Genomic DNA, 1,153,433 nt, shown 5'->3' with positions numbered 1-1,153,433 from the left:
TTTCCTGCCTCAGCCTCCGGAGTAGCTGGGATTACAGACATTCACCACCACACCTGGCTAATTTTGTATTTTTAATAGAGATGGGGTTTTTCCATGTTGGTCAGACTGGTCTTGAACTCCTGACCTCAGGTGATCCATCCGCCTCGGCCTCCCAAAGTGTTAGGATATCAGGCGTGAGCCACCTAGCCTGGCCGGAAGGATTCTTAAACAACAGAGACAACTCCAGAAGAACATACATAACATACCTTAACAACTAGCCTTCCTTTACTAATAGTTTCACCATACATTTGTCTTTCCACAATTTGCCACCTCTAGGAGCTCAAAGTCCTCTTCCTCTTTCTTATCACTTCAGCAAAAAATTATTATTATTATTTTGCTAAGATGCCATATAAGCTTAAGTTCTAATCCCTCCTTTGAATTACTCATCATAGAGTGCTTCCATATAGGTGAGTGATGCCCATGTTAATAAAAATTTGTGTTTTCTTATCTTGTTAATTTGTCTTTTGTCAGTCTAACTGGCAGGGTCCCAACCAATGAACCTAAGATAGATAGAGCAAAATATTTTTTCCCTCCACTACAATTCTCATTCTTTTGGTCTTCCTCCAATACTCACTGGTTCCTCCTCCTTATCTCATTTACTAGGACCTTCTCTTCATCACAACCCCTTATACTGGGGTGCCCTAGTGCTCAGATTTTAGATTGCATCTCTTTTCATCTTTACCTTTGTATTAAGTGATCTCATTTGGTCTCTTGGCTTAAATACCATAAACATGTTATTGAACCCCAAATTATTTCTCCAGCCCAGTTATCTCATTCAAATATAGAATTTACATTTACAACTTCCTAAGAGAACTTAGAGTATGGAAAAAGCATCTGAGATTTATGGTTCAGATTCTCACGTATGACACCTCACATAACGGTTCCTTCTTGCCAATCATTATAAAAACAGTTCTTAAAATAAAGATAAATATTAGAAGAGAAGAACTTATATTTTACTTTTTAAAAGTAATTACTCTGTGGTAGACAGTTAAATGGAAAATTAAAATACCGAGAGTAAAGTAGAAGAGAAAATAAAATGCATCTTGTAAAAATTAAAAATAGAAAAGTTGGCTGGGTGTAGTGGCTCATGTCTGTAATCCGAGCACTTTGGGAGGCCTAGGTGGGTGGATCACGAGGTCAGGAGTTCAAGTCCAGCCTAGCAGAGATGGTGAAAACCTGTCTCTACTAAAAATACAAAAATTAGCCAGGTGCCGTGGTAGGCGCCTGTAATCCCAGCTACTCGGGAGGCTGAGGCAGAAGAATCACTGGAACTCGGGCGGCAGATGTTGCAGTGAGCCGAGATCATGCCACTGCACTCCAGCCTGGGAAACTGAGTGAGACTCCATTAAAAAAAAAAAAAAAGGAAAGTTAAAACTCTAAGAGAAGGTTAAAAGTTAAAAATAAAAAGATAAAAGAGATGAGATTTTTTAATAAAAGATAAAGAGCAAGAAGCCAATGAGATAAAAGGTTAAACACATAAAAAATAAAAAATAAAAAAAAATAGGATAAAAGGCTAAAACCTATGAGATAAAAATTTAAATATGTAAAAGGAAAATGGATTAAAGATTAAAAATAGAATAAGGTACTTTATACGTAAAGTTGAAAAAATGTTAAACTGAATAAGTAAAAAGCATTAGGAGGAAAAGGTTTTTAAATAAAAATAAAAATGAAATGCCTGAATATTAGAGAAACAGTCTTAAAACTATGGGAAAATCCTCCAGCAGTTGACTGGGAGCAAAAATTGCCTGTAGCACATTTTTTAGATCTTTGTAAATACCTGTGGCATTCCTGGCATTCCTTTTCCTCCAGTGTAACTTGTCCTTTGAAGCAGAACTTTCCTTTCTGAACCTCACATCTAGAAAGCCTTTCAGAGAGGTATCTTTTATGGAAGCTCTGGGTTCCATTTTTATATACTAACAGTGGGGCTGAGCTTCGGGTTGACATAAGCAACACCAATTTCAGTCTCTAGAAGACTCTCTGAGAAAAGAAAAGAAAACATGTGACATAGAGACTCAATACCCATCACATACATTCATCTGTTGAGTTTATCTGTAAAGCAGTTTTTCACATAGTATCTCCCTTTGACTATATTCATAAGTTTGGCAGAAATAGTTTGCACCTTCAAGAGGAAACAGGGTTTTAGAGCTTAGAAGCTTACAGAGCTGACAAATGTGGAGTCAGATCATATACTATGAAGAAAGAGTGCTAAATATGAGCCTACTCCTTCTGAAGCTGAGGGAGAGAAAACCACATGTAAACATTCATAAAACAGGAAGCAGAACTCAGAATGGAGAAGAGGAAGCCTTTTAGAATTTTTGCAATGAAGCTCATGAACTCAGCAGTGCTAGAGGACCTCTGTGAATTGCCTTAGCAAGAAGGAAATCTCTAGAAGGGCCTCTGTGCCATTTCAATATAACCCCTTTCCTGTTTTCTACTTGCCCTGCCGTATGCAATCTATCCCATGGCCATTTGTGTAGCCACCTAGTGACCTTGCCACTGCAGGTAAGAAATGAGAAATTTTGAGGACAGCTGCATTCCCTGGATTTTCATGGCCTTGGCATAAAATATTTAGTACAGGTACTTTCTGAGCAGTGAACTGGTGGGGAAGGTTTGCAGAGTGCTGTGAGCCACAAAATCACCTTTCTGCCTACAAAGGTGGCCCCAGCCTCACAGGCCATGATACTCTGCAAATACCAAGGTCAGAAAAAGGAAAATCATTGCTTCCTGTGCTATCATTAGAGAATTCCCCCTTCTTCTAGGCTTTCCCAGACCTTGCTATTAAAAAAAAAAGAATGGACTTTCTGCTGATCTTAAAAAGATGCATTTTATAACCATGGATTAACATAGATTTGGACGCCCCTTTGGGTTTGAGAGAGCGTCATTCATTGACAAATCAAGGTATTTGATGTTGGCAAGGATCTGGAAGGATAGGGGAGGACAATCATTGACTCTCCAGCCTTTGCATCCTGCAATTTTGGATCTTGTTAATAGGCTTACTTGATTTTCATTGTTCTCGTGTTTTTGAAAGAGAGAAGCAAGTAGGCATGAAAGAGAAAAGTTAACAAGGGAAACAAAATAAAGATCTCAAGACATTATAGGTAATAGAGGAAGATTTATAAGATATTTTTTATAAAGAGAGAGTCAGACTGTCTAAGAATAACAAGAAAGCCATGAATGTTATGGAGGAATCCGGAAAGGCTCTCTTTTAGCTTCTGTGTGGTGCATTCATGTTTATTCTCTGCTCTGACCTTCCGTTCCCTTCTGTCTCTTTTATTTTTCTTTCGTTTTAAAAAGCTAACCTCATAGCTTCTTTCTAACATCTTCACCTCCAGTAGCAACAGCATGACCATCTATCTATTCATTTGTCTTTCATTTAACAAATATGACTGAGTGACTGTTCTGTGCCAGGCAGTATCCTAGGCACAGAGAATACTAATGACAATAGATGCTTACATTGATATCTGCTGTTTGCAATAATCAAAGTATCATAGAAAAGGAGCCAAGAACCTTCCAAAAGAAATGCTGGCCCAGACTTGCTTCACTAAGATAACATCTGCAGTCATCCATTGGCTTCAGAGTCACTACAGATACCATCTTCCTTCCCTTTGCAGAAAAAAAGGGTGGCTAAATAGTTCTCATTGATTAATTTTGTCAATTTCTTTTTTTTAACTTTTAAGTTCAGGGTTGCATATGCAGGAATTTCATTTAGGTAAACTTGTGTCATTGGGACTTGTTGTATAGATTATTTCATCACACAGGTATTAAGCCTAGTACCCATTAGTTATTTTTCCTGATCTTCTGCATCTTCCCAGCCTTCATCCTCCAGTAGACCCCAGTGTGTGTAGTTCCCCTCTATGCGTCCATATGTTCTCATCATTTAGTTCCCACTTATAATTGAGAACAAGCAATATTTGGTTTTCTGTCCAGTGTTAGTTTGCTAAAGATAGTGGCCTCCAACTGCATCCATGTTCTTGCAAAGGACATGATCTCATTTTTGTTTATGGCTATATAGTATTCAATGCTGAAGATGTTAAAAGCAATTGTAACAAAAGTAAACATTGACAAATGGGATCTAATTAAACTAAAGAGCTTCTGCACAGGAAAAAAATATCCACCAAGTAAACAGACAACCCACAGAATGGGAGAAAATTTTTGCAAACTCTGCATCCAACAAAGGTCTAATATTCAGCATCTCTAAGGAATTTTGACAATTTCTTATTTCCCTAAATTTTAACCCTGTTGGCAGAAACATTATAATGGGTATCTTTCCTGTATCCAACGTCAAATTATAGATGACCTCTATATTTAAAGGAGAAGACGATATATAGGAAAGAGTTACAATATCAGGCAGGTCAGAATCAAATCAAATAAATCAAACACACACATCAAATAAAATAATGTAACCAAAATAATTTTTTGCAAAATTTTTACTTTTTAAATGAAACTCATTCTTCTAGTGAACCCCATTAAAGAAGCTTGGGATTAAGATCAGAAGGCTTTACATTATGAGGTTTGACACCAGGAACTGTGTCATGGATGTCTGAGCTTGGACTAAGCTGAAGCTGCAGATGCTAACAAGCAACCCAAAGGAGATGCTAACAAGGGAACTCAGGTGGGATCATCACTTCTCAGAAAGCAGCAGAAACATCCTGGAATGCAGATACCAGGAAAGATGAGAAATATCCCAGAAATGCCAGAGAAAACTATGTGTGGGGCAGAAAACCAGAGGCTATTCTCCCCATGGCTTCCCCTGCACTCAGTTTTCATTCTAAGAAGAGATGTGAAGAGAAATCATCCTGATAGAAAATTTGAATTCCAAGTTACATATTAGGAGCTGTAGTTACTATCATTTGGCAAGATTCTTTTTTTTTTTTTCTCAAAAACAGGATGAGATGACATAAAATGTAGAGGAAGTCACTATTTGAGGGGACGTCGTGTTTCGAATGACTCTGTGGTACAGACATGGATATACTTGGGCTATAACTATAACTTTTTTTAGGGAAGAGAGACACAAATATAGTTTTGGTGCCTGTTGATCTATTGGCAGAATGCTAGGGAAAACAGACCAATGAGTGCTGTCAACTTTAGAATGAACCTGACCTTATTTATTTAAAAGTGCTCTGAACCATGCTTTCTAGGTGAGAACCTGGGCTCATACTGGTAAACACGAGTGTCTTAGTCCATCTATTGCTGTTATAAAAGGATACCACAGACTGGGTAATTTATAATGAACAGGAATTTATTTGCTCACAGTTCTGGAGGCTGGGAAGTCCAAGACTGAGGGGCTGGCATCTTGTAAGGGCCTTCTTGCTGCATCATCTCATGGTGGAAGACAGAAGGGCAAGAGAGCATGAGCGAAGGAGAGGAAGGGGACTGAACTCATCCTTTTATCAGAAACCCACTCCCCCCGATAATGACAATCCATTTATTGAGGACAGAGGCTTAATGACCTAATCCTTTCTCATTAAGCCCTGCATCCCAACTCTGTTGCATTGGGGATTAAGTTTCCAAAACATGAACTTTATAGTACATATTCAAACCTTAGCAATGTATAAAGAAAGCCAAAGTTAAAAGGGCATAAGTATTTTTTCCTAGGATAACTGAGAGAAAAGACTACTTGATTAAACACTTTCATATGTCACATATGCTTTTGTCACCTGAGACCAATTTCAGAAAGCAGAAATAAAAGTAAAGAACTAATCAAGTAAATAAATTAGTTATAATGAGTACAACACATTGTTTACACCATGTTTTGAAGCAAAGTCAACTGACATATCACCTAAGAATTGAAAAAGGAAAGAAAAGGCTCATAATACTGTTTGTTTCTCACTAGTTTTATTTATTTTTTTAATGTAATGACATTGGAAACACAGTCTGGCCTAATCAGGAGATCTTTGCTGTTCTCTTATGTTCTTTACTCAGGCATTGCAAGGACAGAATCTGGAGGTTTAACTGTGGGGGCAGGTCTCAGCATGGAATATTTGTGTCTTAGTTGGATGTAAAATCTCCCCTAATTCCCAACATTGTTCAATAATAAATATTTAACAGGAAGCCAAGCAGAGATGGAAAGTATTCAACTCAGAGGACGATGTAGCACACCAGGCCAATAGTTAAGCCAAACTACTACATTTTGCAATTGAATGTAACAGAGTTATATAGGAACTGATGGAAAAATTGAATCACCTTGTAAAGAGCATTGACTCAGAAAAATATTAATCCATCTGCCGGCTTAAATTATTTTCATTTAAACATGTATCAAGTGTATTTTCACTTAAACAGACATTTTTATTTAAACATGTATTAACATTTTATTTAAACATATCTCACATTTACACGTAGGTAAACCTGCAAAACATTAAAGGGGGAAATTTGTAAGTCCAGGTAATGTGGATTAGACAAAGGTGATCTTTAAAACAAGGGCTGTGGCTGTCATACCCTGACACAGGTAAAAGTCTTTGAAATGATTGTCTAGTCTTGTCTACTTTGTAAATCAGATGGAATAAACCCTTCATTAGGCACTAACATGTTATTGGTGAGCCTTCCATTCTTTTTCAAAATATTTTCCAATGCTGATATTAAGATTTCCTCAATCTCACCACCATTGCTCATTCAAAAATTTGAAGAAGGATACGGGATTTCACAGAGATTCCAGAAGCTCTAGTTATTATTAAGAAAAAGAGAAGCTGGGCGCGGGGGCTTACGCCTGTAATCCCAGCACGTTGGGAGGCTGAGGTGGATCACTTGAGGTCAGGAGCTTGAGACCAGCCTGGCCAACATGGTGAAACCCCCTCTCTACTAAAAATACAAAATTAGCCATGTATGGTGGCAGGCACCTGTAATCTCAGCTACTTGGGAGGCTGAGGCAGGAGAATCGCTTGAACTCGGGAGGCGGAGGTTGCAGTGAAATGAGATCATGTCACTGCACTTCAACCTGGGCAACAGAGCGAGACTCCATCTCAAAAAAAAAAAAGAGAGAGAGAAAGAGAAACATGCAAAAAATTAATAAATAATTAAAGGAGGACTCTTCGGAAATAGATTGCAAATCAATCTCTTTTAAAAACATTAATGCAGCTTCTGTCTTTAAGGCAGTCCTGTCTTGAATCCCTTAAAGAGCAAGGATAGCCTTTTGTCTGTTTTGTATGTGGGATTTCTGCCCATTGAATTCCCTGAAGCAAGGAAATAATAAATAATACCAATTTTAAACCCACTATGAAGATTTTAAATAATCCAAGCTATTCCTTTCTCTTCTAGCTTGCTTTCTTTCATCCTTTTGCACTTGTTCTCTACACCTTCTCCATAAAAGGAGATTAAGTCTGATCCCTTGGGGCCATTATTTTTTCTGAAGACAAAAGAAAAAGACAGCAGCATCCAGCCTCCTTCCCACCCTGTTTCCTACCTCCTTTCTGTTCATACCCCATGAGGGACCTAATTGTCTAACATGGGTCGGATATGAATTTACTAAAGGAAGATTTATGGGAGGTTGCCTCTTTCCACTTAAAATTCTTCAGCTACACACATCTTCTGGCAGAGTCTTGTGAAATAGAACAGCTTCAATTGATTTAAATTAGAATCTTTCTCTGTTCTTCCTGTAAAAAAGAGAAAAAAAGTCACTCAATTCAAGTGACATTTTGCTAATAGTGATCATGTCATTCAGTGAACACCTAAACGTTTGTAGGCTACTGAAAGTATTCTTTTTAGTTGTAAACACTGATTCATCGAGTAGTATGTGTACACATTTTATATACATTAAAAGTTTTAATATACTTTGAAGCATCCAAATAATCTAAAATTAACATTTACAGTAATAACAAGAGTTCACATTTATTTAAATAATACTACATGTCAGACACTTCTGAGTTTACCTAACTCTTTTAATACTGTACACTACAATCCTATAAGATGAGTCATCTTATCCCCATTTAACACAGGAAGAAGTTGAGACAGGTTGACTTACTCATGCAAGGATCCATGAACTAGAAGTGGCAAAATCAGCATTTGAACTCTGGCAAGCTGTCTCTGAAATCTGTGTTCTTAATGAAATGAGGAAAGGAACAAATGAAGACATCTTTGAAAGAGAAAAGAAGAAATGTATGCAGCAGGTGGGGCAGTCATTGAAAGATTAAGAGACACACAAATGCCTACTGTTTGATTACTGGAGAAGAGATGGCAGGAGATAAACGTCATCTGGGACACAGGTGTGTCCCTCAAATCTCTTCCAGACCAAGTGGAGCATGATGGTGAGGGAAAGTGCTGGGAATACCAAAATCCAGAGATAAATAAAGAGAAGGAGAAGGGAATAAAGCAGATAGTTTCCCGTGGTGAAACTGAGGAAGTTTAGGAGCTTAGGAAGACAAGAGCCCATTCAGGTCGAGAGTCGATGCATAGACAGCCTAGCAAAGCAGTCCAGGAGTAAATCCAAGGCTAGGGATTTAGAAGATTCTAGAGAGGAAAAAGAATATGATGCCAGGGGATGTTCAAAATGCACCAATAAGTGAGAAAAAGGGTATCTTCCCTAGGGTACTTTAACAGGAGAAGTTGGGGAAAGGTGTTGTTAAGTGGAAGAGCTCATTTCAGCTGTGTTCACAACTGACCACAGTATAGATGCAGCCTTATCTAGTCCCAGAGCACTCACAATAGGAAGCTTCACTATCATCTATTCTCAACAGCAGCCAGAGTCATCTTTGTAAAATGTAAATCTGGACATGTGACATCTCTATTCCAACTTCTGAAGGAACAAAACTCAAACTTTCACCAGAGCCCACACTCCCTTCCACTCTGGTCCTTGTTCACTGTGCTCCAACTGGCCTCCCTGGTGCTCTGCCAGTCTACTAAGTGAACCATCTGCCTCAGGGCCTTCACACCTTCTGTTCCACTTGTCTGGAATTCTATTTCCTGAAATATCAGCAATACACTCTCTCTCTCTTCTTTATGGTCTTTGTTCCAATGGCCCCTTATTTTGAGGCCTCTTTCACAAGAGGCCTTTCTACCTCTACTGCCTGCTCTATGTTGTTCAGAATCCATATCACCACCTGGAATATTATCTTTTTATATAACTTCAACTTTTATTTTAGATTCGGGGGTGTATGTTCAGGTTTGTTACATGGGTGTATCACTTGATATTGAGATTTGGCGTATGACTGATCCTGTCACCACCAGACAGTGAGCATAGTATCCAATAGGTTTTCAACTCTGGACCCTCCTCTCTCCCTCCTCCCTCTGGTAGTTCCCAGTGTCTATTGTTCCCATCTTTATGTGGAAAAATACCCCGTGTTTAGCTCCCACTAATAAGTGAAAACATGCAGTATTTGTTGTTTTTGGTTTCTGCACTAATTTGCTTAGGATAATGGCCTCCAGCTGCATCTATATTGCTGCAAAGGACATGATTTTGTTCTTTTTTATGTCTGCATAGTATACCATCTGGAATATTATATATATTTATTTATTTTCACTGTCTCGTCCCACTGGAATGCAAGCTTCAGAGTGACAGACACTTCGTGCCTGTCATTGCTGTATGTCACTTAGCATAAAACCAGGTTCACTGTAGACATTCCATAATAGTTACTGAATGACCAAATGCATTAGGCACTACTGAAACTTTTGAATAATGGGAAATGGGACTAAAAGGTAGAAAAAAACCTTATTGTAATAGTCTTAGAAACCTGACTAACTGCCCTAAGGCTGAACTCAGCCCTTAGCTGTGTTTATTTTTTTACCTGCACAGCAATACTTCACCAATATAAATGAACATTTAAATATTAAGAGTTCATATAAAAATCTAGAAAATTGTTTTCAAAAAAACATAAAGAATCTGGCAGCCAATTGACCTATATGCCCCTGTTTCAGCAATCATCTGAACTTGAGCAGCAGCTGGCACACACCCGCTATGCTCTCCTCAACATCAAGGCCAAGTGTCCGTTATCACTTATGATTGTTATTACACTGTTGTGTAGCTTAAGGCAGTAGAACAACATTTCTCTGTAGTCATATCCCTATCAATGGCAGGAAATGCTAAGAGAGCAACTTGAGTCAAGAAAAATGGGAGTGAGTAAATTTCTTTGTAGAAGTGAAGACATTTCTCTATGTTTAAAAATGCCAATATTGAGCCTCCTGTTTTATATATAAGACCTGTCTGGCCCCTATAATCACTTGTGTATGCTCTACACAAACTGAGCAAGACAAGAGAAAATGATAAGCCAGGTTGGCAGGCTTCTTGTTGACTGGACTTCAATGGTCTTAGGGTAAGAAACATTGACAGAATTCCTATTTCTTCTTCTTTGCTTTTGCATTCACTTCTTACTTGTTATTTTTTTCCATTCATTTTCTAGAAAAGTCTCCTTGAAAAGAACTCTGCATCTCAGTTAAACAGCAGGAAATCTATGACTTAGTATTAAACACTATGTACCCTGAACATTGCTAAGTATTTTATATATATTAGTTTATCACTCTTCCTAACACACTTAAAACAATAATAATTACTATGGTTCCATTTAATAGATAGGAAAACTGAGGTACAGATAGAAAACAAAAAGCTTATAAAAACCATCAGAGTTACAAAATGGCAGAGGCAGAATTGAAAGCCAGGCCTCTCTGGCTCTAAAATCTGTTCTCATTACCATCTCACTGAAGTGCCTTCACTGCAACACTACAGCAGAGTCTCACCACCTCTATATTATTGACATTTGGACAGGAGGTGGGGAGGTGGATGAATGGAGTAGAGACATCCTATGCATTATAGGATATTTAGCAGCTTCCCTGGCCTCTATCCACTACATGCCAGTACTACTCTACCCCCACCCATTTTCGACAACTAAAAATTTCTCCAAATATAACTAAATGTTCCATCAGGGGCAAAGTGGCCCTTAGTTGAGAACCACTGAACTAAGAGGAAATGAAGGCTTGTTTGTTCCTTCTTGGCCAACCGACATAGAAGACTCAGAGGACCAAAAGAAAAACAGCATTTTGAACTTAAATTTTTTTGTATATAAAGTTTTTTTAAAGATATAAATCTAGGTACAGTACAAAAATGAGTTATATAGACAAAGAATGAACCTTGAGAAAAGGAGAATGAGATGGGAAGTAGTGATTGTCAGTCCATTCTCATCATGAATTTCCTCCTCACCAGCAATCATGATGTAATTTAAAGCAAAGGCACTCACAGTACTGATCTTGGTTGATTTCAGTGTGAAGTATAGGCAAAGATGACTTGGAAAGTTAAGAGAAGCAAAAAGCTAGAAATACTAAGGTAGCCTAACAACGTACTAGGCATCTAATTGGTTTTTTAAAACATATGTACTAATTTTAAAACTGGTTGGTTTTATTTTTTGATAGAATTAAAGCAGACATTTAAAATTTTAACTATATTGGTGGGGAGTGATGGCTCATGACTGTAATCCCAGCACTTTGGGAGGCTGGGGTGGGAGGACTGCTTGAGCCTAGGATTTTGATACCACATTAGGCAACATAGTGAGACCTCGTCTCTATTTTTTTAAAAATCCGAATTGTTTGTAACAGAAAGAAAGGATCAATGCTTGAGGTGATAGATACCCCCTTTGCAATGATGTGATTATTGTGCATTGAAAGCCTGTATCAAAATATCTCAAGTGTCCCATAAATATATACACATATTGTATACCTGCAAAAATTTAAAATTAAAGCAAAGTAAAATAAAATGTTCACTGTACAAAATAAACATGCTTTTCTGACATTAAAACACTCATAAACAAAACATTACAACAGTGAAACGACGATCTATGCTGCCCAGCTGCACTTTGGAACTGTTCTCTACTCTCACTAAGAGTGAGTGCACCGTGTTTTGGAAAGGTTAGGTTCAGTGATATCTCATGGCACTAAGTTGTTATTTTTGTTTGTGCCATGATGGCTTCTGGATTTAATATTAGTTAGAAGATTTAGATTCAATAGTATATTTATATTTCATAAAAATAAATGTTGGTTGAAATACCTAAAGGACATTTCTAGCTATAAAATAAGAATAAAATAGTAGAAAAGAGTGAGATATAGCTAATGCTTCCTTTCTGAATGTGTCTTTGAGTATGCCCTCCCTTTACTGAGGAAAGAATAATGGTACGTGTGTGGTTTAGCAAAATAATCTTTTTTTGAGAACTGTTTGACAGGTAGCCTGTGTGCACAACAGTCCTAATGAGAGGGCACGGCGACTTAGAGAAGACCTTTGCTTACAAGTAGGAGGGGCATCTCAAACTGGCTTCACCATAAAGGAAATTTATGAGAAACATTCTCAGGTGTCAAGCAAAATCCAAGGCTGTTATTAATAACTGGGACTCAGGAAGACAGGAGCAGAGCAGCCTGAGGATCTTGACAGCAGGACTTCAACACCTCCCCTAGAGTTGTACTGTACACACAGTCCAGCCCTCTGTTCCCAGCTCTGAGAATCTTGTTGGCCCTTCCTAAGTCAGGTTCTAATACTTGGTGAAATCAGTTGTGTCCAAGACGTCCAAATCCCTTGGTGGAAAAACAGCTATGGAGGCTTATACAGTGCTGGGAGAGAGGGTAGTTCTCAGTGGTTAAAGTTTAAGAGACAGTCTAATAGATATCTGGAAATATGATTTTGAGACAGGGGAAAACATAAATGCAATGTGGGAAGAAATAGGAATTCAAAAATTGCAAGAGTACAACATAGTGTTAAAGATTATGGTCTCAAGAAGTTTTCCTGGTTTCAAATTCTAGCTCTCCATGCATGATATGTGTGACCTTAAGCAAGTCACTTAATCTCTCTGTGCTCAGTTTCTCCACCTGAAAAAGGAAGCCAATAACAATACCTCACTTGTATAGTTGTTATGAGGATTAAATAAGTGAATATATTTAAAGTATTTAGATAGCATCTGGCTCATAGCAACTGCTAGATAAGTGTTTGCTAGTATCAAAATGTTGAAGATGTGACCAAGATGTGACTGGCTGCCTGAGGGGAGCCTTAACTCTTGACAGTTGCCCAGTTGTAGGGCAAGGGTCATACTAAGTTCAAATTTCGGATGTCCCTCCCAAGATTCCAAATTCTGCAATGTATTAGCGAGATAAATAAACAGATGGTAGGTAGATGATAGATAGATAGAAGATGACAGACGATAGATAGATAGATGAGATAGATAGATAGATAGATAGATAGATAGATAGATAGATAAGAGAGATAGGTACATAAATAGATACATACATACATAGATGTTAAGCTTACATAGGAAGGCAAAGAAAGGTTTAATATACAAAGGACTATATACATACGTATATAAAGGATTACATTTATATCAATAAAATGTAATAAAATCCTTACTAGGCACCTTTGATATTTCCTCAAACTCCTCTATTGCTGTGGGTTTCTCCTATTTCCCCATGTAGGCTTTGAAGACCCTTCTAATGTCTCTAGCAATTCAACCTAAGTGTGCACTTTACTGAGGGGGTTTAAAAAAAGCTCAATATTGCAGTGAGCCGAGATCACACCACTGCACTTGAACCTAGGTTACAGAGCAAGACTCTGTCTCAAAAAGAAAAAAAAAAATAGCTCAGCATTGAGGCAAACTGACAGACCACTCCACGGGGCTAAGTCTCCATAGACAAATCAAACAGGCCTAGTCCTGTGCGGGTGCAGAAAGAGGAAAAGGAACAGAAAATGGGAAGAGGAGGGATTTTGTTGCTTAGAAAATCTAGACTTTTTTCCATATTATTTCATTTTATAGATATGTAAAGCCTAGAGTGGAGAAACCTGGTGGGGATGTTTGGAGGACGACTGGGCTTAGAGTGAGGGTGGAAGAGAGGCAACAAGGGATGTGATTGAGCCCTCAAACTTGACTTTTCTGTTCTACTCAGTTCTTCACAGCAGTCAAGCAGTTTTCTAAAGTTATTTGATCCCTTTCAACTCCAATCTTTTCATCTGTAAAATGAGGATAAAAATAACATATATTTTGTAGCTTTATTTTGAGCATTAAATAATGTAAAACACGTGCAGTGCTTAGAACAATGCTTGTACATCACAAGAACAAACTATTATTTATAATGATGATGATTCATTATGATTATGGTTATGATTATGTTAGCTGGAAATAAAGTGTGTTTTCATAAGGCGGAAGATGCTGAGGTCAAGTGGTAAGGCTGGAGGGTGGGGAATCTGGTAGAAAAGCCTGTTGAAATTCTAAACTGGCTCACCAAATGAACATTTTTATTCCAAATTTACAGTTACGAAATTGTATACCTGTACACAGGTTTTTCTTAGGATTACAACAAGATCTAATAAAGTAATTTTTCAGCTTAAGGGATGAGTAGATGAAAGAGAATTAAAAGGAATAGGTCATAATCCAATAAAATGTGGTTTGAAGAATAGTCCCATTCCTGTACCCATTCATGCCCAGTGGCCTCAGGCTGCTGGGACTCCAGACCTCAGACTCTGCTCACAAAAGCATCTGTGGACCCAGTGCAGGGTGAGTCATTGGTTTGAAACATATGATGCATCCCAAGTACAGCTATCAGTCTTGCATTCATCACCATCATGACCCACTGCCTATTTCGGTGCATAACGCATGTTGAGAGGCTTGGGAGTATTTATTTCCTAAAATATTAGATACTAGAGTCAGTATTTAATCCTCTTAACCTTTTGAAGGATGTATTATTATCCACATGTACTGACAATAGAACCGAAGTTCAGAGAGAGATGTACTTTTCCAAGATCACACAACTGAGAATAAAAACAAGGTTTAAGCTCTGACCTTTCTTTCATCTTAATATTTTGCAACATTTGTTTAGAAGAAAACAAACAAAAGAAAAACCCTCCTACTGCTTCTCATTGCAGTAAGAAGTGATTAGATTGACATTTCAATTCCCACAAAGATCTCATACCCTCCACCTTTCAAACTTCTTTTCCTACTTGTTTCTTATGCTTATTGTGTCTCTGACCAAGTCAGATACTCTTGCTGATTAACTGAAATTGCTACACATTTTACTCTTGCTCTTGGTTCCACTGACTAGAATATCTTCTCCACCACCACACATCTCCTCTATTAAGCCTTTTCTGACCTCCAAACTAGGAGGGAATGTGTTCCCTTCTTAATCACTATAGCACATTCTTTGTGCCTATATTAAAGCATTTTTAATTTGTTACTTAAAAATTAACAATTGATGTGACTGCTGTATTATCCTTGAAAACTTAAGAGGAGGCAATCACACCTTAGACATCTCTATGATGGCTAATATAAATAGTTTTTGCAGCTTCTAATTGTCTTGAATGTAGGTATGCTAAGGAACTATTAACTGAGAGAATGAGCATAGGAGACCATTTCGGAGGTGGTCAGGTAGAAGAGTGAAATCTGCTTTCAAGTACTCAGCCAGTTATGGCATCACTTGGGTTCTAACACTTTTAAAGGGCCTGGTAATGTCCTTCAGGTACGGTATGTGATTTGAGCCAGTACGTAGGTGGGATATTCTTGCTTCTGGTCTAGGAACCCAAGACCAGAAGCAAGAATGGCTTGTTTCACTAACCTAATATACCGCTAGACATTTTTGGCTTTTCATCATCAAAACTTTGGGTTCTGCTTTTCTAAAACAGCAAAGGTGTTACAATAAGGGTTTCATTGACCTGAAAGTTGAGACTGACATCCGACCACTATGCGCTCCTCGTGTAGTGACCCACCAGCCAAAGGAGTTTATGTATTGGCTGGGAAACTAATCTTGAGTATCAGGGGAAACAGGGCTACTATCACACAATGAGGCATAAAGGAGTATGGTTGGGACCCAGAGGATTTTCCAAGGAATCTCTTAGTGCCCCCATATCTCGAGTAAATGTTAGTGAGCAACTATGATAACACAACACAAGCAAAAACATTGAAAGCACAGACTCACCAGAACTAGACCCATAATCATCTGGGGTCCTGACTGAGAACAAAGGGAAAATGAAATGAACAGTAGACAAAGAAAGTTACCAATTGCACTCACAGCCTCATAACCAGTTGCAAAAAATGAGAACTAGAATGATTATGCACATTTTTAATTCCTTTAAAGTGTATAATTTATACATATGCAATATTTTTTTCCATTCTCCAACTCACTTTCTATCTGATGTAAGTTGTGTTAATAGCAGTTAACTGCATAACTCAGTATTTAAATTGAAGGATAACAAGAGGGTTGTGACCTCACTAGAAGAGTGAAAAATATCACACACTGGGGATAAAGCAGCATGAACAACTTAGTGTCTCCACTTTGTAGGAAGGTGAGGATGGTTTTGGTTTTAGTTAGAAGGCTGCATCTTGTATCATATTGTTCTGGTCTATATCAGAAGCTAAATAATATGGGTTAAAAGGGTGGTGTAGATGCTAAGTTGACAATAGAGTGGGCTGTAATAGATTGTCAGAACCTAGTCTTTCACTAGATTTTCCATACAATGGCCATGTGAATATATTTCACAAACCTGCAACTACAGGGAACTTACATTAGCAAGAGCCTCTGTTTTGTGCTCTGAAATCCGTTGCCAGATTTGCACTGAGACCATACTTCCCATGAGCTGCTTCCAGCCAATTAAGGAGTGTGGTGGGAATATAAAGCAGACATCCTTCTGGGAGAGCTGGGGTTCTTCCAAAGACTAAATCTGACTTGAAGACTTTCTGACACCTTGGCAAGCCATTAGATTGCAAGGTTATCTTTTCCATCTAGCCTTCTCTCCTTCCTTTAACTTTGATCAGAAGAGCATCATGGTCTGATGGCTCTCTCAGCCTTCCCTAGAACCCTCTCTATTTTCTCTTATAGTCATTTCCCCTAATAAAAGCTATTTTTAACTCCAGCATGGAGTCTACTTCTTAGAGGACCCGGACTAATACATCCCCATTCTAAGGTCTCCTCTGTAATGCAGTGCAGAAGCTAGGAGCTACATTTTCAAGATACTCCTTTCCTGTATGGTTCTGGGTTAAAGTTTATTACAAAATTACTTGCATGGTCTCCAGAAGGCAGCATGAAGGAGAGGGCATTATATTTTCAGGCCATTGTGAGCAAAGATAGTGGCTTCATGGACATCTATGAGCTTTTTCTTTATCACAGTAAATTGGGGAAATAATGGGATCCTTCCCAAAGACTTGAAATTTGCAGTGGTTTACCTGAATACTTTTGAAAAACAACCAATTTAGTATTTCAAAGATTGGAGAGGATATGTACAAACACTTATCATATCGCTACTTTACAAGAAAACAACTTCTTAACTGACCAAGAGCCCCGATTATACAAGGTAAAGGGGAAAATTATTTTTAAAAAGTAGGTTCATATACTTAAAGAACTCATCTCTGTGTTATTTAGAATAAAATATTTATGTTCATAAAATCAAATAAAGTTTAAAAATAAAGGGATAAAATTTGTAATCTGAATTAACCTTATTGTAGAATTTCAGCTAACATTATATATAGACAAGTTCTGATAAAACAATTTTACCCAGATGTATTTGTCTAGGGGCAGAAGTACAGGATCACTAGGCCCTCCAAATTACCCTCCATGTGTACACCTGCCTCTTTTTAATGACTTACCATAAAAGCACACAGGACCGTGCTTTAAGACAAGATTCTTTGTTTTCTACTTTGAGATAAATCATCTTATTCCATATCAAAGAAAAATACAATACTATTCCATTACTAATTTCAGAAAAAGGCAGTATCTGAGAAAATAACAATACTTCTCGCTAGGCTGAAAATCTAAACAAGCCAAAAGTCACCCTTGGAAACCTTCATTGCTGGTAAATGGATTGTATTTATGTTTCATGCTTCATCTTTTCCTCCTCAACTGAAACATTAAGAAATTTCTCCAAACAACCTGGCCTATTTGTCTAACAGCACCCCAATGATTATATATCATTCTTTGGATCTTGACCTCAGAAAAATATTTTCTTACTTTTTTTTTAAACTTTTCCCTTCAAGGTTGGCAAGCAACACAAAGAGAGGTTTAAAATAACAGGCACGTTGAGTCATATCATAGACAGTCCTGGGCATCTACTACTTTTAAAGAATAAAGTCAGAACTCAGAAGCCAAGGAAATTAGAAAATGCCATGTTCTCACCCTCCAGTGCAGTAAACCAAAAGCATTATCCTTTCCCTGGGGGTGTTGCAGAGATTAGTGCCACCACCAAAAGCTGCAAGGTGCAAGAGTATGTGACTTCAGGCTCATTTAACTCACCTGCTTGCCTGGTACAGGATCCATTCTGCTTAGAGAGTGAAGGTAGATTGTCGTCAATTTCGTCAGGTTGTGGGGCCTATTGTGGCTATAGTTCTACAAGTGGGACCTACTGGCACAAATCAAGACAGCTCCTACTACTTGATACACAGATATTGGTTGACACACACTTTGTTTTCAGTCCACATCAACAAACATAATCCAAGGCAATTTGTTTTCAGGAAGCAGAGATAGCAATTTACTTTTGCTTTGTAAGCTCAGAGATTTGTGAGCTCCCCAGTTCACTGTCTGGAAAATATTAAAAACTGGATATTGGGATGGGCATGGTGGCCCTCACTTGTAATCCCAACACTTTGGGAGGCCAAGGCAGAAGGATCACTTGAGGCCAGGAAGTTTAAAAAGTAAAGGGATAAATAAAGTTTAAAAATAAAGAGATAAAATGTGTAATATGAGTTGACCTTGTTACAGACTTTCAGAGGACATCACATGTAGACAAGTTCTGATGAAACAATTTTACCCAGATTTATTTATCTAGAGGCAGCAGCACAGGATCATCATCATGATGAAAGACCATGTTACCCAGACCAACCTGGGTAACATAGCAAGACCCCATCTGTAGAAAAAATAGTTTTAAAATTAACTGGGCATGGTGGCACATACCTATAGTCCCAGCTACTTGGGAGGCTGAGGTGGGAGGGTTACTTGGAGTTCTAGGCTACAGTAAGCTATGATCACACCACTACACTACAGCCTGGGTGACAGACTGAGACCCCATCTCAAAACAAAACAAAAACAAAAACAAACAAACCAAAAACTGGATACCTCATAGGAGACCACATTAGTTCATTACATTAAGAACAATTAACAATTCATCCCGGTTATTTATTATTGTTGTCTTATATGCCTATAACACACATTCATGCCAGAAGGTGAGACAGGAACCCCCAAAAGCCCAGACCTGCTGCGTTGCTGAACTTCTAGTGGCCCAATGACAGGAGGGCCCCTTCTACAGTGGAAATCAAGTCTCTGCAGCTGTACCATCCATCTAACACGCAGAGGGATGCAATACAAAGCTGAGAAAATTTGATAAATCAGGAATTCACCAAAATCCAGCAGATGCATTTGGATGCCTGTTAACTTATTCTAATCAATAGGAAACTGAAGCATTGCAACAAAGTCAGGACCACCAAAGCCCCAGTTGTTGTGAAAATTATGCTGTGGTTCATCCCATCTAATAAAGAACTCTATCCAAAGAAAGTGGTGACAGAGATCAAAGGGACCATGAAATTAGTGACAGAAAATAAAACTTTGATATTTAATTTAGACTTTAAGAACAGCTACAAATGTGGGACTGTTACATCTGTATTTTATTTTAATCAATTGTTTTTTTAATGATGCCCCCTTTTCCCATTTTTATGTAATACAGAGCATATTAATGAAGGCTCATATTTTGGTCTTTGTGTCTAAATATACCTGAAATTACACCACTTGGTGATGATGTGTTAACAGATATACAGGCACATTGGAAATGTAAAGAGTTTATTTGAACAGACAGCCATTCATGAATCACGCAGCTACAGATGACAGGCATTTCAGGACTCCATCAAAAAGGGCATAAGGGGAAAGCTTTGTAGGGTGAATACAGATGCAAGGCAAAGGCACTATTGGATGGATTAATGTGGAACAGTAGTCTTATATAAATCATTCCAGTGGAAAGATCTTGGTTGGAGGTTAGTTGGCAGTTTCTGGTTAAGTTTAAGTTTATTTTACAGTTTACCATGTGTTGGGTTTCAGTTTCTTTACATAGGAACCCAGGGAACCGAAGCACCCTCAGTCTAATAGTTTCCCAATTCATTATTTTAATATATGATCGCTGATAGGACGTAGTCCCTTCTGTAAGGGAACTAAGCCATATAATCTCAATATAATCTCAATTTGCCACCCCATCCCTGCCAATTTCATTCTTCATCCTTTCTACCCTACTGGAAAGTAGGCTAAACTCTACGGGCTGCCTGAGGCCTCTTGCCTCTGATTAGGTTCGGCCAATCACAGGAAACCACAGGATATCCTAGGACAGATTTATGCCTCTGGATCTTTTCCTGTCTGGCCAGTGATTGGCAGAAGCTGCATTTCTCAGCCCAGGGCCCACATTTCCTCCCCCCAGCATCCCTATTCTGCAGCCATAACTCTCCCCCAGTTTTGATAAGCACTACCATTACATCCTCCTTCAGGTTGAGAGATAACTATTTCATCAATGCCTGAGGGTTTCCATTAACCCTGCCAACATCTTTGCAAACAGGTCCTTTCTTAAATTATCTTCAATTATACCTTTTGAATGTGCCATTTATTTCCTGCTGTGATTTTGACTGGGACAAATTTCATCCTTTATCCATCCGGAATTCTGTATTTCTTTTTAGTTCTTGCTTTCTCTTATGTCTAGGGTTTGCTTAGGCTTTTTCTTTTGCCTGGAAGATTCCCCTCCAAAGCATACCATTAAGTACGCTGTATTATGTGTCTTCCCTAAACTTAAGTTCTACATGCACAGTGAGTATATTTATCTTACCTGTCCTCATGTCCCCAACACCTCTCACATAGTTTGGCATAAAATAGGCACTCAATCAACAGCTGGAATAAATGATGCTATGCTCCCAACTGCTCCATCCAGAAAATGTTACCTTACAACATTTTTTTTTTTCATAAAAGGGTTTTGCACAGGGAAAGTGTTTACAGTTTATTTACATAATCTGTCCTGGTTTCATTTAGCATATTCTCAATTCAACTGAATGTCATCCTATTTGTTCCTGAGGTGAATGCTTCTCTGCTTCCAAGACTACTTGAAGTTTTCAGGACAAAAGGGAGATTGTGATGATGGATGGCGGACAGCTCAGAATCTGAAGAGTCTGGGTTCCCAAATGAGAGATTTCAAACATCACAGATTGACTTCTGGTCTCAACTCCTACATGTAAAGTGTTTGGGAGTTCATGCCTATTTTTATAACTATTAAAAACTGAATAGTTTTATAACTACTAAAAATGATCAAGCCCATTTTTTTAACTATTAAAAACTATAACTATTAAAATCTGAAAAAACTAAAAAGCAATGACTTTTCTTGGACCCATTAGAGAACTGAGTTTGATGGAAACAGTTATAGCCCCAAATCTGGAGAAACAGTCACATTAAGGTATTCACAGCGGAGATATGCTTACCTAGAGAAGAGGTTGCTGGAGCCCATTACTGACAGGAACAATTAAAGTAAGAAATTCCTGAGGGCTGCAGTTTTAAGGGATCCCTTAGACTTTTGTGTTTTACCACATGGTGCAGATTTAAGAAAGATTATCTTGCCATGTGAAGGCAAAGTAATCGTTTTGAAATTCTGTACACCCAAGAGTGTTCTCCATAACTACTCTCCAGAGAAAAAGGCTTTCCTAAGCCCCTATTTGATGTGAGGAAAGGTACTGTTTTCACTGTAGGTGCTCCAGTTTTCCCATATTATCTAAGGGGAAAATGAAGCTATGACAAAGGAGAAATATTTGTGAAGGTCACAGCCTGGAAACCCAGGCCCTTTGAAAGACTGAAATTAAATCATAAGGTTATAGAACTCTTTCTCCCCCTTTCTTGCCACCACACCTATTCATGGTAAAATACTCTCAGCAACCTGGAATAGAGGGGAACTTTCTCAACTCGATAAAGAACATCCATCAAAAAACCAAACAGCTGCATCATACTTAATGGTAAGGCACTGGTTGTCTCCCCAACTAAAATCAGTAGCAAGGGAATGATGTCCTCTCTTATCACTCCTATTCAACCTAGTACTAGAAGAATTAGTTACTTTCATCAAACAAGAAAACACACATAGATTGACAAGGAATAAATAAAACTGTCATTGTTCCCAAGTGACAGGATTGTCTACTTTGAAAATTTCTAAAAATTGACAGGAATACTCCTGGAACTAATAAGTAAGTAAAGCAAGGTTGCAGGATATAATGTTAATATATTGAAGTCAATTGCTTTACTATGTATCACCAATAAACAATTAGAATTTGAAATGAAAGAAAAATACCATTTATAAAGCACTCAAAAATTAAATACATAAGTACACATCTAACAAAATGTGGAGATTTTGCATGTAAAAATATCCACAACTCTGATTATTTTATAAATCAGAGAGTATTTGAATAAATGGAGAGATATTTTGTGTTCATGCATTGGAAGATTCAACGTTATTAGGACACCAGTTCTTCCCAACTTTATCTACAGATTTAACAAAATTCTAATTAAAATTCCTGGGTGATATTTTGTAGATATTGACATAAACTGATTTTAAAGGTTATACAGAAAGACAAAATATCTAGAACAGCCAATTCAATACTAATAAAGAAAAACAAATTTGGAAAACTCACACTATCCTGATTTCAATGCCTACTATAAAGTCATAGTAATCATCACAGCATGGTATTATTGAAAGAACAGACAAGTAGATCAACGGAACAGAATACAGACTCACACAAATGTAGTCAAGTAAAGTTGGATGACGTAGCAAAAGAAATGCAGTGGAGAAAGGACAGTCTTTTCAACAAACAGTGCTAGAACTATAGAATGCCCGTATGCCAAAGGGGAAAAAAAGTCACAAAAATTAGCTCAAAGTGAATCACAGAGATTAATAAAATGTAAAATGCAGTACTGTGTAACCTGTAGAAGAAAATACAGGAAAAATATATAGATGGCCATGGGGTTGTTGATGAATTTTTAGACACAACACCAAAAGCAAGATCCAAGCAAAGAGTAAGTTGGACTTTATTAAAAGTTAGACTTTCTGCAGTGTAAAAAGACACTGCTAAAAGAACATAGGCACAGCCACAGCCTGGGAGAAAATGATTGCAAAATATATATCTGACAAAGGACTTGTTTTCAAAATATACAAAAAACTCTTAAAACTCAACAACAAGAAAACAAACAACCCAATTTAAAAATGGGCAAAAGTCCTGAGCAGACACATTACCAAAGAAGATACACAGATGGCAACTAAACATTTGAAAAGATGCTCATCTTCATTTTTTTGTTAGAGAATTTCAAATTAAAGCAACAATGAGGTTCCACTAACACCTATTAGCATGACAACAACAACAAAAAGCAGAAAGTAATATGAACAATACCCATTGCTGAGAAGGGTGTGGAGTAATAGTAACTGCCATCACATTCATTACTGGTGTAAGGTAAAATTATACAGTCACATTGGAAGATAATTTGAAATCTTTTAAAAAGTAAACATAATCTTTCTATAAGATCTAGCAATCATGCTCCAAAATATTTGCCCAACTGATATAAACACTTATGCCCACACTAAAACCTGCATTCAAATGTGTATAACAGCTTTATTCATAATCTCCAAACACGGGAAGCAACCAAAATGTGCTCCAATATATGAATAGATAAGCAAGATGTAACACATTAAAAAAATGAATATAATTCGGCATTAAGAGGAAACAAGCTATCAAACCACAAGAAGACATGGATGCATCTTAAGTGCATATTGTTAAGTGAATGAAGCCATTCTGAAAAGGCTATATGTTGTATGATTCCACTGAGATGAGATTCAGAAAAGAGCAAACCAATAAAAAGAAACAAAATAATAATAATAATAAAAAGACCAGTGGTTCCAGACATTTGGTGAAAGAAGACAGAAGGTTGAGTATGGGAAGCAAAGAGATTCTTTAGAGTAGTGGAACTACCCTGTATGATACTGTAATAGCTAATACATGACACTATGAATTTGGCAAAACTTACAGAACTGTACAGCACTTAATGTATGCAAATTAAATAAGCATCACTGAGGAGGACGGGAGAGGCCCAGGATGGAATACAGAATGTGACCCAAAAAACCAACTAACTGTATTACAAATGTATGAAACAACCTCGCTCTACAGGATGGGAAGAAACTGCTGACCTAAATAACTTGGAAATTAGTGAAATCTGTAAAACTAAAGGCAAAATTACCTATATACAAGAATTGCATTCTAGTTGATCAAATTGTCTCATATAAATACTGATTAATAATTCTATTTTTTTTTTTTTTGAAACGGAGTCTTACTCTGTCACCCAGGCTGGAGAGTGCAATGGCGTGATCTAGGCTCACTGCAATCTCCACCTCCCAGGTTCAAGTGATTCTCCTACTTTAGCCTCATGAGTAGCTGGGATTACAGGCACCCACCACCACACCTGGATAATTTTTGTATTTTTAGTAGAGATATGGTTTCCCCATGTTGGCCAGGCTAGTCTCGAACTCCTGACCTCAGGTGATCCACCTGCCTTGGTCTCCCAAAGTGCTGGGATTACAAACGTGAGCCACCGTGCCTGGCCAAATACTAATGGCTAATGATTAATGATTCTAATGCCTCTACATGTATGCTATAGTTGAACATTTAAACAAATGGATAATGAGCCAGGTTTCTTGCCATTTGATTTAGAAGTTATAGATAAGCAAGGGAAGGAGACTACAAGGATTCATGTGGTAATGGGTTAGAATTGGAAATGGCATGCACTCATGTTTAGCTTAAAGATACAGATGGTTGCATATAGCAATATGTGTAGACATGTGTCCATATATAGAAAATGCATGTCCATATACATCTATCTCCTTGCTCTGTCAGCTGAGGGGGCCTTTGAGCAAGAACACACCTGCAGCAAGGCATGCTTGTAGCACCCAGACATTGGTTCCTAATCCTTTTCTTCAATAAAAAGAGTGAGGTCAACCTTAACAAAGGACTGAATCTAGACCTAGGTTTGGAAATACATAAGATGAGTCTGGAGCATCTTGGAGTGCTCAGAAGTAAGGAATTGAAAAAAAAGGGGGGGGAACAAGAAGTCAAAGTGGCACAGTAGCCCACAGAGAGTGCTTCCAATGGCCAAATCTGGAACAATCTGAACAACAAAATAAAGTAGTATTGTACTATCATCTAAGGTATAAAATAAATAAACGTGAGTGCATACTGATATAAATGAATGATAGGATAAACAGATGAGTCAGAAGACTTTTAAATAATTTATATAGATACCCTGCCCTCAAAGAGGTGGGTTATAATTCCCTTTCCCTAATTATGGGCTGTACATAGTGACTTCCTTCCAAAGAGTACAGTATGGAAAGACGGGGGATAAGAGTAACTTTAAGGTGGAAAAAAAGCTGACAAACCTTATTATCTCAGCCAGTTGACCAAGGTTAGCATCGACAATGATAAGTCATATTGTTTGTGTGAACCCTTGGTAGGATGTGATGGCAATGGCACTTTAATTTCTGTAGTCTTCCTCTTGAAAACTCACACCCCACTCTGATGATGACAAAAACATCAGGCAAATCCTATTTAAGGGACGTTCTATAAATTACCTGTCCAATGTATCTATCAAAACTGTCAAGGTGCTAGAAAACAAGAGGTGTCTGAGGAACTCTTGCAGCCAAGAGGAACCTAAGGAGACATGATGACTAAATGGAACGTGGTATTCTGGATAAAATCCTGGCATAGAAAGGACTTAGGAAAAGACTGAAGAAATGTGAATAGCCTGGGCATGGTGGCTCATGCCTGTAATCCCAGCACTCTGGGAGGCCGAGATGGGTGGATCGCCTGAGGTCGTGATTTTGAGACTAGCCTGAGCAAGATGGAGAAGCCCCCTCTCTACTAAAAATACAAAATTAGCCAGGCATGGTGGTGCATGCCTGTAATTCCAGCTACTCAGGAGGCTGAGGCAGGAAAATCGCTTGAACCCAGGAGGCGGAGGTTGCAGTGAGGCCAGATAGCGCCATTACACTCCAGCCTGGGCAACAAGAGCAAAACTCTGTCTCAAAACAAACAAACAAAACAACAACAAAAACATAAATAATGCATGGACTTTAGTTAGTTAATACAATATAAGCAAATGATTAATTTTATCAAAAAATGTCATAATAGATGGCACTTTCAAGTCTTTATTTCTACTAATATCCCAAGATGAAATGCTATGACCTCCTCCCTCAGGATTTCTGAGGCGAATTCCTTCTTCAAACTTAAGCTGGAAACCCACCTTTTTCACCAATCGTAGCCCTATCACTCTAAACTCCAGTGATCTCTCATTCTGAGGACCTAGTGTTATAATAGGTGTGACACCACTTAGTCACTACTTAGATGTTATAACTTTCCTCTCTATTCTGTTAGTGTCTATATCGTGGCTTCCTGAAATGGTCTCAAGGAAAGCGGCTATGTCTTTGCAAACTTACTTTTATATGGCAATCATTTTTTAATACAATTCTAGGTTTGTGACAATTAAATTTTGTTGATTAATTCACAAAAACCGTAAATAATATGTCCCAAGATACCTTTTCAAGCTCAAGGGTATGTCTATCACCAGGTATCATTTTCCTGTGCATATGACCTATTGGTTTTGAGATTTACGAGACTGGAAAAAAAATTAACTGACTTTTTTTTTCAAAGGACTCCAGAGATCTCTAATATCAATTATAACAGCTTAATTCTTCAGTCTCTTAACAAGTCAAATTTTTCCGGAAGCTTCAGTCTTGACCCTTGATGTTCTCCCACATTGACGTTGTGTTCCAAACAGAAGTAACTGAGTTTATTGGTGAGAGAGAGAGAAGATGAGTGAAGATTTCTATGCTCTTCTCTACCTCTGTGGATTCTGAAGTGAACTTCACTCTGTTCAAACCACTTCCTCAATAAAGCCACTCCTAACCTTTTCTCCTTTACTGAGTAAAACTTACATACAACCCCTCACCCTCACCATGCTTTGATAGTATTTTGAAGGTTGTATCATATAATTTTGAAGTGACTATTATAATATTTGTTAAGTTGATGTAATTATGTTTACTGACCTATTTCTTCAATATATTGTGAGACTGTCAGTTACAAGAAATGTATATTCTTCATCTTTATAGCCCCTGTAACCCACACAGTAGTTTACATGTAATATATCCTCAAACGAAGACTTGCTTATTGAGTAAGTGAACTGATGATTATAAATTTAGTGTGTCTAGAAAAGAATGTATTTAAGCATATATGAATCCCAGGGACCTAGAAGTTTGTAGAAAGTTGGCATTATTGATATATTTCCTACAACATTCCAGAAAATGCAACTTTTCCTAAGAAATGCTTTGTGGAAACACGCACTAACCTCAGTGAAGAAACCGTAGCTTTAAAGCACATGGTTTAGGGATGCTAAGCTGCAGATATGACCCTTCTTTGTTACTCTACATTGTATATTTCTTATTACTTTATGCTTTATGTGAGTACTTTGTATTCTATAATTGACCTGTACTGGCTATCATAAACCTGTCCTGTCCTCCACACAAATCTTGAAAAAAAGCATCAATGAAAAGCAGAGATTACCTTTTTCAGTTCCAAGGTCCCTTTGAAATTTGTCTATATTTTATAACAATTTGAACCAGCTGAGAAAGTAGCCCTATCTCCTATAAGCTTCCAACCTACCAAATAAAACTTGCGTGCACTTTGATCAAGTGGTTGATGCCAGGACTAGATCGACACATAAGCAGATAATTGCTTTTGAAATGTGACTTAATATCACAGAAGGGTAAAGCTGGAAGTAATTTCCCATCACCCATTTGGCACACATTCGGAGAGCATACCAGTTCTGTGCAGATGTGATGCTGGGCTCTAGGACCTGATAGCACAAGCCCAACACTTCCATTGCATACAACGGAGGACAGAGGTCCAGATAGGTAAGTTGATTCTCCCCAGTCGCCAAGCTAGTGATTGACAGAGGAAAGACTAGAGAAGCTGGGTCTGTAAGCTTTCTCATTCATTGTACTTCTCAATGAGAAGTGCCTGGCGAAGTTCTCTAAAAGGAAATGTTTCCAGAGAGCCCTCGGGACTGAAATTCAGCCATTTAGTCCTTGGGTTAAGCTCTTCTCACTCAAATTCTCATATGGGAAGTAAGAAACTAACATTAAAACTTGCAATTCCTTCGAATAAATTAATTCTTAAGCGTGGAAAAAAATAGTGCAACATAGAGATACTGAGCATATGACAGAGAAATAGGTAATTAAAAGTCAGAATAAAATGCAGGAAGGAAAGAAAATCTAGACGAAGCACTGAGGCACAGATGCCAACTATTTCATGACTTTGCCTCAGGTCAGCCCGACCTGTGTCACAATATAGTAATTAGCTTGCCAGAGTCTGAGCCCCTGGTTTCTCTGTGGGAAGATTTCCCTGTGGTTTATTAAACTTCATTCTCGTGTCTATGAGTAGGTGGATTTAGTGAGAAATAACCTATGACATAAAGTTTGTGGATGATTAACAGAGTTACTTCAGGAGTATATACTCTGGAGCCCAAAGAACAAAATGTTACAAGTATTGATTGCAATGTTTTCCCTTGTTTTGGATCAGAAACATCCACAGGAAGAAACGACATTTTAGAAAGGCATCTTTTTAAAATGACCAAGACCAGAAAAAATTACAGCAAAAGCACCAGCTTTCTGATAAGAGACAGCTAAAAAGTGGACTAGACTAGTGCCTGGATTTTTTTGTTGGTTTGTTTTTACCTATTAATTGGTTAGGAAAACTAGGCAGACCCTGAGTGAATGTAGAAAAGAACTATTCTGGACAAGCTAAAGGTAAGTCTTAACAGAGCAGTGCTAAGACAGGTGGTTAGGTATGTGAGTTCATGCCACTTAGAAAAGAATATGAAGAAGAAGGGACCAAGAAGGCAGATACATTGTCCCTGATAAAGAAGTCATTTTTCTTTCAGCTTTACGTAAATATCAGCCACTAAAAATCTAGGACCACAAATAATGAAAACGAGCCCTGTTCACTCTGTTTGTGGAAGGACTCGTGGGTATTGCCGTGTGCCCTGGTTGCTGTGGATGGCCCTCTGCTTGAAGCATTCAGCATCAGAAAGTAGTGGCAGAAAAGGCACATTCTGTGCAAGGACTACGACAAATTCATCCCGTGTGGGCCTCATCTACCACATTGACTTGGAGTCTCCATTTCAGTGCTGGACAAAAACCTTCTCCTCAGAGTCCAGATACATTTGGAAGCTCAGTTTTGATGGGGACAACAAGGAAGGTGGATTGAATACTGTCTTAGTCCATTTTCTGTTGCTATAACTGAATATCTGAGACCGGGTAAAACATAAGGAAAAGAAATTTATTTATCACAGTTCTGGAGTCTGGGAAGTCCAAGGTCATGGTGGGAGCATCTTGTAAGTACCTTCTTGCTGGTGGGGAAACTCTGCAGAGTCCCAAGGTGGCACAGGACATCACATAATGAAGGGTCTGAGTGTGCTAGCTTAGATCTCTCTTCCTTCTCTTATAAAACCACTAATGCCCCACCCTCATGATCTCATCTAATCCTGATTACATCTCAAATGTCCCATCACTCAAATACCATAGTCAGATTTCCCACCCTCTTAATACTGTTATTACAATGGAAATTAGGTTACAATGTGAGATTTGGAGAGGACAAACATTCAAACCATAGCAGATACATTTTGGTGCCAATTTATTTAGAAATGCAAACTTGTCTTCTAGGGAAGAATTTCTTGTCAAAGGGTAGAGAAGATTTATTCTTTGAATTGGAGTCTGTGTATTTGCTGGGAGTTTTCACGAGAAGTATAACATTAGACAACGCTAAATTACGAACAAACTGGAAGTTGTTTGGTATTCTGCTGATGCTAAACCTATACATTTTTTCTTTTGCTTGTTTATTTCTTTGGCTTTTAATTGTGGAGGAATTTAACAAAAACATTTAGACAAAAGTACAAATGGGTCTGTTCATGTACCCATCACTGAGATGCAGAATGGTAATTGTTTGCCAACTTTGTTTCATCTCCTTTTTCCTACTTCTTTACCTGCTTCCTCAGGATTATTTTAAAGCAAACTTTGGACATCATATCATTTCGTCATAATAAACTTGTCTTTGCATAAATTATATATTTTTTTCCTTTTTTTTTTTTTTTTTTGAGAAAGTGTCTCGTTCTGTTGCTTAGGCTGGAGTGCAGTGGCATGATTATAGCTCAATGAAACCTTGACCTCCTAGGCTCAAACGGTTCTCCCACCTCAGCCTCCTGAAGAACTGGGATTGCTGGTGTGTGTCACTGCATCCAGCTATTTTTAGAATTTTTTTTGTAGAGACAGGCTCTCACTAGGTTGCCCAGGCTGGTCAAACTCCTGGTCACAAGCAATCCTCCCATCTCAGACTCTCAAATTGCTGAGATTACAGGCATGAGCCATCACACCCAGCATAGACTATATTTCTTAAGATATGTTTAACTAGTATAGGGTAAGTTGGTTGGCTATTCTGTGGATCAGATGCTACATTCTTAGACAGAAAATCCTCTTCTCTATGCCCAGAATTATTTCTTCTGGTGACAGTGATATGCCTAAGGGCTTATGATTTGGAAGTTCAGGAAGAAACGAGAAGAGAAATGGGATGACGACATGGGGCCTGTTTTCTGCCTGGCCTCTTAAACTGTAGAGTCTCTTTGGTTTAAGACAGTGGATGGAACAATTTTCATGTAAGACTCACAATCAGTGTAGCACAAGCAATATTGCCTAGAGGAGTTATTTGGGGAAACATTGAAAACACTGATCAAAATAAACACAGTTGGTCCTTTGCATCTATGAGCTCTGCATTCATTGATTCAACTAGCCACAGATCAAACACATTTGAGGTGAACAATACAAGAATAAAATATACAATTAAAAAACAACATAGTATAATGACTATTTACATAGTTTTTATATTGTATTAATTATTATAAAAAATCTAGAGATAAGTTAAAGTAAAATGGAGGATATGCATAGGTTGTATGCAAATACTAGGCCATTTTATATCAGGAACTTGAGTGTCCACAGATTTTGGTTTCTGGGAGAGTTTCTGGAACAGATTCTCCACGGATCTGAGGGACGACTGTGCTGCTTTGGAACTGCTGTGTGACATTAAGCTTGATGGAAAGTCACTTTTCTGACTTCTGCATGGAACTCAACAATACTCTGACACTCTGAAATTCATACGGTATCTGGAAATAAGTTTATTGGTAGAGTCTTAAGGATTTGTACAACTGAGACCAGGTGCAGTGGCTCACACCTGTAATCCCATCACTTTAGGAGGCTGAAGGGGGACAGATCACTTGAGGCCAGGAGTTTGAGACCCTCATGGCCAACATGGTGAAACTCCATCTATACTAAAAGTACAAAAATTATCTAAGCATGGTGATGCGTGCCTGTAATCACAGCTAATCAGGAGGCTGAGGCTAAAAAATCCTTTGAACCTGGGAGGCGGTGTTTGCAGTGAGCCAAGATTGCAACACTGCACTCTAGCCTTGGCAACAGAGTGAGACTCCATCTCAAAAAAAAAAAAAAAAAAAAAAAAGAATTTATACAATGGGCATTTTTAGCTCTGACAAAAGCATATCCCAGCAGTAATTTACAGATTCTTTTATTTATTCAAAAATGCATTATCTCCTACTGTGTGCCAGGTACGTTTTATGTTACTTATGTACCAGGGTCATAGCAGAGATCAAGCTAAAAGGTTTTTTGCTTCCATTTGAGAAAAAAACAGATCATATGCTTTAAATATATAATATGATACCAGGTAGATAAATGCTATAAAACTGAGAGTAAACCAAATTAAAAAGAGAATAATTTCAGGTTGAGGATGGTCTTTAACACAAGGTGAGCATGGAAGGCCTCAATGAGGAGACTTTTTTTTGTTTGATAGAGTCTTGTTCTGTGGCCCAGGCTGGAGCGTAGTGGGTGACCTCTGCTTACTGCAAACTCCGCCTCCCAGGTTCAAGGGATTCTTCTCCCTCAGCCTCCCGATTAGCTGGGACTACAGGCCCGTGCCATCATGCCTGGCTAATTTTTGTATTTTTTTTTAGTAGAGACAGGGTTTCACCATGTTGGCCAGACTGGTCTCGAACTCCTGACGTCATGATCCACCTGCCTCAGCCTCCCAAAGTGCTGGGATTACCGGCATGAGTCACTGCACCTGGTCGAGGAGACAATTTCTAAAAAGAAACCTGAATGAAATGTGGGGGCAGGGCATACACAGGTGTGAGTGAAGAATATCAGGATTGAAGGAACAGCAAATACAAACTCCCTGAGATTTAGTTAGCTAAGATGTCCAAGGCAAGTGCAATGATTGCATAGTGATCAGGGGGTAGAATGATAAGAGACAAGACCACAGAGGCAGGCAGGGTCCATCTTGTAGGACTCAGGGGGCCACAATAACAAATTTGTTTGTTTGTTTTCATGCTGAGCAGGATCTCCAGGTGTATAATGACAAAGGTACCACACATTGTATAGTCCATACATCTGGGCAATACATAATCTACATGGGCATGGGCTGTGGGCCTGAGACTAAAGGTTTGAACAGTATCTGTCTAGATTTTAAAAAGAAGACTCTGGTTTCTGTGCAGTCAAGTGATTGCAGAGCAATACAATGAAGGCAGAGAGGTGGTAGAAGAAGCCACTAGAAGACAGCAGGAGATGATGGGGCTAAGTCTAACCAGGAGATAGTGAAATGTGGTAGGATTGAAGCTACACTATCATCTGGAGCCAAATAGGACATAGAACTTGCTCATGAATTAGATGGACATCAAGTTTGAGTGAAAAAAACAAAAAAAAAGACTCCTGTATGGGGTTCTGGACAACTGGGCATACAGTGGTGCCCTTTACTGAGGTGGAGAAGAGTAGGTTTGAGAGCAATGGAAACACCTTTAGTTGCTACCAAACCACCTGTCCTTCTTGCTTTCTTTCTTCTGCATCATCAGTTTCTCCCTTTCTAATGATTATTCCTATAGGTAAACAAAGGTACAACAATATTGCCCATGTCATATCGACTGCTGTCATGGCTTCAGTCTGTACCTCTCTGGCTCTGCAGAGTCTGGCCCCTGCAGGTTGCATTTCTCACGCCGAGGTTTCTGTTAGATCTGGAAAATAAGAGAAAATTGGGGGAGGTTGGAGAAAAAAGAGCAATGAAAATATAAAATATTCCTTTCAGGCTTTCTGCCTCTGGCGGCATCTCTGGCAGAACCAAGACTGAGCCCTTTGGCAAGCAGACTCCACTTAGTTCAGGAGAAGCAGGTGAGTCTCAAGAAGGGACTAAGATGGAATGACCAATAGAAAAGGAGGAAACAGCCGGGCGCGGTGGCTCACGTCTGGAATCCCAGCACTTTGAGAGGCTGAGATGGGCGATCACTTGAGGTCAGGAGTTCAAGATCAGCCTGGCCAACATGGTGAAACCCTGTCTCTACTAAAAATACAAAATTTAGCTAGGTGTAGTGGCACACGCCTGTAATCCCAGCTACGAGGGAGGCTGAGGCAGGAGAATCGCTTGAACCTGGGAGGCGGAGTTTGCAGCGAGCCCAGATTGTGCCACTGCACTCCTGCCTGGGCAACAGAGCCAGACTCTGTCAAAAAAAAAAAAAGAAAGAAAGAAAGAAAGAAAGAAAGAAAGAAAGAAAGAAAGAAAGAAAGAAAGAAAGAAAGAAAGAAAGAAAGAGAGAGAGAGAGAGAGAGAAAGGAAGGAAGGAAGGAAGGAAGGAAGGAAGGAAGGAAGGAAGGAAGGAAGGAAGGAAGGAAGGAAGGAAGGAAGGAAGGAAGGAAGGAAGGAAGGAAGGGAGGGAAAGAAAAGGAGGAATCCCAGGAGAGTACATTGTTTCATAAACCAAGTGAGAAAATCCTTTCAAGAAGAGAGAATAATCAACTCTGCCAAATGCTGTTAAGTCAAGTTTGATAATGACTAAGAATTATCTACTATAATTCATGGTTAATACTATGAGATGAGCAGCCTGGTTGGATTGGTACAGATGAAAGCCTGCAGGAAAGACTGGGCAGAATACAAGGAGAAGGAGCAGAAACAAATATTGGTAAATGTTAAGAAAGCAGGGAAATGTGATAGCTTAAGAAGAATGTAGCATTTAAGACAGAGATTTCCTAAGTATGGGAGATATATCAGTCAGAGTCTAACCATTAAAACAAAAATCTCTCCCAGCATTTAAAACCAAGGTAATTTAACCAGGTAATCAAAGAACTGAGACACCCACAGAAGCAGATGAAGGAGTCCAGAGATTAGTACCTGCAGGTGACAACTTCCTTCCAGCTAAAGAGACAAAGAAAGAGAAGATGTTATTAGAAATCAAAGTTTGGGGCCATTAGCAGAAGCTGAAACTACAACAGTCATGTCTACTCGGAGCAGGAGCCCAGAAGCTTCAGCTTCTACCAGAGATGGTCCACCATTCACGACTCTTCCTGCTGAGCTCAGCATCACCTTGGGTCACCTTAATGACACAAGGCTCAGTGATTTCAACAATGTCTGTACGTAGGAATCATTTCAGGAGCCTTTAAAAAATGCCAGGCCGGGTGCGGTGGCTCATGCCTGTAATCCCAGCAGTTTGGGAGGCTGAGGTGGGCAGATCACGAGGTCAGGAGTTGGAGATCAGCCTGGCCAACACGGTGAAACCCTGTCTCTACTAAAAATACCAAAACATTAATTGGGCCTGGTGGCGGACACCTGTATCCCCAGCTACTGGGTATGTTGAGGCAGGAGTATCACTCGAACCCTGGAGGCAGAGGTTGCAGTGAGCCAAGATTGTGCCACAGTACTCCAACCTGGCTACAGAGTGAGATCCATAAAAAGAAAGAAAGAAAGAAAGAAAGAAAGAAAGAAAGAAAGAAAGAAAGAAAGAAAGAAAGAAAGAAAGAAAGAAAGAAAGAAAGAAAGAGAGAGAGAGAGAGAGAGAGAGAGAGAGAGAGAGAGAGAGAGAGAGGGAGGGAGGGAGGGAGGGAGGGAGGGAGGGAGGGAGGAAGGAAGGAAAACAACAACAACAACAAAAAAAAAACAGTGCTCAGACTATACCCCAACTGATTAAGTCAGAATCTCTGAAGTGAAGAAGAAAACATTGGATTTTAAAGATTCCCCCAAAATTCTAATGTACAGCCAGGTTTGAGAACCACTGTTGGAAAGTCTACATTGTAAACGAGTACTGAATGCTTCCTTGCACAAAACTGCCTCCAGTTCCTAAATCCAGACCTAAGATATCCATTACAGCAACAAATGGTAAAAGTCCCAAACCTTTGAATTAATTTTCTTAATGAAATAGGCTGCCTGAAAGCTCCATCCCTTTAATGCTGTTTTGAGGTTATGAGAGCAAAAGACGAAAAGCCCAGAAGCAACATTCTCTGAGTTTCTTCTCACAGTAAACAGAATAATTAAGCGGTGTGGTTACTCACATGGCACTGAGAGACACATCTTCCAGGATGCTGTAAGTCTTAACTGATAGTAGGAGAGAGAGGGAGCATATGCTAGGTGCATAGCGTAAGAGATTACCACATCTGATCTCTTTTCAACCCCCTAAAATACCTTTCGGAGAGCTCATGTTTGCCCTTCTCTAATTTGGAATATATCACTTATAATTAGGGATTCTCTCTTTCTTGGTGCCTGAAACATTTGTCACTTTTAGGGAATTGCAATTTTGAGTCTGTGGATCAGAAATAAGCTCCTGGTCTTTTATTGAGAATCCTACATTTCGGGTAAGTAATTTCCTGAAGCAGCTGGGATTTACTCAATGTTCTTAGTTATAATTAAATGATAAATCTTCACATGGAAGGCATCCAACATTGAATATGTCAGTTCCATCGAAGCGGAATAGAGCACAAGATACATTTACCTAGGAAAATGATTCCACATTGGAAAACTCTATTCTCTTGTCAGAAGCCAGATGACAAGCAGTTGCCTATGAACAGTCAATAACAAAAGACTCTTTAGTGGCTTATGATACATCTTTTACACCCTACATTTATACAGCTTTCTGGAAATAACGAGTGGTTCCCTCCTTGCTTAACATTTCCTTATTGGCATCAACATCCCCCAGGTCTGAATAGGCTTGGCCCTCAGCCTTGATTTAGGGATGGCTATCCCATAATGCTCAGCTGGAATGCAGTGTGCTCCGATGCACACAGATCATTCTCGTTTTCATGACCATTGCATAAGCTCTTCACCAAACAAGCATTTTTTAAATATCTATGATGGCCTGGGCTTGTACTAGGCAAGGTGGGAGGTACAGCCTCCCATCTTGACATCTGTGATGCTTTTGGTTCACTTGTCCAGTCAGGCATTGAGAGTTCATTAAGATGGGGAAGGAGAGGAGTTAGAGGTGATGATTCCAATGGTCCTTTCCTAACAGAAGATTATATGGCTCCACGTATATATGTGTGTGTATGTGTATGTGTGTGTGTGTCTGTGTTATGTTTATATTTAGTAGCCTTTAATTCACTTTTGTGTCCTATGTGTCCTAGCAAAAGGCATTGTAGCTACTAAGATTCAATAAGTCTTGGCAGAAAATGCATTCCATGAATGAGATAATTTATGATTATTGGAAATGCATAGCTTAAAATAAAAAATGGTAACTGACATATTATTGCTTACTATGTACAGAATGCCATTATAAATAATTTAATCCTCATAATAACTAAAAATGGTAACGGTTAATGTTTTTATTTTTCAAATAATATATCGAAGATACATAGAAATCAAGCAACCCATCCAAGCACACACAGCTAGGTGGGCAGAACTAGGGTGCATAGTTAGGCTTCTAGTTTCATTGTTACACCAAAACGAAAAACAAAAAACAAAAAACAAAAAACAAAAAAACAGTTACAGTCTAGACAGTCAGAGTTACCTAAGGTTTGAATTCTGCTAGGTTTTTCTGAATTAAGGCAAAACAGAGGCCTGGAAAGAGCTTTATCTTTGGGATCCAACATGCCCAGATTCAACACTTAATAGCTATGTAACCTTGGGAAAGTTCATGGATCTATCTGAACCTAAACTGTTGGATCAAAATTGTAATCGGACCTGTCTTGTAAGTGCACACATTCTGGAGCCAGACTGCATCACTGAGCAAGATACTTATCCTCCATGTTACTCAGTTTCCTTGTGTGAAAAGTATCATAGAGCATACAGAACTAAATTACCTCATAAGGTTGTAGATGAAAAATGTATCAACATAAATGAAATTCTTTGAATAATACCTGAGGTACAATAAGTGCCACACCAGTGTTATTTATTACATTGCTACAGATGCCACTATTTTTAGGCTTTGCCAGAGAATAATTGTTTCTATTGCCATCTATGGTCAGTTATTCCACTCTGCAATACATTCCACCCTCTATTGCCTACTCAAGTGTCTCTTCCAAGAATTCCTTCTTCTTTGTCCTATGTTACTGTATTGTTCAGTTCTCACACTGTTAATAAGACATACCCAAGACTGGGAAATTTACAAAAGAAAGAAATTTATTGGACTTACAGTTCCACATGGCTGAGGAGGACTCACAGTCATGGCAGAAGATGAAAGGCACATCTCACATGGTGGCAGACAAGATAAGAGAGTTTGGGCAGGGAAACTCCCCATTATAATACCATCAGATCTCCTGAGATTTATTTGCTATCACAAGAACAGCATGGGAAAGACCTGCCACCATGATTCAACTAGCTCCCACTGAGTCCCTCCCACAACACGTGGGAATTCAAAACGAAATTTGGGTGGGGATACAGCTAAATCATATCATTCCACCCCGACTCCTCCCAAATTTCACGTCCTTGCATTTCAAAACCAGTCATGTCTTTCCAACAGTACCCCAAAGTCTTAACTCATTTCAGCATTAACTCAAAAGTCCACGGTCCAAAGTCTCATCTGAGACAAGGCAAGTATCCTCTGCTTATGAGCCTATAAAATCAAAAGCGAGTTAGTTACTTCCTAGATACAAAGAAAGTACAGGCATTGGGTAATATGCCATTCCAAGTGGGAGAAATTGGCCAAAACAAAGCGGCTACAAGCCCCATCCAAGTCTGAAATCCAGTGGGGAAGTCAAATCTAAAGGCTCCAAAATGATCTCTTTTGACTCCATGTCTCACATCCAGGTTTTGCTAATGCAAGAGGTGGCCTCCCATGGCCTTAGGCAGCTCTGCCCCTGTGGTTTTGCAGGGTACAGCCTCCCTCTTTGCTGCTTTCACAGGCTGGTGTTAAGTGTCTGTGACTTTTGCAGGCACATGGTGCAAGCTTATATGATTTGACTACATTATATAAAGAAAATCATACAATATTTGTCTTTTTATGACAGGTTTTTGTCCACATAGCATAATGAGCTCAACGTATATTCATGTAATAGCGTATGTCAGTATTATATATTTTGATGGTCTGTTATTAGGTGTGTAAATATTTATACTTGTTATATTTTCTTGTCGTATCAAACATTTTATGAATATATAATGTTGTTTATCTCTTGTAACTTTCCTTGATTAAGGTCTATTTTGTTTGATATTAATATACTCCTTTGGTTATTATTTGCATGGAATGTCCTTTCCCATCCTTTTGAGAGGTGAAGCCAGCTGGACTTCCTAGGTCGAGTGGGGACTTGGAGAAGTTTTCTGTCTAGCTAAAGGATTGTAAACACACCAGTCAGCCCTCTGTGTCTAACTAAAGGTTTGTAAACGCACCAATCAGCACACTGTATAAAGGATCAACCTGCACTCTGTAAAATGGATCAACAGCGCTCTGTAAAATGGACCAATCAGCAGGACAGGGGTGGGGCCAAATGACGGAATAAAAGCTGGCCACCGGAGCCATCAGCGGCAACCCGCTTAGGTTCCCTTCCATGCTCTGGAGGCTTTGCTCTTCTGCTCTTCACAATAAATCTTGCTGCTGCTCACTCTTTGGTTTCGCACTACCTTTATGAGCTGTAACACTCACCATGGGTCTGCAGCTTCACTCCTGAAGTGAGCGAGTCCACGAACCCACTGGGAGGAACAAACAACTCCAGACGCACCACCTTTAAGAGCTGTAACACTCACCGCAAAGGTCTGGGGCTTCACTCCTGAAGTCAGCGAGACCATGAACTCACCAAGACCATGAACTCACTGGGAGGAAGAAACTCCGGACACATCTGAACATCTGAAGGAACAAACTCGGGACACACCATCTTTAAGAACTGTAACACTCACCTGGAGGGTCTGCAGCTTCGTTCTTGAAGTCAGAGAGACCAGGAACCCACCAGAAGGAACCAAGTCCAGACACACTTTCCCTATTAGTGTTTTTGGTTTTAAAGTGGATCACTTATAGACAGCATATAGTTGGATTGTGGGCCGGCCGGCCTGCCTGCCTGCCTGCCTGCCTGCCTGCCTTCCTTCCTTCCTTCCTTCCTTCCTTCCTTCCTCCCTCCCTCCCTCCCTCCGTCCCTCCCCCACCCCATCTCTCTCTCTCTCTGTCTCTCTCTCCCCCCACTCTTTCTGTCTTTTTCAAAAACATCTTGCTCTCCCAACCAGGCTAGAGGTGCAGAGATATGATCAATGACGGCTCACTGCAGCCTCAATCTCCAAGGTTCAAGTGATCCTCCCACCTCCACCTCCTGAGAAGCTGAGACCACAGGTGCGTGCCTAGCTAATTTTTGTATTTTTTTGTAAAGATGAAGTTTCACTGTGTCCAGGTCGGTGGTCCCAAATGGAGTTCAAGTGATCTGCCCACTTTGGGGATCATGGTTTTTTAAAATCCATTCTGTCAAATTTGTCTTTTGATTGGAGAGTTTCATTTATATTTAAAGTAAATATCAATAAGGAGGAACTTAATTCTGTCATTTTGTTATTTATTTTCTATGTGCTTTATATTATTTTAGTCCCTTATTTTCTACATTATTGCCTTCTTTTGTATTAAGCTGACTTTTTTCAATGACTTCTCATTTCTTTTGTGTATATTCTATAACGATTTTCTTTGTGGTTACCATGACGGTTATGTTTAAGGACCCAGTTTAACAACTGATTTTTTTCTTTCTTTTATTGTCCTTTTCAGTTACAGAATTTTGGATGGGTTCTTTTTGCTTTTCTACCTCTTTGTTCATATTTCCACTGCATTCATATATTGGGTTTTTAAAAATTTTTCTCTATGTCTTCCTTTAGTTCTTTGAGATCTTTAAGACAATTGTTTCAAAGTCTTTAAAAAATTGCCATCAGGTTTTTCTCAGAGTTGGTTTCTGTTGTTTTATTTTTTCGTTGGAATGAAACATACTTTCCTGGTATTTTTTCTAAGTTTTATTTTAGGTATAGGGGGCACATGTGTAGGTTTGTTACATGGGTATATTGTGTCCCAGGGATTTGGTGTACAGATTGTTTCTTCACTCAGGTAATAAGCATAGTGTCTGAGGTAGTGTTTCAATCCTCACCCTCCTCCATCCTCCACTCTCAAGAAGGCTCTGGTATCTGTTGCTCCCTTCTATGTGTCCATTTGTACTCAATGTTTTAATTCCCACTCATAGTTGAGAACACGCAGTATTTGGTTTTCTGTTCCTGCATTAATTCATTTAGGATAATGGCCTCTGGCTCCATACATATTGCTGTAAAGAACATGATTTCATTTTTTCGTGTGGGTGGATGCATAGTATTCCATGGTGTATATGTGCCATATTTTATTTATCCAATCCAGCATTAATGGGCACCTAGGTTGCTTCCATGCCTTTGCTGTTGTGAATAGAACTGTGGTGAACATACACATGCATATGTCTTTATGGTGGAACAATTTCTACACTTTTGAATGCATACCCAGTAATGGGATTGCTAGGCTGAATGATAGTTCAAGTTCTCTGAGAAGTCTCCACACTGCTTTCTGCAGTGAGTGAACTAATTTACATTCCTACCAGCAGTGTATAAGCATTCTCTTTTCTCAGCAACCTCACCAGCATCTGTTATTTTCTGACTTTTTAATAATAGCCATTCTGACTGATGTGAGGTGATATCGCATTATGGTTTTGATTAGCATTTCTCTAGTAATTAGTGATGATGAGCATTTTTTCATATGCTTGTAGGCCACATGTATGTCTTTCTTTTAAGAGGTGTCAAAGTGTCTGTTCATATCTTTTGCCCATTTTTTAATGGGATTATTTGTTTTTTTCCTTGTTAAATTCAGTTTCTTATGGAGTCTGAATATTAAACCTTTGTTCAATACATAGTTTGCAAATGTTTTCTCCCATTCTGTAGGCTTTCTGTATACTCTGTCGATACTTTCTTTTGCTGTACACACATCTTTAGTTTAATTTGATCCCATTTGCCAATTTTTATTTTTGTTCTAATTGCTTACTTTTCTGTTTTTTGTATGCCTAGTATTTTTTTCTTGAAAACTAACCATTTGAATCTAACGATGTTGTAACTCTGCAAATCAGATTCTCTTCCTTCCCAGGGTTTTCTAGGATTTTTGGTTTGTTTTGCCTTTTGTCTTCTTGTTGTAGGCTGTCTCCATGCTGAGAATCAAGCTAAGTTGTATACCTAAGTCTTCTACAGGATTTTCTGAGCCTGTGCCTTTCACTAGGCAGTGCAGTGACTTTTTAATTTGCTCTATATATGTACTTGCTTTGGAATGTTGTAGTCTTTAATGTCTGGGTCCTAAAAGGAGAAAATGAGAAAAATAAAGAGAGAATTTTTAAAAAGCATCAGCCCTTTAAACATACTAGAAGTTGTTTTTGTTAGGGATTGTCTGGGTCCTAAAAGGAGAAAATGAGAAAAATAAAGAGGAAATTTTAAAAAAGCATCAATCCTTTAAACTTCCTAGAAGTTGTTTTTGTTAGAGATTGGAGGAGCTTGCAACAATGAGGGGCAAAGTAACAATGACTGGTCACATCTATATCTACACCTCTGGGATTAGAAGCAGCCATTGGTAATGAAAACATGAGTATCAAAGATTTTGAGAACAAGGTTCTTACTTCCCACCACAGCTCCTGAAAGCTGTGTTCAATCTGCTCCATGAACGTGTACACAACTGCCTGCCACAGGACTGGAGGCTGGTGATGGGTGGCTGCTGATTAGCTGAGAACTGAAATTGACCACAGTTAACTGCAATTTACCATCCAAGCTTTTCCCTGGAAGTTGTAAATTTTCTATAAACTACAGTTACAACAGATAAGATTTTTTCAGGGCAATAGTTGTCTCTATTTTTTTTTTTTCTGAAAGTCAGGCTTATTGATGTAAAATTTACTTACATATAAAAATTACCCTTTTTATAATTCTATGAATTTTGACAAATACATAGTTGAGTGATGAATATCACATTCAAGGTATAAGAATAGTCCTATCATCCAAAATGTTTCCCCCTAAGCTGTTTTAAGTCAATCCACTTGCACACTCCTAGTTTCAGAAAATAACTATTTTTTCTGTCCCTTTAATTTTGTATCTTTCGGAATATATAAAATATATTTTATATATAAAACACATTATGTGACTTTTGTGTCTGACTTCTTCCAGTTAGAATAATGCATGTGAGATTGTTGAGTAATAATCTATTTTGATATTATATCACATAAATTTACTACACATTGCTTATCCATTCACAAGTTGATAGACAATTGGATTGTTTCCAGTTTGGCAATTATGAATAACACTTGTTTAAACATTTATGTACAGGATTTTGTGTGCATATGGGTTTTCACTTCTCTTGGGATTATGATAGGGATGCATAACAAATTAAGTATTTGATTAACTTTCTAGGAAACTGCCAAATAGTTTTTCACAGTCACTATTCCATTTTGCTTACCCAACAAGAACATGTGAGAGTTCCAGTTGCTCCATTCCTTTGCGGCATTTGAAATTGTTGTTTCTTTAAAGCCATTCTAAGAGAAAAGACGTGGTATCACATTGTAGTTTAAATATCTATTTTCATATTAATAATGCTGGGTGTCTTTCCTATGCCTATTTTGCTTATTTTTCATTTCGTATATCTTCTTTATTAAAATGTCTATTTTAATCATTTGTGCATTTATTATTGGGTTATTAGTTTATTATTATTAAGATTTGAGTGTATAGTTTCATATTTGGGAAAACAGCTTTACAATAGATAAGAATTTTGAAAAATATTTTCTCTAAGTCTATGACTTGTGGTTTCATTTTTTAATATCTTTTAAAAAGAAAAAAATTTACTCTGAGTCTAATTTATTGATTTTTTCCTGTTTTGATCCAAGCTGTTCCTATTCCATTTAAGATTCTTTTTCTAAACCAAAGTAACAGAAATTTTCTCTTATGTTTTCTTCTAAAAAGTTTATAGTATTTTGGAACAGACCTCCAAGAATCATTCTTTTGCATAAGGATGTTCAATCATTTCAGCACTAATGTTGCCATATGAAATTACATAACATTGGGAGTGATATCTCATGATACTTGGAGGTCTTTACCACACTCAAGATGTGAAGATTATACAGGGTTTAATAATTGGGAGATTTTCATAAAATTGTGCCTCCCACTTTGCCAAACTCAGTGATAATATGGGTTTGGATCAATTTCTGGATCTACTCTGTTTTATTAATCCGTGTCTCTGTGTTTTTATCAATACCACATCAATTGAAACTTACCAGAAAGCCTTGATATCACATAGTGTATAAGTCCTCTAAATTTTTTCTTTAAAAAAAAAAAAAGTTGTTTCAACTATTTTAATTACTTTGTTTTTCCAGAAACATTCTAGAATCAGTTTGTCACTGTATACAAAACATCTGCTGAGATTAAGTCCATAGATAAAGCTGGGGAGAGTTGACATTATAATGGTATTAAATCTTCTAATCAATTAACACAGTACATCTGTTCATTTATCTAGGCCTCATCTACCTCCTCTTAGCAATGTTTTGTAGATTTGGCATACAAATCTTGCACATATTTTATTAGATTTACACCTTAGTTTTAGGGGGATTATGGTATTTTATTGTTGTTATTTTAATTTTTATTTTAATAGTTTTTTGGGTACAGATGGTTTTTGGTTACATGGATGATTTATTTAATGGCGATTTCTGAGATTCTGGTGCACCTGTCACTTGAGCAGTGTACACTGTAACCAATATATAGTTGTCATTTCTCACTCCATCTCAATGTTTTCCCTGAGTCCCCAAAGTTTATTATGTCATTCTTATGCATTTGAGCTCTCGTAGCTTAGTTCCCACTTACAAGTGAGAACATACAATATTTGGTTTTCCATTCCTGAGTTACTTCACTTAGAATAATGGCCCCCAACTCCTTCCATGTTGCTGCAAAAGACATTATTTCATTCTTTTTATGGCTGAGTAGTATTTCATGTATACATATACCATGTTTTCTTTATCCACTTGTTGGTTGATAGGCACTAAGGTTGTTTCCACATTTTGCAATTACAAATTGTGCTGCAATAACATGTATGTGTATGCGTCTCGTTCATATAATGACTTCTTTTCCTTTGAGTACACACACAGTAGTGGGATTACTGGAACCAATGGTACTTCTACTTTTAGTTCTTTAAGGAATCTCCATGCTGCTTTCCGTAGTGGTTGTACCAGTTTACCTTACCACCAGCAGTGTAAAAGTGTTCCCTTTTCATGATATTCACACAAACATTTATTATTTTTTGACTTTTTAATTATGGTCATTCTTGCAGGAGTAAGGTAATATCTCATTGTGGTTTTAATTTGCATTTCTCTGATAATTAGTAATGTTGAGCATTCATTCCTATGTTTCTTGACTGTTCACGTATCTTCTTTTGAGAATTGTCTATTCGTGTCCTTTGCCCACTTTTTGATGGGATTATTTTTTTCTTGGTGATTTTTTTGTGTCCCTTGTAGATTCTGGATATTTGTTGGACGCATAGTTTTATAAGTACTTTCTCCCACCTGGTGGGTTATCTGTTTACCCTGCTGATTATTTCTTTTGCTGTGCAGAAGCTTTTTAGTTTAATTAGGTCCCATTTATTTGTTTTTGTTTTTGTTGCATTTGTTTTTAAAGTCTTAGTCATGAATTATTTGCAAAAGTCAATGTCACACACTTGGTGTGTGGGCAAGTTTATTGTCTCGTATAGGGTTGGAATGGCAGGGATCTCTTGAAGCTTTCCTTGTTCTCTCATACCATACACTTTATTTATTATTTTCTTCAGTATTTTATTTACTGAGTTGGTTATTCTGGCTTTGGGCCAATAGGGGAGGTATCCCTGGGTAGTTACCAGTTGTAGCTAAGGCAGGTGGGTAGATGTAATACTTGGGGGCAGAGGTTCCAGCCTTGATGAAGGTAATTGGAGGCACTTTTAATTAGATGGGCTGAGCTTTTATCAGGGTGAAGAGTGGAAGCTTCCTCAGATCTCCTTGCAGACCAGCAGGACAGCTCTCCACCTCACAGCCTCATGCCCCTCCCAATGTTCCAGTTATTCAGATCAGATAGGCACCTCTTTTCATCTGTAGAAATGTTACATTTCAAGTAGAGAGGAATTGTGACTCTGTCTCTTGTGCAGGCCTGAATCTGGGGAGTGCTCCTCCTGTGGGGCTGCAATCACTCTGAATTGTTCCAGGAAGGCTGTTCATAGGTGCACCCATGCTGTATTCCCATGGGACAAGTCCCAGCTGTGTTTGCAGTGGTCTACCAGAGAACCCCTTCTCCAAGGCCATTCACAATCACAGAGACTGTTGGGGTAGAGAAGCAGACTTTCCCTACTGTGCCCAACACTGCAAACGCTCTGCTGTAAGAAACTTCCCACAAGCAGAAAGATCTGGGGCTCGAGGTCTGCTGTTCAGATTCTTTTGTACAATGGGTCGTTCCCTTGATGTGGTGCTCTCCCTTTAATGTAGGAATGGGGCTTCCTGTGAGCTGGACTATAGTGATTGTGATTGCTCTGCTGGGTCTAGCCACCCAGTGGGGCTATGTGACTCCAGGCTGAGAAATGTCTGCGAAAATCCAGTGATGTGACCTGTCTTTAGGTCTCCCAGTAGTGGATACCAGCAGATGCTCTGATGGCGGTGGCAGAGGAGTGACGTAGACTCTGTGAGAGTCCTTGGGTGTATATGGACTTAGTGTGCTGGCTTTCTTGAATGCTGGTTATACTACTAGTAAACATGTCAGGTAGACAGACTCAGGACCTCTGGTTAGCCAAGGTGTTGCAAGTAATAGTGTTAGCTGAGATCCTGCAGCTATTTTCTCCTTCCTGGGTACAGTGTTATTCTGCCAGGAAGTGCTGTAATGGCCTGAGTTTCTTGGCCTTTTGCCAGGAGATAGTGCTTGCAAGAGAGCACCAGTTGTAGTAGTAGCAGTGGGATTTGAACTTGCACTGCATTGTCCAGGGGAAGTATTCTACTTTCTCAAGTGATGGACAGGGCCATAAGCTCCCAAAAGTTTATGATCTTTTTGTTAAGAGTTTTTCGCCTGTCTTATGGAATAAGCTAAAGCCTTCTACTTCTTTCAAAGAGTCTGTGAATTGTTTTAGTTTTCCTGGTAAGTTTCTATAGTGTTTCTTGGAAAACAAATTCACAGTTTGAATCTCTACCCACTATTGTGTCCTTTCAAGTGAGAAAGACACACTAACACTGCTTCTTATATGCCATCTTGAAAAACAGTTGAAAAAATAAAAAATAAAAATAAAAAAATGGTATTTTAAATGGTACTTTTCTTTTGTCTTTTTTAACTAGAAATTTTATACAGATTTTATTTATTTATTTATTTATTTTTAAAATTATTTATTTATTTATTTATTTATTTATTATTATTATACTTTAAGTTGTAGGGTACATGTGCATAACGTGCAGGTTTGTTACATATGTATATTTGTGCCATGTTGGTGTGCTGCACCCTAAATTTCCAAATTGTTATTTGTAATATAAAAAATGCAAATGGTTATTTTTGTATGTTAATCTTGCATCCTACAACTTTGCAATACTCCAACTAGTTTAAGTTTTGGTCCATTATGTGATGTTTTCTGTATCAACAATTATATTATTTGTAAATAGATGGGGGTGTTTTGTTTTGTTTTCTTTTATTATTGAGACAAAATCTTGCTCTGTCACCCAGGCTGGAGTGCAGTGGCGTGATCTCGGCTCTCTGCCAACTTCTGCCACCTGGGTTCAAGTGATTCTCATGCCTTGGTCTCCTGAGTAGTTAGGACTACAGGTGCTTGCCACCATGCCTGGGTAATTTTTTGTATTTTTAGTAGAGATGGGGTTTCGCCATGTTGGCCAGGCTGTTCTCAAATTCCTGACCTCAGGTGATCCAACTGCCTCAGCCTCCCAAAGTGCTGGGATTATAGGTGTGAGCCACCACGCCTGGCCAAATAGAAAGGTTTTTCTTATTTCTTCATTTACTGTTGTTATACCTGGCCTTACAGAGTTAGTACTATCCTTGTGTACCATTATCCCAGGATATAGAGTCACCACTGCATGGTATCTTATTCCCCAGAGCCCAAGTTGCCACTGTGACCTGTTAGTTCCAGGTCTTGAATTGTAGCTGTGCCTTGCTCCCCAAGTACAAAGCTTCCAGAGCACTCCTTCTTCCCCAGTGCCATGGCAATGGACCCTGCTCCCAGTGGTCTGAATCATAACTACACCCCAGCCCTCAGGGCTGTAGTTGTTGGAATGTCCCTCGGAGGAACAGACACTGGCTTTATGAAAGAACTGCATCTAATCATGTCTTGGAAGGTTAACATGCACCTAGGTACTACAGTAGTTCTATAATCTGGAGCCCAGGAACTTGGCTCCACAGATGCTTTCAGAACATGTTCCCTGGACCCCAGTTCTGCCATGGCTGCTTGTGGGCTGACACCAAGAAAGATCTTCTTATCTAAAACTCCTACTATTGGGAAGACAAGAACAAGAAGATCCCTAAAGCCTTTTCTCCAGTAATAAGTGCAGCTACTGTCACTGCCACAAATTCCTGCAGCCTAGATCACTGAGGCACCACAGCTGTTGCTGATGTTGATCAAAACTGAACAAACTACTCAGAGACTACACGTTGTCCTGTATGGAACAAGGGTCAACGCACCCTGTCCAATCAGCATGCTCAGGCCCATCAGCGGGTGAAAGTGTTCCCCTACCAAAGCCACTCTGTAAAGTTCAGAAGAGATGACTGGACCCAGATGCACAGATATTAATGCAGGAACACAAGAAAAATGAAAAAGCAAAGAAATATGACACCAGCAAAGGAACACAAGCATTCTCCAGTAACTTCCCACAAAGAAATATTAATTTATGAATTGTCTGAAAAGGAATTCAAAATAATGATCTGAAGGAAAGTCAGACAGATGCAAGATAATACAAACAGATAAGTTAACAATATCAGGACAATTTACAATCTGAATGAGAAATTCAACAAAAAGATATTATTTACACACAAAAAAACCCACCAGAAATCTTAGAGCTGAAGAATTTAACCAATAAAGTAAAAAAATACAATAGAGAGCTTCAACACCAGACTAGATCAAGCAGAAAAAAGAATCTGACTCTTGAAGATAGGTATTTTGAAATGACTCAGTCAGAGAGAAAAAATGAAAAAGAGTGAAGACAGCCTACACAAGTGATGGGATGCCATTAAGTAAATAGTCACATTATGTGATTTCACACAGGAGAAGAGATATAGAAAGGGACAGAAAACTTATTTAATGAAATAATTGTTAAAAACTTCTCAAGTCTTAGGAGACATTTAAACATTCATAGCCATGAAACTTGAAGTCCCCAAAGAGATACAACCCAAAGACATTTTCATCAAGGATGCTTATAATCAGTTTCAAAAATTAAAGAAAAGGAAAGAAGTGTTAAAGCAGCAAGAGGAAAGTCTCAGGAAAGCCTCATTAGATTATCAGCAGATTTCTCAGCAGGAACTTTGCAGGCCAAATAGAGAATGATATTATATATTCAAAGTGCTGAAATTAAAAAAAAAATCAGCCAAGAATAGTACACCCAGGAAACTGTTCTTCAGATATAAAGAAAAAATAATGTCCCAGACAAGAAAAAGCTGAAGAAATTTATTTCTGCTAGACCTGCCTTCAAGAATGTGTAAAGGAGTTCCTCAAGCAGAAAAGAAAGGATGGTAACTACTGCCATGATTACATGTAAAAGTATAAAACTCACTGGTAGAAGTAAATACGTTGTCAAATTCACAATATTTCAATATGGTAATGGTGGTGTGTAAATCATACATATCTCTACTATGAAGGTTAAAAGTTAAAACTGTTGAAAATTACTAAAGCCAAGGCTGAGTGCAGTGGCTCATACCTATAATCCCAGAACTTTAAGAGGCCGAGGTGGGTGGATCACTTGAGGCTAGAAGTCCGAGACCATTCTGGCCAACATAGTAAAACCCCATCTCTACTAAAAATATAAAAATTAGCTGGGCATGGTGGTGCATACCTGTAATCCCAGCTACTCAGGAGGCTGAGGCATGAGAATCATTTGGGCCTGGGAAGAGGAGGTTGCAGTGAGCCAAGATGATATCACTGCACTCCAGCTTGGGCAAGACAGTGAGACTCTGTCTCAAAAATAAAATACATAAAAAATTAAACAATAAAAATAATAAAAATCACTAAAGCCAAAATAGGTTGTTAAGCAATACACAATATTAAATAATATAAATTGTTTAATCAAATACATAAATTTAGAGTGGGCAGTAAAATCTAGAGTTTTGGATGTGACAGAAGTTATCAGCTTAAAATAATTAATTATGAGACATTTTATGTGAGCCTCATGATAACCACAAAACAAAAACTATAGGAGATATACAACCAATGAAGTTGTAGGAATCAACACTTAACACTAGATAAAATTATCAAATCACAAAGTAAACAAGAAAGGAAAAAAGAAACAAAAGAGCTACTAAACAATGAGAAAGCAATTGAAAATGGTAGGACTAAGTCCATACCTATTAATAGCAACCTTGAATGTAAATGGATTCAATTTTCCAATCAAAAGACAGAGTACCTGAGTGGATTTACAAACAAGATCCAAGTATATGCTGCCAACAAGATACTTAAGCTTACCAGCACATATGCTGGAAGCAAGAGGATAGAAAATACCCCATGCAAATGGTAACCACAAGAGAGCACGAGTGGCTAATTTATATCTGATAATGTAGATTTCAAGCCAAAAACTTTCAGAAAAGACAAAGCATGTAATTATTTAATGATAAAAAATCAATTCAACAGTTTTAAATATATTAGTGCCCAACATTGGAGCACCAAAATACACAAAGCAAACATTAGTGAGCATAAAGGAATAAATAGATAACAATAGAATAATACTAGGGGACTTCAATACCCCACTTTGAACAAAGAATAGATCAATAAAACAGAAAAATAATAAGGAAATATTGGACATGAATTGCATTTTTGACCAAATAGGCCAAACAGACGTGTAATATTTTCATCCAATGGCAGCAGAGTCACATTTTTCTTTAATGGACGGGGAGGATTCTCCAGAATAGACCATATATTAGGTCACAAAATAAGTCTTAACAAATTTCAGGAGACTGAAATCATATCTAGCATCATTTCAAACCACAGTGACATGAAACTAGAAATCTATAACAGGAGAAATAATGGAAATTTTACAAATATGTGGAAATTAACAACATTCTTCTAAATAACCAATGGATCAAAGAAGAAATCAAAAAGGAAATTTACAAATATCTTGATACATCATGAGACACACAACAGCAATAAATGCCTACATTAAAAATTAAAGAAATACCAAATCAATAGTCTGACATTACACCTCAAGGAACCAGATAAAGAAGAAAAAACTAAACCCAAAATTGGCAGAAAAAAGGTAAAAAATAAAAGTCAGAACAGAAAGAGAATAAAATAGAGAACAGAAAAAAATCAATAACAATGAGTTCTGAAAAAAATTAATGTAAATTGACAGACAGCTAGTCTAAGAAAAAAAAGAAAAAACTCAAAAAAATAAAATAAAAAATAAAAGAATCATAAGGCAGTATTTTGAACAAATATGTACTAACAAATTGGATGAGTGAATGGATAAATTCCTAGAAAAATACAACATACCAAGATTGACTGAGGAAGAAATAGGAAGCCTGAACAGACCAAGAACAACAAAAAGATTGAAGAAGTATTCAAAAACCTCCTGACAAAGAAAATCTTAGGACAAGATGGTTTCACAGCTGAATTCTACCAAACATTCAAATAAGAATAATACCAATGCTTCTTAAACTCTTTCTAAATATACAGTTATAAGGAATAATTCCAGATGCATTTTATGAGGCCAGCATCACCTTCATACATAAGACAGACAAGGATAATACGAGGAAAGCAAACTACAGGCCATTTTCTCTGAATATTGATGCAAAAATTCTCAAGAAAAGTTTACCAAACCAAATTTAAAAACACATCAAGAAGATTGTATATCATGGCAAAAAGGATTTAACCCTGACATGAAAGCCAGGGTTAACATATGCACATTAATCAATGTGACACATCACATTAAGAAAATGAAAGATAAAAACAACATGATTATCTTAGAGGATGCAGAAAAAGCATTAGTCAAAATCTAATATTGTTTTCATTACAAAAACTCTCAACAGTTTAGATATAGAAGAAAAGCTCTTCAACATAATAAAGACCATTTATGGAAAAACTCAGCATAATCAACAAGAAACAACTGAAAGTTTTTCTATTAAGATCCAGTACACGACAAGGATGCCTCCTCTCTTTACTTCTATTCAACATAGTACTTGAAATACTATCAAGAGCAATCAGACAAGAAAAATAAAAGGCATTGAAATCAGAATGCAATGATTAAACTATCTGTATTTGCAAATGGCATGATCCTGTATGTGAAAAACTCTCGGGATTTTTAAGAAAACCTGTTAGAATTAATAAATGAATTTAGTACAGTTGCAGGATACAAAATCAACATGGAAAACTCAGCTACGTTTTTCTACACTAATAACAGCCTAAATGAAAAGGAAATTGTTTCTTTTTTGCCATTTCCAGAGTTTTTTATTTCTTTTCTAGTTCAACAATTTTGTCTATGATATTTTTCTTCTACCTGAAAATCTTCCTTTAATATTTGTTACAGGACACATCTGTTGGCAAGAAGTTGTCTCAGATTTTTTTCTGACAAAGTTTTTATTTACTTTCATTGTACAATGAGGTTCTTTCTCTGGACATATTTTTCTTTCTCAGCATCATCTGCTACTGCTGTGCCCCACACTCCCTGAAATAAATAGCAAATTTAGTCTACTGAGAGAAAATAAAATTAATTACAACTGTATTTGACTCTTCACACTTCTTCAAAAATGCCAGGCATATTCCCACCTCATGCCCTTTCCACTGGACATTCCCTCTTACTGAAATTCTTCCCCAGATATCTATACAGCATATTCCTTCAACTCCTTCAAATATTAACTCAAATATGATCTTTTCAAAACAATATCACACCCACCTAGTAAAAGCACTCTTTTTCCTTCTTACTTTGCTTAATATTCCCTTCTAAGATTTACCACATTTTATCATAGTACATTACTTACTTTTTTTTACTTTTATATTAATCATATCATAGTATATTACTTACTTCTATTTACCTGTTTCCTTCCACTAAAATAGAAAATAATAATTTATGTCTCTTTTTTTTCACTGCTGCTCTTAGAATAGTGTCTGGCAAATAGTAGGCAATCACTAAATATTTATTGAATGAAATGCTAATTTGTGGTCGACTTCATGAATTACATTAAGTAACATATGTAAAACACCTGACATTTAATGTGACCTCAGTAAACACTTTTGTGTGTACAAGAAGCAGTGGTAGACACATATTATAAATATATTATAATAAACTGGTATATATTTTAGGCTTTTAAGTTTTAATGTCTCTGTTATAAGTGAAAATAATAAGTAAGTACATATTTTTAAATTTTATCCTCATATGAGAAGGTTAAGGTAGTGAAAAACAATGCACATTTTAACATTGTTGTGTGTGGGGGGGGTTAAGTATGAATAGAGTTTTTCTCTATAGACATAAAATCATACTAATACTAATTCTCTATGTACATAAAACTTGGATCTAAGGCAAGCCCATTTTCAAGGTAGGAGTAGAGATTAGCCTTCTAATTAAAACTGCAGAAAGGAATGGCCATGAATCCATGTAAACTGTAAATATATTTACCCCCAATTTCCTACATTCCTATGAATGAAGTAAAAAGAGATTTCTGAATGTATTCCTGATAATAATTGATAATTAGACTCTGCTCACTTAGACTAAGGTTTTTTTTTTTTTTTTTTTTTCCTGAGAATGAAAAGTATGTAAAATGTGTAGTTATCTTGGAAAATTCAGAGAAAAGAGTAACATTCCATCAGAGTGACATAAACAGATAAAGAAAAAGTAGTTGTCTATGAAGGGGACCATAGGGCACCAATGAGGTTTAGGGTGATATAGAGATCTATTTTGCACTGAACACACTTTGTACCTGTTGATTTTTAAAATCATAGGCATTTATAATATATAAAAATAAATAAAATGCAGTAATTTCATTTATGGATGTATTCATCTGAGTTCTTCAGAGCAACAGAACAAAAAGCTTATGTATATAGAAAAACCTTTATTTTAAGGAATAAAGGGGCTGCACAGTCCGAATCTACACTGTGGACTAACAGGCTGGAAACCCAGAAGACCTGATGGTAAAGATGTACTCTGAAGACAGCATGATGGAAAATTCTCTGTTGCTCAGAAGGCCAATCTTTGGTACAATTCAGACCATCACTTGATTGGATGAGGTCTACCCACATTATGAAGGACAATCTGCTTCCTCAAATTTCACCAATTTAAATGTAAATTTCACCCAGAATCACTAGGTTAAAAAAGCACAGATTAATCTCCAATATATTAAGCTGAAAGAAAGACGCCTTTCATAAGAGAGCACAGAAGGTGTGATTTCACTTATATGAAGTTCTAGAACAGAAAAATCTAATCTATGGTGGAAAAAAATCAGATTGGTGGTTGCACCTGTTTAGGTATTGATAAGGGAGTGGCATGGAGAAACATTCCAGAGTGATGGAAATGTTCTATATCTGGAAAGGAATTTGCTTTCCTGAGTTGTATGCAATTGTCACACCCATTGAATGGTATGCTAAAAATATGCATTTCATTATGTAAAAATTTTACCTGAAAAACTAAAAATAAATATTGAGCACTAGTTAATGATATGCATGCTTAAGTATTTACAGGTAGCTACATTTCAGCATGGATATCATTAACTAGAATTTAATATTTGTTTATTATTTACAACCTACTTTAAGATGCATTAATTCATTTAGATGGATTTACGGATAAACAATTGGATAGATAGATGAATAGTTATGTGAGAAAGTAAATATGGTAAAGTTAACTATGGGACCTATATCATGGATATATGGGTATTCATTGAACACATTTGTATTTCTCCATGTTTGAAACTTCTTAAAATAAAATGTTAAGACAAAAAGAAAACATAAATTTAAAAATTACTTTTAAAAGTATCTCCCTCTATGCATTCAGCATAATTGGCCCTCTTTGGCTAAATTAGAAATCCATTTTCCTAATTATTTTACATTCAAATATAAAATATCTACAAGGAAAAACTGCAATAAAAATTTCATGTACCATTTTCAATTCCATTTCTTGCTAGAGAGTAGATGCAAACCGCAGCAAAGACTATAGCACTACTTGTGAAAAAAATCCACACGATTATTCCCTTTAACAGGGCATGAAAGTGAGAATCCCAAAGAAGGGTTCAAAAGGATCTAATCTCACTGCCCAAAATGTAATCTCGTTGTTTTTGTAAACTATTAGAACTCTAGACCTACAGCCACGACATTTTATATTGAAATGTTGCAAACAAAACATCATTTGCATCACTAGAATTCTCTAGTTGAGATCTCTGAGTTCTTCAGGTAGAAATGGAATGACATTAGTCAACACTTTAGTCTGATTCCAGATTGCAAAATGAAGGATGAACTTGTATCACATATTTGATTCCAATTTGTACAAACTGGTCAGTGATTAGGCAAAGTAAATCTTGGATAAAAGAAATGTCTTCTAACTTACCAATGGCAATTTCAGATATGAAATAAAACATTACTTATTTCAGATAACTTACATTATGTCAATAACTTTGCATAAATGATAGTGAACTTCACTATAGGCACTCTATTATAATTAAACAAAGGCTCAATGGGAAGTCTTCTGGATCCTCTTCCCACTTTTACTTCTCTGTTACCCCACTTCCAGTGTCCTTAGGGTAATACCCACACAGTAATCCATTCAGACACAGTAATCCATTCAGACAACATTGATAATGTTGAAAAAGTAGTTTCCAATAATAATGCATCAATGCCCTTTCATTCACATAGCCCTTTGCCATTTTAATGTGCTTTGGAACTATCCAGCTCACTAAGACTTGATAAGGTGATGCTGCCTACAGCACTAGCTTTCAACTGTTGTTCAAATGCAACCGCATGAAGGTCACTTAGGTTGCTTATTTCAAAAGCAGGTTTATAAGACCTACCCCTCAACTACTCAAACAGAATTTTGTAAGAGGGCATCCAGAATCTTCTTTCTTTCTGTCTATCTATATAGGTATCTAGATATCTAGATATCTATATCTGTCTATCTAATCTATCTGTATATGTATACATCTATCTATCTATCTATCTATCTATCTATCTATCTATCTATCTCTTTTTAAGTGATCCTTTCAATCAATAAAGTTTAAAAATCACATTTTTCTTACTAGTTCTACCAATTCTTGGCCTGAGAATCTTGTTGGCAATTGTTATCTGAGGTCTAGCTGATTGAGACAACCAACAATCCACAACACGTGAGGAACATTTGAACACTGGAACCAAAAGAAGACAAAAGGATTAATTAAAAAATACATTAGTATCCATAATAGGATGGCTTTTTCAGTGTATGTGTATATGGAAAAGAGAAAAAGAGAGGAGTGGAATTTGAGGTACAGTAATACCTACATGATTCTGGTTGTAAGGCCTAATTCTTTTTTCCTAGAAATTAGTAACAATACTTACTAAATGAGGCTAAGGACATATCTTTGTTTGGCCAGGGTCTTTAGTTTTTCTTTCTTTGTCATCCTGGGTCACTATGTTTTTCTATCTCTGATTTGCAGTGGAATAGTGGCTTTATAATATCAGCTATGACAAACTAACACAGGAACAGAAAACCAAACACCAAGTGGGAGTTGAACAATGAGAACATATGGACACAGGGAGGGAACATCACATACCAGGGTGGGGGGTGGGGGCTGGGGGACATACTGTTGGTGGGGGGTGAGGGACAAGGGGAGGGAGAGCATTAGGACAAATACCTAATACATGCAGGGCTTAAAACTTAGATGATGGGTTGACAGGTGCAGCAAACCACTATGGCACATGTATACTACCTATGTAATAAACTTGTATGTTCTGCACATGTATCCCAGAACTTAAAGTAAAATTTTAAAAAAATCAGGTATGAGATTCCAACGTTGAGAGACAATTCTCTGTAAGTCTCTTTTATTCTGCATGCCTTGCAACAGAGGCACCAACTGCTTTTGTTCTGAGCTATGTTTTCAAGAATATTTCTATAACAAACATCCTTGGAAAATGGAGATAATGTCTTCCTCCAGGGCAAAGACCAGGTTTTCTTAATACTCAGTGTAAAAGATTCAGGTTTACTGTGTTCAGGGTTTTATCTTCTGTGATGCAACCCATTACATGTACAGGTGTCACCTGGCCCTCTTCACTTCACCTGGTGAGAATTGAGGATTAGGGTACTAGTGCAAGAAAAGACTGGTTCTTTAGCTACTGCTAGTGCTGTAAGTAATTCACTGTCCTTTGTCTCTAACCCAGATGTCATGTGTCTTTGGCAGAATTCATGAATCTGTGGCAAGGTGATTTACTTGCTTAAAAGTAGGGTAAAATATCGGATTTTTCAGTTTTTGACAGGTAATTGCGTAACATTTTCAATTTATCTCTACTTTCTAAAAGTTCAGATAAAACAATAAGCCCTTGACAACTTTATTTTATAATTCTAATTATCTAGTTAGTAATCTATAAAATTCCAAGAAGCTCTTGCTGTTTCAAAGAAACAAACACTCTAGGCTAGGCATGGTGACTCACACCTGTAATCCCAGCACTTTGGGAGACCAAGGCAGGAGGATCACTTAAAGCCAGGAGTTCAAGATCAGCTTTGGCCAAAAAGTGAGACCCCATCTCTACAAAAAATAAAATACAATAAATTAGCCAGTTGCAGTGGCATGTACCTGTAGTTCTTCTGGCTCAGCTCAGAAGGTTGAGGCAGAGGATTCCTTGAGCCCATGAGTTCAAGGTTGCCGTGAACTATGATCATGCCACTGCATGCCAGTCTGGCTGACAGAGCAAAACCCTGTCTCTACAAAAAAAAAAAAAAAGAAAAAGAAAAAAGAAAGGAAAAAACATCTGAAAATCTCTTTTACAGGTAATTACAATCCCAAACATGGCATCTCTCCTTTAGCCAGGTCTACACTGTCATACATTATCTCTCTTGAAAGTTCTGATGCGTGTTTTTCTGGAGGAAAAAGCTGGCATTTTATCCCTGTTAGGAATTCATTTTATCCCTACTGGCCTCTGCATGTGCAGGAACTTCCAAGTTGAAGCTAAACTGAAATATCTTCTTCCATTAATTTTATGAGTGACTTTCTGAATGTCTAAGAAGTCTGACCATAGCTGCCTATGCAACTAGAAAGGAAGTAGGAAGGTAGCAATTTCTTACCAGTTTCATTTCTGGGTTTATGTATAGACTACCAAGCACTTTTTTTTTTATTTTATTCTCTATTTTATGTAAATATATAGCCTCATCAACTTGAATAATTTTAAAGTTGAAAAAGATCTTAGAAGCCACCGATGTGCAACCTCCCACATTAAGCAGGCATGTGCTCTACTAACTATAAGCAACCGTTGTTTAGTAATCTACAGTGATGGGAACTTATGGAATTCACATAACATGCTTATTGTGATTGAGTTAATTTAATAATTTAGCAGCACTTACTTATACTAAGTATAAATCAGTTATCATAATCATCTCCAGTTGTTAGTCCTATGCCTGTCCTCAAGAGCCACCACTGAATTAATTTACTCCTTCTCAAATATCATAAGCTATCTACTCCCAAACTAAACTTAACAAACTACAAAGAGTTTTTTAATGACGTGTCTTCAAAAATCTTTGGTATCTAGCAAAATCCATACTCAAATGCCCTTCATATATGCTGAGCCCACAATACCCTACTAGCAAAACGTAATACTATATTACCCTTTTTGTGCAGATGTATCATATTGTTGATTTTTATTGTGTTCACAGTTAACTAGAAGCATCAGATCTTTTACACATGAATTTCTACCAGCCAGGTTCATCACATTTTAAATTCATGCAATTGATTTTTTTTTTATCTAAATGCATTGTGCTAAGTTAGTTTGGTGGGTTTTAATCCATTTTCCATCCTCTTAAAATTCTTTTTGAATGTTATTGTTATAATCGAACTATTGGTACCTTTTCCAAATTTTATCATTTAAAAATCTGAAACAATGCCTTTTAAACCTTTACTCAAGTTATTGATTAAAACATCAGATGGAACAGAGCCAGAAATTTAAAAAAGCCTTTAATCTTCAACTTTAAACTTCTTTCATGGTTGACATGATCTTAAGCTCTATAATTTTATGTGTGAATATTTAAAATGCTTCAAATTTACCTTGTTTTTGTCAGCTAGGATTCATTTATTTATCTTATTCACAATGTTGCAATGATTTGAGATAATTTAATAAGTATCTTGCTGAAATCTGATAAACTACTCGATTAAACGTATTATAAAGTTTATAGTATTGGAGGGCGTTGTGGCTTACACCTGTAATCCCAGCACTTTGGGAGGCCAAAGTCGGAGTATCACTTGAGCTCAGGAGTTCAAGACCAGGCTAGGTAACATGGTGAGACCCAGTCTCTACCAAAAAAAAAACAAACAAACAAACAAACAAAAAAAACTATAAAAATTAGCCAGGTGTGGTGGTGTGCACCTGTAGTCCCATTTACTCAGGAGGCTGAGGAGGGAGGCTCCTTTGACCCCAGTTCAAGGCAGCAATGAGCTATGTTTATGCCATTGCACTCCAGCCTGGACAAAAACTTTGAAAACACGAAAAATATAGATAATGCCAGTTAACCCTATTATGAAGGTGGCTGTCTAAATTAGAAATGGTCCCAAGAGCCTGCATAATAACATACAGATGAACAAAGAAGTACAAATAAAATTCACATAAAACACATAGCTTCAACATTATTGCAAGTTAGAGAACACAAGCTTTAAATCACTTGTACATAGACAAATCAACATTAAATGCCAACAGAGATATCATTAGACTTCTCGCTGTCACTTCAAGACATTGGATGTAGGGAAAGGTGCTGAGTCTAAAGAAACTGCATGGAAAAGTGGAACAGAGAAAAAGAAACATATACACAGCAAACACCAAATCACTACACAAAGAAAAATCCAACACTGAACACAGGTCAGAAACCTGATGGTTGAAGGTACGAGCTATAGTTAAAAGATTTGAAAATATATGTGTCTGACATGGCAGTCATGGGAAAACATTACATCTAGGGGAGAAGAAGGTGAGTAGGAAGGGGGAGACATCCTTTTAAGCTGTAGTAGTGAAGCCAAATCAGGAATTAAGAGAAAAAAAATAAGACTATTAAAAAAATGAAAGAAAGAAACAAGACACGTAAATTATTTTCCCTCACCATCACCACCACCAATATAAAAGTTATTAATTTAAAAAGTATATGAAACTAATAGAACAAAAAATGGTTTTGAAATACAAACACAATTTATCAAAAGGATAGAGTAAAATTAGCCCATTTCCATATAATGATACTATATAAGAAAAACAGAAAGTGATAAACAATATATCTGATAAAAATCTCCCTCAAAAAACAACCTTAAAGTAGAAAAAAATTATACCACAGTACTCAAACTAAATAAAATATCCCACAAAAATCATTTCAAGATCATGCTTATATAATTAATTCAAAAATCAAAAACAAAAATAGGTAAAACAGCAAAAAAGGAAATGAACTGACTGCAGTCACTGAAAGTTAAAGAAAAAGATATACATGAAAATTAAGGTGAAAGCCAATTAATCAAGAATAGACTTAAATGAAAACTGATAGGGAGAATTAAATAGGAATGGGTTAACAAAAGTAATGAAAAAAAAGAGGAGATAAAGGACAAAAAAAGAGTCAGAAAGAAAGGGATTAAAATGGTCTATAGGCAAAGAAGATCTAACATAACAGTAACTGGAGTACCTGAAGAAGATTATTAAACAATGTAACAAAGACTGTACATTGAATTGTAATCCAGAGTTCTACTTTTGGCCACTATGAATAAACAAGGCTCAAACTAGCAATCCTGCCTCAACAACACTGAAGACAATATAAAGAATTGTTTTCCAACACTGGAGATCAGGTAGTGAAGGACTGTGACCTATGAGGTAAAGAGAATACATGAGGTGAGCCTTATAATTACTCCCATTTGGGGTAGCAGAGTCCTGTGGGCTAAACTGAGTTGAGGAGGCAGAGATTAGAGCTTCCCTAATTCCTTCTCTGACGACCAATTATAAAAACACACACAAGACCACTAAGTGGACCTAGCTCAAAACCATTAGATGGAAATCTTAAGAGCAAAACTGAGATATCAACTTCTTCATTTTGTGAGGGAGATAACTTTTCAGTTTGAGTCCATGCAAATTAACTACTGGAATAAAAAGCCAACACTTCCCAAAAAAACACAACAGAATTCATAATTACTATATTATATTATCTTCAATATTTACTTAACAATGAAAAATTATGAGACATGTGGAAAAAATAAAAATAAAAAAGTAAGTATGACCTATACAGAGGAGAAAGAGCAGTCAGTGAAAACATTCTGAACAGGAGCCACTGTGGGATATGGTAGATGAAGCCCTCAAAGCTTATATTACAAATATGTTCAAAGAATTAAAGGATAAATATTCAAAAAATTAGAGGAAAAATGATAAAAGTGAGTCAACAAATGAAGACCATCAGTAGACCAATAAAAGCTTTTAACAAAATGCTATTATATAACTGAAAATCCTGTAATGGAAAGAAAGTAATAATTCGCTAGGTAGGGAAGAACAGTTAATTGATAGACTACTTGATTTTCAGACATATTAAAGCAAGAGTAATAGAGTGAATTTTAGCCTGAGGAAAAAATATTTAGATTAGTGAAACAGAAAAGAGAGTCCAGAAGTAGACTCACACATTTACAAGCAATTGATTTTTAATAAAGACACGAAGGTAATTCCATGAGAGAAATTATTAAATTTTCAGCCAGTAGTGCTTGAACAACTGGACATCCATCTATAAAAAAGTTCAATGAACTTCACATCATAGACAAAATTAATTCAAAATAATACATAGATCTATTGTAAAAATTCATATAAAAATGTTAGAAGATAATGTAGGAGGGCAATCTTCTTGACCATGGGTTAGATAAGACTCACATTCTCTAAACACAACCTACAAAAGAAGAAGGATAAAATAAAAAATTAATAAAGTGAATTTTATCAAATTTAATGCCTGCCTTTCAAAAGTTACTCCTAGGAAAATTGACAGGCTATCACAGATGAGGATAAAAATATTCACTATATATATAAATATATATATATCTGATAAAGAAATTGTTTTCAGATAACATTTTAAAACTTTTATAGATTAATTATATTAAGACAAACAGGTTTTTCCAAAACTGGCAACAGATTTAAACAGTAGCTTTGCCAAAGAAGCTATATGAATAGTCAAAATCACATAAAAAGGTGTTCGACATCATTTATCATCAAGGAAAATCAAATTAAAGTAACAATTAGCTACTACTACACAACTAGTATAATGGTTAAAGTAAAAAACACATAAACAAAAAAATGAATATACAGTGTTGCATGGAAGTAGAGCACACAAAACACTCATATGCTATTGTTGGTAATATAAAATGGTTCAAGAACTTTGCAAAACAGTTTGGCAGTTTCTCATAAAATTAAATGCACATTTATCCCATGATCCAGCAATGCCTCTCTTATTTGTCCAAGAGAAACAAAACCATATGTTCACCAAAAAACTTCTTCACAAATGTTTACAGAAGGCTTGTTCCCAGTATCTAATATGTAAAACAGCACAAGTATCTATCAATAGCTAAATTCTTAAATTTGTGGTATATACATACAATGAAATACTACATGTCAGTAAAAAGGTATAAACTACGAACACATAAAACAGTATGGATAAATTCCAAAACCATGCTGAGAAAGAGCAGCAAGATAAAACAAACTAGGCACACAACGTGAACCCTGTATGATATCACACACAATATGTTTATATTGTATGGTTAATTTATATGAAATTCCAGAAAAGTCTAACCTGTAGTGATAGAAATCAAATCAGTGATTGCTTGGGGCTAGCACACGGATGGTAAGAAAGATGCTGGGGGAAAGGGATTAACTGAAATGGAGTGGAAGGGCATCTCTTTGAGGCATAATAAAGTCCTATATCTTGATGTGGTGGTGTTTACATGGGTTACAAAGCATATCCATTTATCAAAAGTCATCAAACTGTCATTTTAAACAGTTGAATCTTAATGTATGTAAATTACCCCTAAATACAATTGAGTTAAGAAAAAAAAAAAAAACCTGTCATCAAAGAAAAGTTTATTGAACTAAAAGACTTACATCTACATACTACTACATACTAAAAGGTTCACTGGGTTCCTGGAATAATTGAGTTGGAATTTCCTGAATTTTGTGACATACCCTAGTAAAGCTATTATAATTTAGAGACAAAGAAAAAAAAATTCTCCAGTCTTGCTCGCTGAAAGACCAAAGTAAGAAAATAATAATGGGGTCAGGTCTGTCAAAATCAACAAACATGGCAATTTTGTAGCAGCTTTTTTTTTTTTTTTTTTTTTTTTTTTTTTTTTTTTTTTTTTTTTTTTTTTGTGACGGAGTTTCGTTCTTGTTGCCCAGGCTGGAGTGCAATGGTGTAATCTTGGCTCACCACAACCTCCAGCTCCCAGGTTGAAGCGATTCTCCTGCCTCAGCCTCCTGAGTGACTGGGATTACGGGCATGCACTACCACGCTCAGCTAATGTTACATTTTTAGTCAAGATGGAGTTACTACATGTTGGTCAGGCTGGTCTCAAACTCCAAACCTCAGGTGATCCGCCCACCTCGGCCTCCCAACGTGCTGGGATTACAGGTGTGAGCCACTGTGCCCGGCCTATAGCAGCATTTTTAAGGAACTCATGGAAAGAATGATCCAAAGATGTTTTACTCAACTAAGCTTCTGTTCGATGTCAAGACCACAGATAATGAATTTATACCTGGAAGGACTCAGCCTGCTCACAATAGTCTTTCTAGAGGAAACTACGAGAGAATGATCTTTACCCAACCAAAAGATACTGTGAAATCTGGGGTGAAAGGACTGAGAGTGAGCATTTAATATATGTAATTATAAATGTAACATGAAAACAAGGATGATTAAAATGATGGAAAAATATTGTATAGATATGATTTCACAAAGAATAAAGAATTCAACTTAAAAAATCAAAAAAGGAGTGAAAATTTAAAAATAAGTTCATTGATTGTTGGAGTGGAAATGAAGAGATAATCATTTAACGCTGACAAACCAACCATAGACACGCACGACATAATGACATTTCAGTCAACAACATATCTCATACGTAACAGTGGGCCTATAGATTATATTACTGCATTTTAAAGTATCTTTTCTATGTTTAGATTCCCAAATACTTTCTATTGTTTTTTCGCCTACATTATTCAGTACACTCACATGTTGTACAGGTTTTTGACCTAGGAGCAATAAGCTATACCATATAGCTTAGGTGTATAGCAAACCACACCGTGTAGGCTTGTGTGAGTCCACTCTATGATATTCACACAACAACTTAGTTGCCTAACAACACATTTATCAGACTGTATCCCCCTTATTAAACTATCCGTGACTGTAATAAATGTAAGAAAAAGAGGAATTAAAGGTGCCATAAAAGGTAAAAATAAAAAGATAATCACTAGAACAAATAAGACATAGCATTTTCAATACAGTAAAGGAAATTGTTTTAAAGTGCAAAGAAATTTATATAACACTCATTTTAACTTCCCAGAAACAGTCAGTTAACTAGAATTATTTCCAATATCTCTCTCTCTCTTCCAACCCTTTTTCTTTCTCTTTCTCTCATCCATTCTCTCTCTTCATGTGTATTATTACTATAAACTTGAATTGTTGAATTGTATTGTCATTTAATATTTTGTCATGAGCATTGTCCGTGCCATCAAATGTTCACTAAAACATGACTTTTAATAGATTCTTGTATATTCCATGTAATGGATGAATTGATATATTTGTTCTAAAATCTTACTGGCTTATTGTGTTTTATAATCACGAGTGTATTCATTTATTTATTCACTTAACATGCCTTTATAAGATGTCGCATGTTGTACATGATACATCTATGAGCAGGACAGAATTATCCTCTGCCCATCTAGGAAGAAATTTAAACAAGTAATCATGTGAACTGCACCTGGGAACAGGAGATGAAGACCATTCAATTATACTTCCTGAAGGTCTCTTTTAAATTCGTTTCTAAAAGTATCATTTCTCCTTGACATTTTTCTTTCTCCATAATTGGGAATATATATACATTCACTTTTTCATTCTACAAAATTTAAAGTTTATATAAAACATGTTGAACCTATTTTTTTCTTTATCTATCAATGGCAGTGATAGTAATGGTCTCTTAACTCTTAATATACAACATTAACTTTTTTTGTTTCCTCTTCTGTTGTCCCACCATTATCAGTTTTGTTGTTATGAACTGGAACTTTAGATTCATATTTTATGTGTAACATGTATTATTCACCAAATATCATCTTTCAAGAATTATTTTAAACATTTGCCATATTCTATGAACATTGTAGTGACTATTAATTCTATATGCATCTGCTGTTGTTCATAACCTCAGTCATTTTATACCACAACTTGTTCATTTTTCAGTTTTTTATGTCAACTCCTTTTTTGGTCAGCTGGAGTATTTTAAAATATTTTTTCTAGGAAAGTAGTATCTTTGTTGATATTTAAATATATTGTTTGTATAATATTCTAAAGGGCAATTACTGTAATTCAATCAAAAAGAAGTCAGTATGTTTTGACAAAATTTATTCTTGAAAAATGAAATAATTATTAAGAATCAGTTTAAATTCCTTTGATATGCAAATGTACAGAATAGGTAAATCTACAGGGACATAAATTAGATTATGGGTCGCTTGGGGCTGCAGGACTGAGTTGATGAGGGGTGATGCCACCGGGATATGGTGTGGGATTTCTATGGGAAATCATGAAAATATTGCAAAATACATTGTGGTGATGGCTGCACAAATCTATAAAAACACCAAAAGCCATTGAACTCTTCGCTTTAAATGAGTGAATTGTATGGTTTGTGAATCATATCTTTTTACATAGCTGTAAAAAAGAATCAGTTTATTATTTTACTGTTCAATAGTCAATTTGCTGAAATTTATCTGCCCAAAACCAGAGACATCATTTTGCTCATTCATCTCCAAGCTTTTGGCATCTCTTCTCTTCACCAGAGTTTCAGACTCATAGTATAAACTCTATACAAATCACAGCATCAATACACATTTCACTCTGATTTGGCTTGATATAATAATATAGATTCAAAAATCATTCTCAATATTTACTCTTATTTCTACTTTGCTTTTATCTGTGTCTCTACTGTCTCATGTTATGCTCTCCTTACACTTTCAACTGATTAGCCAAATAAACTGTAAAGAATGGATCAGATCTGGCCAACTAATTCATGCTTTTGTGTAAGGATCCATCCTGTGACCCTAGGAAACATCCCATTCCACAGAACTCCATCACAATGGCCAAACAGTGGAATTTAGGGCAACAGAAGAAATTGGAAAAGACATTTGGGAATACAAAGAGATTTTCGAGGATCCTGAAATCAGGGCATGGGTGCAGCTACCAGTCATGCCTCCTGTTCATACTGGCTCCTGAGTGTCCCTGGTTTGTACTTCTACCGTCTGCATTAAACTTCTGGGGACCATTAAGGCTGGTATTTCTCCAAGGAGCTCCTCTTCCCTAACTTGGGTGACTAAATGGCACCTTTATATTTAGTTTGGTTTTTATCCTCTCCTTCGTGGTCCTCTCCCCTACAAATTATAGATGGAAGATGTTTAAGGCCAGTGCTTTGAAGAAAGTAATAAGCTCAAATACAGCATCTGAGGGGGATTCGTTCCAGAATCTCCTGCAGATACCCAAACCCAGGAATGCTCAGGTCCTGATATACAGTGGTGTAGCATTTGCAATCTACGCACATTCTCTTTATACTTTAAATCATTTCTAGATTAAATACCTAATAGAATGTAAATGAAATGTAAATGTAAATGAAACCACCCTCATAGGGTTAACAAGAATTAAATGCTGGGTTCTGGGTTCTGGCTCTGTCACCCGGGCTGGAGTGCAGTGGTGTGATCTCAGATCACTGCAACCTCTGCCTCATGGGTTCAAGTAATTCTCCTGCCTCAACCTGTTGAGTAGCTGGGATTACAGGTGAACACCACCACACCTGGCTAATTTTTGTATTTTTAGTAGAGATGGGGTTTCACCGTGTTGATCAGGCTGTCTGGAACTCCTGATCTCAAGTGATCTGCCCACCTTGGCCTCCCGAAGTGCTGGGATTACAAGTGTGAGCCACCACAGCTGGTTTCCTTTTTCATTTATGTTACATTATTGAAACTTTCAATAAATTTTGGCATTTTTCTTCTCTTTGTCTAAAAGAATGCTAAAAATACTTAAAATTTCAGACAAGACATTTAAGAATCCTTAGGGGAAAAAATAAGAAAAATACAACTGGAGAAAGCATGCTTTTTGAGAAGGTTACCAGTATTCTTCTGGAAAAAAGACATATGAAGATATCGTTACATTAAATCGGCACCACTTTCTAGTTTCTGGAAGTTTGTGGAAATGAAATGAACATGGATGACACCTTATAGTGAGCATCAGCCAAGAAGTGAAGTCTTGCTTCCTTGGGAGCTGAAGAAATGAGAGTGGACTCTTAGGCTTTGAAAGAGCCTTCCAATGCCCTGCCATTTACTGCCACCCACTCTGTCCAAATCTAGTAATTATGGTAATTACTCTCATTGATAATTATCAAATCATTCTTTGGGTGAAAATGGTACGTTCACTCGTGGTAATCTGCTGCTGTTTAACCAAACTGCAAGTGTAATCTTTAGCTAGCTTTGGTCTATCTTGGTATTCCTTTGCTTCAACATAGGCCCATTCTTCCTCTAATGTCCTGTGGAAATGAATGCCTATCAGTTTTTCCTGGGTTTTGACGTTGTTTACTCTGGTTTTTCAATTTAAATAGTACACCTTTTTGCTCCATTTACCTTCTTTGTTGTATTTCAGGTGGATCATCAGAAACTTCCCTAAGAGTTTTACTCCTAACTCAAACTGTAGAGTCTAGAACTATATATCCTCTCCTAGTGCCCAATATTCTGATGAGGTCCTCTTGCAGCACTGCGATGATAATATATTCTCATGTCATGCTTACCATCTCAGGAAATGACTGTACCCCTGACTCACATCAAGCTCATGGTCTACCACGCCTGCCCTCTGGTGTTTCTCCCTCTCGCTTGCATGTAACTCCTTCTGTCAATTGACAAAGTTAGGTTTGACTTTATAAGAAGAACCTTTTCTTTGTTTCCCTTGCCCTTTTGCAGCTTTCCAGGGAGTCACAAGTGTCAGCTGTCAAGGCGGTTTTTAATTATTGACACATCAAGCTTGGCCTTCCCAGGGGAAAGGGAAACTGCTATTTCGCATTTGTGCTACTGAGGGCAATGACTAAGATATGATAAATAAATAACAGTGGATGATGGATGTCTGATCCTCTGCAAGCCACAAGAGAAAACTTCTGTCAAAGGAGCCATGCTTCTTTCTCCTTTTAACAAGGCATCGTCCTTTAGCAGCCACAGTTGCTGCTGTGGAACAATGAGCGTGTGCTCAGAGCACTTATTTTTTCTATGCTTGGAAAAAGAGGGTGGCAACCTTCATAAATCCTACATTGTAGGGCTTGTCTATTTCATCCTTCTGCTGGCCTGCTTTAAAGGAAGAAGAATGGAAATGAGATTTCCTCCCTGAAGACCTAGATGCATGACTTTGCTGCATCATTGTAGGACTCTTAGCAACCCACTGTCTTTCCGTTCTTCAGTTTCCTTATCTATAAAATTGAGATATCACTTCACTCTGCCTATACTACATCATTGCTCTGAGACCCTGTGGAAATAATATGTATAAAAATATAAAAAGAAGGGGGGGCAAGGGCTGAAAACTTTCTATTGGATACTAAGTCCACTATCTGGGTGATGGGATCAACAGAGGCCTGAACCTCCGTATTACACAGTATATCCTGTAACAAACCTGCACGTGTACCCACTGAATTTATAATAAAAATGGAAATTTAAACAATTAAAAAATAAATATATGTAACAATATACATTTTATTTGAATTATTAGCTGTTTTCTTCTCTTTCCCTATTTTACTTTTTTAAGCTCTGTAAAAGTTAAGGCTTTCTTTTGCTCACTGCTAAGCTCCCAGTACATAAAACAGTGCCTGACACATGGTGAACACTCATTCAATATTTGAGGAACAAATGGATTAAGCAATGAATAAATGAGTTAAGTATCTACCATGCAGCTACTGTGGCTGCTATGGGGTCATAGAAAAGTGCATAAAATAGGCATAACCTCTGCCTTTGTGAGATTTAGAATTTCACTGGAAACATAGAATGCTTTGAATAAAGACATCAACTTTCCCTTAAATTAGACAGGACTGGAAGAAACAGGGATAAAGAAAAAAATTAGGTATAAAAATAAGTGAAAATTTGAAGCTGTCAAGTTTATCTTTAGGATCCAGCTTTTTTTCTTGTTGGTCTATATCTCCCTTCTGTTGACTTTCTTCTGCTCTACTCTCCTCATTCTTTTTGTCCCCTTATAGACAATTCTGTTTTTCTCCTATTTGCAAACTCTTCTTATGAAACTATATAGGTGATTTTTATAACATTAATGCATCTCCCTTTGGGATTTTCTATGTAGATGATTATGTCATCTGAAAAGAAAGGCATTTTTTTTTTTTTTAATACATATGCCTTTTTTTCCTCCCTAGCTTGTCTTACTGCATTGGCTAAATAGCCAGTATAAAAGTTTTCTTTGATTCCTAGTTTTGCTAGGAGTTTTTCCTGCAATAGTGTTGAATTGTGCCAACCTTTATTCTGCATCTAATGAGATGACCTTATGATTTTTCTTTTCTGTTAATATGTCAAATTACATTGATTGTCTTTTCATTGCTAAACCAACTTTGCTTTTATAAAATATGTCCCATGACCCATAATAAGTTATCATCTTTTATATATATATTGCTGGATTTAACTTGCAATTTTTAAAATTTTGGCAACTATGTTCATGAGGGATATTTGTGTGCAATATATTTATTTTGGAAATATCTTTGTCCAGCTTTGATATTAATATTGTGATGATCCAATAAAACAACTTGGTGTTTTCTACTCTACTTTCTCAGTATTTATGTAAGATTGGGAGTATAACTTTCTTAAATATGTAGTAAAAATCACCACTAAAGCAACCTGGAATTTTCTTTATGGGAAAATTTTTGACAAATAATTGAATTATTTTAATGAATATATGAGTCTTTATATTTTGTTAATCTTTTTTCAGTTTTTGATAAGTTTTTAATTTCATGGAATTTAGCCATTTTATCTGAGTTGCCAAATTTAGTGGCATATAATTGTTGATAACGTTCCCTTAGTACATTTTAGTATCTGCGCATCTATGTTGTCATGGCAATAAAGGACAAAATTCTGTTAGTTTCTCTATTATTTATTTACTATTTGTTCATTGTGACAGGGTCTCACTCTGTCACCTAAGATGGGGCAGTGGTGCAAGCATGGCTCACTGCAGACTTGACCTCCTGGCTTCAGGCTATCCTCCCATCTCAGCCTCCCAAGTAGCTGGGACTACAGGTGTGCACCACCACGCCTGGCTAATTTTTTATTTTTTGTAGAGATGGGGGTCTCACTATGTTGCCCGGGATGGTCTTGAATGCCTGGCCTCACCCATCTTCCTGTCTCAGCCTCCCAAAGTGCTTGAATTACAAGTGTCAGCCACTGTACCAGCAGTTTTTTGTTTTTTATTTCATGGATGTCGACTCCAATCTTTATTACTTCCTTATTTCTGATAACTTTGGTTTTACTTTGATCTTCTTCTTAGTTCATCAAGTATACCCATGGATCTTTGATATTAGACATTTTCAGTTTTCAAATATAATAAACGTGTAATGCTATAAAATTTCCTCTAGATTTTATTTTATTCATTTTGATTTTTATATTTTCATTATAATTTGGTAAAATTAATTTTAATGTCCCTTGTAATTTATTCTTTGGTCTATTGAGGACTTACAGATATCTTATTGTTACTAATTTGTCATTTAATTTCATTGCAATCAGAAGATATAGTCTGCAAAATTTCACTCCGTTAGCATATTGAAACATTCAAACCTTTTTGCCATATTGAAACTTCTTTTATAACCTAGAAGATGGTCTATTTTGGTAAGCATACTAAGTACACTCAAGTAGAACATGTATTCTAGTATAATGTTCTATAAGTAATAATTAGTTAAAAGAGGTGCCTAGTGTTGTCCAGAGCACTTATGGCCTTACTGATTCTGTGTCCAGTTCTATCAGTTACTGAGAGATGAATGTTAAAATTTCCGATGAAATACATGGATTTTTCTATTTCTTTTATCAGTTTAATCAATATTCACAGCACTATTTGAAACTCTGTTATTAGCCATATACATATTTGTGATTAGTATAGATTCCTGAAGGACTGAACATTTCATCATTATGAAGTGTCCTTTTTTAAATCTCTTGTAATAGTCTTTGTCTTAAGTCTATCTTATATTAAGATAGCCCCTCCAGCTTTCTTATGGTTATTGCTAAGATACCATATATCTTCCATTCTTTATTTTAAATTTTCATTTTCTTCACATTTAAGTGTGTTGTGTGCTGCTGGTGGATTATAATTGAGTCATGATTCTTTTTCAACTCTAATAACATCTTCCTTTAATTACAATGTTTAGTCCATCTCCATGCAGTGTAATTACGGATAACAATTGAGATATAGCTACAAGTCTCTATTTGTTTTCTGTGTTTCCAATTTTTTTGTTCCCCATTTCTATTTCTTGCCCTTTTTTTGTTAATTCAAGATATTTTAGAATTCTACTTTAATTTATCTAATGACTTTTAATTTATAGTTTTTTTCTATTGCTTTTAGTGAGCTTGATTTCGAAATTAAAATCCAAATTATTAACTTTTCAAACTACTTAGAGTTACAATTATACAACTTCATATAAAAGAATCTTGCAATTGTGCTTTTGTTACATAATTTTTCATGATTTACCTCAACATATATTACAAACTCCCAAATAAAACTTACACATTTTGCTTTAAGTAGCCATTTAAATTATATAAAAATAATATAGAGAAATATATCTTATAAAATTGTATATAAATTTTTCATATAATCATACAGGAAATAAGAGAAAAATTAAGCTCTTATTTACATGCATATTTATCATTGCCATATCCTTCATTTCTTTCTGAAGATTCAAATTTCCATCTAGAATTATTTCCCTCAGTCTAAATAACTGCTTTTGCATTCCTTTTAGTACACGTCAGTTTAGAAACACATCTTTTCATTTTTTATTTATCTAAAAATATCTTTTTTTGGCCTTCATTCTTGACATATACTTTCAAGATATACAACTCAGAATTGGCAGGTCTGGATTTTCCCCTTTCTACACTTTATATATCATGTTTGCCTAGTTTCCGGGTTCCCTTGTTCTGATCAGAAGTCAGTATTATTCATTTAATATAATGTGCCATTTTTTTGCTTTCTGGATTTTTTCTTTTTCTTTTGTCCTCAGCAGTTGTACTATGATATACCTAGGTGTGGTTCCTTTGTATTTATTCTGTGTGGAGCTATTTGTGCTTCTTAAATTTGTAAGATTACACCTTTCATTTATTTGTGGATTTTTCAGACAGGACTTCTTCAGATGTATTCTTTGCCTGTTCTCTTTCTTCTCTCCTTCTGGAATTATTATATTTTAAAATTATTCCATTTTTTAAATTGCATTTTTTGTAAGTTAATTGGTATTGCCCCACATAATTCTGTCTTCAATTTTTTTTTCTTTCTCTTCTTCACAATGCATATTATGTTAATCAGTTTTAAAGTTTTTTGGTTATTTCTTCCCTCATCTCTAATCTTCCCGTTGAAGCCATTCAATAAAATATTCTTTATTTTAAACATTTTAGTTTTCGGTTTTAAGATATTCCTTTGGTACTTGTTTACAATATTTATTTTTCTAAGGATATTTTATTATCTGTTCCTTCATTATAAGCATATATTTCTTTCATAATTTAATATAGTTATAATAGCTGCTCTAAACACTTATATGCTAATTCCAATACAAGGATACCAACACCTCTAGGGAGTTTTCAATTGATTGTTTTTCCTCTTGACTATGGTTCAACTACACTAGTTTCTTAATATGTCTACATTTCTTAAAAAATTTTTATTGATACATGATATTTGTACATATTTATTGGATACATATGATATTTTGATACATGCATAAAATGTGTAGTAATCAAGTCATGGTATTTAGGAATCCATCACCTCAATAATTTATCATTTATTTGTGTTTGAAACATTTCAAATCTTCTCTTCTAGCTGTTTTGAAATATAAACTATATTGTTGCTAACTCTACTGTGCTTTAGAACACTAGAACTTATTCCTTCTCTCTAACTGTATGTTTGTACCATTTACCCCTCACCATGCGCACGCACACACACACACACACACACACACACACACACACACACACCCTTCCCTGACTCTAGTAACTATCATTCTAATCTATATCCATAAGATAAACTTTTTTAGCTTGCACATATGAGTGAGAACATGCAATATTTGTCTTTCTGTGCCTGGCTTACTTTACTCAATGATCTCCAGTTCAATCCATGTTGCTGCAAATGATATTTCATTCTTTTTTATGGCCAAAGAGTATTACTTTTTATTGCATACTTCACTTTGATGACAACACATTGTAGAGAGTCTGAATTCAGTTAATCTCCTGCGAACAGCAGTGGTTTTTATTCTAGCAGTGACTGAAATTACTGACTGATCACTTGGTTTTGGCATCTTGCTCTGTATTTTGGGTGGGGGAACCTATTTCAGCTTTGTCTTTCATGTTAGCCATATCCTTAGTCCTGGGATGTAGTGATTACTTTTAAAGTATGACCCTTCTGGGCTTCCATTTAAAAAACTAAAAACTAAAGTGTCCTTAACAGATCAAATCGTCTGAATTGATAGGATCCCAACATCAAACTCTGTCTCTCATGCAGAAGTCCTTAACTAAAATCTCTTTTTAGACCTCCAGTTTGTTGCTTACTGGTGGGCGATTTGGAGCCTCACACATACATTCACAGTTTGTGTGTCAAATACTTGAGGAGAGTTTAGACTCATCTCCTAATCAATTTATCTTTTCCAGAATCCTCACCCCTAATTTTTGGTTACGCTGACAGCTTTAAACTCAGTCTTCTCACTCCTCAAGGTGACAATCCTGAAGCTCTCAGCTTAGGTTCTAATTGTCCTGCACCAGCCCTATTGCAGAATGAGCAGGAACCTCAGGTTAGAAACAATGTGAACACAGAGATTACCCACTGTGTTCCTCTTTCTTTTTTTTCTCTTTTTCTTTCTTCCTTTCTTTCTTTCTTCCTTTTTGTTTCCTTTCCTTTCCTTTCCTTTCTCTTTCTTTCTCTTCTCCTTCTCCTTCTCCTTCTTCTTCTTCTTCTTTCTCAGAGTCTTGCTCTGTCGTCCAGTCTGGGGTGCAGTGGCACAATTTTGGCTCATTGCAACCTCTGCCTCATGGGTTCAAGTGATTCTCCTGCCTCAGCCTCCCAAGTAACTGAGATTACAGAAGTGTGCCACCACGTCCAGCTACTTTTTGTATTTTTAGTAGAGAGGGGATTTCACCATGTTGACCAGGTTGGTCTTGAACTTCTGACCTCATGATCTGCCTGCCTCAGCCTCCCAAAGTGCTGGGATTACAGGTGTGAAACACTGCGCCCGGCTGTTTTTGTCTTCTTTCAAGGGCTGAATCTTCTCAAGTTCTGCTTGCTTTTGGTCATTCCTCAGGGTGATCAAATAACTGTATGTAACTGTGCAAGCACACGTGTGTGTCTGTCTGTGTGTATATATGCATGTATATATAGTTACATATAGTTTTTAATTGTTATAAACTGCTCCACACTCTCTGAAACTGGAATTGGGTGAGAGTTTTTTGTTTGTTTTGTTTTGTTTGAGTTCTCCCTCTACCTATCTGACCTATCCTATCACTCGGTTTTTCTTCATCTCTTCAGAAAACATTTCAACTTTGTCATTATAACAAATAATTTGCAGCTATCTTTGCAAGTTTAAAACTGGACCTTTTCTGTGTCAATGAAGAGAAATAGGTTAAGATAATAAATTGAGCAAATATGAATCAAAAGTGTGATTGAATAGGACTTCGTATCTCTTTGTTCTCACAGACTAAGCATAACTCTAAGATAAACATGTTTATGAAACATGAACAATTATATCCTCTGGTTTTAGGACTATGTAAAGGAGTTTTGCATCTATTAATTAAATATTATTGACACAAATATTAAAACACGGGACAATAGACAATATCTTGCCTTGTGCATTTTTTCATACTTTTCTCCCTTCTGTAAATTAGTTTATTCAACAAAGTTTTGCTGCACATATATATTTAGGTACTGGAGATTAAGCATTTTTTAAAAAAAATTCTGTCAGAGGTCATAATGTAGCAGAATAGAAAGACCATTCTTTTTCTGGTTGTATTTTGCCTTATAACATCTATTTAATTTTTGTGTTGTCTAATAAAGTGTTTCAGAATGGTTTGGGGGCTAGCTGGATTAATTTACAAATAGCCTATGTAATTCTTGTAGAGCAAAAGTACATGCATCAGCCCAATTAAGTACTCTTAACATACGACTTTTAAAACAAATAAGTATTCCATGGTGTATATGTGCCACATTTTCTTAATCCAATCTGTCACTGATGGACATTTGGGTTGATTCCAAGTCTTTGCTATTGTGAATAGTGCTGCAATAAACATACGTGTGCATGTGTCTTTATAGCAGCATAATTTATAATCCTTTGGGTATATACCCAGTAATGGGATGGCTGGGTCATATGGTACATCTAGTTCTAGATCCTTGAGGAATACTATGCAGCCATAAAAAAGGATGAGTTTGTGTCCTTTGTAGGGACATGGATGCAGCTGGAAACCATCATTCTCAGCAAACTATTGCAAGAACAGAAAACCAAACACCGCATGTTCTCACTCATAGGTGGGAACTGAACAATGAGATCACTTGGACTCAGGAAGGGGAACATCACAAACCAGGGCCTATCATGGGGAGGGGGGAGGGGGGAGGGATTGCATCGGGAGTTATACCTGATGTAAATGACGAGTTGATGGGTGCAGCACACCAACATGGCACAAGTATACATATGTAACAAACCTGCACGTTATGCACATGTACCCTACAACTTAAAGTATAATAATAATAAATAAATTTAAAAAAACAAATAAGTAAAAGAAAACAAACAAACAAAAAAAACACCACCACCTTGTTAGAGGCATTAGAATAAAGGAATGGTTGAAAGTCAAGCTAATCATCCCCTAATTTTCTACTCTTGTACCAAGGGTAGAATAATCTCATGGTATGCACATTCTGCTCTTGCGAAGTATGTATCTTGGAGAAGATATGATGCTTGATAAAACTCCTGAATTTTACATGGTTCGGCCACAGGCAGAGTTGGGTTTTCAGGGAAGCTTCTGTGTAGGGTGGAATTAATAATACTCACACAAGCTCCAGTGAATAATGATGGCTGCACTGCTGTATATGCCCCTTAGAAGCCTCCACACACATGTATTCGTCAAGTGCCTGTCTGTTAAAACAGGGTCAGCTTATTCCTCCCCTCTAAGACACCTAAAAAACCAGATTCCCTGGTTTCTGTCCTCTGAAGTGGAGATTAATTTCACTAAGGATTAAATAAATTTAATATATCAAATTATTTTTTCAGATTAATCTAGTTAGCTGGTAGAAATTTATTTTCAGAACAGTACATATGGATTGTTCTCTTCTTCCTATTTATATGGAAAAACCCCTTTTAAATACTGAAAATTATTATTAGAAGTCACTCCTGTTTTATCTGTTTTATCTCTGGACACTAAGTTTATTCAAAGATAACTTCTCAAACTTCAAGGTCAAAAACTAAGCCCTTTAAATTTTTACTTGGTATTTCTTAGACATTATGTCATTGTTTACCAGATTTTAACAAAGTTGTGAACTGCTTATAAAAATCTGGGGCTTTTGTTGGGGTTCACCCCAAAGTCTCATCAAATTTTAACATCTAACAAATGCTCAAAAAAAGTCATTGTTTAATCCCAGAATAGAAAACTACTATCAAATATTATTGCCAGCAAAATGATAAGCATTCACCAGTAGCATTTTTCTCTATCTGTCTTTTTTTTTTTCTTTTGGAGACAGAGTTGCTCTGTTGTCCAGGCTGGAGTGCAATGACACGATCTCAGTTTACTGCAACCTTCGCCTCCCAGATTCAAGCAATTCTCCTGCCTCAGCCTCCAGGGTAGCTGGGATTACAGGTGCACACCACCATGCCCAGCTAATTTTTGTATTTTTAGCACAGACAGGATTTCACCATGTTGGCCAGGCTGTCTCAAACTCCTTGCCTCAAGTTATCCCCCCACCTCGGCCTCCCAATGTGCTGGCATTAGTCGCCTGAGCCACCACCGCGAGTGGCCTCTCTCTATCTCCTTCTAAAAGAGCACAACTCCTTGCTGGGATTTTTTGTAAAGGTGAAGTACTAGGTTCATGATGGAGATATGCTTCCTTCTTTAAGACAAATTTGAGAAAGAACCTTATCTGGTTTTAGTAAAAGGATAAACAAACCAATTTGAAGTAGGAGGTGAAAGACTAATGGTAACTAAATATGAGTCCTAAAATTGTATGTTAAGGAAGAAATAAGACATTTAAAGAGAAACGAGGCTACTGCACCTGGAAATGGGCCCAGATGCTCCCTGCTAACTGGATCTTTGAACACCAACTCTGTGTATTTACTAAGCATCCCTTTAGAAGTGAAAACAAAAAAGGCTGGCAGGTCTTTTCTTGATTCTAGTTCATCCATCAGGAGTGGACCTTCCTCAGGCTCTGGCCCATGACCGGGATTTCATTGGTCCACTGTCCCAACAGAAGTCAACACCCCTCTAAACAGCATTTCACTTAATCTAGCTCATTAAGCATTCAAGGCAATCAGAAGGTTAAATTACACAGAACAAACACCAGTGGCTGGTATACAAATAGTAGGAGGAAGAGGTGTCCCTAGAGGGCAGAGAGTGGCAGGGTTGGTAATTTTGTGAATTGTATCATTAATAAAATATATTTTATTCTATTTGATGCTGACTTTGGGAAGTTCCTGTGTGATGATTACATTTTTAAGCAGACAATTTTTTTTATGGCTTTACCCAAGGCTAAAGGCAAATCTAATACAAAATTCAAAAAGACTTAGCTGAAATGCCCATTAAAATTTTAGTTGTGTCCTTTTAGGAGTTTTTAAGAGCTATAAATTCAAAGCTGCCCAAAACAGAAAAAGAGGTAACTTTAACTATTGTATAACTCAGAGTGGGAAACTTACAAACAAAAGTATGATGGTTCTATATTTTTAATTAAAAAAAATTAGAAACTTTTATTTTCCTGGTTCTTAATATTTAAAGAAAGTTTGTGTATCAAGATGACCATCTTATTATTGAAAACTGGAATTTTTTTCAAGTTAATGAAAGACAAGTTAATATATTTTTTATAACTTATAAACCTAGAAGAGTGCTTTGCCATAAGTTAATTAATTATGAAGTTTTAAATCTATATAATTACAACTTTGTTGACATCAGTACCTTCTATTTTTTAGAATAGTGCAGAAAGGTGTGTACTAAACAACATTTGGAAGAAGAAAAACCTGGCATCATTCTGAGAAAGTATTTTCTCTAACTCTGAGCATGCAGTGGATTCTATGGGTAAACTGAAAGGAACAGGATGGATATTGGACAGCTTCCCTGCTTTTCTAGAATCAAATGCGAAACTATTATTTTAAGTGAAATCAATTATCAGATTGTGCCACATTATTCTTCTTATTTTTTAATCCAACATTTAAGGAGCACCTCCTATGTGTAAGATCCTTCTCTGGACATAAGGTATATTCAAAGATAACTAAGATCGCCTCTCTCTCTCTCTCTCTCTCTCTCTCTCTCTCTCTCTCTTTCAGAGAGCTCGTAATGTGTACAGGAGATAAATTACATTTGTTGACAAATACCTATAGTATCCCATGGAATAAAATGTGACACAGGCAAATTGCAAAACTCACAAAGTTCCTGCTAGAAAGACAACTGTTAACGTTAAGGCTAAGAATATGAGCTCTAGAGTGAAAATGCCTGCGTTCAAATATTAACTCTGCCAACATGTTGTTTGACTTTGGGGAAACTATTTACCTTCTCCTACCTTAGTTTCCTTACCTATAAAATTTGGGAAGAACAGTTTTACCTCAATGGACTGGTGTGAGGATTAAAGGAGATGGTAAATGTAAAACTCTTCATCTAGAGCCTGGCATGTTCCAAATCTTCAATAAATCATGTCTATTTTAATTATTAAACACCTAAAATTGTCTCATTACTCACACTTCAGATCCATCTTCCATTAGTTAGAAAAATTAATAGGTGGCTATAATGTATATTCATTCTAAATGTGTGAATAGAACAAGTAAAAATCTCTTCATGAATGGAATTTAGAGAGGGGGAGACAGAAAACAGATTAGATGGCTCTCCAAGGTGGAAACAGCACATATAATTGCCCTAAGTGTGTTTAAAATGTTGAAGAAAACCAGCAAGAAGGTAAGTATGGCTGCAGCAGAATTGGTGATGAGAGGTAGTAAGAGATGAGATTTGAGAGGCAATGGATGAGGCTGATAGAGTATGACTTTCTAGGCTCTTGAAAGGTCTTCCATTTTTTTCTTTGAATAGAATGGGAAGTCATTCCAGGGTTTGCAGCCAAGAAGTGACAAGATCAGACTTACGCTGCAACAGGGTCACTCTGGTTGCATGTCAGAATCGATTCAGATTTGGCAAAGATAGAAATAGAAAGACAAATCATGACAAAATGGCAATCATTCAAGGAAGAGAAAATGATGGTTTGGGCGGTGACCTTCTAGTGGAGATTAAGATAATGGAGGACTCTTAATATATTTTGTAGCAGAATCAACAGGTTTTGCTAAAAGATTCCCTGTCGGATTTCCCCAAGCGACTGAATGCATGCAGTTGCCACTAACTGAGATGGAGAAAACCATGAGTGGAGCATGTTTAGGGGAGGATGTCATACATTTGGTTTTGGGGCAGGTGTAAATTTGAAATGTCTGTTTCTGTATGGAGATTCTGGATATAAAAGAGTTGGGAGGTTTAAATATATGGATCTGAAATTCATAGAAGAGGATCAATCTTGACATAGAAATTTGGGAGACATCAACATATAGACGCTATTTAAAGCCAGGTTACTGGATAAGATCACTAAACAATAAGAGTAGATACAAAAGATTATGGTTCCAAAATCTGAGTCACAGACCACCTAGAAGGAAAGGAGATGAGGAAGAACTAGATGAGGAAACGGATAAGAAAAGAAGAGAGGGGGAAACCCTGGAAGTCAAGCAAAGGATATATTTCCAAGAGCAAGGAGTGATGAGTCATGTCAAATATCCTATCAAGGAAGACAGCTAAATATCATATCAAAGAAGACTATCATATCAAGGAAGACAGTTAATAATTAATCATTAGATCTAGCAACATGGAAGACTTCCATAAACTTGATAAGAATAATTTCAGTTAAGTGTTACAGGCAAAAGCCCTATTGGAGTGGATCCAAGGGGAAATCGGAGGAGCCTAATTGAAGGCAGAGTATAAACTTCTTTTGACAGGTTTTCTTGTAAAGGGGAACAGAGAATTTATAGCTGGAAGGGATATTAAGAGAAGGATAGCATGTGTATATATAACTAGAAACAATGCATTAAAAATAAAATTATTAATGATGTACGGTGAGGGTAAACTACTTTAGTGATGTCCTGGGGTAGATGGGGTGAATTCTTTCCTTTTTCTTTTTCTTTTTTTTTTTTTTTTAAATGGAGTCTCTGTTGCTCAGGCTGGAGTGCAGTGGCGCAATCTTGGCTCACTGCAATCTCTGCCTCCCGGCTTCAAGCGATTCTCCTACCTCAGCCTCCTGAGTAGCTAGGATTACAGGTGCCTGCCACCATGCGTGACTAATTTTTGTATTTTTAATAGAGAGAAGACTTCACCATATTTGTCAGGCTGGTCTCAAACTCCTGACATCAGGTGATCCACCAGCCTCGGCCTCCCAAAGTGTTGGGATTACAAGCATAAGTCACTGCACCTGGCTGATGGGGTGAATTCTAATCCTAGGAGCACATAGGATGGTAAATGAGGTAGAAAGACATTGGAAAAGTTTTATTCTGATTATCTCTATTTTCTCAAAGAATTAGGAAACAAACCATAAATGAAGAGTGTTTAAAAAGAGGAGAAGTTTGGAAACATTTTCTAGGAGGAGGCTTCTTTTACCTAATCCTATAAGCAATGATAACGGGCTGTCTAGTATGCAGGGACTACCTGTCCAGCAAGCTTGTGATCTGGATGTTTCAAGTTCACTTTTTCTCTTTTTGCTGAGATGGTTCAAAAAGTCAGTTTTGCTACTGTACTGTGTACTGAGAACAAAGATCATGTCTTTATATCCCTGATACAAATCTCAGTGTCTAGCACACAATGGTCATTTATTCAATGTTTACAAAATTAGTAAATATTTTACAGCCATGTTATATTTTTATATAGTGCTGATTTTGTAAGTATATAGGTGTTACGGGTATGTGTGTTGTTAGTCCCTGAACCCCTCCCAGTACTAATTATACAGCTATGTACAGAATACTCGGTCTTTCTCTTGAAATTAAAAAAGAAGTATGCTGCCTTTAAGGGAATATTTTAACAGGCCAGACTCTGTGGATTTTCAGATTTAGAAATAGTCTTTTCGCCAATCTGTACCCTATGCCAGGGATTCCAACTGTTTCTAGTTCACTATCAGCATGAAGAATTTCGACATGGAAGAAAGACCATGTTGTTTGAAGCCAGAGTGACTGTAATTAGAAATTACAGTCTTATCTGGTAAGTTATTCTACCACTCACATGTCCTGTGCCTACACATGGGGTTGCATATTAAATGAGATTTTATGGACCAGATCAAGGTTAGTACACAGTGGGCATTCAATAAATTATAACTAAGTGACATAGTTCTTGGATATAATATTTCTATTTTAAATTATTTATTTATTTTTTATTTCTTTTTGAGATGGAGTCTTGTTCTTGTCACCCAGGCTAGAGTGCAATGGCACGATCTCGGCTCACTGCAACCTCTGCCTCATGGGTTCAAGCGATTCTGCTGCCTCAGCCTCCAGAGTAGCTGGGATCACAGGCACCCACCACCTCGCCAGGGCTAAGTTTTTGTATTTTTAGTACAGACGAGGTTTCACCATGTTGACCAGGCCAGTCTCGAATTCCTGACCTCAGGTGATCCACCCACCTTGGCATCCCAAAGTACTGGGATTACAGGCGTGAGCCACTGCACCCAGCAATATTTTTATTTTTAAGACAAGTTGTGATTGAAAATTATCCAATTGGAGAGCACAAGTTACCTTTGACTATATTTTGATCAAGAAAAAATCATATGAGTGGAAGCCCATTGTTATACAAATGTAAGACTCCTAGGTATCTAATGACCTAGGAGAAAATATTATAATCAAACTTATTTTCATAGCCTGAAGAAGGCCAATCATATTCAACAGGTGACATTTGGACAAAGAGGCAAACTAAAGAACGTCAATGAGAGAATGTATCTTCCCCATTGAAAAACCAGAGGCTTCTGCAAGTGTTTGGATCGGAAAGAACATCATCATTTCAGTGAACAAGATAACTTTACCCTAGTTGGGCCAGTATTTTACTGATTGGCAAGAGTACAAGAAACAACAGTAGAGGAAGTCCTCTAGTGGACACATGAAAGAGAATAAAATTACTCTATTCTCTTACCAAATGCATTTGAGCAGACCACCCTCCTTGGTTTCATGAATAATTCTACCAAACTGTCAAGTGGAGACTCAAGTCAGTTTTAATTTGAAAATTGAGGCCAGGTGCAGTGGCTCACGCCTTTAATCCAAGCACATTGGGAGGCCAAGGTGGGTGGATCACTTGAGGTCGGGAGTTCAAGACCAGCCTAGTCAACATGGCGGAACCCCATCTCTACTAAAAATACAAAAACTAGCCAGGCATGATGGCAGACGGCTGTAATCATAGCTACTCGGCAGGCTGAGGCAGGAGAATCGCTTGAACCCAGGAGGCGGAGGTTGCAGTGACCTGAGATCGCACCACTGCACTCCAGCCTGGGGATAAAGAGAGACTCTGACTCCAAAAGAAAAAAAAATTGACCAAATAAGTAACCAAGTAACCTTATTTGATATTAGCCAGTGAATTAAGTCATAAGAATTACATGAATGTTCCTAATATGACATTATTAAGTGACATCTTCATAGAGTCATGTCAACAGAGAAAGAGAATGACCACTGTTTCTCTCTTGTCCAGTTTCTCTCTGTGTCAAATTTCCCATTTCTCTGAAGCTCTTTATCTCAGTCAGCCGACTAGGACCAAGCTACTTAAACCAAGTTCTCTTTGATTTTCAGTTAACACTTCTACCCTGCTTGGTTTGCAGCATACTTCACAGATAAGAAAAAAAAAAAAAAAAAAAAAAAAGCAACTGAATGCTTTTATTCCCTCTTTGGAGAAGTTGCCAGCATGACTTGCCTTCCTAGAAAAGCCATAAGCTTTTAGTAGTAGTTACTATCTTATGCTTGATGTTTGCTTCTCCATAACAACTAGTACAGTGAGCAGATGTATGATTGATGGGTTAGTGACTTGTAGAAATACTTTTCATAGTAGGTAGTGAACCTAGGAGTGAAGAAAACTCTCTGCCACAGATGAAATTTCCAATACCCCTGCAGTGCTAATCACGATTTTCCTGTTGCTTTACTCATTTGACATCGATTTCACATCAGCCTCCACCACGTGCTACTCTACTGTTGATGTTTCATTGCTTTTACATTGGCTCTCTTTGGCCCCTACCAAAAAACTCTGGAGACATTTTTTTTTTCTGTTGCTTTTTTGTGGAAAATGTCAAGTCTGTAAAAATTTAAAGTTTATGCAAAGACCAAAAAAAGGCAGTTTGCAGAAAAACTTCACTTGACATCTTGACATGTCTTTTTCCTCCACCACTAACACCACCACTTTTGAGCCTTTTCCTCTTGCTTTTCTTATTCTGTTCTATGACGGCAACTATATTTAGTACCATGGACTATCTCCATTCTTAAAGGCAAAGAAAATCTTAATTATGCTAAAGGCTAAGCATCATTTAATTACACTTTTTGAAGAACATTAAAGACACTAAGAATATATAACTGCCAGGTGAACTTAGTAAAGTAGCGAGATTAGGCAGTACAGTTCCAATTCAATGAGCAGCAGCCTGAGTTTAAAAAATGTAAGTGAATAGAAGAGAAAATGTGATTAAAATATCAGTCCTGCCAATGGCCAATTACCTTCCCCCCAAAATACACTAATAGACTTCCTCAAGCAGTTTATTGTGTCTCTTATCTGCACCATCACCTTTCTTTGTGGGCTGGTGAGGTCTCCAGTATGGTTTCCAAAATAGTTTCTTACTATTGAAGCAGAGGTACGCCTTCAAAAATTGTATTATTATTTGACAACCAAGAGCTTACTTTTCCTGTTCTGGTTTATCTTCCTAAAAGGAATTGCCACCTTAGGACTTTCAGCCATAGTATTCTCTGCCTCCGACTCACAACAGACAGAAACCAACAAACAAACAAAAAATGGTATGGGTAGTTGGGTAAACAGGATAGAAATGACTCAGAAGTATTGAAACTATAATTGGGTAAGGTAAAAAGTGGAGAGATTAAATCTAAGATCCAAAGAGCGGATGCTCATCACGACGTCCCTCACTATGAAGAAGCTCCTCTGATATCAGGCTCCCCAGAATCACCCATCATCCACATCTACTCTGTTCCAATTCACCCTCTCCAGGTTACTGCTTTTAAGACTTTGATTTTATTATCTATTCAGTTGATAATTCAAATATATATATGTTTAGTCTGTATAATAAATATATGTATATATAAATAAATATTTATATATTACAAAATATTTAAAATATTCTATATTTTATAATATATAAATACAACATATAATATATTTAGGTGTAATATGTTAATATATAATATGTAATATATTAATTAGTATATAATTCATATATTTGTTAATATAATATATAAATATATATTTATTTATAATGTAAATAAAAACATACAATATATATTTTATAAACATGTAAAATATATTGTATTTATATATGTTTACTTAGTACCTCCTCTGAGCCAGTTATCACATTACAGAAAAGGGATAGGGAAATAAAATAGCATATGGTGCTTTTCGGAAAAGAACCACACAGTCTTTCACAAAAGCTTCCACCAAGTGCAATAGAGCATAGAAGAAAGAGTGACCAACAATATCTGGGGACACCAGCAAAAGCATCACAGGTGCGTAGAGCTTGAGCTTGGACATAAAAAGTAAGCAGTAGGGAAGACGACCCATTAGAGAGGACAGCAGGGACAAGAACACAGTGGCTTAAAAGACAATGCTACATGCAAGGAAATGCATTTGTTGAAATGGCAGTCATGCAGCATACATTGAGGGAAAACAGAGATTACAACAAATGAAGCTAAAAAATGTGTACTGGGCACAGACCATGATAGAAGATTACATCACTAATGGGAAGCTCCCAGAGAAGAATTTTTTGAAGAAAATAATATGATCATTTATCCTTATGGGCAGTTAAAACTCGAGTCAAGGAAACCAACTAGAAAGTCGTCAATATGTCCAAAAAGAGATAACATAGCCTGTGTGAAGGCAATGGCCATGGAGATGGAGAAGAGGAAAAAGATTGAAGATATACAGTAGTTAAAATTTACAGAATTGATTTATACTGGAAGATAAGCAAGGAGACTGGAGAAGCTCCTTGTTTTCTGACTCAGGCTTGTGGATGGCTTATAGTGTCCTTAATAAAACTGAGAATATAGGAAGAAAAATAAGTTGAGCAAATATGATACTGTTCAGATTTAAGCATGTTTGAGTTATTTGTGGAACCTCTCAGGCATCGATGCCTAGCAGGCACTTAAATATATATGCCTGTAATTCAGGAAAGAGTTCTAAGATGGAAACTTGAATGTCGGACACCACAGCACACAGGTGCTAATAAAAGCTATGTCTTTATACAAGAAAGCTTTCAAAGTCCCTACCAAACTGCTTCAACCTACAATTCTAGCATCATCTATAATTATTTTTCTAATCAATTTATTTCCTACAGAGAGCATATTCTTTTCACTAAATCAACACAAATGTCATGCATTTTTATCCTCATGCCCTTGTTCATACTGTGACTCCCTCCTCTTCCTTCATTTTGACTCTCAACATGCTATTTTTTTCTTTAAAATAAATCTACATTCCTTTCAGTTTGGGAACTCTTTCATGGTTAGGTCATTCACACCAATACTTATTGTTACTTCTTTTAAATCCCTATAGGATATAACTGTCATTCTCGACCATTAATTACTTATCTCTTAACGTTAATTTATAATTTTATACTAATTTATGTTAATGTATAATTTTAGCTTACATGTTTATAATATTTGTGTAATTTACTGTTTTCAATTTTCTTGTATTTAAAGGTAATGAATTATACCCTACAAGATCGCATATAATATACTATGCCACATACAAAATAGGTATGTAACAAATATTTTCTTACAGCTTTGTAATAGAAATATTGCAGTAATTACAATATTAATAATGCTGACAAGGTCTCTTTAAAAAATGTACGGTTTAAATGAAATAATTTGTTAAAAGCATATTATAATTATAAAGCATTTTATAAATTTAAGAAATATTACAATATCAAGTAAATGATAAGTGTATGAGAACTATCATATCCACTATGTACAATGAGTGATTATAAGACATTTTAGGTCATCTAATGTAACATTACAGACCAGACCTTGGATAACACTGCTTCAGAGGCTTAGACTGTTGGCCTTTAAGAGCAGGACCCCTATTTTAAGAAGTGACAGAAACATTTGTGTTCTGAACTAAAAAAGCAAAGAGAAGAAAAACAATTTTAGAATTATAGCCACTCTGAAGAATGTCATGTCAACTCTTTTCTTCTTTTACTTCCTTAGAATTATGTTTTAAAAAATGATGTCCACTTGTAAACATTCTTTAGAAAGCAAAAATGACCATAGAAACCAACTTTGAAAAATAAGAAGAAAGTTGGAAGCTTACACTACCTGAACTCTAAACTTAATTGCAAAATGTTAGTAATGAAGACAGTGGCACCATGACAAAAAACTTAAACCAATGGAACTGAATAGACCATCCAAAACTATGCTGATACTCATAGGGTAAACTGCTCTGTGATGAAGATACCAAAACAATTTGTTAAAAAGGATCAACAAACGGTGCTGTGATGATTGGATACCATTTCTAAGAAATGAATTTTAATCTTTACCTCAGAATTTATACAAAATTTAACTTAAAATTGATAAAAGTCGTAAATGTAAAAACCAAAAATCTGAAAATTTTCAAAATTTTTTATTTCAATAGCTTTTGAGGTGCAAGTGTTTTTTGTTACAGGGATGAATTATAGAGTGGTGAATTCTGAGATTTGAGTGCACCCATCACCCAGGTAGTGTACGTTGTACCTAATGTGTAGTTTTTTATCCTTGGCCTCCCTCTCGCCCTCCTCCTTCTGAGGCTCTGAAGTCCATTATATCACTCTCTATGTCTTTGTGTACTCACAGCTTAACCCCCACTTATAAGCAAGACATACGGTTTTGGATTTAATGGCCTCCAGTTCCACCTAAGTTGCTGCAAAAGACATTCTTTCATCCCTTTTAATGGCCGAGTAGTATTCCATGATGTATATATATCACAAAATTTCTAAAAGAAAATAGAGAATAAAATCTTAGTGATCTTTGGTTTGGCAACAAATTTTTAAATGGGACACAATAAACATGACCAATAAATGCAAAAATAAAAAATTTGGACTCCGTCAACATTTTTTTAAAACACAGTCTTCAAAAGGCACTGCTATCAAATGACAAATCACAAACCTAAAGAAAATATCTGCAAAACATATGCCTAACAATAGTCTTGACTTTAAATAGATAAAGAATACTTACAGTTCAATATTTAGAAGACAAATAATTTTATCTAAAAACAAGCAAAACATTGAATATATGCTTCACAAAGATATATGGATATCAAATAAGTATAGGAAAAGATGTTCAATATCATTAGTCATTAAGAAAATACAAATTTTAATCACAATGAAATATTTCTTCACACCCACTATAATGACCAAAATTAAATAAAAATAACCTTACAAATTGCTGTTGAGAATGTCAATTGTATCTCACGTTCTTTGCTGATGAGAATGTAAAATGGCACAGCCCCTTTGGAAAAAATGTTTCATAGTTTCCTCGAAAATTAAATATAGATATAATATATAATCTAGACATCTCATTCTTGTATATTTACCCAAAATAAATGAATAACTGTATGTCCAATGAGAGATTTGTACACACATGTCTATAGAAGTTTTATTTGTAATAGGAAAAGTCTGAAAACCATCAGTATGTCCACCAATATGTGAATGAGTAAACAATTTATAATATACCCACACAATGTAACACTAGAAAGCAATAAAAAGGAACAAAATATTGATCTGCACAACAACAGGAATTTATCTGAAAATGATTGGGTTGAGTAAGAGAAACTGGATAACAAAGAGCTCATAGTGTATGTTTCCCTTTATGTAAGATTCTAAAAAAAGAAAACTCATCTATGGGGACAGAAAGCAGATCAGTTGTTGCCTGGGATCAGGGGAATGGGGGTAGGAGTAGGAAGAGAAAGAAAGGTGTGACAAGAGGCATAAGAAAATTTTAAAGGGTTATAGATATGTCTATCATCTTGATTGCAATGTGTATACATATGTCAAAACTCATCACATTGTACACTTTAGATACAAGCAGTTTATCAAATGTCAATTATACTCCAATAAAACTATAAAAATATACTATAGACTAAATGTCCACCTCAAACATAAAACACAATGTCAATTGGTATACGTTCTTGGGAAATGAAAAATCACCAGCTGAACTTCTATGTCCACCAAACTACCCACTTTGCTTTATGTTTCTTTTACTGAGCCTCCCAAAGTCTCACATTCATGAGCCATATTGTATCGGATCAGTGGAGGAGGAAACTCAATAATGTATCTAGAGACCAGTCAGTGCATGAATCCATCTCTTCAGCATCAAACACTGCTCAACACAATATAGCCCTGTGTTTGGGTGAGGACCCAGGAGTTTTGCTATGTCAGTAAAGCAGAAAGCTTTTCTGTCAGTAATGATGATGTCCTTTCACTGACAAATTCCTTGTGTTTAGGACCAGGCTTTTACTGCCATATATTAGAAATCACCCTTCACCATAGGACTCCTATGAAACACTTATATCACCCTCTTTACAAAGTGAATCTTGAACCCTTTTCTGCCATTTGCAAGTTCATTTTATGATATGTGTGTGTTTCTAGGTGCATCAATAGATTATAGGGATGTATCATATAGACCACAATAAGAGTTATGACTGTAAATTAAAAGACAATCTGAGTTATGTAAGTAATAAGCAATATCAGATGACTTCAGCTGAAAATAGAATTGCTATACATATACGTCCAAGAACAAAGAAACCAAGTCTTCTGTGGAAGAAAAAGGAGCTTACCAAATGGGAGTGAGCACTGGCTTCCTGCTTCCACCAGATATTCTCAGCCTCATGCACTAACAGCATCACTCGAAGCTTTAGCTGTGAGTCAGTCCTGACCATGAGTCGGGTATGTATCAGGACATACCATCTACCAAAAAGATGCAATATCTGCAATTTCTCTTTCCACCATTAAAGTTGGTATCAACTTTGAGCACTTGCATAGTCACTGAGTTGTTGAGTCCTAAGGTTTGATTTTTGGATTAATTAATTATATTTCAATTCACTTCAGTGAATATTCACTGAACCCTGCTCTATACCTTAAATCAAAGAACTACATGGAAAAATACTGACCAAAATTTTACAAGTTCATGAAAATAGAAATCTAAAAAACACATAGACCTTCAAGAATTTATATGTGAAATGGCAGAATAACTAACTACCAGCCTTCTTACTAATGCTGGTCACACACCTAGTTATTGTTTGGTTCCAGGGCCAATTTCTGTTACTGCCCAAAATATTCTTGCTATCACACCAGAGACCATTTTGGATTTCCTTGGGCACTGATCCACAATTTATGTGTTTTCCAAACATTTGAACACTGTGGGTTGGCTGCTTGGAGACCCATCTTGGAGTCATCCCTTTCATTAATTGTTAGCCCTGCCCATTCCTGCCTCATTTATCTTCCCTTAAATGTTCCATAAATTTTTTACACCCAGTTATCTACAGGCTATGACACTCTGGTCAATATTAGCTCCAAATATCATTATGGACCACTTTGGTATTCAAATATTTTCCCTGTCTTACTACAAATTCAAGGAGGACATCCAAAGTAAGTGTAAATGTCAAGGACCAAGAGGTTGAATGCCAGACAGAGGTTCCAAAAAAAAAAGAGACTATAATTTTACTCAAACGTAAAATTAGAAAGAAATGATTTGGTCATTCTAGGAAGACAATCACTAGGAAAAAAATAGTTTTTCTAGAATTGTAGAATCGAAATTTGCTCATTGACATAGGGAAAGAAGAAAAATTGTACATAGGAAGATTTTTAAAATGCAAAAGGACAGAGTTAATGTATGGGAGCTGGTCCTACAGAAAGAGAAGAGGTTATAAACAGGTGCAAAGGAGAAAACAGCAAAGATGAGGGATGCAATTTTATGGGATGCTAAGATAGGCAAAGAGGGGGACAGGAAGACCTCTGATAAATTTTGAAATGTTGAAGAAGGTAGAGAAACTCAAATCAGAAGTTTTTCATTTTAATCCTGCCCAGCATAATAGGTGTGGTTAGGACCTTCAGATGATACATGTAGGGGCAGGGATGTGAGGATGTTAATAATGTAGAGTAATGTAGAACGGCTGCTCTGTAGGAGACTTTCCTGCATCCCCCATGAATATAGAAATAGATAAATTAAAGGATTGCTGAGTAGCGGGGAAGTTGTGAATTTACCTAGCGTGAAATGGCAGTGGGCCCAATTATCTTAGCTTCGTGACTTTCTTCAGCTCATGCTAATTGTCCGGTAAGAAGGTCAGTGACAGGGCTTGACAGGGTTATCCTGGGTTAGGGATCTATAAAGTAGGCTTGGCAGAAGATTGGGAGTGGCAGTGGCAGATTCTAGGATGCTCATGAGGCATCACTGCCTTGTCTGAGCAGGAGTCCCAAACTTTGCACGAAGGCAAGTGATCAAGACACAGTTGGTGGGCTATAGAACTGGGAGAGCTTCAGGGATTAGAGGCTGTGAAAACAGTGAAAGCACGTGGGCAAGAATAAGATATTAGAAGGACTTGGTAAAAGGTAATTTTTTTAAGGAAAAAAAAAGCATCACAGAGATTCCAAACTGAATGATAATGAGGTCTTTCGGGCATCTTCACCACTATATGGCTGAAAAGGAAGGAATGTAAAGATGAAGAAAATGGCAAAAACAGAATACAAAGCAAAATTGTAATAAAAGTGCTGTATTCATTGAGGAAAACAGGAATGCCCTGGATGTAGAGAGATAAATGTGGTGAACAAGGTCATTAAAGGATGCTAAAGCAAACGACATAAACTTCAAAGCTAAACAAGTTATTGAGTGAAACACACTCTAGAAGTAGCCACAGCATGAGAGAGGTTTTGTTTGTTTGGTTGCTTGTTTTTTGTTGTTTTTGTTTTTGTTTTTGTGTTTTTGAGACGGAGCCTAGCTCTGTCGCCAGGCTTGAGTGCAGTGGCACAATCTTGGCTCACTGCAACCTCTGCCTCCTGAGTTCAAGCGATTCTTCTGCCTCAGCCTCCTGAGTAGCTGGGATTACAGGCACACACTGCCACACCCAGCTAATTTTTGTATTTTTAATAGAGACTGGGTTTCACCATGTTGGCCAGGCTAGTCTCGAACTCCTGACCTCGTGATCCACCCACCTCAGCCTCCCAAAGTGCTGGGATTACAGGCGTGAGCCACCGTACCCAGCCAAGAGAGATTTTTAAAAAGTCTGATTTCATCAGCTCATCCCAAGAGTTGTCAAGGAGAGGTAATAAAGAAGCCTTTAGTGGTAAATAATTCAGGAAAAGTAATGTTACTGGGGAAAGCCAATTTTCAATTAAAGCAAGAGAGGGAAACAGCATTAATAGAACACTTTCAAATTATAAGGAAATTTCCTTGCTTAAAGTACCACAAAGTTTCCATATAAGACAATTACAGCAATAGCAGAAGTGAGAGAAAATGTGGGAAGCTCTTAAAGCAGGAAGAGATTAACCTGAAAAAAGTGGGAGTGAAGAAGTCAGGAAAGAAAGGATTTGCTCCTAACACGGTAAGTGTTAGCAATTGGCATCAAGGAAGGAAACCAAAAGCACCTTGGAAAATATATGCTAGAGACATTTAAGAATTAGATAGCTTAGCTCTACTCAACTCATATTTGCTAAATTCCTACATTTTGGCATTACTACGTACAGATAAGACTTTAATATTAAAAAAGGTTAAAAGTAGAGTGAGAAAAAAATTTAGAATTCATTCAGTCCTAACAGTAAGAAAACTTGAGTCTAATGAAGTTAAATAACATCCTATCTTACTCGGTTTGGGAATAAAATGTATGTCTTTTAACCGTGCTGCCCCTAATTAACTGTCAATCAAAAGACTCATATTTTAGCCACAGTTCTATCATTGACTAGCTTTCTTCTCTTTATTCTTTATCGCTTTGCTTCTTTCCTTCTGTTATTATTATCAATATTTTTTGGTATAAGTTACACAAGAAGGCAGAGAGCTTAATTTCCCTGTGTTGCTTGGTGGTAGGGTTGGTGGTAGGGTGGGTGGTAGGGTAAACCTAAGCTGGGACTGTGTGCATTAGACTCATTTCTTTTCTCAAGGAGAGTAACAGGGTGAACCTTTGAATTTGAATTCAGGATACTTACATTTCCATTGGCAATTTTTAATCGAAATGTTATTTTATTAAAATTGCAAACAGCTATGGAGTTTTCTTTGTACCCTGTTTTTTTTTTCTCCCATGCATTTCTCATATTCTGTCCCGATGGAATTGTCTATAAAACATTAACAGACTTTGCTGCTGACAAAATATTTGAACTTGATCAAGTCAGTCCCTCTTTGTGGGTCATAAGTCACTTGTATGTGAAATGAAGATATCATGCTACACTTATTCCTCAAGTCATGAAAGAAGATATGAGTTTGCTATGAAATTCATCTTTCCTAGCCTCTCCTTTCCCCACAAAACTTCAGAGTGTTAGGACTTCCCTAACCTCCATGGGTTCAGAAGTCTATTTGGTTCTGAAACGTGTGGCAGATGAAATCGAGATTGCAATTTATATCGAATAAAAGTTACTCATTCTCACAAAGTCCACTGTAAGCCTGAATGAATCTCAGCATACCTTCTTCCAGGTGAAACTTCAGATTACAGGCTTCTCTGATCTCATGGTGTGTCCACATCAGCAGACTCTGTCAAGATCTTTGGGTGGACTAGAATCAAGCACTGAAAATAAAATGCTTCACAAAAAAAATGGCATGCAGTATTACTGCTTGTTATGTAGACTAAAGTCCTATAGCCCTGCAGAATTTCAGGGGATGAGATAAGTGGAACCCTTCTACGTCCACTGATGCGAAAACTTGTTAATAATAAATAGATGAAATACTGCAGATGGAAACATGGCATATAAGTTCCATTTTTTTCCCACTTTAAGTGGAAAATCGTAACTGGCTATTAATAGCCAGTAGTAGCCAGTAATAATTCAATTAGCTAGGCATTATTGTATTAACACAATATTACAATGTTTGCAATAACAGACAGTTGTTCTTGTTTTGGTTTAAGTTTTAACTAAGGGGAATCTGTTGCTTTTTAAATGGTCATAAACAAAGAATATTTAAGAGTCATGAACTTTAATCAGAGTATCCATAGATTTAATTCTCTTTATATAATTTCAAATTCTGGGGGTTTTATTCTTTGTGGAGTTGAGTTTTTCTGTTGCTTTTTTTTTTTTTCTTTTATTCTGGTCTGGAAGCATATGTAGAGTCTAAAAGTCAGTTATCCATTATGGAACTCTGTTGTATTAAATTATATATTACAAAACATTAAAATGTAATTCTTATCCAGCCTGTTGCTCCATGCTATATTTAAGAAAAGGCTTCTAGCAGTGTTATTTCAAGAAGAGAATTAAGAAAAGACTGCAAAAATTAAATTCACATGCAAAAAGCTTGGATTTCTCATCCATCTATGTGACAAAATTACCCCCAATTTACTCAAAATTAGTAAGTCTGAGATAGTTGTTTGGGTCCCTGCTTTAGGATGTTCCCGAAGATGCATCTTACTACTGATGTTTTCTGTTTTCTTTATTTGAACTTTATCTGTGGATAGAAGGAGATTTTCACCAGTAGCCTGCCAAGACATCACGGGAATTTTTCCAGCATGGCTTCATGCTATGGTTAGCAGACAAAATAATCGATCTATATGTTCTCTCTAGGCCCGTTCACATTTTTCTCATATAGTATGTTCCCACAACAATTACTAAGTAAACAAGCAGGATTCATGATTTTGGACCTCTGGCCACAGTTTACTGGACCAAATGCAGGGACCATGTGACCTCAAAGGAAGAGGCAGTATCTGCCTTAAAAATTATCAGGGCTTACTGAGCTCTGACACAGATATACCCAGGAAACTAGCTGCACTTCCCTCTCTAAGGTCTGTAGAATAGTGCTTTAACTTTAGAAAGATGTAATTTTTATGTGTTTGCTTTGCTTAAGGGATTTTCTATGGCTTTGTATCCTTTTATAACCAAATATTCCTGATGGAGACCTTAGGAACATATCTGTATGATTGTAATTATAACACAAAGTAACAGTTTTGAGCACTTACTATGTTTCAGACACTATTTTCAGTTCTCTCTTTTTATCTCTCTCTATATAGTGCTTGAAAGTATTTATATACATATATATGTATACATTTTTTCAGTTGTCACAATTGCTTAAGATATTATCCCCAATTTACAAATAAATAAACCGAAGCACATAAAGGATAAATCATCTGTCAAAAATCACACAGCTAGTAAGTGGCACAGCCAGCATTCAAACCTATGAAGGTTAGTGCTAGAGCAAGTGCTCTTGAAAGTGGACCATGAGGAGTTTCAAAGCCAAACACACCCAGAGACAGAAGTCTGAGAAAGCACTGGGAATATGAGGGAGTATCAGGGATACCAGGGACTAGAGTACAGAGATCAGAGTCTTGCACTAATTGCTTGAGAAGTTTGCTGAAATCCTTACTCAGAGCAATGCTGTGGAGAGGAACATGTAAGGTAAATATGGTGGAAGAGAGAGGTGCTTTTGCTTTTGCCTTTTGGCCCCTTAAGTGAGAGTTTATAAATTAAGACAACAGCTTATGTTCATTCATCATTTGTTGAGTGACTAGGTTCAGCAAGTTTCTATTTTCTCTGGGAGATAATAGATTTAGATGTTTTAAACTATAATTTTTTCCTACTGTTAATAAACTCTGAGTGCCATAGTGACTGGCAAAGATTAAATAATAAATAAATGGATGAGTTATTATAATTTTATAATCAGCTGTATCCAACAATTGAATTAGTCTCTAGCACTTCATTACCAGAAATGGCACAGATTAAGCTTTCTGCTACCTGAATAGATTTCTATAAAGATACACCACTAGTCATGCTTCTAATTTCCTCCCCCTTGACAAGAGGCATTGGAGATATTGTGAAGTGTGGCTGATTTTTATCCACTGTGCTAAACAAGGCACCTTTTGTTATCTCCATCATACTCTGTTCCTTTGCAGGAAACACTTAGCATGACTCACGGTACCTGCTGGTGTCTATTACCTTAGGCTATGTAAGAGGTAAAATAACAATGGCTGGATTTAAAGGGCCAAAAGTAATAAGGAGGTAGAAAGAAAATCAACTGGAATAAATGGTTACACAAGGACATAGCAAATGTCTGCTAGCTACATGTTGAGGCTTGGCAGTGCTTCTGGGACCCCATTTCTCATAAGGGTAAAACAAAATGTCCTACATTCTGGGCAGCAGGAAACAAATCAGCAACCCTGCAGGGAGAAAGGATTGCGATTGCTCTGGCACTTAGGTCTAGAAGTGATAGGTGGATGAGTCAAAATCATTGCAGGTTTTTGAGAGTATCTTACTATTAACAGGTGAACATAAAGTCTGGTATACAGGTTGGGATAAAGGGGATAATGTTAAAGAATATGTCTATACAAAATCTTCACAGATGGGGGCTACAAAGAAATAGGACTCATTTTTCCTTTTACCAGTGAAGTCAAATGCTTTTTTAAAAAATTAGACACTGGAATTATGAACAAGCTACTTGTGCAATAATGTGTCACTTTCTTTGTACCTTCGAAGTCTAGCTCCAGGATCCATGTATTTTGTACTCTGTATTTAGGGATTTTCTAAGTGCTGTGGCCCCTGTTGTGAAACTTTACTGCAGTAATGGTCCCTATTCATTCATCAACTTGGCTTATACCGAGCAATTTTATAATCTACAATTTTCTTATCTATTAGTTTATTTTGTCATTGACCTACGTTCTGTGAATATAATGATGACTTGGAAAGATAAAACTTGTATACAAATTCCTGAGATTGTTCTGGTAGTTCTGGGTGGAGTCTAGATATTTAATTTTCCAGCAAATTTGACTCAGTTGATCCCTATGTAGCTGTTCCAAAGACCACACTTTGGGAAACGTTTCCCTAGAGTCACTAGGTTTGCAGGTCCCATTACTTAAGAATAACCCTGACCTGGGTTCTGCTTAATTACCAATTTGGACTTAGGTTTAAAGAAGAACTGCAGAACAAAGGGTGGAGATGAAGGCCAGGAGAGTCCGCCGCAGGCCCTTAATGCATTCATCTCCATGCCTGGACTGGTTGTCCCTACACTGGGAAGCAAGGCTCATTTGCATGAGTAGAGAGAAAGTTAAGAACAAGTTTATAGGAAAGTGAAGTTTCCTAACCTCTTAGATATGTCCATTCTAATGATCAGAATATCATTCATTTCCAACGAGCTATTGAATATAATTAAGAGAGATAAGGTGATTAATATCCTAATTGGGGTCTGCAATCTCAAAAGAGTAGGTTTAATCTCTCTCTGTTATGGTTTAGAAATCCTAGAGTGTCTTTGATTGATGTTATTCTTTATTTAAGGTTGTTGGACATACCAAAACCATTTGTATATTTTTGTTATTATTCCTACCAAGTCCTCTACAATCCCACTTTTAAGGAGCGCGTGATATAAGTCCCAAGAAGAACCTTGTGATAGTTCAATCAATTGCCAAGCAACTATATATAATGTGGCTGAATTTGCTTCCTACCAGTCATACTCTATTTGCAATCAAAATTTGAACCTTAGTGCACATGAAAAAAAATGGATATACTGCAAAAAATCAAATATAAAATTGGTCTTTTATGGTTCATGGTAAAATGGATGATGGGAACTATTACATTATATACAGCATTTCACTTAATGTATCTATTTTCCAAAACGGTTTAATAAAACCCTCACTTTACACAATCTACTAAACAAAGCCCCCCAATATAGTATTTAGGGGAGCCAAACCATGTATGAAACTCACAACTACCCCAGTAAAGTGAGAAAGATTCCTTTTAAAAATTGGGCCTTGTGTTTAGTTAAGCTTGCAATCCATGACTGCTTCTGTGAATTAAGAGAGATTTTTATCTCCTCATTAACCATTAGCTCCTATATATTTCTTTCCTTTGGAATCTAAAATAAATCAAATCAGGAAATATTTTTAGCTTTTGAGTTGATTAACTGTTTTGCCAACATTTATAGGAGGTATTTGTTAGGACCTATGGGAGCAATTTCTTAAAATAAGTACTTACAAGTTGCCTGCTATTTGCCTAAAGTGATCCTTCACCTTAAAGCGTAGTGAGATGACTGAATGTCAGTGCTATTTCTTTGATGGCCAACAATGATCCTCTCTCTAAGGGCAGTAGCCTCATTCATTTTAGATGACATTCCACAGTAATAGATCATGTCTGACACTTAACCCTTTTTAAACTCAGTAGAAATACAGGCTCCTGTTGTGTCAATGTCTATAGGAGAACGAAATGTGCTCAGGGAGGCAATTGCTCCTTGTTAAGGAAAGTCTTAGCCTTCACATAGCCTGGTTTTTAATGTTTTTCAAAAGCTCACTGGTCCGAGCGGATAAGCCTGTCAGCAAATTGCCCATATTAAAATTTAATTGTATTATTTTTGCAGAATAGTGGACTACTTCATGCAGTTGACTTTCTCTAACACCAAATGTAGAATATTAGAAACAAAAGTCAAAAGAGACAACAATGAAATCCTGAAATATGAAAGCATAATGGGTATTTAGAGATGATGGCGTTTCATCTCTTCATTTTACAAATGAAGACAATGGATTCCTGAGAGAGGTATCACTGCTTTCTAAATATACACTTTTTAATGACTCTGTTTTTCCTACCTTTACCTGGACTTTCAGCTCCTTTTTTTCCACTTGAGCAGCCTCTATCTACCCCAAAGCGTTAATTCACAGACTGCAGGTCCATAGCACTTTGTTCAGATAGTACACCTCTATAGAACAGCATCATGATTGTGTTAAACGATTGGTTGCATGTTCATTTCTCTAATGGTAGGCAAAAGCAGTCCCTTAATTATCTTTCTATTTTCAGTTCTAACTACAATTGGAAGATAGAAGTTACAAAACTCTGAGTGACTTGATCAGTGACATGTAAGTAGCCAAGAGAACCACAGATTTTTTTTTCAACTCTCTCCCGCTAGCACTATTTAGACTTCACTGTGTTGACTCAGAGATGGTCGAAGAATTGGCATTGTCTCTTACTCTTCTCTTTTTATCAAGATGCATCTGGAAAAGGTATAAAGTGTTGAAAAGAGCCAGATGCATTCTCTTTTTTTTTTTAAATGACCCAGCATCTCATCTTTATGTAAAAGATAACAGGGCATTGGGATTTAAACAGCATAGGAGTAATGTGCTGGTCACTGTCTACTTGAGAAATTACTCAGGTTATCTGAATCTCCTTTCCTAAAAGGGTGATTGTAACAATTAAATGAGATTATATTTGTACAGCATGAGCAGACAGTAGGTGTTTTGTAAAGGTTGCTTCTCCCCTATCTTCTCCTATAATTTGACACTTTATAATTTCCAGTTTTTTAACACACATTATCTTATTTGGGTCTTATTACAGTCCTGTGAGATGGGCAGGAGAGGTATTATCCTCTAATTACAGACAAAGAAAATGACATGCTTAAGATATGGTTCTGAGAAAATAAAATCAGACATTTTATACTTCTATTAGCACAGTACCCATCCAGTGGCAAGAATCGAAGCTAGCTATTTCCATGTCTAAAGTACAGGATAAACACAAGCTCCCTCTTCCATTGATACCAGAACTTCCCTTGCAAATTCCAAGGGAATCTAAGGTGAAGTGTGGAGGAGGTCTCAGAGTAACCACCATCCAGCTGGACAAGGACTAGTTTGAGTCAGGTGTACTATTAATGTGAAAGAATTATAATGAAATGCAACAGATTAACATAAATCAAACAGGGAGGTTATTGTTACTAATTTATAAGTGAAATATACAAGATCTTTTACATACCACTGAGACACCCCAGGTCACAAATGACCAATATTTTCTCTGAGTGGGTCAATCCATTCATTTATAGTCCCAATCTTAACCAATGGTCTCAAACACATGTGGGTAGCTGATATCCCCAGGAAGTCCTATCATCCCTCATGTAACAGAGAAGATAGAAGTCATCTCCTCTGACTTTGCTGAGGTGCAATGTTACTGCAATTCTTTTAAGCAAGTGTGGTAGTAGGGAAGAATTTATATTCTTCTTTAAACAAGACACAAAGCTAGTAACTGACCGCTGATCTTTAATTGAACTATTGTGGAAAAGGAATGTGAATAAATATGTGCTTAGCTAAAGCTGAGACAGGGCAGTGATCACAGTTGCATGAGCCAGTTGCTATGCCTTGATATGGCGCTCACATAGAAGTGGTAGGCTCCTGCTGAGTGGATGTGGGTGAAGCCCTTTGTCCATAGCTGTCACTGTGTGCAGCCCCAGTTTTCAGACATTCTCATTTCACCTAGGTGTGATCAGTAAACACATGAAGGTGATTTCAGGTTGACCAATAATGGTAGCACTCTGTCAGTGAAGCGAGGTATTTTATGATGTTTCAGACTTCCCATTCTATCTGAGGACGTGCTAACTCTGACTTTACCTGGGCACCGCCAATAGGAAAGGGGGCCTTGTAGAATTTCTGTTCACCTTTAAAGACATACATATGGTTTCTCTTTTAAATTCTAGTTATCATTTCTACTCCTTAACTTTACCATGCTTTGGTCAACATCCTACAATTCTCCTTTCCAAGCCCTGAAATAAAATGCAATTGAAATTGAAGAATATATTTAGACTTAGAGTTGGAAAGACATGATAACATTCAAGTCTTCTCAAGTGCTAAGTTTCATAGGAGCCAACTTTTAACCGTTTTTCTTTCATTGTCACTCCTCCTACACCGGAATATTTCGGACATCTAGAATCAAGGAGTGGTGGGTAGGACAGCATTAGAATACAGGGGGCTTCTGGTCTTGGGAAGCAAGACATCCGGTATTTAAAAACTGATGATGAAAATAAATCAATTTAGATGCATGACAACTTCAGGTCATTTTTTAAGAAAATAAGCATAATAGTTTTAGATTTACAGAAAAATTATAAAGATAGGGTAATGAGTTCTCATGTACTTCACACCCAGTTTTCCCTATTTTTAACAGCTTACATTAGTAGGTTATATTTGTCACAATTAATAAACTGATGTATATTATTAAACAAATAATAATATAAATTATACTAAATCAACAATTGATATTAATTTAAATGAACATTCTCAAGTCTATATTTCATTCACATTTCCTCAGTTTTTTCTAATATCTCTTTTCTGTTCCAGTATTCCTTCTAGGGTAGTACACTGGATATAGTAGTTGTGTCTCCTGAAGCTTCTTTTGGCTGGCACATATTTTTAGATTTGTTGCTGGTTTTTATTATCTTAACCACTTTGGGGAGCATTGGCCAGGTATTTTGTAGAATGTCTTTCAGGTGGAATTTGTCTCACATTTTTCTAATGGAGTTATGGTCTTGGGAGAAGACCAAAGACGTACATTGACATTTCGATCACATCATATCAAGGGTAATACTAGCAACATGACTTATTGTTATTGACTGCAAGCTCGATCACCTGGCTGTGGCAGTGTTTGTCAGGTTTTCTATTGTAAAATAATTCTTTGTTACCCTTTCCATACTAAAATCTTTGGAAGGAAGTCATTGAGTGCATGCAGCCCATACTTATGGAATGAGGAGTTTTGCTCCTTTTCCTTGAAAGCAAAATATATGTATGGAGTATGTGAAATTTTGTGCCCCATTAATTTATTTATTTGCTCATTTCTGTATAGCAGTATGAAATGTCATGAATGTTTATGAGGTATTGGAATATGATAAAATGCTGTTATTTTGTTGTCCTAATTTTTTCAGCTTTAGCCATGTCTCATAGTTTAAAAGAAAGTTTTCCATAAATGTTATTTTAAAAATAGGTATTTTAAAAATAAATGTTTATTAAACATCTACTGTGCATAAAAATTATGCTGGGACTGAGGATATATAAATCGAATGAAGTATTGATATCACCATCAAGGAACTTGCATCTCCGGGAGAGAAGGAATCTCACATAAATAACCTTCATGCAAGCAAGATACAGGCAACCCCAAACCCAAATTCCAGATCCACAAACTAATAGCCTTGTGACACTGGCCAAGTCACTCCATCTTTCTCAGATTAAAAATATTTTGAAAAATTTTGCTTCATGTAGTTATTTAGAAAATCAAATTAATATAATTTAAAGTGAAAAAAGGGTAGTAGATCACTGCAGTTAAGAATCTAGCCTTGGAACAGCTTTGGTTCATACCCTGCCTTTCTCAATACTAGGTCCATGACCAGCAGAGCTAATTTGGACATGTCAACATCCTTAGATTTTATTGCCTATGAAACAGGAAAATAGAAAAAGCACAGGATGGGACAGGCTTGCGGGGTTATCAAGAGCTCTGATTTGTTTACTCCAAGTTTATTATTTCTCTTAAAAGGCAGGGGATAATCCAGTGAGAATTTGTAACTGGAGCTATAAATAGAGGAGGCACAGGCCTATGGGTGATATTCCAAGTCACCATTAAAGGGAAGGCAAAGGTCTGATAAGTAACAGGGAACTCAAAAGGAACTATCTTTGTAAGGCTCTGTAGCAACTGCCAATGGTCTGGTGACAGCTTGAGCCCACCACAGAGCAGCTTCCGCTTGTCGCATGAAAACTTGCACTGAGACTCCAGAAATAAAAGCACAGAAGCAATAGACAGGTTGTAGGAAACTCTGTTCTTTGTTTGTTTTCATAATTTCAACTTTTATTTTACATTCAAGGGGCACCTGTGCAGGTTTGTTATATGGGTGTACCACATGATGCTGATTGGATCCCAGCACACAGAAAGTGAACATAGTATCCAATAGTTAGTTTTTCATCCTTTGCCCCCTTCACTCTGCCCTCTAGTAGCCCTCAGTGTCTATTGCTCCCATCTTTATGTCCATGAGGACCCACTTCCACTTGTAAGTGAGAACATACAGTGTTTGGTTTTGTTTTTCCTGCTTTAATTTGCTTAGGATAATAACCTTTCACTGCATCCATGTTGCTGCAAAGAACATTATTCCATTCTATTTTATAACTGCAGCTCCATGGTGTATAGGTACCACATTTTCTTTACCCAATCCATGTTTATAAACACCGGGATTGATTCCATGTCTTTGCTATGATAAATAGTGCTGCGATAAACATATGAGTGAATGTGTCTTATTGGTAGAATGATCTACTTTATTTTAGATATATACCCAGAAATGGGATTGCTGGGTTGAATGGCAGTTCTGTTTTAGGTTCTTTGAGAAGTCTCCACACTACTTTCCACAGCGACTGAACTAATTTAAATTCCCCCCAAGAGTGTGTAAGTTTTCCCTTTTCTCCTAAGCCTAGCCAGCATCTGTTGTTTTTTGTTTTTTGTTTTACTGTTTAATAATAGTCATTTTGACTGATGTGAGATGGTGTGTCATTGTGGCTTTGATTTGCATGTCTCTGATGATTAATGATGTTGAACATTTTTTCATATGTTTTTTGGCCACTGGCATGTCTTCTCTGAGAAGTGTCTGTTCATGTCATTTGCCCAATCTTTAATAGGGTTGTTTTTTTGCTTGTTGAATTAAGTTTTTATGGATTCTGGATATTGATCCTTTGCCGAATTCATAGTTTGCAAATATTTTCTCCCATTATAGCTCACTGCAGCCTACCTCCTGGGCTCAAGCAATCCTCCTGCCTCAGCCTCCAGAATAGTTGGGACCACATGTGCATGCCACCACACTTGGCCAATTTACTGTTGATTTAAATGTTGGTCTCTCCATTGGAATTTAAGTTTCTTGAGGGCAGGGTCCATATCATCATAGCCCTAGATCCTAGCATTGTGCAGATACTGAGTAAATATTCATTTAGAAAAGAATGATGAGGCTGGGTATGATGGTTTATGCCTGTAATTCCAGCAATTTGGGAGGCCAAGGCTGGAGGATTGTTTGGGCCCAGGAGTTCAAGACTAGCCTGGGCAATATAGTGAAACCCCAACTCTACAAAAACATTTAAAAATTAGCCACGTGTGATAGCACATACCTGTAGTCACAGCTGTTCTGGAGCTGAGGCAGTAGGATCACTTGAACCTAGGAGGTAGGCTGCAATGAGCTACTATTGCACCACTGCACTTCAACCTGGGCAACACAGTGGGACCCTGTCTGCCCCCCCAAAAATGATGAATTCTGAAGATTTCATTACATAAATTAGTAGGAAGCTTAGGTAGAGGATATAACAAACGGAAGCTGAACTTGGTAACCTCACTACAAACCCTCATTTCTGAGAGGTTGAGTGTGTGTCTGTGGCAATTGTGATATGAGGAATGACAAGACATGATAATTTCTTTTTTCATTATTTTATAAGCCTGCTTTCCTTTTTCTCTTTCTTTTACTTTCTTTCTTTCTCCCATAGGAATAAATGAAGTCCCAATGAAAAAAGCGAAGTCTATTTTTTTCAGAGCTTACCATATCAAAAGAGTCAACCACCACCACTTATGTTTAAGCAGACACTCAAAGCAGACGAAGCAGTGGTGAAGCTTCATGATGGGTGAGGGTAGGAAGGCTTCAGATGTGCCCTGATTGGAGGCTGTTGGCATGGGAGAGCTGTGGGTGGCCTTATAAGAAACAGGGCATCCTATGTCATTGGTTAAGGGTGCATATTTGGCTTTCTCTGGTTGGCCCTAGGTTGGAAGTGGAGACAAGAGGTAGGGAAGCTGTCAGTTATTAATCAAGCCCTGGCCATCATGAGTCAATTATTACAGAAGTTACTGTGCAGCTTCCTGGATTGTTACTAGAGAGAGCAATCTGGCTTCCTGCAGATCTGACTCACAGCATGCTGGCTTGTTGGGCCATTCATTGAAGATAAGGAGGTTTCACTTCCTGATCAGGTTGCTTCAGGTCATTTTTATACAGGACCTGGTCGTTATCCATTTCTACATTCAGTCTCTCTCTCTTCTTGTCAACTTTTCATCTCCTTTTCTCCAAATATTTTTCTCACTTTTTCTAAATCTTCTCTTTATATTTATGTATTTTCTCAGGGCCCAGAAAAAATTAGGGAAGGGGAATGTGAAATGTGGTGAAGATTCAAATTATAAGGCAACAAGTGTTGTTCGTTGATGTCAAGCTCTGAAAGTGTCTCATCTTAAAGGATGGAGAATTTGGGCAATTTAGTGATCCTAAATATGCAAAAAGTTTGTTTTTATGAACAATTATTAAATGCCACGTTGTTATTTGGCTATGTTCAAACACAACCTTAAAACATTTTCTGTACAAGTTTTCCAGAAAATAGAAAACTTAAAATCTGCAAACATGATTCAGTATTTTCTAGATGTGAGATTGAACTGAGCACACTTCAGTTTCTCTTCTCTGGACTTGCCAACACATGGAACTATTTTGAGATGAGGCAGCAGAAAAAAATCATGTAGCATCCAATATGTACTTCTAAAATATTTTATCTTTTTCATTTTAGGGCCTCTGAATGGAGCTTAAATGTGGCCATTTGGCCTAAACATGCTTCCTGTTTGAAGATGCTTTCAGATCCAAAAATTAGACTTAAAAAAAAAAAAGGGTGTTGGCAGCTGTGATGGCTCATGCCTATGTAACCCCAGCACTTTGGGAGGTCGAGGTGGGTGGATCATTTGAGGTCAGGAGTTTGAGACCAGCCTGGCCAAAATGGTGAGATCCCATCTCTACTAAAAATACAAAAAATTAGCCAGGCATAATGGTGTGTCTGCTAGTCCCAGCTACTTGGGGATACTGAGGCAGGAAAATCACTTAAACCCAGGAAGCAGAGGTTGCAGTGAGCCGAGATCATGCCACTGCACTCCAGCCACAGTGACAGAGTGAGACTCTGGAAAAAAAAAAAAAGTGGGTGTTTTCTGTCTTTTTAAAATATTGCCAACTGGAGCAATAAATCAAAGTGAGCTAGTGAGCATCAAGAGAGAGAAACTTGTTTAAATTAAGAGGTAGAAATAATTTTTTCATAGTACCCCGATCTTGTGTGCAGAAGATCTATAATCAAATAAAATATTTTATATTCATTGTAGGTTTGCTAAGTTTGTGGATCAAACTTTATTATAATACATGAAATTTATTATTTTTGCACTTATTTTTATTTTCTTGAGACAAGGTCTCACTCTGTCACTCAGGCTGAAGTGCAGTGGCATGATCATGGCTTACTGCAGCCTTGACCTCACAGGTTAAAGGGATCCTCTCACCACAGCCTCCTGAGTAGCTAGGACTACAGGTGTGCCCTACTATGCCTGGCTAATTTTCTCTTAAATTTTGTACAGATGGGGGTATCACTATGTTGCCCAGGTTAGTCTTAAATTCCTGGGCTCAAGTGATCCTTGGCTTCCCAAAGTGCTGGGATTGTAGGCATGAGGCATCACACCCAGGCAAAATTTATTTTTAATAGCATTCTTCCTCTCTTCTGGAATTGTTAAAGCCTATTAGGCATTGACCCTGTTAGCTGTGAACACTGCAGCATCTTCTCTGATCTACTCTTTACCCAGCATAACAGGATTTTTCCAAGGGAAGTGAGTATTGCCTTGGGTCTCTAAACCTAAGGAGGAGGGAGGTAAGTTAGGCACCAGATCACAACAGTCTCCTACTGAACAAATGTGCTTGAGAACAGCATTTTGGAAGGTGATCCAGCTGTGCAAGCTGAATCATTTTTCATAGCAATTTTACTAATGCTTCTCACCCCGAATTTTAAAAGCCTGATGAGTCACACTGAATGGCCAACTGCTTACATTATCAAACAGAACAGAAAAGCATTTACATACATAGGCACAATACATAACTAGATTAACCAAATTAACTCCTACTTGTATAACCCTTCAAACCCCACACAGACAAAATACATGGTCATTTAACCAGTAGGATCACTGGCAAATGTAACATTAAAATGTTGATTATTCTATTCCATCTCATTTTGTGCCTATATTGTTCTTTCATGAAAGTAGTTAACCAACACCCATGAATCTGAAGGTGAGCAAAGGATGAAGTTAAGTTTCCTAATACACTAAAATAATATCTGGGTGAGATGAGACATTTTCCTGGCACAGCTTACAAAGAAAACATGCTTCCTTTAACTTAAAAGAGGAAGGGAGTGGACTAAATGCTCTGTGGGTGGTGCATTGAGTCTAGAAAATCTTCAGCCTTATGAGAACCAGGTTTATATGAGGCAATTTAAAGTCCTTTATAAAGAAATAGCAATATTACCCTGTTTGAAAGGAGGAAGCAGCTTGTTCCTGTGGCCATCCCATACCATTAGGATCGTCACTTATCAGTTATGGTACATGGTACTTTTTGTCTTCAGAACATTTGGTGCATTTTATCAAATTTTCCACACATCACTAGAAGGCACAGTGGCCTATAACATCCTGTTTGTCACACAGTACTTTTGAAAAGTGTCTAGGGATTGGATCATCAGTGATAGGAACAGAACATCTATATTTATCATCATCTCTAAAAGAACAGGGTCAGTTATTTGCCCAAGACTTGAAAGTATTTTTTATAATAATCTCCAATGAAAAGATGGGATCATTTTCTATATTATACTTCTTATGGGCATGTAATACTTTATCACTGTGCCCTTTGCCCTGTACCCAAATCATGTTATATGTTATGTCATCAGACACCTAGTATGGCATCTGACCATCCATACTCAATGTTTACTTGGCAGTGTCAGTGTCTCTGCTGGTGCAGAAGGCTTTGGTCACTAGCAAACTACTCATTCCATCTGAATTCAGAAATCTTAAAACAATAAATTCTCTTGTTTACCCAGTCTTCAAAACACAGGGCACAAAGTAAGAAATTAAATGAAAAAGTGTGCTTTAATGAAGCAAGCACATACTAAGAATAGAATTCCAGAGTTCCAGTCCTAATTCTGCTATGCCTCCACTTCTTATATGTAGAAGCTATTGTCTTTCCTTAAGAAATCATTTTCTTTTCCTCCTGTAGAACATAAAAATCTTTGAGGTTGACAAAACCTTAGAGATTCAGTAGTGTAGCTCCTCAGCACAACCTAATTTACCCCAGTTTCTAGCTCCCAAACCCAATGAGTTACCGCACATCACAGCTATTACATGTGATACCTGCCTGTTTTAGTTCCCCAGAATTCAAACTAGAATAAATGCTAAGTAATCAGTTTATATGTGTGTATGTACATAGTATTTGTAAACATAATCTGCACTTTTTAAAAATGCAAGTATAAAATAGTTGTACAAGTGCTTTGATTTCTCAAAACTGCTATACATACCTATGGAAATGGCAGTGTTACATTAGATGAAGCTGAGTAGTTACAGTTACAGTTTTTCACCTCAATGTATACTCCTACCTCTGCTAAGGGCAGAGAGTTAACTAGAAATTGCTTCAGGAAAATGAGGCAGAACATTTTCTTTTTTCAGAGGCTGCTGCTCACCTTTCCCGCAAAGAATAAGACTTGACAAGAGGGAAGAGCATGGAAAGGATTTGTTTTTAAGTGATCCAAACTCCAACTGTCAGCCTCAAAGCAAAATAATATGCAAGACATAAAAAAAAGAATGATGACTTAATCAGGACATTATTAGAAAGGGCACTGAGAATTTTAACTATACCACTCATAAATTTTTCCTCCTTCTTTCCAGAATCAAGGCATAATCTATGGCCAGCCAAACATGTGTATCCAGCAAGAATTCAGATAGATTTTATGTTTCCAAGATTTTTGTAAAAATTTTTCTACTTCGGCCAGAGTAATTTAAATAAACATAAATTCACTCCAGTGACACACTCCACTTTCTTAGCATCTTAATTGCCTTGTGAGCCCATTTGACACCTCTCTCTCTCTCTTACTCTCTCTCTAGACTAACATATTTCACAGTATCTTTCCATAGTATATTGTGTAGATTCCATTAAAAGTTAAATATATGGCTTAGATTCCACATTAAGTTAAATTTGAGAAATTTTGAGTGAAATAAAGCTACAGGTCCATCTTTCTTCTGAGCTTTCAACAAAATTTAAAAGCTGCATCTCCTCTTCCACCCCACCCCCAACACATACACACTTGAGCAAGGAACACCTGAAGGTTTCAAGAATTATACTAGTGTTCCTTAAAACTTAACTGGGGAAACCAAAGCCCTAGGCACACAAGTCAAGGTTCAATATCTAGCCACATTCATGAAAACTTTGCATGGAAATATATATATATATATATTTCATTTCTCCTTTCATATTGGAAAAATGTTCCACAGGGTGTGAGTGTGATATTGTCTGCCATCTAGGGTGCACAGCTTGGTGCTCATAACTTTCAGAAGCCAGCACCATCTATTCATTTTTCTCTTTATGTGCCTCAAAGCTTGTATCATACAACATCTGATCTAGCTTTTGCATAGCTTAGAGTAGATGTGAGAAACCTCATCCTCAATATTCTTCTCCTTATTTTTCTTTTTTTAAAACTATAATGTAGCTCTTCCTAGTTATAGATAATGAAGTCATATTCATTGTAGAAAATTTATCAAAACTTAATATGTAAATTAAAATCATCTAACTTGATATTATATAAAATTATCAGAAAGTTTATATTAAGTAATAAATGCTTAATAATAATCAAGAAAATCATGAAAGAGAAGAACATGAATAAAAGTGATCTAGGATTTGCATTAACAGATATCAGAATAACTAAAACTGCACTATGATGTAATCAATGTGATAGTACATAAGAATGGACATATAGATTATTAAAACCAAATAGAAAATCCCAAAATAGATCCAAGAAAAAACAATAATTTAATACATAACAATAACATATTTGGATTCAGTGGGGAGAGATTTAATAAAGGATGCAAGGAAAATAGCTGTGCATTAAGAGAAAACTAAAATTATATCCCTTTATCACACCATACACAAAAATTAATTACAAATGGATTATACTCTTAATTTTATAAATGAAACAATTGAAACCCTTAATAGAAAATCTAGGAGATTTCATGTTTAGAATCTAAGTAAGGGGAGAGAATTCTAACCAAGATAAGAAACCTATATAAAATGTACATATTTATATAATCAAATAAGTATATAAAGAAATATTTGAATACATAAATATGTAATTTTATGTGTGAAAATCTAAAATAAAAAAATCAATAGGCAAATGATTGGCTTTGGAAAAATAATGTAGATGACAAACTATTATAAATGCTTATATTTGTAAAGACACAGGGATTCTTAAAAGACACAGGAAAAATACAAACAACTGTACAAAAAATAGCGAAAAACAATTCACTGAATAGAAAATTCTAGTGACAAAATTAATAGTAATTATGGAATTTACCTCAAAGGAACCATAAAGTATAACTTTTTACCACTAAAATTAACAAAAATGTTTAAAAGCATTGTCTTTATTGTTGACAGAGATATGCAATGGAAATGTCAATTGTTATCATCTTTATAAAATATGGGAAGAAATATGGCAAGAGCAATTAAAATTAAAAATACTTAAAATTAAAAATTAAAAACACAAAATTTCTACTTTTAATAGCATTTCCTATTGAAAAAATCTTCAGTGAATGTGAATGTATGTACATAGATGACTACTGCAGCATTATTTATAATGGCAAAATAATGGAAATGAGTTTACTTCCAGTAGGAATTATGAAGCTTGAAAAAGCATTTTCCCCACACTACCAATAAGAAAAATCTGGATAAACTAAATAAATCATAACTTCTTTTGAACTCATCAGAATAGTTTGAATAGTCAAAGATGGGCAGGCCCCTCCCAGGAGAGATGAAACAAGTAGACTGACTTTGGTGGCAGAGCACAGGACAAGGGTCACCATATAAGCAGGTGAAAAGACATCAACCAAAATTGTAATAGATTGCTGAAGACAGTGTCATAGGAAAACACAACAATATAGAACAAATGAAGGCCACTGACACAAGAGGTGACTGCATTCATTTGCAGGCTCTTTTCCATGGAATCTCTTCAGGTGGTCAAAAGAAATATTAGTGTAAGAACAGGGGAGCAGAGGGATCCCACACACATATATATCTGCTAATTAGTGCAGATGGGCTAGAGGGGATGCGGTGCTTCTGTGGAAAAGGCTCAGAGCCTCACTGCCCTCAATCCCCTAGATGCTATCTCATTTGAAACTAAATCTTTAAGGTTCTAAGGAGGGGCAACAAATGCCACTACCTTAAGAGCACATGCAAAGACCCATGATGGCTGGTGGGTGGATAAAAGGAAAAACAGAAGAAAATAACACTTTGATGCTGGTGGAGAAGTCAAAAACAAAAGCAAAAACGTGTCTTAAACCCTATATCAATGCCATTCAAAGTTACTTACCACTAAGTGATGTACCAGAAAATCTCCCTACAGGAGATTTTTCTACAAATACAAAGAACTTGGCTGCCATGGAGAGAAGAGACAGGAAGGCTGAGAGCCTTACCCTCAATGCTCAGACACACAGGCCCTGACTCAGACTGAGACTGGACCAAAGTCACCACCACCACCCTGGCAAAGTACTGAATAAGAAGAACAATAGTTACCATGGGAAAGAGGAAAGAGCTTGAAGATCTGCAAGCTCTGTGCACACGTAGACAGGGACAAATGGAGCACAGACACTAAGAAAAGCCCTCTGGGCTGGGTGCAGTGGCTCAGAGCTATAATCCCAGCACTTTGGGAAGCTGAAGAGGGCAGATTGCTTGAGGCCAGAAGTTTGAGACGAGCCTGGGCAACATGGGGAAACCTTGTCTCTAGAAAAAATACAAAATGAACCAGGCATGGTGGTACATACCGGTGGTCCCAGCTACTCCTACTCGGGAGGGTGATGTGGGAGAATTTCTTGAGCCCAGGAGGTAGAGGTTGCAGTGAGCCAAGATTGCGCCATTGCACTGAAGCCTGGTCAACAGAATGAGCCCTGCCTTAAAATAATAATAATAATAATTAAAAGAAAACCCCTCTAGTACCATAGCACCCTCCCTAAGCACAAGGCAACAAGTGATTAACACTGGAGGATTTTTGTTGTTGTAGTTGGGGGTGGGTAACAGCTTTATTCAGCTGGTAACAATTCACACAACATATAATTCACCAATTTAAAGTTCACCATCCAATGACTGTAATCCATTCACAGAATTGCATTAACCATCGTCACAACCAATTTTAGAATCTTTTTATCCACCCCCACAAAGAACCTGTGTACCATTTAGCTATTACCTCCAATCCTTTTACTTCTCTTTCCCTCTCCCACCCATCTCTTCACAACTATTAATTTACTTCCTGTCTCTACAGATTTGCGTATACTGGACATTTCATATAAATAGAATTATACAGTATGTGGCCTTTTATGACCGATTTATTTCACTTAGCATATTGTTTCGAGGTTCATACATATTGTAGCATGTATAAATATTACATTACTATTTAGAGCCAAATAACATATCACATTTTGTTTATTTATTCATTTGTTAGTGTACATGAGAGTTGTTTCCACTGTTAGGCTATTATGAATAAGATGCTATGAATATTCATGTAAAACCCTTTGCGTGGACATGTTTTCTTTCGTTGGGGGGTATATTTAGGATTGAAATTGCTAGATCAAATATTAACTTGACGATTAACTTTTTGAAAAACTGCCACATGGTTTTCCAAAGTGGCTACATTATTGTCATTCCCACCAGCAGTGAATGACCATTCAGATTTATCCACAACCTTGACAACACTTGGTTATCTGTGTTTTTTATTACAGCCATCATAGTGGATGAGAAGTGGCTATTCATTGTGTTTTTCATTTGCATTTCCCTAATGACTAATGATGTTGATATCATTTCATACATTTATTGTCCATTTATATATCTTTAATGGGAAAATATCTCTATCGATACTATGCCCATTTTAAATTGGGCTGTCTTTTTATTATTGAGTCATAAGAGTATTTTATATATTATTTATACAAGACCCGTGGTAGATATACAATTTGCATATGTTTCTCCCATTCTGTGAGTCATCTTTTTATTTTACTAATGGTATCCTCTGAGGTTCAGTTTTTATTATGATGGAGACCAATGAATACATTTTTTTCTTTTGGTGATTGTGCTTTTGATAAGATATCTATGAAACCAATGTCCAATGTCATGTTATATCCAAGATGATATATATGAACTATCCAATGTCATGAAGATTTTTTATATATTTTCTTCTGTATGTTACAGTTTTAGCTCTTAGATTTAGCTCTTTGATTCATTTGAGTTAATTCTTGTGTGTGGTGTGAGGAAGAGCTCCAATCCCTCTTGCCCTTTATTTACCATTTGAATATCCAGCTTTCCTGGCTCCATTTTTTGAAAAAGTTTTCTTTTTTTATTGCATCTATTTAATTCTTCTCTCTTTTCTTCTTTATTAGTCTTTCTAGTGGTCTATCAATTTTCTTGATCTTTTCAAAAAGCAGCTCCTGGATTCGTTGATTTTTTGGAGGGTTTTTTGTGTCTCTATCTCCTTCAGTTCTGCTCTGATCTTAGTTATTTCTTGCCTTCTGATAGCTTTTGAATGTGCTTGCTCTTGCATCTCTAGTTCTTTTAATTGTGATGTTAGGGTGTCAATTTTAGATCTTTCCTGCTTTCTCTTGTGGACATTTAGTGCTATAAATTTCCCATCATGGAAAACACTGTGGCGATTCCTCAAGGATCTAGAACTAGAAATACCATTTGACCCAGCCATCCCATTACTGGGGATATACCCGAAGGATTATAAATCATGCTGCTATAAAGACACATGCACACGTATGTTTATTGCGGCACTATTCACAATAGCAAAGACTTGGAATCAACCCAAATGTCCATCAGTGACAGACTGGATTAACAAATTGTGGCACATATACACCATGGAATACTATGCAGCCATAAAAAAGGATGAGTTTGTGTCCTTTGTAGGGACATGGATGCAGCTGGAAACCATCATTCTCAGCAAACTATCACAAGAACAGAAAACCAAACACTGCATGTTCTCACTCATAGGTGGGAATTGAACAGTGAGATCACTTGGACACAGGATGGGGAACATCACACACTGGGTCCTATTGTGGGGAGGGGGTAGGGAGGAGGGATAGCATTAGGAGATATACCTAATGTAAATGACGAGTTAATGGGTGCTGCACACCAACATGGCACATGTATACATATGTAACAAACCTGCATGTTGTGCACATGTACCCTAAAACTTAAAGTATTAAAAAAAATAAATAAATCTTACCTTATGGTCAGACATTAAAAACTAAATAAATATGTCTCAAAAAAAAAGAAAAAAATTTCTTCTCCATATTAAATTATTTACCATCAATTTTAAAAAATCAATTGACCATAAATTGATAGGTTTATTTCTGAGCTCTCAATTTTATTCCCTTGATCATAGTTTAAAATTTACTCAATATATCGATATCACACTGTCTAGAGCTACATGATAGCACTGTTTAAAGCTACATGATAGCTGTTGTGGAAAGTCAGGGACCCCAAATGGAGGGACTGGCTGGAGCTGTGGCAGAGGAACAGAAATTGTGAAGATTTCCTGGACATGTATCAGTTCCCAAATAATACTTTTATAATTTCTTATGCCTGTCTTTACTTTAATCTCTTAATCTTGTTATCTTCACAAGCTGAGGATATATATCATCTCAGGACCACTGTGATAACTGTGTTAACTGTAAAATTTATTGAAAATCATGTGTGTTTAAACAATATGAAATCAGTGCACCTTGAAAAAGAACAGAATAACAGCGATTTTTAGGGAACAAAAGAAGACAACCATAAGGTCTGACTGCCTGCGGGGTTGGGCAAAAAGAGCCATATTTTTCTTCTTGCAGAGAGCCTATAAATGGATGTGCAAGTAGGAGAGATATCGCTAAATTCGTTTCCTACCAAGGAATATTAATATTAATACCCTGGGAAAGGAGTGCATTCCTGGGGGGAGGTCTATAATCAGCTGCTCTGAGAGTGTCTGTCTTATGTAGTTGAGATAAGAACTGAGATACCCCCTGGTCTCCTGCAGTACCTTCAGGCTTGTTAGGGTGGGGAAAAACTCCATCCTGGTAAATCTGTGGTCAGACCGTTTCTCTGCTCTCAAACCCTGTTTTCTGTTGTTTAAGATGTTTATCAAGACAATACATGCACAGTTGAACATAGACCCTTATCAGTAGTTCTGCTTTGCCTTTGTCCTGTTGCCTCAGAAGCATGTGATCTTTGTACCTACTCCCTGTTTTACAACCCCTCCCCTTTTGAAACCCTTAATTAAAAAACTTGCTGGTTTGAGCCTCAGGTGGGCATCATGGTTCTACCAATATGTGACGTCACTCCCAGTAATCCAGCTGTAAAATTCCTTTCTTTGTACTCTTTCTCTTTATTCCTCAGCCAGTCAAAACACTTACAGAAAATAGAAAGAACCTACATTGAAATATTGGGGGCAGGTTTCCCCGATAGATGGATAGACAGATAGATAGCTTTCTAGTAAGTTATAAAATGTAAAAGTTTGAGTCCTGAAAATTTGTGTTTTGTTTTTTTATTTTCTTTTCAAAATTGTCTTAGCTATGCTGAGTCCTTGCATTTCCCTACAGGTTTTAGGATCAACCTGTCAATTTCTATGAAGAAGCCATCTGGAATTCTTTTTCTTTTGCTTTCTTTCTTTTTTTTTTTTTTTTGTTTTCCTTGAGATGGAGTCTCACTCTGTCACCCAGGCTGTAATGCAGTGGCATGATCTCCGCTCACCACAACCTCTGCCTCCCAGATTCAAGTGATTTTCCTTCCTCAGCCTCCTGTGTAGCTGGGATTACAGGCATGTGCCATCACACCTGGCTAATTTTGTATTTTTAGTAGAGGCAGGGTTTCTCCATGTTGGTCAGACTGGTCTTAAACTCCCGACCTCAGGTGATCCAGCCACCTTGACCTCCCAAAGTGCTGGGATTACAAGCATGAGTCACTGCACTGGCTGCCATCTGAAATTCTAAAAGATACTGTGCTAAATCTCTAGATCACTTTGGGTATTCTTGCTGTCTTAACAGTACTGTCTCCCCATCTGAGAGCATGTAATTTATTTATTTATTTAGATATTATTTCATTTCTTTCAACAAAGTTTTGTACTTCAGTTATATGTTTTACATTAATTTTGTAAAATTTATTCTTGAGTATTTTTATTTTTTATGCTATTATAATTATTTTGCTCATTTTATTTTCATTTTGTTCATTGCATGTGTATAGATACAGAACTGAATTTCGTGTATTAACCTTGTGTCTTGCAACATTTCTGAGTTTGTTTATTAGTTCTAAAAGATTTGTGGTGGATTCCTCAGAATATTCTATATACAAGACATGTTGTCTGTGAATAGAGATAGCTTTATATTTATTTCCAATATGAATGTCTTTTATTGGTGTTTATTACGTGTTGCTCTGTGTAAAATCTCCATTACAGTGTTAAATATATGTGATGAGAATAGACATCTTTGTCTTGTTTCTGATGTTAGGGGTAAAATATCTAGTCTTTTATCATTAACTATAAGGCTAGCTGTGAGTTTTTCATAGATGCCTTTTATCAAGTTAAGGAATAGTGTGTTGAGTGTTTTTATAATAAAAGGTCACTGAATTTTAGCAAACTCATCTCTGAATTATTGAGATTAGAATGTGGGTTTTGTTTTTTATTCTATTGCTATGGTATATTACATTTATCAATTTTCGAATATTAAATCAACCTTGCATTTCTTGGATAAATCTCAGTCATGGTATATAATTTTTATCTGTTGCTTGATTCGATTTGCTACTACATTTGTTGAGAATCTTTGCATTAATATCCATAAGAGATACTGGTCTGTACTTTCTTTCCTATCTTGACACTGTTTTAGTATCAGGGAATGGATTGCAAGTATCCTTCCTTTTCTATTTTTTGTTAACAGGTTGTGAAGAAATGCTGTTAATTCTTCTTTAAGTGATTGACACAACTCTAGAAAATTTTTCAGCTCTTTAATGAACTAAAGATAGTCATAATATACATAAACCCAAATTCAGGAGCTTAATGCCTGAGTATTTTTACAATGATATAGAGGTTTGCCTATTACCAGGTGTAAATATTATTGAACTGAATCTCTACTGTTCTCTACTCTTCAACCCAAAACTATAAGCTGAAAAAAAAATTGCAAAAATGCAACCCATTGTCAAGAGAAAAAGCAAACAAAAGAACCAGATCCAGAGATACCCCAGAGATTGCAATTATCAAACAGTGACTTTCAAAAAAACTATAAAAAATATGTAAAGGATAACAATAATATGAAACATACCTAAGTAGAGGGTGAATTTCAGATGAGAGAGGAAAATTGTAATAAAGAGTAAGATGAAAATGCTATAAGTCAAAAGGAAAATAATATTAAAAGAGATAATGAATGCCACTGATGAACACAGTCAAGTGAATTATCATTGGATTTGAAAATAGACCAATATACATTTTCAAAACTAAAACCCAAGGAGAAAAATTATTTGGGTTTGAGAGCCAGGACAGAATATCTATGAACTGCTAATTAATGACAAAGATTCTAATATCTATGTAATTGGAGACCCCAAAAGTAATGTTGAAGAAGTATTATTTTAAAATACAAGAGCCAAGCATTTTAAAAAAAATTAACGATAGTTACTAAAACTCAATCCCAAGAAGATCAGAAAACTCTAAACACATGCATAAATTTTTAAAGAAGAAGACAAAACACATGGAAATATTTTATTAAACTACTGAAACTTAAGTGTTTTTTAAAAGCTAAATATTTTTTAAAAGAAATATCACATACAGAAGAAGAAAGATAAGAATTTCAGTATACTTTTCACCAGAAACTGTGAAAACCAGGAAACAGTGAATTGACATTCCTAAAGTATTATTTTAAAAAAGTAACTGTCAATCAATCATTATATACCCTGTAAAAAATATTTTAAAAGGCTTTTTTACAAACAAATGATGAAAGAATGCATGACCAGAAGACATATGACATAAGAAATAATAGTTGAAGTACTTCAACCAATAGAATATTATATCAGACAGAAATGTTAATCTACAAAAAAAAAAGTTTTCCAAAAAAGGCAATATCATAGATAAATATATAATACTTAAATTGTTTTTAAAATTGTCTTATATATTATGGATTTTACAAAGTAATAACAATGCATATTGGGAGTTATGACATACATAAGATTAAAATGTGTGATAATATCACATTCGATTTAAGAGGAAAATTGTTAGGAAATTGTAAGGTTCTTACACATCACGTGAAATATTATATTATTTGAAGGTAGAATGTGCCAAAGTTTGAGGGTCTCCAAGATCACCTTCAGGTTCAATAATTTGCTAAAACTCACAGAATTCACAGAAACAATTATACTCCCAGTTACAGTTTATTAGGGTAAAAAAATACTGATTCATAGCAGGTAATGAAAGAGGCATACCAGAGATGGTCCAGGACTCAACAAGTATGAGATACCAGTTGTCTTTTCCCTATGTAGTTGTGCAGACAGTGCCTATTTCTCCCAGCAATGATGTGTGGCAATATATAGAGATGAAAGAGCTCATCTAAACACTCAGTGTCTAGTATTTTTATTGGGGGTTGATTTCAGAGATATGGCTGATCAACCACGTAGCTGACCTTAGTTTCCAGTTTCTCCAGAGGTTAAACTGATAACTGTCTGGCCCAAGGCCCCCATCATAGATCACGTGGTTAGAATAGGCTACCTAGAACGAACCAAGGACCTCATGTAAATAAAGACACTCTTATTAAGCAGGACATTCCAAGGATTTTGAGATTACCTTCCAGAAGCCAGGGGGAAAGGGTAAAACCTTTATTTAGGCAAGATTAATCTTTTCCACACACTGCAATAAATTGAAGAAGTATAATGCAAATGCTAGAATAGCACTAAAAATATTTTTCAAGGATTATTAATCACATAAGGGTAGAAAGTCAAATTATAAAATACACACAAGCCACAATCAGACAAAAAAATTAAAACGTAAGAATGACCACATGGAACAAATAGAGAAAAACTAGTGAGATGATAGATTTAAATCCAGCCTCATCAATGATTGTTTTAAGTGTAAATGGTCTAAATTCCACAACAAAAAGACAGAGATTATCATATTGGTTAAGAAAAGAAGACCTAACTATATACTGTTCACAAGAAATCTGCTTTAAATAGAAAAACATGTGTGTTAGTCTGCTTTCTGTTTCTTGTAACAGAATACCTGAACCTGGATAATTTATACAGGAAAACAATTTATTTCTCACAGTTGTGGAGGCTAAGAAGCTCAAGGTCAAGGGGCTACATCAGGTGAGAGCCTTCTTGCTGGTGAAGACTCTCTGCAGAGTACTGGGGGAGCACAGGGCATTACATGGTGGGGGGCTAAGGGTGTTAGCACATTAGCTCAGGTCACTCTTCCTCTTATAAAGTAACTAGTTCCATTCCCATAACCACTCTTTAAACCATTACTCCATTAAGTCATAAATGAATTAATCCATTCATGAAGGCAGAGACCTCATGATTCAATCACCTCTTAAAGGCCCCCCCTCTCAATACTACCACACTGAAAATTAAATTTCAATGTGAGTTTTAGAGGAAACAAATATTCAAACTATAGAAACATGGATAGGTTAAAATTTAATGGATGGCTATATATACATATATGCTATGCAAACACTACTCGAAAGCTAGAGAGTCTACATGAAATTCAGTCAAAGTAGACTTTAGAACAATGAACATTTACTTGGATAAGTGGGTTAATTCACCAAGAATATCTAGGAATATTTTTAATATTATAATGATCAAGAGACAGTGGATAAATTGGGTAAATCACCATGAATTATTAGAACACCTAATAATTATAAATGTGTATTCATCAATATAAAGCTTTTCTACACAGACACAACAAAGATAAATAGAACTCAAAGGATAAATAGAAAAATCCACAGATGTATTTGGAAATGTTAGCATTCCTCTCTGGAGTCAATAGAACAAAAAATCAGTTGAGTAAACAGAAGAGTTGAACAACATAATTAACCACCTTGACCTAATGTACATGAATAAAAAACTCCACCAAACAATACAATTGATAGTGCTTTCAAGTACCAATTGAACATACATCAGAGACGTCATAATTAATAGAGGAAAACTAAATATTGTTATCTCCAAGACTGGGAAAAGATAAGGATATTCACGTGTACCAATCTTATTCAACATCACTGGATGGCCTAACTGGTGAAATGAGAAAAAAAAAATAGAAATTATGAAGTTCAAAAAAAGAAATAAAACTGCTTCTATTCACAGAAGGCATAAATATTTACATAGAAAATAATTAAAGACACTTTCTTTTCTTTGAGACAGGGTCTTGCTCTGTTGCCTGAGCTGGAGAACAATGGTACAGTCATGGCTCATTGCTGCCTCAAACTGCTGGGCTCAAGAACTTCTCTGTCTCAGACTCCTGAGCAGCTGGGACTACAGACATGCACCACCACATCTGGCTAATTGTTTTAATTGTTTGTAAAGACAGGTTCTCACTATTTTGCCCAGGCTTAAAAACTACTTAAAAAAGAAAACATTTAGAACTAGTAAATGAGTTTAGCAGGGCTCCTGGATGTAAGATCACCATACAAAAATTACTTTTTATAAACTAATTTTTGTAATTTTTTTTTATTTTTATAAACTAATAATAAATGACAAAAATGGGGGCACAACCAAGATGGCCGAATAGGAACAGCTCCAGCCTCCAGCTCCCAGTGTGAGCAACACAGAAGACGGGTGATTTCTGCATTTTCAACTGAGGTATCGGGTTCATCTCACTGGAGTGTGTCTGACAGTTGGCACTGGTCTGTGGGTGTAGCCCAACCAGCGAGAGCTGAAGCAGGGTGAGGCATTGCCTCACGTGGGAAGTGCAAGGAGGAAGGGAATTCCTTTTCCTAGTCAAAGGAAATTGAGACACACAACACCTGGATAATCGGGTAATTCCCACCCTAATACTGCACTTTACCAAGGGTCTTAACAAACGGCACACCAGGAGATTATATCCCACACCTGGCCCAGAGGGTCCCATGCCCACGGAGCCGCCCTCAATGCTAGCACAGCAGTCTGAGATCTAACTGCAAGGTGGCAGCAAGACCAGGGGAAGTGCTCCTGCCATTGCTGAGGCTTAAACAGGTAAACAAAGCTGCAGGAAAGCTCAAATTGTATGGAGCCCACCACAGCTCAAGGAGGCTGCCCTGCCTCTGTAGACTCTTCCTCTGGGGACAGGGCATAGCTAAACAAAAAGCAGCAGAAACCTTGACCGAGATAAATGCCCCTGTCTGACAGCTTTGAAGAGAGCAGTGGATCTCCCAACATGGAGGTTGAGATCTGAGAATGGACAGACTGCCTATTCAAGTAGGTCCCAGACCCCTGAGTAGCCTAACTAGGAGACATCCCCCACTAGGTGCAGACTGACACCTCACACCTCACACGGCAGGGTACACCCCTGAGACGATACTTCCAGAGCAAGAATCAGACAGCAACACTTGCTGTTCAGCAATATTCTATTGTCTGCAGTCTCCACTGCTGATACCCAGGCAAACAGGGTCTGGGGTGGACCTCAAGCAAACTCCAAACAGACCTACGGCGCAGGGTCCTGACTGTTAGGAGGAAAACTACAAACAGAAAGGACACCCACACCAAAACCCCATCAATACATCACCATCATCAAAGATCAAAGGCAGATAAAACCATAAAGATGGGGAAAAAGCAGTGCAGAAAAGTTGGAAATTCAAAATATCAGAGCACATCTCTCCCTCCAAAGGAACGCAGCTCATCGCCAGCAACGGATAAAAGCTGGATGGAGAATGACTTTGACGAGTTGAGAGAAGAAAGCTTCAGTCAATCAAACTTCTCAGAGCTAAAGGAGGAACTACGTAACCAGCTCAAAGAAACTAAAAACCTTGAAAAAAGAATGGATGAATGGATAACTAGAATAATCAATGCAGAGAAGACCTTAAAAGAATGGATAGAGATGAAAACCATAACACAAGAACTACGGGACAAATGCACAAGCTTCAGTAACCAACTCGATCAACTGGAAGAAAGAGGATCAGTGATTCAAGATCAAATGAATGAAATGAAGCAAGAAGAGATATGTAGAGAAAAAAGAGTAAAAAGAAATTAACAAAGCCTCCAAGAAACATGGGATTATGTGAAAAGACCAAATCTATGTCTGATTGGTGTGCCTGAAAGTGATGGGGAAAATGGAACGAAGTTGGAAAACACTCTGCAGGATATAATCCGAGAGAACTTCCCCAAACTAGTAAGGCAGGCCAACATCCAAATTCAGAAAATACAGAGAATGCCACAAAGATACTCCTTGAGAAGAGCAAATCCAAGACACAGAATTGTCAGATTCACCAAAGTTGAAATGAAGGAAAAAATGTTAAGGGCAGCCAGAGAGAAAGGTCGGGTTACACACAAAGGGAAGCCCATCAGACTAACAACAGATCTCTCAGCAGAAACTCTCTAAGCCAGAAGAGAGTGGGGGCCAATATTCAACATTTTTAAAGAAAAAAATCTTCAACCAGGAATTTCATATCCAGCCAAACTAAGTTTCATAAGTGAAGGAGTAATACAATCCTTTACACACAAGCAAATGCTTAGAGATTTTGTCACCACCAGAACTGCCCTACAAGAGATCCTGAAGGAAGCACTAAACATGGAAAGGAACAACTGGTACCAGCCATTGCAAAAACATGTCAAAATGTAAAGTCCATCAATGCTAGGAAAAAACTGCATCAACTAGCAAGCAAAATTACCAGCTAATATCATAATGAAAGGATCAAGTTCACACATAACAATATTAACCTTAAATGTGACTGGATTAATGGTCCAATTAAAAGACACAGATTGGCAAACTGGATAAAGAGTCAAGACCCATCAGTTTTCTGTATTCAGGAGACCCATCTCACATGCAGAAACATACATAGGCTCAAAATAAAGGGATGGAGGAAGATCTACCAAGCAAATTGAAAACAAAAAAAAAGCAGGGATTACAATCCTAGTCTCTGATAAAACAGTAAACCATCAAAGATCAAAAGAGACAAAGAAGGTCATTACATAATGATAAAGGGATCCATTCATCAGGAAGAGCTAACTAACTATCCTAAATATATACGCACCCAATACAGGAGCACCCAGATTCATAAAGCAAGTCCTTAGAGACTTACAAAGAGACTTAGACTCCCACACAATAATAATGGGAGACTTTAACACCCCACTGTCAACATTAGACAGATCAATGAGACAGAAAGTTAACAAGGATATCCAGGAATTGAACTCAACTCTGCACCAAACGGACCTAATAAACATCTAAAGAACTATCCACCCCAAAGCAACAGAATATACAAGAATATACATTCTTCTCAGCACCAATCACACTTATTCCAAAATTGACTGCATAGTTGGAAGTAAAGCACCCCTCAGCAAATGTACAAGAACAGAAATTATAACAAACTGTCTCTCAGACCACAGTGCAATCAAAGTAGAACTCAGGACTAAGAAACAATCCAAACCACTCAACTACATGGAAACTGAACAACCTGCTCCTGAATGACTACTGGGTACATAATGAAATGAAGGCAGAAATAAAGACGTTCTTTGAAACCAATGAGAACAAAGATACAACATACCCGAATCTCTGGGACACATATAAAGCAATGTGTAGAGGGAAATTTATAGCACTAAATGCCACAAGAGAAAGCAGGAAAGATCTAAAATTGACACTCTAACGTCACAAGTAAAAGAACTAGACAAGCAAGAGCAAACACATTCAAAAGCTTGCAGAAGGCAAGAAATAACTAAGATCAGAGCAGAACTGAAGGAGATAGAGACACAAAAAACCTTCCAAAAAAATCAATGAATCCAGGAGCTGGTTTATTGAAGAGATCAACAAAACTGATAGACTGCTAGCAAGACTAATAAAGAAGAAAAGAGAGAAGAATCAAATAGACACAATAAAAAATGATAAAGGGGATATCACCACCGACCCCACAGAAATACAATCTATCTTCAGAGAATACTATAAACACCTCTACGCAAATAAACTAGAAAACCTAGAAGAAATTGATAATTTCCTGGACACTTACACTCTCCCAAGACTTAACCAGGAAGAAGTTGAATCCGTGAATAGACCAATAGCAGGCTCTGAAATTGAGGCAATAATTAATAGCCTACCAACCAAAAAAAGTTCAGGACCAGACGGATTCACAGCTGCATTCTACCAGAGGTACAAGGAGGAGCTGGTACCATGATCAAGTGGGCTTCATCCCTGGGATGCAGGGCTGGTTCAACATATGCAAATCAATAAACGTAATCCAGCGTATAAACAGAACCAAAGACAAAAACCACGATTATCTCAATAGATGCAGAAAAGGCCTTTGACAAAATTCAACAGCCCTTCATACTAAAAACTCTCAATAAATTCGGTGTGGATGGAACATATCTCAAAATAATAACAGCTATTTATGACAAACCCACAGCCAATATCATATGGAATGGGCAAAAACTGGAAGCATTCCCTTTCAAAACTGGCACAAGAGAGTGATACCCTCTCTCACTACTCCTATTCAACATAGTGTTGGAAGTTCTGGCTAGGGCAATCAGGCAAGAGAAAGAAAGAAAGGCTATTCAGTTAGGAAACGAAGAAGTCAAGTTGTCCCTGTTTGCAGATGACATGATTGTATATTTAGAAAATCCCATTGTCTCAGCCCAAAATCTCCTTAAGCTGATAAGCAACTTCAACAAAGACTCAGGATACAAAATCAATGTGTAAAAATCACAAGCATTCTTATACACCAGTAACAGACAAACAGAGAGCCAAATCATGAATGAACTCCCATTCACAATAGCTTCAAAGAGAAAAAAATATCTGGGAATCCAACTTACAACGGATGTAAAAGATGTCTTCAAGGAAAACTACAAACCACTGTTCAGTGAAATAAAAGAGAATACAAACAAATGGAAGAACATACCACGCTCATGGATAGGAAGAATCAATATTGTGAAAATGGTCATACTGCCCAAGGTAATTTATAGATTCAATGCCATCCCCATCAAGCTACCAATGACTTTCTTCACAGAATTGGAAAAAACTGCTTTAAAGTTCATATGGAACCAAAAAAGAGCCCTCATTGCCAAGACAATCCTAAGCCAAAAGGACAAAGCTGAAGGCTTCATGCTACCTGACTTCAAACTATACTACAAGACGGTAGTAACCAAAACAGCATGGTACTCGTACTAAAACAAAGATATAGACCAACGGAAGAGAACAGAGCCCTCAGAAATAATACCACGCATCTACAGCCATCTGATCTTTGACAAACCTGACAAAAACAAGAAATGGGGAAAGGATCCCCTATTTAATAAATGGTGCTGGGAAAATTGGCTAGCTATAAGTAGAAAGCTGAAACTGGATCCTTTCCTTACTCCTTATATGAAAATTAATTCAAGATGGATTAGAGACTTAAATGTTAGACCTAAAACTATAAAAACCCTAGAAGAAAACCTAGGTAATACCATTAAGGACATAGACATGGGCAAGGACTTCATGTCTAAAACACCAAAAGCAACGGCAACAAAAGCCAAAATTGACCAATGGGATCTAATTAAACTAAAGAGCTTCTGCACAGCAAAAGAAACTGCCATCAGAATGAACAGGCAACCTACAGAATGGGAGAAAATTTTTGCAATCTACTCATCTAACAAAGGGCTAATATCCAGAACCTATAAAGAACTCAATCAAATTTACAAGAAAAAAACCAACAACTCCATCAAAAAGTGGGCAAAGGATATGAACAGCCACTTCTCAAAAGAAGACATTCATAGAGCCAACAGACACATGGAAAAATGCTCATCACTCGCCATCAAAGAAATGCAAATCAAAACCACAACGAGATACCATCTCACACCACTTAGAATGGCAGTATTAAAAAATCAGGAAACAACAGGTGCTGGAGAGGATGTGGAGAAATAGGAACACTTTTACACTGTTGGTGGGACTGTAAACTACTTCAATCATTGTGGAAAACAGTGTGGTGATTCCTCAAGGATCTAGAACTAGAAATACCATTTGACCCAGCCATCCCACTACTGGGAATATACCCAAAGGATTATAAGTCATGTTGCTATAAAGACACATGCACACGTATGTTTATTGCGGCACTATTCACAATAGCAAAGACTTGGAATCAACCCAAATGTCCATCAGTGACAGACTGGATTAAGAAAATGTGGCACATAGGAATACTATGCAGCCATCAAAAAGGATGAGTTTGTGTCCTTTGTAGGGACATGGATGCAGCTGGAAACCATTATTCTCAGCAAACTATCACAAGAACAGAAAACCAAATACTGCATGTTCTCACTCATAGGTGGGAACTGAATAATGAGATCACTTGGACACAGGATGGGGAACATCACACACCGGGTCCTATTGTGGGGAGGGGCGGGAGGGATAGAATTAGGAGATATACCTAATGTAAATGACGAATTAATGGGTGCAGCACACCAACATGGCACATGTATGCATATGTAACAAACCTGCACATTGTGCACATGTACTCTAGAACTTAAAGTATAATAATAAAAAATAAATAAGTAAATAAATAAATGACAAAAAATAGATACTAATAAGAATTGTATCATAGCACCAAAAACACTAAATCTAAGTCTTACAAAACATGTCCATAATTTATATTCTGAAAGCTACATAACTTTAATAAGACAAATCCTTAGGATAGCCAGTCAAAAGATTTAATTGGCTATGAGGGGGTAAAATCCAGCATGAGCCTTCACTGAAGAAATATTGAAAGCTAGAAGACAGTAAAACAAGGTAAAACACATGGAAACATTGGTATAAAAAGAAGTGTTTCATTCTCTCTGTCATTCTGGATCAATTGGGAAAAAGTAAAATGAAGAAGATGTAAAGCTCAAAATAACATAAATACTAAGTTGGATACAGTGGATACTAATTGAATTCTGTCATGAAAACAGAGAATGTTAATAAAACCTTCACAAAATTGACCATATATTAGGCTATAAAGAAAACTGTGACACAAGATCGAGAATAGAAGAAATACCAACTATATTATCTGAATATATTTCAATAAAATTAGGCTTTCCTAAGAGAGTCAGAAAACAGGAAACCCTACCACTTCTTCCTTTAAAAATTTTTTCTTAAAGAGGAAAATAAAGAGGACATTTTAGAGCACCCAAAAATAATATTACACATAAGATCATATAGGATATGACTCAAATAGTTATTTTAAAAAATCATGGTTTAAATTTAAAATCACAAATATTAGTTGTCAAAATTGGGAGGGAAAAAATTGGTAGCATTAATAAATCAACACAGGAGTCATTGCGGGTTGGGAGACAGATAAAACAATCTCAAAGACATTGTATATAAAAAGCCAATTTCTGGGGGTTATGTACTATATGATTTCATTTATATAGCATTACACAAAATGTGGTATACACATTCAATAGAATATTATTCATTTATAAAAAGGAATAATGTTCTGATAAATGCTACAACATGGAAGAACCTTGAAAACATTATGCTAAGTGAAATAAACCAACAAAAAAAGGATACATATTGTATGTATCAATACAATTGATTTGGACCTAGAATTGGAAAATTCATAGAGACAGAGAAAGATCAGAGATGGCTATGGGTTGGGGGAACGAAAAAATGGTGGAGTCGCTGCCTAAGGAGTAGTTTCTGTTTGGGTGATAAAAAAGTTTTGGAAATTAACAGTGATGATGGAGGCACAACATTGTGAATATAATTCATGCCACCGAATTGTACACTTAAAAATAGTTAAAACAGCAAAGTTTATGAGATCTACATTATAATGATCTTGCAGTATCAAAAACCATTGGATTGTACACCTTAAATAGATGAACTGTGTGGTAGGTAAATTACATCTTAATAAAGCTGTCAAAAAATCAAAATGATAAAATTTTATAGATGAGAACAGTTTAATGATATCCAAGGGATAGTAATGGGGAGGGTGACTATAAAAAAAAAAAAAAAAAAAAAAAAGTAGAACAAGAGAATCCAGTGCTAGAACAATTCTGTGTCTTGATTGTGATAATGATTTATGGAATAAAATCGTTCAGAGCAACACACACACAGACACACACACACACACTAGTGCATATAAAACCATGAAAATCTGAGTAATCTCCAGCCCAGCTACTGTATTGAAATAATACCAGTTTTCTGGTATTGATACTTTACTGCGGTTATTTTTTGTAATGTTACCATTGGAGAAAGCTGGGTGAAGAATACACAGGACTGTACTATTTTTGCTATTTCCTGATATTTCCTGATATTTCAGAAAAATCTCAAATTTGAGAGTGGTTTTTCTCAATCTTAAGGAAGTGATTCTTTTGGAAGAGATTGGTCATTGGATCTGGGATATAATTGACTCACAGTTCAAATCTTTGCATTTTCTCTCCACCAGAAGCTGGTAGCTTCATGTACAACACCATGATTTCTCACGTGCACTTTGCAATAGCCTTCCAACTTATCTCTCTCATCCCATCTTATGCTTCCCAATCATTCTTCATACAATAGCCAGAGTAACCTTTTTAAAATGTCAATCCTATCAGGTCGCTGAAAGGGTCCCTTTCCTATATTAAAATATGGAAAGTAATTCTCTTCGTTTTTTTTCCATTATTCTGTAATTTTTTTCAAGTAATTTCTTTTTTAAATTTCATTTTGATGTAAGTTATGGGAATCTATTTTTCTTCCAGCAGTTGACTGTTTATACTAAGTTTAGTTATTAAATAAGACTTTCTCAATGTATTTATCTGTGATGCTAGTTCTATCATACAATAAATCCAACATACCATTATCTATTTCTGAATTATTTACTGTGTTAAATTGGCCTCTCTGTTAATTTGTGGTTCATTTTTACATTATTTTATTGTTGTTTTACTTTTATTATAATTTATAGTGTATTGCAATACCTGATAATATAAATCATCCTTTAAATATTTTAATATCTAAAATTTTCAATATTCATTTTTGAATATTGAATACAAATTTTTGCAGGATTCTCAGCCATTTTATCTTTATAGAAGAATTATTTATTCATGCTTGCACCTTCCAAAACAAGACCTTTTGGGACTTTCAATGTGTTTGCATTTAAACATATAAAATAAGTTGTAATGCTTAAAATATTCAATCATTTTATTTTGGAATTAAATGAGCCTACTGGATTAACTTCTTATCATTTCAATATCTACCCTGCTGATACTTCCAAAAGAGTGGGTCTCAGTTTCTTGATGTTTTCTCCTCCAATGACCTTATCTTCCTTCCTACCTTACTCATTTACTCTCATAGTCATAATCCCAGGTCTCACATACCAATAATTACATTTCTTCTATATCTTCAATTTCCAACTTTTCAGTTCACTGACTTTAGTATCCCAACTCCAGTGGTCCTTAGATCCTTAATTCTGTCATCTTTTCTTATTCCACCTGCCCGCTTTCATTGTCACTGTTTTCCTTACACAGCTTGGATACTATGTTCCCATTATATTAATGATTAGTCTCCTGTATAGATAAACTCAACTCAGTTGCTCCTCTGTATATTCTTTTTATTCACCTGGAAAACCTTAGCCCTAATAATTTCATTTCTCTTCCTCCTTATACTAGCACCCATGAAGCAGAATATGTTTGTAGGAAGATCATTATCTTTGCTTTAAATTGATGGCCACCATCTTCCAAGTACCCATAGTACCACATGGGAATCCTACTACATTTTCCTAGCCTATTCAATCTCCAAATCATCTAGTAACTATATCATACACTCCTACAGTCTGCAATACATCTTCCCCATTTTCACTTTCAACTGATAATTTTGCTTTCTTTTTCAGTAAGAAAACAGAAACAATTAAAAAAAGAACTTTTGCATGCTCATATCAGTATAACTTCCAACCCACCTGCATTTGTGCCCATAAAGTCTGCCTTCCATTCTGTTAATAGAGTTAAATGGTTTATGTGACATTCTAAGAGCCAGCTCTTCTAACTATAAACTGAATTTCTTTCTTTTGCCTACTCAAGGACATTTGGCCTGGCAATTGTTCCCTCTTTCTCTGGCGTCATGAAATTTTTCATTTCTAGGTTAATTCCAATCATCATGTAAACTTTTCTCCCATATTAAAAAAAAAAAAAAATTTGGTTGACATCTGTATTCGTTCATTTTCACGTTGCTATAAGGACATACTTGTGACTGGGTAATTTACAAAGAAAAAAGCTTTAATTGCCTCTCAGTTTCACAGGGCTGGGGAGGCCTCAGGAAACTTAGAATCATGGCAGAAGGGGAAGTAAACATGGCCTTCTTCACATGGTGGCAGCAAGGAGAAGTGCTGAGCAAAAGGGGAAAAACCCCTTATAAAACCACTATGTCTCCTGGGAACTCCTTCACTATCACAAGAACAGCATGGAGATAACTGCCCTCATGATTCAATTACTTCCCACCAGGTCCTTTCAATGACATGTGGAGATTATAGGAACTACAATTCAAGATGAGATTTGGGTAGGGACACAGCCAAACCATATAAGCCTCAGATCCTCTTTCACCAAACACCTCATTCATCCAGTCTTCTGTATGACAAATATTTTTTTTCTAATTTATTTTATTTTTTTTATTATATTTTAAGTTCTCAGGTACATACACACAACGTGCAGGTTTGTTACATACGTATACTTGTGCCATGTTGGTGTACTACAGCCATTAACACATCATTTATATTAGGTATATCTCCTAATGCTATCCCTTCCCCCTCCCCCTATCCCACGACAGGCCCCATGTGTAATGTTCCCCCTCCTGTGTCCAAGTGTTCTCATTGTTCAGTTCCCACCTATGAGTGAGAACATGCAGTGTTTGGCTTTCTGTCCTTGCAATAGTTTGCTGAGAATGATGGTTTCCAACTTCATCCATTTCCCTATGAAGGACATGAACTCATCCTTTTTTATGGTTTCATAGTACTCCATGGTGTATATGTGCCACGTTTTCTTAATCCAGTCTATCACTGATGGACATTTGGGTTGATTCCAATCTTTGCTAGTGTGAATAGTGCCGCAATAAACATACGTGTGCATGCGTCTTTATAACAGCATGATTTACAATCCTTTGGGTATATCCCCAGTAATGGGATGGCTGGCTCAAATGGTATTTCTAGTTCTAGATCCTTGAGGAATTGCCACACTGTCTTCCACATTGGTTGAAGTAGTTTACAGTCCCACCAACAGTGTAAAAGTGTTCCTATTTCTCCACATCCTCTCAGCACCTGTTGTTTCCTGTCTTTTTAGTGATCACCATTCTAACTGTTGTGAGATGGTATCTCATTGTGGTTTTGATTTGCCTTTCTCTGATTACCAGTGATTATGAACATTTTTTCATGTGTCTGTTGGCTGCATAAATGTCTGCTTTTGAAGAGTGTCTGTTCATATCCTTAACCCACTTTTTGATGGGATTGATTTTTTCCTGTAAATTTGTTTAAGTTCTTTGTAGATTCTGGATATTATCCCTTTGTCAGATGGGTAGATTGTAAAAATTTTTCCATTCTGTAAGTTGTCTGTTCACTCTGATGGTAGTTTCTTTTGCTGTGCAGAAGCTCTTTAGTTTAATGAGATCCCATTTGTCAAGTTTGGCTTTTGTTGCCGTTGCTTTTGGTGTTTTAGACATGAAGTCCTTGCCCATGCCTATGTCCTGAATGGTATTGCCTAGGTTTTCTTTTAGGGTTTTTATGGTTTTAGGTCTAACATTTAAATATTTAATCCATCTTGAGTTAATTTTTGTATAAGATGTAAGGAAGGGATCCAGTTTCAGCTTTCTACATAGAGCTAGCTAATTTTCCCAGCACCATTTATTAAACAGGGAATCCTTTCCCCATTTCTTGTTTTTGTCAGGTTTGTCAAATATCAGATGGTTGTAGATAGATGTGTGGTATTATTTTTGAGGACTCTGTTCTGTTCCATTGGTCTGTATCTCTGTTTTGGTACCAGTACCATGCTGTTTTGGTTATTGTAGCCCTGTAGTATAGTTTGAAGTCAGGTAGCATGATGCCTCCAAATTTGTTCTTTTGGCTTAGGATTATCTTGGATATGCAGGCTCTTTTTTTGGTTCCATATGAACTTTAAAATAGATTTTTCCAATTCTGTGAAGAAAGTCATTGGTAGCTTGATGGGGATGGCATTGAATCTATAAATTACCTTGGGCAGTACGGCTATTTTCACATTGATCTTTCCTACCCATGAGCATGGAATGTTCTTCCATTTGTTTTTGTCCTCTTTTATTTCATTAAGCAGTGGTTTGTAGTTCTCCTTGAAGAGGTCCTTCACAAAAAGAGGAAGTCAAATTGTCCCTGTTTGCAGATGACATGATTGTATATTTAGAAAACCCCATCTTCTCAGTCCAAAATCTCCTTAAACTGATAAGCAACTTCAACAAAGTCTCAGGATACAAAATCAATGTGCAAAAATCACAAGCATTCCTATACACCAATAACAGACAAACAGAGAGCCAAATAATGAGTGAACTCCCTTTCACAATTGCTTCAAAGAGAATAAAATACCTAGGAATTCAACTTGTATGACAAATTTCTTAAAAGATCTGTCCATATGCGTGATTGTCAATTCTCCTCCCATCTGTATTATTTGGAACTACTCAAATTATGCTTTAACCCCCATACTCCACCAGTACAAAATCTTATCAAGGTTACCAATGATCTCCATATTGTTAAATTTAATAATCAATTTTCATCTTACACAATCTATCACTGGCATGTGAATCAAGGATTACATCCTCCACTTTGATTCAATTTTGCAAGTTGGCTTCCTGGACAACACAGTTTTCTTTCCTTTGTTGTTTTATCCTCATTTTTCTTCCAGCTTCCTAATGTAGGGCTCTCTCAAGCTTCCATCCTACGTATCTATATTTCTATCTCCAAATCTTGGTAATCTGTTTCAATTCTAAAGCTTTTTATAAGATTGAATCATATGAAATTGCTATTACTTTTAGTCCAAAATCATCAAGTATTGTTGATTGTATGTTATCTGACCTATCTCCCATCTACATGGTACCAACTCGCAGCTGAGAAGCATCTTCTAAATCACAACCTGTATAATCAAATGATAGATAACTCAGCTTCAGTCATCTATGACTGAACTGCTCATTTCCACCAAACTACTCATTCTGCAGCTTAGCCCAAGTAAATTCCTGACAAATCCATCCTTTCCACTACCCAAACCAAAAACCTGTGAGTCATCTCTGACTGGTATCTTTCTCTTGCTTCCCGTATCCAGGCTGCCAAAAGAGCCTATTGGTTCTAAATTCAAACTATGCCCAGAATCTAATCAACTTCTCACCTACTTCATGGCTGTCACCCTGGGGTAGGGCTCCAGCATCTCTGTCTTGTGTTACTGCCCTGCTTCCACCTTACCCTCTACAGTTTATTCTCAACACATCAGTCAGGGTCATCTCCTTAGTAGGTAAGTTCAATTATTTCACTTCCTTTCTCCAACCCACTGATGGCTCCTCTTCTTACTCAGAGTCAAAACCAAATTCAGTTCATTGGCCTTGAGGACCTTCCTAATATAGCTCCCTCTGACTTTATCTCACAATATTCCCCCTCCCTCATGAGGATTCAGGCTTGCTTTTCCTTCTGCCTGGAGTATTCTTCCTCTGGTTAAGCAAGTGGCAAACTCCAGTACCTACTTTAAATCCCTTCTCAAATGTCACCTTATCAGTGAGACTTATGTAAGCAACCAAACCTCCCTTCCAACTCCACCAAGGCACTGTCAATCTCTGCAATCCTGCTGAATTTTTTTCATTATTTAATCCTGCTAATTACCTTTTGACACACTATAAAATTGGCATCTTTCTTACATTTATGGTTCTTTTCTTATTTACCTCTGCAAAAAGGCAAGCTCCAAGATTTTCTGATTTGTTTATTGATTCTATTCTGAATACCTAGAATAGTATCTGGCATGTAGTAGGTAATATTAATGCAATAAATATATGTATTCTTTCATTTAAAGTATTACCCAAATATCAGAAAAATCCATGCAGTCTTACTTTCTGTATTGCTTGAACAGAACTACCTTTCATAGAAAATTGTTGCAATTTTGTTTATCCAATTGATAGCACTCAGGATATTCTTATCTTAAACTATGGGCAATCCTAACATATGCATCTCTTTTCATTCACTCTTCCTTGTTTTTTGTTTTAAACTTCAAAATGGTAGTCCAAAATCTGAACCACCAAGTGTGTTGACATCCAAATTTAAACTGAAATATCACCATATTAACAGGTTTTAAAACCTCCATGACAATTCACAATATAAAGTTTCTTTAATAACCACAGGTTCCCTAAACTCAGTTTTGACAGAGTTAAAATTTCTTTAACTGATTTTTCCCCCTCTCCTTAAACTTTTTAGCTGACACACTAAATTGATGCAAGTCATGTGATTCAGTGGAATATGAATTTGCCATCCATCTTGCTACATCCCAATTCAATGTGCCAGCTGAATTCATTTTCAAAAGCCCTGCAGCTCCACAGAAACGCTGCTTTTTAAAGTCACATAAAAATAATAAAAGATTGCAGGTTGGATGCTAACTTTCTAAAACACCACAAGCAATAAAAGCCGCTCCTTAAAAGGAAGTGCTCCCTACCCATCCCTCGAAATAGCACACATCACTCTACAATGATATTCAGAATATGGTTTCCTCATCCTGGGCCTCTTCCAGGTTCTGTTCCTACGGTAACCAAAAAATATATTGTAAAGTGATCTCATATAGTCAGCAATGACACACACAGACCTCAAGGCTGGCATAGAATGTACCATTCAAGTATGACCAGTAACTCTTTTTCTCATCTACTTTGAGTACCAACATTCTCTCTAGACCCACAAAATGAGAAATATGTAACTGACAGACATACTTTTCTATGTGTAATAGAAATAAATTGTAAACTCCAATATTTCATATTAAGTGGTTATCTACTGGCTCTAGATTTTGATATCAAAGGTCAGCATCTCTTTGCAGAAAAAAAATCGTTTAGAATTTTTTTTTTTTATTTGATAGAAAATGTTGTGTGGTCATTCGGCTATGCTGTGGTACTCAGATATTTTGTTAAGCGCTGCTGTTGATGTAGTAGTGAAGGTATTTTTTAGATGAGATTAACATTTAAATCAGCAGACGTGCAGTAAACAGATTACCCTCTAAATTGTGAGTGGGCCTTATCCAATTAGTTGAAGATCTTAAAAGAAAACAAAAATGCTGCTCTCCAAAAATAGACAATTCTGCCCACAGTCTGCCTTTGGACTTGAACTGCAATGTGAACTCTTCCCTGGGTCTCTAGCCTGCCGGACTACCCTGTCAATTTTGGATTTACCAGACTTGCCAGTGTCTATCATGGTGTGAGCCAATCCTGAACCAAATCAATCTCTCTCTCTCTCTCTCTCTCTCTCTCTCTCTCTCTCTTTCTCTCTATCCCTGTCTTGGACATATATATCCTGTTGGTTCTGTTTCTTTGGAGAACTCTGACTAATGCATGTGATACCACTAATAAAAAAATTTCAAATTAATATGAAGAAAAATTAAATTGTACTGTTATATTTTTACTTCCTTCTTTCCTCAAAAGGAAGTAAATTTGGTACCAATGAACTAAGAACCTTATTTATTTGTTTATTTTTAATAATCAATACTTCTAGGAAAGAAAATAGTTCAGAATGGCTATAGAGAGAACCACCCTTGGTTGACGTTAGAAAATTTTTTTTTTAATCAAAATGTTTGAAATGTTAGGCTTAAGGTTTTTTCTCAAAGAGTTTTATTTTTATTTTTAATAAGAGACGTAGCAAAAACAGACAGTCTTATTTCAGAGTATGTTTAATTTATTTGATCTTTAGGGATGAGGGAGAAGTGAATTATTTATTTGGTTTGGACGCATTTTATTTTTTACCATGGGAGAATAAAATTTGGCCATCTCTTCCTTTACTTTCATTTAAACTATGATAAAAATTATACATAAAATGCTTCTAAATTTCTTTTTCAGTCATAGTTTAACATAAATCTACAAACCATCACCATAGCACAGTGGTTGCGAGGGTATTTGAGTTTGAATCCTAATTCTTCCATGTACTAGCCATGGAATGTGAGGTGGGTTTTAATCTTTGGGTCTCTATTTCCTGTCCATAAAGAGGGAAAATAATTGTACTTTTCCTCATTTTATTGTGCTGCTGAAATGAATTTAGTGTGTATAAAATTCTTAAAATGTAAGAAACAATCTATTTGATGTACCCATAATATTAGAGAGGTTTTCATTTGTATTTCTGTTTGTAGATACAATAAAACTAGTTTAGACTAAGAGACATATCTGAGTTTATTGTAACAAACAGAAAGTGGTTACTACTTATATGATTCCAAAGTTTTGTTATCACATTAATTTGAGCATTTTGACTAATTGAAATAAGACCTCTGTGGATCCACCTAGTAGACCTCAGATTTTTTATTATGATGGGAAGTAATCAGTTCTGCTAGATTATCCATTGGAGAAATTTTCTGAAAAACATGTCCTTGGACTTTAGTCTCCTTTCTTGTCTTTCTGTGTTTTTTTTTTTTTTTTTTTTTTTTGATAGAGTTTTACTCTTGTTGCTCACTTTTGGGGTACAATGGCGTGATCTCAGCTTGCTGCAACCTCTGCCTCCTGGGTTCAAGCGATTCTCCTGTCTCAGCCTCCCCAGTAGCTGGGACTACAGGTTCATGCCACCATGTCTGGCTAATTTTTGTATTTTTAGTAGAGACAGGGTTTCACAATATTGGTGAGGCTGGTCTCGAACTCCTGACCTCAGATGATCTGCCCGCCTTGGCCTCCCAAAGTGCTGGGATTACAGGCATGAACCACCATGCCTGGCCCTTTCCTGCCTTTTTAGCACCAACTTCTAAGCAAGTAATTTCTCTCTTCTGCAAATTCATTTTGTAAAAATTTTCCGTATAATCCTTGCCTATTTTTCTTTGTTCTTCCATCTTCTATTCCTTTTCCCTTGGCATATTTCTGATGGGTTTTATTCTTTCCTTGCTTTCAGATTACATCTTTTTTTTTTTAACGAATACTTTGGCATCATAATTTCCCCTTGTAGAATAATTGGCATTGACTGTTTTACTCTCATTTTGCTTTGGCTTCTCTTTAATTTTTCATTCTGTTGTGCTATTTTCTTGTTCTTTATTTTGTCCAGTTAAAGAAGACAAAAGTAAAATCCATGTTCAAATACTGTAATATGAATGCATAAAGTATAAAACATAAAACATCCATTAAACAATTTCCTCCTAAATAAACTAATTGAATCTCAATATTTTAGTCTCTATTTTCCCTACTGTCTCTTCAATGCATAAAATTAATAATGCATAAAACTTGTGTACTTCCCCAACCACAAGGAAAAAATAAATCTTTACCTTCCCCCAATTTCATTTTTAGGTAAGGTAGTTGCCATATGGACATGTTAAAAATCACATCTAAAATTATATGCATGCAGATGTTCTGAAAATACTGTTTTTAGAGAAATATATTTTTTTCTGAAAATCCGAAACATTAGACATGTTCCATCTTTATTTAATGGAACAGTCTAAACCTTGCTAAAATTAAAACTTTCATGATTGATTACATCGTTGATCAAACCAAAGCTATTCTGGCATTAACATCTGCTAATCAGCCAGATGTTCTCTGTGGTCTCACTGACTGAAGAAAACTCTTTCCCTGCTGGTTAGGGACAAATAGAGAACTCTTTGGGATTTGGTTTTGGTTTTGTTTTGGTTTGGGTTTGGGGTTTTTTTGCAAGGAACTGTTCTCATTGCTGAAGAAAGAGGAGCAAAATAAATTATAAAAAGCACAAACAAATGATGAGTTTCTTTAGATTTGTGCACTGGTCTATGGGAGTTGAACATACACAATCTGTGTCTTCTTTGGGTTAATAAATCTGAGCCATTTGTGACATCAATTCCAGTCTTATATTAAAAGAGTATATTTGGAGTTTCAGTGACACAACAAAATAAAAACTACTTGTAAACCACAGCTCTTCACCTATGTTATAACTCAGTTTCTTACCAATCCTTGACTTGTCCAAGTAAAATGTCAATATGTAAATTTACCTACCAGCAGTAATGCCAAATTCTCAGTGAGTGATTCATAACTATCTTTAGTGACATCCGGGTAGAATTATTTTTTTAAATGCTCCAACAAACTTAACCTTATACCCTTGATATAAAAGAGAAAAAGTGCTGGGGAGAGAAACAAAGGAGGGAAGGAAGGAAGGAAGGAAGGGAGGGAGGGAGGGAGGGAGGGGAGGGGAGGGGAGGGGAGGGGGGGGAGGGAGGGAGGGAGGGAGGAAGGATGATAATATTTGATTTATTTATTCCTGAGGATGTCTCACATCAACATAGGGCACCAAGTTATCCTTAGGAAGTATGAAGAAAATTTAATTTTTTCAATCTTGCTTCAAAGCACATCCCATGCCTAATATTTACATATGTTATGCTTTAAGTAAACCTAAAAGAGCATTAGAGTTATAATTATAAGCTAGAAAACATTTTTAGCCTTAGAAGTCTAAAGCGAAAAAGATAAATGGGCTATGTTAAAGATTGACCTTGGGGTTATGGAAAACTGAGGCGATATTTGCACATTTTAGAGCCCTGACTTCTTGTAGCAGCAGTTAGCAGACCAGCCTCAAATCAACCTCTTCCCTCCTTTCCTTGCCCACTACTTGCATCTGAATCCCTGACCAGGTAAGCCTGCCAGGGCAAGCGAAAAGCAGGACTGCGCATGCCTCCCTGAAGACATTGCTGTTAATATCACAATGGTTCTGCTTTATGTGATCACAATGTTGTTTTCCTTGCATTCTCTCATTTTCATCCTCAACAAACCTGTAAGGTAAGCATTATAACACTGACTTCATAGCCAGGGGAACTAAGGCTCAGCATAGCCAAGTGACCACCCCAGGAATACACATTTGGTGAGGGAGCTGTAATTCTAGCCTGGTTCTTCAAATCTCAAGTTAGAGCAGTTCTTTCCCTATTCTCCAGGGTAAAGGAGGTGGTTCACAAAAACAGTGAAAGGTCAGAAAGGATCAGGGCCGAACAAGCTGACATTTCTTCCTCAGTATCACAAACTCTCTTTCGGAATAACATAACATGGACTCACCCCCACACTCTGTTATGTTCACAAATCCAAGATGCTGGATGCCTAATCTGGGAGGAGGGGCAGGAGGGTGGATGTCTCCAAAGACAGTAGCCTGACCATGTGACTATTGTTTGTCTCTTGTATCCATGGAGAATGAAGGAAGAGTGATGAATTTTTGCTAACAAACAACCATTGGAAAAAAAAAAAACACACAAAGAGCCAAAACAATTTATATTTGTGAGTGATCTTTGCCAGGTGGGACAATTACTGACCTTTTCTAAAGCCACTTGCAGTGTCGAACTGCATGCATCTGTGTTTCACCTTAGAAAATCACAATGAGAATTAATAGCAGATTTCTTCACAGTAGGAGGGCTGGAGAGACTTTGATTTTGCAGCAGGGACCTGGCAGGCTGTTACTAGTTCTGAGCTTCTCATGCATTGTTCTAGTGATGCAATATTTCAGAGTTACAAAAAGCTGGCTTTGAAGGTGAAGTACCCAGGGAGAAATTTGTTCCTTTCCCAGGTAAGTGTCCAGCTGCAGCCAAACCTGACTGGGCACATCTTTCCTTTATCTTTTCATAAGCTGACCCTAGACTCAGATGGTAATAAGGGAGAAAGGCACTCCATGAGCTCATCTGACTCAAGTTTAATAGTTGTTTATTGTTGTTGTTGTTGTTTTGCCTTTTCTTTAAGTATCCTAATGTATGGTCCCTAGTAAGCTATGTAGCCTTGTGATTATTAAGTGTCTTCACTTGGAATATTAAGAGTTTTTGTTTAAATAGCATCCCTACTACTTATTAACCACATTATTTTCATCTGTTAATGGGGATAATGATAACTCGCTTTTAGGATGATAGTTAAGATTACGAGAGTAATATTTGTAAAGCACCTAGCACATTGTCTAGCACATAACAAGTGCTTAATAAATCATAACTCCACAGATAGCATAGGAGTGTATGTATGACGCAAAGAAAGTTGAATAAACCTCACACACTTGAAAAAGAAAGAACAGAAGAAAAAAAAATCCTCCTAAAAAAAGAATGTCATAACTCTAATTCTTTTTGTAAAGTCCTCCTGAAAAACTGCAATCATGTTAGGAATAATAAATATAGCTATAAGGTCACATTCCTAGTCCTATTTATTTCTCTTCAATCTGATCAGCCCTCATCACTGACTCTGATGTCAGCTCTCTTAATTGAACTTGTTAATGCTATTGGCTTGAAGGAATAAGGTAGCAACCAATCAGAACATAGCAGGCAAAGCTCTCTTCATGCCTTCCTTTACAATTTTAAGAACTTGAATGTCCTGTATACTCAACGGACAATTCAGAGCAATGTCATGTTGATTTCCCAAAGGATAGAATTCAATGGTAAATCATTGCACTTACGGAATATAGAGTCACACACTTGAAAATGAGAGCAAAGCTAGAATGCGTTCCTTGTTTGAAGTTAATTTAAGTTGTAGTGACACAGCACATAAAACACTGTCTACAGCCAACTAATTCTTCTATTGCAAAGATGTTGATTTATCTTGCTTCTAGTGCATATATTTTTCAAGGGTATTTTTCTCCTCAAATTAAGAGAGAAAGGCCGGATGCGGTGACTCACGCCTGTAATCCCAGCACTCTGGGAGGCCGAGGGGGCTGATCACAAGGTCGGGAGTTTGAGACCAGCCTGGCCAACATAGTGAAACCCCATCTCTACTAAAAATGCAAAAATTAGCTGGGTATGGTGGCACGCGCCTGTAGTCCCAGCTACTGGGAGACAGGCAGGAGAATTGCTTGAACCTGGGAGGCAGAGGTTGCAGAGACGAGATTAGGCCACCGCACTCCGGCCTGAATGACAAGAGCAAAACTCTGACAACAAAACAAAACAAAACAAAAAACAGAAAACAGTTCTTCTACTCAAATAAACAAGAGTGACTTTTTTTGTTTGTTTGAAAACTTACAATGGAGACTAAAAATTGGAAGTTTCAAGTACTTCCTGCTGGTCTTTTACATGGCATTCACTTCAGGCCGCAGATAAAAGGAACACAACTGTTTTTCCTGTTTAATTTTCCCTCTCAATTTCAGTAAATCTTTTCCATTAAATACTCCCTGCATCAAGAACAGAGTCTGGGCCGGGCGCAGTGGCTCACGCCTGTAATCCCAGCACTTTGGGAGGCCAAGGCGGGCGGATCACAAGGTCAGGAGATCGAGACCACGGTGAAACCCCGTCTCTACTAAAAATACAAAAAATTAGCCGGGCGCGGTTGTGGGCGCCTGTAGTCCCAGCTACTCGGGAGGCTGAGGCAGGAGAATGGCGTGAACCCGGGAGGCGGAGCTTGCAGTGAGCCGAGATCGCGCCACTGCACTCCAGCCTGGGCAACAGAGCGAGACTCCGTCTCAAAAAAAAAAAAAAAAAAAAAAAAAAGAACAGAGTCTGATTGTCAATACTTCTATGACTGTTTAGTGAATAAATACATAACGTTATATTTTTGCTTTCTAAATGGTTTATGCCTAGCTATGTTCTTTTTGTATTATCAGTAAGACTCAAGCAACAATTGAATGATCCAAGCTGATATCTGTATATATATATATTTATATATATGAGATAGATATTTGTATTATATATAACTCTCTCATATATGACATGTATATATGTAACATACCTATAAGATATACATACATATATGTGTATATGTGTATCTGGAAGGATAAAGTTAAAATTCTCTAAGGGTAAAGTCAATAATGTAAGGGTAAAGTCAAAATTCTCTAACACAGCTTTCAAGGTTTATGGCAATTGTCTTCTCCATACTTTTGGTACTCCAAAACAATTAGCATTTTACTCAAGCTATTCACTTTTATTTCTCCATCACTTTATTTTTTCTATTTATAAGTTTATAATTATAAAGAATTATGATTTTTTTCTCCGCTGTAAAAAATCTACTTATATTTCAAGCCCCAGAGCCATAGATGTCCTCTACAGTATGTTCTGTAATTCCAAGGTCAGGATTGATTCTTCTATCCACTGTACATGTAACACTCTGGCCATGTTGTTAACCTTAGTTCTGAACATGCTTGTCTTCCCATTATTTTGAGAGATTCTTAAGCCAAGTAGCAATGTCTTTTTCCAGTGTTTATTCTCCAGTTCTTTAGACCAGGTTTTATCCTTAAAAGAAGGACCCAATAAACAAATATACAAAAGCAATATACAAAAGCAATGTCAAACATGTTTTCCATATGAAACATGTTGCTAAGCACTGGTGTTTATGAAAATGGATCATGATATAGTCTGTGCTTTCAAAACAGAGTCTAATGGTTTCTCTCTGAATATTCCAACTCATCAAAGATTTGTTGCTGTTTTTTGTATGGTTGTTCATTTATCTCAACTCTTTGAAGAGGTTGGAGTTCAAAGCTACCTTTTACCTTTTTTCATATTTTATGATATATTTTAGGCTGTTCTTGAATTAAGATGCATAAAACCACTTACCCTAGAAAATGCATGAGATCAAAGTAAAATACCTCTGGAGAGTTCACTTAAGAATTAGGAAAGGTAGTCATTTTACCATATAATCATTTCTATTGTATCTTTCAAAGCCAAAAGAATCTTTCTTTGTGTTTCCAGACAATCATCATCCATTCCTTCTTATAAACTCAGAAAGCATGGTGTACCCCTCATTTGCTAATTAATCACTGCCTCATATACATTCTGTATTACCACCTACTACTGCCATGCAGTCTTCTTTCATTTAGTTTCAATATTACAGATACATTATTTCCTCACTAGAGTTTAAACTCTTTAAGTACAAAATCTCCTTCAGAAATTAGTGGTCTGCTTCATATATTATTCAAATAATAATTCATTTTTGCTTTGTTTTAAACTTTAGAACATACAATGAAATATTCATGTTTGCTTTATTTGGGGGAGGGGTGTCATTTCTTTTGCTTAGTTTGGCTAATTTCACTCTCTGTTATATGTTCAGCTTTTGCTGTTTTTTGTTTGTTTGTTTGTTTGTTTTACTTTTGCAATGGTGATCAAAGCACTTAATTCCAGCAAGCTATACTATATGTATTTTGATTGAACAGGAATGATTTGGTGGGACGATACTAAGGGAAATCATCTTGTGATTCATATTATTTTGCTCAGGATTTGAATGATTAAGCATACATGGTTCTAGAATTGGTTTTGAGAAATAACAAGAAAGAAAAGAAATGATTCATGCTGCGTTAGTAATAATGGCGTTTAAATGTCAAGTCTGATTTTTAACTCACAATTTTTGCTACTCCATGCCTTGGTCTAGTCTGCTATTATTTTACCCATTTTGCTTTTTTTATTTACTATACATACTGGAAGGAAGAAAGTTGCTTCCTTCATGTCTGTCTATTTGTCTCAGGTTTTTAGATTCATATCTGATTTCAGTGAAGAAGAACTGAAAGCAAATGAGGGGCTTCTATGGGATCCTTGAGGCTGTTTAATTATGAATAAATAAATGATGGTGAGAATCATGTTTAAATAGTGGCAGTAAGGCTGTACCAGCCTGGGGTGGGAGAGCATGTTAAGCAGAAGCAAAAGCAGTCTCTCTGCTTCTCACCATCAACCTTGACTGTAGCCTGCTTAGAACACCAAAATGACCCATAACCTTTCCTTCCCCACTTACTTTGAATTTGGGCAGGACTGGGGGGGAAGTAGGCAGGTAATCAGAATGAGTAGGTAGAATTAAAACTATCCATAGAAAAATTAGAACACAAATGTTGCTAAGTATCCTTCTTTCTCTTCTCCCCTGCTCCCTTGCCAACACCACCACCACCACCACAAAAAAAAAAAAAAAAGAAAAAGAAAAAGAAAAAAAAATCATAAGTGACTCTAGTTACATTTGGAATGAAAAGTTAAGGAAAGACTGGTAGTCAATGTGTTTTTCTGAATTTTCTGCAAAGCAGCTCCATTCCAATGTCAACACTGCCATAATGCCTTGCCAAGCATCCACTAAAGAAACTATCTATCCAACTGTATCACCATTCCCAAGACGTGGTGGGTGGACAGTTTTCTGCTGTGGAATGTCAGTCTGCAACCTGCTCATCAAGCCCTCTGAAATCCCTAAGCCAGAAAGACTGCTGCAGAATAGAACTCTTTATTTGAATACTCAAAGCTCAGTACCTTTAAGAAGCTCCAAACTTCCTTCCCTACAAACATCTGACAGGTGGAAAAAAGAGAAGGCTACTGATAGGGTTTCCCAAGGGTGAAAATCTTTGTTAATATTTGTTAGCAACATGAAACAGGGAATCCCCAGGCAGCACTTCTGTTCATTTAGCCTGCAAAATCCTCTCATTGTCCTTTTGTATATAATGGAGTTAATTCCCAGAGTCAGCACTAAACTAACACATGATGACAACTTCCTTAGCTGGACCTGGGGAGCTTGCAGTGTGAGGTTCAAGAGACGATGATCACCAGTCCTACTGTTTTCTAGCAGTGATAAACAATATAGAGAAACTTTTTGAAATCTGCCTTGAAGCCAATTTGCATTGGTCCGTCCCCTGCCACTTGTTACCGACAGGTGGAGCTGCTGCAAAGCAGATCAATGTATATACATGTACAGCGCCTACAGGACTGTGTTCAACAGATAGCCACTGAGACATGCATGCACTCTGGCATACCCTGACAGCTATCAGAGAAACCAGCCTTAATTCTGTCACCAAAAATGATATTTATTCACTAAGTAGGGGATTCATCCACAAATTAAAAGAGTATGTATTTGCCCGAGATCCAAATCTTGACCTTAACTTAAACAAACCTAGACTTTTCTTTAATCATTTTTGAGTTCTTTTCCTTAAATGAACTTAACTATAATTGATGTCATTAAAACATTTAAAAAATATTCTTTACAGTACAATTTCCTCAGCAAGTCCTACTGTTAGAGCATTGTTGTGGTCTGTTTTAATAGATGACAAACAAAACTTCATTTATTTTCCCTGCTTACCTGGCATGGTTCTTCTGGGCTTTGAGAACAAAGCTGTTTAATGATGCCATGGACCCTAGGCAAGAACAGAAGCTCTGACTTCAGTAATCTGTCCAACAGAGAGAAGGAAAAAAATCAAAACCAGATCAAAGCATGTACACACACACGTACATACATAGACACATACATGTATATGAATGTATATATCTTTCCTACAAAAATGTGTCCATGTGTTTTATTATATACCTTTTCATATCTTGACAGGAGAAATGTAGTCATTTTATTGAAATTGTGTGCATAAAGATAAAGCCACATTAAAAAACAACGAGGAGTTGAGCATTACTCCAATTCATCTGAAATGAGTTGTTGATCAGCTAAAAAGAAGCTGTGAGGAAAGAAATGCTAAATAAAGCCAATTGTCCTGCCTTACCTATAGTTGTCTATTTCTCTTCTCCAATTATGGGGCTAATGAGCCCCATAATTGGAGAAGCTTCATGTAATTATGATTTCATGGGGAAAATAACATGGACCTGTACAAACTTCCAAACCCACAAGACATCTCTGAATTGTTTCAGCCATACAAAAACGACCCAAAGCCTTCCAAAATTGGTCCTGAATATTTTTGCTTATAATTCTGGCAAGACATAAATTTCCAATGATACCCAATGTAACTTTTCCTGAAATCATTCACTTCCTCAAGAAGCTACTGAACTATCTAAGTTTAGATAGATAAACTAAACTTAACTGTCCAAAAGCCAGCCATATACTTTCTCCATAATTTAATGGGATCAGGCAAATGTTAGCCTCACAAGCATGGAAGGCCTGGGCAGGCCAATAGTAAGCAGAGTGCCGAGCAGATACCAAGAGCAATGGCCTACATGAAAGTTATTAGAACTCAGTTGGCCTCAACTCTAGTTTCATTACCAGTGGTGCTTGTTTATTCCTGCCAAGCTCAGCCTTTCTAAAAAGGGCTATCTCCTCAGGAACCTAACATAGGAAAAGGCAGACTTCCTGAAATTAGATATTTTAAAACATTAATTATGCAACCTTGGTTAATGGAATACCCTAAGAATGCCCAGAAACCTATGATGGTTCCCAGCTTAGGTTTTAGTTGCAGTGAACACTGAGCTGAATTTGCCAACCCTGTTTCAAGGTTCCATGATTAATATTTTAAAATATCTAGTTTCAGGAAGTCTGCCTTTTCCTATGTTAGGTAAATAATGCATTTTCACATAGGAGAAATGTGATAGTATCAGGGAAATTGCTCCAAATGCATGACCTCCATCCCAATGGAAAATTATTGAACCATAAATTCAATATTGCGAAAATCAATTCCTAAACCTCCTACAGCTGACTGTTTATTCAGTTCAGTCCTGTCTCCATGCATGCTACTATATGTTTCTCCAAATAATGTCTTTTAAACTAACTTATAGTTTTCTTTTTTAAAAAAAGATCATCTTCCATTTCCAAAGACAAGGAATATTTGAAACCCAATTAAATTGTTTTTTCTTGATAATGCAGACATTTCCTTTTTTTTTTTTTTTTTTTCTGAGACGGAGTCTCGCTCTGTCGCCCAGGCTGGAGTGCAGTGGCCAGATCTCAGCTCACTGCAAGCTCCGCCTCCCGGGTTCCCGCCATTCTCCTGCCTCAGCCTCCCGAGTAGCTGGGACCACAGGCGCCGCCACCTCGCCCGGCTAATTTTTTTGTGTGTGTTTTTAGTAGAGACGGGGTTTCGCCGTGTTAGCCAGGATGGTCTCGATCTCCTGACCTTGTGATCCGCCCGACTCAGCCTCCCAAAGTGCTGGGATTACAGGCTTGAGCCACCGCGCCCGGCCAAATAATGCAGACATTTTCTAAAAGTCACCTTTCAGTCAATGCAGGGTCTACCTTAGATAGCCATTGACAAATTCTATTTCTGATCTCTATTTCTCTCCCCTTGTTTCCCTACTCCTTATTCTTCACATTAGATTTAAAGCAAAATAAAACACAAAGATGCTTGGGCTCACTCCAAAAGATTCTTGTTCACTTGCTGTGCAGGCAAGAGATTTTAGAATCAGAGATCCGGTGAAAGACTATAGTTTATTGAATTTTCTCTGAACAACACATTGTCAAAGCATCATTTCAGAAAACCTATGACACGTTCATGGGTCTCATGAATTTTTATTAAGTTCTTAGTCAGTGGGGCAAATTAAATTTTAAGGTAGTGGTTATAAAGGCTATAATTCTTCAAAGTGATTCATCTCAACCACAGAAGAATATTCTTAATAGCACTCATCACCTTCTAAAAGTATCAAATTTATCATGTTCATTTTATCTCTCGCCCAATGGAATGAAATTTTACTAAGAACATTAGAATAGTACTTGATACATCACAGGGACTCAATAAGAAATTATGATAAATAAATACATTAAACACTGTCCCACACATTGTGGCATTACATATAGATGCCATATAAAAAGTTAATTAATCCTCATTCACTGGTGGTGGGAATGCAAAGTGGTACAGACAGTTTTGAAACTAGTTTACCAGTTTCCTATGAAATAAAACAAACACTTACTGCATTACTCAGCATAGTGAAGCTCAGCTACCTCACTTCTGGGTATTTGCCCAGGTGAAGTGAAAATTTATGTTCACAAAAGAACCTGTACACAAGCTTTATTCATAATTACCCAAAACTGGAAACAACCAAGATGTTTTCCAATAGGTGAACAGATAAGCAAATTCTGGTACATCCATTCAATGGAATGTTACTTAGCAATAAAAAGGATTGAGCTATTAATGAAACATGAATTCATTTTTCTAACAAAGGAAATTTAGACCCAAAAAACTGTACATGGTATAGTTCACTTAAGTAACAGTCTTGAGGAGGCAAAATCTTGGAAACAGAAAACAAATGAGCATTTGTTAGAGGGATTTGAGGAGGGTAGAGGCTGACCACAAGGAAGCACATAGGGAATTTACAGGGTGATAGAACAATCTGTATGTAATGCAGAGGCATATACATGACTCCATGCACTCATCAAAACCCATAGAACTATACGCTGTAAACACTGAAAATCACAAGCAAATTAAAACAAATGAATAAATAAAAACCATCAGGGCAATCCCAGATGGAATGCAGACTCTGATAAATGAAATTAACTATATTAGGATTAGGTGAGAAAACCTCACTGAAGGGAGTGGAACAAAAAATGAGCTGGCTTAAGTAACTGGTAAGCAGTGTATTGACTGGAAAATACAGGACTTAAAGACAAGAAAAAAGATCTGTACACAAGCGCTACACTGTAGTGGGAATGTGTGTCTCTCAGGGGTACAGCCTAGCAATTCTGAAATTACACGTGCTTAGAGTTTAACAAATAAGTAAATGAATTGTAAGTAATGGGGGAGCCAACTTTTCAAAAGAAGCTGTAAGTAATCAAGTGGAAGGTGGATTAGAGTATGAGATGTAGTATAAATTCATTTTATTTATTTATTTAGATAGAGATAGATAGATGTTTGTATACATGGGGTAGTATTCATACAGATATATTTCACAGTTCTGTGTGCTGAGAGGGCCTAAAAGCAGTGACAGTGCAGTAGCAGCAAGTACCACTAACACCAAATCTTGATTTCTAAATATAAGTTGTACTATCTCTCTTCACAGATGATATAATTCTGCATCTAGAAAATCCCATAGACTCCATCAAAAGGCTTCTAGAACTGATAAATGATTTCAGTAAAGTTTTGGGATACAAAATCAATGTACAAAATTAGTAGTATTTCTGTACACCAATAACATCCAAGCTCAGAGCCAAATCAAAATGGCAATCCCATTTACAATAGCCACAAAAAGAATAAAATACTTAGGAATAGAGCTCACCAAGGAGATGAAAGATCTCTACAATAAGAATTACAAAACACTGTTGAAAGAATTCAGAGATGACACAAATAAAAAAAAATTCCATGCTTATAGATAGGAAGAATCAATATTGTTAAAATGGCTATACTGCCCAAAGCAATTTATAGATTCAATATCATTACTATCAAACTACCAAAGTCATTTTTAGGTACCTACAAAAAACTATTCCAAAATTTATATGGAAATAAAAAAGAGCCTGAATTACTAAAGCAATCCTAAGCAAAAAGAACGAAGCCAGAGGCATCATACTATCCAAACTTCAAACTATCCTATAAGGCTACAGTAACCAAAATAGCATGGTACTGCTATAAAAACAGATACATAGACCAATGGAACAAGATAGAGAACCCAGAAATAAAGCCACATGCCTACAAATCATCTTATCTTCAACAAAGTCAATAATAACTAACAATGAAGAAAGGACTCCCTATTCAATCAATGGTGCTGGGATAACTGGCTAGCCATATGCAGAAGATTGAAAGGTGGACCCCTTTCTTTCACCATATACAATAATTAACTCAAGATGGAATAGAGACTTAAATGAAAGACTTAAAGCAATAAGAATCCTAGAAGAAACCTAGGAAATAATCATTCTAGACATTAGCCTTGATAAAGAATATATGACTGTGTAAGTCATCAAAAGCAATTGCAATAAAAACAAAAATTGATGAGTTGACCAATGAAAGAGCTTCTGTACAGCAAAAGAAACTATCATCAAAATAAACAGACAACCTATGTTTAGATGGGGGAAATATTTACAAACTATGCATCCAACAAAGGTCTAATATCCAGAATCTAAAAGGACCTTAAACAACTAGCAAGCATAAAACAAATTACCCCATTACAAATGAGCAAAGGACATGAACAGGCACTTCTCAAAAGAAGACATATATGCAGACAACAAATTCACGAAAAAATGCTCGTCATCATGAATCATTAGATAAATACAAATCAGAACCACAATGAGATAACTATCTTAAGCTAGTCAGAATGGCTACTATTAAAAAGTCAAAAAACAACAAATGCTAGCAAATCTGTGGAGAAAAGAGGACACTTATATACTGTTAGTGGGAATGTAAACTAATCACTGTGGAAAGCAGTGTGGAGAATTCTCAAAGAACTTAAAACAAAACTACATTTGATGCAGCAATCCCAATATTGGGCATCTATCCAAAGAAAATAAATCATTCTACCAAAAAGACACATGCACACATACATTCATGGTAGCACTATATACAATAGCAAACATATGGAATTAACCAAGATGCCTATCAAGGTAGACTAGATAAGAAATTGTGGTATATATACACCATAGAATATTATGCAGTCATAAAAATGAATAAAATCCTGTCCTTTGCAGCAACATGGATGGAGCTGAAGGCAGTTATCATTGGCCTCATTGTAGAACTAATACAGAAACAGAAAGCCAAATATCGCATGTTCTCACTTATAAGTGGGAGCTAAACACTGAATATACATGAACACAAAGATGGGAAAAATAGACACTGCAGACTGCTTGAGGTGGGAGGGTGGGGAGGGAACATGGGTTGGAAGGCTACATATGGGGCACTATGCTCACTACCTTGGTAACAGGATTAGTTTTACATGAAGCATCAGTGACACACAATCGACTCATGTAACAAATATGCACATGTATCCCGGAACCTAAAATAAAAGTAGGAAGGAAAAACTGCCTTTTTGCTCCTCCCTTCCCTCATCCTTTAATAAACATCATCCGAACCTCTAAATGTCATTCTCCATTAATAGGAACCAAGGATCCTTGAAGACATAGCTGACTCTGGGGTAGTCTCCAGGAAAATATGAGATAATTCTGCAGCATCTTCAAGTACCAGAAATTAAAGAAGTGCTTAAAAAAATGGGTGCATATCAAAAAGACATAAGAGCTCCCAAAGCACAATACTGGGACAAAATAAATAAAGGAAATATTGAATTATAACACTAATAATGAAATAAAGGTTCATGACATTCTGATATAAATAAATAAATAGAAAAATTGACAAATATTTTAATGGAAAATTCTTTAGGGCTACAATGATAAACATAGGAGAAATGAAGGAAATAAAAAACCATTATTAGACCACCATAGAAATAATTACTTCTTGCAAGATCCACAGATAGATGTTAAAATTAATGAGCAAAATGTTAAGGAGAAACAGAAAGTTTGAATAGCCTCAAAGTAATCTCTCCCACAACACATATTAATTAATTGCCATCATGATTCTTAACATATGTCCACAAATTCTTTGGTACATCTTTCTGCAGGAAGCACACCTTAATTCCTCTCCTCTGTAGTGTAGGCTGGGCTTAGTGACTAATTTCTAATGAATAAAATATGAAAAGGAAAAAATAGTAACTTAGTAGAGAAACCTGGTAGATGCTAACGTAACAAGTGCTTAATGTTGGCATCATCAATAATAAGCCATGATGACATCATGTACCTTCAAGTAAGATGTATTAGTCTGTTTACACACTGCTATAAATAACTTCCTGAGACTGGGTAATCTATAAAGGAAAGAGGTTTAATTAAGTCACAGTTCCACATGGCTAGGGAAGCCTCGGGAAACTTACAATCATGGTGTTTTCATGGTGGAAAGTGGAGGATAAATATGTACCTTCTTCACATGGCGGCCGGAGAGGAAAGCAAGCTGAGGAATTGCCAGACCATCAGATCTCATAAGAACTTACTCACTATCACGAGAACAGCATTGAGGGAAACTGCCCCTATGATCCAGTTACCTCCACCTGGTCTCTCCCTTGACAAGTGGGGATTATGGAGAGATTATAAGAATTATAATTCAAGAGCAGACTTGGGTGGGGACACGGAGTCTAACTATATCAGATGTTATGATGGGGCATTTCATCTTTCCAATATTTTGCCAAAAAATTCAGAACCTTCATCTAGTCATGAGAAAACCTAAGGTAAATTCAAACTGAGGGACATTGTACAGAATATTTGTCCAGTACTCCTCAAAGTGTCAAAATCACACACACACATACATGTAAAAAACTGTCAGATATTGCTGAAGACTAAGGTGGCATGATGACTAAATGCGAAGTGGTATTCTGTATTGAATTCTGGAGTAGAAAAAGGTCACATCTGAAAAACTAGAGAAAATCAAATACACTCTGTAGTGTAGTTGTACCAATGTTAATTTCTTAGTTTGGATAACTATACCATAGTGATGTAAGATATTAACTTTAGGGACAGCTGGATAAAAGATATACAGGAATTCTATATACTATCTTTGTAATACTTCTGTAAATCTAAAATCATTTTAAAATAAAAACTTTTAAAAGAAAAGCAAATTAATAATACATGCCAAACAAATATTAAGAACCAAAACTGATCACGGATAATGCTGTGAAGCTGGACATTATCAAGGGACCAGGTTAGAAATTGAATGCTGAAGGGTGGTTGAGATTTGGAGACCTGGACAGTAACAGAAAGGTGCAACATGAAGAGTTACAGCAACAGAAGTGCATGAAGTGGGTTAAGAGAGCAGTGAGTGAACTAGTCACTGAGTCAGGCTGGGAACTCAGTGAGGGGCAGAGATAGGGCTCTTTTACGGCATTGCAATGTAGGTATTTGATTTAATTACTTGCAATATTTCTTTTTCTAAATGAAAATATCCTTACCCTTATTCCTAGATGAAAGGGTGAGTTCCTTCCTACAATCCAGACTTTATGTTGTCAAACTGTGTGACTAATAAAGATACAGGATTTGTTTTGATTGAATTTGAGGCTTTTGTTCCTCACTATCAATGACCATTACTGACCCAAATGGTTGGTAAAACGTATATTTAAGTCAGTGTCTTAGAGGCACATTAGGTGGAGAAGTTTAAGTCAATGGGTTAGAATAAATGATGTGAGCTTCCCTGGATCAGTATGTTTGTTTTGCAGTTGTGGTGGTTGTTTATAATTTTAGTCAAAGACCCAAGTAAGCACTCCAGAGGCAATGCCCTCAGTTATTGATTATTTCTCCTCACAAGAGGGTACCTACCCAAAGGTTTCTCCTCTCTTGTCATCTTTGTGCATGGCTTCAGTGAAGGCATCTTTGTTTCTATATGATTTAACATTTATGTTAGTTAAGGAGACTGCTTGGAATGACTGTGGCATTGTGCATTTTCACATCCCCTTTTATTCCCATCTAGAAAGCTTCCTATGGTACTCAAGAGCTTTCTGTGGTGTTCTTTACTGTGCGGCATCTTTTCCACATCAATGTTTTATGGGAGAAACACAAAGCTAGTCCTCTAGGGGCCTAGCATACTACTTCGTTGAAGTTAGACTAATGATAGGAACTGCACATGAAGCATGGAGGCTAATTCCCTTCACTATCTTTATTTCATTGACAATCATTAAATGCTCCTGGCAAAGTGTTTCCAAGTATCAATCCCTCCATCCAAATGCAAACACACATTAAGCCTCCTCATTGCTGTCAGTCCTACACACACACACACACACACACACACACACACACACACACACACACACACACACAGATATACTGCACCTTCATTATTGGAGAATCAAGCCTAGAAATGATTGTCTGCTTTTGGAGAGGAAAATTATTTCTTTCCTGAAGGTAATGAAATGTGTAAAAATGTGCCCATGAAACCTCTATCTCCCAGGAATTCACAGCTGCTAAAGTCAGAATTTCTGCTGGCAGCAAATTACTGAGGAGGGGACCTGGGGTTTTTTTTAAACAGCTTGAGGTGGGCCAAAAAGGTATCTTCATCACACTCCATGCTGACATCTGGACAGTCGATGGCAAAGTAATCCTGGAAATTATTTATTTTGTCCCCTAGTCCCAACAACGGGATCTAACATGAGTAATTTTAATAAACCTACTTTTGTTTTTAATAATTATGGACCAGTCCAGAGAGCAATGAAGATTAGCTCCTGCCTGACGAGAGTGTCTTATTGTAGAAGGTGGCAGAAAAACATTTCCTAGAATATGGACCTAATTAAACTGAAAACATGGAATGTTAAAGTTCGGGCCTTAGACTCATAGTGTGATTTGATCCAGGGGGAAAAAAAAAAAACTAAAAAGCCTTTTAATCCATGCAGAAATTAATGTTGTGTAAGAATGTGAGTTTGGTGCCAATGTCGGATTCCAGCCAGAAACCCAGAGACCAAGAGAAAGCCCAGGTAACTATAACCAATAACTCTTACCATCTCCTCCCAGCTCCTGCCTGGAACCACAGCCCTGTCCCAGAGCCGCTCCATCCTTTATATAGAGTAGCATGAAGCCCCATTCAGACTTTTGCATTACTATGAAAAGTCAAACAAAGGATTGCTTATGGAAGTGGTTTCTGTCCTATGAATGCCTCCTATTTTGAAGGGGAAAGAATTATGTTTAATCCTGATTTTTTATTGTTTTGCTGTGCTGGTCAATCTGCCTGCAGGAATTCTCTTAGATCTCCCCATGCTCCCAAATCCTTTCCCCTTGATGCACACATGCATGCACACACAAACACACACAAACACACACACACACAAATCACTGGAACTGAGTCCCTAAGAAAACTGAGACACAAGGCCCTTTTATATGCACAGTGCCAAGCAGGAGCAAAAACTCCCTGCTCCTATTAATAAATTCTGTTTTATTTCAACAAGAAAGCATGCTCTTTCTCCATCTCTGTCTTGCACATACTCACATACAGCTACTCACAGAAATGTTCTTACTTTCAGCACATGATCAATAGTAGGGTATACTCCTTAGGAAACTTGTTGAGTGGACTTCATGAATCTAGCAGGCAATAGAAACTCTGGCAAAGTTTTCCAGGAAGAATCAGCGGGGTGATCAGCATGAAACCTGATTTTAGTCACCTGCAGAGAAAGTGAGTGAGCATTGGCCAGTACGGGGTGGGACTCACACAGTCACTTCACCAGCTGAACCTGCCACAGGGTGTCCTTACATGATAGCTTGACATTAGATAAATAGATAACCAGGATGAAAAATCACTGGGGAACATAATTGCACCTGACAGAAAGGGATAGTGCAACATTTCTGGATTCTCCAAACTCTTTTTGTAAGAAATCACTCTTTGCTATCAAAAAGCCTCATCGTTAAAGTCTGGTAATGTTAAGGGGTTTTATTATCCCTGAGGAAAAAGGAAACAGAACAGTCAAACAAAAAATGTTTCCTAGGAAAACAATACGGTGGGTTCTTTCACACTTCAGATGAAGAACTCAAAAATCAATTTACAAAGAAAATCTTGCTATTCCTGTGAATTAGGAACTCTGCAGATGAAAATTCCCCTTCTTTGACTTCAATTTCTGCCTTAAATTTCAGAAGCAGCTCAGCTGATATTCTCGAAAGCTCCACCTGTTGAGGATATATCATACCAAAGTTTTTTTAATAAAATGATCTTTTCCTTTCTTATGCATACAACCTTCAATTTCTCCTCCTCTATGCTTCAGCAAATACAAGCAATACGCTGTGTTTAAGGAGAATTTTTCACCTAGCTCATCCTAGACATCATGGCCAATTCCAAACTGAATAATTTGTATACTACTTAATGAAAATGTTTTCTTTGTTTAAAAGAAAAAAGTTTATCAAGCTTTGAAATGCGATCACTCATCTCAGCTCATTACAATTACCCTTTAAATAATCAGTAATCATCCCCTTCTAATGTTTAATTCTTTCCTTGGCTGTGACTGAAGGATTCAAAACGTCAAAGGAATGGGTGCTCTTCCTCTCCAGCAATCGGGTTTAAAGTTTTCTTTCTCATCCTTTCATACTTCCCACTTTGTTTCCTTTACTTGGGTGGCTTTCTCTTCACTACCACCCATATGTATAAAGAATGGTATTTGTCCTAAATAAAAAAAATGATTTCCAGAATCTGATAGATACTACCTCTTTTTTTTTTTTTTCTTTTTGAGATGGAGTCTCACTCTGTCACCCAGACTATAGTGTAGTAGCATGATCTCAGCTCACTACAACCTCCGCCTACTGGGTTCAAGTGATTCTCCTGCCTCAGCCTCCCCTGTAGCTGGGATTATAGTGCCTACCACCATGCCTGGCTAATTTTTGTATTTTTAGTAGAGATGGGGTTTCTCCATGTTGGCCAGGCTGGTCTCAAACTCCTGACCACAAGTGATCTACCCATCTCGACCTCCCAAAGTGCTGGGATTACAGGTGATTACAGGCTGAGATAACATGCCCAGTGAACATTACCTCTTAAAAGCAAGAGAAGAGATATGAACCGTACTTATACTCTGTAATACATCTATATGGTTTGGCTCTGTGTCCCCACACAAATCTCATCTCAAATTGTAATCCCCACATGTGGAGGGAGTGACCTGGTGGGAGGTGACTGGAACATGTGGGTGATTCCCCCATGCTGTTCTCGTGATAGTGAGTGTATTCTTACGAGTCTTATGATTTTATAAGTATTTGCTTTTCCTCCTGCTCTTTCTCTTTCCTGCTGCCTTGTGAAGAAGGTACTTGTTCCTCCTTCGCTTTCTGCCATGATTGTAAGTTTCCTGAGGCCTTCCCAGTTATGCAAAACTGTGAATCACTTCAACCTCTTTCCTTTATAAATTACCCAGTCTTGAGAGTATCTTTATAGCAGTGTGAGAACGAACAAATATGTATGTTATTTTATTTTTCCTCATAATAAGTGTGTGCCAGGCATCATTGATCTCCAGTACTTAAGAAAACTGGGGTGCACAGAGTTTATGTAACTTATACACAACTGAGCTGAGAGATGGGATTTCAATTCAAGCTTCTGTTACTGTCAAGCCTATCTTCCCTCTGCTGCACTGTGCTACTTTCACAGGTCAAAAATGGGTGAGGAAGAACTACCAGGTAAAATCTAGGAAAACTGAAACTGGGGATATTTTTGTTTGCCTTCCTTTTAAATGAAATATTAAATCATTAAAAATGGCATTTGTATTGTTCAAACTTCAGTATTAACATTGGTGTTATACGTTTTTTGAATGAACGCTAGTTAAAATCAGTTACTATAAAATAATTTTTAGAAACTAATAAATGTGTGTTTTTAATTCCAAGAAAAATAGAAAGAATTTTACCCCCCTTTAAGCATCATCTGGATCTTTAATTTTAAAATGCCAACATAAGAAAAATGGCAGTGCTAAAAGCCAGAAATTTACCAAACGAAACATGTATCTGGCCCTTTAATTACCTATGCTGAATAGAATTTCAAAAGCACACTATGAATGATGAAAAATATTCTCCTGTTAGGAAAGAAGCCTATCCTCTATTGGTAACAAGAGCAAGAAACATTTTTTGAAGTCTTAATTCTATCTTTGTGAATGGCATCTACAAATATACATAGATCAAAAGGCAAAGAATAATTTACCACCTGTATGCAAAAGTATAATCTCTGCATTTTACTTTTTAAAATTCAACTTATCTTAGCATCTTCCTCTTAAAATATAATCCCAGTATCTTACCCTTAAAAATCTAACTCATGCAACTCAATTTTTTTATGATGTGAATTAAACGTGTGTCTAAAAAGGAGGAAATTTAGAAATCCTATGCAATAACACCTATACAGTAATTAATACACAACATCTAACTAAATTATCATTTATTTATTTTTTATTACAATATTTTTATTGGTAAGTATTAGAGTACTACTACAAAGACCAGCTTAATGTTATACCAATGTTGTCAATAAGTTATATAAAAGGTAGAAAGTATATAATTATATATTGCATATATCTGGTTTCGAGGTATAATATAAACATATTTGTGTTTATGTAGTGCTTCTTCGCCAGGGGTTGGCCAACTACCCTTAGGGCCAAATACTGCCCACTACCTGTTTTTATAAATAAAGTTTTTTGGAACAAAGCCACATTCTTTTGTTTATGTATTATTTATGGCTGTTTTCATACACACACAATGATGGAGTCAAATAATTGCAACAGATACCTTCTGGCTTACAAAGCCTAAAATATTTATCATCTGACCCTTTACAGAAAATGCTTGCCAACGTCGGATCTATATATGACACAACACTATCAGTTTTTGTAGGACTGAGTTTCATTAAGGATCTTTCCTGGATTTACTGCAGCAACAAATTCTGAAATTATTTCTGTAAATTAATGGGAGGATAAATTTATATAGTTGAATAAACTCTGTGTGGTATTTCTGTTCAATATAACACAACTGAGAAATTAGTAAATACCGATATATCTCTATATGGGTATATATACATAGATTAGATAGATAAATAGATAGATAATAGATGATAGATAGAAAAATAGATAGATAGATGGATGGATGGATGGATAGATAGATAGATAGATAGATAGATAGATAGATAGATAGATACATTAGAAATATGGTTTTGCTCTCTTTCCCAGGCTTGAGGGCAGTGGCATGATCATAGTTCACTGCAACCTCGAACTCCTGGGCTCAAGTGTTTTTCCACCTCAGACTCCCCAGTAGCTGGGACTTACAGGTGCCTAATACTACACCCAACTAATTTTTTTAGTTTTTATAAAAATGGGACTATGTTGTCCAAGCTGGTCTCAAATGTGCCTCAAGCAATTGTCCCACCTCAGCCTTCCAAAGTGCTAAGATTTCAGGGTTGAGCCACTATGCTCAGCCTACATACCTATATATAAATCGTATATACCTGTTTCCAGCTCTGAGGGAAGTCATGATTATCTTTTATACAGGGAGAACTAAGACTCAGAATATTAGTTTCATCATCTGTACCACCAATATGTAAAGTAAATGGATGCTACCTTAACGATGTGCCAATAATTTGAACTGAAGATTCCTGTCAGAGCTTAGGCTAGAATACCTTGTCTTCAACTCATGTGGGGGGGGGAACCTCAAAATAATTAGAATCTACTACAAAGAGTGCCAATCACTCTTCTTTCTGGATTTCTCTGGTTTATATTGCATCAATTTGCACAGAAAGAGAAGAAAAAATCTAGGTGGTGTTTATTTCTCTTCCCATCAATCTATCAGGAGCCAGAGAACACCTTTAGATTATCAGAAATACTAGTCCAGTCCTATAGAAAATTGCTTTAGATTGGGGGTTTTGTACACTCAATGATGTTTGGAGTTTGCTTCTCTCTTGTACCTCTTTCTGTCATCAGCTCAACCTGGTTTTCTAGTTACTGATCTCAGGTGATCATTTCTTGGCTCCAGCTCTGGTTTCTCTCATACAGCTTTTGTCATCTTCTCTATATTTCATTGTCTCAGTGTTCAACTTTTTTTTTTTTTTTTTTACTTCACTATAGGGACTGGAAAAGATTAATTCTCTCTGCTTCTCCAGAAAAGCAGCTCACCACCAGTTCCTGCTGATCATAACCCTTTTGCCTGTGTCACATCAGACATAGTAAAATACTTGCGCTGAATTAAACTTTAACATTACATCCTTATTTTTCTTTAGGATCACTATAAGAAATGTCCTCATGAAGGAAGTTTTTGAATCTTCTTGAAAACTTGCTTTTGAAGGAATTGTTCATTATTAATCAGGAACCATAACAAAATAATTTGTGTTAGGTTGCGCTTGCAGAATTTCGTGCCAAAAATTGTTTGTCTCTTCAAAACAACCTACATGCATGCTTTCTTCACATCATGAGTAAAGAGAATCTTTCTTATTTATTTGTTTGTTTTTGCTTTAATATCTGGGAGGTCAAGACTACACATTTAAATGTAACTACTGCTGAGGCCAAATTTCTATGAGAATTTTTACTCCCACTTTCTGTGAAATCACAGATCTCTCTTTGGGACCCAAAATAAATATGAAAACAACCAAGTACTGTCTACTTTATTGTGATATTTTGCTGGTATTTTTGTTCTTATGATTTATGGATAAATTGGACATAGTGTTGACCTATCATATGCTCTCAATAAATAATCACTATCTGTATAGGTATATGATTACTGCTCTATACACATTTGGAAAAAGAGAGCCCATTTCTGAAAATGCATAGAGAAACAATCAAGTGCTTCAAGATTCATGTATTTTTACAGAGACTTACTGACATGGTATATTGCTATTTTAGTGTAGTGAAGACATAAAGTGAGAAAGTAAGTCAGTCTACCTGTTAACAGTGATCGCTGCATAATGTAGGAATCTAGATTTTGGGAAAGACAAAATACGCAATGAATAATGCTTGCTTAAAGGAAATCACAATCTTTTTTGTTGCTTAAAACAACTCATTATTATTTCTCAAGGTTCTGGGATTTGGCTGGGCCCACCTAGCTGGTTTTGCTTGGGGCCTTTCCCAACTTGTAGTGAGAGAGTTTTCCCTTGAGTGTGGTGCCTGGGCTGAGATGTCTGCAATAGTTGAGTATTATTGATTGGGCTTGTCTCTTCCTCCCACTCTCTCTGTGCAGCCTTTCCATGTAAGCTACTTCACAGCATGGCAATCTCAGAGTAGTTGATCTTGTCACATGGCAAATGGCTTTCTTTAAGCAAAAATAACAAGAGCTTAAAAGCATTTTAAGAGATTTTTTAAAAAATGGTAGTAATAGTTAATGAGCACTTATTCTCATGTTAGATACTATGAATATATCTTACTCCATTCTCATAATAACCCTGCAAAATGGGTACCACTTTTCCTATTTTAATGATAAGGAAACTGAGACTCAGAATTTTTATGTGATTGTGCCAGTCCACCTCACTATAAAATGAGCAATCCAGTTTTTTTTTCCCTAAAACCCTCATATTTTCTTCTATCAGAGCCCCCTCTTATAAAACTATAAAATGTTGAATGGTAATACAATACATAAATAAAATTCAATACATAATACAAGCGATGTTATAAATCCCATGTGATTAACAGCTAAATTAAAATGTAGACAATTACTCTAGAAATAGAGTAGAGGAAAAATTCCCTATGAACTGGTATTTCTGAGGAGCCTTCTTAGAAGAGGGTAAGTGATCTAAGTGGTACAAAATTTTGTGCACAAAAATTGAAGATAATTTATCAAAGCATACATTTTATTATTTGTTTATCAGAAACTTTTGCTTACTTAAAAATTCTGTAGCTATATTTCCCCTTCCTTTATATAGATATTAAAATCCCAGATCTGTGAAAGACAGAGTAGATACAATTTTCTTTAAGTGGCTTGGGTAATAACTCTTGTTCATCAAGATATTTTTGCTGATTTCCTTTTTACTGTATTAGATTATATGACCATTATGATATAATCCTAAAAGAGAGTACAATCAGCTGATTAAAGCAGGAAGAAGAGACTATTTCATTAGAAGAAGCAGTTGTCCTTTTCTTTATGGGGAGAGTAATGATCATAATGCTAAATTGACTGAGTATTTTCTCTGCTGGTTGCAGACAGAGATGGGCCTTGTGCAACCCTAAAACACAGTTCCAACTTTGTCTTATTCCTGCTGGATGTGTTATCACTGAGTTTAGAGCTCTATTCTTATGTTGCTTTTCACTGCAACCACATCCCTGATGAAAGTTCCAATAAGGTAGAAGGCATGCAGCAGATTCATCTTTATGCTGGCAATTTAACCCAAATCCAGCAAGGTGGGCCAGTGACAAGTTAGGCAGTAGAGCCATGCAATAGGTTTGCAAGCTGGTATTTAATAAACCATCTATTCTTTCTAAAGCTAGAGCTAACATCCTTTGCCAGAGCCTTGAATAATAAAGTTGCCTTGGTAAAGTGTGCATACAAACGTTCAAACATTTTTTTTTTCTTATTATGCTTTCTACCAGTAGGATTTATAATTTTCTTAATATTTCTTTGGCACCAACCAGAGTCTTTTGGTTTGGTATATAAATTAATTCAATGATTCTCTCAGGTACCTAGACTCTAAGTTCCTGGGGGCAGGGATGTAGTCATGACAGTGAAATCCTTCCAGGTTTCTAAGGTGGTGCTTGCCTACATTGTGGTTGCTTCATAAACAACACATTTTGAATGACTTCCTTCTGTATACTTCGTTCTCTACTAATATCGAACTTGTGCAGCTGGCTTCACACCCAGTCACTAATCTGTCCCTTGCTTATATTATTTCCTCCATTATTCTTCACTCATCCTAGTCCTCCCTTCAAGGTTCAGCTCAGGTGTTTTCTTCTCCAGGAAACTTTCCTAAATTTCCCTTTCATTCCATGCACACTTCTGTCATGTCACTGAAATAGTCTTTTGGAGGCATCTGTATATTTGACTCCATGAGGTCATTGAGATTAAATATTATTTCTTATTTTTCTTTGAATTTCAGCCCCTCACCCAGTGCCCGACTGGTAGTTTAAGCTCACTAGCATATGTTGAACTGATCTGAAGAGTGGGAATGGAGACAGAAAAATCGTTAGGAAAATAAGGGGGTTGAACATTCCAGGAGCCACTAGTGTCTTTTGCATCTCTTAGGAAAGGTTCCTTGTATGGAAATTTTGTTCAAATTATCTTTATATTGTATCACAGAAGAATACTATTAATATATTTTTTAACTTTCTAAAGTTCAAAATTGTTATAGAAAACACAATTGGAAGGTTCTAATAAATAATTGAATCTGTCTCACTTTCCTTAGGAGTCATAAGGAAACAGATACAAGTCATATAATCAGAGGGGTCCCATGGACCTCAGGGCTGAAATGGGAATTTCTTATTATCACCAGAAAAGCACCAAATCTGAGATTCCTGATCCTATCTCAGAGGAGATCTCACAAAGTCTGCTAGCTAACTCAGGTGGTGGTCACAGGCCCCACAGGAGACAGTGAATTTGTTCACATGCTTGGCACATTGGTACTACAATCAGCATCTGAGAAAGCCATTGCACACAGATTCTCTATAACCAAGGAACTCATACAGAGTCATCACCACTGAAAGCACACAGAGCTGAAGCTAGGTGACAATAAACAATTAACTTTAAAGTTACAACCTCAAGGGATAAAACAAGAAATGTAAAAACTCAATTTCATACAAACTAATTAGAAAACATAGTCTACCCAAATGAAAAGGACCTGGAAAATCAATATTGGCAATATGAAAAAATGGGGCTCTATAACACCCCCCAAAGATCCACAAACTCTCCAACAGTGGGTACCAACCAAGATGAAATCTTTGAAATACCAGATAAATAATTTTAAAGTTTGATTATTAAATTATTCAAGGAGAAGCAAAAGAAAGGTGAAAATCAACATAGAGATACTTTAAAAATTCAAGATATGAATGAAAAACTTTGTAAAGAGAGAGTTATTTTAAAGAAAAACAAATTCAAACTTCTGGAAGTGAAAGACACCTTTAGAAAACTACAAAATGCAGTGGAAAATTTTGACAATAAAGTAGACCAAACTTAAGAAAGAATTTCAGAGCTCAAACACCAAAGTTTTATATTACCATAATCAGAAATAAAATAAAGAAAAATAATTAAAAGAAATGAATAAAGTACCCAAGAAATATAAGATTATGTAAAATGGCCAAACCTAAGAATTATAGGTGTTCTTGATGGAGAAGAAAAAACATGTTTGGGAAACCTATTTGAGGGAATAATTGGGGAAAACTTCACTGGCCTTGCTAGAGATTTAGACATCCAAATACAAGAAGCACAAAGAACTCCTGGAGACTCATTGCAAAAAGGACATCAACAAGACCTATGGTCATTAGACCAACTAAAGTCAACCTAAAGGAAAAAAATTTCTAAAAGCAGTGAGACAAAAACATCAGGTAACCTACAAATGAAAACCTATCAGACTAGCAGTAGACTTCTCAGGAGAAACCTTCCAAATCAGAAGGAATTGGGGTCTTTTATTTAGTCTCTTTAAACAGAATAATTGTCAGTCAATAATTTTCTATTCAGAAAAACTAAGTTTCTATATATAAAATTTAGAATGGAGAAATAAAGTCTTTCTCAGACAAGCAAATGCTGAGAGAACTTGTCAATGCTAGACCAGCTTTAAAAGAAATGCTAAAAAGAGTTCTAAATATTAAAACAAAAGGTTGATACACACCAGACTGGAAACTCCTGAGAGCATAAAATCCAAAGAGCTTGTAAAACAATAACACAATGAAGAAAATAAACTCACTTGGTAATAATCAACTGAATGACTGAAACAGGACCCCACATCTCAATATTAAAGTTAAATGTAGATTGGTCTAAATTCTCTACTTAAAAGTACAAATTGGCAGCTTGAATTAAAAAAAATCACAAACCAAATATCTACTGTCTTCAGGAGGCACACTTAACACATATTCTTATAGACTCAAAGTAAAGCAGTGGAAAAACATATTTCATGCAAATGGAAACCAAAAGCAAGCAGGACTAGCTGTTCTTACATCATATAAAAAAGACTTTAAGTCAACAACAGTAAAATAGACAAAGAATGTCATTATATAATGATAAAAGTATCAACACACACATAACAGTCCTAAATATGTGTGTACCTTATTTAAGAGCCTCTAGATTCATAAATCAATTAATAAGAAGAAAAGAGATATATAGCAACTTTCCAACTGAGAACACTAGACATATCATCAAGGCAGATCATCAACACAGAAACATTGGATGAAAACTGTGCTTTACTAAAAGTGGATGTAAGATACCTACAGAACATTCACCCCAAGAACTGAAGAATATACATCATTTTCATCAGCACATGGAACATTTGTCAATTTAAACCATATGATAGGCCACAAAACAAGTCTCAGAAATTGAAATTATATCAAGTTTCTTCTCAGACAACAGTGGAATAAAACTAGAAACCAATTCCAAAAAGAGTCTTCAAAACTATACAAATACATGGAAACTAAAGAATCTGCTGCTGAATAATTTAACTAAGAGGAAAGTTTATAGTGTTAAATGCCTACATCATAAAGTCTGAAAGTTCACAAATTGAGTACCTAAAGTTACACCTCAAAGAACTAGAGAAACAAGAACAGACCAAACCACAAACTAGCAGAAGAAAAGAAATAACAAAGATCAGAGCAGAACTAAATGCAACTGTAACAAAAAAGAAAAAAAAAGAAAAGAAAAAGTCAATGAAACAAAAAAAAAATGCTGGTTCTTTAAAATAAATAAAATTTACATACCACTACCTAGATTAACCAAGAAAAGAGAAAAGTTTCAAATAAACTGAATTAGAAAAATAATGGAGACATTATAGTTGATACTACAGAAATACAAAAGATCATTTGAGACTGCTTTGAACAACTCTATAAACACAAACTAGGAAATCTGGAGGAAATGGATGAATTCCTGGAAACATATGACTCCCTAGCTTGAATCAAGAAGAAATAGAAATCCTGAACAGAACAATAACAAGCAGTAAGATTGAACCAATAATAAGATAAATCTGCCAACAACAACAAAAAAGCCCAGGGATAGATGGATTTACACCTCAATTCTACCAGATATTCAAAGGAGGATTAGTATCAATTCTACTGAAACTATTCCAAAAGATTATGAAGAAGGGACTCCTCCCTAATTCCTTCTACAAAGCCATTACACCCTGATACCCAAGTGAGGAAAGAACATAGGCAAAAAAGAAAACTACAAATCAATATCTCTGATTAATATAGATGAAAAATCCTCAACAAAATACTAGCAACTTGAATCCAACAGTACATCAAAAAATAATTTGGTGTGATCAACTGGATTTTACACCAGGGATGCAGGAATGGTTCAACATAAGCAAGTCAATAAATGTAATTCACCACATAAACAGAATGAAAGACAAAAACCATATGATCACCTCAATGGATGCAGAAAAGGCATTTAATAAAATCCAGCATCCCTTTGTGATAAAGTTATTCAACAAACTAGGCATAGAACAAACATACACAACTCAAAATAATACAAGCCATATGTGAAAAAACCCACAGTCAACCTTATAATGACCAGGGAAAAGTTCAAAACATTCCCCCTAAGAATTTGAAAAAGACAAGGATGCCCACTTTCACCAGTCCAACATGGTACTGGAAGTCCTCGTCAGAGCAATCAGGAAAAAGAAAAAATAAAAGGCATCCAAATTGGAAAAGAGGAAGACAAACTAACTCCGTTTGCTGATGATATGATCTTAATCCTAGGAAACCCTAAAGGCTCCTCCAAAAGACTCCTAGATCTGATAAATAAATTCAGTAAAGTATCAGATTATAAAATCAATGTATACAAATCAGTAGCACTGTTATAAACCAACAATAATCATGCTTAGAATCAAATCAAGAACTCAATCCCTTTTACAATAGCAACACAAAAGTTACTTAGGAATATACTTAATCAAGGAGGGAAAGGTCTCTATAAGGAGAACTACAAACACTGCTGAAATAAATAATAAGTGACACAAACAAATGGACATACCTCCCATGTTCATGGATTGGAAGAATGAATATTGTGAAAATGGCCATACTGCCCAAAGCACTCTACAGATTCAGTGCAATTCCCATCAAAATACCAACATCATTTCTCACAGAATTAAAAAAAGTCTAAAATTCATATGGAACCAAAAAAGAGCCAGAATTGCCAAAGCAATCCTAAGCAAAAGGAACAAATCTGGAGCCATCATATTACCTGAATTCAAAGTATACTACTAGGATATAGTAACCAAAAGAGCATGGTGCTGGCATAAAAGTAGGCACATATTCCAATGCAACAGAATAGAGAGCCCAGAAATAAATCCAAACACTTACAACCAATTGATCTTTGACAAGGCATGCAAAAACACAAACTGGGGAAAAAACGCCCTATTCAATAAACAGTGCTGGGAAAATTGGATAGTCATACACAGAACAATGAAACTGGATACCTATTTCTTACTATGTACAAAAATTAACTCAAGATGTATTAAAGACTTAAATCTGAGACCTGAAACTGTAAAAAATGTAGAAAAAATCTTCTGGCATTGGCTTAGGCAAAAAAATTATCACTAAGGCTCCAAAAGTAAATACAACAAACCTAAAAACAAATAAATAGAACCTAAGTAAATTAAAAATCTCCCCAAAACAAAAGAAATAATCATCAGACTAATCAAACAACCTACAGAATGAGAGAAAATATTTGCAAATTATGCATTTGACAAAAGACTAATATCCAGAATCTGAAAATAACTCAAACAAAATCAGCCAGAATAAAAGACAAATAACCCCATTAAAAAGAGGGCAAAGGACATGAACATACATTTCTCAAAAGAAGATGTACAAATGTCCAAGAAACATGAAAAAAATCTCCATATCTAATCATCAGGGAAATGCAAATTAATACCACAATGAGATACCAGCTTACTCCACCCAGAATGACCGTTATTAAAATGCCAAAAAAAAAAAAAACCAATAGATATTGGTGTGGATGTTGCAAAAAATGAATGCATATACACTGTTGGTGGGAATGTAAATTAGTACAACCTCCATGAAAAACAGTATGAGGATTTCTCAAAGAACTGAAAGTAGATCTACCATTAGATCCAACAACCCCACTGCTGAGTATCTACCCAAAGAAAAATAAATTACTAGATCAAAAAGACAGTTGCACATATGCACACATATGTTTATTGTAATGTAATTCACAATTGCAAAGATATGGAACAACTTAAGTGTCTATCAATCAGCCAATGAGTGGATAAAGAAAATAAGGTGTGTATACACTATGAAATACTGCTTGGACATTAAAAAGTGAATTAATCTCTTGCATAGCAACTTGGGTGGAACTGGAGGCCATTATTGTATGTGAAGTAACTTCAGAATCAAAAACCAGATACTACATGTTCTCACTAATAAGCAGGAGCTAAGCTTATGGGGACACAACGGCATACAGAGTGGTATAATGGACATTGTAGACTCAGAATGGGGGAGGATGGAAGGGGTGTGAGGGATGAAAATCTACCTATTGGGTACAGTAGGTGAAGAATGCATTAAATCCTAGTCTCCACCACAATACACTTCATCCATATAAACAAAAACCACTGGGACCCCTAAAGCTATTGACATTCAATTTCTTAAAAAAATTCAAAATGAAAATAAATTTTAAAAGAGAGAAGCAACAAATACAGGAAAGCTGAAAGAATGGTGTGATACAAAACTGAAGGGTGTGTTGTCCTGGCCCAGGAGAAAAGAGAACAAGCCAAAAAGTATAAGTATAAATGCAACAGAATCCAGGTTAATTTCCTAGTAGAACTGACACTATTTGAGACTTGTTTGAGCGTGCCAGACTTGAAACGGCCACAGGATGAATGCGTAGTGATGCTGGTTGCCTTGTAGTGCTTTCCAGAGATAGGCAGCACATCCAGGCCTGCTCCATGGCAGGTCAGAAATGAGGAAGCCCAAAATGCCGACTGCTCCTGTGAATAATCCAAGCACTGATCAGCAGATCACAAATTTATTTAAGGCCAGCAGGAAACGAAGTAGGCATCAAGGCCCCCCTAATATTGTCTGATCAGCTCAGAAGGCAGGGAGGCAATGGGATGCAGTAGATAGTCCTCCAAAATGAGTGAACCGTTATTTGCATCTCACTGGGGAATAGGAGACGGTGCCAACATGAAAGGACCGGCAGGCATCTGTTTCACCATCATGCTGTGAAGCCTCTAGGAGCTTAGACCCAGCTTCACTGCTCTAAAGATATTAGAATGAGATCTTCTGCAATGTGTGCCTTCTGCAAATGATGGTACAGATGTTTCCCGTTGAGCTTAAAGAAAAACAGTCAAAGAATTGCATCATCTTCCTTAGTTTCATCATCAGTAAATAGGATTCACGATCTTGGACTAAGGGGCTTTGGAATTCTTCTGGTCAAATCCTGTCCATGAGAGCAAGGCCTGTGGCTTGTTTGCCCTGAGCAATTGAGAGATGCTCCTGAACAGAGGAAAACAATGAATTGTGGTTCCCAACTGCATAGTGAATGTTTCCTATTAGCTCACTATCCTTTGCAGTAAATCAACTTAACTCTCCATTACAATAGATGGCAATAGTGCATTACTTGTCAGCAACATGCTGCAATAATAAGGCTCTTTCAGACAGCCTCTCAAATACAGATAGTGATGTCTGTGGAGCAATAGAATGGCTTTTAAAATGAATATGAGCAGTAGCTTCGTAATAAGGCCAGATCCAGTATTTCAACAGGAAGATCCCTGCATTTTCTTGCATGGCAAGAAATTTATTGAAAAGAGCATGATGACAAATCATTATTTAATTGAAAACTCTGTAAGAAATTTAGCCCCTATTAATTCAGTGAAATATAGTCTCCAAAATTTTTGAAGCTTCCGGAAACTACAGATTGCCTGGTGGGCTCTGGAAACAGCCAGAATGCTTCAATTCAAACGCTGTCTCTGCAGATTACCAGCGGTGGCAGTATAGGTGGGTTATTTAACCAACCACCTCTCAAAACTTTGTATGTGTGATGGAAACAATAATAGTGCTTTCTATATGGGATTGTAGGTTAAATGAAACAACGTCTGTAACATTCTTATAATAATGTCTGCAACACAAGCATCTAATATACGTTATCTGTTATTATCTTATGCCCAATGTTTTAAGTTTCTAACATTGAAAGGCCAGATGCTTCATTTAATTTAGGGGACCCATGGTAATGTCTGCTCCTTATCTGTTGCCCTTCCCCTCATGCCAACATAGATTTGAATTCTCAGAAAATATTCCAGGGGGATTGAATTTTGAGCTTCCCAAAGGAAGAAATGAAGAGACCAAAGTCAGCCTGTCCCCACTGGGGTTGGCATATGACAAATATCTGACGTGGCTCTGAGGCATCATGGAGAACAGTTGAAAATCACATTGTCAGCTCGAAATGCATCAAAGCTATTTGCTGGCTTGAACTAACCTAGAGAGAATTCCCATTCAGTTCAATCCGTGCAAAATCATGCTTGGCCCTGGCAGGACCGGGACTAAGTTACCACCCCATATGGCACCAAGTTTGTGATAATCCCTCTATGAAAAAGTAATAATGACAGTAATAACCCCTCTTCACCCAGAAACACTACTCAGTAAGGGACATCTGTCACCATTATCATCACTGAGACAAGTTCTGATATTACTCCCTGCTGTGGAAAACCTGACAAAGCTCTTCACTCCATAGCTAATAAGGAGGATATCTTGCTTATGCTGTATTAAGGAAATCCACCAATATTAACAAACACCCCTGCCCCTGATCTCTGTGGGTGTGTTGTCAAACACAGAGAAAGAACTGATACATCCACTTCAAGTTATTTTTCTTGTGTTTAATTGTACTTCATTAGTCAGAATTTCCCCTGTACCTTAGTGTAATCTAGATTCAGTGACATTTATTTTTCATTTGGATGGTTGATTAATGTGTCCCTTCTACTAAAAAGGACTCTGCAACCTTCAAGAGGAAGTTCCAAATGTGAGAAATATGACCAGCCCAGCCTTTCCTCATTCAGTGGTGGCATTGAGCCCCTTCTGTCACACACATCCCATGAGTCTTAAATAATTTAGTTTCTTGGTGATCAGGGGTATACAGTGTTCCTGGGACTGTGGTTCGTAAAACACATACACTTGATTTCGGTTTTCTCATGGATTTAAGGACATATCATAGTGCAGGCTATTTCTACACAGAAAGAAGCAGGTTAATGGCAGAAGGGGGCAGGTTACCAAACCCTTCAGAATTTGACAAAGGTCAAGACAACGTGGAGCCTTTTATTCCTCATGATTCCTTAGCAGGTCTCGATATTCTGATTACCTCAGAGGAAAAAAAATTTCCATGCCTGATTAATCCAAAGAAATGAGCAAGTCCAAGTCAACTGAAATGTCTTCAGTCAAGGCAAACACACTTCACATTGTAAGTGGTAAGTGTCAACCCCCTGCCTCTAGTTGGTAGAACTTGGTGACCATCACTATGCTGACACTCATATGGTTTTCCTCATATCCTTATCATTCTTGCAAAAAATATTGGACCAATGGTAAATGTTTCTGAATCATAAACCAGCCATAAAATTTTCAAATTAGATCTTTCTGTTTGCCACTAAAGCCGTTAACATGCACAAACCCAATTTCTTAATAATCTGCCTGATATATCAATAATATATTATATATTACATATGTTCTAAATAAGTCTAAAGGTAAATTTTTAAAGGCCTGAAAATAATAACTGAGACTTAGATGAGTGGATAGTGTTGGTTTGCTAGTAAGAGATCAATTTCCATACTCTGTTCTGTCTGCTTGTGCTCAGCTGAGCACTTCCACACATCCCTCAAATTACCTGTCCTCTGTAGGCCTGCATTTCTCATTTCTAAAATGAGAATAATATTTTCATCTCTTAGAATTTTCATAATGATTAAATGAACTGATCCACAGATGACACTTATCCCAATGCCTACAATGCAATAAGCCCTTAGTGAGAATTATCCATGATGATGTTGATGTTTACTATTTTACTTTGCATTTTATTAAGTTTTTCAATCTTTGTAAAAACACTGGATTTTCTTTCCCATTTCACTTTTCTTTTTCCTCATCTCTAAAAGAAGAGAAGTGCTTGAGAGATGAAACAATAGTGGCAAGAGCAACTTTCCATTGCCTCAAAAATGCTCCACTCGATAATTTAACATTAACTGAAAGAAACCAGGCTCACAAAGGCAAACATCACATGTTCTCACTTATCTGTGGGATCTAAAAATCAAAACAATTGAACTCATGGAGATAGAAAGTAGAACAATGGTTACCAGAGGCTGGGAAGGGTAGTGGGGGGCTGTGGTGGGGGAGGTAAGGATGGTTAATGAATACAAAACGTAGTTAGAAAGAATTAATAAGACCTACCATTTGATAGCACAACATGGTGACCACAGTCAATAATAACTTAATTGTACATTTTAAATAACCAAAAGTATGTAATTCAATAGTTTGTAATGCAAAAGATAAATGCTTGTGGGATGGATACCCCATTCTCTATGATGTGATTATTTCACATTACATACCTGTATTAGTCTGTTCTGACTATGCTAATAAAGACAAACCCAAGACTGGGTAATTTATAAAGGAAAGAGGCTTAATTGACCAACAGTTCAGCATAAATGGGGAGGCCTCAGGAAACTTGCAATCATGGCAGAAGGGGAAGCAAATATGTCCTTCTTCACATGGCAGATGGCAGCAGGAAGGAGAAGTGAGTGCTCAGCGAAAGGGGAAGCCCCTTACAAAACCATCAGATCATGTGAGAACTCACTCACTATCATGAGAACAGCATGGGGGAAATCACCCCCATGATTCTATTATCTCCACCTGAAAATAACTGAATCACAGGCAACCCCCATTACTCAATTATCTTCAGCTGAAAATAATCAAATCATGGGGGTGGGGGATGGTTTCCCCCATGGTCCTGCCCTTGATACATGGGGATTATTACAACTCAAGGTGAGATTTGGGTGGGGACACAGAGCCAAACCATATCAATATCTATTTCAAAACATCTCAGGAACCACATAAATATGTACACCTATTATATACCCACAAAAAAATTAAAATTAAAAAATGTTTAAAAAAAGCTCCACTCTAGGGAGAATGAATATCCAGTGCAAGAGATGAGAGTTCCCATTGCAGGTGAAAAAGAGAGAGATGAAGTGAAAACTTTGTGAAAAGGAGTAGAAAAGAATAAGGGCAGTCTCAATTGGGAGCAGAAGGAAGAAGAGTCAGGTGCACAGAGCTACCTAACTGTGAGCCTGTGGGAGTTTAACTTGTCACTGATTGAATGGAGACCCAAGGGAAATGATAAAAGATGACATTTATACCATTTCCTGGGCACAGAGTCTATTCCTAATTGGCTTCCAGGAAGAGCAGATTCTTTGGGCAATGAAGCAATGCAGTCCTTTTTGGATATTAAGGACAGAAAGGAAGAGTTACACAAGCTGTCTTAGCTGATTATCATCATCACACTCTGAGCTAGATAACATTATTATCCACATTTAATAGGTTAGACAGTGATTGGTTCCTCACATTTTTGGGGTCACACTCATTTTTGAGACTTGATTGAAAGGGCTGGTCTCTTTCCAAGCAAAGTTCTCATACATGTAAAATGTTGCATACAATTTCTGGGAGTTTGCCCATTACATGAGACCCATTCATAAAATTATTTTAGGATTAATGCAAAGAACGAACATTTCTCCCCAAAGTACAGAATGAGCTACCTGTGTACATGGACTGGGTCTTGCTTGTTCACTGTGCTGCCCCCACTGTCAGATAGATGTGTGAGAGGTGGTTTTTGGTAGAAACGTAAAACAATAAACAAATGTCTCCTCTGACCATGTGTTTTACAAACATTATCTTAGCTAATCTTTTCAAGACCTTATAAAAAAGAGATTATTAGCTCCATTTTACAGATAAAGAAATAGATATAGAAGGATTATGTGTCTTTTCCAATGTCACAGGGGTTTTAAATTATAAACTCAGAATTTGAACCTAGGTCTATGTTCTCATTCCTTTAGTTTCTTAGTCAGTGTGGGTTGCCATAAAAAAAATACCACAGACTGGGTGGCTAAAACTACAGGAATGTATTTCTCATAGTTCTAGAGAGTAAAAATTCAAGATCAAAGTGTCGACTGATTGGGTTCCTGGTGAGGGCTCTCTTCCTGGCTTGCAGACAGCCACCTTCTTGCAGTGTCCTCACATGCTGCAGAGAGCTAACTCTGGTGTCTCTCTCTTTTTATAAGAATACCAGCCTTATTGGATCAGGACACTTCCCTAATGACCTCATTTAACCTGTCACCCCCTCAAAGGCCCTATCTCTACAAATACAGTCACATGGGGGTTGGGGCTTCAATATGATTTTTGGGGTGACTCAAATCTTCAGTCCATAACATGCACCATTCTGCATCTAGAGGAAGGTAGTGAGATAGAAATAATTGGGTCTCTCGTTGCAGCATCATATCCAAGTTTGTACATTTTTTATGTTGTTCAACTGCTGAGAGGCATTTTGTCTGGGTAATTTTTGCAAGCTCAAATGGCTGATTTCCCATAGAAAGATACCCCATGCTAGGTTAGTGACATTTTCTGGACCTACAAGAGTGATTTCCTCGCATTCTGGTAGCATGTGGTTTCTGTAGAATGGATCTTCTCACATACCACTAATCTTATGTCAATATCAATATCCCACAGGAGTTGCAATATCTAGGTCTGATAGGACAAGTGAAGTCTTGCATTTCTATTCCCACTGGGATGACGAGCTTTCACAGGCTAGTGGTTGAGAGTCTGTGCTCATAGAACTTTAAAGTAACTTTTGATTGGAATAAGAACAAGCTAAATCAGAGCAGTAGGTGGAAGAAGCTGGACCCAAACCTATCATTTTATATCTACCCTTCCACCTTCATTCACCTAACTAGGTTTCAGTTGCCTAAGGAAAAGAAGACATTGTTTTCCTTTTCTCTTTTTACTTAATGTCTCCTGACATGTAATCTCAGCCATCATTAACACTCAAGAGTTTCCCTTCCTAAGTTCTATGGGCCACTTTTATCAGAACCATGGTGCCTCTTTCAGTGAATTCCCAGATGGTCATCAGCCCATCTCCTTTTCCCATGGTTGTTTTACTCTAAGTGGTCAAGGGAACCCCCAAATAATCTCTATTTTCACCAACTTTTTAAAAACATGGAACATGTAAATGTACTTCTATCTTTATTATTTATTTTTCTCACATTTTTTATTATTTATCTCCTGGAAGAGGTAAAAATTGATGAGGTAGTTTAGGATTTACATGATTTTGAATTAATGAGGTATGAGGTGCTGCATCTAATGTAAGATGGCTTATTTCACCATAAGGTTTTGTTAATAATGTAATCATGAAAGTTGATATTTATTTTTGTCTTTATTATATGTCAATATTTTGCTAAGTACTTAAAACATGACTTATAACTTTAAATCTTTATAATGACTGGATAAAGTAGATGGTATTGTTAGCTCCATTATGCAGATGAGGAAATCAAGGTTAAAAGAGCTTTCATGACTTGCCTAGTGACAGAGAGCAAGAGGTGGTAAAATCAGGATTTGAACCTAGGTGGGCCCTAACTCCAGAGTCTATACTTGTAACCACCCTGTTCAGGTGATACACTGATCTAACATCTGCCTTGTCATACCCGTCTTATTCCTTCCCTATTTATTTGTTTATTTATTTATTTATTTATTTTGAGACAGAGTCTCACCCTGTCACCCAGGCTGGAGTGCAATGGCGCAATCTCGGCTCACTGCAGTCGCCGTCTCTCAGGTTCAAGCAATTCTCCTGCCCCAGCCTCCTGAGTAGCTGGGATTACAGGTGCGGACCACCACAATTTTTGTATTTTTAGTAGAGGCGGGGTTTCACCATGTTGATCAGGCTGGTCTCAAACTCCTGACCTCATGATCTGCCTGCCTCGGCCTCCCAAAATCCTGGGATTACAGGCATGAGCCACCTCGCCGGGTCTCTTCTTCTATTTTTAAAAAATGATTTCTTTACATTGTAGAAGGGCTGGTGGTTTTGTTTAAGGCATTCATTTATTGAACGTATATTTACTATGGCTCATGAGTGTGTAAAAGCAATCTAAACTGGATGAGAAGTAAAAAGAAAGAAGAAAGTGGATACATAAATAATTATTTTATAAACGTTCCCAGATTCTTTCTCTCTCCACATCTTATGTGTTTAAGTATAATTTCTCTATCCCACTTTCTCCTATAGAGGCTCTGTAGCTTTTTGTACTTAACAATTTCTGTTTTAAACTATGCAGTGCTGTGTAAAATAGTATATAAGATGTTTTAAAGACCACCTTGGATAACTTTCCTGTAATATTTGAATCTGAAATATTTTCCCCTAAACCCACAATTTCCCATACAGTCAAGCTGCTAAATTGCCTCTCTGATTTGATTTTCTTTGTTTTCTTAAGCAGCTATAAAATATTACTGATTTTTTTTTAATCCTACCACTTTTGCTACATATCCCTCCTCATTTCAAACATGCTAGACAATCTTCCACAATAAGAGCTTGCAGAACTATTAATTTGTAAAGAATAGGAAAAAGTTATGTGCTCCAAAATTTAAATCAGAATCCTTACCCTCTTTAAGAGTTTTCTAGCCAGGTTTAAGAGAAGACAACAATAACAAACAAAAATCAAAACAGCCAGGAGTCAATAGCTTGTCATTTTTGTGTGTTCTTATGTGTCTATTACTTGTCAAGCATCTATCATAAGGGTTTCTTTAAAGTTTCCCTTAAGAACCAAAGGCTGATGTTTTTTGAAAACTTTTCTGTGCATTAATAAGTCAATATGAGTAAGGGCAGACCTTGTGTTATGAAAATTTGTCATAAAAGTGACACTCATTTGGGAAAAGATGGATTTGAACTCTTGCTTTCCATATGTCAGAGTTACTTAAAATTAGAAGTGAACAAGTAGTTAATGATTAGAGCTTCTTCCCCTGAACCTGGATCGTGACACAATTAAGTCAAGGGAGTATCAAATAGGGATAATTTCTCTCTTTCAGAACAAGTAAAAGTATTGTAAGGAATTATGCCACTTCTTCAAATAACCAAGTCCAATGATTCAAGAGCTTGAGTTTGATTATACCCTTATGACCAGAATTCCAGCTTTGTACCTACTGAAAATGCATCACCTGCTATTATTTTCTGCTTTGGTCAGAAGTTTTTCTCTGGGATTTTGTCTGTTTTTCAATGTCTGTTCTGGTTCTTTTTAAAATATTCTACTTATACATGCCCAGAGTTAGTTTATGATTTAGGCATATGTTGACATAGCTTTGTTTTGTTTGGGGTATTTTAGGACCACAAAGCTAAAGCATTCATTCCAGTTTATGTGAGATATATATTATTGAATGAAGCCTTGTGCAATTTTGTGAATGAACAAAAAGGCTACTTTAGAAATTTCTGATGTAAACATACATGCACATTCATATAGAGCTCACACACTCCCAACACAACCCAAACTTGAATTACAAATAAAATTCAGTGACATAGAAAACTTTGGTCTTATTCATATTAAATGAGACTGAATTGCTTAAATTATAAAGGGCTAAAAAATATGCTTTGCAAATGAAGTGGGTTTTTTATCTAAGATGTTTTCACTGGGTTTTACATACCTGAAAATATTTTCATATTGAGATAAATCAGAGTACTTGACTAAATAATGAATTGAATATTGTGGGCATGATAGTTTATGAAGAATTTTAGACTTTAGATAATACCCAAGTGGATGGTTGCAACTATGAAAAATAACCAGGGAAATTCATCTGTCCTTACATTGTATAAAGCTTTCTTTATAATTCTGTGGGTATGTTTGAACAGAACCATGAATGTCTTGTGGTTAAGAGAGAATGCTTTAGGTTAAAGCTCATACTCCAAGACACTGACAGACCTCATGGTTACCATTTCAGCATAATCTTTATGAGCATTGTAGAAACTTTCCACCCCATGATCTTCTGCAATTTCCATTATACAAATTCTAATCCTGACCCTTTCGTCCTTCCTATTACCCCAGATGTGTTAACTCCCAGCTGCTGAGCATGGGGAGAAAAGTCAAGAAAATTTGTTTTCTTTTCATTTATATTTATTTATTTATTTTGGAGACAGGGTCTCACCTGTCACCCAGGGTGCAGTGCATTGATGCAATTATAGCTCACTGCAGCCTCAATTTCCCAGGTTCAAGTAATCCTCTTTTTTCAGCCTCCAAGTAACTGGAAGTAGAAGCACGTACCACCAGGCTGATTTAATTTTTTAAATTTTTTGTAGAGATAAGGTTTCACTACGTTGCCCAGGCTGATCTCAAACTCCTGGGCTCAAGGAATCCTCTCGCCTTGGTCTCTCAAAGTTCTGGGATTACAGGTGTGAGCCACCCCACTCGGCCTAAGACATTAGTTTCCTGTTATCTCCTAAATTATCTATCCAAACTAAATTAGACTTCCTAGAAAAATTTTTTAAAAATCATTTTCTAACTCCTTCTTTAATATCACATAGCAGGTGATTCCAAATTTCCTTTGCAGTGTTCACTGCTACCTCCAGATCTCCAACTTTCAAGGAGTGATTTTTATCTTCACCGTTTAGAGAAATTCCAGTTCATCTAGCATTAATTCCTAATCTCATTTACTCTTCATCTGAAAACAAATGTTTCTTATCATCTTAGCATTCCTTTGTGTGTTACCCTATTCTCTTTTCCTTTCTGTCTTGGAGGATGTATATTATTGACACTACAGTCTTTTGCATCTTGCAAGAACTTGCTTCTTTTTCTTGCAGCTTTATTGAGGCATAGTTGACAAATAAAAAGTGGGTATATTTATCACATATGACATGGTGTTCTGATGTGTGTGTATACATACACACACACACACATATATATATATAGAGAAATGTTTAGCACAATCAAACTAATTAACATAACTATTGCTTCACATAGTTATCTTTGTGTGCATATGTTTGGTGAGAACATGTAAGACTCACTGTTTTAGCAAATATCAACTATGTAATACAGTCTTATTTAACTATAGTCACTATGCTGTAGTTTAAATGAACATATTCACCCTGCCTAACTGAAACTTTATACCCTTTGACCAACATCTCTCCATCATCCCCAGCTCCCAGTCCCTGGCAGACACTATTCTACTCTCTGCTTCCATAAGTTTGACTATATTAGATTCCACGTATAGATGAGATTATGCAGTGTTTGTCTTTCTGTGCCTGGCTTATTACACTTAGCATAGTTCTTTCAAGGTTTATCCATGTTGCTGCAAACAACTTGATTTCCTTCTTTTTTAAAGGCTGAGTAATGTTCCATTGTGTGTGTGTGTGTGTGTGTGTGTGTGTGTGTGTGTGTGTGACATTTTCGTTACTCATTTATTCATCAATGGGCGTTGAGATTGATCCTATGTCTTGGCTATTGTGAATAATGCTGCAATTAACATGGGCATACAGTATCTCTTCAAGGTATTCATCTAATTTTCTTCACATATATACTTAGAAATGGGATTGCTGAATCAAATGGTAGCTCCATTTTCATTTTTTGAGGAACCTACATAATGTTTTCCATAATAACTGTACTAATTTACATTCCCACTAACAATGTAGAAGGGCTTCCTTTTCTTGACATTCTTTCAACTCTTATCTTTTGTCTTTCTGATAATAGCCATTGTAACAGAAATGAAGTTATATCTCCTTGTGGTTCAATTTGCATTTTCCTGATGACTGGTGGTGCTGAATATCTTTTCGTCTACCAATTGGCATTTGTATGTTTTCTTTGAAGAAATACCTATTCAGATCCTTTACCCATTTTTTCAATCAGAAATATATTTTCTTGTTATTGAGTTGTCTTAGTTCACAATATATTTTGAATATGAATCCCTTATCAGATTATGGTTTGCAAATGTTTTCACCCATCTCATAGGCTGTCTCGTTACTCTTGTTTCCTTTGCTATGCAGAAATATTTAGTGTGATGCAATCCCATTTGTATATTTCTGCTTTTATTGCCTGCGGTTTTGGGGTCATATCAAAAGAAATCATGACCCAGACCAATGTCAAGAATATTTTTTCTATATTTTATTCTAGTATTTTTACAGTTTCAGGCCTTACTTTTAAGTCTTCAATACATTTTAAGTTTGTTTTAGTATATAATATATGATAGGGATTCAATTTCATTCTTCTGCATATGAATACCCAGTTTTTCCAATGGCATTTATTGAAGAGACTGCTTTTCCCCATTGTGTATTCTTGGCACCCTTATCAAAGATCAATTGACTATTAATACATGGATTTATTTCTGGACTCTGTTATTCTTTTCCATTAGCTTGTATGTCTACTTTTATGCTAGTGCCATGTTGTCATGATTACTAGCCTTGGAGTATATTTTGAAAACAATTAGTGTGATCACTTATGCTTTATTCTTTTTGCTCAAGACTCCTTTGGTTATTCAGAGTCTTTCATGGTTCTATATAAATGTTAGAATTGCTTTTTCTATTTTTGTGGAAAATGTCATTAGAACTTTTGGTAGGGATCATACTGAATCTATAAATTGCTTTGGAATAATTAATAGTGTGAAAATGTCCATACTACCCAATCAATGAACCTGGGATATCTCTCCATTTATTTGCATCATATACAATTTATTTTATAAGTGTGTTATAATTTTTCGTATGTAGATCTTTCACTTCTTTGGTTAAACATATTCCTAAGAATTTTATTGTTTTTGATGCTATTGTAAATAACATTGTTTTCTTAATTTGGGGGATAGTTTTTTTGTTATTTTATAGAAATACGACAATCTTTTTATGTTAATTTTGTAAACTGCCATTTTACTGAACTCATTTATTAGTTCTAATGGCTTTTTGGTGGAGTCTTTAGGATTTTCTATGTATAAGATCATGTCCTTTGCAAACAGAGACAATATTACTCCTTCCTTTTCAGTTTGGTGCCTTCTATTTCTTTCTCTTGATTAATTGCTATAGTTAGGACTTCAGTACTATGTTGAATGAGTGGTGAGAGTAACTTCTTTGATATGTTCCTAATCTCAGAGGAAAAGCCATTGATTATGATATTACCTGTGGGTTGTCTTATACGGCCTTTATTATGTTAAGGTTCATTCAGCCCGTATCTATTTGACTGAATTTTGTCAAATGTTTTTTCTGCATCTGTTGAGATGATTATGTAATTTTTTTCTTCATTTTGTTCATATAATATATCACATTTATTGGTTTGTGTGTGTTGAACTATCCTTGCATCCCAGGAATAAATTCCACTTGAAAATAATGTGCTTTTAATGTGCTGTTAAATTTAGTTTTCTAGTATTTTCTCGAGGATTTTTTATCAATGTTCTTCAGGGATATTGGCCTGTAATTTTTTTTTTCTTACAGAGTGGTTGAATGGCTTTGGTATCAGAGTAATTCTGGCTTAATCAAATGAGTTTCGAAGTATTTCCCCATTCAAGGATTGGTGTTAATTCTTTGAATGTTTGGTAGAACTCATCAGTGAAGCCATGAAGTCCCTGGCTTTTTGTTGATGAACGACATTTTATTTAGTCTCCTTACCTGTTTTTGGTCTGTTCAGATTTTCTTTTTCTCTATGATTCAGTCATGGTAGGTTATGTGTTTTTTGGAATTTATCCATTTTTTCTAGTTTATCCAATTTGTTGATGTATAATTAAGAACTCACTTCTTTATATTTCTTCTTAATATTTTTTCCTGGCTTTTCATTCCCTTTTTCCCTTCTGTTTTTTCACTTTGTTCAATTTTCACTTTATGAAATAATAATTTTTTAAAAAAACTAACAAAAATCATCCTAGTATATAATAGCAAGAATTTAAATCAGAATCTCCCCTCTTCCTGCAGGAAACATTAGAAATAAATAATGAGGTGGGTGTAGGTGCTTTCAAAAAGGCACAAACACTTAAAGTGGAACAAGAAAACAGAGCGCTACCAGGCATAGGGCAGAGCTGTAAGGGCGTTGACCAGAGCAGCAGTGAGCAGTAGGCAAAATGCAAAGGGATCTCAGTGTGGGAGATCCCAGGAAGCACTGACAAAAATGTATTTCCTGATGACAGAGGACAATCCTAAGGTACAAAAACCAAAATGGGAGCTACTGAGAACAGAACTGAGATTATCCAGAAACCTCGATGAATAGAGATGCCAAGAAAAGTGACAAGAGGGGCTGGGGAGCACAGCTGATGTTAAAAAGTGTTTTGTGAAATAACCGTGAAATAAGCTTCATAGAAATAGCCACCATGAGACCAGAACTGGTAGCAGAAACCCTCCTGGGCCAAGTTAATTTTGAAAAAAGGAGGATGCCTGTTGAGAAGCCAGTGGAGAAGCACACAGAAGTGTCATACTTTCAGTGAATAGTCTATTTCTCTGGCCGCAGAAGATAGAACCCTTGAAGCTGTAACTCCTTTTCCGTGTGCCATACATCCCCCATCCCACCTACCATGGAAAAATCCTGCGAATAGCTGGTCAGGAAAAATCTAATCTATTTAACTTTGAGTCATAAAAGAACAGTGGCACTGAGTCCACACAAAAGTACCATCAAAATGTGTACAAAAGCAATAAAACTTTCCAACAGGAGGAAAGAAGCAGAAAAATATTGCCAAGTTGTTGCTGAAGATTTAGCCAAGGATCACACCATTAAAATGAGTTATGAAGCAATCACTGCAAGAAAGAAGACCACAAAGCAGAAAAATAAGAGCTCAGAGGGAAAATGGTGGCACAATACAGAAATGTGAAACATGAGCTGACCAAACTCAGGAAAAGAGAAGGAGGGTGAAAGGATTGCAGAAATGAAGATTATTGGAAAGAGTACTAGGAGAATAGATGCTGTGGCTACCACTAGTGCCATCATAGAACACTACATCCTTGAACTCCTGGACTCAAGTAACCTTCATGTCTTAGCCTCCTGAGTAACTGGGGTTACAGGTATGCATCACCACACGTGGCTCTTATTTGGATTTCTTAAAATCCCACCACAAAGACAAATATTTTAAAATATAATTCAAGAATTTTTTTTCTGGAAATAGAGAAGCTTTGAGTCTACATTTTGTCCCAGGAAACTTGACTGGAGCAGTCAACTTCATGATGCATTCTAGTAAAGTTGTTGGATGTTAAATATAATGGAAGACTCTCCAGATATGGGATTAAAAAAATAAATCACTTCTATGAAAACAAAATTCCGTATGATCCAGCTAACATCAGACTCCTCTCTCTACCACAATATCCAATGCCAGAAGACAGTGAAGCAGCACCTAAGAAATACTGTAGGTAAAAAGAATCTGAGTAAAGGATTTTCTATCTAGCCAAGCTATCCTTTAAGCATATAACATATACAAAGCCATTGATTAAAACTACAGAGAAATAGTTTAAAATGGAAAAAGGCAGAGAAAACTTCTTCTCTACTTGAAGAAAGGGTTATCAGAATTCTGCCCAACTAAGAAATAACTGGGGAAAGTTTGGCAACAAAAAAAAAAAAAAAAAAAAAAGAAAAAAAAAGATGATAAGCAATGGATATATCTTGCTCCACCTAAAACTAAAAAAAAAAAAAAAAAAAAAAAAGGTGGGGGGCATAAGGGTACCAGAAGATATGGAAATACAAGGTGGCTTGATGACATGGAAATAAAACAACTAACAAAATGAAAAGTGGGAGAAGACATGGGAGGCTACATGTAAAGTAAACATGTTTATTGATGTGGATTGGTTGTGTCCCCAACCAAATCTCACCTAGAATTGCAATAATCTTCATGTGTCAACAGCTAGGCCAGGTGGAGATAATTGAATCATGGGGGCAGTTTTCCCCATACTGTTCTTGTAGTAGCAAATAAGCCTCATGAGATCTGACTGTTTTATAAATGGGAGTTCCCTGCACAAACCCTCTTGCCTGCCACCATGTAAGACATGACTTTACTCCTCGTTGGTCTTCAGTCATGATTGTGAGGCCTCCCGAGCCATGTGGAACTGTAAGTCAATTAAACCTCTTTCCTTTATAAATTACCCAGTCTTGGATATGTCTTTATTAGCAGCATGAGAGCAGACTAATATACTTATGTCTCCTCTTAAGTAGCTAGAGGCCAAAAGAGCAGTTAAAGCTGGCAAATCAAATTGTATAGAAATATAAGCATATTTAAGAGTACAATGGTAACCCCTAAGGAAAAATACCATTGAGTACATTTGAGAGGGAGGTATACTGGGTTGAGAGGGAAATGGATAAAGAATGTAAGAAGATATAAATTAGTTTTTGAATGCTCATAGTGGGAAACAAATAGATAGAAGTGTGATTATAGTGGAAATCACCAGAAAATACAAACTTTAAAAATAGCAGGCATAAACAATTCTTCTAAGGTAAATAGTAAACATAGTGGATGGCATATATTCATATTTCCTTATATTTGCATAAAGAAAAGCCAGGAAAAGTATACAAAAAATTGATATACATGGTTTCCTGTTGGAAGCCAACAGCAAAAACCAGGGGAAATAGGGCTTGCCTTAAAGAATAACATTCCACCTTTATCTTTTTTGTTCCAAAATGAAAATATTACCCATAAAAATTTACATTTATTTTTCAAAATTTTAAAAGACTAAATTTTAATTCTTGAAACTAAAATAAGTTCCATTCCAGTTACAAAAAATTTACCAGAAAACTGTCATTTTATCTTGTATCTTCACATTACCATGCTACTTCCGTTCCATGTACAGACTTCTTAAAAGAGTAATAAATATTATTTTAATAAAAGCATGAGTAAATTACATCAGATTTCTCCACTTCTTCACCATCTTCTACTTATCACAGAAATATTTGCAATTGATTTCCCAAGGTCATCAGTGATCCCATGTGGAAAAAGCTGTATTATCCATATTAATATATCCACTTTTACTTAACAGCCATGTGTAATGCTGCAGCTAAAGAAAATATTGGTAAATTGACTAAATTTGGACAATATTAGGGAAGCTTGACACATTTTGTTCTGCATAACAACATTTTGGTCAAAGACTGATCACATATATGATGATGGGTCCATAAAATTACAATGGACCTGAAAAATTTATATCACTTAGTGACATCATAACCATCAAAGCACAACGCATTACCTTTCCTGTGTTTAGATATGTCTAGAAATACAAATGCTTACCATTGTGTTCCAGCTGCCTAGAGTGTTCATTTAGTACAGTACCATATTGGACAGATTTGTAGCCTAGGAGCAATAGGCTAATCCATGTGGCCTGGGTGTGCAGTAGACCATACCATCTAGGTTAGGAGAAGTACACTCTGTGATGTTCATACAATGATGCATTTCTCAGAACATATCCCTGTTGTTAACTGATGCATGACTGTATTAAACGAAGCCAGAAATGAATCTTTTTTAGTAAGTAGTATTTGCCTCCTAATTTTTTTGTTTCTTATGTTTCAATTTTTGGTAGTTTGTTAAAGTAATGTTGAATTAAATGATTTTGATTTTTGAAATGGTATTTTAACAACAAAATTATTTTTTATTGTATTATTTTTAAAAGGCTTATGTATGTAATTAGGTGTGTGTTTATCCAAGGCTTCATAAAGTATCCATGCTTCAATTCAAGTGTGGCAATTTACACATTGCAATATAGCCACCCCAATTAAATACCACATAGTGTCCACTCATGGAAGCTGCTTAAACTTCCATCCAAGGTTCTCTTCTTATGTCTTCATCATTAAAAAACCCACCTGTTTTTAAAATGTTTATTGTTGAATTAAGTAAAGTTCATTGGCATGTACTAGCTTCTTCTGGTTAAAGCCAACTTCATTTCCCAGACTGTGTGATAAAAAAGAACCCAAAATTCTATTTTGTTTCAGGTGATAAGAAAGCACTAATTTTCATGACAGAATTGAAACATTGTGTGTTTCAAAAATAAAAAAGTACATACATAACCTGGAAAATGGCCTTTGTTTTCCTTTCACCGCCAGATCTGACTTCATTATGTTAATTCCAGAGCACAGGCAAAAGAAAACTGACTTAAATTGAACAGTAATCTATAGTAAAATTGACTAATCCAGTTACACTTATTCCAGACTCTGTTAAATGCAAAAAGTAACACCTTAAATTGAAAATAACAAAAGAACAAAGTGTACTTCTAAATTGCTAATACATTGGGAAGCCAAGGTCTTCTTTCGTGAAGTGTGCATGTAGCACAAGGGATGTGTGTGCAAATGGAAATTTTGTAGCCTATTCTTTTTTTTTTTTTTTTTGAGACGGAGTCTCGCTCTGTCGCCCAGGCTGGAGTGCAGTGGCCGGATCTCAGCTCACTGCAAGCTCCCCCTCCCAGGTTTACGCCATTCTCCTGCCTCAGCCTCCAGAGTAGCTGGGACTACCGGCGCCCGCCACCTCGCCAGGCTAGTTTTTTGTATTTTTTTAGTGGAGACGGGGTTTCACCATGTTAGCCCATGTTGGGATGGTCTCGATCTCCTGACCTCGTGATCCGCCCGTCTCAGCCTCCCAAAGTGCTGGGATTACAGGCTTGAGCCACCGCCCCCGGCCTAGCCTATTCTTATAATAACTTGTATGAAATGCTATCAGAATTCAAAAGAGTAATCTTTAACTCAGGCATATCAAAGAATCATTTTTATCTGGCAAAACCATCCACAAACAAAGAAGAGAAACTAAATAGCAATTAAGAATTTCATTAGAAAAAGGCATGAGAAAACACAAACATCCACTATTCTGTGTTGAAGTTCAGGTTTCTGTTATCACATACCGCACATCCATATATTCCTGACTCTTACTCTACAGTAGCTTCTGGCATGACAGGTTGTCTTCCTAGGTATTGTACCAAATATCAATGAGAAAAACATTCTCAAAAGTACTATCACCTATCTAAGGAGGAAGAAAATATAAATACAGATTATATATATAGATATATATATTCTTACATATATATATACACACACACACATTCATACACACATATATCGGTTCATACATACATTTTTATGTATCCGCTTATATTGGTAAGGTTGCCTAGGTCAGAATAAAGTAAAATGAACATTTTAACCCAAAATTATTTGAATATATCTTGTTTTATAAATCAGATTTTCAAATCATGTACATATATAATTATAAAACAAAATTAAAATTTTAAAAATGTTTCTAGAAATAAAAAAAGAATTAAATAGTGATAATTGTATAATTCAATTTTTAACATAACCCCCAGACAGTAAATATTTCAAGGGACTTTAAAACCTAGTAACTCGACTGCACATCCACAGCAGAATAGATCCAAAGGGGAACAAAAAGCTGTAAAACAAAAAACTGTAGCTGAGCTCAGTAATCATACCATTGTTGGTAATGTATTATTATTATGAGGCTGTTGTGTGTATAGTGTGAAACAAAGCAAATGAGGAATCATATTGATGTTATTTAGAACTAAGATTTGGGGCACGGAATAAAAGAAATACTGATATAAGATCCATGATGTTAAGTAATATCTTTGTAGTTCTGATTTCTAATGGAAAGTGTCAGTATAAATTCATAATTCATTTTATTTTTTAAAATTGTACATCTTCTGGCTCTGTCAGAAAGTCCTAATGACTGAGAAAAGCCTAATGACAATGAGTGACCAAGTAGTAGACAACTTCCCTAGTGCCCACTTTAGTCTTGGCATGGCAACATGAACAAAAGAAGAACCAGGGTTCCTTGAGAAAGTAGCTGTTACCAGTCTAGAAAATATGTCTTGGATGATTTCCAAAATAATCAAAGAGAGTATATCTAGGAAAGTGGGTGGGGTTATAAGGAAACGAGACAAGCATTTCTATACCAGAAAATAAGGAAACACTCTGAGATGACTACCCTGTGTCAAAAGAACTTGGGCGCCGGCCAGGCTTGATGGCTCATGCCTGTAATCCTAACACTTTGGGAGGCCGAGGCAGGTGAATCACTTGAGGTCAGGAGTTCAAGACCAGCCTGGTCAATATGGCAAAACCCCATCTCTACTAAAAATACAAAAATTAGTCAGGTGTGGTGGCACGCACCTGTTATCTCAGCTACTCAGGAGGCTGAGGCAGGAGAATCATTTGAACTCAGGAGGTGGAGGTTGCAGTGAGCTGAGATCATACCACTGCACTCCAGCCTGGGAAACAGAGTGAGATTCTGTCTAAAAAAAAAAAAAGAATGTGGGCATCAACTTGAACAGGTACTTAGTTACTCAGTTCAGATCACAAAATAGGTTGAAGATGAGACAATGTGAGCACGAATAAGGATAAGAACTGTGTGCATTGAAAAATATTAAGCTATTTAAGTCTAGGAGTTCATGATACACACACACAAAATCAGTCATCACCTTTGGAATATTTAAAGACTAACTCATTATTTTGAAAACTCAAATATAAAAGAAAATAACCAAGCAGTTAACCTCTAAGAACTATACCTTGGGGCAACCAGATACTTGATGAAGGCAAGTTCCTCTTTACAGAAGTATTCACAATAATAATGGAAAAAAGAATGATAGAATTAGGCTATTACCCTTCTGTAACCTCTAATGAATTAATGCATCTGTTCAGGGATTTTCAGTCACAACTCCTATCACAATGATAAAATGGAAACTGGAAATTATATGTGTCCTATTGGAATAACATACGACTACCTACAAAGTCATCTGGCAAGAAAAAAAAATAAACTTAAATATGATAATTAGCAATGTGCATGAAACACAGAAACCAACAAAACATGGTAAACATATTATGGAGAGAAACTCCACTATACAGTCTGACAAATTCTACAGAAAAAAAAAAAAAGACTAGATTCTATAACAATAACCAAAAAAATGCAAGAATAAAAGAAGAATGGCAGGTAAATCTACAGAAGACACTTAATTAGACTTATTAACCAGCACAATTCCAGTTCATGGACCTTCTTTGGACCCCAATTCAATAAACAAAGGTGAAAATAATACAGACTATGGGAAAAGTGAGTGATGTGTAAGATACTGACTATGCCCCCTGAAAATTCCTCAGTCTATACCAGAGGTCAGAGGCAAACAGTTCTTGGGTCTGCCAGAGTCTCCTGAGTTTTTCTGTCTGAGGGCATTTTCTGGCCCTAGGAACAGAGTAGAAGACCCAGTGAAGTAGCTCTCAACCTCACTGCAACCTATGAGGTGCAACAATCAGAGGATATTTCCAGTTTCCTTGAACTTCTAATACGTATTCTTCACAACGTCTCCAATGATCTCCAGTAGAATTCAGTCCCGCTTCTGCCCAACAGAACGTCTCCCTTTGCACACCTGTTTGTTAACTTTCATTTCTCCATTTGGTCACTTTCTTCCACTCTTAAAGTGCCTCTTTGTATCACCTCCCAAGGTAAGGTACAATGGCATCCAAACCTTCATTGTAGTCTGCTTTTATGGGGATCCAAGGGTAAAACACTAGGAATTTTATAATAATGAACTTGCGTTTTCTGGAGTGTGATCATGATATTGATGTTATGTTTTAAAAGGGGCTCCTTTGAGAAATGATTTCTAAAACATTTACAGATAAAATTTATGATATCTGAAATTTATTTCAATGAAATTTATTACAGCATTGATGAAAAAGTAGGTGGAGTTATAGAGGTGCAAAATTAGCTCTAATTTGACAATTGGTGAAGTTATGTGGTGGGTACATGGATGTTCATTATACTATTATCTCTACTTTATGTATGTTAATATTGTCAGTAAGAAAAATGTTTTATAAAATGAAGTCCACAATGATAGTATCTCTGGAAGGATGCCAAGATATTGGTAATACTGTTTGCTTCTTACAAGGGGAACTAGAAGGTCACAAGACATGGTGGAAGGGAAATTTGTAGTGTACTATTTTTTAAAACCTTTTCAACTTTAACTAAGAGAAAGTGCTACATTTTTTATAAATAGAAAGGAATTTATGTAATAATAATAATAAATTTACAGGGTTTGGAAGGGAACATGAAAAGCAGTATAATTGTTCACATCAGTTTCCTGCTTAGAATTCTTTAAATATAGCCTGTTGTTCTAAGGATAAAGATCAAAACTTTTAAAACGTTCTAAAAGTCTCTTCAGGATCTGGTTCACATTCACCTCTCGAGCCTTGCTTCTTTGTAACTTGGCTCAGTATGCTCCAAACCCAATGTGTTTGTTTTGTTGTGCTGTGTTTTATTTTGTTTTGTGGTCAAGCTTTTCCTCCTCAAAGCCTTTGCGCAAACAATTCCCTGTTCCTTAGGAAGTTAGAATTCCCATTCCTTAGGAAGGTATTCTCTAATCTCATACTAAGTTCTCATTTTATATACAATCACAGTACCCAATTTCACTGATTGTCATAACTGTGAATTCATTACTTTTATATAATAATATGTATAGCGCTATAATCTTAGCCCACAAACATAGCTGTATAAGAAACATATTTTTCTACATGGGAAGCTGAGGCAGGAAGATTGCTTAAGCCCAGGAGTTTTAGACCAACCTGGGCAATGTAATGAGATCCTGGCTCTAAAAAAATGGAAAAAAAAATAGTAGCCAGGAATAGTGGTGTGCACCTGTTCTCCCAGCTACTGAGGAGGCTAAGGTGGGAGAATTGCTTCGCCCTGGAGTTTGAGGCTGCAGTAAGCCATGACTGAGACAGTGTACTCCAACCTAGGCAACAGAACAAGATTCTAGTTCTAAAAGAGAAAGAAAGGAAGAGAAAGAGAGAGAGAATGAGAGAGAGAGAGAGAAACATATCTTTATGTAATATCCCTTTCTTTCTTGCTAGAACTTTATCTTAATAATAGGTACTCTGTCTGTGCTGTTCACTTTGGAAATTCCAACATGTGGTAGTTACTCACTCCACATTTATTAGATGGAAAATAATGGATGTATCATGGGATATTTAAGGTGTTGCTTCACCAGCCAGAAACCTCTGTGGCCAGCAGCACCTCTGCTTGAGTTTTTTTCATGCCCACTGGGTTTGTTCTATCCACTCAGTCTGGTAGGCAGTACTTGGTTCTCACTACTGGTTCTGATCCCACACCTGCCATGGGTGAGCCATGTGTGGAACAGTGAGGGATGTGTGAATGAACGAGCATGGGGTCCAGCCACTGCATACAACCAGGCACATGGGCTGCTGTAGTGGAACAGGCAGTTCCAGGAACTGCACAGGCAACAGCTCTGTCCAAGGCTGCAGCTTGATCAGATGTACCACAAGCAGCTTCCACAGTGAGCACCTGCATCTAGACAAGGGGAATGCAGTAGCACCTGGAAGCATGGAGACACCAGGAACCACAGAGCCCCAAAGAGGGTGTCACAGCCCTGGATCCAGAAGCTTCTAGGTCTGGCCTTCCTGAAGGGCCACAGGAACATGTCGCCTGCAACATGACAACAGGATAGGGCTGTGTTTCAATCCTGTTTGTGTTACAGCTCTTTCAGTCCCACCATTTGGTGGGTCCTGAGTTCTTGTCCCACATCCAGAAAGAATGAGGTATGCGCACAACTAGAGGATGAGCAAAGCAGAGAAGAGCTTCATTGAGCAACAGAACAGCTCTCAGGAGACTCAAAGTGGGTAGCTCCTTTCCACAGGCAGGTTGTCTGAAAGAGTGTGGGAGTCTGGCTGAGTCTAGAGATTTTATGGGCTCAGAAGGCAGGAAGCCTGTGCTGATTGGTCCATGGCCAGCCATGGGCGGGCCTGGAAAAAGCATCATTAGTTCTCATTCCACTTGGCGGACCCACCTCTTTCCCTGTGCTCATCAGAGCCCAAAGTTCCAGAGGGGGCCAAAGCAGTGGTGGAGGCAGGGATTGGCATGTCAGCACCACCCCAAGCATGCACATGGCTGGCTGGGTTGTGACAGCACCAGGGTTTAGCTTCAACTTTGCTGCAAAATTGGATTGGACACGGGGAGCAGAGAGAGGCCAGCGAGTGGGAGGAGACACTTTCAAGCCTGTGGGTAGAGCGGGGCTTCCTAGGCCCCCAAGAATATAGGGATGCACAGGTCTGTAGCTTTGGCTGGGAGGCTGCAGCTGTGCCCAGCAGTGCAGGGCTCCTGCCCAGCCAACTTGGTAGGGGGTGGGGCTCCCACCTCTTCCCAGCCCCAGCTGTGTCTCTCCTGCCATAGCTGGTGTCCTCGCAGCAGCTGCTGCAGATGGGCCACAGCTGTCATTGGTTGGATGGATGGATGCATGGATGGATGGACAGACTGATGGAACTATTGAATAATAAACAAGTAAATGAATGGATGAACAGAACCCTTCAAATTCTGATGATCACTTTTGTTACCCACCCAATGATTTGATTTAATGTAAACCAGATCTTTGTATTTGATGTTTATAAACCAAATGAAAGCCTTAGTTTTACTGTATTCTTAAGAAGAAAGGAGGAATACTGAAACTGAAGCAAACAATGCTAACAGAAGCCACCCATTCCCAAGTATCTTAATAAAAGTCACTGATGCTCCTGCTGAACATCTCAATACAGTAGGCACTGTGAAAGAGATTCTATCTCCTCCATGACAATAGAGGAATGTTCAAGTTTCTTAATATGAGTGCCAGTAAGTAATAACGTATGTCTAAGTGGCTTATAAATATCAAGGGTATTTAAAATTTAAGTTAGTCTGTACTTGAAATTCAGGATAAAGTTAAAATAAATGTTGTAGAAAAGCTAAATAAAATAAAAGTTAAAGTCATTCTTGGACAGGAAAATTTGTCACAAAAGGCAAAACGCAGACTATGGAATATACAGAAGAGGGCTATGCTGATTGTGGTTTTTCAGTGGACTTCATTGAGCAAATTAGTTCTTCTGACTCATTGCATAACATATCCTCAGGATCAGCCAGTCTCTGGAAACATTCCCTTCTCTGAGTCAAAGAGGAGATCATCATTTAATTCCCCTCCTGCTTCATGTTGTTAGTGCATTAATTCTGTACTCATTCAACACCGTATCATATTGCCAAGAACTCAGGCAATCCGGGTAGCTTATTTGAACTAACCTAGCTTTCAGAGGAAATATGTGTTCAAACAAGGGAAAGATTGTAGGCACATAGATTTTCTCTGAGATCTTGTACCTGGAAGGAGGCAATTTTAGAACAAATAAAAATAGGTAGGTATAGGCTTCAGATCTGTATTTTTTGTGTGTGATCATAGACGCCCACACTGCATATGTGCATCATTTCTTTTTTAAATTGTCATGCAAGATCAGGCCCATCTCACCAGGCAGGGTTAATTAAGAGAAGAAAAGTGACATGCTCCCCACCCTCATTATTCCACAATAAAGCATGCTGGGCATAGACAATTAAGAGGTTTGGCATTCCTGAGGAGGGTCTCCCTCTTCTGTCACCTTCTTCTTAGGGAGGAAGCAACATTATTACTGAGAAGACACACAATCATCTTGAACTCCAGGCAGAATAGATTTGGGTGCCAGCAGTTTGTAGGGATTGCTTGGAAATGTATGCTGCCCAGAATCTTGGACTCCTGTGAAGTTGCAGTGCTCCTGAAAGGATTCCATGAACATCATAGGAAGCTGACTTCAGATGCAACCTCTCCGGCTTGGAAATAAACTGTCCATCCCTTCCTGCCCAAGCTAGATCCTTGTCCAGACTACCAGAAAGAAGCCTCCAGGGTTATTTTTAAATAATCTGGCTTCTTGTGTCATATGAGGCAGCACTAATACACCTGTTCAAATTCACTATAAATTACCAGGAACATCAAGCACATAAACTCAAAAGTGGGCCTGCCCACACTACCAGTTAAATGAAAAATGTAAATTGATTGGAAAATATATAATCAGACTCTTCCCAGGCTTTTCCTACCTGTGGATTCAGTTAAAGAGATAGGTAACTGATAATTCTCTAGTTTTTCTCAGGCTTTTATAACTCAAGGCCATCTTTTCTCAGTTTAAAAATATACAGCTGGGCACAGTGACTCACGCCTGTAATCCTGGTGCTTTGGGAGGCCAAGGAGGGAAGATCTCTTGAGGAGGTAAGTTCGAGACCAACCCGGGCAACATAGCAAGACCCTGTCTCTGAAAAAAAAAATTAAATTAGCTAGTCATCGTGGCATGTGTCTGTAGTCCTACCTACTTGAGAGGCTGAGGTAGGAGGATTGCTTCAGCCCAGGAGTTCGAGGCTACAGTGGGCTATGATCATAGCACTGCACTCTAGACTGGATACAGGATGAGATCCTGTCTCTAAAAAATACTTTTAAAACAATTCTTTAAATATGCTTATTTGTCTGGCCATGAAATAACCATCACTTCTATATGGAAACAAAAGGAGTCGTGTGCTCAGAAATAAAGGAAGATCTTCAAATAAAGCATATTAACATAGAATAATAAAGAGAAACCTGTTATGTGCTGCTAGCAGGAGGATCAGTCACAAAATAAGACTGTCCTACCTTCAGATAGTTAGAAGTATTATATAATACAGACTGGTGAGGTGAAAGATGGAGCGTGGAAAAAGGCATGCATTGTGTGAAACAAGATAAATGTTTCACCATTAATTCAAAGTAGGCGGTATAATGACTTGCAGCTTAGGGTCAGCAAGGTAAATGGGTGCTTTATACTGGGAGCTTGTCACTCTTTTTCTTGTTGGTGTTGCAAAAGAGGCAGCTCTTGATCACGTAGGAGTTTCAGATAAAAATGTTATCCCTTTACAGAAGCAAAATTGTCATAAAAATCGTAGAAGAAGCAGGAGCATTTTGATCATTGTCTGTGATACTATTTACACCGGAGGGAAAAGTATTTTACCTTCCAGACAAAGTCTTTGTGAAAAGTTCTTGATGGTACAAGATATATGCTCATGAAAGCTATTTCTTTTAATATGGATTTAATATAATTTTTTGCAGTATAGCAGGTGCAAATTGATTCCCATTTACCAGCTGCATTTTGTTTTAAAAAAGAAAAAACCTTTCTGATGAGACAGAATATGTTAATTCCCTTCTTAGCTAGTTGCAATGATTCACAGAATCATTCCTTCTCATTTTCCTATGGCACTAAACCATATACCTGACTCAGCTACCAAAATCAGTTGATTCATCAAGCTGAACTCCACTTTAAGAGACTATAAATGATGCAGGAAGTTGTCTACCATTTTACAATGTATCTTCAAAGTACCTAATCCCAGAACCTATGTTTATGGTTTCACTAATGTCTTGACTTCTATAGTCATCTATTTTTACTTATTTATTCAAATAAGAATCTTATTCTTATGCTTAAAATGTAGGCTTTTAAAAATTATATAACCTTCAAGTTACCAAATGTTCAATTCTTCAAGTTTCTGCTAAGATTAAACCATGCTTGCTGGGGTTACAGGGTGTCAAATTATGTGTGGTTTAACTCCTTGCCTTTTGTTTAGTTGTTCAGGAAGCAACAGTGATGTGAGATTGGTGTTTGAAAATTAAGAGTTGCACAGTGTCTGTTGTTAATTGAATTCTATTCACCTCCATTATACAATAGAATCAGCATTGCTGTTGCCATATTTTAGAGTCTTCAAAATTACACCACCCACATATACGGGAGATATTTTCTGTGGGTATAACCCGTAACCAAAGCATTCATGGGAAGCTGTTAACTGAATTAAAACAAAGCCCAGTCACTCCCACATCACTACCAATACTAGCTGGAGAATACCCACAGTAGCCAAAAGGCACATCTTTTTAGCAGCGATGTTACCGTTCAGCTCAGTACAAGTCTCCACCACACATGGATCTTTTGTCATTTTGACAAATTTTTCACCAGCAATTGTGACTGTTCACCAGAGAATCATGCACACTCGTGAACTACAGTATTTTATCAGAACTTTGCCCTCATGTCTTATTTAGATCATAATAATGAGATCATGAAGGGAAATATGCCAAACATATCAGCTGGCACAAATGCAGACAGCCAGGGCTAAACAGTGGTTTGGTTCAGTGTGGACATTTTTATAACTCTTGTTACTCTGAGGTCTTAACTCAAGGTGTCACTCCAGTAAGGCAAAGCTTGTCTCTTTTCTCTGTGTCTAAAAGGTGTGGGGAGTATAGATTTAGTTTAGGAGTCTAGATTTAGTTTTCTCTTTCTCTCAGATGTGAAAACTAAATATTTATTAAATAGATATTTCTCAAATATATATATGCATATATATTTCATATATATATGAAAAGTCCTTGATGGTATAATACAGATGCTCATGAAAGCTATTTCTTTTAATATACTTACATATAATGAATTTCAGATAGCCAAAGTTAAAAGACTTGCATTTTTGTTGGATTGTTTAATTCTGTAACTGAGCACCTTGGAATGTTTTGCATCATTTAATTACATGCTGGTAATTAAATAACTACACTCAGGGAGGAAAAAAATGCCACCAAGCAGATGTCGTATACTCAAGGAATGTCATATTTGCTCTACAGATAAAAACAACTGTATTCATTTAAAGTAGAAGATGTATGTTTAGCACAATCTTTCCCATCTTTTTTTTCAAACACTATATTCTCTATGCACAGCGTGCTTTCCTATTTCAATCCTAAAAGCTTCTTTGAAGTTTTCGATAAATAATCACCATTTTCCTTAAGATGGCATGGTAACTGAAGCTCTGAAATGAACAGGTATCTTTCACAATCACCACCCAACCACCTTACCCTCTCTTAGTTTGTGATTTGCAGTTCACAATTCTCAAAAAACAGAATCCTCTTACACAAATACTCATAATATAAAACTTTTGAATATAAAACCTTTGAATTATTTTTAATAGGTGGCTTTGCTTTGACTTGCTTCTCAGTACTTGAAATTCTGCCTTGTTTATATTTATGTTTGAGAGTGTGCCTTATTTGCGTCATGGTTATCATAACACTTAGATGATAGCAACACTGCTTACCTTGCATTAAAATTTTTTTCTTTAATTGGTTAAATTTTCAAAAGTGATTTTTTTATATTATAGCAATAGCAATGTTGATATGCAGGAATGACTGGGCCAAGTTAAATGGTGCGATGCACAATTGTAGTTTATCTTTGACAAAATACTTGGGCAATTACCAACCTAAATGCTTTAAGTTGTAAGGTGATAAACACATTCATGCAATACTTAAAAAGTTTCACTTAAAAACACACAAGTAATTCATTGTTGAAATAAAAGGTTAAGCATATCATTGTATTATACAGCTTTTTGGTATAAACCAAATTACATTTTACTTTAATGAGTATCCATTGATGCAGGCACATTTTTATAAAAGTAATAAGTTATCTTAAGACTGTAGAAAAGGAATCCCCACTCCCACTTAGAAATTTAGGGATAAAATTGAAAAACATTCTACCCTAACATGTGATCACAAGAGTCCACATATATTTTTGATTAGCCATTATAATAAATCCTTAAAAAGAAAGTAGTTTAACTATGATTGATGAGCTTTGGGCATCTTCAAAACCATTTTATATATACTTTATACTTTATGTGGTAGTGTCAAATACTAGGAGTTTTTAATGACTCAGACACAACAAAGAAAGGAAATCTCTGAATTAAAGGATTTGCCGATATGTTTTCATGTTCCAAAATATTCTGGGTAGAAGATGACCCTGTTGACGAGCCCTGTTTATGTAGAAGAAACATCCTAAAATGAGGAATGGAAATGTATTATGTTATGATAATGCATTAGATTTACTCCACAAGGTCTTCCTCATCTTGAATTCTATGAATTCAAAACAACCACTGCCTACAGAATGAGGTCCAGAAATCAGAACTCTAACAGACATAAAACATACCACAATGCTGCAGTAGCAGGTAAGATTATTTATTTAGCTATTCCTATTATTTCATTGTAATAATTGAGCATTCTTGTCTGTGAGTTTCATATGGGATTGGCATTACAAAGCAGCCAATTCTATTCAGTCAAACCAGTAAGAATAAATTATTGCACACACAAAACAAAAAGATAAGAGTTTGATTAGCAGTGACAAAAATCATATACAGATTTTCCTTGTAGCCATGCCTTAAATTGAATGCCAACTTCTTTCTAATTTGGTGAAATCATTATTGTCACATGTCACTTAGTAAGGAGCTAATATAAATGTTTATAAATAATATGGTTTTTACAAATCTAAAGCAAATTTTAGTTTCTGTGTCCTCAATTCATTTGTTCTAAACTTGAGTTAATATTCAGAAATTTCTCTATTACCATGTATTTCTTTATGATCATGATCATTATCAAAATTATCATCATATTTTTACAGATAATACAATCACCTCATGATCACACAGGAAAAGAGAGGACATGTCTGCAAAAGAGTAACTCCCATTACAGCAATGGAATCAGGACACTTATCACTAAAAGAATGACCATTTATCCAATGACTAAGATAATTTACCCAATAAAACAGCTTCAAACTTTATTTTATTTTATTTTTGAGTAGCAATTAATTAATGTTACTCACATAAAAAGAAATAAAATACCATTTTGCAAATGAGTTCTAGTCAAAGCTCAAATCATGCATCAGACATATTATTTATTATTTTGCATAGGGGGATCACTTCCACGGTTCAGGTTTCTTTGTCAGCAAACTTTTGTGATGTGATATGTCCTGTGAATATTCATACTTTTTAAACACCTAAATAATTGGCTACATCAAAGCCTGAAGTACCCCTTTGCCCTATCAGGAAAGATGATAGTTGCTTCTTAGGCCTTGTTAGGATTATACTAGTTGTATTAAATATTTTTAAAAATCAGAAAGGTTTTTCCTCAATGTACTGAGCCATGGGAAAACCATTTAGAAAAAGTGATCATTTAAAAGAAGAAATGTGTCTATTATTCAAATTCATAAATTCATATGTTTAGGGAGCTAAAGTTTAATAATTTTTTAATATTATTTGACATACAGTAATATCACTCATCTTTGAGAACCTGGAACATTGTATATATTATTAAAATACCAACTTGAATTATTTTCAGTGGATAAGATGCAAGAAGCCATTGTAAAATCTGAAACCAGAAAGCAAAATTGTAATTGAGACCTGGAAAGATCTACCCCGCAAAAAGTAGCACAGAGGAGAGCAGGGAGAGACTGTGGGAAAAATTGTGAACTAATTTGGGAGCAAAATCATGCAAGCAAAACTAGTTAGGTCATCTATGAAAACAAGAATTCAAGAGACATCCATAAATAATTCTGCATCTTTTATTTAAAATCTGAAAGGAAATTTTTATTCAAAGTAAAAAATGCGGAAATTTAAAGATGTGTAAAATTAAAACTTTTATACAGGATAATGATTAAGAATATGAGTTCCGAAGTCAAAGAAATAACTTACTATTATTTAAACCACTAGTGGGTTTTCAACTTTCAGTACTAAATTTAAATTTCTAGAAATTCAATTTAGTCCTTTTTATTTTAGTTTTTGAGACAGGAACTCACTCTGTCACCCAGGCTGGACTACAGTGGCATGATCACAGCTCACTGTACCCTCAACCTTTTGGACTCAGATGACCTTCCCACCTCCACCTCAGCCTTCTGAGTAGCCAGGACCACAGACACACACCACCATGCCCAGCTAATTTTTGTATTTTTTGTCAAGATGGGGTTTCACCACGTTGTCCAGGCTTGTCTTGAAATCCTGGGCTCAAGCAATCTGCCTACCTCAGCCTCCCAAAGTGCTGGGACTGCAGGTGGGATCCACCACCAAGCCTCTTTTCTTTATTGGTGTCTTTAATTTTTTTAGCAATGTTTTGTAATTTTGAGTGCACAAGTCTTTCACCTCCTTAGTTAACATTATTCATGGGTATTTTATTCTTTCTGATGCTATTCTAAATTGTTTTATTAATTTCCCTTTTTACTTTTCACTTTTAGTGTATAGAAACATCACTGATTTTTGTGTGTTGGTTTTTTATCTTGCAAATTTACTGAATTTATTTGTTAGTTCTAAAGGGTTTTTGGAAGTCTTTAGGATTTTCCACATATAATATCATGTTATCTGTGAAAACTGATAATTTACTTCTTCCTTTCCAATTTGACTACATTTTTAATTTTTCATGCCTAATTGCTTAGAAATTCTGATACTATGTTGAATTGAAGTAATGAAAATTAGCATCCTCGTGTTGTTTGTGATTTTGTAGGAAAAGCTTTCGGTTTTTCACCATTCATTGCATGTGATGTTAGCTGTGTTTCAGTATAATAAGGTGGTTCCTTCTATTACCAGTTCGTTGAGTGTTTTTTACCACAAACGGATGTTAAATTTTGTCAAATGACTTTTCTGCATCAATCGAGATGATCACCTTTTGCCCCTTTATTCTGTTAATCACATTTTGTATATGATGAACCATCCTTGCATAACGGTAATAAATCCCACTTGGTAAAGTTACATGATCTATTTAACACACCATTGAATTCAGGTTGCTAGTATTTTGTTGAGGATTCTTGCATCAATATTCTTAAGGTATATGGTCTGTAGTTTTCTTGTAGGATCTTTGTCTTTCGTATCAGGTTAACGTTGGGCTCAGGGACTGGGTTAGGAAGTACTTCCTCCTCTTTACTTTGGTGGTGTTTGCGAAGGATTGGTCCTAATTCTTTAAACATTTAACATTTCATAAAATGTATCAGTGAAGATACACAGTCCTAGGCTTTTTTTTGCTGGGAATTTTTAGATTTTGGAGTCAATATTCTTGCTAGTTACGGGTCTATTCAGATTTTCTATTTCTATATAATTGAGTTACAGTAAGTTGTGTTTCTAAGAATTTGTCCATTTAATCTAAGTTGTTTGTTACCATACAGTTGTTCATAGTATTCTCTTGTATTTTTTTTTAATTTCTGTAACATTGGTAATAATGTTTTCACTTTTATTTCTGTTTTTAGTTGAGTCTTCCCTTTTTTTCCTTAGTCAATACAGCTAAAGGTTTGTCCATTTTGTTGATCTTTTGAAATAACCAGTTCTTGGTTTTACTGATATTTTCTCCATTGTTTGTCTATTGTTTATGTTGTTTATCTATCATTATTAGTGATACAATTATAAATTTCCCTTTCAGCAGTGTTTTTGCTTCATCTCCCAAGTTTTGGTACACTGTGTTTTTATTTATCTCAAGATATTTTCCAATTTTACTTGTGATTTTTTTTTCCTTGATCTATTGTTTGTTTAGGAGTGAGTTGTTCAATTTCCACACATTCCTAATGTTTTAGTTTTACTTCCACTATTAATTTTTAATTTTATTCTATTGTAATTTAAAATAGTTTTTATGATTTCAATATTTTTATATTTACTAAACTTGTTTTGTGGCTCAGCATATCACTTTTCCTGGAGAATGTTCCCTGTTCACTTGAGAAAAATGTGTACTCTGCTGTTGCTGAGTGGAGAGTTCTGTATGTCTTTTACATCCAGTTGGTCTATAGTATTGTATAAGGCGTCTATTTTTTTATTCATCTTCTATCTGGTTGTCCCATTGTTATGGCATCTTTGGGGTGTCGCTTATCTGGTCAGAAAACTCTGTGGCCATTGGCACGTTTGCCTGAGTCTTGCTCAGGCCCGCTGGGCTCATTCCACCCACTCAGCCTGGCAGGCTGTGCTCAACTCAGGCCACAGGACTGGATTCCACTCCTGCCAAGGCAGATTGCGTGGAGTGGCAAGGGGTGTGTGAGTGAGCCTAGGGTCCAGCCACTGCGCAGTCAGACATGCCTGTTGCTGCAGCGGTGTAGGAAGCTCCAGGTCCCACCTGGGCACAGGCTCTGTGCAAGGCTGTAGCTGGATCAGGTGCACTGCAAGCGCTTCCACAGCTGGCACTGGGAAATACAATGGACTCCACAAGTTTGGAGACGAAAGGAACCACAGGGCCCCAAAGAATGGGTCACAGCCCTGGCTCGGGGAGCTCCCAGGTCTGGGTTCCCCAAAGGGCCACAGGTCTTCTTTCCTTCCCTTCGCCTGCAACTTGGTGAGCAAGGAGCGTGTCTCAGCCCTGTTTGTGTTGCAGCTTTTAGCCTTGCCATTCCTCCAGTCCTTAGTTCTAATCCTGTGACCAGGAAGAATGAGGTATGTAGACAAGTGGAGGGTGAGCAAGATGAAGAGGAGCTCTATTAAGCAATATAACAGCTCAGAGGAAACCAACATGGGGTAGCACCTTCCTGTGCTACAGAGCCAGGGGTGTCCCCACCAGTGTTCAACTCCTAGCAGAGAGGGTAGCTCCTCTCTGCAGGCAGGCCGTCTCAACAAAAGTTAGGTTTTCAGCAGAGAAGGTAGTTCCTCCCTCTGCAAAGAGGCGCTACCGGCCGGGCTCAGTGGCTCACGCCTGTAATCCCAGCACTTTGGGAGGCCGAGGCGGGTGGATCACGAGGTCAGGAGATTGAGACCACGCTGGCTAACACGGTGAAACCCCGTCTCTACTAAAAATACAAAAAAATTAGCCGGGCATGGTGGCGGGTGCCTGTAGTTCCTACTCCGGAGGCTGAGGCAGGAGAATGACGTGAACCCGGGAGGCGGAGCTTGCAGTGAGCCGAGATCGCGCCACTGCACTCCAGCCAGGGCGACAGAGCTAGACTGCATCTCAGACAAACAAACAAACAAAAAAGGCGCTACCTTCTCTGCTGAGAGCTGGACACTAACAATTTTGCAAGTGGCATCTTAAAAGTCTCTTACAATTATTCTAGTGCTGTTTCTTCCTTCAGTTCTGTCAATCTGGCTTCATATATTTTAGAGCTCTGATGTTTGGTACATATAATTGCTGTGTATTCTTGGTGAGATCATCCTTTTATCAACATATAATGTCCTTTGTCTCTTAACAGTTTTGGACAAAATGCCTATTTTGTCTACATTGATATAGTCACCTCTGCTTTCTTTTAGTTACTATTTTCATGAAATATCTTTTTCTATTTTAGCACTTTCAAGTTATATGTGGCCTTAGATGTAAAGCGAGTCTCTGTATACCACATAATGTTATATTCTATTTTTCTATCCATTCTGCCAATCTATGTCTTTTGGCTGAGAATTTTAATTCATTTACATTTACAGTAATTACTGACGGGGACTTGTTTTTGCCATTGTGTTATTTGTTTTTTGTGTATCTTATAACCATATTGCCCCAACTTTATTTCCAATGAAATCTTTTTTAATTAGTAGTTTCTACTTCTCAACTGGCACTCAATTTTCTCTTTCTTGAGTCAATTTACCATATTTTCATTTAAACTTGTAAACATACTTACCTTACTTCTTTGATTAAGTTTGTAAACAACTTTAAATTCCAACCTCTGAGCTCAATCAGAGTAAGTTTATATTGACTGTTTTTTTTTCTGTATATAGGTCACACTTTCCTGTTTCTTTGCATGTTTCATAATTTTTGGCTAAGAATTTGATGTTTAAAATAACATATTTTAGCAATATCACCGGGTTTTCTTTGACTATTTTTTTTTTACTGGGTTTTGTTTTTAATATCTTGCCTTGAATTAAACTGTGAAATCTGTCCACCAAGGATGTTTCCGTTCAGTCTTTTTTTCAGTCTGGTTCCCTAGAGTTTGCCTTCATGTCTGCATAGCTGTTAGTCAATGATCTGGGAAAAGGTTATACTCAAATACCTTGAAGCCCATAAGTCATCCAATACAAATAGATCTATTTGTGGTTTAGGTTGCACATTCAAATTTGGTGGCAGTTTGCCTATCTCCCTTGGGTTTTTTTGTTTGTTTGTTTGTTTGTTTGTTTTTTTACTGGGTTCTTGCAAGTCTTTTTCTGCTCCTGTATGTAGAGTCCTAGTCATCCAGTTATATGTAGAAAACTTACCTCAGCACTGTTATGGTTCTCACCATTCCATGGTCTCCCATTAATTTCTGGCTGGTTGTCTCGTCGCCACAATGGCCACCTCAATCTCAGAATATCAAAGTTGCAGGAGTTTCCCTACTGAGTTTACCACAGAAAGCTGATAAAGCTGTAAGACTTCACACCTGCCCCAAATTAACTTTGCCACTCTGGTGGCTTTGGTGTCAGAATTTTTGTTCATTATTTTGCTGGTAAATCTACCAGTCTCACCAATCAAGCTGGGGAGGAGGAATAGAAGCATTTTTAGACAGAAAGTCCACAGGCTCCCACTGTGCTTGCCTCTAAACTTCTCATTTTGTCTTCTTGCATTGCCTAACTTTTTCTCATTTTCAGAGTCTGCAATTCCTCTTTTGATCTAGTTTTATACTTTTCTTTAGGATTCATAGACACTCCATGCTTCCATAGGCAGAGGTTTGTCTTCTATATCAGTTGTTGAATACCCTGAAACACCTGTTGGATTTTACAGCCCACCAAAGTAAGTTAGATAAAACAATATTTCTATGGACTAAATTCTGTTTTGTTTTTATTTCTATTTTTAGAAATTCTGCCATGCAGCTTCTATTCTCTCTGTTTTGGGGCAACTATGTCAACTACAAACACTCATGAAATAACTCCTGTCTACCAATTTTGTCCTGAATTATAGATGCATGGGAAAGAATATGACATCCTGTGTTATAGAACACCCTAATACAGAATATCCTGTAAACTTCCTGAAGGAAAAGATCCATTTAGTACTTTGTGTCTATTTAGCTTCTTGTTTCTTGTCCTGTTTTTCATTATTTCAATTTCAAAATATTATGCAAAGACTTATTTAAACTTTATAAACAAATATTACAGTATCTGAAGTTCTCAGTAATGTCATTCTTTAGCTTGTTGATTTTGTTGATGCTTATTGTAGGTTAGTTGGTAGTATTTGTCATACTTAATTATAAATTCATGTTTGTCTGAGGTTTTACGTGTAAAATCCTAGAGTTCAATCATTAGCACTCCAAAGAGGATATCGTTTTCCTACTGCTCTATATCCTGGGACACTGCACATCTAGCACGAGGTAATTTCAAGGATTGGGTTTTTCTGTAACCAAGTAGGTAGTATCATTTTGACCCCTAAATCTATATATAAGAAGGTTGCTTTCAAAATACTTAGAAACTGTTTTCTAAAACCTAGATATCAGGATAAGAACGACGAATCTTCTGATGTTGTCCCTCTGTTGATAAGTAGACATTTCTGGTCCCCAATTTCAGTCATGTTGTATTACGTTATGGGTCCCCGGTTTCTATGCAGATCTGAAGTCCAATTCCTTTCCTTATGAAGACACACTTGCCTCAGATCCTCAGAGTTAGCAACCAAGTGCACGTCTGTAGGTTTAAAACTTTGTCAAATTCCTTAGGACAACCAGTTTCAAAGTAAACTTATCATTCTGGTATCCATATCTTTACTTTTGGCTTCAGCATTTTTCTCTCAATTTGAAGTGGCTGTGGTGTAAGTATTTATTCCAAAAGTTCACAAGCATTGGAGATTTAATTGCCATTGTAATAATATTAAAAAGCTACAGCCTTTAAGAGATGATCAGATGGTGAGGGCTCTACCCTCATGAACAGATTAATGCCTTTATCTCAGGAGTGGGTTAGTGATGGCAGCAGTGGGTTCCTAGTAAAAGGTAAATTAGGCCTCCATTTCCTCTTCCTCTTACAAGCTCACTTGCCTTTCTGCCATGGGATGACTCTTGCCAGATGATGGCTCCATGTTCTTGGCTTTCCAGCCTCTAGAACTGTGAGCCAAATAAACTTGTGTTCTTTATAAATTACCCAGTCTGTGGTGTTCTGTTATAGCAGCAGAAAACAGACTAAGACAGATGGGAACTTGACTATGCACTAAAAACAAGTTGGTAATATTTTATCTAGCATTTATATATATTTTTTTCTTTATGTGCTATAAAATGAAGTGTTCATATTGAATTTAGTAATTTTTAGAGTTCAGTTCTGGAGTTTTCTAAGTAAAAATTATATATGTATAAATAACATTTGTTCACTGGTCTCTGATAAGCATAATTTTTAAAATAATGTATTGTCATGGCTGAATCATCTAGAATATTGTCAAATAATTAGAGTGATCACATTCTAGCTTATTCACAGTTTTAATGAGAATGACGTGCATTTTGCTTTATAACTTTGGCTCTGGGTTTGGAATAGTTATCAATCATGAGAATGTCTTACTTTTTATAGCTTAGTAATTTTTAGTCACAAATAAATGCAAAATGTAGTGACTGTCTTCTTTTTAAATTTTCGTTTTTTGAGACTCCAGGCTGGAGTGCAGTGGTGCGATCATCACTCCCTACAGTTTTGATCTCCCAGGCTCAAGCAGTCCTCCTACTTGAGCCTACCAAGTATGTGGGACTACAGGCACATGTCACCATGCCTGGCTTTTTTTTTTTTTTTTTTTTTTTTTTTTTTAAAGTAGACACAAGGTGTTGGTATTTTGCCCATGCTAGTCTTGAACACCTGAGCTCAAGCAACCCTCACACCTCGGTCTCTGCAACTGCCCTTTTAGTACTTATTGAGATTACTGCAAGGTTTCAGCTATTCAAGAGCTATAGTGTTTTTGTTAAGCAAGTGACACTTGTAATTACCCTAAGGAAGAAGACCACTACACCAGGAGTAGCATTCCCAGGATGACAACACACTCCATGGTTTGGGGACAACAAGGAAGATACGATTCACATAGACACTGAGTGGAATAAGGCTTTACTCACATATAGAAGAAACAGAGCAAGATTAGCTTCAGGGTGAGCGCCAGTCACCCATGGCCTGCAGCTGATGCAGGGTGATCGTCTACACGTATCTGTCTCCTATTGCAGGCAAAGAATCCTGATCTTTCACTCTGGGGTCAAAATACAGAAAGCTGGAGTGTGTCTGAGGGCCATATAATGCACTTTTTTTTTTTTTTTCAGACAAGGTCTTGTTCTATTGCTCATTCTGGGGTGCAGTGATATGATCCTAGCTTGCTGCACCCTCAGACTCCAGGGCGCAAGTGATCCTTCAGCTTCAGCCTCCCAAGTACTTGAAATTATAGGTGCATATCACCATGCCTGGCTAATTTTATTTTTTATTTTTTTTCTGTAGAAATAGGGTCTTCCTATTTTACCCAGTATGATCTCAAACTCCTGGCCTCAAGCAATTCTCTTGCCTCGGCCTCCCAAAGTGCTGGGATTACAGGAATGAGTCACTGTCCAGGCCAAATGCACATCTTTAAGCAGAACAAAGAAACATACATCAAGTCTGTAACAGGGAAAGATACTCCCAAACAAAGCAGTATGCTCAGCACTGGTTGCGAGGGCTCTCTCTCTCTTTGTAAGGAAATGTTGCAAGCCCAAGTCTACTCTTGGGTAGCCATGTAGGGGTCAAAATACTGCACACACAAAACTGCCATTCCCAAAAGTTTTCTAATCTTAAACTCTTTTAATGAAATTAAAGGGATTTTCTGAAAATTCTAACTTGATCACAATATAGACATGTTATACAGTGTTATAGACTGAATGTTTGTGTCTCCCCCATACCCAAATTCATATGTTGAAATCCTAGCCCCCAGTGTGATAGTATTAGGGGGTGGGATCTTTGGGAGGTAACTAGATAAAATGAGTACATGAGGATGGATCCCTCATAAATGGAATAAGTGTCCTTATAAGAATGCTGAGACAATTTGCTTCTCTTTCTACCATGTGAGGATGCAACAAGAAGGTGCCATCTATAAATGAGGAAATGGGCCCCTACCAGACCCTGAATCTGCTGGTGACTTGATCTTGGATTTCCCAGCCTCCAGAATTGTGAGAAATGAATTGCTGTTTTTTATAAGCTATCCAGTCTGTGGTATTTTGTTAGAGTAGCCTGAATGAAGTAAGACACACACACACAAACACACATATATACATACATATATATATACACATACACATACACAATGCATTTGTTTTCACTGAGAGCTTTGTAGCAATATTCATATAGGATTTATTTGGTAAATGTATTGTACATTTACATATTTGAATTATGCTAGTTTTACAACTGGAAATAATTTTTGGTTAAATTTCCATTGTGAAATTTTGAACCTAAAAAGAAATACATGCTCATTTTATCTAGTGGAATAATGTGAAGATGCATAAAATTAAGTTAGTCATCTCTTCCCACACACAAACTTTTTCTATCTTGTTTCCAAATTTTTCTATGCTTATAAAGATCTAAAAATATTTTATTTATTTAAATTTTTTGTTTTGGTGGTGGTTTTTAATAAAATGTGATCACTCCACACTACTCATGACTTAACTTTTTTACATTAATAATATAACATGGATATTCCTTTAGGTCTATGTGTATGAATTTATCACATGCTTTTTAATAGTTACATAATATTTCACCATATAAATGAACTGCAATTTATTCAAATTTTCCTTGAGTAGATGAATATTCATATGATATTTACAAAGATTTTAGTTTAGTTTTGCCTTTGTTTGCCCCTACAAATAGTAAACAGCTTAGTATATGTAAATTATATATAACAATTTTCAGACTTCTAGAATAAATTTATCAATATGAGACTATAGTACAATATATACTGCCAAAAAAGTTTCCAGGAGGGTTATATTAATTAACACTCCAATCAGTAAAATATGATAGTGACCATTTCTTTATATTATCACCATTTGTATGTTATATCTAATTATGGATGAACAATGGTATAACATACAGTTAATTGCATTTTCCAAACTATTAATGAAATTGATCACTTGTTTATTTTCCATTTTTTATGTGTTTATGTGTTCATTATTTTTGTGTTTATTTTCCATTTCAATTTCTTTTTTTGATAATTCTTTTTACTATAATTTTATCAAATTATTTTACTTTTAGTTATCAGTATGTAGAAACATATCACTATTAGAAACACTATCTAGCTTTGATCACACAGTTGCAAAAAATTCCCATTCTATCATTTGTTTCTTGATGTTTTGATATCTCAAAGTAGTTTTCTAAAACAATAATTATTTTATTGAAATATAACTTACATAATGAAAAGTAAAAACAATCCTAATTTTACAGCTTGAAGATTTGTCATAAAATGAACATAACCATGAAGACATCACTCAAACAACAACAAAAAAATAGGACTGCACCAGCAGTCACAAAATTCTTCTATTTACTTCCTTTATTCTCTGTCCTCTCCCTCATCCCTATGGTAGGCTCACTTATAACAGCATGGGTTGGTTTTGTCCATTTTAAAATGTCATATATCTATTAATATTTTGAACATATTATGATATTCATTGTTTTATACAATCAGTGTTTGTTTTGGTAAATGTCATCTTTTCATTGCTTTTTAAAAAAATTTCGTACATGTCTTTTCACATGGTAGCATTCTCCTCCTGCCTGAAGATCTCCCCTTAAGTACTTCGATTAAGTTGGATCCTCTGAGGATAGATTCTATCATATTTTGTTAATCTGAAAATGTTTACTTTGACTTCATTTTGAAAAGTATTTTCATTACATGTGGAATTTTAATTGGCATTTCTTTCACTCTTTTGATGTGGCAATGTTCCATTGCCATATAACTTCCATCATTTTGTTGAGGTGTCAGCAGTTTATCATCATTAATTTATCATTCCTGTGTTTTTACTGCTTTCTTTTAATTTTTCTTTTCCAACTTATTTTATGAATGTTACTTGAGGTGCCTAGGTAAGGTATTCTTTTGTATTCTGCCTCAGCTTTGTAGCAGTTCTTAAACCTTTGTCTTAATGAGTTCCATTGACTTTAGAAAGAAATCAGATATTATTTCTTCAAATATTGCACCGGCTCTCTCTCTTTTCTTCTGATATTAAAATTCCAAATTTAGACCTTTCCAATATGTAATATATCTCTTGTGCTTCTTTTTCTCTTTCTTTTTGTTTGTTCATTTCTCAATGCTTCATTTCTGGATATTTCTTCTGGGCTATTACCAATATCAGCAATTATCTGTTCACCTATATGTTACAATTTTAACCCATAATTTCAATTATTATATTATTTAGTTCTAGAAAGTATATCTAGGATTATTTTGATTTTCTACTTAATTGCTGCAATTCTTATATTTTTGTGTAATTTATTAAAATAGTAATCATTTAAAAACATATCTATCTGTACTTGGTAAACTATATCAATCTTTTATGTGTGAAACATCGTTTTAACTGTTTTTACTGTAGATTTAATTTACTATGTTTTACATCGATATGTGAGTTCACTTGAAGATGCTGATGATAGTATTCCACAGTCTTTAGCCATCCACAGTGAAAGTTGTAAAATCTGTTGTCATCTGTTTCTTTCTAGGTTATATCCATTTTTTAAAAATAGCTGATAAATTTTAACAGTATTTAATCCTTGATTTTCTGTGACATCACTATGATGTGTAGCTCTGTGTATTTACTTATTTATTTATTTAATAGTTTTTTTTTTTTTTTTGAGATGGAGTCTCTCTCTGTCACCCAGGCTGGAGTGCAGTGGTGTGACCTCAGCTCACTGCAACCTCCACCTCCCAGGTTCAAGCAATCCTCCCACTTCAGTATCCCAAGTAGCTGGGATTAAAAGCATACACCACCATGCCCAGCTAATTTATAAATGTTTAGTACAGATGATGTTTCACCATGTTGGCCAGGCTGGTCAACTCCTGACCTTAAGTGATCTGCCTGCCTCGGCCTCCCGAAGTCCTGGGATAACTGTGCCCAGCCTGGATTTATTTTTATATATTGTACTTCATAATTGGAGTGTGCTTTTCAGTGAGTGATTATTTCTGTCTTTAATCTTGAATTTTTTATCTTCTATTTATTAAAAACCTACTTCTCCACCATTCTCTTGATACTTTATCTCTTACTAGATGTTTATCAGAGTATCTCAATATAGTCTCAAAGTCTCTTAACTTCTTTTAAAGGTTTGAGGTTGTACTAGGAATATATTTGTATTCTGACATTTCCCTGGGTATTATTTTTAGTATTATATTTCCTCAGTATTAACTAATTCTCTCTTCATTTTTGTCAGCCTTGAGCCTTGTGTTTATTACTTTTCAGTGACCATATTATCTACTCCCAAGATTTCTACTTTTTAAAAATCCACCAATACTTGTTTCATTTCAGTTTGATTGGTTTAGATTTTTAATTTACTTCTTATAATTATGTAATAAATGTTTCTTCTATTGATACTTAGAGCATCCCAAATAAATGTATTTTAAGGTCTATGATTTTTTAATGAAGTGTGGATAGATATTCAAATGTTGATTTTATTTTTCTGCATTTTTAAGTATTATATTATATTCAGGTGTTTAGGATATTGTTTAGTATGGTCATTTGAAGGTAGATAATTACTTTTCTGCCTCTCTCTCCCCACCATATCATCTCTTTCCTTCTGTGATTACCATTCTTTAGATTACCTCCCATCTAAACCCAGGTCCCCAAGTCTAAAAATAGGTCTTATAAAAGTTATTCACAACTTCTGAGCAGTAGTATTATTGTGAGAAATCATACTCCTTGAGCCATTGTATGATTAGTTTCAGTTCCCAGTAAGGAAGTTGTGCCTTTGTAGTTCCTGCTTCCCTAAATAGCAGCCATGGATTCACTGCATTTCTTTCAGGCTGTCCTCTTGAGCTGAGTCATCCATCCCAATCTCTGCTTCAAGCTGTGCAACTAGCTGTGGTATCACATATGAGGTAGAGCTGTTAATTCCCTATTGCACTGCATTATTCAGACCCCCTACCCTACTGCCTGCTTCAAAAGCCAGATCCCAGAAAGTCCCTGGATTTATCCCAACTCAGCATTTAGCATTTCTCTTCTGTTGATGATCCATGCAGATATTTATCTTGAATTTGAGCCAGGCTCTGTGTGTGTTGAGTTTCCTTTTTTATATATTATCTGTTGCTCCTATGTGTGTATAGTGGATAAAGATTAATGTATAAAATTACTAGGTCACCCTGGTCAGAAGTCATTTCTTTATTCTCAGAGTCTTAAAGAATACCTTCAAATTTCTTCTATTGTTTCTCTCGCTCTCCTTCTCTCCCTCTCCTCTCTCTCTCTCTTTAGGTAGATGCACCAGTTCATGTATACTCATATACATGCACACACAATACTATATGCATATAAACATATGTGTATCTATAGCTCTATGGGTGAACTGGTGCATCTACCCAGAATGTGTGTATGTGTATGTGTATGTGTATGTGTGTAATCTGCTTTCTCTTCTCAGTGGGAAATATATTGTCAGTTGTTTGAGCACAAGAGAATCTAAGGAGCTTTACCATGATTTTCTGCTTGGATAGTTTCTTACTAAATCACTAATAATGATCATGACCTTCTAGTGATCGCCCCCATCTCTAGACCTAGATTGTTGGTCTCTAGGAAAGCAGGTACTTGAATTGGGATAAGGTCATCCTTATACCTGAGAAGATAAGTGGAATATTTGGTTGAATTAAATTGCAAATGGTACTCTCTTAAATTTTATTTTCAGTAAAATACTACTTAACATGTAAAGCAGATCTTTTCTCCTTCAGAATGTATGACAGTCATTTACTAATGAACGCTTTTAAATCTACCTGCTGAGCCTTGAGATATAACAAATTATAAATTCAATATGTTTGCTGTAAGATGGAGAAAAGGAAGCAGGTATAAGATTTGGGCCAGAAAAGTCAAAGCTTTATTTAAAAATTAAAGAAGAGTCTGTTTGTTAAGCTAGCATCTTTTCTTTGCACATATTCAATTGGAATCATGTAACAGCTACTAAGTCCTGCTTTAAAGGGTCTGCTAAAGATGTCATCCTTATTTTAGTTACAGGGATTAATTTATAATATCTTATTCCAGAAGAGAAGTCAACTGAAAAGAAGAAAAAAGGAGGGAAAAGAAGACAAGCAGAAAATAAGAAATAAATAGAAAGACAACTTATATGCCTTCTTTTATTCCACCTTGCAGAGAAATCATATTTTTCTTTGCTTAGTGATTTCTAGATGTCATTTTTACAAGTGGCTTGTTTTAAAGTCTGTTAGATTAATTCATAATTATACAGTCAACTTCACGAATACATACTCCATTTGTAACATTTTGTTCAAGAGACTGGATAGCTCTTTTTTGCTTTGGTTCTGGTACTCCAGACAGGAAATGTCTTTTTTTACTGTTCTCCAACTTTGACATTCAGATATCCCCCAACTTCACCCATCATTCCTTAGTCCTTAGTCTAAGGTAAGAAGGATAGTTATCATGTAAAAATATATGGGCTGACCCTACTCATGTCTGCATTCTGGAAACTCTGCATCAAACTCACTTTCCCCTAACAATTTATTCTGCATGGATTTGCCAGTTACAGAGAAATCAAACATCCCTGGATCTCATATTAATGAGAGGATACAGACATTTGAACATGAGTTTGTTTCACTTGTCACATTTTTGACTTTTGATTCTGTTCCTGACCAGAACCTGCAGGGCAATCATCTTCTCAGGCCTTCTTTGGCCTTGTTCCATTTGGAGAGCTGTTTGGCTTATCTGCCTGGTCTAGTGGAGGCTACATGGAAGTCATATGACTTTGAACTCTTCAAGAACTACAAATTCACTTTAGTTATCTTTGTCTGTCTCTTCCTTCATTCTCTCTGTGCACCAAGAGGCACAGAGCTTACCAGAGTAGATAAAGAGAGGCAAATGAATGAATGAATGAATGATATTCAAAGGTGCAATGTGGAAAGAGCAAATAAAGACAAAACTAGGCTGTAAAAATTTGACACAAATACACACCCCATAAAGATATGGCAGCATCTCTATTTGACAATAAGAATCCTACTATTTCCTCTCAATGTGGAAGGATATCAGGCTATTGCTGGGTTACCATAAAGACCTACAAGTGCTGGGATGTGTAATTGTCACATTTCTGATGCTAAATGCCAAGGTAAGGTAACTCAGGGGTTGCATGTCCTGCTATCATCAGATGCTACATCTTTTATGAGCTAACACATCTCATCTTTTCTCACCGCAGTTTATTATTTTTAAAAGTACTAACACATTAATTTTACTGCCAAAGAATTGTGTTCTTGGTTATTATTTTTAAGTTATTTCATTCGTCTGTGTCAGTAGCTGCAGCTGAACTCCAAGATGCCTGCTTCTAGGAAGAATTCCCAGCGTACAAAATGGTCAAGGCACACTTGCAGTGTCAGGAAAACCTTTTTAGTTAAAGTCGTATCTTGGTGCCCTGCTGCCCTTTTAAACAAACGTATTGGATTTTTGCACTTTATTGCTGCTTCATAGCCCAATCTCTAAAATAGACTTCTCTAATTTTGTGTGCGAGAGAGAGTTTACTTAACAAACGATCCCATATTGCCTTTAACAGGGAAGGTTGTTAACCTGGATTATTGTACACAGATAGAACATCACATGTGAAGCACTTGCAGCTCCCCGGCTTTTAACATCATTTTTCTCCCGTTTCCAGTAGGTTCATGAATCTTGAGCTAGACTGTGAGCACACACAGTGGTGAATAAAATTCAGCATGCTCTCTGTAAGCCACATGCACTTCTAAAATGTGCCACTTTTAAACAAGACCATCCTGGGAAAATGACTGGAATGGAGTATTCCCAATGGAAATATCACTTGTGGAATATATTTTTAATTGCATTGCCAAGTTCACCAATTGAAGTTGCCAGCTGTTGCCCTTTTGTACAGTTGATCTTTTGTTTTCTTTTATTTATTATCATAATTGTATGATTAATAGAGACAGGGGCTTTTATCAGAAACATCTGGAGGTCACAGAGCCAGAAATAAATTGTTAGTTGGGTCTTCAGATATAGTCATTAGTTTCAAAGAAAGGAAAGCTACAATGTTAGCACTCCAAGTATGGGAAGATTGCCTCTGTTGCCCATGCCCAGGAGAGGAACTGTGTGCAACTTTAAAAGACTCCAGCAACATTAAGAAAGATTTTTACATTACTCATAACTAAAACTCCCCATTCAGTCCAGAAAGTTAGGTAAATTATGATGTACAAATGGATTGTGGAGTTATTTTCAATTCTTCTTCCCCTAAGTCTTTTCTCAATGTTCACATGTTCATCTTCTCTCCCTTACAGGTATATCTTTTATGTTTTTTATTTTTTATTATACTTTAAGTTCTGGGATACAGGGGCAGAACATGCAGGTTTGTTACATAGGTATACACATGCCAAGGTGGTTTGCTGCACCCATCAACCCATCATCTACATTAGGTACTTCTCCTAATGCTATCCCTCCCTTAGCCCCCACCCCCTGGCAAGTCCCAGTGTGTGATGTGCCCCTCCCTGTGTCCATGTGTTCTTACTGTTCAAGTCCCACTTATGAGTGAGAACATGCGGTGTTTGGTTTTCTGTTCTTGTGTTAGTTTGCTGAAAATGATGGTTTCCAGCTTCAGCCATGTCCCTGTAAAGGACATGAACTCATCTTTTTTTATGGTTGCATAGTATTCCTTAGTGTATATGTGTCACATTTTCTTTATCTAGTCTATCATTGATGGGCATTTGGGTTGGTTCCAAGTCTTTGCTATTGTGAATAGTAGCACAATAAACATACATGTACATGTCTTTATAGTGGAATGACTTATAATCTTTTGGGCATATACCCAGTAATGGGATGGCTGGGTCAAATGGTATTTCTGGTTCTAGATCCTTGAGGAATCGCCACCCTGTCTTCCACAATGGTTGAACTAATATACACTCCCACCAACAGTGTAAAAGCTTTCCTGTTTCTCCACATCCTCTCCAGCATCTGTTGTTTCCTGACTTTTTAATGATCGCCATTGTAACTGTCGTGAGATGGTATCTCATTGTGGTTTTTATTTGTATTTCTAATGACCAGTAAATATGTTTTATTCCCAAAGGACTCAATCTCACTGACATCTGACCTCTTGCTTTGGTACATATTTTAAATGAAGGGCTTTCTGCTTCTAAAAGAATCTAGTCTATGATTTAGAGTAATCAAAAGGTTTCCCCATACTTTTTGAATGTTTTTATGTCTAAGTTATTATTTATCTTTTCTGAGTGTCTGTTTTATCTTCAGTGATCTATTCTCAAAATACAGGCATACCTCAAAGATATTGCAAGCTCAGTTCTAGATGACTGCAATAAAGCAAGTGACACTATTTTTTTTTTGTTTCCCAGTACACATAAAGTTATGTTTACACTATATTGTAGTCTATTAAGTATAAAATAGCATTATGTCTAACATACTTTAATTTTAAATTTTATTGCTAAAAAATGTTAAGGATCATCCAAGCTGTCACTGAGTCATGATCGTTTTGCTGGTGGAGGGTCTTACCTCAGTGTTGATGGCAGCTGACTTATCAGTGTGGTGGTGCTGAAGGTTGGGGTGGCTGTGGCAATTTCTTAAAATAAGACAGCAAGGAAGTCTTCCACATTGGTTGACATGTTCTCATGAAAGATTTCTCCTCAGCTGTTTGATGGCATTTTTCTGACAGTAGAACTTCCCTCAGAATTGTAGTCAGTCCTCTCAAACCCTGCTGGTGCTTTATCAACTAAGTTTATGGAATATTCTAAATCCTTTGTAGTCACTTCAACAGTGTTCACCATGATCGTCAAGAAGACTAGAGTCCATCTCCAGAAACCACCTTCTTTGCTCTTACATAAGAAGCAACTCCTCATCAGTTCAAGTTTTATCACAAGATTGCAGCAATTCAGTCATGTCTTCAGGCTCCACTTCTAATTCTAGTTCTCTTGCTATTTTCACCACACTGCAGTGACTTCCTCCACAGAAATCTTGAACCCTTCAAAGTCACCCATGAGGGTCGGAATCAATTTCTTCCAAACTCCAGTTAATGTTGATATTTTAATCCTCTCACATGAATCACGAATATTCTTAATGATATCTAGAATGGTGAATCCTTTCCAGAGGGTTTTTCATTTGCTTTGCCTAGATCCAATAGAAGAATCATTGTTTTTGGCAGTCATAGTCTTAGGAAATGTATTTCTTCAATGATAAGATTTAAAAGTTAAAATTAGCCTTGATCTGTGAACTGAAGATACTGTGTTAACAGGCATTATTCTCCTTGTACATCTCTATCAGAGCTCTTGGACGATCAGTTGTGTTGCCAATTAGCAGTAATATTTTGAAAGGTATCTTCTATCTGAGCAGTAGGTCTCAACAGTGGGCTTAAAATATTTAGCAAACCATGCTGTATGGGAGGCCAAGGCAGGTGGATCACTTGAGGACAGGAGTTAGAGGCCAGCCTAGCCAACATAGCAAGACCCCATCTCTGCTAAACTACAGAACATTAGCTGGGTGTTGTTGTGCATGCCTGTAATCCCAGCTCCTCCAGAGGCTGAGGCATGAGAATCCCTTGAGCCAGGGAACTGGAGCTTGCAGAGCCAAGACTGCACCTTTGCACTCCAGCCTGGGTGACAGAGTGAGACTCTGTCTCAAAAAAAGAAATAAAAATTAAAACAGTGTGGCGATTCCTCAAGGATCTAGAACTAGAAATACCATTTGACCCAGCCATCCCATTACTGGGGATATACCCAAAGGATATACCCAAAGTCATGCTGCTATAAAGACACATGCACACATATGTTTATTGTGGCACTATTCACAATAGCAAAGACATGGAATCAACCCAAATGTCCATCAGTGACAGACTGGATTAAGAAAATGTGGCATATATACACCATGGAATACTATGCAGCCATAAAAAAGGGATGAGTTCGTGTCCTTTGTAGGGACATGGATGCAGCTGGAAACCATCATTCTCAGCAAACTGTCACAAGAACAGAAAACCAAATACCGCATGTTCTCACTCATAGGTGGGAATTGAACAATGAGATCACTTGGACACAGGAAGGGGAACATCACACACCAGGTCTTATTGTGGGGAGGGGTGGGGGAGGGATAGCATTAGGAGATATACCTAATGTAAATGACGAGTTAATGGGTGCAGCACACCAACATGGCACATGTATACATATGTAACAAACCTGCATGTTGTGCACATGTACCCTAGAACTGAAAGTATAATAATATAAAAAAAGTTAAAACACACAAACACACAAAACATGCTGTAAACAGATGTGCTGCCATCCAGCTTTTGTTGTTCCATTTATAGAGCACAGGTAGAGAAAAATTAGTATAATTCTTAAGGGCCCTAAGATTTTTGGATGGTCAATGAACATTGGCTTCCACTTCAAGTCACGAGCTGTATTAGCCCCTAACAAGAGAGTCAGCCTGTCCTTTGAAGCTTTGAAGTCAGGTATTGACTTCTCCTCTCCAGCTATGAATGTCCTCAGTAGCATCTTCTAATAGAAGGCTGTTTCACCTACATTGAAAATCTATTATATAGTGTAGTCACCTTCATCAATGAGCCTTAGCTCATCCTCTGGATAACTTGCTGCACCTTCTATATCAGCACTTGTGGCTTCACCTTGCATTTTTATGTTATGGAGATGGCTTCTTTCATTAAGCCTCATTAATCAACTTCTGCTGTCTTCCAACTTTTCTTCTGCAGCTTCCTCATCTCTCTCAGATCTCATGGAATTGAAGAGAGTTAGTGCTTTCCTCTGAATTAGGCTCTAGCTTAAGAGAATGTCATGGTTTGTTTGATCTTCTATTTAGTCTACTCAAACATTCTCCATATCAGTAATAAGGCTGTTTTGCTTTCTTGTCATTTGCGGGTTCATTGGAGTAGAACTTTTAATTTCCTTCAATAATTTTTCCTTTGCATTGACAAGTTGGCTAACTGGCCCAAGAAGTCTAGCTTTTGGCTTATCTTGGCTTCAACATGCATTAATCACTGATCTAAATTGTGTCTAACATTTGATTTTATTAATTTACCTATTTCAGTGTCTTTGAGTCACAAGGAATTGGGAGGCCTAAGGAGAAAGAGAGAAAAAGAGACAGAGAGAGAGAGAGAGAGAGAGAGAGAGAGAGAGAGAGAGAGAAAAGTGAGAGAGGGAGAGAGGCACAGGGGAATGGCTAGTCAGTGGAGCAGTCAGAAAACACACAGCATTGATAAATCAAGTTTGCTGTCTTATATGAGCATGGTTCATGGAGTCCCAAAACAACTGCAACAACAGCAAAGATCACTGATCACAGATCACCAGAACAGATGTAATAATAATGAAAAAGACTGAATTATTGAGAGAATTGCTAAAAGGTGACACAGAGAAATGAAGTGAGCACATGTGCCTGGAAAAAAATGACACTGATAGACTTTCTCAATGCAGCCTGGCTGTAAACCTTCAATTGGTAAAAAAAACACAGAATCTGCAAAGTGCTATAAAGTGAAGCCCCATGAAATGAGGTGTGCCTGTCCAATCCCTTCACCATTTCTCACAAGGATTTCTATCACCTCCATAACCTTAATGATGATTCGCAGCTGCAAGGAGAAAGGCCATATCTTAGCAGGCTTGACTTTTCACCAATTACTTGGCTCCCCTCTGCCTTCCCCATCTCCTAGAACTACAAATTCTTCCCCCTTAATCACAGAATATTTCTACATTCTTTAATGTCTCTTGAAGTTTTATGCTCTTACACCATGTATGTTGATAAAACAATGTGTTCCAGATTAACATAGAGCTCTTCCTAAGGAATTATAATAAGTCAATTAAAAAATACTCATTATATGTGGAAGGGTTCATCTATCCATGCTCAATCTCTATGTCCCCTCCTCCAAGCTTGACTTAAACATTTTCTATTTTTTGGAACTTGCCGGGCTAGAGATAATCAAATGGCAATGGAAGTAGAAGCTTTCTACCTCTTTATCTTTATGAGTAGAGTGTTAGAAAATGGGTGTAGTCAATTCAAACTACAAATAATTGAGAGAAACATTTCATAAAGCCTATTAATTGAATCAATATTACCTGGTGCTATGGTTGGAATGTTTGCCTCTCCCCAAAATTCACATATTGAAACCTAATCACCAATGTGATGATATTAGGAGGCGAGGCCTTTGGGAGATGATTAGGTCATGGGGGCAGAATCATCATGAGTTGAGTATTTTGGGTTTTCAAAATTATAACATGGTAGAGCTAAAATTGATGGCTCCTAAAATAGGATTGATCTTAAAATCATCTAGTTAAACATTCTCATTTTATAGAAGAGGAAATAGGAGATCTTGACTTGGTCCAGGCTATCTAACCAGTTCCTGATAGTTTCAGGGCCTAGCCTCTGTCTGTCTTGAATCTCAGGACAGTTCTTCTATTACATCTTGCTGTTTGTTGACCAGAGACAGTGATCCTGGGTAGCAACTACTCAGCTTATTTCTCCAAATAGATATAAATATGTCTCCATAATGGAACAGAGTACTAGTCACATATGTTTAACAATAGCCAGGATTGGATTAATATAGGGTATATTACTATCCGGAGCATAATATACGATGTGCAATTAATACAGTGTGTATAATACTGAAGATCCAACTCTGTCAACCCAGTATCTAAACAGTTCTGAGAAGGATGAGGTGGAAAGTCTATCTGTGGAAAACCTGATTGAATGGATGCTACCTCAGCCTTCATCTTGGGTGTAGAATTATACAAACTAGTGTATCATTCATGATGTTCAGCCACTTACTAATGTGATCTTGGGCAAATCACCTCTAAACTCAATCTGACTTTCCTCACTCACTAAATAGGAATAATAATGCCCACCTTGCAGGATTTGGTTCTGCTTTAAAATAATAACCTGCATGAAAAACCCAATCCTTGAGCATGGTATGCACTCAATGGTTATTAATTTCCCTCTTCACTCTCATTTGTCATTGCAATTTTACTTGAATTATTAACCTAAAATTAGCTTATCTATTACTTATATCCCATTTCAAAATAAAACTGATTTTATTTTTGCCCCCAGTGGGTCAGTAGAAAGACTTAAATAGTCTCTTGGACACACAGTAATTCTTTTTTCCTTCTTCTTTTTTTTTGTTTAGAAAATCCTCATTTGTGACAGAACTGCCACATGGTCCTGAAGAATACGGAAAGTCAGGCGATGAATGACTATTTTCCAGAAGACAGGTAAAGCGTATTTGGTAGATTAATTCTCAATTCACCTTCTGAGCAGAAAAGGACAAAACCCTCATTTACCAAGATTCTAAAGAGATTTCCAGGCAAGTCCCTAGCCAGCCCCACATCAGTCTTTGCTTTGAAGCATCCACTCCCCAGAGCTTGGTTTTCTTGACTAGGTCCCAAACCTTTTATTGAGCTGCAAGGCGACCAGAGGAAACAATCGGCTTCTTGCACAGACATTCATGTGTCAGGGCTGGCACATGTGCTTATCAGGGAATCAATTTTTCTTGCCTATTATCCTCCTTTTCCTCAGAAGAAAGTGAGTTAGTGCAACTACCTCATCCAGAACAATTACCTCACCTTAAACTGTTTATTCTTCAGAGAAAGGCGTTTGGGAGCAGGTAGCACTTTGGTGGGAGACATGGATTTTTGAAAAGTACTTGATATTGAGTGTGGGCAGTGAGGAACTGCTGGGAAGGTTGCCTTTCAAACCAAGGCTCCTTTTTCCATGGGGGATTACCAGGCAAAAGGTGAGCTCTGCTGCTATTTTGAGGGCTCCATCCTGGGAGCGATAATGAGGTGGCCCAACTGGGGAGCCTGGGACTCCCCACCAACTTCCTGGGTGTGCTCTGAAATTGAGTAACCTAGGACAAGCTCTCTAAAGTTGCTCCTCCAGCAGAAGGAAGAGGCAACCATGAGGTATTTTCAAAAGCAGTTAAATAAAAATTTGATAATCTATTTAAAACAAGTCACACTTAAAAAAAAAAAAAGAGAGAGTCTTCTTTCCTTCTTCTCATAAAGGTCCAGCACGTTTCAAAGTTCTTTCAATTGTCAGGCCCAGAGAGACATTAGAATGAGACCACAATCATGCCCTACTCCTTCCTTTAAACTATATATTCATTTCTTAAAACTACATATCATTACTACAAATAACTATAAATCAACCTAATAATACCACATCAAACAGTATAACCCACATCCTATAACTTAACTATATGTAACTAATCACTAATCGACATTATTTCAATAAACCAGTACAAATTCCTAACAAACAACTTTACATCAGTCCATTCCCCATCCCCCTCCCCCCCCTTTTTTGCTTTTAAGAATCCACTTATAGCTACTAGTAGTCAAAACATATGTTCAAAACAACTTAAATCTATACTCCTGAGTTAAAATCCTCACACTTGGCCCAAATAAACTCTTACTTATATTAATTTCGCCTCAACTTCTTCCTTTTAAGTAGACACTCCTTTCCCTGATACTTACCAGAAGGCAATTCCTTGGGCACAGATTAAAACTGACAAAAATAGGAGTCATTCGAAATGAGAGAGCTTTCTGAAAAGTCTGGTGATTCCGGAGTGTTCAGGACAACATAACAGGGAATTCGAAAAAAAAGAAAGCAAAAATAAAAATCGATCATATAAGCCTTAATGCACCCATGATTGTAATTCCTCACTTCTTTATTTATATGAATGCAGTTAGCATAGCTGCAGTAATGGAGTAACTGTATTATTATTTTTTCTTCCCACTACGCATTTATTTTAAGTCTTTCTTTTTCTCAGGATGTTTTCCTGAGTGATGTCTGATCTAATGGGAAAAAGTGGAAGTAGGGGAGGCAAGACTTTGGAACGGCTCAAAGTAGATGAACAAAACGAGGTCTCCTGGAAGCAGGTGACTTTGAGTTAGGCAACCCAGACGCCCACATATCTGCGCGGCGTTCGCCCCAAGAGGCCAGCCGGCTCCGCTCAGCTCACCGCGGTGTGGCCGCATCCCCGCCGCCCGACTCCAAGCCCGCTTCCTCTCTCAGCGAGCCGGGCCTGCAGGCGGGGCCCGAAGCGCCCCGGGTGCACGTGGAGCGGCCTCGGGCTCACCTGCGCCTCCAGGCCCCCGCCCAGAGCGGCCGCTCCACCACCCCTCCCGCGGCCCCGCCCCAGCCCGGCTCATTGGCTGCCGCTCGGAGGGGAGGGGAAGGGGCGGCCGCGGGGGTCTCATTAGCGATGCGGACTCGCGCCTCCGCTCTGTAGTTCGGAGCCCCGCAGCGGCGCGAGGGCTGGGAACTGCGCGGCGGGGATTGCGGACTACTCCGGCATCGGCGCTGGCGGCAGCGGTCGCCGAGCCGTGGGAAGCTATGGGGACGCGCCCTTTCTCGGGGTGCCCATTTAGCGGCGGCTCGGAGCGCCCTGCCCCGCTGCTTTAGGAAGCGATCGTGTAGCAGAGTCACTCTCTAAAGACTACCGGGACGCATTCGACTCGGGCATCTCATCGCCGACCCTTTCCCGGGCCCCGGAGCGTGAAGAAGAGCCGTCCTCTGGAGCGCGGCGAGGAGCATGGGGAGAGCGGCGGCCACCGGAGGCGGCTGCTCAGGGGCGCGCCGCTGGCTCCCGTGGCTGGGGCTGTGCTTCTGGGCGGCAGGGGCTGCGGCTGCCCGAGGTAAGCGCTGGGCGGAGCGGGCAGCTGGGGTCGAGGGCTCAGGGACGCCAGCCTGACGGAGCGGGACCCGCACCGGTGGCGTTGGCTTCCCAAGTTGTGCCCTGCACCTCGGCGCGCCAAGCCCAACTGGGTGGGAGCCGAGTGGAGGACTCCGTGGGGACCACAGCCTTCCAACCCAAGTTTGCGATCTGCTGCAATCCTACAGGTGGCTGCGACCCGGGCCCCTACCGTTTTCCTTGACCCTCCTTGCCTGCTCCATTTTCCAAGCCCTCCCCAATTGCTGCAGACTGGAGTAGCCCGGTCTTCACTCCAATCTCGCTCTCCCCTCTCCTCTCCACTTCCTCTCAAGACGAGCTTGGTCAGGGGTTGGCGCCCATTGCGATGTCGGAGAGTTCCTGGGGAGAGGGGCCAGGTGATGGGAGTGTCTGTAGGGTGGGCTTGAACAGAGAGGGCGTCTTTTCCCTTAGGGGAGGAACACCCATGCTGAAGTCCCTTCGCTCTGTGCCAAGCTTGGCACCCATCGGGCGACCTTAGCCCGAGATCCCAGCCAGCCCTGGGCTTGGCTTGGCGGAGGCCGCGTGTGTGCGGAAGCTCGGTAGAGCGGCGTGCACCATCCCGGTTTAACCGCGCCTGCAGTGCCCAGCCGGGATGAGCACTTGGCCCGAAGCTGCTCACCAGGCGCCTCCTCTCCCTCCCCGGCGCCTACTCTGGCTTGGAAGCGCGGGCCCCACACAGCCGCAGGGAAACCTCTGCTTCTTTCCGACTTAAAAACCTAGACCCCATTTTCTTGGACCCTCTGGACTCCAGCAGAGGGAAATTTCGCAACTGATTTCAGCTCCACCTTGAGCGAGGACAGGAAGCATCAAGTTAAAGATAAATCCCAAGGACTTGTTTTGAAGATGATCAGAGGCAGTTTCAGACACAGCTCAAGTACCGGAGCTTTACCTTTGAAAAAATCGGAAGCTTTGCCTTCCCGCCCTTCTTTCCCTTTTTCCTTCTAAGCCATCCATTTGGCTTAGAATACATGATACCGTTAAATGATTTGCCTTACACTTGCCAGGGGAGAGGTGGAGCTGAGCTGACCACTTCACCTTCTGCTCTATTCGGTCTCCTGAACATACTCTGACCAGCCTGCAGAGTGAAAGGGTGGAAAGGGTTGAGGACGATCACAAAAGAACCAATGTTATCTCATTTTTATAAAAGCTTATGGTGTGTTAAAAGCAGTCCGGCTGCCTAGAAAGATTCTTTTTTTAAAAAAAAAGAGGTTGATAGAGGCTCTCCGTTGTATGATCCTGTTCTGTGCCTATTTGCATTTCATTTCCTGAAAAGTTTTTTTTTGTTTTGTTTTTTGTTTTTTTTTTTTTAAGTGGAGCAGTCTTTTTAAGAAGAAGGGGAGGTTTAAAAATGAGCCTCGGTGATTGTACACCCTGAGTTATGATGAAGCACAGTTCTTTCTCATGCTGGAAGAAGCACAAGCTTCAGCCATTTAATTTACTACGTACGGCAAATGCCTCATTGCAAAGTCAGCTCTCAGTTGTTTTTAATACACTTTTATGGGAAAACTGGGTCTTTTCTAAATGTTGATCTAAATGGCTGAGTTTCCACTTACTATTCGTGTGGAATACCTCACAGTCACTAACTCCAGGTACTCACCCTTGGAATTGGGTTGCTGACGTTGTCTTGAAGCCAGCTCGAAACAAGAGGTGGGGACATGCCAGCAGCCTCTTGGATGGAGTTTTGCTGGCTGTGAAACTAAGGCTAGCACCTCTTGTCTGCAAGCTGTTCTTTAAAGGTCTCCTGGAAAACATGCTGTACACTCTGCAGGCTTATTTACAACAAATGTCTTGCACAGATCATAGTAATATGCAAGACACATGGAGTGGAGCAGTAAATCTGACTGATATTTCCCATGTCATATTTTACATTCTGGGGCATGAAGCCCATTCCCCTTAGCAACTGTCAGAGAGTCCTCAAGAAATGAGCACTAGTCAGGCTGTGAAACCGGTGAAGCCACAGGCACCTGGCTTTGCACAGTTGGGTTGGGCGTAATTGGAGTTTTCAGAACAGAGGGTGTGTTTCGGTGCTTATGAAGTTCTCCCATCCCAGAAAGGCGTCTATTCGTTAAAACCAAGATTAGGTGCACTGGTGTGGCATGCTTGCCTGACCACTAGTTTCACCATACTCTCTAGGATTAGCCCTAGGTTGTTCTTACCTATCCAATTAATAGTTTTGTTCTTCAGGACTTTTCTTCTTGATTTGAAACAATATATTTTACTTGCCCTAACCAACGGGGTATAGAATTATGCCATTTGCCTTGATGTTATGAGAATATTTAACAATTCAGTAGCGTTTTCTTTACCGTATTTATCATTTATCTTTTTCCAAAATGATTGCACCAACTTTTTTTTTCTTTTCTTTCCCTCCATACTTTTGTAGAAACCTCTGAAAATCAGAGGGAGATTTCAAATTGGCTTTGAATATACTATAAGAGGAAGACCCTTGGAACAAGGGACTGTTGTAGAGCCCAGTGGTGGGCCAAGAAGCAATGTTCTGTTTCCCTCCTTTGTAAGTAAGACTTAGCTCTTCAGATGAACATCTCTGCCTGTCGGCATATTGTAAGGAAGACACTCTGGTGCCATGATCACCGTATGTTTTTACACTTTCCAATTTAAAAGGAGGTTGTTTAAAAGTTATTCATGACCTGTCAAGTGCTAATTGAATCCACATCATGTTGTCATACTGATTTGTTTTTGTTCTTTGAAAAAAAAGGGGGACTGCTGTTCATCTGCTTGTTATCTTTGCCTTAGATACTGTACATAAGATACTATAGTCATTAAAGGCAGAGAGGAAGATAATCTTAGACAGGCTGAGCTTTCATACAATTTCTTGCTTGAAAACATTTCCTGGACAATGAAATGTTGATTACAATAACTAGAGTAATGCATTAATGGCAAGAGAAGTGCATACTTATTACATAGGCATAATAATAGTCTTATGATTTACACATACTTAAATCCATTTATCTGTCTAGCTCATACAGTTTAAAATCTATAGTCATTTCTTCCTTAATGAATGTTATAAGGCCACCCTCTTGCTTCCCACTTTTCTCCTTCTGTTCCTTTTCCTCACAAATCTTTCTCTTCCTAGGACTATGAGAAAGAGTCTTTCTCCCCATTTCCTGCCAGACTTTTTTTTTTCTGATTCTTGGGTCGTGCTCTTATTTTGAGCAGCCCAGTGGCACCTTCTTAAGAGATCTTTTAAGCATCTCAGTTTTTAAGAAGAGATGAATTGTTCTGACCTCGTCCTAGCACTTGTCACCCTTTACATACTTTTTTGCTCTCCAGTTGACCTATCTGTGGTTCTTTTTTTTTTCCATCTTCTTCTTTTTTTTTAAAATTTATTTATTATTATTATACTTTAAGTTCTAGGGTACATGTGCATAATGTGCAAGTTTGTTACATATGTATACTTGTGCCATGTTGGTGTGCTGCACCCATCAACTCTTCAGCAAGTAGTACCTCATAGGGGAGGGAAACATTTGGAGCTGTGGATCCTTTCTGAGCTCTCTCAGGACTGGATGACTGAATCCATCAGGTAGTTCTACACTGTGTTTTCTTATTGATTAGGAAGTCGCTTTTCTGTTTATTGTCTCAATGCTCCGTAAATTTGTTTTTATTGTCCTCTTCCTACCAAACGTAGTTCCCAACTTAAAACACTGCCAGTGTTCATCAGGGAATTGGTGTATTAAGAGATAGTACATGTTTGACATGCTTCCCTTCTGCTTTTCTTTTTTTTTTTTTTTAATACTAGGCTAGAGACTCAGACATATATTAAAATCTAATCCCAAAGATAAATGATTTATTCCATAGCATCCTCTTAAGGAAGGGGCTGCTGTTGGTGTGTGATGCCCTCATAATGGGAAGGCACATGTGCTCATAGGTAACCCAGATGTGCCCTCCTTCTTGATTACACCTTTGCCATTAATGCTGATTGTCCCTTCGTCCAGGCTCTCACTTGACCAGCAACATCATTATCTTGTCTTCCTTCCTCCTCCTTCTGATACCTTCATGAACTAACAGCTCAACAGAATAATCAATGGAAACTTTCCCTATTTCTATTTCACTCTTAGTCACATACTCTATATAGAGACACTTATCTGCTCCCTCCTTCTTTCTTTCCCTTTTCTTTTTTCTTTCCCTTTCCCTTTCCTCTCCTCTCCTCTCCTCTCCTTTCCTTTCTCTTTCCTTTCCTTTCTCTTTTCTTTTCTTTTCTTTTCTTTCCTTTTCTTTTCTTTTCTTTTCTTTTCATTCCTTTTTTGAGACAGGTTCTCACTCTATCATCCAGGTTGGAGTGCGGTGGTGCCATCATAGCTCACTGCAGTAGCGAACTCCCAGGCTCAAGTGATCCTCCCACCCCAGCCTCCTGAGTAGCTGGGACTGTAGGCATGCACCATCACACTCGGCTCATTAATTTTTTGTGTGTTTGTTTGTTTGTAGAGATTAGCTGTCACTATTTTGGCCAGGTTGGTCTTGAACTCCTGGACTCAATGATCCTCCTGCCTTGGCCTCCCAAAGTGCTAGGATTACAGGTGTGAGCCACCACATCTGGCCCCACCCCTTTACTTTCTAAATGGCCACTGCTAGCATAAGGCCTATTATCATGTTGTTAGCACTCCTTTTGTATTATACCTGTTCCTTAATACATTTCTGCAACTTTGTTTGAATATGAAGTAATACTTATATGAAATAATAGTAATACTTATTAGTAATACTTTCATACTTATTTGAGTATGAAATAATACTTATAATAATAGTACTTACTTCATGTGTGAGAATCATAATTCTAAATGCTCTACAAACGTTAACTGATGTAATCCTGAAGATAACTCTTTGAGGTAAGTACTATGATTACCCGCATTTGTAAGATAGGAAAAGAGGGACATAGATTGAAAGCTTGCCCAAGGTCATGGAGTTGGGACATAGTAGGGTCTAGATTTGTACCTACTCCATCTGATTCCAGGGCCCACAACAAAGACAATTTTCTGAACTATGTAGAAAAGAAAATGGCCCTTGTATTTTGATGACAAAAGTACTCAAATCATATCTTTATTACGACCAAGAGGCATAGAGGAATTTAGAGTAGCTTAAATAAGTCTATAAATATGTTCAGATAAATCTAAAAGATTTATGTTGTATGAAAATAACCACCCTCTCCTCATTCAGCTTACTATACTTTGGGATTGGATTCACACTTAAAATTCTAAGAGCCAGTTTCCAATATGATAGCTTGCTTTTGTTTTCAATTTTGAATTTCGACAGAAAATATGACTCTGATTGAATACGCCATCCATGGAACGGCAGATCCCACGAGACTATTTGTTGCATGTCTTGTATTTTTAGCCTTGTTTGCCAGGGAAATGTGGAGCATGAGATTTGAGAATAGATTGTTAACACCAGAGGCTGCTGTTTCTGCTGTTTTGGGTACTCCTGCTGCTGCTCTTGTGAGGCAGATGGCTAGATTCATTTATAGAAAATAGATATTCGTTCTATTTTGCATTTCCACTTTGAAAAGAACTTTTAATTGTTTGTGCCACATTGCATCATATGGCCTTATTGTGTGCATACACATGCTGTGCGCAGATAATTTTCAGAATTAGGCGGATGTTAATGTATTCATTTTGGATTGTATTATCTGAAATCCACTGCTAATTCCTGTGCTTTTGGAATTTTCTCTTGAAAGTGAGTGTGTTTTTGCTGTGTATTAAGTATTTTGTGCTCACCCTATCACGACTCCCCCCGCACCACTTCACTGAATTAAGAGATAGAAATATGAGGGTTGTGTTTATGGGGCTAAAGTAGAAACAATAATCAAGTAGTAACGTTTCTCAGATAACATCAGGCGACTATAGAGCATAAAATATTTCTGAATATTGTTTCTATCAGGACAAGGATAAAATTAGGTCGGTATTCTTCTTATATGACCATTTCCCCCCCCCCACCCCCGCCCTTTTTTTTCAGACTTCAGAGTAGCTTTTATTTTTTATTTTAAAATTTTAACACTTTTTAAAATTGATGCATAGTACATGTACATGGTTTTGGGTACAAATGATAATTTAATACCTTAATATAATTTGTAAAGATAAAATCAGTGTACTTGGGTTATCTATCACCTTTTGATATTTGTCTTTTCTTTATGCTAGAAACATTTGAATTATTCTTTTCCAGCTATTTTGGAATATGAATAGATTGTTGTAAACTATAGTCACTCTACTGATCTATCAGACACTGGGTCTTATTCTATTAAGTGATATATTTGTACTCATTTATCAACTTCTTTTATTTTGATAGTTTATAAATGAAGTCACTGAAAAAGCTGAAAACTGTCTTCCAAGAGTGGTCAATGTTGGCTTTATTTAATGCAAATATTGACTTTCTGCCCCCAAATTACGGGGTTCATAAGGTGCAAAAGAACCCTCTTTCCCAGAAGGATTGGTAGAGGTACTCCCACCACTCCAGCCCACATTGTAAGGGTATTTTTCCACAGGTGGGAAAATATCACTGTAACCATGTGGGATTTGAATAAGAAGCTTTACAGATGTTTTGTCGTTACCTAAATTGAATACTGTGGTTTTCCAGTCGGGTAAGTCAGAGGGGAAATGGCATCGCAGACATTTGGGAAGGTAAGTAACTGGTAGGCAGGCATAGGAAGGAGAAGATGCAAGAGGCCACAGTGAAGAAACTGTCTGAACTACTTTAAGGGACTCACGACCACCGGGATGACTATTCTTTGTGTGATACAATTCACAGATGTTGGCAACTTATTATTTTATTTTATGTATTTATTTTTGAGATGGAATCTTGCTCTGTCGCCAGGCTGGAGTACAGTGGCAGGACCTTGGCTCACTGCAAACTCTGCCTCCCAGGTTCAAGCAATTCTCCTGCCTCAGCCTCCCAAGTAGCTGGGATTACAGGCATGCACCATTACGCCTGGCTAATATTTGTATTTTTAGTAGAGACAGGGTTTCACCATGTTGGTCAGGCTGGTCTCAAACTCCTGACCTCATGATCTGCCCGCCTCAGTCTCCCAAAGTGCTAGGATTACAGGCGTGAGCCACCGCACCTGGCCAGCAACTTATTACAAAAGAGAACGTATTTACTCAATATTGGAGAAGATTTACCTCTAAATAAATATGTGGTAGTTTAGGGTTGCTTAGAAGTCATTGGTGGCTTCTGTTAGCAATAGTACTTATTAAGTAGTTAACATCTTTATTTGAATTTAATGTAATAAACCTACTGGGAGATAAGGGGAAGTCAAATGATCATGGGTTATGGAAGCTAAGCTGGTAATATTTGAAACTCACAAATCAGTGCTTTTCAGATGTTAATGTGCATGTGAATTACTGCAGATCTTGTTAAAATGTACATTCTGATTTAATAAACCTGGGGAGGGGCCTGAGGTTCTGCAGTTCTGATAAACTCACAGATGACACCATCTATGGGCCATAGATGATAGTAATTCATGTTTTCTATTTTCAATATTTTTTTTTCTTTTGCAAGCCAGTACGAAGTGGAATTTCATGTAAGAATATTTTTTAAATGCCAATTGAAGAATAAGAAAACACAAATGCCAATTTTAACTCAGAGAAACACACAGCCACTTATAAAACAAATAGGCATTCTGAGGGCGCCATCCTGATGCAGTGTAAAGCATTTATAAAGACAGATGTAGTATCTGCTCCAGTTTCACAATGTTTTAAAAGTCTTGAATTTTCCTTTGGAGCTAATTGGGGTCTTATATCTGCATCTAATTTATTTCTTGTCATAAAGAGGAAATTGACTAACCCAGAATTTTACCAGTTTGCCCAAAGTCAGATTTTTGTTAAATAAGAGGCTTTTCTAACTTTCTTTAGCATTTCTTCACTTTATTCTCTTGGCAGGAGCTACATATGCTTAAGAATGATCTGGAGTTCAGGATAATGAGGGGATGAGGCTGTAGTTAAGCAAGAGCTAGAATGAGAACAGTTGTTTTAAAAAAAAACTGAGCAGTGAGTCCATATGGGGTATTGATGTTTCCCAAGCGGTTGGATCCTTGTCCCAACATGGTGTGGAGGTTGCATCAGGCCCCTGTGCCTTTAATTCACGTTCCATCTCATTCACTGTTACTTACCCAGTACCTGATAGGGCTTGTCTGATAGCACATGTTGAATAATGTGTGTTACTTGAACTTTATTAAGCCATAAATATTTAGAATGACATTTCAAAAATCTACTCAATACTGTGATAAAAACCCCCAGGAAACTTTATTTGCCAGAGGAAGAATAAAATATTTGTGAGAAGGTTTTACATTTGTTTCAGACAGATACTAAAGCTTATATTCCTAGATAGACTCTTCTAGAAAGATGATTAAGTGACATCTATCATGTGGTCCTATTATATAAGTGTGGCTGTTTAATTCATGTGCATGTAACTTAACATTTGTAGGGGACTCTCATAATTTTGATTGCATTGTATCTTTGCACCCACCCTGATATTGAACAGATGATGAAAATTAGGTTGACTGGTTGACTTTAGAGATTTTTTGACCAAATCCAAACAGGTAGTGATAAACAGTGCTAGGACTAGAAGCCAAGTCTTCATGGTTTTAGGGCCTTTTTGATGATGTTACCATGTAATTCTATTTTATTAGCACATAGATTGATTATACTGAGGTGGGATGATACAGCACTTCACTCATATTCCATTTGACAGGGGTGTGGATGTATAAGCATGGGAGACAGAAAGAGAAATAAGTGGATAAAAATTCATTCCACTGCCTATTGTGCCTTCTTGGTCTGTAGGGTGGTATGTTTCTCATGGTTATAAACAGAAATGGCCCTGTCTGAGAAAAAGGGCTGTCACAAATGTGTCAGGAATGATTGGAGGATAGTAACATTATGAATATATTAAAAATGACATGCTGTATTATGGAGTAACTGATGTGTAGAATATTCAGAGGAACTTTTGAAAAATCAAGGGATTTAAAGTAGTTTATTAAAGTAAGTAAAATAACAAATTACAGTAGTTTTTCTCAGGTTTTGTTTTTAAAGATGCTATTACAGGCTGGTCACAGTGACTCATGCCTATAATCCCAGCACTTTGGGAGGTCAAGGTGGGAGGGTGGCTTGAGGCCTGAAGTTTGCGACCAGCCTGGACAACATAGCCAGACTCTCTTCTCTACAATTTTTTTTTTTTAAATTAGCTGGATGTGGTTATTCGTGCCTGTAGTCCCAGCTACTTGAGAGGCTGAAATCAGAGGACTGCTTGAGCCCAGGAATTTGAGGTGACAGTGAGCCATAATCACTGCATTCCATTCCTAGAGACAGAGCAAGACCCTGTCCCTCCAAAAAAAATTTAAATAAATAAATATGCCATTAGAGACACCAAGTTTTTAGAAGTATACTAGCTCCCCAATCTGTGTAGTTTTCTGAATACCTTGTCTTTATTATTACTTTTGAGTGTATGTGCTTTATTTTTACTTTCTGTGTCCAGTTGTAAAGCTAAATTCTTCTGATTTGTGTTCGAAAGTAGTTTAGTGGCACAATACAATTGAACTTATAATAACAATTTCCATCAATATGTCATTAAGAAGTGTTAGCCTGTTTTTTTAAGACAGATGGAAAAAAATACAGAGCACAGAATATAATTCTTTGCCAGAGAACTATAACTATGTTGTAAGCCTTTTGAAAGGAACTGGAAAAAGAAAGAATCTATCCTTCCTCTGAATAGACAGCACTTCTTTCTCTCTCAGTCTTGGGACCAGAAGCCGCAGTGATTACTAGCAGCTTGTATCAGGAGGTTTCCAAAGTTGTTTCTCTTAAAAAAAGCAATCAGGATGTTCACAGGTTTTGTCAGTGTGAGGTGTGTGGGAGGGATGTAAGGGTTTGGGGGTTTGCTGTAAAGAAATAACAGGTTTGTTATTAATTTTATTTTTCACCTTAGAGCAAAAAATAAAAATATCCATCTGATGTTTTCTAAAGTTTAGCAACTAACTTGCAATGCACATCAGTCTCCAGGATATCAACGTGAAAAGACAGCTCTAACCTACCACATCCTGCAGCAGAGAAGACCATTGTACAATCAATTATTAATAATTGTCAAGGTGATAAGGACTGTAATTCATGGATATCTGTGTGTATTATATATTAGTAGAATGTCATATATCATCATATCAAACATATCATTAAAGTTATATGCCATTAATTTAACTGGCATTAGTAACACTTAAACTTGGGATGTAATCACAGTTTTGACTCAAAACTCAGCTGTTTAATTCTGCCAACCATAACTTCACTCTCCATGATGCCTCCCATCTAACCCCTATGCTCGGTCTTTTCTTGCTTCTTTTCTCCTCTTCAAGTCAAAACTTCCTTTCCATGTAAGCAATGTGGGGGGCTGGAAAGTTCACAATTATGTGTCCTTGAAACATCACTTTTTTCTCTACTTCTTTTTATTTGTAGGAGAAGCAATGACTAAATTATCATTAAGCCTCCTTCCTGCTCTGACCTTCCGTGATGCCACCCCTTGTTTTCTGTACCGTTTATTCACATTATTTTTTATCATTTCAGGAAGCTTTTCTTGCATTTTAAATATGCATCAAACCTTCAGTAAAGGGATAATACTCTGGAAATAGAAATTGCAGGACAAGTTAATGGGGCTTCATAATGACATTGGTAATCCTTGGCTTAAGCATTTTCAAGAATGTACCAATCATAAGAGAAATCTTTTTTTTTTTTATTTCTCTTAAATCAGTGGCTGTAGGTTAAGGCATATGTGTGTAACTAATGCAGAAGTAGGTTGGCAGAAGACCTGGAGGAGTTAAGCACCCCCTGCCATAGCTCACCATTGCTCAGTTGGGTGTATGGGACCCCTCTTGATAGACTGACTTCTTTCTTTCTTTAGTAGATACCAGATATATGAAATTTCATGTTAAACTTGCAGATCTGAAGTCTTATCACATTGTTTTCATGTAATTCCAGCAAAACTCAGGATATGGCAATCAGCCCTCCAGTTTGTCTCAAATCAACGACTTGGTCAGGTTTTGTTAAGAGAGTTAAAGAATCAGGGAGCCAGTTGGTCCTCATTTTCAGTAATTATCTTTACTTGAGCCATGGGCATGCAACACTTTTTCTAGATTTGTAGAATAGTATTATGTCTTGGCCCTTTATTGAACACTGATTTGATCACTGAGTTTCTATGGCTCTCTGTTTCCCACTTGCAATGAAAAACAATCATAAAATGACATTGCTAAAAAGGGCCCTAAAATTTCCAGGCCAAAGCCCAAATTTGTACATGAGAAAGCAAGGTGTCGAAGAGTGCACTTGCTTGCTTGGCTGTTAGAGGTCATTTCAATCCGTCCCTGCCCATGAATCCAGGTCTTCATTTTCTCAGTGTTGTCCTTGCCTCATTCCCTTGCAGGCTTATAATAACAAAAGTAATCAATAGAGGCACAAAGGAATTCAAAAGAATGATACCAGAAGACTAAATACTATTGATCATTTTACCTTTCTGTTAAAGGATGTTTTCCTTTTATTTAAAATGTTTATATTTTTCTAAAATATCTTTGAAATTATAGAGTTTTTTTTTTTTTTCCAATAGAGAATTTTTTTCCTTTGGCTCACAGAATGCTGAGGTCATGACATGAGGGATGCAGTTTGTTGTAGCAGAACTAATATTGTAAGAGGTTTGCATTATAGATTTGTTTTGTGTTTGGGTGAAAGTTAGGGTGTCTTAAGTCTTAGTGTTAATCTTTTTTTCCAGTTACTTAACATCTGGATCCTTGATAATAAATTTGTTCAGTATGAATCTACTAGGAAATCCTAAATACCTTCTATATATATATATATATATATATATATATATATATATATATTTTAAATATGTATATTTTGAAGAAAGCTTTCCATGTTGGTAGTAATATGCCCATGATATCCTTAAAAAGCCATAAATCTACATCCAAAAAGAGTGACTGGATATACTTTTAAAAGCTTTGGTGGCCAGGCGTGGTGGCTCATACCTGTAATCCCAGCACTTTGGGAGAGGCTGAGGTGGATGGATCACCTGAGGTCAAGAGTTTGAGACCAGCCTGACCAACATGGCGAAACCCTGTCTCTACTAAAAATACAAAAATTAGCCAGGCGTGGTGGCAAGTGCCTGTAATCCTGGCTACTTGGGGGACTGAGGCAGGAGAATTGCTTGAACTCGGGAGATGGAGGTTGCAGTGAACCAAGATCGCACCACTGCACTCCAGCCTGGGCGACAGAGCGAGACTCCATCTCCAAAAGAACAAAACAAACACACACACACACACACACACACACACACACACACACACACAGACACACACGGAAACCAACAAACTTTGGTTACTTCTTCTCATGCAGTTCTGAGTTTCTTTTAAAGTGAATTCTGCATCTCTTGTGGCCATAGTAATGTGCAGAAAGCAATCCCTATATAGAGCTTATGAAACTCCGGTGCCTCTATTATGATTATTCATGTTGAAGCCACCTTACTGGAGAAGTGTTAGACACATGGGGTGTCGAAAACTCCTGATTCTTGGAGATTAGGTGTCAAAATATTCAAGGTTTGGCTATTTTTAGCAATTTATCAGTGAAGCTTATTGCTGCTGGAAATGCTGGTCAGGCTTTGAATCTACATATCCCTTGTCTTCATTGAAAGCCAATTTCTTTTTCTTTTTTTTTTTCAAAATTGCAGAAAGGAAAACATCTGTAGTATTGTCACCTAGGGTCAGGTGAGAACATCATAGAGAGGTGCTTTGAATGTGTGTGGGCATTTACCTTTTTTTGTTAAAGTTTAAAACTAATATTTAAAAGTTTAAATGGTTTTACTGGAACACGTTAGATTAAAAGATGAGCACCAAATGTTTAATGTAACCCTTGTTTATAGAAATACCTGTATGTGTAATTGAAATTCTGAAGAGAAAGAGTTTAATTCTGAAGTTCTCAGTCAGCTGATGCCAAGGCCTTGATCTCAGAGCACTTAAGTCAGAATCTCACTGGGAAGGACCCAGGGTTTTGTTTGTTGTTGTTGTTTGTTTGTTTGTTTTAAGTTCCTCAAGTGACTCCCAATTTGGAAACTAAAGACTGAGAGCCATGGATTGATTTATCTATTCCCAAATAATTTCAACTTATATTTTAGATTCAGGGGGTATATGTGCAGGTTGGTTACCTGAGTATACTGCATGATACTGAAGTTTGAGGAATGATTGATCCTGTCACTCAGATAGTGATCATACTACCCAATAGTTAGTTATTTTTTCTTTTTTGAGACGGAGTCTCACTCTGTGGCCTAGGCTGGAGTGCAGTGGCACGATCTCGGCTCACTGCAGCCTCCGCCTCCCTGGTTCAAGCAAATCTTCTGCCTGCCTCAGACTCCCAAGTAGCTGGGATTGCAGGCGCATGCCACCATATCCGGCTAATTTTTTTCTATTTTTAATAGAGACAGGGTTTCACCACGTTGGCCAGACTGGTCTCGAAATCCTGACCTCAGGCAATCTGCCTGCCTCAGCCTCCCGAAGTGCTGGGATTACAGGCATGAGCCACTGTGCCCGGCCCCAACAGTTGGTTTTTCATCCCTCCCCACCTACCCTCCCTCCCCACTCTAGTAGTCCCCAATGTACTCTCTCTCCCCCACTCTAGTAGTCCCCAATGTCTGTTGCCGCCATCTTTATGTCCATGTGCACCCAGTGTGCATATCCCATTTATAAGTGAGAACATGCAGTATTTGGTTTTCTGTTTCTGAATTAATTTCCTTAGGATAATGAGAGCCATGGATTTAATGGTGCATTGATTGTGTATAAACGTAGATACTGTTCTTTCTTGAGAATCCAAGAAGATATTTGAAGATCTTTATCATGACAAAAGCATAAGGTATGAAGATGACCACCAATGATTCACCTCTTCTTCCCTATTAGACCTTATCTTTCCACCTTGCATCCTATACTCGTCCATTCTCACGTTGCTATAAGAACATACCTGAGACTGGGGAATTTATAAGGGAAAGATGTTTAATTGACTCACAGTTCAACATGACTGGGTAGGCCCCAGGAAACTTACAATTATGGCAGAAGGGGAAGAAAACTTGTCCTAATTCACATGGTGGCGGCAAGAAGTGCTGAGCAAAAAGGGGAAAGGCCCTTTGTAAAACCATCAGATCTCGTGAGAACTTTGGTGAGAATCACCCCTATGATTCAATTACCTCCCACCAGGTCCCTCCCACAACACGTGGGAATTATGGGAACTACAGTTCAAGGTGAGATTTGGGTGGGGACACAGCCAAACCATATCAGATCCTAAACTCCTTGGATGAGTGAAATTGAATGCTGGCCCACAAAGTTTCACCCTTTGGGAGCTAGACTTTTCTTGCTAGGGTAAAAGAATTGAGGTATTAATATACGGAATGTGATTATATGGAAAAATTATCAAGTAAGGGAGAAGCGTTTTAAGAACATGAAGTTAGAGATTGTGCCATGTTTCTCTTGTGGACAAGAACATAGGGGCCAATAAACGGAGTTTCCTTGTTTTCCTTTAACCTTCATCTAATGTGTCTTAGATATTACATCTCAGAATGTGAATGATAAGTGGCCATATTTATGAAAGGACTAATATGTTTGTACTGATCTTAGTATCTGAAGGATGTAGGCCTGGTAGTTCCTCATACGGTGTAGGGTGAGGTGCTAGTCACCATCTGCTGTTAACCAAAAGAGGTGGGCAGGAACCCCTGGTCCACACACCTCTGCCATCGTAGGAAACATAGCATAGGCATTACTCCTAAAGCAAGCTTTCCTAATATTACTACCCTGTTCCTAACTACCAATGGTTCTTTATTTATGAAATCAAACTCTGTAAAACATTTTGTGTTTTATTAATGGTTGCATATGAATAAATATAGTTTTTAAAAAGTATCAGATGAAAATGTATATCTATGAACTTACCCCTATACTTAGAAGTAAAGTTATCAACACCTTTCAATCCTCTACAGATTTCTCCTTTAACCCATTTTTCTGGTTCTTCTTAAAAGTAATCACTCAATTTTTGTGCTTATTCTGTTATTTAAAAAAAAAAATTAAACAAATATGTTTGTACTCCTAAACATAGGTTACTTTTGCTGCTTTTTGAGATATATTTAAATTTTATTGTGGTCTACATATTCTTCAGCAGTTTAATTTTTTTTTTACCCAGTATTATGTTTCATCTGTATTACTGCATTTACTATCCCTAGTTGATTCACTTCCCTGAAGTACGATATTCAGTTGCGTGACTATACCATAATTTGCTTATTCATTTTGTTGTCGGTGAAATTTGGGTGATTATCAGATTTTTTTCTAGTATGAAAAATGCTGCTAGGAACATTCATGTATGTGTCAAATGGTATACACTTTCAAGTGTTTCTTATATATGTGAGAGTAGATTACTTGGACCTTGAAGATGAACATGTTATCTTTTCCAGATCCTGCCAATTATTTTTCAGCAAGATATGAGTTCCCATCATTTTATATTTGTCAACATTTGATATTTCCAGGCCTAGTGATTTCTACTCATTTACTGGATATAATATGATTATCTCTGTAGGGAGTTGATTTCCATCTCCTCAATTGCTAATAAAGTCAAAAATCTTTTCATATGTTTTATTGCCATTTTTATTTCTTCTGTAAAGTACCTACTCATGACTTTTTCTCGTTTTTTGCTGGTGATCATTGAATTGTAGGAATTTTGAGAGAGCGAGTGAGCTAGTCTGTGTGTGTGTGTGTGTGTGTCTGTGTGTGTGTATCTTCTTAATGTGTTATATGTGACTGGAATTTCTTCTCCCAGTTTGATGCTTCCTTTCTTCCCCACTTGTTTTAGGTATCTTCTGATGAAGTGGAATTATTTATGATATGTTCTCAGGAGCTACAATTTTTAATTTTAATGTAATCAGTGTTTTTTAATTATCTTATGTTTAGCTCTTTTGGGTCATGTTTAGGAAATTCTTTTTAAATTTCATTGATAACAGTCTTCCATACTTTCTTCTAAAGTCTTATATTTTGACCTTTCATATTTATTCTTTTAAGCCACCTGGAATAGATTTTTTTTCCCCTCTGTAGAGTTTGCAGGGATTTTATTTCCTTTTATCTTTTCTTTTCTTTTACTTTCTTTCTTTTTTGTTTTTGAGACAGAGTCTTGCTCTGTCGCCCAGGCTGGAGTGCAATGGCACTATCTCAGCTCACTGCAACCTCCACCTCCTGGGTTCAAGCAATTCTACTGCCTCAGCCTCCCGAGTAGCTGGGACTACAGGCGTGTGCCACCACGCCCGGCTAATTTTTTGTATCTTTTTTTTTTTTAGTAGAGATGGGGTTCAACCATGTTATCTAGGATAGTTTCGACCTCCTGACCTTGTGATCTGCCTGCCTTGGCCTCCCAAAGTGCTGGATTGCAAGCGTGAGCCACCACATGGCCTCATTTCATTCTTTCATGTAGATAGGCAATTGTTCTAGAAGTATATAGTGAGGAGCTTCTTTCTCTAATGATCTCCAATGTCACCTTCTTCATTTATGAAAGTTTCACATATACATGGGAATTTTTTCATCTGGCATTAAATGTTCTTCAAAACAGTTCTCGCAAACGTTTTTGGTTTTATTTCCTACTGTTCCCTTCATGTACTCTCTACTGAACTAAACTCTGTGATGTGCCTCAAAACTGTCTCACAATTTTCCTTGTCTTAAGTGTTTAATGCTTTCATATGCCTCTCACATTTTGCCTTGTGCTATTGTTTTAGGTATATTTATTTCCCTTTTCCTCCCAATTATGTTGTAAACTTTTGGAAGCAGGAAGGATATTTTGTTCATCTTTGGTAGCATTAAACAAAAAATACGGTGTTTTTTACTTAATAGGTATTTGGTAAGTCATTGAACTAAATTGGGGTTTGGAATTGAAGGTCTTAGAAATTACCTGACCACTCCAATTATATTTGCCCATCCACAATCACTGAGATTTATAGAGCTTAAATGCAATGCCTAGTTTCACACATGTTTTTGCATCACTGTCTCTTTTTTTTCTTGAGCTTATTCCAGATTGTCTTTTATTATCCATTCCATGATCAAATGGCTGAATTATTAAAATGCTGTCCAGAAGTGTGAGGCAATATGAAGATGCTAGAAGACAGGTGAAGAGACACATATATGGTAGGTCCAAGACCCTTATACTTATTGAGTCCATTACTAAAAATGATGTTCACTTAACATCAAAACACTCAGCATTACCCAAGCACAATATACTGACTTGCACCTCTGCCTTTGTACATGCCCCTTGTTCAGGAGAACTGTCTTCATGTGCTACTGTCCATGGAACTTCTCCATCCTTACAGATTAATTTCTTTCTTCCTGTTGAATGCTATATTTCCATACTTCGACATTCCTTCTGCACCATTCAGACCATATTTTAGTTCTTTTTTATGGTCTCTCTCATGTTTTATTGTCACCCCTTAAGTCAAAGACAATTTTTTGTCTGTGTCTTCTCAACACCCAGCACAGGGCTATGTTTGGTAAAAATTAGGTATCCAAGATGTACTAAATGCAAAAACTAAAGAAGCAAAAATTTTTGAAACTTCAAATGAGCTTATAAATACGCCCTATTATGTGCTTATTGTAAGAAGTTTGAAGGTAGGGGAAAGTAAGATAACAGAAATCTCTAATAATCCCAAAATAACCACCTCAGGAGAGTTCTTAAGTTAGAAGCCACATCCCTCATGGTACCCCTGTTGGTCTGCAGGTCTCTGCTGGTTTCTCTGAGTCGCCACCATTTTGAAAGAGGAACATGCAGTCACTCAAGTGCTAAACTAACACTCTAGTATTGCCCTTCTTATCATCTCAGAATGTTTGCTTCCTGGTAACTGGCACTAAGTATCTTGTATGTCCTGTTACACATCTTCAATGCTTTGGATAATGTCAAAATATCACATACTTGTCATTTTTAACAACTGGTCATCCCGAGTGGACACATGCATCCATCACAGTGACTCAAGGCCACCAGTAGCAAGCTCTTCAGAAAAGTTATAGAGTAGTACTTTTTGTTAAATGAGCTAATTAAGAGACACAAACCAACATCATTTTTTTTTTAATCTCTCAGGATGAGGATGTTGTGTGGATAGATAACTACTCTGATATTTAGAACAGAGGTTTGCTTGTTTAAGAATTTTATTTATTTCATCTCCCAAAACAACTGTGAAGGCTGGTTTTTCTACTCCTAGTATGTTACCATATACTAGATTTGTCTCAGCATCAGATCTTGGCTAATATGAGCTCTTCTGACAGCTGTAAACACAGAGAAATTGGGATGTGTTTAGTTATAATATTTACTATTCTTTTTTTTGTTGTTGTTGTTTTGTTTGTTTTTTTTTTTTGAGACAGAGTCTCGCTCTGTCGCCCAGGCTGGAGTGCAGTGGCGCGATCTCGGCTCACTGCAAGCTCCGCCTCCTGGGTTTACGCCATTCTCCTGCCTCAGCCTCCTGAGTAGCTGGGACTACAGGCGCCCGCCACCGCGCCCGGCTAATTTTTTGTATTTTTAGTAGAGACGGGGTTTCACCGTGGTCTCGATCTCCTGACCTTGTGATCCGCCCGCCTCGGCCTCCCAAAGTGCTGGGATTACAGGCGTGTGTTGAGACTATCTCAGTTGTGGTATAGCCTCACCTCTGAGCAATGACATCATGACATATATTCAAATTATATTCTGCTTTTTTTTTGTCTTAGATAGAAAAAAAACAATTACATGGAATTTTCATAGGCAAATTAATTAAGATGAGAGCTATCAGTCTTTGCCTAGTCTCCTTCCCACCTTCTTTTTTAAAGTGATTTATTAATAAACTGCATCTAAAGTAATTAAGAGGTAGAAAATAAAAATCTGAAGACCGTATTTCATAGCAGACTTCAATTTTATGTGAAGGTCTCAATTTATTAATTCCTCCATAACCACCATCTCTCATAGCCAAAGTACTCATCTCTGAATGGAAGGTTTCTAAAATTCCTAATCTACAGAAGGGCCTTCCCCTATGTGTACACACACATACATGGTGTTAGGGTTTTGTAGCTAATGGTCCCCTATGTAGCACACTGAATGTGTGTTTATATTTCTTCCTAAAGCACCTCGATGACAGGGACTTGTTATTTTCTAATCTTTGTATACTTGTTTGGGACATTTTAGTCACTGAAGGAATAATAGATGAATGGATGAATAGGTACCAACTACAATGAATATTTGTGGGTTAATTGAGCTCTGACTTCATACCTTTTTTTAAATATACTTTAAATTCTGGGGTACCTGTGCAGAACGTGCAGGTTTTTTACATAAGTATACATGTGTCATGGTGGTTTACTGCACCATTAACCCATCATCTACATTAGGCATTTCTCCTAATGCTATCCCTCCCATAGCCCCCCACGCCCCAACAGGGGACTTTTATGTGATAATATGAGTGTCTGCTATGGGCCATTCATTGTGCTAGATGCTTACCATAAAAGTGTCTTCATTTGTACAGTAACCTTATAAAATGAACATTATATGTGCTTTACAAAAAAAAAAAAAAGAAATTAAAACTCAGATATACTTTCCTAAGTCCATACTTCTAAGAAGTGGAGCAAGAAGAATTGGAACACAGAGCAGCCTAACTCCAACACATATATTCTTTCCTAGTATCATATCAAGGTGTTTCTAACTTCATAATGAAGAGGATGGACATAGAAATGTCCAGGATTCTTTGGATATAATATGCCCTTTAGACCCAACTGTAGTTTGTTTTCCAAAGTAGCTATTCCCAGCTACTTCTTAGCCACTGGATGGATATGGTAGGGAGTTCCCTGAGCAAATACATACTAAAATCCATCTTTTTGGTTCTGTTTTTGGCTCTCTCTCTCTCTCTCTCTTTTTTTTTTTATTTTTATTTTTTAGACTGAGTCTCACTCTGTTGCCAGGCTGGAGTGCTGTGGCAAGTTCTCGGCTCACTGCATCCTCCGACTCCCTGCTTCAAGCAATTCTCTTGCCTCAGCCTCCCGAGTAGCTGGGATTACAGGCATGCGCCACCTCGCCCAGCTAATTTTTTTTTATTTTTAGTAGAGACGGGGTTTCACCATGTTGGTCAGGTGATCACGATCTCCTGACTTCGTGATCCATCTGCCTCGGCCTCCCAAAGTGTTAGGATTACAGGCATCAGCCACCACACCCAGCCTGGCTATCTCTTTTATTACCAGTTTATAGATCACAATTTTTCCTACTGTGTAACTGTCCTTGAGCGCAGATTCTGTTTCCTTATTTGGTGCCTAAATGGTACAGAAATTACAGAGTCTGGCTCTCTGGGGGTACTGGTCTGCTGGCAGGCACCCTACTAGTATTATGCTGGCTGGTGACTGGACCCTAACTCTCATGGTGCTTGCTGTTTCAGGGCCTGATGCTTTCTGTACATCCAGAGGACTAGGTTTAAAATTGCAATAGTAATACTTTTCCATGGAGTCAGTGTTATATATGACATGACTTTACTTTGGGCAAAGATTATACATGCATTGATATACAAACTAATAATAGTTGGTGGTATGGATTATATACCAAATGGTCACCTCAGGTAAAATTAGTAACCTGCATTTCTAACTGAGCTTTTATTGCCAGAGACTCACTAAGACTATTAACCCCATTGGTCAGTATTACAGCAGGGGAATTAATATGTATTTTACACACCCATGCACCTTGCTAGCCAGATTGCAGATCCTATTTTATTAAGTTCTCAAAGGGAGGAAAGTGACATTGCAGAGAGGAAAATAAAAGTAGAAGTGCTTAAGTAGCTTTCCTGGGTCATAACACATTGTGAACAATGGATCTAAATCTAGTCATTTCAAATCTAGTCATTTCAAATTCATCCCAAAACCATTTATTGAGTACATTTATTGTATACATATGTGTCTTAATCCATTCATGCTACTATAACAAAATGCCCTAGACTTGGTAGTTTATACATAGTAGACATTTCTTGCTCATGCTTTTGGAGGCTGGCAAGTTCAAGATACCAATGTGCCTGAGATTCGATGTCTAGGAGGGCTGCTCTCTGCTTCCAAGATGACGCTTTCTTGCTGCATCATCACATGGAGGAAAGGAGGAACAGTGCTCTCACGTGGTGGAAGGGAGGAACAGTGCTCTCACGTGGTGGGAGGGAGGAACAGTGCTCTCACGTGGTGGGAGGGAGGAACAGTGCTCTCATGTGGAGGAAGGGCAAACAAAAAAGGGACACACTTGCTCCCTCAACTCATTTCATAAGGGCATGAATCCCGTTCCTCAGGGCAGAGCCCTCATGGCCTAATTACCTCCCAAAGGCTCCACCTCTTCATACAGTTGCTTTGGGGATTAAATTTCAATGTGAATTTTAGAAAGACACAAACATTCAAACAATAGTAATATGTTATTTTTAAAAGAGACAGTGCAGACCAGTGGCAGAGCACACAGTGTGGGGGATCAGACTGCTTGAGTTAGAATTCACTTTTTAGTACTTATGAGCTGTGCGTCCTTAGGAAAAATAATTGAACCTTTCTGTGTTTCTGTCTCCTCATCTGTAAAATGCAGATAAATAATAGTACCTACCACATCAGGCCATTGTGAGGATTAAGCAAATTAATATAAGCAAAGTATTTACAACATTTATCATAGATAATCTTTTATCTACATTTATTATTACTACTGCTGCTGCTGTATTTGAGGCACTGTGCTGGAAACTGAGATCTAGAAATAAAAGCAACTATAGCTGCCATCAAAGATCTTTCAATTTAGCAAGGGAGATGCCAGAATAAACTCTATAAGGAAAAGTGGGAAATGCAGGGAGTGAAACATCTCAGAGTGCCATGGCATCACAGCCAAGAGTCTCCCGAATCTTTGAAGTAGGAGTTGACCCAGAGGAAGTGATCACTGATCTGTGTGGTGAATTTTGAGTAGGAATTATGCAGAGAAGGTTTGAGAGACAGGTGATTCAGGGCAGCACCAAGAAGACCAAAGCCCATTATCCAGAGAAGTACTCTTCCCCCTGGCTGATTAGGTCCCGGAGGGTGCATTTACCAGAAAACAAAACCTTATATTCCATGGAAAATGGAAACAGATAAATGTCCTTGGGAGCGGTAAGTGTTGGTTCATTCTGTGGTGTTGAGTTCTAAACTCCAGTCCTTTCGATAAGGTAATTCCTAACAGTGGAGTGGAGAAGGCAGAGAGAAGAAAAGCCAGTGCATTAAAGAAAAGGCTGTGGATTTCTGAAAGGAATGAGAATTCACACCCCAAGGAAGAATCTTCAGAGAAGGGAGAGGAGGTGGTTGGCAGTAGCTGGCCGGTGGTTAGGATGGAAGGGGATTGGGGAGTGGACACAGATTTTACCCACATTGCAGTACTTTCCAGGGCAAAAGTGAATGCTGGCTGGACGTGCGCTACCATGATAGTTGTTTGGAAAAGAATTGGTTCCATCAGAAGCAGACGCCACGCAGATTTGAGCTGAGGCTGATGCCTTGTGTTTTGTTTTCCAGCCGCGGACTCCAGGGTGCTATATATTATTACTCTAGATGCAGTAACTACTCCCCATCACGTTGGTAGTTCATTTTTACCTTTTCCAAGTGAACACTTTAGGCAGACTGATTTACTTTTTTTCCTCCTCTCTGAAATAGAGGAGTGCTCTTTAGCACTTTTACCCTTTGAAAATATAAAATCACTCAAGGGCTTTCATATTTTCAAAGGGCAGAAGCAACTTTAGTGAGAGAGAAGAGTGCAAAAAGCTGACTGATCTTTTTTTTTTTTTAAGTGCTGTAATGAAAACATGTAGAAGACATATCCTGCGGGCCAGTGTACGTGTATGCTGGTAAAAAGGTGGAGGAAGTGGGGAGGGGTGAGAGGGCAGGGAAGGGGACACATTTGGAAAGTGAAACTGTTTCACTGTGGCTGAAATTTGATTTTTATTTTTTCCTTTTAAAGTCACTGGAGGAGAAATAGTCCTTATCATCTCCCCCCGGCCCCAGGTTCATGCTAGGATGCAAATAAAAAAGTGTCTCTCAATATTTTAATTGAGAAAACGACTGCCTGCTTCTTTGGCAATGATTTGCCAAATTTCTGACTGCCGAGAACGAAATCAACACACCATCAGGAATTGCCAGTGTTATTCCTGAGTGAATTTTGCCTTCAGAGTGACAGGTAGTTATGTCTTTTCAAAAATGCAGAGGGAACGGTTCACCTGACAGGTGAGAAACAAATAACTTAGCCACCAGCCATCTCTATTATCTCAACCTTATACCTCACCTGCCATAGAGCAGACACCTCTGGAGTGGTCCATCATTCCAAAGCACCATATTTTACCCAGTGAGGTGCTTACTACAAGCAGTTATAGAAAATATCTACTGACTCAGGCTTCATTGGCAATGCTTAATGGTGGCATTCCGAGGTGGATGGGCTGTTTGCCTCCTCTGCAAAGTTCATACGACAAAGCGTTATCTGCAGGAAGGGTTTTAGTTATGCTTATTATTATTGTTGTTGTTGCTTGATATGGAGTCTCACTCTATCACCCAGGCTGGAGCGCAGTGGTATGATATCTGCTCACTAAAACCTCCAGGTTCAAGCGATTCTCCAGCCTCAGCCTCCCAAGTCTCTGGAACTACAGGTGCATGCCACCAGGCCCAGCTAATTGTTTGTATTTTAGTAGAGATGGGGTTTCGCCATGTTGCCCAGACTGGTCTGGAACTCCTGAGCTCAGGGAATCCACCCATGTCGGCCTCGCAAAGTACTAGTTATGCTTATTATTAAATATAAACTTGAACAATGACATAGGGAGTTTGTAGCAGCTGTGACTCTTAAATGCCATTTGCCAAAAACGACCAGTGCTGGGGTATCCCAGTGGTTGCAGCATTAATCTACAGGCTGAAGATTAGCTCCAGACCCTGGTTCCAAGAAGGCACTCAGGACACTGATGGCTGTTTCCAGAATGATCTGGGTTGGGATTTGCAGTATAATCTGATAAATAACACACTTTGCCATTTCAGTGACTCGGCGGTATCATAATTTCTCTCTCTCTCTCTCTCTCTCTTTTTTTTTTTTTTTTTTAAGCAGCCTTCACTGCTACGGTCACAGCCAGAAATAATATTCTGAGTGGTAGAGTTACATTCTACCCTGCGTTTACTGCAGAGAAGCAATTAATTGTGAAACTATGTGAATTTTTTGGTGCTGCTTCAGATGGACTTGCCCATCAAAGGGCCACTTAAAATTCATGCACAGTAGCAACTGTGAAGGAATACCTAAGACTCATAAATAAGACAAACCTATCTTAATTTATTGCCAGTGCCTTCTATACCCATTGAGCTATTCAGAACCCTCCACAATTGATGTTTCTTTCCTCCAGTTATTTCAGTAAAAAATGAACTCTATTTTATGCCACACAAGCATACTAATAAACCAGGGTTTTGCTGCTTATAAAGGCAAACTGTCACCTGTTAAAATATGTAACTGTCATAGAAAGATAAAAAAGGATCATTTAATAATGATGAACAATGTGCATGTGGCATAAATAGAATCCAAAAGGTAAACAGCAGTTTATTATGCTAGAGCCAGCCAGAGCTATTTCTCAATGGGAGACTCTCAGTGCTCATCTTTTGTGCTCTTCCTTTTAAGGGAAATACAACCTGGCTTCGAAATGATTTGTGTGTGTGTGTGTGTGTGTGTGTGTATTTCACGGAGGCTCATTTTGTGTGTGTGTGTGTGTGTGTGTGTGTGTGTGTGTGTGTGTGTATTTCATGGAGGCTCATTACCGATTCAGAATATGGACTGTTGCCCTTATACTGAAAGGAAAAAATGGTTTTCAGGCATATGTTCTTAACTCTGATGAGAACAATCTTAAGTGCACTATGTCACTGTTTTCTTGAGTTTTATAACAGGGACCGTTTAGAAATTTCGTTGTGTTAGTAGGTTTGGGAAGAAGGTTGTTTTTAATTAAGCTCCTCAGCTGCTTTTTCCACTGTTTGAAGCCAGATATATATCTCTAGCAAGAGTATGTCTGATGCTACTAAATAAAGTCAGTGCTGGCAAAAAATAAAAGTGGGTTATTGTAGTTGTCTGGGTTTCTTGATCTCTTTTTATTGACCTATGCAAATAGTACCTCCGTGGTACAGCACTGAAAATTCTCCAGATTAAGAGGATGATTCTGGGCACTGGGACAATGTTAAATTTGTGTACATGCTCACTAAATTTTAACAGTCATATGGGGTTCCTTGCCTCTGGTGCAATGAGTAAGAGCTTATAATGAAACTTTTTTATTAGTAGATACTTCAGTTGTAGTATATTAAACTTCAGGGAATTAAAAACGAAAACAGCTTCTCCAATAAGAGCTTCTTCTCCTCTAGAGTCATTTCTCCCTCTGTTTCCAGTTAGCATGTATTTACATTGACTAATGTCTTGGAAACTACAGTTATGGTCGGCTGAATAAATATTGAACATTTTAAAGATTGTGTAAATATTTTCCCAATAGGCAGCCCTGGTTTCTTAAATATTTGGCCTTTCATATTAGGTTCAATTTCAAATGATTTAAAAGCTTACTTAAGTATTGAACATAGCGAAACCAGCTTTTAAAAAACAAACAAACAAGACTTTCCAGGCACAATTCAATGTAAGGCATTGTATTCAGTAGGAAACAGACTTTCACCCAAACCTGAAGAGCCCTGATTGTAGTGAAAGAATTTAGAAGGGCTTCGTTGGAGAGCCAGAGGGAGCTAGTTTCTGGGAGTGAGAATTACAATAACTTGGATCCCAGCTCCATTACAACCAAAATGTCCTGTTTCCAGGCAGGTTTCTTCTTTTGGAGACTTCATTTATTAGCAAGATGCTTAAAATAATCGTGTTGCTTGTTAAAGTGATTTATAGACAGATAAACGATGCCTTCCTAAGTTCAAGATGGAATCCTGTGATACTAAGTACTAGAGCAAGATTTGCCTACCTTCTCATATCCCATAATACAATTAATCTTCAGTACCAGAAATCTATTTCTAAAAGCCTCTTGTTATTTTATCACTCCCCCAAAAAACAACAGTAGTTCCTTATTGCCATTAAGATAAGGTACAGACTTGGTAATGTGATTTGTCCTCAGTCTACCATTCCGGTTTCATCTATCACCACTGTCCACCCAGTACTTTATACTCCAACCACAAAACATATCAGGAACTTTTCATAGCTCTGCACCTTCACATATTCTTTTCTAAGAGACAAAGTTGCTTCACCTCTCAATCAGGCTGACAAACCCCTACTTAACCCTCTAAGCCCATTTTAAAGGTGAACACCACTGTAAATCCCTCTAATAGTTCCTCTGAATAGAATGAATCACTCCCTTCTAAGACTAATTTCTTAAAATATGGCATTTAATTTATTAAATTACAATTAATGAATTGCTTATTTCTGTCCATTTGCACTAAATTTTGAGAGACTGTGTGTTAGTCATCTGTGTGTAGCACATCCTACTTAATAAATTGTTATTTTTCTTAATTAAAAGCAATTTATTTTTTTAGAGACAGGGCCTTGCTCTGTTACCCAGGCTGGAGTGCAGTCCAGCTCACTGCAGCCTTGAACTCCTGGGCTCATGTGAGCCTCACATCTCAGCCTTCTGTGTAGCTAGGACTACAGGCTCATGCCACTGCACCTGACTAAATTATTTTTGTTTCTAAGTCATAATGGAGTTTTTCCAGCCACCTAATAATGAAGCCACACATCTGTAGCTTTGTATCCGAACAATAAGACTTTAGTATTTAAAAGATGATTTGAATAGTAAGCCTTGATAATAGTAGAGTAGATGACAGAATACAAACTCAATAAATGACCTGACCTTAGGAATTAGAATTAGGTGGCTGATTTTTGCAATTTTTCAAATCCTCCTGGATGATCCTCAAGTGACCACTGACTTGCCTTGTGGCAATGAAGCAAACTTCTAGCCTGTCACTTTCATTTGACAAGTGAGAGTAAATAATATTGTCTACCCCTCCTGTACTGGCTGCAAACTCCAATAGTATAAAATTGTCACAAGTTTATCAGTAAATAATGCACTCATGATTTTTTGCTATGATTAATACCAGTATTTATTTAATAAATTTCTCAGAAAAGAAACCACTTTTATGTTTTGAGACTAAACTTACAAATGGGTTATCCTTTGTTTAGTCCAGGCAAAAAACGTAATCAATAAGGTTATGTGATTTATAAGATAAATGAGCATTTTGGAGAGTGAAAGCATGGGCTTATCTATATCTAGCTATTGCATATAAAGACTAAATTTACAGCAAAAATTGTAGCTTATCAATTCATTAATCTATTTGCTCAGGCACTGCAGATGTTCTATGTGCAAATGAATAGAGTAGTTAAATTCTTCAGCAAGCTTTCAAAGTGGGATTTGCAATACAGTCTCTTGGGGTGCAGGAGCAAAACGCCTTTTCGTGTGAAATGTTTCAAGTATATAATAGGACATAGAGAATACTTCATAATGATTATTCATGTGTCTGCACCAAGCTTTAGTCAACATCTTTTAATCTAGAAAATAGTGGACCGGGTGCAGTGGCTCACACCTGTCATTCTAGCACTTTGGGAGGCCGAGATGAGTGGATGACCTGAGGCCAGGAGTTCAAGACCAGCCTGACCAACAAGGTGAAACCCCGTCTCTACTAAAAATAAAAAAAATTATAGCCAGGCATGGTGGCAGGCACCTGCAATCCCAGCTACGTGGGAGGCTGAGACAGGAGAATTGCTTGAACCCGGGAGGCGGAGGTTGCAGTGAGCCGAGATCATGCCACTGCACTCCAGCCTGGGTGATGGAGTGAGACTCTGTCTCAAAAAAAAAAAAAAAAAAAAAAAAAGAAAGAAAGAAAAAATAGTAGAAGGTGTTAACCTTTTATATATATATATGTGTGTGTGTGTGTGTGTGTGTGTGTGTGTGTGTATATATATATATATATATATAGTAGAAATTGCCTCTTGTGCCCACTCAGGCTATTGGCAGGGCCATCCTGTGGTACCTGAGATGTGTTAAGAGTAGAGTGGAGTTTGCACAGCCCAGAAGGCTTGCGGAGGACAGTTGAGGGATCCTCTAGTCTTCACTGATCTGCATAAAATGGGCAGATGGTTCATAAATATTCCTGCAAACAAGTAGTACATCGAAAACAATCATAATAATGCAAACCACAAATGAAACCAAAGAAAATGGAAGAGATGTGCTTCTCCAGGTCTCAGTGCATACTCTCTATCTTCCATTTTGTGAGGAAAAATAGTAACAGTCAAAGCAGGTTTAACAAGAAGTTAGGCAAATCACTTTAAAGTGACCTTATTTAGACTACAGTTAACAATAAATTCTACTCTTAGGTTATATTAAGACTGTGACCTTATCATAGTCTGATGCTATTACTTAATCATAATCTCTAATCTAAGTATGGAGCTATAATGATTAGGAAGGCATGTTATGCTAGGTCTTTCCTCTCCACCCCAAAAAGATTCTTTATCTTTAGAGTAGGAGTTGACAAGCTTTTTCTGTAAAAAAGATAAATAGTAAAAATATTAAGCTTTTCAGCCGATAAGTTCTCTATTACCAGCATCTCAGTTCTGCTGAGGAAAGCAGCTATAGACAATCCCTTAATGGATGAGTGTCAGTAGGTTCCAATAAAACTTCATTTATAAAAGTAGGAAGAAAACAGGCTAGATTTGAACTGCAGGCTATAGTTTGCTGACCCTTGCATTAGAGACACGTATAGAAATGCTTATAAAAATAATATGATGGCTGGGCGCGGTGGCTCACGCCTGTAATCCCAGCACTTTGGGAGGCCGAGATGGGCGGATCACGAGGTCAGGAGATCGAGACCATCCTGGCTAACATGGTGAAAATCCGTCTCTACTAAAAATTTAAAAAATTACCCAGGCGTGGTGGCGGGTGCCTGTAGTCCCAGCTACTTGGGAGGCTGAGGCAGGAGAATGGCGTGAAACCAGGAGGCGGAGCTTGCAGTAAGTCGAGATCCTGCCACTGCACTCCAGCCTGGGCAACAGAGTGAGACTCTGTCTCAATAATAATAATAACAATATATCTGGTAGTAGCATCAAAATATGTTAGTAATGTTAGAGAGGGTAGAGATATAAATGAGAAGAGATGGGCTATGTATTGATTATTGTTGAAGTAAGGTAATGGGTATATGACGGTATATTACATTATTTCTGACTGTATATGTTTAATTTTTCAATAATAAAAATAAGTCTCCAGAACATTAGGGCAAACCTCTTATTTTTTTCTTCAAAATCTTTAAAATCAGCTTTCATTTTAGTAAGTTGACCACCTTTCACTAAATTTGATGATAAATGCTTGGTAGCTTATTTGAGGTTTCTTTATAAGAAAAGATAATTATCCACATACCACTGGAAGAAAAGTGTGTTTCTCTTTCCTTTGTAAAGGTGCCTGAAATAATATGTAGCCAACATTATAGCATTTAATTGAAATGTATTCCTTTGCTGACAAATATTGTTGTACCATATATAGTAAATACTGTTGAAGATTTGAAGGAACAAGTATTAGAACAAACTATTCATGGGAGGTTTGCCAAATGGTTAGCTAAAAGTACAGATGTTCCAACATCTCAGAGCCTATGTGATTTGTTAGATTATATTTCAGTTGTGAAGTACATAAAGGTCTATTCCAGTAACTATTGTATGGGAAACCACCCCAAATTTAGTGGCATAAGGCATCCATTTTATTATGCTCTTGGATTTCATGGGTCAGGAATTCAGCAGAGTGCAATGGGGATGGCTTGTCTCCACTCCATGGACTCCGGGGCCTCAGTAGGGAAGAACTGAATGCCTGGAAGTGACCAGAATGGTTGGGGCTGGAATCAAGTGAACGTTTCTTCAGTCATATATCTAATACCTTGGTGAAGGCTGGGCTCAGCTGGGATGGTTAACAGAGCATCTACACATGGCCTCTTTGTATAGTTTAGCTTCTCATGGCATGGCAACTGGGAAGAAGCATCCCAAAATGGAGCCTCTGGAGAATGCCTATTACAAGACAAGTAGACAGAAGACAGAATTTTAAGATGCAGCCTTGGAAGTCACTTCTGCCATACTATATAGATGGAAGCTATCATGAGGCCACCAGATTGAAAGGTTGGAGACATAGAACCTACCTCTAGTTGGAAATAATGTCAACATTTTGGGGACCATATATCACTGCCACAGGGACTGATTATTCTTTTTTCTTTTTTTTTTTTTTTTTGATGAGCCATTAAGGGAAAGTTAAACCAGAGAAGATATATACCCACTGTAAGCAAGAAAATTTGCAAGTGTTATCACTGATTGAGTAGTCATTTTGATGGGGGAAAAATAATTTTTCCAGAGTAAGTTTAATAAGAAACCACCCCACATGAAGTTTATTTATTTCTCCATCATATATGATTGAGCTCTTTAAACATTAAAAACCTTAAACCACACAGGCACAAAGGGTAGCATGTTGTATTGATATAGCTAATTTCATAAAAGAACAAGACTTTTAAATTAGTCTAGAATCTTGACAATATTTTGTGCTGAGTTGGGAAGTGACCATGAATATTTTTTGTTGTTGTTGTTTTGAGATGGAATCTCACTCTGTCACCCAGGCTGGAGTGCAATGGTATGATCTTGGCTAACTGCAAACTCTACCTCCTGGGTTCAAGCGATTCTCCTGACTCAGGCTCCCAAGTAGCTGGGATTACAGGCGCCCACCACCACATCCAGCTAATTTTTGTATTTTCAGTAGAGACGGGGTTTCACCATGTTGGCCAGGCTGGTCTTGAACTCCTGACCTTGTGATCTGCCCGCCTTGACCTCCCAAAGTGCTGGGATAACAGGCATAAGCCACTGTGCCCGGCCTGACGATGAATATTTTTTGAACCATATAGATGTCCTCTGGCTGTCCTAGGCTAAAGAACCTAAAGAATTGTCAAACATCAAAATGAATACATATTTTTTTTTGTTTTCTAAAAAGAAAATTGTTCCAGGTTTGCTGACCTTTTCTATGGTGGCAAGTGAGTATCACTAGATTTCTAACTTGCAAAGATTTTGAAAAAAGAAAAACAAAATTACATTTGATGTTTCTCATCATTATAAAAATGAATGAAAACATAAATGATTGTAAAAATAAACTTCTAGAATGTAGACAATATTTAAAAGTTAGAGTTTGGAAGTGACTGCATTAATTTATGATTTTTTTTGTGCCAAGTACTCTTTGTTTCCTATAAATTCCCATATTCCCTTAGAAAACTTAGAAACATAATATTATAAATGTACTTTAATGTTTTCCAAATAACAAAATTTTTTAGTGGTTTTCAACCTATTTGTTAAAAATATAAATTTCAGTATCTTCTGATTCTTTTTTAGAACAACTTAGTGACATCCGTGAACAGGAAAATTTATTAAATGAAACTAACAAAAAATTACTGAAAAACATGGATGGAACTGAACAATGATTAAATTACTAAATAATTGCATCCAGAAATGTAGTTTTTTTGGTCTTGTAGATTCCTTACCTTGTCTTTTTCTGCTCTAAAAGTCATTACGACCTAGTACTGTAGTGATAAACATAATTTAAAAACAGAGCCTTGAATTCTTTTATCACCAAGTAAACCAAAATAATCAAAAGTACTATTTCATATTAAATCACATTTCTCTGGCTATGGTTATTAATAACTAATGTTTCAGTGATCTCAAAACTCTTGTGCCCTTAATAATGTCACACATTTAAAAAATATTTACTTCATATTTTCTCATTAATTAAAATTTTCTGTTTGGGATATATTTTACAATATAATAATAAAAGATGACTTACTTAGAACTTATTAGACTCTGGGCACTGTTCTAAATATACTGCTTATTAACTCCTTTAGTGCTCATAACAACCCTATGAAAGTGATACTGTTTATCTCTGCCTTATGGGTGAGGAATACAGTCAGAGAAAGAAGTAACTTATGCAGGGTCCCACAACTAAGCTACATAGATAATGAGACATCACTGTATGTGTTTTCTAACTAAATGTACATTTATAGGGGATCCAATAAAAATTATAACTGAACAAATTATGTAGTGACAAAAGTTTGGCTATCACTAACCTAGAGGATAAACCACAAATTCATGAAACAGTATGTGGGTGGGTGACCATAGTTTACAGTAATTTATTGTCTATTACAAAATAACTGGAAGAGAATATTTAAATGTTTCTGGCATAAAGAAAACACATATTTAAGGTGATGGATATCCAAGTTACACTGATTTGATCTTTACAAATTATATGAATGTAGTAAATTATCACATGTACCCTGAAAATTGGCACATTTATTATGTACCAATAAAAATGACAAAACAAAACAAAAAATGATATCTGGACTATTCTCAGCCTAGCCCTAGTCCACAGTCATCCCATTTACCATGCGTGCTCTAGTCAGACCCCAGGTGGCCCTGAACATCCATCTTCCTTCCTGTCTCTATGTCTGGAGTGTACACTCTCCTCTTCTTATACTAGCCTTTCTAGTCTTATCTATCTTCCCAGTGCTTACTCATTCTCTGAGATCCAGCTCAAATGCTCCCTTCTTCATGCTGCCCTCCTTGACATATGTCTGCAGAATTCATAGCTCCCACTGTCACCATTTCCACTTACTTTATGATAGTGTCAGTGTTTTCCTGTATTAGTTGATTAGGTTTTTAAGTTTTCTCATTTATCTTTCCCAATAATATATAAGCCTGCAAAAGCCATTAAACATATTGAGTTCAACTTATTAAAAAATTTCCTCTGTTTGGCACAATGCCAGACATATTCTCTTCCAGTTTCTCCTACTGCTGTGGTGATATTCAGCCTCCCATCGCCAGTTTGGGTATGAGACACTGTCGTCAGTACTTTAGTAGTCTATTTCATTTCATCTGAACAATGACGCAGTGAGGCAGGTCCTTTAGGAGACTGTGTTTACAAGGATTAAGCAGTGAGTCCAAAGTCACACAAATGGGTGTAAAGATTCAAACTCAGGTCAGTGTCTCTGAAGGGCACGTCTATATCCATTCTGCTACATAAAATCCTGTGTTCAGTATAGCTTTGATGGCATCCCCCAGCCTCTGAAATATGAGAAGTCTTTAGTGGCACAGAGTAGGGTTTTACTGTTTGGAGTAGGATGGGAGAAGGTATTTATTCTACTGCTTCCTTTTGAATGTTTCTCTTGTGGATAACAGAAGAAAATTGAGAGGTAAGGACAAGAAATGAAACTGAGGCAACCAGAGAGATGAACTTTTCTTTCCACCAGCCCTGAAATGTAGCTCAGTATCGATCCATAATAAATTCTCCCAATTTTCCTCCTGTACTGTTTGTGTTTCATTTTTAGACAGTCACCTAGTGGATGCTTGAGTATGACCAGGTAAACTCATTATGTGGTAAGCAGTCGATTTCTTGGGCTTCCAATAGAAGATTGCATGTGGTTATAGCTGTTTGTAGAGTTTGGTTCGAGATATTGCTGCACCTACTACGCTCATGTAGCTGATTTAATTCAACCAATGTCTATCTACCTTTCAGTGGAATCATTCTCTTCTGATTGTCTCAGGAGACAAGCTTTATGAGAAACCATTTTCTGACTCTGATTCTATTGAGCTAATTTTTAACCCTATTCACTCAGCTTCTGCCTTTTTCATTTGAATAGTCTTAAACAAAATGATAATACATAGGCCTTCTTAATTAGTGATTATGACAAATTGATAGACTGTGTGTGTCATTATCTTTGTAGCTGTGTTTGGAGCAGTGTAGTATATTCTTCAAATTAAAACTAAAATCTTGTGTCCTGTCAGATCTTAAATGATAAGATCTAAGACACAACATCACTGCTCATTTATATTTTTATGAACCTCTTAGCTTTGTACAAGTGTCTAGCAGATACTTGCTTCATGGCCATTTAAAACAGTGGCTCATAACATACAGTAAATTTATAGGCAGTCATTCCTTCCAGTTGTCAACTTATGTCACTGTACTTGTGGCTGCAATAAAAACAAATCACTATTTATTTCTTTAACTTTTAACACTGAAATGTGCTCCTATGGTATATTACGGATGTATTACTACATTACTGGGGTTGGTCTCCTGCCATTTCTCATAAGCAGAGCCCATCTGTTTGGGTGAGCTACAATTAAAAAATATATACATGTCACAGTAATCATAACTGATATTTTAAGAGAGAATAATGAATTCTGTCCTATAGTTACATTGCAGGAAAATAAGCATCCTTAACGGGAATGCAAAAATTGGATTTTGGAGATTTTTGTCATTCAACAAATATATATATGTATATATAAATTAAAATATATTTAATTTAAATCTAAAAAAAGTATACCTGTATAAATATAGGTATGCCTATATGTATAGGTATATATGTATACATACATGTATGTATGTATGTGTATACACATATACACATATGTATGTATAGGTATACACATATACACATAAATGTATGTATAGGTATACACATATACACGTGTATAGGTACACATATACACATATGTGTATACATAGATGTATACCTATACATATAGGTATACCTATATTTATACAGGTACCTATATGTAGGTATACATGTGTATACCTATACATACATGTATACAGGTATATATTTTTATATATGTATACATATGTATACCTATACCTATATATATACACACACAGGTATATATTTTTATATGCATATACATATGTATAACTACAGTTTTACAGGCATACATATATATTTATATTATATATGTATTATGTATTATATTACATGTAACATGTATTATATACATACATATTACATGTAATATATTATATACATATGCATATATAATATGTGTATATATACATATTGTATATTATATACATATATAATATATGTATATTATACACATATATAATATATACATATTATACATATTATATATTATATACATATACATATATAATATATGTATATACACATATGTTACATGTATATATTATATATATTACATGTATACATGCATATATAACATAATATATGTTTAGATATATTAAATATGTATACATATGTATATATATGTATACCTATATTTATACAGGTATACATATGTATTTATACATATATTTATACATGTATACATTTATACATATTTTTATATAGGCACTCTATTTATATAAGTGCCTATAATTTGCTGGCCATTGCTATAGGCAGGGGATAAGACAGATAAAGTTTTTCCCCTCATGGTGCTTCCATTTGAATAGATACATTTGAAATAAATTGCAGTCCTGAGGTTAGCTTTTGAGAAGCCTTCATGTCACAGCCATAGATAAGAATATCATGGCAAATGCAGCATGGATGGGAGCTCTTTTTAGCTGCACGTGCTGTAGAGCCTTGGTTAGGTGTAACATATGGTCATTCTACCCACCACTAAAATAAAACTGGGAGAACACAGCAGCTGTGGAATGGAATTAATGCTATGCTGTTTTTGAAACTGTTGGATTTTTATGAAAAGAAGAAAAAAAACATGAGGTTGAATTGCTGAGTGTTTATGGAGCCCCAAACAAAACTGAAAAATGATGTTTAAAAAATAACTATTACTTGAAGTATATTTTCAGTTGACTAGCTGAAGAATGTAATGATTTCTTCTTTTTTAAAAATTTTCCATTTTAAATGACCATCCTTGGTTGGGTTCCATGGGATGTGGGCTCTGAGGTGCAGACCAGCTTGCGGGAAGTTCACTGGTCACGCCCTGGGAATCAGCTCTGAGAGGAAGAGAAGACTCAGGGCTAGTAGAGGGAGAACTCCAATGTCAATGTCTTTGCAACAGAGGCCTCAGTGGACTCCACAGGGAGCTCTGGAACTACAGTGGCTCTTTAGAGTGTTCCAAACTCAGGCAATTGCCTGGGACTTGAACACTGCTCTGCCCTGCTTTCATCCCCAATGTCACCTAACGTGGCCTGACCCTGGAGAGAGGGTAACTTAGAGTGAGCCAACTCTTTACAGCACAGGAATGCTTTCTAAACTGTGCACCAGCTGCCCCAGTGCTCCTTAGTGGACTCAGGGGTACTGTAGGACTCAGTAGGACCTACTAGCTCAAGACAGTTCGCCACTTCTACTTAAGATTGCTGTTTTCCTTCCAAAACCAGGCTTTCAGTAGTCACTGTGATTAAAAAGCAAGTAACATGTGAAACTCAATGTAAAACAGAAAACGAGGGTGGTGATGTCCAGTCTTCCAGAGTTTGAAATGTTGTGTAGTGCCCAGTGGGACTTGAATACTTATTAAGCTGTTTGAGCTACTTATTAAACAGTAGGTTAGGCATCACTTTTAATTTAAGGAATGCCATGAGAGGCTCCAAGGACTGATACAGCTTGAGGAACTCCGTTCTAGAGCAATTGTGGGTGAGGAGGGCTCATGAATGGAGAGGACAGCTGAAAGTTGTCAGCCACCAATACTCCCAGTAGGCAGGAGAATGAGTGCTTTTGTCCTAAAGACAGAATCTGGACTTAACCCACAGCATTCATTCAGTTGGGTAAATATGGAGAATCTCAACAGTCTTTTCAGATACAAATTTTTGGAGTCCCTAGACACAACACCAAATAAAACAGCACTTCCTGAATTAATCAACTAGAGTCAATTAAAACAATTATGGGACTTTGGCAATGCATGTATCTTATCGTTCTGTTGCTACACAACATGTTAACACACACATAAATAATTTGTGAAGAAATGGATAGGTATTTCAAGATGGAGTCAGTTGGCGTTATTTAAGTACTGAAGGTCCTTGCCCCAACTTTTCATTTTGAACTGCCACAGTGGATCTTATTAGGATGAAAAAGCTTACAGCGAGGCCTCTTTCAGACTTAAGGAATCAGAACTTCCCTCTCTGTGAGTCAATCTGAATTCTGCTGGGAAACACAGTGTTAAAGAGTTTTCTTAATGTTTAGAAAGCTCCCCAAAAGGTGGATTTCAGAAGTATTTTTCCCCAAGGAAATTAGGAAAAATTAATAGCTGAAACTCAGGAAAAACATATCATTTTAATGCCAGTGTTTTACTCTCGTGTCATAATCACTCTAGGATGGTAATATTTGAAAATTCTTGCCATTTGACTGATGGGTGTTTTTTGGCTTGTATAAAACCGGTTGCTTTTCCAGTAAGCTTGGGTCAGAAAACTCTTAAGTGTCCACAAAGCCTGGAAAAGTTTGTTCAATATAAATTTAACATCCTCCTCCATAAATTTTATTTATAACCCTGGGAGAAATACAGACTTAACAACCCAAAGCGTTTCATTTTCTCATAGGCTTCCTAGTATCATTTTTATGCCTTTTATGGAGTTTTTATATTAATGTCAATTTATCGTAGTTTTTTTTTTTTAAACTTTCTCAGTAATAAGGATTCATTTGTCTACCTCAACTGACTGAGCATAATTATGGTTTGAATGCAGCTCATTTTAACCTTTAAGAATCTCAAATCTTGTCTCTGTAAAGTTCAAAAGAGCTTGCTGGTACTAGGTGGCATTTAGAGAGTAAAATCTTTTCTTAGTCATCAGAATATATAAGTTCCTCCTACTACGGTGTAAAGGCGAGTTTTTAAAGACACCACAGTCCAAAGGACTGCCAGGGTGAAAAGTCGAGAGTGAAATGGTTTCTTTAGATGATTTAGCAAATCTCTAGAGAAGGATTTGTCTTAACTCATTGCTTAAGTTCAGCATAGCGGCAATCACGTCCTAAGAAACTAAACTGCCTCAAAAGGGAGAGAAAATGATTGTCTAGCCAGATTGTATTTGTAACCTGTTTATCCAGCAGATATTGGATGAAGTTCAGCACCTCTGATGTGTGGTCTGTGAGTGTGGTTGTGAGTGTGCGCATGTGTCCAGCCTAGAAGACAACGACCTGTGGATTGATGACAAGCGTTTATACCAGCCTGAAGAGAACCTCCAAATCTCATTGCTGGGTGATATGCCACGTTTTGTCCTTTGGTGGCAGACTTGAGTAAGAACATCAATTCATCATTTTATTTGTCTCCTAACACAGGTGGGCTGACATGCAGCTTTATGATGTAAAAGTTTGTGTTTGTATTTGAAATATTGAAAATGTATTTGAATCATAAGCAACCACAGCCCAAGAACATTTTTGTTGGCAAAATGATTTAATATATGAGTAAAATATTTAAAAATTTTATCAATTCTAAAAAATATACTTTTCTTTGGGAAACCAAGGCAGATGGATCACCTGAGGTTGGGAGTTCGAGACCAGCCTGGCCAAAATGGTGAAACCCCATGTCTCCTAAAAATACAAAAAATTGGCTAGGCGTAGTGGTGGGTGCCTGTAATCCCAGCTACTTGGGAGGCTGAGGCAGGAGAATTGCTTGAACCTGGGAGGCAGAGGTTGCAGTGAGCAAAGGTCCAGGCTGGGTGACAGAGCAAGACTCCGTCTAAAAAAAAAAAACTACATATATATATATATGTGTGTGTGTGTGTGTGTGTGTGTGTGTACATAATGAAAAATACATGTATAATGAAAAATACATATATAATGAAATATATATATAGTGAAAATATATATATATACACACACACATAATGAAATAAGAAGACAAAGCTGCACTCTTCCCCTTTCACTCGCTTCCTCATTTCATGATACCTATTTTGACCACTCCCACCTATTTCCTATCTTTCGTACTACCCTTCCTCCCAAAGACCTTCGGTAGAAGAAATCTGATATTTTGAATCAAAATTTCGTAACAGATGTCACCATCTGTTATAAATAAACTAGTGTGTCCTAATGTCAGGCAAAGAGTGTTGAAAAAAATCCATAAATATAAATCAGTATCATTGTGACAAGTCAGTGTGGCAAAATGTGTCTTTCATACAGAAGAACATGACCTGCTTTTCTTTTCTCTGGGGCAATATCATTGAAAACTCATATTCATTTTCTTAGTTATTTTTATTTTGTTTGTGCACATTTCAGCTCCATGAAATTATGCTTATTTTAATTGTTTTCATTATTTGTGGAAGCCCGGTTGTATTTTGACAAGCATGATTTGCCGTCTGGCATAAGTGGAATCTAATCTTGTCTTCACCATTTACTGTCTGTGTGACCTGGAGGAAATCACTGTGGCAGTTTCCTCATCTGTAAAATGGGCATAGTCAAGTTTATCTCCTAGGGCTTGAAGTAACATATGTAAAGTGCCATTGATTTGCCTTTAACTGCAGTTTTGTTTGTGTGCCTTAACTTTTATACATCTATATTGTAAGTAGTTTTTATTTATAATTACAATTTTTTTTTTCTCATCACACCAAGACCTTTTGGAAACAAAATAGTTTAACATTTCTAAGGGATTAGGGACATATGACCAGATAAATGGGATATGGCCATGTTCTGCGTCCATTGTTTGGAAGATGGGGTGGGTAGAGATAGAAGATTTCCTTTGTGGTTTAATATAGGATCAATTTTTTTGTTAATGATTCATGGAAATTGAAGATACAATGTTTTTTTTATTGGCAGGTTGTGAAGATTTCAGTGTACATCTATTTAATCACTCTTCTTAATAAATTTCTCCAATCCTCTGGATAAATTGTCAGTACAGAGGTTTATACTGATTTGTCCCATAATAACATGATAATAGCAGTAAGCTTGCCCTCTGAGTGTTAAATTGAATATTGACATATAATAGATCAAAGCTTAGATATGTGGAAGTTGTTTTTTTTTCTCCCCCCTAACATCAGAATTGCTTCTGGGCCAGCAAGAGTTGACTGGAAGTTAATTGGTTGAATTAGCACAGCTAATAAATAACCCATCAGAGTGTCAGACTCAGATGCGTAGACAACGGATGTCAAGGAGTCCCGTGTGACCGGTGCCAGCACTTTCCAACACAGACTGAGCATTTGTCAGTGTACTTCAGGCACTTTTGAGTTATCAGCATGGCTGTACATATTTTGAGATAGTTGGATGCAGCTACCTTAAGCTGATATCATTAAATTTTTGATTTGACCATCTCTTTTCACTTGTTTTGATTCCACATTCACCAAGCAATTTTCTGAGTTATGATATAATTTCCCATGTAGGTCTGTATACAAGAAGAAATCAGGGGAATTTTGGCATGCAGTGTGGCAGACCAGGTCTCACTAGCCTCCATAGCAACTGTTTCAGTACTGACTGAGTGGTTAGGTTAAATATGAAAAGCCGTGCCCTTATGCAAAGCCCATAGTGTAACAAAAGCCCACAAAGAGTTTTGCCTAGGCCATTCCTGAACCTTAAGGCATAACTAAACAGGTTTATTGGGAGTCTGAAGGAACTCCCCAAGCCTTTATGATTTACCAGGAGACAAGATAAGGGTTATCACCCTAGCACCTGGACCCATTTGCATTAAGTAAACTTACTGAGGCTCCAGAAGAAGGTCTTCAGGACTCAGAACTTAGTTATAGATTAAAAGAAGTTAATCACTAATGTCTTTAGATAAATGCACACTTACACGTAGACATATAGCTTGGAAGTTATATAAGCTCTGGAAAACTTTGTAAGTTTGAGTTGGTCTGGTGATAATTTCCAGGCCTTCTCCCTGTAACCGGTTACAGAAATAAAAACTCTTTTCCTCCCCAGTTCATCTGCATCTCGTTATTGGGCCATGAGAAATAGCAGTCCAACCTTCAGTTTGATCTGGGAACAACAGTGCTTGGGACAGTTAACTATTGCTGTAAAATAATAAATTAGCACTGAAACTATTGCTGCGTCCGCTGGCAGGAATATATCCTTAGGGCAGCTTCTTAAAGGATAGTACATGGATTGTGCATTTTTGGAACATTTTCTCAATTGTGGAGAGTTTTTGATTACATTTCTTCAATAATTCTTTTTCTGTGTCCTCTCTGTTGTCTGCTTGGTGCTGCTATAATGCATATTGAATGTCTTGAACCTACCTTCATTGCCATTTAGCTTTTCTTTTTTAATCTTCATCTCTTTATTCTTACCTCTGAGTCTCGGGTGACTTTTCTCAAGCTTTTACTTTACTGATTTGATTTTTTCCAAAATCCTGACTGCCGCTCACGGCCTTCATTGTTGTCTCTCATTATGTGAGCTGGGTTTTCTATTTTTCCTGCTCTTGACTGTTTCTTTTCATGACCTTCTACTCTCATGTCAGAGATGCAGTGTGCTATTGAGTTCTGCTAAAAGAATAAATTTAAAATAAGTACTTCCATCTCTTGTTGTCTTTCTTAAGAAGATGGTCACTTTGCTTCTTCAAAATTTTGCTTATGTATGGGGAAATACCTTTGTTTTTCAAAGAGTAGCAATTACAGTGGGTTCTTTCAGAGATGTGTTGAATGCTCTTCAAATTGTTCAGGCTTTAATGAAGGGAGGAGAGAAAATTTGAGAGTCAGCTGCTTGGGCAGGGGTGGCCAGAAGCAAACTCAGTACCCGAGGCTGCCTGACGTATTTGTTGCCTGTTTCTTTCTATAGTTAGTGTGCAGGGGTTAGTTAGTCTGACTAACTTGGCCTTCCTTTCCTGGTCTGGGGCTTCTGATTTAACAGCCAGCCAGGACTGTGCTCCACCCTTCATCCCCGGTGAAAACCAGCCTTCATCTAGCACTGAGTTCTGATGTCTGGTCCCTGCTCACAGTGCCCTCCAGCTCCTGCTGTGCCTCCCAGATGCACTGGGAAAGTCACATGTGCTTCCGGCTGCCCCCTGGCCACACTCATCACCAGCCCTGACACTGTTACCTAATGGCCAGTAGCAAGCTGGGATCACTTCCACAACCTTCCCAGGTGCACGCTTTCTTCACATTGAAAATGTCTTCGTTAGAGTAGTTTTCCTCAGTCTGACTCTATCTGCTTTATATCTAGCAAAAAATCCTTGTTCTTTTTGTTGTGAAAAATAAAAGCAGATTATTCCTTATTAAAAAAATAGTTGGTCATTTCATTGGATATTTGAATCGGGGGATGGAAATAATTGTGCTTATAGCTATACATTACCTAGAGAACCAAATTTCATTTTTCTTTGTTTTTAGGGATGTAAATTTATTATTTATTATTTTTAAAATAAAAATTTTATGTATCTATATATATGGTATACACATGTTTTGATATACATATACATGGTGAAAGATTATTTCAGTCAAACAAGTTAACATATTCATCTCCTCACATAGTAACCTTGTTTTTCTGGTGATGACAGCACCTGAAATCTACTTTCTTAGCAAATTTCCAGTACCCAATACAGTATTATTAACTATAGTCATCATGCTGTGCCTGAAATGTCTACACTTATTCATCCTATATTCATCTTACACAACTTGGTAACCTTTGATGAACATCTCCTCGTTTTCCCACCTCTCTGCCCCTGGCTATCAGATATCTTTTAAAAATAATCCACCACTAAATGTTAAGTTTTGTTTAGTATGGTGGGTGCCAGTTATTGTCCCTGGTAGTGAGTGATTATCTACCCTAAGAAAGAGCCAAGATTTACAGCCTTGAAGAAATCCAATTTCTGCCCTGTCCCAGGCTCCCTGCTATGACTGCCAGCCTAGGAGGCTCTGTTGAGCTCCAGCGGAAACTCTCACCCTGCTGAGCTACTCAGAGGAGGCCAGGGAGTATGCTGAATTCTAATGATGCTGTGTGTACTCAGTGCCTGTCTACTCAGTTGTTATGTAAATAGTGTCTGATGCTTACAGAGTTGAGTTAAGGCATCCTTCCTTGGGTGTTTCTGAAGGAAAAAGGTAAATAAAACAAACTCAAAAGGAATATTTGGTACTTCACTCAGTGGTCCACCTGTACCTTGGTGAGTTTTTATTTATAGTGGGGAGAGATGGCATTGGGAATAAGAACCAGCTGTTTCTGAGATACAGTGATGAACTTGTACAATATCCAGAGAACATAAAAATAATATAAATTCCATGCAGGTGGCAAATTGCTCCCAAGTGGACTGACCCTTTGCTATGAAGAGAAAACTTGTCAGCATTGTATTTTTGTTGTAGGTCACCATGGTGATTAATGAACACAGATCCTAAATGTAAAATGTGGTGGAATCAGTTTCCATGGCTGGTTAATAACCAGATCTATTACTACCATAAACTTCAAGTCATGTTGGTGACTCTTCCCTTCTACCTTTAACCTGACTACCTCCACATACGTATAATGCTCTGAAGATGAACAGATATGCAATGAACTTGCTTTGCTTCAGAAAGACATTGAGGTAGAGACAGGCTCAGGCTGCAGTTGCTGTTGGCTCTTCCGTTGGCAAAAGATCCCCAGCTTTCAATTAGCGAGAGCAAATTCGAACCAAAGTAGAAAATGGAATCTGTAGACTTGGCTGTGTATAATCAAGAAAAATTCAGAATTCTAGCTACTCTTATGGTGGAAATAGAACACACTCTCATCAGTCATGCAGTTAAAGGTTCAAGTATATGAACTTTATAAAGAACTACCTTTTCATTCTTTTTTTTTTTTTTTTTTTTGGAGACAGAGTCTCACTTTGTCACATAGGCTGGAATGCAATGGCATAACCTTGGCTCACTGAAACCTCTGCCTCCTCAGTTCAAACAGTTCTCCTGCCCCAGCCTCCCAAATAGCTGGGATTACAGGTGCCCACCACCACACCTCACTAATTTTTGTATTTTTAGTAGAGATGAGGTTTTACCATGTTGGCCAGGCTGGTCTTGAACTCCTAAACTCAAGTGATCTACCTGCTTCAGCTTCCCAAAGTGCTGGGATTGCAGGCATGTCCTACCTTTTCCTCATTGAAGTGGATCTGTAATTTCTCCACTCACTCTGCAAAATATCTGTGATGAAGGGTCTTTTGGAGAAGACAGTAGTGAGATCCTCGTATTTAATCCTTCGATATTTAATGAGAGAGTCCGTCGTGTCTCATGTTATGCATTAGATCCAGAGTTAAGTTTACAAATATTTATTTCTGCATTATCATTGATTGTGAGATTCTGTGTGGGCATTGTTGTGCTTGTGCATTTGTGTGAGTATTGTAGTTATTGTTGGTGGGGTCATTAATAAAGGGAACACATCCTCTCTTTGGTGATTCTCTTAACTCATTGTCAGCTGAAATTGAGTTCATGTAGTCTTGGCAATATTCATATAGTCTTGGCAATATTTGCAACACTCTGATACCTCTTAAAACAAATTATATATTTAGATGTATGCACACTCTAGTTTACTACTGCTGCCTCTTTTCATTTCTATTGCCAACAGTTTAACCTTATTTTTCTCTTGCCTGAAAGGGTATAGTTCAGTGGACTTCTCTATCACTGGTTACCTTCCCCATAGATTCATTCTATCCTCAGTTACCAGATTAATCTTTCTAACGTTCAACCCTAATGATATCTCTCCCATTCCCAAATTTTCTGTCTTTCCCATTGCCTAACAAAAATAGAGTTCCAAAATGATATTTATTTCAAACATATGTGTGCCTGTCTCCCAACTCATTACATCTCTCAGCTTGATGCCTTTTCCCTGTCACTCTGGGCACAAAGCCTTCTCTTTCTGTTCCCCTTGCCGGAACTCACTCAGCTCTTCAACACCTCACCAGGCCTTTGCTGTGCCTCAGATCTCAGTTCTGTGATCACATTTCTGTGTATCCGTCTCCCTGTGGGCAAACTCCTCTCTACACTGAAGCCTTTTTTTCAAATCTTCTCTTTACCCTGATGAAAATTCACCTCTTTTTACTGATAATGCTACATTTTCTCATTTTCTCTTTGCCATCCGCTGCCCTGGTCCAAGGAAAGGGAGACATTTTGATGGCTGTCTCCATACTATGTGGGCTATACGAGGGGCACCATTTATCAAAGAACTCTACCTGTGTTACTGAGTGCAAGTGGTTTTTGCACCAAATGAGTAATTACAGCTCTTTCTCTTTTATTTTATTTATTTTTTATTTTTGTCAAACTCCTCTTCTTTTTTTGAGATGGAGTCTCGCTCTGTCACCCAGGCTGGAGTACAGTGGTGCTATCTTGGCTCATTGCAACCTCCGTCTCCCGGATTCAAGCGATTCTCCTGCCTCAGCCTCTTGAGTAGCTGGGACTGCAGGCATGGACCACCATGCCCAGCCCTCTTCTTTTTGAAAGATTAACATTGCTATGCCACCTTACCTGAAGAGTCTCTTATGGGCTATGTGATGGATTCCTGCAGAATGTTCCCCTGTGAGCATGCCTTATAGCTGAAGTCTAGGACAGCCCCATTGCACTGTTCTTGCATTTTCATTAGGATAGGAAATAAATCCTGCCATTCCTTTGATACTTCTAAGCAGATATTCTTCTCTCCAATCCTAGCCTGCTTACTTCATTGGGTTTGGTGAATACTGTTATGATGTAGCCTAAATCTACATATACTTTTTGCTTTTACATTTTCTGTGTATGGGTTACTTTTATATCACCTTTTGAATATCCACATTTAATGACCTATCCCTGCACATGTACTCAGTTATTCTTTTAGGCACTAAAATATTGTATTATTTTCCATCACTTAATAGCCAACTAAGCCGGATTCAGCTGTAAAGAGCAGTTCTAAATCTCCAAAGACTCAGAGCAATTTGCAGAAGCAGTAATTTGGTCTAACAAATTGTTTTTCTTAAGATAAGGAACCTAGTCATAGTTTGTCTCTTTTTAAAATGCCTCATGAAACAACGGCCAGTCTCCGAATACTGCTGTTGATGCCACCATAGCATCGAAGGAGGACAGCATGCTGTCAGCTTGATGGCTGCCAGCCCTTTTAAACAATTTCTAGTCCTCATATTCCTTTCTTTGCACCTGTTTCCTGCTAAAATTTGGTTGCAAATTATGTAAATGTGATATAGTAGCCTACATTCCTCTTGTGAGGAACAATAAGCCAAACTTATACTAAACAATGTCGTGACCCTTCTTAATACCCTTGTGTAATTACTTCCATAATTGGATTATCAGAAATTATTGTCACATGTGAAGTCTTCAACAGGGCATAGGGGTTGTCAGGGAGAGGGTAGGATTTGTGTATTTTTGTCCCACATATATGACTTGCATAAACAACTCTATGATACCAAAATTAATATAGAAGAGAGTTCATAAAACTTGATTCGGCACCATAATATCTGAGATATAAATGCTTCCCGTGTTCTTTAAAATGTGTTATTTCTAAACTGAACTTATTTTGCTTAGCTAACAAGTTATTAAAAGACAAAAAAAAAAAAAAGCAACCCGAAGCAACATATCCTTCTTTCCTTTCCTTCTTGTTATTCTATCCTGGAATAATAATATTCATCAGCTAATGGAAAGTCAGCTACTTCAAATACTACTAATGGAACTTGCTAAATATACTGATTAGGGCTTTTTACTTTTTAAAATTTATTGTGAAGTACTTTATAAAGGATTCTTCTTTTTGGGGGCAACTCTTTTACTGTATGGAAGCATGCGTATGTTTCTCTTAATAGACTTTCAACCTTGACTAACACCTTCAATGTTTTATAACTCCCAGGTTGGCTAAAAGTAATAATACCAGTTGACATGTGATCGACACAAACATTATTTATTTGGTAATTTAATGCTCTTGGGAGGCTATTTGGGGTAGTTTTCATTCTTGAGGTTGTCAATGGTAGAGAAAAAGAAAATTAAAGTGAAACTACATCATGTACAAAGGAGAACAATTTTTAATTTGAGAAAATTTGCTCATGTGATCTTTTTTTTAAATAGATCATTCTCTGTCAGAATATTTCTGGTTACTTTTGTCCCCAGCATACAAATATAAGGGTTGATTTCTAATTGTTCACGGTCAAGTCCGTGCCTGCAGTGTCAATATTTAGCAGGCCACTTCCTCTAATTGTATCTGTAATGGAAGGTGAAACATTAAAGAACCCTATTAATGAGGTGTGTCATGTCACATTACAAATTAGCAGAGGTCCTCAAATGTGGATTAGAATCACCTGCGGAGCTTTAAAAATGCTCATACTTGGCCAGGCATGGTGGCTCACGCCTGTAATCCCAGCACTTTGGGGGGTCAAGGCGGGTGGATCACGAAGTCAAGAGATCGAGACCATCCTGGACAACATGGTGAAACCCTGTCTCTACTAAAAATACAAAAATTAGCTGGGTGTGGTGGCGGGGACCTATAGTCCCAGTTACTTGGGAGGCTGAGTCAGGAGAATCTCTTGAACCCAGAAGGCGGAGGTTGCAGTGAGCTGAGATTGCACCACTACACTCCAGCCTGGCGACAGAATGAGACTCCGTCTGGGAAAAAAAAAAAAATGTTCATACCCACGTCCTAACTTCAGAGATTCCTAAATTGTTTTAGAATGGGGCCCAGGCATCAGCATTTCTCAAAAGTTCTCCACATAATTCTAGCATGGCCAAGGTTGAGATCTATTTATATCTAGATTCATTCAATTACCTACAGTCTTCAATATAAATCTTGAAAGTTTTAATAAGAGTAATTTCTCTAGGAAGTCTTTTTTGGAATGGATTCATTTTAAATTGCAGAAAGATTTAGTGAGAATATCAACAGAAAGTCTTGGTCTTGGCCAGTTTTATGAATAAATAAAAAAAGATAAAGACTGCATGAGACTATATTAAACTATATTATGCTAGTGTATGCTTTTCTCTGGAAAAATCATACTGAGTTTAAAAATTATGCATATGAAATAATTATGGACTCATAGGGGGCATAAGCAACTTTTATTAACTAATAGCAAGTGTTTATTTCTTTAAAATATACAGGTTAAAAATATCTTTTAATTAAATGTTTAAAAAATTTACTGCTTTTGGTGACAGAGATTTTTTTTGCGCAAGAATGATAAAAATATTACCTTCTTTCACTACTCCTAGCACTGTCCATCTAAATCCCAGACTTTATGCAATGAGTTGGAGATATATTACCTACTGACAATATCACAGTTATCTTTATCCGTTATTACTGGCATATAAACCACATCTATTTTCTGATTTAGCAGTAAGAAAAATCTGGGGGAAATTAATTTAAAATAAAATGTTTCTTTTCTTTTCTTTTTTTTTTGAGACGAAGTTTCGCTCTGTCACCCAGGCAGGAGTGCAGTGGCGCGATCTCAGCTCACTACAAGCTCTGCCTCCCAGGTTCATGCCATTCTCCTGCCTCAGCCTCTCAAGTAGCTGGTAATACAGGTGCCCACCACCACGCCTGGCTAATTTTTTTTTTGTATTTTTAGTAGAGATGGGGTTTCACTGTGTTAGCCAGGATGATCTGGATCTCCTGACCCCGTGATCTGCCCGCCTCGGCTTCCCAAAGTGCTGGGATTATAGGCGTAAGCCACAGCACCTGGACCATAATGTTTATTTTCTAGAAACAAAACAGTTCTCTCTCTGAGCTCTATACCATATAGTAAAGTTCTTTTAATCAATTTGCCTCTTTTGACCTGGGATGCTTTTTTTTCCTATTTGATACCTTTATCACTGGTGATTTTAGAATAGACTCATTCTAGTTGGCTTTGAGATAGATACCAACACCTAAATGATACACTCACTAAATAGTAACACTCATGTTTTGGTGACTTTTTGAGTTTATGCTGTTATACAATACCACAAATTGTATAATCATAAGACTTTGACCTCTGTAGCCTATCAAATCCAAACTGCAGCTAGGCAGATATGAAACTGCTTGACAGTGTGGTAGTGTCCTTGTTAGACTCATGGATGAGGAAAAGGCCTGCGTATTTTCCAACCTATTCTCTGCAGTACGAGGCTAATTTATCTTCAGGCAAACACCTTTCCCTGGGTCTCCCTAGGAGAATTATGCCATTCATGCTAGGACATTCTGTAGCATTTGGAAGATAACCATTGTCCCGAATGTTTGGCTATAGTTTTGTTCAGAAGTAGTAATTGGTTTCAGATGAAGCTTTGCATAAGTTCAATTTCTAGTGTTCTATGAATATGCAAGTAATGTTAAATTTTCTTCAAGGAGATGATAGATGAATCCAAGTAAGCTTTCTGGATAGCATTTAATTTGCTATTATCTGAGATAAAGGGTAAAAATCAAGCTAGTTGCTCAATTATATTTATTCAGGGATCTAGAAAAAACAATTTGTTTTTCTTAATCCAGAGCAAAGAATTGTAATCACTGCTGTATAGAGGTTAAGCTTCTTATTGAAGAGGTCTTTCTGGGTGAGCCCCAGCGAAGGTGTTTTACCTGTCCCTTGGGGTAAGAAGTCAGCCTTACCCCAAGAGATAGCCAGGGGAATCCACAGATTCATTCCCTTATGCATGAATATGACAATGAGGCTATCAACATTATAAGCAGTTTTCTATCTAGCTACATTTTTGACTTTGTAGTCCACTGAGGCGAAAATCCTGTGATTGTACAGTTAGCAAATTTTATATGACAATATAGTCTTAAAAAATAACATAGAAATAGAAACATTAGAAACATAAGTCACAATTTAGTAAGTATGTCATTTTTTAGGGAAAAATAAAAAATAGTAACGATTTATGAGGCCCCAAAGTTTTATATAAAAATGAAAAAGCTGTTTGGCAGTTAGGAATGACTGTAGCCTTCTGTCAAATCAGTCTTGACAACTGTTAAAAGACATTATCATCACAAATAGGGCTGCATTTCACTCTGTGTGTCAAATACAATAAACATATATGACTTTAAGAAAGCGTGACCATTTTACCAGAGTGACACCAACAAGATGGTGGAATAGGAATTTTTTTTTAAGTTTAGTCCCCTCACAGAAATCCAACTAGTGACTATCCACAGGCAGGAATACCATCCCAAATATTGAAGAACTTGGGAGTGAAGCTGAGACAACCCCTTGGAATGCAGAACTGAGAAAAGCCACAATAGAATGGTAAGAGGAACTATTCCTTTTGACCGTGCTGCACCTCTCCTAAGCTGGTACAAGACTACATACAGAGAATTCACTTGGATCCATGATTTCTACTTTGGGAAAAGTGAGTTTGAGGTGGGTGTTCAGGTTCCTCACCATTCTGGGACCCTTCACAGGAGCATCAATCCCACAGGAGACGTTGGGAGTATTGGCAGGGCTAGATCACCTGGGGTCAGTTAGAAATAAAGAATGGTAGTGGTGCTCGCAGCTATCAGCACACAGATCTTGATGGTGGTTCTACGTTCCCACCAACAGAAGTGCCACACCAGAAAAACTAGTCAACAGTGTCATACTGTAGGAAACACCACCCACAAGTCTTGTAGGCTTGAATTCCTAGCAAGCTTCCCCACATAGGCTAGGTGCTCCTAAGTCAATGATTATCTATGGAGGGAGCATCTGGCCCTGCGTGACCCTAGCAGTGGAGAGGTAATCCAACTAAGTTCTGGCACTCACATGAAATCTTCCCCAGATTGGGGGGGAAGCAACTGCATGCCAGTGATTACTCATGGACACAGTATCTGGTCCTGCCAGTGGAGAGATGATCCAGCTCAGCCCTGATGCTCTCATTATATCTTCTCCAAACCAGGAGGCAATTGCAGGTCAGTGATTACCCATGGAAAGAGCATCTGGCCACCACGAAACCTTGGTGTTCTACTCTACCCTAGACCAGTAGGTAAGCCCAAGTCCACACATGTCTATAGGGCATATCCTCTGGCCTTGTCCACCTTGTGTGGCTGAGCAACAACCACAAAAATCTCACCTAGCGTGGGAGACTGTCATACAGCCCTGCCCAACTACAGGTTCCAAACAACGGACCCAGGGAAGACAACTTGCAACTCTACCTAATCAGAGATGGCTGCAGAGCGCAATCAGCAGCCTCACCTGATGGCAAATTTCAGCTAGTGGTTTCACTGATCACAGAGCACAGCAGAAATACTATTTGATCTCAGAGCACAGGAAGCAACCCAGCCCAATTATAGAACCTGACCCCAAGCAAAGGCTGCCAGCCACCCATCCAGAATCGCAGACTAGACTAAATAGTAAAGATCTAAAACCAACAAAAAACACCTGCAAAGGCTGGAAAATGTGGCCTTCTCCTCAAATGCACAGGCATAAGGACACAAAGATAATGAAAAATCAGGCAAAAATGACACTACCAAAAGATACCAATAAAGCTTGTGTAATAGACCCAGAATAAATGGAGATCTATGAAATGACTGATGAAGAATTTAGCATAATCCTCTAAAAGAAGTTCAGGGAACTACAAGAAAATACAGATTGAGAATTAAATGAAATTTGGAAAACAGTTTATAAACAAAATGATAAGTTTGACAAAGACATGGAAGAAACAAATAAAAAATCAAATGGAAGTCATAGTGATAAAGGATATAATAACTGAACCCAAAAAGTCAATAGAAAGCTTTAAAGAAGATTGGACATGGTGGCACATGCCTGAAATCCAAGTACTTTGAGGGGCTGAGGATCATTTGAGTCCAGGAGTTCAAGACCAGACTAAGCAATATGGAGAAAACCTGTCTCTACAAAAAAAAAAAAAAAAAAAAATGCAAATTTAGTCAGGAATGATGATGTGTGCCTGTAGTCCCAGATATTCAGAGGTTGAGGCTGGAGGATTGCTTGAACCCAGAAGGTTGAGGCTGCAGTGAGCTATGATTTCACCGTTGCAATCCAGCCTGGGTGACAGAGTAAGACCCTGTCTCAAAATGAATGAATGAATGAATGAATGAATGAATAAATAAATAAATAAATAAATATACTTTAAAGCAGACTTAAGCCTCAGAAAGAATCAGTGAGTTCAAATGTAGGACATTTGAAATTATCCAATCAAAGCAGTAAAAATCAAAAATGTAAAAGAGTGAAGAAGGCCTGTGAAAATTATAGAACACCAGTAAGTGGACTAGCCTTTTCATAATACAAATTCCTGAAGGATGAGGTTGTGTAAAAGTCTTAGACAGCATATTTAAGAAAATAATGGCTGAAAAATTCCCAAATCTGGAGAAAGATGATATCATCTAGGTACAGGAAGCTCAGAGGTTGCCAATCAAATTCAACCTAAAGAGGAGTGTACTAGTACACATAATAATCAAATTATTAAAATTTAAGACAAAGAATACAGAAAGTAGCTAGAGAAAATAAGCATATCACATTCAAGGCAGCCCCAGTACCTTTCAGCTTACTTCTCAACAGAAATCCCACCGGCCATGAGAGAGTGGGATGATATACTCAAAGTACTGGGGAAAAGAAAGACTATCAACCAAAAATACTTTACCTGGTAAAGCTGTTCTTCATAAATTAGGGACAAAGTAAAACTTTCCCAGACAAACAAAAGCTAAGGGACTTTATCACCACTAGGCCTGCTTTACAGGAATTGCTAAATGGTTTCTTTAAGCTGAAAGAAAAGGCTTTTAATAACAAAAGATACGTGAATGTAAACAATCTCTTTGGCATAAGTAATACCTGGTCATACTCTGAATTCTCTAATACTGTAAGGGTAGTATATAAAACAATTGTATTCCTACTAAGAGGGTTAACAGAAAAAAAAAATTGAAAACAACTATAGCTAGAATAAATTGTTGATATAGAAATTACAAAAACAAAAGTAAATTTGGACTTCAAAATCATAAAATGTTGTTGGGAGGGTGAAAGTGTAGTTTTTATATGCAACTAAAGGCAAGTTGTTATCAGCTTAAAGTAGCCTTTCATAAGGATGAGATATTTTATGTAAGCCTCATGACCACCACAAAAGTGGGAACCTATAGTAGTTTCACTAAATGTAAGAAGAAAGGATTCAAAGCATATCACCACAGAAAACCATCAAACCACAAAGGAAGACAGCAGGAGAGGAAGAAAAAAAGAAGGGATCCAAAAAACAATCAGGAAACAAATTACAAAAAGACAGTAGCAGGTTCTTACCTATCAATAATTACCTTGAATATACATGTTTTATTCTTCAATAAAATTCTGAAAAATTTTACTTTATTAAATTCTTCAATAAAATTCTCAAAACCACACTTTAAACAATGGACAGATCATCTAGACAGAAAAGAAACACTGGAATTGAATTATACTTTAGATCAAATAGACCTAACAGATGTGTACATAACATTCCATCCAACAATGGTAAAATACACATTCTTCTCAAGTGCATATGGAACATTCTCCAGATAGATCACACATTAGGTCATAAAACAAATATTAACGAATTTAAGAGAACGAAAATAATACATGTGATAAGAGGTTAACAACCAAAATATATAATGAACTCAAGCAATTCAATAGCAAGAAAACAACTCAAACTATATGTTGGCAAAGTACTTGAACAGTCATTTCTGAAAAGAAGAATATAAATGGCCAATAGGTACATGAACAAATGCTCAGCATCGGAAATCATTAGAAAAATTGAAACCACAATGAAAGAGCCAGGCATGGTGGCATGTGCCTGTAATTTCAGCCACTTGGAGGGCTGAGACCAGAGGATCATTTGAGACCAGCCAGAGCAATATAGTGAGGCTCTGGCTCTGAAACAAAAAATGAAAAATAAAAATAAACATGAATCATATAATGGGTAACACCTCGTACTTGTTAGAATGTCTTTATCAAAATGATGAAAGGCAAGTGTTGGGAGAGGATATGGAGAAAAATAAACTTCTGTATATTATTGGTGGGAATGTAAATATTATGGAGGTTCCTCAAAAAACTAAATATAGAAATATCATATGACTCAGTAATTCCACTTCTGGGTATATATTCAAAGGAACTGAAATCAATGTCGATGGGATGTTCGTTGCGGCATTATTCACAATAGCTGAGATATGGAAGCCACCTAAGCGTCCATCAGTGGATGAATGGATAAAGGAAAGGTGGTGTATATACATGATAAAATACTCTTCGACTTTAAAAAAGAGGAAACTTGTGACAACATGGATGAATCTGGAGGACATTATGCTAAGTGAGATAAGCTAGGCACAGAAAGACAAATACTGTATGACTGTACTTTGAACTCATAGAAGTAGAGAGTAGAACAGTGGTTACCAGAGGCTGGGATAAGGGTAAGGGGTTGGGGAGGGAGGGAGTGGGAAGTTGTTAATCAAAGGTTACCAAGTTTCAAATAGGCAGGAAGAGTAGGTTTTAATATTTATTGCACAACAAGGCATCTATAGTCAATAATAATGTATTATATATTTCAAAGTAACTAAGAGAATAAATTTCAAGTGTCTTATCATAAAAATTGATAGGTAAGCAAGGTGATGGATATGTTAATTAGCTTGATTTAATCATGACACATTGTGTAAAATATACCAAAACATCACATTATACCCCATAAGTGTATACAGTTATGATTTGTCGATCAAATATAATAGCAATAATAAATGTTTAAATATTAATTTTTAAAAAAAGAAGTGTGGAGGCCAGGCGCGGTGGCTCATGCCTGTAATCCCAGCACTTTGGGACGCTGAGGCGGGTGGATCACCTGAGATCAGGAGTTGGAGACCAGCCTGACCAACATGGAGAAACCCCATCTCTACTAAAAATACAAAATTAGCTGGGCGTAGTGGTGCATGCCTGTAATCCCAACTACTCAGGAGGCTGAGGCAGGAGAATCGCTTGAACCTGGGAGGCAGAGCTGAGATCGCACCATTGCAATCCAGCCTGGGTGACAAGAGTGAGACTCCATCTCAAAAAATAAATAAATAAACAAATAAAAGAGGTATGACTAGAAAGAGTGTCAGAGAAATTGGAAGAGGTAACCAGAAATCAGCTACTTTTGGCTATCCTTGTGGGAGAGGGCTTTTAGAATTAAACCTCAGACCAATGCCCAGTAAACCAAGTGGAAACTGAGTTGCTCAGAATTGCCTGTTATAAGCTGGAGCAAATTGTGTGATACAGAGTGGCTGAATGGATTAAAAAAAAAAACAGGATCTAAACACATGGTACCTACAAGAGACTCACATTACTAGTAAGGGAACAAACTGAAAGAGAAGGGATGGAGAAAGGTTTCCTATGCAAATGGAACTGAAAGAGAGCAGGGATAATTAACTTACATCAGACAAAATAGAATTTAAGTAAAAGCCAATAAAAAGAGACAAGGAATTTGAAATCACTGATTTATTGTTGTATAAGCAGCAATGGGATATTCTGAGTACCGTAAAGGATATGTCTCCATCAAGTTCACATGACATCCTTGGTGATCTGATCATCACTTGCTTAGTAATTCAGCACTTCCATGGGCCTCTGGAGCTGCTCGTGGGAAAATGGGCCTGATTTTGCAGTAGAAAAAAAAAACTGAGCTGGAAGACTGAAGATTTCATTCTGGACTCAGCTTTTCCTGTATATAATGATTGGCTTTCAGACACTTCAGTAACTTCTTGGGGCTCTGTTTCTTTATGGTGACATTGGTTTGGGTGGTGGATTGTGTGGCCTTCAAGGGCATTCCACTTCTGATACTCCTTGATTTTGAATTCCATTTATTCTGTTCTATTCTTTCATTTCTCTCTTTTGTTGTTGAATTTCAAGTAACCAGCTATAGATGTAGCTCAGAGTGATACATTTTTTGTAAAGATAAGTTTCAGTTTGAAGTCTAACCAGGTGATTATTTTTGATATAAAACCAATTTATTCTTCATATACTGAAGACAAATGTGTACTTCTTTGGAATGATTTCTGTTAGTTATGAAAAGAGATTGCACAGCTATGGAAAAAGTATTCATTATCCATAAGCATTCACCCACTGATTTTCTTCTAGTTTTCTTCCCCCATTTTGGCAAGCTAATTGAAGTTAGGCTATTTCTAAATAGAGAGATTCGCTAATTGCAAGTTGGCCGGTTTCTTGGGAGATTTTGGAAAGTCAAAATAACTAGAAGGAATTCTAACAGCTCTCAAGCCCCACATTCCTTTGTGGTTGATACAGTTTGATTTTCCCATATTCTTTTCTTGATTTGTCTCATTTCTTCCCTTCACTAGTTTCCCATTTCTGAAGAAGGAAGTAAAGTGTCCGAATTGAATTCAGGGCATTTAAAAAGAATTTGTTCTGCATCTCTAATTACCTTTATCTATTATGTGAGGATTTTACTCACTTTGCCAAATTGCATTGCTACAAAGCCCATTAGGGATTTTTAAAACCAGGATTAGTGCATACTGCATATTCAGAACTTCAGTTATTAATTCATTTCTAGTGGAAAAATTTTGTTCTAATTATTGTAGCATTGCAGTGTTGGACATTGGTCAAAGCTTTCAAAAATGGTAAAAAAAAAACTTGAATTTACAGTTAACCTTTGAAAAACACAGGGCTTAGGAATACTGACACACCAGTGGAATCAAATATCTTCATGTAATTTTGAAACCCGCAAAACTTAACTACTAATAGCCTACTGTTGATAAAAAGCCTTAACAATAACATAAATGATTTATACATATTTTGTATGTTATTTTATTATATCCTGTATTCCCTCCTTTATTTATTTATTTATTTATTTATTTTTGAGACAGTTTCACTTTTCTCATTCTGTTGCCCAGGTTGGCATGCAGTGGCACAATCTCAGCTCACTGCAACCTCTGCCTCCTAGGTTCAAGCAATTCTCCTGCCTCAGCTCCCTGAGTAGCTGGGATTACAGGCATGTGCCACCACACAGGCTAATTTTTGATGATGGCCAGGGTCGTCTTGAACTCCTGACCTCAAGTGATCTACCCATCTCGGCCTTCCAAAGTGCTGGGATTGCAGACGTAAGCCACCATGCCTGGCTGCTGTATTCTTACAACACAGTAAGATAGAGAAAGAAAAATATTATTAAGAAAATAATAATGAAAATAAAATATATTTATTATTCATTAAATAGAAGTGGATCATCATAAAAATCTTTATCCTTGTTTTCTTCACTGTAACTAGGCTGAGGTAGATGAGGAAGATGAGGGTTTGGTCTCAGAGATAGCAAAGTGAAAGAGGTGGCGGAGTTAGAAGGGGAGGCAGGAGAGGCAAGCACATTTGATGTAGCTTTAATGGGAATAAATTACAATTTATCTGAATTTTTGCTTTTTTATTTCCTCTAAAAATGTCTCCATAGGCTACTGATCCTTATTCCACCATTTGATTTAGTTTCAGTGCTCTTACCATGGAAGGGTTTATAGCGTAAAACAAGACAAAAGCAGTCCTGAATAATAGGAACCCTTCTTTCAGCTTGTCTAATGTCAATTTGTTTTCTGGCACTACTTCTTTTATGTCTTCCTCATCATCTGGTGCTCATTTGGAAGCACTCATCTCCATCAAGTCATCTTCCATTAACTTCTGTGGTGTGGTATCTACTAGCTCTTGAATTTCTCCAAGGACCATATCTTGAAACCCTTTCCCCCAACCTTTTTGCCATGTCCACAATCTATTTCATGATTTCCATGACTGGCTCTGTGGTAAATCCTGTAAAGTCATATATAACATCTGGACACAATTTTGTCCAACAGGAATTTATTGTGTCAGGATTTGATGGCTTTCATATCTTTTTCTATAACAGTTATGGCATCTTCAATAGTGTAATTTGTTCACACTTAAATGGTGTCCTCTCTATTGGGACTCTCTCAGTAGTGTGGACAGTTCTTTCCATAGGGTACCATGTGTAATGATCCTTAAGTATCCTAATGATTCCTGATCTAGAGACTGAATTAGAGACATAGTATTTGGGAGGACGTAGACCACTTAGGTACCTTTGTGTGGAGTACATGGGGTTCTGGGTGTTCAATAGCATTGTCCAGTATTGAAAGAACTTTAAAAGACAGTCCCTTACTGGCAGGGTACTTCCTGACTTCAGGGATAAATCACCAAGGAAATAAATCCAAGAAGAGGATTTTTCTTGTCTAGGCCTTCTTGTTGTGCAACCCAAAGACTGGCAGCTGGTGTTTCCCTTTTCCTATGCAGGCTCAGGAGCTAGCAGCTTTAAAACTAAGGGCAGTCCAAATTATAAACTCGACTGCATTTGCATAAAACAGCACAGTTAGCCTATCCCTCCTGCCTTAAGTCCTGGTACTTTCTTCTCTTCTTTACTAATAAATGTCCTCTGTGACACTTTCTCCTCCAGTCTAGAGCATTTACATTTGCATTAAAAATGTGTTCAGGTAGATATCCTTTCTCAATAATTTTCTTAATGGCATCTAGATACTTGTTTGCTGCCTGTTAGTTGGCAGAAGCTATTTCACCTGTCATCTTGACATTTTTAAAGACAAATCACTTTCTAAAATTATCAAACCATCCTTTGCTGGCATTTAATTCTTTTTGCTCAAAGTATCATATAATGAATTTGCTTTGCTTTCTCTTGAATCTTGAATCTATAGTCATGCCTTTCTTATAACAATTCTGTACCACATAAAAGCTGCATTTTCAACATGAAATAAAAAGGTGTTTCACAAAAACTGCAATATTGTTGCACCTATTGGTGTAGCTGCAGAGATGACCTCACAAATTTTCTTTTCTTCATTTTTTTTTTACAATGATCCTTACACTGAATTCATTTATTTTGAAATGGCTAGCAACCACAGCTGCAGACCTCAATCTAAAGTATGTATTAAGCAATTCAACTTTTTCTTGTAATGGCATGACTTTTCTCTGATTCTTGGGAACACTCAACATCACTAGTGGTGCTTTGAAAGTGTATGTATCTTGTGGTGTTATTCGAGGTTTATGGCATTGTACTAAAAACAATGAAAAATACGCAAGAACCACGGGAGGCCACTTTGTAGTGTGATACCCAATTTACTGGAGAGATGAACTGCTTACACAAAGATGATTAGTTTCACATGATATTTTAAGTGTATGCTTGTAACACTTCAGCTCACTAGGATAGCAACAGGAGGTGGCTACAAAGTTATTACAGCAATACAGTGTGGACTACAGTTAAATTTATGCAGTTACAATTTAATACTGCACCTTTTAAGTTTGTTTACATTTCTCTCAACTGCAAATGGCTCCATGTGTTATCTATGCTTGTGTGCATAAATTTTGATAAATGTTAACTTTTTACAATAGGTTTTATGGTAATAATTGCTAAAATGGATTAGTATCTGTATATATTTTGTGCATTAATGACACACCTTTTTCTTAATTCGTAAAATATTTCTTAATTTTTAAAATGCATGGTTCATCTGCAAGTTTTTTTAAATTGTTGCAAATCTTCAAAAAAAATTTCCAACATATTATTGAAAAACATCTGCATGTAAGTGGACTCACATAGCTCAGATCTGTGTTGTTCAAGGGCCAACTGTGTTTTATTTTATTTTTGCTTTTTAAAAAATGTTTCCCCAGCTTTATTGAGATAATTGGCTAATAAAATAGTATATATTTCAGGAGCACAAAGTGATTTGCCATACATCCACATTGTGAAATGGCAACTATCCTACAGTCAAGTCAGTTAATACATCCATCACCTCGCATAGTCAACTTTTTTTGTAGGTGTGGTAAGAACACTTAAGATCTACTCTTTTATCATTTTTCAAGTATATAGTATAGTATTATTAACTGTCATCACCATGATGTACATTAGCTCTCCAGAACTTATTCATCTTATAACTGAAAGTTTGCAGCCTTTCACCAGCATCTCCTCATTTCCTCCACTCCTCAGCCTCTGACAATCACCATTCTTCTCTGTTTCTGAGTTTGACACCTTTAGATTCTACGTGTAAGTGGGATCATACAGTATTTGTGTTTCTCTGTCAGGCTTATTTCACTTAGCATAATGCCCTCCAGGTTCATCTATGCTGTCACAAATGGCAGGATTTCTTTCTTTTTTGTGACTGAATCATATTTTTCATTGTGAATTTACACAATTGTTAATCCATTCATCAGTCGATGAACAGAGTTTTTTCCACATATTGGCTATTGTGAATAATGCTGCCGTGATCTTGGAAGTGCAGATACCTCTTTGAGATACTAATTTTGTTTCCTTCAGATAAACAGAACAGGAATTGCTGGTTACATGGTAGTTGTATTTTTAGTTCTTTGAGGAGCTTCTATACTGTTTTCCATAATGACTCTACCAATTCATTCCCACCAACAGTGTACAAGGTTCCCTTTTCTCTCCATCCTTGGACAACACTTGTTATCTTTTGTCCTTTTGATAGTAACCATCCTAATAGGTGTGAGGTGTTATCTCATTGTGGTTTTGATTTACACTTCTCCCATGAGTAGTTTTGTTAAGTATCCTTTTTTTGGTTGAGATGGAGTTTCGCTCTTGTTGCCCAGGCTGGAGTGCAGTGGTGTGATCTTAGCTCACTGCAAGCTCTGCCTCCCAGGTTCAAGCAATTCTTCTACCTCAGCCTCCCAAGTAGCTGCAATTACAGGCACCCGTCCCCATGCCCAGATAATATTTGTATTTTTAGTAGAGACAGGGTCTCACCATGTTGGTCAGGCTGGTCTTGAACTCCTGACCTCAAGTGGTCCACCTGCCTTGGCCTCCCAAAGGGCCGGGATTATAGGCATGAGCCACCACGCCTGGCTGTATTAAGTACCTTTTCATGTATCTTTTGGCCATTTGTATATCTTCTTTGAATTTATTTTAAAATATATTGGTTGATTACATTCTATGGCCAAAACAAATATATCACCCCTCTCCCTTATACACAGCACTACTCATTGTACTGTGATACCCACATTTTTATCCTACATTTTAAGGGCAGTCAACAAATAATGCCATGCCAATTTGCAATATTTAAAGTCAGCCACATAATAATAATGATAGTAACCGATTTCTTAAAGTTGAAAATCCTAAATATAAAATAGCTTCAGCCCAGAACATTTACACAAAACAAATTTTGTAAGTCATGGAAGAAACAGATGTCTAGATGAAGCTCTTCAGTAGAAAACTTATGTTTGCCTTCACTGAGTACCACAGGGTTCACCTCAGCTAACGTGGTGAAGTGTGTTTATAACCACTTCTATTTGGGCACTTTTTTCTTGATGCCTCCCTGAATCATAAGTGTTTTATATATCTCACTTCCCTTTTCTGCTTAGAAAAAAATCCTCATAGCTAGTCACACAATGAATTATTGGTTATTGGATTAATTTTTAAAGACAACTGTTCTGAATTGTAGCCTGAAAAAGACTTTCCTATTTTTTCAATAAATTATGGGCATCTACATATCAGAAAAAAATTGAGTAGAAGTGTGAAGAGGCCTCTGAAATGATGTCATGACCAACTGCTTAGACCTTTATTTCCTATGATTTGAATAGCAGAGGATAGAAGTATTTAAATGATGGAATCACATCTATTGAGGATATTGTTCCCTTTGTAGGCTGACTGAAGCTACATCAGGAAGTTAAGGAGCCAAAGAAACCTAGAATTCACTTCAGCCGCTCTCTGGTCTTGACACTAGGACATAGGCCTGGTCTTTCCTCTGCTACCTCTAATCTGAATCCCTTCCTAACTATGTTAGAGGACTCGTTGGTGAGGGTATGTAGATAAAGTTCTAGTGTTTGCTGCTTTGGGATTTAATACATCATAAATGTGACAGGTGTGAATTGTGTTCCCTAACACTCACATGTAAGATGTTATGATTTTTTTTTAATTTTGGCAAGTTTAATAAGGCTCCATATCTACAGTCAGCAGGATGTTAAAAATACTGAAACCCCAAACCCACCACTTTGACAGCATTCCACAACTTCCATTGAGTGAGGCCACAAACTGGAAGGTTTCTTTGGTGTCTGGAACAGAGGACAGGACCTGGCCTTTAGTCAGTAGCATTCCTGTCTGTCTTCACAGTCAGTGCTGGTGATCTTTCTGTTCAGTCTCAGACTGCTGACAGGGCTCCCTCTTGCAGGAGTCCTGTCTGCAGACTACGAGCTCTCCCTGCTCACCCACAGGGACTTCCTCTGCTGCTCTGAGTATGCAAGTCCTGGGAGCAGCAGCTGAATGTCTAGAACCCTGTCCCAATGATCTGGACTCTGCACACCAGCAGGATCCAGGACTCTGTTACTCACAGAAACACCCCTATAGTCCCTGGCTCTTTCCAAGTTGAAGGGAAGGCAACTTTTTCTCCTCAATTTACCCACTCCGGTTTTCTCCCACTCTTAAGAATTCCCTATCCAGTTCACCCCTAAATTTTGTCTCTGAGCCTCTTTGACTGTGTATTTTTATAAACTACTGCATGTTAGTTCTACTTCAGAAAAGAGAAGGTCCGTTTTTCTTGGATTCAGAGGCTTAGTTACTCTCTTGAATGTGTGTGTTGGAGATAGTGGATGGGCAAGGTACCTTTGGCACCTGAACAAAACACAATTTAATATCTCAGTATATTGTACTGTCACCACCTGACTTTGTCAGAATAAAGATTGATTACTTAGGCTTTAAATATTTTTGATTGTTTTTCCTTTTTTTTTTTGGATACTACAAGGAGGAGAGGAGGGCTGATAAAGTATGTGTATGTTGAGTAGGGCCCAAATATATGTATTCAATAGCAATATGGGTTGCACAATATCCTAAGAAAGTAAAGCAAGGAAAATAGAGCAAAATTCCACATAATATCAAAAGGAAGAGTGTTGGAAGGATATATACTTGACAATACTGATTTTAAGTATTGGCATTTGCCCTTTCAAAATGTGCTTATTAAGAGAAGTGGTACTTGAACATTAACAACATGATTAGGTTAGAAGACATATGTGAAACAGAAGCATGCTTTTGAATAAAGGGTAACGTTATTTTTATGTATTGTTTATTCATTTTTTGTTTATTTCAAAATTGGTACACCTGCAGTACAGGCACTTCAAAGACAATGTCTCCACTGTCAATGATTTAGTACTTGTGCAAAGGAGCCAGATATGCCTGGTGCCAATAATACCACGGTGGGTTCAGTGCAGTCAGGACGGTGTGAATGAAGAACTTCTAGAACACTAAGGAGTATGTAAAATATATCCTTCTGCTGAGGAAGTAGAGTTGACATTTGAGCTTGAAGGACCAATTGGAATAAGGTTTCTGAAATAAGTTATGATGGGTGGGAGTGTGGAATTGCAAGCAAAGGGAAAAGTGTGACCAAACTGGTAACATTGGAAATTGATCATAGACAGTTTGAGGAATGCAGGTGACCTGATAAAAGCAGTGCCGGGAGAGAGTTGCTAAACCTGGAAAGAGTCTTGCAGGAGTATTCAAAGGCATAAGGGCTTCATCTCACAGGGAGTGAGGAACTGTCAGTCATCCTTAAGCTGGACAGTAATGTGTTCAGACTGCTGGGTCTATTCTTCCTTCGTTCTCTCCTTCCTTTCTTCCCTCTTGATGTTTTCCATGCTTTGTGGAGGATGTGTTAGAGTAAAAATAAAAAATACATAAAGCGTGGCACTGTCATTCTCTGCTGGTGGAGATGCAAACTGGCACAGCTCTTTAGGAGGAAAAGTTGGCAATACGTAACAAGACCACCTTTTAACTCAGGATCTCACTTTCAGGAATTTATGCAAAAGATCTACCTGCAAGAATATGAAAAGACAAGTGGATAAGATTATTTACTGTAGTATTCTTTGTAATAGCAAAATATTAGAAACTAAATATTCACACCTAAGAGAATAGTTGAATAAATGATAGTGCATCTACACAATGGAGTGCAGTGCAACTGTAAAATAGAGTGAGGAAAATTACTGTGAATTGATTGCTTTTGAATAATTTTCAGGATATACTGTTAAATGGAAAGGCAAAGTGCAAAAGAGTTACTCTGAGATATTCCTTACTTAATAAAATAAAAAAGGATATATGAAAAATAAGCACACACCTGCTAATTTGTACAAGAGAAATACTGGAAAGATAAATCAGAAACCAGTGAGATAAATTACCTATAGGAAGTGGATGAGGAAGGAGTAGAAGGAAGAGGACTGAGGTAGTAGAGATGAGGAAGAACAACACTTCTCTTATAGTTAGTTTAGCTTGGCCTTTAGGAACCATGGTGGCTCATGCCTGTAATCCCAGCACTTTGAGAAGCCAAGGTGGGCAGATCACCTGAGGTCAGGAGTTTGAGATGAGCCTGGCCAACATGGCAAAACCCCATCTGTACTAAAAATACAAAAAATAGCTGGTTGTGGTGGCACATGCCTGTAATTCCAGCTACTCGGGAGGCTGAGGTAGGAGAATCACTTGAACCCAGGAGGCAGAGGCTTCAGTGAGCCGAGATTGCGCCACTGCACTGCAGCCTGGGCAACAGAGAGAGACTCTCTCTCAAAAAAAAAAAAAAAAAAAAAAAAAAAGCAGAGTAATGTTTCATCTATTTAAAAATAAATAAAACTAAAGGGAATACAAGCAGTAATAAATGAACCTAACTGTATTATAAATGACTCCACCCGGAGGAAGAAGAAAAACTAACCTAAGTAACTTTGGAAAACAATATTCTGACTAGATATTATGAAACTAAAGCTTAGAAGAAGGATAAACAAATAGCAAACACTGTACTTCAGTTAGTAACTTTGTTTCCCACAAGGTGTCGGTTAGTAATTGTGAAGTTACTTTGGATGTTCTGGGATTGAAGAAATGGTATTCTGTAGATAATGAGAGATGGATTTCTTTGTAATGAAAAAATCAAGTTACAAATAAGGAGAGAGAGGAATATAGAATAAACCCTGTGGTGTTGGATTGGAATCAGTGGTATTAATATGAATGCATAGGTTTTAATGTATATGCAGATAGACACCAACAGGAATATAGATATGTGTACATTTATGTGTATACATCCATGTATTTCCTAGCTCTGCCTATTGAGAGGGACTAGAAGCACTGAAGTTCTAGTAGCAACAAGCACACCTTGCTCCTAGATCTTGGTTTCTAAATACAATTTTTTAATGAAAGAAGTTGTCTCCTTCAAGAAATTACTGATTCTTCAGTTGGAGCAGGGAGAATGTAAGATGACCTGGAGATGTCTTGTGGTGCCAAAAAGTAAGAAGGTGTTCAAAAAGGATAAGGACAACTGTGTACAAGTCAACCTTGTACAAGAGTTCCCAGTGGTCAAAGATGACACAGCTTGAGCAAATAAGTCAATAAATAACAATGGTATTCTATTATACCTATGGGGTAAATTAATATCTAGATGAGTCCTTATCAATACAAATGTTAAGAGCTTTAGACCAACTTCACAGAGGTTATCTGAGCAAAACCAGTTCAAGAATCAGGCAGCACTCAGAACCAGAAGAGGTTTAGAGAGCTCCATCCAGTAACCCGAGTAGCAAGCTGAACATGGAAGCAAGGTAGAGAAATTATCTGATTAGTTACAGCTAGGCATTTGTCTTACTTCAGCATGGTAGACTGAGGCATTTCTGTTATTTAGCATGGTGTATTGAGTTGGCTGCCTCTGATTGGCTGAAATATGGCTGTTACAAAAAGTATACTACCAAATTATGTTTTAGTTTGTTTGCATTCTTAGGTTAGGTTGTAGTTTGTTACATAGGAACTTTAAGTACAGAGGGAGTCTCAAACAAATGGCCTCCTTCTTATATAATTTACTATAAATAAATACTTGAATAGAAGAATGGGGAGAGGGAACTATTTTTTTCATGGAATTTGATTTAAAAATGTAAAAAGAATGAGGGAAATGGAAACTCTTGAGTAAATAATACAGTAATTATTGATGCAGGCAGGATGTACAGGAACTCTGGATGCAATGTAAGTCTAAAATTATTCGACAGAGACAGAGAGAGAGAAAGAGAGAACAAATGTGGGAGATGAATTGTGAAATCTGGCAATGGCGAGGCCATGAGTTAGAGCGATATAAAATTTTATGCCTGATTAATTGGGATTAGAGATGCTGGGGGAAGGAGGGAGGAAGAAGGGATAGAATTGGACTCTTGTTAATCCACTTTGGATAAATTCAACAGCTTACTCTTATATTTGAAATATTTATTGAGCATGGAGCAGCTCCGTGGTGCCAGTGGGTTTGAAGGAATGAGAGAAGCTCTGAATCTCCGGATGAAGATGGGCTGAGAGCCAAATCTGGAAAATCCTTTCATGGGAGAAATTCAATCTCTTCACTATTTCCTTTTCTTAGGATTCTGGATGTCTTCCTTGTTATAAAAGGAGAGGGCTAAACCAAATACAACAGAAAAATGATGCAACAAAATGACCTTATCACCAAATGAGAGAATTGCAGGGCACTCACTCCATGCTTTCTTTTCCTCAGATGCTGTGCTACACCAGGGCTTTTAGATGATTTTAGAAAGCTGTTTTAAAGAGCCTTCTTTCTGTGACCAGATGTAATAAGGGTTGGATTGTGCACAAAAGTGCACATGATAGACCAAAGAGAGTAGGAATTTTGACTGGACACTGTCTGAAGGCACAATAAAAAATGAGTTAAATTTCTTTTTAAAAAATCTTTTAATTTTTTGGAGAACACATTAAAGCATTTGCGAAGATCTTGTATTGCAAAGTATTAAAGAGAAAAGAAAAACTTACGGTGTACGTAATAGATATTTGATACACATTTGGAATTTAAGGTATTAAATATTGCACAAGATAAGTATGCCATCCTCTGTTAGATAATACAGTCGTAATAAATGTGACCACTTATGCTTTATATATATATATATTAATGTTTATTAAACCCTACAATGTAGTTAATATCCTTGCATTTTACAAATAAGGAATCAAATGTTTGGAGAAGCATTATCTGATAGAAACATGCAAGTCACAAATTTCAGTTATGTATAAAATTTAAGTTTTTTGCAGCCACATTAAAAAAGAGTAAAAGAAACCAGAAATTAATTTTGAATATATATATTATTCAACTCAATTCATCCAATATATTATTATGTCAACATATAACCAATATCAAACATTATTAATGAGGTATTTTTCATTCTTTTTTATATACTAAGTCTTTGAAATCAATGCCTATTTCTACAAAGAGCACATCTCAATTTGGATGCTAAATTTTCACTGGAAATACTTATTTGATCTGTATTACAATTTTATAAAATGTTTAGTTGAAATAATAGGTTTACAGACCCAAAATATTCCAACATGTCTAAAAGTTTTTCCAATAATTAGATAAAGGATCTACTTTTAAATTTAAATTTTAATTAATTGAAAAAATAAAATTTATAATTCAGCTTCCCAGTCACAGTAGCCACATTTGAAGTGTTCAGTAGAAAAAATGGCTAATACATGGCTAATATTCAGTAGAATACATGGCTAAACAGTGTAAGTTTAGATAATTAGAATTAATTACTCAAAGCCTCAGAGCTCACAAGTGCTGGAACCGACATTTAAATCTGAGTTAACACAACTCAGAATTTCATGATTTTAGCTCTAACTTCTGGTATACAAATTCTGTCGCTTAGCAGTTGTGTAGTAATGAGAGTTTACTTAGTTGGATATATTCTCTCCTCTGCTTTTTGATAATTGTACCGAAGTTAATGGGCTTTAATGCCTAAAATCAATTGTCCATTGTGAGGCAGCTTGTTCATGGGTTCTGAAGAGGAGGCAGGCCTTCTGAGAGCAGCAAGCAAGCACACTTCACAGTCACCAATGTTAATGTAGTTCTTAGTTAATCTTAGTCATTACTGCAACAAAATGAGGCCATGCAAGTGGTCAGCTGAAGCCATTTTATTCAGGAGGCTTGTGCAGTTTACTCAGGTTCTCTAGTTGTATTTTATTAATAGTCTAAGTTGTTTGTGTCATGGTGCTTTTAATTTTGTTGTGTTCGTTTTGGAGCTCCTCCATGTTAAAAAAAACAAAGGCTATTAGACTGCATTTTTCAAAGGGACTCACATTGATCTCTCTGTGAGATTCGACTTCTAAAACAAAAAAAGTCTTGACAGAATTCCTTGATTGGCAGGAAAAATTGCCCTGGACTTGATTTTGTTTTTCCTTAAGTGTCATAAGAGAATCACTTTGATATTTCACATATTTCACTAATAATAATATTCTAAACCCCACAAACACACTGGTTTGATTTCTCAATGGTGGCCTCTCTGATACAGACATGGTTCTCAGGGAAGATATTTACTTGCTGTTGATTTGCATTTTTGACAGCACGTTTTCCTCTACTTAGAAAAAAAAAACATGTTGGGCAATATCTGTTGATGAAAGAAGAAAACCCATTTCTTGATTTTGATCATTCTTTAGATGGTGGAATATTGTTTTTGTATGGGGGGAGGAAAAGAGAAAAAAAAATTGAATGACATGCCAGCAACTTTAGTTAATTTCATAATAACTTAATATATGTCAGACAAAGTAAAATGAATCAAAACCTAAAAGGAAATGACTTTTTAATGAAAATTTTTCAAGCATGTCATTTATGCCGTAAGTGCACGAGCGTGTGTGTGCGCGAATGTGTGTGTTTTCCTATTCCAGACAGAAAAGCTGCTAAACCGAAAAAAAAAAAAAAAAAGAAGAGTGAATATTAAAGGACTGTAGTAATTTTGTAAGCCAGCATTATGTTTTTCTCTTTCGTTTTCTATATGACATGTTGGATGCAAATTATATGGGATAAAATAATTGTTCTCTCTCTGAACTATAGTCACAGTGTGACCTATTGGGTTTGCTCTATTTACTGTGTCTGCAGCATAATTATTAAGACTTAGCTGCTCTCCCAAATAGTTACAGATGTGGGAGAAAAATAAATTACTTTTGCATGCTAGCTCTGGAAGTCGTGCTGTTTTAATATAATGTAATCAGCCATGAACAAAAGGAAGTTATTATATTCATTTATATTAGTTTGAAAGCCTCAGAAATGTATTATATTATTTTAGGCTGAAGAATTGAAGCAGCTCCATTGATGATTTTTTCCATGATCATCCAGCTTTACTCTGAAGGTCATCCTCATGAAATGGCAATAATTTCAGCCTTATCATTTTAAGAAATAAGCAAATTATGATAGCTGTCATCAAATATTTGAAAACATATGAAAGAGGGGTTATATTTGTTCTGTATGACTCCAAGTGAGAAGTAGGATGGACGGACGTAAGTGACAAGACAGATTTTAATTGAATGTAAATGAAGAAATAACCATGGTCAGAACTATCTTAAAATAGCATGGAATTCCTTGAGAGTTGGTAAGTTCTTAGTGGCTTATGTCCCACCTGTAGGTCCCTTCCCTTTAAGTCCAGAGATTCTCTAAAATTAAATAGATGGGGTTCAAAAAATAGAGAGAACATCTAAAGTCCTTTATATTCCAATCCAGACACCCAGGAAATCAAACCTCTGGAGGGAGCCTGAGTTTCTTTCTTTTTTTTTTTTTTAAATTTATTTATTATTATTATACTTTAAGTTGTAGGATACATGTGCATAACATGCAGGTTTGTTACATATGTATACTTGTGCCATGTTGGTGTGCTGCACCCATCAACTCGTCATTTACATCAGGTATAACTCCCAATGCAATCCCTTCCCCCTCCCCCCTCCCCATGATAGGCCCCGGTGTGTGATGTTCCCCTTCCTGAGTCCAAGTGATCTCATTGTTCAGTTCCCACCTATGAGTGAGAACATGCGGTGTTTGGTTTTCTGTTCTTGTGATAGTTTGCTAAGAATGATGGTTTCCAGCTGCATCCATGTCCCTACAAAGGACACATCCTTTTTTATGGCTGCATAGTATTCCATGGTGTATATGTGCCACATTTTCTTAATCCAATCTGTCACTGATGGACATTTGGGTTGATTCCAAGTCTTTGCTATTGTGAATAGTGCTGCAATAAACATACGTGTGCATGTGTCTTTATAGCAGCATAATTTATAATCCTTTGGGTATATACCCAGTAATGGGATGGCTGGGTCATATGGTACATCTAGTTCTAGATCCTTGAGGAATCGCCATACTGTTTTCCATAATGGTTGCTCATCACTGGCCATCAGAGAAATGCAAATCAAAACCACAATGAGATACCATCTCACACCAGTTAGAATGGTGATCATTAAAAAGTCAGGAAACAACAGGTGCTGGAGAGGATGTGGAGAAATAGGAACGCTTTTACACTGTTGGTGGGATTGTAAACTAGTTCAACCATTATGGAAAACAGTATGGCGATTCCTCAAGGGAGCCTGAGTTTCTAGCAAAATACCATAGAATTGTGTGTGAGCCACTTAGATACCAAGACTTTAGGGGGAAATTCCTTCCCTTCCCCTTCCCCTTCCCTTCGTCTCTTCTTTTCTTTTCTTTTTTTCTTTTTTCTTCTCTTTCTCTCTTTCTCTTTCTCTCTTTCTCTCATTCTCTCTTTCTCTCTTTTCTTTCTTTCTTTCTTTCTTTCTTTCTTTCTTTCTTTTTCTTTTTCCTTTCTTTCTCTCACTTTCTTTCTTCCTCTTTCTGTTTCTATCCTTCTTTCTTTCTCTCTTTCTTTTCTTTCCCTCTCTTTTGTTTTCTTTCTTCCTCCCTGCCTGCCTCCCTCTCTCTCTCTTTCCTATTTTCTTTCTTTCTTTTTCTTTTTTCTGTTTCTTCTTCCTCCCTCCCTCTCTGTCTCTTTCTTTCTTTCTCTCTTTCTGTCTCTTTTTCTGTCTCTCTTTTCTTTCTGTCTCTCTTTTTCTTTCTTCCTCCCTCCTCTCCTCTTTCTTTCTTTCTTTCTTTCTTTCTTTCTTTCTTTCTTTCTTTCTTTCTTTCTTTCTTTCTTCTTTCTTTCTTTCTTTTTCTTTCTTTCTTTCTCTTTCTCTCTTTCTTTTTTTTTTCTCTCTCTCATGTTTTTTTCTCCTTACCAATATATAAATGATACTTTTTCTGCTTACCATGCAGAAATATAATTAGGATAATATGGCTTTCTGTGAGATAAATTAATCCGTTTGCTAAACTTTAGGTAAGTAAACAACACTTCAATAGAAGGATAGCTAAGTGTTTTGTTCTTCACCTGAAATGTGAAAAGAATAAGAGGAACTTGTCTTAAACTATACAGAAGAGTGAATAAATCAATTGATGTAAATGAAAAAATGTAAAATTAGGAACATTGGAATGGGTGATGTGTGTGTGTGTGTGTGTGTGTGTGTGTGTGTGTGTGTGTGTGTCCTCTGATGAGATGGCTTCAATATATTCTCTCCTAATGGAATTAGCTTAAAAATATCCACGGAGGTTTTTTTTTTTTTTAACAGTTTCTCAAGATTATCAATTATATTTTTAGGTAAAAATATGAAGACTATTTACCGAAAAAGGGAGTGAACAAGAGAGAGCAGTCTATATTGTCTAAAAGTGATTACTTTGAGTGAACTTTATTTTGTTTCGATATCTTTAGTGAAATATTAGTAACTGTTGGTCACTAACCATTTCATGTGTTAGCTATTTCAGGAAGGAGATTACTTTAGATTTACATTGGGAATTAGAGAATAAAGGTCTTCTGTAATAAAATCATCACCATCATGAATTATCTCCAAAATTTTACATTGAAGATGTTCACATGGAGTATCTGCTTAAGTTGGAATACACTTCTTGGATGGCTAGACATTTTTCTATGCTTACATTTCCATTTCTGTTTGGAATCATTCAAAATGCTTTAACTAAAAATTTGATCCATCATTGATAGATCAGATTCATGTTGTTTCATTGTTATTTTTGTTGTATTTAGTTTGTCATTTGAGATTTCCAGTTTGAGCTATTTGTCAAATCTCAAATTTCGTCAGTACAAATGTATTCACAATTGTGAAAATAAAAATGATGGTCTATCTCACGGTATCCAATCTTTTGGCTTCCCTGGGCTACATTAGAAGAATTGTCTTGGGCCACACATGAAATACACTAACACTACTCATAGCTGATGAGCTAAAAAAATTGCAGAAAATCTCATGTTTTAAGAAAGTTTATGAATTTTTGTTGGGTTCTGTTCAAAGCTGTCCTGAGCTGCATGTGGCCCATGGGCTGCAGGTTGGACAAGCTTGGTCCCATAAGATAACTTAGAATTCAAGAACAGAACTTACTCTGAGGTCAATAATGTCTTTGTAGTGACTCATTACTACTTTTTACTGATTACAGGTCATCTAGACAAGAGCCCTTATCTGCCTGATGTTTTCTGATCTAGATTTTGCACTTTGTCGAGGGGCCTAGGTGAGGAGGCATTATTAGTCTAAGCAGCAGATATTCTTTTTTTTTTTCAAATTTATTTATTATTATTATACTTTAAGTTGTAGGGTACATGTGCATAACGTGCAGGTTTGTTACATATGTATACTTGTGCCATGTTGGTGTGCTGCACCCATCAACTCGTCATTTACATCAGGTATAACTCCCAGTGCAATCCCTCCCCCCTCCCCCCTCCCCATGATAGGCCCCAGTGTGTGATGTTCCCCTTCCTGAGTCCAAGTGATCTCATTGTTCAGTTCCCACCTATGAGTGAGAACATGCGGTGTTTGGTTTTCTGTTCTTGTGATAGTTTGCTAAGAATGATGGTTTCCAGCTGCATCCATGTCCCTACAAAGGACACAAACTCATCCTTTTTTATGGCTGCATAGTATTCCATGGTGTATATGTGCCACATTTTCTTAATCCAATCTGTCACTGATGGACATTTGGGTTGATTCCAAGTCTTTGCTATTGTGAATAGTGCTGCAATAAACATACGTGTGCATGTGTCTTTATAGCAGCATAATTTATAATCCTTTGGGTATATACCCAGTAATGGGATGGCTGGGTCATATGGTACATCTAGTTCTAGATCCTTGAGGAATCGCCATACTGTTTTCCATAATGGTTGGACTAGTTTACAATCCCACCAACAGTGTAAAAGTGTTCCTATTTCTCCACATCCTCTCCAGCACCTGTTGTTTCCTGACTTTTTAATGATCGCCATTCTAACTGGTGTGAGATGGTATCTCATTGTGGTTTTGATTTGCATTTCTCTGATGGCCAGTGATGATGAGCATTGTTTCATGTGTCTGTTGGCTGTATGAATGTCTTCTTTTGAGAAATGTCTGTTCATATGCTTTGCCCACTTTTTGATGGGGTTGTTTGTTTTTTTCTTGTAAATTTGTTTGAGTTCTTTGTAGGTTCTGGATATTAGCCCTTTGTCAGATGAGTAGATTGCAAAAATTTTCTCCCATTCTGTAGGTTGCCTGTTCACTCTGATGGTAGTTTCTTTTGCTGTGCAGAAGCTCTTTAGTTTAATGAGATCCCATTTGTCAATTTTGGCTTTTGCTGCCGTTGCTTTTGGTGTTTTAGACATGAAGTCTTTGCCCATGCCTATGTCCTGAATGGTACTACCTAGGTTTTCCTCTAGGATTTTTATGGTATTAGGTCTAACATTTAAGTCTCTAATCCATCTTGAATTAATTTTCATATAAGGAGTAAGGAAAGGATCCAGTTTCAGCTTTCTACTTATGGCTAGCCAATTTTCCCAGCACCATTTATTAAATAGGGAATCCTTTCCCCATTTCTTGTTTCTCTCAGGTTTGTCAAAGATCAGATGGCTGTAGATGTGTGGTATTATTTCTGAGGACTCTGTTCTGTTCCATTGGTCTATATCTCTGTTTTGGTACCAGTACCATGCTGTTTTGGTTACTGTAGCCTTGTAGTATAGTTTGAAGTCAGGTAGCGTGATGCCTCCAGCTTTGTTCTTTTGACTTAGGATTGTCTTGGAGATGCGGGCTCTTTTTTGGTTCCATATGAACTTTAAAGCAGTTTTTTCCAATTCTGTGAAGAAACTCATTGGTAGCTTGATGGGGATGGCATTGAATCTATAAATTACCTTGGGCAGTATGGCCATTTTCACGATATTGATTCTTCCTATCCATGAGCATGGTATGTTCTTCCATTTGTTTGTGTCCTCTTTGATTTCACTGAGCAGTGGTTTGTAGTTCTCCTTGAAGAGGTCCTTTACATCCCTTGTAAGTTGGATTCCTAGGTATTTTATTCTCTTTGAAGCAATTGTGAATGGAAGTTCATTCCTGATTTGGCTCTCTGTTTGTCTGTTACTGGTGTATAAGAATGCTTGTGATTTTTGCACATTAATTTTGTATCCTGAGACTTTGCTGAAGTTGCTTATCAGCTTAAGGAGATTTTGGGCTGAGACAATGGGGTTTTCTAAATATACAATCATGTCATCTGCAAACAGGGACAATTTGACTTCTTCTTTTCCTAACTGAATACCCTTGATTTCTTTCTCTTGCCTAATTGCCCTAGCCAGAACTTCCAACACTATGTTGAATAGGAGTGGTGAGAGAGGGCATCCCTGTCTTGTGCCAGTTTTCAAAGGGAATTTTTCCAGTTTTTGCCCATTCAGTATGATATTGCCTGTGGGTTTGTCATAAATAGCTCTTATTATTTTGAGGTACGTTCCATCAATACCGAATTTATTGAGCGTAGCAGCAGATATTCTTAAGTGTTATGCAACATGGTTCTGATAACTGCTGTTTGACTGGTACTAGTTACTAATGGGATGGTGAGAAGACCTAAAGGTTTTTCTTTGGTTAAGTGAGGAAAGGCTCAGCAAAGAGTTAGCAGGGATGGGTAGGGGAAAAGGGAAGCCTGAGTTAGTGGAAAATAATTTAAATTGCCTTATATTTAATTGATAGAATTTGCAATAGAAAGGAAAGGCAGGCAATGCATCATTATTTGCAGTGAACCTGGCTTAATTAACCTTGCATTTCCACTAGTGTAGTCTTTTGGGTAGGTGAGGAGAAAATGCTGTGGGATAGAATTGACCTTGCCTTCCTACACATGCATATGGAAATGCAATACAGGAACTTTACAATTAATATTGATTCAATGTCAGAAGCACAACATTGATTGCCATGGAGAAGACTGTTGGGGAGAACCTTCTGAAATTTTCATTTGGAATGTGTGAAAGTGCAAGCCCTAATTATTGGCATATGTGGTGATATTGAGGGTATGCATTCAGGCCTGTGATAATCGACTTCTCATTTGCCATAGAGGCAACTTTTTCATACCAGTTTGAGTATCCTTTATATATTTCTTACTAAAAGGAAAGAAATGCTTGCTATATAACCAATAGTGATTCCTATTTTAAACCTTTTCTATGTCACAATGTATATGTGTGTGTGTATGTGTGTGTGTGTGTGTATATATATATATATATATCTATAAATATAATCTTAGAGGTGGCAGCCTTTATTTTAACACATGATATTTGTGTACCATGGGTTTCTGTCAAGGAGGTATTCTGTCAGCAAGTAATTAACAAGGTCTTACATTGAGTAGGTATGACCAAATTCTCATTGGTTACTACAATGCTACAATCTCATCTGGGATTCCATTTTGTGCCTGGAATCCAAGGACACTCTTACATTGAAACTACAGATGCGAACAGCTTTCATGACCAAACAGTCCTGGGTTAACAACTACCACAGGGAAGTCCAATTAACAAATGTATTCATTTGGGCCCTATTACACTTCTCCTGTCAACTCTAATTACTTATTTTCGAAATAAAAACTTTGGCCTTCGCAGTGGTCTCCAGTGCCATTCAGTGAATGATAATCTGTTTGAATCTCTTCAGCTTTATATTAGAATTTCACAGGTCTGCCATCTGGTAGTAGGAACCAAAGCTCAGTCAATATTTATACATAAAAATGACACTTCCTGAGAAGGGATGGTTTCATCCCTTGCATGGTTCATGTTTATACTAGAATTACAAACACATCCATGATTTGTGAATCAATAATGATTATTCCCTGCCATGGATGTTTTAGTCTTTAACAGGGAAGAATCATTACACTATGAAACTTAGAGGACATGAAACTTGTGTCATCACTGGTTAAAGGGAGGAGAGAGCCAGGCTGGCTAGATAGGGGTGGTGATTTTAAGACCATTGCTTACCACTTGCTTTTTACCTGGTGCCTTCCAGAAAAACTGTTTTCCATAAAAACACTGGCTGAGGGCCGATCCCTAATCAGTTGGGCCCTCATTCCTCCTCATGAACAATTCTGGGACCTTCGAATGCTTGTGAAATCCCCCCACATTTTTTTGTTATCACCAAGCAACGATGATGCCTATTTCAACCTATAGACTGAGAAACTGAAGCATGACTCAGATTAATGACATTGCTACCAAAAGTTGTATATTTGCAAAACAGAAGGAACTGCAGTGATTTCTAGCCCTACTTTCCCCCGTTGCAGGTGCAACACTGAGGTACAGGGGAATTAAGCCCAGCATTAGTTGCCATAGTCACAGCATCATTTGCTCAGGGGTAATGCCCAGAATCATTGTGTATCCTGTGTCTCCCTCATGGCTCATGCAAGTTCTTCTCAGCTTGTGGGTCTCTGACTATGTTAACTGGGAAATATATGTCTGGAAAAATAACTGTCCTTGGTCAATATGAATATTAGTTAAGTGTGAGTCTTCTTTGAAACAAGCCAAGAACACTAAAAATAAATATTAATCCCAAAGGTTAGTTGTGGATAGTTGTTATTATTGGCTTTCAAACATTATTTGTTCTAGGCTGAAATACCAGAATTCGTATGAACCATTTCTCTCATATTTTTTTTTTCATTGCAAGTTACTGCTTATTACCTAATAATGTAGAATGTTCTCAACCTTTAAAAGATGTAAGCCTCTCATAGGGAGCTTATTTAAAATGCAGACTCCAAGGTTCTATCTCCCAGAAATTGTTCTTCACTTGTTCTGGGGTAGGGCCCAAATAATTGCATGTTAAGCAAGCATTCCAGGCAGTCCTGTTACAGATAATCAAAAGAATTGTGAGAATCTTCAACCTAGTATGCCAACTTTGAATTTTGATTAATTTTAAATTTAATGATAGTTTTACTGATAAATTATGAATTACAATATTGTTTTTCAATGAAATATACATAAGTGTTTCTGCAGTTTTGAGGCTATTCAAGATTCTTCATATCTTCACCTCTATTCTGATACTTTTATTGTTATATTTAGACACATTATTAAAATACCTTTGAAAGTTTCTAGTGTCTCTTTAAAACTACAATGCCATAGAAATTAATACCTAATTTTCTAATTTTGTTTATGTTTTAGTATATAATCCAGTGTGGAATTGACATTCTGTTTGCTTTAAAATCTTTTTTGCAAATCTCTCAATAAATGCATAAATGAAATACAAGAGATAGAGAGTAAGCTATGCATAAATTACCTGAAATTGTTAGGCTTTCAAGAATTTACAAGTAATTTAGGCTGGGAGTGTTGCTCATTCCTGTAATCCCAGCACTTTGGGAGGCTGAGGCAGGCCAATCACTTGAGGTCAGGAGTTTGAGATCAGCCTGGCCAACATGGCAAAACCTCATCTCTACTAAAAATTCAAAAATCTGCCTGGCGTGGTAACGCATCCCTGTAATCCCACCTACTGGGGTGGCTGAGGCAGGAGAATTGCTTGAACCCAGGAGGCTGAGGTTGCAGTGAGTTGAGATTGCACCACTGCGCTCCAGCCTGGGTGACTGAGACCCTGTCTCAAAAAAATAAATAAATAAATATAAATAAAAATTAAAAAAATTACAGGTAACCTACAAAGCTCTGTAAAGCAAGATGCATTCTAGATTACATTTTCTATCTTCTCCTGACCTTTCATCTGTGTGTGTGCACCCCTATCTCTTCATCTTCTTCTTAGGATACTAGTGCCAGTGGATTAGTTCTTCACTCTTATGATTTTATTTAACTTTAAATACCTCCATAGAGGTCCTGTCTCCAAATATGCTCATGCTGAGAGTTAGGGGTTCAACATATGAATATCTGGGGAACACAGTTGAGTCCATAATGATGGATAAATAAGTAAAAGTAAGACGTAGTTAGTTTTTAGAAACACAATTTAATGGGCAAGCAGGACTAGATACAGTGTCCATCCTAATTTGACAAATAATTGCCTAAATCACAAAGCCTGGGAAAGCCTAGAGAGTAAAGTCATCATAGGACTCAGTGCAGGAGGCCTCATGGAGGAGACTGTAACTAAAACAGGTCTTGGAGCTGAATACAATTTCATAAAAGGAGAGGAGAGAAAGAGGGATTGGAGATAGGATGCTTGGCATAAGAGTTGCGTATTTGGGTGTCTACAAATACAATCAGTGGAAGTGGGAATGTGTGTAGGGAAATGGTGGGTTAAGAAGCTGAAAAGATTGTTTCAGAGAATATTTAGAAAGGCCTTGGACACTCTGCCTAAAAGTTTGGACCATGGAGGATGGTCGCTGTTTTTTACAGAGGAGTGATGTAATCTTTGGATTGCCCATTGTGAAATAGTAGTCAAAAGTTCAGACTCAAGTGCTGGACAGGCCTGGGTTTTGTATGATCTTGGTTGGTTAAGCAAATTAACCTCAGAAAACTTTTTTGTTTGTTTGTTTGTTTTTTGCTTATCTCTAAAATAGGGACAACAATAGCCTCTTCTTCTTAGGTCTGTTGTGAGGGCTGAATGAGATAATATATGTAAAGAGCTCGCTATGAAGAAAACACGCAGTATATGTCAGGGTGGAGATCATTTGTTTCATTTGGCAAATACTCAGAAAATATACATGCTGGGCATGGTGCATGAGCTATGATTTGATGATACTAAAATGAATAAAACTGTACAGACTTTAAAATGCACTAAATCACATCCTCAGCAGTAACTTGCAAGGGAAGTAGTTTGATGAGTCAGATGGAGAAGGAATAGAGAAGGAGGACCCTAGAGACAAAGAGAACAGATCAAAGTTATTTTAAAAGTACAAGGAAGATAACCTTCTATTAGGACCTCCATGAGAATTACTGGGATAAGTTTTAACCTGTCGTATTTACAATCCTTGTATGAACGTTCCTGGACTCCATATCAGCATAATATATTTCCATCTGTTTCCTAGAATAATGGGAAAAAAAGAACACCTCCCACTGTTTTTTAAAAATTCTCTCATTCATTTGAAATCAGGGCTTTTATGCAAGTGCTGTACTCCATTCAATCAGTATTTCATCCTCGGAGGTAAAGTCATGTTTCCCAAACTAACATTGTTTTTCAATTAATTAAAATCAGTTAAGTACAATTAATTGAATGCTGTCACAAGCACCATGAATCATTGTGATGCCTCCCTGTCATCACCCAGCTTCTGAAAACACATCTTGTGGCAAGATCCGACATAGCTTACAATAATATCCAAAATGTCTAACCAGGATGACATAATTGTCAAATATGTAATTGTGCTTTTTACTGCTCACTACCATTTGAAAATGTCAGAAATTACTACTGTAGGCAAGTCAAACATTTAAATATATGTCCAGAATACATTCTCTGCTGAGATAAAACAGCATTACTTCTCCTTGGTGACTTTAATGCTCTGTGTATCAGTAAGTGTCTTCTTGTATGTTCATACTGCATTTCAAGTTGGAGAAGAATGCAAGGTAGTTTAGCTTCATCTGTCTATGCGACTAAGAGTTATTAGGTGTGGAAATTGGATACAAGGATCTTTTGAAGGCAGTAAGGATGGGCTTGTCACACAGGGTAATATTTTAAAATGAATTTTGACATATTCAATAGGCTTCATAACAACTGATTAGCATCTCAGAATACTTATGAACCCCAGTGACATCAGCTGTCTTATAAGGGCCGTCAGATCATAGCACAGATGCACTGAAATCAAAGGAAGTGTTGAATTTATGTTGAATTTTCTCCTCTGTTTCAGAACTTCATGTTTCAATGTAGGATAGTATTCCATAATATAAACTCTCACTAACTTGTCACTGTTATGTAACATTTATTTAATCTTTTGCTTTATAACCTAAATTGTCAAATTAGTCTGTCCTTGCCAACGTCCTCCACTATCAGCAGATAGCTTAGCTGCATTAGGAAGTGCTTACTTGACCGTTTTGTATCAGATGGCTAGGTAGTTCTATCAACTGAGTAACCACATTAAAATAACTCAACAAGTTGTATGAAAAGAACAATCAGTTCAAATTAATGGAAATTTTTACTTACGGGAAGTACAAGTCAGCACTGGAGTAGATGTTAGCCATATTTATTTTATTAGAGTTCACACACGATAGATCATTAAGGTGAACTGTGCTTTTCTTAAAATACAGGGAGTGCAAGCTTACGTAAATTGTAAATAGGATGCATCTATCCAAATATTTATTTTGAAGGAGATAGTTCCTGGAAACCTCTTCTTTAGTCATTTGGTGGAGTGGATAATAATGTCCTTTAATATCGTGATGCTTTGTTCCTCTGATACTGTATTTGATGGTCGAACTGTGCTACAGAAAGCATTTGAACATATTGTAGACTACTCAAGTTTTCTCATCCATGAAATGGAATAGAACCATGTCCCAGGTGAGAGGAAATGACTATAATTATCCCATTCCATATGGAAGTTTGTGATTACTTGCAAAAAGAACAACGAACAACCTTTCAAGCCAGAGATAGACAGACTCTTGATGGTCATCCACTGACATTTCTTCTAAATGGGATAATGCATGTGGGAGACCTGATTGATTACACTAGTTATCAAAGCAATATTTGAGTTGTCTCTTTTTGTTACTCCTAAGTAGTTAAAAAGATGGATCCAGAATAGAGCTGCCCAGGTGCAAATCCTGGCTTTGCCAGGTGGGAGGTATGTGATGTTGGTAAGTTACAGCCCTTTAATACCATACCCCAGCTTCTTCATTTGTTACATGGACATAATAACAGTACAACCCTCATAGGATTATTTTGAAGATTGAATGAGTTTATTTACCTAATAAGCTTAGAGCGGTGTGTGACACATGGTAAGTGCTCCATAAATGTAGCCCATTATTATTATTTTAACTTTTGTTAATATGAATTGATGTATTGAAGTTATGTACTGTTAAATTTTTTTATGCTTCATTGAGCACAAGAAAGGTGTCAGGAGAATGGAAATGTTGTTCTAATTCTCTAAATTGATGGAACATTTGGATTCTGAAAATAATAGATTGTTACAATTTCTCTTTCAAAAAATTCTAGTTGAAATTACTAAACAGATGGCTTTTGAGGACTCAGAAAAAAATGCAGTGGTCACTAACCATCTTAATGTGTTAATTAAAAGCAAATCATTTCAAACTAGCCTAATCTTGTTTTTGGAAAGTGTTACTGGATTGTTCGTATAAGAGATGCTTTATCTGAGTATGTGGGTGCTTTCCTTACATATTTTGATCGAAATGAACATGAGTTTGATCAAGTAGAGTTACTGTTTCATGGGTAGAACACCACAAAAAAATACTGTTATTCTCAAATATGGGCGGGGGGCTTTTATACCCTAAGAAAGTATTATTATTTTGCCTACTTTCATTCAATTTTTGTATCATGGGTTTCTGCATGAAGACCTAGAAAACATACATACCATGTAAGAGACACACATTTTAGAGAGAAAGCTAATGTTGACAACAGCTTTATTTTAAAAAGAAAAGCAATTAGTAGGAATAGTGGTTGAAACAACTGAAGTAAAATTTAATAAGACTATATGTAAAATCATCTATTTTATTTTAAAAATCTTACAATAGTGAAGCAGTCTTGGCATAACAGAAGTTTATTTAAAGACATTTTGAACCTTCAAACATAAATAACTTTGTTTTGGACAGCCAACTCTTGTTGGTTCTATGTGGTTGACTATAGCACTGTAATAAAGAGTTGTTGAAAATAAAACAGCTTCTAATACCCAATAGTGACATAGCTTCTAACACTCAGGAGCTTGTAAAATGGTGTAGGTGGCAAATCTATAGATAATAACAGTACAATATGGAAACACTACAGTGAGGTAAGCATAGAATTCTTGAGAATTCACAGAAGGGCTATTAAACACCATGTAATGATGTAAGGGAATGATCCACAAAATAAGGTATAGTTAAGCTAAGAGGATTAGGAGTTTACCAGGTAGGTGAGGGTAAGGACAGCAGTATTCCAGGTTGATAAACTTTAGAAAGGCCTGGAGATGTCAGCACATACTAGGCTCTAGGATCATAAGTACTAGCAGTCTCAGTAAGAACAGAATGTTTTAGAGGCAACTGAGTTATAATTATAACAACTTATATTCATATATATGCCTCATACTTTTAAAAGTGATTTACATATATTAACTCCTTCAATTGTATTATATCTGTTGGCTTTTCCTGCATTAAAAACACAAACAAACCCATAACTTAGTAACTTAAGACACTCATTTACTATTGCTCTTGAGTCTAGGAATCTGCAGCATGATTCTTCCCCTACGGGGCAGGCTTGGGTCATCTTGACTGGATTTGCTCATTCATCTGTGGTCAGTTGTTCATCTGGGATGGCCTCACTCACATGTTCGGCAATTGTTTTCCTTTTGGCTGGGGCAGTGGAGATGACTGGGACACGTGTCTGGTCATTAAGTGAATAAGCCCAGGCTGGTTCACAAGACCGCCAGGGGCGCTAAGATCAGCAAGAGGACACATCTCAGTTCTCAAGCACATTCCAAGTCTCTGCTAACTCCTCTTTAGCCAGATCAAGTCACTTAGTTAACCCAGATTGAAGTATGTGAGAAATGACTTCCGTTTTAAGGGGTGCGAAAGTGTGTGCGGCCAATTTTGTAGTCTATTGCAACTTAAAACATCTCAATGAGGTACGTGCTTTTGTTGTCAACCCCAGTTACCTCCGTTGTACAGACAGATTTGTGAGCTTGTTCAAAGTCACATAGCCAGTAAGTGGCAGGACTGGCATTTTGCAACCAGGCAATGTGTCTCTAGAGTTAGGTTCTGCTCTGTGGGCTTTTTAGGGGAGAGATCAAATAGATACAGACCATGAAGAACATCGTATACTATTGTAAGAAGTTGGGATTTTATCCTGAGGGCTTTGGAGAGCCATCATTGAAAAATGATGATCAGAAGGCTGACATGATCAGCTTTACAGCTTAAAAAGATCAGTGGAGCTACAGAATGGAAAATGAATTATAGGGGGGCATGATTGGAAATAGGCTGACCAACCAACTAGGCAGTACATTAATTGAATAGTATATTGAAGGAAGCCTGATCTAAGGTAGTGGCAGTTGAATAGCTATATTATTTTATTTAAATTAAGGAAATATGTGAAAAAGCGTTAATATTAATGTGACAGTATTGACTAGGTGTGAGTTGCTTGGAAAAATTAAAATAGTGTGGATATATAAATAACACATTTAGGAAAGCACAATCACCTCATTACTTGTTAGTCAATAATGAATAATGAAGGCAGAAGATTTTAGTTGGTATAAATAAATGATTGGATTTGACAATGGAGGTGAGAAAGGGGCTTAATGAATATATTTGCTAATTGGTCCTGTAAAGATGCCAGTCCTCATTCTGTCTCTATGAGCTAAATGTATAGATGGTATTTATTCAGTGAACACAAAACTCCTTTGTGAGTGTCCATCTGCCAAACTAACTTGCAAGGTGTGAACATATATTTTTACAGAAGACCGAGTTATGCAGCATCTTAGAAAAATCACATACATTGGTCTAACTATTCAGAAATGGAAGGAGGATTTTGTTGTCTTATTTGACTTTGCAATTCCTGGCCTCCTGATTTTTGGAATGTTTCACATGAGCCTGAATGAAAATGATTACAGATTTAATTGGGAGTATAATTATTTAGGATAAATTTTTATCGAGACTGCATTTCTCTGTGATGAGTAAGTAAAGTCCCAGATAATTCACAGACTGTGGAGTTCGGTTTTCCTCATTGCTTATATTACTTTGCATTTTCAGGAAATATACCGTCCGATGGGTTAGCAATATTAGGTACCACTAGGGGACATTTATTTAATCATCAAGAACAACCATGACAGTAGCAGGCTGATATTTGAAAGAAATGAAGTCATTTCAGCACAAAATAAATGTTCTGACTTTTACTTTTAGAAGATAAGCTAACATCTTAACTTAAAGTGAGCAAATGCTAGCATTTTGGAAGGAGCATATATTTCAATTTCTCCGTTTTATAGATAAAGATGATTGAGGATCAAAACAGTTAAATGATTTTTCCAAGGTCCCATAGCTAATTAGCAGGAGAGTTTAGAAATAACTTTCCAGTTCTTGTCCAATGAATCCTCCATCGACATTTTCTATTTCAATGCCCCATAATCATTGTGATTAATGCTTTTCCAAATATTATATGTAACAAATAGATTGGTATACCTGTTCCTGCTAAAATGAAGAAGTCTGTCTGTTTGCTGATAGATAACACCTCTTCTCGAAGAGTTAAATTTGTTCTGTAAATGTTTGAAAGAAGGTAGTTTGGGTCATCTGGTCACCAGCTAATAACCAACTGATTTCACTCGTCACAGTGGCTATTATGAAAATACTTTGGTAAGTTTGTCATTGTCAAAGGTAAAATTTTTAGCTGACCAGCCCCCAAATTTAATTATAACAGTTTATCAGGATGTGCTCAACTAAGGATGGTGAGTCACATTAACTAAACTTGAAAGACACTAACAGAAAACAGAATGCCCATCAATTTTACAATGAGAAATGGACAATCAGTCAAAATAAACATTCCTATCAATCTACTGTGTACACGCTCTCTTGCCTCCATGGACCTGGGAAGCCAGATTGGGGAACTCAGAGTAAGATTGAGAGTAAGTATTGAGAATTGTCACATATTTTACGTGACATAAATTATATGTGTATATAATTAACATTATATAATTATATGTATAATTTATATAATTATATAATTATCATATTCCAGGCTAATATTGCCTTTTATGCCATTTTCACTGTAGGACTACCTTGTGCTTAGACAAGACAACTTAGTTGCCTTCTACTTAGACGAGACAACTTAGTTCTTGGTTGTGTCTTTCGGTTGGTATGAGGACAGGCACTGCCAATCCTTGTTCTAGTGACTATCTTTTCTTTAGTTCTGACTCTCCTTTCTTCTGATTGATAATTCGCTCCCACCCCATGTGTCAATTATTTTTCAAGTCTTATTGCATAAGAGATACTCTGTCTCTGAGAGGGGACTTTACATGTTTTTACTATTTAACTCTCAGCAGACAACCTGATTGCCTTTATTTCCCAGTTCTTGGAAGATACTGTATCACTTTGCTGTCATTTTCATGTGCTGCCTCAAACTCTCCCTAGGTTGGACTTCAAATTCTACACATATGTAAAAAATATCATACTTTGTCAGGGATTTAGAGGGACCGATATGTAAGGGCAGTTGTCTTCCTGGTGCTCTGTTAAACTTCACAATACTAGTTCTCATTCACCCACCATTAATAATAATGAAGCTGACAGATTATGTCTCTTGTAAGCAGCATAAAAAAGTGAGTACATGATAAATACATGAATTCCTAAGACACATACAACGAGGATCATCTTGGAAGTCAGACACAGCTGGGTTTGAAGCAGTCCTCACTTTTTACTATGTGACCTGGGGCAGATATCTTTGCATCTGATTTTGTTTTATCATCCATAACATTTTAATGATACATATTTTTTAGGGTTGTTTAAGGAATAAAAACCATTCTATCTATTTATTGCCTATTTATCATCAATGTGACTACCATATAATAGGTATTTAATAATCATGTCTTTTCTGCTAAGAACTATAGATAGATGACATTTAAAGATGGATAAAGTACCTTCCCATTGTATTACACTTTCTTTATTATCCAAAGCACGGTCAAAACAGCCTGAACACACCTAAGCCTGTGTTTCACTGAGTATATGGCATATGCTCAGTAAGAATACAAATTTTGACCAGAGACCTTTGATAATGAAGCAAAAAATATGTGGTTTCTGGAATTAGCTGTAACCTATCCATTTTGAGTATCTTTAAGTATATATCCTAAAAATACACGAAAATTAATACTAACTTAGGAGTCTCATAAAACAGAAAATCTGTCTGAATGCATAAAATCTTAGAGAAGGACCTCACCCATGTTCCACAAACAACAGTTATCTCTCTTCCCTCAGTCTTTAGAAAAAAGAAAGGTTTCCATGATTCCCCACAGTGGCATTCATGCCCACATGTTGTCTGTGTGAAGTGCATGAAGCTGACAAGGCATCTTTGAACTCAGCTATGTAAGTATGGCAATGAAGTCTGGATTTTCCCCCTTTGTATGATTTATAAAACTACATTCTAATTTCCTTACCCTTCAGGCAAACTTAATCTCATTTACAGAAACCCAAGCCTATCTTGCTTCTGCCCCCCCCGCCCCCAACAGGCCTCCACACTATTGGCTTGCTACAGTTTTCAGACCTCATTTTAAATGTATGCCTTTACTTGTTAGAAATAGACCATATTTTGCTTTTGCTGTTTAATGAAGAACGACCAAGATTCTTTAAGGGCTGTGTAGAAGGCTGTCTGAATCCTTGATCCGATGTGCATTTGGGTAAAGGTCAGATTAATCTGTATTCCTTAATAAGATGGTCTATTTCCTATGATATAATACGTTCTTGTCTCCCTGGATGTGTGTTTCAGTTAGGACTTCTCCTCCATCACTTACTTTCCATGAACTTCCACCTTTCCCTCTTTTAAATTGGTGGTTAGCAAAGAGAATCACTAGACTGGGATAAATTGATTTCAGCTTATATACTGAGGAAGCCAGAAAGGAAAAAACTGTATTTTGGCCATTAGCTTCTGATGTGGTTGAAACTTTGAAAAGTAATCAAATACAGTGTGGTCCTCCAGAGTTGTCATGTTCTTTTGGGAACTATCAGTAGTATTTGGGAACCACAGGGAAGTAGAAATGGAGGAAAAAAACAAAAACAAAAACAAGCTTTTATTTGAGAATGTGAGCCCCTTTAAATTATCAGGCCCAGAGAGACATTTAAAATGTAACAGTCATGTTTTACTCCCTGTCGAGCCAAAGAGTCACCTCTTGAAGCCTCTTGCCATGTAGTCTGTAGACTAACTGACCCCAAGTAGCAGCAATGTGTTGACAAAAAAAGTCAAATTCTGTAAAATATTTGAAGAGTTTTATTCTAAGACAAATATGAGTGACCAGTGGCCCATGAAATAGCCCCAGGAGATCCTGAGGACATGTGCCCAAGGTGGTTGGGGTAGAGCTTGGTTTTACACACTTTAAGGAGACATAAGACATCAATCAGTATATGCAAGACGTATATTGGTTTTGGTCCTGAAACGCAGGACAATTCGAAGTGGGGGCGGGGGGCAGTTCCAGGTCATAGGTGGTTCAAAGATTTTTGGATGGGCATTTGGTTGAAAGAGTTAAGTTATTATCTAAAGACTCGAGATCAGTAGAAGGGAGTGTCTGGGTTAATATATGGAGTTGTGGAGATCAAGGTTTTAATCATGCAGATGAAGGCTCCAGGTTCTTCCAAGGAGCCGCCAGGAGGCTTCCAAGCTCTTATCAGACATCAAAAGATGCCATACTCTTAGTTAGTTTTCTCCTGGATTAGGGAAAAGACCTAGGAAAGGAAGGAGATCTCTACAGAATGTGGATTTTCTCCACAAGAAATGGGCTTGCAGGGCTATTTCAAAATATGTCAAAGAAATGTATTTTGGGCTAAAATACTTTCATTTCCTTCAGGGCTTGCTGTTATGTGATGCTGTACTAGTGTCAGGCTGGAATTTGGTGCCTTACTGCTGCAAAGACTCTGTTTTGTTGGTCTTAAGAGCTGTGTTTTATTATTAATGCTGATCAGCTGTGCCTGGAAATCCAAAGGGAGGAGGGTATAATGAGGCATGCCTGACACCCACTTCCAATCATGGCCTGAATTAGGTTTTCCTGTTAACTTTGGAATGCCCTTGACTGACAGGAAGGGTCCATTCAGTTGATTGGGGGGCTTGGAATTTTATTTTTGACTTACAAATGTATAGCCAATGACTAACCAATGATATTTCTATAAACCAATGAGAATTCTTGATAAACAAGCTTTGTAATCACTCTCTCTCCTGAGTTGCCCGTTTTGTTTCTTCAAAAACTTGAGTATCTCCTTTGCTCTCTGGAGCATTCCCCAAGGCAGCTTAGAAGTGTGTTCTTGTAGCAGTCCTCAACCTTGGCCCAAATAATCTCTCTATATTAATTTTGTATCAGCTTTATTGTTCTAGGTTGATAGGACTTTATAACCCTTGGACCACAATTTGCTTTTTGGCCACAGGCTATAACGACAGTAGGTTTTATACACACATATTTGTCAGCAAACAGACAAAAACTATCATACAACCTGTTCTGTAAGCTCATTTAGGACCAATTCTCTCCTTGATATTGTTTGGCTGTGTCCCCACCCAAAATCTTATCTTGAATTGTAATCCCGATAATTCCCATCTGTCAAGGGAGAGACCAGGTGGAAGTAATTGAATCCTGGGGGCTGGAGTCCCCCCTGCTGTTCTCGTGATAGTGACTGAGTCTCACGAGATCTGATGGTTTTATAAATGTTTGGTAGTTCCTCCTGTGTTTGGTCTTCTTGCTGCCTTGTGGAGAAGGTGTCTTGCTTCCCCTTTGCCTTCCATGCTGAGTGTAAGTTTCCTGAGGCCTTCCCCAGTCATGTGGAACTGTGAGTCCATTAAACCCCTTTCCTTTCTAAATCACCCAGTCATGGGCATTTCTTTATAGCAGTGTGAGAATGTACTAATACAGTCTTCATGAGTGCAACCAGCATTGGACATGGCAGATAACTGGAGGAGATACGATGACATGCTGAAAACAGGACAAACAAACTGTAGGCAGATTAGGGGCCAGTCTTTCTTAAAGTTGGGGGTTCCTGGGTCACTAGGGTTTCATGTTGCAAGCACTGTCTGTGAGGTATTAGGGGGCCCCTGGCTTGCTTTCTCGGTCTCCATCACTTCTTATTTCACCTTCCCTTATGCTAATTAACAAACCCTGTGGTGCAAATTTTAAGAAGGTCTTTTGAACTGTTAAGTGGATATCCTCATTACTATTTTGTAGGCAGGAAACTAAATCCCACAGTACTCATTTCATGGTTTGCTGTGAGAAATGTATTATGAATTTGTATGTGAAATGCTCAGCCCAGTGACTTGAACGTAGTAGATGTTCACTTTTATTATTGCCTACATAATCAAGAATTGGTTATTAGAAGGAAAAGTGTTTTTAATGAGTATTGTGAAATAAGTCTACATTATCATGATGTAACCAGATTCTAGTGTTAAGAGATTGTCTTACTGAAAGGGATATCTATTTCCTTGGTCAAGGATTTCTCTTTTTAAAGGTGCACATATTTATTGCCTGCATTTCTCAGGCGTTCTCAATTCCGAACATTTCATGGTTCTTATTCCTTCCTTATATAAATAATTGAAAACAATGTTTTTTTCCCCCTTATTTTTTTTTCCTTTTTGGTTCCCTTTAGAAAGTAGTGTTTACTAGAGTATCTCCTAAGTTGACAAAGACAAAACACTTGTAAGTCTTCATTTTACAAACTCACCTTTTTAGTTTCATTGGAATTAGCATGTGCTTTGAGTCCATCTCTTCTACCCATGGTCTCGTGTTCCCTGTGTCACTCTGTTGTTTTCGCGTAATACATTTTTTGCTTCCCTTAGGGGACTGAATGAAGCGGTGTGCTTTCAGCCCCGCTCTGACCCTCTCCTCTCAAGAGGATTTAATGATGTGGATAGAGGATACGTGTGTGTGAAAGTTCCTCATTTGTAATGCATGTTGTGTCTGCCTCTTTAAAGAAAGTAAAGGTTAATATGTTGATTTCCTATTTATAGGTAACTTAATGCTTCTAATTTTTTCTAATCATGGCACAAGGTTTTGGCTCAGTACCTACGATTTCTTAAATGATCTTTCTAAATCATTATAATGATTTGATGAGTTTACTACTCTCCGAAGAGGTTGGATTGACAGGTTTAAAGAGACAAATCATACAGTACTTTTTTTTGCCACATAATATCTAGTTAGAGCAGCTATATTTCCTGATGATATATCTTACAGGCTTTTTTATTTTAGCCCAGGCATTTCTGCTTCTGCAATCCAGTCTTAGCAGTAGGACTAATATGACCTTCACATATCTCAGAATGGAATCAGGCAATATTTAGACAAAAAGGTAAACTAGTACACCTATCAGAAAAGATAAATATTAATTTATTGCATCTCTGACATGGAAAAAAAGCCTTTGTTTTACTGGGTTTTTTTTCCCTATTTTTTTTTTTTCCATGAATGGAACTTGAAAAAGGCCTTTATTCAGCCATTGTGATACCTGGGACCATATAAATATAGTCAGGATTAAGCTTTGGGAGAAAATGTGCTCTCTAAAAAGGAGTGGCTACCTAATTGGTGTCTTTATGTTTTAGATATTTTTTGTGGAGTCTAATTGACATAACCTTTACTGAGTCACTTGGCTTCTAAGGAAATGCACTGTACCAATTTTAATGAGTTGCAAATTGCCTGGCTGCCCCACCCCCCTTTAGTCTGCCCTTCACCATTTTGAAGTTAATTCTAGAGAATATAAACTATGAAAAATATACATTTCTTTCAAGTAGCTGCTATTTGCACCAAGCATTGTGATAGGCAATAGAAATATTGCTACTCCTAACTCCAAATACATATGTCATTTATAGTGTGTGGATTAATATTTTTACATACTTTAATCCAGTTTTCCTTAGAACAACCATATGGGGCAGGCACTCTTCTTGTCTCCATTTTAGCAATAAAGTAAAGCACAGAAAGTTAATTGCTCAAGGTGCTACTAAGTGGTGGAGATGAATCTGCACCCAGGCAGCATTCCTCCATAATCGGTGGAGTGATTAATCTATTATAGCAAAGTCATTATCCTTGTTGGGCTTTCAGGCTGGTTATTCATTTTTGTTAGGAAAATCCCTGGTCAGCACTGAATAGCGTGCCCTGTGTATATAGCTTTGGGACAAACATAAGAATGATGTTCGACCGGGTATGATGGCTCATTCCTGTGATCCCAGCACTTTGGGAAGACAAGGCAGGAAGATGGTTTGTGCCCAGGAGTTTGAGACCAGCCTGGAAAACATAGTGAGACCCCATCTATACCAAAAAGTTAAAAATTAGCCAGGCATGGTGGCATCCACCTATAAGTCCCAATACCTACTATAGAGGTGAGGCAGGAGTATCACTGGAGCCCACGAGGCTGAGGTTGCAGTGAACGATGATCATACCACCGCACTCCAGCCTAGGCAACAGAGCAAGACCCCCACCCCCAAAAAAAGTGACGAGTCATTGAGTCAATCCATTATCTATTCATAGTTTAGTAAGTGGGCATTTATTGAGTACTTCCTATGTGCCAAGTATCATGCAAGACATTTGGAGACGAAATAAAAATCCTTTCCCATTTTCTTTCCAGTTTATGTTGTCCATTATGTCATTTCCATCTTGTTTTTGTGCTGTTTTTGAGTATTAGGTATTATAGGTATTAAAAGCATTTCATAAATTATAAAATATGCAAACATAGATTTTACATTTGTTGTGTTTTATTGAACAACTCTGATGTTCATTTCTCATAGGTAACTGCAGCCATTTGTTAATTCCATCTTAATGGTTAAACTTGGTGTTTGCGGTTCCTGAATAAAAGACATATAGTCATGTAAAATTTCAAAACTAATATTCAGCGTGAGATGACCATGTTGCTAAATAAAAATGAATATTATATGATGAAGAGAAGCTGCAAATGTACTTGGATTTTTTGATCAAATTAGCAACTTGCTTGTTACAGAAAATGAATGCTAATTAGTTCTCTGTGCTGAAAAAGGCAGCCTGCACCTGTCCTAGGACAGGATTTTGTGAGGCAGGCTTATTTCTCTAAGGTCTATTCTTGGCCCCCTTTTTCTGGCATTGACATGGAAAAAGGCGTGAGGAGAGACTGGCAACATTGGTGTGTGCCAGGAATGGTGCTGAATGATATCACTCAGCACAACAGAATCTGGGATAGTCATATTTCTCAAAGTAGAAGCAACCTTGTAAAGACTGAAAGTTCCGAATAAAATGGGTTGCTCTCAGCCAACAAACAACTGAAATTGGAAATGGCCTCAGAAATGGGAGACCCTTGGAATCAGGGCTAAGCAGGTAAGCAGAATTCAGAGAGAAATGACAAAGCATTCTATATCAATAAAGAATTTGGGGCTTTGGAGTTAATGGTTAACCAGCTAACTTTTAAAAGCAAATTGTAAAGCACATATATCAAGACACTAGGCATTAGGGATGAATAAAACATGCTAGTAATTATTTTTAAAAACACTTAACTTGATAATGCTTAAGTGCTTCTAGGTTGAAAATCTCAAGACCACCAGTGACAACTTAAGCTCATCAACAGTTTTTGTAACAAAGGAAGATAGACGTCAGTGCATAGGCAAGACAGGCAGAAAAGTAAGATTGAAAAACCTAAGAATGACATGGCAGTGAGGTGGAGGTTAAAAAAAAGGGGGGGTTTGGCAGGAGGCTGTGTTAATGATCAGCTGTTGGCAGTGTGAGTCAAAGAAGGAAACTTGGAGTGCATTTTTATACATATAGTATTCAGTAGCAAAGGAAGTGGTAGTTCTGCTATACAGTCACCTGAACACACATGCAATGCATTCTGTTCTTGGTACCATGTTAAAAATATCATCAACTAGAACATGCTCAATGGAGAGTTGCAGTTGCTTTAAGAAATTTGAAATCAAAAGACTTCAAGGAAGGCATGACGAGCCCTCGCACATCTGAGACTTGTTCTCTGTGCTAGGTACTAAAATACCACAATTGATATTCACCAAAACATCATCCTATCATGGTCCTCAGCTGGGAAAATGATGATGGAGGCTGGGTATTTCGCACAAGGTTACACAGCAAATACCAAGGTGTTACCATCATCCTAACTGGCATCTTCCAGTCCTCAAGGTCCATATTCTTGAAATTGTTTACTTTGTTCTGTCCTAAGAGTAGAAATGGGATCAGTGAGTAGAAACTTCAATGATGATTTAGACTCCATGTAATGAGTACTTTTCTACCAAATTCTCTTAATATAGGGTAGGTTTTTGTATGGGGAAGGGAGTTTCTCATTATGGAGTTATTCATGCTTAAGCAGGCTGTCCCCTTGACTAGAACATTCAGGGCCAGGTGCAGCAGATGTTCAAGTTCCCTCCCAACCCTGGAAATGTTACCTGATCCTGTGAATAAGCCTGTAGTGAGCACCATGCTGCAGTAGCATCAGAAGCCGCACAAGGAAATTGAAAACAGGCAGAGAAGGGAGAGGTCAAAGCATGTGGTTGGAAACCAGGACACATTTTAGAAAGGAAGGAAGGGGAGGGTCCAGCTGGCAGTAAAGCAGAGGATCCACCAGAACCCCAAGAGCAGCTTTTCACATGGAAAATAAATAATAGGTTGGGCACGGTGGCTCACGCCTGTCATCACAGCGCCTTGGGAGGCTGAGATAGGAAAACTGAGGCCGGGAATTAGAGACTAGCCTGGGCAACATAGCAAAACCAGGTCTGTACCAAAATAAAAATAAAAGGTAGGCATGTAGGCACGCGCCTGTAGTGCCATTTACTCGGGAAGCTGAGGCAGGAGGGTCACTTGAGCCCAGGAGTCAGGGGCTGCAGTTAGCTATGATTGTGCCACGCACGCCAACCTGGGTGACAGAGCAAGACTCTTTCACTAAATAAAAAGACCATATAAGGCATCAGCACCATGAGAAAACTGATACAGAGGAAAGTCCTGCAGGAATCACCACTGGGGGAGGTACCGCACTGGTGCGTTCAGGGCCTCTGGATGTTGGCAAATATATATGTGTGTTGGACACAGAAAGAAGGGTCAATCCCTGAGGTAACATATTTAATTTGTTTTAAGGTTCAGCGGTGGGGGAGTTGTCATGAACGTTGTCCCCACTGGATTGACCTGTTGGAGAAAAATTTGTCTGAGTTAGTGGAAATGGTCTGATATGTATTTCTAAGAAGTGCAAAGCACCGAGGGTACATTGCCTTAGTGCCTTGGCGGAAAGATGAACAGCAGGAATCTCCTGTTAAAATTAGATGCCCACTGAGTTCTGCAACATATAGCTGTAATGATATTTTCTAAGACATGTTTCCCAAAGGATATTTCAGTGATGAGCATACAGCTCACTCACTTGCAACTATGTAAATTATATCAGTTAATTTTTACATGGACTAAATGGCCTTTCCAAATGATTATAGAGATGCCATTTGGTCTGGAATGCATTTTCTGCATGCCTGCTTCCCACATTGCATGTTTGCTGATGCATCTCATGCTGATGACCCGTGCTTACCACTGGTGTCAGTTTGCTCCGACATTTCAAGGTTTAAGAGAATTCTCAACTTATGGAAAATATCACATCGTCCATATTTGACAGGAAGACTGTTTCCCGGAGTCCAGATTTCTGTGAGTGCCCGAGGTGCTTCGGTGGGCTCCTCTGCCAGGGGCATGTTTGACCTCTCTCTTCTGCATTTATTTTACAAATGTCCCCTTTCAACAAGATACTTATCTGTTGTGTGTGTGTGTTTGGGGGGGGGGATCTGGAAAGTTGATCCCTAAACTGCTTAATTGACTGCAACTGTTCTTTCTGACCCTGGCATGGTCTGCAGTTGTAGAGCCGTGACTCTCTTCCAATCCACGATGATGGATTGAAGGTGACAGCCTGAGTTAAAGTTCTAAGCTCCCAGCTGGTCAGTTGATTTCACAAGTACAATGTTGCAAGAGTCATTTATTAGAAGCGTGAACCCCGAGATTTGGATGTTTGAGGTGACAGCTGTTAGATACACTACTTAGAGAAATAAGTCACAGAAGATTAGGATAAGAGGATCTTTGATAGATGACAGTCAGTGGGTTCATTTGTTAATTTTTGGCCTGTATGATTGGGAAATTGTGGTAAGGAAAGGTTTTTGTGCACATTTCCACTATTTAAATGCCAGGATGTGGTTTTTTTTTTTTTTTTTTTTTTTTTTTTTTTAACCAGGCTAACACTGGCAAAGCCCTGGGTGACTCCTCCACCTCCAAAACTCAGTTGATGCAACCCTTATATAATGTATATATGTGTATTTGTTCCAGAAAAAAGTAAAACTTTGAAGAAAAAGTACCCTAGAAACGCTTTTAAGAAAGATTTACTTCATTTTTTTCCTGATGCTGTATTAGTGATGTTTAATAATTCCTTCAAAAACTCACAGGTGGTGTTGCTAAAATCCTTTTAATCACAGACTGTTAATCCAGTGACAGTTTCTTTCCTCCATGGGAAGTAAAATCAAATCATTTGTGGTTCTATTTGTATTTTTGTTTTCTAGTCTAAAGATTGGCTTTGAGAAGACTTTGGACATTCACTTCCTGGAAGGGCCTTAGGTTCAGTTTTTCCTTTATGAACTAATAGTTCCCATCACGGCGTAGGCGAAAACTTTTTGTCTTCTCACTATAATAATTATCCAATTTGTGCTTCAATCATGTCTCTGTGTAACTCCCTTCTTATAAACTTTTGTTGGTATTGGGTCTCCCGGGGTAACGTAGCAGTCTCTAAGGCAGAGAAGGCTTGAATTTGAGAGAAAATTTTAATACACCAGCTCAGACATCACATATAAACTTAATAAAGTTAGATTGGCCCAAGGTGTAAACTTCTTCCAAGGCAGTCAGTCCACATCAGGAGCTGCATTTACTCTTGGAGGCCACAGGAGTATCGTTCCACATATTACCGTTGAGGTGAACTGTTTCTTTCGTGATGCATTTTGGAAGTATTCTATTTTTGTTTCTTCCCCAGTCGCACACATATATTCATTACTCTTGTGGTGTGTCTCTTTCTCCTTCTCACATCTCCTTGCCCCAATTCCCTGCTTTAAAACACACACTCCCGCATCAATCTCCGCTCACAGTTGTATTTTCTGAGATACTGATGAGTGAGTTTGTAGAGTTCTTTCACTCATAAAGCCATTTTTTCCTCCAATTTAAAACTATGATTTTAGCCACTGTATCTCTTATATATCTAACTTCCTCTAATCATCACTGGTACTCATAAAATAGATGTTATTACTTCTCTCTGGGACAGGAAATTGTGCTCAGAAAGGTTAAATAACATACTCAAAGCCAGAGCCAAAATTTGATTTTGGAATTGTCCACTTCCCAAGTCCTATTTTTTACTGCCATGCTATCGTCTCCAGAGCTTCGGCTCTATTTTCGTCCTCTAGGAAGATTACATATTTCTGATTTAAAAAAAGATAGCTTTCAGCATATAAAACTAATGTAGGTAGAGAACATTCCCAATTTTCTGTTTTTTATTGGGTTGATATATATCTGGGGAAGAAAGGATAGAAAAATTAGACATCAATCTTGAAAGCAACACATTAGATTGAGGTTCTAATGAGACCAGAGAATAGACAAGCACCAGAAAAATGCCGAGTGCTGTTAATTAGCTTCTGTTCCTAGCTAAAGTCTCACTCATCATTTTGTTTACACATTTCCTCTTCTGACTCCTTTCTATGTATTAGGCCGTGATCGGGTATGCTATAGAGCTAAACCAGTTTTAAAAAATTAAGAAAAAAAATTTTTAAAAGTCTGTAACTGGGGCCTAGTGCAATTGCCCCAGGAGGCCCTCACCCTAAGCAGAGTTTATGGCTTCACCTGCTTCCTTGCCCTTACCTCTATGCACGGGGCTCTTATTGTACTGAACTAATTCTATTATTATTCATTGTTTCTCTGCTTGTCTCTGAACTTGGATCTTCTAGCACGTGAGCAAGTATGGGCAATGCTTTATTCAACTTGTAATAATAATAGCTAACATTGAACGAACCCCCGATACAAGCCCCCTGCTGAGTGCTTCAGTGGCGATGTCTCATTTAATCCTCACAAAGACCCTGTGAGGTAGGTGTGCTGATTGTTCACAATTACAAAAGAGAAAACTAAATAATATTTGGAAAGGCAGTAACTTTTCTGATGTTTCACAGCAGCTAAGTAATTTGTTCAAAGGCACAGAAATAGTGAGTAGTAAAGCTGAATTCAAACTGTTAATTTCTCTGACTTCAGAATCTAGGTCCTTAACCTTAGTACATATTATAGTTTTCTTGTCTAATACAGTATTTGTCACATATTAACTGCTCAATAAATGCCTCTTAGGTGGAAAAATAAGAGACTGTATTTATCGAAACAGACTTAAAATTGGAAGATAAAGGTTTGACTTACATTTATGCCTCTTTTAGCTCTCACTACCTTTTGTTCATATCACCTTTCCAGACTCCATTTTCTTCGTCTGTAAAATAAAGGGGAGAGGGTTCAATGAAGTCTAAGGTCTCTTTTAAATGCTGGCTAATAAAACCAGAAGTGGGGACTAGAAAAATAATTCAAAACTGCTAGCTGATGCACTACAGTTATGGGGCAAATAGCTATTGCATTATTCCAGCTGATCTTCAGTTCCGCTGTTGTGGTATAATTCCATTTAGATCCAATCTAGATACGTTTTTTGCAGGGCCTCTATCATTTTTCAGAATGTTTGAAAAACAAAATACATTTAGGCTTCTAACCCGGAGTTTGGAAACCTGAAATATACATAAGATGATATGAACGAGCCTGACTTTGATTACCATAGAGCGGCATAGCTGGGGGCTGCAATGAGAAAACCTATAAAATTTAACTCAAGATGAACCATGACAGGCCTCCTTAATGCAAGGATGCTTTGGCTTTTGAGTATATTCTTTCACTGTATTATACAAAATGTGGATAAAGTGATAAGTGGGTTTAAAAATGATTGTACAAGTGAAGTGCACCATTGCACTGTAAAGTATTTGGCCCCAGGGAGACCAAAAATGTGATGCGCCTCATTTCCTTTCTTTTAAGTGCTTCCTGGAGCTGCTCAGGGTTGCTTTGGATGGGTTGGTTGGTTTGTTGTTTGCTAAGCTAAGATCATATTAAGTCTTGATTTTTTTTTTTTGAAAAATTGTTATCCAAAGTGGAATTTTTGAGATGCAGAAATAAAGGCAGAGAGATTAAGAAAAAGACAGGAAAAAGAGGAATATCAGTGAGAGATGAGAGATTAATTCACAACCCTGTACAGATATTCCAAACAGTGTAAAAGAACAGGAGAGTTATATTGGAGGGTCATTGGGCTTGCTTGAAGTCCAGTGGTTCCATAAAAATGAAAACACATGAGTTAATTACTATGGTAGCCGCCTTCTCTCATTGTTTATAGACCCCTGAGCACTGATGTTATTTCTCTCCTGGGCTTAGTGAAATTAATATTCGATACAGGTTTCTTTGCTCCCTGAATATGGTTAATTGCTCAAACCCTGCAGACAGCAGTAACCACGGAGCTTCAAGAGCACACTCTGAAAGGAGGAGGCCAGAGCTGTGTCCACTCATCTTAGCCTCCTCATCTGTATCACTTGCACCACTTGTCCACTGGCTTAGTCGTTAACCAATGAGAAAACAACTTCAGCCTGAGTCAGCAGTCCATCTTGCTAGTCTTTGAATATGGACCATCCTTGGAGGCGATGCTCTGACTCATAGAAATCTTTTTAATGTTTCTTTTTTCATCATGAACCAGTTCTCATGAGAAGAATTGAAGGTGAATTGAACAGAATCACATCAAACCTCCTGATAGCATAAAATAAGAATGACCTTTGGAGTCAGCCTTACATCCTGCTTCTGTCACTACTGACTGTAGGACATCTGCCAAGTGCTTCTGCTTCTCTCTGTGCTGCATCTGAAGATGGGAAAACATGTTTTCTTTGCCCAGATCTTGGGAGAGGTGACAATAATACATATAAAGCATAGTTCCAGACAGATAGCATGTGTTCAATATTTGGTAGGCATCGTTATGATTTTGATTTGTAGTTTTCTCTTGCTGGAAGGTAGTCAACTCATCTTCTAATACAAGGATGCCTTACGTTGAATCTTCTAATATGTGGTCACATGTCAGAATGACTCAGCGAGGGCATTCTCTTGAAGGATATGACCATAAACTTTCTGATTAAGGCATAAACATGCTAAAATTAAGGTTGACATGATGCTAGGAGTATACGTACCTAGCAGGTTTTTAAAAATCATGTTTGATATAGGTTGAGCTTTCAATGTGTTCAGTCTACAAATATTTTGGAGGCTTTTACTATTGTACTGTGATGTAGCAGAATGGGTTTATTAAAAGCTCACTTTCAAAGTTCTTGGTCTAATATTCTCAAATAGAAATATTCCAGGCTCCAGTGAGGATAGTGGCAATAATAGCAGAGGCAGCAACAACAACAAGAAGCAAATGTCTTTTCCTTATTCTGCAGTAATGTCTTGTGAATATTGTTGAAAATGAAAAGATTTCATGTGAACTCTTGTTGGATTTATACAGCTCTTTTGCTTTAGTTGCTATAGTTAAATATGTTGAGTTCTGATGGTCAGTTCTTATGCTATAGTTATGGTCAGTAGTTATGGTCAGTTTAGTTGCTATAGTTAAATATGTTGAGTTCTGATAGAGTTTCATGTGGTTTTTGAGACATAACATAGGAATTTGAGCAATTTAATTGTATGCAACCAACTATCACTGATATAGGGGCAGACCAGTCACACTTATGACAGAGCAATGTTCTAGGCACTTCCTTTCTGGGCCAAGAAATTTGGTAATTGAGCCACAGCTGATTAGTGCTAAATGCTTTCCCGTCCCCACTCTTACATGAACTTCAATGGGCTTAGAAAGAGAAGATGGAGGCCTGCTTTGAGGTATGGTAAACTGAGTGCTGGGAACAAAGAAGATAAAGCCTTGGTCTCCACTCCAGCTTTAACTGTGTAAACATAGCTGCCCCTAGGAGCTCTAAATCTTGATTGATCTTCTGAGTGGGGTGAACGTACAGTTCTAATCAAGTACTTATATAATTTTGGGGAAGAACACATCTCAGATCTCTGCCCTTATGAATAAGCTGCTCCAAAATCACAGGTGGATTTTGCATATAGCTAAAGATATTTAAGCTTTAGGTTAGGTGTGGTGGTTCACGTCTGCAGTCCCAGCACTTTGGAAGGGTGAAGTGAGAGGACTGCCTGAGGCCAGCCTGAGCAACATAGCAAGACCCCATCTCTACAAAAATTTTTTTAAAAAAGTAGCTGGCTGAGTCCCAGCTACTCACGAGGTTGAGGCAGGAGGATTGCTTGAGTCCAAGAGTTGGAGGCTGCAGTGAGTTCTGATCGTGCCACTGCATGCCACCCTGGGTGACACAGTGAGATCCTGTCTCTAAAAAAATAAAGGAAAAGAAATGAGACATAATCTTTCACCCTTTAAACCCCTTAATTATATAGGCCTCTTCCAAATTCTGATTTAATTTTGTATTTTTATTTTGTAGTCTTTTCCTTAAAGTGACCCCTTCAAATTGTACAATCTTCAGGTTTCTCAGAAGTTGGATAATTAGTGTTTGTTTGTTTGTTTGTTTGAGAGGGAGTTTAGCTTCGGTGCCCAGGCTGGAGTGCAGTGGTGCGATCTTGGCTCACTGCAACCTGTACCTCCTGGGTTCAAGTGATTCTCCTGCCTCAGCCTCCCAAGTAGCTAGGATTACAGGCGCCTGCCACCACACCTGGCTAATTTTTGTGTTTTTATTAGAGATGGGGTTTCACCATGTTAACCAGGCTGGTCTCAAACTCCTGACTTCGGGTGATCCACTAGCCTCAGCCTCCCAAAGTGCTGGGATTACAGGCGTGAGCCACTGCACCCGGCCACTGTTTTTTAATCATGATTTGACCGTAAATCTGTTACTACAAGTTTAGAATACAGGGTACTTTGCTACAGTATTTTAAGATGTTAAATTAATATTGTAGCTTGTATCAGTAAATTACCTATATTACTCAGTGTTCAGATTTTAGAAACTTTGGGAGAGCTTCAGATTCAGCTGTAAGTACTCTAAGTGAATAAACTATCAACATCAATAAAAGTGACTGCAACAGAGCATTTTACTCTGTAGGAAATGTGGCAGAAAACCTCCTTCCACACAGAACCTTTTTGATAGTTTTTAAAGTTTATATGCAGTGTATGCTCATTTTTATATAACTTCACAACCCAAGGGATTGAAACACAGTGAAGAAAACAGATTAAAGGAATAGATGAGAAACAGACCCACCTAGACAAGGAAAAAGTAACTCAATGATCAGAGACAGCTGAGAAAACGCAGAAGTAGCGGCAGTGAAAACATTCTGAGTAGGGACAAAATGATCAAAACTAAAATTGTCCCTAAAGATTTTACTAGCAAGGTAACAAAATCACTAATTAGAACAGCATCAATTGGCCCTTTATATCTTGGAGAGTAAAATAAGTGATGAGATGGAATTAAAGTCAATATATTTCCTTTTCTAAGTAGGACTTTTATCTGAGGCCATAGACTCTGGTGGGTAAGGGTATAAGTTTTGGAGTTGGACTACTTAGATTTTTTTTTTTTGTATAATTAACATACAACAAAACTTTTTTTTTTTTCTTTTTCCTTTCTTGAGATGGAGTTTTGCCCTTGTCGCCCAGGCTGGAGTGCAATGGTACCATCTGGCTCACTACAACCTCCATCTCCCAGATTCGAGTGATTCTCCTGATTCTGCCTCCTGAGTAGCTGGGATTACAAGTACCTGCCACTATGCCTGGCTAATTTTTTGTATTTTTAATAGAGACAGGATTTCACCATGTTGGCCAGGATGGTCTTGAACTCCTGACCTCAGATGATCCACCTGCCTTGGCCTCCCAAAGTGTTGGGATTATAGGTGTGAGCCACCATGTCCGGCCTAAACTGTACATTTTTAAAGGTGCCTGGTTTGATGAATTTTGACTGATATGGTCAGGTGTGAAACCATCACTATAATTAAGATAATGAACGTATGCCTCACCCCAGAAGTTTCCTCAAACCCCTGAGTTCCATCTTTCCCTAGTCTTTCCTTCTTCCTGACAATCATTGATCTGCTTTGTATTGCTATAGATTAGTTTGCATTTTCTGGAAATTCATGTGAATAGAATGATAACGTATGTGCTCTTTTTTGGTCAAAATTTTTCAATTTGTTTGAGGTTCTTCCATGCTGTGTGTGTATCAGTAGTTTGTTGCCTTTTTTTTTTTTTTTTTTTTTTTTTTTTTTTTTTTTTTTGAGACAGAGTCTTGCTCTGTCACCCAGGCTGGAGTGCAGTGGCGCAATCTAGGCTCACTGCAAGCTCCGCCTCCCAGGTTCATGCCATCTCCTGCCTCAGCCTCCAGAGTAGCTGGGACTACATGCTCCCGCCACCACGCCCAGCTAATTTTTTGTATTTTTAATAGAGATGAGGTTTCACCGTGTTAGCCAGGATGGTCTTGATCTCCTGATCTTGTGATCTTACCACCTTGGCTTCCCAAAGTGCTGGGATTACAGGCATGAGCCACATGCTGGGCCAGTTTGTTGCTTTATATTGCTGAATAGTACTGTATTATATGTGTATGCAACAATGTTTATCCATTGCCCATTGATGGGCACTGGAATTGTTTCCATCTTTCTGACTATTACAAATAAAACTGCTCTGATTCTTCATGTGCAAACCTTTGTGTGGCCATGCTTTCAATCTCTGGGCTAAATAACTAGAAATAGAATGTCTGGCTCATGTGCTAGATGGGTGTTGACTGCCTGGCTTTAAATCTGTATTCTATCTACTAGCTTATGACAGTGTATTAGTCCTTTAGCCTCTTAGGTAATACCTAAAGCACACATTTTTTAGAAGGATTAAATTATATGACTCATGTCAAGCACTTAGCACACTGTCTAGCTTATAGTTAGGTTTTAAAATCTTAACTATGTTTTTTTTTAAGAATTAGGATTTATTTTGTTTTATTTTATTTTTATTATTATACTTTAAGTTCTAAGGTACATGTGCACAACGTGCAGGTTTGTTACATATGTACACATGTGCCATGTTGGTGTGCTGCACCCATCAACTCGTCAGGACCCATCATCTCGTCATTTACATCCGGTATAACTCCCAATGCCATCCCTCCCCCATCCCCCCTCCCCATAATAGGCCCCGGTGTATGATGTTCCCTCAGCAAACTATCGCAAGAACAGAAAACCAAACACCGCATGTTCTCACTCATAGGTGGGAACTGAACAATGAGATCACTTGGACTTGGGAAGGGGAACTATGATTTTTTTAAGTTTAAGAATTTGAAAACTTTAGAAAATTTTAGTGTTAAAATGTTTAAGCTTATATCTCAGGAAAATTTGTTCATTTGATAAATGATTATTTCAATGCACTGCATGATAGTGGATGAAAATAAATACTCTGTATTTAAAAGATATATTTACTTGTGAGATGTGAATAATAATTAGTTAATACTTAGAATGTTAAGCAGACAACCTTTGAAAGGATAGAATGAAATGAGAGATTTCTATTCTAAAAGACTCTATTCACATATTAAAATGCACAGGATGTATAATCAGTTTAATAAGAGTTAGTAAATATCTATATATAGAGAGAGTCAATGATGGAAGAGGTAATATAAAGAAAATGCAATTTTGAAGCTGCTTCTTTAGTTGGTGCATGGTAATCTCTAGATTGAAAGCTAAAACCACTTTCTTTATTAGCTCTGTTGCTTTGGGGACATCATTTAACCTCTCTGACACTAAGACAATTGGCCTCTGGCTGAAAAGTTTTATGATTTTGTGACAGATTACATGACAAGATGCTTCCTTAACCATTCCGGCACTCCTGACAACCGAAACATTGAGTAGAAATCATTGTTAATTATGCCCATGGAGAATTTTATGATTGCTCAAGGAGAGGTGTCATTTTGTAAAAGTGCATTTGTGCAGAAGTCTTCAGCGTGTGACTGGATTCAATGCTGCTACTCTTTTGGTCTGAATACTGAATCAGCTGGGCATCACAGGAGACATAGGTGAGCTATGTCACCCAGGCCATCACCAGTGACAGAGGGTCAGAGCTGAGCTGCTCCCTCCCTCCAAGTCTGCTTGAAAGTAGCCTGCGTAAGGATAGTATGCAGACATATATATATATAAATATATATATGTGTTTTTTTTTTTCCTTTCAACTGTGGAATAGTACTTACCGAATCCTCCCTGGAGGAGATGATTTTTCAAACACAAAGCCCAGACAGACCAAAGGAAGTAGTTTTTTTTTAATTTATTTATTTTTAGTTTTACTGTTGTTTTGGATTTTATTTTCTGCTCAGCACTGTCTTATATGAAATTAACCATAATGTGGCACTTAAATTGTCACCTGATTTCAGTCTTTTCCACTAACAGCTGGATGCTGGATGAACAGATGCCAGCAAGCAGTTGCTATCTTATAACCCTGAAATAGTTTTGTCAGGACTATCATTTGTATTTTTCATATTTATTTATTTATACATCTTATTTTCCCTGAGTAATATTCAAAATGCTGACCCCATCATAGGAGAGTAATGATTTAGAAATCCTGCAGTGGTTATAAATTCTGATATAATACATCATAGACTTCAACTACTGAATGATCTTAATGTTGTCTTTTTCAGATATACACTTGAGGAGACACCAATATCTTCAATATATTTTTATCCCTCCCCCAACCTCCATCCCAATGTCACTCCTTACTAGTATGCAAGACCTTAGTTTTAGGAGTTTCCAAGATTGTTTCTAATCTTTTCTATTAAAAATTTGTTATTTTATTTGAGGATTCTTAGAGACAGAGGAAACTTACTTGGCAATGTCTTATTTAGATCTTGCCTTTAAACAAAGTGGTTTTTTTTTGTTTGTTTTTTTCCATTCTGACATAAAATAATGTTGGATCCCTAGTGACATTTTACTTACACATTTATGCTATTCAGTGGATCTGCCTGGGTGGTACATATGTTGACTTCAGCTTGCAGTTATCAAGAAAGCAATCAGCTTTTGCTATTGAGTTAAGAGAATATGCCCCAATTTGTGGGCAGTTGTTCTTAGCATTCTACTGTGGTATGAAGCACACATTGAATTTTGCTCCTTTCAGTAAGTAGCTGGAATGTTTTCTCTCAAGCAAACTCAACTTCTTATCTTTGTTAGAAAAACCATAAAAGTCTCTTTCTATGCAACTATAGACTGACTCTATTTCTTTCTCGTTTTCAAGAAAAAAAAGAATCAGATAGCCAAGAAAGTAAATTGTTGGTTTAATTTCAACATTTCTAAAGTGGTAATCATATTTTTAGTTATTACCATCAAAGTTATAAATTATTAAAGGTTTGTGTTTGTGACATTATTTCACTTCTGCATCATCAAAATTGGTTGGCATACAGTAAAAATTTAATTTTCCTTTTGCTTTCTCATTGCTTTAAAATGTTTTCAGAATGCAAATGATTATATTAAAATTATTATACAGTATTCATAATCAGAGTCCTACTTCAAGGTTTGAAAAGGAAACTCAAAATGAAGCCTTGCAACTTTCATTCCTTGGCCGTCTTTAATGTCTGGTTTTTTTCAACCTAATTTCTGGAGAAGTAAGTGACCAGTTAGGATGTAGAAATTGCACCAGAAATTCTAACAGAATAGGCTGTCAATGCCAGTCTCTCTACAGGGAAATTTGTTCAAATTGTCAAATTTGCTATTCTTTAGGGTTGTTTTTTTTTTTTTCTTTTTTTCTTTTATGTTGAACAACTAATAACAATTGACAAGTGTGACTATATGCTTAAAACTCAGTGATATTTTCAGCAATGTTCATTTAAGCCAGTTTTGGTTTTTCTGGGGGTGGGGGGTGGTGTGTGTGTGTAAAGCATGAAAAGCCAGTGAGTATGTTTCCCATAATGCTTGATTCATTTGATTCACTGAGATAGATTTGAGAACCAGCTCTTCTGATCCAAGGAGAAGTAGGTGTATACTTATACTGAGATTTTTCAGTGACCATGGAGATTTTCTGTTAGAGACCAGAGTACTGAATGCCCATTGCAGGACTGGCATCTGGCCAGTGGCACAGAGGAAGGCTTGTAGAGGGGAAGAGATTCTGCTCCCATCTCTGACTTCACTGTGCTTTTCTTCCTGGCTCACTTTTAGACACATTCCACTTTGCTCACAGCTTTCACCCCTGCCAGTTTCCTTCTTCCTGGCCTTCTGGCTTCTGCCTCAGTCTATGTTTTCCATGCACCAGCCCTGACTTGCCTTGTTAAATGCACCCTGACCAACTTCTGCCCTGAATTCAATTCCTCACCTTCTCAGGATCAGGCCCTTGAAAGCTACTAGATACTTAATTCTACTCTAGGTTCCCTTGATGTAAGCCTGTATGTACCTTGGGGATGCTGTTTTCACTCATACAGGGCATTATAGTGAATATCACTTCAAAGGAGATATCTGAATCTACTTTCTATAACATACTTTTATGCCTAAAATGGCTTTCTGATAACTTAGTTGGAAAAGAAAAGAGGACTTTAGAGAAAACGTCCATCTAATAGTTTGATGTAGTCCAAAGTATATTGGCTTTGGGACCTAACTATACCTTTGAATACAAAGTACAGTACAAATATATAAAGGAATCTATCCATTCCTTCTTCCTTCCCTATTGAGAGCTAATCGAGTGGTTAATGGTATATAAGATCCAGGAATAAAAATAAAACATTTATTTTCCCCATAGTAACCAATCCTACTTGTTAATAAAATGATGGAAAAGATAAATAAGCAAATAAGTCTTATATGATGTGATTAATTTTAATACTTTGAGGTCATGAACATGGTGGCATATCCAGTAAAATATAAAATGTAGTAGGACTCCTCATTTCCTCTGCATCTGTCCATTTATGATCAAAGGGAAGTCTTTATAGAGAAAATGATGTATGATTTGGGATTTGAAGAAAGACTAGTTATCCAGGGCATCAAAAGGTACAAGGGAATTTCAGGAAGAAAAAATAGAACATACGGAGGTGTGGAAACATGGATGGGTGTTGAGCATTTAGGAGACCTGAATTCCTTGTGTGCTGCTGCTGCATGGATAGTGTGTCAGAGTAGAAGAACATGTCTAGCTTGGAAGACAGGTACTGTAACCAAATCCAGGTTCCAATGCTCACCTCTCAAAAGCAAGAACTCCAGAAGACAGAGTTGTTCAGAGGAAAAGCAGGTTTATCTGGGGAACCAGCACACTGAGAAGATGGTGGACTATTGTTCCAAAGCACCATCTTGAGTCAGTATGATTTTAGGATCTTTTTAACTTAAGGTCAGTAGGAAGAGGAAGCTGTTGAGATCAAAAGGAAGCTGGGTGCCAGTGAGGGTCCCAGGAGCCTGAGAACTTCTTTGTCCTTGGTCAGGTTACAGTGACTCTACAAATCTTTAACAAAACATTGTTGGTTTACACACGTCTCCTTTAATTCAGAGCTAGTTTTAAAAACTACATGATTGCTATTTTTGCATATTATCTCACTGCTCTAAAATTATCCTAGTCTATGTTCAGGAATGGGTAAAGGCCCCTTAAACAAAAATGGAGTTAGTTATGTTCTTTTCTTGCTTCACTGTTACAGGACCAGATGATGGGAAGAGGATTTTCTCATGAACCCTTGTCTGCCCCCATTCCCATGAAAATACACAAAATTACTTGGTCACAATAGTCTAGAAAACTTCTCTGTCTGATAGCGGGAATACACGACTGTAAACAGATATATTCCTAGGAATGTCTTGATGCTGGACATCCAGTACAGACTCATGGAGGAAGACTGTAAACTGTTGAGGGGCAGATCCAGCAACATAGCACTTGGCTCTGTGTGGATCAGAGTTGTTATTTCTCCATAGGTCTTTATTTGAGAACTAATTACCTTACTTGGAATATGGTCACTAGTTTCGTGTGCTTGAGGGTTCAAAGGGAAGTTATAGAGTATGGATGAAAACATTGGAGAAAGTATATCTGGTTAAAGGGAAGGTTTGGAATCTTCCATTTGCAAATTACAGAAAAATCATCTCTCCCTTGTCTCTGGCACCCAGTCCAGAATTCATTGTTCACCTCTTTGCAATTTATTTGGTCACTTGGGATATATGACTGGGAGAAGAAACTGAACATGTACCCATTGTGTGCAAAACATGGAGAACAACGAGCACTCTTACTTGATGACCTTAAAGTTGAGATTTTCATAATAGTCACAGAAACGAGGATATAAGGATTTATTGGTTTATTTCTAGCCTTGAAGCTCAGGGGCCCAAACTTTCAAATCTAATGTTAGATGGGTGAAACATATTTTGGTCAAAAATCTGTTCTTCTGACATTCACTTACCTGAGAGTAAAAGATATTTTCAGAAATCTAATCTGAATTTAATCTTTCATACTTTAAAAGTGGTTAATTTTAAGGAATCTAAACTGAATATAATTTTCCCTACTTTAAAAGTGGTTAGTTTTAAGAACTAGAAACATACCCTGCCCTGTGACTATTGTAATAGCAGTTATCTATGATAGTCACCTGTTCCAATAGCTGATGTTGACACAGCTAAATCACAAAGATATCATTCAATGTTGGTGAGATCTAATACTCAGAGCAAAATCTTTGAACTCTTCTATTCATACTGGAATAATTTAGAATTTTTCCATTATAATCTAGAAATTTTTATAAATCCTCAAAACTAATTATATGCAATTTAGGACACTTGTCACTCATTTTTGATATCTATGGGGAAAAAAAGGCATGACCTACTTAAAAATTCTTTTCGAGGAGAGTTCCATGTAACATGGATTTTAATTCTTGGCTGACCTATCACTCGGATATCCTTTCACATTTACAGTAGTGATCAGAACAGCCAAAACCAGAATGGGTGTAGGAAGGAGCTGGTTTTTTGTTTTGTTTTGTTTTGTTTTTCAGTGGTGACAAATTTAAAGTTGATTGAACTGATCATTGGATATATTCGCAGTGATCGAATCTTCTCCCTCTTCTCTTTTACCATTTTAAAACACTTTTTAGCCTGCCATCTTGACATAACCTTTATGCAAGTACTTATAAGGAAGTGGAGATGCTTAATGATTATGTAAATCAGGCAGAAAAGATACATCTTTGAAGGAAGAAATAACTACTAGCAAAACATCTTATTAACAAGTGACCAGAGATGTGGCACATAGTTTATGCAAATGGAATTAATAGTGAAACATGCAGCAACCAGCTAATTTTTTTCAAAAATGAGGTGGTCATAGTTCATTCTGCTTTATGAGACACACTAAGGAGAAAAGATGTTTATAGGTGGTTTATGCAATAACCATGCAGTTCTTTTTGCAACATTTTTATATTTGGGAAGAATGGGGCAAAATGTCAAATACTCAATTTCACAGTAGTCTAAATGGCATGCTTCACAGTATCAATACCAATACTGTAGAATATAGGTCGTCTTTTTTTCTCCCATTTTTTAAGATTCCTTGGTAACAATCTTATAACATCTGAAAAATACTTACCATGGATGCATTTAAGTGATTTCTCCCCTTGGTTATTTGCTGTCTGAACAAAGCCCTTTGTAGAATTCATAGGGCCCAGTGTAACTCACATGCAGGATCTTGTAAATAATATAAAACTCAATGATCCAGGTCTGTGAGTTTGGACCTTTTCCGTTACCCCAGAATCCCAGGTAAGTCAGAATTTGCATTGGGGACAGACCGAAAGAGAAGAATGCTTTCCTGCCTCCAGTGCTCATTCCTATTCATCATGTGGGATTTGATCCTCTACTGAGTGATCACATAATATTATAGAATTGCTTGTCATGTCACCTTGTGATTTAAAAGATGTTGGGCATGGTCTTCTGTAATATGTGTGGGAAAACAGGAGTCATCAGGTCAGTTTGGGAATCCACCATCGAAAAGATAGTGGGAGTACAGATAGAACCACCCACAGGTTTGGTCTGTCAAATCTTAGAAGTTGCTTGCACATTTAGGGACAGATGTCTGCTAGGCCCCATCATCATTTACTAAGAAATACTCAAGATGTCTAGAGTGGTGTTTCTTAAATAACATTTGGTAAAGTGGTGTAAACCACCAGCCTAAAGAAAACCTGGGATACTTGATAAATACCCAGATTCCTGGGCACGAACCTATCCTGGTCAGATTCCTGGGTATAGACCTACTAGCTTACTAGCTCAGGGGAGACACTGTGCTCTGTAACCTCCATTTAGATTCTGTGCTAGTTAACAATTTGGTGAACATTCCCATCTCTACATATATCTAACATAGAGGGAGATATTGTTATTGTGCTATTTCAAAGTATGCTGCAGATATTATGACATCTCGTCTCTGACTGCTAGAATGCAGAGCATTTTAAACAAATACCTCTGCTACATTTTATACAAGCTATAGTCTTCTAAGCAGTGGTTTCTTAAGTTTAGTGTGCATCAGAATCATGGGGAGGTCTTATTAGAGCACAAATTCTGGACCTACTCCTGGAGTTTGATTCAGTAGTTCTGAGATGAGCCCTAAGGATCTGTGGTTCTGATAAGCTCCTGGATGATAGTGACACTGCTGGTCTGGGGACCGTACTGGGAGAATCAATGTTGTAGTGTATTAAGATACAAATTATTTTTGGTGAGGACTCAACTCTTTCTCCTCTGGTCTATTGAACTCTCCTCTCTTTGTTCTTTCTTGCCTCAAATTTGTATAATAGAATGAAAGGAATCATACTTTAAATTGTACCACCTGTGTATTTTTATGTCTTGTTCTTGTTGCTTGAGGAAAACATTAGAAGTCATCATTCTATTTTAATCCTTGTTAACCTGATGGGCAAATAATAAATATCTTGTAAAACATCTGATTTCATCGATCACTTAATATTGAATACTTTCATTGTATAACACACAGTCCTCTTTTAATTTGGTTTATAACTTATCTTTTTTATTGAGGTTTTGGTTTTTTTTCTTGATGTTTTGTAAGAGGGCTTAATAAGTAAAATAAGTCATCCATTTATCTGGGAAATGTTTCCCAGTTTGGCATTTTCTTTGTAACCCATTCAGCTTTTACATTTGCTACTTGAAGAAATCTAGCTTTAATGAAGAAACTAAAAATCATCTTTGCTAAGTGATTCCCTTTCACTTTGTGGCTACTACAGGCTTCTGTTCTTTCAGCCCCAGGGCTTGTGGTATTCTCTCTTATATGTTAGCTATCATTTGGTTTTCAGAGCCTCAGAAACAAAAAGATACTTTATACAGTTCTGCAGATATGCTGTTTTGAACATAAATGAATTTGTTTTAAAATTCTATTTAAGGACTGGTTTTATCGTTCTTGCAGCTTTAAGTTGTTAACCTATGCAAGAATGTCTTGAAAGAGTCATCTGAAGGTTACATAAGACTACCTATCAAAATTGGTGTTTCCTGTACTGATCAATGCTAGAGAATTTCAGAGAATGCTATGAGCAGTGTCACCTGGAACAGCTGCTGCTTATGGGAGGTAGTGGCTTGAAATGGTTCTGTTGGGATTTGAATGGACAGAAAGATAGGAAAAGACAATTCTGGGTTGGTTTCTGTTTTCTTATAAGCAAGAGAGGCCTCTTGGAACACAAAGTATATAAAGAAAAATAAATGGCAATGCTGGAATGTGGGACCATCTGCTCATCTGAAATTGATTTGCTGTGTAGTAACATGCGACTGTACACATCAGGCCCGCTGACCTTCTGGGCTACTTTCCACACACAAAGGAACACAATGTGCTTAGTCCTGGATCAAATTTGGCGGTACAATTCCATGATCTCCATGATTCTGCTGGGAGAGAATTTTGCCCTCCTCTATATCTTTATTTCATATTCACCTGCATTGGCTCAGGTGATCCTACTGTGTAACTACAGAAGACTGTAAATGATATCCTTAGATATGCTGAATGGCTGTGCAGGAGTATAAATGATATTTATGAGGAAGTTGGGAGTGCTTTAAATATTGTGAAAATGCTGACTTTGACACATCCAGGATAATGATGCAGAAACAGTAGGCTCTTTGTAAACTGTTTAATGGCAACGATTTTCTAAATCAAAGCAATCTACACTTACCCATTTACAATTTCATCTCCAACTACTACAGTCTCGTAAAGAGGTTTACTACACTGAATATTTTGCCTTGTTGAATGATTATCTTAGTACCCTGATGCTTCAGATCATTTACATTTTATCTTTCAAAAGCATAGAAATGTTACATGGGGGATGAGGGGAACATCATTTTTGCCAAAACATAGTATTATTGATAGATACAAAATTTCTCTAAGAAGCACATGTTTACAAAATCGTGAGAAGACTTTTTTGTCATAATGGTGTTTAATTACCCTAGAAAAGTACCAATACTTACATAAGTGGGTTTGTGCGCTTGTATATAGAAAAAATATATTGGGAATCTACACATGCCTTTAGCCTATTGGTTAATGGGTTTGCTGTAGTAAATGCCAAAAAGGATTATACAATGCAACTTCATTACATTTAATGTTTCAAATGTGGCAAAGTTTAATCTATATATTCACTTTTGTGTTTGCTAAATCATAGGCATTTACCTAAAAATACACTTTTCTCCATGTGTGAACTGAAAAGAATGCTTATAATCTAATTATATTTGATTGTAGCCAGTGCTGTTTACATTTTATAAAGCCTATATTTATTACTGACCTGCTGTGTCTTCATTTAATGATTTTCTTCTGGAATTTTCCATGGCCCCTTTTGCTTGCATTGGCAGAGAAAATAACACAAAATAGCAGAAATGTGAAAGAAAAGTGCCTGCTAGAAAATACTTGAGCCTTTCCAAGGGAGCCTGGCGAGAAAAAAGTGTCCTATTGTGTGGTTTGGTTTTGTCATATGGGGCATTTCTAGAAATAAAAATCTTGCTATACTCTGCTTCAAATACATTTGAATAACACATTTCTGTTAGTAAATTTTCTGATTCCATTTTCATTTTAATTCAGAAAGAGGGATTTCTTTTATTCACTAAAGTGATTTTCATCTTTGACAGTGTTGGGCATGGGAAGAAGAGTAAACGTAGCTGTGTGCTCAGAAACACAATATGCCAACTTTATATCTCTGGGACTTTGCTATAAACTTTTATTTTAAATGTTCTGTGTGCTCACAAAAATTTAGAGGATATGAAACACATATTAGACTTTTTTTTTAAACCAAAAAACACTGACTAAAAACTCATGCATGAAAGTGCCTAATAAAATGGAAAGTGCCCAAAGTAAGGAACAGAGATTTTATGATTCCAATACAGACCTGACAGAAAAAAAAAAAATTAAGGTAAAGCAGAGTCATCTCTTTGTAAAGAGCATCACCAACTGAAAGGAAGAAGATTTGCACACTTAATTCTGGTGGCCTTTTGTGTCTGTGGATAGTCTATCCTGACCTCTCAGGTCATGGCATGTGTTTTCTTTGGAGGAATCTCAAGTCATTTTTAACATGCTGAAATTCTTAGGGAAAAGAATTCTGAGTTCAAAAATGCTTTGCTTTACCGATGATGTGTTTCCAGTCTGTATATTCCCTGGGGTAAAAGGAAAATGAACTCTAGCTTTTGGGACAGCATAGGCAAGAACTGTAAGTGAAAGCCATGGTATCATGATTATTTAAACAGTAGGATTGGATGGAGGAAGTCTGTGGAAACAATTGACTTTTCTGTGTGGAAATGCATGTCTGATTACTGTTTACGTGATAATGACTAGTATATATTTATGTAGAAAGTAATTAAAACTGATTAAGATTCTAAAGGCTTTTTCCTTGAATATGTTTGAAGAGTCAATGTAAAAATATTAGTGATATATGGAACTTCAGAGTCTATTTTCATCTTTAGATATATGGGCTGTTTTCTTCCTTGTTTCAATACATGGTTGCACAGTCCATATGTGAACTAGAGATGGAACAGGGATAATTGTCAAAAGAAAATGGAGGGGTAATATAGAAGAGAGGAATTTTCTTTGAACATTTTACTTTTTGGGAAATATAAAATGAAATTATACTTATGCACTGTTAATATATGTTATGATATGTATTAAATATTGTATTACATCTCCGTATAACCAAAATTTTTATGTTCAGCTATACAATATTTGGTATAATCAAACATCAGAAAAATTGGTACCATGGCCTCGAGTATGCAATGGAATGAGTTGCTTATTTTGACTGTAGATAGTAGTGTGTGTGTCACTATTCCAAATATTAATCTCATTATTAGAATTATTACTATGATCATTCTGATAAGGCAGTAAGTGTTCACTGCTCCTTAATATATACATCTCTTTTTTTCTTCTAATGATTCTGTATTTAAGATGTTGGCATTCACAGTAATGATTTTCCCTTTTTCTTTGTGTTTGTTTCTGAGAGGCCACATTGGACCTCTTCAGAGCAACACAATACATCAATGCAGACAAGACAGTTTATACATTAAAGCACAATAACCATTATTCTTTAGTTTAGGTTAATTGAAACTTGGCAGAAGTTGAACTAAAATATAAGGGAGGGGTACTCACCACCATTAAAAGGATAGCAAAGAACAGCTTAATGTTTTGGAAAATAGCCTTTGAATCTTGTAACGTGAATGTGATCAACAGGACACATTGATTGACCAGTTAGAATAATTGGTAGGTTTGGAGGAGAAATAGATTGTTTTTGGCAGTGAGCTGGAACAGACTCTGGCTCCATGAGCAGCAGTTGAGATAGCTCATGAGCCAATAATCTACCCAAGAGGTCAGTGGGCTTTTTAGGGTGTGTATTTAGTCATTCATGTTAAGAGGCTTTGTAGCCAAACCAAACTTTCTTTGTCATATTTTGAGGATTTTGCTTAAATGTGTGATGAACACATGACATTCACCCTTCATCTTTAGTGCATACTCAAACTGAAAAATGTGTGTGGTTACTTTCATTGCAGCCAGCATGGATTCTCTGGGATGAGGTGAGGGTTCCCCTTGGAATATCAAGATAAAGATTTTGTTAACCATAATTGCAAAACCATAATCTTTTCCCCCAGTATACTTTGAACTGATTCTTTTTTTTTTTTTGATGTAGTTCTCCTTTTTTTTTTTTTTTTTTTTTTTGTGGGGACAGCTCTGTGTGGGGACAGCTCTATGAGGCCAGAAAGTGTACCTGTCTTCTCCATACTGAATCCCCAGTGCCTAGGATACCATAAAATAGTGTTTAGAACATAGAACATGCTCAATAAATATTTGTGCATCAAAAAAGGATAGAATATATAGATGACATTGACTCAGCTAGAAAGCCATTGGAATAGTTGGGCTCAGTTTTGGATTGACACACGAGTAGATCATAGGGCTATGGTTGGCTGGCAGACAGGATGGTCTTGAAATGTACATGTGAATGCTCAGACTATTTGCTCTCTCCATTTTCTTAATTCCATTAATCATACCCCTACATTCATTTCTTTGTTTATTCATTCAACAACTTTGTATTGAGTACCTACCATGTACCGAGTATGTTCTGGCCCTGGAGGTACGGATGTAAAGAAAACACTTCCTGCTGAAGTGAAGCTTACATTCTAATTGGGCAATTCAGACAGTAAATATATATGTATATGACAGGTAGCAATAAGTACCTTGAAGAAAAATAAAGCAGGGAAAGCGAATGACAGGGTATGAGCATGTACGCATTGTATCTCAGAAAAGGCCATGAAGCCAGGTTGACTAGAGCAGAGGAAGGGTGGGAAATGGTGGGCAGAGATACAATGGGACTGGTAAAGTGGGATATTTAGCATAAAGACTTTGGTTTCACTCTAGAGAAAATAAGAAGCCATTGAAAGATTTGAAACTGAGGATCCCCATGATCTGACTTATGAATATAAAAGGATCATTCTGGCCCTTAACTGGAGAATAAATTGTAGGAGGACAAGGTTGAAAGAGATAGACAAGTTAGGAAGCTAATCTATAGATCATTTTGACAGCTTGCACTCTGGTCTCATCCAAGTCCACCTAAATGTAATTTGTTATCTCTACCACCTGTCTCCTTTTTTTTCTATCCATATTATCCAATCCAGAAATCATTACCTACTATTTTCACTATTATAATACTAGACACTCTAGTTTGGGGGCTACAAGTTTGAAGAAGATAACAGTAGAGCTTCGCATTCATGCCTTAAACAGTTCTATAGACAAAACTGAATAGAACAGAAAAATAAATAGTACATTGTTGAAATGAAAACTATGTGGCATAGTTGAAGGTTTGGGTACCCCACAGCAGCAAATAAAAACAAAAAATAACCATAAAATGCTTACTTGAAAATCTTTGAGAATTTCTGCATTAATGTACATTTATATACATATAAGCCTAATCTTTTAAAAATTTTTTTTATTTTTTATTATTATACTTTAAGTTCTAGGGTACATGTGCATAACGTGCAGGTTTGTTACATATGTATACTTGTGCCATGTTGCTGTGCTGCACCCATCAACTCGTCAGCACCCATCAACTCGTCATTTCAACAGACACATGAAAAATGCTCATCATCACTGGCCTTCAGAGAAATGCAAATCAAAACTACAATGAGATACTATCTCACACCTGTTAGAATGGCGATCATTAAAAAGTCAGGAAACAACAGGTGCTGGAGAGGATGTGGAGAAATAGGAACACTTTTACACTGTTGGTGGGATTGTAAACTAGTTCAACCATTATGGAAAACAGTATGGCGATTCCTCAAGGATCTAGAACTAGATGTACCATATGACCCAGCCATCCCATTACTGTGTATATACCCAAAGGATTATAAATCAGCTGCTATAAAGACACATGCACACGTATGTTTATTGCGGCACTATTCACAATAGCAAAGACTTGGAATCAACCCAAATGTCCATCAGTGACAGACTGGATTAAGAAAATGTGGCACATATACACCATGGAATACTATGCAGCCATAAAGGATGAGATCATGTCCTTTGTAGGGACATGGATGCAGCTGGAAACCATCATTCTTAGCAAACTATCACAAGAACAGAAAACCAAACACTGCATGTTCTCACTCATAGGTGGGAACTAAACAATGAGATCACTTGGACTCGGGAAGGGGGACATCACACACCGGGGCCTATCATGGGGAGGGGGGAGGGGGGAGGGATTGCATTGGGAGTTTTTTTCTTTTTTTTTTTTAATGATACTTTAAGTTCTAGGGTACATGTGCACAGTGTGGAGGTTTGTTACATATGTATACATGTGCCATGTTGGTGTGCTGCACCCATTAACTCATCATTTACATTAGGTATATCTCTTAATGCTATCCCTCCCCCCTACCCCCTCCCCACAATACGACCCGGTGTGTGATACTCCCCTTCCTGTGTCCAAGTGATCTCATTGTTCAATTCCCACCTATGAGTGAGAACATGTGGTATTTGACTTTCTGTTCTTGTGATAGTTTGCTGAGAATGATGGTTTCCAGCTGCATCCATATCCCTACAAAGGACATGATCTCATCCTTTTTTATGGCTGCATAGTAGCCCATGATGTATATGTGCCACATTTTCTTAACCTAGTCTGTCACTAATGGACATTTGGGTTGATTCCAAGTCTTTGCTATTGTGAATAGTGCCGCAATAAACATACGTGTGCATGTGTCTTTATAGCAGCATGATTTATAATCCTTTGGGTATATACCCAGTAAGGGGATGGCTGGGTCATATGGTATTTCTAGTTCTAGATCCTTGAGGAATCGCCACACTATTTTCCACAATGATTGAACTAGTTTACAGTCCCACCAACAGTGTAAAAGTGTTCCTATTTCTCCACATCCTCTCCAGCACCTGTTGTTTCCTAATTTTTTAATGATTGCCATTCTAACAGGTGTGAGATGGTATCTCATTGTGGTTTTGATTTGCATTTCTCTGGCCAGTGATGATGAGCATTTTTTCATGTGTCTGTTGGCTGTATGAAAGTCTTCTTTTGAGAAGTGTCTGTTCATATCCTTTGCCCACTTTTTGATGGGGTTGTTTGTTTTTTTCTTGTAAATTTGATTGAGTTCTTTATAGGTTCTGGATATGAGCCCTTTGTCAAATGAGTAGATTGCAAAAATTTTCTCCCATTCTGTCGGTTGCCTGTTCACTCTGATGGTAGTTTCTTTTGCTGTGCAGAAGCTCTTTAGTTTAATTAGATCCCATTTGTCAATTTTGGCTTTTGTTGCCATTGCTTTTGGTATTTTAGACATGAAGTCCTTGCCCATGCCTATGTCCTGAATGGTATTACCTAGGTTTTCTTCTAGGGTTTTATGGTTTTAGGTCTAACATTTAAGTCTGTAATCCATCTTGAATTAATTTTCGTATAAGGAGTAAGGAAAGGATCCCGTTTCAGTTTTCTACTTATGGCTAGCCAATTTTCCCAGCACCACTTATTAAATAGGGAATCCTTTCCCCATTTCTTGTTTTTGTCAGGTTTGTCAAAGATCAGATGTCTGTAGATGTGTGGTATTATTTCTGAGGGCTCTGTTCTGTTCCATTGGTCTATATCTCTGTTTTGGTACCAATACCATGCTGTTTTGGTTACTGTAGCCTTGTAGTATAGTTTGAAGTCAGGTAGCGTGATGCTGCCAGCTTTGTTCTTTTGGCTTAGGATTGTCTTGGCAATACGGCCTCTTTTTTGGTTCCATATGAACTTTAAAGCAGTTTTTTCCAATTCTGTGAAGAAAGTCACTGAGAGCTTATGGGGATGGCATTAAATCTATAAATTACCTTGGGCAGTATGATCATTTTCACAATATTGATTCTTCCTATCCATGAACATGGTATGTTCTTCCATTTGTTTGTGTCCTCTTTCATTTCACTGAGCAGTGGTTTGTAGTTCTCCTTGAAGAGGTCCTTTACGTCCCTTGTAAGTTGGATTCCTAGGTATTTTATTCTCTTTGAAGCTATTGTGAATGGGAGTTCATTCATGATTTGGCTCTGTTTGTCTGTTACTGGTGTATAAGAATGCTTGTGATTTTTGAACATTGATTTTGTATCCTGAGACTTTGCTGAAGTTGCTTATCAGCTTAAGGAGATTTTGGGCTGAGAGAATGGGGTTTTCTAAATATACAATCATGTCATCTGCAAACAGGGACAGTTTGACTTCTTCTTTTCCTAACTGAATACCTTTATTTCTTTCTCTTTCCTGATTGCCCTATTCAGAACTTCCAACACTATGTTGAATAGGAGTGGTGAGAGAGGGAATCCCTGTCTTGTTCCAGTGTTCAAAGGGAATGCTTCTAGTTTTTGCCCATTCAGTATTCTATTAGCTGTGGGTTTGTCATAAAGAGCTCTTATTATTTTGAGATACGTTCCATCAATACCAAATTTATTGAGAGTTTTTATCATGAAGGGTTGTTGAATTTTGTCAAAGGTCTTTTCTGCATCTATTGAGATAATCATGTGATTTTTGTCTTTGGTTCTGTTTATATGCTGGATTACATTGATTGATTTGCATATGTTGAACCAGTCTTGCATCCCAGGGATGAAGCCCACTTGATCGTGGTGGATAAGCTTTTTGATGTGCTGCTGGATTTGGTTTGCCAGTATTTTATTGAGGATTTTTGCATTGATGTTCATCAGGGATATTGTTCTAAAATTTTTTGTTGTTGTTGTATCTCTATCAGGCTTTGGTATCAGGATGATGTTGGCCTCGTAAAATGAGTTAGAGAGGAGTCCCTCTTTTTCTATTGATTGGAATAGTTTCAGTAGGAATGGTACCAACTCCTCCTTGTACCTCTGGTAGAATTCAGCTGTGAATCCGTCTGGTCCTGGACTCTTTTTGGTTGGTAGGCTATTATTGCCTCAATTTCAGAGCCTGTTATTGGTCTATTCAGGGATTCAACTTCTTCCTGGTTTAGTCTTGGGAGAGTGTAAGTGTCCAGGAAATTATCCATTTCTTCTAGGTTTTCTAGTTTATTTGTGTAGAGGTGTTTATAATATTCTCTGATGGTAGTTTGTATTCCTGTGGGGTCGGTGGTAATATCCCCTTTATCATTTTTTATTGCGTGTATTTGATTCTTCTCTCTTTTCTTCTTTATTAGTCTTGCTATCAGTCTATCAATTTTGATGATCTTTTCAAAAAAACAGCTCCTGAATTCATTGATTTTTTTTGGAGGGTTTTTTGTGTCTCTATCTCCTTCAGTTCTGCTCTGATCTTAGTTATTTCTTGCTTTCTGCTAGCTTTTGAATGTGTTTGCTCTTGCTTCTCTAGTTCTTTTAATTGTGATGTTAGGGTGTCAATTTTAGATCTTTCCTGTTTTCTCTTGTGGGCATTTAGTGCTATAAATTTCCCTCTATACTGCTTTAAATGTGTCCCAGAGATTCCAGTATGTTGTATCTTTGTTCTCATTGGTTTCAAAGAACATCTTTATTTCTACCTTCAATTCGTTATGTACCCAGTAGTCATTCAGGAGCAGGTTGTTCAGTTTCCGTGTAGTTGAGTGGTTTTGATTGAGTTTCTTAGTCCTGAGTTCTAGTTTGATTGCACTGTGGTCTGAGAGACAGTTTGTTATAATTTCTATTCGTTTACATTTGCTGAGGAGTGCTTTACTTCCAATTATGTGGTCAATTTTGGAATAAGTGTGATGTGCTGAGAAGAATGTATATTCTGTTGATTTGGGGTGGAGAGTTCTGTAGATGTCTATTAGGTCTGCTTGGTGCAGAGTTGAGTTCAATTACTGGATATCGTTGTTAACTTTCTGTCTCGTTGATCTGTCTGATGTTGACAGTGGAGTGTAAAGTCTCCCATTATTATTGTATGGGAGTCTAAGTCTCTTTGTAAGTATCTAAGGACTTGCTTTATGAATCTGGGTGCTCCTGTACTGGGTGCATTTATATTTAGGATAGTTAACTCTTCCTGATGAATTGATCCCTTTACCATTATGTAATGACCTTCTTTGTCTCTTTTGATCTTTGATGGCTTAAAGTCTGTTTTATCAGAGACTAGGATCACAACCCCTGCCTTTTTTGTTTTCCATTTGCTTGGTAGATCTTCCTCCATCCCTTTATTTTGAGCCTATGTGTGTCTCTGCATGTGAGATGGGTCTCCTGAATACAGGAAACTGATGGGTCTTGACTCTTTATCTAATTTGCCAGTCTGTGTCTTTTAATTGGTCCATTTAGTCGATTTACGTTTAAGGTTAATATTGTTATGTGTGAACTTGATCCTGTCATTATGATATTAGCTGGTTATTTTGCTCACTAGTTGAGGCAGTTTCTTCCTTGCATCGGTTCTTGGTGATATGATTCCTTTATGATTTGGTTGGAAGATATTTGAGCGTCATCATGCCTTACTGCTCAAACTCCGGCCCTTCTCTCATTGCCAAGTTCACTTCTGTGAAACATAATCTAATCAGAGGCAGCAAAGAGAAAGAGACCAGGTCTCAAGATCAGTGCTCTTTGTATTTCATGAGTGTATTCCTCATTTGTGATTTTTGTATGAGAATTTTAACTCTGTTGAACTCTAGAATTCAGTTGAAATATCACTTGAAATTTATGCTGCATAGCCCAAGAGGTCACCTGAAGAAAGACCAGGGAAGTTTACAAAAGATGAATGAAGGTCTAACAGAAACACAGCTGAGAATAACTTGTGATTGGGAAATAAGTGCAAAGGAGAAATATTCAATTTTATTTCATATTTCCTTAATAGAAATTCTTCAAACTGCCGAAGTAATCCCTCTTTGATTTATGAAGTGAAACAAGGCAATACAAAGATGTATAAAGGCAAAGTCAGTTATCTGCCTTTTCTCCTGAACTTATCCCCACCTCTCCATCTAATGCAGCTAATATTGGTAACTTAGTGTCCACTCTTCCACTTTTTCTATTTCCTATAAAAATGTATTAAAATATATTTAAGTTATCATGTCATTAGTGGTCGTGTTTTACGAAAAAAAAATCTATATTAGTCTGTAATTTGCCTTTTCACTTAAATATATGTCACAGAATTAAGTTATGAATGCAAGACACAGAAGCAGAGGAGCAAGAGTAACAGGGGTATCTGGAAAGTTCTTAGGCACAGTTGGGAAGTAAACCTTCAATAATTACAAAGTCTGTTGGGTAGTACAGGATAGATGGACATTCTGAATATTAATTAGGTAGAAATTTACTTCTTTATTTCTTGTAATCAAATATGTAGAAATGCTATTTGGAGCTTTAGATTCACCTAGGAAAATCAATATAGAATACACCAACCTCTCCTCATCTAGTCATGAGAAAAGGAACTTTAAGACTACAATGAAGTATCATTTTTTTGATATTTCAAATAATGACAATGAGAATGACAAACATAAAAAATTCTGATAGTTCCCCAAATGGAGTGGATATAGAAAAGCAGAGTGATTTTTCCTACTATGACAAGTAAATTTGAAAACACGTTTTCATTATCTAATAAAGTTGAAGATGTATATATCCTGGACTGCATGCTTCCATACTGAGAATCGACCTTTGAACCAAAGTTCTCAAATAGTACTATCTCAGGACCCTTTTAGAGTATTAAAAATCATCAAGAATGCTAAAGACTTCTTTCTTATGTAAGTTTTCATCTATTAACAATATTAGACATAATATTTTAATAAACTTTATTACATTTAGAAACAGTAAAAATAAACCTATTATGTTAACACAAACAGCATATTATCAAAAACAACTTTTTAAAAAATTTAGTAAATTTACATGACATTATTTAAAATTTTTGCAGATGTCTTTTCAAATATTTGGCTTCATGGAAAGCTGATTCTCATATTTGGTTCTGCATTTACCATGTGATATATTGTTTGGTTCCAGTATGTGAAGAAAATCTGGCCCAACAAATATACTTGACAAAGGAAGGAGTTTTTTTCACAGCCCTTTCAGATATTGATGGCATTCTTTTTGATGCTACACTAAAACTTCACAAGTGGTGGTTTTTTGAAGTTAAGTGACAATGTAGGAATCTGAAACTATATCAAAGAATTTTTATACTGTTCTATTAGCCTGCATATCTTTACCCATAATTTTGTCACTTCAAACAATGATCAATTAGAAAATGTTGGTCCTCTGAGTTATTTTTATCTTCCAAATGTTGAACCATTTCACAATGCAATATCAAAACCATTTTCATTAATATTACCACTGATTTTATCAGAAAAGCCTTTGTATATTAGAAAGCTTTAAAGTTCAGAGTAGCACTTTTCCAAATTTCCTATTTTCAATCAAAAGCACAAATTTTGTCTCTGGCAATGAATACTGTCAGTTTCTTAAAACAATTATAGTCTTTATTTATTTTGGAGAAAAATGTCTGCTCAAGTCTGAATAATTATGACTTTTTCAGACATTCTTTCAAGTAACACATGGTACTCCATGAAATGAAAAGCCAGTTTAGTTTATAACTCAGTCACATGAGAGCTTTTTCTTAAGATTACCACTGTACTTCAGTATGCTGCAGAATGGCTTTATGCATAATTTTTGTTATTAAAAAGGCACATACTCAAGGGTAGAGACCTAATAAAATTAGTGAATTTTAATGTCATGAAGGACTTGAAACTGGCACTTTTTCTTCTTCGAGTAAGTAGCAGTAAAGGATACAGTGATTAATAAAGGTTGGTGCCACAGCACATTCCATTGTGCTAACAGCACCAGCGGTTGTGTTCACATTGAATTGTCCACCATCTGTGCAATATCAGTGTAGTGAAAACAGCACATAATATTGTTGTGTTATTACTAAATTAGTTTTTACTGCCTGGATCTCCTAAAAGAGTCTTGGGAACCCCCAGAGTTCTGGAAACCATGTTTTGAGAATAATTGCCTTAAAAACTTGGACATGTGCAACAAATTTTGTGTACAAGAATGTTTACAGTTCCATTTAACAGAAAAATATTTGGAAATAATTTAAGTGTCCATTAACTTGAGCATGGATAAACAAATTGTAGCATAGTCATTTAGTGAGGTCCTATCTCAAAAACGTAATGTTACCTGAAAAAAGAAGTGCAGACGATTACAGCAATCTGACTCACCTACTGAAGTGGGTCTCCATTAGCGTAGGTATCTTTGTCTATTTCATTCATGTTGATGTCTTAAGTAAATAAAAGTGCCTAGCATGTCGTAGGCATACAATAAGTATTTGTTTAGTGCTTGAATAATTTTCAAGAATAAAACTCAAAAACATGTACTATTTAACGATACATTTAGAGAACACTGTGGGAATCAGTAATTCCCTCAACTCTCCCCACTTTTGATTTCAAAACCTCTGGCTTTCAAGTGGACTCCAAAAGTGATTTCATACTGGTCCAAATGATTATTTTTGGCATAATAATTTAGAAACGGTTAAATTTCCTATCTTCCATCCTTTTTTTTCCTAAGTCTCAATGGAAGTGGTGTTTATAGTTTGTTTAATAAACCAGGGGAATGGGAAACGTTGTGTTTAGCAAAATGTGTAAGAACATGCTGTCTTAATGTTTTTGAGTTTGTTTTGATTTCCAATCTGTGCACTCTCTTTCATGGCCATCAAGTGCTTGCAGATTGTTGCAGTTTTTGTTGTTTTCAGCACAATCCCTTAAATTCATTAAGTAGATAATGTTTATATTTCATTTAATGAGAAAGGAAAGATTCTGAAAATATCTAAAAAGTTATTTCAAACAGACTGTGTCTTGAGACTGCATGTCATTCTAGTGAGACTCTTTCTTTCTGCTGACTTCAAACAGTTGCGTGTGTGTGTGAGAGAGAGTTTGTAATTAAACTTTATAAGCAGCCAAGCTTAAAACAGTAGCATAAATATACTTAAGCCTGAGGCAGCTGAAAAGTAGCTGCAGGAATCCACGTGTGCAAATACTTTTAACAGATGCCCCTTTCATTTTCACAGCCTTGAGACTCACTTTTTTTTCCCCAAAATAACCATTGAAAATCCTTTTCCTTTCTCCTACCCACATATCCCCCACATGACTCATGGTCCTTTAAAACTATTATGTCTTAAAAGTCGGAGGTGATCTTATCCAGGGATTTTTACATCCCTGACAGTGGTATTTAAAGCAACTAACTCAGAATATAAAATATATCTGTACATTTAGATTGTATTTTATAAAGGCCAGCTGGTAGAACAATGCAGTTTAAATAATTTGAAGTCTCAAGTATTACCGAAAGGTGAACTATCATGGTTGTATCTTCCATGCCTCTAAATTGTATCCAGTGCCATCTTACTGATGGTGTTCTTGAAGAGCATAGACCCAAACAACTGTTATTCTGTGCATAAAGACTGAGGATTATTATCCCCTAGGAAGGAGGAAGTTTATAGCATTAAATATTTGCCACCTTAAAGAAATCTTCTAAATTTCCGTCTCCCTAGCCTTAGGGGGATAGTCATTAGGCCAACAGCCTACTATGAGAAATTGTTTGCTTTAGTGGAATTGTAAATAAGGGTTTAATTTTATTATTAAAATTATTGATAATAACTGCAAGGTAAAATATGGAGGGCATATTTTTCCCCTTTAATATTAACAAAGGGTTAAAAGTTTGAAAATGACTAGTGCTGACATTGGCATGGATATAGAAGGTAGAAATATGCATACATTGGTTAACTGGTGGTACCAGTTTTCTTGGAGGGCAATTTATCAGTAAACAGCAAAATCTCTTGAAAGTGATTCACATATTTCAATTTTTAAAAAACGTTCAAAGAAACAGAAGATAATCATGCAAGTACACCTATAAGCATTTATATAAAGACACATTGAAGTGTTTTTTGGTATCTACAAAAATTACATCAACAACCTGATATTCCATTAAGAGATAAGAAAAATATATAAGTAAGGAAGATAGTAGATAACTAATCATTAACACAAAGGTATGGTTCTATATTTATTGCCACATAAGATGGTTATTATAATGTTAAATAATCAGGTTCAAACTATGATTAAAAGTTACTTATATATGTTCATAGAAACAAAATAGGAAAGACATACACATAAGTAATAGTTATGATCCTGTATGGAGGAATTTCCAATGATTTTTTGTTGGTTTGATTTGTCCTTATTCTCTTTACAAGATTTTCATAACAATCATTTATTGCATATGTGATTTGAAGAGTAAGGAAAAAGCTACCAACATAAATTATAAGTAAAATTCTGTTCTTTAGTGAAAAGAAGTTATTTCCCTTTTTATTGCACTATAATTGTATTGATTCAAATGTTGCTAAAAATAAATTATTCATTAATAAGGTCTTAGAAGACATTTTTGTTCTGTAAAGATTTTCTCAATGCTAGTATTTCTTTTTTGTTTGTTCGCTTTTTCTTTTGAGATGGAGTCTCACTCTGTCACCCAGGCTGGAGTACAGTGGCACAATCTCGGCTCATTGCAACCTCTGCCTCCTGGGTTCAAGTGATTCTCCTGCCTCAGCCTCCCGAGTAGCTGGGACTACAGGTACATGCCACCACGCCTGGCTAATTTTTGTATTTTTATCAGAGATGTGGTTTCACCACGTTGGCCAGGTTGGTCTCAGACTCCTGACATCCAGTGATCCACCCTCCTTGTTCTTCCAAAGTGCTGAGATTACAGGCGTGAGCCACTGAGCCTGGCCAATGCTAGTATTTCCTAATAATGGCATCTGACCAATATACTTTTGCTTTTTGTGGAGAAAAATAGTGGACACCTTAAAACAAAATAAATGTAAAGTAGCCTTTACAAATATGGCCCTAAATGTAGAAGCCATTGAAGTAAAGTTTGATAAATTCAACTACATAAAAAACATACTTACAACAAAAACTACCCTAAGCAAATTCAAAAGACCAATGGAACTTAGGAAAATAATTTTTCAAGTTCCTATTACAGCCAAAGGGCTAATTTCTTTAAAATAGAGAACTTCTAGAAATCAACAGGGGAAAGACCAACAACTCAATACAAAAATAGCCTAAGAATATGAGCCAAGCATTCATAGGGTAGAAAGCACGAATGGCTCCTAAACATAAATAACACAATTGTAACAGTTAGAATTTGAGAATTACAAAGAAAACACTCTGAAACGCCAATTTGTCACCTATCAAATTGGCAAAAGCCCAAACATTTCATAATACTGTTGTCGTGTCTGTGGATAAAATCTACTGTTGTCTTTGGGATTGTAACTTTATAGAATCTCCATGTATATAATATTGACGGTGATTATTTAAACTATGAACCCACATATCCTTTGATTTACAACTCACATTTTTAAACGTTAGATATATTGCATACTAGCATACTATGTATGGAAGAGGTAATTCATCACAGCATTGTTGGCAAAAAGCAAAGACAGGCATCTTAAAGTTCACTGATAGGGTTCCAGTTAAATGCAGAGCAGTACACTATATATTATTCTTAAAAAGAATAAGATACCTCTACGTGTATTAATATTGAAAAAAATCCAAAAAATATAATAGGAGAAAGAAAGTTTGGAACATTGGATAATGTGTGTGTGGAAAAGGGGACAGTTACACATGTCTACACATACACACGTGTATAAAATTTGTAAAATGAGCATATAATTACATAAACATATATGGTAATTACATAAACGCAAAAAACTAATCATATTTGTTGCTTCCAGGGAAGAGTACTGACTGGCTAGAGACGATGTGGAGAGGTTGATTTTCTTTTCTTTTTTTTTTTTTTTGAGACGGAGCCTCGCTCTGCTATGCAGGCTGGAGTGCAGTGGCGCGATCTCAGCTCACTGCAAGCTCCGCCTCCCGGGTTCCCGCCATTCTCCCACCTCAGCCTCCCGAGTAGCTGGGATTACAGGCGCCGCCACCACGCCCGGCTAATTTTTTGTATTTTTAGTAGAGACGGGGTTTCACCGTGTTTGCCAGGATGGTCTCCATCTCCTGACCTCATGATCCGCCCGCCTCGGCCTCCCAAAGTGCTGGGATTACAGGCGTGAGCCACGGTGCCCGGCTGACTTTCACTCTACACTTTTTACAAAGCTCGGAGTTTGGATAGTTTAAGTAAATTACTTAGCTTGGAAATGAATGAAACATATACTTAAAATATGATATGAATAACAGTGTGACTGCCTACAGCAATTTGTTTTAGGTATGTTTAGTAATTTCGTGTAAGGGAGATTGTATTGAAACAGGAAAAAGTATTGGAGTCACAGAGTATTGCTATTATTTTTGCCTGTCCTCAAGTTTTTATCTGGGGTTCCAGTACAAATAAGATGAAATAAGCAGGTAATCTCTCTCAATACCATGTTTATTCTTATTCCCCCGCTCTTGGTTTGTTCTTTTGATATATTAAGTGAAGCAGAGACAAATATGAGTGACAGACTGTCATTGAGAAACCTCATGTGAGAATTTTGATGAGTTTATGACGTCTTTGTTAATAAGCACTTAAAATTAACATCTTACAAGATGTTAACAGAGAAATGTGAACTCCAGGGCAACTTGAGCTGTTTCATATGCATGTGTTTTCAAGGTAACTGAGCTTTTCCTTTTCGTTATGCATAATTTGTTTTATTTTGCTTAGTTTATATAGTACTCACCATCATTGACTTGGCCTCTTTCTTGTTGTTAATATGCCCTTAATAAGGTGAGGGAAAAGTTCTCTTAATGCCAGAAAAGCAGGTTTTTTACTTAAAACTCTAAAAAAGAGGACCTGTTTTCTTAGTTTACTTGTGATTTTGTTCGATATATCCTTTGCTGCATAAAAACCTCAAAACCTAGTGGCCTTGAATAACTATTTTATGTAGCTCAGGATTTTCTGGGTCAGGATGTTGGGAAGGGCTCATCTGGATGGTTTGTTTTCCATCCATACCTGGGGCTGGAAGACTCAATTTTAAGATGTCTTCTTCACTCACATGTGCAGCACCTTGATTCTCTGTGACCGGTCCCTCCACATGGCATATTATCCTAAACCATCTTTCCATGTGGCTTGGACTTCTCACAGCACAGTGCTATCAGGGTAGTCATGCTTTTTTATGGCAGCTGATTTCCAAGAATCAGTGTTTTAAGAGACATGAAAATGTGAACTGCCTGTCTCTTTAGAACTTGACTGGGGAACTGGCATGGAGTCCCTTCCTCCGTATTCTATTGGTTAGTGCAGTTAGAGTGGACTCATGTTCAATGTGGCAGGGCACAGACTTTACCTCTTAATAGGAAGAGTACCAAAGAACTGATGACCAATTCAATTTTAATTCATCCAAACTCCCCCCTTTTTGGTTGAACAACTTGAGCAAGATCCTAAAGACTGTATTGGGAAGTTTTCAAAAGTCATCGATCAACTCAAACCTCAAAGTGTCCCTTCCTTCCTTGTTAGCAGTTAACCTGTGCTTCTGTGCTAAGCCCAAAACTTAATTTTCTTTACTTTGTTAGGAAATACCTGCCCAGGAGGGAACTCTCTGAATATCCAGTGAAGCCTCTGTTCTTCATTTTCATCCTAGCAGCCTATTATAATCAAATCATCATTCCCCAAAGTTCTGCTTATCCTCTCTTCCATAAAATCCTTTTGAAAGTAGCTTTCTTAGTCTTCCATCTTGGTATGTCAAGCAGACTTGAAGTATCCTCCAAGAACATTGTTATGCAGTGCCGCTATTAACACTGGGTCTTATTTCCAATTCTTTGACTCTCTTACTGACATGGTCTGAATGTATCCCCTGACATTCATATGTTGAAACATAGTCACCAATGTGGTAATATTTACAGGCAGGGCTCTTAGGAAGTGATTAAGTCATAAGGATGGAACCCTCATGAATGAGGTTAGTGACCTTATAAAAGGGCTGGATGGAACTAGCTAGACCCCTTTTGCTCTTCCATCCCTTCCACCAAGTGAGAAAACAGTCTTCCCCACTTGAGGGTTGGCTTACAAGGTGTTGTCTTGAAAGCAGAGATGGGGCCCTCACTAGACACTGAACCTGGGGTGTCTTGATCTTGGACTCCCCAGACTTCAGGCTGGAGTGCAGTGGCATGACTTTAGCTCATTGCAACCTCCGCCTCTCTGATACAAACAATTCTCCTGCTTCAGACTCCCAAGTAGCTGGGTTTATAGGGGTGGGCCACCATGCCCAGCTATCTTTCCTTTATAAATTACCCAGTCCTGGGTATTTTGTTATAGTGGCACAAATGGACTAAGACCCTTATTCTATCAGTGTAGGAGAGCCTACTTTGCCTCGTTTGCCTGTTTCCCCCATACCAAGCTACTCCGGAAACGTGATCAGTGCTCAGTATATAGCTACATAATAAATTGTGATAAAATTCTCTCTTTAAACACTTACGAGCTTACTCACATTTTTTTCTACTCCCTTTACTACTACAGTACTCCCTCCTTATCTTTGGGGGATACATTCTGCAACCCACATTGGATGCCTTTAGGCATCCAACTGTGGATAGTCCTGAACCCTGTTGTCACCAGTTGCAACACATTTTTGTTCACGACGTCCACCCACAAATTTAATACCTTTTCTATCTTAACTGAGCACTTATCATGGTCTGTGGCCATTCATATTTCAGTTTGAGGCATGACAGCAAAAGTAGTATGAATTTCTTTTTCCTTGACAATTTCATGGATGGAAGATGTATTCTTATCATAGATCTTACCGTAACAACATCAATAAAGATTTTTTTTTTCCTCTCCTTATTCAACTGAGAACTTTAACCCTTTCACTTAAAGGAAGAAATTCACAGCTTTTCTATAGCCAATCCAAATTGCCTGCATGACTATTTTTGCACTTTCAGGCCATTATGAAGTAAAGTAAGAGTGACTTGAACATAAGCTCTGTGATACTGTGACAGTCGGTCTGAGAACTGAGATGGTTCCTAAGTGATTAATGGGTGGCGAGCACCAACAGCATAGATCCACTGGACAAAGAGATGATTCATGTCCTGGGTGGGACAGATTGGGATTGCATGAGATTTCACCATCTGCCCAGAGTACTATACTGCTTTAAAATATAATTTTTTTTTAATTTCTGGAAGTTTTCATTTAACATTTTCAGACCAAGATTGACCACGAGTAAATGAACTGTGGAAAAAGAAACCACAGATGAGGGAGGACTACTGTGTTTCTCTTTTGGCTGCCATCATCTCTTGTTCATCTACAGTCTCTTAATTGATTTCCCAAGTAACCAGTTTTATCTCCCTCCTCTCTGCACTGCATCTGAAAGGATCATCCTAATGTGAAAAACTAATGATATGACTTCCCAGCTTAAATTCCTTTAATTAATGGCTTTGTTACCACCAGAAAAAAGTCAAATACCTGACAAGCGTCTGAATGACAGCTGCTGCTTTCCTCTGGCTTTATTCTGACCTGTTTCCTTTTCTCACTTGATGTCTCAACAGTCTGGATTACATTTGTCCCGCTAACAAGCTTTGCTCATTAACCCCAGACTACTGGGCATGATGAATATTGCGTTGCAACACTTTTCCCTTCCCTTTGCTTCTCTCTTGCCTATACCACATCTTAGGTCTCAGATTGGATGATGGGGCCTTCCCTGACCCACCAAAGCCGGTTAATTCTAATTTTGTGAAGTCTCATTTTACCCTCTTATTTCCCCCATAATAGATATTATTGAATATTACTGTGTTGACTTTGCTTATTTCCTAGTCTATATCTCCTCTTAGATTACAAGTTTAAGGGAGTAGAAACTTGAGTTATTTGAATGCTCCATTGCTGAAACCTAGAATGGTGCCTGGTAAATCCAACCCTCCAGCCCCCACCACCAAGAATCAGTTGTGTGAATAAGTAAAGTCAATTGTATATAAGGTTTGGCTGATGGCATGATCCTCTGAGTCAAATTTTCACCTGTTTTCATTGAAAACATGCTTTTGCTGACTAGAAGCTATCTAACTTCCTTCCATCCTTCCATCCTCCCTCCCTTCTTTCTTGTTTTTTGCTTATTACCTTCTTGGTAGTGAAAAACAAAAAGCAGGTAAGATTCCCATATGAGTGACTTCCACATCAATGGGAAGTTACTGCCATTTATAACAACATTTTCCCATATTTATATCAAATTTGGAGCAGTGGGAAAATTTTCTCCTGCCCTCAGATCTTTGCTTACTATCTAGACTTTTAGAACAAGTTCCCTGTTTCCAGAAATACTATTTGACCCAGCAATCCCATTACTGGGTATATACCCAAAGTAATATAAATCATTCTGTTATAAAGATACATGCACGCATATGTTCATTGCAGCACTATTCTCAATAGCAAAGACATGGAATCAACCCAAATGCCCATCAATGATAGACTGGATAAAGAAAATGTGGTACATATGCAACATGTGATACTATGTAGCCATAAAAAAGAATGAGATCATGTTCTTTTCAGGGACATGGATGGAACTGGAAGCCATTATCCTCAGCAAACTAACAGAAACGCAAAACCAAACACCGCATGTTCTCACTTGAAAGTGGGAGCTGAACAATGAGAACACAGGGAGGGGAATAACACATACTGAGGCCTGTTTAATGGTGGGGGACAGGAGGAAGGAGAACATCAGGAAAAATAGCTAATGCATGCTGGGCTTCATACTTAGGTGATGGGTTGATAGGTACAGCAAACCACCATGGCACATGTTTACCTATTTAACAAATCACATCCTGCACATGTACACTGGAACTTAAAAAAATAGTTTCCCATTCCTGTCTGCTGTATCATGTATTTAAATCATAGTCCAATATTCATCCCTCCTTCAAGGAATGTTCCAGTCATTCTATTCCAATTCTTATGAGACATTCTTATATTTCTGAGACACACAATTATGTCCATTGACTATAATTTATATTTTCCTATTTATAAAATTATTGAAACTAGTACTGTATTATTTTGTATTTGTGTGGAGCCAATATCACGTAAGCTTTTGTTGGCACTGGGTTTTTATATGAATGAGTTAAGAATTGGTATATTTAACAATTATGATTGCCATGAATAGACGAGGTACAGATAGAAAAATGGCCATAGAGACTATAAGTCTTGGGCCAGGCCTGGTGACTTACACCTGTAGTCCCATGCACTTGGGAGGCTGAGGCAGGAGGATCACTTGAGCCCAGGAGTTCGATGGTGCAATGATCTGTGATTGCACCACTGCACTCCACCTGGATGGCCAAGCGAGACCCTGTCTTTAAAAAACAGACAAAAACAGATTACAGAGATATAGACCAATGGAACAGAACAGAGCCCTCAGAAATAATGCCACACATCTACCACCATCTGATCTTTGACAAACCTGACAAAAACAAGAAATGGGGAAAGGATTCCCTATTTAATAAATGGTGCTGGGAAAACTGGCTAGCCATAAGTAGAAAGCTGAAACTGGATCCTTTCCTTAATCCTTATATGAAAATTAATTCAAGATGGATTAAAGACTTAAATGTTAGACCTAATACCATAAAAACCCTAGAAGAAAACCTAGGTAATACCATTCAGGACATAGGCATGGGCAAGGACTTCATGTCTAAAATACCAAAAGCAATGGCAACAAAAGCCAAAATTGACAAATGGGATCTAATTAAACTAGACTTCTGTACAGCAAAAGAAACTACCATCAGAGTGAACAGGCAACCTACAGAGTGGGAGAAAATATTTGCAATCTACTCATCTGACAAAGGGCTAATATCTAGAACCTACAAAGAACTCAAAGAAATTTACAAGAGAAAAACAACCCCATCAAAAAGTGGGCAAAGGATATGAACAGACATTTCTCAAAATAAGACATTTATGCAGCCAACAGACACATGAAAAAATGCTCATCATCACTTGCTATCAGAGAAATGCAAATCAAAACCACAATGAGATACCATCTCACACCTGTTAGAATGGCAATCACTAAAAAGTCAGGAAACAACAGGTGCTGGAGAGGATGTGGAGAAATAGGAACACTTTTACACTGTTGGTGGGACTGTAAACTAGTTCAACCATTGTGGAAGACAGTGTGGTGATTCCTCAAGGATCTAGAACTAGAAATACCATTTGACCCAGCCATCCCATTACTGGGCATATACCCAAAGGATTATAAATCATGTGGCTATAAAGACACATGCACACCTATGTTTATTGTGGCACTATTCACAACAACAAAGACTTGGAACCAACCCAAATGTTCATCAATGACAAACTGGATTAAGAAAATATACACCATGGGATACTATGCAACCGCAAAAAGGATGAGTTCATGTTCTTTGTAGGGACATGGATGCAGCTGGAAACCATCATTCTGTGCAAACTATCGCAAGAACAGAAAACCAAACACCGCATGTTCTCACTCATAGGTGGGAACTGAACAATGAGAACACTTCGACACAGGAAGGGGAACATCACACACCTTGGCCCGTTGTGAGGTGGGGGGAAGGATAGCATTAGGAGATATACCTAATGTAAATGATGAGTTAATGGGTGCAGCACACCAACATGGCACATGTATACATATGTAACAAACCTGCACATTGTGCACATGTACCCTAGAACATAAAGTATAATAAAAAAATTAAAAAGTAGTATATTTGTTTTTGAATGCAAATATTTTTGTTTTAACACTTAGCAAAGATCAGACCAGTGTGACCTTGTGGCTGCTTTTCTTCCTCAGACTGTGAAGTCTGTCAAAACAAATTCTTCACCCATCTACCAGCTTCTATGTGATTGCCAAACCATGGGATGCAATGACTTCATCACCCCTTTAGAATACAAGTCTCTTTGAATGTATCTTTATTCATGGACCATCACAATGTTATCAAAGGTGTAAGGGGATTGTGGGTGTTGTGACAATCATGTATGTGAACACCAATGTTCTTTGACTTGGGACATTCTGATTAATCGAATAACCTGATTACTAAAGTTTCCACTTACACCATACATGGATTACTTAGTTTTGCAAAATATAGTGAAATAAGGTTTCTCTCTTCTTTGAATACCTGTTTTATGTCCCATATACTTTTTAGCCCCTCAGCATTGAGTACAGTAGTTTATTCAAACTATATTGTACATCACATTCATTAAAAAGATGTATTTTTATATGAGGATTCAAAATTTTAGGGTCTAAAAGTATGAATACTGGTTATCATTGTACCATGAAAGCCTGGAAGTGGGACCCCTGCCCCCAGATCTTTGCTTACTATCTAGATTTTTAGATAATGAAGACCTGAACTTTAATGCAGTGAGCCAAATTACTGGACCATTCTGACAATGGAAATAATTAGGCTCTCAGGTATAGATACTTTTTAATTTCTTCGTTTTGAATTATTCTCAGACTTACAAAACAGCTGCAAAAACGGAATAGAGTTTCAGAGTTTCCTTTTTTTCTGAATTACTTGCAATTATTCTAGTTTGCAAACACAAATAATAATGCACTAGAAATTTGGTTTCTTCTAGAGGATTTTTTCACGTTCCTGTGTCATTTAATAGTTTCTTTCCCTGTCCTTGAGGGTTCTGTCTGCAGCTCATTTATCAAACTCTGGTCAGAATTCTATAATCTGTGTGTTCCAGAATTTTATAATCTGTCTTGTTTAGATGCTGTGTGTATCTCACCATGTCCCAACATCAGTGTTGTCTCTGATTTCCTTTTACATGCAAATGTGAATCACCTTTCCAGAAGGTTGTAACATATTGAATTCCTGTAATTCATACTAGAACCTTTCACTTTTGTAGGGAGGGCTTTCATTAGAGAATCTATCCTAAATTTTGTCAAATGCTTCTTTCCTTTAAGGCAGCTTTTGTGAACTTCATGAAATCAGAGTTATAGAAGATGTGGGCTCTGGTCTTGGGCTTTGCTGAGCTGCTGATTGGCTCGATGCACAGCTCGGCATATTCTCTGGAATGCTGAGTGTGTTCCAGAATTCTATGATCTATCTTGTTTAGTGCATTGTCTATAGGTTACCAGTCATTACTTGGAAAGAAAATTGTCTTCTGTGTTCCGTGTGTCTGCATTTCAACTACAGCTGTGTTGTAAGTCAAGTATGTGCATCTTTGAATTCAATCTATTAATTTCTGCTGTGTGAGTACGTATTTTAGGAGTCTGGGAAACTATATGGGCATGGTGGCAGATGCAAACTGTGGCTATATCCATATGAATGTATGTTCCAAGAACTGATGTGAAATTGGCAATATATTTTTTAAAAATGCACATTGGAGCTACTGACAATGTGTAGTTTAAAACTCCTACTGTGTTTTCTGCTTGGTTTCCCCAGATGGGAGAACTGTGATTGGAACACTATTGCAAAATTACTCTTGCTTAAGATAGCTTTATTTTTATTCAAGTTGCTTTTAAAAAGATTTTTAAAATATATATACTCTCAAACATCAAAAGCACATTTGGGCTCATTTTTGAAGAAGGAAAATAAATTTAATGGATGCCAAAATGTCTGAAAACCAGCATGCTTGCCAGGATTGTGATAATGGGATGTGGGTGATGAGGGAGTTTCAGGGCAGTTACAAATATTAAAGAAGGTTCAATCATCTCCATAATGAAATGGGAAGAGCTTTGGACTGGGAGTTAGGGCACCTGGGTTCTGGTCTGGGCTCTGTTCCAGGCTCTGTTCCAGTCTACCTTATCTTTCTTCATGCAAATACTGCCACCTTTCTCTGCTCTGTCAAATCATTTGTAGAAAAAAAAGGATAGAGTGTATGATGTCTAAGAAGACCTAACTATGGAATCTCATGGCTGTCCTTGATTTTAAAGTGAACAGTAAATAAAATTGAGCAATATGGCCTTATGTTAAGGCTGTGTAACCTCTATGAGACAACACACATTTAGGACAAAAGTCACAAAAATGTAGCCATCGTCTAAGTGTCTTATCTCAGAGACCTTCAGGAAGTCAACTCTGAATGCTAAGAAATCCCTCACTAATGGAGTGATTTCTTTTTGGTAGGGTATTGACTGTCATTGACACCAGTAGTAAAGCACTAATGGAAATGCACAGACACATAAGGAGGTGATTAGCTTGCAGCCACCCGAGTCTGTGGAGGACGCAATTTGGGTTCTCAGAATCACTTATGCAGTTTGTCTTCCGTTCCTCACAGATGAAATTTTCCAGCCTTGTCCACTGTTTTCAATAGTGTGAAGTTTAGCAACAGCTTTAACTGGCCATCTGCTTCAGTTATTAGGCCTCGAATATAATTCTACCTAGAACAACCCAAATGAGTAAGAGATGCTTCCAAAAATGCATATTGACCGTATATCAATTATGTGCTATATTGCATTTTATTCAAGGGTACACATCTTTTCATTTTAAGTTCTGAATTTGGAATTATTTGTTATTGGTGGCATCTTCCAATTAAAATTGGTAAACCTTTTGCAATTAGTGGTAAATAAAATCTTGATGCATCTTACATTCAGTAATATCTTTGATTTGATGGGTTATAGCATTAATCTGTAGTATCAGACATGATCTAAGTTTCTTTATAGGAAAATATAATAGAGACAGAAAACCTCCATTGATATGGTTGGGATGTTGGATGTGGAGGAATTTTGCTAAAAATAACTCTTTCACAGGTTGCATTTCACAAGTGAGTCAACTGTCTCATGCCACTCCTCTGTAGCCCTTGCCTGTTCACTTTACTAGCTCGTAAAAAGTGTTTTTATGGAATTAGTACTCTTTAAGTAAATGGATTTTCCTTTTTGCAAATGCACTTCCTTACAAGAAAATGGGTGTAAAGCACTTAGCCCAGAGCCTGACACAGAATAAATGGTAACCATAAAGTGCTTTCTGGGTAGAACACTTTCTAGCTAAGTGCATAGGTTTTGCATTTCCATATTTAGCTTTCTGTGAGGGTAGCTGTGTCTCACCAGGGGCAATGAAGACCCGAACTTTAATGCAGTCAGCCAAATTACTGGACCATTCTGACAATGGAAATAATTAGGCTCTAAGGTATAGATGATTTTTAAATTCTTCATTTTGAATTATTCTCAGACTTACAAAACAGTTACAAAAACAGAATTCCTGTAAATCTGTCTCTCAGATTTCCCAAACTGACATTTTCAAGAACCACATGCAGTTATCAACATCATGAAATTAACATGATGCAATACTCTTTTCTAATTCAGAGATTAGTATGCCTTTTCAGTAAAGGGCCAGAGAATAAATATTTTTGGCTTTGTTGGCTGTAAGTTCTTCATCTCATCTCTCATTTCTGTTGTTGTAGTAGCTATGAAAGATACTTAAAAGAATAGTAATGGTTGTGTTTCCAAAACCTTAGTTATAAAAATAGGTGACCAGCCAGTTTTGGTTTACCAACCCATAAATCCACAAATCGTATTTCTAATTTGGCAATTTTCCTACTAATATCCTTTCTCTGGTCCAGAGTCCAGTACCAGATCATGTGTTGCATGTTGTTGTCGTCTTAGTCTCCAATTTGGAACAGTTCCTTCATCTATTTTTATATTTAATGACTTCAAAACTTTGGAAGCATATTAGCCTGTTATTTTATAGGCCGTATAAGTCCATTTTCACACTGCTGATAAAGACATACCCAAGACTGGGCAGTTTAGAAAAGAAAGAGGTTTACTTGGACTTACAGTTCCATGTGCCTGAAGAAGCCTCACAATCATGGTTGGAAGGCAAAGAGGAGCAAGTCACATCTTACATGGTTGGGAGCAGACAGACAATGAGGACGTAAAAGTGGAACCCCCGATAAAGCCATCAGATCTTGTGAGACTTATTCACTACCACAAGAACAATATGGGGGAAACTGCTCCCATGATTCAGTTATCTCCCACTGGGTCCCTCCCATAACACATGGGAATTATGGGAGTACAATTCAAGATGAGATTTGAATGGGGACACAGAGCCAAACCATATTATAAACTATTTGTCCACTTGGGCATCTCTGGTATTTCTTCACAGTTGTATTTAGATTGTGCATTTTCATTATGCATAGCACAGATATGATATTGTGGCCTTCTCTGCATTATATTAGGAGGCACAATCTTAATTTGTCCCATTACTGGTGATGCTAAACCAAGTCATTTGGTTAATATGTTATCTGCCAGGTTTCTCCCTGTAAGCTTATTTTTCCATTTGTAATTTAGAAGTTACAATTTTCCCTTTGTAATTATCATATGGTTATACTTTAAGAATACGTAAAATATTGTTTCTCTTTATTCTTTTTCCCATTAACTTTAGCATCTAGTGATGATTCTTTCCTTAAATAGTTAATACTGTGTTTTTTGCCAAATGGTGACATTTAAATTTTATTATTCTAGGCTGGACCTGGTGACTTATGGCTGTAGTCCCAGCACTTTGGGAGGCTGAGGCGGGAGGATCACTTGAGGTCAGGAGTTTGAGACCAGCCTGGCCAACATGGCAAAACTCTGCCTCTAATAAAAAACATAAAAATTAGCCAGGCATCTCAGCCTCCCAAGTAGCTAAGCTTGGGAGAATCGCTTGAACCCAGGAGGCAGAGGCTGCAATGAGCTTAGGTATGCCACTGCACTTCAGCCTGGGTGACAGAGCGAGACTTTGTCTCAAAAATAAAATAATGAGAAAAATACATAAATTTTCTTCATTCTTTCTGCATTTGTCACTTGGTACTCTATGGTAAAGACATGCTTTCTCTTATACTTTATTTCTTTATATTAGCATGAACTCATGGATTATTATACTTTTGGTTAAGTTTTCATTGCTGTCATTATGTATTTTGTTGGTCAAAATTATCCCATATTTGCCTGCTATGAGGCCCCTGGAATTAGCTGCTGTCTTCTTTTGATGTCCCCATCATTTTCTAAAGAGCTTTTCCAATTTTATAATACCACAGGCTATTCCAGGCTCATCTTGTGCTTTGCTTGCTCTGACCCTGGAATGAGGGTGTTTTACCAGTGATTCCTGGTTTCTTTTATTACAGAATAGTATTTGGAAACCATGGTGGGGGAAGGGAGCAAAGCATGTTATTGTTATTGGAGTAACATTGGTTTCATGCCTTCTCAGTGACCAGAACTAGAAAACGTACATACATATATGTGCACACACATACACATATATACACATTTGCATACATTTCCATACCTATCAGTATATTTATTAAAATCCACAAATTTATCCCAGTACCTCTAATTTCAGTTTAACATAATAAGAACCTACCCCTTCCCTATTTCTTTATTTCTAACTCTTATTCATTGTGGAAGTTGGCTACGATTATAAATAATATGCTTGCTTATTTGTTAATTGAGGAATATAGAAAAGTAGTGTTGAAATTTCTAACCCATACCCCTGTGAAAGAAAATCTATTTGTGTGAAGTTCTTTTCGTCTTCATAGAGTCAATTTACTATTTCCAAGGTCATATAGATTATCTCAGCATTTCAGTGTGGATCATGCTAGGCATTTATAATAGAGTTAGTTTCATTTGTGGTGGTATATCATCTTCTCATCTTTAATTATTATATAGTGTGTGAAACATGATCATAGTTCTGAGGTCAGAAATACATGAGAAGTTATACTCAGAGAATACGTCCTTCCCATCCTTTCTGCCTCAATCCCGATTGCTCATTCTTACCATTCCATTCCCATTATCTCCTAGGTGTAGCCAATCTCATTAGTGTCTGGTATATCCCTCCTGTGTTTCATTTTGCACAACTGAGCAGGTACATAGATATTTTTATACAGTCTTCTATCTTCAGTAAGAGAGAGGTTGGGTTAACTTTTGTACATTCTCACAATGGAGGGCTATGTAGCTGTCTCAGAGGTTGAAGATCTCTGTGAACTATTATAGCAATAATTCCAAAATATACTGGTATCTGAAGAAAACCAATACATGAAAAACAAGAAAAGATTCCAACTGGAAGCCCCTACAACGTGTACCGTCACACGGTTCTTTTCCTACCACTGTTTTTGTCCAAAATTCTGCCACTGGGGGATTATCTTTTTAGGCTTTCACACCAGCCCCTCCAAAAAAAAAAAAATGCAGCTGTGAAGGATAACACAGTTAAGTGGTCACTTGCAGGCAGAGGAGATGTAAGCTAAAGATGGTAGGTATAATTCCTGTAGATACCAGGTACCAGGAGAAATGGGGAAGGGTATCACTGAATGGGAATAGAATGCTGGTATTAAAGAAAATAGTTTTTTCTTCTATAGGAAAGCTAGGCTTAGCTCTAGTTAATGCTTTGGGTGCATTTTATTAAGAAAAATAATGAGAGTTTAATGAAAAAATAACAAGGCAGAAGCCCTGACTTGAATGGTTTCACCTGTGGTTTATATTAACTAGGCAATGAAAGAACTGCCCACATTTTGGGGGGAGGAAAGAAACAATAAGTAAGACATAACAAATCTCTAGCCATAGTAAGTCACTGAAACAAATTATAAGACATTTAACAACCTATTCACTATTCCCAAAATATTATGGATTTGGGCGGAGTGGGAAAGAGATAGAGGAAAGAGGTGATCCCATATGGATTCCTGGGATGCTTGGCCAAAATGTAGACATTCTTGGAATTAAACCCCATTTAAGTGAACTAATTGCATTTTTTTTTTTCTAAACCAGGCATCTTGGAGTGTTTGAGGGCACATAGGTTCCTATTTTTTCACTGTTTTTCCTTGTCCCTTACCCTTCCTTCGAGATGCTGAGGACATTCTTCCGTGTGCCCCAGCATCCCATTTCTCTCTTGCCACATGGTCTTGTGCATGCACTTTACATACACACCTGCTTGCCCTCCACTCCAAACATAAGCCACCTTATTTTGGCTAATTACACTTGGTCTTCAGGTCTCAGGTTAGATGTAACTTCTCAGGCAGTATTTTTCTTGACTCTCCAGAACTGGTGAGAGTTTTCTGTTTTGTATTTGTTTTGTCAGCTCATCTATCAAAATGTCCTCCATTTGCTTACATAATTGTCCACTTACCCTTCCTGTAAAGTCTTTGTGTGCAAGGCTATGTCTATCATGTATATCATTAGATTCACCTATAGCAGTGTTAAACACCCACAACCTATTTACTAAGTGAATGATTCATCAATGGTCCAACAATTTAGGATGCTGGATAATGTGCATTCTAGATCCTTCTTCCCCTGAATAATTAAGAGGCTATGGATATAATTGGGAATGTATTGGAAAACAGTTTTTTAAAAAACAGGGTTATTGTGGCATGATTACCATTGTCTAAGATATATTACATATTCTTTGTCATATGGTAGACAGCCTGATCAAAAGCCTAATCAGCTAATATTAATGGAAATTATTTTCTTAGCTCATGTCATAATAGAGATCAATCTTCTAGTATAATCTTTTCTACAACTCTGAGTGGAATGCGATTAATAATTTGAAATGTGTAACAATTTGACATGACTCTAGTGGTTCTAATTTAGTTAATGGAAGTAACAACAGGCTGCAGATCTCTTAAAATCATACAAGTAATTTGTTACAGAAGAACTTCATAGAACCTCTCATATACTGCTGTTCATTATGAATCTCTCCGGGGATATAGTATAGAGCATTTCCAAAATGATCATGGGGTGCTTTTCTACTTCTCTCCACAACTTCTAGAGCATCATCTAGAATTAGTGCATGTTGCTTTCTACCCACCCACCTAGCTGCGTGTTTACTGAAAGAGTGATATGTGAATTTTTACCTTCTCTTCCCTTTTCCCATGCTTTCATGCCCTTCCAAAATTCCCGTCTGCCATTAAACTTCTATGTTTTTCCATTTATTATTTCCTCTCTACAGGAAGAAAGAAAGATTGATTTCAGATATGCTTTTTTTTTTTTTTTTTTTGTACTGAAAGGAACCCAGGTCTTCCCCGGATGAAAACATAAGCACAAATGAATCATGTTGGGGACTAGCGTGTTGATGGCAGATGTGGGAATGTGCCCCTACAATTTTCCAGAGGAAGAAGAGCATTTGTAATTATTGGGAACATAATAGAACTATTGAATATGTACATCTCAACTGTGTAAACTCTCAAATACTTCACTTCTGTTTCTGTAATGGTATAATAAGGCAAATATAAAAATAGTAAAGTCAAAAATTAAATATGGCATTAGTCAGAGACATACATAAAACACAGTAGGCAAGAGGAGTGAGTTTATAATGACGGTTCTTTGGGCTGCTCGAGCCTTGGAGTTTGCTTCCACTGGCTGTGATTGGTCTCCTTAGCTTTTTCTACCAAATGAGTCAAACCAGTTAATCATCTTGTCATGTGGTGTGGGACAGAACAAAAAGGCTGGCCAAACATAAGTCATTTTCAAGGCCCTTTGCTCCTTGCTTTCTCTCTCCCTCATTTGTTTCTCTATGCGTCTTCTCTATATGTCTCTCTATTTTTAATTTATTAGCAAGCAGGTTTCTTGTAAAGTATGCCGATGCCTACCTTTGTTTTTAATTAGAAGTGCTTTAATAATGTGGGAAAGCTCATGTTGAAACAAAACAGGTCAAATTATGTCCATTAAGTGACATATTTCCAAATGCCTGGCAAAAGAAAGAGAACTTAAACCTTGTACAACTATAATGAGTTTTATTTAGATTGAAAACATTATTTTGGTTAATTTGCTGTTTTTCTCAATTTTACTTTGAAAAATTTCAAACCTGTAGAGAGGCTGAAACAATAGAACAACAAACTGGTTTTAGAGCTCCTTGTCCAGGTTCACCAATTACTGATATTTTGCAGTATTTTCCACCCCCCAACACACGTGCACACATGTGCGCGTGTGCACACACACACCCACACACACACACACACACTCTGATACTTTTAAGCCATTTTAAAGATAGTTTCAGATATCTTTACAGTTATACTTCAGCCTATATTCCCTGCAAAAAACAAAGACATTCTATTATGTAACCACCATATCGTATCACTCAGGAAATTTAATATAAATTAAAATTTTAATATTACCTAAGAAATGTAAATTTAAGATAATATAATTATAATTCAATTGTATATTATGTTAAATATATATAAAATGTATTATGTCTCATATATTTGTTATGGTCTGAATATTTGTGTCTCTCTAAAATTCATGTTTAAGCGCTAACCCACCATGGGATTTATTTGAAGGTGGTGCCATTGGGAGGTAATTAGGTCTAGATGAGGTCCCACGGTGGTACCCTCATGATATTGGGTCCCTTAGAACAAGAGACAGTAGAAAGCTTCCTCTCTCTCCATGCTTACCCATGGAGGAAAGACCATGTAAGGACACAGTGAGAGGGTGTCTGTTTGCAAGCCAGAAACACAGCCTTCACCAACCCTGACCATTCTAGCACCCTAATCATGGACTTCCAGCCTCCGGAACCATGAGAAAACTAATTTCTATGGTTCAAGCCGCCCATGCTATGGTATGTTGTTATGGAAGTCTGACCTAAGACTTTATCATATTAAATATGGCAGTCTGACCTAAGACTATATCATATGATATAATTATATGTATTACAGGTAATATATCTTTACCTTCAAACACATTGTATCTAATGATGTACAATTTTAAAGTGGAGAGAAACAGTGTTGGTGGTGAGTATACTGTAGTTAAATCACCTATCTCTCAGGTAGTCTCTCTCCCTAGAGGATGAGTTCTTTAAGATCAAGAATCACATGGAGTCCAGGGCTCCTATACCGTTTGTCCTTGCATTCTCAGCATCTAGAGTTGAGCCATACTTTGAATTAATTTTATTGACAGTAACAGATAGAATGATATTCCTTTAAATCAGATGTTAGGACCTTTTGGAGCAGAATTCAAGTATATACACATTTCAGAGACAGTGGTTTTATATAATTAAGTGGAAAACACTAATAGGGAAGATTTATGAAGAAAGGTTGGACAAGAGTTCTTATTTCCTGAAATGCTTCTTGCCTCTGTCAGAGAAGGCCTGAATCCATATTAAGTTTATGAATCTCATGTGCCCACAGTTTTCACCTCTTGACTTGGCCCAAGAGTGCTGGGACTTAGTCTAGTTGGCCTTGTCCATGCGTAGATGTGTCCTGTGGAGCTCTTTTTTCTCTTCTAGTGTGTTTTCTTTGTGTACAACCTCTCTGGGAGTAGGCATGATGGTGACTGTGGAATGATCTATAGATAATTGTAGTTTGTCTCTGTTTTTGTCTTTATTTCCCCTCAGAACAGGCTATACTGAGCACACCTATGTCTCCTGAGCTTTGCTTTGGTAGGGATTTCATTAGCTCCTCCCATGTCAGGCTTTCTGCGTCTGTTCAGTAACCAGATTGTCCATGATGTAAGGAATGGAGAATTAAACCCACTCACTTATTTTCTGTGTTGCAATTTTCTCTTTTTCCTGTACCTTTGGATCCTCTCTCCTTCCTGCATTTTTTCTTTCCCACTCTTGGAAGTATTATATATGGTCTTCCATCTCTTTCTTTTCTTCATGTTTCTTATAACTTGAGCCAATTTGGTGATAGACTTTTTATGCAGAATTTCTAAGCTAATACTTTTGGGGTGAAGGCTTTCTCTAATTAAATTGTATCTGTGGTCTTTCAAACTTGAACCTAGTGAAATATGACTCTGATCATCTACAGTGACGAATAAATACCATGGATTAACCATGGCTACTCATTTTGAAGGAGGGTTTTCAAACGGAAAATCAAGAAAAGCTTGGGTGCTCTGCCATGGCATATGGCAATGCTAAAATAAAGAAAAAATATAGTTTGTAGTAACAGATGGATTTGAACCACATTTGGATCTGTTGAATACTTTTTAATATTTAATTTACAATGAATCTTTAATATAACATTTAACTAAGTGTTCTGTCATATTCCTTTGAAATGTATAATGCCTTGTCAATGTAATTGTGTCTAGGAGATTTCCTATGAATATTAAGTATTTAAAATTAAGTCTGTTGAGAAAATGGTAATTTTCCTGAGATTTTTATGGTTCACTTATATTTGTGCTGTTTGAATGTTGTATATATTTCTTAACAGTCTGTCAGCTTCTTTATTTCCTGTTAGCTAAAAAAAGAAAAAAAAAAAGGAACCAAATAATGAAAGTAACTTTTAGGCATGGAAATGAAATAAACATGAAAACGATGCTGAGGCCATCGAATCTAGTCTGTTTGTTGGTATGGAGTCAAATGCCACAATAGTTTTCTAACAATAGTTGGTTACAACAATGGTTGTAGCTTAATCATAGTTTCCATCCTTCATGGAAATGGGCTGAATAAATGTCACTAAGTAAGTGGTAAAACAACTTAGTCAACCACATCTGAAGATAGCCATGGATAATTTATATACAATTACTTACAGTGTACTTAAGACATTTCATACGAAATTTATTTTTAATTTCTTTAAAAAAAGTAGTTTAAAGCTGGCTATGGTCACTTACACCTGTAATCCGAGCACTTTGTGGGGCTGAGGTGGGAGGATTCCTTGAAGCCAGGAATTCAAGACCATCCTGGGAAATACAGCAAGACCCTATGTCTACCAAAAAATAAAGCAAATTATTTACTGGGCATAGTAGTGTGTGCTTTAGTCATAGCTACTTGGGAGGCTGAGGCAGGAGGATTATTTGAACCCAGGACCTCAAGGTTGCAGTGAGCTGATTGTGTCACTGCAACCAAAAAAAAAAAAAAAAAGTGTTTCAGATAGCAAAGATGGAGAACATAGCATTTTAGATATGTTCTGATTTATGCTTCATACTTCATATGCTTCATTGGATTGCCACCTCTTAATCGTAATTATAACACCTGGGTCCCATTAATATAGAAAAGAAAAATAACAGTGTTCCTACTTCCAGGCTAAGATGACTTATAACAGCGCCTTCTCTTGCATTTGATGATATTCTGTATTTTGGTATGTGTTGGGCTGAGATTATCATTTAAAAAAATATAGTGGGAAAGGGGATGTTAGAGATATGCAAATCTCATAGAGAATTATGACTAGATATCAAGCCTTTGTCTAGTAAACACCTGCTGTAGAAGAGGAGGGAAGGACGTGGCTGAGGATCTATTTTTTCCCTGATTTGATAAGAACTTGTACCAAGTTATGGTTTGTTATGCATTTGTAGCTATCAAAACTTCAGAAGACTCACAGGAAAAAAAAATGTCCAGGTCATAACTCTCAGTCTGTTTCTCTGGCCATTTCCTGTGCACCCTCATACAATTCTGGGTCCTAGAGGTTTTCTTGTTTGTTGGTGTGCTTTTAGTTTTATTTGCCTTACTGCATATTATGGTATTTCCACATAATGTCCCATTAGCTGTATCTGTTTAAAGACAGTTTTATAATCCATCCTCTTAATTAGGACCTGTGGATATATTGTCCCTTTGAATAAAACCAAACTAGGGTAAGCATTGAATTGTTGTCTAATTGGGTGGATTACGGGGGAATCACCATGACATGGAGGCATCTGCTCTTTAGGTCTTTGATCTTAGCCTCTGATCTGTGTCTAGCTACTCCCTGTACTTTTCCCCCGCACCCTGACCATTTGATAATGACTTGGGAAGATACATTATTTGATTTGGCTCATCTCTAGGTTTTGTTTTGGTTTGGTTTAGTTTTCGTTTTCTGTGAGACGGAATCTCACTCTGTCACCTAGGCTGGAGTGCAGTGGTGTGATCTCAGCTCACTGCAACCTTCACCCACTGGGGTCAAGCGATCCTCCCACTTCAGCCTCCCAAGTAGCTGGGACCACAGACATGCACTACCATATCTGGTTATGTTTTTGTATTTTTGGTAGAGACAGGGTTTTGCCATGTGCCCAGGCTGGTCTTGAATTCCTGAGTTCAAGCAATCCACCCACCTTGGCCTCCCAAAGTGTGGGGATTACAGGCATGAGCCATCATGCCTGGATCTAGTTTTTGACTCTAATGTTGGATCAACCTTGTATATTTTGGGTGGTTATGATATTTTTACAGAGAAGCAGCTGGGCTTATCCTACATAGCCATTGTTTAATATTTGAACCTGAAGCTTCAGAAAGGAAATGAGTAAGCACTCAATTTCATAATAGGCCAAATGCTCTAATATTTTATTATATTATATTTTTCCTTTTCAAGAGACAGAGTCTTGCTCTGTCACCCAGGCTGGAATACAGTGGTGCAATCCTAGCTTACTGCAGCCTTGAACTCATGAGCTGAAGGAATTCTTTTACCTCAGCCTCCCAAGTAGCTGGGACTATAGGCAATTGTGACCACACACAGCTAATTTAGAACACATTATAGAGATGGAGTCTCACTATTTTACCCAGGCTGGTGTCAAATTTCTGGCCTCAACCGATCCCCTGCCTTGGCCTCCCAAAGTGCTGGGATTACAAATGTGAGCCACTGTGCCCTGTCTTAATATTTTTATACACTCAATCCATTCATATTTCTTTTGAGCAAATGGTCTCTGCCCACTTCAATGAGTGTCAAACTCTATTGAGTCTTGGAGCCAGTGGTTTGCTTTAGTTTGGGGGCCATGCAAATGGAATCTCAGTTCCCCCTCCATGGTCTGCCCCATTCCCATGCATTGACTAACTTTGATATCCTTTCCTGAAGGGCATCCTTTTCACATGTGTGTCTTCTGCAGCTTCCTGTGTAAAAATAAATAGCATCACTAATGCTCAGCCTATCTTGATTCTTTCTGAATGGTAACAAATGGCAGTGTCGCATTCCAGAATAGTTTTGCTTTTTTAAATAAATAAGAGTGCACAGTGAAATGGATTGTGAGTGATTTGTGTCCCACCGTTCAGTGACATTACTGCACCATATGGTGCTCAGTGAATGATTTCAAACATACTGGGAAATGTTACCTACTCCACAGTACAATAGGCATTTCTTTAAAAACACATGTAGCAATAAAGCATGGACTTATTTAGCCTTCTTTTCTCCTGTCAGCCATATTCTTTTAACAGAGCTTTTATTTTCTAGTTAATAAGCATCACATACTTTGAGTCTATGTGCTTGTTCTCCTTGTGCTGGGACATGTGCTGGAGCTGGTGAAGGTTTAATTACTATCTCTGGTGCGATAAAGCCGACAATTCATGCAGCCGAGGGGCTCCCTGATAAGGAAGATGATGATGTTATTTTGAATATACACTGTCTTGAGAACGTATCAGCAATGCGTTTAGGATTGCTTACACTGGAAGGGGATTGAGAGCTGAGAGAAGAGATTAGAGTCAACTATCTGCAGTTGTACACAATTTGAAAGTTTAAATCCCAGAGTTAACTCACAGTGCATGAGTGTAAATTCATATTCACTTTTTTGTTATTACAGAAAAATTGTGTTGATAGACACGTCACCACAGACAATCTCTTATCTCATTTGAGCACCAGGGTTCCAAAGATCAAACTGATCTTTCTTTCTCAGGCATGCTTTATTTTCCAAAATGGGGTGGGAATTATTTCGTCTTCAGGGAAGGGGAGAGCAAGGGAGTGAATGATGTAGATTTACAAGGCTATTTTTTTATATGAGGGATTTGGTTCAAAAAATAATACGAACTTTGCAGAGAGATCCTGTGGCTGGTGGTGACATACTGGTAGTTTAATGGACATCCTAAATGTGTATTGATGATACTGCATTTCAGTTGGAGAAATTACCACTGTACCTTCACTTTGCTTTTACCATAAACTGTTCGTTTGCCGTTTAGTGCAAGATATAATTCACTTAAGTGATGACAGAAAGTGTATGTTTAGAGTTTGTCTGGTGTTCCCAGCTGGGTGTCCAAAGATGATGATGTGATGTTCGAGTTTTAAACTTGTACTGGTGAAAAGAAGTCGGAGGAAAGAAATGTTAATGAGAATGAGTTTTCAAAGGGTAGTGAGCCATTTCCGTTGAGCATGAAAAGTTACTATGAAAACAGTCTCCTTAAGGGCTACAACAAGGTAACAATGTACAGATTAAAGCATGGGCAAAGCTTTTGTTTATGAAGAATGGACCTAGTATGGTAGAGTTAGGTTGCTCACAGAAATGAGAGCAAACCAAAAGGAGACTATTAGGAACTAGCTTCTTCCTCACATCCATGTTCACATCTCATGTCAGGCACCAGTGAGCTCCCAAATGCTTATTTGTTACAGTCTCAAAAGGACACACTAAACTCCCGTTTCATTTTTCTTTAGTCTTCCTCTGCCTTTTAGCAGAGATTGCAAATGTATAGCCAGATCTTCATTGGTTCAGACCTTTTGTGAGGGAAGCAGAACTGGTGACGATGTGGGGTTATAGAATTTTTAAAAAATACATTTTATAGTTGCATAATGCATTGAGAACTAAATGCTGACAGTTCTGTCTGAGATTCTTTGGGATTCTAATGAGGTAAGACTACTTTTAATTAGCAGATCAAATTTTCATACATAAATGAACATTCTAAGAAGAATGAGAAAATTAGTTTTATTATAAGGAGCTAAATGTTCTTTTTACAACCTTTTCTGTATTATTCATTTTAATAGTTGACTTTTAAAATCCTGTATAATAGAAAAGTGGACTTCGGCTAAGGCTTGTATCCAAATTATTAATGCCTGTGATAAAACAGTTAAAATTAGTTAGGTTGTTTTATAGGGAAAAATATTTTAAGTACAATCCAGAGTGGGAAAAATATTTACATGTAGGTTCATTCCATCTCTCTTGAGTTGAAAGGTGAAGAAAGAAAGCTCTATGAATTTGCTGTCTGTGTGAGACTCTGTCTGCAGTGGAATCGCAAAGTAATTGAACTAAAAAATGTCTGTTGCCAACACTTTGTTAAAGGCACCAACATAATTAGCATGAGGCACTGAAATATAGGTTCTCAATGTTCCACACCTTGATCATTACTACACTTATGGGTCCTGGGGAAGGAGAGAGAAGAAAAAGAATGTTCAACAAATTCCACATGGGGAAATCAGAAATGGTTAAGAAACCCTCCTCCTACAGTTGAGCTTTTATCTAATAAAAAAGACAACATGCGCACGAAAAAGGAACATGAGTTACAGTTCAGACCATGCTCAGTGATGGCAAACCAATGCTCATACAATAATAATAGAAACAAATAAGATTAATGGTGTTGGCTTTACAATCTATATTTAATTTTAACAGTGGAATTTCATTTGTTACAAATCACCAACATTTGAGAGAAAGCAATAGAATAAATAAAAGTCATTGAGAATTTTCTTCTTATCCAAACTATTAATTTAGCTGCATTTCATGGAGTCGGCAGTTCCTAAAGCTATAAAGGAATTGCCTGGAAATTGAATTTGTCCCCTTAGTTCAAATGCATTTTTGAAATGAGGAATTATATTTTTAATTCCTTTCGTGTTAGAGCCCAGGCCAGTGCTTGGAATCCCAAGTGCTGATGATTTTTAGATTTTCAATATAATATTATTTTCAATATGAGAATTCCAGGTATTCTACCTCTTTATACTCTCCCAACTCCTGAATCTCAGAAGAAATTTGAGATGTTTCCAGAAGTTGGTTTGGGCAAACTGCTGTCTATATCTTATGGTGCTGAAAACATTCTTGTATTATGTGTTTTTTGATCACATACATACAAAATCTTGCCACTTTCTGTCTCAAGTAAAATTGGAGTTATCAAAACAAATTGAAATGTGCTATAGTGGTGCAATCTAAAGAATACGTGGCATGCTGACTATCACTTGCTTGGGGGAACCCTTTGATTTGGGGCAATCATTTGTTCCATGCATTTTTTTTTTGCACTAGTTAGCAACAGCAACAGGAAAAAAGAGGGGTATGTTTGAATTCTAAGTTTTTCCTGAAAGTCTTTTACCTAAAAGAAGAGATTATAGTACCTTCTGACCATAGGCCAGAAAGAATTTTTACAGAATCATGTATTTGGTGAAGAACAAGTGATCCTGTTTCTGAAAAGTCCCATGCGGTGGGACTAAATGCCAGACCTAGGGGTGAGTGAACAAAACCGTGTAAATGGGGCGGGGAGGGGGGAGTGCCTAGCTTGGTTGGAAAGAACACTGGGTTCAAAAACATAGATGATATGTATGTGAGGAACCATGGCTATTTAGAGTGAGAATGGGAGAGCAGATGCTTTTTGGAAGTTTATGCCATTGATAAAAAGAGTTGAGGAAAATTTGTGGGAAGACATGTCCTAAAAACCTGTGATTCCTTTCATACTCCTTGGAAGTCACTCCCCAACTTCAGAACTTGAGTGATCCCTCCTGCCTAGATAATGGAGTCTATTCAAAGCCTTCTGCATTTGGTCCTCACCTTCCTCCGCAACATCCAGTTGCTCTCCACAGCGCTCTGAACTCTAGCCAGCGACCCTCTTCTCCACACCCTTGTTCATAGTATTCATCAGCCAGGAATGATCACTGCTATGTCACCATCAGTCCACGACTTACCATCCTCTAAGGACCAGCCAAAGTCATCTTTTTCATAACAGCGTCCTTCAGCCCCTCATCTCATAGTGCACTCCTCTTTTCTGCTTTCCTTTGGTAAACCTGATTTGTTATTGATTGACTACTTATCTCTCCTTGCATATTTATTTTATGTGTGTGTTGTCATCTTCAGTTGGATACGAGCCTTTTTCACAAGAGCACCAGGTGTGGTGTATCATTTTGTCTGCTTCTCAGGTCATCCTCTGCATAGAGCCTTGTTACCTAGCAAATACTCTTGGCATGCTATATGGATGATGGCAGACCTCCATCACAAAACTATATGGGGACACTCCAACCTGAGCTGCGATGCAGTGGTTCTTTCACCTGTGTAACAAGGTGAGGCTTTCTTTTAGGATCCTCTCCTGGCTCAGTTCTGGAGTGACTGTTGTGCTGTGGAAGTGCAGGTGTCCTATCTGCATTTTAAATCTTCCAGGAACCTGTGAACCCAGCTCCTACGGAGCACAGCTCTCCTGGAAAGCACAGAAGGCAGCACCAGGGCATAGTGTGCTCAGTGTGTCTCTGCAGGGCCCAGGCTTGGGGTTATTAAAGTGGAGTGTTTCTGTAATTGCAGCACAGTGGGAAAGCTCCCTGTGCCATCTTCCAGCGTGTTGACCTCAGCTTCCTGCTGAGCAGCCTGGGAATGTATCTGTAAACCAAGCTAGGACTGCAGGGACAGCTTGAGTTCCTTTGATTCATCTGCCCTTGTTCCCTAGTTTGTCTGTGTTTACATAGAAAGGTGACAATCTATATCAGAGGTGCCCCAGGTGAGGCAAGGGGAAGACATTCATATCTGTGGGTACTACTGGATCCCTGTGATATCTCAGGTCGCTCTTGTGAAGGATTTAGGCAAAAGATCACATCTGGACTTTTTAAAATGAGTGCCTCATGTGCGTCATTTGATTTGCTTTATGCTTGCACTTAGTTTTCCTCTGGAGATAAGTCATCAGTCTGTGTTCTGTGTCCTTTATTTCTGTTTTCCTCTTTTAGGAGGCTCATCCTTCATTCTCTCACCATATTGCAAGCATTGCAATGTCACTCAGAACTTTTCCTGTTTTGTGCTGTCCTCCCCCTAACTCTCTGTATAATGTTTGATTCCCAGTGATTAGGTGATTACAAATCACTCTGGCTTCTGCTATCTGGTCACTCACATCCTGTCACTCTATGCCACCAAACCTTTACTGTTTTAAAAAACTCTTCTAAGAGGATAAGCATGCTGGCTTCCTGACTGTGATCCTCTATATCGTTGCCTTGTGGAAGCCCTTGTTAACAAATGTGATGTACACATGGTTTTTGAATACCTCTTCTTTCTAATACAAAGTACCTTACAAGTGTTACCTTCTGCTAAAACAGAAAATTTTCTCTTATGACTCTTTTTTTTTTAGTGTCAACCCCCTAGTTGTCTTGCAGTACTTCCCTGGAGTGTCTGCTCTCCCACGTGGGTTCTGGGCACAGCCAAAGGACTTGAAGAGCAGGTAATGCAAGCCTTCCGTGATATCTCTCAGGACATAAAGGATGCTTCAAGCGTTTTTGCGAGACTGCAAGCCTAGGTTGATGTCAAGAGGCTCACCCGCTCTGGTTTGCCCCGTATTTGAGACCCTGCCCTACCCTGTGGGTTTGCTACGTTGTGGTGTCTCCTGCCAGAGGTGTGAATCATCCAGCATTCGTACTTTTGACTGCACCTGCCTGATCCTGGCTTGGAATCTGTTTCTCTTCCCTTTTGGAAGTCATGTGGCCACGCAGACATGGTGCCTACACCCTCAATCCATTAGTTATAGAACTCATTTTACTATATTGGCCAGTGGAAGCTCTAGAGAGAGCTGAAAAATTTGAGCATTTCTGTTATATATCTGGATTGTAAAGGTCCTGTGGCCTAACAGGGTGTAGGACGGATTGAGGAATGGAACAGGTGTGGTCTAGAAGGGAAAGGGTGGGCTGGGGAACTCCTGTAGTGGCCTTAGTTAAGTTGCTTTCTCACTATGTTTCATCTGCACCTTACACTAAAAAGTAAAAGGCAGTGTCTCTGGTTGTGTCCGGTGCAGGAGTGGATGTGATTCAGCAAGTGTCCTTGATGATTGAGAAAACTCTAGAAAGGATAGAAGCAAATTCTCTGGCCTTGTATTTACACCTACCTCCCGTGTTGAGAAGAATAGATAATTCTTTGGATTTCCTCCATTGCTGACTGGGGAAATAGGACTGCTAACATTAGAGTGGTGGCCTCTTGAGCTGAGGAATGAATAAAAGTCATCTGCTTTCACCTGCTCCTTTGACAGGAGATCACCAAAGCCTAGCAACTTATAGTCACACAGCTACCCAGTGAGGACCCCTGACTTCCTCTCCAGTCTTCTAGGACACTCTGCATGTTGCTTCGTTACATTTTAGCCCAATTCCCGCCATCCTGATGAAACAGTCCACAGTCACCTTTCCCCTCCTGGTTTACTAAGTGCCACAGCAGTTGCTCCTGAGCCCCGCAAGCTGGAGATCTGAACATCATCTTCACTCTTCTCTTTCTACCCTAAGAGACTGAGTGACCGAGCTGCATTGATTTTACCGTATCTAGAGATGCTGTTGTCTGTTCCCTTTCTTCCATTATCTTATGTCTGTGTGACTCTTTTCTAGAACAACTGTAGGTACATTCCCCACAGCCTTCTCCGACTTGCCTGGACCATCCTGCACTAAATTCCACCAGTGCATCTCTGTGTTCCTGTGGACCTATCCCTATCTTTAAGTCTCCCGGGACTCTCTGTGGCACTAGAATATCTACCTGAGAACCCAGGTTAAGAAAACCTGTGACTTAATGAGGGGAAAGCCAAAATTATGGTTCATAGTTACACAAAGGTGTGTATGAGGAGAGACAAAGGGAGTACTAAGACATCATAAAGTCTAGCTTTGTCTTTCCTAGTAGCGTAAACAATGTACACTGTGATATATAAAGCTGCCAATGTTTTGTACATTTATATTATATACTCATGTACATTTTTATATATCGTCTTAGGCAGCTCCTGCTTCCATAATGAAGTACTGTAGACTAGATGGCTTAAACAATAGAAATTTATCTCCCACAGTTCTACAGGCTGGACACCCATGATAAAGGCCCCAGCAAGGTAGGTTTTATTCTGAGATCTCCTCTCTTGGCTTGTAGAAAACTCTTAACCTGTTGGGGGGTGGGGGCGGAGAGAGAGAGACACACACACACACACACACAGAGAGAGAGAGAGAGAGAGAGAGAAACTGAGAGCGAGAGAGACCTAGAGACACTGAGACCTCTGGTCTCTTCATGTAAGGACACTAGTTCCGCTATGAGGACCTCACTCTGCATTTAAACCTAATTATTTCCCAAATACCTTGTCTGCTAATACCATCATATTGGAAGTTAGAGCCTTAATATATGAACTTGGTGGGGCATACCGCATTCAGTACATAGTGTGCACATGTAAACAGATAAACATCATAATATGAGACATGTAAACTTTTCCTCATTTGAAAGAATGATGTGCTCTCTAAGGCATAATGTTTTATTTAGGGAAATACTGAAATCTTTTCCCAAGAGATTTCATTTAGGGTATGATTTTTATTAATGTTGATTATTCTTTTTATTATAATTTCATGCTGTTAGGATTCTGGCTTCCAGGTTAGAAAGTCGAAAGCAAAGCTTATTTGAACCTGGTCTCTTCAAGCAGATAAAATTAGAATTTAGATGATACAGGGTGATTCTCGATGTTATACAATTAGGAATAACATGCATTGACAAAGCAATATGTCAATCTGTATATATTGTGCAGAAGCTGATAACTATGCACTGAAATAATCATTCTTAAACCTATAGCATTTTTTATGTCCACTTTAAGAGAAATGAAGAAGCCTTGAAGAAAAAGTAAGTTATTTAACATCACACCTCCCAAGACCATGCTTGCCAACCTCTTGCTTAAGGCTCTAAGTATTATCTTCTAATCACTGAATAATGAGTAAAAGGATGGTATTGCGTTAGATTCTGTGGATGGCTACAAAGGAAGGAAGGAGGGAGGGAGAGTGTGTGCATGTGTGTGTGTGTGTGCGCGCGTGTGAAAAATATTATTCCAGGAAGAATTATTGATCTAGTTAAATATGTAAGGCAGTCAAATCAGTATGATAGCCAGCATTAAAAACCAGCTTCCCAAACGTTCCAAATGAATGGAGGAGAAAATGCCTAGGAATTTGAATGAGATCTGTGTAGTTCGACTGGGATGATCGTGAAAGATTTTATGGAGCAAATGACACTTAAATTTTGCCTTTAGAGTCCAAATAATTTATCTCGTTCTTTTTACCTCTACCTCTTCCAGGGCCCTGAATACTAGGTGATTTATAACCGTAGACTCTCACACTGGAGAGGAGTTGGGCCGGCCACACTGGCTGTGTTAACAAACCTCTTCCAGCTACTGCCTCACACAAGTCCCTTACTCAGTGATTCTGCTTTCCTGAAAGCCTGACATAATCATCAGCTCTGCAGCAGAATCTTCCGCAGACTCAGCAGTGGGCCGTGATTATGTGTCTTAACTGTTCTTATTTAGAGTGAGTCATTTAATTCAAGAGAAGATGATCTATATTCTTTTAAGTTTCATTAGTAGTCATTAGAATGCTTAATCTCATGCATCTTTTCTTTCCCCTAGTCTGAAGCACTGCCATTAGTTTAGACAGCACTTATTAAATTTTTAGCCTACCAAGCCACCGTGGTAATATGAAATATTGAAGTTTTGCTCCTTTGATTCTAAGCATAAAGTCTTCATCACAAAGCATATAGTCACCCTGTGTTTTACACACCTGTGTAGGCTTGACTTAGCAGAGCCGGTGCCGCCTCTCCTCTTCATGATTTCTTGTCACAGATTTCTGTTGCTTTTGTTTTGTGCCAGCGATTTCACCTCATATTAAATCTTCATTAACTTAAAAAGTGAGTAGATGTAGTACAGAAACACTGCCAGGAGAACCTATTTGAAAGTTGGACGTGATTTCAAAAGTGAGCATTGCAGTATTTTGAAAGAACACATTTGCCTTTTGGGATTTAAAAATAACTTTGTAATTATGGATTGTTTCAGCACAGATACATTTTTAAGTAACAAGTGCCTGAAAAATCTTAACACAGTAGACCCAGCAAAAAGCAGTCTGGAATAACCTTGAGGAGTTCACAGTTCTGCACAGACTAAGATAAAATCTGTCAAGGTGAATTGAAAGGCATCTAGACAGCTGGAGTTTGAGGTTCTGTGTTTTCCCCTACAGCAGTTGATGACATTTTTTGATATGTAACTCAGGCCAGACAACTGTATTTCTTATCCTGCTTTAGGTGTCTGTGATGTCCATAGCAAAAAAAGAAAAGAACATTGGAGAGACTTTCAGAATTGCCTCAAGTCACTTTTTCTAAAACTGAACTTGTTCATGGTCTTTAACTTCCACATCTGTGAACAGAGATGCCCCTTATTTTTTATTTGAAAAAATTTAACACTTGTTTTTGCTGGTTTGGGATTTTAAAGATGTATTATTTATAAAAAGTACAGTTTTTCATTCACCTTAAAGTTTACTGGCTAAAGTACTTTATTTTTTGTGTTGTCTTGAGACGGGGCTTTAATATTTCATTGGTAATAAATTCCAAAAGATGAATAAGAATTGCAAAGGAGGTTTTTGCTTTGTGGATTTATAGTGACTCTGTCTGGACTTGGCTCCTGCTGTCATATCTCAAGAAGGGCATTAACACTCGCCAGCTTACACATTGCTTGGATCCCGGAATGCTGGTGAGATTCTGCATGCCCCTGGACGGTGACCATGGCTTTGATGTTTCTGTGCAAGTGTGTTTCACTTTTACATCCTTGGTGGTAATTACTTCTCTAGTTTATGGATATTACCTACATTTTCTTAACACTGCCATCGTCTATTTTTCACTGCAAGTCCCAGGAATTCTGTGGCATAACGCAGCACAGGCTCAGTAAACTTCAGATGTTGGATTGAACCTTGCTTAAAATACTCCCTAGTGCAAAGTACGAGAAAAGGAAGTGCATTTAGTGATGGTTTGACAGCCCTTTACAGTTTAAAGAACACTTTGATATCAATGATCACATTAAAGCAATTCAATAAGAGGGTAATGTACTATCACCCTGATTTTATAGACAAGGAAACTTCATCACAATGACATTAAATAGTTAGTCCAGCAGCTTACCATTGGTAAAACCTGAGCCCAGGGTAGAACCCATGCCTTTTTATTCCAGGACCAGTGTTGCTTTCATTAATCTGTGCCATTTCCTCCATACCCATCACAGACAAACATTTGAGTGAAAAAAATTCCTCATCAAGAGGAAATCTCTGTACATAATACAGTAATTAGATCATGCCCTGGAGGAGCCATAGTCACATGGAAGGAATGAAGATGACTAGGCAATGCGAAAAGTGTTATTAGAATTAGATAGTTGTATACCCATTCCTTTGAGCCTATAGAGGAAAAACTGCTATTATCTGAGAGTTTTCCAGGTAAAACGACCTTTCAACAGGGGCCCGATGAGTAAATACGTAGATAAAGAGCCTCTAAGGTAGGCAAGGGAACATAGGCAAACATAGTGGCCGAGTGAGTGTGGTCTGTGGTTGACCACAGGAAGAAGTGGTAGCAAATGAAGCAGAACAGGTGGGCTTTACAGTCAATTGCAGACCAAAGCTTTGTTTCCAGTGTATGACCTTGTTTTATTGTTGAAATATCCTTAATTTTTAACATAAATCTAAGTTCATGTGTGTCGTGGTGGTAAAACATCAACATTTAAGGCCTGGTGTGGAGACTCACACCTGTAATCCCAGGGCTTTGGGAGGAAGAAGCAGGAGAATTGCTTCAGCCCCGGAATTTGAGACTAGCCTGGGTGACATAACAAGACCCTGTCTCTACTAAAAAAATAAAAATAAGAGGCTGGGCACGGTGGCTCACGCCTGTAATCCCGGCACTTTGGGAGGCCGATGCGGGCGGATCACAAGGTCAGGAGATCGAGACCATCCTGGCTAATACAGTGAAACCTCATCTCTACTAAAAATACGAAAAAATTAGCCAGGTGTGGCGGGGTGTGCCTGTAGTCCCAGCTGTTGGGGAGGCTGAGGCAGGAGAATGGTGTGAACCTGGGAGGCGGAGCTTGCAGTGAGCCAAGATCGTGCCACTGTACTCCAGCCTGGGTGACAGAGTAAGACTCTGTCTTAAAAACCCAACATTTAAAATAATATTAAAATAATATGGTCTTATAGATGTATTTATAAAATTAACTATGTTTCCCACAGTATTTAGAACAGACTGTGCACCTATGGACTCAATGTATATGTGATTTGACACATGATATGTACTATAAATATGGGTGCACTCACATGTATGCATTCAAACATGCCTGGTCCAGCGGTGCAGTATCTCTCCTCTCCTTCCCCCTTTAAATTGGAAGGGGTTTGTGTCTTTGAAGTCTTTGCTGACAGAGCCAACCTTGTAAAAGAGCCTACTGTTGTTAATGCTTGTTTGTGCTGTGGAACTTCACTGCTCGTTGCCCTAAACCCTTATGGCCTCCTAATGAAATGCAGAACCCTTAATCAAAGTTATATGTGGTGGCAATTGCAGAAATCCAAAGTGGGACAAAGGGAAATAAAAGCTGAGCCACTGACCCACATTTATAGATTGTGCCGATTAATTAGCAGGTAAAAGTTTCAGTGTATTTCTTTCTCACTTTTTAACTTGACAAGCCTAGTGAAGATATTTGCTCTTCGAAAGGGTGGTTGATCTACCTACCATAAGTGTATCTCTGGTCTTGTTTATGACTAAAGGTTTGCACTTTTATATCTGTGAGTTGACAGAAGTCTGGCAGCAATGTGGGAGTGTCTAGGCACCCCAGAAGGTGTGGGACTGAGCTTTGGAATCTGCACAAAAGGGGAGTCAGTTACATGGGAGCTCTCTGGGAGAGACACTAAAGTTGAGGTGGCGGAACACCAGGTCTAGGTCCTCCATACCGTGTGTTGAAATTGTACCCGCTTGTTATTTTGAGAATGCCAGTGTGAAGTCACAGGTGACCTTGGCAGGCCACTGTGTAACCTCACTCTTTCCTTAGTGAAGTTTTCTTGGCTTTGCTAGTGCTATGAAATCATAGAAATTAGGGTGGGAAAGGTCTGTTTCATCTGATGATCTCACCCATCCCTTTACTCTCTGGCAGCATGGGGATTACTCCTTATGCTTGATTCTCTAGTGCTTTCTCCAGTCCACTTCTTAATGATGTGAGCGATAATGTATGGATCTTCCCTAGGGCTGAATTTCTTTGGACCTGTTAAAGCTGCCATTCCCACACATACTCTGGTAGTGCCTTGTTAAGATTCTTCTGCTATCTGAATCCTACATGCCACCAATCTCATAATGGGGATGGTTACTCTATTAGACAGGGTCACACCTGTTGCTTTGTCTTCACACCCCTCTACCTACTTCTTTTTAACAAAGACAACAGTTAGGCACTGTCTTCAGATTTATGCAGAAATTTAGCTAATAAAGAGGATGGGTGATTGTCTTCTTTCTAGTTGAAATTGTTTTCCATGGTTCACAATAATTTCTGACATCTTAAACCATATCTAGCTAGCAATATTATATTTTGTTGTAGTAGATTGCTTCACTTTCACATCTAGATATGATTCCATACTACCTATAATTGATTTACCTTCTTAATGTACATCTCAGACGTGTCCATAGCATTGAATAATTGTTATTCATACTCAAAATTTAAAGGAGACCATACTGCATTTGAAATATCAACATTCTGCTTAATTTAATCTTTTATTTATTTTTACATCTTTCTCCCAAGTTTTTCACTTTTCAGTGAAAGTTTCTAGTAGTAAGAAGTATTCATAAAGTCTCCTATCACTGATTTTTTAAGCCACTTGAATCAAACCCTATCAGAACATCATTTGATTCAATTTAAAAATGAACTTTCCAACAGGGAATTAAAATTGTTAGCAAAGAGAGAAATATGATATTTCTTTCTATAGACATGTACACACCACACTCACTTTAAATAGGAAAATCACTCAGCCCTGAGAGCCTGCAAATCAATCGCTTGCCTTTCTAAAAGTACATCATTGTTTTTTTTAACTGGAAGATGCAGTGATTTCTTCTGTTAATTATTTTTTACTAAAGGGAGGCTCAGTGCTGTGAAAGAGAAATCGAGTAAAAGCCTGAGGAGGGAAAAAAAAGTCTAGCTTGTAATTTTAGAAGAGTTGTTGCTGTATTGTTAACCAAACTCTGCCTGCACTGGGTGCACGGAATCTCTGACCTATGAAAAATTGTTTGGGTTACCCCCATTTATCTTGTTTGAGCAGTAAAGAAAATATAATTGAAGAAATGGCATTGAAGAGCATCCTGAGTTATTTGTTATCAAAAGTGGCATGCGGGAGGCTTTTCACATTAAATTTAAACATCGGAAATGGCTAAATATCTGACTGTGGGAAAGGGACAATTTGAGCTTACCTTTCCTTTGAAAGCTGTGGTAGAAAATGATATAGATAGGGCTTACTTTGCTTTTTTTATTTTTTATTTTTCACTCTGAATATTTTCTGAAGGTGATGATGAGAAGAGAGTTAAAGATTGGAAATGAGAAGTGACTTATGTTCATGAATAGTGAAATGTGATTTTTGCAGTTTGCAAATGATGGATAGTGAGAAGGATTTCTGCCCCCCACCCCCCGCTCTGCTGTAGTGGCAGCATGAGCATCACCTAGGTGCTTGTTAGAAATGCAGATTCTCAGGTCCTCTGGGTTCATCTGATGCATTCCCAAGTATGAGAACCCCTGGCTTAAGCGGTTTTCATAGATAAACTTCCCTCCTTTGTTTCCAAATTGCTGTCTTCACCTGCTCAAAATGCTTCTCCTTTGCTAGTGCTGGAACCTTCTTTAACATCTAATAATTTCAGTAAATAAAAGATAGCAGAGACATACAGGGATGAGGTTCAGAATGGAAATACCTGAGCTGACTACCTGTATTTGACACTCAGCTAGGCCACTTGATGGCTGTGCAACGTTGAACAAGTTCCTTAACATCTTTGACTTTCAGTTCATGTGTAGCATTAGGAGGATGTCATGATCTTCATATCATCCATCTCAGTAGGATTTAGGAGTACATGTGTTTAGAGAGACAGTCCCTGGGACCCAGTAAGTATGCAAGGAGAATTAGCTATTATTGTAACTATGATTAGCAATAAAAATGATTTGGGAAGAGTCTATGTATTTAGTATTATCATGGTGTGTAAATGAATACTATCTGCTTCTTTTCTGAAAGGGAAAATTGACTAGGTAAGTGATTAAGAAAAAAAATAATACAAGGTTTCCCAAAGAGCAGCACACTAAAGTGTTGGGAAAAGGCCAAGAATGGGATAAGAAATAGTACCAAGGAGGAATTTCCTTAAGACCTGCTCAGGAATCAGATTTTTATTAATAAGGAAGTCTTGGCTCGGCGCGGTGTCTCACACCTGTAATCCCAGCACTTTGGGAGGCCGAGGTGGGTGGATCACCTGAGCTCGGGAGTTCGAGACCAACGTGGTAAAACCCCATTTTTACTAAAAATACAAAAATTAGCCAGACATGGTGGCAGGAGCCTGTAATCCCAGGAGCTACTCAGGAGGCTGAGGCTGGAGAATCACTTGAACCAGGGAGACGGAGGTTGCAATGAGCCAAGATCACGCTGTTGCAACTCCAGCCTGGGTGACAAGAACGAAACTCCATCTCAAAAAAAAAAATAAAATAAAAATAAAAATAAAAATAAAAAAAAGAAAGAAAAATAAAAAAAGGAAGTCTCTTAACTAATGGCCCCTTTTCCATCAGCTGCCTAGCACTGAATCTTCAGTCCACCATACTTGGAGCATGTTCAACATGTAGTTATAAAGGCAGTGTGTTTCCTTGTTTTCATAGACACAAATGTTTAGATTAAAATGTCCTACCATCTTGCAACAGTAATCCAAATGAAAGGGTTATATGGTCAAATAGATCACAGGCAAGTGCATAGTATGATTGTAGATTTTTGGAGGGGTTAGTGGTAATACACATCTGTAGGCATATTTTCAGCCAATTCAGTTAAATTCAAACATAAGTTCTGTGTATAATCTCCATGCACAGTGTTGTGGCTATAAAGATGATGAAAGATAGTCTATGTTGTCAAGATTCTTACATGTCATTTTCCTAAATAGTTGTTATCTTTGGCTTATTTGTCTGATTATTGAATTAAGAGGGACTGATTTATTCCAGAATGTGTTTGAATAAACTATCTTTTGAGGTGAAATTTTGGCATTGATAAGGGAGTTAACTTTTAGGGATGAAAAACTAGAGCTCTCATGTTGAAAGCCTAAGGTTTCCTAGTGAAAATAAGTAAGGCATTTTTTTTTCAACGTTCTTCTCACTGAATCCATTAAGAGTTCATTGTCATTGTTCTTTGTTTCTTTCACTAATTTCAGAGTTGACCAGTGAACCTGGAATCATTTAGGGTTTGTGTGTATAGTTATTTCTTACCTGAATGGAAGCAAGAGTCTTTATACTTTTTCCTGTGGCTTTCTACACTACATGTGTATCACAACCACTTGTGGAATTTTAAAACATTCAAAACCTTGGGATCCATTTCTGGAGACTTTGTTGGTCATGTTCTGCTCTGATGTCTAGTGGACATCTAGGATTGAGAAATCCTGCATTATTCTTGACATCTGTTATTTGTGGCCTTCTAAAACTAAAACTAGGTCATTGCACTCACATTTTAATGTGTGCAAATCACCTGAGCACCTCGTTAAAATCTGGGTAGGGCTTGGGGTTCCGCATTCCTTTGAAGTTCAAGGTAATGCAGATGCTGCTGCAGGTTTTTGGAACACACTTTGAGCAATAGAGAACTAGATTATCATTCGGCTTTTGTTTGGAAAACAATACCATAACATGACTGTAAGTATGAAAGTCCTGATGCCGCCTGTTGAACGTACATCTCCCCACATCCTTCCCCTGCCTCTTTTATAAAAAAACAAGAAAGAGCATTATGACTTGCTAAATAACTTGCGCTTTCATTCTTTGCATGATTAAATATACAATACCAAGGCTGAAAACTACTTTGCAGTATAGAAAGGATTTTGCAACTATGGTTCACCTCCTTAATGGAATTCTGGAAGTTAATGTTCTGGCTGATTCAAAAAAAAAAAAAGTCTCGTGGGGCAATATGTACAAGTAATGGGAAGTTAAAGGGATTGACAGAGAATATGTGCGTGACTATCCAGATACAGTTATATCTACATAATCATAATCATCATTTCCTATTAACAGAATAGGCAACAGAAGATATCCACCTGTTAATCCCACCTGTTAAGAGAATTGTATTAGTCCATTCTTGCATTGCTATAAAGAAATACCTGAGACAGAGTAATTCATAAAGAAAAGAGCTTTAATTCGCTCATGGTTCTGCATGCTGTACGGGAAACCTGATGCTGGCATCAGTTCGGCTTCTGGGGAGGCCTCAGGAAACTTCCAATCATGGCAGAAGGCAAAGTGGGAGTAGGCATATCACATGGCCAGAGGAGAAGCAAGGAAGGGGGAGGTGCTACAGACTTTTAAATGACCAGATCTCACCAGACCTCACTATCAGGAGAACAACACCAAGAGGGATGGTGAGAAAACCAGCCCCATAATCCAATCACCTCCCACCAGAACCAACCTGCAGCATTGGGGATTACATTTCAGTATGAGATTTGGATGGAGTATATATCCAAACTATATCAAGAGTTAACTTAAAATAGACTCTGGATATATAGTAGGTTATCAATAAATAATAGTTGTCATCCTTATTATTGTTGTTAGTATTACATAAAGGATGTCAATGCTCATTTTTTTCTAAGATTCTTTTAAGGGTGTGTTCTCAATGCTGGTTACAATATCAGAAAAAAATATACTGCAGAAAAATTCCAAGAGAGAAGCAAAGTCTTTAAGGAACAGAATTGAAAGAAAATATTTTTAAAACGTGTTTCCAAAAAAGTAAAATTGATCTTTGTGTTAAATAAACACATCCAAAAGAAATACTTTTCTTATTTGTTGGTAACACTCTGGCATTTCATTAATCCTAGCTAAATCTCTCTAAATTTACAAATGCGTATATTTCATCTTCAAATATCTCATTAGTTTCTCTTTATGGATTAAATGTTCATGTTCACTAGTGAAAACCCAGTTCCAACTGACATGTAATTTGGATATAATGGATTATAACTCTTCTTCATTGTCTTCTGAGCTTGTTAAAAGAATATACCGTGTATTCTCCATATTGTTCTAAGAGTTTAAAAAAACAAACACAGGAACAAAATCTAAATTCCACATGCAGAAAAGCAGTTGGATTTTAGTGGGCAATGTCCAAATGCTTTAAGGCACACTGGGAGCTTTCTTGTTTTGTATGAAGTTGGGGCCTGTGTTGGGTTGAGCTTCTGTGCTTTCATCTGTGACTACTAACCAGGAAGTACAGGAGGGAGTAAAATCTGGGAGAGAGGCATAAAGGATGTTATATGCTATGGGCATAGGAGGAACGGTCTTGACAAAAACGCTTGCAAAGAAACTAGACCTGGTTCTGCTGAGGCAACGTATTTGTTCAGCCTTAATGTTATGAACTACAAGGTTGTAAAGTGCGGAAAAAGCCACACCGTGTACTTTCCTAAAAAAGATTCCTGGGATTCCTTCTTCTCCGTCATCATTTCTCAGCTCCAGATTGAAATTCTTCAGTTCTGTGCAGCATAAGCCAAGCAAAGTATTTTTTGGAGTTAGTCTTATCCCAGCATCACAAACATACATGCAAAATTTAAATGTCTAATTAAGAAAAATGCGAAACAACATGGTATTTACTTAATGTATGTTTTTATTTCTATAACTCATGTTTTGTATTTCTTCTCTTCAGCATAGTAGTAGTCTATTCTGGGTCCATGCCCCCCAGTCTTCACAGCTAGATGAAGACATTTTCAGTTATACCAGTGGAAGAGATGCCCCATGTTGTGTGTGACCAACACGCTAAAGAGGAAAAACTATTGGTCCAGCAAAGCTAAGTTTATTAGACTTACTGTAGTAGCGGATAATCCCAACTTGAGTTTTCATAGCCTCTCAAAAAGAGGAAAATAGGAAGTGTATTTATAATTTTAAAAGCCTGGGGTGAGTGATTTGGGGCAAATCTCCCAAAGTGAGGATGATTAGAATTGGCAGTTCTTGGCATAAAAATTTTGGTCTGGCGGGCAAAGTGAGATGAGTGTCTGGATGTGAATATTGTGGGGAAGCCATTGGTAACCTATTGTACTTGGTTTGCAAACATTTTCTTTTTGCTTAGTCTCGTGTTCTTTAGCACAGGGACTGGAGACTGTAGTGGACTCAATTCTCAATCTTGATGGAGAAATGGTGTGTGTTCTATTGTTGCCATAACAAATTGCCACAATCTTAAGACTTAATAACACAGATTTTTTTTAGAGTTCTATAAGTAAGAAATCTGAAATTGATTTCACTACTCTAAATCCAAGTTGTCTGTAGGGCTACATTTCTTTCCAAAGGTTCTGTAGGGGAGAATTTATTTCCTTGAATTTCTCAGCTTTTAGAGGTTGCCCATGTTCCTGGACTAGTAGATCTCTCTCTCCATTTTTGTTTTGTTTCAGAGTCAATATCTCTGTCACCCAGGCTGGAGTGCAGTGGCACCATCCTTAGCACACCACAGCCTCAAATTCCTGGGCCCTAGGCAACTGACCCTCCCATCTCAGTCTCTCCAGTAGCTGGAACTATGGGCTTTGTGCCATTATATCCAGCCAACTGTAAAATTGTCATCCTTTTGTAGAGACAAGATTGTATTGTGTTGTCCAGGCTGGTCTCAAACACCTGGCCTCAAGTTAGCCTCCCACCTTGCCTTTCAAAAGCACTAGCATTACTGGCATGAGCCACCATCCCTGGCCCCTCCCTCTATCTTTAAAGCCAATAAAATTGTCTCTCTATTCATTCTTAGAAAAGTTACACCTCTTTCATGTTTGAGGAACCTTGTGATTATATTGGCACACCTAGTAATCTAAAATACTCTACCCATTACAAAGTCACATCTGCAAAGTCCCTTTTGCCATATAAAGTAACACTCACAGGTTCTAGTGATTAGGATAAAGACATCTTGGTGGGGGTAAAGGAGTGGAGGATGGTGTCATTTGGCCCACCATGTAGAAGATGGATTCCACAGAAATTGGAAGAACCTTGTTCATTGCAGCCTTCAGCTGCTAGAATGGCTATTTCATGGTACAGATAATTCTTTGGTATTTATTACTTAGCATTTATTTATATTCATAAAAAGCAAGAATTGTAGCATTTCTTCTTGGAATAAGGTTGGATCTCACTGGGATCTATTTGATAACATTCATCTGTTTTGTTCTTTTTTAAAAAATCTTTTCTGGGGTGATTTTAGGAAACTACTATTCTTTTCATCATATGCTAGTTAGTCCCATGAGGACCTGGGAAACCTACTTTAGATAATTATGCAAATGTAACTAAATATCTAAATACCTATTCCTACTTTTTATCCTCTGGAATCTTAATGTCTCCCTTTTCACTTGTCACAATACTATTTCAAATTATCTTCAGTGAGAAATGACTTGCATTTGGATTTTTTTATTTTTTATTTTTTTTATTTTTTTTATTTTATTTATTTTTTTAATTTATTTATTATTATTATACTTTAAGTTGTAGGGTACATGTGCATTTGGATTTTTATATCTCACTGTCATGTAGATCATTCTCAGTAAAGCTTTATGTGAATTAGGATTCCACCCTGCTCTCAGGCACACTGCAGATAGTACTCACCAAATTATGGAAGTCAGCAGGACAGTTGTTGCGTCATTTGAAAAGTACCAGTGACGTGCATAGATTGGAGTGTCCTACTTTAGGTATTGAAAATGAAAAGCACCTGTGATTCAGGGGAAACTCTCTCCTTCTCCCTTTTTCATTACCATAAGTTCTTCCAGCCATAGAAGATATGTGGCTCCTATGTGAAGGCCTGTTTTAAGGAAAGGGAAATTGAAAGAACTCACTATAGATCTTAAAGATCGTTTTAGTTTTACACTTTTGTGTGGCTGAAAGAAAAGAAGAAATAGGCCGGGCGCGGTGGCTCAAGCCTGTAATCCCAGCACTTTGGGAGGCCGAGACGGGCGGATCACGAGGTCAGGAGATCGAGACCATCCTGGGTAACACAGTGAAACCCCGTCTCTACTAAAAAATACAAAAACTTAGCCGGGCGAGGTGGCAGGCGCCTGTAGTCCCAGCTACTCGGGAGGCTGAGGCAGGAGAATGGCGTGAACCTGGGAGGCGGAGCTTGCAGTGAGCTGAGATCCGGCCACTGCACTCCAGCCTGGGTGACAGAGCGAGACTCCGTCTCAAAAAAAAAAAAAAAAAAAAAAAAGAAATAAATATATACCTGGTAAAGGAATTTTTTTGCTTTGGTCTTCTTTCTTCTCTTCCCTTTCTTCTCCTTCTCCTTCATCCTTCTACCTCTTTCTCCTTTTCCTCTCTCTCATCTCGTTTTGGTTTTTCTTTTTCCTTTTTTTTCTCTTCTTGGGCCTAGGAGTTTACATGATGTGTATTTCAGGCAAACCACTTAACCTTTCCTATGAAACCAATCATGTTTGTGTCTTAGGGGTAGTTCTTCAAAAGCAGAAGAAAACAATATGTACAAAGATGTTTGTCATATAATTCTTTATGTGATGGAAAATTGGAAATTACCTAAATGCTTATTAAGTAAATAATTTATGAAAGCGATGCAATGTTGATGAATATATACTGACATGGGAATTTACAGAACAGTAAAATTCTATTTGTGGTGTATTTCTCATGTTTCTTGATCTGGGAACAAGTTACAATGTTGTGAAAATACAAAAGAGTTGTACACTAATGATTTACTCTTTTGTGTGTCTATATTTTAAATATTCAAAAAACCATGTCCATATTTATAGTGAGAAGAATGTGGAAGGATGTATTTTTTAAAATAATGCTAGGATTGGCATATTTTTCGGGCCTTTGCTTCCTACTTTACCTAAATCTAGATAATTTGAAATTTATGATGAGCATTTATTTTTATTTTGTAAAATAAATTAGGAAGCCTGGTGAATTTATGGTATAGAAAATAGACCTCAATAAAGCTGTTTAAGCAAATATGAAAGCAAAAACCACAATGAGACACCACCAAAAAGGGAGTAACCTAATTCCAGCTTCAATGTCATCTCAATAGCAGGAAGCTTAAGGAAAAAGGAGAAGGGCTTCTATGTAAATATGGAGAGGTATTATTTCTCTTATTGCAAGAAATCTTGCCATTATAATTGTCAGATCGTGTTAATAGTGAGAAAGGCATGAGGGACAATCTTTAGATAAAGGGTAATGGAAATTGTGTTTCATACTCTTTGTATTCCCAGAAACAAGCAGAGTGCCCGGTGCTTGACACCTAATACATTTGTTGGATAAAGAGATGGATGGAGCAATGGGAAGACCTCAGCTTCCCTCAGCTTTCTTTGGCATATATTTATTTTGTTTTTCCTATAATGTGCTTTGCCTAGTTACTTTTGCAAAAATAAAAAGCATAGGGCTATTCTTCTGCATAGAACTAGTGGGAAATTATATGGATAATGTGTGTTAAGTGCTTTGGGAACTTCAGGTTGGAAGAAAGACCTTTTATTCAAAACAGTGTTTTTTTCCAATGTTCACAACTTAAAGAACAAGGGCTGTTTCTATTTTTATTACTTTCTGCTAATATCTAGCACTATAACTTGACTATTTGGACAGTTTATAATGCTAGCTTATCATCACAATGAAGATGAGATAAGTACTGCTTTTCCCTGAAGATGTGGCTATCAGAAAAGAAGACTTAACCAAAAAAGCTACTGCAGATCTGACAGGGTAAAAGACAATATCATTTGAGCAACCTTTTCAATATCAAAAAGAAAGAAAATAGGAGATAGTGGGGCGGAGTCAATGTTAAAATTATCCTAACATTTGGATTTTCTTTTGTCTATATTGCTCAAGTTGTCTTTTTTTAGTTAAAGAAGAATTTCTCTGAAGCACTTACTTTTAGATTTAGCAGTAGAGATTAAATCATTTGAAAGCTGGAGGGGTCATGAATAATCAACATACACCACCACTCCAAACTGCTCAGAACTCACTTCTCTGTGTTTAGTGCTGGCTCATTTCCATCCAGAATACATAGACAATAGCTAACACTAGATTTTCACAAGACAAGAAAGCACCTTTCATTCAGCACAAAAATCTTCAAGCAGTTCCTCAGCCTCTGACATTATTTTTCTGAGATGTCAGCAGGTCTCAATCTCCGATTGTCTACAGTCCTCACATGTCCTGTGTGGCCCACAGCTGCAGGATTCAAACTCGATTCTTCAGCACAGGATAGAGCTGGGGCATTTGGACACAGGAAACATGACCTGAATGTCAAGAAAATACTTTTATCAGCAATGACTTTTCCTGATATGGTGACTTTATCTCTCTGGGATTAAGAAGAAAAAGCCCCAGAACTTGAGCCATGGGAATACCAATTTGTAGAGCATTTAATATTAATAATTTAGTAAGTATTAGACTAACTAGTCCCTCAAGGCATAACCCTGAGGTATTTATCGCATATTGCTCACCCCCTCTTGTTTAACCTCCTCTCTATTTTAGCTCTGAAATCTACATTTAGGAATTTGATCATTGTGTCAAGGGTCCCTGTAACTACTTTCAGGGTTGATGAGTCACTAGAGGAGTACCTGTAGGACTCACCATATGGTTGTATTCAGTGGCTATGATGCATTACAGTGAAAGTTTACACAGCAAAATCAGCAAAGGGGCTATGATGCATTACAGGGAAAGTTTGCACAGCAAAATCAGCAAAGGAAAAAGGCTCATGGGGCTGAGTCGGGGGAAGCAGGCACAAGTAGTCAAGGGGCCTCTTCCAGTAGAGTCACACCGGGTGCACCTCATTCCTCCAGCAGCGATCTGCGACAACACATGTGGATGTTCCCAGCTAGGGAAGCTCCTTAGAGACTTGGAACCCAAGGTGGCTTTTATCTTCTTTTTTTCCCAGGAGACAAAATCTCCCTTAGTCTGCCAGGCTGGAGTGCAGTGGTGCGATCTCAGCTCACTGCAACCTGTGCCTCCTGGGTTCAAGTGATTCTTTTGCCTCAGCCTATCAAGTAGCTGGGATTATAGGTGTGGGCCATCACACCCAGCTAATTTTGTGTTTTCAGTAGAGACAGGGTTTCACCATGTTGGTCAGGCTGGTCTCGGACTCCTGACCTCAAGTGATCAGCCCACCTCGGCCTCCCAAAGTGCTAGATTACAGGTGTGAGCCACTGCACCTGGTCCCAAGGTGGCTTTTTTATTTTTATTTTTTGTATAAATTTATAGGATACACGTGAAATTTTGCTGTGTGTATTATGTGTCTCTTTGGAGCCCAAAGGTTTATTGTTTTGTTTTGTTTTGGTTTTTTTTTTTTGTTATTTTGAGATGGAGTCTAGCTCTGTCACCCAGGCTATGGCGCGATCTTGGCTCACTGCAACCTCCACCTTCCAGGATCAAGTGATTCTCCTGCCTTAGCCTCCCAAGTAGCTGGGATTACAGGCATGTGCCACCACACCTGGCTAATTTTTGTATTTTTAATGGAGACAGGGTTTCACTATGTTGGCTAGGCTGGTCTTGAACTCCTGACCTCAGGTAATCTGCTGGCCTTGGTCTCCCAAAGTGCTGGGACTACAGGTGTGAGCCACCACACCCGGCCCAAGCCCAAGGTTTTTATTGGAGGCTGATCCTGCAGATACCCTCTGCTGGGCACGTACCAACATTCTAGGCTTTCATAAGGAAGCAGGGGTCTAACACAAGCCTTAGTGTTTGTACAAACAGTTCAGGCAGAGTGAGCCACTCTTAGCAGGTCTGGGAATGTTGTAAACCTTCACAAAATACAACTTCCTAGATGCCAGGCAAGGGCCAGTCTGGTCAACATTCCTTTTAAGGAACAACAGTCTGGACTATGTTAGCCTTTTATTTGCACAATCTTATACCAATTTACAACCTTCTCAACTTGTTTACCAGAGCTGTAATTACACACACAGCAGATGCTTCTTGAAAACTCAAGTTGTGCTTAACATCATGCATTGAGTAGGTGTTTTTCAGCTGGTTTTTGCCCTGCTCCCTCATCCCAGTGTACAGTTGTCTGCCAAGTTCTATTTCATCTAGATTTAAAATATGTTCTGAGTCTGTCCCATTTGTTCTCTCCTCTTCCACCTCCTGATTTAAGCCACTCTTGTTTGTAGTCTGGATTGCTGCGATAGCATCCAAACTGACTTCTCTGTTCAACATTTGCCTTCCTAATTTAATCCACACTCCACCAAGAGCCTGAGACTTTTTCTTGATTTAAAATTGGATAATGCTACTCCTTTACTTACAATTCTTCTGAGACTTCACCTTGCTCTTAAGATTGAAGCCCAGTGTCCAGAATATGATATTAGGTGGACTTGACTTGTCCAGCCCTGTCTAGAACCATTCTTTTGGTTACTTTGCATCTATCCTTGTCTTCTGTCATTTCTCCAAATTCACCAGGCTCTCTGAACCTTCAGGGTTTGAACAGACTAATTCATACATAGGACCACTGTTATCTCTTATTGTTAGTGAGTGCCTATTAGTTTTTTAGAGCTTATTTTAGAGGTAGAGAATCACGTAATTTATCATCCAAACCAGGACACTATTTAGAGGAAAAGGGGATGTTATTTATAATTGTTCCATTCAACAACTGTAAGCTGAGAATTTCAGTCATGCTACAAATAGGTCCTTCCCTTGCCGGGGCCTTTCTTGACCACCTCCTTTTACATTGAATCACTGTCTCTCTGTATATATCACAACCTATCATTTTCCATCATACTATTCATCTCATAATCACTAATTATATCATAATTTATGTGATTATTTGTTTAACATCTTTTACCTCCACTAGGCTGTGAAGTTTCAGGAGTTCATGGGCTTTATAGCCAGCACCCTACAGAGCTAGTAGATACTTTATAAATAGCCCCTTAATTGGTAATTAGATACTAACAGTGCTTCTAAACAGACATTAAAAAAAAAAAAAAAAAAAAAAAAAAGCATCTCTTCTTTATTCCACTTGCTGTATTCTCCTTTCATCTCCCCCAACATTGAAGTTGTATTTGAGAGGCTCTTCCTTAAATTCCTGGGTTTATCTGTCAGGTGTCTTACTGAAAACATAAGGAATTAATTTGGTTGTCTTAGAAGAATGTAGTGGTTGTACTATTTAGTGGTGGAATGTTTTACCTCTGCAAAAAAGTCTCAGGCTTGTGGTTTTGCCTAGTGATTTGGGCACATTTTAAATTAAATGGGCATACTTCAAATTTCATTTAATTCTTCAAATTTTTAAACAAGAGTTTAAAACAGTTTAAGTAGTTTTCAATAAAAAAATCGTGGCTGAGCACAGTGGCACACACCTGTAATCCTAACACTTTGGGAGGATGAGGGGCAGATTGCCTGAGCTCAGGAGTTCAAGACCAGCCTGGGCAACACAGTGAAACCCCATCTCTACTAAAATACAAAAATTTAGCTGGGCATGGTGGTATGCACTTGTAGTCCCAGGTTCTAGGGAGGCTGAAGCAAGAGAATTGCTTGAACCTGGGAGGCAGAGGTTGCAGTGGGCCGAGATCAGGTGGCTGCACCCTAGCCTGGGTGACAGAGTAAGACTCCATCTCAAAAAAAAATAAAAGAAAGAAAGAAAAAAGTCTTCTACATAACCATTAATTCGTCTCACCATTGGAGGAATTAATTTTGCTCTGACCTCCTGGAAATGGTAAACACAAAATAGATTTCTAGGAGCAAACCAATAGACTCTTCATGCTAGGCAGAATCTCTGCCATTTCCCAGTCCTTTGAGTGGTAATCCAGACATTGCTGCCTGTTTTTTCTTTTAAGGCCTTAATAAGTCAAATAGGGCCGGGCGTGGTGGCTCAAGCCTGTAATCCCAGCACTTTGGGAGGCCGAGACGGGCGGATCACGAGGTCAGGAGATCGAGACCATCCGGGCTAACACAGTGAAACCCCGTCTCTACTAAAAATACAAAAACTTAGCCGGGCGAGGTGGCAGGCGCCTGTAGTCCCAGCTACTCGGGAGGCTGAGGCAGGAGAATGGCGTAAACCCGGGAGGCGGAGCTTGCAGTGAGCTGAGATCCGGCCACTGCACTCCAGCCTGGGTGACAGAGCGAGACTCCGTCTCAAAAAAAGAAAAAAAAAAAAAAATAAGTCAAATAGGTCTACAAGTTGTAGGTAGAATTAAAATTTGCCCCAACTGCTATAATTTTGCTATTTTGATATTATATTCTCTTGAGATAGAAAGTTTTTATTTTGTTCTAGATTCAACTCAAAGTGAAGAGTTTGTCAACTTTCAAGCCACGTATTTTCTGCTATCTTTAGAAACTCGTTTATAAGCCAGTTTCTACATCTGGGCATCACAAATTTGCATACATACATATGTCAAAAGTTAGTATACTTAACAGCTGTGTCTCTTTAAAGGATAAGAAAAAAATTGAGAATTGGAATCAGGTTTGTTTTAATTATACGATAAAGGCTTTCCATTGCTCTTAATTCAGTATAACAATTTAAATTTTAATTGTGAAAACTGGGTGTGGATGCAGTTGATTGCCCACCAGGAAGGTTCCTCTGTGGCAGCAGAGCTATCCTCAACTATAAGGATGAAAGATTCAATATTCAATGTTTTCTGAAGCCCGTGTAGCCAAGGAATAATGGGCATTTGACACAACGGGACCTGAAGGGAAATGTGAGAATAGGGTCTGACTGCAGTCAGCTTGGTGACTTCCGGCAATGTTTCCCTCATGATAAAAAACAGCTGTATGAGGAGAAACTACCACTTCTTCTGCCTTTGTATAAGATTATTAAGGATATGTTGCCTGGAGCAATGGCAGCCCCATTGTGATCATGAAAAGTCAACCCTGGTGATGGCTGAGTGGAAGGATGGGAAGAGCTGGGGCATTCATGACGTTATTAGGTAGTTGCACAAGCCTTGGAAGCATTTTATTCCCCAACACTTGTGCTTGGGAGATAATATATATCTTTGTAGTATAAGCTACTTTTAGTTGAGATCCTTTTTTTTTTTTTTAACAGAAAAAATGCTGATACACTTGGAAAATTAATTTTAAAAATCCAAATGCATTTTAATAAATTTACCTTTAAGATGCCTATTGTGTGTAGTTGTGTTTATGTTCTGGTGATATGTTATTAATTCAGTATGTGAAATGGGAAGATAGATATTTTCACATTGTGCTTAACCATCAAGCTCCTCATTATCCTGGATTACACTAACAACAATTGAAGCAAAATTTTGTCAGGCAGGGACATTTTCTTCTTTGCTGGCCTTTTCCTTCCTCATAGGTCTAAAAACAGATGTAGACTTCATTTTTTGGTTAGTAAAACAAAACCCTGCACTCACCTCTCCTAGCTGTATTTTCCTTCGGTCATTAGGGTAACAAAGATACCACCATGTTTTATTGGTTTTTGCGAGGTTCCACCCAGAGGCATTGTCTGATAGTTGATGAAATAAATCTTGACAGAATTTCATAGGCATTCCACTGCTGTCCTCATCTCCCACCACATTCAAAATTGACCGATTATAATCCTTTGTCACCCCTCTCATTCAGCTCCACTGGTGGGGAACAGTAAGAGAAGTGGGATGAGAAAATTTGTAATTGCCACTTTTGTTGTTATTTCAGTTACTTGTTTTTGCATCTTACTGAGTTTTGTGCACACGTACAGTGGAGGGGGCATGTATTTAACTGATATATAATGCCTGTTTATTAGCACTGGATGTGTCCCCAGGAAGCCATCAGTCCTGCTGATTTCTTGGCACCAGTAACACAACATGCATTCATACTATTACTAAAATTACCAGAAATAAACATCGGCATTATATAATTATAGCAATGACAGCCTAGATTAACTATAGCCCTCTTACAAAAGAAGGTAAAAATACTCATAATTAAAAAGAAAACAGTCCATTTAACCATGATAAAGATATTGCTATAAAAAACAACGGGCCGGGTGCGGTGGCTCAAAACGAGGGGCCAGGTATGGTGATTCAGACCTGTAATCCCAACACTTTGGGAGACTGAGGCGGGAGGATCACCTGAGGTCAGGAGTTTGAGACCAGCTTGGCCAACATAGTGAAATCCTGTCTCTACTAAAAATATAAAACTTAGCCAGGTGTAGTGGTACATGCCTGTAATCCCAGCTACACAGGAGGCTGAGGCATGAGAATCACTTGAGTCTGGGTGGCGGAGGTTGCAATGAGCCGAGATCGGGCCACTGCACTCCAGCCTGGGCAACAGAACGAGACTCCATTCAAAAAGGGAAGGAAGCCGGGAGAGAAATAGTTGACAGATGAACAAGACAGTTCTGAGATGAGGAAACCTCATTTCTTCTTGCCTGTCTTTTATTTAAGACTTCATAACATCGTCTCTTTCAAAGAAATTTTAAGAGGAAAGGGTACGCTGCTTGTTCCAACCTTATCCTCTCTTTCCCTAAACTGAAAGTTGGTGCAGTAGACACCAAACTAGAATAAAGAGACGTCTTACTAAATCCCTGTGCACCAGGTTCATATTCCAGAATAAATTAAAGAAAAAACATCTCTAATGAGTACGGGTTTCCTAGAAGACTGTCTTGGATAAAGATAATACTGTAAAGACCTTTCTGAAGCCTTCAAAAGAAACTAGCAAAGTCGGCATTATCCTGTGAAAATACTGCCATCTTTCCTGCTTACTTTCAACTCCTTGACTGTGCTTTTAGTGAGATGTGAGAAATATTCATCTTAATTTTGCATTGTAAATAATGGATTGAGCCTGGAAAGCTTTTTCTCACATGCATACCCGCAAACACGCGATCATTCAGTGCATGATTGTTTTTCTGCTCTGTGTGGATCCCTGAAAGGCCCTGTACTTCTCAGTGTTAAAAAACTGATATGCAAGGAGTTTGGTCTTTTCACGCTACGTGGAGTGGCTTATAGAAGACGCAATCTTGATTTCATTTGTCTGTCATTATCCCCTCTCTACCTGTATTAGTCCGTTTTTACATTGCTGATAAAGACATACCCAAGACTGGGTAATTTACAAAGAAAAAGAGATTTAATGGACTCACAGTTCAACGCGGCTGGGAAGGCCTCACAGTCATGGTAGAAGGTGAAAGCCACATCTTACATTGGCGGCAGGCAAGATAGAATGAGAGTCAAATGAAAGGGGCTTCCCCTTATTTATAAAATCATCTTATCTCATGAGACTTATTCACGACCACCAGAACAGTATGTGGAAAACCTCACCTGTGATTAAATTATCTCCCACTGGGTTTCTCCAGCAACACGCGGGAATTATGGGATCTACAATTCAAGAGGAGATTTGGGTGGGGACACAGCCAAATCATATCATCACCTAAGTGAGAATTTGAAATATTCACATAATCCATGTTCTCATGACACATTAGGAGACTGGTTTTCTTGGGCTGTTCAGCAACTTGATGACCAACTTAGCTGACTGATAATGGCTTCTTATCCTGGCCTGGCCTCCAAGTACTGGAGGCATTAGGATTCTGCAGTAGGATGCTTAGTTTCATGCTACTGCTTCCTCTTCTGACCATCCTTACTAGCCTCACCAGTTCTTACTTTTTAGCCCCAAAAGAATAGTGAGAGGTTGAGTACTGTAACCCTTAAGGGATTGGGGACAGTTTGATGTACCTCAGATCACTCTGTTCCTAATTTCCCTCGGGGCTCTACATAGTTGTGCCCACCTTAGATCTGGTGCTGCCCCACTCTTAGCCACACCTGCGTCAACGTTCATTTTGCCTCATAGACCTGTTCTTTCTCTCCAGTATCAAGGTCAAATCCTGCTAGGTCATTACAAGACGGACGCTATCAGGTTCTGGGAGTCAGGGAATACATGAGCTAACATTTAGTAGCTTTTGCTGTTTCTACTCCATGTCATCTGTATTTACTAATCAGGCCAGGCCATCACATTATACTGTGTAAATCACTGAAATGAAAGCATAGCTATTTGTAATGTTCTCACCTTTTGCTAAAGCTTGTTGGCCAGCAACACTATGTCACTGTGTCACATTTATAAAAGCTACATTCAGGGTACCTCCTTAGCAAAACTGTTGTGTGTTAACACCTTTACGTTGCTACCTACTGTGACAGTCTGAGCAGCTAAAGGAAGATGCTTCTGTATCCAGCCTAAAGCCTGCTCCTTAGAGTTGCAGTCCTTTTCATCATCCCCAAATCCATTGTGTTTCATCGACTGTGTGTAAGACACTGACCTAGGCACTGGGGACATAGTCTCCGGAAGTACCTCAAATGGAAGAATGTGCAAGTGTAGATTGTGTGTCCCTTACCTAAAATGCTTGTGACCAGAAGTACTTTGGATTTCTTTGGATTTTGGAATATTTGCAAAACACATAATAATTGAGCATCAAAACATAAAAATCCAAGATCTGAAATACTCCAGTGACCGTTTTCTTTGAGTATCATGTTGGCACTGAACAAGTTTCAGATTTGGGAGCATTTTGGACTTTTGGGTTTTTCGATTAGGGATGCTCAACCCATACCTCAATGCCATTCTTTCACTCACAGTAAGAAAATTCTCCTAATGTAGAGAATTACCAAGAGGGTCATCATCATTGTCTTCAACTGAATAATTAGATCAAGCTAAATTCAGATAGTCACTCCTGGAGGGGCAAAATCTGCTGTCTCCTGGACTGCATTCCCTCTGTCCATCTTCCCCTCTTTTCCCTCCACTGACATTCTTTCCATTCCCCCCACCAAGTCATATCTCATGCCAGCTCTCTGGTTTGCTGTGTGAGATGACAGTGTGGGTGTTGACGTGTACTGCCTGCACTTGTTCTCCCAGCCTGAGGTCCCACAGATGGTATTCCCTTCTCCAGCAGCTACTCCCTAACAGCCTGAGACAGCTTGTTATAGGACATGAAGTCGCTAGAGCCTCTCTTATATTGAAAACAAAGACAACCCTTCTAATAAATGGTAACTGTTGGTAGATCTATTAGGAATGATAAGAGTATGTGGAGATGGGCTGGAAGAGGAATTTGCCCAGCATGGTTAGAAACTTCAGAAGGAAGAAGCCTCTTTTTTTTTTTTTTTTTGAGACGGAGTCTCGCTCTGTAGCCTGGGCTGGAGTGCAGTGGCCGGATCTTCTAAGTCCAAGCACCACAAAACCTAGCTTTCTTTATAACTAGTATCTATTCCTTCTCTTCCTTCTCAAACCCTGCTCAACCTTCAACCTTAAGAGGCTTCTTCCTAATGGTTTGGCAAGAGATCAAGAAAGCCGTTGAAGGTTGAGTCACGTATTTGAGATACACTGTACCATCCTGACACCCAGCAGCAGGGTTTGAGAAGGAAGAGAAGGAATAGATACTAGTTATAAAGAAAGCTAGGTTTTGTGGTGCTTGGACTTAGAAGATTTGGGTTCAAATGCTGTCTATACTTTCTGTTCAAAGTATGATCTTAGAACAGCAGAGTTGATGTCACCTAGGAGATGATTAGATTATTAGAAAGGGATATATTCAGGCCTCACCCTGAACTATGCCAAATTAGAATCTGCACTTCAAGATTTCCCATGTGATTTTTATTTTTATTTTTTCTTGAGATGGAGTCTCACTCTGGAGACTGGAGTACAGTGGCACAATCTCGGCTCACTGCAATCTCTGCCTCCCAGGTTCAAGGGATTCTCCTGCCTCAGCCTCTTGAGTAACTGGGATTACAGGCTCCTGCCACCGTGCCCAGCTATTTTTTTTTTTTTTTGTATTTTTAGTAGAGATGGGGTTTCACCACCAGACTGGTCTTGAATTCCTGATCTCAGGTGATCCCCCCCTCAGCCTCCCAAAGTGCTGGGATTACAGGAGTGAGCCACTGCACCCGGGTCCCATGCGATTCTTATGCACATTCAAGTTTTACAAGCATTGGTCGGTACTACGAATGGCTAAAATGACTTTTTAAGTTAGACTCTGTACTTCAATATTCTATTCTTAACTAAAAAATGAGTTTTAGAGCTACCTCACTATTAGTGCACATATTTTAAAAGTAATATATTTGGAAGCATTTATGAAACATAAAGCTTTTTAAAAACAGTATGTGAGCAAAAAGCTGTTAAAGCCAAGAATTCAGAGACTTCCTGCAAGCAGTCTCATTTTTCATACCAGCAGCACTCCATGCCCAAATAATGGTAGCTGCATGCACCCAGATAATAGGGAAAGGAGGAGCAACTAGAAACTCAAGGTTGGGTGTGTGGAGAAGCTAGTGGTGGTGTGTATGATAGAAATCGGAGGGTGTGTAATAAGATCATATTGGTTCCCAAAGAAAATGAACCTTCTATCCCAGTTAACCTGTTGCATTTTTCTGAAATTTCATAGATTGAATAGGTAACATCACAGAGTTACTTCTGAATTTAAGCTGAGTCTATGATGCATTTATTACCTTGTGTCAGATTTATTTGACCAAATGGCTTTAAATTGTATAGCAATGTGACCTGGATAGCAATATAGATTTAATAATAATTGGAAATATTTAGCCAATGGTAAATGTGAAAGAAGTATAAGAAAAAATTCCCTCCACCTTTTTTTTTTTTCTATTTCTGTCAGAATAAGTATTCATTTGGTAATGATGGTTCCCCTAATGTTAAACTGTTTCCCGGAGTTGACATTCTCTATTCACAACTTTTTTTTACGGGCTCTGAAACCACATTATCACAATAGATTCATTTTCTAATTTTCATATTCATTTCTAGTTACAACTCTGACCAGCTTTTAGCACTTCTTTCTTGTAGGAAAATATTATTACAAGTAATGATTTCCTTTTATTGTGCTGTACTGCAGTATGTAAAAATAATATCTGTGCATATAAATATAATTCACTGAATTTAGAATCCTGACATATGTAACTCAGAGATTTAGCTGTATTCTAGGTTTGCAGACTTAAATGGACTAAAGGGAAGGAAAATGCAAAAATTAAATATTTGAGTATGCTAGATTTGTTAATGTAGCATTAAGCTAGTTATGGACTACAAATAATTAAATGTGTTTAATGAGATTCTTTGATTTTTCCTTCTTTTTTATCATATTCCAGGCTTGATAGTAAAATAGTGCCTGAAACAGGATAGACTAGAGTTAACAAACTTTGATCCTTCTGATTATAATTACTTTTTCAAAAGGCCTTTAAAAATAACTGAATTCTCTTTAATAATATATGTTGAATGCCAAACCAAAAGATGACAATACTCGATAAACTCTTAACTGTTTTCCCTATTTGCATTCTGAGGTATTGACAAATTGCACATATTTTTAGAAATCATAAGTAATGTTACTTTGCAAGGAGCCTTTTTCTTGCAAGTTATTTTTTTTATGAAAATGAATTTTTCTATGACTCACTGTGTTTCAGTGATAGCAAATACTGCCACTTTTTTCAGTGTGATTAAACTTAGCTACCTTAATTTTCCAAGATGGTACTTTATCTCAGTCATATTGGGCTGGTCCTGAAAAATTGCTGTAGAGTTATTTGGTCTAAAGAAGTTCAAAGAGTGAAAGACAGTACCAGCCTCAGCTTCAAAAAGTATATTTCCCAGAGAGAATCTGTAACTGAGTGAAGTGTGGGAAGGCCAGGGAGGGAAATAAACAGGAAGTGCTCCTTTTCCTTTTAAGGGCTTCCCTGGGGCTCTGATACAATTTTAGGACTTGAAGTGATGCTCCGGATTGAGGAAGCTGAAGTCTAAAGAATGCTAGTGTCTTGTTTAAGATCCTGTAACTAGGTGGTGACAGAATTAGGATTATAATCTCCTAGTTTAGCGTTTTGTTTTCCAGTTTTATGCTCATTACACCACAAATTTGCACATACAGAAGAATTACATAATATGGTATGTATGGTGCATGTATAGATGGTATATATGGTGTGTGTATATATGTGTATACATGCATATATATGTATACATATATGAACTATCATGTACAGACATGCCCTGCATAATGACATTTTAGTTAACAATGGACTGCATATATGACCATGGTCCTGCAAGATTGTAATACCGTATTTATTTTTACTGTACCTTTTCTATGTTTACATATGTTTATATACACAAATACTTACCATTGTGTTACAGCTGCTTAAGGTATTCAATATAGGAACATGCTGTACAGTCTGTAGCATAGCAGCAATAGGCTATACCATGCAGCCTAGGTGTGAAGTAGGCAACAATATCTAAGTTTGTGTAAGTGTACTCTATGATATTTGCACAATGATGAAATGGCCTAATGATGCATTTCTCAGAACATATCCCTGTTGTTAAGTGGCACATGACTGTATATACATATTGCTATAAGTAAAGAAACACTTGATAGTAATATTTTTGAGCATTAACTATGTTTGATTTTTCTGGTCATGTATTTTGCAAAAGTAGACAGACACCGCTACACTGGATCTGATCACTTTCTCAGAAGAGTCTTGGAAGTTGCACTATAGAAATACAGGTTTTATTTGTATGTATGTATGTATGACCTTTTAAGTTCAGAGTAGAAGTTCAGTTTTGTTACATAGGTAAACTTGTGTCATGGGGGTTTGTTGTACAGATTATTTCATCACCCAGGTCTTAACCCTAGTACCCATTAGTTATTTTTTCTGATCCTCTCCCACCTCCCACCTTCCACCCTCTGAAAGGCCCCAGGGTGTGTTGGTCCCCTTTAGCTCCCACTTATAATTGAGAACATGCAGTGTTTGGTTTTCTGTTACTGTGTTAGTTCGCTAAGGATAATGGCCTCCAACTCCATCCATTTCCCTGCAGTGACATGATCTCTTTCTTTTTTATGGCTGCATAGTATTCCATGGTATATATGGTCCACATTTTCTTTATCCAGAGCAGTTAGGTTGATTTCAAGTATTTGCTATTGTTAGTAGTGCTGCAATGAACATATACATGCTTGTTTTAAAATGAAAGACTAAACTGCAATTATTCCTTAACCATTAGATCATTCAATATTAGCTCTCTGTCTAGGAATGTTTGTGGTCATTCATGTCAGTTTCAGATAGGTACTTTCATGAAAATATTAAATTATTAATGTTTGAATAAATGCGGTAAGATCTATTTTACACACGCTCATGTGTAATGATTTGTTTTCAATGTTTACTTTTAGTGTACTCAGCAGCTAAACATTAAGGAACTAGTTTATCATCTCCTTTTTTAATAATTATGCTCCTGAAAGTTCTTTCTTTGCTTCCTTTTTTATTTTTTATTTTTGGTTTAATATGATGATGTAGATATGACAACCTAGGAATAAACACCCAAATTTTAACAATGATAGAGTCTTAACACACATCAGGCAAAATGCAAAGAACAGAAGGTAAAAGTCCATTGGAGGAACCATCTTTCTGTATGTATCATTTTGTCATATTATGTTAAATGAAAATTACATGGTGAGCCATACCTGGGCAATTGACCCCTGTGAAACTGTTTTCTGCTGACGTTTCACTGCTTGCGTATTTATATGGCTGTCAGAGCGTGGCTATATATAAATAACCCATTGTAGGGTTATTTTGTGTGTATGTGGGAGCCAGAAGGGGTATTTCCTATATTAAAGAGTGTGGTTAATTGTTGAATGCTTTAATGCTACCACAATTTAAAACCCACATTCACCCATAAAACTTAAATCCCACAGTGTAACCTTATGTAGGTACATAGAGATTAAAAAGAAAAAAAAAAAAAAAAACTACTACCTATCACAAATGTCCATGGACTTATTAAGTATTTTTATTTACTCACAGTAAAGCATATAGCTCTATGAATTTTGATAAATGCATAGAGTTGTGTAATCGCCATCACATTCAAGATACAGAGTAGTTATTTTATTCCTTCCAAATCTCCCTTGTGATTTGGAAAACACTCCATTCCTAGCTACTGGCAACAAACTTGAAAACTCGTATAGCTTTGCATTTTCTAAAGTATCTCATAAATAAAATCACACTGTATATATCCTTTTAAGTCAGGCTTCTTTCACTTAATGCCTATGTGTTTCATCCTTGTTGTATGAGTCAACAATTTGCTTTTATTTCTGAGTTGTATTCCATTGTCTGGATGTACAACTGAAAAATATTTGAGTTGGTTCTAGTTTTGGGCAATTGTGAATAACGCTGTTTTAAAAATTCTCACATGGGTTTCTCTATGGACATACGTCTTCATATTTCTGGGGTAAATATCTAGGAGTGTGGTAAGTATATGGGAACTAGTAACAAGAAATTTAGCAACTCTCTCCCAAAGAGGCTGTACCATATTTCATTCTGCATTTCCATCAGCAGTGGATGAGAGCTCCAGTGCCTCTACAGCCCCTGTGTTGTCAGCTTTTGCTTTTGTTATTTGTTTGTTTGTTTTCATTTTATCTTCCTAATAGGTGGATACTGGTTTCTCATGGTTTTAACTTATTTTTTCATAATAACTCATGAGGTTGAGAATTAATATGCTTGTTTGTCATCTACCTATTTTCTGTGGAGATGTGTCTTTTTAAATCTTTTGCTCATTTTTAAATTGGGACTTTTGCTTTCTTTTTGAGTTTGGGAGTTCTTTATATATTCTGAGTATAAATTTTTTATTGAATATGTGATTTGGATACATTTTTTTCCCAGTCTCTGGCTTGTCTTTTCATTCTCTTAGCCTTATGTTTTGCAGAGCAAAAGTTCTTAATTTTGATTTACCAAGTTTTTCCCTTATGATCATGCCTTGATGTCACATCTAAACCCATCATCACCAAATTTAATATCATGCAGATTTCCTCCTATTTTTAAATAAATATTATAGTTTTACATTATACATTTAAGTCTGCAGTCCATTTTGAGTCAGTTTTGTATAAACCACGATTTAAGAACCTTAGCTCTTTTTTTTTTAAACATAGCATACCTAGTTGTAAAGCAACATTTGTTGAAAAACTGTCCTTTCTCCATTGAATTTCTTTGCATCACCCAGCCATGACCTTCTTAAAATTGGGGAGAATTGACACTTGAACAGTAATGAATTTTCCAATCTACCACCATGGGAACTCTCCACTTTAGGTCTTGGATTTATGTTTAATTGGGTATTATGCTCCAATTTGAGAAAATCTAGTAACTCACATGAGCAATGATTGTCTGGTATGTAGTAAGCATTCAATAAATACTTATTGGATAAAGTAGCAGCTTAACAAAGATACTATTAATTTTGCTTTTTCTCCCCATATACTGTCAGCTAGGGAAAACTTCAGAAGTAAAGGAATTTACACATTACCTTTTAAAAAAAAAAGAAAAAAGAAAAAAAGAAAAAACAAATCTCTATGGGATTTGCCCTAATGGTTACTGAGTTCAGTTGTCAAAATGAAGTTCTAGCAGGACCATGGAAGGGTTTGTTTCTTCTTTGAATAGGGGAAAGTAGCAAGTGGCTTTGTAAGACAGGATACAGTTTGTTTTTAAAAAGGTCCTGTCCCTCCTCCTTCCCCATTTAAGTTTGAGTGAGATTTTTGTATCTTACTAAGAGTCTTGGTATTGTGGAATAGAGAATGCAAAGAACATCTCTTTCCGTGATTATAAAAATTTATTTTTCATCAGAGCACCTGTTTTTCAAAAGAAATCTTACCCAGAAACACAGAACAGATAAAAGCAGAGCTACTCGGGTTGAACTGAGCTCAGCAGAGATATTTGAAAGCCTCATATCATTATTGCAGTGATGAGAAAACAGAACCTCAAAGAGATTATGTAACTTGCCCAATGTTGCACAGGAAATTGATGTGGAAGCATGGACCCCCCCATCTTCCGATTCTTAGGACAAAGCTCCAAATGACTGTCTTTTCAGATTTTTCTCAGGTTGTATTACATGTTTCTATGGGAACTGTGTTTTATATTTCCTTTGCATGCTATCGTGAGAAATGTGCCTGGACTTTTTCTTAGCTTAAATATTTGATTTGAAGGTGGACACCTTGAAGTCCCTTCACCATAGGAAGAAGCTCTCATTAATGCTAAGCCTTCCCTGTTGATATTTTATTTTATGTTATTCCTGCATCCAGATGGAAAATACTGGTAGACCTGGGAGATAGAGATCGCTGAAAATTAGATAGCAGGATAGTTGGAGAGGGGTACCTAGTATAGGACACTGCTATTCTAGTGATTACCCATGGCTCCATGAGCACCATGGAGGTGCTTCTGAACTTAAAAGTGTGTTTTTACCTTAGTGTAAAATACTTCCTGAATCTGAGAGAAGATGGAAAACCCTCCTGAGATTTGCAAATTAAGTTTTTAAACCTGTTGCTAGTATAATTCCTTAAACATGTGCATTAAACATGTGACTAAACAAGAAAACTCCAAACAGAAATTGCATGAGTCCTACCTAAGATGACAGTCACCATTCCTAATTTGAGAGTAGCAGCGCTCTTTCCTGACCCTAAATATTTTTTATGGAGCAGGGATTTTATGAAGGCCACTTATTCATGTATGCTGAATGCCCAGAATGGTGCTGACATGTAGTAGACACTTATTAAATTTTTCAGGAATTGATTGAAAGATGAAATAAAATAGTTCTCATTTGGATCTTAGCTTGAATATCACCTCTTTAAAGATGTCCACCCTGGCCATCTTACCTGTAAACCACAACCTCATCATTTTTAATTCCTTTAAGTAACTTTATTTTCTTTAAATCTTATAAATAGCACTGACATTGCATTACATGTATATTTATTCATTTTCTCTCTTACCCCCTAGAATAGAATCTCCAGGAGAGCAAGGACTGTTTAATTTTTTTATCAATGTATATGTGAAGTACCCAGAATGGTCCTTGCCATATTATATTTTTAAAAGTGTTCAATATGTGTTCCTTGAATGAGTAACATGCTTCATATCTGCTTGGCACTATTCTACTCAAAATGAAAGATGAGATCTTTGTCACCTCATGGCCTCGCCTGTCCCTGTGATACAGGGAAATTATTAAGGAGAGGGGAGTAGGTATTTCAAAATGAACACAACATCTTTAATTGAAAAAAGGTGTATGTGCTGTTGTTTACCTGACTTTTTAAAAATCACACTGTTATTTTATTGGTGTCTAAACTGCCTCTGGTCAGTGTCTGGTGGTCTGCTTTACATCATCTTCAGTAGAAATGCTTCTGGTATATCTTGAGCGCAGGTTGGCTGTCAGGTTCCCTGAGCTCCTGCCTTTTATTCTATTTTTAGAACCCTCCATTGGGCACCAGTTAGGATTATACTTAAATTGTCCTCACTGACAGTAATGGAGAGAAAATGTTCTGCTTAGATTGGTGGTATTGGCTCTTCTGATCTGATCTTATGCTAAAAATATAAGCACTATTGCACTGAGCAGAAACAAATGATTTGACAGAGACTTCAGAGATGTTCCCTTGGGCTAAGGATACTCACTGTTTCTGTTGCCTTGGCCCCCTTGCTTTTTGTATGTAATGACAAAAAAAGCACTGAACCACAATCAGAAAGATATGATTTCTATTCCTAATACCACAGGTTCTTTATTACCTCAGGCAGAATTCTTAACCTCTCCCTCCCATGGTGTTATTATCTTTAATATGATAAAAGTGTCATCTTTCTTTTAGAAATGGAAATCTTAGAAAGATGAATCAACACTTGTAAATAAAGCACTATGAAGCCTTTAGGAAGGAAGTTCTTACCATGAGATAAGACACCAGGAGATTGGCCTTTCTGCTGTGTTCTGATGAGACTTTTCTACTGAGTAGACTACTTGTTATCAGGTGTGGGAGACGGCTCCAGTGTTCTCCTATTTATTATGCATAAGAGTTATATATTTGTTCCAACTCCCAGGACTAGTAATCTAGAAACTGAAAGGAGCTCTGATTCCATGGAGGGCTGCAGGAAATTCTTTGGAGAGAAAGGCAGGTATGCATGCAGGTCTACAGAGGGAGTGCTTCATAACACACGTGTGGGTCTCACTGGATTATTTTTGAGCGTATGAAATGACCTGGTTCTATTGAATTTCACTATCAAGGCAGTTTCTTGTTTACGTTGACAGGCTGCAAACGTGCTATGTAGTTGGATTCATGCTAGAAGCTGCATGCAAAGTTTGCCAGTAACTGTTTACTTCAAGGAGCATCCATGAATTTCACTGTCCAGTCTATGTTGTGGGCAAATTGGAGATGGATATCTGGAGATTAGGGTTTTTACAGACTTTGAAAAAAAAAAAAAGATATTCAGCTGTTTGTTAACTCCCTTCTTAAACTCATTAAGAATATAGCCAGAAGCCTGAAGCCACAATGGGCTTTTTTTTTTTTTTTTTTTTTTTTTTTTAAAACTGCAGCATTCTACCTGTAAAAATAGCAGCTGTTGCTGTGCTGCTGACAGGCATTTATTAAAGGGGATGATGATGATGATGAATGCCCTTTGACTTTCTGCTACTAAGTCACATGACAACATTTAAAAGTAGATAATTTGATCTTGATGAAAGGATCTCTCTACCCAGGGAACTTGTCATAGTGTACAAAGCCCTGGCTACTCACTCCAAATTCCTTATGTCACCCATTTAACTTAATGATTATGATCTTCATAAATGCCATGTTCAAGTATTGAGACTGGCTTAAGAAATCACAATAGAGGAAAAAGAGCTACCGTAATCCATCTCTTAAGTGGGGAGCAGAAAGGGTTGTTAGTTTTTCTAGTAGGGTAAGTCTTTAAGTTTTCTGTCCTTTAGAATATTATAGAGTATGGATGCTACATCAGTGGGTCTTAATGCTGGTCATATATTAGAACTATCTTAAGGGCTTTTTAAAAAGACATGTTCTAGGTCCACTAAGGCTGGCCTCAGGTTCTTGATTGGAATGGGACCCAAATCCTGATGTCTTTGTTCTGTTTGTTTTTGTTTCTGAAGCTCTCTAAGTTGTTTGAAAGTGCTGCCAAGGTTGATAACCACCTGTTTTAGTATTCATTAATTCTCCTAGCTTAATTTTTTTCCCTGGCTCTATATACTGGAGTCAAGATAGGTACCAATAACATCTAAAATAGACCCAAGAGCCTATGACCAAATTGTGATTTCAAAGTTCCTCAAAGGCAGGAGCACTGTCTTTATTTCTTCTTTGTGTGCTCTTGAATATTTATACTGTACCTTAGTGCAGGATTTTAGTTGTCTTAAAGTTTAAAAATTATGGTGATTACTTTACCATGTAGTTATAACACATTATCTTACCTCCATCCATCCTCAGACTGTAGCTTGCTTCTTCTACCTTTGTTATACTTTTCTTACAGCTGCTCTTGCCTTATTTAAAAAAATACTCTACCCGTTGTTAGTCCAATGTAGGTGTTCCAACTTTTTATTTACTAGCCTATAATGCTAGAATTAAACCCCCAAACTAGGATCTACTATAATGATCATTTCTTTTTTTTAAAGGGATTTTTTTTTCAAAACCAAACAATTACGCAGGCCATAAATTTAGGGAAATTTGAGGAAAATTTATGAGGAAGTTAAGCTTTTTGAAAAATAATTCATTGTCTTATTTGTCACATTTACCACAGGCTGTGAAAAGTCTGACCTGGGCTGAGGTTTTAAAATTTACCTTTGAAGAAATTCTCTCATCAGTCACACTGGTTGTCTTATTCATTCCTAGCTTTCCTTCAACTCTTGGAGGGTCAGTTTTCCAAATCATAATAAACTGAATTTCGTTTTCAGTCCCAGTAGTGAAGTTAGAATTATGCACTTGGCCCTGAACAAGAAGACTCATTATTTTTCTCTATTTCTTGTCACCTAATAAAAAATATTTTCCAATGACTGTCATAATGCTTAATGGAACTCAACTAGTAGTGTGCCAAATTATCCAGGGAACTTTAAGGTACCTGTGGGTAGACCTCACCTTAGGTCTAAATCAGAGTTTTGTTCAGAGAAAGGCAGATTGGGTGCCTATGTAATATATGAAAACAAAATGATGTAAGAATTCCGCAGAGAGTATTTTGCCTCTCCCAACATTATTATAGAAATTATGATTTTTCTTCTAATGTTTTATAGTTTGTTTCTATGTCTGTAATTGATCAAGACATAATTGTGTGTTGATGGACTGACCAAACCTCAGGATTTTGCTTTATTGTTTTCTGGATATTTAAGTAACCCCACATGAATGGGTGATTCTGATGTGATGTTAGCATTCAAAATTAAATTTCCAGACCCCCTTTGACAATGCAATCTGTTACCTATTTTCACTTCTTTTAGGAATTGAATAAGCAATAAATGTATATCATATATTAAATCTATTCAGAGTTACACAGGGAAGAGAAAGTCTCGATCTCACTGCTGTTCCATGGCCATTTGGTTTTACTCTATCTCCTAAACCAACCACTCTTTGGTTTCTTGAATGGTCTCCCACTGGCCTTCTTCCATCAAGATAGCTCTATACTTCTCTTAAACATTGACCATGGGATGCAGGAAGTACCCTGTGACTTGCTAGTGGGGAATTGTCCAGGGAGCTACTTTGAATTTCTAGTCACCAGCTGTTCCTACTACTTTCCTGACTTTTGTGTTCATTTTTAGTTACGCCACTTTGAACACTAAGTATTTCCAAATATATAGCAGTTATGAAGACCATGGCGTTTTCCCCTCTCTGCTCCCTATTCTCCTACACCCTCAATCATGTGTACTACATAAAATTTGTAATTATTTTATGGATCATAAAAGTAAACTACAGAAGAGTAGGAAGATAACTGAGCTTGTATCTGAAAGAACCAAGTTTGATTTGTGCTGGAAATTTACCTTGCAAACTGTAAAGTGCTGAACAAAGTGAAGTTTTGTTATTGCTGCTGTTGCTGTTAGTGTTACACTTATATGATGCAACATTCTGAGGTACCAAGAAGGGTCAAAATTGGATTGTTTGTAACACAAGGGATAAATGTTTGAGGTCATGGACACCCCATTTATCCTGATGTGATTATTATGCATTGTATGCCTATATCAAAATATCTCATGTAGTCTATAAGTCTATACATCTATATACCCACAGAAATTAAAAATTTTAAAAAAGGTGAAGAAGCATAACCATAGGAAGACTGACTTGGTCCAGGGATGGCACCTGCTGGCTACATTTTTTTGATTGATTGTTAACTAGAAAAGGAGAAACAGATTTCAGGAATACAAAGGAATTGTAAAAAACACTCTAAAGGGATGTACAGAGCCCAGCAAAAGAAGGAAAGGTTCACGTTGTACTGCACCAATTTTTTTTCTTTATACTTAAAAAATGACTAATTGAGAACACATTTAAATGTGGCATTTGGTTTAATCAGTATTTCATAAACAAGTTGATCTTTAAATGTCTGGACAATGTAAATATCAAAAAATGGTTAGTCACAAGAGATAAATTTGAGAATGGCCCTAAAAATATCTAATTGGTTAAATGTGTAAAGAAAATACAGGTGACCTTCCTGTTTTCACTTTTGTTGTGTTTTAACAAGTGTTTGACTTTGTGATATTTCTTTTCTTATAATAAGAGTAGAATCAGGATTAACTGGAAAATCAGGAGATTTTCCAACTGGAAGAGAAAAAAAATGCACATGACCTTGGTTTACTTATGATCATATTCCACATACAATTTTGCATCAGTTGCAGACAAACTTAATCTGAAAGGAAACCAGTAAGTATATAACAATAATTTTATTTTTAGCACCCATGATTCAACAGCAAACTCAGCTGTCATTGAGATGATACTTGGCTATTTGAGGGTTCTTTATTGATTGCAGAGAGAGAAGGGAATTCTGTTTAGTTTTTATTTTTACTTTTAATTGTTGTGGGTATATAGTAGAAGTATATATTTATCAAGTACATGAGCTGTTTTGATACAGGTATGCAATACATATTAATCACATCATGGGGAATGGAGTATTCATCCCCTGAAGCATTTATTATTTGTATTACAAACAATCCAACTACAATCTTATTTATTTTAAAAGATACAAGTAAATTATTATTGACTATAGTCATTCTGTTGTACTATCAAATACTAGGTCTTATTTATTCATTTTAACTATCGTTTTCATGCCTATTAACCATGCCCACTTATCTCCCACCTCATCCCCACCCCACTACCCTTCTCACCTTCTGGTAGCCATCCTTTTACTTTCTATCTCCATGAGTTTTGGGGGTTCCTTAAAATGATCCCTGTGGATGTGGGGTCTGCAATGATGAGTTTACCTCCAGAACTCATAGTCAAGGAGGTATGTGCAGACTTATCTTCCTTTCAGAGTCACTGGGCGGTGTGAGTTTGGGTACTTAGATTAGGCTTGGATACACATTTTAAATAGGATTGATGTGGCTAAGGAGTGGGCTGTACAGATGATTTATTTTCTCCAACAGAGCCATTTGAAAAAAGTTAGTGTGCAGAAAAGCAATATAACATGGAATGAATCAGCCAGTACAGCACTCTATTCTTATTTTGCTTGAAGTAACAGGTCAAATATATAGATTTTTTTTTAATGACACAAGTCTAGGTGTTACACCAATAAATTTTCTCTTAAACATGCTAATCTCTTTTCATTTGCTTATTTATTATGACGTCTTCACCTTTTTGTTATTAAATTTTCCTCTTGAAATGGAAACTGTCTCTTCATTTTAAAAGTAATTGCCAAAGAGCCACCCTGGACATGTTATATTTCTGCTTCCATATTTCTAAGCAAATCAACAAAAGAATCATTATGCTAGATTCACAGATGTAACAGTATTAAAGGAACGGTACTTGTGTCACATAGTAAATCAGTGGAGGGGAGATGATGGGACTTCTGACTTGGATTTCCAGATTTTAACTATGCTAATTTTCAACTCTGCTGAACAGTGCTTAGGTGAGCTAGTTGAAATCAAGTTGAGTCCATTCGTTTCTCATTGAATGCCATAACCTTTCTTTTTGCAGACCCTGCAGAGAGAGTGAGCTTTGAAAATAGAGATAGGGGATTGATTTTAAATATATATTTTTTACGTTATTAAAAAAAAATTCTGTCCTGTTCTTTTTTGTCTCTTACTGCCCAGGGCTTAGGTCAGTAGTGTTCAGAAACAATCTCAGTTGTTTATTTTGGTAACCCCTGCTTCCCTGGGTTTGCTCACAGCAATCTCAGAGCCTCCAGGGAGCAATTGTTATCAGAGACTCAACCTGTTCCCTTGTGGATCTAGAGAGCTGCTGCCAGCATTTCATTTCATTTTAGTTCCATCTGTGAGTGCCAAAAGCTTGCTTCATACTTGACATGTAAAGGCATTTTCAGCATATTGTTGTTAATCCAAGTGCACATTAATGATGATTTTATAGCTCAGGTTGCAACCCCTCTTTTCCATGTAATATAGACCCCTGTTGCAGGCTGATGGAACCAGGAAGCATCTCTGATGAATTGGACTTTAGCACTTTGCTGTTTAGTCTTCAAAATGTGTATCCAAATGGTATGCAAGATCTGGTCTCAGTTCCTCATTACATTAAAAACAAGGAAAGGTGAGAATTAATTGGGAGAACCACATTAAGGAAAGTTCCACCCCATGGCCACTTCATATCTCATCGGTAATATCATGTTCTGCACAAAACTAACATGATGGAATGTTCTCACCTACAGATGTTCGTGCATTCGACTTGTTCCTCTGTTTCTCCAGTGACTTAAAGGTGTGTCAAAAATTGTTTAGTACAAATTCCTAGGAGGTTTATTTTTGAGTCAGTAAACTGTGTTCAAGGTTGGAAGGAAGTGGTAAAGGTGGATATTTTAATGCTTAGGTATTTGTGGAAACAGCCTAAGAATTCATAGGATGGTCACTCAATTCTGCTGCACACTGGGACCCTGAGAATTCGAACAAACTGTTAAGGTACAATAGCAGAAACAACCAGAAATCTTCCAGAAACACTTATTAGCAGAGAAATTCACAGCTCTATGTGGTTCCCAAAGTACAGCCCCAAGTATCACAACAAACTGGCTCATTAACACCACTTTTAAATTACTCCACTCCTTAAGTTGTATGACTGCCTTCCAGTAAGCATGATGCCAATCACATGTGGGGAATCTTTTGAATCTCTGTGACTAGCTAACTGACACAGGATTCTTTTGGTGCTGCTTCACCAGCCGGAAAACTCTGCGGCCAATGATGCCCCTGCCCAGGCCTCACTCATCTCCGGGCTCACTATTGGGCTAGTTCTTCCCACTTGGCCAAGCAGGCTGCACTCAGCTCACACTACCAGCCCAGATTCCATGCCTTCTGCAGTTCTATTCTCAGTCCATGGCTGGTCCCAGCATGCTGTGACTGTCTTTCACCCTGGGCACCAGCTTCTGGATGAGAGGGACGTGGTGCCACCAGAAAACTTGGAGATTCCAGCAATCATGGAGCCCCAAAGGGTGTTGTGGCTCTTGCCTGGGGAGTCCCAAGGTCTGAGCCCCCAAGCACTGTTACAGCTCTCTCTCCTTTCCACCACTCACAGTGCAGTGAATTGGAGGGAGGTGTGTTACAGCTCTTTCGTGTTATGGTTTGTTCATGCCACCTGCAGTAGGGCAAATGGAGAGAGGCATGTGGTACCCAGCAGCTTCCTCTCTCCTGTTGCTTGACAAGTGAGAGGGAGGATCACAGTGTTACTGCTCCTTTCACACCCACCATTCAGCAGGCTCCAGGTTCTTGTCCTGTGTGCAAGAAGAATGAGGTTGCACGTACAACGGAGAGTGAGCAAGGCAGATAAGGGTTTATTGAGTGATAGAACAGCTCTCGACACAAGAGAAGACCCAAATTGGGCAGCCCTCTGTGTGGGAGTGGTGGGGAGGCGAAAATATATAGCCCCAGATGTGGCTGAGTCTGGGGGTTTTTATGGGCTCAGAATGGGGGAGTGCGTGCTGATTGGTCCATGGGTGGGCCTGGAAAAAGTGTTATTTGATTGACTAAAAGGCATTGAAGAAGTTTTCACTCCAGTTGTGGACTCTACCTGAAACTGGCCGCTTGATTTTCAGCCCTTAAATTGTCTTTGGTTTGAAGGTGAGGTTTCACCAGGGACCTGCACCTGCCTGCCTAGGAATTTGTCTATCATAATGAAAAATCATTTGAGCAAATATTTTTTTTGTTTCTTCTTTTTTACAATAAAATAACATGAAATTGAAGAAGCTACAGAGTTTTTATTAATATACATATAATTTAAAACATTCACAAACCTGGAGTGTAGTTCATACATACCCTCTTGGTGAGAGATTTAAGAACCAGACCTGCGGGCTTAGGAAACTTCTCATTAGAATCAATGAACACAGCGTTTCCTCTTCCTATGTCTTTCCCCTCCACTGGTGCCTTCCTGGTGGTTCATAAAGGTGATGGCCAATGTGGTACTCTGAACTGTCTTTTGTGTGTCTTGAAGTAAGATCTGAAAACAGAATTCAGGATGAAGTGCTTGTTACCTCTACTAATTGGAATACAATTAGTCTGAAGTCTGTGGAAGCCACAACTCAGGAACAGACAAGCAGGTGCATCTGCAAAGATGCCATTTCCCTCTAGGGAGCCAGATGTGCCTCCTACCCTCCCCTCATCCCTTAATAACCTATAGTTTAAGATGTGAGTGGCTGGAAAAAATCATACTGATGCCTTATTAATTAAATGGTATTAATACCATGGACTTTTCTATTTTCTAGAGAGACTGCCATTTCAGTGTGTTGGAAGAAAGTATATATATTTCTCTCATGCCTTAGTATAGAAAGGGTAGGCCCAGGAGAGCTATAAAAAATCATCATTACATAAAGTATCTGACAAGTAAGATACAGGTCAGAAATGATGTGTGATTACTTTGTTCTGGCATTACCAGAGACTTGGACTTAAGTTATAGGTTGGTTGCTGCTATCATTCTTTGCAAGACTGACCCCAGGCTAAATGGTGAAGATAGAAAGTGTCCCCTATTTGTAGCTTCTATTGAATCCCTCTCCATTCCCTCCCTCCATTTAGGGACTCTTGCCACAGAGGACTACCTCTTCTGTGCCCGTATCAAAGTTTGCTCTCAGGAAAGGTTATGACATTAACTTTTATCTAAACGTGCCTCAGTGGTTTATTATCTCAAGAGCACAGGAGGAGTAAGTAAGGGAGCTGTGCAATTTGGAAGCCAAACATGGCTTCTGGGCATCTCTGAAATGACACAGGCTGAGGTACAGACTTTGTGCTAGGTAACTTTCCCCTACTTGGCCACTGTACCTAGAGAGCCAGTGGTACCATCTGCCTGAAGACCTCACCTAACGCCTGTATTGGGAAAGGGAGAAGATAATTATTAGTATTAGGGAATAAACATGATTTATATAAACACAAATTAAAAGGCCATTATGTTATTAACAAACATACCAGATTCTTACTGAAGATATTCAGGCAATAAGTACAGTTCCTGTTTTTAGAGACTTTTAAATTTTAATAATAGGAATTGTTGGTAATTCATCCAGTTTTGTATAAAAACTAGTTTTATAATGTAAACAATTTTTATTGATTGCATCCTTTTATTATGAGCATGTATTTGTAAAATCATAAAATAGTTATATATCAGATATCTACATATATGTATATATATCATATTTATGTACACATGTATATGTACTCACACAGATAAATACAACATTTATGAAAAAATAGGAATAGTAAACCCAAATAAACCCACCCTTCAGGTTTAGATTACTCTTGGCTAGTCTAAACTTTTCTTTACATCATCATTTACCTTTTAAAAATCTTGAGAAAGAAAACTTAAACTCAGCATATCTACCGACATATTCTACAGTGGGCTTTTCTGAATATATATTCACTGAAGCTCTTCTGAAAGACTCAAGATAAAAACCAAATTTGGGACAGAATAATATACCTTCTACTTAATGTGCATTAAGAGAAACTTTTTTCAACAATTGTTACTTTTGGCTTTTTAAACTCTGAAATGATGTTTTGTATGTGGTAAACCATGAACCGTGTAGCCTCACGCTGGGATTGTTGCAGTGATTAGATGCCTAGAGAGCCCCATCTCGCACTCTCCAAGTTGCCACCAGTTGTCACTGGTTGTAATATGGCCTCTTTCCTGCGAGCTTAGGGTGCACAGTAATGGCTACAGTTGGACTGCTTGTTAGTGGGACTCTCTGGAAACAGCAACACTGAAGAATGTGCTGATAAAAACATGTCATGCTTAGAAAGAGGTTGGAGAAGACTGGGTTTCATTAGGAGACCATTTTCTCAGTTATTCTAGGTTTTGCTGAACCAAGTACATTTGAATCAATCCTGGCAGGAGAGTTTGACTGTCCTCTAAAGAGACAATATTCTTTCATTGTCAGTCAAGGTCTGGAAACTTAGCTGTCGTACCTAGTAGGAGACCACTCATTGGATTCAATCACTAATAAGCAGGAGAATTGCCTCTGCAATACAAAATGACAAAAGATGTCTTGCAATCTATGCTAAAATTCCATTTCTCTATAAATTTCAATATTATGCACACAGATAATTATTTTTTCATGTGACCAAAAACAATGCTGATTTTGTTTACATGAAAAATACCTACTATGTGCCAGGTAGTAGGGAAATAATTCTATTTAATTTACACAACAGCCATGTGAGGTATGTGGTATTTTCTCCCTTTTGGAAAAAAGGGGATGGAAAAATGTGAACATAATCTGTCCTCAAAGCCCGTGCCTCCCCCTAGTCTATGTGTAGTTATTGTAATGAAAGTTGCCACATGGGCAGATGTTTTATTGGAGGCTCTTAAATGCCCCACAGATGAAGAAACAAAGCCTCCACAAGTTTCAGTGACTTGCCTCAGGGTATGCGTTTACTATGTGAAGAGCAGTTGCTGGAATCCAGGTTTTGTACTTGTCCTCCAGTACTGACCCCCACCAAATGAAAATGACCTTTTTGCTTTTTAGAAGCAGCTGCAATGCAACTTAACCTGTGGTTTAGTGGTCAATTTTATGACATGCGCATGGAGAACAGTTCTTATAGTTCAATTGGTGAGGAGAGAACAGAGAACATGGTTGTGTTGAGCAGGACTCCTCCTTGTGAGTGAAACTTACACACCCGCTACATTAGTCCCTGTCACCACACATGTCCTTGAGCATTTTCACAGAGAAGCTCCGGGGCCAGGCTGTGCCTTACAGATGCTGTGCTCACTGCAGCTCCAGCATTGTTCATGACATCTTCCCTCTCTGAAATGTCCTCCTCCTTCCTGCCAAGTCAGCTGCTCCTACCTCCAGTTATAATAGATTGTCTCTTTTACATATAAGCCATGGTCTTTTCCCTGATGAAACTATTTTGAGGTTAGAAACCATATAGCTAATATTATTTTTCTCAGTTGATTTGTAGACACTTGTGCATAGAAATTTCCTCATATTTTCAATGTGTGGGTGTAATAAACAGGAAAATGGCAAAAACTTGAACTAATACTATTTTGGCAAGCACTGCCTGGTTATTAAATTTGTTGTGACAATTTTTAACAAGTGTCATGTTTTGGAGATAAAGCAATTGGAAATTATGTCCTGAAGAATGGAAAAGTAGGGGCAGCATTATTTCTACAGAAGTATGAAGAATGACAGCCCTTAAATTGAAACTAAAGGGTTTGAAATGAAGCTGAAGTGACATAAGAAATAATATAAGAGTAAAGAGTTTATAAACTGGAAGATGGTAATAAGGAGTACTTTTTTTTTTTTTTTTTTTTTTTTGAGACAGATTCTCACTCTTCCCATCAGGCAGGAGTTCAGTGTTACAGTTCACTGCAACTACAGGCATGTGCCACCATGTCTGACTAATTAAAAAAAAAGTTGCTGTAGAGACGGGGTTTTGCTATGTTGCCCCAACTCATCTAGGACTACTGGCTTTAAGCCATCCTCCCACCTTGGCTTCCCAAAGTGCCGGGATTGTATACATGAGCCACTGCACCCAGTCAGGAGTACTTAATTCTGAGGGAGTTTGAGGGATTTTCTTCTACTGAGTTATTGTTTGGGTAATGAGACAATGTATGGGAAATAAAATTAGAAAGTCTATAGAAAGGCAGCCAGACGCAGTGGCTCACGCCTGTAATTCCGGCACTTTGGGAAGCTGAGGCAGGCAGATAATGAGGTTAGGAGATCGAGACCATCCTGACTAACATGGTGAAACCCTGTATCTACTAAAAACAACAAAAAAAATTAGCTGGGTATGGTGGCACACGCCTGTAGTCCCAGCTACTTGGTAGGCTGAGGCGGGAGAATGGCATGAACCTGGGAGGGGGAGCTTGCAGTGAGCCAAGATCACACCACTGCACTCCAGCCTGGGCGACAGAGCGAGACTCCGTCTCAAAAACACAAAAACAAAAAAGGATCTATAGAAAGGCAACAGGCAATTCATATGATAGCTATGAGCCACATATATACTTTTAAATGTTTGTTATCACATAATAAAAAGGAATGAGAGAAATTTTAATGACAGATTTAACATGATATATGCAAAATATCATTTCACCAAGTAGTCAGTATTTTACATTCTCTCATTAGTAGTAGTCCTGGAAACCCATTGTGTATTTTACACTTACAACACATTTCAGTTTGGACTAGTCTCATTTCAAGTGCTCGGTCACCCGTGTGGCTTGTACCTACTGTATTGATAAGGCAGATCCAGGCTGTCAGTCTAGAAATGATCGAAGAAGTGTGTGTTTTTTGTGTGAGCTACAGAATCTTCTACACAGCTTTAAAAAACAAGATTCCCTAGACCCCAATCCTAGAGGTTCTGGCTTGGTAAATCTGGGTGGGAGGCTTTCACATCTGTTTATGAAGCTCTTCAGGTGATCTGGAGATGACTCTGAGATTCAGCTCCACACTCGTCTCTACAGTGTGGGCTTAGGACTTATGCCCCTGCAACCTGGGAAGAAGCATCAGGAAATCTGGGGGCTTTCTCTTATTCTTACCTTCTCCAGTTCAAGCTGCTCTGCTTTTCAGGAGGTAACTCAGTATGTAAGGTATTTGTAGAAGTGAGGAATTGGACTTTAGAAGTTGACCCCTAGGTGGTGTGTTCTACAGGGCTGCTGACTTGTTCTCTCCATTTAAGCTATGGTTGTGGGATAGTGATGGGGATGTTTGCTAGAATGTGCGTGATCATGTATTGGGCTGAAATTGTTGCTCCTCTTCTAACAAAGGTGAATGTTAGAGAATTTATCTTCACCCTTGGTTTTTTGCCTCGCCCAAATACACATTACCTATGAAATCTCGGCGTAGAAACCAAGTCAGTAAAAAGGCAGAGATCTGGGAAGGTTCTGCTTCAGTCCCTGGCTAAAGACATTGTTCTCTTAGCTATCCTTTCAGCTTCTTAGAGCTTCTGTTTATCCAGCCACAAAATGTGGTAAATGCTGATGTGTACACCCTCTGAGACCCCCAGGTTAAAACACTGCTGTGCTCAGTATACCGTGTCACCTTAGGATTATGGTAAGCCCCGCAGCATGCCCGTGAGTTAAGTAAGTGTTTATAGAAATGTGAACAAAGCTGTACTTTAGAAGGTCAAATTGACTTGCTCAAGGACAATGTGTTTCTCAAGGGCCCTGATTCTCCTCCCTCAGAACCAATTGTCTTTCTCCTATTCACATCTCTGTCATTCTCTGGCACCTTTTCTGCCAGTTCTACCCTGCTCTGCCCTTCAGAGGGAATATATTGGCAGGCTTTGAATTTGTGAGGGTTTGTTTTCTGATTAACAGTGATCTCTCCTTTTTTAATTGGACATATCATAATTGCACATATTTATAGATACATAGTTATGTTTTGAAATATATGTAATATATAGTGATCAGACTGGAGTTTAACCATCTCAGGGTCAGAAGAAACCTAAAAACCATCTGGTTTAGGCACTAACATGATTTTTGAACATCCTTTTTAATAGCCTGACACATAACCCTCCATGTAATGCCATGAATGACAGAAATTTAACCAATACCTAAGGCAGCCCATTTCATGTTTAAACAGTTAATTTTCTCCTTTAATGTAACCAAAATGTGTATTTCTGTAAATTCTATCCTTTCAAACTACATAGGATACCTAGACATAAGAACTCTTCAAGCATTTGGCAATAAGAGGTGAATTCTTCCCACCACCATCAAAATATTCCACTGCCTTTTATTCCTTAGCCTGAGTAATTCTGAGTTCTTTCAACTGTTCCTCACAAAACATGGTTCTAAGTAGCCTTACTGTCCTTTGACTGGAATTCTTAGACTATTTGTTAATTATACTACTTTAAATATAATTTGATCAGTGCATATTCATCACAAAATTGGAGAAGGAGGAAAAATAAAGATGTGAAAAAAACCTGTAAAAGTTTTTCTTCTCTCTTCTGAATAATCTTGGCATTTGTGATTTAGAACATCATGACACCTTTTGTATCATGAAGATGAAGTCAGAGGAAAGTAGGTATCATTGCTCTGCTAAACATACTATTCTAGTATTACACTAGGAGAGTTATTTTGAGGTTAACTTAATGTAATCAGTAAAATATCCTGCGGTTGTTTTATGGAGACATCCTTTTGTATTTCTTAAAGGCATCTATCTTTTATTTGTACAGTTGCCAGACTTAAAACTATTAAAAAGGTGCTATTTTTAATTTCAGAGTTTTGTTGCACCCACATGCCCCTTTTTAATGTTAGAAATTAAACAGCAGGGAGATTTAGGCTGAATGTTCCAGGACCATTATTGCTAGCTAGACCTCTGAGATGCATTCAGCTTTGGAGAGCTAACAGAGTATTTAATCCACGTCATTACTTGGACTCTAGCGTGGTCACCCAGTGGAAGGCATTCATTTAGCAAATTAAAAGCACAGTGAGTAAAAGCCAAGGTATTATTTAAGCACATTTATTGACTCCCATTCTGCTACTATTTACTAAATTTCTTGGTGATGGAAGATGATGAATGAGTTGATTTTTGCAATCACTTGGCTCTACTAAAGGTAAAATACATCTTCCTTGATTTATTCCCCTGAATTGACCAAACAGCTTTTGGTAGAAGTAGAGAATATTCAGCTTTAGCTCGATATAATATGTAGAATTCAGCATTTCCCGCAATCACCCCTTTGAATTATTCTGTTAGGTCTGACAGGTGAAATTTCCTCATAAGGAGATGCTGACATGGGTGGTATTCAAGTCCGGCTTTCACCTCTGCTCACCTAATTCCTTCCTTTCTCTTATTCTACTGAATATTCACATGTGCATAGGTGAGTAGACACACATGTGCATGGACAAGTGAGTGCTGGTTCTCACAAACCCACCTGGGGCTACCTTGGGTGGCATCTTGCTAGATGGGAAAACAGAACAATGAGTCCAGGGATTTTCAGATGGCTGCTGTATGAAATTCTACTTGCTGAATTGCTTTTATTATCAGTGAATTCCCCAGGTGTTTTAGCAGGATGGATGCCAAACATAGTCAGATAGCTTTGTCCGTCATCAGGCCTGAGAGACAAAGGGATTGACACTGTTCTTTGAAGAATGAGTAGGGATATGAGATAGAGATGATGAAACATTGATAAAGTAGGAAGAAGTTGTTTATCACAGACTATTTCAGTTAGGATCTTTCCTGTTCTGTGATCCCTGTCCTTTCATATATTAATACACTGATCAGACTAGAATAATTTGTCCTTGGTCCTCTTTAACAATATTGTCCTCACTCAAAATCCTCAATGTGAAATCAGTGTGATCAAAAGAAAGTTTACTCTGGAAAGCTCATTATAAATTACAAGCTTCTGGGTTATATTTCTTTCCTGCTGATAAAACTGTAAGCCACCATATCAGAACAGTGCATGTAAAACTCACTGATGCAGTAGGAATGGTGACTGTATCATATAGTCCTGGTTTACAAACACTTCTCAATAACAAAGTCTTTTGGCTCAAAAGAAATACTTTGTGGAAGCTCAATATTTGATAAAGATAAAGTGCCACCCAGACTGAACTGTAGATGGATAGTTAGAGTCTCAAAGTTAAGAGCAAGGTTAAGAACCTTGCTCAGGTAGCTTTTCCCACATTGATGGAAACAAATCTGACACCCGAGGGTATGTCAGGTCATGTTTTTAACTCTACTTTCTCTTTTTGACACAAGGTCTCACTCTGTCACCCAGGCTGGACTGCACAGTGGTGCCATCTCAGCTCAAGGCAACCTCTACCTCCAAGAGCTTAAGCAATCATCCCACCTCAGCTTTCTAAGTAGCTGGGATTACAGGTGCATGCTACTATGCCTGGCTATTTTATTTATTTATTTATTTTTTGAGACAGGGTTTCACCATGTGGCCCATGCTGGTCTCGAACTCCTGGGCTCGAGCGATCCTCCTGCTTCAGCCTCCCAAAGTGCTGAGATTATAGTTGTGAGCCACTGCCCCCCGGCCAACTCTACTTTCTTGCAGAATAAATGGATTGTGCTCCTCCTTGGCTCTCTTCTGTCCCACTGAAGACACATTTTTCTCCTGTGTGGCATAAGAACCCTACGCTGATGTTTGGTGGCTACAATACACATGCACACCCTCACTTCCCCGTAAACTTTTGTTAGATATTCATGTTTCACAATGGGTACCTGAGATTATGAAGTTGGTGTTAAACCCTTGACCAGCAAGGACTTGGTTTTCTAACATGACTTAACTGAAGCCAAACCAAAAGAAAAAAAAAAAAGTCTGTGGTAGTGACAGCTCAGATATGAAAACACCACCAACCAACCATCCCTCACTGAAAAGAGAGTGACTACCTTCCTGACTATTTTCACTATTTGTGAAAGGCTTTGTTGACTTCAAATAAGCAGAAGACAGTCATTGAAAAATAAGTAGACAATTCACAAAGAAATCTAATATGTTAATTGATTCGTCATTGAGAAAATGGGAGATGTGGCTAAGCTGGAGTAAATCCATCTCTTAAAAGCCTTTGCCCCAGTTTGCTGGTTAAATGGAAAATATGGTAGCTATATCCATAAAAGTGAGATCTGTTTGCTATTTTATGCGTCATTTACATTGTATAGAACACATCATGGTTAATTGTCAGCATGAAAATGGACTGTTTTTCAAAAGCTGCAGTAATCTTCGTTTTATCCCTTTCTTCTTTGATAATGAAGAACTGAGGAGCCATGTGGGTTAGTCTCTTTAAGAGGTCAGGAAGTGTTGTGCTAGAGATTCTGAGCTATATGCTTTTCATAGAGATAGCAATGAAATTAGATTATGAATTAATTAGATTTTCTCCATGAAAACCCGTTTTGTTTTGTTTTGTTTTGTTTTTTTCTGTATGGACATTTCAGTGAATAGTCAGACCACCACTAACTTTCAGTTTTCTCTATATTTGTGACTTATATGTGTGTGTTCAGCTCAAATTGTTACTTATAGTGTCATCATTAAGATGTTAGCTATGATGTCAGACCATAAGTATACAAACTTCTTTTGTATTTTATTATGTCATCATTAATTTCATTATTTTAGCAATGAAGGTTAAAAATATTACTAGAGGAAATTAGCTATTTAAGCTTTCTCTACAAGGTATAAAATGACACTTTTTTCCATTTTATCAATCAATTTATGCATGATAAACTACATCAATTTAAAGAGTATTCTTTGAGGTTTGATTCAGCCACATTCAAGATAGAGAACATGTCCATCACCTCTAAAGGTTTCTTAGGATCCTTTGTGATTTCTTCCTACCCTAGTCCCCAGCCGATGACAATCACTGATCTTTTTTGTCACTGTAGAGCCTAACACTTTGTTTTCATTTGACCCAAAACCATTTTCTCAAATATCAAGACTGCTTTTGCATCTGACCGACAACTATATTTCCTCTCTGTGCCCTTAGTAGTTCTATAGATTTTGACTAATATGATATTGTAAAATACATATTTGGTCTTTGCCCCAGTGTTATGAAATTCAACTGCTAATATCCTTGGAATCCCCAAGATGATGTCTTTTGTGTGCTAATAAGTTGACGGAGGTCTGACAGCTCCTAAATAGCTCCAGGATGGTGACTGGTCACTAAAAGGAATAAGGCTTGACTAGAGGGTTGGGACTTTCAGCCTCCTCAATCTCCAAGGAGGAGAAAGAAGCTGAAGGTTATGTTGACCACCAGTGGCCAGTGGTTTAATCAGTCATGTTTCCTTAATAAAGCTTCCATAAAACCCAAAATTATTGGGTTCAGAGAGCTTCCAGATAGATAAACATCTGAATGTTTCTGGAGGCTGACACACCCCTGAGAGGGCATGGAAGCTTCACATCCTTTTCCCAGGAGTTGCCCTGTGCATTTCTTTTTCTGTATCCTTTGTAGTATCCTTTATAACAAACTGATAAACATAAGTCTTTTTGTGAGTTCTGTGAGCCACTCTAGCATATCAATTAAACCCAAGAAGGGGGTCACTAGAAAGTCTACAGTTGATCAGAAGCACAAATGAAACAACCTGGGAATTGCAATTGGCGTCTGAAGTGGAGGGCAGTCTTACAGGACTGAGCCCTTACCTTGGGGATCTGATGCTATCTCCAGGTAGATAGTGTTGGAATTGAATTCAATTAGAGGACACCCAGCTGGTGGGTGGGGAAAAACCTCCACATGTATATGGTCACAGAAGTATTCTGTGTTGTGTGAGAACACAGGAAAAACATTTTTGCTACTGAGAACAAATAACCCCTTTCAGCTTTGTTCTTCCCAGAGGTTTAAGATCTACCTCAAAGCCCAGAGTAAGAGTGCAGAGTGACAGATGATGGAAGAAGCACCTTGGTGACAAATACTGAATCACACACACACACATGCATGCACAAACACACCACTTAAGTGCTGTCATAGAATGTTGAACATTGTGATGGACACATGGTATGGAAAAGTTTGAGAAAGTATATTATTGTTATTAATTACCTCTGTGATCTTGGGCCAGTCATTTCACTTCCTCGGTTGTTTGTATACTTGAATATTAAATGATAAATAATTATTTGTTAACCAATTGTAATAAACTGTTAATAAGATAAAACAGGAATCATTATTGACATCTGCTTCAGTTTCCATTTTCAAAAATGGGTAAATACTTGTTTAAATATTTCCCGTAAAAGCCCTTAAGTGTAAAAAGGGTAGTTATCATAATGGTTAGTGAAGTTCATTTGAGGATGTCCATGACTCAATTATTCATTAAGTTTATTACTCATCTGAACAATACCGCCTGCATTGGTCATTTTGAAGAATGAATAATTTTACATGGAATTTATGCTTAATCTTGTATTATTTATGCTTATGTGCCTAGAATAAGAAATTATAACAGATTATAACTTAAACATTCATCTCAAGATGATCTTTACCATATTTTCGAAGCTCTTTAAGTAAACAAAAAAGAATGTTTCTAGGACTCCAAAAAACTAATGCTAGAAAGAAAAATGCAGTTATATTCCATCTGGCTTTTCACTGGGGAAAGTATAAAAACTCTGCAAGTACAATAGGTTATTTATGGAGAAGAGCTTGGAAAAAACACCCTAACACTTATTTTATTTAGAAGTAAAACACAAATATTATATATACCAGCATATATTTTATGAACAAAGTACAACAATTTTAAATATAAGATAATGAAATTAGTTTGATATTATTTTTGATATCACGGTACATAGTTTTTCGTCTATATTTTGATAATGTGTGTTTGCTTTCCAAACCTAATACAGTGTAATACTTAAAAGTAATTTATAAATTGTGCTTTAACTCAAATAATAGTAATAATACATTCTTGAAATAAATTAAGCAGAACAAGCCATTTGTTAAATGGCAGAAAGTAAACAATTTTCTGTGTAAGTTACAGTTAACTTTGAACAGAATATTAAAATGAATTTTATAACATCCTTAAAAGCATATTGATTTCAATTTAAACTTTTTTATTAAGTCACAAAGGAATGGTTAACGGCATGGCCTCTGGAGTCAGTATACCTGGGTTGGAATTCTGGATCTATAATATACTAGCTGTGTGACCTTAGGCAAGTTATTTAATCTCAGTTTATTTATCTATACAATAGGGAAAGTAATGCCACCTACATCATAATATTATCGTGAAGATCAAACAACTTTATCTGGGGAAAATATTTAAAATAACATTTGGCATATAGAAAAACCTCTGTTGTTGTTGTTGTTGTTATTATTATTACCCCATCCTGAAATAGTTTTTTACTTCTCACAGTTTTAATGAGACAACATTATTATGACATAGTTTTATAAATCAGAAAATTATGGGAAGTATTCAACTGGAAGATTTTTAATTTTCTTTCTCTTGTTTTACAAATTACAGCTTCCCAGGCTGGGTTGAGGTGCTGTCCAGGGTGCAGAAAAGCCCCAGACCCACTTCACTCCTACCAATAAACTGTATACACTTTACTCTTACCAATAAGCTTTATAGTAAATATTTTAACTCCAACTAGAATCACTTGTGTTGGAACAACTTGGGGTTAGCTCATAATTCTATGCAGCTAATCTTTTATGCTTGGTAGTGGAAAAGCAAGAAGATAATATTTCATGGTGGAATGAGCTGGAAAAACAGGTCCCTCATCAGTTAAATAATAAACCATCTTATCTTACTTGCACGGATATAATATTTATGTGTCTTTCATCTTTGCATGAGAATAAAGGTTTCAGTTTCCCAATTCAATTCACCAAATAGTTGGCTGTCCTGCCTGAGTACTTTGATCTGCTATCACTTTCAAGGCCAAGGCAGCTTTGTCTGGTGACAAGAACAATTAATTTCCTTGAAACTCTTATAAAGAACATTTCATTCTGTTTCACAGGTAAATAGCAGAGAACAAACAAATACAAAATATATTTACTGATTAACTGAAATTTTGGGAGGTGAGGAACCATGTCGTAAACATAATTATATCTGTAATAACTAAAAAAGTGTTGGCACTTAATTTTTTATGAATTTGAATTGAATACTTAACTGATTTCTGATGTTTGATGTGAAAGTTAACGTATTTTCATTGACTATCTTTGCATGAAGACTTGGATGATGAATTTCTATTGGTATGCCAAATTTGTCTAAAAAGAAGAAGAATCAGATTGTAGTTGGATGACCTAATGAAATAGTGAAGTCTCAAGAAGAGATAGGTCTACCTGGCACTTACAAATACCTTGGAATCTCTTCTTTCAGCTCAAAATGTTTATGTCCTTGGTCCATTTGTTAAGGATGTAATATTGAGTCTCAAATCATTTAGAATGTTCTTTTTCTGATTTTCTAAAATTTCCTTCTTGCTTTATACTAGCATATGAGAGGAAAAACTAACAGATTAAAGAAAGAAATGGTAACTTATACAAGTTTACATGTATTAATTTCTATCAGCTCTCCCCTACAAAAAAAATAAAATAAAATTTAGTCAATTCGGTTATGAAAAGACTCCTTTTAAAAATAATCGCTTATTTTATTAGACTAGACTATGAATGTAAATGAATGGAATATTCATGAATACTAAATTTACATTTAATTCTTATATCTTTTTAATTGGTTTATAAACCATCAGTACTCAAAGGCCCTAAGAATAAAGAAAATACTATTGGCCAGGCCCGGTGCTGCGTTCCTATAATCCCAGCTACTTGGGAGGCTGAGACAGGAGAATCACTTGAACCCGGATTCTTGATGTGAAAGTTAACGTATTTATTTTCATTGGCAGAGGTTACAGCGAGCTGAGATCGCGCCACTGCACTCCAGTCTGGCAACAGCCTCTGTCTCAAAATAAATAAATAAATAAATAAATAAAATAAAGAAAACACTGTATTCTAATTTGTACCAGTGGAACTTTATTAATTAAATTATGATCTTTATCAATTATCTTTCCTGACTCCTACTCTATTTTGTGACATAGGCTTGTAGTGTATTCTGTGATTCTCACCTTATTTATACAATAGCTTATTTTAAAACCAGCATTTTTTTTAAATATTAAAAAGTCAGAATATGTAACATAACGATAAGCCTTGGTATAAAGCATTAAAATCTATTGATTTGAGAAAGTATGAATTTTAAGCTTAACTGAAAAACTTGGTGAAATTTATGAAATCTTGGCTCAAAATTGACAGTAAATTAAATCTCAATTTCATGTGGATTTTATGTATTAGCTCATGTATAAAATTGAAATATGGAAATAAATTTGGTAACACTTTAATAAAAATGTAGCAAGTTCCACTAATGATAGTCAATGATTCCATTTCAGATTTAAAAGTATCAATTGTTGTCTTAGAGTTGCTCCAAAGTGAGAATATTTTTTTTCATTATACTTTAAGTTCTAGGGTACATGTGCACAACATGCAGGTTTGTTACATATGTATATATGTGCCATGCTGTTGTGCTGCACCCATTAACTCGTCATTTACATTAGGTATATCTCCTAATGCTCTCCCTTCCCCTTACCCCCTCCCTACAATAGGACCCAGTGTGTGATGTTCCCCTTCCTGTGTCCAAGTGATCTCATTATTCAGTTCCCACCTATGAGTGAGAACATGTGGTATTTGGTTTTCTGTTCTTGCGATAGTTTGCTGAGAATGATGGTTTCCAGCTGCATTCATGTCCCTACAAAGGACACAAACTCATCCTTTTTTATGGCTGCATAGTATTCCATGGTGTATATGTGCCACATTTCTTAATCCAGTGTGTCACTGATGGACATTTGGGCTGATTCCAAGTCTTTGCGATTGTGAATAGTGCCGCAATAAACATACGTGTGCATGTGTCTTTATAGCAGCATGATTTAAAATCCTTTGGGTATATCCCCAGTAATGGGATGGCTGGGTCAAATGGTATTTCTAGTTCTAGATCCTTGAGGAATCGCCACACTGTTTTCCATAATGGTTGAACTAGTTTACAATCCCACCAACAGTGTAAAAGTGTTCCTATTTCTCCACATCCTCTCCAGAACTTGTTTCCTGATATTTTAGTGATTGCCATTATAATTTATGTCAGGTGGTATCTCATTGTGGTTTTGATTTACATTTCTCTGATGGCCAGTGATGATGAGCATTTTTTCATGTGTCTGTTGGCTGTATGAATGTCTTCTTTTGAGAAGTGTCTGTTCATCTCCTTTGCCAACTTTTTGATGGGGTTGTTTTTTTCTTGTAAATTTGAGTTTTTTGTAGGTTCTGGATATTAGCCCTTTGTCAGATGAGTAGATTGCAAAAATTTTCTCCCATTCTGTAGGTTGCCTGTTCACTCTGATGGTAGTTCCTTTTGCTGTGCAGAAGCTCTTAAGTTTAATTAGATTCCATTTGTCAGTTCTGGCTTTTGTTGCCGTTGCTTTTGGTGTTTTAGACATGAAGTCCTTGCCCATGCCTATGTCCTGAATGGTATTGCCTAGGTTTTCTTCTAGGGTTTTTATGGTTTTAGGTCTAACATTTAAGTCTCTAATCTATCTTGAATTAATTTTCATATAAGGAGTAAGGAAAGGATCCAGTTTTAGCTTTCTACTTATAGCTAGCCAATTTTCCCAGCACTATTTATTAAATAGGGAATCCTTTCCCCATTTCTTGTTTTTTGTCAGGTTTGTCAAAGACCAGATGGCTGTAGATGTGTGGTATTATTTCTGAGGACTCTGTTCTGTTCCATTGGTCTATATCTCTGTTTTGGTACCAATACCATGCTGTTTTGGTTACTGTAGCCTTGTAGTATAGTTTGAAGTCAGGTAGCGTGATGCTTCCAGCTTTGTTCTTTTGACTTAGGATTGTCTTGGCAATGCAGGCTCTTTTTTGTTCCCATATGAACTTTAAAGCAGTTTTTTCCAATTCTGTGAAGAAAGTCATTGGTAGCTTAATGGGGATGACATTGAATCTATAAATTACCTTGGGCATTATGGCCATTTTCACAATATTGATTCTTCCTATCCATGAGCATGTATTGTTATTCCATTTGTTTGTGTCCTCTTTTACTTCACTGAGCAGTGGTTTGTAGTTCTCCTTGAAGAAGTCCTTTACATCCCTTGTAAGTTGGATTCCTAGGTATTTTATTCTCTTTGAAGCTGTTGTAAATGGGAGTTCATTCATGATTTGGCTCTTTGTTTGTCTGTTACTGGTGTATAAGAATGCTTGTGATTTTTGGACATTGATTTTGTATCCTGAGACTGTGCTGAAGTTGCTTATCAGCTTAAGGAGATTTTGGAGTGAGACAATGGGGTTTTCTAAATATACAATCATGTCATCTGCAAACAGGACAATTTGACTTCTTTTCCTAACTGAATACCCTTTATTTCTTTCTCTTGCTTGATTGCCCTAGCCAGAACTTCCAACACTATGTTGAATAGGAGTGGTGAGAGAAGGCATCCCTGACTTGTGCCAGGTTTCAAAGGGAATGCTTCCAGTTTTTGCCCTTTCAGTAGGATATTGGTTGTGGATTTGTCATAAATAGCTCTTAGTATTTTGAGATATGTTCCATCAATATAGAATTTATTGAGAGTTTTTATCATGAAGGGCTGTTGAATTTTGTCAAAGGCCTTTTCTGCATCTATTGAGATAATCATGTGGTTTTTGTCTTTGGTTCTGTTTATATGCTGGATTATCATTGATTTGCATATGTTGAAACAGCCTTACATCCCAGGGATGAAGCCCACTTGATCATGGTGGATAAGCTTTTTGATGTGCTGCTGGATTCAGTTTGCCAGTATTTTATTGAGGATTTTTGCATTGATGTTCATCAGGGATATTGGTCTAAAATTATCTTTTTTTGTTGTATCTCTGCCAGGCTTTGGTATCAGGATGATGTTGCCCTCGTACAATGAGTTAGGGAGGATTCCTTCTTTTTCTGTTGATTGGAATAGCTTCAGAAGGAATGGTACCAACTCCTCCTTGTACCTCTGGTAGAATTCAGCTGTGAATCCATCTGGTCCTGGACTTTTTTTGGTTGGTAGGCTATTAATTATTGCCTCAATTTCACAGCCTGCTATTGGTCTATTCAGGGCAACTTCTTCATGGTTTAGTCTTGGGAAAGTGTAACTATCCAGGAAATTATCCATTTCTTCTAGGTTTTCTAGTTTGTTTGCATAGAGGCGTTTATAGTATTCTCTGATGGTAGTTTGTATTCCTGTGGGGTCGGTGGTGATATCCCCTTTATCATTTTTTATTGCATCTATTTGATTCTTCTCTCTTTTCTTCTTTATTAGTCTTTCTAGCAGTCTATCAATTTTGTTGATCTTTTCAATAAACCAGTTCCTGGATTCATTGATTTTTTTGGAAGGTTTTTTGTGTCTCTATCCCCTTCAGTTCTGCTCTGATCGTATTATTTCTTGCCTTCTGCTAGCTTTTGAATGTGTTTGCTCTTGCTTCTCTAGTTCTTTTAATTGTGATGTTAGGGTGTCAATTTTAGATCTTTCCTGCTTTCTCTTGTGGGCATTTAGTGCTATAAATTTCCCTCTACACACTGCTTTAAATGTTTCCCAGAGATTCTGGTATGTTGTATCTTTGTTCTCATTGGTTTCAAAGAACGTCTTTATTTCTGCCTTCATTTCGTTATATACCCAGTAGTCATTCAGGAGCAGGTTGTTCAGTTTCCATGTAGTTGAGCAGTTTTGATTGAGTTTCTTAGTCCTGAGTTCTAGTTTGATTGCACTGTGGTCTGAGAGACAGTTTGTTGTAATTTCTGTTCTTGTGCATTTGCTGAGGAGTGCTTTACTTCCAACTATGTGGTCAATTTTGGAATAAGTGTGATGTGGTGCTGAGAAGAATGTATATTCTGTTGATTTGTGGTGGAGAGTTCTGTAGATGTCTATTAAGTCTGCTTGGTGCAGAGTTGAGTTCAATTACTGGATATCATTGTTAACTTTCTGTCTTGTTGATCTGTCTAATGTTGACAGTGGAGTGTTAAAGTCTCCCATTATTATTGTATGGGAGTCTAAATCTCTTTGTAAGTATCTAAGGACTTGCTTTATGAAACTGGGTGCTCCTGTATTGGGTGCATTTATATTTAGGATAATTAGCTCTTCCTGATGAATTGCTCCCTTTACCATTATGTAATGGCCTTCTTTGTCTCTTTTGATCTTTGATGGTTTAAAGTCTGTTTTATCAGAGACTAAGATCACAACCCCTGCCTTTTTTGTTTTCCATTTGCTTGGTAGATCTTCCTCCATCCCTTTATTTTGAGCCTGTGTGTGTCTCTTCATGTGAGATCGGTCTCCTGAATACAGCAAACTGATGGGTCTTGACTCTTTATCCAATTTGCCAGTCTGTGTCTTTTAATTGGTCCATTTAGTCCATTTACATTTAAGGTTAATATTGTTATGTGTGAACTTGATCCTGTCATTATGATATTAGCTGGTTATTTTGCTCGCTAGTTGATGCAGTTTCTTCCTAGCATCGATGAACTTTACATTTTGGCATGTTTTTGCAATGGCTGGTACCTGTTTGTTCCTTTCTATGTTTAGTGCTTCCTTCAGGATCTCTTGTAGGGCACGCCTGGTGGTGACAAAATCTCTAAGCATTTGCTTGTCTGTAAAGGATTTTATTTCTCCTTCACTTATGAAACTTAGTTTGGCTGGATATGAAATTCTGGGTTGAAAATTCTTTTCTTTAAGAATGTTGGATATTGGCCCCCACTCTCTTCTGGCTTGGAGAGTTTCTGCAGAGAGATTTACTGTTAGTCTGAAGGGCTTCCCTTTATGTGTAACGCAACCTTTCTCTCTCACTGCTCTTAACATTTTTTCCTTCATTTCCACTTTGGTGAATCTGACAGTTATGTGTCTTGGAGTTGCTCTTCTCGAGGAGTATCTTGTGGCTTTCTCTGTATTTCCTGAATTTGAATGTTGGCCTGCCTTACAAGGATGGGGATGTTCTCCTGGATGATATCTTGCAGAGTGTTTTCCAACTTGGTTCCATTTTCCCCATCACTTTCAGGCACACCACTCAGACGTAGATTTGGTCTTATCACATAATCCCATATTTCTTGGAGGCTTTGTTCATTTCTTTTTCCTCTTTTTTCTCCACACTTCTCTTCTCGCTTCATTTCATTCATTTGATCTTTAGTCACTGATACTCTTTCTTCCAGTTGATCGAGTTGGTTACTGAAGCTTGTGCATTTGTCATGTAGTTCTCCTGTTATGGTTTTCATCTGTATCAGTTCTTTTAAGGACTTCTCTACATTAGTTATTCTAGTTAGCCATTCGTCACATCTTTTTTCAAGGTTTTTAGTTTCTTTGTGCTGGTTACATAGTTTCTCCTTTAGCTGTGAGAAGTTTGATGAACTGAAGCCGCCTTCTCTCAACTCGTCAAAGTCATTCTCCATCCAGCTTTGTTTCATTGCTGGCAATGAGCTGCATTCCTTTGGAGGGGGAGATGCACTCTTATTTTTTGAATTTCCAGCTTTTCTGCACTGCTTTTTCCCCATCTTTGTGGTTTTCTCTGCCTTTGGTCTTTGATGTTAGTGACATACTGCTGGGGTTTTGGTGTGGGTGTCCTTTCTGTTTGTTAGTTTTCCTTCTGACAGTCAGGACCCTCAGCTGCAGGTCTGTTGGAGTTTGCTTGAGATCCACTCCTGTTTGCCTGGGTATCAGCAGCAGAGGCTGAAGAAGATAGAATATTGCTGCACAGCGAGTGTTGCTGTCTGATTCTTGCTCTGGAAGCTTCATCTCGGGGGTGTACCCAGCTGTGTGAGGTGTGAGGTGTCGGTCTGCACCTAGTGGGGGATGTCTCCCAGTTTGGCTACTCAGGGGTCAGGGACCCACTTGAGCAATCACTCTCTCCGTTCTCAGATATCAGCATCCATGCTAGGAGATCCACTGCTCTCTTCAAAGCTGTCAGACAGGGACATTTACCTCTGCTGAGGTTTCTGCTGCTTTTTGTTTAGCTATGCCCTGTCCCCAGAGATGGAGTCTACAGAGGCAGGCAGGCTTCCTTGAACTGTGGTGGGCTCCACCCAATTCAAGCCTCCCAGTAGCTTTGTTTGCCTACTTAAGCCTCAACAATGGTGGGCGCCCCTCACCCAGCCTCACTGCCACCTTGCAGTTAGATATCAGACTGCTTTGCTAGCAATGAGGGAGACTCTGTGGATGTGTGACCCTCTGGGCCAGGTGTGGGATATAATCTCTTGGTGTGCCTTTTGCTAAGACCTTTGGTAAAGCCCATTATTTGGGTGGCAGTTACCTGATTTTCCAGGTGTTGTGTGTCTCAATTTCCTTTGGCTGGGAAAAGGAATTCCCTTCCCCCTTGCGCTTCCCAGGTGAGGTGATTCCTTGCTGTGCTTCAGCTCTTGCTGGTCAGGCTGCACCCGTGGACCAGCACCAACTGTCAGACATGCCCCAGTGAGATGAACCTGGTGCCTCAGTTGAAAATGCAGAAATCACCCATCTTCTATGTCGCTCATGCTGGGAGCTGGAGGCTGGAGCTCGAGTATATTTTTATTTGAGGGAGGTGGTATTGGAAATTAAAGGAAGTAATTTTAATTTTTTTATTTTAAGTAATAACTATGTAACAGAAATAATCTGTTTTAAAACTTCTCATCTGGAAATGTACAATATTTGCTTTCATTCTTTTTACATGCTATTGGCTTTTTTTGTAAGAAATTATTCCCCAGAATAAATTAAAGTTATCTTTCCTTCTTCCACTTCAGCTTTCTCTTCTCTTTCATAAATAATTGTCATTCTCTTATTATAAATCAAGATACAAATCTTGTAACACTAATATAGTTCTACAATTTAATTAGAAGTTGTTTTCATATACCATTCATTAGGAGGCATATATTTTTCATGATATACCAAAATTTAAAAGCAAGTTAGGAGAGTGAAAACTTACATGATAGTTTTTTCCTAGATCAAATTGCATTAAAAGCAAACAAAAAGTGTACAGTTTATGTAGTAAGCATAAAATATTTTCTCTGGCAAATGCTAGACCTAAAGCAATGATGCAGTCAGTTATTAATGAAAAGATATGAATCGGTCCTTGGTCTGCTATTCAAATTGTATGTGATGTGGTGTGTGTGTGTGTGTGTGTGTGTGTGTGTGTGTGTGTTAGTTTTAGTCTGGCCATATCTTCATCTGTGCACTTAATGAATCCTTCTACATTAACTGGTGCTGAACCTCTTAAACTTGGAAAGACTGTGGAGTACAGTTTTTTTCTGAAGAGGGTTCACTGATAATTTGGAATTTTTAGAAATCTTTTTTGTTTTCTATGTGGGGGTTTATCAAAATTACTATATCTATTTTATGTATAACTACCAATATGGTAAATTCTTAATTTTGTTTTCAAATACTTTGAACACTATAAACAGATTAATCCAAGAACACTTGAAAGATTAAATATGATTCACATCCTAATGTAGACATTAAAGATTGCATTTCACTTTTGTAGTAAGAGAGGATAGGTTATAACTTTCCAACAATAGCAAAATGTTCTCTGTCTTCACTCCTACATTTCTTTCATTCATTTCTGGGGAAAACAGGCAAAAGAAATATGCTGGCTAAAATGTACTAACTTGGTAATACAGAAGTACTACAGTTTCTAAGAACTGGAAATTACAGGTAGAATGACATTGGAAGTTGTATGCAGATAGTACAGTAGAGCCATGTGTAATAACAATAATCCAGTTGGCTACATCATTATAATATTTCTAAGCATATGAAACAATGTAAGAATTCATTCAAAAAAATGTAAAGCTTTTTTGGAGATAAAATGAAAATAAGTTATAAGGGTCAAGGAAGAAAACAAATGTAATCAACTGATATATCTAAATTAGCTGTGGGTGGGGAGATGAACTGTAAAACTTGAATTTCAAGTGTTGGACACTGTCTCCTCTGGGTTATGGAATCATTGACATAGAAGCTATAAATAGTGTTCAAAGTCTCCTCTAAGGGTAGCTGTCAAAGGCAGTCAACCTCTTTGAATTCTGGTCATTTTCTGAACTGCAGAATACTGAGACATCACACCAAAATTATGTTGCAGGGTTACATTATGCACTTGAAATGATTATTTTCTTGGAAATAAGCATTTATCAAACTCTTAGAAAGTTTTAGCTGTGAAGTATAGACGATATGGATTTTATTAATATTTATATTAAAAGGGATTCTTAAATATTTGTACTTGCAATATTTATGAATATTTGGAGTGTCAGTAAAATAGATTATTCTGTGACTTCAATTTGAAATTTGTAATTTGAATAATTAAGTTATAACTGATTGTAAGTGGGAACTTAGTAAGCTTGTAAACATTAGAGCACATAATTTGTAAATTTTGCATTTCTTCACATTATAGTTTTAATGTATTTGATTCTAACAATAATTTGATTATACACTAGGGTCTATCAGTGAGACTGTTGAAGTCTTCAGAAATATTAAATATATAAAAGCTGTTTTAAATGTTTGAAGATGTTTAAATTTATAATAAAAACAAGCATTAGTCAAAGCACTCTTAAAATAATGTTTATTACACTTGGAATAGGATTCATTTAGCTACTTAATTTAAGAAAGCTATATTTTGGGGCTTATAACTCCTTTAAAATTAGTATAATAGAAGCTAAACAAAAGCCCTGAACTGAATCCTTTTCTGCACTCAAAAACTGCTCTTCAGGATATCAAAAACTGTATTTAGCTGAGAAACTTTCTGGTATTTTCAAGAGTTGGCGTTCAGTTGGGTCAATTGATAGTGTCATACAGAAATTTTTAGTATTAGATTGTATATCTCCATATAAATACTAATCAAAAACTGTATTCTGTCACAATAGGAGAGATTGGGAATGTGGAGACTGGAAGACAAAAAATTTTTATAATCCACAAATTCTTAAGGGACTATATACCCTAAAATGATGACTACTGAGATTCATAACTCCTACTGTGTTTCAGTTAAGAAAACAAATAGACATACATACAAACACATAAAAAGCCTAGAGATTTTTTTTTCATGAAATATTTAGTACCAATTGCTATATGATTCTATATTTTGGGGGGGAAGTATCTAGAAATTGTTTTAAATATGTTTAATAGCAATACTTGAATCTTATTTAATTTATTACTGTCATTTACTACGCAGGAACTTCATTTTAAAAATCTCATTTTCATACTTCGTCATTTTTTTTCTTTGAGACAGTGTTTCACCATGTTTGTTTCCCATAGTCATTTTTTTTTTCTTTGAGACAGTGTCTCACCATGTTTGTTGCCGAGGCTAGTCTCAAACCACTGGGCATAAGAAATTTCCTGCCTCAACTTCATGAGCAGTTGGGATTACAAGTTTGTGCCATGTGCCTGGCTCATACTTTGCAATTATAAGGGACAAAGTATGCTCTCATGTTCTTAGAATGGGTATTGCATTTATCATGCTCATTATAAAAATTTAAATGTATGCCATTGTCTATAGGTGTTTTCCTGAAAACCATCACATTATGTTTATTTTATTGACTTCTTGATTTTTCAATGTGTTACATTTCCTCTCCAGCATGGAATGAGTAGATGGCACATCTGTAAGATAAAACTACAATGAAAAAAAAAGTAATCCTTTTGATCCATGTAGAATGCTCAACAAAGTTCTTTTCTGTCAGCAGATAAACAGGTCTTCCCCATATCATTGTTCAGCTGAAGGAAGTATCATCTATGGATGGGTATCTGATGAATACCTATTAAATATTCTAAACCATTAAATATGCTAATATCCATCCCAATATCGAGGCCAAACAACATTTATATACATGAATGATATTTTATTGGCTTCCTATAAAATCTATCTTTCTCCTCCATCCTCCAACACCCCACCCACGGAGTTTTTTGAATTATGGTTTGGAGTGGTGCCATTAGCCAATATCTAAGAAAGCTATAGAAAAGAGACCTGTAAAAACTTGTGGGGTCTTCTGTAAAGATGTTATGATCTTTGTCATTGGATTACAGTGTCGCTTTTGTGAGTACCTTTCTGTGAGAAATGGTTTGCTGCTTTGTGAACATAGGAACAGGAGCAGTTGGATTTTTTCTGAGTAGTTGATTTTTTTTTTCTCTTATTGATACTTGGCTTGTAAACTGATTGGCTTTCTCATGAGAAGTCAGAATATTGAATCTTATGGTAAGTAATCTGATATTACTGTTACATCTGGCTCAGTTTTAACTCTGTACTTTGTTTTTCAGTATTCTTATTTTCTTCATCCATTTTGGAAAAGGCAAAAAAAAAAAAAATAGTTGAGAAAACCTTGCAGAATACAATATGATAGAGTAAGGAGACAAACTCCAGGCAGACATGGCTTTGAATTTTGTCTCCATTTAGTAATAATGGGATTTTGAATTATATATTTTGACCTTTCTGATTTTCACCTAACTCATTTGTATATGGGAATGGGAATAAGGTTAGCGATATTTTAAAATGAATGTGAAAATTTTAAAAAGATTAAGTGACACTTGTAGAGTGTCTTCATGGTGCCTCAGTGGTGCATAGGATTAGAATAACTTTAAAATGTATCATTTAAACTCACATGGTTTGGAGAGTGTAATGGGGCACTATTAGTAATCATGCTGGGACAACCAGCTTAAAAACAGGTCTGTTCTAAGCAAAGATATGTGGGCATCTTGTATATAGAAAAGTATAAATGTCTTTACACTCACATTCACTATCAAAGATCACCTTATTTGTGTGTATGTGTATACATTTTTTTTTTTCCTGGAGAGAATAACATAAGACAAACTACCTTTAGTGGGAGATTTATATTGATTCCAGCCTTTGCATAAATTTGCTTTGGCAAATTTTGCAGCAGGAAGCAAGGCTCCGAGTATAAGTTTGCAGTTAAGGGAAAATTCTAGTGAATGATCAAGAACGGGTAAAGAAGAGACCAAGAGCTAGAGAATTTAGGATATCAACTTATCCAAGAGCAGGGAACATTTATCAGAGGCCTATTTAGCAAAATTAGGACATGAAGTTGTAGTCAATGTCAGATAATTCTGAGGTCAGATCTGGTTTAAGGAATAGTAAGGCTAAGCATATAAGTGGAGATAAAAGGAACTCTGTTCTGGGAGAGATGGATGCAGGGGCCAGAAATCTGGCCTGATGAATTGTGTATTTTGACCTGGTTCATATATTGGTTTTTTTCTAAGCTGAGTGTGACCTTGGGCAAATTATTTAAACTCTCTCAGCCCCTAGTTCCGGATCTTGAAATACAGATAATAATGCCTATGCCACAGATTGCCTTATAGACCGAAAAGTACTTAAAATAGTGCCTGGTCCCCAGTAGGCTGTCAATAAATCATCGTCGTCGTCGTCATCATCATCATCATCATCATCATCATCATGTCTGTGTATGATGTCTGCATTCTGCAAGCTGATTCAGTGTGTGCCACTGTTAGGAAAAATAACATGAGAGTCGCTTCTTCTTAATTTGCAGGAAACCTAAATTTGTTTGGGATATTCTCCACTGACAGTTTCTCTGAGATCCATGTTTTCCCCTTTGGTGTCTGCTGCTACTTGTTGGCCAGTGGGGGGCAACAGATAACAAAACAAGTGCACAAGCTGCATAAATATTTTGTGCCTTTCTTCCCAAATCAACCCATTAAGTGGTAACTACTTGGGCATGTTTTAAAACCAGTGTCTGATTTAGAACACTGTGTTTGTGACATCATGAATGCTTCTTTTAGCAGAAGTTTCTTGAAGCTATGGAAAAGTAACACCCTAATTCTTTAGGCTTCATTTTCTCTACCTGCCAAAGCCATGGGATAGACTAAGGTATATCTGAGTTCCCTGTCATTCCCAAGAAGGGTGTCATCTTCTAAATATGGAAAGTCATTTTTCCATCTTCTAAATATGGAAAATCATTTTTCCATCTTCTAAATATGGAAAGTCATTTTCCTAAATATGGAAAGTCATCTTCTAAATATGGAAAGTTGTTTTCTTTCTAAATATGAAAAGCACAGTTCCTGTAGTATGTGTCTATACCTTTACTGAATTCCTGACTCCACCAATATGTCAAAAATCTCTCAGGCTGGCGTATTTCACTTTTAAAGGTAAACTGAAGGAGGTAGCGAAATTATTTTCAGTTGTAAGAAAGTATGTCCAGTAGCACTATATAGAGACATAAAGGTCACAAAGCAAGTATTTTCAGAATCAGTGCTTTCTCCACCATAACCCACCCTCTAATCCTCAATGTTTTGTTTACCACACTGTCCTCAAGTTCAACTCTATCATGCTGGTGACCTGTATTGCCAGGCAATAGCAATAGGCCCCTGGGGGCTCTACCTAACTCCATTCTTTTTTGTGGAGAAATGTTTCTTCATAGGTAAGAAACTAAGCATGTCCATCTGGGCTTCATTGGGATCCTAAAAGCCCTCTGAGTGCATGTTGATGATCTCATTTTCAAGTCCCCGTTGTATCATGGGGGCATATCACAGGAACACAAATCACTGTTAGCGAGTGCATTCTTCCAAACTCAGCCCAGGTCTCTTGGAAAATTCAGCCACTTTTAGCTGCTCCTCATAATAGTTTTTTATGAGAAAAACTATTAAAACATGAATTTTAAGCTTTTTTGGTTCTCTGTTGTGATATCTTTGAAACTTTGAGCTTATATTCAGCCAGACAAATAGTTCAGTGTCTGCTTCTGTTGGCATCTTCCTGATGAATATATTTGGTCCATTTGTTAAACTAGCACCATTTAGCAAGTTAAGTACCTAACTAGCATGCTAAATTAAGTAAATAACTTAGAAGCAAACCCTTTGCATCTCACCTCCTCCCCAAAGTCTTCCTGGGCTACCCTTGCTCTTTATTTTAGACACGAATATTAATTCATGTGGAAGTGTTATGCAAATATGAGTGGCTGTTGCCAATTTTCATCTTCCCTAGACAACTCTGCCACATAAAACATTTGTCACAAGTGAATTAGTATATGTTCATTGATTGATGAGTGCTATTTTTGTCTTCCTAATATTGTTCTTGATTCATGTATTTTCATATATACCGATCAGTGATTCATACATGGTGATCTTATCTCCATGAAAAACTGTACATGTTCTGAGAGGAGGGTAGGGACCAGACTGTATCTACCCTTTGGAGAAAGATTTAGTAAGAATCTGCATTTTATATGTTTTCTAAAACTTTGGCTGCTGAAAGATTGCAGGTCTTTGAGGCAGGCAATCTTCTGTTAATGTGACTCTCCTCTTGGCCATGAACATTTGGTTTTCTTATACCAGTAGACCTTAACCTAAAATTTCATAAGGCTGGATCCAGGGATTATAGTTTCTCTTCACTACAGCAGTTTCAAATGTAGCCAGAAAGAGGAGAAACTCAGAACATACTCCTCGACTATCCATGGTTTCTCTTTCCTAGCTTTCAATTACCTGCATTCAACTTCAGTCCAAAAATAGGTGAGTATAGCACAGTAAGATTTTGAGAGAGAAATAACTTTTATTACAGTATTGTTATAATTATTCTGTTAGTTATTGTTAATCTCTTATGTCTAATTTATAAATCAAACTATTATAGGTATGTATGTATAGGAAAAAACGTAGTATAGATAGGGTTTGCTATTATCCACAGTTTCAGGCATTCACAGAGGGCCTTGGAATGTACCCCCTGCAGATAAGGGTGACAACTGTAATTTAGTCTCCTCCACTTCCTTTTCCCAGTGGTGCCTTGAATTGTGAACTTTTTAATATCCTAGAACAGAAGTAGGTCAAAATGTTAGTTAAGAAACAGAGTATGTTAGACATGGGTCATTGGATTTCAAAGTGATTTCTAACAATTGACATCTCTTTGATTTTGGTATAATGAAACTGAGGTATAAAATAGGTTGCCCATTTGGGCTATGATGCGTCATAGAGCAGGCTAATGAGAATATGCTGGCTGAAGAGTCTATACTAGATCTTACTTGGGAAGAACGAAGGAGAATCAGTGCCATATGCAATAGAATCCATCATCTGACCATTGTTCATCTAATAAGCGGGGCCACCAACGAGAAGCAGAAATTCTTTAAGGGGTTTGATGAAGGGCCCTGTCTTGTGCTGATAGAATTCTGATTCCAGGACCTGTTTGATTTGTAGAATGATAACAAAGTAATTTTTTAGCATTATCTATATTCCAAGTGCATCATAGCACATGTTGTCCTCAGAAAACCCTGTACATCCTGCATAGCCTATGTTTCCTTGCAAAACATAAAATTACTTTCATTTTATTTTTCTTCCTATTATAAATTGACATAAACACATTTGGCTATTCAAGGTTATTAGATTTTTTTAATTGGTGGTTTTTATTCTGTTTTTTAATAGCAGCGACCTATAGTTATTGAAGTTAGGTGAGAGTTATATGTGTCTTCCTTCATAACCTTGCTGCCATTCACAAGTATATTTTGGACCAAATTCTACTACACATAAATATATTTATTAGAAGGAAACTACAAAATTAGTTATACACCACGCTAGGTGAACAGTGACATCTGCCATCCCCTTCTTTAAGGGTTCTGCCCCCAGCATGCATGAAAGATTGATTGTGACAAACACAACAGTTACTCTAGACGCATGAGGTGTATGTGATTTATAATCAGCATTGGTAACAAGAATCTTCTGAAATAGTGGTTGAATTAGAGACTTTCAAAAACAAAGCTCAAGTCCCACCTCAAAGGTCCAGTCTTTGTATAACTTGTTGATAGAATAGTATGTTTAGTAGTTTGAATAATATTTCCAGACAATCCAAGGAATTTGAGCACCACAAAATTCACCAATGGAAATTCATATGAAAAACCTGTTTTATGTTAATGAATAAAACCTCTGTTCCAGAGTAGAGATAAGGATAGCGGAAGTGTTTGTCGTAGCTACTATAATGCTTAGATATGTGAGAGCAAACCCAACTCAGACAAGTAATTACCTTGGGTTGGTTGTAAATTAAAACTCTATTTCTTACACCTTGTCTCTCTGTTTTTGTTTCTGTCTCTCTCTCTCTCACACACACACACCACTGTGCCTAAGTATTTGACAGTAAATTACAGACATCAAAATACCATTTTATAGGTGAGGACCATTAGGCTCAGGGAGCTTCCTCTGGGTTTACAGCCAGTAATTGAGAGAGGACAGGAGTGACCTCATGGCTTCGGACATATTCGCATATGTTCTTTATATCATGTTATTTATCCGGAGCTTATTATATCTCAGGGTGCTAAAACCCAAGTAACTGTATTTAATTTACTAAGAAAACTGTACTATGCTTTACCAAGAAGGATATTCTGAGAACTTCTGTAAAATATGTACCTACTGTGTGTGCTGTCTTGGGGCATACAGAGACTTCTCTGCTAGTGAGTCGGTTTGCTCTTTGTGGAAATGCGGAAGGATCTAGGGGAAGGGCATGGAGATGATTCTGTGGGAGTCACAGACTCAACAGAATGCTGAATCGGGGGCAGCCAGCATGTTTAGGCTGGGAAAAATTGTGAAACAGTGAGAGGAGATAGGAACCTAAAGCACACAGCTGGACCTTGAACAGAAGAGGCATGGTATGGCGTCATCTTCTGCTGCTTGGTCTAAGTGATGGTGGGTTTAGTTCTTTGGTGACTTGCAAAAGAAAGCTTACAGATCTCAATGGGAATCTGTGGAATATTCAGTTCTAGTTCAGAAGGACAGCGCTGCATCATTTCTATTTCAGATCGTTGCCTGCCAATGGTAATAGCTTCACACTGGAAAGAATTTTTTTTTTATTATGGTTACAAGTTTAAGACAATTTTGTAAAAGATCTTTCCCAACTTATTTTCTTGAGTTCTGATTGTTGTCATAAATACTTAGGATGTGATATATAATTATATTTGCATTTACAGCTCTCCATGAAAGCGTATCAAAAGGTTATATATATTAGCTGATCATGTTTTGTAATGAGAATAGAATCAGAAATTGTAGCTATTTGTAAATCCTCTTAGAAGATATACAAAAGTGTCACTTTCTTCACTGCTTTTAATATAGAAATTTATATTTATTGTAAGTGTTCTTACTCATTCTTTAAACACATTTTTGTTGAAAAATTATTTGACAGATTATAACACAATAATTTGATTTGGTAGGCTTTCTTATCTAATGTTCAAAGTATTTGGGGGAACTGTTTTTTCACCCATCTCTGAATGTTCATCCTCCATACAGAAGGTGACTGAATTGGCAGTCATTATTGAAAGAAAAATCAAATTTCCCATTCTCTATTCTGCCCCACCAACATGTGGATGTGTTACAGTACTTGGTTTCATACTCTTTAAACATTCTGCTAGCTCTTCTTACTGAACCGAGTGATAAGCTCTTTCGGGGGACTTGGCTAATTTCAGTTTGTAGGCACGTTCAATCTGAGATTACTCTAAACATTTAGAGAATGTTTATCTCCTGGAAAGTAATCAGCCTATTGCAGATTTCTTTTCTTTCTTTTTTCAGCCTTTATGGAAGGGCCTGATTAATTTTCTTTTTCCCTTTCAAGTAACACATAGAATGAGTGTGTGTGTGTGTGTGTAAGTGTGCATGCATATGCATGATTGCATATACCATACATATACAAACACATACTTTCTCTCTTTCTATTCCCAAATTCATTCATCTTCTGAAATCACATTAGAAGAGGAAAAACTTGTGCCTTAATTGATCCTTGCCTTAGGAAGATCAATGGCAACAGAAATGAGAGAATATGTGGACCCAGGAGGGAAATTTCTGGCCTGGTCCACTGTCCACCCTGAATTGAAGACTCTTTGACTCCTAGGTTTCTATTATTTCAACTACACTTATGCTTCCTCTGAAGACTATTAGAATTACAAGACTCCATAGTAACACAAACCTCATAAGAATTATCTTTGTTGATAAAGCAAAAGAATAACAAATTTTTATTTAGTAATTTTGATATTTTAAAAGGTGGAAGCTACAGATAGTATCCTTTTTGCATTTTAACTAATTGTAGTTGTTAAGAAAGCACCTCCTTCTGTTCACTTTTAAAGTGTCTTAGTTTAGATGATAGACTATAGCATCACCCTAGCGGTGGATTATGATGTTTCCCTCCTGGAGTCATATTTTTATTATTTAAATGTAGATGATCTTTCTTGACCAAGTGATTGTGTACATCGGCCCTTATCCATTCTTCTGTTGGTATCAGAGTGTAGCCCCCAACCTCCTGTCTCCCTGTCTCTCATGCCAGCCCCCAGTACCTCCTGGGTTCAGGGTTCAGTGATTAACTGGCCTCTTCTTCCACTCTGTCCACTCCTTGTCGTTCAGTAAACACATAATTATTTTCAAGATTCTGAAAGACTTTGTGACAAGCAAATACAAAGGAATTAGAAAGAAGTTAACAAAATAAAAACTATGAGTAAGTTTCAAAATGTAGAAATCTTTAAACCTGTTAATTGATTTTTTTAGTGAAATACAAACAATGCTAGATTTTCATTCTCACTAAAATAATACATTTAACATTTACTATGACATAAGTGCGCTTCTGAGTTCCCTGTAAATGTTAATTTATTTAAATTATGTAACTGTCTTAAGGGATTGGTACCATTATGTGCCATTTTAATTTTCACTTGACAAATGAAGAAACTAAAGCTCAGAGGTTAATTTACCTACTAAAAACAAGTGTTGAAGGTGAGCTTTAAACTTAGTAATCTGGCTCAGAAGTCTGTGATCCTATCTGTAACCCAATAGTTTAAAGTGTGGTCCCTCCAGTATGGGAACATCAACATCACCTGGTAATCTGTTGCATCAGAAACTCTTCGGAAGGGATCCATCTGCAAACTATAAGTGGTGCTCATTCATGTTTGAGAAATGCACATCTTTCAATAATTTTTGTATTAAAAAAGTGATTAATACATCTGTAGTATTTATTTATGAGTGATCAAAAGTTACTTCAGAAAATTTGGAAAAATATATAAAAGTTTAAAACTGAAAATTGAATTGGTGGCCATTATGATTATTATAATTTTATAATCTGCTCGTATTTGCTTAATGTATTGTGAAAACCTTTTTAGGCATTGACTTTTTTTCTTAAATTTTTTATTTCTATAGGTTTTTGGGGAACAGGTAGTATTTGGTTAACTGAGTAAATTCTTCAGTGGTGATTTGTGAGATTTTGGTGCACCCATTACCCAAGCAGTATACCCTGACCTCAATTTGTAGCCTTTTACTCCTCACCCCATTCCCATCCTTTCCGCCCGAGTCTCCAAAGGCATTGACAATTTTAAAATATTATTGTAAATGATTCCCTGCATTTCCAACATGCAGATGTTATATTTGTATGTGGGATTTACTGGTTTTTTTAAAATGTTTGAGATTTTGTTTAATTGCGATGTAACTCACATACCATATTACATTGTCTCTATGCTCAAAAGAATCTGCACCTGGAGATCAGAGAAAATTCACTTACCTTTTGTCGTAATTACTTCATGCATTTGATCTTTACGTTTAATTCTTTAACCTCCATAGCATTTGTTTTATTGTGATATTAGATGTAGATCTAATTTTTAAAAACTTCAAAACAAAGTAATTACCCAAGTGTAATTAACTAATTCATTCCTTTTAGTTCTTTAAAAAAGCCTAGCAAAATAACTGGGTATGGTTTAGTAAATATTTGTTAAATAAATGAGTTTCATTAGACATCTCTGAATCTCAGAAATTCCCTGTTGTTTTAATGAAGGTTTCAGTTTCCTTACCCCCTCTTCTAATTTTGCAAATTCTGACATGGAGCATTAATTAGTTGCCCTTGGGTCTGTAGATCTTTTACCTCATAGAGGAAACCCAGTTTGTTTCCCATACCCACACCTTCTTGCCTAACACAGTGACTCTGATGGCCCGTTCTGCGAGGATTACTTCTTCCCTAACAGAATCTCAGTTGCATGTGAACTTCACCTTAAGGGAAGATGGAAACTAATACCCGTGTGGTGTTCTACAGTTTGTACTTTCACAAGCATGGATCTCATCTTCACAGGGAAATCCAGAGGTATTGAAGCAGGTATTAATTAATACCACTTAGCAAAGTGACTCCCATCACCGTGCCACCACCATCATCTTTGCCATTATCCTCAGAACTAAGAGTGAGCATTTTGGTGCAACAATTTTTAATGTCATGTGGTTTTACGTGCTCTCCCTGTAATAGCTTATCTAATTTGTATAAAAACTCAAGTTTTCATGGTGGCACAGAAGAGGAGGAAGTTGGCTAAACTCACAGCAAGGAAGGAGAAAAGATCAATATTTTGTAGATGTACAATCTAGTAAATGCTTATCACTAACTCTACTAAATATGTACTAAAATGCTTATTGAATTGATGTAATTTATCTTTATAAGGCATATGGCATTCAGGGGGTTAATATGTCCAAGGACAAATGGCTAGCTGTTTTGTAAGAGAACTGCAGCTAAACTCAGAGGTTCTGATTATAAAATTTTTATCAACTGCAAAAAGGAAGTGGCCTACAGGACAATAGCCCAGAGAGTCCACATTTGAAACTAGGTTTCAGTCCTTCTACTGACATGCATTACCTTTTGGTCCTTCAATTCTTTCAAATTTTCTAAGCCTGTTTCTGCAAGCATAAAATGGAGAGAATATTAATGTATTTCTAGGAGAAATTGTGAGGCTAAAGTAACATTTAAAGTGCCTAAAAATCTGCCTAGTAGACAATAGTGTCCTCGCATATCCCAATGAATCAACATATTCTATTGAAACAGTAGATAGTTTAGGCGAGCTGACTTGTGGATCTCATATGGGTACTGACATAGCAAGGAAAAAAATTACTTTAGTGCATTTATTATTCATCCTCTACCCCCATCGAGCGACAGAGATTTGTAGAAAATTTAGTTCCAAATGTTTCCTCCTATTCTTTTCTTCTGGAGTCTTCTGCTATAATTACAGTCCAAAACCAGTAACAGGAGAACTTCTGAAGGTATGGAAATATCAAGCATTATTCTACCAGGAAATAATACTCCTCTGTCTGAAAGTTTCCAAATTTGTTCCTAAAAAGTCATCTTATTTTTATATCTCTTTTCCAGTATTCTCCAAAACCTCCCATCCTACCACCGCCTCCCTTTTGGTCTGTTGCAGAATTTTCTAGCTGTAGCAGTGACACATGTTGTCACCAATTTGAAATTAATCTTTTTAAATGAACTGGCTGAACTGGAGTTTAAAAAAAGTATTCTATTTACCCTATGCCTATCCCTGGAAGGTTTCAGGCTAATGGTTGTTCCATATCGTTTTGACCAGTGGAATTTGGGGGCTCCAGTCTGCTAGTTACATTTTTAAGACTTTTAAAGAGTATTTTTAAGACAGACTTGAGGAAAGGAGTTACATGAGGGGTTATTTCAAAATTGCTTTAAAGATGATGATGCTGATTGGGAGGCTGAAAAATAATTCCTTATTTTTTAGTAAATTTTTTTTTCCTTCTTTAATTAATTTCTAGTATAGACATTACTTGACTCATATTCTTTGGTCTTTAAGTTTGTGTTCTTTAGGTAAGTGCTATTTAAAAGCCAGGCAGCATCAGCAGCACCTGGGAGTGATTAGAAATTCAAATTCTTGGCCCTTATCTGCACCTGCCCAGCAGAGGTGGGGCTCAGGAATCAGTGACTTAATAAACCCTCATATTTCTTTTTATTTGTATAATTTAGAAAATACAAATGCAGTGTTGTTACATGGATTTATTGTGTAGTGTTGAAATCTGAGCTTGTACTATAACCATCCCGGAATAATGTTCATTGTACCCATTAAGTATTTTCTCATCTCTCACCCCTCTCCCACCCTTTCACCCTTCCAAAGCTTAATATCTGTTATTCTATACTCTATGTCCGTGTGTACACATTGTTTAGCTCCCACTTATAAGTGAGAACATGCAGTATTTTACTTTATTTTTTAATTGTTTCAATTACGAAAATGGCCTCCAGTTCCATCCATGTTGCTGCAAAAGGTAGGATTTTATTCTTTTTTTATCACTGAGTAGTATTCCACGGTGTGTGAGGGCAAGAACCAAATCTGTTGTGTTTATTGTTTTGGCAGAGTAGATGTTCAGTAAATACTTGTTTAATGAATGAACACCAAAGCAACATTTTATAAAATCCAGTCCTCTGTTGATGGATACTTAAACTGATACATATCTTTGATATTGTGAAGAGTGTTTTGATATACATACAAGTACACATAGCTCTTTGATATAATTTCTTAATGATTAGTTTGCAATGAGATGAAGACTCAGAAAGCTTTCTGCTTTCTAGGTTAGTGCCTGCTGAGTTGAACTGCTCACCATTCCTCTCCCTAACCCTGTTTTTCTCTTCCCTTCTTTTGCTCCCTCACCGTGAGACCTTTCCCGTGGCATCTTTCATGTCCTCTCAGTTATTGAGCATCTGCTCATGGTCTCTGACTTAATGAAGATGTCAGCTCATTCATGAAACATTTCTTGGATCTCAGTCTTCCTCTCCACTCTACTGACCTGTCCTGCCCCATGCATTTAGCATCTTTCATAGTGCTTTGGGGTTCATTCATTAAACAAATATTTATCGAGCATCTGCTGTTCAATACAATAAGTCAAAACAATAAGCACAACAAATTTGGTTCTTGCCGCCATGGAGCTTTTATTTTATGTGCTTGGGAAATTGAATTTCACTTATGTAACTTAACTCACTCTATGTCATCCTGTTGTCATTATTCTTGCCCGTTTTATGTCTTCCACCATATCAAAAACTCCATGAGATCATCGTACTCTCTCCTCCAGCCTCCTGTCTCTGGCACCTGGCCTACTGTTTGCACATGGTAGTTGTGTAATATATTTTAGACCCGCAGAGGCTCCTCTGCATTCTAACTAAACTGACCTCTGACATTGATTACTATGTGCTGCCTTCTAGTCTTTGGTCTTTGGGCTTCCATGGTGATCTATTCAGCATGACCTACCCCTCTTTTGCAGCTCTTCTAGGCATTCCTGTCCTTCAAGAATCCATTCCCATTTATCTTCTTTATCCACAAAGCCTTTTCAGATTATTTTGACACATGCTGATCTCTTCCCACACTCTAGTCTGAATATTTCTTTGTATTATTCTGGAACTATTCAGTGACACATGTTTGTTAGGTTCATATTATACTAGTCATCATCCCTCTGCTGAGTTTTAAGCTGCCTGAGGACAAAAAATGAAAATGGAACTTGTTTAGCACTTAGTAATATGTCTTGTCTATAAGTGCTGAATAAATCTGGATGAGGAAATGCACAATAATGCACACAGTAGTGACTCACTAAAACTCCATCTTTGACACTTTTAGAGACCATGGTTCACATGTCCTGTCCCTTGCTCAGAGTGAGTAACTGGTCTTCTACCAATACGGAGAATAATCCTCAAAAAGATAGGCCACTGTATGCTCACCAAGGTTTTCTATTCTGGGCACCCAGAACCTTTACTTTTTATCTATTCATAACATTGATATCTATTTATAATATCAGGATTGGTTTTTTTTCTTAGAATTTTAAGAAACCAAAAATGCTTTTTGACTATGCCTAATCAACAAAATAATTATTTTCTTGCATCTATGACATAGGTATTATTGCTGCCTGTATTCTTCAGATAAAGCTATATATTATATATTGATTAAAAAATATACTTCAAAAAAATGAAGATAAACTTAAGTATTGTGTCTGAAGGTAATCTGCATTTTCCTCAGTAAAACAGATTGTCTCTGAATTACAGTGGTTTAACTTACAATTTTTAACTTCACAATGATATGAAAATGATATGCCTTCCATAGAAACCATAATTTCAATACCCATACACCTGTTTTTCACTTGCAGTGCAGTATTCAAGAAATTAGATAAGATATTCAATACTTATAAAACAGGATTTTTGTTGGATGATTTTGTCCAACGATAGGCTAAAGTAAATGCTCTGAACACCTTTAAAGTTGGTTAGGTTAAGTTATATTTGGTAGGTTAGGTATAATTTTCAACTTACGATATTTCTTATTTAGGATGAGTTTATTGGGGTATAACCCTATCATAAATCAAGGAGCATCTATAATAATAACCTTTTTTTTTTCTTTTGAGACAGAGTTTTGCTCTTGTTGCCCAGGCTAGAATGAAATGGCGCAATCTCAGTTCACTGCAACCTCTGCCTCCCGGTTTCAAGTGATTATCCTGCCTTAGACTCCTGAGTAACTGGGATTACAGGCATGCACTACCATGCCTGGCTAATTTTGTATTTTTAGTAGAGATGAGGTTTCTCCATGTTGGTCAGGCTGGTCTTGAACTCCCAACCTCAGGTGATCCACCTGCCTCAGCCTCCCAAAGTGCTGGGATTATAGGCATGAGCCACTGCGCCTGGCCCAATAGTAATAACCATTTATAAGAGTTGACTGGGTGGTAAGTGAACACTTCATTTAATTAGCAAATCCTCATAAAACACTATGTACTAGGCATGATTTTAAGCCATATATATATATATGCACAAGACGTGCTGAGAAAGAAGGACATTACATAGAAAAATAAATGAGTATTACCTAGTGTTCTGTGAGCCATAGGTATTTATTGTCCAAATGGACTTATATATATATATATATACAGACATTGAATCTTTACAATAGTCCAAAGTGGTGGGCATTGTTATCCCAGTTTTATAAATGAGGAAACAGAGGCACAGAGAAGTTAGATGACTTGCCCAAGGTCAGAGAGCAGTAGGTGGTTGAGCTAAGATTCCAACCTTAGAAGAATTGCTCTACAGTTTTATTCCCTTTATACTCTTAAGCAATATGCTGCGTTTATCTCTTGTTCTTCTGTATTCCCGTCTGTGTGTCCCAAAGGGTCTTGGTCCTATATGATGCTTTCCTCTGATTACTGCATACAGGACATTTTTAGTTTGAACTTATTGCTGAATCTTTCTAGCTTTATCATGTTATGGTTATGTGCTTTCAGTCTTTCTGGTGGTTGATTTCTCAAATTCACATTATTCTGCACAGTGTGATATTGGGAGAAGAAATTTCAAGTTCCTTTCAAGGGAAAGCCTTGAAAGGAGGGAGGCAAACTTAAAGTAGATCTTTCTTTTCCGAAGCCCCTAATACTTCCTCTGAAGTCCCTTCCTTCATTCCGATGCCTAGGCAATAAGCAATAGTTTAGCACCTTTGTTTAATTAAAAGCTTGTATGTGTTACTTCTTCCTATAGGAGAAGCTTTGTATGAATAAGGCAGTACCGTACATATCTACTTCACAATGCAGTGCTGAGTGCCTGACACACAGTAACCACTTAATTTGATGAATTAGTATATGAATCAATATCGTGAATCACAAGTGAAGCATATGATTTGTTAATTCCTTAGAATTTCAGTGAGTTTGTACATACGTGTATGTGTGCAGAAAAGAAAATTCTAATATATATTTATTTTTATTTTTTTGAGACAGAGTCTCGCCCTGTCACCCAGGCTGGAATACAGTGGCGCAATCTTGGCTCACTGCAACCTCTGCCTCTGGGTTCAAGCGATTCTCCCGCCTTAGCCTCCTGAGTAGCTGGGACTGGAGGCACATGCCACCATGCCTGGCTAATTTTTTGTATTTTTAGTAGGGACAGGGTTTCACCGTGTTAGCCAGGTTGATCTCAATCTCCTGACCTTGTGACCCACCCACCTCAGCCTCCCAAAGTGCTGGGATTATAGGCGTGAGCCACCGTGCCCGGCCTAATATCTATTATTAACAAATTTTACCAAGCACCCGAGCATGCATGGTAATATCCTAGTTACAACCCAAAGTTAGGTAAAAAGACATGGTAGTAGCTTTTTAAAAAAATTCCTTATGATTTAAAGCACACAAACAGTGTTGCTGATGAATTTGCACAAGACGTGCTGAGAAAGAAGGACATTACATAGAAAAATAAATGAGTATTACCTAGTGTTTTGTGAGCCATAGGTATTTATTGTCCAAATGGACTTATGTGAAAGGTTTCTAATGGAAAGATAACAGACTTACGGCCTCTTCAGATAGAGGCATTAGTATTCTGATCCAAGAGCTTCAGGAGGCATTAGTTTACTTTGAATATTTTTATATCTTTTTACTACTGGGGCCTTCAGTATTGGAACAAATTGATGTCTAGAGTCCAAAAAAAGCTGTTTAGTGTGTGATAGTGGAAAATTAACTAATACATTTGTCCTGCAGGCTTCTGGCTTTTACAGTTATGCAAAATCAGTAGAATACCCACAGCCTCTTTTTTGAATGCCCAATATCTTCATTGGAAAGTAGGGAAATCTGTTTAATTACTGACTTCAAATGAATGGCATAAGGATTAATTTACATTTTCATATTTGAATTTCTGTTCCTGTCTCCAGTAGCATTCTCTAGGAGTGAGAATAGTGAATGATCATCCCAGAATTCCAGAGTTATTTTTTAGTCATGACCAATGTGACCATCTGTGCACTATCTCCATCAAAATGGAGATTTAAGATATATGAAGCAAAGGTGTTGTACTGTGAGGGTCTTGAAAAATGGGTGTGCTAAAAAGGAAATCCAAGAACAAAGTTAACTTGGAAGTCTGTAGCATTGCATCTGAAAGTTCAAATTTCTGGCAACTCCTGGTCATATCAATCTAAATGGTTATTATTTGAGGCATGCATGTACTAAGTCTACATTGACCACAGAGTCTTAAAAGCAGTAAGAGATCAGCAAATCCAATAATAGAATAATTTTGTTTCTTTCACATTTGGTGTTAAATTTGTATCAGGGAAACAGGGAAAAGGGGAAAGAGAAGAGAAAGTCCTCTGGCATTTTCTCAGTTAATTTCTTCTCTAATTGCTGTTTGGCCTAGTTCTTTTTTTGTCTGTGTTCACTCCTTGCAGGCCTCTTGGCTGCTTTTGCATCTCAAGGGGGTAGCATATTCAGGACTCTACTTTCAAACATGTGTTTCTAAAAGGCAGAGTAAGACATCTGCCACCCACCCACTCTCCTGCCTACCAGGACATTCCTCATCTTCCTTTAGCTGGAGTATAAAATTAACCTCCTGCCCACACTCAGTGGAAGGGGCTAGATTTATTTTTTCTAAGCTGCCTTTTTCTTTCCTCCCCCCAACCCCTGCCATTTCTCCTAATGGTAGAAAAAATATAGAATCAGATAGATGAAGGTGTAAAAGAAAAATATTAATACAAGGCCTGTTTCCTTTTAACTGTATGGCAAATTCAGTTACCCATTTTACTTGGATCTTGGAGTCCTGGTTTTGTGATCTAACATGTAATCTACCAACCTGACAGACTTTCCCTCTTTTGCCTCAGTGACTTCATGTTATATGGAATAGGAGTGGAACGGGAAAGATACCACTCATGATGGTTGCAATAAGGTTCTCAAACGTCTTTAGCTGGGGGAGGGGAAGTTCCAGGTCTTAGAAGGCATGACACACCAGAACATACCAGAAGAGAACCATCCAGTAGAGGTATTTTTTTCCACCTCATGCAGAGATGCAGGAGTTACTAGTGAAGGGAATCAGAATGAATATGCCATCTACAAAATGTCACTTTGATATAAGGACTATTTTGAGCTGAAGGGAATAGATGAAAAGCAACACAGGAAGAGCTGCTCACCCCTTCCCACTTGCCTAAAAACAGGGCATAAATTTCCCTTTGTGAAGGTTTCCTCCTCCTCTTTCCTGTATCAGGAGGAGAACAGCCCTCATCAGCAGAGACAAGAAAGTAGGTTCTGAGATGAGTCTGCACAAAGAAACATTATTAAAAAATTCTTATCTTCTATTAGTTTTCCCATATATATACCTTCCCACAGTTTACTTATCCATGCAAGCCCACACTCCTTTTCCTTTAATTCCTTCCCCACAATGTACTGCCCTTTGTTAAAATGGTATATTTCTTTTCTGTGTAAGCGCCATGCACATAAAAATTGAAAACACCAATGAAATTTGTATGTCTCTCTCCTGTTAATCGGTCAGTTTTATTCACAGAACCTGAGAGTAAAGGAAAAATTTTTTCCTATATACCATACACTGGTGAGGAATTGTCATTTGGCAACTTCCCTTTCCTGACTCAGGCACAATTCTCTAGAAGTCATTTAGATGTCTGGGTCTCAAATGAAATTTACCCCTTGTTATGGATTTTATTCTTTTAATCAACACATTTGTTGAGCACCTTCATAATAAGGCTTACTTCTTTTACTTATGTAGTTGACAATCTAGTAGATGGAAATTCTTAAGGTCTTTAGAGACTTTAGATTTTCTCCAGTAAAAATTACTATACAAACAGAAGATATCGTGCCATCCATCAACCCGTCTGTTATCTGTCTTTCTAACTGCTTGTAGAATGCTGTATTTGGATATAAAGTGACCCAATTTTATAAAGTATTAATAAATGTTTGACCTTCCTGATCATAATGTTCTTCTATAAAATAAAGTCTTATAGCTAGGAATGGATACTCTTTTTTTTTTTTTTTTTGTGAGACAGAGTCTCACTGTGTCACCCAGGTTGGAGCACAGTGGCGAAATCTCAGCTCACTGCAGCCTCTGCCTCCTCAATTCAAGTGATTCTCATGCCTCAGCCTCCCAAGTAGCTGGGATTACAGGCACGCAACACTACTCCTGGCTAATTTTTTGTATGTTTAGTAGAGACGGGGTTTTGCTGTATTGACCAGGTTGGTCTTGAACTCCTGACCTCAGGTGATCCACCCACTTTTGCCTCCCAAAGTGCTGGGATTACAAGCGTGAACCACCACACCTGGCCAAAGGTAGGAATGGATATTCTAATATCTTGTTGTATTCATCTGTTTTCATGCTGCTGATAAAGACATACCTGAGACCGGGTAATTTATAAAGAAAAAGAGCTTTAATGGACTCACAGTTCCATGTGGCTGGGAAGCCTCACAATCATGGCAGAAGGCAAAAGGCACATCTTACATGGTGGCAGGCAACAGAAAATGAGAACCAAGTTAAAGGCAAAACCCCTTATAAAACCATCACATCTTGTGAAACCTATTCACTACCACAAGAACAGGATGGGGGAAATTGCCTCTGTGATTCGATTATCTCCTGCTGGGTTCTTCCCACAACACGTGAGAATTATGGGAGCTACAATTCAAGATGAGATTTGGGTAGGAACAAAGCCAAACTATATCACTTGTAAAAAGTGGAGGATGGCAGTTTTGAAACAAATATACAAAACAAGCAGATATGTAGGGATTCTACTTCCTAAGAATTAAGTTAGACCTACTTGGCCTGCCTAACTCAGATAATTCTTAAGGAGGAGAATCCATTTATTTAAAAAGGCAAATGTATTTCTGATTCTCTGGAAAGAGTTTCATTAGAACATTACCTGGCATTATAATTTAATGGAGGTTCTGATTCTTCCCCCAATATTTCCAATCCGTATTACTAAACCATTGTTCTCTTTTGGCCAATGGTTGTCTTATTTGAATGTGTGTTAAAACCACCTGGAGGGCTTGTTAAAACACAGATTGCTGGCTCCTACCCCCAGAATTTCTGATAGGTTAGGAATGGAGCTAAGATTTTACATTTCTGGGTGACGCTAATGCTGCTGATTCAGGGAACCCAATGGGAAACATGACACTATATCTTACTTACCATCACGTTCCCAGTGGTTAGCCCAGTGTCCACACAGAAAGAGTTCAATGGTTATTTTTTAATAAAAGAGCTTATTAAAATAGCACAGTGGTCTTGGAATTTCTACACAATCCCAAATCATCCAAGAATCTCATGACAGGCTGGCAAACAATTTTTTCAAAGACCTCTTCAAATTTTCAGTAAAGCATGGACATCCTATAAAAAGACCCCAAGGCCTTGTGGAGTTTATTAGTTGATCAGCTCTGTAGTGGACTGAGAGTCTATCCTTATGGTGATTACTGGAGAGCACTGCTGCATGCTCTGCACCATAGTAATATGGTTGCTGAAGAATCCTCACTCTCTCAGAACAGAATGTTAGAGCAGGACCTTCGAGGTTGCCCAGGGCAATCTCCTCATTGTACAGAGGAGGAAACTCACTTCTCTCACAGGCAGACTGTTTTCTGGCACAGAAATGCCTCCCAGTACCTTTCCCTACCTGGTAATGAACCCAATCCTAAGTTCTCTAATTTAGTACAAATAATTGTTAGGCCAGGCTCTACAGAGGGAACTGTTAATGGTGGTTCTTTACCCTGACAGTTGCTTGCTGCTGAGGCTCACCATGATTGGTATTTGGAATAGTGCTCCCATTTCCTGAGGCCACTAGCACTGACCTTTTGGCCATGGGATTCTGTCCCTTTTCCCTTCAACATGAAATCTTTAATTAATAGCATCTAAAGGAAAGCAAGAGAAAGGAAAGCTCTCTTGCCACTAAGGAAAACCAAGAAGCTGATTTAAAATAATGAGACACTTCTAGTTGGATGAAAAGAGATGTGCCAAGAGCAGAGCCTAGGGATACTGGAAGTGGTTGGTACATATTCAGGGCCAGAGAGGTGCTCCAAGTGGACATCAATGAAGCAAAACCATACAAGTAACCTTTTTAAGGCCATTGTGCCTTATGCAAGCCTCAGATTTCACTGGATTTTCCTGTTGTTTCTTATCAAAATTTCTACATAATCCAGAATGATCCAAGAATCTCGTGAAAGGCTGGTAAACAATTTTCTTCGAAGACCTCTTGAAATTGGCAATAAAACATGGAACATCCTATAAAGACCAAGACCTTGTGGAGTTTATGAGTTGATCAGCTCTGTAGTGGATGTAGTAGCATTTTAATTATCTAAATATAAAAATGACTTTTCTCCTCCCTATTTTTTGTGCCTCTTTTATTTCTTCCTTGACCTCTACTCCCATGCATGTATGGGGAAGACATTTCAGAATGTCCATGAGCTGGTAGGTTATCTCCATTTAAGTCATTGATTGATGTATTAATAACTTTTCTTTTTCCTGGCTCTTTTGTGGTATGAGGGGAAGAAGGGGATTACTGGACAGGCTAATTGATTTGACTGCATAAATAATTCTGGCCCCTTAAGGATAAACACCCTTTGTTTCCTTAGTGCAGCTACAAGACTTTTGCATTTACTGATTTGGGGTGTCTTGTTCAGTTAGGTGAGGGTGAAGAATTTCAAGCAGCCATCCCAAACCTGTAACCGGAAATGATTTTGTTGCCAATAACAAGGAAAAGCAGGCTAATAACATTTCAATTTTTAAATTTTTGGCCACATTTTTCTTTCATGGTGAAATGTTATTGAAGTATAACTGCTTGTTGAACACACATTAATCCTGAAATTGGTATTGAATCCAATCACATATAGCTGAATTTGCTGGGCTGACTGCAAAAGCCTTTTGACATTTGAGGCCAAATGTTCAAATCACAAAGCTGAAGGTCATGGCATGTATTAGACAGGGAAGAATTAAGAAGATTCATAGCCTCCACAATTTCTAGCACAGTCTTTATAAACCTGTCACCATCACCAATGCATTATTCATCAGATTAGGTGAAGGAAATATTTGTTTGTTTGTTTTTAAATCATACTTCATTATGGAGGATGGTGGAGTCAACTTGTATTGTCAAATGGGAAAGCATCGTATTTCAAACTTGAGCCCTTTCTGTTTCACTAATGAGCCTTGTGTTTTGATTTCTAACATATTGTTGCATGTATTTTTAGCTTGATTTTATGCCATCGGACAATCCTATAACTGGAAAACATTGCATGAACATGGCTCATTAGGTATTTTTAGATCTGCTGTGGCCTTTAGACAAGTGTAGCTAAACTAGAGGAGCCTAACTAAGCAGGATTTAGCTCCACGATTCATCATCATTGAAAGGGACTAGAGCAACTAGTGCGTGTCAGCCAACCCACCTGAGCAAAAGAGCCAGTCTCTAAATGATTTGGAAGTTTGGAGTGAAGGGAAACAATAAACTTACTTTTACATACACAAACTCCAAATGTACCGACTTGAATTATCACTTTCCATTTACTCCCAGAAAAATTAAAGTTCTCTTAACTGGGCAGTGTGATGCCAGATAGTAGCTCTGCTGCTTGCTCGCTGAGAATGGGCGGGGCGGAGGGGGGGATCGGGTAGCCCGGGCAGCATTGGGTGTTCAAAACATTCCTGAGGCTTGCTTTCCCTAGAAGACGTTATAATCTCCCCAGGGAGGCTTTCTTGACAGCTTGAGAGACACCAGAGTGGAGCCAACTCAGGAATCCTCATGGAAATGTAGGTTAGAACAAACTGCACATCAGGAAATATTCCAGATGCTGCAACATAAAATGTAAAACCTGAACTTGTTAACTGGAAATTACACCAGGACCACAAAACCTCTGAAATACACATGACTTCATCAAATTATTCAAAATCCCATGGGTAAGGTAAGGTTTAAACCAAGGAAATGCAATAGCTACAGTGCTAAACCACAATGCCAATTAATTTTTATTCATTGATTTTTGAGAGCATGTTTTATTTATCACTCCTACATCTTTTACTCCTTTTGTTTCGAGCATGATGCAGAGTTCTTTAAAGATATGCAAGCTGCTTGAAGCCTTTGCACACATATTGGAGACAATTTTCCTTATCTATCTCTATCTGGCTGTTTTTTTGTTGTTGTTGTTGTTGTTTTTTCCTTGCTGTGTTCTGGGCATATGTCCTTCAGGCTAATTTCAATCATCCTGCCCTTTACTTCAGCACATTTAGAAAGCTCATTTGTCCTTACCATCAACAACAGTGAATCACTCTATTTATGTTTTTCTGACTTCCTCCATCCAGTGGTCTATTTGGAAAGCAAAACAGGACATGTGTTCAGGGTGATTTTCCTTATTGAACAGAGCTTTACCTTTTTGTTATTTCATGTTTGCATTTAGGCAAATGAAGAAGATTTCATTGTTCTAGGGATTGTTGTACTTGACACTATGTTTTGAGTATAAAATCTGGTGGCTCTGTGGACATAAACTCCTAAAGCAAGGCTCCAGTATTGCTGATGCGGGATGTTAGCTACCTGGGTAGTTAGCAGAAAGTTACAGGGCTCATTGTCTTTCCCAGGAGCAGTGATGGGTGAGTTGGTTAGGTAATGGACATTTGATGAAGTTTATTTGTTGAAAAGTTCATATCCATTGTTTCTGTCGATGAGCTGGGGGCCTTTTTATGCTTGAGCTCCCTATCTGGCTTTATATCTTACGTGTCTACATTGCTTATGTTCGGAATCTCCTACTTCTATGCTATACTCATGTGAAAAAAGGAATACTCCGGTTGCATCTGGAAAGGGCCCATGATCAGAAGTAAAGTGGAGCTGTGTTTGGTGGTGGAGAGCCCATTCTTCACGTGGAGAAGGTGAAAAAAATCCAATATACAGGATCATTAATGAATCCCATAACACATAATAATAGCAATTCCATTCCAGCTGGAGAATATGTACATCCATCTCACCCTCTGAATATTGTTCATACATATCTTTTAGCATTGTAGGAGTGAATAATAATAGAAAATTGTTAAAAGCACATCTTATGGGAATGCAGTTTATAAACACCACTTCATTTGCACTCACAGCACCCCTATGAGTCACTGCTGGGGACTCTGTTTCTCCAGGACAGGGCAGGTGACAGTAAGGAGAGGGCAGATAACAGTGCTTGGGAAATAACTTGCTTAAGATCATAACTGTGGATCTGTGATCAGAATTGAAATTATACCTGGTTGCCCTATGTAAAAGACTGAAAATATGACCAACATTGAATAAACTATAATAACAAACTGCTTAGCAGGTGAGGCACAACCTTCAGATGTTTAGAATTGGAAGGGGTTTTAGAGGTTCTTCAATTCAAGCCTTTCCTAATAGATGAGGAAACCAATACCCTGGAAAGTTTCATGGTATCTGTGAGCTTTTTGGTGTCCTTAAAACTTGCTTTAGTGCTTAGGAAAGATGATTTAAAGGGTTACTTTCATTTTGAATATTAATATTCAATTTATTAAAATTACAAATTCAAAAACCCAGTTTTCTCTTAAACCTTTATATTCCATTTACAAATCTAATTATTCTTTTACTAAATCTAGCAAATTTAGCAATCCCTTTTAAAGGGTTTTTTTTTTTTAACAACCTAGTTAATTAAATTGCTCAAATATTTTAAACTGCACTTATAAATTTAATATATTCTATTTTCTTTTTAACTACCTAAATTGTCTAACAAATAGACTTACCCACGTGCTTAAGTAACACTCATCAATCTCATAAATTAAATTTATAAATATGGTAGATCTTAATTCTTCTGTATGTTACAATATTATTTAAGAATTTAGAAAAATTCTCACTGCTACCAACTTGAAATTAGTTTTAAAGCTTATTATGCATCATTTTAAACTTGAATCATAGAAATGATACCTTAGATACTGTGTACTCTATGTTGAATTCTCTTTAAACAGCTCTAATGGTATAATTAAAATACCAATGATCAAAATATTCTTAACACTAACAAAATCTAATAATATTATGGGACTAATTTACTTCATTATTTCTGTACTTTATTCTAAATTTCCCTGGGATTAAATAACATTTTCACCTGATAGGAGAAAAAAGAAAGTCATATCAAGGAAAATGGCATCTCTTTCCTAGCATGGGTGAGTTATGGACCCAAAGGAGTAAGAGCAAACTACTTCATTCTTGCCAAAGTCACTGCCCTGTTGATTGGTGTAATCACAGGCTCCAGAATTTATAAGGGGGGTTGGTCTCATATCTCCATCCCCCGATTTACGTAAGACAGCAACTGAGTTTCTTGATCTCTCCTTACAAAGGTATAACCATCTTGGGCACATAGCTAAAAGTAGATTGTTTTTCATGGTGCTTTCTTAAGACATGGGATCTTCTCTGGAACACCACACTCTTATGTAATCCTTCCCATCCCTCTTTGGATTGGATAGAGGCTGAGTCTGTATTTTTGACAAGTGTTTCCTTTCTGGCAGGACTAAAACGTGCATAGTTATTAAAAGCATTTCCAATTGGATTTGTGTCTGTTGCAGCCTTGGATGGGTTCCCACAAACTAAAATCATGTCCCATTCCTACCCACAGAGGATACCCTCTCCTCTCTGCCAAGTGCTGCATCCCAGTATCTGTTCCCTTTACTGGTGTAGCTATCAGACCTCTGAAAAATTAGTTACAAGAGATATAAGACAAACAGAAGCATTTATGCAAATTTGAAGTCTCTAAAGCTAGTATAGAAATACAACAGTTTAAACAGTCTGTTAATGATCATTTTTTCAAACTGGGTAGGGGTTATGTTGTGAAAGGTGGTACCTGCCAAGGTTTTTCTGAGGCCAGGGTACCTGAGTTTGCCCCTTCCGCTCCACTTCTTAGTGCTGTGTGATCTTACAGAAGTCAATGATACCTGTTTCATCTGTAAAATAAGATTTGCTTTATAATACTGCTGTTTGAGTTAAATCCACTAGAATGAAAGCTTCATAAAGACAATTATGAACAAAAGACTAGCCAGGTGTGGTGGTGCACACCTGCAGTCCCAGCTACTTGAGAGGCTGAGGTGTGGGGATCACTTGAGCCTAGGAGTTGGAAGCTGCAGTGAGCTCTGATTGTGCCACTGCACTGCACTCCAGCCTGTGCAACAGAGCAATAACCTGTCTCAGAAAAAAAAAAATGACAACAGTTTTGTCTGTTTGGTTATTGCTACATTCATAGCATGTAGAGTAGTGCCTGGATATTATATATACTCTGAAACCATTTGCTTATTTAGCTAAATGTAGAGTGCTTAAAAAGTGGGTGGTAGAAAATGTGCAATAAAAGTTGGTTTTCTATTATGCTTTGGTGACAACCTGCCCATAGTCACTTGCAGATTTCTAATCTTATACAGGTACTTATTTATTAGAAAACAGTTGGCTGGGCATGGTGGCTCACACCTGTAATCCCAGCACTTTGGGAGGCCGAGGTGAGTGGATCACCTGAGGTGAGGAGCTCAAGACCAGCCTGGCCAACATGGTGAAACCCCATCTCTACTAAAAGTACAAAAATTAGCTGGGTGTGGTGGTGGGTGCCTGTAATCCTAGCTACTCAGGAGGCTGAAACAGGAGAATAGCTTGGACCCGGGAGGCAGAGGTTGCAGTGGGCCGAGATTGTGCTACTACACTCCAGCCTCGGCGACAAGAGTGAGACTCCATCTCAAAAAAAAAAAAAAGAAAACAGTTGATTAATGATTCTCTTGCCAATAGTTTCAAACCTGTATACTTATTTGTGATATGTGTTATTATCATCACCTGGAGAAGACCCTTGGGAAAGCTGAATTATACCAACACTTGGGTGCCCAGGTTATTTGTAATTTTCTGGGATTGTAAGTCATCTTTGCTGTACTGCTCAGCCTATCTGCAGCTTTCATTTTTCACTGGTTTTTCTTTTTTCTTTCCTTAAGCTTCCTTATTCCTAATCTTGATTCTCTCTTAGACTTTTTCCTCTGTTTCCTTTTTTTCTTCAACTTTTAAATGGAGGCAATCTTTGAAGGTCAATCTTAACCTGCTTATTTTTATAGTTCATCTAACCTTTCTGGCCCATTTTATTGACTCATGTAGCTTTAAGTAAATCTACTTTTATCCCTACCCCTGGGCATCTCCCAAGTCATAGGCTACTGTGTTCCCACACATAATAGTATAACATTTTTTTCACACATTTGAAATATGAGTGATTTTGAAATCCTCTTCTTCCCCCTCCAGAACCCTGTTAACAGAGCCTTGTCTGTTCTGCCTTTACAGTGATTTTCGTGTCTGTCACTTCCTTCATGCAATCCCCATATGAGTTCTGGCACTTATCCATCACCACCTGGATAGTGATGGTTTTCTATTTGGTTTTTCACCTTGGGTAGATACCTCCTCCAGTCTACTGTATATATCACTGCCAGGATTATATTCTTTATGACAAGGTCAAATAATATTTCTTGGTTGGGCACGGTGGCTCATGCCTGTAATTCTGGTACTTTGGGAGGCACAGGTGGGCAGATCACTTGAGTCCAGGAGTTCCAGACCAGCATGGGCAACATGGCAAAACCCTGTCTCTTCAAAAAGTACAAAAAATTAGCTGGGTGTGGTGGCATGCACCTGTAGTCCCAGCTACTTGGGAGGCTGAGGTGGGAAGACCACCTGTGCCTGGGAGGGCAAGGCATGGTCAGCCAAGATTATGCCACTGCACTCCAGCCCAGGCAACAGAGCAAGACTCAACCTCAAAAAAAAAAAAAAAAAAAAAAAAAAAAGTATGCTCAAAAGTCACATAAGAGTCTCGATCCTTTTATTTTCAGTTGTATTTCTCCTTACATCCTTTTCGTGTGTCTTTGTTTCTTTATGTGAAACTCAATCTACTCATCATTCTCTTAATATTGTCTTCTTCCACTGTTATAAGCAGAATAATGGTCTCCCAGAGATGTCCTAATCCCTGAAACTTGTGAATATGTTAGGTTTGATGGACTTGAAGATGCTACTCAGCTGACCTTAAAATAGGAAGAGGATCTGGATTTCTCAAGCGGGCCCAATGCAATCCCAGGGGTCCTTAAAAGTGAAAGAGGAAAGCAGAGGAGAGGAGTTAGAGGGGGATGTTACTGCAGAAGACGATGCAGAGAACTCCATCCACCATTGTTCATTTTGAAGGTGGAGGAAGGGACCATGAGCCAAGGTATGTGAACGACTTCTAGAAGCTGGAAAAGGCAAGGAAATAGGGTTATTTTCCTACAGTATCCAAAGAGGAACACAGCCTGCTGACACGTAATTTTGCCCAGTGATGCCTGTATTAGACTTTTAACCTTCAGAACTGTAAGATGATGAATTTGTGTTGTAAGGCACCAAGCTTGTAGTAGATGATTTGTTATAGCAGCAGGAGGAAACTTGTACTCCTACCTTCATGCTTTTTACTCATGCTGATCATAATGTTGGAAATAATCTTCCTCTTCACAAGGAGTTACCGAAGTCTAATAAAGATGTCAAGGTCCAGTACTAATCTCACCTGCTCTAAGACTTCCCAGATTCTTACAGTCAGAATTTATCTCTCACTGTCTCCCGAACATAAGTAAAACCTTATGTTCTGTATCAGCACTTTCTTTCTTATTAGATATCTGTGTATGCAAGTGTGTACCTAACCTTGGATTTGAGTCTCCAGGAAGTAGGATTTATATATAATTTTTCTTTGCATCCTTCTGCCTTTTCTAATTCATAAAGCTTTACACTCAAGCCAGTGCTTTTTGAATCAGATTGTAAAAATGCAACACATTGGAAATGGTACTAAACATTAGAGTCCTAAATGCCCACAAGAGGGTGATATTTCCTTTAAAAAGTCATTTATATTTTCCCATGAGATGATTTCTCATGGACACCATTCAAAAATGGAAATTAAATTTTTAGTTGAAAATGAGAAAAGTTTGGATTTCAACAATCTTGTATTTGCCATCATAATTTATGATTTTTCATATTTTATGTAATGAGAATTTCATTGATCATATAAAAAGAAAGGTTGGTATGCACATATATTGAAATAAAAACAATCTCTTTGCCTCATAGGACTTATCTAGACAGCACAGCTGCATGCTCCCAAGTGTAGTATAGGTCAATGGTGGATTGTGTTTCTTTGAGCATGGTTGTATTATGCAGTGTATTTTTGGAATTTCTTTCTGCAAGAAGTGAGGAGAAATGGGGAAATTGTACCACTTGCTGCAACTTAATTTTACTTGGAATAAAAATTATTAAAGTCAAGGATGCTGTCTCCTAGAGACTCTTGGACAAGGGTGAAATTCCAGGTCATTCAAACAACTATAAAATTAGCGGGTGAAAGCATTCCTGATACCTTGTGAGGTTTTCTCAGACGGGCAGGTTTTGAGTGTGTAAGTTCAGAAATTTGTATTCCCTCACAGTTTTTTCTTAAGACGAATTCCTTAAAACATGCGCGTAACTCAAGTGCCAACTGTCTTTAAGCACTGGATGGATAGTTTGTAATTTCTAATGTCCTTTCCTGAGAACTCAGCCGAGGTTACCTGTTCTCTTCTCAATGCTGAATTCATCATGGGTCTGTGTTCTGGGAAGATCAGGAAGTGGGAAGTGTGTGGACACACCAAATTAGCTGGTTTCAAAGTGGGAGTGGATTGGCAGTTTGAAAGCACAAATTAAGCTATAAAGGCAGGGTAGAAGATAATTTAAATTCAGCTGCAGTGCATGAGGTTGTTGGATTCATCCTCTTAGGTATGCAGCATTAATCTTCAAACTAATCTAGAACCATTATTTTATATTTGAAATCTTCCATGCCATAATGAAACTATGACAGGAAAAAAATAAATAATAAATCAGACTTGTTTGAGTAACCTATCAATAACTGTCTCCAAATATTTAAAGAACTTTCAGATAGTGAAGGCAGAAGATGTTCTCATCCAGTGTCTATTTTAGGGCAAAAGTAGGACCTTTGGGCAGATGTTGGGGTAGGGTGGAGGGAATAGAGCTCATTCAAGATTACCAAGCACTGTCTCCCAACAAGAGCTGTGAAATCATGGAGTGTGTTTCTGATAACAAAAAGCTTTCATCAAATGGCCAGATGATCACTTTTTAGTGGGAGATTGTTTGGGAAGTAGTATTAGGTAACCAATGTTGTATTTTTTTCTACCAAATCTAAAATTCTGTGATCTTATCAAAAGGATATATAAGCAATCCCTTTACGAATTCTTTATTTCTCTCAAATTCAGAAATGTGTCAACTTTTTCATTAAGGATAACACAAATTTTAAAATTATTAAAGCAGATATTTACCTGCTTTTACCATGAATTAGATAAATTTCTCAACATCAAAACCAAGATGGCATTCAGAATGTAATAGTTGAAACTAACTTAGCCCGGGAATGTGTTGGTTGCATAGGGATTGCCCTATATCAGAGTAATGAATAACTATTGAGAGCATGTGAAGATGCAGATAGACAGGGATAGGCAAGTACTTTGACCATTCCCAAAGACAGAGATCACTAGCTCTCTTTTACCACTTTTAGGGTTCTCTTTGTTTGCCTGCACTCCTTGAGAAAATCAAAATCATCCTTCATGTTGGGTAAAATAATGCATTGTTGTAAAAGTTGGATTTCAGTGCTGATTGTTCCTATAAAGGAGAAATTAGTTGTCAAATGTGGACATTCAGTTCCCAGCTATCTATTGTATGAGTTGAAATGAGTTGTCAAATTTGAATATTCAGTCCCTTGCTATCTCAAATATAGACAGCCGTGATTTCCCCATGTTGGGAGTGTTATTGTCCGTGTCCTCTGTCTCCTTGAGTTATTACATTCATGTGTAAACATGTAGGACAGAATTTTCTATTTTTTAAAGTTATGTCACCACTTGGAATGGTTTGCAGCACTAACTGCTTTATCACCTGGCCAGCAGCAGCAAATTGCTCTGGGACATTTAATCTTGCAAAGTGATTGGAGTCACATTTTGCCATCATTCCTGAATAGCAAGACATGGTGTCATTGAAGACACCTCCTGGCAAAGAAGGGTGTGATTTTCACAGGACAGTGCTGATGACTTTTTAATTAAGATTCTTGTCTTCAGCCTGCTGCCTTATCAGGTGAGTTAGAAGAAAACTGAGAGTGTGGGAGTGCTTGGGAAACAGGAGAGCCCTTGCTAATTGGAGTTAGAAATGGAAGAAAAGTGGCCAGCAAAGCCTCTGCAGAGAGAAAATAAATATTCGTGCCGTGTGGAGGTGGGAGTTAGAGAGGGTGGTAGCTGATATGAAATAATCTATTATTGCACCTTCCTCACTAAGTTAACAGGGCTCTTGTGATAGAACAGGAGGCATCAGCCTATTCCCATCAAAGAGAATGCAAGTTTTATGAACAACATTCATTTAACAGAACTATATAGGTAAAAACTTCTCCTTGTCAGCAGGAAGTATACTTGTTAGTTAATACTTGAAGTCAAATACATTGATTTAAGCTCGGACAGCCCATTCATGTTCTATGAGTCTCATTTTCTTCATTTTAAAGTGGAGGTAATATTTGCCTAATAGCATTGCCTTGCAAGTTAAAGTAAATGGAATAATGCATGAAAGCTCTTAGCCCAGTATTCTTCATATGGGAAGTAATCAGTAAATAGAAGTAAATAGTATCTTCGGAACCAAAGCTAAAGAGCCCACAGATTACCGAAAACATTGTCTTCATTCACTGGGACAGCCCATATCGAGTGTCTATGTTTGCGGGGAAAGGGACTGTGTAGTCTTAATTTAATAACTTTCTTTGCTTTGGAATACTCACTTAATGTACTGTCTGTGCCTTAATTTATTTACCTTTCTAGAGCACGATAATACCAACCCCTCAATTACCTTGTAGAGAAGTAAAAAAGTAGAGATTATAAATCTATGTAATATTTCCATTTGACTAAAGCAGGGCATTTAAGGAAAACTACAATGCAGTTCCTCAGAAAGATCTGAAAGACAAATATGAGGTTTTCAGCTCAAAATCAGATCTCATGACTTCATTATTGAATTTGTACCTAACATAGATCATAATTTTTGTATCTTATGAAAGGAACAAATATCAAAATGTGATACAGCTTTAGGTATATGTTAGAGGCCCTTTCTTGGTTGTATGGGAATAATGGAAAGGACACTGGACTTCTTGCCCTTCTTCGATGCATGTCACATAATTATTAAGCCACTCCTCATCTTTCAGGTACAGTTGATGAAGGATGTTGTAAACATAGAGCTGGACAAATCACTGGTCTCAGTACATACTTTTTAATTTTGATTTTGAATGACTTTCCACCTGAATATTAAGTAGAATTATGAACAAACATTCATCCAGGAGCTAAGAACAAAAAGTACATAAATACAACTAGTAATTGAGGAGACAAACATGTATTTAAATAATTATAGTTCATTGAGGCAGGTACTAATGTCGGTCTGTGTGAAATGGCTTGTAAGCACCTCAGGATGGTATTGGACATTAGAGAAAAACTCTTTTAAATATAGTTTTGAGGCTATAACATAAAATCTTAGGTAATTTATTCATTAACATAACAAACATTTATTGAGCATCTCTTCTGCAGGTCATGAAACCTTTTTGACCTAGGGGCCTTGGCCATGGATCCTGATATTGAGATAATGGTCTAGCGGGGGAAGGAATATGTACATATGTGTACTTAGTGTAAAGAATGAGCATAGACCAGGTATGCTGGCTCACGCCTGTAATCCCAGAACTTTAGGAGGCTGAGGTGGGATGATCACCTGAGTCTAAGAGATTGAGATCAGCTTGGGTAACATGGTGAAACCCTATCTCTACAAAAAAAATGCAAAATAAATTACCTAGGCATGGTGGTGCATGCCTTTAGGCCCATAATTGGGAGCTTGGGGTGGGAGGATCACTTGAGTCGATGAGATTGAGGCTGCAGTGAGCTGAAATCACACCACTGCACTCCAGCCTGAGCAACAGAGCAAGACTTTCTCAAAAAAAAAAAAAAAAAAAAGAATAAATAAATAAAATAAAATAAAAAGAATGAGCAGAGTTGGTATGGCACTGACTTGTGAAGCACAACTTAGCAGCATTGGGTGAGAATGCCACCTCCAAGGCCTTGCATTTGTATTGTGTGTGTATCACTTAGGCATTGAATCAACTGTTTGGGGTTGAGTTCCCATTTTATAACTATAAAAACTAACTCAAAGAGATTTAAAGACTAGTCTTAACTTCACACGGCAAGTTATCAGAGATCTCAGCACTTGAACCTGACTTCTCAATTCTAATACCACAGGGCTAATTCCTCCATCACTGCTGTCTGTTCTACCCCTCCCTGCCAATACTGAGTTGTTGCTTGAGAAGGAATATTCTGTGACCTTGTTTTGCAACTAAAGGTAACAGAAACTGTTTAGCTGCTAACAACCTTTTCATCTCACATTTGTTTCAAGCCCTAAGATCCAAGTAATAACTATACCAGATTTCTTGAGCAAATGAATATTGCTATTGACTTATTTATGTCACAGAAGGTTTGATTAAAAGATTTCACAGGAATAGGGAATTGAGGAATTAGGCAGTGTGCATTTTCCTCTCAACAAATAGAAGACACTGCATGAAGCTAGTAATACTTTAACAAAGCATTCAGTGAGGTTTTTTTTAATAATTAAAATGAATTATAACACCTTGTAAACCAATGTATAATATTGGGGAAAATAAATGAAAGATTTTTATCTGTATCAACTCAAGTTCCCCAGTAGACCTTAAAGAAATGAATACCAAAAGAAAAATAGCAAAAGCATCTAAATTTTGCTATCGCATATGTTATTACTTTACACCTTTCTCTTGTTAGCTTTTCCTTGTGTTTTTTCTTTTTGTTTTTCCTCTTCCATGGTTAAGAAAATTAATATTCTAAGATCTAGCAAAGCTATTGTGATGCAGTAGACCACAACCACTTCTTCGTTTCCCTTAATGAATTACACAAACACATACTGGTAAAGACATCTTTTGCCTGGTGGCTATTATAAAACGTGATGTTTGGTGAGTGTTTAAAGACTCACTGAGTTATTAAAAGAGGAAGCTGCCATTACATTGAGATATATTGATGCCTTATTGTGGTTTATTGCCAACCATGTAATGACTAAATAAAATTAAACAAAACAAAATAAGCAGACATCTCAGTGTTTTCTTTGTGAATCAGTACTAGACAGGTAAAGCTGTTACATTTTCTTAGTTCATATCTTTAAGAAGTTAAGATAACAAGAACAAACTGAAGGGAACACAGTCTATAAGTATATAATGTTTAAATTAAGTTGCTACTTATGTAGAAACGAAAGATCAAATCTGTTGTAAGAAGGCAAAATAATCTTGATTTGTATATTTAGGAGATCTCATCAGAAGAACACCTATTATTCCCATAGGTAGGCAAACTCTCATGGTGAAGCAGTTGTGTAGCGGGTGTGGGCATAGGTGGGGAACCTCCACTCACAAGAGGAGAAGGTTTGGTGAGCATCAGTTTAGGAGAATAGCCCACAATAATGGTGTGATGAGTGGTTTCTGGAGACATGAGTGGGTTGGCAGAATGAGTAGAAAACTGATAAGTAGTCTTAACCTGGGATGAATGTTGGAGTGGGATGAAGGTACAAAAAAAAAGCCTATTCAGAAAAACACTGAGAAAAATGTGAGGCTTTGGATCTTGACGCTGAGTGCCCTGGTAAGCAACCAGGTAAACTATAACCTTGTGTTTTTAGGGGAAATCAAGACTGACAAAAATGATAGCACACTTATGGGAAGGGATATGGGAAATAGAGACCATTCTGGGGGCAAAAAAATAAATAAAATAGGGCATGCCATTTCTATCACCATAAAGCCCCAAGATAAATTAAAGTGAGAAATATTCTTTGTTCAGAAACCCTGAACAGAGAATTCTCTTGAAGCTCAAAAGAGGAAAAGTGACTTACTTAAAACCATAGAAGTATTTAGTTGCCAGGATGAATAGAGAATGCAGGCTGCTTCTCACTTTGGACATTATCATACGTTACTTGGCCTGACATGAAGGGTAGTGAGTAGAGAGTGGGAAAGAATGACAGATGGAAAATAAAGATCCCAGGATGAAAGCGTTTCATCCAAATTTTGGATTTTCCATAGGTGGTCAATGACACCAGGTGGGAGTAACAAAAACAAGTCATAGAGGTGCACCAGAGTTGGTCTTATCGGGCTGCCTGAACAGTAAGCTAAGTAAAATAGAATGTGAAAATAATATTCAAGTTGCCAATTGTAGAATGTAATGTTTCTTTAAATGTGATTACACTGATAATAGATGAGAGAACTTCCAAGAAGCAAGTGAACCAATGACTTTGATTACAAGGGAAGATGCCAACCTCAGCTGACAATGCAGGAGAAATGAGAGATAATATAGTATTTGGAACATGTCTAGGGAAGTCACCTGGGGATGACCTAGAGGACGGGGAGGGGAGAAGAATAACAGCACTGAAGAAAAAGAGCCAGTTAGAAAAGGCTATTGCAAATTAGTGAACCCAGATTTACTCTAGAAGGTAAGTTCCATGAAGACAAGAATTTTTGTAAGCTTTATTCACTGTCATATTCACAGCTTTAAGAATAGTGGCTGGCACATGGTATGCATCCAGTAAGTATTTGGGAGGCGGAATGGTGAGAAAATCCCTCACATAATTTTTTTGCAGGCACTGCACATTGACACTCACCCATTATTAAAAGATACATTCCTAATATATTTTTATGTTGAAAGAATTCCCTTTACAAGCTGAAGAGTCCCCTGCAGCTCTAAGAATTATGTGAAGCACATCTAATCATTCACCTTAAGTCAGTGTTCTCAACTGAGGGCACTGAATGGTAGAAGGTTGAAACAACCATGATGATTACATTATTATATTCCATTTGTTTTGAGGCATTCAGTAAAAATCTAACATATGTGCAAACAATTAACAATATAACAGTGATATTTTTGGCTATTTACAGAGTGTGGGTAGATGTGTGTGTCTGTGTTGCTGTAACAGAATATGTGAGACTGGGTAATTTATTGACAGAAATGTATTAATTTATTAACAGAAACTTATTGGCTCTGAGTTCAAGGGGTTGGCATCTTGTGAGGGCTTTCTTGCTGTGTCCTCCCATGGCAGAAGGGCAAAAAAAGCAGGAGAGCAAGAGGAGGCTGAACTCATAAGAAACCCACTCCTGGAATAACAGCATTAATCTGTTCATGAGGACAGTGCCCTCATGACCCAAACACCTCCCATTAAGTTCACCTCCCAACACCACTGAATTGGAGATCAAGTTTCCAATACAGGACCTTTGGAGGATACATTCACACCATAGCAGTGTGCACATGCACTATAGGATGTTATATCCAGATGTACATCCATCCATTTACATCCATGCAATGTGTTCATAAGAGATATTACCAACTGTAATTTTCTGCTTTATATTCTACTCACCCTTTCCTAGTTGTTTACCACAGTTCTTAACCATGTCTATTTTCTGATCCTTCATATATGCAAAGACAAAAGAATTGTTCCCTTTTATTTGATATTGTTTTTATTTGTTTTTAATGATTTTTCCATTTATGTAGCTACCTCAGCAGAACATCAGAAGTACTTTCTACCACCCAAAATAGAGATAGCAACTGTTGAGAGGTGGACTGTATAAATATGAGAAAAAGAGCATTCCAGATATGATGTATATGATATACATATAATTATTATATGTAAGTTATAATTACTATTGTAGTTGAGTTTGTACACTTTAAATATTCCATAAACTTCTCTATTTTTACTGGCCTATCCTCCAATAAGGGTGAAGCTGTGGGACTTCCTCTGCGTCAGCAACCTTGGAGGCCCCCTGTGGTGATTGGCACCATCACAGCCTGGCAGGATTGGGGATTCCTGAATTCTGGATAGAGGAGGGGCCCCTCTGACCTGCTTAGAACTGTATTTGAGCAGAAAATAACCTCTCATTGCATGAGGTCACTGCGATTACATTGCTTGTTGCAGTAACTAAGATAATAAATTCCCTTGACTAATAAAACTTTCTATAAGGCTTCAGTGAACTGACCCACTCCACAATAGTGGAAAAGAGGCTAAACAGAGGAGTGAATCATGCACATCCCCTTAGGTAGGGCATTCATAATCTGAGTGTCAGTAGGTGGGTGAGGTCATTCATTATGTAAGTCACTTAAATCCCGGGAGGGTACATTGTAAAAAGGAAATGGGGGTTGATTTCAGTGGTTCTCTCTAGATAAGTCTCAGAGGCTTTAGCTGGGCCTTCAGTGTTTATGTGAATAGCAGTAAATACTCTGGGATAAGGGAAGGAGCGTCTCTGTTTTGTTTTGCTTTTATTTTTCCTTGAACTTGAAGAAAAGTATTAAAGAAGTAGGAGGTGAATGTGGGAGTCCAGACTTGGGACTATCAGTATCAGTCAAACTGGGGGGACCTCAGTGAGACAGAGGGATAAAGGTGGAAGGAGAGCCAAATCTGTGTCTGCTGAATATCCATTTTTCTGCACATTCTGCCCTTTTTTGTTAGGCATGTCTACACAGCAGTCAAGTGGAGGCCCAGAAGGGGACCTAAGAACAGCCACCATGGCCACCCAGAGCCTTGCCACCTGCTTGCCTGTGCTGGCTCTGTCCGGGGACTTGAACTTTGGACCTCTCTGTACTTGTGTTCTTAATTTGTGTGAACTCCCACCTTCTACAGCCCTCAGGCTTATCTTGTGCCTGTAGCCTTTCCCAGTGATTTCCCAAAGGAACTGAACTATAACTGCTTTTGCCAGTACTGGCTTCTCTCAATGGGCTGGTGGGAAGAGAAGGGGGTTGGAGGTACATGTCAACACCTTTTTCCAGAATTACCCATCCTGAAAACCATCTGACTACTTTGCATTGTGTTTTAACAAGGGGGTGGGGACAAACTGGTTTGGATACAAATTTTTTGTTTTGAGTTAAAAAAAATTACAGCATAGATGCATCTTCTCATAGACTTTACTTATGACCATAATGACCCATCTCTTTTTCTGTTCTGTGCATCTGTGGGAAGTTTGCAGCCAGTGTTAAACTTGGAGTAGAATCATTTTTTTTCTACTATGGAACATCTGTGAATCACCAGCTGGCAGGGGCTAGCGCCATCATTTTCAACTAATGCTTACTGAGTACCCACTAGGCTCTTGGTCTGAAATAAGCAGTGAAGTTACTATATTGAAAGCCTTTTGAGGACAGTGCTTTTGTCATCAGTGACTCTATCATCTGGTAGTATCTTGCACACAAAAAGACCGCAATTAACAACATCTCTTGCTCTGGATTTAAGTCAGTTGTATTACGTGAAAGCTGGAATAATTCTCTTTGGCTCAGGATTGTTTGCTGTCTTCTGCTGTTGAGTTAGGGCCATTATTTCTGCAGTTGCCTTTTAACAAGTGAGCCTTCAGATGACTCTACTGCAAACAAAAGTCTGGGAACTGAGTTGGGCAATGGACCTTCACAAGCACAGTGGAATAGGCAAAATACCACTCCCAACACCAAGTTCTAATTTTGGCTATGCTATGAAGTCAACTAGACACTTCCCCTCTTTGAGTATTAGTCCGTTCATCTAGCTATAAAGATGTATAAAAACGCTTAAAAAGTTTTCTTCCGACTCTAATATTTGATGACTCTCACAACATTTTCTCAAGGAAGTATTTTATGGTGTTGTATATGATATGCCAATAAGGAGAAAGGAGATGTGTATCTTCTGTGATTTAGAACATGAACACTCTCTGGCCAACACTGTGAACCCTACCTCCAGGGTCAGAGCAGTAGTGTCTGCTGTTCTCACCACTGCCAATGAGAAGTGTCTTCCCTTCATTTATTTCAGAGCCAAGTTTTCCTCCTTTATCTTGTACCCTGCCTTCTGAAAGGCTACTGTCCTAGAGTAGCCTACAATGACATTTCAGACATCTCCTGAAAATTAAGGCAGCTTACCATCTATGGCAGTTCAGTCCTATTTATTTTTCTTCTCAAAGCTCAGGCTGAAAAATAAATGAAGGATTTTGCATATATATATTTTTCCATTTCCTTCAAGCTTCACAGCCCAGGGCTTGGACATTGTGTTGTGATGCTTTGATCACCCATTCTGGCATTAATATTGATTTCCATTCTGCTTTCCCCAGCCTGCTTTGCTCCTAGACTTAGGTGCTTCTCTGCAATCTTTGCATCTTATTCCTTCTGTGATCATTATAACAGGGCATTCATTTGAATCTTTATCATCGTCTGTCCATTACATTTACCAGGCAGCCTCCTTGTAGGTTCTTCTGGTCTATCTGATGTGCTGTACTTGAAAAGATACTCCTTCTCATCTTAGGTAATTTTCTTTGTGCTTTAAAAGTCATTTGCCTGCTTTCTGTGAGTCATTTCATTTAATTTTGAAATTATTCCATGGCCGAATTTTAATGTGTTCAAGCCTTAGAATGTAGCCCTTTTCTCTTTCATTAGTTTAAGAATGTCCTTTTCATTTCTCCTAATAACTTCTAGTTTGAATATTGCTCCCATAAGGCTGAGACTCATAGTATTTTATTTTTCTCTTTTGTCTTTTTTTTTCTTTCATTTTTTTTGTCTTATTCATTACGTGTCATTTGGATATTTACTGGCGTAGTTTTAAAATCTGCATCACATCATTGAAAATCAACGTCTGGTTTCTTTTTTCACAGAATGATTTTTATGATGCTCACTATTTGAAGACGCAACTGCTGATTATGCTAATGTTTGTACAGAAAGAATTATTCTTGAATTGGTATGTGGAGAAAATTTGGATGAATCCCTGCACAGGCTATTCTGACACCCAATCGAAGACAATCATGTGTGGCTACTAAGTAACATGGAAAGGAAAAAAAATGTTTATAAAAATCAACTGAAAAGTAAAAATTCATCTAAAGTCTCATGGCCCCTAAACTTATGATTGCATATTTATTATGTAATTTTTACCAAATAACCACTAGATAACACTCAGTGGTAATATTCAATACATAGTGCAACTTAGAAAAAATATGTAGGAAGTCTTGAATGCTTGCTGGTGATCACAACAAACAAAAGCAATGACCACTCTTACTGAGTTTCTATTTATATTTTTTTTCTCAAAGCTACTGGTTGAATAGGAAGATAATCTTAGGGCATTATTATTGGTAAATAAAAGTAAGTGTTCAGGATGGATTTTGAATCCCATGCTAGAGAGCTGATATCACTAATAGAAATGAAGAAAAGGCCTTATATTAAGCAATAATTTCATTTTAAGCAAAGAATTGTGTGCAGATTCATAATTCATGCCCTGACCAATACTCTTCCTTCCCATTGTCATTAGATATTGACAGCTCTTAGTCAATATTCAGAATCTCTATTCCAAAATTAGATAAAAAATTCAGATTAATCAACACAGATGGGTGTACCTCTTCAAAAATTTTTGAATTTTTATTTAGAGTATGACACAATTTGAAATATATATATATATATGAGAAAGCTCACATGAGAAAGTCAACACAGTGGTTTTAAACATTGATGATTGGCATTGTTCTTTCAGGTTGGTAACTAAGCAACCTTTTAACTTGATGTCAGAAGTTGCATAGGTTAGAAGTACACATATGAAAACCATTTTTCCTTCAGCAGCTTATAGGAAAAAATGACTTTTCTTCATAAATGTTGTGACGTTGTACATTAATATCCTAGATGAAAACATATAAGCAAATTTAGCTTTACGTATCTATTCTCACGAGGATTCTTATTTCAAAATGCTGTGCTCCCCCAGCCCTTGCTGACTTGGTGCTAAAGTTATTTATTCCTATAAGAACAAAATTTCAAGCATAAGACCATGCTTTACTTACAGAAATGTAGCTGTGTCATAAGGAGAAGTCAGCATTGAGTCCTGATCTTTAATTTGGGTTTTATTTTAAATGCTTTTCAATATCAGATCTGAAACTGATGGTATTGAAATGTGTTAATAACATTAAACATTCTATGCTTTTTGATCAAGTGTGAGATATCTGAGGAAGCAAAAAGTCAAGTACAACATTCTTTAACCTGTTTTTAATTAGATCATTAGGGATTTTAAGCTCTATTGGTTGAATTACACTGCAGCTCCTCATTCTTAGCTATTGAGTTTATTTAAATTACATTTCAAACCAGGCATTGTAGAAGAGGGTTTTAGAAAATTTTCTGAGTGAAATAAAGGGCAAGTCTTTGGAGAGCATGATGTCTTTTTGGAATGAGAGACTTAGAGAAATTTTGTCTTTGGAACTCAGAAATATCAATGTAGTTTACAGAAACATCTTCAGTACTGGATTGCAGCATTTTTCTTTTCTAACTGTTAAAAGTTTACTCATACAGGCTTTGGAGAGCTTTATCCCTGCCATTTGGTGGTGTGGGAACACATAGAACAAGTGAGCCTACAAGCCTGAGGCAGAAAGTTACATGGAATTTCTAATAAATCGTTAGCCATTAGGAGTCTTTGATTCCTTATGAAGGCAATTTTCTTCTAGTAGAGAAGGACAACAAACGAATCAGAAATCAAGATTCCTGATCTCCATATCTGATTAGTGAGACAAAAGTGTCAATCCCATGACTGTGGAGCCCTCTATTAACAAAATGTACTCTATATAAAGGTTTCTCAACTTAAAAATAGATTTGTTCCAGCAATCCCACTATCGTATATATACCCAAAGGAAAATAGATTATTTTACCAAAAGACATACACACATGTATTCATTGCAGCACTGTTCACAATAGCAGCAGCATGGGATCAACCAAGATGCCCATAAACAGTAGACTGGATAAAGAAAATGTGGTGCATATACACCATGGAATAGTATGCAGCCATATAAAAGAATGAAATCACGTTGTGTGCAATGACATGGATGTAGCTGGAGGCCATTATTTTAAGTGAACTAATATAGGAACAGAAAACAAAATACCATTTTTCCTCACTTACAAGTGAGAGCTAAACATTGAATGCATATGGGAACAATAGACATGAGGGACTGCTTTGTCAGGGAAGGGAGAGAACATGGGTTGGAAGGCTACCTATCAGGTACCATGTTCACTGCCTTGGTGATGGCATCATTTGTACACCAAGCCTCAGTGACACACAACCATATAACAAGCCTGAACACATAGCCCCTGAACCTAAAATGAAAATAGCAAAAGAAAAGTACTTTAAAATGTGGTGATCTTGCACTCTGTTCTCTGGAATGCACCATTAATGGACTTACTTCTACTGTGTGTTTCCAATGGCAATCTCTAACAAATCACTCTGAGTTATCAGTGAAGTGTCATAAACATATTTAAGACAATTTTAGTCTCCAGTATTTTATTGTGTTGTATTTCAGTAGCAAACTAGTAATTTAGATACAAAATGTTGAGCATATCAGCTTTCTAGAACATAAATTCCCTATATATACTCTTGTATATATATACTCTTGTATATAACAGTATGTGGTTCCACTGCCAAACACTATACTTCCAATGAAAAGAAAAGCTAAAGTCATAAACAGTAATATATGTATTGCCACTTTTAAGATAAATGAAAAGTCTACTAAGTTAAATTCTAAACTAAACAAAACAACCCTAATACAATCTGGACTATCTTGTAGAAGCAAGGCTTTGTTTTGTTGTAAGAGTTGTCAGTGAGACTAAGAATTCACACTGGATTTTAAGGATTGTCTTGGTGTTATAGTGACTTGATCCTTTTTCCTTGGTGGAGCTCCTGAGGAGTCCTTGTGAGTTTTCCTGGCAGAAAGAGAAGATATGTTTTTTCATTGTTCATTCCTACTTGTTATTGCAAAATAAAATAATCATTATTGAACAACTTTTTTTAATTGCTATATGTGAGAGTTTGTTTTTAGGATATGTCTACGATAGGAATTTACAAAGGTTTATGTTTTTGAGGCTTACATTCTAGCAAGTATGGAGTAGAAAAAACATAACTAAGCAAATTATAGAGGTGATAAGTGCTATGGGACAAACAAATAGGGCAAGATAAAGGCGATCAGGAATGGTTACCATTCATATGGAATAATAACTCCAGACCCTTGGTCTGACCACCTGCAATGATAAAGTTTCCTTTCACTGAGATGAGGAAGAATCTGGTAGAGTTTGTTTGGATGGAGATGGAGGATAAGAAGTTTGTTTTTGGATGTGGATGGTTTAAGATGACAATTAGATCTCCAAGTGGAGAAATGCCAAGTGAAGATGCAGAGGAGTGTCTAAACATCTGCAGTTTGTGAACTGAGAACCTGAGATGTTAATAGGTTCCAGCAAAGTGTCTCTGTGGCAAAATCTGTGGCAAGATGATATAATCTTGGTTGAAGCCAATTGACTTTATTTGCTTTCTAACACATGAAGCGGAGCACATATTTTATCGGACAAACATATCCTACCAGAAGAGGGGATTGACCTTTAACATTGAATAAAGTACTGACTGCCCATCTTATGAGGCAGAGAATTTGGAGAGCAGAAGACAGAGTTGTAATGTCATCCCTGTTTTTATCAGAGCTGAGGCAGTGTGTATTAGTGCAATATAAAATGACAAAGGCGGAGGTCGCAGTGAGCCATGATCATGCCACTGCACTCCAGCCTGGTGGTGGAGTAAGACCCGTCTCAGAAAAGAAAGAAAAGAAAACAGAAAATGACCACAAAAAACTAAAATCAAAACAATCAAAACAAAAACCCCACCTTAGAGAGCAGACTTGTACCAAGTCTTCAGCCCCTACATGCTTAGCACAACATTTCCATTGACTTTCTGTATTTTGTAGTATTGAACTTTAGAATAAATTTTCTAATTGCTTCCCCAGCTGTTACATCTTTGTGAACCTTTGAGTTCAGGTATAAAGTAGAGATTACTCTTAAAAAGTATAAAATTGAAAAAAAGGTTAAAACAAAAGACATTAAAGACTAAATCCTATCATCTTGTTAATCAATGGTTTCCATTAAAAAGTTACCTTATTAGTATCCACATACATATTTAATAACTGGATTTTGCAATGTGGATTGAGTTTTATATTCTCTCTTTTTATTTAACTTTATAATATGCTGGAGTTTTCACTGGGTGGGTTTTTTGTTTGTTTATATGTTTCAGTGTTTAATATCCCACTATCCAATGCCCTCTGCTTTTCAAGATCACTAACTGCCTGATGATTTAGTTATCCAGACTTTTATGTATGGCGGTGGATATATATTAGAGAGTCAAAAAGATTCCCTGAAAAATTGCATGTGAAGTGTGAGAGAAATATATAGATAGATGATAGTGTGTACCTGGATATTTAATTTATATTCCTCTTTGAACTTTCTTGAAGTAGGGTCAAACTAGATAAATTTCTCGTAGCTAGACTGAATAGTGAACATCTCTCCAGGTCTATAGAGCAGAAGTAATCCTTGCTTTTAATACCCACATCGTATTTCCTATTATTAATTTACCATGATTTTCTAAATTGTTCACTTATCGATGAATTTGTCCTTTTTCCTCCTGACTGTAGTGCTCATAAAGCATTTTATGCATTTTCTGACACAAAGGAAGCACACAAAAAATGCTAGGTATTACTATTGATAAACTTGACTAAGTTGAAAAGCACTACAGCCAAAATTTGGGCACATTTCTGTCTATCTCCAAAGCCTACGCGCTGACATTGTTGTTCTAACTCTCCTCCTTCCTCTGCTCTGCCAGCTCCCTCTCTTCCTACTCCTCTTTTTCTAACAGTTTAAGTCACCTTGCCACACTTTCTAGTCACTTTGCCACAGTTGATGAACCACTGAAAATCCTCTTATATGGACCTGTAAATTGAAATCTATTGTCTAAATGAGATCTGTTAATAATATTTTATTAATTTGACCAATATTTAAGTATTTACTTTGGTCTAGATTCAATAATAGGTGCTGGGAAACAGACACAGATGCTGACCTCATGAAACTCAGAGACTACAAATCAAATCAAATATTAAGAAATCTAACAATGAATAGTTTGCAAGGTAACTACAATTACTTATATCAGTGTGTCATTAAAGAGATCCTTCTTTTTTTTTTTTTTTTTTTTTTTTTTTTTTTTTTTTTTTTTTTTTGAGATGGAGTCTTGCTCTTGTCCCCCAGGCTGGAGAGTGATGGCGCGATCTCGGCTCACTGCAACCTCCGCCTCCTGGATTCAAGTGATTCTCCAGCCTTGGCCCTCCCAAGTAGCTGGGATTACAGGCACCTGCCACCATGCCTGACTAATTTTTGTATTTTTAGTGGAGACAAGGTTTCACCATGTTGGCCAGGCTAGTCTAGAACTCCTGACTTCAGGTGATCCACCTGCTTAGGCCTCCCAAAGTGCTGGGATTACAGGCATGAGCCACTGCACCCGGCCCCATTATTATTTATTTATTTTTTTTAGAGGTGCTGTTGTTCATTCTCACATGAATTAGAGAGACTCTGGGCATTGGGAGTTTTGAATCTTGGTGGGCAGGCCTCCAAACCTCAGATTTATATGGTTATAGCACAGAATGATACAGAATCTACTCTAAGCATTGTGAACAAATCTGGTTCTGAAAAACCCTTCCTAGTTCACGGTGACATCTGAAATGACCTAGTGCTACCATACTACTGATGGTGACCAAATTTTATGAATTTGCATATCTAATTTAACTTGCCATAAATAGTTCAGAATAGTTTATCTTTTCACGTTTGCAGTCACCAGCAGGAGGTGTGTGTGAGAGAGATCAGTCATTTTCTCTATATTTCATACATTGCTAGCAAGCAAGTCTTCCTGAAGTATACCTTAGATTAGGTCATTCATTATGGCGGCTTTTGTTAAGGAAATTTAGCTTGAAAGGTAGAGACTGATCTCAGGACATAGAACATTTTAACGTGTTTGGCCACTTCTACATAGCAATATGACTCTTTCTCCAAAACTGGACTCTTTACTAACAGAGCAACCCAAGAATTTGTATCTCTCAATTTATTATAACAGATAAGTGTCAAGGCACAAAAGAAATGAAGGGCTTTTCTCTACCCACCCCCAATCTCCATGGGGCCAAGAGGGTATTGATTTTAAAGTACCATTTATGAGAGCAATGGTTGAATCAATATATTAACTTAGGATGAGTCTCAACAGATAAAAACGTTTTAATTATTTTTTTCTTTAGGCAGTCACTTAGACTGCTTTTATGACATTAGAAGCTCAGAATGTGGTTAACACAGGGCTGCTGGAATGAAGATTCTAAGCAGGAAATTTGTGCTGCATCCAAATGTGAAGAAATGAGGGGCTTCTGAACTGACAGATCAATTGGCTGCCTCTAGAGACTTAGTTTCAATTGACAATATAATCATATCTGAATGATGACCCTTAAAGGAAGGCTAAGGTCCCTTATCTCTGCCTGTAGTGAATTAAGCATATTTATATTCAATCACCAAGACATCAATGCCAAGCTCCTTGTCCAAAGCCCGTTAAGGGGGAAAAAGCAAAGAAAAAAATTAAGAAGGGAAAATAAAAACAACAACAGCAACCCCACATAACCTCTCTACTGTATTTTTGTCAGAACCTTCACTGAGCAGCCTAAGCTTGGTGTTGGCTGTGCTCACTGTCTAGGTTTCCACTGGAGCCAGCTGGGCAGCTACCCATGCCAGAATCTTTAGTTATTCTCATTTTCTCTTTTTGCTCACCCCACACCAATCTATCAGCATGTCTTATTATTTATCCTCTAATATAGCTCTATTTCCTTTAATATCCCCATTCCCATTATCAGTCCCTTATGCAAGGCACCGGTTCATCATTCCTGTCACTGCCACAGCTGCCTAACCCGTCTCCTCACTCCCACATGGCAGCATTGAAGGCCATTATTTGCCTCATGTAAAAGTGATCTTCTTAGAAGATAAATAGTGTCACACCACTCCTCGGCTAAGACCCTTCCATGGCTTCCCACTGACACGTTAGGAAAATTGCAGATACCAGGATGAAATATCAAGTAAAACGGGTATTTTACAGACTGAGACATAGCATGACTTGGGCAAAGGATCCTGGTGCTCTTTAAGAGTCTCTTTGACTTAATGTCATGGATCTTATTCCAACAGTAAAATCTAAAATTAATGCATACTATCTGCAGTCGCTACACCAAGCACTTCATATCTCTTGCTTGATGCTTATAATAACCCTTTGGAGATGGTATTGTTATCACCATCTTCAGTGGAGGAGCTTAGAATGAATGACAAAGTCTAGACAACTTATTCAATATTGATATAGCAAGCAGAGCCGAGATTCTAACCCAGGAAGTCTAACTCCAGTTCTCAATATTTTAACAACACTAATAAATACGGTTGCCTTAAATAAATAGCTTTCTTTTAAAAATTGTTTTATTTTTACTGAGGCAGAGATGTATGGTAGCAACACTCTAAGTCACTAACATAATACTTTATATAATTTCACTGGATCACTCTCCTCTACAGCAGGAGGAACCCAAGAGCTCAGGAGAAGCAAACCCTTAGAAGCAGGACACAAAGAAAGCAGGACAGGCAAGAGAGTAGTTGGTGGCATAATTAAAGACCATGCTAGCTACTTCAGCATTTGGCCTCAAGTTCATTCTGCTGCTGAAGATCATACCAATAATAATTGTTCCTACATCTGCAGGACTAAGCTAATATTTGTTTCTAGAATACTGATAGTCCTTAGTACGTGCTACATAAAGAGTATCTCATTTAATCTCCATAACATTTTTAGATGGGTAATTATTATTTCATGATGTGGTGGTACAAACTGGAGCATAGACAAGCTTTATGTAATTTTAAATCCCAGAGGCTTTATGAATATCCGGTGTGTTAATATACCTTGCCGCTTTGTGGTACAACTCAGTGAACTACCTGCAGTATCCCAGTAGCACAAGCAATGTGAGGCAGTGAAAATACCATAGGTTTTGAAGTCAGACTTTGCTTGTCAATCCTGGTTCCCCCTTTTGCTAGCAGTGAGACCCTGAGAAATGTGTTACTTTTCCTGAGGTTTAGTTTCTTGATCTGTGAAATGGAGATGATTGGAATCTGAGATCTATCATAAGAATTGAATGAAATAACATATGTAAAGCCATGGTAGACCTAGGGGAGATGATTGAAGAATGTTTCTTCCAGATGATCCCATTGTTTGCACTAGGATGGCAAGTATGAGTGCAACAGGACCTCCCAGGTTCTGGCCCCTCCTGCAGATCTCACCTTTGCTTTTTTGCAGCTTGAGGATTGCATGGGGGACTAGCTGACTATTTCCTAATGCTTTAAATGTCACACTGCTTTTTTTTCAAGGCAATAATTTACCTTTGACAGTGATGGATTATTATTCCGCTTTGATTCATATCAGGGTTCCCATATAAGGAGAGAGTGGCATATCAATGAGGAATACTGTTGTTTTAAATATGGGAAATATTTTCAGTAATTTCCTAATTAGCATGAGTAGATATAAAAGCCATTTTTTGGGCTTTGTGAGGAGCACGTTCTAATTCCTGTTATGCAGACATATGGCTAAATTCCCTATGCAATAGCAACTCATCCAACACGTGCTGTCTAATGGGATCCATCCCCTAAACACACAATAAGGTGCCCAGAGTGATGGCATTAAGCTCAATGAAGTTCAATACTAATATCGATGCTGATGGAGAGGGGGCCCAAGGAAGCGTTCAGTCTGAGCCTTTTCTTCTGAAAAATGTTAAAATGATCTTTGATCTTTTCTACTCCATAGGACGCTCAGGAGGATTCGAACCTTTAAAAATTGAAACTTAGAGTCAAGTTATAATTTTTTAAATTATTATTAACTAGATTTTATTTTCATCCTTATGTCTGACTGGTTTGGTCCGTGTGATCAAAGCTTGTGCTAGCCAGACTGTCTATGATTTGTCACAAGGGAACCAGGTAAGGAAATATGATTAAATAATATGTCTATCTTAACTAGGAAAAAATGCCAAGTGAGAACATGCTTCCCATGGATTAGGTATCATTATTTCCCATATGAAAAGTATCACACATTTCTATTTTCATCTTAAGGAGAAGTTATTTGGAATTGCTACTCTGTATATTCGTATTTTGAAATAGAAGAAGCCTTTTCTTCTAATGCATCCTCTGAACCGTTAAGGAAACCCAGGCTAGGAGATGAGAACTGACTTTCCCAGGATCATACAAACGACATGTGAGGTGAGATTCTCAGTTTTAAGGCTACCAGGACAGGACTCAGACTAGACAGTGACAGAATCCGAGGCCACACTACCCAACCCCCCAGGTCACTAAGGCATAACTAAGATTTGCTAGATAATTTTTGCTGTGCTCAAAGCCTAAGTAGTTTTAGTCTAGTTACACTTCTTACAAGGCAAAAATTCTCAGTCTTTGGAATCTCACCATGGCTGCTGATCTGGTAATGGGTTGCAGTACTCCTGATGAATGCCTCATGAAATTGAGATGATATTGCATGATGGTTAATTCTTTGTGTCAATACGGCTGGGACACAGTGCCCAGCTATTTGGTCTGACATTATTCTAGGTGTTTCTGTGAAGGTGTGGTTTTGGGTGAGATTAACATTTAAATCAGTGGACTCTGAGTAGAGATTACTCCTCATAATATGAATGGACCTCATCCAATCAGTTGGAACAAAAACTCACCTCCTCTGAGCAAGCAGGAATTCTGACAGCTGACTTCCTCTGGACTCAGAGCGAAGCTCTTTCCTGGATCCCCAGCCTGCCTATCTTCCTTGCAGATTTTAGACACATCTAGCCCTTCACAAGTACATGAGCCAGTTCCTTAAAATCTCTCTCTCTCTCTCTCTCTCTCTCTCTCTTCTCTCTTCTCTCTTCTCTTTCCTCTCTTCTCTCTCCTCTCTCCTCTCTCCTCTCTCTCTCTCTCTCCCTCCCTCCCTCCCTCCCTCTCCCTCTGCCTCTCCCACTTCCTCTCTCCCTCCCTCTCTCCCTCCCTCCCTCCCTCCCTCCCTCCCTCTCTCCCTCCCTCCCTCTCTCCCTCCCTCTCTCCCTCCCTCCCTCTCTCCCTCCCTCTCTCCCTCCCTCCCTCTCTCCCTCCCTCTCTCCCTCCCTCTCTCCCTCCCTCTCTCCCTCCCTCTCTCCCTCCCTCTCTCCCTCCCTCTCTCCCTCCCTCCCCACACATCCCCTACATCCCCTACATCCCCCACAGCCTGTTACTTCTAGTTCTCTGGAGAACCCTGCTCATACAGATTTTAGTACTAACAAGTGGAATGCTGCTGTAATAAATACCTAAACATGTGAAGTGGCTTTGGAACTGAGTGGGGGATATAGGCAGAAAGAGTTTTGAACTACATGCCAGATAAAACCTGCATTGCCTTGAAGAGACTGTTGGTAGCAACGTGGACATAAAAGGAGCTTCTGGTGACAACTCAGATGGAAATGAGGAACATCATAGTGGACATGGGAGGACAGCTGATCCTTGTTATTAAATGGCAAAGGACTTGACTGACTTGTTTCCTAGTGGTTTGTGGAAGGCACAATTTGTAAGTGACATAAACTTACATATTGGTTTGAAAAGATGTCCAAGCAAAATATGTAAGATGTGGTCTGGTTTCTCCTTACTGCTTATAAGTAAAATATGAAAGGAGAGAGATAAGTGAGGAATTGATCAGCAAAAATCAGAACATGAAGATTTGGAAAATTCTCAGCCTGTCTATATTGCAAAAAAATTGAGGAAATGCATATTGGAGAGCATACCAAAGGTGGTGCTGAGCAACCGTTTGCTAGAGAGATTGTGGGTATAACCCATGGATACAATCAGCCATCTCAGCAGAGAACAGTAGAGATGTGCGATGCCAGCAGAAACACTGCTACCTGGGACTAAAGGTTACAGAGATGGGACAAAATGAAGGAAGACTGGTAGAGTTCTTGGATTCTAAAGGATGGGACAATAGAGCTATCCAGCTGTGAACATGCATTATCTTTCAAAAAAAAGGACAGAATGACCCAAAAGATGATTCAGAAATCAGCAGGGATGCCACTGCCACCATGAGCCTGGAGGTCACAAGTTTGGAGATGGAGACTGTCTCCTCCTGGGCTTTAGCAGGCCAGGTTGCCTCTGAGGGCCTTGGGGACTGGGCTGCTTTCCAGGGTCGCAAGGGTAATGCTTCTAACCCAAGGTACTGGAAGGCAGGGTTGCCACCTGGTGGCCCTGAGGATACAGCATTAAATCAAGGAGGATGACCCTTAACATTGAATTGTATTTTCTCTGCTCTGTTTCAGACTTGCTTTATATGATCATATTCTGCTTTCCTTTTTGGGCTCTCATGAAATGCGAATGTCTGTCTTATGCCTATCCTACCATTGTATTTTGGAAGCAGATAACTTACCTGGTTTCACAGATTTGCGATGGCACAAGGGTTTTGCCTTAGGATGAATCACACTTCAGTTCTCAACCACACTTGATTTAGATGATATTTAGAGATTTGACATTTGGAGTTGATGATGGAATGGGTTTGGGTTACTAAGTTGGAGATAAATGGATTTTGCATGTGACAGGAACTTGAGTTTGGGGGCGGACTGTATAAGGCAGAGTATTATGGGCTGAATTATCTACCCCTAATTTATTTTTTACTTTTTATTTTATTTTATTTTGAGAGGGAATCTCACTCTGTCATCTAGTCTGGAGTGCAGCCGCATGATATCTGCTCACTGCAGCTTCTGCCTCCCAGGTTCAAGCAATTCTCCTGCTTCAGTCTCCCAAGTAGCAGGGACTACAAGTCTGTGCTGCCACATCCCGGCTAATTTTTGTATTTCTGGTAGAGATGGGGTTTCACTATTTTGGCTAGACTGGTCTTGAACTCCTGACCTCAGGTGATCCACCTGCCTCGGCTTCCCAAAGTGCTGGGATTACAAGTATGAGCCACTATGCCCGGCCACCCCCAAAGTTCTAACACCCAGCCACCCCCAAATTCATATGTTAAAAGTTCTAACACTCAGTGTCTCAGAATGTGATTATGTTTTCAGATAGGGCATTTAAGAATGTGATTAAGTTAACATGAGTCCATCAGGGTGGTTTTCCTTAATCTCTCCTTAATCTAGTCTGACTGGTGTCCTTATATGAACACAAATTTGGACACACAGAGGAAACACCGTGTGAGGACATGCAGGAAAACAAATTTGCCAATACCTTGATCTTGGACTTTCAGCCTCCAGAACTGTGAGAAACTAAGCATCTGTTGTTTAAGCCACCCAGTCTGTGGTATCATGTTATGTCAGCCCGAGCAAACTAATACACTTGGCATAATTTTCCAATGATATTATTCTGAAATGTTAACTTATTAAGGAGCCCGTTGTATTGGTGCTGTCTACTTCTACAAACATGTAGCTTTGGTTTATTGCAAACGTTTAAACGTTATAGCCTCGGGTGTTCCATCTATTTTGAAATAATGAGACATGATCTGAGACAAGCCTATCAAAGATTTATGTTCAGTTATAATAACGTTCAACTTTGGTAGATTTCGTGTTATTTTTTGGTTGAAGATGATGTTTTAGGTTTTATACTTAGTAAATATCATCCACTACAAAGAGAGATCACTATTCATATACAAACCTTGATTTTTATTTAAACATAACCCAGAGGAAAGGATACATTATGAAGATATTATGTTTGTTATAATACTTTATGAATATGATTGTTGGTTGTTGTTTGTAACCAGGGATTTTCTTATTTAGCAATTCCCTTTTCTCTCTTTTGGTAGTCACTAGAAACAAAAGTACAGAAATGTCTTGTTTTGGTTTATTAACAATTTTGGAGCAGGGCATTATGGCTCATGCCTATTATCCCAGCACTTTGGGAGGCTGAGGTGGGAGGATCGCTTGAGGTCAGGAATTCGAGACCGGTCTGGGCAACATAGCAAAACCCCATCTGTACACTTTTTTTTTTTTAATTATCCATCTCTACAAAAATGTTTTTTTTAAAAAATTAGCTAGATGTAGTGGTGCATGCCTGTAGTCTCAGCTACTTCACAGGCTGATCACTTGAGCCCAGAAGGTCAAGGCTACAGTGAACTGTGATTAAGCCACCACACCCCAGCCTGGGCTAAGAGCAAGACCCTATCTCTTATTAAAAAAAAATTAAGGTGGCCGGGCGCGGTGGCTCAAGCCTGTAATCCCAGCACTTTGGGAGGCCGAGACGGGCGGATCACGAGGTCAGGAGATCGAGACCATCCTGGCTAACACAGTGAAACCCCGTCTCTACTAAAAAATACAAAAAACTAGCTGGGCGAGGTGGCGGGCGCCTGTAGTCCCAGGTACTCGGGAGGCTGAGGCAGGAGAATGGCGTGAACCCAGGAGGCGGAGCTTGCAGTGAGCTGAGATCTGGCCACTGCACTCCAGCCTAGGCAAGAGAGCCAGACTCCGCCTCAAAAAAAAAAAATTAAGAATTTTGGGTCTTCATGGAAGATAACTTTCTGTAATAGCTTTTATCTATCAAACTTGAAATAAACACCTGAAGAATCTTTGATGGTAATGTCTTTAAGCATACTATGTAATGCCTTAGATTGGTCTGTCAGGTACAGTAGACATGGATTAAACGTTTGTGGTGTTTCAGAGGCTTCATCTTGAACATTATTATTTTACAGGCCTCTGGAAGAATCAGTACTGTCAGAAGCTACTAGAGGGTTTTGAGCTCTTTGTTATGTCATCAAGTGGCTTCAGGTTGTCATCTGATTGGACTTATCAGGAATAGTTTTATAATTTTTATTTTTAATTTTTTACCAAAATTTTCTCTATTTCTGGTCTTTTCTTTTTCTTCATTTTCATCCACTCACCTATGGAATTCCTTTTCGTCATTCCTAATTTTATTTATTTATTTTTTCTTCACCATGTACTTAAAATAATTGAATTGGTAAAAACTGGTTGCAAAGTAAGCATGAATAGTCTTGGGTTATATGCCTGATTTTTACTACCTGAACTTCGCTGCTTTAATATTGCTTATTAAGGGTTTATCATTGTTTTTTATTTGCTTGTTTATATTCAGATAGCTGCGTCTGCTGAGTGAATTGTAAAAGTGGAATAGGTATCAAAGAGGACATCTTTCTGGGAGGTCGCTCTTCATGATCTTTGATGACTTTGTGAACGTGAAATAAAAATGCCCTGTTTTAGAGGATGTGTGATTATTTATTTGCCATGTATTTTTTTAAATAAGCATAAACTGAGCTAGGGAGATACTGGCAATTAACATAATGATTTACATGATAGACTTGGCTTTAAACAATAGGCCCATGGGTGATAAATTAGATTATACCTGGCTTACACAAGAAATGCCATTATTTAAAGAAATTCCAATGCTAGATTATTACATCACCATTTTCTTTCATATTAATTAATTTTTTAAACTTACATTGTTATATGGAGATTTACATAAGATGAGAGACTCCAGCATCATTATCCTTGGTAGTATTGTAACATACTCAAAACTGTACTCCAGGGAGTAGGCAACACTATAAAGTGTGTGTGTGTGTGTGTGTGTGTGTGTGCGCGCGCAGAGATCCACAACTAGAAGTACTTGTTACTGGTTTGCAGCATCTAGGAGGAGTGCTGTTATTGACAAAGTGATACTTTGTTGTACATGTATCCTTTAGTTTGATTAATTTTCCTGCTAGTATGCCATGTCCTGCATCTTGTATTTTAAACTGTATTTTCTTATTTATTCTACTCTTAGACCTTTAGTTGCCAGAAACTGACCAGCTTTCAAACACATATATTATGTAATTAGCTTATGTGAGAATAGTTGAGTCCCTTCTTCCTTAGCTTTTCCTTTTGACCATTTTCTTCTCATCCCCTGTGTAACCACATAAAAGCAAAGGAGTATGATTCGACTGGCTTTTGAAAGGTGGCTTTGCATGGAGCAGCTCTCCGTAAGTGATAGTCTCAAATGTTTGACTTACTAATTTTATTTCTCTTCCATTGTTTCCAGAACATCACTTTTCCTTTTTTTTTTTTCCTGCCTTTCCTAGGGTCCAAGTGTGAGTCTGTATTTCAGTGCCATTATTTCCTTAAGCAAAGAATGAGCTCCAAGTTTAGGTCAAATGAAACAGATAGCTATGTTATTACTATGTTATTACTCTGCCCTCAGAGCTTAGTGATTTCTTTCTCTTGTCTTTCATCTGTTTTCTTTTTATTTTAACTGTGACATGATGTAAGTCAGAAGAATAATTTTATCAGTGGGGTATGCTGCATCTGTAAGAGCATTTTGAGAAGGAAAATATGAAAAGAGGGAAATACAAAGTTGCTACTTGCATTTTCATCCTTACTGAGGAAAAGCTAAAGTTGGCCATCAGTGATTGAGAACTTGGGTTCTCCCAAGCTGTTGTATGTATGACAAACATGTAAGGGCAAGAAGGATTTTTCCTCTTCCTCTGAAGTTTTTAGTCTGCTATTATTAACTGACAGTAGACAGATTAACAGGATAAAAAACATGTAAATTTATTAAAGTACATAAGCACAGGAGCCACAAAATATGAGACTCAAAGAAGGGCCAGATGGTTGAGGTTTAAATGGCCTATTAATGGGGAGAAGGAAATTAAGAATGTAAGCAATTGGTGAGAGGTAGTAAATGATTTTCAGGAGAAATAAATGGGCCCAAGGAGAAGATAGTAGTCTGTAAATGATTCTCTTAGAGAACTGGCCACGACTGGCAAGTTATGAGAAGGTGAGGGGCAGAATGGTACTGCAAACAAGGATTGTCTTGTTATGCAAGCAAGCTCTCCTAGGTAATCTTTCAGAGGGGTGCTGAAACAATAGATGAAAAGTCTGGCTGTGGTGAAGGCTTTGTCTCTTCTCTGTTTAATCTTGGTTATCCCATGAAATTCTTAGGGTGGCGATCCTAAGACAATTGCATTTCTTTTGGAGGAAGTTTTCCTCAGTCTGGCAAGGGAACTTGCAGAGAGAGCTCTTCTCTGTGCTTTGGGAGGAGAAACAATAGGTTAAAAAGTCCTTGAGTTGAGGCAGCTTCTAAGACCCTCAGTTTTCTTTAATTCAGTCATTCTCAGCACGCCTAAGCACTTTACTTTGGGGCAGCATTCTCTGTACCCCAACAACAATTTAAATTTGTTCTTCTTCATACTTCAATTTCACTAACAATTAAGATTTGCTTCAATAAAGTCTGTGACCAAAAAAAAAAAAAAAACCCACCAAAAAACGAAAACAAAAATCTTCAACAGTTTGCCTTGTAGTCAAGCATCTGTTCCTAGTCTTGAAAATAGGAAATGTGTTATCCATCCCACTGTGAGGAAGTATCTGGGTTGTGTGTGTTATGAAATGTTGTGTCAAAGTGGGTCTGGAAGCAAGTTGCTTTAAAACTTGATAGCATTTTCTTACGTTGTTGATCCTGTCCTTGTAATTAATAAATTTGCCTTTCTAGCTGGCAATTAATTTAAAGGTGGCTTTAGGTTGTTTTTATCTCAAAGCAAAACAAAAAAGCAAACAAAAAAACCCATGCTCCCAAATGGAATTTAACGAAAAAGAGTTGTTGGTGTTACAAATATGAAATAATAATATTGAATATGGACTATTTGGGACTTTTTAAATTAAACAGAATAATATTGAGTTTTTCTATGTGAAGTTTGTTTTGTAGGATGCTTTAAAATGAGCTTCAATTGAGATTTTCTTTTCTTTAACACTTTCTTCTCCACATTTCCATGAATAAGACCCTGCATTTATAGGTTATACTAGAATATACCATGGGGAAAGTTACTAAAATTGATAGGTAAATTTTTTTAAGCAAAGGAAACATATATGAAAACATTCCGAAGTGATTTTTAGTTATTTTGTTTTAAAATAACCAATATTTGGATACACTGGGAGAGGACTTAAGCAACCTTCCAGCAGTAGATCGTTCTATTTAATACAGTAGATCCCAACTGAAAAGTCAAGCTCTCAAAGTGGCCTTTCTTACCCTCCCTATCTTTTTTGCCTATTCTGAATTTTTATTGTTTCACTTCAGCTGTCTCTTTCTCCCTTAAACTCTAAACAAATATACAAACTACCTTTTCTGTGAAATTATTAGCACTTAGTATTATAAAGTTAAAAATAAAATGATATTTCTGATAATAAAGTATCTGATTAAGTATTTGGTGTCTCTTTAGAAATGCTCCTCAGACTTTAATCCAAAATGTTTCCAAAGAACTTGAAATAATTTATTAAACATACTGTTCTCTAATAATATTTTACATTATAATAATTTTATTTACATATTAGGGTTATTTTCCTTGATAATAGAGGTATGATATAATAGCTTGTTCCTAGAACTTCTAGAAACTTTACTTCTACTACAATATTTTGTTACTCCTCAAAAAATCCTATAAGAATGCCAAGTAGTATTATATTCATTTCATTCAACTACTTGCTATTCAAATCATTCGTATACCCTGGCAGGATTCTAATTCTGAAAGCTGTGCCTTGCATAAGTTGAGTCAGTGTTTGGAATATTTATTCAGATACAATTGTCCAGAATAATTCTGACAGTCCCCATCTATAACATGAAAATGTATTCGTTATGTTTTTTTGTGTGTGATTTTAGTTCTTTATCTTTCCAAGGGTATTTTAATTCTATTGTGTGAAAAAGGACTTTTATTTGCTCTGCTTTAATTATGTTTTTGTTTTTTAACTATTTCATTCTAAGAGTCTCTAAAGGAGACCCTTTAGAACATGTCTCTGATATTTGTTCTAGCCTATATTTTAGATTTCTTTCTCCACAGGGTGGCCTCTAAGGGCTTTGGATTTTGAATAAAGGAATGGTACTCAGGAGATAGACAAGTTCTCTCCCAGGGGACCGATCCAGTGAGGGTTAGGATTCTGTCCAGGGAAAGAAAAGTAGTGACTGAGTTGAGACTGGGAACTTGACAGCCACGGTGTTGCCAAGCGATGGTTTAAAGTGTATTTTTCATCACGGGGCAGAGAGAGAGACCGAGGACTCTGTACTTGCCATGGGTGCTGTCATACTTCAGAACAGCAGCACGGGAATGAGATAAGGAAAATATGTCAAAATATCTTTTTCCAAGCAAAATTTTGGAGTGTAAGTATTTGTATTTGGTGGGAAGAGGTCTTTCTATACCAAATAGGAAGAGAGCCTTGATTTAGAACAGGGCTGTCCAATCTTTTGGCTTCCCTGGGCCACATTGGAAGAAGAAAGATTGTCTTGGGCCACACATAAAACACACTAGTGAAAGCTGATGAACAACAGCAACAACAACAAAAAAAAAGCAAAAAAATCTCATAATGTGATAAGAAAGTTGACAAATTTGTGTTGGGCCACATTCAAAGCTGTCCTGCAGGTTGTGGGTTGTACAAACTTGATGTAGAGATCAGCCTTAAAGGTAATTTCTGCCTGACTTACAGGAAGGTGAAGGTTTACCATATTTCCATTCTGGTGCCCCTGTCTGTGCCTCTCAGAGACTGGTTCTCAGTTTACCTGGGTTCAACAGGGATAAAGACAGTAGAAATCTAATTTCACAAGTGTTTGCAAAAATTTCATTGAAATGCTAAGTAACAGGAGTAAAAACCCTATTTTTTGACCCTCCTGTCAAAGAAGAGATTTCTTACTCATTAATAAAAGGTGTTAATGTGTAACCACTACTAATGGAAGTTATCCTTTCAACTACTATTTAAGGTCGAGTACCAGTGTAAGTTCTAAAGATACAATGCTGAAAAAAGGGACCAAAGCATATGTATTCCCTTCTTTCAGGCAACTTTACATGGTGGCAAAAGGGGCAGAAATTAAGCCACCTCATCACAATGGGGAATGTTTAATTGCAAATTGGAATTAGGTTTTAGAAGGAAATAATTGTGATTCTTTGAGAACAATAACCAATAGGGCTGACTTAGACTGAGGGTTGAGTCTAAACTGCTTTGGTTAGTTTTCCCCAAGATAATTCTTCAGCTGCAGTCTAAAGGAGGTGTAGAAACTGAGCAGGTGAGGTTGGGGTAGAAGAGGTTGCACACACAGATACAGATACGTAAGTATCTGTGAGGTAGGGGATGGGGGAAGACTGGAAAGAGAGGAGCTAGAGTCATGCTGAATTGCTGAGGTCAATGGAAGGAATGTGGTCTTCATCTAAGGACTTTTGGAAGCCAGTAAAGCGTTTGTAAGCAGAAAAGATCTTTCTGGCTGTAGTATAGAGAACAGTTTGTTGTGGGTGTCAGAGCTGATGGGACAGACCGTTGAAAAAGCTATTGCAGTAGCCAGGGAAAAGAGAATGCTAATTTACATTAAAGTAGAGCAAGATGGAAAGAGATGAATAACTCAAGAAATAGTTTTGTAGGCTAACGGTGGAACTCAGGGATGGGGCAGTAATGGAGGGTTAGGAGAGAAGGGAGGGAGTCACGCGTCACTCCTACTTATGTAATTTTTAAAAACAGTTCTATTAAGATACCGCTTACATACCATAAGATTTCCCACTTTTAAGTGTACAACTCAATAAATTTTAGTGTATTTTTAGAACTGTACTGCCATTACCAAAGTCTAATTTTAAAACATTTTCAACACCCTAGAAAGAGATTCTATGTTCATTTGCAGCCACTCCCCATTACCATCCCTAGCCCTACAAAATAGCTATTCTACAGATTTGCCTTTTCTGGACATTTCATATAAATGGAATCATAAGTGGTTTTTCAAAAAATCTGGTTTCTTTCATGCAGCATGATGTTTGAGGCACACGTGTAGGGGAGAAAAAAGTCTTTTCCTCACCCATCCTACATTCATGACTGAGGCCCCTATAATAAAGATAGATTCACAAAAGAAAAGCATACACATTTATTTCATATACCTTTTATATGACCCGGAAGCCCTCATAGGGAAGGAAGACCCCAATAAATGATTAAATTTGTGTATTTTTATGCTAGGTTTGATGGAGAAGTAGATAGTCATGGAGAAATAGAATTGGACAAAAGAGGATGATGTAATGGTCATACACTAGGGGATACTTAGCAAAGTCCATTTGTTCAGGATTTTCTCTGGGTCTCTCCCCGTGTTCCTTCTGGGTATAGGGAGGTACCTCTGGAATAAGGGTCTTACGACCCTCAGAAAGTCAGAAAAGCCTTCCTAGGTTGTTAGAGCTGCTTCAGGGGACAAGACTGGGAAAAAGTGAGGGTGACCTTCCTACTGCTGCTTTCTCAAATGCCGGGGCGCGTGTCGTGAACCCCATCACATTTATTCTGTGACCCTCTCTCCAGTTTGAAACCTGGTGCTTCCTTTATTTTAGAGGGGTAGCACCAGCAGAGAAGCAGTGCTGGCAACAGCAAGGGAGAGATGATTAGTTAGATTTTGGACATGTCGCGTGTGAGATGTCTTTTGGACAGTCAGTGGAAATATCTAATTTTTACAGATGGTAATGGAAGCAAGGAGCATGGATAAAAAAAAAAAGGGGGGGGAAATTATGGCCTAGGACTGTGCCCTGTAGAACTCACAACATTTTAATGGTTGTGTAAAGGATAAATTGGAAGGAAACCAAGAAAAGGTTTTGAGATAAGAGGAAAACTGGCCGGGCACGGTAGCTCATGTCTGTAATCCCAGCACTTTGGGAGGCCGAGGCGGGTGGATCACCTGAGGTCAGGAGTTTGAGACCAGCCTAACCAACATGAAGAAACCCCATCTCTACTAAAAATACAAAATTAGCCAGGCGTGGTGGCACGTGCCTGTAATCCCAGCTAATCGTGAGGCTAAGGCAGGAGAATCGCTTTAACCCAGGAGGCAGAGGTTGCGATGGGATGAGATTGCACCATTTCTCTCCAGCCTGGGCAACAAGAGCGAAACTTCATCTCAAAACGAAAAAAAAAAAAAAAGGAAAATCAGGAGCAAAGTGAAGAGAATATTTCAAGTAAAAAGGAATTGTTAAAGGTCATATCTGTCAAATGATAACTGACCTGTCTACTAAGTCGGGCTGAAAGTTTCCATTGGTATTATTATCTTGGATGCCATTTTTGATCTGGGTGGGAGCTGTGTTGCTTGGAGTAGGTTGGTTGGAGCAGATTGGAGTATGTTAAGGACTGGGTGACAAATCCAGTGAAAAGATGCAAAACCATCCTTCTGTGAAGAAGAGAGATATGTGGAATGTAAATCTGAATGATGCTTTTAAAAACATGGTGGCAATTTGACCATAGCTGAATATTAACTAGAAGGATCAGTACAGGAAACATGCAAAGTTATGTATAGGAAAGAGATGACAAACATGATGGGTGAGCATAGTGGAGGAGTGAGATCAAAGGCATACTTGGAGGAATAGGAAGCTGGATGCTCCTCCAGTGTACTGGGAAGGAAAATGCAGGACTAGGTGGAGATATGGGTAGATTTATGTTGGTTTTAGGAATTACCATTAGCCATATCGATGCATTTGCATGGATATGGCTGGAGGTTGGCTGAATTTAGTCATCGGACATCAGCACAGAGCCATGGTGATTGTGTATAGAAGATCCACAAACCCGGATTTCTTGGCTCAAAACTCATAATCGCTAAAGGAAGTCTGTGATTTATACCATAGTTGGCAACATTTTTATTTTTCAGAAATTACCCTGTGTATTTTTATTAATTTTTATTCCTATGTTCTTCTTTTCCTATTAGATCCTGCTCCTTAACACTTGCTTCCAAGCATTCAGCAATGCTTTGAAACTTTTCTTGCTTGAAAACAGGAACCCAACCAGTTCAGTATAAAGCAGAATGTGAATAACACTGCAGTAAGCACCTCTACCATTTGAATCAGCACTTGCCTCCTTCACACCCCTTAACTTTAATCATGACAATTGATCTGCAAATCAAGTTGAGGGAAGAGCTTGGGGATTGGTTCAGACGAATAGCTTCAATAAATGAAACGTTTCTCTAGCTAAGAATAAACACCACACCACAGTGGCAATTATGATCAGGGCAAGATTCAGTTTTATTTTTTACTATCCTCCTGCCAGTTTGCAAGTCCATGCATTAGCAAACATTTCAGACCTAAGGGCTGGTGGGGGCCTACATTAAGATGATAATTGCACTTAAGAGAAAACTGAACTTTAGTCATCGTTTGTGGAAGATTGAGTATTAGCCTTGCTATCATTCAGTTCTCCCTCTTGGTTGTTTATCTCTTTGATTCATCATAACTTAACTGACCGAATGACAGAAATTTCCCCACCCAACAAACCATGTGTGATTCAGTGACTGTACTGAGCGTACGAAGATCATTTGTTGGAGAAACTTTGTTCTCTGGAGTGAACACTTTTAAACAAATGTGGTAAATATATTTTAATTATGTCTGTGCTGGCATCGTTTAGCCAGAGGAAACATTTTTTTGAGGAGTCATTTAATCTCCCTTTGAAAGTTTTGGTTTTAATATAGAAAAGCTTTATGAGAAGAGTAGCTTGGAGGGAGGAATGGGGCCCAGGACAAGCTCCAGGAGCACTACAAGCTGTTTATAAACAGCATGGGACAGGCCTGTCTTCATTCTCAAGCAGGGCATTAATAACATGGAACAGTTAATGCCTTATATTGCTTCTCAGCTATTGCTCATTAGTTGGAGCATTGCATGATATTGAAAAACATCCGTGAATCATGCAGGAACAAACGTTTCATTTTCTCATCCCCCACCCTTACAATGTTTTATTAATGCTTATACTGGAAATGCAAACTATCTGATACTCTAATTGGATTCTGTGCAAGTGAAAATATCAAATTGGGAATAGTAAACATCTTGCACCACTCAAATCCTAAACAGTATTGAACAACAACAAAAACAAATTATCACCCTCACCTTTCATTTTAAATAATTGATTCAAATTTGAATGACATTAAGCCATGTATTCTGATAGTATTAATTAGTTTTCAAGGAAATATGTCTTTGCCTCTTGTCTTAGTCTATTTTCTGAATGAGAAAATAAATTTATTTCTTACAGTTCTGGAAACTGGGAAGTCCAAGAGCATAGTGCTAGCATCTGGTGAGGGCCTTCCTACTGTGTCATAACATGGTGGAGAACATTATATGGCGAGAGGGAGAGAGCCAGAGAGAGCTTGCTTTTATAGCAAAGCCACTCCCATGATAAGGAGCCCACTGTCCTGATAGTGACACTAACCCATTCATGAGGGCAGAGAGACGATGTACTTAACACATTAACTTTTGGGGGCTGCGTTTAACCCGTAATGTCTTTTATTGACTCTATTAGACGTGTAAGATGTTAAGTACTTCTATTAAACTGTTTATGTTCCTATTCAACTATATATTTATGTGACCCAATGAATTAAATATTTTATTCTCTGTGGAAGTCATCCATGACATCTTTTTTTTTTTCTGAACTTCTCACAACACTGTAAACCATATTTATGCTACTTATCACATTATATTTTAACCCACTGAGGTTTTTGACCTTGCCTACTAGGCTGTGGGCATCTTGGGCTGGTTATTATCCTCATACTTAGCACAGATCCTTGTATATCATGGCTGCCTGATAAATGATTGGTGATTGATTGAATGCATGTGTATGAACGAATGACTTAAAGCAAAAGATCAGGCTGAATTCACTGGATATTTTCCACATTTAGGGGCAAGGGACAATGACAAGTATGACATTTTAAAATGTGTTACTTAAAAATAGAATCCAAAACCTTTCTAATAGGGATTTGGAAATTGTTAGAAGTCCAAGGAAATAGGGGGAAAGTAGCATTTAGAGTACTATGATTCTTGGTACTGCACCTCTGGGTGCTTTCCCATGAGCTCTGTGAGGTCAGGGGACATGTCTGATTTGTTTGCCAGTAGTTAGCACAGCACTTGTTATATAGTAGTTGCTCAGTAAATATCTCATGTCTGACTGACCAAAGGCGTCTGCAGAGAGTCAGTCAGGAAACTACTCTGGAAACATTGACACAGTTCAGAAAATGTGATTACCAAGGCATTTGAAATAACGCCATCTATCTAGACAGACTTAGTGTCAGAAAAAACTTTTCTTGAGAACTCTCACTTCCAGTTGCTGCCTGACCAAGCTTAAATGCAAAGAGAGTCCCCACCAGTTGGCCTCCCACATGTTTGTCCCCTAGTTGTAGCTTTTGTGCTGATGGTGGCTTTCCTTTATGTTTCTATGCTGGAAGGCATAAGGCCTGGGGAAAAAAGCTTTCAAATTCATATCACTATGGGCAGAGCCCCTGAGTGGAGCAGCAGCACTCTGTGAGGAAGATAGGTATAAGCTCCTCTTGGAGGGAAATGCCTCTCAAGTCACCCACAGCCAAAGCTTAGCTGAAGATGTCTCGATTTTTGAAATCTCCGTGCAAAGGCAGAAGGCAGATGTTATAAAACAAATTTGTCAGAAAGCCTCCAAAGTTCTGAGTAGTTTGTATCTTTTTTTTTTTTTTTAATTAAGTTCTAGGGTATATGTGCACAACGTGCAGGTTTGTTACATATGTATACATGTGCCATGTTGGTGTGCTGCACCCATCAACTCGTCATTTACATCAGGTATAACTCCCAATGCCATCCCTCCCCCCACCGCCCCACAATAGGCCCCAGTGTGTGATATCCCCCTTCCCATGTCCAAGTGATTTCATTGTTCAATTCCCACCTATGAGTGAGAACCTGCGGTGTTTGGTTTTCTGTTCTTGCAATAGTTTGCTGAGAATGACGGTTTCCAGCTGCATCCATGTCCCTACAAAGGACACAAACTCGTCCTTTTTTATGGCTGCATAGTATTCCATGGTGTATATGTGCCACATTTTCTTAATCCAGTCTATCACTGACGGACATTTGGGTTGATCCCAAGTCTTTGCTATTGTGAATAGTGCCGCAGTAAACATACGTGTGCATGTGTCTTTATAGCAGCATGATTTATAATTCTTTGGGTATATACCCAGTAATGGGATGTCTGGGTCACATGGTATTTCTAGTTCTAGATTCTTGAGGAATCGCCATACTGTTTTCCACAATGGTTGAACTAGTTTACAATCCCACCAACAGTGTAAAAGTGTTCCTATTTCTCCACATCCTCTCCAGCACCTGTTGTTTCTTGACTTTTTAATGATTGCCATTCTAACTGGTGTGAGATGGTATCTCATTGTGCTTTTGATTTGCATTTCTTTGATAGCGAATGATGAGCATTTTTTCATGTGTCTGTTGGCTGTATGAATGTCTTCTTTTGAGAAATGTCTGTTCATATCCTTTGCCTACTTTTTGATGGGGTTGTTTCTTTTTTTCTTGTAAATTTGTTTGAGTTTTTTGTAGGTTCTGGATATTAGCCCTTTGTCAGATGAGTAGATTGCAAAAATTTTCTCCCATTCTGTAGGTTGCCTGTTCACTCTGATGGTAGTTTCTTTTGCTGTGCAGAAGCTCTTTAGTTTAATGAGATCCCATTTGTCAATTTTGGCTTTTGTTGCCATTGCTTTTGGTGTTTTAGACATGAAGTCCTTGCCCATGCCTATGTCCTGAATGGTATTACCTAGGTTTTCTTCTAGGGTTTTTATGGTATTAGGTCTAACATTTAAGTCTCTAATCCATCTTGAATTAATTTTTGTATAAAGAGTAAGGAAAGGATCCAGTTTCAGCTTTCTACTTATGGCTAGCCAATTTTCCCAGCACCATTTATTAAATAGGGAATCCTTTCCTCATTTCTTGTTTTTGTCAGGTTTGTCAAAGATCAGATGGCTGTAGATGTGTGGTATTATTTCTGAGGGCTCTGTTCTGTTCCATTGGTCTATATCTCTGTTTTGGTACCAGTACCATGCTGTTTTGGGGAACAAAAATTTAAAATCATGACTGTTACCATTCAGAATTAATATAAAGGATTTGCATTCAGTTACCCCATTCTTACCATCATTAGAATGTACTTCATAAATATATAATTCCCATGAGCCTTACAAACTTCCTGCTCTGGTAGTTTACCTCTGAGCAAATACTATTTTGTGCTTTATTTGATGTGTTAACAAATAAAACTCTGTGTGTTGAAGAAAGTGATCTGTATTAATTGAATATGTTTTCCCCAACTTCAGCATTAAACAAATATGGGAGAGATGATTATTTGTGATAACTTGCCCTCCACTTAAATTTTAAAATTTGAGTATTTTTAAATGGTACATAAATAAAATATGAATTTATAAGACAAGAGACTACAAAAGGGATGATGCATTATTTTCAGCTGACAAGAGAGACTGCTACTACCAGTGTTTTACAAGCATATTAATCCTCATTGGTACATATAATATGTTGGTCTCCCATAGCCAATTATCAACATGTTTTATGGGAAGTTATCCCTCAATTTCTGCAGAGTCTCACTACGGTAAGCATATCATGGCAGAGCCTACCGAAAGCACTCAGAGGACTGGATAAACAAACAGTCTGAGGGTGGGTGAACTTAGAGATGAGAGATGCCTATAAGTTTTAGCCTTCCTATAAGCCAAAGCTCTTTTCCTGTAAAGAGTAGGTGCTATTCAACTCTAAACAGAGTTGTCATGCACGCGTGTGGCAGGATCAAATTTCAGGACTGCCATTACCATCCTGGTTATTCCAGATGACCGTGGAAACTCTCTGGCCTTCAGTCCTGCTAATTCTTCCTAACTAAAATTATTTCAAATAAAATATCTCAAATGTATTTGAGTGCTTTCTAAGGCTGTGTACTAAGGATTTTATATGGAATCTCTTTTTTTTTTTTTTTTTAAGATGGAGTCTCACTCTGTTGCCCAGGCTGGAGTGCAGTGGTGCGATCTTGGATCACTGCAACCTCTACCTCCCGGGTTCAAGCGATTCCTCTGCCTCAGTCTCCTGAGTAGTTGGGACTACAGGTGCATGTCACCATGCCTGGCTAATTTTTTGTTTTGTTTTGTTTTGTTTTGTATTTTTAGTAGAGACAGGGTTTCACCATGTTGGCCAGGATGGTCTCGATCTCCTGACCTTGTGATCTGCCCACCTCGGCCTCCTAAAGTGCTGGGATTACAGGCGTGAGCCACCACACCTGGTCTATATGGACTCTCTTATTTCATCCTCACAAAAAGGATGATCCTGTTATTTTCATTTTTCTTAATAGACAAAGAAACTGTGCTCAAGCTTCTTGCTACCCAAAGTGTGGTCCATAGACCAGGAACATGAAGATCACTTTGGAATTTGTTAAAAATACAAAATCAGTTGTAGAAGTACAAATCAGTTATCCCCAGAACAACTGATTCAAAACCTGAATTTTTACAAGATACCTGGGTGACTTGTAGCCTTGCCTAAATTCTCTGAACTAACAACATGGCAGAGCAGGGACTCAAAGTGTGTGGCTGGCACCAAAAATCTGACTTGGGACAGTGAGCTCCTGGAGATCACATAGTTGGTGTATTAGTCTGTTTTAATGCTGCTGGTAAAGAGATACCTGAGACTGGATAATTTATAAAGAAAAAGAGATTTAATGGACTCACAGTTCCACGTGACTGGGGAGGCCTCACAATCGTGGTGGCAGGCAAGAGAGAACGAGAGCCAAGCAAAAGGGAAAACCCCCTATAAAAGCCATCAGATCTGAGACGTACTCACTACCACTGTAGCAGGACGAGCCACAGACAAAACTCCTCAGACATCGAGTTAAAGAAGGAAGGGGTTTATTCGGCCGGGGGCATCAGCAAGACTCCTGTCTCAAGAGTCGAGCTCCCAGAATGAGCAATTCCTGTCCCTTTTAAGGGCTCACAACTCTAAGAGGGTCGGGATCAATTGAGCAGGCAGGGAGTATGTGACTGGGGGCTGCATGCACTGGTAATTAGATCAGAACAAAACAGGATAGGGATTTTCACAGTGCTTTTCTATACAATGTCTATAATCTATAGATAACATAACCGATTAGGTCAGGGCTTGATCTTTAACTACCAGGCCCAGGGTGTGGCACCGGGCTGTCTGCTTGTAGATTTCATTTCTGCCTTTTAGTTTTTACTTTTTCTTTCTCTGGAGGCAGAAATTGGGCATAAGACAATGTGAGGGGTGGTCTCCTCCCTTACCATAAGAGCAGTATAGGGGAAACCTCCCCCATGATTCAATTACCTACCACCAGGTCCCTCCCACAGCATGTGGGAGTAATGGGAGCTACAGTTCAAGATGAGATTTGGGTGGGGACACAGCCAAACCATATCAGTTGGCAAGTGTCAGGGATAGAGTTTGACCCTGTGCTCAGGACTGTTGAGTATTTCACTCTGTGATATTCGCATTCTCTGATGAAGAAATGGAGGGTAATTAGTAGTGTAAGTTTTTGTTAATTAAAATGGTTAAACACTGTGCTGGTGGCTTCCTTAATTGAAAGGGAGTTAGAATTTTAATTCCCACTCCTGGTGTTGCTCCCTCTGAATCATTGTCATTGAAGAGTGTGTATTAAAAGATCCTCCCTGTGTCTGGTGCTGTCTTAACACCTAAAGAAAGAGAAGTGTACAGTCAAAAGAACATTAAATATACCTACCTGCTCAACATGCTAGCTGAGTGCCCAGCACAGTGCTTATTAGCATTTAAAATATATGACTTAAACTTCCAGAAACAACCCTATAAAGCAGAAAGTATTATCACTCATGCTTTTAACCCTTGAAATGGTTGCCAGGTTTGGCTGAACTTAATTAGCTATAAGCCTGGAAGGATGGGTAAGAAGCAAAAAGATTATGAAGATGTGAGGTATTCCATGCAGGAAAAAGTATGAGGAAAATGCTCAGAAGGACAGAGTGCGACATACTCACGGGGGTTTGATGAGAGTGAAGCAAAAACCATTAATGACTTCTCACTTAATTCTGGCACCAGCTGGATACCTGGGTCAAATCCTGGATCAGCCCTGACCTGCCATATGAACCTGGGCAAGCTGTTTGGGCTCTCTGTTTTGATCTATGTAATTTGAAAAACTGACAGCCCCATAGCTTTGTGAGGCTGATTAAAAGAGTTAATATCTCTCAGTGCTTAATCATTGCCTCTCACTGGTGCTATGCAGTTGTTAGCTCTTAGTTTTCAATCCTCATTGAGAATACCCAGAAGTATTAGATACAGCCTTCTTAAAACCTTCAAGCTAATAACCTGCTTGTGAATGGTGAAGAGGTCCTAAGGTGGAATGTGAGGAATGCCTTGTAAAAGAGCAAAGGAAGAGATGATAAGGAAGGCTGTGGTTTTACCACCAGGCTTAATCACCTTATGGAGGTGCTTAGACTCCACTCAGAGCCTCTACTTTGTTGGCTCCTTTGTTCTTTCTGGCAACTATAATAGAGGCCCAGATTTTTGTACACATCAGCATTATCTGGGGAACAGTGTACAGTGCATCTTCCTGAGCCTTTTTCTAAAATGTTTGATGTGTGAAGTCTGGTATAGGACTCAGGCATCTGAATTCTATTGAGTTCCTCATCTGCTAATGGTGGTTCCAGATGACTCCTCTCCTCTCATGGTGAAGCAGAATCCACCGTCCCCTCTTACCACATGGCTCCCTGTGTCCACTTTCAAGTTTCCTCTGCAGATGAAGAGACAACTATGCTGAACACCCATGTGTAGCCCCCCAAAACAGTCATTGTTCTAGACAAGGTAAAGTATTCATGGAAACTTTGGATGACTTGAATCAAATTACTTGCAAACACTAAAAGAGTATAATTGGATTGTTTGTAACAAAAAGGGCAAGTATGAGAGGTGATGGGTGATGTATACCCTGATGTGATGATCATACATCACGTGCCTGTATCAAAATATCTCAGGTAATCAAGAAATATATACGCCTACTCTATACCCACAAAAATTAAAAATTAAAGAGAAATACTTGTAAATGATGATGACCTGTTTTCTAAATTTTGTACATTTTTGTAATTTTGGGATAAATTTATTTTGGGGTAAATGTGGCAAGGGTTAATGTAATAATACCCCAAATTATCCCAAGATAAATGATCCCCCAAATTATGGCATTACTTTGGAGATAAGAAAAAGAAAACAGGTCTTAGTACAATTGAATGGCCACTCTGCTTGACTGGCTTGAACAAACTAAATCAGTTCTTTCAAAAATAGCTTGGGGCTCATGCAACTTTTGAAGCTCCTCACAGTAGAAAGGCTAGCATTGAGCATCAGGTGTGAGTGGAATTAATTTGAGGCCAGGTCTGTGGTAGCGGTATAGATGATCAAGATAGGATTGAGAGGTTTGTGGCAAGGGTTAATGTAAATAATAAATTCAAAGATGTAGGTACTAGGAGGGTGAGCAAAATCAATTGCACTGAGTGGGGAGATGCCTGAGATGGCAGGAAGCAGATGGAAAACATCAGCATTACTGCAAAATTACCAGTATGTTTGAGTTCCTCTAACTTTTCATTAGGGGCTGTCGAGATGGTTTTATTTTTAAACCAAAGCCTATTTCCCCACTTTGAGATACAGTATGTAAGGAAAGTGATTTTGCACAGTGGTTAGCTCCGGAGCCGGACTGCCTTTAATCAGACTCCAGCTTTCCTGCTCCCTACTGGGTGAATTAAGCAGGTTGCTTAACCTCTCTGTGCTGTTTCCTAATAATCCCAGAGGGCTGTTGTGATAATTAAATAATACACCGAAATATTTCACATTGTACTTGACACTGAGATATTCCTTGATGAGTGTTTAGCTATTGTCATTATTTTCAAGTATTTTTCTTGCTTTTAAGCTTCAAGTGGTGGGGAAAAGCCCTGATTCAGATGACCTAGATGATATTTATTATTTGATGGAAAGTAGGTTATACATTCTGTGGCTCAGTGAGGATATTAGAAACCCAGGTACTTTTGACCTTAATATTCTGTGATCTTCAGTGTGTTGACTATATGTACAAGCTGGCTCCACTCATGGAGGTAAGATAGCTGCGGTAGCTTCTGCCATCACATTCAGACACAGCAGTGTTCAGAAGAGGAAAAGAAAGGCTTTTCTTCTTGGATACATCTTTTTAAGTCCCCAAGTCCCCCAACATACTGTCATTCATATTTCAATGGTCAACATGGTTTCTTCTGCCTATTACTTGTATGGCAAATGGAACTATCCTGATTGACATATGAAATTGCAGGGCCTTGATAAAGAATGTACTAGATAGAGTGGCTCCCTTTAAAAAGAGGAAGAAGTTCAGCAACAGTAGAATTCACTAGAGGACCAGGTATAATCATTCAGTGTCAGAGACAAGGAATCTGAGGATTGAAGATTTAAACAGTTAGCCTGAGGTCACAGAGTTAGGAAATGATTAGGCAGTGTTTGAACTGAAGTGTTTTGGACTCTGAAGTCATAATTTAAAGACTGTACCTTGCAACATGATTCATGGACTTTTTGCTTTGGGTTAGGACATATATCTAGGAGTCTGAGAGCACTGATTGAATAATTTTAGGGAATATAATAGAAGAAAGGATTCAGAACAGGGCAGCTGTGTCCAGCATTCGCCAGTGATTGTGTAGGCATCTAAGGACTGTGCATGGAAGAGCCCTGTGAATCTCAAGTGGGGCAGACGTGGCTCGGTAGGTCAAGACTTTTGGAAAAGGGCTGAAGGGCTGTCAACCTCCAGGAGCAAATGATACTAGCCACATTGCTTTAATGATTTATTTAATAACTTTCTGGCCTTTAAAAATTATGTTTGACAAACAAATCTACCTTCATCAGAGGTGTTTTCTTAGAGGTAAGTTCTTTGTGCAGGCCTCCATCAGGGCTTTTCTTCTTATCAATTCCTGTACACAGACCCATTCTATGGCTGGAATATTGTGGTTATTAGTGCCATTAGAGGCAGTTTGTCTTTACCCTGTAAGTAAGAATCACTTCATGGCAAAGGTCCTAGAGGCAATGACAACACAGCCTGGTGGATAGAGAACTTTTCATGGGTCTTGGTTATTGATAAAAGGAGAGTAAACAGGTGAACTCATGGAGATAGAGAGTAGAAGGATGGTTACCAAAAGCTGGGAAGAGTAGTGGGATGATGGGGGAGATGGAGGGGGAGGTGGGGATGGTTAATGGGTACAAAAAATAGAATGTGCTAATAATGCTTAGTATTTGATAGCACAACAGTGACTATAGTTAATAATTTAATTGCACATTTTAAAATAACTGTAAGAGTATAATTGGATTGTTTGTACCCTAAGGATAAACGCTTGAGGGGATGGATACCCCATTTTCTATGATGTGATTATTACACAGTGCATTCCTGGATCAAAACATGTCATGTTCCCTGTAAGTATACATATCTACTATATACCGCAAAAATTAAAAATTATTTTTTTAAAAACATGAGGAAAAAAGCATGCCAAGAAACTTTGCTTTCGGAGCTGAGTAGGTTGCAAGGGCTGTTGGGACCATGCTGGACCTGGAGTTGGAAGCCCTCCCACTGTCACTCATTGGTCCTATCATGACAGTCATGGCACTTAAATTTTCTTGTTCAGGAAAATTAATCACGACAACCCCTAGGCTGTTGCAAGAAATGAAGGGGTGAATATATGTGGAAGTGCTTTGAAAGTCCAAAACCTCCGTCTAGGAACTTCTTGGCACTCTGATATTCTGTTACTTCACTATTTGGATTTCAGTGCATTCTTCAGACGGTGACCTTGGGGAGTCTTTTGTTTGTTTTGTTTAAAGTCTATGATTGTTTTCAGATAGAGCTGGGAAGAAAAGTTAAAATCCTGACCTAGATCTAGATTATTTTAATGTCTTAAATTATCCTCATCTGCTGAGGGCCTGACATTTTGTCTTTATCAGAGATCACTGGGAGTTTCCTAAGGAGAAAGACTGTATTTCTCTTCAGAGACTAGTGAGAGACAAAGGCAGGGATCACTCGCACCAAGCTACCGCCTTTGAATCTTCTCTCATAATTGCTAGATGGCCAAGTCCAGGGTGAGCCCTCTAAAAAGACAAATTGTACATTTTTGGAAGCACTGCTGGGAGGTAGAAAGTGGCCTCATGTCTCTTCCAGCTTTCTCTTCAAAAAAGATTTCAGAGAGGGAAGTGGCAAGGAGGCAGAAAACAAATTTGGATAGATTGGCAGGTGGCACCAGGGCAGGGACTATGCCTCTTGCAATGCCAGCTAAGCACTAAGCCCCTTAATTACACACACTGGTGATAAGGTCGGCAGAGCTGAGAGGGAGAGCACTGGAAAATAAAGATGTAGAGCTTCGTTTGCAGTCTAGAAATGAACTGGAGGTATTTGGCAGAATTCTAGCATCTTTAGAAAATGAACTGGAGGTATCTGGCAGAATTCTAGCATCTTTAGAAAATGAAATGTAGCAGTGTGCATGCCTCAGGTTTGATTTAGTGAGCACTTTGTCAAAACTTAAATAGTTTGAATTTCTTATTAATAGCTAAGGTCTAATGTAAATGAAAAATTACTTATTTTCTTTGATTCTTGCTATGACTCTTCAAGGTTGATATTGGAAACTTCATCTTAATAGATAAGGAGGAGAGGGAGTCTTGAGGAGGCTAAGGAACTTTAATTGTGTGCCTGGCGGGCCAAGTGTTCCCTTTCCCTAGTATTTTCTACTATGTCAGAGAGTAGTATTTCTCACTCAGAAATTGTGTAGACATGGAGAAATAGTGTATGGTGGGGTACAGGGCCAGAGGGAGTATCAGAATCACAGGAATAGCACGAGTTATTCATTTCCTGTGCACCAATCAAAGAAAATAGGTTTATTATTGCAGCAAAGTACTAGAGGTAGGGGCAAGAGGTCTGACTTCAGCTCTCCATGGGATGTAGGGGTATGTACCAGGACCAAGAAGCAGCAAGGGAGGAAAGGGTACAAATTGCTAGAGCCCTGTAGTCAGGAAGAGAGCACAGGGTCAAATATAGATCCCTGTAAAAATTTTTAGATTATCTTGATGGAAGAACAAGAATCTCTTGCCCTCTCCTCCCATCCCCTCCTTTCCTCTCCCCTCCCCTCCCTTCTCCTCTCCCTTCTCCTCCTCTCCCTTCTCCCCCTCTCCCCGTCTCCCTTCTCCCCCTCTCCCCTCTCCCCCTCTCCCCTCTCCCCCTCTCCCCTCTCCCCCCTCCCCATCTCCCCCCTCCCCATCTCCCCCTCTGCCCCTCTCCCTTCTCCTCCTCTCCCTCCTCCTCCTCTCCCTCCTCCCCTCTCCCCCTCCCCTCCTCCCCTCTCCCCCTCCCCTCCTCCCCTCTCCCCCTCCCCTCTCCCCCTCTCCCCCCCTCCCCCTCCTCACTCCCCATCTCCTCCCCTTTACTTCCTCTCCCCTTCCTTTCCGCTTCGTCTCCCCTTCCTCTTCGTCTCCCCTTCCTCTTTCCTTCCTTCCCCTCCCCCTTCCCTTCCCTCCCCTCCTCTCCTCTCTTCTCTTCTTCTCTCCTTCTTTTCTTTCTGAGACCCTGGACCATACTACATGCTGAACTTCTTCCCCTGCATTGGATACTTTTCCCATCCTTTCTCACTGTGAGCATATAGAAAACAAAACAAATAAAAAAAAAAGTGGGGCCTTCCTATTCTCTTCTTACCACAACACAGAATACTTCTGTGACCTCAGACACTTGTGAGTTTTTCCCCCACACCAAGCAATTTTCTGGCAGATTCTCCAGCAGACACGTGTGTCCTGTAATTCAGATCCCACAGGTTGAGGGCTTAGTTCCACACAATTGTCTCCACTTCAGATGCCAACTGAAAGCCTGACTATAAACTGGGGTTCTCGCAACCCCTCCTCAAGTTGGATTAATTTGCTAGAATGAATCACAGAGCTTAAGGAAACCCTTACTTAGGTTTGCTGGTTATTACAGAGGCTATTAGAAATTATACAGGTTAATGCTAGATGGCCATGATATAGGAAAGGGTGTGCAGAGCTTTCATGCCCTCTTTGGGTGCACCATCATTCAAGCATCTCCAGTGTCCAGCAACCTGGAGGCTACTAGAATCCAGTCCTTTTGGTCTTAATGGAAACTTCATTACTAGGCATTTTTCATTACATCCTTGGTTAATGGTGATTCACTCAACCTTCATCCCCTGTCCCCTCCCCTCTACCTGGAGTTAAGGAGGTGGAGCTGAAAGTAACAACATTCTGTTGAAGCCTTGATCTTTGTCTTTCCAGTGACCAGCCCCCACCCTGGAGCTACCTAGGGAGTACCAGTTACCGGTCATCTTTTTTATTAAAAAAAAAAAAAAAAAAGAAAGAAAAAAAAAACACTTTGGAGATTCCCAGGATACTAGGAGTTATTTGCCAGGAAAAGGGAACAAAAACCAAATATATATTTCACAGTATCATATGCATCATTGCCTATGTTGAAATAGATACTATCAGTTGTTGCATGTTTTTGCACCTGTGATCAGTTACCACCTGCTGCCTCTGACTTTTTTAGCAACAATAAGACATCAATCATTGCTGAGGTTGTAATAAATAGCCTCTTACAACCTCTGCCTCAAGAGGTGACCCTGAGACCAAGAAACATTTGATTCCACCATATCCTCACCAGTTAGCTCGGGATGCACTGGGAAGCTCAGTAGAGACAAACAGCCTTGTTCAACATCTCAGCTTGGCCAGACAAGTCAGGCCTGCTGTCTGTAAGTTCGAATCAATCCACTTGATTTTCTAAGGAGGAAGCTTTCCACATTTTTTTGTCCTGGGTGGTATACACAAGTGAAGCAAAAGCTCCCTGCTGCCTTCTGCCTTCACTTGCCAGGAAAATGGATGTTTTCAGAGATGACACATACAAATCAATGTCTGGTATTTATTTAATGTCACATCTAAATTATTAATTCACTCTTGACAGGAACAAATGTACAGTAAAATTTACTAATTTGGACTAATTGAGGGAAAGGCCAATTAATATATGCAAAACCTCCATTAACTGACCTCCAACTAAGAGGACTTCAATTAATCATTTTTTTGTTGTTGGCCTTCCCTTGAGTATAAGAGATTTGCATCTCCTAGGAAAATAAGTTTTCAGGGACTTTCTTCTTCAAAAGAGATTTCTAGATTATACCTTAAGGCCTATATAAGAGCAGCTCTTCTTTTGCTGATTCTTTCCATACGTAGCACCATGATGGACTGTGAAATCCTGAGATGCCAAGGAAATACTGAAATGAGGCCTTGTGTAAATATAATGAACATGATTTTTGGCTAACCTGTGGTAGTTTAGGACCAGTATATAAAATCATGTTAATAATAATAATTCTGTTTGCACGGAATACTAAAATAAGCATTTTATGTCATTTAAGTCTTAATTTTTATAGCTGGTGCAGTGGTGTGTTTCTATAGTCCCAGCCACTTGGGAGGCTCAGGTGGGAGGATTGCTTGAGCCCAGGAATTCAAGGCCAGCCTGACCAATGTTGCGAGTTCCCTGCTCTAAGATTTAAAAAAATAAAAATAAAAAATAGGTCTTAATTTTCACAATCCCCTTCCAGGAGGAAGTTGTATGTCTATTCCTATGTTAAATAGAAGAAAACAAAGGTTTAGAAGAGTTAAGTAAATTGCTGAAGGCCTCACAATAATAAGTGGTAGGAAGAATCTAATCCAGGAATATACAATCTTTTGGCTTTTCTGGGCCACATTGAAAGAAGAAGAATTGTCTTGGGCCACACATAAAATACATTAACAATAGCTGATGAGCTAAAAAATAATCACAAAAAACTCAGTTTTAAGAAAGTTTATGAATTTGTGTTGGGCTATATTCAAAGCTGTCCTGGGCTGCATGTAGCCACATGACATAGGTTGGATGTGCTTGATCTAAACTTAAGCTGTCTGACTCTGAAACTGATACACTTAACCTTGACCAGAACCTTCTGAGTGCCTGGCTATTCAAAGGAGGAGATGGTCTTGACAGGCAATGGTTGCCTCCACATCAGATCTGGTCTAGCAGAAGATGGGTGATATGTCGGTAGGATTCAAAAATTGAAATGATGTTGAGACATTTGAATTGTATTCTACCTCTAAGATACTGAGATACTGTGATTCTAACTAGAATAGACCCCCAATCAAAACATCTCACTTTGTTAGACTATCAACTAATGGAGGTTATACTACAGTAAAACACGTTAAAAGTATAAAGTATAAGTTCAAAAGTTTACTTTTCCCTTTCATATACTCATGCAAGTAAGGTTAAGGGTTATCTGAGCTGGACGCAGTGGCTCATGCCTGTGATGCCAGCACTTTGGTGGGCAGAAGCAAAAAGATTGCTTGAGGTCAAGAGTTCAAGACCAGCCTCAGCAACATGGTGAGACCCCATATGTCTCTAAGACATTATAAAATTAGCCAGGCATGTGCTTATATAGTCTTAACTACTCAGGAGGCTGAGGCAAGAGGATCACTTGAGCCTGAGAGTTCAAGGCTAACAGTGAGCTTTATATATATATATATACACACACATACACACACATATACATATATATACATATATGTGTATATATATATATTACTCAATGGAGATCCTTGACTATCATGTAGAATGCAGGTGTCTGACATCCTTTGAAAACAGAGGTCTTTATCTAGCTTCAACAATCTTCTCCTCCCCTGGTCTTGTGTGCATTTTAAATTTGCTTGGTGAACTTACCCATTTTAGAAAATACAGAGATGTATCATTCTAAGGTATTATAATATCGAATTAGTAGCTATATATTAAGGAGATTTTGCTATAAAAATTTATGAATCTATTAAATTATGGAGATATGGTTGCAGATGTGTTTGTTGGATATAGGACCCCACAAATGGCGTCTTGCTATATTACCCAGACTGGCCTTGACCTCCTGACCTCAAGCAATCTGCCTACCTCAGCCTCCCAATGTGCTGGGATTACAGATGTGAGCCACCATGGCTGGCCTCACTCCTTTATTCGCATCTCTTCCTCTTCTCTGTAGCTTCCTACCTGCCTCCTCACGCCTTTCCTCCAGGCTCCCACGTACACCTTGCAGCACATGCTTTCTTTGGTTTTTCTAGTATTCCAGACAGGCTCCCACCTCTGGGACTTCACACTTGCTATTTCCTGATCTTGACGTGTTCTTCCCATAATATCCATGTGCATTACTTCCTCATCTCCTTTGCCTTTTGCCTTCTTGGGCCCTCCCTTTTTCTTTTCTTTAAACTGAGACAGTCTCACTCTGTCGCCCAGGCTAGAGTGCAATGGCACAATCTTAGCTCACTGCAACCTCCACCTCCCAGGTTCAAGTGATTCTCCTGCCTCAGCCTCCCAGGCAGCTGGGATGGGATTACAGGGACATGCCACCACGCCCAGTTGATTTGTTTGTATTTAGTAGAGTTGAGGTTTCACCATGTTGGTCAGGCTGGTCTCAAACTACTGACCTCAAGTGATCCACCTGCCTTGGCCTCCCAAAGTGCTGGGATTACAGGTGTGAGCCACCATGCCTGGCCAGGCCCTTCTTAACCAAGCTATTCTAAGTTGTAATCCTCTCTCATCCAACATTCCTAGTTCTTCTCCCCTGCTTTATTTTTTCCTACAGCATTTACTTGTCATCTAACACACTATATACTTGTTAACATTGAGTGCCTTGTTCCTTCCAAGAATGTGAGCTACTTGAGGGGCAAGGATTTTGTCTCTTTTTTTGCCAAGTATTCCAAACTCCGATTACAGAGCCTTGTACAGAGAAAGCACCAAAGATATTGCTGAACGAGAATGGTGTGTGTATAATGGTTGTTTACCTGTTAAACAGGTTCTTTTAAAATCCATGAAGAGTTTGCTTTCTAAAACCAAATGATGCAGTAAACTGGCCATTTTGTTTACATCCCCCATTTGTTTAACATTTTTAAGCTACTGCAAACATACACTTCACCAATAGATTTTCTAGACTTCCAGCTAACCAAATTGGAATCAATTGGTGATCATTATACATACAAGCCATGTAAGAAAATCATTGGTGAAAAGGATAGAAAAGTCCTCCAAGTGAAAAAATGATTTAATGAAGTTGTCGAATATGGCATTTCAAGGCAGAACCCTTCTACCCGGCATGACCCTTAGCTGAGTCCATTTTGCATCTCTGCAGCCACACGAACACTTGACATGCAGATTCCCTATGCAGGAAAGGATAGTTGAGCAGTTCATGTGCAACACTGCAGACCCAGATTGCTAGTGTGCAACCTTCTCTCCCTCATTAACTTGCTGCAAACGCTGTCAGCCTCCCATGCCATCACATACCCATCTGCCAGACTCTTACACAGCTAGGGAGTGAGCAAACGATGGCTTTTGAGAGAAACCTTTAAAAGAACCATTATTAGGAATGCCAAGTGATCTGTCTCTGCATGGGAGAGCAGATGGGAGTCACTGCAACCAACCAGGAAGAGTCAAAGCCCAACACATTTCTAGGCTGGCTTGTGTACAACATTCCAGTCAAAGTGGATAGTCTCGTAGTTGCTAGAAATTAGGTTATGATAGAAAATGGCCCTTTGGTCTTTGTATCCTGACCCAAGAGATGCTACTAACCAAATATACCTTTCAACATTGCTTTATGTTGTTTGAATTTAGCATTTCTCTGGCTTTTTGTGTCTGAAAATATTTTCTCTTTCCTTAGTGGCAATTCAAACATAAAGAGAAATCAACATTTTAAAATTCAGATAAGCAGGAGTTAGTTTACAGTTAGAGATTTTGAGCACACTGCTTTTGTGTGATAATATTTGAAATTTATTTCCACAAGTTATTGCACATTCATTTCTGGAGTTTTCATTGCAGAAAATTGCCAGAAGGAATGGATTTTGTCTTCTTCAGCTGGCAGAACAATTTTCCACCTGTCGCCCAAATATTTGATGAGAAGGATTATGTTGCCGGCTCTGAAAGTTTATACTGTGGATCCTTTGAAAGTGAAAGGGTCTAATGAAACTACTACCTGATATCAGAGTCCAGCTTGCTAAAGTGTCTATGAAGTTGTGGATTGATTTCCGGTGATTAGGGCAATTTCTGAAAGACTAGCTTCAATGACACAAACACACTCACATAGTTCTGAACCTGCAGTATGGCACAAATGATGTTTTTCATCTTTTGTGTTGTAACTGTTTTCTTGTATTCAGAAAAACTCTTGTGGCCTTGCCAAAGATCTGAATTAATTGCCTGAAATTATTATTGTTCATCTTCTTGGTAAATGTAACCAAGAAACAGCACTGATGCATGGGTATAAATGAAATTGGCATTTGATTTCAGGTTCAAGTGATTTACTGTCTCCATTGAGTTTAATATTTCTCTCTAGTTTGTTTAGGTATATAGATGGCATAGTAAGTACAATCAACAAAAAACAGATCAGGGCTGGGTGGGGTGGCTCATGCCTATAATCCCAGCACTTTGGAAGACGGAGGCAGGTGGATCACTTGAAGTCGGGAGTTCGAGACCAGCCTGGACAACTTGGCGAAACCTCGTCTCTACTAAAAATACAAAATTTAGCTGGATGTGGTGACAGGTGCCTGTAATCCCAGCTACTTGGGAGGCTGAGGCGGGAGAATCACTTGAACCTGGGAGGTGGAGGTTGCAGTGAGCCAAGATCATGCCACTGCACTCCAGTCTGGGCAACAAAATGAGACTCTGTCTCAAAAAACAAACAAAGAAAAACAGATTTTTAAAGTCCATATGTAGGGGCGACAACCTTTTAAACTGTCAGAATAAATATAAAACTATTTTTCCTTGTTTCTTTGACTGCTTTATGGATATAATAAGTATTAATAATATTTCTGCTATCAAAAGGATTTTTTTGAAGTGTAGACTTTACCATGCCGCAATAAGACCCCTTCAGCTGACTCAGAGAAGGGGCTAAAATTCTTGGACTGGCATTCATGTCCCTGGATAATGACACCCTGACTTAGTTTTTCTATCTTAGTTTCCCCTACCCCATCAACGGTTCAAGCCCATCAAACTGAACTATTGTCTCCTGCTGGTTCCTGTCTGATTACCTAATTCCCATGCTTTTTATTTTTCATGTCATTTATCATCCTACTTATTTATCAAACTTAAATATTGCCTACCCATTGTGAGCCATCACAAATTCCACTTTCTTGAAAAAGCCTTTCATGATATATGCAGCAAGAAATGATGTCTTATTTTCCAGTCTTGGACCACTTCATAGACATTGTTTATGGAATTTTTCATGTTATATTTTTGATTCCCATCAGTTGCATGCAAATCTGGAATAAGACAGATTTGATCATGAAGAGCATTTTGTTGTATTGTTGTTAATGTGGAAATAACAGCCTTGCTCCAAACGGAATTGCCTATTTTTCTCCTGAAAATCTGTTCTGGTTTGCACCAGACGTTTGTACTTCTCACAGCTCATAAGTGTCACCTGGCTTGTCATTTGGTGGTGGTCCACCACTAGCACAGCCACGGCAGTATGTTGAGGGCTTCGACAATCTGCTAGAAGCCACTGTGTTGATCATAATCTTTCCTGCATCATGCCATCAATAGATGGAAGCCAAACAGCCTTTGTACAGGATTGGCTCAAGATGTTAGAATGAAAAAGCTGATAGTAAGTTCTTCAACTTTCCTCCTAACACTTTCTCTACTATTTCTCCCAAATTCATCTACCCAGATTTCCCCTTTCAACCTCAATCTCTGGGTTCTTCATCCTTCCTGTATCCAGCACAAGCCCTTATAGATATCTTTATTTGCTTATTTTGTGCTTCCCAAGAAGAGCTTTACCATTTTGGGTAATTGGCAGTGTCCAAGTGTATGAGGAATCCCGGGTTGAACTTGCCATGTCTTAGTTCAGTTCAGTGTTATTTTTACTTGAAAATATAGAGGCTTTGTTTTTGTTAACTAGATATATCATAAAGCAGTAATCTAAATTTGCCTGAACTTTAAGTTGAAATGGATGATAAGACAAGCGTCTTATTTGAGGTCATGCCGTTCTCTTTACTGACATTCTTAAAAACCTGCATTCATTCATTTCTGCTGTTACAATCATTTTGGTACAAGAGTTTTTAAAGCATTAATTGAAGATTTTGATGTTGTCCAGCCTTTTAGTAGTTGAGAGTTTCTTCCCTCTCTTTCACCCTTTCAAAGATCCTCCCTTTAGACCTTCTCTCCCCAAAGCCACATATACTGCCCCATTTTCAGACACATGCCTCTCTTTAACTTTTCTAAGACATCTGGAATGTGTATAGAGTACCTAGACTGTCATTCAATTGTGTTCAAAGAATTTGGGAACCAGGCATATGGGTGGAAAAAGTAGAAATGTTAGGAACCAATTATCCTTGCTGGTGGGATGGCCTGAAACAAAGCAAATCTTAATATGAGGAACAACTGAAAATAGGCAATATTTTTGTCATGGTTTCCTTTTGCTCTTAAAGGGAGGAAAGTGAGACCGGGAGAATGGACCCATAATTGGGAGGGTATAGTTTACCTGTTAGCATGCAGACCAGTGCTGTTCTGGAGCCAGAAAAGATTTAAAAGACCACTGTCCTCTTGATGTTAGTGTGGAGTCCTCAATGCCATGGGCTTGCAAAGCAGTTGAGGTGAGTGCCCAATTTTCAGAGTTTCCTACAGCATAATGCAAAGTATGAATTACTCGCAATGCATTTCTTTGACTTGGCTGGAGCTTTTTAAATTCAGCAGGGTTATACTGATAATGATGGATGTCTGAGTTTGTTCAGGGCTGCCATAACAAAGTACCATTGACTGGGTAGCTTACAAACAACAGAAATTTATTTCCTGTAGTTCTGGAGCTTGGGAAGTCCAAGCTCAAAGTGCTAGCAGTTTCAGTGTCTGGTGCAGGACTGCTTCCTCACAGACAACTGTCTTCTAACCATAACATCACATGATAGAAACAACGAGGGATCTCAGAAGTGCCCCTTTCACAAGGGCACTAATCTCATTCATGAAGGCAGAGCACTTCCCAAAGGCCCCCATCCCATCTTATTATCACCATTGGGGTTAAGATTTCAACATGAATATTTGGTGGGCATAAGCATTGTTGCAATGGAATAATCAGAGATGTGGAAAATGTTTTGCCTGAGAACTTTTTAAAATACTGAAAAAAAAGTACTTGTGTATCTTTAACCTTGATAACAATTACTTACTATCAAATAGCACTGTTTTTTATATCCACTAATGTATTTTTAACAAGAGAAATAAGCGTTATTGATAACATTAAAGTGCCTTTTCTTTCACATCTCTTTCCACCTTCTTTCCCTTCCCCATTTTCTTAAAAGCAGCTCCTCTCAGTGATTTAATATCCTTCCATTTTATTTTTATATTTTAGCATACTTGTATGTACTTGTGAGTAATACATATTACATTCCTTTATGACTATGATTTATAAAAATTTACGAAAATAGAACCCTACAGAATATATCCTTCTGCAACATTTTTTATGCAACATAAATTGAATTTACATGTTGGTAGATAGATCGATGGTCCCTTCTTACTGCAGTATAGTATTCTATTCTGTGAATATGTCATCTTTGATTTATTAGATCTACTATTGGTAGACAGGTATATTGATTTTAATTTTTCTCTGGAAAACATGTAGAACATATTTATGCATTTTTTGGCTCATGTTCTAGTAGAAATTTCTATATGTTTCCAATTATTAAAAGCTTTAGGAAGAACAATTATTTAAATAATGCTGTTTGGCAGGCAGAATCCTTTACAACATGGACTCCCTAGGAAGATGTGGTCAAAGGAATTGGATGTCATTGATGTAGTAGTGCACCTCTCTGCCTCTGAACAGGGCTAAATTTAACTCATCTTAGAAATTCTCTCTACTCTACCTTTAGAAAGAATACTAGAGTAGGAGTCCACAGATCCCTTTGGTTACATATTTGTGTCTCAGAACACAAGAGGTGGGGAATTTTTAACAACATTTGACCTAAAATCCTACTTCTATAATTGAAGCCTCATTCCCTCTTGCTTTCTCCAGAAGTAATGAAGAACAGCTACAAGCTTGCTTCTACTCTTAAAATAACTTCTTCTAATCCCATACGCTGATTTAAAGTATTTTCTTTTTTCCTTTAGCCTGCATGAGTCTAGTCTCTTTAGCCTTTTTTCTGGGGTTTCCTCCCTTAAGTCATTTGTATAGTTCTAATCAATTCTTTTTCAGATTTATCCATATCTTGTTTAGTTTCTAGGACTTAAAACTAAAATAATATGATCTTATAATGGTCTTTCTCATATGGGGCTGGCATGATTACCTCCCAGTTCTTATATATGACTTTCTGTACTTATGCTGATGCATGCATGTGTATATATCTATCCCTTTATTCAGGAAATATATATTGTGTCCCATCTGCTTAGCAGGCCTCATACATTTATAACATACCCACATGTGCACAAGCAGTACCGAGTGGCTGATTTATATTTAGTACGTGGCCCACTAGTTTGGCCAGATATGCCTCTTGATATGTTGTACAAAGGCATATTTGGCTATATAGGTATTTATTTAGTAGAATGATAAAGAGCACAGGGTGGGGCATTATTTAAAACATAAAAAAAGGTATCTAAAACATGTTATAGCAGAATTATTTCAAATAGCAAAACAAAGTAAACAACCTAAATGTTCATTGACAGATTGAATAAGTAAATCATGATATTTTCACATAATAGAATACTATAATGAAAATGCAAAAACTCAAAATACCTGCATTGACAAAGGTGAACTGTAAAAACAACACTGAGTTCAAAAAAGCAATCAGAAGAATATGAATGGCTAAGAAACATGGAAAAAAAAAAGTTCAACATCCTTAGCCTTTAGAGAAATCAAAACTGTACTGAGATACTACTTCACACACACTAGGATGGCTGTAATCAAAAAGAAAGATAATAACAAGTATTTGCAAGGATGTGGAGAAAATTAAACCCTCATACATTGCTGGTGGAAACGTGGAATGGTACAGGCACTTTGGAAGAGACTTTGGCTCTTCTTCAAAGTTAAGCATAGAGCTGCCATATGACCCCCCTGCAAATTTTACACCTGGGTTATACTCTACTCAAGAAAAATGAAAACACATGTTCACGTAAAAATCTCATTCATGAAGAATCATAGCAGAGTTATCCCTAATAGATAAAATGTCCCAAATGCCTATCAACTGATGAATGAAAAACAAACAGTAGTATAGCCAGACAAGGAATATTATTTATCAATGTAAAAAAATGAAGCATCAACATATGCTACAACATGGATGAACTTTGAAAATACTGTGCTAAGTGAAAGAGGCCAGTCACAAATGGTCACATTTTATATGATTCCATTTATATGAAATACCCAAAGTAGGCAAATCCGTTAAGACAGAAAATAGATTGATGGTTGCCAAGGGCTGTGGAATAAGGAAGAGTGGGGAACAACTGTTAATGGGTTCAGGATTTCTTTTGGGGGCGATGAAAATGTTCTAAATTTAGATTGTGGTGATAGTTGTACAGCTCTGTGACTATATTATAACCATTGAATTGTACACTTTAAATTGGTGAATTATATGGTATGTGGGTTATATATCAGATGTTTTTATAAGATGCAATCAGAAGAATGTATGTATTCTGCTGTAGGTTTTATAAAATTCAAAACCAATCAGCTAAACAGTATGTTGTCTAGGGTAGTATGTATACCCGTGTGATAAAACCATGAACATATAAATGAGGGAGAGACCTGAAAAAGAAAGAAAAAAAAATCCAATCCAAAGTGGTGGTCATTACCATTGAGTTTCACATGAGGTTCATTACAGAGTCATCGTGCTGGGAAAGAAAGTCCCATTTTCTTAGACTGAGTGATGGATTTATTGTCCTGCTTTGTTTCTGATATTTACAATTCATATCTAATTTTAATAAATGCTTACTACCAAAAGTTTTGTTTGTATAAAATACTTCATAATGAAATTCAATACAGCTTTCTCTTTTTTTGAAGGAGATGGAGCAATTGACATTAATGGAACAGTGTATGTTTATATTGTTCCTTTTTCACTCAAGAGACTGCTAGGGAGAGACAAAGGGTAACATCATGAAGAGATTGCTCATTGCTTTCTTAGACTAGTACATTAATGAGTCTTTGGTTGTACAAATATGAAATGTTTTGGATTAGAAAAAAGAGGGAATGCATTTTTTTTCCAAAAAATGTGAAGTTTTAAAAAACTTTTTTGAAAGGGAGGAGGCAGAGGAGGAATAGATGTGAACATGAGATGTGAGAGAAAATAACAAAGAAGAAAACGAGTGGGCATATTACTTTTATGAAAATGAATATCTGATATTCAATGTAAAATATGTTTTCCTACCACTTAAATGGCTTCCAGTACTCAGGATGTTAAATTAATCCTGCTATTCAACAAAGACTTTGTGTAATAAGTAAGTCAGGACATTTTTTTTTTTTTTAATTTTTAGGAAATCAGGAAAAGGACCATGTTTTAAGAGTGGTTGACGTGTGACAGAGAAACAGTGTCTCAAATAACATAAAAAGATAACTGATTAACTAATGTAGAAGTGCATAAATTAAACAAAAACAAAAACAAAACAGAGTCTCCAAAATTCTGAGACCTCTAGGCTTCTGCCTCGTAAGCACCCTGTTGAAGTTACAAGCAGTTAGTTGATTCTAATGCTGTAATTTCCAGCCCCATGATGGATTGTTTGGTGAGAATTTCTTTTTTTTTTTTTTTTTTTTTTTTTTTGAGGCGGAGTCTCGCTCTGTCGCCCGGGCTGGAGTGCAGTGGCCGGATCTCAGCTCACTGCAAGCTCCGCCTCCCGGGTTTACGGCATTCTCCTGCTTCAGCCTCCCGAGTAGCTGGGACTACAGGCGCCCGCCATCTCGCCCAGCTAGTTTTTTGTATTTTTTTTTTTTTTTTTTTTTTTTTTGAGACGGAGTCTCACGCTGTTGCCCAGGCTGGAGTGCAGTGGCGCGATCTCGGCTCACTGCAAGCTCCGCCTCCTGGGTTCACGCCATTCTCCTGCCTCAGCCTCCTGAGTAGCTGGGACTACAGGCGTCCGCCACCGCGCCCGGCTAATTTTTTGTATTTTTAGTAGAGACGGGGTTTCACTGTGGTCTCGATCTCCTGACCTTGTGATCCGCCCACCTCGGCCTCCCAAAGTGCTGGGATTACAGGCTTGAGCCACCGCGCCCGGCCTGTATTTTTTTTTTAGTAGAGACGGGGTTTCACCGTTTTCGCCAGGATGGTCTCGATCTCCTGACCTCGTGATCCACCCGTCTCGGCCTCCCAAAGTGCTGGGATTACAGGCTTGAGCCACGGTGCCCGGCCGAGAATTTCAACTGAATCTTAAAAGATCATATGACCCTGGGTTAGAAGATTATTCTCCCATCCAAAGTGTTCCTAGTGACCTCTTTTGTGTTTCTATTTTTAGATACCCACTTTTCAAAATTGTTAAAAGGTTACATGATATTTTAAGTATCTGCTCTAAGGTTGTTATGGGCTTAGCTAAATTGGTTCTCATCAGCATTAGCACCTTAATGAACACATTCTCTATAGCCCAGCCGTAATCAAAACGTTTTTTATAAATTAGAGCAATGAGCCCAAACCACATGATGGTTTGTGCATCCAAAGTCTTAGATTTCATAACACCATAACACCGTGCTCCCCATCAGCAAACATGATATACAACACCGCCTGCTCATCCTACTATCTTCATAAAATATCTAGTGATTCTAAAAGTAACATTTTTTTAAAAATTTTACTCTGGGAGTATTTTGGGGATAAATTCTGTTACAATGCTTTAGATAACTGGTGTCATCCTTGGATGTCTAAAATCTGATTTGGGGAATCACTTTTCTAATCAGTTGTGCACCCACTTAGCAGTAATCTGATCTAAACTCTGTTCTTGTCTTTGATGAGCTCTCATGTGAAGCCACAATCTAAATTCCCTCAAAGATAAATATTTCATTTGCCCTTTTTCTGATCAGAGGAGCCCTCACAGAACTCCAAGGGTTTATGAAGATGATTACAATGAGCTTGTGATTTCAATCAATTGCTGAAATGCCTTGGGATATTTTTACCCTGTGAACTGTTTTCGCAAAGAGAGGAAGTTTCATCTAGAAGAAAAGCAATCATTTAAGGCAACTTTGGGTTTAAATGTCAGATATTTTTTCACTGGAATCTCTGCTGTATGGTAGAAAGAACTCTTAAGAGCTGTGTTTCTAGAACCCTAACCTCAATTGTACTATTAACTACTTCAGTGAACCTAGACAAATTACTAAGTATCTAAGAAGATACTCATCTTGTTTATAAAACGTGAAACTGGATGACCTCTATTGTCTCTTCTAAGCCTTAATATGTAATGATTCTAAAAGTAGATTTGGACCACTCTCTTCCTTTCTGTTTTTTCCATAATGAAGACATCCCTAACATTCATCTAAAGATTTTTTCTTAAGCACTGTTTTCTTCAACCCACAACATAATATGATTTGTACCCTTGCTCTGAAAACTTGCTTGAATAAGCCTGATTAACAGCATTTGCCAATCAATGATTATCTTTGATATCCAACAATACAATAAAGCCTATTACATGGATCTAGATGTATTTCTTTCTTCAACTGTTTTTGTGATTTAGGAACCGCTTTTTTTTTTGAGACGGAGTCTCGCTATGTCGCCCAAGCTGGCCTGCAGTGGTGTGATCTCGGCTCACTGCAAGCTCCGCCTCCCGGGTTCACGCCATTCTCCTGCCTCAGCCTCCGGAGTAACTGGGACCACAGGCGCCCGCCACCACGCCTGGCTAATTTTTTATATTTTTAGTAGAGACGGGGTTTCACCGTGTTAGCCAGGATGTTCTCGATCGCCTAACCTCATGATCCACCCGCCTCGACCTTCCAAAGTGCTGGGATTACAGGCATGAGCCACCGCGCCCGGCCCTGGAACTACTGTTTTTTGTTTTTTGTTTGTTTGTTTGTTTTAATAATTGCAATGGTACCATTGTATTATATATAGATTTTTGTTTTTTGTGTTTTTGAGACTGAGTCTTGTTCTGTCGCTTAGGCTGAGTGCAGTGGTGCACTCATGGATCACTGCAGCCTCAATATCCAGGACCAAAGCAATCCTCCTAACTCAGCCTCCCAAGTGGCTAGAACTACAGGCACATACCACAACATCTACCTAACTTTTTATATTTTGCAGGGACGGGGGTTTTACTATGTTGGCCAGGCTGATCTCGAATTCCTGGACATAAACAATCTTCCCACCTCGGCCTCCCAAAGTGCTGGAATTACAGGCATGAGCCACCATGACTGGCCTGTTGTATTAGTTAATCTGCAACATTAATTCACAATTTTAAAAAGCATCTATGCAAAGACATCCTGATATAAGTAGATAATTTTCAAGAAATGACAGACCTGATTATTCCCTTGAAGGTCATGAGGATAAAATCGAGTTGAAGTTTCAGAGCAACCTAAAAGTCCATTTGTAGCCTCTGAAATTAGGAATGTGCTCTTTTAACTAACTTTTTTTGTTTTAATTGTGCAGAAAAGCGATGTGTTACTTCAGAGGTATTTAGTCATAGTAAAATCCAGTTTAGCTATTTAAAAAGAAAATCTTCTTTTCTCTCCCTGCCCTGGAGTGTTCATGAAGAGTCTACAAATATAGTCCCTTATTTTGTGTGTGTCCCAAATATAACTGGCATAATTATCTTCATATTTGGCTCATTAAGCATTACATTTTTCTGTGATTCACTGCAGTGTGACACTGGCCCAGCAGTGAAATCATTCTCTGTGATACAAAGGGAAAAAGCCCGATTTTGTTCTAGTAGTTTTACCTTTAAGTCTATGATTACCAATTGAGAATGTTGCTTTGATGTATAATTAATCTCACTGAAGTCTGCTGTTTTCTACTTTCTCATAGAAAACTAGGAATCTGCATTTGTGACAGGCCCAGACTGTCCACCAAACCCAGACTGTCCACCAAACCCAGGGTCCACATTTATCTTGAAGGCTTACATTGTTCCCTGCAGTCCTGGGGAGAGTGGTACACTTTCCAGAAAGTGGCTCCCTGAGTCCTTGGACACTGCAGCTATAATAATAGTGGGAACTGACCTCATCCATCTTGCCTGTTCTGCATATAGTCACTGCCTCAAAAGCATTTAGTACCTTGAAAGCCAAGCAGATTCCTAGATCACTGGCCTCTTCCACCTGAGCTGTAGTTGTCATAATCGTTTGAGCTGGGATTTGTGTGGAGTAGAGGTAGGGACTACATTCACAGGGTAAAATGGAAGACCAGTAAATTGTTTCTTTTTTTTTTCTGTTTTTCTTTTTTCTTTTCTTTTTTTTTTTTTTTTTGCAATGCTAACATTTTAATCTCTCCAGAATTATTTCCAAGCACTTTACATATTGAGAGATAAAGAGTTCATTGTTTTCCCCACCTGAAGAAAATCCTTCTATTTTCTGCCATCTAAGAAAAGAGATTAATTAACCAGGAGGGATACATGCTTATCTCATATATACTAGTTTCCCCTGAGTATTCAAATGCCTCCCCCGATTTAAGAAAATGGCATATAAATGCCCAGTGTGCTTCAGTAATTGCATCCTTTGATATATCTGATCTTTGGGTACCCTCCGTGTCTCCATCTGCTGCAGGCACACGGTCTTCCTCCTTGACCCTGTCTATAATGAAAGCGTAAATGACTATTTGTATCCATCATGGGTCAAAAGTTTCTGTGCCTTTATTTCTGCTCTCGTCACGTTTTATAATGGGGTTCTCTACGTAATGGAATGTCACTTCGAAAAAAAGATTTTTAAAAAATGACACCTATCGCTTGTACTCCGATACATCAAATGGTAAAAATTGTAGGCTGGCTTTTTGGTTACGTTTGTTTGTTTGTTTGTTTGTTTGATTTTTGTTTTTGTTTTCTTCTCCTTGTTCCAAATTGAGACGTTTATGATTTTCCCTAATCCCTTTACCTTCAAGTACTTCCAGATTGATTTTCTTTTCTGGCCAGTGCTGTATATAGCAGGTGATCCAGTAGGGATTGTTTTTATTTGAATTATTTGTGTGTGATAATCATTGTATTCCAGAGTTCCTTCCTGAAAGATGGGCATCTGTCACAGTCAGTTCAGACCACTATAACAAAAATTCTGTAGACTGGGTGGCTTAAACAAGAGAAACTCATTGCTCTAAGTTCTTGGGGCTAAGTCCAAGATAAAGGTACTAGAAGATTCCCTGTCTGGTGAGGGCCAGCTTCCTTGTTAGCAGATGGCTGTTTCTTCTTTGTGCTCTCACATAAGGGAGAGCAGAATGAAAAGAAGCTCTCCTGTTTCTCCTGTTTTCTTTTTTTTTTTTTTTTTTTTTTCTTTTTGACTCTCACTCTGTCGCCCAGGCTGGAGTGCAGTGGCATGATCTCGACTCACTGCAACCTCTGCTTGCTGGGTTCAAGCGATTCTCCTGCCTCAGCCTCCTGAGTATCTGGGCCCACAGGCACATGCCACCACACCCAGCTAATTTTTATATTTTTAATAGAGACAAAGTTTCACCATATTGGCCAGACTGGTCTCAAACTGCTGACCTCAGGTGATCTGCTCACCTCAGCCTCTCAATGTGCTGGGATTTACAGGCGTGAGCCACCACTCCTGGCCTTTCCTGTTTCTTCTAAGGGCACTATAATCCTGTTCATATGGTCACTACTCTCATGACCTAATTAATTTATAAGGGCCCCACCTCCTAACACCAGCGAATTGGGCATCAGATTTTCAACATTTTAATTTGGCAGTGGGAAAGGGGAGTATACAATATTTAATCATTGACAATGCCCAGTTAAGTTTATCGTGAATTCTAGAAACAACTGGTTATTTTTATAGTTGATATAATATATAATCATTTGTCAATGCAAAAAAGTAATTTGTAGGCCTCAGTTTTCTTTTGTAGTTTTACATCACAGGAATTATATAATATTATAAGGAGGAAATGGTAATGTAGCATTTATCTAGAGTTTTTTTGATGAGCAACTCGTAATGGTGTTTGTCAGCTTTCTCTGACACTGTTGTGCCATTGTTTCCATCATACTGTCCACTTTAAACACTGTCTAAACACGGATTTTAATGTCTTTTAATGACATTGTCTTCATATGGGAGTACTAAGTGTGCTTATTTCTAATTTGCAGTTATGATGTTAAATTCTAACACTAATGTGACATCAACTAGAAACACCATCACTGGTATCCTGTTTGAGAAACCTTGTGTTGATAGTTCTAGATGTACTTAAAGATCAATTCAAAATAAGTTACGTTTACTCTGGTCTTCTGCTGGAGAAACTGGGTTGATGATTCTAGATTTACTTCAAGATCAATTCAAAATAACTATGTTGACTCATTTATATAAAATAGTATCCAAAAAGTATTCAGGGCCATTTTTAAGTAAAGGTACCACAAAATAGGTCCTTCCTGGGATGTACAGTGTCCTTTCTCTAATATTTGAAATGTGCAAAGATACTACATTTGATCAAGAAAGCCCTGTAGTCAAACGTGTTTTAATATATATTTGGGCTACAAAAAAAGATTGAGAGATAGAAGAAAATACATACATATATAGTGCAATAATATCAACATCCATTTTTTTCTTTCCCTTTCTATGCCTACTTACCTAACACGAAAATTTTGAAACTCTCTGAACTCCCACATATTTGCTCTGGAAGTCACCTCTAAATGTTAGGGAATGCCTCATTCCTCTTAGGGCACACTGACCCATTTGATTGATGGTTTAGTATCTTCCCCCAAAGTACCAAGTAATGTTGGTTGTTTCTTTTAATTTCAAAACCTGTACAGTAGTAATACAGGCCATTAACGATCTCCTGATCCAGACCCTGGGTGCCAGCAAAATTAAGTGCTTGCTGTAAGCCACGGATACCTGCAAGCTATCAACCTATTGATGATAAATAGCAAACTATAATGGTCTAGCAATATGCACGTGATTGTCTGATTCCTATTTATTTGTACATGGAGGTAGGGTGCTGAGATAACTACGTAATTAAATCACATAATGCAATTAAATTTACTCTGTTAGAGTGCTCTTCTCCCCCCATTCTTCTTGCTGACAGTATGCATACCAGGCTTCACCCCAGTGCAACTAAGCTGATTAGGTATACTAAGCAGCTTAAGTATGTAATAGACTTTTTGTTGTTGTTGTTGCTGTTTTTTGTGTTTTTCTTTTATTGGTTTTGTGTTTTTTTGTTTGTTTGTTTTTGTTTTGTTTTTAAGCTCCATAAGTCAAATGCCAAAATCTCAAGGTACAACAGCAGGTCTTCCAGTGATGTACATAAAGCTCTTTACCAAACACATGATGGCAAAGACAAGTAGCCTTAACCCTTCAAGAGCATCCAGGTCTCTAGAATTGGCTACTGGGTTGTAATGTTAGATATTGCTTTGTAAGGAAAAAATATGTAAAATATTCAGGCTTTTCCTGGAGTGCCATTGAGTAGACTGGGCTCTTGCTCTAGCATTTTCTCCCTCACAAACAAAAAGTAATAATAATCTACAGGATGCGACTCTATCTCTGCTTTATCCTTCTCCACCCATCCCTTAATTTTTCCTTAATAATAATATGCTATACAATATCCTATTATAGACTAAGTGCCTATTATATGCCATACATTATCCAAGTTTATTTTCATGTAGCCACTGAATGCACACAATAACCTTGTGGTTTGATATTCTCTTTCTACCTGGAAGAATATAGAAGGTAAGGTAAGTTAGATATCTTGTCTAAGATCACACAGCTAAATAATAAGAAAGCTTGGATTTGAATCTAGTTCTGTCTTAACTCCAAAGCCTACATTTGTTTCCCTGCAGCAGATTGCCTCTTGATAAAAAATATCAGGAGGAACAATATTTTGTGCTTCAAATACAACTTGGTATAAATCTGTTTCTGACTGTGTCTAGCATTTTCTCCAAGGAGGATAAGGAAATTAAGCCCCCTCAGTTGTACAAGTTTCACATCCCAATCAGATAACTGTCAAATCAAATCAGGGCACAGCTTCTATTACTGGACACTGGTACCATGTGGTGTATTGTCAATCTTGACTAAATACCACATCCCAGCAGGCTCAACTAAATCTGTGTATTAGGAAAAATAACAAAGGAATTAAAGGATTTCATATGAGCATCAAAACTTCATCCTCATATCAATGTCTTAGGTGATTTCCAGAAGAAGGACTTTGTTGTGAAAAGAAGGTCATCTCATTAAACTGAAAACAAATCCCATTTCTTTTCCTTTTCTTTGTGAATCCTCCACATAAAGCATTAATTTCTATTTTTGTTTTTTAAAGATGTATATTATTCCCTGCACAAGACCTGCTTTTGTCTAGAGATACCCATTCTGGTCAAAATTCTGTTGCATTTGGGATAGTTAAATTCATCTCTTGATTGCTGTAATCCAAAATTCTTTTAAAAATATGATCACGAATGAATTAATGAATTGGAAGAAATAACATAAAAAGCAAGGTGTGACTGGGCATGGTGGCTCCTGCCTGTAATTCTAGCACTTTGGGAGGCTAGAGGTGGGCTAATCACGAGGTGAGGAGGAGTTGGAGACCAGTCTGGCCACTATGGTGAAACCCTGTCTCTAATAAAAATACAAAAATTAGCCAGGTGTGGTAGTGTTCACCTGTTGTAGTCTCAGCTACTTGGGAGGCTGAGGCAGGAGAATCTTGAACCTGGGAGGCAAAGGTTGCAGTGAGCCGAGATCGTGCCACTGTACTCCAGCCTGGGCAACAGAGCGAGACTCTGTCTCAAAAACAAAACAAACAAACAAAAACAAGGTGTTATTGGTATCATTTAAGATCTTGATGCTAAGACAATGAAATATATATATTCAAATTATGTTTTACTTCTTTTTAGATATTATAGAGCCACATTCTCCTTAAAATTGTAAAACATAAAATTTAAATGATAAAAATATAAAGAAAGAATTCAGAAGGTGAACAAAAATAGTGGAAAAATATGGTTTAATATTTTGCTAGTAATCAGAAAGTATACATTAAGCAATTAATATTATTTTTATCCATTAACTAACAAATATCTCAAAGATTATGTTCAATGCTGGTGAAGATGAGGAAAATTGGTAAGCTGCTATAATGCTGGTGCCCATGTCAATTTGAATACTCCTTTTGAAAATAAATTTAGGGCAGGATACGGTGACTCATGCCTATAATTTTAACATTTTGGGAGGTCGAGGTGAGAGGATCACTTGACACCAGGAGTTCAAGACCATCCTGGGCAACAGAGAGAAAACATATCTCCATAAAAAGTGAAAATAATTAGCTGGGCGTGGTGTCACACATCAGTAGTACCAGGTACTAAGGAGGCTGGGATGGGAGGACCACTTGACCCTGGAATTCGAGGCTGCAGTGAACTGTGATGGCACTACTGCACTCCAGCCTGGAGAAGATCTTGTCTCAAAATAAGTAAATAAATAAAAATTAAATAATAAAAATTTAAAAAGATATCTGCTAATGCATCATTTGCACTCAGTACATTTTATTGCAAAGATCATGGTCCACAGTATTTTTTCACAGATTTATTTATGTTTATTTTTAAAAAGAAATTATTCAACACAAGTAAAGTCTCAGAGCTATTTAACCATTGGTGATATAAATAATGAAGGGTCTCACATCCTTTGCTTTCATGGAACCTATAGTCTAGATATACATAATATACATGAATAATTACATACATGAATAATTGGGCATTGGTATACATGAATAGTTGCTTAGTCGTGTGAAGTATTATGGAAAGGGCAAAGAAGAGGAATGTAACCAACCTAGGATTTAGGGAACTCTGGTAGCCTTACATAAGATGTGTCAACTAAACTGAATCCAAAGGAGGAGAATCGGCTATAAGCAAGAGAGGGGGGACATTTGTATCATGGGGAAGAAGGAAAAGCATGCGTGTGAGCTCCAGGTGAAGAGCACTTAGATACCTAAAAGAAATGAGTGGCAGTCCCTATAGCTTCCAGGTGGTGAAGTGATTAGACATTGAAGCTGGTGATAAATACAGGGACCACATCATGAAAGGCCTCGTCAGTCATGATAAATATACACACACACACACACACACACACACACACACACATATATATGTATAAGAATTTTATTCAAAAGACTGAGGAATTTTATCCAAAGGATTAAGAACTTCAAGACAGAATGACATATTTGAATTTGCATTTTGGAAAGAGCATTCTGCTTTGCAGTGTGTAGGAGGGATTGAAGGAGGGCAGGCAGAAGAGAAAAGGGATCCATTGTAGTCATGTAGGGGAATGATGGTGGTGACTCAGACAAGCATAGGAAGAATGAAGATGAAGAGCAATTGCTCAATTTGAAGGATATTTAGGAGAGGGAATCAATGGGGTTTAGTGATGAATTCGATATAGGGGATGAATGGAAGAAAAGTAGGTGATACCCAAGATCTAGCTTAGGGAACCCAGTGAATCCCAGAGCCATTATGAACTTTATGGAATGTAGGCCAAAAAACAGTATTGGGGCCAAGCAATAAGTCTGTTGGAGGCATAAAAGTTTGAGGGGTCTTCAGGACATTTAAGTAAATATATTTAGAGGCAATTTTATGTGTAGAATTGAAGCTTCAGAGAGACAACTCTACTGAAGATATAAATTTGGGTATGATATAGATATGTGGAGGATTATAGTATCAATATAATACTAAAATTTGGATATAACTAAATATTAAATAGTAAAGAAATAGATCAACACTGACACACCTGCAGTCATTAGAATCAGTTTTGTGAGGAGGTAATACCATGAAAAAAATGAGATAACATATTACAAATATATGTGTGTTCTATGTATACAAAACCAACCTATTAAGTATACATCTGAAACAGATACTAGAATGAATCATATCGAATTATTAATAGTATTGGTCTTTGGGAATTTGGTGACAATGGGTAAGAATATTTTTAACACGTATTTGTATTTTTCTATAATTTAGTATAAACCATAATTTTCTATAATGTATCATAAAATGTTAACTATGTTTTCAATTTTACTATATCGGACTGTAGAATGTTTACAAGTTACAAGATCACCATAAAAGATACTTTCCAAGATTTTGGAGGGTAAAATTTCTCAACAGAAAATAACACAAAATTTAGTTGTCAATTTAATATTTCGTGTTCCACCAAAACAAAATCGGCATGATGAAAAAAAGTGCTGTTCTGAATGTCGGTGCAAAGAGGTTTTTATCCTGTGCCTGTGACTCAGAACTTGTTGGCAAGTTGTTTAGCCTCTGAGAGCCTGGATGACTTCTAAGATAGGAGAGTTGGTTTGAATTTTCCCTAAGGTGATCTTCCACCCTATTTTGCCTGTGTTCACATCACGTACCAAAATTTACATCAAACCATGTTCCAGTCAAATCAGCTAAATGAGATATGCAGCTAAATGGCCACAGTCTGAGATTTTATGTGACCTGACATCTAATAGGAGTGTACTTCTTTCAAAGAGAATTTAATGTTTGTTCCTTACAGTTTCGTTTTCCCTCTTTTGTTTCTTCTTAAAGCTCTTCCTGAAAGGTAATTTTCCAGGAGTGAAAAATATGAGAATGGTGTTTGATTGTTTAGTTTTCTGTCATTCAATGTTGCATTAAAACAACCATTTTTCCGTAACTATGAATGGCCTCACTCTTGAAAACTGTCAGTTACAAATGAAAAGCAGTAACACTTTGAAAGCAAAACCTTTCCCAAATCCCACTAGGTTTTCATGAATTTGAAAATTTGTCAGTGGTACATGTTCATACACAAATGTATCCATTGTTGGGGGAGGAATTAAACAATTTACAAACTCCGTCTCCATATTCTCAGCAAGATATTCCTTTTTACATCTTAAAATGAATAATTGTTATAAATCTTATAATCTTATTCTTTTTCATTTTTTCCTAAATACATTTATATTTTGTTTTTCCTTGATACGTGGATTTTAATACACTAAAGTTAGAGACTATGAAGTGAAAGCTAGAATTGCCATAGTTTAGGAAGCCTTTTATATTCTTTCACTAAAACAGGTGTGTGTCTGTGTGTGTGTGTGTGTGTGTGTGTGTGTTTCCTGGTTATGTGTTTATTCTAGAAACCTAAAAATAGAGAAAAAGCAGAAAACTTAATACAAACTTGAATTACTAACATTGCAGGACCCAGAGAAAAACACCTGGACTCAATTTGACATCTTACTTCAGTCTCTTTGAATAAACTGTTATGGGAACAGGTGTCTCCGGTTAAATCACTGTATGTTTCCATTAGGGGACAAAGCTGTACCTGCCATCATAACTGGTGTAGAATCTCTAGCTTAGATCTAATTTGAGAGGCCAGTTTTGGAGATGACTGAAGTAAAAGCTAAAATGATGGTTACAAGTTAACAATCAAAGAAAAACAAAACTTTCCCTTGTGGGCCTCTTGGGAAACAAGTCACCTGTGTTAGTGTGGCTGAAAGAATAACTGTCCTGTGTATTAGGACCAGCATGGGTTCTCCCGCATTCAAAGTATGCAGAGCTGAACTGGTCTTAGGGCCCGTGCTGTAAACCAAGACAGCTTTCTTTCTATAATCTGGTGGTTACTCTGTGTCTGCATCTCTGAAAGTTCCTAGTTCAAGGCACGCAGAAAGGAGAGATGTTAGAATTGCTAACAGAAAAACTTTAAACAAATTAAATTTAACCGAGTTGAATTGAACAAAGAACTGTTCACGAATCAAGCAGTCCTTGAACAAAAATAGGTTTAGAGAGACTCTACACTGCCACGTGGTCAAAGAAGATTTATGGACAGAAAAGGAAAGTGACGTTTAGAAAACGGAAGTGAAGTTCAGAAACAGCCAGATCAGTTACAGCTCAGTGTTTATCTTATTTGAACACGATGTGAACTGTCGGCTTTAGGCATAATTTAAAATAGGAGGCAGCTTTAGTCTAAACTGAATTTAACAGACCCACATAAGACCAATGGTTTAATAAAATCTCAAACTCTTTAAAATGTGCATTCTAATGAAGATGATATTTAGCTCTACCTAACTTTTCAAGTTCCTTTCCATGTACTCGTAGCACGTAATATTTCAGCCATCCCACACTCCCTAAAATTTCTCTCTTACCTTTTAATCTCTGCACTATTGGAATACCTTCTCCAACTTGCTCACTTGGTCAGCACATTGATCCAGACTGTGATGAGGGATAATCTTCCCTGTGATGCCAGCCATAAACCCTCCCATGGACAGTTAGGCTCTCTCCTCTGTACCTGATGACACTTTGCATATACTTCCAATTTACTGTAGGCATTCTTGTCATAGATTTGTTACTATTTATCTCTATTTTTAGTCTGTGAGCTCCTGGCAGAAAGTAACTGTGTCTTAGTCATCTTTGAATCCCTAGTACCTGGAACATTGTATAATCTTAGTAGGCATGCATACATGTCTATTTAAAAAAAAAATGTGTTAAATACATTGAATGTATTAAACTGATAAATTGGAGAATAATGAATGTGCTTTTGTAGGGTATACTGAAATTTGAAGTTCTTTAAGGAACTAAGAATGGCTCTTTGATTTCTTTGAATGTGTCTTAAGCGCTGTTTCCCATCTTTCATTCTGCAGGATTTAAGATCTGCTCAATAAAATAATATCTTAGTCATATATAAGATTTGCACAGGTGAGGTGAATGATGCAAATGCAATGATATAAAATATTTCCATTTTTATTACAGGTTAGGAAGAAAGAATAGTTTTTAAGTTAAAAATAAAAAACTTTTACTGGGGCCTAGGGAAAGAGTCTGTATTTCATAAATTGCATTAAATATTTGGTATGTAAAATTCTGGCTGCTGTTCTGCATTAAATGGGCGAAATGCATCCCCTATCTAATTAAGTAACCATATGGAGACAAGTCACATTTACATAAACAAAGGCAGAGAGCCTGGCTCTATTGTATTCTCTTTTAGATTATGTAACTTGGTTTTCCTGCTATGGCTTTCTGCTCTGAGTTGCACATTGCGGTGGACCAATACACTCACAGTAAATGAATGGAAGTTAAAGAGCTAATTCTAAGGAGCCTTACTCTATTTACATATTGCAGTGAGAGGGTCTCTGGAATATTATGAAATCTCCTATGCTTATTAACTACTCGCATATTAAAGCCAATAGTTTTGGGACCTGGCCAACAGGAAACCCATTGTGTATTAGCCTGCTTTGCAAGATAGTCATGTGCCTGGTGTACAGTGTAACCATTTCACTGTATGTTTATTGAATAAGTGCTTCACAGCATGTGTTCAGAATTTTTTACCTAACAGAATTTTACTAATGTAGCTACAGGGAGCAAATTATAAAGAAGTGTTATAAGCAAGGGTCCATATCACTAAGATTCTGAGATGAAAATGACAATAGCAATCAGAAAATCAAATTATAAATGTTAGGATAAATTTGGGGATGGAAATCATAGGGATGATAATTGTAATTGTTTCCTTTTTATGCTATTCTTTGTCCACACAGTGATGCTGCTGAAGGTGGTGGTCATGGTGCTGCATAATATGTATGTAACGTTTAACCACTTACTCTATTTTTACATATATTTTAACATCACAAAACACCAACAGATTTTAGTCATCCATTTTTGTGGATGAGAAAAATGGAACATCAGGGTTAAATTACTCACCCAAGGTCACAGAGTTAACGCACACTTTATCAGGGTATTTGATTCTCATGTAAACTTCTTTAGTTTTAGCAGATTTAGTCTTTGCTTTTTGGTGTGGTTCCTGTTTACACTTTGAAACAAATACCTGTATAGTGAAAAGACAAGCACACTTTGGAGACAGAAAGGGAGAAAAAAAGTGATATGTATTTCAAAGTAATATCCTCTTAAGAAAAAAGTATACAAATAATTTAGAATGTCTCAAAACCTCTTGATGCTCAACTTCACTTAATAATCCAATGGATCAGGATTTTATGAATCCCAATTTTGGATGACTGTGGGCCCCGTTGTGCCCAATTACATTACAAATACAACACATCAAATGATCAAATATTGGCAGTTTATTATGGTTAACCCTAATAGAATGGTACTGCCTTTGGCCGAGTTTTTCTTGCTAACGTTCACCACATCCTTATATTTTAATTGGAATTTTAGTTGTTAAATATTTCTGCTTTAAAAGAAACATTTATTTCTAAATGAAACACAGAAAAATTCTTATTATTTTATTCTCAAACAATGATTCTTTGTCTTCTTTATTCCTGACTTTGGTGAGCATGTCTAGTAAGTTAAATATAGTTAGTAGAACGCTAGTTCTCAAAAATATTTATTTTCTCAAGGCCTTCTTTGGGAAGGGTTCCTAACACACCCATCCTGACCTGGAATCGCAGTCCAGCTGACAGATTAACCAAATGATCTTTAAGGTAAATGTCACACTTATTGTAAGTGAAGCAGTGACTCACAGATAATGTGTGTTTTTATATCATCTTTTGGTTTTATGAACTGCACCCTATTACCCTACGACAGGCATTCACTAAATTAGAGTATCAGACTTGTAAGAGTCTATTCCTCTGAAACAAAATGGAATTCTGAGGTGGCTGGAATCAGAGACCTGCATTCAAGTTCTGAGCCCACCAATTACTGTCAGTGCAGCCTTAGACAAGGCACATAATTAAAGCATCTTCTCAGTTGCACAGTGACACCCACCTCGGAGAGTTTCTGTGTCTCTTAAATGATCAAATCCATGTAGAAGACTTATTACCACAATCTGTAGTCACTTGGTAAATGGCAGCTCTTATTTTGACTTTCTGCTAACGGAGTTTCCACGTTCCTTAGCCTACCAAGGTTCTTTCCTGAACAGCTGATGGCATTAGGATTTAATTAAGTGAAGCTTGGAGTGCTGGCTTTGTGTAAGAAGGAAGATGCAGCTGTATCAGTGAGGAATGTTTTCTGTCACAACAGACAATCTATCAGTTGCTTTAAATAAGTAGGGATCATAAAAAAAAAAAAAAAAGCTGCAATATATTATCTGGGGGTGGATGATCCTGGTGTTAGTTAAAGCTCTCAGTGATGTCTGTGCTGGAACTTCTGGATTCCTGTTGGACTTTTCCTCCCGAACTTCCCCAGGTAAGTCAGGAACAAACAGGAGAAAGGACAATACCAACCACACCTATTCTTGTTTGTTTGTTTTTTTTTTTTTTTTCTTCTTTTAAGACAGTCTCTCTCTCTCACTCAGGCCTGGTATGCAACGGTGTGATCTTGGCTCACTGCAACCTCCGCCTTCCGAGTTCAAGTGATTCTCCTTCCTCAGCCTCCTGAGTAGCTGGGATGACAGGCGTGCGCCACCACACCTGGCTTATTTTTGTATTTTTAGTAGAGACAGGGTTTCACCATGTTGGCCGGGCTGGTCTCAAACTCCTGACCTCAGGTGATCCCCCCACCTCCGCCTCCCAAAGTGCTGGGATTGCAGGCATGAGCCACCACACCTGGTCACACCTATTCTTTATATCAGGGAAATATAAGCTTTCACAGAAGCCTCTGTTTATGACTCATGTGCTAAACCAGTGTCACCTGACCATGCTGACCTGCAAGTAGGTCATCTGAGTCTGTTATTTTTCCAGCCTCTGCTGTGAATGTGGTATGGAAGGAGGCAGATGGCTGGATCAGTCACCAGCCATTTGTCCTACCAGAATTTAAAACTTTTCTCTAAATTATAAAGTGGAGTTGTGGCATATGTGTTGAGATTATGAATAAATTTATCTTGAAGGAAAAAAAGCATTCATGCAGTCTTGCGTAAAACTATTAAAGTAAGTGACCTCTTGTCACCCTGTCCCAAAGAATAGAATCTGTCAGCAATTTATAAGCCCCTTAAAAGTTTCCACTTCAGTTCCTGTTCCTCTTTCTTTCCTAGCCTTCCCTTTTACTGAAAGAATTGATGATTTCCTGAAGAATTCAGTTCAAAACTACTGGGCAGGGCTGAGCATGGTTGGCAAGTGTGGGTTGGAGAGGCAGGGAGAGAGGTGACTCACTGCCCTGTGGGATGAAGAAGGGTGTCCTCCCGGAGAGGCAGCCTGCTGAGGGGAGGAAGCCCTCTTGCTGGAGGGAAGCCCCCTGCTGAGCTGGGCAGGGCTTTGCTGCACCAGGAATGAAAGCCTGACCCAGTGTGGAACTTGGGGTGTGAGAAGGCGGGGCGAGGTACAGGGATAGGCAGTAACCACTCCCAGCACCTCACTATACAAAGCCAAAAAAAAAAGAAAAAAAAGATTCTTCTTTTCACCTACCTCATTTGTTAGACGGATACAAATCAACAGTGATATGTATACAAATATGTACCTACAATCCCTCACCTTCCCACTGCCACTCTAATAAATCATTTTCCTTTGTTTCTTATTTTCATGGATCCCAGCCCTTTTTATATTTATTTAATAATAAAAATGTAATGTTACATTCTACCTTTTTGTCATCCTCTGAATGCTAACTGATTCCTTTTTCTTTATTCTATTGATTTCTGGAACAGGGTCGGTCTCTGTCTCTGTCACCCAGGCTGGAATGCCAGTGGTGTGATCTTGACTCACTGGAGCCTCTACCTCCTGAGCTCAAGTGAGCCCCCCGACTTCAACCTCCCAAGCAGCTGGGACTACAGGCATGCACCCAGCTAATTTTTTTATTTTTTAATTTTTTTGTAGAGAAGAGGGTCTCACTATGTTGTCCAGGCAGTTCTCAAACTCCTGGGCTCAAGTGGTCCTCTCGCCTTTGCTTCCCAAAGTGCTGGGATTACAGGCATGAGTTGTGCCTGGCTTAAGATTGATCCTTAAGGGGGATCCTTGGGTAGCTAGGACAGTTACCCTCAGGCTTGTCCATTCCACTCTCCTGCTCTGTCTTTCAGATGCAGGCTGAACAGGCTACTTTATCTAAAGGACATTTATTAAAATGGGAGAAGGGGAACCTAACTGCCTTTAGATCTCTCTGTGTTTTGTGAGTTGAATGGTTAAAACTTGATCTATTACATGATCTAGTGCCTTTACTTATTTGGCATTTATTTATGCCAGATAAATAGACATATTCATGCCTCGTTACTAGTAAAGCAAAAATGCTTCATTCAGATTGCATGTCTGTGCCTGTCTACTCAGCCCACCACTGTAGGTTTGGGTATGTATTGTTTATCAAGTGGCCCTTTTATGAATTGAACAATGAATTGGACAGAACTAAAGCCTCTAATGGGAGTGTAAGCAGTTGATGTTCATATAAAATCTTTTAATACTTTTGTCATTTCCTCTAACGTATGGATTTACAAAAGCCTGCGGGGACTTGGTATTTGTTGAAGATAGAAATTTGCATAAGCATTCAGTAACAAAACAATATGTGATTTATTTTGTGAAATCCATTTTAAATACAATTAAAATACTTTTTAAAAAACTACATCTGAGATTCTACCCCAAAACCCCTCTTTCTTCCTGTGACATATACACATTTTATTTTCTGACTTTATTATACTTTTGACATAAACTGTTTGCCCTTAGTTTTTAGAATATTTGCTGTACTATTTTTTTATGCTGACAATTACTTGAATGTGAGTTAGCTTTTCCATTGCAAATACATTTCAAGGCTTATAGTCTCTTAAACTCTTTGTTATGTGAGGCTGTTTTTCCTCCTCTTAAGCTGATGTATTTAATGGGAAAAAAAATCTTATTTGGAAGAATCAAGTTATAGTTACGTTTAATTTGTTCCAGTGGCAAACTGTGCATGTGTGTTCCCAGTCGTTAGGAGCCATTTACTAACTTGGTGTCTTTTATTTTCTTGCTTATACAAAATACCTCTTGAAGTCTGAGCCTTTGTACCTCTTTTTACTTTTAAGAATTCCTCCTGTAGTTCTGAAACAGAACATTACTCTTTTTTTTTTTTTTTTTTTTTTTAATTTAGACAGAGTCTCACTTCACTCTGGCGCCCAGGCTGGAGTGCAGTGGCAGGATCTTGGCTCACTTCAACCTCTGCCTCCCAGGTTCAAGTGATTCTGCTGCCTCAGTCTCTCAAGTAGCTGAGATTACAGACACATGCCACCACGCCTGGATACTATTTTTGTTTTTAGTAGAGATGGGGTTTTGCCATGTTGGCCAGGCTGGTCTCAAACTCCTGACCTCAAGTGATCTGCCTGCCTAGGCTTCTCAAAATGTTGGGATTACAGGCGTGAGCCACCATGCCCAGTCAGAGCAATACTCCTGTTTTTAATGAATTAGGTTTACCATTGACAGTGCTTTCTGATTTGGGTTCTTGACTTAAGCATGAATAGCAAGAGGCTCTGGTCACAACTGCATCGATGGCATGCAGAAAACCAGGTAAGGCCACAAGATGCACCCCTTTCCCAGAGTCTTTTCAGAGAGTTGGATCTGATGGGTGAGTGCATTAGGCGGGGTTCTCTAGAAGGACAGAACTAATAGGATAGATGTATATACAAAGGGGAGTTGCTTAAGGAGTATTGACTCAGGATTACAAGGTGAGGTCCCACAATAGGCCATCTGCAAGCTGAGGAGCAAGGAAGCCAGTTCAGGTCCCAAAAACTGAAGAACTTGGAGTCTGATGTTCAAAGGCAGGAAGCATCCAGCATGGGAGAAAGATATAGGCCAGAAGATTCAACCAGTCTAGTCTTTCCACGTTCTTCTACCTGCTGTTATTCTGGCCACACTGGCAGCTGATTAGATGGTACCCACCCAGATTGAGGGTGGGCCTTTTCAGGGTACAAGATGCCACTCTTCCTTGTCCTATTCACTGTGCTCAGCAATCACATCCTCCTGCCTTTGATTTTGTGGCAGTTTCCTGGGACTTAAGTCTTTGCTCACTCTATGAAGAAACAGGGAAGTACAGTTTTCCCTCCTGCACTTACCTTTTTATATTGCTTCCTTCATTTCCTAAGGTTAGGGGAGAGTCCAGTTTATTCCTTTCACTTGAACAAATGTAATTATAGCTGCTGGCTATAAGCTCAGAACTATTAGTGATTTCTGTTAGTTCTCACCCTCGGTAGTGCAGTCCATCATATATGGTGGAAGGTTGCTAGGGGCAGAGGGTGGGCCAAAGGCAAGCAGAATGGAATCACATTCCCTTTGAAGGGGCGGTGAGCTGGTGAGTTATCCAAGATCCAAGACAGATTGCCAGACAATCTCAACAGTTTCATAGGTAAAGAAAGCAGACTATTTGGAATCTTTTGACTGTATTTTATGGCTGAGTATCCTCTGTCATCATCCTTGTCATCCACATACATGTGTGGGAGAACAACATCTATTCTTACCATTTTTTCAGTTTTGAAGCAGCTTGAGGTTGTGCTTAGCCCTTTCAGATAACCATTCACCAGAGCCTCTCACCTCACAGATGTTTATCTCAGTTGTTTCTGCAAAGATGCTCAGATTCAAAACAGAAATTTGAGGGGTGTCCTATTCATTTTAATGCTTCATCCAATAACACTGAAGCCATGGCTAGCTGGAGGCCCCGTATCCTCTTAGTTCACCTTCTAGAAGATAATTCATCTACACCAGTTCTACAAGCATGCTTTATTAATACAGTGGAGATTTGTCCAGCACAGAATCTTAGAGCTGGTGTGGGTTTGCCATTGTGTCCTGGTGTATGTGCTATCAGTGTAGGCTGTGTTCTGATGTCCTCTTTGATTTCACAGGAACTGACAATGGCGAAGCCCTTCCTGAGTCCATCCCGTCAGCTCCCGGGACACTGCCTCATTTCATAGAGGAGCCAGATGATGCTTATATTATCAAGAGCAACCCTATTGCACTCAGGTGCAAAGCGAGGCCAGCCATGCAGATATTCTTCAAATGCAACGGCGAGTGGGTCCATCAGAACGAGCATGTCTCTGAAGAGAGTCTGGACGAGAGCTCAGGTAGGAACGTGCAGCAGTCAGAAGCAGCCATGGTGATTCTTTGGGTTCTCCTGTGGTTATGTATCTGGGAAAGACTGGAAATCACCCCCTCCCCACCATCGCCTCGTGTGAATAAGGTCATAGTTACATCACTCCCGGCATATAAGATACAATTATTTTCTTCAAATGACCCCACAGCTGCCTTGGTAGTCTCTTCTAATATGATGCAGAGGCATTTTTTTTCTTGCTGTATATAACTTTAAACACCAAATTTTGGTGTTTAAAAATTTGGAAGTTAATGGAAGTGAATATCCCTGGAAATAAAACCAGGGAGTCACTGTTTTTGTTTGCAGAATTCTGAATATTTTTTAGGACAAATATTAAATCTTGCATCAAACCCCTTGTTAAGCAGCATGATCTGAGTTTCTTTAATCTTTCCTAGATTTTATTCTTTGCACTTTATTCTCCACAGTTGGTTTCTGAGTCCTTTTTTTTTTTTTTGACTATGGTGTAGTGGCAGATCCCAAATTAGGTTACCATATTCTAGCAGGATCTCCAATATGAAAGAATTGTGGGACCATCTTTACGTTATTAGTAAATTATTGGTGAATTTGGCTGATAAGTGGTGATGATGGAAATTATTATTATACTAGCTAATACATATTGAGTACTCACTATATATCAGACTTTAAGCACTTGACAGGCATTATTATCTTGTTCAGTTTTCTTCAACAGTCCCCTGCAGTAGATAATGCTATTATTACCTTGTTATAGACAAGGAAACTAAGGCTCAAAGAGATTAAGTAAAGTGCTTGCCCTGGATGTCAAAGTGAGATAATTTGACTCAAAGCCTTCAAAATGTATACCTTTTTATATTTTAATGTTGACAGAAATAATACATGCTTTTGAACTTTGCTTTCTCAGACAAGATCCAATCTGGTCACTATTGGGAGAACCTACCCCCAATATTTCAACGTAGGTTCTTTCTATTTTCTATAAGTGTCAGCCGGATGAGAAATAAAGAGAGACTGTATAAAGAGAGGAATTTTACAGCTGGACCACTAGATGTGACATCACATATCGGTAGGACCGTGATGCCTGCCCAAGTCTCAGACCAGCAAGTTTTTATTAAGGGTTTCAAAAGGGGAGGCAGTGTAAGAACAGAGAGTAGGTACAAAGATCACATACTTCAAAGAGTAAAAAGCAGAACTACTGATAAGGGTCTAACAAAGATCACATGCTTCTGCAGGAACAGGGCAAAGGGCAAAAGCAGGACCACTGATAAGGGTCCAACAAAGATCACAGAGCAAAGGGCTAAAGCAGAACCACTGATAAGGGTCTGTGTTCAGCGGTGCACGTATTGTCTTGATAAACATCTTAAACTTCAGAAAACAGGATTTGAGAGTAGAGAACCAGTCTGACCACAAATTTACCATGGCTGAGTTTTCCAAACCCTGAGTTTTCTACAGGAACTCAGTAAGCCTGAGGGTTCTGCAGGAGACCAGGGCATATCTCAGTCCTTATCTCAACTGCATAAGACAAACATTCCCAGAGTGGCCATTTATAGACCTCCCCACAGGAACACAATCTTTTCTTAGGGTATTAATATTCATATTTCTTGCTAGGAAAAGAATTTAGCGATATGTTTCCTACTTGCATGTCCATTTATAGGCTCTCTGCAAGAAGAGAAATATGACTCTTTTTGCCCAACCCCACAGGCAGTCAGACCTTATGGTTATCTTCCCTTGTTCCCTAGAAATCACTGTTGTTCTGTTCTTTTTCAAGGTGCACTGATTTCATATTGTTCAAACACATATGTTTTACAATCAATTTTTACAGTTAATACAATTATCACTGTGGTCCTGTGGTGACGTACATCTTCAGCTTACAAATATAACAGGATTAAGAGATTAAAGACGGGCATAAGAAATTATAACAGTATTATTTGAGAACTGATAAATGTCCATATTATGATGAAATCTTCACAATTTATGTTCCTCTGCCACGGCTCCAGCCGGTTCCTCCATTCGGGGTCCCTGACTTCCCGTAACAGGTCACACATTAGATTGTTGATTTTTTTAGATGGTCAACTCCTTGACTTGGTCAACTCACTAGATATCAGATTTTTGAATAAGTCAGAAAACATCAGTATAACTCTGAAGTTTCAAATCAGCCTACTTTATTAACTATATAGCAATGATATTCTATATAACAAGGTATTCAGAGTATTACAGAGTATTCAGAGAGAGATAAGATAATAGCCCATATAGGTAGGTGTTACAGGTAATGTTAGAGATAAGACAAATATACCCATAAATGCAGTGCAGATGAAGTTAGGATAAATATCTGAAGAGAAGAATATGATTCTACGGAAGATTTGTGTCTTAAATTACATCTAACTAGGACTATCAGGAAACGTATTGTAAACTTGATAGCAGTAGAAAGGGACATTGATGAATATGTAACTAAGATGGACATAATTGATGTCACACTCTATAGGGGAGAGAGGAGTTTTAGTGGCCTGAAGGTCAGAAACATTAGTAAATGAAGAAAGCTTAGTATATGTTCAGCAAAACGTTTGGTTTTGTTGAAATATAAAATTTATGCACAAGAATAGCAGCCAGTGGCTAGAAAATTCAGTTTAATCAATGGCATGAAAGGCCTCAAATAAGAGTGTGGAGTCCTTAGTTTTATGGGTATTTTGGTTGTGGTGATCGATCATATTGATAGACGGATATGCAGTGGCTGGAGCTCTGCTTTAAAGAATGAATCTGGAAGAAACGTTGGTAAGCAGACACCAGAACAAGGGAGCTAGGAGACATGGATAATTCAGGTGAGAGAAGGTAAGAACTGGTTTGAGAGGGGGGATGGCACAGAAATAACAACCAGAATGTAAGTAATTGCATTAACAAGGAGAAAAATCTGAGATCATAGTTTGACAATCTAAATTTGAAGTGCTTATGGTATATAATGAAGAGATGTAGATTTGGAACTTGATAGAATTAGGTGGTAGAAGAGTAGATTTGAGAATCATTAGTAAAGAATGAAGCCATGTGGGTGGAAGAGTTGTTAGAGGGGAAGGGTCAATATGAAAAGGAAGTAGACCTAGAGATATACCTCTTCAGAAGACAGAGACAGGCGTATCAGCCTTCAGCAAAGAAGTAACCAGGGGAGCCAGGCACGGTGACTCCTGTAATCCCAGCACTGTGGGAGGCTGAAGTGGGTGGACCACAAGGTCAGGGGTTTGAGACCAGCCTGGCCAATATGGTGAAACCCCGTCGCTAATAAAAATACAAAAATTAGCTGGGGGTGGTGGTGGGCACCTGTAGTCCCAGCTACTCAGGAGGCTAAGGCAGGAAAATCGCTTGAACTGTGGAGGTTGCAGAGAGCCAAGATCGTACCACTGCACTGTAGCTGGACAACAGAGCAGAGCAAGACTCTGTCTCAAAAAAAAAAAAAAGAAAAAAAAAAGAAAAGAAAAGAAAACAATAGAAGTAACCAGGGGATGCTGTGTTTCAAAGCAAAAGGAAAACATTATCTCAAAAAGATCTGTAGGTAAAACTCTATCAATATAGAAAAGGGCCAAGAACTAAACATCTTATTTACATGTAAAGAAAGGGTGCTAATCCTTACACAGTTCTGAACTACTGTAGGATTGCAGTGTAAATTCAAAAGTCCAAAAAGTAGAGAAACACCTAAAATCCTATGATAATTCCCTATTCATTCCAAATTGGAATTAGTAGGAGGTAGAAAAAAAAAGTGCCCTCTTAGAGATGTTGTTCTTCAGACCAAAGCATGTTAGAATCCTAGAATCTAAATGTAAGAACTGGGAGAGAGCTTAATGATAATCTAACAGCCCTATTTTGCACATTAAAAATGTTAAGATTCAAGAGATACAATGAGTTCATGGCATAGCTGTTTCAAGAACCCAGATCTCCTGACTTCTCCTTCAGATGAATTTCTTCAACATCATAAACCACTTTTGCCTATAGATTTCTATACTTTTCTCCCAGATCAAAATATTGACAGGTTTTCTTGCTGACATAAGGATGGATTGAAGTACATGGCTCTTCATTTTCCATTATGAATCTATTTAGGGTTTCCATCACCCATGTGTATCATCCTATACAAATATCATTAGAATTTCTTTATTCCTGACCATTTCTTTCATCTTCATAAAAGCCAACCCCTTAACTTGGGTCATGTTTCTGGCACTGTTAGACAAAAGTTTATAGCAAGCAATGACAGACATTTCCAGGATTGTGGGTACAGTTTTCATTTTGAAGGAAGGATTTGGCATTTTGATGGGGAAAGTAGAGAACAAATTGAATCTTGGTTTCAGGAATGTCTCTGATCTTGTACTCCCAAGACTGGGACCCAGGAGAGACCTAGATGGATAGGCCTGGTGCTGGGAGAGGTTGAGTCAGAGACAAAAGCAGTCTCATTTACATTGACATTAAAAATTCAAAGGAAGACACTGGAGTTTGGGAGAGGGCAACCAAGGGAATGACATCTACCATATAAGCAAAAGCCTACAAAACAATGGCAGAGTATGACAGGTTTATGTGTCTTTTGCTCAATTAGTACAATTAAAAAGGACTCAAATACCAGTGGCTCACTGGGGCTGTATGTTTTATCATCAGATGTCTCTGTCCTAGATTTTGCCCAGCAATGAACTCAAAATAGTCGAATCCCATTGGGCAAACTCTTCCAAATGAAAGAGAGAAAGAACATTGTTAAATGATCAGCCATTTCTTTTACCACTGCTAGAAAAATCTTATATCCCTTCTCATATAAAGACCTCTTTAACTATTGCAAGCCAGTTCAACAGTGCACCCTATTCTAATTTCACTACATTCTGTTTTGTTATTGCTTTCCCCTTTTAATTCCCCTAGCATTGCTAGGCAACTCCATGTCATGTGGATAGCGTTTTTGATGACATTCTCTACCTCCGCGTAGAAATTTCCTCCTATTTCATTAAAAAAAAAAAAAGAAAAGCCAATAGACTTATTTCAAAGAAACTGAGCAGAACAAAAATATTCATAAATGACAAAATCTGAGGAGATTATATACCGATTTTTAAAAATCTGCTGTTGAGAAAGAATTTAAATTTTAGCAGTTATGTTTTTGTAAAGAACTTAATAAGCAAAACCTTTTCTTCCAAGTCATTTTGATTGAATCAATGCAAAAGAAATGTCTCTCCCTAAACAGTTTTCTTCAGTGTAGTTAATGAAAATCACTATCTACCACACACTGCAATTACGTTTCCTAAGCTCTGTATTAATAGTAGAATTGTGGAAACAAGAACAAGATGAGTGGAGATATTATACCCCAAAACAACACCTAAGTGCAATTTAGGTTGGAAACAAAATGGTCTCAGGTATTGAAAAATAGATGCATTACCTCCCTTGGGTTCTCCAAGGCAGAGCTGGGAAACAGGACTTGACTACCTTTATAGACTTAATGGCTTTTGACTGGATCTGTAAAATAATTCCTGCCAGTCTAATAGGAGTGAATGACACTGAGAAGTCAAGGACAATGGGACCACATTTGACCAAAGAGACAGAGACAACTGTCCCTGTTGTTTTAAGTCCTGTGGAAAGTAACTCCTTATGTCTGTTTGCACAACATATTCTCCATTTCTGAAATTCTAGAGAAATTTGTGATAATTCTTTTTACTTACAGGCATTCTGTCTTCACAGAACCAATGGGAAATGCATAGGACCTGGGAGTGTTTGGAGTAGACACAGAATCTTTTGTGTTCCTAAATTGGAAGCAATAAGTCCTTTCAGTTGTTAAAGGCTGCAAACTGCCTTTGGTCTTTCTGGTAATTTGGCCGTCATCTAACAGTTCAAATAAGAAGAAAAAGGATTGTGTGTTTTCATGCAATTTAGCTTGGAAAACCCAGAGCTAGAGTTCTTTCCTGCAAAAAGTACAATTTATTTGACATGAGTTACTGTGTTTGCACAGACAAGGCTATACCTCTTAGTAACGTACACTTGCAGTTCTCTGCACTAGCCAAAGGATCCTCTTTCATTTGTTCTGCCTCATTTCATTTGGAAATATGGGAACTCGTCTTCCTTGTGTTGTTCTTCTGTTAACATCTGGAAGCTCAGAGTTGAGAAGTAATCTCAACCCAGGAATCGTGCCCCTGTGAAAAGGATGGAGTATGCAGTAATGCAGAAATTAGAGCTTTAATCTAAACAGGCAGACACATGTATATCATACACACAATAGTAAACAACCACAAACCAAACATATCTTGGCAATCAAGATTATGTGGGCTGTGGGGAGCTGGAATTATCAATAAGCTAAACCACTTCTTTACTGTTCAATAAAAATAGGAATTCTCTTAACCACACGCCGTAGCTCTTATCTTATTCCACCTCAGAGATATCGAATTCTAATGAGTGAAATAATGTGTATTCCAATGTGTTATGGGAAAAGTCTCAACTCCAGTAAACTAATATTTTTCTTCTTAAAGAATTTCATTTCAGGGACCTCATTGTGTGTGATTTCCTTTTTAAACAACTGGAGTCACTCTCTGGGGAAAAAAGGTTAATGGATTGTATTGAGAAAAGGGAGAAGAATAGAAATAAAAATGTATTACATCTTAAAAGTTTATATCTTAGAATGTTGCTATGCTGGTGATGGGGATTTGAATATAGTATCTTCCAGAAAACCATTAATTTGAAAGTATCTTCAATGATTCACAAGTCACTAAAGTACATTTGGGAAGCATATATTTTAGGCCACATAACACAGAAATAATCTCTCAAGTGTTTCATTGACAGTTTGTGGGTTTAAAACTCACTTTTATGGAAGCCTTCTCCCTCCCCACCTTAGATTTCATCGTGCTTATCACTCTACTTCTCAGAGAAGACTGACATATTCTTAAAAGGTTTTCAGGAAAATATTATGAATTCCCTACATAAACTGGCAGAGTATTGAAGGCCTTGTTTCCTATAGCTAATTTAACTTTTCCTACAAAACGGAAATAAGGAGATTATTTACTCTCATCCATCCTTAGCAGTGATAGAAATCAGCTAATCACTTTATATAATTTAATAATTTCTGATATCGACCATACATTTGTCTCAAAGTGTAAATTCTTGACCAGTCTCTTCAATTCACACATTAAGAAGTGTGTACAATGATTTAAAATACGAATGACAGGCTGGGCACGGTTGCACATGCCTGTAATCCCAGCACTTTGGGAGGCCGAGGCAGGCGGATCACAAGGTCAAGAGATCGAGACCAGCCTGGCCAACATGGGGAAACCCCATCTCCACTAAAAATACAAAAATAAGCTGGCTGTGGTGATGCACACCTGTAGTCCCAGCTACTTGAAGGCTGAGGTAGAAGAATCACTTGAACCTGAAAGGTAGAGGTTGCAGTGAGTTGAGATTGTGCCACTGCACTCCAGCCTGGAAACAGAGTAAGACTCTGTCTCAAAACAATATGAAAAACAAAAACAAATAATTATAAAGATCTCTAAAAAACAAAACACGCACACACACACACACAGAGAGAGAATGAAACCTGAGGTTAGCCTAATGGTTAAGAACATGGGTTTTGGTGTAGAGGAAGCAATGTTTGAAATCAGGCTCTACATTTACCTATTTTTCAGATAGATGTGGAATTGAGCTTCCTTTCTCCTTGGTTCCTCCGTGTATAAAATGGCAGTGATAATTGTATCCACCGTCACATAGCACCTAATACACGTGACATGCTTAGCCCAGGGGCTAGTGTACAGCAAATGCTCAGTCAAGACTAGCCTTCAAAATGATGAATATAAAACAGCTATTTTATTCTTCTTTTTGAATGAGACAAGTGTCTGGTGATTATGATTCAAAAAACAAATATATAATTGTAGAATTTTGCATTCCAAGAAGATAACAGGGCTAATATTATTGGCAGGTAAATATTTGCCCTTCCTAGAGTAACATTGCCTTACTTGCATGTGATTCAATCATTCAGGTCGCATTGTGTCTGTATGTTACCCTCAGAGTCCATGGCAGTGTTACAGAAAAGGGCTCCAGATCTAGACCCCAAGAGAGGATTCTTGGATCTTGCGCAAGAAAGAATTCAGGGAAAGTGTGCAGTGCAAAGTAAAAGCAAGTTTATTAAGAAAGTAAAGTGCTGAAAGTACAGCTACTCCGTAGACAGACTAGGACGTTCCTGAAAGTAAGAGGAGGAACGCATCCACTCTAGGTACAATGCTTGTATATGTGGGTACATGTGTTCTGCTATAAGGGTTTGTGATAAATGATTAATTTTCTTAATTACTATATTTTGCAAGAATCGATATCACTATCTTTAAAGCAAAATTAGGAATGCCTTTGTTCTCCAGATATCAGGATATCTGGACACCCCCAAGTTTGGGTTTGTTTAGTAAACATTATTAGTTTGTTCCCCTAACCATCAACATCTAGAGACAAGGAATGCGTAACTCTGTGGGAACGCAGCCCGGCAAGTTCCAGCCTCATTTTCCTAGCCCTCACTTAAAATGGAGTTGCTGTGGTTGGAATGCCTCTGACAGTAGCACTGTGGGTGATACAAGTGGTACAATATATGTCCTGACCTCAGGTCATAAGCTACTAGCGGGAGATGATTTCAGTGACTGCAGGAATGGAAAGTCATTGATTGAAGCAACAGGATTGGAAATCATGACCGTGTTGCCCACAATGTTGTGAGTATGACATGGGAGTGAGTCATTCATGGGATGCGTTTTCTAAACAACCCTTCCATGTCCACTTCTGCCTCTTAAGTTTCTCTTCTTGCTGTTGTTAGACAACGCTATCAAGTTAATTTGCTTTCCTTTACCAGACACCTCGGAGCTGATTAATTCTAATCTCTGGTGTGGAAGAAACTGGAGAGCTTGGGTGTATTCTTTGTTTCTGTACTTAAGACTGAACTCGCGGTGCTTCTGAGGAATACGTGGAGTGGTTATTATCCTGGGAAAACAAAAGACTATTCATTAGGCATAGCGCACATGCACATTCAAAGGATAACTATTTTATTTTTGGTCAAGATACATTTTTATCTTGTTGCTAGGATGAAGTGATAAAAGACATTTAGCCCTAGTTAATTATCTGCCAGTAAAATGAAACATTGTTCTGCCTTTTCGTTTTTGTATTTAATTTACTACTTTCAGTACTATGTTGGCCTAAAGACATCTAAGCTGTCTCAAGATATGGAGGTACAGTTCCATGACATTTCTTCCTGTCTGTCGATTTTGAAACTTCAAATGTGTGTGAGATACATGTGTCCTTACCGGAGTCCCCAGAGCTGTGGTCTAGAAGCCAGGCTATATATTGAATAAGGACAGCGCCTTCAAGTTGTAGGTAGAATGGCACTCAGCCTCTTGTGTGATCTTGTAGCAGCCTGTGCTTCTGCTGTCATGACTGTTGTCACATTGGGCATTGTTGGAGCATGTTAAAATGTCTCCCTCTCCAGGGCTGGGCACGGTGGCTCACCCCTGTAATCCCAGCACTTTGGGAGGCCAAGGTGGGTGGATCACCTGAGGTCAGAAGTTCAAGACCAGCCTGGTCAACATGGTGAAACCCTGTCTCTACTAAATATATAAAAATTAGCCAGGCATGGTGGCGGGCACCTGTAATCCCACCTACTTGTGAGGCTGAGTCAGAAGAGTCACCTGAACCTGGGAGGTGGGAGTTGCAGTGAGCCAAGATCATGCCACTGCACTCCAGCCTGGGCGACAAGAGCGAAACAGTGACAGGCACATACAGGGTGCTCAATAATTGTCTTTCCAGAGAAATATGTCATAAACCTTATGACATCTTTGATCTGTTGCTTATGGTAGGGGACCTGTGGCAAAATAATAATACTAAAAAATAGAAATAATAGTAACACGATGTTAAGATGAAAGACCAAAATGCCTGTGATGGTATTAATACAAGTAAAGGGCCATGCAAATACTATATAACTAATAATGATAACAGTGTGTTATTCAAAATATGAGGGAGTATCTCATTGTTGAAGTATAGTTTTCGATGCTCTGATCCTGAAGCAGTAAGAGACAAGTGGAAAACATTCCCTTATGTAAGTGGAAGACTCACTTTTTCTAGTTGAAATGGCTTTCTGTCTGCTCAGGAGACATCAGAGTAAGAGAGGATACCTCAGCCAAATCCAGGCATCAGAGGGGTTGAGAAACTCTGGAAGTTCGTGGTTCTTTCAAGAAAACTCTTGAATATAGGAGAATATTACTTTTCAGGCCAGGCGCAGTGGCTCATGCCTGTAATCCAAGCACTTTTGGAGGCCAAGGTGGGTGGGTCACTTGAGGCCTGGAGTTCCAGACCAGCCTGGTCAACAAGGCAAAACCACATCTCTACTAAAAACACAAAAACTAGGTGGGTGTGATGGTGCATTCCTGTGATCCCAGCTACTAGGGAGGCTGAGGCACAAGTATTGCTTGAACTGAAAGATGGAGGTTGCAGTGAGCCGAGATCACAGCATAGAACTCCAGTTTGGGCGACAGAGCAAGACCCTGTCTCCAGGAAAAAAAAAAAGAAAAGAAAAAAGAAGTCTATTGCTTTTCAAGGGAGTTGGATTGCTTTGTTTCTCTCCCAGAGAACTGAGCAAGGCCCTGCATTACTCATGAAGTTGTATTGGAATAATTCTTTGGCACTTTGTCTACAAAGAATAGAATACTCACTTTCTCAGCCCCGATCATGAAGCGCTATAATGTGAAAAATGAGATACAAAGAAAGTGAAACATTGAACTGAAAAAGTCCCAGAAAACAGGCACCGAGACTGGGATGAGAAAATGATTCTACCAAAACCTAGTTAGCTTGTCATTTACTGCTTCTGTATGGTTGGGGATATGATAAACATCTTAGAGGGAGGGACTCTCACTTCCTTCTTGAATCTATTGATTCCAGTTGGTAAGCCGAGCATCCTACTACAGAGAACTTCCAAATGATTGAAGCAGTAAGGCTGAGTGGGGAGGCAAGCATTTGAGAACTGTATCAAATTCCTCCCAAAGTGCCCATCACCAGGTATGTTTGAGAACTGGCTGGAAATGGTAACCACAGCAGGATGTTGCTGATGGGCTTTGTCAGTGCGATAAGGAGCAATGGATAAAAAGTTCAGGGCCAGCTGTTGGTAGGCACCGGGCTGGGATTGGCATGGTGCTGAATGTTAAATACTGTTCCAAAATTCTCTATTTTGTCCAGAACAAGTTAGGATCTTAGACTATGACTGTCACCCTTTTATTAAAACTTGATCAGAAATAAAGCGTTTTATTTATTTTCCCCTCTCCATTTCTTCCCTCCTCTATTTTACATTTCTCTTCCTTGCACAGTGAAGTATATACCTTCAATTAGTTTGAAAATCCTTTAACTTTTAGTCTCCCAACAGGATTAGACCTGCTAAGAGTAACTAGTGTTTTCTATCTGATAAATAAGGGGATTATAGCAATAACTGCTGTCAGCATTTTTCTCATTTAAACAAATAAAGCTGACAAATGATGAAGTTCTGTGCTGCTCCGTTATGTTTGGTACATGCAGAGCAATTATTCATCTGCTGCCAACATTAGTCTATCTACAACTAAACCATCCAACGGCCTAGAAAGCTTATTAGCATATCAGTATCATAGTCATATTTGTATATTCTCTAAGACTCTACTCCATAACAAAGGCTGATGGTTATAATTTGCACAATAATTTAAAGGGTTGGACTTTTCTATGCTTATTAGAGTTACGCCAGTTATCGGGTACAATGCTACTCTTATTTATGACATGCCGTTTTTTTATTTGCCTGGAACTTCCACTCCCCTGTAGCATTTTCTGTGAACAAGTTAGCTGCCATCTCTGGAGATATAGAAGTAGATAGCCGTTTCTGCGTGAACACTGTTAGATGAAATTCAATGGAGGAAGAGATAGGGAAGAGCATTTTTCTTAAAGTCACATTCCTTGGATATTTCTCATGTGTGAATATATCATGTATATGTATGTGTGTATATATATACACACTCATACTATTACATATGTGTATATGGGTATGTATACATGTATACTGCATATGTAAATGTGTATTTGTATGTGTATCATTTGATCAGTGAGGATTTGAGAAAGAATGTATTTAAAACATCTTATTCAACAGTTATTTCTTGTTAGGGGGAAAAGATAATAGATACAAAGAATTCATGATTTGCCAAGGCTTCTTTTAGAGGGGATGGTTTGATAAAACTGAAGACCTCGTGTTAGAAGAAGGCCTAATCTAGAGAGATAATATACCTTTTGTGAGATGGTCATGTCACTTGTGGCCTTTTAAAGAAGCTTGCCACTCTGATGCCACCGGTTGGGAAAATACTGTGTTTGGGAGCAGTTGTTTTATGTGCACTTTGCTCTGCTGATCACATGGGGAGCCTCTGCTGGTAACTGAGGCCATCCTAAATTTGAAACCTTCACTTCAGCATTTTCCTTCCAACTGTGTTTGCCTGAATGAGGGGTTGCAAAACCTCCTGACAAGAATGGGGTAAGACCAGATATAATCTTCATAGTGGGGTGCCCTGGTCCCTTGTTTATGCTTTCCAAAGCACAGTGTGCTGCTCTTTGTCTATGTGACCACGTTTTCTAGTTGGGGCCTTGCTGACCCTGTAGGGACCGCTCTGCCCAGGGCTGGCTAATTTTTAAAGAGATCAAACAACTTGCCTGTGAATTGGCCTTTCATACGCAAACCAAGCGATCCAGAGGCCACACCCCTAACTACCATTTCTATGGAACTCTTATACTCCAGACCACTGTTCTCCTGCCCTAACCCCAGGACTAGGGTAGCCAGGATGCCCCAGAGCCACTGACATAATGCAAGCTAGCCAACCCCAGTATATTGTTTCTTCACATGCAAACCACAATGGAAAGGCTCTTGGCCACATGTTCTCCCACCCCTTCTGCCTCCTAAAAGACCCCCATACTTATCCATGTGGCTCTACATGGCTTGCTGTGCCTCCTGTCTCTCGGGACCTGTGAGTGTCAACTTCTTCCTTCATAAAAGTCACTTCCATGTATAAATCTATTAAAACACTTTATTGAAAAAAATCCTGGGTATTCTTAAAATACCATGGTGCCAAGATTAAATCACAGCAAGTTTTGTGGTTTGGATTTGGACATTCCCTACTTTATAAACATGATAACCCTGAATCATTTTGAGATGGTGCTGGTCTTCATCTTCAAGCTGAAAAAAATCGATAGCTTTGATATTCTTATAAGATGAGGAAAGTGAAAAAATGAAAGTTCTTCCCATTAGCTTGAACCTATTTCTTTTTAATTAATACATAATTTACATATTTTGGGGCACAAGTGATATTTTGATACCTTCATATAATGGCTAATAATCAAATCAGTATAATAGGAATATCCATCACCTCAAACATTTATGTTTCTACTGGGAATATTCAAATTCCTCTTTTCTAGCAATTTTGAAATATGCAATAGATTATTGTTAACTATTGTCACTCTACTGGACTGTCAAACACTGGATTTTAGTCCTTCTACTTAACTGTATTTTATTACCCATTCTTCAACCTGTCTTCTCTCTTCATTTCCCTTCTTGACCTTTGGTAACCACCAGTCTACTCTCTATTTTCATGAGATCCACTTTTTCAGTTCCCACATATGAGTAAGAATGTGTGATATTTGCGTCTGTGCTTGGCTTATTGCACTTATGACCTCCAGTTTCATTCATGTTGCTACAAATGACAAGATTTTATTCCTTTATATGGTTGAATAATATTTCATGGTGTGTGTGTGTGTATGTGTGTATATATATAAATATATATACATACTGCATTTTCTTCATTCCTTTATTTATGGATACTTGGTTGATTCCATATTTTGACTATTGTGGATAGTCTAATACACATGGGGTTGCAGATATCTCTTTGATATATTGATTTCCTTTTTGAGAGGATATATATGCCTAGTAGTGGGATGACTGAATCATATGGAGGATATAATTTGTGTTTTTCAAGGAACCTTTGTACTGTCTTCTATAGTGACTGTATTAATTTACATCCCCAAAAATGGTGTATGAGGGTTCTCTGTCTCCACATCCTCTCTAGAATCTATCTTTTTTTGTCTTTTTGACAAAAAACATTTTAACTGGGGTGAGTTGTGGTTTTGATTTGCATTTCCCTGATGCTTAGTGATGTTGGCTATTTTAGAATATATTTTTTGGCCATTTGTATGTCCTCTTTTGATAAATGTCTATTCAGGTCTTGATCTTTTGCCCATTTTTAAATATTGTGTTCTGTTTTTTGCTATTGAGTTGTTTGAACTTCTCTTATATTCTGGTTATTAATCCCTTGTCAGATAGATAATTTGCAAATGTTTTCTCATTTTCTGTGGATTGTCTCTTAGTTGTTTATTTCCTTTGTAGTGCAGAAGCTTTTTAGCTTGATGTAATCCTATATTTCTATTTTTACATTGGTTATCTGTGCTTTTAAGGACTTATTAAATAAATTTTTGCCTCAACCAGTGTCCTGGAGAGTTTCTTCAATGTTTTCTTTGAGTGATTTCATAGTTTCATGTCTTAGATTTGTTTTTATTTCGATCTCACTTTTGTATATGGTGAGAGATAAGGGTCTAATTTCAATGTTCTGTATATGGATATCAAGTTTTCCCAGAACCATTTATTGAAGATACTATCCTTTCCTCAGTGTTCTTGATACCTTTGGCCTTGGCTATTCAGAGATTTTTATAGGTCCATACAAATTTTAGGATTGCTTTTCCTATGTTTGAGAAAGATGTCATTGGTATTTTAATAGGGAGTGTCTTGAATCTGTACATTGCTTTGTGTAGTATTGACATTTTAATAACATTAATTCTTGCAATCCATGAACATGGAATATCTTTACTTTTGTGTGTGTCTTCTTCAATTTCCTTCACCAGAGTTTTATCATTTTCTTTGTAGAGATCTTCCATATCTTTGGTTAAGTTTATTCCCAGGTATTTTTTTTTGTTGGCGGAGGGGTGGGGGGTGGGGCTCGGGGGCTATTGTAAATGAGATTGCTTTCTTGATTTCTTTTTCAGATTATTCACCACTAACATATTTAATTGCTACTGATATTTGTACATAGATTTTGTATTCTGCAACTATACAGAATTCAGTTATCAGTTCCAATGTTTCTTGGTAGAATCTTTACATTTTTCTAAATATAAGATCAAGTTATCTACCAACAAGGCTAATTTGACTTCTTCCTCTCCAAATGGATGCCTTTTATTTGTTTCTCTTCCCTGATTGCTCTAGCTAGGACTTCTAGTACTATGTTGAATAAAAATATAAAAGTGGACATCCTTGTTGTGTTTCAGATTAAGGGAAAAGGCTTTCAGTGTTTCTCTGTTCAGTAGGTTGTTAGCTGTAGGTTTGTCATATATGGCCTTTATTGTTTGAGGTATGTTCTTTCTATGTATAGTTTTTTGAGGATTTTATCATGAAGGGATGTTGAATTTTGTCAAATGCTTTTTCAGAATCTATTTAAATGATCATTTTTTCTTGTTATTTTTTGTTCTGTTAATATGATGTGTCATGTTTATTGATTTGCATATGTTGAAATATCCTCACCTCTCTGAAATCAATCCTGCTTGATTATGGTGAATAATCCTTTTGATGCGTTATTGAATTTGGTTTGCTAGTATTACATTGAGGATCTTTGCATCTGTGTTCATGAAGTATATGGGTGTGTAGTTTTGTTTTTGTTGTTGTTGTGTCTTTGTCTGGTTTTGGTATCAGGGTAATGCTGCCTTCATGGAATGAGTTTGGAAGTGTTCTCTCCTCTTCAATTTTTTTTGTTTTTTGAATTTTTTGAGACTTGTTTTGTGGCCTACCTTATGGTCCATTCTGGAGAATATGTTATATGCTGAAAAGATGAATGTGTCTTCTTGTAGCAGTTGGGTAAAATGCTTAAACACATTTCTGACCTTAAAGGTTATTGAATGCTTTTTTGATGAGACTCCACTTCTCAGAGTGTGTGTGTATTCTGCTTTAATAGGTCTTCCTGTTCTGCAATATAGGAGCTCTGAAATATTAAAGTCACTCTACCTTCTCCTACCTGTGTGCACTTGATGGATGTTCTCTCTTCCGCCTTTTCCTCTTTAAAGGAGCTCATCAACCATTTGCCCAGAGAGGAAAACAGAAAGCAAGCCCTCTTCTCCAGAGTCTAGTTGCCTCCCTTTAACCTGCTCAACTTTACTTTCTAATATGCATGCTCCACTCCAGCCTGCTTTCTGTCCTAACAAACAAAATAAATTAATGGCTTTAGAGGTACAAGTGGTTTTTGGTTACACGAATGAATTGTATAGTGGTGAAGTCTGGGCTTTTAATGTACTTGTCACTCAAATAGTGTACATTGTACCCTATAAGTAGTTTTATATCCTTCATCCTATCCAATCCTCCCCGCTTCTGAGAATCCAGTGTCCATTATACCACCCCGTATGCCCTGTATACCCATGGCTTGGTTCCCAATTATATGTGAAAACTTGCAGTATTTGGTTTCCCATTCCTGAGTTACTTCATTTAGGAAAATGGTCTCCAGTTTCATCCAATATACTGCAAAATACATGATTTCATTCTTTTTTTATGGCTGAGTGGCACTCCACGATATAAGTATAATACATTTTCTTTGTCCATTTGTTGGTTGATGGGCCCTTAGCTTGATTCCATATCTTTGCAATTATGAATTGTGGTGCGATAAACGTACGAATTCAGGTATCTTCTTGATATAATGACTTCTTTGGTTAGATACCCAGTAGTGGGATTACTGGATCAAGTGGTAGATCTACTTTTAGTCCTTTGAGAAATCTCCGTACTGTTTTTAACAGAGGTTTTACTGATTTACGCTTCCATCAACAGTGTGTAAGTATTCCCTTTTCACCACATCCATGCCAACATCTAATATTTTTTGACCTTTTAATAATGGTCATTTTGATTGGGGTAAGGTGGTAGCTTATGGTGGTTTTAATTTGCATTTCCTTATAATTAGTAATGTTGAACATTTTTTTCTATTTTTGTTGGATACTTATATATCTTCTTCTGAAAAACATTTGTTCGTGTTGTTTGCCTGCTTTTTAGTGGGATTATATGTCTTTTCTTGCTGACTTGCTGGAGTCCCTTGTAGATTCTGGATATTACTTCTTTGTGAGATATATAGTCTACAAATATTTTCTCCATTCTATAGGTTGGCTATTTACTCTGTTATTTCTTTTGTTGTGCAAAAGCTTTTCAGTTTGTCTCATTTATTTTTGTTTTTATTGCATTTGCTTTTGGTTCTTAGTCATAAATTCTTTGCCTAGGCCAATGTCTAGAATAATTTTTGTAGGTTTTCTTCTAGAATTTTTACAACTTAAGGTCCCACATTCAAGTCTCGAATCCATTTTGAGTTAATTGTTGTATATGGTGAGAGGTATCCAGTTTCATTCTTCTGCATTTGGCGATCCAGTTACCCAGCACCATTTATTGAATTAGGGTGTCCTTTCCCCAGTATATGTTTTTGTCTCCTTCTAAGAAACTTTTTAAAAACCTTCCTTTATTTCCACTTTCTGTGACATTCTTCCCTCTTGCCTTTGCCTGCCAACTCTGCCTTTTCCTGGCCTTTGTCCTCCCATTCATATTTCTTCTTTCATTAAAGTATAAAGAAAGACAAAACAAAGCAGCAGGAACAACATCATCATCACCTTTAAGGCTTCCTTTCTCCTATTTGATTTAAGAGTCGGCTTTCTGGACTAATAGTCTCTGACAGGGAAAACACAGTGCTTTTGTACTTTCACAAATAGGGGAAACGTGAGTTACCAACTGTCATCAAGATGATTTTCTGTTGTGTGGGTTCCTCCTACAAATTTGGAAAGTGTACCTCAAACTGCACATGGTGACTTATGTGGCCATGACCATCTCTCATCAGGCACTATAAATAACATGTTATTGATTGGGTGGAAGGGAACGTTTCCACAACCTGACTAATCCTACACCTTCATTCTTGTTTTCTAAATCCTGAAACCAAGATATAATCATGATCCACCTCCTCCATCGAGACTTCTGGACTCATTTTGATTGTAGTGACGCTTCTATCCCCTGAATTTCTTTTGGGCTTAAAGGAAAAAGCATAGTTAGGTACTTAATTTAAAAAATAGTTCCATGTATTAACCTTATTGCCACAATTAAGTGTAAGTACTAAAATAAAGGGACAGAATTGAATCGTTAAGAGGCACCTGAACATAGTGCTGGTTTTGGTGTAAGACCACTAGGCTCACACACCGGACCCTTCATTTACAAACTGTGACTGTGGACAAATAACGTAGCCTCTCTGAGTCATAGTTCTTTCCTCTGCAAAGTAGGGACACCATAGCATGCACCACCACAGAGTACCGTGGAAATGTAAAGAGCACATAGGTTCAAGGCTTATCGTGACACGAGGCAGTTAGGTGGAATTCAATAAGCATCCCCTTTTTTTCTCCCAACCTGCCCATCCTAGAGAAAGGCACAACCTCAGAGAATGTGTGTTGGATGGAGAGGACATGGCTGGCTGTGAAGGCTGCTTCCCTGTTTGTGATGAGTTAACTGGTGAGGCAAGTGAGGTGCCCCTTCCATCATTGGTACAGGGCGACTGTTCATCCCCAAGAAAGAAAGGTTGATAGTCCTTGGTCAAAGGTGGAGAAGAAGCTCACGCTCTCCAGTTAGAAGCACCAAACAGTTTGTTTAATTTTAGAAGGAGGATGTAAAGTAACAACAACAACAACAAAAAACCATTAAAAGGTTATGGTCTTATAGCTGCATCTCAGTTCACTGCTGTGCCCTTAGCCACTCTTTCTATAAAAACCCCTCTTTCTTCACCTCCTCATACCATTGCTATGGGGACCTCCCTGGGTTCTCTTCTCAGGGCTTTAAGACTAAGTTGGTTTATGTGTACTGCTATGATATATCAATTAAAAAATACAGAGAGGCAAAAAATATTTTAAGTGAGGGATATCCCAGTTACTCTGATCTGATCATTACATATTGTGTGCATGTATCAAAATATCATTGTGTACCTGTATCAAAATATCACATGTGGCTGGGCAAAGTGGCCCACACCTCTAATCCCAGCATTTGGGGAGGCCAAGATGGGAGGATTACTTGAGGCCAGAAATTTGAGACCAGCCTGGTCAACAGAGTGAGACCCCCATTGCCAAAAAAAAAAAAAAAAAAAAAAAAAATTTCAACTTGTCTCCTCTTTGTGCTCATTCCTTCTTTCGGTCCCATTGGCTTCGTTGTCCTGAGCCTTTGATGCCGATGCCTTGGTCCTTCCTCAGATTTTCAGCCTGGTCACCCCATCTGCAAATGTTCACTGACTCCTCTTTCTTCTAAGCCAGACTGTTACAATGACCCAACCCAGCTGCCACACCCAGAGATAGGGGCGCTTAGAACAACTTGGAACTGTGTCCCTGACATTGGTTTGTGGAGGCCTCTTTGGCTTGTAGAATCCCAGCAATTAACATTGTGTAAAATCTATGAGGAATGTAGTAGCAAAGAAAGACAAACAGCGCTAAGTCAAGGTACTGTGAGAACTATTCTATTTCATGGGAGCCACAGTTGGTTGATGATACTTTACATGTGTGCTTTCCAACCTAATCAGCTCTGGAAATTTAATTAGCAGTAATATATTACTCTCAAAGTAATTAAAACCTTGTCTTGATTAAAAACAGGATTGTTTAATTAAAAAGAAAAGGTTTGGCTAACCTTAACTTTCTGTTTGAGAAATGCAACGGCCTCAGCTGATTTGTCTCTTATCTCTCCCACGATCAGGCTTGAAGGTCCGCGAAGTGTTCATCAACGTTACCAGGCAACAGGTGGAGGACTTCCACGGGCCCGAGGACTATTGGTGCCAGTGTGTGGCGTGGAGCCACCTGGGTACCTCTAAGAGCAGGAAGGCCTCTGTGCGCATAGCCTGTAAGTACATTGTGGGTGACCTTGTCTTGTAGGACCACAAATGAGAGTTAAGTAGAGCTGAAGAGAGGCTTTACAGATGTCAGATGCTTCTACAGAATGTCAATGAGAGGACTTAAATTTACTCTTCTAAAATGGTGTTTTAAAATGGTTGATAATTTCCAACCAGGTGTGGCACAGTGGCTCATGCCTGTAATCCCAGCACTTTGGGAGGCCAAGGTGGGAGGATCACTTGAGATCAGGAGTTCGAGACGAGCCTGGACAACATGGCAAAACCCCGTCTCTACTAATAATACAAAATTAGCCAGGCGTGGTGGTGGTGTGCATCTGTCATCCCAGCTACTTGAGAGGCTGAGGCAGGAGAATCGCTTGAACCCAGGAGGTGGAGGTTGCAGGGAACTGAGATCGTGCCACTATACTCCCACCTGGGTGACAGAATGAGAGAGACTGTATCTCAAAAAAATAAATAAATAAGTTTGATAATTTCCTTCAGAGTACATTCAGCAAATCAGTTTGGCTAAGAGAGTCTGCCTAGATGGTCAGAGTGCAGGTGGCTCAACAATGCCAGGGAAAACCTGTTCCTGAGAGAATGAAATTCACCCAAATGGATTCTACTGTTCACCATCGATGACAAAGTTCAAGGGACATTTATGGGAAAAGTTGAGCAATGACTGTTTACTTTCCAGCAAATCTGCAAAAATACTACATTAAAGATATTATGGCATTTTTATAGTCTACTGTTCAATCTCTTCTCTCTGAATCTTAAAACACAGAAATGGGTTTTAAAACTGCATTAGTTTGACCCAAGTAGGACTAAAAAAAAAAAAAAACACACACTTGGAAAAAAGTATGAAAGAAAGAAAATTGCTTTTCAGAAGAGACCAAGATTTCTTTATCATATTTCAGCATTAGTGTTTTTATAATTTTTAAAAAGTTTCATAAATACACAAACTTTTTTTCTCCTCCTTGCAAATATCCTCAACCCTCCCCACTTACATTATTCCACCTCTATGGATCCCCATAAAACCTCCTTTGTGTGCCTGGGACTGCAAAATCACCTCCAGAAAGAAATTGGGAGATGGGGGAAGAGATGGTTATTGCTGTTTTATTCAAATACCACCTTTTAAGAGCGTCATGAAGAATACAGGGCGAGAAAGATTTACTTGAGGACTCAAGTAATTTTTCATAGCAGATGTTGATGGTTTAGGGATTAAGAATAGGAGTGAAGTGCTATTTGCAGAGACATTTATGTTTCCTGGGAAATGAAATCTTCCTCTTAAAATACGCCTGTCACCTTCATTCTGACGATTTGGGGGGGCCCTCTCCTGGGTGTTGCCTGAGTTCTGATAGGCCAGGGAGAAGAGGTCACCTCATAAGCCAGGCTCTTGATGTGAGAGCCACGGGAAATATTTTCCTATAGTTATTTAGTTAATTAATTTTAGCCAACAATTATTTTATGACTTTAAAGTAGCAGGCCAGCTGAGAGAGGGAATATGTTTGCATTTAATCTCCTTTTAACAAGTTCATGTCTATGCTCCCAGCGTGGTGTCAGTCAGACCTGCCAGGGCATCTGACTTGAGTCAAGATAAAATAGGTAATTTCGAGGCTCTATCTGCAAAACAGCAGAGGGGATTTCAACATACGTCCCCTCAATTGTTTTCTGCTCGCCCTCACTTTTTTCTTTCCTGTTCTTTACTTCTCTGAGGCCCACATGACCTATACTCTGAACTACTGTAAATAGCATCTCCCTGATCTCTGCACACGCCCGTCCTCCCCATCTCCATCCTTCTTGCTCACTTAATTCTTCATTACCAGTGGCCCGCTAGAAACTTCCAGGGGTTTTGTCCAGGGAAAAACCTTGTTTTTGCTTTCAAAATGTTGCAAAGAATGGCTCAAATACACGTTTGTTAGTTTCCCATTGCCATTCGTGGTGTACAGTATTCTCTGTCCTTCTAAACACTTTGCTCTTCTGCATGTCACCCTCACATGTTTGACGTGTGCCTTCGCTCCTGCAGTTTCTACTTTCATACATGCGTCGCATGGGGAGGAACCCAGACTCCAGAGTCCTGTTGGTTTCCAACTTCTGTTCCACTACTTAGTTTAGTGATGGTAGGAAAATTATTTCATTTATGTGTCTTAATGTTTTCATTGATAAAAGGGTGCCTAGTTCATAGAATTATTTTGATAGCTAGAGGTAAACTGTATCTAAAACTGTGCCTGGCACATGTGAGCATTTATCAATCATCAGCTATTATTTTATGATATATTTGATTCTCCACTACCATCTCTCACTTGCAGGTGTATTAATCCTGACTGAAACAAATCAAATTAAAATTTTAGTAACCTAGTAATTTTTCTATAGATTATGGATATGTGGATTCTATAAAAATTTATTCTGGGTCAGTCCTACGTCCCCAACTCTCTCAGGCATGAGAGAATAAACAATGGTAAAAATAGAAAACACTTAGGCTGGGTGCGGTGGCTCACGCCTGTAATCCAAGCACTTTGGGATGCTGAGGTGGGCGGATCACCTGAGGTTGGGAGTTCAAGATCAGCCTGACCAACATGGAGAAACCCCATCTCTACTTTAAAAAAAAAAAAAATTAATTAAAAATTTAAAAATACAAATAAAAAAATTAGCCGGATATGGTGGCATATGCCTGTAATCCCAGCTACTTGGGAGGCTGAGGTAGGAGAATCACTTGAACCCAGGAGGCAGAGGTTGCAGTGAGCTGGGATCACGCCATTGCAGTCCAGCCTGGGCAACAAGAGCAAAATTCCATCTCAAAAAAAAAAAATAAATAAATAAATAAATATATATATATATATATATATATATATATATAGAGAGAGAGAGAGAGAGAGAGAGAGAGATGGCATTTGCTATGTTGCCCAGGTTGCTTGAATTCCTGGCCTCAAGCAGTTTTTTCTCCGCAGCCTCCCAAAGTGCTAGGATTACAGGCATGAACCACTGAGCCTAGCCCCAGAAAACACTTTTCTATCGCTTCCCGAACCTTTTTAGAATCATAAAATATTTTTGTGGTAATAAGCTCCCAAGTTGAATAAAAATATGTCTGAATATTATTGAAGCCTATATTATCCAATGTACTTAATATAATCTCTAATATTTGCAACACATATTTAGTTTCTTCTCATGTAGCAAGTGAGAGGCTTTTTAATTTATTTAAAATTATTTATGCAAGTCAAGACATGATTTGTCATTAAATATTGCATTTGACTTGGGGACCAGTGTACATTAAAATGTAAATTGAAATTTAACTAGTGTAATGGCATCAAAAGTCAGGGGGGTGGGGGAATTGCCTTTAGGACCTTGCTTAGAATTCTTTTGATTTGCTTGCAGGGAAAAGAAAAAATGCACTTTAGAAAAAAATGTCTTCCATGTTATATGGGGATGAGAGAGATTTCTGGCTGCTATTTGTAAGCACTTTTCCTGCAAGTGACACACTGTGCGTGAGGATAGTCTTTATTCCCAATAAATGAAAAGCTAAATTGGATATAATTCACTATGTTTCTTCTTTTTAAGATTGGTTTTTGAAGTACTAGAGACATCTTAATGTGCTAAATGAGGATTTGATAGATGAATGTAGCTTGTGAATCTGATGACAATCATCTTGAGGGGGCTTTGCAAAATTAGTATCATTTTAATATTGTTCATTAAATTGGTCGAGTTCACCATCAGAGCTCCTTATGTTTCCTGCATTTAACCAATTATCCAGCAAGAATTACCAATTTTAAAACTGCCATGGGCTGGATGCAGTGGCTCACGCCTATAATCCCAACACTTTGAGAGGCCGAGGCCGGTGGATTGCTTGAGTCTAGGAGTTCGAGACCAGCCTGGCCAACATGTTGAAACCCCGTCTTTACAAAAAAATTACAAAAATTAGGCAGGCACAGTGGCATGTGCCTGTGGTCCCAGCTACTTGGGAGGCTGAGGTGGGAGGATTGTTTGAGCCTGGGAGGTGGAGGTTGTAGTGAGCTGAGTTCGTGCCACTGCACTCTAGCCTGAGTGAGACTCTGTCTAAAAAAAAAAAAAAAAAAAAAACCAAACACACACACACCAAGCAAAAAACTGTGAAAAACTGCGTGGGCTAAACCTCTATGGTATCTGGGACAGTTCCCCTGAGGGATCCATTGACCCATAGGGTCTTGACATGATCACCTTAGCTATTGTTTACAAAAACACCAGGAAGCTCATTGGAATTATACCACTTAGAGATCATTTGATTTTAAAGGGAAATAATATAAACAAAACATAATTTAAATAATGCATATATTCACTGAAGTGGATTTCCATGGGATATTAAGTTAAATATACAGAGTCCTAGCTTTCACCCCAGGCTTTCAGGTTGAGACTGGAGAAAGGACCTAGAAAGGTGTGTTTGTATCAAGTTGTATCCAAGTGATTCTATGATCACCTTTGAGATGTCTTGCCCAGAAGCAGTGTTTCTCAAACCTTAATATGTATGCAAATCAACTACGATCCTATTAAAATGCTGGTCATTCGGTTAAAATGATTCAGTATGGCTGGTATGAGGCCTGCAATTTTTTATTTCTAATGAACTCCCTGGATATGTACGGATGCTGCCAGTGGGTCTGTGGACCATAGTTTTAGTAACAAGACCCTAGAATATGTTTCTGAAGCACTATTTGGAGAGTGTTGATTTAACCATTCCCCCAAATTCCTCATTTAACAGCTGGGAAAGTGATGTTTCAAAAGGCAAAAGGTTAGGTGAGCTGGATATGTTGGTGTATCCCTGTAGTCATGGCTACTCAGGAGGCTGAGGCAGGAGGATCCGTTGAGCCCAGGAGCTTGGGGCTGTTACGTGCTATGATCACACCTGTGAATAGCCCCTGCCCTCCAGCCTGGGGCACACAGCAAGAACCTATCTCTTAGGAAAGAAAAAGAAAAGAAAAAAAGTTAGATGACCAAAGGTCACCCAGCTGATAGCAAACATGGAACCAGGTCCTAAATCTTTTAAACTCTCACCCTGAGTGCTGTTGGCACTAAGGTATGTTGATCCTTTTCTGTTAAATGGGAGTTTAAAAAACATAATGAAAAAAATTCATGTACATTTGAGTGTTTCCTTGAGGAAAGCTATAATAGCTTTCCTTTCTTACTCTGTTTAAGAGCAAATTGTATTCCTCCTCATGGTCCAGTTGTGTGTGTGTGTGTACACATGCATGCACACACATTTTGTTTAAGGAGCCAAAGTGCCTGTTATCTTAAACTATTGTTTTTTTCCTTAATAATTCCACACTGTGTCAGGAAGATGTTGGCTGCTGTCCAACTGCATGGGGCTGGAAATTGAGGAGGCCTAGTTTCAAAAGTGATTTTATAAAGGTAAAAATAAATAAATAAAACCAACCTACATTTACCCCACAAAATTGGCAGAAGTCTGTCTCTAGGGAATGACTCCCACGGGCCTCCTCTCGTTTGTGTGGTTCAATAGAGCCAGAGATAGACGGGCACGCCATGGCATCTGTTACTTCTGCTGCTGGACGGTTGTCAAAACTAGGAATATTCAATTATTTGTAGTTGTTTATTTCATGTGTGAACATTTGGCTGCCTAGCCCTTTATTTTCTTCCCTGTTTTTCTCCTTCTTCTTCATCTGCTTATAAAATGTTGGACCCGTACCACTAACCCTTGTCCGGGCAAACTTTTCTTAACAACTGGGCCTTTTCTCCGATATGATTGTTGGGATTGGAGAAGAAAGGGAATGTTTGCCTCTTTTAGTCAAGCCTGTTATAGTAAGTTAGCCACTTGAAAGAAAACACAGCAGAAAACCACTATTTTGTTTGTTTGTTTTTTAATGTATAAAATGTGATACATCCTGAATATAATTTAAATATGCTGCTGATTTAAGACACCCCTAAAATATCTATGCAATTGTGCCAAGAAGGAGTAAAGAAATTAAAGAGAATTTCATTCAAAAGCTTTGAAACTCCCATAGTCAAAGCAGTATTATTTTCATTTGCTTTTTGAAGGGTAAGCATTTTTTGAAAATGATGGAACAGAGACATCAAATGAAACCTCAATTATGGATCTTGGCTTCATGGCTGATAAATAATTTTACTTACTAATAACTGTTAATAGCCCTCTGCTACCCACAAATTTAAATATGTAAATAAATACATCTAGGCACATCTTCCTGGCTTACAGATGCAGCCTTCCTGTACATTTCCATTCTTATCTCCAAAGATATCCCTACAAGTGTTCTTTGTGCCCTTGAGTGGCATGACCTAGATGCTTAGAGTCTGGGATGCGGGACTCGCTTTCCCCCTCCTTGACTTGCTTATCTATTTTTTCCTCCTTGGAACATATTCTGTGGCCCATCTCACACTCCTGTCTCTCCCTAAATCCAAGGGCCGTCTTGCATGCTGTTTCCTTCACAAAACCTACTTTAGCAAATCCCCTATCATTTGTTTGATCTCAGCAGCCTCACATACCAAGTAAGTCATTAAAAGGAATGCTCTCTAGCATCCCCAGCTTCAAAATTTCGTAAATTCTAAGGATCTAACTCTGAGTTTTCAAAGCATCTATTTAGTACTTCTACCACACTACTTAAAATACCCCAAATGATAGTTATTTTGAAGGTATTTGTGGATTTATGTCCCTAGTTAGTTTATAAACTGCTTGAGGATTCAACCTGCATTACCCTCTTTTTCTTAACTCCCTAGCCTAGTACACAATCTTACATATTACCTTTGTTTTGTAAATGTATTTGGCTTGAAAAGCAACCCTACCAGTGTAGGATATGGCTCTAGGAAAAGAGGTTTGTTAGCTGTAGGTCATGATTGTACCACGGAGCTAACATGGCATCTGGCTTCTTAGTGAATTCATAGCTTACACTGACAGAGAAGGGTCATCTTTGTCCTTTCTTGTTTGTGCACTCCTAGCAGTACTACAATGAAGCCATTCTAAAATGGGAATGGAAGTTAGGAAGCATATGATTCACTAACTCTGTGTTGTTCAGTATACAGCTCTGGAAGAGGTCTAAACTGCCAATAATACCTCCACTGCTCCCTTCCTTTCTGTTCAGAATGTGGATATATTCCCATAGCATGGAACATAATATTAAGACCAATGCTCAACACTTGGTATAAATCATACAGAAGCTTGAAACTCTCCTTCCTCTCCCGTGGAAAAAAAGTATCCAAAGCCAAGAAACAATATTATTCTACTCTGTGAATGCTCAGTCCTTTTCCTTGGACTGAAATTAATGTATAGGAGTACTATTGCAGGGGATGAAAAAGTTTGGACCTCCAAATAAAGTTGTGCATCTAGCCAAGTAATAGCATCTAGCCAAGTAAAAGGATGTATGTTGAAATACAGCTCCTCTCCTTCAGGTGGATGCAATCACATTCCGGACTATGCATTCACTAGCCAAGATGCCAGTCACTCTAGAATATGATTTCATCCACCTGAAGGAAAGGAGGCTAGTTTTTCCGGGCACATAGGTACTGTTTTCTCACCAGGCCTTGTGCCTATGGGTGTCCAGTTTACACAAAGTTACCACAAAGACTTTTTGCAGCAGTACCATGTACATGATTTACAGGACCCAGTGCAAAATGAAAATATGGAGCCCTTTGTTCAAACGTTATTAAGAGTTTTGAGCAATCAACAGCAAGAGCATTAAATCAAGCGTGGAACTCTGTGCAACTGCATGGGTCACACACCCATGAAGTTGGCTCTGAGTGACAGTAATGGCGATGGTTCAAGAAATCATTTCAAATATGCAGTCGTTACATAAAAAGCAAATAATTGGCCTAGAAAAGGTAGGTATGAATTCAAAGCGTCTGATGTAGAATTGGGACAGGATTATTCTGTTTGATCGAATGCCAGAGGCAGCATCACATGAGCTGAGTTTTAAGGTCGCACATTTGGGGTTGAGCTAACAACTAGAAATGCCCATTGATGAGACAGTCTTCCTATGGCCACAGCTCCCTATAACCTGTACATTGACAGGCAAGGAATACATATCTAACAGTGATACTGGGGAAGGAATCCTGCATTCAATAAGTAGGTGATGTATGAACTAACAGAGTTTTATTGTTTGTTTGTTTGTTTGTTTTGGAGACAGAGTCTTACTCTGTCGCATAGGCTGGAGTGCAGTTGTGCAATCTCAGCTCACTACATGCTCCACCTCCCAGGTTCATGCCGTTCTCTTGCCTCAGCCTCCTGAGTAGCTGGGACCACAGGTGCCCACCACCACGTCCGGCTAATTTTTTTATATTTTTAGTAGAGACAGGGTATCACTGTGTTAGCCAGGATGGTCTCGATCTCCTGACCTCCTGATCCGCCCTCCTCAGCCTCCCAAAGTGCTGGGATTACAGGCGTGAGCCACCGCACCTGGTGACTAACAGAGTTTTAAAACGTTTAACGTAATTTCAGACTTTCAGAAAAGTTACAATATATACAAAGAATTCCCTTAAGCCCTTCACTGAGAATTTTCAAACATTAACATTTTACTACATTAGTGTGATCTCTTTCTGTGTTTATTATCTATATGTTTATTTATATAGAGAAAATTAAATTTTTTTCAGAACTGTTTTAGATTAAGGTGCAGATAGGATACCCCTTGTTCGTAAATGCTTCATGGTGTATGTTTTAAAATCAAGGACATTTTCTGACATAACTAATATCATTATCAATAATTTGACAAAATACTATTATCTATTCTAGGGGGCTTATCGTAGTTTATCAGTTGTGCAGTAATGTCCTTTAATAACAAATTCCTAGATCATGTGTTACATTCAGTTGTGAAGGCAGTTTAGCATTCTTTAATCCGGATGGGTCCCTGGTCTTCCTTTGTCTTTGATGATGTTGAGTTTTTGGAGAATGAAAGTTCATTGTTCTATTTACTGCCCCTCAATTTGAACATGGGAAAAGGAAACAGCACCCCTGAAGGGGCTCCCCCTCGCCAAATCTGGGACAACTTGAGCATCAAAATAAATGATAGCAAAGATTGTAGCTCATGAAATAAGAATCTGTGGATCTATACTGATATTTTAAAAGATGAATGAATGAATGAATGAACATATAAGTAAATGGTGCAAGGGAGAGCTCTTTCTTATTGTAAAGACATCTGTAAAATATGAATTGATGCGCACAAGCATCAGTGTGGAGGCTAAAACTAATGGGTGAAAGTTTCAGGAAAACTGGATATGTATATAATCTGGATGTATCACTTCACAAGATACTTATTAATTATAAAGGGTCAACTAGATAATAGCATTGCAAAGGAAAATCCTGTAATACACCACTTTGATCAAATAATCAATGTTAACATCACCAAAAATGGGTCAAATCAACAGTATGTGTCTCCTGATGTGATACGCCCAGGAGACTATATCACTTCAATGATATCCTTAGAAAAATGTGACCTGGCGCAGTAGCTCATGCCTGTAATCCTAGCACTTTGGGAGGCTGAGGTGGATGGATCACTTGAGGTCAGGAGTTGGAGACCAGCCTGGCCAACATGGCGAAACCCCATCTCTACTAAACATACAAAAATTAGCCAGGTGTGGTGGTACCTGCCTGTAATCCCAGCTACTTGGGAGGCTGAGGCAGGAGAATCGCTTGAACCCGGGAGGTTCAGGTTGCGGTGAGCAGAAATTGTGCCATTGCACTCCAGCCTGCAGCACAAGAGTGAAACTCTGTCTCAAAAAAAAAAAACAAAAACAAAAAACAAAAAAAAAACGAAAAGAAAAAAGAAAAATGTCTAATCTGGGTTTAACCAGAGGAAGGCATTACACAAACCTGTGTTGAGGAACTTTTAAAGTAATAGTTCATTTAACTGTGTTTCTCAAAATGCTGTCTACATATGGAATACTGCTTGGTGTTCCAGGAATATAAGAAGCCACCAGATAGACATGGCATATCTTTCTGAAGCATGAATTATATTCCCCTTTAGATCTGTGAAAACAGAACATGGATACAGTATGGAGTGAAATGCAAAAACTTGCATGAATTTTGAAGATTTAATTTGAAACTTCAAAGTTACTTTGTGCCTGCCACATCTTTTTAGGTTCCATCCGTAGATGGCATGGGGTTAATCAATTTTCTCCTTTTTTAGTAGAAGCATTTTAATAGGCAGTGTGAGCAACACTGAACTGTAAGAGACTCTGGTTCTAGGAACAGAGAATGACTTGTGTGTAATTAATATAAGCTGTGCTACTTTTGCTTAATTAACACATGCACAGTGAAGAGCACCAAGACGGGAACCACGAAGGCAGAAGCGTATTCCACATCTTACTGTGGATGGTGAAAAAGACAATTTCCCCAAATAGTATTCCTTCATGCTATTTATTGCCAACCATTATTTTACCAAGAAGAATTTGCAGAAATATAGCTACCACCTTTGAAGGAAATCGCAACTTAATTCAGTCTGCCATTCTGATGGTGAAATTCACCATAAAATTTCCTGGAAGATGGCCATTTCCATAAAAACCTCAGTAAAAGTTTATCAGGGGAGAGGATATAGATTTTATTTCAATTCAACTCTCATTTTCTCCACTAAAGGAGCCTTCTGACAGATAATACAAAGAGCTGATAAGCAAAACAAACAAAAATCTTACCTTAGTTAATCTTTGGGGATTCTTTGAGCCTAAGAATGTCATCTTAGATTATTTCACATCCTTCCACCAGCTAAGTAAGGATGAGAAGGTGCATTCCAGAAACTTGCCAAGTGGTAAAAGAATACTAACTAAGGTGTAACAGTATCAGGTATCCATGAATAATTATCTAGCATGTTCTAGGCAGCATCATAATTAATAAAATATTATCCCTTTCTTTGAAGAGTTTATAATCTAATAAGGGAGATACAAACAAGTGTTTTCATGGGACCTGGTTGGTGGTAGGCACAATATATTTTAGGAGCCACCAACAATGACAATTTACTGATCCTTGAGGCCTAAGATACACTTCCTGAGTCAATGTCTGAGCTAAATCCTGAGGAAGAAGGAGGAGTAACAATTTAGAGAGTGTGCATTCCAAGTAAAGGAAAGCGTTTGAGTCCAAGCACAGGATGGAACATCACATGACCTACGTGGGAAAGCAAGCAACACAGTACTTGTAGTGAATGAATCGCAAGATGGCAGAAGATGGGGCTACCAAAGAGAAGTGGACAGGCCAAATTATGGAGTGTGTTCAAATTCTCTGCCAAGTGTTTAGATTTGTCCAGAATGTAGTCTGGGGCCATTGAAATGTCATAGGCAAGGCAGTGATGCAATCATATGTTCCAAACTCTCAACCCTCCCATTCACTGCTGTTAGAGATTTAAGGGGAGCAAGAGTCAAGGCAAGGAAGCTTCGCACCAATCTTTGAGAGTGTTGATGGGGTCTGAACTTCTGCAGGCATAGCATAGGTTGAAGAGGAAGGTAGAAGTGTGAGGATTCAGGAATGAAAAATTGGCTAGAGTTTATGGCTGCTTAGAAGTGGAACTAAGGAGAAGTAAGAGAGGAGTTTGGGGACTCCTCCCAGTTTTGGACTTGCTAGGTTTCTGGCTCAAATGATTCCATTAAGTAAGTTATGAACAGAGTAAAATAAACCAGCTTGAAGAATGAGATACTGATTTTAGTTTTTGATCATGTCATGTGTGATCTACCTGTGGAATAGTCAATGGACTGCTTTCATTATGCTGTTGTATTTATGAGCTGAACCTCAAGGATGTAAGAGCAGAATCAAAAATACAGGATTGAGAGTCACTGGCAAGTAGGTGGTAGTTAGGTGAGTAGAAATCTGTCAGGAAGATAGAAGGAGCAGGCTGTTATGAGAACTAGCTGCATTTTTTTCTGTACTACACAATCTCCACCTTAGTCCTCAGCTCTCAAATTGCTGATGAGGAAAGGAAAAAAAAAAAAAAAAAAAAAGCAGAACATGAGTGAAAATCTGTAAATGGTCAAGCGGTGAACACAGGAGAAGGATCCCATGAATAGGACTGAGAGAAAAGTAAAAAAAAAAAAAAAAAAAGTAGAATAGGCACTAGGAGACCCATGAAGGGAGTAGGGAAAGATTTATGAAGGAAGAAATGGTCAGTGGTGTCAATGTGATCTGCCAATTGGAGTAAGAAGTGAGAAGTTTTGTTACGTTTGATGTGAAGGGCTCCATTGACTTGCACAAAACAACGTAATGAGCCAGGGTGATAAGAGATTAGTGTGGATGTAGGAATCTATAGGAGAGGAGAAGCAGAGATGATGTAGACAACTCCTCCCCAAAATTTGAGTAACGGGGGAACAGCGGGATCTATAGCTAGAGTCAATGATTTGAGGCATAGATGGGAATTTAATATCAGCATGAAGATGAAATGGCTTGTATTTTTAATGTACAGAGGGAATAGGAGTTACTGAGTGAGGAAATAGAGGTCAGAAGAGGTTTGAGTTCTGGGACCAACTGTCCGATTTTGTGCACCTTCAGAGTGACTCCTGATACCAGCTACACATGAGAATCACATGGGGAACTTCTAAAAATTAAGACTCCTGGGTCTCACTCAAGACCTTTAGAATCCTCATCTAAAGGAGGATTCTAAAGGAGGGCTTGATTTTACTGTCTTCTAGTTTTCCTTCTTCTCACTGACCACAGTTGAATTTTCTGTCTATATTCCTTCTCTTCCCACCTCTAAGTATTGTAGAATTCTAGATCTCCATCTTGAGGCCTCTTCCCTCCATAATCCAGAGTCTCTCTTTCGGTGGAGTCTTTCACTCCAGGGCTTTGTTCTGATCATGCTCAGCCTTAACACGGCACCTTGTCTCCCAAATTCTTCATCTACTGCCTACCTGACACATTCACTTAGATATCTAGTAGGTGTCTCAAACTGGCTATGTCCCAAAAAGTACTTTTCTGGTTTTCACTCCATCAGTACTGCTGCAGGGTGATGGTGGAGGAAGTGGGGATAGTTAATGGGTACAAAAATGTAGTTAAAGAATGAATAAGATCTAGTATTCGATAGCATAACAAGGTGAAGTATGGTGAACATTACTTTATTGTATATTTTTAAATAACTAAAAGAATGGAATTGGAATGTTCTTAACACAAAGAAATAATAAATGCTTGAGGTGATGGGTATCCTAATTAGCTGACGGGATTATTACACATTATAAGCATGTATCAAAACATCACATGTACTCTATAAACATGTGTACCTCTTATAAACCCATAATAATTAAAAACAAAAACAATTCAAAAACAAAAGAAAAAAATAATTGCTGTAAATTTGTGTTTATTTCCCAGTGTTTTCTGTTTCAGTAAAGGGACCACAGGGGCTCCTGACAAGACCCAGGGATCATCCTGGACTTCTCTTTTTTTCAGTCACATCCTATTCACCAGAAAGTCCAGCCACCTCTGCCTCCAAACTATATACTGAATTTGTCCTCTTCTCTCCACCTATTACAAACATTATTTATCTCCTGTGATAACCTCTTTGCTGCTTCTGCTCTTGCTGCCTTGAAATGCATTCTCCACACAGCAACAAAAATGATTACTCTTGAAGAAAAATGCAAACCAGATCATGCTATTCCCATGGTTGAACAGCATGACTTCCCAAACTTTGAACTTTTGGCCCCATAGGCAGGAACCCCCATGTCTCTCTTCCTTCCCTGACTATACAGTGCTTCCAGTCACCAATCACTGTGGCTGTTGCAGTCATAGTGATTTATTTTCTTTCTCAGATCCCCATGATAGTTCCTATTTCACAGTCGTTGATCATTCACTTTTCCTGGAAAGCATCCTCCTCATGCAGTGGTTGCCTCTTTCTTGTCGGTTCTGCATAGTTTCATCTGCATTCTGCTGGGTCATTTTATTTTTTAAAAAGTACGGATTTGGCTACCCAAAAGGTGAACAACTTTGAGCCAAAGTGGTTCCCTAGATCTTCCCGGTTCTGGCAAGATTGGCCTAAAGAAAGCAAAATGCAGCCTTCTTCCTTCCACTCAGTTGTTCTGTGGGGCCATGCTGGCAGAAGGAGGTGCTAGATGTTTGGTGGCATATCCAGTGTTTATAGGCTCATGACACTGGCCATATCTTGTCCCAATTGACCTTCCTGGCCTCATGGAGATGTGGGATGAGGGAAGAACCAAAAAACTAATAATGTGGTTAAATTGTTTTTTCTTGCTGCTGGGTTGGCTTTTCTTTTTGACTCGCTTCTATCCCTTTGTTTTCCTTTCATCCCTCTCCAGGACTGGTAGTGAATTACAATGAGGTGGTGAGTATTGAAAGCTTAAGGTTATTTTTAGGTCATTTCTTCTTAAACTTGTTGCTAGTTCACATCCCCCTAATTTCCTGTAGAAGACACAAAGGTTGTTGCTAGTTCACATCCCCCTAATTTCCTGTAGAAGACACAAAGGTCACTCAGGGAAGTCAGGAATGATTCTCCACATCCATGTGGTTTTTAAAACTTTGTCCCTTCAACCATGGAGTTCGTTTTGCATTCAAGTGCCCAGCTGGATGCTCAGCTACAGATAAGCTCTATTAATGCTTGTAGGAGATGTAGAAATTAAGCTGTCTCAGAAAAGGGATACTTGATAACAGGATGAACAGCACAGGCTGAGTGCAGTGGCTCATGCCTATGATCTCACCATTTCGGGAGGCTAAGGCAAGAAGATCACTTGAGGTCAGGAGTTGGAGACCAGCCTGGGCACATAGTGAGACCCCATCTCTACAAAAAAATTTAAAAATTAGTCAGGCTTGATGGCATGTGCCTGTAGTTCTAGCTACTTGGGACGCCGAGGCAGTAGTGTTGCTTGAGCTCAGGAGTGTTAAGCTGCAGCTAGCTATGATCGCACCACTGCACTCCAACCTGGGTGACAGAGTGAGACCCAGTCTCTAAAATGTGTGTGTGTGTGCATGAGCAGCATAGTCTTTTCATATCCTGCTTGGGAACTGAGCAGCCTAGGTATAGTCAGTGCTTCCAGGCACTGTTCTTTTTGGTTTTGTTTTCCATCAAAAACACTTTGATTTGGTGGCTATTTCTGTACTTACCTAGGACTCAATTTTCTCATTAGCCCAGCAAGTAGAACAACAGTACTCTCAAATGTACAGAAAGTAGAACTTGCAGATATTTGGTCCCTATAGCTTTTGGTGGAACATGATGTAAAGATACAAAATGTGAGTTATCAGAGGATTTTCCCTGCCTTAAAAACAAGGCAGCAGAGAATTTCTATATTTTCAGTTAATGGCTTTTCCTGTTGAAGATTTGTTAATATGTCTTATTTAGGTTAAACTTCAGCTGTCCTTTATGTATTAACACAACCAAATAAATGCAGTCAATATGCAGGAAGTGCCTTCTACGGAACTTGGAGACAAAGCAAACAGCAATCCTTCTTTCTACAGGCATGGTTTCCTTATGTGGGGCTCCTACCCATTACTTTCTTGCCAAGAGAAGTGGTGCTGAGTGGCTTCGTAGGCAGGGGTGATCATTCTGATGCCACATGTGCCCACTGTTGTGTCCTTCAGGCCAAGAATCTACCCCCAGGCAAGAGAGAGACATGAATTGACTCAGTATGATAGATTCAACTGAGAAGAATTTAAGTGATTATGGTCTTGTAGATTTTTGCTCTTCTGAGTATAACCTCATCCTGAAAGAGAATCAGCAGTTAGTAGTGACAACTGAAGGTAGAAGGCACAAAAAAAAAAAGCAGGTGGCAGTGGCCCTGAGACATCAACACCCATGAGTGAATGCAATTGACCGAAAAGTTAAGACTATTAGGGCAATAGCGAGAGGGAATTGGTTAGGAAGGGTAGAAGTGACATGGCCATGTGTGTGCTAAGAGGATCATGAAATAACTCAGAGGAGAGAATTATACCGGGCCTGTCTTTTTTTTTTTTTTTTTTTTTTTTTTTAGAGATAGAATCTCACTCCATCTTTCAGACTGGAGTGAAGTGTCACGATTATAGCTCACTGTGGCTTCCAACTCCTGCCTTAGCCTCCCAAGTAGCTGGGACTACGGGCATGCACCACCAAGCCTATTTTTTTGTTGTTTTCCTTTTTTGTTTGTTTTGTTTTGTTTGTTTGTTGTTTGTTGTTTGTTTTTGTTTGTTGGTTTGTTTTGAGAGACGAGGGTCTCTGTGTTGCCCAAGCTGGTATCAAACTCCTGGCCTGAAGAGATCCTCCCACTTTGGCCTCCCAAAATCTTGGAATTACAGGCAAGAGATACTGCATGACCGTAACTGGATCTCTTTGTCTCCTCGTTTGGCTATGTTATAGCCTCTTAAAGTCACAGTTGTATTGTGTTTCTTATTCTTCAAGCCTGGTCTGTCTTGGTTTCCAGTCAGTCCTAAACTCATCGTTAAGATTTTTATCTTCTTAATTTTCAATAAATTCTCAATTTCTAGTTGAAATATGAATGCTTTTTATTTTTATAAACAAAAGAGGCTGAACATGATAGATCTTACTGTGTTGGGAGTAGCTCAATAGAGAATAGGTTAAATTAGTTCTTAAAGCATTTTGGAAAACTACAACTGTCTGTACTCAGCATATGTCCCTACTGCAAGCACAACTATATCTATTCCCTTGGCAACCCCACTGTTACCTGACAAGCTACACTACTTGTGAACACAGGATAATGATACACAGTGCTAGTTATAAAATGCTTTATTGATAATAGCAATTTACCAGCAGAGGGATTACAGAGCACAAGGGATCTCACAAAGGCCCAAAGTTATTTTATGGTCCTAGAAACAGCCTTGAGGAGCGTCAGCATGACAGGACCTTTTGCATCAGCCAAACATCCTGCTGTCCCAGTAAGCAGTGTATGCTCAGTGCCTGGCATCAAGAGAAGAGAGTGCATGGAGAGTTGTAGGGTGATTCAATGGCATCCAAAGGTGGCCCTTCTTCATTATTGCTGAAAGATTTACTGATCAGGAGTTATGGTTGCAATATTCAGGAATTTCAGGGAGATGTAGTATATTATTGCAACCATAATGTGTGTGTGTGTGTGTGTGCGCGCGCACGCGTGTGTGTATATATATTCATTCCAGAAATATGGCAGTAAACAGAACCAATGAAAAGTTTTGTGCTGTGTGCAGATTCCTATGACTAAAATACAATTAAAGAAGAATATTTTAGAATTTATCATTCACTAAACTTTGAAGGATATGATCTTTGTTGCTTCCTTCTTTAATGGACATTGTAGCAGTGAAACTTGGTACAATAAAATGAATATAATATATAATGTTAAGGGGAATATATATATTATATTCGCGCATATAGATATATATATATATGTATGTATGTATGTATGTATGTTCCGGATGTATAGGAATCTGCATGTGGTGTTGTCCTTTAATGCCAGTTATCACTCAAGGAAGCACAGCTGAAATAAGAACTGGAAGATCCAACACAAAGACATGAAATGAAAGGAGGGAACAGCCTAATATCAATATGGGTCTGCCGGTCAAGAATTGTGCAGAATCAGTTGGGCATGGTGGCTCACACCTGTAATCCCAGCACTTTGGGAGGCCGAGGCGGGTGGATCATTTGAGGTCAGGAGTTTGAGACCACCCTGGCCAACATGGCAAAACCCCCGTCTCTACTAAAAATACAAAAATTAGCCGGGCATGGTGGCACATGCTTGTAATCCCAGCTACTCCAGAGGCTGAGACAGGACAATCACTTGAACCCGGGAAACAGAGGTTGCAGTGAGCCGATATTGCACCACTGCACTCCAGCCTAGGTGACAAAGCGAGACTCCAAAAAAAAAGGAAAGAAATGTGCATAATCCATAGATCTAAGCAAAGTAGAGGGTTTAAGCCAGGCTTGCGGGAAGAGTGCAGATAACGTGCCAAATACAAAAGAGTATCACAATGAGGAAGAAATTGACCTAACAGAAAGCCTTTTATGTGCCTTCCCTTGGGAACTGGAGTCAGTACCTAACTTCTTGGGTTATAACAACTCAGGACTGGAGGATTGAGGCAGAACCACATGGAAGCACCAGGCCTTGACTTCTGGCTTGCTGGCATGCATCCGTCCTGCATGTGAACCAGCCTTTTTATTACAATAAATTTTGTATTTGGGTAAGTAACAATTTTCTTTTATGTATGACAAATGGGGTTTGTTGTTCCTTCAGAGAAATATGGGTGGAAAAGATTCAAAACTGATTTGAATACCAGTGTAGTTGAACAACTAATGGGACATCAGACCATCCTCCCAGAATCTTAACAAATGGCTTTGACTATGACTATTAAAAAAAAATGACTATGATTTTTCACTGGCTGATTTGGTTTGAATGAGTAAATTATTTTTATTTCATTGCATTAACTGCCAGAACATTGAATGAGCCGATAACTCCCTGGTGTTGCTGAGCTGCAAAGAACTATTATTTGGAATTGAATTTTTATTGATTTTCTTGTGCTACAATGACTTTTCTAACATAGTAGCATGAAAGGAAAATGAGAAAAAGGCCAAATAGGGCATGGGGTGAGGAAGGGGAGGCTGCTGCTTCCCAAGGCCTAGCCCCAGATGTACTACTTATTGGCAGGTACTGCTGACTCTGGATGATCCTGTTGCTGGTTATATGATTTACAGGTTAGCCAAGTACCTGGCTTCGTCACCTCTCCCTCCTCTTCGCTTCTGCTGTCTGATTCCAGGCATTGTGGGCCTTGTTGGCATTCTGCTGTGGAACTAAACAGGGTGACGGGGTGAAGAGGGAACAGAACTAGACAGAGTGTTGCTCCAAATTGATCTGTGTTGGTGATTGTTCATACCATTCAAACACACACACACACAATGTATGTGTAAAGATGACACTGAATGAGTGTGTTATTTTAGCATCATTGCAGTGCCTATTGCACATATCTGTTCATGGTTTTGCTTTCCCTAGTCATCTTAACAGCCAGAGACTTCGTTGTATATTAGTTCATAGTCATTCAGATGAGTTGAAGTGGGAAATCATATTTGCTCATTCATTCATTCATTCATTCATTCACTCAACAAATATGTATTAAGTCACTATCTACCAGCTGCCAAAAATATGGCAATAAACAGAACCAATGAAAAGTTTTGCCCTCATGTGCAGATTCCCATGACTAAAATAAAATTAGAGAAGGGTATTTCAGAATTTGCAATTCTGAAAAGTTTGAAGGATATGATCTTCCTTGCTTCCTTCTTTGATAGACATCGTAGGAGTGAAACTTGGTACAATAAAATGAAACAAGATGTACTTCTCTCCTGGCTTCTGATACAGTTTGGTCTAGTACAGAGATGCTTGACAACTCATAGAAGAAAGGGATCTTTTTTTGGACGTGATTTTTGGTGGCTATGAAAGTAATCCATATTCATTACAGAAATTTTGGAAAATGCAGAAACAGATAAAGGAGATAATTAATATACCAAATTTCATCCAGTGGAAAACCTTCAAAATGTTTAGTAATTTCTTTTTAAGGTTTTTCCTATAACTACAATAATATAGATATACTAATCCCATACCAGTTGCTATTTTCAGATGGTAAGGTTTTGTATTTTTAAACCACATTTAAAAATCTATCTTTATGCGTATGTATGCAATTTGGTTCTGTTCCCTTATACAGAACAATGTGACAATGACTGCTTTTCTTCTTCCCATAGACCATGTGCACACGATTATGAGTGAGATCAGAGGGTGGAAATCTATTTATGCTCCACCCTCTCAATATACATGAATAGAAGACAAGTCTAATAAAAGAGTGTCCTCATGTGATATGAAAACTTAGGAAAGAGAGGTAGCGAGGCAAGTATTTTGCAGAGACTTGCAAGAAAAAAGTGAGAGAGCATATGTATATATGTTTAAAAGGAAAGGGATATGGTGGTTACGCTTTAAGCCAGTACAAGTTGGACTGAGACTATAAATGGCGTCTGGTGTGTGTTTTTAGGCCTGTGAGATTCTCTGCCTCAGTTTAGATATAACTCTCCGAGAAACTTTTCTGCAATCACTAGATTTAGGTGGGCCCCACTGTGCTACATTTACAGGGTACTTCCCACTTTTCCGTCTCATCACTCAGACGTATACCTCTTAATTGCTTGTTTAATAGCTAGTCACCGTGCTAGAGCATATGCTCTGGGAAGGCCAAGGCAGTCTGGCATGTTCAGTCAGGTATCCCACTGCCCGGCACAGTGTCCAGCCCACGGTCAACAGTGGGAGTGAGTAGAGAAGGCTATTGCACTTCTACACAACACCTGAAGGCAAATTAAGAAGGATTACCTACAAGCTAGGTGCAGTGGCTCACGACTGTAATCCCAGCACTTTGGGTGGCCGAGGCAGGTGGCTCACATGAGGTCAGGAGTTCAAGACCAGCATGGCCAACAAGGCAAAACCCCATCTCTACTAAAAATACAAAAAATTTATCCGGATGTGGTGACACACGCCTGTAATCCCAGCTACTCAGGAGGTTGAGGCAGGGGAATCGCTTGAATCTGGGAGGCAGAGGTTGTAGTGAGCTGAGATTGTGCCGTTGCACTCCAGTCTAGGCAACAAGAGTGAGACTCTGTCTCAAAGAAAAAAAAAAAAAAAGAAGGATTAACCAACAAAACAGGTGTTTTATGCAGGTATACTTACTTTTATTTGGAAGTAGATGTATTTAATAATAATACAGTTACTACATTTGGGAGAGAATGATTTTTATTACAAACATGCATATGATAGAGATCATGTACTCCATTCTGTTTTATTTAGCATTTAATCTGAATATTTACCTATAATCTTAAATATTTTGAGCTTATGATTTTTAATGGTTGCATAATGTTCCATTGTATGAATGCACCAAAAAATTAACCAACCCTATATTATTATTTAGGTTATTAGCAAGTGTTCATTATAAATAATTATTTGAGCAATACCACTATGCATCCATTTTTCTGTGGAGCTCTCTAGTCATTTTTTAGAAAACTTTAGAAGTGGAATTATTGAATCATATGAGCGAATTCTTTTTAATAACAACTGTATTGAGTTATAATCCACATACCATGCAATTTACCTATTTAAAGTGTACAATTCTGTAGTTTTTAGTATACTCATACAGTTGTGTAACCATCACCAGGGTCAATTATAGAGTATTTCCATCACACCGTAAAAACCCACCAAAACTATTTCTCTTTGCTGTCTTTTCCCGTACTCCTTGCTCAACTCCAGCACTAGGTAACCACTCATCTATTTTTTACCTCTATGGATTTACCTCTTTTGTGTGTTTCACATAAATGAATCATACACTATATGGCCTTTTGTGAATGGCTTCTTTCTTTCACCTAGCATAGCATTTTTAAGATTCATCCATGTTGTAACATGCATCAATACTTCTTTCCTTTTTATTGATAGAAAGAATGCCATACTGTTCATATAGGAACTTTTGAAGTAACTTTGGCACACATTACAACTCACTCTTCATGTATGCCCATTTTCACTAGTAGCAATGTTTAATATTACTATTTCTTATATGCTCGCTAACCTTGGGCATTATTCCTTACGCAAAACTGAGCCTCTTGGGAGAGGAAGTGGAGATATAGTGATGGTTTCAAAATTGACATTTCTTTAATAATTAGTGATTTGTTCTTGTTAGATATTTTTGTTAGCCACTTGTATCTCTTCTTGTGTAAATTTTGTTTCATCTCACTTTGCCATTTTATTTGAGGGTATTGTTTTTATTTTGTTTCATAAGAGCTCTTATATGTTAAGGTTGTTAACCTTCTGCCCTTGATGTTGCTTATAATGTTTTAGATTTAAAAATTTTTCAATGTTGGCAAAACACTCTCTACCAATCAATCCCTTAAGGGGTCTTTAATTTCAAGTCTGGAAAAGCCTTCCTCTTCCTAAGATCCAAGGAATATTTTATTTTATTACTGCTATAGTTTCCTGTAAAAATATTTCTTATTAATATGGGTTTTATTTTGGTATTAAAAGACATCAATCTAATTTTATTTTTTTCTCCAAAAAGGCAATTAGTCATCTTAATACCTTTGCCCAATTAATTTATGTATCATTTTTATCATATACTCTATTATTCTTTTTATTTGAGTGTCTCTGAAAAATTCTCTGGTTTATAGTTAATTTGTCTGATTTATGACAAAGCGACCCCATTTTAATCATCAAGGCTTTAAAATAGGATCCAGTAACATACATGACCTCTATGAAGCAACCAGTGCTCTTAAATGGACTTTACATATATTAGCATTTAGTCTTAACCAAATGTATGTGAATTATTATCCTCATATCACCAATGAGGAAGCTGAGGCAGAGAGATTGAGGACTTAGTCAAGGTGCGAGTAAGCGGTGGTCCCAAAATGCAAACAAACAAACAGGCTCCAGCCCCCACCTTCCTCACCAGTGACCACTCCTGCCTGGTGGGGTCCTGAGATCTATGATCCAGCAGTTTTAAGTTCATACCATTAGTTATGCATATTTATGATACATTATGCATCTTTCTTCCCTGATCCTTGGATATTTATGTGAATATTTTTAGTTATATTATAAAAAGCATTTAGGTTTAAAACTTTTAAGTGTTTTTATTGCCCATTGCCAAGTTTTTAAAAACCATAACTTCTAAATACTGAAATTATTGCATTGAGTTGTTTTTCATTGGTTAGTTTATTTTACAAGGTAATGTTTTCAGGAATAGTATGTGGCTGCTTACAATCTCATGGTCTTATGTCTGACACTACATTGTTGTTAGGTTACTCATGAATACTAACTTGTTTGCAAATAACAAATTAGCACCAATGCTTTTTCCAAAAAAAAAAAAAGCAAAAATAAAGAATTTGATTAAGTATACTCTGATACACAAACTATATAGGAAATAAATTCCATATTCTTGTTCCATTATTCTTTTTGCTTGTTTTCTGCAAAAATACTTGTAAATTAATTTTTGCATTTTATTAATTTTGTTAAAATTAACAGTTTCAACTAAGATCTATCTAGGGTTGTTTATTTTTAAAGCTAGTTTGCCTCATATCCAATGAGCCATTTTGCAAACTCAAGTCCCTTTTTAGCTTAGAGAACTATTATTATTATTATTAAATTGATTTTTGTTTCTTTTTTTTTCCAGCTTGTTGTGTCCTTTTGAAATTCCTGTTATATGTAATGTTGTATTCCTCTTTCTCCACTTTGTCATTCATTTCATCCTTCTTCTGACAATCTCATTGTCACTTTATCACTTTCCCCTTACCTCATTTACTCACCAGCTATTTATTAAGAACCTGCCCTGTGTCAGCTATTACAATAGGTACTGGTGATAGAGGAGTGAAAGTCTAGGACTTAGAGCCTGCTTTCATAGTACCAATGATGGAGCAAGGAAAACAGATGTAGAAGAAGTCACCACAAGCACCCTACTAGAGGACATTCCTTACACTGTTACCAACACAGCAGTCTTACATGTCTATACCAACTGGTCTATCTATAAATTGAGCAGAAGGATATGGAGCTCCTTTGCCAAGCTCAGGCTCCCTGTAATGTTCCTGCAGTTTCCCCTTTGCTTACTTAGTTCTTCAATTTCATTATATTAATATTTTCTGTTAAACCAGCTGGTATACTTGCTGTTTTTCTGATGCATCCTGACTGATACTGCCTGTCTTCTGGTTCAGTTTTCTACAATATTCAATATGCTATTTACTGTCTCCATATTTATTTATATATTTCTAAATCAGCAGTTATGTTTTTTTCTTTTTTCATAGTGGCAGTTTCTTGATCTCAGATGTTATCCTATTTATAACTCTCTACTCTAGATTCTCAGTTGCTGTTTCCTTTTGACTTTAAAGAACTAAAATTAGAAATTATCTAAAAATATGCCTCTTGCTTCATGTCTTTTTAGAGGAAGAAATCTATTTTCGGTTCTATGGTTTGTTTCCTTATCTTGTAGTATAATTCTTGTTATATGGCTAAGGATGTTTTCCCTACTATTAGAAATTGGATCGGTTCCTGTCTGTTTCTTTCAAGCCTTGGAGCTCATATAGGCGATTAAAGTGTTCAGATTGCCTATTCAGAAACACATTAGACTGGGTGCCCTGTGGTGAGAATCACAGCTATACCTCTGTGTCTAAGGAGTTTATTTCCATCATGTCTACTATATTTAGCAGCTGACTGGAATATGTTGGTAAGTTTACCCTCCTTAGGATTCAAAAGTTTGCCCTCCTTAGTAGTCAGTGCCCTGGCACCAGTATCAGAGTATCAGATACAAGCCAGAACTAGGACTCCGTGATACTTGTGTTTCTCACTTGGTGTAATGATGTCTGATCATTACAGCTCCCTAACAGGTCGACAGCCTGTTACCACTGTGGGATCCAGATATATATAGTGCCCTAGTTTTTCCCTGACCCCCAGTCATTGCCTTTAATCTTCGTTCTTTTTATGTACACCTTTGGGAGGGAAATAGGCATCTTGCTAGGACTCTTCCAGTCATTTCAAATGTCATTTGGAAAGAGCAGCAGGTTGGATTGACCTTTTCTTCTACCTAATCTTGCCTATGTGAGATCTATTAGAAGTTCCTCGAAGTTTCTAGTAATACCCTTTCCTAGGTCCCACTGTCAATGCAGTTTACACACATACGTACATACATATACACACACATAGAAATATGTAAATTATATAAACGTGTATAAATATGTATGTATGTATTTACTTACCTATTTTACTGAGAGGCTGGAATAGGGAGAAAAAAAGGACATTTCTCCAGTTGTTATTTCACCTGATAATGTAGTTAATGTAGCAGTGTGTAGATAGCCATAAACTAAGTATTTTTTACCTTTTCTGTTTCTGTTGATCAAAGAAAGGACACAAAAGTAGAATGTAAATAGAAATTTGTACTATTGGTTTTCTATACTTTATCTGGCTGAAAACAGATTAATTGGTGGTGTCAAAATTGGGATGATCATTTAGCAGCACTGAGCAAAGCTTCCTTTAGAAAACAAAGCAATGAAGGAAAAGGAAAATTAAAAAAAAAAAAAAAAAAAAAAAAAACCATAGCAAACAAACCAAACAAAAGCCAGACACAGTGGCTCATGCCTGTAATCCAAGCACTTTGGGAGGGAGGTCAAGGTTGGAGGTTCACTTGAGCCCAGGCATTGGAGACCAGACTGGGCAACAGAGCAAGAAGTGACACTCTGCCCATTTCTACAGAAAATGTTTCAAAATGTAGCCCTGTGTGATGTCACACACCTGTAGCCCTAGCTACTTGGGAAGCTGAGGTGGGAGGATAGCTTGAGCCTGAGAGTGTTGAGGTTTCAGTGAGCCATGTTTACACCATTGCAGTCCAGCCTGGGCAATGGAGCGAGACCTTATCTCCAAAACAAAACAAAAACAGCTCCTTCATCAGCAAACTGACATCTCATATGTTAAATTCACTCTCGCTCTATGATAGACTAATTTTGATATAGTTCTGATAAATAACCAATTCATATGGAGGAGGGATTTTTAACCCAAAGATCCCTTGTGAGACAGCAGAGGAGAATTGTGTGGGAAACGTGAGATTTTTCATTCTGGGTTTATTCACAGTACCTTCACAGTTTTGTTGTCAGATATGTGACCTTCATCATACTTGGAGTCAGAAGTCCTGAATCAAACGGGCTGTGGCAATTTACGGTTACCGGATAGAGGGAAGCTGGCTTTAAAACTCAGGGGACAGCAGAGAAATGAGAGAATGGATCTTGTCACCCACCTGCAGTTCGAGTTGTTTTAAGATCTTTTGCCTTATATATACTCATGAAGACCTCCGAATATGTAGCACTGCTACTAACAAAAGACATTGGTTGCCTCTGGGAGGGAAAGCATTAAGAGTAAAATTCAGAGGAAAGTGAATACATGGCTTGCTGTGCTTGTTATTCATTGAGTGTTTTTGACTTGCTAAAAGCAAGTTTAATGTATTTATACAATTTATAAAGATGTAACTGATTCTGGAGCTCTCCTCTTTACAGGGAACATATTTCATGTTATTGTAAGCACTGAAGAAAATTAAATCAATAAATTCACAGCCCGTAATTTGAGACACTCAATTTGAAGAAAAATGCATTGTCAGGGAGGGAGGGCAAAATCTTTTACACCGTGGAAGACTTGTAAACAACCTGTCTTTACCCTACTATCCTGTGTTTTCAAGTGGCAGCAGGAATTACCCTCCTGCTGCAAGATTATCAAAGAGTTGTCATGACACCTCCAGAGAAGTAAAGGCCAACTCCCCACCTTTTTTTAATGAAGCGTGTGCTCAAGTGGAAAGCAATGCAAATGAAACTCTTCTGCACTGTCCATCTATGTCCTTTTCCCTGAGAAGGCTTTGCTGGTTAGCACTCAGCCTGGGTGTCAGGAAGCTTAGTGCATTGTTCCCCATCACTGGCACTGATGCTCTCTGTGACCACTGGCAAGCCAATTAACCTCTGCAAGTGTCATCCTTCCATGTGTAAAAGGTTAATAGTACAGCTTGTTTGCAAAGTGCCTGGAGCCTTCCATGAAGGGCACTACCCAAATATCCAGCATTGCTGTTTGACTGGAGGGCGTTGTGTTTTATAATTACATGTTTGGTTGGATAGGTTATAGATTTTGTTGTGGTTGAATGTTGCCCCTTCTCCCTGGTTACAAATAAAAACACTAATAGGTAATCTCACTCTATTAGCATCTTCTAGAGCCCCCTAGAGGGTTAAGGGAAAGGCAGAGGTTACAGATTAATAATGCATTCTTCAGTTGATAGAAAAAAATCACGTGCATTTCAACTGCATAATAGCTGTGGATGGCAATTTATTAGGCCAAGTGTTTCATCAGATGTTCAGCAGATAATGCTGGCAAATACTCATGAAACAATGGGGTGTTCTGTGTTTTGGTTTTTTTTTCTACTTTCCTAGTTATTTTTTTCATCCTTCACATCAATATAGGACACTAGAAACTGTTTTGTCCAGGTTATTTCACATGCATTTATGAATATTTAGAAAAATGATTCTCTTGTTCTAGAATTCCTGGAACAAGTGACTTATTTGTGTGTGTGTGTGTCTAGGTTGTGACATTAAGCTCACTTTTTTTGTACTTGAACCAAATTTGAATAACACTAGACTTGGAGCAAAGTGTCACCTATCTCATGCTTCTTTGCAGATTTACGGAAAAACTTTGAACAAGACCCACAAGGAAGGGAGGTTCCCATTGAAGGCATGATTGTGCTGCACTGCCGCCCACCAGAGGGAGTCCCTGCTGCCGAGGTAAGACAGGATCCTGGAACCAGTCACCGGGAGGAACCAGGCCTGTTACCAAGAGGGAGGGCAGAGTCCTGGGTGGCTGGAAGGGAAGTCAAGGAGCCCATGTCTGGGATTCTTGTTGCCTGGGCTCAATTGCTAAAGATGATGAAGAAATTCTCTAGGAAATAAGCTAGAAAGGAACTTGTTTCCCATCTACTTCTGTGTTTGCGCAAGGCCCTTGGTAGGCAGCCTGGGTAGGATTTGATCTGTCTTCTTGGTTCTGGGGACCTTGAATCGTAAAGATGTCATTCTTTTTGTCCTCTGTCAAGATCTTCTGATATGCATATTGGCTTATGGAGCAAATCTGAGCTGTTAACAGGCAAACACGCATGAAAAAGCCCATAGGAAAGGTCAGAAGACCCAGTCCCAGTGTCACTGGTGTTTGTTCATCCTTCACTTTTTTGTGGAACAAGCATTCTTTTATTCAGTGTCTGTTATGTTTTCTGCACTGTGCAGGCCTTAGGGATATAAAACATCATGAAGCCACTGGCCTCTGATATGTTATCCTTCCTTCACAGCGAGGTGCCTAGAATCCAGAGTCACAATGTTTTCTGCTTCTTGAATGTTTTCTGGAAGGTCTACCTTACTATTCAAATATAATTGTCCCTGGTAATGCACTCTGGTCATAGGAAAGGCTTTCTAAATCTTTTATTCACAATGGGAATATGGCCCCTGATAGACTAGTAATATAACTATTATTGGAGGAAAAACACTAAGAAGTATAAGACATGCTTAATATAACGAAAAGTTTATAAACATAGGCCCATGAACCCCAAAAATCTGAGAGAGGTCTCAGTTAACTTAGAAAGTTTATTTTGCCAAGGTTGAGGACGTGCGCCCACGACACAGCCTCAGGAGGTCCTGACGACATGTGCGCAATCAGAGCACAGTTTCATTTCATACATTTTAGGGAGCCGTGAGACGTCAATCAACATATGTAAGATGAACATTGGTTCAGGTCCGGGAAAAGCTGGACAACTAGAAGCAAAGGTGGGATAACTCCCCTGGAAGCAGGGATGGGGCTTCAGGTCACAGGCAGATAAGGGACAAATGGTTGCATTCTTTTGAGTTTCTGATTAGCCTCTCAAAGGAGGCAATTAGATATGCATTTATCTCAGTGAGCAGAGGGGTGACTTTGAATTGAATGGGAGGCAGGTTTGCCCTAAGCAGTTCCCAGCTTGACTTTTCCCTTTAGCTTTAGTGATTTGGGGGCCCCAAGATTTATTTTCCTTTCACAGGCCTGAGTTCAGCAGCACATGGTCCAGGTTTGACTCTTCTATGGGAAGCTAGGAAACGGTGTTTGGAGCTATTGTTTATTCACTGAGAAGCAGATATACGAAGAAAAAGAAAAAACCAGGAGCCTTTGCCTCATATTTTAGTAAAATTGGGAGTTTGTAATTGGAAGGACAAAAAAGGAGATAAAATAAAGGGGAATGAAAAAACACACATACTTGCATATTTAGAAAGCGTGCTAGGTGGACACTATTCAGGGCTCAAATGGCTCACAGAAATGAAGTAAACGGACTTGAAAATTAAACTGAACACTCCATGCATGATGTAAAATGATTAGAAAGGAAAATGCTTATTTAAAAATGTTATCGAATGTAGAACAAAAAAGATATTGATCTCCTTTTGCTGCCCTATTGTTTTCTACGACAGCACACCCTCCTTTCCTGAGCAGGGCGTTAAGTGTCAGGCAAGGGACTGTGTCCCTCTCATTTAGGACATCGCGTGTGTTCCTGGGAGCCTAACAGAGGTATCAGCAGTTCTCTACATTCAGCGCCCATTCTTTCAAAAAACCCCAGTTTACAAATGTTTTATGCATAAAAATGTCTAGGCTCTGTAGTGCCAGCTGTGTGAGTGTCCCCTGGTACACCCATGTTTCCTTCTGGTTCTGTGCCAGGTCACTGCCATTGACTTTGGCAGCAGCAGAGGGGGTGCTCATGTTTTTATCAGCCATCAGCCTATAGGAACTTAGCATACTCTACATCTCTATTAATCTACTTTTTTTTCAGATGGAAAATAACTTAGATATTTACCTGGCATAACCTTTGCATTTTAGAAGCAGGAAAACTGATGCTTATATCAGTGGCCAACCAAAGGTCTTGCAGCCATTTAAGGGCTCTGTTCAAAATCCTGCAAAGGTACTCCAAGGCATTCCAGGTAAAAGTCTATGTTCTTTTAGTGCTTTACAAGATTCAACATAATCTGGCCTGGTGTGACCTTATATATTTTATTTGACTCTGCATTTGACCGCGCTACAGCCACCCTGGCCCCCCTCAATCTCTCTCGGATGCACCAGCCATGCTCCTACATCAGGGCCTTTGCATGTGCTGCCCTCTCTGCCGGAGGGCTCTTCCCCAGCTGTCACACTGCTTCGTCCCATCTTTCTTCAGGGTTTACTCAGATATCACTTGCTCAGTAAGGCCTGCTCTGTACACTCTGCAAATGTTGCAAGTATTTGCTTCCCCCACTCCACCTTTTCCCTGCTTTATCCCAGCAATTTATCCTACTAGGTATATACTTTCTTTTTACCTGTTATCACAAGCATACTCTATTTACTTTGCTTATTTCTCTCTACCCCACTGAAACTTAAGTTTAATGAGGGAAATTTGTGCTTTCTCTTCTTCATTGCTGTGTCCTCAGCACATGAAACAGTGCTGCTCATGGCTATTTTCAGAAAGGTGAAAGATTTTTCACAAGTGTTGGCAAGGATGTGGAGGAAAGGAAACCCCTGCACACTGTTGGTGGGAATGGAAATTAGTATAGCCGTTATGGAAAACAGTATGGACATTCTTTCAGTATGTTAAAAGTAGAGCTACCATTTGATCCAGCAATTCTGCTGATAGGTATATACTAGGTATATATCCAAAGCAAATGAAATCAGGATGTAGAAGAGATACCTGCACTCCCATGTTTACTGCAGCACTGTTCACAATAGCTCCATGGGTAAGATAGGGCATCAACCTAAGAGTCCATCAATGGACAAATGAATTTTAAAAATGTGGTATGCATACACAATGGAATACTACTCAGCCTTTAAGAAGGAAATGTTGTCATTTGTGACAACACGGATTAACCAAGCAGGCTGTATGTCAAGTGCAATAAGTCAGGTACAGTAAGAAAAATACCACGGGATCTCACCTCTATGCAGAACCTAAAAAAGCTGAAGTCGACCGGGTGCGGTGGCTCATGCCTGTAATTCCAGCACTTTGGGAGGCCAAGGCAGGCAGATCACCTGAGGTCAAGAGTTCGAGACCAGCCTGCCTAAAATTATGAAACCCCATCTCTACTCAAAATACAATAATTAGCCGGGTGTGGTGGCGTGCATCTGTAGTCCCAGCTACTTGGGAGGCTAAAGCAGGAGAATGGTTTGAACCCGGGAGGTGGAGGTTGCAGTGAGCCAGGATCATGCCATTGCACTCCAGCCTAGGCAAGTGAGCAAGACTCTGTCTCAAAAAAAAAAAAAAAAAAAATGCTGAAGTCACAGAACTAGAGTAGAATGGTGGTCACCACATGTTGAGGAGATGGGGAGAGGCTGGGGAGACATTGGTCAAAGGGTACAATATTTCAGTTAGAGAGGAATATGTTTATTGGTCTGTTGTACAATATGGTGACTATAGTTAATAACAGTGTATTGTATTCTTTAAAAATGCTAAGAGTAGATTTTGAGTACTTGCATCACAAAAAGAACAATAAGTTTATGATGTAATATATTATTTAGCCTTATTTAGCCATTCCACAGTATATACATATTTCAAAACATGTTATACATGAAAAATATATGCAATTTGTTAGCATAAAAAATAAATTTAAAAAACATGCTTCTTACATCCAGGTGTTCAATAAATACTTGTTGAATATGAAGGGAAATTAGTCTGCTAATTATATTGATGAATATTTAAGGTTATCCCAGGATTAGCCCTAGACAAAATGTAAAATGCATTAGGCAACATTTTGGCTTTGTTTTGTTTTGTCTTTCTCTCATGATTGGGTACTAACAGGTGAAGAAAACATTCCTACCTACTCTTTTTCATATATGCAAATATAAATTTATTAACTCCATCACTAGTCCTACAACTAAAGAAATAAAGATATTTTCACTTCAAGTTTGATTCACTTTTAACAGTAAAGAACACCTCAATGCAATATTTAGACATTTTGGCTAATTGTTAAACATTAACTAAAATGGAGCTTTAACTAAGAGTGTTGCCACATTTTAAAATTAATAGACATTAGGTGAAACTATTTTGAATTTATATAAAAGTTGAAGTACTATAGAAAGTTCTCATGTACCTTCCCCCTCCGTTTCTTGTTTTTTTATTTTTATTTATTTATTTATTTTGAGACAGAGTCTCACTCTGCCACCCAGGCTGGAGTGCAATGCTGCACTCAGTTCACTGCAACCTCTGCCTCCTGGGTTCAGATGATTCTCCTGCCTCAGCCTCCTGAGTAGCTGGTATTACAGGCACCCACAACCATGCCCTGCTGATTTTTGCATTTTTAGTAGAGATAGGGTTTCACCATGTTGGCCAGGCTGGTCTCTAACTCCTGACCTCGTGATCCACCCACATCAGCCTCCCAAAGTGCGGGAATTGCAGGCATGAGCCACCGCACCCGACCCAGTTTCCTTTTTTGTAATTACATCTTACATGAGTGTGGTACCTCCCGTACAATGACCGAACCAATATTGATACATTCTTATTAAGGACAGTCTAGAGTTTGCATTAAGGTTCACTCTGTGCTGTTGTCTATGGCTTTTTTAAAATTTCATTTCCGGTTCAGGAGTACATGTGCAGGTTTATTATATAGGTAAGTTGCATGTCACGAGAGTTTGGTGTACAGATTAATTCGTTACTCAGGTGATAAACATAGTACCCCACGGGTAGCTTCTTGATCTTCTTCCTCCTCCCACCCTCTCCCCTCAAGTAGACCCCAATGTCTGTTGTTCCTTTCTTTGTGTCCATGTGTTCTCAGTGTTTAGCTCCCACTTACCGCCCCCACTGCTTGTTGAAGACATAAATTTAAAAAAGAAAGAACAAAAGAAGAATAAAGGATGTGCAGTCTGGTAAGATAGTAGCCAAAAGCAAAAATACATTTTGGTTCATAAATGCACACATGAGGGTGCATACCCACTCACCCACACTGAAGCATCTTTTGAGAGAATGCAGGGGACTTATGAATTGTAAGAACTCTGTGACTGTTCAGGACTGAGATTGGTAGAGGATTCCTATGAGAGGACAGACTGGCTTCTAGGAGGTGAGCAGCGTGCCCATATGTTCAATTATTTAGAGGCTGAACTCTGTTGAATGCTTGGAAGTAGCTCTTTACACATCCCTCCCTCTTTCTTGCCCTAGCGCCCTACACTTGCAGGCAAACGAGCTCTGTAGACTGGCTCAGCCCATTTCTTCATTTGCTTCTGAGGGTGCTTTTCAGCTGTAACCACAAGGAGGAGAGCAAGATATGAAAAACTTTCAGTGGCAGCACAGTCCAATGTCAGTGGAAAAAAATATTTGGGAGAGCTGTGGAACAAGGGAACACAATATAGATGTATCAGAAAATACGCTTTCTTTTCTGGTATCTACCTTTCTGACACATTTCCAAACTGTAGTTATCCACTTCCTATATTGGTTTCCTAGGGCTGCTGTTATAAATTACCACCACTGAGGAGGCTTGAAACAGCAGAAGTTTATTTTCCAACAGTTCTGGGGCAGGAGTCTGAAATCCAACAGCATTAATTCCTTCTGAGGGCTCTGAAAGAGAAACTGTTCCATGCTTCTCTCCTAGATGCTGGTAGTTACTGGCAATCTTTGGTGTCCCTTGGCTTGCACACTGATATGATTATGCTTTGTGTCCTCATCCAAATCTCATCTTGAATTGTAATCACCCATAATCCCCATGCGTCAAGGGACAGGCCAGGTGGAGATCATTGAATCATGTGGACAGTTTCCCCCATGCTGGTCCCATGATAGTGAGTGAGTTCTCACGAGATTTAATGGTTTTATAAGGGACTTCTTTCCTCTTTGATGGGCACTTCTCCTTCCTGCCCTCTTGTGAAGAGGTACCTTGCTTCCCCTTCTTCCCTCCCCAGCCATGTGGAACTGTGAGTCAGTTAAACTTCTTTCCTTTATAAATGAACCCTGGCCGGGCGCGGTGGCTCAAGCCTGTAATCCCAGCACTTTGGGAGGCCGAGGCGGGCGGATCACGAGGTCAGGAGATCGAGACCATCCTGGCTGACACGGTGAAACCCCGTCTCTACTAAAAAATACAAAAAACTAGCCGGGGGAGGTGGCGGGCGCCTGTAGTGCCAGCTACTGGGGAGGCTGAGGCAGGAGAATTGCGTGAACCCGGGAGGCGGAGACTGCAGTGAGCTGAGATCCGGCCGCTGCACTCCAGCCTGGGCGGCAGAGCGAGACGCTGTCTCAAAAAAAAAAATAAAAAAATAAAAAAATAAAAAAAAATGAACCCTAACCCTAACCCCTAACCCCTAACCCTAACCCTAGCAGTATGAAAATGGATTAATAAATAGATACATCACTCAGTCTCTGCCTCCATCGATTGCAGCTTCACATGGCATTCTCCTGTGTCTCTGAATTTCTTTTTATAAGGACACCAGCCATTAGATTATGACTGACTGTAATCCCATGTGGCCTCATACTTTATATTCTGCATCACAAAACATCTGCAAAGACCCAATTTCCAAATAAGGTCAGGTTCTCAGGTTCCAAATCAACATGAATGTTGGGGGACTGCTATTCAGCCCAGTACACTTCCCATTCTACCTCTGGCATCATATCACTTTTAATTTTAATAATATATATCTTTTAGGAATAAATTTCAGACCCAGACCAGCTGAAATTAAATAGAAACTAATTCCAAGGAGCAGCTGGGGCTTTAGGGTAGTTTAAAACAGAAATTATCAGCTGAGAAGGGGCAAAAACTTTGTTTTATAAATGTTGTATTATAGATGAATATGGAAAGTATTTCAGCTACATTAAGGGTTAAATAGGCTATTGATGCCGTAGCAAACATTTATTTTTTAAAATCTGATCTGTATAAATGTATGGGGTACAAGTATAATTTTGTTACACGCATAAGCTGTGTAATGGTAAAGACAGGGCTTTTAGTGTATCCATCACCCAAATAACAAGTAATTTCTCGTCATCCATCGCCTCCTCTTCCTGGTTTCCACTGTCTATTATTCTATACTCTATGTCCCCCTCACCCTGCCTCATCTCCACTGTCTGTCATTTCAAACTCTTAAGTTCATGTTTAGCTCCAACTTACATGCGAGAACACATGGTATTTGTCTTTCTTTGTCTGAGTCATTTCATTAATATAATGTCTCTGGTTCCATTCATGTTGTTTCAAAAGACATTTCATTCTTTTTATAGCTGACTGGTATTTCATTGTGTATATATACATTTTCTTTATCTAAATTCATTGATGGACACTTAGATTTGTTTCATATGTTTGCTGTTGTACATAGTAGTGCAGTAAATATGTAAGTACATGTATTTATTTCATTTCTTTTTTGGCAGGTAGACAGTAGTGAGATTGCAGGATCTAATGGTAATTCTGTTTTTAGTTATTCAAGAAATATCCAAACTATTTTTCATAGAGTTTGTACTAATATACATTCCCACCAACAGTGAATAAAAGTTGCCTTTTCTCCGCATCCTTGTCAACATCCAGTTTTTGGGTTTTTTTTTTTTTTTTTTTTTTTTGACTTTTCAGTAATAGCCATTATGACTGGTATAACACTGTGGTATCTCATAGTGGCTTTAATTTACATTCGTTGGTGATTAGTGATGTTGAACATTTTTTTCATGTTTCTTGGCCATTTCTATGTCTTTTTTTGAAATATGTATATTCATATCCTTTGCCCAACTCTTTAATGAGGTTGTATATGTATAACATCATCTTAATGTGGGACAGTATCCTAGTCTCAAACACTTGCATTATTTTGGAATTTCTTTTCTCCATGATTTGGATGCTACCATTATCTGTGCACCAATATCTATAGCTCTTTTACTTTCAGCAGTAGCTTACACAGTAAGTCATTGCTATCAACGTCTGTGTTTTTGCTGAAAACAAGGCAGAATGAGAGAAGAAAGCTGAGAAATGATAAAGATGGAGAAGGAAAATGAAAATGTTCATACCCTTCCACAGTCATGGTGTCCCTTAGGGTGCAGATGTCTATCAATGTCTGTTACGTGGTCAGGTCATTGAGCATGTATCATTCTGCCTATTAACTTCATAGTAATATGAGTATACTAAGGTAATGACTCTTCAGTATGGCAGAAATTGGTAACTGTGTTTAGAAATTGGTCAGTCATGTAATCGTTACTGTGAAATGCTATCAGTCAAAGTCATCTTCATTGTGCAGGCCATGTTCCACCCTCTCCATGCCACCAGTTGGTTCCCTTTCTGCCCACCTCCTCTGGGGCCCATGGGATCACCACTGGAAAGGGATATAGCTGGCGGGGCCCCCAGTACATCAGCTGGCTTTGTCTGTCAGTGGAATAGGTAGTTTCCTACTTGACACATTTATTGAAAGTCACCTTGGGGGGCATGTCCAAATTCTGTTATCACAAGACATATACAATAGACTTTTCTCTGCAAGACAGAACTTTCTTGGCAACTAACTCATTTATCTGACAAGAAAAGTGTTATGAATAATAAAAATAGAGTTGCCATTTTTGAAATGTTCTTGTGTACCAGGTACTATGGTAGGTGGTTTATCTTCTGTTATTTCAATTAATTTGCAAAAAAAAAAAAATGTGCTATGAGATGCTGAGAAGGTATATGAGCTTTCATGTCTATCCTACAGCAACTTGTCTAAGCTCTCAGGTCACTAGGAAGCACCAAGAGCCAACTTTAAAGCTCAATCTGTCCTTTCTCTAATTGTTTTTGGTTTTGTTTGTTTTTAATTGGACCAAGCTTCTTGAAGGTTGGGAGCCGCCAGGCCAATGATAGTCTATCTGCTCACTGTACTGCCATCATCTCACCCTTAGAACGAAAGGTCTTTGGATTAAATTATCTTCTAGTGAATATTCTAATCTCAAATTTGCTATATATTCTGTGCCTCTTTATTTGAAATATGTCATCAGATAATAAAACTAAGAGCACTGAGAATGTGGAAGTTTTGGAGGCCGAGGGGGACAAGGAGCCTGGGACAGGACATCACTCTGTCCTTTAAAGGGCAAGGAGTCCAGGTTTGATGCTATCCTAGGAGTTATATAGAAGAGGCCACGTAGAAGAAAAAGGGACATATAGAAGGAGAAGTAAGGGAACCAAGTGCAATCTCTACCCTCATTACAACTTTCTCTACATTTGGCCATGGCCCTGACAGATCACATTGTCAAAACAGGACCCAGATTTACGCTGATAAATGCATACTTGTGTCTGTAACACAGCAGTGTCATTTCACCTACTATACGTCAGTGGGGTAGGGAAATAATAGAAACAGAACCAAAGATTGTCAGGTTTGCACAATGGGAAAAGTATGAACTTTGAAGCCAACAGACTCTGGCTACTAACTTTGTAATGCAATTAGCCACTCTGACCCTCAGTTTCCTCCTCTGGAAATGAGAAAAATGTTTTCTTTGTAGAATTTCTGTGAGACAAACAAAACAACAGCAACAACAACAAATGTGCAAAACATTTAGCAGTTTCTAATATTAAATAAATGGTAAAGATTATTTTGATTTCTGTTGTTCCTCCTTCTTTCATTTTTAAAGCTTTAAGAACTTTTGATTCCCCCAAAAAGATGTGAAGCCCTATTATTTTTGGGGAACCAGATTAAAACAGAAAATTCATATAATGTCTAACATGTTTTTAACCCTTTGAAGAAGTAGTGAGCTGCTAAGACCAGCCTGTTCCCTCGAGCTCTACTTCTCTCAAACATTGCCCTCTCTTCTTGTCCTTCAGGGTCATCAAAGACAAAGCCACTTATCAAAAAGCTTCCTGGCCCCCTCTCTTGTAATCCATCACATGGAGGAATTAAATAATTACTGATGAAGGCTGGTGACCCACCAATATTTGTTCACCTTACCACCATTGAAGTATCTTATGAATGATATTATTGTTATTAAAACACTTTATGAAAATGTTACATGAACTGGAAGTTTCTCATTACACTTACTTAGACACTGGTTTAGATAATATGTAATTACTTTTTGTAAAAAGTTCACATGAACTTTTTACAAAATAGGTCACACACATTGTTTTACAAAATACCTGAAATGTGAATTAATGACAACTCAAATGTTTCTAAACTTCATGAGCCCATCCTAATAGCTGGATGTATTAGAACACATTTGTCACTGCAATTATTTTTAGCCTTAACTTTGGGGGCAGTTCTAACTAAAGATAGCATCTCTAATGTTTGACCCTTGTTGTTTAGCTAAAACCAGTTTGTTCTTTTCCAAACAATTCGTTATCCCACACTGCACTTTTTTATACTCCCTAATTAAATGGAAAATCTATCTTTCATAAAAGTTAGAAATTATGTCTAATGAAAATCCGACAGTTTAATGGTTTTCCACAGATTAAAATTGTAGAGTTCTCAATAAACCCTGATTTACTGATGTTGGCTGTAAAATGGTTATTGCTGTTAATAAAGCCTGTAAATCTTAACAGGTTATATTTGCCTTGGACAATAAAATTTGCCATAAAGGCTTAGTGTCTAAGGCTAATTCTGCTCACATCAAGGTAAACAGCCTACTCAAAATAATTCAATGTCTTTGAGAATTCAGGCCTAAGCAACAGACAGATTCTAGCCTTGAGGCATTGCATGCCAGGCACTGTTCTTTTTTTTAATCTCACCAAGGAGTCAAGATAATATTGGAATTAGAAAACTCGGGAAGGTCAAGGGCTTTTGTCAGTGCAGTACGGATAAGGAGAAGGTTCTCTGCTTCTTGCTCAGCCCCAAATCAGCTTTGTCATTGGCTGATCACTAGGAGCAGAATGAAAGAATGTATTTTTTGTATGATAAAGAGTGCTAAAGTCATACAGGTGTTAGGAACAAAATTTGGGGGTGACAGGGTGGAGTGGGCAATTAGGGAAAGGAGACCATTTTCCTTGTTTCACTTCCAGATGCCTATCTGGAAATGAAGGATGTTTTGAGAAGGCCTGTTAATCTTGGGACACGTGGATATCTGTCATGTTTTCCAATGTTTGAGGAATTTCTTTTTAAGTTTCACTTACCTAAGACAGTAGCCCAACAAATACCTTTTCTAGTCATCTTTGCAGTTAGATCCCTGCAGTCAGGTGGTCTCGTACAAGATGGGATGGGGAGGTGAATGCTGTGGGTTTGTGGAAACCCTCTGCAGAGGATGCTGGCAGAGGTACCCCACTCTCCAGGGCAGGTAGAAGAACCAGCATCTTGCCCACATCTCACGGTTGTGAGCTCTGTATTTTGCTTAAGACAGAATCTCACTCTGTCTCCCAGGCTGGAGTGCAATGGCACGATCACAGTTCACCGCAACCTCTGCCTCCCAGGCTTAAGCAATTTTCCTGCTTCAACCCCCTGAGTAGCTAGGACTACTACACGACATCATGCCCAGCTAATTTTTGTACTTTTTGTAGAGGTGAGGTTTTGTCATGTTGCCCAGGCTGGTCTCAAATATCTGGTCTTGAGTGATCTGCCCACCCAGGCCTCCCCAAGTGCTGGGATTACAGACCTGAGCTACTGCTCCTGGCCCCATGTTTTTTGCACTGCAGGAGTGTTGTTGAGTGTACCTTTCCCCATGGTGTGTTTCAACATTATTTCTGGCCAGTTAGCAGCCTCACCTGGCTCTTTGGCCCACTTGGAGGTTTGGAGCACTACTAATACTCTTTAATAAATTTCTTTGTCACATAAATCAGCCAGAGCAGAGTTTGTTGTTTGCAATGAAGAAACCTGGCCAGGCATGGTGGCTCACCCCTGTAATCTCAGCACTTTAGGTGGGTGGGTCACTTGAGGCCAGGAGTTCAAGACCAGCGTGGGCAAAATGGCAGAACCCCATCTGTACTAAAAATACAAACATTAGCCAGGCATGGTGGTGCAGGCTGGTAATCCCAGCTACCTGAATGGCTGAGGCACGAGAATCCCTTGAACCTGGGAGGTGAAGGTTGCAGTGAGCCAAGATGGTGCCACCGCACTCCAGTCTGGGCAACAGAGCAAAACTGTCTCAAAAACAAAAACCAAAACCAAAAAAAAAAAAAAAAACAAAAAGCCCTGCACATTTTAGTACCTATGCCATCTCTTACTACTTTCAGAATGTCTCTGACAAATATTTGAAAGTGTCCGTTGGAACAAAGCAAGTCACTGTTAGCTAAAGACTAGGTGCGGGGTGTTCATCTTTCTTTGTAGAATAAAGAGGGAGGACCCCAAAGTTCCTTTTATATCTCTTATTTCTAATTATTTCTGATGTATTAACAGTAGAATCTGCACACTGTCTTTGACTTGCCTGCTGTTTTAATAATTCTGCCCAGACTGGTGCCAGACAGTTTTCAAGCGAGAAGCTCTTTACCCTTCTCCCCTGTGAGGGTGTTCTTAATGAAAGGTTCATTTGTTTCAAATGTGCTCATTGGCATAAAACCCAGGAGAGAGTCTTATGACATTGGACTGTTTAATACAGGAATCACTAGACTATTGTGTTTAACCTCAATCAAACAGACTATGAAATGAGGATTTTATTTTAAAAGTAAGACTCTTAATAATTCACTAGAGAAATGTTAAGCGGGGTGCCCATGTTCTGAAGCAGTGGGCCTCATGTATAAATAATTAATCTAATTTGGTGCAGCCAAAGCAGGGAGAATGTCTAATAGTCCAGATAAACTTTGCTTTGAGGAGACTGACAATGAGGACTTTTGCAGAAAGCCACATTTGATTAGAATGTATATTATAACAGAAAACTAATATACTCTAAAAAAAAAAAAAAAATGTGAGTTTTACTGGTTAAACACTAGTAATTAAGGATCAGTAAATGACTTCCCTGAAAACATTTCCATAAGAAAAAATTTGCTATGGTAAAAGAGATAAGAAAATGAGGTTAATATAAGTTATTTAAAAAGTGCGTGTCTACAGCCCAAATACCCTCATCATTAGTACTGATCCTGAAATAAGTCCTGTTAATGGACTGACTTTTGCCACATCTTTAGCTGGGAAGCTCTAGTTCCTTACTGAAGAAGAAAAGGAAAGAAAATATCTAAAGCTCCTAATTGGTGTTTATTTTCCTTTTCCCTCTTGTTCTGTATTCTGGAAGTTAGAATTACACTTTTCAGCTGGCGCAAGGCAGTAATCCCAGCGCTTTGAGAGGCCAAAGCAAGAGGATTCTTTGAGTCCAGGAGTTCAAGACCAGCCTAGTCAACATAGTGAGACCCCCATTTCCCCAAAACTAAAAAAAATAAAATTAACTGGCATGGTGGCACACACATGTAGTCCCAGCTACTTGGGAGGCTGAGGCAAGAGGACTGCTTGAACCCAGGAGGTTGAGGCTGCCCTGAGGTGTGATTATTCCACTGCACTCCAGCCTGGGGCCAGAGATAACATTACAAAGCTTTCCTAGGTGCTTGTCTTTGCCTCCTCTTTCTTTGTGCCTGTCAGCTCTACATAACCAGCCTTCTTTCTTTCTAAGAGCGACTCTCCGACAATGTTATTTCCAGACCTATCCCTCTGTCCTCGTTATTTCTCCTTGCTTGGAATGTCCTTGCCCTCATCCATCTATCTGTGTTTGACACAGCCTAGGAGGATCTGCTGTAACCCAGCCAGTCTCTGAGTTCTTCCCTGCCCATCCCAGGTGACACGGATCTCTCTTTTCTTTATTTTATTTCATTAAAATTTATTTTTTGAGACAGAGTCTTGCTCTGTTGCCCAGGCTGGAGTGCAGTGGCATGGTCTCGGCTCTTTTCTGTAAATCCTAATTTAACTGGCATGAACTGCTCAAGTAAGGACAGCATATTTTTCCCCTCCTAAAGGCTTTTATAGCATATTGCTTTTTAAAATTTTTCTCTTATATTTAATTTTTCATGCCTGTGTATCATATTTTCTAATTCCCTTCAGGATAGGAAATGCACAGTATACTTTTCAGTATCATCTCCCATCACCCTCAGTAGATAATATAAAGGCCTCTAAAACTATAGTAGATATCTGGGGAGCATACATGACTCAGAGGATGAATATTTGCACAACTACTGTGGGCTGCACATAGTAGTAAACTCTTAAAGTTGAATATCACTTTACAATTTATAGATTCTCACATACATGGACTTATCTGATCCTTAAAGCTACCATTTGTTGATAAATATACCAATATCCCTAATATTGCTATCCTTGATAGACTCATTTAATATATACACTCATTGAGAAACTGCTATCTCGCTAACATTAGTACATGTGCACTCAGTGCCAGCCACTGTTCACTGAATCTTCCCAACCCTCTGAAGCACCTAGACGCCAGTTTTATAAATAAGCAAACAGAGGCTCAGAGAGGTCAAGCGGCTTACTCAAGGGCATAGATAGATAATGGGTGATCTGTGCCAATATTTGCACCAAACAGCCTGATTTCAGAGCCTGTTCTGTTAAACTTTACCTGGTAAAGCTGCTTTATGTGTCAGATATTGTATGCTGAGTACCAGCAGAGTCAGATAGCATGCCTGCCTTTAGTTCACCATCTGATTTCCTTGCATACAAAGCTAAGCAGAAGGGAAGAGAATGGCACTTATGAATGTGTGTGTGTGCACAAGCACATACAAGCCTCCTGCTTTTCCTCCATTTTGCTGGGCATGTCTGTGATTCCAGGCCTGAACTTGTCTGCTCCCCAATTGCAGTTAACTCACCCAGTTTGATGGCATTGGACTCTGCACTACTTTCAGCTTCTGGAGATGGTTTGGCAGGGTTGCTTAGTGCTGTTGACACCTTTGAGCAGGCTTTGATGGGATGGGAGAAACACTGTTGAGAAAACCTGTCTTTATTCTCCTCCCTCTCCTCTCCAATTTTTTCCGCTTGCAGGAAATTACATCCTTTATCCTGTACCAACATAGGGTTTTTCAAAAATATCAAATTTGCACGTTGTGCTTAAGATTTCTTGGATTGAGAGAAGCAGCAAATGGATCAGAGGGAAGGCTATTTGGAGGAAAGATCCGAAGGCCAGCAGTCAGTTGGTAGTAAGCATTTTTAAAGAAACCTCATATAAGAAAAGGAAATGTATGATTTCTAAATTAACATAATGAAGGCTTAGAGCTATTTCTCTGTCCTGTGCCTTCTTATACAGTTTAGCGGCAATAAACAGTCTTTATATCTTGAATTATGCAGAAGTAAAAGCAGTCTGGGATGCCGCCACATAAGGAGCTGCAGATCTGTAATTCAGCAGTAATGTTCCATGGGCATGAATCAAGAACTCATCCCAATCCTGCTGAGGCAGCATGGATTTTAGTGTTTCCATGAAGCGCACCACACAGCACCCTGATTCACTTAGCAAATGTAGACTGACTTTGTTTCTTAGGCTGAGCTTATTAAAACAGATAAACAACTGCCACAACCACTATAGCCACAGCTTCTGCTGGTGATCCTTTGCCATGATCCCCACATCCTAACTGCTCTGTATATCATCTGTTTAGGAAGAAATGCCACCTTCTGTGATGCCTTTCGTTTTTAGCTAATTTGGGTGACTAGAAGGTGCACTTGCCCCCATCCTGGAGAGTTTTCTGCATAACTGCCAGTAAAATAGAGCGTTCTCATTTTTCCGTCACGGGTAGTTTAGACACCTGCAGAATAAGCACCTGCCTACAGGTACTATTGAGATACACCCAGCTGATCTTACTGCAGTCGAGCTTCAGTTCTAGAATCTGTGACTGCTAAAAGAATCCTAGATGGCCTCTTTCATTGCATTGCCCAGCTCTTAAGCCTCTCCACCCTGTAAAATCTTAAGGAGCTGTGATTTTTCCCTCAGAGCTACCTTAGATTCAGCACAGTGAGTACGTAGAGTGAATGAGTGACTTATTGAAACTCCCAGAGCTTTGATTTGTGCAAATTGCAGTGGCTTCTACGGCACAGATTACAGGCACACCGCCCCAGCTTAGCAGCTGCACTGTTCCCATCGCGTGTAACTCGGATTCACTTGGTTCTATCAGCTAAGCTTCCAAGAAAAACATCCAACGTTCAGAACTGAACAGCTGAGAATCCCCTGCTGTGGTGAATTTTGATTTAAATATAACTGAGTCTCTCTTGGCTCTGGCTTAACTGATTTGGAACTGTTCTTTTAATTGTTGATTCAGTATTGGCTTCCAGATCTGGCTGTCAATCCTCTCAACAGATTCTCTCTATAGATGTATTTATTAATCATGTGCAATATTTCTCATCCTCCATGGGCTGCCAGCACTGACCCTTGTGAGTTACAAGTGATGGCTTAGACCTTAATTTCTGTGTACAGGAAGTGTCAGGCTGACGATTCATATACTGGCTCAACAGCATCATTTGGAGATCACCTTCTAGAGGCGGCTCTGGCACGCTGCTGCATGGAAATAAAAAACAGATCCGCATAATACCACCAGAACTTGACAAGAGCAGTCACTCTAGTACATCAGTCATCTGTGGGCTTAAGCGATCAGTTGAATCTTTTTTTTTTCAACACTGTCATCTAGGTACCACTAGAAATGCCGTAGTTACAGTATCCGGATATTTTTAGAAGGATTATTAAATGATAATGCACATGGTACATTGGTCTGGGAAAGTCTGTCTTCTTAGAGCTTCTATTCTCAGCTTTAATTAACTCATTAGACTAATAGGCAATGTGAATTGGTGCTGTAGATTGGCGATGGTAATGACAGATTTTTAAAAAGGAATAAAAAGCTAAATGGAGAGAAAGGACTTCAAAGTAGAGATGGAAGCTGACAAATACTAGATTTTATTTGTAGGACATTTCATTGAATTGTGTGAACTGCCAAAATGACAGAATCCTCATTACTGATGATCATTGTTAGTTACCATACATTGAGGACCCACATGTCAGGCTCTCTTCTAGGTATTTAACTACGTGATTCTGTTGTATTCTTTCAGCTCAGTTAGGTACTTTATTATTTTTCATTGTACAGATGTGGTTATTGAAGCTTAGGTTAAGTAACTTCCCCAAGTTTGTCAGATAGTAAAAGTCTAGTTCTCTTTGGTTTCAAAGCCTAAATCTTGCCACTACCTGACACCTTTTGTTAATTACTGCATGTCATGAAGTTGCTGAGTAAGGAAATAGATATTATAGCCAAGCTGTGTCTTTCCTGTCTATTGTATCACATTACTCCCTGCCCCTCCACACCCACATTGGTGCTGGGTCAACTTTATTGTACTTGAAATCAGAGCATGGTTCAAAGACAATGCATGGACAGCATCTTGCTTGGTCTGCTACAGCTTTAATCTCTTACTACAGATTTCAATTTATTTAATAAATGGTTTCTTTGCCTCAGAGGATACAGTAATAAATGAGACATGGTCTCTGTTCCTCACAAGCTCAAGCATCCAACAAATGAAATAAATATGTAAATAAGCATCTAAAATAGAATGTGTTACCTGTAATAATAATAACAGTAATAAAAATAGAAGGGACGTAGTAACTTCTATTGGCCAGAGTGGTCAAACGAGACATTGCAGAATATAATTCCCATATAGGATTTTGAAGTATGAATGAGCTCACTGTGAGAGTTTATACAGAACACTCAAGAAGCAAGATCGGTATGGTCAAAAGCACGCAGGTATAAAATGGCATGGTTGCCCAGGAAATACAGTTAGTTTCGTTTTGAGAGCGCCTAAGGCAGAAGTGGGGGAATCACTGAAGCAGAGACTCTAGAAAATAGGCATTGGATCACAGAGTATCTTGTCTTCCATCCTGAAAAACCCAGGACTTTTCACTCATAGGTAGTGGGGAGCCATTGAGGGACTTGCTTCTCAAGCTTTTATGTGTCTGTCTGTCTCAGTGTCCATATTGTTATTTCAAGGACCTGATAATCCAGTTACAACTGGGAAGCTGGTCGGAAGTTGCAAATAGGTGTGATTTGTCTTTACATCATTGTTGGAACGAACTTTTTACAAACTGTTTGTAAATGATTTCAGACTTGTATACAATCTTAAGAATCAATAATTCTTAGAAGATACCTCCTTTTATAATTGCTCTGCCAGGTGCTGTGACCACTGTCCCTGGATTCCTTATCTTCAGCAAGTCCAGGTCTGTGTTTTCAAGCTCTCTTGTTCTTTCTACTGCACCTGTTGCATGGAGCTTATGAGAGGCAGTGTAGAGAGAATAGATGCTTTGTATTCCTGATGTGGAGCAGTGTGGCCCAGCCCCAGCCTTGCTCTGCAGCCTGTAAGCATGACTGCCTCAACTCAGCTCCATTCACTCAGCACAGATCCTCTAATGGGTGTCTTTGCCCTTCCCTCATTCAGAATAAAACTAGCAACTAAAGAGGGGGTCAAAGATCTTCATGTCATTAGATGTCCCTGCACCATCCCTTCACCTCTGTATTCAACATGGACTTCCAGAATGATTTGACAAAGTCTTTGAAGATTTCCTTTACCTCCTTTGTACTTGATCCACATTCTCCCTGAAACATGCTGAGATCCTTCCATTTACCAGTGACTTTGATCCCATTGGAGGCAGGTGGGAAACTCCGGCTTCTCGGGCTGTACCGAGTTGTTACGGTATTTCACTAAAGCCTGTGTTAAGGGCAGACAAAGAACAGTAGAGTGTTGTCGTCATTGTCTCCATGAGGCAGGACCAGGATCTTTTCATCCATAGACTGTAGATAGCCTATCAAACGTTCTTTGGTCCTGCAGTAGAAGGGGCTTTTGCGTTCTCTTGGATCACCTCTGCGACTAATCATGTGAAGTGAGTTTCTCCTCACATCAGACCCTTACCCCCACTGTTCCGATTACCCTTTGCATCTGCTTTTACCCTGTGTGCAGTTGGGCTTATTCAGCCAAGTCTCACTCAGGCAATTATGGTTTACCTTATCTCCTGCATTTAAAGTGCTGGGACCATTTTAAGTGCTGAGACCATTATTTCTTTCATTTGCCTGCTTTAAAATCTAAAAGTTAGCTCTAATTTACTTACGTACTTAGGCCTAATTATGTTATTGGGCTTTCATCCCTGAGTTTCCTAGTTTCTGTTGTCTTCCTGGCTCCCAAAAGCAATTGTGGATTCCTAAGGCAATTAAGGGCAGCTTCTATCAAAGACAGTATTCTTTCCACATTCCAGTCACCAGTCATTATACACTGAAGACTCACTCAGACTTGGAGAAGTATAAGATAGAGCAAGGATTCTCAGCCTTAACACTGTTGACATTTGGGGTCAGATGCTCCTTTATAGTGGGGAGCTTTCCTGTTCATGGTATGATGTTTAGCAACATCCTTGGCCTCTACCCATTTGATGCTAGTAGACCCTCCCTTCCCCCGCTGGCCATGTCCAATTGTGACAACCAAAACTGTCATCAGGCATTGCCAAATGTTATTCCTGGCTGAGAATCTCTGAGACTCTGTCTTCCTCTCAGGGAGCTTAGAATCTCCTTAAGATGCTCTCCACAGTGCCTCATACATTGGCTGTCATATAGCAGGTGCTTAATAAGTTTTGTTTGAATTGAGTCCAACATCAACAGATAGTTGTTAACGTGTGCCTGTTAGCCTGAGATCACAGTGTAGGGAGTGAGTATCATGCCTCATCTCTCTCTATAACCATTCTATAGCAGAGTACCTAGCATGTAATAGGCACTCAGAAAATATATGTTGAAGGAATGCCTAATTGAAAAGACTAGGCAAAAAACTTAAATGGAATGATTGTTAGATTTGCTGATTAGTCAAGGAGTTGCATGTATTGGGTCGTTGCAAGCTAGAATTCAAGGGATGAGGTGGATCCATATAAGAAGAGATAAATAAAGAGGAAGTCAGTGAAGGAAGCATGATGAAGGCTTAAGTTGTAGAACCTGCACTGTGGTCATTGTCTACACTCTGCCATTGGCTTCTCATTAAAAAAATAAAAATAAAAATAATTGCAGAGCTTTGAACTGGTTGGTCAAAAATTCACACCATAGATGAATACCATCAGGCCACTACCCTGCAAAGGAACTTGCCTCAGTAGAGAGCCTGCCGAAGCATATCAGATCCCAGAAGGTAAGCATATTCCTGGAGCATGTGCTTGAGCCTTCAGTAGGGTGGTTTCTTCAAAACTCAATATAAACACATTCACCCTTGGCTCCACTTAATGTGGCTGAAGAGGAAATGGGACATGTCAAAGACAAGAGACCTGTGTTCTAGACTCCCTCCTTTACCTCAGAGCAAGGAAAACTTAAATCTCTTGTTTTCTTAACTGGAGATATTACTGTTCCTACCTGAAAGGCAACAGGCTTGCAAAATGCAGTTGTGTAAGGGCTGCTTAAAATCCTGAGAGGAGGCCAGGCCTGGTGACTCACACCTGTAATCCCAGCACTTTGGGAGGCCAAGGCGGGTAGATCATGAAGTCAAGAGATCGAGACCATCTTGGCCAACATGGTGAAAACCCATCTCTACTAAAAATACAAAAATTAGCTGGGCGTGGCGGTGGGCACCTGTAGTCCCAGCTACTCGGGAGGCTGAGGCAGGAGAATGGCATGAACCCCGAAGGTGGAGGTTGCAGTGAGCCAAGATAGCACCACTGCACTTCAGCCTGTCAACAGAGAGGGAAACTATCTCAAAAAAAAAAATAAATATCCTGAGAGGGAGGCATTATTTATTATAAGTGTATTGTTCAAGAGCATGGATCTTGAAACCGTGAGTCAGGAAGGGGAGGGGTGGTGCAATCTAAGCTCCTCCTCTTATTAGCGGTGTGTTAGGTGAATTCTGTAACTTCTCTGAACATAAGGGTCTTCATATGGAAAAACGAAATAAAATGCCTTTAAGGATGCTTTGGAGATTAAATAAGATAACGTATTTTTAACGTATACCTTGGTTCTTGGCACATTAAATATTTGCTGTTAGTACTATTAGATAGGCAATAAAATCTAATAAGACTGTATTTTTTTATGTTATTGTTTGTCCACAGCATTCCACTCACATGTGTGGAAAAATAGTTCTGCTTCTGTGTTTATTCTCACCTTGTAATATGTTGTTGAAGTGAGGTCATGTTGAAATTTTCACTTATTCTTCTCTCTTTCTACAATAATTTGGTTGAGCTTTATACTTGCCCTACTTAGCCTGTAATAGCTCATCCTATTCCAGTCAGGGATAATGCATTCTTTCTGAATGATCATGATCTCTCTCAGTTTTAGGGATGTAGCCACTGTTGGACTCATGTTTTCTCAGTGACAAAGCCATTTACTTTCATTGTAAAACAATGAAGAATGTGAACAACTTGATTTTGTCATTGGAAGTGCTCTGTACCAGTCAAAGTGGAACGTCTAGAATCAATATGACTAATGCATCCCAGCTCCTAGTGATAGAGTCAGCAAAAAGGATAAATTATCACTGCCTCTCTGTCTCTCGGATAGTAATTTCTTCTCCCTGTCCGATCTGATAGCCATCTTGGCGTTCTCCAACACGGCTATCAGACCATTCCCATGCCAAGCCTGGGAAGGACTTGGTCAATACATCCGCTGTGTCAAGCTTTGAGTCATTTTTATGTTTGTTTGTTCCCCTTATTACTTTCTTTGGCTGAGTAAAATCTCTATTACTTTGGGCTCAGGAACGAAGAATGTGCTATGAACACCCAAGGCGTACATTTTATTTTATTTTTATTATTTTTTGTGATGACTTCATTATTCCCTGTTGCCAAAGTTTTTGCCAAAATTGTTTTTCTCCCTTCCTCTCTCTTCGGCATCCTCTTTTCTGGCATCTCTGCTTATTTATTGCAGCCGCACAGAAGTCGGCCTTGCCATTGCATATCCTGTCTTCCTCGGAGCCCCAAGTGGCTCCCAGATTTCTGGCTTTCACGAACCAGTAAAAAGTCCCCTCTTCCCCTTCCCTAAGAGAAGGGTTTAGACAAGTGTTGACAACTTTTAATATCTTTTTCAGGGAAGGATTTTAATATAGAATAACAGCCATTTTTTTATAACCATTATTTCAATTAGAAGTAGACATTTAACAACATGACATCTGATTTACATGTTTTTTAAATACATTTAATTTTATAAAAATTTCATGGCCGGGCGCAGTGGCTCACGCCTGTAATCCCAGCACTTTGGGAGGCCGAGGCGGGTGGATCACGAGGTCAGGAGTTCGAGACCATCCTGGCTAACACGGTGAAATCCCGTCTCTACTAAAAATACAAAAAATTAGCCGGGCGTGGTGCCCGGCGCCTGTAGTCCCGGCTAGTCGGGAGGCTGAGGCAGGAGAATGGCGTGAACCCGGAGGCGGAGCTTGCAGTGAGCCGAGATCCGGCCGCTGCACTCCAGCCTGGGCGACACAGCAAGACTCCGTCTCAAAAAAAAAAAAAAAAAAATTAATTAGTCTTGTTTTTCCTATTTCACTACAAAGCTAAAAAAAAAAAGTCATCACAGATCACTCATGTTGTGAATGAATGATGTATAGCATTGATTTTAAAGATTAGTCATCTTCACTCAGGTAACACTAATGGATTACAGAGAAGAGTGCTGTATGGCGTCTATAGTGGAAGCCACAATCTCTTTTGTTCTTTAATCAATACCTATGCAATCTTCTAATTTTTAGGAATACCTTTCTGCACAGTTAGTGTGTTTGCAGTGTTGCACAGGTAAAGATGATCGGTGTTTAAAATTGATGTTGTTTATCCTTCATTCCCAACATGCATGACCTCTGATGATTATTTTATAATAGTCCTGTATTCATCTTGCACATTCATGCACAAAAGTCTTGAGCTTTGGAATCAACAGAAAAGAATATACGCTCTACTTCTCACAATCCTTAAAAGTTCTGCCTTACAAGCTGATATCCTCATTTACAGAAATTAAATAATAATGTCCATACCTCTGGCTTGTCCTAAGATTTAAATGGTGGGTCTTTAAGAATGACTGGCATACTACTTGACATATCATATTAAGGGATACCGATGCCTTTTCATATTCCTTTCCACTTAACTACAGTTTCATTTTTTAAGGGGAAACAACCGGGGGCGTCTTACAACTATCCACAGCATCTCTCTAAATTAACAAATTGCAGTGCTTCTTCCCTCTCCACAATCAGCCAGCTGCAGTGAGTCACATTTCACATATATATGTGACTACGTAAACCTCCTTGTTAATTCTTTAAAAAAGGGCCTTTTCAATTATGGGAATGTTAATTATTATTAATCACCCCTTAATTATTGTAATCTACTTCATGCTTATTTTGAATGTGCATATGCGTGTTCATATGTGCGTATGAATCTGAGCCCAGTGGTCTATGAACTTCAGTGACCTGGTAGTCTTTCATCTGTTTTCTGGTATCATCATTTCATTTTCAGCCCTGACAGGGCATTCCGTTGTGATGAGCTGTACAGCTGCTTTATTGACAAACATAAACTTCCCTTGATTTTTGAGTGTTCTGCAGAGGTTGGCACAGTATTATAAAATATCTTTAAAACTCTATCACTTGAAAAAAAAGGTTAGAAATGTGCCTTATAGGTGCTCTTTCATCAAATGTTTAACACAGGGTTTGGCACTTTAATGGGTTCCCCCTCGATGTTCTGGTGGATATCTACATAAACTCTGATGGTTTATTTACTACTGTAGCTTTTAATGGAAATGTAAAATAATTTCTCTTCTGGGCAGTACTGATTTCATTGCAAACACATCAACAAAATGTGAAATTCACATAAAACGCAAAGTTGCAAGTATCACTAAAGCTGGGAGAGCCATTGCTGCATATTTTAGATGGACTAGTGTATTTATGGTTTTTGTACTGTACACATACTGTAAAATGTAATGTGGCAGGATAGCTATATTGTAATAAAACAATGTGCTGCTTGCTGAAGAAAAAAAGGGGATGATGAATTATTGCAGTCATTGTACCTTGTTTCCCGTTACTGAAAATGGAGTATGATTATTAAATGCGTGCAGTGTGCATTTTACACACTTAGTTATAGATCTTGGTTTTTATGTGTGCCTAGAATATCAATATTTGCTTTACTTTTAAGGAACATTAGTTACAAATACAATAAGTGTGCTTCATTTTTCATTGAAGACTTACTGGCTTCAGTTCTCGAGTCAGAGTGTGCAATATATGTCTCAATGATTATTGATCTGAAAACCCTGTTGAAAGTAAGCAAGACTGGTTTTGCAATAAGCAAACATTCTGCTGCTGCTGCTGCTGCTCACTGAAACCCATGAAGCTGGAGTAAGAAGCAATAAATAAGAGTTTAATTAAATTGCTCCTTGGCAGATAGCAGGGCTGTCTTTCAGCTTTGGTTTAGAACCCGTGGGGTCTTTTTTCCCTCTTGATGTATGTGTAGCATTCTCATTAATGCTAATGGGAGCTGTATGCTGTAAAGGGGCAGCTGACCTCATGTTCCATTGTGTCTGCAAAATACCACATGGATTTCTCTCCCTGGGGCCACTCAGACTTTTTTTTTTTTTTTTTTTTTTTTAAATACAAGGAAAGGAAATCAGCATCTACGGAAGTCTCAATATATAAACCCTATATATTATTCTTAGTGTATCTTACAAATACTAAAATCATAGTCAAAATATCCTGGAAATCCATAAAAATATCCATATGTATTTTGTATATGACTTAGTTTCAAATTGTAATTATAACCAAAAGATTAAAATATAGCCTCCCTTTGGAATTTAACTCTCTGATTAGCTATATGCATATATGAGATTATGGTGCTGGGTAAACCATGGAAACCATGCTCCTAGGCTAGAAATGAATGAAAATGATTAATTAGATTCTGTACGGTGTTGCGTTTATAGCAGGGCACACGTAGCCTTCAGCTCATTTGGGTTCAAAGCTGTCTGCAAGATATGAGTGCTTGAAAATGATTAAAGCAGAGCTAGCAAGGTACAATTTCCACTTTCTGTGTCGCTATTACTTTCCCTAGAGCACAGGCTGGGAATGTGTATCATCCAGGCATCCGCGTGCTCTTGCAAAAGAGATATTTCATTATGTCTTTGTATGAGTTCAAACACTTTCTGGATAATACTATCAAGCAAACCTACATGTACATGTAGAGCCTAGTCTACATATGAAAACACCTTGCTGATATTGTTTTTGCTTCCTCCCAGATATCTGGCTTTGTTGGTAGTAGAGATATATTCACTTACTAAACATCTGTAGAATGGCTATTGCTGTTGTCAATGTGAGAAGTAGCTGCTGCCCCGAAGCAGAATAGTTTCTTTAACTAGCACTTTGGTGAATATTCAGTATGGATAACCTAGTAAATGCTAACTCTTTATTCATAGAAACCAATTCCACCAATACCCATCTACTAAGAAATGGTTAAAAAAGCAACAATTTCATTAATTTTGCTAAATTAAGCACAAATGTGAACAAAATGTATTCAGGGATTTTAAACTTAAAACAGGGACAAGTAAGAAGCAGCTTTTCACAGGTTCCATTACATTAGCCTCTTCTTCCCTAATTCTTCTTATCAGCTTGAGACACACCCTCTGGAGTAAAATCCAATGACCTTTAAGGGTAGAGTTCCAAGTTCCGAACAATAACGTTCAGACATAATCACCTGACTTAATTAATCTCGTAATTTCTGACCTAATTTGATTCATCAGCCTGCAGTGACAGAGGAGCAGGGGAGCTGCAGATTCTTAGCACACTCAGGGCATCTTTATTGTATTAATTTGTCACCATTCCTCTCATAGCAGTCATGCAGCCTTTTGCCCTGGTAAATAATTTATAGTATGTTGGTCTTCTTCTGTCTGAGAATGCAGCCATCTTTACTTAACAAAATCCAGTCTTTCTGTTTCCACAGAAAATGACCCTAGACTTTTAAATATTCATCATTAGAAGAAATTTCAAATGCCATTCCCCAGTTGACAGTACTGTATTTTAAAAGAATAAAACTTGGCTGGGCGCAGTGGCTCACGTCTGTAATCCAAGCACTTTGGGAGGCTGAGGAGGAAGATTCACTTGAGACCGGGAGCTTGAGACCAGCCTGAGCAACATAGTAAACCACTGTCTCTCCAAAAAAATAGAAAAATTAGCCAGGCATGGTGACACACACCTATAGTCCCAGCTACTCAGAAGGCTGAGGCAGGAGGATCTCTTGAGCCCAGGACGTTGAGGCTGCATTGAGCTGTGGTTGTGTCACTGCAGTACCACCTGGGTGTCAGAGTGAGACTGTCTCAAAGAAGAAGAAAATTCTTCTGTTGTATTTATTCATTTGTTGGGTGTTTTGTTTGTTTGTTTGTTTGTTTTGTGGTCAGGGGTGGTTTGGGGAAGGAAGCATTAGTCTGTATGTGATGGATAATACATGTTTAATATATTTAATCAATTGTAAAAATAACCGTTATTTTATATACACCTTTAAGAAAGCCCTTTATTTATTTATTTACTTTTTTTTTTGGGGGGGGCGGGGACTGAGTTGCACTCTGTTGCCCAGGCTGGAGTGCAGTGTCATGATGTCAGCTCACTGCAACCTCCACCTCCCAGGTTCAAGCAGTTCTCATGTCTCAGCTTCCCAAGTAGCTGGGATTACAGGCGCTTGCCACCACACCCAGCTAAGTTTTGTATTTTTATTGAAGACAGGGTTTCACCATGTTGGCCAGGCTTGTCTCGACCTCCTTACCTCAGGTGATCCACCTTGGCCTCCCTCCCAAAGTGCTGGGATTACACGTGTGAACCACCGTGCCCGGCCAGAAAGCCCCCTCACCGTATTTTTTGCTTGCTTGTTTTGTTTTGTTTTGTTTTGTTTGTTTTAAGATGGAGTCTCGCTCTGTTGCCATGCTGGAATGCAGTGGTATGATCTCGGCTCACTGCAACCTCTATCTCCCGAGTTTAAGTGATTCTTCTGCCTCAGCCTCTCGAGTAACTGGGATTACAGGTGTGCACTACCACACCCAGCTAATTTTTGTATTTTTAGTAGAGACAGAGTTTCACCATATTGACCAGGATGGTCTCCATCTCCTGACCTCTTGATCCACCCCACCTTGGCCTCCCAAAGTGCTGGGATTACAGGTGTGAGCCACCGTGCCTGGCCTAGAAAAGTCTTTTTAATGTTAAGATGTCATCAACTAAAAACATATCCTCGTTTTAAAGATGTTCATATGCAAAGTGTGCAAGGATTTTTCAGAACCAGAGAAACACATATTGTTTCTACTCTTCTTCACTGACTCTTCTTCCTTCCTTTCCTTAGTATTGGACCTTCAAACTTTGCAACTAGTCTGAAATGACTGTTTTCAGAAATGGGTTAGGTATTAAATTACTAGGTACCACATAACACAAGATAAGTTTTATAGGTTCAGAAAGAAGGCAGACTTCTGAAGGGTATAAAGAAAATCTTGTTGGCATAGACACTCTGAGGAGTTAGCTTAATGCCTATCATGGTATGAGACTTACTCTCAGTGATACACTAATTAGAGATTTCCAACAGTGTGGCCCCGTCTAGAAAATTTCTGTGTATCTCATAGAATTAGTGATTGTCAAATCTGGATAAAATTATAATAATTATATAGGCTTATCCAACCCCCTGATTATACGGATGAGCAAAATCAATCTCAAAATGAAAACAGTCCAATTCCTCTCTGGTGTTCTTTTCTCTGTGGGTATCTTTGATGCAGAGGAGGGGAGGGGCTCATGGAACAGTTTTATATGCAGAGTTTCTAATTCTTTGCCTTTCTGGTTTGCCATTATTCTCTCAAACTCCCATTACTGTTTCAGTAGCAAACATTTTTCTCCCCACCTAAATAATGGCAGCAATGTTTTGTGCTTTAAGTCTAAGAGTAGAAAGCTACTTAAACACAGACACTTTATTATATTTTAAATTGTTCATAATAACCATCCTGACTGGAATAAGATGATACCTCAGTGTGGTTTTAATTTGCATTTCTCTGATGAGTAGTGATGTTGAGTATTTTTTCATGTCTTTGTTGACTGTTTGTATTTCTTCTTTTGAGAAAGATCTGTTTGTGTCCTTTGCCCAGGTTTTAATGTTTTTTTGTTTTTTTGTTTTGTTTTTCTTGTTGAGTCGCATCTTAAGTGAACAAATTCAGCAAAAGAAAATCAACTACTGAATTTTCTCAATGTGGTCACTTATAAGTAGGAATTAAACATAGGATATTCATGTACATAAAGATGGAGTAATAGAAACTAGGATTCCAAAATGGGGGTAGAGGAGAAGAGGGAGTGTTGAAAAATGCTCAATTCAGTACAGTGTTCAATGTTTGAGTGATGGGTAGATTAAAAGCCCGGTCCCCACCATTACACAATATACCCATGTAATAAACATGGTATATATATATTTAAATCTATAATTTAAAAAACACAGATGAATTCCTAAGTCATTCTCTAATCAGAGATATCTTTTAGTTTCACAAATACAATTTCTAAAACACATCTATAGCCTCTGTATTATAATGTATTGTCTATTTATCACAATCTTAAGTTATCCGTCCACCCCAGGTCATAAAAGTATTGAGATCATTATAAATGAGTTAATAGTATGAGGCCTAAACCCAAAGATGTATTGTAACTTTGTTTCCCCTGCTTTTGCATTTCCCCTTTATATTGAATTATTCGTTTAGAATTATTTCTTACCTGCCAATCATTTTTATTTTACCTTAATAAAATAATTATTTCATTGATATTTACATGTGAAAAAGACTTTGTTTTGCAAGTCTTTTATTGTCTGAAGTGAAATTGCTTAATCCAGTGAAATAAGTTCAATAAACTGCTTCTTCCGCAATAGATGAACTCTGGCTTTTGTTATACTGAACTTTATCTACTTCTAAGAAATGTTATGATGGTAGTGGAATTTTGTTGGCAAAGGTTATATTTCAGCAACTTGGACCATATACAAATACTCTTTTATCCAATGAGCTACAACTTTTTTTTCCTGCTTTCAATTGCTTTTTATGATTAGTGTATTATCAGGGATTATTAGTCACTCATTTGAATTCTAAGCAGCCCTGATCTCAGAAAATAAGTCTTAATTCATGGATAACTTGCTGTTCCTCTAACATTGCCTGAGCTGTCCAGACTGGCTATACCTGCTGTAGAGGAAAATGCAAAGCTAAGGCTGGTTGGCACCTCAGAAGTAGTGGTGTCCTTTTCTCTCTCTCTCTGATTTCACGCGAAGGATATTGTGACAGTGAAGTGTGCTTGACCTTGTTCTAGCTTTCTCTAGGGGCCACATTGCAAATTCTTGCCTTGGGTAAATTCCCATGATTTTCTCAAGAATTTTAGGACCGTACATACCCTCTTATCAAATTTTCCTTGCTCATTTAGTGATTCCTAAGTGGGGTGGGGCAGGGGAAGGCTACTTAAATCTCCCCATATCTACTTTGGTTAACTGGTTACAATGCTACCAAAGTTATTAATTCAGATCCAGAAAAATGTACTGGGGTGAAGGGGAAATAGGCCAGAAGTTTGCAAACTTCATCCCTAATTTAAGCCATGCTTCTCCCAAGGGCACAATTTTGGGGCCCCAAGGATTCAAGATAGCACTTGGATGTCTCTAGGCACAGTGATCATCTTTTGGATATGAAAGTAGTTTCTCTAGACTTTGGGACTAGGGTTTCTCCTTTGTGGAAACACAGAAGGTTTGAGCTGAAAGGAGTCTTAAAGGTCACTCGGCCTGTGCCGGGCGCGGTGGTTCGCACCTGTAATCCTAGCACTTTGGGAGGCCAAATTGGGCGTATTGCCTGAGCTCAGGAGTTCGAGTCCAGCCTGGGCAACACGGTGAAACCCCATCTCTACCAAAATGCAAATAATTAGCCGGGCGTAGTGGCGTGCGCCTTGCAGTCCCAGCTACTGGGGAGACTGAGGCAGGAAAATGGCTTCAACCCAGGAGGCAGAGGTTGCAGTGAGCCGAGATCATGCCACTGCACTCTAGCCTGGGCAACGGAGTGAGAACCTGTCTCAAAAAAAAAAAAGAAAAGAAAAATCATTTGACTTGACTGCTTTGTTTTATAGAAGGTATGAAATGAGACTCAGAGAGGCCTGATGATTCACCCAGAGTCACACAGCTTGACATAGCTCTTCAGACTCCTGGTCAAATGTCTCTTCAACTGTACCACGCACTGCTGGGCAGCATCAGTTGTCCTTTGTTAGGAAGCTGTTGACCCAAGTCTCTCAAATCAGTGGCTGTCAAGCCTCATTTGTCTTTGTCACTGCAGTCTATGTATGGACTTGGGAAATTAGAGTTTATTGAAGCAGAAAAGGGCCAAAGTTGCTCACTTCTCCAGCAAGTAGTCCGAACAGAGTAGATGAGTAAGAAACTTATTCTGATCTTACTGACAGCTCTTCTGCCATATATTTTGCTCCCTGGAACTCAGTTTCTTCACCCGTAATATAAGGATATTGACCATGAGAATCCTTAGGTGGTCTGTTTTATAGGATTACAATATAGGGATTATTGAGAGTAGTTAGAGAGCTTTGGAATCTGAAGAGATTTGTTTTTTCCCTTTCTTCAAAGCCTGTTTTAACATTACCTTGACTTACTTGTCTTATTATTTAGTATGGTTTTATATCAGCCCAAACAATTAAGTGTTATGCATCATTTATCCAATACCCAAATGATCAGACGGGTTTCCCACTGGGGCACATGAAAGCATTTGCCCTCTGCATGCATCTGACATTGTCCACTGTCCAACAGGCTCATCACAAAGCCTTGCTCTTCTCCCCCAGCTCAAGCACAGAAATCTATTGCATTTCAACGGAGCAATCCGAGCCTTCTTGCACTTAAGACCAAGAAGAGACAAAACCAGTGTCAAATCTGTAGCTCTGCTGTCACTGGATATGCATTCATTTTGGGAAGAAAAGTTTCCATTTCTTCTATTTGGAGTGAAATTTAGGCATCTTTGCAACTCATGCTTACTTGTTGAGACATGAGTGAGGAAAGCCTGCATTATTTAGAATATGCGTCCTTTAACACAGCATTGATGCCCTGCATAACCTGGAACTGCAAGTCTAGCTTCTTTTATTTTGTGTGTCCCATGGGATGAAATGGAAATCTCTTATTTGTAATCACAATGATCACTATGGTTATGGAGGCTGAGGAAGGGGGCCTGGGCACTTCTAGAGCTTGAGTGTCATTTGACCTCAAGCCTACCTGATTGTTCTCTGATACAGGTCACTTCTTTTCCAAAGAAATAAAAGAACATTCAACCAGCTGGGGCCTCATCCCTGTGCTGTTGCTGCTGCATGCAGAGGTAAGAGGAGAAATTGGATTTTCCTCTGAAGAGCACATCCCTAAAGCCAGGGCTTACCTTTCTTTTCTCTGTCTTGTCCACTGCAGAACAGTGCACACGGTCAGTCCAATGGCATACTTCCACCTCCCGTGTGTCCATACTTGTAGGCATTATGCTCTTCTCAGATGTTACCACTTTACAGGCCAGAGGGGCTCAGACAAGAAGAGGAGTCTAGGCTGGCCCACGAGGGTGTGTGGTCTAACCTGTTCCAGTCAGCCATCTCTTTTTCTCAGCTATTGACTACAGTTTCTTTGGAACCCCTTTCCTGGTCCAAAACTACTCTTCACCTCCCTTGTTTCTGCAAACAACCTGCCCACAGATTATCACCTCCTTTGGGTTTTAGGTTTAACAATCAGCTCCCTCCTACAGAAGAGAAGTTGGTTGTCAGGGATCAACTTGCAGCTCCAATAGTCTATGTCCCAGGTAATTTCCTCCATGTCAGGTGCATGGGGTCCCTTCTGTAAGGCTCTCTGCTTCCCCAGTAGCACCCCTGACAGTGTATAGCCTGCAGTCTTGCCACCTGCAATATTCCAGGGCTCCTTGACATCCTGTGTTCCCTTAGGATAGGACTTCTTGAGTAAAAGGTTGGAAACACAACTCTACAAGGCTTAAGTAAATCAGTAGCATACCTCTACATGCTTGTTCACTTGCTGCCAGGTTACAATTTAAATACTCCCTTGGAGGTGTTCCCCTGTGTCTCATCTTTTTCTGATTTACAATGACCTTTTCTAAACCACAGCCAATAATTTTATAACCACATATAGCTTCCAGTCTAATGCTGAGCAATTTCTTTTAGCCTCTTTTTGTATGTGAGATTTTTAAAAAATCCTTTTTTTGTACAGGGTAGGGTGGCTCACACCTGTAATCCTAACACTTTAGGAGGTCGAGGCAGGAGGATCTCTCGAGACCAGAAGTTCAAGACCAACCTGGGCAACATAGTGAGACATGGTGGCACATGCCTATAATCCTAGCTATTTAGGAGGCTGAGGCAAGAGGATTGCTTGAGCCTGGGAGTATGAGGGTACAGTGAGCTGTGACTGTACACCAGCTTAGATCGCAGATACAGCTTATAATATTCCTGGTCAGAATGACCAGGTCTGCAGTTTCTAGGACCCAATACGAACTTCCAGAATCATGGAGACTGAAGGAGTGGGCCCAGGCAGGGATGTGGTATCACAGAGCCTGAGCCAGGAATAAGGTGGAAAGTCACTTACCCAAGAGTCATGATCTGTAGAGCCAGAAAGGAATGCGAAAGATATAATCTTGACAAGAAGCCGAATCAAAGCCCAGTCATTAGTCCAAACCAATCATCCATTAGAATTTACAGAGAACACAAGCTTTGTAAAACCAAACCAAATAAAAAACACTGGCATTTGATTTTAACTTTATCACCCATTAACCTGTGTGATCTTTAGGTTTCCACATGTTAGTCCAGATAATATCTATCTCCCCGGGGTGTAGTTAACATTTAAAATCAGGATTATTTGGAAAATGGTTTGTAAACTCCAAAGTGAGATGAAAACCTTAGGCATTTTGTTTGCATTGCACTCTTAAACATTTTTCCAGAATCACACAGAATTTCCATTCAATCAAGGCAAGTAAGCAGGGTGCACCATTTTCCCTGAGAACCAGGTGGCTTGCACATTTTTACTTCTGTGTTAAACTGTAAACTAAACAAGGCAATGCACAAAGGAGTAGCAAAGGTTGCAGAATAGAAACACTATAGCAAAACACATCCCTACTAATGGGAGTGCTAAAATGAGATCCATTTGCATCCCAAGGTCCTCTGGTTCCAACTAGATAGCTCCTGTTAGAGCTTTGTGAATTCATTTCCTGGGCTGACAGTGACCTAAATGGATCTATTTGATAGAATTAGGGGCATTTAGAAGAAGCATACTGAATTCCAGGGTACAGAGAGACAAGTTATTTAGTTTTGAAAGGTTACAAATACTGATGCAGGGGAAAAAGATGATGGGGTGGCACATATTGATTTTCAAGTGCTTTTTGTGCAATTATGAGGTAAATAAGGAAACAGTTCTTACAGTTGTTTTTCTCCCTCTGGATCTCTGGATTTTTCTTTTCTTTTCTTTTTTTTTTTTTTTTTTTTTTTTTTTTTTTTTTGGTTTTTTTTTTTTTTTTTTTGAGTTGGAGTTTCATTCTTGTTGCCCGGGCTGGAGTACAATGGTGGGATCTTGGCTCACGGCAACCTCTGCCTCCCAGGTTCAAGTGATTCTCCTGCCTCAGCCTCCCGAGTAGCTGGGATTACAGGCATGCGCCACCATACCCAGCTAGTAATTTTTTTTTTTTTTTTTTTTTTTTTGTATTTTTAGTAGAGACAGGGTTTCTCCATGTTGGTCAGGCTGGTCTCAAACTCCTGACTTCAGGTGATCCACCCGCCTCAGCCTCCCAACGTGCCAGGATTACAGGTGTAAGCCACTGTGCCTAGGTTGGATTTTTCTAAAAAGTTACACAAATTAGACACTGACTTCTTAGAAGAGTGCACTATTTTTTTTCTCTCTCTATCCTTCAGGACCATAATATACATCATGTTTTGGGGACACTGTATCCCCTATTCTCTTCTTTCCCTGACTCTTCCTTTCCACCTCCATGTCAGGTATCTCATTCTGAGTATTTGCACCAAAGCATCTTCTTTGGGGTACAAGGATACTCCTATGTATTGATACCTCTCTTGCTGTCACTCAACATCACCGGGTATATTCATAGATGACACAATCTTTTCACTTTGAAAGGGATGCACGTTTTGTCTTAACCCATTAAGTGTTTGTCATCTGCTTTTCCTGTCACTTGTCCAAGGTCTACACACCTATCCAGGAAACCAGCTCTAGCTTTGAAGCAGTTCAGCTCTTAATAAGAAGTTGAGCAGAAGTTATAATAACTCATTGCCTTGCCTGCTTGGAAAACATGATAATGTTCCTTCGTTGTAAGAAATCATTTTAACAACGCTGACTGCTGGCAGTTCATTGATGAAGGCTATGTGAAACCTGCTATAAATAGCACATGCTGCATGTAGTAAAGCGTTCTTCTGTGTGGCATTTATTTATTTGTAATTTATTCCCTGCTGGCTTTCACAAAAGGACTTGAGCCAGGCTAACAATAAAAGACACATATACAATAAGGTTGTTATGTATGTAGAAACTAAAGATCAAAAATTGTATGGAAAGGAAAAGGGAAAAGAGTTATGTGTGTGGATTTTCCTTCCTCATCAAGGCAATAGGAGAAAATTGTTTTCAGCCTTCCCTCTCTCAGACTCACTGAGGTGTGCTGAAAAGGAGCATGAACTTCATCCCTCACGGAAACCAAGTAAGTAAAATTATGGTGGACACAGGGAAGGAAACTCTAGGAAGAAGGAAGCAGAAGTCTTAGGAGATCTTATTTTTGGCTGAGAGGCAGTATAGAAGGAAGGCCATACAATAGCACAACCTCAGAGTGATTATTTTTGCTCATCATTAAGAGTTCTGATTACCTGCTGCCGAATTCTATATTGCACATGCTTGTGATTATGCAGGAGGTATTGATTTTCTTCTGCATTCATTTGTATAAATCAATTTCATAGAACAAGGAAAAAAAGCAAACGGGGTCAAATGATGGGTTTTGTACCTACTGGTAATAGTTTCTAGTAACTAAGCATCCGTCATAAAGGAGATGGTCGGTGGCCTAAAATTAAACAAGGAAAGGATATTTTCTTTTAACTTAGGTCAGGTTTTCTCAACCTTGGCATTTGGGGCCTGGTAATCCTTTGTCCCGGAGGCTATCCTGTGAATTGTGGGTGTTTGGCAGCATCCCTGAGCTGTACCCACTGGGTGCCAGTAGAACTCCCCGATGCCCCTTTAGTTGTGCCAAACTGAAGTTTCTCCAGACATTGCCAAACATTCCCCCAGCATGGAGACACCATTGCCCCCAGTATAATTACTGATTTAGGTAAAGAGTCTAAGAACTTGGCTGTACACAGACTGCCTCACAGAGCAGGAAGCTCCAGAGATCCCTCCTAGCTCTGTCTTCCCCAGTGAGGGATCCATTACTCACAAAAAGTGTTGGAGGGTGGCGTAGGGGAGACTCCCCCATCAGGCCTCCAGAGGCATATCCTTCCTTTCTGTTTCCACAAGGTGGTTGTATATCCTGCCCATCCAAACACTTTCAAGACTCTGGATGCATTTCTGCTAACTCAGCGGATACGAGTAACCCCAGTAACATTCAAAATAATCCCAGGAATGTTCCTGTGTGTTTGCTCTGGCAGTGGGTAAGTCAAAAGTCAGTTTTACAGGCTGTTGCCTAGTGAGACCAGGCCTTCGGGTCTGCCTGAAGTCGGTTCCTGCAGACATTCTGACTGCCTGTCAAATAACTCTAATAAACCCTTTCTCATTTCTCACTTCCAATGAAGATGAAATGTTTGCAGCATAGAAAGCTGAATTTCCTTATGACCATGCCCAAGCACATAGTACAATTCATTGCTATTAGTTTTCCAAGTAGAGGTGCAATCATTAGTTTCCTAAAGTGGTTCCTAATTATTAGCACACATTGTTTCTGTGTAGAGCCCATAAACAGGTTTGTACTCTGAGGAATTTACCTTTTTCTTCTTATTTTTCTGTTTTTGTCTTTTTAAAAAAGTAATCACACTTTTCCTTCGTGATAGGGCCACAAAGAGACTCTAGCACAACTAAGATCAATTGCCATACCAATCAAATATATTAATTTATGTTTTATGTGGAAGCTAAGCTTCTCAAGTGCATAGGTTACATTCATTTATATGTAGTTTTACTTCACCTCTTATGTAAAATCTCCGAAGTACTTGTGGAGTAGCCCTTTTATCTTTATAATACACCTGTAAAATGGAGAGAAAGCCAGTGATAATGAGCACATTTTAGGGATGGATGTGAAAGATGGGATTAGAGTTCACGTTTTCATGAGGCCTCTCTAACAGGTATGAGGGTAGTCTTGAGTAGGGAAGTATCCATATAGTAAATTGGTGAAATGAACACATGGCCATCATATTAACTGGAGAATTAAACACAGGCCATCATATCATAACAGGAGGATTCAGCCTGCTCTGTTTGCATTGCCATCTCTTGGTAGTAACGGGACTTTTCCACATGTTTAAATCAAAAGGAAAAATAAAATGGGGTGCTCCATTTCCAAAGAGAGGACTTCTCCATTCTTGCATGATAGTGAGGATGCTTTCAAGAGACACTCAGCCTCTGATATTATTCAACAGCCGGTTTTTGAACTGTGAGTTTTGCCGATCTTGCTCTTCAGTCCCCATGTGCCGGCCAACGTACAACATGATAGACCAGGTCGGTCTATTATGTTTCTGATTCTGGACCAGCTGTCACTCTTGGCCCTGTGTATCTTAAGAAGGATGACAAGGGAAAACTGAAAAAGCCTGTGGTGTGTTCTTTTACGGAACCTTTTCTTCATACATTTTATTTCAAAAGCTACATGTGTGCCGATTAGAGATTTTCATACTTTTTTCATCTTTAAGAAAAGACAATTATTTGCTTTGTAAATTCACAATAGTGAAAGAAGACATGTCACCTACGCTTTCTGTACATATTTTTTTGAGAACAAACACTTGTCTCATAGTGATGAAATCATTATGCATAGTAACCTAAATACTATGCTTTCAGAAGGATGGTAATGGGAATCAACTAAAATTGGAGCAGTGTTTGGCAGGTGAAGACTTGTTTAAATACAGTAAGAATTTCCTGAATGAGAACTTAATGCCTACAAAAGTATCTGGCACAAATGAATATTCACTTTCCTAAATGAAAGACAACTAGAAGAGTGGACTATATCATCTGTATTTTTCAATTTTTATTATTACTTTTTTTATGTGTAGCTGTTTGTCCTCTAACGAGATAAAGATTAAGGTTTAACATAATTTGGCAAGGCTTGGTGGCTCACACCTTAGGAGGCTAGGGAGGGAGGAATGCTTGAGGCCAGGAATTTGAGCCAGCCTGGGCAACATACTGAGACCTAGTTTCTATTAAAAAATTAAAAAATTAGAGGGCATGATGGCCTGCACCTACAGTCCTGGCTACTCAGGAAGCTGAACTGAGCTGGGAGGATTGTTCAAGCCCAGATGTTGGAGGTGACAGTGAGCCATGATCCTGCCTGACACTGCACTCCAGCCTGGGTGATAAAGCAACACCCTGTCTCTTTAAAAAAAAAAAAAAAGTAACATAAATTATCCTAAGACTAGTCTCAGTCACAGTATGAAGAGTAGATGAAAAGAACTAAAATAAACTCTTTATTCATACTGAAACTTAGTTAAGATTTTGGTAAAAACAACGGAAGCCAAATAAGTTATACCTACGTTGGTTCATTTCATTCTTTTGACATTTGTTAAGTCTTCTGTAACCCACATTCAGGAAAGATGCTACAGATACCATAGTTAAGTATTTCTTTCCCACACTGAATTGTGTACCCAAAGTAAACCTCAACAGTAAGGGAAAATTAATATCGTTCAGATATTATTGGATTCCACTTAGGAGAGAAATAAATGGAAACCCAAGAATGATGGAAAATGAGATCCCAGGACCATGTCCACTCAAAGGTCTGTGCAACAGCGCAAGAGGGCAGGTAGCCATCTATGGAACTAAGGGGCAGGGAGACCAGGAAAGGACATCTCAAAAAAGAAAGTGGAACTGACAGGTTACCTGATTTATTTGCTCATATTGAGTGGTTTACAGTTCTTTAGGAGATTTGGTATAAAAATTGCCTTCACCAAAAATTAATTCAATTATTAACTATAAGGAAAAAAGTTGTCAAGCTAGAAGAGTAATCATAGCATATTGTTTTCAAAATTTGAAAGCAAACAATGGCAAATAGTCATAATACGGTGAATTTAATCAAACATGTAATATATTTATTGCATTGGTAGGATGATTATAGAAAACATGTTTCTGAGGGGTGTTGTAATATTAAATCTCAATCCTTAATATGGGAAACAGTTACTAATATCTGAAAACCAGTTAATAACTATAAACACATATTACCTGTATTTTAAAATATTGATATAAATTCTGGAAGATAAAACTCAAGAGTAGGGAACAGTGGGAGAAAAGAACTACTTATTTTCATTAGAAGTGACATAAAATATTTTGACTTCTTTTTTCTTTTTTTAAGACAAGGTCTTTCTCTGTCACCAGGCTAAACAGCAGTAGTGTAATCTCAGCTCACTGCAGCCTCTGCCTCTCGGACTCAAGCATCCTTCCACCTCAGCCTCCTGAGTAGCTGGGACTACAGGCATGCACCCCCATGCCTGGCTATTTTTTTAAATTTTTGTGGTGATGAGGTCTCCACGTTATTGCCCAGTCTGGTCTTAAACTCCTGCCCTCAAGCGATTGTCCTGCCTCGGCCCCCGCAAAGTATTGGGATTACAGCCATGAACCACTGTGCTTGGCCTATTTCACTTTTTAAATAATGTACAAGCACATGGTCCATTTTGTTTATTTGAAAAATATTTAAGACGCTTCCTATTGGTCTTCATAAAATTTTAATTTTTTTTAATGAAAGAAAAAAGAGTGATTTCTACTAATTGCAAAACCCCAGTTTCTGCTCACACTTTAATTCCTACTTTGTATGTAACAAGGTTAAACCCAAGCTAGGCCAAATATTTTCCTGCTCTCAGAGGTTCTTGGTTGCACAAAATGAAGGGTTCGTTCATGCCCTGTCCTTGAACTTTTCGTATCCTGATCAGATTATGATTCATCCACTCAGGATTGTGGAGTGAAAGTAAAAAGCCCTTCAAGAAATCATGTACCCATAATAATGAACTCAGAATAATGTAACCCAAAATAACGTAGCTTGTGGTCAAAACTACTTTTTGCTCTCCTTTTTTTTTTTTTTTTTTTTTTTTTTTTTGAGACAGAGTCTTGCTCTGTCGCCCAGGCTGGCATGCAGTGGCACGATCTCGGCTCACTGCAAACTCTGCCTCCTGGGTTCATGCCATTCTCCTGCCTCAGTCTCCTGAATAGCTGGCTCTACAGGCGCCCGCCACCAAACCCAGCTAATTTTTTTTTTTTTTTTTTTAGTACAGACAGGGTTTCACCGTGTTAGCCAGGATGATCTCTCAATCTCCTGACCTCGTGATCCGCCCGCCTCAACCTCCCAAAGTGCTGTGATTATAGGCGTGAGCCACTGCGCCTGGCCTACTTTTTGCTTTCTTGATATGATGTTACATGGACCGGGTATCTTACAGTCAGATTCTGGAGTTTGAAGGGATGATATAAAGCTGTCTGGAGTAACTCCACACGAGCAAGAAGATTTGATGCTAAGAATCACAGACATCTCCCATTATTACGGTCGTGCCTTGAGAAAGGTAATCTAGCAGGATGATGCAGTGGAAGATTAAGGTAAAAATTCTGCTCTGATTTCAAATCATAATTATGTTTTTCAAAATCTAAATTCCCTGAAAACGCAGAGATGTTTTTCACAGTTGCAGTTTTAAGTGTCATGTCTTTTGAATTCTGATCTATTTACAGTGTCTATGATTTTGAAAATATGGCCAAGTCCAGCTGTACAAAAGAAATAACATTTTCTTTGAAATTGATTTTTTAGAAAATTTGTGTTAGTTTTCTTCAGTCATTTACACATAACTTCGTCCTCTTCTTCCTCTTCTTCTCTCTAATAGTTCTCTGAAATGTAACGTTAGCCCATTAGAGCACATCCCTTCTCTTCTTTTCTTTCTATTTACAAGACAGCTTTTTTTGAGATAAGAAATTCGATTAGATTTGGGCCCAATCAAAGCCTAGAACTGTAAGTTGTTTAATAGAGACATTCACAAAACATAGATTAGGGTTAAGAAATTTCCCAAAGGCACAAGGATCTCACATTTCTGGAAGCTGTGTATATATGAATATGACTAATGAGCAGAATTTTTTCCTGTGTTGATACTCATCTCCTCATTTGATACAAAGGCAAAGTCTACTAAGCAGTATTTTACAGTTGCCAAAAGCTTCTAATCATTCAATCTCTTTTCAATTTTAGGGTAGCAGGATTGTTGCTGTATGATATATCTCACTGCCAAACAAGAAAAAAAAAAAAGAAAAGACCAAAACAAAAACTAAACCAAACCAAACAAAACAATAAAATAGCATCTACAACATTTGAGAACTCGTAGGTCACTGGGATGGAGTATCTGATCAGATCTTTGCCAACTGTTTAAGTGGATGGCCTGCAGGGACATAATTATCTTTTTCTTGGTGAGAACACATATAGCCTTCATTTAGCCTTCATTAGAGATTGAGTCATATTCTATAATTTGTGATATTTTATGAAAGTCATCAACTATGACTATGTTAGCCATCGTCATAAAATATGATATAATAAATATTCTGTATCATCTCATGGACAGAAAGTAAAGGGCAAACTGAGTCTCAAATTATTGGGCTGTGTTCTCAGCACCTGTGCAAAAATACTGCTATTTCCAAGTAGCTTGGGAAAATAGGAGTGTAGAATATCTTAATAGATTGACCTTGAAAACAATACATCTATTTCAGACTCCAGGTTCAAAGATCCCATTTGCAAGTGCTGTCTTAAGATTTTTATCATCCTAAATAAAAAGGGCTGGCATAATTATAGTTCCTTACTTCTCCAGGTTCTTACTTAGGTATGGATGGTGGTACCATCTCACTACTGATTACCCTGAAAATTCTCTTAAACACTCCAAGATATGTGGTTAAGAACAGGGAGCAAAAATCTGTCTTAAAGCGCATTGCCATTAGTCAGTTGATACTTATAGTGTGAGACTTAGAACCTCCCCCTCCCTCTCCCCTGTGTGAGATTCTGCACCTCCGCCTAGAGTTTATCTTACACTTGCTGATCTATGAAAGCAGCAAATCTTAATCCAGTATTCTCACATTCATATGATCAGAATTAACTGGGGTGCTGCTGCCTGTCACCTCATTTTATAGCTGTGAAATTAGCCACATTATCTGTGGGACATGGGTGTTAATGAAAGCAGTGGCTCAGTCCTAGGCCCTGGGATCAAGAAGAGCTTTTTCCTCTTTTACAGTCCCTTTTTTCTTTGCCCATATATTACTAACAGTACATCTGGTGTCATATTCTTGAGTTTTTCAGGACTCTGATTACAAACAAATAGCAACAACATGATACAATTTTTTGTTAGAGGTTTTTCTGTCCTCTCTCTTATCCAAGTCTGAACACTTAGACAAACCACAGTCATATATCTAGGTTTACACTCAAGCTTTAAGTAGGAGGTTTATTTTTTCTCTGATAAAACGAGTTGCACTGGCCATGGGTGCTCTTCTGAAGCCTGTGAAATCCAAATCAGTGCAGCCTACCCATCAAATCAATCTGGAGAGGGGGCAGATCAGCAGATTGCTTTCCTAGCTGGGTTCCTGGCTAATCTTAAGGCTTTTGCGAAATTTAATTAGCACATACTGCAAAGATTACTAGGAAGTATTGTTTTGTGGCCCGGTACAGATTTGATTTTGATGAGACTTTAAGCTCCTAGAAGACATTTTAATGATGTCCTAAGCACACAGTAAGATGCAATTTTGTGATAATTACAAAATATATTTTCCCTTCTTTTTAGTTACAAGATTGTTTTTCCCTTCTCCCCATCCCACCCCAGATGGAGTAAAGCACACAGGTCTTTTGGTGGACAGTGTTTATGCCCACGGAGCAGGCTTAGAAACATGCTAGGAAAACATCCTTAGCAAATGGGACAGGCCAGCCTCTGGTCACCCTGCTGTTTCTTGTCTACAGGAGAAGTCAGAGTTATTCTTCCTGATTCATGGCTTCTCAGTCTCGGCACTGTTGGCACTTTGGTCCAGAGAAGTCTTTGTTGTAGGGGACTGTCCTGTGCATGGTAGATGTTTAGTGGGATCCCTGGCCTCCACCCAATAGGCGCCACTTAGTACTGCTTTCCAATTGTGACAGCCAAATATGTCCCCAGACTTGCCAGATGTGCCCTGGAGGAAAAAATCGCCCTTGGTTGAGAACCACCACCCTAATTCTGTCCTCATCTCGCCTCTTTTTGCAACACATCTCTGTTTTAAAAGCTCTGCAATTGAGTTTTTTTTTTTTTTTTTTTTCAATCTCAGTTCACTGCAACTTCTGCCTGCTGGGTTCAAGCATTTCTCCTGTTTCAGCCTCCTGAGCAGCTGGGACTACAGGCGCATACCACCATGCCTGGCTAGTTTTTGTATTTTTAGTAGAGATGGGGTTTCGCCATATTCGTATTTTTAGCAGAGACAGGGTTTCACCATATTAGTCAGGCTGATTTCGAACTCCTGACCTTAAATGATCCACCTTGGCCTCCCAAAGTGCTGGGATTACAGGCGTGAGCCACTGGCCTGGGCTGCAGTTGAGATTTAAGAATCAAATCAGTCCTTGCATGACTTCAGAGTCACTTAGTGGCTTCTAAATATCTAAAAATGTTTTAGGATGCTAATGGTTCAGGAAGGAGAATGGAGTAGGGAATGAAATCTGGAGACGGTGTTTTACCATTTTAATTAAGCTCTATCAACAAAACTAGAGGTATGATTTAAAAATAAATCCCTGCTCTTCATCAGTCTCAGGGCCTGAGAGCTTCATTATCCTCCAAGCTGAGATAAGGCCCCCATTTTCCCCATAATATTTATACCTACACAAAACGAGTAGAGAATAAAGCTGTTGGAGATATTGAGCCATCGGCTATGTTTCTCACCAGCTGAATTCTTCACTCCTGCCCACAACTTCACTATGCATATTTCACATTTGTCCTTGTACAACGTTCTAAATCATCATGTATTGTGGACATTTGTAATTGCTAACAAATATTAATAGTCAAAAGTCCAGGCTCTACTGGGTTAAAATTAAGGCTTATATAGAGTTACCGTTTTTGATCTCCTGATCCTTTTTCACTAAGAGTGGGAAGGGAGGGTTGAGACAGAGGTGGTTAACAGAGAAATGGGTAACAGGAATCCTATAGGACAACTGTATACCTGTTGGTGGCCATGCTTTGAGCATTTAAAGAAAGCCCTTATTTTTTATTAACACAGCTGATGTCACAAGTCTATCCACAGGGGACCAAGATGTTTGACTTTGCTGTAGCTTAGTTAATTTCTGCTGATTCAACATTTTCCCTGTCCTCCTTTCCTCCAGTTATTTAAAAGACTCTGAGAATTAAAGTCATAGTCCCAGAATGAAAAGCTTCTCATCACCCTCAGTTCCTGGATCCACAATCTAGCACCATTTTGATCAGTTTTAAAGATATCTGGGCTGATTATATCAGACTGAAAACAACTGAGGGAACACTCAGAGTGCTCACTTTGTAACTCTCGTGCAGGTTGTCTGCAGCTCACAAGCCTGTCTTGCTTTCATTGATATAGAACCCCTCGGATTATATTTTTAAAAGGTATAACATTTTCTCCTTTCATGGGAAAGTTATTTTCTGGTCATCTTAAAGGGTTTTAGCTCATCACATTTTTGCCCAGTGAGTAGGGAGACCACATGAAATCATTAAAAGAGTTAGATGTTTATGTCTAGGATTTTCATTGACTTAGACACATATCAAAAAGTGAGACTCGGAGTACTCGGACAATGGTAGAATTCTGATACTGATTCTTTTACAATATAGCTGATATAATCATGTCTAGGGACTCTAAATAAAGGTCTTCGTCTTTGTATACCACTGATCTGATTTGAGCAATCTAACAATCCAGACAATCATAGTGACTTTTGGGCAGGGCAGTTGCAATGTCCCCTGGCTGTGCTTCATTCTTTCTACTTCTGGCACAATGAGAGTTCACACACACAGACTGCAATGTGTCCATCTACCCACCTCATCTTTCCGCAGCGGTCTGATTTAACTGTCTTCATACATGTCTCTTTCAGGTACCTTGAAAACCTCAGACAAGCTTCCCTGAACTAGATGCACAGGGGAATTACCTTCGAATGGGTGACAGAACCCTAATTTGGGCATTATTTACTGTTTTGAAGGAAGCTGAAGCAGCAGCCTGGTTGCTCTAATTAATTAATTATTGAATCCATTGGTCATGCATTGTGTTCTATTAGAAAGATGCAGACAAGCTGCCCAGCTTGCAGTTTTAGCCTCTGGAAAATCTTTTAGCAAAATAATGCAAGAAAGCTAAAGAAAAAAATGCATACAAATAATATGATTACTTGAACCCACTTGCAGCATTTCTCTCTATATATGTATGAATATGTGTGTGTATATACATATATGTATATATGTACATATAGAAGAAATATATATACACATACATGTATATATACACATATATGAAATATATATACATATGTGTGTATATATACAGATATGAAATATATACCTATGTGTATATATAAATATATATGAAATATATACATATATGTGTGTATATATACATATGTACATATATGTGTGTGTGTATATATATACGAATTCTCTCTTATTTCTAGTACTCCCACCCTTCTTCCCAGCATATGTAATCTAAGTGAAGTGTTTTTCCTGGGTGGAAAATTTGGAGCCTCACTTCCCTGCTGTAGCATTATGCAAAGGTCTTTGCACTAGGCTGCTTTCAAGTAGATATAGGTGTTTTTCAGAGAATATAAAATTGCGGGGCAAAGGAATTATGCTATTATCTTGAGGGTATTCTCTTTCCTGCCATTCTAGACACTTGCTGGTCAAGGTCCAGATGGATGACATATATGTCAAAGAATGGTAAGACCTAAACTTGCACCCTTTCTCTTGAGTCCCCTGGTCCTTGATAAGAGTGAAGTCTCCGTGTGTTCCTTTAGATTACACACACACACACACCCTTTTACTGAAAAGATTATGCAAAGGATTCCCACATTAAACTAATATTTCTATCTGTTGAGTTCAGCAGAGACTGTCAACCCAGGAAATGATGTAAATGATGCGAAAATAATCAACCAAAAAAAAAAAAAGGATTAGAATAGTATCAATTAAGCAATGTTTTTATATAATGTAGCTCATTGGCATGCAATTTAGTAGATTTAACACTTTCTGAGCACTTATTGTGTTATCATTTTGCTAGGTTGGAGAAAGCCAGAGAAAACATAATCTCTGCTTTCAGCTTGCAGATTATTAGGTGATAGATGAGGTGGAATCAAAGGAGAAACACACTATACTTTTTTTCTACGACATTAAAACATTCTTCATGAAAGTGGTGAGATGTCAGAAGTTGTTTGACTCAAGAAAGATGTTTATGGAGTAAAGCACAGGGAGAACATTGAAGAACATTGGAAGGCAGTCAGGAGCTGATTAAAATCAGCTCATTTTTGCCTGTCCCTATTTCTTTCTGATTTCATCTTTAGTTTGGACATCATTACCAGTACACTGCCTCAACCCAGTCCTGAAATACCTAGGATTATAGAAACATGGGCTCCTGTGTCATGTTTGATATTTGTCTGTAATGATATTTGTCTGTAGGAAATAAAAAACAATTTAAATGACAGATGATTTATAATAGTTAAAGCTTAATACTTTTTAATACCTCTCCCTGTGCTCCAGACATAGGTATATATAAATGTGTATCTGTAATAAAAAATAGATTCCAAAATTATAACAGTGATTATCCCTAAACAGTGGGATCATTGATGATTATTATTTGTCTTTATTTTGTGCCTTTTAATCATAAATGTGTTTCCAGTGAAAAAGAGCAGTATTAATTTTAAAACAATTTTAAAAGAACAACTCTGACTGAATATATTTAATGTGCATTTGCTTAGGTGAAAATGGGATGTCGCCATTGATGTACTGTATTTTTCTAGCCTAACAGACTCAATGATTACTTGCTTGTGTTTAGTATTCACCAAGCCTTACCACCTAAATGTAACACATTTGTTAACCAGCAACTGTATTTCCTCAAACACAGATACAGCATTGAGTTCAAACACTTATTCCCAGTGCAAATAGGAGGATGATTCATTAGCAGATCTTAATGATGTTTCTATCTGTTTGACTTCACCTGCATCTTATAAACAAAACAAAACAAATGTATTCTTTGAAAGAAACTGTTTATCAAGAGAAAATGTCTTATGTCTGAGCCTTCCTGGTTAGCTGTAACTCTGAACATGATCACATCTAGTCTCCATTACTTTTACACATAGTGCAGAGCTATTCAACTTGCTGCTGTAATCAAGAAAAAGGACCACACAAACAAGCAGTGGAAAACAATTTATTTCTTAAGGCCATGGTACATTTATCAAGATGCTTTGTTATTTAAAAAATCTTGATTTTGAGCTCCTGTGTATTTGTGTGTGTGTGTGTGTGTGTGTGTGTGTGTGTGTTTATGATGCTTATGTGGTTGTGTACAATTATGTGTCTTTAGGAACACCCAGAATTATACCAGCATTACATTTATTTCTTTACTCAGTCTTTTTAATTCATAGTCTTCATGTTAGGGAATAGGAGCTATGCAAGGAGGAGTTTACTGGTTTATAGCATTAGTTTTCTATGAATATTGTGTAGATTCTAATCTCTGAAATGATTGCTATAGAGACAAATGCTCTCTTAGCATATCACACAAAAACACAATCACCAGTATTCTTATCTACGATGGTCCTTTGTACAGTTTATCTATTGGCAATGTGAAGGCACTTCCTGGTTAATTATAAATGAAGGCAAACTAGAAATAATTATACGGAGTGGTTTTGGGCTTTTTTAATCTTTTAATCTAGATTCAAGAAATTTGCTTACATAAGCATGGTAGAAAGCAAGCCTGGGTGTTCCTCTACATTTTTACTCCCCAAGTTAGCAAGATAAAGTAGTATTCCAAAGACAACTCAGATAATTTGCTGTTCTCATTCCCATGAACTATAGTCAAGGGATCTAGAGTTTCAGCAATAGTCAGGTCATTTATTTCTTCCTAGAAAACAATTGAAGTCAACTGATGGCTATGCCGCACATCACTTAACAGTGCACCACATATACCTGTAGAACAATCTGGAGTCCTCTGCAAACAGTGAATCATAATGCAGCACCTACAGGAAGGAAAACATGAGTGGGTGTTCCAAATAAAACCGGAAATAAAAAGCCAAATACACAGTTCATCTCTGCAGAACGTGATCTTGCATGTCCCATTATACTCATCTTTCAAGTACAAAATTACTATGTAATTATGTGGCCTGAATCTAGAAACAACCGTTTACCTTGCAATAGTGTTCATTTTATGATTGTTAATATCATTTAAAAGTGGGACAGGGGTACCTCCTCCCACAATATCCTCACAGGCCTGAATGCTTAAAGAAATTAAAGCACTATCTCTGGCAGTACATGGTGGCTCATGCCTGTAATCCCAGCAAGTTGGGAGGCCGAGGTGGGCAGATCACCTGAGGTCAAGAGTTTGTGACCAGCCTGGCCAACATGGTAAAACACTGTCTCTACTAAAAATACAAAAATTAGCCTGGTGTGGTTGTGGGCACCTGCAATCCCAGCTACTCGGGAGGCTGGCTTGAACTTGGAAAGCAGAGGTTGCAGTGAGCTCAGAGCGTGCCACTGAACTCCAGCCTGGGCAACAGAGTGAGACTCCATCTCGAAAAAAAAAAAAAAGAAATTAAAGATCTCTTTCTAAAGAAGTCAATAGAGAGTTTGCAAGGAACAAAATTTAAAGCGGCTACTCTTAGCAATGTACAAGTTGGGGATCTGATAATGCAGTCATATGATTGACAAATGGCATTCATTACACCAGGGTATGATATTGTGTCAAGGAAGTTCTTGGACAAGGTAAATACTGTAGAGCTAATAGATTATAATCTGAAATACCTAACAGTGATTTAGACATCCTTAAAAAGTGTAAGCACCTACATAGGGTCCAGTAAGGCAATACAATGTCAAGAACAAAAATAATTAGAAGGAGATGGTACTTCACTTTTGTTACATACTAAGATTTAGCTGATCTTTGAGATTATGTTCTTAGAAAAAGAAAAAAAAATAGATTACTGTCTCATTTCCCTGATCACATTTGTAACATCAGATTTCTAGAATCGTTGAAGGAGAATATTTCTGGAATGGAGGAAATTTCTCAATATATAGGAACAATTATATGGACTAGGCAAGGGAAGTTGAATATCTTCAACTCAGACCATGAAGACTGAGATTAAGAAAAGCAGGCAGGAGTGGCACTAAGAGATGGCATCAGTTGGCATCTGGAGTCCTACTCATTTGCCCTATCCTGTTGGACTTGATCCCAAGCCCTGAATAAAGCTTGGACTCTGGCCAGTACACTGGACTGTGAGATGGCCTGGCTACAGCCAGCACTGGACAGAGAGTATGTTCATATTGAAGACCTTGAAGATTATCCAGTAAGAATTTTACTGGACCTTCTATAGAAGTCTGGACTCTAAGGATTAATTTGAATGATTGCCTGTGATTGGGCTGAACTTACTGGCTCCTTTCCAATCAACACTATGAAGATGGGGCTGGGCACGGTGGCTCACGCCTGTAATCCCGGCACTTTGGGAGGCTGAGGTGGGCGGATCACAAGGTCAGGACATTGAGATCATCCTGGCCAACAGTGAAACCCCGTCTCTACTAAAAATACAAAAAAAATTAGCTGGGCATGGTGGTGGGCACCTGTAGTCCCTGCTACTGGGGTGGCTGAGGCAGGAGAATGGCGTGAACCTAGGAGGAGGAACTTGCAGTAAACCGAGATTACACCACTGCACTCCTGCCTGGGCAACAGAGTGAGACTCCATCTCAAAAAAAAGAAAAAAAAAACACACCATGAAGATAGAAACATAACTTGACAGTGGAAGAACGTGGAAAACATCACCTGAACCAAGTGACCAAGGTTAACATCACCAGTTGTATCATGTTAATTACTTGAACTCCCTCATATAATAGGACATGATGATATGAGACATTCTTCTACATATTTATAAACTTAGTCTAGCCATGGAGAAACATCAGACAAATTCAACTTTAGAGATTTTCTAGAAAGTACCTGACCAGTGCTCCTCAAGCCTGCCAAGGTTATGAAAAAACTAGGAAATACTTAGAAACAGACATAAAGCAGAAGAGCCTGGGGAAACCCGATGACTGAATCTACCATAGTATTCTGGCGTCCATCCTGGAACAGAAAAAACACTTTGGTGTTACAAATGGTGAAATATGAATGAAGCCTGCAGTTTATTTAATAATCATGGGTCAGATATTAATGTAATATATTAACATCAGTGGAAACTGGATTGGTATGAGGGTAGTGTATTGCCTTTGAAACTCTTCAGGAAATCCAGTTTTATTCCAAAATAAAAATGTATATTGAAACTGCAAAAACAAAACAAAACAAACAAAAAACACCCCGCAGCCACTTAACCTGTATCAGAAAAATAATTCCACAGCTCCAGGAATATAGAATGGAGAATGGGGGATGACCGAGGCTCTGGCCTGCTCCATCATTGACTTGTTGTGAGCCTTGTGGATGTCGTCTTCCTCCTATTCTTATTTCTTCCTCTCTGAGGTCATATACTGTGGGTGTCAGGAGCCTCCCATATCCCTGATAAGCAGTTTATACTATGATAGACTGCACCGAGTGGGAGTATTTTACTCTTTCTTAATGATCACTACTGTGGACTACAAAGTGGGGAAACATTGCAGAAAGGAACAACTGTCTTTTTGTTTTTGTTTTTATTTTTGTTTTTTGAGTTTCACTCTTGTCACCCAGGCTGGAGTGCAATGGTGCGATCTCAGCTCAGTGCAACCTTTGCCTCCTGAGTTCAAGCGATTCCCCTGCTTCAGGCTCCTGAGTAGCTGGGATCACAGGCATGCGCCACCATGCCCAGCTAATTTTTTTCTTTTTTCTTTTGTTTTTTTTTTGTATTTTTAATAGAGATGGGGTTTCGCTATGTTGGCCAGGCTGGTCTCAAACTTCTGACCTCAGGTGATCCGCCCACCTCAGCCTCCCAAACTGCTGGGATTATAGGCGTGAGCCACCGTGCCCAGCCAAGAACTGCTGTTTTTTCGATACAGAACCGAGTCAGCGATTACAACAGAGAAGGCGGGGACTGAGAATTTACATTACTGTTACTCGGGAGCATCTTTGCAAATCCTAATGGTTTTCAATGAGAATGAGATACGTTGTTAAGAAATAGCCATGTCTTATCTGTCCAATTAAGTCTTTTCAAAGTCTGATAGTCTCTCCTTAACCTGACAGATGTTTGGATCTGTGGTCATGTGACAGTCTCAGCTTATAGAATGTTCCTTTTCTATCAGGGATGATGGGATATTCGTGGGGTCTGGCCCCCCATTGTATTGCATGACATAACTGAGTTGGTGTTGTTTAAAGGAAACAGCCCTGGGTGGAGAATAAAGACAGGCAGCATTTATTTTTCTGGTATCCGTATATTATTAACTAGGCCAATCAGGATGGGACATGTTCCTTGAAAGCAGTATATATGAATACAGCAGGTACTCCCTCGGGCCAGTCCAGAATGAAAGGTTGTATGTAAATATAGGGAACTAAAGGAAAAGAAGAAAAAGAGTGGTTCAAGGGAACCAAGGTTAGAAGCTTAGAGTCACCATAAAAGATAAAAGGATGAAGGGAATGACATAAGGAGTAAATGAATAAAAAAAGAGGTGAACACAGTTGAGATAACAGAGCTAGGAGCAAAGTGAGAGGGGCCGAGATCAGACAGTTTGGAAAATCATAGATTCTGAATGGGTGGCCTGAGCCAGATTGTACTTTAATCGCAAATACAAAGAGTATATGTAATTTATATTTTCAGCTTTAAAAAGAATAAAAAAATTCACCAAACAGTGTAAGAAATAAAACCCTGCTGTGTGAATTCCTGCTCCTGCAACCTCTCTCTTCCCCTAATAGAACCTCAGTTTTTAAATGATTCCTTCACTTCTCTGTAGTACGTTTTTAACCTTTCACTGTATATAATATATCCCCATTTAGTTTTGTCTAGTTTTGAATTTTGTATAGGTGAAACTGCACTCTTCTGTGTCTTGCTTATTTCATACAATTTTGTATATTTGAGATTCATTTAAGTTAATGTGTATAATTCTAGTTCATTCATGCTCACTGCTGTTTACTGTTTTGCTCTGTGACTAGATCACAGCATATGAAGTCATTCTGCTACTTAAGAAACTTTGTTTGTATTCAGGTTTCAGATATGTAAAAATGGTGCTAATCTTTCCTTTCTTGTGTACCCATTCTGGTGCCAATGTATAGGTGATTATCTAGGCTACACACTAAAGAATAAGCCAAATCTCAGAGTTCGGGGATACCCTTCCTTGCCTTGCCATGCCAAGTTGCTCTTATAAAAGTGGTTGTATAATATGAGAGCTCACCAGCTGTGACTGATCGTTATAGCCTTGCACACACAGCAATGAGTTTATTTTCAAACTTCCGACTTTTTGACAGTGAGCCAGAAGACAAAATGTTATTTTATGACGGTTAAACTTTAATTTAAAGAGTGAGCTAGTTCAAGGAAACTGGCATTAATTGCTTTTCAAAGTCATCTACTTATTTTAGCAATTTTTAAAATATTTCCATCCATGCCTCAAGTGCTATGTCTTGATTTTGCAAAATGAGACATTACTTACCATATTACTCATAGAAAATGAGGATTTACCTACTCTCATTTCATATGCATGTACTTCCTAGCCTCCCGTGTTCCCAATACAGTTATAGGGAATTTCTGTTAGGTCATTATATGATAATTTATATTAGCATGAGTATATGAAAGCTATTCGCAAATGAGTAAAACATAGTATGATTACTTTTATTACACAATATTTTGTTTTCCTCAGAGAGTAATTATTATGTTTTTCATTTTCTTAGTTTTCTCTGTGGTTATCACTCAACCCCTAAAATTTTTGCCAGGTGTGAAAATCTTCTCTTTATATATTTAAGCATATTAGATATTAAGTATTGAGTGCATGTTATCATCTTCAAGAAATCTTGCCTCTGGCTTTCTCATCTGCTTTTATATGGACTTCTCTCTCTCTCTGGGGAGCCTGTATTCTCTTGATCTCACATGACTGTGACCTGAACTACTACTTCTCCAACTTTTAAGATCCTCTTATTGTCTTTGGTGTTCTTCATTTTCACTACAAGTGAGAATTTTTTTTTTTTTTTTTTTTTGGAGACAGAGTTTCACTCTGTTGCCAGGCAGGCTGGAGTGCAGTGGCGCGATCTTGGCTCACTACAACTTCCACCTCCCGGTTTCAAGCGATTCTCCTGACTCAGTCTCCTGAGTAGTTGGGACTACAGGCACGTGCCACCATGCCCGGCTAGTTTTTGTATTTTCAGTAAAGATGGGGTTTCACCATGTTGGCCAGGATGGTCTTGATCTCTTGACCTCTTGATCCTCCCTCCTCGGCCTCCTAAAGTTCTGGGATTACAGGCATGAGCCACCGTGCATGGCTGAGGATATCTTTTTATTCATCCACTTGGGATTCATTGACCTTCTTCATTCTGAAGATTGATGTCATGAATTACAGTAAATTTCAATTATTTTTCAATGATACTACTCCAATATTTTCTATGTCCTGTATGAAAACTCAGATTAGAGATCTATTTGAGCCATGCTTCTCAAACCCTGGGCTACCAAAAAGTCATCTAAAGGGCTTCCTATAGCACAAATTTCTACAGCATGGTAGGTTCACGTTTCAGTCCTGAGAAAATGCTGATGCTAATGCTGTTAATTTGTGGATCACCATACTGTTAGACCTTCTCATTCTATTTTCATATGCCTCCTAGCCAGTTGCTCCTGTGCATGATCTTTTGTTTCTTTCTCTCTCAGTGCTACTTTACATGTAATTTCTTGATATTTATGTGTCAGTTCACAAACTCTCCAACTGTGTCAAATATTGTAGTTCTAAAGTGGAAGGTAGATTAAACTACTGAATGTACATTTGAGTTTTAAATTTCATTGCTTTTCATTTCTGTAAATTCTATTTCAGTCTTTCCCAGTCATTTTAAATAGACTAATTTTAATGTGTTATACTTTCATTCTTTTATTTAAATATACTGAAACTTTTATACTCTGTATTTGTTAATTATAATATCAGTCTTTGCAAATCTGATGCTTTGTTGTCTCTGCACATTTTTATTCATAAGACTTGTTTCCTCATGTACTTGTTTTTTTTTTAATAATAAGCTCATGCTTAACTGAAATTCATCTGTAGGAGTTATTTGTGGCCTATGCTTAGAATGTGTTTTTCTGGAGAGAATTTGTAAATTGTTTCTGCCAGGTACTTATGGATACTTCTTATTTGATAACCATTTTAAATTTTCCCTGATATTTTTCTTATCATATGAATTTTTTTCTTTTTTTTATGTTAATAGCTTTGGGGGTATAAGTGAGTATTGGTTACATGGATAAATTCTATAATGGTAAATTCTGAGATTTTAGTGCATCTATCAATGAATTCTGACTTCACTTTTTGGAAAATAGACTTTGGGTGAAGAACTCTTGAGAGAGACGTTTGGTTTTCCCTGCTCCACTTTCAACACCAAGAAAAGCTAAGTTTTCTGTGGACAGGGTTTTTTCTAGTTCATGCTCTGTGAGTTATTGCTCTTTGTTGATACCTGCTTCATGCAGGGCTCCCTGATCTGATCTTCCACTCTACCTGAGTGTCAGGCTTTGTCCCCTGTCTATATGCATGACTCACTACCCTGGGGTTTGGAGCGCGCGTGGCAGTGGAAAACACCAGTTCTTAGGCTCTCTCACCCAGATCACTCCCTGAGAAGACTGGCTTTAAATTGTTTATTTTATCACCAGCCTGGCGATGCTTTCCAAGATTTTTTTGTTTTGTTTTGTTTTTGTTTGTTTGTTTGTTTGTTTGTTTTTTTATGGCATGCTTTATCTAACATTTTTAGTTATTCTGTACTACTAAGATTTCTTTGCACATCTATTATATCATGTTTTCAGAACCAAAATTCTTAGCAATTTCTTTCTTTCTTTTGGGAGGGATGGGGGGATTTTGACATACTTTCCATGATTTGAGTGGCTTACTTCAGATAATATACTAGGTCAGAAATTACAAATTAATTTCAAGTAACTTGTAACATTCTTCTGCCCCCGGTTTTCTCAGATCGAAAGCAAGGGGACTGAGCTATATGGAGTCCCTTCTCTGAAGTTGTGTGACTTGAGGGTGGTAAAAATGATGCACTGAATCTAGTTTGTAAAGTGGAAGACAGATGAAACTACAGAACATATTAGGACATTGAACAGAAAAAGTGACCTTGGACAATCCACTTGTTCATGAAATTCAGTCATTCAGTGTTTCTTTTCTCTAATGTGAAAAAAAATAATAATGTTATAGAATTTTCTTCCAACCTGCTTTGTGTAGGAGAATTTTAAGGGTTTATTGGATTATAAATTGTTTTACATGCATCCTAAACATGCCCAAGCTATCATTCTCTCTGTAATTAAGTTTTTCATAGTCATCTGGTTTTAGCCAGTTACCGCATGGCTATTAGTAAAAAATATTGTCATCTGCTCTTATTGATATGAAAGTCTCCTAGTTGCATAACAAGTATTTGCACACATGGTCTTCTCAACTGGTGATGCTAGGTGGATGCCCATTGCTTTAGGGTATTTAATTGGTATCTAAGGAGTCATACATAGGGCTTTATAACCAGCTCTCTAACTCCTTTTGTATTTCAGCTGCTCTCTTAGAATGATATTGATCCTTTCTGCATTTATTCATAAGGAAAAGCAATCTGGTCATCATCTTCATAATAAATGTTTCATAATAAACCTAGTTAGAGATCAGAGATTCCCAAAGATTTCATTCCTTCAATAACTTTCCAATTTAATTCAGGAGACAGGACTTCTGAAAAAGTAGTTAATAATATAAGATTGAAGATGCTAAGGCCTAGATGTGTGGTATAGACAGTAAATGTTTTAGAAATTTTGAGGAGAATGGTAGAATAGCCAGATGGAGAAGAATCATTATAAAAAGGGCAGTCCTTTCAGACAGTATGGTGTGGGCAAGAGAGGGAGAGATGCCCACAGCCAAATTATAATAAACAGCCACAATGTGTAGGGTTTTGTCTAGAATTGGCCAGTTGTGCTAGATGTAACTTTATAGTCTAAATTTAAGCAGTGCAAAGCTGGGCCAAATGTTAGTCACGTACTTATGTAAAAACCTATCTGAATTTGCATGGGAATAATACTCAACTTGGGCACTATTAATATTAAATCTTTCTTTGTTCAGCAGAAGGAACATGGTAGTTTTTAATTATGCTTATGTAATCCAAGCTTGAGCCTCCCTCCCTCAAGAGTCACCCTTTTCTTCTTTATTTGGGAGAGATAGGATCTGTCTCACATCCACTCCTGAGTCATCTGCCTCTCTGCTGATAGGGAAGTGCCAGGCATCTCTTGCACAAATCACTGCTTACTTGGCTCCTGAGATTTCCACAATAACTTTAGTGCAAGGGTGTGTGTTCAACAAAACACACTTTATTTTGTTACCTCCAAGCAACTTCAGTTCAAAGGGCCTGTGTTCAACAGGACCCACTTTGTTATTGACTCCAACCTTTATTCCATCCCAGTATAACCAGACAATGCCATATGGTATATCAGGTTTTTCTGAGAAGTTGACAGTTAATGAAAAGAGAATTCTAGCGTAGAAAGCAAACACTTGAATTCTGTGGATTAAGTATTATTTTCCCCATCATCCAAGGGAAAAGCATTAAGAGTTAAATACTTGACAGTGTACTTTCTGTCTTTCCTGTTCTTCTTCCTCCTTAATTCTCAAATCAGTGCATAGGGAGAGTCACTTCCATTGAACCTCCGTAATGCAAACCTTAACCCTCTTTGGGGAGCTGCACTTGTCACCACAGCATCTGGATCTAATCTAGAATCTGTGTCTCTCCCCTTACTCTTTCAATCCCAGGGACATAAATACCAATAGCAGGACATTTTTCAATGTATAAAGTATCTACTCTACACCACACACAGGGAGCTTTAGCAGCACAGTTCAGGAAGAATTTGGCGCTATAGTTTGTCACTCTTTATAAAAGTGTAAAGTTCACATATGCCTTCTTAGTCATTTTGTCTCTCAGCAGATTTTTAATAATGTACATACGTATATACATACACACGCCTCTCCCAAAACAAGTGTTAATTTTCAGATAAAGTAGTCTAGAACCATATTTAGCACTTTACCATAATAAATTGCCTGTTTGTTTGTTTGTTTGTTTGTTTTTAGAGATGTGTTCTTGCCATGCTGCCTAGGCTGGAGTGCAGTGGTAAGATCATAGCTCATTGCAGCCTCCAACTTCTGGGCTGAAACAATTTTCCTGCCTCAGCTTCCTGAGTAGCTGAGACTACAGGCACATGACACCACAACCAGCTAATTTCTTAATTTATTTGTAGAGACGAGGTCTTGCTTTGTTACCCAGGCTGGTCTTAAATTCCTAGCCTCAAACATCGGCCTCCCAAAGTGCTAGGATTAATGATGCACCACATCGAGCTTATATATATGTATGTGTTTGTAAAGTGTGTTCAACAAAACATACTTTATTGCCTCCAAGCAACTTCAGTGCAAAGGGTGTGGGTTCATTAGGACATACTTTGTTTATTGCCTCCAACCTTTATTCCATGCCATTGTAACCAGACAATGCCATATGGTATATCAGGTTTCTGAGAAGTTGACAGTTAATGAAAAGAGAATTCTAGTGTAGAAAGCAAACACTTTAATTATATATATACACACACACACACACACACACACACATATATATGTGTACATACATGAATGAACCAGTTGTTTTTTGATGACCATTCTGTCTACACAGAGTCCTGGTTAGAAATTGCTAGAGATTTTCTTGTTGCTATTGTTGTTTATTTGTTTGTTGCACCTTGGGCCAAATCATGTTCTTAGGTACAGTATATATTTACACTAATTTCCATTTGCAGAAAGGGGATAATATGAAGCTTTATGATCCTTATGGCCAAGAAATCTGAAGGACTAATTTCCAGTTATAAATTATGATTCTTAGGTATTACCAGTATTTTGCCTGATATAATATTGTGATCGTTATTTTTTATTTTTTTAGAGGTAGGGTCTTGCTCTGTCTCTCAGCTGGAGCACAGTGGCAGGATCATAGCTCACTGTAACCTCGAACACCTGGGCTCAAATAATTCTCCCACCTCAGCTTCCTGAGTAGCTGAGAGTGCAAGCATGTGCCACCATGCCTGGCTAATTTTTAAATTTTGTTTGTAGAAACAAAATCTTGTTATATTGCCCAAGCTGGCCTCAAACTTATGGCCTTAAGTGATCCTCCTACCTTGGGCTCCCAAAATGCTGGGACTGTAGGCATGAGTCACCATGCCTAGTCAATATTGTGATTATTTTCATAGCAATTTAATACTAGCAAATATCTATAAATTTGACATTTAGAGAGGGGAATTTTTAGTCTAAGGAATTATTGCACTAACCATGTACACTATTATAACTTCCTAAGTAAGATTTAAATTTAAATGAAGCTTGGAAAAAGACAAGTAGGAATAGAAAGTTTTTAAAGAATGTGCTCTATACATATTACCACCAAAGACATAATGACTACATACATGTTACACAGGAAAGCATCATAATATTACCAGTAAGCTAACATGTATTTTTAATATCTAATCCCTAACATAATTCATATTTTTCTAGGTTTTGTTCCTCTTTGAGATTGAAATTCTTGTTATATGACCTCAATAGACTAATGATCCTGGAAAGATAAAAATGTTACAAAACAGAGAAACAGCTTATTTTTGTCTATGTAAGAAATTATTCATTTATAATCTTTTAAAATTTTAAGTGGAAATATATTGTGTCAGTAAATAGATATTTCATGAGTGATTTCTATTTATTATAGATATGTCAACATGTACATCCAACATTAAGAAAATCTCTTCAGCTGGGATTAAAATTATGGTATTTTTGGTCAGGTGCGGTGGCTCACGCCTGTAATCCCAGCACTTTGGGAAGCCGAAATGGGTGGATCACAAGGTCAGGAGATCGAGACCATCCCAGCTAACACAGTGAAACCCCGTCTCTACTAAAAATATAAAAATAAATTAGCCGGGCATGGTGGCGGGTGCCTGTAGTCCCAGCTACTCGGGAGGCTGAGGCAGGAGAATGGTGTGAACCCGGGAGGCGGAGCTTGCAGTGAGCCGAGATCAAGCCACTGCACTCCAGCCTGGGTGACAGAGCGAGACTCCGTCTCAAAAAAAAAAAAAAAATTATGGTATTTATTTCCTACGTGTATTGCACCATCTTTGAAGCCAGGGGATATGTCTCCTAGTCTCTTCCATCCCACTTAAGACTGGACAAAGTACAAGACATGTTGTAGGGCAGGTGCTCTACAAATAGACAGGCTGGTGGTCTGCAAGTACCCAGATGCTGCATAATGATGTTACACATAATAAATGATAGATGTTGCATGATGATAAAAAATAAAGAATAGCTGATGTGATCAGGTGGAGAAAAGTTAGGAAGTGACCTTAAAGGGAAGAATTCATGGGTGACTTAGTTTTTAAATGTCTGATTGCGTAGAAAAATGGAAGTCAGTGTGATAGTTCACGTGGCAGTGGAAGTAGGATACATCAACAATGAGAATGGGAAGTGGAGTGCCATTTCTGAGTGGCTGAGACAATGTAATGCTATACATTTTTATCACACTTTGCTATAGTTTTTTCCCCCTTCTTGGGCTGTAGGAACAGAAGCAGAAGCTGATTTATGAGTTGAGAGTCAGTACGGAGTGTCAGATTTCTATAATGACATCGTATATTAAATCTAATGAAGGGAAAATATGCTTACTCAAACCAAATGACAGCCCCGTGATTAAACGTCTCAAGATCCCTCTCTGGATTTGTTTAGACAATATAGCAGGTAAAGTGACCTCCTCTTCTCTTAGGTTTGAGATCAATTTTGTGAAATGAAGACTTATGTCTTTGGTTATTACCATGACATAACAATATGATCATGGAAACAAACATGAACAAGGTAGAACTAGTAAACCAAGTGATATGTTGTGGGCATGGTAGAGGTTTGTTTGCGTTAATCACCTGTTGTTACATTTTATGATGACTGCTGACTTCTCACAGCAATTCACTTCTGTTCCTCTACTTATTGTTTGACTTGAATCTTTAAGGTTCATCTGTGCAAGCACACATATGTATGTGCACATGCACACCCACACACACGCATCTATGTGGAGGTATGAGCTCATGTGGCATCTTGAAGGTGATGGTGATTTAAATGGGTCTTGTCTCCACAGCAAGTGCGTGTTCCATGAGAATGGCTTCTAATTGGTGCCTCTGTATTGCTGATGTAATTGCTAGAACAATGGAGAAAGTGTTATGAAAAGCATGAATAGTAATCACACTTTTGCAGAGTCAAGCCCTGAAAAGCTTGATATACCCAAGCTATAAGGAACCCCCCTTCCCAAGGCCACCACTACCCATTCTTGGGAAGGAAAAGAATAGAGCAGCAGTCAGCTCCAAGGACAAGAACTGGCCTGAATGAAGAAAACCATTTAAGGGGTATGATTTAAGGAAGAGTTCACTTCCCAAAACTTCCATCCATTTCCACCTAGCCTTCATTTTCCCATTTTTGCCTGAAATTTCACTACTGGAAAGTCATTCCTTACATTAAACCTTTTTTCCCAATTAAAATGCAAATATCCAGGGGCTGTGTCATTTATGTACTCTCCTAATTATTTTCGGATCCTACCTCTGTAGGCAGAGCATGATAGAAATGGAATGATTAAGGAGCATAGGGAGAACAGGGAAAGGATGAAACATGAATCTAGAAGAAAAGGTTTTATCTATTACGGTTTTGCCTAGAGCTGGTCGTATAAAAGGAAGTAAACTGGATGAATGTGGTTTTCTGTTAGTAACTTCTTCCACTCGCTGTTAGTTGCTTCACAGCTATTTTCTTCTTTAATATTCATGCATTTGAGGTCTGTGATCTGTAACCATGACTTCATGGGTATTTAATGTTGCCACATGCAGATACTTTTAAGAACGATTCCATTAAAGATCATTTTCTCCTGGAGCATTCTGTGCTCTCTGGTGGTGTTTATCACCCAGCATTTAGTTTTGATCCCTGTAATGTATGCAGAACCAAAGGCACCCCTTCATCACTCTCATTCCACTGGGAGTTAGCTTATGTTGTAAAACAAGGGAAACGGGAAAGAAGAGAACCAGAGAGGAGCAGAGTTGCACCTATATGTAATCCATCTAGATAAAATAATGCTATGGGACTGGTCCACTAGGGAGGAGGAGTGGGAATAAGTAGAGTCCCTCCCCTTGGGGCTATTTACAGCAAAGTCAGGCTGACAACCACCTGCTGCCGGATGCCCAACTCTACTGGATTCTAATTGCTCTTATTCCATAAAACCAGCTTAGAGCAAGCCACTGTACTCCCTCTCCCTGCAAATCTCCAGACCTAAGATGTGTCTTTAGAAGTTTCAATCACTAGCTGAGGGTCCTAGATAAAGGTGGACAATTTAAAAATGACTTCTATGCCGGTCATGGTGGCTCACACCTATAATCACAGCACTTTGGGAGGTCTAGCTGGGAGGATTGCCAGGAGTCAGGAGATCGAGACCAGCCTGGGTAACATAGTGAGACCCCTTCTCTACAAAAAAATTTATTTAAAAAACTAGCCAGGCATGGTGGCTTGTGCCTAGAGTCCCAGCTACTTGGGAGGCTGAAGTGGGAGGATAGCTTGAGCCCAGGAGTTAAATCCTGCAGTGAGCTATGATCATGCTACTGTACTCTAGCCCAGGTGACAGAGTGAGACCCTGTAAGGTTAAAAAAAAAAAAAAAAAAAAAAAAAGACTTGTAAATTCCTCTGGCAATTATTTCAGATTAAATGCTGCAAGAACATTCTATACACAGAGTTGCCTCAAACAAGAAATGTCTATGGGATTCATTGATGCAGATGTAGAAAGGCGTTTATTGGAAAGGGACTGGCATACTGGATGCATTGGCCATTTCTAATGGTTGAAATAATGAGACATCCTTTGCCGAGAAGAGAGAAAACGGCATGATCTTGGCTCCATGTCTTGGAGTAGGCAGCTTGGTTCTAATGTCCTCTTTGTTCCTGGTTTCCTTTTAGGTTGGTATCCTTGAGAGAGATTTTGTGGGGAATCGCCCCAGTCTCAGGAGGGTTCGGTAGAAAGAAACCATGACACAAGAGAAATCTACTACTTTAAGATTGATATCTGCAACGATTCGCTTTTCTTGCTGGCCTTATCCTGCTTTAGGCTTAATGCCAGTTTCCTTAGCCACCTTTTCTACATTGATCCTTATGTCAGATTCTAGAGCCAATCCCCTGCATTACTGGGAAAGCTAAAGAGTCTTAGGTCAGCCTGTTCATCATGCACAGCACATGGGACTTCCTGTCAACTTGGAGAAAAGCTTCCATCTAGTTATCTTTCCTGCCTTATAGCATTTTACCACTTTTGGTAACCATCCTCAGTTACAGGTGAACTATGTGTCATTTGATAAATAATCAAACTGAGAAATGTATCTATTTAGTTAAAGATGTTCTCACTCCACAGACTTCCTTTCTGGGATTCCTGATGGGCTCCATCAGTGAAACCTGGGACTGTCCTGACCAAGAGGGTACATTCCACTTATTGCCTGATTCACGGCGCTTCTCCTCCTGCCACTCCACATGCTGGGGCTAAGGAACTAGCATCATTTTGCCAACATTATCTTCTCACAGAAAAAATAGCAATGGGTTGCAAAATACGTTTTCTGATGCCAGGACTGATTACTCTCATAAATGTGTATCCATTCCAGCATTTTCTCTATGAAATGCCTAGGGAGTAAACTCCTTTGTATCTCTTATATTTAGTAGAGTCCAAAAAGAACTAAACAAAAGCTTTCAAAAAAAAAAAAAAGAAAGAAAAGAAAAAAAAAAAAGGAAAAGAACTGTGCATAGTGGTTTAGACTGATTTAAGTGAAATCTGGTTCTATGATAAGAGGTGGTCTGGCAGCCCCATCTGTAGTTATACTCACAGCCTAGACCAGTATCGTAAAGCCAGACCTGTGCTTTATTGAAGTTGCAGTAGTTTGTAAAGCAGATGATGCCCTCAGGTGATATTGCTTTACTGCCAAGGTTGATAGAGATTGCAAATGTGTGGAAGAGAAAGTGAACAACTGTGTTTAGCTGTGATTTGTGCATATATATATATATATATATATATATATATATATATATATGAGCTTTGAGATGAGCCTTAGTTTAAAGCAAAATAAACACTGTCAGGGAAAGGGTTGCAGGGTCATGATAGGGACAGAAAGATTCACAGCCCAGAGCAGGTAACACTAAGTCTTCCCTGCATAAATGTATTGCACCCCACTAACATTTTTCCGTGAGCAAATCTGGGCTAAAAATGAATAGCTCACAGCTCTAAAATGGAAAGTTATAAATGGTCACTCTGCAGTCACAAGTTTGTTCGAGAGGCGAGGCTTTTACTACTTAGCTGCTTTAGAACAGGGGTCCCCAGTCCCTACATGGGCCAGTATCAGTAGGTGGCCAGTTAGGAACTGGGCCCCACAGCAGGAGGTGAGCAGCAGGCGAGGGAGCATTACCACCTGAGCTCCGCCTCCTGTGAGGTCAGCAGCAACATTAGATTCTCAGGGGAGCGCAAACTCTCTTGTGAACTGCGTATGTGAGGGATCTAGGTAGCACGCTCCTTATGAGAATCTGTCTAATGCCTGATGATCTGAGGTAGAACAGTTTCATCCTGAAACCATCCCCTACCTCCCCCACCCCAGGTCCGTGGAAAAATTCTCTTCTACAAAACCAGTCCATGGTGCCAACAAGGTTGAGGACCGCTGCTTTAGAGCATCATGAAGGGGGGTTCCTTATTACCAGCCAGTGTGTACAGATACACCAATGAATGAATTCACTTGAGGAGTTACTGATGCACACCAAATGTACTGCTGAGAGCAGAGGACAAACAGTCAACACATTCCTATTCTTTAGGTGGCTAAAAGCCTAGTAGAAAATGATCAGCTGATCTTTTTAGTCCTTCTTGGCTAAGTTTCCTTTCTGTCCTTATTCCAATTCAGGGTACTCTAGAAAATGATTCTAACAGCTCACATTTCTGCTGGTCTTAAACACTGAACAGAGTGACACCATTGATTGCAATAGCAACTGTGGGATTTGACAGTTTGAGCCTTCTGGCTTAAAGGTGGCATGTGAGTGTTCATGTCCAGCTAAAACTCTGCAGGAAAATAAAGAAGGTGTTCTTTTTCGGTAACCATGTCTGAGAGTCTGTCTGGCATGCTCTGGTGCTGGTGGTGGTGAGAGGTGTAAGCAGTGGTGGCATATGTATGTAGCAAATGCAGCAGTGATGTATGTATGTAGTGGTTATGGTGCATACATGTAAATGTGGGAGAGAAAGAGATAAAGACAGAAAAAGAGAGAATGATTTATAAAATGGGAGAAAGATTTTGATGGTAATTGTTCCCCACAAAATGCCACCATGTCTATGCTAGGTCCTGTGCACTTTGTAAAGTGGTTAAAGGAAGTATGGAATGGTTGTTTATTTTGATGTGCCCTACTCACAGTAGTAGAAAGTTGCAGATGAGAGGTGATTGATTTGAAAATATGAGGTAAAGAGCCTCCTATAAACTTTTATTTTTTAAAAAGAGTGTGGTTTATATACTGAAAAGAACAGGCTATTAGCAAATGAGTTGTGACCATCAGCCAGATGTTGAACTTTTGTTTATTAAAAACTGGTTACAGTCCTGTCTTGTATCCAGAAAATCATTGATTGCCCTCTTCAAGGGGTGCTGACATTCCGGATGTGATACTTCTGATGCTTGTGTACTCCACTTACTGAACACAGTTGAAAGTCAGATATATTTAAAGGGGAGAATAGTTTCATCTTAACTCAAGAACTGCAGTTATTTTGTAGTTTTACCTGTAAAATTGTCACCACCAACCAAAAGCCCACAAAGAAGCAGTTTTCACTGACGATGATTCTACAGATGCTGGGGTAAAATGGGCTTTGTTCTCAAATCAGAAACAGTTTGCTGCATGTTGCTTGGATGTTTGTTTTAATTGGGTTGAGTCCAATTGCCTAAGTCAATGATTGGTTCTTGTTTGTTTGTTTGAGATGGAGTCTTTCTCGCTCTATGGCCCAGACTAGAATGCAGTGGCGCAATCACAGCTTACTGCAACCTCCAGCTTCTGGATTCAAGCAGTTATCCTGCCTCAGCCTCCCAAGTAGCTGGGATTACAGCCACATGCCACCACGCCCAGTTAATTTTTGTATTTTTAGTAGAGACGGGGTTTCACCAAGTTGGCTAGGCTGGTCTTGAACTCCTAACCTCAGGGGATCCACCTGCCTCAGCCTCCTTAAGTGCTGAGATTACAGGCGTGAGCCACCACACCTGGCCCAATGATTGGTTCTTCAAAGTGTCCCATACTACCTCAACAATGACATGTACAAAAAGGCATTTGACCTTGAAGATCTGGACCCATTAATCAAGTTGCCAAAGCTAGAAACTTTTGAGTCATTTTTAGGGTTCTTTCATCTCTTCTCCCAATTTATTTTATTTTATTTTTTATTTATTTAGAGATGGGTTTTCCTCTGTCATCCAGGCTGGAGTACAGTGGTTTGATCATAACTCAAATTCCTGGGCTGAAGTGATCCTCCCACTGTAGCCTCCCAAATAGGCGGGACTACAGATGTTCACCGCCATGCCCAGCTACTTTGTTAAGTTTTTATAGAGACAGAGTCTTGCTTTGTTGCCCCAGCTGGTCTTAAACTCCAGGCCTCAAACCATCCTCCTGCCTTGGTCTCCCAAAGTACTGGGATTACAGATGTGAGCCACTGTGTCCAGCCTTTTCTCTCATTCTAAATTATCACTAGTTATCAATGCTATTTTTTGTGTTATATCTTCTCCAACTTAACCACATTGTGCTATTCAAGCTCTCATCCTTTATCCCCCTTAAAGGAGTAACGACTTCCTTTCTGGCATCTCAAACCCCCAGTGTCACCTGTCACTGTCTGCCTTGCTGTCAGAATGAGTTTTCTTAAGCAGAACTCCTTTGGTTCCTCCTTTGAATGGCTCATGAATGCCTTCAAGGTTGAATGTAAGCCCCTTGAGTGGCATGCAGGATCCTGTACAAGCTGCTGCTGTTCTGGTCTCAATCCCTTTGAACTGTTGATGTTACACCCAAATGAGTCCATGGGTTTTGGATATCTGCTACCAGATTATTTTAATTTATTGCTTTCTACTTTTACAAAAAGCTTTTCATCCTCCCGTTTCATTCTCTAGTTTCATTTCATCCTCTAGTTTCATTTCATCCTCCAGTTTCATTTTCAGCCTCCCAAAAGCCCATGAGGTAGGGGAGAGAAGGTGCCTTTTTTTTTTTTTCTTTTTTTTCATTTTGCAGAGGAAGAAAAGGGCTTTGATCTCACAGGGACTGAATAGGTAAGCATTAAACAGAAGTAACTCTAAATAATGTTGATGTAAATTATTGGATTTATGAATTATCTGTGAGGATATATAATGTATACATTTATGTTCTAGCATATTACTACTTTTTACCCTGTATTTGGTTAATTATGAACTGTATATCCTTTTCATATGTACATTAATCTGTTCATATATACATTTATTTTTCACAAAATAAATAAATATTTAATTCCAAACTTGTTTATATATATATTTTTTTGACAATTTTGATCATGGTTTTCCCTTTTGAATGGATTATTAGGGATATTTCCTTCTCGAATGGATTACTAGGGATTGACTGTCCAAGTGCCCTCATCTCAGGGTGTTCCAAGTTTTTCAAAGTTGGAACATGTATTTGTTTAATGAAAATAGCTTTTTCCCCCTGCTTATAAATCTATGACCACTTCCTCCTTCAAGCAATATTTTATGGTGGAATGAAGGTTGCATGGGAATTTAATTTTTTTTGTAAATGTGTGCCTACAAAGAAATAAGTAATATAGAAAGGTGGATTTTTAAAGGCAAATAAATTGCTAAATATTTTATCTATATAGGCATCACTAAAGTCATATAATAATGAAGGATCGGAGTGAGAAGAATTATGGACTAATCCGTACACTGCATTGGAAAGAAGTGTCTTCCCTAGCGATATTAATAGAATATTGTAAACTCATTTTAGTACCAAAATTTAAATTAAAAACGAAAGAGGGGGCTGTGGAATGGAAGCTGTTGAAAATCTCATTTTCAGCAAGTTTAAAAAAAAAAGTCACAAAGGCAATTTAGTTTATTTTTTAAACATTCCCTGTAGTGTTGTGAAGCCCAAACCACAGCTCTGAGCTAGTTCATAAAAACCAGAATGCAAAGAGGAGGAGGATAAACTGTATAGAAATAAATAGAAAACTGTCCAATTTAATTGACCAGGCTGATTAAGATGAGAAACGTAAACACCCTCCCCAAATGAGAAAATGTTAGATGTGCAAAGCGACTTGTTTTTGGATTCCTCTTGGAATGTTTGTAACTCATGAAACTACCTGTGTTATTTAAAAAATAGAAACAGAAATGAAAACTCAATTTGGTTAGTGAAATTGCATGGTCAACTGAAGTACCTATGACATGTAAAGGCAATGTAATTTCATTTAAATTTCCTCTTGTGGATTTAGAGCCTAGAGTTTTGATACAGTGGTTCGTTATCCATGATCCACCCTGTGTAAGATTATGCAAAAATAAAATAATTGTCTAAAACAACTAGGGGAAGATAGCTGGGAAGGCAAAATGTAGTATGAGACTTAGCCTGCTAGGCGTCTAGAAATAGATTGGTTTCTAGTTAATACATTATAGAACTAAAAAACAAAAACAATATAAGAGAATTTGTTTACTTCTTAGAGACCCAGAGCTTTAGACGTTTTTTTTTTTTTTTTTCCATACTTGGAACATGCATTCGTTTAATGAAAATAGCTTTTTTCCCCTGCTTATAAACATAATATAGATTGCAGAAAATAAGATGGTCTAAATTACCATAAAGTAGCAAACAACTTAGAAATCTCAGCGGCTTAACACAAGAAAGATTTATTTTTCTCTCATGCTATAGGGTCATCACAGTCAGCTGGATGCTGTGTTTCATGACACTCTTACTATAGTTTCAGGGCTGATGGAGTAGCCATTTTCCAAAACATTGTTAGCTAGCTGTTGTGGCAGAGAGAGGAAGAGAAAAGTCTGGGGGATCTCAATACAGGAAACTGACTTCTTTGTCCTGGAACTAACAAGTTTCTTCTACTGACAACTAGCCAGAGCTAGACACGTAATCCTGCCAAACTACAACGGGGCCAGCAAATGCAATCTACCTGTAAAACAGAGAGCCAGAAATACTTGATAAGTAGCTCATACAGAAAATTATAGCCATCTAGGAACCTATAAGAAGAAAATATCAATCACCAAAATTTTTAAATAACATTTGTTGACCTACCTTCCAGGTACTAATCTGTATCTTTGAATGTAGACATAATAACAGGACAGTTTGTTGATCTGCTTTTTGTGCTCAAGAATGTCCCATGGAGATATTTCCAATTCTATTATGATAGAAAGGCATATTTTTTTGGTGGTTTCATAGTATTTCCTTTGAGTAAATGTGCCATAATTGATTTAATCGAGTGAAGAACATTTGGTTTGTTTCTAATTTCTTCATTACTATAAACAAAGTTGTGATTAAAGTTATTCTTAGCACATATCTCTGGATCTTTTACTAATGATTATTCCACTGGAGTCAGTGGAATTTTACATTAAATGATAGAAACATTTTCAGTTTTGATAAAAGTTGTAAGATTGTCCTACACAAGGAATGCACTAATTTAGATTCATCAAAAGTGAATAGAAACTTCTGTTTCTACACTTTGGCAAACCTTAGATTCAATATTTGCCATGACAAGTAATATCTCATTTTCATAGGTAAGGATGAATGACTTTTATAGGTAAGTTCTTCGTTTGTGTTTTTCCTCCTTTACATAATCTATTCAAGTACTTAGATCATCTTTGTTGGAATTTTATTTCCTATTGATTTTTGGGTGCTTTTTATATATTACAGAACAGGCAGTACATACTGGTTCAACATACTGACCATTATTGTTCTTATTGAATGCAAACTATCTTTAATATCATACTTTATGTTGGTATAACAACACTTTGTCATGCTGCAAACATTTTTTAAACATTTTTTCCATATTTACAATTTTTTCTATATAGAACTTTTAAATTGTAATAGTCTTTATGGCTTCTCGTTTTTATATCATGCAGTAAATCCTTCCTCATCCTAATATTACAAGAATATTTATCAATGCTTTCTTACAGTACTTTTGTGGTTGCACTTATTACATTTTAATATTTTATGTGTCTGGGGTTTGTTTTGCAGTTGTGAGTGAGTTAGAGATGCCACTTTATTTTTCAAGAGGACAGTTGACTCTGGAGAAGTTTTAGTGAATATTGAGAAAACAGAGTGGGAAAGTGTAGTTTATTGTTATAATTATTTGCATTAAAAATAACGAAGATGAGTGGAATCCTTTAAACTGATTTTAATTAACATACTGTGGAAGGAACTTCTTGTTGAAGTGGAGCCTGGCACCTTACTCAGACTCACTTCTCACTTTTAACTCCAGTGCTAATTTTCAGTACTTAAAATGTTTTTTTTTTCTTATTTTTCATGATTCGTGAATTTCTAATTTGTCTCTTACCTTACAATCAGCATATTTCTGCATCCTCCTCTTCCCTTTCTTGATCTTAAGGTGCTTCTTTTCTTCAGGATTGTGTCCTAACCCACACCCTCTCCACTCCCACTTCTTTCTATTTTACACTTTTTGCATGATTTCAATCTGTCTACAGTTTCTGATAGAATGTATGCTGAAGGCTTGAATAAATATGTTGAAAAAGTAGTTGAGTAGGTCTGGAGCTCATGACTTATCTGTGTTGAAGAGATTTATTTCAATGCCTTATGTGCATTTTAAACTTAACTATATGCATCATTGAATTAATTATTCACATCCTTAGCCTATTTTTCTATGGCCACGTTTAGTTTGATCTCTCTTGTTCTCTCTTTTTCTCTTTCTTCATTTCACTCTATTGATTTTCAGGGTGCTCTTTGTATATTAGGGACCAAGCTGATAATCAGTCAGTACCTACCAGTACAGCATTCAATAATGACATTTTTACCTGGTGTTCCCTATATCACTTGTCTAAGTTGGAAATATGGGTGCCAAATTTTGATGCCTGTCTCCTTAAATCTAATAGCAAGTAGGTTACAAATTTCTATCCATCCTATTTTACCCCCTAATTCCTTAACAAGATTCTTTATACACATTATAAACCTTCCATTCAACTCACTATAATTTCTCCCTGCCACTGTTAGTGTCCCAATGACCTCTCTTTTGCGAGCTGTGCCTGCCCCTCCCCATCCCATGTGTTCTATACATTATGTCAAAAGTGATCTTTTAAATGTAATATTATCACCAGCCCTTTAAATGTTTTCAGTCAATCTCTGTTTCTCATATGATAAGTTTCAAATATTTTAATGTCAAAAAGGTAAGGAAATCATCTCTCCCTTTCTTATTTATGCAGAAAAAAAAATCCAAGTCCAGTTTGACATGTTGAGCTGAAAGTACCTTTGAGGCACACAAAAGTAGACACTGAGTAGTAAGTCTCTGAATACCAGAGTCTGCAGCCCAAGTGGGTGAATGAACTGAACATGTCATTCTGGGAATGTTCAGTGTATGACCATGAATGACAGGAGTCTGCATATGATCATGTGGGGAGGTGTTTTACAGTGAGATGTGGAAGAGGGCCTAAACCTGAGATTTGAAGAAATACAACACTGAATGTTTCAATAGAGAAGGAGTGGCCAGAGTGGGAGGAGGAAATAATATACGGTATTATAAAAACAGGTGAAAGAACGAATTCAAGAATAGCCATCGTTACCCTTAACAGTCAAATAAGAATACAGATCAATGTGCACTCAATGTAATAGCTTGAAAATCCTTAATGACCTTAGCAAGACCCATCGCAGTGATTTGATAGAATGGATATGATGATAAGGGGTGAATATTTGGTAAATAATTCAACATAGATTGGCCATGAAGGGAAAAGAAGGATTGTGTTTACCTATTTTTTAAAGATGGCAGAATTTTGATTCTACTATGAAGACACATGTACATGTATGTTTATTGCAGCACTATTTACAATAGTGAAGACATGGAACCAACCCAAATGCCCATCAGTGATAGACTGCATAAAGAGAATGTAGGGCATATATACCATGGAATATGCAGTCATAAAAAGGAATGAGATCATGTCCTTTGCAGGGATGTGGATGGAGCTGGAAGACATTATCCTCAGCAAACTAACACAGGAACAGAAAACCAAACACCGCATGTTCTCACTTATAAGTGGGAGTTGAACAATGAGAACACATGGACACAGGGAGGGGATCAACACGCACTGGAGCTTGTTGGGGGATGTGAGGGCAAGGGGAGGGAGAGCATTAGGACAAATACCTAATGCATGCAGGGCTTAAAACCTTGATGACAGGTTGATAGGTGTAGCAAATCACCATGGCACATGTATACCTATGTGACAAAGCTGCACATTCTGCATATGTATCCCGAAACTTAAAATAAAATAATAGACGGCAGAATTTTGAATATGTTGGCATATTTAAGTTCTTTGATGTTCAGTTATTTTTAGATAATAAAAACATAGTTAACGATGTCTAACTCACCAAGTGGTTCAAGATGAGAAAAAACCTAGAATATTATCTAACACATCTAATACATATTGGACCATCAATATGTATAAAATGTGAGTCTCCCTTCTGTCCCTTTTCTTCTCCTCCCCTTTTCCTTGCCCCACCTCCACTGAGTTCACCATCCTTCATAATAGTAAAACCATTGTGCTTAGTTACAGTGGAAATGCGTTTTTGTCTGTCTTATTAATCTGTGATCTCCTGAGTGTCGCTGTTATATTTGTTTCCTTAATTGCTAGGCATATTCTAACATAAATGTATCATCTCAGCTCATTAAGTGGAATTGCATTTTCAGTTCTACAATTTGAAGACCAAATCTGTTGACTCCTTTTCAAAATATGTTGACTTGATTTTATTCTTTCCAGGTTGGCAATGGTTAACAAAGCAACAGGTTACATTTATAATGGGAAGCCAAATGAAAACAAATAATATGAACAGCAGTGTGTCTACCTTTGTATTGTAATAAAATAGCACTTGATTTCTGCATAAAGAACTTTTGTTTGGAGCAGGTAATGACGAGTTTAGTCACAACTTTATTCCTAATTAGTATTTTGGAGAGAGCACAAGAGGCAATGTGAATTCCTGTCTAAAATTTAAAAGCACTCTCAGAACCTCTGATCTGGATAAATAATCCATACAAGACTTTAGAGTTTGAATTTGGTTGTTTTGCAGTTGTTTTATTATATTAAGCATGATTTTCAAAATGTTTTTCTTCCTTCATGGTGACTTTGTGTCTGTCAGCTGAGGGGAAATTTGGATACAGTGTCTGGTAATCAAAGGAGCAGAAGATGAATAGGTGTAGAGTCTTTTTGGGTTTTTTTCAGGACGATTAACTCAATGGCATCTACCTGGAATATAGATGCACTTTGCTGTTTTAATTTTGATAATGCTGTAAGCTGGTCTCTGATAATTACCTTCTGTAATTGGAACAAATTTATAATTATGCTAATTCATTCTTAGCCACCCAATATATGGAATCCAAGCTCATCCATATGTGTCCCTGCATTTCCTTTGGAGATCATTACATTATTAGCCTTTTATTCACTGGCAGAAATATTTTTATTCTTTGTAGATTTGATTTCTCCAGTGGTACATGTACATGTATGTGTGATATATGTCTGTGTATCAATAATTGTAGGCAACTCAGGCATCAGCTTATAACACCTGTTTATGTATCAACATTTGGAATCTTTAATGGTTTAGTAAGATATTTTCTCAGCACTTGAAGATATATTACATGGTAACAGGAACAGGAAATGAAAACTTAATATTCTCACATCATCACTTTAAAACATTATTTACATACCTCAGATAATGGAGGGAGGGGGTAAATGTGAATACAGAAGCAGTTTTCAGTGCCTCTAAAAGCCAGCTCCTTATAATCTATCTTAGAGAGGTCTGCCCAGCCGAAAATAATCCTTTAAGATGAAAGGGCACATCACACTATGTTTCAGATATCAAGCTTTGGCAGCATCTTCTAGGTGGTGCTTCACTAGAGATTCAAAAGCAGATTGTTTCCCCCTTTGCAGATGGAAAAAGCAAAAGTAGAAGTAACAAAGAGCAAGATATGTCCCACTATGGAAAACACAGCTGAAAAGCAAATGGCAGCATGTAATCTCCCTTACAAGCCGTCTTTGGATTACATCTCTCTCCCCATTCTTATATTTATGTTTCTTCTGTTTAATGTTCTTTTCCTCTGATCATCATTCTGCAAACTCTTTACATTAAAGTAAATATGTTTCATTCTTTACTCATGACAGTGTTACAGTTTCAGTAAACAGTGGATGAGGATGTTCACTTTCCCAGAGACCATTTACTTGTCATAATGAATTAAAAAAAATAGTATGAGACTGCACCTGACTTTCACAACTGAAGCGGGGAAAGTAAAGGACAACACTGTCTGACAAGAGACCCACAATGTCAGAACATAAAGTTCCGTAATCAGTATTCAGGCTTCTGCAGAGGTACGGATGTCTGTCATTTCATTCAGCAGCAGTGAGTGTCATTCTGTCTGTGATCATGAGGTTTTCTATCATGTGCTTGGTTCTGCTGCAATGGCTTCACAATTAAGCTGAATTTCTGTTTCCTTTTGTGATGCATAATCAGATAACTGGAGCTAAATTGAAGAAACTGCAGTGTAGGTGGCTTTAAAATCAATCTGTAGAGCCTGGAAAGAAAAGCAAGACAAAAGGGGAAACATGATAGTACTGTTATAAATAACTTGAAAGAAATATTATCAAGGAGAGAGGAGAGGACAGGTGACATCTAATCTGAAAGTGGCAAAGCAAGTAATGGCCTAAACTAACATTAGGCAAGAATATGTCCCATTGTGAGCAGAGAAGCATCACTCTGTAACGGTTCAGTCCCAGTGGAGACTTATTAGACAATGCCAAGTCAAATTAGGCAAATATTAAGTAGCAGCTTTTCATGTAGTCAGTAAGAAGCCTAAGAACATGACCAATGCCTTGTGGTAGGAAAAAAAAAAATATTTGAGGGCTACTAGTTCTAGTGCTACCATTTCCCAAGCATATAGCCTTAGGCAAATCATATAATGGGTAAAATGGGCAGCATAAGATTTTCTTTGCCTATCTTGAGGTTGCTGTGAGGATCAAATAAGATGATGTATTGAATGACAAAATGTTCACATGCGAGTGTAAAGACAATAGCCGACAGCACTGTGGTTTTCTTTGCCTTTTCCTCATGATCACAAGATTGCTGCCATATTGTTAGAATAACATTCATGTCCAATAGAGTCACAAGAACAGAAATACCAGTCCCTTTTCTCAGAAAAGCAAATGCTTTCCTCTAAGTTCCCCAGTTGACTTAGATCCAGTAAGTTTCTTAAACAATTTTAACACATTAGGATGTATCGCCACAGCAGGACTTCATGGGTACATGCTGCACTCATATCTACGCAGCACCAAAAGCAAAATCAGACCCCAGATGATGTTCAGGGGGCTAGCTTAACTTCTTATGACCTATCTGTGGACAGATACTGAGCTTGAGTAAGTTTTTGATGTCAAAATAATTCAGGTCACATTCTGAACATTTGACAGTAGTGATATAACTGGAGTGTGTGCATTCAACTGAGAGCTGTCCTTTAAATCACCCACCTGAGAGACAATACCCTTATTCTAACAATGTTGCCATTCCCAAGAAAATTGTTTTCAATTCTTCCTTAGGAATGATCATAAAAATCCAAAATATGTTTTCAAAATTTTCTTCAATAGTGACGAGTTTCTGTATTTCAGTGTAATTTTGCAAAGAGTCAATGGTCGTTCCACCCAAATCTAGCAAATGATAGGATAACTGAGCTTAATGGATAAAAGCAAGACTTAAACTTGGAATGAATTATGTCTCTCTATGTGTGTTTATGTGTATATATGTGTGTGAGTATGTGTGTTTTGTGTATGTGTGTGTATATGTGGTTTAGGCAAGGTACTTAACATCTGTGTTTCTTTGTCTGTAAAATGGAGGTGATAAAAATGGTATTTTCCTCATAGAGATTCTTTTAGGATTAAATTAACTAACACATGTATAGTGCCTAAAAAGAGTATTTGGCACATGGGAAGTGTTCATGAAATGCTAGATATCATTATTAGGCTGGGAAATAATCCATTTGATCAAAACTCACACTATAACCTAAAGCGAATGAGAAATGTATTGGTTAGACCAGCGTCCTGGCATGTGCGAATCCAGAGGCTTCCTCGTGGTTCCTGGAATCCCATCTTCACCTCTGCCTGGTGCAGGCTGTCCCCACCTCATGTCCTTGGGTGCCGTCTCAGTTCAGCTACTCAGCAGCTGGAATGCAGACCTCATTCTTCTCCCCATTTTCTCACAAAAACACAATCAGTCTTGCTTTTTGTAAGATGCTAACTTGACAAAAGCTTTGAGCTTATGTAGGGAGTGATCACGTTGTGAACTTCTGTGGCCTTCAGCTTTTTCCTGGCTCTACCACTTATACATCTCTAATAGACCTGTCTCTCTACCCTGTCCCCTAGATATGGTTGTCTTCCCAAGACATTTTTTATTAAGTGTGAAAAAATATTTATTACTCTAATATAATTCATAAATCTTAAGTGAATATGCGAAATTCAGTATGAAAAATGTGTAGCCATTATGAAATATTAGTGGCTCCCAGAATATATTGAAGATCAGCTCTCTGAGCAGTCGCACTCTTCTAGGTCATTTCTATGTGCTCAACTCTGGGAACTAAAGCAAAGAATAATGGACCCCTCCCTTACCCCATCCATAAAATACAGTTTGAAATTTTCTCCTATGTGTGCATGTATGTATACTGCACCAACCTCTAAATCTGCATGGATAGCAATTTGGGTTAGCACATTTATTCAGCATGTACCATTGAACATCCTTAGATGGGAGATATTTGAGATATTGTTCATGTTCTTAAGGAGCTTGCTGACAAGTAGAGCAGAAAGAAAATGATCACAGGCAATGGGATGAATTGAGACACTTTAGAAGTCATAAAGCTGAGGTTGCATCTATAATATGTATGAACAACTCCATTTGATACCAAGTCTACCATATCCCAAGAGAGAGGGCTGGGAATGAAGTGTAGGAGCACATGGTAGATCATACCAATTAATGGGTCTGATTTGCATTTTCCGTGGGATATGATGGTAGATTTTTGGGTTGGTCCAGTCTAGAATTCAAAGGTCAAGGGGCTTCAGGTCCTGCATGTGAGGAAAGCTGTATTTTAATGCAGCTTTCTCTTCTTTCTAGACTAGTCTTTGGGTTTTTTGTTTTTTGTTTGTTTGTTTGTTTGTTTTTTGATTTCTAAAGGATTAACAACACCACACTCCTCATTCTTTTATAGAACATTAAGAACAAGAATAGGAGCATGAAAATTCTCACATTGTCTGGTGGAAATAAACATTTAGGTGTAAGGTTTATGTATATACATACTAGACGTTCTTAATAAAAGGTCAGAGTAAGTGACATATTATGACTCATGCAGACATAGTCATATGTAAGCCAGGTCTCAGGTAAGATAATCTCCCACAATGCATTATTCTGTTCCCCTTCCAGTGGAGGCTCCCTCTCCAATCTGACTACATCATGCTGCCTATTGGTGAGAAAACTAGAAGCTCATCAGTTGCATACCTTCTGTCCCCAGCTAACCAGAATGATTGATCAGGAACCTGCTGTCTGGCATGAAATCTAATTGTCTTTGATGTTCTGCTTTTCCAGATTTGTTTATAAACTGGAAAAAAGTCCACAAATCGCAGACCATCTGTACATAACACTATGCTAATGAATGCTGGCATTCTGAAAATCCATAAGCTCATTACCTCTAAGTAACTAGTTTCTTTGCATGTTCTGAACTGGGATTATCTATCTGAACCAAATAAGTAGAAACCAGATAAAGAATGGTTCATCCGAGCGGTGAACGCCTCCAACAACCTTCAGGAATGTTAAGCCTCTCTGTCAAAAAGATGAACTCTTGGCAGCAGGTCATGTGTATAAGTGATAAAAATGTCTGTTAGCCACAAGGTGGTCAATTTATTGATCCCATAATGCTAATTTGAAAATTTGTATTGCTTTGGTTAAGAGCTTAATTAGGGATTTACAGTGTAGGCAATTTATTGTTAAATAATGTCTGAACTCAGCATACATGCAAACCCTTATCATACCTGCAGAATATTGGATATAGGTTCAAAAGTTATGTGCTTGCCAGTCATTTCCACAAGAAAGCCATGAGAGTGGGTAGTAACACATATGCACCATAACATTCATGGATGGTTGGGGAAAATGATTTAGTGAAAGGAAATTAAATCCAGTGTAGGGCATTGAGCTCCTCTTTGTGATAACATTCACCAGGGGTCAGAAGTCTGGTGTATTGTGGTTTTTGTGGAGAAGGGGGGACAAATCTACATTTTTCTTATGAATATGTTTCTTTTTTTGGTCCTCATAATATATTTTGTAATATATGGGTCATCATATAAGAATCAAAAAATATTACATTGAAATAAGCATCTCTGGCTTTTCATGAAAAATATAAGATCTGGCCACACTGTGCCTGTATTCTCTCATGGTAATGATAGTCTGACCCTAACTAGTGGCCACGCATTTACACAGGTCTTGCGGTCTACATTTTGCCACAGTCATCACTTTCCTATAATTTCTGATGCTAAAGATAAATACTCTGTAAATTAAAGACCACTGTGACACATGAAAAGCAAAAGAGATTATTAAGCAAAAATGAGTTCATTGTCATTTTTCATTGCACTATCATTTTTTAAAAATACCCATGCCTTTGTCTAAAAAGACAGAAAATGCCACATTTTTAAAGAAAAATGAGTGTGAGCTCATTCCTCTGTGGAAACGAAAAACAGTCCCTTGTCTTTAATATGCAAGCAGTGCACGTGGAGGTCTCGTACCCAGCACCACTTCACTAATTTATGTTACCTCCCTGGCCCCCAGGAACATTGCAGTTTGCAACTGCTGGTGTAGAGAACTTTTTTTCCTATTTTATTTATTAAACTGTTCTACATTAGGAGCACTTAGCTCATCAAAAATGTTTTAAAGTTTCTCTAAGTGACAAAAGCATAAATTCAAGCACAATTTGTCACTTTTATAACCCAGAAAATACCAAACTGATTTCCTCATAAAGATCCTGCCATCAGTTAAATGGATAAACTATTAGGTTACGAATAAAAAACCAGTTCCACAGTTAAGTGTCTACTATGTTGACTGTTTATAGACATAATTGGATTGAGGGACCCGAGTCATAACACCATAAACATCAAGTATACCAGCATATATGTGTGTGTGTGTGTGTGTGTGTGTGTGTGTGTATATGCTGATATGCTGGGGTCTGTACATATGTAAAAAGTTATTTGATGCTTACCTATCATTTCCATGAGAAAGCCATGAGAGTAGGTTTTCATAGGGGGTGTGTGTGTAGGTGTGTGTGTATGTGTATGCATGTGTATATATATGTGTGTGTGTGTGTATATGTGTGTATGTGTATATAAATGGTGTGTGTATATATGTGTGTGTGTGTATGTGTATATATATGTGTGTGTGTGTGTAGACACACACTCATACCTAGGACACCTTATTTACCTTATCGATATTTTTCAAACTATAATTTTGGAAGGCCTAGAAGCAGACCATAGTATATGTCCATAGTGCCTGTGAGTGATAGGGGGTAGACCGTACAGCAGGACCAGCTCATATGATAGCACAGGTTGTGCACCAAGCATCTTGAGCGCTCATCATTTACATTGACAAGGGAGGATGTGAATCGTCTCTTCTGGAGTTGTGCAGTGGGCCTGGCATGACCAAGTTTATGCATGTTAGGGTCCCTCACATCTGCAGTTCAGATACCTCGCTTCTGCATCAGTCATAATATCTTCCCTTTTTTAATCCTCTTTTTCATTTTGGGTTTCAGATAAGCTTTGAATTGAAGAAATATTCTGCAGCTGAATATAAATTTGAAAATCACTGTGCTACATGATAAGTAAAAGAGATTTTTTTAAGCTAAAGTAATTTGTTTTTAGATTATGAAAGATTTTTACCTTGAATTTGCCATAATTAACTACCAGAAAAAAAGAATAATTACCCCAGTTAAGACTTCTATAAACACTGCATTCTCTCCCAATGTTTCTGTTAAGCATACATATGTTTATTGTTTTTGTTTTGTAAATTTATGATAACACTAAACATAATTTTATATATTTACTCTTTCATGTATTATGACCACTTTTTAATGTTTTTACTAGTTGATACCAGGACTTTTAACGTCTATACAATACTAAATCAATTGTTGAGTCCCAATTTATTTTTTGAAAGCTTCATTATTTGTCATGTAGCTTTGGCATGCTTTTTCTCTTTCCTCCTTGCATCCTTTCTTTTTTCCTCTTTTTTGTTCTTTTCTCTCTCTTTTTTCTCTTTCTTTCTCTTTCTTCTATCAAACATAATTTTTTGTTGTTAAACTTGCACCCTTAATATTTTCTTTCAGTAAATTCCTAAGCCCGTAATGACAAGTGCAAATGATATAATTATCTTTAAGACTATCAAATAGAACCAGGCACTGTGATTCATGCCAGTAATCCCAGCACTTTAAGAGGCCGAAGTGGATTGCTTGAGCCCAGGAGTTTGAGACCAGCCTGAGCAACATAGTGAAACCCTGTCTCTACAAAAAATAAAAATAAAAATAACCCGGTGTAGTGGTGTGCCTGTAGTCCCAGCTAGTGAGGAGGCCGAGGTGGGAGGATTGCTTGAGCCTGGAAGGTCAGTGAGTTATGATCACACTACTGTGCTCCAGCAGTAGTCTTTTGAGACATTGTCTCAAAAACTAAAAAAGGAAAAAAGACTAGCAAATGGAGGTAAGCGTTAGGAAGAAAATCAAAGCAGGAAGGGGTGGGGCTTACTATTTTTGAAAGGGTTGTTAGGTAAGGCCTCTGTGAGGAAATAGCATTTGACCTGAGAGATTTAAATGCAAAGTGGGATTGAGCCATGGTACCACCTATGGGAGAGTTCTTCAGGGCAGAGGAATCAGTAGGTATGAAGGCTCTGAGGTTGGAACTTGCTTTGAACTTTAGAAAGTTCAAAGGGCAGGAAGGAGTACAGCAGGGCTAAAGTGGAGTGAGCTTGAGGCTCTGAGATGGCTAACTCACAGAGGGTGCTAGACCTCACATAAGGATTTTGTTAGCCTAGAGGTTTCATTCTAAGATTCAAAGCCACCGAAGGATCTCAAGCTAGAAAGTGGCATGGTCTCATCCCTTTGTAGAACATCAACTGTAGAGGTCAGAAGAGAAGCCACAGACAGACCAGTTTGTGAAGAAACCACTGCCAAAGTCCCAGAAAGAAGATCATGGTAGGACAGTGTCTTAGTTCATCCCTTGTTGCTCATAACAAAATACCCGAAACTGGGTAATTTTCAAGGGAAAGAAATTTATTTCTTACAGTTCTGGAGGCTGAGAAATCCAAGGTTGAGGAACTATGTCTGGTGAGAGCCTTCTTGCTAGTGGGGACTCTGCAGAGTCCAGAGGCGGCACAAGACATGGCATCACTTGGCAATGGGGCTGAGCAGGTGAATGTTCCAGGTCAGGTCTCTCATCTTGTTGTGAAGCCACCAGTTTCCCTTCCATGATAACCCATTAATTCATTAATTAATTCATTAATTCATTCATGAGGGGAGAGTCCTCATGATCTAATCACCTCTGAAAGGCCCCACCTTTCAATCCTGCCACACTGGAAGTAAATGTCAACATAAATTTTGGAGGAGACAAATATTCAAGTTGTTTGGAGGAGACAAATATTCAATATGTTGTCCATAGCATGGTATCAAACAGTAGATGAAATGTTCTCTGGTCTGCACTCTCAACAAAAAACAAATCACTAAAATAAAAACTCCATGTGTGTTTGAGAGAGAGATTTTAATCTTGACTACTTTGGTAGGAAACATACTGCTCTAACTTCTAACTTATTAATTATTAGACTTTATTCTTAGTGCTACATAATATTCAATTGTTTAATTGTCATGTGCTTTGTGGATTTTTTTTTTCATGTATTACATACTCATCTTGATGCCAGATTTACTGGAATAGGTTTTTATCATCAACTTAAATGAAAGTTTGAGCATTCATATTATTTTTACTCATACCATTCATATTATTAACCTTTTATCTATCAAATTTATGGCAAATATTTTCCTAGTTTGTTGGCCTCATTCTTTTGTGCATGATTTTATTTTTCTTTAAGTTTTCAATTTGAAGCAAGTTTCTACTTGACGGTTGTACCTTTAATTTTCCTCTGAGCCAAGATTTCTTTAGGATAGCTTTTCTTGATTTCCAGGTGCTAGGACTCCTTTAGTTTCAGTCTTCAGGAGCACTGCCCACAGGGCTCTCTCTGGCTATCTACTGTCTATGAATAATTTATTTATGGGTCAGTGCCAGACTTTCTCTACTTCCTGACCAACTGTTTGAGGAGAGGTATGAAAGAAGAGGACAGCTGAGCTGGGGACATAGGAGAAGTGTTTGCTAGATGCTACAAATAGCAAATGTAAGGAATTAATCAGAAAGCAGGCAATTTGCCCCTGAATTTCTGACCTAGGAGGAGAGTGGAGGTAGAGCAAAAAAGTTCCCAGACCTGCTTTAAGCTGATCAATTTCTTCCTTGCAGTGATACAAGACTGATGGTAATTTAAAAGACCTAATTCTAGTGACTTTACAGTAAGGGTTACACCCTAACATCAACTGTAAAGGCAAGAATAGAAGCCACAGACAGACCAGTTAGTTAAGAAGCCACTGCAAAAATCCCAGAAAGAAGATCATGGCAGGGCGAGGTCTTAGTCCATTTCCTGTTGCTCATAACAAAATACCCAAGACTGGGTAATATTCAAGGGAAAGGAATTTATTTATTATAGTCATTGTATGGAGGCAATATGACTCTCAACTTTTATATTTTGATGAGAATGTAGATTTACTTATCTCTATTTTACCTACTCATTGTAAGATCCAGTGAAAGAAGAGACCATCTTGGTTTTGTTCACCTAGTTTTACCTAGCTCAGTACAATCTCTGATACTCAACAACTGTTTAGATACTTGTCAAAGGAACAAATGGATGGCTCTGAAATAGGCAATGGTAGTAGTGAATGGACGACATTGTGTCACAGGCTGGTAGTCATAACACAGCTGTGTTATAAAATTGGTTCCATTGCCCTACTTTGTTAAACAGAGCAGTGCTTTTTGGCTCTGATCATTGTTAGTACCTTCCAGGCTGGTGCCATCAGGAACCCCAGGACTTGGTAGTGAGATTTGCATTTTTACTTCATTGTCTGGTACCACTCGGCTCTACAGCTTTTCTTTACGTTTACTGTAATTCTCGGATCTCTTCTTTGTGCTAGTTGGTATCATTTTCTTTCAAATTAACCTCTTCTAAAGTAAGTTTTTGATGGTGATGATTTGGGGTATTTAAGCTCTCATTTGTGGGGTGGTACTCGGGGTAAGTATGGAAGGATCCTTATATGTCTTCCCCTGGTAAATCCCTTTTTACAAAGACAAATCATTGTTAAATCAAATGATTATAGAAGAGATGACACTTTTTTTTTTTTTTGAGATGGAGTCCTGCTCTGTTGCCCAGGCTGGTGTGCAGTGGCGCATTCTCAGCTCACTGCAAGCTCTGCCTCCCTGGTTCAAGCGATTCTCCTGCCTCAGCCTCCTGAGTGTCTAGGATTATAGGCACATGCCAGCAACCTGGCTAATTTTAATAATTTTAATAGAGACAGGGTTTCACTGTGTTGGTCAGCTGGTCTGCAACTCCTGACCTCGTGATCTGCCCACTTCAGCCTCCCAAAGTGCTGGGATTACAGGCATGAGCCACCGCACCCGGCACAGATGACACTTTTTATTGGTGATAAATTAGAATTCTTTAGACTTAAGAAATGAAATGAGGTATCTTATTCTAAAACCAGCTTTCAATGAGCTGTGCTTGTGGTGAGCAGAGTATGATGAAATGCCCCTGATGTGTATGCTCCTGTGTGACTTCTCTTTGATGTCATCACGGCCATTGCTTTCTGTAATAAATGTCAGTTTTTATGTGTCCGTTAAATTACTGTGTTTTACCTAGGCTGATAACTAGAGCTGAATGGTTGTTGTCAAACAAGAGATGTGTCTAGTGCTACCAAGGGGCACTAGAGAGTAGAGATGTTGCTTAGATATGGAAGCAGAGAGTGAATAAGGAAATAACAGATCAGAGGAAAGTGGCATGTGATGAAATAGAGGTGCTCAGGGTGGTGTTTCTCCATTTGAAGTAAATTGAGGATCCCAGGAGCAGAAGGCTTCCATCTGTGTCTTCCTTTTGTGTTCAAGGAAAGAGAAGTTTAGACCGAGGATAGGACCAAGATAAAACTGGGAAGAAGAAAATAGGTTCTTCGGCCTCTAGGAGATAACACATCAGAAATGGGAGTAGTCTGTGTTCAGAGGATGGGGAAGGTGAGCTTCTCCAGAAGAGGGGCTGGGCCTCAACTGTGTCAGCTACCTAACCCAAGTGCTAAATGTCTCTTCGATCACTGAAGGAGTAACATAAATGATCACCAAAGAAACTTATCTCAAAATCTACAGAACACTGAGCTTTAAATTTAAATCTGCTTGTGATTGCTCAAAACTATATTACTTTAACCTTAGTGCAATCTCAAACCTTTATCAAAACTTGTTTAAATTCAGGCATCTTGACTTAAAACCTTGTCTAATAATATCCTCTCAACACAAAATACAAGTTTTACATTTATATGTTGATTTTCCGAGCTCCACTTTGGACCAGTTATTGAAATATCATCATCATCATGAACGTTGTAATGAAATGAAATGGCCTAATTGCAGTCACCTCTTTTCTCTCTTCCAGTGCATTTTTAGAAAATGGGTCAAAGTCAATGTAGGATATTTGTGTTCTTTTCCTGCTCCCAGCTTATTAGCTTGAGTATCCATTTCCTGAATATAACCAAATTTACCAAATAAAAGGGACAGGATATGGAATAAAGAAACCAATCATTGCTGTTGCTCCATATTTTAGATACATCTCTCTCCCATACCCGAATCTGCTCACCTTTCTCTTCCAGAAAAGAGTTCTGATTTTTTTAGTGACTTGTAAACATTCCTTTCTTCCTGTAGGTGGAATGGCTGAAAAATGAGGAGCCCATTGACTCTGAACAAGATGAGAACATTGACACAAGGGCTGACCATAACCTGATCATCAGGCAGGCACGGCTCTCGGACTCAGGAAATTATACCTGCATGGCAGCCAACATCGTGGCTAAGAGGAGAAGCCTGTCAGCCACTGTGGTGGTTTATGGTAAGACCAGCCCAAAGGCCAGGAATGGATAGGGAGGGCAGAAAGCAGAGAGGCAGAGGGATGTATGTTTTATTAAAACTTTTAATGTCGAGAGCTGCAAAGACCTTGGGGTTCGTTCACTGCAGCGCTCTATCCTGCCTCCCCCACCTGGCAGGCGAAAAACATCACTATTTCTATTAATGTGTTTGCTGTTCCTTCCAATATTGCACTTCCGTGTGATAGTCAGTGACATTTCCAATCTCTCTTTTAAAAATAATAAAAAGCTGTTTATTTTATTCCATTATGTTTATATTTGAAAAGAATTGAGATGGGCAACTTCTGCTTCCCACGCCTCTCAAACCCAATACTCACCCCAGTTTTTCCTAGACCTGCTGTCAGGTAGTCTCTCCCTTGGTATGTGAAATTCTCCAAAAACAAACAATACTATTTGCTGAATATCTCAGGTATTATATAAAAGAAGTTCCCAGCTATATAAGTAAAGGCATTCCCTTCCACAATAGAAGAGCCCTGGGATTTATTTTTGAAGCGCTTAAAGTCAGAAATTCAAATGCTGATATTTTCTTCTTATACTCCGGATTTTCAAGTGCTTTAGAGATTTATTGATGAGTTCTTTCTATTTCTTATAATTTCCTTGCAAGGCAAATTCTGTGTCCCTCCTATTTCAGATGAATAGGCTGAGGACTGGATGAGGTGACCCCACTGTTGTCTCATGATGGAGCAGCCAGTGGGGGCTGCACAGTCTCTCGGTCCCCGGATGCCTGACTCACAGCACCTGGCACAGTGGCTTGCACATAGTAGGCAATCAGTAAAAACCTCTCTCCTTTTTTTCTCCCCTCCCCATTTTTCTCTCTCAGTGAATGGAGGCTGGTCTTCCTGGACAGAGTGGTCAGCCTGCAATGTTCGCTGTGGTAGAGGATGGCAGAAACGTTCCCGGACCTGCACCAACCCAGCTCCTCTCAATGGTGGGGCCTTTTGTGAGGGAATGTCAGTGCAGAAAATAACCTGCACTTCTCTTTGTCCTGGTGAGATATATGCAGATTCCCTTTTCCCTTCTGGTCCACCAACACTATTAAGCTGGTGTGAAGCAATCAATGTTACTTTCTTTTCCAAAGTCACCCTCTCCCAAGTTCTTAGAATAGAACCTTTATCCAAGGTGCTAATGTAGAGCTCATTGTCATGGCAGCAACGTGGGTAAAATGCCACGGTGCGATGTTTTGGGGCATATTTTTTAATACTCAGATGACACCGAACATTCGTCATCAATAAGCCAATTGCTATGAAGTCTGGTTATACTACCAGTGTTTGGTTGGGCTAAGCCATCCCCTTCTCTCCTTGGGTTCTCCCATCTTGTGGCCTGTATTTGTATAATAGTTAGCAGGGATTAGATAAATTGTCTTAAAGCACAAAAGAACGGTACCAAATGTTTGACTCTTTATCATTAGTTATCAATCAAATAACTTTATCAGTTCTAGCTTTGTATTTATTTATAAGACAATTGATAGCGACTGTACACTGTCACAGCAGTCCATATTTTACATTTGGTCTATGCTTGCCTTTCTTTCTGTAAAAAGAGATACTTCATTTACCAAGTATAGCTTTCATAAATTCCTTTGTCTCTTACTGGCTGTAACCCAATTTATACAACAAGAAATAGATGAGATGGAAGAATGACTTTCTTTAGGAAATGCGTATCCTCCCACTGAGAAATAAATTGACCCTGGGTCTCACATGCACTACAGAACATTAACTCCAAGGACACTGAACTAGAGCCTCATGTCTTTATAATAAAATTGCAAATTTATTTGCAATCGAAGTTAAGGTAGGGCTCTTCCCAGAAGCATATTCTTGGAGTTTCATTTTGGACTTATGTTCAATAAGCATTTATTGAGTGCTTACTATGTGCCAGGTACTGTGCAGGATGCTTTTACACACATAATGTCATTTACTCCTGTGTTGTGAGTTTTACTATCCCCAGTTGGCAGACATGGTAAAATGAGGCTAAGTAACTCGCCCAGGGTTGCTCAGCGGATAAGTTGGCAGATCCAAGACAAGGGCTCAGACATTTTGCTTCAAGTTCAGTATTTTTTTTATATTACCCTATTCTTGACTAATTGCTTTAGATTTAAAATGGCAGTATCTTAAATAACCCACATAAGCATGGTTGAACTATTCCTAGGAGGTAAAGGGCAATTGCCTCAGACATCTGCCATGATCTCTAGGGTTGCTTTTTAGTGGAATTAAATTCAGTTTGTTAATTTCTACATACAGCAGCAAGCAGTCCATGACCCAAGAAATTCTATTTATATAAGTCCTGGTGTCTTGGGGTTTGACTGACCTGTTTTAGTTTAATACTATCAATATATTTGGGTTTCACTTTATATTGTTTAGGGGCTTCTAGGGCTTAAAGATAGTTCATTCTACTCTGTTCTAAACTGTCAACCCCTAAGAAAGTGGCTGATTATCAGTGGTTACTGCACACAGTTTATCTGTCCACCTAAGATGCACTTGGGCGTGAAAGACTAGGAAAGAATGGGTCATGACAAATTTTTAGCCAACCCAATGGTGCTGGAAATATGAATGCTTGCCTCAATTTGGTAATTGGTCTCATCCTGAAATAGCAAGAGTATTATACCACTGCTTTTGTGAGCTTATCTCTTCAGGAAAGAAACCATGGAGAGATGATAAGTGAATATGTTCTTTTGTTTCTGTTTGGTGGTTATTTCCTTAAAATCTAGCTCTAGAACAACAGCAGTCCTGGGGTGAGTCTCCTGACAGCTACTTGATTCATTCTAACAATGGTTTCTTTTGTTTGCCTTTGAAGTGGATGGGAGCTGGGAAGTGTGGAGCGAATGGTCCGTCTGCAGCCCAGAGTGTGAACATTTGCGGATCCGGGAGTGCACAGCACCACCCCCGAGAAATGGGGGCAAATTCTGTGAAGGTCTAAGCCAGGAATCTGAAAACTGCACAGATGGTCTCTGCATCCTAGGTAACACCTTCAGTTTAACATCTTCAGTGTTTGTTCATAATACTATTTATGCATCTCAAGAAAGTAAGCTACAGCCATTAATGTGGTTAAATAAGTTAGCAGAAAGCCAAGTTGCTAACGGCAAAAATAAATTAGGTAAAAAGTGCAGAAAAGCAGACAAATGCATTTTTAATAGAGATGGTATAAAAGCATATATTGTATCACTGTGCATTCTGTTTATGTGTATATGTATTAAATTGATAACATTTTAAGAGTAGAAAAAAAGTTAAAATATTTTAGACTTTTAGAAGCTTCCATTTTTAATTTTGGTGAAATTCTGATACTGATCACTGTGGTTATATTTCCCCCCAGGAATTTTGCAAGCACAGTAAAGCATTTAATCATCTTTAGAGACCATGGATTCTGTGGCAAGGAACATGTGTTGTGACTGTTATCTTAAAAATAGACTGGGCGCGGTGGCTCACGCCTGTAATCCCAGCACTTTGGGAGGCCGAGGCGGGAGGATCACAAGGTCAGGAGATCGAGACCATCCTGGTGGTGAAACCCTGTCTCTAATAAAACTATAAAAAATTAGCTGGGCTTGGTGGTGGGCACCTGTTGTCCCAGCTACTCGGGAGGCTGAGGCAGGAGAATGGCATGAACCTGGGAGGCAGAGCTTGCAGCAAGCCGAGATTGCACCACTGCACTCCAGCCTGGGCAACAGAGTGAGACTCCATCTCAAAAAAAAAAAAAAAAAAAAAATTACGGGGAAAGGAGAGTGATACCTGAGGAAGTGGGTGGCTTTGTATCACAGTGGTCTGGCAGAGTAGCAAGTAGAACATTTGTTTCAAAATTCCCAAGTCTTTGCTTTATTCCTGAGATTACATTATTACCGTCACCAAGGGACTGTCTGCCTGGGTTAGAAGACGTGGGAGGGTCAACTAGAGTTCAAGAGAAATAGGTTTTCATTTGATGCTCTTCCTTACTTACTTTGTGTTCTTTGGGCAAGTTGCTTAATCTCTTAACTTCTCTGACTATAATTACCAAATATGATACCCACTTTTTAGTATTGTCAAGGCTAAATGATGAAATAACATATTTGAATGTTGTATGGCACAGAGTAGGTACACATTTGATATGGATCTATTCTCCACTCACCCACTCAGATGAACCAAGGTGTATTGATTTTGCTGGGGTATTTTAAAAACACAAGACTCAGCACTTATTTCTCTAGAGCTGGTCGCCTTCTTGGAAATTTCTTTGGAAAGTATCTAGCAAAATATATATACATATACACCATAGCTTACTAGTTTGTGATCTTCTCAGAGAGATGCATCACATTTTCTTTGGGAAAATGACAGTATGGAGGAAATATCTAAGTTGGTTTTATTTTTCTGCCTTAGTGTGACTGAATACCCTTGAAGGCAGGCACCTGCTACCTGTTGTATTTTCAGACTAATTCTGTATGGTTCATACATCAGTTAAAATGATTAGTACATTGAGCACTTCCTGATAGCCTCTATTTGCTAGTACAAGCACTGATTACCCTGCATGCATCAGATACAATGCAGGGGGCTGTAATGGAAGACCACCTACCCACCAGTTGTAGTTTGGGTATGCTCTCCAATAAATGCATACCAACTATTTGCTGCCTTCAAAAAGCCTTCCCCCTTCCTAAATGTAAGGAATCTGAACACAAGCTCAATAGAAGGATATTTAAAGAAATGTGCTTCTCACCTCTCTTGAATACCACCAGGTTTTTCTAATACACACATTTGAGGTGTGACTGTTTTTATTTCCACTACAGGAGAACAAGGAGAACACTTAGAAAACCACTCATGTGTCACTAAAACTACACATGGCCAATGTCCATAGGAAGAGTTCATTTAGTAAGCCAATAAACTGCTTAAAGCAACTACCTGAACTATGACGATGAGTGACTTCAAGGAAAGAACTAAGCTTTTTGAATTTTACAAGCACATATACACCTGATCAATTTTATGTATCAACCGGACTGAGCCATGGGATGGCCATGATTATAAATTAGTACAGTTGGGCGGTGAATTTCATGTCTTCCAAAGAACCATGACAATATAACTATTTGGCTACTGGTTGAAATTTTTATATTCATAATAATAACCTTCACTAACAACCACAGGTTGTACTTGCACTTGGGGAAAATCAGTGGATATCAGGCTTCAATCTTAATTGACTAAAACTTAATCTGAGAATTACTGATTGGAGACAGATAATGGTTAGCTCTTAATAGAAGAAAGAATTGTTATCCAACACACAAATATTATTTTTTTTTTGCATTTGCATTGTAATAGCTTGTCATTTATCAACTGAATAAGAGTTCTGTTTAAGGCTGAAAGGACTTATCAGCACTGAGAGTGTACTGGCAAGCCTCGATCCTAACTCTGAAATCTGAGATGCAATATTAGACAGGGTTCTCCAGAGAAACAGAACCAATAGGATATGCACACACATAGAGAAAGAGTGCAATGCAGAGATATTTAAATATATTTATTATGAAAATTGGTTCATGTGATTCTGAAGCCTGGCAAGTCCAAAATCTGCAAAGCCCATGTCCCAGTTCAGGCCCAAAAGTTGGTAGGCTGCTGTGGAACCAGGAACATCTGATGGCCCAGTTAGAAGGCTGTCAGGCTGGAAGAGCCAGTGTTTTAGTTGGAAGGCTGTCAGGAAGGAGCATTCTCTCTTACTCATGGGAGGGTCAGTCTTTTGTTCTATTTAGGTCTTCAACTGATTGGATGAGGCCCACCCACATTATGGAGGGCCATCTGCTTTTTTTCAGTCTGTGAATCTAAATGTTAATCTCATCCAAAAACACCCTCACAGAACCATCTAGAATAATATATGACTTGATATCTGGGCAACCCATGGCCCAGTCAAGTTGGCACATAAAATTAAATGCATCATGGATGCATACGTACTTTTATGGAATTAAAACAGCTCAATCCTTTTCTATAGTGGGAATAACATAGCTAGGAAGATAGGCTTGGGATGTGTAAAAAGATCTACATAAGCCTTTTCTTTCTATGTAATCTATTAATTTCTTCCATTTCCTTTTTCACTTCAGCATGTTTTTTCTAGCCTTCATTGTATGCATATTAGTGTATTTGTCAAATATGATCAGAGGCTTTTGATGGCTATAGTGATGAAGATTTTTGAAGGAGAAAGGGTGAAGTCTATGAGATTATTGATGTAATTGAGATATATTTTCATATCAGTGGGAAACGGGTATGTTCATAAGAGCACAACACCAGGATGTATTCTGTCCTTTTAAATAGAAAGTGGCTACCTATATAACAAAAATGAATAACACCAGACATGGTAGCTCACACCTGTAATCCCAACATTTTGGGAGGCCAGGGCAGGAGGACCACTTGAGTCCAAGAATTCAAGATCAGCCTGGGCAACATAGCGAGACCCTGTCTCTACAAAAAGTAAAAATTAAAAAAATATAAGCCAGACATGGTGGCTTATGCCTGCAGTCCCAGCTGCTCTGGAAGCTAAGGTGTGAGGATGAAGCTGCAGTGAGCCATGATCGTGCTACTGCAGCCCAGCTGAGGCAACACAGTGAGATCCTGTCTCAAAGAATAAATAAATAAAAATAACACTTCACTATCTCTTCAGGAAGCAATGAACAGTAATCCAATTAAATGATGCCAACATCACTCTGAGGTTCTCACTGGTACTCTGTTGGAGTGCTCTTTGTGAAAATAGCTGTACTCTGAGGATAGAGCTCCAATGAAGGCTGGCTTTGATTAAAATAGTGTTTGGCAACAGCTTTATGGAGCAGTAGCTTTATTGAAGAATCTAGGTCATATTACAATTTGGGAATTTTCTTCATCCTGATTTTCTTCCTTGACACTCAACATGACCCTAGAGCAATTCCTCAATTTCCACCTTCTCGTGGAGGATTCACAATGGCATTTCTTGGCTCTTAGATGACCTACATGTCTTTGATTTTATTTAGCCTTCAACAAAACACCTGGTTTTTCTTTGTTGTCTCTGAGGGTTGCATTTCTCCTAGAGATGAAGCTGCCAGCTCTGAATGATCACTTTAATATTTGGGTATTATTGTTACTTAGTCAGTTGCGACTAGAACACAGAACCTTAATGTTACACTGTCCCAGATGGCCATACCTAGATGCTCTCAACAATAAAATAAATACGGCTGGCACAGTGGCTTATGCCTGTTATCCTAGCATTTGGGGGACCTAGGAGGGAGGATCACTTGAGGCTAGGAGTTCAAGACTATCCTGGGTAACATAGCAAGACCCCGGTCTCTACAAAAGAAAAATGAAAAACGAGCCAAGTGTGGTGGTACATACCTGTAGTCCTAGCTATTCGGGAGGCTGAGGCAGAAGGATCACTTGAGCCCAGGAGATCGAGGCTGCAGTGAGCTATGATTCCTCTACTGCACTCCATCCTGGGAGACAAAGGGAGGCCCTATCGCTTAAAAATCAAAAACTAAGTAAATGCCCCAAGACTGGTAAGAGGCAGAGTAGGAATTTTTTGGCAATAACAGTGAATCCACAAAGCTAAACTACAAGCATAAACATGCAGTGCCTTTATACTAGAGTATTGCTTTTCTAGAGGAAAAAGGTAATGATGTGGTATGACTGTCAAGAAACAAGAACTTGTAGTTCCATGTTTTCTGAGCTTGAACACCAGAATCAGGTGGTTTCCTGACCATTGGTCTTTCTCCTTACTGTACATAGCTGCTTCTGTGCTCTCAGATCACAGCCAGAGAGAAATAAGCTGTGCATGCCTCATTGACAGGAAGAGAAAGGTGAAAATAGCAGGGTGTTTAGTTTGATCCTGAGGAATAGGAGAAGCCAGCTCCCTCTCTCTTCACCCCAGGAGATATAAAACTAAGGGCATTGGCTTGAGAAGATTAAATGGGTATGCTTCAGAAGGGATTAGCACCTAGATGTGTAGTGAGACTAAAGCTAGAGAAATGCCACACAGGCCTGAAAGACAGAGGAAGTCTCCAAGGCTTAGCTACCTGATAGCTAAGCCGTTCCTCTTGTCAAGGTATAACATAGGTCAGTTCAACATTGACAGTTCAAAAACTGAAATATCAGTAAAATAGTGGTTTGTTTTCACTTCTCATGGCTGCAGTGATAAGAAAAGTTTGAGTTGATGGTTAGGAAACCCCATCAAGGATAAAGACATCTACACAATAGCAGGTTCAAATAAACATCCCAGAGCTACATCTAATAATCTAACCACATTGTCTGTTGAATGATCTACTTAAATGACCTAGAGGAAGCACCTGAAAAGGTGAACCTGTAATCACAGGAAAGACATGTTTGCTTTGTTAAGCATTTTCTCTTGGACAATTCTAAACCTCATTGTTATCCATTACAGTAATTACCTGAGTTCCTTCCCTGTATTTCCTAGGGCACTGAATCAGAGAAATTTCATCCTGGAGATAGCTCTTCGCATCTGAAACAACTTATTTCTATACTAGCGGTTTTATGGAATACCTCTTTTGTTTATAGGATTATAACCGATGAGTGTCCCTTTACCAAAACAAAACCTATCAATTCCTTTCTTTGGTCAGAGTCAGAAATCATACTTGACTCAATCTAGACTTTTTGTTAGACAAGTTCGTATTTCAGAACCAGCTGAACCAGCCACACAGCACAATTGCTTAATTATGGCATAAACTCTCTAAATTCAAGAAATGAAAATGGCATTAGCAAGATAACATACCAGCACAGTATATTTTTATTTGGCCACAAAGCATCCTACTGCTTGCTAATTCTCCCAAGTACTTTTAATTTATAGGACATAGTAGGTGCTCCTTTTCACATAAAGACTTTTTCCTAGAGATACTCAATAGCTTGGCTTTCTGCATAACAATTGATTAATTCAGAATTTGCCTTCATATATACTGCATAGCAAATGTGGACATAATATTGCAGACCCACAGGAGTCATTAGAATGTAGATTTGGGCACATATGGTGTCATTAGCAGCTTAGCAACAATCTCTCCCCCATGCCCCAATAAACACTTTTCCATTATGGGGGCCAGTATGAAGACCAGTGAGGAACAAGCTTTAACAAGACAGAGTGGAGTGGCTCAGACTGAAGTTTCCATTGTGCTTAATTAAAAAGAAAATAAAGCAGAGATAGTGTAATATTCATGTGTCTTGGTGAAGGCTTTAAAAACAATTTTTTTACAAAGCTAAAACTGTCATTTCTGTGCCTCTTGATGGGCACTTGCACTCAAGTGCCATATCCTGAGTGGATTGGACATAAACAAGATCAAGAATAAAATGCACGCAACAAATTACCATAACACTTCTCCCTTTGTTACCCACCCACTATTGACTTTTCTATTTTTATGCCTTGTTAATGAAAAGAAAAAGACATTTATTGGTTTTTTTTGAACATGATCTCCCTTCTCAATGAAGACTGGCATTCATCCATTGGTTTATGATGGATGCGTATTTCATAAGCTATTAAAAATCTGTGACCTTTCTTACCAACCAGGTTTGAAACACTTAAGATGCCTTTTGTCATCCAGGAAACTTTTTCTGTTGCCACCATCTTCTATTTCCTCAGGGATCTGTGCCACAGGTACAGAGCCAGGACAGAAGAGCCTAGGTAAGAACTGCTTTCTCAGCTAATAGAAATGAAGGAAGTTATTCTGCTTGTCTCTCTTTAACTCTCCTTCTACCTACATTTTCCCATTGCTACCCACTTTTTCCCACAACATATTTCAATATGTATTTTTCCACTATGCTTGCATTCTTTTGGCAAAATTAGACAGGAAGTCCTATGTAGCACTTCAGAAACATAGTCTCTGGAAGTTGGTTTCTCTAAGCACATCTTGTTAACTTTGTTCATTTTATGAGACAAATCAAAATAAAACACCTCCACTGTAAATAAGGGTGCTAAAACTGAATTTGGGCAGCTGGAGAGCAGGATGCATGTACCTCCAGATCATATTACTTAGAGAGCGAGGGAAAAAAATGAAAGCAAAACAAAGTAAAACCTAACACAAACCCAAGAAAACTAAACAAACACACAAGAATGAGTCCCTGTGATGATGTAAACTGGAGACAAACCATTAGAAAGCTTAGAAACATTTCTTAAATTATAATCTTAGAACCAGATCGTCGGTGAGAGTGCAAATCCATAACAAAGACAATTTTATAGATGATATTCCCGAGAAACACTGAACTGGGGACTGTTGGAAGATACAGAGGTTGAGCTTCAGTGAGACTGGCCCATGTTGGGCCTGGATTTATCTGGCATTAAGAACACAGGCTAAATAGCCTTCAAAACTCCTTTGTGACTGAGTTGAAACCAGCTGTTCTCCACTCCAAATGGACAGACAGGAACCTACAATTGGAAGAAAGGAATGAATTGAGCCTGTTGGGTGTGAATATTCATCCCTTAAATGAAGGATAGGTTGAAGCCTCAGGGCTCTGCAGTTCGAGATAGTTTGAGTTTGAATTCAGATTACAGTACTATGGGCAGGAGCACCTTGAACAAGTGTCTTAATTTCTCTAAGTTTAAATTTGCTTATCTATAAAACAAAATTAGAACAGTATCTATTACAAAGGGTTCTTTGTGAGAAGATAAACTAATTGGAGTAAAGCATTTTCCCTCCATAGTAAGCATTCTATTATACAAAATAGCAATAATGATAGTGTGTGTGTACGTGTGTGTGTGTGTGTGTGTGTGTGTGTGGTGTTTTGTTTGAGACAAGATCTCACTCTGTTGCCCAAACTGGAGTTCAGTGGCACAATCATAGCTTACTGCAGCCTCAAACTTCTGGGTTCAAGTGATCCTCCCACCTCAGGGTCCCAAAGTGCTAGGATTACAGGTGTAAACCCCCATGCCCAACACATATGTGTTTTCTAATAAAAGAATTCTTGCAGCAGAAAAAAAAAAAAAGTTTTCCATGTTCTGCAAGAGTATCAACAGTGCAATACTTTCTATATTTCATTAAAACTTTTCCTAATATATCTGGTTAAGATAATGTCTAATAAAATAAAATGTACTTGTCATTAAAACCTGTAGAAGACATTATTTATGCATTCATTACATTCTTTATACAAACTAGTTTTGAGCAGTAATTTGAGAAATACTGTCAGTTGTCAAAAAGAGTTTGGAGGAACCCTAACAGTTCACAAAGACTCTTAAACTTTCTGTCAGACAAAAGAATCAATATCCTTTCCTAGAACTTCTGATAAGTAGCTGAATGAACTACCCTCCATTTTCTATCCTTCCTCTGCTCAGCTGGTAGGATTTGGTCCTGAGAAGGTGACAGACCAGGGGATCTATAAGGTCCCAACAAGTTCTAAAATTTTATGATTCTAACCAACAGTTAAAAACAACTCAAAGTCATACACGGTTGTTCACACCTATATAGTCCCAGCTATTCTGGAGGCTGAGGCAGGAGGATCAAGTTCAAGGCTATAGAGCACCATGACTGTGTTTGTAAATAGCCACTGCACTTCAGCCTGGGCAACATAGCAAGACTCTGTCTCTTAAAAATAAAATAAAATAAAATAAATTCTCACGAGAAAGGCTCAGGAGAGCGAAGGAAGAACACTTGAACCACAGGTGAGAAAATCAGTCCTCACCGTAGTGAGTAGGATATACAAGCATCTTTCATTCATAAGAAGTACATGTATTCTGACAAGCTGGGCAGAAAATATTTTTTATTTTATTTATTTATTTATGTATTTATTTATTTGAGATGGAGTCTTATTCTGTCGCCCAGGCTGGAGTGCAGTGGCACAATCGCGGCTCACTGCAACCTCTGCCTCCTGGGTTCAAGCAATTATCCTGTCTCAGCCTCCCGAGTAACTGGGATTACAGGCGTGTGCCACCATGCCCAGCTAATGTTTGTATTTTTAGTAGAGATGGGGTTTCGCCATGTTGGCCAAGCTTTTCTCAAACTCCTGACCTCACGTGATCCACCTACCTTGGCCTCCCAAAGTGCTGGGATTACAGGTGGTAGAAAATATTTTTTATAAAGCAAATCCTAATTTGTCAACACAAATTCAAAAATTATTTCTCAGTAGAGTGGGGAGAAACCAAACCCAACAATGTAGCATTACTAGACTGTACTAGACTGTATAGCAATTTATAGATACCAGGATTACCGTTCTGTTGTGAACCAGTTCTAGAACAATGATGCATGCCTGGTACTTCTCTTATTCCACATTCCCAGATTCCAAAATTACCAATATTCCCATATTTATTTTCAATATTTAAAATATTTTTTGCTGTCAGTAATGATGGATATCCAAGGTCCCTTCTAGTCAGGATGTTTCCAAAGTTTAGGCTTTCTGTCATATAAACAAAACTATCCTTATTTTATTAGTTCTGTAAATTACAAATTTTACATTTGCAGTGTCATTAATCAGGATTCAACAGCACAAAACCCTGGGTAAGAAATATTAGTCTGGACTAGAGAAAGATTTAATGTCTGAAATCATAGAGTGGTTTAGCTATAAAAGAAGTGGCAAGAACCCAATCAGGGAAGTGATTTAAAACTGAGTGATCTACTGTTGTGAAAAACTCAGTGGCCTCTGGGGTGTGCTGAACAAAGCAAATTAATAGAGATAAAGGAAACCTCTTTGTTTTGATTTCACCTATTCTCTTTAAATTACAAATTAAATACACATCTCTTCAAAATCATTACGAAAGGTGATAAATAAAATAAAGATGATACTAACATCATCAATAGATATTATCATTAATTCCATTAACCCTGCCCTTCCTCATTCGCTAGAGTGTCAGTACTGTGAATAAGAAAAGACCTGGCCTTCCTATGTGTGTTTAGTACAGGACAGTGTTAGTGTTCGGTGGAATGGAAAATCGCCATGATCATTTAGAAAGATATCATAGGGTAGTAAAAAGAGCTCTAAACAAAGAGTCAGGAGTCCTAGGTCCCAGTTCAGATCTTCCATTAACTAGTGCGTTACCTTGGCAAATCTCACAATCTTGCACCTGTAACTGTAAAATGAGGAAATTGAGCAAGAAGATCGCTAAGTTTCATTTTAGCTTAAAAATGAGATACACACACCTATACATATATATATACACACATACACACACAACATAAGCACATTAAAATAGATATACATATATACATGTAAAATATGAACATACATTGCAGCTATATATTTACCAACTTCCAGATATATATGCACACACATATTAAACATATATACACATATATAATACATTATATAGTATGAAAATAACACCACTGACATGTCAGCGACTTCAGATTATGTGTTTTTTAATGAGTTTTGAGAAGTTTATTCTCATTCACACCTAAAATCAGCCATTTGAGTGATGGTTACATAAACTGACTTGGGCATCTTTTAGATATGAAACAAAAACAAATTGCCCTAACCCAACAAAACAAGCTGCTGGCCTCACTTAGGGACTGACTTATCAAATTCAACCTCTTTAGCATTGTACTCCAAACTCTTCATCAAGAAGCCACAACATCCTATGAATTCATGTAGAACATAGGAAATTGATGAACCTTGACTTTGTAAATTTGTGATTGAAATTATGTACACTGTATAAGACTTAGCAGCACTGATTCATTTGACAGATATTTATTGAGTACCTACTATATTCTATTTATTGTTCTAGGTACTGGAAATAGGTAAACAAGACCGATGTAGACCCTATGTACAGGTAATTTGGTCTGTAAAGTTAGATAAATGTTTGGCCTAGCATGAGAACTAATGAAGCTGAAAAACAATTTGTAAGTCAAGGGTCCTCAATTTACAATTTCCCTTTAAGCATTTTCTAATGAGTCAGGACTGATAGCCTCATGTCAGTTAAGTATTTTCTTAGTCATCATAACAAACACCTCCCAAATCTCAACCCCCACCATCTTCCCTCCCCAAACCTCCCTACCTCCCTCCTGAGCAATTTAAGGAACAACCCTTGACACAGCAGGAAGCCACTGTGACCCTATGGCAAGGCTGGCACTTACAAATAGGATTCCTTTTTTACAACTTTATTGAGGTATACTTGACAGTTAAAAATTGTATATATTTAAGTTGCACAGCTTGATGATTTGATATATGTGCACTTGTGCAATAGTTGCCACATCAAGCTAATTAGCATATCCATCACCTCACATAGCTCCTTTTTTTTTTTTCAGTGCATGTGTGATGAGAACATTTAAGTCTTGCCCTTTTAGCAGATTTCAAGTATACAGTACAATATTCTTAACAGTAGTCACATTATTTCACATTAGATTTCTAGGACTTCTTTATCTTGCCTAATTAAACTTTATACCCCTTGACCATTATCTCTCCACATCCTCCATCCCAGCCTTAGCCCTTGGCAACCACCATTCTACTCTGTCTCTATGAATTTGGTATTTTTAAATTTCTCATATAAGTGAGATCAAACAGATTTATCTTTCTGCATCTGGCTTGCTTTACTTAGTATATTCTCCAAGTTCATCTATGTTATTGAAAGTGGCAGGATGTCCTTCTCTTTTAAGGGCGAATAATACTTCATTGTTTGTATATACTACATTTTCTTTATGCATTCATTTGTCAACAGGAATTTAGGTTGTTTTCATATCTTTGCTATTGTAAATCACGTGGCAATAGACATGGGAAAGTGGATATCTCTTCAATATATTAATTTCATTTTGATAAGATATTTTTAAATGATTTTTCAATATTTGAATATCACTCTTGCCTCAAAGTCAGTGATTATCATGACATTAACCAATACATGATTATCTTAAGCTTGAATTATAGAATCTGGACTTTTTGTTCCATTTTGAATATATATAGTATATATTTCTATTGTGACTGGAAGGTAGGGAATCAAAGCAAAAGAATTCACAGGTTAGAAAAAGGACTTTATTATGCATCTTCCCTTGGAGCAGAGTTGGAAGCACTGCATTTTATCACAAAGGCTAATTACCGATAAGAAAGTCTTATAGATATGGGCTTAAAAGTGTTTGCAGTGGCCCAAGAGCATATTTTACTCTGCATATTCATCAACAAAACTAACACACATGGAATCAGTAGGAAGGGATAGACATCACAATGAAGTTGGTATCAATCTAGATGTTTCAATGATTGAGCTCAAAAATATGTAAATGCCACCTGTAAGCACGGTCATTAAGGATACTTATTTGTCCAGGCCCCCAGTTTGAAAGAAAAAAGGGGGAAGACTACATCTCCTGAATGCACACTAATTATGTGCTTTGACTAAGGGCAATTCAGGAAGGTCATTGTCATCAGAAGTGACATCCTTGAGCCATCTGTTTTGGTACCCTTCTGACTTCATCTAATTAACATGATGGGATCTTGAACAATGCATAGTTAGAAGATCTCAATAGAACTGTTTCTCATTTACTAATGTGCATCTCAACTCATAGAAGTTGTTATTTAGGTGGATGTTTTTGCCATTCAGCCATGGAATTCCACTAATTCTCAGATTTCTCTGGGGAAACCAGTGATTTCTCTCACCGACATCACCAATTGGAAAACTCCAGGAAGAATCTCTAAAAATTTCCTATTCTCTGTGCTTGTCCTCCATGCGGATGCTCAGATTGCATTTTAAAAGGGGTAATAGATCTTGTGATGTCTATACAGGCTGGGAAGCTGGGGGGAGTACAGTTGGAGTGAGAAAGCAAGAACTGAACTAACCCAGTACTGAGTGGGATAAATATGGTCTCTGAAGGGTCACTGCTGACCAAGATCTTTAAAAATGAACTGAAAAGAAAAATGCAATAAGGAAACTAAAAAGAGTCAAATCTAGAGATGGTTTATATTGTAATCTCTTTTACTATTTCTGCATTTTTAATCACTGAAATAGTTTTAGGATGTATATAAGAGCTGGAGGTTGTTTTCCTGCATGTTCTACAACCTACATGAACTTTGAACACTCGGAGGAGAACAGAATCCCCACTTGTCATTGTCTCCCTGACGTATTCCAGCATAGTGTTGTTGCCAATGCAAAGCAGACCTCATGTTTGTCTAATTATCCTTCACTGCTAATACAAGGCCTATCTGCCAGGCCCTGGGATTTCCTGCAGCCTTGGATAGCATTCAGAGGGCATAACACCAGCTCTTAATTATTTCTAGTTATGGCGGGGGGAGAGGGAAAGCATGAATACATGCAATACACAGATAATCAATAACCTCAATCTCTTTTCCACCAGTCAGCAAATAATCAAGCAAATAGCTCTTAATTTCATTCCCTCCATCTTTTTCTTGCTGTGACTCTGTGGTTGCAGTGTCATACACATAAGCATTTAAATATGATTTACATGTTAGAGACCCATAACTGACAGTGATTTTTAAAGTATAAAATATATCAAATGAACATTTGTGATGTTATTACTTGTTATGCCCAGACCGTTTATTCCCCGAAGAAGACCACCAGAGTCCAGAGTCAAAGCTAAGCAGCAAGGATCTTTATTACAGGTTCGAACCTGGAACTCTCACTCGCTCGCGAAACGAGACGGGCAGGAGAGCTCCCCCACTGAGCTCCGAGCAGTGTTATATAGTCTAAGAAAAGTGGGCATAGAGTTATTATACAAATCAGATATATGATTGGCTAGTGTTTGAACAAGGCGATTTGGCTAACTATGATTGGTTCCCGCCATTTCTGATATTTCGGTTCAACCTTTGAGGCGGGAGAGCAGGTTTATGGCAGCAAGAGTTTATCTTACTTAAACACGTCTTGTGACCTTGCCTCAGAACTTACAAAATCTCTGGTACGTGCAGAAAAACAGATACTCACAGAACTTACAAAATCTCTGGTATGTGCAAAACAAAATCTCTGGTACGTGCAGAAAAACAGGTACTCACAGAACTTATGAAATCTCTGGTATGTGCAAAGATTAGAGAGCAGAACAAAGGGTGTAGCGGGGGGGGGGGGCGGGTACACATCTATCTTTGTGTCCTTTCAACTTTTTGGAAAAGAATACATTGTGTTTTAGTGACTATAAGTTAGACAAACTGTCGAGAGAGGGAAGCAATCCCTGCAAATGGAGTAATCACCAGAGATTTCAGGAAATAATCAGAAATCCATCAGTGCCATGGAGTCAGGAAACTTTTCTGTGAGAGCCTTGAAGAGAGAAGGGCTTCCCAAGGTGAAGCAACAGCCTGGACTACAGCTTTGAGTTGACCTTGGAGACAGTTAATAGATATATCAGACTAGTACATGGATTTGTACTGAGGTGCTCCAGAAACCAATTCATATCTGGCATGGTGGGACCAGTCATGCAAGACCACAAAGGCAGGCAGAGCAGCTGACCATGACTCGGAGGCAATGTGGAGTCATGGCAGATTCTTTCACGCTAATACTAGAGAATTACTGCAACAAATAAGGAAATAAGCCAGAGAATAGAGAAAGAAGGCAGACTATTCCACAGACTTCAGAATCAACTCTTAAATCATTTAAGATTACAAAGAATGTGAACGGTAAATTCAAATACAAAACAGTTAACACATACCTGTTTGGGGGTGGAAAAGGTTTCAAAGCATATGATTTATGACAAACAAAATAATTAAAGTGGTCTTTGGAGGTAAAAATACGGGATATGACTAATCTAGTGAAATGAAAGAATGGTAAACATTGACTGTAATGATGTATTTGAATTGCTGCTGGGAAGGGAGTTGCTGCCCCATTGGGTGTTTAGTCTACATTTAAGCAACACTACTAACTGAATCTTAAAAATGACATAGGCCCCGGAATCGAACATATCTATGCAGTATTCAAAACCATTGGGAGCAGATTCCAAGTAATCACCAGCTACAGCCTTTGAGGAGCAGCCCTCCGTCTGCAGCCCTCACTCTATGGTTGGAGATGAACCCTTCTGTCCACATGTGCCATCTCCCCCCAGGGCCTGCTGTCTGTAGTCCCAGAGAGGTGGGCTGCATGCAGCTGACCACATTTGTTCTCTAGTTGAGGCTGGATGTGTAGGGATGATGTTATAAATAGCTGCTAAGAACAATGGATACCATGGAAATGGTTCAGGAGCATGGAATATAAAAAAGGAAGCAAGAAATTAAAGGAGAAAAAGAAATGAATCATCACCAAAAATAAAAGGTAGATTGTTCTCTTTCTCCATCATATAGATATATACCTCCCCCCTCATACACACACAGGCAGACACAAAACAATAGCTGCCTTACAGTACTAAGTGACAAAAGCAGATTGCAGAACAATACATAAAAGACAATTTTGCATTTGTATAGGTAAAAATGATAAATCACTGGCAATTTTATATAGTTTCATATCTATAAAATCATAGGGGATAAAGACCTAGGCTTGTATATATAACTTAACAGTGGTTATCCCTTGGTGCTGGAATTATGCTTTCTTCACTTTGTGATTATCTATCTATATATATATGTACACACACATTTATATATATATTATTTTGGATGCACAACTAAGTAACAAGTGAGTATAAAAATGAAATAAATGAAAAAGTGAAATAAAATGTGACAATTTAAAACACTTAAAAATGTTTGCATTTTTAACTTATAAATACACAAAAAGATTATAAGACTGAGTTATAATAATTTATGATCAATTTCCAATTTACTCAGAAGGTACCAATCAGTATATTTTAGACCCTGGGAAAACTGCTATGATTTTCTCCTAAACTACAGCTCAGCTTCCATTGGCTCAAAATTGCAACATCTCTCACCTGCAAGATATAGGAGAGACCCTTCTGGGACCATTTATTTACCATAGCTACCTCAAGACCTCTTAGGGAGGCAGAGACTAACTAAAATTGACCACGCAGATCCCAGATGTGTTGCCCGAAGGTGATCGTGATCACAAAAACCCAAACCTCAAATAATCGAGATCTCTTGGAGTGGGGCCCAGCTATGAGTATTTGTTTAAAAAGCTCCGTAGGTGATTCTAATATGCAGCCAACACCACTAAGCCAACACTACCACCAAGAACCACGGCTCTAATGGATTAATTTACTAATGGTCATTTGAACTTGGCCTTTGGAGAGAGGTAAAATTAAAGCAGAGAGAATGTAGTTGATCAAGGCCAAGTTGTTCCATGGCCCTGAGCCTTGTGAGAAAATAATTATGCAAACAGAATAAAAGATCATAGAGTGGGTACTTCTTGCAAAGTTCGTGAAGTCAGTGGGTAGCCCTCTCTTGTACTCATTGTAGAACAATCTCAAACAGGTATTTCTTTTTGGGAAAATGCTCTATGTTAGCAGATTCCTGTCAAGGTACCATTATTTCACAAAACATAGCAGAATCCAATTTTGATGCTGATGCCAGGGGACTAAAACCCTCTTGGGCACCAGCGATTTCCAGCCATTTCCATAGGAGGATACACGCTGATGCACAAGACATGCTGGACCCTAGCATAACAAGTCCCACTGTAGAGAAGTGGCCGTTTGAATAATTTTTATTCTGTATAATGTCTTTGGTTGCTGGTCTGCAGATTTACAGTGGGTGAAGGCAAGGGAGCCTGCATTCTGGCCCTGCCCTAATTTTTTACATATCAGGAAACTTAAGTTTTGATTTACGTTGGTCTCATAGCAGAGGCCAGAAGTAGATACAAGTTTTAACGTGCATTCAGGAATCCCCAAAATCCACTAGAATTTCTGATTTGAATTGTGACTTCCCTCTTAGCAGCAACACAAATAGGCATTTTTTTTTTAACTGATGATCATGATAATCATAACAGGTTGAAATTGTGTCATTAGCTGTCGATTGTTACATTTATTGATGCCAAACGTGCTAGCTCTATGCTGCATGGATTTCCAGTTATGCTGAATCATCAGTGGCAACCTTTAATGGGAATTTTTATTCCCATTTTACTGTGAGAATACTGAGGTCACACAGAATGCAGACAACTGAAAGTTTAAATCCAGTTCTGATCCTGGTCTACTAAAGCCACAATGCCAATAAAAGTGGCTGTAGAGCTAGGTGAGAGGGGGAAGTGCCACACTCATGCCCTGTGTGCTCTTGTTGTCTGATTTCTCTGTCTCAAGTCCATGGGCCTGGGTTTTTCAGCCACATTCGTTCATTCATTCTTTCAGAGCTATACCTGATAGAACTCTACTACTCCCATTTTTTCGTAGCCTGGCTGTATTAGATTTATTTTTCTGGAGCACAGTTACATATCTCACGTATTTTTAATGGAGTTTCATTTTGCCACCCAGCGTAATCTTAGTTCCTGTGGTTTAGAAGGAAGAAAATACTGTTAAGCTCAGTCAGAGTTCTAAACAGATGTTCTACATGTCTCCTTGTGTAGTTGTAGCAATGTATCACTTTCAGACATCTCAGCCTTGGCCTGCCAGCCTCGCTGTGCCCCATGCCAAATGCTTTCAGATACCGTGCAATAAGCAAAAACTGAGGTTAGCTTAAAACCACCAAAGTCATTTTATTCTGATTCTTGAATGCATTAGCATCTGGACTTCAGTAGGGACCACCTGCTCTCAGGAAAATTAGTACCGTCACATCTGTTCAGTAAGGGAAATGCAAGTGTTCTCTGTTTTAAGAAACCTGACTATGTAAAAAAAAATCTGACTATGATCTTATGAACATCAACAAATTATTATCTTTTATAAGGATTTTTCTTTTTAAAGAAAGATTTGCCAGAAATTACTCTTTACCATCTCACTTTGCCTTTCTATTTTAAAAAATAGTGGCCCATTTGCAAGAGTGTGATTTACACACACCTTGTGAAAGTTACTTCCACAACAAATCAGATGGCAAAACACACTAGAGCTGCATTTATAGCACACTGCATTCATGTGATGCAAGAGCATTCCGTAGAAACCATGTTAAATGCAGGAGTGAGTTAGGGTGAGACAGACTCTATGGAGAACTCAGAATAGAGCTGTGTTGATCTGCCTGGGAAGGGTGATGGTGCAGTCAGTCAGATAATATTTAAATTCTCAAATGTGTACTGTACCAGATTTGCTTCAGTTAAAAACATAATCCAAAATGACAGTTTCACCCCACGTAGCTCGCCTTCGGGCAAACAGAGAAGGGGACTGCATAGGGTTCCCCTACCATTGTTGGATTCTGTGAATGATTAGCAACAGCCTGGATCCCTGTAGTCAGACAATGCCTCATCTAAACCCTAAGAAAGGACTAATGAGAAGGAGGAAGCACCATGCAGATCTTCTAGAATCTTGGCATAGCCTCTGAAGGGTAGTTACCTTGGGTTCCTGCCTTGTGGAGGAGTTGTGTGAGCCTGAGATGGACCAGGGCAGGGGGAATGGGGAGAAGAGGGATAGTGGTGTGACACAAAATAAGCCACAGAGGCCCAGTCTCAGGACAGGAGACAATGGATGGGGGACACTGGGAGCACTGAGAAAATTCCTCAGCTGAGTTCTGACTTCTGTGGCCATGCTAAATGCCTTTCTCTTAATCCACCTTATCTGATGGGTGCACTGCTAAATACTGTTATTATAAAATGACAACTTTTCCATCGAGAGAGATGGAACAGATTTTAGCAGATAATGGAGATGCGAAACCAAAAAAAAAAAGAGTAGTTTTGTAAAAACAAAACTAACATGTTCACTGTGCCATACCCATACCTGATAAGAATGGATAAACAGGCAGAGTTGGGGACTTTTTATCCAGGCTGTGATCACTGCATACCAAGGCAGGATCCCTTTAAATATTTATTCGCTGGTTCATTTTTCTGTCATCTAGAGTGAAACCGCATCCCTTACCTGAGCAGGCTTCTGGCTGTATATAATAGAGCGACAGGCTGAAAGCTCACTGCTCTTCTCATCCTGATAAGAATCTAGTAAACGCAACACAGAGAAATACTAGTAAACCCACAACAAAATAAATTTTGATATGATGAAGTGATAATCATTCTACAATTATTTTTTTAGTTTTCAAAAGAGAAAAAATTTTTAAAAATAGAATGGAAAAGAAAACTATGGACAATGCCATTCCTGTTGTTCGTAAAAATGGAGAAAATGTTTTATTTATAGAGGTAGATATAAAGTGATACAGGAAATATATCTGCTCCATGTAAATTTATTAAATGCAACTTTCTTTTTCTCTTTCTTTCTTTTAGATAAAAAACCGCTTCATGAAATAAAACCCCAAAGTAAGTTATTTTTCCTCTTGTGAATATAATTTATTTTCACATTTGCTGCCTTGCTGTTGTATTTGTTTAGGAGCTCAGCAGAATTGAAGTTCCTATGAAAGATCCAGGGCTTTCAAGGCCTCTCCTCATTGAGTTCAGAGTCACATATCAAAGGTTTAAATCCAAAAGAAATATGCACACCCCTCTCCTCCCTCCCAGTAAAAGTAAATCTCTCCTCTTGATTCTTTCTGCCTGTAAGTCCATTTCTCTGCAAATGTCATCTAGGATTCTTATTTCTGAAGAGATTTATCACATTAAAATTAATAAATATTTGTCAGTACATGCTTTCTTGAGAGCAGCCTTGAGAGAGCAGGCAAAAGCCTGACTACAAGTCTCTCCACCTAGCATCTTACCTCCTGTGGAATCCATGGCAGCTGGGCAGATTAGGACCCAGAACTCCATGGTGAAATAATTATGAGCTGAGGACTGGGGTGTTGGTACTGGCTTAGGCTCCTTGTACCCAGGCTTGCTTATGGGAGAGCCTTTGAATTGTCTTCACTTTATGCTTCCTGTAGAGTTGGAGAGAGGAGATGGCTGGAATGGCTAGCAGTATGGCATTTGACCTTATGCTCTTTAGTATCACCTGGACACCTTTTAAAATTCCCAGTTTCCAGGCTGTATCAAGGCTATCAGAATTTAAGGTGGAGAGTTTTCAGGATCCGGGAATCTCTATTTTTCAAAACTCCTCAGGTGACTCCAAGGTGCAGGTGGGGCTGAGAACCATAGTCTTAGAAAAATGTTTCTCAAAAGGTAGATCAGAATCCACATACATCAGAATCTCAGAGTGTGGCCGGAGCTTGTTAAATTAAATATGCACCACCTCAGAACAGAACAAATAAATTTGAATTCCTGGTTGAGGAGCTCCTGAGAATCTATGTGTTAATATGTTCCCCAAATCATTCTCATACATCAAAAATATGTAAAGGAAGCTAGGGAAACTTCAAGATACTGGGGCAACATTAATACAGCTGTCATTAATAGGAGATTAGACAACTGCCTGGCTGGTTTGGTTGTAAAGCTTGTGAAAGATGTCCCTGCCTAGCATCTCTCATTCTAGTAGCAACTGAATGACTTTTGATCTTTTAAATCCCAGGGTATTAAAATTCAAAGAGCTTGGAAGAGTTGATAGCTATTATGAGCTAACTTCTTTGAGAGAATTAAGACCCTGTGAGGATAGACAGAAATAGGTACCTTGGGACAGGGGTCACAAGACATGAGGGAAAAATCCAGTAAAGCCATTCTTTTCCTATTTCCTTATGTGGCTTCAGGAAGACTGGAGATAAAAAGATATCATTACTTGCAAAGTCTGAGAATTTGGGAAAACAGCAAAAATAAACATTTACACTTATTTCCCTGCTGTCTGCTGCCCATTAAAAAAAATCATTACTACTTAAGTATTGGTCCTCTGATATCATGTATGTTTGATTTTGAATTTATGGGAAGACTGAGTTTGGGGGCACCTGGCTGTGTATATGTGTGTTCATGTGTATGGGAATTGAGGGAAAGAGAAAGAAACAGATCACTGAATATTTGCCCTGTGCTTGTGTCAGGACCCTCAGGATGACAGGTGGAGTAAGTGGACTGTTACCTTCCTCCCGGCCACATGGTGCATGCTGTCCACTGATTCTGTTGTATAGCACAAAAAAGATCATAGGTATCCATGGGGTGGTCAATGTGAGAGTTACTTAGAAATGCATGTATGTGTTTTTAAAATTAATTTCACGCTTAGTTTGTGAGTCTTGTGCCATTCTAATTTGGTTACATCTGTACTTCCAGCCATAAACCCCACAGAAGCTATTTCTAGTCCTTAGGGACTTCAGAATTAGTTTTTGCTTGGGGTTCTCGCTCCTGAGCACCATGCTTAATTGCTGGATACTGCAATGGAATCGCTTAAACTGTTTTAATTTGTGATTTCTCTAAAAATAAGACCTTAGAGAATCAATGTGATTGCAAAAGGCTCCCAGAGGAATCTGATCAGGGTTCTGTAAGCTGCATGGTTAGGAGTGCATTATAGAAATTCAGGCTGCAGTTGTTCAGTGAAAGAGAGGCTTAGTGTGAGACTACATGAATCATCACTGATGCAAAATCAAAGTCAATTATGAAGCTAATTGAGAAACAACCTGTGCCTATATATAGCCATACACATGATCTTCCATAAGGCCTGGCAGATAGGAAACATCACTCAGAGCTCTGCACAGAGTGCTCCATGAGCAGACGGGCAGAGGCACAAGCTCAGAGTTGCAGGGAGGTGTAAAAAGAAAGTGGAGTCTTAAGATATCTGTTGGCAAATCATAATGACAAACTGGGGAAAATATGTGCACTGCATAGCTCATGAAAGCACTTATTGTAAATGAGATAATTTAATCAATTACGTTTCCTAATGTACTAAACCGAATGTTTCATTTTCTGCTTCTGCACATCTTAAATTATCTTCAGGTGCTTTATGAGATTTAATCATAGTTAATAGAAACTTCATTACCATCAAATGTGCTTTCAATAAATGTTGTGTAACAATGTCAGGAGGTGCAGTAAAATATGGTAGGTTCTGAATGGCAAACACGCACCCCCAGAGTCAAACTGAATAATGGTTGCGTTGAGACAATAAGACTCTTTGGAGTCTTAGAGAATGCCTTTTTCTGAAAGGCTGTGAGCTTCTGAGTAGCAGCTGGTTTGGTAAATTCACCTGAAGGGGTGAAAAGGATTTAGCTTTTCCCTGGAAGATAACTCCACACTATGCAGTCTCTCTTCATCTCCTTTCCATGCAGTTTTGTACCTAACAGAGATGAGTGCTCAACACAAACTCAGTTAATGGTTCCAGAGCCAGCTACCTCTAGGATATATTCAGTTGAATATGTCCTAATAACCTTAATCTCAATTTCCTCAAAGTTGAAATTATCCTTTTCTGTCCCTGTCCTTAATCAAATCCTTTTCCCATCTTCTCTATTTCAGGGAACAGTATACCATCAACTCTGTGTATAGGGCAGAAACTTGGATAGCCTCCTAGAGTCCTCTTATTTCCTTCACCTCCCTTTTCCTGCTCAATACCCAACAATTCATCACAATCTGACTCTTCTGCCACCTACTAGATCTCAAGTTCATCCGCTGATCTCCATCTCCACTCTGCTCAAACCTATCCCTTCCTTCCTTCAGCAACTTACTAAGTGCTGACCTTGTACTAGGAGGTGTTCTGGGTGTTGGAGAATCAACACTGAGCAAAACACATACAGTTTCTCCTTCTATCAAGCTCACATGTTAGTGAGGAAAGACAGGAATAAACAAACCAGAAAATGCATAGTGCTGAGTGGTGGTAAGTGTTATGAAGAGAAGCAGAGCAGGGTGGGGGGCACTGACAGGGTTAGAGTGAGTGATGCTTTTTGATGTAGAGTGTTCAGGGGTTTCTATAATCAAGTTATGTAGCCGGACGTGGTGGTTCATTCCTGTAATCCCAGCATTTTGGGAGACTTCGACAGGTAGGTCACTTGAGGTGAGGAGTTGGAGACCAGCCTGGTCAATGTGATGAAACCTCATCTCTACTCAAAATACAAAATTTAGCCAGGTGTGATGGCGTGCACCTGTAATCCCAACTACTCAGGAGGCTGAGGCAAGAGAATCACTTGAACCTGGGAGGTGGAGGTTGCAGTGAGCTGAGATTGTGCCACTGCACTCCAGCTTGGGCGACAGAGCAAGACTCTGTCTCAAAAATAAAACAAAACAAAATAAAATAAAAATGTTTGAGAATAGACCTGAGGGGAGAAAAACAAGGAAACAAACACTCTGGGTAGATGCGGTATGAGCAGTCAAGGCAAAGGAAACAGCAGGACACAAATGCTATGAGGTGGGAGTTTGGTTGGAGTCTCTAAGGGCCAGCAAGGAGACCAGGATGTCGGCAACAGAATGAGAAGTGGAGAATAGTAATAGCTAAGGTCAGAGAAGCGAGATGAGGGAAGAAGACTTTGTTTTGTTATAGTTTGAGTTTGTTAAAGGCTACTATAAGGAATTTGACTTTCACTCTGAGGAAGTTGGGAAACCATTCAGGGTTTTTATTCAGAGTGACATGACCTAATATATTCAAGGATAAACTCTTAACTGCTATGTTGAGTGTAAACCTATAAGGAACCAGGGCAGAAGCAAGGAGATCTGTCACAATGACCTATTGTAACAATAATCTGTTACAATACCTAGGCTCTTAATCTAACTTTAAGATGATTGTGGCTTGAGCCAGCTATGTAGCAAGAGGAATTGTAAAAATGGGTCACATTCTGGATATCTTTTGACAGCAGAGTCAAAAGGATTTTCTGATGTTTTGGGTGTAGAGTACAAGAGAAAGAAAAACATTATGGATAATTCCAAAATTTTGGCTATGCAACTGGAAGAATGGAGTTGGCCATTACTGGTATGAGGAAAACTTGGCATAGCAAAACTGGAGGGAGAATCAGGAGTTCAGTGTTGTAAATGCTAAGTTTGAGATACCTATTAAACATCTAAATGGAGAGATTCAGTAGACAGTTGACATTGGCCAGAGAGTCTAGAAGTCAGAGAACTGTGTGGGCTGGTACCATAAATTTGGGGCTTGTCAGTGTCTGGATGATATTTAAAGCCCTTAGGTTGGATGAGATCACTAGATAATGGTTGAAGAGAGAAGAGAAAAGACCTGAGGATGGAACCCTTACGCACATTAACATTTAGATGTAGAGGAGGTCAGGAGTCACTACAAGGAAGAAAGAAAAGTAACAGCCCAAGGAGTAAGAGAAAAACCAAATGAAAGGAAAATGGTGTCCAGAAGTCTAAAAGTTCAGGCCATCTTCATTCGCATACCAGGATTTCTAGAGTTGCCTCTTTGTAGCCAGTCTTGTCCTTGTCCTGCATCACTTTATCAGATCTATCTAAAACAAATCCTGATCACATTACACTCCAGTAGCTCAGTGTTATTCTTAAGAGGAAGTCTAGAGCACTTATCATGTATATGATCTGGTCTCAGCTTTCTATTTTTTTTTTTTTTTTTTTGAGACCAAGTCTTGCCTTGTCACTTGGGCTGAAGTGCAGTGGTGCGATCTTGGCTCATGGCAACTTCTGCCTCCTGGGTTCAAGCGATTCTCCTGCCTTAGCCTCCCAAGTAGCTGAGATTACAGGTGCCTGCCACCATGCCTGGCTAATTTTTGTATTTTTAGTAAAGACAGAGTTTCACCACATTGACCAGGCCCATCTCAAACTCCTGACCTCAGGTGATCCGCCTGCCTCGACCTCCCAAAGTACTGGGATTACAGGCATGAGCCACCGCGCTGGGCCCCAGCTTCTTTTCTTAATCACCGTTAGGTATTTTCCTTCCTACCCTCTCACCACTGCTGTATTCCTCAGCAAAACAAAGCCGCTCAGTTTGAATGCCTGGTGCCCATCTTGGCCTATAGTTTCCCTTACGTGTTCTGTTACTTCTGACTAAGTCTCTTTCCCTCAGCCTAACACTTAACCTGCTTAACTTATTCTTCCTTCGGTTTTCAGCTTAGATTTCAGGTCTGCAAGGCCTTCACCTTCCCACCCTAAGTTTGAGTTAGTTGCTCTTGTAAGTTGCCTCGGTATCAAAATGTCCCCTATTTTTGTTCTATATTTTCATTGCCTTTATTCGGGTCTGGATTCCCTATCTGATAGACATAGTCCCTGCCATCTGACATACAGTATAGAGTTTTATTCATCATTACACCTGTTGAATTTACCACAGAGTGTAGCATGTAGATATTCAATAAATATTTGTTGTGCTGTGGTTTTCGTTCTTCCTGCTAACTTCTCACTGGACCTTTTAGTGTTAAAGTAAAAGAAAATTGGCCATGCCTGTAATACTAGCACTTTGGGAGGCCAAGGTGGGTGGATCACGAGGTCAGGAGTTTGAGACCAACCTGGCCGATATGGTGAAACCCCATCTCTACTAAAAGTACAAAAATTATCCGGGTGTGGTGGCAGGTGCCTGCCATCCCAGCTACTCGGGAGGCTGAGGCAGAAGAATCGCTTGAACCTGGGAGGCAGAGGTTACAGTGAGTCAAGATCGCACCACTGCACTCCAGCCTGGATGATAGAGCTAGACTCCATTTCAAAAAGAAAGAGAAAATCAAGATTTTCCTTCAGTATAGTCAATTTTATTCATTCATGTAGAGGACATTTATTGTACAATTGTCATATACAAATAATCTTGGCTCTGTGAAACAAGAAATGTATCTTCCCTACAATTTTAACACAAAGCAGAAAGAAGATAAGTGATTTGAGAAAAGTAAGGAAACTACTTGTAATAATCATCTACTCTGTGCCAGACACTAGGTTAAAGCCCAAAATGTGTGCATCTTGAAATCATTTCCACCAAACAATGGCTTTAATGCATCCTTAAAGTCTGAAAAGTAGGCGTGCTCTTCTCACTGAAGAAAATTCCCATTCTGCACCTTTCCCCAGAATGCACTAGGTTCATTCAGAGTGAGATCATGTTGATCCATATTCTTTATGATCTTCACCGGGTACAGAATTCCTCAGAGGCTGTGGGGGCTGCACTGGCAACTTGGCATGTCCTTTTAGGCTATGGAGACTTAATTAGGATCTTGAACCCACAAAACCATCTGTGCCTTTGGTCATACCTTTCAGTTCTCAAAAGATTTCTAGGCTCTCCTAAGCTAGCATTAGGCTACTGGCATTGATGCTGATGCTCTAACCACTCTCTCAAACGGGTTTTTTTTTTTTTTTTTTTCCTATTTTGTCCATTTTTCCTCATCTCCTGCTTATTATTTTCAATTACATAAATATAGCACTTTCTGAAAATTGCCTGACTTGCTTCATCCTTCAGAATCATTCCTACTGTGAACCAATTCAACCCATATATATGTGCAACATTTGTAATTTTTTTTACTAGTTTCTATTTTTTATGATCTAATGTTTATTCCAGCATAAGTATATGTCTTTTCTTACTACAATTTTCAATGATTTTGCTGACTCTGCCCTTAATGGACATGATGGGATTTTGTTAATTAAATACCTCAGACCTAAGCACAGACACAAGTAAGTGATAAACTATTAATAGTATGTTCTTTAGCACCAGAATAACTTGGTTGCTCGTTAAAAATGTGAATTTAAAAGCCGAATCTCTCTACCTCTCAGTAACTAAAAATTTGTAGAGTTTATATCTTCAGTTTTCAAAATAATACATAAAGTGAAGTCGTTTTCTCAAGAGCTGGAGTTCAAATTCTGCTCTTTTTGACCCTGTCTTCTGTTTCAATTTTGTCTCCCCATCTGATGGGCAAAAGCACAGTTCTTTTATAGTTCAAAGATGAAATTACCAGATACAATACAGGACCCTCCATTACATTCAAATTTCAAAGACACATCAAATAAATGTTTAGGATAAATATGCCCCAAATATTACATGGAAAACACTTGTGCTAAAGCTACTCATTTTTTTATCTGAAATTTAGAGTTAACTGTGTGTCAAACTTTTATTTGTTCAATCTGGCAAGCTTACTAAAAGGAGCTGTAAACATGTCTGAATGGGAACTATCAAAAATATTTTATGAAATAGATGACCTTTGTTGCCAACCTTGTAAGGATGGTTAGAATTGAAGCAGATATTGGAGGAGAGAACCTCTCGTTGAGGGTAAAAATTTGGAGCCAAAAGTAAGTCTGCAAAAGTACACGGTCTACTTGAAAAAAATGAGTAGTCAGGTTTGACCAGAGAATAGGGTTCGTGTAGATGAGAAGTGGGCATTGAACTGTAGTGTGAGCAGAGCATGAAATGTCTTGAGCAGTGAAAGAAGTCCACCAGGAGTGGACCCAGTCCATCCTGCAGAGTCATGAAAGGTGTCGGGGTGGCCATACTAGAACAGGGTTTGGGAAGTCATCCACAGGTAAAATGGTTCCAAGTAATCAAAGACTGGGGGTATAGGTGGAGGGGACTGTCCCATGTGGGTGTCCACTGGGATGTCTTCTTTGGAAATTGAGATGGGAGAGGCACTAGAGACATAATCACTCAGATATGTGAGTGGTTTGAGGAGGGAGTGAATGGAAACAGATTCAGAGATGAGTCTTTGATCTCAAGCCATGTCCCTGGTGGTGGCATTACCAGAAATAGGAGAATTCAAGAGAAGAACATACTTGAAGAGGTAAGAATGAATGATGATGATGAATCTGTAAATCAGATGACAAATGTGAGATGTGAGCACAAGATGCTGGTGGTTTTGCCCAGCGAGCAGGAAGGAAATATGTCATCAGATCTTCAGAGAGAAGATGAGGCAGGAGATGTTAATCTGAGACTGTTCAGGATCAAGGAAATCTTGATCTCTATGTGAATGTCTCTATGTGAGTGATTATCCAATTAGATGAGAACAGAGAAAGGAAAAAGGGCCAAGAACTGAACTTTAAAGCCTGCCTATTTAGAACTAGGAGAATGAAGGGTAGTTACTAAACAATCAGTAAAGAACAGGTCAAACTTCAAGAGAATCAAATTTAAGGGGCAGTTTTTTTCCAAAAGAAAGTTTGCTATTCTTGTCTATTGCTGCAGAGCAGTGGTAAAGAATAAGACGAAGAACGTTACAGTTGATGCAGTTGCAAACGACCTTCAAGAGAACCGTGGTTTGGGCAAACACAGACTTTACAGGGTATGGAAACAATCAAATGATGTAGCAGTAGGGGAGTAGTTAAATAAATGAGTATGGGCTAGGCAAATTAAAAAGGAATGAAGCTGGCCAGGCGCAGTGGCTCACACCTGTAATCCCAGCACTTTGGGAGACCGAGGCTAGCAGATCACCTGAGGTTGGGAGTTCGAGACCAGCCTGACCAACATGGATAAACCCAGTCTCTACTAAAAATACAAAATTAGCCGAGAGTGGTGGCACATGCCTGTAATTCCAGCTACTCCGGAGGCTGAGGCAGGAGAATCACTTGAACCCGGGAGGCAGAGGTTGCAGTGAGCCGAGATCGTGCCATTGCACTCTACTCTGGGCAACAAGAGCAAAACTCTGTCTCAAAAAAACAAAACAAAAAAAGGAATGAAGTAGGCGTATTATGTTCTGATAAGTCATTGACAAGAGAGCATACATTTTCTTAAAGGAAAGTATAGTAAAGGAAGTATAATATAGAACCTTTAGGGTAGAGAAAGGAAAATAAAAACAAATAGAGGACATTTACATATTTTTTTTTTCTTAAAGGGCACATAAGATACTATCAAGAGTGATTACTTTTGGAGAAGTGGTAGTTGGAAGAAGGCAAGCTTGCTTTTTGCATAGTATATGTACCTTTTTATACTTCCTAGAACATTTTCTAATCTTATATATGTATTACTTCTCTTTGTTCATTTTTATGTTAACAGTAAGGTGTTAACTGATTGGGAAGATCATGGAACAAGCATTAAGAAATATTTAATGTTAAAAAATGCTTAAAGTTCTTGTAGACAAAGAGCTGAGAAATCAGTAGATGTAAAAAGGCGACATGTTTGAGAAGTTTGTGAGAGAATAAGTTGAGGGAAGGATTTGGGGAGAGGTGATTAGAGAGACTAGACTGTGTTTGTAGGCAGGGGGTAAGGCCTAGCTGTGGAGGAAAAATTTGAAGATGCAAGACCAAAAGAGAATAATGCATGAGGCCAGGTCCTCATGGGGCAGCTCTTCAGGGAACAGAAAAAACAGAAAATTGGATGAAGGAACAGAGGAATTTTGAGTTGCAGGGGAGTGAACTCACATAGGCTAGTCTCCATGTTTTCAACAAGAAAGAGGGCAAGTGAGGAGTAGGGAAGGAAAGGGACAAAGTTCAGAACAGCTGTTGTGCGGAAAGCACTATTTGGCCATAGAATGTGAATAAAATTATTACTGAGTTGCAAGAAAAGCCTAGGTGAGGTTGCATAGCATCAGTGTTTCAATGATGCCAGTGCTATGGTGACTTCCTCCAGCAGGGCAAGTTAACTCGGGTGCCAGTATGGAGAGAGCAGAGAGGAGACACAAGGAAGAGACACTGCGTCATGGTTAAGCAGCTTGGGAGTGAAGATGGACATGTGTTCAAAGCCTCACTTTGCCATTTACCAAGTTATTAACTTGCTTGACACTGTGTCATGATCAGTAAAATAAGATGTTAATATATAATACCTACCTCATAGGTTTTATTTATGAGGATGCAAATGTGATCATCTGGATAGTTCTTAGAGAAAGAGAAGTCAGCATAAGGTTAGTGCTCAGTTACTGAGTTACTGTGGTTCCTGAGAGATAGTCACACTGTGTGATCAGGAAGACACAGGTCAACAACTGGATAGAGAGTGATCCAAAGCATTGATTCTGGAGCCAGATTGCATGGGATTGAGTCCCACTTCTACTTATCAATCATGAGGCTTTGAGAAAGGCAAGTAATTCTCTCGCCTCAGTTTACACATCTCAGTGAAGATATTTTTTGAACGTTGTTGGAAGATTAAAATGAATGAATAAATGTAAAGTCCTAAAACAGTGCCTTCTAAGTGCTTTTTAAGATATAGCTGTTATTGTCATTACAGCAGTAAAACAACAACTACAATAGCAAAATGAGATTTTGGAGTTTGGGAAATTGGAAAGGCAAAAATGTTACAAGATTCTAAAAATTGCAAATATAATTGAAATTGCTTAGCATGGTTGGCCATGGCTAACCATTTAAAAGCTATTTTCTGATGCATTAAAGAAAAAAAAGTTTCCTTCTTGTTGACAGCACATATAAAGAACTTTAACAATAACTTCTGTTCCATCATATTTCAGCATGCAATTAAATATTTTGGCAGGGAACTTTGTATCAACACCACCTCCTGTGCTGAGAGTGCTTCCTGGGGCGCCTGTTACCTGGCCTTCTATGGGATTCCATCTCCATGGCTGGCTGCCTCGTTTTCTGTTTGTCTTACCCTTCTCAGGATGTGCTATATTTATCATATGGATTCCTTAGTAATTCACTTCCTCTTATATATACCAATTCAAGTATGTTTGTTTTTCTGAAATGGGAGCAATGGCATTCTGCAATATCCAATAGGAGATAAAACAGAATATCATATGTTTGGAAAGGTACTCGCTATGTTCCTATGTTAATTCTCAGTCACTTATCTGAATCCTGCAAAATAGATTCTAATCTGGTATATAGTTAAGGTCGTAACATGAGCACTGAGTTAAATTTCCATTAGTAAGTGGCTGACATTAATACATCTTTTAGAGGGGAGTTATGTAAAGAGGAGGAAAACCAACTAAAAAGCCCTTCTATAGAGTCCTTTGGGCACATTGGTGACAGTAAATGACTGGATATGACTATCAGGCATTAAGCCATCAACCTCGTTAATACGCATTCCCTGAACTGTGAAGTTCAAAGGGTCTTTGAAAGGTCATTTAGTCCTTCTCCCCAGCTTTGGCCACAAAACTAAAATAAAATAACTGGAGAGTACTGTAAAGTCGTGCGGTTTTTTAGAGACTTTCTGAAAGGAGATTTCACAATCTCCCACAGAAATACAGTTCAGGTTTTTAACAACCCTCATTGTAGAAAAGGTCATTGTAATATCTAACCAGAGTCCCAATCGCTATAATAAAAGGTCAAGTCCTCTTTTGCAGTTCTTGTTAAAGATGGTGAAGAGTTGGTTACTAGCTTCATCATGAATGAATGGTCACTGAGCACCTACCCAGATGGTAGGCCTCTCCTCTTCTTATAACAACACTTTATGTATTCAAGATCACCAGGAAGTCACTTTACAGCACCCTTTTCTTCAGGACAATGAACTCATAAACATTTCCTCTCCAGGGTCCTAGTTTCCAGATCTCGATTAATCTTTTCAGCCTTCTCTGCAGATGCTTTGTGTCCCTTCCAGCCATGAGTACATTCCTCAGTAGTTTCTGACTGATTTGGAATACAAGAGATTTCGCAGTCAGTGCTCTACATTGTTTGTGGGGTTTGGGGCTTTCTTAATACCTGTAGATTGTAGACAGTAATTTTCTCTACCACCTGGTGAGTCCTCTCAAGCTTTGCCTGAAGCTTTTGTGACTCTCGGAAAGAGGAAAATAGGGATGAAGAAAACAGGAAAGACGTTTGTAACACATTGGTATGTAAAGCTTCGTTTATGAAACGGAAAGTCAGCGGAAAGTATCCTGTGCCCACAAAGAGACAGAATAGCCTGCTCAGTCAGGGCTTTTGTTCAGAATCACTTTGAGCAAACAAACCAGCCACACTGTACTTGAGAGACCGGATAGGTATAAACATATGTGTAAATGTAAACGAAAAGAGAGTCCTGGCAGCAGGGGTTCTAAAATCAACCTAAGACTGTGGTTTCTTTGATGTTTCTTTTCTCACAGTTGGAGGCCAGGCAAGCAATCAATAAAGAGCTGTTCATGATGATTGGCAAGTTTCCCTGGGAAGTTATAGAGATATTGTAGCTTTTGAAGAGTTTAAAGCAGTTAGGGAAAACAAAGCAACTCACTGGCATTTGGAAAATTAACAATAAAAAGTACAACCCAAATTGAAATCTAGGAAGTACAAGTGATACAAGTTGTTCAGAAGACCACAGGGTGGCAGCACTGACTGGATTGGCCAAGACGGAATCACCTCCATGGGAGAGGAGGACCTTGCACTGGGTACTCTGACTGATGGGTAGATGGAGAGGGCTAGGGTCTAGATGCCTAATGGAGTTGGGGTGGGGGGGTATATATTACACTGACTACTACATATGGCCTTTTGTTAGCAGGTGTCCATCTAGCAGAGATATCAATTACAGTTGCACTTGGGATGAATGACAATGCAATAAAGGGCTGAAAGGCTGAGCACAGGAATGGTTATGGGAACAGTTGCCAGTCCCTGGGAAGTGACTGCACCTTGTGGTCCTGTTGCTAGAGCAATTCTCCCAGGAATGAGGGGCAGAGGCCTCCAAGGTTCTTTGGGAGAGCTGTGTGCTTGTGTGCATGTATGCACATGTGTGTATGTGATGATTCTTCAGGGGCAATGCTTAAGTGCACATGTACTTACACACACACACACAAGACTTTCTCCTTTCTCTCATGAAGCCAGAATAAAAAATCTAGAACTAAACCTTTGGGCCAATACTGAACACATGAAAGAGAATCACTTCAACTTTTGTAAACACACAGAAATCTTTACAAAGAAAGCCACTGTGTGCTCTTGGAAAGAAAGATCAGAAAACAGCAGGATGGGGGTGTGGGTGGGAAGAGGAAAAAGAATGAGATGAAGTACAACCAGGTAGATCAAAAAGAGAAGGGTAAAAAGAAAAGAAAGAAGAAAGAGGCACAGTGACTCACCTGTAGAAGAATGTGAGCTGTAGGTAAAGTCTGGTTCTGTCTCCTGAGGTGTAAAATGTGGCTTTGAGGACTTGTGTATACCTCTGTGACTGCACTTGAAATACTCAGATCTCATCACTACCTTGTCCTTACCACCTTTAGACAAGAAATGACTAAGAATATGAGCCACATGTTAATTCATCCACGCATCTTCATTGTTGCCCCTCAATAAATATTTGTTGAGTTAGTGAAATTATTGTAAGCTGAGTTTTGTAATTCCCAGGATAAACTGTTCTGTAAAATAATTACTGCTTTGCTTATCTCTCTATGGGCATCCCTTTCCTCTGCCACTTAGCTTGTAGATCAAGCTGTCCCAGTGTCAGGGTGAGCCTTAGGGGAACCAGTACTCGCCATGCAGGTCTCTGTCCTTTCTTTCCCTACCCTGTCCCTGAAGTTCCTCTACTCATTTTTAAAATTCTGTAATTTAGTATTTTATTCCTTTGAATTAAGTCAAATGGATTCTACAGATGTTCCTGGGAGAGGAAACACACTGAACCATATTAAACATTGATACTTTGGTATCAATACTTTGGTCTGCAGGCATACATAGGGTTATTCCTAAAAGCAGGATCTGGAGGGAGAATGAGAATTCTGGTTACCTGGTAGGGAGGGAGTAGAAACATAAAAGACAAAACGTCAATCCAGGGGAACAAAGAAAACTTGTTCCTGCTGCTTGGTTTTGTCTTAGGATGTTCACTGCCACCAAAATCCATTTCCAGCCCAGGCGTCTTGCCCTGGTCATCCTCCTGGCTTCTGGTCCTTCCTATTTTAGTACCTGGAAAACTGAAGATGCCTTTGTCTCTACTTTGTCAACTCAGCAATAAAGGAGTTGCATTCTGCACACTGCCAGGCTGCTTCTCTGTATGTGCTCATTTGCTGACCAGGTGTGTTCTCCCCAGATACACTTTTTAAGGTGAGAGTGTCATCCATCAGCAGTGCCCAAGGAACTGGAGGAAAGGGAGGGAAAATGCTAGTTAGTTTCAATCCAAAGTTCCCTCACTGCTTCCCATACACTGGCATGATGCATCTGCTGTGTTCTGCGTTCTCTGCTCTGGGAATAATTATTCCCTCCAAGGTACTTAATTGAGTAGAGTGAAGGTGGGAGCTTAAGAACGATAGCTGCCCTCCTTCTTCCCCCACATGACAGAGGCACATGTGGAAACTGAGGTCATTTATCATCTCAGCCATGGTTATGAGTGGTTGGAGAAATAGGCTCCATTCCTGTCTCTCTCACCTTTGAATCATCATGAAGCTGGAATGGAAGTCTAAATCACACCCTGTTTCTGAGCAGCCATCATGCTGTTCTGGCGATTAAAGGTATTTGATAAACCTCTGACCTTTCAGATGCTGGGGTTTTTTTTGGTTTTTTTTTGTTTTGTTTTTTGTTTTGTTTTTTTTGATGGTTGTATTCTCACTTGAGAATTATTTTTATGTGTTTATCGCCCTATTACTGGACCAGTTCTGCTTGATTTCCTCGTTCACTCTTCAATTTGGTAGCACCTTATTTTACACTCCACTAACTTTGTCGAAAATAAATTCACTTTCCTTGTGTGGTTAGTATTACTCATTTGATAACATAAGTACCATATTAGGGTGCGGTGAATGCATAGTAAGTGCTGCACAATTACAAGGTAAACATATGATAGGTTTATTTTATCCTCTAAGCCCAACACAGGGGTGACAGAGTAATTACTTTTGGACCCATTAAGTGTACTTACCACATAATCTGTAGGAAGATTAACTATGTAGTTAGCATTTGCCATCTTCCATTTTCACACACCTTCTAAGATTACACCTCTTTGAGGCTTATGTTATCTCAGATAAATCTCATGTGCTGTATTGCAGGAACCATCATGGATCTGCTACAGGAATAACTACACCCAACGCACCTCTAGAAAAAGGGTGAAAAGCAGCTACAGCACATCTCATGGGGTGGGGAGGCACCCACATTCTAAATCCAAACTAACGCTTTTATTTTTGCTTTGCCCATGCATTCAATAGGATGGAGTAGGAGAGGTATGGGAGAAACAGCATATGCCGTCTTAGCGACCCGTCCTCTTCCACAATAAATTATTAGAGTCTAGCATTTAATTGGTGTCAGAAAACATCTACCATGGACATAACAGCACCTGGGACCACGACCTTCATATCCCACAATAAAATTCTCTCATAATGACTATATGCCCTAAACTGATGTTGTCAGTGTACTCTTAATGATTTGTGCCAATGCTAAAATTCATATCTGTGAACTCTGGTCTTTTTCTCAACTCATAGACTTTGTGTTATCTCCTTGCCCTAGACTGCTCTCTGCAAATGCATGTGCCCCAGGTTTCACATAAGCAGAGCAGATCACCCATATTTTACCACTGTGTGTGGGTCTGCCCTCGCTCTGGTAAAAGGAAAATATAAAAAGTGTTTTGCAGATAAACATGACATCCTAAACTAAGGAGGTGTCTGCTCTTACTAGAAAAAAAATACTATTTTCTTTGCAAAATTGATTATCTTCAAGAGTCTATTACATGCTAAGCTACCTTAGTGCAGTTAAGATACTTGCCTAGCATCCCTTTCATTTATACACGGCATTTTAGAAATATGATTATTGTGTGAAAATGAGTACAACTTGTGTTCACTGTACATCTGGCATTTTCTCTGAGCAGTAGCTCCAAAAATCCAATAGCATTTCCTTTTGTATCCCTGAGTGGTTCTTTGGTTTTGTGCTCATGCTGGTCGCTTATGATTTCTCTTGTGTCTTTCAGGCATAGAGAATGCCAGTGACATTGCTTTGTACTCGGGCTTGGGTGCTGCCGTCGTGGCTGTTGCAGTCCTGGTCATTGGTGTCACCCTTTATAGACGGAGCCAGAGTGACTATGGCGTGGACGTCATTGACTCTTCTGCATTGACAGGTGGCTTCCAGACCTTCAACTTCAAAACAGTCCGTCAAGGTCAGCGGCGTAGGTCCCTCCACACCTCGTCCTCAGTACCATAGACTACGCTCACACTGGACCCCAGCCTTCTCCTGGGCCCCGTGTGAAGGTAGCTCTTGGCACGGGGAGCCGCTGCCAAATTGTCTTCACACATGAACAGACCAGGCTGGGTGAAGTGGTCTGCTTATCTCCTTGTCTGCCACAAGGACAAGAGGATCTTGGTTTATTATCAGCAACATTTTCAATGAGGCATTTCCATTTTTGATGTACAGTCAGTCTAATGAGTTATTTTATTTCAAATTATACTTCTTTTTAAAAATGTCCTTTTGAGAATGTATATTTAGTTAACCCAAGTATTGATTATTCAAGACCGAGGACTAACACCTATATCACAACCTCCCAGGTATATTTATTACCCTATTTATGAAGTGGAGTAATTTTGTTATTTCTATTTTAAATAAGTAAACAAATTTTAGAGAATAGATGGTGGGTCAGCCAGCCAGGGGGAAAAAATGAAATTCCAGCCTAAATGACTCTCAGCTGTTGCCAAGTCCAAGCAATCTTTAGTTGTGGGGGAAGGAAAATCTATCATGTCAAACTGTAGCAATACTCATTTTCAAAACAGTCATTTAATTCTCTTATAGGAACCAAATCTGTTCCTTATTGCAAGGTGGGGATGAAACATACACGGCTTTCATTTTAGAAAAAAATGAAACTGTCTCTTTTCAGAGGATGAAGTTTTCTACCTTGACCCTCATCGTCAATATCGTCACCTTTATTTCTGTTTATTGTGCATCAGTGATGCCTACAGCGAAGTCTCAGTGCAAGGCAGTGATTGACTAGACAGGCTTCCGAAGTGGAAACACAGGCATGCTGGAAAAAATTGAGAGATGGCCAGAGAGATGAGTACCTTCCCTCTTGCCATTCACTTCTGGGCACCTCAGAGTTAGGCCTCAAAAGGGACACATCCCCTACATTTGGACATATAGTTTAGTATATGTAGAGAATTGGAAATAAACCCAAATATAGAACTGATTTTTTAAGTGGTATTACCCGAGCTGGAGTGCAGTGGTGTAATGGTAGCTCACTGTAGCCTCCCACCCATGGGCTTAAGTGATCCTTCCACCTCAGCAGCTGGGACTGCAGGCATATGTTGCGGCACCAAGCTAAGTTTTTGTTTTATTTCTATTTTTTCTAAAGACAGGGTCTCACTATGTTGCTCAGGCTGGTCTCGAACTTGTGACCTCAATGATCCTCCCACCTTAGCCTCTGAAAGTGCTGGGATTACAGGAATGAGTTACTGGGTCAAGAACTGATTTTTATGCTACATAAAAAACTAGCAACATATTTTCATCAAGTAATAAAATATCTTAGACCATAACACTTGAAAATAGAGGAGCAATATTAGTGTGAGAGACAGTTTTGTGCATAAGACCATAGGCCTTGAAGTTAGATTTTAGTCTAAAACTGCTATCAGTCAGTCTGTTATCCTCTTAGTCTCAAGTTTTAGAGCTATAAAATGGGGTTAGTAACATTCACCTCAAAGTGTTCTTGTGAGGATGATAGATTACCTGGAACAACATGGGTAAGCCCTTGGCATATGGGTGCTCACAAATGCGGTGAATAGAGTTCTAGAAGCTGTTTGTTTCCTCTTACCTTAGCACAGGATGCCAGCGTCTTCCATGGAGCACCAGGCAGCAGGTGAGAGGGGTGGATCCCTGGCCTACACATGTCTGGGGAGTGCTGACTTACCTACACTTAAACACAACTTATGTGTATTGTGAATCTCTTAAGACTGTATGAGTCTTACCAAACTTATCTGACCGTTTTGTTTTATTTTTGTTTTTGGCCAAGAACATCACAGAACTAATGATACAAGCAAAGTACTTTGGCAAACATCACTCTCTGTGTATTTATTATGGTGATCTGCCTCATGCTGATATCATGTGGTTTTCGCCTCCACTGTCTTAGATCCATTTTTGAGCAATACATCAAGTGTCCCAGCAAGTTGAATACTGGGCCTTTTAAATAGAATGCCATACACAGAACAGACCAGGGACTTGTAAAAGGATTTCCAAAGAGAAGATTGGGGTGACCAGGGGTGCATAACTGGTGCTGGTCAGACTTCAGTCAAGCTGGCAGCCAATTTTCTCTGACCCTGGATGATATCATATGTACGTATGTCCAGAATCAGGCATTTCCCACTCAAGTGCTATCTCATTCTAGGAAATATTGTTGCTTCCTTGTATCACTTAGGCTAGGCAGATCTTCTAAGCGTAGCCAAAAATTAAACTTCAGAGGCCAGGGCTTGAGATAAAAGAGTCAGGTGACTGAGGCATATGGGCTTTTGAGGTCTCCATGGAATCTCCTGTTCTAAACTCTTTTCTAATCTAAGATGGGTTTTGGTCCTGCTTCTTGCCTGGGAAGACCATGAACAGGAGCAAAATGGTCACCTATAGAACTCAGTGCAGACCTGCTAGAAAGCACAACTCCCTGTGCCTGGGTCTTGATACAACATGCCCATGCATGGAAAACAAACAAACAAACAAACAAAAAACACATCATCAAGGATCCTTTACCTCTATAGCATTATTTATTTCATCCAATTTGTGTATTTTCCTTTATTACTCTGGATTCTTAGAGCATCAGAACAAGAGGTGGGAAAAATCAGGATGATAGATTCCCTGCTGGTGTTGCTGCAAATTATGAAAATGGAAAAACAATAGAGGCTAATACAATATGGCCCAGAATTGCAACGTTTTCAAAAAGATCATACTTTAAACATTTTTGTCAGGCCCCAAAGGAAAATTGTTTAATATGGTTTGGCTTTCAATTTGAGATGTCACATTGACAGACTGATATGGGTGGGAAGCTTGGGACTGAGGGTTATTTTGTTATTTACTAATAAATGAGATTACTTCATCACAAGAAAATATCACAGCATTTCTTTTTAATATTTGGCTTGGAAAAAATTGGCGAGCCCTAGCAGATGACAAAGCCCAATTTCTCATGTTTTTGCAAAGATGTTATATATATTTTTTTCCCTTTGAGACAGAAAGGAAACCATAATAAGCTGCTCCCTATGTGGAATCTAAGCGTCTCACTGTCTCTGGGTGGTGCATTCTTTCCCTCACAGAGTGACATATGAGTTATTAGAGCAAATTAGCTATTCAGATGTGGTGCGATTCATGAGATGCCCTGACCCTTTTGCTCTGAGGACAAATCATTTCCTCCCCAGCTCCAGAATCTATGCAGAATTCCATAGGAAATGCACTGGAACCAAAGTAGCTTCTGTTATAAACAGCACTACCTAGTCACCGCGCTGTGTCATCTCTTGCCATTTAAAATGAACAGATGTTATTTTTGCTCAAAACTCAACTGCAAAACATCTTTCTCCATCCTCCCCCCACTTTTTTTTTTGTTGTTATTTTAGCTTCTCTTTGCCAGTTGAAATAATCACATAAACCATAATACCTGAGTTCGTTGCTGGAGAGAATGCCAGAAATACTTGTTTTGAAAAGATAGCAAGGAAAGATCTCTGGAAAGTGAAAGATTTGGGTCAGTGCCATTTAGAGAATGGACTGTGGAAGCCAGGGCTCTTGATTCAAAAGTTCTAGTCACTAGCACCTAACCTGGCAGGGTGGGCCTGAAGAGCTAGCTTGGATTGGAACCGCTGGCAGCCATGCAGGCTGTTGTACAGTTTGTAGAGGCAGAAGTACAGGGGTAACTGAGAAGCCTTTTAGTTTCTGAGTGACAGATCAATTTTCTTTTACCAGGTAACTCCCTGCTCCTGAATTCCGCCATGCAGCCAGATCTGACAGTGAGCCGGACATACAGTGGACCCATCTGTCTGCAGGACCCTCTGGACAAGGAGCTCATGACAGAGTCCTCACTCTTTAACCCTTTGTCGGACATCAAAGTCAAAGTCCAGAGCTCATTCATGGTTTCCCTGGGAGTGTCGGAGAGAGCTGAGTACCATGGCAAGAATCATTCCAGGACTTTTCCCCATGGAAACAACCATAGCTTTAGTACAATGCATCCCAGAAACAAAACACCCTACATCCAAAATCTGTCATCACTCCCCACAAGGACAGAACTGAGGACAACTGGTGTCTTTGGCCATTTAGGGGGGCGCTTAGTAATGCCAAATACAGGTGGGTGGTAAGTGTGTGTTTGTGTATTTTCCAACGTATAAATGTTTCATTTTTACACAGTTACTTCCCATCAGATTCATTTTATGATGTTTACCATCCCCTCATCAGACCTGCAAACACTGCAGCTCCACTAGTCCACTTGATTTACACAGCAAACCAGAACCAGCGCTGAGATTAGATTTTGCAGTCTTCATCTCAGCATGGACTGAATGCTCCCTTTGATTCCCTATTAGAGCTGACAACTATATTTGCCTAAGGTTTGGGTAGTCCCCAGGCTTTAAGCCCCTTCGGAGTGTATTTCCTAGGCATGATCAGAAAGCACTGAAAAAATTCTCTGGCATGACAGACCAGGGCCCCATGTTTACATGTAAGCATGGTTTATGTATAAGTTTGATAATTTAGATAATTTAGTGAAACGGCATCTCATCAGTAACTGACCTAATGAACACTCCATAGCCCTTGCTATAGTGTTACTCTCTGATGAGCAATCGTGAGGGGTCGTTGTGGAGTTGCTCTTTTGAATTCAAACTTCAGTTCCAGGGCTGTGTCAGTATAATGAATTCTCACATATTTTTTCCTCCATTTGGCTGGAAGAGAGGAGATTTTCATGATGTTTTGACATGATACTTAAGGTATCCAGCCCAAATGATATCCTTTCTATGGATTAGTTTTCAGAGTTGCTGCCTAAGACCTAAGTGGATGGTAGACAAGGTCAATTTCTGCTCGGATTTCTAAGCAATGAGAATTACATAGTGCACTGAAGCAGGTAGTGATCTGCTGGCTGCTAAGAAGGAAGAGAATCTGTTGGATCTGTGTTTATCAAACAACAGGTCAGCATTGAGTCAGGGACATTATAGTTTAGACAGATGTCTCTATATCTGTGGAGGGTAGAACTAACCAACCTCTCAAATCAAGCATTTCATCCCATAAATAAAATCTGTGATAGGACTAGTCTGATTCTACCATTCTAGCTAACTGACCCCTCTAGTAGCTTAGAGACTGGAGACTGAAATTCATTTCTAGTTGATGAATGTTGTCTTGTTCTCCCCTAGAGCAATTACTTTCTTAAAATCTTCATTTCAAAACATATTTTACTTCATCAAAATAGCCCTCAATGGCAGCCATAATGGAAAGGTTTTGTTTTTTAAATTTCTAATTCTCTAAATCTTCCTTGGTCAGTGTTTTAGGACATGGTAAGGATCTTGGTTCAAATGTGTATGTGTGTCAATGTGTGAATGACTATGCATGATTTAATTCTTCCAGTTGGTAACTGGCAAATAGGAGACTTGATGGATAGTGAGTCAATCAGCCATATTTACCAATTAACTTTTCTGTAAGAATCTATAAACTAAACATGTGAGTCCTGAGGAAAGAAAAAGAATACCACCCTTGCCCTCTCAAAAAGAATAGGACGTATCAGAATTATACAAATTTTGGCAGGGTGTGGTGGCACACACCTGTAGTCCCAGCTACTCAGGAAGCTGAGGTGGGGAAATCGCTTGAGTCTAGGAATTCGAGACCAGTGAGGGCAACATAGGAAGTTGCTGTCTCTAAAAAAAATGACATAAAAACAAAAATACAGAATCATATAAAGCCGTGCATTAAGTTGTGCATTTATTTTATCTCTTTTTAGCTCCTGCTTGGCACTTACAAGGCTCTCAGTGGTTATTAGTTGATAAACTGCCCATTACTCCTTCTCTCTATTTGCATCCTCCTTTCTTAGTGTATGTATGTGTGTGTGCGCATCTGTTTATCCATGTGTAGAGGGAGTGCCATGACCAACCCTTTCATTGGCGGTGTTTGTTGTTCATCAAAGACAGCGAGATGAAATCATGATGAACCAGAGATTTATCTTCACCTCTGACTCGAGCAGCACTCATGTTGAAAACTAAAAGTTCTGACAGCATTGTCAGTGATTCCCAAACAGTTTCTCCCTGAAATGGGGCATTTTCAAAGCTCCTGACAAGAAGTGTTGGACAAGATTGAAGCTGTTCACTAGGAATGAGTTTGATGTAAAATAACTGTGGAGAAATAAAACATATGCTCCGTTATTTGCAGGAAATAAATGTAAAATATGCCCTAGGGAGCAAAAGTATAAAGAAAGCAAGGCACTGAGATTAGATTGCTCTAATGCCATCCATCCTAAATTGTTGTATGGTGCCTGGCAGTGATTTCTCCAAAAGGTTAGGGTGGTCTCCACACTCTAGAAATTATTTATTATTCCAAATATAAAACAGGAAGCTCAGACTGGTGCTTCTGTGGTCATATCAAATAAAAGGCTGTCGGGGTAGCAGGTGGAGTATGGGGGTATTATATTTTTCTTTTCTTTTTTTTTTTTTTTTTTTTTTTAGACGGAGTCTCGCTCTGCCGCCCAGGCTGGAGTGCAGTGGCCGGATCTCAGCTCACTGCAAGCTCCGCCTCCCGGGTTCATGCCATTCTCCTGCCTCAGCCTCCCGAGTAGCTGGGACTACAGGCGCCTGCCACCTCGCCCGGCTAGGTTTTTGTATTTTTTAGTAGAGACGGGGTTTCACCGTGTCAGCCAGGATGGTCTCGATCTCCTGACCTCGTGATCCGCCCGTCTCGGCCTCCCAAAGTGCTGGGATTACAGGCTTGAGCCACCGCGCCCGGCCTATATTTTTCTTTAATCAGAGATAACTGGCGAATGACATATTGAAATGAATTCTACTTTAGGGGATCATAGGCATAAAGCTGTCCCGGAGTGTCTCTCGTTCTTCACGATCTGTAATTTGCCACTCCCCACGTGCCTTTGTGTATGACTATTTCAGACTCCACATAGTATTTGCATGTTCGGGCATGAGGAGCAGGAGAAGTATGTTTGAAAGATAACACCATTTCTGATTGAAGAGAGAAAAATCATTTAAAGCTCCAGTGATCCTATAGATTCAGGTTGAATTTAGGAGTATTCTGAATAATGTCTCAATCTAAAGACAGAGAATTAAGCCAACTTGAAAGGAATAAGGTGTGATCTGCACAGACAGCTCTTCCTCAATTGTCCTCACACATACATCTTCTGTTTTGTTATGAGAGTTGGCCATCAGGCTATGATGATCTACAGAAGCTAACATGTCTCGGAACCTGGCATTTTTACTAAGAATTTTGAATCCTGTTTCATTTATATCTTCATGATGTGTTTATTGGCTTCCTGCTCCATGAGTGGCATTGTGATAAGTGTAATTGATTTAATATTATTATTATTGCTTGATGATTGTTTCCTGTACTTCCAAGTTGGAAGAATTCAGACTGCATGTCTCTGTCATCATAATGACCTAGAGAGCCTGAAAGAGCAGCAGCAGAGAGGAAGTTTTAAGTCAAACTAAGAGAAGACAGAATGTCAAGGGCGTGTATTCAGGTTGACTTCCAAGCACACTGGATGTCCTACGTATTGCAACTTGTGGTTAGCAGCAGGGAGGGTTATAATGGAGGCCCCTTCATTTGGCAACTACATTTAAGGAAGAATAGACAATAGAGGGAAGAGCCTCTCTAAGTGTGGCCATTATAGTTCTGTTGACATTAAGGTCCAGAACATAAATGGATCTCCATGCTACAAAGCTGTAACCAAGATTTAAATGTGCCTTATTCTTAGTGCTGGTGAAAGATACTGATAACTAGCATATTACTGAATAATGCTTATAATGGGAATCATAAATAACTTGTTTTGCAATGAGGTTTACATTTTTTGTTTTTGTAGCTGCTAACAGGCACATAGAAGGAGATCAGGAAAGCCTGCCATCTCTAGATTTAAATTACAATAACAACCTGAAAGTTTTCTGAGTGATTACATTAGCTCTAATGAAAGGAAAAGAAGGTGAGAGCTGCCTTACTCAAAGAATAGGAGAGTGCCTTCAGATTTTATTTTGTAAGGATCTTGTTGTTTCTCTATTTCATTTCTTTTTTTTTTATTATTATGCTTTAAGTTCTAGGGCACATGTGCATAATGTGCAGGTTTGTTACATATGTATATATGTGCCATGTTGGTGTGCTGCACCCATTAACTCGTCATTTACATTAGGTATACCTCCTAATGCTATCCCCCCTCCCCCCTCCCCACAATAGGACCCGGTGTGTGATGTTCCCCTTCCTGTATCCAAGTTATCTCATTGTTCAATACCCACCTATGAATGAGAACATGTGGTATTTGGTTTTCTGTTCCTGTGATAGTTTGCTGAGAATTATGGTTTCCAGCTGCTTCTGTGTCCCTACAAAGGACACAAACTCATCCGTTTTTATGGCTGCATAGTATTCCATGGTGTATATGTGCCACATTTTCTTAATCCAGTCTGTCACGGATGGACATTTGGGTTGATTCCAAGTCTTTGCTATTGTGAATAGTGCCACAATAAACATATGTGTGCTTGTGTCTTTATAGCAGCATGATTTATAATCCTTTGGGTATATACCCAGTAATGGGATGGCTGGGTCAAATGGTATTTCTAGTTCTAGATCCTTGAGGAATCGCCACACTGTTTTCCACAATGGTTGAACTAGTTTACAGTACCACCAACAGTGTAAAAGTGTTCCTATTTCTCCACAAACTCTCCAGCACCTGTTGTTTCCTGATTTGTTAATGATTACCATTCTAACAGGTGTGAGACGATATCTCATTATGGTTTTGATTTGCATTTCTCTGATGGCAAGTGATGATGAGCATTTTCTCATGTGTCTGCTGGCTGTATGAATGTCTTCTTTTGAAAAGTGTCTGTTCATATCCTTTGCCCACTTTTTGATGGGGTTGTTTTTTTCTTGTAAATTTGATTGAGTTCTTTATAGGTTCTGGATATTAGCCCTTTGTCAGATGAGTAGATTGCAAACATTTTCTCCCATTCTGTAGGTTGCCTGTTCACTCTGATGGTAGTTTCTTTTGCTGTGCAGAAACTCTTTAGTTTAATTAGATCCCATTTGTCAATTTTGGCTTTTGTTGCCGTTGCTTTTGGTGTTTTAGACATGAAGTCCTTGCCCATGCCTATGTCCTGAATGGTATTACCTAGGTTTTCTTCTAGGGTTTTTATGGTTTTAGGTCTAACATTTAAGTCTCTAATCCATCTTGAATTAATTTTCATATAAGGAGTAAGGAAAGGATCCAGTTTCAGCTTTCTACTTATGGCTAGCCAATTTTCCTAGCGTCATTTATTAAATAGGGAATCCTCTCCCCATTTGTTGTTTTTGTCAGGTTTGTGAAAGATCAGATGGCTGTAGATGTGTGGTATTATTTCTGAGGGCTCTGTTCTGTTCCATTGGTCTATATCTCTGTTTCGGTACCAGTACCATGCTGTTTTGGTTACTGTAGCCTTGTAGTATAGTTTGAAGTCAGGTAGCGTGATGCCTCCAGCTTTGTTCTTTTGGCTTAGGATTGTCTTGGCAATGCGGGCTCTTTTTTGTTTCCATATGAACTTTAAAGCAGTTTTTTCCAGTTCTGTGAAGAAAGTCATTGGAAGCGTAATGGGGATAGCATTGAATCTATAAATTACCTTGGGCAGTATGGCCATTTTCACAATATTGATTCTTCCTATGCAAGAGCATGGTATGTTCTTCCATTTGTTTGTGTCTTCTTTTATTTCACTGAGCAGTGGTTTGTAGTTCTCCTTGAAGAAGTCCTTCACATCCCTTGTAAGTTGGATTCCTAGGTATTTTATTCTCTTTGAAGCTATTGTGAATGGTAGTTCATTCATGATTTGGCTCTCTGTTTGTCTCTTACTGGTATATAAGAATGCTTGTGATTTTTGCACATTGATTTTCTATCCTGAGACTGCTGAAGTTGCTTATCAGCTTAAGGAGATTTTGGACTGAGACAATGGGGTTTTCTAAATATACAATCATGTCATCTGCAAACAGGGACAATTTGACTTCTTCTTTTCCTAACTGAATACCCTTGATTTCTTTCTCTTGCCTGATTGCCCTAGCCAGAACTTCCAACACTATGTTGAATAGGAGTGGTGAGAGAGGGCATCCCTGTCTTGTGCCAGTTTTCAAAGGCAATGCTTCCAATTTTTGCCCATTCAGTATGATATTGGCTGTGGGTTTGTCATAAATAGCTCTTATTATTTTGAGATATGTTCCATCAATACCGAATTTATTGAGAGTTTTTAGCATGAAGGGCTGTTGAATTTTGTCAAAGGCCTTTTCTGCATCTATTGAGATAATCGTGGTGTTTGTCTTTGGTTCTGTTTCTATGCTGGATTACGTTTATTGATTTGCATATGTTGAACCAGCCTTGCATCCCAGGGATGAAGCCCACTTGTTCATGGTGGATAAGCTTTTTGATGTGCTGCTGGATTTGGTTTGCCAGTATTTTATTGAGGATTTTTGCATCGATGTTCATCAAGGATATTGGTCTTAAATTCTCTTTTTTTTTTTTTGCTGTATCTCTGTCAGGCTTTGGTATCAGGATGATGTTGGCCTCATAAAATGAGTTAGGGAGGATTCCCTCTTTTTCTATTGATTGGAATAGTTTCAGAAGGAATGGTGCCAACTCCTCCTAGTACCTCTGGTAGAATTCAGCTGTGAATCCATCTGGTCCTGAACTTTTTTTGGTAGGCTATTAATTATTGCCTCAATTTCAGAGCCTGCTATTGGTCTATTCAGGGATTCAACTTCTTCCTGGTTTAGTCTTGGGAGAGTGTAAGTGTCCAGGAAATTATCCATTTCTTCTAGGTTTTCTAGTTTATTTGTGTAGAGGTGTTTATAGTATTCTCTGATGGTAGTTTGTATTTCTGTGGGGTCGGTGGTGATATCCCATTTATCATTTTTTATTGTATCTATTTGATTCTTCTCTCTTTTCTTCTTTATTAATCTTGCTAACGGTCTATCAATTTTGTTGATCTTTTCAAAAAACCAGCTCCTGGATTCATTTATTTTTTTGGAGGGTTTTTTGTGTCTCTATCTCCTTCAGTTCTGCTCTGATCTTAGTTATTTCTTGCCTTCTGCTAGCTTTTGAATGTGTTTGCTCTTGCTTCTCTAGTTCTTTTAATTGTGATGTTAGGGTGTCAATTTTAGATCTTTCCTGCTTTCTCTTGTGGGCATTTAGTGCTATAAATTTCCCTCTACACACTGCTTTAAATGTGTCCCAGAGATTCTGGTATGTTGTATGTTGGTTCTCATTGGTTTCAAAGAACATCTTTATTTCTACCTTCATTTTGTTATGTACCCAGTAGTCATTCAGGAGCAGGTTATTCAGTTTCCATGTAGTTGAGCGGTTTTGATTGAGTTTCTTAGTCTTGAGTTCTAGTTTGATTGCACTGTGGTCTGAGAGACAGTTTGTTATAATTTCTGTTCTTCAAGAAGCTACATTAAAGAGAATCCCTGCCCTCCTAGACTCTTCTCTCTTGGCCAAGGTACAGTATTTTCTTCATAGAGGAAAGAGAGGACCTTTAAGATGCAGTGAGATGTGGCTTCCTGTGCCTTCCCTTCCTGCATTGTATGATTTTATGTAAGGAAGGCTGCTAGTTTTTTCAATCTGACATTGACATGACTCTGGTTAAGTAACCTTTCACCTTAACCCTTTCTAGCTTGTTTGCTAGAAAGGGTTATACTGGATGCACAATAACCTATAAGGCTCCTAAGCACATCAGATACTTTCACTTTCTGTTTTTCTTGACAAAATGCAACACCCCACTGAGTACCACCTTCACCTTGCTTCCAGATGCACCATTGGTAAGACAGCTTCCTCTCCATCATTTCATGTAGGTTTGCAGGAAATAAACAAATAGAGAAATACCTTTTTAAAATTTTGGAGCAGATTAAGTGATGCGTGGATAAACTCTTACATTCTCAGATATGTTTAATACTGCCTGGTCTTAGAACACTCAATCTTTTAAAATAATTAATGCTGGGATGACTTGAAATTTTAAAAAAGTAATCTGAGTACTCAGTTGAATAATATGCCCTTCTTTATGTCACTGTTATAAAACAATGTTTTTCCTGTTATAATCTTGAACCTTAAACTTTCCAAGGATTGAGATTTCATAAATTGCCATGAGAAAGTAGCTTGTTTTTCAAGTATCTGTAAGATACTTGAGTGAGGAACTTCAAGATAATTGGAAAACTCTATGAATAACCTGTTGGCTTTTTCCATTTTAGGGGTGAGCTTACTCATACCGCATGGTGCCATCCCAGAGGAGAATTCTTGGGAGATTTATATGTCCATCAACCAAGGTGAACCCAGGTGAGAGACACAGAATGGCATATTAAAGACAGTGGCTCATGCCTCTAATCCCAGTACTTTGGGAGGCTGAGGCGGGCAGATCACTTGAGGTCAGGAGTTCGAGACCAGCCTGGCCAACATGGCGAAAGCCTGTCTCTACTAAAAATACAAAAAAATTAGCCAGGCATGGTGGTGCATGCCTGTAATCCCAGCTACTCAGGAGGCTGAGGCTGGAAAATCACTTGAACCTGGAAGGGAGAGGATGCGGTGAGCCAAGATCGTGCCACTGCATTTCAGCCTGGGCGACAGTGAGATTCCATACAACAACAACAACAAAAAAGACATTTTAAATATGTAATGGAACTTCTGTGGAAAATCTGAAACTATTAAGAGAATGAGACTTAGAGGTGTATAGATGAGATCATAAACTCCTTCACTCTAGAAAGGGAAAAAACAGTTGCAAAACTATTGGCTGAAATGAAACCATACATGACTCCACATTTTTATGGTCACCAGTCTCTACACAAGAGACACCAAAGGGAAAAGAGTGAATTGTTAGACAGGTCAGAAGTAGGGCCACTCCATAAACAGTGAGTGTCTCACAGAGTCTTCCTCTCCAAAGAAAATATCCCCAGAGGCACTCACTGGTGCTAAGCCTTAGACAAGTACATACAATGATTGATTCGTGATCCTTGATCCTTTTAAGTTTAGCAGAAGACCTACTCTGTACTGCCTGACAGACAATTTCTTAGGCAATTTTCACCAATGTAAAAATATGATCTGAAACTTCAACTGCTTTCAGGCCTGACAAATTTCAGCAGCATTAAATTCAATTACAGGAACAAATACAAATCTTGTTGCATTCCCTTTTAATGAAAGTAGTTGGTTATTTTCTTAGTGCAAGTATAATATTTTTGGAAATGTTGTCTTCCTCCACACAAGATAAACCTAACTCCTCTTCAGAAAGCAATTTCTCTCATAAACTGGATATATACCTCTAGCATTTTTAGTCATAACATCTTGGTTATTTTAGAATAGATTCTTTTGGTTGTTGTTAGCAAAGAACACATGAAAGAAAAACACTGGGAGGAAAAATAGCCAGAGAAACAGATGGTTTAAACAGATTTTGATAGCTATTTCTATTAAAGGATTTATTGGTGCCCAGTAGTTTTAACTTCCTGCTGCACACGGCTCGAGAGACATGGAAGAAAAGGTTCTGCCATTTGATTGTGAGGCTGGCTCTTAGGGGATCTGTGTGCAGGTTGTACTATGTTGGGATCCCACATTATTTCCCCAGTTGTCTAAAGCTACATTCTTCACTTGTGTATCTGAAAAAGTGCTGATGTCTAAATATCTCCACTTGGCACTTGAGGGGGAAAAAGAGGCTCAGAAAGTTTGAAGAGTTTACTCAAAATCTTAGGTTAGTCACTTAAGCAGACCTAAAAATGGAGTTCCCTGGATGGAAGTCACCCCTTTTTTACCCATTGGGTTAATTTACTTAAGAAACCATATTTGTTTGAATTTGTGGTTATGGCCCATTACACATATGCTTTAAAACATATCATGCTGCAAAAATTAAGTGTGAGGTATAATCCAGTCCGCCTTCCCTGAATCACAGCCTCCTACACACTCCGAGCTCTGCATCCCCATCCCTTGGTTGTAATTGATCCAGTGAGCCTGTGTTGAGCTTATTCCTCTCAAATCCATCCCCGGCGTCTTCCACCTCATTACATGAGAACCAACTTACGGCAATTTCGCATTTTCCAAGGCACCTAATTTACAGTAAAAGTGAGGAATACCTAGAACTCGCAAGAGCCCAAAGATCTCAAAAAACAGGTTGGCCTCCTGTGGTCACCCCTTGAAAGCTTTGTAAGCTCCATGGTAACCAATTTGGTTTATCATTCTGTGTCTACTGCTGTCGAGGAAGGTGGACAGAAACAGAACCTTATCTAACACTTTAGATCTGTAAGGTATGAATTTTTCTCTCTACTAAACTGTGAAAAAAACAAAATTACAGGAAGCTGTATATTCCTTTTCAGGGAGCTGAAACCTTCCCAGATGTTATCTCTAAGGAAATGACCTGTCACTGGGCTAAAGGCCATTTACCTTCCTTGATAAGCCTCACTCCCTTTTGATAGCTCACAACTACTTAGAAAAACACTGAAAATAGCAAATGCCCTTCTATTACTTCTTTTTAAGCTGGAGTGTATTATTTCATCTATGCAAGGAGGCTGCTTGGGTCTAGTTTTTCAGCTTTTAATCTTGTGATTAATCAGGAAAAGGCCAGTGTGTCATCTTTTCTTTGTAATATCACTTGAAAATCCATTTTCATTTTGGGCTGTATGTCTGCCATCCTGAACTTGTGCTGAGAACAAGGCCCATTTTCCTCAAAGTTCGTGGAGCTGGAACGCACTGCTCAGTTCCTTTCATCTTTACCTCTAGAGCCACCGTGGTTCCCTCCCTCTTAGTTCATCTTGAGAACTGGATTTATGAACTCTCCATCACCTCCACACACACAGAGCACAGTAGGATCTTCCAAACCACATCTTTATGCTGTATTGAAATTAAAGTCTGCTCCATTTTTCCTATTGACTATACATTTCTGTTGCCCATGTGTGAGTTACAGCCCCAATATAGCAGGGTAGTGATGTAATTGAAGTGGAACTGGTATGTTTAATCAGGGCCTTTAATCCATTCTAAGGATTGGGTTACAGAGGTGTAGAGGGGTGAGGATGGCTTCCTGGAGATGTCATTGAACTGAGTCTTAAAAGATGAATAGGAATTAGCCAGACAAAGCAGTAAGGTCCATAACTCAATGATTCCCTTCCTCCACAATGCATTTTCCTGTAGTTTTCTATAGAGGTTTGAAGGGTAGAGGGGTCTAAACCCAGTGATTTTTTTCCTCCTTTAAAGTCATCCTGATGCCAGAACATTGCATTCAACACCATCCTTCCAACGGTAGCCCAGGCCTTGCCACAGGCAAAGAGTTGGTTTAATGCATTATCCCATTTATAACATAGAGGATATTTAGTGACATTGTAGGAACAGGTACTGGAGTGGCCTGACACAAAGGCCATGGCATGAAATTGGAGCTGCCAGAATTAGCCTGCTGGTGAGAAGCCCTGGGGCTCCTCCTGGAGCAAGGGTATGTAAGCCATCCATGCTAGATGTGGCCTCCTCCCCTCCACAGGGCTTTACCCCCTCTGCAGGGGAGGAAAACAGCAGTAATGACTCTCAAAAAAAAAAAAAAAAAAAAAATAGCCTGTCTCATTTCCCAAACTTTAATTTGAAAGATTTGGGGCATTTCCCTCCCTCCTTCCTTCCTTTCTTTCCTTCTTTCCTTCCTTTCCTTTCCTTCCTTCCTTCCTTCCTTCCTTCCTTCCTTCCTTCCTTCCTTCCTTTCCTTTCCTTTCCTTCCTTCCTTTCTTCCCTTCCTTCCTTCCCTTCCTTTCTTCCTTTCCTTCCTTCCCTTTCCTTCCTTCCTTCCTTCCCTTCCTTCCTTCCCTTCCTTCCTTCCTTTCCTTCCTTCCCTCCTTCCTTCCTTTCCTTCCTTCCCTCCTTCCTTCCTTTCCTTCCTTCCTTCTTTCCTTCCTTCCTTTTCTTCCTTCCCTTCCTTCCTTCATTTCCTTCCTTCTCTTCCTTCCTTTCTTCCTTCCTTTCCTTCCTTTCCTTCCTTCCTTCATTTCCTTCTTTCCTTTCCTTCCTTCCTTTCCTTCCTTCCTTCCTTTCCTTCTTTTCTTTCCTTCCTTCCTTCATTTCCTTCTTTCCTTTCCTTCCTTCCTTTCCTTTCTTTCTTCTCTTTCTTTCTTTCTTTCGACAGAGTTTTGCTCTTGTTGTCCAGGCTGGAGTGCAATGGCGTGATCTCGGCTCACCGCAACCTCCACCTTCTGGATCCAAGCGATTCTTCTGCCTCAGCCTACCTAGTAGCTGGGATTAAAGGCATGTGCTACCATGCCTGGCTAATTTTATATTTTTAGTAGAGATGGGGTTTCTCCATGTTGGTCAAGCTCGTCTCAAACTCCCGACCTCAGGTGATCCACCTGCCTCAGCCTCCCCAGGTGCTGGGATTATAGGCGTGAGCCACTGGCCCAGCCTGGGTATTTCTTTTTTCTTTTTTTACATTTTATTGGGAATGTTTTTGAGGGAGGGGAAATTTTATTCTACGCATTTTAGATCTTTTTTTTTTTTTTTTTTAGATGGAGTCTCACTTTGTCGCTCAGGTTGGAGTGCAGTGGCGCCATCTCAGCTCACTGCAACCTCTGCCTCCCAGGTTCAAGTGATTCTCTCTGCCTCAGCCTCCCAAGTAGCTGAGATTACAGACACCCGCCATCACACCCAGCTGATTTTTGTATTTTTAGTAGAGGGCATATTGGCCAGGCTGGTCTCGAACTCCTGACCTCGGGTGATCCACCCGCCTTGGCCTCCCAAAGTGCTGGGATTACAGGCATAAACCACCGTATGCCAGCCTTTAGATCATTTTTATAAAATTAAGGCATTCAAACGGGGATTAAAAAATCAATCTCATTTCAGAGGTTCTTTTCACTGACATTACAATAAGAGAATGATACAGACATAGCAGGAAGTTCCCACTACTCCTCTCCTCTCCCCTCCCAGCTCTCCTTTTGCACCCCACCCCTGAGCCCATGGTTGGAGAGGAGAGAACTGGACCTGAAAATTATTATATGGGGCTTTCTTCTGAAAAGCAATAAAATGAAACCAAAGGCAAACATTCATTTATTTTTCCAATTACACTGTCATGTGGATACTCCTGACCAAATGCTTAGATTAAAATTGGAAATGTTGTAAGTCATCTTATTGAAGAATTTACAAAAGAATACATATTTTTAAATTTGGGCTCAGCCCAGGTGGGACATTTCAACCACTTCTGTTAGATGGTATGGCCTGCCCAGTAGACACATTTTGGGGTAAGGATTGAGAAGGTAGAGATGGTGGTAATAGAAAACATTATCTTTTTTAGGGTACTTAGATGGTAACATGGCTTTAATAGCAAGCCTTGAAATAAGAGCAAATACAAGGCTAGAAAAGCAAAAAGAATCTAGCTCTGGAAAATGGAGAAGAAAGGATAGAATTTCGTTCCCAGTAATGGGCTCACAAACACTGCAGTATAAGCCATTACTGTGGAGATCACTGTGATTTTTCCTCCCCAGTAGCAAAAACCACACACACAAAAACAAAATTGTAAACACACATACACACACCTCCTCATATACCATGCGGACCTAAGCACTCAGAAATGTCCTTGGACTATTTGAGAGGACCTCATCTCCAAAAGAGTAAAAGGAAAGCAAGTATATATCTTTTATTAATGAGATTAAAAGATGGGCCAGCTGGTCATTCTCTTAATAAGAATGGAGTTTTTAGGATATTAATCTGTTCATAGTGAACTATTCTTTATGTTATAGCAGACATTCGTGGCCATTCTAAACTGCCCATCTCAGTAAAATATGAAACTGTGTATGCTTTTCCTGGCACCTTTGAGGGCCTTGAGTTTTCAGAAGGTAACACACCCTCTCCTGCTGCCAAGCCCAGGAGTTTAAGACCAGCCTGGGCAACAAGTGAGATCTTGTCTGTGTAGAAAATAAAAATGAAATGAAACAAAATTAATCAGGCATGTAGTCACAGCTACTCAGGAGGCTGGGGTGGGAGGATGGCTTGAGAATGGGAGATGAAGGCTGCCATGAGCCAAGATTGCTCCCTTTCAGCCTGGGCTATAGAGTGCGACCCTGTCTGAAACAACAATGAAAGAAAAAGGAGTCTTAAAAACCAAATTACACTATTTTAATAACTAGATGTTACTGAACAGTTATATAAGAAAAAATGAAATGTCTTCAAGGGACCCTGCTACTATGGATGGTTTCACCAAGCGTATTTGTTAACAATTACTAGGAAAACCAAAACCATAGCTGATATATTTCATACCACAATAGGTTAAGCCCCATTAGCAAACCCAGTTATTTAAATGAATGATCATATTGCAGTGTGGTATATACGGTGACCAGAGCGAAAGGATGGACCCTGTTTAAAGCCTCAGGGAAAGTTTCAGAGAAGTAACAGTTGTCTTGTAAACTAAAAGAGTTAAAGGGGTTCCTTTCCAACAGAGTGGTGTGTTCAAAGGCACAGAGGTATAAAGAGCATCACATATTTTGGAAACTAAGCAAAGCAGAACAAAATGTGAAAGGAAGAGTGTAGGGCCGGGTGCAGTGGCTCACGCCTGTAATCCCAGCACTTTGGGAGGCCGAGGCGGGCAGATTACCTGAGGTGGGGAGTTTGAGACTAGTCTGACCAACATGGAAAAACCCCATCTCTACTAAAAATACAAAATTAGCTGGGCGTAGTGGCACATGACTGTAATCCCAGCTACTGTAATCCCCAGGGAGGCTGAGGCAGGAGAATCTCTTGAACCTGGGAGGCGGAGGTTGCAGTGAGCTGAGATCGTGCCATTGTACTCCAGCCTGGCCAACAAGAGCAAAACTCCTTTTCAAAAAAAAAAAAAAAAGAGAGAAAGAAAAGAAAAGAAAAAAGAAAGGAAGAGTGACAGAAAATGAGGCTGAAAAAATAAGGACTAGATCATGTAGCAAGTTTGCCATCCAGAGAATGTCCAATTTATCTGGTGCATAGGGGTGAATGAGGCTTAAATTTTGGTCATGCTTATATTTTAGATAGATGCTGTTTCATCTCCACTGATATTGCCCAAGTTCAAATCTTTACCAGATAAGCACCCTCCTTGAGAGCACAGTGAAGCTATGTTTTATTTTCCTTGGCACAATTATTAATAGTGTTTCTTTTCCTCCTCAAAAGTATCTCAATTTGGGCAATAATTTATAGTCACTCTACTTTTGAGTGCCCTTGTCTCTAGTTTTTAATGTTTCTAAATCTATTCTCAAATCCCCACTTTGCTCTCAGCAGGGAGTTTTGAGATAGACTTGGGGAGAAACTTGGCAAGATCTGCTGTGTGTGTGTGTCTGTGTGTGTGTGTTTTAATGTGTGATGAAGGAATTGAAGATAATTCCCAGAATTCTGGCTCAGAAACTGATGATTAATTAGGAGAGAGAGATTTGCCTACTGAAGGTCACTTGAGAGTTTGTGATAATAGTTGCTCTGGGAGCAACTTTGGATTTCTTTCCAGGGAATAAACATAGCTCTTTGACTTACAAGAAAAAGGGTAGGGAAAAAGAATGACTGAAGAATTAATAAAGAAGGAAAAAAGAATATTTATAATCTGAACAAAAAAATGACTGTTGAATCGAAATCCCACATCAGCTTTTGCCAGAGCATGTGACCATAATCTCATTTAACTAGTAAGATGTCATGATATTCAGCATAATTGTGCCTACCTGCTTCATTCAAGGCAAAATCTTCTGCCTTTCTTTGTTTTCTTTGCCTTCTGAAGTAAGAATATGCTGGTCCTGGAACTCATTGAAGTGAACTGATAACAGAAATAATTTGTCAGGAAAATAATGCAGGCTTCAGCATTGACATCGCATAAGAGATAAAAAAAATCTCAGCTGGGCTTGGTGGCTCATGTCTGTAATCCCAGCACTTTGGGAGGCTGAGGTGGGTGGATCACCTGAGGTTGGGAGTTCAAGACCAGCCTGACCAATATGGAGAAACCCCGTCTCTACTAAAAATAGAAAATTAACCAGGCGTGGTGGTACGTGCCTGTAATCCCAACTACTAGGGAGACTGAAGCAGAAGAATAGCTTGAACCCGGGATGCAGAGGTTGTAGTGAGCCAAGATCAAGCCATTGCACTCCAGCCTGGGCAACAAGAGTGAAACTCTGTCTCAAAAAGAAAAAAAATTCTCAGAAATGATATAGCATGGTTGAGTGGAGAGGACATAGGAACTCAGAAGTTTTGGGTTCCAATCCCCCCTCAGCAACAGCCTGTGGGTGTAACCTTGAGCAAATCATTCTCTTTCTCTAGGCCTCAGTTTTATCATCTACCAATTTTATATATTAGTAACTTTGCTTTCAGATTTTGGCGAGGATGATAAAATGACCTGATAGATGAGAAGTCTGGTGCAAACTGTGAAGTACTGTTTAAAAGCTACATTTGGAAATCATCCTCTTATACCTGATCTTACTTTTTTTATTACATAGAAGACAGAAATTCTCTGAAGTGCATGGAATTTGCTTTAGCTCTGTTGCAGTGATGTAGAGTTCATCTCTTTTTGTTGCTAACACAGTCCTAGACTTTCAGAGGAAAGATTAATTCAATTACAGCAAACATATTAATAGTTGGCTTTAAAACCAAGAGCCTCATGAAGATATGAATAACTCCCTGCATCAATTCCTTTGAGTCTATCTCTATTTCTCACAACGCTCTGGCATGTGATTTATACTTTAAAGGTATATCGTATGAGTCTAAATAGTAGACTCCACGTGGGCTGGTGTTAAGATTAGGAAATCAGTGACCAGTCAAGCAGGGCAGGTCAGTCAACCTTATGCTGCCTTAAACAAGTTTTCTCCCTGTCCATTTTGTCAGGCTTTTCTTGCTAGTGATGGATGAAAATGCATGAATCGTCCCTGTCACCATTTGCATTAAATGGTCAATTAGGGATTTGAATCTGTTTTGTTGCTGTGAGACTTAGAAATTTGTCTTTTGTCTTGGAAGAATCCAATTGACAGTATATACCTATTTCTTCCAAGAGATTTGGCATTAATTAACTCTATACCAGGCATAGAGAGAATCACTGAGGAAAGATGCTTCCCAGGTAACAAAGGGGACTTTTTGTGTTAGTGCAAGGGGGAGTAAATTGCTGCCATTTGGGAAATACGTTAATTCTTTCAGGCTACCAGTGCCATGCAGTATAACAAAAAGGGCAATTTATCAAATGGTATCTTAGTGGCCTAGAAGGGTTAATGCACCTTTAACTGAAGATTGTACTCTGTTCCCCAGTTAAATCATGATAATTTCTTCACAGAGTCATTGAGGTTAGAATATAATGCCATTAACCCACCACCACCCCCCACCAAAAAAAAAAAAAAAAAAAAAAAAAAAAAAAAAAGCAGAGGAAGAGATAGAAAAAGAGGGAGAGGAACAAAATTTTTAAAAATGGCATTGTTGGGCCGGGCACGGTGGCTCAAGCCTGTAATCCCAGCACTTTGGGAGGCCGAGATGGGCGGATCACAAGGTCAGGAGATCGAGACCATCCTGGCTGACACGGTGAAACCCCGTCTCTACTAAAAAATACAAAAAACTAGCCGGGCGAGGTGGCGGGCGCCTGTAGTCCCAGCTACTCGGGAGGCTGAGGCAGGAGAATGGCGTAAACCTGGGAGGCGGAGCTTGCAGTGAGCTGAGATCCGGCCACTGCACTCCAGCCCGGGCTACAGAGCGAGACTCCGTCTCAAAAAAAAAAAAAAAAAATGGCATTGTCATTTCAAGACCTGCTCTTTTTGGAAAGGAGCATTTCTCCTTGCTGTTCCTCCTCACCTCACATCCCCTTGGTCCACAAGTAAACACATGTAAATAAAAATTGCCATCATCTTAATCAGAGTGCATTTGAAGACCATGGACACTCACAATGTGAAATGATTAGAGTGGCCCAGAGGAGTCTTTAATTAAAGATGCCATTGACAAGATAACAATGGTTTGTGAATGCTGTTAATAGATCTGAATGGAAGGTGTACCTTAATTCAATAAGGGGAAAGTCACTGGTCCATGAGTTTGATTGCACATTGTAAAGGAGCACCACATACTGTAATTATTTTTATTTGTATGTGCTATCTCTTTTATTGCCCATGCTGGAAGTAGAAATAACCTGTCCTATTAAGATATTTAATATATATCATCCTTTCCACTTCACTTTGTTACAGCCTAATAAAAATACCCGAAGACACCAGCCCACATGGAGACAGCCCCCACACTTTCTAAGACAATCCACATAGCCCTCTGAAAACCTGGACAATCAACCACCTATTCCCTGCAGTTATAATCTTTAAACCATAACAACTTCCCAGGACTCCATATAGTTGTATACAAATATGGAGCTTCGCTCTACAAATTACAGTGGGGGTTCTGGAAACTGAAACAATGAAGATAGCCCTAAAGTGAACAGATACTTTTGTTGGATTGTGTAGTGTCTGAGAGACAACGGTGGATCAGGAGACAGCCCCAGGGGGATCTCAAGGGATGAAAATTCTGGCAGAAGGCAGAACGCTGGCTCCCTAGAGATGTCCTAGTTCCTAGAATCTGTGAATTTACAAGCATACAAAGGGGAATTTGCAGATGTAATTAAGATCAAAGACCTTGAGAAGGAGAGATTATCCTGGACTCTCCAAGTAGACCTAACATAAGGGTCCTTAGGAGAGGAAGGTAGGAATATCAGAGAGAAAGACAGATTTGAAGGTATCATGCCGCTGGCTTGAAGATGGAAGAAGGGACCTTGAGCCAAGGAATGCAGGCAGCCTCTAGAAATTAGATTCTCCTGGAACCTTCAGAAGGAGCGCAAGCCTCCTGACAGCCTTCATATGAACACAGTCAGACTTCTGACCTAGAGAACTGTGGGATAATTTGTGTTTTAAGCCAGTAAGTCTGTGCTGTGACAGTAATGGGAAACTAATACAAGCCTCTATTTTGAGCCCGCTCTGTACCTCAGGGCCCTGCTTTCCTCGGGTTTTGTTTAGTGTCTATGAGTCCAGTCTTCATTCCCATGCCAACATTTTAATTTAAACTCTGGGTTTGGAGAATATATCCCAGGGAACACATTCCTTCTTCCTTCCACTGCCTACCTATCCTAACCATGACTCACAGAGCAGTAGACTGTGGTTCCAGCTCTGCCACAAAGTTGAGATATGACTTTGGTTGGGTCACCGACCCCATGCCATGCATCTGAACAAAGAAAGTGTTGGCCTCATAACTCCTGAGCCCCTCCCCAGCCTAAAATAAAAGGATTCTGTGAAATAGGTTTCAGATTACCCCAGAGAAGGCTGTTTTCTCTGTTCAAAATGTAAGTGGATAAACAACATAGTGGATATAAAAAAATGCCCCAGCAGCATGATACATAGTCCTACTCTTCTCCCATCCTCCTCACTCTCATTCATTTTTAAGGCACTTTCAATGAGCCATCATCTCACTATCTCACTTCTTCTAAAAAGACAAGCTAAATGCAAGCCCGACACTGCATGAAAGACTAGGCTTAAATTGTGTCTAGGAACTGGTGATTTACACATGATTTGTGATTCCTTTAGTATATTAATTGGTAAACACCCTATGAAAGTGTGTGTAAACTAAAGCCGTTTAACATATGCAAACAGGGTAATCTCTCTGTGTGGTGTTGCTCAAGTTTCAGCAAATTCAGATACTCATTCCAGTGTGTATATAATTCCTCTCCCACCCCAACCCCATATGCCATCTCTCTTTCTGTGATCCTATTTCAGATAATAGCGTGTGGGTGACCCAGATCTTTAAGCCCTTTAATAGAACATCCATATGTTTCTATCCTCAGTGAATTGAACTTGTTGCTTGTAATAATCCACTGTTCTAAGTGCTCCTTTTCCTGCCCCAATGGATGGACTATAATGGCTTGATGACCTATAACATTATTTCCAGTTACTGCTAATCAGCGCCCCAACCTGACATCTTTGCTTATTAATACACATGTTACTTAGAGAAATGGGATGTAGGAACAGTCCCTGTGTAGTTGGATTTTCCATCATTGTAGTATCAGCCAGGGCCTTAATATTGAGCTTTTAAACTTGACCATCATCTAAATTCCACTTCAGAATGGACCGTCCTATATTTGATGGAGCACCAAGGCTCCAGTGCATGAGATGTTGCTTTGGATTTTTTTTTTTTTTTTTTTAAGAACTACACAACTTTTCTCAAATGTTAGTGCCAGCACCACCTTGCATGTAGAAAATGCAGGTTCGTGGGCCCTATCCCAGAAACACTAAATCAAAATCTTCTTTGGTGGCATCCAGGAGTATAATTTTAAACAAGCTTCCTAAGAAATTTTGAAAAACATTACAGTTTTAGAACCACTTGACGATGAAAACAGGAGTCTGCTATAATAAAGAGAAAATGTTGCTGCCCACTTTTGTCCTCCATTCTGCTTCTCACTTCCTGTTCCCCTCTCCAGGAATCTGTTTTCTTAAATCACACATAGTGATTACCAGAAATAGAGGACATAGCCACAGTGTTGGGGTTGACTGATGGGAAAAGCTGGCTTTAAAGGGTCCATCTCTCTAGGAGATTCAGTGATGTCATTTCCCTAGGGCTGATCTGAAATCTATGGTCAGAGCAATTGAGTGAGAGAGAGAGCTGACTCCAAAAAATAAGAGAGAGAGACACAAATAATAAACGTTAAAACCTTGTTTTTATCCACAGCAATTTTAGCACCCCAGGTCAAAATCTGAAGATCTTAATGAAAAATGAATAATAATAATTAAAACTGGATGTCTTGTGGGTGGAAAACTCTAGGAGGCTAGAGTTACCTTGCTTTCTGAGCTTTTAAGACTGAGTGCAGCTTCCATCTATCAGCCTTGATGTCTTTTCCATTCACATATGATTTAATTATGTATCGACCCAAGGTCTGACATAGTAAAACTATCATTACTCTCCTTCCTGGATTCCTGAGTGATACTCTGGGTAAAGGTGATCAAACCTACATTAATCTAGAATATAGACCATAAGGAGGAAAGGAGGGAACGATGATTACCAAGCACAGCATGGAAGACAACAGCTACAGTAAAAATCTCATACTGGAACTTGGAACTGGTCGTTTTCCTTAAAGAAAGTGAAGTGTTACAAGTCTAGCAGCAGGTCAAGGATTATTGAGCATAGAGGCAAAATGTCCAGGATACACCTCCCATCCTGCCATGGTTATTAGCAGTTGCTGCCTTGTAGCTGACCTTCAGCATGACCTCTGGTTGGCACTCATGTGCAGATGGATGCTGTAGGATGTTAGGTACTAGGTGGTAAGGTCTGGACCATCACCCTGTCACCACCAACTACAGCACCTTCATCATCCTCCATTGTGTGTTTCATATGTTAATCAGTGGCCCCACTGATTTTTTAAAATTATTATTTTAATAGTTTTTAGGAAACAGGTAGTGTTTGGTTACATGAATACGTTATTTAGTGGTGATTTCTGAGATTTTGGTGCACCCATCACCTGAGCGGTGTGTACTGTACCCAGTCACTGACAGCACTAGTCAGGTCATCAAGACAGTCAACAAAGAATGGACTTAAATTATAGCCTAGAACAAAATGGACTTAATGGATATTTACAGAGCAGTCTACCTGCTGATTTCTTTGTAAGAATTCTGGAAAAATTCTCCCTGGGCCTTCTATTTTCATGCATTCATTTTTTATTATTTATTTTTTTGAGACAGTCTTACTCTTTTGCCCAGGCTGGAGCACACTGGGGTGATCTCGGCTCGCTGCAACATCTGCCTCCCAGGTTCAAGCAATTCTCTCGCCTCAGCTTCCTGAGTAGCTGGGACTACAGGCATGCACCACCACGCCTGGCTAATTTTTGTATTTTTTTTTTTTTTCCAGTAAAGACGGGGGTTCTCACCATGTTGGCCAGGCTGGTCTTGAACTCCTGACCTCAAGTGATCCCCCCACCTCAGCCTCCCAAAGTGCTGGGATTACAGACTTGAGCCACCATGCACAGCCGCATTCATTTTAATAATAATAATAATAATAATAATCTTGACAAAATCGTAAACTCAAGGGAAAGTTGCAAGGATAATATCAAGAATTCCTGTGTGTCCTACACTCAGATTCACAAATGTTAATATTTTACTAAATTTTCTGTATTTGTCTCTTTCCTCTCTCCTTCATATATATATAAAAATGAATAAAATATATATATGTGCATATATATACTTTCTAACCACTGTGAACAAGATGGCCCTTGATCCCTAGATACTTTCATGTATATATCCCCCAACCAAGAAATTATCTTCTATAAACATAGCACAATTAACAAAATCAGGAAATTAACATTGATAAAATACTCTTAGTATACTACACACGTTATTTATATTTCACTTGTCTGAATAATGTCCTTGAAAGCAAATTAAAGTCCAAGTCACTTCATTGCATGCTGTTGTCCTGTGCTTTTGGTCTGCTTTCATCTGGAACTGTTCCTGAATCTTTGTATTTCATGACATTGACAGCTTTGAAGAGTGCAGATAAGTTATTTTGCAGAATGTGCTTTCCTCTGAGCTTGTCTAATGGTTCCTTATGAGGAGATTCAGGCTGTGGACTTTTAGCCGGAATGTCACAGAAGTGATGCTAGGTTCTTTTCACTGTGTCCTGTCGAGAGGTATATTCTGTGGATCCATCCCATTCCAGGGAACGTTAACTTGGTCATTCATGTTAGGTGGTGTCTGCTGTGAAGTACTCTTTTACCCTTGGTAAACAGTTAAGTACCTGGTGGGAAGATACTTTGAGAATGTGTAAATAGTTATTTATTACTGTTTAAACTCTCACCCAATAGGTTAACATCCATTTATGATTCTCAACCAAGTATTAATGTAGCTGATTGCTAATTGATGGTTTTCTACATTTATTTGTTGGTTTTCTCTTATGTGGAAGAGTTTTCCCTTCTCATTGATTCATTCTTATGTGGATTTTTATTTTGTGGATTCTTATAGTATGACTCAGTAGGTTATAATTCTTTACTGCCATGATTTACTCTGATGCTCAAAAGGTTCCAGATTTGATCAGTGAGAATCTCTTCAAGCTGGCTTCTGTGTCCTTTTCAACAAGTATTTTTGAGTGCTTACAGCCGGCATATATGAGGCACTGGGGATGCAATGATGAGCTAAGCAGAAAAAAAAATAATCCCTGGGCTAGGCGTGGTGGCTTACGCCTGTAATCCCAGCACATTGAGAGGCCAAGGTGGGTGGATCACCTGAGGTCAGGAGTTCGAGACCAGCCTCACCAACACGGTGAAGCCCCATTTCTACTAAAAATACAAAAATTAGCTGGGCATGGTAGTACGTGCCTGTAATCCCAGCTGAGGCTGTAGAATCACTTGAACCTAGGAGACGGAGGTCGCAGTGAGCCCAAGATGGTGCCACTGCACCTCAGCCTGAGCAACAAGAGCAAAACTCTGTCTCAAAAAAAAAAAAAAAAAAAAAAAAAAAATTCCCTGGCCTCAAGGAGCCTACATTCTAGTTAGTGGGACAGAAAAAATAACAATAAATAGGCAAATGGTATGGTACACTAGAGGGAATTAAGTGTTGAGGAGAAAAAGCCAAACAAAGATCCGCTTTTAGTATTGGGAATGTTGCAATTACCAAGGCCTGGTCAGAGAAAACCTCATTGATGTCCGTTAAGCAAGAACCTGACAGGCACAAGGCGGGTAAATCATGTGGATGTCTAGGGGAAAGCTCTTCCAGGCAGCACCCAGCACTCCAGAGGAGTACGAATTGTAGCAATTCCATGAGGTGAGAAAACACTGGCATTTTTGGTAGGATGACTGAGGTGGCTGCATGGAGGACAGACTGTGAAAGGCGAGAATAAAAGCAAGGAGACCAGCATCATTTCCAAGGAGCCTTAAATGCCCATCATGCACATTCCTAAGGCATTGAGAATTTAAGTCAAAGCGTACATTGATGCAATGACAATGTATGAAAATTGCATGAATTAATCATCTCAGAAAGCAGAGTTCCTATAGAAATAAGACCGGGCTCAAATTGTTAAACTTTTTCTATCTATACACAGCATTTAAAGTACAAATATATATGCACGTATGTATATGTGCATACGTATGTATAGATAGAGAACAATGAAAAACATTAAGTAGCAAAAGTTCTATGCAAAAAGGTTTTTCAGTCTACAGACCACACTAGGGTATGTGATACATTGAGGTGGTTCATATTTTTATCCTGAAATCACTGCTTTTATTGGTTCACAGTTATTATTAGCTCACAGCAATTTTAGAAAAATGTGTTACCTTTTTATGCGCTCCCCCCCGCCCCAGCAGGGACGTGTATACTGCCTTGTTGTGGATTATGCAATGCTGGAAAGTTTAAACGCCATCTACGATTTCCTTAAGAAGGCTCATTTTTTTGTCCACATACAATTAAAGGCTTCGCTCCGCAGCCCTCTGTCCTCAAATGTCCTGAATCTGTATCCATGATTACCCTTGGACTATATTGCAACCCCGTTCCCTGATCTTTCCTTGGGATGTCATAAGATCCAGCAATTTGGCCAGAAATCTCCTAATGGTAACAGAGTAGAAAAGTACAATCTGGTCACAGAGAGCGAGAGCCTGTGAGTGAGAAATTTTGGGTTATTTTCCTGCCATCACCTTGATTGACTCCTCTGTGACCTTATGCTGTTAACACCTGCCTCTATAGGTGTGCGAAGAGCTTTAATTAATATTTGTAAATCTCCCTGATTGTTACAGATAGAAGGTAGCAGAAAAGGGCAAATTGTTATTAATCGTGGGGAGAAAAAATATTGAGAGATTTTTGTGAAGTTCTGGTGAACTTCTGGTGAAGTTTTGTTCCTTCACCAGAGAGAGACCTATACCCATGGACACTATTTTCACAGTGGGAGGTTTAAGTATAAATCTTGATTTACTTACTTTGCACTTAAGGAAATGCCTAATGCCTATTTAATACAAAACTCCTATTCCATGCCCTGGCTCGTATTCAATACGCACTGCCTCTGACTCCTAAAGCTGTTTAAGTTACCACTGTGAAAGGAGTCTTGCTATTCACGAGTGTGAGAGTTCATCTAATTAGCTGATTTCAGTTCATTTGGCATTAAATAATTCTCCAGATTCCCATATGTTTGAACAATATGTTCAACAAGGAGGATAATTCTCTGAAAGCAATTAAATAGTTCTTTTAGGAGAGCTTGTCATCGGTCACTCATAAGCATCCCTGCTATTCCTGTCCATGATGAATGCAGGCAGTAATTACATGGAAAGCGCTTCACCCTCTCTGATGGCCGTTGGCAGGCACCCACATACAGGCTGCACATTTGAATTTTATGTTTTTTTTTCAAACCTTGAGTATATTATTCTAGGCTTTCCACAGAGCATTTGATGTTGCTAATACACTGCTTTCCAGTCCCCTCTCCTCGCCTCCCCTACTTAAGGGTAAATGAAGACATGACCATCTTAACCTGTGTTTTGCTCGTATAGGAAGAATTGTCTATTTTGGACTGTGGTTACCTTTGTGGGAGACTCAACTTTTTAAAGGCATCTCCAGGGCTTCTTGGAGAGGGGAGGAGACAATGTGATAATGTTACATCTACTGTTTTAGACGGAGTAGACATAAGATGCTCCTCAATTATATGGCTTGGCTTTATTGCGGCAGCAAGTGATAGATAATAAGCTCAAGTATAACCATTACTAACTTGAGAGAATAGATGTCAACATAAGCAATTCAGAAATGAATAGCACATTGGATGAACTCAGAGAAAAACTCTTTGTTTATAGAAGATCATGGGAAAGATGGTATCTTTTAGCACTAAATTTTATCTTTATTTTGCCCAAGGAATTGCTTTTTTAGTCAAGGATGACATATTTCAATGTCCTTCCTAGGTAGTATAAGTAAAAGCTTTGGTAATAATACCAATTCCAGCTCTCCCATAGCATTGCTCTATATTCAATATTATTATTTTTCTTACAAGTGAAAATCCAGCAAACAAAGGATCAAATAGGTTGTTGAAGAACACATATGCCATTAGAGGAAAAATAAGCAGACATCTGGGTTCTTCTCACTGATTACTGTTCTGTAAACTACTCCCCCTTACTGTTTGGGGGTGCAGATTAAAAACAAAAGCCAAAGACATGAAAGAGGGAGGCATTCAATGAGGTATGATGATTCCATTTTAGTTAACTTTCACTTTCTTTGATCTGTTCCATGACTCTGCATTCTCACTGTAAATAATTCACAATTCAGAAAAGCTGAACACCAGATTTGGATTGAATGATTTTAAATTTAGATCTAAAATAGGAAAGAGTTGAAAGATATACATTTATGTATGATATTATGCACATTTGTAGCTGTCTACTGTGCTATTGCTATATAAGCTGTGTATTTGTTCATTGGCAAAAAATAAATGTTTTCAAAGCCAGAATAGACACACTCAGTGTGTATCTTCAAAATACTGTTTTGCTTCATAATAATTTTTTGCGTTATCATTTTCCAGCATTAAGAATATTTTAGATTGTGGTTTTGTGAGAAAGGAATTTGATGGTAATGAGATGACGAGATCAGTCATTTCTATAAAGCTTTTGTTTGCTCATTGATAATGGCATCGACAATAATAAGGATTCAGTAGCTGGTGCATGACCCACCAGCCAGGTCTTTGCATTCTCCAATTCTGCCCTGTATTTCTAAAGAAGCATTTGTCCTTTTGTTGGTGGGTTTATCAAAACCTAGATTTGAAATCTAGGCTTAAACTCTCTCCGTGTGTCTGAGAACTTCATGACAAATGCTTGTTCTCCAGACCAGTCCTTTGTAAAAGAAAATCCTGGAAAGGAATATTTATAAGCCTGAAGAAAACCCCAGTCTGTTAACCAAATTCTCATTCAAATATGGCCCCTCCTCTACATACTCCTCTCTTTTATCCTTTTTTCAACTGTGAAGCCTCCAGTCAGATGGCTCTGAGGTGCTCCTGAGTCCTGAAGTCACCTGTGGTCCTCCAGACATGATCGTCACCACTCCCTTTGCATTGACCATCCCACACTGTGCAGATGTCAGTTCTGAGCACTGGAATATCCATTTAAAGAAGAGGACACAGCAGGGCAAATGGGAGGTGAGACCGTTTACTTCCTTTTTTAAACAATGGAATTTGGATTCCACCTATGGGATAGATTTAACCTTAACATCTAACACCACAAATCAACATTTCTTTGTTGGCAAAGGGTTGGTGTCAAGTATTTTATAATATCCTAAACATATTGGCTAGGTTTTGTTTTGTTTTGTTTTTTGTTTTTTCTTTTTCCCATTATAATAGAAAAGAGAAGCAAGGGATAATCCAGAGCTTTCTTGTTTGGTTTTAGAATACAGTTATAATTACCCACATATTCATCTACACCTACATACCTGCTCATTGATCCCCTTCACTTCCTCCCTGGCCTCGTACCTGTCTTAATGGACATTATTCTGTGGCCTCTGTGGAGTTAGGGAGGAGGTTCAGGGCAGGCAGTCTGTGTTTAGAAAGAAAATAACTATGTCTATTTTTTTCCATCCTGGGGATTCTAAGGTAACTATGTTTAATCAGGAACACATTTGCTGCTTAATATATTTTTTTTTTTTAGTTAACGAATGCATTGAGAATTATTATCAGTGTTTCCTGTGTGTATGGAGTGCATACAAAAGGGATACAGTAGGAGACAAGGAAAGAGAATGAGGATACATAATAAGACATTAACAACAGGGGAGACAGTCACAGCAAAGACAGATTGCAGTTGAATTACTATTTTAAGTGAAAGCTCTGATTTATCTGCCTGATAGGGCTTCCTTTATGTCCATCTGCAGTCAGCTTGCATGAAACTGGGAGAATTATCTTTGTTGGAACACAATGACCTGTTCCAGCCAGCCCTAGGGTCTTCCTCCCAGAAGGCACTTCAGGCCAAAGAAGTAAAAGGAAAATCATATTTCTTTAGGAGAAGAAAATTCCTAGTTGCTGCAATGGATTACCTTTACCCTGCCCACTAGTGTCTTGAAACTATTTTCTTTATTCTGGAATGCATTCTGCTATTTAGTGTGTCTTAGTGCAACCGTGAACAGATTTCCTGGGGCATGAAGTTCCATGGGTTTCCTAAAGGGCCATGTTTTCGTCCTCTTCCCATCATGTTTGGCTTTGCTTTGATTTTTGCCACTTTAATTTTTCTTCCCAGCACTTCCTCACAATCTCTTATACACAGATGGTGTTATATTTATGCTCTATCAAACCAGTCACATATACTAAAGTTCTTATCAGGGAGGGTGAAATATTCTAGTACATGTTATCTAATTCATTTATTTAGTAGTCCTTTGTAAATGATTTCAGTGGGACGAAAGAAGATAAAATGTTTGAGAGAAAATCAGCATTACCTTAAGGATATTTAAAGAGTTGTCAGAAACAGGTGTTTGTAAAAAAAAATTAAAAAAAAAATAAAACGGTTGCTTATTTATAAGGTTTAAGATTTCTAAAACTCAACATTGAACAAATTAGCCAGAAATAGAACTTTCAAAGTGATTTTTGTTATTATAACCAATGAAGTAGAAATTCTAGCACACAGAACATAACCATTTCTTGATTTTTTCTTTTTTTTTTCTTTTGAAATGGAGTCTTGCTTTATTGCCCAGGCTGGAGTGCAGTGGAGCGATCTCAGCCTACCGCAACCTCTGCCTCGCAGTTTCAAGTGATTCTTCTGCCTCAGACCCCCCCGAGTAGCTGGGATTACAGACGTGTGCCACCGCACCTGGCTAATTTTTGTTAGTAGAGATGGGGTTTCATCATGTTGACCAGGCTAGTCTTGAACTCGTGACCTCAGGTGATCTGCCTGCCTCAGCCTCCCAAAGTGCTGGGATTATAGGCATGAGCCACCACACCCAGCCCATTTCTTGAGTTCTTAATGTCAGCAGTTATTTTGATAGAAGAGGAACAGTTAACATCAGGATAACTGGGCAATAGGACTATTCTGAAAAAAAATTTATATTTGTGTGTTCATTTATTTGTGTCCTGGCAATATAATGGTTAGGTCACATCTTATTTCCAAGTGAGAGAATAAACACACCTTTCCCAACAGGAAGTGATGTCAGTGGAAGATGAATCCACATCCTGTTACTGCCTTTTGGACCCCTTTGCATGTCATGTGCTCCTAGACAGCTTTGGGACCTATGCACTCACTGGAGAGCCAATCACAGACTGTGCCGTGAAGCAACTGAAGGTGGCGGTTTTTGGCTGCATGTCCTGTAACTCACTGGATTACAACTTGAGAGTTTACTGTGTGGACAATACCCCTTGTGCATTTCAGGTCAGCCTTTGTTTTAATAATTTTCTTTTGGTGTCATGAAAGTGTGGGTTTTCCAAAAGATCAGTATCAATTGAAAATTTTATTATTGAGGGTCTGGAAAATGAACCCACGCCACTGTAACTGCCCAATGGGTTCACCTTGCCCACTCCCTAGACAGAGCCGATTTATTAAGACAGAGGAATTGCAAGAGTTATTTATGCAGAGCCGGCTGAACGGGATACAGGAGTTTTATTATTACTCAAATCATTCTCCCCAAGAATTCAAGAATCATTGTTTTGAAGGATAATTTGGTGGGTAGGGGCTAATGAGTTGGTAGTGCTGACTGTTTGCTTCAGAGATGAAGTCATGGGGAATCTAAGCTGTCTTCTTGCACTGAGTCAGTTCCTGGGTCAGGGCCACAAGATAGATGAGCCAGTTTATTCATCGGGTGGTGCCTACTGATCCATGTGCAGGGTCTGCAAAATATCTCAAGCACTGATTTTAGGATTTACAATAGCAATGTTATCCCCAGGAGCAATTTGGAGAGTGTCAGAATCTTGTAGCCTCCAGCTGCATGACTCCCAAACCATAATTTCTAATCTTGTGGCTGATTTGTTAGTCCTACAAAGGCAATCTAGTCTCCAGGTGGGAAGGGGATTTGTTTTGGGAAAGCGCTGTTACTGTCTTTGTTTCAAAGTTAAACTATAATATAAGTTCCTCCCAAAGTTAGTTTGGCCTATACACAGGAATGAACAAGGACAGCTTGGAGGTTGGCAGCAAGAGGAAGTTGGTTAGGTCAGATGGCTTTCACTGTTATAATTTTGCAATGGCAGTTTCACCACTGGTTTGACTGGGATACTTACTTTGAAGCAAGAGCCGTGTTACTGTGTGGTCAGCAATGTAAGAGGGGTTGGGGTACTTGAAATTCAAGAAGAGAGAAGGGCTAAACTAAGGCATGTGCGGAACATTGTGTACTAAGTTATGCAACTGACCAGAAATGTAGTCAGAATTCAGCAGAGACACAAATGGAGAAGAGTTTTTGAGAACTCTTTTACAAATTTCCATGGATGGATGAGATTTAGGAACAAAACAGAAAGGAACACCACATCAAGAGAAAAAAAAATAGCATGAACCACAGGAACAAAGAGAGTTATTTGATGTGCAGAGGGCAGGGAGAAAATTGCTTGAATCAACTGAAGGTTGTAGTTAGGGAGCCACAATTATAAATCATACCTATCACGAGGTAGTCATTTTCTATCCTGGGCATATAGTCTATTAATTATCAGGGCTACTAGGGCAGAGATGGTTCAAGGTTCCTTTCCATTTTTGGTACTTTTAATCATGTAAGATTCATTTTAATTTAGCTACTCAGGAAGACTGCAAGTTTATTAATAGCAGCAAGGATGATGCAGAACTGCCGGTGTAAGCTCTGCCCATATATAAATAGCATAGCTCTCCTGACACACCTCATTCTAGATCCCTGCTATTCCAGTTTTGGGTCATTAAGTCCATTATGCAGAGCATTTTCTCAGTAACTAGATTTTAAGACACTGAGCTGGAAAACTCGTGTTTACTAGTAGAAAAAAAATATCATGACCTCACTCCTGAACATAAGCCAGTAAAGGTGACACAGTGCCAGCCTGTGTTCCCGAACTGCCCCTGAGTATCTCTTAAGTAGCACAGGTCATTGTGAAGGGCACACTTTTTCTTTGGCTGCTCACAAAAAGGGCTTCTTTCAGAGGTGTGCCATTTTGTGGAATAAGAAACTTCAGTGTAAGTAGTTAAACCTCCTCCCACCATTGTCATTTAATACTCTTCCTCTGCACTCCCCATCCCGCAATAAGAGGATTGCTCCAAGAGAAAATATATAACAGATATTCAGGAAGCAAAAATAAAGAATAAATATCTTAAAGAGAGGGTTCATCTTGGGGTCACTACTACTACTCACCAGTTGTAAAATGCACCATGACTCAAGTTGGATGTTTAGTAACTCAGCCAGATTTTAAAGGCTGAGTAAACTGGAGTAACCATGGAACATCATGGAAGATTTCCAATCTCCTGGCTGATGTAGATAACCCACTGCTGACTACTGTGACTGTGTGGAGCTGTTCACACAACTGTCTTGGAAGTCAGCCCTCATAACCAGTTTGGAGTTTTCTTTGAATAAGGGTCTCCCAGCTGATGTATATAGCAGTGAGATAGACATATACTTAAAGAGCTTGTTCTCAGTGACTTTCAGATCATCTATTTTCATCTCTACTATATTCTACCATGGCTCCAGTGTTCACAGATGAATACCAATTATTGTGGACATCATGAAAACACCCTAGCCATAGTTTTCAAATCACTATCCATTTTTGGTTGGTAATAGAATCGTTTTAGACAGTACTAGGGAGAATGTTATTCTCCCTCTAATCGAATCCAAGTGTATTTCATCATTAAGAGGTATTTCTTTTTCTTTGTTTGTTTTTTGAGATGGAGTCTTGCTCTGTCCCCCAGGCTGGAGTGCAGTGGCCCGATCTCAGCTCACTGCAACCTCCGCCTACCAGGTTCACATGATTCTCCTGCCTCTGCCTCCTGAGTAGCTGGGACCACAGGCACCTGCCATCACGCTTGGCTTTCTTTTTTTTTTTTTTTTTAGTAGAGATGATGTTTCACCATGTTAGCCAAGATGGTCTCGATCTACCTGCCTCAGCCTCCCAAAGTGCTGGGATTACAGGCTTGAGCCACTGTGCCCAGTCGAGAGGTATTTCTTTAATTTTGCTTTAGAGTAATGTTTTTTTGGTAGAAATACCTTTGACCCCATTTGTCCTAATCTTTTTACCTCCGTGATTCTTTCTCTCTCCTATAATGGCAAATAAAGCTGTGTTTGGTTGTACTTGTTATTGACAGGATGTATGTGACAGCTGTCATGAGCAGAAAGGCCATGTGTCCCCCTTGGGGTTTTGAAAGATCATCAACCTTGTTTGAATAACTTTTCTGGCCCACATAGGGATTAAAATGAAACTTGTGGCTTTTCTGAACTGAGACTTCCTAGTACAGGAAACAGCCATTTATTCCTCGGTCTTAGTTTCTGGGTTTTGTTTCTGAAACCGTCTTGCTTTCTGGATTTTTACTTTGCTGAGTGAATGTGTTCAGGGCCTTCTGCAGAGATTTATTTTGATCACCTGCATATCCCAAATCATTTCATATTGTGATGGCTTCATACATGGTATTGCATTGGAGGAGGAAATTAGTTACTAACCCATTAAAACAGTTCTATTTTAGGAAAGCCTTAACGACAGTTCCCTTTTTGAACCCCTAAATGACCTCACAAATTGGTATTTAGCTCTCCCAACTTCTGTGGTGTAAGCTGAAAATATAGTATACAGTGATAATATTTTCTGCAACCCTGAAAGAACCCTGACTTCTTAATCAAAATCAGTAAGCAATTTTTCATGGAGCATTTCTGCAGAAATTGCCCACCCTGGAATGTGCTTCAACTATCCTTATGATGACACGTTTGTTGTAATTAGGAAATCAATGTGAGCATGGTTGTGACAGCTGCTGTATTTATTGCAGTATCTCAAAGAATGATAACAGATGCCCAACTCTGTGCTCTTAACCAAAAGGAAGCTGAGGTTAAGTGCGTGGTTGCATCTTTCATTTCATTCATGTCTCACTCAGAGATTGTATCCCATAAAACACTGAAATGCCTACCTTCTCCCCAGAAGACCTTGTGAGAAGGAACGTGTAGAGACTCAACTCCACCTGTCCTCTCAGAACTAGGTGGGGGACCAGGCAATATAATGGGCCCACTGTAGAATATTCCTTGAGAGAATTTCAGTATCTAAATAGGGACATTCTCTATTTTTAGTCCTATCTTCCTTTCCCTTCACCCCCTACAGATCTACTCTATTTGAGTCTCATTTGCTCTGGGGGTAGCTTATCTGAGTAATAGTAGCAATTTCCTTGACAAAAACAGAATACTTTGTGTACCTGGCTAAGACATAATTTAGTTTCAGATTTCTGAAGATCTGTTCTGATAAACACATCTAAAATCGTCTCTATGAAAAATTAAATCTGCTATGTTTTTTAAAAAAAACAATGTCATCTGCCTGTAGGTAGGTGAGAAAAGAATAAGAAGACAATAAATAAATGACTTCTTGTCCTTGCTTTTGTGCTTTTGTAATAATTAGGGCTGCCATTTTATGCTTGTATGTTTGACATCGCTGACTCTGATAAATTCAAACCAAAGGTTGAGAAATGGTGATATATCTTTGAAGCAGTAACATTTTAAGACCTGGTTTTTTGATTATTACACACAAAAACACACATGCATGCACAGCTCAAACAAACCTTGACATAGGAAAGCAAGGAATTAAGCAGTTCCCTATCTTATCTAAGAAAGAAAATAGAGAAAAACAACTAGGGATTTTTGTTTCTTTTTTTTTTTTTTTTGCCATTGCTCCCAGCACTCCTATATAGTACTTTTGATACTCATTACTTACTTGGCATTAAGGTGGATTTAGAATCTAATTCAAAGGATTTCCTCTAGATGTAGTTCTTGTGTTCCTCAATAATGCAATCTTGGGAAATATTGTTCATGTAAAGCATTTAAAGGAAAACACCATAGTGACATAATTTGTGTGTATGTGTGTGTGTTTAAGTTCAGTTTTGTCTCATAAATATGTAAATTCAGCCTGCCTGTTTTACTATCCCTGAAGCACACCTGAATATTGCTGCCTGTCTGATTAAATCAACATAAAGAGCTCAGTGAGGCACAAAGCACAAGTTTTTCCTGGCCACAGCTCCTAGAACTGGATGACTTGCAACCCCAATGTAAAATGATGAAACAGAATGCTGAGAAAAACCACCATCCAGAGACTTCAGGTGCATTTGATATATAAAAAACTGGCCAGACCCTATTTCCTAGTTCCATTTACTCAGATTATCAGTTTAACAATGGAATGAGGTATTTAACAGGAGGTCCTTGTCACATAGAAGGCAGATTGGAAAAATCAAATTACTATCAAGCCTCACTTTTGGTATAATTCATCCCTATGAGTGATTTAGAACTAGCTAAGCAGAGTTGTCCAAGCCTGGCTGGTCATCAGAAGCATCCAAGAAATACTTATATATACCCAGACCTAGCCTCCTAGAGTAATACAGTAGGCTCAGGGAACCCTGTGTTAAATGCAATCCACTGTATTTGGAGAGTATTTTAAAGTTCATACTTAGGAGTCTGTTTATTTAACTTTGAAGCTAATTGTGCCTTTACAAATTTATAACAATTATAAGTTCATTACTGGGCTTTTTCATTTTAATAATTGTTTTATTATAGAATAACTGTAATTGCTTAATATTTTGTACAAGATTATAAGACACTGTTACTTATGTGTCTTATGTTACTTATGTTACCTATGTTGTTGGCTCAATATGTGCAGATTTAAGGAGTAAGTGAAAAGTGCAAAAAATAAATCGTGTTGTATTTAAATTTGAGGCCCTAGAGCAGAACTATTTTCTGCTCTAGGTACTATTTTCTTCCATGATAATTATAAGCAGATATCTATTTTTAAAATTTGTAATATTATCCATTCTGAGTTTCATGGACTGTGTAGACAGTACATATAACTCTAGGGCACACACAGATTGACTTACATCTTCTTATACATATATCCTGCACCAATGAAAAATTATTTATGAGGCAGAGTTAATCACAGAATGACCTTCACATGACTCTTTAGAAGAAAAAAGCATAGTAGTAAGAAAAGGCAGGGAAATCTAAGAAAAAACACTGGACCACGATCAAGTTGCCCTGGTCTAGTCTCAGCTCTCTCATTAGCCATGTGGTTTTAGGCAAACAACTTTCTTCAGGGGACTTCCGTGTTTTCATGTGTAAATAAGGCACTTGGTGCTCTAAATCTTCTAATACAACTATTGTGTGTAGTGTCTAAATAACAAAATAGTCTAGCACTACAATAAGTAACACATGACCTTGAAGAACTCACTTCATTTCCTAGTGTCGACTACTTCATGTCCATTAAGGAAAGTTAAATTTAAAGAAAAGGGTATACTTGAGAAAGCCTAGTTCAAGTACACTTAGAAGAGTTGCTGTTTATACTATGGCTTTAATATAGTCTTAATAAGCACATTTCTTGTTTGTACTTGTTTCTAATTTTGCACCAGAATTGCAAAAATAGGTTAATATATTAATTATTTTGCTTGGCTATAAATAAACCCAGGTAAGGAACTGAGGTCTAAAGAAAATAATTTGCCCAAAACTACACAGAAATGTGATTAGAATTTTATGCTGCTATCTTCAATTTACAAGACTGGTATTTGTTTGAGTACGTGAAGACACCAAAAGAGTTTTAATGCACCTTAAAACCAGAGCAACAGTACTCAAAAATAAAATACAAAGTCCCTAGCGTAGCAAGCAAGAATTTGTTATTTGGTTTCTGCCCCACATTTTCATCATCTCCAATCACACACTTTCCACCTCAACCTTCCATCCCAGCTCTGTCTAGCCACCATGCTTGTGAATGCCCTGCTCAGCGTCTGGAATGTCCTCTCCTTCCTTGTCTAGTGGCCAGCTCCTCCCTTTATTTCAAAGTTTGGCTCAAATACTACCTCCCCTAGTAATGCCCAGACTCCTTTCCTGGTCTGTCCTCCCATCCGAGTCAGGGGCACCTTCTGTCTTCCTTAACCTCCTAGGAATATATGCATGGTAATATATACTATATTAGAATCAATGCCTAGTGTCCTGACCCTTTCACAGTATTGTAAGTTTCTCGGTGGCAGAGACTGTTTCATTTCTGCACACCCAGTGTCCAGCTGTAACATAGCTCTCATGGAAATTTAGTAAATCTCAAAAGAAGGAATCAGTGACCAGAGACCACCTAACGTCTCAACCAAGCAGGCATTTAGAATTAATTTCCTATCCTCCCCATAGTGCCTCTTTTCTTCCATTTCTTGTAACCCCCACCAGACATTGGCTACCATGTTATCATGTTCAACTCTGAAATCCACAAGATTGTGAATTACCTAGCACTGTACTGTCCAGTATGGTCATTGCTAATCACATGTGGATATTTAACTTTAATTAAAAATTCAACTCCTTCATCACTGTAGCCACATTTCAGGTGCTTAATAGCCACTGTAGCTAGTGGGTACCATAATGAGCCACACAGAGAGAATATTTCTATCACATCTAGTTTATAACTGACCCTTGGGCCCCAGGAAGCACCCTTCCCACATGCAACACCAAAGAGCTGGAGAAAATGCCACTGATTCAGTCCTGGAAAAAGATACTGGCAACCTATTAACAGTTTATGTGTACATGAAGGATAAAACTTGGATGACATTTTAGTCGAAAATGTTTTTGTTACTGTCATTCTACTTATGGACAAGAGATGGATATAAGATAACAAGTAAAGGTGTTTTTACTCATTGATAATTGAAATGTAAGTTTGATTGTGTTTATAAACCTATTTGTTTTCTAACAGTCTTTTTTTTTTTTTAGAATCTGAGATTATAGGACATAAAGGATTTCAATTTTTAATTTCTCCTAGCTCTGCAAGGAAATAATATGTCAATTAATGGTGATTTTAAAAATGGACTTAAGGAGATCTCTTTAGCTTCAGTAACACTGAAAGCCTCAATCCCGCACAATCATTTAGCACTTCACTGAATATGTATTTGTTTTGTTATTCCATTTGTTATATCATCTCTCCAATATGATTCTAACACCACAAATTTGGAACCAATGAAATGGTTTACTCAACAGAATATATGTGAATTGAGTTTGTATTAGATTGTATTACATAAAGATTTTTCAGTGAAAGCTACAGGAGTGTTTCCTCAGGAATTTGTTTTCTGTTTTCCTGAGCTACAGCTACCTTGCTAAACAACTTATTTTTTCTTGGCCTTTTGGTATAATAACTTTTACAAACATGACTACAAATAAACATGATACATGCACACTGGAACATTTGTTTTAGGCCAAAAGAATAAATATCATATAATGCCTGCATTAGTGAAGAAAAATTGAACCAGAGTGGAGGGGGGCTGTTTCTAGTTAGTGTGAAATATGATGATGTGTCAGGTTGAGCATGAATGCATCCCTTGATTGTGGTCACAGAGTGAAATTCCTACAGTTGTGGAAACCCAGAAGTATTATGATTTGCTTGGGGGCAAGGGAGGTCTCTGAGGTTTAAATAAAGGCACAGTGTAGTTTAAAGCCCTAAGCAACACAAATAACAAAAATATTGTCTCTTTCTAACCAAATACTTGTCACTCAGCAGTTGTTAATCCTTAGTCTTGAACTTTATGGGCTATGGGGATATAAAGAAGTATGTTTCTCCTACGCTGTCTGTCCGTTTGTGGAAGACACATGGTAGTGAGCGTGCATATCCATAGATAGGAAATATATAAGCAGGATATTTCATTATTGATCCCCTTTTCTTTTTCTTCTCCTATAGGAAGTGGTTTCAGATGAAAGGCATCAAGGTGGACAGCTCCTGGAAGAACCAAAGTTGCTGCATTTCAAAGGGAATACCTTTAGTCTTCAGATCTCTGTCCTTGATATTCCCCCATTCCTCTGGAGAATTAAACCATTCACTGCCTGCCAGGTACTGGCCAAATGGGTTTCTAACAGAAACGGCTTTGCTTTAACCAGCAAGCATGTCACAGATCCTGGCAAGGGTCTGCTTGATTTTCCTCCTTTAAAGGATGGATTTTGCCTCAAAACTGTCATAGAAATGTAACAGTTTGGGCTACACACAGGGAGTGAAACATATTGTCATAAATTCACAGCATTCTAACGGGTGGGAAGAAAGGTGCTTGCATGTTAGGTGAGATGGCCTTTCTCTTCTCTCCTGTTGGAATCATTGCTCAATATAGGTTGAAGATGCCAATTTAACAACATAGAGCCAGGTTGGTGGCTTGGTTTGTTTTTATTAAAAATCAGCTCATTATGAGACAGCATCTTTATCATATTCAGCAGTGAATAAACTGAATGTCAGTGAGGAACTTCTTAAGGGTGATAATTTTGAGTTGCAGAGAGCTATGGCTAGCCAGATGAAAACAAGAGATTTTTTTCTTTCATATGTGAAGTGCACTTGCTGCCAAATGAATCAGGCAAGATGGGAAGGAAAAAGAACATGCCTTTCTTTCTCTTTTCTTTTCTTTTTTCTTTTTTTTTTTTTTTTTTTGAGATGGAGTCTGTCTCTCTGTTGCCCAGACTGTAGTACAGTGGCGTGCTCTTGCCTCACTGCAACCTCCGCCTTCTGAGTTCAAGTGCTTCTCCTGCCTCAGCCTCCTGAGCAACTGGGGATTACAGGTGCCCGCCACCATGCCCAGCTAATGTTTGCATTTTTTAGTAGAGATGGAGTTTCACCATGTTGGCCAGACTGGTCTTGAACTCCTGACCTCAGGTGATCTGCCCACCTCGGCCTCCCAAAGTGCTAGTATTACAGGCGTGAGCCACTGCGCCTGGTCAGAACACTTCTTAAGAGTCCTTTTATAAATATCTAAAGGTACTTATTGTCCACATGTCTCCTGTTAGAGATTTCAAAAACAAAAAGCAAACAAACAAAGTAAACATTTCAGGGAGACTCAGAATCTCTTTGGATCCTATTTAGTTATTTCAAGTACATGTTTAGCCTTAAAAGATCTCTTATAAACAAGTCTATGAAAATTCCCAGTGATACATATTACATATTACAGTAAGCAGCTCGCTAGCCTCCATAGTTTCTAAAGCCAGTCGTCTTACTTCAAGTGCCTAAGGACAGGATATTTCCTTCGCTCTGGAAAAGCTTCTGGTGGACTCACATTGACCTGGAATCACAGAATGCTTTCAGGCTTCTTTGTTTTGCCCATCAGCGTAATGTGTAGAGTCCTCTGGGTTTTGTAACCTTCCACCCTTGCAGCATTTTTTTTTTTTTTAAACTATACACAGGTATACCAGCTTGTCAGAATGGGAACAAGCCTAGTCACAAAGAAAAAACCTTGACTGCATCATGATGGTTAGAAAAACGTTGTACCACCAACCATCCAACTTCTAAAATTCAGGATTTTTAAACTGGACAGGGCTGCATTTTTCTATTGACTTTTCAGACTTACTACCTGAGGAATTGCCTGTCTGTACAGTTTTAGTGCATTCAAAGCAGCACAACCATCTCTCGTTGCCCTGAACATTTTTTTTTTTTTTCCTGGGAGGGCCAGGGGCACATTCACCACATTTTTTTCCATGGGGAGAAGTTTTCTATGAATAAATAGTTTATGACATTCAAGGTGTAGGTCTCTTTGCTCTCCAGTAAGCAGTATTCAAAGTTTCTAGTCCAAATTGAACTTTGGAGTATTGTTAAAACAAGTCCTGATCGTCATGCAAATTCCTCCATATTAATCTTTATAGGCTATAAGGGTCTCATTTCACTGGATCTGATGCAAGTGACTCAGTCCAAAGTGAACTATTAAGTTTAATGCTTGGAGATAAAAAATCAGATGAAAGAACCATTACCTTGCAGCATCACTTAAACAATAATTCTGACACCAGGGATACCAAAGAGAGCCCCAGGAAGAAGAGACTTAGGGGGCTAAGTGTTTACTGACCTCAGAGGGTACAACAGGACCAGCCAAAGCCAGAGGACATTGACTTTCAAGGAAACCCAGCAAGCTTTACTGCTGGGATGGGCTGGATTACATGGAAGTTGTGAACATGTATAAATATTTGCCTTTTGTAATTGAGCATAATTTGAAAGAGTCTTGGAAGGCTGAGAAACAATTTAATTTTCTCTGCATCAGGAGGCTTGCCACTGAGTTTTCATTTCCACTTCATTTTTCTTACCCCAAATGGCTTTCCGCTCTATTCCTCCTTTCTCTTCATCACCCCTACCACCAATTTCCTTGCCCCTCTCATCATTGAAATCCTCAGCTTGTGTGAATGCATATTGTGCTTGGCTTAATGACCATGCTGTGTTTGCTCTGGGCATTAGATGTAAGCACTTAGGGGAGGGTTTGTGTTCAGCCTGCTTGAACCTCATGTAGAACATCATGTGCACTGACAAACTTGGCGTGGGTAATAGAGAATGGCTTTTCATTAGGGCTTAGTGGTTAGGAACTAACAGGGCCTATTTCTTGTTATCCCAGAGAGCTATTGTGGAGAGAGAAAATCGCACTATTCCTGACATCATTTATAGGTCTCTCCTTCAATTGGTGAATCTCCCTTTCTCTAACTTCAAATCAGGAGTCTGGGGGCCGACATATTACCATTGGTACCCAAAACTTACTCTACTAGGAAACTTCCCTGTTTTCTTCTGGGAAAGGTAGAAATTTCCCAGAAAGGTACAGGCTGGGGAGGTGCCCAGTACGTACAATGTTTTCCCTATCAGACACCAACAAACTGCATGAGAAATGTTTTTAGAATGGTGTGAGTTCAAGGTTGGGCCCAGAGATATGTGATGAGAGCCTGTATGTTGAAGGACCAACTAGATCTTAAATCTTGTTGGTTTAGGTTCTGGAGGATTACACTTTATAGATGTCATTGCTTATGAAGCCAGGTATATTGAGTGAGAAGTCGGAAAGGCTATGTCAGGTCTTCTGAGATCTCATCATGGTAGCAGCCACTGACATTGGTTCAAAGAAAACCTGAGGTCCATGATGCTAGTCTCCCCAAGTAAACAATTCATTATATCCCATTTTCTTGTCAGTCCCTAAGACTCTACCACAATTAGGAATATATGATTTTCCCTCTCTGTAGAATTAGCAACCCTCCTCTGGGAGGTAAATAATTCTACTTTTAATAGGTTACTGGACCTGAGAGCACCTAAATCAGTTTCTTTTATTCCTTGCTGGGACCTCAGAGCTCCTAAATCACTTTCCTTTATTCCTTGCTGGCTGTGGGGTAGGGGAGCTGTAATAAACATAATACAATAAATTATTATTTTTAAAAGCCAACAAAACACAAAGTCAAGTTGTCACCTCCCTAGGGTAAAAGCAGCTGTCTTTCCAGCATGCTATGTATCTTGGAGAACCCAGTGTCTGTCTCCTGCTAAGATATGATTTACATTCTCTCCATCTGCTAAGAACCTAATTATAATAGGAGTCAAAATGAAAACATTTCCGGAATTCTTTAAACACCCATAACTTTGCTATACTTTCTCCTCCCATATTACTTTCCACATAATTCCTCTCAGCTCAGCGAGCTTGTTGGTGTTTTTTGTTTTTGTTTTTTTGAATAAATGAAAGTGAAGATGATTGCCGTGAAAACACACTAATCATGGCATTTCTAATTCTATTATTTTTAAATGTTTTGTTGAATGCTATTGGCAGCTGCTACTCAAGTCAACAGTAAAAAGCATTCCCTTGATACTGTCTTAAAATCAGATTTTTTAAATGTTTGGATTATGTTAAATGGAATGGAAAAGAAAAAAGAGGGCTTTTGTTTTATTGTTTTTTGGTACTAATTCTCATGTCTTTCTGCAAGGAAAAATTATCTTTGCAGTAGGCATTACTCTTTTATATTTCTTCCATTGTTTTTAGGAGAAAATACAGGGAATTTAGCAAATGATACCAGAGAGGACACTTTTAAATGAGTGGTCAGTGCCTTTTTTTTTTTTTTTTTTTTGGAAAGTAAGCATTACCAATGATTCAAATCAAATTGCAGAAAACATACATTTGCTTAAGAGCTGGACCTTGAGCACAGTTTTTTGTCTAGCCCTGAAGTCCAAGTGCTTGCATTACACTATAATAACTCAAATTTCAATTTTAGGAAGCATCTCCTACTTAGCTTAGCTGGGCCAAACCACCTTAGGCAAAAGTACCTGTGAACTCCAGAGTGCTGTGTTATGGTTACTTTCATCGAAGTGCATGGTGCAAAGCAACTCTACAAAAATTCACTGGTTTGGAGAAGAGAGTTTATTTGAGGGCTAATAAAAATAAGAATGGAGAGAACAAGTATAGGGCAAGAGATGGTGGAAGACTTTGAAGGCCAGGCAGGAGACAGCAGGCATCAAAGCTCCATTGTGGCCCCCCAAGCAAAGGACTCATGTGATAAATTTAGAGTTCCTAGGTGGTCTGGTCACATCAATGCCTGCCCAGTCATTAGAGGTAAAAAAAAAAAAAAAAAAAAGACCATAATGCTATTCCCTGAATAATCCCAATCAACTGCTTTCTGCTTTCCTGAGCTATTTGCCTCTCCCATTAAGCCCCAACCCCCTCATTTGCTCTGTGTAGTAGAGCTTGAAGGCAGGAAGACTGGGAGTAAGTAACCAGAGTTAGCCATAATGGAAGCATAATGGAAACCAGAATATTAGAGGAGGAGAACAATGGGAGAGATATGATAGCAATCAGTTTCCAAAAGTTAAATTTACCAGAGAAGTAAAGACCAAACAAGATTATTGTAGCGCTTAGGGGTATATACCAGGGATTGAGGATAATGAGATAAATGCCAGAGATGATGTTTTTGTAGTCCTCCTCAGAGAGATGGCAGTTGGGGCATGTGTGAACAAATGGGATCTTGAACAGTACAGAAGGCAGAGAGAGAAGTGTAGGAGGCTGAGATATGGAGGAAGGGCTGCCCATGGTTTACAAAGTGGAACAAAGCTTAGGAGAATTAGGAAAAGAATCACATTAGATAACAAGGAGACATGGCAGAACTTGTAAGTGCACATGATGATACAAGTGAAAAGTCATTTGGAGTATTTTAGAGAAAATGACTTCCTGTAGGCATTGCCAGGAGGCCCCACCAACCAGAGATGCCCTCTGCTGCAGGATCTACCACAGGAAGAAAAGAGAAGAGATCATAAGCAAAATTTTTTGTATTAGAAGAAAGTGGGAAAGCGATACCATTAAATGGACATGTGTTGTCAGCTGATGGTGCAAGCAAGTTGTCCTCCAACGAAAAGCTTCCTTAGTGATCATTAGCTTGGTGCCTCTTCCAGCATTTTCCCCAGACAATAGCCTCCCTCTGGAACTCAGTAGTAGCCCCTTTCAGGGTTGCCCAACTCACATCAGTTTCTAAGATAACTTCTTCAAATCAAGAATTGTTTTAGTCAAGAAAATAGAAGGCGCTCAAGACGTTTCAACTGAGGGGAAATTTAATCAAGGGATTTATATGATTACGAAACCTCTGTGGAGAGCCAAGGTCAGAGAAAGCTACTAGTGGTATTAGAAAACCAGTCAGGTCAGGAATTTCAGGAAAGTGCACCAGCACTAAAGCAGTGGATTCTCCAGGGAATGTCCAGAAGCCCCTGCACACCTTTCTTGGGCTGTCAGTTGAAGCCTTCAGGTCTGCCTGCTGATGTTAGACGGGCAGCGATGGCTTCTGCACTTCCTTTCCCTTCCAAATCTAGCATGAGTGCCTCTTGTGGGCAGAATGGAAATGTGAACTGCCAGCAGGGGAGTTTTAAAATGTAGTTTTTAGTCTTCAAGCCCCTTCCACATGGGGAAGAACAGAGAATGGCAAAGATAGAGTTCCATTCTGACAGCCCACTTCTTGCACAGGAATGAAGTCTCTGAAATGCCAGATCCTTTCCCACCTGTAGACCTTCTCTACATCCTTCTTGAAACTCCACTTTTCTTTTGGTTCCGGATTAATAACAAACAAAATGACCCGCAATTTATTGCTAAGATGCATGGTAGAATATTTGATTTTGTTATTTCATACTCCCATAAAGCTGGCTCTCCTCTCTTCAAGTTCACAACCATCTAGAGTCCATCCATCCCTCCTTCCTGAGTCTACCAGTAAACATCCAAAATAAAAATCTATGGGGCTTTCTATAGAGAAAATTAGGAAGCAAGGTATCCAAACAAGTGTGCACATAAGGGCTTGGGAATAACTAGGTAACGCATAGCTTCTCAAAGGGAAAAGATCATTTCAGTCATGCTCTTTAGTCTCATGACACGTGCTGGCTTCATCACCAGTCATAGTTCAGGGTTCCAAACTTCCAGATTTGATACATGTCTTGCCACCTTTCTGTTCTAGTGTTGCGGAAAATTTTATTTTTAGCAATAGGTAAAGGAGCAAACTAATAAAGTGAGAAATAGAGAAAAAAGTGAGCGTGAGGATTACTAGAGGCATATGTGGTCATTGCTAAGGGCCAAGCCACATTTGATTACAAAGGAGAGAGACTTTTTAGTACATGAAAAAATTTCAGTGACTAACTTCTACTTCACATTATTAGACACAGTCTGGTAGCAAGCAATGGCTAATACTAGGAAAAATGAGTAATCTATAGATTTTATCATCTCCCTCCTCATTTACTAAAAGGTATTTTTGCCTCTCAGTTGTCCATATGTCCCCTGAGAGTGGGGGACTGAATCTGTTATTGTTTCTTATTGTTTACCTAGCACAGTGTCTGGTCATTAGCAGGCACTTTATACATTATGGTTGAATGGACAAATTGAGCAAATGAAGAATTGACAAACTAGATCACTCTGGGGTGGCCCTCTATGTGTGTCTGTCTCTCTCCCCTCCTTCCTCCCTCTTTTTCTCTCTGTCTGTGTGTATATGTGTGTGATTTTGCACTAGGTATTAATTTTTATGTTGGATACATTAGCAATATTGTGTTCTCACAATTCTGCATGAGTTTGTGGTATGGAGTTAAGTTCTGGCCAATCAGTTCCTTAGCATAATTTTTACATAGGTAAAAAGATAACATCCTCCCACAGACCGAAGTAGAAGCATGGCTCACAGGAATCTTCCAAAGGAAAATATTTTCTAAGCGGGGAATGAAAATGATAATTCTTGATGTTATTCTTCCTAATTGTGTGTCACCAAGTGAAATCTGAGCTCTTGCAGTGCGGTTTTGGAATTCAAATGTTATCAATTGGAATTGACATTAATTACTTTTGTGCTGCTTGGCATTTGCTGGAACATTATTTTTACAACAATTCCACTAAAGCTGCCTAGGCAATTATCTCTGCTGTGATTGTCTTCATCGTCGTCGTCATCATCATCATCATCGCTATTAAGTCTCTCCTGTTCTAGTTCATCTCAGCTGGGCCCTGCAAACCATCCCTTCTCTCCTTCTCCCCTGCAGGAAGTCCCGTTCTCCCGCGTGTGGTGCAGTAACCGGCAGCCCCTGCACTGTGCCTTCTCCCTGGAGCGTTACACGCCCACCACCACCCAGCTGTCCTGCAAAATCTGCATTCGGCAGCTCAAAGGCCATGAACAGATCCTCCAAGTGCAGACATCAATCCTAGAGGTGAGTCCTTGATCTACAGGTCATTTGACCCTTTCTGAAGGACGATAAGAATAATAAAGCTATACCTACCAGCCGTGCTATTCAGGTTCTGAAAGAGCTTCAAAATGCACAAAGTCCGCATCTTCATTACTGATAAGGGAAAATAAACTTTTTCTCACACCGAGGATTGAACTAAACTTCCCCCTGGGCAAGGAAGCTCAACCCATCAGAGAGCTTAGACTGTGAAGGTACCTCTGGGGAAGGAACTGGTACCAAGCTTTTGATACACAAAATCACAAGAAGTCTCATTCCACAGCAGACTTGGATTACCAGCTGAGATTCATTATAGACTGAAGCCAGATGGTACAGTTGAGACACATGCCACAAAGAGGCACAAAGCCACCCTCAGACTGTTTTTCTGCTGGTTCTGACTAGTTTTCCAGAAGTCAGTTGCCCTATATGTGTTATTTTATCTCCAGGGATGAGACTCCCTGTCTTACTGTTTCTCATGCTCCCCAGGCTCAGAATTCTGTACATCCACATTTCCGTTACTCCCTTCCAATACAATAATATAAGGAGGACAGGACAATACAATAATATAAGAAGGACCTCATTCTATAAGGTAAGGAAATGGAAGTGCAAAGTGAGAAAGGACTTTGTCCAGGTCAAATCAGTATTGGAAGATAGAGTTAAAGTAGCAGTCAAGGGAGGATTCACTTGAGAACTTTTGCAAAAAGGCATCTGATTTCCGTCATGGCTCCCATTTGTCCTAAACCACCAAGTGACTTCATGGCTTTGAACATGAGCTTATAAAGTAGACAATAGCCATCCTTCCTGAATGGGATAGAGGGGGAGATTAGCAGAGGGATTGTGATGCTTTTGTTTGGCAGTTTCCAGGTCATTACAGATTAGTGTAAAAAAAAATACATATTTTGCTTTTCACTTATAAAATAAATCTATACATATATATGCATTTATTAATATATAAATATATATTTATAAATTTAAGCTTGGCAGAAGATTAAACACATTTATATACATACAATTCAATTTCAGGGGTTTTTCCTGGAAAATTTATAGCTTTATAGCATTATTCCTTCTATTCTCATTTGAAATCATTGTTTATGCAAAATGAACATTGCTAATTCCCCAAATAGTTTTTCTGAAGAGTGGATGGCTTTCCAAAGGATTGTGCCTTAAAATTGATAGCTGTCTTAACTGACATGTTTATGCAGTATTTGCATTCATTATTGCCAATTAGGATTATGTGCTCAACTAGTTTTCACGGAGACAGTAGATCTGGAAACCTGGGGTAGGATATTTTTAGGGGCTCTTTCTTGAACAGTGATACTATATTTCACATGATGCATTGCAAAGTAAAATAAAAATTATAGAAAGGTTTTAAAAATAAAAATAAAAAATCTAAGAAGAGCTGGTATTCAGAAGGAAGCATGAAAAGGCATAACATAAAAGATCCCTCTCATCCAAATTGCCCTAGATGTCCATTAACAGGCCAATGAAAGAATTCCGGTTTATAGGTTATTGTTTGTAAAGGCATCCAGATATTGGTGATTGACTTGTGCTATTACAGGATATTTATGTAAGAGGAATGTGATAGGTATTTTTGCTCCTTGCCTCAAATTCTTAAAGTGCTTGAAAGGAAAGTTAGCTAATAAACACAACCTTGTTGTTTACTCCCCAATTTCTTTTCTAATGCTTCACAAGTTTACAGTCACTTAGAAATGCCTTGTAGAAGATAACATTAAATATCTCTTGATAATGAGAGGCAAGTATCAGAATAATATTTCAATATTTATTGTTAGGCTATAGTCATCCAATTTGAGGGCTGCTGCATTTTAGAGGCTTTATTAACCCTTCGATCCTTTCAAGGATCATTTTATTAATTGCTTCAAGCATTCCTGCAGAATTTGGCCCAGGTTGTCATCTTCACTTTGTGATAAACTATATTTTTTTGGACAAGTCTAATTTGCTCTCATTTTCTGTGTCAGAAGATGACTAATAACTTTTGTAAGCCACTATATTTCAGGTATCATTTCATTTGCTTTCATATTTGTCATACAACCATCAAAATTCTGTGGATTAAGTATTAGTACTATCACAATTTTACATGCTATAAAAGTCTCAAAGGCATCAACTTTCTTGTCCAAGATCAAAGATCATGGAACTCATAAGGGAGTGGAGCCACAGTACCCAACTCAGAGACCTGACTTCAAGATCAAAGTCTGACTACTCCACTACACTATTTCTGGATCCCAGTCAAGGCCATCTAATGGATTAGCCTTAACTGTGGGCCTTCTTCATAGTATGGCTTCTCTTCAGGGGCTCAGGTACTAGTGGCAAACATCATAGCACCAGAAATTTTGTCTTCAAGTACCTGAAAGTATATGAAAATTGAGAAGTTCTTTCTTCAAAAGAAGAAAGGATGGGATGTAACCATCTGTGTGATGGACTAGAATTGTTCATTCTATAATGGAGATCCTACATGTAGCTCTGCCGGATATCTTTGTTGAATGATTGCTCAAACCCATTTAATCCTGGGATTATCTGACTCCCAGGAAAGATACGCATCTGGTGATACATATAATGAATAAAAACTGTCCTCTTGACTGGGCGTGGTGGCTCATGCCTGTAATCCCAGCACTTTGGGAGGCCAAGGCAGGCGGATCACAAGGTCAGGAGATCAAGAACATCCTGGCTAACACAGTGAAACCCCATCTCTACTAAAAATACAAAAAATTAGATGGGTGTGGTGGCAGGTGCCTGTAGTCCCAGCTACTTGGGAGGCTGAAGCAGGAGAATTGCTTGAACCCAGGAGGCAGAGGTTGCAGTGAGCCAAGATCACACCACTGCAGTCCAGCCTGGGTGAGAGAGAGAGACTCTTCTCACAAAAAGAAAACTGTCCTCTTTTCCCTAAGATGGCTTAATTTTTTGGTAAATGGTTCCAGCAAAAGTGAAGACACAGAAAGTGCTAAGAAATTGGGATGACCTGGGGAGGTGCAGGATACATTCTAGACTCAGGTCTCTATCGGTAAATTAGTTGTACTAGATCGATTTTTAAAGTGCATCATGCTTCATGTTCCCTAAGCAGAAAAAGACTAGATTTAGGTGGTTTAATACGTTAGTAAGTTATATTTATATAATTAACATTTATATATAGGATCAAGATTTAAGATATATAAGATACTTTATATCCAAATATTGAGTTTTAAATATTAATAAGATATCTATCTTAAATACTGCTTTAAATGTTTAAGTCAATGTAGTAATTATCCTCATTGAAGGTATTTTATCCATCATGTTCAGCCTCATCCCTGACATATCCCTTCATGCCTCTAAGTGATTTTTCAAATAAACCCAGTCCTTCATATATCACCTTCACACTTAAAAGTTATTTTTGTGACCAAGATAATATAATTTTTTACTCTTTAGAGAGGTCATTATTGTATCAGTCTTTGGAAATAAGTTGTTACCTTTAAATTTAACCCTATTGAATTACCTAATGATTATTGCCAATCGATACTCTATAGAGCAACAGTATCAACAGGCTAAAATTGTAGACTGGAGTAAAACAATTTTGCAAATATTGAAAAGAAGGGAAAAATTCCCAAGTAATTTATTTCATCATTCCTTATTAATGTAACATTATTAAAGGATCTTCAATATAAACAACTTAAAGGAATCTTGCATGTTACAATTTTCCATTCAAGCAGTTCTCTTATCTTTCCTCCAAAAGTGTTGGAAGTTGGGGGATAATTTGTCTGTTACAACATACAGAATAGTTGGAATTTCTCACTGATTTACAACTCCCTTAGCTTACCAGGTAGCAGCTGCTTATCTCGGATGTGCAGAGCATGAAAATCTACTGTTCCTCTGCATATGTAATTTAAACAATCAGAAAATGTGATGTATCTACAGGATTCTTATTACTTGGCCCAGATGTCTTTTAGAATGCATCATAAATGTTACATAAAGTGTAATCCTTATGCCTGGAAAATATTTAAATTTGAGAACTTTAAGAGGGAAATGGGGACCCACTTATTAATGGGTAGTAAATTGGAAAATTACTTATTTTTAGACTCTATCTCATATAATACTTTATTTGCCTTCAAATAAGACCACCTTGTTCAGCTTTCTCTGAAGATATCATGCATCAAGGTGGTTTTTCTTCTGCCCCCAGTGAAGAGAGAGCTCGGTCAACAATTTATAGATGCCATGAGGGCTTTCAGAGGCCAATTCTGTCCCTTGGGATCCTTTAGCACAGACACATCCAGTGTTTTCAGTTTCATTGATAAGCCACATCTTTGGCATTGACAATGACAGCTACCATGTTAATTTGTATAGAATTTTAAAAAAATCTGCTTCTAGTTTCTATCAGTCAGAAAATATGCAAGGATACTATTCCTACTTGATTTGCATTTTTAGAGACTAGAACAAATTTTACAAACCATGATAAAAATGATGTATCTTGTAACCTAGTTTAAGCAGAAAGAAGCTGAGTAGGTTCATTTTATAACCATTCAATATATCAGAACAGAATTGTCCACTCTGCCTGGAATAACCACCTATCCACCTAATTTCTACTCGGTCAGTGCCTACCCATCTTACAGGCCAACTCAAACGCCTCCTCCATGAAGTCTTTCGTATGGTACTCAGAGAACATTTTCCTTAACCACCCAGCACTGTAGATTTCTTGGCACTTGTCTCGAAACAGGGTGCTGTAGTGAAATAAGTACTTGTATAGTTGTTAGGATGTCAGAATTCTAGTTTTACCTATGTCATAAACTACCTGGGTGAAGTTTTCCAGGTTTCATAACCTCTGTGGAGTCTACACAAATGCAAAATAACTGATTAGGAAGTTGGGGCTGAGATAGATAAGGTAGCATCCAAGGTCACTGAACTAGGAAGTGTTGAGTTTTACTCCAAAGTGAGGTCTTTCTGCTTCTAAAAACCATGCTCTTTTCCGTTATACTATGATAACCTCAAATACTAGAATAGTTTTGATGAGTACTGTTTTGTAATATTCCAGGAACATAACTAAAACCAGCAAGTAGAATCTGTTTAATATAATAACATGTACTTTGAGGTTCCAAGAAGAGCGTGTGATATGCAGCATTTCTCACATGTGTGTGACCATGAAACTGCCTTTTCTTGGAATCTCTTCTGAGGTATCCTTTTGAACTGGTGGATTAAGGCATCGTGTTTCCAAAAGCAGAGCCCCCAAAATGCAACTGTGTTAAATAGTTACAGAAAGACAAAAATTATCAATCATTAATGAAATTTCTGTATCAACCAGTTTTCTCAATTAACAGATTTAAGAACTCTAATTTCAACCTACCAAGCCTGATAGTTTATACTTATGTGAGCCCAGCTGCTAGCTGAAAAAGACCATCATGGTTGTGTGCCCACATTAGGAAGACATTTAACAGTTGGAAGAGGCATCAGGGCAGGATTTCAGGGAGGGAAGGAAGGGTGTATGTGAACTTGGAGGGCACAACAGGTAAGTTTCTAAGGCAAAGGACAGCTTCTTGGAGTTTAAACAGTTCTAACTAGTCCCTTAACTCAATCCCAGATCTGATGCTTTACTTATCCCTTGGATTAGTTTTCTTCTACTACATAACAAACTACCACTAATTTAAAAGCATAAAACAACACTTATTTATTATGTCACAAGACTGAAACCAAAGTGTTGGCCAGGGTGTGTTCTCTGGAGCTCAGAGTCCTTTTCTAAGTTTATTCAGGTTGTTGACACCATTTGGTTCCTTATTGCTTTAGGACTAAGGTCTCAATTTTCTTGCTGGCTGTTGGCCAGAGGTCACTCTCAGCTCCCAAAAGCCACCTACAGGTCCCAGATACATGACCCCCTCTATAGGAAGCTCATAGACGGGCTGTTTGCTTTCCTCTAGGCCAGGAGAAAAGGTGCCTCCAGACAAGAGCTATCTGCTCTCATTTGAGGACCACCTGATTAGGTCAGGCCCACCCAGAAAAATCTCTTAATTGATTGAGTCAACTGATTAGGGACATTAATTACATCAGCAGAGTCCCTTTTGTCTTATAATCACTGAAGGAATTCAATCAGATAGTTTTCAGTCCTTAAAATTCTGTTAGTCCACTTAATTTATTAGCAACCACTGCAGTCTGGCACATTTCTGTGGGATTTCATGTTGGATATAAGGATTAATACTGAAATGGCAAATTCTTATTGGACAGTTTGAAACCAGAAGCAGGTAGGCAGGCAGGAGCCTTCCTGATTGTACCACTATACAGGCTGGTCTATATGTTACTCTGACTCAAGGCTGGCTCTGTTATACCAAAGCAATTTAATTGTGAAACAATTTTATTTAATTTTGAAATAAAGATATTATAAAATCATACAACTTTAGGACTTGGGGAAAAAAAACAAAATTAAAGGTAATCAACATACAATCATTTCCTTGTAGCTTTCCTACAAGGCATTTCCTAGTCAGCTCCTTTGATCGACCCCTTCACCATTAGTCAGTTATGACTAGCAGAGGGTCATTCTTCACTCTGAACTGAAATCTGTCATTTGGTAGCTTCTTCCTGCTGATTCTAGAGCTATGCCTGAGAGCCAAAGCAAACAGAAAAAGAGTCTAATTCTACTCTCACCTGATAGTTTTTTTGTTGTTTTGTTTTGTTTTGTTTTTTGTTTGAGGTGAAGTTTTGTTCTTATTGCCCAGGTTGGAGTGCAATGGTGGGATCTCAACTTACTGAAACTTCCACCTCCCAGTTTTAAGCGATTCTCCTGCCTCAGCCTCCCAAGTAGCTGCGATTATAGGCGCCTGCCACTACGCCCAGCTAATTCTTTGTATTTTTAGTACAGATGGGGTTTCACCATGTTGGCAAGGCTGGTCTCCAACTCCTGACCTCAGGTGATCCACCCACCTTGTCCTCCCAAGGTGCTGGAATTACAAGCATGAGCCACTGTGCCCAGCCTCTGACAGCTCTTTTAATGCTTGAAGCTGGTGATTGTGACTCCCCTGAGTGGAAGAGGCTGTTGTAAATTTCCAGTACACAATTTATTAGGCTACTAGAGAAGTTCTTTACTATCTTAGAAGAAAGGGGAACTTATCAATGTATTTTATAGAGTCCATCACAACAGGCAAGCATTTTGTGCATGTGTGTTAACCCAGGTTTTCTTAAAAAATAAAAGTGTTGATCAGGACTGCTTTCAGATGGATCTGATCATGCATTCCTTATTTTGTTTATAGAGTGAACGAGAAACCATCACTTTCTTCGCACAAGAGGACAGCACTTTCCCTGCACAGACTGGCCCCAAAGCCTTCAAAATTCCCTACTCCATCAGACAGCGGATTTGTGCTACATTTGATACCCCCAATGCCAAAGGCAAGGACTGGCAGATGTTAGCACAGAAAAACAGCATCAACAGGTAATTGGGGACACCTTCTGGAAGAAGATGTTACTAAGAGAACTTGGAAACATAAAGTGGGCTAAGTGAAACCATGTAGTTTCTGAGCCCCAATATTTTTATGAGTTCCTCTGGCCATATTTCATGTGTGTTCCCACTAAGTGGAGAAAGAGCAAGAATATAACAGTAGGCCAAGCGTGGTGGCTCACGCCTGAAATCCCAGCACTTTGGGAGACTGAGGCAGACAAATGACTTGAGCCTAGAAGTTTGAGACCAGCCTGGGCAACATGGTGAAACCCCATCTCCACAAAAAAATATAAATAAGTAGCTGGGCATGGTGGTGCATGCCAGTAATCCCAGCTGCCTGGGAGGCTGAGGTGAGAGGATCACTTGAACCTGGGTGGTCAAGGCTGCAGAGAGCCAAGATTGCACCACTGCACTCCAACATGGGCACCAGAGTAAGACTCCGTCTCCAAAAAAAAAAAAAAGAGAAAGACACCCTGTGTGACATTTCCTGCTACCCCATTCTGCCTTTTGCAACATTATAGAAAATCCTTACTTTGGTTCTTGGTACCATCTCTAGGTTTGCTAACTGGGTCACCCAAATGGGCATTTAGACTATGTTATCTTGGAGATTGTGAGCGAACAGAGCACTTTCTTAAGCCAGTGATGCAGAAACAAACAAGCAAATTTCTCACATCTCCCCTCTACTATCGGGTAATCTTAAGCATTCTTTAACCCTTAATGAGGACACACTCAACCTACAAAATCAATTGCCTGAATAGGAATAAAAAAAGTTTGAGGATAACTTTTGGGTCTGAAGCCAGAGGATGTAAAATAAGCAAAAGCTTGCCTAGGCACCATGAATGAACATGCTGCTAAAACTGACACTGCTCATTACTGCACTAACATTTCTAGTTGAGAGTAGAATAGAGAGATCCATAATGGGCTTTATTACTTTAGATGAGACAGGCAGGGGTGATGCTCTCCAGGGCAACACTGATGGCCAGGCAGGTCTGGGCTCAGCTTGAGGGATACGCAGCATCCCTGCATTGAAAAATGACATCTCCTCTCCCTATAAGCCCTCTGAATGCCCCAAAATGAATAGAGAACATATTTTGCCAGAACCATTTTATTTCTCTTTCCTTTGGTACTATTTTTTTTTTTTTTCCTTTCAGGCAAAGCCTTATTTTCTTACTGTTTGGTTTGCTCTGTCATTTTCATTTTCTGTTCTTTATTTTCACAGACATCCTACCTGACTCTTTCTTCTCTGAAAGGGAGGGTAGATGTCTGCCAAGAAGGGATGGAGTGCTGCTCTCTGTTTCAAAAGGGATCCAGAAGCCAAGAATGAAGGACACAACTAGAAATCAGTCAGGCTCAGAGAGGAAAGTCAAGACGGAGGCATTTCTGCAAGAGAAAACTGAATTTACAGAGACAGGCAAGCCCAAAAAGAATAGACACATGTTTGAAAAGGCATATATTGAAAATGAAAGAAACAAAAATGTATGAGTGTACAGGGGAAAAAATTAGATTGAATATTTCCCAGCAACTCTGACAAAAGATGAGATGTCTTGTCTATAATCAGTGAACACCATGACTGTCAATTTCCCTTTCTGATCAACATGGATCCAAAAATGAAAAATGAACCCAGAAAACATAACATGGTTAAAAAAGAACAGTGAACGGGACTCAGAAGATCTGCATGAGAGCCTTGATTCTGTTACCAATACCAGTCTGCCTAAATGAGTCACTTACTATCCCTGTGTTTCTTTTTCTAGAAATGCAATTGAATCTGAACTATGTTAAGTCTAATTCGTGCTGGCTATAAAAGTTGATGATTGTTTAAGTCACCATTTAGAAAAAATAATTGTCTCAAAATACCTGTGTGCCCATAGATGCTATCATTAATTTGCTGAATGAGCGTGTACATGTTCCTACCTTATTACATTTTATTCTCCATTTATAGTACACACAAGAGAACTACAGGGAGTACCTCCAAAATCATCAGTTTCTGACCTTGCACAGTAGGGAAAATGCATTTCAAACTGGGAGACTTCAGTTTAACAACCTTTTATATCTGGACACTTATGAGCAGTCAGTGACTACCCCGGAGCCAACTGCCCCCTTCTGTGTCTGGGGCCATCCATAAAACCTGAGTGCCCATATGCCTGTTGGTTTACTTGTTTTTGTTTTTCTCTAAGATCCCATCTCCAGGAAAATTTTGTTGACATAATTCATATAACCTATTTCATGGAAAATTTCTAACACAGTACCCAGAATATGTAGATTCTTAATAAATGCTAGTTTTTCCCCCTTGACATTTTCACAATCCATAGCAAGTTAGAATAGCATGAATATATGGAATCTACTTCTATCTTTAAATCTTATATAGCCTGGCTCACACCTGTAATCCAAAGTGGAAGTGTCGCTTGAGGCCGCAAGTTCAAGGCCAGCCTGCACTTAGGGAGAACCCTGTATCTACAAAGAATTAACAAATTAGCTGGGTGCGGTGACTCATGCCTGTAATCGCAGCACTTTGGGAGGCCAAGGCGGGTGGATCACAAGGTCAGGAGTTCGAGACCAGCCTGACCAACATGGTAAAACCCTGTCTCTACTAAAAATACAAAAATTAGCTGGGCATGGTGGCAGGCACCTGTAATCCCTTCTACTCTGGAGGCTGTGGCAGGAGAATTGCTTGAACCCAGGAGGCGGAGGTTGCAGTGAGCCAAGATCACGCCACTGCATTCTAGCCGGGGTGACAGAGAGAGACTCCGTCTCAACAAATTAGCCAGGCATAGTGGTGTATGCCTCTTGCCCCAGCTATTTGGAAGGCTGAGGCAGGAGGATTGCTTGAGCCCAGGAGTTTGAGGCTACAGTGAGCTATGATTGCGCCACTGCACTCCAGCCTAGGTGACAGAGCAAGACCCTGATTCAAAACAATAATATTAAATAAATGAAAACCTTATACAGTGAACATGTCAATTTCACTGAGTGTCATTCCCTACCTTTTTCTTTAATCTCTAGCTTTACTCTCAAAAAATAGTTGAATTATGGAGTAAAAATGATTTAAACTAAGAGCCAGCGAACTTATTTTTTCTGTAAAGGACCAGACAGGAAAGAGTTTAGGCCATATGGGATCTGTCGCAACTACTCGGCAACTATTCAACTCTGATGCTGTAACAGGAAAGCAGCCAGAGAGAGTCTGTAAACAAATAGACATGACTGTGGGCCAGTGTGCTGTATTCACAAAAATAGACAACGACCCATATTTGGCCTACAGTCTGTAGTTTGCTGACCCCTGATTTAAGTGAATTTGCCTTGATTTAGTAAAACTTCCATAGGATGTTATTGGCTCTATCTTCAAGTGAAAGAAGAAGGGAGGAAAAGAAAGGGGGAAGAAGATGTGTACAAGATGCAGACAGAGCACCAGCTTCACACGCAGACCACTAAGTGTGGTTACTTGGTGACCATGGGCTCTAGGCATTTTCATTCTTGTGTCTGGAGATTTACTATGATCACACTAAACTAGCTTCCTTCATTCTGCAGGTTAGAAAACACATTCTAACCTTCAAATAATGGGTATGAGGCTGCCATTTCCAAAAACATCAGCCTTCATGTCTTAAGTAGTACTGAGAAAGCTGACAATGTCAGTATGTCTGAGTAAGGATATTTTTATAATTTGAGAAAGTAAAATGAAATCTTTTAACAGGGCCACCAAAATACTTGGAGAAGAATAGGAGAAAACTACTCACAGCCATCTTGCACTCTGTTAGCTAATTCTATTTTGCAGAAATTGTTGAGTTCCCTTTCTGTTTTTAGTACTGTCCCAAAGACAACAGGGATTTTTTTGGATGTAATCTGTCACAACTTCCCATTGTGAAAACCCCAAACCATTGTCTTTGCCCTCTTATGATTCCAAATAATATAGTCTAGAACTAATAGTAAATGTTTTAATACATAGAAATCTAAAGTTGTCTCTCTGCCAATATTATTGAGTAAGAAAGCTATGATTAGCTTAGGATTTCATCAACCCTGAGATCACAAAAAGGTGACCACAGTGTACATAGTCATTCTCCTCAGGCAGTTCACCTGCCTTGATCTTGTGACAACACTTTCGCCTGGCTCTTCCCCTCCATCCAATTCCAAAACGCGTTCCAAAGCTAGTAAAACTACTGCCCTCAAATCATTAAGGAAGACTTTCAAAACAAGTGGAAGAAAACATTTGCTTTTACTTTATTGCCAGTGAAAATGTTTTCTTACCCTCCTTTTGGTAAATGCAAATGTCACCGATGATGATATGCCTTTTTGCCAATCGTGTTTCTACTTAGATCGGAATAGGAAAGAAAAGACAGGGAATGTAAAGTTAAAAGCTTAGCAGTCGATGAGGATGCGAGAAATGTCAGGAGTGTGTGCTGTACGGCTGGCAACACAGGTGGCCTTGCCGCTCGCCTGGCATATGGATCACACTAAATAAGCTACACAGCCTAGCAAAGAATGTCATAGATAACAGTTGCAGTTATAGATTCTGTGAGCAAACTTTGACTATTACTCAGAGTTCATACTTGCTGCATTTCAAAGCTGAGATTGCACATTTATTCTGAAAATTCAGCTGTAATAACTCCATTTCAACACTCTTGGCCACCTGTGATTGGTAGATGTAAAATAAGGAATTGGTCATGCAGGGGGTAGGTGGTAGGGAGCAATGCAGAGGACTTAACAAATTAAATGTTGGAAACTAACTGCTTTACATGGAAGTGTTCCACCATATCTAAACTTCCACAGTGCTTTGTATTTTTTAGATACTTTTTATTTTTTAATTACAGTTAAACGTATGGAGAGAGGACCATCTACTTGGGGGTTATTCAATAAATATTTTTCTAATGAATGATATGAACTCTTTCACAGGAGAGTGGCTTTTGTTTGTTTTGAGATGGAGTCTTTCTCTGTTGCCCACGCTGGAGTGCAGTGCCACAATCTCAGCTTACTGCAACCCCCACTTCCTGGGTTCAAGCGATTCTCCTGCCTCAGCCTCCAGAGTAGCTGGGATTACAAGCATGAGCCACCACGCCTGGCTAGTTTTTGTATTTTTGCAGAGATGGGGTTTCACCATGTGGGGCAGGCTGGTCTCGAACTCCTGGTCTCAAGTAATCTTCCTGCCTCGGCCTCCCAAAGTGCTAAGATTACAGGCATGTGCCACCACGCCTAGCCAGGGGAGTGTTCTTGACCCTAAAAACCTGCTTCCTAATAAACAGAATTGATATGAACAAGCATCAAGGGATCTTGAAAGTGAGTCTTAAAACAGGCTACATGGCTGATATTTTGGAAGATTCGTGTCTTTTCCCTCAGATCTTAACAGTACCTGAAATTCTACTATTAGATCATTCTTCTGTGATGCCTCCTAATTTTCATATTCCAGAAACCCTTGTGAAAACACAGCCAGCTTGACCAAGTTGCTATGGGAACAGATTCATGAGATGGGAAGAGATCCATGAGATATGGGCAGATGAGTAGAGGGGAGGCCGCCACATTGGAAGAAAAGATTCCAAAATGGAAAGCAGCAGATAAATGATATCTTATTAACAGTTTTTCCCAGTGCCCTCCTCAATAGTATATTTGTTTGAACATGTATAAGCACTTCCCTGGGAAAACATATTTCTTATTGGTCTGCTAGTTAAAATGTTTCAAACACACTTCAGATTTGAGAGTTAATGGGTTATGGTGTAAAAACTGTATACGTGAAATTCCTCATATCTCATGGCTGACATGCTGTGCTATAATTTGTTTCCTATGAAATCTTTTAACAGGGCCTTTAATGAGAAACAGAATCTTCTCTCATTGAGGTGCTATCTTTTCATTTCCTCTGTCCATCCTATTCATTGAATGCAAAGGAACAGTGAGATGGCCAGAAGGTGGAGGGAAAGGATGGAGGAAGGCCCTAAGGCAGCTTAGCAATCTGTTTCTGAATAACTGTTGAGAACTCACCTGAGGTAGCAGAATCCTAGAGCCAGGTTTCTTTGAAGTGAAGGAAGAAGGGAGGAAAAAAGAGAAGAAGATGAGTACAAGATGCAGACAGAGCACCGGCTTCACAGGCAGATCACTAAGTGTGGTTACTTGGTGACCGTGGGCTCTAGGTATTTTCATTCTTGTGTTTGGGGATTTACTATGATCACACTAAACTAAGCTTTCTTGGTTCTGCAGGTTAGAAAACACATTCTAACCTTCAAATAATGGGTGTGAGGCTGCCATTTCCAAAAACATCAGCCTTCATGTCTTAAGTAGTACTGAGAAAGCTGACAATGTCAGAAAATCTGAGTAAGGATGTTTTTATAATTTGAGAAATTAAAATCCTATGAATGATTTATCTAATTTATGAGAAAATATTTTAAGTGATTAACTATTTCCTTTTATTTACTTGTCAAGTTTTATTACCTGGTTCTAGAAACCAGATGACTCTTCTAAGAAGAATGATTGGATAGGGAGATAGTATTATACGTAGGTCGTTGTGGTCAAAAATACAATGAAGCCCAAATCAGATTTTTTTGGTTCTGGTCCAGTGTGGACTTACGCAGGGTCCAAAATTAAAAAGTCCTTGCAATGAAGCCAGAGGGACCCAACACAGCAAAGTGGTAGAGATTTGGGCTTCATTTTGTCAAAGCCAATGACTCATGAAACTGCCCGCTAATGTGAAGCTGAACACAGTCAGCTCTGGGACACACTTAGCCATGAACAAGCTGTATATGGTTTCTAAGTGGCAGGTGCCCATCCTAAAGACAATGTGGAAAATAAACTTTTTATGTTCCTGCAAGAGAACTAAAGTTATGCTCCCACTGTGAGCTCCAGGGAATGCTGACAAGGGGTGTCACATTTCTTGTAGGCAGTGTGGGTGGGTGGCAGTGTGTGTGTGTGTGTGTGTGTGTGTGTGTGTGTGTGTGTGTGCGCACGCGCGTGCGCACTAGGCTTTGAAGGAAAAGGTTTCCTTCCTATAAACGAATGTTTTCAGAAAAGACAGGCATGCCAAAATCCCTTTATAGCCTAAATAGTCCCCTTCACAAATGCTGTTTCAAATAGTACTGAAAAAAGTTAACAATGTCAGTACATCTGAATAAGGATGTTTACATAATTTGAGACTGTAAAATCCTAGGAATGATTGTATCTAATTTATTAGTGTCCTTTAAGTGATTAACTGTTTCTTTTCAATTATTTGTGAGGTTTTATCATCTTTTCATTTCCCAAATTGAGAAACTGTCATAGGCTTATCCTGCCTGTCAGGAATGAAACTGGAGAATTGAAAACAGGGACTACAACCGACTCTGTTCTCATTTGGCAACAGACAGTCCTCAAGGATCCAGGGCTCTCATACATTTCCAAAAAAAGAATTCTTGCTTTTTTCCAAGAACCAGATAATGAAATAAGTAAAAGGATAATGATGAGGGAAATTTTATTGCCAAATTAATTGGCCTGAAATAATTAATGTACCACTTTTAGAACAAGGCAGACTGGAACTCAGCATGTTTTCAGGTGCCCATGTCCTTCCCTTTCGGGTTTTCCATGCCAGCTTCCTCTCACTGGAAGATCCGGGGGGGACAGCAGGAACTATACAGTGCTCATCTCTTGCTTAGTCTTTAAAACTGCAACACTGGCTTGCTTTATCCTGCGGGCTGCTTTGCTGCTTGTTGACTACCTAGTGAAGTTGAAGTTTGGGGATGAAAGCTTGATGAATGGGGCAAATGCTTATGGTGTGTTCAACTACTGCTCTTGAGGATAAATGGCTTTTCTCTTCTATTTGCATTTAAAGAGGCATATGGAAGGTTGGTTTTGGTCACATAAGAGGCTTTCATTAAATTAGACAATTAAAACGATAGCAGAGATATTAATATTTTTCCATTATGACTGTGTTTCAATTCTCTATCTGGAGGTATATAGTAGGATTATAAACTGTTTTTGTAATGATGTTTTCCAATTTATTACAGGCAGTTTAACTTTGTTTTTTACCTTTTGTACTGACAGACTACTCAAAAAGATTTTTTTTTTTTTTTTTTTGAGACGGAGCCTCACCCTGCCACCCAGGCTGGAGTGCAATGGTGCCATCTAGGCTCACTGAAACCCCTGCCTCCTGGGTTCAAGCGATTCTCCTGCCTCAGCCTCCCAAGTAGCTGGGATTACAGGCCCCTGCCACCACGGCCGACTAATTTTTTGTATTTTTAGTAGAGATGGGGTTTCACCATGTTGGCCAGGCTGGTCTTGAACTCCTGACCTTGTGATCCACCTTCCTCGGCCTCCCAAAGTGCTGGGATTACAAGCGTGAGCCATTGTGCCTGGCCCAGAAGATCTTTTAAAAATACGCTTTTTAATAACTAAATTAAAAACAGTGGCCAGGCATGGTGGCTCACATCTATAGTCCCGGCACTTTGAGAAGCCAAGATGGGACAATCACTTGATCTCAGGGAGCTCAAGGTGAGCCCTGGCAACATAGTAAGACCCCATCTCTACCAAAAATAATTTTTAAAAAAAATTTAGCCAGGCATGGTGATGCTCACCTGTGGTCCTAGCTACTTGGGAGTCTGAGACAGGAGGATCACTTGAACCTGAGAGGTCAAAGCTGCAGTGAGCTATGATCGCACCACTGCACTCCAGCCTGGGCAATAGAGTGAGACCCTATCTTGGGAAAAAAAAAGAGTCATATGTAAGTAGCAACAATTTCTAAACAGTTAAACTTGCTGCCCTCATGTCACAGGTACAACTGCTCCCTTATATTTGAAAGTGTTGGGCAAAAGCCCAAATTCTGAAGGAAATTATTTCATGTACCTGGGTTGAGGTGACTTCTCTGCTAAGGATGTAGGGCTGCAACTCAAATGTGATCTCCTGGTATATTTCAGTATGAAATTCATTCTCACAAGCAGTCATGGGAAGAGCTTTACAGCTTGCAAATAGGTAGATTTTCCTCCTGGTACCATGGTTCTGAGTAACTGAAATAAAAGCTTTGTTATCTGGAATTTTGAATGAAAGCGAGGCCCTTACAGACTCAGAATGCTGAGCTGGGCTGACTCCAGCTGGAAGTACAAGGTGCCCTTGGTAGCTCTTCAGTGTACCTCCCCAGGGCTAAGACAGAGCCTGAGCCTGTGCCTTCCTCTCCATTCCTGTTATCTAATCTCTTTGTTAACTGATGGAGGATTTAGATGTGCTAGTCCCTAAAACATTTGCGTTTGAATACTCAGGGATTTGGGAAGATCTGAAAGCTTTCACAGTCCTAAAGAATGGGTGGTATCTCTAGCCACTTTTCCTTTTCATAAAATTAGCCCTGTGTTGCAATAATTTATAAAGACCTATAAGGCAGAATTCTATCATGGTTCCTCAATTCTCTACCCCACCTTTATATCTCCAAAAAAAAAAAACAAAAAAACAAACAAACAAAAAAAACAGAAGGCTCAATAACTATTTCCAAAAATTCTCAAATCTAAGGTTTTATTATTTTAACAAGGTTATTAGTTTAAAGATACATTCTGAAAATTAAGATTCTATATAAAAATTTGGGTTTTAACTCATATCCACCATTGTAAGTTGGTCTATGTCTAGCAGGTGAAATTGGTAAGGTCAAGATTCAGAAGTTTCCAGTTCTGTCCTGGCTTCTACATAAAGCATGGGCTTTTAATTGAAGCCAAGGGATGGAGACAGAGAAGTCTCAGAAAGATAAAATTAATCATGGTAATAAAACAAATCCCCTGGAACTCAGGTGTATAGAAAGCATTTAAGCTCAAGAAAACAAAATTAAATTTAATAAACCATTAGTACTCAATGAACTTACATAGATGAATGTATTCAGCTGTCTTCACCTAAGGTTTAATCTGCTTGTCTCTGTATTTTACAGTTTATCTGTGCTCACTCAGAGTTCCAAAGGAAAAGATAAAGTCATTGAGTCTATAGGGCTTAGGGAAATGAATTGAAGACAAAATGATGCTAAAGTGAATTCCTAAAATTTAGAGATTAGATTGTTTAGGCCAAGCACAACAGCTGAGACCTGTAATCTCAGCGCTTTGTGAGGCAAAGATGGGCTGATTACTGGAGGCCAGGAGTTCGAGACCAGCCTGTGCAACATGGCAAACCCCCACATCTACTAAAAATATAAAAATTAGCTGGACATGGTGGTACATGCCTGTCATCCCAGCTATTCGGGAGGCTGAAGCATAAGAATTGCTGAAACCTGGGAGGTGGAGGTTGCAGTGAACTGAGATCACACCACTGCACTCCAGCCTGGGAGACAGAATGAGACTCTGTCTCAAAACTAAAATAATTAATAAATAAAAAATAGAGAGTAGCTCATTTACATCTGCATGTTATATAACATCTTAATGACACTGCAAAAAATAAATCTTAGTTTTCAGAATTACCTCCATTGATTAGAATTTGAAAAGGCTATATCAAAAGGTTCCCTGGAATCAATGCATAAAAAAGTTAACAATCTGAAGCATCTAAGATGAAGGTAGTAAGTATTCACTTCCTTAAAAATTTGTCAAAGAAAAAAAGTTTCATTTTCAGGCATCTATCTGAATATTCAGGATTACTATTTTTGCTAATGTTCTGGTTCCATTTCAAGAAAAAAAAAAATCAAGCACTCAGGAAATTGCTTAAAATCAACTATTGCTGTGAATTCTGTTTTGTAGTACTGTATTAACAACGTTCCCTGAATGGTGTGTACATTTACCTGCCGGTGTCCAAATGCACCAGCATGATGAGGAGAAATGGGTCACATAGATTAGGATCCAAATAATTTCACAAGGAGATGAGATAGATACATTGTATACCAATTTCATAAAATCATAATGCATTTGCACGCATGTAAGCAGCAAAATAATTCAACTCTCTTTGAGAAGTAGCCTATTGCATTGAGATTTTAGGTATATGTGTATATATATATATTTTTTTTTGAGATGAAGTCTTGCTCTGTCGCCCAGGTTGGAATGCAGTGGCGCAATCTTGGTTCACTGCAACCTCTGCTCCTGGGTTCAAGCAATTCTTGTGCTTCAGCCTCCCAAGTAGCTGGGACTACAGGCAACTGCCACCATCCCAGCTAATTTTTATATTTTTAGTAGAGACAGGGCTTTGGTCAGGCTGGTCTCGGACTCCTGACCTCAGGTGATCTGCCCACCTCGGCCTCCCAAAGTGCTGGGATTACAGGCATGAGCCATCACGCTGAGCCTATATATTATTCTATTGTAAACAGATAAATGTAGTTTAATAGCGAGAGAAACACGCTCACCCGTCCAAACCCAAAGAATAGACTCAGAGGCACAAAGAACAGAGAAAGTGAGACTTTTTAATAGCGGTCTTGCAAGATCAGGTGTCTGGTAGACAGGCATACCTGGGGCAGCTACAGAAGGTAATTTATCTCCTAGCACACAAGTCCCTCCTCCAGTTCCTCATTGCTCGAGTACTATGGGAACAATCTTCCTGGATGTCACCTAAGTTTCATTATCCTCCTTATAAGGTTACACCCTGTCACATTCCCCGCTTAAGTTTTGATTTCCCAATAATGAAACTTTCTTCCCTGTTATGGACTGACCCCTCCTCTACATTCTGTTCACTTATCGCAACCTTCTAGGTGCATGAGCTGTGTGGTTTGTTACATTCATAGTGCTTAGATTTATAATGTCTTGAAAATGGCATTTAAAATGCCATTTAAATGTTTTCTCACAATAGGATATCTGTTAACTGCAAAGCTGATTCTACTATTTTTAATAAGACCAATACATTCTTCTGTGTATGTATTAAAATTTAGCAGAATTTGAGATTTATGTTGTGCTGAATGTGCTTGTGTAAATTCAAAGTATAAATTTAAAATTTGCTTTGGGGAGCACATTTCACTTGCTACAATATGTTCAGAGATCTGTGCCAAGAGAGTTATATTTCTGCCTCTTTTGATCATTTAGCTTCCTTTAGCCGTGGGTGCCTATTCCACAAATCAGGACATTTGCGGGACTTTTCAGAACCATGTGACTGGCAGGAGTCATTCTCCGGTCCTTCTCTTCCTTGAGGCAGGTGTACTCACCAATATTTTAAATATTGTGTTAAGACAATGATTCATCAGAAGCCTCAAAACCTACTTTTTATGCTTCTCTAACAGTTCTGTTATTGCGTTTTTATGCCCTGGTGTTCCTGTCATGTCTTGAAATGTCAAAGATCCCCAAACATTTACCTAGGATAAAGTTCTCAGAGTGCCTGAGGCAGGACACAGAGCTAGAGATTCAGCAACTTTGGCCATCTACTTGCTTATTTCAAATGCAGGAAGTTCCACCTGATATTCTTTCAAATCACTACTAGCTATGGAAACCTACTTTAGGTTATAAGACAGCAGAGGAGCGAGGTCAGCATGGTGGCCTGCAGGCCACATCTGACCCACCACCTACTTGTATACAGCCCATGAGCTAAGGATAGTTTTTGCATTTTTAAATGGTCTGAAAAAAAGTCAAAAGAGTAATATTGTGCCACACATGAAATCTGTGTGACAATCAAATATCAGTGTGCCACATGAAGTTTTACTGGCACACAGCCACGCTTATTCACTTAACATATTGTTTCTGTTTTTGCAATACCAAGGCAGAGTAGAGTAGCAGCAACACTGAGCATATGTGGTCCCCAAAACCAAAAACATTGACTATCTGGTCATTTACAGAGAAAGTTTGTCAACCCCGGTATAGAATAGACTGTTAACTTTTAAGATAGTAGGATCACAAAGATTCTAGTAATTCCCATAGGGCAAAAGTTCATTGTTGTTCAATGGCAAATACAAAATGTAAATATAAATCCTTAATAAGGAGAAAGTACTGCTGTTTTGTCATTGTAGCTGTTGTTTTTAAAACAACAATAGAGATCATAAAGAATCATTTACCCGTGCTAGAAACAAAAGAATGTCCATGGTCATCATTCTCATGATGGATATAAAAGAAGATTGTCACACAGGCGACCCATAGCCCACTCAGGCCTTGTCTCTCAGTTTGCCTCTCTCCTAGCTGTTCTTTCAGTTTGCCTTCTACCTGGGTTTTGTTGATAGTGTTTGTAGGAGTATATTGCAACTTTCCCTACAAACATCTCTACATGACAAGGAACAAGTGCCTATACTCAAAGTTGTTCGGTTTTGTTTTTGTCTTTTTTTGAGACAGGGTCTCACTGTTGCCCAGCCTGGAATGAAGTGGTACAATCATAGCCCACTGCAGCTTTGAACTTATGGGCTTACATGATCCTCCTACCGGAGCCTCCTGAGTAGCTGGGACTACAGGTGTGCACCACTGCACCCTGGCTAATTTATTTTATTTTTGTGGAGACAGAGGTCTTGCTGTGTTTTCCAGTCTGGTCTTGAACTCCTGGCCTCAAGTGATTCTCCCACCTGGGTCTCCCCAAATGCTGACATTATAGGCTTGAGCTACCATACTCAGCCAAAACAAATTTCTTTAATAAGAGGAACTCGGATCCCTTCAACTACTTAAGCAGGATTTGCTTTGCCATTTCTATTAGTATAGAAATGAATAACCATTAAAGAAAAAAGAAAAGGAGGAAGGAAAGAAAAGACAAAAGAAAAACTAGAGAGAATGTTTTTAAGCTGGCCTTTTCTATTTCACAATTAAAGATGTCTATTAGTGGAACATACTTGTAGTGCTATTTGGGAACCAACTGACTATAAACAGGATCTTAAGACCTTTGAATAAAATAGCACTTTATTCACTCAGAATTACTGTGTGTGTGTGTGCATGCATCTGTGGCTCTTGTAAATGGCAACTCATCCTTAAAAGCTTGTCTGTCGTCCGAGTGCTTCACTCTACATCAGTGCCCTTTGTGACCATAAGCTGGGTGTGGTGAGGGAAAGTAATACCATCCTCAAAATAGGAAATACTTGGCTGGCTCTGGAAAATCTTTTCAACTCATCAGAATTTACCAGAGATGACATTTCTATCCTTACTGTAAAAGTCCCTGTGAAAAACAGTGATCTTTAATCTTTTGTGTTTTGTCTTCATCATAGAAAAGTTATTGTCCTAAAGATTACCATGCTTTTATTGAAGATACCATGTCATCTTAAAAAGCATTGTAGGAATCAATTACTTGGCTGAAGAATGTTGAATAAACACCTGTCGTAGTATTATCATAAGTGCCGTAGCAGATTCAGAAAATCAATAGATATGATCCTTACCCTTCAGGTGTTTGTGGTCAAATTGGGATGGCAGAACTAAAACACACACACACACTCACACACACACGAAATATATAAGCATTTTTTTCACATGAAAGTTAAGTACAAGCGTAAAAAGAGTTCAGAGAAGACATAAATCATTTTGGGAAAAGAGGAGATGAGAATTGAACCATTGGACACGGCCAAACACCATTGGGATTTTGAACCATTGAGACACACACAAAAAACTGAACCATTTTTTGCTGAGAAAAATGTACCCTTGTTCTTTCTTCCTCTTCGTTGCCCCTTGCAGTAGAGAGGTATCAATGAGCATAATTAAACTTGTCCATTTGTGGCTGCATATGATCTTGATAAATAGGATAAAGGGAGGAAGTGGACCTTCCTAGTGAACAGAATGGACTAAATTAAAGCAAGAAGCAAAGTGTTACCTAAGTCAGGGTCAGTGGTTCAAAGAGCAAAATAAGACTTGAGTAGGAGAAAAGACTATATATATATATATATATATACACACACACACATACACACACACATATACACACATATACATATATATGTGTGTGTGTGTGTATATATATTAGGGATATCCATGTCTAGCTATGGATATTTATATCAATATCCATAGCTAGATCAAGGCCAGACCAAAGAAGTCATTGAAAACAACTAGAGTAGATATTTCATGACTGAGGAAATAGAATGCAGGATATATTTGAATTTGGAAAAACTAAAGATTTTGCTGTGATTTAGACCATAAAGTGATAGAGTGTAAATTAGGTATAGGTAGTAAACATGGAGAACAACGGAGAAGCTGATGAGCATGCTAAAAAGAAAAAAATATAAAAGGAAGAATCAAAAACAAATGGTCTAGTGTGAAAGATTAGAAAGATGGTTATAAATACTGGGATACTTGTTCTAGTTAGAAGGAGGACCAGTTTGGAGGCACGGAGATGCCAGTTTCTGATGCATTGCGTTTGTGGAGGTAGAGGCATCTATAATTGAAACAATCCCAAGGCCATTTAGAGATCTGTGATTAGCTCACGTTAACTTAAAGATTGGAGGTATAGATTTAGAATACTATCTACGTTGTTTGATAGCTACTCCATTTAGTATATAAGCCCACTGACAAAGGAAAGAACAAGAAGTAATCAAAGATGAAACCTTGAAAGCCCTTATGTTTGCCAGAGTAGACATGGGTCAAATATTTTGAAAAAATAGGAATGAGTGAAAGTATGACATAAACTAATGAAATAGAGAATGTCAAGGGGATGGTCAAGAGGCAAACACACACACACACACAGTTCAAGGAAAGTGAGGACCCAAAAGACTTGGGTCCAAATGTGGTGCCTCATGCTTATAATCCCAAGATTTTGGGAGGCTGAGGCAGGAGGATCACTTAAGCTTAGGAGGTCAAGGCTCCAGTGAGCTATGATTGTGTCATTGCACTCCAGCCTGGGTGACAGAGCAAGACCCTGTCTGTAAAACAAACAAGACAAAACAAACAAGGAAGGCAAAACAAGACTCGGGAGATGATAAGGTTATTGGTAACATTCCACAACCCAGTTTCAATTGAGTGTTGAGATACAAATTAGACTGCCCCAGACCTGCCTTACTATAAGCTTTTTATCCCTTCTGTAAAAATATCTATTAAAATTCGTTTTAATTCTCTTATGATGATTGGTGTTTATTCCTTTATTTTCATGTTTTGTTTTGTTCTTCTTTTTGTTTAACTCTCTCCATCTAGGAATTTATCTTATTTTGCTACACAAAGTAGCCCATCTGCTGTCATTTTGAACCTGTGGGAAGCTCGTCATCAGCATGATGGTGATCTTGACTCCCTGGCCTGTGCTCTTGAAGAGATTGGGAGGACACACACGAAACTCTCAAACATTTCAGAATCCCAGCTTGATGAAGCCGACTTCAACTACAGCAGGCAAAATGGACTCTAGTCCACTTCCTCCCATGAGACAGAGTGATGGCCAGCTTGGGGACATTTGCTTTAAGTGGGAAAGAAAGAGGCCGCTTTCTGCCCAATGGCATTGGGGGAATTCAGCCTTCATTTACAATCAGTGAGACTCCCCTGTGGAAGAAACTAAATTTTATATAGGTAAAACATGTTAATAGCGAAAAGTACAAGCTCTCTTACATATAAGAGGGCTCTATGATCCCCTTGGAATGCACGTTTGGGTTAACTCCTCAGATTTGTAGTGGCAAGGATGAAAGTGAGAGCAGAAGTAGCTGTGGGAAAAGATGAGCTACAATAATGCTGGGAAGGCAGAGATTGATTAAGTGCATGTTTTGAAACAGGTTTTTAATGATGTGCCCCAAAAGGCCAGCTGATTCTGGTACTAGATTGTCAGAGTTTTCTACCAACTGGCATCTGTGATGTCAGAAATCATTATAAAACTGGCTTATAGACGTGAAACAGGGTTTCCAACCCAATTGTATGACTTCAACAACGTCAAGGAGGGCATTGAATTTAGAATCTGAGCACATCACACCAGCACCAGCTCCCTGTCTCTTCTAGCCACTTAATGGAGACAAAATGGAGAGGTAAGACAGACCACAAACTAGTTCTTATAGTGTACTCCACCTTTTACTTTTTTCCTGAGACAAATCTACCCTTATTCTTTCTTCCTCTTCCTTACCTCTTACAGTAGAGAGGTATTAAGGAGCATAATTAAACTTGTCAATATGGAAAGTTGTTTTTTCTAACGAAACAAAGCGGGACCATCTCTATTCCCATCTAAGCTACTCAAATTGCTGAGTGCTATTAGAACACAGCTTATTACATGGATATGGAGACAGGAGAGATTAAAGCAGATGCAAATACACATGAACTGCAGATGTCATAGGCCTCAAATCAGCTATAATTCCAGGAGGCATGTGTTGATCTAGTTCTCTAGCATTGTTGTTACAATAAAATGAGTTTGACTGTATTTTTCAATCCAGATTCTTGAAATTGTCTAACATGTTGGTCCTATGTCATCACAGAATCTCTCAGTAAGGCTATATGTGATCCTCATTTTACCTCTTGGGAAATTAGCAGATAGTCGTTGCTCTAAATGATATCCGAGTAAATAGACTTGAGGAATACCTCTACACAGTGTCCCTGAAACCACATGCATTGTTCAGGGAGCCTTCACGCTATGACTATTCAGTCTCCCTGAATATGCTTTCTCTATAGAACCATTAACATATGGCTATTGCTCTATGATTTTTTTTTTATATTAGGAGGCAGTGATATTGTGGAGGATGGAAATCCACAGATAATTCATGACCCTCATCTTATCACTTTACTCCATCTTTTTATCCTATTAAATCATTTTTGACAAGATGTCCTGGTAGACTAAAGATAAACAGATTTGTTCTTGCTCATCTTCTGGTGGATATTTTAATTTGCTGTTCACAATCAGGACAACCAAAGTCAAGGACCCGGACAACCAAAGTCAAGGACCCAGACAAACCACAAGGCAGCTAGTCAGCTACTTAGAGTTGGCTACATTCAAATAAAAAGTAATCAGGGAATGGGGGAGGTGGGGAGTACTTGGCAGTTGGGATATGATCCATTTTTTTTAAACAACTTTTTTGTAGATCCCTTGTAAAAAATAATAATAATGTTGTGAATCTCCATGCCACGTGAAAAAGGCCTAAAGATGAGTTGAATTTATGGTACCATGAGTAAGGCATGGAAGAACTCTTGAATGTGTGGTATATGTGGTCCCCTATATTAGATAGAAGGCTTTGCTACATGTAATTCAAAAGCATCTCGCTTTTCTCAGGAACCAAAGGCTTATGATATAGAACAAAGAAATCATCTTAGAACTGTCAAGCATATTTTCACAATACCATATCAAGATCAGGAAAACACCCTTTTGCTAGTGTGCTTAACTTATTTATTTCCTCTAGGAAACAATAGATAAACAGCATGAAAATGTAAATCATCTGACATCACTGATAGAATTTCTGAAAGAGAGAGTAGATGGTCAACCAGTCACAAGTTGGTTGGCATGGGGTGGTGTGCAGAGGAAATCTGCATTCACTGTTGAGTAAAAACTTGTAGAAAGCACATTATAGAGCTTATGTTAGAATCCATCTTGGAGGATTTTTGTTTTAAACCATCCTAAGCATTTTCCCTCTTCCCTTCTAATTGGAATTATAATTGTTTCATCTACTCTGTGAATCTACACAGGTCTTTTTGTTTTTTTGTTTGTTTGTTTTTTTAAGATGTTTGATACGTTTTAAGTATTTTTAAATAGATGAAAATTCTAAATGATTTTCCCTCAAATCTATCTAGATTACTTTAGGATGAGACGAGATTGTTGTCAATCCCTGAATGTCTGGAGTTCCCTCCCATGGATTTTTTTTTTTTTTTCCTTTGGCCTGGGTTTTATAAACACACTTGAACATCATATCATATAGGATAACAAAGGAAGAAGTTAACATAATTCACCTCAGACTTCACCCTACGGTTCAATCAAATTCATCCTTCAGCCCGTTTTGTTTCTTCTTCATGTTTCTCTTTTACTTATTTCTGCTAGGATCCTACATAGGATTTCTATAAAAATGTATGAAATTCTGTGGTCACTGCATGTCAGGATTGCGCAGTATGTTACAATACAGTTTCAAAGAGAACCCATGTTTGTGAGATTTACAAACCAAGGTGTGGGGGAGGAGGTGGAATTGCGGATCAGATAAAAAGTTAGCTTACACTTGAACTCAGTTATTCACTGTGACCTAAATTTAGTCCTATTATAATATGTGCCCGTCACAACACAAATGCCCCTCTTAAAAGAGATTTACTCATCTATCCAAGGACTTAATTTGGAAATTTTACTGTCCTATTGCAAAATGAAACAAAATTAAAAGTGGCCTCAAGTACTTGGTAAGTTACTTAAAATTTTTACAAAAATATTCCACTCAATGCCAAGTCTTTTTCAGTCCTCAAAGGCATTTAAGTCTAATAGTCATGCTTTAAATATGGCTTTAAATTATGCCACCAAAATGGTGTACTTCACAACTTCACCAGACTGTAGCATCATAAAGTTAATTTACAGTTTTTACAACATTGCTTGTACATTCTTACTGGTTTACATTAAAATCCTTTAAGCCAAAAGGAAGCTTGCTCTATGGATTTAAATGCAGACTTCATTTACCAGTGCAGGAAGTCTCATAAAATTCAGATGTATGCCCACAAAAATTTTATTGGCCTTTTTGTAAGAGATGAAAAAGAATTGACACAGTCTTCTTTAAAGAGAAGAACTTTTTAATTATTATTTTTATCTCCAACTGCAGGTGGTGTCTTTTGCCGAGGTCTCTATATTTTTCTTTCAATTGTCTTTGGGAGAGGATATTAAGTCAAATCACTAAAACAGGGTTCTCTTTGGATTAAACGTTCTGGATTTATTGCAACTATTTACCTTGAGAAACATTCTCAGCATCAGAATTGATAAACAAATGTAGATGATTAAAATAGGATAATTGGTTTTAGATAGTATTTTCTACTTGCCAAACTTCTGGCAAATTTATCTGTGAATTTCAAAATGTTTTAAAATCTCTTGATACACTTTTGTTTTTCCTTTGAGCCATTTTCTCTTCAATTTCTTAGTCCCTCTGCCCTCTGTAAGTGTGTTGAGTGATATAGCTATCAGACGTGTTGAAGGCAAAGTTCTAGCAGAGGTCTTTGTTCCAGCTCTGTAAAGGTCACAGGAATCGTGAAGGAGCTGAGAAATCTTCCTCTCTGGCCCACTGTCTGCGGCCCATTTTCATTGTTTCCTCATGAAACATTGCAAAGTTTGAATCCTCAGTAACTCTCATTGACTGGACTAGAGGTGATGGCCACAGCAAATGGGAGAGCAAAATGTTGGCCTACAGAGAATGACACAATTGTATTCGCCTTTGGTGTTAGTTGCCATAGCGCTGTATTTGAAAATCGATGCTTTAGCCAAAAGCTGAATGGCCACCGTTTCCGTAGTTTCCACTGTTTTGTCTGCATAGAATTTTCCTGAACTACAAGCAAAAATGTATTTTGTCCAATGTCACAAAAGTGAAAATGTTACTAATCTTAGATGTGTTGCATATTTTGTGTTTTTACGTTCCAAACTCTTTCAAAAGCTGCCGTTACAAAGCTGTTTGGCTGTATTGACAGCATGTGGTGTTTTTGCAAAAGCAATTCTAGGAGAGCCAGTGTCTACCATGAACTCCTCACATCCCCACTCCAGGGTCATTCATGACATCAAAATGGCAACTTGTACACTGTAATTCTTCGAAAAGTAACAGGGGATGGAAATCAGACCTGGCCGTTAGTCACTAGTGTGTAGTACCGTGATCTGAAGTAGGAAATTTAACTCACATAGAATAATTGTGGTTTTTGAAGCAGCTACTCATTGCTTTTTCCTTTTGCTGTGAAGATCATGGATTGGAAATGTCCTCATTGGGTGGACCTAAGGCAGTAACATTTAAACTTCATGTCCTAGCACCCGCCCTCCATCTGACCCAAAGATAAAAAGGGCAGAAAGCTTCATGGTTACACCTAAGCTTAAAAATTCCCTTCCCCACTACTAATATTGAGTTCAGCAGGGCTCCATCTTATTTATTTTTCAAAAAAGTTATAGCTTTGAATTATAGACTATATTACTAAATTTGGTAAGGTAGTTCTTTGCATGAATGGGAATGCGTGTCAAAATACTTTCACAAAAGGCATGATTACAATGGAAATGCCCTTTTGCCTCCAGTTTTGCTAACCCTAAAAAGTATTTAACTAATTTCAAGCGCTGTTTACACTCAAATCCCAACATTGGCCAAATTATGTAATTCTCTTAAATTTTCATATATGTAGGAGGAAATTTAACTATGGTTCTGGTGAATCATAGAAAGGAGAGACAATATTTGAGGGGAGTTTGTCAGTAGAATATCATGCCTTATGACCCCATTACTGAAACACAGACATTACAATCAGAAATAGACCTAATAATTCCAGTATCCCTCCATTAGCTAGTTCCAATGATGCTGAGAGACAGAGCACCCTGTGCCAGGTGTCAAGAATATAAGCCTCAGCAGAGGGTAACTGAAAACTTTCAATCAGAAACACCCTCGAAGGTTTATGCTAGATTATGTAGGTCACTCCCATTCGAAACTTTTCTATACAAAGGTGGGCAAGCACTCAGAATCTGTGAATTTTCTGGTTGGAAAAACAATGTTCTCCTTTTCCAAATTGGAATAAAGACTCAGAATTACCCATTCTTCATAATGATGTCTGATTGGTACATGCACTCCAGGAAGTCTCAACCTAGAAACGTTGCCAACCTAAGCATTTAGAGGAAAACTGGCTCATCTTCTGACCCAAACTCAAAACATATGAGTACTTGCATACCTCCATTTCTGCATGGAAGATGTTAAAACAGATTTCATTTTGTTCCGTTTATTTTGGGAAGGTGCGTGGGGGTGTTCTTTCAAGTGATTCACATCTCAAACCCATACCACTCTCAACTTTTATTTGATGTGTTCAAAGCCAAAAAATAAAATAAAGCAGGGCTGAACACTTAATTTGACATGAAGCTGAAGGAGTGAGCAAGCCAGAGGAGAGAGGTTGAATGAAGCATAGCCTTGGCTTCATACCACACTTTTTGTGCCTTGTATTATCAATGTAAATTCTGAATGTTGTACAGTAAATACTTGGATGGACTTCTTAGAAAAGGCTGCACTGGCTTCTTTTTCAGCACATGTACATATCTATAAATATATATACATATATATTTGGTAATGCCAAACAGCTGTGTTATATTGTATTGAACAAAATGGATGGTTTGGATGTTTTATGTAGAGTTTGCAAAAAAAAAAAAAAAACTGGATGGTTACAGACTTTTCGAGATAAATGTACAGACGTAAATTACTGCATATCAGTTATTTATGAATAAAGAGTCTTTTATTGACATTTTAGGATACTACGTGAGTGGCACTTTGAAATCTCGATGAGGATGAGATTTGTATACCTCCTGCCAATGTCCTAGCAGGAGTTGGAATGCTCTCCGAAAGGACAATTTCCAAATACCTGTTAACATATGGAACAAAATTTCTTGCTCAAGCCTTGAGAGCGAGGCAGTGTTGTGAGGCTACTGGAAACAAGAAGATTGTCTTCTAACATCCCCACCCCAGTACATACACATACACACACACTTCCTTAGGATATAGTTTTATAGAATCCAAGGTCATCATAGGCATACCATAACTGGAATACTGGAATACCAATCACCTTATTCCTCAAAATGCTTGGGCTATTTTTCCAGACTGTATAGAACATTTTCTGCCCTTCTGTGGGAAAATGTTAATAGGTACATTGTTGTACACTGCAAATACATGTGGCTGATTAAACCTGTTTTAAGTGGTTTTAAAATGCTGAGAGCTCTCCCAAATTTACTTATAAGTACTTAGGCCAGAGCCAATTGAACCAGAATGTTCCACCCAAAGATGGCTTCTGGTCTATTTAAACTAGTTTGGTTATAATTTTTTCAAACTTAGAGAACAGGTCAGAGCCAGTTGAACGAGAATGATCCACCCAAAGGTGGCTTCTGGTCTGTTTCATTGGTTATAATTTTTTAAAAAGGTCAAGAGTTGATTTAAACCAGTTTTTTTAAAAATACCATTTCCATATAAAGACAACATTTCTTTTTTCAAATTAAGTTTTAAAAGCTATGAGGTAAAATGAAATATTCTCTACACTAAGGTTTTGAAAATCTTTATGTATATGATACATCTACATAAAGGTGCCATGGCACATGCCTGTAATCCCAGCACTTTGGGAGGCCAAGGCGGCAGATCACTTGAGGTCAAGCATTCAAGACCAACCTGGCCAACATGGTGAAGCCTCATCTCTACTAAAAAAAACACAAAAATTAGCTGGCTGTGGTGGCACATGCCTATAATCCCAGCTACTTGGGAGGCTGAAGCAGGAGAATTGCCTGACCCAGGAGGCAGAGGTTGCAGTGAGGCAAGATCACGCCACTGCACTGCAGCCTGAGTGACAGAGTGAGACTCCGTCTCAGAAAAGAAAACATTTATGTATATGATAGATCTGAAGGAGGGGAGTCTATGCAGCACTTCCTAAGCCCTGTTGACCATGTAATTCTTTTTCTCATGGGACTACTAGGGACAGATAAGAATATTTACAAAGAGGCTGCATTTAGTTCCAACAGTTCTTTCTGACCACTTTAAATTAGGCAGAGCTTTGATGCTAATTAAAATATATTTAATCTACTGGCCTAATGAAAATTAGTTGAAATTAACTTAAACGAGGTAACTCAGTTATAGTTATGCAAAACCAGACCCCAAATCTCAGAATTATTTGAATAGTTAGAGCAAGTAAATCCAATTTGAGTTCCTCAAAATAGATTTTAACTAGAAGAATGATGTGACAAGCATAAAGATCTGGATGTAACTAGTTCATCTGGATGAAAACGTAACAGATTGGCTTGAACCTGTAATAAACTATTCAAAAAAAATTGTATCTTCATTTAAAAGCTGCCTTATTGAGTTAGGAACTAATTCTGAATGGATTAAGTTAGTTTGGATGAATTTATGCTTTTTTATATAGTGAACATTTGTTAGAATTTGATTTTATTCTGACAGAGGTTAACTCATTCACTCAAAAAATAGTTATTTAGCATTTTCTCCATGATAGCAGAGTCTGTGTTCAAGTCTTGACTCAATCATTTTGCACTTGATGTCAGGCAAAATGATTTCTGCTTCATTTATAATATAGGGATAAGAAGAGAATTATATATTCTCCCCAAAGTCTAAACATGACATGAAAGGGTTCATGTAAAGCCATTAGCATACTCCATGGTCCTTAGTAAACAGTCAGTGAGGGTTTACTTTCATCTTATTTTAGAGAGGCGGTATGCATAGTAGTTAGCAGAATGAGCTTGCAAGCAGATAGGCTTGGATGGGAATCCTGAGTCCCCACTTTGGATTTGTGACCTTGGCCAAGAGACTATCTCTGAAAGATGACAATCATATCCAGCTCATGGGGCATAAAGTAAGTGTTCAAGAGCTGTTTTAACCATAAACACATCTACAACTCTTTCTGGCTAGTTTTGCTTCTGAACAACAATACATCCTGGAGTATTCGTTATATACACATAGTGAGGTTACAGCAGGACCAATAGTGTACTCAATGTTAGTATCTTTCTGATACCTAAAATTTATTTAAGAAAAAAAAAACATGTCTTACTGACCCTGAATTAAGTGAAATGCAACTTATTTTCTAATGTAAAGGTTAATGCTTCATAAAGTGAGTTAAAAATACCCTAGTAAGGTCCCATATTTTCATACCACATAGGATGATTTTAGGAAAGAACTTAGAGTTGATGATGAGGCAAATGCATGTTTAAGGCATATCTAAGACAAATCACCTTTTGTCTAAATATTAGTGTTCCTGAATAAAGTAAGTGCTCCACCAATGAGGTGATCCATTCTCTGGTTTTCAGATGACACCAGGGCCTTAAAACCATGAGTTTTTGCACAAATTAAACATTAAAGAGTTACGCAAGCACTATCATCTGCTGTGTGCTAGACCTCTCTGCTACAATCAGACATTCACAATTAGGACATTAACCCAGCTTTCAAGAAGCTCACTATCTCCAACTCAAGAGATTATTATACCATCCAATAGAAAGTGTTAGGAAAAAGGAAAGCAGCACTGTTAAGATAAAACAAAGGAGGAACACTGAAACCCAATTGTGTTGTGTGAGGGAAAGTTCCATGGAGAAGCTGCCATTGAGCTAAGACCTAAAGGTGGTCTATTAATAAAGTGACTTCTAGAATAACAGTGTATAACAAACCCTAGAATTTGTGGCTTAAAATGACACCCATATATTATTCACATAAATGTATGGCTCAGCTGGGAGCTAAACCTGGCACGGTTCACCTCAATTGGATTCAGGCATGTATCTACAATTAATTGAAAGATTGAGCTGGCCTAGTTCTTCCAGTTTAGGATCCTTCCACATCTGGGGCCTTGCTTAGGACAATAGGATGGACTACACTCTGCTCCTTGTGCCTCATGGTCCAATAGGTTAGGCTGGACGTGTTCTCATGGTAAAGGCAGAAAAAGAGATGTGTGAAGTTTCTTGTGAAGCCTACACTTGGAATATCATCATTTCTTTTTTGCAATATTCTAATGGCTAACATAACCCACAAGACCTGCCCATTCAAGGGATAAGGAAATATAATCCACTTCTAGATGAGAATTGCTGCAACATCACATTGTAAAGGGTGTGGATACATGAAGGGATGGAGATCTGGGACCATGGTTTCAATTTCTCCATCAGAGATGAGTAAGAATTTGTCAGACAAAAAATAAAAGAGGAAGAACATTCAAAGAGAAAGATTAACAATGGCAATTAATAAGGGTTTTATTTAAGAGAGGCAGCCAGACTGTTGTCATGACTCTAGTCCTTAAAACCCTGAGTCTTCTACAGTAGCACTCCCCAAACTTCTCTTCTATGTTATTAGGTTCTGATCCCATGATTAACCATATTTAGAAAAGGATGAGTTAATTTCATTTACAGAGGTTTATTTATTATGCAATCTCTCAAAGGTTTTAACACAATAATGGTAGTTATTTTCAGTGCAGTCAATATGCTAGACACTTTATATGCATTCACTTATTTTAATCCCCTAGCAATCATATGAAGGCAGTACAATTATTGCTCATATTTTGTAAATGGAGAAATTGAGGAAAAGAGAAGTTAATGTGCATTTTTAATCACTCCACTGCAGCTATTTTAATCACGATTTTAATTTAATATTTTAAAATCAGCATATTTTAATCACTCCACTGCAGTCATTGCAATTTTGCTCTAAGCTCAGAGCAAATGTTTGTAGCATTTTCCAAGTATTTATCATTGCCTAACTCTTACTTAATGAGCTGTAGTAACATCTCAAAGTTCACATTTTGGTGTATATTTTCTCTAAAGATATATGAGATAAAGTGTGTGCTCCATGCTGAATTAATTTAGTCCAGATTTTCTTACATTTCTGTTTTCTCATCTATCCACCCATCTCTCTGCAATTAATAAAATTTCATAGTTTTAAACATATAACCCCATAGCAACCTTTTTAACATTATAATTCTTGCCTGTGAATGCTTGATTTAACCATGTTTCTCTGTAACTCATTAGAAATACATCCTTAAAACTGTAAGAATTAGTTATATTTTTGCTAAACCTTATAATGACTACTTCTTTAAAAAGTTGGAGGCATGTTTATAATCAATTAAGTAACTTGTGTCAAGTCATTGCAATTTTGCTGTAAGCTCAGAGCAAAATTCAATGTCATTTCTTTCAAAGGAATGTTCGGTGTCCAGCCATTGGTAAGATGCTCTGCAGCTAAGTGAGAAACGCCTGAAATAGGGTGAGAAGGCATGTGTTCTAATCTCAGCTCTCATGCCTACCAGTAGAGTCAACAGACAATTCATTTCATTTTTTGAATCTCGGTTTGGATTATGAATATCCTGCCACATTTCCCATATTTGGCTACAGCAGGGGTCAAATGAAATACCACATGTAAGGGGGAAAAAAGCTTTGTATTCTAGTAAGTGCTATGCCGGTTGTGTTTTAACAGAGTGGGAATCGTCTACTGACTGTCAAAGACTAAACAAAAGACTATAAATTAATTATTTTAGAGCAATTTGTTAGAAATACACATAAAAATTTTAAATGACCATGACTTGTTCCTTCATCTCCAATCCCTAGGCTGAATAATTTAGCTAGAATAGCCAGAGAAACAAGTACTCTCTTCTTCTAGTATCATATCTTTAAAAATTCAAAGACTGAAAAAGATTATCAATATGTGTTTGTGGTTAGCCATGTCCTAAGTGAAAAATTATACAAAATCCTAAAGTCAACTACATATTTGTTTTTATCACTGAAAGAGATAAAAGTTAACACTTCTTACTCTAGGGTTTTATGGGCCCAAACTATCATTTCTTTTTACTGTCCTTTAAAATCTAGGCAAACAAGAAAACACAATTCACATTTAATTGTGCCTTCTATTGTCTCACTGCTTTACAGTGAGCTTATTTTTAAAATAACATTTACTGTGTGTAACTATAGAAGAAGCACTGTAGTACACAATGGAAATTCAGCAGTAAACAAAAAATATCCCATTCTCACAGAGATTTCACTCTTATGGGGAAAGACAGGGTAAAGGCTAAATAAGTGAAATACAGAGTAAGTTAGATACAGAAAAGAGGAATAGGGTATCTGGGGGTGTGATTTGGTTCGTGTTTTGTTGTTGTTGTTGTTTTTAGAAACAGGGTATCACTCTGTTGCCCAGGCTGGAGTGCAATGGCACCATCATAGCTCACGGCAGCATCCAACTCTCCAAATCCTGAGCTCAAGTGATCCTCCTGCCTCAGCCTCCTGAGTAGCTAGCACTACAGACACATGCCACCACACCCAACTAAATTTTTAAAATTTTTTTGTAGAGAGAGAATCTTGCTATGTTGCTAGGCTGGTCTCAAACTTCTGGCCTCAAGCCATCTTCCTGCCTTGGCCTCCCAAATAGTTGAGAATACAGGCAGGAGCTACTGCACTCAGCCATTGGTTTGTATTTTTAAATAGGGTTGTCAGGCAAGGCCTCATTGAGAAGGTGACTAAATACCTGAAGGAGATGAGAGAGTGAATCAGGAAGATCCTTGGAAGGAGAGGATTCAAAGTCAAGGAACCAGCAGCTGTAAAGGCTTTGAGGTGGAAGCGTGCTGCACCTATTCAAGGAGCAGCAAGGTGGTCAGTGTGAGCGAGAGAATAGTAGGAGGTGAGTTCAGAGAAGCGAAGGGGTAGATCATAGATGGCTTAACAGGCTCTAGCTTATACTCCATGTGAAATGGGGAGCTATCAGAGGAATTTGAGCCGTGTCAGCAGAATCACACTAGCAACTAGAGAACATGTTGGGGAAGAAGGAGGGAAGCACGGAGATTACTGCTGTAGTAATTCACAGGAGACAACTGTGAGTTGGTGCAGGGCAATTGCAGTAAAGTTGATCAGAGGTGTCTGAATCATAGATATATTCTCAAGGCAGAGCTGGCAGAATTTGCTGATGTAACAGATGCATGTTGTGAAAGGAGGAAATCCATGATGACTCCAAGGTTTTGGTCTAAGCAACCAAAAACATGGAGATGCCACTACCTGGGATGGAGTCTTATGGAGACAGGTTTTGAGGAAAGTGGAGACCAGGAGCTCTATTTTGTGTGTTTGAGGTTCACAGCACCTATGAGATGCACAAGTGAACATTTGGATTATACATGTGGGCTTATCAGTTTGAAGCTCAAGGGAGAGGTATACACTTGGTAGTTGCCAAAATACAGACAATTCTCATGTCTCCCTAAAATATATACAAGCAAGCTATACCATGACCACCTTGGGCACATGTTGTCAGGACCCTCTGAGGCTGTATCATAGGTGCCTTCTTAACCTTGGCAAAATAAACTATCTAAATTGATTGAGACCTGTCTTAGTTACTTGTGAATTCACAAGTGCTTTGAAAAGAAACTGACTTTTATGTCTAAAAGAATTTTGTAGTGACAATACATTGATACAAGTCTTTATATTATTAACAGAAAAATATTTTCAAAGACTTTAAAACATCACATGCAGGGAAATATAAAAAAGATATGACAAGAGTTTTATTTACTTCATTCACTAATGAAGAAGTTGATAAGATGTTACAAATCAGTTCAAAGAAGAATTGAAGAATGATACACATGTCCATATACATATATTTTAAATCATGAGACTCCACCAAGCCTTGAGACACTCAAAAATTAAGACCTTCAGGAGATGAGAAGAAATCTGTAGAGACTGAGAAAGAGCAGCATGTGAGGTAAAAGGGAAATCAGGAGAGTGATGTCAGAGCAAGGGAAGAATGGGTAACCAAGAAATGGGCATGGGCTGGGCATGTTGGTTCATGCCTGTAATCCCAGCACTTTGGGAGGCTGAGATGGGCAGATCACCTGAGGTCAGGAGTTTGAGACCAGCCTGGCCAACATGGCGAAACCCCATCTCTATTAAAATACAAAAATTAGCCAGGCATGTTGGTGCACACCTGTAATCTCAGCTACTCAAAAGGCTCGAGGGAAGAGAATCACTTGAACCCAAGAGGTGGAGGAGGTTGCAGCGAGCCGAGATTGCACCACTCCAGCCTGGGTGACAGAGAGAGACTCCGTCCCAAAAAAAAAAAAAAAAAAAAAGTAGGCATAATCGGCTGTCTCAGATGCTGCTGATAGGTCAAGTATGATGGGGATTAATAAGTGGCCTTTGGATTAAGCCATGTGGACATTCTTTATGATCATGGCAAGATCAGTTTAGGTGGAGTATGGTATTGGAAAGCCTATTTTAAAGTAGATTCAAGCAAAAAAAATGAGAAGAGAAAAAAGGAGCAAGCACATATAATCCATCCTTTTGAGGAGCTTTGCTATAATGAGAAGAGAGATCTTTTGTTTCTTTTGTAAAGGAAGTCAAAGTGAGATTCTTGAAACTGTGATTGTGGAGGTGAGTATTCATTGTAAACAAGGTCTATAAGGGAGGGTTTTCGATCTCAGCCCCATTGACATCTGGGGCTGGAAAATTCTTTGTTGTAAGGGACTGTTCTGTGCTTTATAGGGTATTTAGCAGCTTCCCTATCCTGTACCAACTAAATGCCAGTAGCACCTACTGGCTATGACAATCAAAAACATCTCCAGACATTCCCATATGTTCCCTTGGAAGCAAAATTGCCTGCAGTTGAGAACCACTGGTCTATAACAATGATGGTAAATAGCTGAGACAAGGTAAAAAATAAAGTCATTGGAGAATCAAAATTCAAGTGATTGAAAGAATAGGGAGGTAGAAAAATCATCTATATGTTTATCAAAATCTCCAAAAATTAGAAAAGAAGCATGCTGAATAGAATGACACTAAGCCAGAGCTAATTCTTCTGTGAACAAGGGGAACTGACTTAGGCATCAGATGATCGCAACCAGGAGAGATAGTGGGTAGCATTACCTCAAAATAGGACATCAAAAATGGAAAATATTAGGGAGAGAAGAGGGAATGTGATCTGGAAATGGCAATGAGAAGGAGAAAGAACTCCTACCCCACCTCCAGGGGTAGAGAAAATATAGAAGCGAAAATAGCAACCACCTAAGAGGGCTACAGTAGTTTTAAGGAAGAGCTGGGTTTCAGTAAGAGCAAAAAAGAAGGAAACGGAAATTTATGAGGATATAAAGAATTTTGCTGATGACTGAAGGTACTGGAAAAGGACTTCGAAATTTGAGAAGACTGGGAGATGGGTCAGATGCACAGACACGTGCGAGGAGTATAGTACAAGAGATAAGGATGTCCTGGAAAAAAGGGCATCCTTTAGAGATGTACCTTGGCAGAGATAAAGAACACTATAATAGTAGGCACTAAAATGGAATAAATTAATGAGTGAATTGAATAAAAGTTCACTTGGTTTATGCACTTATTTATACATTTCAACATTTACTTGGTTTATGCCTATACATTTTCCTTAAAGCATAGTGATGTAGGTAGTAATGAGCTTATTTAACAAAATAAAATAGAGAAGTGAAGGGCTTAGGCAAAGATTACAAAACTGGTTAGTGGCAGGGTTTAAATTAAGTCTACTTATGGAGTGCTACTTTTCTTAAAAATACATTGCCTTGATGTTTCTTCAGCCATAAGGTATGTAGTTCAGAAAGTCTTCCTAATTCAAAAGCAGAATTTAGGGCTACTAAAGGATAGACAACCAAGGTATACAATGAAAGAGTTATGCAAGCTGTAGCTTTTTGGCACTATGCAAGTCTAAGCTGTGCAACTCACCAGGGAACCATTAGAAGACACTACAGTTGGCTGAGACACATTAGCGTCTTCTCCAGCCTTCCTTCTTGATGCAATCAGAAGAAATGAATGCATAAAAAAGAGTGTGTAAACCAAAAATAAAATGACCTGATAATTTCATTGGACCCCTCCTCTCAGCCAAAGGCATTCCAGAGTCAACCTGAAAATCTAGTTCAGGCAGTGGTGGTGGAGGGGGTCAGGCACGCCTCATTATACCCTCCAGCATTAACATCAACACAAAATCCTTTAGTCAGGACCTCCTGAGGCTGTGTCACCAGCATGTTCTTAAAGTTGGCAAAATAAATTGAGACCTGTCTCAGATACTTATGGGTTCACAACACTTTGCAAAGAAAGCTACTCTTATGTCTAAAATATTTTTGTAGTGAATACATTTATATAAATCTTTATATTAAAAGAAATGTTTTCAAATGGTTAAAAACATGGCACACATGCAAATATAAACAAATGACAAAAAATTTATTTACCTCATTTACTATGAAGAAGTTGATGTTAAAAATCAGTTCAAAGAAGAATTTGAACAGATACATGTGTGCATACACACTATGTACATACATGTATATGTAAATGAGAATTCTGAAGTGAATTTGTTAATACAGGCAAAACTGTTTAAGATCTTGTATTGTATACAGTAATAATAAATACAAAACTGTCTACAGGGAATATCAATCTACATGTGAATGCCCAATAGGGCAATAAAGATCGGGTTATCTTTCCTACCAGCGTGGAAATTAATTGTATCTGAACAAAATTCCTTTGCATTTCTATGGAGAAGAGACATTTGCAAGACTTCAGATTTCCATCATTTAACTTCTACCCCTGCAGAACTAATAATGTAACCAAGTCAATTGAGGTCAAAGAAGTGTACCCCCATGGAAATAGATAATCCTAAAAGGTCAGCTAGGCACACCCAATACTCCACTTTTTTTTGTGCATGTTCAAGTCTTCCGCAACTTTTTCTTGACAATGTTGTGTGTCTTGGAAATTTGCTGGGAGTCTTTTATTTGTGTATCATCTCTCAATAACTTTCCAAGTAACTTCTATGGGTTTTTTCCCCCTTCTTTTACCCCAAGAATTGGCAGGCCTTTTCTTTTTTGTGTGTGTAAACAAAAAGTATCTGAGACAGGTTCCAATCAGATTGAGAAAGTGTATTTTGCTAAGGTTAAGAACTTGCCCATGGTACAGCCTCAGGAAGTTGTGACGACAGGTACCCAAGATGGCTGGTTACAGCTTGACTTTACACATTTTAAGGAGACATAATACTTCAACAAATACATGTAAGATGTACACTGGTTCAGTTCAGAAAGTCAGGACAACTCAGAGCAGGGCTACTAGGCTATAGGTAGATTTAAAGGTTTTCTGATTGGCAATTGGGTGAAAGAGTTATCATCAATAGAAAAGAATATCTGGGTTAAGATAACAGGTTGTGAAGACGAAAGTTTTATCATGCAGATGAAGCCTCCAGGTAGCAGGCTTTAGAGAGAGTAGATTGTAAATGTTTCTTATCAGACTTAGAGAGTCTGTTTAATCAGTAATTTCAAAAGAGAGGGGAGTATAATGAGGCATGTCCAGCTCCCCCTTCCCATCATAGCCTGAACTAATTTTTCAGGTTAACTTTGGAACGCTTTTGCTGAGAGGATAGGTCCAGTCAGATGGTTGAAGGGCTTATAATTTTATTTTTGGTTTACATTTGCTACCAACATCAGTAACTTAACATCTGTAATGACTAAGGGAAGATAGAAGTCATATGGCCTCTCTTGCTCTCCATCCTTGTCTCTAAATCTAAGCAATTGCCAATCCTGAACTTGTTTGAGAATTGTTTTTCAGTCTTTATAATGTGGTTAGCCTGTAGGAGGTATAAAAGAAGTCTATTTCAATGCGTGAGGCTTCATTCATCACTGACATGTACCAGTTACCCTATTTTTCTTTCTTTCCTATATATTTTTTTCTTTTCAATATAATTAAACTCAGGGGGACTTGATATTTGTCTTCAAATATTTGAAAGTCTGTCACATGAAAGATAAATTAGACCTGTTCTGTCTAGTCCCAACTAGTAGAACTAAGACCAATTCTGCAGAAACTACAAGAGTCTTTTATTTCTCTTATAGCGAGCATAATTTTTACAGAGCTGTCCAAAACTAGGATGAGCTTTTAAGGAATCTTAAAAGCTTCTCATAGTTATGATCCATGGCATTCATTGAAATGCAAATAGTTCCAAGCTCTCTTTGTTGACATTCTTTCCAGTTTTTGATAAATCCTTTCTTCCCAAACCCTCATCAGTTTTCCTCTTTTCCTTCAAAATGAGATTTTAGTCCCTCCCACTTAATATATTTTCATTCCCTAGCCCAAGATTGAGCAAACTGTTTTGGAAGGCCAGATAGTAAACATATTAGGTGCCTTACAGACCACAAGGTCCTTGCTGAAACTTTAAACTCTACTATTATAACATAAAAGTAGTCGTAGAGCATATGTAAGTAAGTGTGGCTGTGTTGCAGGAAAACTTTATGGACATTGAAATTTGATTTTCTTATAATGTTATGAATTTATAATATCACTCTTCTTTTGGGTTTTTTTCAACCATTTAAAAATGTAAGGAGGGAGGGCAAGACGGCTGACTAGACACAGCCTGGGGGAACAGCTCCCAGGGAGGGACCAAGATAACTTGCATGCTCCTAACAGATCTTTGGAAGTAAAGCACTAAGAGGGGATGGAGGGAAGACATAGAAGCTGGGCTGACGGGAGAGAAAGTTGGGTACCCTGCACAAGGCTACCATGAACTAGGACTCATTCTTGGGTCCCCGCGGCTCAGGGGGAACACGTGAGTTGAACTGGCAAGTAGCAACCTACTTTTGCCACAGACCTCTGAAACCCCAGCAGGAGGAGACCCCTTAACCACCAGGGACACTCCATTGGCAGGGAGAGCTGCTAAAAGAAGTGGTAGGGGCAGCAAGCCAACTAAGGTGCAGCCCAGACAGTTTACTGCAAGATTGTCTGCAGTGGACGATGGCCTGGAATGGCTATCCCCCTAGGCTCGACTTGCTTCCATAGGAAACTTTAACCCTAGGAAAACTGTCAGACCTGAAATCTGCAGGGCAGTCTTGCCCATCAAAAAGGACTGGTCCAATCTGAGCACCGCTTGGTCTGCTGGCATATCCCAGGGCTCCAGCCTGGCCACAACTGCTAGCATGGCAGAATTGGGGGCCCTGAACCAGAGCTTCTGCACTGGTGAACCATGTCTGACTGGTAGAGAGTTCCAGTAGGGTGTCCCCTATAGCCACCAACCAGCCCACATGCTCCCTTCCCATACTACAGCTACCCTAGGACCCATGGCTACTCCCCCACATCACTTTGCTGGCATGTGTCTGCACTGGCAGGTTTTGCTTTCCTTGCCCCACCAGTAGGTGGGAGTGCAGTCCACATTTCCTATCCGCAACAACTGCCATTGCAGATGGAGCCTTAATAGGCACAGAGCCAGCCAGACCTACTCCTGCCAGTGTCCCACCCTTGTGCTAACACTGTGCAGAGAACAGCAGATCCTCCCATGTTCTGAGGGACCACTCCTACTTTCAGCGTGCAGAGAATGCTCCCAAATCTGCACCCACAGCACCCTGTCCCCAAGCCAACTCCACCTTCAGTATGACCATGCACATAGTCACCAGCAGGGCCCCCCACACCCTCTAGCTGTGTTCTCTCTGCCACCATGGTGAATATCCGTAAAGAGGCAGGCATCCTGGCACCTGTTAGCACTCTGCTGTAGCTGCTGCAACTTGGCCTCCCAACACAGTGGATTTCTAACCTTAAGGAGCCAGACAACAAAGTCAGGGCCAAAAACAAGTCCCCCAGAGTTAGAGCACACAGTCCAGGAGTTTGGAGCTGAGTATTTCCCCCTAAAATCTTCCAAAAACAAAGCCAAGTCAGCTGAATCTACCTTATACTACAATCAAACCCACAAGGTCATCAAATAGGATAAAACAAAACAAAACAAAACAAACAAAAAACAAAACTCCAAAGATCAGAAACCTGAAAGATTGAAGGTAGAAAAGCACACAAAGATCAGAAAGAATCAGCACAAGAACTCTGACAACTCAAAAAGCCACAGTGCCTTCTTTCCTCCAAACAACCACAGCACCTCTCTAGCAAGGGTTCTGAACCAGGCTGAGATAGCTGAAATAACAGAAATAGCAATCCGAATATGGATAGGAACGAAGATCATCAAAACCCAATCCAAGGAAGCTAGAAATTAAGGCAAAACATTGCAGGAGCAGACAGACAAAATAGCCAGTATGGAAAAGAATGTAAACGACCTGATGGAGCTAAAAAAACACACTATAATAATCTCACATTGCAATCACAGGTATTAATAGAATAGACCAAGCAGAGGAAAGAATCTCAGAACACGAAGAATGGCTTTCTGAAATAGAACAGTCAGACAAGAATAGAGCAAAAAAAAAAAGAAATGAAATGAACAAAACTGACAAGAAATATGGTATTACGTAAAGAGATGAAATCTACGACTCATGGGTGTTCCTAAAAGAGATTAGGAGAATGTAAGCAACTTGGAAAACATATTTCAGGATAACATCCCTGAGAACTTCCCCAACCTAGCTAGAGAGGTCAACATTCAAATTCAGGAAATGCAGAGGACCCCAGTAAGACACTTCACAAGAAGTCCTCCTGAAAACATACAATCATCAGGTTCTCCCAGGTCAGGAAAAATAAATAAATAAATAAATAAATAAATAAATAAATAAATAAGTTCAAGGCAGCTAAAGAGAAAGGTCAGGTCATCTACAAAGGGAAGCCCATCAGACAAACAGCAGATCTCTCAGGAGAAACCCTATGAGACAGAAGAGACTGGGGGACAATATTCAACATTATTAAAGAAAAGAAATTGCAACCGAGAATTTTATATCCAGCTAAAGCAAGCTTTGTAAGCAAAGACAGAAATAAGATACTTTTCAGAGAGACAAAAGCTGAGGAAATGTGTTACTACCAGACATGCCTTACAAAACCTCCTACAGGAAGCACTAAATATGGAAAGACCATTACCAGCCACTATAAAAACAGACCTAAGTATACAGACCAGTGACACTGTAAAGCAACCACATAAACAAATCTACAAAATGACCAGCTAACATCATGATGACAGGATCAAATCTATACATGTCAATACTAACCTTGAGTATAAATGGGCTAAATGCCCCAATTAAAAGACACAGAGTGGTTAGCTGGATAAAGAACCAAGACCTGTCTAGGAGCAATGGTTCATGCCTGTAATCCCAATACTTTGGGAGGTGGAGGCAAACGGATTGCTTGAGAACAGGAGTTCAAGACTAGCCTGGGCAACATAGTGAAAGCCCATCCCTACTAAAAATACAAAAAAAAAAAAAAAAAAAAAACCTACCAGATGTGGTGGCTCATGCCTGTAGTCTCAGGTACTTGGGAGGCTTAGTTTGGAGAATCACCTGAGTTCAAGAGGTCGAGTTTGCAGTGAGCTGAGATCATGCCACTGCACTCCAGCCTGGGCAACTAGAGTGAGACCTTATCTCGAAGAAAGGAAGAAGAAAGAAGAAAGAAGAAAGAAGGAAGAAGAAGAAAAAAGAAGAAAAGAAAGAAAGAAGAAGGAAAAAAGAAGAAAAAAAGAAGAAAGAAGGAGGAAGAAAAGGAGGAGGAGGAGGAGAAGGAGAAGAAGAAGGAGAAGGAGAAGGAGAAGGAGAAAGAGCCCATTAATATGTTGCCTTAAAGGGACCCATCTCACACATAATGACACTCAAAGGCTCAAAATAAAAGAACGGAAAAAAATCTACCAAGCAAATGGAAAACAGAAAAAAGCAGGGGTTGCAATCCTAGTTTCAGACAAAACAGACTTTAAACCAACAAAAATCAAAAAAGACAAAGACATTTACATCATGGCAAAGGGTTCAATTCAATAAAAAGATCTAACTATCCTAAATATACGTGTACCAAACACAGGAGTACCCAGATTCATAAAGCAAGTTCTTAGAGCCCTTCCAAGAGACTTAGACTCCTGCACAATAGTAGTGGGAGACTTTACACCTCACTGACAATGTTAGAGCATGAAGACAGAAAATTAAAGATATTCAGCACTGGATCAAATGGAGCTGATTGACATCTACGGAACTCTCCACAAACAACAGCATATACATTCTTCTCATCACCACATGGCACGTACTCTAAAATCAATCACATAATAGGAAGTAAAACATTTCTTGGCAAATGCAAAAGAACTGAAATCATAACAATCTCTCAGACCATAGTGCAATTAAATTAGGAATCACAACTAAGAAATTCACTAAAACCATACAATTACATGGAGATTGAATAACCTGTTCCCAAATGACTTTTGGGTAAATAATGAAATAAAGGCAGAAATCAAGAAGTTCTTAGAAACTAATGAGAATGAAGATACAATACACCAGAATATCTGGGACGCAGCTATGGCAGTGTTAATAGGGAAATTTATAGCACCAAATGTTCACATCAAAAAGTTAGAAAGATCTCAAGTTAACAACCTAACATCACAACTAAAAGAACTAAGGAACCAGGAGCAAACAATCAAAAAACTAGCAAAAGACAATAACCAAAACAGAGCTGAACTGAAGGAAACTGAGACACACAAAAAAATTCAAAACATCAACAAATTCAGGAGCTGTTTTTTGAAAAAATTAATCAAATAGATAGACTGCTAGCTAGACTAATAAAGAAGAAAAGAGAGAAGATTCAAATAAACAATCAGAAATGACAAGTGAGATATTACCACTAACCCCACAGAAATACAAATAACCATCAGAGAATATTATGAACACTTTTGTGCACATAAACTAGAAAATGTAGAAGAAATTGATAAATTCCTGGACACATACACCCTTTCAAGACTCAACCAGGAAGAAACTGAATCCCTGAACAGACAAGTAACAAGCTCTGAAATTGAGTCAGTAATAAATAGTTTAACAACCAAAAAAGCCCAGGACCAGATGGATTCAAAGCTGAGTTCTACCAGATGTACAAAGAGTTGGTACCATTCCTGCTGAAACTATTCCAAAAATTGAGGAGGAGGGACTCCTCCCTAACTCATCCTATGAGGCCAGCATCATCCTGATGCCAAAACTCGGCAGAGACACTAGAAAACTTCAGGCCAACATCCTTGACGAACATTGATGCAAAAATCCTCAACAAAATGCTAACAAACCAAATTCAGCAGCACATTAAAAATCTTATCTACCATGATCAAGTAGGCTTTATCCTCAGGATGCAAGGCTGGTTCAACATACCCTAATCAAAAAATGTGATTCATCACATAAACAGAACTAAAGACAAAACACCACATAATTATCTCAATAGATGCAGAAAGGGCTTTCAATACAATTCAACATCCCTTCACATTAAAAACTCTCAACAAATTGGTATTGAAAGAACATACCTCAAAATAATAAGAGCCATCTATGGCAAACTGACAACCAACATCATACTGAATGGTCAAAAGTTAGAAGCATTCACCTTGAAAACTGGCAAAAGACAAGAGTGCCCTCTATCACCACTCCTATTTAACACAGTATTGGAAGCCTTGGCAAGGGTTATCAGGCAAGAGAAATAAATAAAAGCCATCCAAATAAGAAGAGAGGAGGTCAAACTATCCCTGTCTGCTGATGACATAATCCTTTATCTAGAAAACTTCATAGTCTCAGCCCAAAAGCTCCTTAAGCTGATAACTAACTTCAGCAAAGTTTCAGGATGTAACATCAATGTACAAAAATCACTAACATTCCTATACAACAGTCAAGCCAAGAGCCAAATCAGCAATGCAATCCCATCACAATTGCCACACACACACACACACACTCCTAGGAATACAGCTAATCAGGAATGTGAAAGATCTCTACAAAGAGAACTACAAAACACTGCTGAAAGAAATCAGAGATGACACAAATGGATAAACATTTCATGCTCGTGGATGGGAAGAATCAATGTCACTAAAACGGCCATATTGCCCAAAGCAATTTAACTCAATGATATTCCTATTAATATACAATTGAGAGGCTAGGCAAGGTGACTCATGCCTGTAATACTAGCACCTTAGGAGGCCAGGGAGGGTGGATCACCTGAGGTCAGGAGCTTGAGACTGGCCTGGCCAACATGGTGAAACCCTCTCTCTACTAAAAAATACAAAAACTAGCTAGGCCTGGTGACAGGCACCTACAATCCCAGCTACTCAGGAGTCTAAGGAGGAGAGTCACTTAAACCTCGGAGGCAGAGGCTACAGTGAGCAGAAATTGCACTGCACTCCAGCCTGGGTGACAGAGCAAAATTCCATCTCAAAAAACAAAAACTAATACAATTGAGAGTCTTCACAGAACTAGAAAAAACTATTTTTACATTCATATAGAACCAAAAAACAGCCCAAATAGCCAAGGCAATCCTAAGCAAAAAGTAAAAAGCTGGAGGCATTATGCTATCTGACTTCAAAGTATAATACAGTGCTACAGTAACCCAAGCAGCAGGGTACTAGTACAAAAACAGAAAAATAGACCAATGTAACAGAGTAGAGAACTCAGAAATAAGGCCACACAACTACAACTATCTGGTTTTTGACAAACCTGACAGAAACAAACAATGGGTGCAATGGGTGCCACAGTTAATATTGAGTGTCAAATTGATTGGATTAAAGAATGTAAAATATTGTTCCTGGGTGTGTCTGTGAGGGTGTTGCCAAAGGAGATTAATGTTTGAGTCAGTAGACTGGAAGAGGTGGAACCATCCTCAATCTGGGTGGACACCATCTAATCAGCTGCCAGTGTGGCTAGGATAAAAACAAGCAGAGAAACGCGGAAGGACTAAATTGACTGAGTCTTCTGGCCTTCATCTTTCTCCCATGCTGGATGCTTCCTGTCATTGAACATCAGACTCCAAGTTCTTCAGCTTTTGGATTCTTGAACTTACACCAGTGGTTTTCCAGGGCTCTCGGGCCTTTCGCCATAGACTGAAGGCTGCACTGTTGGCTTTCTTAATTTTGAGGTTTTGGGACTCGGACTGGCTTCCTTGCTCCTCAGTTTGCAGATGGCCTATTGTGGGACTTCACCTTGTGATCCTGTGAGTCAATACTCCTTAATAAACTTCCTTTCATATATACATCTACCCTATTAGTCCTGTCCCGCTAGAGAACCCTGACTAATACAAATGGGGGAAGGATTCCCTATTCAATAACTGAAATAACTAGCCAGCCATGTGCAGAAGATTGAAACTGAATCCCTTTCCTTTTACCATATAAAAAAATTAACTCAAGATGGATTAAAGGCTTAAATGGAAAACCCAAAACTATAGAAACCCTGGAAGATAACATAGGCAATACCATTGTGGACATAGGAATGAGTAAAGATTTCATGATGTAGACACAAAAAGCAATTGCATCAAAAGCAAATATTGACAATTGGGATCTAATTAAACTAAAATGTTTCTGCACAGCAAAAGAAACTATCAACTGAGTGAAGAGACAACCTACAGTATCTGTAGGAGAAAATTTTTGCAAACTATGCATCCAACAAAGGTGTAATATTCAGCATCTATAAGGAACTTAAATTTACAAGAAAAAAGAACCCCATTAAAAAGTGGGCAAGGACATGAACAGAAAATTTTCAAAAAAAGATGCTCATGTGGCCAGCAAGCATATTTTAAGAAAAGCTTGAATAATGATGATGGGGGTCAGGGCCAAGATGGCTGACTAGAAGCTGTGGCAATAGGACACTCCCATTGAACAGAACCAGAACAGTGTGCGAATTCCCCACCAGCAACTGAGGTATCCAGGTTCTATCATCAGGACTAACTAGGTGGGTGGTGTGACCCATGGAGAGGAAGGTGGAGCACTATGGTGCAGTGGCCTGCCTGAGAGCCTCACAGGGCAGGGGGGCACCTACCGCCCAGCCAATGGAGGTGGTGAGTGAGCATGCTACCCAGCCTGGGAAACTGCTTTTTCCAAGGAACTGTGCAACCTATGGATCAGAAGATCCCACTCATGAGCTCATGCCACTGGGGCCTAGGGTCCCAACCATGAAGCCACACAGATTCTCAACAGCCACTCAGCTAGAATCTGTCTAAGCCTGTGAAGTTCCGGGGGGACAGGGGAGGCACAGGGGAAGGTGGTATCAGCATAACTAAAGCTATCTGCTGTCTAAGCTGTCTGAGCTCCTTGGGGGAGGGGTGGCATCCAGCACTGAGACTGCTAGCTGCCTAACACACTAAACTTCAAGGCTGGAGGAAGGGCAGCAGCCATCTCTACAACTCCAGGCAAAGGTCTAATGTCCAGCATCTATTTAAACAAAACAAAACGAAACAAACCTTAAATTTACAAGAAAAAAGAAACCCATTATAAAGTAGACAAGGGCGTGAACAGACACTTTTACCCTGCTGGAGCCAGACAGGCTGGACCGCTTGGTCCCAAGAGGTATTCCGCACAGCCTAACACACAGGTTGCGGCAGCCTTCAGCCAGGGTGCATCTTCAGGCCTGACCCTGACCCATCCCTCCTCACTGGGCAAGGCCTCCCTGCAGGAACTCCAACAACTCCCACTAGGGGCTCAGGGACAGAACTCTGATCTCCTTGGGCCTGAGCACCTAGGGGAAGGGTGGCCATAGTCTCCACGGACCAGTAGACTTAGTCTTTCCTCCTGCTAATTCTGAGGAATCTGGGCAGCCCAGACAACTTGGTTTCCCCCCAGCGAGGCACACCCCCACCACCAAGAGACAGCCAAAGTTCTTTGTTAAATGGGTCCTACGTCCCATGCCACCTAACTGGGTAAGACCCTCCAACAGGGGTTGTCAGACACCCTATACAGGAGCTTTCCTACTGGCATCAGATCAGTGCCCCTCAAGGTCAGAGATCCCAGAGGAAAGAGCAGGCACCCATCTTTGCTATTCTCCAACCTTCTGGAGTGACATCTCCAGGCACAGGAGTGAACCAGAAGAATAGTGCTGGAAGTGAACCCCCAGCAAACTGCAGCAGCGCTAAGAAAAAGGACCTAATCATTGAAAGAAAAACAAACAGAAAACAAAACAGCAGCAGCACCAACAGAAAAGTCCCCACAAAAACCTCATCCAAGGGTCAGCAGCCTCAAAGATCGAAACTAGACAAACTCATGAAGATGAGAAAGAATCAATGAAAAAAGGCTGAAAACCCAAAAGGCCAGAGTGCCCCTTCTCCAGATGATTGCAACACCTCTCTAGCAAGGGCGCAGAACTGGATGGAGAATGAGATGGATGAACTGACAGAAGTAGGTTTCAGAAAGTGGGTAATAACAAACTCGGCTGAGGTAAAGGAACATGTTCTAACCCAATGCAAAGAAGCTAAGGACCTTGATAAAAGGTTACAGGAGCTGCTAACTAGAATAAGCAGTTTAGAGAGGAACATAAATGACCTGATAGAGCTGAAAAACACAGCATGAGAACTTCGTGAATCATACTCAAGTATCAATAGCTGAATTGGTCAAACAGAAGAAAGAATATCAGAGATTGAAGACCATCTTGCTGAAATAAGGCAGGCAGACAAGATTAGAGAAAAAAAGAATGAAAAGGAATGAACAAAACCTCTGAGAAATATGGGCCTATGGAAGAAGACCAAACCCATGATTGATTGGAGTACCTGAAAGAGGGAGAATAGAACCAAGTTGGAAAACGCACTTCAGAATATTATCCAGGAGAACTTCTCCAACCTAGAAAGACAGGCTAACATTCAAATTCAGGAAATACAGAAGACCACCACTAAGATACTCCACGAGAAAATCAACCCCAAGACACAAAATCATCAGATTCCCCAAGGTCAAAATGAAGCAAAAATGTTAAGGGAAGCCAAAGAGAAAGGCAGGTCACCTACAAAGGGAAGCCCATCAGACTAACAGCAGACCCCTCAGCAGAAACCCTACAAGCCAGAAGAGATTGGCGGCCAATATTAATTCAACATTATTGAAGAATTTTCAACCCAGAATTTCATATCCAGCCAAACTAAGTTTCATAAACAAAGGAGAAATAAAATATTTTTTTTTTTCAGACAAGCGAACGCTGATGGATTTTGCCACCACCAGGCCTGCCTTGCAAGAGCTCCTAAAGGAAACCCTAAATATGGAAAGGAAAAACTGGTAGCAGCCATTGCAAAAACCCACTGAAATATAAAGAGCAATGACACCATGAAGAAAGTGTATCAACTATGTGCAAAATAACCAGCTAGCATCATAATGACAGGATCAAATTCACACAGAACAATATTAACCTTAAATGTAAGTGGGCTAAATGCCCCAATTAAAAGACATAGACTGGCAAATTGGATATAGTCAAGACCCATCAATGTGCTGTATTCAAGAAACCCTTCTCATGTGCAAAGACACGCATAGACTCAAAATAAAGGGATGAAGGAAAATTTAACAACCAAAGGGAAAGCAAACAAAACAAAACAAAAAAAACAGGGGTTGCTATCCTAGTCTCTGGCAAAACAGACTTTAAACCACCAAAGATAAAAACAAAAACAAAAACAAAAAAAACAAAGAAGAACATTGCACAATGGTAAAGGGATCAATTCGACAAGAGGAGCTAACTCTCTCTAATCTATATGCCCCCAATACAGGAGCCCCTAGATTCATAAAACAAATTGTTAGAGACTTACGAAGAGACTTAGACTCCTACACAATAATAGTGAGAGACTTTAATACTCCACTGTCAATATTAGACAGATCAACGAGACAGAAAATTAACAGGGATATTCAGGACTTGAACTCAGGTCTGGATCAAGTGGACCTAACAGATACCCATAGAACTCTCACATAAACAGAATAAACATTCTTCTCAGTGCCACATAGCACTTATTCTAAAATCAACCACATAATTGGAAGTAAAACACCCCTCTGTCTCTCAGACCACAGTGCAATCAAATTAGAACTCAGGATTAAGACATTCAAAACCACATTATATAAACATAAATTGAACAATCTGCTCCTGAAAGACTCCTGGGTAAATAAGGGAAATTAAGGCAGAAATCAAAAAGTTATTTGAAACCAATGAGAACAAAGAGACAACATACCAGAATGTATGAGACACAGCTAAAGCAGTGTTAAAACAGAAATTTATAGCACTAAATGCTCACATCAGAAAGCTAGAAAGATCTCAAATCAACACTCTAATATCACAGTTAAAAGAACTAGAGAAACAAGAGCAGACAAATCCAAAAGCCAGCAGAAGACAACAAATAACTAAGATCAGAGCAGAATTGAAGGAGACAGAGACACAAGAAAACCCTTCATAAAGTCAATGAATTCAGGAGCTGTTTTTTCAAAAAAAAATTAACAAAATAGATAGACCACTAGCTAGAGTAATAAACAAAAGAAAGAAGTCAAACAGACACAATAAAAAATAATAAAGGGATAGCACCACACGACCTCACAGAAATACAAACTACCATCAGATAATACTATCAACACCTCTAAACAAATAAACTAAAAAACTTTAGAAGAAATGGATAATTTCATGGACACATACACCATCCCAAGGCTAACCCAGGAAGAAGTCGAATCCCTGAATAGACCAATAACAAGTTCTGAAATTGAGGCAGTAATAGCCTACCAACCAAAAAAAAAAGCCCATGACAGACAGATTCACAGTCAAATTCTACCAGAGATACTAAAGGAGCTGGTACCATTCTTTCTGAAATGATTCCAAACAATTGAAAAGGAGGGACTACTCCCTAACTCATTTTATGAAGCTGGCATCATCCTGATACCAAAACCTGGCAAAGGCACAACAACAACAAAAAGAGAACTTCAGGCCAATATCCCTAATGCATATTGAAGCAAAAATCTTCAATAAAATACTGGCAAACAAAATCCAGCAACATATCAAAAAGCGTATTCACCATGATCAAGTCAGCTTCTTTCCTGGGATGCAAGGCTGCTTCAAAATATGCAAATCGATAAACGTAATCCATCACATAAATAGAACCAATGACAAAAACTACATGATTATCTCAATAGATGCAGAAAAAGCCTTCAATAAAATTCAACATCTCTTCCTGTTAAAAATTCTCAATAAGCTAGGTATTGGTGGAACATATCTCAAAATAATAAGAGCTATTTATGACAAACCCATAGCCAATATCATACTGAATGGGCAAAAGCTGGAAGCATTACTTTTGAAAACCAGTACAAGACAAGAATGCTCTCTTTCACCACTCCTCTTCAACATAGTATTTGAAGTTCTGGCCGGGGCAATCAGACAAGAGAAAGACATAAAGGGAATTTGAATAGGAAAAGAGGATCTCAAATTGTCTCTGCATACAACAAGATTCTGTGTTTAGAAAATGCCATTGTTTCAGCCCTAAAACCCCTTAAGCTGATAAGCAACTTCAGCAAAGTCTCAGGATACAACATGTATGTGCAAAAATCACAAGCATTTCTATACACCAACAATAGACAAGCAGAGAGCCAAATCATAAGTGAACTCCCATTAGCAACTGCTACAAAGAGAATAAAATACTCAGGAATACAACTTACAAGAGATGTGAAGGACCTCTTCAAGGAGAACTACAAACCACTGCTCAAGGAAACAAGAGAGTACATAAACAAATGGAAAAATATTTCATCCTCATGGATAGAATCAGTATCGTGAAAACGGCCATACTGCCCCCAAAATAATTTATAGATTTAATGCTATTCCTATCAAACTACCATTGACTTTCTTCACAGAATTAGAAAAAACTACTTTAAATTTCATATGGAATCAAAAGAGAGCCCGTATAGCTAAGACAATCCTAAGCAAAAAGAATAAAGCTGGAGGCATCATGCTACCTGACTTCAAACTATACTCTAAGGCTACAGTAACCACAACATATAGATCAATGGAACAGAACAGAGACCTCAAAAATAATAACACACATTTACAACCATCTTATCTTTGACAAACCTGACAAAAACAAACAATGGGGAAAAGATTCTCTGTTTAATAAATGGTGCTGGGAAAACTGGCTAGCCATATGCAGAAAACTGCAACTGGACCACTACCTTATACCTTATACAAAAATTAACTCAAGATTGATTAAAGACTTAAATGTAAAACCCAAAATCATAAAAACCCCAGAATAAAACCTAGGCAATACTATTCACGAGATAGGCATGAGCAAAAATTTCATGATGAAAATGCCAAAAGCAATTGCCTCAAAAGCCAAAATTTACAAACAGGATCTAATTAAACTAAAGAGCTTCCTGCACAGCCAAAGAAACTAGCATCAGAGTGAACAGGCAACCTACAGAATGTGAGAATATTTTTGCAATCTACCCATCTGACAAAAGTCTAACATCCAGAATCTACAAAGAATTTAAACAAATTTATAAGAAAAAGCAAAGAACCCCATCAAAAAATAGGCAAAGGATACGACAGACACTTCTCAAAAGAAGACATTTGTGCGGCCAACAAACATATGAAAAAAATCTCAACATTACTGATCATTAGAGAAATTCAAATCAAAACCACACTGAGATACCATCTCGCACCAGTCAGAATGATGATTATTAAAAAGTCAGGAAACAACGATGCTTGTGAGGCTGTGGAGAGATAGGGACACTTTTACACTGTTGGTAGGAATGTAAATTAGTTTAACCATTGTGGAAGACAGTGTGGTGATTCCACAAGGGTCTAGAACCAGTAATACCATTTGACCCAGCAATCCCATTACTGGATATATACCCAAAGGGATATAAATAAATCTATTATAAATATACATGCACATGTGTGTTTATTGCAGCACTATTTACAATAGCAAAGACATGGAACCAACCCAAATGCCCATCAATAATAGACAGGATAAAGAAAATGTGGTACATATACACCATGGAATACTATGTAGCCATTAAAAGGAATGAGATCATGTCCTTTGTAGGGACACGGATGAAGCTGGAAGCCATCGTCCTCAGTAAACCAACACAAGAACAGAAAACCAAACACCAAATGTTCTCACTCATAAGTAGGAGTTGAACAATGAGGACACACGGGCACAGGGAGGGGAACCACACACACTGATTGGGGTAGGGGAGAGAGAGCATTAGGACAAATAGCTAATGCATGGGGGGCTGAAAACCTAGACCACTGGTTGATAGGTGCAGCAAACCACTATGGTACGCATAAACCTATGTAACAAAAGTTCACATTCTCCACATGTATCCCAGAACTTAAAGTAAAATAAAAATTAAAAAATAAAAAGCTCAACATCACTGATCATTAGAGAAATGCAAATCAAAACCACAATAAGATATCATCTCATATCAGTCAGAATGGCTATTACTAAAAAGCCAACAAATAACAGATGCTGGTGAGACTGTGAAGAAAAAGGAATGCTGATACACTGTTGTGGTGTTGTGGGAGTGTAAATTAGTTTCCATTGTGGAAGACAGTGTGGTGGTTCCTCAAAGATCTAAAGACAGAAATACCATTCAACCCAGCAATCTCATTACTGAGCATATACCCAAAGGAATATAAATCATTCTATTATAAAGACACACACATGTGCATGTTCATTACAGCACTATTCACGATAGCAAAGACATGGAATCAACCTAAATGCCCATCAATAGTAGACTGGATAAAGAAAATGTATACATATCCTCCATGGAATACTATGCAGCCATTAAAAAGTACTAGATCATATCCTTTGTAGGAACATAGATAGAGCTGGAGATTATTATTCTTAGGAAATTAACACAGAAATAGGAAACTAAATACTGTGTTTTCTCCCTTATAGGTGGGAGCTAAATGATGAGAACACATGGATACATAGAGGGGAACAACAGACACTGGGTCCTGTTTGAGGATGGAGGGTGACAGGAGGGAGAGGATCAGGAAAAATAGCTATCAGGTACTAAACTTAGTACCTGGGTGATGAAATAACCTGTACAACAAACCCTCATGACACATTTACCTATATAATAAGCCTGCACATGGACTCCTGAACACAGCAAGAAACATTGGAAGGGCCTCAGCAGAGCCAGATATGTGGCTCTTTGCTTCCTTTATTCCCCTCCTCAGTCTGTCCACTTAGACAAACCACAACCAAACAGGGCTGCAGGCACCAATGCCTGGTTATAGAACCAGATGCATACGTGAAGAAGTCATGCTGCCCATTCCAGCCCAATGGACAGTGTGGGGAGCAGAGACAAGATTCCCCACTATGTCGTGTCTGAATTCCTGACCAAAAGAATCATGAAAAATAATTAAAAAATTTTCAAGTCACTAACAAAAAATGTAAAAATTATTCTTAGCTCATGAGTCATACCTAAACAGGTAGCTGGCTAGATTTGGCATAAGCGCCAGTTTTCCCAGCTCTGCCCTAGCCACTCATTATAGACTGTAAGGAGGAACAACTTGTCCATACTATACTGTAAGATTTGTTGGCTGGGCACAGTGGCTCACACCTGTAGTCCCAGCACTTTGAGGGGCCGAGGTGGGCAGATCACTTGAGGCCAGGAGATGAGACCAGCCTGGCCAACATGGTGAAAACCCATCTTTACTAAAAAATACAAACAAATTATTGAGCATGGTGGTTTGCAACTGTAATCCCAGCTACTTGGGAGGTTGAGGCAGGAGAATCGCTTGAACCCTGAAGGCAGAGGTTTCAGTGAGCCGAGATCGTGCCATTACACTCCAGTCTGGGCGACAGAATGAGAGTCTGTCTCAAAAAATAAATAAATTTAATTTAATTTTAAAAAAAAGATACTGTAAGATTTGTTGACGTCTCAAAGGACATTCTGCAGGCTGAGAATCTGCTGTGATTTCAGAGGAAAGGTGCTCAATCAGATGTCTTTACATTTTAATGCTTTTATCTAAGTGGGCTATTTTTAAAAGGACGCCTGTAATCCCAGCACTTTAGGAGGCCAAGGCACGTGGATCATAAGGTCAGGAGATCGAGACCATCCTGGATAACATGCTGAAATCCCAGCTCTACTAAAAAAAGAAAAAAAAAAAAAATATATATATATATATATATATATATATATATATATAGTGTGTGTATATATATAATACACACAAAAAATTAGCCAGGCGTGGTGACAGGTGTCTGTAGTCCCAGCTACTCTGGAGGCTGAGGCAGGAGAATGGTGTGAACCTGGGAGGCAGAGCCTGCAGTGAGCTGAGATCGCGCCACTGCACTCCAGCCTGGGCGACAGAGTGAGACTCCATCTCAAGGAAAAAAAAAAAAAAAAAAAGATCTTCAGTGGAAGATATGATAAGTATATATTGCCTAAGTTTTGAACACAGTACCTGGAGCAAAAGTTAGTCAAAAATTAAAATAAGGAAGAAGAACTATTTTTGTTAATCAAAGTCTTCCTGAGACTGGTCACACCTCTGGATTGGTAGCAGTTCTACAGTAGTCAGAGTTTCTCTGGGGAAAATCTACTCTGCAGCCTGCCTCTCCATAAAGTTTGACTGCTCAGATACCACATTATTGCCTTGTAAAACCAGAGCATCCCCTTCTATTATTATCCATTTCAGGTTTAATGTGTAACAGATTATAATAAAAACTCTCTTTATAAAATATGTTTAAAGATTATTTCCCAGTCCATTTGGTAGCACTTATGTTAATACCATCAAAGCAGGTCCCCAAAAGGTAGTAACAAAAAATTTCAATGGCACTTACAAGATTTCTTCAAAGGGAGGTTCTGGTGACAGCTTTTCATTTTGGAGGAACTGGTAAAAGTGGAAGTTCTAAGGTACTTATTTCTGCTTTTACCTATTTGTTTCAATACGTGATACTTTATCCATCACTGACATGCACCAATTCCCTTCTTCTTCTTTCTGTTTTCAATATAATTAGACTCAGGGGGACTTGATATTTGTCTTCAAATATTTGAAAGTCTGTCACATGGAAGAGGGATTAGACTTTTCTGCCTGGTCCCAAGTGGTAGAACTAAGACCAATTCTGCAGAAACTATAGGGAAACGTTTTTTTTTTTTCCCCTTATAGTGAACATATTTTTCACAGAGTTGTCCAAAACTGGGATGACTCTCTTGGAATTTCAAGTCACTTAAGGTATTCAGGCAGAACCCAGATTACTATTTGAAGGGAAATTTCCAAAGAGAATTCAAACATTCTACAATAGTTAAACTACCAGTTACAAGATTCTGTGAGTCTTGAATTGTTGGCCATTATATAACAGCATAATGATAGCAGCTCCATTATTTGACTATTTACTATTGTCAAATACTGCACCAAGGTCTACCTACTTAATTAATCCACACAACACCAATAAGGTCTATATAATTAGTATACAAATTTCATAAATAATGATATCAAGGGCTAAGAAATGAAGTAACTCGCCCTAAATTATATAACTAGTAAATGAAAGATTCTAGGTTTAAATTCAGACCTACCTGACACAAGGGTCCAGACTCTTAAAACTATGCTGCTTCTTTGTAATGGTGTTATGTAACGAGCTTTAACGACCCCATTTGTGTTCCATGATAGCTTTTAATCTAAGATAGACAAAAGTCAAGGACAAAGAATATACGCATAGAACGCCTTAAGCTGTAAAATGAATGCATCAACATGTCGTGTACGTAACAAAAATGTGCTGAGTGAAAAAAGTGGCAGAATAATATGTGAAATTTGACACTATTTACATAGAATTTTAACAATAAAAACAAAATAAATTATATGGGGCTACATACATGTACATTAAGAAATAAACAAGAGGCTGGGCGTGGTAGCTCACGCCTGTAATCCTAGCAATTTGGGAGGCCGAGGCAGGCAGATCTTCTGAGCTCAGGAGTTTGATATTAGCCTGGGCAACATGGTGAAACCCTGTCTCTACTAAAAAATACAAAACAAAATTAGCCGGGCATGGCCGTGTGCGCCTGTAGTCCCAGCTACTCTGGAGGCTGAGGCAGGAAAATGGCTTGAACCCGGGAGGCGGAGGCTGCAGTGAGCCGAGATCGTGCCACTGAACTCGAGCCTGGGTAACAGAGTGAGACTCTGTCTTCCCCCCACCCCCCCCCACAAAAAAAAAGAAAGAAAGAGAAATAAACATGGATGGATATGAAACATACCAAATGAACTTATAGTAATTATCTCTGAGGAATGAGGGAAAGGAATGTAATTGAAGTAAGTTAAAAGAGGCTTTAACTATCCATCTGTGACATTTGGGTTCCTTAAAAATGAAAGAGAGAGAGATCTGATAAAATTGACTAAAATAAGATTTTTCTAAAAGATATGGAAATACACATTTTTTATCTTACATAGTTTGATACTTGAAGTATTTTATATATATAACAAAATTAAGGTAGAAAATCTCATGTCATTATGTGGCAGACTAAATATGCATTAACCTGTATCTCTCCCATTGCCAATGTCCACAAAAATGACAGAAAAAAAATAAACAGTCCATGAGCCACATAGATATCCAGAACAGGAAAGGATCCAAGTGTAGTGAAGAGAAATTGATCTGAGCGGAAGAGCGGCAGCTGAAGTAGCACACCTGAGAACGCTGAATGCCAGACCTACAGGGCAGCGGTCTGCAAGGGAATTAAAAATGCTCAGCCATCAAAGGAGAAAGTTATGAAATCATGTATTCATTAGTTCGACAAATATTTATTGAGCACCTAGTAGGTGCCAAGCACTGTTCTAAAAATGGGATTATTCAGTGAACACACAGTGGATGTGGGGAGCAGAGTCAGTCGGTGAATTCCCAGGACTGGCTGAAAGGCTTTAAGAGTTGCAGGGAGACTCCCAGGCACGTTCTTCATCACACCGGGTGGCTGCTTTGTGTCCCCCACACCTAGGTTACTTACTTAAATTGTCCTATTGGTTTGATTGCCTGATTAATAATTTAAAAAAGAAAAACCCTGTGGTGTATTTAATACAGAGAGAAATAGACCCACAGCATGGTTTCCAAATCCTGTCTCCTTTCCATGATAGCAGCAGAACTCCGGAAAGAATACAGATACAGTTACAGAAGAGTGTGTCCCATGCTTAGAGCAGGGAGAGTGATGATGAATATGCTGAATGGTGAGAGTGCGGTACAACCCCTCCAACCCTACTCCAGGCTTATCTCCTGCAGTGCTACCTGTCAGGTTTCTATCCCCCTCCCAGAAAATTGCTACATTCTTACCTAAGGAAATGGACAAGCCCCAGAGAAAACAAGTTTGGATATTGACATTTAGAGATCCTTAAACCAGACAGGCAGAGTCAACCTTATTGCCCAACTGTGAAGCTCACCAGTTGACAAGTCCCAACCATTCAGAGAGTTTTTCTTTTTTCTCTTTTGATAGATAAAATACCCATATTTTTTTTTTTTCTCTAAAGCTAATTATTTGAATACTCAGGTGTTAGGAGAAAAGCCCAAAGAGACAGGCTGTCTATATTTTAGAACATATTTGTAGCTGAAATCTTTTTTGAAACAAATACTGGTAATTCATCTGTCTGATGAAATTCCTTGCATATTTTAATGGCCAACATGTAAAGTTTATTGTTATAAGACTTTTATAGGTCCTTTTTTCAAAGCTGTAATAACACTTGGTTAACAACAATTTCTTCAGTTTCAATTAAAAAAATCATTATGGGCTTATTACAAAAGAGAAGGACAATTTTTCTTGCTAGAATAAATTAATGAAATTATCAACCTGATTGTGTTTTTACATTAAAGTTTTTTTGCCTTCATACCCCACCTCATTCTCTTCTGCCCCTTCCTGGCCTCTGGTAACCACAATTCTTTTACGTTTATAAGATGCACTTTTGCAGCTCTGACATATGAATGAGACCAGGCATTACTTGTCTTCAGAGAGCGTTTGAATAGGGCTTTTTGTTTGTTTGTTGTTTTCTTGGTGCCTCACTTTTAAGTATGAAAGGAAAGTCAATGGTGATCAGACATTTGATAAAAGCTTCTAATGTAAAAAGAGGATACCAAAATTAAAAAAGAGAATACAAAAAAACTGAGGAAAAGATACAAGAGGATGAAGAAAGTTAAGACTAAAATTAAAATGCAAAAACAAGCAAATAAAAGAATCTATAATTAATATCCTTTGAAAGATACTGTAAGAAATATGTCCCTAAAACAAGAAAATGATTCCATATAAAAGTGTCAGAGAACAAACAAGTGCTCTAAGAAACTAAAAATACTACATAAAAATTTAAGGTAATTCCATAGATATATTTATACAATCAACTTAATGGTTGAGAAAAACTCCCAAAAAGTAGAACAAAAGATACAAAAGTTGGTGAGGAAATATAAGAAAATTAAGGAATCAAGCTTGGAAATGTGTACTCCCAGACAGAACAGATAAAGTGAAGGGTGTGAGGGATAGAAGAAATTGCCAAAAAAATTGTTTTTAATCTACAATGTCAGGTATGACATAAATTAAAGATAACACTTCTGAAATCCTGAATAAAAAATATTAAAGATCTGCAACTAAACCTATACTTTGAAATTTCAGAATTTCAAACCCCTAAAATGGAAGTTACTACATGTTTTCAGAGAAAGGACATCACTGAAATTCTCTATTCCAAGGAGAATGATTTAGAACCTGGAATTCTATACCTGACCAAGCTATCACTAAGTTGGGAGTATAGAATAAAAACATTTTCAGACAGGAAATGTCTCAAAATTTTATTTTCCTAGGAAACTCCTGGAAGATATGCTTACGAAAACAAAAGAGAAAACCAGAAATGGAAAAATAGAATACTAAAAATAAGAATCCGAAACAAATGAGAAGCAAAAGGGATTTCCAGGATTTTAGAGAAAGACAGTTTCAAGATGTCTGGTGCACTTCAAACTTAGAGAGCAATGAATCAAAATTGGAGCCAGAAGTCTCTGGATTCCAGAAATTGTATTTCTGCCAAGAAAATAAAACAGATATAATACCCAGTGTATTTGAATATATTCAGGGGGTATCATCAAAACTATTAGAGAATCTGGAGACATATTTGTGATTAATATAGAGATAACTAAGCAAAATTAAAATGAGGTAATAAGAGACTTCAGGACTTAATATTGTACTGGAAATAAGATGTGACTGTGTTATATTACACGGATCAGCTGAGTATGATTGTTTCAAAATCCTAGTTGTCATGTGCATCCATGTGAAGAGCCTACCAAACAGGCTTTGTGTGAGCAATAAAGCTTTTTAATCATCTGGATGCAGGCGGGCTGAGTCTGAAAAAGGAGTCAGCAAAGGAAGTTAGGGGTAGGGCAGTTTTATAGGATTTGGGTAGGTAGTGGAAAATTTCAGTTAAAGGGAGTTGTTCTCTTGCGGGCAGGGGCGGGGGTCACAAGGTGCTGAGTGGGGAGCTCTGGAGACTTATTGTCCAGGAAAAGGAATGTCACAGGGTAATGCCATCAGTTAAGGCAGGAACTGGCCATTTTCACTTCTTTTGTGGTTCTTCAGTTGCCTCAGGCCATCTGGATGTATATGTGCAGGCTTGGGCTCAGAGGCCTGACAGTAGTAATATAAACACGTAATATTGATCTAACAAAAGATGTGATATAACTATATTGAAAGAAAAGAATAATTATATTGAAAAAATAACATATTATGAGTGAATGAGGTTGTGTTATGCATGCATGCCTGCATTTGTTTATGTGTGGGTGGTTAGGTGGGTGTGTTGTTAAGTATTCAAAAGAACTGAAGTCTTACCCTCTCTAGTAGGCATTCAATGGGAAATATGTAAAGCTAAAATTTTTCAAGAAAAAGTATAAAAACAGTATCTACAAATACAGAAGTAAAAATAAAAGAATAGCTAAAAAAGTTGAAAGGCGTTTCCTCAGGGGGAGAAGAATTGAGAGTGAATAGGATGGAGAAGAAAATTGCTATTTTTCAGTATAAGTGTGGAAGTACCATTTAACTTTTTAAAATTTATATTTGTACTTTACTGCAATAAAGAAAGGAAGAAAAAAGAAAAGGAGCTAATCTACAAGTAGACAATGAGACCTATTCATAAAAAGAAAAGGATTTATCTGGCAAGGGCAATTCATAGTACAGGAAAGAATAAGTGCCTAACTGAAGTGGAATGCCCCCACCACATATTTGTTCACTTAAACTGGAGAATGGAAAAAAAAGAAACTTCACCAATCATAAATGTCAATACATTTAACAATCCCAACTGCCTGAAGCAAAAACCAGCAGCATATCAAAGGTTAAGTGCATGATTATCTTTGCTCTGAGGTTTTACATGGTTCTCCCACCAAGTTGAATGCTGTTACAGATGCAATTAAAATTATAATTCTCCTTAACCTACTGGTGGACTTAGGGATTGTTGGATGTATTAAGCCTGATTGAAAAACAACTATGAGTAGATGCCGTTTTCTGACACATGGAAGATACAATCCAAGTCAGATCAATGATGTGACATTACTTCAGTCTGTGGGAGCCGAGACAGGTCAGAAATGGAATAGCAGTAAGAAAGATAAATTACCCCAAATCACAAGAAGCTATAAAGCAGAAACACAAACAACCAAGCCTCTCATCGTATATCAAACATTTCTGTGTTCTGAATCTTTAAAAAAATGTGTTTCAAGCACCAGAAGGTGAATGTTCAGGATAGCCTGATTAAGAGACAGAAGCTATGCAAAGAATTAGATAATTCAACAAAATCACCTATGTTTTTGCACTGTCCTAGGTTCTGCATGCAACACAAAGAGAATACAAGATATGGTTTCTGATTTCAAGGAGCATGCAATCTAGTTTTGGAGACATAATTAGCATAAAATAAACTTACAGGATTTGGACACTCTTATAATGAATTATGGATATCCAAAATTAAAGGAAAACTTGAGGCAGTAGGATCATCTGAGACCAGGAGGGTTTGAGAGCACCCTGAGCAACATAGCAAGATCCTGTCTCTAAAAATAAAAGAAAAAAATTAGCAAGACATGGTGGCACATGCCTGAAGTCCCAGTTACTTGGGAGGCTGAGGTGGGAGGATCACTTATGCCCAGGTGTTTGAAGCTGCAGTGAGCCATGACCATGCCATTGTACTCCAGCCTGAGCAACAGAGCAAGACCGCATCTTTAAAAAAAGAAAGTGCAAACTTGTAAGACACCAAGCTCAGAGCAAAGGAATTAGGAATATAAGGATTTATTCAGAAAGTGACCTTTAATGAGGCCCTGAGGAATGGTAGGAATTTGGGCAGGTTACTGGAAGAGCTGTGAACTATTTGTACTTTAGACTCTTGAGTTGAAAGCAATCACATTGTATTTGGGCTAGGAGGTGTGAAAATCAAGGAAGTAGGCAGAATTGAGTATGTCATATTTCTTATCAAGTTACTATAGATTCTGAGTGTATTTCCTTTCTTTGAGTTTTGTTTTTTTTGTTTTTTCATGGGAGGCAATGTTCATATTAATTACCTAATACCCACCAGCTGTCACATAGTAAAAATATTTGTCAATATTTTCTTACTTGTACATTTATTTTGTTGTAAAAGTGAGTTTCAAAAAATTATCAAAGTCATCTGCTTAGTACAATTATTGCTCTTTGTAAATACACTCCTGAATACACTGTTGAATGGCTCATCTAGTAAAAAGTTGAGGGTCCAAAAGAGAAGAACACATTTGAAAGAGACTGATCATTACTTTTAAACAAAATAAGGGGAAACCAACTATGAGCTGGGAATTTCTATTCTTCAAGTCCTAGGTATTTTCATTAACCTGCACTGCCACTTCCTCCATGGCCTTTTGGAAACTATTCTGTAGAAGCTAGATCTTCAAGACAGTGGTAGGTGCCAAAGGGCCATTACGGAATTCCCCAAATTCCCACTGCTCACCTTTGGGGATAGCTGGAAGAAATCATGGATAGCCACAGACATAAATCATGGGTAGTTTTTACCTCAAGTTAATCAAAGAATGTGAATAAAGAAGGATTTATCCTTTCCTTAGCCCATTTTAGTCCACATGTTCTTTGATCTATATGCTGCAGTTTAAACCATCTATCTTAGTTAAAAACAGGTTCCCACTAAAAAAATGGATTAATTTCCACTAATCTGATGCTAGTCTGTAATGTAGACTCACATTTCTGCCCAGTCATGCCCGCTTTTATAAGATATTTGCAAAGATTAGTCAAGTGACAATTAGTCAAGTGACAAACAGAATGGATTCGTGTAGCTCTCCTATTGGCTAGAAAGAATTAGCACTGGAGAGAGGCATCCACATTCTCTCTTCTTTATTCAACTGGATAAACATATCTTGGATATATGGAACACTTGCCTAGAATTTGTTGTTGTTCTTTTATTTTGACCCCCTCAAACTGTCTTTCAGGTGGTAAACTTTTTCCTGTATCCTTGCTGAGGCAAAGTTAGTACACATAGTCTACACATAACCCTTCAAGGCCTATTTAGGTTTACTGACCAGTATAAGGTACATGCAGGGGCATTAAGTATTAATAAGATTCAGATTAGAACTACTGAAAAGGGGAGATTGCAGACAAGCAGTTTCTTTAAATGTGAACCTTCTATCCCTGGAATTCTTATGATTAGATGATTATCGTTTTAATTATTAAATTTTGAGGTACCAAGATGATGATGAGAGAGCATGGAAACAAGGTGTTTCTATAGATGTTAGCAGTGTCTGACCCATAGTAGGCAAAATTCATCAATACAAACTATCTGAGCAAGAGTGACCATCAGAGGAGGGCAGCATTAAGCCAAGGAAGATAATTTACTGACAAAATTCCCAAACAGGAAGGATAAAATAAACAGATCCCCATTTCTACCTTAATGACAGCTTAACGGGACTAGACCAGAGCCGGGTAAAGTCAATGTAAATGAAGAAGTATTAGAACTAATACAGATTTACCTCATTCTACTGTACTTCACTTTATCGAATGTCACAAATAATTTTTGTTGTTGTTGTTTTTGTTTGTTTACAAATTGAAGGTTTGTGGCAACCCTATGTTGAGTGTCTAATGGTACCATTTTTTTCCAACAGCATGTGCTCACTTCATATCTCTGTGCCCCATTTTGGTAATTCTCACAATATTTCAAAACTTTTCGTTATTATTGTGTCTGTTATAGTGATCTGTGATCTTTGATTTTACTATTATTGTTTGGGGCATCAGGAACCATGCTAATACAAGATGGTGAGCTTATTTGATAAAGATGTGTGTTCTGAATTTTCCACTAATCAGTCATTTCCTCACCTCCGTCCCTCCCTTTGGGACTCCGTATTTCTTGAAATACAACAATATTGAAATCAGGTCAATTAATAACCATACAGTGGTGTCTAAGTTTCAAGTGACAGTAAGAGTTGCACATCTCTCACTTTAAATCAAAAGCTAGAAATGATTAAGCTTACTGAGGAAGCCATGTTGAAAGCCGAGAGAGACCTCTTTTGCTAGACAATTAGCGAAGTTGTGAATGCAAAAGAAAAGTTCTTACAGGAGATTAAAAGTACTACTCCAGTAAACCCACAAAAGCTAAAAATGCAAAAGTCTTTATTGCTGATATGTAGAAAATCTTAGTGATCTGCATAGGAGATAAAACCAGCCACAACATTCCCTTGAGCCAAAGCCCAACCTGAAAGCAAAGTCCTAACTCTCTTCAACTCTGTGAAGGCTGAGAGAGGTCAGTAAGCACAGAATAAAAGTTTAAAGCTAGAAGAGGTTGATTCATGAAGTCTAAGAAGAGAAGCCATCTTCATAACATTAAAAAATGCAAGGTGAAGCAGCAAGTACTGATGTAGAAGCTGCAGCAAGTTATCCAGAAGATTAGCAGAGATCATTAATGGAAGGGGCTACACTAACAACAGATTTGTAGTGCAGATCAAAAAGTCTTCTGTTGGAAGAAGATGTCATCTATAACTTTCAAACTAGAGAGAAGTCAATGTCTGGTTTCAAAGTTTCATAGGATAGGCTGACTCACTGGTTTGTACCTTATAAATGGAACAACAATGCCTCACTGATGGCACATCTGTTTACAGTGTAGTTAACTGAATATTTAAAGCCCACTGTTGAGAACTACTGTTCAGAAAAAATAGATTCCTTTCAAAATATTACTGCTCATTGACAATGCACCAAGAACTCTGATAGTTTTTATGCCGGCTAACAAAACATCCATTCTGTAGCCCATGGATAAAGGAGTAATTTTGATTTTCAAGTCCTCTTATTTAAAAAATATATATATTTTTGTAGTGCTATAGCTGCCATAGATAGTGATTCCTCTGGTGGATCTGGCCAAAGTAAATTGAAGACATCTGGAAAGGATTCACCATTCTAGATGCCATAAAGAACATTTGTGATTCTTGGGAGGAGCTCAAAATATCAAGAGTAACAGGGGTTTGGAAGAAGTTGATTCTAATCCTGGTGGTGACTCAGAGGGCTTCAAGACTTCGGTGGAGGAAGTAGCTGCAGATGTGGTAGAAATCGCAAGAGAACTGGAACTACAAGTGAAGCCTGAAGAGGTGACTGAATCACTGCAATCGCATGATAAAATTTAAATAACTGAAGAAATGCTTTTTATGGATGAGCAAAGACAGTGGTTTCTTAAGCTGGAATCTATTCCTGTGAACATTGTTGAAACAATAACAAATGATTTAGAATATTGCATAAACTTATTTGATAAAGTGGCTGCAGAGTTTTAAAGGACTGACTCCAATTTTTAATAAAGTTCTACTCTGGGTAAAATGTTATCAAATAGCTTCATATGCTACAAAGATATCTTTCATGAAAAGACGACTCAATCAATGTTGCAAACTTCACTGTTATCTAATTTCAAGAAATTTCCATCCAGGTGTGGTGGCTCATGCCTGTAATCCCAGCACTTTGGGAGGTTGAGGTGGGTGGATCACAAGGTCAGGTGTTCGAGACCAGCCTGACCAATATAGTGAAACCCCATCTCTACTAAAAACACAAAAATTAGCCAAGTGTGGTGGCGCTTGCCTGTAATCCCAACTACACAGGAGGCTGAGATAGGAGAATCACTTGAATCCAGGAAGTGGAGGTTGCAGTGACCTGAGGTCACACCATTGCACTCCAGTCTGGGCAACAGAGTGAGACTCCGTCTGGGGAAAAAAAAAAAAAGAACTTTCCACAGCCACCACAACCTTCAATGACCACCACTCTGCTCAGTCAGCAGCCATCAACATTGTGGCAAGACCCTCCACCAGCAAAAAGATTGTGACTCACTGAAGGATCAGATAATCATTAACATTAAAAAAAATAATAATGTATTTTAAATTATGGTATATGTGGTTTTTAAAAACACAGTGTTATTGCTCACTGAATAGACTACTGTATAGTATAAACATAATTTTTCTATGTATCAGGAAATAAAACTATTTGTGTGACTCACTTTATTCTGTTATTTGTTTTTTAGTGGTGCTTTGGAACCAAATCTGAAATATCTCCAAGGTATACCTGAAAAATGAATTCAGCAAAGTTGCGGGATTAGAGCTAATAAATGCATTCAGTAAAACTGCAGGATACAAAACCAACATACAAAACCCAGGAGCATTTCTATACTCTAACAATTAACTCTCTGAAATAGAAATTAAAAAAAAAATCTCATATATGATAGCTACAGAAAAAAATAGTAAGGGGTACAAAATATAGAATAAGTAAGACCTACTACTTGATAGCACAACAGGATAACTACAGTTGATAATAACTTAATTGTACATTTTAAAATAACTAAAAGAGTATTATTGGATTGTTTGTAACACAAAGGCTAAATGCCTGAGAGGATGGATAGCCCATTCTCCATGTGATTATTACTCATTGCATGCCTGTATCAAAACATTTCATTTATCTATAAATATATTCACCTACTATCCATAAAAACAAAAAAAATTTTTTTAAAGTTTCAAAAAAAGTAGGGATAAATTTAATCAAGGAGGTGAAAGGTCTGTGCACTGAAAACTATAAAACATTGATCAAGGAAATTGAAGAAAATATAAATACATGGAAAGATATTCTGTGTTCATTGACTGGAAAAATATTATTACATGTCTGTACTATAGTATAAGATTCTATTCTATGCCATACTCAAAAGAACTACAGATTCAATGTAATCCCAATTAAAATTCCAATGGTATTTTCACAGAAATAGAAAAAAATCCTAAAATTGGTTTGGAAATATAAAGGCCCCAGATAGCCAAATAAATCTTGAGCAAAAAGAACAAAAGTAGAGGCATCACATTACCTGATTTCAGAATATACTAAAAAGCTATAGTAATCAAAACAAATGGGTACTGGCATAAGACAGACACTAAGATCAATCAGCAGAATAAAGATCCCAGAAACAAATCCACACTGTAGTTAAGTCGTTTGGACAAAGATGCCAAAAATACAAAATGGGCAAAGGACAGTCTCTCCAATAAATTGTTAGCAAAACTGGATATCCTCCTGCAGAAAAATGAAATTGGTCCCTTATTTTACTCTGTATACAAAAATCAAGTAAATATAAATTAAAGACATATGTTAAGAACTGATACTGTAATACCACTAGAAGAAAACATACAGAAAGAACCTCATAATATTGGTCTGGGCAATGATATTCTTATATGACCCCAAAACCACAGGCAACAAAAACGAAAATAGATAAATGGGATCATATGAAAATGAAAAGCTTCTGAACAACAATAAAAATACTCAGAATGAAGAGAGAAACTATGGATCGGGAGAAAATATTTGCAAACCATATATCTGACAAAAAACTAGTATGCAGACTATACAAGAATCTCAAACAATTCAAAATCAAGAAAACAACCTGATTAAAAAATGGGCAAAGAACCTGAACAGACATTTCTATGAACAGCCAATAGGTATTTAAAAAACATGCTCAACATCACTAATTACGAGAGAAACGCAAATTAAAACCAGAATGAGATATTATTGTATGTCTATTAAGATGGCTATTGTTGGGGGGGGAAAAAAAAAACAAGAGATAAAAAGTGTTGGTGCAAGTGTGGAAAGAAGATAACACTGGTATACTGTTGATGGGAATGTAAATTAGTACAACAATTATGGAAAACAGTACGAGGGTTTTCAAAAAGTTACCATTTGATCATAATTTACCATATGATCCAGCAATACTATTATTGGGTATACATCCAAATGAAATGAAAGCACTGTCTGGAAGTTGTAACTATACTTCTTCTTTCATTGCAGCATTATTCAGAACAACCAAGATAAACAATCAGCCTAAGTGTCCATCAAATTGATGAATGGATAAACAAAATGTGGTATAAATACACAATAGCATACTCTTCAGCCTTAAAAAGAAGGAAATACTTTTACTTGTGACACTGATTAACATAGAGGACATTATGTTAATTGAAATAAGCCAGGCACAAAAAGACAAATACTACATGATTTCACTTATATGTGGAATCTAAAAATGAGCAATTCATAGAAGCAGAGAGTAGAATGGTAGTTAATAGGGTCTAAGAAAAGGGAGAGATGGGGAAATATTAGTCAGTCAAAGGATACAAAATTTCAATTAGACAGGGGGAATAAGTTTAGGAGATTTGTTGTATCCCATAGTGACTATAATTAATAACAATGCATTGTGTTCTTGAAAATTGCTAAGAGTAGATTTTAAGAGTTTTCACCACAAAAACAAAAGGTTAGGTATGTGGGGCAGTGTATATATTAGCTTGACTTATCCCTTCCACAATGTATATGAAAACATTGGCTGGGTGCGGTGGCTCACGTCTGTAATCCCAGCACTTTGGGAGGCCGAGCTGGGTGGATCACTTTATGTCAGAAGTTCAAGACCAGCCTGGCCAACATGGTGAAACCCCGTCTCTACTAAAAATACAAAAATTAACTGGGCATGGTGGCACATGCCTGTAATCCCAGTTACTCATGAGGCTGAGGCAGGAGAATCACTTGAACCTGGGAGGTGGAGGTTGCCGTGACCCGATTGTACCACTGCCCTCCAGCCTGGGTGACAGAGGGAGACTCTGTCTAAAAAAAAATATATATATATACACACACACACACACACACACACACACACACACGTGTGTATATATATATAAATTTTTAATATATACATGTATATATATTACATTATATTATATATTATATATTATATACACGTTTTTAATATATATACACATATATGTGTATACACACACACACACATACACACATACAGTTTAGTCAGTTAAAGAACAGAAAATAGTATTGAGATTCTAGAGTGTGGGTTTGGAGGTAGATGGTCAACTGAGCACACCTAAATTGTGTTTTTTTTGGTTTTGTAGAGCAAGTCTAATGAGAAGTCCCATGAAGATTACAGGAAGGAATGAACAAAGTAGAGAATCAAGACTAAACTCAGAAAGTTCAGTGGAGATTTTTAGGCCTAAACAGCATTTTTAGTGGGGAGGTTGCTCATGGAAATGGGTAGGGGTAACTAGAATTATTTGTTACAAGACCCTGGGTTTTGGAATTGGAAAAATTATAGAATTTGGCATTGGATCTGAGTTCCATTCCATCCCACTTATTAAGATGTATGACCTTAAGCATGTTACTTAACATGTCTAAAACTCATAATTCTCTTCTGTAATTTGGGCAAAATAAAACTACACACCTCCTTTAAAGTTTGTTTTGTTTAAAGACTAAATAAGCAAATGTATAAAAGGTGCCTTACACAATTAGTGGCATATAACAAATGTTCAATAAATGTTAGCTGTTGTTATACTTGTTATTAGTAGGCCTAGAATATACCCAGGAATTACACTACAGATGTCTTTGTGCTTCTTAGTGGCTTCCTAAGTAAAATTCAAAGAAATTTTTATATCTAGGATGTACAGGCAGAGCTTCCTAACAATTATATTTCTAATGATGTAGAAGAAGGTATCATTTTGGGGTGAAGGAAGGACTAACACTGGGAACTAATACTAAGACTTTTATTGTATGCCAACTTAATTATTCCAAGCACAGTTTTGTGGCTAAAGGACAAAGAGCCTGGATTCTTATCAACCCATGAACCCTATCATCCACATAATCCTGTGAAATCAACTTATTGTCCTGGTACCTCAACGGCTGCATCAGCATAACGTGAGTATCAAGAATTCTACACTGCTTATGGGCTGTTTGAAGGATTTAACATCAACAATGTATCTCTAAATGGCCAGAGAACACCAAGTACTATGATGGTTACACAAAAAATATTAACCTTTATGGAACATCTACTATATATTAGACAGTGTTAAAACATTTTTTAAGATACATCATTGGTATGATGATCATTGATGTAACAATGATGAATATTCTTTCCCTTTTAGAAAACTAAAAGAGGATTTAAGAAGGGCCCCAATAAATAAAATAGTTTTGTTGTTGTTGTTGTTGTTGTTGTTTTTTGACACAGAGTCTCACTCTGTCACCAGACTGGAGTGAAGTGGCACAATCTCGGCTCACTGCAAACTCTGCCTCCTGGGTTCAAGCAATTCTCCTGTCTCAGTCTCCCAAGTAGCTGGGACTACAGACGTGTGCCACCACACCCAGCTAATTTTTTATATTTTTAGTAGAGATGGGGTTTCACCATATTCCTGACCTTGTGATCCACCCGCTTCAGCCTCCCAAAGTGCTGGGATTACAGGCATTAGCCACGGTGCCTCGTCTAGAATATATAAGTATGAACTCTGAAGCCAGCCTACATGGATTAAAAACTTTGCACTATCGCTTACTAGCTCTGGAATCTTGGACTAGTTTCTTAACCTCATTATGCCTTGAATTTATCATATTTTAAATGAAGATAGTAATAATCCAAGGCTTTCTGGGGTTCAGTTAATACATGTAAAAGTGCTTAAAACAGTTCCTGACACAGTTATAGGCCAGGAAGGTATCGTAATAATGACTATATGACATCACCGCCTTCCAAAGATAATTTAGTGGGAAAATTGGCACAGTTACCATTTTAAAGGTATAGAAGAAGACAGACATAGTATTTAGATTACATGTATATGAAACAGCCTGGTGCCTGTCATATCAGTGTTGTTAATATTATTATTACTATTACTGTTATCACTGAGATAGAGCTAGAAATTGAAGTCATTATGAATCGCTTCCAGCAGAAGACAACTGACAACAATGACATAAAGCACCAAAGGAATCAATGTTTTAAGTGTCCATCCTGCAGTTTTGTCCTAGATGTTGTATTTACTTAACAAATATTTACAGACTCAATCAATAAATAAGTGAATAAATAAATTTCCACATGACCCATCTTTCTGGAAAAGCCTGTGGAATTTGCAGTAGATGCTTTTTTTTTTTTTTTTTCCTTTCTTTTCTTTTTAGAGACAGGATCTCATTCTATCACCCAGCATGGAGTGCTGTGGTGCAATTATGGCTCACTGCAACGTCAAACACCTACGCTTAAGCGATTCTCCTGCCTTGGCCTCCTGAGTAGCTAGGATTATAGGCTTGCATGACCACACCCAGCTAATTGTTTTATTTTTTACTTTTTGTAGAGACAGGGATCTCACTATGTTGACCAGGCTACTCTCAAATTCCTGGGTTTAGGTAATCCTCCCACCTGGCCTCCCAAAGCACTGTGATTACAGATGTGAGCCACTGCACATGGCCTGCAAATACTATTTCTAACACACTTAGAAGTCAGCCCTCTCAACAGCCGGCCTGGCATCTTTACACTCTACCAAATATAAAGACAGAAAACCCAGATACTTTTCTTACTCCATCAACAATTTCAGTTCCTGTCTACACTAGCTTTCCTCACACTATTTTATTTTAAATTTCCTAAACAATGTTTGATATCCTAGTTCTCTATTATTTCTCTATTATAACACACATTTAACTGCTTAGTTCCATATTATATTTGGATATTTAGAGGACAGGCTTTTCTATTAAGAAGCAATTGTTATTATTAAAGTATTTGGTGAGGGACTTATATATTCCCATCAATTTGCCTAGAAAAGGACTGACACGAGAAGTCCAAACACAATGAAGAATTTGGTAATGCTTTTATAAAATGTTATTTTATATGTAATTAAATATTTTTAAACAGCAAAATTTAGTCTAAATAAGGATGTTAATACTAACAACCTATCACACCTTGATCTAGTTCTTCAATGGAGAGTAATCATTGTACCATATTTAGCAAACAAAGAGCCCTATCCATTGGGTACCAATGGGAACATTTATAATGGGCCTTAGAAGTCTTTTCAATACAATGTCTTGGGGAGCCACCTCTACTCACTAGAATTTAGTCTTTGGATAAAAACTATTTAATATTTCTGGCCAAAGAAAAAAATGAAACTGGTTTAAAAAATATATTTAACTTACATACACAGCCATGTAACATACACAAGTAAGTTAATTCCTCTTTATTAAAAGAAATGTCTACTCCAGGTGAGACCCCACGGCCCCAGGGTCCAGGTCTACCCCAGTAGACTTCAGTGCCAGGTTGGTAAATGTGACTGCAGACTCCAGGACTACCCCTGCAGACTAAGGTTTCAGGCAGCTCCCATAGCAACAGACCTGCCTCCAGGCCCACCCCTGAGCCAAACCAGCTGATACAGCCCCAGGCTTCAGGCCAGCATGTATACACCAAACCTTCAGACTGGCCCCCATGGACCCAGGCTCTAAGCCTGCTCCAGAACCAGACTAGCCTCAAGTTCCAGGCAGGTTCTCATAGTGCTGTGCTCCAGCAGGTCCAGAACCCTGGCTCACCCCTGCAGATTCAGGATTTAGGCCCACCTCAGTGCCAGACTAACCCCCACAGACTCACACTCCAGAGTTAAACCCATTAACCTGGGTATCAGGCCCATCTCAGCACCTGACTGGCCCTCATGGACCCAGGATAGAGACCCACCACAGCAGATCCATGCTTCAACCCTGTCCCAGTGGACCCAGGCTGAAGGCCCAAGCCTGCAAACCCAGGCACCAGAGGTGCCCAACAGTTGACTGAGGCTTCATTTTAGGCTACACAAGGACACCAGCAGCAAGTCTACCTGTGGAACATGCTATATGGCCTTCCTAGAATGTCTGAAAAGGCTGCCTGATGAAGGGCTTTTCCTGCCACAGCCAATCTGTAAAGACTGAAATAAATGCCTATGTTTTCGAATATGCAAACACTAATGCATAGGCACAGGATCACAAATAATTAGGGATGCAAGACACCACCAAAAGAACAAAATAAATTACAAGTAGTTGAACCTAAAGAGAGATTTATGAACTGACTGACAAAGAATTAAAAATAATTGTCTTAAAGAAGCTCTGTGAGCTAGAAGAAAAGCAGACAACTGATATCAGGAAAATAATATATCAACAAAAGGAGAAGTTTAACAAAAATTTACAAAGTATAAAAAAGAGCTAAATGAATATTCTGGAATTGAAGAACACAATTACTGAACCAAAAATTCCCATAGAAAGCTTTAACAGAAGAATCGGTCAAGCAGAAGGCTCAATGGTCTCAAAGACAGATCATTTGAAATTGCCCCATCAGATGAACAAAAAGGAAAAAGAGGCTGAGTGTAGTGGCTCACACCTCTAATCTCATCACTTTGGAAGGTCAAGGCAGGAGGATCACTTGATGTCAGGACTTCGAGACCAGCTGGGGGAACAAAGAGAAACTCTGTCTCTACTAAAAGCTATGGTGGGAGGATTGTTTGAGCCCAGGAGTTTGAGGCTACGGTAAGCTAGCTAGGATCATGCCACCATACTCCAGCCTGGGTGACAGGTCAAGACCTTGTCCCTTAAAAAAAAATGAGAATGAAAAAAGTGAAGAAAGTCTATAGAAACTATGGGACACCATAAAGTGAACTAATGTATGTAATATGGAAATTCCAGAAGAAGAAGAGAAAGGGCAAAAAAACTTATTCAAATAAATGATGAGAGAAAACTTTCCAAATCTGGAGAGGGACATAAATACCCAGATCCATGAATCTCAAAGAACCCCAAATAGAATAAATATAAAGACATCTTTGATGATGCACATTGTAATTCAATTATCAAAAATCAAGGACAAAGAGAGACTATTGAAACCATCAAAAGAAAAGCAACTCATTATGTACAAGGAAATCTCTATTACTATTAGCAGGTTTCTCAGCAGAAACTTTGCAGTCCAGGAGATGGGATGATACACTTAAAGTGCTAAAAAAAATAATAATAATACTATGCCTGGAAAGATTGTCCTTCAGAAATGAAGGAAAGATAAGGGCTTTCACAGACAAAAGCTGTGGGAGGTCATAACCATTACATGGATTATAAGACCTGCATTATAAGAAATGCTAAAGGACTTTCTTGAAGTTGAAATAAAAGGACACTACTTAATAACATGAAAACATATAAAAGTCTAAAACTCACTGGTAAAGGTTAGTATCTAGTGAAGTTCAGAATACTATAATATTATAATGGTGGTGTGTAAATAATGTACATCTTTTTTGAAGTTTTTAAAAATTTTAAGTTCCAGGATACACGTGCAGAATGTGCAAGTTTGTTACATAGGCATTTATGTGCCATTGTGGTTTGCTGAACCTATCAACTCATCATCTAGGTTTTAAGCCCCATACGCCTTAGGTATTTGTCCTAATGCACTCCCTTCACCTTGCTCCCTGTCCCCCAAAAGGGCCCAGTGTGTGCTGTTCCTCTCTGTGTGTCCACATGTTCTCATTGTTCTACTCCCACTTATGAGTGAGAACAATCATGTATATCTTTAGTATGAAGGTTAAAAGACAAAACTATTGAAAATATTAATGACTATAATAATCGTTAAAGACTACACAATATAAAAAGATATAAACTATGACATCAAAAATATAAAATATGGAGGTATATGGAGTAAAACTGTGGAGTTTTTTATGCAATCAAAGTTAAGCTGCTATAAGTTTAAAGTGGTTTGTTATAACCATAGGATATATGACCCTCACATTAACAACAACAACAACAACAAAACAAAACAAAAACCAGATACCTATAATCGATACACAAAAAATAAAGACACATGATATGGTTTGGCTCTGTGTCCCCACTCAAATCTCATATTGAACTGTAATCCCCAGTATTGGAGGAGGAACCTGGTGGGAGGTGATTGGATCATGGGGACAGATTTCTCCCTTGCTGTTCCCATGATACTGAGTGAGTTCTCACAAGATCTGGTTGTTTGAAAGTGTGTAGTACTTATCTCTTTGCTCACTCTCTCTCCTGCTGGCCATGTGAAGATGTGCATGCTTCCCCTTCTGCCATTATTGTAATTTTCCTGAGACCTCCCTAGAATCAGAAGCCTGTGCAACCCACAGAACTATGAGTCGATTAAACCTCTTTCCTTTATAAAACCTAATCTCAGGTATGTCTTTATAGTAGTGTGACATAAAACTAATACAATTATCATATCACAAAGACAGCAAGAATGAAAAATGGAACAAAGGAAATTATTTATTCAAAAAATTATCATACCACAAAGAAAGACAGCAAGAATGGAAAAATAGAACAAAGGAACTACAGAACAGTCAGAAAACAGCAAATGGAAAAATTTGGTTATTTAAAATAACCAAAATGCAATCAACAAAATGGTAGTAGTAATTCTTTGGTTATCAATAATTACTTTCAATGTAAATGGATTAAATTATACAATCAAAACACAGAGTGGCTAAAAAAAAATCCCACTATCTATTGCCTATAAGTGACTCACTTTAAGGACGTTATAGGCTGAAAGTAAAGGGATGAAAAAGATATTCCATGCTAATGGTAACCAAAAGAGAGCACAGGTCTCTTATATGCTTATATTGGATAAAAAGAGACTTTAAAACTGTAAAAGAGATAAAGAAGGTCATTATCTAATGATAAAGGGGTGAATTCATTGAGAAGATATAACAATTCTAAATATATATACACCAACATCAGGCCATCTGAATATACAAGACAAATATTAATACATTTGAGAGACTGTAATACATTAATAACAGGTAGCATCACTACAAAACTTCCAATAATGGATATATAATCTAGAAAGAAAATTAATAAGGAAACTTTGAATTTGCACTACATTATGGACAAAATGGCCTAATCGACATATAAAAAGCATTCCATCCAACAGTAGAAAAATACACATTTTTTTCAAGTGCACATGGGATATTCTCCATGATAGATCATATCGTGTCTTGACAAATTTAAGAAGACTAGATTCATATCAAGTATGTATTCTGACCAAAATGATATGAGACTAAAAATCAACAAGAGAAAAATCGGAAAATTCACAAATATATGGAAATTAAAGAGCATGCTTCCAAACATACAAATCAAAAAAAAGTTAAAAGGAAAATTAAAAAATATTTTGAGATGAATGAAAATGGAAATACATCATACCAAAGCATATAGAATGCAGCAAAAGCAGTTCTAAGAGGAAAGTTTATAGCAACAAATGCCTACGTCAAAAAAAAAAAAAAAAAACTCAAATAAACAACGTAACATTACAACCAAAGGATTCTGAAAAAGAACAAGCTAAGCCCAATGTTAGTAGAGGGAAGGAAATAATAAAGATCAGAGAAGAAATACATAAAATAGAGACTAGAAAAATAATAGAAAATTTCAATGAAATTAGTTTCAATGCACTAAACTTCAATGAAAGTAGTTAGATTTTTGAAAAGATAAACAAAATTGACAAAACTTTAGCTAGCCTAACAAAAGAAAAAAGAGATAAGACTCATAAAAATCAAATAAGAAACAAAAGAGGAAACATTACAAATAATAGTGTGAAAACATAACAGATCATAAGAAATTACTATGAACAGTCATATGCCAACAAATTATCTAGAAGAAATAAATTACTAGAAACATATAATCTACCAAGACTGAATCCTGAAAAAATAGAAAATCTGAACAGACCAGCAATAAGTAAGCAAATTGACTCAGTAATACAAAGAGTACCATCAAAAAAAGAAAGCCCAGAATCTCATGTCTTCACTGTTGAATTCTATAAACATTTAAAGAGCTAATGCCCGTTTTTCTCAAACTCTTCCAAAATATTGAAAAGGAAGGAATCCTTCTAAACTCATTTTACAAAGCCAGCATTACCCTGACATCAAAGTGAGACAAGAACATAATAAGAAAATTTTAAACCAATATTCTGATGTACACAGATGTAAAAAACCTCAACAAAATACTAGCAAACCAAATTCAACATTTAAAGGATCAGTAGGCACAGGCAAGTGGGATAATCATAAAAGGATTATTCACCATAAGCAAGTGGGATTTATTTGGGGGATGCAAGGATTATTTAGCCTATGCAAATCAATAAATATGTTATACTGCACTAACAGAATGAAGAAAATGAAAATTTCAACAGACACAGAAAAAGCATTTGACAACATTTAATGTCCTTTTATGATTGAAAAACTCAACAACTTAAGTACTAAAGGATGTACCTCTATACAATAAAGACCATATATGACAAACCCATAGCTAACATTATATTCCATGGCGAAAAGTTAAAAGCTTTTCTGCTAAGATCAGGTACAAGACAAAAATGCTCATTTTTGCCACTTACGTGCACCATAGTACTGGAAGTCCTTGCCACAACAATTAGGTAAGAGAAATAAATAAAAGGCATCTAGTCAGAAAGCAAGATGTTAAACCGTCTCTGTTTGTAGATTACATAACTTTACATAGTATGGAAAACCCTAGAGACTCCACCAAAAAAAAGTATTTAAACAAATACGTTCAGTAAAGTTGCTGATTCAAAATCAACATACAAAAATCAGTAGCATTTCTATATAGTAATAATAAAGTCTCTGAAAAAGAAATCATGAAAACAATTTTATTTACAATATCTACCAAAAAATATTTAGGAATGCATTTAACCAAGGAGATGAAAGATCTGTATACTGAAAACTAAAACATACCGATTAACAAAATAGAAGAAAGCACAAATACAGGGAAACATATCCTGTGCTCATGAATTGGAAGAATTAATATTATTAAAATATCTATACTACCCAAAACTATATACAGATTCATTGTGGTCTCTATTAAAATTCCAATGACATTGTTCACAGAAATAGGAAAAATGATTCAAAATGTAGTATGGAATCACAAAAAACCTGAAATAGCTAAAGCAATCTTGAACAATAGAACAAAGATACAATTGAACCCATAGAGATATAGAGTAGAATGATGATTACTAGAATCTAGAAAGGGTAGTAAGAGGTGGGTGGAGGGGTGCAGGGATGGTTAAAGTGTACAAAACTATAGTTAGATGAAATGAGTAAGATTTGGTCAATAAGACTCTACTCACAAAAGGGTGACTAGAGTTAATGATAATTTATTGTACATTTTAAAATAATTAAAAGAGTATAATTGAATTGTTTGTAACACAAAGAAAGCATAAATGCTTGAGGTGATGGACACCCCATTTACCCTGATGTGATTGTTATACATTGTATGCCTGTACCAAAATATCTCATGTAGTCCATAAATACCTACTATATACCCTTAAAAATTAAAAATATTTTTAAAAAGTAGAGGCATCACATGACCTGGTTTTAAAATATACTATAAAGTTACAGTAATCAAAATAGATTGGTACTGGCATAAAGATAGACACAGATGAATGGAATGGAATAGAGACATTAGAAATACATACATACATTTATAGTCAATTGATTTTTTACAAAGACGCTGACAACACACAACTGGGACAGGATAACCTCTTTAATAAATGGTGTTGAGACAATGATATCTACATCTAAAAGAATGAAATTGGACCCTTTTCTCACACCACATATGAAAATCAATTCAAAATAGATTAAAGGCTTATTAAGACCTGCCACTGTAACATCACTAGAAGAAAACAGAGGGAAAGCTACATGACAAAGGTCTAGGCAATGATTTTTCTGGGGGAGATATGACTTCAAAATCATAGGAAACAAAAGGAAAAATTGACAAATGAGCTTATCTCATTGTCAAGATTCTGCATAGCAAAGGAAGCAACTGATTTCACTCTGAGAATCCACACAGTGAGAGAAAAGATTTGCAGACTATACATCTGAAAAGTGATTAATATCCCAAATATATAAGGAACTCAACTTAACAGCAATAAAACAAATAACCTGATTTTAAAACTGGGCAAGGGCTGGAGCAGACATTTCTCAAAAGAAGATATACAAATGGCCAAAATGTAAATGAAAAAAATGCTCAATACAACAAATCATCAGGAAAATACAAATTAAAACCACAACAAAATGTCACCTCACACCTGTTAGAAAGGATATTATCAAAAAGATGAAAGATAGCAAGTGTTAGTGAGGATGTGGAGAGGAGGGAACACCTGCATAACATTGGTGTGGATGTGAATTAGTACAGCTGTTACAGAAAACAGTACTGAGTTTTCTCAAGAAGCTAAAAATAGAACTACTATATAATCCAGCAATCGTATTACTGAGTATATATCCAAGTGAAATGAAGGAGTTATTGTAGAGCTATCTACACTCCCATGTTCACTGCAAGATTATTCACAATATCTGAGATTGGAATATCTAAGTGCCTATCAGCAGATGAATGGAAAAAAAAAAGTGTGGTATGTAATACACATACAATAGAACACCAATCAGCCTTAAAAAATGATAGAAATCTTGGTGTTTGTGACACTATGGATGAACCTGCAGGATGTTAAGTGAAATAAGCCAGGAACAGAAAGAAATATGCACAGTCTCACTTAGATGTGGAATCTAAGAAAGTCAAACTCAAAGAAGCAGACAGTAGGATGGTGGTACCAGGAGCTGGGGGAGGGGGTTGGAGAGAGACCTGGCTTAGGGAGATGTTGGTCAAAAGACAAAACATTTCAATTAGGCAGAAAGTATATGTTCAATGACCCACTGTACACCAAAGTGGGTGCAGTTAGTAGCAATGTATTGTATACTTGAAAATGCTAAGAGAGTAGATTTTAAATGTTTTCAACACAAAAGAATGGTAAATATGTGGGATTATGCATATGTTAATTAACCTGATTTAACCGTTCCACAATGTATACATATTTCAATGTATCAAATTGTACACCATAAATATACAGTTATGATTTGTCAATTACAAATAAATTAATAAAGGAAAAATAAGTGCTAAGGAATTTTTAATTATAGTTGTTTCTGTGGAGGCAAATTGAATATTCAAACATGATAGGGTATTTTATTTTTTTAGTACATACTTTTTCTTATGATTTAGTATGTTTAACATGAATGATGTCCTACATTATTTTTCCATCTTAAAAGATAATTGAAAGAATGTGATGAGTAAATGTGACCTACAGAGTTTAATGGATAAATAGTACAGTAATCATTTTATTCTTACATTCTTACATTTTTACTTCTAAGCAACCATTCATGTTTGTTTATGTTCAAAAAGAACAAAAAATCCTGCGAACAGTACCTCTAAGATGAAATATCATCTCTTCCAAATCAGTACACCCAAAAGTGAGGCAAAGCCTCCTATAAATCATAAAGTGCTGTGCAAATATATGGCATTGCTTTTATTCAATAAGGGGCACTAAAATCATTGAGCTCACATGACTCTTAGAATAATGGTGCAAAGTAGGTAGAGTAGATGATTCAATTTTCAGGATTTCAAGTCAATTGGGCTTCAGAATTCAAACACAGTTTCTTAGCAATGACACCCTGCACAGCTCTTTAGAGTCTAAATTGTCTAAGCCTGTATGTGGTGTTTTAAACTGTAGCAAGCTATGCAGATCCTCTTTATGTCATTACTGTTCTGTAAGAAATTACAGCTTCTCAATAAATAAGAAAACTGCCAATACCAGAAAGTAAAATGCCTAAGATTTTTTTTTAAAAGAATGCATTATATGTAATAACTGATAATGGAAAGAGAAATCCAACTGACCTCTTAGAACATTTACACAGCACGTTGATTTTAGAGGTTTTTTGGATTCCTCTCCAATCAAAAACAAAAAATGTTATTCTGTTACACATGGTTGATGTTGCCTAAAATCTGATTTCCTAAGTAGGACATTATCTAGATTATTATTTAATTTCAACTTTCATGTCAGATACATGGAGTACACATGTAGATTTGTTATGTCAGAATATTGTGTGATGCTGAGGTTTGAGGTATGAATCCCATCATCCAGGTACTGAGCATAGGACCCAGTAGGTAGTTTCTCAACCCAATTCTCCCTCCCTCCCTTCCATCCCCTCAATGGTCTATGCTGCTTACTGTTCCAATATTTATGTCCACATGGGCTAAATGTTTAGCTTCCACTTATAAGTGAGAACATACAGTACTTTTTTTTCCTGTGTTAATTTCCTTAGGATTATGGCCTCCGGCTCCATTTGTGTTGTTGCAAATGATACAATTTCATTAATTTTTATGACTGCATAGTATCCAATGGTATATACATACCACATTTTCTTTATCCAATCTACCACTGATGGACACCTGGGTTGATTCCATGATTTTGCTATTGTGAATAGTACAACGATGAAAATACGAGTGCATGTGTCTTTTTGATGGAATGATTTATTTTCCTTTGATTGTATACTCAGTAATGGGATTGCTGGGTCAAATGATAGTTTTATTTCAAGTTCTTTGAGAAATTTCCAGACTGCTTTCTACAGTGGCTGGCTGAACTAATTTACATTCCTACCAACAGTGTATAAACGTGTCCTATTCTCTGCAGCTCTGCAGTCTGGCCAGCATCTGTTATTTTTTGACTTTTTAATAATAACCATTCTGAGTGGTGTGAGATGATATCTCACTGTGGTTTTGATATGCATTTATCTGATGATTCATAATGCTGAGTATTTTTTCATGTTCGTCGACTGCATGTATGTCTTCTTTTTCAAGAAGTGTCTGTTCATATCCTTTGCGTTTTAATGGGGTTGTTTTTGCTTATTGATTTTTAAATTATAGATTCTGGATATTAGGATTTTGTTGGGTGCATAGTTTGCAAATATTTTCTCTCATATATAGGTTGTCTGTTTACTCTGTTGATGGTTTCCCTTGCTGTTCAAAAGCTCTCTATTTAGGTCTTACTTGTTTATATTTGTTTTGTTGCTTTTGAGGTGTCAGCCAAAAATCATTTGCCAAAGTCAATGTTGAGAAGAGTATTTCCTAGGTTGTCTTCTAAGAAATTTTGTAGTTTGAGGTCTTACCTTTAAATCTTTGACCCATTTTGGGTTAATTTAAAGGTAAGGGTCCAGATTCAGTCTTTTGTATATGGCTAGCCAGTAATCCCAGAACCATTTATTGAATAGAGAGTCCTTTGTCCTTTGCCCATTGCTTTTGTCAGCCTTGTTGAGGATCAGGTGGTTGTAGATGCGAGGCTTTATTTCAGAGTTTTCTATTCTGTTCAGTTTGCCTATGTGTCTATTTTTGTACCATTACCATCCTGTTTGGTTTATTGTTGTTTTGTAGTATGATTTGAAGTCTGGTAGTGTGATGCCCAAAGCTTTGATCTTTTTGCTTAGGATTGCTTTGGTGATTTGGGCTCTTTTGGATACCATATGAATTTTAGAATAGTATTTTCCTATTTTGTAAAGAATGATGTTGGTATTTTAATGGGAATAGTGTTGAATCTGTAAATTGCTTTGGGAAGTATGGCTATTTCATTGATATTGATTCTTCCTATTCATGAATGTGGAATGTTTTTCCACTTATTAATGCCATCTCTGATTTATTTCAGCAGTGTTTTATAGTTCTTCCTGTAGATATATTTTACCTCCTTGGTTAGTTATAGTGCTAGGTATTTTATTTTTTGAGGTTATTATAAATAGAATTGTGTTCTTGATTTGATTCTCACAGCCTGGATATTATTGGTGTATGGAAATGCTCCTGAGCTTTGTATTGATTTTGCATTAATGTATAAACCTTACTAAAATTGTTTATCAGTTCTAAGTAATCTTTTGGTGGAGTTGCTAGAGTTTTCTAAGTATAGAATTATATCAGCAATGAAGAGAGATCATTTGGCTTTTTTTATTTGGATGCCTCTTCTTTCTTTCTCTTGCCTGATTGCTCTGACTAAAACATCCAGTATTATGCTGAATAGTAGTCAGAGTGGACGTCTTTGTCTTATTCCAGTTCTCAAGTGGAACTGTTCCAGCTTTTGCCTATTCAGTATGATGTTGGGTGGGGGTTTGTTTTAGATGGCTCTTATTATTTTGAGGTACAATCCTTCGATACCTAGTTTGTTGAGGGTTTTTATTATGAAGCAATATTGGATTTTATCCAAAGCTTTTTCTCTATTGAGAATATCATGTAGTTTTTTATTTCAATTATGTTTACATGGTGAATCACATTTATTGTTTTGTGTATGTTGAACCAGCCTTGCATCCCAGAAATAAAGCCTACTTTATTGTAATGTATTAACTTTTTGATGTACTGCTGGATTCAGTTTGCTAGTATTTCATTGAAGAGTTTTGCATCTATGTTTACCAGGGGGAGTGGTCTGATGTCTTCTTTTATTGTTGTGTCTCTGCAGATTTTGGTATCAGGCTGATGCTTGCTTCATAGAATGAGTTAGAGGGGAGGTTCTCCTCACTGATTTTTTTTTTTGGAATAATTTCAGTAGGACTGGTATCAATTCTTCTTTGTATGTCTGGTAAAATTCAGTGGTGAATCTACATGATTCAGGGCTTATTTCGGTTGGTTGGTTCTTTATTATTTATTCAATTTCAGAAATTTATATTGGTCTAGTCAGGGTTTCAATCTCTTCCTGAGTTAATCTTGGGAGATGGTATGCATCCAGAATTTATCCATTTCCTCTAGATTTTCTAACTTGTTTGCATAGAGTTGTTCACACTAGTCTGAGAATCTTTTACATTTTTGTGGGATCAGTTGTAATATTGCCTTTGTCATTTCTGATCATGCTTATTTGGATCTTCTTTTCCTTTTTCTTTGTTAATCTTGCCAGCAGTCTATCAGTCTTACTTGTTTTTCACAAAATAAACTCTTGGTTTTATTGATCTTTTGTATGAATTTTTACATCTCAATTTCAATACATTCTTCTCTAATTTCAGTTACTGTTTTTTCTTTTGATAGCTTTGAGATTTCTTTTTTTAGTTCCTTTAAGGTAAAAAATTAGATTGCTAATTTGAGATCTTTCTAATTTCTTGATGAAGGTGTTTGGGGATATAAACTCTCCTTTTAACACTGTTTTGGCTGCATCTGAGAGATTTTTGGTAAACTGTGTTCCTATTTTCACTGCTTTCAAAAACTTTTTTGGTTTCTGACTTCATTTTGATGTTCACCCAGGAGTTATTCAGGAGTAAATTGTTTAATTTCTATGTATTTGTATAGTTGAGATCTTCTTGATATCAATATCTATTTTTATTGCACCGTGGTCTGAGTATGTGCTTGGTATGGCTTCACTTTTTAAAAAATTTATTGATATTTGCTTTATGACTAAGAATATGGTCAATCTTATATTGTATATGCAGATGAAAATAACATATATTCTTTGTTTTTGGGGTTGAGCATTCTATAGATGTTTATTAAGTCCAATTTGTCGAGTATTGCATTTAAGTCCAGAGTTTCTTTGCTAGGTTTTTTTTTTTTTTTTTTTTTTTTTTTTTTTTGAGACAGTCTCGTTCTGTCCCCCAGGCTGGAGTGCAGTGGCGCATCTCAGCTCACTGCAAGCTCTGCCTCCCGGGTTCTCGCCATTCTCCTGCCTCAGCCTCCCAAGTAGCTAGGACTACAGGCACCCACCACCAAGCCCAGCTAATTTTTGTATTTTTAGTAGAGAATGGGTTTCACCGTGTTAGCCAGGATGGTCTTGATCTCCTAACCTTGTGATCCGCCCACCTCAGCCTCCCAAAGTGCTGGGATTACAGGCGTGAGCCACTGCGCTCGGCCTCTTTGCTAGTTTTCTGCCTTGATGATTTAACACTATCAGTGGAGTGTTGAAGTCTCCCACCGTCATTGTGTGGTTAAGTATTTTCATAGGCTAAGAAAAACTTGTTTTATGAATCTGGGTGCTCCAACTTTAGGTACACATATATTTAGAATAGTTAAGGCTTCTTGTTGGATTGTACCCTTTATTATTACCCTTCATTGTCCTTCTTAATTTTATTGATTTAAAATACATTTTGTGGCCTCTAGATTGGCACTGTTTAATTCAGTAGCCACTACCTTCATATGGCAATTTAGCATTTGAAATGTAAATGATCCAGAATGTGGATTAGGGGAATCATGGCGGATGGGAGGCAGGACTAGATTGCAGCTCCAGACCAAGAAGCATGTGGAGGCTTGCATTGTGAATTTTATTTCCAGATCAACTGCAAGAACAAACCAGCAATCCTGAGAAGGAAGGAAGGAAGCCGTCTGCTCCTGCAGCACCCAGGAGACACCTCAAATACTGTGAATGCCCAAACTGGGGAATTGGGAAAGGGAGACTCTCCTCTCCCAAATATGCACCCCCATTGGACAAGATGAAGGTCTGTGTGCGGGAGAAGTTTCCAACTTTACCTGGAGCTGAGTCAAATTAGAGAGCTGAGCAAAATACAGGGCTGGAGAAGTAGCAAAAAGGCCCTAGGAGCTCGCTGGGTCCCCAGCAACCCATTCCTGCCTGGCACCACGGGATCCATTGGAAGAGTGGCCAGAGGAACAGGGGGTAACGCTCCACAGGAAGAAGGCATTCTCTAGCTGATCTTTGTAACAATTTGAACGGGCTGAGAAGCCTCCTAGCCAGAACTCCGGAAAGTGTGCAAACTGGACATCCAGAATTCACAGGCAGTGGAAGAACTAAAGCCTTTTTTTGCAGCTGGGAGGCAGATAGCCTCAGGCAAATTTTCAAGCCCAGGTCACCCTCCCCCTGGCAGGCTCAGGGCTGTTAGCGAGGCTGGGAGTGGGCATGGTGGAAGTGAGACCGGCCCTTCAGTTTGCATGGGAGCCGGGTGAGGCCTGTGATTGCTGGTTTTCCCCTCCTTCCTGACAACCTGCATGACTCCACAGAGGCAGTCATAATCCTCCTAGGTACACAATTCCAGTGAACTGGGAATCCCACCCCTACCCCCACAGCAGCCACAGCAAGACCTGCCCAAGGAGAGTCTGACCTCAGACATGCCTAACTCTGCCCCTACCTGACAGTCCTTCCCTATCCACCCTGGTAGCAGAAGACAAAGGGCATATAATCTTGAGAATTCTATGACCCCACCCACCACCAGTCCATCTCCACACTGATGCTTTCTGGAAAATCCCACCTTCTGGCAGGAGGCCAACTAGCACAAAAATAGAGCAATAAACCACCAAAGCTAAGGACCCTCATGGAGTCCACTGCACCCTCCGCCACCTCTACCAGAACAGGTGCTGGTATCCACAGCTGAGAGACCCATAGAGAGTTTACATCACAGGACTCTGTGGAGACAACCCCCAGTATCAGCCCAGAACTGGGTGGACTTGTTTGGGGGCTAAACTCAGACGAGAGACAACAATCATGGCAGTTCGGCGCACAGGAAGCCACATCCATAGGAAAAGGGGGTATGTACTATATTAAGGGAATGCCCCATGGGACAAAAAGAATCTGAATAACAGCCTTCAGCCATAGACTTTCCTCTGACAGAGCCTACCCAAATGAGAAGGAACCAGAAAAACAACCCTGGTAATACAACAAAACAAGTCTCTTTGACACCCCCAAATTCACCAGCAATGGATCCAAAACAAGAAGAAATCCCTGATTTACCTTAAAAAGAATTCAGGAGGTTAGTTATTAAGTTAATCAGGGAGGGACCAGAGAAAGGCAAAGCCCAATGCAAGGAAATCCAAAAAATGATACAAGAAGTGAAGGGAGAAATACTCATGGAAATAGATAGCTTAAATAAAAAATAATAAAAATTTCAGGAAACTTTGGACACACTTTTAGAATTGCAAAATGATCTGGAAATTCTCAGCAATGGAATTGAACACGTAGAAGAAAGAAATTCAGAGCTTGAAGACAAGGTCTCTGAATTAACACAATCCAACAAAGACAAAGAAAAAAGAATAAGAAAATATGAACAAAGGCTCCAGTAAGTCTGGGATTATGTTAAACTACCAAACCTAAGAATTCTCGGTGTTCCTGAAGAAGAGAATTGTAAAAGCCTGGAAAACATATTTGGGGAAATAATTGAGGAAAACTTCCCTGGCCTTGTGAGAGACCTAAACATGCAAATACAAGAAGCACAAAGTACACCTGGGAAATTCATTGCAAAAAGATCTTTGCCTGGGCACATTGTCATCAGGTTATCCAAAATGAAGATGAAGGAAAGAATCTTGAGAGCTGTGAGACAGAAGCACAGGTAACCTATGAAGGAAAACCTATTAGATTAACAGCAGATTTATCAGCAGAAACCCTACAAGGTAGAAGGTATTGGGGACCTATCTTCAGCCATCTCAAACAAAACAATTATCAGCCAAGAATTTTGTATCCAGTGAAACTAAGCATCATATATGAAGGAAAGATACAGTCATTTTCAGACAAACAAATGCTGAGAGAATTCACCATTACCAAACCACTTCTACAAGAACTGCTAAAAGGAGCTCTAAATCTGGAAACAAATCCTGGAAACACATCAAAACAGAATAGGCATTCATCTCTCACCTTATACAAAAATCAACTCAAGATAGATTAAGAACTTAAACCTAAGACCTGAAACTATAACAATTCTAGAAGAGAACATAGATAAACCCTTCTAGACATTGGCATAGACAAGAATTTCATGACCAAGAACCCAAAAGCAAATGCAATAAAAACAAAGATAAATAGCTGGGACCTAATCAAACTAAAGAGTTTTGCATGGCAAAAGGAACAGTCAGCAGAGTAAACAGAAAACCCACAGAGTGGGAGAAAATCTTCACTATCTATATATCTGACAAAGACTAATATCCATAATCTACAACGAACTCAAACAAATCAGTAAGAAAAAAAAAACAAAAAACCGCACCATCAAAAAGTGAGCTAAGGACACAAATATACGATTCTCAAAAGAAGATATACAAATGGCCAACAAATATATGAAAAAATGCCCAACATCACTAATGATCAGAGAAATGCAAATCAAAACCACAATGCAATACCACCTTACTCCCGCAAGAATGGCCATAATAAAAAAAATCAAAAAATGGTTAGACGTTGGCACGAATGTGGCAAACAGGGAACACTTCTACACTGCTGGTGGGAATGTAAACTAGTACAGCCACTATGGAAAGCAGTGTGGAGATTCCTTAAAGAACTAAAAGTAGAACTACCATTTGATCCCGCAATTCCACTACTGGGTATCTACCCAGAGGAAAAGAATTCATGATTCAAAAAAGATACTTGCACACACATGTTTAAAGCAGCACAATTCACAATTGCAAAATCGTGGAACCAACCCAAATTCCCATCAATCAATGAGTGGATAAAGAAACTGTAGTATATACATACAATGGAATACAACACAGTCATAAAAATGAATGAATTAACTGCATTTGCAGTGACCTGATGAGACTGGAGACTATTTTTCTGAGTGATGTAACTCAGGAATGGAATACCAAACATCATGTGTTCTCACTGATATGTGGGAGCTAAGCTATGAGAACACAAAGGCACAAGAATGATACAATGTTATTTGGGGACTTGGGGGGAAGAGTGGGAGGGAGGCAAGGGATAAAAGACTACAAATATGGTGCAGTGTATACTGCTTGGGTGATGGGTGCACCAGGGTCTCACAAATCATCACTAAAGAACTTACTCATGTAATCAAATACCACCTGTACCCCAATAACTTATGGAATGAAGTAAAATAAGACATGTAACTGATCCAAATTAAGACATGCTGTAAGTAAAAAAATACATGCCAGAATTCAAAGACGTGTGTGTGTGTGAAAAAGAATATATATATATATATATATATGGTCTGATAAAAAAATAGTGACTCCTGATCTTTTTTTCATTTGCATGGGAGATTTTTCTCCAACCTTTTACTTTGAGCTCATGGGTATCATTACATGTGAGATGGGTATCTTGAAAACATCAGATGATTAAGTCTTGTCTTTTTATCCAGACTAGTTATATCTTGCCTTTTTATCCACTCCATCTTTCAAGTGGGATGTTTAGCACATGTACACTCAAGGTTAGTATTGATACATCTTATTTTGATCCTGTCATTGTGTTGTTAACTGGTTTTTATGTAGACTTGATTGAATAGTTGCCTTACAGTGTCGTGGGCTATGTGCTTAAGTGTATTTTTGTGGTAGCAGCTGTCATTCTTTCAATTCCATGTTTACCACTCCCTTAAGAATCTCTTGTAAGGCTGATCTAGTTAAAATGTATTCCCTCAGCATTGCTTGTCTGAGAAGAATTTATCCTTCACTTTTGAAGCTTAGTTTGACAGAATATGAAATTCTTGGTTATAATTTCTTTTCTTTAAATATGCTAAAAATAGGCCTCTAATTTTTTCTGGTTTGTAAGGTTTATGCTGAGAGGTCTGCTGCTAACCTCTTCAGGTTCCCTCTGTAAGTGACCTGTCCCTTTCTCTCTAGTTGCCTTAAGCATTTTTGTTTTGCATTAATTTAATCTTGGTGGATCTGATGACTACGTGTATTGTAGATGGTCATTTTGTATTGTTTCTGGCTGAGGTTCTTTGTAACTCTTGGATTTGTATGTCACCCTCTCTATGAAGATTAGAAAAATTTTTGTGGCCTATATCCTCAAATATATTTTCTGAGTTGCTCTTTCTTTCTCCTGCTTAGGAATGCCAATGAGTTGCAGATTTGGTCTCTTTACATAATCCCGCATTTCTCAGAGGTTTTGTTCATTTCTCTTCATTCATTTTTCTTTATTTTTATATGACTGAGTTGGTTAAAAGAATCACTCTTCAAACTTCAAGATTCTTTCCTCAGCTTGGTCTATTCTGCTGTTAATACTTTCAATTGTATTATGAGATTCCTATAGTAAATTTTTCAGCTCAAGAAGTTCATTTTGGGTCTTTCTTAAAATGGTTATTTCTTCTTTCAGCTCCTGAATCATTTTACTGGCCTCTGGGTTTCCTTAGATTGAATTTCAACTTTCTTTTCAAACTTGATGAGCTTCCTTGACATCAGGACTCTTAATTTCACGTCTGTCATTTCAGACATTTCAGACTGGTTAAGAACTATTGCTGATGAGCTGTTGGGCTCATCTGGAGGTAAAGGAGTCATCTTGCACTGATTCTTTCTCATCTGGGAGGGTTGGTGTAAATTGAGTATATCCATTTAACTTCATTTCTGGAAGTTTTCAGAGGGCTAAGGTTCTGTACAGGTTTTGTTATTGAATCCTTTCCTTGGTTTTACAGTGGGGAGAACAGCAAAGTGTGTTTTGGTGTTTTAGTTTGGACTGCAATTCAGTAGATGGCACTTGAGAAAAATGGGCGGTAGATAGCTCTCAGCTGTGTGGCTGCTTTGCTTATCCTCCTGTTTGCAGCTGTGTTCTGTAGTGCATCTAGTCAGGGATCTTCCAGATTAATAATATTGGCATCAAATGATATTAAATGAGAGCTACAATGAGTTGAATTCATTGGTTCTCTTCCACTTAAAGTTTTATATTTGAGGACAATTCAGCCTATCAATCTGTCCTTTGTGAAATTGAAATTCATAATTTTCCCTAGGATAGGAGTCTCAACAGTAAATTCTATCAGGGGTCTTCTTCTCTATTCTACCATGAACTTGATTTAAAATAAACACCAAAGACTCCTTGAAAGACTTAGTAGTAATATGTAGCCCAAGAAGTATCTGCATAAGGAGTAGGAGCAGATCATACAACTGATCTTTGAGAAGATGGATGGGACATTATCAATAGCAATAATAATATCTAGCAGTTATTAAATATTCCTGTGTGGGGCTACCAGGTGCCTAATTCCAGACAGCACCTTTCATATCACTTTAGTTGCCAATAAAGCTTTCCTGGATAATTCAGCAGCGGCACTGCTACTCTTTTCCAGGCAGTTTGTTCAACACTGTGCATGCATTATTTCACGCACAGTATTGAAAGCAATACTGACATACGAATAATAAATGGTAAGCATTTATTGGATGATAATTATATGCTAGAAATTGTGATGCAAATGTATTAACAGTTCTATAAATGTTGGATGACTAATATTTCTTTTCTCATTTTACAAATGAGAAACTGGGTTTTAGAGTATCTAAATGACTTATTCAATAGCTATTGAGTGATGGGGCTAAGATACGGGGATATGTATTGATTGCCCAAGATTGTAACTACCCAACCTTGAGCCTGTTATCAAAATTCTTCCTTGCATCAGTTAGCTGTCAGACATGTCTTCAAGTTAGCATTCACTGGCTATGCTTGAGTTTCTAAGATATGGCCTTAACACAGGCTGCTGAACACAGTCACATAGGTTGCCTAGTGCATGGATTAGGCAGTGTATGATGCTCCAAAGTCATGCAATATACTACTACGTGAACAATTCCCCTAAGTAGGCCCATAAAAGTATGAAGTATGGCTTCTGGAAGAGCATTCACAAGAAGTATGTGGTTTCTAAGAGTCCATGTCCTTTCTTGGTAGATATCACAGACATGTAGTTTACAAATTCTTTAAACATCTCAGGCAGTTGGTCAAACAATATTAGTTGTCAGAACCATAGGACTATAACCTGTGCATGCTGACAATGAACATACAACAAAAAAAAGATGCCCTTTGTACAAACTAAATGCAAGGGAATAACACATAGTTCCATTGGCATGAAGTACATGACACTTCCTTTATCATGAATACAGGCCTAAAGCCCATAAACAACAAATCCTGAATGTGCTCACGATAAGGTCCCAAGTGGGTCTTACTCCTATAGCCTTTCTGCATTCCTCCACTGATTTAAAACAAAAGACAATAAAGGGTGGGTTTTAGAATAATTATTTTATGTGGTGAGAGCCACTTTTGGTTGACTATTCAACTGATTCTGTTCTTCCTATTTCTATTGTGTTTGGGTGTTGTTTCACCATCCTCCATGACTTGGAATTACATTCTGATTAGTCTAAGTTAATCATAGTGTCCCATTTCCTTTCCAGTAATTAGTTAAAACGTGGGTATGTGACCCAGTTCTAGACAGTGGGGTATGAGAAGAGACCTGCTTAAGGCTTTCTCAGAGAGGGCTCTTTACTCCTAAGAGAGATACAAGGGGAAGAAGAACCCCTTTTATTCCTTCCACTAGTCTGGATTCCTGAACTATAGCATATCTTGCAAGCTAGAGAACCTTCACTTTTCCTGTCTTGAGACTTTTAGAAAACTTTGAATTTAGTTTTTATTTTTATCAAAATACATGTGCATACTTGAAAAGAATCAAGTGATCTACAGGACTTATTCTAATGATAAACAACTCTTTGACTCACCCATTTCCATTCAATTTATTCAGCAGAGGGAGCTATTTTGAACTCTTAGTTTTCTTCTGTTTCCCTCCATGTTTCTAAATATAACAACATTGCTATTTCTTAAGTTTTAAGTTTTAGACATTTTTAAACTTTCTTTGATGAAAGACGATTTAACTGTTACAACTTCCACATAACTTCTACCAACACCTCTATCCTCCCAATATATTCATTCATTAAATATTCAGTTTTACAGCTGAGCCAAGCAGGGCAGATCACATTGTCTTTTTTTTTTTTTTTTTTTTTTTATCACTTTTGGTCTTCTCTAGAGTTAATAGTTGCCTCAACATTTTCCTTTGTGTAGTTTTGTTTTTAAAATATATGTCACCAATTTATTTCTAAGTTATTTAACAGTACTGGAAAACTGATCTCAATATGGTCAAACTCAGCGTCTATCAGTTCCATTTTTTCTATGTAGTGTCTCAATGCTGGCAGAAGAATGGCAATGTATCTCTTCTCCCTATTCTTTAAACATCTATGCCATTGTCTATATTGATATTTTGTATTTTTCTTTCTTGACTTTTTTCTGTTTCTTAGAGACAGGGTCTCATTGTCACCCAGGCTGGAGTAGTGGTACAATCAAAGTTCACTGCAGCCTTGAGCTCTTGGGCTCAAGGAGAGTTGAAATAGGCCAAGAGAGGCTTAATTTTGGGTGCTGAGTAAGATCTCATGCAGCATCTTGTCTGTCTTCTTCTGCTATTTCCAGCCTTGAACTCCTGGGCTCCTCCTGCCTCAGCCTACCAAGTAGCTAGGACTACGGGCATATACAACTATGTCTGCTCATTTTAGTTTTGCTTTTTGTGGAGATGGGGTCTTGCTATGTTGCCCAGGCTGGTCTTGGATTTCTGGGCTCAGGAGATCCCCTCATCGTGACCTCCAGAAGTGTTAGGATTACAGGTGTGGGCCACCATGCTCAGCCTTGGATTTTTACTTTCGACACTTCATTTCCTTGTATTAGTCGTGAAGTTCTCCTGATGATCATCTTTGAAAATGTGTGCACACTTAACAGGAAGAACATGTTGAGTCACCCACCTGGTCATGTGTGTGGGTCTCACACATCTCTTCTTCTGTGGCTGAGGGAGGGAGTGGTGAAGAAAAGAGAATGGGCAGGCAGTAACAGTGATGAAGCCAGCTCTTGTTTTACAGATTCACCCTGCATAGCTCAACCAGTGTGTTCTCCATACACTTTTTGAAGCACCAAGCAAAGGAGACAGCATTAGTCAGCTTTGAGACAGGTAACATTTATAGCCTTTCATCCCCTGAAATGCACAATAAATGAGTCTTGCCTTAAAGGCTACCACTATCAGTCTAGTTTGTCTTTGAAGATATCCCCCCACCACAGGTGAATGGCAATGATCACACACATACACACACACACACACACACACACACTCTTCCATGAACATGCAAACGTATATCTATACACAGAGATGCAGCTAAAGGAGAGTTGAAATGGGCCAAGAGGGGCTTGCTTTTGGCCTGCTGAGTAATGCAGTATCCTGTCTTTCTCTTTCTGCTATTTCCAGTAGTGAGTAGAATAAAGCTGAGAGAAACTAATATTAAAACAATTGTGCTTTCCTGGCATTCAACTGCACACCTTCAGACATACAAAACAAAGTCTGAATGGCAAGCGATGCATAGAATAGACAACCTGATATCCCTTGGTCTCAGTTTTTGGTTAATTGTTTAATAAATTTGACAATGCAACATCTCCATGGTCAATATTTACATGATCATCAGGCTAAGGTTTAACATCACGAGGCTATTGTTTACAATGTTTCTCCTTGTTTGGCTTGGATCTTAACATATTATTTAGTGAATGCACAGATAAATTAATCTCAGGGCTAGCTAGTTCCAGACTCACTTGTTCTCTTTTATTTGCTTTTCCTCGAATCCCTCTGCCCATCTGGTTATGCTTCCAACTGAGTATAGCTCAATCAAAGATCTGCAAGAATGTGCATTTAAGAAAACAATTATTTTTAACTCCCACTACTAAGAATAACCACATTCCATAATTTGCCTGGGAGCAAGAAGCCAGTGGATAATAATATAAAAGCTGACCACAACTGGGCTTCAGAGAAGTACAGATATTTATGAGGAATTGAATAGACCCTGATAGAAACCAGATTGCAGGAAGGAACGATATGGCTTTGATGAAAAACATCACCAGAAGGAAGGAAGGAGCTGGCTTAATAATAGTGGCTAAGTCAGAGGGAAGAGTATTTCTAAGTATGCTGAGGCAGTGTTTAAATGCATCCCAACTTAGCTCCCTGAGAGTGACTCAGCTCCCTTGGGAGGAGAGGTGTATTAAACATTCAATAACTGTATTTTTGGGGGTGGTGCAAATATCAGTGCTGGAAGATACCCTACTGCTATAACCAGCTCCCCATGCCCTCGGTAAAAAATAATCATCCCAGAGAAGAGAGAGGCAGGAATTTCTATGCAAGCCAGAGAGAGATGAACATCAGACATCTGGAGAGAAACGCTGAGAATTCTAAACATTAAAGAAGTGAGCACAGAAGTCTGTGACTTGTGTGTGTTTGTGGGGGCGGGTGGGGCGGGCGTGGAGGTGAGAAGGTTGGAAGTTAAAAGAGGGTTGGCAGCACTCTTTTTGAGCAGATGTAAATTCCATCAACTGAGTCAAGCATTAATGCCTAGTGGGCTGGCAGGGAAGCACAGGGGTAGTTCAGAGCCCAAAATAAATGTAAAACAAATTCCATCTCCTGTTTACAACTCTCTTGGGAGTACCTGTGGCAGGACAATGAGCTCCTGCCATTCAGCAAGAGGAAGTTATCAATACCGCAAATACAGGGTCTGACCTATAGGAATTCAACTTAGCATCCATAAGTGGATAAGGTGAGGGAGCATTAAGGGGTTTTGTATATTTATATGTACATTTATATATACATGTGTTTATATAAACACATATATACTGCATATATGTCACTTATAACTACATAAATTTATATGAGTCTCATCGATAACAAAAGCTGACATTTGCTCTGAAACTAAAAAGCATAGAAATTTGAGAAATGGTAATTACTATATGCACATAAATATCAAATATATTTTTTCTTTTTCAAATGACTCATATCCAAAAGGGAACTAAATGCATGTATTTCTTGAATGGAAAATGGTAGTAATGCTTTTTCTCTGGAGGCTTTCATATCATATGGGTTTCATAGTTAATACCAAATAACAACATTGCGATGAAGAATAGTGATATGCCACCCCTCCCTGCCCCAGGGGACATGGCTTTAGGCTTCTCTGTCAAATAGCTCTCGCCATATGAGGCTAGCAAAATTGTGTTATTTCCATTTCAATGAAGAGGGTACAAAACTGATAAATACGCTAAAAGCCTAAATTGCTGTAGATTCATTAGCTTTACTCATATCTGGGCCACAAATGTGAACTCCGTGGTTCCCTTCCCAGCCATAGCCTTGGAGATCTGAGGGCTGCTAATTGCTCCCACTGGACGGCTTTCTGGCTCCTCTGCCACTGAGCACCCCTAAGAGCTGGGAGTCCATCACCTGCTGCATCTGCCTGGTCTCCCTTTGTAACTGGGTGCATCTTGAGAAAAGCTGGGAAGCTTGGGTGACAGCTTCCCCCTTGCCTTTTGGTGAGATAACCAGCTCATTAAATCTAAACGTGAAGGGCATTTTATTATGAAGAGTCAGACCCAAAGATTTACTTGCCCATTTTTCACCTGCTTCCCCATCCTGCTTATTCCTTTGTATTCACTAATGGCCTTTTTCTAAGTTATATAATCCTGTCAGGGGTATAAAAATATCACTCCAAGACTGCTCATTTGGCCTAAATCATTCAGCTGTTAGCAGTGGTAGGGCGGGTGTCTGAACCACACTAGAGGCAGGAGGACAGCTGTCCCACTCTCTATTTGTTGTCACAGGGCTAAGAAATGCAGAGATTTTAATAAGATCATAAAGTAGAGTGACATGGACTGGTATGATAGGTGGTTTTCATTAGCATTCAGAATGCCTGGGATAATAAATTAGAGCAATTGAGCAGAAATGGGCAATTTGATTATTCAACATTTTTCAATACCAGCCCCAAGCAGCTGGACCCAGAGCTGTTCTGCTGACTTCTCCCCATGCAGTTGGGCTGGTGGGGCACAGGTGAATGCACAGCAATCATTTTCTCCTACCCAGACTCTGGAGTGAGAGCCTTGGACACTGTCTTACATGCTTGGTGAGGGTGAATTGATGATCGGGAAGAGGAAGTCTTCATATATCTTTGTAGCAGAGGTGGCAGGATTTGACTGGCTGACTTTCTTTTATGGCAACAGACCTGTGTTTATTGAGAATCCTGGTGCAAAACAACATGAGGGGAGGCCCTACACACACAGCAATTTACATTCCTGGCAGAGGGGTGATCAGTCAACTTGCTTTTCCTGTGGAAACTCTAATATAGTGTGAGACTAGCCTTGAATTAGTCACTCTAGCTAAGAGGCTGGGGGCCAAATTTCTAAGCACTGTTATCAAACCACATATATATACACATACACCCATAAATATGTATAATAAACCTTTTGTGTAAATTGATTAGATGAGGATGCATCATAAACAATCATAGAATTTTGTATATGACAAAGGATCATTCGAACCACTATAAAATCATCACTGTTCTTTTGTGCTTCCTGTTTGCTTTTATTGATATTCCATTAAAATAGCTTTAAACTTTTGTTAATAAGAGGCTGAATGAAAAGTTCATCAGAATTGATAAATGTACAATGGCTACCTTAGATATTTTCACAGGTATCTTTGAGGAAGTTTAAAGCACGTTCAGAGCTACATCATGGCTTTACGAGTGCCTGAGCCTCAAGGTTGTGTTTTGACAATCTGTTTTCTTCATATCATAGTATCTTACAAACACCATGTGGTACTACTGCTTTTGAACAGTAAGCCTTTTGCTTTTCTTGACTTGTCTTCTCATTAATGCTAGACACTTGGCCTCACTTCCTAGTGTCATGGTGTGGCTTTATACTTTTAATTTGAACAGTAGAGCAACTCCAAAGTGTTCAAATGGATTATAATGCCACATGTTTAAAAATTTACCAATTGGGCCACAGCAACTCTACATATTGATGTATAATGGAGGACTATTATCATCTTTCAATGTTTTTTGGGGTGTGGTATCAGTATATATATATGTGTGTATAACATGTACATACACATATATGCATATACAAGCAAATACATTTTGCTTTTGAAATAGCTTAATTTTAAAGTTTATCCGCCCATCCAATAATCATGCCAATACATTTCAAACTGCTCTTCACAGATGTTTTAATAGTAATACTATAAACATCAGCATTATTAGTATAAGACAGAATCTGTCTTAGTCCATTTGTGATGCTATAAAGGAACACTTGGAGGCTGATATTCCTTTATAAAGGAAAGAGGTTTCTTTGGCTCACAGTTCTGTAGGCTGTACGAGAAACATGGCCCATCCTCTGCTTCTGGTGAGGACCTCTGACTACTTCCACTCAAGGCAGAAGGTGAAGGAGAGCTGGCATGGGCAGACCACATAGCAAGAGAGAAAGCAAGAGAAAGAGGGAATAGGCACCAGGTTCTTTTTTGAACAACTAGCTCTCATAAGAATTAATAGAGTAAGGGCTGGGCACTGTGGCTCATGCCTGTAATCTCAGCACTTTGGGAGGCCAAGGCGGGTGGACTGGTTGAGCTCAGGAGTTCAAGACTAGTCTGGACAACATGGCAAAACCCTGTCTCTACCAAAAATGCAAAAATTTTTGCTTCTTTTTGCTTAAGCCCAGGAGATCAAGGTTGCAGTGATCCGAGACCATGCCACTGCACTCCAGTCTGGGTGATGAAGAACCTGTCTCCCCCCCGAAAAAAAAGAACTAATAGAGTAAGAACTCACTCATTACCTAGAGGAGGGCACCATGACATTCATGATGCATCTGCCTTCATGACTCAAATGCCTCCTACCAGGCTCCATTCTAATATAGAGGATCAAATTTCAACATGAGATCTGGCAAGATCAAATATACAAACTACAGCAGCATCCTATATTAACCAAATATTTGTGTTATATTTCCCCCCCACCCACCTTGCTTCTTTTAGCAAATTCTTCTTCCTTTTAGTTCTTCAGCCAATAGCTTAATAGTTTCTCAGAAGGTGTGGACTGGAGCAGAATGAAAGCCAAGTGACCCGGGAAGAACCTTGGGAATAGAGCTCTGCAGTGGCAGCTCTGAGAGTCCTGCCTGAAGCTGCAACACAAGGGGATGCTTATGGGGCAGTGGCATGGAGCCTTAATTTTGGAATATTAAAGAGATGTGCTCTGAAGTCCAGAGTTCGGTTCAAATCCTGATTTAAGTACTTACAGAGGTGTGGCATTTGATAACGAAGTTGACTTCTGAGCACTGTTTGTCTCATCTACAAAGTAGGGATAATAATTTAGTCATGTCATGGGATTGTTGTGTGGCTTAATTATGTGTGAACTACTTAAGATAGCTAAGGATACAGAATTTAGTCCTCTCCTCTATAAATATGCACTCCCTTGGTGGTCTCATATGATCTCAGGACTTCAAATACCATCAGTACACTGATGACCTCCAATTTATATATCGAGCTAAATTCCTCCCTGAACTCCAGACTTGTATATCAAACTGCGTACTAGAAATCTCTTCTGTGATGTCTAACATGCATCTAAAGTTTAACATATCCCAAACTGAGTTATTTATCTCCACCCCCTCATCAACCTTCTCTTATAGCCGTCCTCCTAGGCAAACATACCCTCCTCATTCCTCAGGCAAGAATCTCTGGAGACATCCTTGACTCCTCTTTTTCTCTCAAGCTCCAAATCCAAGTCATTTGTAATCCTTTGGGGTCTAACTTCAAAAGAATTCCAGAATCCTGTCACTTCTCACTATCTCCTCCGCTAAAAATCAGCTTGACATAGTTGACATTTATAGAATACTTCATCAAACAACAGAAGAGTACACGCGCTTTTCAATTGCTCCTGGAACATTTACCAAGATAGGCCATAGGCAGAGACATAAAACATATCCCAACCCCTGTTATCTCTTTTCTGGTGTGATAGATAGCTGCCATTTGCCCCTCCTTAGCTACTCACTGCCCACCATACTTTTTATCTTGTGTCCTTGAGGCAAACTGGTGTGAGCTACCTCAGGGGTAAAAAAAAATTCTGTAGAGGGCTAGATAGTAAATATTTAAGGTTTTGCTAGTCAAATGGTCTCTATTGTAGCAATTCAATTCAGCCATTGTGGTGTTAAAACAGCTGTAAATGAAAAGAAAATGAAGAGCAAGAGTATATTCCAGTAAAGCTCTCTCTACTGAATCAAGCAGTAGGTCATGTACCTACAGTTAGATGACATCAAGGATTTCCCTTGCATTCCACTGGGATTCCACTGGTTTGCCCAATAGGGTATATTAGCAAGATATGAAAGGAGGAGAGAAGAGAATGTTGGTGTGTTTATTTCACAGGCACCTGCAGGGTTCCTGCAGCTGTTACTGAAACACCAGGGATTTGATGTAGGTCCTGCTGTTCTCTGCACGGAAATCCAATCACTGAGACAATGAGTATTTCCAGGAAAGAAGGTTTTAATCAGGTGCTGCACCTGAGGAAATGGGAGATCAGTCTAAATCCATCTCCCTGACCAACTACAATTAGAGGTTAATATAGCAGGGAATAAATGTAACTTGCAGAAAATCAGGAATTAGGGAGGGGTAGTGAAGAGGAGTTGGTCAACAGGAAGCAGGTGGTTGGTTAGGCAGTCACAGTTGGCGAGGGATCTGGGATCTCATTGTCCAGACACAAGAGATCTGGCAAGTTTCAATTCCTTTCCTTAATACTATCTGGGAGGCTTGATGGTTGGTTTCCTGAGAAAGGAACTCAAACAGGACAAGTGTAACTTCCTCAAGTTGTAAGATTGGGAGGGCTAATTTCTATCTTTATTTAAAAGAGACCATACATATCAGTTCTCTGGGACAATTGGGCAGGTGTCACAGCTTGGTTGTACCACACCTCAACCAAAGGGCTCAGCTCCCATCAGGGGGCCATCTCTACCCAGCACTCTCTGTCCCTGGTTCCTTCTTGCTCCTTCATTCAGGCCTAAAGGTGGTTAGAGTACCTGCTCTGTTCCATTGGTTTCCTGACATCCTGGTCACAGCTTTATAATGTAATAGCCCCTTTACTAAACTGTTCTTCAGATTACCCAGTGCAGTGTATCAGTGCTGCTTCTGGGATTCTGACTAATACACGTAGTAATAGTCCTAAACCTAATCTCTCTCTCTCTCACCCAGTCTGTTTGTGTGTGTGTATTTTTATTGATATATCACAGTTGTACAAATTTTGGAGGTAATGTGATATTTTAATGTATACAGTATATAATGATCAAATCTAGGTAATTGTGTTACTCATCCCTCAAACATTTATCTTCTTTTTATTTATTTAACAGTCTCACTCTGTTGCCCTGGCTGGAGTGCAGTGATGCTATCTCAGCTCACTGCAACCTCCACCTTCTGGGTTCAAGCAATTCTCCTGCCTCAACCTCCTGAGTAGCTGGGACTACAGGTGCACACCACCACACCCAGATAATTTTCGCATTTTTAGTAGCAACAGGGTTTCACTATATTGGGCAGGCTGATCCCGAACTCCTGACCTCAAGGGATCTGTCCGCCTCAGCCTCCCAAAATGCTGGGGTTATGGGTGTGAACCACCATGCCCAGCCTGTGTTGGCACCACTCTAACAGATAGAATGATCCTGCTAAAACCAGTAACTCCAGGTCATGTCCTTCATCTGCTCCATACTTCAGTGGCCCCTCAGTTTCCCTCAAAGCAAATGGCAAAGTTCTGACATGGCCTGGAAGTGAGGCAAGAGAATAGAGTCTAGAGGCAGAGAACTTAAGGACAATTCATATTGATTTCCTAAAGCTGAATCAAAGGAAAACACCAAGTTCTGGGGTTAGGGAATCTGAGGCCAATTTGTGGCAATTTTCTAAAGTTAAATCAAAAACACCTGGGTCTGGGGGCTGGGACCCTAAAGCCAATTAACACAAACTTCCTAAAGCGAAATCAAAAGGAAAAACCCCATCTCCCCACACCGAGAAACAAAGGATCCAAGGCTACTCTCCCTACCACCCTCCCGCTTCCACCACGTCTCAGATGGAAGGAAGAGTGCCTTGGATTGGCCTCGGGCCAAGCACGGGCCATCCCTTCATCTGCAGATGGCACCAATTCACCTCAGCCTTTAATTAGCCACGGGGCAAATCCTTCATCCAGGTAAGGGAGTAGCCGATAGGAACCTCAAAAGGAGTACTTAAAAGCCAGAAAACGTTGTAACCGGGTCTTTGAGCCACTTGCTAGGGCCCACTCCTGCCCTGCAGAGTGCTTTCTTGCTTTAATAAATCCCTGCTTTCTCTGCTTCCTTCCTGTGTTTCACTCCTGTGTTGTTTGTGCATTTTGTTTAATTTTTGGTTCAAAACGCCAAGGACCTGGACAGCTCACACTCAGGGCCTTCCTTCTGGTAACAGGAGGGCTCTGCACTTTCTGCCCCCCACAGCCCAGGGTATCTGCATTTCTCGATTCTTCCCTCATGCCATCCCTCAGTCATGGGAGTGCCTCGGGCTTGTTCCTGCCTTGGGGGCCTGGCACTGGCTGTTCTTCCTCCTGGACAGGGTCTCTCAATAACCATAGGGCTTCCTCACACCACTTTGCTTCTTCCCTCAACTTGGTCCAAAAGTCAATGAGTCCTCCTCTGCCTGCCCCATTTAACATTTTTTATTTTTTAATTTTTTTATTTCCATAGGTTTTTAGGGAGCAGGTGGTATTTGGTTACATACGTTCTTTAGTGGTGATTTGTGAGATTTTAGTGCACCCATTACCCCAGCAGTATACAGTGCACTCAATTTGTAGTCTTTTATCCCTCACCCCTTCCCACTCTTCCCCCCCACACCCCAATCCCCAAAGTCCATTGTATCATTCTTATGCCTTTGCAACCTCATAGTTTAGCTCCCACTTATGAGTGAGAGCATACAATGTTTGGTTTTCCATTCCTGAGTTACTTCACTTAGAATAGTCTCCAATCCCCTCTACCCAGAAGAAAAGAAGTCATTATAGGAAAAAGATACTTGCACACTCATGTTTACATCAGCACAATTCACAATCACAAAAATGTGGACCCAGCCCAAATGCCCACCAATCAATGAGTGGATAAAGAGACTGTGGTATATATGTATGTGATGGAATACTACTCGGCTATAAAAATGAATGAATGAATGGCATTTGCAGCAACCCATTTAACATTTTATGTCCTCACTCCTCTTTCATTTCTAAGTCTACTTTCTTAGCTTAGTTTTGTTTGATATAATGCTTACCATACTCTAACAGGCTATATAATTTACTTCCTGCTTTTTGTCTCTTTCCCTAGTACATGTTACGCTTCACTAGGGCAGGGATTTTAATCTCATTTGTACATTGATGAACTTTTAGTGTCCGATCCCTATGACAGCACAGGCACCCAGTACATGCTTACTGAATGAATACTGGTTATTTATGAAAAGTGCTAGACTTCGAATTGGGAAACCTGGTCTGAAATCAAGCTTCTGCTTCATGTTTTCCATTATTCCTTTCTTCCCTCCAATGTGGTTCCCTTTCTTCCTCCAATAGCCCTTGAAATAAGTGATTTTATAATTGCACAGGGAAATTAATAGAAATCTAAATTTTTTTTAAAAGTTATTCTCACCTTTTCAACCTCTCAAACTGATGTCAATATTCAGTATTCATTTCCAACGATTGTTCGTACGCAGATACAATCTTATAAACATAACAAGGGTACTCTTTGTATTTTACTTTTGGCTTATTTTTTCCACAATGAAAATGGCTTTTCTCCCTGATTACACATACATATTTATTGTAAAACAACTGAATGGTGAATAACATAAAAAAAAAGAAAATGGGCAAAATTAAAATTTTACCACCTGAAATACCACCATTAGTATTTTGATTATCATCTGTATTTGCTTCCCTTTAGGCATCTGTATTTGTATATATGTCTATTTTTTTAAACAGAAAAAGGACTGTAAAATATATTTATGATAGGTCATTGGATCTATTTAAAAAATACATATGAATACAGCTTTTCTAAACAGAATATTAACCTGGTATATAACATTTTATCCATAATTTTCTGTAGTTTTCTTTATTTTTAGGTTGAAATTCCAATATTTGTTTTTACCTAAAGGAAGCAGTTTGTGTAATCTCTTTCAAACTTGAATATCATCTATGGACCATTTTAAAGTAAAAATAAAATTATTCTAAATCCTGAGCACTGATTGTAGTTGTTTTGTTGGAATATTACTTAATGTATATTAACATGTAACTCAACTTTTTTTTGTTTATAGCTCTTATGTAAACTCAAAGCAAGTTTATAAATTAAATATAAAAGCAACACTGCAAAAATCAGTAAGATTCAAATTAATATTAACATAATATATTGCATGATGCTATTTTGATAAAACTAAATTTATGATGTTTAGTTTAATGATTAAATGAAATAGCCTCAACTTTGGTCCTACAGTTAATCTCTCTCAGTATTAATAGAGAAAATGTGAATTTGTAATTGTGTTTTACCAATTAAAATTAATACTTTTAAGGCATTGTCGGCTAGTTCAAGTTAGACCACATGCTTAATCAAAACTTCCACCAATCAATTCATGATTACAAATTTTAACAAAGCTTCATTCTATAAAATTGTCTCATTCAATTAAAGATACTAGTAATCTTAGCATTGCGGCATTATTGAAGTCTACTTTCAAATGGTCCGTTTTTACCAGGATTAAAAATAGAAGTAATTGGCATTTCATTTTTATCACTACCTTACTGTCACTTCACCAGCATACACAGAGAGAGATGGGCATCTTTGCAGGATATTGCCTGGCAATCTGCTTAAGACCCTGGCAACTCTGGTGCAGCTTCAGTTGTATGATATTGCAGGACATGGGATGGCTCCACTTCTTACTCCTTTTCCCTATTTAAAGCAAAGTAAAACACCAGTTTGTCAGGTGTCCTGTGACATTATTTGGTTATGACTCAGAAGGAATCTGCTCATAAATATAAACTTGGACATTCAAGTTACGTAATTATTACATGGTTACATTTCATTATAAGTTGGCCACAGTGCTGATGAAGGTGCTTATCTTTTACATGTAGATTACTGCTATAACTAACCACATTATCTAACTTTGCTGGAGACCTCACTGGCTTGAGGAATGGGAGTTCTGTGTCCCAGATGGGAAAACACAGACATGATGGGTTTTGGAATCTAGATAGTCTTGAACTCAAATGGTAGTTTCACAACTCGATAAGCTATGCAAATGGGCAGTTTACTTAGCCTTTCTGACCCTCATTTTTCTTATTTGTAAAATGATTATTATCCTCATGCCTCTCATGTGAAGATCAACATTGCAGAGTTGTGGGGAGGACTTAATGAATCCATGCCAAGTGTCTGGACAGGTCCAAGTGTTACCTTTCAGTTCCAATATAAACAGTAGAGCTGGTGGAGCCTCTAGCCCCAGGGAAAAAGCCTCAATAGCATCAACAGTTCGTTTACTGAGTTCCTAAATCACTCCGCAGAGTGGGTGATTATAGACTTAATCACCAGCTAGATATTAAGACCTAATTTTACAACCACAACCTTGCATAACTTTTCAGCAAACAAGGGGATAATCTTTTCTGCATATGAACAGTCCCTGATCTAATAGAAGCATTTTTCTTTTTTAAGGTTAAGACCCAAGCTCAGTCCAGAGACAGCAGGCCAGTTTAATATGCATTCAAATTACGTGCAACACTCTTAAGGAGCAGTGTTCAAGGCAGAGGAGGATATGAGGTAATTCAGAAACTTTTGTGGATGATTAAATGCTCAAACATGCTGTGGACAGCTTTCCATATCTGATGACAGTAATAAAAGAACTAGGGCTGATTGACATGGCTCCTATTTAAAGAGCAGCTTTTATTTCATTCAATAGATATTTATCCAGACCTATTTTTTTTTCTTCTAAGCACTTCTCTTGAAGAGTAGATGGTAACATACTAGAGAAAATCATGCATCGATACATGGACACAAGGTAATATGAGACATGATGTATTCCTGACATCTGCCAAATGCTGCGGAGGGGTTGAGAGTTCTATCGATGGATTTAAAACAAGTCTTTGCAGATCAAGCAGGCTTTCTTTTGCTTTTTCAATTTTTTCACCTGTGCACTTTTGGAAGCATAGTGGACTTACTACTTTCTCAGTTCACTTGCATTTTCTGTAGAGTCAAAAGTTAGATAATTACCTCAAAGTGGAGTCCAAGCTGATTCCCAGGAAGGTTTACATTTGAAGGAGCAGTGATAAGTTCAAGCGTGCATAGTACCCTGGACCTAACGCTAAGCTAGGAAAGGACCTACTCTCCTTTCAGCGTGACAATGGCAAGTTTGCTTTTGTCTTTGAATGCACGCTTCCTGAGTCAGTGCAGGAGATGAACTGGTTAAAAAAAGTGTCTACTTGGTGGTTTAAAAAAAAAAAAAAAAAAGGTAGAGGAAGAATGAGGAGCTGAATATAAATTGCCAGGGGAGGCTGGAAAGAAAGAACTGACGCTAACTGTGTTATATCCATGTAGTGACAGAGGCCTCTAAGCTTGGCACCAGCTGACAGCAGCGTGCTGTAAGCAGGGATTAGATCCAGTGCCAGAGCAAAGAAATATTCCTTTCTCTCCCCACTGGCGCCCTGGACACCTACCGTCATTATTTCCATTATCTCTTCTTCCATGAGGCCACCTGGCCACTGCCAAGCTTTTCTCAGCTGACACTGTTGATTGTGTTTATTCAAAGTCCTCCGCGTGTATCGCTCTGCATCAGCGTTCCCCCCAATGGGCTGTGTAGGTCTGTGGAGCTTTATAACTTTCCTTTCAACAGCTGGCAGCTACAAATTAACTTTTTGACTTCATTAGACTAATAGGCTGAATTATCCCTAATTTGGAGCACCTGAAGCGCTCCCCGCCACCTCCCTCTCCCGTCTAACCACCTTTTCTCATCAATCAGGAGCTGAGTAGCAGGGAAGCAGCATATGGAGAGTCAGGCAGGCTTGATCAGAGCCCTGAAGTTTGTTTTTCCATCCCTGCCGAATCACTGAACGGCTCAGACCGTTCCAATCAACACATCCTATCTCTGTGGTCAGGGCTAGTGTGAACGCAAGATGCCACTGCAGTTGCAAGGGCGAAAATGACCGGGGAAACTAATCATTCCTCTACCTTTGGGGCATCTACCTTCCCTCAATAGGCAATTTCTTTTCTTTTTTTTAATCTTTTTTATGTATTTCATTTTTTAAAAATTTCAGCAGCTTTAGGGGTGCAAGTGGTTACATGGATGTATTGCACAGTGGTGAAGTCTAGGATTTTAGTGTACTCATCACCCAAGTAGTGTACATTGTACCCAATAGGTAAATTTTCAGCCCTCATCGCCCTTCCATCCTCCCCCTTCTGAGTCTCCAATGTCTATTATACCACTTTGTATGCCTTTGTGTGCGCATAGCTTAGCTCCCACTTGTAAGCAGGAACTAAGTATCTGTTTATTTTCGTGAGTTACTTCCTTTAGAATAATGGCCTCCAGGCCCATCCAAGTTGCTGCAAAAGACATTATCTCATTCTTTTTTATGGCTGAGTAGTATCCCATGACATATATACCACATTTTCCTTACCCACTCATCAGTTGATGGGCACTTAGGTTGACTCCATATAAAATCTTTGCAATTGTGAATTGTGCTGCAATAAACATATGTGTGCAGGTATCTTTTTGATAGAGTAACTTATTTTTCTTTGGGTAGAGGCCCAGTATTGCGATCGCTGGATCAAATGGTAGATTTAGTTCTTTGAGAAATCTCCAGCCTGTTTTCCACAGAGGTTGTACTCACCTACATTCCCACCAGCAGTGTCTATGCATCCCCTTTGCACCACATTCACACCAACATCTATTGTTTTTTGACTTTTTAGTAATGGCCATTCCAGCTGGGGCAAGGTGGTATCATTTTATGGTTTTAATTTGCCTTTCCCTGATGATTAGAGATGTGGAGCATTTTTTCATATGTTTGGTGGCCATTTGTATATTTTCTTTTGAGAAATAGCTAAGTGTATCCTTTGCCCACTTTTTAATGGGCTTGTTTTTTTTTTCTTGCTAATTTGTTTGAGTTCCTTGTAGATTCTAGATATTAGTACTTCATCAGATGCATAATTTGCAAATATTTAATCCCATTCTGTGGGTTGTCTCCATAGGCAATTTCTAGCCTAGAAATTCTAATTCAGGGTTGCCTGTGGCACCGCAAGCTTTGATTTCCTCCAGTATTCCCAGGAGGTTAGACTAAGTGGGACAGCATTCTCTTTCACCCCTCCTCATTTTCCTAGAAACCAGATGGTTGAAAACTCACTTTGTTCACACAATCAGTAAGAAATGAAAAAAAAAAAAAAAAAGTTTTATCTTCCTCCTCAGAATCACACCTGCATCTACTGGTAGGGGCTTCTGGCCTACTCTCTTCCAGATGAATTTCCTTAAAGTCCCCAGAACAGTTCAACACAGTCTGTAAAGTTGAACAAAGATCTTCCTACTATCCTGTCAGGCTCAAGTACCAATTTTCTTCCCAGAGAGTTTTCCCTAGAGGGCACTGAAGGAAAACCAGCACAAACACAACTCTTCAAATCTCTTGCAGATCCATGATGCTCTGCTCCCTGCAGTTTTAGCTGCTAAAGCTCTTTTCATCATATGGCTCTCCTGGAACCTCCCCTCCCTAAAAGCTTGGCCTGGAGAATGAGGTTGGGGAGACGAGAAAGGCAGATAAACAAGATTTGCTGTAACAAAAAAAGCCAAAACATCCCTGACTTAAATCTTATAAGGGGAGTTACACTTTATAAAAGCAATTCAGATGCACTTTGTCCATGGAACAGAGTGGAAATAGTGTCCTAGAGATAAAATTGGAGCACAGGAAGTGAACATCCATGCCAGAACCTTAAATTGGATGTTGCTTGATTTTATTCCCCCTAGGTTTTGTTTTCTGTAAGCTCTTATTTTATAGTTTATAGTTTAGTCAACCATATGCCCTAATTTTTCTAGGACAACCCTTGTTTATACCTGTTGTCACGACATAATTTTAAATAGAGTCTTCTTCCACTTGCAGAAATTTTCCAATTAGGGTAATACATTTTATAAGGTCAGCCTATTTGCTATTAACTCTCAAATCATCATTTGTCCCATCTTCCAACCTAAAGATGATAGGCAGATTGGATCAGTTGCTTTTTGAGAATTTACATTAATATTACAAGAGGAAAATATCATTTTAAGTCTCATTTTCTCTCTATAACCTTTGTCCCTTCACTTGGGGCAAAAAGTGATTGAGAGGCAGTGTGTTAGAAAGAGTGTGAAATTTGAAGTGCTACAGGCTTGGGTTTTAATCCCCCGTGATGACATTGACTCTAACCTTGGTCAAGTCGATTAAGCTCTTCCTTTCCCTCATTGCCTTCATCTGAAAAATGAAGCTAATTATAATTTTCCTAAAAGGCAGTTGAAAGGATTATATCAAGATAATGTAGGTATGGAACCTACCACAGTGGCTAGAAGTGGCAGCTAGAACAGTCAGCAAGAGCTCTAGCAGTAGATACAGCCACCATAGTGGTAATAATCACAGGCCGCTCAGCCTCAATAGTAGCAGAGAAAAAGGCATGAAATTTGGGTCACAGATCTCTGGTTAAGCTATTGCTCTGCAGCAAAATACACAGAACAAGCAAGCCAATTTCCTCCCCTGAGTTTCATCTAGGCTGTGCCAAAATTGCAATTACAATTAATCCTTGAACAACATGGGTTTGAACTGCATGAGTCCACTTATTCAGATTGTTTTCAACTGAATGTTGATCAAAAATACAGCATTCACCGGATGAGAAACCCGAGTATGTGGAGGGCTGGGCAGGGCCAAGCAGGGCTGAGCAGGGCCAACTTTGGGACTTGAGTATGCATGGATTTTGGTGTACACTTGGAGTCCTGGAACCAATCTTCCAGGTATACTAAGATATGATTGTAATGTCTTTTATTGGCAAAATAATACTTATGAAGAACTCAGTAAAGTGTATATGGCCTTAAAGTATCATTTTCTGGATGTTCTATCAATGCCGTTTTGGAGTATTCCTGCACACTGTGAAATCATGGTTGATACTGCAGTCTAAGCTGGGAGGTACACACAGCTCAGAAATGATGGCCCTGGTCTTGAAAACCCAAGGTCTGCAAGCAGTGAACTGGGAACTGAAGTTAATGAGTGGAGACGTATAGAAGCAAACTGGTTGTCAATGGAAGAAAGAACTCTAACAATCCAAGGTGTTGAAGGTACACTGTCCACTCTGTGTGGCTGACATGATTAATTGCTTACCCAGGAGCCACCTTCTCTCATTTTCTGGTAACAGACCCCTGACTTTTAGGTAGAAAGAGACCCTCCATCTCAGTGGAAGCTGGCCCTGCATCCAGGCCCGGGCAATGATTCCATACATGGTTCAAGCCAAACATGGTGATCCCATTTTTCTCTGCCAGTGATCATCCTAGAAGTGGGGTCCTGCTCCCATTCTGGCCATAAGACATAAATCCAGGTGTGGGAGATGGAGCGGGGGACATGACTTGGAGATTTAAAAGATACACTCTGGGCTGGGCGCGGTGGCTCACGCCTGTAATCCCAGCACTTTGGGAGGCCAAGGAAGGTGGATCATGAGGTTAGGAGATCGAGACCATCCTGGCTAACACGGTGGGAAACCTCGTCTCTACTAAAAAATACAGAAAAATAGCCAGGTGTTGTGACAGGTGCCTGTAGTCCTAGCCACTTGGGAGGCTGAGGCAGGAGAATGACATGAACCTGGGAGGCAGAGCTTGTAGCGAGCCAAGATTGTCCCACTGTACTCCAGCCTGGGCAACAGAGCGAGACTCCATTTAAAAAAAAAAAAAAAAAAAAAAAAAAAAAAAGATGTACTCTGTCTTTCCTTTCATTCCTACTTGCTCCCATTCCTACTCCCTTGACTTCATTGTGGAAGGAGTTTGGCAGCCATATTACAATCAAGAGACCAACAAGCATGAGGATGAGCAGCCAAAATGGTGAAAATGGTCCCAGTGACGTTTCTGCACTGCTGATCAGCCCAGGAGCATCTGCCACTGATCCACTTAAGGGCGACAATACACATACATGTATCATTTGTTCCACTCTTAGACATACAGTCTATGACGTACAGCAAGAAGCATTCCTAACTGACATATCCTCATAAGCTAGAATTAGATCAATAAATTTCAAAGAGTGCTTAACAGTCTCTTTTTTCTTCTGCATTCCCTTTCAATTGTCTTTGACAATTAGCACTTTGATGGAATATCATGCTTGGGTCATGCAAAGAAGAAAATTCATCAGCTACAGAGAGGACTCTCTCATATTAACAAAAACATATCCCTACTTATTTACGAAGATAAGTGTAGAAATTAGATGTAGCAAAAGATGTTGTTCTCTAAAAAGAATGGGATTTTTAGATTCTCAATCAGTGGCTGCATAAAATCCTGCTGTGATGAAACCGTGAAATGCAACTCAGTCAATTGGTCTGAACATTTTGAATTTGTAATTTTGGAGTCGGCTGGCATCCTTTTTGTCCCCAGTCCACATAATAAGCACATAAAACCAAGAGTTAAAAATAATAAAAATGAGATCTGAAAATCCACACTAGGCTTTCCTGTCGGTTGTGGTTTCATTTTTACGTCAGGATTAATATTTGACACATACCAGCTCATTAAAAAAAAAGTAACCTTGGAACACAGTGTCAGGTGGAGATATTTTGTTAAGATGTGCTTGAAATTATGCAGCCATAAAGAGCATTCCCACTAATTATCTTGGCACTCACGTTAGGCTGACCGGTTTGTTACCAAGTTGGGGGTGGCAGAATAGAGAGCTTCCTTCATGCTGTCTCATGCATTGCTTTACTCCATTTTTCTCTCAAACTCATTACTTGATGCTCAAATTTATGCAAAAGAGGGTAACGAGATAGCCAAAGGTTATGCAAGGAGGGGCAAAGGGCTTTCGGATGATGAGAACATTGGTAACTAGGGAGGCCAGCCTCAGGCTGTCTGAAATTGAAATTTGGGGCTAAATTAATAACTCAACCTGAGCACAAGCAATTTCACAGTAAGACTCCTCAAGGGTTGAAAGTATGTAGTTTTACATAAAAGAATCTCTAGATATGACAGGAAAAACAAAGTTCAAGACTGTTCTATTGCAAAGTATCACCTTTTGGGCAAGGCAAATAGAAAAAGGTTGTGGTGCACCCATTATTCAAACTTTCCATAGAATATACTTTCAGATTTTGATCTATAGAATGTGTGTTTCTGTATATAGTCTTAGGGATCAGTAGTGATCTTGCACATAATTATATGTGCAGACAGACACCTACAGTTACCCTCCTCATGACCTGTCCAGAGTCAATATCAGCTAGTGTCTTGGAAAAGCTCAGGAGCAGAGCAAGATGCTGACTGGGACCATGCCTGTGCTCTTCCTTTATTTCTTTGGATTTCAGGGCCAGGGACATTGAGATAATTTCCCAAAGTCTACTTAAAAATACTGTGGACTATTTATTTGTATTTTCAGGGTGGGCATGTTTAAGGCAGCACTCTGAGAGGGGAAAAATGTCAAAGAACAACAGCAAATAAGTAAAAACAGATACCTGGGAGACAGTATAGATTGGTCTCTGAAGACACTAGCCTACAGCTATTCTGTAGACTGAAAGGTTATCACAGTCCTTGGCATTAGAGATAGATGAGAATGAAAATAGAAAATACAATCCTACCTTTCTCCTAAACCATGTTTGCCCTTCCAGTATGCTGTGCTTGATTATGTCTCAAATTAGTTATAACCTCTTGATAAGATCAACAGAAGGACACAAAATTAATTAGGAGGATTAAGAGGTTGGCATAAAATGGCCAACTAAAATTCTTTAACCTATATAGTATGGGAAGCCATGGTTAAAACACAATTGATCAGAGGCTACACTGGGGATAGAAGTAATGATCTAGCAATATTTGCAATTTAAAATACTCAAACACTGGACAAATCAAAGGATTTCTTTGTACAAATGGAAGAAGACAGGATTTAAGTGATCTTTTGAATGTCAGACAGAAGCTGAACTAGAGCTCTGGTCTTGTGATGCACACTGCAGGGCTTTTTCACTACCCAGCAGTGCTCTCATGAACTGTGAGATGAGATAGATGAAAGAAATGATCTCGAAGCTCTGTTCCGGCTGTCTGTTGTTGACTGTGCCATCTCATTATCTGTGAGGGAACATTGATAAGAGCCAATTTTGTCTACTGATAACGCACAGGTTGTTAGGTGGTCTATGTTCTTTTTAAGAAACAGTTGTTCCATGACTTCCTTTCTTCCAAGAATTTATTCACATCAGTCCAGAAGCAGCCACAAAAAGTGGAACACCTCTTCCTCTCCCCTAGCACAACCAGGAAGAACAAAGATGTTTTATAAAAAAGGAGTCTTTTCTATTTAAGTTGAAAAATAAAGTAACTTTTAGCTACAGGTTCCTTTTTTCCCACTTCTCCAATAAGTCAGCCAGAAGTGTAAGGACAGGCACGCTGAGCTTTGTGAGCCAAAACTGCCTACAATTTGCCCCCAATTTCCACTCCCAACCTCATTTCTGAAAATTTCCACCACTCAAACCCTAAATCAAACTGAACTGGATTTTTCTTTTTATAAATGCCCATTTTCATTTGCTTCAACCTCTAATAGCATTTCCTTTCTCCATAAGGAAATTATCTGGCCTCCAATTTTTCAAAGAGAACCACAGGTGCAACCTCAACTTACCACTTCTAAATCACCTAACCCTATACACAGACCCATTTCCTCTTGCTTCTGATTTTTAAAATCTAAGGTCACGTTGTCCGGAGGCTATCCTTTTTGCATTTTATGAAATATTGTTCCTTGGATATTTGCTCTTTCAGTTTTATCTTAACCTTATCTTCCATATTACTGCTATCAGGATTAGAACATGTTCAAATTTCACTCATTATAAAAGCCTATTAGTGTTAGACTGGATAAAGAAAATGTGGTACATATACACCATGGAACATTACATAGCCATAAAAAAGAATGAGATTGTTCCTTTGCAGCAATATGGATAGAGCTGGAGGCCAATTTCCTTAGCATACTAACTCAGGAATAGAAAACCAAATACTAATGAATACTAGGCTTAGTACCTGAGTGACAAAATAATTTGTACACCAAACCCCCATGACATACAGTTTACCTAGAAAACAAACCTTCTCTACCCCTGAACCTAGAATAAAAGTTATAATAAAAAATATACTTCCTCAATCTCATTCTCCTGATAAGTATGACCTTCTTCTTAAATATAATTAATATAGGACTTTTACAGTAAGTAGATAATTATGAACTAGTTATTTAATGTTTTTCTTTCCTCTTAATAAAAGTGTTATGGAGCAGCTACTGAAGTTGTTTAACTCACTACTGAATATCCAGTGTCTACTACGGTTTCTGACACATAGTAGGAAGGTGATCAATAAATTTTTGATCACTGATTAATATGTAAATGAATGAATGAATAAATAAATTTATGAATAACATTCTTTCTTTGGATCTTTGCTCATATTGTTCTTTCCCTGAAATCAGAATCCTCTTCCCTGCCTTATCTTTTTTTAATACAAATCTTATATATCAACTGTTGATATTGAAATAAAATGTACTATGTTGTTCACCTTCTCCCACACCAGAAGAATTCCCTGATGTCTCCAAGGAAAAATAGTTACTCCTTCCTCAGAACTCTTGTTATTAGAATCTTTTGGTAACTCACACTCTAGTAATTGGTGTGCATGAATTTTCTGCAGTGAAATACTGAGTGCTCATACTGAGTACAAGGACGTCATTGTATCCTCCACAAGAACATGGCATGGTGCAGAAAAAATGCTCAATAAATGTTGAGCTAATTGATTCATTCATCTGTTCATTCACTCAAGAGTACCCACCAAGCACCTACCAAGGCCAGAGCTAGAAATAAAATGGTATATAACGCATAGTCTCTGTCTTCACAGGACTTTTCATAGCTGATACAGAAAAATTAACAGGCAATTATGTTAGTGTGGTAAATATTATGGTAAATATAACTCCTGAACAAGGAGCACCTAGGATAGTGTTGTGTCTATAGAAGGCTTCCCAGAGGAAGGGATACTTGAGTTGAGTTCTAAAAGATGGGTAGAAATCAGCCTAGGCTAAAGAAGAGGAAAGAAAACATATAAAAATCTCCAAAGATGTGTCAGAGTGAAGACATCTCAGAAAGTTAACAAGAATTCTAGCCAGAAATCATTATAACTAAGCACTAATTAGGCTGTACTTTAACCCATTTCCTTGTAACTGTAAGTCACGTAACACTAGATACAGAGCATGTGCATCTTTATGGTTTCTGTAGATAGGATCTTTGACATTAGAATCATAAGGCTTTTGTTTAAGAAATGCTTAAGCAGATCCTGGATCCTGAATTCCAGTGAAGCAGGTGACACCAACCAGTTTGACCCTCCCCAACCCCAAAGGAACCAAATCAGCATGAGAATGCAGTTTCTTCATCTCCCTGTTCCATGACTTTGCCCTGAATTCTTTGACCAATTAACAATCTCCACACTTCAGCCCACTCCAAAATCCTTAAAAACTCTAGGCCCAAACTCCTTGGGGACATGGATTTGAGATTTCCTCTCATTTGGCAGACCTCAAATTAAATCTCTTTCTCTGATGCAACTTGGTGTCTTAGCATGTTGACTTGCCACATGCATCAGGAACAAACCTATTATGGTTAAAAGAACATGGCAAACTCAGGGAACAGAAAGGGTCAGGTATGGTGGGGACTAAATGGGCATGTGGAGGAGGAGCCAGAGCTAGATCCTCAAAAGCATTCTAGCTTTATTCAAAAGAAAAGAGGAATCACTAAAGCAGAGAACTATATGACTGTGGGTTAGTGGTATAGAAAGTTTTTCACTGGAAAAATGGCAACACAAAAAATGGCCAAAACCAAAAAAAAAAAAAAAAAAAAGACAGGGAATTCCATGGGAGAATGTGAAAGTTAAACCGTCTCAACTTGGATTTCTCATTCTGGGTATATATTTTCTAGGATTTTACATTCACCCCGATAGTAATGTGTATTGTGTATCATGTCCTTTGGTCATTTTTTTTTTCTGTTAGACTTTAATAGTCTTCTCAGGTTGTTTAAAATTAATGAGGCAAATGTCCTCAATCAAGAAGCAATTTAAGAACATGCTGCTAATTTCAATGAGTTCTGTAAATGAACTAATTTAATACCAGTTGACCTTTTTATTTGAGGAGAATGATTTGTAGCTATATTTTCTTGATTTGTGCCTATAAGCCTTGGCAGTTTGAATGGGCATTTTGAGCCCAGGGGTAAACATTAATCATGGTACAAGGATGGTGTTCTTGTAAGGGGGGCATAGAACATTCCCCTCAGTAAGTAAGTGGAGGGTATTTTTTTTAACAGGAATGTCTTCACCATGTTTATTAAAACTGAAAGCCATAGAATAAACAATACTGATATAGTTTGGATGTTTGTCCCCTCCAAATTTCATGTTGAAATGTGATCCCCAGAGTTGGAAGTGTTGCCTAGTAGAAGGTGTTTGGGTCATGAGTGTGGATCCCTCATGAATGGGTTGGTGCCCTACCCACTGTAATGAGTGAGTTCTCACTTTATTAGTTACGGTAAGAACTGCTTGTTGAAGAGAGCCTGGAATCTCTTGCTCTTTCTCTTACTATGTGACATGCTATATGACACGTTCCAACTTCACCTTCTGCCATAAGTGGAAGCTTCCTGAGGCTTCACCAGAACCCAAGAAAGTATTGGTGCCTTGCTTCTTGTACAGCCTGCAGAACTGTGAGCCAAATAAACCTCTTTTCTTTATAAATTACCTAGTCTCAGGTGTTCCTTTACAGCAATGCAAAACCAATGAACACAAATACTATATATTTTTTTTTTTTTTTTTGAGACAGAGTCTCACTCTGTTGCCCAGGCTGGGGTGCAGTGGCACAATCTTGGCTCACTGCAAGCTCCGCCTCCTGGTTTCATGCCATTCTCCTACCTCAGCCTCCCGAGTAGCTGGGACCACAGGCACCCACCACCAGGCCTGGCTAAGTTTTTATATTTTTAGTAGAGACGGGATTTCACCATGTTAGCCAGGATGGTCTTGATCTTCTGACCTTGTGGTCCACCCACCTCAGCCTCCCAAAGTGCTGGGATTACAGGCGTGAGCCACCGTGCTTGGCCCACAAATACTATTCTTCTTTGGTGATATAGACCAGGTAGGTGCACGCTAATTAATATTATGAAATTTTGCTATCCTATTCTTTTTTATTTTTTAAACCTCTTTAGAAGTGAGATCGTACCAATTGTTTTTAAAATTTATTTGTTACCAAAAAGGAAAATTTCACTTCCTGAGTAAAACTGATGCATGCTTAATGATATTTTAATGATCTTACCATTTCTCCTGCCTTTTACCACTTCATCCAGTGAAGAATCAATATTTTGGTAGCATTTTCTTGAGCATAAAGCTGCTAGTAGTAATGTATCTTTTACTGATGATCTCCTAGGGAGGGTTTTGCTTTAAACCAGCAAATCCACAGGTCTACAAGCAATGAGAACATTTTACAATGCTGTCATATCAATAAAAGGATAAAATATGATTTCTGTCACTGAAGCAGTTTCCATTTAATAGGAAACTATTGGTCTAAGTATGGTTTAGCATTGTTCAATCAAGGCTGAATCAGCAGCTTTCAAGAGCCTGGTAAACTCAATCTTCTCTGAAAACAGTGGGGAAGGAGAATGGAACTGATAAAATCAGAGTAGGGTAGAATTTCTTTTAAAAGAAGTGAAAATCACTAACCATAATGGAAATGATTAATAAAATGACTACATTAAAATTAAGAACTCCTACTCATAAAAAAGACCTCACAAGCAGAATAGAAAGACAAGTCACTGTCACTGAATAGGAAAAGATATTTGCCACATACATGACTTCCATGAGACTTACAGCAAGAATAATAGCAGAACTCCTAAGTCCTGGAGAAAAATGGCCAAGAGACTTGAATTAGCACTTCAGGAAAGAGGGAATCCAATGTTAATGAATATTCGAAAAGGAGTTCAAATTCCTTTATAATCAAGGAAATGCAAATTAAACTATTAGATATGTACCATTATACACCCACCAGTAGATATGTACTATTATACACCCACCAGACACACAAAAATTAACAAATCCAAAAATGCCTTCCTGGGTTCCCTGAACCAAGAAAAACAGGAACTCTTCTACACTGCTGGTCGGAGTAAAAACTGTCAAAACCCAGTTGAGAAACAATTTGGCATTAACTAGAAAAGTTGAAGATACATATATATTCAATGACTCGGTATTTCCACTCGAAATTGACAAAGTTATGCACATACATTCACTTTAAAGAAAGTTTCACTTTAAAGAATGTAAAAGAGAGTTTTGTTGTTGTTATTGTTTTGAATGAAAAAGACACTCTGGAACAGCTGGAGCAGCTGCAGGGTGATAGAGAATTAGGGAATGCGTAAATGGAGCCTTTTCTAGAAAGAGAAGGACAAAGAAGAAAATGAGTTTCTTCTTGAAGAAACTGAAAAATGTTTGGATTTTGAAACTCTGCAAGTCAGATAATTCCATTTGTTTTTTACGAGATACTAACTGGGATAAAGAAGCTTGTTTCTGAAATTATTACGTTACTTTTAATGGAAAAAAAATGCAATTATTTTCACACCAATCTAATTGATGCTGTAGCCTGATAAACCAACATTGTCCAAATGTGAAGAATAGATGGAGCCACATTCACTCATCTTGGATTTTAATGAAAACAACCAACAAAAAAACAAACAAAAACCACAGCATTATTTAGTATCTACTATGTTCTATGCATGATATAAAACACTTGTCATGTAAAAATCTCATGTAATCACCACATAAGATAACCCCAAATATCACACTAAAACTAAACTCTATAAAAAATTATCCTTATTTTACAAACACTGACTCTTAGAAAAAGTAAAGCCTAGGATTACAGAATTTATAGATGATACAGCTAGAACTCAAATGTAGGTCCATGGTTCCCAAGTAAAACAGACAAGTCTATGCAGCCTCTATTATTTTGAGCTATAGGCCAAAAGCATATGTTAAAGAGAAATGTAGCCACAACACGTTAAAACCTAGCCTCCTTTCCCTCCCCAAAAAGCAAAAAGATTCCTGTTTGTTGTTTGCCAAAGTAATAATTCTTAGACATTACCAGTCCTACTCCTCCTCTAAGGCACTATTTTTACCTGTAGAGAATAAGGAAAATAACAGAGCAGATGGTTCAGTACTACCACCCCTTTCTCTGATTCCTGCTTTCATTCCATCACCTTCTGTGCTTCTCCAGGTAGAGCAGAAACACAGGAAGAATTCATCATTGTCAAGCTGAGTAGCTTATCTTCAGAAACTGGGAATATTTACTGAGGTGGAAAAGACAGGTCCATGAAGAGCTTCCTGAGTTTAAAGATAGGTGTCTATAAAGATATACATGTACAAATACATATAATCTTCTTCACTTATGCCTGTGTGTCTGTGACTTTTGTTTTGTTTTCTACCAGGTCTGTTAGCTTCTTCTAGGTCCTACATGCACTTGACATGTTGTGTGGTCACAGCAAAGCTTTGATTTGGCCATTGTACTCTAACTTTAGGCTGGAACCCAGAGCCCTGGGTTTCAGAGAAAGGGGGTGGTTTCTGTCTTTGTCAATTGGTTAAATCTTATCCACAATTGTTTCAAATACCTGGGAGAAAAAAAAAACACACAACTTTTTTTCTTGGTTTAATGCAAAAAGTCAACATGTTTATCTAACACACCAAATTTGTTCATTGGCAGGTCCCAACTGTTTCAAAACACTCTGCTAGGTCTTGTGGGCGATATAGAGATGGGAATGATATGGTCCCTGACCCTCAGAGACACTCAGAGGAGGAGGCGACTATGGCATTGTGGTCCTACATTAGCAGATGAACACAGGAAATGAAGATCTTTGCAAGCTGAAAGGCAACTTTAGTGAAGATACAAAATGTACACACTGAGCACAAATTTAATGCTATCAAGTTCTCTTTTTGTTCTCTTGGGCAATTTATTTATCTTTCAAATAACACACAACAACCAAACTAAAAGCAATAACCATTATCAGTGACAGAAAGCTGTTAGCATCATCATTTTAACTGTTTGATATTCAGAGAATGTACCAAGGAAGTCTAACGTATCTCCTTTTAACAAGGAGTGGGATATTTGAGGAAGCATTTTACTTCTTTGGTAGCATAGATGGAAACCTCAAAGGAAATTCATCTAGTTCCCGTCTTAACATGCTCTAATTATGCATGTTGACACTGAGTGACACATCTACAGAAATGTCTGTTACTTGTGCACCCCAACTCTTTATTTATTTATTTATTATTTTTTTTTATTATTTTTTATTTTTTGAGACAGAGTCTTGCTCTGTCGTCCAGGCTGGAGTGCAGTGGCGGGATCTTTGCTCACTGCATGCTCCGCTTCACAGGTTCACCTCATTCTCCTGCCTCAGCCTCCCAAATAGCTGAGACTACAGCCACCTACCACCATGCCTGGCTAATTTTTTGTATTTTTAGTAGAGACGGGGTTTCACCATGTTAGCCAGGATGGTCTCGATCTCTTGACCTCATGATCCACCCACCTCGGCCTCCCAAAGTGCTAGAATTACAGGCATGAGCCACCGCGCCCGGCCCCTGTGCTCCCCAACTCTTGAGTGAAGTGTTATAAGTGCATATTCTATAGAGTTAGTAACATCTAAAGAACAAAAAGCAAAGGGAAGACAGAAGAGTATAAGAATCAAAAGTATAAGGTGTGTTTTATTCTGGGATCTTAACACACTTTGCTTGGGGGCTGAGACTGATCTTTCTTTGAAAGGTTATTTCACAAAGAAGATAAGAAATGACATATTGGTGACTTTATTTTTATATGCATTTTTTCATCATGTTATCCAATTTTTATTTGGGTTTACAAGGTCCAAGTAATTCTTATTCCTCCGAATGCTATCCTTGCTATCCTTTCACTGACATTTTCTAGCCACAAATTTAATTTCTATGTGTCTCATTGATCTCCATTATTAAGTAGAAAGAGTAATATTCATTTATCTATTTTCAAAGGAAGTTGTTCTGATTACCAATGTTGTAAGAGAATTACATCAATAAACGAATATGCTGAATTCCTTAGAAAAAGCATATACAAGTGGTCTCTACTTTCCATAGCTGTAAGTCTGGCTAATGTGCTCATCTAAAAATACTTAGGACACACTTGTAGCTAGTATTTTTTGCAACATTCTGAATATTCGTCACTGTTTCTTAAGGCGGGGAAGTGAACAATTGGCTGTGGAAGGCCATCTGGTGTCGGTGGAGAGTAACTACGTGTTTATGTGGAAGTTCAGGAAATATGTTTCCCCTTCATTCTGCTCTCCAGTGTCTGTTTCAAAACACTCACCAGACACGTCCAGACAGGCTACATGGCAACTCTTCTTCATCTCTGCAGACTGGGAGTGGTTACGGTACATTTTTGGTGGTGGTGTTATTACGTCATGGTGTAATTTTTATAGGATTTATACTTCAGAATATGTTTGAAGTTTCATTTGACAGTGGATATGTCTGTTAAGTTGAGATTTTATAACATATTTCTACAATGTGGTACGAAGTTCTGGCTCAGAAGACTCTACTAAGTTGTTCCAGTTCCTTACCGAGTCCTCTCACTCAGCTCTTGTCTTCTCCTTCAGTTCATACCAAGCAGAAATAGCATGACCTCTGAGATTAATACAAAGTCCTTCTACCACATTCTTGCCCATGGAACCTCACCCCTCTCATGTTCATGGAGCTATAATCATGTCACGTGAGACACAGGCCCATCCTGATGACTTTTTTGGCCTTAAGGGAAAAAGGAAGGACTATGGACTCAACAACAAAAAAAAGTCTCTAATTCTAGTGATGAAAACATGCAATTAATGACCTAAATGCAGTAATGCAGAAGGTAAATTACAAGTGACAATATAATGATTTTTTACAGAATTTAATATATTCAATTCAATAGGCATAGAACAGATAAAAGTCTTCCTTTACCTTTGGTGAAAAGTTTTCAAAATAAAAACTTCAGAAATGATAACTATAGAAGTGATATTCAATTGTTTAAAGTGGGAATGAATGGACTCATTCAGTGGCTCTCCATCTCATCTTTGTTCATAAACCCAAAAGGATTCACTCAGGGTAGATTTTTATAAAGAAGTAATTATAAATCCTAAAGCACTCACTCAGGATAAAATTTTATAAAGAAGTGACTTGTTACTTAAATGGACCTGAAATTAATGTTATTCTCTTTGACAATTGCTTTCTTTTTCACAGTATAATGGATGATGTTGTCAATGATTCACTCAGCTTTGGGAAATAACTTGTGTCACCTAACCTGTCCTTTTCAGTGCTTTCAGGCTGGAACATACATGGATAATGGAGATGCCTACTGAGAAGACACTGAATTTGTGGGCATCTCCCTTTGGTTCTTTGTCCTTCCACTGAGAGAGTTTTGAAAATTCTGGGTGGATCAATTTCCTGCAAATAATTTGAGATATAGGACAGACAAAATTAGTGGGGATTGAGAGTCTGCCTGTTCCCTTTTAAAATCATCTCATTAAGCCTCTTAATGCCTCAGATTTACCTATGAAGCAGCAGATAAAATGGGAAGCAAAAAAATGATAAAATATTTTTTAAAAAATCATGGCTACTCTCTAATGGCTTGCGCTGCTAGAAGTAAAGCATTTTGCTATGAAAATGGATGGGAGGCTTTCTGCCTTGCTGGGATGTTAGGAAGTGTAATTCATTAGTGGTTTGAAAAGTGCTTTGAGCTAATGGAATAAAAGGCACTGGAGAAATTTGAACTAATATTATTAAAAATGAAAAATTGCAACAGAGAAACTTATTTCCCCTAGAACACAGACATCAATTTTGAGTCTAATGTTGACTAAATAACCAGTTTGAGAAGGAAAAATGCCAGTCACTCATGTGGACATTTTGTCTACATGATCTCAAATTACCAATTTGACTGACTTTGTTTTCCCACTGAATTTTATAAATTTAGTTCTTCTCTGAGAACCTAGATTCTTGTTCATATTTGGGGTATGACAGATATAAATCTATACTATGTAGTGTAAATTCTTCAATTACACTATCTTGTGTGTTTCCTCTGTCATTCTGTCGTGACCTGCAAGGTCACATGTGTTCTTCTCAACTTCTCATACGACCCTTGAAAGTCATATTCGAAATCAATGCATTTCCTCATCACCTTCAGAGGCTGTTGTATTCATTATATTGCCACACTAATTAAGATGGGACCTTCCGAAGTAAAGGTAATAAATAGAAAGCATTTGCACAGGTTTCTGAGAATATGAGGTAGATTATTGCTTTGTTCACACTTAGTTTTCCCACAATAATGTTGGACTGGGAATTAATGAACACAATTAGAGCTTTTTGATATGGTAAACCTTTGAAACTATTCATTATTCTGTTAACAGAACCTTGCTAATTTTCTTCTAAATTAATGTTCTCCTGTTGTGATGTAGATTATGTTTTATAATGCAACTCAGTCGGCTTTCTCTTTCCTTTCTTTGTTTGCTGATTCCAGTTTCTTTGTTCATCATGTCATTCAGGTGAGTAATAAACTAGAATATCTTTCAATACTCTTTTATGGAAGAAACTATAATTTAACTTAATGATAACTGTTTACCATTGCATCTTCCTTTTAATGCTTCATCCAAATGCAAAGACACACAAAAAATTAGTATATAAAATTAATTAATATATATTTTTAAATAGACTTACCAAGGCAGTTTTGAAATAGTAAAGAAGGTCTTCTTTTTTTTTCCTTTGAAAATTATACTTCATGTTCTCTGTCAAGGCTCTTAACGCAACTCGTATTTTGTCATTACTTTATAATGTAATGTAAAATGCCAACAGCAACCAGAGAAAGTGAGCATTAGAGACTCCAGATATATATTAAGTTGATGTTCCCGACCTAATTACCAAACAACCGTACATAGAAAATGGAAGGAAGCAAAGGTTAAGCATTTGCCTTTCAAGAAGTTTTAAACCTGGTGGAGCTATGCTGAGCCTTAATGCAAAAAGCAGAATTGGCCCATGCTAATTCGCAAATACAAGTATTAACAACACTATTTCATGACTATTTTATCTTTTGCTCAGCTGTGAAGAGAGAACCTCTTTCTCATTGAAGATGAAAACTGGAGTGAACTCAGGAAATGAATGACAACATAAGCCTTTTTTTTTTTTTTTTTTTTTTTGCATGTGGAAAGGGATGCTTTGGAGTTGGCAATTACGCATGGGCCACTTTCTTTCCTTTATCGGTTCTTTTCTCATTTGGTCTTCTTTTCTCTTTTCCTCTCTACTTTCCTTCCTCCTATCTTTTTTCTTGGATGGAAAAAAATAAAACATAACAAAATTATCTGCATGGGAACCTGTATCAATTCAGGAGGTGAAAACTGCCAAGTTCAAACGTTAAGAAATCTTTGGCAGAATTCCTCCTACAAGGTTTCCAAACAGCTAAATGTGTGTGTGTGTGTGTGTGTGTGTGTGTGTGTGTGTGTGTATCCATTTTAGACAGCGTTAATGTCTCAGGATGGCCTATGCCTAATCCAATAGGAGCTGGGTCTAATAGAAAAGTTCACAGAGGATTAAGTTTAATGCACTATAATAGGTAACTGAGCTTTTGCCAGTATGCATTTTATAAATGTGACTCTCAGTAAGGACCCAGAAAATTAGGTTTACAAGCATCTTGAAATGTTTCCTTATGGCCTTTTGCATCTTTTCTTTTATGCGACGATCTCCAAATAAACCATATGAATGTTGGAAATACCAAGTGAAGAGTCAGAGAAGGCAGTGAGAGAAAGAGACTTTGAAGCCTGGTGTTTTGAAACTGTTGTTTCAAGAGGCTGATGGTGAGATTAAATTGAATTGGTTTATACAAAAATTGGATATGGAGTACCAAGTTAAATGTCAAATGCAAAGGAAGAATTACAAAATCTGTAAGTGCAATAATTATACAAAAGAATAATAATGGTTTTCACAGCAAGGAGCTAAGTGTGTCTGACTTTAGCTTATTTACCTCTGTGGCAGGGCAGAAATTAAGGGCCAATGAAGGAAGTGTATCACCCTATGTTATATCTGAAAGCCTAAAAAAAGCTGGTGCTACCAGAACTTTGCTGAGCAAAGAAGCCAACAGAAATAATTATAACTTTCATAGCATTTTCACTTTTACATTTTAAATTAATATTCCCAATTATTTTGAAACATGGGTAATGTTGGTCTCCCATTTCTTTCTTTCTTTTCTCTCTTTTTTTTTTTTGAGACGGCATCTTGATCTGTCTCCAGGCAGGAGTGCAGTGGTGCAAACTTGGCTCACTGCAACCTCTGCCTCTGCCTGCTGGATTCAAGCGATTCTCCTGCCTCAGTCTCCCAAGTAGCTGGGGCTACAGCCGTGTGCCACCACGTCCAACTAATTTTTTGTATTTTTAGCAGAGATGGGGTTTCACTGCATTAGCTAGGATGGTCTCGAACTCCTGACCTCGTGATCCGCCCGCCTTGGCCTCCCAAAGTGCTGGAATTACAGGCATGAGCCACCACGCCTGGCCAGGTCTCCCATTTCAACAGATGAAAATATTAATGTAGAGAAGATTCACAGAAATAAGAGTAATTTGTTTCCCCACTTGACTAATACAAATGCGTAACTGTGTAACTCAGCCTGCATTCACTTTGTCTTCAGGAATTTGAACTTCATACCTCAGGCAATGGGGAAACACAGAAGATGTCTGAATAGAGAAATACCAGGATCAGAACTGTGTTTGGCAGGGGATATTCAGAACGATTTGAAGGAGTTAAGCATGATCCCTGAGAGGAAGAAGAGACTGCACTAGAAAGGGGTACTGGTTGAAGAATAAAGGATGAGGCCAGGCACAGTGGATCAAGCCTGTAGTACCAGAGCTTTGGGAGGCTGAGGCAGGAGGATCCCTGGAGGCCAGGAGTTCAAGACCACCCTGGGTAACATAGCAAGACCCCATATCTACAAAGAAATTTAAAAATTAGCTTGGCGTGGTTGTGTATACTTGTAGTCCTAGATACTCAGGATGTTTGGTTGAGCTCAGGAGTTTGAGACCACAGTAAGCTATGATTGCGCCATTGCACCCCAGCCTGGGTCACAGACTGAGACTTTGTCTCCAAAACAAAACAAAACAAAACAAAACAAAACAGAAACAGATGCTTTTGAAAAGACTCTGAATGAGAACTCTCGAAGGTGCTACAGATGAGAAGATAGGAATAACACTTGGGAGAAGGAGGGACACAGATTGGAAATGTGGGCAGAGCTCATTCTAGGTTACCAAAAACATCGTGGACATTGTGTTGTTGTTTGTTGGGAGAGTCTCACTCTGTCGCCCAGGCTGGAGTGCAGTGGTGTGATCTCAGCTAACTGCAACCTCCACCTACAGAGTTCAAGCGATTCTCCTGCCTCAGCCTCCCGAGTAGCTAGGCTTACAAGCGCCTGCCACCGTGCCTGGCTAATTTTTCTATTTTTTTTTTTAGTAGGGGCGAGGTTTCACTATGTTAGCTGGGCTGGTCTCAAACTCCTGACTTCAAGTGATCTGCCTGCCTTGGCCTCCCAAAGTGCTGGGATTATAGGTGTGAGTCACTGTGCCCAGCCACCACTGGCATTGTGAGTACCCACATTTTCAAACTCAGAAGTTAACTCTTATATTCATTATGTCCTTGATGGAATTTGAACTCTAATCCTCCAGAAACAAATCTTTGAGATGGAATAAATAATAAATGCTAGTTTCACTAATTTGAAAGCTGTGATCACTTGAATAGAATCTATTAGAAATTCTAAACCATCTGTAGAAAATAATTATTCCTTGGGCAGACCAGACATTGTCCTCAAAATCGCAAGGAAATTAATTGTTTTCATGTATTCTGAAACTACTTGAACAACAGTTGCTAGCATATGATTAATGTTAAAAATATAAAGGTCTCATTAATATTACAAATAGAGCATTTCACAGCCTTCTGTTGAAAATAGTTTAATTATATAACACATTATATATGTGCTCAAAATAATGTTAACATTTCTATATTCTGAAATTTTACTTTTGCCTAATTATTCTAACTTAATGTGAGATTACTGACCCTGCAAATCGATATATCAAATCCATATTTTTATTTTTCCAAACTCAGGAGTCATGTGTTTAAACAAAATAAACAAATTGAAAGAACTTCAGACTAGCTCCAGAAAGTTTTGAAATACTCCAAGTTTTACAGCCATTTTAGTTTTAGAATTTGATCATTTTTTATTTAAAAATTTTTAATTGACACAAAATTATATATGTTTATGGAGTACAGTGTGATATTTCCACACATGTATACAACGTGCAATGATCAAATCAGGGTAATTAGCATAGCCATCACCTCAAACATTAACCATTTTTTTGTGTGTTGGGAACATTCAAAATCCACTCCACCAGTTATTTGAAAATATGCAATAAATTATTGTTAATTATAATCACCTTACAGAGCTACAGAACAATAGAACTATCTCTCCTTCTAGCCATAATTTTGTATTCATTAACCAAACTCTGGTTTTCTCCCCTCTCCCAGCCCTTAGTATACACTATTCTATTCTGGTTCTGTGAGAACAACTTTTTAGCTCCCCATATGAGTGAGAATGTGCACTACTTGTCTTTCTTTGCCTGCCTTATTTCACTTAACATAATGTCCTCCAAGCTCATCCGTGTCACCACAAATGACAGGATTTCATTCATTTTAATTGCTGAATAATATTCTATTGTTTATATATACCACATTTTCTTTATCCATTCATCTGTTGATAGGCATTTAGGGTGAATCTGTATCTTGGCTATTATGACCTGTGCTGCAATAAGCATGGGAATACAGATACATCCTTGGCTTACTGATTCTCTTTCCTTTGGGTAAATATCCAGCAGTAGGATTGCTGGGTCATATGGTAGCTCTCTTTTTAGGTTTGTTTGTTTGTTGTTGTTGTTGTTTTTGGAACTTCCATATTATTTTCCCTATTGGCTGTACTAATTTACTTTCCTACCACGAGTATGTGAGAGTTCCCTTTTATCCTCATCCTCATCTGCATTTATTAATTTTTTGTCATTTTGATAAAAGCCATTCTAACTGGAATAAGATGCTATCTCATTGTGGTTTTGATTTGCATTTCCCTGATGGTTGGTGATGTTGAGAATTTTTTCATATACCTATCAGCCATTTGTATTTTTTTCTTTTTGAGCAATGTGTATTCAACTCATTTGCCCATGTTTTGTTTGTTTGTTTGAGTCAGAGTCTTGCTCTGTCGCCCAGGCTGGAGTGCAGTGGCACGATCTCGGCTCACTGCAAGCTCCGCCTCCCAGGTTCACGCCATTCTCCTGCCTCAGTTGGCACTACAGGTGCCTGCCACCGTGCCCGGCTAATTTTTTGTATTCTTAGTAGAGACAGGGTTTCACCATGTTAACCAGGATGGTCTCGATCTCCTGACCTCTTGATCCACCCGCCTCTGCCTCCCAAAGTGCTGAGATTACAGGCGCGAGCCACCGTGCCCGGCCTCAGGTCTTGTATTTAAGATTTTCATTCATTTTGAATTGATTTTTGTGTACGGTGAGAGGTAGGGGTCTAGTTTCATTCTTCTGCATATGGATATCCAGTTTTCCCAGCACCATTTACTGAAGAGACCGAGACATGTTTTCTATTACGGGAGGATATGCAAAGAAAGTAAACCAAGCTGTTGATCTCTAAGGTTGTTGAATTCATTTCACCATGCCTATTTCTACTCTCCAAACAGAATGTAGTTCCTGTAGAACACTAAGGCCTTGTCAATTTGACATACCATGGTGGGGCCTAAGCAGGTTTGGGCTGTTTAAGATCAGCAGCAAATCAGACTGAGCCCACTCCATTTGTGAATGGCTTCCTCCTGGTTCCCGTTTGCATGCATGTGAAATTATGTTAAAACGAACATCAAAAGGTGTCAGACTGAGGCTATATGGAAAAAGAAGCCCACCTCTATGCTTGGCAGTATTGCCAAGGTATAAGGGCTAATTTTATACATATGTTGTAGAAAAGAGTTTGATAGGCAGCTCTTTCTTCCTGTGATCCCCAAGACGGTGGCCCTAATTCACTATGCCCATCGTGTGAATATTCTTAATGTAACCATCTATATTTCTGCTAGAGTTGTGTTAAATAACATGACACAGTAAGTTTCTGTTATGTCAACTTGGTTGCAGGAGGGATAGGTAATACTATCTCAAAAAAAAAAAAAAAAAAAAAAGTTGACCTGATTCTTAATGTGTATAGCCGGCTTTTTGACTGTTATTCTTACAATGTAGAAACACACAAACATCTGCTTGCTAAGACATTGGAGAATAGTTTTATTTTCTTATATGTGTATTTATCTCAGACTTTATTCTTGGCTGCCTCTTTTGGGCTTACCCCGAAAAGATGTTACATATATAATCATCTGGGTGTTCACATCAATGTCTGTCATTGCTTGGAGAGTTTAAAATGGAAAAATCTATTTCCTCTGGTAGTTTTTTTGCCTTATTTTAATTATTCCTGGGAATTTTTATGAAACCATGTCATGTTGTCAGAAATGGCCTCCATGTTGAACTTTGCCTTGTCAAAATAATGTTATCATTCATAAATATTTCAGTGAAAACCAAAGGCTGCTTATAAATGATTGATTCTGTAGAGTTCACTGACCTTTCCTGTGAAGCCTTTTATTAAAATTAGAGTGTCCCATCCTAAATCTGACCATTAATTGTTAATAATGTGCATATTGAAACCCAGGTGTCACTAATACATGAAAAATTAAATTAGTAGTTATAATGATACATTGAAATTAAGAAGGATCGTCACAGTTCAAAGAAGCTCATTCTCAAGCTTAGCACTACACTAAAGTGTATTTTGGTTTCCAAATTAAATAAGGCAAGCTTTGCACCTAGAAGTATTCTATATGATATAGAGAGGACCAAAAGCAATGAGTAAAGAAAGTTGGACAGGATGGAAATGAACATGGATGGGTTATTTATGTCATTTATTTAATCTTACCATTTCTTTTCTATGATGAAATATGGCACTATTATTTTAGATGGGCAGATAAAAATAATGATCACTTATGTAACCAATTTCTAAGTTATTTGAATATTGAAGCTTCTGATATTAGATAGATCTAGTGCTGAATATGGGACTAAATTTGATTTTAAGAAGTAGCTAGTTTCTTTGCTTTTTTCATTGTTAGACAAGCAGTTTTTTTCATTACTCTTTCCATACTTTCCAAATTCTCTACAACAGCACATATTGCTTTTCTGAAAAAAAGTTAAAAGAAAGCAAAGGAAAAGACAGAAAACAATTCCACTAGCCATAGATACCATTTTCAAATATATTTCTTTTTAGTATTTTCTATACTTACTTTTTACAGTTTATTCAAGGCAACAAGTATTTGTAGAACATTGCTGTGTGCTAGGCACTGAGAATGGCATAGAATAGTAAGACAGAGACTCTTTTCTGCAGAAACTTACAATATAGTTAGGAAGATAAGTCATCCATTTTCTTGTAAAACAAAAAAAGAATGCAGTAAGTTCTGAATGGGTGGTAGAGACAAAACCTTCATAAAAAACAGTTTGAAGAAAATGAAGAAGCTTGGCTGTGCTGATTAGGAGATGCTTGATGGAGACAATAAGCTTGAATTTGTTTGGAAGTGTTCACATTTGGGTTTTTTCCCCCAGTGGCCTCTGCAGGTAGAACAATCTAGAATAATCTACAGACTATGTACACGATACATCACAGAGTTCTCAAATCTGCATATACCATTGGGGCTTAACAAATTGATCTCCTTTAGAGCAGATGTTCTCAGTGCACCATATATACCTTTGTCAGCACAACTTCCATGCAAGCTGGCTGACTTTGAACACCAAGCACCATAGCTCTTTGCCTGAGGGTACTTTCTGGCCACCCAAGTCAGCTCTGCTTACCTGTGGCATCAGCCACAAATGCTGGGGGGCTGATGCTCTACTTGGAAGAGTCTTCAAGACATAACTGATGGTCGTTAGTGGATAAAAACCTCAATTCTGTTTATTCAGCATATTCCAGGGGTATAACCTACACTGTCTTTCAGACTTCCTGATGGGATTGAGGGTTAGTTTACAACTGTGGTCACAGGCTTCTAAAGCTTATTGCCAAAAATTCTAAAGATGTAATACTATAGCGTTCAACCCCACCCCTCTCTATTAAATAAGCTTTCAGGGATTGAAGGCATGTTAGAAGTCATCTAATCCAGTCACCTTCCAGCAGATTCTGTCTGACTCTGCCTACATTCTGGTTGGCCCAACCTGGAGATGGTTCCATGCTTGGAAGGTTTCCTGCAGCTCTCTGCCTGTGGGTGTCCTCTGGCTGCGGAAGCTGCCTGGTCCACATGGTACAGGCCTAAGTGCCCAAGGAACAAATGGCAAGGAATAAGGAATGAGTGCTAATGAACGAATACTACAGTGGGAAATTCTGAGTAGTGATCATCTCAGAGGAGCTCCTGCAGGATTTGTCTTTAGTGTTTCAGAATTAACACATTGATCAGCACCCTTTTTTCTTTTCTCAATTTCACTTCCCCACTCACTCTTCGCCGGGCCTCCTGAAGTCATTGCCCTAATAAACAGCCTGCACTCAAACACTTGATCAGGGTGGGTATGCTCTGGGGGAACTCCAACTGGGACACTTCTCATTAGAGAGGAGAAGAAACTGAGACTGGAAGAGTGAAAGTCATTCGCTGATAGTTCTGTGCAATTTGGTTATGTGGTAGAGATTATAGTACACATGCAGTTTGTATCATGCTTTTGCCATTTAAATATTTTTCAAAATACTTGAATTTAAATAAATATTTAAAAATAATAATCCATCATGTAAAAGAACCATGATTTGCTTAACCAGTCCCTAATGGTGGACATTTAGGTTGATTCATTTACCAAAAGAATCATGGAAACCCATTGAGGGTGTTTTGTCAGAGAAGCTCCTGATTCTACCTGATCTGAAGATATTCTTCAGTTGCATTTATATCTGTCAAAGTCCACACTCCACTGCATCTATTTATGAATACCAGATGGGCTTTTTTTGAATGATAGCACAGTAAAATAATGGCAACCCATTAAGGTCATTAAAGGAAGACTGCATGGAATTTATGATCAGTGGGCTGCCATTTATGCAACCAACAAGGATCCATAAAATATAAGATAATCTGACATTGATTTGATTTCTGATCTGAGCGAATGCCTAGGAACCCCTACATCTGTGGACATATGAAGTTTTTCAAGCTCTTTTCCAATACTGTCCATTTTTGTCCCATCGATTATCATTTCTACTGCATTATTCAGGGATAAAATTAATTGCTAACTGCAAGGTTTCCTGAGTGCTGTCAGTTAACGCATAAGCCTGTTTACTGTATGCCAGATGGTTCCACAGTTACTTAAGAAGGGAAAAATATTGATAAAACAGTGTCTTCTGTACAAAACTGTGCCACCAAACAATTCTATATAATAGATATCTGAAGTGAGGGGACTTAGAGAAAAAAAAAATCTTGCAAGTAGTTACAGATTATTTCTTTGAAAAACAATTAGCACTGTAAATGTCTTATTCTTTAACCTTAAGCTCTGCATGACAAGAGGATAATTTTCTTAGATCCCTTTGAAATGAGTCCTCCTTTCACACTGCTGTTTAACAGGATAGACAATAAGGAGTAAAATGGACGATGCCCAAAAGTTTGCAGAGTGGGGAGTGGCAAACGGACCCCCAGTGGTATTTCTATCCCCAGCCCTAGTTCAGTTTAGGGCACTGGAAGGGTGCACCCTCTTCTGAGACCTCCTCTCCTGGAATCAATAACTACTGAAGGTGTTCTTCCATGTTTGGACGGGCTGTCCACACCTTTCATCCCGTGTAGCGACAAAGGGACACTTGCCTGGCAGTGCTGTCAGAGTGACAAATACATCTAGACTTTTGCCACATGTGCTACCAGGGGCTGGCGTGTTTTTCCAAAGGCTGTCACCCAAACAGCGTGCTTCTGCTGTTCAGGGTGGACTCACCATTGCAGAATCATTTTGAGAAACTGATTATTTATTTTTCATCTTTCGGGCAAAAGGAGGTGGAGTGAAGTTGCTCTTCCTGCCAGTGACTGCATATGAGATTGTCTGTGAATTAGCCCCCAGCTCTATTAAAGTCAGCAAATACCATCTTGAAATTGTGAGGTTCCTCCTTTAGATGAAAGCCCTGGAAACTCAAGCAAAAATGCAAGTATGTAAACATGTTACCTGGGAGGGAGAACACATGCAACTCATATAAACCATTAATGTGTGCATGCAAATTAGATTATTACAATCATTTTAGCATTGTAGCAAGATGTTTTGGAAATAGAGAGGAAGGGAAGCAGAACATCAAGAGTTATTGAGGGCTCTGGGTAACAGTGGGCAGGAGGAAGGCACTATTCATCTGGGGGAAGAGACACTGATCAGGGATGGGATGGAGCAGGAACAGAGGGTCTCTAAGGGCATATTTCCTTCATAATACTGCCCTTACAAGAACTAGTTTTGGTATTTTTCTCTGTATCACCAATAGGGCTCTATTCATGTTTTGAAAATTATAAATGTGTCTATGAATATTGATGAAAGGTGATGAAGCAGGTATAAAATGTTACCGGGTCCCTGGAGAGATTTAGAGAGCCATTCCTTGATCATATTAGGAAATAGAATGCTCATTAACATTACCACTTTGGAACCACCTTGTAGACAAAACATTAGCATTTAGTTAAAATCTAAGTTATATTTCTGCATTTATAATTTCAGTAATTCTTTCAACTTGGGTAATAAAAGAAAAATTGTCATCTTTCAGTCACTAATTAAAGAAATGCTCATAGGTGTAGCTTCTAAGACCTTAATGTTCTTCTTAATAATGCTGGTGAACTTGGCACTAGAGATTCATGTATTCCTAGGATGGATTATAGAGCTTTTGTCTTATCAGGGCAAGTCTAACACTTTTTTTTTTTTTTTCCGATGGAGTCTCACTCTGTCACCCAGGCTGGAGTGCAGTGGCAGGATCTCAGCTCACTGAAACCTCCGCCTCCCGGGTCCAAACAATTCTCCTGCCTCAGCCTCTTGAGTAGCTGGGACTACAGGCACATGCCACCACACCCGGATCATTTTTATATTATTAGTAGAGATGGGGTTTCCCCATATTGGCTGGGCTGGTCTTGAACTCCTGACCTTGTGATCCACTCGCCTCAGCCTCCCAAAGTGCTGGGATTACAGGCGTGAGCTGCTGCGCCCGGCCAAGTCTAACACTTTAAGAACGTTGAGTTCAATGTTGCACAGGGTTTGTCAGTTACGACATTGGAAAACCTAGGGAAATATAAACAGAATGAAATTATTCCAGAATATTCTATTCTATTCTATTCTATTCTATTCTATTCTATTCTATTCTTATTCTTTCCTCTTTTTCCTCCCTTACTTCCTTCCTCCTTTCCTTTCTTCCTTCTGTCTGTCCATCTTTCCTTTTCTTTCCCTCTTTCTTTGTGTCCTACCTTTCTTCCTTCCTTCCAATGACAAGTTGTAACTTTTCATTACACACTAGGCTTTCCTATCAGGTAAACAATTTCATGCTTCCTGTTTCTCATGTATACAGCTTCTTTTTGAAGGAAGGTGACAGACAGAGGACTTGCATGGTGATCAGAAATGGCTACTTAGAAGAACTGGCCATTGTTTGGATTTTAATCACAAATATAATTGTATCTACCTTGACATTGTTCTGATGCTATATATAAAAAGTCATATTTTAGAAAAAGAAATCACTGAGAAAATCATTCTGTTGGACCCATAGATTTGAAAACAAGCCTCAACTCTGTGGACATGAGGTGACATTTTCAACATTTGAGAAATGAGAATTGAACCAAGTAAACAGTGTGTTGCTTTGTGTTTTATATTGCTTTTCAGGATTCCTGAAAATCAACAAATTATGTCTGTTGTGGCTAATGGTTGTGAAGGAGGATAATTGGTACAAGTTAGAAATGGTACCCTGTGTCCCCTTTTTATACCTTTCTCTGTTATATTACAGAAGGTGATTATTTAGAAGTGGAAGTTTCTCCAATCAATCCCTCCCCAAGAGAACTGCCAGAGTTTTAGTTTCATATGACCTCACTAATTTAAATGTGAGACAAAAATATAGTGCAATATGATAATAATTTGAAAAACACAAAATCAGTAGGTTTGATAACCTCTGAGAGCTCCAGTTTCATTTTTTAACCCAGCAAATAGTAGCTGCTCCGGGATCTAGAGAAATACATTCTTAATTGGTCTTCTGCATTATACTTATTCCAGGTAAATAAATGCCAAAGATATGTTTGTTGGTAATGTTGAAGGTCATTAACTCTGACAATTGCACCACGTCCTCAAGATTATGTTTATCTTGATTGGCTGTACATATATAAATATAGCCAAGCAGATAGAGAAAACATCTGGTCTTCAGATTAAATAGTGAAAAACATTTCAGCCCGTAATATGTAAAAATCTAGGGAATATCTATGCTTATGGAGTCCAATCTTTGCATTTTATGGGCTTTAAAATTTATTTGCAGTTTTAATAGCATTCACATTTATAGCACAAGTATTTTGATTTCCACACTAATAGTGAAAATGCAAGATATGGTTTCTGAAGGTTTTCAGTATTCTAGTTAGTACTTTCCCAGATAGAGGAAAAACAAGTTTAGTGATATTGAAAAGCTTAAGCCAGGTAACAGAGAGTGGCAATGAGTAGAAGTCATTATTTTAGCAATTAGTTGTTCTTTCTGGGAAACATAGGTAAGGAAAGGGAAATAATTTTTTTTCTTAAGCTATATTTTTTTTAAAAAAATTCTACCACTAGAAGAAGCTTAGTCTTATGCCGTTAGTAGTGTCCTTGAGGTCAGGGATTCTGTTATGATGGTTAATATGCCAAATCTTAACTATATTTACCAATGATAGAAATTGGGGGAGAATAGAATAGAAAAAAGGAAAGAACTAATACTGAATATGCTTCCTGGCACTTTGAAAACAAGTGAATTCTCATAGCATTATCTTAGAATTGTTATTAGTATGTGATACGGTTGGGCTGTGTCCCCACCCAAAATCTCAACTTGAACTGTAATCCCCATAATCCTCATGTGTCAAGGGAGAGGCCAGGTGGAGGTAATTGAATCATGGGTGCAGTTCCCCCATGCTGTTCTCATGATAGTGAGTTCTCATGAGATCTGATGGTTTTGTAGGCATTTGGTAGTTCCTCATGCATTCATTCTCTTTCCTGCCACCTTGTGAAAAAGGTGCCTTGCTTCCCTTTCACCTTCTGCCATGATTGTTTTCTGAGGCCTCCCCAGCTATGCTGAACTGTGAGTCAATTAAATCTCTTTCTTTTATAAATTACCCAGCTTTGAGCAGTTCTTTAAGAATGGACTAATACAGTATCTGACAGGTAAGAAGAAACTAAGGCTTACACAGGCTCATGTAGCCTATGTGTGGCAGAGCTAAGATGTGAAGCCAAGGTGTCATGCATTTCACTGTAGTGAGTGAGCATCTGATCGCCCAGCACCCATTTGGTAATACCCATCTCAGTATCTCCATTGCTACTGTAATTGAGTATGGAGTGAAAAGTAAGGATATGTTCTGTAGCAAATATGAGGAGGATAGGAAGAGACCTAGGGGATAAACATTCCTTGACTTCCTATGAAACCACCAAAGCTACAGTGCATCTGTTCAGGATTCTACAAGACAGACAAAAAGATGACTAAATAATTGAAAGGAAGAGGTGCTTAGACCAATCTTTTGAGGCAACAGATTGCTATTGGGTAAGTTGTGGGCATAAGGTAGGGTTTCAAACCCAGTATGGTTCTACTATTATTTTTTTAGTCCTTTATGTAGTTTATATATTTATCCCCTCCAAATAGCAAGTTGAAATGTGATTCCCAATGTTGGGATCTATTAGGGTCATGGGGGAGGATTCCTCAAGATGGCTCAGTGCTCTCCACATGGTAATAAGTTTTTGCCTTATTGGTTCATGTGAGAGCTGGTTGTTTAAAAGATACTGGCATTTCTTTAGCTCCCTCTCTCACCATGTGACTGCCAGCTTCTTGTTTGCCTTCCACCATGAGTAAAAGCTTCCTGAGGCCTCGTCAGAAACCAAGCAGATGTGGGTGTCATGCTTGTGGTACAGTCTGCAGAACCATAAGACAAAATAAACCTCTTCTTTATAAATGACCCAGTGTCAGGTATTCCTTTAAAGCAACACAAATCCGACTAATACAGTCCTTTAGTTTGATAAAGTTTTGGGGACAGAGAGGAATTAAAAATATCCCTGGGGTATATTAAATCTGTTCAGAAGAAAGCAAAGAACTATAATAGAGTTGAGGCACCAAATATTTTTAGTAGCAGAAGAGCTAAGGAGGAAGTGGAAACAAGAGGACTTCAAAGACAAATTAACTTCACATTTGTCCTTGGTAAAACGGGCTACCAGATTATTTTAGAAAGCAAAACAAGTGTGTTTGAATGGTCTGCCTTTCCCAGTTGATTTAATATGTGTTATGGACATACTTTTCCAGATCTCTGGTTTGACAGGAATGAATAAATACAAAAATACCATCTTATTATGATGTTAAAATTCTTTGAGCAAACTGACAAAATCATGAGGTCCATCAATGTCTTGTAGGCTGAATTGCAAAAACTACATAAAAGGTCCAAATATTACTGATAGGTGACAGAATCTTTCTCTTCAGCTACAGAAAAATAAGTAGAGAAGGGAGGAAAAGAGATAGTGCTGTTATCATGTTACAGATCGTGTTTGACAGAGAACACAGTCCCGCAACATATACATTTAGCACCTGGATTAGAGGCAATATTCATATATCCTGCAAATAGCTTAGTTCAGTCATTCAGTGAATCAACACATTCCCTTAAGACATAGAACAGTTGGCAGATGAAGCAAGCTCTTTGTTGGTGTCTTTGCCTGTAGCTAAGGGAGATTACTCCTGCTAATCTTTTCAACAATGTGAGTATAACAAATTGCGTCTCCTTATTTTTGCTGTATTCTAAAGGTGAGAAAAGATATTCAACTTGAGGTCCATCTTCTCTTCCTTCCTTGCTCAGCCTGCAAACATTTTCTGTGTAGTTTTCAGATCAGGGCACTTACGGAAATTCCTGGGTATTGAAAAAAAAAAAAAAAAAAAAAAAAAAGGTGCTGGGCAAAGAAATTGGGCCTCTTAGAAAAGATCAGTGGTGACAAGCAAATAAATCAGCAGACAAAATATAAATTTAGATTCCTTCAGATAGGCAAAGCAATGTTTAGAATTTCTGCTTTTATATCACCTTTCTCTTTAAGTGTGTGTACATTGTGTATTTTAATTGAATGTTACGTGAAAGAATTAACTCCTCCTACATGCTGCTGAGGTATACAGTTAATTTTAAATGACATACCAATTCCTCAAAATCACAGCTAGCTTTCGGCCGTAAAATGCTACAACAGACATTAAGAAAAGTAGAACTGGGTGAGGAAGAAGACAGGAGGTAGGAATATTTTAATCTGTCAGCAGGAAGTTTTTGAAGATGTCTGGAGTTAAATGTAAGAGATGAAAAGTGTTATGAACAAGACAGAGATACAATAAAGGTAGGAATAAGCATTTGCAACAGGAGGCATCTCCAAAAAGAAGGGGGTGTAAATTCCAAAGTGCTAAAATGCCTTCCCAACTGAAAAGATGTCTACTGGCTTTTGCCAGAAATTACAGTGTTAGCTATTCCAGCTCGGTGGGGTGGTTCCTTTCACTCTGCTAGACCACAGGATTTTGGAATTGAAAGAAATTAGAGGAAATATGTATGAAGGCTTTAAATGGTTTTGACTATTCCTTGACACCTGAGAGAGAGGCATGGTTATGAGTGATGGTGGCTAATTATGGCAGCAATTGAAGTGTGTGTGTGTGTGTGTGTGTGTGTGTGTGTGTGTGCATGTGTGTACATGTTTGGAAGAGAATATAGAAGGCCTTAAAGGGGCATTTCAAAATGCCTGTGATTTGGAGATATGTGATTTGAAAATATTCCCCAGGTACTGAATGGTGATTTTTGTCATCAACCCCTTAAGAAATAGTGATTAGTAGTTTTCAAATCTGTCATGCATCAGAGTCACAAGGAGGGTTTGCTTAACCACCAGTTGCTGCCCTCCATTCCTAGAGTTTCTGATTCAGTAGGTTGCAGGTGGAGTCTGAGAATTTACATTTCTATTAAGTTCACAGAGGAGGCTGATTCTGCAGGGCTGAGAACTACTGATGTAGTTCAGTTGGATCCAATTGCACCTTATTTATTTTCTCTCCACATTTTACAGATGAGGAAACTGAAGTCTCAACATAGTAAGGGGCTCCATATGTTTTGACTCCAGTTCCAGGCTTCTTGATGCCAATCAAAGTGGTATTTAGAAAGGAGACCTTTCTCAACAGTGGCCCAGCAGGTGTGTCAATCATTCATGGCTAACCAACACGTGGGTCAGATGTACTCCAGCCCCAAGACATTGCCATCCCAGAATTTGATAAATAGGTCTTTTATGTTGATATTTTTCACTGCAAATAGCTCTATTTGGCATGCTGAGAAGTTTGTTATATTAACCAGTGTTTTCTCTGTTTTAATCACTTAAAATGAAGGTTTATTTTTTCTCTTTAAAAACAGTATTTGTGCATGTTGAAAATATAGTAGTAGTGTAAGGGGGAAAGTAATAACCTTTAATTTTATCACCTAGAAATAATCACAGTGAATATTTTAAAGATTTTGTGGTTAAGTTTTTGTTTAATATAGTTGTATAGGGTTTTTATTTTTTTTCCTCAGTACTCTTTAAAAAAAAGCAGGTATCAATGCATAGATTCATGTGAATATATAATTCATATACCATACAATTCCCCCATCTAACGTGTACAATTCAGTGACTTCTCATGTACTCACAGAGTTGTGGAAGCATTACCACAACCAGTTAAAACATTTTCGTTAGCCAAAAGAAGCCACATACTGTCAGGTTCACAACTATACCAAATGTCATGTTGAGGTCCGAAGGGAGTGGGTAGATGAGCAGGAAGAACACTAGGGGGGCTGTAGGCAGGAGAAAGATGATTTTATTCAGCAGCAGCTCTCATCAACAGCTTTCTTACACTAGTTCTCTACACTGCTCGCCTTTATCTTGGTGCCTACTCCGGCTCTGTGGCTCCTGCCACCCCCATTCCTGCAGCTGTATGGCTGGCTCTCCCTTAGCTTCAGGGTCAGCAGCTTAACTCTTTCTCTCTTTGAGCACAAGCCAGCTGAGCTGTGTCCTAGCTCCCCTCTGTCCATCTGCAAAGATGGACAGCTCTGACTCTCTCTCTCTTTAGTGTCTGCTAAGGCTATGTGTGAGGGCAATTATACCTTTTACAGACAATAATGGCGTAGAGCCAAGGGATGGCCTTCCCATGTTATGGCTACATGGCTGTGATAACAAGTGGAGTTATACGGGCTGTGCTCTGAACTCGCTGAGTCATGCAAAATGTAAACATCCTACCTCAGCCTATCCTTGACCGAAGCACAGCCATGTTCCTTACACATACCCTTAGCAGTCACTTTACTCCACATCTCCCAAACATTCCTCCAGCCCTGGGAAGCTGCTAATGTACTACTTTCTGTCTCTATGGATTTGCCTATTCTGGATGTTTCATGTAAATAGAATGATATGACTGAGTGCAGTGGCTAATGCCAGTAATCACAGAATTTTGGGAGGCCGAGGTGGGGCCATCACCTGAGGTCAGGCATTTGAGACAGACCAGCGTGGCCAACATGGCAAAACCCCATCTCTACCAAAGGAAAAAAAAGTAGCCGGGTGTGGTGGTGGGCACCTATAATCCCAGCTACTCAGGAGGCTGAGGCAAATCAGTTGAACCTGGGAGGCAGAGGTTGCAGTGAGCTAAGATCACGCCACTACACTCCAGTATGGGTGACAGAGTGAGATACTGTCTCAAAAAATATAAAAAAAAAATAGAATCATACAATACACGTTCTTTTGTGGCTGGCTTCCTTTACATAGCATAATTCTCAAGGTTCATCCATGTTTTAACATATAGCAGTACTTCATTACCTCTTTTTTTTTTTTTTTTGAGACGGAGTCTCACTGTGCTGCCCAGGCTGGAGTGCAGTGGTGTGATCTTGGCTCACTGCAACCTCCACTTCTCTGGTTCAGGCAGTTCTACCACCTCAGCCTCCTGAGTAACTGGGATTACAAGCATACACCACTATGCCTGGTTAATTTTTGTATTTTTAGTTTTACTATGTTGGCGAGGTTGGTTTCAAACTCTTGGCCTCAACCGATCTGCCATCCTCGGCCTCCCAAAGTGCTGGGATTACAGGCATAAGCCACTGCGCCTGGCCAATACTTCATTACTTTTTGATGAAAAATACTCTGATGTGTGGATATACCACATATTATTTATCCATTCATCCATCAACTTTTATTTCTTGACTATTATGAATAATGCTACTTTAAATATTTGTGTACAAGTTTTTGTGAGAATGTGTTTTCTGTTATCTGGAGTATATACCTAAGAGTAGAATTCTTACAGCAAATAGCTACTTTGCTTCACTTTTTGAGGAGCTGCCAGACTATTTTCTAAAGCAGCTGCACCATTTTACATTCCCAGCAGCAAAATATGAGGGTTCTAATTTCTCCACATCCTTGTGAACACTTGTTATTATCTGACTTTTGATAATAGCCATCTTAGTAGGTGTGAAGTGGTATCTCACTGTGATTTTGATTTGCATTTCCCAAGTGGCTAATAATGTTGAGCATCATTTCATATGCTTTTTGATGATCTATTTATCATCTTTGGAGAAATGTCCATTCAGATCCTTTGCCCCTTTTCAAATTAGTTTACTTATCCTTTTATGACTGATTTGTAGAAATTCTTTATATATTCTGGATACAATTCCCTTATCAGATACACGATTTGAAAACATTTTCTCCCATTCTGTGGGTTTTCATTTTCTTGATAGTTGTCTTCACTTCCTTTGAAGCACATTTTTTTTTTTTAATTCTGATGATGTCCTGTTTATCTTTTCTTGGTCACTTGTGTTTTTGGTGTCGCATCTAAGACAGCTTTGCCTAACCCAAGATCATTCCTATGTTTTCTTCTGAAAATTTCACCTTTAGCTCTTACATGTTTTAGGTCTGTTATCCATTTTGAGTTAATTTCTGTGCATTATATAAGGAAAGGGCCAAGCTTTATTCTCTTGTGTGTGGATATCCAGTTGTCCCAGAACATTTATTAAGAAGACTATTCTTTGCCCATTGACTTGTCTTGGCATGTTGGATATAATTTTGTGTCATGTTTTTACATAAAATTTTAGGAACATGTCTCTATGGTCTTAGATATAGTTCCCTATTTTAAATGAGTTAAAATCCCTTGGTAGTGTACTTTCCTACCCGCTCATGAATTACTTAAGAAAAACTGCCCTCCCCACCGCCTGCACTGAAATAGAAGCCCTTTACAAATCGTGTGACCTCGTATTTCTCCATCACAACTGATTAGACTAAGGTGTGGGGGTTTTAGGGAGGACTGCACCTTATACACTTAAAACTACTAGAAAGACAGAAGCAGAAAAAGGCAAATGTTAGCTTTATTACTGATAAAGAATTGGAAAATATGGTTCTAGAACTTTGGCCAAAGCAGCTTTCTACCATTTTTCTCTCACTCCTGCCCTAAGTGAAGACCTTGTAAAAGCCAACCTGAGTGAAACTTTGATTTTGTAAAGCACAGATATGGGGTAAAGAGAAAAGCCAATGGAACAGTAATCTGGTGCTTGTCCCACTTGAGAAATATAGACAAATGAATGTCACCTCTATGGGGAAAAATAACAAGAGGGGAAGAGGCAAGGACTATTAGTCCAGTGTAGTCATTCTCTAACTTTAGCATGCATCAGAATCAACAGGAGAGATTGCTCTGAGAATTTATTTGTATAACTTTTTATTCTGAAAGGATTTTAAATTCATAGAAAAGTTGCAAAAATAGTTCCCATATACTCTCCATTCAGCTTTTCCTAAGCCGAGTACAGTTACCAACAATAGAAAACTAACATTGATGCAATATATTAGTCAGCTCAGGCTGCCATAACAAAATATCATAGAGTGGATGGTTAAACAACAGAAATTTATTTCTCACAATTCAGGAATCTGAGCAGTCCAAGATCAAGGTGCCGGCGGACTCAGTTCCTGGTAATCTTTCCCTTCCTGTCTTGTGGTTGCTGCTTTATTACTGTGTCCTTACATGGCACAGAGAGAGACTGCTTTGATCTCTGGCTCATCCTTTGAGGGTACCAATCCTATCATCTTACGACCTCACTTAACCTAATAACTTCCTAAAAGCCTGTCTCTCAATACAGTCATACTGAGAATTTGGGCTTCATTCAACATATACATTTGTGGTGACATAATTCAGTCCATAGCATTCTGCCCCAGTTCCCTGCAAATTCATGTCCTTCTCATATATACAACACTTTTATTACATCCTAACAGCCCCCAGAGTCTTAACTAATTCCAGCATCAATTCTAATGTCTAAAGTCCAAAATTTCATTAAATCAGATATGAATTAGACTAGAGGCAAAATTCTTCTCCAGCTGTGAATCTGTAAAACTAGACAAGTTATGTTCTAAAATATGGTGATAAGCAGGCATAGAAAAAACATTCACATTCTAAAAGGGAGAAATGGGGAAAAAAAGACATAACAGATCCTAAGCAAACCCAAAACTTAGTAAGGCATATTTCATTAGATCTTAAAGCTCAAGAAACAATCATTTTTGGCTTAATGCCCTGCCCCCTAGGCCCAGTTGGGATGGCAGCATCTCCCCCAGAAATCTTGTCTGGAGTCATTCTAAGTCTAACAGGTTCAAATTTGGCAATGTGTACTTCCCTAAAAAAATAAAAAATCTATTTCACCAAGGTTTTGAAATGTATTTGCATAGCTGTCTGCAATGTAGTATCTTATTTTATTTTTGAATTTATGTGGTTGTATCTCCATTTCTTATTTTACATATTATGATTTCTCCCCTTTTTCTCTTCTCAGGTAGGCTAGTGGCTTGTCTATTATATTTTTTTAAAGCATAGATTTGATTTGTTGATTAGGTCTATGGTTTCATCATTTTCTACCTCATGGATGTATACCTTTATTTCTTCCTTGGTTCTTTCATTTGTTTTATCATATCTTTTTAAAATTTTTCCATCTGTTATTTAAATATTTTCATTCTTTTACTTCACTGTAGCATTTGTTAGAAATGTTCAGTGTTATGAAATTTACTCTGATCATGGCTTTAAACGTGTTCCATAGATTTTTTGGTATGTAGTTATATTAGTCTGTTCTCACGCTGCTAATAAAAACATACCTGAGACTGGGTAATTTATAAAGGAAAGAGATTTAGTGGACTCACAGTTCCACAGACTGGGGAAGCCTCACAATCATGGCAGAAGGCAAAGGAAAAGCAAAGTCACATTGTACATGGCTACAGGGAAGAAGAAAGGGTATGTGCAGGGGAACTCCCCTTTGTAAGATCATCAGATCTTGTGAGACTTACTATCACAAGAACAGCACAGGAAAGGCCTACCCTCACGATTCAGTTACCTCTCACTGGGTCCCTCCCAAGACATGTGGGATTTTTTTTTTTTTTTTTTTTTTTTTTTTTTTTTTTTGAGACAAAGTCTCATTCTGTCACCCGGGCTGGAGTGCAGTGGCACAACCTCGGCTCACTGCAATCTCTGCCTCCCAGGTTCAAGTGGTTCTCCTGCCTTAGCCTCCCGAGTAGCTGGACTACAGGCGCGTGCCACCACACCTGGCTAATTTTTTTTGTATTTTTAGTAGAGACGGGGTTTCACCGTGTTAGCCAGGATGGTCTCGATCTCCTGACCTCATGATTCACCCGCCTCGGCCCCCCAAAGTGTTGGGATTACAGGCGTGAGCCACCACGCCCAGTGACATGGGATTTATGGGAGCTACAATTCAAGGTTTGGGTGGGGACACAGCCAAACCATATCAGTAGTGTTTTCATTTTATATTATTAAAATTCTGTAATTTTAGTTTGCATGATTGAAGAATTATTTAATAGAAGTGTTTAAAATTTATAGATTTAAGGGCTGTCATGTTGTCAGTAATCTCTAACTTTGTCATACTGTAATCAGAGAGTGGTGTTTGAAATATTTGTACTGTACGAAGCAGTGATTTTTAAAAATCTAATATGTGGTTAATTCTTATAAATGTTCCATGAACACTTCATCCTGTAGAAACTGACATAGGCTTGTAAGATCTACCTTGCTGGTTATGTTGCTTATGTCTTGTGCTTTTTGTTCATTTGATTTGACTTGTCCTATGAATGCTATATTTGAGTCTACTATTTTTAGTGGGTTTCCATCTATTTATTCTTGCATCTACTGTATTTTTTGCTTAATGAGAACAGTTGCTGTGTTATTTGGTGCATAATTATTCACAAATTTGAGATGTTTGTAAATTGTCAATTTAGTATTAAAAAATGCCCTTGTCATTCGTTTTGGCTTGAATTCTATTTTGACATCAGGACTATTTTCCTCATTTCTTCTTCTTTCCATTTTTCTTTATAGCTTTGTCTACCACTTATTTTTCAGCTTAATTTTTTTAGGTTTAGTTCTTATATCAAAAATATATTTGGGATTTCTTTTATGAGCCAATTTGGGACTCTTTTAAAGTTAATAAGTAGGTTAAGCCTGTTCACTTTTATTGATCTAACAGTTTGATTTTAGATTTTGTAGTCATATATATTTATTGTATTTCCAATATTTTTTCCTCCACAATATTTGTGTCCTTTGCCTTTAATTTTTCTAAAAAAAAAAATGTTTAGTCACGTTTGCATTTTTGTCCTAGTCTTATATTTTAATGCCCTTAGCCTATTGTTTTACTATTTAATATTTTCTTATCTGGTTTATCAGTTTTTATTGATATCTTTTAAGTCCTACCTATTGTCTAAATATCGATCAATTATTTTCTATTATTTCTATTATGGAGGGGAGAGATTTTATTTTTATGGGAGTGGGGTGGATGTGGGTAGCATTACTGACATCTAGTGAATAAAGGCATCTAGTGAATAAAGGCTAGGAATACTGCTAAACATCTTATGATTTATAAACAGCTCCAAAAACAAAACAGAATTATCCTCCTAAAATATCAAGAGCCCCAAAGTTGAGAAACCCTAACATGTATTCTATTTTGTTAAAAGCTTACCATCAGACCTTTAGCTGAAGTTTTCTTTGTCATCTTCTGGTTGGGTAAACCTCATCCTTTGTAGACTACATTCATGCAGAATTCCTCAAGTTCTTCTATGTCATCAACTGTTTCATGTCGTTAAGTACTTGTTTGAGTATATTTAATTCCATTTGGACTATTGTTTTACAGTTTTCTTCTGTTTTGTGGTCAATTTTTGTGAGGAGGAAGGGGAATTTCACTTAGTATGTGCATTGACATTTCTTGTCTGACTTTTCGTAATACCTCCGTATAAATGTTAGTTTTAATTTTAATTAATTTGTTGTGGTATTGGGTGTTTTATAAGAGTCCCGGCTTAATAATTCCTCTTCTATCAGATACTTTGATGGATTTTGTATGTTTTGTGGTAAAAGAGGGATTATGAAGTGTCTGTGTGTTTACCTTTTGAGTTATAGAACTCAGTTTTTCTTCTTTGCTTTTTTTCTAATATCAAAGGATACTTGTTTCTTCTTTTTCTCACCTATAATTAGAACCTTCAAATTGCATATACTTTTAAGTCCTTCGCCCTGTAGTCTGTGCTCTGATCTACCTGGATAATTTCTTAGTAATTTTGGACTGAAAGTAGACAGTCTCATGGTATATTTAGATCAAACCACGTTTCCTTCTCTGGCTTTCGTTTTCTGTCTTCCCTGAAGTCTTTCTTAGTTTTTCTTTGCATGCCCAAAACCCTGCCGTGAAGCAGGGGTAGAGTGGGAGTCTGAGAAATAGTGGACTGAGATTTGACCATTTTTCATTTTTTATTTACAGTTATTTTGAAGTTTGGGCATTCTTTTAAAGTTATGCTGAGGGCATGACTTGTGGAGACTTTTCTTTTTTTTTCAGTATTCTATATTGTTTTCTGGAGGAAATGTTAGGAGATAAAAAGATAGGTATCCCCATCATTCTCAGGAACCTGGAAGTTCTAGAGGGTTTGTCCAAACAGGTTGAAATACTGGTTATTAAAACACTCCTAGAGTTTCTGAGTCAGTAGGTCTGGGTCGGGCCTCAGGAATTTGCACTTCTAACAAGGTCTTGGGTAATATTTGATTTTGCCGTTCTTGGAACCACACATTGAAAACCACTTGTTTGGTACAAAACCAGCCACTTGGAAAAGTAAAACAAGAGGAAAGGATTATTTCCTGTTACACTGGGGTATGCATCTGACCTAAGAAGGATAGGTGAGGCTTAAGCCGATTGCCTCATTCTGAACTGGCTTTAGAAAAAAATATGTCTAATGAAATTATCTTAGAAACTTAAAACTATGACATTGTGATAAGAAGAGATGACGCTATAGCCATAAAAAAGAATGAGTTCATGTCCTTTGCAGGGCCATGAATAAAGCTGGAAGCCATCATTCTCAGCTAACTAACACAGGAACAGAAAACCAAACACCACATATTCTCACTCATAAGTGGGAGCTGAACAATGAGAACACATGGACACCGGGAGGGGAACATCACACACCAGGACCTGTCGGTGGGTAGGGGGCAAGGGGAGGGAGAGCATTAGGAGAGCAAATGCCTAATACATGCAGGGCTTAAACCTTAGATGACAGGTTGATAGGTGCAGCAAACCACCATAGCACATGTATACCTGTGTAACAAACCTCCACATTCTGCACATGTATCCCAGAACTTAATGTAAAATAAAAATAAATTAATTAATTAATTAAATAAAAAGAAGAAAGGAAGCCAAGATAGTAACTAGAGGTAGAGTCATGGCTATAAGGCCATGAGTGTGATGAGGTGCTATCACAGCTCAAAGTTTGAGAAATCAGACATACAGAGACAAAGAAGAGAAGTAGAGACTGAGACAAGTACATATTTCAAAAGAGTGATAAAGGCCATGAAGAAAATAAAAGAGGGTTACATAATTAAATGAGTGGTAAAGATATAGGGTTGGGCAGTAAGGCAGACAGCATGAAATTTACATAATTAAAAAAGTCTCTGAGGAGGTGATATCTGAGCTGAGTACTGAATGATGAGCTGCAGTGAGCTATGCAAAAAGGGAAGAGAATTCCAGAGGGAATACCAAGTGTAGATGCCCCAAAGTAGGATGTAAATAATAAGAATGTAGCTTTGAGTCCATATCTTCATAGTTCTAGACACTGAAATGCCTCTTTCTCACCAGTTCTTGCTTGAAAAATACGGGAGCAGGACACCTAATGCATTGGTTTGGTTCATGTGCTCATCATTACACCAATGGTGGCCAGGAGGTATGGTCTATAAACTGAAGGAGAGAGAAGAGCTATGGAAACAGCCACTAGGGGTGTGTTGGAAGCCAGATAGCCACCTATATGTATTCCTTATGATTTTGCAACCTTTGTGCTAAAATTGCACAACTTTTCATCCTCCCAATTTACAAGATATGGAAAAAGTAGAATTGTCACATTAAGAACTCCAGTGTAGAAAAAGGGAGTGTGGAAAGCAACATCTAGTACCATATCCTGTGGTTTAGTCTGTTTGTGCTGCTGCAATAGAATATCTGAGACTAGATAATTTATTAAAACAGAAATGTACTTTCTCACAGCTCCAGAGGTTGGAGAGTCCAAGATGAAGGCCTGGCAGGTTCAATTGTCTGATGAGGGCTGCATACTCTGGAGGGAAGGAACCCTGTATCCCCACATGGTAGAAGGGCTGTGCTGCAAGAAGCCTCTTTCATAAGAGCCTTAATCCCATTCACAAAGGAGAAGCCCTCATGAAAGACCTATTCACTTCTTAAAGGCCATCATTATTGGCACCCATCATATTGGCAACACCTGGATTTTAGAGGGGTTACATTCAAATCACAGCATCCTGCTTTCTAGGAAAAGTGCAGAATCTTTGATGAGGTAACCTGGTCACCCCAAAATTTGTTCTTTGGAATAATTTCTTTTGTCCATTATCTGTTAACGGTTAATAAAGGGTACCAAAAGGCTTTTGTATTAGGGACCATTCCACTGTACTTTTGGCAAATTGTGGAAACCCAGGGTTTGCTGGAAAAAAAAAAAAAAGGTGAAAATTACAGACCTCAGAATGTGGTCCTGACTGAGCCAGTGGAAAACAGAAGAATGGAGAGAAGACATCAGCTATGATTAATTTACCTCTGTCATGGGGCCCAGTCCTATGAAAGCAAACCTTGATTCATCTAAGCATAAGCTATGCTGCTAATAGTCTGGAAGATCATATCAGTTGAAATCTGTGATACAATAAAGAAGAGAATAGAATCATTCCTTAAATATTCATAACTTAGCCATTATGGATTTACTATTCATGAATATTTTTCGCTTTTCAGTCTGGATATAGATTATACTTGGTGAAACTTTTAAAAAAACTTTTGTAAAGGCATCTTTTTTTCCTAACCAAGTTTAATTGATTTTTCACTAATAATTCTAGGGGGAAAAATATCATCAACTTAGGATTCTATGAAAAGGAAGAGAGAAAAGAATCTACAGAATTTGATTATGGTAAGGATGAATAAAGATCTATTTATGGTTAAGTTTTATAAATCATATATAATGTGAAGCTGACATATATATGTAAAGTTAATCCAGGAATCCATACTAATAAAGAAGTAGATATCAGTAGCATGCCTCAGACATCTAAAAATATTTTCTTTCCATGTAGCTATTTTATTTAGATAGTGGTAATTCTAACACTTTTTAAGTACTCCTATTTATCTTTCTCTAGTCCAGTGATTTTTAAAATTTTTAGACATATTTTATAATAAAATGCTACATGAACTCCATATATACAAAGCAAATAAAAGCATATTTCATTAGTTTATTTCACATTTAAAATATTATATAAATTCAAATTCATAACATAAAGCTAATCAGTAAGCAGTCAAGTTAATATATTGGTCATCTTCAATGTGATGTTCCTATAACACATTTGAATGTACATATTTTATTTTGAATTCAGGTTTTAAAATAGTTTGAAATAAAGTAAAAGATGAGATTAGAATAGTTTGTGGAGCCTGTAAAACACCTTTGAAGCATACATATAGTTTGAAAGTCACTGGTAATTTCAGTTAGTAAGTTTCTGTGAAGCAGAGGTTGTACTGGTTTAGTTTCCTTGTCATATAAAAAATTGTCTTCCTACAGTTCCTTTAATTGTATAGTGTTTTAGAGCTATTAACTCACTTGTAAATATTATCCACTTAGCTAAGTGACTCTAGAAGCCATCAATGATTGTTTCTACTAGACGCCAATAAACAATAGTCGTAGGTTCTATCATGTTTCCCTTTGAGACATGCTTCTTGGAAATTTGCCAGCATGGAGATTACTGTTTTCAATAGTCCATCTCTGTAGTCTGTTTAATGTTAACTCAGAAGAGAGTATATTTTATAATCTTTGTGAATAAACCCATATATCCACGTGTATATGAAAAACTGGAACTCTGGGTAGTAGGTGTGTGTAAGGAAATATTTGAACAACGATTGATAGAATGAAAAAGCAAAACATTAATAGCCTTCTGATCTCAAAAGACTTGGATACTCCTTGGGCAATCATATTAGACAACTAAATAGTTGCAACATTTTTACTCTGTGATTTTTTTCCAGAAAGGGATGATTGAAAAACAACTAATACAATACAATGAAATACACATGATTTAAGACTGGCTTAAGTATTAGAACACCTAGGTTAGAGTCCAAATTAACTCTGTGACCTTCATAAACCATTTAATTTCTATGGGCACCCTTCATTTGCATAATTAGATTATTTAACAATCTGTGGGGCTCAGTGGGAATCACATGAGTATTCTTTAAAGATGCTGATTCCTGGGCTCCATCCTACCTCAAACAAATCTAAATTTCTAAAGCCAAAGCCAGAATTTGGTACTTAATATATCTTTTCCTAGGTAAATCTGGTGTACAGACCAGGTAGGGAATCATGGTTCAAGATAGAATCTAGTTGGTCTCCAAAGTCCTCTTCATTGAGTCTCTTCTAATCTTTTAGCTCAGTGTTTCTCAGACATTAGGGCACATCAGAATCACCAGGCAGACATGTTAAATACAGTTGTTGGGCCACAGCCTCACAGTTTGCATATCTAACAAGTTTCCAAATGATATTGATCCTTTTTTTTTAAATTTATTTTTTATTATTATTATACTTTAAGTTCTAGGGTACATGTGCATAATGTGCAGGTTTGTTACATATGTATACTTGTGCCATGTTGCTGTGCTGCACCCATCAACTCGTCAGCACCCATCAACTCGTCATTTACATCAGGTATAATTCCCAATGCAATCCCTCCCCCCTCCCCCCTCCCCATGATAGGCCCCGGTGTGTGATGTTCCCCTTCCCGAGTCCAAGTGATCTCATCGTTCAGTTTCCACCTATGAGTAAGAACATGTGGTGTTTGGTTTTCTGTTCTTGTGATAGTTTGCTAAGAATGATGGTTTCCAGCTGCATCCATGTCCCTACAAAGGACACAAACTCATCCTTTTTTATGGCTGCATAGTATTCCATGGTGTATATGTGCCACATTTTCTTAATCCAGTCTGTCACTGATGGACATTTGGGTTGATTCCAAGTCTTTGCTATTGTGAATCGTGCCGCAATAAACATACGTGTGCATGTGTCTTTATAGCAGCATGATTTATAATCCTTTGGGTATATCCCCAGTAATGGGATGGCTGGGTCATATGGTACATCTAGTTGTAGATCCTTGAGGAATTGCCATACTGTTTTCCATAATGGTTGAACTAGTTTACAATCCCACCAACAGTGTAAAAGTGTTCCTATTTCTCCACATCCTCTCCAGCACCTGTTGTTTCCTGACTTTTTAATGATCGCCATTCTAACTGGTGTGAGATGGTATCTCATTGTGGTTTTGATTTGCATTTCTCTGATGGCCAGTGATGATGAGCATTTTTTCATGTGTCTGTTGGCTGTATGAATGTCTTCTTTTGAGAAATGTCTGTTCATATCCTTTTGCCCACTTTTTGATGGGGTTGTTTGTTTTTCTCTTGTAAATTTTTTTGAGTTCTTTGTAGGTTCTGGATATTCGCCCTTTGTCAGATGAGTAGATTGCAAAAATTTTCTCCCATTCTGTAGGTTGCCTGTTCACTCTGATGGTAGTTTCTTTTGCTGTGCAGAAGCTCTTTAGTTTAATGAGATCCCATTTGTCAATTTTGGCTTTTGCTGCCATTGCTTTTGGTGTTTTAGACATGAAGTCTTTGCCCATGCCTATGTCCTGAATGGTACTACCTAGGTTTTCCTCTAGGGTTTTTATGGTATTAGGTCTAACATTTAAGTCTCTAATCCATCAACACTCCACTGTCAACATTAGACAGATCAACGAGACAGAAAGTTAACAAGGATATCCAGGAATTGAACTCATCTCTGCAGCAAGCAGACCTAATAGACATCTATAGAACTCTCCACCCCAAATCAACAGAATATACATTCTTCTCAGCACCACATCACACTTATTCCAAAATTGACCACATAATTGGAAGTAAAGCACTCCTCACCAAATGTAGAAGAACAGAAATTGTAACAAACTGTCTCTCAGACCACAGTGCAATCAAACAAGAAATCAGGACTAAGAAACTCAATCAAAACCGCTCAACTACATGGAAACTGAACAACCTGCTCCTGAATGACTACTGGGTACATAACGAAATGAAGGCAGAAATAAAGATATTGATCCTACTGATTCTTTAAGAATCACCGTCCTAGTCCTTAGTAACTCGGATCTATTCCATGAGGTACAAGTGGGCATATATACCTTCTACTTAGAAACATAGAGGTCTTCAGCTTGCAAGTAATCTTTTGGGATCATCTTCTAAACACTTAATTTTACAGCAGAAGTAATCTGAGACCCAGAGAGTTGAAATAATTGACAAGGTCATGGTTAAACACTGTGCAGATTTTAGAATCACAGCCCCCTGATCCCCAGTTCTGAATCCTTTCCAATGCTTAGAAGAAGGGAAAGGAAGAATTGCTGCTCCCTAAAAAATTCAAGGACAATAATCTTATTAGCAAATGATTATTAATAAATAATTTGTTATTTTATTTTTTGAGATAGAGTCTTGCTCTGTCACTCAGGCTGGAGTGCAGTGGCACAAATTTGGGTCATTGCAACCTCTGCCTCCCAGGTTCAAGAAATTCTCTTGCGTCAGTCCCCTGAGTAGCCGGGACTACAGGCACATGCCACTACGCCTGGCTAATTTTTGTATTTTTGTAGCAATGGGGTTTCGCCATGTTGGCCAGGCTGGTCTCAAATTTCTAACCTCAAGTGATCCACATGCCTTGGCCTCCCAAAGTGCTAGGATTATAGGCCTGAGCCACCATGCCCGGCAGGTAGCTGCCATTTAATGAGTGCTTATAGGTATTAGACACTGCTTTAGATACCTCATCACAGTTGAAACTAAAACTTATTGAGGTCTTGTTAAGTGCTCAGCACTGCTCTAGTGGCTGTACATATATTAACCCATTTAACCTTCCCAACAATTTTGAGGTAAGTAATATTAACATCTCTATCTTAGAGATGAAGAGCTAAAGCAGGAGAGGTCAAATAACTTACCCAAAGTCAGAGACTCAAACTCAGGAACTCCACCAAATGTTCTGTTGTCTCCCTTTCCTTTAATCCTCACAAAAATCACAACATCATTATTATTATCTCTTCTTTTACAGATCAGAGGACAAGGTCAGAGAGTGTACAAATTGCATCTAATAACTTGCTTTCTAATAAAGTAGTGAAGATAGTGGTTGGATCCAGGGTTGACCAATTTGAAAATCCTGGCTTTTTCTACTTGGCCAGCTCCTTAATCTATATATCCATCAAGGTTAGAATCAGGTAGGTTATGACAATCAGTCAAGCTGGACTTGTCTGCTTATCTTTGAGCATAAGAGCTAGCATCTCACCTTTCCATTTTCCAGTAGCAATTACACTAGAAAATGGTATGAACAGAGCATTGTGGATAAGTAATTTTCTTCCTCCGGTTCATTATCTTTACCTATTAAAGCTTTTGCAGAACATTTGTCCTCCTGTCAAGCTTATTTGGGCCACATGTCTGACATAGCTCAAGGGTGAGGTCATGTTGACTTGATGGCTTTGTTTTGCTTCAGAGGTTCTTCTCCTTTCCTAACTAAAATTGGGCCTGCATTATTTACCAATAGTAAGAGGCTCGCTATTTATTAAATGGTGACTATATTCTTGGAACTGTGCTAAGCATTACTGAGATAGAAAATACTAACACCTTACCCATATTATCTTTATAGTCTTGTTTTCTGGTTGGGAGGCAGAAATTAATCAACAAAACACAGTGAGATAATTTATAAAAAATGGTCAGGTGTCCAGTATAGAAAATAAGAGCCAAAGAATTTGAGAAGTGAGAGATGATATAGTTGAAATTATCTGAAAAGGCTTTGTGAAGGTATCTGAAATTGCTGAAATAGCTAAAATAGATGGTATCAGTAGTTATAAGCTTTGGAAGAGAAAGAATCCATAGAGGGAGAGGGGAAGAAAGGTCATTGGGGAAGAAAGGAAGGAAAAATGTGAGCAAAACGGGGATTGGTAGACTAAGGCAAATGCCTCTTTGTCACATAGTTTAGACATGAAGTAGTCTTTGTTGGGAAACTTACATGAGCAAAAATGTCAACAAAATAGGATGCATGGATGTATGGAAGATGCACCTAACAGCAATTAATGCAAGCATACCTTGAGAATGACCCTATGGTCTAAGAAGAATGTCTGATTAGAGTTCTGAGCTAAGGACACTGGCAGTGGCCAACCTGGAGAATCATTCCTTCTCTATGAGGAACAGCAGAACCCCTAGCCCACCTTGTGGAATGCAGGCCATACAAGGGATTGAGGTCATTTGTTTGGGGTTAACTGAAGTTTGTCAGGTGAAGGTTTCTAGGGGTGCGGTGCTAAGTGAAAATGCTATATAAACTGCATGCTTTTTACAAATGGTAGTGCTTCTCCTATCCAGCCTGCATTCACTGATCCTCTCTGTATGGAAGTCCCCTCAATAAATTCTGTTTCCTTCACTGGCTTCAGGTCTCTTTGGCCTTTCAAACATGGTGCCATCCCTATTGAAGTCAATAGGAATCTGGTACTGTGATGGCCCCATATCTTATTGCCATTCGGCAGAGAGCTATGATTGATGTATTTACAGTAAGTGCCAAGAAGGGTTTCACAAGCAGGAGAAAAACAGTCTGAACTTGGGCAGTCACCCATTGTTGGGAGACAATATTTTTTGTGTCTCTTGCATTTCTGCACATCTTACAAAGTGACATATTGACTGGCCTTTGTTTAAACTATCTTTTTAAGGATGTTTATGTAGCAAACACCTTAGAAAATATAGTGTCTCTGGCCGGGCACTGTGGCTCATGCCTGTAATTTCAGCACTTTGGGAGGCCAGGGCAGGTGGATCACAAGGACAGGAGATTGAGACCGTCCTGGCTAACACAGTGAAACCCCTTCTCTACTAAAAATACAAAAAATTAGTCGGGCATGGTGGTGGATGCCTGTAGTTGCAGCTACTTGGGAGGCTGAGGCAGGAGAATGGCGTGAACTCGGGAGGCGGAGCTTGCAGTGAGCTCAGATCGTGCCACTGCACTCCCACATGGGCTATAGAGCAAGACTCTGTCTCAAAAAAAAAAAAGAATAAAAGAAAATATAGTGTCTCCTGGTTAGGTGTGGTGACTCACACCTGTAATCTCAGCATTTTGGGAGGCTGAGGTGGGCAAATCACAAGGTCAGAAGTTCAAGACCAGCTTGGCCAACATGGTGAAACCCTGTCTCTACTAGAAATACAAAAATTAGCTGGGCGTAGTGACGGGCACCTGTAATCCCAGCTACTTGGGAGGTTGAGGCAGGAGAATTGCTTGAACCTGGGAGGCGGAGGTTGCGGTGAGCCGAGATTGTGCCACTGCACTCCAGCCCAGGCAACAGAGTGAGACTCCATCTCAAAAAAAAAAAAAAAGAAAAAGAAAAGAAAAGAAAAGAAAAGAAAATATAGTATCTCCCTCTGGAGCAAAAGGCAGTATTGATCAAAGTCTTGGAAGGTAAAGAGCGTGTCCTTCCACAGCAAAGGGTAAATACGCTTATTACCATTATAAAAGATTGGGTTCTCAAAGCGCCGGGTGTCTCTCCTGGAAGACAATCCATTGCACGAGAAGATATCATCTGTTTCTTTTCATATCACCAGGTAGCAATTAAGACTACTAAGGCTATTAAGGGAACTAGAACAAATATTGTTACTCTGAACCATGACTAGGGCTATTGCTGTAACATGCTGTCCTTTGTCTCTAATTTGGTGGTCCCATGCCTTCTGCCAGCATCCGTGAAAATGCAGCAAGCTACCTTTTTAGCTTATAAGTAAAGCAAAATTTCAGACCTCTCACAGTTAGAGAGATGTGCATCTACATAATCATGAATGCCGTGAAATTCACAGCCACTATGGTCAGAATCCAGGCAAATTGTCAGAACATTAGCTGATTACTTGAGAGAGCAAGGGCAGGGCATGTTCTGTGTGTGAAGGAACAAAGATGGCAGCTGGGTCATCTTACCGCTTATCCCTTCCTGCAGCCTTATGCAAACCTTAGATCCATTTGAAGATGACTAAGGATCTCAGAGTATTTGGCCGTAGGATTTGGCAGCTATAAGGCAGTTTAGTCTCCTTGGGTAGATTTCCTCGAGAGAGATAAAATCCCATGGGAAACCAGAGATAATGTACTGAGTATGCAGAATGAGTTTCAGTGCTGATGAAGTGACCCACTGGAGAATGATAAACTATCTCAAACAAATTTATATATAAATTCCTGTGATCAGCTCCATTGTCCTAGAAAACTCTTTTATTCCTTATCTTGGAAGCAGGCAAGAATGTATGAGGTTTTACCATGACAATGGAGAGCAAATGCTCAGTATTAAGGTGAACTCCTTCAAAACAAGGTGCTACTGAACAAAAGAATAGACAGCATCAATCAACAGAACAGAATCAGAAGCCCAGAAATAAAGTCTTACATTTATGGTCAGTTGATATTCAACACAGATACCAAGACAATTCACTGAAGGAAAGAATGGCCCTTTCGACAGGTACTGGGACAACTGGTACCCACCTGCAAAAAAATGGAGTTGGGCCCTTTCCTTATACATTGAAAAATTAACTCAAAATGGTTTATCGATTGAAATGTAAGAGCTAGAATTTTGAAACTCTTAAAAAGAAATCATAGTAGTAAATCTTTGTGACTTTGGGTTTGGCATCCTAGATAATGATATCTAAATCAAAAGCAGAAAAAAAGATAAATGGGATTTCATTAAAATTAAAACATTTTGTGCTTCAAAGGAGACCATCAAGAAAGTGAAAAGATAACACACATGAGAGGATAAAATATCTGCAAATCATATATCAGGTAAAGAAATTGTACCTAGAATACATAAACAATAATAAAAGACCAACACTCCAATTAAAAATTGGGCAAAGGATATAGATAGACATAGCTCCAAAGAAGATATGTAAGCACAATATGCACATGAAATGATGCTCAATATTAATACTCAAAAAATCCAAATCAAAACCACAGTGAGATACCACTTCATAACCTCTAGGACTGCTGTAACAAAAATAACAGATAATAAAAAGATTGATGAGGACATGGAGAAATTAGAACTTTCATACATTGCTGCTACAAATGTAAAATCATGCAGCATATTTGGCAAACAGTTTGGGAGCAAAGCAAAGCATTAAGTTATAATATGACTTAGCAATTTCACACCTAGCTATATGCCTATCTTAGTTTGTTCATGCTGCTATAATGAAATGCTACAGGGTGAGTAATTTATAAAGAATATAAATCTATTTCTTACAGTTCTGGAATCTGGGAAGTCCAAGATTAAAGCACTGGCATTTTGGTGTGTGGTGAGGGCTGTTCTTTCTGCTTCCAAGATGGTAATTTGTTGCCGTGTGCTTACACACCCAGAAGGGGCAAGTGGGACGGGATGTATCCTCACATGGTGGAAGAAACAGAAGAGCAAAAAGCACCGAACGCTGTGTCCTCACCTGGTGGAAGAGACAAAAGGGCAAAAAGGGGCTGGATGCTGTGTGAAGTCTCTTGGCCTTAGTCCCACTTATAAAGGTTCCACTTCTATCATTTAATTACCTCCTAAAGACCTCACTGTTTAATACTATCACACTGGCAATTAAGTTTCAGCATATGAATTTTATGGAACATTCAGATTATAGCAATACCCAAGAGAACTGAAAACACATGTCCACACAAAAACATATACCTGAATGTTTATGGCAGCGTGATTCATAATAGCTAAAAACTACGAACAACCAAAATGTCCATCATTTGATGAATGGATAAACGAAATATGGTATTCATATAACAGAACATTTGGCCATAAAAAGGAATGAAGTACTGAAATGTGATATAACATACATGAATCTTGCCAGGGGATGGCGGGGAGTGAAGAATTGGGAGTTACTGATAACAAGTACATGGTTTCTCTTTGGGGTGATGGAAATGTTCTGGAATTTGATAGTAGTGATGAATGTACAACATTGTGAACACACTAAAAACCACTGAGTCGTACACTTTGAAATGGCAGATTTTATGTTGTGTGAATTATAGCTTGACAATAAAAATTACAAAAAGTACATGGATAAACTTTGAAATCATTATGCTAAGTGAAAGAAACCAGACTCAAAATGCCGTATATAGTGTACATCTGTTTATATGAAGTGTCCAGCATAGGCAAATCCATAGAGACAGAAACTAGATTAGTGATTACCAGGGGCTGGGTATTGGTGAGGGATGTGGATGAACGGGTAGTGACTGATAATGTATATGAAGATTTGTTTGAGCGGTGAAAAAATATTTTAAAATTGATTGTGGTGATGGTTGCACAACTCTGAAAAAGGATTGTAGACTTTAGAAGATCAATTATATTGCATGTTAATTATATCTCAATAAAACTTACAGAAGGACAATTATATCTATGTGAGAAGTAGAAAGTTATGTGGTACTCATAGAAAATAACATTGTTTAATAAATCTGTATATCTTATCTACGATAAAAAGATGCTAATGTGCAAGTCAAGTTCAAGGTCACCCAAACATGACAATTCTGAGTATTCTAGCTAGAAAGTACTGTGGGGGACCCCAAATGTACAATTTCCTGCTGAGTCAAAGGGTTCCCACAGCTAAAATAGGCTTCGGATGGATGAAGACACACTGGAATTTCATTTGGTTGAGCGATAAACAGCCACCATATTGCTAAAAACTGAAACCAAACATCCTTGCTGTTGGTGCCACTGGATCTCTCCCTCCCCCTTTTTTCCAAACTCAGCTTCTTTAAGAAAAAAGATGATTTGCAGTAGGGCTGAGGTCTCCCTGTCCCCAGGGAGTGCCAAAGGCTGTATACTCACCAGTCTGAGAATGCTGGGGAACTTCCAGACAGGGAAGGACTTAAACTTGTATGGTTCTTTTGAATACAAGCATGCAAGTCACCACTTTACCAAATCCTGTGAAGGGAGAGGGGACCTGAATTCAACTTGTAGGTTTTGAGCAAGGTTGGTAGGAAAGAAAAACTAACATGACCTTGTTGGTAAAGCCTTTTGGGCCAATTCAATGTAATGCTGTTATTGTTTCTACACCTGGATGTGTGGGAGAAATTGCTATCTTATGTGCCTTTACTTCTCTGTCCTATAAAGCTAGAGGGGATTATTCCAATCAGGAAGAGTTACATGTATAGAGAGGTACTGGTGCCTTTGGGGTCCCTTAACTCTAAAGTCTACTTGAACTATAAGTCTCTGTGACTTATGATTTTGCCAATTGCAGCCTCTGGCAAAGGGAGCCAGCTTCAGTCTGGGGGTGCGTCTTGGGAGTTTGGACTCATTGACTACCTTTTGAAAAGCAGCTATGAGCTTGCTATGGGGCTCTTGTAGAAACTGAACCCTTAACTTTTATGGAGGTTTTGATATTCTATAGACTTATATTTCTACTTGGGGTGAATCAATTTCCACTCACTGAGTGACAAGGTAAGAGGGGTGCAAGATTTTCTTTTCCATTGAAAATATTATATTCAAGAATATAGACGGATCAGCCCCAGCAGTTTTACATGGAAAAGTGACAGTTGTTTCATTTGGAGGAAGCTTCACCTTCCCCTATTCCACTGCCTACAGGAAAACCACTGGCTCAATAGGGCCCTCAGTTCACAGAGGTTCTCCTAAATGGTTGAGCCTGGTTAATCGATGATTTAGTGATTCTGAAACCTGATGATGTCTACTGTCTTGATTCAGTGGGCAGAATAAAAGGTTGTGATTACAGCTCTAGCCAATATCCACCTTCATGAACTTTGTAATATTCTTATTGACTTTTGAGCTATTTCCAGTGATTCAGGCTGTCCCTGGAAAACCAGAGACTGACAGATTAAAGATACTCTTTGGAGAATATTAAAATAGTGTTTAGGATTGCTGTTTGAATCATCCATGTCACTGAGGCAGATGTTCATGGGAAGGGCCTGTACTGTGATAAGACTGACTGTAATGAAGCTGTTAGTGGAACATGCACTACAGAGACTGGCACATGGCCACCTGGGTCCATCATCACACTGGACACGGCCAGACATCAACTATCATAGACTGGGCACAAAGGACTCTATGTTGCTGATGCCAGCCCAGCCAGTTGAGGCTGGCTACACCATTATGGCCTTAGAAACAAATCATGTTTTCAGCTTTCCAGATCATTTTCAGACTTGAAATGTGATACAGAGGTTTACTTTTTACTACAACAACCATTCAACAACAGGCTGAGAGTCAACATATTTGATGAGCCTTCATGTTCCTTATCATCTGCAGGCATCTGGTATCATTGAGCTTGGAATGGCTTCTTCAAAAACCAACTCAAGAAGATTTCTGACTCTCTCTTACCTGCTCCATACCCTAGTAAGGCGGTTTGATCATTGAATGCAGCTCTACCCAGAGAGGAATCATCTTTTCTCAGCTGCTTTCTGAGTAGTGATCAGGATGAAAGGAGTAGGGTTTTATAAAAATCTGTTTTGAAATATTGGGATTCCTCCCCCACCATTCTTGAATGTGATGTTTTTTTCCTTTCCCTGAAGACAACCCCACACCAACCCAGCTGATGTTCCCTCTGAATGATATTTCAGCCAAAAGGGGACATAAGAGAGTCAAAGCTCAAGTTCAGGCCCTTGAGTTCTGTTGTTTGATCAACAGAGTCCAAGATCATAAAAATAATGTCTTGGTTGGATATACTGCTTGCAGACCTCCTGTGGAGGCCCGTGTGGTACAAAGTTGGAAGCCACAATGGATCTGTGAATGGTTTATACAAATTCTTTTTTCCCTCTTGCACTGGGCTCTCCTAGATAAAAGTTCTGAGGGTGTTTAAGAGACAGGCCACATTTTGTGCAATGGGATAAAAACAACCATCTCAGCAGCTGGGGAGGCAATACTTTAGGACCTGGGAGCTGTGGTAAGGCAATGGTGGTTTTTCCAAAAATAAGGTGACTTGTATCTTGAAGGTAATTGTAAGACACCTTCAAGTGCTTAAAGAAAAGGCAATAGTATATCATGTAGCCCTCAGATGGCTGGAGGATCATTCCAAATAAGGCCATCCTTGGATATTTGTAGGAACTTCCTGGAGAGATAACTGACTCACTATTTATGCTCACCCCATTACACATATGATGAAGAGATGTCCACATAGTGTCATTTAATAGAAAAGTTGATAAAAAATTTGACCCTGACATTGACACCAACTTTGCCCTAGAAGGCAATCTATTTAACCCCAGTTCACTGGAAAGGGTTGCTGTGGATGAAAATATTGCCCTAGACATCCTCCTTATTGGAAAAGGCACAGAGTCTGTGTAAATGCTAATATATCTTATTGTACCTGGATTAATGTCTCAGGTGAAGTGGGGAAGTCAACACAGAAAGCTAGAGAAAGACACTTGACTTTCTGAAGTAGATCCTGATGATGTATGTGGTTTGTTCAGCTGGATCAGGGAACCAGGGATGGATGATCAGGTTACTACTGCAGGTTGGTTGCTTCCTGGGGCTTGGAGTCCTACTGGTGTAGCCTTTATTAAATGCTGCATGAGACTACTTGAATGGATTTGGTCCTAGCCTCTGCTGGTCAGATTAATCAGAGTAAGCATTGGATTGGCATACTCATGGGAAAACTTGCCAGAAACAGAATGACATGGAGATGAGTGGTGGGGGCCAATTTCCCATGGTATCTTGCATTTCTGTACAACTTGTGAAGCAAGAAATTGCTTACCATTTTTGTTCCAGATTTGCATAGCAAATATCCTTAGAAGGCAGAGATAGTGTTTCCCTCCACAGCAAAAGGCAGATATGTCTACAGCCTGGAAAGGTAGAGGTACTATCTTCCTCTGGAGCAAAGGGCAAGCATGCTTTCTGACCATTACAAAAGATTCCAGTTCCACAAGCTTAGGGTTCCTTTCTTGGAATGGAACCTACTGCATGTGATGGTTTGATATGGCCCTCTTTGTGTTGCTAGATTGGGGAATCAGCATAAATGATAATACTCTGACACACGTTATTGCTGTGAGTAATGTGTTCTGCATGTGATGGTTTGATATGGTCCTCTGTTGCTAAATTGGGGAATCAGCGTATATGTTAATACTCTGACACTTGCTATTGCTGTGAGTAATGTAGTTTTTGTGTGTCTGACATAGGAGTCTTGTGTTTTTTTTTTTATCAGCATCCATGAAACTGTGGCAGTCTCACTTGTTAGCTTGCAAGCAGAGAAAAATTTCACAGTTCTTGATATTGTTCAGGGCAGTTACATGCCTATACTACAAATAACACTGCTCACACTAAAGACTGTGTAAGCTGCTGAGACCTTATCTCTTTCTGGGGTTGGTGTTAAAGAAGCTTTTGGGGTAATGTAGAGTAAATCCATAAGGAAAATAGGAAGTCCACTGTCTATATCAGGCTGGCACTAAAAGACCAACATTAGGTGACAACAGGGATCTTGTGAAGATCCTTATGTCGGAAAAAGTGCGATGAAAGCAGTTTGTTAGGTACATTAATCTGATACTGTCTCATAAAATGGACTATGAATCAATGAAATTAATTTAAGTCAGCTAACATATTGAACACCTAGTAGGTACAAAGCCACTATATTGAGTTCTGCAGGTGATACAGAGATGAATAAAATGAGAAATGGAACAACTGATAATTTGGTTGGAAAAAATTGTATAAAATCATGATGCTTGTTTGAATAAAGTAACTGAAATAAATTGTATAAATGCAATATTAAGGGGTGAAAAAATCAGGGATTAGAAATCCTGAAGGAAGGGGAAGGAAGGTAGGAGAATTTGCTTTGTTTTACCATAGCTTTAGATAAATGAGTTCCATATTCTAGTTAGTCTGCAAGTTTCTAATGGAAATTTAGTGACTGAATTGCTCCTTAAAGACCAGAGCAGGGACCTGACAGAACATTAATTACAGGATCTATTAGACATAACCAAGGCTTTGTGCCACTGACCTAGATTTACCCACTTTAGGTTTCAGAGTTGGGATCACTGATCTTTCACTGAGGAAAATATTATTGGAGACAAGGAGAGAGCAGACGATGGTGGATTTAAGGAAAAGAGGAGCTATGTAGAGAAAACCATTTTTGGTCGGGCACAGTGGCTCATGCCTGTAATCCCAGCACTTTGGGAGGCTGAGGCGGCAGGTGGATCACAAGATCAGGAGTTCAAGACCAGCCAACATGAAACCTGGTCTCTACTAAAAATACAGAAATTCACTGGGCATGGTGGCGTGCACCTGTAATCCCAGCTACTTAGGAGGCTGAGGCAGGAGAATTACTTGAACCTGGGAGGCGGAGGTTGCAGTGAGCCAAGACCGTGCCACTGTACTCCAGCCTGGACAACAGAGCAAGACTCCATCTCAAAAAAAAAAAAAAAGAACTAGAACTAGATGTACCATATGACCCAGCCATCCCATTACTGGGGATATACCCAAAGGATTATAAATCATGCTGCTCTAAAGACACATGCACACGTATGTTCATTGTGGCACTATTCACAATAGCAAAGACTTGGAATCAACCCAAATGTCCATCAGTGACAGACTGGATTAAGAAAATGTGGCACATATACACCATGGAATACTATGCAGCCATAAAAAAGGATGAGTTTGTGTCCTTTGTAGGGACATGGATGCAGCTGGAAACCATCATTCTTAGCAAACTATCACAAGAACAGAAAACCAAACACCGCATGTTCTCACTCATAGGTGGGAACTGAACAATGAGATCACTTGGACTCGGGAAGGGGGACATCACACACTGGCGCCTATTATGGGGAGGGGGGAGGCGGGAGGGGGGAGGGATTGCATTGGGAGTTATACCTGATGTAAATGACGAGTAGTTGGGTGCTGACGAGTTGATGGGTGCAGCACAACAACATGGCACAAGTATACATATGTAACAAACCTGCACATTATGCACATGTACCCTAGAATTTAAAGTATAATAATAATAAAAAAAAAAAGAAAAAGAAAAAAGAAAAGAAAAGAAAAGCATTCTTTATTTTCTTATGTTGGATCTTCTGTGCTTAAAATTAAGAAAGACCCAAACATTAGATTGCTGCTTACATCTCTGTGGTTGCTTATAGCAACACAAAGGTATCTCAGAATAATTCTTTCACTAGCATACGACATGATGGCTTTCTCCTCAAGCACTTGTACACATGGGATGTGCAAAGTAAGCCGGTAATAAAATAATTTTTTAAGGTTTATATTTTTGAATAAAGCACTTGATGAGGGAGCTTTATCTGCTAGCAACGTTTAAACTCACAATTTACAGTTTTATTATAGCAATAAACTCCTATGGGACCACTTATACGGTGATTGTAAGGATTAACCAGAGTTGTTATACATGAAAATAACTTGGTTAACAATAAAATGGTAGACAAATTTAAAAATTTATTTACTTATGCACCCTAAGTCTTGCTCCAGAAAGAAGTGAAGACCTATTATTTATACTTCTATTAGTAGCTGGTCATCGCCTTTTGGGTAGGAGTGAAACAACTCAAAATACTATCTTTAAACATTTGTTCTGACTATACTTTCTCTCTTCAGAGTTCCCACACCAGAAAACTCCTGCCTTTGGAGTGCAGATATGCCTTTAGAAAGACAAAACTATATACGAACTATATATATATATATATATGTATATATATATATATATATGAATTCAGTTAATCATCACATATCAACACATTATTTCATTCCAAATTAAATAAATTTTAATTTATGTTTCTACCCTTGAAACAATCAGAAAAATCAAGATACTGAGCATTTCCATTACTTTCAAAAGTTATCTCATGGTCCTTTGGAATCCACTCTTCCTTCCACCCTTGCCCATAAACTACATAAACTACATATTGCTACTTTTTTGATAACACATTTCTGTCTCTGTAACTAGAAAAAATGAAAATTACCTTCGCAACTAACCATCGTTGAAATTATTGTATATTCTTCAAGTCTTTTTTCTGAAGATCATACACATCGTTTGAGAGCCTGTTTTTTTTCTATTTTTACATAACAATTTATTCAGAACATTTTCTCATGTTCATAAAATTCCTCTCAGAATCATATTTTTTAAATTAGAAATTACTGCATGGCAGTTCCATTTGGAGGGAGCATATTTGACTTATTGTTATTTGTTTAGGTAGTTTAAAATTTTTCATTTAATGAATTAAACATATACCTACCACATGGCATGGCCATTCTTCTGCTTAGATATTTATCAAAAAAAAAAAAAAGGAGACATCTTCCCATACAAAATCTTGTATATGAATATTCATAGAAGATTTATTTGTAATACCCCAATCTGCAAATGACCCAAATGTCTATCAGCAGGGGAACAAATAAAATTTACTATATCTTTACAATACAGTATTACTCAGCAATAAAAAGGAACAAACTACAGACACAGACTTCATAGATGCTCTCAAAATCCCAGACTGAAAGAATCCACACACAAAATAACATGTGCTACATGATTTCATTGACATATAATTCCATAGAATACAAAATGCAGTGGCAGTGGTTACCTTTGGGCAAGGGTGGAAGGAAGGGTGGATTCCAAAGGACCGTGAGATAACTTTTGAAAGTAATGGAAATGCTCAGTATCTTGATTTTTCTGATTGTTTCATGGGTAGAAACATAAAATAAAATTCATTTAATTTGGAATGAAATAATGTGTTGATATGTGATGATTAACTGAATTCATAAATCTATTTTTACAGCATTCAGCTTTGTTGAATATAATTTTAGAGACAGTATTCCTGGAGAAAATGGCATGAACTTGGTAGGGCTTTGGGCATGTATTGTAAAGCTGGCCTTCAACAGATTTTAATATTTAGAAACCCACTAGAGATATAAGTGTATACTTATTTTCTGGCAATTGGAAAGCTAATTGTATTTGTGTATCATTTTATGCCTAGATGAGTTAAGCTCACTTTGTAAACCTTTATAATTTCTTTCGGGATAAATTAGGAGGCAGAGCAGAACCAATTCATTCCTAATTGGACAGTATTTGGCTCCAGGAATTAGTGTTAGTGAATCAAAGACAAAAGAAATGATTCACGTGCAGGACTACCTGTTATTCAACACTTGTCTAGACACATCAAATAGACTCTTCTTCAAGTTATCTAGGTTGTTATTGAACTCAAACTGTCCAATCTCATGGAACTTGAATGCATTCCCATAGCCCAGGAAGCTGGTCACAGACATCAAGACAGGAATTTCATTTGCACTCGGTCATATAATGAGTCCAAGAATCAGAATCAGAGCTAACAGCCCAGCAGATGCCCACAGTCCATGAAATCCTACCTGGCCATCCCTATTGCTGACCTCACTAACCTTTAAACACTCATACCTGGGGATTCTTCAGCAGTCATCTGAGTTTTTGTTCCTGTAGAAAATACTGGGTTGCAAATAGCAGTCTGTGTAATTTAGTGGAAGAAGCCTAGGTGTTGGGGTGATCAGATCCAACACCAGGTCATGGGTGCAGCGAAGTCTGGTGGAGTCAAAGGAATGAGAAAAAGACAGTTTGAGAGAGAAAATGGGTCCAGGGGGCCATCGCTAAGTATGGAGGCTGCAAAGTCCCTGAGCTCTGGAAACCCAGACTATTTATTGGTGATCAAACAAAGAAACAGGTGATGAGAATGTGGGGTTGAAAGGGAGTATTGCACTAAGCACATGATTTACAGCTGTGATGATTTAGCATTCCGTTACAGCTGTGACAGAAAGCGCCGCTACTTGAGATAATAGAGAGCAGGTTTTTTTAACTCAAGATACAATCGATCCTGGGAGAGCAAGGAACAAGGAGCCAGCAAGTCTAGGCACATTCCAGAGCCATGAGCCCTGGATTCTATCCAAGCCATGAGGGGTTGTATGCCCTGGGCTTATATTATGGTGCGTCATTGTAGCCTTCTACCCTTAGCACAGAGCTTGACGTTGCAAAGGTCACAAGGGGTTTTAGACCCTGGACCCCGGACATGTTCCAAGACTCTTTTACATTATGTCAGACATGCAAATCCTACCTCAGCTTCTCCCAATACTCAGCTTTTCTCCCAACATTAGGTATTGGAGTTGATTTCAAATATGTGTCTTTGTACAAGTCATTTTTCTGAGGCTGATTTGGGCAGTAACATTATCTTGAAAGGTAATGAGTGGTGAAGCCAGCTGGACTTCCTGGGTCAAGTGGGGACCTAGAGAACATTTCTGTCTAGCCAGAGGATTGTAAATGCACCAATCAGCACTCTGTGTCTAGCTAAAGGATTGTAAATGCACTAATCAGCACTCTGTAAATATGCACCAATCAGCACTCTGTATTGAACTAAAGTATTGTAAATGCACCAATCAGCACTCTGTAAAATGGACCAATCAGTGCTCTTTAAAATGGACCAATCAGCAGGACATGGGTGGGGACAAATAAGGGAATAAAAGCTGACCACCTCAGCCAGTAGGGGCAACCCGTTTTGGTCCCCTTCCACTCTGTGGAACCTTTGTTCTTTTGTACTTCATAATAAATCTTGCTGCTGCTCACTCTTTGGGCCCATGCCACCTTTAAGAGCTGTAACACTCATAGCAAAGGTCTGTGGTTTCATTCTTGAAATCAGCAAGACCAAGTACCCACTGGAAAGAACCAAGTCCAGACACATATTGGTGACCACAAAGGGACTAATGCCAGGCGGTGAGTACCATCAGACCCCTTTCACTTGATATTCTGTCCTATTTTTCCTTGGAATTTGGGGGCTAAACACTGGGCACCTGTCAGCCAGTTAAAAGCAACTAGCGCAGCCACTGGATTAAAGACATGAGTGTCAGGCTTTCTGGGAAAGGGCTCTCTAACAACCCCCAATTCTTAGGAGTTGGGAGCATTGGTTTGCCTGGGACCAGCTTCCGCTTTTCCTGTACTTCTGGGCTGAGCTGAGGGTCGACAGAGAGGAAAGCCATTCAGTTCCGGGGTCCTGACTAAAAGTTGGTTGACCCTGTAGCCGTGAGTGGAACTCTCAATGTCATGTCACCAAAGGGAGACTCGCCCATTTATCTTATCTATTCTGACCCTTGCCTCCTGGGTCCTAATGCCTGTCAAACTTCCTCCCACCTCTCTTCTCTGAGGCTAGTCCTGCTTCTAAATACCACTCCCTGTCTCTGGTGCTTTTCTAGTTTCTCCTGTAAGAATGATTTCTAGTATAAATTTCAAGACTCTGTTCCTTTCTTCAGGCACCCCGGCTCACCAATCAGAAAGACATAATTTTTGCCCAAAGCCCTGTTGTTGGGGGGTACTATCTGGAATTTTAGGATCCCTCCTCAGACTAGCAGGCCTAACAAAGGCTATTCCTGAAGCTAGCATATGGCCTCAGAAGTTACACATTCCTATTCATATGATGAGAGGTGAGGACAAAAGGAGTCATTCTTCCAACCTTGGAGATCCCTTACCCACCTCAGGGTATGGCCCTCCACTCCATTTTTGAGGCATATCATCTTTATAGGACAAGGGTAAGTCCCTAATACCAACAAGAGAAAACATTTAGGACTCTAATAGGATTTTGAGAATGTATCAGTAACCCACAAACCCTGAAAAAGAGGTGACTCATTTTTTTTTTTTTCTGTACTATAGCCTGCCCCCAGTATTCTCTCTCTAATGGGGAAAAATGGCCACCTGAGGGAAGTATAAATTACAATACTGTCCTGCAGCTTGACCTTTTCTGTAAGAAAGAAGGCAAATGGAGTGTAATACCTTATGTCCAAGCTTTCTTTTCATTGAAGGAGAATCCACTACTATGCAAAGCTTGTAATTTACATCCCACAAGAGCACCTCTCAGCTTACCCCCATATCCTAGCCTCCCTATAGCTCCCCTTCCTATTAATGATAAGTGTCCTCTAATCGCCCCCACCCAGAAGGAAACAAAGAAATCTCCAAGGGACCACAAAAAGCCCTGGGCTATCAGTTGTGTCCCCTTCAAGCTGTAGAGGGAGGGGAATTTGGCCCAACCCCGGTACATGTCCCCCTCTCCCTCTGTGATTTAAAGTAGATCAAGGTAGACCTGGGGAAGTTTTCAGATGATCCTGATCAGTATATAGATGTCCTACAGGGTCTAGGGCACACCTTCGACCTCATTTGGAGAGATGTCATGCTACTGTTAGATCAAACCCTGACCTTTAATGAAAAGAATGCAACTTTAGCTACATTGCGAGAGTTTGAAGATACCTGGTATCTTAGTTAAGTAAATGATAGAATGACAGTGAAAGAAAGGGACGAATTCCCTACCAGTCAGCAAGCCGTCCTCAGTATGGATCCCCACTGGGACCTTGACTCAGATCATGGGGACTGGAGTTGCAAACATCTGTTGACCTGTGCTCTAGAATAACTAATAAGAATTAGGAAAAACCCATGAATTATTCAGTGATGTCCACCATAACTCAGGGAAAGGAAGAAAATCCTTCTGCCTTCCTCGAGCAGCTATGGGAGGCCTTAAGAAAATATTCTCCTCTGTCACCTGACTCACTAGAGGGTCGATTGATCCTAAAATATAAGTTTATTACCCAATCAGCCACAGATATCAGGAGAAAGCTCCAAAAGTGAGCCCTGGGCCTTGTACAAAATCTGGAGGCATTATTACACCTGGAAACCTCAGTGTTCTATAATAGGGACACAGAGGAACAGGTCAAAAAGGAAAAGTGAGATCAGAGAAAGGTTGCAGCCTTAGTCATGGCCCTCAGACAAACCAACCTTGGTGGTTCAGAGAGGACAGAAAATGGAGCAGGCCAATCACCCAGTAGGGCTTATCAGTGTGGTTTGCAAGTACACTTTAAAAAAGATTGTCCAATGAGAAACAAGCTGCCCCCTCGCCCATGTACACTATGCCGAGGCAATCACTGGAAAGTGCACTGCTCCAGAGGACAAAGGTTCTCTGGGCCAGAAGCCCCTAACCAGATGATCCAACAACAGGACTGAAAGTGCCCGGGGCAAGGACCAGCCCGTGTCATCACCCTCACTGAGCCCAGGTACATTTAACCATTGAGGGCCAGGAAATTGACTTCCTCCTGGACACTGGTACAGCCTTCTCAGTGTTAATCTCCTGTCCCAGAGAGCTGTCCTCAAGGTCTGTTACCATCTGAGGGATCCTGGGACAACCTGTAACCAAGTATTTCTTTCACCTCCTCAGTTGTAATTGGGAGACTTTGCTCTTTTCACGTGCCTTTCGTGTTATGCCTGAAAGTCCCACACCTTTATTAGGGAGGGATATATTAGCCAAAGTTGGAGCCATTATCTACATGAACATGGGAAACAAGTTACCCATTTGTTGTCCCCTGCTTGAGGAGGGAATCAACCCTGAAGTCTGGGCATTGGAAGGACAATTTGGAAGGGCAAAAAAATGTCAACCCGGTACAAATCAGGCTAAAAGACCCCACCACTTTTCCTTATCAAAGGCAATATCCCATAAGGCCTGAAGCTCATCAAGGATTACAGGATATTGTTAGACATTTAAAAGCTCAAAGCTTAGTAGGAAAATGCAGCAGTCCCTGCAACACCCCAATTCTAGGATTACAAAAACCGAATGGTCAGTGGAGACTAGTGCAAGATCTTAGACTCATCAATGAGGCAGTAATTCCTCTATATCCAGTAGTACCCAACCCCTATACCGTGCTCTCTCGAATACCAGATGAAACCAAATGGTTCATGGTTCTGGACCTCAAGGATGCCTTCTTCTGTATTCCCCTGCACTCTGACTCCCAGTTTCTCTTTGCCTTTGAGGATCCCACAGATGACACATCCCAACTTACATGGACGGTCTTGACCCAAGGGTTTAGGGATTGCCCTCATCCATTTGGTCAGGCAGTGGCCCAAGATCTAGGCCACTTCTCAAGTCCAGGCACTCTAGTCCTTCAGTATGTGGATGATTTACTTTTGGCTACCAGTTCAGAAGCCTCATGCCAACTACTCTAGATCTCTTGAACTTTCTAGCTTATCAAGGGTATAAGGCGTCTAAATTGAAGGCCCAGCTCTGCCTACAACAAGTCAAATACCTAGGCCTAATCTTAGCCATAGGAACCAAGGCCTACAGCAAGAAATGAAAACAGCCTATACTGACTTATCTTCACCCTAAGACATTAAAACAGTTGCAGGGGTTCCTTGGAATCACCAGCTTTTAGCAACTATGGATCCCCAGATACAGTGAGATAGCCAGGCCCCACTATACTCTAATCAAAGAGACCCAGAGGGAAAATAGTCATCTAGTAGAATGTGAACCAGAGGCAGAAAAAAGCCTTCAAAACCTTAAAGCAGGCCCCAGTACAAGCTCAAGCCTTAAGCCTTCCTAAGAACAAAACTTCTCTTTATACATCACAGACAGAGCAGGAATAGCTCTTAGAGTCCTTACTCAGACTCATGGGACAACCCCACAACCAGTAGCATACCTAAGTAAGGAAATTGATAGAGTAGCAAAAGGCTGGCTTCACTATTTATGGGTAGTTGCGACAGTGACAATCTTAGTATCAGAGGCTATCAAAATAATACAAGGAAAGGATCTCACTCTCTGGACTACTCATGATGTAAATGGCATACTAGGTGCCAATGGAAGTTTATGACTATCAGACAACTGCCTGCTTAGATACCAGGCACTACTCTTTGAGGGACCAGTGCTTCGAATATGCACATGTGCAGCCTTCAACCCCACCACTTTTCTCCCAGAGGTTGGGGAACCAATCGAGCATGACTGCAAACAAATTATAGTCCAGACTTATGCCGCCCAAGAGGATCACTTAAAAATCCCCTTAGCTAATCCTGACCTTAACCTATATACTGAAGGAAGTTCATTTGGGGAGAATGGGATACAAAAGGCAGGTTATGCCATAGTGATCTAACAATACTTAAAAGTAAGCATCTTCCCCCAGTAACCAGCACCCAGTTAGCAGAACTAGTGGCTCTTACCTGAGCCTTAGAACTGGGATAGGGAAAAAGAAAAAATGTGTATACAGATAGTAAGTATACTTATCTAATCCTACATGCCCATGCTGCAATATAGAAAGAAAGGGAGTTCCTAACCTCTGGGGAAATCCCCATTGAATACCACAAGGAAATCATGGAGTTATTGCACACAGTGCAAAAACCTAAGGAGGTGGCAGATACTGCCAAAGCCATAAAAAAGTGGCTGGCAGAGGCAGGGAAAGACCAGCAGAGAGAGAAAGAGACAGAAAGTCAAAGAGAGAAGGAAAGAGAGAGGAAGAGACAGAGACAAAAAGGGAGTCAAAGAGGGAGAGAAAGAGAGAGAAAGAAAGTCAAAGAAAGAGAGAGAGAAGTAGTAAAGAAAAAACAGTGTACTCTATTCCTTTAAAAGCCAGGGTAAATTTAAAACCTATAATTGATAATCAAAGGTTTTCTCCATGAACCTATAATACTCCAAAACCACCTTGTTCTCAGTGTAAACAAGGGCATAGCCCAAAAGCACTGAGGCCACTGACAACCCATAGCCCTCCTATCAAAAATCCTTAACCCAGCAGGTTTCCTAACAGGGGATCTAAATCTTAATTAATTACCATACAAAGGTCCAACCAGACCTAAGAGGAATTCCCTTCAGGACAGGATGATAGATGGTTCCTCCTAGCCAATTAAGGGGAAGAAGACACAATGGGTATTAAAATTACCTAATAATTGGTCTGCTCAAACTTGCAAGCTGTTTGCACTCAACCAAACCTTAAAGTACTTACAGAATCAGGAAGGAGCCGTCTCTACCAATTCTTAGTTAATATGGACTGAACGAGGTCTTATTAATAGCAAAGAATAATTAAAATCCCAAACTTACAAGGTTTTCAACAAAAATAAAGTTTGCTAAAAGTTAATAGTGTAACATGTATTATCCTAACTTCTAGTCTTGTGGAAGTCAGGCCCTATCAGTGCCCCTCAAAGCTCAAGTCTGTCAGCAGAAGACCGTACAACTGATACCCCTACTTATAGAGTTAGGAATGGCTACTGCTACAGGAACTGGAATAGCAGGTTTATCTACTTCATTATCCTACTACCACAGACTCTTAAATGATTTCTCAGACAGTGTGCAAGAAATAACGAAATCTATCCTTACTCTACAATCCCAAATAGACTGTTTGGCAGCAATGACTCTCCAAAACCACTGAGGCCTAGACCTCCTTGCTGCTGAGAAAGGAGGACTCTACACCCTACACCTTCTTAGGGGAAGAGTGTTGTTTTTGCACTAACCAGTCATGGATAGTATGAGATGCCACTCAGTCTTCTGAAATCAGACAACACCTTTCAAACTCTTATAATGACCTCTGGAGTTGAGCAACATGGCTTCTCCCCTTTTGTAAGTCCTGTGATAGCCATCTTGCTATTACTCACTCCCAGGCCCTGTATTTTTCACCTCCTTGTCAAATTTGTTTCCTCCAGGATTGAGGCCATCAAGCTACAGTTGGTCTTATAAATGGAACCCTGAATGAGGTCAACTAAAATTCTACCAAGGACCCCTGGACCAACCCTAGAGAGTTCCTCTCTGGAGGACAGTTTCACTGCAGGGCCCCTTCTTCACCCCTATCCAGCAGTAAGTAGCTAGAGTGGTCATCACCCAATTCCCAAGAGCTGTTGGGGTGTCCTGTTTAGAGCGGGGATTGAGAGGTGAAGCCAGCTGGTCGAGTGGGGACCTGGAGAACTTTTCTGTCTAGCTAGAGGATTTTAAACACACCAATCAGTGCTCTGTGTCTAGCTAAAGGATTGTAAATGTACCAATCATCACTCTGTAAAAATGCACCAATCAGTGCTCTGTGCCTAGCTAAAGGATTGTAAATGCACCAATCGGCACTCTGTAAAAACACACCAAGCAGCACTCTGTGTCTAGCTAAAGGATTGTAAATGCACCAATCAGCACTCTGTAAAATGGACCAATCAGTGCTCTGTAAAATGGACCAGTCAGCAGGACATGGGTGGGGACGAATAAGAGAATAAAAGCTGGCCACCCCAGCCAGCAGCAGCAACCCACTTGCATCCCCTTCCATGCTGTGGAAGCTTTGTTCTTTTACTCTTTGCAATAAATCTTGCTGCTCCTCACTCTTTGGGTCTGTGACACCTTTAAGAGCTGTAACACACACCACATGGATCTGCGGCTTCATTTTTGAAGTCAGCGAGACCAAGAACCCACTGGAAGGAACCAACTCCGGACACAGTAATTATGAGGATTAAATGAGATATGTAAAAATTTTCCACAATGCTTGGTACAATGTTAGGTAAATATCTCTCTTCCTGATTAAAAAATCAAGTGAACATGTATAAGTCTTGTCTTCTAAAATAGATTGTTACTGTATCTTATACTTTCCCAATCTGTAGTTGGAAGGAAAATCTGACATCTCTGCAAACGTTTTGTAAAATGTAGAGTGCTAGCTGTATCTAAAACACTATTGTTATCTTTCCTTTTGCACCCTGGAACACCTGGATAAAAAGTATTTCCTCAAGAAACAAGCAGAAAGTCTGTAGTGGTTGATCGATAAAGAGTAAATACAGGAAGTTCTCAAAACTTTAATGCCAGAATGCCAAACTACTATATTTTATAAAAAGAAAAGCCACCCAGGCATGGTATCTCATGCCTGTAATACCAGCACTTTGGGAGGCTGGGGCAGGCAGATCACAACCTGGGAGGCGGAGGTTGCTGTGAGCCGAGATCGCACCACTGCACTTGAGCCTGAGTGATGGAGTGAGACTGTCAAAAAAAAAAAAAAAAAAAAAAGAAAAAGAAAAAGAAAAGAAAAGAAAGAAAAGAAAAATCCTGGGCTAACTATGTCCACTGGATAATTACGGTGTTTGCTAGTGCCTGCTGTTTGCAGTGGTTTGGAGTCATTGTGAAAAACCTGGAATGGAGCCAGGCAATTTTATTTAAGGAAGGAAGATTGTTGGATGAAATATATTCACAAAAGCAGTAATGGTCACAGATTCTAACAAAAGGGAGACTTGAAGAAAACCAGGCTCACAGAAAAAGCATTTTCTTTCCCTTGATAACAAGGTCTATGTTGATAGCGACTGAATTTGAAACAGCTGACCTGCTGTTAACAAAATGCTCACATGGACTGCAAAGCTGGGAAGAAAAACAGATAGCCTTGTTTCCTAAGGGGCAATGAACATGCCAACACGCTCTCTTCAAACCTTATGACAGCTTGGGAAACCTCTGATGTTACCTCGTATTTTTGGAAAGTGGGAAGCCAAAGAAAAAGAAAAAATAAAAAAAAAAAAAAAAGAAAGGAAAAAAAAAATCCTGGGAAACCATCCAAGTTTTAAAAACATCTTCTCTCTTCACGGCCCTCCTGCTGTGATTTCAACTCTCTGCAAAGAAGGACAATCAATAGTTATTTTTAGATATTCAACACACCATGAGATTGGTAATTAACCAAGGCAATGCTTCTGAGAATAGTTTGTTTCTATAGAATATGATGGTAACATTTGCATGAAGGCGCTTCCCTTCTCTAAGCAAATGTTTGTTAGATCATTGTAGACTTTAATCCCAGCCAGCCACGTACAAAGTTTGTCATTATTTGTCTTGCTGTAAATTGCATCCCTACCTTGTGTCCAGTCCAATGTGTCAGAATGAAACAGAAAGGACCGGAAAACCTGAGCAAGTGGACTGGCTAAGAGCAGGTGTTAGGCAGCACCAAATCATTTCACTTTTGAAAATATTCTCTTGTGGAACAACAACAAAAAAAAAGATGAAGAAGAGCATAAAAGAATGAGAAATACATAAACAAAAATGAGATAATAGTTGGTAAGCTGTGCTGATAAAAGGTGAAAGAAAAATAAGATAATGTTAAGGGCCATTACATGTAGAAACAGAACACAAAAGAGAGAGCTCTCCAGCAAGTAAATCATTCCCATTTTATTCTAAACAAGCATATAGCAAATAGCAAAGATGATTATCTCATGTTTAATAAGCAGCAAGCTGATTTTTTGTTTCCATTTTCTTTGAAGATGCAATCTTTTAAAATAGTTGTTTTCCTTTTTCTCCTCTGAGATTGGGAGGTAGATTCTCCACGTTCTCTGCCGAAGCTACCCTGTTTTCTTGTAATTGCAAGATCTGCTTCAGAGGCATGAAATCCATGGGAGAGGGATGCCAGGACATTAGCACATTGTGAACATCTGACCCCTGATTGGGGGAAATGATGAAAAATTAATGGGTACAGATGTGCTCATCCTGCAGAGGACAGATGTTCACTTTACACACCATTTAGAATTCCCTGGTGTGTTTGACTATAGGATGATGAACACAACAGTTAAATGATATGAGGAGCAGAAAAAGTCCTAGAAAAAATAAAAGTTTATGCTTGAGCAGGGCAGCAACATTGTTCTCCATCAACCAGTACTAGGATAAGTGAGAGTCCTTTGTTCGGGATGGGGCAGATGTCACACTCAAACTGACTGGGAATATCCTAACTCATGTGCTGGTCTACTCAGAAAATGAGTCACTTTTAAATGTTTAGGCAGAGTCTAGGGCGGGTGAAGGTTATTTATTTAATATAGTGACCACTGGCTACCATCCATGGACACTTATCAAATGAGTGTTGTGGTCAGAGTAGGCTGTGCTTCTGGTACCATAGTTCCTGGATATTTTTCAGAATGTGTAGATATCGTGTAATACCCATTCCAATAAACATGTAAACAATCATGTTTTTTCTTGAATAACCAGATTAATTTACAATTTCCAAGCAGAAAAAAATCTGTGACATTTGTACCCGATTTGTTTAAGCCCAACACCACAAAGGTTTTAAAATAAGGTATAATGCTGAAGAGCTTTGTCATTCAATGGGTATTTGGTGAATATTTACTACATGCCAAGGAATGTATTGAGGAGAATATCGTAACACATACTATGCAACATCTAATATATAATGCATAAAATAATATATACAATATAATTATGTTGTTATCTGAACCTGGTGTATTTCATATGTAGCTACTTAAATTCTGTATGGAGGGTGTTTGTGCATTGTCCGGGTGTCTAGTCCTCAGTTATATTGCAGAATCTGTACAGCTATGTATGAAGTGTGCTGAAAGGGACATTTGGACAATAATTGCAATAATATTTCAGGAAAAAAGGAGATTAATATGGTCCAAAACAAACAAGAATGACTTTGTGGAAAAGAAATGATAGAGAGGATAAGAGAGAGTGAGAGAAATGAATAGTCTACGTGGAGACAGCCTAAAGAAACTTTTGTAATGAAGAATACCCTTATGGCTGTTTGGGTGTCTGGGGAATATAATAGCTTAGACAATGAGAGGTCACTGGACATTTCTAAATAATTAAGTAAAATGATAAACCAATTTTAAGGAATCCTTCCCCAACTCAAGCTTAATTCTGTCAGTTTCATATCAAAAGAGGCACACAGATTAAATGAAGTATGGGGAATAACTCTGTTAGAGGCAGTCTTGGACATGATTTTATCCTTACATGAGGTAGTCATTTGAGTTCATCTCTAAGTTGCTGAGCCATGAACCAAGGGTTTAAATCAAGAACTATATGTCTTTACTTTGTCCAAACAGGGCTCTTTTATAGAGCAAGAATATTTGAGATGTCCCAGAAGAGGTCACTTTGGGAAAATCAAAGTATAAAAATAATATCTATGTTTAAAGGTTAACTAAAGAAAATAAACATATCTATCAGAAGAAAACGCTTGCTGATGAGATAATAGATTTTTAGGTTCTCCACTAAAACTGGAAAAAGAGGATAGATGCTTAAATCAAATAATGCAGGAAATTGGATCAAAGTAGATGATTACAGTAGATTAGAACCCTAGAATGTTCTAAAAAAATTAGAAATCTACTTCCTTTAAAATAGGACAGATATTCCTCTAACTGGAATAGTTTATGAGCCATGCTGTCTAAAGACAGAGAAAATGAATGAATGAATGAATGACTGTTTGGAGCTTTCTTGAAGAAATGGAATCCTAGGAGACTAAGGAACAAAGGCATTCAGTAAAGCCCACAGTATAATTATTTCTTACAACCTTTTATCAGATCACATAATCTAAAATTTTCTCCGCCTTATTCCTCTGACTGATGTATCATAACATACTCATGCACTTCTCTTCACCATTATTATAGATAATTTGTAGTTGTTTTTTTTTTTTCTTCCTAGTATAGTGCTTCTTCCCCAATAAGAAGGCATGATTCTGAGTGCAGGGGTCTGGCTATTACCTCCCCAACATATAATGCCTTGTTTTGTACATAGTAGATGCTCACTAAATACTTATGGAAAACAGCACTACACATGTCTTGGCTAAAGTGATGAGGGAAATGAAGTAAGATAGAATGAGAATAGAGGATTCTCTCTTTACTTCAGAAAAGTCTTATCGGAATTACTTCAAATTTCTGCTGCCTTTTGCAATGACATGGAGGGCGGAACGGCAGCCAATATTCCTCTGAATGAAAACTCAGACACCGCATAGACTAGCCCCTTCTAGGTTTTTTGATGATCATTAGGTATCTCCTGGTCTGATCCTTTTTGCTTGAGGAGTTGACCACCTTTCCTGAAATTATTATTCTTTTTCTCTTCTATTACGCTTGTCTGATGTGGCACTTGTATTTTAATGCCTTACAGATAAAATGGTCTCCGTCAGTCTGCACTTCTCATGCCTGGAGAAAGTTTTATTACTTCATAAACTTCTGTAATGCCCCAGTGTTTAAAAAAGATCTATCACTCTATCAGTGGGTCTTTATGGGCTCAGTGTACATTTTTGTTTTTGTTTTTGTTTTTATAATGCAAGGTTGGTTCCTGAAGCAAAAAAAGAGACAGGAATAAATGGATTTTTGTATGTTAACAAATGTCAAGAATCCAGCTCAATTTATACTGAGGTGGTATTAAATAGCTAAATCAAATTGTAGAATATTTCACAGGCAATAGCATTAAGCACTGGGAAGGAACTGTAATATAAGATTTCCTCTTTATCAGTGATTACGGAAATATAACTCTCTTATTCACTGGCTTGTGCTGGAGAATCTTTATAGTTGCTGTGTCTTGATTTTTTTCCCTCCTGACAGATGCTCAGAGGCCCCATGCCTGATGAGTCAGTGGACAGGGAACATTGAACATGACCCGCTTCTGCCACCCGTTCCACACCAAACAACTCTGTGTGGCCTACAAAATCCTTTAAAGGCATGTTTTCAAGATGTAAGCTGAAGGAAGACATGTCGGATTTCAGGCATGAAATTTCTCTCTCTAATCTGTTTTAGGACTGTATTAGCCACAAGCTGAAGATTTCTGTCAAGGATGTTTCTGCAAGCGTGCGTGCATGTATGTGTGTGTGTGTATGTGTGTGATTATGCATATAGGAACATGTGTGCACTGGGGATGTCTGTATGTATGCAGGTGATCCCAAATGGCCTGGCAAAAAGGTATCTTATCCATAGTGTGGGAGGTCCCAAGTTGCTGCTTCTCTCTGAGAAGCTGCTGAGTTGCCACCTGCGTGGCTGTGAGTGTGGGCAGCAATTCAGTCTCCTATCATTCCAGGAATCTGCAGGGAGAATAAGAAAACCATCACCTGTCCTGTGGCCAGGAAGGTGGGAATAGCTTGATTACCTGTTGGTGGTACTCATACCAAATAAACATGTAACTGCCACTTCACTCCCGATTTCTCTACGATGGTACATGGAAACCTTATTTTCAGAAGCTTTCAGTGAGTAAATGAGCATCTGTTTCTGCACTGCTGAACAATTTGCCGTGTTTTGTTCAGAAAGTATTTACTAAGTAGTTTATTTATGCTCTATGCTTTGATAACAGCTATGATGAATAAACATGTAACAATAGTAACAAAAAAATGGGAGTGGGTGCAGGGATACTTGGGTAATTTTAGCCAAATAATGCAAACAAATAACACAGAAAGCTGGCACACTGGAACCCAGCAGCTCCTCCAAGGATGTTCCCTTGAAATTAGATCCATCTCACAAACTTTGCATCTCTACAGCTTGCTAGTGTGTGTCAAGCAAATGCATAAGGTGCACCCTTTGCTTGTCCCCCTCTGGGTGCAGGATCAAAAACCAAAGCATAAAACACAAACACGCACCACAAAAGAGTTTATTTCTGACCCCAAATGATGTGATTTTTAAAAGGGAAAGAGAAGTAATGGTCTCTTAGTATTGATAAAAAGTGAGTGTAGTGGGAGGAAACTAGAAAAAATGTTCTTATGTACTTGCCAGGGTTATTGCATCAAGAAAGAGAATATGTGTCCATGGACTTTGTAAAGTGGATTACGCTTTGCAAGGTAGTCATTATGCAGTAGGTGTGAGGAGTGCAGATAAATGACAGATAGGAAGTTGACTCAGGTGTAAGTGATGCTTGCAGAAAGAGTGCTAAAGAGGAACATCTCCTGGTCGGGAGCATGTACAGTGCCTGCTTGGCCTTAATGTTCTCCGGCCCATGCTCCTCCTACTTGCAAAGCACCAAGCACTGACCAGCACAAAACTGGGACCCAATAAAAGCTGACTTTTATGACTGTTTTTCATATTATTAGCATTGAAATTCAAATCATGACCTTGTAATCTCTGAAAAGCAGTATCAGACCCCCAGGTGAAGTCACTCCAAGATATGACACAACAAATGACTTTAGAATAAAGGAATAAAGGCATTGATTTACAAGCCTATAGGTGCAATCCAACCATGAGTGATGCTGAAAACAAAAAGCACATATTGCAGTCTTTATACCAAACTATTTGGGTGTGGGGAGGGCTTTTCTGCACCTGCGTTAAGGAGCTCCATTCTGGTTGCTATGTGTCAAGGAAGATATGACACAGCTGGAGTGTCAGTCCTTGCCTGAGGACCAGCTGTCAGACGGATCAAAAATCTGCTGTCTTGAGCATGAGTCAATAATTGCTGAGACTGCCATCCTGTTACAATAGGGTCTGATTAATCTGCTGCCTGGGTAAGTCTTCCCAGGAATGGCTCATCCCTCTAATCCTGTGGAGAGAGTCCAGTCTCCATGCCTCATTTCTGTCCTGGCTTCCGGTCTGTTCACTGGCCCCTTTGAGGGGTGGGAGCCTAGCCCAGTTCTGTGACTTGAGTCCTCTCCCTCTCTGCAGAGGATAGGCACAGCTAATAGTGCCTTCAGCTCAACTGGGCCCAGCTTCATTTTAAAATTTCTCTAATAAGATGGTCTTGTTCTGGATTCTTTTTTTTCCCCTTAGATTTACAATGAGTAAGCACTGAAAAATGTGTTGTTGAAAAGCTAGTAGAGAATGTTCTGCTTCTTCAAATGTGGAGGTTTGAATTTTTATTTTCTGCATAACTGTTCTCCCAAACAAAGACTTCGCTAAGATAGTTACGATTAAGAATTCTGATCCCAAAGCAGAGGCAGAAAATTGGTATCTGGGGGAGATCATGTTCTTTTGGGAGAGGCTTATTAATGTAAGCTGAAGGATGAGGAGGAAAATGGACACAACTCCAGTTCTCTTTTTGGTCCATTGAACTGGATAGGGAGCTCTATGATTGAGTGACGAGTTCTCTTAATTGTGAAACTCTTTATGAGAAAAATTTGTGGGTCTCTATTCTTGAGCAAAGCTCTTTTGGCAGGCAACAAAATATGACACAGCATTAGCAAGAAAGCTGCTCTCTCTGCTTCTACGCAGAACTCAACTCTGCTTTGGTTCCCTGAGAAATGGCAGCTTTATGGACCAGCTGAGACTGCACCCTTGTCTCAGATATTGCAGTCTCCTGATGGTCACTTTGAGCAGTGGGGCAGGGGAGACTTCATGGAATATAACAAGTGGGACCAATGTAGAAGAGGATGTACGCCATGTGGTGTTTGTAGCCAAATGATTGGTCTTTGGGCACGTGTGAGGTACCACTTAGGAAACCACTGAGAAAACTGAAGAGGGTAAATGTCATGCTATTTTGATGCTACTGGGCCAAGATAACTTAACTTGCACCTAAAGCCACAATTCTACCACCTATTTGAAGAAGACAGATTGTTGTTGTTTGGTGAATCCTGCTGCTCATTAGCTAGGGATTTAGATTATCAGCACCCATTTTCATCTACCTCAAGCCTCCTCTGGGCATTAATTCGGTTGGGTCTGCTGATAAGCACTTTTACAAGACTAATTCTTTGAACCATAGGCCAAACATTGTTCTATTTCTGGGGTGAAAGCCTATAGATTCATGATATGGAATACATTTGGTAAGAGAATCTGAAATGATTGAGAGATTATAGGTTCGAGGGCTACTATGTGAAGGGAGATAAATGGTGAAGAGTCTCAAGTATATAAAGACAAAGTAAAAGGTGATATAATAACATATCTATAAAAAAGCAAAGTGTATAATTAGATGTGTTTATGAAAGCATAGGCTAAAAGAATTATGAAGCTTCATTGAAAAATTAAAACAAAGGCGTGTAACAGAAAATAGTATGCACTTCATTAGTATCTCAACATAGAAAGTAATACATAACTTGTTAAACTTTTCATAGAGCCTTCAGCCATTATTATTATTATTATTAGTTGGAGTGTTGAAAATATATTTCAAGGCTGGGTGCGGTGGCTCACGCCTGTAATCCTAGCACTTTGGGAGGCTGAGGCAGGTGGATTCCTAGGTCAGGAGATTGAGACCATCCTGGCTAACATGGTGAAACCCCTTCTGTACTAAAAATGCAAAAAATTAGCCAGACGTGGTGGCGGGTGCCTGTAGTCCCAGCTACTTGGGAGGCTGAGGCAGGAGAATGGCATGAACCCGGGAGGTGGAGCTGGCAGTGAGCAAAGATTGCACCACTGTATTCCAGCCTGGGTGACAGAGTGAGACTCCAACTCAATAAATAAATAAATAAATAAATAAATAAATAAATAAATAAAATAAAATATATTTTAAATGTTTTGAGGTAAGGAGTTAGTGCAGAGGGTTATGATCTGGGGATATCCACAACTTATGAGTTGATGCCAGGGACAACCACCATTTTCCTTCCATGTTGTGTCTGTGTGTCTGGTGCTATTGTCTTAGAAACATCTTGGTTGCATAAACCATAGAAAGAATCAGGGTTAATGCTTACAATTGTTTTAGTTTATTTTTTAGCACCATTTTAATAATTCTTGAACTTGATCATACTCTTTCAAATGGCAAAAGAATGAACTTTTATGAGTCTTGCAACAAACTAAAGCCCTATAGTTGGGCAAGAGCATATTGGCTACATTAATTCAACTGGTTAATTCCTCAAATATGATTCTACATTTCCCAGAAGTAAACATGTTTAGTATATTGAAAAATGTTGAACTTCAATCCAACAAACATTTATTGATTCCTTAATATCTTCCGGGCCTATGCTAGTACTAAAATTTATAACTGAATAGGATGAGACCCTGCTTATAGTCTTTGAATCGAAAGAAAATATTCAGAACTGTCTTTATTTCCTCATTGAGTTTTCTAATTTTCTCTCAAGAGATCTAGAAATATGAAGTTGACATTATAGATTCTAGAGACAAATTTATTAAATGCCCTGTTTCCAACTTTGATTCACTCTTTGAGAAATGTTTTCACCATTATTTTAGGAGGACTTTCTAGCCATAGGGCCTGAATTGCTATAGATGCTGCTTAAAGTGTATCATTTGAGCTTCCTGTCTCGAGTAGGGCAGGATAGGGGGAGTTTGAGATGCAGGGAAGGGAAGAGAATAAGAGAAGTAGTTTCCTTTCAAAACAGAAAAAAGGAAGGAAAGACAGAGGGAAGGAGGGAGGGAAGGAGACAAGAAAAAGGCAAACAAGCTAGATATTCTATACCCTGTACATATTCTGGGTGTTGGCAAGTCATATTTAATGAGAATAACCTTCAGACCACTCTAGGTTTTTAAGCAAAAGTCAATTTATATGATCACTCTAAAATTGAGTATCTGTCTATATTTAAAAAGTATTCTAATGTCATGAGCAAGAAATACCAAAAATATTGATACAGTTAAATTAGTGTCTAAAATGTTATGAATGCATTTTCTAGTTTAAAATATGCTAGCAGGAAATAAATATTTACAGCTCAGAATAGCATACAAAAAGGAATTTCTGCCCAATTTTTGGTAAAAAACTAGTAAATATGCCAAATCTGCTTGATTTCCAGGATGTCTCAGGACAATGTACATTAGAATTTAATAAAATTGAAAGAGATTTTTAAACCCTATTCTAGTGTTTAAAATAGAAAATATCATTATTAGCAATATTTAATAGAAATAAAATAGAATTAAATAGAAAAAATTGTTATTAACACAAGAGGAGAATGGTGAAATTGGCAAGTAGTCATAGTTAGGACAGTTGATTAACCATTTCTAAGAGCTTTGAACTAGTTCCAATATACAAATTTTTAAGACAATAGCTAAAAGTTCCCACTGTTTCCCATGGCTCTAGTAATTTGTCCAATACAGGAAGAAGGTGAATTTCTGTAGTTTAAATTATACTTATCATTTGAAAGGAAATGGGATAGCCCTAGAGAGTATTTTCCAGAAGACTGAATGGAGAGGAATTTATATTGTTATTTCAATGAGTAATTCCTACAGCCTCTACCAGCTCCAAACGTCTAAGTGGTAATATGTGATACTAACCTATGTTAGCACTGAAGAAATTCACTTCCCTAGCATACATAGCTGCTTAGTGAAAGAACTCCTTAGCACCAGTTCAATGCCTTTTGCACTTCACTTTGTTGCCTCCCACTCCCAATCGGGGTGCACAAGACTTACTTATACATAATTACTTCTTGAGAATTAGTTTAAAATTCAATTATAGCTGGCTGAAAAAGTCATTTGGTGCCCAAGTATGTCTAAGTAAAAGGAAGTTTTTATATATCACATATATATCCCATTTTATTTGTTTCACAAGGAAGAATGGAGCTAGATTCTTTACACATCAAGAGATTAAAAGTGTCTTGTTTTGATATAAAGTTAGAATCTCTCATTCCTTCTTCCATGGCCCTCACTCTCGGGGCCTCCCCACTCTTGGCACCCTCACTCTGGGAGCCTCCTCAGCCTTGGTGTCCACTCTGGCTGTGCTCGAGGAGCCCTTCAGCCCGCCACAGCACTGTGGGAGCCCCTCTCTGGGCTGGCTGAGGCCAGAGCCAGCTCCCTCTGCTTGCGGGGAGGTGTGGAGGGAGAGGCGGGGCGGGAACCGGGGCTGCACACCAGGCTGGCGGGCCAGCGTGAGTTCCGGGTGGGCGTGGGCTCAGTGGGCCCCACTCAGAGACCCCTGCTGATGCCACTGGCCCAGGAAGTGAGGGGCTTAGCACCCAGGCCAGCAGCTGTAGAGGGTGTGCCGGGTCCCCCAGCAGTGCCCACCAGCCATGCTCAAATTCTCACCAGGCCTCAGTTGCATCCTGGCAGGGCAGGGCTCGGGACCTGCAGCCTGCCATGCCCAAGCCTCCCCCGCCGGCCTTGGGCTCCTGCATGGCCCTAACCTCCCGGAGGAGCCTGGAGCCCTACCCTGTGGCACCAGGTCCCACTGATGCCCAAGGGCTGAGGAGTGCAGGTGAATGGAGTGGGACTGGCAGGCAGCTCTGACTGCAGTCCTGGTGTGGGATCTACTAGGTGAAGCCAGCTGGGCTCCTGGGTCTAGCGGGGACATGGAGAACCTTTATGTCTAGCTAAGGGATTGTAAATACACCAATCAGCACCCTGTGTCTAGCTCAGGGTTTGTAAATACACCAATCAGTACTCTGTATCTAGCTAACCTAGTGGGGACTTGCAGAACTTCTCTGTCTAGCACTCTGTGTCTAGCTAAAGGATTGTAAATGCACCAATCAGCACTCTGTCAAAATGGACCAATCAGCTCTCTGTAAAATGGATCAATCAGCAGGATGTGGGTGGGGCCACATAAGGGAACAAAAGCAGGCTTCCTGAGCCAGCCAGAAGCAACTTGATCAGGTACCCTTTCATGGTGTGGAATCTTTGTTCTTTCGCTCTTTACAATAAATCTTACTGCTGCTCACTCTTTTTGTCCACACCGCCTTTATGACCTGTAACACTCACTGCTAAGGTCTGCAACTTCACTCCTGAAGACAGCAAGACCATGAACCCACCAGAAGGAAGAAACTGCGGACACATCTGAACATCTGAAGGAAGAAACTCTGGACACACCATCTTTAAGAAATGTAACACTCACCGCCAGGGTCCACGGCTTCATTCTTGAAGTCAGCGAGACCAAGAACCCACCAATTCCAGACACATTAGGACAACTCAGGCAGATGTATGAATGCATAGGCTTTTGATATAGATAAACCTTCCTATGTTGCAACTCCCAACTTAGTGAATCTGAGCAATTTGCTTAAGTTACCAAGGTCTCAGCTTAGATATCTCTAAAACGAGAGTCATAGTACCAGTCTTACAGAAATGTTGTGAAGATGAAATAGCATATGTGAAACACTGAAATAAATGATGTATTAAGTAGACATTCAATAAATGATAGTTTTCATATCTTTTTTCAATATGAAACATTAATATTATTAATTACTATTGGTTGCTTCAAGTTCTTTTTTTTTCTTTTTTTATAGTTAATCTGCTCCTTCAGTTTTGTGCAAAATTTATCTTAGGGAGACACCAGTTTTCACATGAATGTTCTTACACACAACTTTTTTTTTTTTGAGATGGAGCATCTCATTCTGTCACCAGGCTGGAGTGCAGTGGCATGATCTTGGCTCACTGCAACCTCTGCCTCCCAGGTTCAAGTGACTCTCCTACATTGGCCTCCCGAGTAGCTAGGATTACAGGTGCATGCACCACCACAACCAGCTAATTTTTTTTTTTTTTTTTTTTTTTTTTTGTATTTTTAGTAGAGATGGGGTTCCACCATGTTGGCGAGGATGGTCTCAATCTCTTGACCTTGTGATCTGCCTGCCTCTGCCTCCCAAAGTGCTGGGATTACAGACGTGAGTCACCATGCCTGACTCACAACTGTTTTTGTTACAAGGTAATTTAGGAAAAGAATGGGGATTCATGAGACCCAGAGGATGCTTTCATAAGCTTTGTTACTAAATACAGTGAGGGTGCAATCATGTCTCTCCCAGCAGGGGCCCAGGACTCAGGCCAGAAACCACCCAGAGAATGTCAGTGCTGGCATATTTTGCTGAAGGCGTTCAATCCACATTAATCCTTGAATATTACTTATAGAGTTTATGAGGAAGAAAATGTGATTAATCCACACAAAAAGGAAAAAAAAATAACCCCATTTCTCAACTGAGGGAAAAAATTCCTTTGAGCATAAACAGATTGCACTATTTATACATGAAATATTTTTTGCATCTATAAACTTACCATGCTCAAGTATTCTAATTAATCGTGGTGGTTGCCAGGGAAACCAAACTAACTCAATTATAGGTCTGCAGGAAGGTGCAGTGTATTTATGACTGTGAATCAGGTAGTTTTCTGTGCAAAAACTAAAACTGAACAGATGCTTAAAGATTTTAAATGTTCTACAGAACACACTGTTATCTACATAGTTTTCCTTAAAGAATCTCTTGATTTTCTTTCTTCATAACAACTTGGTTTGGGAACATGGACAGTGAATATGATAGATTAAGAAGATATAATGAGGAACATGATCAGCAATAAAACCACAGGAAATGACTGAATTAGGAGCCTGTGGGTTGCATTGAAACAGAGCCATAATTCTATACCATTTGTGTTTGGCTACCTTATCTAAAACCCAAGGACTAAATAATACTGAGAAGAGAGGCCATTTCTCTCACCGTCCCCCATCTCCAAGGAGAAGGAGGAATTAAAAGCTGCAAAACAACAGACTGATCAGCACCACTGGCCAGGCCTGTAGGTTAAAGATTAACCCCCACCCATCGCAAGATCAGGAGATCAAGACCATCTTGACTAACACAGTGAAACCCCGTCTCTTCTAAAAATAGAAAAAAATTGGCCAGGTGTGGTGACAGGTGCCTGTAATCCCAGCTACTCAGGAAGCTGAGACAGGAGAATGGCATGAACCCAGGAGGCAGAGCTTACAGTGAGCTGAGATCATGCCACTGCACTCCAACCTGGGTGACAGAGCGAGACTCCATCTCAAAAAAAAACAAAACACAAAACAAAAAGTGATTAACCCCCATCTTAACCACTTGTGCCATCTATAACTCACAGACAATGGGGTGGAGAAATATTTGCATTGCTTACCCCCACCACTAATGTATGTGGACATAGTCCCATACCCCATGCTTGCTCAATCTATCACGACCCTGTCACATGGACCCCTTAGGGTTGTAAGCCTTTAAAAGGGCCAGGAACTCTCTCTTTGAGGAGCTCAGTTCTTGAGATGCAAGTCTGCTGATGCTCCCAGCCGAATAAAGCCTCTTCCTTCTTTATCCTGTGTCTGAGGGGTTTTATCTGAGGCTTCTCCTGCTACAGTTCTTGGTTCCCTGACCTGGAAGTGAGGTGACCGATGGACGGTCGAGGCAACCCTTAGGCAGCTTAGGCCTGCCCTGCAGAGCATTCCTGCGGAGGATTCTGGCTAGCTTGAGTGACATGGATACTAAGAGTGCTCCAGGGTAGGCATTGGCCCCAGTGGAATACCTCATCAGAGCAGTACACAGCAGACCCCTGCAGAGGATCAATTCCATGACTGAACACCCAGAAGGAAATGGCGCTTGGAGTGCAGACATCTGGAATATGGTAGGACCGGTCCTGGGAACTTGCCCACTCCATTTGAGTGGAAGTGTGGCCTGATCACCCAAGGTGTGCCCTTATTGGCACTTTGGTCTCAGTTTTGATTTGGTTTTGATTTGGCTTGGCTTATTTGAAGAAAGGAGAGTGAAAATGAGTGAATACTTGTGATTGACACGAATCTTCTCTTGTGGTGTCAGTGTTGTTCTTTTCTTCTTTCTTTTCTTGTCTTGGGAAGGAGGTGGGTAAAAAGCAGAGTAAGCCCAGTCCATTAGACTATTTTAAAGAATTTCATAAAAGGTTTTAATAGAGACTATGGAGTTACTATGACACCAGGGAAACTTAGAACTTTGTGTGAAATAGACTGGTCGGCATTAGGAGTGGTTTGGCCATCAGAAGGAAGCCTAGACAGGTCCCTTGTTTCAAAGGTATGGCACAAGGTAACTGGTAAGCCAGGATACCAGACCACTTTCCATACATAGATACTTGGTTACAGCTGGTTTCAGACTCCCCACAGTGGTTAAGAGGACAGGCAGCAGCAGTACTAGTGGCAAAGGGACGGACAGCCAAGGAAGAATCCTGCTCTACCTGCTGAGGGAAGTTGGCTCCTTAAGTTCTGTCCGACCCAACATCAGAGGATTCATGGCAAGAAACAGTAACAGCAGTGCCCTCCCTCCTCCCTCCCCCACCAACCCTTTCACCAAGAAGGAAGCCCTCCCACTCCTGATCCCACTGCGCCCAAGCTTCCACAAGGCCTACATGCCCCTAGGCCACCCAGAGTAGAAAAGAAAGGATGCGAGACCTTGGGAGAAACCCCTCCCTTGGCAACCCATTTGAGGGCTAAAACTGGGATACAAATGCCCCTGAGAGAACAACAGTATACTGGGGTAGACGAGGATGGGCATATGGTGTAAAGGCATGCCTTTGTGTACCAACCCTTCACCTCTGCTGATCTCCTCAATTGGAAAAACAATACCCCATCATATACCAAAAAGCCTCAAGCTATAATTGATTTTCTCCAAACTATTATCCAGACCCACAACCCTACTTGGGCTAATTGCCACCAGTTGCTCATATACCTCTTTAACACAGATGAAAGGTGAAGGGTGCTCCAAGCAGCAACTAAGTAGCTAGAGGAACATGTTCTGGCTGATTACCAAAATCAAATCCCCAACAGTATGTGAGGAGCCAATTACCAGGAACAGACCCCCAGTGGCACCCAAGTGAAAGACTGGGTATACAAAGGCTAAACCGGTACAGGGAAACCCTCCTGGAAGGGTTAAAGAGGGAGTTTAGAAGGCCACAAATTTTAATAAAGTCTCTGAGGGTATTCAAAGAGAGGAAGAGAGTCTAGCACAATTTTATGAGAGACTATATGAGGCCTATCCTGTATACCCCCTTTGATCCTGAAAGCCCTGAAAATCAGCGCATGATTAACATGGCTTTAGTTAGTCAAAGTGCAGAAGACATTAGAAGAAAACTGCAGAAACAGGCTCGTTTGTAGGCATGAATACTTCACAGTTTTTGGAGATAGCCAACCAGGTGTTTGTGAATAGAGATGTGGTAAGCCACAGAGAGAACCACAGAGACAGCGAATGCCAAGCCCAGTGAAACACTGACCTATTAGCTGCAGCTATTAGAGGGGTCCCTCCAAAGGGGAGAGAGAAGGAGGGGGTCCAGGAAAAATACCCAGTCTGGCCGTCCATGCTTGCAGCATAACCAGTGTGCTTACTATAAGGAAACAGGACATTAGAAGGACAAGTGCCCCCAGTTGAAAGGAAAACAAGGTGACTCTGAGCAGGAGCCTCAGATAAGGACGAAGGGGACTTTTTCAATCTGGCAGATGGGTTACTGGACTGAGGGGGACTGGGCTTATGTGCCCCCAAAGGGCCCATGGTCTGGATAACAGTCGGGGGCAAGGACATTGAGTTTCTTGTCAATACTGGTGCTGAACATTCAGTAGTAACCACCCCGATCACCCCCTTATCCAAAAATATTGGTATAATCGGAGCCACAGGGGTTTCAGCAAAGCAAGCTTTCTGTTTGCCCCGGACCTGCACTATGGGGAGCATGAGGTAATTCACCAGTTCCTATACATGTCTGACTGCCTCTTTCCTTTACTGGGAAGGGACCTACTTAGCAAGCTGAGAACCACTATCTCTTTTACAAAGCATGGCTCTTTACAGTTAAAGATACCTGGAACGGGAGTCATCATAGCCCTTATGGTTCCTCAGGAAGAGGAATGGAGACTCCTTTTAATGGAGTCTGGCCAAGAGATAGGAACAGCCCTGGCTAAGTGGTGGCCAAAGGTGTTGGTAGAAGACAACCCTCTAGGATTGGCAGTCAACCAAGGCCCCATACTCATAGAAGTGAAGCCTGGGGCCCAGCCAGTTAGGCAAAAATAGTACCCGGTCCCCAGACAAGCTCTTGAGGACAACCAGGTCCATCTCAAGCACCTGAGGGCCTTTGGAATTATAGTCGCTTGTCAGTCTCCATGGAACACTCCCCTCCTACCTGTTCCCAAGCTGGAGAACAAGGACTACAAGCCAGTGTAGGATTTGCGCATGGTCAATGAAGCTGCAGTGATTTTGCATCCAATGGTACCTAACCTGTACACATTGTTGGGGTTGCTGCCAGCTGAAGACAGCTGGTTCACCTGCTTGGACCTAAAAGATGCTTTCTTTAGCATCGGACTAGCTCCTGAGAACCAAAAACTGTTTGCTTTTCAGTGGGAGGATCTGGGGTTAGGTGTCACCACTCAGTACACTTGGACCCGGCTCCCCTTACAAAGAACTCCCTCACCATCTTTGGAGAGGCACTGGCTCAAGACCTCCAGAAGTTTCCCCCCCAGATACCTAGGCTGTGTGCTGCTCTAGTACATCAACGACCTCCTGCTGGGACACCCCACAGCAGTCGGGTGTGCCAAGGGAATGGATACCCTGCTCTGGCACCTGGAGGACTGTGGGTATAAGGTGTCCAAAAAGAAAGTTCAGATCTGCAGATAGCAGGTATGTTACCTGGGATTTACCATCTGACCAGGGAGAGTGCAGCCTGGGATCAGAAAGAAAGTAAGTCATCTGCGACCTGCCAGAGCCTAAGACCAGAAAGCAGGTGAGAGAACTCTTAGGAGCTGTAGGGTTCTGCAGGTTGTGGATCCCAAACTTTGTAGCATCAGCTAAGTCCCTGTATGGAGTCACAAAGTGGAGAGACAAGGAACCTTTCAAATGTGGGTCCCAACAGCAACAAGCTTTTCATGAGTTAAAAGGAAAACTCATGTCGGCCCCAGCCCTGGGACTACCTGACCTGACAAAACCTTTTACGCTATATGTGTCAGAGAGAGAAAAAATGGCAGTTGGAGTTTTGACCCAGACTGTGGGGCCCTGGCCAATGCCGGTGGCCTACTTCTCTAAACAACTAGACAGGGTTTCTAAGGATTGGCCCCCAATTTTGAGGGCCTTGGCAGCAACAGCCCTGCTAGCACAAGAAGTGGATAAGCTAACTCTTGGGCAAAACCTAAACATAAAGGCACCCCATGCTGTGGTGACTTTAATGAATACCAAAGGACATTATTGGCTAACAAATGCTACAATAACTAGATATCAAAGTTTGCTCTGTGAGAATCCCCACATAACCATTGAAGTATGCAACACCCTGAACCCCGCCACCTTGCTCCCAGTATCAGAGAGCCTAGTTGAAAATAACTGTGTAGAGGTACACAGTTGGGAGCTGTACGTGGATGGGAGCAGCTTCATCAACCCACAAGGAGAGAGGTGTGCAGGATATGCAGTGGTAACCCTGGACGTTGTCATTGAAGCCAAATTATTGCCCCAGGGCACTTCAGCCCAGAAGGCCAAACTCATTGCTTTAATTTGGGCCTTAGAGCTAAGTGAAGGTAAGACTGTAAACATTTACGCTGACTCTCAGTATGCCTTTTTAACCTTGCAAGTGCATGGGGCATTATACCAGGAAAAAGACCTGTTGAACTCTGGGGGAAAATACATAAAGTATCAGCAAGAGATCTTGCAATTATTGGAGGCAGTGTGGAAGCCCCAAAAGGTGGCAGTCAGGTACTGAAGAGGATGCCGGCAAGCTTCCACCTCGTTTGCCTTGGGAAACTCCTGAGCTGACTCAAAAGCTCAAAAAGCAGCATCCACCCCCTACCAGGTGTCAGTCACAGTCCCCTGGCTCCCTCAGACACCTGACCTTGTGCCTACTTATTCTAAAGAAGAGAAGGACTTTCTCCAGACAGAGGGAGGACAGGTGATAGAAGAGGGATGGATCTGGTTACCAGACGGAAGAATAGCCATGCCACGGCTGCTAGAGGCCACAGTCGTACTGGTTGTACATGAGACCAACCACCTAGGCCAAGAGTCACTTGAAAAGTTGTTAGGCCATTACTTCTACATCTCACATCTGTCAGCCCTTGCCAAAACAGTGGCGCAGCAGTGTGTCACCTACCTACCGGCAGCACAATGCTAGGCAAGGCCCAACTGTCCTGCCCAGCATACAAGCTTATGGAGCAGCCCCCTTTGAAGATCTCCAAGAAGACTTCACTGAGATGCCCAAATGTGGAGGTGACAAGTGTTTGCTAGTTCTAGTGTGTACATACTCTGGGTGGGTGAAGGCCTATCCAACACAGACCGAGAAAGGTCATGAAGTAACCCGTGTGCTTCTCCGAGATCTCATTCCTAGGTTTGGACTGCCCTTACGAACTGGCTCAGACAACGGGCCAGCATTTGTGGCTGACTTGGTACAGAAGACAGCAAAGGTATTGGGGATCACATGGAAACTACATACTGCCTACCGACTACTAAGTTCTGGAAAGGTGGAGTGGATGAATCAGACTATCAAAATTAGTTTAAGGAAAATTTGTCAAGAAACAGGATTAAAGTAGGTAAAGTAGGTACAAGCTGTCCCTATGGTATTGTTTAATATTAGATGTACCCCTTCTAAAAGAACAAGATATTCCCCTTATGAAATATTATTTCATAGGCCCCCTCCCATACTACGGGGACTCCCAGGCACTCCTTGAGAGCTAGGTGAAATTGAGTTACAGTGACAGCTACAGGCTTTAGGGAAAATTACACAAACAATTTCAGCCTGGGTAGCCTATTCTCCCGGTCAGCTTATTCTCCCCTGTTCACCCCTTCTCCCCAGGTGATCAGGTGTGTATCAAGGATTGGAACGTAGCCCCCTTGTGGCCACTGTGGGAAGGACCCCAGACCATCATCTCGACCACTCCCACAGCTGTAAAGTTAGAGGGAATCCCAGCCTGGATCCACCACAGACAGGTAAAACCTGTAGCACCTGAGACCTGGGAGACCAAGCCCAGACAACTCTCTGCAAAGTGACCTTAAGAAAGACAACAAGCCCTCGCTCCAGTCACACCCAAAAGCTGACTGGTCTATGCATGGCCGAAGCATGAGGAAAGTCATCATGGGACTCATTTTCCTTAAATTTTGGACTTGTACAATAAAGACTTCAACTGACCTTCCTCAGACTGAGGACTGTTCCCAGTGTACACATCAAGTTACTGAGGTAGGGCAAAAGGTTAAAACAGTCTTTCTGTTTTATAGTTATGAATACACAGGAACCCTAAAAGGAACTTGTTTATACAATGACACCCAGTATAAGGTATGCAGTCCAGAAGATGGACAACCTAGTGTTTGTTATAACCCATCTGAAGCCCCCCATGGCCACAGCATTTGAAATAAGGTTGAGGACTGGCAACTGGGGAAAAGTCGATATGAGTAAAGTAATAACTAGAAGAGAAGAAAAAGGAGTCCCCAAACAAATTGTCTTAAAAGTTGATGCTTGTGCAACAATCAACAGTGACCCATATGGAAACAGAGTAAGATGTGGCTGTCTAGATGGGGAAAGGGGCTACATGGTAGAAAATAAGTATGTTTGTCATAAATTAGGACTGTGTAGTGAAGAATGTAGTTAGTTGTCCTGTGTCATTTAGACCACCTGAAAAAAAGATGAGAAGGACCCTGTCCACCTTCAAAAAAGAAAGAGTAACTCTTCCTGCACTAGTGGTCACTGTAATCCATTAGAACTACTAATTACCAATCCCCTTGATCCCCGGTGGAAAACAGGAGACTATATATAACTCTAGGAATCAATAGAACTGTACTGGATCCCCGAGTAAATATTTTAGTCCAAGGGGATGTCCACAGGTGCTCTCCGAAAACAGTGTTTCAGACCTTTTATGATGAGTTGAATCTGCTAGCACCAGAGCTTCCAAAAAGAAAACAGAGATGAAGAACTTGTCTCTCCAGTTAGCAGAAAATGTAGCTCATTCCCTCAATATTACTTCCTGTTATGTATGTGGGGGAACCACTATAGGAGACTGATGGCCTTGGGAAGCCCGAGAATAGGTGCGGTGCCTACTGATCCAGTTCCTGACATAATTCTAGTCCAGAAGACCCAAACTAGCAACTTCTGGGTCTTGAAAACCTCGATTATTGGACAATACTGCATAGCTAGAGAGTGAAAGGACTTCACCATCCCTGTAGGAAGGCTCAATTGCCTAGGACAAAAGCTGCATAACAGCAGGACAGGGACAGTCACCTGGTGGGGTCTCAACTACACTGAAAATAATCCATTCAGTTCAGATTGTTTGGGTCCATCCAGAATCTCATCGAGACTGGACAGCTCCCACTGGACTATACTGGATATGTGGGCATAGAGCCTACAGCAAATTACCTGACCAATGGGGCAGGTAGCTGTGTCATTGGCACCATTAAGTCACCCTTTTTCTTGTTGCCTGTGGAAACAGGTGAGCTCCTAGGTTTCCCTGTCTATGCCTCCTGAGAAAAGACAAGCATAGCTATAGGAAATTGGAAAGATGATGAGTGGCCCCCGAAAGGATCATACAGTACTATAGGCCTGCCACATGGGCACAAGATGGCTCAGGGGATACAAAACCCCCATCTACATGCTCAACCGGATCACACGGTTACAGGCCAACTTAGAAATAATCACTAGTGAAACTGGCAGAGCTTTGACTCTTTTGGCCTGGCAGGAAACCCAAATGAGAAATGCCATCTATCAGAATAGATTGGCCTTAGACTATTTGCTGGCAGCTGAAGGAGGAGTCTGTGAAAAATTCAACTTGACCAATTGCTGTCTGTAAATAGATGATAAAGGACAAGTAGTCAAAAATATAGAGACATGACAAAGCTGGCATATGTGCCCATAGAGGTTTGGCATGGGTTTGACCATGGATCCCTGTTTGGAAAATGGTTTCTGGCTCTAGGAGGATTTAAAACTCTTATAATAGGAATAATAATAGTGTTAGGAACCTGCATGTTACTCCCCTGTATGTTACCCGTATTTCTCCAGTTGCTAAAGGGTTTTGTTACTACCTTCGTTCATCAAAAGACCTCAGCACAAGTGTATTACATGAATCACAATCACTCTGTCTCACAGGAAGATCCAGATGGTGAGGATGAGAGTGAGAACACCAACTAGTGAGTGAAGTTCTTAAAGGGGGGAATGAGGAAAGAGGACATTTCTCTCACTGTTCCCTGTCTCCAAAGAGAAGGAGGAAGTAAAAGTTGAAAAACAACAAACTGATCGGTGCCACTGGCCAGGCCTGCAGGTTAAAGATTAACCCCCACCCTAACCACTTGTGCTATCTATAGATCGCAGACAATGGTATGGAGAAATACTTGCCTTGCTTACCCCCACCACTAATGTATGTGGACATAGTCACATACCCCATGCTTGCTCAATCTATCACGATCTTGTCACATGGACCCCTTAGGATTTTAAGCCCTTCAAAGGGCCAGGAACTCTTTCTTTGGGGAGCTCAGTTCTTGAGACATGAGTCTGCTGATGCTCCTGGCTGAATAAAGTCTCTTCCTTCTTTAACCCAGTATCTGCGGGGTTTTGTCTGTGGCTCGTCCTGCTACAATACAATAAGGAAGATGGAAGCAGCTTTAAGAGAAAAAAATTAAAAACATAGAACTAGTGAGTTTAGCTAAAGTAATTGTTAGAGGAAGTTGTGGAAAATTGATGACATTTGGCTAAAGGATGCAGGAATGTGCACACCTGCATCTATAACAATGCTTTTTCTCATAAACATCTCATTCACTGCAAATAACTACTAGCAAATGAGATCAATGAAAGTAAAGGGAGAAAGTGTGATCAGGTTTGAGAAAGTTTCTAACAATGCATTTTCATTAGTAAAGCACTTGTAATTATTATTGTTAAAAACTACAAGTTATGTAATTGTTTTCAGAAACAATATAATCTTATTTACCATGTAAACAAAACTGACTGCTTTTCTGAAGCCCAGACCTACCATCTGCCCATCCATTAATCCACCTATTTATTCAATTAAAAAATATTTATTGATTTCCTTCTCTGTGCTTGGTCCTGTACTAGATCTTCAGTATATAATAATGAATAGAATTTATACACAGTGAATTTATAATATGACCAGGGAAACAAATCATAAACTGATAATTATGAAAATAAATGTTTAATAAATTAGAGCTTTGGGAGTAGGTCTTAGAATGACTTGATGGGAGCTCAAAGTTTAGTCTATTCTGTCTCCATAAAGAATCCATCCTCTGGATGAATTGCCACTTTTATCATTAATTTCATCACATATAGTAATGTTCTTCCTTTAAAGTCTACTTTTTATACTACTGATCTGCTCCTGTTATCTTTCTGTGAGTGCTACAATCTGTATGCATTTTTAAAGGAAAAATTTAAGGTATATCTCTTATAAGTAGCATATAACTGAATATATTCTAAAATCAGTCTGGTAATCTAGTTTTTAATTGGAATATTTATTCTTTTTAAATTTAACGCAATTACTTATGTATTTGGTTTTAATCATACCATCTTGATATTTGTTTTCTTTTTATTTCACCTATTGTATTCCCTTTCTTCCCCTCCTCACCTTTTTTGAATCAGTTGGTATTTTTCTAATCATTATTCAAATTTCCCAGTCTGTTAGTTTGCAAGTTACACATTTTTTTGTTTTTCATTTCTTGTTATTCTAGAGATAATAAAATAAATCTGTGGCTTGTTAAAGTCTGGTATAAATGGAAATGTTCACCATTTTCCAGACACTCCAAAGACCTAAGAACACAGTTCCCTTTACTCTGCTTACCTTTTGTGTTATTTTGTATTTCACTTTTTTTCTGACTCAAAAAACTGATTTCATGGAATCAGTATCTCTGATTTTGTATGTGTATAAGAACATTATTTCTGGACTGAACCACTCTGACTTGACTCAGTGGGTGAATTCGCTGGAGTCCAGTGCTCAGAAGTGTTCCTGAGAGCACTGACCCAAACATTCCTTCCTCATGACTTCTTCTTTTTCTGTGTTATACACCATTCATTCATTCATTCATTTAGGATTCAGCAGGTATATGTGCAGATTTGTTACATGATATATTGTGTGAGGCTGAAGTTTGGGGTATGGATAGTCCTGTCACCCAGGTAGTGAGCAAAGTACCCAATAGGTAGTTTTTCAGTCCATGCCCCCTCCCCCTTCTCTCTCTAGTAGTCCTCAGTGTCTCTTGTTCTCATCTTTATTTCCATGTGAATTCAGTGTTTACCTTCCACTTATAAGAGAGAACATGAAGTATTTGGTTTTCTGCTCCTACATTAATTCACTTAGAATAATGGCCTCCATCTGCACCCATTTTATGACTGTGTAGTATTCCATGGTACCACATTTTCTTTATCCAGTCCACCACTGATGGGCATCTATGTTGAGTCCATGTCTTTGCTGTTGTGAATAGTGTTGTGGGGAACATGTGAGTGCATGTGTCTTTATGGTGGAATAATCCATTTTCCTTTGAATATGTACCCAGGAACGAGATTGCTGGGTTGAACAATAGTTCTCTTTTAAGTTTTTTGAGAAATCTCCAAACTGATTTCCACAGTGGCTGAACTAATTTACATTCCCACCAACAGTGTATAAGCACTTCCTTTTTTTCCACAGCCTCTCCAGTGTTTGTTATTTTTTGACTTTTAAATAATAGCCACTCTGACTGGTATGAGATGGTATCTCATATTGTTTTGATTTGCATTTATCTGATGAATAGTGATGTTGAGCATTTCTTCACACTTGTACATATTCATTTGAGAAGTATCTGTTCATATTCTTTGGGCATTTTTAATTGAATTATTTGTATTTTGCTAGTTAAGTTCCACATAGATTCTGGATATTAGACTTTTGTTGGATACATAGTTTGTGAATATTTTGTCCCATTCTACAGGTGACCTGTTCTACTCTTTTGATAATTTCTTTTGCTGTGCAGAAGCTCTTTAGTTTGATTGGGTACCACTTGTCAATTTTTGTTTTTGTTGCAATTGCTTTTGGGGACTTAGCCATAAATTCTTTGCTAAAGACAATGCTGAAAAGGATATTTCTTAGGTTTTCTTCTAGGATTTTTATAGTTTGAGGTCTTACATTAAATCTTTAATCTATCTTGAGTTAATTTTTATATATGGTAAAATGTAGGGGTCCAGTTTCCTTCTTCTATATATGACTAGCCAGCTATCCCAGTACCATTATGGAAATTTATGGAAATAATCCTTTCCCCAGTTCTTATTTTTGTTGAATTCATGGAAGATCAGATAGTTGCAGGTATGCAGTCTTATTTCTGGGTTCTTCTCTATTCTGTTCTATTGGTCTTTGTCCATCTTTGTAGTAGTACCATGCTGTTTTGGTTACTGTAGCCTTGTAGTATAATTTGAAGTTGGGTAATATGATTCCTCGGGCTTTGTTCTCTTTGCTTAGGATTGCTTTGGCTATTTAGGCTCCCATTTGGTTCCATATGAATTTTAGAATAGTGTTTTCCACTTCTGCAAAAATTGATGTTGATATTTTGATAGGGATAGCATTGAATGTATAAATTGCTTTGGGCTATGGCCATTTTAATAATACTGATTCTTCTAATCCATGAGTATGGAGTATTTTTCCATTTATTTGTGTCATTGCTGATTTCATTTAGCAGTGTTTTATAGTTTTATTTGTAGAGAGCTTTCACCTCTTTGGTTAGATGTATTCCTAGATATTTCCATTTTTTATGGTGATCATAAATGGGATTATGTTTTTTTTTTGTGTGTGTGTGTGTATGGTGTGTGTTTGTATGGTGTGTGTGTGTGTTTTCAGAAAGGGTCTCACTCTGCTACCCAGGCTGGAGTGCAGTGGTGTGATCATAGCTCACTGCAGCCTTCAACTCCTGGGCTCAATGGATCTTCCTGCCTCAGCCTCTTAAGTAGCTGGGAATACAGGTGCATGCCACCACACCTTGCTAATAATAATTATTATTATTATTTAGAGATGGAGTCTTGCTATATTGCCCAAGCTGGTCTTGAACTCCTGGCCTCAAGCGATCCTCTTGTTTTGGCCTCCTAAAGTGCTGAGAATACAGCCATGAGGCATTGTGCCTGGTTAGGATTATGTTCTTGATTTGACACTTGGCAAGAACATTATTGGTATACAGAAGTACTACTGATTTTTGTACATTTATTTTGTAGGCTGAAACTTTACTAAAGTCATTCCTATATACTGATTCACATATTTTCTCTTCCAGTTTCTCTTCATTTATTCCTGATTTTCCATGTTTCCATCTGGGAGCATTTTCTTCCAGCTTAAATTACTTACTTTCATAGTTCTTTTAGTATAAATCTACTGGTAAAAAAACATCCCCTGGTTTGGGTTTTGGTTGTTTGAAAACACTTTTTTTTTTTTTTTTTTTTTTTTTTTGTATTCATGAGGGATTTTTTTTTTTTTTTTTTTTTTTGAGACGGAGTCTCGCTGAGTCTCTCAGGCTGGAGTGCAGAATCTCAGCTCACTGCAAGCTCCGCCTCCCGGGTTCACGCCATTCTCCCGCCTCAGCCTCCCAAGTAGCTGGGACTACAGGCGCCTGCTACCACGCCCGGCTAGTTTTTTGTATTTTTAGTAGAGACGGGGTTTCACCATGTTAGCCAGGATAGTCTTGATCTCCTGACCTCGTGATCCACCAGCCTCGGCCTCCCAAAGTGCTGGGATTACAGGCTTGAGCCACCACGCCCGGCCGGGATATTTTTACTGGGCACAGAATTCTATGTTGGCAGTTATTCTGCCACACCCATTGTTTTCGATGCTAGTTTTCATTGTTTTCTGTCTTCCATTTTATCGTTTGTTTTTTCCTTTTGCTGCTGATGAGTTTTTATGTTTTTATTTTTATTTTTAGAGATGAGCTCTTACTATGTTGCCCAGGCTGGACCCGACTCTTGGCTTCTAGCCTCAAGTGATCCTCTCCTACCTCAGCCTCCTCAGTAGCTGGGACTGGCTCATGCCACCTTGCCTAACTGAGATTTTTTTTTTCTTCTGTCTTTGGTCCCTAAAAATTCTACTATGATAGAGCTAAATGTGACTTTCCTTGTAATTGATCTCCTTGGGAATATAGAGAGCTTTATGCTTTGGTGGTCTGATTTTTTAAAATATCAGTTTCATAAATATCTTTGTCAATATACTACTTTTCTCCCTCCTTTTTTCTCCAATCACCTGTATATCATAGCTTTTCACAGTATTCTATGTCTCTTATATCCTTGCTTTTTTCTCTGGTGCTTCTCTTATTCTATCTTGAGTTTACTCATTGTTTCTCCTGTTATGTCCAATCTATTTTAAATCCATCTATTAAGTTGTAAATTTTTTATTTTTTTTTTCAGAGGTAGAACTTTCATTTGGCTTCTTATAGATTCCAGTTTCTGATGAAATTTTCCATCTTGTCTGTTATTATCTTGAACATATTATTAATAGTTATTTTATATTTTGTACTTGCTAACTATAATATCTGGATAATTGAATAATCTGTATTGGGCATTTTCTGACCTTGTTTGCTGTCATTTGGTACTTTCTCCTAGCATATCTAATAATTTTTGACTGAATGCCAGACATCATTATAAAGAAGCATATAGATATTTTTAGGATCTGTCTCAGGTTGCCATTCTCAAGAGAAGATTTACTTTTTTCTGGGAACAGGCAATTAGAGTTTAGGTCTGAGTTGTTTCCAGTTTGGATTTTAGAGTTTTGTGACACTAGATCTAGTTTTGATTGTTCTTATTCCTAAAATATAGTCCTCCTTGGTCTAAACTAGTAGTCTGAGGTGTTCACCAAGAACTCTCCAACTTGTGGGTCCTGAAGTATATTTTTGTTACTCCATTCCCATGAGACTGCTAAAAGTTCTGCTAAGTTTCCTAACCTCTTACCCACTGATTTCCCCTTGGGTTCTCTTTTGTCCTGGATACCAGACAAATGCCTTGAGGGGAAAAACACTCAATAGTCTTCTCACTGGTGTCTCAAACCTTCAAGAGTTTGTAACCAACTCTTCCATTACCAGAAGGAAAAATCCATCATTACTTTATTTTCATTTTTCTAAATTTCCATATTTATTTAAGCTTCACTGACAGGTCAGAATCGTGTGCATTTTTATCTTACCTTTTATTTTCCACTTTGTGTTATTTCCTTTAAGAGGAGTCAGAATTTCTACTGTGCTTTGTTTGTTTCATCAGGATTTATCATTTATTAATCTGTTGGAAAAAACGTTTGTCAGACTTTATAAGGTCCCTTAGTAGGCAGTTTTTTGATAATATCCATAGTGAAATATTTCCTTGAACTGAATAATAATGTTGATTCTAGCTTTTACATGGATATCTCTTATGAAAAGTCATTTGATAGCTATTTCTGTTTCTCTTGACTCTAAGGTACCTTTCTCCTGGACTACTCTAGCTATACTTTTGTTCCCACCCAAGCATATCATTGCAGAGGATGGAAGGCCATTTTTGACAAATACCTAAATTTGCCTACTGGCAGAACAGTTTTCCATAGTGCAGCTGAAACAGCTGAAAAACAAATAAATTGCTCAATAGGAAAAATAAAAAATCAATTTTAGCCATTTCTGTGGTGTTTGCCTCTCTAGATCCTCCAGAGAGTTTCTCTGGTGACTTGAAATGGGATAAAATGAATGCTAGATATTGCTGGTATGCTGTGAGACAAGAAAGTGGTTACAAGATACTCCTTATTCTAAGAATAGCATTCAGGAAAGAGACTGTATTCTGCATAGCTTGACCAACCCAGCTTGACAGCACATTACATAGTGCCTTTGACAGCACCAAGGATTGGAAAATGGAATTGCAAGTATCACGCATCGAGTTATGTTTTAACATTTAGTTATAAAGGCCATGTCATGCCCTCAGAGATGCAGCAGGAGTATTAGGCCTGACATTTTGAATTTCAAATGCAAATTGGAAAGTCCAATCCAAACTAGGAAAGGACAATTCGTGTAGATTGACTAAGTTCAATATTCAGAAATGTCTCACAGGTTAGGCCAATCAAATCTCCCAAAGGTTCTTGTTTTACTATAGAGTAAACTATCACCCACAAAAATGAAGAAAAATTTCAATTAATTCATGTGAGCAATAGCTGAAGAGTGCTACTTGAATATCTTATTTGACAGAGGTTACTGATAAGATCTATCCACATGACATAAGCAAATTATGCTACACTAATACAGTTTGCTTCACAATGAAAATATTTCACAGATGTTTTCTTTTCCTTGCTTAAATTAATGGTATTCAAAACCTCCCAGTAATGCTACACATGTTAAATAGATTTATTTTTTTCCAAAGCCCCTAACCTGTTATCACCATGTTTCACAGTAGTTAAGTAATTTGCCCAAAATCACATTTTGAGGAAGCAATAAAGTTGAGACTAGTGCTTGGTTGTCTGGTTTCCATTTTATTGCTTTTACCCCTACTTCAGCACACTGTACAATGCACACCACGTACAAAATAGTTATAATGAGAAATGGAGAAAATACATAGTTTAGTTGAAACACGAGTCCATTCTTTTCTGTTTAGTAAGATAAGTGTGTGGACAGGAAGTAAGGATTGCCCAATAGAAACATGGCTTTACCAGTAGACCAAAGCCCCTAGAAACTTGCTCCATCTATGTCGTTAGTGGTCTCTCTAAGACACCAATTTGATACAGTTCCTTTTCTATTTAAAACTCTTTAATGGTTCCTCATTGCCTAGGATAAAGTCCAACTTCTGTTGTACAGCTCACAACTGCTTGCCCACCTCTTTTTTCTTTTTATTATTCATTGAATATTTCATGCCTTCTTCACCACTGGATCTGCATGCTATCCCCCCCTACCTATAAAACTCCCCTTCATTCTTGCCCTTTGCCCAAATTCCTTCTCATTCATATGGATTCAGTTGTTGCTACTCCCTCTAAGAAGTAGTTTGTTTGAGAGGCCGAGGTGGGAGGATCACTTGAGTCCATCACTATATATATACACACACACACACACACACACACACACACACACACATATATATATAGTGCCTTGCTATGTTGGCCAGGGTGGTTTCTAGCACTATATGTGTTTATAGATAGCTATACACACACACACACATATATGTGTGTGCATATAAATATGTGTGTGTGTGTATATATATGTATATTGTGTGTGTGTGTGTGTGTATCACAGATTAATTAGATTCATCTCCTGTGTTTTCAGGTACCCAGTACTTGTTTTATCATAGGCATCATAATAGGCATTGTAATTGTCTATTTGTTTATTTTAATTATCCATTATTCTGTATGGACAATGTGTGTAGAATCCCTGTCTATCTCGTTCTTCATTTTATTCTGCTTTTAGCACCCTACCTTGCATATAGGAGCACTCTGTGTATCCGAAGAATGAAGGAATAAGAACATCTAAAACTTTGAGAAAGGCTTTCAATAGGCAAAGATCTTCACAGGGACAAATGCCATTCTGATTTATGATTTATTAGGTACCAGCTATTTTCTATACATTATCACTCACTCAGTACTATTTTTATTGAAAAACTTTTAAAAAACAAAGCTCTTGTGATGGATTGGCTTAGCATTCACCAATATTTAATGCTCCTCCCTGAGGGTATATATTCTCTTCTGTTGAAGTCAGATACAGTCATGGGGCTCCTTCTACCAATGAAATGAGAGCAAAAGTGACAAGTGTGACTTCCACATAGTAAATCCATAAACTAGCTCATGGTGGTTTTCCATGTAACTGATGATTGATGGGTTTCAAGAAGGTCTTTTGTTGACCCCAGACACTGTTAAACAGAGCCCCAACCAATGTGGGTTGGGCATGTAGCATGAGAGATAAATAGAAGTTTTTGTGACTATAAAACATTGAGATTTTCTTGTGGGTGTTACCGCAGCATACTCTAGCTCTGACTTATAGAGATTTTGCAACCTAGTTTAAAGTAAGGGGAGGGTCATGAAAATATTCAACAAGGAATCTTAGGCACATCCTAGATTAGAACCAGGAACAGTTAGGTTTCCCTAGAACAGGAAGGTAAACAATCAGAAACTAGGGCTATTTTATTAATGTCCTAGGAGCTGCATAGCCTCTCACATCTCTGCATCTCTCTGCTTACTCATGACTTTTTCTTTCTCCCTCAATAAATGTTATATACTGAGTCATCATACATATGGCCCAATGGGGACAATCCCAGCCTTGGTTTGATCTTTCAGCTCTGAACCTTACCAACTACCACCTCTCTGAGTCTCTTGATTTACGTTATTGAGAGAAATATTAATAATTCTAGTAGCTCTTTTGAACTAGGTCACAAACTACATGTCACTGGCTAGTCAGTGTTACTGGTTACTGGTTTACAGTTTGCCAAATCAGTTGTGCCTCTGTGCGAGTGTGCTGAGGAAGGTGGTAGTAGTTTAGTAATAAGCCATGTAGTATAAAACATAGCTGTTTGGGGCAGCAAAGACTATGTGATAGGATTCAGTGTCTTAAAAAAGTTTATAGACAGAACACGTATCTTAAAATGTGTTAATTTGCCACACTGGTTTTATGAAAGAAGTATTATTAGTAGTATTATATCATCATAATTATTACCAAATTAAATTTATGAAGCCAAAATCAGCAAGATAACTTGGCTGAAATTACATGCTAATAAGTGTAAGATAGAGTGAATTTAAAATTTAAGTCTTGGTACGTTCAGCCGACTCTATATTTCATTCTCTGCAATATACTAAATCATCTCAGAGATTTGAACTGTCCCCATCAGCAAAAAAAGTAGGAGTAACTTCATAGTGAAAATAAAATAAAAATTATTTGAAGATGTCACAGATAGGCTGTTTATTGTGAAGGGGAGGAGTTTCTCCATCCCCATGTTTATTACAGCACTCTTCACAGTAACTAAGATACAGATGAAGCTTTAGTGTCCAATAGCAAATGAATACATAAGGAAAATGTGGTATATATAAATAATAGAATACTATTCAGCCATGAAAAAGAATAAAATCTTGTCATTCATGATAACATGTATGGAACTGGAAGACATTATGTTAAGTGAAACAAGCCAAGAACAGAAAGTTAACCACTATATGTTCTCAGTTATATGTGGAAGTTAAAAAAAAAAAAAAAGTTGCTCTTAGAAGTAAAAAGTAGGACAGAGAATGCTAGAGGCTGGGAAGAGTAGGGCAAAGGGAGAGATAGAGATTTGTTAAAGGCTACAAAATTACAGCTAGATAGGAGGAAAAGTTTCTAGTGTTGTAGAACAGCAGTCCTCAACCTTTTTGTCACCAGGGGCTGGTTAGGGGAAGACAACTTTTCCACGGCGGGGAAGGGGGTATGGTTTTATGATAAAATTGTTCCATCTCAGATCATCAAGCAATAGTTAGATTCCCATAAGAAGTGTACAACCTAGATCCCTTACATGCACAGTTCACAATAGGGTTCATGTTCCTATGAGAATCTAATGCCCCCAGTGATCTGACAGGAGGGAGAGCTCAGATGATAATCCTCGCTTGTCCCCTGCTCACCTGCTGTGCAGCCTGGTTCCTAAAAGGCCACTACCGGTCTGTGACCCAGGTGCTGGGGACCCCTGTTACATAGCATCATAGGATGACTATATTAAAAATAATATATGATATGTAGTTTCAAAATGCTAGAAGATGGAGGATTGTGAATGCTTCCAACACAAATAAATAAATGTATGAGATGATGAATATGTCAATTTCCCTGATCTGATCACTATACGTTGTATATATTTAAATATCACTATGTACCCCCTGAATAGGTACAATTATTATTTGCCAATTTAAAAATTAAAGAAGAGAAGTGGGATGGTTGGTGCATTCTGAAAGTGAAGAAGGGTTTCAGAGCCCCAAAAACATTGCCTTCCAATCCATTGTTTCTAAATTTTTTTGTGAACAAAATTTTAAATGTACAGAATTTTAGATTGTAAGTCAAATATTCAGCACCTACATTCTAAAATTTATATTTTGCTATATTTGCTTTAATATCAACATATTCATCTGTTGATCCATCTTATTTTTGATGCATTTATAAGTGAGTTGTAGGTATTGCTACCTTTTATTTTCAGCATGTCCTTTCAGTATGAACTACAGTTTCATATTTGCTTTGTTTTTAGAAAAACTATATATGAAGTGAAATGCCCAAATTTAAGTGTCCTATTTGATAAGTTTTCACTAATGCATAAACTGCTGTAGCCCAGCCCCTTCACAAGAACATCACCATCATGCAGAAAATTTCCACTTTCTCTTTCCCAGGCTGTCCTCACTCTCAACATCCCCTCCAGCCAACAGCTGTTCTGATTTTCCCTCCAGAAACTGACTTCACCAGTTCTAGAACTTCACACAAATGGATCACACAGTATGTATCCTGATCTACAGGCTTTTTACACTTTCATGTTTTTGAAATGCAGCCATGTTGGTGTTTGTATCCACGGTTTCTTTTTACTGAGCAAGCTTATAAGCACTAAATAAGATAAATGCATTTATTTTATGCTTCTTCTACTTATCAGTGGTGCAATCTTGAGAAATAACTAGCTTGAATGTGTCAGTATTTTATGTGGAGTGTGGGGAGAACATGATGTGGAGTGGGTATCTGGTCTACGTGCAGAGTTGTCACATTCCACTATCAATATACTACAGTTTATCCATTCTTCTATTCATAGACAACTGGGCTTTTCCATTGTCGGTTACTATAAATTAACCTCTTATCAACATTCTTCTTCAAGTGTTTTTGTGAATACATGTTTTCATTTTTCTTGAGTAAATACCTAGGAGTGAAATGATTGAGTCATTGGGTGGGTGGATGTTTAGTTTTATAAGAAATTGCCAGACCTTTCCCAAAGTAATTGTGTTGCCATTTCAAACTCTCACCAATGATGTATAAAAGTTGTTTCTTTCTGTATCTTTACTAACATTTGGTGTTTTCAGTCTCTTTAATTTTAGCTTTTTTGGTGGGTGTGTAGTGCTGTCTCATTGTGGTTTCAATCTGCATTTCTCTGATGACTAATGATGTTGAGGACTTTGTTCATGTGCTTCTTGGCCACTTGCATAGCATCCTTTGTCAAGTATTTATTCAAATATTTTACCCATTTTTAAATACATGGTTTATGTTTTGGTTATTGAATTGCAGGAGTTCTTTATATGTCCTGGATATTGAATATTTGTCAGATATATGTTTTGTGACTATCTTCTCCCAGTCTGTGGGGCACTTATTCATTTTCTAAATTATGTCCATCAATAAAGGATTTTACATTTTGATAAACTCTTATTTGTCACTTTTTTCTTTTATGGTCATTGCTTTCTGTGTTCTAAGAAACCTTTGATTTCTTCAAGTTGTAAAGATATTTGCCTATATTTTCTTCCAGAAGCTTTATAGTTTTAGCCTTTATGTTTAGGTCTGAGATCTTCCTCAAATTGGTTATAGTGGATGGTATGAATAGTGAGTCACTTTTTTCCGTGTGACTGTCCAGTTTTTGAAGCATCATTTGTTGAAAAGGCTTTCCTTTTTCTGTTAGATTGCTTTGGCTCCTCTGTGAAAAATCAAATAGTGCTTCATAAATGGGTCTGTTGCTGGGCTGTGTTCTCTTTCACTGACTTATCAGTTGATTCTTAAGCTACCATTACACCATTTTGACTATTGTAGTTTCATAATAAGTCTTCAAGTCAAGTGGTGTGAGTCCTGTGTTTTTGTTTTGTTATTCAAGATTGATTGAGATATTATAAATTCCTTTTCATCCTTTGTAGGCCGAATATTAGCCCCCAAAGATATTCACATCCTAGTATCTGGAGCCTGTAAATTTTACCTTATTTAGAAAAAGGGTCTTTGTGATTAAATTTGGGATTTTGAGATGGGAGGATGATTCCAGAGTCCCTAGATGGACTCTAATTCCATAACCTATTCTAATTCGATCACTTACTTTTTTTTTTTTTTTTTTTTTTTTTTTTTTTTTTTTTGAGATGGAGTCTTGGCCTGTCACCCAGGCTGGAGTGCAGTGGTGCAGTCTTGGCTCACTGCAAGCTCTGCCTCCTGAGTTCACGCCATTCTCCTGCCTCAGCCTCCCGAGTAGCTGGGACTACAGGCGTGCGCCACCATGCTCAGCTAATTTTTTGTATTTTTGACTAGGGATGGGGTTTCACCATGTTAGCCAGGTTGGTCTTGATCTCCGGACCTCGTGATCCACCCTCCTAAGCCTCCCAAAGTGCTGGGATTACAGGTGTGAGCCACTGCGCCCTGCCACATATTTTTATAAGAAGGAAGAAGAGGGGGATTTGACATACAGAGAAGGCCATATGAAGACACTGGCAGAGATAGGAGTGATATGGTCACAAAGCAAGGAATGCCAGCATTTGTCAAAAGCTGGAAAGGCAAAGAACAGATTATTCCCTGCCTATGAAAGAGAGTATAGCCCTGTCAAACCTTAGTTTCAGCCCAGTACTACTAATTTTGGACCTCTGTCCTCTGGACTTTGAGAGAAGAAATTTCTGTTGTTTTAAGCCACCTAGATTATAAATTGTTTTATTAATAGCCATAGAAAACTAATACATATCTCCCTTCCCTCTCTTAACTACGCCATACATTGACAAGTAGCATGCAAAGTACTACTTAGATAGATAGACTTCAGTAAAATAAATTCTTATTAGAAGACATTGTTTATAGTGGAATACATGCAAACTTTGATGTCAGACTAGTAGTTTCCAATTATGTGTAGGCATTAGTCACCTAGGCAACAATGAACAAATCTCTGTGCCTTGTGCTCATCTTTAAAGACTGAAATAGTTTAGTGGGGTCTGGCACAAATATTTTCTTAAAAGCACTCAAGGCCTTTGCTCCTCAAAGTATGTCCTGGGACCACCAGCAGCACTGGCATCACTGGTGACTTTGTTAGAAATGCAGAACTTGGGGCCCTACCCTAGATCATAAATCTGCATTTCACCAAGATTCTCAGTGAAATATGTATGCAGGAAATATTAACAAACACTGATATGGGTGATTCCAATGAACAACAAGGGTTGAGAAGCACTAATTTAGATAAGTAATTTCATTTTATATCTCTTCCACTTATCAAGAGGATACTCCTGACCAATAACTTATTTAAGTCTTAGAATTTTATTCTGTGGTATAGAAAGAACTATGCCTACTTTGCAGAGTTGTTATAAGGGCCAGATGTGATAATTAATGGAGCGGGACCCTGGCATAGACACTTATTTCCATAAGCAAATGCATGTCGATATGGGCACACAAGCAGTGATGTCCAAATTAATAGCTCCCCAAACTAAGCTTCCCTAGGGTTATCTTATGTTATTTATTACCCAATTCTGTAGAGAATGCAAAGAAAATAATCTGGTATAGTCTAGAGACTGTAGATGGAGCAGAGTTTGAAGTAGGTTAGATGAGGCTGAATTAAGACCTAGACCACCATAAGCCTGAATCTGAGTTGCATACGGAGGAAGAAAATAAAGTTTTGAGTCAGTCTTGAGGCTAAAGAGAATGGAGAAAGGCATATTTCTTTGTAATTTACAGTTAAGCTTTACTGAGCTGGAAAAGGACAATAAGGTAGGTCCATTGATTCAGAGATGCCAGGAATTCATAGAAAGAATAAAAGGTGACCAAGTTATTTGGCTATAGGATTTACTGGAAATCAGCAAACATTGACTGGATGAATAGTAACTATCACCCTGAGCACAAGTTCTTTGCTAATAAACTATGGTAAAGGGGAAATAAGTTACAGAAAGAGAGGGCCAAAGGTAGCATGCTTGAGTTTGTGAGAGAAATGGAAGGAAACAAATAGATCACAAATTCCAAGAACTCAAAGTTTAAAGAAGAGAAAGATACATTGCTCAGCAGTAAAATTCAGAAGGAAAACAGAACTACCTGTATTAGTCATGGTTTTCTAGAGGGACAGAACTAATAGGATAGATGTATATATAAAGGGCAGTTTATTAAGGAGTTTTTACTCACACGATCACAAGGTGCCACAGCAGGCTGTCTGCAAGCTGAGGAGCAAGGAAGCCAGTCTGAGTCCCAAAGCTGAAGAACTTGAAGTCCAATGTTTGAGGGCAGGAAGCATCCAGCACGGGAAAATGATGTAGGCTGGGAGGCTAAGCCAGTCTAGTGTTTCCAAGTTCTTCTGCCTGCTTTTATTCTGGCCACGCTGGCAGCTTATTTGATCATGCCCACCTAGATTAAGGGTGAGTCTGCCTTTTCCAGTCCACTGACTCAACTGTTGATCTCCTTTGGCAACACCCTCATAGACACAACCAGGAATAATACTTTGCATCCTTCAGTACAATCTAGTTGACACTCAGTATTAATCTTCACACTACCCTCTCAGCATTTCCATAGCAAATGAATGCTCATCAGAGCACACAAGCAACAGCACCACACTGAGGACTCTCCAAAGCGAATCACTATAAAATTATCTGGAATTAAAACCCAACCCTGTATCATGCCATCACCCTCCAGGTCTGCAGAACTCACATTTGAGCCTTCAGAATTGAGCCAAAGTCTTTCCAATAACTAGTACCACTTACCTAACCTCCTTTTTTAGATGTGTGTTTTTCTTTTTTTACTTTTTAAAATGCTTTTTTAAAAGTAAAGGCTCAATGAAGGCAGGGAAAGTCTCTTTCACAAATAGCCCCGTTTCTAGAAGACAGAAATCTAACACAATTTACATTATACCCTAAACATTATAAATAATGTTCTTGGTTTATTTTCTACTCCGGCTTCTTGAGGGTATCATCATAGTGGCATAGTTACAATGTCCTGAATACTTATCAGAAGTGCCACCTGATAAATGCATTCTTTCTACCAGATGTGCCTTTTTCTCATCAGCAGTTATGGATGCTATTTTTAGCCTTGGCTGAGTTTTATCTTTCCCCAGCATGGCTGTTGTTTCAGTTCATTTCATTATACTTTGCTTCCATTTGTTTAAAAAAATAAGACTTATTTCAAAAAATTTCCAAGGATGCCTTTAGCAAATTCCAGTGCTATTTCTTCTAGTCACCTAAATAGAACAGGCCAAAGAATGTAGCCTTTAGACATTCTCTTAAAGGTTAGTGTTTGATTTTGAGAAAACAATCTGAACTGTAATGATTTAGAGTTAAAAAAAAATCCAAACCTTCTGAGGATTAAATATTTTTCTTTTATAAAGAAAGGAATAAGTGATACATAAGCAATGTGAAAATACTTTTTAGTATTAATGAAATTTATATTCTACAACAAATGTATGCTAATTTTTAAATAATGCTTTTGTTTTATCCCATTCAAGTAAGAAATTATAAATAAAAAAAGAATAAATGCAAATATACAATTTTTTTTTTCCTTTTCCTCTCCAAACTCACCCTCTAATCTTTCCTACCCTATTTGTACTTGAGCTCTGGCTACTAGGGACTCTATTGGGAGACTTTCTTATCTTCCAACTTGCAGCTGGGCTTGGCTAAGGGGAAGGATTTGCAGGACAGATGGGGTCAAGGGGAGGCTGAAGTCTGGCTCCTTCCCTACTGGACCAGGCTCCTTGTCTACTTCCCTACTGGTCACCTTTGATTGACTGCACATTTCTACTGAAGGCTACAACTTCTGTTCGTCAGCTTGATTTTATAGTGACTCTTTTCACATTCTGGCATCTGATTCCTTCCCGTGCTCTTTTAGGTATAAGAATAACAATCCCCACTGTGCCTGGCCCTGGGTATTGCACCACCCTGAGAGGCACCCTTCAATCCTACACATATTTATAAATAGCCCCTATTTCAAATTTACCTGTTTCCCCGTTTGATTTTTTCCATTTAATTCCTGCTTGAGGCCCTGATTGATTCAGAAGAGTTTAGCTTTATTCATTCATTCATTCATTTACTCATTCATTCAGTCCTGTATTGATTCATTTATTCAGAAAATGTTGAAATCTACTATGTGCTATGTGCTATCCTGGGCCTTAGGAATACAAACACTGAACAAACAAGAAATCGCTGCCCTTATGGAACTTAGGTATAGTTAGGGAAGACAGATAACACAAAACAAGTAGTTATACTATAGTGTGTTAGAAGAAGGATGTTAGATGAAGTTAGATGAAGGTATAGTATGTTAGATGAAGGTAGAAGAAAGAGGGAAAGAGGGACAGGAAGCATGAGTGAAGGAAGGGGCAGAGTATGGTTAGGGAAGGTCCCACTGAGAAAGTGACATTTGGATAACAATCTGTAGGAGATGAGAAAAAAATGCAGCTCTCCAGAAGAAGCATTACAGGCTGAGGAAATAGCAACTGCAAAGGCCTGAAGGCAGGGAATTGCGTGGATGCTTGAGGACAGTATGGTTAGAATGAAATGAGGGGAGGTGAGTTCTGGGGAATGAATTCAGAGAGCTGATGGGATGCAGGATGTATAGGGCAGATAGGCCATTATATGGTCTTTGACTTCTATCCTAAGTGGGTCAGAAAGACATTGGAAGGTACCCAGCAGATGAGTAACATGAGGAAGCTTCTGTTTTGGCAGGATTACCCTGGATGTTGTATTAAGAACAGAATGTAAAAAAGTGGAACTATCTCAGGGAGAATTATTAGTAGGCCACTGCAATAACCAACTGAAGAGAAATGGTGGCTTAGAGCAGGAAGGTGGCAGAGGGGATGAGACATGGCCAGCTTTTGGATACACCTTGAAAAAAAGCACCCCAGAGATGTACTGAGGGATTGGATGTAGTATGTGAATAACTACATTCTTGAATAACTCCAGGGCTTATAGATTGAGAAAATGGAAAGATAAAGTGGCCACTAACTGAGACAGGAAGGACTTTTTTAGAAAGAGAAGGTTCGGGATGAAGGACTGGATTTTAGGTTTGAACATAATAAGTTCGAGATGTCTTTTAGACATTCCAGTATAGATGTCACAAAAAATATATATGTCTGGAGTTCAGAGGAAAGCTCTGGGCAAAAAATGTAAACATGGTAGCTATTAGCTTTTACATTGTTCTTATGAGCATAAGGTTGCATGAATTTATCAAGGGAGGGAAGCCTCAACAAAGCAGAGGACTGATCCTAGGGTGCTCCAACAATAAGCCATCAGGATGATGAGGTGAGTGTTGGTAGAGAAGACCAAGAAAGAGTGTGCAATGAGGTCGAAGGATATCCAGGACAGTATTTAATCCTAGAAGTTAAGTGAATACGGTGTTTCACGAAAGAGGGGGTGGTTAACTATATTAAATGATCCTGAACAAGATGAGGATTTAGAATTGTCTGGTGGATTGCCAGGTGCAGTGGCTCACGCCTGTAATGCCAGCACTTTGGGAGGCTGAGCGGGCAGATCAAGAGATCAGGAGATCAAGACCATCCTAACTAATATGGCGAAACCCCATCTCTACTAAAAATACAAAAAATTAGCTGTGTGTGGTGGCACACGCCTGTAATCCCAGCTACTCAGGAGGCTAAGGCAGGAAAATCTCTTGAACCCTGGAGGCGGAGGTTGCAGTGAGCTGAGATTGCGCCACTGCACTCTGGCCTGGGCAACAGAGCGAGACTCCATCTCAAAAAAAGATAAAAAAAGGAATTGTCAGGTGGATTTAGTAACATGGTGGTCACTGATGACCTTCCAAACAATAGTTTCTATGGAATGAAGATGGTAAAAGCCATAATGGAGTAGGTTCAAAAAGGAACGCGAAAGGATGAATCAAAGAAATAATATAGACTACTCTTTTGAAGGTCTTTGCTTAAAAGAAGATTGGACAATAAAATGTTGTTAAGAGGAAAACACAGCATTATGTTTGTGTGCAGATGGGTAATATCTAATAGAAAGGCAAAACAGTATTATGCATGGGAATGAACTGGGAATTTCTGGAGCAATGTCCTTGAGGAAAGAGGTGCTGGAATAAATTTTTACTTGTGTAGGAAGTGACCCTTGCCAGGAACATGCATGTTATAAAGAGTAACAGGCATAAGTGCAGGCAGGTAAGTAGATGAGGATGTGGGAGTACGTGGAAGTTCTATTCTGATGCTTGTATGTTCTCATTAAAGTAAAAAGCAAAAATGTCAGTTGGAAGTGAGAATAGAAAGGAGGTGTTGGAGACTTGAGAAAAGAAAAAAAGAAGTGAAATAGTAGTCTAAAAGAGTGTGAAATGAAGATATGCCCAAAGTAAATATAGTAAGATTTCTGAGAAGCTTAAGAGTTCAACTTCAAATGGTTGAAGTTACTGATCTTGAGTTTGAAGTGATGCCAGTAAGCATTGCTGTGTGTTTTCCTCAGCCGTCAACAACTGCATGAAAGTAAACATGGAATGAGAAAGGAAATGTGTTTAACCAGGCAGCGGTTTAGCCAAGCGTCACAGGTTATCTTCCCTAGGAAACAGACTTAGAAGCAGACATTTTCATGCAGGTGGTTTTGCAGGGAGTATTCTTGTGAAAAATATTTCTAAGACAGTAAGGGTAGCAGATTTGCAGAGAAGGAGGGAGTAGAACTGATTTCTGGTATTGCCTTCAGAGATAGTCAGGACTCTGAAACTGGAATGACCCTCGAAAGATGGCATCAATTGAGGAAGGGGGGCTGAGTGCCTTTGTATCCCAATTTTAACCAGTCATGAGATGTGGGCTGCCCCTAGGGATGGAGGGCCACTTTGGATAGGGTAGTTCCCTCTGGCTGAGGACGACGCTGGGAAGGAGTCAGCTGTGAGTCATCAGCAGGCAGCTCTTCTGGTAACTGGGAAAATAATTGTTTCAGTACTAAAAAGAGGATCTGGGAAGCATACCACAGCATTCATTATAGCCCACCCCTTGTGCAACTGAAACCCACTTGCTTCATATGATAAATTATCACTATCTGAGGACAGCTACCCCAGGATTTCAGATGGTCTATTTTCCTGAGGAAACGTATAAGAGGGAGATTGGTAGGGTGAACTACAGTCTCTGTTGCTAAAATTTAGTTGGTCTTGGGGCCACAACTGATACATCATTCCCTACTACCCATTATAGATTATGAGTGCTATCCTTTAGTGCTATCCTTGACTAGCACTTCTGTTGTCTAGACAGCTAACTTGGGAGGTATTCAAACCCTAATCCATTGGGAGTCTGAACCTCTGGTCACCATGCCCCTCATGAGCCATGACTACTCCATTTGTTGACATAGTATTAAAAGTTATTAAGAGAATAATAAAACAGACCCTAAGGTGATCCCCATGATTCCTACCTTCTGATGTTTGTGCCCTTGTGACATCTCCTCCCCAAAATGTGGGTGGCACCTATGATGTACATTTTTATTTGGGAGACAGATTCTCACTCTGTCACCCAGGCTGGAGTGCAGCAGTGCAATGTCGGCTCACTGCAACCTCCGCATACCGGGTTCAAGGGATTCTCGTGCCTCAGCCTCCCAAGTAGCTGGGATTACAGACATGTGCCACCACATCCAGCTAATTTTTGTGTTTTTAGTAGAGATGGGGTTTCGCCATGTTGGCCAGGCTGGTCTCAAACTACTGGCCTCAAGTGATCTGCCACCTTGGCCTCCCAAAGTGCTGGGATTACAGGCATGAGCCATTGTGCCCGGCCGTATGAGGTACTTTTAATTAGCAGAATATGGCAAAGGTAATGGGATGTCACTCCCGTGATTACATTGTAGTATATAAGGCTCTGTGTTGCTATTAGACCTCTACTGCTCTTCTGCTAGTCTTGATAATCCAAACTTGTATATTGTGAGCCATCTATGGACACATGCCAGGGAGCTCTGTGGATGGCATGTAGTAGCTGAGTGAAGCCTTTGGCTGATAAGCAAAAACAATCTGAAGCTCTCAGTCCCACATTTACAAGAAAATAAATTCTGCCAACCACCTTAGTGAGCTTGGAAGCTGATTCTTCTTTAGTCAAGGGGAGAACACTGGCCTTTAGTAGAAAGGACTGGACCAGATCTATAGCTCTACAGATCTATGTTCAAGAAGTCTAGTCACTCAAAATTTGACATAGTATGAAAATGTTCAAGAAATCTAGTCACTCAAAAATTTCAAATATCTACATGTTCCCATCTCAAGACCCAGAGTCACATTACTTCTCACTTAGAGTCCTAGTCTTGGTGTAGTAGACTTTTCAGGTTTTAGAATTCAACTGTATATGGCACTCTACTACCAAGTAAGTCCTGGGCCTCACCTTCGGGTTTGTCTGTTCTCCAGTTGCAGAAGATGAAAGACTCTGCATGTTGCCTAGGAAGCTTTCACTGTTCACCTTAAATTGGAGATTAACTACTGTTGGCCTTTCATTATCTTTCTACCATGCTTTAATAACCCCCAGCAACAGCCATCCAATTCTATATAGTTCTGTATAATTAGTATTTCCTAAATCTCTCAAATGCTTGAGACTTAGTACCTCCCAGTGTATTTTACCACAGATATCCCATTTCAGCTTGCCACCAATGGTAGTTTTAATAATCACAGCACTGCAGTATTCCAGGAGTTGTCATAACTCTACCTCCCACCAGTGATGTTGTCCTTTTTGCCAGCTTGGCGACAAATGATCCCTTTCCAAAACGGCTTTAGAACCTGCTCTCTACCACCACTCTTCATACTAACTGTTTAAGTCTCATTCCCTGTTGAACAGGCTTGGAGGTGGAGATTTGTATGCAGCAATCGGGGCAAGAGATCGGCATGGGAGTAAAGAGGGTAGGATTAGGCACAGGGAGAGGCTGGATGCCACATGGTTGCAACAGAATACAGCTCTTAGCTGATATTGGGAGAACAGAGCTGGGATGGTCCTTCAGAAATGTCCTTAATGGAGGCAAAAAAGTGCTGGGCTTTGTATGCCAACATCAACCAGTCATTGGATGTAAGCTTCCCCTGGAGAGAAGGGGTAGGCTTGGGCAAGTTAGCTGTCTTTGGTGGAGGGAAATTCCTGGGGATGACACTCAGTTGTGGGCCAGGAACTGCCAACAGACTTAGCATCGTACAATGAATGCCTCTGTCTGGAAGTGGGGATCTGGGTGGTGTAGTGCAGTGAAAAGATGATACTGGAGGAAATGAGGCAGCTATGAGAGAGCATGAAATTTAGATAGGTGAGATGGAAAAAGGGAATGCGAGGACAAGGATGGTCGTGAATTGTAGATTCAAATGATTTCAATTGATTGTTGGAGTTAGCCAACCAGAGGTAATAAGCTGGAAAAGTAAAATATGATATTTGGAGAGTGGGATGATTATGTTCTCAGGTCCTTACTTATGACCATTTATTCTAAACATTGAATCACCCAAACATGAAGTCTTGACATATATCAAATTACTTGCCAAATGGAAGCTTTTCTACATATGCCAGTGTATAATTCTATTAGAATTGTATGCATTGAAACACACCCACATCTACAATAACAAGAGTGTGAAGGCTACAATCATTTTTGCTCCAGGGCTGGTGACAAATTACATTGAAAAGTTTGGTGATAACTAGTTCAGCAGTTTTCAAATTATATCAGTGGAAATAAATGGTGTTTTGCATCAGAAACAGCTATCACCATTTTTTCCAAATCTAGTTAAAAAGTGGATATTAAAACACAAGTAATCAAATATTCCACTTTGTCTTTCTATTCTTCAAAAGCCAATTTTCTTACCTCTGGCCTCTGAAATTCTTTTTATCACAATTGAAATGCAGGGGTTCCTTGACAAGGACAGTTTTGAAAAAGAAATTGAAGTTTGTAAACTTCAAATGTCAAGCAAAAGTTTGCAGGCTTTAAAACTCCAAGTAGAATATCCTTCACCAGGAACTTCTATTTTTCACTCATTACTAGAAACAACTTTGTATCCTTCACTAAATTTTGAAGACTGACAGAATAATTTAGGATGAAATGGCTACTTACTCAGAGATAGAAGGCAATGATGTGAACTTTAATCAAAATTAGAGACTGGAAAGACTATTTAAAATATTCCTTCCCTAGAGGTAGATGTTTCTGACATTCCAATAAACTCTTATTTTTAAAAAACTTCTGCCTCTACTTCTGCTGCTCTGCAGTCATGCACTGCATAATGGTGTTTTGGTGAAGGATAGATTGCATATAGGATGGTGGTCCCATAAGATTATAATAGCATATTTGTACTGTACCTTGTCTATGTTTAGATAGGTTTAGATACACAGATATTTACCATTTGCACATTTGCCTACAGCATTCAGTACAGTAACGTGCTGTACAGGTTTATAGCCTGAGATCAATAGGCTATGCTATAGAAAGTAAGTGTGTAAGTAGGCTCTACCATCTTGGTTTGTGTCAGTGCACTCTATGATGTTTGCAGGATAAAAATTGCCTAACAATGCTTTTTGCAGAGCATATCCCTGTCATTAAGTGACATGACTGTACTTGTGCAAAAACATTTGTATTTAAACACCTCTATTCTGGATCTAATCAGTTGAAGTCCAACTTCTTTACTTTTTTCAGTCTTGTGAGTGCTTTCCCTTAATACTCATGGCTGATCTTTTTATGTGTGTTGAACAAGTATTGTGTACTTCATGGACAGAGACTCACGTGGCATGACCAAGAAGGGCTGTCAATCTTACCAATGTATGTTGAGTATTAAGTGGTAAAAGAGATTTTTAAAATATCAGTGCAGGTAGCCAATCAGATCACTTTTGAGAGGCCTTCAAGATTAGTTTTGCACTTTCCCCTCAGCATATATGATAGAATGTTCAAAGGATATTCAGTTTTTTTAGTGGAATCTGATTAAACCAATGTGCACAATATTTTTTTTATGAAAAAGATTGAGTGACACACTAGACATAAAAAGAAACTACGCATTGATTTTGTTGTCAACTAAGAAAGACAAACTTATATACAGTTAGGGAGCACTAAAATCTACCAAGAATATTTTCTTTATTATATTTAATTTTAATTTTAATTTTTTTAGAGGCTGGATTTGGCTCTGTTGTACAGCCTGGAGAGCAGTGGTTAGATGATAGCTCACTGCAGCCTTGAACTCCTGGCCTGAAGTGATCATCCTGCCTCAGCCTCCTAAAGTGCTGGGATGATAGACATGAGCCACTTTGCCTGACCTATAAAGAATATTTTCTACAGTTCCCCAGATGAGGCTGGAATTGAGGGAAAAGTACACATGTGCTTCTATTGTATTGTTCTAGTTATTTCAAAAATACCAAAAGGAAATATATTACATAATATAGTATTTAACAAAGGTTGGTGATGGTTAGATGAATATTCACTATAATATTCCTGTTTCTGTATGTTTGCAATGCTTTTTGTTTATCTGAAAGTACTTTACTTTCTTTTTTTTTTTTTTTTTTTTTTTTTGAGGCAGAGTCTTGCTGTGTCGGCCAGGCTGGAGAGCAGTGGCACGATCTTGGCTGGGACTACAGGCGCCTGCCACCACGCCTGGCTTTTTTTTTTTTTTTTTTTTTTTTTTTTTTTTTGTATTTTTGTATTTTCGGTAGAGATGTGGTTTCACTGTATTAGCCAGGATGGTCTCAATCTCCTGACCTCGTGATCTGCCCGCCTTGGCCTCCCAAAGTGCTGGGATTACAGGCGTGAGCCACTGAGCCTGGTTCATTGTTTTAAATGAAAAAACTTGTGGGTACATAGTAGGTGTATTTATAGGGTACATGAGATGTTTTGATATAAGCTTGCAATGTGAAATAGGCACATCATGGAGAATATGGTATCCATCCCCTCAAGCATTTACCCTTTGAGTTACAAACAGTCCAATTACACTCTTTACATCATTTTAAAGCATATAATTGAGTTACTGACTATAGTCACTCTCTTGTGCTATCAAATAGTAGGTTTTATTCATTATTTCTATTTCATACCCATTAACCATCCCCACCTCCCCGCTATCCAGCTCTCCACTACCGTTCCCAGTGTTTGGTAACTGTCCTTCTACTTTCTATGTCCATGAGTTAAATTGCTTTGACTTTTAGATCTTACAAATAAGTGAGAACATATGATGTCTGTCCTTCTATGTCTGGCTTATTTCACTTAACATAATGATCTTCAGTTCCATTTATGTTGTTGCAAATGACTGGATCTCATTTATTTATGGCTGAATAATACTCCATTACGTATACGTACCATTCTTCGTATCCATTCATCTATTAATAGACACATAGGTTGCTTCCAAATCTTAGCTATTGTAAACAGTGCTGCAACAGACACAGGAGTGCAGATATCTCTCCAATATACTGATTTCCTTTTCCTATATGGATAACCCTTCTTTTGGGTTATATACTCAGCAATGGGATGCTAGATCACATGGTAGCTAAACTTTTAGTTTTTTGAGGGACTTTCAAACTGTTCTCCATAGTGGTTGTACTAATTTACATTCCCACAGTGTACAAGAGTTCCCTTTTCTCCACATCCTCGCCATCATTGGTATTGCCTGTGTTTTGGATAAAAGCCATTTTAACTGGGGTGAGATTGTATCTCATTGTAATTTTGATTTGGATTTCTCTGATGACCAGTTATGTTGAGCACCTTTCATATGCCTGTTTGCCATTTTTTTGTCTTCTTTTGAGAAATGTCTATGCAAATCTCTTGCCCGTTTTTTGATCAGATTATTAGATTATTTCCTATAAAGTTGTTTGAGCTCCTTATATATTCTGGTTATTAATCCCTTGTCAGATGGGTAGTTTACAAATATTTTCTCTCATCTCTGGATTGTCTTTTCACTGTGTTCACTGTATCCTTTACTGTGCAGAGGTTTTTTAACTTGATGTGATCCCATTTGTCCATGTTTGTTTTGATTGCCTCTACTTACGGGTATTGCTCAAGAAATCTTTGCCCAGACCAATGTCCTGGAAATTTTCCCACTGTTTTCTTGTAGTAGTTTCATAGTTTGAGGTATTAGATTTAAGTATTTAATCCATTTTGATTTGATTTTTGTATATGGTGAGAGATAGGAGTCTAATTTCACTCTTCTACATATGGATATCCAGTTTTCCAAGCACCGTTTATTGAAAAGACTCTCTATTCCCCTGTGTATGTTCTTGGCACCTTTGTCAAAAATGAGTTCACTGTAGTGTGTGGATTTGTTCCTGCATTCTTTATTCTGTTCCATTGGTCTCTGTGTCTGCTTTTATGTCAGTACCATGCTGTTTGGGTTACTAGTCCTGTCATATAATTTGAAATCAGGTAATGTGATTCCTCCAGTATTGTTCTTTTTGCTTAGAATAGCTTTGACTATTTTGAGTCTTTTGAGGTTTCATACATGGAACCAAAAAAAATTAGGATTGTTTTTTCTATCTCTGTAAAAAATGTCACTGGTATTTTGATAGGGATTGCATTAAATCTGTAGATTGCTTGGATAGTATGGGCATTTAAAAAAAATATTGATTATTCCAATCAATGAACATGAAATATTTTTCCACTTTTTGTGTCTTCAATTTCTTTTATTAATTTTTTTAAATTATATTTTAAGTTGTAGGGTACATGTGCACAACATGCAGGTTTGTTACATATGTATACATGCTCCATGTTGATGTGCTGCACCCATTAACTCATCATTTACATTAAGTATATCTCCCCCATCCCCTCACCCAATAACAGGCCCTGGTGTGTGATGTTCCCCACCCTGTGTCCAAGTGTTCTCATTGTTCAGTTCCCACCTATGAGTGAGAACATGCGGTGTTTGGCTTTCTGTCCTTCCAGTAGTTTGCTCAGAATGATGGTTTCCAGCTTCATCCATGTCCCTACAAAGGACATGAACTCATCCTTTTTTATGGCTGTATAGTATCCCACAATGTATATGTGACACATTTTCTTAATCCAGTCTATCACTGATGGACACTTGGGTTGGTTCCAAGTCTTTGCTATTGTGAATGGTGCTTCAATAAGCATACGTGAGCCTGTGTCTTTATAACAGCATGATTTATAATCCTTTGGGTATATATCCAGTGATGGGATGGTTGGGTCGAACGGTATTTCTAGTTCTAGATCCTTGAGGAATCACCACACTGTCTTCCACAATGATTGGACTAGTTTACAGTCCCACCAACAGTGTAAAACTCTCTATTTCTCCACATCCTATCCAGCACCTGTTGTTTCCTGACTTTTTAATGATTGCCATTCTAACTGGTGTGAGATGGTATCTCATTGTGGTTTTGATTTGAATTTCTCTGATGGCCAGTGATGATGAGCATTTTTTCATGTGTTTGTTGGCTGCATAAATGTCTTCTTTTGAGAAGTGTCTGTTCATATCCTTCGCCCACTTTTTGATGTGGTTATTTCATTTTTTTCTTGTAAATTTGTTTAAGTTCCTTGTAGATTCTGGATATTAGCCCTTTGTCAGATAGGTAGACTGTAAAAATTTTCTCCCATTCTATAGGTTGCCTGTTCACTCTGATGGTAGTTTCTTTTGCTGTGCAGAAGCTCTTTAGTTTAACTAGATCCCATTTGTCAATTTTGGCTTTTGTTGCCACTGATTTTGGTGTTTTAGTCATAAAATCCTTGCCCATGCCTATGTCCTGAATGGTATTACCTAGGTTTTCTTCTAAAGTTTTTATGGTTTTAGGTCTAACATTTAAGTCTTTGATCCACCTTGAATTAATTTTTGAATTTTTGTATAAGGTGTAAGGAAGGGATCCAGTTTCAGCTTTCTACATATGGCTAGCCAGTTTTCCTAGCACCATTTATTGAAAAGGGAATCTTTTCCCTATTGCTTGTTTTTCTCAGGTTTGTCAAAGATCAGACGGTTGTAGATGTGTGATATTATTTCTGAGGGCTCTGTTCTGTTCCGTTGGTCTATATCTCTGTTTTGGTACCAGTACCATGCTATTTTGTTTACTGTAGCCTTGTAGTATAGCTTGAAGTCAGGTAGCATGATGCCTCCATCTTTGTTCTTTTGGCTTAGGATTGTCTTGGCAATGCAGGCTCTTTTTTGGTTCCATATGAAATTTAAAGTAGTTTTTTCCAATTCTGTGAAGAAAGTCATTGGTAGCTTGATGGGGATAGCATTGAATCTACAAATTACCTTGGGCAGTATGGCCATTTTCACAACAGTGATTCTTCCTATCCATGAGCATGGAATGTTCTTCCATTTGTTTGTGTCCTCTTTTATTTTGTTGAGCAGCTGTTCGTAGTTTTCCTTGAAGAGGTCCTTCACATCCCTTGTAAGTTGGATTCCTAGGTATTTTGTTCCCTTGAAGCCATTGTGAATGGGAGTTCCCTCTTGATTTGGCTCTCTGTTTATCTGTTATTGGTGTATAGGAATGCTTGTGATTTTTGCACATTGATTTTGTATCCTAAGACTTTGCTGAAGTTTCTTATCAGCTTAAGGAGATTTTGGGCTGAGAGAATTGGGTTTTCTAAATATACAATCATGTCATCTGCAAACAGGCACAATTTGACTTCCTCTTTTCCGAACTGGATACCCTTTATTTCTTTCTCCTGCCTGATTGCCCTGGCCAGAACTTCCAACACTATGTTGAACAGGAGTGGTGAGGGAGGGCATCCCTGTCTTGTGCCAGTTTTCAAAGGGAATGCTTCCAGTTTTTGCCCATTCAGTATGATATTGGCTGTTGGTTTGTCATAAAGAGCTCTTATTATTTTGAGATACGTCCCATCAATATCTAGTTTATTGAGAGATTTTAGCATGAAGGGCTGTTGAATTTTGCTGAAGGCCTTTTCTGTAGCTATTGAGATAATCATGTGGTTTTTGTCTTTGGTTCTTTTTATATGATAGATCACGTTTATTGATTTGCGTATGTTGTACCAGCCTTGCATCCCAGGGATGAAGCCAACTTGATTATAGTGGATAAGTATTTTGATGTGCTGCTGGATTTGGTTTGCCAGTATTTTATTGAGAATTTTTGCATAGATGTTCATCAGGGATATTGGTCTAAAATTCTCTTTTGGCTCATTTTGTGTGTGTGTCTCTGCCAGGCTTTGGTATCAGGATGATGCTGGCCTCATAAAATGAGTTAGGGAGGATTCCCTCTTTTTCTATTGATTGGAATAGTTTCAGAAGGAATGGCGCCAACTCCTCTTTGTACCTCTGGTAGAATTCAGCTCTGAATCCGTCTGGTCCTGGACTTTTTTGGTTGGTAGGTTATTGATTATTGCCTCAATTTCAGAGCCTGCTATTGGTCTATTCAGGGATCCAACTTCTTGGTTTAGTCTTGGGAGAGTGTTTGTGTCCAGAAATTTATCCATTTCTTCTAGATTATTTAGTTTATTTGCATAGAGGTGCTTATATTATTCTCTGATGGTAGTTTGTATTTCTGTGGGATCAGTGGCGATATCCCTTTATTGTTTTTTATTGTGTCTATTTGATTCTTCTCTTTTTTCTTCTTTATTAGTCTTGCTAGTGGTCTAACAATTTTGTTGATCTTCTCAAAAATCAGACTCCTGGATTCGTTGATTTTTTTAAAGGGTTTTTTGTATTTCTATCTCCTTCAGTTCTGCTCTGATCTTAGTTATTTCTTGCCTTCTGCTAGCTTTTGAATGTGTTTGCTCTTGCTTCTCTAGTTTTTTTGATTGTGATGTTAGGCTGTCAATTTTAGATCTTTCCTGCTTTCTCTTGCGGGCATTTAGTGCTATAAATTTCCCTCTATACACTGCTTTAAATGCATCTCAGAGATTCTGGTATGTTGTGTCTTTGTTCTCATTAGTTTTAAAGAACATCTTTATTTCTGCCTTCATTTTGCTATGTACTCAAAAGTCATTCAGGAGCAGGTTGATCAGTTTCCATGTAGTTGAGAGGTTTTGAGTAAGTTTCTTGACCCTGAGTTCTAGTTTGATTGCACTGTGGTCTGAGAGACAGTTTGTTATAATTTCTGTTCTTTTACGTTTGCTGAAGAGTGGTTTACTTCCAACTATGTGGTCAATTTTGGAATAAGTGTGATGCGGCGCTGAGAAGAATGTTTTTTCTGTTGCTTTGGGGTGGAGAGTTCTGTAGATGTCTATTAGGTCTGCTTGGTGCAGAGCTGAGTTCAATCCCTGGATATCACTGTTAATTTTCTGTCTCGTTGATCTGTCTAGTGTTGACAGTGAGTGGGGTGTTAAAGTCTCCCATTATTATTGTGTGGGAGTCTAAGTCTCTTTGTAGGTCTCTAAGGACTTGCTTTATGACTCTGAGTGCTCCTGTATTGGGTGCATATATATTTAGGATAGTTAGCTCTTCTTGTTGAATTGATCCCTTTACCATTATGTAATGGCCTTCTTTGTCTCTTTTGATCTTTGTTGGTTTAAAGTCTGTTTTATCAGAGACTAGAATTGCAACGCCTGTTTTGTTTTTATTTTGTTTTTTTTTTTCCATTTGCTTGGTAGATCTTCCTCTATCCCTTTATTTTGAGCCCATGTGTGTCTCTGTACTTGAGATGTGTCTCCTGAATACAGCACACTGATGGGTCCTGACTATCTAATTTTCCAGTCTGTGTCTTTTAATTGGAGCATTTGACTCATTTACATTTAAGGTTAATATTCTTATGTGTGAATTTGATCCTGTCATTATGATATTAGCTGCTTATTTTGCTCATTAGTTGATGCAGTTTCTTCCTAGCATTGATGAACTTTACGATTTGGCATGTTTTTGCAGTGGCTGGTACTGGTTGTTCCCTTCCATGTTTAGTGCTTCCTTCAGAAGCTCTTGTAAGGCAGCCCTGGTGGTGACAAAATCTCTTAGCATTTGTTTGTAAAGGATTTTATTTCTCCTTCACTTGTGAAGCTTAGTTTGGCTGGACATGAAATTCTGGGTTGAAATTTCTTTTCTTTGCGAAGGTTGAATATTGGCCCCCACTCTCTTCTGACTTGTAGAGTTTCCGCTGAGAGATCCACTGTTAGTCTGATGGGCTTCCCTTTGTGGGTAACCCAACTTTTTTCTCTGGCTGCCCTTAACATTTTTTCCTTTATTTCAACTTTGGTGAATCTGACAATTATATGCCCTGGAGTTGCTCTCTCAAGGAGTATCTGTATGGTGTTCTCTATATTTCCTGAATTTGAATGTTGGCATGCCTTGTTAGGCTGGGGAAATTCTCCTGGATAATATCCTGAAGAGTGTTTTCCAACTTGGTTCCATTCTCCCTGTCACTTTCAGGTACACCAATCAGACGTCGATTTGGTCTTTTCACATATTCCCATATTTCTTTCAGTCTTTGTTTGTTTCTTTTTATTCTTTTTTCTCTAAACTTCTCTTCTTGCTTCATTTCATTAATTTGATCTTCAATTTCTGATATCCTTTCTTCCACTTGATCGAATTAGCTACTGATGCTTGTGCATGCATCACGTACTTCTTGTGCCATGATTTTCAGCTCCATCAGGTAATTTAAGGTCTTCTCTATGCTGTTTTTTCTAGTTAGCCACTCATCTAATCTTTTTTCAAGGTTTTTAGTTTCTTTGCAGTGGGTTTGAACATCCTCCTTTAGCTCGGAGAAGTTTGTTATTACCGATCATGTAAAATCTTCTTCTCTGAACTTGTCAAAGTCATTCTCTGTCCAGATTTGTTCCATTGCTGGCGAGGAGCTGCGTTCCTTTGGAGGAGAAGAGGCTCTCTGATTTTTAGAATTTTCAGCTTTTCTGCTCTGGTTTTTCCCCATCTTTGTGGTTTTATCTACCTTTGGTCTTTGATGATGGCGACATACAGATGGGGTTTTGGTGTGGATGTCCTTTCTGTTTGTTAGTGTTCCTTCTAACAATCAGGATCGTCAGCTGCAGGTCTGTTGGAGTTTACTGGAGGTACACTCCATACCCTGTTTGCCTGGGTATCAGCAGAGGCTGCAGAACAGCAAATATTTCAGAACAGCAAATGTTGCTGCCTGATTCTTCCTCTGGAAGCTTCATGTCAGAGGGGCACCTGGCCATATGAGGTGTCAGTCAGCCCTTACTGGGAGGTGTCTCCAAGTTAGGCTACTTGAGGGTCAGGGACCTACTTGAGGAAGCAGTCTGTCCATTCTCAGATGTCAAACTCTCTGCTGGGAGAACCACTACTTTCTTCAAAGCTGTCAGACAGGGACATATAAGTCTGCAGAAGTTTCTGCTGCCTTTTGTTTAACTATGTCCTGCCCCCAGAGGTAGAGTCTACAGAGGCAGGCAGACCTCCTTGAGCTGCTATGGGCTCCACCCAGTTCGAGTTTCCTGGATGCTTTGCTTACCTACTCAAACCTCAGCAATGGTGGATGCCCCTCCCCTAGTCTCACTGCCACCTTGCAGCTTGATCTCAGACTGCTGGGCTAGCAGTGAGCAAAGCTCCATGGGTATGGGACCCTCTGAGCCAGGCATGGGATATAATCTCCTGGTGTGTCATTTGCTAAGGCCTTTGGAAAAATGCAGTATTAGGGTGGGAGTGTCCCGATTTTCCAAGTACCATCTGTCACAGCTTCCCTTGGCTGGGAAAGGGAATTCCCCAACCCTTTGTGCTTCCTGGGTGAGATGATGCCCTGCCCTGCTTTGGCTCACACTCCATGGGCTGCACCCACTGTCCAACAAGCCCCAGTGACATGACCCTTGTACCTCAGTTGGAAATGCAGAAATCACCTGTCTTCTGCATTGCTCACCCTGGGAGCTGTAGACTGGAGCTGTTCCTATTCAGGCATCTTGGAACTTCCTTTCAATTTCTTTCATTACTGTTTTTCAGTTTTCATTATAGAGATGTTTCACTTCTTTGGTTAAGTTAATTCCTAGGTATTGAATTTTAGGTTTGCTATAGTAAATTGGATTACTTTTTTGTTTCATTTTTACATTGTTCACCGTTGGTATATAGAAATACAACTGACTTTTGCATGTTGATTTTGTATACTGCAACTTTACTGAATTTGCTTATCTGTTTTAATAGTTTTCTTGTAGAGTCATTAGGTTTATCCAAATAAAGATTATATTATCTGAAAACAAGGACAATCTGACCTCTTTCCAATTTGGATCCCTTTTATATCTTTCTCTTGTCTGATTGCTCTAGCTAGGACTCTCAGTACTACGTTGAAAAACAGTGATGACTGCGTATCTTTGTCATATTTCAGATCTTAGAAAAAAGGCTTTCAGTTTTTCCCCATTCAGTATGATACTAGCTGTGAGTCTGTCATATATGGCTTTTATTATGTTGAGGTATGTTCCTTCTATCCCTGGTTTTTGGAGAATTTTTATCATGAAGGGGTATTAAGTTTATCAAATGCTTTGTCAGCATCAATAAAAACAATCATATGGTTTGTATCCTTCATTCTGTTGATATGATGTATCTGATTGATTTGCTTATGTCGAACCATCCTTGCATCCCAGGGGTAAATCCCACTGGGTCATGATGAATGATCTTTCTAATGTATTGTTGAATCTGGTTTGCTAGTATTTTGTTGAGGATTTTTGCATCAATATTAATCAGAGACATTGGCCTGTAGTTTTCTTTTTTTTGATGTGTTATTGGTTTTGATATCAGGATAATAATGGCCTTGTAGAATGAGTTTGGAAGTACTCTCTCCTCCTCTATTTTTTGAAATAGTTTGTGTAGGATTGGTATTGATTCTTCTTTAAATATTTGGTAGGATTCAGCAGTGAAGCCATTAGGTCCCAGGATTTCTTTACTGGGAAACTTTTTATTACAGCTTTGATCTTGTTAATTGTTAATGATCCATTCAGGCTTTGGATTTATTTTGGGTTCAATATTAGTAGGCTGTATGTATCTAGGAATTTGTCCATTTTTTCTAGATTTTCCAGTTTATTAGCATATAGTCTCTCAGTATAGCCACTCGTGCTCTTTTGTATTTCTGAAATATCATTTTTAATACCTCCTTTTTCATTTCTGATTTTATTTGAATCTTCTCTTTTCTTTTTTTTTTTTTTTTTTTTTTTTTTTTGAGGCGGAGTCTTCACTCTGTCGCCCAGGCTGGAGTGCAGTGGCACCATCTCGGCTCACTGCAAGCTCCGCCTCCCGGGTTCACGCCATTCTCCTGCCTCAGCCTTCCGAGTAGCTGGGACTACAGGTGCCCGCCACCGTGCCCGGCTAATTTTTTTTTTTTTTTTTGTATTTTAGTAGAGACGGGGTTTCACCGTGTTAGCCAGGATGGTCTCGATCTCCCGACCTCGTGATCCGCCTGCCTCGGCCTCCCAAAGTGCAGGGATTACAGGCGTGAGCCACCGCGCCTGGCCAAATCTTCTCTTTTCTTAATCTGGCTAAAGATTGTCAATTTTGTTTCACTTTTCAAAAAAACAACTTTGTTTCATTGATTTTTGTATTGTTTTTTCATGTCAATTTCACTCATTTTTGCTCTGCTCTTTATTATTTGTTTTCTTCTACTAATTTGGGGTTCGGTTTGCTCTTGATTTTCCACTTTAAGATGCATCCTTAGATTGTTCATTTGGATCACTTCCCTCTGGGCACTTCTTCTGCTGTATCCTAGGTTTTGGTATATTGTTTCTAATATAATTTGTTTCAAAAAATTTTTCAATTTCTTTCTTAATTTCTTCATTGGCCCACTGGTCATTCAGGAACATATTGTTTAATTTCTATGTGTCTGTATAGTTTCCAAAATTTCTCTTGTTATTAATTTCTAGTTTTATCCCATTGTGGTTGGAGAAGATGCTTGATATTATTTTAATTTTTTTAATGTTTTAAGACTTTTTGTGACCTAACATAAGGTATGTACTTAAGAATGAGCCATGTGCTGAGGAAAAGAAGGTTTATTCCACAGCTCTTGGATGAAATGTTCTGGAAATATGTCAATAGTGTAGATTAGGTCTGATGTTTCTTTATTGATATTCTGTCAGGAAGACCTGTCCAATGCTGAAAGTGGGGTGTTAAAGTCTCCAACTATGATTGTATTGGGGCCTATAACTCTCTTTAGCTCTAATAATATTTTCTTTATGTATCTGGGTGTACCAGTGTTGGGTACATATATATTTTAAATTGTTATATCTTCTTATTGAATTAATCTCTTTATCATTATAGAGTGACCTTTTTGTTTCTTCTTATAGTTTTTGCCTTGAAATCTATTTTGTCTGACGTTAAGTATAGTACTCTGCTCTTGTTTGGTTTCCATTGGCACGGAGTATCTTTTTCCATCCCTTTATTTCAAGTCTATGTGTTCTTTATAGGTAAAGTGTAATTCTTGTAGGCAACAGACAAATGAGTCTTGTTTTTTTCATCCATACATCCAGTCTATATATTTTGAGTGAAGAGTTTAGTGTATTTACATTCAATGTTATTACTGATAAGTAAGGACTTACTTCTGCCATTTTGTCATTTTGTTTCTTGTTATTTCGTGGCCTTCTCGTCCTTCTTTGTTTCTGTCTCTCTCTAGTGAAGATGATTTTCTCTGGTGATATGATTTAGTTTCTTGCTTTTTATTTTTTTTGTATTGATTGTATGTTTTTTTGGTTTGAGGTTGCCATGAGGCTTTCAAATACTACCTTAAAACCCATTATTTTAACCTGGTCACAACTTAACACTATTTTCATAAACAAAACTTATAAAAACTCACCTTAACTTTATCTCCCCACTTTTTAATTTTTTGTTGTTTTAATTTGTATCTTATTGTACTATGTCATGAATAGTTTTAGGTATTTTTGATTGGTTCATTGTTTAGTCTTTTTTCTTAGTGTAAGAGTAGTTTACACACTACAGTTATGGAGTTATAATAATATTTTGTGTTTTACTGTTTACTTACTATTACCAGTGAATTTTGTACCTTCAGGTAATTATTTATTGCTCATTAATGTTCTTTTCTTTCTGATTGAAGCACTCCCTTTAGTATTTCTGATAGGATGGCTCTAGTATTGATGAAATCCCTCAGCTTTGTTTGTCTGGGAAAAATCTTTATTTCTCTTTCATGTTTGATGGATGGTTTTGTCAGATATACTATTCTAGTGTAAAAGTTTTGTTGTTGTTGTTGTTGTTGTTTCAGCACTTTAAATATGTCATGCCATTCTCTCCTGGCCTATAAAGATTCCACTGAAAAGTCTGTTGCCAGATGTATTGGAACCACATTGAATGTTATTTGTTTATTTTGCTGCTTTCATGATCCTTTCTTTATTCTTGACCTTTGAGAGTGATTATTAAATTTCATGAGGTAGTCTTCTTTGGGTTAAATCTGCTTGGTGTTCTGTAACCTTCTTGTACTTGGATATTAATATCTTTCTCTAGATTTGTGAAGTTCTCTTTTATTATCCCTTTGCATAAACTTTCTACCCTATTTCCTTCTCTATATCCTCTTTAAGGCCATTAGCTCTTAGATTTGCCCTTTTGAGGCTATTTTCAAGATCTTGTAGCATGCTTCATTGTTTTTATTCTTTTTTCTTTTGTCTCCTCTATTTCAAATAGCATGTCTTTAAACTCACTAATTTTTTCCTCTGCTTGATCCATTCTGCTATTAAAGAACTCTGATACATTCTTCAGTATGTGTAGTGAATGTTTTCAAAATTATACTTTAAGTTCTGGGATACATGTGCAGAACATGCAGGTTTGTTATATAGGTATACACATGCCATGGTGGTTTGCTGCACCTATCAACCCGTCATCTATATTAGGTATGTCCCCTAATGCTATCCCTCCCTAGCCTCCCACTCCCTGACAGCCCCCAGTGTGTGATGTTCCCCTCCCTGAATCCATGTGTTATCATTGTTCAACTTCCACTTATGAGTGAAAACATGCAGTGTTTGGTTTTCTGTTCTTGTATTAGTTTGCTGAGAGTGATGGTTTCCAGATTCATCCATGTCCCTGCAAAGGACATGAACTCATCTTTTTTATGGTTGCACAGTATTCCGTGGTGTATATGTGCTACATTTTCTTTATCCAGCCTATCATTGATGGGCATTTGGGTTTGTTTTAACTCTTTGCTATTGTGAACAGTGCTGCAATAAACATATGTGTGCATGTGTCTGTATAGTAGAATGATTTATAATCCTTTGGTTATATACCCAGTAATGGGATTGCTGTATCAAATGGTATTTCTGGTTCTAGATCCTTGAGGAATTGCCACACTGTCTTCCACAATGGTTGAACTAGTTTACATTTTCACCAACAGTATAAAAGCCTTCTATTTCTCCACATCCTCTCCAGCATCTGTTGTTTCCTGACTTTGTAATGATCGCCATCCTAACTGGCATGAGATGGTATCTCACTGTGGTTTTGATTTGCATTTCTCTAATGATCAGTGATGATGAGCTTTTTTTACATGATTTTTTTTTTTTTTTTTTTTTTTTTTGGCCACGTAAATATCTTTTTTTGAGAAGTGTCTGTTCATATCCTTCGCCCACTTTTTGATTTTTTTTTTCTTGTAAATTTGTTTAAGTTTCTTGTAGTTTCTGGATATTAGCCCTTGACAAATGGGTAGGTTGCAAAATTTTTCCCCCATTCTGTAGGTTGCCTGTTCACTCTGATGATAGTTTCTTTTGCTGTGCAGAAGCTCTTTAGTTCAATTAGATACCATTTGTCAATTTTAACTTTTTTTGCATTGCTTTTGGTGTTTTCGTTATGAAGTTTTTCCCTGTGCCTGTGTCCTGAATGGTATTGCCTAGGTTTTCTTCCAGGGTTTTTATGGTTTCAGGCCTTACGTTTAAGTTTGTAATCCATCTTGAGCTAAGCCCAGCCGAATTCTACCATAGGTACAAAGAGGAGCTGGTACCATTTCTTCAGAAACTATTCCAAATGATAGAAATAGAGGGATTTCTCCCTACTCATTTTATGATGCCAGCATCATCCTGACACCAAAACCTGGCAGAGACACTGCAAAAAATAAATAAATTTTCAGGCCGATAACCCTGATGAACTTAGATGTGAAAATCCTCAATAAAATACTGGCAAACCGAATCTAGCAGCATATCAAAAAGCTTATCCATCACAATCAAGTTGGCTTCATTCCTGGGATGCAAGGCTGGTTCAACATATGCAAATCAATAAACATAATCCATCACATAAACAGAACCAATGACAAAAACCACATGATTATCTCAATAGATGCAGAAAAGGCCTTTGATAAAATTCAACACTGCTTTATGCTAAAAACTCTCAATGAACTAGGTATTGATGGAATGCATCTGAAAATAATAAGAGCTATTTATGACAAACCCACAGCCAATATTATAATGAATGGGCAAAAACTGGAAAAATTCCCTTTGAAAACTGGCACAAGACAGGAATGCCCTCTCTCACCACTCCTATTCAACATAGTATTGGAAGTTCTGGCAAGGGCAATCAGACAAGAGAAAGAAATAAAGGGTATTCAGTTCAGAAAAGAGGAATCAAATTGTCTCTGTTTGCAAATTACATGATTATATATTTAGAAAACCCCATTGCCTCAGTTCAAAATCTCCTTAAGCTGATAAGCAACTTGAGCAAAGTCTCAGGATACAAAATCAATATGCAAAAATCACAAACATTCCTACACATGGGTAATAGACAAAAAGAGAGCCAAATCATTAGTGAACCCGCATTCACAATTGCTACAGAGAGAATAAATATTTAGGAATACCACTTACAAGGGATATGAAGGACCTTTTAAAGGAGAACTACTAACCACTCCTCAAGGAAATGAGAGAGGACACAAACAAATGGAAAAATATTCCATGCTCATGGATAGGAAGAATCAATATTGTGAAAATGGCCATACTGCCCAAAGTGATTTATAGATTCAATGCTATCTCCATCAAGCTACCACTGACTTTCTTCTCAGAATTAGAAAAAACTACTTTAAATTTCATGTGGAACCAAAAAAGAGCCTGTATAGCCAAGATAATCCTAAGCAAAAAGAACAAAGCTGGAGGCATCATGCTACCTGACTTGAAACTATACTACAAGGCTACAGTAACCAAAACAGCATAGTACCAAAACAGATATATAGACCGAAGGAACTGAACAGAGGCCTCAGAAATAATGCCACACATCTACAACCATCTGATCTTTGACAACCTGAGAAAATCAAACAATGGGGAAAGGATTCCCTATTTAATAAATGGCATTGGTATAACTAGCTAGCCAATGTGTATTGCATTTTTAAGTTCCAGAATTTCTGCTTGATTTTTAGTTGTTTCAATATCTTTGTTAAATTTATCTGATAGAATTCTGAATTTTTTCTCTGTGTTATCTTGAATTTCTTTGAGTTTCCTCAACACAGCTATTTTGAATTGTATCTGACAGGTTACATATCTCTTTTTCTCCAGATTTGGTCCCTTGTACCTTATTTAGTTCATTTGTTTAGATCATGTTTTCCTGGATGGTGCTGATGCTAGTAGACATTCTTTAGAGTCTGGACATTGAAGAGCTAGGTATTAATTGTAGTCTTCACTGTCTGGGCTTATTTGTAGTCATTCTTCTTGGAAAGACTTTCCAGTAATTTGAAAAAACTTGGATTTTGATCAGTGTTTTCCTAATGATTAATGATAGTAAGTGTTTTTTTTTTTTAAATATAATTTTTGTTCACATATATGTCTTCTATTGAGAAGTGTCTGTTCATGTCCTTTGCCCATTTTTTAGTGGGCAAGCCCACTCATATTTGAATACACCCACTCATATTTCACATCAGATTTCAGCAAAATGTTGGAAGACTGCTACTAAGAAGTTCTTCCTCTCTATAGCATCATAGATATGTGATTGCATCCAAGAATTTCACAGTTCCTGAAAATGTATTATGATTGTTCCAAATTGGTCATGGTAGCTTTATTCCCTGCATCACAGATTATTCTAGGATAAGTATGTGGTCAGATCAGACAATGGCACATATTAGGTATTATGCCATTTTTCTCACCATTAAAAAAATAATAAAGGCACACAAAGAGAAAGTTACCATCCTGATTTGGTCATGCGTGTGTGAAGTAATAATAGGGCAGCCATCTTGCATCCGTGGGTGACCAAGCCAGAGCATGAAAGGCAAAAAGTTAGGATAACATAGAGAATAATAGAACAAATTTGGGTTCTATAAGAACCCAAGTTCCTATAGAACAAGTTTGGGTGGCCATAAGAAAATGCCATAGATGAAGCTGCCTAATTAATTTATTATTATTCATTTTCTCACAGTTCTGGAGGCTGGGAGTCCAAGATCAGGATGTCATCATGCCAGGTTCTGGCAAGGATGCTTTTCCTGGCTTGTAGCCCTCTATTAATAACTGTGTCTGCCAGGTGAAGAGACATAGAGCTCTAGTCTCTTTCTCTTCTCAAAAAGACATTAATCCCAACATGGAGACCCTACTTTTATGATCTCATTAGACCTAATTACCTGCCAAAGACCCCAACCCCAAATACCATCACATTCAGGGTTAGAGTTTCAACATATAAATTTGGGGGGAAACATTCAGTCCATTACAACTCTTCAAGCCACTTCTAGTTAGGCATTTTCTTACAGTCAGCCAAAAGAGTCCTAACATTTCTACCACAGTTCCTTCAATATTTTACACGTAAATTGTGTGAAAAACTATTCACAGCCTTGGTTAATTTACATTTGTTTTTTATAAGTCATCTAAAACTCTTTTAAGAATGAGGGCATGAACAGATGGCCTTGATCCAAGTCCAAACTGACAACACAGAGAGAGTGAGATTATGTCATTGTTCATTTTAGATTTCATAGTTCTACTCAGATTATGTTGTTACAGTTTTTTTCAGTTCAATTTTTTTTAGTCCTTATTTGACTGAAAATAAATTCACCATTGATTCTCTAGTATTTGCTAAGATACAACTTATCGGTCCTACAATTACCCAGTTGACTATTAGGATCCAAAGGTAGACTATTACCCTGTTGATCTTAGACCTATTTAATCTTTTTTAGATTTATCACTTTTTTTCTTACATTCAAATACACTTGAATTTTGATACAAATTGTTCCAAATATGCAATTTTCCTGTCAGTCACAGATGATCCACAGATGTGATGAATGAGAACTTTTTAAATAAAGTCATTGTAGAAGACAGAGCTTTGTGTTACTCTCTGAGAATTCTGTCTTCAAGATCATAATGGTCCAATCATTCAATTGGTTACAAATTCAAATAACTGAAGAAGAATCTCCATTAGACTGATTACCTTTAAAGCAGAGATCAGAACTTATTTATTTTTTCCAGGTTTTGGGAATAAGGAACATCTGATTTTTGGCAGGGACGAACAGAATGTTTAATGCATTGGTCCTCACCCCTAATGCTTTTGTCCTCAACTCTGCCTGCCTGTTACCATGCTCAGTAAAGTCTTCATGAAATACCAGTGCCTCACTCCAGTATAACTGAATCAGAACCTGAATTATTAGGCCCAGACACTGATATTTTTAAAGAGCTCTTCAGGTAATTCTATTGTATTGCTATAGTTTCAAACCACTGATTTATTCAATAAATATTGCATGAACCTGGCTCAACCTTTTTTATCATACCCATAAGATAACCATACACTAGATGTACCTTTTGTCATTTCCCCCCATCATGTGCTGTTTTTACTTATAATACATGTAAATGTGTGCCTTTTCTTTTACATGGTAAGTTGCTTTGGAACACAAACAATGGTTTGTTTCCTGTAACAGTATAGTATCTTCTTTGCAGTAGTTACTCAATACAGGCTTAATTAGAGCAAAAGAAGGGTATCTATGAGCAAGAAGTAGAAGTGATTTGCCCTTCTTGGAAGAGATCACATGGATGCCATAGTTTTAAACTTTAGCTTTTAGTAATAATACACTATTTTTGGAATTTGTTTCCTTGCTGGGTTTTTTTTTTTTCAGACAGCCCCCTTCTCTTTGCTTGTTTGCTTGTTTTTCTAGCTTCCTGCTAATTTAATGAGTGAGAACAGAGATTAGAGAGATTAGTCAATGTTTTGCAGAGAGATTTTTGAAGATAGAGAATTTCACCATGTGTCTGCCATATGTATGTCTGGTGTTTATACAGTGTGTATTTTGTCTAAGAATAAAGATTATACAACTTATGTGCATCCTTTTTTTCCATGGCAATTGAGAACATTAGTGTAGTTTAAGGGGTAAGAAAGATAAGAAATGGTGTAGGAATGTATCAGAATACTACAGTGACTTAGAGTAGAATAAATCTAGAGTGATTTTTGTTTTTAGTAGTTGAATCATACATGGTTAGTGACCTGCTTGGTTTCTGTGTTTTGTTGTTACTGATCAAAGCATCTTCTGATTATGTTGCTCAGATGCTCTCAGATAGATAACCTGACCACAAAATGTGAAGTAAAGAAACTTCTAGGTCAGGTATGGTGCCTCATGCCTGAAATCTCAGCACTTTGGGAGGTGAAGGTGGGAGGATGGCTTGAAGCCAGGAGTTTGAGACCAGCCTGAGCAACATAGCAAGATCCCATCTATACAAGAATTAAAATAAAAAAAATTGGGGTATAATTACATCTGCCTGTAGTCACAGCCACTTGGGAGACTGAGGCAGGAGGATTGCTTAATCCCAGGAGTTCAAGGCTGCAGTGAACTATGATCATTCCACTGCACTTCATCCTGGACAACAGAAGAAGACCCTGTCTCTAAAAAGAAAAAGAAAAATTTCTATATTGCAAGACAATTGAAAAGTTTCCTCAATATTACAACCAAATAAGTTATCTACTTAAAAGACTTACAACTTACTTTGGCACTCATTTAAAAATGTGATGTCATCAAGTTTGATTTCTTAAACTTATGGATCAAGAGATTTTCATTTTACCATAAAAGCCCAGAATAATAATGTTGGAAGATACTTTTTTAACCTCTGATTCCTATCCTCCTCATTAATATGAAGAAATTCAACCAGATGAGGTGACTTTTCCAAAGTCATACATCTGCTTAAAAGCAGGGTCAGAATTAACTATGGATATTTAGATTTTCTTTTCATCTACATTATCTGGTCTGCTTTCAGAAAGAGAACAGACTTAAAAAAAAACACATAAGGCCAAGAGTGGTGGCTCACGCCTGTAATCCCAGCACTTTGGGAGGCTGAGGCGGGCGGATCACCTGAGGTCGGGAGTTTCAGACCAGCCTGACTAACATGGAGAAACCCCATCTCTACTGAAAATACAAAATTAGCTGGGCATGGTGGCACATGCCTGTAATCCCAGCTACTTGGGAGGCTGAGGCAGGAGAATCACTTGAATCCAGGAGGCAGAGGTTTCAGTGAGCCAAGATTGTACCATTGCACTCCAGCCTGAGCAACAAGAGTGAAACTCTGTCTCCAAAAAAAAAAAAAAAAAAAACCACATAATGCTCTGTTAATTTATAAAATCCTCTTATGATGTCATATTAAAAATTTCTCTTTTCTGACTTTACCTAGATATTAACTTGTGAGATTGCTGAATATATCCTTCTCCTCAGCACCAAAATGGATATTATACAAATGAAGTCCCTCAGGACTTTGCTTTTTCTATTGCTGGGATTTCTATGCACGTCAATACTGCAATTCTAGTGGTTTCTTGAACAGCATGTTTTAAGATAATAGGTTGAAATTAAAATCATCACAATCTTTTTTGTAACTTTCACTAGGCACAATAAACAGTCAAGCAAATTTTTAAAATATCACTATCAAGATGATTTATGAGCTTTAACCAATCATAGTAAGAAAATTTTTAATTATTCAGTATAAAACATAGGTGCTGGATGAAATTTTCATGCCTATCCCAAATGATATATATAAAAGAGTAAAAGATCTTATCTGAGTGGAGACTATTATTCTTGGAGGCAGCATGTTGCAAGGGAGAGACCGAGAAATTTGAAGTCAGATTGAACTTTGAGAATCAAACCTTGATACAGCCACTCCAATTATATGCCATTGTGGTAGTTGCTTGACTTTTCTGTTTCACTTTCTTCATGTGTAAATTGAGGAAAACAGGACCAGAATTCTTTTTAATGTTAAAGGAACATATGAAAAGGTACTATGAATATAGAAATTACTTAATAAATGTTTCCTGAATTTATAGAGTCATATTGACCATAACCAATTCCCAGGAAAACAGCTAACATCAAGTTCTGATAAGATTCTGTGTAGGTTCTGTGAATGCCTTACTATGTTCAGTATACCCAGGATCAATTTTCTCAACAAAATAATGACTTATTCTTGCCTCATAAAATTAGTCAAATTGTCTAATTTCAACTTACACATTTCTCATAAATAATAGCTTTTCTTAATCTGCAAAGAATAACATTATAACTCCACAAAAGCCACCCAAATAATTACATGTAAATCTTCTAAAATGGTTGTGACTATTGACTCCTTCTGGGGACAAAATAAGAAAAAGGACATTAGTATGAATGGGCAAAATGAGGATTCAGGGAAAGAATGCATGCATCAATTGGCTTTACTATCTGGGGCACATGGTATACAAAGAATGAATAATGTGATATTACTACCATTGTAAATGGTTCATAATCTATAGTCATGTCATGGCAGATATCTTAGATTGCCATGCTTGCTTTAAGTCAAGGTCGGTTCCCTGTGTGTTCCACCTACTTGATGTGTTCTGCTGTTAGCATCTTGGCAGATGGAAATTGAGGAAATGTTAGTTCTGTGGAGCTTACAGATAGGATTCTTGCCAGGACAAGCTTCTGTGACTGAAAAGAGGCAGGAGAATGATTAGCAAGTGCTCTCCAAGATCTAGTTCCCTTTCCATAAAACTAGGCTGATTCCAAATGTATTCTTTCTGTGTAAGAAATAGAAAATAAAACGTCTTAAGAATTAATGACATTTTCACAGTGATGCCTGACTAAATAAATACGCTCAGTAACTATGATACAGTTACTTGAAGATTGACTGAGGCAGAACGCCTACATTTCCTAAATTATTGGCTTAGTATGTAAGAGAATATAGGAAGTCAGAACTCTGGGAAAGTCAAGCCATGAACAAATTTTTCAGTTATTGTACGCAGTAGATGAAACCCTCAGCTCCCCTGTCTGCTTTCAGTTTTTTGGCTATGATGAATAAAATAAATGATTATTACTAAATCAGTCACATGCCAAAAATTTATGTTTCTAGTCAAGAACAAGTGATAAGAACCAGGATTACCCTCATGCCTTAAACAACAAAAAAAGAACAAAAATATATGAAATGACAATTTCCCACTGGAAAAGTTTCCAGGCCAAGGTAAGAGAGGGAAAATCCAGATAGTGCCTGGGAGAATTCCTGAATTGCAAAGACAGATCTGCAAGTCTGGCACAACCAAAGAAACTAGAATCCAAAGAACAGAGTACTAGGCAGGAGAAAATTAGATAGACACAAAATCCCAGAGAGCTAAAGAGCATTCCTAAGTATTTGGTATAGTAATAATTAGTATAGTACTAATGAAAACAGGTTTTACAGTTAACTACTGAAGTCTGAGGAAAGACCTACATAAAATGATTAGAAATAACAGTTCCTGGCATTCACAAAGAGCTTGCAGTAGTTCCTGTTGCCTGTTTCAACAGCCAGATTGGAAAACTCCATAATTCACAAGGTGTTAAGAATACACAAAAGGGTCTACATTCAGCGCTGGAGCATGATTAACCTGTTGTTGATACAGTTTGGCTGTGTCCCCACCCAAATCTCATCTTGAATTGTAGTCCCCATAATCCCCCTGTGTCATGGGAGGGACCCAGTGGGAGGTAATTGAATCATAGGGGTCAGTTTTTCTTGGGCTGTTCTTGTGATAGTGACTAAGTCTCATGAAATCTGATGGTTTTATAAAGGGCAGTTCCCCTGCACATGCTCTCTTGCCTGCCACCATGTAAGACATGCCTTTGCTCCTCTTTCACCATCTGCCATGACTATGAAGCACCCCCAGCCATGTGGAACTGTGAATCCATTAAACTTCTTTTTCTTTATAAGTTACCCAGTCTCGGGTATGTCTTCAGAGCAGTATGAAAATGGACTAATAGAGTCGAACATTGCTGTCATCTAGTCTTATCAGTTTTAAAATCAACAAAGAAAGGATCACACTGATTCCAAGTAAAGTGAATGCATTTTAGAGTGAAGTGTACGAATATTTGTAGGAATACAAATATATTTAGGACATTAAATATGCAATATCTGAATTCCAATAAGAAATTGACAGGCCTGGAGGCAGTTGGCAAGATGGTCAAAAAGGAACAACTCTGGTCTGCAGTTCCCAGTAAGATCAACACAGAAGGTGGGTGATTTCTGCATATCCAACTGAGGTACCTGGCTCATCTTACTGGGACTGATTGGACAGTGGGTGCAGCCCACGAGGCTGAACAGAAGCAGGGTGGGGGTGTCACCTCACCCAGGAAGAATAAGGGGTTGAGGAACTCCCTCCCCTAGCCAAGGGAAACCGGGAGGGACTGTGCCATGAGAAATGGTGCATTCTAGCCCAGATACTATGCTTTTCCCGTAGTTTCCACAATCCACAGACCAGGAGATACCCTCTGGTGCCTATGCCACCAGGACCCTGGGTTTTAAGCACAAAACTGGGCGGCTATTTGGGCAGACACTGAACTAGCTGTAGGAGTTTCTTGCCATACCCCAGTGGCACCTGGAACACCAGTGAGACAGAACCATTCATTCCCCTGAAAGGGGGTTGAAGCCAGGGAGCCAAGTGGTCTAGCTCAGTGGATACCACTCCCATGGAGTCCAGCAAGTTAAGATCCACTGGCTTGAAATTCTTGCTGTGAGCATGGCAGTATGAAGTTGACCTGGGATGCTCCAGCTTGGTGTGGCGAGGGGCGTCCACCATTACTGAGGCTTGAGTAAGTGTTTTCCCCTCACAGCATAAACAAAGCCACAGGGAAGTTCAAATTGGGCAGAGCCCACCACAGCTTGGCAAAGCCGCTGTAGCCAGACTGCCTCTCTAGATTCCTCCTCTCTGGGCAGAGCATCTCTGAAAGAAAGTCAGCAGCCCCAGTCAGGGGATTATAGATAAAACTCCCATCTCCCTGGGACAGAGCACCTGGGGGAAGGGGCAGCTGTGGGCACAGCTTCCGCAGTCTTAAGCTTTCCTGCCTGCCAGCTCTTAAGAGAGTAGCGAATCTCCCAGCACAGTGCTCAAATTCTGCTAAGGGACAGACTACCTCCTTAAGTGAGTCCCTGACCCCTGTGCCTCCTGACTGGGAGACATCTCACAGCAGGGGTCAGTAGATACCTCATACAGGAGAGCTCTGGCTGGCAATTGGCAGGTGCCCTTCTGGGACAAAGCTTCCAGAGGAAAGAACAGGCAGCAATCTTTGTTGTTTTGCAGCCTCCACTGGTGAAACTCAGGCACACAGTCTGGAGTGGACTTCCAGCAAACTCCAGCAGACCTGCAGCAGAGGGGCCTGACTGTTACAAGGAAAACTAACAAACAGAAAGGAATAGTAACAACATCAAACAAAAGGACGTCCACACAGAACCCCATCTGAAGGTCACCAGCATCAAAGACCAAAGGTAGATAAATCCATGAAGATAGAGAGAAACCAGCACAAACAGGTTGAAAATTGCAAAAACCATAACATCTCTTCTCCTCCAAAGGACCACAACTCCTTGCCAGCAAGAGAACAAAACTAGATGGAGAATGAGTTTGAGGAATTGATAGAAGTAGGCTTCGGAAAGTAGGTAATAATAAACTCCTATGAAATAAAGGAGCATGTTCTAACCCAACGCAAGGAAGCTAAGAACCTTGAAGAAAGGTTAGATGAATTACTAATGAGAATAACCAGTTTAGGGAAGAACATAAATGAACTGATGGAGCTGAAAAACAGCATGAGAACTTCGTGAAGCATACACAAGTATCAATAGCTGAATTGATCAAGTGGAAGAAAGGATATCAGAGATTGAAGATCAACTTAATGAAATAAAGCATGAAGACAAGATTAGAGAAAAAGGAATGAAAAGGAAGAACAAAGCCTCCAAGAAATATGGGACTTGTGAAAAGACCAAACCTATATTTGGCTGGTGTAACTGAAAGTGATGGGGAGAATGGAACCAAGTTGAAAAACACTCTTCAGGATATTATCCAGTAGAACTTCCCCAACCTAGCAAGATAGACCAACATTTAAATTCAGGAAATACAGAGAATGCCACAAGAGAACACCCCTCAAGAAGGGCAAACCCAAGACACATAATCATCAGATTCACCAAGGTTGAAATGAAGGAAAAAAATGTTAAGGGCAGCGAGAGAGAAAGGTCAGGTTACCCACAAAGGGAAGCCCATTAGACTAACAGTGGCTCTCTCTGCAGAAACCCTACAAGCCAGAAGACAGTGGGGGCCAATATTCAACATCCTTAAAGAGAAGAATTTTCAATCCAGAATTTCATGTCCAGCCAAATTAAGCTTCATAAGTGAAGGAGAAATAAAATCCTTTACAGACAAGCAAAGGCTGACAGATTTTGTCACCACCAGGCCTGCCTTACAAGAGCTTCTGAAAGAAGCTTCCTAACTGTGGAAAGGAAAACCAGTACCAGCCACTGCAAAAACACACCAAATTGTAGAGACCATTGACGCTATGAAGAAACTGCATCAACTAATGGGCAAAATAAACAGCTAGCATCATAATGACAGGATCAAATTCACACATAATAATATTAACCTTTAATATAAATGGGCTAAATGCCCCAGTTAAAAGACACAGACTGGCAAACTGGATAAAGAGGAAGGACCCATCAGCATGCTGTATTCAGGAGACCCATCTCACGTGCAAAGACGCACAAAAGCTCAAAATAAAGGGATGGAGGAATATTTACCAAGCAAATAGAAGGCAAAAAAAAAAAAAAGCAGAGGTGGCAATCCTATTCTCTGCAAAAACAGACTTTAAACCAACAAATATCAAAAGAGACAAGGGCATTACATAATGGTAAAGGGATCAAGGCAACAAGAAGAGCTAACTATCCTAAATATATATGCACCCAATACAGGAGCACCCAGATTCATAAAGCAACTTCTTAGAGACCTATAAAGAGACTTAGACTCCCACACAATAATAGTGGGAGACTTTAACACCCTGCTCTCAATATTAGACAGATCAAGACAGAAAATTAACAAGGATATTCGAGATTTAAACTCACCTCTGGACCAAGTGGACCTAATAGGCATCTAGAGAACTCTCCACCCCAAATCAACAGAATATACATGCTTCTCAGCATCACATCACACTTATTCTAAAATTGACCATATAGTTGGAAGTAAAACACTCCTCAGCAAATGCAAAACAATGGAAATCTAACAGTCTCTCAGACCGCAGTGCAATCAAATTAAAACTTAGGATTAAGAAACTCACTCAAAACCAAACAATTACATGGAAACTGAACAACCTGCTCCTGAATGACTACTGGGTAAATAACCAAATTAAGGCAGGAATGAATAAGTTATTTGAAACCAATGAGAACAAAGAAACCATATACCAGAATCTCTGGGACACAGCTAGAGCAGTTATTATAGGTAAATTTATAGCACTAAATGTCCACAAGAGAAAGTAGGAAAAATCTAAAATCAACATCCTAACATCACAATTAAAAGAACTAGACAAGCAAGAGCAAACAAATTCAAAAGCTAGCAGAAGACAAGAAATAACTAAGATCAGAGCTGAACTGAAAGAGTTAGAGATATGAAAAATGCTTCAAAATATCAATGAATCCAGGAGATTGTTTTTTGAAAAGGTCAACAAAATAGATAGACTGCTAGTAGACTAACAAAGAAGAAAAGAGAGAAGAATAAAATAGACTCAATACAAAGTGATAAAGGGGATATCACCACCGATCCCACAGAAATACAAACTACCATCAGAGAATACTATAAGCACCTCAATGCAAATAAACTAGAAAATCTAGAATAAACGGATTAATTCCTGGACAAATACGCCCTACCGAGTCTAAACCAGGAAGATGTTGAATCCCTGAATAGAACGATAACAAGTTTTGAAATTGAGGCAGTAATTAATAGCCTACCAACCAGAAAAAGTCCAGGACCATAGGAATTCACAGCCAAATTCTACCAGAGGTACAAAAAGGAGCTGGTACCATTCCTTCTGAAATGATTTCAAACAATAGAAAAAGAGAGACTCCTCCATACCAAAACCTGGCAGACACTACAAAAAAATTTCAGGACAATATCCATGATGAACATTGATGTAAAAATCCTCAACAAAATACTGGCAAACTGAATCCAGCAGCACATCAAAAAGCTTATCCACCACCATCAAGTTGGCTTCATCCCTGGGATGCAAGGCTGGTACAACATATACAAATAAATAAATGTAATCCATCACATAAAAAGAACCAATGACAAAAACCGCATGATTATCTCAATAGATGCAGAAAAGTTCTTCGACAAAATTCAACAGCCCTTCATGCTAAAAACTCCCAATAAAGTAGGTATTGATGGAATGTATCTCAAAATAGTAAGAGCTGTTTATGTCAAACCCATAGCCAACATCATACTGAATGGGCAAAAACTGGAAGCATACCCTTTGAAAACCAGCACAAGACAAGGATGCCCTCTCTTACCACTCCTATTCAACATAGTAATGGAAGTTCTGGCCAGGGCAATCAGGCAAGATAAAGAAATAAAGCGTATTCGAATAGGAAGAGAGAAAGACAAATTGTCTCTGTTTGCAGATAACGTGATTGTATATTTAGAAATCCCCATCGTCTCAGCCAAAAATCTTCTTAAGCTCATAAGCAACTTCAGCAAAGTCTCAGGATACAAAATCAATGTGCAAAAATCACAAGCATTCCTATACACCAATAACAGACAAACAGAGAGCCAAATCATGAGAGAACCCCCATTCACAATTGCTACAAAGTGAATAAAATACTTAGGAATACAACTTACAAGGGATGTGAAAGACCTCTTCAAGGAGAACTACAAACCACTGCCCAAGGAAATAAAAGAGGACATAAACAAAGGAAAAAATTCCATGCTCATGGATAAGAAGAATCGATATTGTGAAAATGGCAATAGTGCCCAAAGTAATTTATAGACTCGATGCTATCCCCATCAAGCAACCATTGACTTTCTTCACAGAATAAGAAAAAAACTACTTTAAATTTCATGTGGAATCAAAAAAGAGCCCACATAGCCAAGACAATCCTCAGGAAAAAAAAAAAAAAAAAAAGACACATGGGATCTAATTAAACTAACGAGCTTCTGCACAGCAAAGGAAGCTATCATCAGAATGAACAGGCAACCTGCAGAATGGGAGAAATTTTTTGCAATCTATCCATCTGACAAAGCGCTAATATCCAGAATCTACAAGGACCTTAAACAAATTTACAAGAAAAAAACAAACAGCCCCATCAAAAAGTGGGTGAAAGATATGAACAGACACTTCTCAGAAGAAGACATTTATGCAGCCAACAAACATATGAAAAAAAGCTCATCATCACTGGACATGAGAGAATTGCAAATCAGAACCACAATGAGATACCATCTCACACCAGTTAAAATGATGATCATTAAAAGGTCAGGAAGCAACAGATGCTGGAGAGGATTTGGAGAAATAGGAATGCTTTTACACTGTTGGTGGGAGTGTAAATTAGTTCAACCATTTTGGAAGACAGTGTGGCGATTCCTCAAGGATCTAGAACCAGAACCACCATTTGACCCAACAATCCCATTATTGGGTATATACCCAAAGATTTATAAATCATGCTGTTATAAAGACACATACACGCATATGTTTACTGCACCACTGTTCACAAGAGCAAAGACTTGGAACCAACCCAAATGCTCACCAATGATAGGCTGGATAAAGAAATGTGGCACATATATTCCAGGAATACTACGAAGTCATAAAAAGGAGGAGTTTATGTCCTTTGCAGGGATATGGATGAAGCTGGAAACCATCACTCTCAGCAAACTAACACAAGAACAGAGAACCAAACACCACATGTTCTCACTCATAAGTGGGAGTTGAACGATGAGAACTTAAGGACGCAGGGTGGGGAACATTACGTGCCAGGGCCTGTTGGGAGTTGGGGAGCTGGGGGAGGGGTAGTATTAGGAGAAATACCTAATGTAGATGATGGGTTGATGTGTGCAGCAAACCACCATGGCACGTGTATGCCTATGTAACAAACCTGCACATTCTGCACATGAACCTCAGAACTTAAAATACATATATTTTTTAAATTGTCAGGCTTGAAAAGAAGCAGAAAAGTATAAACCATGTTGAGAGAAAAAAAATCAAAACAAACCCAGAACACACACAAGTGTTAGACTTAGAAAATAATATTAAAACAGTTATGATAATTGTATTTCATATGTACACAAAGTTAAGTAGAGTTATAGAAGTCACAATAAACACCCATATCAAATTTCTAGATTGAAAATATTAATATATGAAATGAAAAATAGACAAAATGGAATTCATGGCTGATTTGACATTAGAGAAGAAAATATTAGTAAACAAAAACACAGAAATAGAAATTATCAAAATTGAAACATGAAGGGAAAAGAGAATAATAATTAAAAACAAAAAACACAGAGAATCAGTTAGCTGAAAACAATTTCAAGTAGCCTAATATAACTATAATAGAAATCTCCCAAGGAGAGAACAAGTGGGTGAATAGGCAAGGAAAAATTTTAAAAAAAAATGAAAGTGTTTAAATTCTTATGAAGATTATAGACCCACAAATCCAAGAGGCACAATGAATGTCAAGCACAAGAAATATGAATAAAACCACACCAGATAGATCATATTCAAGTAACACAAAACCAATGACAAAAAGAAAATTGGCCGGGTGTGGTGGCTCACGCCTGTAACCCCAACACTTTGGGAGGCCAAGGTGAGTAGATCACTTGAGGTCAGAACTTGGAGACCAGCCTGGCCACAATGGTGAAACCATGTCTCTACTAAAGAAATTAAAAAATAAAAAAGACAGGCATGGTGGTGAGCAGCTGTAATCTCAGCTACTCAGGAATCTCAGCTACTCTGTAATCTCAGAGACACAAGAATTGCTTAAACCTGGGAGGCAGAGATTGCAGTGACCTGAGATTGCACCACTGCACTCCAGCCTTGACGACAGAGTGAGACTCCATGTCAAAGAAAAAAAAAAAGAGAGAGAGAAATTTAAAAGGATTCAGTGTGGGAAAAAGACGTTACATACAGAGTAACAAACATAAATGTTATTGCAAATTTCTTATTGGAAATAGTGTGAGATGATAGTGAAACAATGCTCTTTAAAGTATAGAAAGAAATTCTTCAACCAAGAATTCTATGCCCTGAATAATTTTGTTTTCTTTCAAAAACAATGGAAAAAAATATTTTTTAGACATACAGAAGCTGAAAGAAGTCACCACAAGCAGACTACTACTGTGAAATAGTTTTTTGAAAGTGGAATTTATAGGATTTCTAGATTGTTACTGTATTACTCTTCTTTCAAGTGATATTACAACATTTTACCTATAGTATAAGAACCTAAAAACTGCACACTTCCATTTCTCCCTTTTGACTTTTGCAATATTGTGTGTGTGTGTGTGTTTGTGTGTGTGTGTGTATATATATGTGTGTATATATATATATATATACACACACACACACACACACACTGTGGGCATAAGGAAAATGATAGGCAACAGAAATATGAAATTTATACAGAGGAATGAAGAATGGTGGAAATGCTAAGTATGTGAATTAATATAAAATATTTTATTATTATTTAAATACCTTTAAAACAAAATAATGATATAATGTGTAGTTTATAATTTATGTAGAATTAAGATATACAGCCACAATATTGCAAAAGTCAACAGAGGAGAAATGAAAGTATGCAGCTGTGAGATTCTTATACCATAGGTAAAATGTTGTAATATCACTTATAGGAGGAACATAACACATTAACAATGTGGAAACCCTACAAATTCCACTAAAATAATAAATATTATGTAGATAGCTTCTAAGCCAACAATAGAGATAAAATAAAAATTTTAAATCCAATCCCAGCACTTTGGGAGGCCGAGACGGGCGGATCACGAGGTCAGGAGTTTGAGACCATCCTGGCTAACACGGTGAAACCCCGTCTCTACTAAAAAATACAAAAAACTAGCCGGGCGAGGTGGCGGGCGCCTGTAGTCCCGGCTACTCGGGAGGCTGAGGCAGGAGAATGGTGTAAAAACCCGGGAGGCAGAGCTTGCAGTGAGCTGAGATCCGGCCACTGCACTCCAGCCTGGGCGACACAGCGAGGCTCCGTCTCAAAAAAAAAAAAAAAAAAAAAAAAAATTTTAAATCCAATTAATGTAAAAGTAGACAGACAAAAGCAGGAAAAGGGAGCAAAAAACAGATGAGATAAATAGAAAACAAATAGCAAGATATCAGATTTATTTTTACTTTTTACTTTTTTCAAAATGAAAATATTAACTTTATTTTTTCTGAGAAATACAACAGAACTCAGAGTTCATACATTATAATATTCCAGTATCTGGGAAGCAATGCCATTTTACTCAGCATTTTATATTGTCACTTACATCATGAAGGATAGTTTTAAATACACACCTGCCATATGACACAGTGTTTCCACCGTGTTCTGTCCAAGGGAAATGATAATATACATATACCTAAAGATCTTTTCTAAAAATATTCCAAAAACTGGACAAAAAACTATCAATTGATGAAGAGACAAAGATATTTTGGTGTATCCATGTACAAGAATACTGTTTATCAATAAAAAAGCTACTGATGAACATAGCAGCATGATAAATCTGAGTGGCATAAAAGGCAGTAAAAAAAGATATACAAAAACTCACACTGTACCAATTCATTAATATAAAATGATAGAAAATGCTAATATATTGGTAGTGACAGAAAGTAGACTATCATCGGTTGCCTGGCAGTGTGAAGGGAATGATGGATTAAAAAGGAATAACAGGAAATTTCTGGCTGAAGGAAATACTCTGTGTATTGATTGTGTATTCTCTTCCTAGATGTATGCATCTGTCACATTTCAGAAATTTTACTCTTTAAATATGTTCACCATTTTGCACATACAGTATAACTACCAACAAAATGCTTAAAAAGACATTGTATGATTATTTTTAAATGTTATATTGTCAATTTTCTGAATGTTCATCCTTGAATGCTTTTAGCTATTGCTTTCTATGATGTTGCATTTAATTTATTTTAATTTTTTGGCCAGTGTCTTTAAAATATATTTTTGAATATCACCAATATTTTATTTTATTTTATTTTTCTTTGTTGGTAATTTCTTTTTTTAATTTTTATTTTATTTATTTTTTATTATTATACTTTAAGTTCTAGGGTACATGTGCATAACGTGCAGGTTTGTACATATGTTACCTGTGCCATGTTGGTGTGCTGCACCCATCAATCGTCAGCACCCATCAACTCGTCATTTACATCAGGTATAACTCCCAATGCAATCCTTCCCGCCTCCCTGCCACCATGATAGGTCCCGGTGTGTGATGTTCCCCTTCCTGAGTCCAAGTGATCTCATTGTTCAGTTCCCACCTATGAGTTAGAACATGCGGTGTTTGGTTTTCTGTCCTTGCGATAGTTTGCTGAGAATGATGGTTTCCAGCTGCATCCGCAACCCTACAAAGGACACAAACTCATCCTTTTTTATGGCTGCATAGTATTCCATGGTGTATATATGCCACATTTTGTTAATCCAGTCTGTCACTGATGGACATTTGGGTTGATTCCAAGTCTTTGCTATTGTGAATAGCACCACAATAAACATGTGTGCATGTGTCTTTATAGCAGCATGATTTATAATCCTTTGGGTATATACCCAGTAATGGGATGGCTGGGTCATATGGTACTTCTAGTTCTAGATCCTTGAGGAATCGCCATACTGTTTTCCATAATGGTTGAACTAGTTTACAATCCCACCAACAGTGTAAAAGTGTTCCTATTTCTCCACATCCTCTCCAGCACCTTTTGTTTCCAGACTTTTTAATGATTGCCATTCTAACTGGTGTGAGATGGTATCTCATTGTGGTTTTGATTTGCATTTCTCTGATGGCTAGTGACGATGAGCATTTTTTCATGTGTCTGTTGGCTGTATGAATGTCTTCTTTTGAGAACTGTCTGTTCATATTCTTTGCCCACTTTTCGATGGGGTTGTTTGTTTTTTTCTTGTAAATTTATTTGAGTTCTTTGTAGGTTCTGGATATTAGCCCTTTGTCAGATGAGTAGATTGCAAAAATTTTCTCCCATTCTGTCGGTTGCCTGTTCACTCTGATGGTAGTTTCTTTTGCTGTGCAGAAGCTCTTTAGTTTAATTAGATCCCATTTGTCAATTTTGGCTTTTGTTGCCGTTGCTTTTGGTGTTTTAGACATGAAGTCCTTGCCCATGCCTATGTCCTGAATGGTATTACCTAGGTTTTCTTCTAGGGTTTTTATGGTATTAGGTCTAACATTTAAGTCTCTAATCCATCTTGAATTAATTTTCATATAAGGAGTAAGGAAAGGATCCAGTTTCAGCTTTTTACTTATGGCTAGCCAATTTTCCCAGCACCATTTATTAAATAGGGAATCCTTTCCCCATTTCTTGTTTTTCTCAGGTTTGTCAAAGATCAGATGGCTGTAGATGTGTGGTATTATTTCTGAGGACTCTGTTCTGTTCCATTGGTTTATATCTCTGTTTTGGTACCAGTACCATGCTGTTTTGATTACTGTAGCCTTGTAGTATAGTTGGAAGTCAGGTAGCGTGATGCCTCCAGCTTTGTTCTTTTGACTTAGGATTGTTTTGGCAATGCGGGCTCTTTTTTGGTTCCATATGAACTTTAAAGTAGTTTTTTCCAATTCTGTGAAGAAACTCATTGGTAGAATGATGGAGATGGCATTGAATCTATAAATTACCTTGGGCAGTATGGCCATTTTCACGATATTGATTCTTCCTATCCATGAGCATGGTATGTTCTTCCATTTGTTTGTGTCCTCTTTTATTTCACTGAGCAGTGGTTTGTAGTTCTCCTTGAAGAGGTCCTTTACATCCCTAGTAAGTTGGATTCTTAGGTATTTCATTCTCTTTGAAGCAATTGTGAATGGAAGTTCATTCATGATTTGGCTCTCTGTTTGTCTGTTACTGGTGTATAAGAATGCTTGTGATTTTTGCACATTAATTTTGTATCCTGAGACTTTGCTGAAGTTTCTTATCAGCTTAAGGAGATTTTGGACTGAGACAATGGGGTTTTCTAAATATACAATCATGTTATCTACAAACAGGGACAATTTGACTTCTTCTTTTCCTATCTGAATACCCTTTATTTCTTTCTGTTGCCTGATTGCCCTAGCCAGAACTTGCAACACTATGTTGAATAGGAGTGGTGAGAGAGGGCATCCCTGTCTTGTGCCAGTTTTCAAAGGGAATTTTTCCAGTTTTTGCCCATTCAGTATGATATTGGCTGTGGCTTTGTCATAAATAGCTCTTATTATTTTGAGATATGTTCCATCAATACCGAATTTATTGAGCGTTTTTAGCATGAAGGGCTGTTGAATTTTTTCAAAGGTCTTTTCTGCATCTATTGAGATAATCATGTGGTTTTTGTCTTTGGTTCTGTTTATATGCTGGATTACGTTTATTGATTTGCGTATGTTGAACCAGCCTTGCATCGCAGGGATGAAGCACACTTGGTCATGGTGGATAAGCTTTTTGATGTGCTGCTGGATCCGGTTTGCCAGTATTTTATTGAGGATATTTGCATCAATGTTCATCAGGGATATCGGTCTAAAATTTTCTTTCTTTGTTGTGTCTCTGCCAGGCTTTGGTATCAGGATGATGTTGGCCTCATAAAATTAGTTAGGGAGGATTCCCTCTTTTTCTATTGATTGGAATAGTTTCAGAAGGAATGGTACCAGCTCCTCCTTGTACCTGTAGAATTCAGTTGTGAATCCATCTGGTCCTGGATTTTTTTGGTTGGTAGGCTATTAATTATTGCCTCGATTTCAGAGCTTGCTATTGGTCTATTCAGGGATTCAACTTCTTCCTGATTTAGTCTTGGGAGAGTGTCTGTGTCCAGGAAATTATGCATTTCTTCTAGGTTTTCTAGTTTATTTGCGTAGAGGTGTTTATAGTACTCTCTGATTGTAGTTTGTATTTCTGTGGGGTCGGTGGTGATATCCCCTTTATCATTTTTTATTGCATCTATTTGATTCTTCTCTTTTTTCTTCTTTATTAGTCTTGCTAGTGGTCTATCAATTTTGTTGATCTTTTCAAAAAACAAACTCCTGTATTCATTGATTTTTTGGAGGGTTTTTTGTGTCTCTATCTCCTTCAGTTCTGCTCTGATCTTAGTTATTTCTTGCCTTCTGCTAGCTTTTGAATGTGTTTGTTCTTGCTTCTCTAGTTCTTTTAATTGTGATGTTAGAGTGTCAATTTTAGATCTTTCCAGCTTTCTCTTGTGGGCATTTAGTGCTATAAATTTCCCTCTACACACTGCTTTAAATGTGTCCCAGAGATTCTGGTATGTTGTGTCTTTGTTCTCATTGGTTTCAAAGAACATCTTTATTTCTGCCTTCATTTCATTATGTACCCAGTAGTCATTCAGGAGCAAATTATTCAGTTTCCATGTAGTTGAGTGGTTTTGATTAAGTTTCTTAGTCCTGAATTCTAGTTTGATTGCACTGTGGTCTGAGAGACACTTTGTTATAATTTCTGTTCTTGTACATTTGCTGAGGAGTGCTTTACTTCCAATTATGTGGTCAGTTTTGGAATAAGTGTGATGTGGTGCTGAGAAGAATGTATATTCTGTTGATTTGGGGTGGAGAGTTCTATAGATGTCTATTAGGTCTCCTTGCTGCAGAGATGAGTTCAATTTCTGGATATGCTTGTTAACTTTCTGTCTCGTTGATCTGTCTAATGTTGACAGTGGGGTGTTGAAGTCTCCCATTATTATTGTATGGGAGTCTAAGTCTCTTTGTAAGTCTCTAAGGACTTGCTTTATGAATCTGGGTGCTCCTGTATTGGGTGCATATATATTTAGGATAGTTAGCTCTTCCTGTTGAATTGATCCCTTTACCATTATGTAATGGCCTTCTTTGTCTCTTTTGATCTTTGTTGGTTTAAAGTCTGTTTTATCAGAGACTAGGATTGCAACCCCTGCTTTTTTTTGTTCCCCATTTGCTTGGTAGATCTTCCTCCATCCCTTTATTTTGAGCCTATGTATGTCTCTGCATGTGAAATGGGTCTCCTGAATACAGCAAACTGATGGGTCTTGATTCTTTATCCAGTTTGCCAGTCTGTGTCTAATTGGACCATTTAGTGCATTTACATTTAAGATTAATATTGTTATGTGTGAACTTGATCCTGCCATTATGATATTAGCTGGTTATTTTGCTTGTTAGTTGATGCAGTTTCTTCCTAGCCTCGATGGTCTTTACATTTTGGCATGTTTTTGCAATGGCTGGTAGCGGCTGTTCCTTTCCATCTTTAGTGCTTCCTTCAGGGTCTCTTGTAAGGCAGGCCTGGTGGTGACAAAATCTCTAAGCATTTGCTTATCTGTAAAGGATTTTATTTCTCCTTCATTTATGAAACTTAGATTGGCTGGATATGAAATTCTGAGTTGAAAATTCTTTTCTTTAAGAATGTTGAATATTGGCCCCCACTCTCTCTTGGCTTGTAGAGTTTCTGCCGAGAGATCTGCTGTTAGTCTGATGGGCTTCCCTTTGTGGGTAACCCGACCTTTCTCTCTGGCTGCCCTTAAGATTTTTTCCTTCATTTCAACTTTGGTGAATCTGGCATTTGTGTGTCTTGGAGTTGCTCTTCTCGAGGAGTATCTTTGTGGTGTTCTCTGTATTTTCTGAATTTGAATGTTGGCCTACCCTACTAGGTTGGGCAAGTTCTCCTGGATGATATCCTGAAGAGTGTTTTCCAACTTGGTTCCATTTTCCCCCTCATTTTCAGGCACCCCAATCAGACGTAGATTTGGTCTTTTTACATAATCCCATCCTTCTTGCAGGCTTTGTTCATTTCTTTTTCCTCTTTTTTCTTTAGATTTCTCTTCTCGCTTCATTTTATTGATTTGATCCTCCATTGCTGATACTCTTTCTTCCAGTTGATCCAGTTGGTTACTGAAGCTTGTGCATTTGTCAAGTATTTCTCATGTCATGGTTTTCATCTCTGTCAGTTCGTTTATGGCCTTCTCTGCATTAATTATTCTAGTTATGAATTATTCCACTCTTTTTTCAAGATTTTTAGTTTCTTTGCGCTGGGTACGTAATTCCTCCTTTAGCTCTGAGAAGTTGGATGGACTGAAGCCTTCTTCTCTCATCTCATCAAAGTCATTCTCTGTCCAGCTTTGATCCATTGCTGGCGATGAGCTGCGTTCCTTTGGAGGGGGAGATGCACTCTTATTTTTTGAATTTCCAGCTTTTCTGCCCTGCTTTTTCCCCATCTTTGCAGTTTTATTTGTCTCTGGTCTTTGATGATGGTGACATACTGATGGGGTTTTGGTGTGGGTGTTCTTCCTGTTCGTTAGTTTTCCTTCTAACAGTCAGGACCCTCAGCTGTATGTCTGTTGGAGATTGCTTTAGGTCCACTCCAGACCCTGTTTGCCTGGGTATCAGCAGCAGAGGCTGCAGAAGATAGAATATTGCTGAACAGCGAGTGTACCTGTCTGATTCTTGCTTTGGAAGCTTCCTCTCAGGGGTGTACTCCACCGTGTGAGGTGTGGGGTGTCAGTCTGCCCCTAGTGGGAGATGTCTCCCAGTTAGGCTACTCAGGGGTCAGGGACCCACTTGAGCAGGCAGTCTGTCCATTCTCAGATCTCAGTCTTGTGTTGGGAGATCCACTGCTGTCTTCAAAGGTGTCAGACAGAGTCGTTTGCATCTGCAGAGCTTTCTGCTGCTTTTGTTGTTGTTGTTGTTGTTTAGCTGTGCCCTGTCCCAAGAGGTGGAGTCTACAGAGATAAGCAGGCCTCCTTGAGCTGCTGTGAGCTCCACCCAGTTTGAGCTTCCCAGCAGCTTTGTTTACCTATGTAAGCCTCAGCAATGGCGGGCGCCCCTCCCCCAGCCTCGCTGCTGCCTTGCCTTTAGATGGCAGACTGCTGTGCTAGCAATGAGGGAGGCTCTGTGGGCGTGGGACCCTCCTGGCCAGGTGTGGGATATAATCTCCTGGTGTGGCTGTTTGATAAGACCCTTGGTAAAGCACAGTATTGGGGTGGGAGTTACCCGATTTTCCAGGTGTTGTGTGTCTCAGTTCCCCTGGCTAGGAAAAGGGATTCCCTTCCCCCTTGTGCTTCCCAGGTGAGGCGATGCCTCGCCCTGCTTCAGTTCTCTCTGGTCAGGCTGCAGCAGCTGACCAGCACTGATTGTTCGGTACTCCCTAGTGAGATGAACCCAGTACCTCAGTTGAAAATGCAGAAATCACCTATTTTCTGTGTCGCTTGTGCTGGGAGCTGGAGACTGGAGCTGTTACTATTTGGTCATCTTGTTCTGCCCCCACAAGATATCAGATTTAACTCACCTATATAATTAATCACATTAAATATAAATGGCCTGCATCACATTAAATATAAATGGTCTAAATACCCAAATTAAAAGGCAAAGAATGTTAATATGGATGGAAAAAAAAATGCAAGACTGAATTATTTTCTATCTAGGAGAAATGCAATTTAAATATAAAAATATAAATAGCATAAAAGTAAAGGATACAGAAATATATACTATCCTAACACTAACTAAAGTGGAGTGGCTATATTAATATCAAGCAAAGCAGATATCGGAGCCCAGAATATTACCAGAAACAAAGAATGTATATCATAATGTTGAAAGAGTCAATTCATTAAGATGACATAATATTACTAAATGTTTATAAATCTAGAGGCTGAGCTACGAAACAAGTAAAGCAAAAACTGATACAACTACAGGGAGAAACATAAAAAAAAAAAATCACAGCTATAGTGGGAGATTTTAGTACCTGTTACTTGATAATTTATAAACAAGTAGACAAATAATTAACTACAAATGTATATTTGGACAGCCCCATATGTAACTTTATCTAATTGATATTTATAGAACACGTCACTCAGAATAACACATATATTTTCCAGTAGATAGAAAACATTTATCAATGTAGGTCATTGTCTAGTCTATAAAACAAAACTCTATCTAACAAAACAAATCTAACAAATTTAAAATAACTGAGGCCATGCAAAGTATGCTCTCTAACCACAATGAAATTAAATTACAAATCAATCACAGAAGCAATGTCTACACTGTAAAAATAATTTGAAACTGCAAAGGATTTAGAGTTGCCAAGACAGTTTTGAGAAAGAAAAACAAAGACAGACGATTAACACTGCCTGATTTTAAGTGTTATTTTAAAGCTACAGTAATCAAAACAAAGTCGAATTGGTGTAACAACAGACACATACATCAACAAAACAGAATATAGAGTTGAGAAATAGACCCACACATATATTGATAACTAATTTTCAATAAAGGTACAAACATAATTCAATAAAGAAAAGATCTTCTACACTCAATGTTGAAAGAGCTGGATATCCATGTATAAAAAATAATGTAAAATATTTAAAAAAGTAAAAATAAAAAATGCCTATGTATATTGCACACCATATACAAAAAAATAATTAAAAATGGATTCTAGGCTGGGTGTGGCAGCTCATGCCTGTAATCCCAACACTTTGGGAGGCTGAGGCAGGCAGATCACCTGAGGTCAGGAGTCCAAGACCCGCCTGGCCAATATGGCAAAACCCTGTCTCTACTAAAAATACAAAAATTAGCTGGGCATGGTGGCAGTTTCCTGTAATCCCAGCTACTCAGGAGGCCGAGGCAGGAGAATTGCTAGAACCCGGGAACTGGAGGTTGCAGTCAGCCAAGATAGCACATTGCCTTCCAGCCTGGGAGACAGAGCAAGACTCTGTCTTAAAAAAAAAAAAAAAAAAAAAAAAAATCCTAAATTAAGATGTAAGACCTAAAACTATAAAATTTCTAAAGGAAAGCATAGAAGAGAACTTTTGTGACCTTCGGTTAGCAAAGATTTTTTTTTTTTAAGCTATAATACCAAAAGCATGACACATAAAATAAAGGTTTACATATAAGATTTTATCAAAATTAAATACTTTACTCAGCAAAAGACATTGTTAAAAGAATGGAAAGCTAAACCACACATTGGGAAAAAAGTGTCTAATGAATATTTGAAAATCATATATTTGATGGACTTGCATTCACAATAGAGAAAGAACTTTTAATACTTTACAATAAGCAAAAGCTCAATAAGCTCAATTACAAGATAGGCAAAAGATATGAACAGATCCACACCCAAAGATAATACAGAACTAGCAAATAAGCACATGAAATGCCATTAGTCTTTTGAGAAGTGCAAACTAACAACACAATGAGATAGCACTAGCTATCTATTAGAATGACTAAAATTACGGACTGATCATATTAAATGTTAGTAATGACACAGAGGAAATAGAACTTATACACTGCCGGTGGAAATGTAAAACAGTGTAACCACTTTGGAAAAGTTAAGAATTTTCTTGAAAAAGTGAAGCATACACCTACATTACTACCAGTCATTCTTTGATTTTTTCCCTAAAAAACATGAGAGCTATATGTTTATAGCAGCTTTATTTGTAAAGACAAAAACTAGAAACAACCCAATGCCCAACATGTGAATAACATGTGAATATACTGTGAGATCTACATACAATGGAATACTACTCAACAAAAAAAGAAATGAATTACAGATACACACAACAACATAGATGGATCTTAAAATATACTGAGTGAAAGAAGCTGGGGAAAAAAGAGTATATGTAGTATGAATCTATATAAAATTCTAGAAAATGAAAACAAATTTATCATGATAGAAAGAAGATCAGCATTTGTCTCAGAGAGGGCAAGACAGGAGACGTTGGGAAGGTGCATTTACCAAAGGAAATGAATGTATTTGAGCCTTAAGGTGTCAGCCTTAATTCTGCCTTCTAATTTTATGTAAAGATCCATTGTCAAGCTTCACTTTCATGGCATTTATTGACCTGTTCATTCAATAGATCTCTGCTTCAATTCAGGAATAACATCTGTGCACGTGTATGTTCTGTCTACTCTGTGTATGTATGTGGATGTAAAGAGGTGTATGATTCTCTTTAGACATTGTTGGTAATTGGAAATGATTTTTTTTCAGCAGCAAATGCTGAGCTAGAATCTGACTGGGAATTAGTCCATGCCTCACTGGCATAAATAAATTTCAAGGGCTGGGATTATCATGCTTAGTTTAGCAACTAGTTTCATTATAGTTTATCATACGTGACTGGATGTCTTGGTGGGGGTTGGAGGGCCCTGCTAAGGCATTCAGGATGTATCAGCATGGATGGGCTTATGTGTGAAAAAAGGGAAGGCACTTTTTTTTTTCCATTGTGTTAAAGCTGCGGTAATTAAACGTGACAGAGCTAATCTGTTGCTGGGATTGGTATAGCCATTGGTTATTACTGCATGTTCAAGGATGACAGCCTCACCTCAGACTGTCTTCTTCCCAAATGAGTCAGCATTTATCCATTTTGCCAAGTCAACTCACTGTCTCTGGGGGTGTAGGGCTGGTATTTTGTAAGGAAATAAGAACTAGAATTTTGAAGTTTTTAGTGGAAGTGAAGACCCAACACTAAGGGTCTAAATTTCTTGAAAGCAAGAGCTGTATTGTTTTCATTTTTGTAACATAGACCAGTAATTGCTTCATAGTAAGTGCTTGATTAAGATTTTTAGTAGTTCACTGAAGCATGATTTCAAAAAGAAATCCAAAGCAAAATTCAGCATTGTTCAGAATTGTGTTTCGTGAATTTGTTTAAACACTGTCCATTTCAATTCCCACCTCCCTGCTATTTGGGATCTACAAGGCTGCTGAATTTGCAATGGTAAGCTTGGTCTTGGTAGCTATAGTTACTTACACATATTTATTTGTATTATATGTTACTTATATATATTTACATATTCATATATTTAAAATATGTTTTATTTATATAAATATAAACTTATGTATTAATTCATATGTAGCAATTTATATTGGATTTAAAAAGCAATAAAGGAAGCAGTACAAATCAAAGAAAAAGTCAGTCCTGGAAGGATCACTTGTGGTGGGAATTAATTTCTGACTTATTAGTAGGCCTGGAATATTATGCAACAATTCCTAACTAGCTGAATTAGTTTTATGTCTCTTTAAGACCATACCATTGGGTCTCTAGACTTTGGGTCTGTAAATTTTGTACAATATACAAATAAAACTTAGACCCCCCTAGTTTTCTTAACTATTTGGCTTAGATACTACTTAATCTATTATTTTCTAAGAGATTTGTTGTCTTTATTTTTATACCATTGTTTCATATCATTTTTGTATCATGATTAAATTTATGCCATTTTTATAATAATGCTTATAAGGAAAGTTGTTTTGCCTTAAAATACATCTTCTCATGTTGCTGTATTCTTGACATGATTATTACTATCGATTATAATTATACATTTGCTACATTATTAAATTACATATATTGTTATATGGGGTCTGTATGATAATAATATTTTAGTTTTTTTAATGTTAGTAAATTATTAAGTCCCTAGTGATCCTTTAAATAAAATACAGAGGACCATATATGTACATGTGCATATAACAGATATATGAATATATTCAGTATTTACTTTGAAAAAAATTAACCTGTGAGAATAAGTGATTTGATAATTGCTATGACATTTTGAACATGGGATTCCATAGACATAGAATACCTTGTAAAGAATAAAATACCTTACAAAATAATAACTTATTTGTCTGAGACATCATAGACAGAGAAGGCAAAATTATTTTAAAATTTTTATTTATTTTAGAGACAGGGTCTCACTCTGTAACCCAGGCTGCAGTGCAGTGACATGGTCATATCTCCTTACAGCCTCAAACTCCTGGGCTCAAGGAATCCTCCCATCTTGGCCTCCCAAGTAGCTGGGACTGCAGGCGCACACCACTGCACCTGACTCATTTTGAAAATTTTTTGTAGAGATGAAGTCTCACTATATTGCCCAGACTGGTCTTGAACTCCTGGCCTTAAATTATTCTCCCACCTTAGCCTCCTTGAATAGCTGGGATTACTGGCATGAACCATAGTGCCAAGGTTTATTTTTGGTTCTGTGCTTAGTAGTAGCTAATAGCTTTGAATATGTATGTTTGCACTGAAGTGAAGGGCATACACCAAACATTTTTGTACATATATTTTCACCTGGAAGCAACCCAAATAATCCCTTAAAATAATGTCCCAAAGGCTTCTAATATCTCTCTGAATTAATCCATCAATCAATACATTTCTCAAACACCAACTATATGGAAACCACTATGCTAGGCAGAAATCAAAACACAAAGATATAATGGGCACATCATCTGTACTTACAGAGCTTATAGTTTATTTGGGAAAACATGTTTATAAAATACACTCTTTTTTTTGTACTACCCTGTAGAAGGTAGGGTGGTAGGTATTATGATGGCTATAAAAAAGATTAAAACACAGACCTCAACAAGAGACCTATTGTTTAGTAGGAGGAATAAAACAAGCATATAAACATATTGAATGATGAAGGAGAGTATGAAGTATATTATAAAAGAGAGCTAAATAAAGTGTTATGGAATTTGAAAGGCAAAGAAAGCGTATGTCATGTAAGGGGTTTCATTGAGCAGGTAGCCTTTTGAATAAAAATTGACAGACATAAAATACCAATTGCCTTCTAGTCACTTTCAATATTTCTAAGATTCCAAAGAGAGTATGACATCCTCCCTATTGCTCTTAGCAGTTATAATTCCAGATGGCTCAGGAGAGAAGTCATGATAGACTGTAATGTGTGTGTGTATCTGTGTATAAAGAAATGTGTGCCTTATAGGATATCTGTAGATGACATTTACTTTTGCAATTTCTTCCATGCGCATGACTTTAAATAACCACCTATATATCAATGATCACCTCATCAATTTCTTTCGCCCAGACCCCTCCTCTAAGCTCCTAGTCTCACAAACCAGCTGCCTAGTTTATATATTTCTTTGGGTATTTTAAAGGCACCTCAAGTTCAATAGGTCTACAGTGGAACTCTTGATCTCTCCCTCTACCCAATCCTGGTGCTAGTAGCCATTAGTGTGTTTCTGGATCTCTGCTTTTTGGTAAGATTGTGCTTCTCTTTGCCCTTGAAGTTTGTCACATGACTTGCTTTGGCCAATATGATATGAGCAGAAATGACATTAATTACTTCCAAGTATAAGCCTTTAAAAGCTTCTGTGAATTTTGTCATGTTCTCTTCATGCACTCTGCCCCAAACAAATGAACATTTCAGATGATCCAAAAACCATAAGCCTAGTTCCTAAGTGAATATGCCATTGAGCAGAGCCCCTGTCTTGCCTGAAATCAACATATAGTATGAATGAGAAGTGAACCAAAGCTTTATTAAAATATATTTCACATGCCATAAAATTAATTCAGTGGTTTTTAGTAATCAAGGTTATGCCACTATCACCACAATCTAATTTTAGAACATTTTAAATACCGGCCCCCTCCCCGCAAAGAAACTATATACATTGGCATTCATTCCCCTTCTGTCTTTCCCCTAACCTCAGCTCCAGCTCTAGGAACCACTGCTCTACTTTCTGTCTCTGAACCTCTATTGTTTCCATCAGCAGTAATTGGGGGATGCTTGTTTTTTAAGCACAGCTCAGTCTATCCTCACTGATACATTGGTCCTCTTTCAATGGTCTCTATCTTGATGATTGGCATTCACCATCACAATAACAGCAACCAGAAGTTATTCTTGATACTCTTCTGTAGCTCATTCTCCACATCTAGTTATTCTACCACTCCTAAGAATTTTATTTCCTGGATGTTTCTTTAATTTGTCTATTTCTCTCCATTTCCATTGCTACCACTATTGTTCAGGATACTACCATTCCTTTCTTGCACTTCTGTTAGTGTTTCCAAGTTCCTCACAGAGAGTAATTTTCATGATTTGAGAATGAGAAATCAGAATTCCTGAGAATTTTTTAGAAATCCTGAAATCATAAGCTATTCTGTACAACAGTTTATTTATGTGTTTTTTTAGGGAGAGGTGGTAATAATACTTTGTAACAATATGTACATATATTTAATAATAATGAGTACCCATAATAATAAATAGTGCATTATTTTTCTGTGATAGGAATATACTGTTTCAGAGGTATCCTATAAATGTATAATAATAAATGGTTACTCTATTATTGTCATGAATCAAATATTGTGAGGAGTCTATATTTTAATAGCATGTACAAGTGACCTCTGCCTGAAAAAGGCATTTGGGAGCAGAAAAAATTAAATAAGGGGAACATCAACAGAAAATAAATTTCAAGTAAAAATAATTTTAAAATGGAAGAATGAAACCATAAGCATTTAATAGTTAGTTATTCTTAAATTTAAAAACACACACAGTACTAATTGCCCTTTCTTGTAACTGTCTTGACCTTTCTTTCATGTCAAATATTGTACATGTAAAAAAATTTCTTGTTTGTGGTCAAATTTTTAAGAATTGATCCAGAAGCATTTCAAATTTGTCATTAAGGTACATATTGCTTCATATATGCTTATTTTCCTTTTTATCAATGAAAGTATTCTGTCTACTTGTCCTGATTTTGGTTTTGCCATGAAATCCATATTGTTTTTGCTAATTCAGATTTCAAATCAGTTTCTCATTTCATGTTGGTGCTCCACAAAAACATCTTCCTCTCTTTGCACTTCCTTGGTTAAAGTGTTTACATTGAACTATAGCCCATGGCAAATATTCAAACACTAGAAAACAGTGTTTGAATAGTTTGTTGGAAGGTATTTGAATAACATGACTTCAGATCTCCTATAAATCTCAGTAACACTACTCAGAATCAATTTGCCCATTGCCCAAACCCTTAACATGGAAAAACACCTTCAAACCTCTCTGCCCTATTACTTCACTATTCTTCCTCCCACCTTCTGCATGCGACTTGAGCTATGCAGGTCCCCTTAAATTCCATGCTCTTCCTCCCACAGAGCCTTTGCATGTACTATTTCCTGCATCTGAAAATCTTCCTCACAATTCATCCTTCTGATCACAGCTCAAATTACATTTCTTTCATTGTTTTGCTGACTTCAAGTCTATGTCAGGTTTAAGTGTTCTCTCAAGCTGCCTTCTTTCCTCCATAACACTTAGCACAATCATAATTATATAATTTTCTTAGGGTTATCTGATTAATGTCTATCTCTGTTTTATAACTTCCACGAAAACAGAAGTCTCTCTTTTTCCTCACCAATGTAGCCCTGATGTCTTACAGAATGAAGGCATCATTATCTGAAGGGTGGGTGGGAGCGACATCATGAAACTCTAGGTTTGGAGTAGAGGGGTGTGGAGACAAAAGTGAGTCCTTCTTGGATGCTAATCTGCCATGTTGACTTCTGATTAGCCCCAGTCCTGATTTTTCCTTTATTTCCTGTCTTTACTGTAACAACGTGTTAACCTTAATGTTAGCACACACATTACAGGCTATGACACACGTATTAATAGCAGTCTTGCCTATCCTGGAGAGTTGCCTTTCATTATCTTCCTGGAGCACATGTACTTTTTCCATATGGTACATAAGCCCTGGGTCTGGGGGTAACGAGTGCAGATCCCTAGCTGTCCTGCAGCTGCCCAAGACCATGCTTCTGTAAGTTCCCCAGTAAAACATCCATTACCAACAAACTGGACATGGCTGCCTTGTTCTTTGGTTTTTCAACTCCTTCGGCATTTGGCGGTCATTTTGTATATTCAGTTCTTTCACGGAGCAAGGAGGGCAGGAATCTAGGTTAGAAATTTTTAAGTCTAAGATGCCTCAGATCAATCCAAGTGAAAATATTGAGTAGGTAATAGAGTAAGTATAAAGTTCAGGAAACAGAATGGGGCTGGTGATATTAATTTGGGAGTTACTAGTGTAAAGACTGTACGTATAGCCATGTTACAGGATGATGTACCCAAAAGAGTGACTAACATTAAAAAGCGAAAAGGTGCAAGGACAGAGAACTGAACATCTTAATAGTAGGGAGAAGAGAAGAAAACCGGCAAAGAGGATTGAGTAGTAACCAAAGAAGTAAGAGAAAAGCTTGGGAAGTGACCGGAGGTCTTGACAACATTTTGGTCTAATTTTGAATGTATGTGATTCCTTTCATCTTAGCCAGTTGGCAATGAAACAGTCTCACATCAAGTGCACAGGCTACTTCTTGATTTCTGCTGATAGAAACCTCAGTGATGAAAGAGGAGTGGCATCACTTGAATCCATGAAATTCCCGCTTGACTCCCAACAATGGACTTGGGGATATCAGCAGCTGAGCTCTCACCCTGGTTGCTCCCTTTTGAGTTCTATGGATGAAGGTATTGAAGCTAGCCAAGAGGTTTTACTTAATATGCAATAAAATATGCATTTCTATGAATATAATAAAATGATTTGCCAGAGAATTACTGAACATATACCTTTTACCCTGTGTTGATTGGAAAACACCACTTTTGTAAATTAGATTACCTTTTTGTTTGAGGAACGAAGAAAGCCATTATGAGGACATTGGGTCCTGAACGTAAACTTCTCTCAGTACTGACTGGTGACATCACACAACAGTGGAACGGGCTTAAATTCTCATTCTAGCTAACTCCTCTTAAATTGCTCTGTGTAATCATCATCTGTGTTAATGTACTTTTCTATAAATTTCAGGTATTATGTTTTCAGATGTTTCTTGCATAGACAAAGTATATAATCTGTCTGATTTTATCTTAAAGTGAGAATGAGGTATAAGAACTAACTTTCCTTTGGTAAAAGATAAATTTTCAGCTTATCACAGAGGCATATGTTAGCTTATAGCTATTAAAAAAGGGCCAAAGGTTGTTTAACACATTGACCCTGTTGGACCAACAAACCAACGACTTCCTTACAACTCTGAGGGACCTGGTGGTAAGCTAACTTCAAATGCTGACCCTGACACTTGCATCTGAGTTACCTCAGGCAAGTCAGTTAATATCTCTGAGGCTTGGTCATCATTTATGAAATACAATAGCATCACCTTTGCCGATTTACTTGAGGTTTATTGGAGATATTATATGTGAAATCACCTAGCACAAAGCAGGTACTCAACAAAGTTGAACATGTGTTGGGTGAGGTCAGTCTGGCTAGGCTTGTGTGAAAGAAGAAATGATAAAGTAAACCAGCTCAAAATTAGAAGACCTATAAATGAATGAGAGGGACAGAAAAAGTGAAGGGAGAATTTGTGATTTCATGGGCAATCACTTCCTGGAGGGTGGCAGAGCATGTAGCATTCAGGTCGTCAATAGGGGAGAAAAACCGGATGGGGGCTAGGCATGCAGGGGTACCAGCCCAAAAAAAAACATTTATTTTACTTTTTTTTTTTTTTTCTGAGACGGAGTCTAGCTCTGTCACCCAAGCTGGAGTGCAGTGGCGTGATCTCAGCTTACTGCAACATCTACGTCCCAAGTTCAAGTGATTCTCATGCCTCAGCCTCTGGAGTAGCTGGAATTACAGGCATGCATCACCATGCCAGGCTAATTTTTGTATTTTTAGTAGAGACAAGATTTCACCATGTTGGCCGGGCTGATATCAGACTCCTGTCCTCAGTGATCTGCCCGCCTCGGCCTCCCAAAGTATTGGGATTACAGGCATGAGCCACTGTATCCAGCCTCAAAGAAAACATTTTTAATTGACAATAAGAAATAATAGGAATGACAACTAACACATATTTAGAAAGCCTGCCTCCATTTTATAATTATCCCATTTTGTATTGCTATTGTCCTCATTTTACTGATGACAAAAGTCAAAGTGTTTAACTGACTTAATCAAGGACACACAGGGAAAAAACCAGCAGGGATAGTTGCAGTATCTAGGAAGGACTTTCAGTTTTTGTCTTTCAGAACTGATTTTTTTTAAAAAAGAGAATAGCATTAAAAGGAGAAGAATACAAAGCTGAGGCTTGACAGCTGAATAAGCACAGTAGTTTAGGAACATATAAACATTTCTTGTAGAATAGTCATTGAAAATATGTTAAGATCACAAGGCCATCTTTAGCTGGCAGCCAAACAACAGTAAAAGTCATTTGGAAAAAGGATACAGTAACTATCAAAGACTGTATCATAATTAACACTTAGTTGCCTCTGCCTGAAGAATAGAGCAGTGAGGAGAAAATGTGTCTTAGTCACAATCAAATGAAATGTTTTGAGACTAGATTCAAACCAAAAAACTCCTGTGATTAAATTATTTTCAGGTCCCTAAAATTAACTTGCTCATTTTTATTCTTTTCTCCTATATCTGAAGACATCTACAAAATAAGGGCTTGGGACCAAATAATCTCTATGCTCTTTTCCAGTTCTTAAATTTCAGGATTCTATTCAATGTTTTAGTTAAGGAGGGTAGGGAGGGAATCGAACTTTTGGTGGGAAATTTCTGTTACATCAGAAACATAATGTTATGTGTCCTTGACTTAGTAATTCTTCATATAAGATTATTTTTTCTCTTTATAGTTCATGCTTAACACATCAGCAAGAAAAGATTTCAAAAAATTCATTTCAGGCCAGATGGATATGGAAGGATCATAAGCACAGAAACTATAACAAGCACTCTCAGAATCCTAATCCTAGATTGGAAAGATCCTTTTTTTTTATTATTATACTTTAAGTTCTAGGGTACATGTGCATAACGTGCAGGTTTGTTACGTATGTATACCTGTGCCATGTTGGTGTGCTACACCCATCAACTCATCAGCACCCATCAACTCGTCATTTACATCAGGTATAACTCCCAATGCAATCCCTCCCCCTTGCCCCCTCCCCGTGATAGGCCCCGGTGTGTGATGTTCCCCTTCCCGAGTCCAAGTGATCTCATTGTTCAGTTCCCACCTATGAGTTAGAACGTGCGGTGTTTGGTTTTCTGTTCTTGCGATAGTTTGCTGAGAATGATGGTTTCCAACTGCATCCATGTCCCTACAAAGGACACAAACTCATCCTTTTTTATGGCTGCGTAGTATTCCATGGTGTATATGTGCCACATTTTCTTAATCCAGTCTGTCACTGATGGACATTTGGGTTGATTCCAAGTCTTTGCTATTGTGAATCAGCCACAATAAACATACGTGTGCATGTGTCTTTATAGTAGCATGATTTATAATCCTTTGGGTATATACCCAGTAATGGGATGGCTGGGTCATATGGTACTTCTAGTTCTAGATCCTTGAGGAATCGCCATACTGTTTTCCATAATGGTTGAACTAGTTTACAATCCCACCAACAGTGTAAAAGTGTTCCTATTTCTCCACATCCTCTCCAGCACCTGTTGTTTCCTGACTTTTTAATGATTGCCATTCTAACTGGTATGAGATGGTATCTCATTGTGGTTTTGATTTGCATTTCTCTGATGGCCGTGATGATGAGCATTTTTTCATGTGTCTGTTGGCTGTATGAATGTCTTCTTTTGAGAACTGTCTGTTCATATTCTTTGCCCACTTTTCGATGGGGTTGTTTGCTTTTTTCTTGTAAATTTGTTTGAGTTCTTTGTAGGTTCTGGATATTAGCCCTTTGTCAGATGAGTAGATTGCAAAAATTTTCTCCCATTCTGTCGGTTGCCTGTTCACTCTGATGGTAGTTTCTTTTGCTGTGCAGAAGCTCTTTAGTTTAATTAGATCCCATTTGTCAATTTTGGCTTTTGTTGCCGTTGCTTTTGGTGTTTTAGACATGAAGTCCTTGCCCATGCCTATGTCCTGAATGGTATTACCTAGGTTTTCTTCTAGGGATTTTATGGTATTAGGTCTAACATTTAAGTCTCTAATCCATCTTGAATTAATTTTCGTATAAGGAGTAAGGAAAGGATCCAGTTTCAGCTTTCTACTTATGGCTAGCCAACTTTCCCAGCACCATTTATTAAATAGGGAATCCTTTCCCCATTTCTTGTTTTTCTCAGGTTTGTCAAAGATCAGATGGCTGTAGATGTGTGGTATTATTTCTGAGGACTTTGTTCTGTTCCATTGGTCTATATCTCTGTTTTGGTACCAGTACCATGCTGTTTTGATTACTGTAGCCTTGTAGTATAGTTGGAAGTCAGGTAGCGTGATGCCTCCAGCTTTGTTCTTTTGACTTAGGATTGTCTTGGCAATGCGGGCTCTTTTTTGGTTCCATATGAACTTTAAAGTAGTTTTTTCCAATTCTGTGAAGAAGCTCATTGGTAGCTTGATGGGGATGGCATTGAATCTATAAATTACCTTTGGCAGTATGGCCATTTTCACGATATTGATTCTTCCTATCCAGGAGCATGGTATTTTCTTCCATTTGTTTGCATCCTCTTTTATTTCACTGAGCAGTGGTTTGTAGTTCTCCTTGAAGAGGTCCTTTACATCCCTAGTAAGTTGGATTCTTAGGTATTTCATTCTCTTTGAAGCAATTGTGAATGGAAGTTCATTCATGATTTGGCTCTCTGTCTGTTACTGGTGTATGAGAATGCTTGTGATTTTTGCACATTAATTTTGTATCCTGAGACTTTGCTGAAGTTTCTTATCAGCTTAAGGAGATTTGGGGCTGAGACAATGGGGTTTTCTAAATATACAATCATGTCATCTGCAAACAGGGACAATTTGACTTCTTCTTTTCCTATCTGAATACCCTTTATTTCTTTCTGTTGCCTGATTGCCCTAGCCAGAACTTCCAACTCTATGTTGAATAGGAGTGGTGAGAGAGGGCATCCCTGTCTTGTGCCAGTTTTCAAAGGGAATTTTTCCAGTTTTTGCCCATTCAGTATGATATTGGCTGTGGCTTTGTCATAAATAGCTCTTATTATTTTGAGATATGTTCCATCAATACCGAATTTATTGAGCGTTTTTAGCATGAAGGGCTGTTGAATTTTTTCAAAGGTCTTTTCTGCATCTATTGAGATAATCATGTGGTTTTTGTCTTTGGTTCTGTTTATATGCTGGATTACATTTATTGACTTCCGTATGTTGAACCAGCCTTGCATCCCAGGGATGAAGCCCACTTGATCATGGTGGATAAGCTTTTTGATGTGCTGCTGGATCCGGTTTGCCAGTATTTTATTGAGGATATTTGCATTGATGTTCATCAGGGATATTGGTCTAAAATCCTCTTTTTTTGTTGTGTCTCTGCCAGGCTTTGGTATCAGGATGATGTTGGCCTCATGAAATGAGTTAGGGAGGATTCCCTCTTTTTCTATTGATTGGAATAGTTTCAGAAGGAATGGTACCAGCTCCTCCTTGTACTTCTGGTAGAATTCAGCTGTGAATCCATCTGGTCCTGGACTTTTTTTCATTGGTAGGCAATTAATTATTGCCTCAATTTCAGAGCCTTCTATTGGTCTATTCAGGGATTCAGCTTCTTGCTGGTTTAGTCTTGGGAGAGTGTAAGTGTCCAGGAAATTATGCATTTCTTCTAGGTTTTCTAGTTTATTTGCATAGAGGTGTTTATAGTATTCTCTGATGGTAGTTTGTATATCTGTGGGGTCGGTGGTGATATCCCCTTTATCATTTTTTATTGCATCTATTTGATTCTTCTCTCTTTTCTTCTTTATTAGTCTTACTAGTGGTCTATCAATTTTGTTGATCATTTCAAAAAACCAACTCCTGGATTCATTGATTTTTTGGAGGGTTTTTTGTGTCTCTATCTCCTTCAGTTCTGCTCTGATCTTAGTTATTTCTTGCCTTCTGCTAGCTCTTGAATGTGTTTGTTCTTGCTTCTCTAGTTCATTTAATTGTGATGTTAGAGTGTCAATTTTAGATCTTTCCAGCTTTATCTTGTGTGTATTTAGTGCTATAAATTTCCCTCTGAACACTGCTTTAAATATGTCCCAGAGATTCTGGTATGTTGTATCTTTGTTCTCATTGGTTTCAAAGAACATCTTTATTTCTGCCTTCATTTCGTTATGTACCCAGTAAACATTCAGGAGCAGGTTATTCAGTTTCCATGTAGTTGAGCGGTTTTGATTGAGTTTCTTAGTCCTGAGTTCTAGTTTGATTGCACTGTGGTCTGAGAGACACTTTGTTATAATTTCTGTTCTTTTACATTTGGTGATGAGTGTTTTACTTCCAATTATGTGGTCAATTTTGGAATAAGTGTGATGTGGTGCTGAGTAGAATGTATATTCTGTTGATTTGGGGTGGAGAGTTCTGTAGATGTCTATTAGGTCTGCTTGCAGAGATGAGTTCAATTCCTGGATATCCTTGTTAACTTTCTGTCTCGTTGATCTGTCTAATGTTGACAGTGGGGTGTTGAAGTCTCCCATTATTATTGTATGGGAGTCTAAGTCTCTTTGTAAGTCTTTAAGGACTTGCTTTATGAATCTGGGTGCTCCTGTATTGGGTGCATATATATTTAGGATAGTTATCTCTTCCTGTTGAATTGATCCCTTTACCATTATGTAATGGCCTTCTTTGTCTCTTTTGATCTTTGATGGTTTAAAGTCTGTTTTCTCAGAGACTAGGATTGCAACCCCTGCTTTTTTTTGTTCTCCATTTGCTTGGTAGACCTTCCTCCATCCCTTTATTTTGAGTCTATATATGTCTCTGCATGTGAGATGGGTCTCCTGAATACAGCAAACTGATGGGTCTTGACTCTTTATCCAGTTTGCCAGTCTGTGTCTTTTAATTGGAGCATTTAGTCCATTTACATTTAAGGTTAATATTGTTATGTGTGAACTTGATCCTGCCATTATGATATTAACTGGTTATTTTGCTTGTTAGTTCATGCAGTTTCTTCCTTGCCTCGATGGTCTTTACATTTTGGCATGTTTTTGCAATGGCTGGTACCGGTTGTTCCTTTCCATGTTTAGTGCTTCCTTCAGGGTCTCTTGTAAGGCAGGCCTGGTGGTGACAAAATCTCTAAGCATTTGCTTATCTGTAAACAATTTTATTTCTCCTTCACTTATGAAACTTAGTTTGGCTGGATATGAAATTCTGGGTTTAAAATTCTTTTCTTTAAGCATGTTGAATATTGGCCCCCACTCTCTTCTGGCTTGTAGAGTTTCTGCCAAGAGATCAGCTGTTAGTCTGATGGGCTTCCCTTTGTGGGTAACCCGACCTTTCTCTCTGGCTGCCCTTAAGATTTTTTCCTTCATTTCAACTTTGGTGAATCTGGCAATTATGTGTCTTGGAGTTGCTCTTCTCGAGGAGTATCTTTGTGGCGTTCTCTGTATTTCCTGAATTTGAATGTTGGCCTGCCCTACTAGTTTGGGGAAGTTCTCCTGGATGATATCCTGAAGAGTGTTTTCCAACTTGGTTCCATTTTCCCCCTCACTTTCAGGCACCCCAATCAGACGTAGATTTGGTCTTTTTACATAATCCCATACTTCTCGCAGGCTTTGTTCATTTCTTTTTCTTCTTTTTTCCTAAGGTTTCTCTTCTTGCTTCATTTCATTCATTTGATCCTCAATCGCTGATACTCTTTCTTCCAGTTGATCGAGTCGGTTCCTGAAGCTTGTGCATTTGTCACATATTTCTCGTGTCATGGTTTTCATCTCTGTCAGTTCGTTTATGGCCTTCTCTGCATTAATTATTCTAGTTATCAATTCTTCCACTTTTTTTTCAAGATTTTTAATTTCTTTGCCCTGGCTACCTAATTCCTCCTTTAGCTCTGAGAAGTTTGATGGACTGGAGCCTTCTCTCATCTCATCAAAGTCATTCTCTGTCCAGCTTTGATCCATTGCTGGCAATGAGCTGCGTTCCTTTGCAGGGGGCGATGCACTCTTATTTTTTGAATTTCCAGCTTTTCTGCCCTGCTTTTTCCCCATCTTTGTGGTTTTATCTGCCTCTGGTCTTTGATGATGGTGACGTACTGATGGGGTTTTGGTGTGGGTGTCCTTCCTGCTTGTTAGTTTTCCTTCTAACAGTCAGGACCCTCAGCTGTAGGTCTGTTGGAGATTGCTTGAGGTCTACTCTAGACCCTGTTTGCCTGGGTATCAGCAGCAGAGGCTGCAGAAGATAGAATATTGCTGAACAGCGAGTGTACCTGTCTGATTCTTGCTTTGGAAGCTTCCTCTCAGGTGTGTACTCCACCATGTGTGGTGTGGGGTGTCAGACTGCCCCTAGTAGGGATATCTCCCAGTTAGGCTACTCAGGGGTCAGGGACCCACTTGAGCAGGTAGTCTGTCCCCTCTCAGATCTCAGCCTCCATGTTGGGGGATCCACTGCTCACTTCAAAGCTGTCAGACAGAGTCGTTTGCGTCTGCAGAGGTTTCAGCTGCTTTTTGTTGTTGGTGGTGGTGTTGTTGTTTATCTGTGCCCTGTCCCCAGAGGTGGAGTCTACAGAGACAGGCAGGACTCCTTGAACTGCTGTGAGCTCCACCCAGTTTGAGCTTCCCAGCTGCTTTGTTTATCTACTTAAGCCTCAGCAATGGCGGCGCCCCTCCCCCAGCCTCACTGCCACCTTGCTGGGAGATCGCAGACTGCTGTGCTAGCAATGAGGGAGGCTCGGTGCGCGTGGGACCCTCCTGGCCAGGTGTGGGATATAGTGTCCTGGTGTGCCTGTTTGCTAAGATCCTTGGTAGAGCGCAGTATTGGGGTGGGAGTTACCTGATTTTCCAGGTGTTGTGTGTCTCAGTTCCCCTGGCTAGGAAAAGGGATTCCCTTCCCCCTTGTGCTTCTCAGGTGAGGCTATGCGTTGCCCTGCTTCAGCTGTCTGTTCGGGCTGGAGCAGCTGACCAGCACCGATTGTCAGGCACTCCCCAGTGAGATAAACCCAGTACCTCAGTTGAAAATGCAGAAATGACCTGTCTTCTGTGTCGCTCGTGCTGGGAGTTGGAGACTGGAGCTGTTCCTATTCGGCCATCTTGCTCCGCCACCCATTGGAAAGATTCTTAAGCAAACTAAAAAATTAAGAACCAATGAGAGTTCCTGTATAATCAAAATCACCAAAATTTGCCACCTTGAATGCTCTGTTTGATTTGATTATTCTAATGGTCAGTTTGGTGTGAGAAGCAGTTGATTGTGTTACAGAATTAATCAGTACACTAAATCAAATCTATAAATGTAAGTAAATTTGGGGCACATTTTGAATGGAGGATTAAAGCCATCTACTTATTTTAATGGCAATATACACTATTATTAGATTAAAAAGTCAAGGATAAGTTCGTTCTGTGAAATGCTAGGACTTGGGTCTTCTCAGATTCATGCCACACTGGCAAAATATCTCATCCTTTACAAAATACAATATAACCGTATCAATTTCTCAATTTCAAGTTATAGGAAATTGAGAAAGAAACAAAATATGTTCACAGAATTCTCATGACTGAAGCAAGAGTGAAGTGTTTTGCTGATATCATCAATTAATTAAGAATAATTAGTAATAAGTAAACAGGTATTTTTAAAATTCTGTCACCAATGAAAACAGATTTGTTGCACTGTGGTTCAACAGTACAAAATAATCTTAATGTGACAAGTTTTATAATCTAATGCCAATACATTGTTTTGTATAAATTATTTAAGTTATTTGGGATTCTATTTCTTCACCTTTAATAGAAGTTTAGACTGAATTAATCATTCTCAGACAATGAGGACACATAAGAATTATAAATACCTTTGAACACTGTATTAGTCTCTTCTCACATTGCTATAAAGAAATATTTCAGTTGGCCAGGCTCGCAAGATAGCCGAATAGTAACAGCTCCAGTCTACTGCTCCCAGCAAGATCAACACAGAAGGCAGGTGATTTCTGCATCTCCAAATGAGATACCCGATTCATCTCACTGGGACTGGTTGGACGGTGGATGAAGCCCACAGAAGGAGAGCCAAAGCAGGGTAGGGCATTGCTTCAACAGGGAAGTGCAAGAGATCAGAGGATTTCCCTCCCCTAGCCAAGGGAAGCCATGTGAGACTGTACCGGGAGGAACAGTGCACTCCAGCCCAGATACTATGCTTTTCCCATGGTCTTCACAACTGGCAGACCAGGAGATTTCTGCTGGTGCCTATGCCACCAGGACCCTGGGTTTCAAGCTCAAAACTGGGTGGCTGTTTGGGCAGACACAGAGCTAGCTGCAGGAACTTGTTTTTTTTTCATACCCCAGTGGCACCTGGAATGCCAGTGAGACAGAACTGTTCACTTCCCTGGAAAGGGGGCTGAAGCCAGGGAGCGTGTAGTCTGACTGGGTAGGTCCCACCCCCTTGGAGTTCAGCAAGCTAAGATCCACTGGTTTGAAATTCTCACTGGAAGCACAGCAGTCTGAGGTCGACATGGGATGCTTGAGCTTGGTAGTGGGAGGGTCGTCCACTATTGCTGAGGCTTGAGTAGGTGGTTTTACCCTCACAGTGTAAACAAAGCCTCTGGAAAGTTCGAACTGGGTGGAATCCACTGCAGCTCAGCAAGGCCACAGTGGCTACACTGCCTCTCTAGATTCCTCCTCTCTGGGAAGGGCATCTCTGAAAAAAAAGGGCAGTAGCCCTAGTCAGGGACTTATAGATAAAAACCCCCATATCCCTGGGACAGAGTACCTGGGGGAAGGACCACTGTGGGTGCAGCTTCAGCAGACTTCAATGTCCCAGCCTGACACTCTGAAGAGAGCAGCGGATCTCCCAGCACAGTGTTTGAGCTCTGATAACGGACAGACTGCCTCTTTAAGTGGGTCCCTGACCTCAAGGTATCCTGACTAGGAAACACGTCCCAGTAGGGGCTGTCAGACACCTCATACAGGAGAGCTCTGGCTGGCATCTGGAGGATGTCCCTCTGGGACAAAGCTTCCAGAGGAAAGAACAGGCAGCAATCTTTGCTGTTCTATAGCCTCTGTTAGTGCTACCCAGGCAAACAGAGTCTGGAGTGGACCTCCAGCAAACTCCAGCAGACCCGCAGCAGAGGGGCCTGACTGTTAGAAGGAAAACTAACAAACAGAAAGGAATAGTACCAACATCAACAAAAAGAGTGTCCACTGACAGACCCCATCCAAAGGTCACCAAAGTCAAAGACCAAAGGTAGACGAACCCACAAAGATGGGGAAAAACCAGTGCAAAAATGCTGAAAATTATAAAAACCAGAATGCCTCTTCTCCTCCAAAGGATCACATTCCCTTGCCAGCAAGGGAACAAAACTGGACAGAGAATAAGTTTGATGAATTGACAGAAGTAGGCTTCAGAAAGTGGGTAATAACAAATTTCTCTGAGCTAAAGGAGCATGTTCTCACCCAATGCAACGAAGCTAAGAACCTTGAAAAAAGGTTAGACAAATTGCTAACTAGAATAGCCAGTTTAGAGAAGAACATAAATGACCTGATGGAGCTGAAAAACACAGAATGAGAATTTCATGAAGCATACACAAGTATCAAGAGCTGAATCGATCTAGCCTAACAAAGGATATCAAAGATTGAAAATCAACTCAATGAAATAAAGCGAGAAGACAAGATTATAGGAAAAACAGTGAATAAAAACAAAGAAAGCCTCCAAGAAATATGGTACTATATGAAAAGACCAAATCTACGTTTGATTGGTGTACCTGAAAGTGACGGAGAGAATGGAACCAAGTTGAAAAACACTCTTCAGGATATTATCCAGTAGAACTTCCCCAACCTAGCAAAGCAGGCCAACATTCAAATTCAGGAACACCACAGTGATACTCCTTGAGAAGAACACCACAGTGATACTCCTTGAGAAGAGCAAACCCAAGACACACATAATCATCAGACTCACCATGGTTGAAATGAAGGAAAAAAATGTTAAGGGCAGCCAGAGAGAAAGGTCAGGTTACCCACAAAGGGAAGCCCATTAGACTAACAGTGGATCTCTCTGCAGAAACCCTACAAGCCAGAAGACAGTGGGGGCCAATATTCAACATCCTTAAAGAGAAGAATTTTCAACCCCGAATTTCATGTCCAGCCAAATTAAGCTTCATAAGTGAAGGAGAAATAAAATCCTTTACAGACAAGCAAAGGCTGAGAGATTTTGTCACCACCAGGCCTGCCTTACAAGAGCTTCTGAAAGAAGCTTCCAAAACGTGGAAAGGAACAACCAGTACTAGCCACTGCAAAAACATACCAAATTGTAAAGACCATTGACACTATGAAGAAACTGCATCAACGAATGGGCAAAATAACCAGCCAGCATCAGAATGACAGGATCAAATTCACACATAACAGTATTAACCTTATGGGCTAAATGCCCCAATTAAAAGACACAGACTGGCAAACTGGATAGAGTCAAGACCCATCAGTGTGTTGTATTCAGGAGACCCATCTCACATGCAAAGATGCACATAGGCTCAAAATAAAGGGATGGGGGGAGATTTACCAAGCAAATGGAAAGCAGAAAAAAAAAAATGACAACAACAAGCAGGGGTTACAATCCTAGTCTCTAATAAAACAGACTTTAAACCAACAAAGATCAAAAGAGACAAAGAAAGGCCATTACATAATGGTAAAGGGATCAAGGCAACAAGAAGAGCTAACTATCCTAAATATATATGCACCCAATACAGGAGCACCCAGATTCATAAGGCAAGTTCTTAGAGATCTACAAGGAGACTTAGACTCCCACACAATAATAGTGTCACTCCACTGTCAATATTAGACAGATCAATGAGACAGAAAATTAACAAGGATATCCAGGACTTGAACTCAGCTCTGGACCAAGTGGACCTAACAGCCATCTAGATAACTCTCCACCCCACATCAACAGAGCATACACTCTTCTCAGCACTACATCACACTGATTCTAAAATTGACCACATAATTGGAAGTAAAACACTCCTCAGCAAACGCAAAAGAATGGAAATCATAACAGTCTCTCAGACCACAGTGCAATCAAATTAAAACTTGCGACTCAGAAACTCACTCAAAGTCACAAAACTAAATGAAAACTGAACAACCTGCTCCTGAAAGACTACTGCGTAAATAACAAAATTAAGGCAGAAATGAACAGGTTGTTTGAAACCAATAACAAAGACAATGTACCAGAATCTCTGGGACACATTTACAGCAGTGTGTACAGAGAAATGTATAGCATTAAATGCTCACAAGAGAAGCAGGAAAGATCTAAAATCGACAACCTAACATCACAATGAAAAGAACTAGAGAATCAAGAGCAGGAAAATTCAAAAGCTAGCAGAAGACAAGAAATAACTAAGACCAGAGCAGAACTGAAGGAGACAGAGACACAAAAAGCCCTCAAAAAAATCAATGAATCCAGGAGCTGGTTTTTTGAAAAGATCAACAAAATTGATAGACCGCTAGCAAGACCAATAAAGAAGAAAAGAGAAAAGAATCAAATAGATGCAATAAAAAATGATAAAGGGGATATCACCACTGATCCCACAGAAATACAAACTACCATCAGAAAATACTATAAAAGCCTCTACACAAATAAACTAGAAAATCTAGAAGAAATTGATAAATTCCTGGACACATACACGTTTCCAAGCCTAAACATGGAAGAAACAGAATCCCTGAGTAGACCAATAGCAGGCTCTGAAATTGAGGCAGTAATTAATAGCCTACCAATCAAAAAAAGTCCAGGACCAGACAGATTCTCAGCCAAATTCTACCAGAGTTACAAAGGGGAGCTGTTAGCACTCCTTCTGAAACTATTCCAAATAATAGAAAAAGAGGGAATACTCTGTATCTCATTTTATGAGGTCAGCATCATCCTGATACCAAAACCGGGCAGAGACACTACCAAAAAAAGCAAATTTCTTGACAATGTCACTGATAACCATAAATACAAAAATCCTCAATAAAATACTGGCAAACCAAATCCAGCAGCACATTAAAAAGTTTGTTCATCACGATCAAGTCGACTTCATACCAGGGATGCAAGGCTGGTTCAACATATGCAAAACAATAAACGTAATCCATCACATCAACAGAACAAATGACAAAAACCACATGATTATCTCAATAGATACAGAAAAGGCCTTTGACAAAATTCAACAGCCCTTCATGCTAAAAATTCCCAATAAAGTAGGTATTGATGGAACATATCTCAAAATAATAAGAGCTATTTATGACAAAGCCACAGCCAATATCATACTGAATGGACAAAAACTGGAAGAATTCTTTTTGAAAACCAGCACAAGACAAGGATGCCCTCTCTCACCAGTCCTATTCAACATAGCATTGGAAGTTCTGGCCAGGACACTCAGGCAAGAGAAAGAAATAAAGGGTATTCAATTAGGAAAAGAGGAAGTCAAATTGTCCCTGTTTGCAGATGACATGATCGTATATTTAGAAAACCCCATCATCTCAGCCCAAAATCTCCTTAAGCTGATAAGCAACTTGAGCAAAGTCTCAGGATACAAAATGAATGTGGAAAAATCACAAGCATTTCTATACACCAATGATATAGAGCCAAACATGAGTGAACTCCCTTTCACAATTGCTACAAAGAGAAGAAAATACCTAGGAATCCAACTTACAAGGAATGTGAAGGACCTCTTCGAGGAGAACTATAAACCTCTATTACAGGAAGTAAAAGAGGACAGAAACAAACGGAAAAACATTCCATGCTCATGGGTAGGAAGAATAAATATTGTGAAAAGGGCCATACTGCCCAAAGTAATTTATAGATTCAACGCTATCCCCATCAAGCTACCATTGACTTTCTTCACAGAATTGGAAAAGACTACTTTAAATTTCATATGGAACCATGAAAGAGCCTACATTGCCAATCCTAAGCAAAAAGAACAAAGCTTGAGGCATCATTCTACCTAACTTCAAACTATACTACAAGGGTACAGTAACCAAAACAGCATGGTATTGGTAGAAAATATATATATAGACCAGTGCAACAGAACTGAGGCCTCAGAAATAACACCACACATCTACAACCATCTGATCTTTGACAAAAACAAGCAATGAGGAAAGGATTCCCTATTTAATAAATGGTGTTGGGAAAACTGGCTAGCCATATGCAGAAAGCTGAAACTGGATCCCTTCATTACACCTTGTCTAAAGATTAACTCAAGATGGATTAAAGTCTTAAACATAAGACCTAAAACCATAAAAACCCTAGAAAAAAACCTAGGCAATACAATTCAGGACATAGGCATGGGCACAGTCTTCATGACTAAAACACCAAAAGTAATGGCAACGAAAGCCAAAATAGAAAAATGGGATCTAATTAAACTAAAGAGTTTCCGCACAGCAAAAAAAAAAAAAAAAAAAAAAAAAAAAAAATAGAGTGAACAGGCAATCTGCAGAATGGGAGAAGAAAATTGAAATCTATTCATCTGACAAAGGGCTAATATCCAGAATCTACAAAGAACTTAAACAAATTTACAAGAAAAGAAAAAACTTCATCAAAAAGTGGATGAAGGATATGAATAGACACTTCTCAAAAGAAGATATTTATGCTGACAACAAATATGAAAAAAAGCTCATCATTGCTGGTCATTAGAGAAATGTATATCAAAACCACAATTAAATACCATCTCACGTCAGTTAGAATGGCAATCATTAAAGTCAAGAAACAACAGATGATGGAGAGGATGCAGAGAAATAGAAATGCTTTTACACTGTTGGTGGGAATGTAAATTAGTTCAACCATTGTGGAAGACAGTTTGGCTATTCCTCAAGGATCTAGAACTAGAAATACCATTTGACCCAGCAATCCCATTACTGGGTATATACCCAAAGATTTAGAAATCATTCTATTATAAAGACACATGCACACATATGTTTATTGCACCACTGTTCACAATAGCAAAGACTTGGAACCAACCCAAATGCCCATCAATGACAGACTGGATATAGAAAATGTGGCACATATGTACCATGGAATACTATGCAGCCATAAAAAGGATGAGTTAATGTCATTTTCAGGGACATGAATGAAGCTGGAAACCATCATTCTCAGCAAATTAACACAAGAACAGAAAACCAAACGAGTGCATGTTCTCATTCATAAGTGGGATTTGAACAATAAGAACACATGGACACAGGGAGGGATAGCATTAAGATAGACACCTAATGTAGATGATGGATGATCAGTTGATAGGTGCAGTAAACCACCATGGCATGTATATACCTATGTAAAAAACCTGCATGCTCTGTACGTGTACCCCAGAACTTAAAGTATAATAATAATATAAAAAGAAATATTTGATAGTGGGTAATTTATAAAGAAAAGATATTTAATCAGCTCATTGTTTTTCAGCTTGTACAGGAGGGATGCTGTCATCTCCTTGGCATCTGGTGGGGCCTCAAGGAACTTACAATCATGGTAGAAGGCAAAGGGGGAGCCAGTTCACATACCCAGAGGAGGAGGAAGAGAGTGAGTGGGGGATGAGATACACACTTCAAAATGCCAAGATCTCATGAGAACTCACTCACTATCACAAGAACAGCACCAAGGGAATGTTGCTAAACTATTCATGAAGGTTACACCTCCATGAGCCAACCACCTCCCATCAGACCCCACCTCCAACACTGAGGATTATAATTCCACAAGAGATTTGGGTAGTGACACAGATCTAAATCATATCAAACATTATGGGTTAAAAATTATCCCAAGTGCTTTTACATGTATAAATGTATCAAGTCTTTAAAAGAACTACTTGAGGTAATCACTAATATTATCATTCCTAGTTTTACAGATTATAAAACTGAGGCACAGGGAGTTTATCTGTTACCAGAGTCCATGGTCATAATTATAATGTGGTATTGCATATTTTTCAAATAACATATGCTTCTATATTCTCCTCCATCACTTGAGAATATTGAGAATATTACCTCTAGTTGGCAGACTAATGACTACTGTGGACACCTTGATTTTAGCCTCATGAGACTAACTGCAGACTTCTGACCTATAGATCTGTACAATAATAGGTTTGTGTTAAATCACTAAATCTTCAATAATTTTTATAGTGGCAACAGGAAATAGGAATCCACTACTATGGTAAGTATCTCTTAACGATTGGTCTGTTTCTTGGGTTTGCTGGGATGAAAGCAAGCTCAAAAATCCATGATTAGAAAAGCTCTGAGGTTCTTTCAGCTCTGAGATCATATACACATACATGATGTATATTTTGTAGCCACATGTGATAAATTCCCATCTTAATAGTTAGCCTTTGGGATGAGGCTTCACGAAAGGCTCTGACAAAAACAAGAGCAACACATTCCAATTATATCTGTGATATAATACCAGGAACTTACAGTCAAATTAAGTGAAATTGATATACAGGGTCCGTATTTTTTATATAGTCATATATATTCTGCAAAATTATTTAAACCATTAAATTAATAAAGGTATCAGCATAAACAGACAGGTTAATGAGATTTCTTCATGAGAAACAAGAAGGTGCATCGATTTATATTTATTTATGAATTAAAAGATCTCTAGACGAGTCAGATCTTATTAGATGACAGTCTTAATTCAAAATGTGAATATATTTGAGGACAGCTTGTGAGTTTTTTTTTTTCTAATACTAATGGTCTTGCTCCAAGAAGGGTTAGTGCTTTAATAGTCCTGCTTCTGTGTTTAGGATTTGTGTGTGCAAGGGTGTCTTTAATAACCTAAGATGATTGATTGGAACCAAAACAGACATGCATGGTATCAAAGGTGAGATGAGAAAAAGATGAGCTAATTGAGCCAGTTTCAATCTATAACATCACTAAGCAAAGTCTAAATCATGATATAATAGGGAGATTAATCTAGAAAAAAGCAGAGGATTATGCTATATTCACAGAAGGAAAAAAATCTATGTGTATAATTCTTTGTATAATCATTTGATGAGCAAAATAACAGAAAAATTTGAGCCATTCTTACAGCAATATTTAGCTGACATAACTGATCTTGATATTGTCTTATATTTAGGTTGCCTATGAAGGGAGTTTTCTCACTTACCTTCAGGGATATCAGGAGCAGGTTCAGAAACGAACACATTGGCAAACACTTAGGTACTTGCTCAGGATCACATAAATTACAGTGTTTTATAATGCCTCACTGAAATCATTTAGAGAGTATCATGGCAAGAAGCTAAATCTCAGTGGAACTTAAAAAACATATTTTTAACATCTTAGAATTTCTAGCCCATGTGGAAAAGTGGATTCCACTTCCTAAAAGAACATAATAACTGTGTGACTATTAGAACAGAGTTGCTTGTGTAGCTCAGCTGGATTTTCCTGAAACTTATTACTGTACAAATCGAAAATGACGGTATGCATTTTACAAAAACATTGTGTGTCTCAAAGTAGCATCTTCATTCAGAGGTGTAGGGTTAGGAAGTTCACTTCTGGGGTTTAACAGTTGTTTATAAAACATGAATTTATAAAGTGCATATTGCATAATTGCAAAGAGGCAAAAGAGTGATCCCAAAAAATGGAAGTGAATATGGTTTCTCAAAGACCTGTTTAGACAAGCAAGACACGAATATAACAGCAGGATGGAGAAAAATGAAGCACACAAACAAGTATATAAAGATGTAACCTGGGCTGTGGCCTTGAGTGCTGAGGAAAGCGAAGGTGGGGCAGATCAATGGAAGCTCAGTTAGTGAGGAAAGGCTGCTGAAGAGCAGGTCTGGAGTGGTCAGGCTGTGGCGTTCACAGGAGAGAAAGAAGAGCCTTCCAGGCAGATGAGAATGAAAAAACGAATGGACATGAATTGAATAATGCCTTTATGTCAAAAATCATCCTAGGTGCTAACAAAATATTGCTGAGTAGAACAAACAAAATCTCCTTCCCTCATAGTTTGCATTCTGTAAAAATAAGTAAAATGAATAGTTTTTTGTTGCTGTTGTTTTTGTCTCTTTTTTTTTGTTTTTTAGAGATGGGGTCTTGCACTGTTGCCCAGGTTAGAGTATAGTGGCACAATCATAATTCACTTGGCTTCAAACACCTGGGCTCAAGTGTTTTTCCGGCCTCAGCCTCCTGAGAAGCTGGCATATAGACGTGCATCAGCATGCCCAGCTAATTATAAAAGAATTGTAGACATAGGGTCTTGCTAGGTTGCCCAGGCTGGTCTCCATGTCCTGGTCTTAAGTGGTTTTCCTACCTTGTCCTTCCAATTTGCTAGTATTGTGGGCATGAGCCACTGCACCTGACCAAAATGAAGTTTTTTTAGATGATGATAAGTGCTATGGAGAAAATAAAGCAGAAAAGATGATTTGGGACCATCGGGTGGGGGAGCAACTTTAAATAAACTAATTAGGGTAGGACTCACTCAGAATATGACACTGGTGTAAGATCACATGGAGATGTAAGAGCAGAGTGTTCAGGCACAACGATCAGGCCCTGCAGCAAAATCATGCCTGATGTTTGAACAAGAATGGGCAGGAAAATGAGCTGAAGCAAGGTGAGTAAAAGGGAAAATTGCAGGAGATGAGGCCGAAAAATGACAAAAGCCAGATAATGTTAGATTATCCGGGTCATTTTAAGGACTTAGATGTTTACTCTGCATGACAGAGGGAGGCATTGCAGAGGTAAAACAGAGGAGTAACATGAACTGGTTTATGTTTAATAGGATCACTCTGAACGATGTTCTGAGAATAGACTGCATGGGGTGAAATTGGAAGGGGGAACATAGGTGGCAAATGAGAAAGTTGCTGCAATAACCCATGAGATACAAGCTGGTGGCTTGGATCTCAGTGGTAGTTGTTGTGGAGCTTCTGAAAAGTGGTCAATGAATCTACTATTTTGCAGGTAGAACTAACAGATTTTGCTGATAGATTAAAAATGTGCGGAGAGAAGAGGGAGAAAAAGAAACAGAGAGAATACAGGAGAGAACAAGAGAGAAGATGAATGGAAATGAATTCCAAGCAACTGGAAAGATGGAGTTGCCATGACCTGAAATGAGGAAGACTGCAGGAAGAGCAAGTTTGCATTGAACATAAAACACCTAGTTAGGGGCATCTTGAGTTGGTGATGCCTGTAGACATTCAAGTGGAGATGTGATCGGATACGAGTCTACAACTGAGGAAAGTTACATGAGGGAGATATAAATATGCCAGTTATACGTACACATTGTCTTTAAAGACTTGGAATTGCATAAGGTCACCAAGGATTGAGTATAGATAAAATAAAGGTTCAAGTAACAAACTCTAGGACCCTCCAATGCTTTGGGGTTAAAGAAGTTAGGGGAAAATGGCATATGCGATTGAAAGCAAGCAGCTAGTTATAGGCAGGAGAAAAGCCAGGAGGATTCAGTGCTCTGGAAGCCCAGTGAAAAAACTACTTCAAGGAAAAAAAGACATTATGTCCAATGTTACTGAAAAGTTAAGTTGGGACTTGAGAATGTTTCATTATATTTAGTTATGTTGAGCTTATGGTGGCTGAAAGACTCGCAAGTTCTGATTACATAAATGTAGTCATCATTTTCCTATGCCATATCTGCCTGGGGGTACAATATGGTTCTGTTAATAATTTCAATAATAAAAGTTTCAGGCTTCTGGTGGTTTAAAAATCTGATGACCAATTTTTTCGTACACTCACCTTCAGAAGGGGGATGTTTCCTTTTTGAGTGGGAGCTGGCCTTCATAATTTTCTCCTGTCACATGTGACCAAAGTGAAAGCATGTGATGCCCAACGGGACCTAAAAAAAAATGTGGCTTTCTCCTAGACTTGACTGCAACCTCATGAGAAAGATATCAGAACCACCTAGATAAGCCACTCCCAAATTTATGACCCACAGAAACAGAGAATAAATCTTTACTGTTTTGAGACACCCAGTTTTGGGATAACTTGTTATTGTGGAAATAGATAACTAATACAGATTTTGGTGCCTGGAAGTAGGGTGCTGTCATAGCAAATATCTAAAAATGTGGATTGGCTTGAGACTAACTAATGTGCAGGAGCTAGAAAGAATTTGAGGAGAGTGAAAGCTAGTGTACCCTGACCAGACTATTAGTAGAAGTCAGGACTTTTAAGAAGACTGTCAACAAGGCTCCAAGGAAAGTGAGAAATTTCTTCTTGGACCCTGGAGGAAAAGGGTCCTTGTTATATGGTGGCAGACACTTTAGCAACATTGTCACCTGCAATAATATGGAAAGTATAAAATGTATCTAATAAACTAAAAGGGCTAGCTAAAGAATTTTCTACATAGAATGCTGATTTTGCTGCCTAATTTCTTCTTTCTGCTTATAGTAAAATTTGAGAGGAGAGAGATGTTGTAGAAAGTCCGCTAAGTAAAAAGAAGCTAATGTCTCTGATTTTAAAAATTCTCAGCCTCTAAAGGAGGCAAAAAAATATGAAAATTAGGAAACACCTTCAGGGAAAATATTAAATCAAGGGCTCCACCAGGTCTAACAATGATGATGAAAGTGCAGCCATAAAATCTCTTATTAAGACATCAGAAAGATCAATGGAAATGTCTCAGAATGTCATTTTGTCAGGGAAAAAAAAAGGCCTTTAAAAGATTTGAATGTCTCAGAACTCCCCTCAATCAAACATTATGGCTTCTAAGAAGCTTAAGGATACTGTCCCTCAGCAAAAGACTTAGATAGAGAAGAACTTATCTTGATTTGTAGAATTAGCTTTCTGTAATGAATTGGAGCCTAATAATATTCACAGGAGACCCACATGTTTTTAAAATAATTTTATCAGCAGAAACACTGACAGCTTGAATGGAAGGGGAGAGAAACAGCACTAAATAAAAAGAGTCCTTTGGACTCTCCCAAATTCTACTGACAGGAAGTAGGCTCAGAAAACTACTCAGCTATAAACACATGATACCTTTCATGAAAATGAAAGGAAGACTCATAAAGCAGAAAGAAGAGTGGAACCAGGAGCCATAGATAATTTTTCCCTGTCTTTTTGTATTCCACTCAAGAGACAACTCATCCCAGATCTGATGTCAGAATTGGTATAAACCAGAAACTCCTGTTTATTTTCCATTTTCACTTATTTGAACAGGAGTATCTACAGCAGTTATCTTGTGCCTATCCCACCACTGAAAATAGGGAATGAGGAGGGAGCAAGAGCTTTTCTCTTTAGTTTACTCGTCTTCAGATCAAGAGAAAATACATCTGAGAAGCTTTGTTCGCACCTCAATCTTTTTTATGTGACCACATCCGGGACTTCAAGCTAGTAGCGTACTGAGATTCTTGTGGGAAGTGGTGTGAATATATTTTGCATGTGGGAGAAATATAAATAAGATGTATCCAAAGTATAAATTGCGAACTTTCAATATGTCTATGGCTTTCTTTGCTACTGCTCTCTTTAGGAAGTAGAGCTTAATACTCCTCCCTTGAATGTGAGCTGAACTTTGTGACTCATTTCTAATAAATGGGGTATAGTGGAAGTGACAGGATATGATTTCAGGGACCAGAATATAAAAGGCATCATAGCTTCCTCTTTTTTCTTGCTTGGATCGCTTGCCTGGGGAAAGCCAACTGCCATATCATAGGAACACTCAAGCAGCTCTATGGAGAGGCATAGGATGTACTGACGACTGAAGCCTCCAGCCAAACACCACTGAGTTTGGAAGCAGATCATCCAGCTCTAGTCAAGGCTTCAGGTGGCTGAAGCCTCAACTGACACTTTATTGCCACTTGATGAGAAACACTGAGCCAGAAACCACTAAAATTCATGATCTGCAGAAACAATGGGACAATAAATGTTTGTTGTTTTATGTTACAAAGTTTTGGGGCAAATTATTGTGCAGCAAGACATAATCAATACAAGGCTCCTCACCCTCCATAAGAACCACTGGAACCCTACCCCTAAATTCTCCTATCTGGTTTAAGAGATTAGTGGGAGGGGTGTGTGCCTGTGTGGGAGGGGACTGGGGCAGAATCCAGGGCTCATGAATGACATTATCCCTCGTGCTTCCATTTGGCTTTCCTCTTCTGGTCATGGGAGACTTCATTCTCTCCCATCATCTTTCACTGGCATAGTGATATTCTTTTATCTTGTGCCAACACTCATCCCACCGAGCTGGAGAAAGGCTGCTCCTTCTCCAGAATGTGCTGCATTCTGTCATTAAAGCCACAGAAGAGAATTTTGTTTTTACATGTTTATTTTCCAGCCAGGCCTCTAAGATTGACACCTTTTTATTTGCCTGCTTTAGGTTTAAGCCCCTTCTTTCCTAGGAAGCTGACATACTTGGTTCCCGAAAGGCAAGGCCAGGTGGAGGGCAATCTGAGAGACAACACACCCTGAAGCACTCAGCATCCTCTCTGCCCTCTGCCTGCCAGCCACTGTTCATATCAGGGGCCTCCATATCCCCTCCTTCCATGTAATGCATCTTATCTCCAAGCTTTATGCCTGTGTAGTTAAAACCAGGATGGTAAAGATCATTTTTTAAAGTTTAAGAACTTAAGACATAGATGTTATTTGATTGATATGATCTAAAATATCTTACTATATAATGTCTTCATAGGGTAAAGTTTAGCATTGTCATAAAGTTATTTATAATGATATCAAATGCTGTTTCTCAATATAAAATGCCCTGAAGGGACCAATGGGAAAATAGCCACTCAGCGTTTCATGGATATCTCTGTGGTACAAACCAAGCAATATGATAAAAATGACAACCCTTTAATTCTCCTGAGAAAAATGAACAAAAGTTACTTCTTACACAAATGTTGCCAAATTTGGGGGCATTTAACTTTTGCCATCATTACCGCCGAGGGTTATGTTATGGGTCAAAATTCAGCCACAGTCATCTATACGGGCTGCCCAGGAGTCTGTGAGCTGGCTTGGCATGAAAAGCCACTCACATGGATGGTCTATATTGTATAAACTTTCTAAGGCAGGATCTAGTTTTATCAGTCAGTTCTGACACATGGTAAGGTAAGAATGCTAGAGAAAGGCACAGATTAAGAAACAGAGTCAAAAGAACAGTGGATTATGCAGAAGAACCTTTGGCACCTGCAGAGTAGAAGCAGAGCAGGGAGTAGAGTTAAGGGAAAAATGGAAAGTGAGAGCTCTGTGGGGAGATGGGTTTCACCCTGTCTGCAAGTGTCAATTCTTTATGAGGTTTTATGGCACTATGGATGAGACTGATTTCCCCTTTTTCTTACTTCTCACATGGCTTTACATTTAAAATTCTATCATTAGAAATAACCTGGGCATTTGTTTATTTTAGATGATGTGAATTGAGCACCAATCAGCTCTTTCTGAGGGCCAGCCATTAGCCTCATTATGTCCAGTTTGTCTTCCATGTACTTCCCCAGGTCCTCATAAAAATGACCCCTGGCTGGCCAGTCCTCTACTTCTATATCCAAATAGTAACAGTGGATGCCATTTATTGAGTGGGGCACTGTTTCTACCATATGTCATCACCAATCCTTACATTGACCCAATAGTTTCCTTACTGAATCAACACATATTTATTTTAGGATCTAGGATCCCCAGTTTTAAAATGAGGAAACTGAAGCTCATAAAGACCTTGGACTGGCCCATGGTCACAGAGTTAATAAATGCCAGAGATGGGATTCAAACTAAGAACTATCTGGCTCTAATGATCCATCATTAAACCGATACTTTCCAAACCTGGCTCCAGATGAGAGTTTATTCATTCAACTAGTAAATATTGAACAACAAATAGCAGTCACTGATCTAGGCACTAAGGATTCAGCAGTGAAGAAAACAGATAAAAATCTCTGTCCTCTTGCAGCCTATAGCCTAAAAGGTTGAGACAACAAATAAAATTGTTAGTTGAGGGCCCTAAAAACAAAGATTCCTAGGTGTTAGTCCCAAAGATGATGCTTTTGCAGATCAGGGGGTTGGGCTACAAAATCTACATTTTTAACAAGAATTCCAGGTGACATTTTGATACTTAGTCTTGGTTTGACTCCCCTGCACTTAAGAAAGCTGATACCTGAAAATGTTTAAATTCACTGTGGGTATGCCATTTAGGTCCTAGTATACTTGAATACTCCTTACATAGTGTTTTCTTAAAATTAAATTTCAAGAGAAATGGTAAGATTCTCTTAAAATTACAGATTAAGGCTGGACGCGGTGGCTCAAGCCTGTAATCCCAACACTTTGGGAGGCCGAGACGGGCGGATCACGAGGTCAGGAGATCGAGACATCCTGGCTAACACGGTGAAACCCCGTCTCTACTAAAAAATACAAAAAACTAGCCGGGTGAGGTGGCGGGCACCTGTAGTCCCAGCTACTTGGGAGGCTGAGGCAGGAGAATGGCGTGGACCCGGGAGGCGGAGCTTGCAGTGAGCTGAGATCCGGCCACTGCACTCCAGCCTGGGCGACAGAGCAAGACTCCATCTCACCAAAAAAAAAAAAAAAAAAAAAAAAAAAAAAAAAAAAAAATTACAGATTAACCCTGGGTAGTGCAATGCACACATTTCTAAACATCAGATTGGTATTGGAGAGAGACTTAAAAGAGCCTTATACGCTTACTAGCAAGGAAATCACTAATTTTAAAGGAATAATCTCAAGGTTTTCATAAAGGGATATCTACTGGCTTGTTATTACTTTGAAATTTTGACTTTATAGGCACAATACCTAAGAAGAAATAATGAGGTTTGGAGGCCTGATCTTGGCAACACTAAACTTTTAGGTAGGGCATGGGGTGAGAGAAGACAGACTTGAATCTGGTGATGAGGATGGCAGGCAGGGAGTGGGGACAAGGGAGGTGAGGAGGACAAGTCAGAACATCTGTGAAAGGCCACTGGGTGCTGATACATGCTTTGCCCTACTATGGGAAGTGATATGAAGTTATTTCATTCCAAACCAGGAAGGAGGAATTAGGCAATTAGAGCACATGGCTGCTCTGGGAAGAGGAATAGCAACTATCAAGTCAATTCATTTGCTCAGGGAATAAGGGACCCTGGTGAGTCACTGGTTCTAAGGAGGGTTTGCTTTGTTGTAAACAAGTAATTTCAAGGTCCAGAGCTGAAGACATGAGCCTTTGGGAGTAACCCTACTCCTCCTCTGATATTGTTCCCTGCATTTCCTGGGTCTCCAGCCTTCTCTGATATTAGGTTGGTAAAAAAGTAATTGCAGTTTTTGCCATTGTAGAAGGTGTCATAGAAATGTTCTTGGCCTGTTCTAAGTGTGACCTGTCTTTGAAGTGCAGCACTGGGATGCTCAAACCAGGCCAGTGCCATGGAAAAAATATTCTCAAACCCTGGTACTAAAAGACAGACTGCATTTCCCATTGTTTTCCTCTCCTTCAGCCAGGACTCTAGAGTACATGTTGAATAATAACTATGCAAGAAATTACCAGCATGAGTCAGCCTTATTACAGATGAACAGTTCATTGTTAATGTATTTAACTCAAGTTCTTCTTGTTCTAATGAATTAACTGCACTTAAATGGCCTGCAGCTGAGAACTTGTTTGGGGAAAATGGCTTGGCTACAAATCCCATCTGTAATCACCCCTCTAATACTTATGCAATATTTAAATCAGGGATACTTTCCAATTCCATTATCAGAACATCTTAAAGGAATGTAAACAACTTGTGATTTTTTTTTAATATAGCAATACACAATGCATGCAGATGACCATTAGGGATTAGTAAAAATAAATGTAAAAGGCCTAAGTAACTGGGATCTCTTTTCCCCCTTTAGACTGCAACTGCAGTATTTCTGTGCAGCTTAATTACTTTGCCTGAGAAAATTCTAGCTGATTATCTACAAGGCACAAAATCACATTGTAGATTAGCTCTAAATCTTGTGAAGTCAAACAACTGTTATTTGATTTATCCACATTTGGAGAAAAGAGATACACATGTCTAAAGTGATTCCTTGGAGTTAATATCAGAAGTGCCAGAAGATCATCTAATGTGCAGTTCATCATGTAGTGATTTGAACAGCATTTGGGAGCCACATGTCACTTCATTGAAGGAACACCTATAAATAAACACTGCTTAAAGTGTTTTGCCTATGAGCTAACAATGTCAATGATGTCTACAGAGAGCTAAAGCCGCGCTAAGAATCCACAGCAACTTCTTTTGGCCAGTGAACACAGATTACGGTTCTTTCTTGCAATATCCTAGTTTGAAGAGGTCCCAGCCAGGCTACACTGACCTTGAGCACAAAAAGACCCACTTCCAATGATTCTGGGGTTTTAATAAGATGCAGAAACATAGATGCTATTCAAACTTAGCCAAGATCGGCCGGGCGCGGTGGCTCAAGCCTGTAATCCCAGCACTTTGGGAGGCCGAGGCGGGCGGATCACAAGGTCAGGAGATCGAGACCACAGTGAAACCCCGTCTCTACTAAAAATACAAAAAAATTAGCCGGGCGCGGTGGCGGGCGCCTGTAGTCCCAGCTACTCAGGAGGCTGAGGCAGGAGAATGGCGGGAACCCGGGAGGCGGAGCTTGCAGTGAGCCGAGATCGCGCCACTGCACTCCAGCCTGGGCAACAGCGTGAGACTCCGTCTCAAAAAAAAAAAAAAAAAAAAAAAACTTAGCCAAGATCTTAACACGACATTGTACCAGTTTTAACTTCAGTTTAAAAACAAACAAACAAAAAAAGAGTCGGGAGATTGGATGGAGTCCAGAGAGGAAAACAAGAGCAATAAGTAAAGGGTAGGAAAAGTAATTGTTCCCAGAAAAATATAAAAGGATTGGGACTTTTTACGCTGAGGAAGATAGGAGCTGGAAAGTTCTTTAAAAATTATCTGCCTTTCCATGACAAAGTATTATAAAGCTAGATTGAAAAGTCATATATAGAGGTAGTACATTAATATACATATATAATCTAATATATAAAATTAGATAATACATAGTATATGTTAATATATAGATATTAACATATTTATGTATATATATTTTAGAGAGGGCACAAGGAAGATGTATTTTCTGGTTTGAAGTTTTTCGTATGCAGAAAAAAGCCACTGAGGGTGATAATGATTCCCTTTTCCCCTTATTGTTCTTTAAAAATCACTGGTTTCAGAATCAGGACTGACAATCACTGGGTTATCTCCCCAATTAACTTTTGGTCTTATTTCAGTCTTGGTGCAATTTCCCCTAGATATTTACTCCTGTCTCCTACCAGAGGCTTACTGACTGTGATAATTTTTTTTTCTAATCCTGTCTGGGGAAGTATATATTTTTTTTTCTTCTGATTTTTCATATTATTAGATATAAAATATCTAATAATATATTAATATATTAGATATAAAATACTTGATATAGCTTTATGAAGTATGATGCTGTGAAATTCTGAATATCTACCCTTGTTCAGTCAAACCATACATTTGGGAACACCATCCTCCTTCATTTTACCTACTGCAAACTAGCAAAAGAAATATCTTTAACTTGCTGGTTCACTGAATTTCCTTTCTGACTTCTCTTTCCATGGAGATAGATACACAGGCTGTAAAAGTATTAGTGATTAATTCTGCCTACCTACCCTACATAATTGAATTCTTACCTAGGTAAAGGTCTTTTGACAACACCATTATATAATGTAATTAGTCAAATACCTTTTATAAACTGGGAAGGGAAGAGATTAATTTCTCTTTGAATGAAAGATGTGTCAAGATCATTCTGAATAAAGGGCATCTATCTATCTATCTGCCTGTCTGGGGCAGATATATGTATTTGTTGAGTGAATGAACTCTTTTGAAAATAGTGTTTTTGAAATACGAATTACCCTCAAATCACATATACTGGTAAAAGTTCATTTTGGCTATTGTGCCCATTTCTGCCTTTTCTCAGAGGGTCACCGGAGTGTTTGCAGTTCAATAAATAAACTTGTTTTCACCTTGAATGGGTAATCAACTCCACCTTCCCTCTTCCCATAACCATGAGGCAAAATAGTCAAGGATATTTGCCTATCAATGAAAAATCACTCAATAGCAGTAGCTCAAGTATGATTCCACAAATAATGAATTAAAGGCTCCCGCTATATCTTCTGTATCCTATTGAATCATTGCACACTTTAAATTCTTCTGTGGTGTGTATAACAAATCTTTAACCATGTCCCAAAGTATTACTCATAATTTAGTCTGAAACATTTAGCAATTTCATAAAGTTTTGCATTCTGGCTCCAAAGAGAACTCTGAGAACAAAACTGAAATGTAAAATGTGTTTTCTGTAAGTGGAAGTGATATGTATGTAAAAAACTAAACATTTTTATACTTCTTTCCATTTAACAGTTAAGGATTTCTTCCCTCCTCATGGCCATTCATTTTTGTGGCAGCCAACAGATACTAAGTCCCTTCCTGCTCACTCAAAATGAAGTCTATAGATACGAAAGAAGAAAATAGAAGAAACTTGTATATGGACCTATCTGGTGTCCTCGAATGTTTGAGTGTTTCCATTAATAAACTTGTGGGGGTAGAATTCAGACTATTAAGAACATGGCACTGCCATTACTGGCTGGCTATGCAAGCTCTCCCATAGTAGTTGGAAAGGCAACTATTCTAGGAAGGAGGGTAAATGTCAGTAGCCATTAAGAAATCATGTGTGTCTATTAAAGCAGCTGCTCAGTTGATTCTCTCTTCTCCTTCCTTTATCTCTGTTTCCCTTTCTCCCACCTTCTATTCCATTGTCAGTCTTAGCAATTCAGCAAACTTCACATCTTCTTTTACCTCTCTCCTAGCCCAACAACCTTTCCTGAGGTGTGGTTGTCCGCAGATCCAGCCCCTCAGACTGGACGCACCTGTTCCTTTTGCTTCTGTTCCATGCAGACAAGTTGACTAAAGAGAAGTAGGAGTGATGAGAATTACGACTGAGATCCGTCCCATTGTTCTATATCCATCTACTGCACAGCTTGCTTCTCATGCTCTAATCTACATTCTTAATTTAGAAACCATCTCATATTTGTCTCTGTGAATAAAAGTTGAAGGCAAACATTTTTTTTGAAGACATTTTTAAAAGAATGCTAAACAAGATTTCTGAAAACACTTTAGTCTCTTAACACAAGGTGGTATATTTAATGTAGTCTATTAGTGCTCCCTTGCTACATAAAAATTTACATTATTATCTCACAGTTTCCATGGGTCAGGAGTCTGGGTGTGGCTCAGCTGGGTCCTCTCCTCAGGATCTCACAAGGCTGCAACCAAGGTGTCAGCCAGGGGTGGGGTCTTATTGTGGTCTGGGGGTTCTCTTCCAAGCTCACATGGTTAGAGGAGTGGAGCTCTCAGCTCCTATGCCACCCCAGTCTCTTGGAAATTTGCAACATGACTGTTGATTTCTTAAGGCCAGCAGGATACAGGATAGTATTTCTCTGACTTTCTTCCATCTCTGGCCTTGAGACCCTCTTTTCATGGCTTATCAGACAAGGTCAAGTTTACCCAGAATAATCTCCTTATTAACTTAAAGTTAACTGATTAGGGGCCTTGATTATATATGCAAAATCCCTTATCTACATCATGAAGTATAACATAATCAAGGGAATATGATCCTGTCTTTTCTGTATATCCTATTGGTAAGAAGCAAGTTACCAATACTATCCACATTCAAGGGAATTCTCAAGTGACTCCCTGTGGTCCACACACCTTGGACTACAAGGGTGAATTCTACAAGGGTGTGGACCTCAGGGGGTCATTTGAGAATTCTGCAAACCACAGGGAGGAATCAAGAGATCCAATAATTTTTCTATTTTTTTCCCAGCCATCCTTGCAACAATTGCCTCTTCCCAAAGCACATATAACAATTATTTCTACCCTCCACATCATCAAGAATGACTTCAATGTCCATTTCCACAAAGACTTCAACATATTATCTTCACATTTCTTTTATTTATCCAACTCTAAAGACTTCCCTTGAACATCACTCAAGCTGCACCCTTTTCTTGTCTTAATCCTCATCATCAACTGTACCAAATCAGAAATGCTAAATGCAAATATCCCACTTTGTAACCTAAAATTCTTATCCATCATGTTCTTCATGTTCTCACTCCAGCCACACAGTACAGACTAAATACAGAGAGGCAAGGGCCCCATGGCTTCTCCATTGTCTTCCAGATTCTCAGCCACCTCTTGGCTCTCTCACTTCCTTAACCAGCCTAGACCACCTGGTTCATTATTTCAGTCACTCTCTCACCAACATTCTCAATTACTTTGAACCCCAGAATTTCCACTGTACCTCTAAGGCTGCATAGCATTGGTGGAGAAATCAACTAAATGTATCCCTTAGAGTCATTACAAACTCATTGTAGGCAAGCCTCTTAATTACCTGAAAGCTTTAACTTCTATTTGTTCTCTCTCCTACTCCCCTTATGGATGCCACATCATTAGCATTCTATTCAAATTTCCTACCCCATATCCTTTAATGTAAGCAAACATCCTCTATTTCACACAGAAAGTTGAAGCATTCACAAACAGCCTGATCCTTCTACTATCTACAAAATGTATCCTTAACTACATCCATGCATTGACTGCCATATCCTCTAAGATCATTAATTATCCTCTTTATCTTCAATACAGTCAATCTTCCTTCCCTTCTTAATCTTTACCTTCTTCCTATGAATATTTTATCTGCTAAATAAGAATACACCTCATGCCCTATCCTGATCTATTACCATAGCTCTACTTCTAACCCTCATTAGCACCCACTGAGTTTGAGGAAATTAACTCTTAACTGGTCTCCAGTATTTGCCATTGGCAGAACACTGCATATAAACTGAAAATACCACTGTGTTGCTTCTTAAAGATCTGCAATAATTCTCCTCTGCTTATAGAACAAAAAGTACATGAGAGCATATAGGGCCCTCCAAATACATCTCTTCTAATACTCTACCAGTCCTATAATCTCACTTTATATGCTACTGTTAGTGAACCTCACCCTCCAGCTTTAATTTTGTGGCAGTTTGCAGTATGTTTGCAAAATATTTATGGCTCATACTTGTGAAAGCAAAATACTTCCCTAATTCATTATGTTAGCTTGGCTATATGACTTTAGCCAATAAAATGTGGGAAAAGATGTCTATTGACATGTCAGAGTATTAACAGTTCAGGTTAAACACTGAACTGTTTAACCATTTTGTTTTTCCCCTTTGTTGTGAGACTGAGTGTCCCAAATTAGAGGCTGCTCTTTCAGTTTGGGTGCCAAAATAATTTGGATGTGGAGCACAGCTGCAGCCAAAAAACAAACAACATTGATGTGAGAAATACACTTTTATTGTTGTAATCCATTAAAGATTGAGGGTTATTGTAGCACAGTCTAGCAAATCTAATACAAAAATTGATGCTTCCATGAGAAAACCTAAAATATGTGGCTTTGGATTCTGGGTCATGTGTGGGTGTTGACTAACTGAGGAAATGTGTTTTGTCACTATACTGCCAGACTCCATTCTATAAAATGGTCACCCATAATAACTGGGAAGTCCAAAGAAATGTATCTAATGAATGTGTGGCTTTAGGAAAATGAAGAGGGAGAAAGACTGTTGGTAACATGGGTGTTATTGTCTACATTTGTCAAAGTACCGTAGAAAAAGGATGAGCTCAGAAAAGAACAGAATTTGCACAGAATTAAAAGGAGTATAGAAAATCCAGAAATTCTGTTATGTGCAGAGTTTGAAGATGCACTTCATTGTCATTTTCAACTAGAGAGATACAAATTTAGACTGGTGAATGCCAAGGACCAACCAAAATTCAGCCTGATGATATGGTCTGAATGAAGTGTGTGGCAAACAATGTTCCTGCTACATTTCTGAATTGATTTGGAGAACGCAGTTAATCTTGGGCCCCAAAGCTTTTAATAAGGAAGCAGGTATAGAATGCTGTTGAGTCTTTAAGAAGGGCACATTCTCCAGTGCCATATTTCAACGTAGCCAATGATGATAAAAGAAAGAGAATGGGCCTCCCAAAGAGTGAAGCCAAAGGTCACAGAGGATGATGAACTGGAGAGCAACTCTTAGGCTGTAGAACTCGGGCCCCATCAAGAAACCTTTTAGATCTCCAGCATAGGGACCTATTGTAACATCTGCCCCATGAATTTTCTGAATGCTATTGACAGTGGCTGATGAATGTCTCCTGTTTTCCCCTTTCCAAATGGGAGAGCATAATCTTCCTGTTTCACTATTACATACAGGATATATGAGGAAATACAATTAATCTTTTTAGTTCACAGGTCACTGGATTGAGAAGAGTCACATCCAGATTCAATACAAAAACTACCAAGAGATCCCAGATTTTGAGCCTGGATGAGACTTCTGGGAGAGGGGGCAGACTTAGCATGCACAATGGAGGGATAAGGATATTTGTGACCTAGATACCTGCACTTTATTTGTTTGAAATATTTGCTATTACAACTTATAGGATGCCTATATTTCCTTGCCTCATTGAAATCAGCCTTGTACATGTGACTTTCTTTGGCCAACAAGATATGAGAGGAAACAAATTCCTGAGCAGCTTCAGGGAGCCACTGGGTCATTTAGCTATTTTCTCTTTACCTCTCCCTTGAGGCAAGTATGTCTTAGGTGGGTACTGCTTTTTCAGCCTGCTGCTCGCAATGAAGAAGATTGGAAGGAGATCCAGCCAAATGCAACAGACAGTAATGTAAGCGAAACAAACAAACAGAAAACAAACCTATGTTGAGATTCTGGAATTTGCTCCAGGATAATCTAGCGAAAGTTGATTTATACACCCTCTTTGCATCTTTGCTTTGATGCTTTCTTTGTCTGCAACTGCATTCCTATTATTCTTTGTCTCTCTACTTCACACATATTGTCTAAGACTTAACTAATTTAGAAAGTTTTCTTTGAACTCCCAGACAAAGATAAAAGCCTCTCAAGGCTCCCAGGGCACCTATATATGCTTTTCCATTTAAACTTACCATATGATTTGAAAATTAGTAGTTATGGAAAGTCAGAGAATGTGGTCTTAATCTTTATAGTACTCCTCCAAAATGGCACAGTTTCTATGATGGCTTTGTGATGTGTCAACCTGTCTAGGCTGACCTGCATTTTCCAGAATTTTCTTTCGTGTATATGTCCTGTTAGGGTGGGCAACAAGGAGATCCTTGGGAAGTCTGGAAGGTGGAAGGCAGGCAGCTGCCATTTTGTGGCTCATAAATGTAGCTCAACTGCTGACTCACCTCTATCATGAAGCAGCAGCTGGGCCTGCAGTTGTTCTGCCTTCCTCTGGCCCTCCTTCAGTTTCTTTGTCTGCTAGGTCAGGTGTGTGGTGGGATGGCAGTGATGGGGAGAATATTCACTTCATGAAGGGTCCCAGCTTCTGTAAGATACCATCATTACCAAAGTCGGAGATCCCAAAACAGAGAAGGTTATGTTTTGTTCTTAAGGGGTTCTGTTGCCAAAATACTAGGTGTTTGGTTTAAGTCTCATTGCTCACTGCACAGAAAGCCAGTCACTGAGACAGTAAGTATTGCCAGAGAAGAAGCCTTTTTTGGGTACTACAGCCAAGATGATGCAAGGTCATTCTCAAATCTATCTCCTCAACTGGCTAAATTTGGGGGTTAATATACCGGGGAAAAACTGCAACTACATGTGGGCAAACGGTAATTAGAGAGGGCTATGGAAGAGGAGTTGGTCAGCAGCAGGCATTAGGTGGTCAGTTAAGCAATCATGCCAGGTGAGAGGTCTGGGGTGTCATTACTCTCTGGGAGACCTGATGGTTGGTTTCCTGACCAAGGAGTTCAGAAAAGACAAATTTAAGTTTCTCAAGTTTTAAGACTGGACAGGTCAATTTCTATATTTATTCAAAAGAAACTATAAACATCAGTTCCATGGGACAGTTGGGATGGTTTCAGTTCCAGCCTGCTTGTGATCTTCCTTTCCTGAATGTCTGTCCTATTAAGGGAGGAGACCACCCCTCAAATCATCTTATACCCAATTTCTGCCTCCAAAGAAAGAAGAAGTAAAAACTAAAAGACAGAAATGAAATCCACAGGCAGAGAACCCGGCACCGCACCCTGGGCTCCAAGCTCCTGAATCAGACTCAGAGACAAGGTTCTTATAGAGATTTGATTTAATAGGCTTCCAAAATTATTTTGTAAGCCAATTCCATGTAACAAATACATACATATGTGTGTGTGTATATATTTATAAATAAATATATACACACACACATATAATGGCCTGGGGTGGTTTGGGAAGTATGTAACACTCAAAATCAAAAAATTGAAAAGAAAGGGAAACAGTAAAACAACATGAATCTGTAGTTTTGAGACTGTGTAAGAGGAAGCCCAGATAGGGCTCTGTTAAACGGGTTAAACATGTTGATCTTTCTTTTAAGGCCAACAGAAAGGCACCAAAGTGTTTGAAGCAGGAGGTCAATATGATCATAGTTGTTTTTAGAAAACATGACTCTGTTGCAAAATGGAGAACTGGTTGAGTAGTAAGCACACATTATGCAGGTAGAACAGTTAGGTGGCTCTGGGGTCATCCCCTCAAGGGATAAGAGTAGTTTAAGCCAAGTTATTCATAGTGGAGACAGAGAGTGTTAGATATTTGAGAGATAATTAGTAGGTATAGTTTATAGGATTCAGTGATGGTTTACATATAAAGGATTGAGGAAAAGAAATTCTCAAGAAAGGCTTTTGCCTTTTTAGGTTATGTAACAGGATGAATGGTAGTGTCAATAACTGAGATGACAAAGTATGAGTGAATAATACAAATGTACAGACCATGATGCATTTGTGTTGCCTTTAAAATATTCAAGTGAAGTTAACAGATAAGTTAACTTCATAGTAACTGTGTTCTAGACACTGTACCAGTCAGGTTTCAACTAGAGAAGCAGAACCAGTAGGAGATATACCTACATAATACATGATATTCCATCTGTCCGTAATGTCCGCTCGCCCACTCCACGTGACCTACTTAACCTCTGTTCCTTCTTCAAAAAATCAGGCCAGTCTCGGCATGATGGCTAATGCCTGTAATCTCAGCACTTTGGGAGGCTGAGGTGAGAGGATCACTTGAGCCCAGGAGTTCGAGATCAGCCTGGGTAACATGGCAAAACCCCATTTCTACAAAATAATTTTAAAATTAGCCTGGTGTGGTGGCATGTACATGTGATCCCAGCTACTTGGGAGGCTGAGGCAGGAAGATCACCTGAACTTGTGAGGTTGAGGCTGCAGTGAGTCTTGATGTGCAACTGTACTCCAGCCTAGGCCACAGAGCAAGACCCTGTCTACAACAATAACAATAACAAAAACAGAAACAAACAAACAATGCATCAGGCCAATTATTAGTTTTGATTGTTAAGCAACATATCGAACTTTTTAAAAAGTGAGAAATTTACATTATTGCCCCACCCAAGGTAGGATGGCATTACAAAATTATTCTTTATGACATTTTCTATGAATTTCCTTAAAGAGTTAATTCCCTTCCTGGATTTCAGTTCAGATTTGCTCATAACTCTCCTAAAATGTAACCATTGTTTATTATGGCACTGTCAGGTAGGAACATTTTGTGGAAGAGATTATTAGGGAATTGAATTCAGAGATAAAACCACATAATTAATAATATGCATAATACTTTAACATGAACAAAGTGATTGATTATTAATGTTTTCTTATAATTCTGTAAGCTACTTGAGGGCAAGAACTTTATTTTGTGTTCATTTTAGTGTTCTGAAAGTAACTAGTATCTTGTTTTGCACATGGTATGTTCCGTTTGTTTCTGTTATAGCATGTATTACAATCTGTTTTTACCTTTATTTATGTATTTGCTTACATGTTTATTTGTGGCCACCCATGAATAGAAGACAAGTTCCATGAAGAAGTAACCTTATCTGCTTTTTTTACTGCTATATCATTAGTTCTTTAGGCAGTGTCTGGCACTTAACAGATATTTGTTAAATGAATAAATAACATGTATAAAAATATGTGGGTTATAATACATGCTACATACATTTAAAAATACATTTTGGAATATGTACAAGTTCAAAGTGAGGAAAAACTGCAAATTTCCTTTCAAATCAGCTTTGTAGGGCCCAAGGGAAAACTTCTTCTTTGCCCTCTGAAGATTTGCTGAAAAATCAACTCACAAAAGGCAGATTAATAGGAGAAAAGGCACACACATTTATTTAATGTGTATACCCAGGAGCCTTCAGAATGAAGACCAAAAGATACAGAGGAAATTGTCCATTTTTATGCTTAGGTTTAATAAGGCATGGGCAGCATGTGGAAATATGATTGGACAAGAAGGTCTTGCTTCAGACAAAATGACAGTCCCTCCCTTCCCACAACTCCCCATGACAAAGGGGTGAGAACTAACGCAAATAGGCTGAGTAGGGAAATCCAGCAGGGCCTGACTGTCTAGATTCTTGGCCAACATTCTCGGCACTTATTCCTTCCTTCTGGATGCGGGGCAGGACCTTCTCTGTAAAGGTGGTCTTACGACCTGTAGTCAAACAAGGAAGGTCAGATCATTTGTTGATGGACAGTTCTTACACAGAAAGGCAGAGGGAATGTTAGTGTAATATTTTTGTTTTATAGCTGGCTTTGGAGGAAAGGGGTTCTGGTTTCTATGATCCAGGAAGAGGGATTCTAGTTTCCATGACTAGCCTCATGGGAGAATGGGTCTGAGAGACAGGAGGATAGGAGAAGGTCAGGGAGAAACTTTTGCTTCTGAGGCCTTTATTTTAGGATATTATCTTCCGAGCCACAACAGTTTCTCTTCCAATTAATAATAACTTTTTAAAAAAATGCATGCAAGAAGAGTATAGTACTTGAGAAACCATTGTGAGAAAATTCCATAGGCATGGGTATTTCTCTCTGGCTTAAAAAATAAATCTAATCCAGCATAAATAAACATGTCTTATTGAATGACACCAAGCATTATCCAAAGCACTGGGGGTGTCTTAGAAGGTAAGTTTAGTCATATTGTAATATGATTACATTGTTTTGAAGTTTCATTACTTTTTCATCTGAATGAATATAAAACCTAGAATATTAATACAATGAAGACTGGCAGTTGATGACCCTACAGAGACTGCTCTGAGTTGCTGATAAAACATAGATTGTGGTACCTCCAATCTCAGAATCATTTGTAGGTGTCTTGTCTGTAATCAGAATTTGCAAGTGATGGTGTATGAGCTCTTCTCTAGCCATTGTTATTCAAAACCATCGCCTGCCATTGTCTGCAATCTTAAATGGTCTCTCATCAATCAAATCTCCCCTTCCTATGGTCACAGTACTCGAGGATCAACAAAGCATATGAAATCAGCACTTTACGTGCTCCTTGAGAGGGCGCTGCTTTGGACAAGGTAAGAGTTCCTCCTTTCCCACAACTCCCTATGACAATTTATAGCCCATTCTGCATTTGACTTCTGCAAATACCTTCCTTCAGACATAATGAGGTCCCCTGGGGATGAAAGGTGAAAAGAGATTTTGAGGAATGCCATTTCCTTTTCTGATGCCTTAGTGTCTGAGTGCCATGTGGAAGATTTAATATCAACTCTATTCCTCTGATACATATGACAATATAATATCCTCTAATTTCATCTGTTATATCTTTGTACAAGCAGGAAAAATATTCTTTACAGCAGGACTACAAAATTACACACATTACAACTGAATATTCAGATATTAAAATAGGTTTTCCTGCTTGTTAGGCAAAAGAAGAAACTGAAGGTTGTTTTTGTTTTTATTTGGTACTTCATATACCGTGGGACTGAAGGAGCTGGATTGGGTAATTTTACAGGTGCTTAAAAATACATGGCTCATGGATATTTGATAGGAATACGGTGATGTAAAAGTTCCTTCAAGTAAACAATGGATAAATCCAATCTATATCATTTTTTAGTGACGTTAATGGGAAAGATAAAGGGTAATTGAAATGCCTTTAAAAAGAAAATCAGCATCTGTTTTGCTTTTTACCACTTTTAGCCATCCAAAGTTGACCACAGTTGTGATCAATCCATATAGTATTCACTGAAGTGAATTTTGTAAGTACATGAAACTACCTGGCTTCATGTCTGTCTAAATTTGACCATTTGTATTGCAAAAATAGGAGCTGCATTATTTGCAGAATGCCATACATTCCACGTCCACTAGTAAATAAAAGCTCAATGCAACTGAAAGTGGCTTCCCATCACTAAAAAATAAAACCATATATTTAGCATCCACCTGACTTTACACTGTGGTATGAGTCATTTACTTTATACCACCTGCTTCTAAGAAATTCTCCATTCTCAGTAACCAATAATGGCACAGCCCACTTGATAGAGGACAAGTCATTGTCCTCTATTTCTCTGAGAGTATTAATTGGTACTCTCCTCCATCAGACTCAAAACCAAAGTTTTCATAATTTGTAACATTTGTTACATTTTATATTTCTTTCTGTTACTTAGACTATTCTGATGCCTCATATTAAGCCAAGAGAAATATATGTAGAGTGCTGCCTATGCTATTACAAGCTCTGCTGGGACCAAGAAAATACAAATAAACAGAACTGTATTTCCCCTCACCTCAAGTATATTATGTGTTTCTGTGTAGTTGTAAGGCTGGTAATGAACTCAGTGACATAGTGAGTGAAAAAGCAGTTATCCCTAAATTATTATTTACATTATGTGTGTATGCATGTGTGTGTGCATGCACGTTGTGCAATGCATTCTTTATTCAAAGATACAAGTTAATCATCTCTTTGTATAATAAGATGAAGAATACCAGGCACTTTGGTGATGAAAGAAAAAAGGTGTGTTGGGGCACTACCCTAACTGTGTTTGTTGATTCAGGGCATTTTGTGACATCAAGATGGTAAGCTCCATTCCCATCTAGGAAAGCCAGTTTTAGTGGGATAAAATTCTGCTTTGAGCATCGAGATATGAGTGCTATCACCTGCCTTTCTCTCCACAAGGAAAAGTGGGCAAGAATGGGTTATCACAGATTATTCCCACAGGAAGGAGGGACACGTCTCATGAACATGCAGCATCATATTTGAGAAAAACAAAAAGTAAAGTACTTATTTGCTTATATGTCCACTTGCCCTCTGTCTGAGCACATCTGTATTAGTCTTCAGAATATTAAAACATCTCAATTTCTTCTAATAAAGCTTTGAACTGCCCATTGCCTGTGTCATTTATTCAATCAACATACAACAAAGCCCATTGAAGAGTGTGCTAGGTACCGAAAATAAATAAGTACAGTGTACACTTCATACTCTGAGATAGATCAGAAGAAACAAGGACAAAAAATGTTAAGAAGTAGGAAATTTAAAAAATCCATATATGACAGAATCTATTTTATTGTTTTTTTTTTAATAGAAAATATGTGGTCTTATGTTGAGAATGAGGGTGACGGGATATAGTTGAAGGTTTAAAAAAATAGAAGAATCTGTTTTGAAGATGAGAAAGAACATCTTAGGCATTAGGGGTGACTTAAAGATGACCAAGCAGAGCAAAGATTCTGCTCTGCTCCCAACTCTGGAACAGAACAAGAGGAAAAGAACATTGTCCTTGCAAAGTTCCATTGATATTGTAAGTCCAAATATGTTGCCAAAGTCCAATATACAGTCATGTGACTAAGGAATTGTTTTAAGAGCTTGGGAGAGTGCATTGAAATGTTTAGTCATCTGTTAGCCATTTAGTTCAGGAGTAGATGGGAGAGAAAATAAAATCTAGGGGTTAATTATGAAATAGAAGAAAAGGGATTCAAGGATCTGTAAATCAATACGAGCTTCAAGGGAAGATTCTGTAGAAACTAAGAAAAGAGTGTGATAGGTAATTGTGGTCTAAGGGAGGTGGATTTTAGAAGTTCAAGATGATGACAAATTATGGCTCTGAGAATGGCTTATTGAGGTAGAGAATGGTGAAATATATTTAAGAAGAATTTTTAAAACTCTACAATAGGGTATTGAATAGGCCACTAATGTCACCTAGACATGCATTTAGAGCATTAAAAACACAAAGAGTGACCTGGAGGTTGGTGAATGTCAGCTAGGGGGATAAGAAGAAAGTACATTTATTATTTATTTATATATCAGGTACTATGTTAATAAGTGGAATATGATAAATGATAGCTTACATTGCAGTCATAAACAAGTGAATATTCAAATACCATATTTTAAGATAGTGACAATTACTATAAAACTTAACACGGTAATAAAGAATGACTGAATGAGGGTCCCAGTGGAAAAAGAACACCTCCTTAAGGAGGTGACATTCGAGCTTAGGTATGAGAAGAAGCTGGCCATGCTGAGATCTAGGGAAAACATTCTATGCAGAGGTAAAATATGTACAAAATGTCCAAGACAGGAAAAGTTTGATGTATTTAAGAAAGAAGCAAGCCAGAGTGGCCAAAATGTAATGAATAAAGTCAGAAAAAAGGGATGGTCAGATATCTGGGGCATTATTGTCCACGAGAAGGAATTTAAATGTCATTCTAGGTACAATTGAAAGCCATTAGTAGCTTCCAGTGGATGCAATTAACTTCAAAATGGCAAGGATTATTAAACAAAAGTGAAAAGTTATAGTCTCAAAATGACAGAGGAAAGCTGACAGAACATGGTACCTTCTGCTTGTTCCATGATATTGAGGGAAAATGGGAAGAAGTGGGGAGACATAGGAGAATTAAGAGTCCGTGTTATTCCCCCGCAACCTTCTTTGATATAGTGTTGAGCCATCAGTTAGGTATCACGGTGGTTAATTAGGACAATGAGCCAAACTAAAAGTCACAACGAAGTCTGATTCATTTACTGCAAAAGTAGAAACAAGAGCCACCAGCTTCCCAATGTTCCGTTTTTCCCACAGAACAGCACCAGGCAAGAGGTAGGTTGACGCAGCACAGATAAGGAAAATCATCTCACCACAGAGAATCCCCAAACAAAAGGTCCTGCCATTTTACGGACCCATGGGTTTAGGCAAGAGAAAGGTAGAAAGTCTTGCAGTGATGGATGCTGAGTCAAAGTGAAGAAAAGTGCCTTAGCCCAAGGTCCCCTAGAAAGATCCCTCAAAATGGAGGCCCCTGGACTAGGAATGCAGATATTGCACATGAGCATGTCTGGGCAGGGGAAGGGGGTGGTTGTGTGTGTGGGCAGGGGATGGTGTCCTTGACTATAAATCTCTCCAGAAAACTCTAACACAATGACTGTGCAACAAGTCTGGACTAGGGAGTGCAGCTTCTCTCCATGAGGCTGACAGACAAAGCCTGGTTGGGTTTGAAAAATCACAGATTTTGGCCTTGAGCAGGAATCCTTAAAGATAAACCTACTGTTCAGTTAAGATGGGAAAGTAGGAGAAATATTCTGAGAAAAACCTGAGACAGGAGAGCATGAAGAAAGGAAGGAAACATCTAATAATATGTTGGTATTGAGACTGCCTTTGCAAATATTATGATAGAAAGAGAAATCTGGCATAATTGACTACACTTTTTTTCTAACCTCACAGGCTAACCATCTTTGCTCATCCCAATCCAACTATGGGAAGAATTTAGTTTATAGTTTAATTCTAAAACAAAGACGATAACAGCCCTGCTGTCATTTGGATCTGTGTCCCCATGCAAATCTCATGTCGAATTGTAACCCCCAATGCTAGAGGAGGGGCCTGGTGGAAAGTGACTGAATTATGGGGGCAGAGTTCTCATGAATGGGGTAGCACCATCTGCCCGTGGTACTGTATAATGTGTAAGTTCTCATGAGATGTGGTTGTTTAAAAGCATGTAGCACCTCTCTCTTCTCTCTCTCTTCCTCCTGCTCCAGCCATGTGACATGTTGGCTTGCCTTCTGCTGTGATTGTAAGTTTTCTGAGGCCTCCCCAGAAGCCAAGTAGATGCTGCCATGCTTCTGGTACAGCTTGTGGAACAATGAGCCAACTAAACCTGTTTTCTTTGTATAAATCACCCAGTCTAGGGAATTATTTATAGGAGTGCGAGAATGGACTAATACAAGTTCCTTTCTGAACTAACCTCCTTCTTGTTTACAGACCGAAACTATCTTTGTAGAATAAAAAGAAAAAAGAAAAAAAGTCACAAGGTTAAAATTGTAATAGGGGCCTAAATTCTGCTAAGATGTAGGCATAGTTAAACTCTATGCAGCCATTGTCTCTTCTGCTAGGATGTAGGCATAAACTCTAACCAGTCATTGTTTTGTAACTTGCTTTATTAAAACCACTTACTAATCATGAGTCATGTAGCCAATGACCACACAATTTAAAACTTCCCCAACTGCCCCAATGAATAACATTGCTATTGTAAAACCTAAGACTAGTAATTGAGATGGTTTTCAGACCTTGCATTCTGTATGAACCAACTGGTGCCCCCTGGTATGGTAAACCTCCTACCTAGAAACTGACTCAGTACAAGAAGACAGCTCTAACACCCTAACAATTTCACCCCCAACCCAACCAATGACCATTCTCCATTGCCTAGTCCCCTGCCCACCAAGCTGTCCTTGAAAAACCTCAGCTTCCAAATTCTTGGAGAGGCTAAGTTGAAATCTGCATTTCATAAACTCTTTCTCTACTGCGACACCACTGTCTCAGTGAATTGGCTTTCTGTGCAGTGGGTAAGAAGAACTTGGCAGATGATTACAGTCTGATGGCATCTCTGAGATGTGCCTTTCTTGGGAAGAAATAAGAGTTATTTGCATTAAACTGGTTTACTAGAAATGGGATTTGGACTTTCTGTGACAACCCCTATACATTTTTCATTTTTGAGAAAGGGTCTCCTTCATTTTGATTCCCTGGCATTAGCATAGTTTATAAAAAATGCTCGATTCACAATAAATGAATCAATGAATAAATGAACTCAATGAATGAATCAATGACTCTTGGCCTCTGTAAAACTGCTCTACAGAGAAGTCTTTAAAGTGATATTATCAGGGTCACAAACTCAAATGCCTTCTAAAGTCAAGAAAATAAGGTAAATGTGTCATTCAGCCAAGTGTAAGACATGAAAATAAGAAGAGTAGTGAACAGTAACATCCATGATCTGCCTGAAAGTATTCAAGTCCAATGAAAATAACAAAAAACAATATTGGAGAAACGAAAGTAGTTGTACTGATCTTTTCTATCTGGAGGCTGTCTCTAAACAACTTATTACCCTAAGGCTAATTTCTAAGAATAGCAGAAAATAAGGACTTACTAACAACCCAAAGTATACTAACTTTTCCCTCTGTTTGACAATTTCTTATTCATTCCATAAATATATTTTTTTGAATATCTACTGTAGGCCAAACACTATTCTAAATGCTGGAGAGACTACCATATACAAAACAGACAGAAATTTTTGCCCTCACAGTAGTTACATTCTAAAGATACAAGACACACAATTAACAACATAAATAATATAGTACACTAGGTGTTGATAAGAAGGATGGTGACAAATAAAACACAGAAGGATTGAAAGGAAATGTGAGGGAAGTAATGTGGGAGAGTTTTTCATCTTAAATATAGTGGTCAAAGAAGACCACATGGAGAAGACGTCTCTGGAAAGAAGCCCAGAAGTGAGGAAAAGCTATGAGACTGTTCCAGAAAAGGTGTGCCAGTGGAGGGAATGGACAGTGTAGAGTGTTTGAAAGCAGGAGAGTGTGTGTCATGTTTGAGCAGTAGGATGAAGTTCAGTGTAATAAAAGTTGACTGAGGAGTGGAGAAGTAAAAGAGCAAGTTAGAGAGCGAGGAGGAGACCAGGCCATGTGTGGTTTTGTGGGTTGTTGGCAGTACTTTGGCTTTTGGCTCAAGAGAGATGGGAAGCCATGGAAGGTTTTGAGTAGAGGTGATGAGATCTGACCTATGTTTTAAACAGGATTTTGCTGGCATGGGATAGCAAAATGATGGGGACAAGAGTAGTGGCAGACAAACTAATAAGAAAGCTATTAAAATAATCCAAGCAAGAGATGACTAGTTTGGATTGTGGTGGCGATAATAAGAACTCTAGTCATATTGGAGCATATTTTGAGGGTAGAGCTGAGAGGATTTGTTAATAGACTCTGTGTAGCATAAGAAAAGAAGAGGACTCAAGGACAGTGCTAAGCTTTTTAAGATTTTTTGGCTGGGCACGGTGGCTCACACCTGTAATCCCAGCACTTTGGGAGGCCGAGGTGGGCAGATCACGAGGTCAGGAGATCGAGACCATCCTGGCTACCATGGTGAAACCCTGTCTCTACTAAAAATACAAAAAAATAGCTGGGCATGGTGGTAGGCGCCTGTAGTCTCAGCTACTCAGGAGGCTGAGGCAGGAGAATGGCATGAACTCAGGAGGCAGAGCTTGCAGTGAGCCAAGATCATGCCACTGCACTCCAGCCTGGGCGACAGAGAGAGACTCCGTCTCAAAAATAAAAATAAAAATAAAAAAAAGATTTTTTTGAGCATTTTTTTTTGCCTTTAACCAAGATAAGGATGATCTAGGTGGAGGAAGTTGGGAAGGAAGATAAGATGTTCAGTATAGTACATTTTTAACTTTAAGCATACATATGGCCTTCTGTAATACAATGCACCTGTAGTGAGGTAGCCAGTTCTATGGAACTTCAGCTAGCATGCAGTAACCAATGCCAAGTGACAATATTAGTTATTATGTTATATGTCATTATATCTCAAAGATCCATCTACCCACCAATGGTATAACTTAAAGTTTATTCCAACTGCTTCTCTGGATGACTTAAAAGGTTAATTGTTGTCAAATCTGATGTTTATACCTGGGTATTTTTTAAGATGTAATTCTTACTAAGAACTTGTAAACTTCTTACTTTTTTCATATATGTAAGTCTCTTTTCATATATGTTAGTCTCTTTTGTGTTGCTACGATAGAATACTTGAGGCCGGGAAATTTATAGAGAAAATAGACTTATTTAGCTAATGGTTCTGCAGGCTGGAAAGTTCAAAAGCATGGCTCTGACTTCTGGTGAGAGCTTACACTGTGTGTCACAACATGGTGGACAAGGTGAAAGTAGGAAGCGTGAGAAGAGAGAAAACCCAAGGGGCATCATGGCTTTATTAACAGCCCACTTTTTTTTTTTTTTCTTTTTGAGACAGAGTTTTGCTCTGTTGCCCAGGCTGGAGCAGTGATGCAATCTCAGCTCACTTCACCCTCTGCCTCTGGGTTCAAGTGATTCTCTTGCCTCAGCCTTCTGAGTAGCTGTGATTACAGGCACATGCCACCACATCCAGCTAATTTTTGTATTTTTAGTAGAGATTGGGGTTCACTATGCTGGCCAGGCTGGTCTTGAACTCCTGACCTCAGATGATCTACCCACCTTGGTCTCCCAAAGTGCTGGGATTACAGGTGTGAGCCACTGCACCTGGCCCACAACCCACTCTTCAGGGAACTAATTCCATTGTCTCAAGCACTAATCCCATCTTGCCAGAGGGTGAATGCACTACTGCTAGAACAGCTGTAAGCCATTCACAAGGGATTCATTCCCTACTCCAACCCAGATACTTCTCATTAGCCTCCACCTCCCAATACCACTACACTGGGGATAAAATTTCAACACTAGTTTTGGTCACACTATATCCAAACATAGCAGTAAGTGCATTCTCTATAATATTAATATGTACTGAGCATAGAAGAGAATATTTGTCAGCTTTTGTCCCTTACCTCTATCCCGCCCCAATCCTCAAAGAGAGGAACAACTATATATAATGTCATATGCTACATTCAAGGACATAGGTGATGTTGCTATTTGTAGGCCCAGAAATGCCATCTTCAAGGTTAATGATAAAAAAAATTGTGTTTTATCCTTTTCAGAATATTATAATACTTATCACTGGACAGAAGATAGTGTGCTAAGATGAAAAGAATTCTGGATGAGAAATCAAGAGATCTAAATTCAGGTGCTGACTGTCTCACACCCTGCAAATTATTTTTCATCTTGAGCCAAATATTCAAAATGAAGGAATAGGGAACTAGATAGCTTCTAAGATACTCCAGCCTCAATAATAAAAGAATAGGTTAGAGTTTGATTATACCCAAAGGTAACTTACCCATTTCAACAAGAGACTCATGGAACCAAAACCCCATGTGTGTTAAACAAAGCATTGGTTTTGGTGCCAACAAAAGAAACATTTTAGAAGACAGGTAGACTTGTTTACCTTCTTCAAATTAAAACAAAGATGTTTCCACTTAGTCCTCTTACTGCCACTGGCTCTACTCATGCTTCTCTTGGTGAAGATCAGGTGGTGGGAGCCTTTGTCCAACCTATTTCAGAGTCCTAGCAGCAGCCAAACACTTACCAGGAGGTGACTGCCTACTCTCATCCCTGGAGAAACTGTCTCAGAAATGTTTTTTGGTCAACATTCATGCCCATGTTATCGATATGGACCAATGTGCTTTCTTTCCTTCTCCTCCTAAAAAATCCAAATCAAACAAAACAAAACCCAGCTATCAGGAATGAATCTGGCAAGTTAATTCACCACTAAGTGTTACTATGCTTACCAAAGAAAGGCTAGGGAGAGATTCCTATTCCCTAGCTGTGTTACAGAAACAATCACGTCCATTGCCAAGAAGAGGTCCAGACTGGGGCACACTTGGATGGCAAATGAGATAGTAATAGTTTTGGATATTAGGTGATTGTGCAAAGGGTCATCAAATATAAGAGCAATAATGCCTTATATCATACTTTGCTTCACAATATTGATTATGTATATTCCTTCATTTAAGAGCTTCCAAAATTGTGCTAAAGAGAAAGACAGGAAGATAGTACCCCATTTTATAGATGAAAAAACCAAAGTTATGAAGTTCAGCTTATCCCAGGTACTCAAATTGGTTAGGGTATGTGAAGCGACCTGGTGTAACAAGCTCCTAAATTCAAATAGCTTAACAAATAAAAATTTCACACTCATGCAGAGTCCAATGTACATATGTTTGCAACTTGGGGAAGCATTCTATTAGGACATTCAGGGATCCAGCATCCTGCCATCTTGTGGCTGCCTCCTCCTGTAGGTAATTGCCACAGTGCCTTCTTCATTCCGTCAGTATATGGGGAGAAATACAGCTATTTTTATGGGCCAGGCATGGCAATGGCAAACGTCACTTCCACCCACATTTCACTGGCCAGCCCTCAGTATCTTGGCCATGCTGAACAGCAAAGGAGGTTGGCAAATGCAACCAGTTTTGTCAAACATATAGCCATCTCTGCCATAATCAGTAACAGATCACAGGACATGCCCCTAGTTCGTGTTCTTTACATCAGACTACTTTACTTTTGCTGGTAGTCATTCCTAGTCCCAATTTTAGATTTTTTTACAATTCCTCAGCAAACGAAACATACCTAGAAGAGAGGGCATATTCATAAATTCCATTTATTTCACCATCCACCAAGCCATTCTATAAGTCACAGTTTCTCTCAAGAGGATTTAAGAAACAGACAACAGAGAAGCAAAATGAGTTTTGACCATATCTGAGAATTTGAATGCTGACAGGGACACTTCAATGCCACGAGTTTGTCATTACTCTATTAAGTTTTGTGATAATGATTTAACACAAATTCTAGCAGGTATTTTGCCCAGTCCTGTGATTTGTAGATAGGAGGTCTACAGTTGAATGGAACAAAAACCCCCTTCTTGCCATTTCAACCCCTTCCAGGGGGTTCAGTAAACCCTTCCTGCTAGGGATGTTCAGGGAACCCATAAATGCAGTTCCAGAAATCTGCTTACCACGTTTCTCCCTTTTCCTGGGCTTCCACATTCCCTGATGGCCCCCAAAACTGCAGTGCTTCCTCCCCAGACTTTCTCATCTGGTTTCCAGTATCAGGTCTCATGCAGGTGTGTGTAATTTTACCCAAGGCTCCTAAACAGAACTTTCCTAATTTGTGACTTGGCCAACTTCGTGTTTCCCTTCTCTGGCTTTTAAAGAGCTCTTGGATTCAAAGAATGAAAGTAGAATATGCAGATAAGAAGTAGAATTTCAAGCCAGAGGGGAGAAGTTCATATATATATTACACGTAATTTTTAGGAGGAAACATCTTGTCCTTACCAGGCTAGGGCCATTTTAATTTTCACTTGCCTTGGGCACCTGGGCAAGTGATTATCTGCAGAGTCAGATCCCAGGTTTAAGGATCTTGGCCTTTTCTTTCCTGCCGCAGAGCCCTGAGTCTTGCTCTGGCATTTATTCCCTGTTATAAAGGTTAAAGGGGAGAGAACATTTCCCTCTGTCACCCCATGCGAAGCAAAGAGAATCTCTGTCTGCTCTTGGGAGTTTGCTTTTTATGGCTCTATCAGGCTGTTTTGGTTTTGACAGATTGAAATGGCAATATTATTACTTTTATTATTATTATTACTAGAAACAACAATCTCAAATCCTTTTTGGTTTTTTTTTCATAAGTTCTAGGAATTAGTTTTCTTGTTGCTGCAGCCTCTGATGTTAAAATAACATTTACTGTGAAGCTTACACCAAATTTTCACTACACCTCTATTATATTGAATGGATTGCTGCTAGATTGTGATGGGGAGGTTGGAGCAAAAACAGAGAATTAGTACTTCCAAGTGGGGTGCAAGTTTCCCATAACTCTCTCAGCAAAAAATAGCCTTCCCACTAGCTTTCTGGGCACTGAGGGTTAAATAATCAGTTTTTAACCCGAAGCTTAAAGTGAAAATTTCTTTCTTGCCCATTGTCCTTTTCTAATGGACTAGAGACAAATTCGTGAAGTAGGCAAAATTTGTCTTTAGATTTCTTCCTAAAGCCACTTCCTCAGCCATGTTACGGGCCAACAGTTGTCTTTGAGTTGTTCATAGTTCTCCCCACAACCCATTTCTCAATTCTCTCAAACTCTGCCTGTCCTCTCCCTAAGGTGCCCATTTCCATTCATTTAAAGGCAGTTTTTGAGCCTCCACTATATGTTAGATGTGTTGCTTTGTACTAGAGATATAAAGATGATCAAGTATCATCCCTACCTGTGAAAACCTGAAAGTCTAGCAAGAGGAAGGGCAGATTCCAAAACAATTATATGAAAGGGTCGAGAGTAGACATTAAGGTGCCGTGAAAGCACAGAGGCCAGGACAACTAATTCTCCCTGAGAGCTGGGTGTTGGCAACCCAGAGTAGAAACAGCTGAGCCAGGCATTTAATGATAAATAGGAAAAGCAGGCGGGGCCCAGTGGCTCACACCTGCAATCCCAACACTGGGAGGCTGAGGCAGGATAATCACTTGAGCCCAGGGGTTTGAGACCAGCTTGGAAAACACAGTGAACCCCCCACATCTCTCAAAACACTTAGCTGGGTATGGTGGCGCATAGCTGTAGTCCCAACTACTCCAGAGGCTGAGATGAGAGGATTACTTGAGCCCAGGAGGTCAATGCTGCGGTGAGCTGTGATTGCACTGTTGCACTCCAGCCTGGGTAATAGAGAGAGACCCCATCTCAAAAAATGATAATAATAAAAAAGCAGAAAAAAATGCATGAAGAGGGAAGAGCATGTGTAGGGTTATCTATTAGAATAAAGTACCCAGGAGGGAAACCTAAAACTCTGTCTTCTAACAAATCCCACTTAACAAATTACATTTTATTTAATACAGACCAGTGGTTCTCAATACTACTTTATAGCCCAGATACACATGAGAAATAGATGTGCTGTAGCTGTTAACAGTAGCTCTGTGATCTGCATTGGATCAGAGTGTATCTGCTTCTCTGCAGGAGGAAGCATCACGGAGTATAGTTTAGAAAAATCCTCAGGGGTGACTTTGGTGACCGTGGTTAAGAATCACAGGCACAGACACTCCCAAAAGGGTGATCATTATGTTTTACCTTTCACTGCTAAATTTATAATTAAAAAATATCTGAGCGTGGTGGCTGACACCTATAATCCCAGCAGTTTGGGAGGCCAAGGCAGGAGGATGACTTGAGCCCAGGAGGTTGAGGCCCAGTGAGCCATTGTACTCCAGCCTGGGTGACAAAGGGAGACTTACCTCAAAAAACAAAAAGAGAAACAAAAAGCCCCAGTGTGATAAAAATAGAAATAAAAATTTCAAAACAATAAAAGAAGTCTCCTCAAGGATAAGTAGCCTTCTCACATGGTTTAAAATATGTCCTCCTAAAAATAAACAATGTCTCTATTAGCAGTTCCTATGCAGAATTTTTTTTAAAGATTTACCCCCAAAATTCATTCTTTGGGAGAGCACCCTTAAAGGATTGGGGCATGAATGATTGGTATTAGAAAGCTTTCAAAGTAAGTTATTATATTTCTAATAAAGTAATAGATAAAGCAGAAACAGTATTCTAGAGGATTTAGCTTGATATCATTCTCAACTGAAATGAAGATTTCCTCTTATTTGCTTCAACTCTGAATAAAAAAAAAATGCACCTTCCCTGGAGATGCATTACTATATGGAGGAGTTGGGGCAGAGGGAATAGTCTGAGATGAATAGATAAAGATGTTCCAAAATACGAAGGTCTCTGTAACAGTTGTTTTTTATGTTGTCTCATGGCAAGATGAGCGTAGGGGCTACGAAGTGATCAGGCAGTAAATTTAGAGCCAATAAAAAGGAGACACTTCACAGGGCATGTAGTTTGCTTCTGGGAATCTCTGACATGGAAGGTCAAGGAATTAAATACTGGAGTTGGATTTATGCTAGGGCTGACTGTTTTTATGGCCAATACAACATTTATTGGTATGCTAAGATAAAGTTAATCAAGTCTTGAGCTTCATGGTGGGGAAGCAAAGATTACCTCTCAAGAGTTGGGAAGAGATCTTCCTCCAAACACTGCAAAATACGCACTTGCCTTATCATTTAGTGTTCTCTTCTCTCTTGAGGTTATTAGAAGTTCAGGTAATATTTAATGAACACGAGGGCTCCTAAGAAAAACTGAAAAACTTTCTGAAGTTGTCACATTTTGGGGGGGTGCATTGTCTCAGGCATTTTTCATTTTTAAATAATGTTTCACGAGGCAGAGCATTTCTTAATTTTATGCCTAATTCTTTGTGTAATCAAAAGCAGTATTTCAACTCACCTGCTCTGACTTCTTTATCTTTAACATTGGGGTGTTGTACATTTTAGGGATAGATGGATGGTTAGATTAAGCTAAGATTTATAATCTGTTGTTCTTAAAGTGTATCCTTCTGTCTAGTTTTCAATTATGAATGATCATTTTTAGAGAGGAGAGTTAGCGTAACGTCAGGTTGACAATCTGCAATAACCTTTGGTCAGCGGTTGGGGAAAGACAACGGATTTATAGTTTGATTTTCGTAAAGAGATAAAACAAAGTATTATCACATGGTAATTACTAGTTATTTTTAGGTCGGCATTTCAGAGTTTGCTTTACCTGGTTTAGAGACAGTGGTGAATGTTGAAGAGGTATAGTGTAGCCACAAATGAGCAGCGTAATGTCATGGAAAATATCACAAGGGTTCAAATCCTGGCCCTGCCACTCAATCTCTATGTGATCTTGGCCAGTCATTCAACCTCTCTTAATCTCAGTGTCTTCCTCTACAAATCAGGGATATTAAAAGTTATCTTGCAATGTTGAGTTAAAAATTAGACTTGGCCAGGCACAGTGACCCACATCTGTAATCCCAGCAATTTGGGAGGCCGTGGCAGGAGGATTGCTTGAAGCCAAAGGAGTCAGACCAGCCTAGGCAACAAAGCAAGACTGTCTCTACAAAAAGTAAAATAAAAAATCAGCCAGGAGCAGCGGTGTACATCTATAGTTACAGCTACTCAGAAGTCTGAGGTGGGAGGATTGCTTGAGCCGAGGAATTTGAGAGAGGCTGCAGTGAGCTATGATCATGCCCCTCTACTACATCCTGGGCAACAGAGTGTGACCCTGTCTCTGGTTCTCATTTGGGGCAAATTTGCCTCCTGGGGCCATGTGACAATGTCTAGAGACATTTTGGTTGTCACTGCCTGGGAAAGAAGTGTTACGAGCCTCTAACAGGTAGAAGCCAGGGATGACACTAGACATCCGATAATATACAGGACAGGCTCCCACCCGCAACCCCAACAAAGAATTATCTGGTTCAAATGTCAACAGTGTTGTTTGAGAAACTCTGAACTTAATTTATACAAAGTGATTAGAATCATGCCTGACAGAAATAAGAATAATAACTGTTATGGGTGGAATTGTGTCCCCCAAAATCCATAGATTGAAGCCCTAGTCCCTAGAATTTTACAAGGTAACTGTGTTTGAAGATGAGGTCTTTAAAGGGATAATTAAGTTAAAAGGGGGTCGGTAGCATCAACCCTAATCCCATACGACTGGTGTCCTAATAAGAGGAGACTAGGACACAGATAGACACCAGGGGTGCTTATGCACAAAGCCTGTCTGAGGACACAGCAGGCCATGAGGACAGGCTTCAGAAAAAATCAAACCTGTTGACACCTTGATCCAGAACTTCTTGCCTCCAGAACTGTAGGAGGTAAATTTCTCTTGTTTCAGCCACCCAGCCTGTGTTTTTTCTAATGGCAACGCTAACAAACTAATAGAATCACTGCTATTATTATCATTATTATTAAAAAGAAAGCATTTGATCATGAGAAACATTATTACAAAACTCAGAACAAAATATCAAATCTTTATTGATATTCTATTAGGTTGGTGCAAAAGTAATTGTGGTTTTTAAACATAGCCAAAAGTCGTTAGTAAAAGAGTAAGTAGAGATGGTAAAAGCAATTTTTTTTTATAAAGGCAATGCTTAGGCCACAGATGTGGCAAAGTTCAGCATTAGTAGGGATCAGAGTAGTAAGAAATTATCCAAGCAGAATTTACACAGGTAATGCACTCTGAAAGTTTATTTATATTACTTTAGCCCAAACTGACCAGAATCTGACACTGTGAACATCTAGGTGGCTGCTAAAGTCAGATTCCTGAGTGAGAACTGTACGGGGCACAAAGTCAGCAAATGAAGATTCTGATTAAAAGCTAATTTTCTGGTCCCAAGCACCAGGGGAAACGCCAATCCCGAAGGACCTCGCTGGGCATCTGTTGGGTGGAAGGCCTCTTTGTGTCTTGCTCTTCTGTGATGCCCCGGAAAAACTAGACCTCTTCATGCTCTTAACCTCTAGCGTGTATCTGCATCTGAAAGACTAATGTCTTATTCCTCTGATAATGAGAAGCAGCATGAAAAGACAAACCAGCTGGGTGTGGTGACTCACGCCTGTAATCCCAGCAGTTTGGTTGGCCAAGGTGGGTGGATTACTTGAGGTCAGGAGTTCAAGACCAGTCTGGTCAACATGGTGAAACCCTGTCTCTACTAAAAATACAAAAATTAGCCAGGTGTGGTGGTATGTGCCTGTAATCCCAGCTCCTCAGGAGGCTGAGGCTGGAGAATTGCTTGAACCCAATGGGTGGAGGGTGCAGTAAGCTGAGATTATGCTGCTGCACTCCAGCTTGCACAACAGAGCAAGACTCTGTCTCAAAAAAAAAAAAAAAAAAGAAAAAAAAGAAAAAGAAAGAAAAGAAAAGACAAACCAAGGCAAATACCCTTTCTTCAGAAACCCAAAGAAGAGCTTGCCTGACCGATGCTCCCTTAAACATTTCCCCAAGCCTTCCTTTGACTTGTTCTTTCCAAGAGGAAGTTTATCTCAGACATCAGGTATAAGGCGGGAGAATGTTACTGACAATTAGTGAACATTAGGTGATGTTTTTATGAGGATGAGGCATTGCTGCTGTCACCATGTGCTTGTACTCAATTAGAAGAAAATGGTAATTATGTTAATCCGCAACTCAAGAGGAGAACATAAAACTTGCGCTGGTCTCACTCCCATTTTACTAGAGACAATGAGCAGAGAACATTAAGGGCAATACCAAGGGTAGCCACATGGCAATTTAAGATAATTTTAAAAGGTATTCCCTTTGGTAGGCACATGGGATGTTCATATTGTTATTGAAAGCTGGCTCTTTGAAAACTGAACAAGATAGCACTTTGTTCTAGCAGGCAGAGCCCAGCAGAGCAGGCTGGTTAAATTTCAGTCTTATACGCTCCCTCCTCCAGATGTCCTTGTACAGTGAATTAGAAGGTTGGATTATTTTGCATCCACGGTGCTTATAGCTCTAACATCCTCAGTTCATAAGTGGAGAAACTGAGGTCTAGAGAAATCAGGTGATGTACAAACCACAAGCAACTAGTTAGTCATGCAAGGGGCCTCGGGATGCAAGTATTATGACTTCTATGACATGGTTCTTTGCATTCTACCATGTGCAGAGCACTCATCTTGGAGGATCTTCCCTCCCAGTAGAGAGTCAAGATACAGGGGACCACTAAAACTACATGTCTGTTCTAGAACATGCATCACCCTTTGTTATCATTTCCTAGTTATATCTGCCTGTGTTTTGGATGCCTCCCTTCCCGCCATCCCCCACCAGTCTCTATCTAGTATATTGATGAAGATTGGATAATAGTCAAGAAATGTTTTTGATATGTAATAAATCCATGGTATAGATTACTATTTAGGTTTTACTCAAGAAGCCTAAAATGTTCACTTTTAGTCTTGGCCAAATCTATCAATTCTCAAATTTTCTTCTAATTAGAGAAAATGAATAAATTAAACCGATGGAGTAACAAAGTCTAATGAGAGTTGGAACAGAGAGGGAAGAAGAAGGGCACTAAATTTGGTAAGAATTTAACAGAGTTGAAACTATGAAAACAGAGAAATAGATGAAATAAGAGTAAAGAAAAAGTAAAGATTTGGGGCCACATAAATCCTGGTCCAAGACAGAGATTGTTTGCTTGTTATTTATGATCCTGGACAAGTTACTTCGCTTTTCTGGTTTTTTCACCTTTAAAAGGGAAATTTTCTGAGTTGTTCTAAACATTGATGAAAATATACAAAAGTTACCTAGCATCCTTTGTGCAAATGAGTAGTGAGGTAGATTGCAAATATGGCCCTTCTTTGTATCACATCCTTTGCAAGGCACTTTGCAGCCTGTCCCACCAAACCCTGGCAGTAATTCTCCACCTCGTGAATTGAGCTTTCTCTCACCTTCCAGTTAGTGAATTGAGGCTTTTTACTTGCTTTGGGCTAATAGACATTACACCAGTTTCCAGTAAAGGTCACTTCTTGCTTTCTTGAACTCTTCTGACCACATGTGATTATACTTGGGCTATGATGCTGGAAGCTGAGAGAAATGAAGCCCAGTCTCACCATCACTCCATCCAATAGCCAGACAGCCCCTGGTAGCTGACTTGCCTTGCTGATATACATTTGACTGCATTGGGTGACTGGCCAATGTCAGAAGAACTACAAGAGAAAACCAGCCTAAACTGCCCACCCACAGAAATAGGAACTAAATAAATGAATGTTGTCTTAACCACTAAGTTCTGGGATCATCAATTATGTGGCAATAATGAACTGATTTAAGTAGTATTTATATTACAGTGTTTAAACTCTCAAGGATCTTGCCTTAAGTTTAAACAACCCTAGGTTTCATAATTTCCTGAAACCCACAAGAGATATCTGCAGAATTTTCTTCTCTTACTGGAGGACAGAAGCATCCTTACTCAAACTTTATAATTTGGCTCTGAAAGCATTGGTTTTGCCCAAAATGCCAGAAAGTACCTTCAATAAACTACTACAACAAAGAGTAGCTACAAATGATAACAAAAAAGACTGAAAGTCCAGGTTGTATCTTGGAAAAAATTTACAAATGATAACAAAAAGGACTGGAAGTCCAGGTTGTATCTTGGAAAAAAATATCTCTCTTAAGAAGGACTTTAGAAAGGATTTAAAGGAGTAGTGGAATTACTGTAGAATGATTTGGTGATAGTCTATAGATTTTAGTAATAACATACTCATATTTTTTCTCTCTCACACTCACGAACACACAAGCACACACACACACACACGGAGTCACGCTTTCTCCTTGCAACAACTTTTTTAAGGGCAGTCATTAGACAACTGTACTCTTTGCCCCTCTTCTCCAGGAAACAGCATCAGCCTCAGGCCACTCATTGTCTCCAAAATGTTTTCTGTTTAGTCCTAGTGTCAGAAACAACCCCATTTATCTACCTTGACACTGACCTCTTGATCTCCAGATGAATTCTGACCAAGTACAGCTTGGCCTTCCACTCAGATTGAGGCTCCATGAGGAAGTTTTGCAGTGGTCTCCACACCAGATGTCTGCCTAATGGGCAAACTGGGTTTGGTTTGCAGACAGAGATAGAGACTCCTGAAAGCAATTCGCCTTGGCTTTCTCTGGGAAATAAGGGTCCAGACATCACAGAAGATAAGAAAATCAGGTCACATGTGATGGGAACTTGAACAGAGGCAACAGTAGCTTTTTATATCTGTGTTTATAGATTTTTTTTTTTTTTCCTGCAGAAATAGCTTTCAAGAGCAGCAGGCATAAGGAAGTTTGGCAAAAGAAAGGTTTTTTTTTTTTCTTTTCAGCAAATTGCTCCTGGATATATCTTTGGCTGGATTTTGGACGAAAGTCAGTTTTACCCTTAGGTTTTGATAAAGAAATTGAGCTATGAAAGAAAAGGTGGTATGGTGTATTATCTTGCTATGAAAGAAAAGGTGGTATGGTGTATTATCTCAGATGCAAATGCAAGTAATCACACAACAGGGATGAATGAGAAAAATTTTCCCCCAATTATTTTACATAGTTATGAAGATTTCAATAAAAAGTAAATTATATTTACTTTGAGGGAGGAAAATATAAACAGAGAATTACACCATTTAAGATAATGAATAGATCTTAAGACCCTAGCATTTTATAGATTAAGAAATTGAGGCTCTAATAATTGAAGCTGCACAGCAAATACACAGGAAAGAAGTAGACAAATTTAGAGCTCTGGAGTTGGCCAAAGTTCACTATGCAAACAGGAACACAGCGACTTACTTTCTCAACTATTTCTTAGAGAAATTGGCAAATGCCTTTTCTAAGTTGTAGCGATAGCATCTAAATTTTCTCCCCTTCATGCTGGCAGGCCACGCTTGACCAGCGGAGAGCTCCGGCTCCCCATGGCAATGCACCAGCTTGCCTGCTCCCTCCCCACACTGCACCTTCCCCCAGGCCCAAGGCAACCAGCTACATTGCTTTGCTGGCATGTGTGTGCATTGGCAGGTTTTGCCTTCCTTGCCCACCAGTGTGTGTGTGTGTGTATGTGTGTGTGTGTGAACCTTGCCTTACCAGCACTGGCAGGAGAACAGTGTACACTCTCACCCCCGTGGGACCACTATTACAGTTGAAGTCTTGGCAGGCACAGAGCCAGCCAGTCTCGCCCCTGCCAGTACCATGACCTTGAGCCAACACAGCCAAGGGAGTGAAACTTGGCACAGAGAACAGTGTCCGCCTTGAGCAATCATGCCTGCCCGTGGCACACAAGAGTGCACAGAGACCTGTACCCCATCCCTGTGCCAACACCACTGCCAACTCGAGTATGTGCACAGTTGCCACCAAGGGTCCCCCAGACCCTCCTAAGCCAGCTGCCTCTGCCACTGTGGTGAACTCCTGCACTGAGGCAGGCACCCTGGCACCTACTAGCACCCTGCCATAACTGAAAAGGATGCACCCCACCAGGCTGCCACATTCGCTGCTGCTGGCATGTGTGAAAAAGGATGGATTATGCTGCTATTGTACTATGAAACACTTTAGCTGACACTACCCATTGGAGTGTAGTAACCAGCAGTCTAGGAGCACATCAGCATCACAAGCTGAGTGAATTCTGGACCTCAAGGAGTAAGAGAACGAAGTTGGTGGGCAATACGAGACCCCCAGAGTTACAGCACACAGTCCAGGAGTTCGGAGCTGAGGAGTGGCCCCATAAAATTTTCCAGAAATAAACCCAGTCAGCTGAATCCACTTGATACCACAACCAGACACTCAAGGTTATCATAAAGGATAAAAGAAAAAAACAAAACATCCAAAGGTCAACAACTTCAAAGATCAAAGAAACATCAACCCACAAAGGTGAAGAAGAACCAACACATGAACCCTGACCACTCAGAAAGCCAGTGTACCTTCTTTCCCTAACAATCACACCACCTTTCTAGCAAGGGTTCTGAACCAGCTGAAGTGACAGAAATAGAATTCAGAATAAGGATAGAAAGAAAGATCATGGAGATGTAGAAGTATATTGAAACCCAATCCAAGGAAGTTAAAATAACAATAAAACAATACAGGAGATGAAATATAAAATAGCCAGTATAGAAAAGAATATAAATGACCTGATAGAGCTGAAAAACACACTACAAGAATTTCATAATGCAATCATGAGTATTAATAGCAGAATAGACCAACTGAAGGAAAGAACCTCACAGCCTGAAGACTGGCTTTCTGAAATAAATCAGCCATACAAGAATAGAGAAAAAGGAATAAAAAGAAGCAAACAAAACCTCTGAGAAATATGGGATTATGTAAAGAGATAAAATCTACAACTCATTGGTGTCCCTGAAAGAGATGGAGAGTGTAGGCAATTTATAAAACATATTTCAGGATATCATCCATGAGAACTTTCCCAACCCACATAGGGAGGCAAACATTCAAGCTCAGGAAATGCAGAGAATCCCATTAAAATACTTCACAAGAAGTTCATCCCCAAGACATATAATCATTTGATTACCCAGGTTGAAATAAAAGAAAAAAATATTAAAAGCATCTAGAGAGAAAGTGTAGGTCACCTACAAAGGGAAACCTATAAGACAAATAGAGGACCTCTTAGCAGAAACTCTACAAGCCAGAAGATATTGGGGAACACAGCTAAGGCTGTGTTTAGAGGAAAATTCACAGCACTGAATGCCCACGTCAAAATGTTAGAGCTCAAGGTAACAACCCAACATCACAACTAAAAGAACTGGAGAACCAAGAGAAAACCAACCCCAAAGCTAGCAAAAGAGAAAGAATAACCCAAATCAGAGTTGAACTGAAGGAGATTAAGACATGAAAAATCATTCAAAAGTCAATGATTCCAGGAGTTGTTTTTTAGAAAAAAATGAATAAAATACATAGACAAGTAGCTAGACTAATGAAAAAGAGAAGATCCAAATAAACATAATTAAAAACAACAAAAGGGATATTACCACTGACCCCACAGAAATACAAATAACCATCAGGGAATATTATGAACATACCTATGCACATAGACCAGAAAATCTGGAATAAACAAATAAAATCCTGGATACATAAACCCTCCCAAGACCAAACCAGGAAGAAATTGAATCCATAAACAGGCCAATAATGAGCTCTGAAATAGAATCAGTTATAAATAGGCTACCAACCAAAAAAGCTCAGGACCAAATGAGTTCACAGCCAAATTCTACCACATGTACAAAGAAGATCTGGTACCATTACTACTGAAACTACACCAAAAAATTGGCCTCATTCTATGAGGCCAGCATCATCTTGGTATCAAACTTGGCAGAGACACAACAAAAAAAGAAAACTTCAGGCCAGTATCCTGGATAAACACCAATGCAAAAATCCTTAACAAAATCATGGTAAACCAATTCCAGCAGTAGATCAAAGAGCTTATCCACCATGATCAAGTAGGCTTTATCCCTAGAATGCAAGGCTGGTTTAACATATGCAAATCAATAAATGTGATTCATCACATAAACAGAACTAAAGTCAAACAGCACATGATTATCTCAATAGATGCCAAAAAGGCTTTCAATAAAATTTCAACACCCTTCATGTTAAAAACTACCTATAAACTAGATATTGAAGGAAAATAACTTAAAATAACAAGAGCTATATATAACAAACCCACAGCCAACATCATATTGAATGGGCAAAAGCTGGAAGCACTCCACTTGAAAACTGGCACAAGATAAGGATGTCCTGTTTCACCACCCCTCTTCAACATAGTACTGGAAGTCATGGGCAGAGCAATCAGGCAAGGAAAATAAATAAAAGGCATCCAAATAGGAAGAGAGGACGTCAAATTACCCCTCTGTGCAGATGACATGATTCTATATCTAGAAAACTCCACAGTCTCAACCCAAAAGCTTCCTAAGCTGATAAAGAACTTCAGCAAAGTCTCAGGATACAAAATCAACGTACAAAAATCACCAGCATTCCTATACTCCAAAAACAGTCAAGCCTACAGCCAAATCATCAACATAGTCCCATTAACAATTGCCACAAAAAGAATAAAATACCTAGGAATATGCTAACCAGAGAGGTGAAAAGGCCTCTACAAGAAGAACTACAAAACACTGCTCAAAGAAGTCAGAGATGACACGCACAAATGGAAAAACATTCCATGATCATGGGTAGTTAGAAATAATATCGTAAAAATGACCTTACTGCCCAAAGCAATTGATAGATTCAGTGCTACTCCTATTAAACTACCAATGACATTCTTCACAGATCTAGAAAAAACTATTTAAAAATACACATGAAACCAAAAAGATCCAGAATAGCCAAGGCAATCCTAAGTAAAAAGAACAAAGCAGGAGGCCTCATGCTACCTGACTTCAAACTATTCTACAGTGCTACATTAACCAAAACAGCATAATACTGGTACATAAACAGACACACAGACAAATGGAACAAAATAGAGAGCCCAGAAGTAAGGCTGCATACCTACAACTATCTGAACTTTGACAAAGTTGACAAAACAAGCAATGGCAAAATAACTCTCTTTAATAAATGGTACTGGAATAACTGGCTAGCCATATGCAGAAGATTGAAACTGGACCCCTTCCTTACACCATATACAAAAATTAACTCAACATGGATTAAAGACTTAAATGTACAACCCAAACCTATAGAGTCCTGGAAGACAAACGAGGCAATACAATTCTGGATATAGGAATAAGCAAAGATTTCATGACAAAGATGCCAAAAGCAATTGCAAAAAAAGCACAAAAATTGACAAATGGGATCTGACTAAAGAGCTTCTGCACAGCAAAGCAGACTCAGAAGAGTGAACAGACAACCTACAGAATGGGAGAAAATATTTGCAAATTATGCATCAGACAAAAGTCTAATATCCAACATCTATAAGTGACTTCAAGAAATTTACAAGGTAATAAACAACCCCATTAAAAATGGGCAAAGTACATGAACAGACACTTTTCAAAAGAAGACACACATGCGGCCAATAAGCATACAAAAAAAGATCTATATCACTGTTCATTAGAGAACTACAAATTAAAACCATAGTGTGATACCATCTCATACCAGCCAGAATAACTGTTATTAAAAAGTCAAGAAATAGCAGATGCCAGCAAGGTTGAAGAGAAAAAGGAACCCTTATACACTGTTGGTAGGAGTATACATTTGTTTGACCATTGTAGAAAGCAGTGTGACAATTCCTCAAAGACTTAAAACAGAAATATTGTTAGACCCAGAAATCCCATTACTAGATATATACCCAAAGGAATATAAACCATTCTGTTACAAAGACATATGCACTTGTATGTTCATTGCAGCACTGTTCACAATAGCAAAGACATAGAATAAACCTAAATGCCCATCAATAGTAGACTGAATAAAGAAAACGTGATACATATATACCATGGAACACTATGCAGCTAAAAAAGAAAAAGATCATGTCCTTTGCAGGAATGTGGATGGAGTTGGAGGCCATCATACTTAGTAGACTAACACAAGAACAGAAAAACAAATTCTGCATGTTCTTACTTATGAGTGAGAGTTAAATGATGAGAACACATGGACACATAAAGAGGACCAACAAAATTGGGACCTATTGGAGCAGGGAGGGTGAGAGGAGGGAGATTAGTAAAAATAACTAATGGGTACTAGACTTAATACCTAGGTGATGAAATAATCTGTGCAACAAACACCCATGACAAATTTACTCATCTAACAAACCGACACATGTACCCCTGAACCTAAAATTAAACTTAAAAATAAATGAATAAATAAAAATTTTCCACTCACCAGCTTTTCCTTTCTAGCAACAATGCCTGAATATTCCTTGAGATATCAACAACTAATTCTAAATCAACTACAATCTGTTTACTGCAGAAACCAATACTCTGCCCCATGAAGTCAATTTTACACATAATTATATGGTGTTTCTCACTAGTCCCTCCTCTCACAAAGCTGAAATTCTTGAATTAGTAGTAGAAATAACTTACATAGGACTCACCCTCTAATATTATCGTAAAAAGATATACAATACTATACACTGTCGTTTTCTTCCAGATCCACAGAATGGTTACAAGTGTCAGGGCCAAGGGAAAATTTCCCCTTTGGTCTCTGAAGTTGCAATGAAAAGTCAACTCACACAGGGCAGATCAATGGGAGAAAAGGCATACAAAATTATTCTCATGCACACTGGAGCTTTCAGAATGAAGAACTAAAGATACAGGGGAAATTGTCCATTTTTATGCTTAGGTTCACCAAAGTACAGTCAGTCATGTAGAAATATGATTGGACCAAATGGGTATGACCCAATCCTAATAGACTGAGTGGGGACTCCCAGCAACATTGTTCTTAGCCTCTATGTACAGCATTATTTCCTGCTGAGTTTGAAGCAGGACCCTCTCTGGAATGGCGATTCTTATGATCTACAGTCAAACAAGGTAGGTAAGAATATTTCTTCATGGCCAGTTTTTACACAGAAAGACAAGGGGTGAAAGGAAGTTCGAGTAATAGCTTTAGCTTTTATAACTAGCATTGGGGAAAATGCATTCTGACTTCTATGTCCCATCTTGGATAAGAAAGGATTCTAGTTTCTATGGCTAGCTTCTGGGTAGAATGGGACTGAGAGACAGGAGAGAAGGAGAAGGTCAGAGAGAAACTTTTTCTTCTGAGGCTGCTTTGGAGGCTTCATTTTTGTTACTGTTTCCTGAGTTCCAACACAGGATTAGGATTTGTACTGATCCACCTGGTGTTTTCCAAGGTCCTGTGTAATATGGACTTTGCCTATATCATGTATCTCATACCTTTCCATGGTACTCCAGCAACTCTGGCCTTATTTAAATTCCCAGAGTCCATCAAGCTCAAAACCCAGGGCCTTCCAGCTGCTACAGTATTCCTGCAACCTACAAGATTCTTCCCCACCCGCATTGGTGAGCTGGCTTCCTGTCATTCCTCACGCATCAGCTCACATGTCTGCTCCTTAGAGTGGCTTTCTCAAACAGCCCTATCTAAATCTTCCTCCTTGCCCAACATTTTCTACTATAGCAACCTGTTATTTTACTGTTTAGTCCTTAAATCTACACGTAGAGTGATTTTGTCTCCTCCAATATATTTGGCAATATTTGGATAAGTTTTTCATGGTCACAGCAGTGGGGAAGAAAGTGCTGACAGTCTTTTGAAGTGAAAATAGAAAAAGGCCATACAGAAAATGTATATTCGAAATTTACCAGGAGAGAGCAACTTATGAGACATTAGTGAAGTATTTTTTCTCATTAAAACTAAGAGACTTTCCTCAGGATTTGATACATAATTTGTTCTGGTAAAAGAAGTAAACAGAATGCTAAGCATATCTAATCCATGTCATCAAATTTTCTTGAGCATAAATATTTATTTACAACTTATATACATATAATACTGGCATTAGATTATATAACAAGGAACAACATTTACTTAGGCTTGAGTTCATTATGGAGTGCAACCAACTGACATTCATTGATGCTGAATATAAAACCACATTCCAAAAGACCTCCTTGATAATTTTTTAAAATTCTGATAACTTCTTGTAAGTCTCACTCCATTGCCTTTTTTTCCTCTGTAAAATTTACCAAGAGAATATGCTGGAAAGGCAGATTGTCATCCCTATCAAGTTGTGTTTGTTCCCTTATACTTGCATTATTATCTTCAATCAGTGGTATTTTTATTCAGGAAGCTAGATGTACATCTTTGAGGGTCAGTTTAGTTAAATCTGGACAAAAATATTGATCCACTTAACTGAGCAAGTATAAATTGCACACTATAGCAGCACCCTAAAAGCAAACAAAGATGCCACTGTTAATCTATCTGTGTGGCAAAACTGGTGTTTTTTCTTCTAGGCACCTCACATAGTACCATCATAGTACCATGCATGGCATGTGATGCCCTGAAAGTAAGAAAAACAGGAGAATGTGCTAATGTGATTCCACATATAATTTTGTGCCTTTCCCTGAATTAAAAAAAAATTAAGAGAAGTTTTAATCTTTTTTTCTATGCTCCAGAGGATTCTCTTCCATAATCCAGGAGCATATACCTGGAATGGAAGATCTAGTAATGGAAGATAAGATCTAGGTCTCATTAATGGAAGATAAGATCCAGTAATGGAAGATAAGATCTAGGTCTCATTGCTTGTAGCATAGAAAGCCAATCATGGAGACAACAAGTATTGCCAGAGAAGAAGGCTCTTTTGGGTGCTACAGCTGAGGAGATAGGAGATCAGTCTCAAATCCATCTTCTCAACTGGTTAGATTTAGAGATTTATATAGCAGGAAAGAAATGTAATTACATGTTGGAAAATAGGAATTAAGTAGTGGAGCTGGTCAACAATAAGCAGGTAGTTCATTAGGCAACTGTGATGGGTGAGGGGTCTGCTTTTCATTGTGCAGATACGGTGATCTGGTAAGTTTCAGTTCCTTGATACTATCTGGGAGGCCTGATGGTCAGATTTCTGAGAAAGGAACTCAGATAAGGCAAATGAAAATTACATTAAGTTTTATGACTAGGGAGGTAAGCTTTTATGTTTATTCAAAGAAACCATAAACAACAGTTTTGGGGGACCATTTGTCTGCTTTCAAGTTTAACAGTCTTAGAGAAGATGGGCCAGTGAGGCTGGCACTATTTTGGATGTACCAGAGCAGGACCAGGAATGTGAAGATAACTGAGACTTAGTCAAAAGACGAGGCTATTTGTGGGTGGCAAAATCACATTTTTCTTTTTCACATAGTACCTTGAGTTTCTGACCTTTCATTTGTTGTTGTTGTTAAAGGTCTCACACAAAATCTGGTTCAATCATATTACTGTTAAGAGGGATTTGTAGTCTTGAATGGGTTGCCAGCCACATGTATCTTAAAGGAAACACATAATCTTATAAGCAACCTGTCCTAGGGTCAGCATAGAATAAGGGAGATTAGGCGGTTGGGGCCACTTCACCTTTGCCCATTGCTATCCTCAAATAAACCTAGTGCAAAATGCACAGTGTGACAGGCCAACACTGATGAGATTGAAGGGGATGGGATACGCATTTCTGATTCTTACTAGTTCAAGGCCCTTCAGGGCATTATGCACATTGTTAAATATATCAGCATGTTGTGTACCCTAATACTGTTTTTAATAAATACCTTATCTTTGCTCTTTGCTCAAGCCTCAAAATAAAGAGCTCCTTTATAGATTGCCTTTATATATTTTAAGCCAGAATTTCTTTGACTTAGAAGACTAACTTTGCCACATGTAGGCCCTGTAGTAATTGCGACAGAAGCAACTGACATTTAGTACCAGAACAGACCTTCCACGGAACCAGTTATGCCACCCTGGTGCTGGATTTATAAATAGCAGTTGTTCATCACCTATGTGTTTCATGATCTGATGGGAAATTGAGTCCAGTTGGTAACACCTGTGCTATGTACAAAAGACTTAGAGTCTTAATCAATAACACATTCACAGATGTTCTGAAATTCAGTACTCAGTAGGTGATTCCTATTATCCTCCACAAACAGAAATTGTCATACACAAGATTATTAAAATATATAAAAGATACGATTCAGTAAACTACCACCTGGAAGAATCAGAATGTGTGTTAACAGGTGAAGGGAACAGGGAATGTACAAGGTAGAAATTCTTAAATATAAGGAAATGACAGCAATTTCTGTCTTAACCTCTTCAGCTCTGGTTGCTAAGTTACCATGACATACCACTGTGTGTGCTTTTCAGTTTTTGGTCCTGGACTTGACAGTTTGATTAATTCTCTGGAGTGCAAAATGTGCACATCGAATATTTAAAAATTACACACACATGCACACACACACCCACATCCTCTCACCCAGCACCCCATTATTACTTCTCATTTATAAAATCTGTTTTATAATTAAATTGACATGTGTAGGTGGAAACCTAAAGTGACGCTTCATTTTGGGAAGAGAAAATCCTCCACTAGGTGATATTTCTTGAAATTTTCTTTATAACACAATTCACTTTTTCCTAAGAATAGGCACTTCTCTCTCTTAATGTGTTCATTTAACCCTTGACTTCATGTCTAAGAAATATGAAAAAATAAGGCAAGCGTTATTTAATAGTTGTCATTGCTTTTCCTTCTTCTGTATGTCTGTGTGATTGTGTTCAAAGGTGTCCATAAATATTACTGTAAGCTGGTGACTAGTGGGCTGTGTGTTGTCAGATGTATCTATAAGGGAATATGTCAGTGTCAGTGAGCTAGACCGGTCAGGCTCAAAATCCCAGGGCCCTGCATTGAAGATAATGTAAAAATAAATTAAGTATATGAAAAATGCTTTTGTTTTATTCTTCAGCATTGCAGTGCAGTGGCTCAGTTTTCAAAAGATATTGTGTATTCCTCTCCCAGTCTATATGTGAACTTCTCTATTTTTAGAGTTTTGAAACAAGAGTGACAACTTTAAATTCTTATCACTAAAACCAAATGAGTTTTTATAACACTGACAAGAAAAGATTCAAAGCAACAGACATACCATATATGGGTAAATACAGGCAAGGCTATTTCAAAAGCTAAACTGAAGCTACCTTTATTACTACAGCTGCACTGTTATCCAAAGTCTGGCAGCTGACTTCCAGAAAGCAGCAAAACAAGTTAGAAGTTAGAATCTATAGCTAATCAGGTAACAAGGAGAAATCTGGCTCATTTAGTCTTCGTTTGACTTTGTTAATTTCATTTTTACCTAAGTAGGATATGGTTGCCCTTCTGATGACTGATCTGAGTACGTGACGGAGTCTTTATTCTAATTGCTAACAGATAAGGAGGGGTTGGTAAAATCCTAAATTGTTCTCTAAGACTATAAACTTACCTGCATATAATATTTTTTGAGGCAGGGTCTCACTCTGTTGCCTAGGCTGGAGTACAGTGGTACAATCTCAGCTCACTGCAACCTCTACCTCCCAGGCTCAGGCAATCCTCCCACCTCAGCCTCCAGAATAGCTGGAACTCCAGGCACATACCATGACAACCCACTAATTTTTTGTAGTTTTAATAGAGACAAGGTTTTTCCATGTTGCCCAGGCTGATCTCAAACTCTAGACTCAAGCAATCCACCCACATCAGCCTCCCAAACTGTAGGGATTACAAGCGTGAGCCACCACACTTGGCCACCTGTATCTACTCTTTCTCTTCGTTCTTCCTACTACAGTAGCTAAAGGTTCCTTCCCGTTATCACAACCCAATTCCTTCTTTGTGTTCTGCATCCCATTCTTTCTCAACTTGTTACCAAAATACAAAGGGTTGGGTCTAGGTTCTGTTGCTCACCATACAGAAAGCCAATCACTGAAACAATGAGTATTGCCAGCGAAGAAGAATTTTTATTCAGGTGACATAAGCCAGAAAGATGGAAGCCAAATCTCAAATTCCTCTCTCCTAATTGACTGAAATTAGTGGTTTATATAGCAGGGAAGGAAGGTAGCTTCCAGATGGGGGTTGGGATACAACATAGAAATTAGGAAGGGCTTAAAAAGTGATCATGACAAATGACGGGGCTGGTGGCTCACTGTCTGGATGGAGTGATCTAGTGAGTTTCAGGTCCTTGCCTAAGGGCTGGTTTCCTGAGGAAGAAATTTAGAAGTAAGTTTCAAGTTTGAAGAGCAGAGAGGGTCAATTTCTATGTTTATTTTACAAAAAAAAAAAAAAAAAAAAAAAAAAAGGCCTGTAAACTTCAGTTCTATGGGACAATTGGTCTGGTTTCAAACTTCTCAGGAATATCATGCTTACAGATGACCTCTCTTGGGATTGCAGCATTAGTCTCTTTTACCTATCCTAGATCACTATGATTAGTAAATAAGCATGCTCCAGAATCTCCCAACTTTAAAAAAAGTCTCCCTTAATCTCTTCTCTTCCTTTCTTCTCTTGGCTTTCATATAACTCAGAGCACTAGTTTTCCTTTTACCTCATTGTCCTCTCCTTTTTAGTCTCCCTTGCAGGGTCCTCCTCTTCCACCCAATTTCTAAATGTTGGAGTTGTCAAGGACTTTATTTATCATCTCTTCTTAGATAATATGTTTTACTCATATGTCTTTAAACTTCATGTATATGCTATGACTGCAAAAGTTTCATTTCTAGGAGTTCAGCTGTTTAGAAAAATTCCAGGCACATATATTCAACTACAGGTTTGACTCAAAGACTTACTAAAACCATCACTGAGATGGGAGAGTTTCCTTGACCCCTTCAAGGGACTTGCAACAGGGGTGTGGCTTGTTTACTCAAACCCCTTTCAGGAGGGGGAGCATGCAGGTGAGTGGGTGCAGGAGCTAAGTGAGTGCCTTTGGGTGCCAGCAGGAACAAACCCCATATGAGCTCACATCAGTGTCTAGGCATTGCCTGCAATCTCTGGATCCCTAGAGTGTGTGTTACAAACAATGCTCTTTTATTTGCCATCCATGGATGCCTAAGTGTTAACCAGCACAGTTGAGAGTCAGTGTGACAGCCTCTTTGGGTTCTCGCACCCAGTGCATCCTAAATTCTTTTCCAGTGTCCAAGAGCAATGAGGCCACATGGACTTCAAGGATAGTGAATGCATATTTTATTGAGTGGTAGAAGTGGCTCTTAATGTGATGGGGAGCTGGAAAGGGGATGGAGTGGGAAGATAATCTTCCCTTGGAGTTCAGCTGTCCCTGGCCAAACTCTTCTCTGACCTTTCCTGGCTGAACTCCTCTCCGACTGTAGTCTCCAATATCCAGCTGCCTCTTCTCCTCTTGACATTCAGACACTTCTCTTCTCTTATTCTCTGCCATGCCACTCTGCTCTTCTGCCAGTGGAGCTTGGGATTTTTATGGGTACAGGGTGGGGTGCATGCTGGGTCAGTGTGGTTTTGGAAAAGGCAACATTTGGGAGGCAAAACAGGAATGCATGTTCCCATTTAGGGCTGTGGGTCCTGGCCTGAGGATGGAGTCATTGCCAGGTACCCCACCCCCTTCTACCCAGTATTTCCCTGCCTCCTGTCCGTATCATCGTGTCCAAACACAAACTCTTGATTTCTCTTTCTCCTAAAAAACTGTTCCTCTCTAGCTGAGTATATGCCTGTAGTTCCAGCTACTCATGAAGCTGAGGTGGGGGAATCACTTCAGTCCAAGGGTTTGAGGCTGCAGTGTGCTAAGTTAGTGCCTGTGAATAGCCACTGCACTCCAGCCTGGGAGATATAGTGAAACCTCATCTCACAAAAACAAACAAAAATGTTGCTCTCTCAATCTTCCACATTTTAGTACAAAGTATTGTCACTCACTCAGTTGCTCAAGCAAGAATGCTAAAGGTACCCCTGATTGCTTCTTATACTATATACCCTACATCCAAACCAGTGAAAGTCCTATCAATCCTACCTGTGAAATACATTTCAAATGTGTCCAGTTTTGGTGTGGGTATTGTGTAATAACCTAAATGGCCTTCCTGCTTCCACTTTTTCTTAATTCCCCATTGCAGAATCACATATTTGAGATATATTATTCCCTGTTTAAAATGTCCTGTTATTCCTTATTTAAAATTCTGCAATGGCTTCCCACCATATTTAGAATTTATTCCATTTTGCTTACCTTTAAAATCTGCATGTTTTGTTCTATGCCTACCTCTCCAAGCCTCATGCTCAGACTCCCTTCCAATGGTGCTCCAATTGCTCTCCTGATTCCTGTCTCAGAGCCTTTCCACTTGCAATTCTGCCTAGGACACCAACTATCATCCTCACACCATGTTATAAAACTGGCTTCTTCTCAATTAAAACAGAAGAGTCTGTAGCTGCCTTATTTCAATTAATCCCCTTTGTATTTCCTACCAAAGCTCACAGTTTATTCTTCATAATGAGTAATGCAACTTTTGCGAATATTTATGTGTTTGTTTACTTGTTTACTAGATTTCTTCTCATTAAACTTTGTTTTATGAGCACAAAAACTATGCATTACTCATCATCATATCTCCAGTGCCTAACACAGAGCCTAGTAAAATATCTGCTGGCCAAATGAATGGATGATTGCTGTTACCATAGCTGAGTCCTAAGCTCATAGTGATCACTGCATGACAGCCAATGAGTTGACAGACTTACTGTGTTGTGGCAGGAAAAGTAACTTTATTTCAGAGAGCCAGTAAACTGAGAAGAAGGGACTACCATTCTAAAGAACCATCTTAAAGGCATGAATCTCAAACTTCTTTTTATTTTGGGGAAGAGGGAACAAAAAGGGGATAGAGGTCAGGAGGTAACTGGTGACCACAGATCTCTGGGCATTAGCAAGAGTCTGACTGGGTGGCAGAATTTCTTTATCTTTGGTCAGGTCACAATGCTTCCATAAATCTTTAGCATAACATTGTTATTTGTGAATACACCCTCCTAATCTCTTTGGGGGTTTGTTTTGGGAAGGGACTATTATCATCCTTGCTTTAAGTAAAACTAGAAACTAAATTCCTTCCAGAGTTAGCATGGCCTATGTGCAGGAATCAGTAAAGGCAGTTAGCTTGTGAGGTTAGCAGCAAGATGGAGTCCACCATGTTAGATTTCTGTCACTGTTATGTTACAAACAGACATGGGAAATACTAGGGAGGTAAAAAAGATATGAAATGACATAAATCACCTAGAAGAAAAAAAGGCTTTAGTTGAACAATGAGACCCTCTTTGAGTTCCTGAGGGTTGCTGAGGCAACACTCAATTATCACTAATGATTGTGAATATGGGCCCACTTCCCTGTGAGGGAAGAGCTGTATTACCAGCGCAAAGATAATCTGTGCAAATATATGCATTTGCTTGACCAGACTTGGACCACTATGTGTGGCAAAATTATAATTGTCTAATTTGCCTCCCACCCAATCTCATCTTATTATTGAGAAAATACAACAAAATATGCACATTTTCAGAAGTATAAAATAATGGTCTAGGTTCTTGACTCTAGGATGTGCCACATTTAATAAGGAATTTCCATGTGCCATAGCCCACATGAAGTACTGAGGCAGAATGACAAGGCCACATGGAGAAAAGTTGATATGGTGTTGAATCCTTCAAATCCTTGTATATACAAGATCAGAGAGAGAGGTCTTCAATTTTCAAAGGGAAGAAAACTAACTTCTACTGAACAGTTAGTTTAACACTCCTCTTTCCCCTCTTTTGACATGATTCTATCAAACACTTTTTTTTTTTTTTTTTTTTTTTTTTTGAGACGGAGTCTCACGCTGTTGCCCAGGCTGGAGTGCAGTGGCGCGATCTCGGCTCACTGCAAGCTCCGCCTCCCGGGTTCCCGCCATTCTCCTGCCTCAGCCTCCTGAGTAGCTGGGACTACAGGCGCCCGCCACCGCGCCCGGCTAATTTTTTGTATTTTTAGTAGAGACGGGGTTTCACTGTGGTCTCGATCTCCTGACCTTGTGATCCGCCCGCCTCGGCCTCCCAAAGTGCTGGGATTACAGGCTTGAGCCACCGCGCCCGGCTCAAACACTTTTAAATATGAAATATAATTGACAGCTATAATGGAAAGAGGGTAGTGGTTTGCAAGTTAGGTCACAAGTTTTTAAAGGGAAAGGGCTGAAGGTTGCAGGAAAGTTGCACTTGGGGAGTCATATTTTTCACTTATTGATTGTGATAAGGGAGAAACACAGACTGCTTCAAATTGTACAGAATAAACTCTGCTTCTAATAGGAAGGTAACCACGAAGCAGAAAAGGCCAGCCATTCTAAACAAAAGGCTATAATGCACTGGAAATTGGGTTTGAGTGTGTGTACCATGAACGCAAAATATCTGAGACAGGTCTCAGTCAATTTAGAATGTTTATTTTTCTAAGGTTAAGGACACACCTGTGACAGCGTCTGGAGGTCCTGATGACATGTGCCCAAGGTGGCTGGGGTACATTTTGCTTGTATATATTTTAGGGAGATATGAGACATCAATCAATATGTGTAGGATGTACACATATTCTGTAAGATGTTCATCCAGAAAGGTGGAGTAACTCAAAGGTGGGGGGAAGCTGCCAGGTCATAGGTAGATAAGAGACAAGAGGATGCATTCTTTTGAGTACTTGGTCTGTCTTCCACTGAATACACAACTTAGTTTGGCTCAGTGAATCTGCATTTTTACATAAACAATAGGGCAGATGAAGCAATCAGACATGCATTTGTCCCAGGTGAGCAGAGGGATGACTTTCTGTCTTGCACCTGTGAAGATAAATGATCCGTTTACATTGCCAGGGTGAAATTCAACAGAACTTCTTTAGGGTAAAAGTCTTGAAGCTTACAAGAAACATCCTTGTGGAAAAATTATCAGGGAGGTATGTAGCTTTTTAAATCTTTGTACCTATCCTATTTAGGAATAAAATGGGAGGCAGGTTTGCTTGACATAGTTCCCAGCTTGACTTTACCTTTGGGTTAGTGGTTTTGGGGTCCTGAGATTTCCTTTCCTTTCACAGTACCTTATTTAGCACTCCTTCTAGTGATCTATCATAAAAGGAGGAGTCTGGAAGCAATCAATAAGGAGAATCAACCAGAATCTACTTCCTCATTTAGGTGAAGGGGCACGGCTTTCCTAAAGAAGGAAAGAAACAATGCAAGAAGGAAGGAAATGCAAAACAGATGGAGTCCATAGACATATTCTGGAATATACATGAGAATTAAAGCAGCAGAATAGTAAAGTATTTCTAAATATGATCTATAACTGGATACATAAGTAAATTTCATACAGTATGTGGTTTATATTCTCCGGAAAATTCATAAAAACAGACCTCTGAAGGAAATCAAAATATTTTACCTCCAAAGATATGTATTTGACATATTTTTAAATGGCTGCCACAGAGCCAACAGAGAAGTGACATTGCAAAGCTGTCTTTTGTAGGGAGAAATTTGCATTTGTAGAGAATCTCCATTAGTGTAGTCAGGCTTTCTCTACATTTCCTGGATCCAGGAGAGTTTGAAAGTCTGACATTTTTAAAAGTCTAAAAAGAAACATTTGTCATCTATTCTCTTTAAAGGAGGCTTCCTCTACGTAGGAAGGCCACCTTTGCTACCCAAGTCCTTTCCTTTCTCCCTCCCATAACTTGTCTAGCCACTAAAACTTGCTTCCGGGTATACCCTGAGTCCTCATTCTTTCTATAATCTCAAGATAGTATATAAGCTTCTGTAATTTATCTTGAGTTGGGTCTTCATTCTGAAGGCCCCAGTGTATACAAATTAAATAAATTTGTATGCCCTTTTCTCCTATTAATCAAACTGCCTCATGTCAGTAATTTTTCAGCAAACCTTAGGAGGCTGAAAGCCTGTATGGCACCCACACTTTAAAATAAGAGAGAATTAAAAAAAAATTCAACAGAAAACTGAAATTTAAAAGATGCTAGGTGAAAGGCAGAAATAAAAAAAAAGAACTAAAAGAGATAAAGCAAGACTGCACCCTAAGTAAAAACACAATAGGATAATTAAATTAATATTAATTGCAATAAAGAGCAGAATCAGCACTGGGTTACATTAGATTGTGAATGACATACTGACGATATTTTTCCAGAATGCAGAGAGAACAGAAATAGTAAGAGAGTGCACATATGGAAGACAGAGATTAGAGATCAAAGATGAAGAGAGCTGATGTTCAATAAGAGATAACAATGTATGAAAGAGAAGAAATAAAATAAAGGCATAATCAAAGTCAATGTTCTCAAGTTCAAAAGAGACATAAAACTGAAAATCAAAATAGTTAAGAAAACCAACAAAATTTTACCCCGAAATATAATTCTTTGACTTCCTTCAAGGTGGCCGTTCAAAGGGCCTGAAAAAAACAAGAATAACCCTGCAAAACTGTCTTTTGTGCAGGAGACTTGCATCTGTAGAGGAAATAAAGTGGAATCAACAACAGATGCAAACAGGCTTTCTCCAAGGCTTCCCTTCGTCTGGATCTAGGAAAGATTAACGGAGAGGCTGACACCTTTAAAGGTCTGACCTAGAAACATTTACCACAGGCTACAGTCAATTTCTTCTGAGGGCACTACTTGTGAGGTTTTATCTGCCCAATACAGAAGCCTTTGCCCCAAGCCTTTTCTCCTCTTCTCTGCCTCGTATAACCTGTCTTGCCACCTTAACCTCTTTTGCCAAGCTCTAAGTCCCCATTCTTTCTGTATCTCAAGATAGTATAAAAACATCAAACAGGTCTGGCTCGGTGGCTCACACCTGTAATCCCAGCACTTTGAGAGGCCAAGGTGGGCGGATCATGAGGTCAGGAGCTCAAGACTAGCCTGGCCAACATGGTGAAACTCCGTCTCTACTAAAAATACAAAAATTAGCCAGACACAGTGGCGTGTGCCTGTAATCCCAGGTACTCGGGAGTCTGAGGTAGAAGAATTACTTGAACCTGGGAGGCAGAGGTTGCAGTGAGCCAAGATCACGCCACTGCACTCCAGCCTGGATGACAGAGCAAGACTCCATCTCTGAAGGAAAAAAAAAAAAAAAAAAAAAAATCAACAATCTGGCAATTTAAGTTTTTCATGTTTGCATGACTCTTGTGCCTGTATGCATGTTAATAAAATCTGAATGCCTTTTTTTTTTCCTATTAATCCATTATGAGTTTTTTTATAGACTCTACTCAAACCTTTCCGGGAAAAAATGTAAAATCCTCTACAATCGCTACCAAGCAAAATTAACAAAATGAGATGCACAGGTAAACGTATCTTTGTTAAAGGTATTGAACTTTAAAAGATCAAGGCAATCAGCACCTCCCACCCCCACTCCCAGTTTTTTTTTCTCCCAGACAAGCTCGCCTGCTGTTATCACCAGATTCTCCCATTTTCCCCCTTCGCATTTTCTTTCTTTTTTTTTTTTTTTTTTTTAATCTATCAACACAGTCTTTAACCCCTAAGGACCCTTCTGGATACCGGTTTGCTTTAGGTATTAAGGGGGAATCAGGAAATGAGGAGGAAGGGTAGAAGGGGTAGACAGGAAGAGGAAAGATGCAAAGTAGGAGAAACAGAGGGGACGACCTAACTTGGAAAGACTTCCTGGAATTTGAAAGCCCCTCCCTTTTCTTGGTTTCCCTCCCCTTCTTGGTTTGTAAACCAATCAGCGAAGGTGCAGAGCCAATGAGGTCCTTTACTTGATGATGTCATTTACAGAGTGCTTGACTGCTTGCTGTTTTCTGCGGGAGGACGGGAGACAACCGCCTCCGAAAGCATAGAAGACTCTGCACCTGCCCGGTGACTCAGGCCTGTAATCCCAGCGCTTTGGGAGGCCGAGGCGGATGGATCATCTAAGGTCAGGAGTTTGAGACCAGCCTGGCTAACATGGTGAAACCCCACCTCTACTAAAAATACAAAAAAAAAAAAAATTAGCTGGACAAGGTAGTAGGCACCTGTAATCTAAGCTACTCAGGAGGCTGAGGCAGGAGAATCACTTGAACCTGGGAGGCAGAGGTTGCAGTGAGCCAAGATTATGCCATTGCACTCCAGCCTGGGCAACAAGAGTGAAACTCTGTCTCAAAAAAACAAAGAAGAAGAAGATTCTGCACCGAAGGGTGTGTTTACCTTCTGAGCCAGGAATCCAGAGAGGCTGAAAGGCTTTAGTCACACAGCGAATCTGAGGACCTAGGTGCCCCTACTGAGTGCCCTGAACCTTAAAGAGTAGAAAGGTAACTGAAAATGTTTGGTTGTCAATTAAGCAGAAATAAATGTAGGAAAGATAAGTTTATGGCAGAGACAAATCAGAATTATAATAAAACAAAGCTGGGAGTGCTAGTGATAACACAGACAGCATTGATCCTCCCACCTTGCAGGCATGGTGAAAGCTTCAAGCACAGATACTGTGCTCCCCATGATGCAAACCAGTATTGGGATGGCCCACCAGGGCTTACAGATCAATTCATTAGCCCCAGTTTCCGCAATGAGCCAAGCAGCAGAAACTGAAAGGGGCTTCTAATTAGTGAATTCCTTGATAGAGTTCACTTGGTAGTAGTGAAGCAGCTACCTTGTCTGGGGTATATAACCTGGGTTTAGTAATCTTGTGCCAGGAAAATATAGGACACAAATGCACACGAGTTTAGGAGCAGAGGTTTAACATGCAGAAGAGAAGAGAAAGAGAAACAGTTCTCTCTCTGTAGAGAGAGGAGTTTCCCAGAAGCAAAGATTGGCTGGCAGCGGATGCACGTGATTTTATAGTCCAGCTTGAGGAGGTGGTGTCTGATTTACATAGTGCTCACAGATTGGTTTAATCAGGTTTACATAGCACTGGGAAGGCTGGTTGCCCCACCGTAATCTAATTATGCAAATAATTCACCTTGAATGGTGCCATATTGTCTGCTCCTTACTGTACACATGGCTGTCAGAGAAGGGAAGATGGATATGCCATCTCGAACATATCTAGTCCCTAGTTCCTGCTTCATTCACCTGTGCAAGTTCCCAGCTTGCTTATTTGTCTGCAGCTTGACTTTACAGGCTCCTCTTTGTTAGAAAATGATCTGGGGCTGCTTTTCATTAAACAGAGAAGCCATACTGAGGACGCCCATACCCTTACTATCTGCCTAAGTGATTTCTTCTTAACACCTGTATAAGTAGGTACCATTAAGCTAGGAAACATAGAGGCAGAGGAAGAGCTGAATTATAGATGGAAAGATAGGTCTTGGAAGTCATAAAACTATTATTCCTCTAGATAATTTTAGACTTGCTATAAAGGCCCCCAACCTCGCTCCTGACTCAAGTGAATCTGATGTCTGGAAAACAACTAAAGGACTTTCCTTTACTTTCTAGTGTCTCCCAGTACAGCCAAACTGCCTCTATTTTGCCAAAAATAAACCAAAAATCAAAAAACAAGAAAACTGTCTTGAGGCTGTGGGCGAAAGTGCTGATTTGGCTTCGAAACACTAGAAGTATAAAAGTGACTATGAAAGGAACAAGAGAAATGGCAACATCTGCTGGAGTAGCCAAAATTGGGAAGAAGATATGGTGAGACACTCAAGCTGGCAGAGTGAAGAATGCAGGAACCGGAACAATCAAGCACTGGAGGTGAGTTGCAGCCATCTCGTAGCTCAGCCTCTTTGGAAAGGTTGAAAACACCAAGGAGAGAGGAGAAGAGCCTAGGAAATAAACCAACGAACCCTCATACAAAGAGGAAGACTCTCTCCTAGTTTTGTATGTAAGCCTCCTAAGCCCAATTTATCTCGTCTTAAAATATATATATATGACAATCCCTCCATCAAATAGAACTCCTGAGTGAAGCAAAACTAAAATATTTTCCTTTCACTCAGGCAGCAGTCAAATCTAATGGTGGTGGAAATAATAGCTCTAGACTTACAGTGTGAGAGGCAACTAGGAAAGAGGAGAAGCAAAAAAAGAATGAGGCCTGTGCCACATTTTCTTTACCCAGTTTATTATTGATGGACATTTGGGTTGGTTCCAAGTCTTTGCTATTGTGAATGGTGCCACAGTAAACATATATGTGCATGTGTCTTTATCGTGGAATGATTTATAATCCTTTGGGTATACACCCAGTAATGGTATTTCTAGTTCTAGATCTTTGAGGAATCGCCACACTGTCTTTCACAATGGCTGAACTAATTTACACTCCCACCAACAGTGTAAAAGTTTTCTTATTTCTCAGCATCTGTTGTTTCCTGACTTTTTAACGATCGTCGTTCTAACTGGTGTGAGATGGTATCATTCTCAGCAAACTATCACAAGAACAGAAAACCAAACACTGCATGTTCTCACTCATATGTGGGAATTGAACAATGAGAACACAAGGACACAGGGAAGGGAACATCACACACTGGAGCCTGTCAGCAGGGTGCGGGTCTAGGGGAGGGATAACATTAGGAGAAATATCTAATGCAGATGACGGGTTGATGGGTGCAGCAAACCACCAAGGCATGTGTATACCTATGTAACAATATACCTATGTAACAAAACTGCATGTTCAGCACATTTACCCCAGAACTTAAAAGTATAATAAAAAAAGGAAAAAAGAAAAATATATATCACATTGTCCTATACTTTAAAAAAAATAAAGGAATGAAACCAAAGTGGAATTCCATTGGTGATTCAAGGAGATGGAAACAGTTATAGACCAAAAGCAACAAGATTTCAGATCTGCACTCCAAGAGAAAGGAAATGGAGGGAAATCCAATTTCTCAAGCAGTGGAGGAGTTGGTTGGAAATGAAAGAAAACACAAAACAGAAATCCACTTCTCTCACGCGATTCTGGAACATTCTCGAGCTGTACTATCCAATTTGTAACCCATATGTAGTAATTTAAATAATAAATTAGATTAATTAATAGTAGCCACATTTCAAGCATTCAGTTGCCACATGTGGTTGGTTGCTACTATAACTACTGTATTGGACAGTGCAGATAAAAGACATTCTTGTCATCATAGAAAAGTCTTTTGGACAAATCTGTTCTAAAGCAAGTTAGACCTCTCTCTAGACAAGAGAAATAAAAATTCTGCATTCATACAGGCATGGCGGGGGGAGTAAGTATAAAGGAGCAATGATTACTCTGAAAGCCTGAGCATCAGATGATAAATCAGTTACAGTCCACCTGAAAGTAAGAGGAATAACTGTCATAAGAACATGATCAGACAGTACAATGCTTAAATATATTTATTTTCCTGTAAAGAAAGATATTTAAATATGTCTTCTTGTGTAACATAGAGATAAATGAAAACAAAGAAATATTCCCAAAGAATATGGGAAAATTGTGGTATAAAAGCTGAAGTAAACCATGAAACTAGTTAAATATAGAAGTAAAACTAGAGACTTATAAATATAAATGAAATACAATTGAAACATCAAGAATAATTCCTAACAAAGAAGATGTATAATGTATACAATATTAGTACCTATATTCTGATCTATAGTCTCAGATCAAAAAAAAAATGTATATAGGGAATTGGTACTGAGGATGCAGAGAGAAGAAAGGCATGCTTTTTTGCTAATTTCGTGTAGGTGGAAAGCAGTGTATTATTTCCTTTGACAGACTGATGTATTGAGAAAATTTATGATTTTAAATATTTGCAAATGCATCCTATTAAGACACCATGTATATATTTTAATTTATTATGGGAAATAGGAAAAAAACAAGTAGAGGACATTTATAAAACACTATAGTAAAAGAAACAGAAGAAAGCATGAAAACCAAAAGCGTAAAAGATATTTATGACATGTCACAATTTAGAGGGCATAGACTCATATTAATTAAAACTATCAAAACAGAATTTATATATCCTTTACAAAAAATACAACTGCAAATGAATTTTAATAAAAAGGTAAAAAAATGGAACAAAGATGTATCAGGCTATACAAAAGAACACTGGAGCTATCACATGCATCAAAATAGAAATCAATTCCAGGAACCAATAAATTGACAGAAATGGTAATTTTATTTTGACAGAAAAATCCACAATGATGATATAACAGTTATGAACTTGATACACCAAGTAACATAGAATGTAAATATAGCTGAATGTTTTTAAACATGTAGGGAAAATTTGACAGAACAATAATAGTGGGGAGTTTTAAAGACATCTCTTATTGTTTGACAGATCATTTAGGGGAAAAGAATAAATGAAAGTAATGACTAATTATTCACCTATAAATATCTCTTGAGTACTCCTGGCATTGTGCCAGGCTCTAATGACACAATAGTGAGAAGGACAAATATAGTACGTGTACTGTACAGTGTAATATATATGGAAAAGCTTATTCATAAAGATACATGTATATTAAGGATCTGTATAAAGGATTTGCCTACAAATATTTATAGTCTCTGGACAATATATTGCCTTTTAAACATTCATGGAAAATTATTTAAAATGAAAAGAGATGAGAGAAAAAAGAAACTTTCAGTTATTTTAACAGTAAGATTCTCTCACCATACTCTTTTAAAAATGTAAAGTGATTACAAAAAATTAAAGTGACAAAGCTTTATTAACCTGGAAAAAAATCAATATTTCTAAAAAACTAAAATAAAATATGATAATTGCAACCTTGTATAATTTAGGAATTAAGGATAATGAGAACTCTATATTCAGTAGGACCACTTATAGCATATGGTCAAATCTATGCTGAGAGGAAAATTCATATTCTAAAATGCTTGTTAAAAATAAATGAACCAATCATTTTATTCTAAATTATCAAAAGAGATCAAAAAAAATAACAGAGAATTTACAGTTAAAAATAGAAAATAGTGAATTAGAAAACAAAAAGTATAATAGTGATATGTAATAGCACAAAATATATAAATAAATAGGAGTGATTTGTAAAAGTATAAAAACTACATAAAGAAATACATATGTATATATATAGATGCCTATGTAAAAATCTTCTTATATATATATATCAAGGAATAGGTTCTTATATATTACTTCAAAATAAATCGGACAAGTCATATACATTATCTATATGAATAAAACTTCAAAAAAAAACCCCATAAGCCATGATGTGTATAAATGGAGAGATGTATCATATTTCTGGAAGGGAAAACTCAGTATTGGAAAGATATCATTTCTTACTACGATATTGTGTACCTAAAATAAATGAAAAATATAGAAGCAGAAATTCAGAGAGCAAAAAATAAATAGAAATAAAAAATAAATAAAAATGTCAACAGGATTTTTTCTGGGCATGTTTGGGGACTATCAGTAGGGCTTCTTAAAAATTTATCTAAGAAAAAATAGATGAGAGCAGTGAACTACAATGCCATTTAAATTTTATTGTGATTATAGATGTCTGGGCACTTGTCTGTGCACTTAGAGCTGAACAAGTTCAGTTTATTACTCATCACATCATGGGTGATTGTACACAATGGAGATTGACAGGGCACCTTGGTAAGAGGATATTATAAAGGACAGATGATCAAATTTGGGCTTCAGTTAGGTGATTTGGAGGACGGTCTAAGAAAAGAGAGGTTTATGCTGGATTTAGTGCTGTTAGAAACTGGAGACAATTCTGTAATTGGGCGTCTTAACAAATCTTAGCTAAAGGGATATGGGCTAGAGTGATACAAAAACTAAGATTGGTCTGGAAAACAATAACATTCACTTATATTTGCTAGGAGAGAGAGGTGTTTGGTATTTTGTGGTCTGCTAAGTGACAGTGACTGCTTAGGTAATATTTTGCAGTGGTTTTGTTTTGTCTCACTTTATGATGGCCTCACAATGACTTTGTCTAAAATTGATGGTCTTTGAGATTATTTCTGTCCAAGAAGAAAAAAAACATAGCCTAGCTTCTAGTGCCAGGCCTACTTCTGTCCACTCTGTGGCCTTGTAATTGTCAGATGAGTTCCTGCATCTCAAAGCCTACTTTTTCTCTTTCTGGCAGTCATATTTAAACTTAACTCTACCATATCATTTTTTTATTTTTTAAACTTGTAAGGCTGTTCATTTTTTTAATTTTCTTTCCAAGACAGAGTCTCACTCTGTTGCCCAGGCTGGAGTGCACTGGCACAGTCATAGCTCACTGCAGCCTCAATCTCCTGAGCTGAAGTGATCCTCTTGCCTCAGCGTCCAGAGTAGCTGGGACTACAGGGCCACACTACCACACCTAGCTAAGTTTTTTTTTTTTTTTTTTTTTTTTTTTAGAGATGAGGGTCTCATCTATGTTGCCTAGGCTGTTGTTGAACTCCTGGTCTCAAGTAAACTGCCTGCCCCAGCCTCCCAAAGTGCTGGGATTACAAGAGTGAGCCACCAGTGCCCAGCCTTTATAAACTTTTAAAATTCTTATTTCTCTTTTTTTCTGAGTCCTTCTTGAAATTATATAACTTGTCTCTGTTCTTTCAGTACTGACTCTTAAAATGTTTAATAATCTTGGCCGGGTGCAGTGGCTCATGCCTATAATCCCAGCACTTTGAGAGGCCAACGTGGGTGGATCACCTGAGGTCAGGAGTTTGAGACCAGCCTGGCCAACATGGCAAAACCTCGTCTCTACTAAAGATACAAAAAATCTAGCCAGACATGGTGGCAGGTACCTGTAATCTCAGCTGCTCAGGAGGCTGAGTCAGGAGAATTGCTATTGCTTGAACCTGGGAGGTAGAGGTTGCACCGAGCTGAGATTGTGCCATTGCACTCCAGCCTGGGCAACAGAGTAAGACTCCATCTCAAAAAGAAAAAAAAGTTTAAAAGTCTTTAGGTAAAAATCTAAATTTAGCCACAATCTCTATCATATGGTTGATATTTTGGAATATTTTAACTCTCATTTACTCTCATTTTCCATATTATTGCTTCTACTATTTTACTTTTTTCTCACTTTGAGACATAGCAAACTAAGTCATTAGTAATATTGTGAATAGCCAATCCTCATTTAAATTCTATCAACATATTTCTAGTTCTTTATTCACACTCATTTTTTGTATCACCTTGCTTTCTTCTGTTTCCATTTTATTTCCTATTAAATGAAATAGATCCTTTTAGAAGTTATTTTACTTGGGGTTTGTAAGTGTGTGAATATCTTGTTTGTTTGCCAGAAAATACTTTTTATTTTGCTCTCCACTGCTGCATGATAACCTATCTTCTTCCTCTGTGAACTGGCTGTAGGGAATTCCCCATGAAACCATAGGTGCAGGCTGGAGAATGAAAGTAGTGTAGCAGGAGTGTGAACTATAAGAGTTTAGACATATTGCTTTCAGGGCCAACTTGAGGCGATTTCATACATAAAACTTCCATTTGATAAGGAAGTACCACTACGAATGCCCAAACTTCATGGCTTGATAGATCAGCTAATGCCCAGTTCATGCTGGGCAGCTCAGGTTGCAACTTGGTGGTCCATGTTAAACATTCAGTCTCTAAGACCCAGGTGTAGAATAAAGCTGTTTCTCAAATAGAGAGTAGTTATCTACAGAGGATAGCAGGACTTCACTTTAAAATTCTAAGGGATTGCACTGTGATTCACTTGTAAGAGGCTGTAAAAGGCTCCAAACAACAGTTCTTGCAATGGACACCTCAAACCCATTGATGCTGATGGATCATATGATTCAAATGGCTGGCAGCTTGCATGGCAGCATGAACCTGTCAGAGAACCTTCTGTTGTTTTAGGCTCCACTCAAAACTATCAGCTTTTCAAGTTACTCAGTAAATGAGTTGGAGCAGCATACTCAAATTAAAAATACATTGCCTCCAAAATCCAAGAGGCCTACTAGGCATTGTGCATCTTTTTTGGCTGTAGGAGGTGAATATGTGACAACTTGTTCACCTTCAAAAGGATATCTCAATATGCCCCACCCCACTGGACCCTCAAACAATTCACTGAGTTAGAAGCCCTGAATTTTTGTCAGATTTATTTTCTACCTTCCAACATGCAGTTATTTTACCAATAAGTTTAGAGTAGTTGTTATTTCTTGCTAACTATGTCCAATCAGCAAAATGTCAGTAATGTAAAGAACCAGTATGATGTCTTGTGGAAGTGAAAGGTGATCAAGTTACCTAAATTATGAAATAGAACTGGAGAGTTGATACACCCCTGTGGAAGGGTACTAAATGTGTACTTTCGGCCCTTCCAGTTGAAACCAAATTTCTTCTGGTGTTCTCTACTAACAGGTAAAGAGAAAAATGCATTTGCCAGACCAATAGCTGCATCCCAAGTGCCAGGGGATGTGGTAAATTGCTCAAGCAATGAAACCAATTCTGGTACAGGAGCTGCAACTGGGGTCACTACCAAGCTTAAAATAATTCACTATCATTCTCCAAGATCCGTATGTCTTCTACACAGGCCAAATAGGTGGGTTGAATGGGGATGGGATGGGAGTCACCATCCCTACATTCTTCAGCTTCTTAATGGTAGTGCTAATTTTCTGTGATCACTCCAGAAATGTGGTATTGCTTCTGTTTTATTTTCTTCTTAGGTAGAGAAAATTCTAGAGACTTCCACTTGACCTATCTAAACTTAACAGCTTTCACCCATAGGTCAAGGGAGTCAATGTGACAATTCTGCCAACTTCTGAGTATCTCTATCCAATTATGCCTTCCACATTTGAGGAAATCGTCACATCATGGGTCCAGGGGCCCACTGGGCCCACTGCAAGATGGGCCCATAGTAAAATTACATTGACTTCCTTATGCCCCTACTCTGACAGATGGAATACAGTGATGTTTTAGGTTTCTTTAAATTAGTGTCACTTTAGAGCCAGAGTTTTGTAGTTCCTGAAAAATCTGATTATTTCCTTTCTTTCTTTCTTTCTTTTTGAGATGGAGTCTTGCACTGTTGCCTGGGCTGGAGTGCAGTGGTGCAACCTCGGCTCACTGCAACCTCCACCTCCCAGGTTCAAGTGATTCTCCTGCCTCAGCCTCCCAAGTAACTGGGATTACAGGCACTCGCCACCATGCCCAGCAATTTTTTTTGTATGTTTAGTAGAGATGGGGTTTCACTATGTTGCCCAGGCTGGTTTCGAACACCTGACCTAGTAATCCACCTGCCTCGGCCTCCCAAAGTGTTGGGATTACGGGTGTGAGCCACCACACCTAGGCTTATTTTCTTTTTTTCTAATGCACAGTTACCCTTGTCAAAGATCATAGGTCTTTCTGGCAAAGGCTAAGAAAAAGATTAAGAGTTTAAATTTTGGCAGTGTACCAGGGGTCTTCCTTAAAGAGGTCTGTCCTCTCATTCATTTAAGGGGTTCTGGGTCTGTAAAGTAGCTCAAGTCTGGGAATTAATTGTGGGGATATGATTGCCTGTTGTTACGGTTTAAGTAATACTTTTGTTCACTTAACCTATGACCCTTCTGCGTTTGTAGATCAAGTAAGAATGTAATAGGCTTCCCATCTATTTCACTTCTGGACATACCTTGATCAACTTGCCAACTCCATAGGTCTCTGTGTGTCACACTATTCTGATTGCTTCTTTGATTCTGCTGTCCATTATGGTAACAACACCCACTTTCTCTTTGGCAATTGAGTCAAGCCACTTGACTTCTGCAACTTCAAAATTCAATCACCTCCATTGCATTTAGGCTTCCCAATTCAGTGACTGTAGATCCCACTATAATTTCCGACCTACAGTGATTTATCACAGAGCCCTTCAAGGCTGCTGGGGCTCCCCTCACAAATTTCTCACAGTCACAATGCAAGGTATGTTCTCTGGACTCTACCCATGTGGGTGAGCACGTCTTAAATGACAAATGCATTCTAACATTTTAATCTCCCTTAGCCTTTGAATTCCTTCCTCTTCAGTATCCCAAGGCGTTATGACATGTTAAGTGTATTTACTTTTGTTTCATATTTCAGCCAACCAACCAAATTGTTAGAGCCCTTTCTAACTCCTAGAGCTGCAGCCTTAAATCCATAATCTCTGCTTCATGGGGCCATATCAGTAAATTCACCCTTATTTAACTTTACATTTCTTCTACTGTTATCCCACATTCTTGATATCCATTTCATATTCCTTGTACTTCTGTTTGTGTACATTGGAGAAATCATGTAGTTCTTTTGGAATGTAATGCAATTTCTCATGAGTCACACTTTGTACCTTACCTTTAGGAGCTTCCTTGTTGAGACTTCAGTTTAGTTATAAGTCTAGAAGAAAAGAGGAGGAACATGGGGGTGATTCCTACAGAGAATCAGCAGTTTTGGAAGGCAGCTACCTCAGTGGGCGCCATTACAGTTTCCTCAGGCAAAGCAGGGTTAATCTCCTTAGGAGTAGAGCATCTGCTTTCTACTGACAAAGAAGATGTATCTGAATTTAGGAGTTCAATGTCTCCAGACTCATCTGGATCTTCCTATATGTCCCCATTCAAATTTTTAGAATCTTGTTTCTTCCCAACCAATGCCTTTAACAGTAGACACTGAGAGGCTGGGAATTCAGTTTGTAATTCAGCTACTTGCAGGATGAGATTCTGGGTTTAGTTTTCACTAGTCTCAAGTCTGTGGCTACAGAAGATGAGTCTTTTTAAGGGTAGACTTAGAATTTTAAGTCATTTACACTCCTCTTGGGCTGAGAATTCAAACCAAGAGCTCATTTTTTCTTTCTCCACTTTCTATAGTAAAATTAGGAGCAACCAGCCAGTCTCATTATACACATTAATCTAACAAAAATATTCAAAGCTATCATATACATAGACCCCTGAAGCCTTGTTTATAAGTATTTGATTGGGAGTATCCAGTGTTGATACTTTATGTATCTCTATTGCTACATCATGCCATGAACTATCAGTGCCTTCTTTACTAATGGAAATTGAGTCATTGGTGCCTTTAAATCTAATTTATTCTATTTGTATTCAGATTCTAGAAATTTCAGGACCAATTCAGAAAATATATTCTTTTTTTTTTTTTTTTTTTTTTTTTGAGACGTAGTCTCACCTTGTCACCCAAGCTGGAGTGCAGTGGTGCGATCTCAGCTCACTGCAACCTCTGCCTCCTGGGTTTAAGCGATTCTCCTGCCTCAGCCTCTTGAATAGCTGGGGCTACAGGCACGTGCCGCCACACCTGGCTAATTTTTTGTATTTTTAGTAGAGATGAGGTTTCACTGTGTTAGCCAGGATGGTCTTGATATCCTGACCTTGTGATCCACCTGCCTCAGCCTCCCAAAGTGCTGGGATTACAGGCATGAACCACCATGCCAGGCCCAGAAAATGCATTCTTAAGATTCACTTCCTCTAGAACCATTCTCAGCCAATCTGTATTGATCAGGGTTCTGCAGAGAAACAGAACCAACAGGGTGTGTGTATGTGTGTGAGAGAGAGAGAAGAGGGAGGGAGAGAGACAGAGAGATAGAGAGATAGAGAGAGAGAGACTTTAAATAATTGACTCTTGGGAGGCTGAGGCAGGCAGATTACCTGAGGTTGCGAGTTCAAGACCAGCCTGACCAACATGCAGAAACCCCGTCTCTACTTAAAAAAATAAATAAATACAAAATTAGCCTGGCATGGTGGTGCATGCCTGTAATCCCAGCTACTTGGGAGGCTGAGGCAGGAGAATCGCTTGAACCCGGGAGGCGGAGGTTGCAGTGAGCCGAGATTGTGCCATTACACTCCAGCTTGGGCAACAAGAGCAAAACTCTGTCTCAAAAAAAAAAAAGAATTGACGCACAGCATTGTGGAGGCTAACAATTCTAAAATCTTCAGGGTAGGCTAGCAGGCCCGAGTCCCTGGGTGTTGCTTGAATCCAAAAGCAACCTGCTGGCAGGATCTCCCCGTTTTTGAGGGAAGTGAATCTTTTCCTATTTAGGACTTCAACTGGTTGGTTGAGTCCCACCTACATTATGGAGGGTAATCTGATTTACTAAAAGTCTACTGATTTAAATATTAATCTCATATAAAAATACCTTTGAAGAAACTTCTAGAATAATGTAGACTAACAATGTGAGTACTATAGCCTAGCCAAGTTGACACAATTGAACACCTTAGACGTCTCTGTGGGAACTTAATACTTTGCTTATCATGTCATAGTTATAAATGCAAAGATATGTTGCACAAATTAGCTGTTTTAAATGTGTAGTGTGAGTTTCCAGAGAAGTACTTATGTGCATTTTGAAGCAAATTACTTTCCTTCTGAAAAAAAAAAATGAAGCTGTGATGTACATTTTTCAGTCTCGTTTGTTTCTCTTTAAGTGGAGGTTTCTACCAGAGATCTAAATTCATACTCCAGAAATCCAAAATAGAAACTTAGTTTTTGTTCCATTTTTCAATGAAGTTTCAGAAAAAATAGTTATAATTATGTCAGTCTTTATTTTTTACTGTTAGCTATACCACATGCTGAATCTTGTGATTCAAGATTTAGTAAAGCACTTTATTAAGTTTTTCCATTTACAGGGAAAGGATGGTTGTGGATGTTTTTAACTATGCCAAATCTCATTTCTCAAATCTCAGTGATAAATTAAATTAAAATTAGCTTTTTTTTCCACTTTACTTTAGATCTGTTGAGTAAGTGAATATAGCAATAATTTTTGCAGGAGAAAACCCACCATACTGATTTTAAATAACCACTTAGTATCTTTACTGCTTTGGCTCAAGTGTGCCCCTTGTTCTAAACTTGCTGGTGTTGTCTCAGATTTATCTCTATTTCCTAACTTGCTATTTGTGTTTCTGATTTCACAGCCTAGGCAGTGATTTTTTATTTCCCTTAACCATGAACACTTCGATATTCCTCATACCTAGAAGTTAACACATAACAGGAATGGCAATTATTTTTTAGTAGTTTTTATTAACTTGTTATATTGAGATAATTACAGATTCACATGCAGTTGTAAGAAATAGAGTTCTTATGTATTGTGTACTCAGTTTGTTCCCCCACCCCAATAATAACATATTTAAAAACCATATTACAACCTTACAACCAAGATACAAACACTTATTCAATCAATATGCAAAACATTTCCATTCCTACTCCCCTTTTTTGACCACTGCCAACCGCTACTCTGTTCTCCATTTCTCTGCCTTTGTCATTTTAGGAAGAATATGTAATGGAGCCATATAGTATATAATCTTTTGAGATTGTCTTTTTAAAAGTCAACATAATTCTCTGGAGATTCATCTAAGTTGTTGTGTGTAATGACAATTTGTTTCTTTTTATTTCTAAATAGTACTTCTTGGCATGGATATATCACAATTTGTTTAAACTTTACTCATTGAAGGATATCTTCATTGTTTTCCATTTGAGACTATTACAATTAAAGTTGCTATAAACATTTGTGTACAAGTTTTTGTGTGATGATACACTTTTATTTCTCTGGGATAAATGCCCAGAAGTGCAATCACTGATTTGTATGGTAGTTGAAAATTTAGTTTTTTAAAATAAATTGCCAAACTGTTTTTCAGAGTTGCCATACCATTTTCTATTGCTACCAGCAGTATATGAGTGCAATTCATTGTCTCTGCATCTTCATTTGGTGTTATCACTAGCTTTTTTGTCCATTCTAATAGATATTAGTGATATTTCATTGTCACTTTAATTTACATGTTCTTAATGTTGAACACATTTTTATGTGTTTGTCATCTATATATACACTTCAATAATATGTCTATGCATGTCTTTTGCCCATTTTGTAAATGTATTATTTATTTTTTCACTGTTGAGTTTTGACTGTTCTTTATATATTCTGGATAATAATTCTTTATCAGAGATGCAGTAGGAAAATATTTTTTTCCCAGGCTGCAGCTTGGTGTTTCATCTTCCTAAAAGACTGTTTCACAAAACTAAATTTGTTAATTTCAATTTTTTGATGTAAAGTCTAAGAACTCTTTGCCTAATGTTTAATCCTGGAGACTTTCTTCCATATATAAGTATATTTAAAGTGTTATAGTTTAAGTGAAATGATAATTTAAAGTGTTATACATTTAATTTATATTTAAATTATATAATTATAATTTAAAGTGCTATACATTTAATTCTGGGGTGACCCATTTTGACTTAATTTTTGCTTGAGGTGTGATTCTTAGGTTAAGGTTCTTTCTTTTTTCTTGTATTGTGATGTCCAATTTGTCCAGCACAATTTGTTCAAAGGTTGTTTTTGCTCCATTTAATTGCTTTGACATTTTTATCAAAAATCAGTTTGGCATATATGTGTGGCTCTATTTCTGGGTTATTTATTGTGTTCTATTATCTATGTGACTATCCCTCTGCTATTAAAACACAGTCTTGGTACTCTAGTTATATAAGAAATCTTAAAATCAGATAGGCAGTTACTTCCACTTTGTTATTTTTTTACAAATTTCGTTCACCTATTATGGTTCTTACACCTTTGCATGTACAATTTACAATAATCCCTATGTATACAAATAAAAGTGCCAACATTCTGATAAAAATTCCAATAAAATTGTATATCATTTTGGGGAGAAGTAAAATTTTACTATATTAAATCTTCCAATCCATAAATAGTGTGTATATATATATATATATTTATTTAGCTCTTCCTTGATTTCTTTCATTAGCATTGCAAAATTTCATATATAACAACTCCTGCTTTTGTCAGATTTACACCTAAGCACTTCATTGTTTAAAGCAATTATAAATAGTGTTATATTTTAAATTTTAGTTTCCATAGGTTCGTTGCTAATGTATAGAAATACAATTGATTTTTAAATGTTTATCTTGTATTTTGCAATGTTGCTGAATGTACTCATTTGTTCTAGGACATTGTTGTAGATTACCTGGAATTTTCCATGTAGACAGTTATGTGCTTTGCTAGTAGGGACAATTTTATTTCCTCATTTCCACTAGGTATGCCTTTTGTTTTCTTTCCTTATTGAAGTAGCAAAACTTTCTAGTACAGTGCTATGCTAAATAACAGTGGTGAGAGTGAACGTTGTTGTTTTGTTTTTGATATTAAGAGAAAGCCTTCAGTATGTCACCATTAATATGTTAGCTGTAAGTATTTTGTCCTCCTCTCTTTTTTTCTTTTCTTTTCGTTTGTTTGTTTTTTTTTTTTGTTTGTTTGTTTTTTGGGTTTTTTTTGTTTTTTTTTTTTGAAACAGGGTCTCCTTCGATCACCCAGGCTGGAGTGCAATGATGCAATTGTAGATCACTGCAGCCTCGAACTCCAGGAGTCCAGTGATCCTCCCACCTCAGCCTCCCATGTACATACTCTTTACAAAGTTGAACAAGTTTCCTTTTACTGCTGTTTTTCTAAATGTATTGATCATTAATGGATATTTAAGTTTGTCAGATGTTTAGATGATTCAATTTATATGGCAGTATGATTTTTCTTCTTTAGTGTGTTACTATGGTCAATAACATTAACGGCTTTTCAAATATTGAACCAGCTTTGCATTTCTGGAATAAGCTCTACGTAGTAATGGTTTACAATTCTTTTTACATATTGTTGACTTCCATTTACTAATATTTTGTCATGAGTCTTTGCATATATATTCACATGGAATATTTGTCTGCTGTTTTATTTATCTACACAAATTTTGTCTGATTTTACTGTCAGAATAATACCAGCTTTATAAATTGAGGTAGAAAACTTTTTCTTCTTTTATCTTTTCTAGAAGACAAATACATAGTATCTATAATACTAGAATGGGTAGAAAGGCTGAAAAGCTTTTTCTAAAATTCTGCAGTAAAGCTATTTGGACCTAGATACTTCTTTTGGGGGGATTTAAAAAAATAAAGTGCACTTTTTCCTTAATGATCATAGAACAATTCAAATTATCCATTTCATAATGGATGAAGTCATTTGCATTTTTTGGAGGAAGTATTCAATTTTGTCTTTGTTGTCAAATTTATGCATATAAATTGTTTGTATTACTACCTATTATCCTTTTGATATCTGTAGGGTTGTAGAAATAACTCCTGTTTCATTCTTGATATTGCTTATTTGGGTAGTCTTTCTATTTTTCCCCCCAGTCTTGCTTTAAGTTTATTTTCTTTTTTAAATAAATAACTGCTTCTTTCATTGATATTTAAAATTTTTTCTGTTTTTCATTTTATTAATGTCTACTCTTTGTTTCCTCATGTTTATACTTTTATATTAATATATGTTTACATCATTTTTGTAAGTTATTGAGATAGAAGCTTAAATTATTGATTTGAGAATGGTCCTCTTTACTAATTTCAGCATTTAGTGCTATAAATTTCCCCTTTAGCACTACTTTAGTTGTGTTCTACATTTGATATATTGTAAATTCGTTTTCATTCAGTTCAATGCAGTGAAATAATTTCTTTGAAATTTTCCTTTTGACCCATGGATTACTTATAAGTGTGTTTACTTTCCAAGTATTTTAATATTTTCCTGTAATATATCTGTTACTGATTTTAGTTTGAGTTCATTGTGGTCAGAGACTAAACTCTGTATTCAGAGATTAAACTCTATATGAATTCAATTATTTTATGAGGTTGAGGCTTGTTTCATATTCCAGGATATGGTCTATGTTGTTATATGTTTGATGAGTACCTAAAATAATGTATATTCTGCAGTTATTTGACAGAGTGTTCCATAAATTTTGACTAAATTCTATTGTTGATGGGGTTATTGAGTTTTTCTATATGTTCATTGTCTAATTTTTTAGTCAGTTACTGAAGGATGGTCTCCAAACATAATCGTTAATTTGTTTTTTTCTTTCAGTTTTATGAGTTTTTGCATCACATATTTTGCAGCTCTGTTGTTTGGTGTATACACATTAGGATTGGTATGTTTTCTTGGTGGAATAAGTTTTTTATCATTGTATAATGTCCTTCTCACTTCCTGGCAAGAAACCTTTCTTTGCTAAGAACCATATTTCATATGATATTAATATTGTGACTCCTACTTTAATTGATTAATGTTTGCATGACATTCATCCTTATGCTTAACAACCTACCTATATAATTATATGTGAAGTAAGTTTCTTAGATAGTACATAGCTGAATCATGCATTTTAATCCACGGTGACAATCTGTCTTTTAATTGGTATATTTAGGTAATTTACATTTAATACAATTATTGATATGTTAAGGTTTAAGTCACCTGCTTTTTTGTGAAAACATTCTTTCATGATAAAGAAAAAAACACCTAATTTTTTTCTCACTGCTTTTCATTTCTCTGTTTCCTTTTTTGTGGCTTCCTGTGGGCTTATTAAATATATATATATTTTAAAATTGACAGTCTCTTAATGTATCTTTTTGTATTGTATTTTTAGGGGATGCTCTAGATATTACATTATATATTCATAACTTATCATGATCTTCTCAGGTTGAGGTTTTACCAGGTTGAATCTAAGTAGAAATCTTACCTTCTATTATGTTCCTTGACTTTCCCCATTTAAATATAATTGCCTAAAATATCAAACACCATGAAAACATGAGATTTATCCTTGGGACACAAGGATGACTTAACATATGCAAATCAATAAATTTGATATACCACATTAACAGAATAAAGGTTAAAAATATGATAATCTCAATAAATGCAAAAAAATTGATAAAATGTAATATTCTTTCATTATAAAAACCCTTAACAAATTAGGTAGAGAAGGAATGTACCTCATTATAAAGTGCATATATGACAAGCACATAACATCACACTCAGTGGTGAAAATGTGAAAGCTTTTTTTCTAAGATCAGAAACACTGACTTTCATCACTGATATTTAACACAATGTTGGAAGTCCTAGCCAGAGCAATTAGACAGGAAAAAGAAATAAAAAGCATCCAAATTGGAAAGGAAAAAGTTATTATAAATTGTCTTTGTTGCAAACAACACAATCTTTATATATAGAACACCCTACATTCTACCAAAAAATTGTTAAAATTAAGTAATGAATTTAGTAAAGTAATAAGATACAAAGTCAGCATTAAAAATCAGTTGTGTTTCTATACACTAACAACAAATGGCCTGCAAAAGAAATTAAGACAATAATCCCATTTACAATGGCATAAAAAGAATAGAATACTTAGTAATAAATTTAACCAATGAGGTGAAAGATAGATACCACTAAAACTATGAAACATTGATGAAAGAAATTGAAGATACAAATTTAAAAAGTATCCTTTGTTTATAGGTCAAATATTAAGAATTAATAAAATATTACCCAAAGTAATAACAGAACTAATATTGTTAAAATGTTCATATTATCCAAGGTATTCACAGATTCTATGCAATATTGATCAAAATTCCAATAATAATTTTTTTCAGAAATAGAAAACACAATTTTTTTTTCCTGTGAGCTGATCAGTGTCACCTTATTCTCAAAAAACTCCTAATCTTATTTATTAGAAAGGTGTTCAATAAAGCATTAACTTCTGAGTACTTTCCTTACAAATAGCTTAGAAATAAACAGAAGCCCAGTAGATTTTGAATTGACAAATCAGGAGTCCCTGTACCATGGTTTAAAAACATTGTTTTAAAGCAGTGGAAAGAACTTTCTTCAGATTAAAATCTGTTGACAGCTAATGCCTGACCTTGCCCACCAGCAGCCACTGGGCATCTCCTCCAAGCTCTGTGGGGAGCCTGGAACTCACTAACTGCAGGTGAAGGATGGCTGATCTGTGAGGTTCTGTACCATCGGCCCTAATGCCCTTCCCTAAATGGAGGATGTCTCAAAACTCTGAAGCATCCTTAAACCCAATGTGCAAGCTGAATCTGCTGGCCTACAAGACATCAGGAACTAAAGGCAGTTCATGTGCTAGGTCTGGCCTGTGTTTATTCTCAGCCTAAAGGAAATCTGCTCCAAAGATGGGCCACATCCACCTTTCTTGTTTCCACACATCTATGTCAATCTACATCCTGTGCACTGGACCTAAGCCCCAGGTTGCATTGCTTCCTCCAAAGGATCAGCCCTGCCTGATGACATGGCTATTTATGGAATCCTTCCTCTCTGCTTTTCAGGCAGGTTGAGCCTTTACTTTTTACCAGCTAGTTGAACACAACCTTTGCTTTAAACCTTAGCTGAGACATGATAATGAGGGAACCGCAGAGCTAGAAAATACTTAGGAAAAACATCTAACATTTAGCCCAAAGAAGTTAAATTAGTTGCTTATGGCCAAATAACAAGCGAAAGACTGGTAAAGTGGTAAAATCTAGAACCCCAGGCTTCCCAGCTTTCAGTCCTTTCTTTGGAAAAACAAAATATTTAAACTACAAGGGATTTTAGAAAGTATCTAGCATAATCTCTTCATTTGAATAAACAGCCCCATGGGTTAATATTTGTCATCGATTTATCATGATATCACTGTTATTTAGGCAATGTTTCTTCTCCAGTTAGGACAGGAAAAACGCTGCAAGCTTGTGTCCAGGAGTTAATGAAACCCTGAGGTTATAGGAACGGCCATTCACCACCGGGTCCGTGTGCCACGCTAGACCAGACACAGAGGGCAACCCAGGTGGGAGGAAAGGGTGAGCACGGCCAAGCAGTTAAAGGTGACCCGGTTGATCACAGAGTACCAGAAGTCTTTGGAAGGCAGCAGCATGGCAAAGTCACCAGGAAGTCTGCATGGATGACCAGACGCCACCTGATGACGGCCCAGATCATGCCACAGCTGTCACGGATGAGCCAGACCCTGTTGGCCTAGTCGACCTCGCAGGAGGAGGATGAGGGAGTCATAATTACAATTTTCAGCCAGGAAAGGATGATGCTCGGGTCCCGGAGACTGTGTCCTAACTGCTGCATGATTTCTCAGACACACCCTCACAAATTATTTCTAAACATCACTTGAATATTTTGTGTCTTTTCTTCAAGATCTTAAGGGGCACACTGTCCTATGTGATAGGATCCGAGGTCCGGGCAGGGCAGTGCAACCTCCCGAAGTGAAGCCTGCGAGGTCAGTGACCAGAAAAAACAATTGATATTCATGTGAAACTGCAAAAGACCTCAAATAACCAAGGCAATCTTGAACAAGAAGAACAAAGTTGGAGGTGTCACATGCCCTGATTTTCTTTTCTTTATTTCTAAGAAACAACAACAACAACAAAAACAGTAACAACAAAACGGGATACATGTGCAGAACGTGCAGGTTTGTTACATAGGTATGTGTGTGCCATGGTGGTTTGCTGCACCTACTGACCTGTCTTCTAAGTTCCCTCCCCTCAACCCCCCACCCCTCAGCAGGCCCTGGTATGTGTTGTTCCCCTCTCTGTGTCTATGTTTTCTCAATGTTCAACTCCCACTTGTGGGTGAGAACATGTGGTGTTTGGTTTTCTGTTCCTGTGATAGTTTGCTGACGATGACAGCTTCCAGCTTCAACCATGTGCCTACAAAGGCCATTATCTTATTCCTTTTTAGGCAGCATAGTATTCCATGGTGTATATGTACCACATTTTCTTTATCCAGTCTATCACTGATGGGCATTTGGCTTGGTTCCATGTCTTTACTATTGTAAATAGTGCTGCAACAAACATGTGTATGCATGTTTCTTTCTAGTAGAATCATTTACATTCTTTTGGGTATATACCTAGTAATGGGATTGCTGGGTCAAATGGTATTTCTGGTTCTAGATCCCTAAGGAATCTCCATTGTCTTCCACAATGGTTGAACTAATTTGCATTCCCACCAACAGTGTAAAAGCCTTCCTATTTCTCCACAGCCTCAATTGTTTCCTGACTTTTTAATAATTGTCATTCTGACTGGTGGGAGATGCTATCTCATTGTAGTTTTGATTTGCAATTCTCTGATGATCAGTAATATGGAGCTTTATAAATGTGTTTGTTGGTCATATAAATGTCTTCTTTTGAGAATTGTCTGTTCATATCCTTTGCCCACTTTTTGATGGGGTTGTTTGTTTTATTCTTGTAAATATGTTTAAGTTTCTTGTAAATTCTGGATATTAGACCTTTATCAGATGGGTATATTGCAAATATTTTCTCCCATTCTGTAGGTTGCCTGTTTACTCTGATGATAGTTTCTTTTGCTGTGCAGAAACTCTTTAGTTTAATTAGGTCCCATTTGTCAATTTTGGCTTTTGTTGCAACTGCTTTTGGAGTTTTTGTCATGAAGTCTTAGCCCATTCCTATGTCCTGAATGGGATTGCCTAGGTTTTCTTCTAGAGTTTTTTTTGGTTTGGGGTTTTACATTTAAGTCTTTAATCCATCTTGAGTTAATTTTTGTATAAAATGTAAGGTAGGGATCCAGTTTCTGTTTTCTGCATATGGCTAGCACCATTTATTAAATAGAGAATTCTTTCCCCATTGCTTGTTTTTCTCAGGTTTGTCGAAGATCAGGTGGTTGTAGATGTGTGGTGGTATTTCTGAGGCCTCTGTTCTCTCCCATTGATCTGTATATCTGTTTTAGTACCAGTACCATGATATTTTGGTTACTGTATGTAGCCTTGTAGTATAGTTTGAAGTCAGGTAGTGTGATGCCTCCAGCTTTGTTCTTTTTGCTTAGGATTGTCTTGGCTACCGGGGCTGTTTTTTTGATTCCGTATGAAGTTTAAAGTAGTTTTTTTTCTAACTGTGTAAAGAATGTCAATGGTAGTTTGATGAAAATAACATTGAATTTATAAATTACTTTGGGCAACATGGGCCTTTTCACAATATTGATTCTTCCTATCCATGAGCATGGATTTTTTTCCATTTGTTTGTGCCTTCTCTTACTTCTTTGAGCAGTGGTTTGTAGTTCTCCTTGAAGAGGTCCTTCACATACCTTGCTAGCTGTATTCCTTGGTATTTTATTCTCTTTGCAGTGATTGTGAATGGGAGGTCATTCATGATTTGGCTCTCTGCTTGCCTATTGTTGGTGTAAAGGAATGCTTGTGATTTTTGCACATTAATTTTGTATCCTGAGTCTTTCCTGAAGTTTCTTATCAGTTCAGGAAGTTTGGGGGCTGAGATGATGGGGTTTTCTAAATATAAAACCATGTCATCTGGAAACACAGAGAACTTGACTTCCTCTTTTCCTATTCGAATACCCTTTATTTATTTCTCTTGCCTGATTGCCCTGGCCAGAACTTCCAATACCATTTTGAATAGGAGTGGTGAGAGAGGGCATCCTTGTCTTGTGCTGGTTTTCAAAGGGAATGTTTCCAGCTTTTGCCCATTAAATGTGTTATTGGCTGTGGGTTTTTCACAAATAGTTCTTATTATTTTGAGATATGTTTTCACCAATGCCTAGTTTATTGAGAGTTTTTAACATGAAGGGATGTGGAGTTTTATCAAATGCCTTTTCTGTATCTATTGAGATAATCATGTGGTTTTTGTCATTGTTTCTGTTTATGTGATGGATTACATTTATTGATTTGTATATGTTGAACCAGCCTTGTACCCCACGGATAAAGCTGACTTGATTGTGGTGGATACGTTTTTTGGTGTGCTGATGGATTAGGTTTGCCAGTATTTTATCGAAGATTTTAGCACTGATGTTCATCAGGGATATTGACCTGAAGTTTTCTTTTTCTGTTGTGTCTCTTTGTGGTTTGGGTATCAGGATGATGCTGGCTTCATAAAATGAGTTAGGGAGGAGTCCCTCCTTTTCAATTGTTTGGAATAGTTTCAGAAGGAATGGTACCAGCTCCTCTTTGTAATTCTGGTGGAATTCAGCTGTGAATCCGTGTGGTCCTGGGCTTTTTTTTTCTTTTTTTTTCTTTTTTTTTTTTTTGGTTGGTAAGCTATTAATTACTACCTCAGTTTCAGAGCTTGTTATTGGTCTATTTGGGGATTCAACTTCCTGGTTTAGTCTTGGGAGGGTGTATGTGTCTCGGAATTTATCTATTTCTTCTAGATTTTCTGGTTTATTTGCATAGAGGTGTTTATAGTATTCTCTGATGGTAGTTTGTATTTCTGTGGGGTCAGTGGTGATACCCCATTTATCATTTTTTAATGTGTCTATTTGATTCTTCTCTTGCTTTCTTTATTAGTGTAGCTGGTGGTCTATCAATTTTGTTAATTTTTTTTTTTTTCAAAAAACCTGTTCCTGGATTTGTTAATTTTTTCGGAGGGTTTTTTGTGTCTATATCTCCTTCAATTCTTCTCTGATCTTAGTTGTTTCTTATCTTCTGCTAGGTTTTGGATTAGTTTGCTATTGTCTCTCCAGCTCTTTTAATTGTGAAATTAGGATGTCAATTTGAGATCTTTCTAGCTTTCTGACTGAGCACTTAGTGCTATAAATTTCCCTCTTAACACTGCATTAGCTGTGTCCCAGAGATTCTGGTACGTTATCTCTTTGTTCTCACTGGTTTCAAAGAACTTCTTGATTTCTGCCTTAATTTTATCATTTATCCAGGAGTCTTTTGGGAGCAGGTTGTTCAATTTCCATGAAAGTGTGTGGTTTTGAGTGAGTTTCTTAATCCTGAGTTCTAATTTGATTGCACCGTGGTCTGAGAGATTGTTATGATTTCAGTTCCTTTCACTGAGGTATGTTTTAGTTCCAGTTATGTGGCTGATTTTAGAATAAGTGCCATGTGGCACTTGGAAGAATGTATATTCTGTTGATGTAGGATAGAAAGAACTGTAGATGTCTATTAGGTCTGCTTGATTCAGAGCTGAGTTCAGGTCCTGAATATCCTTGGTAATTTTCTGACTTGTCGATCTAATACTAACAGCAGGGTATTAAAGTCTCCCACTATTATTGTGTGGGAGTCTAAGTCTCTTTGTAGGTGTCTAAGAACTTGTTTTATGAATCTGGGTGCTCCTGTATTGGGTGCATATATATTTAGAAGTGTTAGCTCTTTTGTTGAATTGTTTCCTTTACCATTTTGTAATGCCCTTCTTTATCTTTTTTGATCTTTGTTGGTTTCATGTCTGTTTTCTCAGAGGCAAGGATTGCAACCTCTGGTTTTTTTGCTTTTAATTTGCTTGGTAAATTTTCCTCCATCCCTTTATTTTGAGCCTGTAGGTTTCTTTGCACATAAGATGGGCCACCTGAATACAGCACACTGATGGGTCTTGACTTCCTATCCAATTTGCCATTCTGTGTCTTTTAATTGGGGCATTTAGCCCGTTTACATTCAGGGTTAGTATTGTTATGTGTGAATTTGATCCTGTCATCATGATGCTATTTGGTTGTTTTGCACACTAATTGATACAGTTTATTCCTAGTGTGATTGGTCTTTATATTTTCATGTGTTTTTGCACTGACTGGTACTGTTTTTTCCTTTCCATATTTAGTGCTCCTTTCAGGAGCTCCTGCAGGGCAGGCATGGTGGTAACAAGATCCCTTAGCATTTGCTTGTATGGAAAGGATTTTATTTCTCCTTCACTTATGAAGCTTAGTTTGGCTGGATATGAGATCCTGGGTTGAAAATTCTTTTCTTTAAGAATGTTGACTATTGTTCCCTCCCAATCTCTTTTGGCTTGTGGAGTTTCTGCTGAGAGGTCCACTGTTAGTCTGACGGACATCCATTTGTAGGCGACTTGGTCTTTCCCTCTGACTGCCCTTAACAGTTTTTCCTTCATTTCAACCTTGGAGACTCATGATTATGTGTCTTGCAGTTGATCTACTCGTGGAGTGTCTTAGTGGTGTTCTCTGTATTTCCTGAATTTGCATGTTGGCCCCTGTTGCTATGTTGAAAAGTTCTTCTGGATAATATCCTGAAGTGTGTTTTCCAGCTTGTTTTTATTCTCCCCACCTCCTTCTGGTACTCCAATAAATTGTAGGTTCAGTGTGTTTATGAAGTCCCATATTTCTTGGAGGATTTATTCATTCCTTTTCTTTCCTTTTTCTCTAATCTTGCCTACATGTCTTATTTCAGTAATGTGGTCTTCAAACTATGATATCCTTTATTCCACTTGGTCCATTTGGCTGTTGATACTTGTGTATGTTTCTCGTGCTTTGTTTTTCACTATCAGGTCATTTATGTTCCTCTCTAAATTGGTTATTCTGGTTAGCATTTCCTCTAACCTTTTATCAAGGTTCTTAGCTTCTTTGCATTGGGTTAGAACATGTTCCTTTAGCTCAGTGTAGTTTTTTATTACCCACCTTCTGAAGCCTCCTTCTGTCAATTCATGTATCTGATCTTCTGTTCAGTTCTGTGCCCTTGATGGAGATATGTCACAATCATTTGGAGGACAAGAAGTACTCTGGCCTTTTGGGTTTTCAGCATTTTTTTGATGATTCTTTCTCATTTTTGTAGTTGTCTAGTTTTGATCTTTCAGGCTGCTGACCTTTGGATGGGGTTTCTGTGGGGGCCTTTTTGTTGTTGTTGTTGTTGTTATTGTTGTTGATGCTGTTGTTGTTGCTTTCTGCTTTTTTTTTCTTTCAGTAGTCAGGTCCCTCTTCTATAGGGCTGCTGCAGTTTGCTGGGGGTTCACTTCAGGCTCTATTGATCTGATTCTTTCCTGTACCTGGAGATGTCACTCAGGGAGCCTGGAGAGCAGCAAAGATGGGTGCCTGCACCTTCTTCTGGGACCTCCAACCTCAAGGGGCACCAACTTGATGCCAGTAGGATTGCTCCTGTATAGGGTGTCTGACAACCCCTGTTGGAGGGTCTTATCCAGTTTGGTGGCATGGGGAGCAGGACCCATTTAATGAAGCACTTTGTCCCTTGGAGAGGGCGTGTTTTGCTGGGGGGAAACCCACTCATCTGCGCTGCCCGGATTCCTCAGAACTACCAGGAGGAGAGGTTAAGTCTGCTGGTCTGTAGTAACAGCAGCCACCCCTCCCTCTAGGGGCTCAGGCCCAGGGAGATCCAAATTCTGTCCCTGAGCCTCTGGCTGGAGTGATTGGAGATCCTGCAAGGAAGCCTCACCCACTGAATAAGGATAGGTCAGAGTTAGACCTGAAGAGGCCCTCTGGCCACAGACTGCCACAATGAGTGTGTTGGGCTGTGGAGACAAGTCTTGGGACCAAGCCATCCAGCCTCCCTGGCTCCAGCAAGGAGTGCAGCCTGGAGCTATAGAAATGGATGCCACCCTTCCCCTGCCAGGGAACTTAATATGTTAGGCAGTTGCCAGTTCCAGTGCTGGCTGCTGCCCCTCCCCAAGGAGCTCAAATGGCTTACACAGCAGGCAACTCTCACCCCTTCCCCAGTAGGCTTAAGCAGATTCCCACTGAGAGGCTATAAGAATGCAGGTTCCATGGTTGGGTCGCTAGGCCCTGCTGGCTTGGGTTTGCGAGTGGAATCTTCCCATCCGTGGGTTGCACGGTTCTGTGGGGAAAGCACAGTTTCCCTAGCTGGGTTGCATGCTCACTCACCACCTCCCTTGGCTGGGGGGAGGGGGTTCCCCTTCCCCCTGTGGCTCTCAGGTGGGCTGCAGCACCACACTGCTCTTCCTTCTCTCTGTCGCTCATGCCAGCCTTCTAGTCAATTTTGATGAGAGAACCTGGATATCTTGGTTGTCGGTGAAGGATACACACGCTTACTATGTTCGTTTTTCAATGGGAGCCTCCAAATGCCGCTGCTTCCAGTCAGCCATTTGGCCCAGCCCCTTCTGATTTCCAAACGTATTACACAGATACAGTAATCAAGACAATAAAAAATTAAAATTGCATAGAAACAGACATATAAATCAATGGAACAGAATAAAGAACCTAGAAATTAATCCATGCTTTTATGGTCAACTAATCTTGGACAAGGTGTGTCAAGAATACACAATAGGGAAAGGATAGTCTCTTCAGTAAATGGTGTTTGGAAAACTGGGAATCTACATGCAAATGAATGAAACTGGACCTTTATTTCACAACACATAAAAAAAAAAAATCAACTCAAAATAGGTAATGACATAAGACCCCAAACCATAAAACTACTAGAAGCAAACATGTGACATTGGTCTGGACACTGATTTTTTTTAGCTCTGACACAAAAAGTACAGGTAATAAAAGCAAAAATAGACAAATAGGATTACATCAAACTAAAAAGCTTTTAAATAGTAAGGGAAACAATCAACAGAGTGGAGAGACAACCCACAGAGTGAGAGAAAATATCTGCAAACCATACATCAGGTAAAGGTTAATATCCATAATATATAAGGAACTAGGACAACTCAATAACAAGAAAAAAATAATGTGATTTAAAAATGGAGGCCTGGTGCGGTGGCTCATGTGTGTAATCCCAGCATTTTGGGAGGCTGAGGTGGGTGGATCACCTGAAGTCAGGAGTTTGAGACCAACCTGACCAACATGGTGAAACCCTGTCTCTACTAAAAATACAAAAATTAGCTGGGCATGGTGGTGGGTGTCTGTAATCCCAGCTACTTGGGAGACTGAGACAGGAGAACTGCTTTAACCTGAGAGGCAGAGGTTGCAGTGAGCCAAGATAATGCCACTGCACTCCAGCCTGGGTGACAGAGCGAGGCTCCCTCTCAAAAAAAAAATAAACAAATAAGCAGAGGACCGGAGTAGACATTTCTTAAAATAAGACATACAATGGCCAACAGATAAATGATGAATTGCTCAACATCACTAATCAGCAGAGGAACGCACTAAAACAACAATGAGATATAACCTCAGCCTTCTGGAATGGCAATTACTGAAAAAAAAAATAAGATAAGCATTAGTGAGGATGTGAAGAAAAGGAAATTCTGGTACACTGTTGGTGGAGATATTAATTAGTACAGCCATTATTAAAAACAGCTTGAAGTTTATTTTTTTAAATGGATTAAAAATAAGAATACACACACACACACAATGAAAAAATATCTAGCCTTAATAAAGAAGGAAATTTATACCATATGTGACAATTTAGATGAACCTGGCAAATTGTATGCTAAGTAGAATAAGCCAGATACAGAGAGACAAATAGTGCATAATCTTATTTATATGTGGAATCTAAAAAGTCAGACTCATAAAGGCAGAGAGTAAAATGGTATTGATGGTTTCCAGGTTCTGGGGGATGGGAGGAATCAGACCCTGCTAGTCCAAGGGTACAACATTTCTGTTATGCAGGATGAATAAGTTCTGGAGCTCTAATGTACAAGCATACTGACTATAATTAGCAATACTGTATTGCACATTTGAAATTGGCTGAGAATAGATCTTGTGTTCTCACCATTAAAAAAAAGTAACTGTGAAGTGATGGATATGTTAATTACATTGATTACAGTAGTCATTTTATAATGTATACGTATATCAAAGCAACATTTTGTACACCTTAAATATAAACAATTTTTGTCAATTATCCCTCAATAAAGCTGGAAAAAATATTTCCTCCACAGACATTTAGATACATATCACATACTGTCACAATTTTGTTTCAGCTGTGAAGCATAACTTAGAAAACTCAAAAGAGAAAAAAAATCTGTTTTTTATGCATGGCACTACTCTTTTCATTGTTCTTTCTTACTGATATTACAAGATTTGTTTTATCAAATTATTCTGTTTAGAGAATTATCTTCAGGTATTTCTTAAGGCACACCTGCCAGTGACAAATTATTTTAATTTTTCTTTCATTTGAAAGCTTAATTTCCCCTACATTTCTAAAGGATATTTCACAGGATATAGAATTCTATATTTACAATTCTTAAAGCACTTGAAAAACATTGTGTCACTTCCTCATTGTCTTCATAATTTTTGGTGAGAAATTTTTTGTCATTTGGATAATTTTTCCCTCCATATGGATAAGGTGTTATTTTTTACTTTGCTATTTTTACAATTTTTTTTTGTTGGTCTTTAGTTTTCAGAAATTTACTTATGATGTTTTCCTGAGGATCATTTGGGATACATTCTGTGTAGGGTTTTCTCAGCCTCTTAGGTCAACGTCTTTTGTCAAATTTGGTAATTTTCAGTTAGTATTTATTTGCATAATTTTTCATCCTTACCCTCATTTTCCTCTCCTTCTGAGACTCTGATGACATGAGTATTAAATATTTGTTATAGTTGCACATGTTCCTGATGTTCCATTCATTTGTTTTCCTTTCAGGGTGATTTTTCTATGATGTTTGAACTGGATAATTTCTATTGTTCTATATTGAAGTTTACTAATTCTTTCTTCTGTCCTCTTCATCCTGCTATTGAGTCATTCTGCTATGGGCTGAATTGTGTCCTCCAACCCCAAATTTATATGTTGCAGCTTTAACCCCCAATGCTATTGTATTTGCAGCTGAAGACTCTGGGAGTTAATTAAGTTTGGATGACTTCATGGGGTGAGGCCTTCATGATGAGATTAACACCCTTAGAAGAAAAGGAAAAGTAAGTGAGATTGATTTCCCACTCCCTGTTAGGCAACTGAGAACAGGCCATGAGAGCACACAGGGAGCGGTGGCCATCTGCAAGTTAGGAAGACAGCACTCACCAAAACCTAACCATGCTGGCACCAACCTTGAACTTCCAGATTGCAGAATTATGAGAATATACTTTTTTGTTATTTAAGTCACTCAACATGTGGTATTTTATTGTGGCAGCTTGAGCTAAATAAAAAAGCTCCATTGAGGTTTTAAAATTTTGTTTGTTGTATTTTTCATTTCTAAAATTTTCATATATATACAATGTGTGTGTATACATAAATATAATGTATATATGATATGTAATATAATTTATATATTTATATATATATTTCTTTGCTGTAATCTTCTATTTCCTTGTCAAGACTTTCTATTTTTTTGTTTCAAGTATGTTTGTAGTTGCTTGTTGAAGCATTTTTATGATGACTAATTTAAAATCTCTGTCAGATAATTCTAACATCTCTGTTATCTAGGTGGTGGCATCTATTGATTGTCCCTTGTTTGTAAGTTGATATTTTGCTGGTTCTTGGTATAAGTGATTTTTAAAACTGAGAACTGGAAATTTGGGGTAGTATATTATGAAATTCTGAATCTTATTTAAACCCTCTATTTTAACTGGCTCCCTTGGACACTGCTTCAAGAGTGAGAGCCTGGGAGTGCTGAATTGTTACTGTCAGGTGGGAGTAGAAGCCCAGTTTCTACATTGGCCTCCACTGAATCCAATGAGGGGGAGAGCTTCTCATAACTGTTAGGTGGAGGAGGAGTTCTGGCTTTCCTCTGGACCTCTACTGATAACACCCAGACTGAGGGGAGTACTTATTACTGTTCCTCATGTAGCGTCCACTGAAATCACAGAGGGATGACCTTAATACTAATGGCTAGCTGTGAAAAACTTGACTCTCTGCTAGATATCCTCTGATATCACATCAGTAGGTAGGAGAAGGGCCTTCTCTTTAATTTTCGGTTGGGTGGAAGTCCAGGCAACCTATATAGTCTCCAACAACACCACAGGGAACATCTTGTTATTGCCCAACAGTGCTGGAAGTCCTAAATCCCTACTTAGCTTTCTTGGGCCTCATGCTAGGAGAGTTGCTGGGGCAACTTGCAACAGTGTCGTGAGCGTGGGATTCTGTGCTTGTCCTTGGTTTTTGATGATGTGGGTGGGGAGTTGTCTGTATTTATTTTTATGATGTTTGGTTGAAATAGATAATTTATAGTTTAGGAGTTTTTTGTTTTGTTTTGTTTTGTTTTGTTTGTATTTTTATGTTACCCCTTCCTGATCCTTTGGCTAGAGAGAACAAGCTTTTGTCGAGGTTTTCTAGTCCTCATACACTGTTTCTGGGATGCTGGCTTTTCAGCTGTTAGTTTGGGATGTGTGATGGAAACAGAAAACCTACAAAACTCACCACCATGTTGTTCCTTGCTGACATCCCTATCCAGTCTGCCTTCTTATCTCCATCTTTTAGAGTCTTCTTATGTTTGTTTTATATATAATGTCTAGAGTTTTAAAATTGTGCTTAGTGGGAAGAATAGGGAAATTACATCTACTCTATCTTATGAGAAGTGGAAGTGATGATAATCTTACATATCTCTAAAACTTCCCATGAGTATGGTTATGATCTCTTTCTCCTTTTCATCTCCTCTCCCAATTTTGTCAATAAAAAACTTTTGCTGATCAAATTACTATCTTTTGACTCAATTAGATTAATTATTTAGCATACTCTATTTCCCCCAGGCATAAACAACTTTCCTACCTAAGACAACTGTGTTTAGTGAGGAGTACATTCATCTAATAACTAACACTCTTTTTTTTTTTTTGAGATGGAGTCTCGCTCTGTTGCCCAGGCTGCAGTGCAGTGGCGTGATCTTGGCTCACTGCAAACTCCACCTCCTGGGTTCATGCCATTCTCCTGCCTCAGCCTCCAGAGTAGCTGAGATTACAGGTGCGTGCCACCATGCCCAGCTATTTTTTTTTTTTTGTATTTTTAGTAAAGATGGGGTTTTACCATGTTAGCCAGGATGGTCTCGATCTCCTGACCTCGTGATCCACCCGCCTCAGCCTCCCAAAGTGCTGGGATTACAGGCGTGAGCCACTGCACCTGGCCATAACTAACACTCTTTATGACTGTATCCCATGGCTCTTGGCATTTCACTATTAAACTCAGGAAAATCCATACAACTCTCTTGACTGATTGGAGTTGGGGTGGGGGATAAATGCAAGAGTCACAATATTATAATAAGCTTTGAAATATGGAGATGGAAGCCACAATAGCAAAATTAAATAGAAAAAGTTGTTATAATTTGTGATATAATTAGTATTAATGTTCTTTAGTTCTTTTGACGTGATTGAAAAAATGTCAATAGGGACTACCCTCCAAATTCATAGTCATCTCCTTATTGACAGACACAGGGAGACATGGTGAAGAACAAAGTCATCCTTCATGCTTCTCCTTTTCCCAGAGTAGGTGACAGCTGAGCACTACTTAGAAGGAACATCGTAGCTAATTTTGACAAATTTCTCTGAAAGTTTATCTTGGAATAGAAAGCCATAGTATAATAGCATCTTCATTTTCACTCTCTCCACCTCTCCTCCAAACCACATCACATTTCTTTGATAATATAGAAAATGTTGGCTGATTCACAGGGTTTCTTACAAATGACAGATTGCTTTCTGAGATACTGTAATTCTGACAGAGAAATAATTACAGAGGACGCCTGAATCTCGCTCTCTCATTTCTTCTCCCTCTCTGCTTTCCAAGTCAGTAGACCAGAGAGCCTGTGTGCCTGGAGCCCGCAATGCAGAAGTCCTTGCCTCATAGACTTTTAAGCCAAGATCAGAGATTCTATTTCTAAGTAGAAATATATCTTCACAACATGTGTTTCTGCACCTTTGTCTAAATAGAGTTTCAGATATTTGGTGAAGATGACATTTTAAGCAAATTCCTGATGCTGTCTTGAGTGTCTCTGAGAGGTAAAAAAATATATTTTTAATTGTTAAGTAAATATAAAATTATAAAATATAAAAATACAGAAATTTAAGTAAATTTTTAAGTAAAGTTTTTTTTTTATATTTAAGCAAAAAATTGCTACATGTTTTTATTTTAAAATAGTTTTTTTTTTTTTTTTTTTTTTTTTTGAGATGGAGTCTTGCTTGCTCTGTCACCAGGCTGGAGTGCAATGGCACAATGTTGGCTCACTGTAACCTCTGCCTCTCGGGTTCAAGTGATTCTCCTGCCTCAGCCTTCTGAGTAGCTGGGACTACAGGTGCACGCCACCATGCTTGGCTAATTTTTTTGTATTTTAGTAGAGACAGGGTTTCACCACGTTGGTCAGGCTGGTCTCAAACTCCCAAGCTCAAGTGATCTGCCCATCTTGGTCTCCCAAAGTGCTGGGATTATGGGCATGAGCCAAAAAAAAAAATTATTTTTAAAATCTATCATGGTTGATAAATATCTGCTTTTTATGAATAAGGGTTTAGAAAGTTTCTCTTTTTATTTTTTTGCTTCACAATTCATTACCAGTAATATAATAAAAATTTTTTAGCAGTATAGACACATTTTTATAAATCTCTATCAAGTTTCTTTCATTTATGACATTACAAACATACTCATTGCTATTTTTAGTATTCGTATAGTTTTGTATTTTACAGTAATATGAATTTCAGTAAATTCTATTTCACATACATTTTTTGTATGGTAGTTTTATAATTTTGTATGTTGCATTATTGAGTATATTTCTGTTTTGACTAGACATTGATAGGAACTGAGTTATCTGCTTATAACGTTTCATTTCTAATGATTGAATGAATTTTTACATAGACAAGTTTATGACTTAATATTTGTAAACCTTGTTTTTCCCCCACGAATCACAGAGTTTCTGTGCCAGGTATTGTATTACATATTTATATGTTTTTGCATCATAGTGCTACTGTAGTGATTGAGTTAGCAAAGTGTCCAGAGATAGAATCCCAGATGCTGTTTTTAATAGAATGGCTGGCAGTAAGTTAACTTCACTGGGAAATGATTATAAACAGCATCAGTATATCCCAATCAACCCAAACTAAATGAATGCCCAACTCAACTTTTTCTTAGCAGCACCCCACAAAATGTTCACCGCCATCGTAAGAGAGTTCTTCCATTCTACCCTTCCTAACAGAAAGTGTGACAGAGAGAAACTCACAATGGAAAGAGCCATTTGTCAACTTTTGCAAATTTTCAAACACAAATGACCTGGTGCACACATTTCCTGGGCTCCTGTCAGAACCCTGGAAGGAGCTTATACAAGTGTGGGGCCATGCAGCTTAAGCTCCATGAGTTTATAGTGAATCCATCTCTGCCTTCATCAAAGTTTACCATTTAACCATTTTTAAATGTTCAGTTCAGTGGCATTAAGTACATTCACATTGTTGTGCACCCATCACCATGACAGAAGAGTGAGTAAAAAAATGTGGTTCATACCTACAATGGAATTTTTTCAGTCTTAATTAAGGAAGGGAATTTCAACACATGCCACAATATGGATGAATCTTGATGACATTCTACTAAGTGAAATAAGGACATAAAAGTACATATTTTAAGTCATAAAAGGGCAAATCTTGTGTACTTCCTCTTATCTCAGGTTCCTAGAGTAGCCAAATTTGTAGAAACAGAAAATAGAGTGACGGTTTTCAGGGCTGGAAGAAGGGGCAGTGGGGAGTTAGTGTTTAATGGATATAGAGTTTCAGTTTGGGAAGATAAAAGGTTCTGGAGATAGATAGTGATGATGGCTGCACAGCAATATAAGTAGACTTAATGCCACAGTACTGTACACTTAAATATGTGTAAAATGGGAATTTTGTTATATGTGTTTTACTACAGTGAAAAAGAATCAAAAACATTTACAAAAACCTAGTCAAATTAAGAGCAGTTCTTATTAATACTATCATTAACTTCTAAATAGATGAAAATGCTAAGCCACAGAGAGGTTAAATATCTAGCCCAATATTATATAATTAATGAGTAGAGGGACTAAGCGTAAGGCCCATATCTTCTGATCAAAAATCAGTTTTTCTTTCCAGAAATACGAAACATTTTATAAATCTACCCCAGGGCTCAGAATAATCCCAGATTTATCATCTCTAAGGTCGCTAAATGAGGCTGCTGATGGTTAGACAAAGAAAATCAGATCGATTTTCATGAATAAATAATATGTTTGTAAAGAAGTTGCTAATTGGCAAAATCCATAATCCTCAAAGGTAACTGTTAACGATTTGATGCATAGTATTTGTTTCTCATTAAACTGTGTTTTTAGTTTTCTGGTATCTTGATAATGTTTGTTCTCAGTGTTGAAATCTGCAATTCTGAGTATCTCTTCCATCAATGCCAAAAGTACAAAAATAGAGGACTTGTCCTTTCATTTTTGCTGCTTTTCAACTTCATCCTATGCTTAAAATAGAACACATTTATTCATGTGTGTGTGTGTGTGTGTATGTATGTAAAGAGAGAGAGTGAAATGAGAGATCATGAGTACACTGGATCAGTTGTGGTTGGAAAGTTTTCCTCACAACAACTTAGGCTTTTAGACTGCACTCTACACTCACCTAGAGGAATGTTGACAAATATTCCCACCAAAAAAAAATTTTAAATAAGGAAATGGATTATGTTTTTCTTTCATTTATGAAGAAATACATTTTCTGAATTTAAATGTATGTGTGCTAGAGTTATAAGGTGTTGAGTGAGTTACTGGGGGGGTCTCTACCATTTAAATACCTGTATGGAAAACTTTATGCTTTCATTTGATGGTGAACATGACACAACCTAAGGCAAAATATTCTAATTGGAATTTTAAAAATATCCTTACTAGGAATTAAGTTTATACATGTAAAAATTACTAAATATTTTTTCTTAATGCAGATATTAACTGGAGTATCATTGTTAGCCCTAATATTGTACAACTTAATTAGGCAAAATAGACAAAAAGAAAACTGATTCAAGCCAAACCAGTTAGCAATATGGACATCACTTGGGAAAGACTATAAGTGAATACTTCAGGCTTATCAACTTTAAGAAATCTATTTAGTGTCCTTTTGAGATCTCAGCCTCAGTTCCTTAGACTAGATAGGTGTAGACTAGTGCCTGGAGGTCAGAAAGTTCTGAGGGTTAAGCAGGACTGAATCCTGATTTTATTCAAATGTTGACACTCATAGTTACTCTTAAGGTCAGGAACTTTGTCATTTTCTCTCTTTAGACCAAGTTTCAAATAGGCACTCAACATATATTTGGAAGGAAAGAATAAGAACTTAACTGTAGGCTAGGAATCGTGGTTCGTGCCTGTAATCCCAGCACTTTAGTAGGCCAAGACAGGCAGATTGCTTGAGCACAGGAGTTCAAAACCAGCCTGGGAAGCATGGTGAAACCCCATCTCTACACACACACACACAAAATAAAAAAATTAACCAGGTTTGGTGACACATGCCTGTAGTTCCAGCTCCTTGGGAGGCTGAGGTGGGAGGATTGCTTGAGCCCAGGAGGCGGAGGTTGCAGTGAGTCAAGATGGTGCCACTACACTCCAGGTTGGGTGACGGAATGAGATCCTGTTTCAAAAACAAACAAACAAAAATAAAAACAAAAAATCCTTAACACTAAAGCTGAGAAATTTGCTACTGTTAGAATGGAAATGCATGTACATCAAGTAATCCAGAATAATAAATGAATACAAGCAAATAGGTTGGAGGCATATGGGCATATGTAGAGACTTAGAACAAGTATCGAGTAAATTCAGGTTCATAGAGAAAATCAAGTCACAGATGTACATTAGTTCCAGGTACTAACTTAATCATTATAACTGGAAATCATGTCAAGAATCCAGTTATTGAGAACCTTGTTACTATGGTCAAAAAGACTCAATATAAAAACTGCCCTTGAGGTTGAACTAGAGAGTTAATGTCACACTTAAGCATCATATATGTCCTTCATTAGGGTGAAGGTTAACCCCAGAGTCTGGTTAGAAACTGGTGCTTTTGGCAGGATTTAAGTAATCATATTGAGACAGGCAGGCTGGTTGGTTTCCGGTTTTAGTGTGGTCTGGAGGAAAAGGATAAAAGCCCCTTACTCAAGCTCTATCTTGTCTAACTCTCAACCAATCAGTAAAACCAGATCCAACGAGCTTTTAACTGCCAATTTCTATTTCAGATGGCTATGGACTTTGCCAGAGACCCTGCGTGCACAATTACGCTTGGAGATTTAAAATGCTAGTGCTACATATGAAAAAGCATGTTGAGCCACTGTGCAAGCACTAAAAAAGCCCTTCTATACATGTCCTGACATAACCCTTCCCTACGGAAAGACCCTATAAAACTAACCCACACACTATCCTCAGGGAGTAGCCCATTCCTTTTCCTTTTTCAGTGCTGGCTCTCTTGTGCATAAGCTAAATAAACTTTCTCTTCGATGCTCTACTTGTTAGGCTCTCTTGATTTTGATCATGGGAGCCTGCAAGAACCCAGGGCACCAGTAACAATATTGAGGCTATAATTGTTATAATTAAGAGTCGGGTGAAAATTACAAAGTCCAGGGAAGGGAAAGGAACCCTTTCTTAAGTGATCTAAGTTCTTAAGTGATCTAAGTTGATTGCAGTTTGGATTATTATTTCTTAATTTCCAGATTTTCAAGTGTGACTTGCTGCCTTCCAGGTTACTTGTTTTAGAGTTTAGCTGATGTAAGGGGGGAAGTTTCCAGTTTTAGGGAGGCTTCTTTAGAGACTTAGAGAACATATTTGCCTAAGAAAAAATCTCCCAATAATAATAATTTAAAAAATTGAAGTTGTCTGGATGCGTATTTCCTTGAGTGACTCTTAATTTTCCCTGGCTTCTCTGGAGTGCTTACTTAGTTCTACTCCAAATGCCCATTTTCATATATTCTAGTTCATCTTTGAATGTTTTAATAGTTAACATAAGCCACTGAATTTGTGGGTATTTATCAAGATAAGGAACGTGAACATTTGGGGTTTTGCTCCTAAGTCCCTTCCACTGAAATTTTCTTTTCTGGGCACTCATTTGGGCTGAACACACAAAGTACAGATTGGCTCTTCCAACAGAGATGCCAGGCTGATGCTGATAAAAGATTTACTGTAGTGTTTTAGAATCATGTAGCTTTGTTAGGGAATTATTATAGCCCTTCCCACTGGGATGCTATGATTTATAATCAACCGATAAACAAAAGTATTTAACTCTGTTCCCATTAATTGATTGAACAATTTACTTTCTGCTTTGTGCTCACACCTGCTCTTGATCAAAGCTGGTTTGTATTCTGCTCTTGGCTATTGCATGATGCCACATTAATGGTTTATTGGTTCCACTGTGCCTATAACACAGCAGAGTTTATGATGTTTAATAAAATGACATGTCTAAACACTCTCTTGGCTTCAAATTGTCTTCTCATCAAATTAACACCATCATGCACATTTTCTTGTACTTCAAAATTGCAAATTTCTGTAAAAGTCTGCCATGCAGGCTTTAAATATTTTAACAGTATTCTTGCAATATATGACATGGCAAGAAGTCTTTTCTTGTTAATTGGAGTTCTTTGCTGTATGCTTCAGGCAGCTAGAGAACTCTAGTAGAAATCTCTTGGAAGGGAGAACCTAGATGAACGGAGAAAATTTTAGGCATACTCTATATCTGCTCCTCCTTGGAATCATGTACTTCTAGGAGAGAATGAAGAGTGCGTCACTCTAAGGAGTACACTGAAGAAGATAATTTCTTTTTAAGAACAAGAAAGCCAGTAACCATAGGAAAGCACGAAGTGAAGTCCCATGGTAGTTGAGACAGGTTGTAATACCTTCTCTTAGGGTTGTTATTAGAAGTCACCTAAGAGCTGAGCATCTCAACTTTTTGAGTTTGTATTCATTATCACTACACTTTTTGGCATCTAGTAATACTAATATTTATTGAAGTCTTTCTTAAGAGTTAAGAGCGTGAATCTGGAACCAGGATATTTTGGTTAAAATTGAAACAACACATCTTAGGTGTGCTAAGTCTCAGATTCCTCTATAGATTAGATAAAATATCTACTCTAGACAGTTGTTAGTTTTACACGAGCTAAGTTAGTGACATTTTTAGCATAGCACTTGATAAATACTCTGCAAGTGTTAGCAGTTGTTATTGTCATAATAAGATATATAATATGTAGATATTTTAACTTTGTTGTATGGCTAAAAGGCATGGTACCTGTTATGTAGAAGGAAGGATGATGGGCTAGGCACAGTGGTTCATACCTGTAATCCCAGCACTTTGGGAGGCCGAGGCAGGCAGCTCACGAGGTCAGGAGATCGAGACCATCCTGGCTAACACAATGAAACCCCGCCTCTACTAAAAATACAAAAAAAATAGCTGGGTGTGGTGGTGGGTGCCTGTAGTCCCATCTACTTGGGAGGCCGAGGCAGGAGAATGGCATGAAGCTGGGAGGCCAAGATTGTGCCACTGTACTCCAGCCTGGGCGCCCGAGCAAGACTCCATCTCACAAAAAAAAAAAAAAAAAAAAAAAAAAATATGAAGGAAAGATGATGGAAAGGACAAATATATAATAATGGACTAATATATAATAATGTAAGTTTCCTTGAGGACTGATTAGGTCAAATTAATTGTTCAGTACCTCCTGCCAATGAGGTCATTCCATTAGGTTATGGGCCCAAATATTAAATCCTTAACCTTAGCAAGAATTCCTGGAAATGAGGGAGAAAGGAGATTGGGTCATCACCAGTGGAAACAAAAACTATCCAAAGCAGAGACTCTGCTAGTGAAAATTGTGTTCATCTACAAAGAACTTTATGATTTTTAACTGTAAGAATATAATGTCAAAATAAGCAAAACAAAAGAAGAGTAGATAATGTCAAGCATATACTTTTCCCTCTTTCTGGAGTGTTCTTAACTCCTGTTCTCCAAATGACTGACTCTTATTTATCTGTAGCTTAAATGTCACTTCATCAAAGTGGTCTTATCTGACTTTCTTTTTAAAGTTTATCTCCCCTTTTCAGAACTTTCATTAGCCCACATGGTGCCTTCGGGCAAATTGGAAAAAAAGCAGCACTTCTTCAAGAGTCTTTACTTATATCTGTCAGAAAAAAATAATTTTAATATACCAATGTGTTCGAACAAGACACTTTGCTGCCATCTGCCGGAAAATTTTTGCAATAAATATACAAATCTGCAATGTCTATAAAATAAGTGGCGCCTCCTAGGGTTGTGCATAACACGCACGATTGTACACAGCATTCCTGCAACCCTTAACCCTTTATCACGGCGTCCAGTTTGTTTCATCCACAGCATTTATTGCCTGCTGAAATTATTTATTGCTTATTTATATCTTGTTCTTCAATGATTTTAGAAACTCTAGCACTGCTATATCCTCAGTATCCAAAACTGGTATTTCATTAAAGGTGCTCAAAATATATTTGTTAAATAAATGAATAAATGATGAAGTAAATGCTTATACCTATTTAATCTTTGGTCCAACTTATCCATTCATATAGCTGAATACAGTGTAGAGCAGAAAATCTGATTTAAAGCCTGGTTGGCCATAGTATTAAAAAGCATGGTGTCTTTTTTATGTAGTAGAAAATTAATAACCATGTGTTGATGGAAATTAAAGCCATTTTTCCAGGATTTGCAAGGATTATGAATCATATAAAACATGGGTCTTGCCATTATTAAATTAAAATCTGGTATGAATGATCACAACAGCTACTTAATTCTATTTGGTTCTCAGGATAAGAAAGGGATATTGAAGAACTATAATTATAAGAGTAGTTTTGAATTCTCACTTTGATGGAAATTTCATTTTGGAAGCCAAAAATCACACATAAAGTTTTGAGCTTCCACTTTGTCCATGGATAAGCCTTCTCACTTTTTGGGTCTCAGTTTATCCCCTTATAAAATATTTTGATGAGAATTCTCAACTTTTTTGTTTCTTTAAAAAGAAAATACCAAAACAGCCTCCTGGCCAGGTGTGGTGGCTTATGCTTGGAATGCTAGCACTTTGACAGGTCAAGGCAGGAAGATTGCTTGAGACCGGGAGTTCGAGACTAGCCTGGGCAACATGGTGAAACCACGTCTCTACAAAAAATATAAAAATGATCCAGGTGTGGGGTGCACCTACAGTCCTAGCTACTCAGGAGGGTGATGTGGGAGGATTCCTTGAGGCGTGGAGTTTAAGGCTGCAATGAGCTATGATCACGCCACTTCACTCCAGCCTTAGTGACAGAGCAAGACCTCATCTCTAAACAAACAAACAAAAATTAAAAACAAACAACAAAAATCCTCCACACACTACTATGAATTGAGAGGCCTGTTCAAGATTATCTCTTTAAGATCTCTTAGACCATAACAGTCTATGAATATGGTACCTTGCTCTCAGTTTTTACATCTATGAAGATGAAAGTGATGCTGCATGTTTTTCCCTATATTGTTATGAATCTGGTAGATATATGTGGTGACATGCGAGTGCATGCTAAGCAATCTTGAGCTTTTGTGGCTAATTTAACTAAGAGTAATATTTAGTCACGATCTGTCAATTGTGTCAAATATAAGTACTGGACTCCTATTCCCTGCAACATGAATGAAATGATCAACTCATGCTTCTATGAGTAAAAGATGGTTGTAAATTTATAACTTTAAGCATGAAATGCTATATTAGTCAGGATCTATTCAGCAAACAGCATTCAGAGTGTTTAGAACAGAAAGACCTAAATGCAGGGAATGGGTTATATGGATGATAGAATAGAGGAATTGAGAAACCAACAACTGGAAGTAAAGTCACTCAGAAGGAAGAAAGTCAGAAAGAATAGAGACAAGAGGCAGCATTATTGGAGCCAAGAATCAGGAGGTCCCAGCAGAAGCTTAAAACGATAATAGAGATGTAAGGTGGAAGGTGGAATGATGAAGGAAATACAGTTGCCTCTGAAGACGCTTTCTGGAGGAGAAAGGGAAGGAGAGAAATAACTGGATATTCTCTTCTTTCCATCTTTCAATCTTCTACCAGGACCTCCTCCTGACTAAATACAGCTGGAAACAAGCCTTCCACATTATTTGCAGTACAGGGCAGAGCAAGCAGACAAAACAATGGATCTAAGGGCAAACAGGCCAGAGACTGGCACAAATATCTGTCCTCTGTAATCTAATAAAGAGGAGTCCCATTATATAAGAAATTCATAGAGAATGGACTTTGTCTCAGATAAAGCAAAACGTGTTTTTCTAAGTTATTTTATTTTGATAAAATAAAATCTGATACCAGAGCTAGATAGTCGAAATGTGTAAACCTTGATATATGATCCATTTTGACTATTACAGTGATAAAAATTGCTGAATCCTTATACTTTCAACTCAGTCAATTGCTACATAGCCAGTCACTAAGAGGGTGAAAAATATGAAATTGATCATGTCATAGTCAATTTATACCATCGGATAGACCTCACGTAAACGTGGATAAGTGCTAACAATCTGAGGAAAAAAGGATTCAAAATGACATTGAAAATACTAGGATGAAATTCGATCATGAAAAATACAACACTGAAGGGTGCACCCACAAAAATATGAAGCCACAGCGGAAGTATTATAAAGAAAAAAATGTTATGAGATAGGGGAAGGGAGTGGCATTTGCCTAACCAAACAGAAAAATTAAATTAAAAGGCACTGTGTTAATTTATGAACTATCATCTCTTTGAATAAAAATAAAAAATGGATATTGAAAACAACAGGTTGGGAATACACTCTGCCTTAGCTTCATCTTCAGCTGGTGGGATTGTACCTGGCTTTCAGAGTAAATTTCAACACCATTCTCCCATAGACTTTCTTTCTTTCCACTTGCAATTGAAAGTTGTCTTTCAGTGATTTATTTGTATTTATCTTACGACATTTATTTTATTAGACCTTCCAACAATACTATTATGGTTTGTAATCGCTTATATATTGTATACTTTTTGAGTAAAGGGATTGTGGTAATTCATTTTGACATCCATCAGAGCATTAGTATAATAAGTTCTCCATAAATTTGGTTAATTTTCTATAGGATTATATGTTCATCATTCATTTCTTCTGTAAGTATTTAAACATTTACAGTTACTCCCCACACTGGAAGCACATATATGGTGCTTTTGAATAACTTTTAACTCTAGAACTCTTTAATAATTTAGGCTGCTTTCGATTTATTTATTTATATGATATTTAATTAAGTTTTTATTCAAATATAATGTATTTACAGAGATAGGCTCATATTACAATTATTCAGCTTTCAGCTTGATGACTTTTCACAAATGGAGTGCAACTATAGGATGAGCACACATTTAAAATACCATGTTACCAGCACCACAGAAGCTATTTTCTCTCTTTTCCAGAGACTACCTGTTTGTCTCTGCCAAGGATAGCCACAGTCCTGACTTCTATAGTAGAGATTTAGTTTGATTGGCCTCTTTTGTTCAACAGTAAGTTTTTAAAAATTTTTCGTGTAGGTGCTATTGCTGTAAATTATTCGCATTCACAATACTACATAGTGTTAAATCGTGTGACTATAATAATTTTTTTAATGATTTAGTTGTTATTGAGAATTTTGGTAATTTCCAGTTTGGAACGATTACTAATACCGCTCTTGTGAACATTCTAGTAAATATGCACCTGTGTGTGTGTGTGTGTGTGTGTGTGTGTGTGTGTATAAATTTTTTTTTTTTTTTTTTTTTTGAGACAGTGTCTTGCTCTGTCATCCAGGCTTGAGTGCAGTGGCCTGATCTTGGCTCACTGCAACCTCCGCATCTTGGGTTCGAGTTACTCTCCTGCCTCAGTCTCCTGAGTAGTTGGGATTACAGGTGTGCTCCACCACGTCAGGATAATTTTTTTGTGTATTTTTAGTAGAGACAGGGTTTTGCCCCATTGGCCAAGCTGGTCTCAAACTCCTGACCTCAAGTCATCCGCCCACCATGGCCTCCCAAAGTGCTGGGATTACAGACATGAGCCACTGTGCCCAGCCTGCATCTGTATTTTTGTGGGATGTATGATAGAAGTAAATTGTTGTGTCATTGGGCATTGATATGGTTTGGCTGTGTCCCCACCCAAATGTCGTCTTGAATTGTTAGTTCCCATAATCCCCATGTGTCATGGGAGGTGCCAGGTGGGAGGTGATTTAATCTGGGGTCTGTTACCCTCATGCTGTTCTTGTGATAGTGAGTGAGTTCTTATGAGATGACCTGATGCTTTTATAAAGGGCTTTTCCCGCTTTGCTTGGCACTTCTCCTTGCTGCCACTATTTGAAGGAGGATGTGTTTGCTTCTCCTTTTGCCATGATTGTAAGTTTTCTGAGGCCTCCCCAGCCTTGCTGAACTGTGAGTCAGTTAAACCTCTTTTCTTTATAAATTACCCAGTCTCGGGTTTGTCTTTATTAGAAGTGTGAGAATGGATGAATACAGGTGTGCTTATATTACTGGATCCTATTCTTTTCCATTGGTCAGTTTGTCTATCCCTGCAGCACAGATGTATAATGAATCTTGATATCGGGCAAAAGTAAGTCATTCAGCATTTTGGTTTTATTAGGATTGTCTTGATATTCTCAAGCTTTTGCATATCCACATGAATGTTTAAATTCGCTTTTTAAGTTCCACCAAAAAAATACTTTTTTAAAAAAAGGAGGCATTGTATTGATTTTAGAGGTTGATTTTGGGGAAAATGGATATGTTTACAATACTGGGTCTTCCTGTCCATTAAAGTGATATATTCATCCATTTAATTGGGTCCATTAAAATTTCTCCCAAAAATATTTTGCAACTCTCAGCTTACAATTTCTTCATATTTTCTTATGAGATATTTTCCTAGACATTTTATGTTTTGTTTTGTTTTGTTTTCCCCTCTTGAAACAGGGTCTTTCTCTGCCACCCAGGCTGGAGTACAGCGGCATGAACCTGGCTCACTGCAGCTTTGACGTGATGGGCTCAAGCAATCCTCCCACCTTAACCCTTCCAGTAGCTGCGACCACAGGCATGTGGCACCATGCTCAGCTACTGTTTACATTTTTTGTGCAGGTAGGGTCTTGCTATGGTGACCAAGCTGGTCTCAAACTCTTGGACTTAAGGGATTTTCCCACCTCAGGCTGCCAAAAGCAGTGGGATTACAGGCATGAGCCACAACACCTGGCAATTTTTTGATGGTATTATAAATGATATGTTTAAAATCTATTTTTAATTTTTTGCTACTATATAAAAATAGAATTAATTTTGAATACTGACCTAGCATCTTGAATTTTTCTTAACTTCACCTATTAATTGTAATATTCTTTTGAAAGAGTTTCTGTGTGTTGGCAGATTTTGTATACATAATTATATAACTTGCCAGCAGTGACAGTTTTATCTTTTCCTTTCTAATCAATTTGCCTTTTGTTTCTTTTCTTACCTTATTGTATTTTTAGGACTTTACCAACAACATTGAACAGAGTGGTCTAAAACGAGTATCCTTGTCTTATTTCCAATCGTAGATGAAAGCTTTCCATGCTTCATTATTGAGTATGGTATTTCCTGTAGTGTTTTTAAAAATATATTCTTTGGTCTTAATTTGCTAAAAATATTTCTTAAAGTCACGACAGGATTTAAATCTTGTTAATTTTTCTGCATTTATCTGGATAATCCTATCTATGACTATTTTCTTTATTCTGTTAATGTAGTAAATTCAGTAGGTTGATTTTTGAATTTTAATACAACATTATACTCTGCAATACCCAACATGATAATGATCTATTATCTTTATATATATATATATATATATATATATATATATGTATAAAATAGAATTTGACTTGCTAATCTTTTGTTAAGGATTTTTGCATCTATGATTATGTGAGAGATTAGTTAATAATTTTTCTTTCTTGGAGTGTTCTTTCAAAAGTTTTAAAATCAAGTTTATGTTAGCCTAAAAATACAGACAGAATATTCACTCTTTCAATTATTCTGGATGAATTTGTACAAAATTAGTATAATTTATTCCTTAAATATTCAGAAGATTTCACCAAGAAAGCCATCTGGGTTTTTGTTGTGAGAAGGTTTTAGTAAGTGTTCCAAATTTATTATTAGATGCCAGACTATTCAGATATTAAATTCTTCTACTGTCAGGTTTTGTAATTTGTATTTCTCAAGGAATTTGCACATTTCATTCAAATTTTCAAATGTATTAGCTAATTAACTGAATAACAATACCATAATTAAGCTAATTAACACATTCATCATCTCACAAAATTATCATTTTCTTCTTCTCTTTCACTCCTCCTCCCCCTTCTCCTTCTCCTTCTATGTAGTGAGAATACTTAAGATGTACTTACTTTCTTAGCACGCATCAAGTTTACAATACAGTATTGTTAAGCATAGTCACCATGCTGTACATTAGATCTCCAGAACTTATTCATGTTGTGTAACTTAAAATTTGCACCTCATTGACCAATATCTCCCTACTTCCCTTATCCCTCAGACCCTGGCAATCCAGCATTCTACTCTCTGCTTCTACTTATTTGACTATTTCAGATCCCACAAATGAATGAGATCATGCCTGGCTTATTTCACTCAGCATAATGCCCTTCAGGCTCATCCATGTTGTCACATCTGACATGGTTCTTTTTTTCTTTTTACAGCTGAATAATATGTCACTACACAGATAGATAGATAGATAGATAGATAGATAGATAGATAGATAGATAGGGCAGATTTTCTTTATTCATATCCAGTCATCCTTTGATGGATATTTAGGTTGTTCCTATATCTTCACTATTGTGAAACATGCTACAGGTAACATGGAAGTGTGGTTGTCTCTTCAAAGACACTGATTTCAGTTCCTTTGGATATAGAGGAGGGATTGCTGGAGTTTTTATGGAACCTCTGTACTGTCTTCCATAATGGCTGTGCCAATTTACATTCCTACCAACAGTATATATGGGTTCCCTTTTCTCCACATCCTTGCCAGCACATGTTATCTTTTGTCTTTTTTGATAGTAGCTATCCTAACAGATGT

At 38.2% G+C, this 1,153,433-nt stretch overlaps 1 protein-coding gene and 4 long non-coding RNA genes across 14 annotated transcripts; 3 read left to right on the top strand and 2 right to left on the bottom strand.

Moving 5' to 3' along the window:
• Window positions 1–38,834: 38,834 nt before the first annotated feature.
• Window positions 38,835–154,957, top strand: LOC105476602 (uncharacterized). The gene is made up of 7 exons (XR_011606547.1): window positions 38,835–39,618; window positions 78,246–78,528; window positions 86,220–86,276; window positions 98,016–98,191; window positions 98,450–98,508; window positions 153,648–153,728; window positions 154,876–154,957. It is a non-coding gene; the product is annotated as an uncharacterized lncRNA (long non-coding RNA).
• A 66,646-nt stretch (window positions 154,958–221,603) lies between these two features.
• LOC105476601 (unc-5 netrin receptor D) lies at window positions 221,604–793,212 on the top strand. Of its 8 annotated transcripts, none has more exons than XM_011732691.3 (17): window positions 221,604–222,027; window positions 545,015–545,233; window positions 565,010–565,153; window positions 592,191–592,294; window positions 675,998–676,178; window positions 677,033–677,200; window positions 679,000–679,164; window positions 698,233–698,265; window positions 714,353–714,538; window positions 718,297–718,674; window positions 726,769–726,853; window positions 745,420–745,588; window positions 747,570–747,797; window positions 756,239–756,388; window positions 763,799–763,963; window positions 771,190–771,368; window positions 787,262–793,212. In XM_011732691.3, the coding sequence occupies exons 1-17, from the start codon at window positions 221,925–221,927 to the stop codon at window positions 787,464–787,466; spliced, it is 2,862 nt and encodes a 953-aa protein (XP_011730993.1). In that variant the 5' UTR covers window positions 221,604–221,924; the 3' UTR covers window positions 787,467–793,212. The 8 variants fall into 8 exon arrangements, with proteins under 8 accessions (XP_011730993.1, XP_011730987.2, XP_011730991.2 ...); XM_011732685.3 differs by having other exon boundaries at window positions 714,353–714,499; window positions 787,262–788,456; XM_071068401.1 differs by lacking the exon at window positions 221,604–222,027 and adding an exon at window positions 539,735–539,777.
• On the bottom strand, window positions 518,211–564,994 carry LOC105476599 (uncharacterized). Of its 3 annotated transcripts, none has more exons than XR_984153.3 (7): window positions 564,944–564,994; window positions 554,039–554,169; window positions 551,195–551,363; window positions 539,041–539,188; window positions 520,856–520,992; window positions 519,480–519,638; window positions 518,211–518,322 (listed from the first exon to the last, which is right to left on the bottom strand). It is a non-coding gene; the product is annotated as an uncharacterized lncRNA (long non-coding RNA). The 3 variants fall into 3 exon arrangements; XR_984154.3 differs by lacking the exon at window positions 564,944–564,994 and adding an exon at window positions 554,490–554,592; XR_011607110.1 differs by lacking the exon at window positions 564,944–564,994 and adding an exon at window positions 554,490–554,592 and having other exon boundaries at window positions 539,041–539,164.
• On the bottom strand, window positions 683,533–1,088,157 carry LOC139355872 (uncharacterized). Its single transcript, XR_011607111.1, has 3 exons — window positions 1,088,001–1,088,157; window positions 923,085–923,277; window positions 683,533–683,619 (listed from the first exon to the last, which is right to left on the bottom strand). It is a non-coding gene; the product is annotated as an uncharacterized lncRNA (long non-coding RNA).
• An 18,986-nt stretch (window positions 1,088,158–1,107,143) lies between these two features.
• On the top strand, window positions 1,107,144–1,136,624 carry LOC139355688 (uncharacterized). The gene is made up of 3 exons (XR_011606546.1): window positions 1,107,144–1,107,264; window positions 1,108,752–1,109,006; window positions 1,136,308–1,136,624. It is a non-coding gene; the product is annotated as an uncharacterized lncRNA (long non-coding RNA).
• The last annotated feature ends 16,809 nt before the right edge of the window (window positions 1,136,625–1,153,433 follow it).

This window comes from Macaca nemestrina, chromosome 8, assembly GCF_043159975.1.
Source record: "Macaca nemestrina isolate mMacNem1 chromosome 8, mMacNem.hap1, whole genome shotgun sequence".
Classification (NCBI taxonomy): domain Eukaryota; kingdom Metazoa; phylum Chordata; class Mammalia; order Primates; family Cercopithecidae; genus Macaca; species Macaca nemestrina.
The sequence above is the reverse complement of the archived record's forward strand: the minus strand, read 5'-3'. Positions and strand labels throughout refer to the sequence as shown.

Excerpts from the sequence above, each read along its gene's own strand:
- LOC105476601 (XM_011732691.3), top strand. The coding sequence starts at position 221,925 with ATGGGGAGAGCGGCGGCCACCGGAGGCGGCTGCTCAGGGGCGCGCCGC. Across the intron at positions 714,539-718,296 it reads CTTCAAAACAGTCCGTCAAG|GTAACTCCCTGCTCCTGAAT; the intron begins GTCAGCGGCGTA and ends TTCTTTTACCAG. Across the intron at positions 718,675-726,768 it reads CTTAGTAATGCCAAATACAG|GGGTGAGCTTACTCATACCG; the intron begins GTGGGTGGTAAG and ends TTTCCATTTTAG.